At 43.7% G+C, this 933,990-nt stretch overlaps 7 protein-coding genes and 2 long non-coding RNA genes across 40 annotated transcripts; 6 read left to right on the plus strand and 3 right to left on the minus strand.

Moving 5' to 3' along the window:
* The first annotated feature begins 21,860 nt into the window (after positions 1–21,860).
* On the plus strand, positions 21,861–33,835 carry LOC309647859 (phospholipid-transporting ATPase IB-like). Of its 6 annotated transcripts, none has more exons than XR_014256328.1 (6): positions 21,861–22,350; positions 27,618–27,745; positions 28,776–28,853; positions 29,661–29,808; positions 31,449–31,537; positions 31,814–31,831. XR_014256328.1 is itself a non-coding variant. In XM_082435764.1 (6 exons), exons 1-6 carry the CDS (start codon positions 22,110–22,112, stop codon positions 33,746–33,748), a joined length of 597 nt encoding a protein of 198 aa, XP_082291890.1. In that variant the 5' UTR covers positions 21,861–22,109; the 3' UTR covers positions 33,749–33,835. The 6 variants fall into 6 exon arrangements, 4 of the variants coding, with proteins under 4 accessions (XP_082291890.1, XP_082291888.1, XP_082291891.1 ...); XM_082435764.1 differs by lacking the exon at positions 29,661–29,808 and adding an exon at positions 33,730–33,835 and having other exon boundaries at positions 31,814–31,855; XM_082435762.1 differs by lacking the exon at positions 29,661–29,808 and adding an exon at positions 32,647–33,722 and having other exon boundaries at positions 31,814–31,855.
* A 5,146-nt stretch (positions 33,836–38,981) lies between these two features.
* LOC309647867 (phospholipid-transporting ATPase IB-like) lies at positions 38,982–114,907 on the plus strand. Of its 4 annotated transcripts, XM_082435774.1 has the most exons (15): positions 38,982–41,819; positions 45,179–45,317; positions 50,306–50,596; positions 51,371–51,436; positions 57,501–57,674; positions 59,222–59,416; positions 63,258–63,418; positions 71,764–71,838; positions 79,171–79,293; positions 80,487–80,565; positions 93,528–97,204; positions 98,212–98,334; positions 106,047–109,817; positions 110,255–110,514; positions 110,812–114,907. In XM_082435774.1, exons 7-11 carry the CDS (start codon positions 63,380–63,382, stop codon positions 93,656–93,658), a joined length of 447 nt encoding a protein of 148 aa, XP_082291900.1. In that variant the 5' UTR covers positions 38,982–41,819; positions 45,179–45,317; positions 50,306–50,596; positions 51,371–51,436; positions 57,501–57,674; positions 59,222–59,416; positions 63,258–63,379; the 3' UTR covers positions 93,659–97,204; positions 98,212–98,334; positions 106,047–109,817; positions 110,255–110,514; positions 110,812–114,907. The 4 variants fall into 4 exon arrangements, 1 of the variants encoding a protein (XP_082291900.1); XR_014256330.1 differs by lacking the exons at positions 38,982–41,819; positions 93,528–97,204; positions 98,212–98,334; ... (1 more) ...; positions 110,255–110,514; positions 110,812–114,907 and adding exons at positions 66,343–66,495; positions 67,250–67,338; positions 67,692–67,797 and having other exon boundaries at positions 43,236–45,317; positions 80,487–90,870; XR_014256331.1 differs by lacking the exons at positions 38,982–41,819; positions 93,528–97,204; positions 98,212–98,334; ... (1 more) ...; positions 110,255–110,514; positions 110,812–114,907 and adding exons at positions 66,343–66,495; positions 67,250–67,338 and having other exon boundaries at positions 43,236–45,317; positions 80,487–90,870.
* A 43-nt stretch (positions 114,908–114,950) lies between these two features.
* LOC309647914 lies at positions 114,951–121,927 on the minus strand. Its single transcript, XR_014256393.1, has 2 exons — positions 119,501–121,927; positions 114,951–117,207 (listed from the first exon to the last, which is right to left on the minus strand). It is a non-coding gene; the product is annotated as an uncharacterized lncRNA (long non-coding RNA).
* Positions 116,412–124,140, plus strand: SHISA2 (shisa family member 2). Of its 2 annotated transcripts, XM_082435740.1 has the most exons (3): positions 116,412–116,468; positions 117,222–117,352; positions 121,934–124,140. In XM_082435740.1, the coding sequence occupies exons 1-3, from the start codon at positions 116,443–116,445 to the stop codon at positions 122,485–122,487; spliced, it is 711 nt and encodes a 236-aa protein (XP_082291866.1). In that variant the 5' UTR covers positions 116,412–116,442; the 3' UTR covers positions 122,488–124,140. The 2 variants fall into 2 exon arrangements, with proteins under 2 accessions (XP_082291866.1, XP_082291865.1); XM_082435739.1 differs by lacking the exons at positions 116,412–116,468; positions 117,222–117,352 and adding an exon at positions 117,667–118,970.
* Positions 124,141–147,703: 23,563 nt separating this feature from the next.
* LOC309647806 (phospholipid-transporting ATPase IB) lies at positions 147,704–694,056 on the minus strand. 3 transcript variants are annotated; one of them, XM_082435527.1, is made up of 37 exons: positions 693,154–694,056; positions 598,236–598,380; positions 566,992–567,091; positions 566,425–566,523; positions 565,461–565,506; positions 564,380–564,420; positions 559,880–559,953; positions 557,929–557,998; positions 557,174–557,301; positions 555,885–555,996; positions 549,787–549,952; positions 548,682–548,809; positions 547,777–547,854; positions 544,955–545,043; positions 539,906–539,950; positions 537,372–537,447; positions 534,823–534,928; positions 534,387–534,469; positions 531,995–532,044; positions 530,945–531,014; positions 529,250–529,334; positions 528,050–528,189; positions 526,709–526,847; positions 516,256–516,320; positions 432,673–432,845; positions 355,857–356,040; positions 351,349–351,459; positions 300,254–300,328; positions 293,216–293,338; positions 291,217–291,295; positions 275,891–275,952; positions 275,173–275,229; positions 273,493–273,600; positions 199,909–199,997; positions 193,390–193,494; positions 158,608–158,699; positions 147,704–147,898 (listed from the first exon to the last, which is right to left on the minus strand). In XM_082435527.1, the coding sequence occupies exons 2-37, from the start codon at positions 598,334–598,336 to the stop codon at positions 147,801–147,803; spliced, it is 3,447 nt and encodes a 1,148-aa protein (XP_082291653.1). In that variant the 5' UTR covers positions 598,337–598,380; positions 693,154–694,056; the 3' UTR covers positions 147,704–147,800. The 3 variants fall into 3 exon arrangements, with proteins under 3 accessions (XP_082291653.1, XP_082291651.1, XP_082291652.1); XM_082435525.1 differs by lacking the exon at positions 693,154–694,056 and adding an exon at positions 679,822–679,904; XM_082435526.1 differs by lacking the exons at positions 193,390–193,494; positions 693,154–694,056 and adding an exon at positions 679,822–679,904.
* LOC309647915 lies at positions 295,110–552,017 on the plus strand. Its single transcript, XR_014256394.1, has 2 exons — positions 295,110–296,571; positions 551,045–552,017. It is a non-coding gene; the product is annotated as an uncharacterized lncRNA (long non-coding RNA).
* Positions 694,057–704,616: 10,560 nt separating the features above from the next.
* Positions 704,617–748,849, minus strand: NUP58 (nucleoporin 58). Of its 16 annotated transcripts, none has more exons than XM_082435335.1 (16): positions 748,514–748,849; positions 744,241–744,383; positions 743,139–743,174; positions 740,272–740,421; positions 739,512–739,649; positions 737,719–737,829; positions 735,990–736,014; positions 734,679–734,744; positions 734,186–734,360; positions 730,749–730,828; positions 728,634–728,752; positions 728,121–728,203; positions 724,637–724,838; positions 719,121–719,219; positions 717,429–717,524; positions 704,617–705,015 (listed from the first exon to the last, which is right to left on the minus strand). In XM_082435335.1, the coding sequence occupies exons 1-16, from the start codon at positions 748,618–748,620 to the stop codon at positions 704,933–704,935; spliced, it is 1,713 nt and encodes a 570-aa protein (XP_082291461.1). In that variant the 5' UTR covers positions 748,621–748,849; the 3' UTR covers positions 704,617–704,932. The 16 variants fall into 16 exon arrangements, with proteins under 16 accessions (XP_082291461.1, XP_082291460.1, XP_082291467.1 ...); XM_082435332.1 differs by lacking the exon at positions 704,617–705,015 and adding an exon at positions 714,024–716,169 and having other exon boundaries at positions 744,241–744,380; XM_082435331.1 differs by lacking the exon at positions 704,617–705,015 and adding an exon at positions 714,024–716,169.
* Positions 748,850–764,484: 15,635 nt separating this feature from the next.
* MTMR6 (myotubularin related protein 6) lies at positions 764,485–792,367 on the plus strand. 5 transcript variants are annotated; one of them, XM_082435668.1, is made up of 15 exons: positions 764,486–764,646; positions 775,640–775,756; positions 777,507–777,669; positions 778,928–779,085; positions 779,269–779,397; positions 780,666–780,800; positions 781,459–781,572; positions 782,953–783,085; positions 783,846–783,955; positions 784,366–784,491; positions 786,839–786,888; positions 787,331–787,531; positions 787,908–788,039; positions 788,127–788,253; positions 790,113–792,367. In XM_082435668.1, the coding sequence occupies exons 1-15, from the start codon at positions 764,623–764,625 to the stop codon at positions 790,371–790,373; spliced, it is 1,980 nt and encodes a 659-aa protein (XP_082291794.1). In that variant the 5' UTR covers positions 764,486–764,622; the 3' UTR covers positions 790,374–792,367. The 5 variants fall into 5 exon arrangements, with proteins under 5 accessions (XP_082291797.1, XP_082291794.1, XP_082291795.1 ...); XM_082435669.1 differs by having other exon boundaries at positions 764,487–764,646; positions 781,459–781,509; XM_082435671.1 differs by lacking the exon at positions 784,366–784,491 and having other exon boundaries at positions 764,485–764,646.
* A 53,050-nt stretch (positions 792,368–845,417) lies between these two features.
* AMER2 (APC membrane recruitment protein 2) lies at positions 845,418–863,599 on the plus strand. Of its 2 annotated transcripts, XM_082435049.1 has the most exons (3): positions 845,418–846,721; positions 847,357–854,883; positions 855,202–863,599. In XM_082435049.1, exons 2-3 carry the CDS (start codon positions 854,163–854,165, stop codon positions 856,074–856,076), a joined length of 1,596 nt encoding a protein of 531 aa, XP_082291175.1. In that variant the 5' UTR covers positions 845,418–846,721; positions 847,357–854,162; the 3' UTR covers positions 856,077–863,599. The 2 variants fall into 2 exon arrangements, with proteins under 2 accessions (XP_082291175.1, XP_082291174.1); XM_082435048.1 differs by having other exon boundaries at positions 847,357–863,599.
* Positions 863,600–933,990: the final 70,391 nt, after the last annotated feature.

A 933,990-nucleotide genomic window follows, 5' to 3' on the forward strand; every position in this document is an offset into this window, starting at 1 on the left:
GTCGGGGCTAAGGACAGAGACATCCCGGCAGGCCCGGGCGAAGCTGTGGATGGAGGACCGGCTGAGCAGCTGTGTCTGATAGTGAGTTTCAAGTTGTTCCCCTCTCTGCTCTAATTTCCCTTTGTGAGTCCTAAGCCCTCTGCAAAGCCTATACTACAAGATATCAGCTGTATTTTGTGGAGTGGAGGGAGGTGCCTATCCCACTTTGGGAGGTGGTGAGCACTGCCCAGCATGGTGGAGAAGGCTAGACAGCCCCTCGGCGCTTGGGCGCCCACAAAGCTCAGAGGCCTTGATAGCACTCAGGACACTCAGCACTTAGGATTTGCTTATTCTCTTTCTTTAGTCATTTCAGTCATATAATCTTTTAAGCATCAAAAAACCTCAGTGTGATTACTTCCACATAATCACTGATTCTGACTATTTCTAGTAGTCACTTATTTGCATCAACTCCCATATAGGTAAAATGTGAAGGTGTCGGGGTTTTTTTTGCACTTCAGAAAATATGTTATTATCTGAACAGCTTGATGAGTATGCCTATGAATTTTTACTACATATTTCCTTAGTGAAATGTAGGGTGGTTGCTTTTTGATGTATTTATTTCAAGATTTTGGGTCGTTTTATGGGCAGCGCTCTAGAACAATGGTGGCTTGGGGGACCATAGCGCTCAGGACCTACGCTTTCACGTCCCTTGTTACCTGTGCTCAGAGGCACCATTTAGCCATGTGACTGGCATTGGGAGCCAGCATGGAAAAGAACGAAAGGCTGGCAGAGCCCAGACCCCAGACCATCTGCTGGTCAGTCACATGGGGCTGCTCAACTAAGAGGCTCCTGGAAGCGGCCTGTGAAGCTTTCCTTCCGCCTCAGACGGGAAGCTCCACTGAAGCTGTCATGTTTACCCCTCTGTGATAGAGTCTAAGACAGCGGCTCGCAGGTTACAGGTGCTCCAGAAATATGCGTTGATTGAATGCGAACTTACAGGTACCCTTGTGATCTGCTCTGGTTTCTCCCTCTCCAGGCCTTCCTTAGGAAATAGGGTAATTAAACAGAGCAGAGGACGTTACCTAATATATAATATAAAGATATATAAAATGTCGTATCTATAATATAAAGAAGAATCAAAACTAAGATGATATGGCAGTTATATGTTTCGTAAATTTTTCCATGTGTTCTTAAGCTTGTTACGTCCTGAAAAAATTTCAGATTCACATATACTTAATTAAAAATGAAAATTCGTTTACTTGTACTTCTAACTTTGCCCAAAATGTAAATTAAAATTATTTTGCTGAATACAAGCTAACTTAGAAAAACACAGTGAGACATTAGTCCAACACAAGAAATTTTGTTTTTTCAGCATTGCCTTGAAGTGTCCTTTCATATTATACAGTTTTTTAAAATCTTATCTTATTTGGGAGAATGAACTGGTCAGCATACGCATGAATCCTGTGGGACACTTAGTATATTATGTCCCATGAATAGTTTTCACATTTAAAGAAATGTTTAAGTAATCTCAGCAAGTCTTAACAGTTTTTCTGCTCATGTGAAATGAGTGTTCTGTTTTTTAAGGATCTCAGGTGCTGAGAATTGAGTTAGTCATTGATCAGACTCTTTATTAATGACACAACATCATTGGTCCAGAAGGGCTGCACCTAAGTTCTCTTTCATTTTCCCTTAATCCTTTTTCATCTCCTGCTTGCAGTTCCATGCTTCTCATTCCCTAGTGTATTTAAGGTTTGTCCTCCAAGCCGTCTTCTATATTTTGAATATATTTCCTTGAAAAACTACGTAATAATATTTATACTGTGTAAGTTTTAAAATTTTATATAAATGATATTGTGGTATAAATCTCATTCCGCTTCTAACTTTCATAAAATATTGGTTTTTTTCAAGACCTATCCATGTTACTTTGTATAATATGCTTCTGACTGGTACGTATGATTCTATCGCATTCACATGCCATAGCTTATGTCTTCCTCTCCTCCTGGATACTTGGGTTGTTCCCAGCTGCTAGCACTTCTACAAAAGCATGTCTTCTTGTGAACCTACCCTGTGCTTTCTTTGGGTTTTTTGAGTTTGAAGAGTTCCTGAGATCCTACAGTTTGAGAACCAATGACTTAGGCTGCACCAGTACTGGCAAAAATCATCAATTATCAAATTTACTTTAAGTTCATGTTAAGTGAAGTATTGTCTTATCCTGATGTGTTCACTCATTAGTAAGGTACATCATGTACTTTTTTTTCACCACTAAGAGAAAGGTGAATTAGCTTCTAAGTGTAGAAGGTCTCTTTCTTCCTCCTAGGGGAGTTGAAAGGATGGAGGCATTTCAGGGGGCGAGGAAAGCACAGTCTGTGAGTGTGTAAGGACGGGAAGCTTGGCAGCCCCGTGTGGAGGGGAGGTGCTGAGCCCCCAACCGTCAGAACTCTCAGAGGCCAGCTGGGAAGTTTTCATCTCATTCCAGGCGAAGGCCAGGGGCCGCACTCTGGGATTAGAGCTGTTTGTGCTGACCGACGACATTCAGGATCCTACCCTAAAGACCGATTTCTGGTCATAAGTGGTCTTCCCAGCCTGAGACTGGTGAATAACGCTGAAGCCCTTTCCTTCAGCTTGACGTCCCTTTTTTTTTTTTTTAACATCTTTATTGGAGTGTAACTGCTTTACAACGATGTGTTAGTTTCTGCTTTATAACAAAGTGAATCAGCTATAAATATACATATATCCCCATATCTCCTCCCTCTTGCGTCTCCCTCCCACCCTTCCTATCCCACCCCTCTAGGTGGACACAAAGCACCAAGCTGATCTCTCTGTGCTATGCGGCTGCTTCCCACTAGCTATCTATTTTACATTTGGTAGTGTATATATGTCCATGCCACTCTCTCACTTCGTCCCGGCTTACCCTTCCCCCTAAGCCTGGCAGCTGCCCTACAACAGTTACAGTAACTGAACTCGGTACCCTACTGCTCGGGCAGTCTGCCCCTGCTCCTCTTTCACCCCAGGTTCTTGCCCTCCAGATATCATGGGGCAGGTGCTGAGAGGATGAAATCAGGGTCCTGGATCCTCAACGGCCAGAGAAATAATAAATCGAGATGAGAGATTCAAATGTAATTTACCTATTGCTTAAAAATATTCTAGTACTTTGGCCTGTCATTGTTAGGTGGCTGCCAGCACTATGTGATGTGTGGCAGTGTGTGTACAAAATTCAACAAACCCTCTTATTTTCACCATATAGAATAAACAACCTTTGTCATTTTGTCACATTCGCTTCCAGGATTTTCTCTTTACATTTTTTTAAAAAAGAAATCATTAGGATAAAGCAAAGCGAAAATCACCTTCAACCATTACCTCTAGGCCCATTCCTTCTGTTCCCCTCCCTCACCTCCCACCCAAGGCAGTTACGACCACGAGTGTGTTATGTATGATTTCAGTCCTTTTTTAATGTCTAAAACTACATTTGTAACTATAGATCCATAAGCAAGATTTAATATTGTAGTTACTTTTTTAAAATTTACATAGATGATTTAATAGAGTACATATATCATTTTCACATCACTCAGGTTTTTGAGATTATCTGTATCTATCATCTATTTATTGATAGAGTCACTCTTTTCAGTATCTCTACAATATTTCATCATATGATTAAGATAGGTTTTGTTTAACTGTTCCTCTATTGATAAGCATTTGGGTTTTTCTATTTTTTCACTGTTAGAAACAGTGTGGAAATACCCATCATTCTTCATTTATGTCTCCTTGCATACACATGTGTTTTTTAAGCTACAATTAAAAGTGGAAGTACTGAATTGTAGGGCATGTGCAACCTGAACTTGCTAAAAAATGCTTGTATCCATTTATACTCCTGCCTGTACTACTATGTCAGTTTCTAATTCCCCATATATTGGCCAACGCTTGGCATTGTCATGCCTTTTATTTATTTTTTAAGATTGTTTTTTTGATGTGGACCATTTTTAGAGTCTTTATTGAATTTGTTACAATATAGCTTCTGTTTTATGTTTTTGGTTTTTTTGGCCACGAGGCATGTGGGATCCTAGCTCCCCAACCAGGGATCAAACCCACTCCCCCTGCATTGGAAGGCGAAGTCAACCACTGGACCGCCAGGGAAGTCCCTATCATGCCTTTTAGTTTTTAGCTTGAGCCTGATTAAATTTGAGCATATTTTCATATAATTATGGACCATTGGCTTTTTTGTTCTCTAAATTAATGGCCTGTTCATATCTTTTGCTCATGTTTCTATTTTTTAAAATTCATTTGTAGGAATTCTTTAAATCATCTTGGTAGAAAACCTTTGTCGGTTATATACATTAAAAAATATTCTAGAGCTATGTGGTTTCTTTTTAATTTTATTTTACTGTCTCAATAAACAAAAGTGTCTTTGTTTTAATGAAGTCAGATTAATTAATATTTTCCTTTATGGTTTGTGTTTTTGGAAAGTTTTTGAAGTCTTTTCCATGCCCTGATAACATAAAGATTTCACTAGTACTTTATTTTAAATAAAGTTTTGTTTTTCATTTGTAGACTTTTAGCCAATCTGGAATATATTTTTGTGAGTAGTGTAAGATAGAGATACAATATTTTTTCCTTGTCACCAACCAGTTATTCCAGCAAAATTTGCAGAATGGCTCATTTTTCTCCTAAAGACTTGTAATACCACTCACCAGGCCTATATATGTATGTATGCTCACTTTTCCTTCATTTATTTTGTTCCTAGTCATTGTTACACATTGTAATATTTTTATAATATCTATTGTATATATTTTTTATTGTGGTAAAAGATACATAACATAAAATCCACCATCTTAACCATTTTAAAGTATACAATTCAATGGCATTGTGTTCACAAAGTTGTGCAACTTCTACCACTATCTATTTCAAGAACTTTTTTGTCATCACAAACAGAAACTCTTTACCTATTAAACAATAACTTTCTTTTCCCACCTCCCCCTATTCCCTGGTTACTTCTATCCTGTTTTTTCTGTCTCAATGGATTTGAGGTATCACATGTAAGTGGAATCATACAATATTTGTCCTTTTGTGTCTGGCTTATTTCACGTAGCATAAATGTTTTTAAGTTTCATCCATGTAGCATGTATCAGAATTTCCTTTCCTTTTTAAAGCTCAGTAATATCCCGTTGTATATATATACCATATTTTGTTTATTTATTCATCTGTTGATGGACATTTGGGTTTTATTCCCCTTTGGTTATTGTGGTTAATGCTGCTATGAACATTGGTGTGCAAGTATCTGTTTGAGTCCGTGCTTTTAATTCTTTTGGGTATATATCTGGAAGTGGAATTGCTGGATCACATGTTAATTCTATGTTTAACTTTTGGAGGAACTGCCATATTGTTTCACACAGAGGCTGTACCGTTTTTCATTCCCACCAACAGTACACAAAGTTTCCAATTTCTCCATATTCTTACCAACACTTGTTATTTTTTTTCTTAAAAAAATATAATAGTCACCCTAATGAGTGTAAAGTGTTATTTCATTGTGGTTTTACTTTGCACTTCTCTAATGACTAATGATGTTGAAGATCTTTTCATGTGCTTGTTGGCCATTTGTATATATTCTTCGGAGAAATGTCTATTCAAGTCCTTTCCCCATCTTAGAATTGGGCTGTTTTTGTTGTTGTTGTTGAGTTTTAGGAATTATTTATATATTCTTGAAATTCATCTTTTACCAGATGTATGATGTGCAAATATTTTCTCCCATTCTGCGAGTTGTCTTTTCATTCTCTTGATGGTGAGCTTGACATACAAAATTTTAAAATTTTGATGAAGTCCGCTTTATTTTCTCCTTTGTTTCCTGTACTTTTGGTGTCATATCCAAGAAATCATCACCAAATCCAATCTCATGAAGATTTTCCTCCATATTTCCTTTTAGGACTTTCATAGTTTCAGATCTTACAGTTAGGTCTTTTGTTTTAGTTCTTTTTTTTTAATTGTATAAGATAAGGGTCCAACATCACTCTTTTGTTTTGTTTGTGGATATCCAGTTTTCCCAACACCATTTGTTGAAGAGGCTATCCTTTCCCCACTGAATGGTCTTGACACTCTTGTTGAAAATTATTTGACCATATAGGTGAGGGTTTATTTCTGGGATCTCTATTTTATTCCATTTGCTCTATATGTTTATCATTATGCAACGATCACACTGTTTTGATTACAAGAGCTTTGTAGTAAGTTTTGAGATCAGGAAGTATGAGACCTCCAGCTTTGTTCTTCATTTTTTTTTTCTTTTATAAATTTATTTATTTATTTTTGGCAGCATTGGGTCTTTGTTGCTGTGTGTGGGCTTTCTCTAGTTGCAGCAAGCAGGAGCTACTCTTTGTTGCAGTGCATGGGCTTCTCATTGCGGTGACTTCTCTTGTTGAGGAGTGCGGGCTTCAGTAGTTGTGGCACGCGGGCTCAGTAATTGTGGCTTGTGGGCTCTAGAGTGCAGGCTCAGTAGTTGCGGCACACTGGCTTAGTTGCTCCACGGCATGTGGGATCTTCCCGGACCAGGGCTCGAAACTGTGTCCCCTGCATTGGCAGGCAGATTCTTAACCACTGCACCACCAGGGAAGAACTGTTCTTCATTTTTAAGATTGTTTTGGCTAATTGGGGTCCCTTGAGAATTCATATGAATTTTGGGGTGAATTTCCCTATTTCTGCAAAAAACATCATTGGGATTTTGATAGGGATTGCACTGAATCTGTAGATTGTTTTGGGTAGTATTGACATCCTAACAGTATTAAGTCTTCCAATCCATGAACATGGGATGTCTTTCCATTTATTGGTATCATCTGTAATTTTTCAGCAACATTTTGTAGTTTTCAGTGTGCAAATCCTTGGGTAAATTAATTCCTAAGTCTTTTATTCTTTTTTGGTGCTATTGTGAATGACATTATTTTCTTAATTTTTTTTCAGATGTTCATTGTAAGTGTATAGAAACACAGATAATTTTTGTGTGTTGATTTTATATCCTGCCACTTTGATGAATTAGTTTATTCGTTCTAACAGGTTTTTGTGTGTGTGTGTCTGCATGGAATATTTAGGATTTTCTACATATATGTCCACTTCATCATGAACAGAGATACTTTTATTTCTTCCTTTCCAATTTGGATGCTTTTTATTTATTTTTCTTGACTAATTGCTCTCGCTAGGACTTCCAGTACTATATAAAATAGAAGTGGTGAAAGTAGACATCTTTGTCTTGATCTTAGAGGAAAACTTTCAGTCATTCACCATTGAGTATGGTGTTAGCTATGGGCTTTTCATATATGGCTTTTATTATGTTGAGGTAGCTTCTCCTATTCCTAGTTTGTTGAGCATTTTATGATGAAATGTTGAGCATTTTAGAATTTTGTCATTTTTTATCCATCACCTGAGGTGATTGTGTGATTTTTGTGCTTCATTCTGTTAATATGGTATGTTACATATATTGATTTTTGTATGTTGAACCATCCCTGCACCCAGGGATAAATTCCACTTGGTCATGGGATATAATCCTTTTATTTTGCTGTTGAATTCTGTTTGCTAATATTTTGTTGAGGATTTTGGCATCAATGTTCATAAAGGGTATTGGTCTGTAATTTTTTTTTCTTGTAGTGTCTTTGTCTCGCTTTGGTATCAGGGTAATGCTGGCCTCATACAATGAGTTTGGAAGCGTTCCATCCTCTTTTGGAAGAGTTTGAGAAAATTGTTCTAATTCTTTCTTTTATATTTTTAAAGGTGTGTTTTATGGCCCAGAATGTTTTCTATCTTGGTGAGTGTTCCATGGGACCTTGAGGTGATGTGTATTCTGTTGTTGTTGGATGCAGTATTCTGAAAGTGTCAATTAGATTCAGTTGATTGATGGTGCTGTTCAGTTCTACTATATCCTTACTGATTTTCTGCCTGTTGGAACTTGCAATTACTAGTAGAAGGGTGCTGAAGTTTCCAACTATAATGGTAGATTTGTCTATTTCTCCTTGCAGTTTTCTCAGTTTTTGTCTCATGTATTTTGATGGTCTGCTGTCAGGAACACACACATTAAGGATTGTTATGTTGTCCTAGAGATTGACATCTTTATCATTATATAATGCCCCTCTTTATCTCTGAAAATTTTCCATGCTCTGAAGCCTGCTTGGTCTGAAATTAATGTAACTATTCAAGTTTTCTTTTGATTAGTGTTAGCGTGGAATGTCTTTTTCTATCCTGTTAATCTGTATCTTTACAGTTAAAGTGTGTTTCTTATAGACAACACATATTTTGATCTTGTTTTTATTTTAATAATTCTCATAGCCTTTGGCTTTTAATGGGTATATTTAGATCATTTATATTTAAAGTGATTATTGATAGGTGGATTAATATCTATGATATTTATTGAAAGTCAGGTATGATATGTCTGGTAAAATGAAATAGCCCTTTAATGTGAGGTTTTATGTTTATCTGCCTAGTAGTTATGCTGTGCTTATTGTTTGCTGTAACTGTAGGTGTCAGAGGCTAAAATTTTCCCCAGTGTCCTTATTTTATCTCCTCTGGTTTCTCTAGAGACCCCTTCTTAAATAGGGCCTTAGCCTTGCAATTCTTTCAGTTGTAATTCCTGTTATTACGTAGGAACCCTGTTGATATAGTGGTAAGGTGTGGGGAAGGGGTGTGATCTATAATCCTATGATTAGGTTTCAGTCTGTTATATGCCTGTGTCCCTGGTCTTGCCTTTCACTAGTGCTTTTCTATTTTGTTTTTTTTTTTGTTTCCCCTCCCTTTAAGTAAGAAAAGAAGGCTAGAATGGGCTGCAGTTAGGTATTTTCCTTCTTCCAGGTTGGTTTGGCCCTGACAAAGTACTTTTCCTTGATTGCAGGCCTTTGTTAAGAAGAACAAAATGCAGCTGGGCATATTTCATAATGATCCTGTTCCCCTTCCCTTGCTGGAAACGGGAGGGGCCTTTTTCTCTGATCTTCACCCTGAGAACCTGGTGGTGCTACATAAAGAAAACTCACAGACGTGTGGGTCTCCCTCTAAGACTATGTCCCCAAGAGATTTTATCTCCCGAGGTAATCCATGGCTCAGACTCTGGCAAGTCGAATTATTCAGTTACCATTTTAGTGCTTCTACCAGTTGCTGGCTCCAGAGATAAATTGTGATTCTTTGAATTTGTAATAGGGAAGAACCTTCTGTATTGTATTACAAGTTAATCACTGAAGGGATGTTGCCTATAAGCTTAAATTATACATAATGGTCCATTTCTCAGAACCCTGCTTCCCAGGTAATGAGCATTAAGCTAAAATACCTTTGTTTGGCTCACAAACATCCTGACCAGGCTCACCTGTGAATGACTGCAGAGAGGAAGAAATTAACACGTCCCCTCCAGAGGCTGATGGGAACCAGGAAGTGTTTGGCTTTACTCCCTCCCCTTTTAGTAGAAAAGGAGCCTGAATTCTAAGTCAGGCAAGATGCTTCTCTAGGAGCAGGCAAGGGTCTGCCATCTTCTCTGTCTGCTGGCTTTCTGAATAAAGTCGTTATTCCTCACCCCAACTCCTCTCTCGATTATTGGCCTGTCGTACGGCAAGCAGTACGAGCTAGGACTTGCTAAGGAATTTTGGCGAGCCTGTGCCCCTGCTCTGTGCCCCTTGGGGCTCGTGGCCAGCCGGCCCCAGTTGGGGAATTTTCAGGTAAGGCCCTAGCAGCTGCCAGGACCCCTTGTCCTGAGGATCTGCCCTACAGATTCCCTGAAGCAGCATCGGCTGCCCCAGCGCTTGGCAGTTGGGGCAAAAGAATCGACCTTTGGGAGACGGGCTCGGTGCAGCAGGGTAAGTCGCTCTGGTGTGTGTGTACAGCCGGGAGCTTCACTTCCTCTCCATTTGGGGCTTCTCTTCCGGAATAAGCCAATTTGTTTTGTATTGGGCTGGGGTACCCTGTTAGAGGAAAGAGTTGTTGGATATGTACCTGATTTTTTAACTGGTTCGTTGGTTTCTTTGGATGCTAGCACTTGTTTGTGTTTTGTTTGTCTTGAAAAAGGGGGAATGTTTCAGCTATCCCTAAAGAAAGTCCTCTGAGGCGCATTTTGGGTAAGGGGTCTGATTACAGCTATGAACCCATGGGTGAGAGGAAGATGATATCTTATTTTAACAGTGTGTGGCCACAGTACCTGTTAGGATCTCTACAGGGGGTTTAGAAAGGGTTATCTTGGGACCTTGTGCACTGGACCACCAGGCAGCTCCCTGCTACACCTTTTGAAATTGCCAGTTGTTGAATATTCTGTTCTATTAAAATTCCCTTTTCTCTTTGCTTTTTAGTTTGTGAAGTTCCTTTTGATATATCTTCAAGCTAACTGATTCTTTCCTTGGCTATGTTCAGTCTACTGATGGGCCACTGAGAAGCATTATTCACTTGTATTAATGTGTTTTTCATTTATACCATTTCCTTTGGGTTCTTTCTTAGAGTGTACACGTCTCTGCTTACATCACCCGTATGTCCCTGCATAGTGTCCACTTTTTCCATTAGAGCCCTTAGCATATAATCATAGCTATTTAAAGTTCCTAGTCTGATAATTTCAAAAATCTCTTCCATAGCTGAGTCTGGTTCTGTTGCTTGCTTTGTCTCCGTCTCAGAGGGAAGAATATTAAACGAATGGGGCTTTCTGGTGTATTGAATTGCATGGGAGGCATTGTCAAATGAGTGATAAAACTTATTAAATTGTATCACATGGGTAAACATTAATATACATATTCTAGAAACTATATGGAACTCTTAACATTCTGGTATATCCTGGTAAATGATATCAGTCATAATTTCAGTAAGTATCTTAAATTGTTTGTCACAGAAGTAATCAAGTTTTTCTTCAATTGCATTGTAATCCCAGTTGGTTGATGCCAAAGCAAAAAGGCATCCTTTTAATGGTTAGATGATCAACTGCTATCTATGGTTTTACAGTGGCTTTTGAATGACTCTACAGCTATTTTGTGAAAAAGCAGGGAAGAATTATGAAATCCTTCACGTGTAAGCATTTGTACTACAGTAAGTCTCCTATATACAAACGAGTTCCGTTCTGAGAGCGTGTTCCTAAATCCAATTTGTTTGTAAGTCCAAAGTTAGCCTCGGTACCCAACTAACACAATTGGCTATATATAGTACTGTACTGTAATAGGCTTATAATACTTTTTACACAAATACTGCATAAAAAACAAACACAAAAGTAAAACATTTTTAATATTACAGTACAGTACCTTGAAAAGTACAGTAGTACAGTACAACAGCTGGCATACAGGGGCTGGTATCGAGTGAACAGGCAAGAAGAGTTACTGACTGGAGGAGGCAGAGGAGGTGGGAGATGGTAGAGCTGCAGGATCGTCAGCAATAGGAGATGGAGGGCAAGCTGTGATTTCACTCACTCACATCCCAGGCTTGAAATAAAGATACTGTACTACTGTACTCTATACAGTACTGTACAGTAAAGTACACAAAAGCACAACCACTTGGAAAGGATGCACGCACCTGACAATGTACGCCAGACACGTGAACCAAGTTACGTGATTGGACTTGTGAACGCACGTTTGCATCTTTGAAAGCTGGCAACTTGAAGGCTTGTACGTAGGGGACTAACTGTATTATCAGGGAAAATAAGAAAAGGAAGGGCGTGAGAGTGAGGATGTGCTGCTTCAAACCTTAACTTCTCTGGCTGAGTTGGCTGTCCCAGCTGCTCCGGCGATTATGCCAATAATTGCCACCACTTTCCGTTCCTATCCAGCCCCTATTCCTGACACTGGGGCTTAGAACTTCCCCTCCTTATAGGAGTCAATTAGAATATCCTGTTTTAGTTTCTGGGGCACACGGACTTGGTCTGGTATCGCCATCTAAGACCCGACAGGGCACCCAGTTTGGGCCAGGAGCCACTTCCGGGAAGGGGCCATTTCCCTTATGCCAGTATCTCGTAGGGGGCCTAAATGCAAATGAACAGCCGGCTGGGTTTCTCAGACTCGTTCAGTTGGAAAGATGGCAACCCTCCTTACAGGGCGCATCCCCTACCCCTGAAGCCCACCTGGCAGCGCCCACAGCTGAACCCAGTGGGGACCCCAGTGAGGGAAGAAGGCCCTTATGAGAGCACTACTCATTAGTGTGTCTTGGCGGGGCTTTGAAAAGGGAAACCAAAGCAAAAGAGTTTGAACAATATTCAAGAGATACAGCAAAACAAATGAAGACCTCTCTTAATTTTTGGAAAGGATTTATCAGACCTACAGACGTCATACTAATGCAGATCCCGAGGCCCCTGAAGATATTAGAATGGTAAATCTGACCTTTTGGGGCAAAGCGCCTCAGATATCAGGAGAAAGTTGCAAAAATTAGATGGTGCATTTGGAACGAATCCTTCCCAGTTGGTAGATGTTGCTTTTAAAGTATTCAACAGGGAACAACAACAGAAGAAAGAAGATGCAAAAGGCGAGTAACTTGAAGAGAGATGAGCCCGCATTGGGGAGGGAACAATGTGCTTACTGTGAGGACGAGAGACACTGGAAAACAGATTGGCCTCGGCTAGAACAGAAGAAGAACAACGAAAGACAAGGGCCTCTCGTATGGTACAGAGGAATATTGAAGAGGCTCGGGGGCTCCTTGGACTTGAGGCACCTCATTCCCCACAGGAACCTTGGGTAAAACTGACCGTGGGGAATGAGCTGAGTAACTTTCTGGTAGACCTCACCCTGATGTTTTTCACCAGAATAGCTTGACGTGAGAGTCCCGCCAGAACGCTTTAAGCCTACAGATGGAGCTCATGAAAATCCAACAAACGGAGACAGAGCTCTTTCCCCCAGGGTCCTAAAAATAACCCAAAGACTGCTGTCAGACCTCCCCAGATGGGGACTCAACACAGGAAACTGCCCCACCCAGGACTGAAAAATAGACTTTCCTCAAATTCCTTGAACTGCAAGAAATGTCAGATAACCTGCTAGTGTTTGTGTGGAGACTTTTTCAGGATGCGTGGAAGCATATCCCACGGACGGAAAATCTCTGAAGTGGTTAAAGCCCTTCTTAGGGAAATTATCCCCTGATTTGGATGAAGGCATTAAAGCTACATTCATCCTGGAGACCACGATCAACAGGAAAAAACAAGAAAATGAATCATACATTAAAAAGGAATGTCACTAAAACATATCAAGAGACATTTAACTTGGGATAAGGCCTTGCCAGTTGCGCTGCTACGGATCAGTGGCTCCCAGAAGCAGGCTTAAATTAAGCCCCTTTAGAATACTGCATGGCAGGCCATTGCAGGTGTGTGCCCAGGCAGGAGAATCTATAAATGCTAAAGACCTAGTGGTGGCCAATCACATTAAAACTTCGGGTGCTATTTATTCCTGAGTTTACCTTCAACAGGTGTGTGCATCCAACCAAAGTAGACAGGAATTCCATGTCCATTGACCATTGGGGAAGGGGCAACCAATTTGTTTGTCTCCAAACAAATAGCACAGGGATTTAGTATATGTATTGGGAACCAAAACCCCAAGTTCAATTATGAATCAGACAACAAAGTGCGCTAAGAGGTTTCATCGGGTTCAAATAGTTGTGGATAAAAAGGAATGATTAAAGATTCTAAGGAATATTCCTCACCTCTGTTCAGCAGAATGGTCTTCATTCCTTTTCCAAGACGACTGTGGAATGGACATTGACAGCGGGGGATGGTAACAGGGAAGAACTTTTTGTATTCTATTACAAGTTAATCACGAAAGGGATGTTGCTTATAAGCTTAAATTATACATAATGGTCTGTTTCTGGGAACCCTGCTTCCCAGGTAATGAGCATTAAGCTAAAATACCTTTGGCTCACAGGGAACATCCTGAGCTGGCCCACCTGTGAATGACTGCAGGGAGGAAGAAATTAACACATCCCCTCCAGAGGCTGATGGGAACGAGGAAGTGTTTGACTTTATTCCCTCCCCTTTTAGTCTAAGAGGAGCCTGAATTCTAACGCAGGCTAGATGGTTCTCTGGGGCATGAGCCCGCCATCTTCTCGGTCTGCTGGCTTTTTGAATAAAGTCACTGTTCCTTGTCCCAACAACTTGTCTTTGGATTATTGGCCTGTCGTGTGGAGAGCAGTATGAACTTATAGACTCTGTAACAAGTTCACACATCTCTCCAGTTTTCAGGGTGGCAATTTGCCCATTGACTTCAGTTCTCTGATGGATCTAAGAAGAGTTGTTGATTTTTCAATTTGTTCCGCTTTCTTTTCTTTGTAAGGATAAAAGTCTTGACTGCCAAATTCTTTACATGTTACACCAGAACAACTGGTAAAATAGATTCTTTGAGGATATCTTCTGTAGACTACCATATTGTTTTTGAATACAGTTCTATTTTTATCCTTTCTCTTTGCTTTGTTTCTTTTTCTTGCCTTATTGCACTGATTTAAAATCTCCAGTACAATGTTGTATAGATGTTGTGAGAAAGGACAGCCTTGAATTGTTGCCAGTCTTACAGAGAAAGCATTCAGTCTCAAGTAAGTATGATATTTGATGCAGGTTTTTCATAGATATCCTCTGTCACGTTGAAGAAGTTCCCTTCTTTTCTTGGTTTGCTGAGAGTTTTTATCAATTGATGTTAAACTTTTGTCAAATGCTTCTTCTGTATCTATTGACATTATCACAGGGCTTTTCTTCTTTAGTCTTTGATATGATAAGTTATGTTATTTTACTTTCAAATGATTCAACCTTGCTTTCTAACCCTAACCCCACATGGTCATTATTAGTTTCCTAGGACTGCCATAGGGAAGTACCACAAAATGGGTGACTTAGAACAACAGAAATTTATTGTCTCACATTTCTTGAGGATAGAAGTCTGAAATCAAGGTGTCAGAAGGCCATGCTCCATGTGAAACCTGTAGGGGAGGATCATTCTTTCCTCTTCCAGCTTCTCGTAGCTCCACACATTCCTTGGCCTGTGCCAGCAAAATTCCATTCTCTACCTCCATCTTCACATGACATTCTCCCTGTCTCTTCCCATTATCTTCCCTCTATTTGTGCGTCTGTCTCTGAGTCCAAATTTCCCCCTTTTATAAGGACACTAGTCATATTGGATAAGGGTTCATCCTAATGACATCATCTTAATTTGGTTAAATCTGCAAAGAACTTATGCTATGATCTTAAATGTTTGTGTCCCCCCCTTCATATGTTGAAATCCAAACCCCCAAAGGTGATGGTATTAGTAGGTGGGCCTTTGGAAGGTACTTCAGCATGAAGGTGGAGCCCTCATCGATGGGATTATTGCCTCATAAGACGGTCCAGAGAGATCTACAGCCCCTCTTCCAGGTGAGGACACAGAAGGCTCCAGTAATGAACCAGGTGGATGGTCCTCACCAAAACATGACCATGCTGGTGCCTTGACCTTGAACTTCTCAGCTTCCAAAACTGTGAGAAACAGATTTCTGTTGTTTATAAGCTACCCCGTCTATGGTATTTTGTTATAGCAGCCCAAACAGAATAAGACAACTTATTTCCAAATACAGTCAGTCACATTGAGGTACTGGGAGTTAGGATATCAATATATTTTATTTGGTGGGGAAACACAATTCAACCTATAAAAGTCATGATGTACAATCATTTCATATATTGGTAGATTTAAAATATTTTGCTAAAGATTTTTGTATCCATATTTATAAAATATTTTGTACCGTTTTTGTCTTGTAATGACTTTGTCTGCTTTTGGTATCACTATAATGTGGCTTCATATAATATTTTGGGAAATGTTCCTGCTTCCCCTCTTTATTCTCTTTGGCTGATTTTAAGATTTTCTCTTTGACTTTGGTTCTCTGTATTTACTACACATCTAAGTGTAATTTTGTTTTTATGTATCTTACTAAGATTTACTGGTTTTCTTGCCTTTGTGGAAGAGTCATAGCCATTGATTCTTCACGTGTTGCCTCTGGTCCATTTTTTTCCCCTCTGCCTCTGGGACTCCAATTAAAGTTATGTTAGATCCTTTCACTTTACTTACTTGATCTTCTAAGTTCTTTTATGTATATTCCATTTTTTTTCTTCCACATGCTGTATTTTGGGTGATTTCTCTGATCTATATTTCATTTTATTTTCATTTTCAGCAGCATCCTATCTTTTTCCAAATTTGTCTTAATTTTTAAGTTTGACCATGACTTCCCCTATCTCTAGATATTTTATTTGATTCTTTTTCATACTTGCTGGGTTATTTTTCATAGTTTCTCTTCATATAGGTAGGTTAAAGCTTGTGGGTTTTTTTGTACATAGTTAAGTATGGTTATTTTCTTTCTAAAGAAATCTGTATCTTCTAATTCAAGCATCTATATCTTCTAATTCAAGCATTGGAAATCTTCAGTGGGTAGTTTCCACTGTCTTTGTAATGTTTCTTACTTATGATGCTTTGCTTCTTCTTCTGGTGGTATATTACTTCTTTCCCTAGATAAATTCATGGGGATTCTTTGAGGCCTTGGATGAAGGTGCTTTTCTTCTGAGTGGTTTCCTATTTGCTTCTATATGTCACTTATAGCACTACCAATTCTGAAATTTTTTTTCATTATCCCACCTCTGCCATGTTTTGTTTTTTTGTATTAAAAACAATGAATTGTAGTTGATAATGTTTTAGGTGTACAGCAAAGTGACTCATATATATTCTTCTTCAGATTCTTGAATATAGTTGCCTATGCTTTACAGTAGGTCTGAACCATTTTAAACTGACAAAGTTTGAGTTTTCTTGGACAACTCTGGTGATGCCAGTTTAGGTTATTCTGCTATAGAGCCAAGCCATCAGAGATCATAGCCTTCCAGGATGGGTTCTTTCTCATGGCCTTCCAGGATGGGTTCTTTCTCTATCTCTCTCTTCCTCTCTTTCCTTCCCTCCCTCTCTCCCTTCTTCTCTTTTTCTTTCCCTCTTTCCTCCTTCTCTCTCCTTCCTCAGGAGAATGCCAGGGCACCTTTTCCTGAAGCCCTAGGGGAGGGGTGAGTGGAGAATGGAGGAGGTTTCTTTCTAGCTCACCCTGACCCCAAGAGGAATCTGTGTGACCATGGGGTTCTATCAGATTCCCCACCTTGGGCAGGACCTGAGCCTTGACATATATACCCCCTGTTTCTCTGTATTTAACTTTAGTAGGAATTGGCAAATTTCATCAGAGGGAAAGTGCTTTTTGAATTTTTAACCTATTTTTCTTAATTTTTTTTTTTGCCTTGATTGAATTTTTGCCTGATCATAGCTCTTATCTTGACTATTCAATGCATTTAAATAGCTTTTTTAAATTTTATTTATTTATTTATGGCTGTGTTGGGTCTTCGTTTCTGTGCAAGGGCTTTCTCCAGTTGCGGCAAGCGGGGGCCACTCTTCATCGCGGTGCGCGGGCCTCTCACTATCGCGGCCTCTCTTGTTGTGGAGCACAGGCTCCAGATGCGCAGGCTCAGCAATTGTGGCTCACGGGCCCAGTTGCCCCGCGGCATGTGGGATCTTCCCGGACCAGGGCTCGAACCCGTGTCCCCTGCATTGGCAGGCAGATTCCCAACCACTGCGCCACCAGGGAAGCCCGAAAAGGGGGTATAAGTGAACTCTGAGTGATCTTATATACTGTTGCTTTTAGAACTACCATTTGAACTTCAGAATAACTTGTGATTGTGAGTGGGAGGAAACAGTTTTTCAATTAACTTTTTATTAATGGAAAAAAGACATTGATTTTTATTCTGTTAGTTTGCTTAAGGAAGCCCTTGATCTTACACTTGACTATTTGCATGTCTGTTGCTATCTTCTTTGCAAACTTGAAAATGGAAAACAGGTTTAGAATTTGTTAAATATATCATCTTTGTAAAAATAATACAGAAAATTAATTTATTTTACCTTCCTCACTTTCCAAATACCACCTTTATCCTCACTGCTAATCATAGTAATAGTTTGGTACCTACCAGATTTTTAAAAATTCAATTATAGACTTCTGATTCTGGGAAGATGGAGTAGACATTCTTTTACCTCTTTTTCCTGCTAAGTACAAGTAAAGACTTTGGGCATTATATAGAAAACAAACATAAGAAGACTTTGAAAGACGGAGAGAAGAAGGCAGATGGCAGGACCTTGGAACCCAGGGAACAGTGTGGTGGTGAGTTCCCTGGGTTTTTCTTTCGCCTCGTTTATCTCAGGCTTGGAACTGAAGAAACTGGAAATGCAGAAAGACCAATGGACACAGACAGAAGAAATGCCCCGCAGAGCCTTTTTCTCTAGTCAGAGGACCGGAAAGTGGGCAGCCTAATAAGACAGAAAACTTTCAGACAGCGGCCACTCTACTCCAGCCAGACAGCGTAGCCGAGGTGTGGCCCCACGCACACCCACACCAGCAAAGGTAACCTGCACAGCCTAGACTTGCACCTTTACCAGGCTGTGATGAGGCCTCCTGCCCCCCCGCAAAGGTGGTGTCAGAGAAGGCCGAGGAGGGAGCCAGGGCCTTCATTCAGTAGTAAGGGCGGTAACGAGGCCCTCCCCTCTTTCACAGTGTCCGTGGAGACTGTGTGGACAGCAGTAACCGAAGCATTTCAACCCCTTCAAGCCCGGGAGGTGTTTCTGGAGGCTTCCAAAACAGGGCAGCCGGAACTCTCAGCCTTGCCCAGCTATTAGAGAACCCTCACCCCTTGGCCCTCCACAGAGGCCAAGTTTGCAACTTGTACACTTATCCCCCATCACGCAGTAACAAGACAGCAACCTTGTCCCCTGTCAGAGAGGTGCCAGAGGAAGCCATCTAAGGTTTAAATGATATCCAGCGTCTCATAATACCCAAGCTGTCCGGATCTCAGTCAAAAGTTATTCACCATACCCCAAACCAGGAGGATCTCAAACTCAATGAAAAAAGACAACCACTGATGCCAACACCAAAATAAGAGAAATATAAGCGTTATCTGACAGAGACGCTAAAGGATGCTTTAGAAAAAAGCTTCCATGAGCAATCAGAAACATGCCTGAAACAAAACTGTCGGCAAAGAAACAGAAGATATAAAGATCCAAATGGAGACTTTAGAACTTAAAAATATAATAACTAAAAAACCCCCCAAAACCAGCGAACCAAATGAAAAAAGCTCAAGGGATGGGCTCAACAGCAGAATAGAAGGGCCAGAAGAAAGAATCCATGAATTGAAAGATACACAATAGGAACTACCCAATTTAAACAACAAAGTAGACTGGAAAAAAAAAAAAATTAACAGAGCCTCAGGGGCCTGTGGGAATATAACCAAAGAGCTGACACTCATGTCATCAGAGAGGAGTCAAAACTGTACAGAAAAAAACCCAAACCAACAATCCAATTAGAAAATGGGCAAAAGAGACCTTTCACAGAGGAGGATATAAAAATGGCAAATGAGTACATGAAAACATTTTCTACATAATTAGCTATTAGGGAAATGTAAATTAAAATCACAGGGAGGTATCACTACACATCTATCAGAATGGCCAGAATTAAAAATACTTACAACATCAAATGCTGGTGAGGATGTGTGGAGACTGAATCACTCATACACTGTGGGTGGGAATATAAAATTGTACAGCCACCTGGAAAACATTTGGGCATTTTGGTATAACTATTATGCAACTATCATATGACCTAGCAATTATACTCCTGGGCATTTATCCCAGAGAAATGAAAACATATATTCACACAAAAACATTTATACAAGTGTTTATAGCAGTTTTATTAACAATAGCCAGATCTAGCAGTACATCATTAGTACTTATTTTTGTTTGTTGATCTTATATCCAGCCACCTTATTAAACTCTTACACATTTTTATGATTTTTAAGTCAAGTGTATAGGATTTGGGAGGCAGTAGATCCTTTCTTTAAAAGTTGGGTGGTTTTTGGTCTTTCCTTCCCAATAGTAGTAATATCTCATTTCTTTTTTTCCCCCATCTCGTCTCTGGAAACTCCAGAGCAATTGAAAATAAATTTGGTGATAGAACCTAATCTCATCTTTTTCCTGACTAACTAACATGGAAGTACTTCTAATATTTCAAAGTTAAGTATGATAGTTGTTCTTGATTTTCATAGATACCTTTTGCCAGATTTGGAATGTTTTCTTATATGTGAAGCTTACTAAGAATTTTTTTTTCCTGGAATGCATGTTAAATCTTTTACTAATTTTTTTCAGCATCTATTGATGTGGTAAATGCTTTTTCTTCTTTAATTCATTAATGTATCACTCTTGAGCATCTATTTTTGAGTTTGCTGGTAATACATATTTTCCTCTTCTGGGAAATATGTGTTCATGCTGGTTGTTCATTTTTCTACTGGGATATTTCTATTTTCTTACTGATTTACAGGATTTCTTCATGCACTTTTAATACCTATTCTTCTGTCAGTTGTATGTGTTGCAAATGTCTTCTTCCAGTTGGTAACTTGCTTTCAGACTTTAAGGTATCTTTTGATGAACAGAAGTTCATCCCAAGCTGTTTCAATGTAGATCTCTTGAGTGTCAGAACTTTTAAGACCTTGTATTCATGCCTGAGAATATTTGTACTAAACTTTCACATTTATTTGGTATTTGGAAAGATGTAGCATTCTAGAGTTAAAGATCTTTTAATTAAATACTTACAAAATACACAAAGAGGATTTTATTTTTATTGTTAGACTGATGACAATTGGATTCCTAATTCTCTTGAAGATCTGCCTTTTCTCTCTGCAAGGTTGAGATTATTTTATTGGAATGAAGCATTTTCTCGATGAGTGATTCTCAAAGTGTGATCCCTGGGCCAGCAGCATCTCCATCCTCTTGGAGTTGTTAGAAATGCACACTGTGGTGCCCTACCACAGACCCACTGAGTAAAACAACTTAGGGGGGTGCAGCCCTGCAATCTGTGTTTTAACAAGACCTCCAGGTGAATCTGATGCACACAAGTTTGGAATCATTATTCTAGATCCTTGCTACTCAAAGTGTGATCCCCTGTTCAGTATCATCAGCTACAGGCTCAAATATATCAAATATTAGATGGTGTTTGATTATGGTGATTATCATTTCACAAACGGTATTTCACATAAAGGTGATGAAAACTTAACTTTCGTACCTCTTTTGTCCTTACTGAAATTATTTGCAAAATACTGGTATGGCAAAACCTTCTAGCAAAGTTTATGTTAATGTACATAATGTACATTGTTTAATGTACATTATTTATTATCTGGTAAGTACAGTACATTTTCAGACACTGACTTTCATAATGTTCTTTTATTAACTATTAGAGACATTGAACTTTGCCATGAAAATCCTGTTGTCATTTTTCCTTTGATTTTATTTTGTAGGCTTTGTTAGAAACAGCTAAAATGCAAACAGAAAAGCAATTGTCAAGCCTATCTGGAAAAATAGAATGTGACCTAATGACCTAATTGTCATTTCAGTAGCTTTACTGGAACCTTGTACCTAAATGGTAAAAGGTATCATATTTTCCTTCTCAAACATTTTTTTGTCCACTTAATTTTCCCTGACAATAACTTTTATAGTCACCCTAGGTATAAGAGATGTTTTACTCTCTAAAATTTTTGATCCATATATCTTGGGAATGGTGAGAAATGGATGACAAAGCAATTTTTTTCTATGCTCTTTTAGAAATAGATACTTTCTTTGAAGACACATTTGTTTTTATTGCTATTTGTCCAAATAGTTGAACTTGACAAAGGAAATACATATATATGTATATATATACAAATATATGTACATATGTATGTGTGGTGAAAGCCTAGGTTCGTTTTACATTGTGAAAAGAAGAACTTCTTTGGTAGTTTATAAATACTCTTTTATTTTTAGCCCTGTTCTAGTTGGGCCTGACCAGGTCTTGCTAAGAGGTACACAGCTTAAAAATACGGAGTGGATCCTTGGCATAGTTGTTTACACTGGATTTGAAACCAAATTCATGCAGGTAAATAATCTATGATGACAAATAGTATTGCCAAAAATGACAACAGTTTTTTTTTTTTTTTTTTTAGGAACCCTAGGATTTTGAGGTAATGGATCTGCTGTGTGAATATGTTTTCTATGAACTAGAGAATGAGGCTCTAGGAACCGAGGTGGAAAAACCACGCTCATGTAACCATGGTCACACTTTCAGTCCGTTAGTGATTTGGCCAAAGACATACCCTATTTTTTAACTGTTGTAATTTTTGACCTCCTCTCACCGTCAGAATGCTTTCCACTATAATCCACTGGTTTTGTTTGTTGGCCTTTTTGGTGTGTGGTCGCACGCTATTGCGCAGAACGCAGTCGAGTCACCCCCTCAGGAGATCCAAAGTTGAGAACGTGACCAATGTGCAGATCCTCGTGGTGTCCCTGCTGCTCTTGGTCATGTCCTTGGTGAGCTGTGTGGGAGCCATATTCTGGAATGACGGATACGGCAGAGCAGACATCTGGTACATCGGGAAGAAGGGTAAGTGCCAGAGCATGGCAGGAAGCCGCCATTTTGGGAAATTGTGCTGCTTTTATTTTAAAATTTTTGTTTATTTTTTGGTTGCATTGGATCTTCATTGTTGCATGTGGGTTTTCTCTAGTTGCGGTGAGGGGGGGCTACTCTTTGTTGCAGTGCGTGGGCTTCTCATTGCAGTGGCTTCTCTTGTTGGGGAGCATGGGCTCCGGTAGTTGTGGCACGCAGGCTCAGTAGTTGTGGCTCGCAGGCTCTAGAGCGCAAGCTCAGTAGTTGTGGTGCATGGGCTTAGTTGCTCCACGGCATGTGGGATCTTCCCGGACCAGGGCTCGAACCCCTGTCCCCTGCATTGGCAGGCGGATTCTTAACCACTGCGCCACCAGGGAAGTCTGTGTGCTGCTTTTAAAAGTGACTTTAAAGACTTACCATGTTTAGATTTAAAAGGGGAGGCTCTTGTTCTAACTGGTGTGTGGTGGTTTTGCTTTGTTTATTTTCAGAAACTGAGGGTTAGTGAGTTTTAGAAATAGAACATTCCCAAAAAATCTTAAGAAGGTAAAGATTGTCCTGCCAGTTTCATGTAATCCTGGCATTCTGGAATAAAGCAGAGGAGAAGTCAGGGCAGAGGCATGAGACTGAGTCAGGTGGACGAGGGCCACGCCTCTGCATCTGGCACTCAGTCACCAGAAGAGCTTGGGCGAGGTTTTCACTTCTCTGAGCTTTGCTTTCCTCACTCAGAAGAGGGGATGATAGCTGCCTCCTTGAGTGAGTGCGATGAGTGGTGCCAGGGAAATGAGGACAAGGATCACTGAGGGCATCCAGCGGCCAAAGTGTCCTTCTGTCAGTAAGAGGCTTAAAGGTGAACTGGGATTGGGCATTCGAAGTTCAGCATTTTTGTTTGTCTTCCCGTATTTTCAGAGTAAACCGTCGTACATCTTTCTGCCTTTTCTAATCTATCACCTGAGGATTCTCTATTGCTCTAACTTCCCTTAAGAGGATCTGTTTGAGAGCATTTTAGGAATAAAAGGAAGGTATAGACTTTGTAAATGTTTGGATCACACACCAAGGATTCATTCTTATGCAGTCCGAGTTTCTAGATGTTACTTGTCCAGTTTTGATTTTAGGCTTCTAGATTTTAGATGAGTTTTAAAAAATAATCTCAATTTAAATTTGCTTGTTTAATTTTCTCTAGCCCAAGAGTGTGTATATTATCCTATTTTGAAACAGACATAAAAACTTACAAAAGTCACTGATATTTTGATCTCTATAAAATGCATCAAGTTCTGCATGTCATACAAATGACCTTTTCTTCCCTTCTTGATGAGACTTCTTGAAAGAAGAGACAGCCCACAGTGTTTCCATTCTCTCACCTCCTGGTCATTCTTTTTGATGTTGTTATCTCTCTTATTTTTTTTTGATTTGAATTTTATTTTATTTTTTTTATACAGAAAGTTCTTATTTGTTATCTATTTTATACATATTAGTGTATACATGTCAATCTCAGTCTCCCAAGTCATCCCCCTCTTCCCCCCCTTGGTGTCCATACGTTTATTCTCTACATCTGTGTCCCTATTTCTGCCTTGCAAACTGGTTCATCTATACCATTTTTCTAGATTCCACATATATGCGTTAATATACGATACTTGTTTTTCTCTTTCTGACTTACTTCACTCTGTATGACAATCTGTAGGTCCATCCACGTCTCTACAAATGACCCAATTTTGTTCCTTCTTATGGCTGAGTAATATTCCATTGTATATATGTACCACATCTTCTTTATCCATTCGTCTGTCGATGGACGTTTAGGTTGCTTCCATGACCTGGCTATTGTAAATAATGCTGCAGTGAACATTGGGGTGCATGTGTCTTTTTGAATTATGGTTTTCTCTGGGTATATGCCCAGTAGTGGGGTTGCTGGGCCATATGGTAACTCCTGGTCATTCTTGAGCCCATTTCAGTCTGCTGTCTACTTCAACCACTCTACTGAAATTATTGCTCAAGATTAGGAATAAATTCCTGATTACCAAACCCAGTGGTCATTTTTTTTTTTTTTTGAAATAAAGACTGTTTTTATTCCACAAATGCATTTTGTTTCTCAGTTGCTGAAATGAGTTATCCATAAGACCTCTGCAGCCAGATTCCTGGGAGATTTTTGAAAGGAACATAGGCTCAGCTTTCAATTACCCATGTTCCCCACCCCCACCCCCAGTGGTCATTTTTAAAGTCACTATCCAACTGGATTTCTGCTGCTCACTTCTGATTTTTTTAAAAAACCATCTTTTCCCTATTTGATTCATAGAAACCTTGATCTACCTTTTAAATGCTGGTGTTTTCCAGGATCCTGGGGTCACCAGGAATTCTTCAACTTGGGTCCATAAATCCTTGAAATTTCGTGAAAAATTTTATTCCTCTATGTGTGTGTTTTTTTTCTTTTTTTCTGAAGGAGAGTCTTCATCAGCTTCTTAGGGGGATTTTCTTTTCCAAGATCACCCCTTTAAGAGAGCTCGCCTCTTCTAGTAATTTCAACTCTCGTCCACCTGTTGATGTCTTCTTGTTTGACTCCAGATCAGCTTTCTCTATGAATTATTAACTCATTATTGCCCAGACATTGCTCTCCAGATGTCACGTAGGCTTCTTACCTCAGTGTGTACAAAGCAAAATTCATCTTTTCCCCCAAACCAGGCTCTCTTTTCAATATTCTCCATGTAAGTGTGGTACCAGCATCTGACAATCATCCAAGCTGGAAACATAAAGGTCACACTTATCTCCTTCTCAGTTTGCTCCTCTCTTCCCCACTTCCACCCCCATGGCTTTCATCATCCAATTAGTCCCAAGGTCTTGCTGAGTCTACCTTTCCAATCTTTTCTCTGTAGGCTCTCTCCTCTTCATCCCTGGACTACCACCAACGTTTCCTAACTGATTGCTCAGCCCTCAGTCAAGTTCTTCTCAGATTCATTCTTCACATAGTTTCCAGAAGGATGCATATAAAAAGTAGTAATGAGTAAGTGTGGTGGATTCAGTGATGTCTTAGTGCCTGCACTGAGTTGGTAAACTACCATCCAACGGCCCACTGCTTGTTTTTGTAAATAAAGTTTTATTGGAACACAGCCACACTGTGTTTTTGGTTTTTTTTAAAATTATTTTATTTTTTTGATGTTAAAATTTCATGGTTTTTTTTAACATCTTTATTGGAGTATAATTGCTTTACAATGGTGTGTTAGTTCATACTGTGTTTATTCATCTGTGTATTATTTATTGCTTTTTCATGATACAACAGCAGAGTTGAGTAGTTTCAACAAGACTGTATGGTCCACAAAGCCTAAAATATTTACCATCTGGCTGTTAGAAAAAGTGTCTTCCTGACCCCTGGCCTACAGGGTCCAGATAAATCTCCTGTCACGTGGCATGTCATGACTTTTATAAGCTGACCTTATGTCCATCACTTGATACCTCACCACTTCTTCCTTAGCACTTAGTCTCTGTTCACAGAGGACCGCTTTTGTCTTTTTCACCATGCTTCCATCCGTCAGCCTGTTGATCGTCTCCAGGCCTCTAGGCCAGTGCTCTTTCTGCTTGACATGTGTGTCTGGACACCTTTCAGACCAAGATGAAGCATTGCCTTCTCTGGTAGCGTTTCCTGTGACTTACCTGCCCCACCCCTCCTTTCTTCAGTTAGGAGCCCTCTTTGGCTTCTATAATGATATTCTTAATTCCATTTCCATGTTTTGTAATTATTGTCCCCGCACCCTCCAACTAGGTTGTGAATTTTTGAGGGCAAGAATCATTATATCTTTAACTCCAAGAGCAGTGCCTTTTCATAATAGGAACTAAGTAATTAATTTATTGGCTAAAATAAAAAATTTTAGAGCTAAACAGAATTTTATAGTTTTCTAGTCCAACCTCTTGTTTTACAAAAGTGAAACAGATTCTCTACATTTACTGAAAAGCACAGAGGAAGTTAGTGGCTTATTTGGAATAAGAACCTGTAATTGAGTCCAACTACATTTCCCTGCCCGGGCTATTCTAATCCAAGAGAAGAAAAAGATATTGAGTAGTTAAAGTTATAACTGTGTTTTTAGTAATTATCAAATTTAGCAAAGCACTAAACATTTTATCTCTGTTTCTCTGTCCATAAAGTGGTCATAGTAATATCTGCCTCTAATTTTCTTAAAAGAATGATTTATGACCATAAAGTAATAGAGTAACTATAAAAGTATAATCGTGGCAAATAAAGGAAAATGAGTGAACTCCAGGTGATAAGAGTTTGAATATATGTGATGGATGGTGAATGGAATCTGCTTTTTAGGTTGATGGCATTTAGAAATCTAGATTTTGCTTGTATCGTTCTAAATTACAAATATGCTCCTGTTTAGAAAAATGAATATAAAATTTTAACTTAAAATTATTTTATTTTGTCTATATTTATACAGATTTGTGTTTAAACTAATCTTCTTTACAACTTACTTTGTGTTTAGCTCTTTTCAGTTATTACCCCTCCTCCCATAATTCAACCATATAAATTTAATGTGTAAGACTGAGACGCAAGTTTTCAGAAAGACACATGTAAGGCAGTGTGTATATCCTCTGAACACTTTCTAGATATTTTTTTAGTAAATTTCCTTGAAATTAGGTTGAATTCTTACTGGAAAATTATTCTCTCAAACATACTACCTCTTTGAAAATGAGTATGTCACTAACATCGTATTACAAAGCATCATATTCATTTTTTTTGAGGGGAGCTTCCCTTTCCTTCTTTCCCTGAGTTTTAAAAATCATTATAATATCTCTTTGACTTCAGAACTACTGTTACTTCTAGCTAAAAAGTCCTCCTCATTTCCCTCCTCCTCGTTTCCTGCATTTAACAAGTTCCCTTCTTCAATGCTTTGCTCACCAGCTTCTCCAAGACCCCTTTCTGCGCCCCCAACTTTGTGTTGTTGCTGCTACCCTCCATGTTCAGCACTTCATGGAACTCATCCTGCTGTAGTTCCTGACTTGTCCTACTTTTTCAAGCTGCCTCCAAAGTTCCCTGAGGGCAGGATCTGTGTCTTACTAGAGCTTGTATCTCCATGCTTCCCATATACCCTATGATTGATACCTGGTTGGTTGGTGCTTAACTAATATTTTAAAAACCATTTTATAACTGTGTCCACTTAATTATACTTTTAAAAATTTTCATGGAGAAAAATTCCACAATTTAAAAATGTCATAATGAAAACAAAGGTGGATAAGGGTATTACCTGAAGCTGCAATGTGGTCCCTCTCATTTTCTTCCACAGATTACGACTGCCACAGCTTTGGGTTTGACATTTTGGCGTTCGTCATTCTGTACCATAACTTCATCCCCATAATTCTGCTGGCCACTCTGGAAATTGCGAAATACATTCAGGCCCTGTTTATAAACTGGGTGAGTATTAAAATCAGGAAGTTAAGAAAATTCTCTCTTGAGCTATGGCTTTGGTTTCAAGAATCAGTGTAACTGAGTTTTTGTGACGGGGCCAGTGCAGCTGCTGGGCCAGCTGTGTCTTGGACAGGAGAGCCAAGCACGGGTGTCACATTGACTCAGCAGTGCCTGGGTGCCTCTGCATCACTCTTGAGGACACCTTTTTTTTTTTCCCCATATATTTTTTCTAGCCGATAAGGAATATTTAAGAGATAGCGGCTTAGTAGCAAGTGTAGAGAAATAGTCAACCATTGAAACTTAAGATACTCACAGAGGAGGAGAGTCCAGTAGACTTACAATAGATTTACAGAGCTTGGCAAGAATGACAGGAACAAAGCCGTTCCAGAGTTCCTTCAAATTAAGAAAAAGATTTCTTAGGTGACAACCATGTGTTGACTGAAGTTAATGCTTCGTAAGTTGTGACTGAACAAATTTTCCAATTTGAATGTGGGGTTGTAACTTTTAGTTGTTTTTAAAAATACTTTTCTTTGAAATAAAATTCTTGCTGGATGTCACCTGAACATGATTCTCCCAATAGGTCGATGAACTACCATCATTTGGAAGGGAATATTATTTTAGCAACCACAAAATTAGACAAAGTCCTTTCAAATATTTGTCTCCTCATTTGATTTTTGCAGTAGCTGTATGAGTAGTGCTGCGAGGTCCCTGTTACTGCTCCCATTTGATAGATGTAGTAACTGAGACACACTCAAGGCCACACAGCGTGTCTGAGGCAGAGCCAGGATTTGAAAGCCACGTCTTCCGAATCACCTCGATGTTTGTTTCCACGTGGCTTTGCTTCTCCTGAATCGACTGCCAACCTATGTGAGGAACTAGCACATACGGGTCCAAAACCAAGTATTCTAGACTCTCCACTGTGAATTTTTTCTAAATGTCAAGCACATTGGAAGATCAGTGGCAGTACAGATTTCCTGAAAAAATTTTGAGCCTAGTTCTGATTGTGTGGCTTGGCTATTTTGTTTGTTTCCTGCAGGATGAAGATATGCATTTTAAGGGCAATAATGTCTACGCCACGGCCAGAACATCCAATCTCAATGAAGAGCTCGGGCAGGTGAGGGCCTCTCCAGGGCTGAGAAGTACGATGGGAGCTTCACAGAAGGTGGATTCAGGGAGAGCACGTGCAGAGTTCAAGTGCCAAATTTAGCCACAGGCTATAGAGACTATGACACCCACGTGGAGCTTCAGAAGTACAGTTTGTTCAAATATTAATAATATTGCACCCTGGGTTGCAAGTAGAACAGACCAAATACAGGTTATTATGCGCTTATGAAAGAGTGGAAGAGCTGGAGGGACAGGCAGGAAAAACTGCTGGGAGCTCCCAGGGTTTCAGTTAGCTTTGAGGGAGCCACAGGGACCCTGGAGCCTGGGGGGTGGCCGTGATTATGCTTCCCTAAGGCAGGTGACCCACAGGGAAGCATCCAGAAAGTGCTGCAAAATTTCATACCTGCCACACCCATGCATCTACCCACAGCTGCCAGAAGGGAAGTAGTAGAACTTCTAGTTCTTTACTGAAAATTCCTCTCAATGGTAGAATCTAACCTGCTGACAAGAGATTGGGAGAAACATAGCCTCGGGCCTCTGGACCCTGCCATTCAATAGAAAGAGGCAGGAATGATGCCAGGTTACCAACAGACAGATGTTGGTTACCTTTTAAATGACACTGGCATCTTTACAAGTTAAAATTCACTTTTAAAAATTGCCACGATTATTTGTCAATTATACTACAGGAAAGCTGAAAAAAAAAAAAAACAAGGTACAACAACTCTCACAGTTGTATAGTACCTAAAAGGAGAAAGACTTGTAATTGTTACTTTTTTTTCTACCTACTTTTTGTTCTCAATATATTTTTTTTTACTAGATTATGATTTTCCATCTTTCAATTAATTGGAGGCCACATATAAATTATGGTGAAAGGCAGAATTTTGGAGTTAAACTTCCTGAGTGTGAATCCTGGTTTCACCATTTACCAGCAGAGACAAGGACACCACAAGAAAAGAAAATTACAGGCCAGTATCCCTGATAACCTTGGATGCAAAAATCCTCAACAAAATATTGGCAAATCAAATTCAACAATACATTGAAAGGATCATACATCATGATTTATTCTAGGAGTGCAAGGCTGGTTCAACATCCACAAATTGACCAGTGTGATACACCACATTAACAAAATGAGGGAGGGCTTCCCTGGTGGTGCAGTGGTTAAGAATCCTCCTGCCAATGCAGGGAACATGGATTTGATCCCTGGTCCAGGGAGATACCACATGCCGTGGAGCAACTAAGCCCATGTGCCACAACTACTGAGCCCGTGCTCTAGAGCCCGCATGCCACAACTACTGAGCCCACATGCCACAACTACTGAAGCCCACGTGCCTAGAGCCCATGCTCTGCAACTAGAGAAGCCACCACGATGAGAAGCCCATGCACCACAATGAAGAGTAGCCCCCACTTGCTGCAACTAGAGAAAACCCTGCATGCAGCAACAAAGACCTATTGCAGGCAAAAATAAATAAATAAATTTTAAAAAATGATAAGAATCATGTAATCATCTCAATAGATGCAGAAAAAGCATTTGACAAAATTCAACATCCATGTATGATAAAAATGTCAACAAAGTGACTATAGAGGGAACATATTTCAACATAATAAAGGGTGTATATGACAAGCTCACAGTTGAAATTATACTCAATGAAAAATTGAAAGTTATTCCTCTAAAATCAGAAATAAAACAAGGATGCCTACTCGCACTACTTTTGTTCAGCTTAGTATTGGAAGTCCTAGCCACAGTAATTAGGCAAGAAAAATAAATATAAGGCATCCAAATCAGAAAGGAAGAATTAAAGCTGTCTTTTTTGGTAGATGACATGAAATGTACAGAAAACCCTAAAGACTCCACCAAAAACCTGTAAGCAATAATAAATCCAGCAAAGTTGCATGATACAAAATCAGTATACAAAAATCAGTTGTTTCTTAAAAATAAAAACAAATAAATGTTTTTGAAAGCTTATGTGAAAGCTTCTGCCGTTTATTATCATTTCTGGTGACTTTATTTAACAAATAGTGAGTTGGTATCCATCTATTCTTTCTGAATAATACAAAGATCTTAAAGCTGTTTAACTCCACATTGCTTTGCAGTATTTGTTGGACAGAAATGATCACCTACAGAATTTCCATTTGTCTTTAAAAGGAGTATTATACTTGTGATCATGATTAAAATGGCTTTGGGTTTGGTTTTCTTTTTCATCTGAGATATACATATATATATATATATATACATATATATATATCAGTATACCAGTGTCTATCTACTTAGTGTTTCCTAGGTACTTTTAATGAGATTTCTTGTGGCAGGAAAATGAACTTGGACTTCTGAATTTCTTAGGTTTGATGACTTGGAGTTTACTTTGTGTGTCACCATAGAATTTCACCTCCAGTGTACAACAAAGAAGAGTATGGCTTCTGAAAGAAATAAATATTACATATAGAATTCTTATAGACTGAACTTCTTGTTTTCTAAAAATTCACGTAATTTGAGGATTTAAAGAGAAAGAACACCATCTTTGCTCTCTAAATACATTTTAAATTTATATTTATCGTGTTAATTTTTCTTTGTTTAGTTAAATTTAAAATGTATTTCTTCTTTGCATAGGTGAAATACTTATTCTCTGATAAAACAGGGACCCTCACGTGCAATATTATGACATTTAAGAAGTGTACCATTGCTGGTATAATTTATGGGTAAGTGTTTTTATTGCCATACTCTATTGGAAGTTCTCATTTTTTTTCTTAACAAAATTAAGTAGCCTTTATTTACTCCAAAACCTATCTGAACCTATAATACTATAGCTATATCTGAATGAGATAATGAGATTGCAACTTAATGTATTTTATATGAAAACTTGCAGTTTTTAAAAAAATATGGTTTATGTCTGCTTTTATACATGATTAGAATTCCTAAAGAGTTTTATATTTATAGCATGTAACCATCGTATTTCCTCTCTCATTTTCCCTTAGAAATCAGTCAGACAGAAGTGCTGCTGGTGAAGAAAACTTAAGGTAACTAGATACGGTCTTTTCTCCTTTGCCCCTATTCCTTTCCCTTGTGGTGGACTTTTTATCAGTGCCAGCGCACTGGCGTGTAATAACACAGCCCCCTTGTCCACACCCCCAGTGGCAGTTCCCAGGAAGCTCCCCTAGATCTTTCCCATGGGATATTCAAAGAACCCAGAATCTAGTCTTCAATTTACTGCTTTCGTGGCAATTTACTCTGCTTCAAACTCTGTATAACTGTACAGTTTTCAACACAAGTTTAAGCATTTTCTAATGCCATTTTGCAGCTCAAGACCTGGGAGGTTGTATAATTTTTTTTTTTTATTAAAGTATATCTCTCTTTTTTTTTTTAATTTTATCTATTTATTTATTTTTGGCTGTGTTGGGTCTTCGTTTCTGTGCGAGGGCTTTCTCCAGTTGCGGCAAGCGGGGGCCACTCTTCATTGCGGTGCGCGGGCCTCTCACTATCGTGGCCTCTCTTGTTGCGGAGCACAGGCTCCAGACGCGCAGGCTCAGTAATTGTGGCTCACGGGCCCAGTTGTTCCGCGGCACGTGGGATCTTCCCAGACCAGGGCTCGAACCTGTGTCCCCTGGATTGGCAGGCAGATTCTCAACCACTGCGCCACCGGGGAAGCCCAAGGATGTATAATTTGACAGAACCCTAAATATTTAACTAGCTGGAAGTGTGACTTAGTGAAAACAGAAGATGGGACTGTGTTTGATTTAGATCTGCTTGATTATTGACTGGTACCACCAGGAACTTTTAGTTAAAACGAATCTTATCTATCCTTCCTCAGTCAGTCACCCTGTCCCGTCCCAGAGTTCTATGAATTCAGTGACCCAACATTATTGCAGAACTTTGAGAATGACCATTAAGTCTGCTATTTTCCCTCTAAGTCAACAGGGTAATGCTATATAACTTTAAAACATGCATATGGTTTTCTAAAAGGAAGAGAAAGTCTTGAAAAGTTTTGGTGTTAATATAATAAGCAAGGGATTTTACACCAAAATTATGAACTGAGGCCTGAACTTGAGTGTAAGTGAATTCAGACATTATACAAGAATTTTCTACTGTGTAGCAATCTATGAAATCCTGTCTCTATCTGCTTTTAAACTCTTTGGTTCTATTGTATGCTACCAATATCTGCACTTATCTATTTTAAGATGTTGATCTACCTGATTTGAAATCTTGATCTTCTTAAAAATAAAAGTGATCTTTCAAAATGCAAACCTGTACATGTTCTTCCTTTGCTTAAGACCCTCCCAAGGACTGGACCACACTTAAGATAAAATCCAAACTCACTACTGTGGTCCTCTCTCTCTCCTACCTCCTTCTGTATCATTGAGCCCGAGGCTCAAGATGCTGGGGTCACGCTTGTCTTGAAGCTCCACTAACAATGAATCTTTATCCTGACTTTGGGGCCTGGGAAGGTGCTACAACCTTTGTCTGGTGTGTGCCACCACACAGGTACACTAACACCCACAACTAACCTTTCTATTTAGGACTTAATTTAAACATTTAAATATTTTTTTTTTCCTGATCACCTACCTAAAATAGGCCCCTGTCTTCTCTATCACATCCCTTACTTGTTTCCTCCAGCTTTGAGAGAGCCTGTCTCCCCAAGGAGAACATTAGCTCCCAAAGCGCAGGTTCCCCGTTTTCTCTGCGGTCTCCCAGCCCCCTGCACTGTCCCTGACTCAGCACCCTCTCCACTCCATTTTGAATGCACGGTATGGTTTTTAGCTGGTGCCTGACAGTATGGACCTGAAGTGAAACCTCAGTTGGTACTAATTGCAGATTGCATGCGACTCTCGCGTGATGCGGGGTGGAGGGGCGTTTGCGTTGGAAGACGCTCACTAGCTCTGTCCCTTTCTTACAGCCCACGAAAGACTATATAGAGGAATTTCTTACCCTGTGGTGCGCGTGCCACACTGCGGTTCCAGAGAGAGACGGAAATGATATAAGCTACCAGGCCTCCTCCCCAGGTATGTGCTGTGTGCACGTAGAGACCTGGCAGGTGATGGGCCCACAGAAGAGCTGATGCCATTGCTGGCCCCCTGATCACACCTGCCTTTCTCCTTGCCTGAAACTCTCACCGGTTAGGGGCGATCATGTACAGCGCAGCTCTGAGCCGCTCTGGGGCTCCCACTCTCCACACACCCCGAAAATGCCTCAGAAGGCTGGCAGGGGATGGCTCTTGGAGCAGGGCTCAGTGGCAGGTTATAATCAGTAACACGGCAGGGGTCAGGTTAAGGCCCTGCAGCGGCTGATGGAGGTGCTCCTAATGGCATGGAGAACAAACAAGGCCACAGTGAGCGGGGAGAACGTATTTTCCTTCCAGGCTGGCGAGTGAGTCCCACTGACAGAGGCCCTGTTTAACCACATCTCCTCTTCCGTGAGCACTCTGCCACCTAGAAGCACAGATAAGTGCATTTGGGTAAAAAACCCAAGTGTAAGAGAATGTCATGATAGTTTAGTGCCGGAGGAATCTGTATTGAATTAAATTCAGCGTTAGTACATTTGCTCGATCTCCATTAATACAGACCTTTTACTGACAGATGAAGCAGCTTTAGTGAAAGGAGCAAGTAAACATGGCTTTGTTTGCACTACAAGAACGCCGTACTCTGTCACCGTAGAAGCTGTGAGTAGTACTTGATACATTGTACTTTCTAGCAGTTACACGCACCTGCTCGCCCAGAGAGACACGTGTGTACAGCGGTGTGGAGTAGGAGCTCGGAATCTAGTGCCCAGGATTCCCACCTGGCTTCACCCTCCGCAGCCTTTATTCTGGGGCGTGCTCCTTAACTTCTCTGGGTTTGCCCCAGTTTTCTCATCACGTATGCAGTAGGGTCCTTGCGAACATTAAATGAGTTAGTATGTGTAAAGTAATTGACATTAATGCTTGGTGCAGAGCAGGTGCTCAGTAAAATTGAGCTATTCCCAACCTAAGTGTCCATCGACAGACGAATGGATAAGGAAGATGTGGCACATATATACAATGCAATATTACTCAGCCATAAAAAGGAACGAAATTGAGTCATTTGTAGTGAGGTGGATGGACCTGGAGTCTGTCATACGGAGTGAAGTAAGTCAGAAAGAGAAAAACAAATAGCATGTGCTAACACATATATATGGAATCTAAAAAAATAAAAAAAGGTTCTGAAGAACCTAGAGGCAGGACAGGAATAAAGACGCAGACGTAGAGAATGGACTTGAGGACATGGGGAGGGGGAAGGGTAAGCTGGGACAAAGTGAGAGAGTGGCATGGACATATATACACTACCAAACGTAAAATAGATAGCTAGTGGGAAGCAGCCACATAGCACAGGGAGATCAGCTTGGTGCTTTGTGTTCACCTAGAGGGGTGGGATAGGGAGGAGTGGGAGGGAGACGCAAGAGGGAGGAGATATGGGGATATATGTATATGTATAGCTGATTCACTTTGTTATAAAGCAGAAACTAACACACCATTGTAAAGCAATTATACTCCAATAAAGATGTTAAAAAAGAAAAAAAAATTGCTAACATAAAAAAAAAATTGAGCTATTCCAAAGAGTTAGAATTGTCAGACATTTAAGAAGTAAACTAATTTTTTTCCTATGAAGAATCAAAATATTTCTATTTTTTGGTGTTTCTGTTTTTATCAATATGTTGATTTATTCATTTTGTTACATATACCCTTGTTCTATCTTGATGACCACTTACCACAGGCCTTTGATATTATGGGGAAAAAATTGAAGCAATGTAAGCATTGTGGCCAATGCACTGTTTTTTCCTAGTAATAATGCAGTGGTTAGAGATGCTTACTAGACGTTTAGCCCTTGCTAGAATGGACTGATTAATTCATCTTTATGTCACATAGATATATATATAAATATCATACATCACATTTGAACTTCTGCAGTGGTGAAGCTGAGAGCTGGTAGATGCAGAGATAAATTGATCATGGTTACAGGAATTCAAGAGGCTGTAACTGGAAAAATTTAGAAGAGAATGCATGTTTCATTGATATATTTTTTTAGCATGCCACCTCTCTTCATGTTTACCTCTTCAAATTATCTAAGCATTAAGGATTTCATTTGATCCGTGCAATTTTATTAAAAGATTTATTTGTTCTCATTTCTCTCTGCTGATTTTCTCCCTTACTCCATGTAACCTTACAACATGAGAGTGTTTATACAATTTTTCTAATCGTGCGGATTTTAGGCGGAAGAGAGAGGTGTTTCAGTCTTAAATTGTCACTATCAGAAGCACTTTTGCCAATATTGCCCAGGTTGCAAACAATATTCTTACCAGAGGAGGGCACCATTATCTCATCAGACTTGCAGGAAGATTTATATTTTGAAAAAGAGACGTATTTGGAGGGTAAAACTTTTTTGTGATTGGGAGAGTGAGTTATTTTGTGAGATGAATACTTTTATCCTCAGGTAAGAATATGTTGTCTTATCTTCCTGTAGATGGGAGAAGAATTCACATTTGAAATTCTTAATGTCCTGGAATTTTCTAGGTAAGCTGCCTTTTCATTCTATTTGTGTATTTCCCAGGGCTCTTTCTGTGGCTATTCAACTGAGATTTGGCAATGTAAATCAAAACCTTAATACAGAATCCTGAAATTCTAGTTAGCTAGATGGGCAGATGGGGTGGGACAAAGAGGCTACTAGCAAAAAGTAGATTGTTTGGGACAAGGTCATCTTCCTTTGGGGGACCCCTGGAGTCTGTCACTCAGGTTACCTCACTAGGGCTGACCAGGTGATTCCACACTGACTGGTTAAGATTAGATTCCTGGGAGAGTCTGAAATTGCAGTTAGGTCAGGTATTGAGTCTCGGTTTGGGGATGTGGGCTGAGCACACATGACTCCATTTTGGGCCTATTGTCTCTTTTTTAACAAATGGATATTGAACATTATTTTCACAAATAAACCAAAAACTGTTTCTTTAAAAATAGTGAATTAATTAATTTTTTCCCAAACAATGTGCATTCTTCTTTCCTCTTACACCCCAGCATCTGTGGCCTGATTCCCCAAAGCATGTGGTCAGGATACTGGTGATGATTTTATTTCCATTGGATTTTCCTCCAGACTCATGAAGTCATATCTCTTGGACCATTTCACTATTTCTAATGTGAAATTTGAAAAATTAGAGAAGTAAATTAATAAGTAAATCATTCGTTCTTCTTAAAGCCAGATGATTTTTTAAAATTGTATTTTTAAAACCTTGTTTCCCAATGACATTAAAAAAAAAAAAGAAGCTTTAAACCTCAGAAAAGTTGTTGTTAGCCCCTCTCTAGGAGAGATTTTTTTTTTTTTTGTCCATGCCAGGTGGCATGAGGGATCTTAGTTCCCCAACCAGGGGTTGAACCCGTGCGCACTGCAGTGGAAGCGTGGAGTCCTAACCACTGGGCAGCCAAGGAAGTCCTAGGAAAGATTTTTCTAAGAACATCGTTGCAAGAAAATACATCTCAGTATTCATTCTAGCTTTCTCCTTTCTTAATATTTGACTACTGCTACCACTAGAGCAGTCATTTCCTGTCATTAACACGTGCTCGCCTAATTAGGTACCACTTAAATGATTCATTTGCTTTGAGTAGTGTTCTAACAGCTTTCTAAGTATTTAAAACAATTGCTAATCCTTTATCCCTGTTGGAAAGTCCCTTCTAGCTGAAGCGTTCCACTGTGAGATTGGTCACCAGGACCATCCTTGGAGGGTGGGAGCTCTGGCTTAGACTGTTGGCAGTGAGGTGGGGACAGATGAAAGCTGTGTTTTCCATAGGCATGGCCATGGGGCTCCCTGGGGGGTGGGAAACATCTTTTCTTGCTGGCACTCTCTGCTTGGTGACCTGGCAGAGTTGCCATCTCAGTGGCTCATTTTGCTCCTTGGTGGCTATATTGACAGGGGCCAGTGGACCAGAGAAGGAAGAAGGGGAGAAGGGAGATGACAAGCATGGGTGCATGTGGAGAGGAGGCTGAGAGGGTGAAAAAAGCTTGGGGGACAGAGGAGGGAAAAGGATCACTTGTGGTCGTAGTTGTGGTTCTGTTACTTACTAGCTCATGACCTTCCTGGTCACCTAACCTCTCTGTGCCACAGTTTCTTGATCTGTAAAATGGGGCTAGCAGTGGTGTCCACCTCACAGGATTGTTGTGAAGATTAAATCACAATGCCTGGCACATAGTAAAAACTGATAGAGCACTTGGTATGAGTGTTTATTATTACTATTATTTTAATTGGAGCACTCTTCTCTGAGGCTTGTTTGGATCTCACTAGGGTTTTCTTCTCCCTGAAGGAGATCTTCCTTCTCTCCTTCAGCAGTCATTTCTATGAACCTCTTACTTTTCCTCCAAGCTTGAACATCCTTTTCTTGATCAATCTTATTCCCGAAGAAAAATAAAATTCTTTTTGTTGGAAGAGCTTGAAAACGTGGAAGAACTAATGACTGAAAGCCCAGCTGGTCTGCTGGACACACACAGAGCGGTCCTCTGAGGCCAATGGTGGTCACTGCACTTGAAAGACCGGCAGCTGGGGCTCCATTTAAATGACCTTCCCAACGTCGCTAAGCAAATAAGTGGCAGAATCAGGGTTCAAATCCAGGTCTATCTGGTTCCAAAGTCCTTGGTATTGTCAACCAATCTGTGCCTCCAGAGGTGAAAGAAAAGTTAAAGAATGTAAAAAAAGCAAACAAAATGTATTTTCATCTTCATGGGGAGAACTGCAGTCTATGCAGCTACAAATATTTTTTAGAATACTGTTCTAGGACTAGGGTGGACCACCTGTTTGTGGGGTCCCCTGCTTTAGTAAACAGACAAGGTAATTCCCAGTCGTTATGAGGGCGATAAAGAATATTGAAGAGTATGATCTGACGGAGACAGCGGTGCCGCTGGTGGTGGAGGTTTATCTCTGAGGGGCCTGGGAGCCTTTGTGGGGAGGTGGGACTTGGGCTGATAATTGAAAGATGACAGGAGAGTTAAGCGTGGGCGAATGAGATGGTGAGGAGGAATTTAGCATCTCTGTGCAGCAAAATGGGGGCAGGAAGGTCTAGTTGATAAAGATGGTGTGAGGACTGAATAATACACAGACCCAGGGCTGCTTTCCCCTTTCCTCATCAAATTTTAATGATTATATTATATATATAAAATAAATGGTTCCCCAAACAAACCCTGTCAAGGCATTACTATTATTTTCCCTTCCTCCCACTTCCAACGGTATTTTGTGCTTACACACAAACAGTAAAATGTATGTTTTTACTATGTGGCTCTTCCTTTATTCCTAAGGCAGTGTCTTCAGTCTATTATCTGTTTCTATTTGCTAAGCGTTACCTTTTATCAAGCTGTAGTAGGAACTACGCCTATAGTCGGAGAAAAAGGGAGGTTTTTCCGGTTTGTGTTGTGTATTTTGAAGTTAATTATTTTCTGCATATAACTCAGAATGCGGACATAGCTGATATTTTCCTGCCATTCTCTTATCCTTCTGATTTTGACTTATCGTCCATCTCTTAAGGAAATAAAATTCCTTGAGTGAGTTTTGAATAAGAACAACATCTACTGAAAGGTTTATAGAAGCTTTGCAAAGCAAGGTGTAATATCAAATAAGGGTAAAGCTAATAATACCTTGAAAGCTGTAGCCCACTTTCTCCTTTTAGTTTATAAGCTACTGCTTCCTACAGACACGTGTGTCTTGTCTGAAAGTATGGATATTTTGCAAGTTTGCATTTTGGGCCTTTGACTGCTATCTGAAAAATATACCTGTGCTGTAAGCAGGTGACAGTAGGTAGAAGCGTATGGGAACTATATTGCAATTGAGCTCAAAACAGAATAACGACTTCTGTAGCTCTTCTGCAGAGAATTAGTTTCTAGGGAATCCTTAAGTATTTGAATGTTTTACAGGAGTTAGCCTAAAATACTAAACAGTCTGGTTTAAGGAAAAATTTTTTTTCAAACAAGTCCTTGCAAAATGGGATTTAAATTCATTTTCTGTTATTTTGGTGATTTTCTGGCTTACTGAATTGGAAACTGAAGCCTCATTTGTTCTTTCCCTCATTCAACAAATAGTGATTGAGCATCTATTCAGTGCCATGCACTGTTCTCAGCTTCCAGGACAGAAGTGAATTTCAGCTGAGGCTTCAGGGATTTAATGGGTCCTGGGCCAACTTTTGTTTCTTGGCTTGATTTCTCTCGCCATTTGGTCCCATGAACTCTGTATTTCATTTCGTCAGGAGCTTGGCCAGAACAGATTTAGGCTGAGGGGTTTTCTTAACATCACTGGGTCCATCTTTTTTTCAAAGTCGAATATTGGAAGATTAGGAACCTAACCCAGCTTCATACCCAGTGCATGAACATGCTGCAGTAGCCCTCATGGGCGATTACTCAGCGTCTGTTGACAAAGCACAGGAAAGGGGCTGATTGTGTAACCTGCCTGTTCCTTATGGGATACGGGTGGGTCTGTTACACCCACACACTGAGAAGACATCTGGGCAATAGAAAATCGGCCTCTTGAAGGACTGTACACGTATTAGTGTGGCAATTCTGTTTTCAGTCAAACTGTTCTCATTTATATTTTAGTTTTCAGTTTTAATCTGGAAGTCGTATGTGGGGAAAGAGGAAGTCATAGGATGAAGAAAAGAGTAAGTTTGCTTTTCCCAGGGAATGTGAGGTGGGCAGCAAGGTCAGGGAGTGCAGTGGCCTTAAACTGACCAACTCCTTCATCAGCTGAATGCTCGTCTCCAGCAGGTACACAGTGCCTGGCATGCAGTGGGTGCTTAGGAAATATTAACTGTTCTCAGTTAATACTGGGGGTTGAAGATTTCAAGCTTGTCTGCTGTCCAAGGAAAGCAGGTGACCTTGTATAACTGGCAGGGCTCTTTATTCTCTTCCTTAAACTTCAGAGGCAGAAATAACAGGCAGAAGAACTATCCCAGGCTGGCTTTTCCTGTCTGGTCTTGGAGGTTGTCTGGCCTGAGTGAGTGCCACCCTGTATTCTAAAGGTTACCTGAGTACCCAGAGCCGCTAATGAGCAGCAATGCAGTGCTTGGAAGGTCTGAGTGGAAATCTTATCATTCTTAGATACTTTAACAGAGCAGAATCATGTTATTTAACAAAACACTGATTTTTTTTTTTTCTCTCAATGGCTATAAGCTTTAAAAGTTCAGGAGTCAAAAATACTCAATATCCCTGTTTAGTGTGGATGAGAGGAGATTTAGCCCAAGTCATGTATGCAAACGATCAGACTCTGTGATACTAAAATCACGTTGATAATTGTCAGACGTGTTCATTTGTGTCTTACCACCGTCCCTTCTCTTTCCCCCACTGGATGTTTTCCAGTTCATCCAGGAGTGATGAGCTCCTGGGGGCTGAGTCAGGCAGGGCAAACTTCTGGGGGGCTGGAGACTAGACCTCCCTATTCATTGCAACTCCACTGGGGAGACTTGTCCTGGGAACTAGATACCCTGTTGAAGGGGGTACCTCCTAAAACAGGACACACTGGGGGCAAGTGGTAGATGACAGGGTCAAGTGTTCATAGGTTTTGATCAGAAGGAACTGGGTTTTTTAGAGATATATCTTTCAAGCTATAAGAGCCAAACAATTATGATTCTTAACTTAAATTTTGCATTTAAAAAATCTATATCATCAACTCTAGTTTTCTAGGCTTGGAACACCCATATGCCATCTAAAAAAGCTAACAGTCTTGTCCTTCAGTTGCCATTTTTCTAATTTTGTATTAACCATTCGAGGATCTGTCTAACCATCTGCTTCATGACTTGTGTTAATTTCCACAATTCTAGGTGATGTTATGTAAGTTATAGTTATATGGCTGCTTTCTGCAGACTTATAGATAAACGTTGGAGTCTGACACCAAAGAGTGTAGGATTGACTGGCTCTGTGAAATTGGCTCTTATCAGTTCCATGCACACCATTATGGTCCTACTTGTTTTCTTCAGTAGGAGGGAGGTGTTTTCTGACCCTCCTCTTAGCTCTTCAGGTCAGTAGCACTTCTTTGCTTTTGAACATTTTTCCTTTTGGGGTTAATAAGATTTTAAATGTCTTTCTCGATGAGCAAGGGCGAGAAAGATGCCGTCTGCATTTGTATCAGTAGTCAAGTACAGCATAACTTAGAGTGTAATTGCTAAAGTAATTAAGTACCATGTTACCAGGATTGCTGTATTGGTAAAATATGAATTGACAGATTGACTGATTGAATTAGACTTGTTTCTGAGGCTCTCTGGCTTCATAGTTGCTTTGAAGCATTCCTTTCTTTAAAAAAGTGTGATATCTTTATTGAGATATAATTCACATACCATAGAGTTCACTCATTTGAAGTGTACAGTTGTATAGTTAGTATACTCAGAGCTTTACAGCCATCACCATGATGAACACAGAATATTTTCGAAATCCCCCCGAAAACCCATATCCGTTAGTCTTCACTCTCTGCCATCCTCCCACCCCCACCCCATTCTTTAACCCCAGCCCATGCAACCACTAATTTACTTTCGCGCTCTCTGTACTTTCTTTTCTGGATATTCCATGTAAATGGAATCATATAATATGTGGTCTTTAGTGACATGCTTCTTTGATTTAGTTTACTGCTTTCAGGCTTCATCCATGTTGTTGTAGCATGCATACGTAGTTCACTCCTTTTCAATGCCAGATAATACTCCATTGTGCGGATATACAATTTGTTTGTTCATTCCTCTGTTGATGGTCATTTAGGTTGTTCCACTGGCTGTTATGAACAATGCTGTGATAAGCGTTCATGTGCAAGCTTTCACTTGGACACATTCTTTCATTTTTGGGGAGTATATATCTATGAGTAGAATTTCTGGGTCACATGGTAACTCTGTTTTTAAGCTATTGAGACAATAGTTATATTTTCCAAAGTAGCTGCACCATTCTACATCTCCACAGCCGGTGTACGAGGGTTCCAATTTCTCCACCTCCTCACCAGTGCTTGTTACCATCTGTAATTGATTATAGCCATCCTAGTGGGTATGAAGTGGATCTCATTGTGATTTTAATGTGCATTTCTTTAATGATTAATGATGTTGAACATCTTGTCATGTGTTTTTTGGTTATTTGTATATCTTCTTTGGAGAAATGTCTATTCAAATCCTTTGGCCATTCAAAAAATTAATACCTTTTTTTAACAATATTTTATTTATTTTATTTTTTAACCATTAAAAAATTGAAGTGCAGTTAATTTACAATGTTGTGTTAGTTTCAGGTGTACAGCAAAGTGATTCAGCTATATATATATATATGTATGTGTGTGTGTTTATATATATATATATATATATATATATACACTTTTTTGATTGTTTTCCATTATAGGTTATTACAAGATATTGAATATAGTTCCCTCTGTCCCTCTGCTATACAGTAGGTCCCTGTTGTTTATCTATTTTGTTATTATAATGTATGTAAGTTAATCCCAAACTCCTCTAAAAAATACATTTATTTTTTTAGAATAGTTTTAGGTTTACAGAAAAAATGAGCAGAAAGTACAGATAATTCACATATAACCTTCCTCTCCCCCTTACACAGTTTCCCTTATTATAAACATTTTGTATTTGTGGTACATTTGTTACAATTGATGAAGCAATACTGATATGTTGTTATTAACTAATCTCCATAGTTTATATTAGGGTTTGATCTTACTGTACAGTTCTGTGGGTTTTGACAAATACATGTGACTATCCACTATTGCAGTATCATATAGAGTAGTTCCACTGCCCTAAAATCTCCTATGCTTCACCTACTCTGCTGTTGTTGGATGAGTATTCTTTAAAAGTCAATTAGATGCAGTGGATTGATGGTTCTATTCTGTTCAACTATATCTTTACTTATTTTCTATCTGCTGGATCTGTCAATTATTGATAAGGAGGTGTTGGAGTCTCCAACTATAATAGTATATTCATCCATTTCTCCTTGCAGTTCTATGAGTTTTTGCCTCATATATTTTGATGCTCTGTTGTTAGGTGCATACACATTAAATATTGTTATGTTTTCCTAGATAATGGACTCTTTATCATTATGTAACGCCCCTCTCTATCACTGATAATTTCCTTGCTCTGAAGTCTGCTCTGAAATTAATATAGCTACTGCAGCTTTCTTTTATTAGCATTAGCATGGTATATCTTTCTCCATTCCCTTTATTTTAATCTATCTGTGTCTTCATATTCAATGTGAGTTTCTTACGGGCAACGTAAAGTTAAGTCTGTGTCATTTTTTGTTCTATCAGACAGCCTCTTTTAATTGGTGTATTTAGATCATACATGTTTATCATGATTATTAGTTTAATATCTGCTGTATTTGTAACTATTTTTTATTTGTTCCCCTTTTTTTTCTTTTTCTTTCTTTCCTTTCCACTTTTTTCTGCCTTTGGTTCTAATTGAGCATTTTGTATGATCTGCTTTCTCTCTCTCTCTTCTTTTTTTTTTTTTTTTTTTTTAGCATATCAATCATACTTCTTTTAAAAACGTTTTTAGTCCACTTTCAAATAACTCTACACCACTTCTCTCTAGAGGTAGGGAGATACTTCACAATAAGAACAAAAACTGTAAACCATCTGGTGATGAGACATTTATGGAGAAAATTATGAAATTTTTCTTAATGACAAGTAAGGACCTATATACATGGAAGGGTGTATACAATATGTGGAAAAACCAGGGTAATTAACATGGCAGTTCTCCTCAGTGTAATCTATGAACTCAGTGCACTGCAGGAATGCATAAAAGTACCAACAGAATTTTCACAGAACTTGACAAGTTTGTTCTAAAATGCATTCAGAAGTAGGAGGAGGAGGCTAAGAATTATTGTGATATTTTTTGAATGAGAATAATAAAGGAGGCTTACCTCTCTAGACATCAAGATTTACCTTAAGCTTATAATAATTAAAATAATATATATTTGTTGACCATTTATAATCTGCTAGATATTATTCTAATCACTTTCCAAATATTAACTCTCACAATAATTCTATCAGTAATCTTATTTTCCCCACTTCTCCAGTAATAGATGAGAAAACTGAGCAACAGAAATTTAAGTAGTTTGCTTATGATCACACATCTAGTAACTTGTAGAGTTAGGGAATGAATTCAAAAGCCTAGCTCTTAACCATCATGCTACACTGCCTCATGTTGTAGTGAAATAGGGACAAACAAATAGACGAGTGGAAGAGACTAGAAAAAAAGTGTGTGTGTGTGTGTGTGTACATATATGGGACTTCACGTAATAAATTGTTAGACTGTATATCTTTTGTCAGAATTTGCTCTATTTATTCCATTTAAAAATATTTTTATCTTTAATTAGTAAAAACAAATACCTCTTTCACAAAACGTCTAGAGGTTCCTGCTACTTGGAGCCACAGCCATTGAAGATCGCCTTCAAACATGTGTTCCAGAAACGATAACAAATGTACTGAAAGCAAACATAAGAATATGGGTCTTGACAGGAGATAAACAAGAAACTGCAATTAACATAGGTAATAGACACAAAGAATGTTTTTTTAAAAAATCTGGTTGTACATGTATCTTAAATATGCCCTAGAATTAAGAATGTATGGTTGAGTTTCCTTCAAGTAGTTGCTTTATATGTCTTCAGGAAAATGTAGTGCAATGAAATCTTGCCATTATATGGCAGAGAATTTGAACAAACTAAGCAAAGCAAACTCTTATCTTTCCTTCACATTCTTGAAACATGGAATGCAGAATGCCCACGTGAGTAATATGTAATTTCTTGTTCTTTTCCTTTGATGCTTGAAGTTATCTTATGGCATTTCCCCCCCATGATGTATATACCTATGCTTGAATTATATATGTCTGTTCATAAACATTTTGATCATTAGTGAGAATATTCAGTTAGTGTTTTTTTTTCCAGGCTCTGATGTCACTTCCTTGCCTTTATAGTTGTTGTTGTTTTTTTTTTTTATTTCACTGTTTGATTGTACGTTAGGATTGAGGTGTGCAGAAAAGGAGTTGAAAAATCAACTTTTAGCTGTGAATGTGTAAATTTTGGTAAGAAGGAATTGACATTACTATTTTTTCCATGATCATCATGGTAGCCAGCTCTGGGTAGATTAACACATATTATAAAATCACTCTGTATTCATCAGACACCCTATAAATGATATCTCCACTAATTTGTCTATTCTACATTCATTCACTTAATAAATATTGAATACTTGCTACATGCCAGGAAATTCTAGGATCTGGGAATGAAATATTGAGTAATAAAGTCTCTGTCCTCATGCAACTTACATCCAAGTAGACAAGACAAAATTAACAAGCAAATCACTGTCTGTTGTAATATTATTGCAGCAAGTGCTAAGACTAAAAACAGCAGGGCATAGCCATGGGTAGAGGGGTAATTAGACAGAAAACGTGTTAAGGAGGTGACATTTGAGGCAGAGACCCAGATGGAAAGAAGGAGCTAGCATTGGGAAGGTTCCAGGCAAAAGTATGGTGAACACAATGGCCCCGGTGTCCTATTTGAGGAACAATAGCAAGGCCAGCGTGAGTGGAACACGGGGAGCAAAGCAGGGAAAGAGGAGATGAGAGCTTGTCAGACCACAGTAAGAAATGTGTAGAGTTGTGAGCAGGGGAGTGATATGATCTAATTTGTGTTTTAAAAATACCTGCTGGCTGTTGTGTGGAAACTAGACTAAATGGAAACCAGGAAATTACTTAGGAAGCGTTTGTAGGATTCTAGACAAAAGATGACAGTGACTTGTACTAGGATGTGATGGGGAATGTGGGGGAGGGACTCCAACTGACCCTTGAATGTCATGACTTGAACTGCATGGGTCCACTTGTACTTGGATTTTCTTCAGTAGTACATACTGCAGTTCTGCAGGTTGCAGAACCACAGATACGGAGGGCCAACTGTAAAGTTATACGTGGATTTTTGACTGTGTGAGGGTTAGTGCCCTTATCCCAGCGTTTTTCAAAGGCCAACTGTAAATTTGGGATACATTTGGTGGGTTGATCTGTCAGCCCTCATTGATGTGGGTGCAGTGGGTACAGATGACTCTTTCAAAGAGTTTTGCCGTGAAGGGAGCTGAGATCTAGGGTGGTAGCAGAAGAGAACATATAGTTGATGAAGGGTTGGTTATTTCTGAAGGAGCTACTTTACCTCTCTGAACATCAGTTATCTTGTCTGTAAAATGGGATGATAATAGTTTTTACTTCATAGGGTTCTTGTGAGGATGCCTTGAGGTAACCCCCGTGAGGAGCTTAGCTTGGTGCAAAGCACTTAGCAAGTCCTGCAGGAATGTTAGATGTTAACGTGATTAATAAAGACTCGCAAAAGGGGTCCAACCACGATGCTGCCACTCATTTATCCATCTGACAAACATTTGGAAACATACCATGCGTATGCTCTCCTTTTTCCAGCTCTTCCACATTTCTGCTTTAATGTGACTTGCTATGTTTCTTGAGAACCACGAACTCAATGACCACAGTAACTTAGTGCTTGTCTTGTGAAGAGGCTCAGCTGACCCAGCACCATAAAAAAGGACAGTTGCTTTCTCTCCACCTTTCTAAATTACACCTTTGTCAGGCCCACTCCCGGACACTGTTAGTTTTACCTGAGCCTTCACCTGTCTCTTCAGCTTAGTACTGAAACACAATCTAGATGAGACCCAGCAGTTATTGTTAAGAGCAGAATTTTTGTCCCTATCGAATGAGACTTACTTCTGTTACCAGAAGTCTACAATTCACTTGAAGCACCCTTTGCTCAGAATAAATGGATTGGGTTAGCTAATTGCTGCATTGAATTGCACCCATTTCAAACAAGTGTTTAGTAACTGTGGTGGATTTGAAAAAAGAAAGGAAACAAGCTCTCGATTTCTCAGAGTAGGGCTTGAAAACACTGGGAAGAACGGGCAGGGCTAGAATGAAGGGCAGTACACACACGTAGTGGAAATAGGGCAATGCATACACCTGTAGGGGAAAGGGCAAAACACACACATGGTGGGCATAGGGCAATCATACGTGTGTAGGGGAAAGGGCAACACACGCGTGTCGTAGGGGGGAGTCCACAAGGGGGCGCTGGCCCGCGGGAGGGACAGCCGGTGCGTCCGTGCCTTTTGCAAATGAGTATCCACCGTAAAAACCTGGCACAGGTTTTTAGTTTTTAAAAGATAATTGTGTTGTGATATAAAATATCCTGATTTATGACTGTTGCTTAATGTATAAAATGTTGTAAGGGCAAAGCAAGACATGTCTGACGGCTTAGTGCAGCTTGCCATCCCCCGACCCTTTCTGAGTTCTGGGTCCTAGCTTGGACTTCACTGTCTTCCCTTAGAGGCTGCTCAGGAAGAGGAGACCAGCTGAAAGACAGAGTCAGTGAACTTTGCCTGGTATAAACTGAAGACTGTGCTGACATATTTGTTTTCTTAGAGGCTTTCTGAGCTCTTGCTTTTTTCCCCAGAAAAGCAATAGCCTTTGGTTAGAGAGCTTTCATGTTACTTTCATGGGTTTCAATGGCTGAGGAATGATTCAAAGAGGAAAAAGATTGAGAGCTGGTTCTGTGACCTGATATCTTTGAAGAGAAATGCATAGCAGAGTGGTTGAAAAGACAGGCTTCAGAGTTATAAAGACCAGGGTTTGAACCTGAATCTTCTGCCTCTACATTTATCAGTCGGAGCCTTTTCTAACCCCCAGTTTTCTCATTAATAAAATGGAGATAGTCATGATACCTCTGGTTGTTGTGATGATTACGTGAGATGGTGTCTGTGAAGTTCTTTCTAAGATGGTGTATTGGGCAGAGTGAGGGCTTTGTAGATGTTAGCTGCTGCCTTTATGAATATTGTGACAGTTTAGATTACCACCATCTCTCAAGGAGGTAAAGTTGGCTAACATCATGCAGTTAAAAGACTACGCATAGTCTTGACACAGGTTCCAAACAAAATTTGGCTAAGGATTTGGCAGGAGGTTTACTTACAGGAATCAGTATGTCAGGATTGTTTTTTGTCAACAGCAACAAGTGAAAATAAGGACTACTGTCACACGTTTCTAAGACCAGTTTCTAATTCTGCTACCTTCTGAGAGTTTTCTGAGAACATGATTTGACATGGATCTGCTGCCTCTTGACCTCAGTAGGACATGTATTATTACATTTGGTTTACCAATGAATTTGTATGTGGTTTGTTCTCTTTTGTGTTAGCTTTGCTTCCTTAGGTTTTAAGAGGCTTATCACACATCTGTTGTAAATCTTCCTTTGCACCCAGTATAAGGCTGGGTACGAGTAGAAGCACTCAGACCTTGCAAGCTGATTTGATTTGCATTCTCGTCGTAATGCATGGAGACTCTTTAGCCTTTGCTTAGAATCAGCCAGGGGAGTCAGCAGTAGCTTCTGGAAAGAGGAAGGCTCCTCACGGGGGCAGCACCAGGACCCTTGATGGGAGGCTGGCTTGCCCTCTGTGTCCGGTTTCTGCCCCTGAGCAGCTGCACAGATACTAACTTTCCAACCTGAGCACTGGGTCAGGAGCTGCCAGCGCTCAGGCAGTTAACTTCGCCAGTAACCTATTACAAAATATAAGTGGACACGTGGACATTACAATAAAACATGTCAGGAAGTCATGAGAATTCTTTGAAAAGTTTAGAATCTCTGGTTTTGAAAAAGCATTGCAACAATGCAAAGCAAATATCCACATGCTCCAAACAGAACTTTAATTTAAAGATCATCATATTTTATGGAATAGAACACTGTTTACCTAGGAAGCATCAGATAAACCAATAATTAATGAAGAAGACCATTTAAAAATGATTCTCTCCTTGTAATTGAACAGACTACATAAAGAGGCATTTTGAATCACATACATGTGAAGCTACTTTTGTTATTTTGTACTACATCTACAAGTTTCAGGAAATTTCAAAGGAAACATTAAAATGATATTGTATAAATTTACATTTAAATTCCAACTTACATGAAATTGATTTGTATGAAATCATTTTAGAAAATTTGTTCCATAGGAATCATCAGTTACAGATGTACAAAAATTTAATTTTCAAAATTATTTATCAGAAATTTATCACAGAGTTCTTACAGCCTATAAAACTCTCTTAATAGTTCTAGCAATAGTTATATTAGCAGAAAGATCCTGCTCAAAATTAAAAATGATCAAAAATTACAATCTTTCATTTGTCAAGAGTAACATTGCTTTTAATTATATTGCTTGAAAATAAAGTTGTTAAAAGTAAATTTTGATGATCTAATAAATGAATCTGCAGAAAATTAAGGCAGAAGAATCTTATGATCAATCAAGATTTCACATTAATAAAGTATTTCTTGCATTATATAAAATTATGGCACCAAAATATAACTTTTTGCAGTTTGTAAGTTTATGTTGTTATTCACCATTACACCTGTTATGTTTTGTAAGTATAAAATATTTTTAAAGAAAACCTTTATATTTTAGTATCTGTGATGGCACTTCCCCCTTCCTTTTTTTTTTTTTTTGTGAACAAGGGGCCCACATTTTCATTTTGCTGAGAAGGAAGCTGGAGAGGATATATTGAAGATTTGTGGGGAGAGGAAAGAGTATGAGATGGCTGTCTGGAGAGTGGGAGGGTGCGTGGACCAGTGGGCAGCTGCTGAATTATATGCACACACACCATCTCCTAAGGACAACCATTAATTCTCAGAGAGGAAAACTGAACCTGTGAGATGGAGGAGAAATACTGTCCTAACTTGCTCAACCTGTGAAGAGCTCGCCTCTTAACAACTGAATCACTACTTCCCATTATTTTCCACAGCTGGGTTAGTTCCTTTCATTTATCCAAGAGCTTTCACATCATGCCCCTTTAACCCTTTGGGAGGAAAAGAAAGTGACCTATCATTGAACTGTCTGTTTGTTAGTGGATGTCTCCTCAGCTTCACACAGCTTAAAATGACTGCTTTTATAAAGACTCAACCTTTCTGGTAAGGGTTCATCTATCTCAGAGACGGTTTCATTCTTCTAGATACAGATTGTATTTGGGCCCCCTTAGGCTAATTCTGTATATATTTTTATTTCTCAGTCTAATTTTAAAAGTGAGAATGACTTAAAATTTTCAATTTGGAAAATGCTTCCTGAGATGTACAAGAAATGTACACATTTATTTCTTTTGGTCATACCTTGGATGATATTAATAGGATACTAGGTATCATACCGTTGATATAGCAATTTGACAGAGCAGAGCTTGGCTTTCTCAAAAACTTGGAATTATTATAAAGCATAAACTGAAGCTCATGTCATAAAAAGATAATAAAAATAAAAATCCATAGACATCGAAAGTACAGATTTAGCCATTAGTTATATGCACCTTCCCAATCTTTTCTGTTTAAGTTGCCTTTTAAGATTTAAATGAACCAATTTTTTGATTCCTTTTCCTTCTACAACCCCTCGCTCAGTTTTTGTGATGAGCTACTGGGTTTGAAATAGTCATGAGGCAGAAAGTATGATAAAGGAAGAATATAAATAGATTTTAAAAATGAGCTCATGCAAGGCATTGAGCCTTCAAATATGTGACATCTTTATTTCTCTCTTTGTAGCATATTCCTGTAAACTGTTATCAGGTCAAATGCCTCGTATTCAAATTGAATGCAAATTCATTAGAGGTAAGTGATTTTTTAAACTGTATTTAATATGAATGTAACCAACTTGTTACTTGAGGGTTACCCAGCTCCTTTAAAATCTACATAAGATTGCCTTCAACTCCCACTCAAGTCCATTGGAAAGTCTAGATTTGCCCCAAGATACTTTCCCAAGACTCTGAAAATTCTACTGGTTTTCTGTTCTGTGTCAACCCTGGTTCCCACTTATTCCTCCCTCTGTCTGAGGCTAGTCCTTTATCACCCCCCTGGTGTCATACCAAATCCAGGATTCAGATCCTTCATTTTTAAAATGGAAAGAGGAGAAAAAAAGAATCTGTCTATATAGCAGTCGTTATGAAAAGTTTGAAAAGACAGATGGCATTTACCTTGCAAGAATGAAAGAACTTTGGAATTCAGTATTGAACATCCTTGCCCTTAAAAGTTAAATGGCTAGTTCTGTTAAATATTTTTTACTGTATCATTTTCTTAGACTCATTTTTAAAGACTTTTAAATAGATTTCATTTATTCCTTTTCTGACACTCTTCCTTTTAAAAAATGTAGGTCTGAGTTTCTGACATGATCATTCTTCTCTATGAAAAACTTTAAAAAGTATTTCTTACAAGGCAGATCTGCTGGCGATGAATTTCCTCAGTTTTTGTTTGTCTGAGAAAGTTTTTATTTCTCTTTCGGTTTGAAGGTTAATTTCACTGGATACAGAATTCGATGTTGGGGTTTCTTGTTCTTTCAATACTTTAAATATTTTACTTTCTTCTTGACTGCAAGGTTTGTGATGAGAATTCTATCATTTCTTATCTTTATTCCTCTACAGGTAAGGTGGATTTTTTTCCCCACTCTGGACTCTTGCAAGATTTCCTCTTTGTTTTTGGTTTTATGCAGTCTGAATATGATATGCCTAGGTGTAGATTTCTGGCATTTATCCTGCTTGGTATTTTCTGAACTTTCTGGGTCTATGCTCTTGTGTCTGCAATTAATTTTGGAAGATTCTCAGTCATTAGTACTCAAACTTTTCCTTCTGTTCTCTATTTCTTCTCCTTCTAGTATTCCAATTGCTTATATGTTAGACCTTTTAAATTGTCCCACAGTTCTTGAATATTCTGTTGTGGTTTTTTTTTTTTTTTTTTTCCTCTCTGAATTTCACTGTGGGAAGTTTCTGCTGTCATATCTTTAAGCTTGTTAATTCTTTCCTCAGCTGTGTCCAGTCTACTGTTGAGCCCATAAAAGACATTCTTCCTTTCTGTTAGTGTTTTCACAGTGTTTTTACAGCCCTGTGGGTGTGGTGTTAATGTATGTGGGAGGGGAAGTCTTCTGTAATCTTACGATTAAATCTCAGTCTTTAACTGAAACTGTGCCCCTTGTGTCTTCATAAGTGTTTCTTAGTGCTTTCTTTCTCCCCTTAGGTGAGACAGGGAGGCCCGAGGGGGCTGGAGTTGGGTAAATGCCTTTCCCTCCAGGTGGGATAAGGCTCTGGTAAAGTCCTTAACCTCGGAGACTAGGCTTTTGCTGTGGAGAATGCTCTGGGCATATTTCACAATGGTTACTTTTCCCCTCCTCCTGCTGAGCCATGAGGGGAATTTGTTTAGCTTTTCACCATGAGAACCTCACCGTGAGGTTCTTAGAGGTAAATGCACAGAAGTGTGAGGGCCGCCCGCTAAGGTTGCAGCCCAGGGAGTTTCTCACCTTCGTGCTACTCCACACTCAGCCTCTACCAATTCCTCAAAATTACCATTGAAGTGTTCCTACTCGCTTCTGGCTCCAGCTTCTTCTCCAGATAAACAGATTTCAGCTGTAATTCTCTGTGTTCACATGTCTCTCCAGATTTTGGGGCGGCGGTTAGTCCTGTAACCTCAGTTCTCTGACGGATGCAAGCGGAGTTGATGTTCAGTATGTTCAGCTTTTTTTCTGTAAGAATGGCAGTGACATTCTTGCAGAAACCTAGAATCATATAGGTTTATTTCTTACCCTCTACTGAACTTTTATAGTTTTCCTATACACTCATTTAAATGTATTTCTCTTAATACGTTAAATCCTCATAAGCCAATGGTATAATTTTTGCTTTAAACAGTTCAGTGTGTTTGAAAGAAATTAAGATAAAAATAGTCTTTTATACTTTACTCATAGATTTACATAACTTTAGATTTTCATGGGTTTTTTTCTGCTTTTTATGTTATATTCTATTTCACTAAGTGTATATTTTTAATCTAAACCATTTTTCCCCAGCTTCTTGATTTTTATGTATCAAATAATCACTTTTTATTAGAACTTTAAGTTTTCTTCTGAGTAAACATTTTTATTACATGTATAGCAGTCATGGTTCTTAACTGGAAGCAAGCGTGTGTGTGTGTATAAAGATTCATTGAGCTGTATGTTTAAGATTTCTGCATTTTACTGTCTGCCTATTATACCTCAATAAAGTATTCAACATTAATATAAGAAAAGAAGTCTCATCATGTTTAAGGAGTAGTTAATTCATGTCTTACCTCTTCATAGCATATAATAGTGATGGTATATTTTCTATCATTTTTCTTTATTTCTCAATTTAGTTTGCATGTGTCTGGGGTTGTATATAGCTTTTGTACTATTAATAAGGCCTTTTAAAAAAATTGATTAATTCATTTTTGGCTCCGCTGGGTCTTCATTGTTGCACGCCGGCTTTCTCTAGTTGCAGCGAGCGGGGGCTACTCTTCGTTGCAGTGTGTGGGCTTCTCATTGCGGTGGCTTCTCTTACTGCAGAGCATGGGCTCTAGGCGTATGGGCTTCAGTAGTTGTGGTGTGTGGACTTACTAGTTGTGGTGCGTGGGCTCAGTAGTTGTGGCTCGCGGGCTCTAGAGCACAGGCTCAGTAGTTGTGGCACATGGGCTTAGTTGCTCTGCGGTATGTGGGATCTTCCCGGACCAGGGCTCGAACCCGTGTGCCCTGCATTGGCAGGCGGATTCTTAACCACTGCGCCACCAGGGGAATCCCATTAATAAGGGTTTTAAAAGTATAACATAGAGCAGCATCTTCTTATGTTTTATAAGGCCCCTCCATTGTTAAATATTAGATGAAAGCTGAATTATACTTTTTATTTCTCCAAATTATATACACCAAAGGAAACTGAGACATATGTTCGAATTTGTGTTTACAAAATTTGTGAACATTTTGGTCTCGATTACATAGATAATTAGAATTATCCAGAAGCTAGTCTTAGTGTAGCCTACTTTGGAAGGCTTTATTTCACTTAAATATTGTGGTTTAAATAGTGATCCTGGTACTTTGTCTCTCTAAGCTTTTCTCATGTTTTAAGTTCCTGTAAACTTTAAAGTTATATCATTTTCAAAGCTCGTTATCCCTAAATAATCATTATGAAATTATTGATGTACTTGTTTTACATAATTGAAGCGTATAATGCAATTTTCCCGTATAATGTACTGCCGGTTACCAAACTGTATTTTACGTAATTAATTTCAGAAAGTCAGTCACAGAGTCACATTCTAGAATGAACTATGTCAGAATTGGCTTAACTCCTGTTGGTACTGGCAGCAGAAGCAGTGGAAAAGAGAAACAGATAAATAAATTAGGGACGAGAAAAAAAAATTAAACATTAAAACTGACAGTTTTAGCTTCAAGCATTTAGTGTTCCTAAGCAATTGTAAAATTGAAAACAATATGGTAATTAGAAAAGCACCAAGTTTTGGGTTCAGTAATCAATGAAACGTGGGAAAAGTTATTAAAGTAGAGGTAGCCTTCAATTTTGTCAGATTCCATTTGGGGGAAAGAACCATTGCAGTCACTTGAGACCATTCATGGAACATTCAGTCAACTGTGTGGAAAGAGTGGAGGTGGAAATGTTTAATATGATGTATACGTTATAGTACACTTAATAGTTCCTACACAGTGTGAAATCCAATTTCACGCTTTTGAATTCCATCTGTTATTAGACCTTCAAATTTATATAAAGGCCTCAGTAATTCAAGGATTATTAAATTACCTTTTAATTCAGGAAACACACACAGTTATTGCATTTGAGTAATAAGCAATGAAGGCCTTTTGAGAAAAAGAGGGTTGAGGATTATTTTGTTAAATCTTTTGGTGCTTGATACCTGTTGTGCTTTTAAAAATTTTTCCCCAAGTGGCACATTTTGTTAAAATTTCATTTATTAATATGTTAAGGAAAGTAGAGATCTTAAATCTCCTCTATCAATCATTGAATATAAGTGAAAATTATAGTTCAGAAAAATAATTAAATAATAAACCCTTAAATATGATTTACTACTTTATGGCATTCATTTTAGTGAGTCACAGAAATAAAGCAGATACCTCAAAAAATATTTGGTACACTGATCAGGTCCACCAGTCTTTCAATAAATGGTGATAACTGATATTTTTCAGTTTTTTGTTTTTTATTCTACTTGCATTTGATGAAGGAATTTTCTTTACTGTTAATCTATATCACTTAAAATTTTATTACATGTTTTGGTTGAAATACTCCACTACTTGAATTTTTGACTCTGTCACTGGCGTGGGAGTCATTTCTGTAAAATTTTGAGCTTTCAACAGTTTATGTGAATTTTGAAGGAAAGAAAGGATGGGGTAAAAAAAAATAAGGTACAGGAGGTGACTCCTGCATCTTAAATCGAGTCTCTACAACAATCCTTCTCTCTAAAACAGTCCTTCTCTTTTAGACACCTGATACCCAGTTTTACAGAGGTCGACCCCATTATTCTGTTCCCATCTTTTAAAGTTTTTCCAAAATTTCCCCAAACTTCCTTGTCTGCTATTAGCACCCTTCCGTTTTTTCCAACTAAGAATTCACTCCTACTTACATACCTTTTCAAAAGCAGCTTTATTGAGATATAATTCACATGGCATAAAATTAATCTGTTTAAGATAATTCAATGGATTTAAATGCATTTACGGATATACGCAACCATCCGCAGAATCAATTTTAGAAACTTTTCATCATCTCTAAAACAAACTGCGTACCCTTTAGCTGTCATCGCCTTGACCCTCCTTCCCCCCACCCCTAAACAACACTCCCCTACTTTCTGTTTCTATGGATTTGCCTCTTGTGGACTTTTATATTAATCAAGTCATATAACAGGCAGTCTTTTGTGACTGGCTTCTTTAACTTACCATAATGTTTTCTAGGTTCGTCCATGTTGTACCATGCATTAGTACTTCATCCCTTTTCTTATAGCTAAAGAATACTTCATTGTATGCATATACTGTATTTTGTTTATCCATTCATCAGCTTGTTTCCACTTCTAGGTTAATTATGAATAATGCTGCTTGTACATTAATATACAAATTTTTGTGCAGACATATGTTTTCATTTCTCTTGAGTGTATATACACTAATGAGTGGAATTGCTGGGTCATTCAGTAATTCTACGTTTAATTGTTTGAGGAACTGCTGGACTATTTTCCAAAGTTGCTGCACCATTTTACGTTCTGACCAGCAGTGTATGAGAGTTCTGATTTCTGTACATCCTCACCAACACTTGTTATTATCTGACTTTTTATATATATATATATATATTTTTTTTAATTATTTATTTATTTATTTATTTATGGCTGTGTTGGGTCTTCGTTTCTGTGCGAGGCCTTCCTCTAGTTGCGGCAAGCAGGGGCCACTCTTCATCGCAGTGCGCGGGCCTCTCACTATCATGGCCTCTCTTGTTGTGGAGCACAGGCTCCAGACAAGCAGGCTCAGTAGTTGTGGCTCACGGGCCTAGTTGCTCTGCGGCATGTGGGATCTTCCCAGACCACGGCTCGAACCTGTGTCCCCTGCATTGGCAGGCAGATTCTCAACCACTGCGCCACCAGGGAAGCCCCTATCTGACTTTTTAACTTTTGTCATGCTAGTGGGTATGAAGTGGTATCTCATTGTGGTTTTGATTGGCATTTACCTGATGACTAATGATCTCAAGCATCTTTTCATGTTATTTATTTACTTTTAAATTTCAATTCTGTGAGATTTTCACAGGGAAGAAGGAGGTAAACATACGCCTTAATCTACCATCTAGACTCAAAAGGTCTTTTCATTTATATTTAAAATGATGAAGTAATTTTCCCCTCTTTGTTTTAGGCAACACAACAAGTGATTAATCAGAACTGCCAAGATCTTGGAGCCTTGTTAGGTAGACAAAATGACCTGGCCCTAATCATTTGATGGTAAAACATTGAAGTATGCCCTCCACTTTGAAGTTAAGAAGAGCTTCCTTAATTTGGCCCTCTCATGCAGAGCAGTATTATGTTGTAGGTAAGAATATATTCACTGTTTTTTCCTGCTATATTTAATATTGTTTATGTGAAGAAAATATAGACATGGAAATATAAGTTTTTGTAGAGACAAAGTTCCTTCCTGGGAAAATATTTGCTCAATCTGAAATGAAAAGTCTGGATTTAATTCATATTGTCAGGTTTAAGATTTATTCAAAAGCAGTTTATAATTTTTCAATGGTACACTGTTCATCGATGTAATGGCCAAATGAAAGAAGTCTTTCAGGTAGAACAAAGGCCCTCAGTTTATTTACAGTAAGGAGCAAATTTAAAAACAATTCCCTGTCACCTAGAGGAAAATGAAGTTACGAGTAGGAGTGCAAGCAAAAACATTGTTTTTTTAAAAAAGCAAATCATCTACAACCAAGATGCCTGGAACTGAGAAAATCATGAAACTATGTACAGAATAGTTGTTCCTTGCTCCTCAGTAAAAATAGTAAATGGACCAATCATTAGAGCGTATTAGTGCATTGGACTTGTAAATATTATTACAGGCGTGCCCCTCAATCAGTGCGGTCCACTCTACGCTTCACACACCTCCCTTAAATGTCCTTCTGTGTTCACTGTCATTCAGCATCTACTAAAAATATTCAGCAACTTCTGTTCTTCACTCTGCTTTCCCCTGAGGTGTCTGTAGTTTATTTAGCCTTCAGGATTCTTTGTGACCTAGTCTTCTATCAGTTAGAGCTGACAGACATGATGGAAAGCTGAATTCAAATCCAGCTTAGGCGAAAAGGGAACTTATTAGCTCACATAGCTGAAAACTCTGCAGGTAGAACTGACCTCAAGAGAAGCAAGCAAACTCATCAATAATCAGTTCACCAAAATGGTTTCTTTTAACCGTTCAGATTTGATAAACCGGTTTTCATTTTGCATCATAACAGTATTTTAAGGAATTCTCACCTTTTCTCTGCTCTCACTCCCTACCCATGCTGGTGGAAACTGGAGGGGACAATGAAAGGATGTACCAGAGAGGCAGAGAGGGGAAACACAGAGGCTGATTTTGCCACTAAGGATGGATATTCCAGCAGTTGGCTTGTGTGGACTGTTGGTGGTTTGTCCTAAATCTGGCTTCACTTATGGTTTGATGTGGGCTCAAACAGTGTCTCCTGTGTGATTCATCTGGTGCAGGCTTTATCCCCAGGCTGGTTCCCATTTGACAGTGGCAGACCCGAGCCTCACATCCTCACAGGTTTGTGTCCAGAGGAAGATTTGCATACGCTCTCTCCCAGAAATGGGGCATCATCTCTCATTGGCTCTGAAAGTAAATACTTGCTGTCAGGAGCCTAAAATGAGAAGCAAAACAGAGGGATTATTTACATGCTGGTAACAGGGAAAGTGCTGCTGTACCCCTAGGTCTAAAGGGATCAGAGGTCGTGGTCCCTGGGACCTGGAAGGAGAGGGTCCTGCAGAGTGGGCTGCCCTGAGAGGAGCAGTGAGCTGTGGCGGACAGACAACCAGCTGGGGAGGACATTGCAGGGAGGAGCAGGGAATGACCAACCTGACCTCACTCTCTTCCCCTTCCAGCTTCTGCAGGGGTCACTCACCAGCCGGCACAACTATGACTCCAGCTCTCAATTATCCAGGCTTAGGTGATCCGGTGCCTTGGTTTCTCCATGTCCTCACGCTTAAGTGTCCCCATCAGGTGAACAGTAAACAGAAATGCACGTAAAAGTGAAGTCTGCTGACTGAGCTGTGTGCTGAACTGGTGGAAACAACTGGGTATGGAATTGGCTGAAACTGTTACTTACAAGAGGAGTGGAGGGCGGTAAAAAAGAAGAGCAAGCTGCGTCTCCAGCATCCTTCATGGCTTTAAAATTTTATGGTTTAATTGTATTTTTCTACACATTCTGCTAAAATTCCATTAAGAATTTTTAGTCTGTGCTCCTGAAGGATACTTCTTTGTGGTTTTATTTCCTTTAATGTCTTTGAGTAGCATTGGTATCCGGACAATTCCAGCCTGATGAAATGAGTTGGGAAGTGTTCCTCTGTCCTCTGTTTTCTAAAACACTTTCTGTAGTATCAGTATTATTTCTTCCTAAGATGTCTGATACATTTCACTGTTGACACAATCTGGACCTAGACTTTCCTTTTGACAGATTTTGATGAATAATTCAATTTCTTCCACAGATATTTAGATATTTTCTACTTCTTCTTTGGTTAGTTTTGGCAGTTTGTGTCTTTCAAGGAATTTGTCTGTTTATCTAGTTGTCAAATTTGTTGGCATAAAGTTCTTCACAGGGTTCATTTATTTTTTACTTTTGTGTGATTTGTGTTAATATTCCTTCTTTCCTTCCTCATGTGGATAATTTGTGTTTACTCTCTTTTTTTTTCCTTGATTAGTCTAGCTTGGGCTTCACCCATTTTGCTGATCTTTTCAAAGGGCCAACTCTGTGGTTTGTCCAGTTTCTATTTGCATTCTGGTATATATAGCATATATAATGTGTATATATATATATTATATATATAACATATTAATATATATAATATAGTCATACAATGTATAATCATAATATATAATAATATATATAATAATATAATATTCCAATATATATAACATATTAATATATATAATATAGTCATACAATGTATAATCATAATATATAATAATATATTATATTATTATATATTATATATATATTATATATAATAATATATATAATAATATAATATTCCAATATATAATAAAACATAATACAACATATTCATATCTGTATTATTTTCTACTTTCACCTTATTTTAGATTTCATTTATTGTTCTTTTTCTAGTTCTTTAAGGTAGAGGCTTTTATAGTTGATTTTAAGCTTTTCTACTGTAAAGCATTTCAAGATATTAATATTTCTTTAAGCAATGATTTAACCACAGCTGACACATTTTGATATGTTGTCATTTAGTTCAAGGTACAGTATTTTCTCATTTTCCTTGCGATTTCCTTTTTGACTCGTGGGCTGTTTAAATGTGTGTTGTTTAATTCCCACACATTTAGGTGTTTCCTGTCTTCCTTCCGTTACTGATTTCTAACTTACATCTGTCGTCGGGGTAAATACCTTACTCGGTTGTGTTTTTCTCTCCGCACTTTGCATCTGTTGTCCTGCTGTCTTCCAGCCCCCTTGTCCCTGACGGGCAGGTCATCTCATCGTTGTCGCCCTGTGTGTGACGTGTCATCTTCCTCCTGCTGCGTTCCACATTCTCTCCTGGCCACTGGGTCCCTGCAGTACGCCTGTGTTGCCACTAAGTGTAGCTCTCACTGTGTTTATTCCACTTTGGATGCATTGTATCCCTAAATTAATGTGTCTTAACCAAATTGCAAAGTTTTTCAACCGTTATTTCTGCAAGTATTTTTCTGCTGCTTTTGTTTTCCTTTACCTTTACTCCAATTACATATATGATTGAATGCTCGATGTTGACGAGAGAGCTGTGGCACTGTGCATTTTTCTTCAGTTTTCCTCCCTTTCTTCTTTGGAATAGATTTTTTTTTTTTTTTTTACTGGTCTAACTTCAGATTAGTTGATTCTTTCTTTTCCCATCTCAGATCTGAAGTTCGTATAGTATATTATTTCATCCCTAGAGTTTCTATTATTTAGTAGTTTACATTCTTCTTTTGGGATATCCTGTTTGTTGTTGATTTATAGTTGTCAGAAGTTTCTTTGATTTTTTTGGGAAGTAATAATGTCTATTCAGTTGAAAAGGGTAGGAATTAGCTGTTTAGTGTCTATTTTGAATTCCTACTGTGTTTTAGGATTATGTTTTCTTATTGCATTATATAGCATATTGACTTTTTTTTTTTCTATCCCTAGTAGATTTCTCCCCCTTACTTCAGATATTGTGAAATAGACCACTTTGGAACTTCTGTGCTGTTTCAGCCAATAGAATGACAAGATGAACTTTTCCAGACATGACTGTAAAGACTATCAATTGGGTATAATCAATTCCAGGATTAGGGAGATTTGGCTTAATGCCCACATATGGAAACATGACTTAAAATATTTTATTGATTGAAACTCAACTAACAGATAGTTGTTAAAAGACTAATATTATTTTAGGCTGTATTTTCATACATGGGTGGGGAGCTCCAGAATCAGAATAGTAATAGGCCAATTCTCTTCTTAACTGGTCAGAGCTGACTTGGAGCTTTGGTAAAGGGTGCAGAACTGCACGAAGAAGTGCTTGAGGGACTTGAGGGTGTGTGGCAGGGGGCAGAGAAGGCTTATTGGGTTGGTCCCTGATATTGGGAGAACTTGGTTGTCAAGAGGATGGAATTAAGATTGAATGAAGACATGAAGAGTCAGACTTGAGATTAATCAAACTGAGTTAGTTTTTTTCCCCTCCACAAATATCACAGTCTAAATATGAAAGTGATCATCAGTCTAAATGGTGAAGTTATTATCATTGCAAGTATTTCAGTAAAAGAACCAGTATCTCTTGATGGGAACTAGGCTTACAAATGGTTTCTAACATCCTCTACTTCAGAAACTTTTCATATTATACCTACAATGTAGTGATGGTAATGCATTATATTCTCTTCATTATGAAGCAAAAGTTTTTACCAGCAGTGCTTCTACCTTAAAATTTGGAGTGTGTTCTAATCAGGGAACCCTTCTCTCTCCTCAGTTTTTAATAATCTCACCTGAAGTTTGAAAAGGTTAAATTTAAATTAGTTTTTAGGAGCTGTTCTGTGGGAAGAGAATGATAACTGAGGTCATTTGCTTACTAGAATATAAAACCCTTGTGTGCCCTTATCATTTTTGATGAAGTACGTGTCTAGCTTCCTGAGTGAATGAATAAATGAGTGATGAATAAGAGGTAAAGTTTTGCCCTCCTTCCTTGGCATATTTGTAAATATTTTATGGGTAGATAAGGTCTGCTATTCTGAAATTTTTTAGGAATATAAAATTTGCTTCTTTAGCTTGTCTCCGAAAAAAAAGTATCAGTGACGTACCCTAATCAGCATCGGACACATCACATGAGAAAGAAACAAACTTTTGTTAAGTCACTTAGCTTTTGTTTGTTGCTGTTGTTCCCACAGCATGACCTTGACTCTCTCGACTGATAACCTTCTCGTTTTTATGTCTCCTTGTATTTTTCAAGTAGTTTGATTTTCAGAGGCTACTCTGTGTTCCAGTCTTTGGGTACATGCCTTCTTACAGTTTCAGAAATAGTAGCCCTCCACTTCTTCCTCTCACGTATGTAGATAATGTAAATTAATATAGCAGGCCAGCGTCAGACAACAGGTAGTGGTGGGGAAAATGGCAAACTCCATGTAAACTGGGCAACTAATATTGTGTATTTCTTTGGGGATGTTAAAGCAGTGACTCTGTGTTTTTTTGGTTTTATTTTTTTACTTTGCTTTTTGTTTTTGGTGGGGGTAGGTAGGAACTTTCTTATATCTGTAAAAAGCTTACTTAATGAATTGGGAAATTTACCAGTAACTGCCATTTGAATGTGGCTGTATGTAGATTATTGCTGACTCCTTTGTAAAGCCTTTTAGAACAGGATGAAGTAAAATGAACCAAAACAAACTCTAAAACATGGTCGTTTGTCTTTTTTTTTTTTTTTTTTTCAGGTTATCTCCCCTCCAGAAGGCTGAGATAGTGGATATGGTTAAGGAACATGTAAAGGCCATCACCCTGGCCATCAGGGATCCAGACAGCCCACGTGGGTGTGGGAATCAGTGGGAACGAGGGCATGCAGGCCACCAACAACTCGGATTATTCCATCGCACAGGTCAGCGGCGTGGGTGGTCAGGTGGGCATGGAGAGTGTTGAAGACCTCGGATCCACCCCCCGAGGTTTACCCCACTCTCTAAGCTCCTTTCTGTAAGAAACTACCAGCACTTGGTTACCAAGGCCAGGCTCGTGCTGTTCGCCACATACAGGCCAATAAATGGAGAGACAAGGTATTGGGACAAGGAATTGCAACTTTATTTGAAAAGCCAGCAGACCAAGAAGATGCTGGACTTGTGTCCCAAAGAACCACCTTGCCTGGGTTAGAATTCAGGCTTCTTTTATGCTGAAAGGGGATGGAGTGAAGTCAAACACTTCCTGGTTCCCATCAGCCTCTGGAGGGGATGTGTTAATTTCTTCGTCCCTGCAGTCATTCACAGGTGAGCGTGGTCAGGATGTTTCCTGTGAGCCAAACAAAGGTATTTTAGCTTAATGCTCATTACCTGGGAAGCAGGGTTCCGAGAAATGGGCCATCATGTATAATTTAAGCTTCAAGGCGACATCCCTCTAATGCTGAGCTTGCAATAGAATACAAAGATTCTTTCCTATTACAACATTTGGGGTTCTCTTTAGTTTTGTCCTTATGCACTTGGCATAAATAAAGTCTTCCCATTACCAGCTCTGGAGTTGGCAAAACTGCTGCCACTGAGACTCTGTAGCTCTACTAATATAACCTCCAAGTCCCCAGTCTCTCCAGTCTGTACTGTGTGCTTTGCTTCGTGGTGTCTCTTGGTAAAGACTTAAAATATCCCTATTTCCTTTTTTTTTTAAAGGAGACACTGCCTCTTGGCAGGCATTTTTAAAAATTGTGTTTTTAGAGGAGTTTTAGCTTCACAGCAAAATGGAGCAGAAAATACAGATATTTCCCATATATCCCCATGCCCCCTACACAAAGCCTTCCCTATTATCAGATCCTCCACCAGAGCAGTACATGTATTATAACCGATGAACCTACACTGACAGGTCATTATCACCCAAGGTCCATAGTTTACATTAGGATTTACTCTTGGTGGTGTACAGTCTGTGGGTCTGGACGAATGTACAGTGACACGTATCCACCATTACAGTGTCATAGAGTAGTTTCACTGCCCTCAAAATCCTCTGCACTTCACACGTTCATGCCTCCCTCTGCCCTAAACCTTGGAAACCACTGCTCTTTTTACTGTTTCCATAGTTTTGCCTTTTCCATAATGTCATATAGTTGGAATCACACAGAACGTAACCTTTTCAAATGGGCTCCTTTCACTTAGTTATATGCATTTAAAGTTCCTTCAAATCTTTTAAGCCTTGATAGCTCATTTCTTTTCAGTGCTGAATAATATTCCATTGCCTGGATGTTTCACAGTTTATCCATTCACCTGCTGAAGGACATCTTGGTTATTTACAAGTTTTGTCAGTTATGAATTAAGCTGCCATAAACCTCAGTGTGCAGGTTTCTTTTTATTTGGCTGCATTGAGTCTCCGTTGCTACGCACAGGCTTTCTCTAGTTGCAACAAGCGGGGACTGCTCTTCGTTGCGGTGCGTGGGCTTCTCATTGCAGTGGCTTCTCTTGTTGCGGAGCACGGGCTTTAGGCACGCGGGCTTCAGTAGTTGTGGCACATGGGCTCAGTTGCTCCACGGCACTTGGGATCTTCCCGGACCAGGGATCAAACCTGTGTCCCCTGCATTGGCAGGTGGATCCTTAACCACTGTGCCACCAGGGAAGTCCCAGTGTGTAGGTTTTTGTGTGGACAGAAGTTTTCAGTTCCTTTGGGTAAACATCAAGCAGTGCAATTGCTGGGTTGTATGGTATGTATAAAAGTATGTTTAGTTTTGTAAGAAACTGCCAAACTGTCCTCCACAGTGGCTGTCGCATTTTTTGGAAGGTGTTTAAGAAGAGTGCATGGTCCTATGATTTAAACCTCCTGCATGTTTATGCGCCATCCTTTGCTGTTAACGAGAACACCTCCTGTTTCTACATTTTAATATTTTTACTTTTGAAGAATATTTTAATGAACAATTAAGATATTTTGGAACAATGTCTTAAAATTTTAATATTGGCTTTGAATAGATGTAATTTTTTTATCACATTTGAGCAATGAACAATAACACTGTCATTCTTGCTGGACTCAGGAGCCACGTGTAATTCTTGAGCAGCTCCCTAGGAATAACCCTGGGCCTCCAGGTAGGCCACCCCTGCGGGGCTGTTCTTATGGTGGCTCTCCCTGAGAGGCTAGCTGACTTAGTAGTCTGTCCAAAGGTAAGTGGATGCCTAAAACTAGAGTGGTAACAGCATAGATTGTTAGGGCTCTGCCACATAGATGGAAAGCATACAGTCTCAGTATCTGAATCAGGTCAGTTCTAGAATCTTCTCCTTACTCATGGATTAAGTGTCCTGGTTTTATAGACGGAAAAACTGGGGCTCCTATGTACGAGGGGTCTGAGTTAAGGAAAGTGTCAGTGGATGACCATCAAAGCACCTGTCTGTAAACACAGAAGTGTTCACACCACACTCACCTGTTTCCTTCACTGCTCAATGCCATTGGGATGCATGCTTCCTGTGGGCTCAGCAATTACATGTGCCGTAAACACTGACCTAGTAAACACTCCAGCTGCACACAGCTGGCCGGAATCAGGTGTCCTGGGCCCCCGGGGAATATCTGTTCACCATTTTCTCTAGGGAAGGTAATTCCAGTGTTCTCTTTTTATACCAAATATTAAAAGGGTTTAGAATTGCAGCCGCAGCTGTGATCAGGCAGATGGTATAGGATTCCAGGCTTTCTTTTCTTCCTTCCACCCACCCTAAGTCGCCTCACCAAGCCAGTCACTGATGCGGGAGACTGATCTGATTCATGCTTTGGCCCCTTTTTATTAAAATGCTATTTCAGGTTAATGAAAGCACTTTGAGCTCCATCCGTTTTTCTTTCTGTTTGTTTGTTTTTCAGTCTCGATTTTACCTGAGAGCAGCTCTTTGACCGGAGCTGGGCAGAAGGGTGTCCTCTGCGGTGTTGGCTGTTTCAGACTCCCCCAGAATGAGTCTTGTCCCCAGGGCCGTGGTGGCCATTCTCCCATTTCCGCCCCATCTGCCCTGCCTTCAGGTGGGCTGGAGCCGAGGGTGCCGCCGTCTTTGCTTTGCTGCCTCTTGCAATGCACGACTCTCCCTTCCTCAGAGAGGATCGTGTAACATTCTGGTCACAACCTAGATCTTTTTCTTTGCAGAAAAGAGTAGAGTATTTGTTTCTTCCTCCCTAAACTTCTTAATATTTTAAAACCATCCCAGGAAATACAACTTTGACTTCGAATGTCTTTTTTCCCCCTGCAAATAAATCAGTGCAAAGCTAAAAATTGGGGCAATAGGAGTGTTGTCTGTAATGACTGGTTTAATAGCAAACTCTAGGTAAAAACAAAAGCTGGCCGCCTTCTTGAATTCACTTATTTCAGCGTAGCTGTGCATTTCACGACTCAGCATCTCCCTCCTCATCCTGACACTCATGTTCCAAACTCTCAAGCAGTCCTTTTTGAAAGGCTATCTTTTCCCATATGTACCGCCTTCTGCCACTTTGAGGTCAGTATTTAATTTTCTTGGTCACAATTACTGAATTGTCTCGTTTTGCGGAATAATTCTCCCGAATATTCATCCCCCAAAATGTTCATTGAGCGCTTCCCACATCTTAGGCATGAATCCTGGGTATAAGCAGTGGGTGAGCAGTGAGCCCTGCTCACTTCGTTTGAAGGTGCAAAGTGCTGTGGCAAAGGAACACATAGATGAGGTAAGGCAGCTGAGGCGTGCTGCAGAGATCACATGTTACCTCCTTTTTAATTTTACTTTTTCTCTTTATATATTTATCACAGGAAATGGGGGAAGTGATTCCGATAAGTCTTATGATTCCCATAAGACTTGATCAGACAGAAAAATCCGTGACTGAGGTTCTTGTTTCCAGGTTCTTACTTCATTAAATAATTCTGACCCCCTTCTCACGATTAAGGTCCTAGATGTGGATCAGATTAAATTCAAAGCCTTGTAGGTGACAAGTGAAAATCCAAGCAGAATTTGCTGGGCAAAAAAGTGATGTTTATTCATTTATTTTAATGATGAAAGTTAATTTTATAAAGCTTTAAAAAAATTCCTTTATAGTGAACAGTCATGTCAGGTTGTCTGGGAATAGGTTTCATTCTGCTTCTGTCCTCCAGAGTAGGAACTGCTGAGGTGGGAAAACAACATTTTGTGGAGTTTGTCAGTAAGTGATAGGTTCCTTTGAACTCCATTGACCATTATTTCTGTCTTTTAATTTAGCTACTTAGAGAAGCTTCTGTTGGTTCATGGAACTTGGAATTAGTTTCGAGTGACCAAATGCATATTGTATCATTTGTACAAGAATGTTCTGTTATACATCACTCAGGTAAGAAAGGAGATAACGCTTTCTTTACTTGAGGAGTTAGATCTTGTCTTTGACATAGAGCTTGATAGTTTAGTTTTTTTCGTATTTATCTCACTTAAAATACTGTCACATGATCCTGCTTTAAGCTTTTGCTCACATAAAATCGACTTAACATATTTTGCTTAACATTTTTTGTTATGATATCATGATAACTTGTTGACATAATCTGTGGTTAAAAAAAAATATCCTGTTTGGAACCCAAGTGCATCTCTGCCGGCTCCAGATCCTCCTGGTGATTCAAGGCACCAGAAATCTCTGGGCTTCTGAGCTGTCTTCCTCCTGACACGGGAAATCTTGTCCCAAGCCTATTGCTGCCTTCCTGACGTCCCACTAAGGGACGCGAAGGGCCTTGTCCTCGCAGACGCCCACTCTTTCCTTTTGTGTCTCGGCTGCACTTAGCACTGGAGGTTGAAGCAAGTGGAAAGAGAAAACTTTTCACCAGCATCGTCTCCACGTGAACAAAATAACATGAAAGAAACCCGTCCCCGCCCTCCTCCCCATGTTGGGGGCAGCGGGGCTGTGGCTTCCACACTGCAGCCAGCCCTGCCACCCCCAGCGGGCTGCCGTCCTCACGGCCACACTGGCACAGCGCCCGGCAGCAGGGCCTCTGTTTTCCTGAAAATGGACCCAGGAGGAGATCCATAACTGCATTTTTCATGGGCTCTGAAAGTTTGCCATGCCTTTATTGCTTCTGAAAAAGCATGTTTGCTCTAGTGTGTAGTGTATAAGGGTTATGGGATATGGGAAGTGAGTCTTCCTTTTTTTATTGAAGTATTGTTGATTTGCAATATTATATTAGTTTCAGGTGTATGACATAGTGATTCAGTAGTTTTACAGATTATACTTCATTTAAAGTTATTCCAAAATAACTGCTGTATTCCCCTGTGCTGTATAATATATCCTTGCTACTTGTTTATTTTAAAAATTATTATTTATGTATTGTTTTTTAATTGAAGTATCGTTGATTTACAATACTATATTATTTTCATGTGTGCATGCTTAATTTTTTTTATACATGGTAGTTTGTGTCTCTTAATCCCACACCCCTATCTTGCCCCTCCCTCACTTCCCTCTCCTCATTGGTAACCACTAGTTTGTCCTCTCTGTCTGTGCGTCTATTTCTGTTTTGTTTTATACATTCATTTGCTTTATTTTTTAGATTCCCCATATAAGTGTTAATGTAGAGTATTTGTCTTTCTCTTGTCTGGCTTATTTCACTTAGCATAATACTTTCTAGGTCCATACATGTCGTCTCAAATGGCATCATTTCATTCTTTGTTATGGCTGAGTAATATTCCATTGTATGTATGTACCACATCTTTATTCTTTTGTAGATGGGCACATTATTTACAATAGCCAAGATATGGGAGTGAATCTTCTAACTACCGTTCTGACTTAAAAAATACCTGTGTAAGCTTTAAATTTGGTTGTGGAAATACGTTTTGAAACATTTTATTCTGAAGTAATTATAGATTCACAGGAAGTTACAGAAAATATTTACAGGAGATCTTGTGAACCCTTCACCCAGTTTCCCCCAAAGATAACACTGTGTATAATACAGGTGTTAATATGAAAACCAGGACATTGATACTGGTACGACTTACAGAGCTTATTCAGATTTCATCAGCTTCACATGCACGTATGTGTATGTGTGCATGTGTGTCTCTCTATGCACTTTTATCCCTGTGTAGACTCACATAACCACCAGAGTAATCAAGATACAGACCTGTTCCAATAAAAGGTAGAAACCTGCCCCATCACCACAGGATCTACCTCGTGCTACTCCTTTATATCCACACCCACCCCTAACCCCTGGCAGTGGCTAATCTGTTCTCTTTTCCTACAACTGGGTGCTTGCAAGAATGCTATAAAAGTGCAATCATGGAGTACGTAACTTTTTGAGACTGGATTTTTTTCACTCAGTATAATTCCCTTCAGATCCATCCAAGTTGTCGCACGAACAGTCATTTTTCCTTTTTATTGCTGTGTGGTCCTCCACCTGTTGAAGGACATGTAGGTTGGTTCCAGTTTGGAGCCATCATGAATAAAGTCCTGTTAACATGTGTATAGGCTTATGTGTAAACACGAGTTTTCACTTATTCAGGGTAAGTGTCCAAGAGTACATTTGCTGAGTCACATGGTAAGTGTATGGTTAGTCTTAAAAGAGACTGCCAAACTGTTTTCCAGAGTGACTTTACCATTTTAAATTCTCACTGGCAAAGTATCTGTTATCCTTTTTTTCTAGATCTTTGCCAGCATTTGGTGTTACTGCTATTTGTTTTTTTAGCCATTCTGATAGATGTGTAGTAAGATCTCACTGCAGTTTTAAATTACATTTTGCTAGCGGCTAATGATGTTGAACATCTTTTCATGTACTTATTTGCTCTTTGCATATCTTCTTCAGTGAAATGTCTCTTCATATCTTTTGTCATTTCTAACTGGATTGTTAGTTTTTTTCACTGTTAACTTTTTAGAGTTCTCCACATATTCTAGATATTAGTCCTGTGTCAGAAGTTTGCAAATATTTTCTCCCAGCCTGTATCTTGTCATGTTGTGTTTTCATGGTATAATTTTAGCTGTAGGATTTTTGTAGATGCCCTTCATCAAGGTGAGGAAGTTCCCCGCTTTTCCTAGAATGCTGAGAGTTTTTTTGTTTTGTTTTGTTTTTTTAACCTCTTTATTAGAGTATAATTGCTTTACAATGGTGTGTTAGTTTCTGCTTTATAACAAAGTGAATCAGTTATACATATGTCCCCATATCTCTTCCCTCTTGCATCTCCCTCCCTCCCACCCTACCTATCCCACCCCTCAACGTGGTCACAAGCACCGAGCTGATCTCCCTGTGCTATGCGGCTGCTTCCCACTAGCTATCTATTTTACGTTTGGTAGTGTATATATGTCCATGCCACTCTCTCACTTTGTCCCAGCTTACCCTTCCCCCTCCCCATATCCTCAAGTCGATTCTCTAGTAGGCCTGCATCTTTATTCCCATCTTGCCCCTAGGTTCTTCTGACCTTTTTTTTTTTTTTTAAGATTCCATATATATGTGTTAGCAATACGGTATTTGTTTTTCTCTTTCTGACTTCACTCTGTATGACAGTCTCTAGGTCCATCCACCTCACTACAAATAACTCAGTTTCATTCCTTTTTATGGCTGAGTAATATTCCATTGTATATATGTGCCACATCTTCTTTACCCATTCATCTGTCGATGGACATTCAGGTTGCTTCCATGTCCTGGCTATTGTAAATAAAGCTGCAATGAATATTTTGGTACATGACTCTTATACTCTTATGTATACTCTTATGAGTACATGCTGAGAGTCATATGGATCTGGGCTCAAATCCCATCTCTGCCACTTACTAGTTGTGTGATTTGAGTGAATAATTTAACCTCTCTGAGCCTTAGTTTCCACAATTTTTAAATCTAGATAACAATTCTTAAATCTAGATAAAAGTAGTAATAATACCTATTTTATCATATTGCCATGAGGATTAAATATGATAACACATTTAAAGTAACAGCACAGTGCCGTGTATATGGTAAGTGCCCAGTATATGCTTGCTATTAAATTGAAACACTGTGATAGGGAAAGGATATTTGTGGTAACTGTGCCCATAGAAGACATACAATAAACCCTTATTACTTGATTTGAGATTAGTTGCAAGTGTCCTTTTGCAAGAAATTCATATTTTGGAATAAATAGGTATGCCAGTAATAAACAAAGTATATCAATATTTTAAATGTCAGTAATATGTGATATCTGAAACTCATAATTTATGAAAGAATAATTGTATGGGCCTCCTCAGTAGTTACTTCCTCACAGTTCTGCCAGCTGAGGTGTACCTCCTCTTGCCACTATTTAAAATATACGGGTATCTTTAGGTCAACCCTGACCCGGTTCACATGGCTTCCTTCTCTTTCAGCTTTGGTTCGCCTTTGTTAATGGATTTTCTGGGCAGATTTTATTTGAACGTTGGTGCATCGGCTTGTACAACGTGGTAAGCATTCTCCATTTCTCTCTGATGGCATGCAGAGCTGCACTGTTTGTGTCTGGGAAGTGTATCTAAGTCCCTCATCTGCATCCATGGCAGGCAGCACAAATACATATTTAGGGCCTTGTTGCTGCAACACATCCTGCAGAAGCCTAAACTCTTCACATGTGTTTTCAATCATAGCAGATCATTCTAGAGTATACATGACATTTGTACCCAATGTACATTGATAATATAATCAAAATCTCTTTAAATCTGCCTGTACAATGTTTTCATATTTTTTAAATTAATTAATTTATTTATTTATTTATGGCTGCGTTGGGTCTTCGTTGCTGCATGCAGGCTTCTCATTGCAGTGGCTTCTCTTGTTGCAGAGCGCGGGTTCTAGGCACACAGGCTCAGTAGTTGTGGCTCGCGGGCTCTAGAGCGCAGGCTCAGTAGTTGTGGTGCACGGGCTTAGTTGCTCCACGGCATGTGGGATCTTCCCAGACCAGGGCTCGAACCCGTGTCCCCTGCATTGGCAGGCAGATTCTTAACGACTGCGCCGCCAGGGAAGTCCCTGTTTTCATATTTTTAAGCCAAGTAAAAACTGCGGAACTCTACCTAAACCCATTCCATTTAATACACATAATTTAGAGTTATCTATCTTTGTGTCTGTGTGTACGTGTGTATGTTTATAGTGTAATTCCATGTCCTTTTAAACCTCTTGGTAGAAAATTTGTACTTGTGGAGTATCACACTGTGTTTGTACTAAATGATGAATTTTTATATCAAGCCTATCATAAATACTATTTTCCATTTTAATGGAATTTTCTAACAGTAAATAATCCCATACCATTACTTGAGTTATTCTGAATTCAAAAACTAGATGGAGGGACTTTCCTGGTAGCACAGTGGTTAAGAATCTGCCTGCCAATACAGGGGACACGGGTTCGAGCCCTGGTCTGGGAGGATCCCACATGCTGTGGGACAGCTAAGCCCATGCGCTACAACTACTGAGCCTGCGCTCTAGAGCCTGCGAGTCACAACTACTGAGCCCGTGTGCCACAACTACTGAAGCCTGTGCGCCTAGATCCTGTGCTCCACAACAAGAGAAGCCACCACAATGAGAAGCCCGCGCACCACACTGAAGAGTAGCCCCTGCTCGCCGCAACTAGACAAAAGCCTGCATGCAGCATTGAAGACCCAACGCAGCCAAAAATAAATAAAACTTAAAAAAAAAAACAACAACTAGATGGAAATTAAATAGTAAGGCTAACTGGCTTATTACCCACATCACCTTTTCATTTTTGTTTTGTTTTACTTTTTTTGTATTATTATTCCACCTAAGGATTAGAAGTTAGGAAACCTGGCATAAAAATTAGGTTCCCAGCAAGCATATCATGACCCCTCTCCTGCAATGCATTATCACAATCACATTATACTCTGCATGCTCTGTGCCCTAACTCCTAAAAGTCTGTCTTCTAGGAGCGTAAATTCCAAAACAGACAGAAGTCACTGAATAGAAGTCATTGGGTGCCCAATAGTACAAAAATGTCTAGGGCTGTGAATATTTACAGTCGTGTGTGTGCCAGTGCCGGGGTGTATTTGGCTAGAGCACTGTACCAGGGAAGCTGAGGTCCTAGGTAAAGTTGTCTCTGCCAGGCTCTTGGTCGCAGAGGACAATACTCATAAACTTTCTTTGAAGTTTCATTAGAGACAGGAGTAGGGAGTGGCAGTGTCTCTCTTCTGGGTTAGAAAAGTCACTATGAAGGTATTAGCCACAGCTATTGATCAGTGGAATCTTATTTTTTTTAATAAAGGAAAACATAGATGCTGGCATTTTTATAAGCAGCAAATGGGACTACAGTGGGAAACATAATTATGGACAATTGAGGATAAAATACAATGATATGCTTATTAAATATATATTGACATACTAAATCTCATCCCATTACAAGTATATTTTACAGACGAAAAAGAAAATGAGGACCAGGACATTTCAAATAGTTACTGGCAATGCCAGAGATAGACTCTGTCTACTTATCTGATAACTAAATTTGAATGAGTTGTCACACTACTTCTAGAGGTTATACATTATTTCTGCTACACTGCTCATGCATGACTAACTGCTATCAGAATTACCCTCCTACCAGAAAAAAACTAGAATACCAGAAAAATACCAGTTTTCAGGCATTAGACACCAGGCTGCTCATTGCTGTGATCTCTGAGAGCAGGCCTATTTTTAGGCCACAGTGAAGAAAGATGGGCCCAAAAGAAAGCCCACCTGTCTTACTGAATTGAAGATACAGACGTTGGAATTCAGTGGGCCAAGAGGGCTAGAATTTGCCAGATGGAGTATCAGAGACAGACAAATTGTACTGAGAGATGGAGAGAGAGAAAAAGAGGTGCAGACACAGAGAAATATAGAGACAGAGTGTTTCTGGAAATCTGTGGAGAGCCCCCTTGAGCCTTTGGCTGATGATTTATCTGTATGTGCATGAGGAAAGTCTGCCCAAAGCTAAGGAAAAAACCACCAGAAAGCAGTAAGCTAGACTCCTGGAGCTCATTCAGGGCTGGGAACAGTTTGTATTCCTATCAGCCAGTTTGGGAAGACTTACTACACAGGATATTGGGGAAATTCCTTAAATTAGTCACACTTTTAAAAATAAGGATGAATTAATCCCATGATAAACACTATTCTGGACCCATCATAACGAGACTTAAAAGCACGCCTCAAAAGTATTAAACTGATTTGCAAGTCACTTACCTGCCTGTTAGAACACAGGCAAACAATTCTTTTTTAATTTTTAATTTTAACAAATTGAATAAAGATTCTTTAAATTCTATAGTGCTTTACAATTTTCAAGTTTCACATACATGATTTCACATAATCCAATAATAACCCCTTTTTTCCCTACTCCCGTATTGCCCCTACCCACTTCCCTCTCCCCACTGGTAAATACTAGTTTGTTCTCTATATCTGTGAGTCTGCTTCTTTTTTGTTCTATTCACTAGTTTGTTGTATTTTTCGGATTTCACATATAAGTGATATCATACAGTATCTGTCTTTTTCTGTCTGACTTATTTCACTTAAGATGATGCCCTCCAAGTCCATCCATGTTGCTGCAAATGGCAAAATTTCATTATTTTTTATGGCTGAGTAGTATTCCATTGTGTGTGTGTGTGTGTATGTGTGTGTATATTCAAATATATATGTATACATATATTGGGTTGGCCAAAAAGTTCATTCGGTTTTAAGTAAAAAGATACATTTTTCATTTTCACCAAGAACCTTATTGAATAACATATTCGTTAACCAAATGAACTTTTTGGCCAACCCAATATATATATATATATATACCACATCTTCTTTATTCATTCATCTGTTGATGGACACTTAGGTTGCTTCCATGCTTTGGCAATTGTTAATAATGCTGCTATGAACATTGGGGTGCATGTATTTTTTCAAATTACTGTTTTTGGTTTTTTTCAGATATATACCCAGGTGTGGAATTGCTGGGTCATATGGTAGTTCTATTTTTAGTTTTTTGAGAAACCTCCATACTGTTTTCCACAGTGGCTGCACCAGTTTACATTCCCACCAACACTGTACGAACGTTCCCTTTTCTCTGCATCCTTGCCAACGTTTGTTATTTGTGTTCTTTTTAATGACAGCCATTCTGACAGGTGTGAGGTGATATCTTTTTTTTTTATCATCATCCAGAGATAACCTCTTTTTAAAATTTATTTATTTTATTTTGTTTTTTTTTGGCTGCGTTGGGTCTTCGTTGCAGCGCGCAGGCTTCTTATTGCGGTGGCTTCTCTTGTTGTGGGGCACGGGCTCTAGGCACATGGGCTTCAGTAGTTGTAGCATGCGGACTTGGTAGTTGTGGCACACGGGCTTAGTTGCTCCATGGCATGTGGGATCCTCCCAGACCAGGGATCAAACCCGTGTCCCCTGAATTGGCAGGCAGATTCTTAACCACTGCGCCACCAGGGAAGTCCCGTGAGATGATATCTTATTGTGGTTTTGATTTGCATTTCCCTGATGATTAGTGATGTTGAGTATCTTTTCATGTGCCTATTGGCCATCTGCATTTCATCTTTGGAAAAATGTCTGTTTGGTTCTTCTGCCCATTTTAAAATCAGGTTGTTTGTTTTTTTGATGCTGAGCCATATGAGCTGTTTATATATGTTGGATATTAACCCCTTATCAGTCTTATCATTTGCAAATATCTTCTCCCATTTGGTAGGTTGTCTTTTCATTTTGTTGATGGTTTCTTTTGTTGCCCAAAGCATTTAAGTTTGATTAGGTCTCATTTGTTTGTTTTTGCTTTTGTTTCCTTTGCCTTAGGAGACAGACCCAAAAAAATATTGCTGCAATTTATGTCACAGTGTGTTCCGCCTGTGTTTTCTGCTAGGAGTTTAATATCAATAGTATCCCATTTTATATTTAGGTCTTTAATCCATTTTGAGTTTAGTTTTGTTTATGGTGTTAGAGAATGTTCTAATCTCATTGTTTTACATGTAGCTGTCCAGTTTTCCCAGCATCACTTACTGAAGAGACTGTCTTTTCTCCACTGTATATTCTTGCCTTCTTTGTCATAGATTGACCATAAGTGTATGGGTTTATTTCTGGGCTCTCTATTCTGTTCCATTGATCTATGTTTCTGTTTTTGTGCCAGTACCATACTGTTTTGATCACTGTAACTTTGTAGTATAGTCTGAAGCCAGAGAGCGTGATTCCTCCAGCTCTGATCTTTCTCAAGACTGTTTTGGCAATTCGGGGTCTTTTGTGTTTCCATACACCTCTTAAAATTATTTGTTCTAGTTCTGTGAAAAATACCATTGGTATTTTGACAGAGATTGCATTGAATCTGTAGATAGGCAAACAGTTTTTAAAGAACAAAATTAAGCATTCAGTAACACAAAATTCACCATGTTTCTGCATCCACTAAACGATATCAGGCATATGAAGAAATAGGTAAATAAGATCCATAAAAGGTCAAAAATAAATCAGTAAGAGCAGGTCCAGAAATTATAAGATGATGGAATTAGTAGATAAGGACCTTATGAGCATGTTCAAGGATATAAAGGAAAACATGAATATAATGAGGAGAAAAATGGAGATATAGAAAAGAAACAAATAGAACTTTATGCTTAAAAATTCAGTATCTGAAATGAACATTTTTCTGGATGGGATTAAGAGTAGATTAGAAAGTTCAGGGAAAAATTTACTAAATATGAAGACACAGCAATAGAGAAGCCCAGAGAAAAAAATCAGAAAAAGTTAACAGAGCCTCACTTTCCTCTGGTACAATATTAAGCATTCTAATTTTCATAAACTTGGAGTTTCAAAAGAAAGAAGGTAAAGGAATAATATTTGAAGAAATAATGGTTGAAAGTGTCAAATTTGATGAAAACTGTAAACTCACAGATCTAAGAATCTCAACAATCTCTTCTCAAGAAGAATAAACCTAAAGAAAGACACAGAAATCTTCTTCATAACCAAATTGCTGAACATCAGTGATCAAGAGAATAATCTTTAAATCAGCCAGATAAAAAACAAGCATTACATACAGAAGATAAATCTAAGAATAAAAGCAGATTTCTCATTGGAAACCATTTAGCATAGAGGACAATGGAATATCTTTAAAGATCTGAAAGAAAAGAAATCCATTAACCCAAAATTCTATACCCAGCAAAAATGTCTTTTGAAAATTAAGGTGAAATAAAAACTAATTCAAACCAAGAAAACAGAAAATTCATCACCAGAAGACCTGTAATACTTGTAATGTTAGAGGAAGCTCTTCAGGCAAAAGAAGAAGTATACCAGAAAGAGATCTGGGTCTGTCCAAAGCAATGTAAAGCAACAGAAGTGTTAATTATGTGGGCATTCATAAGAGACCCTCCCACCCCGTTTTCAATCATGTTAACAGACATTTGGCTATTTAAAGCAAAATGTATTATAGGGCTTATAACTACAGCACAATATAGATTGATAACTCTAGGTATCTATCTATAGTTACAGGTAGGTATCTATAGCACAATGAATGGGAGGGAGGAACTGGAGTATATTATTATTTGAATTTTATGATACATTGCATATGTTTACAGAAAATTTTTAAAGAACAACTTAAAAAAAAAACAAGAAAACAAGAAAGGTATAACTAGTAAGCCAATAGTGGAGATAAAAGAAAATCTTAAAAATATTCAGTTAATCCAAAAGAAGTCAAGAAATGAGGTAAAGAGGAAGAATAAATGCAACAAATAGAAAAAAATAGGAAGATGGTAGATTTAAATCCAGCCATATTTACAATTACATTGACTACAGGTGTTCTAAATACTCCAGTTAAAAGGCAGAGACTGTCAGATTAAAAAATCAAGACACAACTATATGACTTCCACAAAAAAACCTACTTTAAATATAAAGACACCAATAGGTCAAAAGGAAAAAGATGAAAAGGGTTTACCATGTAGATTCTAATCAAAAGAAAGCTGGAGTGGCTATATTAATTACACAAATAACAGCCTTTAGAAAAAGAAATATGGCTAATAATGAAGATGGACATTTCTTAATTTTAAAGGGGTTAATTTATCAATAACACATTAGATTCCTAAATATGTAAAGTGTCTAATAACATAGCTTATTAGAACTTATTAGAAATGAAGCAGAATTTGATACAATTAAATGACAAATTAAGTAAATTGACAATGACAGTCAAAGTTTTAAATACTCCTTTCTGTAGTTGATAGAAACTATAGATGAAAATTCAGAAAGGGTATAGAAGGTTTGAACACTTTTATAACAAACTGGCCCTAACTGACATTTATAGAAAACTACCCAACAACAGCAGAATACACCTTCTTCTCAAATGAATATGGGACATTCACCAAAATAGACCACATACTGGGCAATAAAACAAGTCTTAATAAATTCAGAAGGATGAAAATCATATAGAATATGTTCTCTGATCCCAGGAATTTAAACTAGAAACCAATAACAGCAATAGATTAGGGAAAACCTCACATATTTTAAAATTAAAGAACATGCTTCTAAATACACTGTTGAATCAAAGGATTGGATCAATTAGAAAAATTAAGTCATGATTTGGTAGATCTGTTCCAATCTATGCGTCTCAATAATGACTTCTTTGTAAGTAACTTTTGTTTTTAAATAGTTTATGACTTACCAGAAGTTTGCAAAATTAGTTTTGTGTACCCTTCACCCAGCTTCCCCCACAGTGGTACTTTAATAATTGCAGTACGTTATCAAAGCCAGGAAAATGACATTGCACGATACTAACTCAGATACAGACTGAAAGCTCTTTTTAATAGAGTCTGTTTCCTATGTAGATTTTCACGTCACTGCCACCTATTACTCTGGGAATCTTTGAACAGTGTTGCAGTCAGGAGAGCCTGCTTAGGTATCCACAACTCTACACAATTTCTCAGACAGGTGATATTTTCAATATAAAGGTAAGCAGAAAATTATTGCTGGTCTTTCATCTCAACTTCCCTCCAAAATGTACTTTTGTCTCTTCCCTTTCTGCTGCTTTAGGAAAAATAATAAAAAAACACAAGGAATGCAGCCCTATGCCATGTTTTTATGTACTCTACCCAACATTCCATGAATCCTGAGGTTTTCCAATTTGGTAGTAGCTTTGTTTTTGAACCAGTTTCTTACATTCTTTCCTAAAATCTGCTTTACTCCAGGAAATTTGAGTCACAGGCCAAATATGTTTTTTCCACATTCTCTTCTTCTCTAGTCCTTTATCTTGTTAGTCTTCCTGGCAAGCATGAAAAAAAAAAAAAAGCTGGTATATTTAGAATTGAATGAACAAAGACTTGTTTTTGTTATTGTTCTATCATTTCCCAACCAATGTGTACCCGTGTTTGATTGATCCCATAGATTTTATATTGAGATTTCCTTTAAGAAAATTGTGCAGGCATACCTTGTTTTATTGCACTTTGTAGATACTGTGTTTCTTACAAATTGAAGGTTTGTGGCAACCCTGCATTGTCAGATGATGGTTAGCATTTTAATTAATGTGTGTACATTGTTTTTTTTAGACATAATGCTATTGTACACTTAATAGACTAAGTATAGTGTAAACATAACTTTTATATGTACTGGGAAACTAAAAAGTTCATGTGACTCACTTTATTGCAATATTTGCTTTATTGTGGTGGTCTGGAACCAAACCTGCAGTATCTCTGAGGCGTGCCTGTATATGGGGTATTAAAAATTATTTCAACCAGAGTCAGGGCGTAGATGTAAAGGTACAGAGTGTATCATGTAAAATCTGGTATTAAATTATATTTAAAGTACTATAATTTAAAGATTGAAAGTATTTTTATTATTTCTTTAAAAAATTCCTTCTGGCTCTCTTTTGCTGGATAATTTAAATCTTTATATGTTTTTATAATAAATATACTATCTGAGTTCTACACATTTATATTTAATAAATTTGTTTTTCAAATAATATCATACTGTAATTTCACAGTCATTTCTTTTAAGAGGAGAATAAAGAAACAGAAATTTTCAGTCTCCAGGAAGACATTTTAGCTTTGTAACTGTGTTTCACCCAGCAAATATACTTTATAATGTCACATATTTTTAGATTTAGACCAGGGTACTATCTTGACTTTCTTGCTTTGTTTTCTTTTAGGTGCTTTGGATTCAATGTATAAATGCTTGGGTCCATTCCTTCATTCTCTTCTGGTTGCCCACAAAAATGCTGGAACATGGTAATAGCTTCATTGTTTCAAATATTCAGCAAAGAACATGTTATTCTCAACGTGTGGGGTGTGTGTGTCAGTGTTTGTGTGTGTGTGTGTGTGTGTGTCTCTACAGAAAGAAATGAAGAATGAAAATAGGATTAAAAATATATTTAGATATGTATTCACCTAAATCTAATAGTATAATCTAAATAACAGAGTGTAGTTTGAACATTTAACAGATGGCCTTTAGAGACCATTCTCTTTGCCTCTGACATGTATAAATTGTGAATTAGTGCTTTTATTATTAATTTTTAATAAATATTTGAGATACTATGTGCTTTGTGATAGAAAGCACAACAGTTCTAATGGGTCATAGATTCCCTCTGTTAGTTTGAAATTTATGTCTACTTTATGTATTGTTTTCATTTCTCAAACTGTATGCTTCAATTTAAACTGTAACACAAGTCCAACAAGATTATATAGAAATTTAACCTTCTATTTCATTACTGGACTAAGTCTCCTTTTCCTGACCTACAGTTTTCAAAATAACATTATGTGTGAAGTTTTTTGCCAAACTAGTTTGTGTATAGTCCATCCAGAAGTAGGAGATATATTTATCAAGTATGTTACTGGTGTGTAATGTGCTCATAGCCACAAATTAAGGTGTGAAATATAATTATTTTCCTTTAACCAGCTTTAATTTTTATTGGATATTATTAGCAACATGTCCTAATCTTGGACATCTTTTTTTAGTTGAGTTTTGGTTGTGTGTGTTTATGTTCATTTGTATTTAAAGGAGTAAATCTGCCATTATATTGCAAAAGGCTTTCCTTTTAAAACAAATGGGCAGGGCTTCCCTGGTGGCGCAGTGGTTGAGAATCCGCCTGCCAATGCAGGGGACACGGGTTCCAGCCCTGGTCCAGGAAGATCCCACATGCCGCGGAGCAACTAAGCCCGTGAGCCACAACTACTGAGCCTGTGCGCTACAGCCTGTGAGCCACAACTACTGAAGCCTGCGTGCCACAACTACTGAAGCCCAAGCACCTAGAGCCTGTGCTCCTCAACAAGAGAAGCCACAGCAATGAGAAGCCTGTGCAGCGCAACGAAGAGTAACCCCTGCTTACCGCAACTAGAGAAAGCCTGCACACAGCAACGAAGACCCAATGCAACTAAAAATAAATAAATTAATTAACTAATTAAAAATAAAACAACAAATAGGCAAATTTTCAAATGATAACAACTAATATAGCAAAGTCACACATTTACAAAGAGTCAGTTCCACTTCCAGAATGGCAGTGTCAGGAGCTCCTTGGATGTGCTCCTCACCCCCCAAAAAACAAAGCTGCAAAACTATAAGAACACAACTCTGTAAATTCTCTGAAAATTATCCAGAAGACAAGGAAGAAACATTTATTCATCAATCTACTAAAACTCAGTAAGAACATCAAGAATCTGTGGCATTTGAGCCATGACCCACTCCTTCCCTGCCCCATCATAGCCTGGCTGGATGGAAGCTCCACTTCAGGCAGGGGTGGGCAGGAATATGGTACTACTGCCGCCCTCGGTTGTCAATCAAGGGTTACCATCTCACAGGAAGGGCAGGCCACTAACATTTCTCATCCCTTCCAACTCTGGATTGAAGAGGCCAGATTTCTGAAGGGTGTGGCCAGGAAGCTAGAGCTCCATTTTTCCAGCCAACTTATATTCATAGGACAGAGTTTCAACCCTATGCATGACAGGCCAAGAGAAATGGGGCCCTGGTCACTCTCACCACAACTCACTTGTAGGGCAGAGAATCTCCAAGAGATTTCTTGGGAGAATCAAGCCAAGAAGACTAGTGGCCTTGTGCTAGACCACTAGCACAACAGCACTGGGTCTGGGACTTCCCTGGTGGTGCAGTGGTTAAGAATCTGCCTGCCATTTCAGGGGACACAGGTTCAATCCCTGGTCCGGGAGGATCCCACATGCCACGGAGAAACTAAGCCCCTGCACTACAACTACTGAGCCTGAGCTCTAGAGCCCGCGAGCCACAACTACTGAGCCCACGTGCCACAGCTACTGAAGCCCATGTGCCTAGAGCCCATGCTCCGCAAGAGAAGCCACCACAATGAGAAGCGCACACACTGCAATGAAGAGTGGCCCCCGCTTGCCACAACTAGAGAAAGCCCACATGAAGCAACGAAGACCCAGTGCAGCCAAAAATAAATTAAAAAAAAAAAAAAGAGTACTGGGTCTAAGGTTTTGCCTATTATGAGAGGAAAAAGAGCTCCAAAGCTCTTCTCCAAAGAAAATGACATTATTAGAAACAGTGGGGGGAAGTTCAAATCTAAGAATACTCTCAAAAACAATAACCCTTCTTCATTAAGAGCAACAAGTTAAGCATAGGCCAACTAATTTACCAGAGAGAACCAGGGAAAGAGACAGACAAAAAGAGCCCTCCTGAGATGAGAACAAACCTCAAAGACTGGTCTCAAAACTATCTCTGCCTGAATTTAACTGGATCAGACTGATGTGCAATTTATGCCCCAGGGTATCATTAAAAGCAATAGAGCAATCTGCCAATAATTATTGGAGCCTAACACCTGGTGTAATGTCAAGAGTCAGATAGCTTAACAGAGAAATCAGGGGGAAAGACAGTCAAGAAAGTCCTGCTGTGGACTTCCCTGGTGGTCCAGTGGTTAAGAGTCTGCCTGCCAATTCAGGGGACACGGGTTCCATCCCTGGTCCGGGAAGATCCCACATGCTGCGGAGCAGCTAAGCCCGTTTACCACAACTACTGAGCCCGCATGCTCTAGAGCCCTCATGCTGCAACTACTGAAGCCTGTGCACCCTAGAGCCCCTGCTCCGCAACAAGAGAAGCCACCGCAATGAGAAGCCCGCACACTGCAATGAAGAGTAGCCCCTGCTTGCCACAACTAGAGAAAGCCTGCATGCAGCTATGAAGACCCAGCACAACCAAAAATAAATAAATAATAATAATTTTTAAAAAAGAGAGTCCCACTAAAATCAAGGCAACTGTGTGCTTGCTCAAGGCTGCACTTTCCAAGGAGAAACACTGAGGTTTCACACTATGGGGGAAATAGATTTCACTAAAAAAGCCTAGCCAAATCATGGAACAAATAAACATGCTTCAACAATAAGTACAAGCCTTAAAGGAGGAGGAGAGGAAACAGTATTCAGAGCAGCTATAATATATTATGTAAAATGTCTAGTTTTTAACTACAGAAAAAAAAGAAAAATGAAACATGCAAAGAAACAGAACTGTGTGACCCTTACACAGGAGAAAAAAGCAGGCAACAGAAACTGCCTGTGAGAGGGCCCAGATGTCAGATTTCACAAAAGAGTTTGAAGTAGCTGTTATAGATATGTCCAAAGAACTAAAAGAAACCATGCTTGAAGGTATGAAGGCAGTGGCACATCAAATAGAGATTATCAATAAAGAGATAGGAATTATAATAAAGAACCAAATGAAAATCCTGGAGTTAAAAAGTACCAAAGTGAAAAATGTGTTAAAGAGGCTCAACAGTAGATTTGAACTGGAAGAAAAAAGGGTGGCAAACTTGAAGTTAGATCAATAGAGAATACGTAATTTGAAGACCAGAGAAAAAAATAGAGTGAAGAAAATTTAACAGAGCCTCAGAGAATGTGAGAATCCTTTAAACACACCAACATAAGCACAATGGGGGTACCAGAGCTAGAGGAGAAAAACAGTGAAGCAGAAAAAAATTCAAGGAAATAATAGCTGAAAAGTGTCAAATTAGCTGAAAAACATTAAGCCACACATCCAAGAAACCCAATTAACTCCAAGTGAGATAAATACTAAGAGATTCACACCCAGACACACTGAAGCAAAAATGTTGAAAGCCAAAAACGATGGAAAAATATTGAAAGCAGCAAAAGAAAAATGACTCATCCATACAAAGGAACTCCAATGAGAATAACAGATGATTTCTTTTTGGAAAAGATGGAGGCCAGAATATAGTGGGATGACACAAATGCCGAAAGAAAAAAAAAGAAAACACCTGTCAGCCAAGAATCTTAGCTCAGTAAAATAATCTTTCAAAAATGAAGGCAAAATAAAGATATTACCAGATAAACAGAAAAATGAGAGAATTTGATGCTAGAATACACACCTTTATAAGAGATACTAAAGGAAGTTCTTCAGGTTAAAAGCAAGTAAACCCAGACAAAAATTTGAGTCCATCAAAACCACAAAGAGCACTGGTAGAGGAAATGATGTATTTATACATGACAGTGTAAATGCATACTTTGTCTTCTGTCTTTTCATACCTGATTTTAAAAGCAATTTAATAAAACAATATAGATGCAAAATCTTCAACAAAATATCAACATGCCAAATTTAGCAATACATAAAAGGATTATAAACAATAACCAAGTGGGATTTATCCCAAGAATGCAAGGTTGGCTTACCATCCTAAAATAAACTGATGTAATACGTCATAGCAATAGAGTAAAGGACAGAAATGACATGATCATCTCAGTAGATTCAGAAAAAGAATTTGACAAAAGCCAATACTCCTTCGTGATGAAAACTCTCAACAAACTAGGAATAAAATGGAGCTTCCTCAACCTGATCAAGGACATCTACAAAAAACCCATAGTTAACATTATGCTTAGTGGTGAAAGACTGAATGCTCTCCCCCTAAAATCAAGAACAAGACAAAGATATTATTTCTAACATTTCTATGCATCACTGTGCTGGAAATTCTAGCTAGTACAACTGGGCAAGAAAATACAGTAATTGTCATACAGGTTAGGAAGGAAGAAGTAAAATGATCTCTCTTTGCATATGACATTTTATAAATATATATATACTAGAGAGTCTACTAAAAAACCATTAGAACTAATTAATTAAGTAAAGTGTCAGGATACAAGATCAGTATACACAAAAATCTATTTTATTTCTATAAAATAAAAATAAGAAAACTGAAGGTGAGATTAAGAAAACAACTCTACTTACAGTTGCATCAAAATGAATAAAATACGTATGAATAAATTTAACAAAAGAAGTGTAAAATTCATACTTTGAAAATTACAATACATTGTTGAAAGAAATTAAAGAAGGCTTAAGTGAATGTAAAGACATCCCATGTTTATGAATTAGAAGACAATATTGTTAAACTGGCAATACTCCTCAAATCAGTTGAAAGGTCCAATGCAATTCTTCTCTAAGTCCCAGCTGACTTCTTTGCAGAGATGTACAAGCTGATTCTAAAATTGATATGGAAATGCAAGGGACCCAGAATAGCCAAAACCTTGTCAAAGAAGAACAAGTTGGAAGACTCACACTTCTTGATTTCAAAACTTACTGCATAGCTACAGTAAGACAGTGGTACTGGCATAAAGATAGAAATACATAGCTAAATGAATAAAATTGAGAAAAAAGCCTTCAAATTTATGATTAATTGATATTTACAAGGGTGCCAATGACATTAACTGGGAGGCAGGGAAGAACAGTCTTTTCAACAAATGCTTCTGAGACAACTGGATATCCATGTGCAAAAGAGTGAATTTGGGCTCCTACCTCACATCAAACTCACAGATGAAGTCAAAATGGATCATAGAACTAAATGTAAGAGCAAATAAACCTCTTAGAAGAAAGTATTGCATTAAATTTTTCTGACCTGGGTTAGGCAAAGACTTCTTGGATACGACACCAAAAATAGAAGCAACACAAGAATAAATAACTAAATCTTACTTCATCAAAATAAAAAACTTTTGTGCATCAAAAGATACCATCAAGAAAATGAAAATATTGAATACAAACCACAGAATGGAGCAAAGCATTTGCAAGTTATGAATAACAAAGGATTTGTATCCAGAGTATGTAGAGAACATTTACAACTCAACAAAAAAAGACTATGACCCAATTTTTTAAAATGTGCAAAGGATTTTAATAGACATTTCTCCAAAAAGATATACAAATAACTAATAAACATATGCTCAACATCGTTAATATTTAAACAAAAGCAAATTAAAACGACGAGATACTACTTCACACCCATTAAGATGGCTCAAATCAAAATGACAGATATCAACAAGCATTGACAAGGAAGTGGGGAAATTGGAACCCTCGTGCACTGCTGACTGGAATGTAACATGGTGTAGCTGCTTTGGGAAACAGTCTGGCATTTCCTTTAATGGTTAAGTATAGAGTTACCATATGATCCAGGAATCCCACTCCTAGGTATATGTCCAAGGGAAATGAAAATCTATGTCCACACAAAAACTTATAAACCAGTGTTCATAGCAGCATTATTCATAGTAGCCCAAGTGCTCATTATCAATGAATGGGTAAATAAAATGTGCTATATCCATATAATGGAATAGTGTTTGTTAATAGAAAGAAATAAAGTACTGATTGTGCTACAACAGTGACACATCTTGAAAACATTATACTAAGTAAGAGAATCCAGTCACAAGGAGCATATATTGTGTGAGTCCATTTATATGAAATGTCCAGAACAGACAAATATATAGGAATAGAAAGTAGATTAGTGGTTGCCTAGGGCTGGGAGAATGAAGGGACTGGGAGGGGACACCTAAGGGGTCCAGGGTTTCTTTTTGAGGGTAATGAAAGTGTTCTAAAATTGATTATGGTGATAGTTAACACAACTCTGTCAAAATACTAAAAGCCATTGAATTGTACATTTTAAATGTGTGGATTGTATGATATGTAAATTATATCTCAATAAAGCTGTTTTTAAAAGTTAATGAAATATAAATGGCAAAAAATATAAGAAAGATACACAACATCTCAGTACTCAGGCAATGAGAAGACATCTAATGCCACCATACTGGCAAAGTTCATATACCTGATAATATCTGTGGAGTGACCAGGTGTCCCATCCACTGCATACAGTTTTATGTCAGTTTTGTAGAAGTTATAATAAGCATATATATTGTTTTGGGATACATACCTATTTGCTAAAATTATAAAATAAAGCATGAGAATGATTAACACACACATTTTTAAAAAAAGGTAATGAAGACAACTTTGTAATATACCAAGTAGTACAGAGAAAAGAAGGCTCAACATACAATAAGTAGAATATATTTGGGAATCATAGATTATCTTCAAAATATATAAAGGAATATAAACGGTTGTGGTGAGAATGGGTCCAAATCCAGAACCAGAAATACCACGATTTTATTGAATTTTATTATTTTGCAGAAGTTATCGTTAAATGACAAGCGTTCAGTCAGCTAATTCTTTATAAAAATGTTCATTTTTTATTCTTTTTTCCTTAAGATTCAAAAATCTTAGTCTTCTTTTAAAAATATTCATTTTTTTTCCTTAAGATTAAAAAATTTCTTTAAAAAATATTTAAAATATTTCAGTCTTCCCTCAACACACCACACACACAGAAAACACCCTCAGATTCTCTATAAGGAATAAACAATTACTGATTATTTGTGCTTCCTGGGTGGGAAGGAGGACTAATGGATAAAATGCTCTTTGCAAATTTCCTTAAAAGTTTATGGGACTGAATTCTTTATCCACATCACCTGGTGTGTTGTTTTGGCACTAATAATACATGTTTAAATTTAATTTAAAGATGCTTTGTACATAATAGGCAAGCAAACAACTTAAACACAAAATATCATTCATCACCATGAAGTTATATGACATGAGGACCTGGGTTTCCAGGCTCCTACTTGTAAATCCAGCCTGAATGCCAACCCTAACTGACCAGGTGTACATAATCTACATGGTGGTCTTTCCTATGTTTCAACTTGCATCACATGAAACCTATTACTGTTAAGACCCTGAAAATAAGAGTTACATAGGATCATCATCTCCATATCATTTTCTACTAGTGTTTCCAAACTTGTCTGTACTCTAGAATCACCAAGAGATTTTTTAAATTCCAAAGCCTGGGCCACACCCCAAACCAACTGAACCACAATCACTGTGGTTAAGCTACAGGCATCAGTAAGTAGTTTATGAAGTTCTTCTGAAGATTCCAGTGGGCAGACAAGTTTGGGAATTGGCTCTAGTACAAGTGCTAAAGAAAAGGAGAAACAGGCAAAGAATGATGATTGTCAGTATTTAAAAAATATGCATTTAAAAAAAGATTTTAACATGCCTTATATTCTATAGTATTAATTATGTTTCTGGTGATTGACAGCTAGTGAAAATATTATATTCTAAAAGGCCATTTAAAAATTATTTGGAATTTGGGATGCCTTTCTCCCTCTTAATTATAACTGTGTCACTGACCCACTCAGAGACCATTGCTTTTTAGCCTCTTCAGGCTCTCAGAGAATGAGGTGGTCAGGTGCAAGCTGCAGCTGAGTATCTCCAGTAGCTGTGCTAGTAAAGGCTCTCAGGGCAGGAAGGTAGGAAGGCAGGATGGGGGATGGGGCATAGGGGAGAGTCAAGATCTGGGCATGAGATTCCTCACAGAAAGGTCTTGGAAAGATTTTGGTGCCAAAGAAGCCAAATCATGGGGAGGCGATTTACAATTTGGATATATATAAATCAGGGACTGTAATTTTAAATGTATAATATAATTAACTGTTTCGTATCAAATAATCTTAAATTAAAAGTTTAATATGGATAAGTTCAGCCCAAAAGTTTTATGGTATATCACTTATCGTTTATGACCTCACTAAAATATTATATACTATCTCTTTGAGTTTATTTTGCATTTTTCTGATGACTAATGACACAGAGTCTCTCTTTGTGTGGTTGTTTGCCATATGTATACCTTCTTTGAGGAAGTTTATTTTCAAACACTTGGTATTTTTTAATTGAATTGTTCTTATGGAATTGCAAGAGTTCTTTCTGGATAAAAGTCCTTTGTCATGTATGAATTGTAATTTTTTCCCCCTAATCTGTAGCTTCACTATAACTTTCTTAATATTATTTAAATTGGAAGTTTTAAATTTTAAGTCCAACTCACCAAAAATTTTTATGATCTTTGGGGACTTCCCTGGCAGTCCAGTGGTTAAGACTCTGTGCTTGCCCTGCAGGGGCACGGGTTCAACCCCTGGTCAGGGAACTAAGATCCCTCATGCCACACATTGCAGCCAACAAAAAAAATTTTTTTTATGATCTGTACTTTTCTTATTCTCCTAAGAAATCTTTGCTTATCCAAGGTTACAAAGACTTAATGCTATTTTCTTTTAAAAGTTCTCTTTTTAAGTTTTTTATTTTTTACAAATTATTTGTACTTTTTTTTTTTTAATTTATTATTTATTATTTATTTTTGGCTGTGTTGGGTCTTCGTTTCTGTGCAAGGGCTTTCTCCAGTTGCGGCAAGCGGGGGCCACTCTTCATCACGATGCGCGGGCCTCTCACTATCGTGGCCTCTCTTGTTGCGGAGCACAGGCTCCAGACGCGCAGGCTCAGTAGTTGTGGCTCACGGGCCTAGTTGCTCCGCGGCATATGGGATCTTCCCAGACCAGGGCTCAAACCCGCGTCCCCTGCATTAGCAGGCAGACTCCCAACCACTGCGCCACCAGGGAAGCCCTCTTTTTATGTTTAGTTTTCTGATCTACTTTGAGTTAATTTTTGTTTATGGTGCGTTGTACAGGTTGGCATTCATTTTTTGCGTATGGATGTCCAGTTGTTCCAATATCTTTTGTTGAAAAGATTATGCTTTTCCCATAGAATTACCTTGGCAACTTTGTAAAAAACAACAAAAAAAAATCCATTGAAGTTATATGTATGGGTTTATATCTGAAATCTCTATTCTGTCTCATTGATCTATACATCTATAGCCCATATTGTTTTTATTACTGTACTTCATTTTTAAATCTTTCACCATGTAGTATATCCTCTCTGAAAAAGTTTTGGCTATTCTAGGTCCTTTGAATTTTAATATAAAATTTTAAATCAGCTGTTCAAATTCTAATAAAAATGCTGGGATTTGGGCTGGGGTTGTATTTGTAGATTAATTTGAAGAGAATTGGAGAATTGACATTTTAGCATTATCGAGTCTTCCAGCCCATGAATATAATATATTTCTCTAATTATTTGGGTTTCCTTAATTCCTCTCAAGAATGTTTTGTAGTTTCTGATATACGGTCTTTTTACATCTCTTGCCAAATTTATCCCTCAATATTCAAGTTTTGAATGGTATTTTAAAATTCAGTAATGGCATTTCTTTAAACATTTTTTAAATTTATTTTTTGGCTACGCCGTGTGGCACGTGGGACCTTAGTTCCCCGACCAGGGATCGAACGCACACTCCCTGCAGTGTAGGCACTCAGTCTTAACCCCTGGACTGCCAGGGAAGTCCCAATAATGGTATTTTAAATGTTCCTTTTCCAATTTTTCATCATTACCATTTAAAAAATTTTTTAATTATTTGGCCTTGCCACATGCATGCCTGCTCTTAAATCGAATCTACGCACACTGCAGTGGAAGCAGGGAGTCTTAACCACTGGACCGCCAGGGAAGTTACTGTTACTGTTTTGAAGTACAATTTTTATAATTACCTTATAGCTTGTGACTTGCTAAATTCACTAATCATTCTCGTAGCTATTTTTTTCTTTATTAGGATTTTCTCTATATACAACCATTGTTGTCTGTGAATAGAGAGGTCTGCTTCTTTCTCATTTATTTTTATTGCATTAATGCACAGGCTGGGCCATCCAGTACAGTTTTATTTATTTATTATTATTATTTATTTTATTTATTTTTTGGCTGTGTTGGGTCTTGGTTGCTGTGCGCGGGCTTTCTCTAGTTGCGGCGAGCGGGGACTACTCTTCATTGCAGTGCGTGGGCTTCTCATTGCGGTGGCCTCTCTTGTTGCGGAGCACAGGCTCTAGGCGCACGGGCTTCAGTAGTTGTGGTACGCGGGCTCAGTAGTCGTGGCTCGCGGGCTCTAGAGCGCAGGCTCAGTAGTTGTGGCACATGGGCTTAGTTGCCCCGCGGCATGTGGGATCTTCCCGGACCAGGGCTCGAACCCGTGTCCCCTGCATTGGCAGGCGGATTCTTAATCACTGCGCCACCAGGGAAGCCCCAGTTTTATTTATTTTTATTTTTATTTTTTAAATTATTTTTGGCTGCGTTGGGTCTTCGTTGCTGCGTGCGGGCTTTCTCATTGCAGCAAGTGGGGGCTACTCTTCGTTGCGGTGCACAGGCTTCTCATTGCGGTGGCTTCTCTTGTTGCGGAGCATGGGCTCTAGGTGCACAGGCTTCAGTAGTTGTGGCACATGGGCTCAGTAGTTGTGGCATGTGGGCTCAGTAGCTGTGGCTCATGGGCTCTAGAGCGCAGGCTCAGTAGTCGTGGCACACAGGCTTAGATGCTCTACAGCATGTGGGATCTTCCCAGACCAGAGCTTGAACCCATGTACCCTGCATTGGCAGGCAGATTCTTAACCACTGCGCCACCAGAGAAGTCCCTACAGTTTTATTTTATTATTTATTTAAAAAAAATTTTTTATTTATTTATTTTTGGCTGCATTGGGTCTTCGTTGCTGCACAGGCTTTCTCTAGTTGCAGCGAGCGGGGGCTACTCTTTGTTGCAGTGCGCAGGGTTCTCATTGCTGTGGCTTCACGGAGCACAGGCTCTAGGCATGCGGGCTTCAGTAGTTGGGGCTCGTGGGCTCTAGAGTGCAGGCTCAAAGTTGTGGCACACAGGCTTACTTGCTCTGCGGCATGTGGGATCTTCCCGGACCAGGGCTTGGAGTCATTCTTAATTCCTCCTTTCCATTGCATTGGCTCTGCCATCTCATTATGTTCAGTCTGGTCACTTCCCACTCACCCACGCCACTGTTGGCACACGGTCTGAACCACTGTCGTATGTCTACACTGCTTCAAAAACCTCTTAAGGAGTTTCCTGCTTCTACCCTTGCCCCTCAGACAGCAACCAAAGTGATGCATTAAAATTATGTCAGCACAAGCACATCAATTTTCTGCCCCAAACCCTGCAATGGCCATCCATCACATTCAACATAAAAGCCTGCCAGTGGCCCAGAAGATGGACTTGATCTGGATGCTGTACTTTCCTGGTGTCATCTCCTACTCTTCTCCCTCCTCCCTCATCTCACTCCAGCCTTTGTGCTCTCCTCACACTGTACCAGGAGTACTCTTGCCCCAGGGCCTTTGCACTGGCTGGCAGCTCTGCCTAGAAAGCGAATCCCTCATACATCTGTGGGGCCCCCACCTTCACTTCCTTCAAGCCTTTGCCCAAATGTCACCTTCTCAATGAAGCCTACCCTGACCGCTCTCTTGCTACACAACCCTCACCCCTGATTCCAGTTTACTTTTTTATTTGTTCATAGCTCACTCTTGGGTGCTATATGATTAACTTTTTATTGCATTCTTATTTATTATCTGTCTTCATTGCCAGACTGTAAGCTCCATGAGAACAGGATTTTTTTTGTTTCACTGATTCATTCCAAGAATGCTAAATCTAAAAACAGGAATATTTCCAGCATTATGGATTCTCTACCAAGTTTAATATTAATATTGTCTGTTGTCCCCCAACATGTTTTCAGCTTCATAAACTACCTTTCTGGGTTCTAGTTGTAAGTTTCAGTTTCAAGACTCAGACCTTTCTAGGGCCTCTCCTCTTGAATGGTGGTGGGAAAATGAAACGAGGGACCCTGGGCCACTGTTTCAGCTGCTCAGACAAGCCCCATATAAACAGGCAGGAGCCACCCAGCCCCTCAGCCAGGCTGCATCCTCCAGGACATGTTTCTCATGTAGGGCCTGGCACCGTATCAGAATCCCTGGGAGGACTTCAAAAACACACACCAATCTCCAGCCACCCACAAATCAATTGTGGCCCCAGAAAGAAGGATGTAGAAAAGGCTTAAGTGGTTCTAATGCAGCCAGGTTTGCAAATTGCTCCATCAACAAGCCCTCTCCAGACTACCTGCCTCGGTCACTGGCCTGGCTGACGTGGCCAGTGTATCCCAGTCCGGTGGGAGTTTTGATTTCTGTCACCAGAATGTTCACTTGTATGTATTAGTCCTCTAACAGAGCCCCCTGTGCTTTGCTCTTTTAGGTGGGTACGCATTTTCTCAAGTAGAACACGCTGTGATTTCTCAGGAAGAACTAGTCCGTTCTTATGACACCACCAAAAGCAAACCCCAGAGGACTTTTACTTCTGCCTTTTCCAAGTCCATCACTGAGTAAGATGTGGGTCCCTGTGTCCCGCACTTTCCTGTCCTTCCCTGAGATGGCTACATCGAGCCAATACTCCTCAACACCCCTTCCTGTGACTGGCCAGTTTGTTATTCATGGGTCGATTGGGTCATGATTCTTGGATGTAAATAATGGAGGAAACCTATTGGCTTTTTCTTAATTTATCTTCAATGTTTTACCTAATTTATTTGTTTTTCTGTGGCTGTGAGATGATTTATCAGTTCAGTCTAAAGTATAAAATTAAAAGCATTATGTTTTACCAAAATTTAAACTTTGGTACAAGTTGTTTTGGGGAGAAAAGGTAAAGGATGTTATGTTGCATAATAAGCTTGTCTTGCTTAATTGGAAAGGGGTCAGACAGAAACTATCTTTTGAAAACTGACAAATTAAGGGTACAAGGCACCATATGAAACATTTTTCTAAGTAGAATGTCCTGTCCTGTCATGTTTGAGTTATATTTGATGTGTATGGAATGTGCACTGTAGTCTTGATTTCAGTGAACTCACATAATGAGTGTAGCATAGACTAATCTTGGGCCTCAAAATCAGGTGTGCAAGAATTACCGTATCATTAATCTCCCTCTGATTCCCCCCTACATTAGGGCCAGTAGAAAATTCAACCCCAATCACTTTTGTGGCTCTGCCTTAGGTGTGTACAAACTTCCCAGGGTTTCAGACACTGCAAAGCACTGGCACCTCCATCCTTCTGTCATCTGCCCACACAGGTCACCAGTAAGACACACAGTTTCTTTTGGCCACTTGATGAGGGTTCTGTGCCAGGGATGGGGCACTGGAACCTTCGGGGAGGTCGAGCTGCCCACGCCTGTGGTCTAACATTCCTGTCCTAGAGAACATCGTCTCCCCAGTGCACTTTGAGGGAACAAAGAGATGTCTTTCAAATCCCTCCTCTACTCCAGGGTAGAGCCCCCTTTCTCAAATCCTATTCTACTTAGTGAGTTTTTAAAGGTCAAGCCCAAGAATTCTTGTAAACTACCTCTGTTTTCTGTGCTGCCAAGTGACCCTTCTGAGCAAATGAACTAAAAAGCCTGATATCTGTTTGAATGGAAATAAGGCAACAAGGAAACACTGGGAGAAAAAGCCCAGTAAACATCTCAAAAAAGTTATCCACAAATAGATAAACAAAATGTGGTATAGCCATACAGTGGAATGTTATTCAGCCGCAGTAAGAATGAAATACACACAACGTGGATGAACCTGAAAAACATTATGCTAAGTAAAAAAAAGCCAGTCATAAGGGGCCACATACAACATGATTCCATTCACAGGAAATTTATAAGCAAATCTATAGATGTAAAGTAGATTAGTGGTTGCCTAGGGCTGGGGGCGTGGGGTTGAATGGTATGTGGGGTGATTGCTAATGAGCACAGTACTTCTCTTGAGGATGATGAAAATGTTCTTCCTTTGGACAGTGGTGGTAGTTGCACAATTCTGTAATATTCTAAAAAGTATTGAATTATGCACTTAAGCGTGGATTTTATGGTATATGAATTATATCTCAATAAAGCTGTTAAGTTTTTAAATCACCTATTTAAAAAGTAATAAATAAATTCAGAAATTGTGAAGCTACAACGTCCGTATAAAAATCAATTGCATTTTTATATGTTACCAACAAACAACTGGAAAATGAAATTTCTTTTAAGATAACATTTATAATAGCATCAGAAGACAGGAAATAAGTATAGGTCTAAAAAACATATATGTGCAAGATCTATATACTAAAACTACAAAACACTGATGGAAAAAAACTAGGCAGACTTAATAAATGAAGAGATATACTATGTTTTTGGATCAGAAAGCTCATAATTGTTAAGATATCAGTTCTCCCCAAACTGATCAACAGGGTCAACAAAGTCATAATAAAATCATAAATAAAAATACTATTTACAGTAGGGATTTACATTTAGGAATAAATTTAACCAAATGATACTGAACACCGTAAAACATTGCTGGGAGAAATGAGAGATGATCTAAATAAATGGAGAGATAGGGACAAACACATCCTATAGATGAGTAAGTGGAAAGAGTCCAGTCCTTGGTGGAAACACATCAGCTGTGGTCAGACTACCATAAGCCACTAATTTGAGAGGAGCCGGGCCTGGAGGCAAAGCCAGCCCTCAGAGGCTGGTGGATAAAGAGATGGAAAAAACCTGGGTCCTTTCAGTGATCTAGTTGAGCAGGTGCCAGGGGATGGGGGTGGGAGGGTGGAAGGCGATTGAGTTAGTATGAAGGAACGGTGAATCAATAGGGTGTCCTCGCGGACACGTGGGTTACATGCGTGACTTTCAGGAATGCCAGACTCGTTCTATGATTCATCAACGCTTTTGTGTGTTTGCAGTAAATATTTGTTACGCAGATAGTGCATACTGCACATTTCGCGAGGGCTAACAGCAGGAAACAAGAAAAACAAGCTGCCTGACATGCAGGTTACAATCTGGTTAGGGAAAAATTATTACATACATACTTTACTTTGACAGAGTCTTGCCTAGTCCCTGAAAAATATCCTTTCCCCAGCCAGTAACGCTCACTGAGGAAAAGATTTCCTGACCAAAAACTAACCCAACTATGGACTATCCTACGTAAATTATCTGGGGAAATTTCTTCTTCCAAAGCTCCCCGTTGAAGCCTTACTTCTGCTCAGGAAGCCTATTTTGGAGGCTTCCTCATGGAAACGAACTTATTGAAGACCTGCGTGCAGTCTGTTGCCAGCCTGTGTTTCCCAAGGCTGCTTGCTCAGATTTCCTGTCCGTTGTCGCTGTTTGGTTGGTTTCTCGAGACCTAGGGCACTAGGTGGAACGCGTGGTCTGTCCACTTCCTGTCAATACAGGCCAGCCACAGGCCGCCTCTGGGCGCTTGGTCCACTGCGGATCCCCAACCTAGTAGAACGAAATGCAACATTCACCAGGAAATGAATGATCTCACGCCAACTACAAGATCAGGTCTTCCCTGAATTCGAGTTTTTAGCCCCTCAAGTTGGCATTTTTGTCCAGTTATCTTAAAGTTTTTACATTTATGAACCGTGCCCAGAGATGAGCCACATTCCATACTTTGAAAACTAAAACAGAAATTGATTAAGACACCCTTGGACAAGTCACCTCTCAAGAATCTTGTTTCTGCAGAACAAGGAGGCCGTCCCTTGGAGTCCCTGGGAGCTTTAACATCTGGGAGTCCTCCTTTCCGTGCAGGGGGCTGGGGGACCTGGAGAGACCCAGGACGCTCCGGAAATCCAGGCCCAACCGGGCGCGGGGCGGGGCCGAGCGAAGAGGAGGGGCGCGGCCCGGGGGAGGGTGGTCGTCCGCGCCGGTGCAGGCCCGGCGGTGACGCCGTGCTGGCGCGTCCTCCCCGCTCGCCCGGTAGCAGGGCACCCGGAGGGCAGGAAGCGGGCCTCCCAAAGCGCCCCCAAGGCTCACGGCAGGTGGCGCCCCCGCCAGCCACCCCGCCCCAGCTCTCGCTAAGCCGCCCAAGTTCGCGGCACCCTCTTCTCGTTTTACCAACCCGTGGCCTCCTCCCGCCCCGCCAGGTGCGTGGGGTCGCGCTGGGCCGGCGGGGAGGGGCGGGGCCGGACTCGGTGGGGCGGGGCTCGAGCTGACTGGGGGCGGGGCGGGGCGAGCAGCCCCGCTGCCCGCGGCGGGGGAGGTGGGCGCCGGTGTGTGCACAGGTGTGTGCGCCGCCTGCACGTGCACGTGAGTCCGCTAGAGGGGAAAAGCGCCCCGACACCGCGCCGGGCGCAGTTTGTCCCCCGACCCCGGGGGTAGGTCAGCCGGGGCAGGCGTTGGTCGCCGAGCTCGGAGGCGAGGAAGCGGCGCCGGGCACGTTCACCAGCCACCCACCCGGAGTCGGCCTCCCCCTCCTCCGAGACCCACGCCCGCGGCGGTTCTGCGCGGGGGCGGACAGAGCGGCGTCCCTGGGTACTCGTTGGAGACGCGGGTTCGCTGCCCATCCCCGGGCCGCGGAGTCGGGAACTCGGCGCTTCCCGCACGCGTCCGTGTTCGCGGACCAGCTCCGCGGGGGCTCCCACGCGCACGGGCGCCCCGCCCTCGGAGAGACTCAGCCCGGGCGGGTTTGCACCGTCCACGCGGGGAGGGCGCGGGGCTTCGGACACACCCGCAAGCCGGTCGTTAGTTTACTGGCTCCTTAGGCGCCCGGGTCTGGCTGAGCTGCGTGAGAACAGCCACGTCCGACACGTGGTTGATGCCCACCTCGGAAAGAGCAGTTTTACGTGCTTAGGGTTTCCCTGTCCGGGGCGGCCCTGCAGTCTGGCCGGGGCTCAGCCCCTGCTGTTGGAAGCCGCTGGGTGGCGTTCACAGCGAGGAACCCTGAACCCCTGGGCTTCACTGGGCGCGGAGTAAGGCTTCAGGGAAACAAGCTTTTGGGTTTAGCCGCTGGGGAGCACGCTGCCCTCCGCTGACGATACACCTGAAATTGTCCCCGGTTCCTAAGTGAGTGTGATCCTCGGTTCATTTAGTGCGCACAGCTGAAGGTTCTTCTACTGGGCATCGTTCACGTTCTTTGCATTCTTGGAAAAAGGAAGGCGTGGCTGCGGTTTTCACCTGCCCCCTGTCAAGCGGGCAGAAGCTTTGGTGTTGTGAAAGTGTTCTCCCTGGACCCGGAAAACATCAAAGTTGTGGACTTAAAGCTTCTCGCTTCAATGTAAGCAAATCCTCCTGATTCTTTGGGTTCACTTAAGTCAACCGGAGGGGGGCGGATTATTCAGTAAAGGAACACTATTAGTTTTTTCTTTTTTTTCTTTTTGGACACTGTTAGTTTTCTTCTGCCTTTCAGTAGGTTCTCTTTGAAAACAGTTGAGTTATCTCATCGTTTTGTTAGCTGTTAAGCCTTAGGAAGGTTTTGAGCAGACACACAAATTGTCCTCTGAAAAGCAGTGCCTTGTGACCTTATCTGGGCGTAGGGAAGCTGGAAAGGTGGAGTAGTAGGCGGAGACTGACAGGCACTCTGGTAGGAATATGCTAGAGGGCTGGGTAGGTAAATCCCAGCAAAATCTACGCCAGCGTAGGAAGAGTCAGCTGCTCAAAATGGTCCAGACTGCCGCAGATGGCGTTATTTCGTGCTGTAGCGGAGTGATCACTATTTGTATGTGTGGGACCTCTTTAATGCCGCGTCATTTGCCTCGGTCAGTCCAAATTGTGCAAAAACGAACCTTTCCCGGGATCTCGTGTGCATCTGGTGTGGTGCTGGGGGGCTCAGGCCTCAGGCTTGAGAAGATGGAGATTTGGCTTTGGACGCGGCAAGTAGGGAAATCGATTGTTTGAGCCCTGTGTTCTGTTTCCTCCTCCCACCAAAAATCACATGCACGAAAAATACTTTACCAAAGTCTGCTGTCTGGCCTGTAATTTTGTTCATCTTCTGTGGATATTTAAACTTTTTAAACATCAAATTTCTGAAGCCTCTAGTACAAGTAGTAACAGCAAATATATATAAACCATTCTCTTCACTCGTCTGATCAGATTATTTTGATTATTTCTCTGAAATGGGATTTCTTTCCTTAATGGCCTCTTTCTGTTGCTTTGTTTTGAGAGCTGCTTATTTGACTGTCTGTCTTAGATCTCTACTAGGTTAGAGCAACATTCAAAATTACCAATTCTACACAGCCATCAGCAAACACCAGACCTCCTGTCGTACTTAGATACTTGAATTATTATAATAATTAAAAAACTATCTCATAAGTAAGGATGGGGAATTAAAATTCATTTGCTGTTCTAGGAATTGTTCTGAATTAGGGAAAAAGCCACAGGAATCTTTTCCCCTGAAATAATGATTCGGAAATTTTAGAATACTGCAAGGCAGACCTAAAGACACCAGGGGGCAGGAGAGACTTTTTTCCTTTGGTCAGCTCTTGCCCTAATTTATGAAGAAAGAACACACCTCCAGTGTTACAGCTGTAGCTTTTACACCTATGAGATCTGCATTTGTTTTCTTCACAGTTTACGTATTTTCCTATTATGAACTGGCTTTTTCCCCTGCACTCGGTAAAAATCTAATTGGCTACGTATTAACTGCAAATCAAACATCTGGGCCAACAGATGAATATTTGTTTCACATAATTAGCTCCCAAAGCAGCAGCTGAGGCCTGGAAATGCGTTCTCTTCTGGTCAGGCAGCATCCTTCTTCAGAATGTTAGGATGTGTCCAAAGGGGGCTTTAGGAAAAAAAATATGCATAGAGTAGGAAGTATTTCCTAGAAAATACGAACTGGGGAAAAAAAAACCCCACCAGTAGCCAAAACAAAATGTAAATAAATGGTAGGCATTATATTGTGTTCAATAAACCTTACCTGGATGAATTTATAAAACGTGCTTTGGGAACAGTACTGTTCAACATTTTTAACCCCCTATACCCAACGATTAAAAGTAATTTTCCTGTCCCTTCTTGAATGATATTGGGAAATTTCAAAAGAAGTGGTTTGTTTCATCTTCCAAGTAGGCAGTGGTCTTAAAACAGTGAATTTTATGCCTGCCCCTTTCAGAGATTCTGAAGTGTCTGCCTGCTTTGGTTGGGGAAATAATCATCTTCATGGTGGGAGCAACTAGGATGTATCCTGTAACTAATGGGAGACAAATGTTAGTTTGCTTCTCTTGTCGTCCCTGATCAAGCGCCCTGCCCTCTTTAGCTCCCCTGTCCAGGCCATCTTCAGACTCCCGGTAGAGTCATCATCCGATGACATAACCTTGGCACCTCTGCTAGAGATGGTTGAACACCCCACCACCACCTGCCTGCCCGACCTCTCCTCCCTGCCCTGGGCTCTAGCACCTCTGCACGTGCTCCTCCGGTCAAGACTCCCCACCGCCCGTTTTCAGACCCATGTGTCTTTGCAGGGGCTCCCCTCCTGCCTGAGATGCCCTGTTCCTCTCCTTCACCCAGCTTAGAGGTCTTCCTGCAGTCTCCTCTGAGCTCTGCTTCGACCAGCTGTGTTTAACATCACACAGTCTTGTCTCCATCCTGTAGACTAAGTGTCTTTTTACTTACATTCCCAACGCCTCACACATGTCTTCCCTATAGTAGATGCTCAGTAAATGCTTGCTGGGTAAGTAGAGTTCTGGCAAGGTCCACAGCTGAACTTTTCTGCAGGTTTAGTTGACGTTCTCTGGCAATGAATGATCCACAGGTTTTAACTGGACCTTTAAAACTCATGGAAAGCAGAGGCAAAAAAAATCCAGATCTGAGTAATCACTTGAAGCCATCACGTTTATTGTATCAGGCACTTTTGATTGCCGTCCCATATTTCGGGCAGAGTTCCTGAATGCAAGTAGACAGCTGGCCCTGGCCGAGCATTCAGCAAGGAGCCCACCCTTGCTCGAATCTGTACCAGCTGCTTCTCATCTCCTAATTCCACAATCTCTTAAATCCCCACCAGTTGAATTTCTTGATACTGATTTCGGAAGTAGGTTTATAACAATTAACTAAAAGTTAGGCTATTCCAACAAAAAACTCTAACGTAGGAAATAAAATTATGTCATGTTTCTTCTACTGGTGTGCCATTCCTTAACTTGGAGGGAAAAAAGGGTTTGTTGTTTTTTGTTTTCTGTTTTTAACCTTTTCCTGTACATAATATACAATCCCCTCCCCCTCTCACATACTCTTCTGCGGTTTTAAAATAGCAACTACAGCTGCCAGTAGAGACTCTTCCGGGATTTTAAGGCCACTAATCAATTTCACAGCTGGAGGCAAAGCACTTCGCTGGGGAATAGTTTTCCCATGACACACCAGGTGCTTTGCCCTTGTCAGGGCAGCCAGAGGGTTAAGCTTAAGGAGAAGGGGGTGCTGGGGCCAAGTGATGAGGCCACCAGCGGCCCAACTCCTTCCCCCGCTTCCCTGCACTGTGCAGAAACCGAGCCAGGGGCCAGGGGGACCCCAGCTCCTCCAGGAGCAGAGAGCTGAGACCAGGGGGACCCCAACTCCTCCAGAAGCCTCCGGGAGCAGAGAGCTGGGCCCAGGGGGACCCCAACTCCACCAGAAGCCTCCAGGAGCAGAGAGCTGGGCCCAGGGGGACCCCAACTCCCCCAGAAGCCTCCAGGAGCAGAGAGCTGGGCCCAGGGGGACCCCAACTCCCCCAGAAGCCTCCGGGAGCAGAGAGCTGGGGAGGTCAGAGCTGCCGGTTTCCTCTCTTACTGAGCACAAGCCGTAGACAAAGTGTATGAAGAAGCGAAGTCCTCCTTGAAGGACATCTCCTACCCGCTGTCCCTCACCCTCCACAGGCATCGGAGCTGCAGACGGGTGCCCTGGAACACGGATTGCTGGGCCTCACTCCAGAGTGCTGACTCCGTTGGTCTGGCGTCGGGCCCGAGAATCTGCATTTCTAACCCATTCCCAGGCGACACCAGTGGCTCTTCTGGTCCTGAAACAAACCATCGTTAGAACTTCTTCTCTAGCCAATCAGTTTGCTTTCTTTCACTCAGATATTTACTCACAAGAGTTTGTCTCCCCCCAAAAAACACATAGATACAGAGAACAGAGTGGTGGTTTTACCAGAGGTGGGTTGACGGGAGGGTGACATCGGTAAAGGGGGTCAACTGTATGGTGACCGACGGGAACTAAATTTTTGGTGGTGAGCATATTGTAGGGTAGACAGAAGTGGAAATAAAATGTACACCTGAAACATATAGTATAAATCAATGTCATTTCAATAATGTAACAGAGTTTGTTTCCTTGTGTCCCTTACAAACACTCTGCTTCACTCATCAGCACTTCCCTCCAAACGAGAGTTTAGTCTCTTTGAAGGACTGTGTTAGACTAAGATCCATATGGTCAGATAATTGCTCTTGCCTAATTTTAGACTAAGTGTGTCCGGAGAATAACAGAAGGACTGCCTTAGAAAATCATCATTGTGACAGATTTCCTTTCTTTAAACATGTTTTTAAGGGTATCTTTGGTATGTAAGCTTCATGAACTCAAGGCACTTTAATTGTGTGTCTGAGCCAGTGTGTGGTGGGATAGAACACTTTCTTCTACCCAGACTCCCTTTTCCCAGAAGCTCAAGTTAGTTTTAATAGCAAATGGAGGGCGTCTCTTAATTTCCTATGGGGAATAAACTGTCCGTCAGGCCATAGGGTGACTTACTGTGAAGTGAACTTCTCCATCCTCACTGAGCTCATGCCAGAGGCTGTGAGAGAGAGAATGTAGCTCAGTCTTCAGAACTTAAGTTCTGGAGTCAGATTGACCTGACTTGGACCTGAGAAAGCTTCCAAACCCTCGTGGACCTCAGGGGTGTGTGTGTGTGTGTGTGCGCGAGTAATTCTAAATTGGAGACATTAATTCTTACCCTATAGAGATGCATCACACACGTGCTTGGGCTGACTCCTAAATGGTCACGTGGCAAAGTTACTGAGGCCAAAGCCAAATACCACCATCACAAAATGGATTTCTGGGATAAAAGAATAACCCTGATATTACTATTAGAAAGTAATCATTAATTGTATCAGGTGTCTGTTGCCACGATAATGCTCTGTAACCAGTAACTACAAAACTTGGGCGGCATACGATAATTAGCATTTGTGGTTCACTGTTCTCTTGGTCCTCTGGGCAGTGGTGCTGATCTGGGCCGGCCCCGGGGCATCTCAGCTGGGCTCATGTCTGCTCTCTCACAGGGCTTCTGTGACCTGGGGGCTGGCGGTCCAGGATGGTGTCAGCTCCAGCATCACGACTCTGCTCTGTGTGGTCCCTCGTCCTCCAGCAGACAGTTGAGCTTGTTCTCAGGGTGAGGCGGGGTTAAAGAGTGAGAACTGAAGCATGGCAGCCAGCAAGACCTCTAGAGATTAGGCTCAGGACTGGCACATCGGTCACTTCTGCTGCATTCTGTTGGCTAATGTAAATCACAGAGCTGTCCGGGGTTCAGCGTGCCAGGAAAATAGACTCCACCTCTCGAAGGGAAGGGCCTCAAAGTTGCATCACAAAGGCTACGAACATATGGAGGAGTAGAGAATTAGAGTTGTTTTTTCAGTCAACCTACTACATTAACATGCTTCTGTTATTAAAGTTTTATAGTCAAATGTTATAAATTTGACATTATGGGGAAGAAACAATAATTTCTCCACCGTCAGCTGCTAGATTTCTCCTCTGGTAGCTACCTACCTATTTCCAACACTAGATAGAACCCACTTTCACCTGTGATTGGTAGAGAAGCAAGGTATTTAACTCATTTTAAAATAAATATTCTACTTTACTCTTCGTTATATCTGGATCAGAGATAATTTATCACATGGGCATTGTCCTAGAATAATTTGGGAGTTTTTCCTTGTGAAATTTTAAGTGGCAGTGTTAACATGCTGATTTTAAAGCACCCATACAAAATTGAAAGAATTTCCAAATAGTACTTTTTCTTAAAAGGATTATGACTTACATAGAATTTTAAAAAAAACAATAAATACAGTTCTTTTTTTTTGGCTGCGTTGGGTCTTCGTAGCTGCACGTGGGCTTTCTGTAGTTGCGGCGAGCGGGAGCGGCTCTTTGTTGCGGTGCACGGGCTTATTGCGGTGACTTCTCTTGTTGCGGAGCATGGGCTCTAGAGTGCGGGCTTCAGTAGTTGCAGCATGCGGGCTCAGTAGTTGTGGCTCACAGGCTCAGTGGTTTTGGCTCGCGGGCTCTAGAGCGCAGGCTCAGTAGTTGCGGCACACGGGCTTAGTTGCTCCGCAGCATGTGGGATCTTCCTGGACCAGGGCTCAAACCCGTGTCCCCTGCATTGGCAGGCAGATTCTTAACCACTGTGCCACCAGGGAAGCCCAATAAATACATTCTTAAATACCACTTTATTTAATGTTAAGAATGCTAGTTTACCAAAACACTTGTACAAGGTCTAGAATTATGATACAATCTATTAATCTTTATTATTCTGCTGCATATTATCATTTAAATTTGCATTTCGTTTGCTGACTCAAAAAAGGATATGTGTCCTGAAGCCAACATGCTTTCTTTTACATAATCTTCACAATTTTCACATTCATTGTAGTCTTGCAATAACAAATATAGATTTATAATTCAACTGACTGGTAGAATTCCAACCTCTAAACACACAAAAGAGGCTTTCACCCCAAGTTTCATTGTAGAATGCTTATCTATATTTGAAAGTAAATACTGTCTTTCAATCTTAACAACAAATCTAAATATCACACCTTGTTTGTATTTCTGATGTCATTAACATGATTAGATATGGTGGTAACCTATGGAAGCAGATGACTGTGGATCATACACAAGTTCAGGGAAATACAGTTGAAACAGCTTCTAATATTTTCAGTAGAGTCCAGCTGAACAGCAAAGCTGAAGCTGAGCTCCGGGTGTGAGTTTACTGCCGAATGGGGTTTAGAAGATTAAGTGAGGCAATGTGTGTAGACAAGGTATGACACACAGTAGGTGTTCAGTTGATGCCAGGTACTATTTCCCACTATTTTAGCCTTTGGTCAGGATTAGTCATATTATGGCATTGTATTTCGACCCCTAGTGAAACTTAATCACCAAAGCTTCTGGAGTCAAAGCAGACACGAAGTTAAGATGGGGAATGTCTGTGCAAAAAAAGATCCCTTCCCTTGGAGTTTTAAATTTAATATTGTGTAGAAGGCTGTCTCCAAGCCTTGTTGCCTCTGTGAACCCAAATCTCCGTGTTTCACTCTGCTGTGACTATCACAGCATCATGACAGTTATTTCACCTCTTTTAAGGGTATGCTGCAAATAAGATTAAACCCAGAACAGGCTCCCGACACGTATGGAATCTATAGATGGAATCTGTATAATTGTTTATGATGATGTTTCAAAACCAAATGGATAACTATTGGTTTTGGCTGTAAAGTACATACTTATTATAGCCCATTCCAAGTCTACACTAGTAGGATTCTAAGTGGATCATGTGTTTCTGCAAATAGGTTGGATTTTAGGAGCAAATTTAAAATGTGACTAAATAATCTATTGATATATGATTTTGGCTACTGAAAAGCTATTAGTGGGACTTCCTGGTGGCGCAGTGGTTAAGAATCCGCTTGCCAATGCAGGGGACACAGGTTTGAGCCCTGGTCTGGGAAGATCCCACATGCTGCAGAGCAACTAAGCCCGTGCGCCACGACTACTGAGCCTGCGCTCTAGAGCCCGCGAGCCACAACTACTGAGCCCACATGCCACAACTACTGAAGCCCGCATGTCTAGAGCCCATGCTCCGCAACAAGAGAAGCCACCGCAATGAGAAGCCCATGCACTGCAACGAAGAGTAGCCCCCGCTCGCCGCAACTAGAGAAAGCCCGCGTGCAGCAACGAAGACCCAACACACCCAAAAAATAAATAAATTTTTAAAAAAGCTATTAGTTACTAGATGTCTAGCTATTGTGTACTGTAATGATGTATTACTTTAATATTTGTGTATTTCAGGTTCAAACTTTAGCAGCATGCCTGCACACGTTAACCAAGGACAAATAAACTTATTTCTCATTCTTCACTCGTTCAACAAGAAACTGTACAGTCTATGGATGATACAAAGGTAAATTGGACTGGGGTCTTGCCTTCAAGTAGCCTAGATCTAGGAGTTGTGACTTGGAGGAGGGTTGCCTAAGATTTAAATTAAAATCACGGTGGGCAGCTGATCGCTCCCCATCACTGGTCCCCAATGTTTATCCCCACCTCATCTTCCCCTTCGCCAACACCAGATTGACATTCCAGGTAAGCAGAGGGGTCATTTCAGCCCCCTAGTCGTCTTCTTTCTGATCTTTCTTTTTTCCTGTGGATTTAGTCCATTTTCACTGGTACAATGTCAAAGCCTCTTTTCTGTTTAAATCTAGTCCCCAGGATGCTCTATGTTACTTAATTGATTGTAACAATTGGTTACAATTTAACCGTCTCACAGCCAACTTTTAGCCAGAAGGTGGTGCTCAAGAGCCAAAGACAGGAAATCTTGGAAAGTTTATGGCTTTCATATCTTTTTCTGTTTCTAAAGGTCTGGAATTACACTCTTCAATTTAGCACTTAGAGCCCAAAGTTCAGCAGCAAAATATGTGTGAAGTTAGCCAAGCTGTTAGGAATGGGTCCTCAAATAAGGTGTTTTAACAAGCATAAGATTTAGATTTAATAATTTGTTGACAAGAGGGAAAAAGCATAAATCAGTCACCAGCATGAGAGAATGGGATTTGGTTCTGTCCTAACAAGCAATGTACAGTTAGTAATGTTGGCGCTTTGGTGTACACGTCCGTATGGCAGAGCATCCCAAATCGGAAGGAGCAGGGTTAATCCAGTTTTGTGAGTCACTGGCCATAAAACAGATTGCCCAAATGTTAACAATCGTGGACCACGGTAAAGGGGTATAGCGCAGTGCTTTATGCTGTTCTCGTTCCTGCAGCTCTTTCTCCAAGTTTGAAATTATTTGCGAGTAAAAAGTAAAAGCAAACAAAAAACCAAGTTTCCTAGTTTACAGAGTCAATCAGACATGGCATGATTTTATCCTTTGGTTAAAAGCAGCACTTACACTGCCCTTAGCTTACTTCGTAGGGAGAGACACTCAAATACTGGAGTTGGCTGAAATCTACAGGTAATTGTGAAATGATACATCATGAGCATGAATTAGGGGAGTGTGAAGATTTGATATGTGTCAGTGATCTGAATCCCAAGTGTTCATGATGCAAGGAATCTCGGCGTCTCCAGTGAGCTGGAGACGTGGCAAAGAGCGTCAGAATTCCTCCGCAGAGGCATGGGGAAAGGTGAGGCACTGGTTCCTGGCTTTCTCTGTTTGTCTTTTTAAAGTCTTCGAGCTTAGTGAGCTCACTGCTCACCCGTGACTCAGCCACTAAAATTCCAGCCTGTGTCAGAGCATCTGCTCCACACGCCAGAGCCCACAGGTGGTTGTGCCTCCAGATTTGGAGATCTAGTCCAACACTCGGACTTTAAAGTGAACCAACCCTGATCTTTAGCTTCACCTCCAAGACGACCAAAGCAGGACCCACCATAATGAAGAAAACAGCAGCTGAGGGCTGTGCTTGGAGCCGGTTACCCATTTTTTTTTTTATTACTTGGAGTCTCTTAGTCTTTCTCTTCCTATCAAGCAACATATGGGTTATATTTTCTCAAAAATCAGGCTGAGTTTGGCTGCCCCGTACAGATTCTGGAAACGTATTGATGAGTTCAGGAGGAAGCGGGGGTTTTTTTGCTTGTTCGTTTGCTTGTGTTTTGTTTGTTTGTTTTGTTTCTGAGCACTTGGTATTCGTTCTCTACCAGGAGGATATCGGATATGCAAGTGCATCTGCAGTAGTACTGTAGATGTTGGAAGTTCAATTTCAACAGTGGAGTTTGCCCCTCCTATGGTTTTAGCACTCAGTGTCAGGACCGCTGTGTTCAGTCCAGTTGGCACGATTTCTTCATGTGGAGTGAGAGATACGGGTTTTACTGCACTCTATAAATATGACCATTTATTGGCCCCAACATATTTATGTTCCCCTTCATTCAGTGCTCACTTAAACTGTCCAATTTGCTTGACCTGGTCTATAAATGTAAATTGCCTACATCTGAAACTCACTCTGCTTGCCTTCCGAATGTGCAGGAGTTGGATTCTCATTACCTCTGCAGACAGAGAGCAGGTCTCAAGGTAGCCCTTGAGCAGGGGGTCACCTTCTCACTCTCTCTCCCCCCCCCACCCTCAAAAGTGCTAAAAATGCATAATATTCCCAAACTTTAATGAAAATAATACAGGGATGGGATACCAGATACCTCTCTATAGAGGCAGCCATCTCATCTGGTTTTTAAAATGTTTTCTTTGCTGAAGGATGTCAGGAAGTTTGATTGACGTCAGAAGAACAAAGATGAACCGCGTTTGCTGTTTTCTTTATTTATAAGCCTAACACTTTGACATTGCGTAGTAAGATTCAAGGAATACTAGTAGGAATCTCAAGAATTTAACTAGTCCTGGCCCTGTCCATGGCACGGCTATCCTAAGACACCCCTCGTCTTTCCGAGGCTGGAGTTTATTGAATAAGCTCTTAAGGAACTTAGGGGCTGGGGAATTTCATCCCCTCTTTTCATTCTCTGTGTTACTGCTTCTGCATCTACACTGGTTAGAGAGTGTGCTTTAAATATCACTTTCTGTGACCCGACTCCACTTCCTCTGGTCTGCCTTCTCTGTGCTGGAGACTAAGGGCCCCCCTAAAATAATCCTTTGCATGGTTAAAGGGAGTTTTGAAGCAAACTCCATCACCTTTTTTTTTTCCTCATCACCTGAAGCCTTTCTATACTTTTCTGCTTTCTGTTTTTCTAATATTTTCTTCCGGACCTCGTATCTCTAAAGCCAATCAAGCTACTTCCAGAAATAAAAGAACTAAAAATATGTATACCTTACAAAATCAAACTGCTGTGCACCAAAAAGGAAATTCGTAATAGAAATTAAGAATGCCAGCGATTGGTGTCTTTCTGCTAAGACATCTTATTTGTGTAACATTAGAAACCAGTTCATTGACAATAAAGGCTGGGAAAGGAATCCTAATGTTACTTGTGTTAAGATTAATTGGATGACATTCTCCATAGGCTGGAAACTCCTTTTTAACTTCTTAGGAAATTTTAGAGGAGTAGATGAACTTAAACCTTTTTTTAAGCTTACTTAATAACAAACTTATTAGGAGAGACACTGTAATGATAATCAAAGAAGTTAGCACAATGCCTGGCACATACCAGATGTTCAGTAGTCAAGGGTCCTTATTAGCTGACTGAGCTTCAGTCTTAGAGCTATTCAAGCATATTTTCTAACATAAAGACATTTAAAAAAAACCCAAAAAACCCTTTCTTCTAATTAGGTAATGAAGGCTAGCAAGTTGGAGACTATCCAGAGAACAGTTACATTATACGAGAACTTACAATATCAAGCAAGAAGTGTCCTCAGTGCTGTAAAGCTGCAAAGTGGTCTGAAATACTTAACAAGTCTTAAGGTATAATTGGGATGCTAACATTTGTAGGACATGGAACTCATCAAACCCTTTTCTGCTCATTTGAATACTTGCACAATGCAGGGCGCTCTCCCTTTATTCTTTCAACGGAGACATTTTTGAGGAAACGCAGATGTGAGGTGCTATCCAAGGACTTTTAAACAAATATGAAGTTTAATTCAGTTGTTTCGTGAGACGTTGACTTCTTGCAAAAGCCAAAGAAAGTCTCTTACTAATCCAAAAGGTACCCCCCCAAAAAGGTTGATGCCATAAAGTGGGGGAGGGCTCGGTTTCAGAAAGTTCAAGTATTTGGACAGGGATAATTACGAGGGCTGCGAGGCAGCGCTGTGAATCCCATCATTCTGTTTCTGCCTAATAAGCAGCACAGTGGTCCTTTTATCTTTTTATGTTTTTACCAGGAGACTGGTGGGGCAGCTTTGATGAAGGAAATTCCTATTTACGCCAAATCTGAACACCCAGGATGAATGGGATTTTTTTTTTACTATGACCCAGGCATACAAAAACAATGATCTGAAGAGTCAGAAATCCCAAGGAACCTGTGACCCCAAAGTGCCTTTTGAATTACTTCAGTTAAAAATATGCAATTCCAGGTCTATGTAAAACAGCATCATTTCATGGGACGCAATACTAGACATTACTCCACCTTGTCTTGCTTTGCAGGGACCAGCCCTGCTGCACCCGGAAATTCTTTGGTGTGGGAGTCCCCGCAGAGTGACCCTGTGCTTCTCAGACTCACCTTTGTGGTACCCACGGAGGCTGGCAGCATCGTGGGCCAGCCCTGGCTCTCAGTGCTAACCAGAGCCTCGGTGACCTGGCTCGTGCCTGTGGAAGGCCTGGTGATGCCCACCGCCACCAACACCGCAAAGGAGGCAAGCTGCTGGCACCGATTCTGTGGACGGCAAACTTTTCCACGTCACCAGGTGACACCCAGGAAACAGCTTGTTCCTTTCCTCATCTCCCTTCATTGCAAACCACTCTCACCTTAAGCCTCAAAAGTATTCTGTGGGCGGGGCCCTGGGAGGCTCCGACTAGAAATTCCCTCCCTCTGAACCCACTGTCCAAGGATTTCATCCCCAGCGCCAGGTTTGGGACCCTAGTCTTACCAGATATTTTATCTCCAAATTGCTACACTCAGAATGGCTTTCGTATTTAGGTGCATTTTATTGAATTCAATTCCTTGAAAGTAACACTTCAGTATTTCTGTGCCTGGCATATAGCACGAGCTTCATAAACCGAGCCTGCTCCAAGTCTACACTGTGGGACCCAAAGATGAGCAGGATTTGGTTTGTGCCTTCAAGGAGTTGTTGTCTAGACAGAAAGACAAAAGGAATCATAATCCCAGTTATATCAATAGAGACATGAATACAACGTTCCGGGGGAAATTGAACCTGGATCTGGGGTATCCAACCCCATTCTCCAGCCTATTTTTTTTATAGACGTATAGTTGATTTACAGTGTTGTGTAATTTCTGCTGTATGGCAAAGTGATTCAGTTATATATATATATATATATATATACACACATTCTTTTTTTCATATTCTTTTCCATTATGGTTTATCATAGGATATTAAATATAGCTCCCTGTGCTATACAGGAGGACCTTGTTGTTTATCCATTCTATAGGTAATAGTTTGCATCTGCTAATCCCAAACTCCCAATCCATCCCTCTCCCACCCCCTACCCCCTTGGCAGCCACAAGTCCGTTCTCTATGTCTGTGAGTCTGTTTCTCTTTCATAGATAGGTTCATTTGTGTCGTATTTTAGATTCCATATATAAGTGATATCTTAATGATATTTGTCTTTCTCTGTCTGATTTACTTCACTTAGTATGAGAATCTCCAGGTCCATCCATGTTGCTGCAAATGGCATTATTTCATTCTTTTTTATGGCTGAGTACTATTCCATTGTATATATTGATATATACCACATCTTCTTTATCCATTCATTTGTTGATGGACATTAGGTTGTTTACGGTTGTTGGCTATTGTGAATAGCGCTGCAGTGAGCATTGGGGTACGTGTATCTTTTTGAATTACAGTTTTGTCTGGATATATGCTCAGGAGTAGAATTGTCCAACCATTTTGAATCAGCATACATTTACTTTAAGTACCGTATTCTAAATGAGTATCTAGTTTCCTCAAGCTGTTTCTAGCACATACTCCAGTCACTGCAGCTCCTCCCTCTGTGGTCCACAGGTATAGGGCTGTGACCCAAGCTGCCTCACATTTTAGGAAGACCTCAGTTGTCTTATGCATTCCTGTCATCAGTGGGTTAGAGGGAGCAGGGAAGGAAGGATGTATTGGTCAGCTCAGGCTGCCATAACAAAGTACCACAGACTAGGGGGCTTAGACAATGGAAATTTATGTCCCACAGTTCTGGAGGCTGGAAGTTTGAGATCAAGGTGCTGGCAGGTTTGGTCTCTCCTGCAGCCTCACGGCCTTGGCTTATAGACGGCCGTCTTCTCATTGTGTCCTTACTGCTCTTTCTTCTGTGCGTGCCCACCCCTGGCATCCCTTCCTCTTCTTGGAAGGACAGCAGTCCTGTTGGCTTAGGGCCTTATGGCCCCATTTAGCCTTGATTATCTCCCTAGCACCTCCTGTATCTGTCTCTCCGCATACAGTCACATCGGGGGTTAGGGCTTCAACCTATGAATTTGGGGGGGAGGGAACATAATTTAAGTCCATAACGGAGGTTTTGCAACATTCATCTTAGAGGCTTGGAATTACATTCAGAAGTATCTGACTGTGATGCAGAACTTTTTAGCTGATCATCTTCCAGTGTCATTCATCATTAGGAGAATAGAGTTTTGAGACTGGATTAGTGAACCTGCTTCAGGACCTTCATGTGACATCACAGGTAGATGCCCAGTTTCACAGCTGCAATCTTTTTTTTTTTTTTTTCCTAGATTCTTCTTTATTGTGGTAAAATACACATAAGATAAATTTTGCCATTAATATGGTTTAGTAGATTCACAAGGTTGTGCGACTGTCACCATTTCTAGTTGCAGAACATTTTCAACCCAAAAGGAAAGCCTATACCCATTAAGCCGTCACTTCCCCTTCTGCCCTCCCTCCCCAGCCCCAGGCAACCACTGACCTTCTTTCTGTTGCTATGGATTTGCCTATTTAGGACATTTCATATAAATGGAATCATACATTATATGCCTTTTTGTGTTTGGCTCTTTGGTTTACCATAGTGTTTTCAAGGTTCATTCGTGTTGTAGCAGGTGTCAGTATTTCAGTCTTTTTTATGGCCAAATAATATTCCAGTTGTATGGATAGACCACATTTTGTTTATCTGTTCATTGGTAGATGGACATTGAGTTGTTTCTACTTTTTGGCAATTATAAATAGTGATGCTGTGTGTAGTTTTTAAAATATTGTCCAATTATCTTTTATTTTATTAAAGTATATATATATATTTATTTATTTTTATTTGGCTGCGCCAGGCTGGACATATGTTTTCAATTCTTTTGGATATGTATACCTAGGAGTGCAATTGCAGAGTCATATGGTAGCTCTGTGTCCAACTTTTGAGGAACCGTCAAGCTGTTATGCACAGTGGCTTTATATTCCCAACTAGCAAAGTGTGGGTTCCAATTTCTCAACATGCTCTCCAACTCTTGTTATTTTCTGTTTATTATTATTACCATTGCCATCTTAGTAGGTATGAAGTGTTATTGTGATTTTGACTTGCGTTTCCCTAATGACTAGTGATGTTGAATATCTTTTCATATGCTTGCTGTGTATCTTCTTTGGAGAAATGTCTATTCAAGTCCTTTGCCTGTTTTTTGATTGGGTTTGTCTTTTTGTTGTTGAGTTGTATATATACTCTGGATGCTAGACTCTTCTCAGATATATGATTTGCAAAAACTTGCTGCAGGCTTTTTGACATTATGTTGATTTTGTTTACGCCACCCTTTTAGACACTCTGGCATTACTGGAAGAAGTCCTGGGTGGTTTTTAACTCCGTATCTTCAAAAAGAAAATATACCAATAGTAAACATCAAAATCAACATAAAAATGTTTCACTAAAACTCTGGGGTTAGGGGTGAGGATGGGGCAGGGAGAGCAGTACGTCAAATGTTTAAAGTTAATAGTAGATGAGAAGAAAAAGAATTTTAAGTATGGAAATTACTTTTCTGAAAGTCAGTATATTAATTACAAAGAAAAAACAGGAGGATGAAAGATGAAAACTTTTAAAGCAACAAGGAAGATTTTTTTTTTCAAAATTTTATGACCGTTTTTATTTTCAGATGAGGTTAAGTAAACCACAAGACAAAATTAAAAGAAATGTAAATTAACATATTTGTTTGGGTTTGCGGTCTCATTTGTTAACACAAACACTTTAACTTAAAAGAACTTCTGGTAAACCAAATGTGAGTTTTCAGTACTACTCCTATTTATAAAAGAGGAGGGAAAGAAGGGAATGAACCCAGGGAAAGCCATTCTTCCTAAACAGACTGCTGACTGGTGTGCAGATGGTAGGAACCTCTGTTCTTCCTGAAATATACAGAAAATCACTGTAGATCTTGCAGCTTTTAGAACTTCCAGCCAAAGGAAATATGATTACCTCCATATGATTTGCATCAACTCCAGTTAGCCGAGTTATAAGTAATCATTTCTTTAGTTCTATGACTTTGTACTTGTACTCTTAAAGATATGACAGAAGTTTGTTTTTAAATCAATTGTATTTTTTTTTTCCTAGCGGTAAAATATAACATTCTGTTAGGTGTTACAATTAAAGTTAACAATGCACTAATATTGAGCAACTGATTTTCTGTGTTTTAGAAGGATAAGTGTTTTACTTAGCTCCTCTGGCTGCTCTGTTTGATCAAGAAAGTATGTCATTTGCACATTCGAATTACGTAAATTCAACTACTGTGTAGGAGCTTGGTGGAAAAAGAATAATGAGAGGGAGAGAAATAACGATGTAAACAGTGTGTGTGATTTTGCCCTCATTCTACTCAAAAGACACACATATCACAGTGATTGTGCATCAAGCAGCCTGAAGTGGTGGTTTCCTCCCCCTCGTGCCTCTCGCAATCACGAGCCTCTTGCCGCACTGAGCCTGATTCAAGGATAAAGCTGACTACGTCGTTCTTTTCACCATATATGCTGATGCTACACATGAGTGCTTTAAAATGGGGTTGATTGCAGCCCGTGTCACAGCTAGGAATCCTATGTGAACAAGCAGAGTGACAGGTACTAAGAAACATCATAACAAATTGAAGAGGAAGACGTCCAAAGGCAAAACAGAGGTACCAAATAAGAATCAAGTTCAGTTTGAGCAATCAAAAACACAAAGGTCAAAGTCGGTAGATGGTGATAAAATGCATTTTATTCACACACACACACACACACACACACACACACACACACACACACATATACATACATATATATATAGAGAGAGAGGCACAGACTGAAAAGCAAAATAAACTGAAAATATACTTTTGCAGTTAGTGTCTACAGAATTCAACTTTTTAAGAGGGAGGAGGGCACTCCTTCATAGGTGTTTAAATCTACTTTGGCAGACTGCCTGACATTTAGTTTTGACTATAATAAATTATTACTACTACCTATGTGTTTTGATAACTAGTTACAGTTGCTCGGAAAAGACTAGTAAAATAGTTTAAGACTGTCTGTCAAGGATGGTGAGGGAATTCCTTATGGAAGGAACATTGCCACCTTAATATGACCCAGTGGCACCTCCCACAGAGATGCTCAGTGAGTACTTGACAACTTATTTTATAAAAAATTTCAATACAACATACTAGATACACAAAGAAAAAGTAAAATCAAGTCAGAGGCAGGAACAGAGTGGTATAAAGTCTCTATGAGCATTGATAACAGCCAACCACCACATCGAGTAACCACGAAACAGGCCTCTCCTTCACTTTTAGGGAATCAAGCAACACAGCAGTCAGAAAAAGAGGATGAATTTGCTCAAAGCTCTGCACTTCCAAGTCTGCTGGTTGTGGACTAACCATTCTAATGGTTCTGAACCATTTGGGAAAAACTTCTTGTGTTTAAGCTCTGGCATTACCAGGTCATAAATCAGTTTCAGTATGAATATGGCCAACAGTGCTTTCTTCTTTAATAAACTGACAAATCATGGGTGTTTTGGAGAAGAGGATAAATGGATAGTGGAAGGAGGATGTGGCATAAGTACTGTCTGAAGAAATGGACAATTCCCTTGCATTCATTTTTTTCCCCAAAGGCAAAAAAAAAAAAAAAAAAGTAAAGTATTAACCCTCTGAACCCCACCCCAGTCATTTTATGGTGCCATAGGAAAATAATGATGCCTAGCCATGTGGTGATTAGTGTAGAGTCAGCAGTTAATTCCGGGCTTTCTGTAGTGGAGACTGGTGACCAGCAGCGTAGTGGGCAGGATTTGGAGTCCAGGCAAACCGTGACTTTCTGTCGGGAAGGACTGGGCAAGTCATCCTCACCAGCAAAGTGAGGCGAGTAATTCCGTCTTCTTTGTAGGGTTGCTGTGAGGATTAAATGTGCACATAAAACGCAGCACAGTGCCTGGCACGGAGTAAGCCTTCAATACACGTTAGCTCACAGTATCAATGTTTTCTAAGAAAAAGACTGAATCTGAAAAACGAGTCTTCCCTCGGCTGCTTCTGGTCTAAGAGCTGTTGCTCTGATGATTTTTCTGATACCCCTCCCCTCCCGACCCCCAGGTTATGTGCTTAAATTGACCCTGTACATCACCGATCATAGCTTTATAACACTTGTACTATCTTTGCTTATTCAGTTCTTTGTCTCTCCGTCCCATTTCCAGAGACTTTCATCTCTGTCTGAAGGAAATGGCCGTGACGTCTGGCTTCTTGGAGAATGCCCAGGACCCAACACAGAACACGGTATACTGTAACCGCTTAGCTTGTAGTTGTGGAACGAATAATTCGATATTAAAACCTCGTTCATTTACTAGGTTTAGAAAAGTTCGTGGCCGGTGCATTTAAAATACATAATTTTATGAAGCTAAAAATACCCCCCCCCCCCCCCCCGCCGCAAAGTCCAATGAAATCAAGTGCAGTGCTTGGAGAGAGGTTTACTGAAAAGAGTAAGGTGTTTGCTTCCAGGGCGTAGGGTAGGTTTTTTCCTTTTGATTCCGTGGGGCGAGTGGCAGGGAGGCCACCCTGCCCGAGTCCGCGCGGTGACCCGGCCCGCCCAAGTGCCCGACGGTGTCTGAACAGCGGCGTCTTTGCTGTGAATAAAATTGCTTTGTGTTCCATAGACACGGACTTCGGGGGGAACCTCAGTGGTCAGCACCTGTTATGCTCCACTTTAAAGATGAAGAAACTGAGGCCAGCAAAATGCAGGATTCTTTTTCTGGTCGGGCTGGGCCTAGATGTCAGGTCGCTGACTTTCAGACCGTGTCGGAAGGGTCACCAGATCCTTTAAAAATAATCACGGCGGCTTTAATAGCATCAGCACCTGTTGTTTCAGCTTCCGCAAGACAGGAGCTATTAATCTCTCCTCCTCAAAGCCGCGGTGCTGGTCCGTCAGAGCCTTGTTTGCTTCCTCACGCAGCTGTCTACACCATCGGGGCCAAATGTGGAGCCGAGGCACCTTTCTGCCTGAATCCAATAAATCGCTCTGCCCAAATTTAGAAAGAAAAGCGACACAGATCATCCGGACAGCGGCCAAATCTGGCAAGTCTCCACCCCACCTAGCAGAAGCCCGAGCCCACCACGCAGCCCCAGGCCAGTGACCGGCCGCGGCCTGGACATCGGAGGGACAAGTGAGTCTAAGTGGCAACTTCAGCGTCTGTAAAATGGAGCGCAATTAACACCCTTCTTTGGGAAGTTGTGAGAATCCGAACTGTGAATGCCGCCTACGACCTGCAATAAGCAAGTTGAGTTTGCCCTTATTGCCGTTACTGCTGTTACTATGTTAGCTCGAGCGCCGTTGTCTGCCGCGCCCGTTCTACCCGGCAGCCCACGGCCCGCGGCCGCTCAAGCCAGAAAGTGAAGGGCTCGCGGCCCCGGGGGTGGCGGGGGCGGGGCGGCCCCAGCGCGCATGCGCGCCCGCGGCGCCAGCTCCTCTTAAGAGCGCAGCGCAGCGGCGCGGCGGGCGAGTCGGGGCTGGGCGCGCGGGTGGGCGGGCGGCCGCTGCGCTCGGCTTGTTCCGCAGCCCCGGGGACCGAAACTTCCGTGGGAGGCGCCCAGCGGTGCGCACCTACCCAGGGCGCAGCGGCGTGGGGGAGGGGGAGCCAGACGGAGCGCGCCGAGGCCGGAGAGCAGAGAAGGGGAGCAGGGCGAGCCGCTCGCCTGGACCCGCGCCCAGCAGCAGCCGCGGCTGGCTCCCGGGACCCCGGCGGGGCGCGTCGGTTCTCGTCCGCGTCCCGGACGCCCGCGTGCGCCGGGAGGATCGACCGTCCGGCCCGCGGAGCGGAACGTGGTGGCTGCACCCGGGGGGCGGCCCGGGCAGTGCGGCCGGAGCCATGCGGACCGAGTTCGGAGCGCAGGAGGCTGAGCCCGGCCGGCCGCTGCACTTGCTGCCCGGAGCCCTGTGCCTGCTGCCCGCCGCCTTGGCCTCTTCTCGTCGCCCGAGGGGGGAATAAAGGCCAGGAGACGCGCCACGACTAGCGCGCAGGATCCCGAGGCTTAAACTGTGCGGCAGCGCCCTGGCTCCGGGTCCGCAGCGGCGCGCCCAGCGGTCCTCCGGCTCGAGCGAGCGTCCCCTCGGGGATGCACGGGGAGGGTACCGTCGCTGGTGAAGCCGCCGGGGGCTGCGGAACGGCAGCCCCGGGGGCCCTCTGATTCGCACCCGGAGAGCTCCATCGGCGAGTGCCCACGAGTTCCAGGCAGCCTCTGCTGGGGCCGGGCCGCCGGCCGAGGGAGGGCATGGCTTAGCTCCCGGACGTCGCGGCGGGGGGGCGGGGGCCCGCGCGGAAGGCGCCGCGGAAGGGACACTCAGCGGAGAGGCCCCGGCCTCAGCACCGCCGGGACCGGGGCGCCGGGCCGCCACCTCCCGGAGTCGGCCCTGCGCCCTCTGGAGACGCGCCGCCCGCGCCCAGGGTGGTGCCATGTGGGGCGGACGCCGCCCGGCCGCCTCCTCTCGGGACGCCGCTTCGCTCCTGCGGCTGCTGCTGGCCGCGCTGCTGGCGGCGGGGGCGCGGGCCAGCGGCGAGTACTGCCACGGCTGGCTGGACGCGCAGGGCGTCTGGCGCATCGGCTTCCAGTGCCCCGAGCGCTTCGACGGCGGCGACGCCACCATCTGCTGCGGCAGCTGCGCGCTGCGCTACTGCTGCTCCAGCGCCGAGGCGCGCCTGGACCAGGGCGGCTGCGACAACGACCGCCAGCAGGGCGCCGGCGAGCCCGGCCGCGCGGACAAAGACGGCCCCGACGGTTCGGCAGGTAGGCGGGCCGGGCGAGCGGAGAGGGGAGGAAGGGGCTCTGCCTTGCAGGCGGGACCCGGCAGCCTGGAGAGGGGAAGGGAATTCGGAGCCTGCGACTTCAGGAAAGGGGCTTGGACCGGGAGGCGGTGCCTGCGTCCTGGCGCAGCCTTTACTTTGTGTGGAACGGAACACCGGTTCAGCGCCCTGGGCCTCAGTTTCCCCATCTGTCAGCTAAAAAGCGGCTTGGCTTGGATTTTCCGGAAAAAACCCTAACATCCAAGGCATGGCGGGCCGCAGCCAGCCTCACGTGCCTCCTGCCCAGGGGTCTCCGTGCCCCCTCCCGGGTCTCCTGTCTCCATGGGTCTAAGTTTGAGGACGGGGTCATGTTTTGGCGGCGCCCCCTAGCGAGAGGGCTGGCCGGGGCACCTGAGGGCTCCTCGGAGGGAAGGCCGCACCTTGGGGCTTCCCGAGGGTGATGGGCTCTACCAGACCCCGGGGGAAGAGTCTACCCCTCCCTAAGATGCAGCTCCCCCGCCCCGGCCTCCTTACCACGTCGGACTTGGTAGGTGTGACATCAGAGCGGTGCCAGCTCTGCTCTTTGTGGCCTTGATTCCTTAACTGTATTTTTTCAGATTGCCCAAGTTAGAGTTGGAGAAACAAATGCGTGAAAGCATTTGATAGGTTTCACTGCCTCTGCTTGTCACCAGTCTCCCAGACCCCTCCCTCGAGGGCCTATCCCAGAATGTGTTTTGGAGGGAGGATGTGGTCCTGGTGGAGGTGGAAGGGCACACATGGCCCGGAGGGGCGTCTCCGTCCGTTTTGAGAAGGAGAGGACTGTTTATATTAATACTACCCCCCGAGCCCAGGGTTCCAGCCGCCTGAGCCGGGGCCCCGCTGGTCCCTGTTCACAGAGCTGGCTGGGGCTGCTGAGAGGCAGCTCGTTTCCGTCCTTCCCTTTGCAGTCACGCATTTTATTAGCTACTCCTACTGGTCGGCTGCTGCCTTGACTCTGAAGAGGAGAAGGGAGGGTAATTCCAGAAGAGGTGCTGTCTTAGAAGGCAAGCGCAGCATAGCGGGGTGTGTGGCCTCCCGAATAAACCTGGGGGGATAAGCCATGGGCACACCGCTTGACTGCTTTCTCTGTGTGTGCCAAGTTGGGCTTTTGCTGGCCTCCTAGAAGTTGGGCTGACTGTGGACAAATCAGTAGGCAGCCGACTTCTCAAGACGCCGTGGTATGTGGGGATGCTTTCTAAATTCCACTTTTGAATCTTTTCTCCTAAAAATTCTGTACTTCTGCACTCAAGAAGGACAGCGCATGTCTAATTAAGCAGAGCCGAGGGCTTCCAGGAACACTGCCTTCTCTGCCCTGAGTTATTTACTCTTCCAATTAAAATCCTGGAAAGAGAACAGTGATTTCTCCCCAAAACTCATCATGTGGACTGAGACTGCTTTGGGGGTGTTGTTTTGTTTTGTTTTTTTAAACTGTTACTTGTTTACTTGATAACATATAGGGCTGGTATCTTTAATTTAGAAAATTAAGTCTTCAATCGTCAGCCTTTGGTTGCATACTTGATAAAGTATGTTTTACTTACACAAGGCATCATTTCTCCATGGCTCCGTGTGGTACTATGCTCTAGAAACACTGACTGCAGGAATGTCAGTTCTGTCCAAGGAGCGTGATTAGAACGGCTGCTGCCCTAGCGGGCAGAGGGCGTTTCGCGTCTGTGACTTCAGGCGACGGAGAGCTGAGCGTCTCCCTGGACCACGCGCTGGCGCTGCCCTTTGCCGAGACCAGCGGGACCAGTCCCCGTCCTCGTGTGGCGTCTAATCGAATAGTCAAGGAGATGGGCAGGAACGCGTCAGAAGACATGGGTTCTTGGTCACATAGGGTGGGATTCCACAGACCCCTCCCTCCTGATTCCCGGCCCCCATCAGCCAGTGCGTCCAGCTTCTGAAACCCGGTAGTGCTAGGCCCACAGCACCCCGAAGATCTTTTTAAGTAAAATAATTGAAAACTGGAGCTCGCTACTGACTTTAGTATAAAGTGTTTATTTTTATCTTGACAGTTTTATTTGCTGGAATAAACCTCCCTTGTTAAGTAGGATGCCCATTGCTTTTTGCTCTGCGGGCTTTCCCTGTGGTTCTTCACACGGAATCCAGTGTCCTAACTCCGGACCTGACAGCTCCGCCTCAGCCACGTGGTCCTGCCTGGGGCCTCGGCTCACTGCGGGCTCTTCCTTCTGGAACAGATGTCAAGCCTGTCCTCCTCGGTACCTTGTTTCATGCTGACCTGCTGCCTGGACGGCCTCCCCCCACTGCCAGCCCCACGTCCCAGGGACCAGCCTTCAGCTTGTCAAGTGTGTGTGGAGGGCTTTTTTTTTTTTTTTTTTTTTTTTAAATCCCTTCTTTGATCTCTGTACCTTACAGACTCTTTTTGGAAATGGTTGTGACTAGGGTCTGCCCTAAATTTTTGATTTATTTGCCTATGAAACAAGAGCCTGCGAAAAAATGGTCAAAGAGGTTTACGAGGAATGTAAATAATTTTCTGGGGGGAGAAAAGACTTTGAAATAATTTCAACTCATTTCTGTGCAGACCCTACAAACTGTCTGTTAGGGTAGACTGAAATGTGGGCAGTTCCGTTACTCTAGGGATTTTAGAACAGTCTTAAACCGTTAAACTCATATTTCTGCTAAACTGGGTCTTTGCCTCCGTGAGTCTAGCTGTCAGTGTTAACAGCTTTGCCTTGGGGGCTGATCCCCAGTGCCCGTAGGCAGGCCCTACTGCGCCCCCCGCCATCCCTAAGCACTTGATAAAGGACGGTGCTTCCTGTGTGCGGCCGATAAGCGCACACACCAGCCCGGCCCAGGTTCCCGGCTTCTGGGTACCGCCGTTGTTCATTTATCCATCTCCTCTGCCCATCCCCGATTTTTCCTGCATCCTTACAGGAAGTCATCACAGTATGTCTCTCTCCTTTTCTTCAGTCCCCATCTATGTGCCCTTCCTCATCGTCGGGTCGGTGTTTGTCGCCTTCATCATCTTGGGGTCCCTGGTGGCCGCCTGCTGCTGCAGATGCCTGCGGCCCAAGCAGGAGCCCCAGCAGAGCCGGGCCCCGGGGGGGCCCCGCATGGTGGAGACCATCCCCATGATCCCCAGCGCCAGCACCTCCCGAAGCTCCTCTTCCCGCCAGTCCAGCACGGCCGCCAGCTCCAGCTCCAGCGCCAACTCGGGGGCCCGGGGGCCCCCGACCAGGTCACAGACCAACTGTTGTTTGCCCGAGGGCACCATGAACAATGTGTACGTCAACATGCCCACAAACTTCTCCGTGCTCAACTGTCAGCAGGCCACCCAGATTGTGCCCCACCAGGGGCAGTACCTGCATCCCCCCTTCGTGGGGTACACGGTGCAGCACGACTCGGTGCCTATGACCCCGGTGCCTCCGTTCCTGGACGGGCTGCAGACGGGCTACAGGCAGATCCAGGCCCCCTTCCCTCACACTAACAGCGAACAGAAGATGTACCCAGCCGTGACTGTGTAACGCAAGGTGAGGCCGGGGTCCTGTACCAGGCAGAGGAAGGCAGAAGCTGTGGGCTTGGGAAGGATTCTCAACGTGGAAGTCCCAGCGTATCGCTGGTGTTTGTGGCACGATTCTGTTGGATGGCTTGCTTTGCCCCCAAACTGTATGAAAACATGTTTCTCCAAATTAGCGTTTCTGGACATGTTTCATCCCAGTGCATGATGGATTTATGATGGAGAAGAGCATCCCCTGGAGATGCCTGTGTCGTCGCCAATGGTTGTGTGACACGTGTGAGCCCTTAAGTGCCCTTGAGGTGTGGCTGTCAAAAGAATTTTGTAAACTGATGAAGTGTTTTTATTATTTCGTTACTGTTACTTCTTTTTTATTTTTTATTGTATTGGTACAAGATCAGAATAGTTGTTCCCTCCCTTTTACCTGGGCCAGCTTCTAATAAGCATCCAAGGTTTTAGGGGGGATGTAAAGAGTACAATTCTTATAAAAGGAAACCAATTTGGACTCTGAGGTTAGTCCTTGATCCCAGCATTTTCCAGGCACATCTTAATTCATTGTAAAAAGATATATATATATTGTCTATTTTTGTGCTTTTTTTGGGTCTATTTTGTGCTTTTTTACCTTGTGTAGAGATCTTATTACAAAGTGATTTCCTACATTAAAAAGAGGCTGAAAGAAATTGTATAGTTACTTAACTGATGACATTTCAGAACTCTGGGATTATTTTAATCTTGAAGTAGTGATGGTGTAGTAATAAAACCATTCAGCCCCTTCTCGATTGTATCTTTTAAATTTCTGACTTTACATTGACATCTGAGAAGAGTAATAAAGTGTTTTCATATTGAAATCATAAACTCTATCACCTGCTTCTTCTCCAAATGACTCTTAATTTTGCTGTGTGGTATGGCTTGGCATTTCACTCTGTTTGGCGTTCAGACCTCCGTGTTCATATAGTACTGAGTGCAGGTAATTACTGTTGTTATAAATGAACGTCAGCCTTTCTGCCTAGATCTGATAAAACATTTTCTTGTCCTCCCTAGAAAAGCTCAAAGAAACGCTTGCAGAGAGAGATACTTAGTATCGCTCCTCAGCCAAAATCTGAGACTTGGGATGAAATTTAAACCACAGATTCGATTTACTTCGCAAATCGTAGGCTTTTTATACTGTCGTTATCAAAATGTCTTGTTTTTCAGGCAAGAGAGACTATCAAGTTGAGAAGAGCTTTTCAAAGAGATATTGCCTTTCTTCTCCACAAAGTTAGTTCTTGTTTTCCTCTCTCTTTTAGTCCTCAGCAAGCACTGTATTCATTACCAGTGTTCTGAATTATGAAATTCAAGTGAATTTATTTGTGTATTGTTCCCTTACAAGAAATAAGTTGAAGTGTGTGCCAGTAAATTTCCAACTGCTAGCAAAACCAAGATTTGTAATTAAATGGTTGTAAGGTATGGTCTTTTACACATATTTATATCTGTATCTATGGTCATCTGTCTATGATCTGTCTACCTTTTCTAACACCTGTCTGTATCTCTGTCTATCTCATGACTGAAAAATGTAAAACCATTGTTGGCAATTGGTGTCAACAAAGATACCCCATCAAATCTTTTAATAGCCAAAGGCAGGGGAAAATCATTTTACTTATTAATAAATATTTTATGGCATGAATTCCTAGGGGAGTTGGGTTTTTTCATTTTCATTCTACTTGGTAATTTTTCAGATGGTCTATTAAACCTGTTAATAGGGGAAAATTGCTAAAAATCATAAACATTGCCTTCTAGAACAAAGAGCCTACCTTTAAAAGAGATTGATATCTCTGAAGTCGATAGTATGTTCTGAGTCAGTGGGTATTTTACGTGCTCCATGGGAAACGTTGACAGCACAAAACAAACAGTCCTTTTGGGGTCATTATATTAGCAGGCTAATGTGTGTTCTGTATGTTATCTTTGATGGAGGATTCCAGCTTATCTAAGGAAGTAAAGTTCTTAGGAATTTGGAGGTGAAAAGGGCCTTAGAGATCACGCAGCCTGGGACTGGCAAACTTTTTTTTTTCAGTGAAGAGTCAGAGAGTAAGTATTTTAGGCTTTGCACGTTGTCTCTAAAACTATTCAGCTCTGCCGCTACAGCACAAAAGCAGCCACAGAAGGTACATAAATGAGCATGGCTGCGTTCCAATAAAACTTGATTGATGGACACTGAAATTTGAATTTCATATAATTTTCACATGTCACAAAATATTCTACTTTTGATTTTTTTTTTCCCAGCTATTTCGAAATGTAAAAGCCATTCTAAGCTCTAGGGCTGTACAAACCCAGTGTGCCAGATTTGGCCATCAGGCCATGGTTCACCAGTCCCCAGTGTAGGCCACCCTTACCTGGTGCCAGAGTCCCCCTGCGACGTTCTCAGCAGCCTTTTCTGAACACAGGGATGGAGAGTGCTTGCTTCTCCATACAGGATTGTCTGAGTGTAAATTCTTTTCAATATCATGATTCAAGCACAAGTGCACTTTAATAAATGAAATGAGTTTTTCACTTAGTGAATGCTACTTGGTCTTTCCAAAAAATGTAACATCCCTAGAGGCAACCTCAGATCTCTTCAATTTTCATCAAAACTGGAGAAGTTTTAGTTGACGAAGTAAGAATGTTCAAATACCTGGTTTCGGTATACCTTCGTTACTGTCAGGAAATCAGAACCTCTAAGGTGTAATGTGCACCCCGTAGAAATATTGTAAACTGTTGGAAAAACAAAAGGAGCACGTACAGCTAGAAAATAGTTCGCTGTTGCACGTCTTCTGTATGGACGCCTTCAGTGTCGGTTGGTTCATGGTGGTTCGGGGGGGGGCATTCTGTATCCCGTGTGTAGGAAAGTCAGACCCTTTGACTGCGAGGAAGAATGAACCAGTTCTTTGTGTCCACCTAAGAGCCCGGAAACTCGGCATCTCCTATCACTTCTGCTGCCGCTGGGCAAGTTAAAATTTAACAAGAATATCAACATCCGAAGTGGCGAGAAGACCATTACGACAAATAAATGCATTTTCCTGGCGTGTTTACTCTGCGATGCTCAGCTTCAAGCCAGCCTTCCGCTTGATTAGCCTCCTGGAGGAGAGACTAAGGACATATTCCATCTATTAAATTTACCTTGAGCTCGTTTTCTTTCAAGGTTGCACCGTTTTATTCCGTGAATTCTGTGACTTGGATTTTCTCCGTGTTTTGTTACAAGTTAGGATGTAAGTTTCCTCCAGAAGCATTTCCTGAGGAACCCACGAAGGTGAGAACGGGGTTGGCGAGGCAGATCGGGGCAGATGTTCACGAAGGGACTGGACACGGGGAGAAAAGTTGAAATGGTGCTACAATTGGGGGTCAGAAGGTTTGAATACCGCGCTCTCTCCTTGGGTGGCCCCTACCTAGTAACAGCGATCACACTTCGTCCCTTTTTCTCTCCGAGGCTTTTTCTGTGTTTCCTGCAGATTCGCAGCAGTCTTTTGCTTACATAACAACTTCCCAGCCCACACGCCCTCAGCTGTTCATTAACGTGCTTTAAACTAATGCACAGCTGCTTGCTTTTAGTTGCTTAAGCTTCCTAAGTGCCTAAAAGGAATACGTTTGGTTCTTTTTAATGGACTTTAACATTGTGACTTCCCAGGGACTTAGCCTGGCCCTCCTCTAGCCTGTCAGAACTGCAGCACTAACATGAGCGCTGGGTGTTTGATCCCACTGGCCATCTACTCCCAGCCGGTGCCTGGGGTCGGCGGGGGCAGACCTGGGAAAAGGGGTTTTGCAGGCCCAGAAACCAGACCGACCCTGTCAGTCATCAGGACGGAAAGCAAGCATCCCAGGCACCTGCCCACCCTGCTGGACTTGCTGAGTTGCTGCCCGGTGAACCAGGTGTTTCCTGCAGATGCACAGCAGTCTTTTGCTTACATAACATCTTTTATTTTTAACTTTTTATTTTATATTGGAGTGTAGTTGATTAACAATGTTGTGATACTTTCAGGTGTATAGCAAAGTGATTCAGTTATACGTATACATGTATCTATTCTTTTTCAAATTCCTTTCCCATTTAGGTTGTTACATAATATTGAGCAGAGTTCCCTGTGCTCTACAGTAGGTCCTGGTAGAACCATCTCCACTTTAAATGTAGCAGCGTGTACTTGTCAATCCCAAACTCCCTAACTGTCCTTGCCTCTGCCACCAACACCCGTAACCTTAAGTTCCTTCTCTAAGTCTGGGAGTCTGTATACCACTCTGAACGCGCCTGATCTCATCTGATCTCGGGAGCTAAGCAAGTTTGGGCCTGCTTAGTGCTTGGATGGGAGTTTTTAAAATGTGATCACTTCCCTATTTTGCTTATGTCCTCTGCCTCTTGAACAGGAGCAAAATCACAGTGCCCGAGGAAGCTGCATCATCTCGAGTGGAGGGATCTCCAGACCCAGAGTGGGTGGCAGCAGGAGCTTTAACGACCCAGGGAAGGGTGCGGACGCCCTGGGACCTGCCTGCCCAGAGAAGGGCCTGGGAGCCCGGAAGTGGGTCAGAACCTGGCCGCTGGGGAGGGCACGCCCTTCGGGCTCAACTTTCAGAGCCCGTGCGTTTTTAGAGGAGCAGCCTGAGTATTGCAAGGAGGGGTGGGTCACGCATGCGAAGGAGAACCCCACTTCTCACCATCAACCTTAATCCTCCTTTTCTTCCCCTGCGTAGACGGCAGAGCCCAGAGGACAGCGCCATCCTTCTGCCCTCTCTCTCTCTTTTTTCTGGGGTTTTTTCTTGTTCCTTCATCTGGTACATAGCCCTCTGCCTTTTCATCTTCTCTATCTTTCTGTAACTGTGGTTTTTGGTCCACAGGCTGCAGCACTGTAGTTTTTCTTGCTTCTGCTGTCTGCCCTCTGGTGGTTGAGGCTATCTAAGAGGCTTGATGGGAGGCTCTGGTGGTGGGTAGAGCTGACTGTTGCTGTGGCGGTCAGAGCTCAGTAAAACCTTAATCCACTTGACTGTTGATGGGTGGGGCTGGGTTCCCTCCCTGTTGCTGTGGCGGTCAGAGCTCAGTAAAACCTTAATCCACTTGACTGTTGATGGGTGGGGCTGGGTTCCCTCCCTGTTGGTTGTTTTGCCTGAGGCAACCCAACACTGGAGCCTACCCGTGCTCTTTGGTGGGGTTATTGGCAGACTCTGGGAGGGCTCACGCCAAGGAGAACTTCCCAGAACCTCTGCTGCCAGTGTCCTTATCCCCACGGTGAAACAGAGCCACCACTCGCCACTGCAGGAGACCCCCCAACACCAGCAGGTAGGTCTGGTTCAGTCTCCCCCAGGGTCACTGCTCCTTACCCTGGGTCCCGATGCACACACTACTTTGTGTGTGCCCTCCAAGAGTGGGGTCTCTGTTTCCCCCAGTCCTGTTGAAGTCCTGCAATCAATTCCCACTAGGCTTCAAAGTCTGATTCTCTAGGAATTCCTCCTCCCGTAGCCGGACCCCCAGGTTGGGAAGCCTGACGTGGGGCTCAGAACCTTCACTCCAGTGGGTGGACTTCTGTGGTATAAGTGTTCGCCAGTCTGTGAGCCACCCACCCAGCAGTTATGGGATTTGATTTTACTCTGATTGCGCCCCTCCTACCGTCTCACTGTGGCTTCTCCTCTGTCCTTGGACGTGGGGTATCCTCCTTGGTGAAGTCCAGGGTCTTCCTGTCAATGATTGTCCAGCAGCCAGTTGTGATTCTGGTGTTCTTGCAAGAGGGAGTGAGAGCACGTCCTTCTACTCCGCCATCTTGGTTAATCCCCCTCTCTCTCTTTTTTAAGAGCCAGAGAGGAGCTGTTTTCATCAACCCATTCATTCCAAAATACTTATATAGAAAATGTCTTTGACTTCTGAAATTTTTTTCTTAATTGAAAACACGGATGTTACTGTGCTTCAAGTGCCTTGAAAGGGGGTAAGTGAAAGACCACAGAGTTAACCCCCTTTCCTGCAAATCATGGCAATACACTAGGCAAGTATGTGTCCTGCAGTGGTTTGCATTTGCTTCCCTTTATCCTCTGTTCCTCTGGATAGAATCATTTATCAGTGAAAAACGGAAAAATAAAACCCTAGGAAAACAGTCCCTGCTGTCTAAAATGTTAGGTATTTTTGAATCTTAACTATAACCCACAGCACCACGACAGAATCACTTTCAGATAAAATTCCAAAGTTTTATGTAAGGCGTTGGCTGTGATGGTCGTTTTACTTTTCACAGTTGAATGTTCAGAATGTCTTCAGCACTTATACCCCAAAATTGAAGGACATAGATTCAAATCAAGAACAAGAAATGTAGAATTAGTGTTTTAAAAAAAACACTTTTAAACGAGAGAGGATAAAAAGGGGTAAAAATTTTATGATGGCAGCCTTCATATCGATTTTAAGCTTAAAACCGGCATCTTAATTTCAACCATCTTGAAGTGCAGGTCTTTCCATTTAGAAAAATCATGGGTTACACAAGACATTATTTACTCAGTGGACATAACAGCTGTAGAAGACTGATTGCCATCTGTAACATGTATATAAGACTGCCACATGTGTGTACACATATGTGTCCAGAAGGCGCCCAGGGAAATTTGAAACAGGAATGATTATTACATGAGGCTATCTCATCCATGACTCCGCTCTCGGCACCTGACTGGTATTTTGAAACCGGAGTTTGTTTGCAGTGCTCAGCTTTCCCTGTCGCAGATGTAATTGGTTCTGTCTAAACCCCCTGGAGATGGATGGGCCCAAGTTCGAACCCATTGCTACCACCGGTGGTGTGGCCTTGGAGGAGGGCTCTCCAGGCTCTGAACCTCGGTGTGAATTCTGTAAAAGGGGATTAACACCCACCTCGTAGGGTTCGTGTGTGGACATAGGACATAGCATCGCACAGAGCTGGTGGCATCCAATAGGTTTTTATGATACACATATAATGTCAGATATTTTTAACCTGGCTCAACATAGAGAAATATGTAATTTATATTGACAAAATATGTCAAATATATATGTGCATATATACATAGCTCCTTATAAGAGAACTAACTTAGGAGAGTTCCCTTATTTTTTATTTTTTTATTATTAGCACATTTATTTATTTATTTATTTGGCTGTGTTGGGTCTTCGTTTCTGTGCGAGGGCTTTCTCTAGTTGCGGCAAGTGGGGGCCACTCTTCATCACGGCGCGCGGGCCTCTCACTATCGTGGCCTCTCTTGTTGCAGAGCACAGGCTCCAGACGCGCAGGCTCAGTAGTTGTGGCTCACGGACCTAGTTGCTCCACGGCATGTGGGATCTTCCCAGACCAGGGCTCGAACCCATGTCCCCTGCATTAGCAGGCAGATTCTCAACCACTGCGCCACCAGGGAAGCCCAGTTCCCTTATTTTTGTTTCAACAACTAATGAATTTTACCTAGGTTAGTCTACATTTCTTGTGTCTTGGGCTTGCCCAGCAGACTTATACGGAACTGGCTTTCTCTGACCCTGGAGACGGTCCCGCTCTTTGTCCCCTGAGCGCCTGCCTTATTTCTGTGCCACTGTCACTTTGTGAAATCCCAGGCTCTCTCTCCTCCTGTGTCTCTTCTAGGCTTGGTGGTTCCTACCAGGCCTTCCTACTCTGCCACTTGCTATCGCTCTGAAGCAGTCAGGCTTCAGTCCGGAAGCTGGACTGAAACATTTTATTTTAATTTTTTACTGAATTATAACCTCCACACTACAGAGCGCATGCATCTTAAATGTACATCACAGTGAACCAGCCCCCAGATCAAGAGATAGAAAAAATCCACTTGATAGCGCCCTTGGAAGAAAAGTGCTCCGTCACCATAGATTAGCTTTGCCTCGTATTGAACTTCGTTTGAATGGAATCACAGAGTATGTACTCTTTTGTGTCTCAATGTTATGACCAGTGTTGAATGGGGCTGTTTTTTCTTTTTCACTGATGTGTAGTACTCAACCCTAGGAATATTTTATCGACTCTACTATTGATGGACACTTGGGTTATTTTCAGTTTGCGGCTGTTAGAAATATGCAGTTAGGAACATTTTTAAACATGCCTTTTGGGGAACATAAGCACTCAGTTCCCTTGGGTGGGATTCCAGGAGAAGAATTGCTATGTCATAAGGTACATATGTACATTTGCCTTAGTAGATATGGCCATTGTCACACCAGTTATTTTTAACAGAGAGAATTTGTGTAAATATTGGTTAAACAGGTGCGAGAGGCCTGGAACCGCAAAAGGGGACGCTGAGGTGACACAGAGAGAGAGAGAGTCATTACCTGCCTGAAGCAGTTACTACCCCAGGGCCAAAACGAAGGGAAGAAGTTGGGGTGTTGGAATCTAGAAGCTTGAAGACCTGTCACGCTCAGAGAGGGGGCACCTGTGGACTGGTGCCTGGGGGGACACAAGGAGGCTGATTCTAGGAATGCCCCCCAAACCCCCAAACCCTGGAGCTGGGTGCCAGCTGCTGCCAGGTGACGGCCGGGACGGTGGGCACGGACCGCAGCAGCCAGCCAGGCCTCGCCCTCTGCTCCCGGCCTTTCGGGGTCCCTCCAGGGCCCCCTATTGGCAGAGCCCAGTCTCGGCCCGAAGGCCCAGGGGAGGGGCTGTGCAGGCCCCCAGGCTCACGTGGCTGAGTTGGGAGGGAGGGGCCAGGGGTCAGGAACTGGCATCTCTGGAGCGGAGCCTCTGCTTTGCGGCTCCAACGGCGCCTGAGATCTTCCTCACCTTTCTGACATGTGTGCTGCAAACGTGTCAGTCTGCTTGCTATGGTTGTGTCTGTCGCCGGTGATGGAACTTAAAGCAGCATGTCCGTCCCATCCTCATGCGGAAATGAGACTGAAGGCTCCGCCGGAGGCGAGTTCGGGGGCCTCCCCTGGCCGGGGTCGGGTGGTCTTCGCAGGCATCCCTTTCGGAGCGGCTCTAGCACACTCCTTGGAAGGAAGAGCTGACTTTGGAGGCGGTGACAGTTGCATTCAGAGCCCCCTCCCGTCCCGGACCGGTGCGTGACGACTCCGGGGGCCCCTCTGAGCTCCAGCTGCTTAACGTGGGACTCAGGTCACCTCTCCCCACGGGGCAGCCGTGCCCGCACCCAGCTTCCTAACGCGAGTGGCTCCGGGGGCTGCTTCACAGGGACTCTGATGGATGTAAGTGGCGGGGATTCGGCTTACGTTTGAAACCGTCTTCAAAACCGCACCTGGCCGCGTTCTGCTGGGTTCCTCTGGCTCCTCTGTTTTCGTCTTTTCCAATATTCCTTAGACATCGGGCTGCGGGGCCGGAAGGAGTGGAGGGCGGGGCGGGGACAGGGCTGTCCTGTGCTCCTCTTTCCCACGCTCGGTGTGAATCTCCTCTTTGTGCCCCGTCCCCATAGCGCTGGCTTGTACCCTCGTGTCATGCTGCCTGGGACTACATTTAGTTGTGGACGTGTCCCCTGGGGCGGTGAGTTCCTTGAGGAGAGAAACCAAGACCTCTTCATCTCTGAATGACTCCTTAGCACCTAGTACAGGGCCCGCATACAGTACACACACCGTTATTAATTGCAGAGGTAGAAAGAAATAATTGGACATAAAGATTTCACGTACTTCAAAAGGAATTTAATAGGAGGTATCCTTAGGCCAAGGCAATACCATTTATAAACTTGTGTATACACACATATATATTTACAGACACTTATGTATATACGTTGTCTGATATGAGGCATTACGTGGACTTGCACACAGATTTTTCTTTGATTACAAAAATGTTCAAATAGCTGCTCAGTTAACAATGCCTGAGATAGAAAAGGAACTTTCGTCCTATCTGCTTTATTCTTGGACCCTTCTTATGGGGACCTTTGCGAGAAGGATATCTCTTGCTCTGTCTAGATTTTAGTCACGGGTTGACTCCAAGTATTTGGTCTAACACAACCAAGTGAGGCTGGCTAAAGTTTGCAATTGCCAGAGCCATCTTAAAACAGTTTCTCCTAATTATAAATTGGAAGGCTAAGAGTGATCTGGAATGGAATTTTCCTAGCTTTTATTATTAGTGAGAGTTTCATTTTCTTCTTTTTTTTAACCAGTACAGTATTTCTCTATTAGTTTTAGTGTTAAGAAGTTTTATATCTAATGAAAGGTGTATTGGAACGAAAAGACTCCTCGTTGAGTGTCTGAGGATCAATATTCACTCAGCAGTCATTCACTGAGAAGTACCAAAACCTCATTTGACTCGGCACCTTGTCTTTTTCACAATGTGGTTATAAGAAAAAACTGTGCTTGACAAATGGTATGTGAACCCACATACATTCTCTACTATACCCGGAAGTGGGGTCGGGCCGCTCACCGCTCAAAAGCCAATAAAGAGGCCAGGCTGGTGGAAAGGCAAGTTTGCTTTGTTTCAGATGCTGGCAACCAGAGCGGGGAGGGCGGACTCCTGTCCAAAGGCCGACTCCCCCCCACTGACAATCAGTGGACAAGAGCTTTTATAGACAGAGGGAGGGGGCTACCTGCAGAAAACAGCACAGTCGGCTCTGACAGTCATCTTGAAATTGGTCTCTGGTGGTCTGATGAGCGTCATCTTGATTGTTTTAAGCACAGTTAGTCTGCAGTTCCAGGGTCGGTTTGTTCCCATTTCCTTGAGGCCAGTTCTCGGAATTGTGGCAGCTTCTGTCAGGGCTACCGTCTGGTCTTCATATAGTTAACTTCTTCCACCTGGTGAGGGTTTCAGTATCTATAAGACAGCTCACAGGATATGGCTCAGAATACTATCTGTAGCCCTTAAGGAGGAACTAAAGGTCCCTTGACTTTGCTTACTGCCTAAACAATTATTATTTGGTCCTATTTGACTACTTTCCTTTGTTTCTGCACTTTCTCACTTCTCTGATTAAACTTATTCTTTGGCTAAAGTTTTTCCACAGACAAAAGGCAGGCTGAGGACATGGGGGGGGGCATAGATCGTAGGGTCCTGTCCCGTTTCACTACGATTAGCAGAAAATGAATTGGCCGTGATGGAAGCTCTTGACTCCGACTCCCCTTGGAGTGCACTGCACATGGCGGCGGCGTACAGTGCCGCGTTGGTGGCCTTGTGTGGAAGACAGAGCACTTGGTTCCTGAAGGGCACGCACATCTCTTCACGTGCGGGCTACACGTGTTCCTGGGTTAGCCGCCCACAGTCTCGTAATGACTTCAGTAGGGTGAGAGGTCTCTGATTGCATCCTATCAACTGGGAAGCAGCTGCAAAGCCTTAGTCTTAATGCAGCATTTACTGTCATTGATCAGGCATTGGTGGAACAATTCATGGTTTGTAAGATGTTTTCACATCCATTAGGAGATCATCTCCTTTCCCTGGAAAAGTCTCCTGAATCCCCAGAGAGGTATCTTGTGTCCACAGTACTTCAGTACGTTGTACACACTTCACTTCCACCTTGTGCTGGAGTAAAGATGGCCACAAATTCTCCAAAACGCCTTCTTCCATGGAGCAGTGGGGGGTGTCAGTACCCTCCCCTGGTATCTGGGTGGGCTTTGTGGCTTCTGCATCGACAGCATTTTGGGAAGTGATGCCGTGCCCGTCTCCAGGCCCGGGCCTTAGCGCATCTTCTACTTCTTGTCTCTTGGACGCCTGAGCTGCCGCAGATGACCTTTGGCTGCGATGAAGGGGAAACCGCGGGTAACCGTAAGTTAAACCCATTTCACCTGTAACCTGCCTTCACCAATCAAGGTCGTTTGAATTGTTACAAAGGACCGGCGTGTCCTCCAGGCGGCACGGAGCCTAACCAAGATGTTTTCCAGGATCTTGGAGTCAGCTGTGTCTAATTCACGCGGAGCCTGTTAAGACTGGATAGGACCACCGACCCTCCAAGGGGGCGTGCGTGAGGGTTACAGGCTCCGAGGCTTTGGAAGTGAGAGGTCCCAAAGCCCCGCCCCGAGCTCGTGCCCCGGGCCTCCGGCTTGGAGCGCCGAGGCCTGCCGTCTAGTTACGCCTGCGCAGAAGCGCGACGACGCACCTTCTCCCAATCCCCTTTCCCCGCCCCCCACGCCGCGCGCGCCCGGGGCGCCTGCGTCTTCGTCCCTCATCCCTTAAGTACCCCCGCCCCTCGCCTTCCCGCCAGTGCGTCTGCGGCTTGTGCTGCAGCTTCTGTGCTTGGCTGGCTGGCGAGTAAGCCCTCCTTTTGCTGCAGACGTTGGCGTCCCCCGTGTTGGGGCTCCTGACGCGGCGGGCAAATGGTTCGGTGACAAGGTGAGACCACGCGGAGAAGCCACCAGGGAAGCCCAGAGACAGGGTGAAGAGATGGAGACGCCGGCCGCCCCGCCAGTGAAGTCGTCCCAGGTGTGAGGGCCCAGCGTCACGGAGCAGAGGTGGGTCATTCCTGCTGGGCTTTGCCCAAATGACAGATTTAAGCGCAAAAGAAATGATTGTTCTTTTTCTTCTTCTTTTTTCTAAAATTGTGGTAAAATATACATACAGTTTGCCATTCTAACTCATTTTAAGTGCACAGTTTGGTGGCGTTAAGTACATTCACATTGTTTTAAACCTTCACCACCATCTATCTCTAGAAGTTTTTCATCTGCCCAAACTCACACTCTGTACCCTAAATACTCACTCCCTGTACACCTTTCACCCCGACCCTGACGACCACCATTCTACGTTTTTTGGGGAAGATTTTATTTCATTATTTTTTATCAAAGAATAGTTGATTGACTAATATTGATTACAATATTAGTTTCTGGTGACTCAGTATTTTTAGATTGTATTTCATTAAAAGTTATTACAAGATAATGGTTATAATTCCCTGTGCTATACGGTATATCCTTGTTGCTTATCTAGCTTATACATAGTAGTCTGTAAATATCTCTTACTCCCCTCCCCCTGTCGTGCCCCTCCCCCCCCTTCCCTCTCCCCACTGGGAACCACTGGTTCTCTCTGTGAGTCTGTTTCTGTTTTGCATATACATTCATTTGTATTATTTTGCAGATTCCACATATGACTGATATCATACAGTATTTGTGTTTCTCTGACTTGTTTCACTAAGCATAATGTTCTCTAGGTACGTCTACATTGCTGCAAATGGCAATATTTCATTCTTTTTTATGGCTGAGTAATATTCCATTGTGTGTGTGTGTGTGTGTGTGTGTGTGTGTGTGTGTGTGTGTGTGGGTGGGTGGGTGCGTGCCACACCTTCTTAATCCAGTCGTCTGTTGATGGGCACTTGGGTTGTTTTCATGGCTTGGCCATTGTAAATAGTGCTGCCATGAACACTGAGGTGCATGTATCTTTTCAAATTAGTGTTTTCATTTTTTTCCCAAATATATACCCAGGAGTGGAATTGCTGGATCACATGGTAACTCTGTTTTTAGTTTTTCAAGGAATCTCCATACTGTTTGCCACAGTGGCTAGGCCAATTTACATCTCCACCAACAGTGTAGGAGGGTTCCCTTTTTTCATATCCTCTGCAGCGTTTGTTATTTGTAGACTTTTTGATGATGGCCATTCTGACTGATGTGAGGTGATATCTCGTTGTTGTTTTGATTTGCATTTCTCTAATAATTAGCGATGTTGAGCATCTTTTCATGTGTCTGTGGGTCATCTGTATGTCTTCTTTGGGAAAATGTCTATTTAGGTCTTCCACCCAATTTTTTTTATCAGTTTTTTTTTTTTTGATATTGAGTTGTATGAGCTGTTTGTGTATTTTGAATATTAACCCCTTATCAGTCGTATTATTTACAATATTTTCTCCCATTCTGTAGATTGTCTTTTCATTTTGTGCCTGGTTTCCTTTACTGTGCAAAATCTTATAAGTTTAATTAGGTTCTATTTGTTTATTTTTGCTTTTGTTTCCTTTGCCTTAGGATCCAAAGAATATTGCTATAATTTATGTCAAAGAGTGTTCTGCCTATGTTCTTTACTAGGAGTTTTATGGTTTCAGGTCTTAAATTTGGATATTTAGTCCATTTTGAGTCTACTTTTGTATATGGTGTGAGGAAATGTTCTAATCTCATTGTTTTACATGTAGCTGTCTGGTTTTCCCAGCACCGTTTATTGAAGAGACTGTCTTTTCTCCACTGTACATTCTTGCCTGCTTTGCCATAGATTAATTGACCATAGGTGTGTGGGTTTATTTCTGGGCTCTTTGTACTGTTGCACTGATCTTTGTGTCTGATTTTGTGCCAGTACCATACTGTTTTGATTACTGTAGCTTTGTCCTATAGTGTAAAGTCTGAGAGAGTGATACCGCCAGCTTTGTTCTTTTTTTTTTCTCAAGATTGCATTGGCAATTTGTGGTCTTTTGTGATTCCATGTGAATTTTAGGATTATTTGTTCTAGTTTTGTGGGAAAATATCATAGGTATTTTGATACACCCTTCTACTTTCTGTCTCTGTGAATTTGCCTATTCTGTGTACATCATATAAAGTCATACAATATTTGTTCTTTTGTGTCTAGCTTATTTTCTTTAGTGTAATGTCTTTGAGGCTCATCCATGTTGTAGCATGTGTCAAAATTTCCTCTCCTTTTAAGGATAACTAATATTCCATTGTATGGGTAGATGATTTTGTTTATCCATTAATCCCTTGCTGGACATTTGTGTTGTTTCCACCTTTTGGCTATTGTGAATAATGTTGCTGTGAACCTGGGTGTGTAAATATCGGCTTGAGTCCCAGCTTTCAGTGCTTTTGGATATATTCCCAGAAGTGAAATTCCTGGGTCGTACTGTAAGTCTGTTTAAATTTTGAGGAAACTGTTGTTATTTTGAACCACCGAGTTCTGAGGTGGTTTGTTCCCTAACAGATAACCAAAACGCTCATCGACTGCATTCTGTTTATTGACATGTCTGTCCCCTCCACTGGGCTGAGCTTTTTGGATGCTTTATCTGTCCGCATCATTAGCTCATAGCAGCGGGTGTGGAACATGGTTCTGGACTGAGTCAGTGGAGAGTCTCACAAGCAGATGTGATTTTAAGAATATTTATCAGTCTGATGGGCAGTTGGTATGGACTTGTCATAAAGGACAAGTGCCTTGTAGGGTCAGGAACGCCCCACCCCCAGCAGGTATTACCTCTTAGTTGCGGGATGGTGGAAAGGTCCAGAGGTGGTGATGGTGTGGTACCCACCACGCTTTACCAACAGGGGACGTGGCTAGTTATCAGCTGGTGTGGAAGTGTCTCGGCATCTCCACGGGCAGTCGAGCCGGTGCAGCCCGCAGCGCTGTTCACTGTTGCCGGTGGGTCAGCAGGGAATGTGGTCCCCATCCTGCTGGCAAGGAGCTTGCGGTGCAGGGGGGTTAAGCGACTTGCGTGAGGTCACAGAGGCGGTAACTGGCCAGGCTTCTGAAGCCCAGGGCTTTTGAGTTCTAGTCCGGTTTATTGCACGACACTAGTGGCACCGCGCGCGCGCGCGTGTAGCACAGGCTTCTGGGCTCGGGGGAAGTTCACGGTAGTCTTGGAGGGATGGGGCTCGGGCCTGTAATTCATCTCAGTGCAGGGCGTGCGGGCCTGGGGGCCCGGGGCTGTGGGTACGGGCTGCGAGCACTGCTGTCTGGGACGTGCCCCAGGGGAGGCTACGGGAACCAGCCCCTGAGGACGGGGAGGGTCGTAGGCCTGGGGGTCGGGGGGGAGGGGAAGGGCGCACAGAGAACCTGGCTGGGCCTCGGGCCTGGGCGGCCAGAGGTCTGGGTGAGGTGGCGATTCTCTGGCGAACGGAGGGACGGCCATCGGGTGGGGAAGGGACACTCTTGTCCCCTCTCTGGTCACTTGTTTGTACGGCCGATGGGGACGTCCAGTTACAGAAGGTTTCAGAGGTTGCTTGACCAGAGGAGGACAGTGGCATTGGCTGAGCGAGACTAAACCATCTGCGGGGCGGCGGGACCTGGCCCCGGGGTGGTCGGCCACCCTCGGCTGGGACTGAGCGCCGCGTTCCCCGCGGGATGTGTTTGGAGGTGGGCCGCGGGAGGTGATGGGGTCCAGAAGCCCTCGCGGCGGCGTTAGACTTTTTATCGAAGGGACCCGAGAGCTCCCCAGACCCCGGTGCCCCGGAGGTCGCTGCGACCTGACCAGACCCTCACCTGCATCTCAGCCAGCACAGCGTGGGAAAGGAAATGGGGTTGTTACGAGCCCGCGGAGCTGGGTGGTCTTGTCGGGGCAGCGTCCGTGCCGCGGGCCGAGGTGTCGGGTTCTACGTCCCTCGCCCCGTGTCTGTCACTCCCCCGGAACATGAGCTCCGAGAGGCGGGGACCTGGTCTGGGTCACCAGCTCCTCTCCGGGGTCGGGAAGACGGCTCCTGTTCCCAGGAGCAGTGAGGCAGGGTGCGTGACGGCCCCGCAGGCCGAAGCCCCTGGACGGCCGGGCGCGAGGTCATTAGCGGGCCTTGCTTCCCACGTGGACGGCGGGGCCCCGGCTCTCCCTCTCTGCCGCCGGCCGGGGCCGCTCCTGGGCGCCGGGGCCTCCGCTGCCTCCTCCGAGAGGCCCCGGCTTCTCAATCGGCTGTCTGGGGCAGCTGGGACCGACAGGGCCCGGAGCCATGTCCCCTAAGCACGCAGTTGCCAGAAGCGGGGCTCCCGCGTCTCCTGAAGCGAGCAGTGGGGTCAGCCCTCGCGTGCCTTCGTGGCGCTGTTGGAGCTGCTTTGCCACATTCTCAAGATTAAGAGGTTTTGTTCTTTTGTGTCCGTGGATGGCTGTGTCACCTTCATTCCCTCCCTCAGAACCAGGCTGTGTGCGTGCTGTGTCCCCGCGATTCCAGAAGCGTCCAGTGCGTCTGCCCCGGGGCCCCCTCACACGCGGGGAGGTAGTGGTGATGTGCCCCCAGCTCCCGGGGCTGCAGCGAGCCCACCGGGGCTAGTCACCACATACATTGGAAAGCGGGATTCCAATAAAACGTTTTCCAGCTAAAGTATTAAATAAATTTGCTTGTGGAGGTGTTTTCTTTTACTGATGCACGAGGGTCTCCCACCCCCCGCCCCCATCCAGTTTTAAATGTAATATTGAAACAAATTCAAGGGCTTTTCCTGCAGCCGCCTTTGCAAGTCATTTGCTTGCAGTGGCTTCTCTTAGGAACACTGGGAAGGGAAAAAAGTGACTTTGTTTGCAGCTGAAGGGCTGGTCAGTTTCGGCTCATACCAGCCATTCGTACCCTCCGTTCAGGGCCATTTGGGAAGCAGCGGGACAGTCACCTGTCCCCTGGCCGTGGGCAAGGTGTCAGTTCAGCAGAACGGCTTTATATTAAATGAAATGTAATATACACACAATTGTTTTGCTGGAAGAAAATCAGGAGGAGCTTCTCAGCAATTAAGAGTATTCAATCAGGAGGAGCTTCTCAGCAATTAAGAGTATTTCAAATCAAAACACATGTTCTTTAAGGGGGAGAGTACAGGTAGCATTAAACTTCGTAAACAACTCTTAACAGCAATTCTGTAGAAACTGGGACAGACCTGGGACAGACCAGTTCAGGGCTCCGGCCAAGGCTGTGGCTCTCAGGGCAGCCCTGCACCCTTTCTCTCAGCACCCGTCACTCTGCAGTCTGAGGTCAAGGACCGTTCACTGCAAAGAGAGACAGGCGGCTGAAGGCGGTGCTCTGAGGCCAACCCTCAGGAATTTTAAGTCATTCTATTTATGTGTGTGGCCTACCTTAAATAAGCGAAAGCTTAGTGTTTAGGAGCTGGACTGTGTATTTGGTGCGTCTGGCTTTGGTAGGTGGAGGGGTTTTCTTCTCTCCTCCTCTGGGAAAAGATAAAATCCCAGACCTCCACCTATATAGTCCCAGGCACATCAACTGCTTGGCTTTTCAACAATTGCTGCAAAATTCCCTTGAAAGATCCCTACGTGGAAAAGAATGTAGGCGGAAGATCCTAGAGGCTGGAGCAGGCTCCTGCCACGTGCCGTGCTCCTCTGACCACACTTCAGTCCCTCGAGTTATGTATATCGTGCATAAACATTTAGAAAATACACAGCAGAATCTGAATGATTTTCCAAAGTACCCTGAGTCTCTTTCGGAGAGAGAACTGTCCTAGAGAACGTTGCCTTAGGCAGAAACGTAGGTTCTGCACACTGTCTTCAGCTGCCGTTGGCCTCAGTGGTTCAAGTTCATGCTGGAGAGCACAGTGGCAAAGGCAGCTTTCGTAGACACGACCGAGAGATGGCAAAGGTTGGAATTTAACACTTCGCTGTTGATTGTATTAAATCGTTTTGTTTTGTGTGGTGAAAAAAAGGCGCGGGTTGCTGGGGGCGCAGGCCTATGTAGAGCAGAGGAAAAGCTGCAGAATTCTGCCTGGAAGTGCGGCTGGCCTCCTGTCCCTGATGTGCCTGGAGATGTGGCCACCAAGGTGGTGACCGCTGCCCAAGTTCAGTTCCAATGGGACAAGGCCTGTTTGGGAGGATTTGATACCGGTCAGGGTTCCTGGCCTTCCCCAGTCGATAGAAATTGGTCAGAGGCCAGACAAGAAATTCAGGCAGGGCTTTACAGGTCCCTTGCTGCAGCCGCGGGGGAGAGAGAATAAGCAACAGGTGCCCTTGCTCACTCCCCGAGGGAGGGGCGAACTTGTTCCTTATATGGAGAGAAGGTAGGGGTGTGTCCAGGGGTCGGGCTGGAGGCGTGGCTTAGGTGGTCTGCCCGCCCCTTTGGTGTTGAGTGCAGGGGGCACGTGCAGTACCCTGCTTTTGCTCTCGGCTTTTCAGAATTGGCAGTTGGGTTTTTTGGTCTTTTTGTATTTTATTGTCCATAATTTGCCCTGACTGTGCGTGTGTGCAGTTATTTTTAGTCCCTCAGAGTTTCTTTGTATTTTCTTGCTGGAGGAGAGGTGTGTCAAGGTGCCAGCCCTGCCGCCCTGCCTCTGCCCGGCTCCCAGCCTGTCTCAGAACCATTCTGCTGAGGGAAGTTGTAAAAAATTTGAAGTGGGCAATTAAGAGGTTTTTTTGGGTTCCGGACTAAAGCCTCTGCAGGGAGCTGTCTCCAGGCTCTCTTTCCTTCCTGTCCCCCACCCCGGGGAAGCGCAGAGCTGCCCGAAGCCAGGGCCTGAGGCCGGTTTCCAGTGAGGACACCCCCTTCTCTACGCTTCCGAGGCCAACTTCTGGGCCCTCAGCTCCCCCTGACCCCGGGCTCCCCAGGTTCCATGTGGCCTCCGCTGTGTGAACTGCGCATCCCAGGGAGCCCCAAGGCCGTGGACTCTTGCCCAAATGCGACGTGCTGTGCCTCCAGGGAACCCAAGAGGTCTCTTCACACTCTTTTGAAATAATGTCGGGGAGGAAAACTTCCTTCTGCCCTCTCAGGTCTGCGGCTGGTCTCAGAGATTCCCTGACATCAGACATAAACAGGAGAAAAGCATACACCTTTACTTAATATTCTTAGATGTACGTGAGAGTCTGCAGAAGGAAAATGAAGACCCCAAAAGCCGTTAGACCCAGTAGCTTATCTACCTTTTTACACAAAGAGAGACTGTGGGATGTGACCCAGGGGGCTTGGGCTAAGTGGCAGCAAACTGGGGGGCAGTGGCAGGGAAACTCGTGGAAGATCAGGGTTATTGCAGAAGGTGGTCTGTCTGGGCCCGCGCCTGTCTCTGGTGCTGAGAACGCCCTTCTCTTCCTGGTGCAGGGAGGGCCCCTTTCTCACGGGGATGCTAGGACCTGTTTTTAGGTGGAAAGGGGAGGGCAGAGCTGCTTCTCAGGTGCTTTCAGCTCAAAATCATCATTATGCCAAAGCGGCCTGTCTTGGGGTGGCATGTCCTGACCCCCTTCGATGACAGTGTCGGGACTTCACGCTGGCCAACAGAATCTGAACTTCCCACATCTCAGTTTGCAGGGAAACGGGGATGAACCAAAGGGAATAAAGTAACTGCGGGAGAAGTCCTTCTGTGCACAGTTCTTCCCTTTGCCTGATCCATCCGACTCAGAGTGGCCCTCGGGTGCCCTTCTCATAAAGGGGGCCTGGCCTCAGAGCAGCGGAGCTCCTGTTTATCTGCCATTCAGATCCCCCTGCACTCCTGCCATGAACAGCATTTCCAGGCTGTCAGCTTGGCGGGCAGAGCATGTATATATGCAGGTACCCACCAAAAGTACCTGCTGACAAAGCCTCTGTGTAATAGTCTGGAGTCCCTATGGCAGTAACTGCTTATTAGTGGGAAAGAAATTCACAAATAAAGCACGGTCCGATCATTTACTTTAACAAAAGATTTATTTGAAACAGGTTTGTGCAGACATACACCAGTCAACGGACTGATTAAAGCCACGAATCACTACATTTTCCAAACCCCCTAAAAACACCAGGAAAATGCCCTTCATCTGCATTCACTCCAGGAGGGAACCCAGCTCCACTGTTCTGTGCTGCTGTAATTTAGCAACCAGAGGACGTTAATAGGATGTGAACATGGTAACACTTCTAGAGGGAGGGAACAGAACCCCCAGACTCCAGAAAAAAGCTCCCCCCGCCACCGCCCGCTCTGCTGGGAGCCAATTAAACGTGCCTCCACTGCCCCCTTCCCTCTGCATAGCCAGATTAAAACCTCCCTGGCGCAAACGGTATTTCAGCGATGCGAGCACAGATGTGACAGCAGACAGGAGAGCACGTGGCTTTGCCCGCATGAGGAAGACACCACAAGGATGGCACGCGCAGACAGCAGCCCAGGAAGAATGCATCGCCCCCTGAGGCTGCAGGCCCTGGGGGGAGGCTGGGGGGGCAGTGGCCCAGCAGGCCTCCCAGTTCAGCGACGCGGGAGAGGGAGGGTGGAGCGAGAGCGTCAGGACTTGGATTGAGTTTATTAATGAAAAACCGAAAAAGTGTTCCGTGGTGCAGGGATCTCGTTGGAAGGAGGGAAACTCTGTATGACAGGGCAGATTCTTCCTTCTCAATTCTGTACCTGGTGTTTACTGAGCTACCTGCAGCTGCACGCCCAGCTGTCTTTAGGAATACGACCGACTCCAGTCCCCTCGGAAGTGGGTTCACATCCTGATCTTCAGGCGTCCCTCCTCCTTCTGGCCCTTTCTCAACACTGTCGAGCTGGCCTGTGAAAGGCTCTCGATAAGCTCTCTTGACCCCTGGGTTTCCTGGGCAGGGTTATTTGGATAGCGCCATTCCTTCAACTTTCTTCTTCCTCTTGCTGTTGTAAATCAAAGCCACCTGACACTTTGTTCCCGACTTTTAAAACGAACAGGTCTCCTTTCCGTAGCCAGGTCGGGAGAAATGCCGTTGGGCTAATCTTGGGAGCTTGTTTTTCTTGGTCTGATGCCTGGGTGTAGATATCTCTAAGGCAACTAGGGCAAGAGATTGTCACTTGAAAATGAGCCAGCCTGGGTGTAAGAAGAATGGCTCTCTTGTCTCCCCTGGGTCAGGGGAGCAGAGGTGCTCTGCAGGGTGACAGCTGTGGGTTATGCTTGGTGTGGGGAAACGGGGGAGCTTGCCCCTCTTCTTCAGTCCCACTGGTTTCTTAGCTCTGGCCCCTGAGAGCTCTGTGGGCTCAGAGACCTTTCTTCCCGCTGAGAGGATTTCCCTTCACCCCTCACTCAGACCCAACAAACCAAGAGTGCTTTAAACAGTCCAAGTTGGAAGTCTGGTATTAAAATGGAGTTCTTGTAAAAGAGAATGGAAGTGGGTGGTGGACAGTTGGGAATGCTGGAAAAAAAACTCAACAAAGAGTCCAACACATCAAGTCGAGTATCCCAGGTCTGTTCCTTTTGGGAAGAACACTTATTAATACGTCATTACACAGAAACTTGGGTCCTGACCTCTGAGACCCACTGGAAAATCTTCTACCTGTTCTCCTAGCTCTTCAAGATGGAAAGATGGCAAGTGTGAGGTGAAATAATCTCCCCCAAGGCTGACAGAGACCAAGAACTGCCTTGAGCCAGTGAAGAACCAGCCTCAAAGTCAACTGCTGTATTGCTTCCTTTTTTTTTTTCTTTTTTTGGAGGGGGTGCTTTATTTTCACTATCTCCATCACTATTATACTTTCTAATTTAAGCATATGCATGAAGAAAGTATTTAATGAATACCATGGGGGATGCCATCCTTTAACTTGACCTGATAACTCATTTCTTTGCCATATTATTATTTCAGGCTCTGCTTAACCACAGTTTTTTTTCCCTGTTCAAGATTTTTATTTTATGGATCCCCGGAGATAAAGGCTACATTTCAAATGCTGAGCCTAAATCACTCCTTGAATTACTTTGGGGCAATGACCCTGGGCAGTAATTCAAACCCTGGCTGAACTGTGTGTAGTTCTTTCACATGTTCAAAACCAAGGACTACCTTATCCTACAGCAGAGTTTTGCAAACATTCTGTTCAACCTGTGGTCTAAGGCATAAATCTCCAGGAGCAGGAATATGATAGAATATTCTCTTCCTTATGGTTCAAAAAGATAAAGGGTCATTGTTTTAACAGTGAGATTATAGACTAGAGCTTTCTTTAAGAAAAAAAAAAATCCAACCGTAGTCTGTGATATATGTTCATATGCATTTTCAGATATTAGTTACGTACACTTACTTTTTCATTATTCACTGTTTCTTGACAAGTGATTACAGATTCTCACTGCCAGCTCCCTACAGCAAGACCTAAAGCCTTGTCAGGGAAAAGAAAAGGCCAGCAGAGCTCTCAGCCGTGATCTGCTAAAGCCCAGGCTCGCGTGTTAGGGTATCACTCCAAATGTTAAAGAAATGGCATCTCCTTTCTCCAAAGCACAGGTTTTGTGTGTGGGTTGGGAGACGGGAGAATGTAAAACTGGTCAAGAAGCCTGGAATATTCTGCATAGAGACAGGCTAGACCACTGGCCCTGAGTGGAATCTGCCACTTCAGCCCAATCCAGAGTCTGGCCCCGCGGTGCCGACCTGCCAGCCTGTGTGTCATTTTCTGTGTTGCAGAGTGACAAGTTCCAGGTGGCATCTCCACTGAGCTGACAGTGTGCAGCTTAAGTCTGGCCCACCCTACTCCCCGGGGGAGCGCTTGTGTGTGACACTCTGACCTCAGTTTAAAGATAGGACAAATGACACAACCCCCGAGTCGGCCCGGCTGAACATGATACATCACACGTAGTGACAGCTGCTCCTCCTAGAAACCCAATTTAGTCATTTGGCTACAAGGTAGCTTAATCACAGGAGAGAATAAATAGAAAGGCATCCTTCTAATGCTTTCTTCTGTGTGCATATTTCATGACTGCAAAGACTGTTTAGTCTACTTCTCAAGGGAACTGGAAAATAGCCGTAAAAAACTCAGAAAAATCTGAACTGTATTTTAATGTAAAAAATGAAAACCAAAAAGCCCCAGCTAAGTGCACACTGTAATTCACAAATCTGATTTGGAAGGCTTTAAGTTCAAGAACGAGCCAAGTGTTCGACAGAGAATTGAGTCTGAATTCCCTTTTCCAACTAGGCTTAGTTCCCAAATGAAACTAAATCGTCAGGATGCCTAACAGGACTCAGTGAGAACGTTCGTTTCTCCTCTGTACTCAGGACTTCATCCTCTGCGTGTGCAGGGAAGGCGTCCGCCTTGCTTTGCCGTGTTAATTACAGGCACATATTCTGTTGTGGTTCCTGCACGACGGGCCTTCAGCCGCTCATCTTGCTGGGCGCTCTAGTGTTTAAAAGGTCTTCGACCTTGGGGAGGAAGGAGCGGCGCCTGGATCCCCCTCTAGGCCCCCGCCACCTCACGAGCGGGGGATTCGTTTTTGTGGTCCACGCAAGTCATGCTCTAAATTACCTCCGTGCCCAGTGAGATGTGAGTGCTCCGAAATGGTGGGGAGGAAGCAAAATGCCCTGTTGTTTTACCTCCTAATTTAGCTCAGCCCTCCCCAGAGGGACCGTGCCGTTTTAAGCAGCAGCAGCAGCAGCTGCCCAGAAGTATTGATGTTAAGCCAGATCCAAAAATCCGGTTCAGCCGCCAAAGCTGCGAGCAGAGGACGTGCCTCCAGACTGGGCGTTGATGAAGGGCTCCAGGTGCCGCTTTCCCGCCCCCAAGGCATCCGCGTTCGGTCCACGTTCAGAACGTGGGACTCCGTGGTTCAAAGTCAGGGACTCGGCACTCCCCTTCCTCGTCTGAGATTCAGGGCCCCTCACGTGCAGAGAGCTGCCTGCGTCTAGCCCTGGCTGGATAAGGAAGGAAAACCTGTCAATGTAAGGAAGGCCGTTTCCTTGAAACGTTTGGACTTCTGTTCACTGAAAACCACGCGTCCGTGGACACCTGAGGCTGATCATGACAACTGTCTGGGCTTCAGCGCTTGATTTCAGAAATTTCTACTGGGATTTGCAGGAAAAGTGTCTCCGTGCCCTTGCTTCCCTCCAACGGTCGTCTTCCTCAGCAGCCTCGGGGGCCCTCCCTCTCCCCACTGGGTTACTCATCGGCTCCGATTGTGGAGCGACAGGTGTACTCCTTCGCTGGGGAGATGTGCTATGAATTCACTCAAAAGGCAAAATGTGCTCTGAGCGCCCAAGAGAACAAGCGTGGGTTCTAATTTAAGCAGGTGCCCAGGTCCAGGGGTCTGGAGGCCGGGAAATGAGTTTTGAGAGCCTGTCCACGGCGGGCAGGGCCCCAGCGGCTCCACCATTGCCCTGACCTGCAGGCTCCCCTGTCGTCAGAAAGAGGCAGATAGAACAGACACTTAGAATCTACGTGAATCGCTAGGTTTCTCTAGTTATGGAGGAAGGGGTTTCTCGCATCCATATCTGAATCTGGGGAGAAGCAGGGAGGGCGGGGGTCTGGGCGGGTGCCCGCTGCCGCCGCGCACCAAGTGTGGGAAGAGCCATGCAGCAGGTCTGAGCGCGGGGCGCCCGGGCAGCAAGGGTGCAGGGACCAGGGGGACCCCGACGGGCCCGCCCTGCTGGGAATGTGACTGAGGTTCCAATAGTCGTTCTCAGGTGTACCACCCTGATACCTATGTTTGTGATTTCACTGCAATCAGGACGTTTATGCCAACTTCATACAAACACAGGGGGGAATCAAAGCAAGCTGGCAGCTTGCCTCCAGTGAGGTTTACACGCTGACCGCGGACCGAATCTGTGGGTTGACAACACAGGAAGTCGGCGTGCCCGCTGCAGCCCCACCAGGTGGGTTTCTCATGCACCATGAAACCCACTCTGTCTTCTCCCAGAACCGCCGGGACTGATGTTGAAATACTGGTGGAACATAATGTTTTTAATTTCACACCTCACAGGGCACAGTTGAATGCTTTGGAACAGCGTAAACAAAAGTCAGGCCAAGCACTGCGGATGGACGAGTGGGAAGGGGGAAAGTGGCTTCCCCTGTGGCCCGTGTCCAGGTTTGCGAGGGCATCGAGAACTAACAAACGGGTGGGCTAAGGCCACGGGATGTGTTTCCGGTGTTTTGGCCACTGACACCCGTCTCTTCTGACAAACACGTGTTAACACTGGGTGCAGCAAACGCATCTCTTTCTGAGGCTCCATCGGGAGACCACGTCTTACTTCTTCCTGGATTTCTGTTTGGTGGTGTCGTAGGCGCGAACTATTTCTTCCTGAGTCACGGCTCCGTGCTCCTCTTGCGAGAAGGCGTATCCATCTGGAAGAGGAGCACAGAGGGCCTGGGTAAGAGGAGGGACTAGGAGAAGCTGCTTCTGGGGGGGGCTGCCGCCGGGCTTCTACACACTGGCCTCCGTAGCCTTGGATGGGGGTCCAGAGGCCTGTGACCCCCTTGAAGGGGCTGGTGGCCATGAGTGGGCAGAGGCCGAGTGGTTCTGTGCTGGTGGGACGGGCAGGGCTCAGAGGGGTGGCCTCCCATTTCTGCCTGTGCAGCATAATCAGTGGGTCACTGGTCCATGGCTGCACTTTCCCACCACCAGTCAAGGGGAAAGGCAAAGTCATTCTGCGCCGGAAATGTCCCAATCCGCCCGAAGCTGCAGGCCAGTCGGTAATTTATGAAGCTGTAAACATGCCAGGTAAATAGGCACATGCTAACAGCAAAGGCTGGCAAAGTGCACAGTGCTGGGAGCTTGCCTCACTGAAATCGCATGGATTTGGACCAGTAATACATTACAGCATGTTTACTTTTGGGTAAAGAAAGAAAAAGATCACTAGATAAAGTCAAGAGGAATTTAATGATTGGCCCAGTGGCTACAGAAAGACTGCTTTTTACAGTCAGTTCCAATAATGATGCCGGTAACAATAGCAGACAGTTATCGAATGCTCCGTGTCTCAGGCACTGTTATATGTACTATGCACACATAGCTCAGTTCTTCCTCCCGACAGCCCTATGAGATGGGTGAGAGTTCTTTCCATGTCACAGGTGGGGAAACTGAGGCACAAGGTGATGTCATGACTTGCCCAAGGGCCGGTGCTCTCCTGCAGCTCCGTCCTGAGGTTCTGAGACGGGGTTAGCATTCACAGCCCAAGGCAGGGCTGTCCCTCCTAACTGGCCCTTCCCACAGGAGGGACATTTGCAGGACTCCCTCTCTGTTGACCGACCCTTCTGGGTCAGGGGTACGGAAACGTCCCGCAGCTGGATTAGACCTTCTGAGCAAAAGACATCACAGGCAACAGCCTGCCTCTTGTCTGTGCATATTTATGACTGTTACTGGAGCTGTTAGTTCGTCATAGCCTTTAAAGGAGAAGAAATCAGAAATTTTGCCCATGTATCGTCCTGGATTCTTTTTTTTTTTTTAATTTTATTGATATATTGGAGTATAGCTGATTAACAATGTTGTGTTAATTTCAGGTGTACAGCAAAGTGATACAGTTATACATGTACCTATTCTTTTTCAAATTCTTTTCCCATTTAGGTTATTACAGAGTATTGAGCAGAGTTCCCTGTGCTATGTCCTTGTTGGTTATCTGATTTAAATAGAGCAGTGTGTACATGTCAGTCCCTAACTCATCATCTATCCCTACATCCCCTCACCCCCAGTTCCATAAGTTCACTCTCTAAGTCTGTAAGTCTGTTTCTGTTTTGTAAGTAAGGTCATTTGTACCATTTTTTTAGATCCTGCATATAAGTGATATCATGTGATGTTTGTCTTTGGTTGACTTACTTCACTTAGTATGATAATCTCCAGGTCCATCCATGTTGCTGCAAATGGCATTATTTCATTCTTTTTAATGGCCTTGTAATATTCCATTGTCTATATGTACCACATCTTCTTTATCCGTTCATCTGTCAATGGACATTTAGGTTGCTTCCATGACCTGGCTATTGTAAACATTGCTGCAATGAACATTGGGGTGCATGTATCCTTTCGAACCATGTTTTTCTCCAGATATTATGCCCAGGAGTGGGATTGCTGGATCATAGGGTAGCTCTGTTTTTAGCTTCTTAAGGAACCTCCACACTGTTCTCTGTAGTGGCTGCACCAACTTACATTCCCACCGACAGTGTACGAGGGTTCCCTTTTCTCCGTACCCTCTCCAGTATTTCTCGTTTGCAGACTTTTTTGATGATGGCCATTCTGACTGGTGTGAGGTGATATCTCATTGTAGTTTTGATTTGCATTTCTCTAATTAACGACGTTGAGCATTTTCTCATGTGCCTCTTGGCCATGTGTATGTCTTCTTTCAAGAAATGCCTATTTAGGTCTTCTACCTATTTTCTGATTGGGTTGTTTTGTTTTTTTGATATTGAGCCATATGAGATGTTTATAAATTTTGGATATTAACCCCTTGTCGGTTGCATCATTTGCAAGTATTTTCTCCCATTCTGATGGCTGTCTTTTCTTTTGTTTGCGGTTTCCTTTGCTGTCAAAAGCTTTTGAGTTTAATTAGGTCCCATTGGTTTATTTTCGTTTTTATTTCCATTACTCTAGGAAATGTATCAAAAAAGATACTGATGCAATTTATATCAAAGAGTGTTCTGCCTGTGTTTTCCTCTAAGAATTTTATGGTATCTGGTCTTACATTTAGGTCTTTAATCCATTTTGAGTTTATTTTTGTGTATGGTGTTAAAAAATGTTCTAATTTTTTTTTTTGTATGTAGCTGTCCAGTTTTCCCAGTACCATTTATTGAAGAGACTGTCTTTTCTATTGTGTAGTCTTGCCTCCTTTGTCATAGATTAATTGACCGTAGGTGTGTGGGTTTATTTCTGGGCTTTCTATCCTGTTCCATTGATCTATATTTCTATTTCTGTACTAGTACCACAGTTTTGATGATTGTAGCTTTGTAGTATAGTCTGAAGTCAGGGAGCCTGATCTCTCCAGCTCTGTTTTTCTTTCTCAAGATTGCTTCGGCTATTCGGGGTCTTTTGTGTCTCCATACAAATTTTAAGATTTTTTTTGTTCTAGGTCTGTGCAAAATGCCACTGGTAATTTGATAGAGGTTGCACTGAATCTGTAGATTGCCTTGGGCAGTATAGTCGTTTTGACAATATTGATTCTCCCAATCCAAGAATATGGTATATCTTTCCATCTGTTTGTGTCATCTTTGATTTCTTTCTTCTTACAGTTTTTGGAGTACAGGTCTTTTGCCTCCTTAGGTAGGTTTATTTGTAGGCATTTTATTCTTTTTGATGTGATGGTAAATGGGATTGTTTCTTTAATTTCTCTTGCAACTTTACCAAATTCATTGATGAACTCTAGTAATTTTCTGGTTGCATCTTTAGGATTTTCTATATGCATTGGGTTTGCCAAAAAATTCGTTTGGGTCTTTCCATAGGATGTTATGAAAACACCCGAACGAAGTTTTTGGCCAACCCAATGGTATCATGTCATCTGCAAACAGTGACAGTTTTACTTCTTTTCCAATTTGGATTACCTTTATTTCCTTTTCTTCTCTGATTGCCATGGCTAGGACTTCCAAAACTATGTTGAATAAAAGCAGTGAGACTGGACATCCATGTCTTGTTCCTGATCTTAGAGGAAATGCTTTCAGCTTTTCATCATTGAGTATGATGTTAGCTGTAGGGCTGTCATATATGGCCTTTATTATGCTGAGGTAGGTTCCCTCTTTGCCCACTTTCTGGAGAGTTTTTATCATAAATGGGTGCTGAATTTTGTCAAAAGATTTTTCTGCATCTATTGAGATGATCACATGGTTTTTATTCTTCAGTTTATTGATGTGATGTATCACACTGATTGATTGGTGGGTAATGAAAAATCCTTGCATCCCTGGGATAAATCCCACTTGATCATGGTGTATGATCCTTTTAATGCATTGTTGGATTTGGATTGCTAGTAGTTTGTTGAGGATTTTTGTGTCTATGTTCATCAGTGATATTGGCCTGTAATTTTCTTGTTTTGTGGTATCTTTGTCAGGGTTTTGGTATCAGGATGATGGTGGCCTCATAGAATGAGTTTGGGAGTTTTCATTCCTCTGCAATTTTTTGGAATAGTTTCAGAAGGCTAGGTATTGACTCTTCTCTAAATGTTTGATAGGATTCACCTGTGAAGCCACTTGGTCCTCAACTTTTGTTTGTTGGGAGTTTTTTTTAATCACAGTTTCAATTTCAGTACTTGTGATTGGTCTGTTCATATTTTCTATTTCTTCCTGGTTCAGTCTCGGGAGACTGTACCTTTCTAAGAATTTGCCCATTTCTTCCAGGTTGTCCATTTTATTGGCATACAGTTGCTTGTAGTAGTCTCATGATCCTTTGTATTTCTGTGGTGTCTGTTGTAACTTCTCCTTTTTCATTTCTGATTTTATTGATTTGAGCCCTCTCCCTCTTCTTCTTGATGGGTCTAAAGGTTTATCAATTTTATCTTTTCAAAGAACCAGCTTTTAGTTTCATTGATCTTTTCTATTGTTTTCTTTGTCTCCATTTCATTTATTTCTGTTCTGATCTTTATAATTTTTTTCCTTCTGCTAACTTTGGGTTTTGTTTGTTCTTTCTCTAGTTGCTTTAGGTATAAGGTTAGGTTGTTTATTTGAGATTTTTCTTGTTTCCTGAGGTAAGATTGTAATTGCAATAAACTTCCCACTTAGGACTGCTTTTGCCATCTCCCATAGGTTTTGGATCATTGTGCTTTCATTTTCATTTGTCTCGAGGTATTTTTTGATTTCCTCTTTTGTTTCTTCAGTGATCCATTGGTTGTTCAGTAGTATATTATTTAGCCTCCACGTGTTTGTGTTTTTCATAGTTTTTTTCCTTGTAGTTTATTTCTAATCTCATAGTGGTGTGGTCGGAAAAGATGCTTGATACGATTTCAATTTTCTTAAATTTACCGAGGCTTGCTTTGTGGCCCAGCATGTGATCAGTCCTGGAGAATGTTCCATGTGCACTTGAGAATAATGTGTATTCTGCTGCTTTTGGATGGAATGCTCTATAAATATCAATTAAGTCCATTTGGTCTAATGTGTCATTTAAGGCCTGTGTTTCCTTTTTGACTTTCTGTCTGATCTGTTCATTGATGAACGTGGTGTGCTAAAGTCCCCCACTATTATTGTGTTACTGTTGATTTCTCTTTCTATGGCAGTTAGTATTTGCCTTATGTTGAGGCGCCCCTATGTTGGGTGCATATATATTTACAATTGTTATATCTTCTTCTTGGATCGATCCTTTGATCATTATGTAGTGTCCTTCTTTGTCTCTTGTAACAGTCTTTATTTTAAAGTCTATTTTGTCTGATATGAGTATTGCTATTCCAGCTTTCTTTTGATTTCCATTTGCATGGAACGTCTTTTTCCATCCCCTTGCTTTCAGTCTGTATGTGTCCCTAGATGTGAAGTGGGCTTCCTGTATACAGCGTATGTATGGGTCTTGTTTTTGTATCCATTCACCCAGCCTTTGTCTTTTGGTTGGAGCATTTAATCCATTTACCTTTAAGGTAATTATTGATATGTAAGTTCTTACTGCCATTTTGTTAATTGTTTTGGATTTATTTTTGTAGGTCTTTTTTCTTCCCTTCCTCTTTTGTTCTCTTATCTTGTGATTTGATGACTAACTTTAGTGTTGTGTTTGGATTCCTTTTCCTTTTTTGTGTGTGTATGTATTGTAGGTTTTTGGTTTGCAGTTACCATGAGGTTTTGATATAGCAGTCTGTATATAAACAAGATTGTTTTAAATTGCTGGTCTTTTAATTTCAAACGCATTTCCAATATCCTGCATTTGTGCTCCACTCTTCTCATGATTGCTGGTTTTGATATCATATTTGTGTGCAATTTCTTACCTCTACTGTATGTTTGCCTTTACTCGTGAGCTGTTCTGTTCATAATTTTCATGTTTTCTAGTTGTGGCCTTTCCTTTACTGCCTAGAGAAGTTCCTTTAGCATTTGTTGCAAAGCTGGCCTGGTGGTGCTGCATTCTCTTAGCTTTTGCTTGTCTGTAAAGCTTTTGATTTTTCTATCAAATCTGAATGAGAGCCTTGCTGGGTAGAGTATTTTTAGTTTAGTTTCTTGCCTTTCATCACTTTAAATATATCATGCCACTCCCTTCCGGCCTGCAGAGTTTCTGTTGAGAAATCAGCTTATAACTTTAGGGGAGAGTTCCCTTGTACATTACTTGTTGGTTTTGTCTTGCCGCTTTTTTTTCTTTGTCTATGGTTTTTGTCAGTTTGTGTCTTGGCATGTTACTCCTTGGGTTTATTGTCCCTAGGACTCTCTGTGCTTCCTGGACTTGGGTGACTGTTTCCTTTCCCATGTTAGGGAAGTTTTCAGCTATTAGCTCTTCAAATACTTTCTCAGGTTCAGAACTTTCACTCCTGTGGGAGAACTTGTGGTATAATTATTTTCCAGTTTGTGGGCTGCCTACCCGGTGGGTATGGTATTTGATTTTATCATGATTTCTCCCCTCCTACTGTCTTGTTGTGGCGGCTTCTTTGCTTTTGGATGTAGGGTGTCTTTTCTGGTAGGTTCCAGCGTTTTTTTGTTGATGTTGTTCAGCAGTTAGTTGTGATTTTGATGTTTCTCTAATAAGAGGTGAGCTCATGTTCTTCTACTCTGCCATCTTGTGACCCTTCATCCTGGATTCTTACTTTACTCAGACATTTGGCTTAAAAAGGAAAGTTTCTGGACTATAGAGACATACAATAGCAATGTATAAAAGAGTCCTCGTGGGGATGGAGGAGAGGAAGTGACTTCCTGCTCTGATCACACTGTAACCCGAGTCTCCATCCCCCCCAGGGCTGGCTGGCCAGCTCTTCCCGAGAGCATGCCTTTCAGCCTGAGAGGACCCCGGGGCTCAGGAGGGCCACCCTGCGAGGCAGGAGGTGTGGGCTGGGCTGCAGAGGGGGCCTGGGAGCCGCTGAGGACACGGCTGGGCAGCAGGGAGCGGGTGGGAGTGAACGCAGAGCGAGAACAGAGGTGCCCCCATGGGACGTCGGTCGAGCTGCTCACCTGCATTTCTAACAAGACCAAACCCACAACCCAAAGGCCCCACCCCGGGACAGCAGCCCGAGCGCAGCGTGAGCCCCTCCAGCCGGCGCGGGCAGGCGGCTCATCCTGCCCTGGGTGGCCCCTGGCGCTCCTGGGCTTCCTCACGGCCCACTGCTTCCTACAGGGAGGCTGTGCTGGGTCTCCCAGCCTCGGGGGCTGCCTGGGGTCTGAAGAGGAAACGCCTCCTCTCGCCTATGAGCTGTGGGTCGGAGGTGATGGATGAGGAAACCTCCTGAAACCCATGTGGCTGCGGGCACTGCAGCCCTGCTGTCCAGGCCCCAGTGTGCTCTTTGTGCTGTGTCTTGGCTGCCGCGATGTACCAGACCAGCTGCCTCTCCCTGGGCCATTTCAGAGCAAATCGAGCGAATAGAACCATCTCCTCCAGCAGTAAGGCTGGGCTCGGACAGCACCCACCTTCCCGTCTCCTGCAGGGGATGTTTCTAGGCATGTCGGTTGTTTCCTGAGCTGGCCCCAGAGCTGTGCTCGGATCCCCCGTGCTGCTGGGTGGTGGGCCTGCCACCCAGGGGGACGCTTCCCTGCGGAAGGGGCCCTGAACCCGAGAGATGGGGACACCGTGTAGCTGCTCTTCCCTCCCCAGGGAGGTAGGTGACCGCGGGGCTGTCTGTCCCAAGCTGGCCATCCCCCTGCCCTGCTTTCACGGTGGAGCCGAGCCCAGGGCCGAGGCACTGGTGAGAAGCGCTCGTTCCAATCCTCGCTTGGCTGTGACTTGGCCACAGAACCGGGGCCCTTTAAGCTCTCCGTCTTCTTGGTTTACTTTTCTGTAAAATGAATGGGCTGGACTGGGCCAGGCCCAGGCCCTCCCAGCTCCTATCCACCACATGGGCGCCAGCATGGTTCCTTGGCTGGTGACGCCCAGGCCACAGAGCCCTCTCCTGTGGTCGGGGCTAATTCTACACTTGGCGCCCGGAGAGGAGGCCTCTATTCCAGGCCAGGGACGAAGGAGCCTGTCTTGACAGCCCAAACAGAGCAATTGCTACCTGCTTTTTAATGTGTTTTTTCTGGGGGGGGGGGTGCAGGGGAAGGAATGAAGGGGACTTGCTGAGACGTAAACATGAACATTGTTTGGGACTGTCCTTTTGGGAAAAGCATCTGGAATTGTCTACCCCTGTTCAGGTGGAAGGGGCAACCGCCCTGTCTTTATTTATTTGTTGTTTTCTACTCAGATCCGCCTGTACCTGCGGGACGCCAGCTGCAGTGCTCTCCGCAGCTCCTGTTTGTCTCATGGGCACAAGGGCCGTCCAGTGGGATAACTCAGCCCCTCTGGGGTAGGAGGGGTTTCTAGGCAACTGTCATAAGGGACAGCAGAGGGAAGCTTCTGGTTCGATAGCAAATCTCTTCTCCCAGGGTCAGCAGAGTGCCCAGAGGTCACTACCGGAGGGCTTCTCCACCAGGTCCCCTGGCTGCATCCACCATCATGTTTCCAAAATGGGCACCAGGACGTTCTTAGTCTCTACTGAGCTTACGTGGACCTTGAGTTCAAGAAAGGAGAGTGGCCTGATAGGGTGGTCCTGGGAGCACGGGCGTCTCTGTGATTCAGATAAATATTTTCCTCTTAGAAACGAAGCTTGGTAGGGGTTAGAGCAGGACGACAGGGCCCGTAATCACCCAGCCAGCCTCCGCCTGCCCAGCCTGACAAAGACACACCATCCGTTCACTAGCTCCTGCCTGATGGACGTTTAACTGCCATTATTTGCATCCACACTCAGAGGGAGCCCCTGGCTCTTAGCATTTCCCACAGTCATTCATCTTCAGGAAGTCCTGACAGCCAGGAAGGAATGATGGGGGCCTGGAGAAAGCACTCAATGGACCAGACCTTCCTAAATGCTCGGCCACGGCCAGGATCTGGGGATAGGATTCGGGTAGGTGGAAGGGCAGGTGCATTTCTTATTTGTTTTGTCTTCCTCTGGTAGAACATTTGGTGAAGTCCATAAAATCAGGTCATTTTTTTCCCCATTATTTTGGAATAAAACTTACTTCCCTGAAGTAGCATTGTTTTGAATCTGAGCTCTCATAACATCTTAATGAAAGTAGCTATTTCCTGTCTGGAAAAAGACTCCTACTAGCAATGGAAATTGGGAACACCGTGTGGATGGTAAGGAAATTAGACCGTGTAGGAAACAATGAGCTCAGTTGCTAATACTGTGTGCGGGTGGTCCATCAGAACAAGGGCCCCAAGACTAGGGCTTTTCCTTCCGGTTTCCTGGGAAGACTGAGGCCAGAGACACGCAGAGGCCAGGAGCCCCTCCCAGTGCTTGATGGCCTTCTCTGGTGGTCTGTGACTGAAACACCCTGGTATCCATTAGGGTCCTACTCCTAGTTGCTGAGTGTCTTTAAAATGTGTGATTTTAGCAGCTTGCCGATTTTTTGTATTTGTTCATCAGAATTTTGTTTTGGTCCTTCAAAATACTGAGTTCATAAAACGTTTTATAGTAGTTTTAAGACCCTTTATGGCACTCCCACAAAAGCTCTCGCGCCGTCTTCGCTCTCAGTGTCTATTCTTTCTCTGGTCGGATGCTGCACGGCACGAGCCCTGCGTTTAGGGAACCAGCACTCATGTTCTCTGTGCCCATCACCGTGAAGCCTCACAGGCTGTGTAAGATGTATATTGATTCTATTTTTCTCCTCAGAGGAGAAAACAGACGTTTAGAGAAATATAAGTAAGTGGCCTAAAGTTATTCAATTAGTGGCAGAAAAGACAAGTAATACCTAACATTTGGACTCCATGCTGTCAGGCTCTGTTTCAGGCACTTTATGTGTACAGTCTCAGTGAATCCTCCCAATAACCCCAGGGAGGTTCTCACGTCATCTGTTCTACAGGTGTAGGAACAGAGGGGTTAACTTACCTAAGGTCACAAAGCGGCAGAGCTGGGACAGGACCGCAGGCAGCCCGGCTCTGAAGTGGAGCCCCGGACCTCGTGGCTGGGACCCCGCCACCCAGCCTCCTCTGGACTCAACCTCTCTCGAGGGTCAGAGGCCGTGGCTGGGGTCCAGGACCTGGGCTCTGCGGGGCCGCTTACTGCGCCGACCTGAGGCTCGGCCAGGTGTCTTGGGGCAGAGAAGCCTCAGAGAATGCAGGGCATGTGGGCCCTGCAGGGAGCTGCTGCAGCCCCTTCTCCCACGGGGATGTCCAGGCGGGGGTGGTCACTGACGGCCATGACGTCCCACCTGTTCCTTTCCTTCCCTCTGTTGAGAAAGTCTGCAAAGATCTGTTCACGGTGCGGGGACGGAGCTCAGCTGAGCTGGGCAGAGATCGTCCAGTACCTGTCCTAAGGATGCAGTGATGCTTCACTTTCTACCCCTTTTTCCTTCTCAACTCAGGAGAGAAAGGAGAGCAGAAGTGGGGTGTCAGTTGAAGGAGATGGGAGTGCAGGCAGGGACGAGGCAGGATTCAGAGGCAGGAGCCGGGGCCTCAGCTGGGGAAGGGAGGCCGCCCACGCAGGGGCCCCTGCACTCGGCTGCAACACCCTCGCCTGCCTGGCAGCCCAGGGGCTGGATTGCAGGTGAGCCCATCCCCTCCCTGAGCTCCATCTGGTGTGCCCCCCCCCCCCACCGCTCCTCTGGCCTCTTGACGCATCCCCACAGACCCCGCTTGGCAGAAACCGGGCCTGGCCTCCAGCTGCAGGGGCGGTGCGGGGCACAGCCTTCCTGGGAAGACCACAGAGACTTTTCCCCGGTGATTGCCATTGTTGTGATTAATATGCCAGTAGTGTAGGGCTACTGTGGGGGGAACCATATAAAAGTAGCATCACTTCAATCTTAGAATCTGATGGGGAGGCTGCCACAGGAGCTGAACCACATCAGATCTGAAGTTTACGGGTCACGTCATTCAGACATTTGATTGGATCCCGGGGAATCGCCTACCCTCCGGCTGCACCTGCCTGGGGCCAGATACACCATTTCACTTCCGCGTGTAGAGCCTGGCAGTGGTCCGCGCCACGTGCCGGCGGGCTACTCACGTGGCACTGACTGCTGGAGGGAACCGCCCCGGAAGTGGGTGGGCGGCGTCTTCCTGCCCAGCCTCTTGAGCAGCCGGTCTCGCTCGTTGGTCCTGGGGGCACATCACACACGGTCAGTCTCCGGCCACGCGGACACCTCTCGAAGGTGCTCAGAGGAAGAATGGCCTCAGGTCGTAAGGCGAAACAGACCGGGAAAAGGCTGCCCCACGTCAAGGAGAACGTCCCGTTCCGCCAGCTGCCCCTCTGTTTGCAGCAGATGCTGCCTGGACGCCGCGAGAGCGGCTCCCTCCTCTGAAAACCACGCTGCGCGCAGCCCGTCCCTACACGACCCTCAGCGCCCCGCCTGCCTCCTGACGGAAGGGGACCAGGGCCCCTGCCTCCCGGGCAAGGAGTGAGCTGTTGCTCCGGTGACGGAAAGCTTCCCTTCCACCTGCCCCCCAGGCCTGGAGCCTCGCCTGGGTGCCCCAGGACCCGGCCGGAGACAGCTTCCTTCGGCAGAACCTGATGCTTATTTTGAACCACAATGAAAACCAAGGTGAGTTTTCTTTGAAAACACAAGGATTAGGCGTTCTTCCTGCCTGTCCTGAAACGATCCCTCCTCCAAGGCTGCCGCTGCTCTGGGGCAATACGGAGATTCTCCCTAGAGGACAGCTGGGCTTTACTACCAACCAAAGGTAGGGAGTTGGGAAATGCTCGAAAATGGCCCCAATTTCCTGCTGCCAGGGTGTCACCGGGCTTGCCCCCAGCAGACTGCAGTGTACAGCGTTGGCCGGCACCCTCTGTAACGGCTGAACTGTACCCCTCCAGGATTTCAGGATGGGGCTGGATTACGAGATGGGGCCTTTAAAGATCTGATAAAGTTCACATGAGGTCATTGGGGTGGCCCTAATCCAATCTAACTGGGGTCCTTATGAGGAGAGGAGATGAAGACACACACACACTGAGGGACGACCATGTGAGAACACAGGGAGAAGACGGCCTTCACCTGCAAGCAGAGGAGGGAGGCCTCGGAAGGAACCAGCCCTGTAACACCTTTGCCCCGGGACTTCTGACCTCCAGAACCATGAGAAAATACACCTCTGTTGTTTAAACCACCTGATGTGCAGCACTTTGCCATGGCAACGCGTACGTCCCCAGCCTGCTGTCTGTGGGAACTTGAGGGCGCAGAAGTTGGAAGAGCTGCAGTGGCTTGTGGTCCAGAGCCCCTCCCCCCAGCCCGTCCAGGCCTGAGCCCAGGGTCCACTTCACGCTCCCCCAGGGCCTTTGCGGGGGGAGCAGGGCCCGGCTACTCTCCACAGTCCTGTGAGCTGAAGCTCACTGTGCTCTTGGGTTTCTGCAAGAGAGCAGTTTCTGATCATCTTGGCTGAAAGAACAAGGTTGAATTCATCACCAGCTCAGGGCAAGCCCCAGCCTACCTGCCTTGGGAAGGTGTCTGATGGCTGTTGAGGACACACACTTTTTCTGTCCCCTCACGCCGCCTCTCCCCTTCCCTCTCATCTTTCCTTGCAGGGGCCACATTAAGCGCCCTGGGCCTTCTGAGCCACAGGGATGAGCAGATGCGCTGTTCTCATGTGGCCGCCTGACGTCCACGGCTCCCTAGCTGGCTGCTCTCAGCCGCCCTCCCTGTGTGACCCGCACTGCCAGGCGGCTCCGAGCCTGGGGGAGAGGGGCCGCCTGAGGCCCTCCCTGCTGGGACCTTGGTGAGATGAAGGCATATCGCCCCAGGAACTGAGGGGACAGACTGGGCGCTCCCCCCCCACCCCGCCTCTCCTGGACCCTCCGACGTTTCAGGTCCAGAAGGTCCTCCTAGCGATGGGGCTCGTGAGAACCTCACAGAGCCACAGAAGGGAAGGGCTCTCTGAAACCACACATCCTGGTCTCTTTTTTATAATGAAATATCAAACACACAGAAACAAGCACAGTGAACGTCCACCAACCTGCTCAGCTTTAGCCAACGACAGCACCACCCTTTGACCCTGCTGTGTCCTGCAGCCCTTCCTCCCACGTGGGAAGGGGGACATGGGGCCAAGGAGACATGTCCACCAAGAGCCCACACCTGCCCCCAGCCCAAGTACGCGAGACCTTAGAAGTTCCTGCCCAGTGATGCCCAAGCTGGCATCCAAGGCCAACCTGACCCCCTCGCTAGCTCCGTCTCCCAAGAAGTAGACCACACAGCTGGGGTCCACACTCCGAGGCCTGTGGGGGGGCCAGAGGGTGGTTGTAGCACGGGACGTGTGGACTGGGACGTCCACACGCAAGTGCAGGTCCCCTCCCAGCGCAGGACAGAGCTGGGGTCGCGGGGGGTGGGGTACACAGGGCAGCTACCTCTTCCCTGTGTTACCACCGTCTCCAGAGAATCTGGGCATCACGAGGCATTGTGGTCTTCACCCAGGTGCGTTAATCAAGGTACATGGCTATTCCAACTTCCACACACTCAGACATAGCCTCCACTTGTACTCTTGCGCACCATGTCCTGTGAGTGTTGGAAAAGCTGAAGCTAGAAAGGGGTATAAGAATAACATGTACCATTTATAGCATTCTATTATCTGTAGATGGTTTGAAAGCCATCTACTCACAAAGACATAGGAAAAAGTGAAGAAACACAATATTTACTTTGGTTAATTCTGGTTAATGAGAAGAAAAGAAAAAAAAGAACAAATTAGCACAGGGAAATGAGATTTGGGTTTTAAAAAAGAACTCTTGACAAAATACTACAAACTGAATTCAGCAGTATAATGAAAGGATTACACCTTACCAAATGGGATTTATCCCAGTAATGCAAGGGTGATTCAGCATACAAAAAGCAATTAATATAATACACCACATGAACAGAATGAAAGAAGAATATCAATGATCATCTAAATTAACACAGAAAAATCATTTGACAAAATCCAACACCCTTTCATAATAAAAATACTCAGCAAACTAAGACGGGAAGGGAAGTTCCTCCACATAACAGAGCATTTATGAAAAACCCACAACTGACATACTCAATGGTGACAGACTGAAAGCTCTCTCTCTCTGACTGTCTCTGTGATCAGGAACAAGACAAGGATGCCTGCTTTTACCACTTCTACTCAACGAATTTACTAGAAGTGCTAACCAAAGCAATTAGGCAAGATTCCAACAGTCTTTTTTTTTTTGCAGAAACAAATATTTATCCTATGATTCATAGGGAATTACAAGGGACCCCAGATAGCCACAACAATCCTGGAAAAAGAACAACACAATTATAGGACTTATACTTCCTGATTTCAAGATTTAATATAAAACTACAGTAATAAAAATAGTGTGGTGCTGGCATCAGGATACACATAAATCACTGTAATGTAGTTAAGAGTCTAACAATAAACCCATATGTCTATGGTCAGCTGACTTTTGGCTAAGGTACCCAGACCATTCATGAGGAGAGAAAAGTCTGTTCAGCATATGGGTCTGGAGTAACTGGATTTCCACACTCAAAAGAATGAGGTTGACCCCTTACCTGCAATCACATACAAAAAGTAGCTCAAAATGGATCAAAGACCCAAAATATAAGAGCTAAAACCACGTAAATGTTTACGACGTTGAATTTGGCAATGTTTCTTAAGTATGACACTCAAAGCATAGGCAACAAAAGGAAAAAATGAACAACCTTCGTGAATCAAGACATTATCAAGAAAGTGAACAAACAACCTAATCAAAAAATGGGCAGTAAAGCAATTATACTCCAATAAAGATGTTAAAAGAAAAATGGGCAGAACACCTAAACAGACATTTCTCCAAAGAAGACAGACAGATGTCCAAAATGCACATGAAAAGATGCTCAACATCGCTAATTATTAGGGAAATACAAATCAAAACCACAATGAGATTTCACCTCACACTGGTCAGAATGGCCCTCATCAAAAAATCTACAAGCAATAAATGCTGGAGAGGGTGTGGAGAAAAGGGAACCCTCTTGCACTGTTGGTGGGAATGTAAATTTGTATAACCATTATGGAGGGCAGTATGGAGGTTCCTTAAAAAACTAAGTATAGAAGTACCACTTGATCCAGCAATCCCACTCCTGGGCATATATCTGAAGAAAACCATAATTCGAAAAGATGCATACACCCCAATGTTCATTGCAGCAATGTTTACAGTGGCCAAGACATGGAAGCAACCTAAATGTCCATCGACAGAGGAAGGGATAAAGATTGGTACATATACACAGTGGAATATACTCAGCCATAAAAAGAACGAAATAATGCCATTTGCAGCAACATGGATGGACCTGGAGATTACCATGCTAAGTGAAGTAAGTCAGAGAAAGACAAATATCATATGCTATCACTTATATATGGAATCTAATAAAAATGATACAAATGAACTTATTTACAAAACAGAAACAGACTCACAGATCTCGAAATCAAACTTACGGTTACCAAAGGGGAAACATGGGGGGAGGTGATAAATTAGGAGTTTAGGATTGACATATACACACTACTATATATAAAACAGGTAACTAACAAGGACTTACTGGTATGACACAGGGAACTCTACTCAATATTCTGTAATAACCTATATGGGAAAAGAATCTGAAAAGGAATGGATATGTATATATGTACAACTGATTCACTTTGCTGTACACCTGTAACTAACACAACATTGTAAATCAACTACACTCCAATAAAAATTTTTTAAAAAGGGAAAAGATAACCATAAAATGAAAGTATTTACAAATCATATAGCTGGTAAGGGTCTAGAATTCAGAATATATCAATAATCCCAACAACTCAACAGCAAAAAGACAGACAAACCAAATCAAAAACAGGCAAAGGATTTGGATACATTATCCGAAGAAGAAACACAATGGCCAACAAGCACATGAAAAGATACTCAACATCATTAGTCATTAGGGAAATGCAGGTCAAAACCACACCACAAAGAAATAGCACTTAACATCTACTAGGATGGCTGTAAGTGAAACAACAACAGATAATAACAGGTATTGGAGAGGATGTGGAGAAACTGGAACCCTAGCACGTTACTGGTGGGTCTGTAAAATGGTGCAGCCACTGTTCTTATAACTTCAACATGGAATTACTGTCTCACCTAGCAATTCCACCCCTAGGTCACATTAGCCAAAAGAACTGAAAGTGGACTCACACACTTGTACACCAATATCTAGAGCAGCATTATTCACAAGAGCCAAAAGACGAAAACGATCCAGACATCACCTGCTGAATGGATAAACAAAGTGTGGTCTGTCCATACGATGGAAAATTATTCAGCCACAGAAAGGAACAAAGTACTGACACGTGCACAACACGGGAAAATCTTCAGAACCTTACGGTGAGTGAAAGAAGCCAACGCCGTAGGCTGCGTCTTGCACGGTTCCATTCATATGAAATGTCTGGAACAGGCAAATACACAGAGAACGAGCATTGGTTCCCGGGGAGTGCAGGGCCTGCTCGCAGCATCCGAGGTTTCCTTTCGGGGAGACGAAAACGTTCTGGAACTAGACAGGGGTGACGATTGCACAACATCATGAAGGTACTAAACGCCACTGAACTGTACTCTTTAAAACGGTAAATCTTATACATAGGATGGATAAACAACAAGGTCCTACTGTAGAGCACAGGGAACTACATTCAGTATCCTGTGATAAACCATGATGGAAGAGACTATGAAAAAGAATGTATATATATGTGTAACTGAATCATTTTGCTGTTCAGCGGAATTTAACACAACATTGTCAATCAGCTATACTTCAATAAAATTTTAAAAAATAAAAATTAAAAAGGAGAAGGAATCGGTCCTGAATTGGAGGTAAATTCCCTCCCGTCACCTGAATGGTTGGTAACGATGTCATCTTCATGGTTTATTTCTCCGATGGTGGGGATGGAGTTCAGTGCTTGCTTTGACCTTTTTCCATCCCAGCTTAGGCATGGATGCTGCCTGAGATCTGTCCCCCCATGTGGAAGGTGCAGGTAAACACCAGTGGTAGTGGTGAAAGCCCATCTCACGCAGCCCCTTAAGGCAGGCTCTGCTGAGAAGCCAGCGCCTCTCCAGGGAGGTGGTTTGGTGCGCTCCTGTCTCAAAGAACGAGCAGCGTCGGGAAGGAGCGGAGAGCTGGCAAGCGTCATTGGCGAGAATAATAAACTTTTACGTCCCCATTTCTGTCAGGAGGCTGTTCCTGCTAAAATCACACACGCGTAACGGGCACAGAGCAGAACATGGAGAATAGAGCAAATAATTACAAATCTGTTTTTTGGTCTTGTCAGTAGTTACAGCTGGTAGGAATCACAGATGACACCACAAAGCAGCCAAAAACAAATAGGTATTTTTAGAAACTTATTGTTAAATGACTGCTGGATGGTCTTCAAAACATAAATCTGACAGGTTCCTCAAGATAAAAGCTAATCAAAGTCCCCATTCCTTCAGGTAGGGCCAGACACCTACCAGGCTATCAGACTGCTGAAATTCTAACCCACTTTTTTTTTTTAAATAAATTTATTTATTTTATTTTTGGCTGCGTTGGGTCTTCGTTGCTGCGTGCGGGCTTTCTCTAGTTGCAGCGAGCGGGGGCTACTCTTCGTTGCGGTGCGCGGGCTTCTCATTGCAGTGGCTTCTCTTGTTGCAGAGCACGGGCTCTAGGTGCGTGGGCTTCAATAGTTGTGGCACGTGGGCTCAGTAGTTGTGGCTCGCGGGCTCTAGAGCACAGGCTCAGTAGTTGTGGCGCACGGGCTTAGTTGCTCCATGGTATGGGGGATCTTCCCGGACCAGGGCTCGAACCCGTGTCCCCTGCGTTGGCAGGCGGATTCTCAACCACTGCGCCACCAGGGAAGACCCTCTAACCCACTTTTAAAGATCCCTAGGGGGCTTCCCTGGTGGTGTAGTGGTTGAGAATCTGCCTGCCAATGCAGGGGACACGGGTTCGAGCCCTGGTCCGGGAAGATCCCCCATACCACGGAGCAACTGGGCCCGTGAGCCACAATTACTGAGCCTGCGCGTCTGGAGCCTGTGCTCCGCAACAAGAAAGGCCGCTATAGTGAGAGGCCCGCGCACCGCGATGAAGAGTGGCCCCCGCTTGCCGCAACTAGAGAAAGCCCTCACACAGAAACGAAGACCCAACACAGCCAAAAATAAATAAATAAATAAATAACAAAAATAAAGGAAGTCCTTTAAAAAAAAGAAAAAGATCCCTAGGGAATGAGACTTCATAGCCTCAGTTGGTAACTTACGTTACTCATTATAATCTGAACATTAGGAAATGAGAAACTTTGGGCTCAATCATATTCCAGACCTGCCTTTGTAGGATGAGAAAAAAAAAAAACCCTCGCCTTAGTTATGTAATGAGGGAAAATAGCAAGAATAAAACAAATCAGAATAGGTTTCCCAGCCTAAGATTCCAATAAGATAGGTGTTCTACCCTGGAGGTAGGAGCCCTTCATATTAGATGGTAGTAAATTATTCTCCCACTGAGTTGCCTCTGAGGTATTGATGGGGGGGGCCCATACCGGAGATGCCACCCTGGGCCCCTGAACCTTCAGGAACCGCGGAGAGCAGGCGGGGAGGAGTCCCTGTGAGCGGAGATTCCCAGAAACACCAACACAGCTCTGCGTGTCCCTCTGGAGGACTCGTCCTCAGACAGGGACCAGGTCTTATGCCTTCTCTGCGTTTTCACAGTGTCCGCCCTGGCTGAGAACAGGGCACGTGGTTACACACATGAAACCGCACTTGTGCTCTGCACTGCTGCTTTGGACCGTGACTCACTGTCTTATCCCTGTGTGTCTCCATCAGTGGATCCTGCCCCGTGTGTCTGTGTCTGTCCACACTGCCCCAGCACTGAGCTCAGGACAGCAGTCTCCCAACAGTAGCTGAGAAAATTCCTCTTTACCGGAGAAATCCTTCTTTAAAAATGACAGAATAGGGACATCATCCTAATTCTCTTCGAGAGGAGGGAAGCCCCCTCCAAATTCTGGACAACGCTGTGAGCAAGAATTAAAACAGCTCCGTGGCCTTTACAGAGACAGGACGTTGTATTTAGTTAAGAAAAGAATTCAGATTGCGTGGAACAGTTGGAGGACAGTCCGGCTGAGGACAGGATAGCGTTCAAGGTTAACGAATTTAATACAAATTCCATTCCCAAAATAAAAAGGTAGATTCCTGTAGTCCTCCCTGGCCTCAAGTCTCCTCTATCAAAACTGGGAACTGGAGGGATGAAAGCCCTGTCTTAGCACAGTGATTTTCTTCTCTTCTAGACAAGGCTTTGGAAAGTGGGGTAAGGGGACCATTCTGGGTGTTGGAAGAAATCTCATTCTCGTACAGTGTGGACTGGGTGATTTCCTGCCAAAAAAGAAGACCAAGGAGTGGTAGCACCAGACTAGGCAGTGACTCTGACAGGGGAAGCAGCAGATCTGCAGCCTCAAAAATAGGTGGGATCTGTCTGTTGACAACCATCCCTGGCTCAGAACACAGGTGGTGTGTATGAGGTAACTGCGCTGATTGATAGGACTGCCCAGGAAGACTTTAACAAAAAGAGAGGCAGGGGACACTGAAAAGATCCAAAAGCAAAGACAGATACACGTAATCCTTTTCCACTGTGCCTGCTAGTGATGTGGTAATGTAAGTAAACCAGTGAGCAGTGAGGTTAGGAGGAAAGTCCAAAAAAAAAAAAAGAAGAGAAGCTAGCAGCCAGCAACTACACTGTCCTTTCACCTGAAGCAGCAACTTAGGTAAAACTGGCAAAATGGCTTCTCCTGAAAATTAGAACTGCATTACTATAATCTATATACTTGTAAAAGGTTAAAAAAAAAAAACTTAAAAAAAAATTCCTGTCCGGAGAGATTTCTGCTTCCAAGATGGAGATGTATTTTCTCTCTTCCTCCTGTTAAGTACAACTGACAACCCTGGACTCTACATGTAAAACAAATATAAAGGTGAAGATGGAGAACTGGAAAGGCGGAGATAGGAAGGAAGACCAGCTATGAACCTTGGAGCATGAGAAACGCGAGTTTTCTTCTGGCTCGTAGATTCCAGACTTGGAGCGGAAGAGCCTGGCAACCCAGAAATGCCCAGGGGCACAGCCAAAAAAGCCCAGGAAGAAAGCCCTCTTCTCTTCAGCCAAAGGAGCAGGAAAGCGGCAGCCTCGTAAGACAAAAAACTTTCAGACCATAATCACTCTACTCCAGCCCAACACCCCAGGAAAAACTGTAGCTCCACTCCCATCCATGCCAGCAAAGACCAAGTGGGGAGCCTAGATGTTCACCCTCACAAGGCTGCTACATGGTGCCCCAGAGCCCCTACTGGGGTGGTGACAGAGGAGGCCAAACAGGAACCTGGGACTTTCATCCCTGCCAGCTGATAATGAGGTCTCTGGTACCCTGTGGTGTCAGCAGAGATGTCAGGAGATGGAAGGGGAGAATGGACTTCTGTCCTTCCTCTCCTCACTGGGGTGGTATCAGAAGAGGCCTAATGGAGAATCAGGACTTTCAGCCTTACTCAGTAGTGACAAGGCCACACCCATACCTCTGACCCCTCCCCACCCCCTGCAGTGTCAGTGGAGACCACGTGAAGAGCAGGAATTCTCACCCCCACTCTGCAGGCATCAACACAGACCAAGTAGGGGATCTGGATTACCTCTACCTAGCAGGAAAGAGCCTGCCATAAAATCCAGAGTCACATAATATAATACCCAAATGTCCAGGTTTTATTTGAAAGCTGTTATACCAAGAAGACTTAAAACTGAATGTAAAGAAAAATCAATAGACGCCAACATCAAGATAACAGATTTGGTGGAATAATCTGGCCAAGACTTTAAAAACAGCCACGATAAAACTGCTTCAGTGAGCAATTATGAACATGCTAAAAGCAAATGGAAAAAAAAGAAAGGCTCAGCAAAGAAACAGAAGGTATAAGAAGAACCAGTTGTAAATTTTGGAACTCTAAAATACAATAACTGAAATTAAAAGCTTAGTGGATGGGCTATCTTGATGGCAGGGTAGAGGGGACAAAGGAAATAATCAGTAAACTGGAAGACAGAACAGTAGCAATGATCCAATCTGAGTAACAGAAGCAAAATAGCCTGAAGGAAAAATTAGCTGAGTCTCAGGGACCTGTGGGAATATAACAGGCAATATAATATTCATGTCTTCAGAGTCCCAGAAGGAGAGGAGAGAGGATGGGGCTGAAAAAGCACTCCAAGTACTAAAGGGTGAAAACTTCCCAAATTTGTTGAGAGAGCTAATCCTACAGATTCAAGAAGCCACATGAATCCTAACCAGGATAAATCCAGGCCAAGACAGATTGTAATTAAACTTCCGAAAACTAAAGACAAAGAAAAGATCTTAAAAGCAGCCAAAGAGAAATGACAATTTACCTATAGTGGAAAACCAATTTGAACGACAATGGATTTCTCATCAGAAATTACTGAGGCCAGAAGTGGCATAATATTTTTCAAGTGCTGAAAGAAAACTGTCAACTCAGTGAAAAATATCTCTCAGGAATGAAGAAGACATCAAGACATTCTCAGATGGAAAGAAAACTAAGAGAGTCTGTCACCATCAAAACCACCCTAAAAGAATTTCTAAAGGAAGTTCTAAAAACAAAAAGGGAAGAATAAAAGGAGTTTTTGGAACATCAGGAAAGAAGAAAGAACATGGTAAGTGAAACTATGGGTAAATACAATGGGCTTTCCCTTTCCTCTTGAATTCTCCAAATTAAGTCTGACTAGTTAAAGCAAAAATTACATACTGTCTGATGTGGGTCTAAATATGTGTAGAGAAAATATTTAAGAAAATTATAAATGTGGGTGGGTTAAGAGCTATAACAGGAGGTAAGGTTTCTGTATTTCACTCAAATTGGTAATATGACAGCACCAGTACACTGGGATTAGTTATGTATATATAATATAATGCCTAGAACAACCAGTAAAAAAGCTATGCTGTAAGACACACTAAAAAACACAACAGATAAGTAAAAACGGAATCCTAAAAAATGTGCACATAACACATGAAAAGGAAGAAAAAAGAAAACAGAGAAATGAAAAACAGAACAAACAGAAAGCAAAAGATAAAATGGTAAACTAAGTCCCAACATATTAATAATACATTAAATATAAATGCTTTAAATATACCAATTAAAAGACACAGCCTGGCAGAGTGGATCACGAAACATGACCCAGCGATATGATATGCTGTCTACAAGAAACTCACTTCAAATATATTGCTATAGGAAGGCAGAAAATAAAAGGATGAGAAAAGATACATCACATGAACATTAAGCAAAGGAAAGCGGGAGTAACTATATTAACATCAGATAAAGTAGACTTCAGAGCAAAGAAAAATTACCAGACAGTGAAAGACATTATGTAATGACAAAAAGGTCAGTCTACCCAGAACACACAGCAATCCTAAATGTCTATGCACCAAGCAACAGAGCTGCAAAATGTGTGAAGCCAAAACTGATACAACTGAAAGAAATAAATTCACAATTATAAGTGAATCAGTCAATATTCCTCTCAACAGTTGATAGTACAGATAAAATAAGCAAGGAAAAAAAATCACATGATCATATCAGTTGATACAAATTAAAACCACAGCGAGGGGCTTCCCTGGTGGCGCAGTGGTTGAGAGTCTGCCTGCCAATGCAGGGGACACGGGTTCGAGCCCTGGTCTGGGAAGATCCCACATGCCGCGGAACAACTGGGCCCGTGAGCCACAATTAGTGAGCCTGCGCGTCTGGAGCCTGTGCTCCACAGCAAGAGAGGCCGCGATAGTGAGAGGCCCGTGCACCGCGATGAAGAGTGGCCCTCGCACAGAAACGAAGACCCAACACAGCCCAAAATAAATAAATAAATTAATTAATTAAAATCCAAAAAAAACCCCACAGTGAGCTATTATTACACAACTATCACAATGGTTAACATTAAAAAAAAAATAGTGACAATACCAGATGCCTGCAAGGATCTGGAAAACTGGATCACTCAGACATTACTGGTGGGGATGTAAAGTGGTCTGACCACTAGTTCCTTAAAAACACCAAACATACCACATCCTTCGGAATATACTAAAACCACTGAATTTACACTTTAAGAGGTGAAGTTTATGTATTTGAATTGTATCTCCAAAAAATAAAAGATCAGATAAGCCTGGGCTAACATGCAGCCCAAGTTGCCAATCCACAGAATTGTGACCTAAATAAATGATGTTATTTTTTTTAAAGGAAAAAAAAAAAAAACCCTAAATATGCAACTACCATAAACCCAGCAATTGCACTCCTGAACATTTATCCCAGAGAAAAGACTTAGTGTTCATGCAAAAACCTGTACACACATGCCTATAAGAGCTTTATTCATAATAGCCCCAAACTGGAAACCCAGATATCCTTCAACAGGTGAATGGTTTAACAAAGCTTGGTACATGACATACTACTTGGCAACTAAGAGGAAGAAAGTACTGATACACGTAACAAGGCGAATCAATCTCCAGAGAACTATGCTGTGTGAACAAAGGTCACTACCAGAAGGTTGCATACTGTATGATTCATTTACATGACATTCTTGAAACGACAAAATTATAGAAATAGAGAACAGATTAACGACAAAATTATAGACATAGAGAACAGACTAACGGTTACCCAGAGCTAAGCAGAGGATAGACAGTAGATGCCGCTATAAAAAGACGACATGAGAAACCTTGTGGCGACGGATATGTTCTGTACCCTGACTGCATCCATGTCAATTTCCTGCTTGTGAAACCGTTCTCCAGTTTTGCAAGATGTTACTATTGGGGGAAACTAAAGAGTACATGGGATTTCTCTGTATTTCTTATAACTGCATATGAAGCTGCAATTCTCTCCAAATAAAAAGTTTAAATGAAAAAAAAAATCCTTCTCAGTTTTATGCATTCACTCCTGTTTCGTGTTTGTCTGCAGTTATCCTTTCTAAGCAGTTGGGAGAAGGGTACATCTCGGAGCTGTGTTAGAGGGGTGGGAGGCCCTCCTCCAGCTCCTGCCGGCACTGCCCCAGAGAGAGGCCGGCCACCTCCGCAGAGCCGTCTGACCTCATTAGCGAGCAAGCAAAGTCGAGTTTGAATGACAGCCCCAGCACATATGGAAACCATTCCCGCATCCCAGGACTTGCAGTGAGGTAGGAGGCGCCTCTCGAACGGAGCTGAGCTCCGTGGCCCAGTCGGAGAGCCCATGGAGAGGTCAGGTCAGAGTCATGGGGCTGTTAGGAACAGATAAATTAGCAGGGGCACCTGGCTGACCCAGAGAGGCCTCGGGGATCGGCCGCGCGGGTGGGTTGAAAAGCCCCAGGTGTAATGGAACGAGTCAGGAATGGTCCAGGCTCAGCGCGTTTCCTGATGGGCCATCTGGGGAAAGGACAAGCCCAAACGGGACCACAGCGGTGAAGCACCACGCTAATCAGGAAGATGCAGCTTTACGAGCAGAAAGTTCTGTTAAAGTTCTGTTTCCACCCATTGGACTGGCCTCTTAACCTAATCAAAATCATACGCTAAAGGACCCAGGCTTCCTCTCAAACCCAGCTTCCCACCAGCCTGCCCCTCCCTCACTCTGCTCCAGCCGCATGGCCTTCTGGCCATTCCTGGAACACACTGGATAGCTTCCCACCCCAGGGTCTTTGCGCTGCTTTCTCTCTGCCTCCCAGGCGGCTCCCTCCCCCAGTTCACTCAGAGCAGCCCCTGTACCAGTCACAGGAGAATCCTCTCCTCTCTCTACACCGTCCCCTGCTTTATCTTCATCCCACTTTTCCCTAAGTTTAGGAATTGAAATCTCAGGACATGTGATCACGAACAGCCGACTGGGCTTGAAGCGACGGCCAGTCAGCAATCTCCTTGCTTTGCTTCCCCTCCTCCGGGTACAAGTCTCTCCCCAGCTCCACTTCTGGTTCGCTGCTGCCCGACTCGAATTGCTTTTTGCTCAAATAAACTCTTAAATTTTTAAAATATGCTTCAGTTTTCCCTTTTTGTAGGACAGTATGCGAATGTGATGAAGGAGGGAAGGCAAAAGAGCTCGGGAGGGTGGAAAGAATGTTTATAAAAAGGCAGCAGTGATTCCTGAGGCGTTTGATGGTTACAGGTAACAACTGGAGGATGGACTGATGTAGCGCAGGGTGTGGGAGAGAAGCCCCGGGAAACTGAAGCCACATAGCAAGGGTGGGTTTTGAACAGTGAAGCCTGTTGGGCTGGAGTCTTAATTTCCCGAGGGAATAGCTGGCAGCTGTGTCATGTAAAATACCGAAAATTAAACGTGCCAAAATTAAACGTGACAAAGTAGCCAATGTATGAAGGTCAAGACGTGGGGATAAGGACTTAACAGTATTTTTTAAATCAATTAAATTCCTTGAATGTGAACTTGCCCTTAAATGAAAAATAAAATTTGCCTATTAAAGCTTAAGAAGATTTGAAGCACGTTTGAAACCACTGGTATCTCTCATGACAGTTATTTTGTTTGAAAGTAGCAAACTTTCTAGTAGGCCCATGAAGCTGCAAATTAATGACAATAGAATAACTTTCCCCTACCATTGCCCCTCTTTTCCTAGCATCCTCTCCAGTACGCACAAGCTCTGGGTCTGGGCAATAAACACCTGACTTCACCAATTTCAAATCGGCATCCAAACAAACAATAATTCAGAACTGGCCAAGAGGTCCCCCGATTCAGTTCTTGAAAGACGAGCTTCTCTACCGATTAACCTCCTAAACGCTAATTAAAGACAATAAGGGTTGAGGTGCGGCCTGCCCTCTGTTCTCGGGCATCGCAGGCAGGTGCACCGGGGAGGGAGGGCTCCCGGGAGGGCGAGGGTGCAGTGGACCCAGGGCCACGGCCGCTGCCTCCCTGCTGATCCGTGGGAAGGACAGTAAACTCTCCCGATACGAATGACCGAGGACGCCCTGCAGTCTAAACCTCAGGTGTGTGTTTACAGGACTTCAGGCCACGGGCGAGTCACTCCTTGTTCAGCCCAGCCCGTGGAGACAGCTGGAGGACTTTGAGAAATCGGTTTTTAAATAACAACACTTGATTCATGGTCTTGAGGTGCCTAAAGCCCGTTCTGGAACCAGGTAGGGCATGTAAAGAGACGTCACGAAGGGGGATGAGCTCGTGGTCCTGAGTCCCCTGGACTCCAGCTGGGCCACCGCCAGCACGCGGGAGAATCTCCTCGAGTCCTCCTTCACTGTACCCCCGCGGAGGAGGGGACAGTGGCAACAAGTCCTGGGGAGACTCAGGAAAAGCCACCAGCTGCGCCCCCTTTCGGTTGACTGTGTTCCACGTGGGATGCAGTGCGGGGCTGCAGCGACTGGGGACGGAGGAGAGCGGGGTGAGCACGGGCTGAGCCCTGGTCTGTCCCCAGCCCTGCGCAGGTGCTGGAGCCCAGCATCTCCACGCTCGGGGCACAGGTGGCGTCCGAGCTGTGCGACCCTGCGGGGACAGGCCTGCCTGCAGGCTGAGGCCGCCGGCCCCGCTCCGGGTCTCGGCTGGGCCCCCCTCACTCACTACCGGGGGACAGGTCTCCACTACCTGGCGGAGCTGCTTTGGAGTTGGAGCTGACACTGCATTTTCCAGAATCCCCTCTGGGTACTTGCAACTTTGTTTCCCGTGGCCAAGCAGCTGGGCTAAATACCTAAAACCTCTCTCGAAAAACGTGTGCATCATCCAGAAAGCACTGAACCCCTCGTCCTCCGCAGAAGGTCGCTGTAAACAGTGGGCTCAACTCGGCCGCGAGAAGACGGCACGTGTGCGGTCGTGCTCATTGAGGCCACGCCTGCAGGGACGTTCCACGTGGCCCAGGCAGGAGCTATTAGGAGGCACAGCGGCTTCCTATTTTGGGGTTGACTGTTGAGCGTTAAGGTAAACGGAAAGGGGAGCTTCACCTGAAGCTCTCTTGTGCCATTTGAAGGCTGTCCAGATGGGGGCCCAGGCGACAGGAGGCGTGACTCCACCTCCACCTGGCGGGCGGCCCAGGTGCGACCAGGCAAAGCCTCAAGGCCACTCTGGGCCTCATCTTTAAAGAAGTGTCTTCACAGTGCAGACGGGGTCGAGGCAGCTCCAACACAGATGTTGCCAGGCCTTCATTCACTACTTTTAAAGCAGGGTTTTCTGGAAACCAATAAGCGCTCGGATAGATGGCACCAAAGGGCACCCCCTGTGAGGCCCTGTCTTCTTCCAGGTAGGAGAGGCGCTAAGCCTAGCCGGGATTTTTGGCAAACCATCGCTTTCGAAATGTCAAAATAAGATGATTGTCTACATCATTGCTGACTCACGCTTTCCAGTTTGAAGAAGAGCCCTCACTGAAAAGATTCCCCTGGGTCTCACAAGGTGAGGCTGTCCTGACAGGTCCGGCTGGATTACCTTAGTCTTGGTACCCAGCAGTCTGTGGAAGGATTCATGGCAACTGATGTTGGGATAGCATGTGAAAGCTGTGGTGAAAAAGAAAAGTATACGGGGTGTGGGAGAGGGAAACATGTTTCCCTTTTCTTTCCCAACGGGAAGAAAACCCCTTTGGATTATGAATTTTTTAAAGAATGCATTGAAAGCTTGAAATTAATTCTTCATATATTATTACCTGGACTCTCTTTGGGTCATCCATGAAGATTATGAAATAGCAACTAAAGACCAAGATCAATCTCCAGGGTTTGATCCCTGGACTTCCTGAGTGAATAAACCATACAGGAGAATGCTGAAATCTCAGGGTATGTGCATCTCGGCCTCTGGGAAGCGATGCTATTTTTCTAAGATAAAGAATAACATCCATCGACAGATGAATGGATAAAGAAGATGTGGTTCGTATATATACAATGGAATATTACTCAGCCATAAAAAATGAAATAACGCTATTTGCAGCAACATGGATGGACCTAGAGATGATCATCCTCAGTGAAATAAGTCAGAAAGAGAAAGACAAATACGATATATATCACATCACTTATATGTGGAATCTAAAAAACGGACACAAATGAACTTATTTACAAAACGGAAATAGATCCACAGACACAGAAAACAAACTTACGGTTACCAAAGGGGAAAGGTTGGGGGGAGGGATAAATTAGGAGTTTGGGATTAACAAATACACACTACTATATATAAAATAGATAACCAACAAGGACCTACTGTAGAGCACAGGGAGCTTTACTCAATACTCTGTAATAACCTAAATGGGAAAAGAATCTGAAAAAGAATACATACATGTACATGTATAACTGGATCACTTCGTTGTACACCTGAAACACAACATTGTAAATCAACTGTATTCCAGTATAAAATAAAAATTAAAAAAAAAGAATAACAGCCCTCAGGGGGTTGTTGAATCCCCTAAAAATCTAATGCAGAACTGACAGGCAGGGAGACGGGGCGTGGCTTCCATCAGATTATCAGAGGCCTGAAGGAGACGTGCCATTGTTAGCCCGACACCCATTTCTTCCCTCCCCTACTGAGCGACACCCCAGCTTCCCACACGGATGGATCCTGTTGATCCAAGACTAAACCCATCCACCACGGCATTTTCCTGACTGTAGGACTCGCTCAGGATGGTCCCATCAAGGAAAAGAGGCGCTTGTTAACTGGTTATCTGGAAAAAACTCTCCGTTTCCCATTGGTTGAGAACGAAGTTGCACATGGGGTGACCTCCCTGTGATCACGACAGGGTTTGGGGCAGAGTGAGTATAAAGCGTTGGTGCAAAGGGAAAGTGAGACAGGCTGGGACCTGGGACCCTTGGCTGCAGTGCTTGCACCTGGACACACCTCTCTGAGCAACAAAATACAAAGAAACCATATGGAACTAAAAATAACTGCACGCACGTGCAGTCGGGGCAAATTTCAGACAACAAAATACAAAAAGACCAAAAAACCCAACTGCCAATTCTGAAAAGCCGAGAGCAAAAGCAGGGTCCTGCGCGTGCCCCCTGCACTCAACACCATCAAAGGGGCGGGCAGACCACCTAAGCCACGCCTCCAGCCCGACCCCTGGACACACCCCTACCTTCTCTCCATATAAGGAACCAGGTCACGGATCCAGCAAGCAAGGAAACCTGTTGTTTGTTCTCACTCCCCACCCCGGCTGCAGCAGGGGCCCCAATAAAGCCTTGCCTGAATTTCTTGTCTGGCCTCTGACCAATTTCTATTGATCAAGGAAGGCCAAGAACCCTGGTCGGTAACAAAAGGATGGAAAGAAACCGGGTCCTTGATGACATTCCTGGCTAGGGATCTGCCACCCAGGGCTGCCCTGCAGCAGGACGGCATGTGAGGCGAGCCAGGGACTTTGCCCATCCTGACGGGGCCTGTGTTGTCTGCAAGTGAAGCAGCTCTACTGACATGAAGAGCTCTTGTTCCAAAATAGCTAAGAACCACTGGCCCAAGGACAGATTCAAGGAACCAAGAGTGTCTGCTCAGGAGAGAGCAGGGAGAGTGAACTGAAGGGACAGGGGTGACAGAGGGATGGAACTTGGCCTTTCATTCTTGACCTTGTGACCTTGAGGTACACCTAGTGGTTATTTTTTAAAGCACACTTTCGGATGTAATCTGTAATAGTAATCTGGGTTTTATCACCCTCTCCATTCCTGTAGGCAGCATATATTATCTCTACTCGCTGAATAGACCCATTAGGTCTTGCCTGAGGGGACCACATTCCCCACAGGAGCGTGCCATGAGCCCCCCAGGGCTGGAGGGCAGCTCACCGTCAGCCCAGCGTTCTGAGCCTGCACGTGTGGCTGCTCAGTGCTACTTTGCAAGGCAGTTACTAACCTACGATTTTCTTTTCTCCTCAAAAATGGTGTGAGGCCACTATAAGAAAACCTTCGTGTATTGGAAGTTGTTCTAGGGTGGGGTTGAGGGGTGACCTTCAAACACTCTGGGATGAAATATGCATGTCCCAGGACAGCCCTGCTTAGGGGAGGAATCCTGGGGACATATAAACTTTGTGTCTGCATGAACACACTGCACAGACCTGGATGAAGAAAGGTCAATAGTCTCTCGACTCATAGGATCTCAGTCTATAGCTGTTTCTGGTAAGTGAGGCCTTCAATGGCTCCCTGTGGCCGCATCACAAGTCATACGATTTGGCCCTTACCTACTGATCCAACCTAACTTCTCAGCACCGTGCTGGGCTCTCAGCCCTTCATACTGAACTTTTCACTGTGCCCGGAGAACGCATTACATCTACTGAGTCATTCCCTGCAGCCAGAATCCCCTTGCCCCGCTTCACCCCCTGGTAACAAATTTTAGTTTGCACTGCATTCTCCTGGCAACCTCTCCATCACTCTGTTAAAACACTTTTCCTCTGTATTCCCATCTCTAGCTACTCATCTGCCATCATTCCATTACTCTTTTTCTACTTTTTAACTGCCCAGGATGATCTCTGGCAAGATGCAAGGACTCAGTATATGCTCTTGCCTGGATTAGCATCACCACGAAGGCATCTCTGGGTGAGCAAACACATATGAGCAACCCTGTGGGGAAAACTCTCAGAAGCTCTGCTTTTATCCAAGCTGACCCCTGGAGATTAGGAGGCAATCGCACCAAGGTTCCATCAGAGAAACCCCTTTTTACAATGTGATCTTCAACAACAGGATATGCCCACTCACAGGCATTTAAAAAATATCAGGATACTACTTGCTCAGCAGATGTTTTGTGCAAAACGTTTGTAAGAGTTTGCACATAAATGGTAATGGTTTATAGAAGAAAAAAAATTACGGGAGTATTACATCCTGCACTGCTCACAGATGGTTGTTGACCAAAACTTTTAAGAGAACAAATTATAAACGTCACTGTAAACTCTAGGGTTGGTTTTTTTGTTGTTACTTCATTTTCTTTTGTTGTTCCTATAAATGGTAGAAAATAGATGTTCTTTTGCACAGCAAAGGAAGCCATCGACAAAATGAAAAGACAACCTACTGAGTGGGAGAAAATATTTGCAAATGATATGAATGATAAGGGGTGAATATCCAAAATATATAAACAGCACATACAACTCAATATCAAAAAACAAAGAACCCAATTAAAAAATAGGCAGAAGACCGGAACAGACATTTTTCCAGAGAAGGTATGCAGATGGCCAACAGACACAGGAAAAAATGCTCAACACTGTAATCACCAGGGAAGTGCAAATCAAAACCACAATGAGCTATCACCTCACCCCTGTTAGGATGACAGTCATCAAAAGGACAATAAATAACAAGTGTTGGTGAGGAGGTGGAGCAAATGGAATACTTGTGTACTGTTGGTGGGAATGTAAATTGGTGCAGCCACTATGGATAACAGTACGGAGGTTCCTGAAAAAATTAAAAATAGAACTACCACATGACCCAGCAATCCCACTACTGGGTATATATCCAAAGGAAATGAAAAGACTAATTAGAAAAGATGAATGCACCCCAATGTTCACAGAAGCATTATTTACAATAGCTAAGATATGGAAGCAACCTAAGTACCCACCAACAGATGACTGGATTAAGAAGATGTGATGTACGTACACACACACACACACACACACACACACACAATGAAATATTACTGAGCCATAAAAAGAATGAAATTCTGTCATTTGAAGCAACCATGCATGGACCTAGAGAATATTATGCTTAGTGAAATGAGTCAGACAGAGAAAGACAAATACTGTATGATATCACTTATATGTGGAATCTACAAAATAATACAAATGAATGTATACAGCAAAATAGAAACAGACTCATAGATACAGAAAACAATCTAGTGGCTCCCGGTGGGGAGAGGGGAGGTGGGAGGGGCAAGATAGGGGTATGGGGATTAAGAGACACAAACTACTATGTATAAAATAAATAGGGCTTCCCTGGTGGCGCAGTGGTCGAGAGTCTGCCTGCCAATGCAGGGGACACGGGTTTGAGCCCTGGTCTGGGAAGATCCCACATGCCGCGGAGCAACTGGGCCCGTGAGCCACAATTACTGAGCCTGCGCGTCTGGAGCCTGTGCTCCGCAACAAGAGAGGCCGCGACAGTGAGAGGCCCGCGCACCGCGATGAAGAGTGGCCCCCGCTCACCGCAACTAGAGAAAGCCCTCGCACAGAAACGAAGACCCAACACAGCCAAAAATAAATAAATAAATAAATAAATTTAAAAAGTTTTTTTAAATAAAAATAAAATGAATAAGCAACAAGGATATACTGTACAGCACAGGGAATTATAGCCATTGTCTTGTAATAACTTTAAATGGAGTATAATCTATAAAAATATTGAATCACTCTGTTGTACACCTGAAACTAATATTATAAACCAACCACTTCAATAAAAAATAGAAATAGATGATCTATTGTTGTTCTTGTAAATGGTAGAGGTAGATGAGAAATGCTGGTTGAGTATACGTGTGTGTGTATGTGCACCTAATGTGCATATCAGTCAGTTGTTAGGTATGTGAAAATATCTGCTGCTGACGTGAACACGAAAGCAGCACAGAAAATCCAAATGGATGAACAGCAGGTGCATCTCCAAGCCTACCTGCTGTGTCTACTGATGTCATAGGCTGGGCACGCTCCAGCAGGGCTATAAAAGAACAAGACTCAGAAACCATGAAACCGCTGCAGAGCAGAAGCTGCTGCGTTCAAGAAAGAAACGAAGGCAGGGAACACAGCAGTGACACAGCTATGAGGTAAACCTGATGGAATGATGTGGTTTTGTCCTTTGAGAATATTACACAAAAAGGAAGAAGTAGAAAAAGTCGCCTGTAAGGATCAAAGAAGAAAGGAGGAAAGGAGGGCGTCTGCTGGGCTGAGCAGGCGGATTTCCTCAAGATGCTCAAGACAGTTCCTCATCTGGAATCAGATGGCGCACTTTGCCCGTAGACAGTCTTTACAAAACAGCATAGGTACAAATCAGTTGCTTCTGAGGACGAAAGGGTGTTTTCATTGCCCAACGCTGAAGAAGCTCAAGCAAAAAACCTTGAAGGACGGCAGAAACGTGGTCCTCAGCCATCGGACGGCACGATTTACAGATGCAAGAAGCAGAGGCCAGAATGGAGTGAAAATGTAGCTGCAGCGTTTCCCTGGGTTATCAAATAAGAAGCTCACTTGGATTTTACTTTGGAAAGTCGCTGGGTCTCAAAAGCTCCAGGACAAAGAATATCTGTGATGTTGGTCAAAGAATGCAGCATGGTGGCCACCGGACCTGCACACAGCCCAGCCAGACATCTCTGCTATCGAGTGCTTTAGCATCTTTCATCTGCTGCAAGAAAGACTGAAAGATGCTGCCTGGATGGGACAGGCAGAGGGCTTGGTCTCCTGTTTTCTACATGTTTGCGATGGCGAAAAATGCACCGGAGCCCAGAGTTCCACGTGACAAAAGTGCTTCCAGCAAGTTCCTGTCCTGTGTGCTTTTTAAAAAAGCAAATGCTTTCTGTATAGGTAACACAGAGCCAGGAAGACAAAAGGTCTGGGTGATATATCAATGCCTTAATGAACAAAACAACTATCATTCGAGAAATACCTTGAATACCTAAAATTCATGACTACTTCTGATGAATGGGCAAAAAGAAATATATGGTAGAATTTAAATTTTTAAAATTTCATTAATAATGAAAAGTTGTATTTATCAGTAAATTAAATGAGTGCATCTAAAACTCTTGCCTAAATTTTACTTTTTAATTTAAATACCAAAACTTCAAGTTATTCATTTTATATTACTAAATTAGATTTATAAGTAATATTGAAGTAATTGTGTTTTACTCTCTCTAAAGCATATAGTCTTATAAACACTTTAAGTTTTTTGCAGAATATATGCATCTGGATTTGGTGATTGAATTGAAATACAAGGATAATATATGCTTTTAAGGTTACTGTTTACTAGTTTTTCAAACCATAGTCTAAATCACAGTCTCTATACCTTAAATATTTTAAAAATATTTAACTAAAATAAGCACATATAAATATTTCCTATAATTCATATTAAATCATTTTTATTTATTTATTATTTTATTTATTTATTTTTGGCTGCACTGTGTCTTCCTTGCTGCATGCGGGCTTTCTCTAGTTGCGGTGAGCGGGGGCTACTCTTTGTTGCAGTGCACAGGCTTCTCACTGCGGTGGCTTCTCTTGTTGCAGAGCATGGGCTCTAGGCACTCAGGCTTCAGTAGTTGTGGCACATAGGCTCAGTAGTTGTGGCACATGGGCTCTAGAGCGCAGGCTCAGTAGTTGTGGTGCATGGGCTTAGTTGCTCCATGGCATGTGGGATCTTCCCAAACCAGGGCTCGAACCCGTGTCCCCTGCATTGGCAGGCGGATTCTCAACCACTGTGCCACCAGGCAAGCCCCATATTAAATCTTAATATATCAGAAACCACAAATGTTTCAAGTTAACTTGCTTCCCGAAAGTTCTCACATTAAAGGTTCTTTTTTAAAATTTATTTATTTATATTTCTTTATTTTTGGCTGCGTTGGGTCTTCGTTGCTGCGTGCGGGCTTTCTCTAGTTGCGGCGAGTGGGGGCTACTCTTCATTGCAGTGTGCGGGCTTCTCATTGCAGTGGCTTCTTTTGTTGCGGAGCATGGGCTCTAGGTGCGTGGGCTTCAGTAGTTGTGGCACGCGGGCTGAGTAGCTGTGGCTCACGGGCTCTAGAGCGCAGGCTCAGTAGTTGTGGTGCACGGGCTTAGTTGCTCCATGGCATGTGGGATCTTCCCGGACCAGGACTAGAACCCGTGCCCCCTGCATTGGCAGGTGGATTCTTTTTTTTTTTTTTTTTTTTTAGTTTTATTTATGTATTTATTTATGGCTGTGTTGGGTCTTCGTTTCTGCGTGAGGGCTTTCTCCAGTTGCGGCAAGCGGGGGCCACTCTTCATCGCGGTGCACGGGCCTCTCACTATTGCGGCCTCTCCCGTTGCGGAGCACAGGCTCCAGATGCGCAGGCTCAGTAGTTGTGGCTCACGGGCCCAGTTGCTCCGCGGCATGTGGGATCCTCCCAGACCAGGGCTCGAACCCGTGTCCCCTGCATTGGCAGGCAGATTCTCAACCACTGTGCCACCAGGGAAATCCTAAAGGTTCTTATAGTTGATCTTACGTATCAGTCACTTATTAGAAAGGTTGTAACTATATATCGCTATTTTTAAAAAAGCATTCTTATGTGTCCATTCATGTAACATAATAGTGACAATGAGCCTATTCGGCTCTGAGTGCTTTGCTTGACCCCTGTTCCTGTCTGCAGTCAATTCTGCAACGAGAGCAATCAATTTATCACGATGCTATTTTAGAGAGTTTAGTGCTTACAGAAGCTGTTGGTTGCTTCTTTATATGACTTGTACATTTTTGATAAGAAATATAAGCAAATTTATATTATTTATATGTTATGTGTTCTTTATATTTATATATTATTTAATAATTATAAAATCATTATGTAATTGTTTAATATTATATATTAATATTATTTTATATATTAATTTAAGCAAATGAATCATTATATTAAATATAATAAAGAAAAAAAGAAAAACTGTCTGAGGTTACCAGGTGAACTGTGAAACCCTTAAATTTGGCAACTAAGTTTTGTACATCGAGGCTTTTCTAGGTACAACCCAAAAGAAAGTAGAGACAAACTGGATATAGAGATAAGACATCTGTCCTCCCTAAGATACTAATTTCAGATTTTTGTCATTTTGAAAATCATCTCAGTGTCACCACTGATTGACTTTAAAACAAATACATGTGTTAATTTGAATTTTTATAATAAATTCATACTAATAAATACCTTCCATTTTATATTTTGGTATTTTACTTAACTTTTTAATTTAGGTATGGTATTCCATGGCTTTAAAACATCACGGTAATCACGTGTTCAAGAAAACCGGGTCCTGCATTCCCCTTGCTTACACCCTTCCCGTGGCTCTGGTGGCTGAAACCCTGGTCCCCTGGGCTGGCTCACAAAACCCCAAGGGACCGAGTGGCGTGGGCCCCGCCGCCGCCTAGAAGACTCTGCCCGCACCTCGGAGGCACTGGCCAGACCAGGCGGGCCCCCTTGGCCTTCCCACCAGCCCTCTCTGCAGCCAGCAGGGCTCCTTCCCCAGATCTCCGTCTGGGTGGCCGCGTGTACTGTTTTTATTTGGGTCTCGGTAAGTGCCATCCTGGGAGGCCTTCCTGCCCACTCCAGCCCGGCCAGTCATGCCCCAGGACAGAGCTCTGCCTCACTTTCCTCATTTTCTCCTGTTCATTCACGTGTTCCGTCTGTTACCTTCACGGGACCACGTGAGCCCCAGCACAGCGGGGACCTGTCTCTCTCGTTCCGAGCTACGCCCTGGCCTGGCCCGCCCTCGCTTACGATTCGGCCCCGATTAAGACATCACTGGTTCTATTCGCTATGCAGCCAACGTGGTGACTCATTAGCAAGTGTGAACTCCCAGTTACCGCCGCTGACCACGCCCTGAACCGATCCTAATTACTAGAGAGAGAATAAACACTGAAGATCCCTTTTTCCACTGCCTTGTTAGGAAGACTTCGCTGGGCTCCCTGAGTGGCTGAAAACCGAGGCGCCATGGTTAGCAGTCGTTCCTGTGTCCTGTGTCCTGTGTCCTGGCCCAGGGAAGGATTTACTATCATGAGACACAAATAAATCTATCGCTAAATGCAGTGATGCCCGCTACGGTGACCATCTCCTAGCTGGAACTTTTACATGTTCTCCACGTTCTTCTCAACCACAAGGCCAATGATGTCATATTCACCTGAGACCACATGGGCCTAGACTGGCCTTCCAAGTGCCAGCCAGCTACAGAGATGGGGGCCACCTCACCTGACACCACCGACCACACCTGGGACCCGGGCGATGTGTTCAGAGTAGTGTTGGGGCAGAAGCAGACATCGGCCATGAATGCAAAACGTCCAGCAGCACGCCTCAACTTCTCCTTCCCTCCGACAGTCCAGTACGACCAGGGGATTCAGTAATCGTCGTGCACGCACTACAAAAACCACTCTGTACCCGTACTTTCAGGGTGTCAGAAAGTCTACACTTCTTTCCTCGGCCTCCCCAAGAACTGACGAATGAAACAGGCTAGAGACTCTGGTTCGTCCTGGAAATTATCTCATTGTGACTCAGTTTCAAAGCGGGTGTTCCTGGTCACCCATTTTCGGCCAGCTGGGATGTTTTGCTCCCCTCCCAGCTGTAGGCAGCGAAGACAGGGGAGACAAACAACTCACCGATAATGAAAGAAAAGCAATTAGCCAAGATCTTCTAAGAATTTCCCAAAGAACTAATCCCTGCTTGCAATGTAAAACATCACTATTCAAATTATATGACCTATACAACAAAAACAAAAATTTCAAGTCGACTTTTGATTGTTTCTATTGTTGCACAAATAGCTTAAATAAAATCAACTTTCAAAAAAAAAAGGATTAAAATATTTCATGTTAGTTTAAAAGGGACGCAGTGAGCCATCAGCACTAGTTACTTACTGACATTAACTTCACGAGTAAAAATGACTTTATCTGCCAACTTTTGGCAGGTGAAGTTGACATTGAGCTAACTTAAGTCATAATCCAAAAAATAAATGTATTCAAGTCATCTGAGAAATAGGATGAGGACTGTTGCCAGCAAACCACTGACCAACACCGAATCTGTCACCCCTGTCACCTCCCTACATTGCAAGGAAACAGAGTTCCTTCCCGGCCCTCTCCAGGCGTCCTGTAAAAAGGCTGTCATCGTTCATCAAGCCGTGGGCAGTGGCCGGGATCTGGGCAGCTTCTAGAGCAGCTAACACACCACTCAAAGGTGGAGGAGAAATCCTTTTCTTGTTTCGAAACAAATGACAAATGGTATTCAGAAAAGTTGTTTCAATTATTAAACACCAGGCCATAACAACCACAAAAAGGCCCTCAGGATGGAACATACGTAAGATAACAGAGCCAATTATTTTTCGTTGACACGGCAGCTTAGGTGTTCATTAATCAAATGCTAATTAGGCCTCTCGCCTCCTTAAGAGTTTATTCCCTCATCCTTTCCTTCCTGTGCCCAGGATGCAAACAGTCCCCAGAAATCCTCACCTGGGTAATCCCATCAGCGCTCCTGTCATTTCACTCTCTCTGTCCCACGAATGCATTTCCTCACCTGTTCTGAGGTTTCCCTGGTCTCGCCTGGGAGTGTTGCTGACTCCCCAGTTGGTGGTTTTCCTGAGAAAGCTCCTCGGTCTCTAAACTAAAATATCTGCCGGACTTAGGCCTTGCCCAAGGTTCTTCCCCACGCGGGATTAAACACACTCAGGTTCTTTTATAGACACGCTGGTCCCCAGTAGGTGATGTTGGCTGGAAGTCACTTTCTCAACAAGTCTGTTCCATGTTCTCTCTACATGTGGGGCCCTAAAGCCACCAGCACCACGACTCTGGCTCCTGCAGAGTTCTGCTCACGACCCCATCAGGCTGGCCGACGGCAGGCCCTGGTCTGCAGCCTCTGATGGGGCTCCCGCCCCCCGGGCAGGTACCCCTCCTGGCCTCCGCTGCTTTCCGGGGACTCTAATGAAGGTCAAATCGGAAATGGAAACACTTGGGTGATTGGCAGTATCTTGGCTTCTTGGAAAGAGGCCTGGACTTAGGAGATGGGGTGCAGCCCCTGTTTAGTTGGGCCACCTGGGCAGGTGAGTCTACCTCCCAAAGGCCAAGCTCCCCCCTCTGCACAGGAGGAAACTGTCATGCGCTGCCCATGGTGATGATCATGACGAGAAAAATCTAATTCTGTTAAGCCCATGGCATTAAAAACAAGGAAGGGGGCACTTCTTGAGATTAAAAGAGACTTAGAAACACAGCCAAAAACATTACGTGTGGACCTCGCCTAGATCCTAAAACAAATCTAATAAAACCCTAAAAAGACAGGGCTGAGACGATCCAGAAGATCTCTTTATGGACTGAGTATCAGCCGATACAGAGGAATGATGGTTAATTATTAGATGTGATAACAGGCACTGGAGTTATAGTGTTTCTATGTCACAACACAAGCAAGGGTAAGATGTATTAGTCATAGACACGTTATAATGTAAGATATTTAGAGCTACATGTTGAAGTATGTAAGGGTGAAATGCTGTCACGCCTGGGATTTGCAAAGAAAAAATAGGGGTGGGGAATTCCCTAGTGGTCCAGTGGCTAATTAGGGCTCTGAGCTGCCATGGCAGGGGGCCCGGGTTCAATCGCTGGTCGGGGAGCTAAGGTCATCCTGCAAGCTACGCAGCATGGCCCACCCCACCCCCCAAAAAATAGGGGCAAAAAGGGGCTAGATGAAGCAGCTGTGGCAAAATCTTGGTAAGTGTTGAATCCGGGCAATGAGTACACAGCAATTCGTTGTCTTCATCTCTCTACTCTCATGTATGTTGAATATCTGAATAATTTAGAAAACTTGATAAATGAATGTACTAAGGGAAGCCCAGGCAGATGTTAGGATAGTGGGAGAAGTCAGACACGAGGGAGCAATGTCAGTGTGTCTGGAGAGGAAGCATTTGTCCTCAGGCCCGGGTCCCTCCAGGACAGGGATCTGACTCCTTTGTCTGTCCACGTCCTCTGGGAAAACCATGTGTGTTCAAAGGGCCAGCGAAACTGAATTGTGATTCTGCTTCTAAGTTAGAGACATAGGGGTGTTAACGCTTTCTGAAAGTCTACATATGCTATAGATTTAACCTGTATTATTTCATTTAAACCTCAAACCAAATTGATGATAAGAAAACTAAAGTTCAGAGACGTTAGTAACTCAGCCAAGGTCACACAGCTCAGTGAGTGGCAGGGCTTGGAGCTCAATTCAGGTCTGTCTCTACAGTCTCTGCTCTTTCCTCAGTTTCATGACACATTGATGGAAAAAATGCAGCTGGAAGTAAAATAAATCTTAACCAGATGTTGGAGGCAGACATTTGCCACCTGGTCTGGAGAGGTTCGCTAAACTGATGCCATAGTTTCCTAACCTTTTAGCTAATAAAATGACTAATAGGTATTTTAGAGGAAAAAAGTGGGAGAAGGGGTGGGAGGGAAACAAAAGGAAGACAGAGCTCACACCCTATACTTTGAGAAAAAAAGTATTTTTCCTGAAATGACATAAGGCTTATATTGGAGAAATAATACACAGTAAAGTTGGTGCATCTCCTGTTTTGGGCCTTGTTTATACTCATCTTCGACTCAGCAGTTGTACCAATTTTGACTTGGAGATATGACGATACCAACACTATTTTAAACATCAAAGGATTTCTGTTTAAAGACCAAAGCATAATGGATATTTTTTAGTTGAGTACACACTCAAAATGTATTGGGAAGTTTTTGTGTTTTCTTTTTTTTTTAATTTATTTTTAATTATTTATTTTTGGCTGTGTTGGGTCTTCGTTGCTGCGTGCAGGCTTTTCTCTAGTTGCAGCAAGCGGGGGCTACTCTTTGTTGCGGTGTGCGGGCTTCTCATTGCGATGGCTTCTCTTGTTGCAGAGCACGGGCTCTAGGCACGTGGGCTCCAGTGATTGTGGCACGCAGGCTCAGTAGTTGTGGCTCGCGGGCTCTAGAGCGCAGGCTCAGTAGTTGTGGCTCGCGGGCTCAGTAGTTGTGGTGCACGGGCTCAGTAGTTGTGCCTCGCGGGCTCTAGAGAGCAGGCTCAGTAGTTGTGGCGCATGGGCTTAGTTGCTCTGCGGCATGTGGCATCTTCCCGGACCAGGGCTCGAACCCGTGTCCCCTGCATTGGCAGGCGGATTCTTAACCACTGCGCCACCAGGGAAGCCCTGTGTTTTCTTTTTAATGTAATTGGTTTCAAAAGAGCCTGGGAGAGTACGGCCTGGTCGGGGGGAGCGGACAAGCTTTCCTTTGTCTGAAAATCTTGCTGATGTGTTTCAGGCTCTGACTCTGGCTGTTGGCAGATAACACTCCGTGAGGAGGCCCAGATCATCAGTGAGGACAGCACCCTGGCCGTGTGGAGTAGCCTTGATGGAATGGAAGCTGGGTGGACACAGGCTGTGGCCCAGACGGAGGAGCAGATCAGATTCCTCTGGAATTCCCGAGAGGTGGGCGGCCGTCTAGATTTCCCCGTGAGCGCTGGCTCAGGAGGGGGAGGGCGGGGGGGTGGGCAGGGAGCCTGTGCATCAATGTTCACAAAGGATAGAAAACCACACGGGGGATGCAGTGATGGCTCATGGCCCGGGGAGGACCAGCCGCATGGCTTCCTTTACCCAGGGCTCAGCATAAGCTGTACTCAGGGAAAGCACTAAAGCGAAAGAGAATCCCACTGCCTTGCTGGCCCAAGGCAGGGGCAGCAACCAGAACTCTTGACCTTGAAACTGGAGAAAATCAGCACAGGGCCCACCCCATTCCCCTCCCACCAACTATGATGAACAGAAAGAAGGTCTGGAACAAGACAAGGGTCTCCTTGTTGTTTATCCAGACTAAGCATAACTGGGAAACTAGGTGTTTTCATCTAATACATTCAACCTTTTTTCTCGCTTTGATGAAACACCTAAAAGACCAGGACACCCCCCTACCACACACCAAGGAAGAAAAAAAGTTTAAGGGGAAAAACTTAGTTTGTTATCTTACGTGACATTTTAGGCGTTTGTTTGAATTATATCTGTAAAGTAAGTGAGCATTGGTAGATTTTCTTCCAGCAGAAAAAAAAAAAATGAGTTACACGTTGGGAATAAAGAGGGATGGATGAACAACAAGGTCCTACTGTATAGCACAGGGAACTATATTCAATATCCTGAGATAGACCATAATGGAAAATATAAAAAAGAATGGATGTATATGTATAACTGAGTCACTTTGCTATACAGCAGAAATTAACACGACATTGTAAATCAACTGTGCTTCAATTATATTAAAAAAAAGGAATAAAGAGAGAAAAAATATTACCAAATATTGAAACAAGGAATTCTTCCGCTTAGCTCATTTTTCAGATGGTACAAAGTAATGGTGTGCATGACAGACTCTGCTCCACAGACAGAACAGTAGGGCTGTCTCCTGGGAAAGATCACGGGGAAGATGGTTTGGGGAAAGGTATTCTGAACAATCTAAATACCACTAAGTGTCCAGCATCTCTAAGCTACACAAACTACACAGCGAGAAAAGTGCTCCACCCAGAAAAAAACAAACTAAAAATCAAGAAAACCCATTTTTGTTCATTCCCTTGGTATTTCTTACTTCATGATATTTTCTAGATACCTAATTCCCCTTCTCATTATCAGCTTGTTTTCTCTAAGTCATGAGAACGGGCTGATTTATGCCCAAAGGACACAGGTTAATTTTGGAAGCCGATTTACTCATGAGAAAGGGCAGAAGCCGGTTCATGAAATTTTAAGGTTTATCAAAATCGTGAAAAAGTTTGGGGGCTTAATAAGATCAATAAAATGTTCAAGTATTTTACCGAATGAATTAAGGGCACATAGGGACACTTAAGCATCTCCAGCTACCATTTTAAAATGGTCATTTGGCACAAAAGGGGTTTTAGGATTCATGCATAAAGATTTTGGTTCTATTTCTTGTGAGTACATTCCTGAGAAAAACGGCTAGACTATTTGCCAGCTACTTGGATCGGGGTTTTCAGACTTGGCAGGCTGTCCTCGAGGGGCCCTCGGGAAGGGTGTCAGAGCTGAGCCGAGGAACGGCGATGGGCAGGGAGGCAGGATGCCTGGGCACTGGGGCAGTGGGAGGTGGGGAGGAACGGCGATGGGCAGGGAGGCAGGATGCCTGGGCACTGGGGCAGTGGGAGGTGGGGAGGAACGGCGATGGGCAGGGAGGCAGGATGCCTGGGCACTGGGGCAGTGGGAGGTGGGGAGGACCGGCTCCAGGCCGGTTCGTCTCTGCACAGATAGGACCACCTCCCCATCTGCGCTTCCACGTGAGCTCTACTCTCAAGCCACGAGATGAAGGGCCCTGTCACTAGAGGCCAAGCGATGGCCTGTATCCCTCTGTGGCCACTTGCAACAGGAGCAAATGCCCCGGAGCACCAGGTGCACGGAAGCTGCAGGCTCACCTTCCTCTCTTCACCGGACTTTCGTGTTTCCGCTCAGTCAACAAATGTTTACAGAGCTGCCCCTACGTGCCAGACTGACAGCGGGAGAGAGATGCACGGGTGAACCCAGACATCCGACGGGGTGGGGAGTCGGGCACGGGGAGCTGAGAGAAGAGACAGGACACTCAGGGTCTCTCAGAGAGGGAGTCGGTCCCTGACTCTTCGGAAGGCAGGACAGCGCTGCAGAAATCTCTGCCCGCACTCCTGCCCTGGCCACCCCTCCCCCAGCCACCCCTCCCCCAGCCCGCAACAGCTCCGGAATCCAAGCAGGTGATGAAGGAACAATTGTGAGGGCAGAGGCTTCTCCGAAAGAGAGCAGCTGTCTATCCAGGCTGCACATGGACCACCCAGGAGATCTGGGGGCCATTAGGAGGGAGAAGTCAGATGTGCGGGGAGGTGGCACCGAGGACGGTGGGAGGCCTGGGGCCCCTGAACTGGCTTCCTAGGAGCACAGAAGTGAGGCCAGATCCTGGGACAGAGAGAAAGGAGGCCGTGACCCCTCGAGGACCTCCTGCACCCAGCCGTTCACAGACACTCCCATCAACTACCACCGTCGCAAGCGTACAGAGCGCCCACCGAAGAGATCCCAGAACGCAGAAGGCAGGAGACCACGTTTAAACTCTAGCTGTCTTCTGATCCAGCTGAACATGTAAAAGTGAATTTTGAACGGGATAAGTGCATTTAGAAATTACATTCTTTTTGAATCTGCAAAAGCACGTGTGTGTATATACATATACATATGTAGGTGTATAACTGAATCCCTCTGCTGTGCACCTGAAACTAACACACATTGGAAAGCAACGACACCTCAATAAAAAAATAAATAGTTTTTAAAAATTACATTTTTTTAATCAACCACAAGCTCTCTCAAGGCTGACAGCCCACGACACCCTTCAACATCACGACCCTTCTGCCAGACTGAAGCCCAGCCCCCGACGTTCAGCTGGTCTCCACGGGTCAATGTGCTGTCCCACGTCTTGTTCCATAAAACCCTAACACAACACGCCCCCCCACCAGCCGGCCACTCGCCTTCTTCTAGGACAGATGAGGACAGCCTCGTTATAGGCAATCTGTCACCCAAGGCCGCATGGCCCATCAGGGCCAGAATTCAAACGCGGGCTCTGAGCTCTGTGGGCGCACGCGGTCCTCCCCTGCACACGTCCGACTCAAGCCTTTGCCCAGGCGTCTGCCGCAGACATGCCCTCATCCTTCCTGTCCATTACCATCTCCCCGTCCTCAAAGCCCATCCTGTCACCGAGAAAGGCTTCCCGATGTCTAATGGGGAGAAGAGCCCTGCTCACCCTTAGCCTGTGTGGCCTGTGTAACAGTTACACACAGACCACCTTAAAGCCCGGCCCCGCCCGCCCCAGTCCTGACTTGAAGCTTCTTCGGGCAGTGACTCTTTGTCCCGTTGATAGATAACTGCTTACAACAACTAGCACAGCTGCCATACAGTGAATGCTAATGGACTCAACACAGTTAAGTCATAAACACACACAGAAACCACAACTTCTACTCCATACTCGTCAACCCTATACTCTTCAACCCCTTTCCTAAAATATCTAGTCGTTTGAGATAATATTCCGAATACTTCTCAAAATGTTTGGATTGTCTTTCCTAAAAGCAAAATAAAACAAACAAAATGCTTTGTTTTCACTGCTTTGAAAGATGGTACAACAGAATAGAAACAAGACAGAATATAAATATAATAGAAGTATTCAACCTCCAGATTTTTGTTTCTTCAGCAGTTGGCTACAGGGTTCCTTCTAAGCACTGAGAGGAGTCATGCTCATAATTTCCCAGACATTCATGTCCCTAAGGCAGCAAAAGTCTCCTTACTACCCTGCAAATTCTCCTTGGGCCCAGGTCAATTTCCTTTGGTAAATTTTAACCAAATGCAATCTGATAACATTTTAACATAAGCGATTAAACAAAACCTACTCACATGCCCAGCAGTTAGGTGCGGGGGTGCGGGGGTGGGGGGGGGTGGGGGTGGTAGGCTGAGGCTGTATGAGAAAGAAGGGGGGTCAGGAGCCCTTGCATCCCTGGACCAGCCAGTAGGTCACGTGATGCTTTCCCAACACCAGCAGCAAAAAAATAATTCATTAAAAACAAAACAGGGCTTCCCTGGTGGCGCAGTGGTTAGGAATCCGCCTGCCAATGCAGGGGACACGGGTTCGAGCCCTGGTCTGGGAAGATCCCACATGCCGCGGAGCAACTGGGCCCGTGAGCCACAATTGCTGAGCCTGTGCGTCTGGAGCCTGTGCTCCGCAACAAGAGAGGCCGCGATAGTGAGAGGCCCGCGCACCGCGATGAAGAGTGGCCCCCGCTTGCCGCAACTAGAGAAAGCCCTCACACAGAAACGAAGACCCAACACAGCCAAAAATAAATAAAAAAAACAAACAAAAAAAAAAACAAAAAAAACCCCCCGTGTATACCTGAAAAGAACTGTAGCCAAATCTACACAAATAACACGCGTTCTTCAGCCAGCAAACCTTCAGGGCAGATACACTTCAGTGTCATAATTGGGCCTGGTATCAAAAGGCCTGGTTTTTAAACACTCTACTAACACTGCCAACACAGAACTTCCCCTGAAGGTCACAATGCTACTATTTCTATCTTCCGCGCGTGGGCTGTTTTCCCATGTCCAGACCCCACATAAACCCCCATCTCACCCCGGGGGGCAGACCCAGGGACCCAAAAGTCAGATTTCACGTTGCCCCTGGGAGGGCGAGATTTACACCTCACGCAACCCATCTCACACTGCACACCGAGAAGCGGGAAGGAAACCCGGGAACGAAAGGCGGGAGAAAGGAGAGGGGATCCTCGGCACATCGGCCCGGGGCTGCCCACCTCTTTCCGTTACTGTCCCGGAGCATTGCTCTTCCCATCACCCTGGACTTCCTCTCCAGCTCCTGCACCTCCTCCAGCAGTGTTTTTTTGCAGGTGTGCTTGGCCCTGTGTCACAAGGAAGAGACAAGAAGGACATGACACGTGAACTTTTTACACAGCCTTGAAAATGAGCTGCCCCCTTCGTGGGCCACACCTGATGCCCTCTGAGCCGGGCCCAGGCTTGGGGACACCATGGAACATTCACCATCCCCGTGCATGGCAAGGGCTCCACTTCCGCAACCTGGGAAGCACCCCAAGTCCTGCAGAACAGACTCGGGCCATGAGGGTCAGAAGCTGCCCCCCTAAAGAGCACCGCCTGTCACTGCAGAGCTGGCTGAGGCCCCCTGCGTCCAGACAGAAGCCCAGGGTACCTGGAGAGTTGTGGGTCAACCTCTAAAGCTTTTCACTGCAGGACCAAAAACCCCAGAAGATGCTTTAATCCTCACCCTAGTGGATGAATGTGGGTCCCTCGGGCTGCGCCCTGACGGTGAGATCAGGAGCCCGGGGGGGTGGGTGGAGAGCAGTCTTCTCTCTCCTTTTAGGGTGAAAAGAGCCACTGTCGCAGCAGGACTGGGAATTATGATGCCAGAGTTCACAGTCATCGTGCCAAACCCTTGACCAGAAATTTGGGTCAACACAAATACCTGGACACAGATTTCCTTTCTTCTCTTGCAGAGACTTGCCATCAGGGCCCATGTCTGCAGGCCTCGGCGGCGTGAAGCAAGGGATGGGGTAACAAAACGGTCTGGCCTTTCCAGCCGTGTAAACTGCAGATGGGCCCCTCTTCCTGACCTGCAGGAAGAGTTACCTGCACCCTTTCCTGATTAAACTAAGAAATACCTTACAATGTTCCAATAAGTGTCTGATGGCAAAGGTCTTCCTAAAATTGAGATTAAACAGAGAGCAGCTGGTTGGAAACTATACAGGGGAAGAAAGGGCATTTAAGGAGACACAGGTTAGAAAGGGGAAAAGAAAAACTGTAAAAAGCAAGAGGGCCCTAACGGAGCAGCCCAGGGCAGCGTTCCTTCTTCTGAAAAGCTTGTTAGTTTCCATACAAATGCATGTGGGGAGCCCACCAAGTTAGCCGGACTCAGAGACAGAATCATAACAAAACTGAGCGCATCTTCAAGGACGCAGGACAGTGAGATGGAACATTCTGGAGACGTGAGCTGCTCCACGGAAACATGTACTCCCGTCTGCCCCCCACCTTCAAGGGAAGGAAGTCCGTGAAGACAGCGCCCCGTCATCTGCTGACACTCCAAGTTCATCTCCGAGGGAGAATCAGGGCTGAGACTCTGTATATGGGTCAGTCATTAATTTCCCCGGAGGAAACAAGAGAAATGAACCACACAGGTTTTCACACATAATTCCTTAACCACACCAAGCAATGTCCTGAGACTCAGGGGTGTAAAATACTGCAGTTCAAAGCGGAGGTGGCGGAATTTTCATTTAAACAAGAAACGAGAAAACGTTTTAACTTTTTGCTGGAAAGGAGACAGTCAAAAAGAATGTGACAATTGATACTGTTCAATATGAATGAATACGCTGGGCCCAAACTTTACCTTTGAACTCACGGGTTTCTGGGGCTGTATGGATAGAAGCCAGCTGGGTAAACAGCCAGCCCCACTCCACGGGTTCACGCCAGATACATGGGTCCCGTGGAGCGTGTCTGGTTCGTCCTAGAGGATGAGCTTTCTCGCTTCCTGTTTCAGCACTGTCCTCCCTCCCTCGTCCTCCCTTCCTCTGCAGCCTCCTGCCCACAGAGCAAGCAGGGTTCATTAACCCCTAGACCAGCCCCCAACGTTATCCTCTGGGCCGGGGGCTAGGGGGAAGTGTGACACAGAGAAGCAGGCTTGGAACAGGAAGACTGGACCACAGGGCGCAAAGCACTGGACATCTACAGCTTGGGCCAAGAGAAGAGAGAATCTGACCCACTGTGCTGGAGCTGCCGGTTTTCACTCATTCACAAAATTGCCTGAGAGGGAAATAATTTCAGTATCTTGATGCTCCTGGGCGTTGTTCATGTTCCCAGTGGATGAAAATGCATCCATATCCAAGATGGATACCATCCAATTATATAGCATTAATATTTCCAGTAGGCTAGTTCCCGTGAGCCAGCCTGGGAACTTAACCAGTATGAGAACACGGTTAGTCCTTCCGCATGAAGCACTGCAGTACATACAGGGGATTCTAGCAATTTAAAACCATTTTCTCGGGCTTCCCTGGTGGCGCAGTGGTTAAGAATCCACCTGCCAATGCAGGGGACGCGGGTTTGATCTCTGGTCCGGGAAGATCCCACATGCCGTGGAGCAACCAAGCCCGTGAGCCACAATTACTGAGCCTGTGCTCTAGAGCCCGTGCGCCACAACTACTGAGCCCACGAGCCACAACTACTGAAGCCCGTGCGCCTAGAGCCCGTGCTCCGCAACGAGAAGCCACCGCAATGAGAAGCCCGCGCACCGCAACGAAGAGTAGCCCCCCGCTCGCCGCAACTAAAGAAAGCCCGCGCGCTGCAACGAAGCCCCAACGCAGCCAAAAATAAATAATAAATTAATCAATTTTAAAAAATAAAATGGAATAAAATCATTTTCTCAAGAACCTTTACCCAATAAGGCCTTACTTAAAGAAATGATTCTAAGACCTCCCCTGTCAAAGTCTGCATATGAATGGACTAAAGCCTAATACTTATAGGTTTCAAAAGCCAGGCTCTAAGCATTAGCCACTGGCATGGAAATTGGATCTCTCCCATTGCCTGTGGACAGCTGGTTCCCAGGGGTCCAGGACTGCTCACCCAACCCCACGTCAAGAGGCCAGGTGATCACAAAAGGCTCAGGTAGGGGCACTTAGCCCCTGCAAGGGAGTGTGGTAACCCACAGTGAGCCTTCAGATAGAACAGGAGTATCTCCAGGTTATTAGGGATTTTTGAAATAAATAAGTCAGCTTAGAATCTTGAACTTTTCATCTTCTTGTTTCTGAAACTTTTTTCCTGAACTCTTTCTTTCTTTTCTTACGGAAGGAGAGCAAGTCAGAAGGAAATGTTAAATTCTAAATGGGGATGAAAATATAAATACAATGTGCTTCAAAGAAATTAGTCTAGTTAGAAAGTATAAAAAAAAAAAAATCAAGGCCCCGTTGTACACAGGAATTTCTTATTACCTTTTATTTCCATTGAACTGCCTATCTGGGATTATAAAAAGGAAATGAAGTCATTCTGGACTTGCTGAATGCATCGTGTGCTGACTGGTAAGGTACAAGAGATACAGCTAGACAAAAGGAGATGGGTTCCTAAGTTCCGTGGCCTTGAGCTTTATATTATTTTTATAGAGCAACATAAATGAATTTCTCCTCGATGAGCGTTAAGTACATGGCAGCTTACCTAAAAATGCTGTCATAGGTAAACATTTTGGAAGCACGTAAGCTAAAGGATATTAAAATAGTTCTGGGCAATTTAAACTTCATGCATATAATAAAAATATTCATTAGCCAGGTATCACATATAATCAATCAGTTATTTTAATAAAAGATGTGTTAGTTTGGTCCCTCATGAAAATTCTGGTTAACAGGATAACAGAGGAGGTATTACACGGTGTCCAAATCTGACTTAAGATAGTCTAATAATGGCTCTTCACTGGGAAATTTGAGAGACTAAATGGAAAAAATGACCGAGTTACCTCATGCTGTTTTGTTTCCTTACTGTTAACAATGCAGGTCCTGAAATGGGAGAGAGACTGGGCAAGGAAAGAGGGAAAATGCAGGAAGACAGAGCAAACCAGAGCGTACAGAAATGTATGTGAAAAGGCAGGCCTGCCTTTTAAAAGGAATTTAAAAGCTCTTTCAAAATAGAGTTAGCCACCAAAATTCAAAACCAAACCAAAAAGCCTTAAGATTGGTTCAAGGCGGGACTTCCCTGGCGGTCCAGCGGTTAAGACTCCGCGCTCCCAAAGCAGGGGACCCGGGATCTGATCCCTGGTCGGGGAACTAGACCCCGCATGCTGCAACTAAAGATCCTGCACGTGGCAATGAAGATCCCGCGTGCCGCATCTAAGACCCGGCGCAACCGAATAAATAAATATTTAAAAAAAAAAAAAAAAGATTGGTCCAAGGCAAGATGGAAGAACCATCGCAAATCTACAGAAGGTTCCGGATGCTGCCTCCAGCTGACTCACCACAGCCAAACTGTCCAGCTACTCCCCGACTCCCCATCATGTAACGCAAACTCTTTTCTCAAGTCCAAGGTGCAGCCTAGCACATCGCGTGTCAAGAAACATTCCACGATTTGAACCAAATAATGGGCTGTTTTCTGGAAAATCAGGATGAATATTTTCGTTCAGTGTGCCAGAAGGAAAAACAGGACACATTTTATAAAGCTGAAGCAGGAGAAATGACAGTTGAGTATCGTGGTCTCATCAGAGGTAAGCAACTCATAGCATGCTTTCCCTTCTTGGGAGAAGCCTCTGAATTTCCTTGACTCAACAAGAAATATTTCAGGCTGGGAGTATAATAGGAAGTAAAACATGGGCCCGGTGATCAGAGGGAACATGTCCAAAGAAAGGTGCCCAATTCTTGTTTTTGAGGAGAGGGATAAGTATAGTGTAGACATTAACTGTATATTATAAATTGGGCATATACTTTGGGCAAACACTGCAGGTGACAGGCAATATAACCTGCTCCTACCTGGCTGGCAAGCTCCTTGGAAAGGAAATGACTTTTACTCTTTCCATATGGTGGAGCTGGAAGCAGTGTCATTTGATGTATCCTTGTTAAAATGTAAAAAGCACTAATTTTACAGTGCCAGGAAAAACCAAAAACAAATCCTGTTGGAGGGAATAGATAATTTGCTTCATGGTGACTGGGAACTTCTACTTGGAATGTATTGGAAAAGATCCAGAAAGCAGATGAGGAGGCAGAGACACGCTCTCTGAAATGGTAGAAAGATACTTCTGCCAGCATCTCACTTGGCAAGTATCTCGATCTCAACAAAAAATTTTTTTCATGACATTAATTTAACAGTTGAATTAAAATAGGCTGAGACTGATTTCTAATCAAATCACTGTTCTCAACCCCTGTACACTGAAAAGTGATCTGATGTAACCAACACCACGTTCTATTTACCTAAAACTAACTTGACGATCTTGCAAAATTGAAGAAATTTGGCAAGGTACTATATTGTGCCACAACTGGGCTATGTTACGAGAGCAAATCGTAGAACTAACATTTTCTTCCAGTTCATTTATTAGATTAAGAAACCATCTTTCCTGGGCATTATAATTTCATTTCCAAGGATTCTGATCCTGCTATCTAAAGAACAGTTTTAGCAGATAAAATGGAAGCAGTGGTAAATCAAGGCATTTAAGAAATTAGAGTTATTTAATGTTCACTAACAGTTGTCACACTTAGTGAAGAGAAGAAAAGAAAAAAACACCTAAAATATGTGCTATAAAATTCTCTCTCTCCCCTTCCCTCTCCGCATTAGGTATCATCGGTTGTCAAGATAATGCCAAGATGAAGATTTTTTTTCAAAAACATCCTTAACTGTCAGGCAAGAACAATTCTCACTGAGTATCGGAGGAAGGGAGAGAGAGAAATGAAATCTGATGTCTTTTCCTGGAAGGTTTGGAATAAAGTCTCAATTCTCTACCTCAGGGGCCCCAAATAATTATGCTTTGCCCAAAGTAAAGCCAATCCAGGAGTTGCAATTTTTCAGGGAAGTTGGCAACTGTAGGAGGTATCATCAGGCCTACCCCAAATAAAAATCAATATGACCTCATTTGGAATAAAATTTCTATTGTCTTGGAACTCAGTAGCTTTTTTTTTTTTTTAAATTGTACATAAGATACTTAGGAAATAATATATTTTGAAACATATAAACAAAAATCGAGCATGAATTATTTTCTATCGAACCTATGTTATAATCTCATCCTTGTGATTAATCTTCTCATAGACTTGTAAATTGACACTTCAGAAGAATTATATTTGAAGGATTCCTACTGGGAATTATTTGGAGAAATGAAGAATACTTGATTCCAAGTATTTGGTGATTTGAAATGACTTACATAAACATACAGTTTCCCTTTAAGCATGGGGTTTAAAGCCAGGTTATATCTGTGATCACGTAGCATTGATTTTTTAGATAGAAGGAGAAATGAATTTTGAGTTATGCTCCTTAAACCTGATGGAATGGATCTGTACTTAGAAATTCTCCCCTATAATCGTGTACAAGCAACATCTCTCTTGACCTTCACACAGCCTGACTCCTTTTTGACTATATTCTCATATTAAGGTGAAGCACAGGTTAAAAGAAAAAAGAAAAAAAAAAAAAGAAGACACAACCGCAAATCCTTTATATCCGTTTCTGGCAGGTGGCAGGAGACCTGTTTCTTCAGAAGTCCCACAGCATCTAATACCCTACGGTGGGGCTAACTGAAGACTAACTGGAGGGCATCGGACAAGCCCTGGGGTACCACGTCATCTTTCACTTACGCTCTCCACACCACATCTTCCATCAGACACGCGGTAGGAACCAGAAATAATCCCAGCCAGAAGTGTGCAGAGCTCAGGACCATGGTTGCCTGCAAGAAACAGAAGTGACATGTGCATTAATGCTCTTTCAAAAAAAAAAAAAAGAGAGAGAGACATAATTTAATCAGTGTAACACGCCCCATCACACAAAAGCAACAGAACGTATTAAACTAGTGAAAGTTGAAATATACACCCAGGAAGAACGTGAAGGGGACCAGCGGGGTGAGCTCCTTGCCGTGATCTTCTCAGCTCTTGTCTCCATCCTGATATTTTGACGAGTGTTGTCCCCTTTTCTAAAGTGCTCCAAGCCCCCACTCTGGTCAGAATGCTGTCCTAAATCCCTCTTCTGGAGAAATGTTGGAGCCACCAGACTCCACAGAAATAAAGTTCACTCCATAGGCGCCTTGCATCCACCCCCGTAGCCATCAGTTCCTGGTCCTTCACTGCTCCTTCACTGATGTAACCAGCACCCGGGTGCAGGGCAGAGCGGTTCTCAGCACCCAGAGGAGGAAGGTGAACGGGTTACGGTGCTTGTCTTCAAGGAACTTAAAATGGGGTGGTGTCTCCTACATCACACACGGAATGGATGTGTCACGATTATATGCTCTGGGGGTGACAGGAAGGCCAGGAGGCTGGGAAGACTTCTTAGCGACAGAGTGTGGGATGTGATGGGAAGAGAAGCAGGGTTTCAACAGCTACAGGGACAGAGGGAAGGCGACGACAGGGAGACACAGGCTCCGACGATGAGACTCCCAGTTCCCGGGATGCAGGGTCACAGAGCATTTGGGAGGAAGCGGGAGGGGGTCTTAAGGAAGAGTTACAGGGGCAGATGTCAGTTAGGTGAGGAGCTGAAAAGAGGGCTCAGGGCCAAGGCAGGGGGAGGGGAGGAGGCAAGGGGGGGAGGAGGCAAGGGGGGAGGGGAGGAAGGGGGGAGGGGAGGAAGGGGGAAGGGGGGAGGGGAGGGGGAGGGGGAGAGTTAGTTTGCTCTGAACAGAATCGGGGCTGGGAAGGCAGAGTCCTTAAACTTTGTTTTGAGTGAGCGAGGCCAGAGCTGGAGCTGGTAGCAATGGCCAACTACTCGGACAGGGACCGAAGTTAAGTGTGACGGAAGCCTTCACATTCACTGGTTTCTCTTTTCTAAGCTCTCACCACTGGATTCTACTGCAATCGATGTGTTCTGCTCCGGCCCACACCTAACCACGTCAGTCTTGCCACTGAACCCCAGCGTGTAGCCCTGTTTGTGGTGTCAGAACTTTATGACAACAAAACTGAGAAGCAATGAGATCTGGGGTAAAGTTGAACACCAACCCTGGCACTAGAGCACTTGCTTTCTCCTTTTCTAAAAACAAGAGTGCCAGCTTTCTGGAAGAGCAATTTAAAACCTTAAAAATATGTGAGTACATTTTGCCCCATCAATTACCCATCTCAGAATGCATCCTAGGGACACAAGTAAGAACTTGGGTAAAGAAGCAAGTACAAGAGTATTCACATAGTGCTGTACCGTCAAAGGAAGTAAGAAATAAGTGTCCCAGAAGAGGGCTTACTAACTATACTGTGGTTCCTACACCCAATAGACTTCTGTGTAGCAATTAAAGGGATGCAGAATTACAATGTTGACATAGAGAGGTGTGATGTGACATTGCTAATAAAACGGATGGGTTCTGAGCATCTGAAGGGGACCTCCCCCGGCAACAAGGGTAGGGGTGGGAAAGGAAGCAGGATTGGCCCAAGTCTCAGAATTAAACCTGAGATGTGATCTCCCGATGCCGCCCACCCAAAAGTTACACTGCATCTTTAAGTGTTAAGCGCTGTATATATGTCAGTATACATCAATACATACGACAGTTTTTGTAAGTTCTGTTTGGGAATTTCCTCACCTTAAAAAAACAAACACACACACATTCCAGGGCCTCAAATGCAGTTCAGTGGTCCAGGCCTTGATCCACTGAGACTATGCAGACCACCATCCCCTGTACCCCCCGCGTGCTTGCATGTCAGGAAAAAGGCACGAAATGGTCTATCAGAGGGAGTGCCTTGCAGTTTTCTTTTCATCTCTCTTCGGCTAGCTCTAGTTCCCATTTCTCATACAGAAAACGTATTACTTACACATACTAAAAATTTACCTCGTCCCCCTCCCCGCCCCACGCCAGTGGCCCAAGCGAACCACAGGAAGGAGTTAGATTATCCAGGTCCTTTCTTTCTGCAAGTCCCACCTTCCCCCTCGAATCCCTCCTTGGCTGACCCAGCGACAGAAGGCGGCCTTGTTTAAGCTATACTTGTGGGACTACACCCTAGATCATTGGCTGGTGTATTTAGCAAAGAATACAGTCATTTAAGAGTAAGATTTTATAAAAATGATAGTTAATGTGATGGGATGGAGGTGTTAGCTAATGCTATGATGGTAATCATTTTCCAAGATATAAGTGGATCAAATCAATATGTTGTACACCTTAAACATACAATATTATATGTCAATTCTATCTCAATAAAGCTGGAAAAATATTTTTTCGAGAAAAAAATAAAAATAACATTTTCCAACAATCGTGTACTATTTAAAATAGATTATGAAACTCAGTAAGAATTCTCATTGCTGACGGAAATAAGGAAAATGACCTTTGAACTGCCCTGCTCAAAATAGGGAGCCCTCTCCCCAGTTGACAAAGGTTACATGGAGATTTGGAAGTACTGTTGTTTTGTCACTGGTTTTTAAAAACTTGGAGCTGTTTTAAAACACATAATGGACATAACTAATTTTAAAGGTGTGTCTCCAGAAAGGTTTCTACTATCCCGATTTTCACAGATTGACTGAGGTTTGGGGTACTGAAATCTTTGCTAAGGCCACAGCTTCTGGTATTGAAATTTACTCAGATTGCTCTTGTTCTCTCAGAATAATTAAAAAAAAATGTTTACCGAGCTGGGCTAGGTGACAAACAGCACTTAATTACTCCCCCCTCCCCTCTCACCTGTACTACTGAGTGAGGTTTTAAAAGTACCCTTTTGATGTGCTAACGGCCCCACTGGGAAGAAGGGCATCCTCAGTTAACACACCTTTAGCTAGCAATGACTGTTAACCACTTAGGTGCCAAATGCATAGGAACCCCCGGCTTGGGGGTAAAGTTACTTGATTCTGAGGCCATAGCTGGGGAAAGCCCAGGGAGGGCAGTGCTGGTCTGGGTGTAACGCTGCACAGCACCACGTCCTGTTAGACCAGGAATATCGACCGGGGACACCGTGAAACACGTGACCAGGGATTAGAGCACTCAGCAGCTTCTGCAGGCTCCACATCACACACGGTCATGGTGACATGAGAGAAGGTTCTAGAAAGGAGGCTGGAGGAGCCTGAGCTGGGCAAGGTCAGTTTGTGTTCCCTGGTGCGGGGCAGATTCGAGACACCATGATAGAGATGGAGGAGGACACCAAGATTTCTTGGTGCGTCACCATGTACCAGGACTTCCCATAAAGCGTTCCATGTAACCCTTCCTGGTCCCCTTTCTACAGAAGGAAATCAAGTCCGCGACTTCCCCCAGGGACCTGGGGCAGGAAAGCAGGGCCATCAACATTCAAACTGAGGCGGGTGGACCCCAAACCCTACTCCCTCCCTGTGTGTGAGGAGTGAGGGGCTTCCTTCTCCCCCCCTCCCCCCCGCCGAGCCCCCAAGCAGAGGAGAACAGCTCTGAGTTTAGAGATAGCACAGGACTCAAGGCACAAGGTACGCTTGGACTGAACACCAGAAACACCAGACCCCAAAGCAAAAGTAAATAAAAGAAAATCTGGAGGACGTGCAGTTACCAAAACAAAGAACACAGAAGCCTGCCCAGCTCCAAGCCCAGCGCTGCCACACACTCTTACTGACCCTGTGCCTCAGCTGCTTCCTCTGTAGAGTGGGGAAAATGTAATGCTTACCTCATAGGGTTACCATGAGGCTTAAATGAATGATTAATGCAAAGCACTATAAAAAGTGCCTGGCACATGGTAAGTGCCATACACATTACCTATAACTAACTGGATTTTTTTCTTTTTACACTACTGACATAACCACACATCTTATGGAGACATCCTAGAAGTGGCGAATGAACAGTGGTGCAGAGTGACTACTTGAGGGGGAGGTGGGTCCAGAAGATCACGTTCTGCTCCAACTGTCGGGAGGTTTACCCAGCGCTGTTCTCAGACGGATGGGAGGGCTGAGTTGCACGCTGCAGAATTCCCAAACTACAGTGCAAACAAGCTGCTTATTGGTGACAGGCAGCAGGTGTCAACTGTGATGCAGGCAGAAGCTAAACTCTGTTCTTCACGCTCAGGTATGAGTACCGCTCACCTGTGTGGATGCCGCGACACTGATCCAGGTGAACCTCCGACTGCCACGCCAGGCCACGCCAGGCCACGCCAGGCCACGCACCACCTCTGATCTCTACAGAGCGTCACGCAGAGCACGGGCTCAGCGGTCGCTCTGCAAGGATGGAGAATGCTTGCCAGGAGCTTTTGTGCCCGAGGAGAAAAGAGAGTACGTGCTAAATGCTCATGAAAAACGTTCGCCATGTAGCTGCGTGTCACCAGTATGGTGACTCTGAGTCGCGGCCCAGGAAGAAGGGGGAGTTCTCAGCCCAAACTGTGTTCCAGAGCCCTTGCTGCTTCCACAGGGCTGAGGGGTGATGAAGTCTCCAGTCACACAGAACTGACGGCCGGAGGAGAACTGGCCCCAGGCCATTTGCTTCTCTTTAGCACAGAGTGAAGAGGAATTCAGAACCAGAAGATCCTGGAGGTCATTCTGGCCTTCGGGGCTCCCCTTAGACCCCTAGGTGGCAGGGACCACAAACTGAAGATGCAAAATCACTGTTTCTGAGGACGAAAAAGACATCCCCTCCCCAGGAGCTGGCACTCCAGGTACAGAAGGCAAGCAGCCCTCATGGGACCTGACAGGAGGGACCCCAGGAAGGGCCACCTCCCCAGCTTTCCTATGTGACATGAATGGAGAGGCATACAGTGGAAATCAGGTAATTAATAGAACGTGTGAAGTCACACACCTATCCTAAATGGGACATCCCTTATCTCACCGAAAAGTCCTCATCAATTACTCCTTCGGGCATTTGGAATATTTTAAAAAGTGCTAATATGACCTGGAAGATGTGTATATTCTAAGTTAGAATAAAAAACCACCTGATAAACAGGCCACGTTTTCCTGGGTCTTCAGTCTCACCCAAAGATCTGAAAAACAGATCACTTCATATTCAAACCAAGAACATTTTCCCAATAAATCCGAATGATTTCTTTTTTTCATAAAACCAAGTAGATATTATTTTGGAGACGCAATGAATGCTACAGGATATCTCCCCAGGGCTCCTGGGGTACGTGTGCGTCTCTCTCTCCTCCACTGTCAGGGGTGTTTTCACGGAAAAAGAAATGAATTAAGGAGAGTGGACTTAAACGTCCGGGATACATATCTGGGTTTGAAAATAATTTGTGCATTAGATGGCCAATCGCAGGTACAGGATGTGCACAGGAGCTGAGGCGGGCACTTAGTGGGGTACCAGCAGGCGTCGGGGAGGTCACGGAGGGGTCGTGAGTCACCAGGCTTCAACTACAGCACAGTTTCGCTGATTCAGGCTGCATGTGGTTCCTACCGCTGCTCTGGATCAAGTTTTTATTGCTTCCCACCCACTGGATCTCTTGGGGGTGCTTCTCAATCTACTTCCAGAACGGATGCAGAACGGACAAGAAGAATTCTCCCTGGGGACGGGGCCGCTGTGCGTCTTCTCCCCCTGAGTCGCAGTGAGCACGTGCCGGGGCAGCAGACGTCTTGCCCCCAGGCAGCGGCCTCGGGCTACTAACTCTTGCTGCTCTGGGGGATTTCTCAGCAGCTGAGCAGGTAGAGAAGAGCAAGGACCTTGGGTTCAGACGGACCTGGGACGGAACTGCGCCTCTCAGCTTTAGACTGTGACACTCGCACGGGTCCACCGCCCTCTGCGTTCCTCAGTCTCCCCCCCCGCCCCACCGCCGTAAGATCAGGACAGCAGAAGCACCTCCCTCGCGGGGCTGTGGTACCCAGCACCCTGTGAGCTGTGCTCACAGACAATCTATCTCCCCAAACCCCCAGGAGCCCTGGACAAAACCTTCAAAAATAAACACACGCTTCTTCCTTCCTTGAAGTCTACCTGGCTCCCCCAACCCCCAAACATCTGTACAGGGCCTTGTGATGCTCTGCAAACAGCTCTGCCTGTAAAATGACTCAGAAGCCGTGAATGAGCTCAGGGGCTGGCGCATGGCACCCGGCATCTGAGCCCCAGCCAAGCTGGCTGCGCTCCATCCCTCGGCTGCCTTTCCGGAGCAGAACGGTCCGGGGACCCCTCGATGAGACATTTTCTCCACTGTTTTCTTTAACTCTGACAACTGCAAATGAAATTGAGCAGCAGCCCGCAGCCCCCCACGGATTCCTTCTGCATTTCTCTCTCTCTCTCACTCTTGCTGTTACTTTTTAAGGCTCCTCTAACCAAAGTTCAGATTGCATTTTTTTTTTTTTTAAACAGAAAAAAAAAAATGTTCTTGGGGAGAAAAGACTTGACTTCATAAAGAGTTTGTGATAACCAAATGAGGATTGCCAACGATACATCCCAAGGACCAAACTGAGCAATTAAAGTGTATGTATGCTTTCTACTTTTAAAATGGATTGATTCCTTCACGAAACTAGAAACTTCACAGCAACAATCCGTCTGCATTCCCTCCTCCAGTGGTTTGGAGCACTCGTTACGTGCCAGCCTCATGGTCCCTTGGAGAGACATAGAGATGGAGGACACACAGCCTTTCAAGGCTTCATCTCCACCCACTCACAGAACGTAGGGCGTGTTGTTAAGGTACCTTTTCTTCGTCTCCATGGATACGTTGCTGGATGCACATAAGGACCCACGAGCATACCCTGCAACAGCTCCAAATTCCCCACGAGCGTTTCCCAAGTAAAAGACACGTGTATTAGTAGCCGAAAACCAACCCTCCCCTCTTCCAGCCCCTCCCCTAGCATTTCCTACTTTAATTAAGTGACACCACTGGCCTCAGGCACAAGTAAGAGGTGGGTCTTGGTTTCTGCTTCTCCTCTCTTCTATTAAACCTCTCTTCCCATGTACATTATTTCTAAGCCCCACAAAAACCCCTGCAAGAGAGACACTAACTGTTCCCATTTTACAGATGAGGCAATTAAGGCTCAGGGGTTAAGTGGCCAATTCAAGGTCACCAGGTAAGGGGCTGAGTCAGGATGTGAACCCAGGTCTCTCTGAGTCTAGAGCCAGGGCCTGTCCTGTGGTCTGAGATCCATGTTCTTAACAGACAGTGGCTTTAATGTCTACTCATAGTTCACTAGTTTTTTTTGTTTTTTTTTTTTACTATATTTGCCAGTGTTTCAATAACTCTTATTTTAATAAATTGCAAGCCTTCAGATGTATATAATCCAGCTTCCATTTCTGGCCCAGAAGTCCTACTCTGACTTTTCCGAACAGAAATTAACTCTGCTGCAACATTTCTGACCCTTGTCTTCTTCTATTCTGCTTAAAATGTAACATTTTTAAATGATGAATTTAAAAACTGGGCTATTTCATGGTAATGTCCTTGTTCCAGAGCACGATGCCATGTGCTGACTCAGCGAGCAGGCGTGCATCTACTCAGTGAAGCACAGGCTGCCACGTCTTGGGGCCCAGTGAACAGACAACACAGCACATGTCCGTCAACCGACGGCTCAGAATCGGGACAGCCTGTGGGTCTGAGTGGGTCTTGAGGTCCTCACTATTCCTCGGTAGGACAAGTCTTATTAAGGTTGGTACCTATGAAGCAAAACCAACATCTTAGTCTCCAAAGCATCCTGGCCGGCATTGACAGGACAGGTGAAAAGCAAAACCTTAACAACCTGTAGAAAAAAAGGTGGGAGAGTATCTTTCTGACCCTGATTAGCTTTTAGAAAATTTGATACAAAACAGCAGAAACGTTGCAGGAAAAGAGAGGAGTTCGCATTAAAAGGGAAAACGTTTGCTGTAAAGGACACCGTAAACAATGTTTGAAGAAAAGCCACAGATTGAGAGATTTCCAGTGCACACTGCAATCCCGGTTACACGTGTGCTCTGGGGAAACTCATACATGCCCACAAGCAGATATGTGCTGGAATGTTCGCTGCAGCATTTTTGGTGACTGACCTCCACCAAAAGTCAAAAACTTAAATGTTTATCGATAGGAGAAGACATACATTTTGGCATATTTATATAACCAAAAACAGCATTAAAATGAGCCAGCTACACTTACATCACTCTAGATAAACTTCAAAAACCAGTTCTGAAAAAAACCAAAGCAATCCAGTGTTGAGGGGAAGGGTGTATAGGATACAACCTATATAAAGTTTCAAAACCCTGCAGAAATCAGCATTGCCTATTGTTTATATTTTCTACAGGTTTATACATACATAATACATGCACGAAAATAGTAAACATGAAAGTAATGAGAGTATTTCTAGCTCAAGGGGAATGAGGCTGGGAGGGCTACTAGCAGAACTCAATAGCAGGGCTAACATTTCTTTTTTTTTTTTCTTTTTGAAAAGATATGAAGCAAGCAGCATGTCAACATTGGACTAGGCTGGGGATATAATTCCACATCCTTTGTCTCTACGTGTGAAGTCTGCCACCATGTTGAAAAATTCCACAAAAAGGGGGGGGTCTCTAAAATAGCCAGGGGGACAAAGGTGAGCCTTGATTGGTCAGAGGGCAATGGGCAGGGGGCACAGAGCCTAATGCAGAAGCAGGAGCCAGCAAGGAAGGGGAAGGTGGAAGCACAGGTTCTGAGGCTGAATGAGGCCAACTTTCAGAAAGTTCTGGTTTTGGAGAGAGCTTGCAGCTCACAATAATGACCACCTTGTGGAGATGGATGAGCTCGGCCATGACAACAAGGAAAGAGCCACAGATACCTGTGCCTGCTGTGTGCTCAGCCCTTTTCCCCAATCAGCTGGCTCCATCCTCCCCGCAGCCCCGTGGGGTGGGTGCTATATGGTAACTCCCAGCTTGCAGATGAGGTCAGTCAGGCAAGGAAGGTCTAGGGTTTGAACCTGAAATGGGGAAGAACCTTTGTATTCTATTACAAGTTCATCGCCAAAGGGATGTCGCCTAGAAGCTTAAATTACACATAACGGCCCATCTCTGGGACCCCTGCCCCCCCCACACACACACCCCAGGGAATGAGTATTAAGCTAAACACCTTTGTTTAGCTCCCAGGAAACATCCTGACCAGGCCCACGTGCCAATGACCTCAGGAAGGAAGAAATCAACACATCCCCTCCGGAGGCCGAACCAGGACTTTACTCCCTCCCCTTTTAGTACAAAAGAAGCCCGAATTCTAACTCAGGGAAGATGGTTCTCTGGGACATGAGTCCAGCATCTTCTTAGCCTGCTGGCTTTCCGGATAAAGTCACTATTCCTTGTCCCAACACCTTGGCTCTTGATTTACTGGCCTGTGTGCGGCAAGCAGTACGAGCTTGGACTTGGTAACAAACCCAGCCGTCTGGCCCCAGGGCCCACACCTTCTCCCAAGACAGGTGCGCTAGCCCTATTTATTCGGGGCTCATTTGTACACAGTGATGGGTGAACCTGTGGAAATAAATGAGATCACAAAGAAAGGGAATACCGGGTGAGGAAAGGCTTGAGATGAGCGTCCGGGTGATTCCTATACTAGGAGGCGGGGAGAAGGAAAAGGAGCCGGGACTTGGTGAAATCTCAGGGGGAGGGAGTCCAGGATGGAGCTGTGTTCTGAAGGTGAGGAGACGTTAGGGATGACAAGGGGGAGGGTGCTGAGGACGGGCGTGCAGCCATATCATGAGGAAATGGGGGAGGGAGGAGGGCCGGATGGGGCTTGTCCAGGACCTGAGACGGCTATGGGGACGGGACAGGAGGAAGAGCCTTGAAAGGTAAGAAGTCGGGAGGGGAGGGTGGAGAGTGGTCCCGGGGAGACGGCAGAGAGGGCATGACATGGAACGTGTGGCTTTGGAAATTCAAGGGCCAGTGTTAACTCCGAGGTGCTGTGGACGGCCTTCCACGACCCCGGGACACACAAGGCCGCTTCACAATCGTTAAGGAACCATGATCCCAGCTCCTGTGGTAAACAACTGACTTGGAACCAAAGCCTCTCTCCTCCTCGCTCTTTCCTCGGGCTCCCAGGCTCCTGGGTGACTCGGGAAAGGAGCAGGAGACCCGCTGCGCATTCTGGTCGCACCTTTGTTCCTGTAATTACAACCGTAATTCAGACGAGACACACACGTGCACGCATGTTTAGGCGTGAAAGTTAACATCACAACCCGGAATATGAAATACTACCTATGTGCGACGGGGCTAATTTACATTTACTGCGGGATCCGTAACTGTGTAATTTCCTGGCTTTGGTCTGTACAGTTTTTCAGACTCAACATTTTATTAACTTCTCCTTTAAACCAGCTATCTGCCTTTGGCTAGTATTCCCCAGTGTACTCGCATGCATATTTCCAAGCTGAACATCATGTTGTAAAAGTCTGTCCATTTCCTCTCATCTCCCTCAGTCCATCTGTATTTTTTACATCGAACCTCCTGGGTCCTCACCTTTTTTTGGCTCTGTAAATTTAATTAATGTACTTTGGACTTTCTTCACCAGGTCGCTGTTGAAAATTTACATAAAACAGATCCAATTTTTTTTCATCACACTCTAATAGAAACACATCGGCTACATTTCCCTTTCCCATATATTTCAATTTCTCCTTTCGATACAGCTTTCCAAGTTTAAAAATTCTTAGATACAATGGCACGTGAATGCTTCTGACTGATTCTTCTATAGAGAGCCTACTACATTTCGGCATCGTCCCATGTTAGAACTGGGTTATCATGTAAATAACATACGATACCATTTGCTCTTCATAAAATCATCTAGATCTTCTTTTTTTTTTTTTAAGAGGTCAGCACAAAGATTTTACTTTATTTTTCAGTTATACATATATATATATTCTTTTTCATATTCTTTTCCATCATGGTTTATCACAGGATACTGAATATAGTTCCCTGGGCTATACAGTAGGACCTTGTTGTTTATCCATTCTATTATCTCATAGTTTGCATCTGCTAATCCCAAACTCCCACTCCATCCCTCCCCCACCCCCTCAGCAACCATAAGCCTGTTCTCTGTGTCTGTGAGTCTGTTTGTTTCATAGATATGTTCATTTGTGTTGTATTTTAGATTCCACATATAAGGGATATTATATGGCATTTTAGACCTTCTTTTCTTATGTCTTTGTTCCCCTCAATATTGTTGAAGGCTCTGAGGGATTTCTTTTGCTTTTTTAGAACTGTCTTCTTATATTTCTATTAATTTTGGAGGAATGAAGAGGTTTTCAGAGGAGAAACAAATACGATAATTAGCCTTCTTTCCCATTATTTCAAAAACAAAACCAATGAGGTTACTTTGAGTCGCTGTTAAAAAAAGAAATTCCTAGCTGACTGCATGAATGAAGTCTACTAATGCCTTTGAGATTTTGAATAATCCAATATTTATTTCAAGGATCCACTTTGTTTTTCCTCACAGTTTTACTTGTTTACTCACTATGGCATTTAATGCCAATGATATACAATTTTGTGTTTTCTTTATCTCTTTTTTCTTTAAAAACATTTATTAGTAAGCCATCGTCATTCCTTTGTTCTCCCTATTAACAACCTGCTTTCTCCCTAGCACAAACATTTATGTTTAGCCCCCGAAAAAGCAAAAACAAAAAATTCAAATCAACTCTAAGGCGGGAATAGCTGAATGTACACCTTTGCCTGTAATTCCTTCTGCTGAAATCCTTAACAGGCTATAAATAAGTTGGCAATGAAACCAATGGAAGAGAAAAATCTGAAAAAAACATGTTTCCTGAGTTCTGTTCCTCTTAGAATCCCTATTTAAATACTTTGCCTTATTTCTACATTTTTCTTCAATGACCCTTACTGGTTGAGATGATTCTAATCACAGCATCCCTTTCTTTGTGGCTCTTTAAATAACTTCATTTTTTAAAACCAATAACACTTATTGAAATGTACTGACCAATGCAATTGAATTGTATGAGAAAGGTCAAACTGAAGTTCATTAAACCCACGGGAGCACTTAAGGTAACCGTCTTCTGGTTAGCTTTGCACAGAGCAGCGCTAAGGGAGCGCCGAGGTTCACAGGTGGTCTACTGAGCAGACACTAAAACTGTCACCTACAGCGCTGTACGCTTCGGACCTCTAACTCATAGTGTCTTGGGAAGCGGGCTGAGGGTTTAGACAATAATAAAAATACCGCTGGTGGAGCCGCGGGACAAAGGAACTTGAGGATGGCAAGAAACGGGCAGGGAGGAACAGCTCTGTGTTATACTGGGGTAAATCAAGGCCAGCCTTAGAGGAATTTTCCCGGAAGCTGGGCGAGGGATGGACGGCCAACCTTCCAGGGCTCTGCCAACTGTTTCCCGATGACTCACATGGAATCAATCAGAGGATGCTATTCTGCCGCTTCCGTGTCACGATCCCACTAATTAATTCCCAGATTAGAGTTTACATGAACATCTGTGGGACTAGGGTTTCTTCCCGCCTCCCTTCAGCTGGACTTGAAGATGATGATTTACGATTTTTCTTTCAATGCCAAGGACACCAGGAGAACATGTGTTTGGAGTCCTGATCTGCGGGCCCACTGAGGCTCATTTCCTAGAACTTCTCACTGCAGGTTCAGCAGGGCCTGTCCACGTCCCCACAATGAATTACTTCCGCAGACACCCGGCCCACGGCCTCCCCGAATCCTCCCCTGTAATCCCCAACATCTGTTCTGCGTCCAGTGCTGACCAGCACGGGAATTGGCAAGTCCTGGCCGTCAGCGTCACACAGCTGAGCCGACAGGCTCACACGGCGTCAGCCCTGTGATTCCAGCTGAGCCCACCGGATGCGGCAAGGCTCTCGGTTAAACCATTTGCGGGCGCAGAGGAAACACCTGTTTAGAACTTGTCCAAAATAAATGCGTGGTGAGCATTTCGAGGGGTCAGGTGTACAGCAGCAGAGAAGATTACAGAGCTCGGGGTCCTTGGGTGCGTTACATACCCCAGTTCCTAGGGGTCGACGCGCACGTGTACTTTTCCGACATTGTAATTCAGGATGCTCCACCTGACGATGGTTTGGGCCTTATTCCTCTCTGGGTGACACGCAAAATTTCATGAAATCCGCAGCTTCCATCTCAACCGCATGTCCCATATTACCTGATGTTGGGCTCAAGCCTAATACCTATCCTAAAAAAGTAAAACAGAGTGTGCTGTTTTTTAACAGGATGCTTGATTTATTTGGAGACAATATGACCCAAAGTAAACACGAGTCTCTGCATCAGTGCATCACCTCTAACAGGGAAGCACAGCCCCACTTCATCCGGAAGGCGGTCCAGTTGGGGAAGGTGACCTCCCAAGCCTCCTCATCAGTGGAGACGGTGTGTTTTATTTATTTATGGTACCGTTTGCTTCCAAATGCATCCGAGGGGGAATGAGTACATATGAAAGAGAAAATAAGGCAACACAATTGAACACGAAATATCAAGAGAGACGACATGCCCTTCAGCTGGGCAGCCTGCCTAATTCCCCAAAGTTAACACGGTGAGCTGAATGCTGAAGTGACAAGCTCCTTGAGGCCACGTGCACGCACCTGTAAACTGGGGCCATCTTATCCTTGCAGGCTGCTTGTTGGGCACTGACTACCATATATAAATAGCCTAGCACAGTACCCGGCCCTGGACTTTTTAGTGCATTGCAAAAGTTGGCAAAATCTAACTGTCTACAAGGGTATCTGAGGCCATTTGTGGTTTTTCATTGAAGACCCTTCTCTTGGCCTTCCATCCCCAGCCCTGTGCACTCTGGCCACATTCAACTGTCTACATCTCTTCAAATCCTCAAGGTTCTGTTTTGTTTTTCCTTGGCCTTTGCCCATCTTGTTCTTGGCTCAGCTGACAGTGCCCGCCTCTGCCGTTGTCCTGCCTGTGAGAACTCCTCTTCCTCCTTCAAGACTCAGTTCGTGGGTTCTCCAGGCAGAATGGCACACTTCCTCCCCTGCGTCCCTCTATAATGGTAACAATGCTATTGCTGCCATTTTTCGCATGACTACTGTCTGCCAGGCGCTGTACTGGCCACTTGCCGATCCGTAAGTTAATACACACGGATGGCCCTACAATAATAGCCGTAGCCTCTATTTCACAGATGTGGAAAGTCTGGTCCAAAGAGGTCACATGATCTTCCTCTGGAGCCAGAGGTAAGAACCACATCTGATCCGGGTCCATAGACCCCCGAGTGCACCCCCCTTTCCCCCTGTGTCTCGTGATTCTGCTTTATGCTCAAGGATGCTGCTCTGTTTCCTCATCTTCTTCCTTAGACTGAAAGCCTCCTGATGGTAGAGATGTGTTCTCTACACCCCTGTGTCCTCAGCAGCTGATGTCAGAGGCGGCCACTTATTAAGAGGTTCACTGGAGACAGTGAAGGGGAACCCACTTTGACAGAGGCCAGCCACACACACTACATGTTCTACACTGCCGGCTTGGCTGGAGTATAAACATCTGGAAAGGAAGTTAAGGCCCGGCACACGAGTACCAACCACGTGCCACCTGTTCCTAAATCTTTAGCAACTGACACTAAGTATTTTCATCCAGACTCTTAAGGATTCTTCCACTGGCATCAGGCAAACCCCCCCGCTTGGGTGCCTTTCCAGCAGTTAGATCAGGTTAGTCCTTAGTCTGTGGGTCCCTGGTGAGCCAGTGACTGAGGAGTGACCCTCCCTGAGGGGCTGGCAGTGGGCTCACTCTCAGGCCGGACCACCCCAGCCCTGGGAGACACGGCTGCCGGCCTGGAGGTGCCGCCGGGACCGTGATCCTGGCACTAATTCCCCTGGAGACCCGACTCTTTGAGCGCTGTCTTCAGAGCGAGAGCCCCGTCATGTAACAACCAACTGGCCCCAGCAGCTGAACTTCTGCAGCTGCCCTTGTCACTGACGAGGCCTGCTGGGAAGGCCGGTCACGTGGACACCACTGACCTCAGCCTGCGTGTGCCCGCGCGTGGAGCCTCTCCTGCGACCTCGAGGCCCTCTTAGGTTGGGTGAGCTCAGAGCTCTGAAGCTTTGAGGGGACCCAGGTGCACAGCCCTTCCTGGGTCCACTGGCTGCAGCAATGCGGGTGTGCCTGCCTGTGTCCTGGGATGATCACGATAACCGCTGCCGCTTACTGAACACACGTCCCGAGCCAGGCATCCTGCTAAGTCCTTGGACACGAATTCCTTACTGAATTAACACAGCGAAGCCTATGATGTTGGCACAGTTTCCACTACCCCGACCGCCCTCTGGCAGGTGACACAGCAAAGCATAGAGAGATGGTGACTCGTCTGAGGTCACACAGACAAGAAGTGGTCCAGCCGGGAGACCCCGTGCTCTGAACCGTGGTCTACGGTGTCTCTCAGGCAACCCCGTGTCTTATTAAAGCAAAGGCCGTCAGGGAAAAGTAGGAAAGCAATCCAATATCATGACTGCCAAACCAGGCAGAAAAACTGGGCTGGCCCTGTCGTGTAATCCGGCATCAGCAGAAGGAAAGCTGAGTAAACAGAAGTCAGAGTAAAAGTTCATCTGAGGCTCACAATAACGCACTGGGAGTGGGGAAACCTAACCGGGAGGATGAAAAGTGAAATTTGGGGGGGGCATGAAATATGGTTCCTTTCAGCTCTAAAGCCCGTGACTGACTTCCCCAGCAGGCTTCGAGCAATCCAAACACCCAAGACAAATCCTATAAGCATACCTAATGGAATAATACAGATTCTGTTTGCTTGGGTTTTTGAAGCATCAAAACGGTTCCCTTTCTGTGCTTACTTTGGCTCCCCTGCAGTTTTAATTAAGCCTCCCAAGGCTCACAAGCATATTAAAATTAGGCAGAAAGAAAACCAACCTGTGGCCTTTGATGCCAAGGACCACTAGGTGCTGGCCTTCCAGTTTGATCTTTGCTCGGGCAGTTTCTGCAGATGCTCAGAGTCGACCTAAAGGAAGAATTTTCCATTTATTCTCCTTTGTGGGGAGGGGCCGCGATTACTCAAGTGATGAAAAAGTTTCTTTCTTGTGGGAAGCTGCGACAAAACAGGTACCCGGGAATCCCCAAGCGGGCTGGCATTCCTCCTTCGCAGCATCCCAGAAGAAGGGATGGTGACAGGTCTCCTCCCTCGTGTTGCTCTCTGAGACCCACCTTCTGCACTGCATCCGCCCACCATTGGTCCCGCTCTTTTTCTGCTGTAGGGGAGGGAGTCACATCATGCCACCGTCCATCGCTGCATCTTCATTTCGGCTCTCATCCTGTGTGGTCCAGAAATGGTGACTGGTTTCCTCTCCTGCACTATAATGTGAGATTCTGGAGGAGACTGTGTCTTGTTGGTCTCCCTTGGTAGATGCGCTGGATACACCCACCCCCCTCACCTGGTCTTTAAAGATGCTTTGCTGAAACCTTTAGGGAGTTTGGGGTTCTTTTGAGCATAAGCCACCCGTTCTCCTTGCTCAGCCCTACCATAAACCTTTCTCCGCTCCAAACTCGGATGTTTCAGTTTGTTTGGCCTCACTGTGCATCGGGCACAGGAACTTGCGTTGGGTAACGTGGGCTACTCTCTCAACAAGCCTGGGAGTGAAGAAGGGCGCAGAGTAACTTATGGGGTGGAGACTGAGGACAAGTAAGATGCTTGGGGAGCTCACATTAGCGAGAAAGCCAGTCAAGACAGACAAATTAAAAACGTACAGGAAGTCCCAGGATTAGGCATGGTTTTTATACTTGTTTTGTTTTGGGGAGAGGGAGTATCAGTTAGGTTGTGTTTGTGTGTAACTAAGAATTCAACCAACAGTGGCTCAAACAACAAACAGTGGCTGATTTTGCTTTTTCTCCCCAAATATTTCTGGAAGAAGGTATTTGCTCCTCCATGCTCTGGAGCACCCAGGCTTTCCCCGTCCTTCGGCGGCACCACCCTCATTGTTGGCTTTCATCTTTCCTCTCGCCTGTGGCCTCATGGCCCCAAGAGGGCGGCAGTAGCACTAGACACTCCATCTGCCTTCCAGGAGGAAAGCGGAGGTAGCCCACCCAGCTCCTGGAAGGCCCTGGCTCACTTCCTTAGTGCCCACTGGCTACTTGTGGCTCACAGGGCCACTTCCAGCTACCAGGGAGGGTGGTCACCCAGATACGGGTCCTCTTAGCATCCTTAGCAGGAAGTGGTGGGAACCCAAGAGGTTGTTACTGGCACTTGAGTCAGCCATGGGGATGCAGATGGTGACCTAGGGAAGAGTCTTAGCATATAGAGCAATCACACGGTTCCTGAGAAAGAAGGTGAGAACACACGACACAGAGGAGAAACACAAAACTGAAGGTGGTGACAGCTCAGTCACCACTGTGGGGCATGGGACTGTCCTCTGATAAAGCATGAGGGAGAGAGGGCGGGAGAGAAGTGGTGACCTTGGGAATGTCCCACTGGGCAACAAGGTAGAGCGTCTGCACAAGGAGTGATCCACCGGGCTTGACTGTAGCACAGGAAACCTAGGACTATGTTCTATTATTGAAATACCTCTTCTGATATCAATTTCCTTTTAACTATTTAGAATAATCATTTCATTTTTCTTAATAGGTTGGCTTTCAAATTTGTGGGAAGTTCTTGCTCTTTATTCCTTTCAATATATAAGGGATTGGTTGAGCTAATTTTGGGGTGTAAATATCAATGTAGGCTTAAAGTAAAGAAAGGAGAGAGGACTGAGAAATATTGTCAACAATTTCCATGTGAACACAGAGAAGTAAACGGAATAAATAATTCTTCTACCTTCTTCAATTACATAATCATTGAAAGGATTCTGGTATCTATTATTCCAAAGGGACTCCTTAAATACGCACGTCTGCTGACTCCTTGCCTCTTCCTTAATAAGGCCCCCTCGCCATCTACTCTGGGAAGCCCAGAAGTGTCAGGGAAGTTGTTCCTTCTGCCAAGCTGGAGCTCCTTTCCAACTTTCAGGGAGAAAAATGTGGGTTTGTAGAACTTCCCAATTGTTTTCTCTGGGGTTTGAAACCATAACATTTCCATTCAGAGGAAATAGTCTTAGGATGTTTATTTTTTCAGACTTCATGAATATTAAAAGCACTGTGATTGAAGCCAAAACATAAGAAAAATGAAGGCAGTGATACCAAATGCGGGTGTTCTGCTTTCAAAGCCGTCTTCATCCGTGTAAAATGTTTGAAGAAGAAGAAGAGAAATGGTAACAAACATAAAGCGAAATCAAATGCAGCTCTGGAGACGCGGTGACCACAGTTCTATCTGGGCTTTGGACGCAGCTGGTGGAGAGTGGCGTGGGGAAGGACGGCACTGCTCTGTGAACAGACGGACCTCAGAGAAGACGAAACAGAAAACTGAGTCTTCAGCTGAAAACTCAATGTGCCAATTCTTTTTTAAAGGTTCACACGTATTCAGCCTGGATATATCATGAACCTCTGAGGATTTACACATCTCAATGTGAAGAACTAATAACCAGTGAGTGGCTTAGATAAGACCTTATGAATACTCAGACCTTTTAAATCCTGACGTGTCAAGATGCGTTTCCCAACGTGAACCCATTTACTCCAATGAGCATCAGACTACTTCTTTTCTAGCCCTGCTGGCCCAAGAGCAGCCCCATGGGCGGAGAAACACTGACTGGCATTACGACAACAAAAGTTCAGAACGCTGACATAGACAGAGCTACCTGCCTATTTTGGGACTAAGTATGATTCAGGGCCCCCCATACGTCAAACCTGATCTATTTTTGATGAGAAAAACCAAACGCTTCTGAAATGAAGAAGCCATTAAATTTTGTCCAGTGAAAGTGATAAAATACTGAATCTTAACTTTTTCTGGTGTGCTGAGTAGCATGGGAGGGAGGTGAAAAATACCATGACAGTGGGCTTCCCGAGCACGGGGACCAGACATGTGGTGGAGGAGGGGAGCCCAGTACTGAACTAGCATTGATGCGCTCGTCTTAGAACATACTTTGAACCAGAGACACCAGGAAGGAAGGAAGGTGAAAGGATGGAGAGTGGGTAGGAGGGATAGGAAACACAAAATCAGCAGAGGAGAGGGAAGTCCAGGAGAATCTGGGAACGCACATTGCCTGCTGCCCCCGTGGTCCTCCAGGGCTTTCTGGAGTCAAGGAAAGTTACTACCAAGCCATTTTTCAGTTCATTAGTTCATTCTTCCAAACATTTCTGTTAACTAAATAAAACTATATTAGCTCTGCAGTGATTTAAAATTTAACTTTTTGTTATTTCTAATAACTGATTTCTATTTTCAAACTTTAAGCTTATTTTTTGAGACATGATCCATCAATTTATGTGTTTCTCATTTATTCATTTAGCAAAACCTCCAATGAACACCCACCACCTGCCAGACACAGTTTCACATGCTGGAGATATCGTGTGCTCAGTGGGGACACAGGTCATGCCCTCCAGAGCCTCCACTCTGTTGGAGAAGAAGGATGTTAAGTGAATGATAAGGGCCTTGAAAGTGAGAGGGTGGGCAACAGGGTGTCTGGAGTGGATGGCAGTTGAGGGAAGGAGAGGGGAAGAATCAGGAAAGACCCTCCTGAATGAGCCATTTCTCAGCAGAAACTTGAAGGAGGAGTGGGAGTTGATCAGGTAACACGGGAGGCGGGCAAAGCTCCAGAGCCTGGAGAGAGCCTGCAACATTCCAGGAACTAATATAGCAGAGCAGAGAGTGAGGGAGGGCTGGCACAGAGAGGAGTTAGATCGGGGAGGATCTTTCCATCTTGTTTAGAATCTGGACCATATCAAAACGTCAAGATGAAGCTGTGACAGACACACTCACACTGACGTTGAAGAAAGATGATTTAACCGTGGAAGATGTCCTAAAACAATTGAGGACTTTAGCCTGAAATCTTCAAAGCTAAACCTTCTTTATACTTATCAATGTACCTACAGTCACACCCACAAGAACTGCATTTTCATCTTAGACGGTAAGGCATTTCTCTTCTCGTCCAAAGCTACCTTCTCGTCCTGAACTCCTGATCCCACTTCTTCCCCTTCTGTGTGCATTTATTACCCTTGCCACTCCCTCCCCTGCCCTCTCTCCCATCTCTCTGGTCCTAGAACCTCTTCTCTCCTACTGCAATGCTGTCCTGCCCCTGAAATCCTGGGGAAACGCTCTATTTCTCTCAGGAGCTTGCTAAGGGGAGTCACTCTTATACTTAAGAAGTCCCCATAGTTTCCTGAACTCAGGAGCTTGCTGAGGGGAGTAACTATTATACTTAAGAAGTCCCCATAGTTTCCTGAACTCAGGAGCTTGCTGAGGGGAGTAACTATTATACTTAAGAAGTTCCCATAGTTTCCTGGACTCTGCCCCAAGGTTGACTGTTCTTTTGTAGTTTGAGGTAATTTGTTTCATGTATATATTTCATGCATTACATACAACATATTTACTATATGTTGTTTCCTTCTCTAAGTCTTTAAGGGCAATGGCCAAGCATTTCATCTTTATATTCTCAGCACATAGCTCAATGCCTGACAGAAAGGAGACCCACCAAATAATTTTTTTTTACCTGAATTCTGTAAAAACAGCAAACATTTTAAAGTCCTTGTGATTCCCCAAAACTACCTGAGAGAAGACGCTTCTGTGAAACTACACCATTTGCAAAAAAAAAAAAAGCACAATCCAGTCTTTTACCTGGTTAGTTCTTAATGAGAATTATATACAGTAGGAACCAAAAATATCTGAATGAAAAATCAATTTAAGATACTGTTATAGGTTGAACTGCATCCCTCTCAAATTCTCATGTTGAAGTCCTAACCCTCAGTATCTCAAAATGTGACCTCATTTGGAAATAGGGTCATCGCAGATATAATTAGTTAAGAAGAGGTCATTAAAATGGGACCTTAATCCAATATGACTGGCATCCTTAAAAAAAGGTGAAATGTGGACATAGACATGAACACAGGGAGAAAGCCATGTGAACATGAAGGCAGGAATGGAGTGATGCTTCTCCAAGCCAAGGAATGCCAGAAATCACTGGCAAACCACCAGAAGCTAGGACACAGAGGCCTGGGACAGATCCTCCCTTATAGCCTCAGAAGAAACCAACCCTGGCAACATCTTGACCTCAGACTTGCAGCCTCCGGAACTGTGAGACAATACATTTCTGTTATTTAAGGTGCCCAGTGTGTTGTACTTTCTTACAGCATCCCTAGGAAATGAACGTGGATGTTAACAGGTTGTCTTCTGTTTGTAGTTCAGTTGCTCTTGTCAAACCTTCTGTTTCTCTCCTGTGGGTCGGGGAGAGGCACAGGAGGAAACTGGGAAGGAGTAGGGCGTGTTTGATGGGATGTAAACCGTAGACATGACCAACCCATTTGACTCTTGCAAAGACACGGGAAGGTGAGTTGAAGGGCTGCTGCCTGGCTAATAGTTGTTTCTCTACCCATGCCAGCTATCTGGAAAAGAAGGACCCTCTGATAATGATACGAACTCACCAATTAAAAAGCCAGACACTGTAACTATACTATCAATTTCTGGAATGTCTTATGCAGCCAGCGAATAACTTCACAGAAAATGCTAGAATTACACAATCCTATCTAGATGATATTCTTAGAAAAGATAATGCCAGAAAGGAATTAAATGGTTCAACCCTCTGTCTACAGAAAGATGAAGACCACAGCCATCATAAAGTACTCCTTCTCTGGATGTGGGCAGCATTTTTAATACTCACAGGACCTCCAATCCCTTGTTTTGATAACGTCCAGGTACCAGGGGACTTACCATCATCCCCATTTTACAGAAGACAAATGGAGGCCAGCAGTCAAGTTATCCCCAGGCTACAATGTAAGTAGATGGTAGGCTGGAATCTGAACTTGATCACTGGAAGCAGTCCAATGATCAATTGGTCCAATTTCAGTCTCAATCATTTTTCTAAAATAAATGGTGCCTGGATGGCATCAACATTGAGAGGGTAACTTTTCTTAACTTGAGAGAAGGTAACGGTAAACAGCACAAGAAGACTTCACGCCCTGTGCATTTCATGCTTTTCAGCGCCTAGACCAGCCCTCGGCGGCGGAGGCCACGGCTTCGCCTACCGTCTGCAGTGCCCAGCAGAGTGCTGGCTGGTGGCGGGCCAACAATCGACGTTCATTGAACGTGAAATAAAAGACTTTTTAAAAAATGCTCTTTTAGGAGATTCCACGAACTGGCAAGTCTATCACTGCTGCTCTTGGCAGGGCGATGCCGGCGAACCTGGTTATAGGAAAACCTTACTGCATTGTTCGGCCAAATATGATAACCGCCGACCTTTTCTGATGTGAGGAGGGGCGCTCTTTTTTACACTGTGTTCCTCCCAAGACATGTGTTTCTAGGTCGTTCCTTGACTTTGTAAACAGGGTAGCCGAGTCTGGATCTGTTTAACCCCACCTGTTCTTTCCCCTGCACGTTGATAACACAAAGAAGAGACTCCACCTTCAGATCTGGACCAACAGAGCACAGAGTCCAAGACTGCGCCTAGAAAAGAAGGCGTTCCCTGGGTTTCTAACCGGTGAGGCTCTGGGTCCAATTATGGGACTGAGGCTACAAGGATTAGAATTAGCGCATGTCGCTGGGCTGGCAGCTGCCTGATGCCGACAGATGAGCAACAAATGTGTAGCAGACCGGTCCTCCCCCTTTGGTTTGGGAAGCGCAGGATCTCTGGACACACACAGGCGTATGCGCTGCGGCATCAGAATTCTAACGGCAGGCCAAGGAAAGAATGCCAGGCGTCACTAACCCTTCTGCTTGGTCTCTGAAGGGGTTCCAGTAATTGCTTATTCATAACCTCTGAGCACTTGGTGGCCGTCCAGGCAAGAAGCAAGCAGCTGCCTACAGGAAACCCATGGCCCTGCCCACTGACTGCAAACACATGTTCCTTTCTGTCATCTTGAGGAAGAGTTGCAATTCCATAATGGGATAGTTGTCAACTGATTTCCTTCTCTTTGTGGTTCACTGAAACTTCAGGATCTAAAGGTCTCATCATCCTGTCACCAGCCCCGATTAATACCTCAAACAATGTTACAACAATAAGACCAACCATTCTTGTAAAATCATCCTTTCATCCTAAACTGTACATTCGCATGGGGCCCCACTCAGAAGCACTCAGATATCCAAATTCTGAACGCTGGAATAAAATTCTGAATGTTTAGAATAAAAATTCTTAGCAAGCAACAGTGAGCTGACCACAGAGATTTTTTTCAAAATTGCATGTTACTGGTTAAGATGACAGACTCTTTCGTATTATTTTAGAGTTGAAGAACGCATCCATTCCGAGGTATAGTTTCACCTCCTTATGTTATAGATAAGATCCAGGCAATCGCCACGCCAGGATTTTCCTGTTTGATTCTGAAACTCTGAAACTGCAGCTAATTCTCACCCTCCAAACTTCACACAACAAGGGTGTCACTGTTTTTACATTTCAGAAGTTGAAGAAATAAACCAGAGAAGGAAAAATATTCACTACCTCAAGAAGTTATTTAACTTATTTCTGGTTTAGAAATCTAGTTCAATATACGTTTCACTTTTATACACATTTGATCAAATAAACACCAAGAACTACACTTCAAACTATAAAATATGGAACGGTGCCACAATGTCACATATCCCAACAAAGTAGCATATCTTGGCCTTTAAGCCTTTCATGCCAGCACAAGATTTACAGGTAAATTAATTAAACACAACGCACAGACATGAATTACTTTCCGTTGAGTTTTTCTAATATCTGATCATCATTTATATATTTTAAAGGGGAAAAAAGATTCAACAATATGTTCGCCTTGAAACTTGCTTACGCTAGCTTATTCTGTTGGAAGCAAAGTCTTTCAGCCTTGCTGTTGAACTCTGTTAATCTTATTCATTAGTCACGGCTCTTATTGTGTGTGTAGGAGCGGGGAAAGCAGGACAGCGCTACTTCTTGGAACACCAGCAGGAAGACAGAGTTTCTACCCTCTGAATCCTTACCACTTTTCCCCTGGCACGTAAGGAAAAGTGAAATGAGAAAATGTTGGGAACATTCGGGAAAAGGAGTCTGTGAAAGGCCAAGGATGGGCTGGGAACTTGAGATGCCGGGGTAAACTGCAGAACTGCGGGATGGGGACCCCTGCGGCCACCTTGGCCAGAAACACTGCGATTCTCCTGAGCCGGGCAGCTTGGCACGCAGGGAGACCCGGCAATGTTTCAGATGCAGAATCCCCAGGCTCAGCGACGACTAGCCTGGTGAGAGGGAGGACGGTGGCTCCTGGCCGTGTGGGCTGGTGGATGGTGAAGCCACCTTTTCTAAGACGAGGCAGAAACGCCGCCAGGTGTGGGTGTGCAGGGGAAGGTGAGGACTCTCTCCCGCCTGCTGGGCTTGGGATGCGTGTGCATCATCGGGGCTGGGAAGTCGGGAAGGCACTGGATCACTGAGCCCGGCACTTAGAGATCTAACCTTTCGGAGACTCGACTTGGACGTCGTCAGCACGTAAGCAGCAGTGGCACCCACGGGAGCAGATGAGACCAGGCAGGAAGAACAAACCAGCAGCTAAAGAAGGAACCCCGGGGAGGGAGGCTTCGCAGCGAAGCAACTGAAGAGGAAGAGGGGCCGGGATGGAGCCCGAGAAGGGCTGGCTGGAGGATGGAGAGCATCCCGGGGAAGATGGCTTTAAAGGAGCAGAGGAAGGTGTGACTTTAAACAAACCAACAAACTTCAGAGACGTCTGTAAGATGGAAAATATTCTTTGGAATTGGAATTAGGAGCTGGTCGCAGACCTGGGTGAGACTAGTTTCAAAGACATCATGGGGGCAGCTGCCCGCGCTGACAGGTAAGGGTGAACTGCAAGTAAGAAAGGGGGTTGAGGGACGTCCCTGGTGGTCCAGTGGTTAGGACTCCTCACTTCCACCGCAGGAGGCGCAGGCTTGATCCCTGGTCGGGGAACTAAGATCCCACATGCAGCGCGGTGCAGCCGGGGAAAAAAAAAAGGGGGGTTGAAAAAGTAAGGGTAAACCTTCCTTAAGAATGTCACTCTGGAGTTTCTCTGGACAGTAGCCGAGGGGGGCAGAGAACCCAGGGGCTCCCCACCCCTCCCAGTACCTCCTGCTAACTTAGAGCTCAGAGAATGAGCCCTCTCCGCTGGACCAGTCTCCTCAGCACACAAATACGTTCAATTCTTTTACATCCTAAGAACAAAACCAGAACCCAAATACGCACAGTCTCCTGCCTACAGTGTCTGAATACAGTTCATAAGGAGAGAGTACACTCAGCGAAGAATCCCCCTAACCCTAAAAAGGTGAAAAGTTGTTAACCCTGGCCCATGGCTTTAGTGTTATTTTTATAATATGTAATAGAATATGTAACATACATATACAAATTATAACAAGGATACTTCAGTATTTGAAAGAAAAATATTTTAAAAATAAAATTCAAAATACAGTAAAAAGGTTATAATCAAGGAAAAAGTCATAAAGATAACCAAATAAAGTTTTATATTTAAAAATTAATTCCTGGGGGCGTCCCTGGTGGCACAGTGGTTAAGAATCCGCCTGCCAGGACAGGAATAAAGATGCAGACGTAGAGAATGGACTTGAGGACACAGGGAGGGGGAAGGATAAGCTGGGACAAAGTGAGAGAGTGGCATGGACATATATACACTACCAAATGGAAAATAGATAGCTAGTGGGAAGCAACCGCATAGCACAGGGAGATCAGCTCGGTGCTTTGTGTCCACCTAGAGGGGTGGGATAGGGAGGGTGGGAGGGAGACGCAAGAGGGAGGAGATATAGGGATGTACGTATATGTATAGCTGATTCACTGTTATAAAGCAGAAACTAACACAACACTGTAAAGCAATTATACTCCAATAAAGATGTTTAAAAAAAAAAAAGAATCCGCCTGCCAATGCAGGGGGACACGGGTTTGAGCCCTGGTGCGGGAAGATCCCACGTGCCGCGTAGCAACTAAGCCCGTGCGCCACAACTACTGAGCCTGCGTGCCACAACTACTGAAGCCTGCACGCCTAGAGCCCGTACTCCACAAAAAGAGAAGCCACCACAGTGAGAAGCCGGCGCACAAGGAAGAGTAGCTCCCGCTCGCCACAACTAGAGAAAGTCCATGCACAGCAACAAAGACCCAACGCAGCCAAAGATAAATAAACAAATAAATTTATAAAATAATTAATTCCTGGTCAATTAAACTGTAAGTGTGAATAATAAGCACAGAGGATAGAGCATTGGAAATGGTGTGTATGAAATAAACGTTCATTGAAGGAAAACCACTGTAACTGTGGCCAAGGCTCTGAGCCCTCAAGCTATGTCTACTGTCCAACCAGCAGGAGGTCCTGGGGGCATGAAGCCAGTCACATGGGAATGACCACCCTTTACAGATATAAGTAAATGCTATTAATAGTCCCAGGAAATGGACTAGCTTGCCTCCATTTTACTAAAACGTGTGTGTATGTATGCAGATAACATTCATCAGATATTACTTTAAAAATATCTAGAAAGAGCCAGACGTCATGATGTGTGAATAGTCTCCCATCTCAGTGTACTCCTGAAGAAGTATTCACAAGCCCTTTTGTCCCCCCTTTAGCTCAAAGATCACACGTAAGGAGTCAAGGAAAAGAGTACGAGCCATTTGCCAGAACGCTGAATGCTTTAGCCAAGACCTGTTGGGTGTTTTTCCCCAGATGAACATGTGTAGTTTTTCTCTGCATCTAAGTCTTGATCTTTACTATAAGCTCACTTGAACCCTTCCAGTAAAAAGAACAATGTAAAATTTTGGAGAATATATTAAAAACATGGATGGCCTCATATCTAGAAAAATACATCATTCTTTTCAATGTGAATTTCATTTACTTTCAAGGAAGCATTTAGCTCAAGTTCAAAAAGCAAATTCATCATCTTGGTTGGCTCCATCCTCTAACTCATTAACTTGCAAGATCTCAAGCAACACAGGGGCTCACGCTGACTTTTAAGAAAACATGTATCAATAGCCCTGCCTAAGAGGAATAGTATTTGAAACCTCTTTTTCCTACTGCTTAACCTCATTCCAGTACTAAACCCGAGGTAGCAATTTGCTTTCTTTAATAATTCTTTTATGAAGAATACATGGGAAATTAATTTAAAATAATCACCGTATTAAGTATGGTAATCCCCTAACTAACATCATGGTACAGGAGGGGTCCAAAATGAAATGAAATGAAATGGCCAGGACAGGTGCGTGGAGGTGGGGACAGATGGGCATCAAGTACCAGTCGTGATACTGGAAATCACACTATCGTTGGTTTCACTGCATCCAAGTCTCCTGTGTACTGATTAATGAATTTTAGCGGGGGGCTGAAAACTTTCACAAATTAGAGCAAATCTCCCATAAAATAAGCCACTGTAATATTTACCATGTACACTTCTGCTCATTCCCTTCAGCTTGAAAATGGGCTCTTCCTTCCAGGTTTCCCTTTGGTGCCACAGGTAATGGACACCATTTTCACACCATGGAATGGTCCATACTACATTGGTCCTTTTCTTGTTATTAACCACGGAGCTGGCTCTTTCTGCAACCATGTGGTCACCACCAAACAGTAACCTTGAACATCACATGGTTGGAAGCTGACACAGTCCCATCAACACATGTAACATTTTGGCTTCCTCATTTCCTGTTACAAATTTCCCTCCCTCCTATTTTAGTAATTGATGTTCTCCCCAGGATAACCTCCTATCCATCCCTCATGCCTTTCTAGCATCTTGAAGTATTTTCTCTTTACCGGAAGGCTTTGGGAAACCTACCCTAACAGGCTGCACCACTGCCCTGTCATTTCTAAAATGCTCCTTATCTGGCAATCAGTTCAAGTCTGTTTATGTGGTTTGGCCAGGATTTCCACTTCATAAAAGATGAATTCACTGACTCTAAAAACATATGTCCCTCTACAGATAATTATCCTCTTCAAATATCCGCCTTCTCTTATTTTCTCCCTTCTTTCTTCATGGTCAACAGTCTTCTGAGGCCTCTGATACTCAAAGCATAAAAATGTATTTTCTGATATTTAAGAAATTTTAGAGTTAAATAAGGCATCTTATTCAATTGCAGTCCTGTGCTATGATACAATTAACATTTAAAAATAATGCATCCCATACAATAGAATAGTACTCAGACATTAAAAAGAATGAAATAATGCCATTTGCAGCTACGTGGATGCAACTAGAGATTATCATACGAAGCGAAGTCAGAAAGAGAAAGACAAGTACCATATGATATCACTTATATGTGGAATCTAAAATATGACACAAATGAACATATCTACAAAACAGACAGACCAAGAACAGACTTGTGGTTGCCGGGGGGGATGGGTTGGGAGTTTGGGATTAGCAGATGCAAATTATTACATATCGAATGGATAAACAAGGTCCTACTGTATAGCACAGGGAAATATATTCAATATCCTATGATAAACCATAACAGAAAACAATATGAAAAAGAATATATACGTATAACTGAGTCACTTGGCAAAAAAAAAATGCGTCCCATTATGGAGAAATTGTTTTTATACTTACTGGGGGGAATGGGGGAAGACATGCCTTTCTTTAAATATACATCAGCACAGTGAAAGCCATGTTATTTTTAAACTTCACCAAGACAGAACTTTCTAGTAAATTATTTGTCAAAATTCATTAGTGATCATTCCTGAAATTATAGTTTATATGAATTCGAATTAGCCTGGCCACCCATTGATTATATAATGGTAATGCCGTATAGTGAGTTACATGGTGTCGTGAGCTGGTCCCAACCAGTCAGACCCGGGACTGACCCCAGCTTTGTATCTGAACAGCTCTGTGAGGCCAGGCAAGTTCCTCAGTCTCTCTATTTCTCAAGTTCTCCATCAAGTGCAGACAATAAAACTGGTGCTTCAAGATCACTGTGAGGAACAGATACACTCGACATAAAACAACTGGTAGGGTATTTGGCTCGAATTAGACGCCTACTCATCTAACCTGCAGAAGCAGAGTTCAAGTTGGTTCTCTGCAGATTTAGAACGTCTTTAAATGGGGAAACAAGAAAGGAAGAGAAGGGAAGAAAAGGGAAGCAAGAAGAAGGAGGATAATATAACGTCACTATGCTCAACATGTGGGGTCATCTTTGAGGAGCTGTAACCATATCAATGTCCAAAGCAGAGGAGACCTGCTCCGGCCAGGAAGCGAGTTGGATGATGGTTCTCTTTGCTTCTCAGAGACACGGAAACTCTATCTACATGAGAGGTGCTCCCAGGGCTGGGTGCCTAGACCCTATCCTTTGGAGCTGAGTACCATCTGGTCACACGCTAAGGAGCCAGAGTGAGTGTGAGACTTAAGGACTTAGGAGTGAGAGCAAATGGACTCGAGGGAAGGACGCAGGTGCTGGAAAAGCCAGGAAACGAACCCGGGACATTGTCTAGAGGTCAGCAAGTGCTGAATACACAATATCTGAGTCCAGACCCAACACGAGCTAATAAAAGAGGTATAGAGAAAAAAGAATTAATTCAAATAATTAGGAATAAGAGGAGACAGATAGGAAAAGGCAAAGCCAATGAATTCACTAATGAGGACAAGGACACTGCAATATGCTACTCAAAGTTCAGGTTTTAAACCACCCCTGGAACTTGCCCAACAAGCGGCTCGGAATGACCCAAGTCAAATTCTAGGTCAGGTGCAGCGCCATCCGGACACCGGTCAGGACTGTCACTCGTGTCCAGGCTTCGATGTCCTCATGGAAACAAAGGGCTGGGATGTTCTCTAAAATTTCCTGCAACTTTGCTGAGCCACATGCTTCAAACAGTAGATCCTGTGGTGCATTTTTAAACATTGGAATACCGCTGATTTACAAGGTTGTGCTTGTTAGTTTCAGGTGTACAGCAAAGTGATTCGGTTGTATATACATATTTTTTTTTTCAGATTCTTTTACACTATAGGTTATTACAAGATATTAAACATAGTTCCCTGGGCTACCCAGTACGTCCTTGTCGTTGATCTATTTTATCCGTGGCCCATTTTAAGTTGAACCCCGTGTCTGACGGACCCAATCTATAGGCTGGGCAGTGGCCAGGTGACATCAGGAGGGTAAGGCTGATTCATAAGCAAGAAGGTGATCTCTGAATGCCAGGGCCATGGGCACTGCCCTGGGGATACCTTTCTTCTTTGGAATGTCTCCTCTGACGGAGCAGGACCAGTGAGGAAGGCAGGCAGCCTGGTTACACAGCTTCTGCCCCATACCTGCTGTGCCCTCCCATGATGGACCCGTTCTCTCTGGAAGGCCGGCTCTGAGTGGCCCAGGGGAGCCTGGCGGCAGCCTGGGAAGAAGCCAGTTCAAAGGCATATTTAGGATGAGTTATGTGAAAATTGCCCACAACATCATTTTTTTCTTCTTCTCTCACATTGTTAGCATTTATGAAACCCATGTCTCCATTTCCCTTCCTTTATTTCCATCTGACTCACAGTCGGTGGAAAATGTTTTCAGAACCAAACCTGGAGCTGATAAATAGCATCGGTTTAATGGTAATAAAGGAACAGAGTCGAGATGGAATGAAAGCCTGGGCTTAAGTAAATAATGACACAAAACCCTATGATTTTGTAAAGAGAAATTTCATGGAAATGTTTCATGTTTTTGTTTCAACATGATGATAAATGGAAGCAAAGCATGGGTAGAGAAAGGATCATTTTAGTCCTGGAAGGAAACTTGAGAATTCAGTTCACTAAATGTTTATTAAACCCTACTTGGGGCTAGGGGTTGTGGTTACAAAGTCAGTAAGATGAGGTCCCTGGTTTTTACAAAATTTATTTATTTATCTTATTTTTTGGTTGCATTGGGTCTTTGTTGCTGTGCACAGGGTTTCTCTAGTTGCAGTGAGCAGGGGCTACTCTTCGTTGCTGTGCGCAGGTTTCTCATTGCGGTGGCTTCTCTTGTTGAGGAGCATGGGCTGTAGGTGTGCGGGCCCAGTAGTTGTGGTGCATGGGCTCAGTAGTTGTGGCACGCGGGCTCAGTAGTTGTGGCGCGTGGGCTCAGTAGTTGTGGCACGCGGGCTCAGTAGTTGTGGCACGTGGGCTCACTGAGAGCCCACCGGAAGTGGGATCTTCCCGGACCAGGGCTCGAACCCGTGTCCCCTGCATTGGCAGGCAGATTCTTAACCCCTGCGCCACCAGGGAAGTCCTGAGGTCCTGGTTTTTCAGCAGCTCAAAACATATTAGGGAGACAGATACAGCCTCTGCCTGTGCTTGGTCTCTTTTGCTTCAAGTCCCTTCTGCATCGCCCCTGCTCTGCTGCACGGGGCTGACCCCTGATGACTGCAGGTTCTAGTAGCTCCAACTGGGTCCTGCCGAGTGGGAGGTTCTGGTAAGAGACGAGCGGGTGGGACGCAGGGAGAAGCCAGGATTTCTCCCCTCTGCCTGCAGGTCTCCAGAGTGGCTCTGTCTCCCCTGCACTCCTGCTCCTCCTGGATACACCCACCGGGATTCCTGCTGTGTGGAGTGGTCCAGCCCCTTCCCTCCTACTCTCCAGCCTGGGGTGGGGGGAGCTTTCTGTTGCGGTTCACGTCTGGCTGCCCTCTGAGCCCTTGTATTACTTGCACAACCAATTATTTGAATTAAAAAAACAAAACAAACAAACAAAAAATGCTATTTAAAATAATTAGCCTGGTTTCTGTATTCCTGGTTAGACCCTGACCAACGTACAACAAGTTAATGATGAGATAGTGGAATAGATGTTCTTCTAGCAGTTTGAACGCTTCAGAGCTATGGGTGGGCACGGAGAGAAAGGTTAATTTTGCTCAGAAGACGGGAGAAGACCCAGCCAGGTAGTAACACCCCTCATGGTGAAACCCTGACAAGTGATGAGGGTTTGGTCCTTGACAGGTGAGCCAAGTCTTAGGAGCTGAGGAAGAAGGATGGGGGGTGTTTCCCCAGGGAGACGAGCGCAACCAGGAGCTTGGAAATGAACAGCAAGTTTCCAGCAAAGGCTGTAGTGAAAGAAGATGCTGGGTAAGAAGGGGGTAGGGCTCCACTGCGGGGATCCTGAAAGCCCTTCCAAGGAGCTTGGGATTTGCTCTTTATGTCGCTGTGACCCTTCGTGCGTTTCTAAGCAGGGACAGGATTGCAATACAGAGTAAGGCACAGCGCGAAGGAGGCCATGACACGAAGACCATACAGAGTAATTGTTACAGTTGAGTGAAAGCTGACGGGGCCACCACTGTCATGGTAGCAGTTGAGACCATGGAGAAGAGTGGATTTACAGGACATATTGGTGATGGAAAGGATGGAGTTGGAAAAAGACGGATTTGTAGGCCAGGGACTAGTAGTAAGAATATAAGAAAAGTTCCACGTTCCACGTTGGAGCCCGGAGATGAACACTGAAGCTCACAGGCCCACAGGTGGTAGGCAGTGAGTTTGATTTCTGAGGACGTTGACTCCGCGGTGACCACGCAAACACAGAGGTAAAACGCGTGAGAGGGTCTTAGAGATGCGAGTCTGGTCCTCACAGAAAAGGGGAGGGGGGCTGGAGATTTATATCAGCAACGTCAGCACTTCTATTTAGTTGAAACATGGGAACTGAAGAGGTGACCAGAAGAAGAGCTACGAAACCCTCGAAGGACTGAACTCAACTCTGACAAACACGGCACTCAAAGGCCAGAACGGAACAGAAGAACCAGCAAGTGAGATGGAAAGAGATGCACAGAAGGGAATCAGGCAAGAGAAATAATTTGGGTGTCAACAGAAGAGCCCTCAGGTATTAAGAGCCATGAAGGCAGTCACTTTTTATATTTATCCACGATAACCTAAGAGAACTTAATTCTTCAAGACAACTTTCTCACCAGATCAAAAATCCTGACAAACGCAAACCGGAGCTCTGATGGAGACGTCTGAAGCTGAAAAGATTCTTGACACCAAGTTCAGGCATTAGCACCCACCCTGCAACCTAGCGTGTAAACGGTGGCTTTTCCTGGTGGGAAACAAATAGCGACCTTGAGAACAATCAATGTCTTGCTTAAATATGTTCTCCTTCACCTGATAGAAACCTGCCAGAAATAAGTAAATCCTAGTTTTAGGAAAGGAAAATAACTTCCTGACCAAAAAGATCAGAATACTACTTATGAATTTTCAGTCATGTTTCACTGACATTTTTTCTCATCTGCTGTTTTAAAAGAAGGAAATAAGCTTTCCTATTTTATTTTTCAACATTTTTGAAGCGTGATCATATTTTCCCTTAAACTCTAGTGATGAGTTGACAGTGAGGCACGCTGGGAAAGCACAGGGTTTAAGAGTCAAACAGGAGTTGGTGCAAATTTATCTCCATCACTTCCTGGCTCTGCAATTTCGGGGCGATAAGTGTAACAGATGGACTATCTGTGCTATTTACCTGGTGCCGAGTTGAATGAAATAAAAGATGAGCTCATTTCATTTATCTCTGCCATTACTTTAGGAAGTAGGCATTTTTACCCCTTTAACCCTTTCTCAAGGCAGAAACTTAAGCTCAGACATCTTAGTACCTTGCTTACGGGCATGCAGGCTGAATGTAGCTAAAGTGGGAGGGGGACCCGGCTCTGTCCCACCTCAAGGGCCACACCTTATCCAACGCACAACAGCGTTTTCGGGGCCTCACAAACACCTCCCACCCGGATTGGGCTGTTAGAACCACTAAATATAAACGCTCCACCTGAAACGTGAGCACCAAGTAGCCCCTGATCGATACTGCGATGCGGGAGGAAGGCTAGTTTGAAATACTAACCTTGATGAGAATTAGAATGTAAACTGACAAGTAGGATTTTACTAGGTAGGGCACCCCAGCCCAGCCCAGCCCAACATAGTTAATTTTTCAAAACAAATTCTCCAAGAACCTCAATACTGTACACAGTTATTTGTAAGTTATCTAACGATTTGTGATAATAAGGAATGAGGTGACACTAGGTTTGGGGGACGCATGTATGTAACCTGACATCTGAAATTAAAATGTCCCTTTTTACAAAAGGGGGAACCGAGGTGTAGGCTGGACATGAACCTTGGGTTTTCCTGCGGAGAAGCAAACGCTTTGGAGTGTCCCTACCTGTGCTGGAGCCTTTGACCCACACCCTATAACTGACCACATGGGTCCCGAACTGCCAAGCTACTAACTCTTTCCTTTATGATTCTAAGGATAAATTCTAATGGCTCTCAGCACATTTCTTCCTGGTTAAGCCCAAATGAGTCCCCCTCTCCTGGACCCCCACTGCGCTGCCTTGGTACATCACAGGACACTGGCTGAGAAAATCTCTTTTGAGTCCCTGCCAATCACCCTAGCACCCGTGACTCTGCTGAAGCCTGTGCCATTATTTATTACAGCATAAGCAAGCCCTAGCTGTTGAGGGTCAATTATACCATTGACCAGGCATTACAATAATTCCTGGTAATTAAAAGAGGTACTTATGTGAATCTGGGTGCATATTGAAAGAAACATTAGTCCTTTTGTCAACTTGGCAAGTCTATTGTTCTGAGACAGGCCCAACCAATTAACATCTTTTGCCAATCCCTGTCAGCTGGGGCTTGAAAAAAAGGAGAGAAAGGGGGTCACTCAGATGCTAATTTAGATACAATTGTGTCAGAGCTGTCTGGAGGGGGCTGGCTCTAAAGAAACCACCAGGGTTTAATGAAGCAAACAGCTTGGGTCCCAGTGACCCTGCAGGGGTAATTTTAAAAAGACCCTTCTGTATTCCTTTGCCAAATAGAACAGGGGCATCACAAGAAGACCTTCCTTAAAAGAAAAAAATTAAGAGAGGGATAATCATCTATTTAATCTGCTCATTAAACAAATCTCTCAGGCGGACTTAACACGAATTAGCACTTCTCTAAAAAGGTAAAATGTGACACACAGCAGACAGCTCAGATCATTTGAAAGGTCACAGTTCTTTGTCCTAAGCTCAATCGTTAATGTGTTAATATTCGATGATATTGAGCAAAGACCACCACCTTCATTCAACCCTGGGAGCAGAACAGTATACGTTTTCCTAACTGGATAACAAAAACACTTTCTTCAGGTCCCGACACAGATCAAAGCATAAGCTAAATATAGAAGATGGCCTTCGCTGCGTGATTTTCAAACATAGGAATTAAGAGAGAGGAGAAAAAGCCACAACCGAATCAGCTGGCTCCCAGCACTGCTTTCCACCTGACACTGCTGGGCTCACACGTGTGGTAGGAGCTTGAACAAGACTGCCCTTCTGCAGGGACCCTCAGGACCTGGGGGCCACTTGGTCTGAGCACCACAGCCTGGAAACAAGGACTCCAGTGCCTGAGGCTCCAGGGAGGTTCACGTTGACAAGATCTGGAAGGCAGACTTCCTGGAACACTGTGGAATCTGCTGTTCACCAGTGAAACATCACACTGACACCTACACCTTTCAAAGACCTCAGCCGCCTCTAAAGGGGGATAATTATGTTAGGGGAAACGCTGACCGAAGCTGCCTGCCCTGGGCAGGCAAAGGCAGCAACAATTTGCATGAGTTATTTTATGACAGGAGATCCTGGTAAGGAACACGGAACTAACAAGCTACCACCGACCGGAAGAATTCGGGAAAGGTCAAAAGGAGAGAGGAGACACCAGTCCACACGTCCTACCAACCTCTCAGAATCCTCCTCACTGGAATCCGTCTTGGCTGAGCGATGTGCACGTGCCACCAGAAAGGACCCTGAGTCAGAATGATTGGCCAGAGACAACCCGGAAACCAACCCCATCACCATAAAACCCAAGACTGCGAGCCACGTGGCAGAGCAGTTCTCCTGGATTCCCTTACCCTCCTGCTCTCTGCCTGGGCGCCCCTTACCCAACAAAGTCTCTTGCTTTGTCAGCACGTGTGTCTCCTTGGACAGTTCATTTCCGAGTGTTAGACAAGAGCCCGCTCTCGGGCCCTGGAAGGGGTCCTCCTTCCTGCAACAATTAGTCTTCTCTCCATATTTACTAATCATTTGTGGCTGCTGCGAACGGGGCAGCTATTATGTGGAGATGGCGTCTACAAGGAGGCGTGAAGACTTACACAATCCTTGAACCAGTCAACCTAGACCTTCACATAGGACGCTTATACCCGTGGAAGAATGGTTTCACGGGAAAAGAGCAAACAGGTCACTCCTGGACCACTTTTGGAAGAGATAGGAAATACTTTTTGACAAGAAATGTTAACTATCGTAAGAAAAAGAGAGTGAGTGAGGTCCATGTCAAGATAAACCAACACTCAAACAGAAACCTGCACACCCATGTCCATGGCAGCATTATTCACAATAGCCAAAAGGGGGAAATAACACAAATGTCCATCAACAGATGATGAATAAACAAAACGTGGTCTGCACTCATGGGGTTCAGGACACGCTATTCCCAAATACGGCACCTTGGCACGATGAACAGTTTAAGCTGAAGGAGTTTGAGAAAATGGCAGAAGCAGGAAGGTGTCTCTGACCTTCTCCTGCCCGGCACCCCTGAAGCGGGTTAAGGACCTTCACGTGAGAGGACCCTCCACACCCAGAGTCAAGGGCGTGGACACAGAGGGAATCCCCACAGACAGGCCTTGCTGAGCCCCCCCAGTTCACCGCCCTGAGCCCACACTCTTTGCTCAGCATGTCCTTCCACAACTTTCCACTCTTCACCAAACTCAGCATAAAAACATTCAGATTTAACCATTTCTCAGGTCTTCATTTCCTTAGGAAGGTTCCTGAGTCACATAAAACTTATATGAATAAATCTGTATGCTTTTCTCCTGCTAGTCTGTCTTCTTCAGTTTAATTTTCAGACCCAGCTAGGGACTCTAAGAGGGTCAAGGAAAACTCTTTTCCTCCTCTACGAAGCATTTAATGGAATCATGTTATTTGCCCTTAGAAAGGAATGAAATTCTGATGCGTGCTATGACAGAGATGAGCCTTGAACACGTTATGCTAAATGAAATAAGCTAGACACAAAGGACAAATATTGTATAATTCTGTTTACACGAGGTACCTAGACTAGGCAAATAGAGAAGGACAGAGAGGGGCTGGGGGTGAGGGTGAGTGAGGAGTTAATGGGTACAGATTTTCTGTTTGGGAAGATGAAAACATTCTGGAAGTGAATAGTGGGAATACTTGATGCCACTGAACTGTATACTTAAAAGTGGCTAAAATGATTAAAAATTAATATAAAACAAAATATGACACGGAGAGCGAGTCATAGCTACCTGACTTTACCAGCTACATTATTCTAGAAACTCACGTTACGAAGCTTGTGAAACTATTACCTTGGAATGATTTCATTATAGTAACATAAATGTGTACTCAGGATTTCCTTTCGTAGGAAAGTAAATAAATAATTACAAGCTAAATCAATCAACAACTCCAATGTTTATATGCAAAGCTTTCCTACTCAGCTTAAACACATCAGGTTGAAATAAAGATTTAATATATGGATATGACTGATAAATAAGAATCTTCAAAGTTCAAGGTGTATTTTACATAATCTAAAAATTTAATACCATAAGTTCAGTTTAACGTCACGTGTATTTACTTTTATTAATACTCCTTAACACTGTTTGTTCCTCTTATTTTCCAAAGAATATGTTCTACTTTATTGGCTTGTTAAATAAAAGTTAAGTATCACACGCTAAAATTATTCAAAATCATTGAGTCAACTGTCCCCACTATAAAAGGGCCATGAAACAAAAATGCTGTCCAAGTCCGTGGAGCCAGGATCATGATTGCCTGAGAGCTGCTCCTCTGAGGTCAACTGCTTCTGAGGAAAGCAGCAGTCAGTTGGTATTTGAACTGTCTTCCCTCTTTGGAACTTGTTGTCTGAACAGTCAGTCGTGTCAGCTTTGGCTCAGCCCCCCTGGAGGCCTAAACCAAGTGAAGCCTGAATTCCCCATTTAGTGCTGCGGCAGCCTGTGGGGCGTCTGGAATTTGTCGGGCGCAGTGAGCCTTACAATGGCACAGCTGCTGTGGAATGCTGTTACAAGACACCCACGGGGCCGGGGCCTCATGGACACCCTGTTTATTTGGAACAGAGAGGCCAATCACTGCTTCATTACCTTCTCACCAGACAACAAGTTGCAAGCAGGAAAGTATCCAAGAGCAGCCTAAGGACCAGTGGGGAAATCCTCAGTTCCTCCGCAGCCCTAACTGGATAAGACAATTCAATGGGTGAAACTCCATTCAGCTCCCCTGTGTCACTGCGACCACAGACCAGAGTGCTCAGAATACAGCTGCCAGGCTGTGAGCACACAGGATTGAGGACTTATAGAAACTATGCATTGTCTATATGTACCGCATCTTCTTTATCCACTCATCTGTCGATGGACACTTAGGTTGCTTCCATGTCCTGGCGATTGTAAACAGTGCTGCTATGAACATAGGGGTGCATGTATCTTTTCGAATTATGGTATATTTATACAATGGAATACTACTCAGCCATAAAAAGAATGAAATAATGCCCTTTGCAGCAACGTGGATGGACCTAAAGATTATCATACTAAGTGAAGTAAGTCAGACTGAGAAAGACAGATATCGTATGATATTTGTATGTGGAATATAAAAAAAAAATGATACAAATGAACTTATATACAAAACAGAAATAGATCCACAGACACAGAAAACAAACTCATGGTTACCAAAAGGGAAAGGCGGGGAGAGAGAAATTAGGAGTTTGAAATTAACAGATACACACTACTATATATAAAATAGAAAAACAATAAGGACCTACTTATAGCACAGGGAACTATACTTAATATTTTGTAATAACCTATAAGGGAAAAGAATCTGAAAAATAATAGATACCTATGTATGTATGTATTAACTGAATCACTTTGCTGTACACCTGAAACAACACAACATTGTAAATGAACTATACTTCAGTTAAAAAGAAAAGAAACTATCAAAACTGGTGCATGAAAGACCTTCTCTATAGATGCAGGAGCAAAGAGAGTGTATCTCAACAGGAAACCATCAGGCATGGAGGGGCCGGCTCCAATGGAGATTTCTAAGGTTTATGTCAAATCATGGTAGTTATATAAATTATTTCAATTTTGATAGTCTGGTGGGGGGGGGACACTAGACCATAGAGTTGATTTGTTATCGGAGAACCATTATCCGAAAAAAACCTATCAAGGATACAGAGATAAGTAAAGTCTTAAAATGACACAGCAATGCAATAGGACAGCTTAACTCCTGAAAAGAACCTGTACGACCCCACTTCTGTTCACAGCCAGCTCTACCATGTCACACTTTGGTCCATCACAGAACTCTGAGAAAATCTCTTTTTGCTCTGTAATCTACTGCATTTATTTAAGAATGTAGTAGGATATCTGATAGCCAAAAGCATAGGGGCCAAGCCTTGGATGGGAAATAAAGGTAGGACAAGAGAAAAAAAAAAGGGGGGGATTGGGGGTGGGAAGAGGGCATGTGGAAAGATTGTAATGGCAAAAAGGGAATAATAAAAATCTGTCAGAGGCCTGCTGATCAAGTAAGGTTTGTATTTGACTGTCTTCAGAAAATGTCATTGCTATTCTACAGTTGAAAGCAGCCTTAGAGATCTGCATGGCCCTATCATATGTATTCACGAAATGACTGCTGAATGGCTGAGTCAATAGACCCTTTTACTGTATAAATGAGTCAAGCAAGAGACATAAAGAAATCTCAGACTTCTGTCACAGAGAAACCCACCAAGGAGGCCAAGATTCCAAACAGGTGTTAGTATAAATGGTTAGCAAAACGGGGGGTTTGATTTTAATTTAGTCCCCTTTCCAAGTTATCATTTGTTGGGATGTGACGATATACCAGTTTTTCGAATGTTTTCGACCCTGTTTTAACTGCTCGACAACACGTACTGATTAAGGAGATGTGCTCCAAGCCCGGATGTGCTCACCAGGGAGAAACAGACAAACATGCAAGCCCCAGCCGGGGGCCACCATGTCACAGAAGCCAGGATCTCCTATCCAAAGGCTCTCGTTCTGTCATCTCCATAATTAAGCAGGAAAAGCAACAGAAAAGCAAAGATTTGGGTAGGATGTATTCACAAAAGGACAAGAACAGGAAGAAAGGGCAGGGTGTCTGGGTGGAGAGAAGGATGGAGAGCATTTCATACAGAAACACAGAGGAATTCACAGAAAGGCAGAGCAGAAAGGCGGGAGGGGACCCTGATGCTGGGCAGGGGGCGCCTAGGGGTGGGTGCAGTGGGACGGGCTGTGGGGAGCCTGGAACACGGGGGAGGTGAGTGCAGGGGGAATAAGGGAATCACCGCAGATTCTGGGCAGAATGACATAATGAAAACGGGCTTTCAGAAAAGTCAAGGTTGTAGCTGTGTGTGTCCCAAGAGAAGAGACTGGAGCTTCCTGCCAGGCAGGAAGCAATAAAGGACACGAAAGTTTACACTCAGGCGGGAAGAAAGTCAACAGGATGCAGGCGGATTGGCTGTGAAGGCAAATCAAGGCAGAGGACAGAGCTGATCAGAGGCTTGGGACACGAGTCGGGGGATGAACAACAAAAACAGAGAAATTAAGGGGGGGGTCTGTTTTAAAAGGGAGTGAAGAAGAGAAAAGATAAGTTTCAGACAGTCAAGTTTAAGGTAAGGGCACAGTTGGCAGGTACCGCCTGGGATGGAATCAAGAGGGAGCGGGGACCACGGGCACCTTTGGAGAGAGGCTTTCTTGAGGAGGAATCAGCAAAGAACTAAGGGGAAGTGAGCGAGACGCGGCCCGTGCTGAGCGCGGATGTGCCCACGGGCTTTCTTGTACGTTCTCATTTGTCACAGCAGCCCCGAAGGGTGAGGAGGGAAGATCATGGAAGATGCAGGATGGGGACCCAGGAGAGCGCAGCTCACAGGGGCCCGGCAGCGTCTTGCAGGGAAGCAGCCGGCAAGGGGGCTGAAGCTGGTCAGCGGGCAGAGGACGACCGGCTGGGGGACGGCGGAGTCCGGACTTTAGCTGGTGACAGTGACCTCTGCTTAAGAACTGAACAACAGAGGCTCCAGGCTCCCCAAGTAGACGGGAGTGGAGAGAAGCAAGCAGCAAAGGGGGTCAGCCAGGGTTTTGTTTTTTTTTTTTTAACCGTTCTTCTGTTTTAAATAAGAATAGAGACCAGAATATTAAAAGACATGAGGGAGACGGGGAGGGGAAGGGCGTAGGAACAGGGGTGAAAACAGAATCAAGGTCCATTACAAAGTGATAGATGGTAGGATCAGAGAACGGGAAGAAAAGTTAAATCTGGAGAGCAAGAGAAAAATCTTATCTGCTGAGAAGTGAATACACAAGAGGTGTCACTTAGAAAGTCTCCCTTAAAAATATTTTTAATGTAGAAGTACCTCCTGAGGTCATCTGCTGAAAAAGAGAACAGCAGAGCTTAAATTTAGGAAAAGGAGAAGGCAGGCAATGGACAGTAAGAGAACAGCGGGTAACCTGGGCTCTCCCTTCAGGACCAAGGGGTCAGGACTGGACACACACACACTTCTCCTTAGAGATGTGTGTGTGTGAGCGCGTATGCACGTGTATCCAACTACCAAACACTCAAGAAAACCCAATAAAGGTATCTCATATCATCAAGATAACTGTTCTTTTGGTGCACTACTTAAAGAACTGTATTTAACAATTTGCTAGATGCTGAGGATAAAGCAATGGGGGTGTTCCCATAATCTTTTAGGCATTTAGAGTCTGACGGGAAACAGTCTAACTATAATGGAATAAGATAAGGATAGGCCAGACCGTGTGCTATAAAAGGAACCAGTGATTACGGGGTTAGTTGTGGAGAAAAGAGGGCATAAGGGAAAATTACACTTAACCGATGACATCTGAATCAAAACTTGAACCTTGCAGAGAGTAGGGGAGAAAGCGCTGGGGCAGAGGCAAAGCACCTAGACAGGAAGCCACGTGACACGCCGGGAAGACACAATGTTTCTGTAGGTGGCAGGCAGGCAAGTAGCAGGACTGACTCGGGGTCCCCAGGGGTCCCATCTGCACAGGGTCTTGGCTGTCACCTTAAGGACTTTGGGCAGTGACTCCAGGGGAAAATGGGGAGCTGCTGCAGGTTTTCACCGGGGGACACCCGCGGTTTAAGATCTCTCTCTGGCAGTGATGGTTTTCCACCTGGGCTGGGCCCTGGATCACCTGGGGACCCTGTAAAAATATCAACTTCTGGTCCCCAAACCCTGAAGTTCTGATTCAGCAGGTCTGAGGTACAATCTGCACAACAGTGTTTTTTTTTTTTAAAAAATCTCCCTCGGATGATTCTCCGGCATTTGTTTTTAAATCATCTATGGAGTTCCTGTTATTTTCAGCTGAGAACTCAACAGTAAGTAAAATAGACAAAAATCGCAGCCTCACAGAGCTGATGTGGGTAGGAAAGCAAATCAAAGACAAAAGGAAGTTACACAGAATATCAGAAGGGGAGCAACAGAGGGGATGAGAATTCAGCGTGGGAGGAAGGCTGAAAAGTAAGGCCGGGGTGGTGGGGTGACGCACACGTCACTCTGGTTGTGGAGGAAGGCACGGCTGAGGATCTGAGTGATGACCTGGGGGGCGACAGCGCCAGGACAGGGACCTCTGAGCAAAGGACGACTAGTTCGGTTTACAAGCTGAGGACGGCATCTACCTCAGGCGGTTGAACGGTGAGAGCAGTGGGGCAGAGAAGGATGTGTAAGGCAGGCAGTGGCCGAGGGCGGTCACGAGTGGTCTTCTGGGCCATCGCAGGGACCAGCTGTGAGTGAGGCGGGCAGCGCTGGAGGTTTCCGGGCAGAGGAGGGACCGGAGTGGTCCAGGCTCCAAACCATCCTCTGGCCGCTGTGTTGACAACGGACTTAGAGGGACCAGGATGGAGGCAGGGGGACCAGGTGGGCGGCAGCGGGGCTGGAGAGAGCGGTGGGGCCCCGATGCGCGCTGTAGGGAGGGCTGAGATGAAGGGAAGAAGGACAGAAGAGGCAGCCAGACCCTATGAAGGTGAGGAAACCGGACAGCAAGGTCACGGTCACGCTGCCCACCTCGGGACGCGTGCGTATGGGGAGCGAGGGAGGGGAGAAGCCAGTGAAAGCAAGACAGGGTTCACAGCAGGAGAGGCCAGTGTTGTTCGCCTTGTCCCCTCACCTCTGTTGCACGCACGCGTGTGTGTCTGTGTGCGTGTGTGCAGGGGCTGTAAAGTTAGTTACTATTTTGCCACGTTGATTTTGAGAGGCCTAGAGACCAAGAGTCATTCAGGAGGAAGTGACCAGTTGAAAAAGCTGGAAATTCACTCAGTCAGCGTGGGCCTGAGGCTCAGGACGAGGGCTGGGCTGGACACGGACTTGGGGTCACGGTCTAAGAGCAGTGGGTGACGTTGCAGCTATGATGCGACCGAGCATTTCCAGTGAATGAATATAATCGACTGTTTCAAATAATCATGGTCCAAAATGTAAATACAGACACGTAGCATCTACACTCATCTTCGCCCACCAGACATGGGGATTCTATGGATAGAAGCTGGATTTCCTATTTCAAAAATGCCCATCATTTGGACAAATAACCCAATCGGCTTGTACAGAAAAATGTCCAACCTCCCCCAAGGCTCTGGGGGAGGCGGGTAAAGAGATATTTCTGAAGCTTCAATGTGTAAGTAAAAAAAAGACCAGATAGACCATTATCACATCACTCCGCAGTCAGATAATGTCTTCTGGCAGGAACTGCATTTGCCTTTTGAAAGGCCAAGATGGTGGCGGGAGAAATGGGTTCCCACAGGTCTGCTGAGGAATCTCCCTTTCCTGCTCAACCTTTTCATTGTTCTTTTTCAAACTCCATGTTTCTGTTTCATTTGTTTGCCAAGAATTTTTAATCTTGTTGTCTTTTGCTAGAAATACCAGGCTAGTTACTTAATGGATCCCAAATCTAGGTCAATATAACTAAATTATTTGGAATTATCTTTAGTCAGTCATCTTCCAATTTGGTAGATCAGCTAGTATTTTATATGCTTGCACATATGATGTTTTCATTCAAATCATCTTTATGTGTTTAAAAGCCATCCCTCTGAGTACCCGGGGATGAGCTATCCTCAGAACGAGCAATGATCATTTACAAATAATCACCACATCCTGTTTGGAGAGAGTTTCCCAGCCAACAGGCTAGAAGAGGCCTCTCTGGAGTGGAATCTAATCTGACTTTGAAATCTCAACCACCCACAGCAGTTTCTTTGTTATCAAGGGCAGTTTAAAGCATAGCTATTTACCCCTCTCAGAACCGGACTTGTGAAATGACGGTTCCTGCTTCTAAGATCTGTATATGAAAATAATGGGAAAACGAGTAATTAAAATTTTTATTTTACCCTATCTAGTTGACTTAGTTTCTTCTACAAATCATACTTTAAATTATATGTATCTAAAACAGCCATGAATTTGTATTCATGGCTATGATGAATTTTTGCATAAACATGTACATCTCCCGAGTATAGAATGTAATTCCTTTAAAGGTACACGCACGCATAGAAAACTTCTCAACTCCAAGTACTCTGTGTGAGTTTTTTTTTTCCCCCCTTGGATATGAACACAGATGCTGCTGGAGCTCCTTACTTAAGGAAAGTTCTCCAAACCCTCAGAATTCCCAAAGCCCCTTCGGCTCAGTCCATTTCTCTCTTTCCTGCTCTTCAAACGAACGCTCAGCTTCCGTCTCGCAGTGCTACTTACGAAATCCCTTGGTCCAACACTCGTATCACCCACTTCCACTACCACCCAGGCTGGCAGAAGCCTCCAGAGATGCTTCCTCCTCCTCCAGGCCTGGCACCTTCAGCAAATCTCATCAGCCTCATTTAGTCGCCACCCTAGCCGGTTTCTTTGCCATCCCCGTCTTTCTTCGCCCCCTAAGCTTCTCCTTCCTCCTTAGACCAAGGGAGAATCAGTCCCTGGGGCCCACGTCTGAGCACAGCACTAATTATACTGCTGTTTGCTTCCAGGACGGCTCACGCCTTAGATACTGTCTTAACGACTGTTCTCTCACCTAGACCCAAACTCCACGAAGATGCTCTCTGATTTTCTTGCTTCTTCCACGTAACCCCACGGAACCAACACGGCCAGAACAGAGGGGTTGATTCCCCCGCAAACCCACACCGTTCCCAGTGTTTGCCGCCTTGCTAAGCAGCACACAACATCTCCCCACTTGCTCAGACCAGCCAACACCCGGAAGGTGTCTGGGATTCTTCTCCTTCGCCAAGCCTCTAATCCAATCCCTGTGCAAGCTCCGTGTATCCTGGACACATTTCCCTCACCTCCACCCACCACTCACTCCAAGTCATCGTTGCCTAACCTGATTGGCCGAGGCTGGGGCAGCCCGGGGTGCCTCCCCGCCTCCACTCCTTCCAGGGTACCATCTCTCTCCCACACAGCGGCAGGTTCATCTTTTAAGATGTATATAACAGATCGTGTAGTATTCCTGTTGAAAACTCTTCAAAGCCTTTCCATCGCACTGAGAATAAAACTCAAGTTTCTCACTTTGTGCTCTACAAAGGCCTCCATGGTCTGGCCACTGCTCACCCCTCTGCATCCCTTTCCCACCACCGTCCTCTGCATGCACTCCAGCCCCACCGACCACTGCTCTGACTAGGAACATACCACGCCCCACACCCCTCTGCTCCCTCCTTCACCCCCCGCTTGAGCTCCCTGGGCTTCCTCAGGCCATGGAGACCCCAGCCAAGGTGGGAGGCACAGTCACTTGCTGTTGTAATTCTCTGCACAGTAACGATAACAATAGTTTCTCCTGCTCATATACCCATTCATGTGTGGCTGCCTGACGTCACTAGGAGAGACGCTCCAGGAGAAAAGCGGCCCCGCCCTTCAACCTGGCTGAATCCCAGGTCCTAGGACAGAACCTACATGGTACAGGACATCGTACAGTACATCGGATAGTACATCATAGCCATGGATTAACTTGTACTGAATGGACTACATACAGAGTTTTTGACATAAAAGACTCCCAAACTATTTCAGATAGGCTGACACGGTAAAGTGAGAAAAATCCTATAATAAGTGCCATTTACCAAGTAACTATCACAGGAGTTTCCCAACACCTTTGTGTGTTTTCTCACAAAACCCTTAAGAAATTGGATCCTAAATGCTCCATCTGCCAGACATGCTTGAGAGGGTAACCAGGCCGTGGCATGTCACACGGCAAGGGGCAGAGACGGCTGATGCTGGGCAATCCCAGGGTGTCCTGGGCCTTCTGGGGTGTCCAGGCTCTGTGAGCTCCAGCAATCACACCGGAACCAGGGAGAGCCTGCATCCACGCCTGTCAGAAACAACCCTACCCAGACCTACACTAAGACATTATGTGCTGGAAGTGTCCAATATGTTTGATGGGAACAGTCCAAAACCCGGCCTGTCTGATACTAACCACCACGTAACACATTGTGCTGGCGTGAAAGGCTTTCAGACTTGGGTAGTGTTCGAAGCATATTTTCAATCAGGAGTCGTTTAATGACCCAGTCCTCCTTCGCATGCAAAAACCCACCAAGCACACAAAACAACACCTCTGTGCTTCACACAGAGACAGCCTAGCCTGGGACCCCATACAAGCCACCTGTGCTCGTGACGAGGCCACTGCAGAGGAGGGGAGGGGACGCAGGAGAAGCTTCCGGCCATAAAGGGGAGATAGTCCTGCACTCTGTGTGCACAGACCTTCCCCGAGCATCTCAGTAACACAGGTGGAAGGAACAAGGAAAGTCACTAAGGGGAGTGAAAAGAAAGTTTCCATGGCTTTTCACTTACTTTCCACAGGCATCAGGAAACTTCCTCTCCTCGAGCCCAAATAAATCTCTTCTAACCAAAGAGATGCCACACCACGTCCAGATAGCCCCGACACGGTAAGCACCCAAACTGACATGACCTCCTAACAAAAATGAGAAGACATTCAAGGTCACACATGCCCATTTTCTAAAAGGACACGAAGCCTCAAAATCAAGCAAACGATAAAAAAAAAAAACACCAGTCCAATCAATCTGTTAAGATATGTTACTTTGGGATTTCTTCTGAATGTGTCAGACAAAAGAATACCATTGTTGGTCTTTCTGTTATTTGTCCTTTTCCCAGCATGGGACACTTTGGTCCTTCCTGGAGAAATGCTCAGACACCTGAGTGCGGAGGCAGAGACGGCAGTATCCCTCCAGAGTTAGTCCCCTGATGTCGAGAGATTTTTTTTTTTAATTGATTTTATTGGAGTATAGTTGATTTACAATGTTGTGTTAGTTTCAGGTGTACAGCAAAGTGATTCACTTATACACATATATATAGATAGATAGATTCACTCTTTTTCATATTCTTTCCTGTGATGGTTTATCACAGGATATTGAATATATTTCCCTGTGCTGTACAGTAGGACCTTGTTGTTTATCCATGATAGACAGATTTTTTTAATTCATAGGGATGAAGGTGGGTGGTGGCAGGATCAAATGGGTCAGATCTAAGAAGCAACCCAATTTCTATTCCATTCTGGATTCTGTAGGCTTTTTAACATGATCACTTTTGAGTGGCATAACTTTTCCCTAAAGAAACATCAAGTACACATTCAAGAAAACCCATGGTTTTCTTCAGTGAGAGCCAAGTACAGTGTCTATTAAAACACATTTTTCATTAGACAAAAGTAAATCTCAAAGACAAGGGAGTTTGCTTGACTCAGGAAGAGAAGCACGATGCTGGTCTCAGACGTGAGGCCCCCCCCTCCCCCTCCCCTCCCCTCCCCTCCCCGCCCCGCCTGTGGCCACTGCACACCCTCAGCCGTGAGGTCTGCTGAGCCGTCAGAATGCGTTCTACGTTATAACTTGGCAAACATGACTTAACCTGAGAGAAATGCTTTAAAACAAATTTTCATTACATCTGCCACGTCCTTTTTAAGCAATACCTTCTGTTTCCACAGACCTTAAACACAGCTTTGTTTTTAAAAGCTAAATTTCATAGGTCTTTCTTCAGCTCTATGGGAGATTCACTTCTGGCCATAAAAGGCTCCCCGCTAGGAAAAAAAAGGTTCCCAAATGTTTTAGCATTTCTGCACCACGGACTTAAGTTCAAAATCAGTCAGTCCCACAAGAATCAAGGAAAAAGAACATTCTGCAAGGTGTCAGCTTGATCCCCAAAGAGGCACTTCTACAGGAATTCTGATAGGTGGGATCCTTAGGTAAAAAGGTACCAATGGTGAGCGTGGCATCAGGACAGAAGTGTAACTAGGTATCAGGGAAAGGAAACATCCTTCTTTATCTTCCAACACGGCATTATTCGGGGAAATACTTCATTAGAATAAGATCGTTAAATTGAACATAGAAGTTAAAAACCTTCTACCAATGTGGGCATGTTTTTCATCCATCTAATATTTATTATGTACCAGGTATTCTGTTAGGTATTGAAAGAGATACAAAAGATGAAAAAGACCTGTTTCCATTTTCAAAGTAAATCCAGCTGTAGGCAACTATCATGTGTTGGCTGAAAGACATATAGTTGGGAGCTGTTATTGAAGCCTTTGGTATATATACTGTAACCTAAGAGAAACTAATAATAAAATAAAATGAGAAGAGAATCCTTCAGACCAATTATACTTAAGGGATGTTCCTTAAGGGGGTAGGAAATAGTGGTAAAGAAACAGTTAAGAGAAATAGGCGAGAATTACGTTTCAGAAGCAAAAGACAGAATTTCTAGAAGCCTCAGGGTCAAGTCCTGCCAGGAGATCAACTACCATGAAGGTGAAGAAGAGGTTACTGCGTCAGGGAGGGAGAGGGCGGAAACGGTATTGATAATATCCAACAGGAAAAGAGCTAAGGTTTGCATAAAAAACCCAAACTGAGCCTAAAATAATAGTCCTTCCTAAAGACCACTTTCTTCATCTGCCACGGAGCCTCAAGCAAGTGTGAACAGAGCTGTGATCAGACCACATCTCAGAAACTTTCTGAAGAGAAATGAATCCATGTCTTCAAGAGTCCTCCAGCCAAGAAACAGAGAGAGGAAAAGGTGATTTCAACAAAACTTATTCATACAAGGCTCTGCCCCGGGCAATTTCAACTTCCTGAAACCTTTTATTGAAACCTTTTATTATCTTTAAAAATCATTTCAATGATATATTTGACAAATGAGAAAGCAAATTTAATAGCAATAAAGAGACACAGGTCTCTGTCGGAAATGGGAAAGAAGATTAGAACAGCAACAACAAAAAGACAGTAAAACAAATTATGGTCTGAAATGGTCTTCGAGTAACACTTAATTATTCCTTTGCAGAAAGAAGTCCCCCTTATGCGACAGAGCTTAAACAGCTTGCTTCCTGGCACAGCCCTTGATCGGTCATAGAGGGAAAAAAATGCCATTTTAAGGTGAAAAAGAGAAAGGGAAGCTTCAGAAATAGTATTTTTCCATAAACTTAACATATGGGAAAAATTGATCTATTCCAATAAACCTTCCATCTCTGAGAACGGCCCCCCGAACCCACACAGGCTGACACCATCAGCTGGTTCAACGACGCGGCTCCTGCCCTTGTGTTGCCTGCATCTACTCAGCACGTCGACCCTCTAGAGTGGCTGCTTCACATGGCCTCTGTATTTGGTTGCTTTCCTTTTGTTTTTTAGCTTTTTCTGCACTCCCTCTTTAGGAAAAAAAAGGAAGAAATTCTCCTTATCGTCCAGTTTCAGAAAATTGACACAAAGTATTTTAAAGTTCTTTAAGGAAGTAAACTGTAGTGCTACTAAACTCTCAGTGGGGGTATTGTTCTCAAATTTCAGATAAGGGATCTCACGGCGGTAAAAAGCCATTTCATTTATTTTATTTATTTTTTTATTGAAGTATAGTTGATTTACAATGTTATGTTAGTTTCAGGTATACAGCGAAGTGATTCAGTTATACATACATACTTTTTTTCCAGATTCTTTTCCCCTATAGGTTATTACAAAATACTGAGTACAGTGCCCTGTGCTACACAGTAGGTCCTTCTTGGTTATCTATTTTATATATAGTAGTGTGTATATGTTGATCCTAAACTCCTAATTTATCCCTCCTACACTGTTGGTGGGAATGTAGATTGGTGCAGCCACTATGGAGAACAGTATGGAGGTTCCTTAAAAAACTAAAAGTAGAGCTACCCTATGACCCAGCAATCCCACTCCTGGGCATATACCTGGAGAAAACTCTAATTCAAAAAGAAACATGCACCCCAATGTTCATAGCACTATTTACAACATCCAAGACATGGAAGCAACCTAAGTGTCCACTGACAGATGAATGGATAAAGAAGATGTGGCACATATATACAGTGGAATATTACTCAGCCATAAAAAAGAATGAAATAATGCCATTTGCAGCAACATGGATGGACCTAGAGATTATCCAACTAAGTGAAGTAAGCCAAAGACAACTATCTTATGATATCGCTTATATGTGGAATCTAAAAAAAAAAATGATACAAATGAACTTATACACAAAACAGAAATAGACCCACAGACATAGAAAACAAACTTACGGTTACCAAAGGGGAAAGGGGAGGGGGCAGCAGATCTAAACAGACATTTCTACAAAGAAGACATACAGATGGCCAAAAGGCACATGAAAAGACGCTCAACATAGCCATTTCATTTTTATAAAGAGAAAAGAGGACTGAATTATTCAACCCACCCTTCTAGAGCCATCACTGTAACGAGCTAACTTGTGCTACCTTTGGTGAGCAGACCGCCGTTTAACGCGCCTTGTAAATGTCGTGTTCCCTGGGGGCTGTTCTCTTCTTGTCTCTCTGCCCACTCATGATGGGCAATGCAACCCCCTCCCATGACCATCACTCACATGGTGGTAATTTCCAAGCCAGCGTACTGAAAGGAATGTTTAAGGTTATTCACTGCAGAAGCAGCAACAGAAGCATTTATTCAAAAGCATTCTACTGAGATCAAAAAACATATTGATATGTTTATCATTAAAAGAAAAACCAAGCCATAAAACCAACCTGGGACCCTCAAAAGACAACCCAAAGCTTAATAGGAAGAGTAATTAGAAGGTACATACCCCGCAGGTTCCCGCCTCTGGTGCTAAAGGAAATACCTATTGTACTTAGATCTGCAGCCTCCTCTCTCCTCCTCTCGTCTGAATTTATTATTAATGCAAGTTGGATTGAGGAAAGAACTTTTTCCTTATGCTCTCATGTCATATTTTTAAATGTAAACTTTTGATCAAAGTAAAATATGTACACGACAAAGTGCACAGATGACACGTGTACATCGCAAATGAGTTTTCATTTTTGCAAAATGAATTCTGTGGACACAGCACTCAGATGAAAACCCCCAGAAACTCAGCAGAAAACTCCTCATGCCTCTCCCATTTCTCACTCCCCCTCCACCCAGGCATAACCCCCTGCCCTGACCTCTAACACCATAAATCAGTCTGGCAAGTTTTTGAACTTTCTACGAATGTAATCACACAGCATGGATGTTTAGAGAGACCACTTGGACGTTATGGAGAGTCAACTGGTCCACGGAGAAGTGTTCTGTCTGCTTGTTGACCGGGTGTTGTTCATGGCCTAAACGGATGCCCCTCTCTTTGCAAATTCTGTAATGAATAACCAGCAATGGCGCGTCCGTAAAGCCTAGGGAACGCTAATAAGCACCTGGCGGGTGGAAGCCTCATCATGCTTTCTCCATAATCTTCCACTTTCATGGCAGTAAATCTCTGACGGTCCTTCTGGAGAAACCCCTGAGTCTCAGAACGTTTTTCCTACACGCCGCTCAGCAGCCATCAGATGGTACAGAGACGCTCTGGGCTGCTGCTTGGCCTGGATCTCTCACACGGCCTGGGAGGCGCTCTGCCCATCAGGCCAAGCCCTCGGGGCCTCCCCTCTCCCGCCGTCGGCACCCAGCGCACGTGGAGCGTGTAAGGCCACGCGTGGCGCCAACTGCACATCACACCCTAGTCTGGATTTAGTGACTTGTTTACAAAAGGCAGGCTGTGCTTGCAGATGTGACCAAAAATAGGGAGGCCAAAGGGCGGGCAACATCCGACAGACCCTGTATGGAAAGCAGGGGCACAGAATGCCCTTCCGTTAAAAAAAAAACAAACAAAGCACATGCATCAAATCCAGCAAGAGCCCAAAGCCACCGCGTCTGCTTTGAGGGTCTTCCAGAACAAGAGCTAACTGAGATTTATGACCTCATCCCAGCAGCAGTTTAATCCACCATCATCATTGACGTTCCAACTTCTTTGGGGCGTGGGACAGGGGTCCTATTAGGTAATGTGGAAAACTTAACATTGTTGATTAATACAGGTATATAAACACACAACCTAATCTAAGAGACGATATTCCATTACTTGTCAGTTTCAGAACTAGCTACTGGAATATTCTTAGTGCAAACACTTCCTTCAGATCAAATGCAACTTTAAAACAATGGAGTATCCGTAGAGATCCAGTAACGTGCTGCTCTGGGAGAGTGGTTTTTTTTTTTTTTTAATTTATTTATTATTTATTTTTGGCTGTGTTGGGTCTTCGTTTCTGTGCGAGGGCTTTCTCTAATTGCGGCGAGCGGGGGCCACTCTTCATCGCGATGTGCGTGCCTCTCACCATTGCGGCCTCTCCCGTTGCGGAGCACAGGCTCCAGACGCGCAGGCTCAGTAGTTGTGGCTCACGGGCCCAGTTGCTCCGCGGCATGTGGGATCTTCCCAGACCAGGGCTCGAACCCATGTCCCCTGCATTGGCAGGCAGATTCTCAACCACTGTGCCACCAGGGAAGCCCTTTTTTTTCTTTTTTAAATTTAATGTAATTAAAAAAATTTTATTGAAGGTATAGTTGATTTACAATGTTGTGTTAATTCGGAGATCGCTCTCTTAATTCAGACTTTCCCACGTCCTCTTTGGTAGGGTTTTATTCACTTTCTCTCTGGAATTTTGAACCTTCAATTCCCTTTGCTTTTCTTGAAAAAAAATCCCTTCCTTCAACAGGAATCCTGGTTATTACAAGTGAATACTGGATTACTCCGGGCAAGAGAGAATTGCGTGAGTCTAGGTAAATAAACACACCATCAAGGAGTAGAACATGGAAACAATCCCTGTGGCTGGGTGAAAGGCCAATTTTAAAAGAGGAAAAATGCCTCAACTCTGTAAATACCCTGATCAAATTCCCCTCCTATCAGGTTGACTTTCTTAATTCTAGGGGAAACAAGACTATAGAATTAATAAGAAGAAACCAGCATAGTCAGAATCAGGGGGCAGTAAGACTTCTCTGGGTTAGGATTGGTCTACTTAGGCCCTTGGTGACTCTCAGACCAGCCGCCTCTATTCTGTCCATGAGCTGGAAAGGCACAGCGACATCCCTGGGGACGATGACCAGACCTGACCATCAGCCTTGACATTCCCCTCCTTAAGGAACAGGCCTCTCCCGGGTGGAGGGATGCAAGGTGAGAGGGACAGGGTTGGGGAAACGCTACCATGTCCACTCTGAGAATCTTCCAGAACGAGAGCTAATTGAGATTTATGACCTCATCCCAGCAACAGAGGCAAAAAGGAGGAAGAGAAAAGAGGCAAAAGAAGGAAGGAGGCTGAGCCTCGGGCTGGAGAGAGGAAGGGCGTCCCGGGCAGAGCTCGGCCGCACGTTCTGCCACAAAGGCCGCGGCCCAGGAAGGCCAGGCCCCTCCCGTCCCTGTGCAGCGGGCTCGTGGCCCCTGCGGGACACACAGTCAGCAGGGAGGCAACGTGGAGGGAAGAGGAGGGCCCCAGATCCGGGAGGACTCAAGGGAGGTCAGCAGGTGACAGCAGCCGTGGCCGCAGGGAAGCACAATTCTGTCCCCGAGGCTCTGACTCAGCCCGTTCGTCTCGCACGTCTGACTTTTCAGAGCGAGCAGGACCTTCTCAGGCCACACTGAGAAGCAAGGACGAGGAAGGGAAAGTAGCCAACACCCGCAGACAGGGGGCTCGTCACGGACCCAGCTCGGCCCATCAGGGCACAGAATCCCCGTGTCCCAGAGGAAGCAAGCCTGGAGCTCAGGCCAAAGCCAATGGTCTTCCTCCCTCCTGAGGGCAGAAGCAGGGGACTGTACTGGCCACAAGTCAACCAGTCCCTGGATGTAGGGGAGGAGGCGACGAGTGACAGAGAACCAAACCCTGAAATAATTTCCTTCCCGACACTGTGCACCCGCCATCCTAACCCCTGAGGACGGACATGCATGTGCTGTGATGGGGATGGGAGGTGAGACCCCTCCCCTTCAACCTGCCCTGCTCTGCGGGAGCCACCGGGCACGACCCCCCCGGAGACGGTGGTCCCAGGAGGCAGAGCAGGCACCACTGCCCTTCGGCTAACCAAGCGCCCACCAGCCACGATGCTGTGGGAGGTAAAAGAGACTGAGCGTGGGCCTGATGGATGAGCCTGAAGAACTGATCTCCCACCTTCCTGGCCCCCTGGAAACCCCTTTCCCCTGGAAGGAAAGGCCGTGTGTGCAAAAGGGATAAAATAACTAGAAGCGAAGGCTCCTTGGTCCACTGGAGACAAGGGACTCGTGGGTCACTTTGAGCTGGGAAACAGATGTCTCTTCAGAACACACAACATTCAACGAGGTCCTACACGTGACAGCACGAGAACCACCTTGTACTGGGTTGGCCAAAAGTTCGTTCAGGTTTTCCCGTAGATGGTGATGTTACGGAAGAACTCAAACGAACTTTTTGGCCAACCCAGCAACATGCAGGCAAGCGTATTGCCCACCGTGGCACTCGGGGTTTAACAAACAGGACCCGGCGATGATTGCTCGGCCCCCAAAACGGTTCATGAACATCAAGTGCCAGAAACCAACCCTGTAAGCATTTTATAGGTTTATGGTACCAAGGAGGCTCTTACCCTACCGAACTCAATTTTCCCCTTCCTGTTTCTCAGGGACTCAGCTTTGTAAGGTAAGAGGTGCTGTGAACAGGTTATTTATTTGGACACGCCGGCAGGCTGTGTGGGACAGGCCACTGTCCTACTCATCTGAACCCCTGGAAATCCAATCTGTACTGATTTAAAAGAAGAGGAGGGGGCAGTCCAGGGAGTTTCATCTTTTCAAATCATTAAGATGTGATCTCTGCCGGCAAAGCCTCTCCAGTTCCACTTGGTTTGGCACTTAACGCTGCATCGAGAGCCTCCCCCCCACGAGAAGGATAAGCCCATCTTCTCCGTCATTACCTCACGGTTGCAGGACCGTCGGACCGATCCCCAGTCAGGTTTTTGCGGCTCTGGCCCCTGCATTCCTGCCTGAGCCCTGCAGGAAGCGGAGCCTCTGCAGCTGCCCGCGTTTATTTACTCACATTCCTGCCTCAAATTGAATTAATGAGCATAATTTAACTCAGCCAACGTCCTTCCCGCCCTCCTTCCTCTCTGCCCCACACGTTCCCAGGAGATCTCACTGGGCTGTACTCTGGCGGCCGGGACCCTAACTGAGGGCTTCTTTCCCTTTTATGTCCCATGAACTCCAAGGCTCTGGTTAAAATGCAGATTCTAGGCCAGTAGTTCCTGGCTGCGGCCTGAGAGTCTGCATTTCTAACAAGACCGCTCTCCCTCCCGTGATGCTCAGGCTGCCGGCTGGGGGCTGCAGGGGTTACTGAAAAACTCACCTGTGCTGCATATAATACGAGATGTCCTCAGTGAGTCACCGAAGGCAAATGGGACCCTGTGATCCTTCTAACAAATCCGATGTAACGTAAGGTTTCTCAGAAGCATGTCCACAGGGGATCTGTTTCCCTCCTCTACCTTCTCCGTGTGTGCATAAATAACACAGAATAAGTCCTATTAAACCGCAAGGCGTATTAACCCCTAAACACAGCCATATGCCAATTCCAAAGCGCAGGAGTTAAAGAAGCTGGAGTAGTAATGCTGGGACCCTTAACTTTTACACAAAAAGCAAAAGGAACCCCGCATAAGAAACTTCAGCGTGGATGTGGTTAGATGCAGGAGGTCTGTTTATTGCACTGGGCAGACCTAGGAGGAATTTCCTGCATGCCATGTCACAGTCAGAGGGCAAGGAACTTTCTCTGAAGTCTGCAATGAAACCAGCAGATCTCCTGTGTATTCACACACTGTCTACCTTTGCTCATTACCCCTGGCAAAAATCCTTCCAAATTCTACCAAGTGTGGCAAAGGATTAAAACAGGGAGCGGGGAGAAAAACATTCCCCCTAAGACAAAAGAAAGTAAATTAATATATTTGAAAACCACTGTCAACGTGTTGGATTTTGTTCTTCCTGGATACAAATACATTTAATACCTCCAGCAATAAATATCGTTAACCTTGGACCCAAAACTGTTTGCCCAGATCCACACGAACTCGGTATTTGGCTGCTTCGATAGAGAAAGGCTTTCAAGTCGAATTTTGCACAGAAAAGTAGAGTTGGGGAATTTTTTTTTTTGGAGGAAAGATTGAATTTATCATGAAACATATTTCATCGAGAAACTGGTAAAATGAACCACCTTTTTACCCAAACCACAAAGACTGCAAATTCCTTTGCTGGAAAAGTTGGCTGCTCTGTTGAAAAGATTAACTTATCCTGAATAGCTTCTGGGGGGCATGCATGGGTAGATGAGATTGCATTTTCCATTTAGGGGCACAGAACTTGTAATGATACTTAGTAACTCTTGGGAGAGAAAAATGGTGAAGATTCTTCTGGAAAATTTATATGAATTGATCTAAAGGTATTCTAGAAAGATCCTCACAATGCCTAAATTCTGCTGCAAAGCCAAAATTCATCTCAAACCTTTCATTCCCACTTAAGGTCTCACTGAAAGGATTAAGAATAGGGGAGCAACTTCCCTTGGTTTTAGTAACTGAGTTGCTCAAGTTGAAACCACTACAGTGTTTTAATTAATATGATGGAATAATGTTAATCGTATGTTTTCCCTTCTCTTTTTTTTTTTGTTGCTCCTGACTTGACAGTATCCTGAAAAAACAGGGAGATTACACTTTTTAATATGGTGGAACGTTTAGCTACTTCACACGGAGCAAGTTTGCCAAGAGGCAACCCTCTACAGATTAGCTGCTGGCTTTCTTTGAAGCAGAAGGAAAAGGAAATTTGTTCTTTGAATTGCTATGGACACTGACAAGTTACAGATAATTATATGTCTATACGTCGTTAATTTCTGATTTTACGATTATGTCCTTCTTGGGTCCTTAATGAGCAAGGCTACTTCCCAAGCCATGTCTGAGGGACCAAGGGGCTTACAGAATGGCTTCAGAATTCATGGTGACAGAGATTTTGGTAGGAGACACCCTGGCAAAACTGTGATCTATAAACTAAAATATAAACTTAAGCCACCACAGCAGTGTACAAAAGTTCAGTAAAGGCACTTGCTCTAAGAATCGTGAGAGGAGACATCCCACAGAAACTACCGCTGACTGGGACCCAGAGTCAGACGGAAGAACACGGGGCGACCATGACAGGACCTCAAAGGGAAAATCAAGAACTGGCCTGAAAGAAGGCAAGATGTATATAAAACTAATGAATATAAACAACTTTCTGTGAAACGAAGTAAAATGACAGAGAATTCACAAACATGCAGCTTCAAACACATCACTTTATTAGGTGTTCACTCTTTATAGTTTTGAGTTTTGGAAGCGCAGGGGATAAAGAGGGGGCCTCTGGGCTTCCCTGGTGGCGCAGTGGTTGAGAATCTGCCTGCTAATGCAGGGGACACGGGTTCGAGCCCTGGTCTGGGAAGATCCCACATGCCACGGAGCAGCTGGGCCCGTGAGCCACAACTACTGAGCATGCGCGTCTGGAGCCTGTGCCCCGCAATGGGAGGGGCCGCGATGGTGAAGGACCCGCGCACCGCGATGAAGAGCGGTCCCCGCACCGCGATGAAGAGTGGCCCCCGCTTGCCGCAACTGGAGAAAGCCCTCGCACGAACCGAAGACCCAACACAGCCAAAATAAATAAATAAATAAATAAATAAATAAATAAAAAATTAAAAAAAAAAAAAAAAAAAAAAAAAAAGAGGGGGCCTCTGTGCACCACCTGCCCCCAAACTGCAACTTTCTAAAATGACAACTCCCAATCTTGGTAGTTATATAAATGATATTGAGGAATAAAGGACTAATTACTTTTCTTTAAAAAAAAAAAAAAAAAAAAAGTTTTTAGGAGAGAAAGTGGCCTGAAATGGCATCTAGTAGATGGCAACCCATCACTAAGACCTACTCGCCAGAAGAAGGTTTTAAAAGGCTTGAATAGAATTCTCGTTCATGCCTTGTAAGAGAATACTACCTTCATTAAATTATTCCACTAAAACTGAACCATTGTAAAAATAAAGGATCAGTTTTTCTTTTAACAAAATGAACAAATCGTCAAGTAGACAGCTTTGTTAATTATCTAAAGTTGCTTCTTGATTTTACATTTCCGGTTCAAAACAAACTATTCTGGCATAATAAGCTATTTTCCCAAATCATGATCATCTCAGATTGTTAAAATCTCATTTAGAATCAATAAGTTTATATATGACAGAAAACTATTATAATGTTCTAATGCAATATTTAATTATTTTTGAACGGGGGAAGGAGGATTCTTTTTTTCTTTATAGCCTAGACAAGGCCTACTTTTTAATTCATTTAAAACGATTCAGTCATCAGAAAGTTAACAAAAAATAAAACTCCTATGCTATTTCCTTTTGTTTCTAAGAATTAATTTTCCCACATTGATCATAAGAAGGTAAAAGTCTGACTTATTATGTTACAGGACCTTTATTTATGGTCAACCTCATTCTTTCTTGATGCCATGTCTCGGAAAATTTCTCAACAACCCTGTAATTTCCTTCAGTGAAAATTTAAAACCCTCTCCTTCCAGTTTCATTGCCCCACCTGGCCTTCTCCATCACACTAAGACTTTTCATGTCCTTCCTGTATCAATCACTTTTCCCTCCATCCTTCTCTTTTTCCCACCTCTGCTTCTTCTGGTTTTACTGGACATAGAATCACTTTACTTACTGGTTTTCTTGCCTTTATTGAAGATGCTGTATTGGGGACAAATTTCAAATCTTAAACTTTTTCTTTTCTTGTAATATCACTTTACTTGACACTAAAATTCTACGTCCCAACGAGGCTCTTGGTGTCAGATCCACTCCTGCTTTAAGCCACAAGCCTGGACTGCTTCCCCATCTAATTGAGTAAGGCACAAACCCCCAGAGAAGGTCTGTTTCTTCCATGAAATCGTCTCAGATTTATCACAGGCCAGCTGCTAACGAAACTTTACCTAAGCTTGACATTTTCTTGACCAAAACCGCCTCTCCAACTATGTGCTTGTACTTATTACTCCAAAAATACCAACCCCTTCAACATAATAATGAAAATGCTGTCCAATGATGTATTGGTCCAGGGAACTTACGTTTCTGCTAAAACTATCTGTGATCCACTAACTTCATCAGTTTTAGCTCCCTTAATAAAACTGTTGGAAAATGATTAGCTTAGTACTTCCTTAAACTAGGTACTCAAAAATCCATCTCGATTTCATATTTGTCTTTTCTATAATATCACTTCCAAAACAATCATTTCCATTAAGTAATTAAACCTTATTATTAACCCTTTACAAATACCAACATCAACAGACAGTATACCACATATACCACCCATGCAGCTAAAACAGTTCAACTAGAATTTTAACTGGAAATGTTCTTAAATATTTTTTAACTGAAAATCATTCTTCGGGTGGGAAAAACGCATGGTTCGTGCTACTGGTGTTTTGAGCACAGTTCAGAAAATGCTAAATTCATGAATTAATCAATCACTTCCGTGCGCACATCCTGTGCTAGGCTATTCCCAAATGTTTGAATATTTGGCATCTGCTTTTGTTAACAATTCAGCAAACAGATATTAAGCACCTGTTACACAAAGCCAGATCCATTCTCCAATTCTACAGGAGAGGTGTTTAATTTTACTTTATTAATTCATTCATTTAAATATTTACTGAGTGCCAGAAAAGAGGAGGGGCAGGTACCGAGGATACACTGAAGAGCATTTGCTTTCCTCATAAACTTACTATTTAGAGGAAGAAACTGACATTAGTTATGAGATCACATAAATATAAATTTTTGACAACTGTGATAAAAACACAGAACATAAATTTACCATCTTAACCATTTAAGTTCAGTGTAAGCTATCTTTACATTGCTGTGCAACAGACCTCTAAAATGTGTTCATCTTGCAAAACTGAAACTCTGTATCCATTAAACACGAGCCCCTCATTTCCCCTCCCCCCAGCCCCTGACGACCACCATTCTATTTTCTGTTTCTGTGATTTTGATGACTCTCGGTACCATATAGGGGAAACCATATGGCATTTGTCTTTTTGTGACTGGCTTATCTCACTGAGCATAATGTCCTCAAGATTCATCCATACTGTAGCATGTGACAAGATTTCTTTCTTTTTAGAGCCTGCATAACACTCCATTGCATGTATGGATCACATTTTGTTTAGCTGATCATCTGTCAACAGGCAATTTGTTGTTTCTACCTCTTGGCTATTGTGAATCATGAAGCTATGAACAAAGGTGTACAAATATCTCTTTGAGATCCTGCTTTCAATTCTTTTGGGAATAAGAAGTGGAACTGCTCCATCATATGGTATTTCTGTGTTTAATTTTTTGAGGAACCTCCACACTGTTTTCTGCAGTGTCCGCACCATTTTACATGCCCACCAACCGTGCACAAGGATTCCATTTTTCCACATTTTTGCCAACACTTGCTATTTTTTGAGTATTTTTTTTTTAATAGTGGCCATCCTAATATGTGTAAGGTATTATTCTCATACACAAATTTTTAATTGTGGTAAATGCAAGGGAGGAGAGGTAAACTGTGTTAAAAGAACACGTACTGGGAGGGTCTCACCTTGTCAGGGACACAAGGAAAGGTACCTGCAGGAAGTAATGACTCACCTGAGGTCTGGAAACCTAGGCGAGCCCTAGCTACGTAGAAGGCGGAGACCAGGGCATGCAGGAAGTGAGTGGAGCAGGTGCAAACGCACTGTGGGAGCCCAAGCAAGGCCTGCCCGGAAGTGAGGGAAGGCCAGTGCAGGTGGGGCAGGAACAGGCTCAGGGCTGCACAGGGCTAGGGGCTTGGCAAATGGCCTGGACCTTTACCCTGAGGGCAATGAGAAGCCAGGGGAACAACTCCATCAGACTTATGTTTTGAAAGACTACTTTGGCTGCAGTAGAACAATGGGTCCAGACAGACTGCATGGTAAGAAACTAGTCACGAGGCTACTGCAATAGTCCAGGCAAGAAATGCCATAGCACCAAACTAAGTGGCCAGGACCAGAACTGGATGGAAGGAGACACAGGTAAGAGAATGATAGGGCGTGGGCTCAGCATAATGATGGGGGAAGGGGCCTGAAACTCCAGAAAGAGAAAAAGGATGAAGGGTTCGCACAATTTTAGGAATTAAGAATCCTACTTAGAAATTGCCACTTGTTGAACAAATTAACTACCTGTTCAACAAAGATCTAGTTTATTTTTGGTGGCACATGTTACAACTGCTCAGCTGGTTGCAGCAGGTCAGAAAAGAAACCAAAGGCCCACGTCCTGACCTCTTCCCCCCACATTCAGGAGGATGTGGTCGGGGAATTAGCCAATACTTTGGAAAAACTACCTGAAGTCAGACCCACGCTTTGTAAATCTTAGTTTATAAACTCTGCTTAAAGCAATTAATAAGCAGAGATGAACAGCTCAGTGGTGCCCAGATTTTATTCTTTAGGGAAAGCCTTGTGTAAGAGCCAAGAGCCTTTTCATTGTAGGTGACAGAAATCAAAGTCAGGCACTCACACCCTGGTGCAGGGGAAGGTCCTGAAGGCCAGGCTTCTCCCAAGCCCCAATCTTATCTGAGCCTGGGTTTCCCACCTCTTAATCGTGCCTGCACTAAATTTAGCTTTGGAGAGTGAATCTGCTGATTAAGAGCTGGTGTGTCCAATACATTAGCCACTGTCCAGATGTGGACATTGAGCACCTGAAATTGATTAGGTCTGCCTTGGGATGTGCTGCAAATCCAATATACACACTGGATTGCAAAGATATAGTGCAACGATGTAAATTATCTCAGTAATTTCTTTTAATGTTGATTATATGTTGAAGTGATACTATTTTGGAAATGTTGGGCTAACTATATTAATAAAACTAACTTAACCTGGTTCATTTTCCTTTTTTTTAATGCGGCCACTAGAAAATTCAAAATTATAATGCGTCTCCCATTATATGTCTACTGCACGGTGCTGCTCCGGACCACGTGACTCTGAGCCATGTTGAATTGTTGGCTGCAGAGAGAAAGAGGCCCCTCTTAGAAAAACTTCTATTTCCTTCCATCTCTGTTTTGAACAATCAGTTCTACCCAAGCATGTCTTCTTTTTACTGGGGGGGGGGTGGGGGCCGGCAGGGGAGGGGCATAGGGAGGCCACAAAAGTAGGTAAAGCCCCTTGGTAGCCTGACTTTCCGACTTGGAAGATGCACAGTAGGAAAAGCTCACCAGCTGCTTTTCTGCAACATAACCAATTTTCCAGAAAGGATAGGAGAGCTCTCACTACCTTAACTTGACCCAGCTGATTTTAACTTTTGTATGTGTAACTTAATGATTTCTTCATTCATTAGGACTCTTTTCAGAAGTAAGAGAAATCCAACTTGAACTGTCTTCTGCAAAAAAGGGAGTATACTGATTTAGTGTATCTGAAAGTTCAGAGACAGCTCCAGCTTCAGGCAGAGCTGGATCCAGGCGCATACTCAACGCCATCATCTCTCAGTTCAGCTTTCCTCTGTGCTCGATTCATCCCCAGCCAGGCACTCTCTTGGTGGTGGCCCCTTGCAGCTCCAGGCTGATGACATCCCTGATATATAACAAACCCAGTGGCAAGAGAGCTTTCCCCTTCCCCTATTAGTTTCTATAAAAAATCCTTGAATTATCTCTGAGTGGCCTTGGTGGGTCATCATGCTGTTCCTGAATCAATCGCCATGGTCCATGAGATGAAGCTGGTAGTTGACTAGTCCTGGGTGTCCGGTCCAGACCCAGAGGTAGAGCAGAGGTAGAACCAGCACTGTTTGAATGCGTGTTCTGAAAAAGGGGACGGGACTGGGGGGCTGTGACCAGAAAAGGGGGAATTGGATTTAGGGCAGGTGATAGACAAGGAGATACCGCTGCACCCATGTTGCTGCTGCTGGGCTGAGTGGGTGGGGTTGCCCTCACAGCACCCTGGGAAGGACCTGCGCACCTAAATATGCCCTTCTTTCTGTTTCTATCCTTTATTAAAACCGGGGAACCCTCCTACACTGTTGGTGGAAATGTAAATTGGTGCAGCCACTATGGAAAACAGTATGGAGGTTCCTTAAGAAACAAAAATAGAGCTACTGCAATCCCACTCCTAGGCATATATCCAGAGAAAGCCATGATTTGTAAAAATACATGCACCCCATGTTCATAGCAGCACTATTCACAATAGCCAGGACATGGAAGCAACCTAAATGTCCACTGACAGATGAATGGATAAAGAAGATGTGGTACATGTATACAATGGAATACTACTCAGCCATAAAAAAGAACAAAACAATGCCATTTGCAGCAACATGGATGGACCTAGAGATTATTATACTAAGTGAAGTAAGTCAGACAGAGAAAGACAAATATCATATGATATCGCTTATATGTGGAATCTAAAAAAGGATACAAATGAACTTATTTATGAAACAGAAATAGATTCACAGACATAGAAAACAAACTTATGGTTACCAAAGGGGGGTAGAGATAAATTAGGAAAAATAAATAAATAAAATGTATATTAGATTTTAAAAAAAAGAACAAGGTTGGAGACAAAGGAGAACGGGGTGCCGGATTAAGGATGGACCTGCATTTCTATCAAGTAAGACTGTGAAATCAATGGCCATCTCCTTATAAGAGACGCCTTGTCCTGCACTAATGATTTGTGTTTACTTTTGTGTACATCTAAAATCTTCCATAATAAAAAGTCTTAAAAATTAAAAAAAAAAATAGGTTGCAATAATTAAAAAAATCTGTGCATGAATTCCCTGGTGGTCCAGTGGTTAAGACTTGGCACGTTCACTGCTATGGGCCCAGGGTTCGATCCCTGGTCGGGGAACTAAGATCCTGCAAGCCTCATGGCGTGGCCAAAAAAATAAACAACACAAAACAAACTTGTGAATGAAAGTGCACTATAGTTGCAGACACAGGTAACCTAGATTTCTCTTTTCCTGCCTTTAGCCAAAGCAATGCCAAACACTTATGACAGCTGCTTAATACCATTTCCTCACTGAACATTTGATATCTTGCAGTGCCAAAGGCAATGACAATACCTGAAGCTCTCACTTCCTTTAAGTCCTTTAAGCACTTTGGTGCTCTGGATGCTGTCGACAAGAGCTTTGCGTCCTCATTTACACGAAATAGGGAAACCTGGGCACACGCTTCATAGCGTGCTGTGATTCTATTTTCTCCCTTCTTAGTCTAACCTACCCTGTTATCATTTCCTGCACGAATCCTTTATCCAGTGGCCTTTATCAGGCACCTCTCCATCTCTTAAATAGAACAAACCTAAAGAACACGGATGTTCTTGGCGGAGGGTGAGGTGGGGAGAACTACAGCTCTGGTCACCAGACGAGGCATCTCCCTCCGCAGATGTCTGAGAAGTAAATCCCTGCAGAGAACCTCAACCCCAGGCCCCCCATGCACATTTCCACATGTTTGGAGAAAGGAAAAGTTCAAAACCACATCAAACATACTCTGCGACCACGGCGTATAAATGTTCCAAACAAACAAAATCAGCGTGTAACGTGTACTTCAATTTGCTGACAGATATTTAAAAAATTAACATCAGAATGAATGGCAAACACCAACACCACCACGAGACCTTTAACCCCAGAGAAAAATAACTCACAATCAAAGCCGTCTTGGCCTCAAATTAGCACACAGCATCCTTGAAACAGAGGCCAAAATAAAACAAACCGCCGAAATGGAGAGAACGGTGCAGAGGGGAGGAGGCAGAGCTAAGAAAATGAGGGCTTTCCGTAAAGCACTTAAAAAAAGTAACTACGCTAACACATATATATGGAATCAAAAAAAAAAAAAAAATGGTCATGAAGAACCTAGGGGTAAGATGGGAATAAAGACACAGACCTACTAGAGAATGGACTTGAGGATATGGGGAGGGGGAAGGGTAAGCTGTGACAAAGTGAGAGAGTGTCATGGACATATATACACTACCAAACGTAAAATAGATAGCTAGTGGGAAGCAGCTGCATAGCACAGGGAGATCAGCTCGGTGCTTTGTGACCACCTAGAGGGGTGGGATAGGGAGGGTGGGAGGGAGATGCAAGAGGGAGGAGATATGGGAACATATGTATATGTATAGCTGATTCACTTTGTTATACAGCAGAAACTAACACACCATTGTAAAGCAATTATACTCCGATAAAGATGTTAAAAAAAAAAAAAAAGTAACTCTACATTTATATTTGAAAAATTCTATTACACTACAGGGCAAGTCACTTCAGATACAATTTAATAAAAGCAAAATTTTAAGAAGGAGTGACTGACATCCATTTGACCCCTGGTTTGCACCAACCATCACCCTAGGTGCTTGCCATCATGACAAGGTGAGCGGGTTCGTACCCTGAGGTCTAGGGGACGTGGGAAGTCCCAGCTACTCCTCTCCCCAGCCTGGCCAAGGTACTGGTTCTTTCTTTCTAAGCCCTCGTTTGCTCATACGGTTGTAGAGTCGATTGTCAGATGAGCTAATGCTTAACTCATTATATACTTAATTTCACAGGCAGAACATACGTATATGAACATATATTTTGTCTGGGACATAGTACTTTCTCAATAGACATCACCTATTATTACTTACATGCCTTATTTTCATTCATGTCCTTATTAACGCCAAAGATAGATATTATCTACTACTTATACCTGACGAAACTAAGGTTCAGAAATAGCACACTTATGGCTATTATGAACAACAGACTTAACTTGATAAATTTCTTAGGCACTAGGTTAATCTAGTTCAAATCCCACTTTCACCGTTAGGATTTGCAGTGAATAGGAAAGAAGTTTGACTCGGGTCACATTCACCCAGATTTGGTTGATCCTGCGGACGGACCTTCAGGAAGCAACCAGGAACCAGTGAGTGCCGGTCCCATCCTTGCCTGTAGGAAGAATCTGGAATCACTCTGAGGGGCAAACGGATTTCATAGAACACACTTTCTTCCTTGTTTGGTAATCAGGAAAAGAAAAACAGAAACAGCTTGGCATGACATGTAGTGACTACAAAAGCCATTTTCTGATGGAACTCTTGTCAGATGCCTGAATTTTCTGATTTTCAGAGCCCAAATATTTATAGGCCTACATTTATCGTGAGAACTGCACTAGATAGCCCTGATCATATGAACGTTTCTGATTTTTCTTTTCATTATCAGTGAAGAACTTTTTGTTGTAGCTTAAATTTTTCTTCTAGGGATTAGTGTGGGGAGGCTTCAAGGGGGCAAACGCATATGAATGCAGCGACCCTGGATGTGGGTGACAAGAGGTACAGACACGTAGAAACCAGAAGTCCCTACCTTCTTAATTTTGTTCATATCGCTATTTTTTCAGATACTAATGTCATCCAGAAACACAGCATGTTCCTTCTTGTAAGTCAGTCTTATTATCACACACAAGGCACAAGTTGAAAACCAAAATGCAAACTGGAGTTCAACCAGTAATCTGGCCAAGATCTGCACACAAGAAAGTTAGTTATTTCAAACCAAGAGGCAAGTCTCCAGTGGTAGGACTTCCTACCTTACCAGGCTGACCACTTCTCACCCTAGCCGGGCCACACGCTCCTGAAATACGTTCTTTGAGGAAAATAGGACCAACTCTATCCAATATTGCTGTATTAAAGATAATTCCAATGAATTTACGATATTCACATTAGGTGTTACTGGGATGTTATCATCTAAAACACTCATAATTGCAACACTCAAGTAATTTGTTACCAAATCCTTAAATAAATCTACAAGTACCTAACTTTGAGTATAATATAACATGCGATATTAAAGCCTTAAGCCTGTTTTTAAAAAATCACCTATTTCCTTGGTTGCCCTTATACTTGTGAACATAAGAGAAACATCCCAACATCCACAGGAAGCTGGAGAGTGTTTCCTGACACCTGCTTCTCACTGAGGCTGGGCAGCCCTGGCAGGATGCCCCTGGGAGCGCCCTCTCGGGGGGTAGCCTTCGAGGCCGGCGGCATCTGCTATCTGGACAACTGTGTAAGAGACTTTCCCTGTTTTTGGTGTTTCTATTAGTTCTTTCACAGCAGCAGTCAGATTCTGGAGCTAGCGTCCCTCCTTGTGGTGAACAACCCCAGGCAACTTTACCAGCTGCGCATGAGAAGTCACGTCTCTGATGGGTTTCTTTCAGGAGCGAACACGCTTCTTTGCCAGAAACCCCCAGCGAATGTTTCCTCGCATCTCCTTCAGGGTTTTGAACCACCCATAACAGCATGGGGTTGGGATCAAGCTCCCTGCTCCACTTAGGGGTGGAAAGGGCTCCCTGAGCAGTTGGGCGCTTGCACAAGAGCTGGAATGAGATACAAACTGGGCCCCTCACCAAAGGGGGAAGCAGGATGGGTGCTGGGGACAAATGACCATGTCCCACGCCACGAAAGTTAACCTGAGGACAGGTCCTCTCCTGGCCCTCCGGCTGGCCTCTGGCCAACACAGATGTTCTGGAATGTTCTGGAATGTTCCGAGCAGAGATGGCCCTTACCCCTGCTTCTCGGCTTACTTCCTAGAGCACATGCAACCTGGAAACAAAAACGCTCTTTTTATATTTATATGGAAAATACCCAGGCCTGAGATCTTGCTCAGCTGCAAAGTGCAGGAGAAAGCCAGCACGTAGGGAAGATGAGTAATTAATCTCTTTGATCCAAGGACGGCACCGTGACAACCAGCCCTCCTCCTGCTCACTTTTAGTCCATTGGGATTTGCACTGTGTATACAAAGTGTGTATATAAAACTCAAAAGTAAACTCAGTCCTGGATTTAGGATTTAAAAAAAAAAAAAAAAAAAAGGCTGTCCTATGCCAGAAGCTGGCTGGAGACTGGCACTGCAGACAGAGTTAGCAGTCTGTAGGCTTGGAAGTGAAAGTTTTCCCCCTCTTTTACTAGCCATGAAAAGAACTTTAAAGGAAAAGCATCGGAGTTGGTGAGGAGTATTTTTCCATGGCGAACGATGTAATGTCCTTGGGTATAATCCTCTATTTAGAAAGCCGGGGCCTTACAGCTGACACCACACCACCTGCCGGCCCTCAGAGACCCACTGCTCAGAGAAACAGGGCCCTGGTGGACATTTAAAGATGCTGTCTTCTCCTGGAACCCCCAGCACTGGCTTGAACATTGTCATGGGGTCATATTTTAGGTGTTGTGAGCAGGGGTTCTCTAACTTTAAATGGAAGAATAGACTGGAGATTTATCAAAATTCAGAGGCTGGGGCTCCAGGTGCAGGGATAGAGTGTGTGTGTGTGTGTGTGTGTGTGTGTGTGTGTGTGTGTGTGTGTGTGTGTGTGTGTGTGTGTGTGTGTGTGTGTGTGTGTGTGTGTGTGTGTGTGTGTGTGTGTGTGTGTGTGTGTGTGTGTGTGTGTGTGTGTGTGTGTGTGTGTGTGTGTGTGTGTGTTTTTCAAGTACATATTTTTTTTTGGTGGGGAAGGAGGTTGTCATTTTAACAAGCAGCCCAGATGATTCAGAAGTAGGTGGTCAGTGGACCCTACTAAGAAACTTCACATCAAGAACCTATAAAATGTTAAAAATAAAACAAACAACAACAACAAAACAAAATCAAAGAGAAAAAAAAAAGAACCTATAAAATGTTGAAATTCTTTAGCCAAAAGAAATGGGAGTTTAAGTCACAATATTCCTATTCATAAAGGCTCAAGAAAATAATTTATCACTGCAAGATAAAGAAGAACAGGCACGTCTAACTATTCCCACAGGTACTCCTATTATCTCTCCACCATAGTCCTCTGAGGTAATTAGGGCGGGTAATAGTATTCTGACTTTCCTGATAAGGAAATTAAAGCAGGTTAAGTGATTACCACAGGCTCCAAAGCTCGTTGGGGCAAGTCTCTTGACTTTTAAACAAAGGTCAAATAAGAGGCACACCCTCAGAGACCCCCAGAGTAGTAAGCCTTGAGAAATACATGAAGAAAATAAAAGCCCATTTCCTGATCCAGTTGTAGATCAAGTTTTCCTCATCTCTCTAATTCGAAACCCTACTTCAGCAGGCAACTCTGTGCTAAAGAACATTGATAATTTTCCACCTACAGGCCTTGGCTATGGGGACCCATCATGGAGAAGCTCACATAACCCATGGTTATGATACTGGCAGAAAGGAAAACACACGGTCCCGTATGGAAAAACCTCATCACATATTTTTCCCCAGCTGAGGGCTGTGGCATCACGCAGGACAGACACAACCAGAGTTTCTAAGTTTCTAATTCACTTTAGGTGAATTCACTGTGGGCCTAGGAAAATGGAAAATCAGGGTGCCCCCCCACCTTAAGATCCCACAAATGCTGACTATTCTCAGCAGAGGAAGGATACAGAGGACTCTTTTTTAAATTTTTTTAATTAATTAATTAATTTATTTGTCTTTATTTTTGGCTGTGTTGGGTCTTCGTTGCTGCCCGCGGGCTTCTCATTGCGGTGGCTTCTCTTGTTGTGGAGCACGGGCTCTAGAGCGCAGGCTCAGTAGTTGTGGCTCGCGGGATCTAGAGCGCAGGCTCAGTAGTTGTGGTGCACGTGCTCAGTTCCTCCGCGGCATGTGGGATCTTCCCGGAGCAGGGCTCGAACCCGTGTCCCCTGCATTGGCAGGTGGATTCTTAACCACTGCGCCACCAGGGAAGTCCCAGAGGACTCCTTTGATTCGAGAAATTTCCACTGGGACTTCCTGACTCACTGGTTGGCTTTCATGGACCACATTGTGAGGTGCTTCAGGGAAGATAAAGATGATTTGATGGTGGAAAATCCACCCCATACTACAGCCCTCCCTCCCTTTGCACTCAGGGCAAAACCTGCCTTGTTCCTCATGAGAAAAACTCCACATATCGTGGCCAAGACAAAGAAATAGTTAATCGAATTGGTTTAGGAAACCCCGGCAGAAACGATTTATCTTTTCAACAGTTTAGGATGCTATGAACAGACAGAACATTTTGTGTGAGGTCTATCTCCGGCTCCTAAGTGAGAAATGCCGTTTGCCACCAGACACTAGTTTAATTCTACAGCTCAAAAGAACCATGTTCCTTTGCCAAAACCCTACTGCTTCATGAACGACAAGGAAATGGTTTATAAAAATCACTAGAAACATTCTTATAATAATAACAACACTAACTTTTAAAAAGCAGTCTTTTCCCAGAATACCATCACTCCTGAGCATTCACCAACCGTCTTCGTCAGCTTGGGCTGCTGAAACAAAATACCACAAAGTGGGTGCCTTATCAACAGCGGAAATTTATTTCTCCCAGTTTTGGAGGCTGGATGTCTGAGATCAGGGTGTCAGCCTGCCTGGGTTCTGGTGAAGACCCTCTTCTGGGTTGCAGACGTGTAACTTCTTGCATCTTTTTTTTTTTTTTTTTTCCTGCTGTTTCTGTCAAGCATTTTTTAAAAATTGAAGCATAGCTGAATTACAATATTGTGTTAGTTTCAGGTATACAGCAAAGTGATTCAGTTACATGTAGGCACATGTACATATATTTTCAGATTCTTGTATCTTCACACTGCAGAGAACGAGTGAACTGGCTTTCGGGCCTCTTCTCATCAGATCACTAATCCCTCCCAAAGGCCCTGCCTCCATGCTGGAGGCTGAGGTCAGGGGTTCAACATGAAGTTGAGGGGACCACGAGCATTCAGTCCACAGCACCAGCCTAGAACGAAAGGGATGTACATGGCTCGGCCATATTTTCAGCTTCCCCCAAAGGAGCTGCCTCCTGTCACTGACGGCCCCTCCTTCTTTATGACAGTACATCAACCCCTCTGGAGACAGCAGAAAGCCTGTCTGAGACTTCAGGCTCGTTTAGCCACTCTCCACCCAAGTGATTCTTCATTGAGTGTTAAAAAAAAAATAAAAAATTTAAAAAATACTTCTCTACCACTTTTCAGAGAATGATGGCGGCAGACACCAGGTGAAGGAGCATTAAAGTTGGCCTTGACATTGTTTTCTGACACCCTGTCTCCACTAAGAGCTCCATCCTGGAGCAAGACGAGAGAAAAGAAAGAGCTCTTTCAACACAGACAGCAGATTACCCACCCAGCAGCCCCGGGATGTGAAAACCGCAGTAATATCTCCTTCCATGTCTAATGCAAACCTCAGTCTCAGCCAGAGATGGCTGATTTCAAAACAACATCATTTGCCTCACGGAAACAGACCAACCAACCAAAACGTTGAAACGACGTGGTTTATGTTAAAAAAAAAATTTTTATACCCAAGTGAAATGTGATTTAATATTGCAATTTCTTTGCTTTTGGATGGTAGGAATAGCTCTTTCGATTTTTTCGGGAAGTCTCCAACTATGGAAATTTCACCATTATGCTGAGACTTCGAACCACACGGGCACGCAACCCGGACACTGAAAACGCGGCGTGTCAGTGACCACGTGGTAAATGGTCCCTCCACACTTCAAAAGTCAACCTCCTGATGGGCTGGTGACCATCTTAATGTCTGAACTGGAGTCCCTGGTGCCGGCGTACGCACAGGGGTCACTAGAGCATCCCTCCGTGGAGGGCACTGGGAGGGGCTGTCAAAGGAGTGGGCTTCGTCGCCAGTCACCTGTCAGCTGACTCCATCCTATCAGCTGTCACTCTTCTCTAATTTCGGAAACTGTCCACAGCAGTTGGTGCCTTTCATTGTCCTGCACCACAAAATCCCCCAAATGAAATATTCATCGGGCCACACCCATCCTTAACCAAAAGGAAAGACCCTGAAGCAGATATTCTAGGCACCAAACCTTACCAAGTGATCATGATTGTGGATACTTTTCTTGCTTTAAAACAGAACTGATTTAAGCGAACAAAAGTATCTTTGCTGGGAAATGCTTGTTTCGCTACAAAACCATCTTCTTGATTCATTCGATGTTCTGTAATTTCCTCTATCGCTTGTATTCGGAAAGGAACTGAGAAGTGTGTTATGTGTTTGCCCTCATGCCTCATGCCTCAGAGAAGGCAACGACGCATTCGGGGACACACAAGCCACCCCCGTGGGACACATCTGTCTGCTCAGCTCCCACACTGGGGTACATCAGTGGATTCACCAAGTAAAAAAGGCAAGCAGCCCACCCAGTATGACCTCACACGGAACAGCTGCTGGGCATGTATCTAGACTTGGGAAGGCCCGGAGTTTGGGCTCATTTCTGCAGAGTAAGTGAGGCAAAGATAGTGGCCTGATGTGCCATGCATAGGCCTGCCCCTAAAATACGTAGTCCTGGGGCAGAAGCAGCAGAAGCCCCCAACCCACAGTCCTTCTCTCCCCACGCTTGGTTCTGACTCACGGTACAAGCGTCCTCATGCAGACGTGGGTGGGTGTCCCAGAGCAAACCTCCAGTGGACCCAGGACACATCACCCCCCTACAAAGAGCTGTCCTTGGGCCCAAGGGTGCGCTCCGGGCCTGGATCCGGGGAGAGAAGCGGGCAGGCCTGGCGAGTAGGCTTCTGGCCATCTGGAAGACTCAGGGTGCTGGGAACCCAGGGAACAGACTAGAGTCGGGATGCCGCCTTGCGCCACGACCGCTTGCCCTGTGAAGAGGGACACGCCTAGCCAGGGACCGCCAGCGCGGAGGCCTCCAAAGGAGTTCAGATGTGAAGAAAGAAGAAAATGCAATGTCTTCATAAACGTTCTGTGTCCCTTACTACCAATCCCATATTCTTTCGTAAACCCTGAAAAATCTCCCTGTAAAACAAAATTTACAGCTTCATTTGTAAACGGAGGGCATTTGGAACCCAGGGCTTTCAAGGTCCTCTTCAGACCCGATCCTGTGGGATCCTAAGACCCAGGGTGTCAGTGCTGATGGCTCCAGCTCAAACACTGGACAAAGATAATATAAAAGACGAAAAAGATAAAATCTAAAGGATTTTAGATTTTAGCGTAATGGTCTTCAATCTCAGCCTCTCCAGTTAAGAGATGAACAATGAGATATTCTGCTTAATTAATGATCTGGTTAATAGAGTGGTTAGATCTATCTTTCACAGGTGACTGATTATCAACTAATCAAAGTATAATAATATCCAACATCGAAACTACAATCAGTATAATCATGGGGTTATGAATGACTCAAAACATCTCCCGTTTTCCAAGTCCGTGAACGGTACACATGAGACCTGTAATTAACATGCAATTCATTAAGGAAATGTGGACACACTGGGTAGGTCAGAGGATTTAAGTCGACGGTTTATGTAACAGTTAAAATTTCCAATGCTATTTCTGTGGCCTGGACAACCTCTTCCAGGGGCTTTGATTTGGTTTGTTTCCCACCTGATACATTTTGACGGAAGCAGGCGACACCAGCTCGTCCTGAGACACGGAAAGCCTGCCCACAGTTAATAGCACTGACCTGTCCTTTCATGTCTGGAGCGATGGGAATGGTGGGCCAGATGGTTGAGTAGATGCCAAAAAACACCAGCCAGATGAGCATGCTTCCCCAGACGGCCAGGTGACTGAACTACAGGAGAAAAGAGACACTCAGGCAGGGTTCTCTGCCGACCCAGTAGCCACTTGACCACCACCCGCTGCAGGAGCCCTGGGTCCACGCCACCTTTCTTTATGGAAAGATTTCTACTAGACACCGGTTGAGAGTTTAAGTAACTAGTGGTCCCAAACTATCCTGAAGAGGAAAGTGCTTTTTCCACCACAGCTGACCGCCCTGTAGACCCATCCTACAGTGTCACCAGGCCCCTCTCTGTCCCTCGCCAGTGTTCGCTCCACTTTGGAGCGGAATAAATAAAGTATCATTGCTCTAGTAAGAGGGCGTGGGACAGACAGAACGAACAAGATGGGTTTATTTATCATTTTGAGACTTTGTTCATTTTCCAAAGAACTTTCAAAAAATTTGGAATGGATATATCCCTTAATGACAACACTTTGAGCATCTACTGAGTTGCGAATTTCTCTCCTCTGTCCTCTTGCTAGGATGAGCCTTGACTTCTTTTCAGCCATACTCCATGATCTAATCCATCATGAGCCTCTGTCGGCTTTTTAAAAAATCTGACCACTGCTCGCCGCCTCCTCACGGCCCAGGCTAAGCCACTACCCCCTCTCACCTGGATTCATTGCCTCTGTCTCTCAACGAATTCTCTGCTTCCACATTCACCTCCCACCCCGCCCCCAATTAATGAGCACAGAATTAGAAGCCTATTTAAACAGCAGAGATGAATGTGAAACATTGGCCATAATCCTCAAAAGTTGGAAATGTCCAAAACTGGGGACTGATTCCATAAGGGATGGCATATTGATAAAACTCAATACTCTTTAATCATGAACTATGACCTTGTAGAAGTACATATATATATATATATATTTTTTAAAAATTTATTTATTTTTGGCTGCGTTGGGTCTTTGTTCCTGCATGCGGGCTTTCTCTAGTTATGGCGAGCAGGGGCTACTCTTCGTTGTGGTGCGGTGGCTTCTCTTGTTGTGGAGCACAAGCTCTAGGCGTGTGGGCTTCAGTAGTTATGGGGCACGGGCTCAGCAGTTGTGGTGCATGGGCTTAGCTGCTCCGCGGCATGGGGGATCCTCCCGGACCAGGGATCAAACCTGTGTTCCCTGCATTGGCAGGCGGATTCTTAACCACTGAGCCAAAAGGGAAGCCCAGACTCTGTGTTTTGTAATACGTTGTCTTATTAAAAATATACACAGAGAACAAAGTCTGGAAGGTTATACAGGAAATATTAACAGTAACTATCTCTTGGTGGTAAAATTATGGAAATTAAAAATTCCTCTTTCTGTCCTTCTGTATTTTCTTTGTGTGTGATTTTTTTTTTAATACAACGCACATATACATTGGAAATGAGCTAACTGTTAACAGCTTAGAACTGTATTAAGTGCTCAGCAAACGAATCATCAGGGAACTCTGGATGGCAAATGTGCCCTGATAAAGATCAAACCACAATTTTTACATGCAAAGTTTAAAATAAGACAGCTAGATATTGTTTACTGTTTTCCTGGGGCTTAAAAAGATACTATACCATAAAAAATATCTGTAGTGGATAGAGAAATAATTCTAGAGAAAACTTACTTTTGTCCAAGCTGTAGTCTCCAAACCGGCTTTCAGGCAAACAGTAACAACAACATACTGTGAAAGAAAGAGGAATTTGGGAAATGCGTTATCCTCACTCATTTTCACTTCCCAGAAGAAATCCCAAATCCTCCCCAGAGGCAGTTCCTCTGTGGCGGCTGGACTTTGAAAGTGCCATCTTGGTAGCTAATTCTCTGGGGGTCACTTTTAGGAAAATTACAGGCAGGTTCTTATAAGAAAAGCCCTCATTTTAGTGACTGTCTTCTCACGAGTAATAGTTACTTTGCCCTTTTCTTAGCTTGGAAGATTTGGGAGAAATCACCTTCCACTGGTGTTGGGTTTTTTTCTTCCCCCGCCCCCAAGTACATGTGAAATGGTCATCTGAAGAATGGGGAAATCTGCTGATCACCTGTCCAGAAATCTTAACTCTGCATAATCTTCACTCAAATACGAGGTAAGCATCTCACAACCACTCTGAGCTCTAAGTGTTGCCAAATCTTGGCTCCCTATCCACCGATGGCGAATAGAAATACAGAGACAGAGTTTGGAGGAAATAGAAAAGAGTAGCTTTATTCCTTTTGCCAGGCAAGATAAGGAATCTATAATATATAGTTTAAAGATGTGAAATAAGTCATAATGACAAAGGCTTTATATAAAGGGAGAGGTAAAAGCCACACATGTACCATCTAAGAAAGATTCAATAAACAGGTAAACTTACCGTATAAACGATATTTCCAACAAATAAATAGTCTGTGGCATGACCATTGGCCAACACAGTATCTGAAAAACAAAGAGGTTACAATTACCCTCCAGAGCAGAGCACTGCAATCTATTTTATTCAGAATGTAAAAACAGAACTTTAGAGACATTTATCAAAATGTAAGGGAATTTCGAAAATTGCATTGTCTGTGATTCTAATGCCTCCTTTTTCTAACTCTGCATTTTTTCACCTTATATTTTTGCCAAATGAAGCAAACAAACAAAATCAGGTTTCCTACAAACCAAACAACCAAACACGTGATCTGTGTGGAAATTTACATTTTCATACAGATTCAAATCTCCCTTTTGTCGGTTAGAAAAAGGAATAGTATAAAAACATATTAATTTATCTTTGTGGGTGTCAGTATTAGACCTTTCCCATGTGTTCATTTACTATTCGTCTTTAATTTTTGCTAAATTGGAATTATAGGCCAACAGCAGAAGATAACTACATGATACAAAATGAGTTCATGATTACTGAACTCAGAGAATTTAAAAGAATATTCACTACTTGTGTTCTCTGTCAACTTCTACGTGAACTTCTGGAGTCTACAAATGGGTGAATGCAAACGACCCAATGAGAGATGCCTAGACAATACAACTAGGATTCTGAAGCTTTAATTTTATAGCTTTCCAATTTTTTCTTCGTAAGGATGACTATTACAATGTACATAACAATCACTAAGGCAGGACTCTAAGAGAATTGTCTAGTTCAGGTCAGCTAGCCTGCTGTGAAAAGTCTGGTTTTTACCCTGAGGGGTCAAAGCCTGTTTTCAGATCAGAAATAGTTTCTCTGGGTGACACTGCCAATCCCCTTTTATTCTCTTTTATACTCATCTGTGGCCTACAGGCCAAGGGTATAGGGATTTTTCTGTTCAAATTTCCAACCCAGTAGCTGTTGTACACACATATTTGGGCTCACCAATTTACCCAACTGTTTGTTGAAGAATCTGATTCTTATTAAAGAATCAAGATCCTTTTAGTTTTCACAAACACCATAAGGATCAAGTACCATCACAGGGAAAATCTGGTAATTGTGGGACCCTGGATCCAGCCACAGGGCATGCCCTTTCTCCTAATTCTAGATAAGTAAATTTGTGGATAAGGACAGATGAACCCACAAAGTGACATCACTGGCTGCGTTAGGTACTGGCCTAAACTCAGGGATTGCTCCTGGGGACTGTGAGAGTTATCCTAGGGTGGCCACTGACTTAAAAAGGATTAATCTCAAAGCCTAGGGGAGACACGGTGAAGGGAGGATCAAAACTCAGGCAGGACTTCATTAAAAAGGAAGGAAGGAAAACAATGATCAGAAAAGTAAAGAAGAGGTAGCTACGTTAAGCTCAAGAAGGCCACAAGTTGATGTATTAGCAAATAGCTATTCAAAACTGTAAGGGTTCGCATTTTAGTAACTGGCCCTAAGATTGTTTTAATAATAAAGACGACACTTTTAAAGAAAAGCCTCAATAAAGAAACACTTGAGATCAGACAGGAGGCCATTGCTTTGATTCTAACAGAGATGATAGTTGTGAAAGGGGTAACATTAGTCTTTTATTTACAGGACAAATATTTATTTAAAGCCTACTTTAAAGCAGGAAGTGGGGAGACAAGATCCCTGTCTTCGTGGAGCTCCCAGTACAGTGAGGGAGACAAGACAAAAACACACCAACAAATAGATACACAATACAATGTCAGGTGTAGTAAATGCCACGAAGACGTAGAAGGTAAGGAATAGAGAGGGACGGGGCTGCTATTTTAGACAGGGAGTCCCGGAAAAATCTGTTTGAAGAGGTAACATCTGAGCAGATCGGAATAGTTGAAGGGAGTGAGTTAAATGAACATCTGGGCTAGAGCGTTCCAGGCAGAGGACTGGCCAACAGTCTGAATACAGACAGCAATGTTGAGCTCAAAGACCATCACAAAGGCCAGTCTGGCTGCAGACTCTGGGGAGAGCGCCCAGACAGTAAGAAGGGGCCAATTAACGTAGGTCATGGTGAGGAGCTTGAATTTCTCTGTTAACTATGACAGGAAACCAGAGAGTAAAATGGTATGAGTTATGTTCTTAAGGGAATAGTCCAGCTTTTATGGGAGAACAGATCCTGGACGACCAAGAACAGAATAATAACAGATGCAATTCCAGTTTGGAAACGATTGTAGCAATCCATCCAGGGGGATGATATTGGTGGCATGCAGAGTTGGGTCCAATATGGTAGCCTCAAGCTGCTGTTTATATTTAAAGTAATTAAAATACAATAAAAAATTCAGTTCTGGCTAGGGGTTGGGGAGGAGGGGGAGAATGAGGCATTACTGCAGCAAGTGTACAGCGTTTCGATTTAGGGTGATGAAAAGATTTTGGAATAGATTATTGGTGATGGCTGCAAACATTCTGAATGTAATGCCTCTGAACTGTATACATAAAATGGACCACAGTACTAAAACCGAAAAACTCTTAGGATAAAACATAGGATTAAATCATGGCCTTAGATTTGGCAATGGTTTCTTAGCTTTGACACCAAAAGCACAGTGACAAAAGAAACAAGTAGATCAATTAGACTTCATCAAAATTAGAAACTTTTGTGCTTCAAAGGACACCATCCTGAAAGTGAAAAGACAAACCTCCGGAATGGAGAAAATATTTGCAAATATTTATCTGATCAGGAACCTGTATCCAGAATACAAAAACAACTCTTACAGCTCAACGGTAAAAAGACAACACAATTTAAAAGTGGGAAAAGGCTCTGCACAGAACTTTTTCCAAAGAAGAGGTACCGATGTCCAAGTACACGAAGGGATGCTCAACGTCATTAGACACCAAGGAAATTCAAACCCAAAAACCACGAGATATCATTTCACACCCACCGGGGTGGCTATGATAAAAAAGATAGAACTGCTGCTGAGCAACTAAGCCCGTGCGCCACAACTACTGAGCCTACGCTCCAGAGCCCGTGAGCCACAACTACTGAGCCTTCGAGCAGTTCATTTTAGCTCAGGATGGATTTCCTAACCTCAGTCTCATACTATGTGTTCATGAATGAAGAAAAGACCCTTTAATTGTGAAAGGCAGTGATCTGAGGGCCCTGAAGTTCTACCTACATGAAGCCCTGACAGAGTCTAGAGAAAACTCTGGTCAGATGGAAGAGTTAGAAGGGCTAGGAGACTAAGTTGAAAACCAAGGTTTACAATTATGGCTCGACAACTTGTGAATTTCCTTTTGACAGTAATATTTCAAACGCTGGTTGATTCATGTACTAAAAGAAATTAAACATACAAAGCATTTGTCTAAATATGGAGGGCTTAGAATGTGTTTCATATTTTAAGGATATACAAATAATGAACAAAAAACTGTTAGACATTGTTAACTCTACATTGAAAATAGATAACATATGTTACTAAGTATAAGACAGGCTCTGTTCTAAGCACTTTACCTATGTGAGTATACTTACTAATATATGTGATGCTAATATAAGACTATTAGTATTACTAGTATGCAACACTAATATATGTAATACTTCTTTAATGCTCTAACAATGCTATGAAATGGTATTATGACCTGCATATTTCAGATGAGGCAACTGGGGCAGCAAAGAGAAGCTAAATGACATGCAAGGTCACACGCTTAGTGAGAAACTGTAAGCTTTGTAATACAAGATTGTTTTCATTAACTGAGTTAGAAAAATGGACCCCAAAGAATAAAAGAAGACAACTTCAAGGGGAAAAATAATTAGACTGAGAAGAACTCTTTTGAAATGCCAACACCTAACAGGGGAGGAACTTTCTAGCAGAGAAATAGGTGGAAAGAAAATGAGATTCACACGGCAGAGATTCTGTACCACCCAGGGCACAAGAGCGGGAAGCAGCAGTAGCCCCTTGAGATCTGGCCTTTTATTCTGAGTTGGGGTGGGCATTTCATTAGTCCGGAGCTGCTCAACCTCAGCACTGCTGACATTTTTCTAGGTAATTCTTAGCTGGGGGGCTGGGGGGCGGCGCCGTCCTGTGATTACAGGGTGTCTGGCAGCACCCCTGGCCTCTCCCCACTAGATGCCAGTTGTGACAACCAAAAACGCCTCCAGACAATGCCAGTGTCTCCTGGGGGAAAAATTCCCCAGATTGAGAATCACAGCATTAGAGGAAAGAAAACAGGGGAGCTGGAATAAGTAGAGAGAAGACACCCCAAAGTAAGAGTGGTTAATGAGGGGCTTCCCTGGTGGCGCAGTGGTTAAGAATCCGCCTGCCGATGCAGGGGACACGGGTTCGAGCCCTGGTCCGGGAAGAGCCCACATGCCACGGAGCAACAAAGCCCGTGCGCCACAACTACTGAGCCTGCGCTCTAGAGCTCGCGAGCCACAGCTACTGAGCCCGTGTCCCACAACTACTGAAGCCCGTGCACCTAGAGCCGGTGCTCCACAACAAGAGAAGCCACCGCAATGAGAAGCCCGCACACTGCAATGAAGAGTAGCCCCCACTTGCCACAACTAGAGAAAGTCCGCACGCAGCAACGAGGACCCTATGCAGCCAAAAATAAAATAAATAAGTGAATAAATTTATTAAAAAAAAAAAAGAGCGACTAATTAAGGGTACCCCCTCCTCTGTGGTCAGGCCGAGGAGGAGAGTGTGGTGGGACCTCTCAATTCACACCATCAGCAGAGAAACAGGGTGAGACCTTGGTACAAAGGGACGCAACTGCCATCACTTGATGGCCTTTAAAGTGGGCAAACTCTGTGATTACCTCTGGGACTGAGAGCTCACTGGTGAAGAGAACATCTCCGTGGAGACACTTAAGACCACAGACCACCATGCTGGCAATTTGGCATGAACAGAAGGAACAGATAGTCAAACCCAGGGACATCTTCCAACCGCAGCTTCTAGAATTTTATAATGCATTAATTTCTACCTTGCCATGACAGTAAAATGCTACTGGCATTAAATAATATGTTTGCACTTGAACTAGTCTGAATGCACTTCAGATAACTTTTAGTGAAGCAGGATAACCCTACTATTTCAGCTCATCATTTTGGAAGGATAACTCAATACTGCATTTTAGTTTTCTGCTTAGGAAAGAGCATCTCCTATCCCAATCGAAACTAATACCACCTGGGGATAATTTATTCCCCAGTTAAGAAACTCCCAAACTAACTTGAGATTCTGGGACATGTCAAGAGCCTCGGAAAAGATAGCATCCACTAAACAAGTCACAAGTCATTGCTTTGCCCACCCTGTTGGGGAAATTCCCACGGAATACAGTATTCTCTTAAAGGTTATATTTCAACTGTTTTAGAGGCAAATACCTGTGGGCATCATTCCTTGTTAAAACTTGCCAATAACATCGTCCTGAAGAAAAGATCCAAAGTCCTGAACAATCATTGGCGGATGAACGCATTAATAAGATACAGCTTGCTGATAATTCAAGGCTGGAAAAGCCCGTTTGGACTGTCCAGTTTATTCCTGAAGCATGTTGCTGACAAATTACTTCTTCCCACTTTGTTTAATCTCAACAGTACTGTTATGATTCCACCACTCCACTCAGGAAAACAACTTTCCTGTGGTTTAGCTGTTTTCATTTTAGTTGGATATTTAAAATCTCAAGTGATTTTTTTTTTTTTTGATAGGAGAAAAAGAACCCCCAAGCCAAGATGAGTAATTGGGTCCCCGAGCCAGCCTTCAGGACAATATTTATCCACCATCTATGTAAACGATAAGAAGAAGATTAGTGCAGACAAAGCAGCATGGGGTGGTACAGAGGGATGTTTGGGAGGAAGGGGGCAGAGAGAGGGGAAAGGACAGTTCAGGCACAAAAGGACTCAGCCCGCCTAGAGGCGTGGAGGTGAACTCCTGCCCTGCTGGAGTAGAACCTTGAGATGCACGGGGCGGGGCGGGGTGTGGGATAGGAGTACTACAGGGGCCAGAATTGTGAGGTCAGCAGGGACCAGACCATACCAGGTTCTAAAAAGGTCCCTGTAAAAGAGATCCACCAAACATACAGGCGGAGAGAGGTGATCTCACCAGACCTTTGTTAACCGGCAGGACACTGAGCATTTCCCAACAGAAACCTAGTGTTCGCTCACGAAGGCTCAGCAGAGCTAGGGCAGAGGGAAGGAGGGTCAGGCTGCCTGTTGCGTCAGCACCGCCGGCATTTCACGGAACGGTGTGAGATCAGCCAGCCCTGTGCAGGCTGAGGTTGAGATCCACCCAGATGAGAGCTGAAACGTTGCTGGACCAAAAGTCCAGGGAAGGAGCTCCACAGAGTAAAGAACCTGAAAGAGCGAGAAAGTTTCCCAGCTGCTTTGTCGGATAAAGCACTGAGTCACATTTAGAATGACCAGCTGTGGCCACATGTGGTGTAAAACCTAATATAATGATGGTGCCGCCAAAAACATCGAAAGTATTATTACAAAATACCAGAGCTAGAAGCCGCATCCTGAGAGCCAGTCATTCTCTTAGAAGCCGATACAATGCCTTGGCTTCAGGACCCTCAGACCCAAAGCAGCCACTAAGCCTGTTTGTCCAGACTTACATTATTTGCAAAATCTGGTTGGATCCAGGGACTGACATGATGTAGGATTAGCCAAATGAGGTTTAGGAACGCACACACTAAAACAGACTGTTGTGAACAATGGGGACGAACCCACATGGACCCTCGCATGAGTAATGATGACCCCAAATGCTGCATGCAAAAAGCTCTCTGAAAATATCTGTGGGAAAACCCACAGTTTGTAACAAAAGTATGTCTCGTTTTCTAAACAGAATGATAAAGGAACTTACCTCAGATGCTTCCAGAGGGCTAGGTTGATGACATCTTATAAGGATGCCATTTCAATTAAATGCTCATTAAACACATTACATCATGGCCCAGCTAAACCACAAAAATGTATTCAGAAAGGGCTCAGACAAAATGCAAAATCTGAAGACTAAGTTAGACCATAGTGCTGTGCAGCCAGAGAAGACAGGGTTTAATAATCAGGAAAACAGATGGGGTGGACGTATGTGTGTGTTTTTAGTGCAGTAAGAATCCGTGGAGCACCTGGATTCCAAATCACAGGTAGGGCTTCCCTGGTGGCGCAGTGGTTAAGAATCCGCCTGCCAATGCAGGGGACACAGGTTCGAGCCCTGGTCCGGGAAGATCCCACATGCCACGGAGCAACGAAGCCCGTGCGCCACAACTACTGAGCCCACGTGCCACAACTACTGAAGCCCGTGCGCCTAGAGCCCGTGCTCCGCAACAAGAGAAGACACCGCATGAGAAGCCCGCGCACCGCAACGAAGAGTAGCCCCCGCTCGCCGCAACCAGAGGAAAGCCCACGTGTAGCAACAAAGACCCAACACAGCCAAAAATTAAAAAAAAAAAAAAAAAAAACTTTATTAAAAAAAAAAATCACAGGTATCTCACTCACATAGGACTCCATCGGGAGAATTAGGGGAGGTGGCACCATTCCCTCCACATCAGGACACCTGCCAAGAATCCTGGTCGCAGAGCAGATGCCAAGTTCCTCCTGTTTTCCTTCTCCCACCCTTTTGCTTCTAGAACCTTCAGCAGCACTAGTTCAGAGCAGGCCTGATTCCAGAATATTAATCAGGCTCTCCATTCCCCCGTCTCACCCTTGGGGCCTCTTAAGACTCCGGAGGTTCAGAGGAGGTATGATGCCAGCCAGCTACTATTAGATGAATATTAAGAGTGAAAATGTCTTCCAAGTTTCAAATAGCTAATTTACAAATAAGCTTAGAACTCATCTTGCTCAAATGTCTGTACTGTCTGTACTACAACTGAAACAATTCTTTCTGCTTCCAACACTATGTATTCACAAAGAGAAAATTTATTTTTTCCTTTCTTGGTAAAGAGTGGTATAAACTATTGGAAAGAGTTTCTAAAAGGTAGAGTTTATACAAGTGTTAGTGATTATAATTACATTCATAACCAGCACTGGGTTAAGTTCCTGGTTATATAAGCCTTTTGCTGGATTTTCTCCTCCCTCCTGACATTTCTGCTGGATAAAGTTAAGGATGTGAAACTCAGATTTCAATCTCTTTTTTCACTCTTGTTTACTAAAAATAGATTTTGAAAAGGAAGTAAAAATGATGATGGAAAGTAAACTCGATTGCCTGCCAATGTCAAACAGCCACCTCGTAGGCACAGGCTCTTTTCTTATTCCCGGGAGCGTAGTCTAATGACATTCCGCGGCCCTTCGTACCTACGTGGGGCCCCGTGACTAGTTCTTGCCAATCAGACATGAGCAGAAGTGATGGACCGCTTCCTCCCGGAGAAGGTTAAGAGCAAGCAGTCCTTCTGTTCTCTCCCATCCCCACGTGAAAGCTGAGGGTGAACTCGGGGGCCCTGCACAGACGGAGCGCCACTATACTGAGAATAACTAGGGCTTGTTTTAATCGGGTGTTGAAAGACACACAGACATGGACGTGATGATCGTGAAGGAAGGAGTTTACACTCACGGATCCCTAGAAACAGGGCGCACGGGGCGTCAGGCAGGGCCATGGGAAAGCACCAGGGTCAGTCAGGAGGCAGGAGGGGAGAGCATGGCCCAGAGCCTCTAGTGGGGTTTTCACGGGACAAAATGGACAGAGCAGGGTAGGTACACTGTTTAAGCTCAGGACTGGAGAGTGTGAGTAATTTCCACAGTCTCTGGGTTTTAGGTCGATCCCTAGTTATGGGGTACCTGGCCCGGGGGTGACTTAGGGCAGGGGATACTGGCCTGGCATGAGAGAGTGAGGTACAGAGATGGCTGGGGGTGTGGGAGCCAGAATGGTTGGCCGTGAAGCAAAGGCATGCTTGTGGGGCAGTTGTTTGCTCTCCCTAGGAATTAGCCAACCCTGGGAACACAGTCTCTCCAGGATCACGGGCCCAAATATCAGGGCATCACAAATGCAGAAAATATAGTCAATACACCCATGTACAATGCACTTCTCTGTTTGATCGTTACACGAGGCAGAAATAAGCCTTTATTGGACTAAGGCCCTGATATTTGGGGGCTGTTTGTTGTAGCAGCTATGCCCACCTTAACACACCTCGATTCAACTTCCCGAGAAAAGCTATATGGGTGAAATCTGGGAACTCTGGCTCACGCTTCTTACAACATTACATCAAACCCAACTGTTTAAAATATATGTAGCCCAGAGTTTATTAAGAGAGACACTGAAACGTAAGAAACATTTAAGTGCATGAAAGCAACGGCCCTTCTGCCCCGTTCTGTGTTTCCAAACAACAGTCCTGTAGGCACATGAGGCGGACTTTACGTTACGAGTTCACTGTGTTTAACCAGAACAGAAGAAAACGTTTTGAATTTGGAAACTTGGTTTTGAATGTACTACAGTCACGGGGTTAGCAACTAGTGATTTAGATTTATACGCTAGCTATAGTTTCATCTGTATAAATCCAAGAAGCTTCCAGAGTGTTCTGTCTTTCTCGTTTTTAGTGAGCAAGTTCCATTCACTTCATTTATATGCTTCAGGATTTTGTGACTGTTCATACTACCCTGTCCTCTCAGTGGGTTTCCCAGATGGCAGAGGCCACATGGAGTTACTACTCCCCTTTTCTGTCCCATTTAGCATTGAATGTTCTTCTCTGGATCTTTTTCATTTATCTTAGATCTTAAAATGGGTACACAGTATGGTCAGTGACTTTGCAATGGGAAGAAAATGTCGGCTATTGTTTCCCGTACCTTACTTTAAAATGCTTTAAAATATAGTATTTTACGGGTAAGCTTTGTGACAGAACAGCAAATTCTCCTGACAGGTTGAGGACACAGTACAATTCTCCTGACAGGTTGAGGCAGACTAGGGAAGCACTCATTAATGCAATATCGGACCCTTCCAATTCTACCTCCTAAGCAGCCCTCTAATCCATCCTCTTCTCCGACACGGTCACGACACAAGACCACACAACAGCCAACCAGCCGAATGCCAACAATCATCCCGGCCGGTGTGGTCACATTAAAATTCATCAGATACATGGTTCTCCGCTTATAACCCATCGATGGCTCCCAGTAAACTCATACTACAAAAGGCTCACTTGTCCCAACAGGCTGGAAATGGTCCGATTCCTTGGTCTCCATCCTTTATTGTCCCAAGGCAGTCAGTCTCACAGCCCTGCTCCCCAATCCTCCACCCATAGGTGTCTTCTTTGAGTAGGAGTCACACCCTCTCACCCCATGCTACTTCCCATAACCTGAAACCCCTCCCTCCCTACTCTTTCCCTAGCTTGTTCCTGCTCAGCCTTCAACTATGCTGTCACATCCTCTGGGGGGCAATCCTTAAAGCTGGAACCAGGTTAGTGGTCCTTGGTATGCACTCCATTTGACCTTGACTGTCCGCTCGCTACACTTTTTGTTCAGTCCTGCCTTGTCCAGTGTAAGCTCCACGAGGGCAGGGACCTTGCCTGTTATGTGCACTACCATCTACCAATACTGACCTGCACAGAGGACACACTCACTTATCTTTTTTTTTTTTCAATGAATGAGTAATTGATTTTAAGAAGTTGCAATCTCAGAGAACAATGGCAGTCATGCCCCAACTTAGCTTAACATGAAACTGACATGATATAAAATAACCAAGTTTACAGTAATAGGTATAGGTCATAAATAATTCAAGCTTAAATGACCCAATAATGGCACAGGCAGAGAGAAGTACCCCTACACCTCATTTTATACATGTGCACTATTATTTCAGTTTATAAAACATGCCTCGTCTTACAGTAGTACATTTACTGAAAAGTATAAAATAGCCTTCTCCAAGAATGTTCAGAGACCCTGTTGCTTAATTAGTGCCAATAATTATCCACATGGTATTTCAAAGTATCCACATGGTACTTCTTCTTCTAGAAAGAGGAGGGAATGGTTTCCAGAGTGTAGAGTGTGAGGAATCTAGAACAATTTTTTTTCGGCAATTTTTCTCTGCTGGTAAGTATATTCCCATCACCTCCCTCTTCAATTCCATCAAGAAAAATCTGAAAAGTTCCTTTTTTTAAATCAAAACGGATTTTACGGCCTTTTGCCAATAACCACATTCCACTTTAAGGAGGGTTGCTCAAATATGCAGACTGGATACACCAATGGAAAGCCCGAGTGTGGCCTGACACCAAGGTCTTGATGAATTTTGGTTCCTGCAAAGGTGATGTCTCTGGTTTTAACCTAAAATCAAGTTTCAGATCAAAGGGTGGGAGGCTAGAGGCCAGCTGTGGCCGTGAGCGTAAGGTTGTGATGGTTGGAAGAAATCTGATTTACGGAATTGCTGGAGTGGAAAAATGTATTTTGAAACTTGAAATGAATCATCACCAACTCCATCAGCCAAGGACTGCTTTGAAAATTCTATCCAAAACCACGCAAAAATAAGCAAAGCAAAATTCTTGGAAGCTTCCTAAGGAATGAACAACAGGCTCACACCTTCTTAGAAATGTTTCTTCCCAACAATGATGCTGGGAAGTGACCAGCACTGCATGTACCTAAGCCTGTCTCCATGGAGACCGGAGAGAATTTCCTGGTAAAATCCACCATCTCCGCGACACAGTCCACAGAGCATGAAACAATGGAACAAAGCTGCTCTGTAGACCTCAGCCCCTGGTCGAGCAAAGCCCCCCCAGGGCTCTGAGTGTGGCACGTGTCTGACGGAAAATTTCCAGCAGGACTTGGGGCTGGAGGTGGGGGGGGCCCGAAGGCACTGTTCTGTGAGATCAGGGTCCCCATACTCTGAAAGTGCCCCAGTTTGTCTCAAACTGGTGTCACATTTCTACACTTCTTTGGGAGCAGGGTGAATGCATCCTTCTAAGGGGCGATTCAAAGTGTAACAGGAGCGCATTTATATTTAGGACAATCAGCACATAAGTAATCGAATCAGCTGCCATATCTCGGCTCTTCTCAAACTTCCAAGCTTTCTTGATTTTCACCTCTGACTTCCTTCTCCCCGCCCCCGAAAAAACAAACACACAAAACCCATGCTCTTGCCAGACGTTATGTATTTCTCTACACGGCTGTCTTATCTTCCTCAGAGGCAAGTCCCATGGTGTAACTCTCCTACCTTAAACCCTTCAGTAAAAAAAGTCCCCATCTGGGTTTTGGTGATCTGACCGTCACCTAACACCCACAATGCTACAGCTCTCTCGACTAGGGATGCTGGAAATGTGTGCAGACGTGTTTTGATTCACAGTTGCACAAGGATAGGGAAAAGGGTGACGGTGGGCGGGTTCACTGTCTAGGGCCAGGGATGCTCAGTGTCCGGAAACGCTCACCAGAGGCCGAACAAGGTCCCGAGCCCTGCCCTCCGACCCCCACCCCACTGGGAGCCACTGCCCACGGGCTCTCCCAGCTCCCGGCCAGGAATGCTGTTCCTCCCCGCCTTTACCCATACCTCCCGGCCCTACTGGATCACCCCCTATTCATCTTTTAAGAACTTAAGTATCGCTTCCTTGGAGAAGATGCTTCCTTGACCCGCTAGACTAGGCTGTATCCCGGTATTACAAGCTCCCCCTGCAGCCTGTAGGACGCAGCACACTGGCCATTAAACAATTATGTGTGCCATTCCTGATGGTCAGCTCTGACCTTATGGAAGCCCCCAGAGAGCTAGACATGCTCTTATGTCCACCTCTTATGTCCACGGCGCCTGGCACATCATAGGTCTGCAGTAACTTTGCTGAATAAGTTCTTCTCTAAACATGTTCCCTCCTCTCTAAACACGTTCCCGGTCCCTGGGTCTGACCCTCCTTAAGCTCCCCTGGGTCAGCCGGAAACCCAACTAGGATTCTTGCCACCAGTTTGCCTTCTACCATTCACCTTAACGAGATACGATGGATTCATTTCCCCGAAATTGCTCTGATCACAATACTTGCCTTGATCTAAATTCTACTGACTGTTCACTGCCTCCAAAGCAAGTCCCGATTTCTTAACATCGCATTCAAAGCCCTCTGCAATCCAGGTTTCACCTGCCTTCTCCAACTTTTCCCTGCCTTCCACCCTGTAAGGGATGACCTTCTCAAGCTCTCCACATCTGTCTTGAATCGCTCCCCTTCGTTTCGCTCTTCCCTCCAACCCTCCACATCTCCCTTTGCCTGGACTTTCAGGCTAAGGCTACACATCATCTCCTCGAATGAGCCCTGAATCATCCCAAATGAAAGGCATCTCTCTCTCAGCCCTCTACAATCCGAGAGCACTTTACCTGTATTCTACTTGAGAATGATTTTCTGCCTTGCGAGAGAACTACCCACTTCCCTTACCAGACTACAAACTCCTTGAAGGTGAGACCCGCATTGATTCATTTACCCACCACCTTTAGAATCTACCACAGTGTCTCAGACATAAGGATCACATGAATGAATAGCGCTAAGGAACAATAATCATTTTGCTGTATATTAATAGTGAGAATTTAGAAATTGATCCTAAAATATTCATTCCGTTTGTTAGAGGACATCAACTAGTGACCAAGAACACCAACTGGCCTCCTGTTGTTCTTTGCCAGATACGCTTAATGTTTGCTATTTATTTCACCTTCAACAGTTTCACTCAAAAGGTTACTGTTTACAACACAACCAAAAGAAAACCTCTATGCTGAAGGCATATGATGAAATAATGATTCTGACAATGACGGTGATAATGATTTTAAAGATGGAAAAAAAAATCATCCTTTTGGTTGCTTGGCAAATTGCTAATCCGAGGGAAGCAGGTAAGGGTGATAGAAACCAACTTGAAATTCATCTGGTGATATCTCTTAGGTAAATTAGTGACTGTTGGGATTCTATCCCCTTTTAAACACAGACCACATTAGGAGAATGAATGGATTTACATGATGGAATCTGGGTAAACAATAATGATCCCAACATAAACTACAAACCACAATCTCAAAGCACATAATCATGACTCAGGATCAGAAAACCATCGTCTTTGCTGAAAACGGGCCACGCTAGCTCCTTCTGAAGCAGGCGAGGAAATGACCATCTTGCAAAACTTCTGTGAGTCCAAAGGCAAGCACTGTATATTTAGGGACAAAGTCAATGCCGAGATAAGAGGGTGAGGGGCCTGTCTCTTCCTAAGGACGAAAGGCTGGGCTCCGGGATGAGAGAACACCTGCCAAACCTCTTCTTGTGCTCACGAGAGACACACAAGACACACTACCTCCCCTCCCCAGCCCAGCCTGATACAATGACGGCTGCTTTATCACCAAACTGTCAGAGCTTCTAAAACAAACCACAGTCAACACTCTTATATTTGTAAGCCCTTACTCACAAAACCATTTCAAAAGAAATTAAATCCACTGTTAGTAAAGATGAATCGCAGGAAAGCTTTATCGTTCAAAGAGAATGATTCCACTAGAATGCCCCTTTGGGGGTGGGGCTGGAAGCAGAAAATTGTATTTTCTGAGTTAGAGACTTAGAGAGCCTTGAAGGAACAGGGCATCTGATGAAACCGAGAGAAAAGGTCAGAGAGTGTAACACACTCGTTGTGCGTGCATTTGCTCTGTCAATATTTGACAGGTTAAAGCACATCAGTGAGGATGAATTATGTCCATCTGAAGCACAAAAAAACACTGACAGAAACAAAGCAGCCTGGAAACTTTATATTTGTTGGTTCTCTGTACAATAAAAGGCCTTCTCTAGTCAACATTTGGAGTAATTTTCCCCAGGGGTATTATTATGATTTGAGAGGGGTAAAAGAGTAGCATTCTTGTAATACGTTTTCACTTTTTGAGACTAAAAGGTATGTCTCCTTAAGAGGTCACACTTTGGATGTATTAAGAAGTATGAACGAATACACCCTCCTTCAGCTTAGGGAAGACGGAAACCAACAGGGAGAAGCAGTCCTCCAGCAAGCTTTAAACGCTGGCGTGAAAAGTGTACGTCCAGGAAAGGAGACTTTCAGAAAACTGGGCATAAAATAAAACTCTCACGAGATTTGAGTTATTTGGCATAGAGGTATGTCAGGCTTGGAAAACGAAAGCCCAAGCAATTAACAGAAAATTTCAAACTCGTGGACAAGAGGCATCGATGTTTCATTATAGGACAGTGCTTTTCTTCAAGATCCTTGACTCAAATGGTTATTAAAAATAAAGTTTAGAATTCCTAGTATTTAAACTCTCCAGGCAACTGGAAAGAAAATGGGTTCTCAGAGCCAGAACGGGTGAAACCTACAAGCTATTAAGCCGAGACTAGTTCTCATTAGATGTTTCGTATGTTTTTCTTTTGAAATTTGTTCCTGTGATCTCTGGGTCTGCAGAACTGGGGGAAAAAATTGTGAGCAACTGGTACTGAGGGGCTGCAAAGCTACCTGCTGAGAGTTGGATCTCGAAGCCATTACCTACCGTGCTCCAGCGCTTTCATGGGAAACCAGAAGAGGATGAGGGAGTGGACCAAGGCGTTGATGCAGTGACCCCAGAAAACCTAAGGGAAAACAAACCAAGGGAGTCAGGAGCTGCCCACCCTCTTGACCCCTGTGTAGCTCAACAAGCCCCTCATTGTCAGGGATGCTGGTTGCGATGCCCAGCTCCGGAAAGCGAAAAAACCCCCCAATTTCCTCACTTTTACATACAAATGACTGGGTTATCTCCAGATAATATTACTCTAGTACAAAGACCTAGAGAGATATTCACATATAAACAGGACAATATACAATCTACCCACATCCAAAAAATAAATGATGCTCCATTTCCTTTAGAACGGAAAGAAAGACTGCATTTTATAGTCATCCAGAGAAAGGGTATTGGGTCAAACTGTTAATGAAGAGACTGAAGCCATACTTTTGAAAGCATGAAGAACATTTACAATGTAAATTCCTACACAGCATGCTCAATCTTTTGTTTTACCCCTTAAAATCCCTCCCATTCAATTTTTCAGTTTTTGGGATTTAGATGAATATCATTCACATTAAAAAATTCTCTTTAACACCTGAGAGGTCAAACAAAAGAACATGAAGTTTAGTTTCTTCTAACTTATAGTTTCATAAATGCATTTCAATCATCTTTTTAACTCTGAGATGACAGAATTACTAAAGCCAGATTGAATTTATTTAACAATCTAGAAATTGTTCTGGGAATTGTCATATATATATAGTTGGATCTTAAGTAGTGACGGGACAACAGAAAATAATGAGAAATTATGAGACAGTGGGATTTTCCTATTTTAAATGTTCATTTTTCCCCTATCTTCTCCCTGCCCTCTGTATGCCCCCGTGCTCGGCTACCTTTCCAACGGGTCCTCTCCCTACCTCCCTCCTTACATGGCCTTTGAATTCAAACTCTGTAAAACACCGATGTACGGAAACAATGCAGAATAAACAGGCCATATTTCCCATCGACAGAGCCACGGTGAACAAGGACCGATACAATTAGTCAGCCCCGTCTCCTTGCGCATGGAACACACTAGAACCAGCAGTGTCCCCTTGTGTGTTTTCCAGATGTGGACATGCCTGTTACACTTTCCCAAACAGGAGGCAGCCCTGAAGGAAGACAAGCGCGACACCTGGCTCAAAACCAAGGCTTCAGAGATTGCTCTCTACCGAGGACTCCCGTGGCACCCTCCCTAAAGCCTAGGCTGGTGTCCACGCAGGCTAAACACACACACAACCGGCACATGGTGTCTTAAATGAGCTGGGCATCGAGCCTCTGTTCCAGCCTCCGAATCCCCCCCTGCACAAACACCGGAGACGGAAACACGGCGATGCAGGCATGTGGGCATCTTTGCCTCCCAACCCAGCCGGGTACCTACTTCCCCTTCCGGCGGGGGGCCCTCACCTCTGCCCTTCTAGCCGTGGCTGGCGGGTCAGTGACACACCAGACCCCTTAGCCGCTCCTGATCGCGGGACCCCTGTAACACCTAAGCCAGGCTCATCTCAGGACTGCCTACTCCTTGTCTGTCTAGATGTTTTCTCTTTCCTGATCCTCCAGACTGAAAATAATACCCACGCCTGACTCGATTCCTGTGTTCACCTCTGGCCAATTTTCCTCACTGGCTAAAGGGACATTTTCCTGTCCCTGAGAACCAGGCACTGATGGAGGGAGGGCCGTGCCAGGCTACAGGGCTCTATGGGGTGGGGGACGATTGGATCCCACAGGTCCCGGGGTGTGCGGGCCACTGGCCACATGGTCATGGGGGGCCCACGTAGGGAAGAAGAAGGCGTCGCTGAACAGGAAGGGATGGACGCTTCCTTCCCGATCTGGCAGCTTGAATTCACCGGGCTTGCGATACCGGGAGAGACCCGGGGCCTCACCTCCCTTCGAACGCCCCCTCTGAGCAGGTCCCAGCGCTGAGGGACAGGACGCAGCGCCCGTGCCTTCCGAGGGGCCCTGTGCGTGCGTGGCTCACCTTGGTGTTGAAGCCCTCGGCGTTCTGGGTGATCCTGTAGAGTTGCGGGAACCTCAGCATGCTCTCCTGGCTACATGACCTCTCGAAGATGCCCAGAGTGAAGGGGGGCAGCGCCGTGAAAATCTGCGTAGACAACAATGAGCCATCATCAGAGGCCCTTCCGCTCACGCGGTTCCGGTGGTTCAGGTCTACGCGATGATGACTTAACTCTCGGTCGAGTCCCAACCGGAGGTTCAATGATTCACGACTCCCCGGACACCCTCCCAACAAACAAGCGAAAGACCAGTTTAAACTGTTGCCTAATCAGCGTTAAAATGAATAGACTGAACGCTAAGAACAACATCCTAAATATCTGATTAGCCAAGAAGTCTTGTTCCAGTAACAACTGCCCTCCTTTGTAGACGAGCTGTGACTTAGAATCCTACCATGGTGAGCTCTGTGCGGTGTGGCAGTGTTTTCCCGTGAGTGCTGAGGCCCCATTTGCTACTTTCCATCCTGATCTTACACTCGCATTTCAGGGAGCGCTATGTACTTCACCCACTTATTCACTCGATGGACTTTTAAGGGGACTGCATGACGGGCCGGGTACGGTGATAATCCCCAGGGAAAGAGAGATTTAGAAACAGGAGGAGGAAGAAGGCAAGGAAGCAGGTCCCCGACTGCTAGGAACTCCGTCTGCTGCAGAGCTGGGGACGGGGCAGCTGGCAACAGGTGCAGAAGAAACATATAAAACAGAGCCCTCTGCAAAATCACTCCTGGGGGAGAGGAGACGGGGGATCGAGGAAGGATGCTTGGGCTAAAGAGCTTTTGCCCTGTAAGGTACTGGACCTGCAGGATTTGGCAGGATGGTAAGGGGTGTGGGTGGGAGGGAAGCAGAGGGAAGCATCCCCATGAAAGGGACACCCGTCACAAAGCTTTTTTTTTTTTTAACATCTTCATTGGAGTGTAATTGCTTTACAGTGGTGTGTTAGTTTCTGCTGTATAACAAAGTGAATCAGCTATACATATACATATGTTCCCATATCCCTTCCCTCTTGCATCTCCCTCCCTCCCACCCTCACAAAGCTTTGAGGCACAAACACGGATAGCACGCTTGTGGGGAAGCTCTAGGACGTTCAGGATGGCGGTTGGCTAGGGACACGGTACAAGACAAGGCTGGGATGGAGACAGAATGACCTCCCAGGATGACGAGCTCTTGGGCAGAGGGTGCTTCCTTTTTTTTTTTTTTAATGAATTTATTTACTTATTTATTTATTTTTGGCTGCATTGGGTCTTCGTTGCTGTGTGCGGGCTTTCTCTAGTTGTGACGAGAGGGGGCTACTCTTCATTGAGGTGTGTGGGCTTCTCATTGCAGTGGCTTCACTTGTTGCAGAGCACGGGCTCTAGGCATGCGGGCTTCAGTAGTTGCAGCACATGGGCTCAGTAGTTGTGGCACGTGGGCTCAGTAGTTGTGCTGCACGGGCTTCGTTGCTCCACGGCATGTGGGATCTTCCCGGACCAGGGCTCAAACCTGTGTCCCCTGCATTGGCAGGCGGATTCTTAACCACTGCGCCACCAGGGAAGTCCCTTGGAGGGTGCTTCCTAAGACTGTTACCTTTACCTGTCCTCTATAGCGTGTGACATAGCTGAAGAAGAGGGTTGGAACAAGCGTGTCATCCAGCCCAGGCGGTGCGGCAGACCCGAGGACCACCTTCTCCTTGGGTGTGTGCACGGGTCGCTCTCTACTCTGCATCAGCATCAAGCAAGTCTGTACCCACAAGCCCAGCAAGCTCTCAGGGCCGTGGGAACTGGATGTGTGTCTCTACGAGAGTTCTGATTGCACACCAGTTCCCAGGAGCCTGAACATCCGGCCAGAGGAGTCAGCCTTTTCCAAGTCTGTTGGGATAAAACAAGTAGAGCTGCGGTGGGGTGAGGCCCATAAAACTCACCAGCAGCTCCATCTTCACCCGGGAGCGGAGATGAAAACAGCCCTGGGATGTCAATGTTCTACAGATTTCAGGGAGAAAAAGATCCAGAGTGGTGGCATTCACATCTCACAATAACAAACGCTAGAGGAAAGCACCCCACAAACATCTCAAAAGCTCTGCATACTCAGTATATAAACTTGCCCTCACTGTTTAGTTAAAGAAGCTATCTGCATACTGTTTACACAGCCAGCTTTATTTTTTCTTTTCCTTTTTTCACTGGACTTCCTCCTTCCACCCACTTCAAATCCTCTCCCCCATCACACCCCCAGTCTAACAACCTACCAGATTTCTCACCCAGCTTGTAGCATACCCCTTCCCCCTCTACACACACACTGCTCGGGATCATTATTTGTTTTACAGAAACAAAACATCAAACACATTTTCTTCATCTTATTTTTCTCATTAAACAATACACCATGGGAAGTCCGCAAGTACCCTGGGTTTGACCCCGAAGCAGCCTTTTTCATGCTCACATAATATTTCATAGTATGGATGGATCATAGTTTTTCAACCATCACCTATGAACAGGCATTCATGTTATTTCTAGTTCTTCGTTGCCACAAACATCATGTAATAAACACCTAGATCGTATTGTAACATCTATCCTTTATCTTTTATTTCTATGCGAAAGATTCCCAAAAGTAGGCTGTAAGGGTAAAAAAAAATACATGTATTTTAAACTTTAGAGGATGCTGCTTGGCTGCTTTCAGAAAAGGTTCCCATTGTTTATCTCTCCCTTCAGAAAGGACAACAATCTTCTCCCTGCTTCCCTATCAGCAATGCTTGTTATATTCTATTTAATACTCTCCAGCTTGAAAAATTAAAGATGTTGACTCTTACTTTTAAAACATGTACATTTCCCTGGACCACCAACTTTAGTGCTAAGTTCCCTGACTTATTTGTCCAGTTCTCTGTATCACATTGATGTGGTTATGGCAGCTTTATAGTATAGTCAGATGTTCAGATAAGTCTACCTTTCTGATTGGTCTTTTTTGAACATGCTTTGCATATTTTTTCTTAGATGCCTGTTAATTCCATTCATACCTTAATATCATTTTATGCAATTCCCTTCTCCCCCCACCCCCCAAACAATCATCCATTGGGATTCTATATGGAATCACATAAATTTATATACTAATTTTGGAAGGGTTGATACTTAAGTTTTTTATGATACTAAGTCTTCCCATACAAGGAAATAGTATGACTTTCCATTTGGTTAAATCTTGTTGCATATACTTAGGTAAGATTTTGGGTGGTTTTCATGTAGGTACTATAAAAATTATTCCTATGCAATGTATAATTCTAATTGCTATTTTGAAAGGAATTATTATTCTCCTTGCATTTCTAAGTACTCATTGTTAGAATTAAAAAGAAAAAAAAAAAAAGCTAGTGATTTCCAGGACAGAAAAAAACTATGGGTTTTTATATATTTATTATGAATCTGGCCACCTTATCAAATTTTCTTATAATTCTAGTATTTCTTTACTGGTATGTTTTGGGTTTTTTAGATGTACAGTCATATATGAACATATTTAACATGGCCATTTTTGGTGCACATATTTGTATAAGCACAGAAATATTTTACTTTTTCCTAGTATTTGTAATAGTTATTTAATTTTCTTGGCAGTTGCTGAAAATTCCAAAACAATGCTGAATTATATAGTGATGGCAGGAATCCCTGACTAATTTCTTATATAAAATGAAATCATTTTAGAATTTTACCATTTATGGCAATATGCTACTGGGTTTTTTTAATAAATAGTCTGCATTATAGTTAATTGACTTATTTCTTTCCTATATTATTTAGAGTCCTTATTTTGGAACTGGCAGCTGAACTGACTCAAAGACTTTTGCACCATCTACTGATGGGATCACATTTTTCTCCTTTTTTTGGCTGATACAGTGATACTTAGAAACATTTAAAAATTTTGAGCCTCCTATATTCCTGAAATAAATCCTTCTTTGTCAAATATTTTATTCTTTTGATACATTGTTGAACTCTCTTTGCTGATACCTTATATACAATTTTTATATTTATGTTTATAAGTAAGGCTGGCTCCGTTTTCTTCAAATTCTGCTGGCTTGATAAAATTAAGGAGGATATATTTTCTGAAACAGCGTTAAAAAGAGTTATCTCTTCACTAAAAAATAGATAAAATGTAGCTGAAATCCATTTGATCATGGTAGCTTTTGTTACTGGTAGCCTCTGTAGTCTCATTCTACTCATAACCTAAAATGATGTAGAAATTTGACTATGGATATAATGAGCATCTAATAGGATGGCACTGATTCATGACCTTGGGAGATGGAGGAGTTTCAATGCTATGTAATCTGCTCTGAGAATTAGACTGAGAAATGATGACTTTCTACTTTAGCTGGCTTGGGGAATCAAACATGAAGCGTTAAGTACCGAAAAGGAAAAAAGCAATACTGCTTGAAGAAAACGGCAAGGGATATAACTGATTCACTTTGTTATAAAGCAGAAACTCACACACCATTGTAAAGCAATTATACTCTAATAAAGATGTTAAAAAAAAAAAAAAAGAAAAGAAAATGGCAAGGGAGACTCCAGCCCAGAAGAGGGGTCAGTAGCAACGTCTCAGATGTCACAAACTGCCTCTTGCACTGGGTCTCTGTGGAGTGACCTGGAGTGGAAGCAAATGCTAAATAGAAGAGTAATCACAAAATTGGAATATGGGGTAGTACGGATTATATAGTAGTATTGTATCCATGTTAAATTTTATGATTTTGATCATTATACTGTGGTCATGTAAGAGAATGGTCCAGCTATGCACTAAAGGATGAACAGTAGGGGCATGATGTCTTAACTGACTCCCAACTGGCTCAGAAATATACGTGTTGGAGTGTATGTGCACGCAAGCCTACGTACGCACATGTGTGCGTGTCTTGAGAGAGACGCAAATGGTAGGCAAAAGGCCAATAATTGATGAGTCTGGGTATACCGTTGTTTGTACTCTTTTTTGCAACTCTTCTCTAAGTTTCTATTTATTTCAAACAAAAGTTACCAAGACAATTGCTATGGGGGCAGACTTCCAAGTCCTCAAAAGCTTTGGCCCTTCCACTGACTGTGGAGGCCAATGACCCTCTGACCCCACTGGATTTGACTGTCCCAACTCTGCCACCACTCCCTGGTGACCGTCTCCCACACTGGTACCGTGCCCCCGTGGTCACAGAGCCATTTCACCTGGGAATTCACTTCTCTGCTGCGATATTCTCTCTCATCTGGAGGACACAAAGGGTATAAAACATATGCCCAACCCTAGGGATCAGAGGTCATCGTGGGTCTTAAACTTTAATGTGGGTAACCACTGCTAGAAAGTTTTATTTAAATTTTTGTTTTGCTTCTCAGTACCTCTGAGAAACTCTTTGTTAAGTCAGGATGGTGCTCGGGAATCTGCACCTTCAAAGAAATCCTGGTGCTTCTCCTGCAAGTGGTCTGGGGACCATAGTTTGACCAACATCATCCCACAGCCTATCGGCATCTGATGTGTAATAGCCACTCAATGTGAGTTTGTCGGATGAATCTGAACTGCCCAAGACTGCAGAGTGCTAAGGAAAGAACCTAGCACTCCTGCCTGAGCATGAAAAGGGGCCTAAAATCCATTCACTGTGTAACCAGTGACATGTATTTCGGTCCTTAGCGCTAAACATAGCCTCCTAGGTCTCAGCCTTCTAATTACAAGTACGTACGTGGGCCTGGGTTGGCCTTTTCCAACACTAAATCACTATGGAGGAGTCAGTATGTTTCCCCCTAAGCGGTCACATAATTTTAACCTACTCAAAACACTTTTAAGTCCTGCAAAGTTAACCATCTGTCCAAGGGGAGGCCCTGGAGCCCCTTTCCATGTGGTAGGGGGTCAGAGTAGCTTTTCAAGCATAGGTGATAAACGGCCATCAATTCAGCCCTGCTCTCATCACCTGTCAGTTTTGTCTTTGGGGGCATAATTACTAGCAACAAATGTACTAGTGTACTTTGTAGTGAGTAACACAGTTACCATCTTATGAATGCTGTCTAAACCCGAGATCTGAACTTGGTTCGGCAGCATCTTAGTCTACACGTGACCCTCTTAACCTGTCGAGCTATACAGGGCTGAAGCAACGTGTTGTATGCAGCATTTTATACATAACACCTAGCAGAGCAGCTACTAAAAAAGGGTGTGTCGGGGGCGGAGTCTGAGTAGATGGACGATTTGAATATCCAGCCACGAATGTATATACAAATTGTAAATATTTATAGCACCACGATTTATTTTATTGTATGTCTGGTAACTTCCATCTATGCCTACCTATGATGGCTGCTTCAGAGTATAAACTCCCCCAGGGCAGAGAATGTCAGAGTTAGGGTCCAAAACAGTGGTGAAAGTGCAACTCAAGAAATGTGGCATACTCGGATCTCTACAGCACCAAGCTACACCCCTTGCCAGTAAAACAAAAGACTAAGTAGCTACATAGTCATTTTAGTCTATAGTTTATATTTATTTCTAGCTTTTGAATTCATTACAGTCAAGTAATGAAAACAGAACTCTAAAATCACGGAAAATACCAAATAAGCTGATTACCATTCGCCATGGGAGCTGGAAGTCAGAATTCATTATTTTAGCACTAACTGTGGGAGAAAACATTCTTCCACAAGGACAGATACGCTTTTAAGAAGGACAAAAAGGTCACCAGGTTACATACTGTATATTCGCATATGTTTACGAATTCAGAAATAAAATTATGGAGTGGAATGAGTTTAGACGTAGTTCAGAAATTTTTTTCTTGAGCGAAAAACATGGAAATGTTGCCCAGGCATTTAGTCAGGAGGTAACAAGGGTCTATTTTCAAGATATATGGGTTAATAATGTCATGGGGTTATTCAAGAATGATCTGCTATGATTGAAACCATGTGTGGAGAGCTTGGGCTTCTGCAGGATGTGTGGCAGCAACAAAGGCCCTAAAGATGTATTTGTGCTGCCTGCCATGGATGCAGATGAGGGACTTAGATACACTTCCCAGACACAAACAGTGCAGTTCTGCATGCCATCAGAGAGAAATGGAGAAGGCTTACCACGTTGTACAAGCCGATGCACCAACGTTCAAATAAAATCTGCCCAGAAAATCCATTAACAAAGGCGAACCAAAGCTGAAAGAGAAAAAAGTTCATGAAGTTTTATATCAATATTGACCTAAATGTTTCCATTCACTGAAGGAGTAGTGGGGAATGTGGACCACCAGCTGGACACAGCTGCCGAGAGATAAAGAGCCAGAGGACCGCAGCCGTTGCTCTTTCATAAAACACAGATTCCCAATATCACAAATACCAATATTTTAAGGAAAATTTACACTTAAGGCGTACATCGATTTTAAGAGGTAGCATGTACATATTTACAGAAAAGCAATTTATGTTTAATTTACATCTAATATGTTTTGTGTCAACACTTTCTCAATACTGGAAGGGTCTCAACTTCATGTTCTTTTTCCTATAAAGTTGACTCGATAAATATGATTTATCTTTGTAGGACTTTCAAATAGATAAAAATAAATAAAAAAACACAGAAACTCCTCTGTTGGTCATGTGTGTTCTTAGCTCATAGAATACTGACGCTCCTTGATCAAATGTCCACCACCTCAGCAAAGGGCAACACACAATAATAGGAAAGAAACATGCTCAAATCATCTTTTGGAGTAACATGGGATGTATAAATAAATTAAGTACAGATTATATCTTCAAGTAGACCATAATTCTGATTAGGCAAGACTGACATAAAAACAAGTACAGAGCAAAGTGCCAGGGACATGAACGACAAAAAAAAAAATTATTGGGACTTCCCTGGTTGTGTAGTGGTTAAGAATCTGCTGCCAATGCAGGGGACACGGGTTCGAGCCCTGGTCCGGGAAGATCCCACATGCCGTAGAGCAACTAAGCCCGTGTGCCACAACTACCGAGCCCGTGTGCCACAGCTACTGAAGCCCGCGCGCCTAGAGCCCGTGCTCCGCAACAAGAGAAGCCAACGCAATGAGAAGCCCACGCACCACAACTAGAGAAAGCCCGCGTGCAGCAACGAAGTCCCAACACAGCCAAAAATAAATAAATAAAATAAATACATTTATAAAAGAAGAAAGAAAAAAAAATGATCTTAGAGAAGGAACCGTTACCAGGTATAATTAGGAGACGATATGGAGGTGGTGAGAGTGAAGCAGAAGATGGGCGAGCCATAAGGAGGCTGGATGGAAACCTGATGTAGAATAAAGCAAATACAGAAATACGGGATACAAAACGCCGCTGTTTAAAATTCAGCTGAATTTATGTCACACAGCAGGATCCCGGTGATGTGGGGTAGACTTTAATGTACCCCATGCTAATCACAGAATCCACCTTAGTGGTGTAATATCATGACAGACTGAATCCATTACTACAGTGGAAGGACTCTGGCAACACAGAACAGCCACCCCATAATAATCTGGGTTGAGATCAACTCTGCTACTGACATTTTACTAAGTCAGATTTTTCTAAGTCAGTTTCTTGACTCCCTCAGACTAAGTTTCCTGAGCCAGGGATTGTTCCCAAATTTGCACAACTGTACCCAGTAGGGTGCTTGGTACAAACAGGGACTCACTCACCATGTCCCAGTGGGATCGAACGAAATACCTCAATTCAACTGCCAGATAGAGTTTTCTTAGCACAGCTTTCATCATCTCATTCCCTCATTCAGAGGACTACCAGGGATCCCTCCGAAATCTAAGATAAGCTTGCTGACCTTCAAAAACCCTTCCTCACTCCTATTTACTCTTCATTTCAACTACCTCCCCAGAGGTCCCCATGAGGCCTGGCTATTCTCAGTGAAGAAATATTGGTGGAGACCTAAGAATCAGAAGTTTGTGCTCTGCTCTGCACTCAGAATACTGTTACCACACCTATCCAAATATTAGCCATCCCTAAAACAACAATTTTATTTGCACGGCCTCCCTATCACATGAGGTCTCGGCAATCAGTACTCCAACCAAACTTTTAGTGCAATGAGTGGGGCAGATCCACACCTGATTCAAGCGTATTTATAAAGTGCTTCAAGGGTCTTAACCTAATTTTCCCAAGATTGTGTTATACTTTTCTCTTCTCCTATTCAAACAATAGAGAGAACGTTGATAAATATCTAGTGAACACAGCTATTTTATTGCTTAATTCAGTTAATGCAGTGCCTTTTGCTGAAGGTACAGTAGTACTATTTTTACTGTCCTCCCCTCCCTAATACCAGTAGAAAGCAGCAAAACAATTGAAAATAGAAAAGTTATTGTCAATGAAATTATGAGATAGCCTTAATTAAAACTACAAATGACACAGAATAGAAGCTGATAAATATGATGACGTAGGATCAAATCAAGGGAGAATGTCAATAGCAGACGAAACCTTCAGAGTGAAAAGGTTTCCAACAAAGAGGTGGAACAACCCAAGAAAGAGCTGAATCAGCTCTTATTTAGAGGGTGAGATAGGCATGAGTCATGGCTGAGGTCCCTGGTCCAATTCAACACAGCAGGCAAACTGCAGTTCAAGAGCAATGTGCACACAAATGCCTTTTCCCCCCAGAAGTGACTGAGGAGAATGGCAGGGCACGGGAAGGAGCAAAGAGCAATCAACTCAGCAGATACCAATCGAGGTAAAGTGAAAAGAAATAAATGCAAATTCACCTAACAGAAAACCTGTGATGCACAGAAATTCCCTGTGAGGCATAGAGGCCTCCGACTCACCTGAGGAGAAGAAATGGTGGCGAGGGAGGTGGTCATTACTACAAAGTGACAGGTGACCAGTGCGGAAGAGACAGACACTGATGAGAAAGTGTTCTGAAAAGACTGTGAAGCCCCCTCCCCCAGACATCATCAAAAAATAACAAAGAAAAAACTTAAACAAAAGAATATGACATATAAATAAATGATAATAATATGAAACAATCTCCACAGAAAGAACCAGGTCAAAGCACAGAAAAATATTTTGAATGCTCCTGACAAGGCGCAAAGAGCTAAAGAATATGTGGCCTTTCATTGAAACAAGAGCTAAAATAAGATGTGTAAGATATCAAAGAAGGAGACAAATAAGGAAAGGTCGATATGACAGATAAAGGCCATGGAAATAAAACTCAGAATGGACACTGCTGAAACCAGTCAGGTTAGAGTAGGGCAGGCTCGAGAAAACTGAGCAATGGACAAAAGTTAACATTGAATTTAAGAGAAACTGACTGCCTTCCAAAGATGACAACAACAACAAAAACCCCAAAAGGTGTACCTTAAAAAAAACAAAGGAGAGGGCTTCCCTGGTGGCACAGTGGTTAGGAGTCCCCCTGCCAATGCAGGGGACACAGGTTCAAGCCCTGGTCCGGGAGGACCCCACATGCCACAGAGCAGCTAAGCCCGTGCGCCACAACTACTGAGCCTGCGCTCTAGAGCCCATGAGCCACAACTACTGAGCCCGCACACCTACAGACCGTGCTCTGCAACGGGAGAGGCCACCATGGTGAGAGGCCCCCGCTCACTGCAACGCCCACACGCAGCAGCGAAGACCCAACGCAACCAAAAATAAATAAATAAAATAAATTTATTTTTAAAAAGGTATATAAAAAAAAGAATAGAAACAAATGTTCAAAGATATAATAGAAGAAAAATTCCTGAAATATTCTAAAACCTTAATCAGCCAATAAATAGAGAAGACACCTTTTGTCCCCAGGAAACAAAACAACGGCCACACAAAGATCAACAGCCACGCAAACCCTGATATATGAATTAATGAGTTTAAAAATTTTATAGGATCAGTTCTTTAATATATTCAGGCAGAAAAAGCAATTAGCCTACAAGGTGAAAAGTCAAGTTGGCTTTGTGTTTCTCAGGCACAGTGGACAACGCCAGAAGTCAGCAGTGAATGTTCACAAGTCCTTAGTGAAATAAAGCATGACGAGAATTTCAGCAAAAGGTAGAAACCAAAGAAATATCAAGAGCTGAAAACATAACATAAAACATGATGACAAAAGTAATACCAAATATGTCTGTTATATTAATAATACATTTAAAAATGCTGAATGGATAAAAATATAAACCCCCAAATATATGCTAAGTACAAGAGAAATGTGAAAAAGAAACACTATTCAAATAAGATTGAATTCATGACCCTAACTTACAAAGCCCTACAGTGGACAAGGCCCTCGCCTGCCATTCTGAGGTCACTGCCTTTCCTCATGGAGCTGCAATGGCCCTCCACTGGTTCCCTGCAAGCACCAAGTATGGATCCAGCTTCATTATTTTGTACCCAAATATGAGGCAATTATGTCAACAGCATTCGGTTAATAAACCACCTTTATCTCAACTCTGTTGAAATGCCCTTTAACATATAATAAATTACCATTCTATATAGGAAAAGTTACACCTGTATAGTATTGTGGTCTCACTCCATATACTCAAACTAATCACACATGGCTTGAACACTTAACCATAAAAAAACAACTCAAAGCATTAGGAGAAAACAGGAAAAAAAAGTTATTTTTTGTATGTGAAACTGACTCTCTGTATGACAAGCTCAGAAATCAAACAAAAAGATGAATAAATTTGAAACAATTCATTTCTATAGCAAAAAATATTAATAAAGTTGAAAGAAGATGAATAAACAGTACATATATATTTGTAACATCTGTGAAGATCTAATTTCCTTACTATATAAAGAGTTCCTACAAATGAGAAAGAAAATGCCCAACAAGCTGTTAGGAAAACAGGCAAAGAATATACAGGCAGTGTTATCACAAGACACAAAACCACTTATAAATGTAGGAAATCTCACTTTTTATGAAACATACACACAAAGGGATATCATTTTTTACCCAACAAATGGGCAAAGATTTAAAAGCTTGATGACCTGAGAAAATAGCTACCCTTATACCCAGATGGTAATATAGCATTGTCCACAAATATGTTTAATATATTTTTCCTTTGACCCAGCAATTCCACTTTTAGGAACATACTCTGTATCTTATAGCTATAATCACACAGTATTCAACATAAAAATACAAGCATGTTACCATGGCATTATTTGGAAGGATAAGAAATTAGAACCTGCACGTATATTGGTAGCTAGTTAAATGGAAATAATTCATCCATAGCAATGAAATACTATGCAGCCATTAAAAAGAGCAATATAGGTCTGTGAGCGTGGTAATTACAAAACTCTCACTGATATATTATTACATGAAAAATATCAAGGTGTATGTTGAGTGGTCATGATTATGCAGAGCAGGTGTATACACTCTCATATGCATGGCGACGTTCTGGAAGACCCAAAAGAAACTGTTCATGTCCATCATCTTGAGGTAGCAGAAGTGTTCTCTAGGTGGTAGTATGGAGACTCACTCATACCTCTCGTACTATTTTGAACTTTTTAAACACGTTCATGTTTTATTTAGATAACTGTTTCGAGCAGTTATTCTCAACTAGGGTTGATTTTGCCTTTGAGACACTTGACAATGTCTGGAAACTGTTCTGAGGGTGCTGTTGGCATCCAGAGGGTAGAGGCCAAAGATTCTGCTAAATATCCTACAATGCCCGGGAGAGTTCCCTACAGCAAAGAATTATTTGGTCCAAGATGTCAAGAGTGTCACTATTGAGAAACCCTGGATGAAAGAAATAGGTTCATTAGGTCAACCTGATAAAACTTCGAAATAATGCTGTAACCTGTTTGTCATAAGCAAAATAACGCCATGGGACAGACTGCAGGAAGCCATGATTAAATCTGTGTGTAGCCGGTGAGGATTCAGAAACGTTCGCTTCTTTTTGAGTAACTACTCTCTAGCTTGACGCCTCATACACAGAACCACAGGCCTTACTCTTTAGAGGCCATGGTAGCAATGCATGTGAATGCAGAACTTGACAAAATTAGATCCCTAAACCAGAAACATATCTTGATAAATTATTAAGGAGAAATCACTTTAAAGACTGAGAGTGAATTTCATATAACTATGACATTCTAGTTGTTGAAAATACACAGTAAGGGGAAAAGATCCTAAGAAGTCAAGCTTCTCTTTCTCAGCATTAACCTTTGCTCTGAGCAATCCTAACCATGTCACAATTTTCAATCTTTACTTCAGATTAACATCCTTGATTAGTTGAATGTTGAGATATTTCCTCTAAGTAGCCAGTGTTCTGATTCTGTCCAAGTTGGCACTGGCTGGGCCACGTGTTCAAAGATTTTTGATATGTTTGTCCTAATTTTTATCAGTTACAGGTGCCGTAGCTTTTTGAAAAGTATAAAGCAGCTCATTTTCAACATTTCCAATTCAATTTCAATCTTCATTCAAATAATCCATCATTAGATGATCAGACCTGTTTATTTCATTGGAAAGATTTATTTGGGAGAGAAAAAATTAAAACCTAAATAAACAAAACAAACACAATTCATCTCCTAATTTCAAAATCCATGAGCTGGTTTTCTCTTGCACTGTAAACACTCAAACTTGATTTTATTTTGGCAAGATTTCCCTAGGTGAAATGGAAAAAGTAGGAGAACACACTGTATTTTAAAATATTTATGTAAACGTACTGAGTTTTTACTTTATTTATTCACAGGACAGGTACACGATGGCTCCCTGACACACTATAAAATCAGACTTTCACACTGGTTAGTCATATACAAATGTTGATTCATCTACAAAAAAGAAAGCACTGCGCCATTTGTAAACATCAATGTCATTTTTGGAGGACCACGGTTTCAAGCTGCACGCCCAAGCACACAGCCCGCAATACAGACAGACTGCCCGCCCCCTCTGCTGTGCAGTTACTTGGACCACGGCTTGTACAGCCACTAAATCTTACGCTTCTGGATTAAGGGGGCAAAGATTCCTCTGCTTTCACTCTGTTAACTAGGAATGCTATTAAATGGATACAGTCAAAGCAGAGAGCCAGGTTCTGCCTGGACGGCCTCAGACTTTTGAGCTGGGAGGAAGGCTGGCCAGTAGTGATGGTTTGCCAAGCTCCTGGGGTTTCTCCTGCTCAAATGTAGCGCTGTTATGAGCGAACTGACCCAAACTTATTAAATGGTTTTTCCTTCTTGGAAAAAGATCCTTCTTTGCTTTAACTGCTGCTCCACTGCCAAAAATGCAGTAACCGTCCTGGCTAATTGCACAGACTCCTGTCTACGGGTCCCAGCCGCCACTGTACCACCTTGGCAGCTGGACCTGCCGCTGCTCAGATTCTCAGCTCCCAGCCACATACTTGGATGATTGCTTCATCCGGGAATGGGGGGAACTGTTCCTCAATTTACTCCGCTCTTCCAAGACCCACGGTAGAGGACTGAAGTGGAAAAGTACCCTACAGAGAGTAATTAAATAAATTAGCCATACGGTTTCTCACTGAAGTGGCAGCAACATCATGATCTACTGATATGCAGTCAGGTCTGAGCTGATTAAAGATATCTGTTTAAAAGTCAAAGGGCTATAATCTTTTTGGAATTCGATCTGGCAGTATGCATTAGGATAAAAAAGAAGCATACACTTCATCTACAAACTCTATTTTTAGAAGTTCATTTCTCATAAATAAAAGGCACCTGTATATAAAAACATATCTTGTTTTGCAGTACTGTTAACAGGGGGAAACAAAACAAAACAAAAAGCATAGGGGAAAATCCCTTAAAGTTCTTTATTAGGGGATAAATGCAGCAATCCTGCCTTTTAAAATGTAAAATCTATACGTATGTAAATGAAGGAATGTATGCCAAAGAAACAGTATGAGACTGACAAAAGAAAAGGCAAAATGAATAGGTAAGTCATTAGGCAGGTAGACAGGAAATTAAGGGAAAAAAAATCAGGGATGCTATTATAGGGTAAGGATTATCAGAAATACAAAAATAATAACAGCACAAAAATAACAGTAGTAGCAAGATACCCTAGGAACTTCCCCTCCAGTATCTTTTGCCCAATAAATACGGGATTGAGTGGCCAGAGTTAAATGAAGACTATGGTAATAAACAGGCTGGGCTTCGTCTCTGAAATCTTTGGAGAGTTTTTCTTTACAGGTCAGTCCTGGACAGGCCCAATGCTAGCAGCAGACACCACATACTTACAAAACTTCTGGGGATTTTTTCAAGGCAAACCAACACAAGAAAGAAAGTTACAGAGTAATGCATATAGAATCCATTTCTTGTAAAACCACAACAAAAAATGCCACATGTTTACGTATTTTTTATGAATGCAAAGAAAAGCATGGAAGCTATTGACTACTAGTGCAGAAATAAAGGCAGCTGAGAGGAAGTTACTTTTCCTTTATACACTGCTACCATACAACAAATAAGCACTCCTTTCAAGAATTATGTAGAGGAGAAGCCCTTGTTACTCTGTCACTCCACCGTGTTCATTTCTCTCCGGCACTTTCTGTTGCCTTGTTACCTGTCTACCCCACCCTCTGTGAGATGCATGCAGCCAGAGATTATATCAATTCCATTCACTGAATTGCTACGTGATCAGGGCAGCTTCCTTAATCCCCCCCCCCCTCAAGCTTCATGTTTAAAAACTTTTTATTTTATACTGGAGTATAGCTGATTTACAATGTTGTGTTAGTTTCAGGTATACAACAAAGTGATTCAGTTATACATATATGTGTATCTATTCTTTCTTAGATATTTTTCCCATATAGGTTATTACACAATATTGAGTAGAGTTCCCTGGGCTATAGAATAGGTCCTTGCTGATTATCTATTTTATATAGAGTACTGTTAATCCCAAACTCCTAATTTATTCCTCCCCACACCTTTCCCAAACTTCATTTTTAATGAACGAATGGAAAGAAAACCACACACTACAGAACCGTCATTTTTAGTTTTGATAATGATGATAAAAGCTAATGTGTATTTAATGCCTACTCTGCACAGAACCTTCGAGCAGAACCTTCTAAATGGAGTACAGTATCTCATTTAAAGCTCCTAGCAATCCTAACAAATAAGCATGGTCTGCATTTCACAAATGAGGAAATCAGGGCACAGAGACAATTAAAGATATTGTAGCTGCTACCAAATAGGTGTTTGATAGACTGTTATAGTTAGTAACAGTAGACCCTGCATAATGAATCAGTGACTTTAAAAAAAATAAAACATCGAAGTTAAGGCGATTCAGAATCAAATCAATATTTAAGGTAACTAACCATGCTGTTGACAGTTTAAGATTGTGACAGGAACAAAATACTTCACAACTATAAGCACGTCAGCAGTTCAAAAAAGCTTATGAACAAAATGATTCAGTCTTAAGCCTCTAATGCCATGCAAGGAAGTTAAGGCTCCTTTTCAGATTAAGATATAAACTCCTTTGAAAAACACACCACATAACAAAATGCAATCACTCTGGTTTTAAAAACATTTCCCTGCAGTATTTTAAGCTGAAATCACACGGTTCTTCGCTAATATGGTTGAAATTGACCCAGCAGACAAAAGTAAGCCTCTCACCTTTCATTATCCAGAGTTTTTGAATAAAAAAACACAAATTAATACTAACATGACCATCTAAGTTATGTTTAAAGGGATTAGAATGTCAAAAGTATAAAAGAGAAATTATCACATGCAAATAAATATAGCATATGATGTGCACGTAGAAATTTTCTTGCTTCAGTTTAAACATTTTCTTTTCCATTAAAATCCCAAACGATGTAAGACGTTGAATCTTACAGCTCAAAAGTCCCACAAGTTAGGAACGGGAAATCTGGTAAACACTTTCAATGTTTCCTTAATTTTTCAGGGCTACCAAATGACATGCTCATCCTATGGACCATCAGGTAAATACAGAATCGTGTTTCCTTCCCATAAAAGATCGTAATACCGACCAGATGGAGTACGCACAATTAAATCGATTTTTAATAAGGAATTCTTAGCACAATAGAATGTAATTGCTCCAAATTGTGTCAAGGACTACTTACATTTTTTAATAGTTCAAGGCTCAGACTCTCAGCCCAAATCCCGTGCTCCAGTGTTAGAGGAGACCAAATCGCCCTGGAGGCTAGTAATGAAATAATGAAGCTTTTCATCTGGGATCACTGGTTAGGATCTGTTCTCATCCATTAATGACACAGTTGTTTCCAACCTCCTGGTGTTGGAACAGTGGCGGGGGTTTATTACAGAAGGGGTAGCAGAAATATGTATAAGATCATTCCGTTTATGGATAGGACCTATGGCGAGTATCTGAGAACATGTGTTTTATAACCAAGAAAGGAATGCTCTTAACATATGGATGGTAAGATTTAATGCCTGGCTCCAAAGACCAGGGATGTAAGAAGGCAAGAGACTTTTGATACTGTCTCTCCATCCCCATCAGCCACTTGATGCCTGCAACCTGGGCGAGGTGTGACATTTCTTTTCCTTATTTACTTGTTCTGGAAAGTGGGGGGAGAGGTCTGTCTACTCTCTCAGAGAAGGATTCAAAAAATCATATGTATTTTTAAAAGTTCAGTTATCGAACTGTTTGCTAAGACCCTGATTCAAATTATGCTCTGTCCTACGTGCAGCAGTCACAAAGGTGAAGCAGACACCGTCCTTGCCCTTAAAGACCTCACTCTGGTTGAGGACAAATTTGGGATGAATCAGAAGTATGGGAAAGTTCTTTGGGAAATGGGTTCTGTCTATAGGACTCACCACAGCTTTCCCAAAGGTGGTAGGTACTTGCTGGGTCTGGAAGTGTCAGATTCCAGCATCAGCTCATGGGGGCAGAGGAATATTAAAGGCAGAGGAAAGACTTGTATGTAATCATAGCAGATGTGAATTTCCAGGTGGCCAGAACAAGGAAAATGAAGTGAGAGGAGAGGGCTGGCTTCAGACTCTGAAGGACACTGGACAGCTGTTCTTCAAGGCTGCGAACAGCACTGCACACATTGCCCTAGAGAAATTTGAAAACTGTGTATCTACAAATCTGAAAAAACTCGCTCAGTATAGATTTATTTATTTTATTGTGGTAAAATATACATAACATTTACCATTTGAACCATTTTTAAGTGTACAGTTCAGTGGCATTAAGTACACTGACACTTGTAAAATCATCGCTACCGTCCATCTCCAGAACTTTTTCATCGCTCCAAACTGAAACGGTTCCCAGAACCAGCAACTGCCTGTTTCCTCCTCCCATTAGCCTCTGGTAACCACTGTTCTGCTTTCTGTCTCTCTGAATTTAACTATTCCAGTTACTTCATATGAATGGAATCATGCAATATTTGTCCTTTTGTGTCTGCCTTAGCCCTCTTAGCATAATGTTTTCAAGGTTTATCCATGTGGTAGCAATTAGCAGAATTTCAGTCCTTTTGAGGACTGAATAGTATTTCATTGTATGCATAGACCACATTTTGCTTATCTATTCAATCGCTGATGGACACTTGGGTTGCTTCCACCTTCTGGATACTGTGAATAATCTTCCTGTGAACACTGATGTTCAAGTAACTGTTCAAGTCCTTGCTTTTGATCCTTTCAGGCATATATCCAGCAGTGGAATTGCTAGATTATACAGTAATGCCATGTGTTCAACTTTTTAAGGAATTTCCATACTGTCTTCCATAGTGGCTGCACCATTTTACTTTCTCACTAGCAAGGCACAAAGGTTCTAATTTCTCTATCTTCTCACCAACACTTGTTATTTTCTGTGTTTTTTTAAAAAAATAGTAGCCATCTTAATGACTGTGAATTGGTATTTCACTGTGGTTTTGGTTTGCATTTCCCTAAGGGTTAGTAACGACCACAACCAGAGGTGAAGCTTGGAGGTGAGAGGGTAGAAGACGAGTTTGTTTTGGGGGCGTGTTAAATGTGCAGTACCTGTGGGCTCTCCAGGGAGAAATTCACAGTGCAAGGCTGACGCTCAGGGGACAATCTATACAAGGAAAATGTTTGTAATATTAGTAAATAGATAGTAATCACATCAACGGGAGAAGAAGTCATCCAGTGAGGGACACTGTGTCAGGAAGAAAGAGGAAATCCATGGACGGGCCTCTGGGTGACAGCAGCATTTACAGATCAAGGGCCAAAGACAGAAGCAAAGCAAAGGCACTGTGCATTACATTTTATAAATGGTACTTAAAGTTTATAGCTCATTTATTTTAACCCTAAGTAAATATTTATTCACAGGCCAGGCACTTCTGGAAGTCTACTCAGAGGCTTTCACTTATACATGACTGGCCAGAACAAGGCACAAAACCTGGTCCAGAACCATCGCTCTGGGGGTTGTGGCAGGGAGCTATGGGGAAAAAGGTTACAGATGAGATCAAGTTAGTCCAACAACCCTGCCTGTACAATCATAGCAAACACCACATGAGACAGAAGCTGAAATCATGCCACACTTTGTAAAAGCACTTGCCTACCCTGCCCTTTGTCCCAGCTGTGATGTTCAAAGTTCCTCACTATCAGTTTGAGGCCCTAACAAGTGGCAGCTTCCTCAAATGCCCCAAATTGAGAGCTGCTTCAGTAGGTTTAATCTCAGGATCTCTGAATGAATTAGAACGGGAAATATCATCAGAAGCATAACCTCTCTCAGTCAGCACCACACATCTGCCCCAGGCCTTACAAAGTTGTCAGTATAGCGAGGAGTGACCCTGGTGAATGAGACTTACAGCTTCACATGCAAAACCTTCTTGAACACTTTTTCCTTTATCTTCCCCCTTTTCTCAGCTTTTATTTTCAGAAGGAATATTTCCTCAATAAATTCAAAGCAGTCAAACTACTCTGATGGCGTTTTATTGCCTTTTGTTTAATTATGGCATTATTAACATTTAAAACATAATTTAAAATAATTTTGAGGCATTGATATAGCAACTTGCCTAGTTTAAGTGTATGTATTTATGATTTCAGAATAACAGTTTAACAACCAGCAGAAATATTTTTCAGTCTTGCTAAAAGGCCTAGAACATTAATGTAGACAGAGTATCAGCAAGTGCTGAAGGCACTAATTACAGCCTGGTATGTATTTTACGGGGAGTTAAATTCTCAAAATAGCCTTTCTTGCTACAGATGCTTGTCAATCTTAGACTTCCACTAAATAAGCTAATATACAATTTAACTTGAATCTTATATATAACACAGTTAATTATTAACATCTGGGAAAAACTCAAGAATTCATTCCAGAGAAAGCCCTCTTGATTGCTATCCAAGGATGTATGCACATACATAGTAATAATGATGCATTCTTTATACTTGCACAATAGAAAACCCTTTTTCACAATAGGATATGAAGGAACAGGCATAGTGCTTGTCATTATCTAGATTTGCTAAGAAGTTTGTTCTCAGTTATTCTCATAACTTTTTTTGGAAATTCTTTCAGGAGAGGAGAATAAATGTGATAAACAATGGAAAATGCTGTCACTGCAAGGCCAAATTACGAGCGTACATTAATTTTATGATCATCTGAAATGTATTAATTTATTCAGTGTTTCAATGTTTACAGTATTTGATGAACGTTACAATATGTAAATAAGAAATAAAAGAGCTAATCAAAGAAAGTCTAAAACCACATATTGGAGCTTCTACAAAGAACTTTCAAAAAACAGAAAAAAATAAACTAGACAAAATAGAGATAAATACAGGAACAAAAGAAAACTTCAAATAAATTTTATTTCACATCCTCAAAGAGATATGAGAAGATATTACATCTATAAACTAAGATCGGAATGTTACTCTAAAAGTAGGGGGAGAAAGAAAGAAAGCACTTGCAAATTAAAAAGAAATTAAAACATTAATATTTTAAAAAAACCTCAATAATGGGGCTAGCAGATAAGACAAGGAATCTCTAAAAGAGCAAAGAATAAGACAGAGTAATATTAAAGAAAATATAAGCAGCTTGGGAGATAAATCCAGAAGGTTCAATATATGACTAAGCTATAGAAAGACAAAATGCAGAAAATGGAGGATGATATTAGAAAAAATATATATATATAGGAAAATTTCCCAGATTAAAGAAAACCAGTCTCTAGGTTGAAAAGGCACATAAAAGGAAAGACGATCCCTCCCGTTCCCCACGTTTTGCAAATTTCAGAACATAAAACGTACAGAGAAGACAGAAAAATATTCTGGAGTCTAAATACAAAGGATTGGGAATCAGAATTGCATTGAGTTTCTCTCCAGCCAACCAGAAGAAAGTTAAAAAACACATAGAATTCTGAGAGGAAAAGAATTTCAGCCTAGGATTTTATATCCAGCCAATCTACCAACCAAACACAATCACAGAATAAAGATATTTCTGGTTATCCAATGTCTCAGAAATACACGACCCATGTTACACTTCTTAAGAATCTACTGATATTTGTGCATCAGGAACACGAGTGAAGAAGGCAAGAATAAAGATGGCAAGGGGTCCAGGAAACAAATTTCAGTAGCAGAAGGAAGGTCCTGAGAGCAAGAGATCTGGATGGAGCCTGGAGGACAGGGCTTCAGAGGGGAGAGGAAGGTGGGCAGGAGATGCAAGGAAACACGTGATAGGATGGAGTACCTGGAGAGTATTCTGCAGAGTATTAAAAGTATGTAGAATTCAGTGAGGGCAAGAGACAAAAAGAACGGTGTTTAGAAACTACAGGCAAAACTGCAACCTAAGCAAGAAAGGAAAAATAATCCTAACATACTTCTTGGCTCTAGAGCAATCATTATTTACATCACTTTAAAGCGGTTAACATGGATCCGTGCATTAATAAAATGATAGATGTAACTACCCTGGGAGGAGGGGAGGTATGGCAGGGCTGGACGGGAGGGAATTCCTCACCTACCGAAACAGGAGGTCAAAGGTAAGGTGTGAAATAGACAAGCCAACACAGCACAAGCATGTCCACTGGAGATAGAAAGATAATTTCCAGGAGAAACATCCGAAAGGGCTTTTCTTTTGGCATTATGATCAGAGGAGAAATAAAAGCAGGGGTAAGGATTATCATTTTTAATGGAATGTAAATATATACAAACTCCCAATGTATACATGTATATAAATACACACACACACACATATCCTATGCCTCCTGGTACTATGACTTTTAAGTTTTAAGTAAACTACATGTTTTATTTTGATTAGAAAATGTAGTATAATTGACTGTATTTCCCAGAAACATTATTTCCCAAATTATTGACTACCTGATGTTGGTTTTATTTCTGTATTGACATTTGGATTATATTTTTCTACTGCCAAGGTTATACCACTGATGTTGCTGTGTATTTCATTGCCAAGTGCCTTCCACACACTAATTATCTACTTAAAATCATGTTATTACATCGCACTCAGCATAGCTTATATAATTAAGAGGGAAAAAACCAGGAAAACAGCTGCCTCTTAATTAAGACGAGAGGGTCTTTCAATACAGTTATGGGTATTGTTTTCTCTTAGGTGAGGCAAAAGGCAAACATTTTGTATAACTATTAAGTTCATCCCTTAAGATCCTTAACTCTAACCAGACTTATAGGGCAAACTGAAAAAGAGAAGGATGAAATAAAATGTAACGATGGTGATAATTCTATTCTTTAATATTTCCAAGAAATCGGAAAAGATCATCGAAGATTTGAGGGTATAAACTAATACACCATAATCGCGTCAATAACTGTTAAGAAATTCAAGGGGCCAACCCAGGAAACTAGCGACCTGCTGCAGTTCCGCAACTGAAGGTTCCATCCGGCTTCTCCTGCTCTCTCTCACTCTCCCTGCAGCCCGTCTCTTTCTTGATACCTGAGTTCTCTCACTGAGCCATCTGTGTCCCTGTATTTGAGTTTTCTGGATATTTATTTAGTATCACAGCAAAGTCACATATTACTGCTGCTGGAAAACAGATCAATGAACCACAGATGTCAGCATTTTAAACTGGAAAGGAATGTTTACTAGAGATAGAGTGAAAAAAAAAAAAAAAAGACAGATGTGTTCTCTGGCCTCAAGGAGTTTTTTAGGCTGGGGTAGGACAACTACAGGCTGGACAATTAATTTTGTCACCATGAATGTGACAAATGCTATTAAGGACAGTCAAGGTTGCCAGGGACCCAAAACAAGGATTCCACTTCAGCGGTGGCATGAGAGACGGGTGGTAGCTCCTACGAGGATGGACCGGCAGGGTCAGGGCTCTCATTCGCTCTGTAATTTCTGACTTGCGATCCAAAGAAACAGAATCTTGTATCAGTTCATCAGCACTGAGATCGGCAGCACGGCTAAATTCAGAAACAACACAAAAGCCTCATTCAGACAAACTGCTTTTCCCAGAAGTCAGTACTGAACGAAGGTCACAGACCAACAGAGTTGAAGGAAAGCTGCTATGACAATGAATTTTGGGGGTTCAAAGGAAAAACAAAACCGAACAGAACTGAAACAACTTTACTGCCTTCGAATGGTGGAGGCTAAGTGGGCTCCCCAGGAAGCAGGCGGTGTAGACGGTCCGCTCCGTGGCAATACATTAATTACGGCTCTACACAGAGACTCATTCTTGCACTCTCCGGGAGTTTGACGTTTGGCTATAACTCACTACTTACTGTTTGATCATGTGCTGGACACGTATTTATGGCGCTCCAACCATGTACTGGGCTCTCCTCCAGGTGCCGGAGATTTAGGGGAAGAGAAAGATCCTTATCTCCAAGGCGATTATGGACCAGTGGGAGACACAGGAAATAGGGAGGTAAACATACAAATCAGAGCATCAGGGCTGTGAAGAAAATAAACAGGGTGTTCTGAGCTGGAGGTGAGAACCATCAGCCTTTCAAAGGGAGATGGATCAACCCAGTTAAGGAGGAAGGGGAGTTTAGTCTGTTCATATAACAGAACAGAGGGCAATTCCACTGGAGCTTAATAAGTAATTGGGGGGACTTCCCTGGTGGTGCAGTGGTTAAGAATCCGCCTGCCAGTGCAGGGGACACGGGTTCGAGCCCTGGTCCGGGAAGATCCCACATGCCGCGGAGCAACGAAGCCCATGCGCCACAATTACTGAGCCTGCGCTCTAGAGCCCGCGAGCCACAACTATTGAAGCCCACGTGCCTAGAGCCTGTGCTCCACAACAAGAGAAGCCACCACAATGAGAAACCCATGCACCGCAACGAAGAGTAGCCCCCGCTCACCACAACTAGAGAAACGCCCACGTGCAGCAATGAAGACCCAACGCAGCCAAAATTAATTTAAAAATTAAAAATAAGTAATTAGGAGAGTGGTGTTAACAGGCTGAGGGATTGACAAGGGTGGACCACAAGGGGAGGAGGGAGAGGGAGGGGGAGAGGGAGGGGGAGGGGGAGAGGGAGGGGGAGGGGGAGAGGGTGGGGAGGGGGAGGGGAAGTTTTGGTTGTTTTGTTTTGTTTATTTTTGGCTGCGTTGGGTCTTTGTTGTTGCGCGCGGGCTTTCTCTGGTTGCGGCGAGCGGGGGCTACTCTTTGTTGCGGTGCACGGGGTTCTCATTGCAGTGGCTTCTCTTGTTGCAGAGCACGGGCTCTAGGCGTGTGGGCTTCAGTAGTTGTGGCATGTGGGCTCAGTAGTTGTGGCTCGTGGGCTCTCTAGAGCACAGGCTCAGTAGTTGTGGCACATGGGCTTAGTTGCTCTGTGGCATGTGGGATCTTCCCGGACCAGGGCTCGAACCCGTGTCCCCTGCATTGGCAGGCAGATTCTTAACCACTGCACCACCAGGGAAGCCCTGAGTTTTTTTAAAAACAACTTTTTTTTTTTTGATGTGGACCATTTTTTACAGTCTTTACTGAATTTGTTACAATATTTCTTGTGTTTTATGTTTTGGTTTTTCAGCCACGAGGCACATGGTATCCTAGCTCCCCGACCAGGGATCAAACCTGCACCCCCTACATTGGAAGGCAAAATTTTTAACCACTGGACCGCCAGGGAAGTCCCAAGAGTGGGTTTTGAGAAGAAAGAATCAACACCTCTCTTGGACAGATTAAGTTTGAGAGGACAAAAGAATGCAGGTTTTAATTTGAAATAGCAGTCTTAACCTGTCTAATCATTTTAAGCTAGTATTTCATATACAAGCCAAGTCACTGGCAAAAATGGATCATTTAAATTATGGCATGTGAATGTTCACTGGAACAATAAATTTTAAAATATTACATGTGTTTTTCACGTTTAGCTCTTAAGGAGGACACAATCCTTCCTCCAGAGATGTGAATTTCTTAGATCTCTTTCAACTTTTTGAAAAGCTCTCAGCTCTCTGAAAATACGGATTCCCAGTTTGGTCCTCAAGAGATCTCTTTGTTTGTAAGGTCACAGAGGTACCTAAAAGTTAAATCATGTGTAGTAAAGTATACGTATCTGAAGGATTTTTTAAAAAAAATTTCAAGCATAAATATGCTTTAAGTATGTATTTTAGGTATAAAAAAATCTTTGGGGGCCAAGAAACCAGTTTGAACTTAGGTTCAAAAAAAGGTTTATATGTTGTTCAGAATGCTCTTATTTCTTGCCCTAAAATTAACGGAACTTGTGATTCAAAGCTCTCATGAAAATATTTCTAAAAGTGTCTTAAGAAACAGACTTAAGTGCACAGCTGGTGCAGGGCCCCTATACTGCACTCAGTGAATCAGGGAACAACAAAGTACAGAATATTAAAAGGAAATTTAACAACCCTTTTCCCCTTCCTCTGTGTGTGTGTGTATAAAGTGATCCTAGGGGTCCTGCTGATTTGTGCGTTCCGTCTTCTGCAGTGTGCAGGAAAACAAATGAGCAATGCAAACAGAGTGAGTTTTTTTAAAAAAAGAAAAAACAGGTAAGAATAACAACCGTAAAGGAATTAAATGGTCCAAGTCTCACCAAGGGAAATATGGCAAAACATTCACAGTGACAGGATTACAGATATTTTTCCATCCTCTCTTTCCCACACGGAATAAGTAATGTGACTAAGTTAATTGTCTCACTATTGGTTTTTATTTAAAGAATTTTGAGGTTAGACATACAGATCAATAAAATAGAATTGAGAATTCAGAAATTGACCCCCTCTCATTTGTGGTCAACTGATTTTCAACAAGGGTCCCAAGACAATTCAATGAGGGAAAGAATAGTCTTTTCAATAAACAGTGCTGGGACCAGTAGATATTCACATGCAAAAGAATGAAATTGGATACCTACCTTACACTATATACAAAAATTAACTCAAAGTGTACAATTATCTAAGAGCTAAACCTATAGAACATCTAGAAGAAAACATAGGAGTACATTTTTGTGACCTTGGATTAGGCAATGGTTTATTACATATGACACTAAAAGCAATGGACAAAAAAGAAAAAGATAAATTGGACTTCGTGAAAATTAGAAACTTTTATGCTTCAAAGGATACCATCAAGAAGGTGAAAAGACAACTCACAGAATGGGAGGAAATATTTACAAATCATACGCCTGATAAGGGAATTGTATTCAGAATATATAAAGAACCCTTACAGCTCAGTAATAAAAAGACAACCCGATTGGCAGAGAAAAAATGGGCAAAGGATCTGAATAGACATTGCTCCATAGAAGATATACAAATGACCAATAAGCACATAAAAAGGTGCTTGACATCATCAGGGAAACGTAAATCAAAACCACAATGATATACTTCACACCCACTAGGATGGCCATAACCAAAAAGGAGGATAGTAACAAGTGTTGGTGAGGGTATGGAGACACTGGAACCCTTGGACATTGTTGGTGGGAATGTAAACTGGCGCACCTAATTTGGAAAACAATTTGGCAGTTCCTCAAAAAGTTAAACGTAGAGTTACTATCTCTCTCTCTCTCAATATATACACAATTCAACAATTCCATTCCTAGTACACACCAAGAGAATTGAAAACATCTGTCTATATAAAAACTTGTATATGAATGTTCATAGCAGTATTATTCATAACAGACAAAAGGTGAAAACATTTCAAATATCTATCAACTGTCAGATGGATAAACAAAATGTGGTCTTATCCATACAATGGAGTATTATTTTGCCATAGAAAGAAATGAAGTACTGACACATGCTACAACATGGATGAACCCTTGAAAGCCTCATGCTAAGTGAAAGAAGCCAGACACAAAACATCACATACTAAATTATTCCAGATATATAAAATGTCCCGAACAGGCAAATCCATAGAGACAGAAAGGAGATTAGAGGTCACCAGAGGTTTTGGTGGTGGGGCAGTGGGTGTGATGTGGAGTGACTGGTAATGGGCGTGGGGTTTCTTTTTGGAGTGATAGAGGTGTTCTGCAATTACAAAGTGGTGATAGCTGCACAAGTAAATATACTAAACCCCTTCAACTGTATACTGTAAAGGGCATATTTTATGGTATGTAAATTAAACTTCAATAAAAAAAAAAAAAAACAACTCTGCTTTTAGCTCTCACCTCTCATTCCAATATCAGCTATCTATCTACAGCCGCCTACCAGGCATCTCATTGGATCAGCTCAAATGCTCCATACCTGCAGTGATGTCACAGAAGAAATACAGAAGGTTGCCTGAGAGACGAATTCCATTCTAGTCCTGATTCTGCCCCAAACAGCCATGTGACTTCAGGCAATCTACCTAAGCCTTCTTTATGCCTTTCTCGTTCTTTGAAGGAAGAACGGATTGGGCATAATTTCTAAGGGATCTTTCGAATTAAAAATGATGTCTGTCTATATGCAATATATTCGGAGCACTTCACCATGGGGGGACTTCAAACGAAAATGCCTCAGAACTTCACTCACAGCCATACTGCAGCTGGACCAACATCTCAAACACCAAATAATTACCAGACAGGTTAAACTCTTACTGCATTAAAGATATAGAGAGGATATAACTTTAATCTTCCTATCAATTTCTTTGCAATTCCCAATCTCTGATGACAGGCACACTAAACCACCTTATATATTTTCCTGTTCCTCCATTTTGCAATTCCTTCCGCTTTCAGGGTTACTTTTCGTTCAGAACATTTTCTCCATTTCCATCTTTTTCTACCATTTCTCCCAAATGTCAAGCCTCTACCAGAATTTCAGCTCCTTTGCCTCTTCCTGTAAACAGACTGTCTTCCACAGTTAAAAAAAAAAAAAAGAAATAAAAACCATTCCTCAACTCCCTGCAAGGAAAGCTTTTAGAATCACTACAGATTCTTAAAAGAAATCTGTACTTCTAGCTTCCATATCCAGATCAACTGAGGCTTAACCTCTACAGCCCAACTCCAACTAGGATGATACCGAAACCACTCTGAGATTTCTCCCCACCTAATCATCAGATTTAATGGCCATTTAAATCCCCTATTCTCTTCGGAGCACCAGTACAGACCCTGCCAACTCATCTCCTCTTTGGCTGCTGTGATGTGATGTGACACTGATACTCCTCCAATTTTTAGTGTCATTCCCCTCTGGTCCTCGCCTTTTCCTTGTCATGACCCAGACCCCTCTGTGGGAAGATGGCGGGGGGGGTGGCCCATGCTGGGCCCTCATGTCATCCTTTCATCACTCCCCGCTTGAAGCTCATCTACTCCCGAAGCCCCAAAAGCCTCTTTACATAAGAGGACTTTCACACTGTGTCTCTAACACTGACCCTTCACCAGCCACCAGCTACACTCTGCAATTGAAAAGAATAATTAATAGCATTTATAGAGAAGTTTTAGGCTTACAGAACAAGTGAGCAGAAAGGACAAAATTCTCACACAACCGGCACAAACCCCAACAGTTGTCCCTCCTACTAACATCTTGTATCAGTGCGGATACAATTGAAGAGCTAATACTGATACGTTTTTATTAGCTAAGTACACAGTTTACACTAGGGTACCCCCTTTTACTCCACAGTTCTATGGGTTTTGACAAATGCAAGATGTCATGTATCCATCATGCCGGTATTAGCCAGAATACTTTCACTGCCCTAAAAATCCCCTGCGGGCCACCTACTCATCCCTTCCCAATTCCCAACCCATCACTGCAATTTTAACACCTCTAAAATCAGCTTGTCACTTTTTAGCCAACCTGATTTCTCTCTGTCTGTCCCCAGGTGAAGGCTTAAGATCTGGAGCTCAAGATTTCTTTCCTCCTTCTCTCTTACTCCGTCTTCATTCATGCTCCGTGCAGGGTCTTTGGTTTCCCCTCCCTTCCCTTTTCTCTGATGATCTGTTCTACTGTAAATTATGAGATTCAGTTCAAGCAGGGAACTTGCCCTGCGTGTTTGTAGAGCGAGTTATCTCCAGGGTCTGAAATAGACTCAGTCTTCAAACAAATGAGTGACGGCCTCCCACGGAATCCCCAGAGCTTGATGGTGATCTGCCCTCCAAAGTAGCAAATGCCATATTAGAGGAAGTGCAGATTGGCACTGTTTTTGAGGTTAAAGTATTTGCAATTTTTTTCACTTTCTCGTAAGTATTGAGACATACCTGCAGTGAATTAAACAGCCCCCCCAAATAATAAAGCTAGCTATATTAGCAATCATTTAGCATCTATGGATGTCTTCAGATCATTGTAAGCACTTAACGTTGTAATAGCTGTAGGCTTCAGCAAGACAGTAACTTAAATATTTCCACATTTTCAAAATTAGACGCCACATGCCATTTTGTAAGCACAATTCGTATTTAATTTCTGAAATGCCAGCACGGTTTTCAGTGTGGAATACGGGTAGAAACTCTACCTATATGCACAGCTTTAGATCCCAAGCCTGTGGAAATTTAAAAAGCAAATTTTGCTTTTGAGTAAATTATACATATTACAGAGTTTTATGATCAAATCCAAGATATATCACCTCCCTACTCTTAAATAAGGGTAAGTAAGAAAAAGTAAGCAAACTCTAAGTATTTATCTCTAAAGCAAAGTCAGAATTTGCAGGATATGAGAATTCAAACGAGGAAAGATATTTTAACAAAATCCTTAGCCAAGCACCTAAAACACGCGCTGAAAAGTAACAATCCAGAAAACAGAAGCTGGCAACTGAACGTTTAATGACAGTGAGTTGGAAAGGTTTACATTCTGGACCCAAGACCTGAATGATTCAGAACTATTAATCGACGCTAAGAATTTGGTGGCTGTGTCTGTCTAACACCTCATTTTTCTCCTAAACAAGCTTCTTAAACCTCAGCTAGCCTCTGCCTTTTCTTTACCCTAGAAGTCTCCCTGGGCTGTGATTTTAAGTTCACAGAATTCATTTTTCTACACACTAAGTAAAGAAGGGCCACCAAATCTAGACTGTGACAGCTGGGCATTCAGGCCACGCCAGGTTCAGACTCTCTCTCCCTAAGCAGCCCCTTTATAGCAAAAGGCCAGCGCAACTGAAACCCTGTCTTAAAAGAAAAAGGGAAAAAGTTCACTTTTATAGATATTTTTAGATTTAGAATGTGCTCACAGAAAGCTTTTGACAGTCTTGGGGTCGCAATAATAATAATAGAGAAACTAGCCCCATCTACTAGCCCTATAAATGCGGACACGACCATTTTCTCTACTGAATTGTTAGATCAATACAATTACAAAGCTACAAAGCTCATTATATGAAATTGCCTAATATCATAGAAAATTAAACTCCAAAACACACGGAGATGATATTTCAGAGTTAAAATTAGCTTCCTCATCCCTTGTAGGTTCTAAATTTTATAGCTTTTCAAGTAGGCACCACTTATTTCTATCTTCGCACTTTTAATAAAAATTTTAATATTTACTAACACTGCTTCCCAACCCAGAATCCTCTCTATGTTAATATCATCAAAATGACCCTTCTTCACAGCCCCCTGCCCCCAAGAAAATGATGATAAATTAATACAAACATTTAAAAATATCCTGGCGAAAACTAAAAAGCTCTCGAAATTTAAGCAAAACATTTTGTCAAAGTACATAGTGCACTATACACGCAGGGCATCACTTCAACAGCATGTTATTATTATTATTATTATTTTAATTAATTAATTAATTAATTTATTTATGGCTGTGTTGGGTCTTCGTTTCTGTGCAAGGGCTTTCTCTAGTTGCGGCAAGCGGGGGCCACTCTTCACCGCGGTGCGCGGGCCTCTCATTATCGCGGCCTCTCTTGTTGCGGAGCACACGCTCCAGACGCGCAGGCTCAGTAGTTGTGGCTCACGGGCCCAGTTGCTCCGCGGCATGTGGGATCTTCCCAGACCAGGGCTCGAACCCGTGTCCCCTGCATTGGCAGGCACATTCTCAACCACTGCGCCACCAGGGAAGCCCAACAGCATGTTATTATTAATGTGCCTTTTTCTCAGAAGGTGGATCTGTCCGTGCTTGCTCTGGACGATCATTTGCTGTCTCTTCCAACACCTAACTTCTTGTTGCTCTTTGCAGTATTTCTGTGCAAGCTCTCTTAAATGCAGGGTAAGTAAAAGTGCTAAAGACAGTGTTTCAGAAAAACTGCAGATTTGGTGCTGCCCGCAGACAAACATACATCCAAGTGCAAGTACGTTCTCAGATGCACTGTCTGTAATATAGCCCCCAAATCTCAGTACTGGGATCAACTCTAACCAAGGCAAATAGTAGGTAAGAATCCAATGTGCTAGCAACAAACAAGTTTCATGAGTTCACTGTAGTTTCACATGGAGAACCTAGGAAAACCTTCCAGTAAAGGTAATATGGGAGCTGGTTTTCAAAGGATGTGTAGAATTTCAATACTAAAATATGGGGAACAGGCAAGTGACATTTGGGTTCGGATGCTCATTTAGACAAAAGCACGAGAGCAAGGCAGCATATATAATCTGCGTGGTATTTATTAAATGACTGTAGCTAAATAAAATTTATACCTGGGCCAAATTTTTATAAATATACTATTTAAGAATATACATATATATTTATATATTATGGGATATCCCTTAAATTGACATCTAGAACCTCTACTTTTTTTTAATTAGTTAATTAATTTATTTTTGGCTGCGTTGGGTCTTCGTTGCTGCGCGCGGGCTTTCTCTAGTTGTGGCGAGCGGGAGCTACTCTTCATTGTGCTGCGCGGGCTTCTCATTGCGGTGGCTTCTCTTGCTGCGGAGCACGGGCTCCACGTGCATAGGCTTCAGTAGTTGTGGCTCGCGGGCTCCAGCAGTTGTCGCAAGAGTTTAATTGCTCCGCGGCATGTGGGATCTTCCGGGACCAGGGCTCGACCCTGTGTCCCCTGCACTGGCAGGCGGATTCTTAACCACTGCGCCACCAGGGAAGCCCCAGGAACCTCTATTAAATTACCCTGCTATAGATTTAACTGTTCTCCAAATACTGAATTATAATTTTGATAATCAGTTTCGATTATATTACGAAACTCATTTTAGCAATCTGTTACAGTCCTGTCATCTGATTTTGTTGAGATCTGCAGTAAGTCAGTTAATCGAAAAATGAATCAAATCTGATACATAAATAATGTATTTAACTTGGAATACACAAATGTAAATTTGTTCACCAAAACGTGATTCTACAGTCAGGAACTGCTCTCCTGGTTGAAGCTCCCTTTTCTCTATCACACATAGATACCACAACGCGTCAATACTAGTAAGTTACAAATTGCTCAGTTTCACTTTTTTTTTTTAAGGTAAAGAGAAAATGTGCAAGGCAATCTGAGTGTAAATCCTTCATGATTTTTTTTTAATCCACCAGTTTTCCGTTGTTTTACTCCTATCTAATTAGCTTTTAAAGGAAATCTCACCTTTGAGTCCTTCCAAAGCATACAAATTAGTTCTCATTAGAACAACACGACTCCCTTTTCTGCACGTATATTTCATCACTTCACGTTAAGTTTATACTATATGGTTAGGACAACTTGCACTCCTAGCAAGGCGGTAACCACTGAAAGGGATGCGTGGAATGAAAGGGAAACAGAACTTCATTTTTCTTCCTCTCAGCTAGAGGAGACAAAGTTTCCATGTGGAAGGCTGGAGGTTTACTTTTATGATGAAACAAAAAATAAGGTGATTTTCAGATTTCTCTCCTGCCAAGTTAATATCTCGCGTCTAAGCCTTCTACTTTACAAATAAAATCAGAACTGGAGTGCACAATGATAACAGAACCCCAGTGGTTACGTTTTCTGTTGCTTCTCAATCTGCCATTTTCAACTCAACTTGAGAAAAGGACAATGAAAATTTACCACCTCCCTATATTTTGTGTAGGAAATGAAGGTTACTTGGGGTTATTGGGGGTTTTTTTTCAATTAAAACATACAATTCATATCTCCTAATTCTAAAATTAATTTGTCAATTAATTTTTTACTTATTTTTAAAATTGAAGTATAGTGAAACTAACAGTACTGTGTTAGTTTCAGGTGTATAGCGAAGCGATTCAGATATACATATATATTTTTTCTCTTTTTCAGATTCTTTTCCATTATTGCTTATTACAAGATATTGAATATAGTTCCTTGTGCTATAAGTAGGGCCTTGTTTGTTATCTATTTTATGTATAGTAATTTGTATCTGCTGATCCCAAACTCCTAATTTATCCCTCTCTCACCCCTTTCCTCTTTGGTAATCAGAAGTTCGTTTTCTATGTCTGTGAGTCTGTTTCTGTTTTGTAATATAAGTTCATTTGTGTCATATTTTTTAGAGTCCATACATAAGTGATGTCATATGGTATCTGTCCTTCTCTGTCTGACTTACTTCACTTAGTATGATAATCTCTAGGTCCACCCCTGTTGCTGCACGTGGCATTATTTCATTCAATTTGTTTATTTTTCACAAGTTGGCAAGCATTGACGGGGCATTCATCATCCCATCTCTCACCGCTCTTGCCTGCTCCCAGGGGATTGGGAAAGGGAACAGAGCTGCTGGCCTTCAAGGTCTCCGTGAAGCTGTCCTACAGAAACTGAGCCTCCCTGACTGTATCCTGATGACTTGTTTCACTGCAGTTATTCATTGTGTGTATTTGTAAAGACAAGTTCCAAAAGGATATACGCCTATTTTTAACAATCATGGGAGGCGTCTCTTAACGCAAGATAAAATTTTTCTAAGTTCTATTATCCAGGTGACGAATCTCTCATTAATGGAGGTTACCACACAGATCACATTTTTAACATTTAAACAGTCAAGTAACATCCGTTCACCTCCAATCACTTAATGATCTTCAAGTTTCAAAGCGTATTTAAAAATCACCCAATAGCAAGTCCAAGTCCTCTGGGAAGAGGGAGGAAGAAGGTTCAGAAGGAATTCCTCCCCTGATCATCCTGAAACTACTGGCCGTCTTTCTGAGAGTACCACCCACAGAGACAGGGACACGGTAGGCAGATTTTTAACAGCAGCACTGGGTAAAGTTTACCCACGTGAGCTTCCAAAAGAGGGCTGCGCTTGGCCGCTGGTTGGAGGGATGTAGCAATCCCGAAGGCTTAGAGGATGTGGCTTGAAGCTGAGAGACAAGGGGAGTTTTATTCGGGTCAGAATGCTAAACCACTCCAGGTGAGCGTGTCTGGACAGGCTACCAGGCATGGAAAACGCCTTAAGGAGAGAGATGTCCTGGGCTCCACAGCCCATCCCAGGAGAGGGAGCGCAGATCCCACGGGAGCCCGAAGAGGAGGAAGGCACGAAAGTGGAGTGCCCACCCAGCACAGTTTAATCTTCTTTCACAGGCAGACTCTTTCCTGGTTGTAACTGGATGTATCTTATTCCGACAACTGTCCGATGTGTTCCTCCGGACAGACCTCAGAAAAACAAGCAAGGTTAGGGCTCAGAGCTCAGGTTCTGTGGCTGAATGGAAGCGGACTTTTGCTGAGGGTCAAGATCTCAGTAATTCTCGACCCGGAAAGATGCATTCTGCTGCTTCTGCCCGGGCTCAGTACAGAGTTGGCAACTGACAGCTTTTAGTAAGGGAGATCTTAGAATCTCGAGCCCCTTTTGGCTGCTGAAACCGCATCCTAACAACACGCCGCGGTTCTTTTCACTGTTGTTTACTGAGAATCACGTAGGTTAAGTTTTCCAAGTGTGGACGGAGAGGAGGAGGCAGGCTGAAGCAGGACTGGAGATGGAAAAGCTCAGTGCAACTCTAATGGCTCGAGTCCTACTTCCCAGCCCTGAGACACACACGTCCTTTGTGAGAGCTCATTTCTCAGCTCAGCCATTTCCTCCCTAGGGACAGTTTTTTAGAAAAAAAAATCGATATAGTGCCTTCAGGTGTTCGGGAGCTGCCATACAACTCCTTCAATGTCAAAATGAGTAGCTGCTCCTGAAATCATATGCAAGATTTCTGAAAATCACTGGGAAAACGGTTCTATCAGACATCTGGACCGGATTCAAGCTGTTGCAACATAATTTCTGGTGTATCTTTTTCTTGACTTCTTAGGACTGACCTGTCATCCAATTTGAGATTTTATAATCATGTTCCAGTGTTCATTGATCGCGTTTATTATCCTCTGCCCAGATTAGTGCAGATGCCTGGTCCTCATCTTCACTGTTCTCAGAGATGATTGGTACAGATGCTATATGTGCATTAATTCTCTACAACCAGTATGTCTGGTTTACAGTGTTGGCTCGGCCACAATTTGCCTGTGAACAAGTTACTTATAACCTGCGTGCGTCTTGGTTTCCTCACGTAAAATGGGGATCGTGGTAGGGAACATCTAATAGGGGGTGGAGGGTATTAAATAAGTGAATATGTGTGAAGCACTGAAAACAGTGGATGGCGCCCAAAGAAGCCCAGCAGATATTCGCTGCTCTTGTGACTGTAGCTATCGTAGAATATATTGAGTCACTGGAAAATATTTCACCTTTTTTTTTTTACTTCCTTCAGAAAATGTGTTACATTTTCCTGAAGATCTGAATGCTCTATTGGGAAGGTCTGAATTTTCTTTTCATGAACAAGGGGGACTGTTCTGCTCTCCGAGGAGCAGAGTGGTCCTTCGTTATGAACGCTGCTGCTGTGCCCTAAAATGGCTTCACCTGCCATCGGTAAGGGCGGCTGAAATCCTTGACTATGAGAGCTGCTTAGGGAGGAGTCCTTAAAAATACAGAGAAAAAGCTCCTTGTTCATGTGAACACAGCTGCGGTTAGGTGCAAGTCTCACCTGGACTCCTGTCTCCAGGCTCCTGTTCAGCCCCCATCTGCCCTCCAGGGAGGCAGCCCTGTTTAAAACGATTTTCAAGTGATGAACTTGTGTCATGCCCCATCTAACCATCTGCCAGAATGATTCTGTATTTTGGATGGGAGTGCACTTAGTAGTTTAGACTGCAGCAGGTGCCCATATGTCAATACCATTTAACTGCGGCAACTGCCAAATAGGGCACTGAAGTCCTGTTTTATAATTAGGACACCGAAATGCAGAAAGATTACCCAACAGGAGCTCGAGTCCAAAACCAGCCTCCAGTCTCTTTCTTCTGATCAGCCTCTGATACCCCTTCCCTTCAAGTACTGCTCTAATGCACAGCAGTTGATAACATTTTCTTACTAAGCATTTAAAATTGCTTGAAATAGTCTTTCTCCATTGAGGAGTGGACAATTATTATTATTTTTTAATTCATCTATAAAAGCCGAAACATTTAGCTTCAATAGACCAGGTGGACAAAGAGTTACATCAAAGTACACAACTGCTTGACGGTCACATGCACTAAGTCACCAGGGCGGATACCTCCCCCTGTGTCCCCGTGCTTCACCCCCAAACGCATATTTGAGGACATTTCCGCAAATAACAGATGCTTTCCTGAGGGAGCTTCAGAGATATATGAATCACCCATCGTTTTATGATCAGTGTCTTCCCAGTAGAATAACTACTATTTCTTGCAGTACAAATGAAACAAACATAGTTTGATATTAACCTGGAGGCTTATTATACAACACGTTGTGGCCATTTGTAATGTACATCAATCGGAGATTCTCAAGAAAGAACCTTGAGCTGAGGGCATCGCAGCCTCAGCAAAACACAACAGGGAAAATAACATGTGGTAAAGAATTTTTGAAATAAAATTAACTGTGGAACGCAAAAAGGGATTTGTTTTTATTGGATAGAGACCTGATCTGCGTAAATTATGTAAGCATCTAGGACTCATGTTATCTCTAACTAGGTCGGATTCACCAAGACTCCCTTCCCACGGACGACCATTCACGCTTTAACAGAATCAATCTGTGAACGCTACACAGCTTCTCTCTTTTGATTATAATTAAATATCAAGACCATTACTTTTTTTTTTTTTATGAATTCAGCATGGGATGTTAAACAAACCTTAGCACTTCAAAAATGTGCTATTATGAGTGGCACTGAAACAGCTAATACGTCCTTTGATATTCTACTCTCAAACACTCAAGCCATCAAATAACACTAGTTTGGGCCCTCCAACACTTAAAGACATAGTAGAAAATAGATCTTGAATAAAAGCTATAGTAAGACGACCTACACATCAAATTTCCCCGTCAAATATGCATATGTGCTTGATTAATAGTCTATATAGTTGAAGATGAAATAGTTTCCCTCAATTTATTTGGATTAAAGCTCACCACTGATTATTATAACCAATTACCACTAAGTATCAATATAAACTTTTAAATACACAAGCACATTTTAAAACCAAAAAGGAGCAAATTAACAGAGAAGAACTCAACAGAAGGCAACACAGCTGACTGAAATGGGAACGAAACAGTCCTTGGGTACAATGTCCACATTTGATGAGCGCTGTACCTGACACTCAAAAAGCGAGATAAAATTAATGATTGAGGGGCTTCCCTGGTGGCGCAGTGGTTGAGAATCCGCCTGCCAATGCAGGGGACACGGGTTCGAGCCCTGGTCTGCGAAGATCCCACATGCCACGGAGCAACTAGGCCTGTGAGCCACAACTACTGAGCCTGCGCGTCTGGAGCCTGTGCTCCGCAACAAGAGAGGCCGCGACAGTGAGAGGCCCGCGCACTGCGATGAAGAGTGGCCCCTGCTCGCCACAACTAGAGAAAGCCCTCGCACAGAAACGAAGACCCAACACAGCCAAAGATAAATAAATAAATAATTTTTTTAAAAAATTAATGATTGAAATAGGTTTTACAACACAGCTGTTTTGTTTACCCCTCACCATGGCAAGTTTTTATTATTATATTTGGGTGCATTTAGAACTCAACTCATGCAGAGGCATAAATTACCTAATGTCCACTGGAGACCCTTGAAGAGAGCTCATGAAACCCAGCCAAGGCAAGGGCCATTTTGAAAAACTACTTCATAGCATTTATCTTTTGGTGAAAACTGTTAGTAAATAAATATGTATTACTGACAGCAAAAGGTACTGTAACAATATAAGATGCCCTAAGTGATACTTTCCCTGTAACAGCCTAATTTTTGCCGCCATGGCCTACTTTAGTTTCTATGGATTTTGGGGGTGATTTTGTTTTTAATATGCATGTCAGCTATAACTTCTGGTTGTCTTTCTCCTAACCCTCTTCATTAGAGCATCTATTCACACATGTACACATTAAAATGACATTTTTCTGCATATAAAACCAACATACTATTTTAGAACATTTAAAAATGTCTGTAAAACCCATAGAAAAATCATCCATACATTTACTCAAATATGAGTATGAGAATATATTAACACTTACCCTTCTAGTCTTTTTTATATGCACATATATTTGCATAGCTGAGTTTATATGGTATAAAAAATTGCCATTATTTATCAACAAAGCTTTCTCGTGGTCATTACAAATGCTCAGTCATCATATTTTTAAATACAGGTTTATAGTGGGGCAGTAACTGCAAATAAAGTGCCAAAAGGTTTCCCACCCACATTACCCTAAAAAGAAGAATTTGACACAGGCAGGCTAAGACCGAGGGCACAACTCAGCCAAGGGGTACAGTTTTGGGGTCAGAAGCAAAGCTGTGAATGGCACCTGTATCTGCAAGTATGTTTTAGTAGTTTTGTTTTCATATTCTTCTTCGATTTATTATCATTGTTATTTTAAATTACCACTCCAGGCCTCTCTCATTCCTGCAACCAATGAGGTAATAGGGCCCCGGGGCCTCTCTTTCCATTAAGGGGTAGGACAAAGTCTCCTGCTCAGACAGCCAGGACAGGGTCAGGATGGTACAGGGCAGGTGACGGAGACCTGAGATCTCACGGGTGCAGATCAGGCATCCGGAGCTGGAGTTCTATGGGGCAAGATCCGCATTCCCACAGGACGTTCCTGGATTCACCTGAAAAAGCTCCACTAATGATACCACCAAGGAACCTACACATCTGGTGGGTAGCTGTTGAAGGACTCCTGGTGCCTAGCAGCTGTTAATTATTTTCCAGAGAAAAATTAAAACTGCTTTCTCCTCTACACAAAATTTACCTTCTTCATCCATTTTATGGTGTTTTCACCTCCCTGGGCCGTGTCCTCAAAGAGCTCTCCCGTAAAATCTTACCAGTTTAAAAGGAATCAAGGCAGGGGACGTTTTTGTGCAGTACAAAACAACGAGATGGTCCCAAACATTCAGAGGCAGAAAACAACACAACCTGCTTCCTGAACAACTTCCAGAACCTCCAGGTAGTAACTGGGTCATACATAACCACACAATTTAGCCCCTCATCCTAGTAAACTACACAGGATCTCACGAAGTGATCACAATTCTTAAAACAGAAACATTAGGGAAATACTGTCCCACCAACTCCAGATTTTAGTTCAATTTCACAAATAAATGTAAAGAAGTGCCCTCTCTATCTACCAAGTTTTGATCAGTTCCTTTCCCCACACATTATCCAAGTAATAAGATACAATAAAGGACCAGAAACAATTCTAAAGTGTTAAAAAATTTTTTCTCTGTCTTGAGCCAATAAGATTGAGATGACTTCTTTACTATTTATCCACAGGTCTATTTTTGTAGATGTGAGAATGTCTTTCAGCAAACTCCATATTTCCTTTTTCTTTCCTAAAATACTTGTTAATAATTACCAGTTGGATTGACCATAACCCCAAAAAAGGAAAAAAAATTCTGTAAGTTTGACACATGGAATAACAATCCTTCTCCCTATTATTATATTTCTGAGAAAAGCTCACTGAAATATCATTCAGTCTCCCTAAAAATATACATCTAAAACAATCTATGTCAATGTGCTGACAATCTGTCATCCTAAAGAAATTCCTTCAGCTGTCATTGAGTGGGGACAGAAAAGAAATTGACTAAATATGCTAAATGTGGGCACAGAAGGTGTTTGCATGTTTGAGTTGTGGTTTATGATTTACTATAATATTCATATTTGAAGGCTAAGGAAATGTACAGAAATATGAGCATTTTAACTATTTTCTTACAACTCAAAAATAATGAGGAATACGAAGCTCTGACAGCCCAATGGTACATAAGCAAACTGCGGCCCCAACACCTTTGAATCATGTAACCTCGCAGGGATGAGACAACAGAACAGGAGAAAATGCCCTGGTACTCTTCACATATGCACATATGAAGGGCGTGCATTACTTCCCCAGGATTCGGCTGTCGTGAAGGAGACCAAGTTTAGTTTGGTCAAATGTTCCCCAGGTTTATAAGGTATAGAACCAATATTCTGATGCCAGCTCTATCTGTTGCATTAAAACGCAGGCAAGGATGCATGGTTCAGCCTTAGCAGGCCTACCCATCAAAAATGATTATAAGAAAGTGTGTGGGATTATGAGAGAGAGAAAATGTGTGTGTGTGTGTGTGTGTGTGTGTGTGTGTGTGTGTGTGTGTGTGTAGAGAGGGGAGGGGAGAAGTTCAATATAAATGAAAGACCTTTCTGATAAACATGGCACTTGGCCTGATTCAAATATCAAGAAGCAATTAGTAGAATCTTTCTCCCTTATTTTTATTTATTTTTAGATATAATTTACATACAGTAAAATTGGTCCTTTCCCATGTACGGTCCTATGAGTTTTGACAACTGCATAGACTTGTGTGGCAAGAGGAAAACCTGGTACTTTTCTGTCATCCGGGCACTGATGGTTTTAATGTCACGGCAGGTCCAGTTGAAAAGGACACCAGGGTAGCCAGGGCACTGGGCAGCTTGCCTGGTGCCTGATAATTACAACCTCATGGTGACAAGATCCTTGTAACTAGGCTTCTTTTCAATGAACTGATCATTTGTATATAACACAGGGTTCCTCAAAGTGACTGGCTCAAAGGAACATGAACCAAGAGATAAAGAAACTTGTTGGACTGATGGGACATTAATTAAAATCAAAATCAGCACAGCTATTTTGTTCCAGTGATTGCGGTAAGTAAACAAGTTACTCCCAAAACTTAGTGGCTCAAAACAAGACTGATGTGACTGCCACTCGCAGATCTGCACCTGGTCGGGTAGGGCAGGGGGCACGTCTCTGCTGCCCTGGCATCGGCGGGGGGCTGGAGTCCTCTGAAGTTCACTCACTGGTGTGCGGCTGGCAGCCGAGGCCTCAGGGAACTGTTGACCAGAAAGCTCTGTGTTTCTTCTCCGTGTGCCCTGGTCTTCCTACAACAGGACAGCTGGGTTCCAAGGATGGTGTCCCTTTTATGCCCTACCCTTGGAAGTCACCTAGTGCCCATGTAATAGGGAAGAACAAGTCTGACTCCATATTGGATCTGTTTCTTTTACTTTAACCTTTGTATTCTATTGCTTTGGCTACAAGTTAAGAATGTTGCCTGTAGCCTGAAATATAAAGGATAGTCCATTCTCAAGGCTCTGACCTTTGAAGGGTATCATACTTTCCCATTCATATAGAGATAAAAAGTTGCAGAACAGAGAATAACTTTTGTCTTGTGGGAGGTTTACAGGAACATCGTGACCTGACCTATACGGACAGCTGCAAGAACAAAGGATTCCGCCGCCAAGAAGTTGGCAACAACTGACCACACCCCTCCCCTTTTAGTGTAAAAGCAGCCCGAGTTCCAACTCAAGTAAGATGGTTCTTTGGGACACCAGGCCACCAAATTCTCAGCCTGCTGGCTTTGGGAATAAAGTCCCTATTCCTTGCCCCAGCGACTCATCTCTCGATTGATTAGCGTGTCGCGCAGCAAGCAGTACGAGCGTGGACTCAGAAACATCTATTGCTTCAGGGTGTTACAAGGGTCTGCCCCGAATCAGGGGAAGGAAACACAGCCGCCACCGCTCAGTACCGAAGTGACAGAAGATCTTTGTATGAAGATCACGGGACGTCAGACACGTTGGTGGAGCCCTCGTTGGAGAATACAATCTGTTGCTCTGTTATGAGCCACCAAGATGAAGAGCTACCACAACAGTCTTTCAGAAGTGCAGATCTCATCCCATCACCGCTACCGTGTTTAAAATACCCTGAACCACATGCATCCAAGGCTTACCTGACATCACCCCAGTTTTCTCCCCCACTGCCTTTTAGGACGTTTCTTTCATTCCCGACTTTCAACCATTCAGAGCTACTTGCAATTTTCCAGACTCACTTGCACACCCTCTTCCTAGAGAAGCCATCCTTCTTTGTTTTACTGGGCTTACTCCCAACTCATTTCTTTAGGAATGACTTCTCCTGGGCCGTGGTCTCCTCTAAGATGCCGTCCTTGGAAGAAGCAGCCTGAACAGCTGTGGCTCTACCAAGAGCAGGGGTCCGTGGTCTCCTCCCGGCTTTGCCCCGGCCAGTCGTCTGACCTAGGGTTTCACGCGTTTACCTGAGTCAGTTTCCTCGTGCTTCCATCCCTCCCATCAATAGACGTTGAACTCAACGAACACCCCTCAAGCTAACTCCATTTCAGAGTCTCCTTCCCAGGGATCCCTACCTGCAGTGAACGGTTTAAGATGATTCCAGTCTTTTACGACAATGAAAAATAAAATGATCGCAACTCATGCCACTGACAACGGGGTAATCTCCCCAGAATATAAAGAACTGCTAGAAATTTTTTTAAAAAGGGAAAATGCCAGTATTTATCAAAATTATTAATGCATCTACCCTTTGACATGGAAGTCCCACTTCTGGGAAGTTATCCAGCACTGCAGCATAATTTGTTGAAGCAAAATGTTGAAGTTGGAAAAAACCCAAGTGTCCATCAATAGGGGACTGGTTAAGTAAACTACTTACCTAACTGAACACTCTGCTTTTTTTTTTTTTTTTAAACCTAACTGAACACTCTGCTATTGAAAAAGACTGAGGAGGCCCTCTAGCATTATGTGGGGGAGTTTCTTGGGATATACTGTTATGTCACAAAAGTGGGTGCAGAAGAGGTCTGACACTTTGTGATATACATAGATATATGTGTATGCATATGTATGTGTGTGATATGTACGTATGTACATATGCGTATGTCTCAGTGTGTGTGTGTACATATTTCTTCCTATCCAAGAGTGGGGAACATCTTCCTTTTTATTCACACTGACTTTATAGCTTTAGTACATTTCAGTTCATTTAAAATATTATATCTTTTTTATTAATGTTTAAGAAACATATTTTCGTAACATTGTAGACAGAAAAACTTGATTTTCAATATCATTTTAATTTTATTCTTTAGAATTCCTTCTACCAACTTAATCGGCAACAACAAAGACTTAGCTGTTTTAAACAGAATTTAGGGTTCTTTTTTTCCATTTGTGTTCATTGTGTAGAAACCACTGATAAGCATTTTTTTGATATGGGCAGATATCCCTTGTGGGGTTATACATTGTAACAGATGCTATAGAAACAGGAAAAAAAAGGAGAAGCAGCAGAATCTCCTATCTATGTAGACTAGGGCTAGAGGCAGGGTAACCATGGCACTGGCTATGGTTACAGGAAGTAGCCGACAAGGAAGAGAGATGCAGGAAGAGGCATCTCATGAGGGTTCCTGGGGGAGGAATCCCAGGGCATTTCCATCACAGACAGATTTCTATCAGACCACACAAACAGAAAAAGGAAGGAAAAACAACCCCCCAAGGGCATGTGTAGGTACGCGGCTCTTGTGAGTCTATGGCAGTGCTTATCCCAGGAGGAACTGCTAGAAAGACGGGCCCAGGAGACCTGTGTTAAAACAAGGGCTTGGTGTGATTCCGGTGGGAAGAAAAACCCAAAGCTGCTGTATAACTTCCCTATGGTAAGTCTTCCATCAGTCTTTGCAGATACACTCGGGGATAAAGTAACAAGATCCTGCAAATACTCAACATGAGCTTTTAACATTTCCAGAAACAATTACTAAGTCAAATGCACGTTTTACGTCAGCTAATGATACTATGAACGGACCCCAGTGGCCTTTACCATGACCTATCAAATAGCACAGGAATGTTTTACAGCACTGCCTTTTAGGTTAAATTTCTCTGGCAAGTCTCCTCCCCCACCAAAAAAGTCAGGATATACAAAACACACCCAAGTTTTATAGTTTTAAAGTATGTTCAGCATCAAGAACAGCAGTAAGAACCCAGGAAAACTTATTTTCCATTTTCATACCAACACATACTGGTGGCCAGGTTCTATCTCGTTGTGGCTTGCTCTCATGAGGGAGTGTCCCAAAGCAGGTGAATTTCAAAGCGCCCTGAAGGCAGGTGTAACTGACAGAACTCCTGGATACTTCAAGGTGATAGCTGGAAACCACCCAAGATCAAGGCAGCACTTTACCCACCTGAAAGCACTGACATGATCTCTGTTAACATCACAGCTCCCGCCCGGTTCATACACCAGGAGAAAGGAAGGTGTGCTTTCAGGCAATCAGTAAGCACTTAGAGGCAGTGCTAGTTTGGCCTCTAAAGCAGGCAGGCGGACAGGCATCTGGACCCATTAGAGCCTGGAGAGCAGGCTTCAGTCACCACGAGAGGGCCTGGATTTGAAAGAAACTGGCAAATCTCCACTCTCCAGTGGATTCCTTCCAGCAAATTCCAGCAGAGTGGACTGCTGAGAGGCTGAAGTTTTAAGGGACGAGTCTTAATGTTTCATTTAAACGCTCCTGATGTAACTCGAGCAGAGCGTGTGAGCACCAAGGGGTCCAGGCTACTTAATGAAATCTGAAAATGCTGCTCTAGGTCAGGGGAGAAGATAAGATCACAGATGATGTTAGAAGAATTATTTCTCAGTTATGGACAAGGGCCCACATTACTGGAAAACAGTTCATTTGTTAGCACATCATTTATAAGCAATGCACAGACAGGAAGCAGGCAAACTTCCAGTTAACCTGACAGATTTAACCGTGGTTGTTCTGCTCTACAGTGATCATACACAGTTGCAGAGTTGACGATTACATAAGAAGAGCTACGTTCAGGGCCGAGCGCCTGAAGATGCAGTGAGGGAAGATTCACCTCCTCCCGGGAAGGCTTCCGGCAGAGGGGGGAACTAGAAAACTAGATTCCTGTTCAGGGAGGGAGCAGGGACGAGAAGAGCCTCACGCCCATAACCCCAGCAGAGCTGTAAGGTTGTCAAACATGAAATACCTTAAAAGGATGCTAAAGGCTGATGTGAGAGCTTGCTGCATCGTTGACACCACGCTAAAGGCTTTCCAATGTGATTCCACTTCATCCTCACCAACTTCTGGATGTGTGTACCTTCTTATTGTCATTTTACAGAGAGGGACACGGAGGCTGTGAGTGGCCCGGAGGCTTGCCCGAATCTGCATGGCCTGAGCTGGAGGCAAAGCCCGCAGGGGGAGCCCCCAGCCGCGGCCGTGACGCTGCTGCCCTCGGCTGATGGACACCAGCCAGACAGCGGATGGAAGCGCAGCTCCAGGAAGACAGGTCTGTGGGCTCCTGGCCTTCCTCTGCCCCAGGAGGGGTTAAGCAGAAGGCAATCGCCAGGCTGAAGCACCTGTCCGCTACCGCCATCTTGCTTTATTATGGCCAGCGTCATCCTAGTCAAACTTTACTCCAGCCCTGCCTTAAGCTATGATATTACCTGGAGTTCACTGACCTCCTGGTCCCTGGTTCTCAACCCACTGGGATTGGATTTCCAGAACTCCCCAACCATGGGAAACCCTATTCGTATAAAGGAATACTACTCGGCAATAAAGAATCAACTACTGATACTCTCAGCAACTCTCAAATGCATTATGCTGAGAGGAGAAGCCAGCATAAGAAGACCACACACCGTCCAGTTCCATGCCTACGACATTCTAAGAAAGGCAAAACTATAGCATCGGAAGCCAGAACGGTCATGTCTAGGGACTGAGTGTGAGGGTAGCGGCCGATACAAAGGGAGCTGGGGGAGGTATGGGGAGTGATGGCGTTGCTCTGCATCTGAGTGCGGTGATGCATTTGTTAGGACTCACAGAGCTGTACACTAAAAAGCATTAATTCTGTGCACGTGCATTATACCTTGTAAAACAGGACAGCGGCATACCTTACTAATAAATACCTTCAAAGGAATAAGGGAAACCAATTAGCTGAGGCTAATGAGGAGGTAAAGCTTCCCGTTAATAGCTAGTGTTATGAAAAAGCAATTTTCAAATTGACAAGTGACCCACAAAAGATTATCAAAACAACGTGCAGGGACTTCCCTGGTGGCGCAGTGGTTAAGAATCCGCCTGCCAATGTAGGGGACACGGGTTCGAGCCCTGGTCTGGGAGGATCCCACATGCCGCGGAGCAACTAAGCCCGTGCGCCACAACTACTGAGCCTGCGCTCTAGAGCCCGCGAGCCACAACTACTGAGCCCGCGAGCCACAACTACTGAGCCCACGAGCCACAACTACTGAAGCCCGCACGCCTAGAGCCCGTGCTCCGCGACGAGAAGCCACCGCAATGAGAAGCCCGCGCACCGCAACGAAGACCCAACACAGCCAAAAAATAAATAAATTAAAAACCCCATGAACCCCAAAAGCCCAATAGATTCCTAGAGGCTGGCCTCTACTGAAGACCTGCTCAACTGATTACCTGTTTATTGAGCGCTGTGTCATTAGTCCTGCCTGGGCCACTGAGTTGGTGAATAGACAAGCACCCGGTACTACCCTGTGCAGTGCCAGCTCTGAAAGCAGGAGGGCCTTTAGCCAGGGGAGCAAGCTGGAATCTGTGAGCTTTAGCGCAGATGTGATGAGCTGGACCCCTTGCTGGGTTTGAGTCGTTTATTTCTGCCACAGCACCAGGTGGAGGGGAAGAGCGGGCGCCTGCAACAATGAACCCAGCAGAGCTCTCAAAGTTCGCGCGGGCCCCATGAGTCCTTTGCATCAATTTTGTTTCTGGACTTGCACTTCTTTTTTTTTGAATTCCAGGGAGGCTTAAACAGTTTATGGAGTTAGAGACTCAATTTTTAAAACATCCATGCATAAATACTTTTTTTCAGAATACTGGATCTCTATAACAATCCTCTTAGGTAAAGCAGCTGCAAAAACATCATTAAAAAAGCATATATTGTCACCTGTGCAAAGCAGTAAGAGTCTATTTTTATAAAGTTCAAAGTGCTCGGGTATCTGGTAGGGGAATCCCTCCAGACCGCTAAGCCTTCTCCGGCTTTGTGACCGCTGCTCCCCGTCACCCCTCCCCCTCGCCTTTTGCATAAAACCTCCCAGCTCTAAGGACCAGCAGCGACCAGCTAGGCTTTGAGAGCCGGGTCCTAAGCCCCCGTCTAACTAGTTCTGCAGCCGCTTTCCCGCTGAAACGTAAAACCCCAGCAAAGTGCACGTTTTCCCTGTTGTTTACCCTGCCCACGACTCCTGACACCCCTCACAGAGCTGGAATAAACAGAGCGGGTGGGATGGTAAAGGCAGGTGTGGGCTCTCCTTGGTACACAGGCCTAACCCTCCCTTCTAGCCCCTCCTCATCTTTCAGGTCTTAACTCATTTCATCCTGGAAACCCGAGGCCCCTACCCTCCCCGGCTGTGAGGGAGGATCTACCCCTTCTGATCGATCTCACCTCAAGCATCTTCCTGGAAGCCAGCGCCCAGCATGGTATTGAGTGGGGGGAGTTCTCACCTGTGTCCCCTCCAAGAGCCAGAGCTCCGTCTTGTTCATCTGGATCCCACGACCCCAAATTGTGATGGTTTAAATCTCTATTTCAGGGATAATATTTCCAGACCTCTAGGCTAATATGCATCCCATCTCCTGGTCTGTATCCCATACCAGTTTAACGACCCCAGGAAAACATTAAAATTTCTTATATATGTTGCCAAAAATAAGTAGACACTCTAAATGGTATAAAATTCCCATTTTTCTTTTCACATCGATATCTATGTGTCATGGTTATTCTCTGTATTAGGAACCACCCACTTCTCACCATCATAATGGCCATAATTTATGCCCCAGGTTAAAACTACAAAATTACATTAAAGGTCTCTGCTTACCATGTGCCCGACGTATTGAAAGACACATTTTCTGAAATCGCTTTTACTATGGAACTTGCCTATTCCAGAATGAAAAAGGGATCCCAGTCTCCAAAAGCAACAAAGCTCCTGTCTGGTTTTCAGGCCCCTCCTCTGGCCACGCCGGTACCCCTACCTCCTTGCCTTTGCTAATTTCATTCCTTTTCCTGGCCTGAACGCAGACACACAAGGAGTCCCACCCGCCTGGCCAGCCTCTTAGTCCAGCCTCACAACAAGGTTTCACCTTCTGAGAAATACGGTCCATCTGGTCACAGCCACTAAACTTAGCATTTAATTGGTTTTAATACAAAGCAAAACTACATGCAAAGTTTGTCTTTCAAGCCTTCAATGAGCTGATGTGCATTTTTTGTTTCCCTCAAGGTGACCAAAACAGCCAAGTGCTTGTGACATTCTTTTTTTTAACGTTTTAGCATTTTTAAAAAACGGTGGCGAAATACACATAGAGTTTACCATCTTAACCATTTCTAAGTGTGGAATTCAGTGGCATTAAGTACATTCACACTGTTGTGCAACCATCACCACCGTCCATCCACAGAACTCTCTGTGACATTCTTGTTTGTCATCGTCTGCGGGAAGGCAGACAGAAAATTGCCAGTTAGTTTCTAGTGATAAAAACCCAGTTTTAATTCATGGAACTGTACACCTAAAAATGGCGTATCTTACTGTATATTCATTATACTTCAATAACACTGATTAAAAACAAAATAGGAGAGATGTAGTGTGGACTATCAGGGTCTAGACCACCAGGGGCTCGAGGGAGAGATGGGATTTTATCAAAAGACACAGGAACCCTTGAGGAGTTTGAAGAGAGTAGTGGAATTCATTCGCTCACTCACTGCCCACATTTTGGGGCACCCATGCTCCAGACACTGTGCCAGGCACTGGAGCTGGTCAGATGTATGTTTCAGAAAGCTCATCCTGGCTTCATTATAGATGTTTCAATGGGCAAAGCTAGTGGTCTCTGCTATCATCCAGGTTAGAAGTACTAAATTAAGGTAGCAGCAGAGAGGATGGAAAACAAAGATGGAATATATTTTTAGTTTTACCATTAATAGGGCCACTATGAAATCACTGATTCTATCATTTTGCTCCTATTTTTTAATCACTCGAACCAATGGTTACTTTGGCCTGAATAAATTTTATATGGCACACCACACAAGCACTAAGTAAGAGCTGTCAGCAACAAAGAACGTGTGGTACAGATAATAATACATGAATTGAGCATGTATTATGTTCAAGGCACTGCAGTGAAAATGGTCTAATTAGATCAACTTCATCTTGGTGGAGTATTTATGGCCTGGTTAGAGGGAAAGCTGTAATTCCACAAGGCTTTTTGTGTGTGAAGCTGGAGATGACTTGAATGTTTATCAACACAGGAAGGGCTGAACAGGTCGTAGGACACCACGGTGTGAAACACCAGGCGACGGATCTCTATGTAGTGATGGGAAATGATCCCAAAATACACTGTAAATAGAACAGGAACTACAGGACGTATTACAAAACAGGATGACATGTGTGTAAAACACTGATTTGTCTGTATATGTAAACATCTCTATAAACACAGAGAGAAAAGTCAGAAAAGAACACACATAAGGGAGTTGGGGGTGGAAGGACTTTCAGACTGAGACTTGTATTGCAGTGAGAGTATCACCATGCATTCCCTCTCTAGAGAAATCCGGTTCTATAGGTTAGTACACCAAGTGCGTGGACAGTATTACATCATAGGCTCTAGTTTCTCCGTACCATCTTTACTGCTAATTCAAATCATATACTGAGCCTCATGATAATGGCTAAGACTATATACACGTATGTATGCACACGTGATACCTTTTTCAGCTGGCATATTATTTTAAGTTTGTATTCTTAAATGACTGCTAGTTAAGAATATCAGAGGGCGTCTGAGATGAGAACGTCCTGGCTATCACAAAGGGTTTCTCCTTGAGTTATAAGAAAACCAGTTTAGAAAAACACATAATGTAGTTAATTTATTCTCACATAAGTAATTAACTACTAGATAACCCTTAGAACGTAACACTATTCACTGCAAATGAGCAAATCAAATTACAACAATCTTTGATCTTTCAGCTCAAAACACACTAAAAGAGCATACAAGTAGTACTTTCCCTTGTTGGAATTCTACTTGAAGTGCACACGCTGATGCCACAGAGGTTATTCGGCAACGGCAGAGGCTGTCTGAGAGAATGCTCGAACTGTCTGCACTCAGCCAAGGATTCTGTTTCTTGGTTTTAAAATTAAGATCAGGAAGCCTCTACCAAAGAGAGAAGGGAAGAAGCCTGGAGGTAATGGTTGTTGTAAAAAGCTAGTTATTTTCGGAGATTTCTGGAGACTTGGCAGTAAAGCTTAGGTTAATATCAGAGATGTACATGACCTGGGGAATCTGCACGTGATACCAGCTGAGCCTCAGAAAGGCAGCACGACCACAAAAGTGCCAAGCAGGGAGAAGGCTCTGCTGGATAAGCAGCTGGAGTGAGAATATAAACAACTGGATCACAGGGCCAGACCCTCCACAATCCACATGACATTGGCCGTGTGGCTGACAGGGTCTTGGTGCTCCGGCTGGGTGTCAGGCCTGAGCCTCTGAGGTGGGAGAGCGGAGTTCAGGATATTGGTCCACCAGAGACCGCCCAGCTCCATGCAATATCAAATGGTGAAAGCTCTGCCAGAGATCTCCATCTCAACACTAAGACCCAAATCCACTCAACGACCAGCAAGCCACAGTGCTGAACACCTTATGCCAAACAACTAGCAAGACAGGAACACAACACCGTCCATTAGCAGAGAGGCTGCCTAAAATCATACTAAGTTCACAGACACCTCAAAACACACCACCAGACGCAGTCCTGCCCACCAGAAATACAAGATTCAGCCTCATACACCAGAACACAGGCACCAGTCCCCTCCACCAGGAAGCCTACACGACGCACTGAACCAACCTTACCCACTGGGGGCAGACACCAAAAACAACAGGAACTACGAACCTGCTGCCTGCGAAAAGGAGACCACAAACACAGTAAGTTAAGCAAAATGAGAAGACAGAGAAACACAGAGCAGATGAAGGAGCAAGGTAAAAACCCAGCAGACCAAACAAATGAAGAGGAAATACGCAGTCTACCTGAAAAAGAATTCAGAGTAATGATAGTAAAGATGATCCAAAATCTTGGAAATTGAATGGAGAAAATACAAGAAACATTTAACAAGAACCTAGAAGAACTAAAGAGCAAACAAACTATGATGAACAACAGAACAAATGAAATTAAAAATTCTCTAGAAAGAATCAATAGGAGAATAACTGAGACAGAAGAACAGATAAGTGACCTGGAAGATAAAATAGTGGAAATAACTAAGCAGAACAGAGTAAAGAAAAAAGAAGGAAAAGAATTGAGGACAGTCTCAGAGACCTCTGGGACAACATTAAACGCACCAACATTCGAATTATAGGGGTCCCAGAAGAAGAAGAGAAAAAGAAAGGGACTGTGAAAATATTTGAAGAGATTATAGTTGAAAAATTCCCTAATATGGGAAAGGAAATAGTTAATCAAGTTCAGGAAGCACAGAGAGTCCCATACAGGATAAGGAGAAACATGCCAAGACACATTAATCAAACTATAAAAATTAAATACAAAGAAAAAATATTAAAAGCAGCAAGGGAAAAACAACAAATAACATACAAGGGAATCCCCATAAGGTTAACAGCTGATCTTTCAGAAGAAACTCTGCAAGCCAGAAGGGAGTGGCAGGACATATTTAAAAGTGTTGAAAGGGAAAAACCTACCACCAAGATTACTCTACCTGGCAAGGATCTCATTCAGATTCGAAGGAGAAATTAAAACCTTTACAGACAAGAAAAGGTAACAGAATTCAGCACCACCAAACCAGCTTTACAACAAATGCTAAAGGAACTTTTCTAGGCAGGAAACACAAGAGAAGGAAAAGACCTACAATAACAAACTTCAAACAATTAAGAAAATGGTAATAGGAACATACATATCGATAACTACCTTAAATGTAAATGGATTAAATGCTCCAACGAAAAGACACAGACTGGCTGAATGGATACAAAAACAAGACCGGTATATATGCTATGTACAAGAGACCCACTTCAGACCTAGGGACACATACAAACTGAAAGTGAGGGGATGGAAAAAGATATTCCATGCAAATGGAAATCAAAAGAAAGCTAGAGTAGCAACTCTCATATCAGACAAAATAGACTATAAAACAAAGAATATTACAAGAGACAAAGATGGACACTACATAATGATCAAGGGATCAATCCAAGAAGAAGATATAACAATTGTAAATATTTATGCACCCAACATAGGAGCACCTCAATACAGAAGGAAAATGCTAACAGCCATAAAAGGGGAGATCGACAGTAACACGATCATAGTAGGGGACTTTAACACCCCACTTTCACCAATGGACAGATCATCCAAAATGAAAATAAATAAGGAAACACAAGCTTTAAATGATACATTAAACAGGATGGACTTAATTGATATTTATAAGACATTCCATCCAAAAACAACAGAATACACCTTCTTCTCAAGTGCTCCTGGAACATTCTCCAGGATAGATCACATCTTGGGTCACAAATCAAGCCTTGGTAAATCTAAGAAAATTGAAATCGTATCAAGTATCTTTTCCAACCACAACGCTATGAGACTAGATATCAATTACAGGAAAATATCTGTAAAAAACACAAACACATTAAGGCTAAACAATACACTACTTAATAACCAAGAGATCACTGAAGAATCAAAGAGGAAATCAAAAAATACCTAGAAACAAATGACAATGAAAACACAATGACCCAAAACCTATGGGATGCAGCAAAAGCAGTTCTAAGAGGGAAGTTTATAGCAATACAATCCTCCCTCAAGAAACAAGAAACATCTCAAATAAACAACCTAAACGTACACCTAAAGCAATTAGAGAAAGAAGAACAAAAAACCCCCCAAAGTTAGCATAAGGAAAGAAATCATAAAGATCAGATCAGAAATCAATGAAAAAGAAATGAAGGAAACAATAGCAAAGATCAATAAAACTAAAAGCTGGTTCTTTGAGAAGATAAACAAAATTGATAAACCATTAGCCAGACTCATCAAGAAAAAAGGCAGAAGACTCAAATCAATAGACTTAGAAATGAAAAAGGAGAAGTAACAACTGACACTGCAGAAATACAAAGGATCATGAGAGATTACTACAAGCAACTATATGGCAATAAAATGGACAACCTGGAAGAAATGGACAAATTCTTAGAAAAGCACAACTTTCCGAGACTGAACCAGGAGAAACAGAAAATATAAGCAGACCAATCACAAGCACTGAAATTGAAACTGTGATTAAAAATCGTCCAGCAAACAAATGCCCAGGACCAGATGGCTTCACAGGCAAATTGTATCAAACATTTAGAGAAGAGCTAACACCTATCCTTCTCAAACTCTTCCAAAATATAGCAGAGGGAGGAACACTCCCAAACTCATTCTACAAGGCCACCATCACCCTGATACCAAAACCAGACAAAGATGTCACAAAGAAAGAAAACTACAGGCCAATATCACTGATGAACATAGATGTAAAATTCCTCAAACAAATCCTAGCAAACAGAATCCAACAGCACATTAAAAGGATCATACACCATGATTAAGTGGGGTTTATCCCAGGAATGCAAGGATTCTTCAATATATGCAAATCAATCAATGTGATAAACCATATTAACAAATTGAAGGATTAAAAACCATATGATCATATCAATAGATGCAGAAAAAGCTTTCAACAAAATTCAACACCATTTATGATAAAAACCCTCCAGAAAGTAGGCATAGAGGGAACTTACCTCTACATAATAAAGGCGACATATGACAAACCCACAGCCAACATCATTCTCAATGTTGAAAAACTTAAACCATGTCCACTAAGATCAGGAACAAGACAAGGTTGCCCACTCTCACCACTATTTTCAACATAGTTTTGGAAGTTTTAGCCACAGCAATCAGAGAAGAAAAAGAAGTAAAAGGAATCCAAATTGGAAAAGAAGAAGTAAAGCTGTCACTGTTTGCAGAGGACATGATACTATACATAGAGAATCCTAAAGATGCCACCAGAAAACTACTAGAGCTAATCAATGAATTTGGTGAAGTAGTAGGATACAGAATTAATGCACAGAAATCTCTTGCATTCCTATACACTAATGATGAAAAATCTGAAAGAGAAATTAAGGAAACACTCCCATTTACCACTGCAACAAAAAGAATAAAATACCTAGGAACAAACCTACCTAAGGAGACAAAAGACCTGTATGCAGAAAACTATAAGACTCTGATGAAAGAAATTAAAGATGATACAAACAGATGGCGAGATATACCATGTTTTCGGATTGGAAGAATCAACATGGTGAAAATGACTATACTACCCAAAGCAATCTACAGATTCAATGCAATCCCTATCAAACTACCAATGGCATTTTTCAAAGAACTACAACAAAAAATTTCACAATTTGTATGGAAACACAAAAGACCCCGAATAGCCAAAGCAATCTGGAGAAAGAAAAACGGAGCTGAAGGAATCAGGTTCCCTGACTTCAGACTATACTACAAAAGCTACAGTAATCAAGACAGTATGGTACTGGCACAGAAACAGAAATACAGATCAATGGAACAGGATAGAAAGCCCAGAGATAAACCCATGCACATATGGTCACCTTATTTTTGACAAAGGAGGCAAGAATATACAATGGAGAAAAGACAGCCTCTTCAATAAGTGGTGCTGGGAAAACTGGACAGCTACATGTAAAAGAATGAAATCAGAACACTCCCTAACCATACACCAAAAAAACCTCAAAATGGATTAAAGACCTAAATGTAAGGCCAGACACTATAAAACTATTAGAGGAAAACATAGGCAGAACACTCTATGACATAAATCACAGCAAGATCCTTTTTGACCCACCTCCTAGAGAAATGGAAATAAGAACAAAAATAAACAAATGGGATCTAATGAAACTTAAAAGCTTTTGCACAGCAAAGGAAACCATAAACAAGATGAAAAGACAACCCTCAGAATGGGAGAAAATATTTGCAAATGAAGCAACTGACAAAGGATTAATCTCCAAAATTTACAAGCAGCTCATGCAGCTCAATATCAAAAAAAACAAACAACCCAATCCAAAATTGGGCAGAAGACCTAAATAGACATTTCTCCAAAGAAGGTATACAGATTGCCAGCAAACATATGAAAGGATGCTCAACATCATTAATCATTAGAGAAATGCAAATCAAAACTACAATGAGATATCATGTCACACCCGTCAGAATGGCCATCATCAAAAAATCCACAAACAATAAATGCTGGAGAGGGTGTGGAGAAAAGGGAACCCTCTTGCACTGTTGGTGGGAATGTAAATTGAGACAGCCACTATGGAGAACAGTATGGAGGTTCCTTAAAAAACTAAAAATAGAACTACCATACGACCCATCAATCCCACTACTGGGCATATACCCTGAGAAAACCATAATTCAAAAAGAGTCATGTACCAAAATGTTCATTGCAGCTCTATTTACAATAGCCAGGACATGGAAGCAACCTAAGTGTCCATCGACACATGAATGGATAGAGAAGATGTGGCACATATATACAATGGAATATTACTCAGCCATAAAAAGAAACGAAATTGAGTTATTTGTAGTTATAAATTTGAATATTACTTGAATACTATTTGAATATTTGAAATTTGAATATAAATTTGAATATTACTCAGCTATAAAAAGAAACGAAGTTGAGTTATTTGTAGAGAATGGACTTGAGGATGGGGGAGGGGGAAGGGTAAGCTGTGAGAAAGTGAGAGACTGGCACGGACATATATACACTACCAAACGTAAAATAGATAGCTAGTGGGAAGCAGCCGCACAGCACAGGGAGATCAGCTCGGTGCTTTGTGACCACCTAGAGGGGTGGGATAGGGAGGGTGGGAGGGAGACGCAAGAGGGAGGAGATATGGAGATATATGTATAGCTGATTCACTTTGTTATAAAGCAGAAACTAACACACCATTGTAAAGCAATTATACTCCAATAAAGATGTTAAAGATAAAACAAAATTGAAACACCCCCCAAAAAATATAAACAAACAAACAAATAAATAATAAATAAAATTAAGATCGCCCAGAAATACTAAGGAGAAAATTGGGCATGAATCAGTGGAGACATTTTATTTATTCATTCATTCATTCATTCATTCATTTTTCATCTTGTAAAGAATGTTTAAAAGGCTGTTTAGAAAAGACCATTTAATCCCTGTTGCTTGGCCACAACTGAAATATTAATGTAAGGAACTCGCCCAGCACTTTCAGAATTGAAAACGTTCCAAACAGCATTTTTCAGACAGACTGAAACTGTACTCGTCGCAGCCTCAGCCCACTTGAGGTTTTTTTTTTAAAAAAAGGAAAAAGGCAAGATAGTAGGTGTAAATGACTAAGAAGGGCCCCCAAGGAAGCTCTGGAAAGCTCAAGGGTTGGGGCTTCATGGAGAATGTCTTGATAAGAAGTCTAGACTATCTGTAATGTGCTGATTGTGAGGAGAACCAGATTATTGAGAAATCTTCTGAAGCCAGCACCTCCAGGAGATGAAAAAGCCCGTGAAAGTTGGGCTGCCATGTGGGACAGGGACTCCAATGCTCGTCACTTCAGTCCACAGCACTAATTATCTACGACCCCAAGTGACATTCAGGAGTGACTCCTATCACAGACGCAAAAAATGCCCCGGGGTGGGAGGCAAACATCTTTAAGCGGCTAAAGGGAATTGTAAAAATGTGGACAGAAAGAAGACAGAAACCACAAAGTCCATTACGTGTAACATCACAAAGTTCTTACTCGGAGTGGGTTGAGATGAACACGGCAGCACAAGACGAGCAGACAAGGCAAGCGGGCTGCCCTTTGTGCAGATTAGAAAAATGCATCTCTTTTTCTAGGTGTTCCTATGTTTCATTCAGCCCTACTGACCGCTTTGGCTGGGCAGCCTTGTGCAGTGCACAACCTGCACAACTTGGGAAAATTACTTGGTAGGAGTTTAGTTAGAGAGCGAGTGATGTGAACCTCTATGTCTGACCTGCATATTCAACTGGAAGGAATAGACAATTTGGTAAAGAAATGGTTGATCACAGTTCCATGAGCAAACCACTTGTTCAATGATCTGAGTTGACGATTTTAAGGGACCACATCAGAAAAAGTGGATATATGCCTCGGTTATTATTTCTGCCAAGAGTTGAGAAATCAGACACAAAATAACCCACAATAGAAGGAGATATTAGCACCACACACAATGACCATTGCTTTTCTGTTTTCCCATAGAGTGACTGCCTGCTTCCTCTTTCGGAAACACGTCTGGAAATCTCTTAGTCATGATGGCCACGCCTTTATAGCAAAGCTATTCTTCAAAAGGAGGAACAAGGTGGCTGGTGGTTCCCCCGGGACCAAACATGAAGCGCCTTTTCCACTTGTCCCTCGGCCCGCCCCATCCGTCCTGCTAGTTCCTCCAGACAGCACATTTATTTCACTTACAACTGCATCAGCATCTTGAAAAACAGGCTGACAACTCAATGAGTTCATTGAGAGATTTTTAATTACATTCCTGGCTTCCTCCCACTCAATCCCACATCCTCCCTGCTGAAGTGGCAGCATCCAAATATCCCAGAAGCAATAAATGAAAGCTCAGGAAACCGGCAGATTCCATGAGACATCCAGCCAGAAACCCTTTCATTCGAGTAAAGATAAAAACAGATGCGTTGCCTAGGAATGTCTCCGTGCCCACCAAGAAAGAGGCCACCGTCTGCTGCCCAAGCTCTGGCCACCTGGAGGAGGAGGGTATGAGTGACAGCAGGAGGGACACGCAGAGGAGGGCCTTCCCCTGTCCGTCTTTCCGTTGGGGAGAGGGAGGAGGGCGTGCAGTGTGGAGAAGGCATCCCAGGACTCCTGGCTTTTGATCCCGAGAACCTGGACCTGGAAGGTGTCCCTGGTTTCAAAGAGGCTGTGTGTGTCACAGGTCTCGATACATCAGAGGAGTATCTTTGTACTTTTCCCTGAACAAAATCCTTCCTTGAAATGACCTAATTACCTAAAGGCTGTCCTCTTCAAGGAAGAAGCAGCCCTTGCTCACCTCGATGATGTAGAGGACCACGTTCTTGTAGAAACAGTACAGGATACACTTGGTCACCCGGTTGTAACTCCAGGCGCCGTGAACCAGCAGGAGCTTCTCCAAGTAGGAAAACTGAAAAAGGAAAGAAAAAGGGTCCAGGAGAGCCCATCACTTGGGAAGGAGAATCACAGAATGTCCTCTGGAGGAGAAGACCGGTAGGGAGTGGGGCTCAGATTCTGCAGGTAACCCAGGAACATCATTCCCTCTAAAGGCAGAGCTTTCAGGCCAGGTGAGAATGACTAAAGTCTCCTCTTTTTTTTTTTTTAGGAATTTCTTACTTACTTACTTACTTACTTACTTACTTACTTACTTACTTACTTACTTACTTACTTACTTACTTACTTACTCACTCACTCACTCACTCACTCACTCACTCACTCACTCACTCACTCACTCACTCACTCACTCACTCACTTATTTATTTATTTATTTATTTATTTATTTATGGCTGTGTTGGGTCTTCGTTTCTGTGCAAGGGCTTTCTCTAGTTGCGGCAAGTGGGCGCCACTCTTCATCGCAGTGTGCGGACCTCTCATTATCACGGCCTCTCTTGTTGCGGAGCACAGGCTCCAGACGCGCAGGCTCAGTAGTTGTGGCTCACGGGCCCAGTTACTCTGCGGCATGTGGGATCTTCCCAGACCAGGGCTCGAACCCGTGTCCCCTGCATTGGCAGGCAGATTCTCAACCACTGCGCCACCAGGGAAGCCCCTAAAGTCTCCTCTTAAATCTACAGAACTTTTATTTTCCCCGAACACACAGCTGGACTTCGAATGGCTATTCTTGTGAATAATCTATTTATGCAACTTCTTTTTTAGGATCTTAATTATTAAAAGAAGGTGACCAATCAGAACTGGAAGAAAAGAGCAGTGGGAATCAGATGCTTCTATTGAATCACAGGTTTTATGATGACAACAGGAACAAGGGACAGGGACACTCGTGCACCAGTACCCTTGTAAAAAGAAGGGATGCACATATATGCGCGACCTGTTTCCGCTGCCAGCCTGCAGGTTAAAGACAGTGAGACTCACAGACGCAGACACACACTCTGCCCTCCACTTCTGTACCCATGTCCTTCCCCTTTTTGTGGCCTCCGACAAGTACACAGCCCCTCTCGCTGGAGTGCGATGCAGTCATCCATCCAAACAAACACCAACAGGCAGCTGCTCCTAAGTTGAGAGTGACGTAACAGCTTAGCTCTCACAGTCTGAAATATTCAGCAATATTCCAATAAAATACTTCAATCCTCCTTGTGACAGGGGGTCACCACTCCAATCATATCTCCTCAGCCTCCCCTCCCCTTAGCCTGGCTTTGCTCTTTGTGTCCTCTTTCACAAAGGTCCCCAAAAAGTGTGAACAAGGAGCCGGAGGGAGGGAAATGGGTTGTTTTTCGGGGTTGTAGCCTGGGCGTGCTCTGGCGTGTATGCACCGTCTGTGGGTGCAGCCCTGCTTAAATTCACAGTATATTCAATTGGCCTCGCCTGGTGCTGAATCCCTCCTTGGCTGCCTTGAACTAAAACCTTAACTCCTGTTCTGAGTCGTAGGGCAGTCCACAAACTCAAACTCTGTTTACTTTCCCAGGAGAGATAACCAGGTCAGAGCGAGAACATCCACAGATACTAGAAATCCTGTTGCTATTGTAAACTTCGTATTCGTTCCAGATGACTTTTGAGATTATACTGAACTATCTGTAGAAAAGAAAGGCTGCCTGAAAATACAGTATCTTTTTAAAAATACTTTTTCAAGAGGAAGGCATGCAATAGTTTGCATTAGCACTAAGAACAGGGGCTCAATCCCACGTGAATCGCATCTCGGCGAGTTCCTGCAGATCGGGGAAGGCAGATGTCTCATCTACGTGCTGCTCGAAAAGCTGAATGAGACCCCAAAATGGGAGGAGTAGGTACATATGGAAAAATAAAACTCTCCATAAAGGCTCATCAAGGATTCCAGAGGGGAACGGGGAATCATAAAATAACTAGCGAAACAAATAAAAAGGAAGTTTGCATTTGACCTGGACCCCCTGGTGTTCAGCCTTCAATGGGGACAGAGAACATCTGCTGGAATCATCCAGAAGGCGCTGGCTTGGCGCTACAGTGATTTCTTTTCAGAAAAAAAAAAAAAAATAGATCCTAAATCGAAATGCTGTTTTCATGAGGTCTCTCAAAAAACATTAAGAAGGCAGGGGGCACAAATGACTCTCTCCCGAGGAGAGCAGGCAGCCGAGGGCTGGAGACTCGACACTACACGGGCAGCCCACGCACAGCAAAGCAGCAAGACAGGGGCCGGCCATCAGTCCCAGGGCCGCTCCTGCGGACAGAAGCACGGGCCAGTGGGGAAGAAATAGAACCAGAGCTTTGCCGACTTCATCATTTTCCCAAGGACAAGCCTTTGAGCTAACTTCTTCCCTTCCGGAACGACTCTCCAGGGCACGTTCTCGAAAACCCAATCAAAAATGTATTCGTCCACGTGAAAATAAACAGATCAAGGGCAAGGCGTTAACTTCAACCAAAGACATTGATTATTTTATTAACTTCAGCTAAAGGAATTCAGCAAATTGTGGCATTTCCTACCTAGTAATTAAGGCAGAGGAAGCATACTGTCGGGTGGAGAGGGTGTAGGGCAAGGAGAACGCAGCCCCAGAATAATGGGATCTCTGCCTAAGAGTGAACAGGACGGCGGGCAGGAGGGATGGCAGCCCTATGGGGCCACCCGTCAGCTCCTCTGGCAGAGATGACTTATGCTGGACGGGCAAGAAAACCCCTAACTAGAGTTACAAAGTCCTGCTCCTCTCTCGGCCCTTCCTTGATTTTGATTTGCTTTTAATTTTGATTGGCCTTTAATAATCTGAAGAGACCAATTGCTCCAGATCCCACATCCTATTAGTACAGTTTCAATAAAGCACGTCATGGAATCTCCCTTCCCTAGACATTTGAAAGAAAAAGACAGACAAATATTTGCCTGGAGCTCCTAGGAAATCTCTAAAGATCCCTGCCAGCCAGATGATGCTATAACTCAAGTATTTAATAATGCTGGGGTGTATAACATCTACAGTTGCTGACAGACTGCAGGAAGCGTGAGTCCCACAGGCCTTGGAGTAGTTGACTCGGGGAAGTAACTGGGCAGGTGTGCGGGGCTGGTCCCCCAAGGTCACGTGCAGGCCCGCTGTTCTCTGACCCTGGGGGCTGAGACCCATGGCAGGTCACCTATTGTGAAGGAGCCCTAGTTTCCCCACCTGTAAAATCGGAATTCATTCTTCCTACCGACTTCAGCGATCATCTTGAGGATTTACTTGAAAGCAACAAAGGAACAAGGCTGATTTCATGCCCTTTTCGGAGCCATGAGGATCCTGCAGTTCTTCCCTGTGTTTGTACAACCACCAGCTGGGAGGGAATTGGAGATGGGATCTAAGGCACGGCCCCCCTCCGGGAGGTGGAGCTCCCAAAGCCGCAGAGGACCAGCTTGCAGCAAGCTCCTCCACGTTTCAGATGCAGCCCCATATTTCAGCTTGAAGGAGGAAACAACCATTCTTACTGTGTTCGCATGATTAGGTTAACACATTCTTCAAAAGACTGAACAGTGGAGGGATACGAGGGAACTCTAGCCAACGAGCAGGCATTGAATCCCAGCACACTGTGACCCAGAGACAGGAGGAAACAGTCTGTGCTCTCCGCGATGTCTAGATTTTCCTGACGGTCGAGCAGCATCAACGGTCTAGATATGCACCCCAGGGATCAGGAGGTCGGCTATTTTCCTTCACTTCTGGGCTGTCACTGTGGAGTGGACATTTCTTTCAGCCTCAGGCTGCCAGGACAGGAAGTACTAAGGATGTCAGGAGCCTCTGCTGAAACGTACGGTCCAGAGAGGAACGGGCTGGATGTGGCCGAACTGCCAGAGGCTTTGTGCTGCTGACCGCAGGGCAACTGCCGCCCAAACCCAGAGCTCATGCTCCGGGCACTTCGCCTGACAGCAGTGGTCCTGGACAGCCCTGGACACAGCCCCGGAGGGCGGCGGCTGTGAATCCCTGACTCCCCCTGACCTTAAACAGCTGATGAGAGAGGGTTCCAGCACCTTCTGGAAGAGGGGAGATCAGGATAGGAATTGCAGAGAACGGATGCTATGAGCACAGCCATCCTTGGGCACGGGACATGCAGGAGATGCAGAGTTGAGGGAAAGAGATTATTATTATAAAATCACTGAGACCCATCTATCAGGAATGACATCTCACCTGGACAACAGAAAGCCCAGCCTGCCCCACAGCTGGAAAGGAAACCCAAACCGCAGGACAGGGCCTCGTAACTGCACAAGATCGAGGCAACAGAGAAACCCAAATACACTGGTGGTTTCTCCTCCACGCGGCTTCCAAAGGGGTGGCAGAGGTCTAGGGCTGGACTGAAGGTCAAGCGCCAGCCAGGCCTTCATGCCCAGCGGACCCTGTCGACAAGACGGGACGGCGGGTCGACCGCACCACTGACCTGTGCGATGGCGTAATCCGAGTTGTTGGTGGCCTGCATGCCCTCGTTGCCACTGATGCCCACACCCACGTGGGCCGTCTGGATCATCCCGACGTCGTTGGCACCGTCCCCGATGGCCAGGGTGATGGCCTTCACCCGCTTCTTCACCACCTCCACTATCTCCGACTTCTGCAGAGGCGACACTCTGGAGGAGAAGAGAGAGGAGTTATGACTCCATGCATCTTTCCAGAGGAAACAGCTGTAATCTACATTTCGCTGCATTAAAAGGGCAGTTATTGGACAATTTCCAAATTCAATACAGACGTTTTAGGCTCATGTGCAAAGAAGCTTTCAGAAAACAGTAGCTTGTGGCTTTCAAGTATTTGCCAACTTCACAGATGAAATACACAACTCAAACTAACTTAAAGCACGGCCCGTTGGTAATCACGCCGCTCAGCGGGAGCCGTACATGCAAACTCCTCCTGGGCACGTGTGCCCTCCCGAATGAGCAAGGCAGCTAAGCTGGTTACAGAGGTCTTAGGATATGTCTTCCCGATAAATCAGAAAACTAGCACAGACCCCAGTTTGGCTTTGCCGTCCACCATACATAACCCAGGGCTGGCAAGGGAATTTTCTATAAAACCTGCTTTCAGAGAAGGGAACGAAAATTGGCAGGGCTTGAGAAGTGCAGAAAGAGGACTACTGTGTGAGAGGAAAGAAGAAAGACTCCTCCATCCCTACCCCAGAGATAGAGGCAGCGTTTGAAGGGCAGTCAAGGCAGAGGGTCAAAGAAGAGGAGCCCCAGGGCAGCAGGTCTATAAAAACTGAACTGCGCACAAGCACGGCCCCAAAGGAGAAGGTAAGGTAGCCAGTACCTAAGAGGGGTTGTTTCCACAGAGAATCAACGAAGCTGGGCTATTTTCCATAAGCCCCCCTGGGAAGAAGAGTCAGTGTAAATCTACGGCGTCCAAAGCACAGCAACGTTAATTATGAGGAAGTGTTTGTTCAGAGTATAAGACCAGATGATAAAACAACATGATAAAACCACTAGTACATCAGGACTGACCTATTCTACATTTTAAATTGGTAAGCTGATATTTGATCTGTGAAATTTACAGGTAAATCCCTAAATCACTCAAACACACACACACACACACACACACACACACACACACACACACACACACACACACACACACACACACACACACACACAGCAAAAGACCATTCTGAGCTTCCCGGAGAGAGACCTCCGCACCTATGTGTGGACTGCACTTACAAGTTAGAAGGGACCCCCAAAGACTCTCTCAGTAGCATTTTCATATGGCCTCCAACCCACAGAAATACCTGTTTCCAACAGAAAACTTCAATTTTACCAACCCTGGAAGGAAATGCGTTTGGTGAGACAGCAAGCTGAACTCGCAGACAGGTATTCTGGAAGCCTTTGCTCAGTTACAAAGAAATGAGGACGAGCAAGTTGGAAAAACAGAATCTAAGTGTCAAAAGGGCTGTAGGAACCATGTCGTGTGACCTACTCTCTCTTGCATCATTTCCACAGGTATTTTCAGTGATGGGTTGGAATTTACTGCCTCCTTGGGGAAGTTGCAAACACTGAAAATTATTACTGCTTTTTTGTTGTTGATAAGCATAGTTAAAAGTCCTAATCGTGTCCTTCGGGTTAGAGCAGAACAAACGTAACTCCTCTTCCAGATACTAACAAGGCTGAAGTATGACGACACCGATCACCTCTTTCCTCCTAAAGCCCGGTTTCTGTTGGCTCCGTCGGGTCCTCCATCCGTCATTTAACAGGCAAGCTGCAGAACTTAAAAAGAGCTTCCAAGGAGGGTCTTCTAGACAGCTGAGAGCAGAACAGAACAGACCACCATCCCCCTGGTAGCAGATGACAGACCTACTTTAATGTAGCCTGAAAGGAAATTACTGGAAGCTTTCACTGTTTATCCCTGAGCTTCTAGTCCACTACGTGAAAGCAATTAAACAATTTTAACATACAGGGGTGTAAGCTCTGTCTGTCCCCTCCAAGTGCATGCGACTGCTACCTGGATCCAAGGGCTCATCTCTACATCTCTCTTTCTCATTAAATTTCTAATTGGCAGACGCAGCCAGTAATTCTCATTTGCTACACAAATGTGATTTATTGTCCCATCGTTGAACTCGATAGAAGCAGAGATCAAACGTGGTACAGAGAAAACAGCGGAGGATTCAAATTTAAATGGCTGGGCATGACCTTTTCCTGGGCCCCCTACTAATGATTTAAACAGGGAAATCATTCTACGAGCCCTTGTCTTGCATCAATGAAATGGGGAAAAATGATAACCACCCGCGCCTCATGGTTGTGATGTATTTATGTGAAGCCATATGTTAACTAGCAGGTGTGAAACAAATGTTGTCTCCTACCTCACCCAAAAATCTCAGTTATTGGAAAAAATAAACGGACACACCTGAGAAGTGCACGCCATCTGACCCATGATTCCCAGACCGTGTGTGTGCGCCCTGGGGTACCGAAGGGGTAATTACCAGTGTCCAAGGGAAGCACAGCATCTGTCAGGCGGTACAAAACACCAGCTGGAAAGAGCTCACAGTTTCAGCACTAGCTCACACTACATCCCTCTTTACGATCTATCTTTGCGAAGCTGAGTGTTCATGGCTGCCGGGATACAAAGCAAATGCCCCAGGAAAGGTCACTGTGGAACAGGAAGTGAGGGGGGCAGCATCCACTCTCAGGTCAAGGTTTGAGAAGCTGAACAGTGCCCTACAGGTGCCCCCCCCCCCTTTCCATCGGAAATGGTTACGGTCGCTTAAGGATGAAAGAAATTAAGTATGATCTCTCTGCATTTCTGTGCATTCTTGTTTCAAACGTCTGCTCAGTGGTTAGGACAGAATCCTTCTTCAACTGTTTGGCTTTACCTACCCAATAGTTAGAAACTGTTCCGTTTTCTTCTGGCCTAGGGGCTTTACAAAGCAACGAGGAAGACACCAGGGTACAGTGAACGCAGGGACTCCGGGGATCTCTGCGTTCATCATGTCTCTCCGTGATGACATCAGTCACTCTTCAAGGACAACTATCCGCTCCTTGAAGTACTGGGTTGGCCAAAAAGTTCATTCAGTTTTAAGTAAAAATAGAAGACATTTTTCACTTTCACCAACTTTACTGAACAACGGATTCCTTAACCGAACGAACTTTTTGGCCAACCCAACAGAACTTCCCCTACCAGTGCCATCATTCCATCTTGATCTCTTCTTCTGCTTCCACGAAGACGTCACAAGGGAGCGTGAACAGACCTTTCAACAGCACTGGACGGGGCTGAGGCTGCAGCTCCTTGAGATCCTATGTGCCACCCAGGCGACCAAGCAAGGTGACCAGGTGTGGTCTGGAGAGAAGGGAGCCCAGGGGCAGACGCCCAGCCATGTGAATATGGTGTTTTGGGAGGTTGAAGGGCCGAGGTGGTGGACCAGGGAAGGTGCTGAGAAAATCCGAGGTTGCAGCTGTCGCTTTTCTTTTTGAGGTGTTAGCAGTAAGCCAACCAACGTGAGACAGTAGCAAGTCCAACACGCTCACTGCGCTTGCCTCTCTGAGATCCGTATCTCAGGTAGGTCCAGTGAAGTTCTAATTCTGATGGCTTAAAGTAAAATCAATGCAAATCCAAAAGCTGCCTTTTCCCAAAAAGCAAAGAGTAAAGAGAAACCCTGACTGGGGTATATAAACCAAGTCATATCCCAGCGTTTTGGAAGCATGAAGTTCTCATCCACGATTTATTACGCCCTCAGCTGTAATGCCTTGAGAAAACATAATTCTAACACACACGAGGGGTTCAAAACAGATGTCAAACAGCTAATTTTTACAGAACTGAATAGGCTTCACTACGTTGAAGCCATACGTAGTATTTTAGTAGACCAAGTTACCAGGAAGCACTAAGAGCTCTCTTTAAATCTTCATTTGTGACCTGGAATCACAAGCCACACTGAAGTAAGTAGTCCCAGCATATAATACATTCAACCCATATAATAAGAATTCCAGACCATATCTGAGCAAGCTAGGTGCTGGGTCACTTGTATAACCTATTTTGGTGCATTATGAATAAAAGTATCAACTCAAAGATCTTCAATCGGGCTTCCCTGGTGGCGCAGTGGTTGAGAATCTGCCTGCCAATGCAGGGGACACGGGTTCGAGCCCTGGTCTGCGAAGATCCCACATGCCGCGGAGCAACTAGGCCCGTGAGCCACAACTACTGAGCCTGCACGTCCGGAGCCTGTGCTCCGCAACAAGAGAGGCCACGATAGTGAGAGGCCCGCGCACCGCGATGAAGAGTGGCCCCCGCTTGCCGCAACTAGAGAAAGCCCTTGCACAGAAACGAAGACCCAACACAGCCAAAAATAAATAAATAAATTAATTAATTAATTATTTTAAAAAAAGATCTTCATCAACTGGAGAGGTATTCTACCCACTTTTTTTGGCGAACACAACGGATTTTAAAATACAAAACAAATTTTCCTTTTGATTTAAAAATATTCAGTATCCTGGAGTCCTTCATTTTATGAGACACATATTCCTGAAATTTTAAAACTCACTTTTAAAAGTTATTTCAAATATAACCGTTAAGTAAAACCTTTGGTAACTTTTATAAGATTAGTATCCATGCACTAATTTATTTGATCTACAAAAGCCCTGGTCTCAGAGTGAGTTTTTAAACTTCGGATTTGCAATATCACCAGAGTTTCTACATTTTGATATTTGCAAAATCAAGCTTAACCAAATCCCTTCCCTTCTCAGAGCTCAGCTGCCCCATTTGTCAAAAAGGGGCTAGATCTCCATGACTGATTTGTAAACGGAGCTCCGATGAACCAGGGGTGTTATAAGGCTCTCCACCCAGGGGCACCCAAGAGAACTTCGACCAGGGCCGCAGCACTTACCAATCAACCAGACGCACTACACACGTCCACTAAGTCGACTTCCAAACCTCTTTATTCCATGTGGACAGTACTCATGACTGAAATGGACGTCTGAAGACCACTGCCTGAGATCGCTGAGTCTCAATATTTAAGTGACCATCAGAACCACCTAGAAAGCTTGTAAAAGTACAGATTCTGATTCGGGAAGTCTGGGGTGGGACCCAGGAATGCGCATTTTGACAAGTTCCTGGTGACCCGGATGCTGCTGTCCGCAGACCACACTGAAGCAGCCAGCGCCGTTCTGGACAGGATAACAAGTTCTCTCTTGCTCAGCATTTTAGTTAGCTAAGTTTATATTTCCATAGCACAAGAGTCATGTAACATTTTCATAGAATAACAAAATTAATTAGCAGAAACAGTGAATTTCATCCTCTTTTCTTTCAAGCTTGACATATGTAGGTGGTTCTTTGCTTTTAAACCCAAACGAGTAAGTACAGATTTGGGTTGGAATTTCCTTTAAAATAGCTTCCTGTCCGAGTGCCTCACATATGCGGGTGAGATGGAAAAATACTAACCAAAATAAGGTATACAAGACTTCCTGGGTTTTTTTTTTTTAATGATGCAGAAACCAACATATATGATTTCATTTGTGAAAGTTTCTATTTTTCCATTAACTTAAAGATACTATCCCATGAAAGAGATTTTCTTTGATTAAAAAACCACTGAAAAAAGCATTACACCTCATTTCTTATAAGCAGTCAGTTATCCTGAATGTTTTAAGAATTGTAGCACCTTAAAAATTTCATATAGTTTAAAAAAATTTAATATCATATAGAGTTTGTAATATACAAACACCTAACATAGGAGTCTAAAATCTAAAAATAACTGAACGATCATACACCTGCTTAATAAATGTTTCCATGGCTGCCTTACTAACATCCCTCTGACCCTTGTGTTCTGTCTCTAGATATATTTGGTGCACTTACGTAGGGCCAGTGGTCCAGGCTTCTTGGACAGTTACCCTCTTCTCGAATGTCCTACATCTGTGCTCTGACCCAAGATGTGTAAGGCTGTCACACTTAACCACGTGTCCCAGTTTGCAGTGCATTTCACCATAGCCTGAAGCTCCAAAAGGCAGCTTGGGATGGGCCCCGGAGCCCAGCAGCAAAGGTGGGACTCAGGGGAGACGGGTAGCAGGAGGATGGGGGCGTGTCTAGTGGAACCCAACTGGAGCCTGTGGGCTGGCTTTTTTGTGGGTACAAAGAAGTGAAATTTAAACTCAATCACTCAACAGTTCTAGAGGAGACTGAAGTGCTCCCTCATCATAAAAACTTACAAGTAAAGAATACAGTGCCTGACCAAGAGGCAGCCTCACAAATGGGGGCTAGTGCAGAACATACTCTAAAACGCAGCATGAAAACTTGCAGAGAAAAATGCCATCCACGAGGTGAAGGCTTTGAGAAAGTGGCAGCCCACCCGAGGGTTCTTTCAGGGATGAGGGTTTCTAGCCGCGGCGGCTTCAGCAGTGAAGGGTTCTGTCCTACCCCAGCATTTCCTCTGAAGACTAAGTGCTATGGAGACCCTCCAATCCTTTGGGGTTTCTCTCGATCCTTAAAAATTTCAAGACCACATCTGAAATCGAGTGAAATAATGACATTTTCAGCAACTTGGATATACCTAGAGATGATCATATTAGGTGAAAGAAATCAGACAAAGAAAGACAAATGTCATATGACATCACGTATATGTGGAATCTTAAAAAAATGATACGTATGAACTTATGTGCAAAACAGAAACAGACTCACAGACTTAGAGAACAAACTTATGGTTACCAAAGGGGGAAGGTAGGGGGGAGGGATAAATCAGGAGTTTGGTATTAACATATACACACTAATATAATCAACAAGGACATACTGTATAGTACAGGGAACTCTGCTCAGTACTCTGTAATAACCTAAATGGGAAAAGAATCCGAAAAAGAATAGATGTATGTATGTGAATCACTTTGCTGTACACCTGAAACTAACACAACATTGTAAATCAACTATACTCCAATATAAAAGTTAAAAAAAAATTTCAAAACCACATCTGATTGGTAATATAAAAGGTGGGGTTTCCTACAAAATGCCATAGGACTAAAGTTACTATTCCTTCTCTAACCTCATTGTCTGCCTCATAAAAGAGCAGAAAGGATGACAGACCACATGGGGGGGGCACCAATGTTTTAAGGACTGATCCCCAAATTTTCTAACAGGTGTATTTATTTCTATAAACCCTATATTTTCAGTATAATTGGCCACATCCATTCTGTGGGGTGTGTTTGTTCATCTCTTAGATTTACCTTTCCTTCCTTCACATCCTGCCCGCCCCTCACCCCAACCTCACTGCTAATCCATGATTCATACAGTGGACTTTCAATCAATGGGAACTAACTACCACAATCATGATTCTAAGACTAATTACATCTCTAACCGTTAACTATGAACAAGAGGAAAAAAATATAGTTCTACTCACACAAAAATATGTTAACTTCCATGTTAAGTAACAGACTTAGAAACATGGTGAATGGAAAGCATTCCAAAAATGACCAGATGCCTCTATAAGATCTAAACTTACCACCCTCGGAAGCAGATAAAAACATCCCACTTTTCCCGTGGTCTAGGAACGGACACTGTGTGCAAACTTCCTGACCAAACAAGCAAATGGTCTTGATTCTGTTTTCTACTAATATTCTTGGAAACATTATAAGCTTATTACAGGCTTTTTGCGACAGCTCTTAATGACATATGGCTGGCAACGCTCTCTGGCATTGGGCTCTCCTGGGAAAGGCCAGCACGTAAGCCTGCTCTCTTTCCCCGGCCTCTCTCAATCATGATGCTTTGACTATTATAAGCCAACAGTGAGTCCCCGAGTATCATCTTGCATAAGCACTTTGAAGGCGTAGCAGACACCGGCTTACCCAGTCTTTACAGATGGTCTTGGGGATGCCGGGTGGCACAAATCCTCCAAAGTCTTTCTATTTAAGCACCTCACCGTGTATTTGCTCTTTGCACAAGGATTTAAGTCTGAAATCACACTATCGCAATCTCGAATACCTCAGTACCTTTGCCCTGTTAGTAACTATTCAACTCAGTGGTTAGTAGAGTAAGCACTGAACTTGCTGATTGAATAAAATGATGGCCTGTATCTCATTATTGGTGATAAATATCTGCATGAAATAACGATGAACCCTGATGTGATTCAGCCAACCCTACTGAAATACAGGCCAACATGCCACTGGATTTGCTGAGAAACGAATCTAAGGGCCCAGATATACCAATGGCATTACTTATTTTGGTATGGCTGAAATGTACAAGTTCTGATAACATTTCCAGTATTTTGCCAGTTTCAGCCATAGGGCGGCCTCCCTTTGATCACACTGAAGGTTGAGTGCATACTACGGGCGCCATATGACGATTCTGACTGCGCCGGGTGGGGCAGGACGCAGGCAGATGCCCTGTCATCTTGCTTTATATCCTGGTGGAGCAATTCTGTGGTCATTTTAGGAACTTAATACATATATGTGGGCATATATTAAATTCAAACTGCAGAAAGCTTAAAATTTCCATGGCATCCTATAAGTGCAAAGATGATTTTCAACATGGTCTAACTATTCATTTTTCAAAAATATTAAGGGTAAATGATTCCACACTCCAGAAAAGACTCTTTAGGTACAACTCAACTTTCAAAAGCAGAAGTTGAGTTCATCTTCAAGCTCTATCAAAAAGGGGGAGGAGAAGAAGGAGGAAGGGGGAGGGAGGGGGAGAAAGGGGAAGGGGAAGAAAGGGGGAGGGGGAGAAGGGGAACAAGAAGGGAGGGGGAAGAAGGGTGGAAGCAAAAGAGACCTTGAGAGGCTTTTAAAAAATACCATTTATATAAATTTGCCACTATAACAATATATTAACCTTTACTACTAATAATATCCCTGTTGTTTAAAAGGTTCATTTACCTCATTCAATGTTTAATATTTAAGAATCACATAAAGTTTGAAGGGGTCCCTGATATCTCAGGGCTGTACACACACATGCACTGCACAAAATACAGTCCTGATTCTCCTACGTTTGGACCTTGAAAAACAAACTCGCTCGTGCACTTTCACAGGGATGAATCACCTGGCGTTTAAGGATGAAAAATTTTAAGACCAGATCTTCTGGTCATCTGAAGTCATCCTAATACAGCCTCTACATCTTGATTCCAAACTCTAAAAATTTCCTCAACAAACAGGAATTTCAAAGGGAACGATGGTACCAACTGAGATGAAGCAATCTATTTATCACTGACCTCAACGACTACCTGCCTGGTGACGGCGCCCCCCCCCCCTCCCCCGTCCTCCCCAGCCTCAGGGGTGCAGACCAACCATCTAACGCTGCGAGTCGAGAGGGAACTTGATCCTCCTTATTAAGTGAACAAAAACCCTTATAACCTGATCCTGCGCCACGGCCGTAAATGCTGCCGGGGCAGCTCAGGCTTTCAGAGGGCTCTCGGTAAAGGGAGGACACACCCCGTCTGCTGAAGATCAGCTTACTCTGCAATTGAGAAAGGGCCCCCTTTGAAATCAGGATACCCTGCTTGGGGGTTCAGAATTTATCATCCGTACTTGCGTCCGTGACAATTTTATCATGTGTCCGGGAAACAGAGCAATTCAAGGGGCGCTCAGACAGGAGGCTGGCTTCTGAAAACCTAACATCTCCATTAAATGGTGTCGAATCCATTAAGATCTGGGCAACCGCATTTTATAAAAACTTTACTAGGTTGTATGTTGTGAATTACACACAGTTTTATATTCACCGACGTCGACCGGTTATAGACTCTGTTTCTTCCTGTACTAGGCTCAAAAGAACGGCGCGGTCGAGGAAGGCTGGGATTTCAATAAAAGATATTGGATCTTCCTGTTCCCAGGAGGCAACAGGGATCAGAAAAACACATTTAAATACCTTAATGTTTTTAGCACAAAAAGCATGAATTCGATACTCCGCTTCCTTGAAATGCTTTATTAAGGCCCCCAAGACCCTCTCAGGAGTGTCTGCCTTCCTTGAAGTTAACATACATTTACTGTTCCCCAGTGTAAATTTCACTACTGTTTCAAAACAGCATGCCTGGCCTCTGCTGTGGGGCAGGTGGGTACCGGAAACAGAGCCCAGAGGAAAGCCGAGAAGCGCTTGAGCTCTGATGTTCTGGAGCAAGCTTGCGGCTCCATCAGGACCAGGCATCACGAGCTGATGCAACGCTGAAAATGAATGACGAGCAAGGTGCTTAAGAGAATGATCTTAATTACACCTGCCCTTCACCAGTCACCGGTGCCTGGCACAAAGGCCACCTGGTTACCAATCCAACAAGCAGGCCAAGCTGTAACTACCTGCACTCTGAAAAAGGGGTCAGCCTGCCCACTGCCGACCTTCACCCCAGTCCTAATCCAAACAGCCAGGAGCCCTGAGAGCCCCGGGGATGGCGGTAGCCAGTCTACGCTCTGACATCCAGGGACTTAGTGCACAGATTAGTGCCTCTCTCTTTTCCATTCCTTTACTTTTTTATTTCGAAGTGGGATTTGTTGGGTGGGAATGGAGGTAAATTAAACAAAGCTCTTTCTACCAAATAGCATAGACCCTTCTCAAAGCTAAAGCCTATACTACATAAAAGCCACTAATTCTTGGTGTCAATAACAGGAAAGGATAATGCTTTTCTTCTTCATTACCACCCATGTAAGACTGTTAAAATCAAGAGGTACATTTGTCCCAACCCATAGAACATACAACACCAAGAGTGCACCCTACCGTCAACGATGGGTTCTGAGTGGTTATGACGTGTCCGTGTAGAGTCATTGGTTGTGACAAAGGTACCGCGCTGGCGGGGGATGGATGTTGATAGTGGGGGAAGCCATGCATGTGAGGGGCAGGGGCATAGGGGAATCTCTGTCCCTTTCCTTCAGTTTTGCTTTGAACTTGAAACTGTTCTAAAGCATAAAGGGACTGGAGGAATAAAAGAAAGAAACAGCAGCATTCTACCACTCTCCAGGCAGAGCACGAAAATGACTGATGGTTCTGGACATCTGCTAAAGTCCTGGACAGTGGCAGAGAGAGATGGCCAGCCATCAAGAACCCGGGGCAGCAGGTCCTGGGCTGGTGGGCACACCGGCATAGTGACCACCCACATGCGGGTCTGTGTAAAGAGAGGACACGAACCCCAATACACTGTGCACCCCCAGAAGAAATGAACTATAACAGCCAATTATAACAGCAGCTCGCTGAGTCTACCACAGGCTTAATCTGTAACTTGGTCTTCTAACTGATCAAGGCCATTGTAATAGTGCTTCTTTGGATAAAGTCTGGTCTGAAACGCAGTCAGCTGTGTCCTTCTGTCTCCATGACTGGGCCCTGAGCTACCCGGTGTTAGGGACTTGCTTTACTCAACGTCAAATCCCGTTGCACCGAACACAACAGGTAACAAACAAATGTTTGTTGAATTACCCATTTCTTAAATGATTTTTTTGGGACTTCAAACATAGGTCCCAGGACTTCCCTGGCGGCGCAGTGGTTAAGAATCCACCTGCCAATGCAGGGGACACAAGTTCAATCCCTGGTCCGGGAAGATCCCACATGCCACAGAGCAAATAAGCCCATGCACCACAACTACTGAGCCCGCGTGCCACAACTACTGAAGCCCGCGCGCTGAGAGCCCGTGCTCCGCAACAAGAGAAGCCACCACAGTGAGAAGCCCGCGCACCGCAACAAAGACCCAACACAGCCAAAAATAAATGAATAAATGAATAAATAAACACATAAATAAATAATTTTTAAACAAACACAGGTCTCTTTCTCCTCCTTCTTAATTATAATGAACAGTTTTCATTTCATGTTCAAGGACACACTTATCATACTAAGTGAATAATGATCATCTTGCAGTTTGGTTAAAGAAAGTGCAAGATTAAGAGTATTCATTTGCCTGTTCAGAGAAGCCCAAATCACAACCTTTGATTCCACCTGGTACGTTTCAGAGGAAATGAATTCAGGAACAGCCACGTGTATGGGGTTACCACATTTTGTAACCTCTTGTACCACTGCCTAAATAGCAAGGCTGCTGCTTACAGGCTGGTAAGCGGGGTCGATGCCACCAGCACCTGCTACATCCACCTCGTCGGGTGGGACCACACCACCTTCAGGGCAGAACGCCTGATGCTGAGCTTGGAAAGGGGACCAAGGCAGAGCTCACCAGATACCTGACCAAGGGGTTAGGGCTGGTACCAGATGCAGGGGGGAGGTTAGAGTGAAGAAAGTTCCAGATGAGAAACCTGAGATGTAGAGGGGGTTGCTCCTAGACAGGGGCTCCCAGCTCTACGCAGATGGCTCTAAGTCCTCGGCCCACAACAGGGAAGGAACCTTATGATTCCACCCAACTCACAGCCCAAAATGGGACTCATCAACCAAACTGGGCCCCCAATCAAGGGAATGTGACAGAGGGGGCGGCTAGAGCAGTGTCACAGTGACCAAAGTCACAGCAAACACCTGCTCTCTCCCCTTCATTTTCACACACACACACACACACACACACACACACACACACACACACACAGTGTCTCATTAAACTGAACTGGTATATACTACAGGTAGACTCTAAAGCAGCGATACCTTCGGTGTCGTAATTTTTTTTTTCAAGCAATGTAACAAAAACCCAACAATGTTACTTTGTCCTCTGGTTCTCAGTTTCCTGCTTGTACTTTGGTGGGTTAGTGGGGCGACAGATAAAGGGTATGGGGCTTCTTTTTTTTTTTTTTAATTTTATTTATTTATTTATTTATTTTTGGCTGTGTTGGGTCTTCGTTTCTGTGCGAGGGCTTTCTCTAGTTGCGGCAAGTGGGGACCACTCTTCATCGCGGTGCGCGGGCCTCTCACTATCGTGGCCTCTCTTGTTGTGGAGCACAGGCTCCAGACGCGCAGGCTCAGCAATTGTGGCTCACGGGCTTAGTCGCTCCGTGGCATGTGGGATCTTCCCAGACCAGGGCTCGAACCCGTGTCCCCTGCATTGGCAGGCAGATTCTCAACCACTGCGCCACCAGGGAAGCCAAGGGCTTCTTTTTGAGGTGATGAAAATGTTCTAAAATTGACTGTGGTGATGGTTGCGTATCTGTGAATATACTAAAAGCCATTAATTGTACACTTTAAAGAGGTGAACTGTACGGTATATGAAATTATATCTTGTATAAAGCTGTTTCTTTAAAATAAAAAAAAAAGAAATTCTCACATATTGAGGTCTGGGGAAGTCATTCTGGCTTACATGAGTTAACCTGAATTTGATGCGAACTAGAACAGCCTTTGGGGCCTATCAAACATACACTGTACGTCTGCTTTCATAATTAAAGAGAAGCACACATTGACCAAAAGTAAAGAATGTCCATGTTCTAAATAAAGATTAAATGCCCATCCTCCTGGGATGCCAGCGCTGGTCCTCCTTTGATGATAAGCCTCCCTTCCCTGGTGCCAAGGCCACGTTGACTCGCTGTGTATGTGCTGGTCTGTTTTTTGAAACCTTGAAGAAATGTCTCCCTGACTTGTTGAACGTTCTTTGTTCTGACAAGACGTAAAACTGTGCTGAAAACGCTGTTTCTCCAGAGAAGTTTCTCAGAGAAATCTGGGAAGCTGGCTTCTGGGCTATAGTCCTCGGTTTGGATCAACAACAACTCTTTTCTATTCTTATTATTGATTGTTCATTGATTATTTTCGTCAACGGAAGCCTCTGTGGTCCTGTGGTTGCTAAGAAAATTCCACCCTTCCTTGGACAGGCACCCCCCCCAACCCCTGGACTCTGTGTTCTCTTCCCTATAAGTTTCCAGGGTTCCCATGATTAAAGCCGCGGGGAAGGGAGCTCCAGAGGCGACCACGTGTGAATGAATGAATGAACAAGCTGCATTCCGTGGGGAACACGTCACGTGACAGGAATCAAACGACAGGGCCAAAATGGGGTCCTGGCCTCTGTTCATCTAGATGGACAAGCTCCCTGGTTCTGTTTCTCTTCCTCTGTGGGAAACAGTGAAGATTTCTAACGCACCTTACGCTCTAAAATCCATACTTTTAAGTTGGAAGCAAAAATATGAGACTCCAATAACAATAAAAAGAATAACAACAGTATAGGAGCAGCAAGTGCTGATTTAGGAGGTACGATTTACTCATCAGTAACCTTCCCTACACTGACGATTCATGTCACCCTCACCGCAACGCTGAGAAACCGGCACCAGTATCCTAACCACCTCAGGGGTGACGAGGCCAGGCTCAGGAAGATCAACATGTGTGCAGGGTCACAAAGCTAACGAGTGGCTGAGACAGGACCAGACACAGCTGTCTACCTCCAGGGCCTGCCCACTCACCACCCTGCCCCGCTCTTGGCTACTTGGACACACACGGCTGGAATTGTCACTTCGTTCTGCTGAGCCATCAGGCCGGGCCAGGATCTCCACTTCCAACCCTGAGGACCCAACAGTGTTACTCTGTTCCCTGGTTCTCAGTGTCCTGCCTGTAATTTGGGGGTGTCACCACTGCCATCGGCCTCACAAGACAGCCATGAAGACTGAATAAATGCTAATGGTGGACAAGCATTCTGAAAGGTAGGAGAAAAAGCCCGTATCTTAGTGTCTACCTGACTCTTGGACTCACCGCCAAGCACCAGGAACGCCCCTCTCCACTGCGGATGCCCCCACAAGCTCTGCGCCAGTCCTGGCTGGGAACATCCTCTGTGAGCTCCTGGCTTCAGTGCCTCTCATGGTCTTCAGGATGGAGATGGGATGAGAGTCAGAAGAAAATTTTGGCTGATGTGTCCTTGTTTGAATTTATCAGCCCTTCGCTTAAAGTCCTGTGTTGGATTGTTTCCGTGTATAATTTAGTAGAGGGTTTCTTTCTGTACCAACCCATTAAATGGTATAATAATTTACGCTAATTTTCATACCTACTGAATACGAATGTAAGTGAACACCAACAAGATTTCCAGTTCTTGGACTTCCCTGGTGGTGTGGTAGCTAAGAATCCGCCTGCCAACACAGGGGACGCGGGTTCGAGCCATGGTCCAGGAAGATCCCACATGCCGCGGAGCAACTAATAAGCCCGTGCACCACAACTACTGAGCCTGCGCTCTAGAGCCCATGAGCCACAACTACTGAGCCCACGTGCCACAACTACTGAGCCTGCACGCCACAACTACTGTAGCCCGCACCTAGAGCCCGTGCTCCGCAACAAGAGAAGCCACTGCAATGAGAAGCCCGCACACCACAACGAAGAGTAGCCCCTGCTCACCACAACTAGAGAAAGCCCGCACACAGCAACAAAGACCCAATGCAGCCATAAATTAATTAATTAATTAATTAAATTTTATTTATTTATTTATTTAGTTAGTTATTTTTAAAAAAAAAGATTTCCAGTTCTTGCAGGGTGAAGACTAGGCCTTCCCTTTTTAAATTGTCCACACATCCAACAAAGTGTTCAGCCGACAAGGGCTGCAGCTCATTTACCCACGTGACTCAGGCAGCAGAAGCAACGGAAGCAGCTCCGGTGTGTGTTGGGGGGGGAGGGTAGGCACGCGGCAGAGGGCAAGTGAGGAGTGAACCACCTTGTCACTGCCAGCACCCCTCGCTCAGTAGCTCTGTCCCTGGGGACGTGGGGAGCTAAGCGGCAGAGGCCTGAGTCTGAAGATGGAGCTATAATAACATCAGCGTTTCTTGAATGATTAGAACTGGGCAGTTAGCCCACTCCGTCCTCACGCCCTAAAACAATGCCAACTGTTTGCCAGAGTAAGTTACAAACACGACAACGTGCCGACACCACAAGCACCACCTCCTCCTCAAGCGACGTCTCACACAGAAGTGTGATTCTCTTCACACACACCCCGACCCCAAAGCGTTCTTCCTCTCGCTCTCAGCTCGGCAGCAGGACAGAGTAGCAAACCATGACCCCGCTGGGATGCAAGGAATGCAAATGGAAGTCTACGCTTTCTAAAGAAAATGGATAGAAACTGATAGAAGAAAAACGTCAGACACGCCCAACTATGTAAAACACCACCAATGAACAAGTCAAAAAGAGAACTACCCCCTCCCGCAGATGACCGGTCTCAGTTAACCTACAAACCTAATAAAATGTGCAATTATTCTCTTATATCAGAGAGCATCTGCGATTAGAGTAAAAAATAATAGAATCTAAAAAGCACTTCATCTCTGAGATGATTAAAATTACAGAAAGAAATTAAATTAAAATTTGAATTTGTTCTTTATATTTGATCCCAACAATTTTAAGAGCTAAGGCCTCTTTCCTCTGTCACATCAGACAATTCTCCAGGGTGAGCTTTTACTCATTTGGGGCTTGTTTGAGCTACAAACCTCTACGTAGAGTTCTTTTAAAATTGAAGGCATTAATTTTCAGTCAAAGGAAAAGATTTTTCAGCCTTACTAAAAAGATGGTTTGGTTTCCAAGAAGCTAGCTGCAGCCTATTAAGTTGTATTAGCAAAAGCAACACCCCCCCCCAAAAAAAAAATCACATTTCTCCGTTTGAAATGTTTAAAAGTTGGAGTTTTCCTAAGAAGCAAACAGAGACCACTGCTTCCTGGAAAGATGATGGTCTGATGGGTCTGGGCCATCAGCACGGGGATAAGTCTGCTCTGTCTGACTTGCTCACGGATGTCCTGAGCAGAGGCCTGGGCCAGTTAGTTTCATGAGAGACATACACGCTTTGTTGGTTTTCTTTCTACATTTTGGAACTTTTTAATCAGCATGTTACAAAGTTCAGGTCATTAGTAGAACAAAGAAAAATACATGCAACAATCCAGCCAACTGGTCAACCAATATAAATGCATCGGGCAATCAAGTTGGACGTGTAGAGATAGCTGCCCCGCTGCCTAGGTCCTGCAGGGGTAAGGCGGGGCCGTCAATCCCCACTGAGTCAAATGTATCTGCAGGGCACCCAATGGCTCTTGGAAGAAGTCACACAGACACGGTGTTAATGCAAGGGGAGCGATTTCCTTCCAAGTCCTTGAGTGAATGAAGGAGAGAAAAATATACACGAATGTTGGCTTAATACACCTTAATGATAATTGGGAAATAGTCATTTTCTATTTCTTCCAGATGCACGTTACCCAAAGAAATAGACTCTTCCTGAATTCTGGGGGGTACATTTTGATGCAGGTGTGGTACCTCTTTTTCGTGCACACCTGCTCACCAAGCTCAGGGGAAAAGGAGACCCTTCACAGACAGGAAGACCTTTCACTTCAGAACATCACCCCGGGCCCCTGATGGGGCTGCGAGTTCTCAGACATCACGTCCCTAAGAGACAAACTGGGAAACGGCATCACAGACTTGGGGAGGCCGACTCTCACTCTGCAGTCCCCCCCCTCGAAGGCAGCACCAGGGTCGCTGTTTCCCAACATAACGCCATTGTTCACCACACTACCTGGCACGTGGTCCACACTCAAGATATTTGTGGACGGATGTACATCGCTCTGGTCTGCGAGAAAGGCAGAGTATTGTGTTCATTAAGGGAAGGGGACACGACAAACCACACACACACACACACACACACACACACACACACACACACACACACCCACACCCAGAGTGTCTGGCCAGCATTCACGTGATTCAGCTCTGAGCTGGTGCTGAAGGACCTGGAGATGGTTTCACACGTGTGTGGGGGTCAGGTGTGGGTGGGGCAGCTATAGGACCACACCTGGGAGAGTCAACCGGCTCATGGGCTCCCATGAGCATCCCCCGGGCTGTCTGTAACGTCACCTCCCAGCCTCGCCTGCGTGTTTTGCTCACACAGCGTTCTGACACGTGCTGTGACCTGTCCTGCCAGCATGTCTGCTCAGTGGTGCCCAGCGCACTACTGCACAAACCTGGTCTGTCCCTGCTCTTGGCAAATGAGCTTCAGGCCCAGCTTGGCGAAGAGTTCCATGGGAGGGTCCAAAGACCCCACGGTGAGCCAGACCCCATCCCTGTCCCCCAGACGCTACACTCCAGTACGAGAGATAAAAGCTGTCTATATGTCACCCCAGCCGGGGGGACAGTGAAGACGGCCAGGACATCACAGCTCAGGCAAGGACCCAGCAGAGGGTGGCGAGCGGAGAGCAGGAGGACGGTTAGGAACCAATCACAGCAGCTCTTCTCCGAGCTCGTCCTGAAGGGATGCGCGGAGACAGCGGCCAAACCGCCAAGAAGTCTTCAGGTGGAGGGAGCATTTTGAACAGAATTTGGCAAAAACTAAGCAGACTAAAAGCACATAATGACGGTGTGTGGGCCCACGAGCAGCACCCTAATATACTACCAACGAGGCTGATGTAACCGGATAGAACTTCTGAACAAAACAGGCAACTCAACTCCAGGAACTTTTGCTAAGAAAGCAAACGGATAGCAGGCAGGTCACAGTGTCAGCACAGCCCCGAGAGCACTGTTCGCAAGTACGGCGCCCGTGTTTTTCTTAAAAACAAAAGCTGATTAACAATCTTTTCAGGTCTCACTTAATTCCACACTCCCTTAATGACCACCTCTGGCTCAGATCATGGCCATCTGAGTTATATTACACTACAGGATATTTATCAGAGATGCATCCGAACCTTCCAAATACAAAGCACAGGATCAAGAGAACAACATGCGGACGTTTCTTTGCACTGTACCTCCATCCCTTTCGTGATGGGCACGATTTCTTACCCATAGTCTCAGTCTCGCTAAACATCTGTGGATGAGACTGACTTCAAGATAAACCACGGGTGTAGGAGGGTTGACTTAGTTACCTTCAAATAACCACAGAGAAGGTTGCAGGAGAATCAGGAACCCCACCAAAGAAATCAGATTCACGCCGAGAGCTCAACTTCACCAGGAAGATGTGCATCTGTCCCCTGCAGACAGCGGTGCTGGCCGAGCTCACGGGCACCGTTTTGTCAGTGCCCCAGAGCCTCCGTCGGTTTTCTAATCCGCTGGGATGCAGTCAGAAAACTCACTTCACTTTTAGACTCTGGACCAACAGAACGACACATTCTCAGGCTTGAAAAATGGGTATGTTGTTACTATATCGCTTTCCTGAACTATCAACACAATTCCCCAAGGGATTTCTATTTTTTTTTCCCCAAGGAACTCTTTCAAAATAGAAATTTTATAGACATGAGTAGGAGCTCTTTACATGCAACTAATTATTTTTTAAAGTAAACTTGGATATAAATGATCAGAAACTAAGGAGACACTATTACAGTTATCTGAAGTAATTCATTCTTCTCAAAAATGACCAGAACTTCTTGCTTTAATGTCCTTTCCATTTTTAAAGAAAATCTGAACAAACACAATGGGTTTTGTCTACCCTGCAGCCTTGCTCTGCACATCAGGCCAGTCTGCCCAGTGCATCTTTTCTTAAACCCCACACCTCTCCCCCCTCCAGGAACAAGCCCCAGCTCAGCAGCTCACCATTCAAGAGGCTTCCTGATCAGCTTCAGAGGTGATGTGTGTGTCTGGTACCCTGACAGCGATGATGGTTTCATGGGTGTTTGCATGTGTTCGAGCTCATCAAATCGTATACATTACATACGCGCAGCTTTTGTCTATCAATTATACCTCAACAAAAGTTAAAAATATGCAATAGTCATGGATTCTGCAGAGAGCATCATGTTTCATACCTCTAATTGTGTTTTCCTGTGTATACCTCGTTTCATTTTCTCTTTTGTTTGACTCTCTTCTGCATTTGGGCTGCAAATTAATATTTCGAACACAGAATCTTCCCTGCCTTTCTCTGAACTCGGACCACTGTATTAAATTACAGTAAATCCCTTTTCTAAAACAAACAAACAAAAAAAACGAGGTTTCCTGACCATCCCCTGCATAAGGTTGTTTCCTCCAGACACTGCCTCTTTCTCTGAGAACATCAGCATCCAGAACTACACGCTGTCCACACCCCCTACCCACCCGCCCACCCACATTCCTGTGCCCGCTTCTTCTCCCGACAAAATCTCCTCCCCCAATTCCCCAGTTTCCTGTTTCCCCTCAGCTAACTTCTATCCATTGGGAAGACCAGATGCAAGGTCATCTCCTCCTTGGGAGAGGTCTGCCCCAATGCTTCTCCATCTCCGGTCTACCCACCAGCCTAGCCCAGCCGCCCTCTGCTACCCTCCTGCTGTCTGTCCCCTGGTAAATAGGCTCAATCAGAATCCTCACCCCATCACCCTGAAGTGACCATTTATGTGTCTGTCGTCTAGTTCTTACATGCAAAGATGATTTTCTTTTGTATCCTCAGCGCCTAGTACAACGCTTGGCACAAAATGTGCCAATGATAATAAAAGTGTCAACTTTTATCCACTGGAAGGATAAAAACCCCTCAGGACCCAGAATTTGATGTTAATAAAAACGAACCCTATAAATTCTCTCTCAAACGGTGTTATAACTTCACCATCTTTTAAGGACAAACATTGATTACTCTACCTATGTGAGCTTTCAAACCTCCTAAAAACCTCGGCATAGAACCCAACCGGGTTCCTGTATTTTGACCTCCATGTCTTATGTTTCAATTGCGGTATGGTGTACAATGTTGTGTTAGTTTCAAGTATACAGCAAAGTGATTCAGTTATACATATATATACATGTTCTTTTTCAGATTCTTTTCCATTACAGGTTATTACAAGATACTGAATATAGGCTCCCTGTGTTCTACAGTAGGTCTAAGGAAATGCCCATGGTATGTACATTCGGGAATGATGATGGGGCTGGCTCTTCACAAATACTGAAAACGTTAAAAGAGAAAGAGGAGAAGAGACATTCTGAAAATGCTATAACCCAAACCAGAAATAACCGCTAATACAAACAGGCTCCTTCCCAAATATAAGCGGGTCACAAGTCATGGGTCACCTCAAAGCCGCAGCAGTCATACTGTTTACTCTCCTTTGGGGGCTTAAAAGCATCTTAGTTGATGAAGAGGCTCTGAAGCAGAAACATCGAAACCCACGCTAATGCCCAGCACAGCAGTAACTTCTTTTGATTAATTTACCAGGACTGAAAGCACAAGAAGATCAAACCACGCTCTTCACTAAACAATTAAACAAGCAGCCACTGCCTCTAGCTTGGTGTATGTCAGGATGAAAGCGGGATGGGGTCGCATGACAAAGCAACAGATAGCTTACACTGATTCATGCTTATAGGACTCTTTCCCCCTTAAATGTCATAACAGTTCACTCAAGGGTCCAACCAAAGAGTTTATATAACATTTAAAACAGAGGAAAAAGTTCCAAAAGCTTAAGAAAATTCAGATGTGTAGTACGGAGAAAAGTCAGGTCAGTTTCAAAGATCCTTCGAAACGGGTTGGCAGGAGGCTGGCCAGTTTGTTGAAAACTCTTCAACATGAAACAGCATGGGGGGAAATCTCATTGTCTCCTTTCCTCAAAAAGTAACCGTACTACTATGAGTGAAAGTTTCTCAAACCATTTAGCCCATTTACAATACTAGCTACATGTCCTGCTTTGAAAACATAGAGCTATGACAAATAGAGTACACGTGGATCTCCACCTGATGTTTTCTTCTTTGAACCAACAAACTGGAATTTAAACCAACCTGACTCCCAAATCACGATGAACTACAAATATGTTAGTAATGAACCCTCGGATTTTCTCAATGATCAGCTGAATCAAATTTTTAAAAAACCCAACGAACCTTTTGTAATGAAACAAAAGTCATTTATATACTTGTGGGAAAATATCTGGATAAAGCCAGCTAAAAATGTCAGCTTACCGGAAAGTCAAAATTGGCTAACTTTATATCCCTGGGGAACATGTCTTAGGTAATTCAATATTATTTTTAAATTTATTGCTGTGTCTTTGGGGCTACTCACTGCTACTCCTTCCTAACCCGTAAAATGAAGATGATGAGGCACGCCTCGTAGGATTTTAAGATGAACTGCAACAGCGTACACGGAGCATGTATCTTTAAACTCTACCACAGAACACGCCTCACTGCACGCTCTGCACTGGTCCCACCAGATCATCCGCAGAGCGGTCCCTCTACCTGGGATGCATCCCACATGGTCAACTCCCCTCCTTGCTGGAGCCTCACCACCCACCCCCGCCCCGTTTCACACTGATCCCATGTATCCTAAGGGCTCCTTCCCAAGCAGCCTTAAGGGCAGCGTTTCTTCTGCAGAGGTTCCCTGGTGTGTGAAAGACATCACGATGCCCTTCACTACTTCTGCCAAAAACTTAAAATCGAATCCCTTAAACCCTTATGTGGAAAGACCACAAAAACTGGGGAATGCAGAAAACTGACTGTTCTACTGACCTGCCCACAATCCTGTCCCTCTTATGAAGATATATGAGCCCAAAGAGTATGGACGCATAAGCATGTTTTCCTGCTTAAGCTGGTTCTAGCAGGCTCAAATCCTTTATTACTACTAATGGAGAAAAGAAATGGGTTATAGATGAGACGGACGTGGGTTTCTATTGACTCCTATTTCTGATTTCGCCCATGTATACAGAAAACCAAAAATTGCTCTTCCAAAGCTTTTCATCCTCCTTTGTTAAAAAAAAAAATATTGAAAAACTCTTGGGTGAGATCAGGAAACACAAGGAAGAAGGGTCTCATTTTACAGAGGAAGTGGAGAAATGTGAAGGAATGTGAACATGATCCCCAACAGACCCTGGGATTCCCCCAAAATGAACTAAACACCTCCGATCTAAGACGCTCCGGTCGCAGGCATATTTTGAAAGCCCAGACGGAAGAGCTAGAGGTGACACCACCATGTTTAAAACAGAAAATTAAGAAATACCTACAAATTATTCCACAGTGATTTGTGCTCTGGTTGTAAAAATCGGCTTTCACTCTGACCTGTTTATACAGTTCAGACTTAAATGCAATTCTCTCTAAACATTCTGAGCTGGGACTGTCAGGTTTTAGTTACTGAGGAAATGCTCTGCTGTTTATTGTTATTGCTGTTGAGGCATAAAGAGTGTCCGTCTAGGGCAGAGAATGTTCTGGTCAAGCTTCCTTTCTGTACTTTATCCTCAGATCTCCAACGAATGAGCAGGGAACATAGTAGACTCAACCTGGGTTCATTTCTTTCTAACTCTAACGTAATTTCACAAACATCTGAGCACCTATGATATACGAAGTCATCTTAAGTATTTTCCTAAAAAAAGAAGCCATTATGTGTACAAAAAGGACTGTGTTGAAGTCCTTCCAAGTTCAAGTTCAAATTCAAATTCTTGTGACAGCTTTACTTTAAGGAACTTAACCTGCCTGTGTGCAAGCATCACTCTTCTCGTTGCCCAAGTTCAGTAACCAGGGAGATGCCCACGCCGTGTCACCTACCCTGCCTGAAGTCCGTGTCCGCTGCGGAGCGCACTGACAGCCAGAGAGCTCTGAATCAGTCTTCCCTGTTACCCCTGGAGTTTTGTTTCTTTTTAGGTTTTTGGACTTGAACTGGATTTATCATTAGTTCATTAAGAACGTCAGTGAGCACACCAATTTCAGCTGGAAACATGATGAATATGAATGACATTATCTGGATTTTAAAGTCTTTCCTGAAAAGCATTATTTCAACGGCAGCAGTCTCTTGGGTACGGAATGACATTGTTACAATGTCACCACAGAAGAATGAGAACTCAGCCCCAAAAGGTACCCAGAGTGCGGTGAAAACATCAGAGGGCAAAGACGTGGGCAGGGGGAACACGGTTCTCATTCTCACCCCATGCTCAGCAATTCTGTCCAATCCAGGGAGACCTATCCCTACAATACTATTTCTCTCCGGCTACAATACCATTTTAGGCACCAAAAAAAATATTGCATTCCTAGGAAACTGAACTAGAGGATGAAACTCAGGTGTTTTTTGTTTGCTTAAGAACAATTTTATTTTTGAAAAGAATAAGCCATAAAAGCTCTCCTAGCATTAGAAATGGATACTGGCACTTATTTCATTCATGCAATATTCATTTCATTCTTTAAATATTACCCTATTACCCCATCCAAGTATCAACTCTATCCTGCCTGAATTCATATTCTTCTACGTGTAAACTCTCCAGCACACCCCAGTCACCAGGAAAACACCACACTCAGTCACAGGTGGATACAGTCCAGAGCATCAATGGACTTAAACCAAGCAAATCAAACAGTCTAAGTCCTCATGAGATAGTCCTGAAAATGATACCAAATCAAATGCAAGCACCTCATATAGGTTACTGGGAACAAGACAGACTTTTACAGTCTGTCTATACCTTTCTATAGAAAGGTGAGTTAATAGTATAATTGACTTGACTTTAAATTCTAGGCTGGCTCCCCTGTCACTGGCACACGACTCCTGTTGACATCAATCGGCTTGCAGCATGACGCACAGGGCTTGTCATTAGCCTCAGGAAAACAAGGAGCAAGGTGAATTACACACCATCCACACTCCCATCTCATCTTGAAAATTCCAAAGCCAAATCAGAACAGGTGGTCCCTGACCTAACGCCCTCCTCCTTTCTCCTCCCGACCACTGAACACAACCATAAAGTCACTACGGTTTTCTCAAAAAGGTGTTAATTTCCCTCTTCCCCCCCCCCAGCTTTATTGAGATATAATTGATATATAACATTAAGGCATATAAACATGCTGATTTGGTACACTGATATATTGTAAAATGATTCACTTAGCTCACACCTGCATCACATCACATACTTACCATTTCTTTTTTGTGGAGAGAACGTTTAAGATCTACTCTCAGCAACCTTCAAGTGTATAAACAGCAGTATTAGCTATAATCACTATGCTGTGCATTAGGTCCCCAGAACTTATTCATCTTACAAATGCAAGTCTGTATTCTCTGACCGACATCTCCCCTTGCCCCTGCTCCCCAGCCCCGACAACTACCCTTCTCAACTCCATTTCTATGAGTTCAGCTTCTTCAGACTCCATATATAAGTGATATCATACAGTATTTGTCTTTCTCTGACTTACAATTTCCCTTTTCTTATCTGCAGGACATGGGGCCGTATGCTCAGAAAATATATCTAAGATCCTTTCCTCCGAAATGCAACCTGTGTCTAATTAGCAAAGATTAAGAAAACTCCAGTATTTCTCTCCAGCCAGATGCACGTTAATTTCACAGCAGGCCTTGTAATGAGCTTATTGTTACATTATTGAGGCAGGTCACTCTCACCACAGTGGCTTTGAGATTTCTAACCAAGGTCGCATGATAAGGACACAGCTGAGCTAGGATCCACAGTGCCATCTCGATTCTCAATCTAATTAACAGCCTGCAATTACTTCCTAATTATTACTACCACAGATGTAACTGAAATGATCCCATCATCTCAAAATATGGAACCACATGTATACAAATTAAGTTCTCCCCTTCGCCCATCTTAGTCCTTTTGAAAGGGCCAAGGAAAGTGCATTCTAAATGAAATGTGCGAAACCACATAGAGTGTTCATTTCCCAGTAGTGTCTCTGACCCCATACCCTTGCATATTTGGGTAGAATGAACCTCACAGAGAGTCTCACACACACACACACACACACACACACACACACACACACACACACACACACACACACACACACACACGAGGAAGGAAAGAGCAAGAAGGGTGGGGGAAGGCGGAAGCAAGTGAAGGAGAACAAAGAAAAATATTCTACCTAAAGTTTCAGGGTTAAATAAAATCTACTGCAGTCACATTGGTTTACACGCTGAGAAGCTAGAAAGATTGGACAACAGTCTAAGAAAACTCATACTTAGGGTCAAGGGATTTCAGTCTCTTCCCCGTTACAAGATCAAGGCACTTATTGGAATATGTTAGTCTGTAAAACTTACTAAACCAGATCCACAATAGAAGGTAATGAATGGCTTTAAACGTTGCTGCTGTGCTAAAAGACAGTATATACTTTTTCTTTCCTAAGTAATAGATGTAGTCACAGGGATTAACTTACAGCCTACAGCATTTCAAAATACCTTCCTTCTAACCCAAAATGCTTTTTCCAAGGACATTCCATCAATGAATAAATCAACTGTTAAATGATAGTAAGCATGTTCCTCAAGGGCCTTCACCTCATTCATCAATATAGGTTTTCACAACCAATTAGCATTCTTGCTAAGGTTAAGAAAAACTCAGCAACAGGTGAAGTGGGTGAAACTGATCAACTTGTTGAAAGCTTTAGAACAAATCAGGGCAGAACTCTTTCAGTGTGCTGCTTGACACCCCGACAGACACACTGGTCTAATGTTTCTTTTCCAAGCCAGCATATGCCAGAAGCTGATGCAACATCTCCCATTACAGATGAAAAATGTGACTGGTAAATGCCCATGTGAAAGTGAAGCTGTGTTCCCAGATTCTGTGACCACCCACGCTGGGCGCATCTCCTCCACCTCCTCAAGCTGATTCTTTGTGCTTCCTTCTCGTGAGGGGACCATCCGCCCCTCTGCAAGAATCCTGCAAGAACTTCTCCCTCGTGATACCATCTCCCCTTGTGTTAGTTTGCTGGGGCTGCCATAACAAGGGACCACAAACTGGGCGGCTTAAACCACAGAAGTGTATTGTCTCAGAGTGCAAGGGGGTGAAAGGCTAGAGGGAGGGGTTGGCAGGTTCCTTCTGAGGCTGTGAGGGAGGCCATCCCAGGCCTCTCTCCTTGCTTCTGGTGGTTTGCTGGTGATCTTCGGCCTTCCTTGGCTTGCAGAAGCATTGCTCCAATGTCTGCGTTCGTCATCACATGCTATTCTCCCCGTGTGCCTATCTGTGTCCAAATTACCCCTTTATAGAAAGTCATCCTGGATCAGGGCGCATCCTAATGACCTCACCTTAATTTAACTAATTACATCAGAATGACCCTATTTCCAATTAAGGTCACATTCTGAGGAACTGGGCGGGTTCGGGCTTCAACATAAGAATTTTGTGAGATGATTCAACACTTAACACCCCTGAATCTTCGCCTCTTCCAAAATCCTCCACCTCCCCAATCGGAACCTGGGTCCCCCTGGAAGGCCTGTGCTACGAGGGTGCCCCCCATCTGGGCGCTCCCCACCACCCTGCCTCACATTCCACACCCTTCAGACTGAAAAGGCAGCAGCCGTCTTCTCCTAAACCTCCCAAGGCCATTTCCAAACCTCTGCTTCCTCTACCTACTGTAAAATCCCTGGTTATGACTTCCCTTCCCGAGGCACATTCCTCAGAGTACATGATCGAAAAGATTCACTGCCAATAAAAAAGGGGGAGAGTCAAGTAAGTCAAATATGTGTGGGAATCACCGCCGACTTCAGATCCCCCTTCTGAAAATTTAAAATAAACGATGCCAATAAGAACCTGCTGTACAGCACAGGGAAATCTACTCAATACTCTACAATGGCCCATGTGGGAAGAGAATCTAAAAAGAATGGATATATGTATATGTAGAGCTGATTCACTTTGCTGTACACCTGAAACGAACACAACATTGTAAATCAACTACACTCCAATAAAAATTTTAAAAAATAGTAACAATAAAATAAAATAAACGATGCCAACAGGGAGACACTAATGGTGGTGAGAAGAGGCAGGAAATGCTCTGCAAAGTACAGAGCTTCAGCGACTCCTCAGCCCCTGACTTGTCCTAATTCTTTCTTAGGAGGAACCCCACGTGTCCCTGCATGCTGTCTGCTTTAGTCCCGTGGTCGCTGCTGATACGATACAACGCACTTCACACAGGCACTTCATCTCGTGTACCTCATACGCACCCTTAGGAATCTGACTCTTAGAAAGACCTGGAAGGAAGGCTGCTGAGATCTCCATCGATGAGCCTCCATACCGCAAAGTCTACAAGGAAGGAAGAGAGAAGGGCAGGCACCTGCCCTCAGGTAACCGGCTCAGATGTGAGCAAAGCAGCCAGAGCCTTCTCAGAGCTCACACATCTGAAGGGCAGATCCAACCCCAGAAAACAATTCTCCCGATTTTCGGGGTCCAGCGCTCTCCCCACAAATACCATGACAATGAGCCCTCATTTTGTAAAGGCTGCATTTTAGTTGAAGGTCAGTAATTCAACTTCCCTAAGGGTTTAAACTTAAGAGCTAAAATTTTGCTTGCATGTGTATTTCAGCTATTTGTGGGGGGGCAGTTCTATTCTGGGTACTCTGCTCATTAACTGCTAATTACCATGGGGGAGAAAGTTCCAATACATAAGAAACAAAGCAACAATCAGATTTCAACCTCGCACATCCTCAGTATCCTGAGAATGTTAGACTTAATCCAGTACTCATCAAAATTTCTATCACGTGCTAGAATTAGTTGATTTTTGAACTAATTTTTTTCAGGCAAAGGTCTTTCCTATAAAACTAAAATATGAGAACTTATGTGTTCTTAAAAAGTTATTTTCTTATATAATTTGTAGCAGCTACACGTTTTTAAATCTCTGATGATTAAAATAGCTTTATTTGCCATACCTATAGTTTAGAAAGGGGAAGAAGCACAGTCTCGTGAAAAGAAAAAAGATGCTTAAATAATTGGCTTCCATTGCTTTGCCCAAGGTGTCTGAGATTCTCACATTTTTCACCCTTTTAGGATGAAATGCTAAAGGTCTCTACAACATAATAACTGATGTTTCATATCAATCACTAACACATCATTCTTTACAGACTAACCCAGCTGGACCTAGACATCTATTTGGATACTAGAAACCCCTACAGCTGAATGTACCTTTTAGCCTCTGCAACTCAACAAATACGGACTTCGTATCTTTCCTGCCAAGTCTGACTTGCCTCCTAAGATCCCTCGTGTGGGTGTTCATGGTGACCCCCTGCTGCCGTAATGGTGGCGCCATCTTCAACTTCTCCTTCCTCCTTCTTGGATCTTCTCCTGTTGACTTTGCCTCCTGAATTTCACTGAGGTCCATCTATTCCAACATACCCTGCTGTCATGGTCTCAGTTCAGTCCTCATCTCCATTCCCGTCCTCCCTAGCGGTATCCTCCCAATGACCGCCTTTCCAATCTCCTTAACTCTTAAAACAGTGAAATGATGGAAACTGAAATCAGCACTGCTGGTCATCTTTCTGCAAACTAAATCAGCTCTTTATTGAGGAGGAACAACATAGGTGGCCCCTAACGGTCAATCCATTGTAGTGTATTGCACAGCCCAATGGATACTTCCAAATACTGCTATTCTTTGGCAATTTAGCACACATTTCTTCTGTTCTTCATTTGGATCCTGCATTTTATGTTATTTTTCCCCAGTTGTATTAGTGTGCGTTTTGCAAGCTGTATCTCCTTTTGCTATTTCCTGCCTATATTTTTAATCCTTAAGGTATAATTATAATCTGTTCTTCCAGATTTTTGGAATCTCTGGATTCAGAACCATCTGCCAACCTCATTAACACAAAGTTTATGCCTCCTCAAATAAAATGGGATAGATCCTACAAATCCCCGTAACATCGAGCCGCAGTGGTAACCCTGCCATTTATGGTACATTTATTTACTGTCTTCCCACTATTTTCCATCTGTGTGGCTCTTCTCCAAGCCAAGTTGAACTTACTTGGCAATGGAACAGGGTCAAAAGTACTTAAAAAAAAAAGAATAATAATTCGAAGAAAAAGAAAGCCTCCTTCTATTCTGTGTCATGACTGCTTGCACTTCTCGGTTTACCTAGTTATAGAGGAAGAAGTTAACGTCCACTGGTTTCACTCTTTAAATCTTTCTGCTCCTGTTTCTCTCTGTTTCAATACGGTTTGACTGAGGGAGAAAAGAATTTCTCCTGCAAACAAGAGCAACAGATCAACAAGCTCCATTGAGGATAATGAAGGGGTTGAGAGGGAACCCCCCACCAGTGCCGCTGATGCCTTGGGACCTGTGTTGGCAAGTGATGTGAGGACTGGCACGCCAGCATTCATCCTGTGACCAGGAGGCGCTCACTCAGGCATCAGAGAGAAACCCCAGTCTATTCCTTCCCCTCCTCAAATGCAGGATGTGACTCTCCTGCCCCAAAAGCTCAAGAAAAAAGGCAGAACTTTTACTCACCAGTTTCACATGCCAGTCTACCCTTTCATGCCTCATATCTCCCTTCCACATTCGCCAACTTGGTAAGAGAAGTTTACTCATGATGAGACCAATTATCAGCTCAATAGTCTACACGATTTTCAGAGCTGAAAAGTTTTATGTTTTCAGGTTTCATGTTTCTTTTTAAAATGGAAACCAATACTCAGATATCCTGTGCTGAACAGCTATAACAGATGCAGCCTTATCTCGCCACCTCATTAGAAGAAACAAACAACTATAAATCTTGTATTACATCCAAAAAATTGTCAGCCCCAAATAAAAGCTGGCAAGGATCCAAATGGCATGTGCCTTGATTCCAGCCATGTTTGCCTGTAGTTCTTACATATGTAAATTGAGAAACTGTTAGCAGAAGCAAGCCAGCTGAAAACAGATGTGTTTAGAGTACGCAGACACATTTGAGGGGCCCTCCAGGCTCAGCCCCCATCCCACCCTTCACTGAGAATCCCTTTCTACTTCCTACCCTGGGTGCCCCCTGCCCACGTCCGTCCCATCACAACCCATTTCCATCATTTCTGTTGGCTAAGTACACCAGCCCAGCCGTGGCGGTAGACCTCAGAATGAGAACACAGGATATGAAAAATTCCACAGCCCTGCAACTTTCTTAAAGATGAAACCAGAGCAACTGTCAGAAAAGGAGGTGGGGGGCAGGGGGAAGAGGCAGAAACAAGAGAAACAAATAAGGCAAGAGAAACATCACATCTGTGTTTCCGAATCTGCAGTCCACGCTGCCTGCTTGTCAGAAGTCTCTGGCACGTGGGGGTTTAAATCCCAGCCCACCGCTTACTCTGGGGGCATCCTGGAGTCTACGAGGCTTTTCTCGTGGGTAAAATGGAAATAACACTTCTGAAATCAGAGGGCTGATATAAAGATTAAGCAAGCTGGCATGCTTCACGCTCTGGGCCCAGGGTAGGACCTGGTCTTAGGACTCAGCCAGTGGTATCCTAGGTACAAAAAGGGCCGTCTGGTCTCTGGACGTGAAAGTGATAGTTTACAGAAATCGGAATGGAGCCTGTTGTGGATTACTGGGTCGGCCAAAAAGTCTGTTCAGGTTTTTCTGTAACGTGTTATGGAAAACACGAATGAACTTTTTGGCCAATCCAATACTTGTAGGCGAGAGGCTTTTACCTGCATACAGTAGACCAACAGGTAACTAATCCTTCTTGGTCACGCCAGAAAGGATTCTCTTAACTTGGGACTTAACAAAATAACCAAAAGAATTCGCCAGGGCCCGGGTGGGTATAGTAAAACAAACAAAAACTTGAGTTTGTCTCAGGCTTGAGTAATTTTATTTTGGACCCTTTGCGAGGGTCCACTTCCTTGTATTTAAACTTGGGGTAAAGACCCCCGTGCTCACTTGCCCACCTTCTATTCACTCTTCCTTCAAGCTACCTGTGACCCTCCTTCCTGGCTTACGACTCCCCTACACGTCCCTCCTGCCCGACGGGCATCACAAGGTCGTTATCTCAGCACTCAGATTGTCATTGTGACAGCTGGCTTCGACACCCACCCCCCCAAATACTGAAAGCCTCTCCGCACATTTTTATTTGCAGGTTAGTGTTCCCCAGGGCTCTGCGTCAGACAGCCACACAGCATAAGGTCTCATCCACTGCCATGTTCAACGGCAATCTCGACGTGGATGATCTCCTAGACCAGGGATCAAAAAACTGCAGCCCGTGGTCAAAGCCAGCCCACTGCCCATCCTCGAAGTACAGCTGCCCTGGAACACAGCTCCCTTCGTTTGTTACGGACTGTCCACAGCTGCACGAAGCCTAGGATTCTTATTATCTGACCCTTTACTGAAAAGGTCTGCCAACCCTCGCTGCACACTGTGTCCCGGGAGACACGTGGGTGTTTCCCAGGCCACTCTCCAAACGTCTACAAGTGACCACTCCCCTATCATCAATCACCCTCACGTCGCACTTGGAATCAATGGAAGTGTGGTCCATCCACGCCCAGGAATCCACCTGTGACAGTGAGGTCGACCTTACCTCTGCTCTCTAAGCCCCTCCCCCGGCTCCACCGCCGCCAGCCCTCCATCCACTCTCCCCTGGAACGCTGCGAAAGCCTCCGGGTTTCCTCCCCTCCCCCACACCTCGCCTTCCCCTCATTCACCCTTCCGCCACTGTCAAGGCATTTTTCTGGCATAAGAATCTCCAACTCTTATTTCTTACCCGGCGTCCCCTAAGATATGGTCCCCAACACTTCATGAACATCTAAACTCGCTCTGCCTTCACATCCACAGATCCAACAACCTGCGCTAGGATTTCCAAGACGGAAGATACAATACCCACCTTCTACGAGGGGGATGGAACCACAGAACTAAATAAATGAAACTGGATTTTAGGTGTTGGGCTAGGACCCAAGTCAACCACTTTTTCCGGAGTCTCCCTTGACCGGCAGATGAAACTGATCATGTGTCCCTTTCTGCCACGATCGTGCCTTGATCTTACCGCTATTAGAAAGCTGATCACAACGGGTCATGACTATTCGTTGCATTCTGTCCCCTCCGCTGGGCTGTGAACTCAGGGTAAGAGCTGTTTTGAGCAACCCCGAAGTTCCACTGTAGTACGTAATAGGTGCTCAATAAACACCTGCTAAGACACGAAATGCTTTGTGAACTGCAAAGTACTACACAAGTTGAAAACAGAGAAACCTATGCTTCCCACTGTTTTATGCTCAGTTTACTACCCACTTCATACCCTACAGACACAAACTGGAGATGGAAAGGCCATTTGTGAGGGCTTGATCAAATTCTGAGCCAAGTGCTTTCCCAAGTGTTATCTTAGCAATGGGCCTACTTCCCATTCCCAACTGGACACAGGGGCCTTTCCAAGTAGTATGAACCAGGAAGACAGAAATGGGGATGAGGATGGGGAGAAGGTAATTCAGAAGGAAGGTGATGTTTTATCTACACAGCAATTCACAGCCAATACTGAAGTTTATCTAATCAAACGTATTTATGGAATGCGTATCACACGGCGGGCACGATATTCGAGGTATCCATAGCCAGTCTGTCATGGTAAAAGAGGACAAAAGAAGAAATATAACATGAAGAGAAAGTTACAGGGAACTTGATCTTGTTTGTACGCTGGGAAAAGGTAATGTTACAAAAGAGCTGACCAGCTGTTCTCCATCTCCAATGAAGAAAAATCTAAAGCAAATGGGGTAAGCTGTGCCATAAGGTATTGAAATTAGGTAGAAGGAATAATTTGCCAACATCAAAGGGTGCTAAACACTATTTGTGGTTTACAATTTTACTTTCAGGAGGTCCTTACACAGTTTGAGAGAATCTGGGCGGTTCTATTTGAAGAAAGGAAAGGGAACTGATAAATTCTCAAGCTACCCCGTTGGATCATGACGGACTGACTTTTGTTTAAAGTGGGCTCATGCGTAAAACAGACTAAGTGATTCCATACTTGCAACCACTGGACAGCACACCCTCTGGAAACACTGCTATAATCCAGCAAGTACGAGAGTTGACCAAGTACAAAGAACAGAATAAATAACTACTAGATCAGCATGAATGAAAAGGGAAAGGTTCCCTAGTGGGAAGAGTATAACTTTTGAGTCCTGCTGGCCTAGGCTTGCAACCTTCTCCCACCACTGATGACCGATTTGACCTTGTGGAAAACGCATGATAGACACAGCGTACACCAAGAGAAATGAGACCCACGTGTGCACACACATATAAGCACACGCAGACAAAGAGTGTTATAAGGAAATAACAGTAAATGTCTGCAAATGGTGGCACCATTAGTGATTTCTAGTTCCTGCACTTTTTTCAAATTCTATAGCAAATATCTATTACTTTTACAGTTGGGGGAGGGAGAAATTGCTGCCCCCTCCCCCCAAAAATCTGTCTTGTTTTTTTGCGGCAATATAATCCTTCATGCCATTCTTTATTATGCTATAAACTAACTTCTCTGTTAATCAAAACACCTGCTGTTAGTCAGCTTCTTTCCTTATTTGGCTTGAAGACTTCACGATGCACATATCCCACTGTCTGCATTGCATCCTAAAGACGTGTAAAACTGTTGTTTAACAGCCTATTATTCTCAGATCCTCCCCGTTCAATCTTCTCACATGTGGGAAATGACACCACTGAGATACAAGAAAAACCCCAGCCAACTATAATAATTCTAGATTTTGGATGGGAACAAAGAAAGGGTGGGAGTTTTGTACTACGTTTCCAATAAATTTTCAATAACTTCCAAATGTTCATGCTTTCCGGGCTTATTCACACCTGTGGGACAAATCAGCAATAATACCGAGTATAAGATATTCTTTTCAGCCATAAGTTAGTTCTTTTACTGGGACAAATTATGTATTTTCTCCGTAATTTTTAATCCCTCTGAGACCTCACTGACGGATTCATAAAAGGCAGCATCCATTCTGTTCTTGCTGTTTGTTAGACCGACTCAGCCCGCAGACAGGCTGAGATCTTGACAAGTCAGGACGCCATGAAAATAAAACATTTCAAGTCAAATATAATCCCACAGAAAATTTAAAAAGCACTTCCTTAATGATTCATTGACATTCGTGAATATTCTTGGCTACGAACTACATACACAAGATAAATTCAGGAGACATTTCATTTATTTATCTTAGGTATTGAAATGTAAATATCTAGAATCTCTGATCAACAAACAATACCTTGGAGATCCTGGAGACTATTTTTACTTCACACCCAGGAACGGGGTTGGGGGGGGGCCTGAAGTGTGAACAGTTTGTTCAAGGGACCGATGGTGAGTGACAATGTCCACAAGTGTGGCCACAACCCACATCTTCTGAGCCCCGGTTCAGATGCTCTCCCATCATGCAGTGCTTCTCATCCCTGCAAACCGCCCGCAGAGGCCCATCTGCACGTCCAATGTCCCGACACTGTTCTGGGGGGAAAAGAGCCTCCTTTCTCCAAACGCAATGACTGCAGTAGGGGGTTCTTTCCTCCTGGAAAAGCCCAGCTCTCTGGGCTGGGGAGAAAGAAACTTGGTTTTACCCCGACGTGAGGGAGATTGAGCAGCATGTCCGAGGTACAGAAGCACAGGAGGAACGGTGAAGAGGGAGGGCAAACCAGCAGGGGGTGACACTGGGGACCCCGTAAGGACACTGGAGCTCGGAGAGAGAAGACACTGCTCACCTGTGGAAGATGTCTGGTTTGCCGGTGTTGATGGTTTCACCTTTGGATCAACCACGTGCATTTTCAGAGCCTAAGCTTTTCACAACCATCAGTGTTAGTGAAATCCAGTCCCACATGTGGACGCTCACTGTCCCTGGAGTGAGGACACCACGTAGGTACCCGTGCAGGTGACCACAGACTCTCCCAGTTCTCAGCGACACCTTTGCTTTAGTCAACTAATGCACCCCATTCTCTCTCTCTCTCTGTGTGTGTGTGTGTGTGTGTGTGTGTGTGTGAGACTCTGCCATACATCCCTCCACTTTTTTAACTGAAGAAAGAATTATATTCTACTTCCTGTGGATTTCGTTACACCAATAGGCATATTCCACTAACCACCTGGTGACCCTAAATGTTTTACATTTAGGACTCAGCACTTTTACCAAGAAAAATGGAAGTACAAGACTGGACAGGGTTCCTCCAAATAAAAAGCTTTCTGTGGCCAAAAAAGTTTGGGAACACAATGGGAGAAACAACCAGTACAAGAATTCAACTGGTCAATATTTTAATTATAATGGCTTTCCAGCAATCCCACTCCTGGGCATATATCCAGAAAAGACGAAAACTCTAATTTGAAAAGATACATGTGCCCCAATGTTTATAGGAGCACTATTTACAATAGCCAAGCAACCTAAGTGTCCATCGACAGATGAATAGATGAAGAAGATGGACTATATATATATACAATGGAATATTACTCAGCCATAAAAAGGAATGAAATAATGCCATTGCAGCAACATGGATGGACCTAGAGATTACTGTACTAAGTAAAATAAGGCAAAGAAAGACAAATATCATATGATATCACTTATATGTGGAATCTAAAAAAATGATACCAATGAACTTATTTACAAAACAGAAATAGACTGACAGACATAGAAAACAAATTTATGATTACCAAAAGGGAAAGGGGGGAGGAGAGATAAATTGGGAATTGGGGATTAACAGATACACACGACTATATATAAAATAGATAATCCACAAGGTCTTACTGGATAGCGCAGGGGACTATATTCAGTATCTTGTAATCACCTATAATGGAAAAGAATCTGAAAAAGAATATATATGTCTGTGTGTGTGTGTGTGTGTGTGTATGTGTATCACTTGCTGCACACCTGAAACACTGTAAATGAATTATGCTTCAATTAAAAAAAAAAACGCATCCTTATTCCTTCCTTTAAACAATTAATCAATAAAAATCCAAGAACTCCTCAAATCCCACTTTCCATAGTAAGCTTTTCCAGAATAAGTAAATTGGGCAGAGATTCTACACTTGGCCATTTTCATGGCAATTCATGTCAGGTCTATTAAACACGAAAAACTATAAAGTAAGAATATAGAAGAAAATAAGGAAGTCCAACCCATAAGGAGAAATCAGCCCTGCAGACTACTCGTAAGCGTGAGGGCAAGGACGCCAAGTGAGGCCATGAACTCTCCCGGCAGAGGCCGCCCGATGGGCCCTTTCCCACGAGCGGTACACCGTGGACACCGGTGAGATCCCAGGCAGTCCTGACACACAGCTGCAGCCTCTAAACCTCTCTTCCTCTCTGCTCTTCAAACTAAAATCAACTGGATGGAGTTGAAGACAAATCTGTCTTAATCTGCTTTTTGCTTTCTACTGAATTAAGTTAGATGTGAACAGACCAACATTCGTCTGGGAGGTGCTATGTACTCCAGGCCCAGTGAGCAGAGGCAAGAGTCAGGGGGAAACACTACCAAATGCAGAAACTGTACGCATTTACTTGTACAGGGAAACACTTCCCTTCCCATTGCCGTCAGCATCCTGAACAATTCTGTCCTCAGTGAAGTCTGTGAAGTGCCAAAGGGGAGGAGCCACCTATGTCCCTCGTTAATATCACATCTCATCGCCGTTGCATGCTTTTGCAGTTTTAACAGAGTCGCCTAATAGAAAAAGGGGACAAGAAATCAAACAGGACAGGCCAAACAAGTGTAGGACAGGACAACTTCCTCCAAGCCTTGCTAGGGGAATAATAATAATAATAATACCATCAAACTAAGAAAAAGACCTAAGAGTCACAAGTCACAACAGACTCCAAATAAACGAAACAGTAGTTGGACTCAGTCCCAAATTCTCATCGTAAGCTAGCTACGTGCGACACACTGTACAGCGTACTTGACCCCCAGTGACACGGGAGGGAATGTCCAGGTGTGCCCTGAGGGTTCAATGACTCAACACAAGGAGGTGGCCACCACGTGCCTGGTCTGACCACATGATTCGTTACCTCCTACCCTCCCTGGTTCTCAGGAGGATGGAGGGGCTAAGAGAGAGAGTGGAACAGAAATCAGGGCAAGGTCATCCTGATTCTGCATTTCAAGGTCAGAAGGAAATATTCTGAGTTTATGGTCCCAAAACAGAAGGAATGAGGGAGAGCACAGGGGGAAACAAACAGAAGCAATGCAAGGACGCAGTCACATAAGGGTGACCCAATAAACCAATGAAATCGTGTGCAAGAGAGAGAACAAAGCAAGGTGAGCCCTGAGGGTATATGAGTGCAACAGGAAGAGACCCATCGATAGGGGCTGAGAGGAAATTATACCTGCACTTTGACAAACAAGTTTCAGAGTCAGCTTTCCCAGCAGTCACTGTGCAAGGAGAACGCAATGGGAACCTCGCACACACCTCCACACCCACACGTACGTGCTAATTCCAGACCTCCCCACACTCACCGAAGTGGATGCAGTGAGGACCTCAACCCGAAAACCCGCAGCCACGCAAATAGCACGAGACAGGAGGTAAGATCTCGGCGGTTCTGTTCTCAGTGCAGCCATGCCCGGGGACACAGCAGCGCCCTTTTCAGAGGCTCAGATGCTTCAGCACTCGGATTTCAGATGCTCAACTCAAATGTCTGCTGGCCATAGTGTGATGCAATCCCAACCACTTAAAAAGCCCATTTTCTCTCTAAGGCAAAGACCTTTTATCTGTCCATTTCAGGGCTCAAATATCCTAAGTTGTCCTGAAAAGCAAGGTGACCTTTAAGTACAGACCTTCCTGAACTTACGGTGGGGTTATGGTCTGATAAGCCCATCACCAAGTTGAAAATACAGTAAGCTGAAAATGCATTTAACACCCTACAGAACATCACAGCTTAGTACCAGCTGCCTTCAATGCTCAGAACACTGACATTAGCCTACAGTTGGGCCAGCTCCTCTAACACAAAGCCTATTTCATATGAAAATGTTGAGCACCTCGTGTCATTTATCAAATACTGTACTGAAAGTGAAAAACAGAATGGCTGTCTGCAGCCAGCATGGTCGTCGGTGTATCGCGTGCTTCCCCTCCTGATGGCGGGGGAATTTTGCTCACCGACACTGCCCAGCATCACGAGAGAGATTCAGACCCCAGAGTGCCAGCCTGCGAAAGCATCCAAGCCCGAGATTCGAAGTACGGTTTCTACTGAACACATATCACTTTCCCACCATCGTAAAGTCAAGAAATTGTTAGTCGAACCATCATAGACTGGGGACCATCTGTCCTGGTGGCTTCAACTCAAAAGGAGCAGCTCAGTATAGATGAAACAGTGGGCAAGACCTCGCTGCAAGCAGAAACTAACACACCATTGTAAATCAATTCTACTCCAACACAGATGTTAAGAAAAAAAAAAAAAAGACCTCGCTGCTGCTTCTACCACCATTATTAAACAGGTAATAACCATCAGCCAGGTAGGGTGCTGGGCACCTCACATTTGCACGGATGTGTCTCGGAGATAGATGTCCCCATGTCGCACAGGAGAAAACCCACAATTCCGGTCCATTCTTTGATGAGGCCCCAGAGCTGGGAAGCAGAGCAGGCACGGTTCAGAACCCGCGCCCTCCTCACTTCTAAGTGTCTTCACACAAGGTATTTAGATATTGTTAAATCCTAACGATAATAAATTATTAATAGTGATGACTTAAAATAAATTAACAAACAATAAATATTGTTCCAAATTTTGATGATTGGGAACGATGACGAAAACGGGTTTTGGTTTAACTCATCTGACACAGTACGCGGTTGTTTGACAGACTACGTGCGGATTGAGAGCAGGAGATGCCCCGCGGATGCCCACGCCCCGGCCACGCCCACCCACGCCACGCCCACTGTGCCCCGGCTACGCCACGCCACGCCCACTGCGAGGGTGGGGGCCACACCTGGGAAACGTGCCGGGGACCACAGGTGGGCTGTGACATCGGGACCTCAGAACACAAGCCTCAAGGCCAGACTGAGGGTCTGACCAATTTAAGGTTTCCGTCTGGGCCCTTCCCCATCTGCAGCCTTTGCAGAGTTAACGTTCTGCCCGTAACTAAGGCAAACTGGTAGGAAATTACAAAGGGGGCATATTCCCAGCGCTGTGTCATACCTGAGGAAATGAAAGGATTTAAGCATAGCTGGCTTGAATAAATGTTTTCTCTATAAAAGTTACATTTAGTGTGAAATATTATATAGGACAACATCCCACGTGTTTTTGTTGCTGGAGGACTCTTTATAGTTTGTGTTTTACTACTGGTCCCCTGTGTAAATCTGGAAAATTCCCTCTGGGGAAGTTTATTCCAGGTGAGGGCTGACTTTACCCATGAGCATTTCCAATCCTCTAGGACGCAGGTCCTCAAGTTCTCCAAATGCCCGCCATATCTGCTTTTCACTACTGCAAACACATCCCTACCTCGTGGTGGTTGCTTTGCCCTTGACAAGTGAGAACAAAAGTAACACCATGGACAAAATCACTCCCCTGGGTCCACAGCACCTTGTGGAAACTGATGTCTTCCTGAAACCAGACAGAACCCCAAAAGCTCTAAACTTTTTCCTGTAATATTCCAGTGCAGTAAACAATATTTCTCAGAGGACCAAAGTTTGTCACATGAGGGTTAAGCTTGAATAGGTTTCAGGTTTCATGGTTTATCTTGAAAATTCAGGTGACCTTTACAGTCTCCATCATACCACAGTTCGGTTAATTTATACATAAAGGCTTTCCTCTGAGAGCTGAGAAAACAATGTACCTGAGATGGGCCAGGTTTTCTGTGTGGCTCTGCTTACCCCAGTCCTACACGACAAATATACACACACCATACCACACCGCACCCCAGCTGGAGGAGGATGGGGGTGCAGTATTGAAGGTACCAGGGATTACACTGCACATCAAGACAAAGGAAATGGGGGCTGAAATGTACACACACGTGTCCACCCAACCCCCTCCCGCCTCCTCCGGCCGATTTTTTTAATATAAATTTATTTATGTATTTATGGCTTTTTTGGGTCTTCGTTGGGATGCACGGGATTCTCATTGTGGTGGCTTCTCTTGTTGCAGAGCACGGGCTCTAGGCGTGCGGGCTTCAGTAGTTGTGGCACATGGGCTCAGTAGTTGTGGCTCGTGGGCTCCAGAGCACAGGTTCAGCAGTTGTGGCGCATGGGCTTAGTTGCTCCACGGCATGTAGGATCTTCCCGGACCAGGGCTCGAACCCGTGTCCCCTGAACTGGCAGGTGGATTCTTAACCACTGCGCCACCAGGGAAGCCCCACTCTGGCCAATTCTTAACTGTTCTTCCCTATGGAGTCTCCTAGCATTCCTGCCTTGTTGCTGGATACTTCCTCCAGACCCTGGAAATTCCGACTTCTCATGAAAAGGACTCCTTCATCAAGCCAACCATTCTAGGCTGAATAACAGTTTACGTCCACATCCTAATCCCTGCAACCTGTCAGTGTTACCTTACATGGCAAAGAGGACCTGTGCAGAGATCATTAAGTTAAGGACCTGGAGATGGAGAGATTATCTGAGATGATCTGGGTGTGTGGGCTCTGAATGTGGTCACTGATGTCCACTGAGGATTTCACTGCAGAAGAAGAGAAGGCGATGTGATGACGGGAGCAGACTGCAGTGGTGCACTGTGAAGACGGAAGAAGGGGCCACAAGCCAGGGAGTTTACTGTTTAAAGAGACTCTTTAGAAGTCAGCATCCGCCAGAAGGTGGAAAAAGCAAGAAAATAGCATCTCCCCCTGGAGCCCCCAGAACTGGAAGCGAATAAATTAGCACTGTTTTCAGCTACTGAATTTGTGGCAACTTGTTACAGCAGCAACAGGAAACTACCATCCAGCTTCCAGGTCGCGCCCTGCCCTTCCCGCACCCATCCCTGCCACGATCCCCACACCCACTGAGGCGCCCCCAGCCCTGTCTGTCTTCCAAACACAGTGTGCCTCAGCTTGTGGACAACAGAACATGACGACCTATCTCACCCAAACTGGAAACCTTTTCTCTTTGGAAGAGAATTCCCATTAAAGGATTCTTTAACTAATAAGCACCACTGATGCCTTTGAAATAAACAGGTCCAAAATATTTTGCCTTCATTTCCTATTCAATGTGTTTGTCTCTATACACCGTGGGTAAACATAAGCTCGGAAACAGTAAGCGCTTGTCAAGTCACTTATCCCTTCTGAGCTTCAGTTTTCTTTCTAGAAAAATAGTGTAGCCATGGAAATGAAATAAGCAGCACATAAAATTTCTTGCATGACACCCGGTACATGAAGAGTGTTCAGCGCGTGCTGTATGTCTTCACCCCAGCATGCGACACTCAGCCACAGGTGTCACCAGACTGATCCCGGGGGGTCCTGATGGAGACAGGACTTAAGAAGCACAAGAACTGCCTACGAGCCAGAAAACCAATCCTTATGGTTTCTTCCCAGTCTCACCACCTGTGGACTCAAGGATGTAGAGGAAGTCTGCTGGTGAGCATGGAAAATGGTGTGACCGCTGGGGAAGACAGCCTGCAGCTCCTCAAGAAGTTAAGCATACAGTCACCATCGACTCGGCAATTCCACTCCTCGGTACCCACCCAGCAGAGACGAAAACGCGTCCACACACAGAGTTGTCCGTGAATGTGCAGCAGGATTGTTCGTCAGAGCCAGAGGGTGGAACACAGCCCAAGTGTCCATCAACCGATCAAAACAAAACAGGGTAAATCCACACGAGGAGGTATTATTCCGCCACGCAAAGGAAATTCTGATCCGTGACGTCACACGGGCAAACCGTGAAAACACAATACTAAGTGAGAGGGGCCAATCACAAAAGGCCACGTGCTCTGAGTCTTATTTACATGAAATAACTAGCAGAGGCCAGTCTACAGAGACAGAGGTAGATGAGTGGCCGCTAAGGGCTGGGGGCTGCTCTCGCGCACAGGGTTTCTGCTTAAGGGGATGAACTCCCAGGGGACTGGGAGTTTGGGGTTAGCAGATGCAAACTATTATATACAGGATGGATAGACAACAAGGTCCTACTGTAGAGCACAGGGAACTACATCCAATATCCTGTGATAAACCATAACGGAAAAGAATATATATATGAATAACTGAGTCACTTTGTTGGACAGCAGAAATTAACACAACATTATAACATTGTAAATCGGCTATACTTCAGTACAATGTTCAAAAAAAGAGAGAAGGTGCAACAAGTTGTCAGCAGACGCCACAGCACCGTTTGCTCAGAGATGAATGAACGGAAAAGAAGTTAGACTTAAAGACATAACCAACGAGAACCAAGAACGGCTGATGGGGAATGGTGAAGGGGGAGAAGAAGCAGGAGAAAGGCAGAGGGCTCTGAGGATTCTCCTGGAGCGGGCTCACAGGGTAGCTGGGAACATGAGACTGTCGCCAGCAACACCTATAAAATTACACCTGAAATGCAGGAAGTAGCCAATGTCCTTGAAGTCCCCCCCCCCCAGGGAATCATTTATCTGTCCGGCCCTCTGCCTACCCACCGATTGGTTTTTTCCAAGCTAAGAGCCAACCTTCAACCCGAAAGCAACTGTCCACACAGATCCAGGCAGGCTGCAGCCCTGCAAAAAAACCCATTTCCTTGGTCTGGGAAAGGCAACCATGCCAAAGCGACAGTGCATCTGATTTTCCCTCTCCTTGGTGCATAAGCTAATTAAAATGTGTTTGGTCATCCCTGAAGGAGAACGGGAAGCTGCTGAACGAGCACAGGGCAGTGATGTTGTGGAACTGTTTCATTTTGGAAGAAATTAAATTAGGGACACATTCCGAATGGAAGCCTGGAGACCAATGATGAAGTCTTTCTCTGGCACTGAGTTGGAGTCACAGGATGGCAGGGCTCAGCGGAGGAAAGCTGGGGTGACAGCGCCCACGGAAACCGATGGACAAGCATTTCACACACGTTCTAACTCAAGAGGCAGAACAAGGCACAGTCTCTGAAACCCTCAACTACACAGAAAAACGCCACCGGGTGTCCACGTGTGCGTTTTTACACATGAACAGGGGCCCGGTTACTTTCACTCCCTCTGCCATTTTGCACCAACTTTGTCCATTCATTCAGTTTGTTCTAACTGAAGCCAAAAGCCAGTTACAACAGAACAAACATTCCCACACTTTACCATCACTAAATAAAACAGTCCGTGTTCGTACATTTTTACGTCTAACCAAGTTTTTAAAAAAATCAATGTAAAACAATTTACTGGTGTTTTAATCTCACATTGTTATTCTTGGCTAAAACACCTGTTTTCTTTTCCCTGATTCACATTCTGTCTCAGGACGCTGGGCATCTGTATTGGTCTTCTTGGAGGATGTTTCCTAGATTATTACTGGTTCTCTAGCATTTTTTTTTTTAGTATATATTGATTTTTGTAGCTCACTGAGCAAAAAATCCATATTCCTCCAGATTTAGCACATTGGTCAGCCAAACAGCAAACAGGCTCTCAGCTTTGTGTACCAGCTACCATCCGTAACCTCAAGACTGATAAACACCTAAGAAAGAACCAAGAGATTCAGAATAACAGGACAATAAAAAGGAAACAAAGCTCAAAAGTGAAGGGTAAACGAAAAACTCTACTTATTTATATCTAGTCAGTTAACTTTTTTCTGACCCTGAGTCTCTGAGATATTAAAATGCTCCTTAATAAATTTTATAACTCAACATTTGCTCCAACTCAAGGAATTACAAAAATGCTCGGTTTTGAAATAGTTGTAGTATTTCATCATTACGACAAAGAAGTGATCTCAATCCAACTTTCCTGATGTCACTATCCTGCCCTAAAAAAAAAAAATAGCGCAACACCACACAAATTAAAATCCCACCTATCCACTTCCAACATCAAGGAAATAAGGTATTGGGATACATGTGACATAACTTAGGAACAGGCCCCATATGCCAGGGCCCAGGCCCTCCTGCCATCTAATCCCCAAGCCCTTACACACAACATCGTTTCCTTTTCCTTGTTAGCCTGCACATTTAAGCACTATTGTTAAAATATACATCATGTAGTAAAAGGAAGGAAATTAAAATGCCAAAAGATAAGCAAGCTTGATCTCAATTCTTCAATCCAACTTGTGTGCATTAGGCCCTTGCCACACCATAAGGGACTTCACTGGAGCACATGCTCTAACGACTAGGGTTAATTATACAAAGAGTAGTGTTCAGATTAGGGTTTATCTCCCCCAAAGAGAGCAAATCCACCAGAAGACAGTCATACATGATACAGAGTCAGTGAGATTATGGGAAATTTATTGTTTTTGGTCAGCTTTCCCTCGGAATTTTCTTTATTAAAGATTTACTTACAGCTATTATATAGTCTTTCATTCCATCTTCGGCTACGTTTAGAAAAGAAGAGCTCAACAAAGTAAAAGGAAGTTCATCAAAGTAGTGAAAGGCGCCATTATTTATTAAGGTTCATAGTTTTGAGATCTAGGGCAAGTGACTTCATCTCCCTAAGCCATGGTTTTTCTCTGGTGGTGGTGGGTAGTGGTGGTACCCACCTTGGAAGGATTCTTTTGGACATCACGTGAAATGATGCCTGAAGAGTGCTCAGTAGAGAGGCTCATTCTCAGCATTAAATAGCTCTTATTACCCTCAAAATACTGCATCCCTGACCCCATTCTTGACAATCTGCTCCTTTCACTCTTACTTTTCATACGTGATTACAGAGTACTCTCCATTTTCCGTCCTGACCTCCCTCAAATCTGTTCATTTCTCTTCACCTCCTTAATCCAAGCTACCCAGATCTGATTTACTATGGATGAATGAATGAATGAGGTGAATAAACGAAAGAATGGTCATTCTTTCAGTCTGCCCATCTCTGGTAATGTTGCCAGCAGTTGGAAACACACATTAAATGAAAACTCACAGATGTAAATAGCACATACGGGGCAATGACAACTAAAGACATCTTTCTTTCCATACGACTATTTCTATGTGACTCCGTTCTACCCAACTTGTGTGTGACTTGGTGTGTTCAACCCAAGTGTGGAAACACATTTGAAATTAAAGGGAAACAAATAAACAAGCAATTCACGTTTTATGTATTCAATACCCACATCATTTATAATTTGCAACATCACTCTGTTTCTTCTTCCACGATTCGTAATCATCTCATTTGCTTTTTTCCTTTTTCATGTTAGATTTGCATCTTTGTCCTCTGTACCTGCACGAGGCCAGGGTAATGTCTGACCATATTGTTTATTACCATAGTTCTAGTGCCTAGGATAATGTTTAACCCATGACAAGAGCTAAATAAGTATTTGTCAAATTGATCTCCTCACCTCTCCTCACCTCTACTCTCACCCCTCCTTTAGACCATTCTCCACACCACCAGTTAGAGTGATCTTTTTAAAAATATCAATCTGGCCAAGACCATTCAATGAGGACAGAATAGTCTCTTCAACATGTGGTACTGGGACAGCTGGACAGCCACATGCAGAAGAATGAAATGGGACCCTCACCTCACACCATAGACAAAATTAACTCAAAATGGATCAAAGACTTAAATGTAAGAGCCAAACTATAAAACTCTTAGAAGACAACACAAGAATAATTCTTCATGACCTCAGATCAGGCAATGGCTTCTTAGACATGACACCAAAAGCACAGGCAACAAAAGATTAAGTGGACAGATTGGACTTCATCAAATTTAGCAACTTTGTGCTGCAAACAACGCCATCAAGAAAGTGAAAAAACCTATAGAATGGGATAGGATACTTGCAAATAATATATCTGATAAGATACATGTACCCAGACTATATAATGTTATAACTCAATAATAAAAAGACAACCCAATTTAAAAATGGGCAAAGGATTTGAATAGATATTCCTCAACAAAGGTATACAAACGGTCAGTAAGCACATGAAAGTATGTTCAACATCATTAGTCATCAGGGAAATGCAAATCAAAACCACAATGAGATACCACTTCATACTCACTAAGATGGCTATAATGAAAAAAAGACAGTTAACAATTTTTGGCAAATATGTGGTGAAATTGGAGACCTCATACATTGCTGTGGGAATGTAAAATGGTGCAGTCACTTTAGAAAACAGTCTAGCAGACCCTCAAAAAGTTAAACATAGAATTACTGTTTGACCCAGCTATCCACTCTTAGATATACACTCAAGGCTACTGAAAACATACATTGATACGAAAACTTGGACTTGAATGTTCATAGAAGCATTACTCATACAGTCAGAAAGTAGAAACAGCCCAAATGTCCACCAACTAATGGTATATCCATACAATGGAATATTATTTGGCAATAAAAAGACGTGAAATGCCACAACACGGATGGCCCTTCAAAATATCATGTTAACTGAAAGAAGCCAGCCATAAAAGACCACATATCATATAATTCCATTTATACAGAATGTCCACAATAGGCAAATCTATAGAGACAGAAAGTAGATCAATGGTTGCCTAGGGCTGTCGAGTAGTAAATTGGGAGTGACTAACAGGTGATGAAAGTTTTGGGGGTGACACAGATGTTCTAAAATGGACTGTGGTGATAGTTGTACAACTCTGTGAAGATACTAAAGACCATTAAATTATACACTTCAAATGTGTACACCGTATGGTATGTGAATTAAGTCTCTATAAAGCTGTTGTGCACACTGTATGGTATGTGAATTAAGTCTCTATAAAGCTGTTGTGCACACTGTATGGTATGTGAATTAAGTCTCTATAAAGCTGTTATTACAGAATACATATCTGATTACATCATTCCTTGGTTAAAATATTTCAAACGTTTCACCTTGTGCTGAGGATTAAGTCCAAATTCCAACAAGATTTGGAAGGGGCCCCAACTTGCTTCCCCAGCCTCACCTTACATCACTCTCCTCAGTGCAACGCATATACGTAGTAGTTGCTCAATAAACGTGAGCCTAGTGAACTGATTTTACCATAGTTTTCAGTGGTATTAGCTATAAATGAAGCCAAGTTCAGCCTTAAGAAGGGACAGGAGAAGGAGAAAGGAAAAAATAAGGTAGGTGACTTTCAAAGGAAGCATTTATTCAAATTTCCAGTCAATGCTTTTTTTTTTTTTCCTATTTCTAGCGCCCAAGGAAAGATTCTATTAGGACCCTGCACTCAGAATCAAATGCCAATTCAGATACAAAAGCTCTTTGTTTCCCCCTTGGGCTTTTTGTATTCTTACTAGGTGTCAATTTTCCACAGGAAGGTAGCCCAGAACCTGGACATAAAAGCAGCTAAGGAGGTGTCCCTGAATTGGAAAGATAATGCAAGGAGAAAAAGCTCAACTCTGAGAGCATAAACATTTTCTTTCCCAGTGTTACATCATGAATGTTCTCAGCATAACTTCAGCAACTGTCCTGAGAAGGGTGTCCACTGCCTCCAAGAAAATAAAGGTTTAGCGAGGGTATCACAACACTCATTATTTGCAGATATTTACTGAGCACTCACTTTGTGCTGGACATCAGGTAGGCACAGAGGACAAAGACAAAATCCCTGCTTTAATGCAGCTTACATTCTGTTGGGTGGAGACAGACTACCAATCACTAAACAAAACTACAGCATGTCAGGGAGTGACAAGTGCTTTCAAGCAAAATAAAGCTAAGGAAAGAGGAAGGGGTGCTAATTTAGCCAGGCGTTTAAGGACGGCCTCACTCAGAATGCAATATCAGAGCAGAGACCTGCATCATGTGAACATGTTGCTTTGTAGGGTAAGGGCTTCACAGGCAAAGGGAACAGACCCTTCAATGTTCCTGAGCTGGCAACCTGCTCGGAAAGCCCCAGGAACAAAAAGGAGGCCAAAGAGGCCAGGGCTTGGTAGGCAAGGGGGAAGCCGTATCCACAGAGGTCTTTTCATGTTATTCTCAGAGAGATGAGAAGCCACTAGAAGGCTTCTTAGCTGGGCATATGGCTTCTCTTTTAACCAAACTCTGGGCTAATCAAAGCAGATCATTAAGGGTAACCAGAGAAATCTGCATCAGCTACAGCAGGAGAGAAGCTAAGACCAAAGGTATCTATATACCGAAATACAAGAGACCGAATAGTAAATTCACAATTGTTCAAGCTGCATGGTTTTTACTGTCCAGCTCTTCCTCCAGACCACGGGCCCCATGGACACGGGGACTGTGCTGATCTTGTTTCCTCCCCGCCAACAGCCCCATACAGCTGAGTCCCCAGAACACACAGGGAGCCCCAGGGAGATGTTGGGCAGGAAACATTTTTGCGGCACATACCTTTAACTCATTCAACACATATGCAGATTTCACATTGGTTTTCAACTCAAGACACACAATGTGACCTACATTTGAAATACTCTTTAGGAGACTTTAAAATCTGCTGGAATAGTCACAGGAAAGACACTAAGGTATCAACAGGAAAAACTTATCAATCACTAGCAGCTACTAGATTCAAATTGGGCTTTTCTAGAACCTTGACTGAGAATCTTAGTTCAGGGCAATGAGATATTTATTTTTCCGTAAAATATCTACATGAAAGCTGTAGCACTCAAAATCACACTAACTTCAGGATTTTAAAAGTGGGCTAATATAAATTTGTTCTGAATCAGTACCTTTTCATACATAAAGATATGCTTGAATAGTATAATACATATAAAACTGGTGAAAATTTCTAAGCCAATGAAAATCACCCCTTAGTCCTATCAGAGACCACAGACTAGGTGAGAATGCCGAAATTTGTCACATGGAATTGTAAACGTGCCTTTCAAGTTGGAAACAGAAGAGGCAATTTCTGCTTCTCAAAGCTTACATCAAAACTGAAAAATGGAATGAACTGACAAAGCTGGGAATTTAGTAAAAGAGAAACAGACAGCTCTTTGGGAAAGGAGGGAATTCTGTACAGTGATCGCCACCTCTATTTTTAAGGATTAAGTTGTTAAACTTACCTTAAGACAAGATAAATCAAGTTAATCTTAGGATAGTTTTAAGCGAAGATTGGTATAGTAAACTAAATACAGTATTAAAGTTTCAGTTCCATGAAGATATTCCTTACTTTGGCTTCTATCAGCTGAAGTAACTTATCCTTTGTTGGAATGGCATCATTTTCGATTCAAAGCAGTCTCTGGTTTATTTCGCAAGGAAATATTTTTAAGGCTATCATCTCCTACTCATGCAGTTCTCCCCACCCACCATTCACAGCTCCCCCCAATCCTTTTACATACACAAACTCAGAATTGATTAAGGGAACTCCAGCTGAGGATGTTATTAATTAGCTTGGGCAGTATGGAAACCTAAGCTTACTATATCAGTTGGCTCAGGCTGGCATAAAAAAAGTAGCACAGACTGGGTGGCTTAAACAACAGAAATTTATTTTTTCTGCAGTTCTGGAGCTGGAAGTCCAAGATCAAGGGGCTGGCCAGCTGGGTTTCTGGTGAGAGCTGCTTCCTGGCTTGAAGAAGGTGCTTTCTCGCTGTGTGCATACATGGCAGAGAGCTCTCTCGTGCCTATTACAAGGACACTAATCTTATTGGATCAGGGTCCCACCTCTATGACTTCATTTTACCTTAATTACCTCCTAAAGGCTCTCTTTCTGAATACCGTCATATTAGGGGCTAGGGCTTCAACATATGAATTTCAGGAGGACATAATTAATGCCCACAGTACTTATATTTTCTTTCACTATGTCTTTGTGGTCTTGGGCAAAGCATGAGGGGAGCCACTTAGATCCCTATCATCTCATCCCCTTGAGTCCGTAAGTGTTTCAGCAAACCCACGGGACTGGCCTTGCTACAGGTAGCTTGTGCATCCTACCCTGAAGAGGCTTACGATTCAGCAAGCACGTCTGACCTCACCCAAAGCCCTGCCTCTCGGTCACCTTGACAGAGGGACTGAGTTATGGGGGACCCTTCACCTTCCTCGACTTTTCCTCCTGTTCCAAGCCTGCAGCTAGAAATAGGGACTTCCTACAAGGCTCGTCCTCCTGGTTCTGGAATCCCAGAGGCAGCAGCAGTGACCAGTGAAGATCTCCATGCCTTGAAGGTGAAGATCCCCATGGTTCTGTGCAAACCCAGAGGAGCTCAAGGACGCTTTTCTCATGGGGAACTGGTCCAGCAGCCTGGCTCACAAACACAAAGCCAAACAGCAGCCTGGTAACTACACCTGATGGAAGCAAAACAAGTCAGTACAAGAGGGCACATACAAGAGGGCTTATAGGTGCTACTTCACACATCAAGAGACTTAATACAGAAAAGCAAGGGCCCCTCAAAATCAACTACAAAACATTTGAACTTCCTCCCGCAGTCAAAAAGGGTGCCAAACTTGTTCTATGAATGACGAGGACAATGTCACCTAGTGTCCTGGAAGACCGATGTCACCTAATATGATGCACGTTCCTCCTGAAGTCTTGTCCTCTCAAACCCAGCCTGGTCCGTCTAGAAGGACAGCCTCTCCCCATGTTAAAAATTTCTAACACCTTCTGCAAGCTGCACAGGGAATTTACCTTCTCCAGAAAACTTCCCTCGATTAGACAAACTCCAATAATAAATACTGGAACTTGCAGCTTTATGGTATTTAATTTGCGATCAATTCTCATCATCTACATGAGTCGTTTTATGTATTTTCTAAAGGCGTATTACGTTTATTCATATTATTGTTTTCCACTAGATTGTCTGTAAGCTAAGGGTGACTGTGTGTAACCCTGAGTCGTTCTCATTTTCACCCTGCAGCTGCACAACCTATTGTGACTGGTCAAAAACAGGCATTTGGCACATGCTAGCTACAAGGTAATGGAACAGGGGGGCATTCTCTCTAGCTTCTGACAGATCGACAGGCTGTCTCTGGGGGACTCTGGGCTCAGACACCCACCTGCACACACCCAAATGCACGGCAGCTGCTGGAGAGTTCACAGCACCCTGAAATGCTGGAAATTAATTTCCCTCCAGCGTCCCCTCTGACGTGGCCTGTCCTACAGTGAGTCTTAACTTACCCCTCACCCACCAACCCCACTACACTCCATCCGTCACTAGGAGTTTCTGATTCTAACTCCTTAATGACCATGACTCTGGATCCCAGTTCCTTGCAGAAAATCGAGAAACTACATCTAACAGTTTTTTGCATCCCTACTCTGTGTCAGAGGCTCAGGCTACCGCTACCCTAGTTCAATATCACTAAGTTAAAGTATCGCAAGGGCCTCAGACCTCGCATAGTCTCTTTTGACCTTCGCATTGTTGCCTTCCCCCAAACACACGCAAGCTCTGTGAAACTGCTCAGAACCCCTCACCTCCCCACCATTATCCTTAAAGCCTTTCAGCGTGGCCTCTGGAGGTGGACCCGCGGGGTTCCGACCTTGGATCTGCTCGCTGGAGCTACAGGGCACCTGGGGGCAATGCCTTCAGTTCTCTGAGGCTCAGGTCTCTAAACTGTACAATCAGGATGGCAAGCTTCCTCTCCGTGGCACTGTTTCAGGGGCTCTCAGGAGTGGTAGACAGTGGTTGTCTACAGAGGGTCGGGCCATAGTGCTAACAAGTGTTAGTGTCAATATCATTAGTATGCCCACCAACACCCTCCCCTTGGAACCAACAAGGCCACTTAGCTCCCGAGATTTGACTTTCACGGCACCTCGCATCGTACACTGTGTTCCTATTTGTCATATCTGGGCTGGCCCTCCCGGCACACTTCCTCCTCCTGGCAGGCAGAGATGGTACCATTTGTGTTTATTCATCAACTGTAATTCATAGACACTTGCTCAGCTGGGTCACAGCGAAGAGCCTGGGCAGCCCTGTGATGTGGGGCAATGTGGTTACCTGTGCAATCCCACTAAAACCAGTTTATTCCAAAAAAAAACCAAAAAGGTGTTTAAAAGCCCTCTTAAAGCAGAAACTAACACACCATTGTAAAGCAATTATACTCCAATAAAGATGTTAAACAAAAAAAAAAAGCCCTCTTTTTCTCCTCAACCTTATCTAAATACACATGACACTGAATCCAAAGAAATCTTTAGCTTGAGACAGTCTCAGGTAGATAAGCAGAATTGCAAGGCCCCCAAGGATGGAATCACGCTAAAGATTCGGCGGCAGTTTTTAAATACAGGAAACACAAATAGGACCACAGCAAACCCCTGCCTTCTTTCTTTAACTTCTCTGATTATAAATACTTTAAAACTTCATGAAATGTTGGTACCAGTCCCAATGCATTTGTTATTTATTATTCTTAAGTAGCTGTGTTTACACTTACATCGGTTAATGTACAATTACAGCTATACAGGAATAGAAACGCATATCCCAAGTGTCATGAAAGTAAATGAACATCATTAACATTTTTCTTCCATTTTTCAAACAGGTTTCACTGTCTTTTATATTAATCTTTTATTTGTTCCCAGATTTGATCATTCAAAATTCCTGTTTTCACGTGAAGCATTAGGGTTTGAAAAAACACTGAACATATACCTATACGTTCACTTGTTCAGCGATGTACAAATAAGCATCTATTCCCTTACTCTTGTTATCTGCTGTCTCAGGAAAAATAATATATGTTCATCATGATTTTATAAAGACAAAATAAGGACTTAAGGCTCAATTATCTGTACATTGGCAAAATACTGTGATAACATAGGACTCCTAATTTCTCAGGCCCTGGTATTTTCAAACAACACCTATTCATTGAAACAAATAAAAGGAAAAATGCACCAACGATTGACAGATGGTTTTAACTTGGCGCTTGTATATTTGTGAAAGGATTATCTTCAAGCTGGTGTATTTACTTGGGTCTTTAATGACTGGTGCACCCAACTGAAAGGACGCCCCTAGGAGTATTTGCTTAGCAGGAGAAAAAGGCTGTCTCTGGTCTTCTCAGATGACCCAGATGTCAAGATTTTGATGGGATGGTGGGGGGGAGAGTGGCTGTCTGTCTGTCTGTCTGTCTGTCTGCCTGTCTCCCATTTGCGGAGCTATCAGGACTCAGCCACTGGAGACTGTTGAGCCCGGGAACGCTGACAAATCTCAGTTACCTGATTAACAAGAAACAACAGGAACCAGACCTTTCAGCAGAAGCTCTTAGCCTCTGCTAACCCAGCAAAGCTGTGCAGAGGACCATAGTAAGCTCAGAAATCACCAGTCAGAAAGCTCAAGCCAAGCCCAGGGATTCCAAAGTTTGGCAACTTTGCTTCAACAATCTGGCTTATCTCCTGTTGACAATTTACTTGTGACCCTAAGTGGGCCTAAACAGAAATAAAATATCAAGAACTCTGAGAAACAAAAGACGAAAACGTTCTTCTCTTGTCCTGCATCCTCTCTCAAGTTCAACAAGTAAGAAATGGAATCACAGGGGCTCAAAGCAGAGAAGCCGTCCTACCCTTGTGATGGGTGGGTGGACCCAGAAGACATCTGGCTGGCGAAACAAGTCAGTCTCAGAAGGGCAAACACTGCACAATTCCTCTCACATGAGGCGTCTGAAATAGTCAAAGGTATAGAAATAGACAACAGAACAGTGGTGACCAGGGGAGGGGTGTGGGGGGCAGGGGAGCTCTGTCCAATGGGTGCAAATTTACATTTATACACACGGATTAAGTTCCAGAGACAGTGCCTGCAGATCACGATGAGGTCCTGTGCATCTGACAATTTGTCAACAGAGTCCATCTCACGCTAAGCAGTCTTACTACACCAAACAAAACAAAACAAACAAAAAAATACCAGTGGGACACAAGGAAACTCTGGGAGGTGGTGGATACGTTAATCACCTAGATTATGGTGATGGTAAAAAGAGTGGAGATATGCATCTTGACTCACCAAACTGTATATGTTAGTTATGTGCTCTTTTTGGTATACCAATTATACCTCAATAAAGCTGGAAAAAACAACCAGACACAGACAAGCCTGCAATCCGTGGGTAGTTGCAACTGCAATGCTGACCCTTCCTATTCAAACTGGAGGACAGTAAAGCTTCAGGGTGGAGTAGTCCTTACGATTTTCAAAGTCATAGGAGGAATCCTGGCTGTCAAATCAGGAAAGGGAAGGCATCGATAATTCAGGAGGTGATAAATGAGGGAAAGTGTCAGATGTATAGACAGGGAAAGGGAAAATATAATTTTCTTTGGGACCAATTAAGGTAAGAGCTGCTTTGCATATTCTCAAGCAGAAAGATGTCGATGCTTCAGAAGTGGAATTTTTTTCCAAATGAAAGTTAACATGACACTTTCTTGCATTAATGAAACTCATTCGGAACGACTTCACGGGAAAAAGAAAAAAAGCACTTTAAGTACAAACCCTACCACAGGGAGAAACCAGGAGACAAACATTCAGGACATGTTGCACATGTTTAATTGAGCTCTGTTCTTGACTTTTCCTCCCCTGGTTTGTTCTTCTAGTAGGTAAGATGCCAAATATCACGAGCTTCTCTTTCAGAATCCTGGACCACAGTTTGACCTAACAACATCTTGTTTCGTTTGGCAAGCAGTATTGTCAAAAATAACAGGCACCGGGATTAACCAAGATGGCGGAGTAGAAGGACATGCTCTCACTCCCTCTTGCGAGAGCACCAGAATCACAACTGGCTGCTGGACAATCACTGACAGGATGATCCTGGAATTCACCAAGGAGGATACCCCACGTCCAAGGACAGAGGAGAAGCCACAGTGAGACGGTAGGAGGGGCGCAATCAGAGTAAAATCAAATCCCATAACTGCTGGGTGGGTGACTCACAGACTGGCGAACACTTATACCACCGAAGTCCACCCACTGGAGTGAAGGTTCTGAGCCCCACGTCAGGCTTCCCAACCTGGGGGTCCGGCAACGGGAGGAGGAATTCCTAGAGAATCAGACTTTGAAGCCTAGTGGGAATTGATTGCAGGACTTTGACAGGACTGGGGGAAACAGAGACCCCACTCTTTGAGGACACACACAAAGTAATGTGTGCATCGGGACCCAGGGGAAGGAGCAGTGACCCTGGGGGAGACTGAACCAGACCTACCTGCTGGTGTTGGGGGGTCTCCTGCAGAGACGGGTGGTGGCTCTGTTTCACCGTGGGGATAAGGACACTGGCAGCAGAGGTTCTGGGACGTTCTCCTTGGCGTGAGCCCTCCCAGAGTCTGCCATTAACCCCACCAAAGAGCACGGGTAGGCTCCAGTGTTGGGTTGCCTCAGGCAAAACAACCAACAGGGAGGGAACCCAGCCCCACCCATCAACAGTCAAGTGGATTAAGGTTTTACTGAGCTCTGACCGCCACAGCAACAGGGAGGGAACCCAGCCCCACCCATCAACAGTCAAGTGGATTAAGGTTTTACTGAGCTCTGACCGCCACAGCAACAGTCAGCTCTACCCACCACCAGAGCCTCCCATCGAGCCTCTTAGATAGCCTCAACCACCAGAGGGCAGACAGCAGAAGCAAGAAAAACTACAATCCTGCAGCCTGTGGACCAAAAACCACAGTTACAGAAAGATAGAGAAGATGAAAAGACAGAGGGCTATGTACCAGATGAAGGAACAAGAAAAAACCCCAGAAAAACAACTAAATGAAGTGGAGATAGGCAACCTTCCAGAAAAAGAATTCAGAATAATGATAGTGAAGATGATCCAGGACCTCGGAAAAAGAATGGAGGCAAAGATCGAGAAGATGCAAGAAATGTTTAACAAAGACCTAGAAGAATTAAAGAACAAACAAACAGAGACGAACAATACAATAACTGAAATGAAAACTACACTAGAAGGAATCAATAGCAGAATAACTGAGGCAGAAGAACGGATAAGTGACCTGGAAGACAGAATGGTGGAATTCACTGCTGCGGAACAGACTAAAGAAAAAAGAATGAAAAGAAATGAAGACAGCCTAAGAGACCTCTGGGACAACATTAAACACAACAACATTCGCATTATAGGGGTCCCAGAAGGAGAAAAGAGAGAAAAAGGACCAGAGAAAATATTTGAAGAGATTATAGTCGAAAACTTCCCTAACATGGGAAAGGAGATAGCCACCCAAGTCCAGGAAGCGCAGAGAGTCCCATACAGAATAAACCCAAGGAGAAACACGCCGAGACGCATAGTAATCAAAGTGGCAAAAATTAAAGACAAAGAAAAATTATTGAAAGCAGCAAGGGAAAAACAACAAATAACATACAAGGGAACTCCCATAAGGTTAACAGCTGATTTCTCAGCAGAAACTCTGCAAGCCAGAAGGGAGTGGCATGATATACTTAAAGGGATGAAAGGGAAGAACCTACAACCAAGATTACTCTACCCAGCAAGGATCTCATTTAGATTTGATGGAGAAATCAAAAGCTTTACAGACAAGCAAAAGCTAAGAGAATTCAGCACCACCAAACCAGCTCTACAACAAATGCTAAAGGAACTTCTCTAAGTGGGAAACACAAGAGAAGAAAAGGACCTACAAAAACAAACCCAAAACAATTAAGAAAATGGTCATAGGAACATACATATCGATAATTACCTTAAACGTGAATGGATTAAATGCCCCAACCAAAAGACATAGACTAGCTGAATGGATACAAAAACAAGACCCATATATATGCTGTCTACAAGAGACCCACTTTAGACCTAGGGACACGTACAGACTGAAAGTGAGGGGATGGAAAAAGATATTCCATGCAAATGGAAATCAAAAGAAAGCTGGAGTAGCTATACTCATAACAGATAAAATGACTTTAAAATAAAGAATCCTAAGAGACTACTACAAGAGACAAGGAAGGACACTACATAATGATCCAGGGATCAATCCAAGAAGAAGATATAACAATTATAAATATATATGCACCCAACATAGGAGCACCTCAATACATAAGGCAACTGCTAACAGCTATAAAAGAGGAAATCGACAGTAACACAATAATAGTGGGGGACTTTAACACCTCACTTACACCAATGGACAGATCATCCAAAATGAAAATAAATAAGGAAACAGAAGCTTTAAATGACACAATAGACCAGATAGATTTAATTGATATATATAGGACATTCCATCCAAAAACAGCAGATTACACGTTCTTCTCAAGTGCGCACAGAACATTCTCCAGGATAGATCACATCTTGGGTCACAAATCAAGCCTCAGTAAATTTAAGAAAATTGAAATCATATCAAGCATCTTTTCTGACCACAACGCTATGATATTAGAAATGAATTACAGGGAAAAAAACGTAAAAAGACAAACACATGGAGGCTAAACAATACGTTACTAAATAACCAAGAGATCACTGAAGAAATCAAAGAGGAAATAAAAAAATACCTAGAGACAAATGACAATGAAAACACGACGACCCAAAACCTATGGGATGCAGCAAAAGCAGTTCTAAGAGGGAAGTTTATAGCTATACAAGCCTACCTAAAGAAACAAGAAAAATCTCAAGTAAACAATCTAACCTTACACCTAAAGAAACTAGAGAAAGAAGAACAAACAAAACCCAAAGTTAGCAGAAGGAAAGAAATCATAAAGATCAGAGCAGAAATAAATGAAATAGAAACAAAGAAAACAATAGCAAAGATCAATAAAACTAAAAGTTGGTTCGTTGAGAAGATAAACAAAATTGATAAGCCATTAGCCAGACTCATCAAGAAAAAGAGGGAGAGGACTCAAATCAATAAAATCAGAAATGAAAAAGGAGAAGTTACAACAGACACCGCAGAAATACAAGGCATCCTAAGAGACTACTACAAGCAACTTTATGCCAATAAAATGGACAACCTGGAAGAAATGGACAAATTCTTAGAAAGGTATAACCTTCCAAGACTGAACCAGGAAGAAACAGAAAATATGAACAGACCAATCACAAGTAATGAAATTGAAACTGTGATTAAAAATCTTCCAACAAACAAAAGTCCAGGACCAGATGGCTTCACAGGTGAATTCTATCAAACATTTAGAGAAGAGCTAACACCCATCCTTCTCAAACTCTTCCAAAAGATTGCAGAGGAAGGAACACTCCCAAACTCATTCTATGAGGCCACCATCACCCTGATACCAAAACCAGACAAAGACACTACAAAAAAAGAAAATTACAGACCAATATCACTGATGAATATAGATGCAAAAATCCTCAACAAAATACTAGCAAACAGAATCCAACAACACATTAAAAGGATCATACACCACGATCAAGTGGGATTTATCCCAGGGATGCAAGGATTCTTCAATATACGCAAATCAATTAATGTGATACACCATATTAACAAACTGAAGAATAAAAACCATATGATCCTCTCAATAGATGCAGAAAAAGCTTTTGACAAAATTCAACACCCATTTATGATAAAAACTCTCCAGAAAGTGGGCATAGAGGGAACCTACCTCAACATAATAAAGGCCATATATGACAAACCCACAGCAAACATCATTCTCAATGGTGAAAAACTGAAAGCATTTCCTCTAAGATCAGGAACGAGACAAGGATGTCCACTCTCACCACTATTATTCAACGTAGTTCTGGAAGTCCTAGCCACGGCAATCAGAGAAGAAAAAGAAATAAAAGGAATACAAATTGGAAAAGAAGAAGTAAAACTGTCACTGTTTGCAGATGACATGATACTATACATAGAGAATCCTAAAATTGCCACCAGAAAACTGCTAGAGCTAATTAATGAATATGGTAAAGTTGCAGGATACAAAATTAATGCCCAGAAATCTCTTTCATTCCTATACACTAATGATGAAAAATCTGAAAGAGAAATTATGGAAACACTCCCATTTACCATTGCAACAAAAAGAATAAAATACCTAGGAATAAACCTACCTAGGGAGACAAAAGACCTGTATGCAGAAAACTATAAGACACTGATGAAAGAAATTAAAGATGATATCAACAGATGGAGAGATATACCATGTTCTTGGATTGGAAGAATCAACATTGTGAAAATGAGTATACTACCCAAAGCAATCTACAGATTCAATGCAATCCCTATCAAATTACCAATGGCATTTTTTACGGAGCTAGAACAAATCATCTTAAAATTTGTATGGAGACACAAAAGACCCCGAATAGCAAAAGCAGTCTTGACGCAAAAAAATGGAGCTGGAGGAATCAGACTCCCTGACTTCAGACTATACTACAAAGCTACAGTAATCATGACAATATGGTACTGGCACAAAAACAGAAACATAGATCAATGGAACAAGATAGAAAGCCCAGAGATTAACCCACGCACCTATGGTCAACTAATCTATGACAAAGGAGGCAAAGATATACAATGGAGAAAAGACAGTCTCTTCAATAAGTGGTGCTGGGAAAACTGGACAGCTACATGTAAAAGAATGAAATTAGAATACTCCCTAACACCATACACAAAAATAAACTCAAAATGGATTAGAGACCTAAATATAAGACTGGACACTATAAAACTCTTAGAGGAAAACATAGGAAGAACACTCTTTGACATAAATCACAGCAAGATCTTTTTTGATCCACCTCCTAGAGTAATGGAAATAAAAACAAAAATAAACAAGTGGGACCTAATGAAACTTCAAAGCTTTTGCACAGCAAAGGAAACCATAAACAAGACGAAAAGACAACCCTCAGAATGGGAGAAAATATTTGCAAACGAATCAACGGACAAAGGATTAATCTCCAAAATATATAAACAGCTCATTCAGCTCAATATTAAAGAAACAAACACCCCAATCCAAAAATGGGCAGAAGACCTAAGTAGACATTTCTCCGAAGAAGACATACAGACGGCCACGAAGCACATGAAAAGATGCTCAACATCACTAATTATTAGAGAAATGCAAATCAAAACTACAATGAGGTATCACCTCACTCCTGTTAGAATGGGCATCATCAGAAAATCTACAAACAACAAATGCTGGAGAGGGTGTGGAGAAAAGGGAACCCTCTTGCACTGTTGGTGGGAATGTAAATGGATACAGCCACTATGGAGAACAATATGGAGGTTCCTTAAAAAACTAAAAATAGAATTACCATATGACCCAGCAATCCCACTACTGGGCATATACCCAGAGAAAACCGTAATTCAAAAAGACACATGCACCCGAATGTTCATTGCGGCACTATTTACAATAGCCAGGTCATGGAAGCAACCTAAATGCCCATCAACAGACGAATGGATAAAGAAGTTGTGGTATATATATATACAATGGAATATTACTCAGGCATAAAAAGGAACGAAATTGAGTCATTTGTTGAGACGTGGATGGATCTAGAGACTGTCATACAGAGTGAAGTAAGTCAGAAAGAGAAAAACAAATATCGTATATTAATGCATGTATGTGGAACCTAGAAAAATGGTACAGATGAGCCAGTTTGCAGGGCAGAAGTTGAGACACAGATGTAGAGAATGGACATATGGACACCAAGGGGGGAAAACTGCGGTGAGGTGGGGATGGTGGTGTGCTGAATTGGGCGATTGGGATTGACATGTATACACTGATGTGTATAAAATTGATGCCTAATAAGAACCTGCAGTATAAAAAAACACATAAAACAACTAATACTAAACTTTCATTGGGTTATTTGCATGGAAATATGTTAATATAAATGTTTCAGACATTACATGAAATTTCTAAAAATCTTATATTTGTATTTGTATGGAAATATGTATGGAAATATGTTAATATAAATGTTTCAGACATTACATGAAATTTCTAAAAATCTTATATGTTCTGGTATAATGTTATAAGTAATAATCCTAGTTATTACTTTAAAATGTATATCTCAGAAATAACTAATTTTCTTGTCAACTGCATTATTATGAACTTTCATCAAATCTTTTACTGTGGTCATTTTTAAGTCTTTTGTCATTTACAGACAGTTCTGGGTGTACTCTGATGATTTTGCAAATATGTTCCTATAAAAGGGTTTCATCTTCAAGAAATTCATGGAAAAGACTCTGACAAGTACAGGTTTCTGGTAACTGACTGTACTGCTGAACTGAATGAATAAGCATTTTCAGAACTCTAATGAAAAACTGATGAACTCATAAAAGTGCTAACAAAAGATCAAGATGAAAAAAAAAATTAATTACATGGGACTGAGTGAACTGATGAGGATGAGTATAATTTTTGTGACTTTCTGTCTGAATTAAAAAAAAAAAAATCCCACAAGGACTCAGAGGCAGAGAATATACAAATCAATTTTCACTGCAAAGTAAAGGAGCTGTTGCAGTGGAGGATTACTGGACTGAATGTCAATATTATGACATAGTATGAGTGTGTTTCATGTTTGGTAATTGCAATCATTGTTGCTTTTGTTGTGGTCATCCATGTACAATGCTTGGTGTCAGTCTATTTATCTCTTGTAAAAATAAAAAAAAAATAACTTCAACATTAAGGAAAAAAAAATAATAATAACAGGCACCAACAAACTAACCATTCATGAAAAGGCGGGGGAGGAAGAAACACGGGAAAAAACGTGACACGTTACGTGTCTCTGAGCTCCTCTGGCATCTCCTGTGGGTCCCAGTGTTGGAAACAGCAGAGCAAAGGGATGGAGATCAAGGGATTCTATCACCATAATTCTTAGACTACGACCGAAAGAGAAAAGGGCCTCATTCCTTTCGCTGCCCATTTTCTACCTGAGCTTCTGTGTAGACACACTAGTGTGAAGGGCACCAACCAAAGGGAATCCCCACCATGTAAACCACTTTTCAGAACTGTTCACACGGATAGTTCTATTATAGAAGAAAAGTGATGTGATCACACCAATTTCATAACCAATAAAATTTTTTTCTAGGAGACATGTTTCTAATTTCACAGCATATTGTTATAGTTCAAACCCTATTATTAAATGCCCCTCAATAGATATTTCTGTCATGTTATCATACTGTAAGTACTACCTTTTAATGTGGGTTATTAAAGAGGATTTTCCTGCATTCTCAACCTATACTAAAATATTTTCCCACATTCTATCACATGTACTATATATATCTCCCTACCGAATCATCTTGCTACCTCACGACACAAGCAACCAAGTGGACGGGTTTATTTATTTTTCTATTTCTCAGCCGAAGGAGTTATATATAAATAGTGATGAGGGTGGAGTCAAGATGGTGGTGTGGGAAGACACCAAGTTAGTGTCTCCCCACAACTAGGGCACCTGCCAGCCACTGGTGGTGGACCCTGACACCCAAGGAGACGGGAGGAACCCCCAAGTGAAACGCCGGGGGTCAGGCCAAAGCTCCTTCGGTGGGAGCTCCGAGTCTGAAACACTGGACTGATAGAGAACCTCAGACCCCAGGGAATATTCATCAGAGTGAGGTCTCACGGAATTCCTCATATGAGCACCAAGACCCAGCTCTACCCAATAGCCTAAAAACTCCAGTGTTGGAAGCCTCAGGCCAAACAACCAGTAAGACAGGAACACAATCCCACTCAAACAGAAAAGAAATTTTAAAATGAGACAGCAAAAAAATATGTCACAGATGAATGATCAAGGTAAAAACCTACAAGACCAAATAAATGAAGAGGAAATAGGCAATCTACCTGAAAAAGAATTCAGAGTAATGATAGTAAAGATGATCCAGAATCTTGGAAACAGAATGGAGGCACAGATTGAGAAAACACAAGAAATGTTTAACAAAGCTCTCGAAGAACTAAAGAACAAACAAACAGAGATGAACAACACAATAACTGAAATGAAAAATACATTAGAAGGAATCAATAACAGAATAACTAAAGAAGAAGAACTAATAAGTGAGCTGGAAGACAAAATGGTGGAAATAACTGCCAAGGAGCAGAATAAAGAAAAAGGAATGAAAAGAATTGAAGACAATCTCAGAGAGAGACCCTTGGGACAATACTAAACACACCAACATTCGAATTATAGGGGTCCCAGAAGAAGAGGAGAAAAAGAAAGGATCTGAGAAAATATTTGAAGAGATTATAGTCCAAAACTTCCCTAACATGGGAAAGGAAATAGTCACCCAAGTCCAGGAAGCACAGAGAGTTCCATAAAGGATTAACCCTAGGAAAAACACACCAAGACACATATTAATCAAACTAACAAAAATTAAATAAAAAGAAAAAATATTAAAAGCAGCAAAGGAAAAACAAAATATAACATGTAAAGGAATCCACATTAAGATTATCAGCTGATTTTTCAGCAGAAGCTCTGCAGGCCAGAAGGGAGTGGCATGATATACTTAAAGTGATGAAAGAGAAAAACCTACAACCAAGATTACTCTACCCAGCAAGGATCTCATTCAGATTCAACAGAGAAATCAAAAGCTTTTCAGACAAGCAAAAGCTAAGAGAATTCAGCACCACCAAACCAGCTTTACAACAAATGCTAAAGAAACTTCTCTAGGAAGGAAACACAAGAGAAGAAAAAGACCCACAAAAACAAACCCAAAGCAATTAAGAAAATGGTAATAGGAACATACATATCCATAATAACCTTGAATGTAAATGGATTAAATGCCCCAACCAAAAGACATAGACTGCCTGAATGGATACAAAAACAAGACCCATATATATGCTGTCTACAAGACACCCACTTCAGACCTAGGGACACATACAGACTGAAAGTGAAGGGATGGAAAACAATATTCCATGCACATGGAAATCAAAAGACAGCTGGAGTAACAATACTCGTATCAGATAAAACAGATTTTAAAGTAAAGACTGTTACAAGAGATAAGGAGGGCCACTACATAATGATCAAAGGATCAATCCAAGAAGAAGATATAACAATTATAAATGTTTATGCACCCAACACAGGAGCACCTCAATACATAAGGCAAATGCTAACAACCATAAAAGGAAAAATCAACAATAACACAATAATAGTAGGGGACTTTAACACCCCACTTACACCAATGGACAGATAATCCAAAGAGAAAATAAATAAGGAAATACAAGCTTTAAATGACACAATAGACCAGATAGATTTAATTGATATTTATAGAACATTCCACCCAAAAGTGGCAGAACACACTTTCTTCTCAAGTGTACATGGAACATTCTCCAGGACAGATCACACCTTGGGTCACAAATCAAGTTTCGGAAAATTTAAGAAAATTGCAATCATATCAAGCATCTTTTCTGACCACAATGCTACGAGATTGGAAATCAATTACAGGAAAAAAACTGTAAAAAACCACAAATACATGGAGGCTAAACAGTATGCCACTAAATAACCAAGAGATCACTGAAGAAATCAAAGAAGAAATAAGAAAATACATAGAAACAAATGACAACAAAAACATGATGACCCAAAACCTGTGGGACGCAGCAAAAGCAGTTCTAAGAGGGAAGTTCAGAGCAATTCAATCTCAACTCAAGAAACAAGAAAATCTCAAATAAACAATCTAACCCTACAGACTTAAAACAACTAGAGAAAGAAGAACAAAGAAAACCCAAAGTGAGTAGAAGAAAAGAAATCATGAAGATCAGAGCAGAAATAAATGAAATAGAAATGAAGAAAACAAAAGCAAAGTTCAATAAAACTAAAAGCTGGTTCTTTGAGAAGATAAACAAAATCGATAAACCCTTAGCCAGACTCATCAAGAAAAAAAGGGAGAGGATGCAAATCAATAAAATTAGAAATGAAAAAGGAGAAATCACAACTGACACTGCAGAAATACAAAGGATTATAAGAGACTACTACAAACAACTGTATGCCAATAAAATGGACAACCATGAAGAAATGGACAAAATCTTGGAAAGGTACAATTTTCCAAGACTGAACTAGGAAGAATTAGAAAATACAAACAGACCTATCACAAGTAATGAAATTGAAACCATAATTAAAAACCTTGCAACAAACAAAAGTCCAGGACCAGAAGGCTTTACAGGCGAATTCTATCAAACATTTAGAGAAGAGCTAACACCAATCTTTCTTCTCAAACTCTTCCAAAAAATTGCAGAGGGAGAAACACTCCCAAATTCATTCTATGAAACCACCATCACCCTGATACCAAAACCAAAAAAAGGTATCACAAAAAAAGAAAATTACAGACCAGTATCACTGATGAACATAGATGTAAAAATCCTGAACAAAATACTAGCAAACAGAATCCAACAACACATTAAAAGGATCATATACCACAATCAAGTGGGATTTATCCCAGGGATGCAAGGGTTCTTCAATATACGCAAATCAATCAATGTGATACACCACATTAACAAATTAAGGAATAAACACCATATGATCATCTCAATAGATGCAGAGAAAGTTTTCGACAAAATTCAACAGCAATTTATGATAAAAACTCTCCAGAAAATGGGAACAGAGGGAACCTACCTCAACATAATAAAGGCCACATATGACAAACCCACAGCAAGCATCATACTCAATGGTGAAAAACTGAAAGCATTTCCACTAAGATCAGGAACAAGACAAGGATGTCCACTCTCACCACTCTTATTCAACATAGTTTTGAAAGTCCTAGCCACAGCAATCAGAGAAGGAAAAGAAATAAAAGGAATACCAATTGGAAAAGAAGAAGTAAAACTGTCACTGTTTGCAGATGACAAGATAATATACATAGAAAATCCTAAAGATGACACCAGAAAACTGCTAGAACTAATCAATGAATCTGGTAAGGTTGCAGGATACAAAATTAATGCACAGAAATCTCTGGCATTCCTATACACCAACAACGAAAAATCAGAAAAATAAATTAAGGAAACAATCCCATTTACCATCGCAACAAAAAGCATAAAATACCTAGGAATAAACTTGCCTAAGGAGGTGAAAGACTTGTACTCAGAAAATTGTAAAACACTGATGCAAGAAATCAAAGATGACATAAACCAATGGAGAAATATACCATGTTCTTGGATTGGAAGAATCAATATTGTGACAATGACTATACTACCCAAAGCAATCTATAGATTCAATGCAATCCCTATCAAACTACCAGTGGCATTCTTCACAGAATTAGAACAAAAAATTTTACAATTCGTATGGAAACACAAAAGACCCCAAATAGCCAAAGCAACCTTGAGAAAGAAAAACGGAGTTGGAGGAATCAGGCTCCCCTACTTCAAACTATACCACAAAGCTACAGTAATCAAGACAGTATGGTACTGGCACAAAAACAGAAATATAGATCAATGGTACAGGATAGAAAGCCCAGAGATAAACCCACGCACATATGGGCACCTAATTTACGACAGAGGAGGCAAGAACATACAATGGAGAAAAGACAGCCTCTTCAATAAGTGGTGCTGGGAAAACTGGACAGCTACATGTAAAAGAATGAAATTAGAGCACTCCCTAACACTATACACAAAAATAAACTCCAAATGGATTAAAGACCCAAATATAAGGCCAGACACTATAAAACTCTTAGAGGAAAACATAGGAAAAACGTCTTTGACATAAACCACAGCAAGATCTTTTTTGACCCACCTCCTAGAGTAACGGAAATAAAAACAAAATTAAACTAATGAGACTTAATTAAACTTCAAAGCTTTTGCACAGCAAGGAAATCATATAAAAGACAAAAAGACAACCCTCAGAATGGGAGAAAATATTTGCAAATGAAACAACAGACAAAGGATTAATCTCCAAAATATACATAAACAGCTCATGGAGCTCAATATCAAAAAAACAAACAATCCAGTTAAAAAATTGGCAGAAGACCTAAATAGACATTTCACCAAGGAAGACATACAATGGCCAAGAGGCACATGAAAAGATGCTCACCACCTCTAATTATTAGAGAAATGCAAATCAAAACTACAATGAGGTATCACCTCATACCGGTCAGAATAGCCATTATCAAAAAATCTAGAAACAATAAATGCTGGAAAGGGTGTGGTGAAAAGGGAACCTACTGCAATGTTGGTGGCAATGTAGATTGATACAACCACTATGGAGAACAGTATGGAGGTTCCTTAAAAAAACTAAAAATAGAACTACCATATGACCCAGCAATCCCACTACTGGGCATATACCCTGAGAAAACCATAATTCAAAAAGAGACAGATACCACAGTGTTCATTGCAGCACTATTTACAATAGCCAGGACATGAAAGCAACCTAAGTGTCCATTGACAGATGAATGGATAAAGAAGATGTGGCACATATATACAATGGAATATTACTCAGCCATAAAAAGAAACGAAATTGAGTTATTTGTAGTGAGGTGGATGGCCCTAGAGTCTGTCATACAGAGTGAAGTAAGTCAGAAAGAGAAACACAAATACTGTATGCTAACGCATATATATGGAATCTTAAAAAAAAAAAAAAAGGTATTGACGAACCTAGTGGCAGGGCAGGAATAAAGATGTAGACATAGAGAATGGACTTGAGGACACGGGGAGGGGGAAGGGTAAGCTGGGACGAAGTGAGAGAGTGGCATGGACATATATACACTACGGAATGTAAAATAGTCAGCTAGTGGGAAGCAGCCGCATAGCACAGGGAGATCAGCTCGGTGCTTTGAGATGACCTAGAGGCGTGGGATAGGGAGGACGGGAGGGAGGCTCAAGAGGGAGGGGATATGGGGACATATGCATGCATATGGCTGATTCACTTTGTTATAAAGCAGAAGCTAACACAGTATTGTGAAGCAATTATCCTCCAATAAAGATCTATTTAAAAAATTAAATAAATAGTGATAACATGGAACTTTTAGCTGGAGGAGAGAATCAAACATAGTAGAAATCCCTAAAAGTCAAAAGTTGATCTCGCAGAACGATTAGCCTAAATTATTTCCTGAAATAGTTATTTAAGATGAAAACAGTGCTTCACTTCTAAACATGAGTCATCACCAAAATTATCTTTGGTTTACAAAAGTTTAATAAGAATTTTTTTCTACGCTAGAAATGTTTAGAAAGGGATTCCTTTTTCTACTCTGGATTAATACTCCGAAATCTCGAAATATGCCAGTCTCTACAATGGTTAACGCAAGCAATTTTTTCAACACTACAAAATCTTCAACCGTCTGATTTTCATTCCAGAGGAATACTAGTAAAACCTGTGGGTGGAAAAACATTTCTTAAACATTGGGCTTCTGGAAATTGTTTTCATTCAACATGCTGCCCAAGACCTGTTACATCTGAGCACTCATTTTTGCAGACTAACAATAAGGCCAGTTAGGACCACATAAATTGCTGCAATCATTCAAATAATAGCATTCATTTTAGAGCTAACCCCCAAAAACCTGTCTAAAAATGAATTCTCCCTTAATTGCATTTAATCAACAAATGGGCAAACATACGCTAAGCCATAATACAAACAACCCAAGGATAGGCTTACAACCTCGACAAGTTAATAATGCTCTCTGGAATAAAAGATCCAAGGAGGAAACTGACTTTTAACTAAACATGTAGGATGCTGAGAAATCACATCATGAAAGAAACCAAAGAAAAGTTTTAATTTTACAACCGTATGACTGGATCCCCACCAACATAGAGGCCAATCAAAACATGATCGGTGGTACAGTTTTAATTAGTGTATCTGAACTCTGTTTTGATATGATTCTCGGGGATAGTTCACAGGCTGAAAGATACCACACAACAAATGCATAGCATCCTGAGATGCCTTAGCGTCCATCACACGTCCAGCTGGAGTGGAGACCAAGTGGGAAGAGGCAATTCCTTTCCACAGGAGCAGTCCCCAGGCAGGACAGATGCACAGGGTTTGGATAAGTGCATCAGGGGCTTCAGAGAGTCCACAAAATGGGTGTAAGACCGAGCCAGTCGTGGGAACGACAGACTGTCAGCGTGTAAAAATGCAGTGTCAGTTTCTTTCTAGAGTCTGCTCATATGTGTCCTGCCACAAAATAATCTCTCAACTGCTCCCTTTTCCAAGTGAGACTAACAAAGCCCAGCTCTGCTGAGTAAACAGAGGACAGCACGTGTCTCCCAACCAGGCAGGGAGTGAGCTACTGACTGTACCTAAGTCACATCCCTTCGCTTTCCTAGGGAACGGGCACAGATACTTTTGCAAATTTCTGTGCTGCTTACTTTTTTAAAAAAATTTATTTATTTTATTTATTTATTTTTGGCTGCATTGGGTCTTCGCTGCTGCGTGCGGTCTTTCTCTAGTTGCAGAGAGCAGGGGCTACTCTTCGTTGCGGTGCGCAGGCTTCTCATTGCGGTGGCTTCTCTTGTTGCGGAGCACGGGCTCTAGGCGTGCGGGCTTCAGTAGTTGTGGCACGCGGGCTCAGTAGTTGTGGTGCACGGGTTTAGTTGCTCCACGGCATATGAGATCTTCTCGGACCAGGGATCGAATCCGTGTCCCCTGCATTGGCAGGCGGATTCTTAACCACTGCGACACCGGGGAAGTCCCTGTGTTGCTTACTCTTGAATGCATTATTACTGTACAGAAATCATCCAGCGTCCTTGCAAAGACTGAGCTACAAAAATCTTATTCATAGTGATACTTAAAACAGTGAAAAAAACCCCTCTTAACCTGAATATTCAACAACTAGGAATAAATTAAACCAACCATTGTGTTTTCATAACAGAACACTATAAAGCTGTTTTAAAACACATTTTATGTTACTATTTGCCATAGAAACTGTTCAGCATCTTTTCACTTTACATATTGTGAACTGGCTAACGCCCTTTCAAGAAAAAGCATTTTAACTGAAAAAGATCTACATTTAAATACCAATTGCTAACAGTAATGATCTGTAGTCTGTGGGACTTGTGAATGCTGTGTTCTTTCTTCTTGCTTATCTGCACTTTCTAACTTTTCTCTACAAGAAATATAAATCACTCTAGAGTTAGCAAAATCAGCCCCGAAAGTTTCTGGAAACATTGGTCGTACCCCCTCAGCCCTCTCCTCTGGAGTGTCTTTACTCCTAATGGTATCAGAGTAAGTACATACATGTTTATCTTCAAATCGATCCTGAAAGACAGAAGTCTAAACACACTGGAGAAAATAAACGATGTCTTCTGAGGTCCCTAATTTGCACAACCAGGGGGAAATCTCTGCTGTGATGTTTCCCTTCCACTCCATCTCCTGCCCAGAGACTCAAAGCCATAAATCACGTCTGCCCGGGGGGCGGCACTGGGGCCCTGAGCATCCCGTGTGTTTGCAGGGGGCTGCAATGAGGCCATCTATCAGCTCCCTCCCAAGGGGAACGCTGATGACTCTTTCATGACTCTTTTCCTGACAATACAAACCTTTTAAACTTCTCAATGTTCTCAAGAGGTCGAAGTGTCCCCCCAGCTCCCATCTGTGCCTACGACATTGATCTCCATTTTGACAGAAATAAAGAGCTTCATAGAAAAAAGGAAAAATGAGAAAACAAGAAAGACGGCCGTTTTAAGTAAAGGAAACAAGGAAGAGAGAACAGAGAATTCCTTCTTCAACACACTGAAAACGGTTTACCCGTTTTCTACATGACTGTTATCCCCCTGGAGAATGATAAATCCCACAAGACTTTATGCTAAATCGGTGTAAACAAATTCTACTTTTTGAAAAATGTGTTAAAAGCCAAACCTTTCATCTGAAACTGAGTCTTGACAGTAATAAACATGGGACCATGGCTTTGCTGGCAGAGACAATTACATGACTCAAAAGCAGAAGCCCTGATCTCATTCAGATCCAGGAAACACTGCTCACGCCTCTATCACTTGCTAAACCCATGGGCAAGATGATGTAATTTGTCTGAGGCTTTTATTTCCTCATTTATAAAAACCAAGACAATACTTATCAAGGATCAACAAATTGCGAGACTGCAATTTCAGACCTCGACATCGTAATTTGTTTATACGGTTTAGTCTCTGTAAAAGTCCCTTGGATATAACGTCCTGCTTGTTCTGCTATGAGAAGGCCCTGGCAACGGAGAGGAGAGGGGTACCACTGTAGTGTATCGCTGAGACAGTAAACTGGGAAGACCAGTGGGGAGACCAGCAGGGATAAGGCAGTGCAGGGACCAGAGAGGATGGTGACCAGCTCAGTCACATTCCAACTCAAGGTGCCCAAGAACGTCAGTGTGAAAAATCCCAGGTGTAGATGGATCTACAGATCTGGAGCTCAAGGAAGAGGTCACGCTGGACACGCAGACTGGGAAGGTCATCTATTCTCAACCCTGACTACTCATTAGAACCACCTGGAAGTTCGTAAAATTCCTAGACTTCTGCTTTAATTGTTCTGGGGTACAATCTGGGGATCAGGACCTTCTTTGTTTGTTGTCTCTCAACAAAAATTTTGTTCAAATCAATAAAACTTCCATCCAACATTTCATTTTTTTCATTCAACAAACATTTCAATTCAATGGATGAGTTCTTTTGTTCATTTGCCTATATTTTTAAGGTAACGTTAACATACAATTAACCACTTAAAGTGTAACACTTCAGTGGCATTGAGTACATTCACAATGCTGTGCCACCATCACCCCTATCGAGTTCCAGAACATTACCATCCCCAAAAGGAGACCTTGTACCCACTAAAAAGTCACTCCCAATTCCTCCTCCCCCAGCCCCTGAAAACCACTCATCCGCTTTCCCTCTGGATGGATGTGCTTATTCTGAATATGCCATATGAATGGAATCCTATAATATGTGGTCTTTTGTGACTGGCTTCCTTCCCTAGCTATGCTTTCGAGGTTTATCCATGCTGTAGCACATATCAGTGTTGCGTTCCTTCTTGTGGCTGAAAAAGAGTCCACTGTATGGAGAGACCACATTTTGCTTGTCCGTTCATCCATCGACTGACACTTGGGTTGTGTCCACCTTTTGGCCATTATGACTAGTGCTGCTACGAACACGCACATACAAGTATTTGCTCGATTTCCTGTTGTAATTCTTTTGCGTATTTATCCAGCAGGGGAATGGCTGGGCCATATGGTAATTCTAGGTTTAACTTTTTGAGGAGAAAATGTCTTAAGTTCTCCAGATGATTCAGTGGGAAGCTAGTGCTGAGGATCACTAATGGAGAAGACGGATGAGTAGAGGGAACGCACCAGAGAAAGACGTGGGGTGGGAATACAACAGGGCCAAGGGCAAAACCTGGAAATACAGCATTTCAAAGCTGCTGTGAAAGAGCCCATGGGGGGGACACATAACTAGGGAGAAGAGGGGGGCGTCACGGAAACAGAATCCAAGGGGAGCCCTGGATACCAGATGCTGAGGACGAATCCAGAAAGGTTTTGAGAGGTTGTGCATATGGCAAGATGGAGGTCTTCCTGGAGGAGGTCTGATTTCAAGGAGGAGGCGCGTGCAAGAGAGGCAAGGGCTACAGACACACATTCATCATTCGCACTTAAGGCAAAGACCAGTCTTGTCTCTGTTCTCCTACGATGCCCAGGAATGGCAAATATCAAGCCTAAAATAAAGACCTTACTGGACTAATGAGTTTATACCTCAACAAATAACACCCCTGCCAGACACAACAGTAAACTGCCATCCACATTGACTGGTAACTGTTCCGCTGACCAGATGATGACTTTTTGAGGATTTTAACCACATGCAAAATACTCGGGAATAGCAATGTGTAATTAGCAAAATAGTGTGATTCCAATCTCAGCAAAATCTTTAACAAATTCTTACATTTTCCCTATTTCTGCTGCCTGAAGTATTGTTTTAGTTTGAAAGTATTTATCCATTTTCACACAACCTTTGCCAGTCTCTGAATCAATATGGCTGGGAGACAGTGCCTCACGATTTCACTGAAAAATTATTTTCTGAAAAAAAAAGTACTTTGTTATTAGAGAAAAGGGTAACTTTTATAACTACTGCATTTTAAAGATGAAAAGTGTGAAAAGGTGAACCTTATATTTGAAGTCACATATTAAATTTAACTTAAGTTTAAATTCTCAGTGAATAGAAAGCATATCTGAAAGGTGTAAGTGCTTTTTTAAAAAAAAAAAAAAAGTCTGTGGGTTTTTTTTCTTTTCCTTAATCTTAAGTATGAGACCAGCCAAGAAACGTCTCCTGAAGGTAAAATAGTGCACTATCCTAGATTCCTTTTTTCAATTAGTGCTTCTATTTTGTAGACAGTAACCGTATTTAATTTGAAATTTCCTCTTTCAGTGCCAATTCCAGTTTGAACGCCTTCCTGTGGAGCCGTTAGGGGTACAGCGTGAGGTGACACACAAAGCCCTCTGAGCTCCGTCACAGTCAGAAGGGGAAAAAGATGTTTTTCTTTGGTATCAAGCACCTGGCAAACAGAGCACGTACTCCCATAGAGCCTGGAAGGCATTCCTGGCTCTCCCCCGAGAATCCAAACGGACTCGTGCTGATTTCCCTCTGAAAAACCATGAAGTTAGAGCACGTGTGCAATGACTTACAGTTTAGCAGATTTTCCGCGTCTCTTGTTGTTTCTGGTGTGGTGTGTCTCTGCTCACCACCACAGCGCGGTGATGGTTCCCTAATGTGGCAACTGCTGGGGACCGTGACTTTCTCACCGTGACCTCAGGCTCTATGTGAGAGTGACCACCTCGGGTGGTGACACTTCGTAGACATCAGGTGCCCACTTACCCAGCCACTTAACAATGTAGACACAAAGGGGGAAGCTGTGACAAAGTCCTTCTCCATCATTCTTTCTGGCCTTTTTGCCCTGTGCATGTCCCTCATCTAAACCTCCCCTGTGCAATCCAGGGAAGAAAGCGCAGTGCCAACCGCTCAGAAAAGTGGGCTTGTTAGGTACGACACCGAAACACAAGGGACAGAAGGAAAAACGTTTCATGAAAATTAACATCTTTTGTGCTACAAACAGTACCATTGAGAAAATGAAAAGACAGCCTACAGAAGGAGAAAAAATATTTGTAAATCATGTATCTGATAAATACTCTATCCAGAGTACATAAAGAACTCTTACAATTCAATAATAAAAAAGACAAATAATCCCATTAAAAAAATGTGCAAAGGACTTGAATAGACATTTCTCCAAACAAGATATATAAATGTCCAATAAGCATATGAAAAGATGCTCAACATCATTAACCGTCAGGGAAGTGCCTATCAAAACCACAACGAGGAATCGCCTCACACCTACTAGGATACCCAATCAAAAGATGGATAATATCAAGCGTTAGCCTGGATGTGGAGAAACTGGAACCTTCACACATTGCTAGTGAGAATATAAAACGGTGCAGTCACTTTGGAAGCCCGTCTGACGGTTCCTCCAAAGGTTAAATATACAGTTACTTCCTGACCCAGCACTTTCCCTCCTGGGTATGTACCCCGGAGAAATAAACACATAAATCCATACAAAACCTTGTACATGAATCTTCATAGCAGCATTACTCATAATAGTCAAAAAGTATCAACAATCCAAATGTTTATCAAAATGAATAAGACAACACAGGGTCTATCCCTACAATGGAATATTATTCAGCTATGAAAAGGAATGAAGCACAGACACAGGCTACAACAGGGATGAATCTGGAAAACATCATGCTCAGTGAAAGAAGCCAGTCAGAAAAAAGACCACATTCTATAGGATTGCATTCCTATAAAATGTCCCAAATAGGCAAATCTATAGAGACAAGAGAGCAGATTCATGGTCGTTTAGTAATGAGGGGGGTTGAAAGGGTGAAGGAGGTGGGGACTGCCTGATATTGGATAAAAGAGTTTCTTTTGGGGGGAGGATCAAAATATTCTCAAACTGGTTGTAGTAATGGTTACAAAACTCTGAACATATGAAAAGCCACTGAACTATTATATATTTTAAATGGGAGAACTGTGTGATATTGGACTTCTCAATAAAGATGGTTTTTTAAAAAAGGGAGGGGACCATCATAAAACCAGGAAGCGCGGTCTTTCATTTCCAGATGCTCTGATCATCCCTCCCTGTCTCAGGTCCCTCAGAGCTGTACTGAGCTTCCTGACTTCCAGGCAAAATGGGCTCCTCATCCATTGCTTCAAGCACATTTGAACCTGTTCCTCGCCCCCATGGTCCTCAGATGTCCTACAGCCACGCGCACAAAAGCAACATTGCCCTCCAGCACGGAGGCTCCAGCAGCCTCCAGCTCTCCCTGGCCTTCGGTGGCAGGTTCCGAATTAACAAAAGCGATCAGGACAGCAAAAAAAAAAAAAAAAAGACAGGGAATATCATTATGTGAAGACAGGCGGTCAGGGTTCTGGGGCGAGGTGTACTCGTGGGGACAATGAGAACAGATTCTTTGGTCTCGTACAGAAACCAGTAGGGGGAGGGGGCAAGGCTAGGGAGACGTGGGAGAGAAGACCTTCCTGATGGCAGGGCAGGGGGGGCTTGCCCTCAGACTGGCTGGGCATCCCCAACGGGCAGGGTCCTGTGGTCTGGGCAGAGAGGCGTGGCATCACCAGGGCCTTCGGGTAAGGCAGAAATGGCAAGGCCACTTGTCAATGTGACAATGGTTATTCTAACTGGACCAGCCTCAAACCCACAGGTGGCGTTCCTCAGAGACTAAAACAGCAAGGAAGTTCAAAGCATCCCGATAACAGGCTTCTGAGAAAGTATCAAAGGAAACAATGTATGAACAGTGTATAACCGTAAAATCTAAGACCAGGCACCAGTGAAATGATTAACCCAGCAATATGCATTCAGCATTTAACAACCGCATACCAGGTGCTGCCTGAACACAGTGCTTTCAGAAACGGGAAGCTCCCCTCTCACCTTCCAAGTTGTTTACTGCAAAACTGGGGTGGTGCCACTCATCTTTATTTAGTTTATTCTCTTTATACAAGCAGACCTCATTTTATCCTGCTTTGCTTTATTGCACTTCACCAGATACTGTGTTTTTTACAAGTTGAAAGCTTGTGGCAACCCTGAGCTGAGCAAGTCTACTGGTGCTCTTTTTTCCAATAGCATTTGTTCACTTTGTATCTCTGTGACTCTGTGTCACATTTTGGTAATTCTTAAAATATTTCAAACCCTGGACAGCAAAAATGATCACCACTCCCTAAAGGCTCAGATGATGGTGAGCATATTTTTAGCAATAAAATATTTCTGATTTGTTTGTACATTTTTTTAGACACAATGTTACGGCACACTTAATCGACTACAGTATAGTGTAAAAATAACTTATACACACACTGAGAAACCAAAAAATTCACCTGACTTGTGTTATTGCAATATTCACTTTATTGTAGTGGTCTGGAAACAAACCTATAGTATCTCCCAGGTCTGCCTATAATTCGCCTGACTTTCAAATCTCTATCAAAACTGGACCTTGTATAGCCAGTAGTCAATGGGTTGTAACCATCCCACCCTAAAAACCCTTCCCAGATTTCAAGAAAAGCCAGCAGAGGCATCTGGTTAGATCTTAAAACAAAAATTGTCACAGCACGGTCCCCAGCCAAAGCTCCTTGTGGACTGAAAAGAAACACCAACTGTCCATCAGGAAAGAGGCATCCAAATCCCACAAGACTTGGAAGTTGAGCACATCCATCCGGAACCAAGGAACCAAGTCCTTGGGACCCTTCTAACATTCCACGAGCTTGAGGCCAAGTGTTTCAGTTTATCCTATGTGAATATGACCAGAGACCCTGGCTTTGATCACTTTGATCTGCTCAGAAGTCAATAAACAAAACAAAAATGCAAAAACCACTAACCGCCTTGCGCGCAATCTGTGAGTGGACAGTTGAATGTGTATTATTGTTTTGCTTTTTTTTTTCCCCAAAGCTTATTCCCACGCACGGTTCTTTCACGTAAACCCAGGACTCAGACAAGTCCGAGTATGAGTCTCGGGCAGCCTCCGTGGGCCTACCTGCAGCATATGACCGCTTTGCACGAGAGGGCCAAGTCCAGGAAGCTTCTCCTGACCTCGAAGGACAGCGCGTACTTCAGGGTGTGCCCGTCGATGATGAGGGCCGCGTCGTTCTCCTTGCCCAGAAGACTCCCAAGGTCAGCGCAGTGCTGAGTAATGGCTGCCCGCGTGGCCTAAAACAAGGGTAGGGGGGTGGGCGGACGTGTCACATTTTAATAAATCAAAAACAGAAGCTTTTAAAAAGCAGAAAGAAAAGCCCAGAAATCTAAAGTAAGTTCCTTAAAATGAAAACATGCCCGTTTTAATGTAAAACATACAGAGTTCAACTTGGCATATTTATACATTAAAATTACACTGGACTGCCCTCTAGGTCTGTGTTATAGGTGAAAACATCTCCATGGTGATTTTTTTTTTTTTAAGATTTTTTTTGATGTGGACAATTTTTAAAGTCTTTATTGAATTTGTTACCATATTGCTTCTGTTTTATGTTTTGGTTTTTTGGCCCCAAGGCATGCGGGACTTTAGCTCCCCAACCAGGGTAGAACCTGCACCCCCTGCATTGGAAGGCCAAGTCTTAACCACTGGACCTCTAGGGAAGTCCCCCCATAGTGATATTTACATTTGATATTTACAACAACCTACTCTGGTTGCCCTCTATGGCTGACCTAGAGCATCCAAATTCTTCTCCACTGGAACTTTAATTGCTTAGGTTCTGATGACTATCTTTCTCTCCCCTCCTTTATACTACATACATATTATTCTTGGTGTCCCTGGAACAGGAAACTCCATAAAAACAAATACGTTTTTTGGGAAAAGGTAACGTTGCTAGAGCTTAAATGCCAAGCATCTCTCAGTTCACACAAGGTCACCTTTAAAGCATCCAAAAGATATTAGAGGATATAAAAATAACACAAAAGATGAATTTCCATTCTCTGCTGACATCTGCAGATTAAACAATTTCTCTCCATATATCATCAGAGTAAGAAACGAACTGATAATTTTTTCATGTTACAAAAAATATCCAATAAATTAAACTTCCAATACCTTTAAAACATTGCTACCAACCTAAATAAGTGCTTTGGTGTGATGTCTACTATCAGATGGAATTAAAGCATAGAACCACTTTTAAGATTTAAACACAAGGATGTTCTGATCTTCCAATGGAATTTGTGATTACGAATAGGATATCCAGTTCAAATATAATATATAAGAAGACAATTTTTGGCTCATGATAAAAAGTCTGCTTAAGTTAATCAGGGAAGCACACAAGTCAGCTGAAATTATTCTGTCTGGGCAACTGTCCTTCGGCTAATAAGTTACATTTACATCTATCATCCGGTAACATAAATTACAATTAAGAAATATGTGGAATGAACAGGGATTCTTCCAGCCCTCGTTAATCTGAGGATCAGCTACCATCACAAAGTGAGAAGCAGAATATACTGTCTTACTGCTCAGTTACCCTTTAAACAAGAGACTTTGACAATATCAAAAAGACGCATCTAAGGCACAATTGTGGTGCTATGGTTAGGTGGCCTGGGGTCTGGTCCCAACTCTCCACTTATTACCTCTGTGACCTGGGGCAAGATACAAAACCTCTTTAAACAGCAGTTTTCTCGAGTGTAAAACAGAGCTAAGAATACTCACTCCATAGCACTTTTCTTATGAAAAGTGAGCTACTCAGAGTAACCTACTGGCACATAATAAGCATCCAGTAAAACCCATTCCTCTTCCTGTCACTATTTATTCATGAAGAACTTCCTACACCAAGGAAAACACACATCTCTGCCACTTCAGACAGTGAATAAATGCCAGAGGTGACAACGCCTGCTTTGTCAATGCAATAATAGAGGAATCGATAAAATAATGCTCTAAGAAAAAAAGTTAAATTGACTTTTACTAAAAATAAAGGACACTTTATACTTCTTACTCTTGGTTAGTTGCATAATCCTGAATCTCAAACAAAACATCTATGTTTACTTTATCTGTGCAAACAGTCTGCCCTTTAGAGTTTGGGTAGAGAAGAAAATTCCACCCACTTTGGGAAACCCCAGCTTGGCAGCCTGGGGGTGTCACCGGGGGAATCAGACAGGTCCGGGCAACTCTGGAGGGTGTGCCTGCCGGGGTCCAACAACAGTGGACAGAAAACCCTCCTGGGAAACGTCTCTCCAAAGCAATTAGGCCGGGTGTGCAGATTTGGTCCATGGACAGCAAGCCGGCACCGTGGCAGAGGCTCAGACCAGCCCAGGGTCCTTCGAGGAAGAGGCTGAGGAGACAAATCCCTGAGATGTGCAGACCCTGCCTACGGCTTTTCTTCATGGGTACACATCACCAGTGGAGCTACGCAGAGACAGTGATATTCCGAAGGGTACTTTCTCTACTTGGGGTTATTTCTGGAGTGTGCATGAGGACAGACCGGACACTGATGGCTCTTCTCCCTGGGGGCGGTCCAAGTGTTGGGGGTTGACCACCGATCACTGTGGGAGGCTCGGGCATGATGCGGAGGGGTGCCACCAGAAGAAGCCTGAGCCAAGGGAATATGATGGCAGAAACGTGCTGAGAAAACTATGTTCCTGATGTTACCAAGGCTCTTGCCCCAGAATCATACCCCTGCCCTTCCCGGGAATGGAAACCAATGGCTCTTATCTAAGTTTCAGGAGGAAGCTGCATAGAAAAAAACAAGAACTGGTTAGAAACATCTAGGCCCAAGATGGCGGAAGACTTGACTTCCAGCGGACTTTGAGCCTCACTGTACACTCATTAGCTGCTAAATGACACACCCACCAGTGCCAGGACAGTTGCCAGTTGCCATGACAACCACCAGAAAAACCCAAACAACGACTGAAAAGGAGTATTGCATCAGTTCCGGGTCCAAACACATGCCTAGTCTCGGATAACTCCTGAATGTTCCTGCTACTCTTTCCAAATCCCTCCCTTTCACTCTGACCCTCCTATATATTTGGTATATATATCAGCTTCTCAACCCAGTTGGGTTGAGAAGCTGATTTGTGAACTAAGTGGCCGCTTCTCCATTCTTTGGCCATTCGGTAAAGCTTGCGCTGTTCCAGCGTCGGTATCAGTCTTGTTACTGGCTGTGCGATCCCTTTTCCTCCCTCCTCCCCTCAACCCTAGTCTCCCCCTCCGGCCACATGAAGACAAACCAGGAGGAGAACCTTCCTCAGGCCCTGGATCTGCCGGCACCTTGATCCTGGGCTTCTAGCCTTCACAACCATGAGGAGTGAATTCCTGGTGTTTATTAAGCCACCCAGACCATGGTACTTTTGTTACAGCAGCCCGAGCTGACTAAGACGAAAGGTCACTGGCGATGCAGCTCTTCTTGGCAGAGCGGATACAGAGATGAAAGGACCATGAGGGCACAGTCAGTGCACAGGCAACAAGCTGTCACGTTTACTGCCTGGAGTAAGGTTTCTACTTTAACGTAGTAACTGCAGGGACACCATACACAACACGGGAGACAAGGCTGAGAATGCATGGCGGGGTGGGGGGGTGGCAGGTGGTCAGGGCAAGGCCACTAGGAGCAGGCGATGCCCGTGGGAGTAATGACCCCTTGGCTGTGCTGAACTGCACCCTGTAGAAACATGGCGGCCAAGCTGTCCGCTTGCAGTGAGAACACCAAACATTCCTAAATCATGCAACACCGATAAAAGAGATTTCACGTTTATATTCCACTGACCGGGCATTTTCTCACACACTGGTAAAGAGTACAGTACATTAACAAATGGGTTCAACTAAACAATTACATGAGCCAAACCTGTGACCGTCAACCAACCAAGATGTAGTTACTGGAGTTCCTACCATGCTCTATGGTATCTACCCCCATAAGTCCTACAATACAATCAGGGCGGCAAATACACACACAAAAGAATGAACTAATCAAAACCTAATATTCTCCTGATGGGCAGATTGTAGATCTCACCAGGATCATACCCTCGCCTGGTGTGGCTCATTTTTGTGTTTAGCTGGAATTATACTAAATTTTAAATTCGATGAAGGCAGAAGCTCCTCTTGCCAATCTCTGATCACGTGAGAGCAGAACAGGTGCTCCATAAATGTGCTGACTTCCTAAGTTAATTGATGTGTCCAAGCTAACCCTTCACTGTTAATCTTTAAGAGATTATTTACTGGTCTTGGAGGCAGCTGTTTGTCTGACCTTCTTGTGGGCTATTCAGCCTTCCTGGTACATTTTTAAATTACATCTTCCTTAAAAATGATTGGTCCTTGATTCTTCTTATTCCATGCATCCTGGACTCTTTGCCGTCAATGTCCTCGAGGCCTAACCTTCCCCCTTACTTGAACCATTCTGTTCTCCCTGCACTTCACCTGCTCAGAATCACACCCGTGCCTTTGAAATTGAAAACCTTTCCTACCACTGAACTCCCTCCAGATTCATCCTTCCAACTCCACCCTTGACTTGTCTCCAGCCTCTACTTTGGTCTTTAATTCCTACACTTTCAATGCCCACTCAGCAATAATCTTTGATCAAACCCAGACTAGCTCCGCTCACCACACATGTGTGGCAGAATATAGGTCCCTTCTGTGCAATTCTGGAGCAAGCCAATCGGAGGTGTTAATATCACAAACAGTTCCTTATTCTCAAATGCACTATGATTCAAAAGTCTATTTGTAAGTTAGTTATTGGGCACTTAGAATCTATTTTCCCAAAGGAACGATGTTACAAACTGTGGTTGGATCCCAGGGCCTGTTAACGCCTATTTAGCCTAGTTGTTAAAATTTATACTGCAGTCTCTGATTTTAATAAAAAACCGACTACAGAAAGTTACAATGGACTTGGCTGTTAGGGGGGCATAGGGAGCTGGGGCTGGGGCTTCATTCCCTGAAAGTTACGAAACATCCCGAAATTCTTCATTAGAATTTGCCTTTTAGGCATTATTATGAAAAAATATATTTCCAGCTTTGCACACATGTTCTTCCATTTTGTTTTCCTTCACAATTGAAAACACACACGACTTAAAGCCAAAAGTGGGCAACTCTGAGTAAAGGCTGATCCCTGAGCCACGCCAGACACTTTTCCCCAGACGTGCTGCACGATGAACCCTGCGCTTCTTATCAGTAAGGTCAGCACTTGCCTCTGCCTTTCCGGGTTTTTAAATAAGATTCTATAAACACCATAGACAGTGCTACCCTGTGATCTCGGGAAATGGTTGTCTCTCTGCTGATTCACAGATCAGAGGTTCATCTCATGGCCCCTGAGCGCAGCTGAAGTGCACCCCACTCAGCCTACAGGCAGATGGGACCTGGAAGGCGGTTCTACTGTTAATCACTTTAGATTCAGTAAACAAACCAGGAGAGACGACCATTTCTAGAACCCGGATGCATTTTTACCAATTTGCAGATAGCGGGACTCGCTCCTCAAAATTAAACAGCGCCGGCAGCAGTGAACTCTGTCGAGGCAGGTCATCCTCTCCTTCCCCGAGCTCGGCCGTGTCCTGAGCAATTTCTGAGATGCCCTGGTAGCAGCAGCTGCCTCAGCCCTCACTTTGATGTTCTGCAAATTCCAACGGGCTCAGAGCTGACGATGCTGAAAAGCCAGGATGGCTCGAGTTTCAGGAGCAGCAACTCAACCAAATCACACTCAGCCTTAAAGTTCAGGAGCAAAGTACCTTCTCCTGAATGAACCTTGGGCCTGTGAGCCTCTAACGGTCAAGCTCATCCTCTAGACCACAGGTTCAAGAGAAGAGGAATCTGCAGATAAGAGGAATCTATTAAATGTGTCATGTTTCAAGGACTTCCTATAATACAAATAATTTCAAGGAAGGTGAGATTATACTTCACAGGCGTGAAGCAAACATCCTAAAGAGATAATGTGAAGTCTTGCTACAGGTACCCAGGTGCCTGCCTGGTACCCTCAGATCACCTTTTATCACCACCCCCATCAGGCTTTTCTCTACACTGGCCGTCTCTACCTCCCATACAATGTTTCCATTTCTGATTAAAAAAAAAAAAAAATTATCTTCTCAGTGTAAACCTACTCAATTTACTGAATTCACACTAGCATATAATCTCTACAGAAGTCTTTTTGCTTTTGTTTTGTTTTTGTTAATCAGCTTCTTTGAACCTCTTCTACAGTTAAAATACAGAAGACTTCCACCATCCAAATGTCCCCTTGAGCCATTTTACAAGCACTCCCCTCCCCTCCCCCACCGCCAGCACCCAGCCATCATTGATCCACTTCTGTTACTATAGTTTTGCCTCTTCTAGAATGCCATACAAACAGAATCACAGTTGCTGGTCTTTTCTGTTTGGCCTATTCACTTAGCCTAATCCTTTGAGATCTGTCCAAAGTTTTTGCACTTATCGATAACTTATTCCTTTTTGTTTCCAAGTAGTATTCCAATGTATGACTACACCACAATTGTCCACTCACCTGTTATTACACATTGGGGTTGTTTCCAGCTTTAGGATATTCCAAATAATTTTACTATAAATATTTGTATACTAGGCTTTGTGTGAACACATGTTTTTATTTTTCTTGGGTAGATACCTAAATTGAAATTACTCCCTCATACCGTCTATACAGATACACGCAGAGCACACACACGTTTAACTTTATGGAAACCATGAGACTGTTTTCCAAAGTGGCTGCATCATTTTGCCTTCTCAACGGTCCCGTCTGAGCATTCTAGCTATGCCTCATCCTTGTCAACACGGACACCAGCAGTCTTTTTAACTTCAGCCTTAGATTCTAATGGCTACGTAGTGTTAGACTTAGTAGTTTTAATGTGCATTTCCCAAATGACTAACGGTGTCAAATCTCTTTTAATGCTTAATGAATTAAGTGGATTTCTATTTGCTGGGATCGCAGGGCACACAACTAAGCGCAGTGGAATAATTCACGTAACACACGGGGAATATTTTTTACGTAGGGTAGTAACAACCATGTACGGAGGCTAGCGCCAAGAATCTCTCTTTAGGGCTGGAGACCCTAATTTTTCAGTTTCTTCTTTTCTTTTTACATCTTCCATCTCTAAAAGATCCACATTTTCCTGGAAAGGCATCCCCGGCAAGATTAGAAAAGAGATTCAGCAAGTGGGGCACGTGAAAGAAACTGGGCAGCAGCTGCTCACCAGCAAGTATCATTTTTAAGAAAGAGACCATTTATTCACTTAGGCTTCAGAGCCTAGACAGTTTGAAAACTATCAATCACCACTATTTATTGAAAGAAAATTTGACTAACAGTTGTGACAGAGCTCAAATCACCGAGGTTAAAAACCTCCCTGAAAATATGTACTTTCTTTCGCTTCTCAAAGGATATTAAATAGCACACCTAATATGCTTAATTTATTTTCTTCCACAAAACGAGATTTTGATTTTAGCGCCAGGAATCCTTTTACATACTAAACAAATGTGTTCTTGCATAGCTGTGTATAAGATCTCAAAAATAATGTAGATGCGTGAAAAAGCATTTGCTATTTGAACCTCTACTATAGATCCTTTTTGCTGTTTTTGAGAAAGGAGATAACCCTTTTTAAGAAATGATTTCAAAGTGTGACCCTCCCGCAGGAAGAATGTGACATCCGCATTTGTGAGGGATCACTCAGCTGCGTATAAAATGACCCTCTATAATTCCACGGAACAGTTGCTTCTCACACATCTGCCCAGACTGGATCTCAGGAAGTCACTGTCTATTTTGGGGACACAATGAATCACATTTAAAATCATCACACTAGATAAACAACAAGGTCCTTCTGTAGAGCACAGGGAACTACATTCAATACCCTGTGATAAGCCCTAGTGGAAAATAATATGAAAGAGCATATGTATGTATAACTGAGTCACTGTGCTGTACAGCAGAAATTAACACAATGTTGTAAATCAACTAGACTTCAATAAAATTAAAAATAAAAAAATAAAGAACTCATACAAAATACAACAGACAAAAAAAAAAGTACTGTCAGTGATTCTGAAAGAGTCACAAATAACACATTAATCTCTAAAGTACCTGATGCACTCCAAGCTTCTTGGGCACCCCCCTCCCAAAAAGAATCATCACACTCACCAGGAATAATTTTACTGTCAACACAACCACCTCAGCTTAACTACTTAATTTCCTAACCTTTGGAGATTTACATTTTTAACTTTTAACATATGTATGTTACATTATATATCTATAATATAGTCATTGGTTTAACTATTTCTAAAGTCGCCTTGATTCTTGGATGAATTATAAAGTGCCCAAAGCAAACACAATGGTGACTGAGTTTAGAAATTTTAAAACAAAGTACTGCAGAAAAAGTTGCTAGAGTATTTTTAACGAACTGTGTGATTAAGTATGTCAGCTAAACTTTGGCAGAGGAAGACAGAGTGCTATTAGTCTCACACAAAAAGATAAAATACCCCAACAAGGACCCACTGTATAACACAGGGAACTATACTGAATATTTTTTAATACTGAGTACAATACTCAATAATAATAAGGGAAAACAATTCGAAAAAGAATACATATGTATATATACACATACATACATACACATGTATACATATACATATATATGTATGTATAACTGACTCACTTCGCTGTACAGCTGAAACTAACACAACATGGTAAATCAACTATACTTCAATTAAAGAAAAGATAAAATACCAATTGCAAACTAAAGATCTACATTTGCTCTACAGTGACAAATGCTAACATCTGTTACGTCCTCATAGGGAGCACATCGTAGGTACCACAAAATCATCTCAATTCTTGAACTACCTATTTGCTGTATGATAAGACCAATTTCTTAATAAACATATGCTAACTTTTAAAATAAACCTTATGGATGCCATGTAAGAAAATGAACATCATAATATTAATTTCCCAACGTTGGGGATTTAAGCTTTTAACGTTACTATTTCGATAATACAGCCTTTGCAATTCCTACTTCTAAAGGCTTCTGGACTCTTAGAGGAATTATAATGTGTCCAGACTGTGTTTAGACCGGTGTGAACAACAAAAACAGTAAAAAAAAAACAAAAAACCAAAACATTTCTGAAAGAGAAATAGTGAAGGCAGATCATGAAAGATCCCCAAACGCACGTGTGGCAGCAGCAGGCTGTGCTGACAGGCAGTGAAGGCTGTAGCCACGCGAGAAAATGGGCCCTTGGGCTCCCATCCCGGGTCCACGGAGGCGAAAGCACGGGACACGAAGGGCGGGGCCTGGCTGCCACCCACATGCTCCCCAGTCACAGCTGACCCACCCTGACCCAGTTCTGGAAGGAGCCTGCCCGCGGGTCCTCTTCAGTTTTCCTGGAATCGCTGTCGTTGGGGAGAATAGGCTGTTATGTGAGAGGAGAGATCAGCTGCCTAACCCACCTCTGCTCTGCTAGGGAAACATCTCACGTCAGCGTGGGACACGGTCACACACTTACACACTTCCTAAACGATCGTCTCCAGTCGGAAAAGTCGGGGGCATGTTCCATGACACACACATCTTCAAAATAAATAAATAAAACCACATGAATCAGTAGAAGTGTAGGAAAGGTCTCGTTTCCACGGGAGACCTCCACCCTGATGACGGAGCGGGGAGGAAGCCTCGTCGCGTTTCATCTGGGCACCTGGCCGAGAGGCAGACCCCACGACCAGCCAGGGCGGGCGAGGGCGGGCAGCCTGGGACACTCCTCACCTTGCTCTCCGCAGACTGGCAAGGACTCAGGGTTATGGAGATAAAGTTGACACTGAAATACAGAGCAAGGACAAAAAGCCTTCATGTCCCCTTTACCCGTTGAGGGTCTATTATGTGCATACGCTTCTAGGGGCAGAGAGGCCCAGAGACAAAGAAAGAGCCATGGAGACAACACACAAGAGCCAAAACTCGCCGCGTGCGCACATCCAGGCCGCAGGACCGAAGGCCCGTGAGGCGCGGGGACCCCAGGCGTGCGTTAGGATGCGCCGGGGGACACGCCGTGGGCTGCGGTAGCGGGAAGCACGAGGACGCCTTCCCAGGGCCTGCGGGGAGCTGGCGCGGGCTTCTACGTATAAAATGCCCACCAGGTGGCACGCCTGCAAGACGGAAGGAGGACACAGGGCAGCTAAGGGGCCTTCACGTGATGAGGGTCCCGCCTTCTTCGGGATGATGGAGACAAAACCAAGAGACGCGCTGAACAAAGAGCGCGCGGTGCTCGGTGAACAGTCGGAGGCCGAGAGGCAAGACTGGGCTGAGTGTAAGCCTCTCGGCAGGCGGATAAACCGGGCATCACCGGGAAAGGCCCGGGAGGATGCGTGAGGGCGGGTAGCCCGGGACCGGGGGTCAGAGCAGAGCGGATGTGACTTTGTGCGGAGAGAGTAGGGTCTCTGGGTTAAGAGGAAACCCCTGTTCCCTGCGAGACCGCGGTGGGCAGGCCGGCTGGATGACGGGCGGCACCTGGCCTTGCTCTGGGGGGCCCTGCTTCTCGGAAGCCACGCCGGCCGCTGCGCCCGCAAAGCTCCCACGGAACATCCGCAGCTTGTTCTGTGTGGATCGCATGACCTCTCCATCCACCTGCCCCGAGGACGGAAAGGAAACCATGTGGGCAGTCTCCCTACTCCTCCTCGGCGAGCAAAGCCAACAAAGCGCGTCGCTCAGCAGGTGCTGAGCGATGGCCGCCGCTCCCTGGACACCGACCCCGGCAGAGCCATCGCTCACTGTCGGCGGCGAACCATCCCCGCTCTGCTCGTGCTGGTCCCCTCCGCGCATCAGCATGTGCCCGGGGTCACGGGCTTTCCGCTGAAGCTCTGAGAGTCCTGGAGGCGCCAGCTTCGTGGACCATTCACACCTTCAGTAAGTAGGCGGGGATGTGACTGAGACACGGCCGTGCCCCCAGAGCCAATCTCCCTGGGGGCACGTATGGGGCACATGCACGGGGACACATGCCAGGGGGGAAGGTCAAGCAGGGCCAGGAAGCAGGAGTCCATCGGAAACTGGACACGAGTGGCCTCAGTCAAGCAGACAGCGACTTACAGGCCAGAGCACAACAGTCTAGGCTTAACTGGACAAAAGGTCCCGACAGTCCATTTGAGGCCAGAAATACAATCCATAGGTTGATTTTAGGTTAGTTATTCATCCCACCTTAAAACAAAAACAAAAAACACAAAAAAAGCCTACTTCACCCAAAATTTTAAAAACAAAAACAAAAACAGGCACTTTCACATGAAAGCTCTGATACCAGTTTCTCTTGCAAACTACAGTATCGGGGACCCCTGGGCCCGTGTCCTGCATGGCCGCTGGGCCTGAGATACAGGAAGGACCTCTCCTGGCTACGACGCCTCCCCTCCCCACTGACTGCCCCTCGGTACTGGGCACCGGGCATCACTGGCTCCTGGGAACGTGCCGCTCTGTTTCTCTGCCCACCTGCCACTAAAAGTGGGAAGAACCGTGAGGAGGGCGGCCACAGCCCCTTGGTTCAGGGATGCTGATCGACCTCAAACATTCCCTGCACATTGCTGGCCCTGCAGGACTGTGCTGGACCCGCTCACCTAGGTGAGCACCATCTTCTTTGATCTTTAACGGGACACGACTGGCGCTTCTCTCAGGGCTTTCCGGGCTGTTTCTAATACGGGTGCAGGGTTCTATGTTCCACCCAGCTGACAAAGGATCAGCCTCTACAACTAAACTAGTAATTTTGAGAGAACATACAAATTCCCAGATGTAAAACCCAAAAGGGATCCAGAGGAATGAAGATTTCCTGAAGCTTCTTCAATGGCTTTCTGCAGAGATTTCACCTCTAACACACACATACACACACACACACACACAGATACAGAGCCTTCCAGATGGCTAGCATTTCTATAGGGAAAGATAAAGCGTCCACTTTACTATTTAAAAACTTTGAATAAGATGGCATACTCGATGTAGTAGTTAGGAACTTCTAAAGTGCCTATGAGAGTTTCCTTCTTTATATATATATTTTGGGGGTCCCAAGTCTTAGTACTAAAAGCTAGAGAGAAGAGATGAAAAGCTATTCTGAGAAAAATATATACATACATCCTATATATTATATATATGGCATATATGATATATAAAATACTTACATACTATATACACTATAATATACCATACCAAATAGTTTTATATATATATATATCACAAACCATTTTTGTAAACCTTACTAAACTCTATTCAACAAATACTATGCTGTTACATATAGGTGATATTCAAAGTATTGGGGATATAAAGATATAATAGATTTCCCCCTGCCCACCAGTCTTTAAGAAGCATGCTTTCTACCAGGGACACAAGGATGGAAATGCTTGATTTGGTCAGAAGAGTAGCACAGGTCTACTAGACTGAGCGTGTACTTCTGTGTAAATGTTGGTAGGCGGGACAGGCACTTTGCAATTATCCGCAGACCCCACCACTCCTTAATGTGGAAAAAAAAGAGAGCTGTGGAAAAAAAAAGAATAATAACATAAATGAAAGAGAAATAGATTCTAACAGGGGAGAAACAAGGAGCAAGAGAAAACTACTAAAAAGAAAAAAACAAAGCCCAGAGATTAGTTTATAATTGTCAACCTTTAAAGAGAACTAAAGAGGAAAATTTAATACTGGAAAATTTAGCAGAGATTCACGATGGACAAAAGGGTACCCCAGCAAAGAATCAACTCTGCAAGGGAACTGCAGCCTGACACCTGTTCTCACCCATCAGCATCCGTGGAGGAACACCTAGATATCCCCTGGGAAGCTAGGCTTGGGGCGAGGGGGAAAGACCCTGGGTTAAGAAAGGTGAATTTCTTTTTTTAAATTTTTTAAATTTTTAATTTAAGTATAGTTGATTTAGAATATTGTGTTAGTTTCTGCTGTACAGTACAGCAAAGTGATCCAGTTATACATATATATTCTTTTTCATATTCTTTTCCATTATGGTTTATCCCAGGATATTGAATATAGTTCCCTGTGCTCTACAGTAGGACCTTGTTGTTTATCCATTCTATATTTAATAGTTTGCATCTGTTAATCCCAAACTCCTAATTTATCCCTCCAGAAAGCTGAGTTTCTGAATCCTATAAGGAAAATGATTCAGGGCTCAGCCCAAGGACCTGTGTTACCCTCAGGGCACTCAGCAAGCCCACCTTCTCCACATTTACTGCTGGACCCTCTCACCATCTGCCCTCCTGGGGAGGAGGGATCTCTCGGCCGATGCTTTCACTGCTACCTCTCGAGGCTCAGGAGGAGGTTGACCCGAAGATATGCTCCAATCTTTCCCGAGGGAAAGGATGGCTTAGGGGAGGGAGCCGTGCGTGGGGAGTGGAGTCTGGTCCAGGGGCTGGGTCAAGAGCCACACACGGTGAGGCCGGGCTGAGGAAGAGTCGATATGAAGACTTCAGGAGCAGAAATACCGGGGTGGGGGGTGGGTAACAAACCCAGGCCGTGGGCGGGGCCATCACCTTCAACAACAGCTGGACGACCTTGGTGGAGACGGAGAGAGGGCGGAGACCAGAGGGATGAGGGGAGGGGAGGGCGGGTGGACACACGGTTCAACTTTGGAGCCTGTTAATTACATGAGGTGCATTGATCCATCCTTCTCAAATGTAGTTCAAAGCCTAACAAACTCCTCCAAGACAAGTTTTAAAAGTTTAAGTTATTCCCAAATTGAACAAGCCCGAAGACACACGAGGGCTCAAATTCACTATGTATCTGTGCTACAGATTACCCCCCATCCTCCAGAATAAAAGAAAAATTACCAACACCAGAAATATGTGGGAAATGATGATTTGCAAGAGACCAGAGTGTCCCTAGTGCTTGAAACTATGTAGAGAATAAAAAAAGAGAAGCGGCTCTGTTCTCCAGACTTACATTTACTAGGTTCTAAATCCAGCCCAGATTTGACCTTTGCTTTAAATAGATTTTCTTGGAGAGAAGGGAAGAAAACATTGATTCATCCGAGACTTCTGAACGACCTACTGTTCACATTACTTGAAATAATGTCTGCTTTAAATCAGAATTCTTGAGACACAGAAATAAATATACCAAGAGGTTTCTAATTCTGTGCTTTCACCAACGGATTATTTTCATTCACAACAGTGGACGAACTTGATACGGCCTTTCCAGAAGAAGGCCTGCGACCACAGAGCATAAGGCAGGGAGGAATCAATCAGATCACTGCCATCCAGGCTCAGGCTTCAGCCTGTCTCGAGATCAACACTTTCAAAAGAACAAATAAGAGAAGTATGTCAAACGGAGAGGACTTTTCAGGGGTTTCCAAGGCCTGTGTTAATTTAGCAACACTTGGGGAATGAGGGAAACCTAGCAGCAAAAATGTTTCCAGGAAGATCGAAAAAGGTGAAACCAGAATCATTCAATACCAGGACTGTTCCCTCAGTAAATGTGAAACATACAAGCTTCCCACCCTGCTAAACACAGTCATTCAGATCAATGTCACCCATGGAAGGGCTAATTAGGCGGTTAATCTATAATCCTGGCCCTAAACCTTCTTAGTCTATCCTTTACCAGTTTTATTTCCTCTCACGAGTTTTGAGCATTTCACTGTTCATTTTACACCACTGTCAGAAGACAGCTGGAGAGAGAAATACAAATACAATTGACCCTTGAACAACACGGGTTTTGAACTGTGTGGGTCCACTTATATGGAGATTTTTTTTCCAATAAATAGAGCACCTGTATTTTCATTTTACAGATCTTTCAATTAACTGCGGGGAAAAGTTTTTGTTCGATTAGAGATCACAATATGTGAAATCAAAAGAACGAGGGTTTGAGTCCTAATTCTACCCCAAATGTTTCAGCTTTCTGCCCTTGGGCAGAGTTATCAATTGGATAACTCAATTGGATTGAGTTATCAATTCCTTTGTTTTTGAGGCAGAGATAGTAATACATAGATTTTCGACTACATGGGGGTCGGCGCCCCTAACCCCTGCGTTGTTCAAAGGTCAACTAAATAAATCAAATAGAATTTATCTCAGACGTAGTTCAAAGCCTAATAAACTCCTCCAAGACAACTTTTAGAGGTTTAAGTTATTCCCAAATTGAATAAGCCCAAAGACTCACAAGGGCTCAAATTCACTATGTAGCTGTGCTAGATTACACCCTGTCCTCCAGAATAAAAGAAAAATTACCAACACCAGAAATAGGTGGGAAATGATGATTTGCAGGAGACCACTATCTATTTGCTTCTGGTTGGGAAAGAATTTGAAAACGTACTTCTGGTACCAATGTAGATAAATGACATCAGGGTACCAGGCAGGTAATAAAAGTACGGTTGACATTAAGGAGTGGTGGGGTCTGTGGCCAACTGCAAAGTGCCTGTGTCACTCACCAATACTCACCCAGAAATACACACTCAGTCCAGGAGACCTATATGACTCTTCTTCCAAATCAAGCATTTTGAGAATCTCATGTGTCTAGAAGACTTACAACCCAAAGGACCAACTACAGTCCATAGAGACAGGGCTAATGCAGAGAAGAAGCAGAAATCGCTCATCCACACGCCCCGGCAGAAGCTCCCCTTGGATGTGGCAGCTGCTGCAGCTTCAGACCCAAGGGCGATGTGTTCACCGGGCCTCCCTCTTCACTGGTCTCCTCGGCCGTCTCACCCTATGCACCATTACTAAAATAGCCTCACATGGTAATATTGGCAAGTCATCTTTCTGTTTATGGTCTTTTGTTATTTCTGTCCTATCCAAGTCAGTATTTAGAGATCACTTGAATGTTTAGTATTTGTTTATTTTATGGCTTCTGTTATTAGAGCTTTCAACCTTTTATGGCAAATGACCACAGAGTCTCTCTCTAGTTGCAGTAAGAATGTCTTCTTTAAAACTCAAGGCAAGGGACTGCCCTGGCGGTCCAGTGGTAAAGACTCCACCTTACAATGCAGGGGACACGGGTGCGATCTTGGTCAGGGAACTAAGATCCCACGCGCCGCGGGGCAAATAAGCCCGCGTGCCGCAAACTACAGAGCCCACGTGCCACAACTAGAGAGAAACCCGAGCAGACTGCGCACCGTATGGAAAAGATCCCACGTACCGCCACTAAGACCCGACGCAGCCAAAAATAAAGAAAATAAATAAATATTTTTTAAAAAAATTAAAATTCAAGGCAAGACTGTTAGGTATTTTTTAAAAAGTCATTAATATGTGTGAAACCAAGCAGAAGGAAGCGGCCTGGACAAGTCAGCCTGTGCTCCGGGCCCTGTGAGAATACCACCCTTAAGTAACTTACCCATCCACTGCAGGGGGAGGGGGGAGCTTTTTTTTTTTTAATTTAATTTAATTTATTTTATTTTTGGCTGCTTGAGTCTTCGTTGCTGTGCGCGGGCTTTTCTCTAGTTGCGGCGAGCGGGGGCTACTCTTCGTTGCGGTTTGTGGGCTTCTCATTGCAGTGGCTTCTCTTGTTGGGGAGCACGGGCTCTAGGCACGTAGGCTTCATTAGTTGTGGCTCGTGGGCTCTAGAGTGCAGGCTCAGTAGTTACGGCGCACGGGCTTCGTTGCTCCGCGGCATGTGGGATCTTCCCGGACAAGGGATCGAAGGGTGTCCCCTGCATTGGCATGTGGATTCTTAACCACTGCGCCACCAGGGAAGTCCAGGGGAAAAACCTTTAATGCTGCTGTCAACCAATCCACACACGTGAATCCTCAGAGCAGGCCTTGCAGCCCAAGAACTTTGGGGAAAGACATCCTGCAGCTGAGAACCAATCGGGTTCAACGGTCCTCAGGATGTAACATTATCCGTCGCCCTGCAGAAACCCACCAGGTGACAGCTTCGCCAACAAAGTAAGCAGAGGGCACAGATCACCTCGCCAGCCGTGGGCCCCGTGCAGGGAAAATAACCCCAATACAGAAGGTGGGGGAAATGACTCCCGTTTGAGTTTTAAGAGCTTTCATCACAGACGAAGAGAACTGTGGCCAATTAAAGCAGCAACACAACTAAGGAAAACAGCGGCCGGGGAGCAGGCCAGGCTCCCCCAGCCACTCCATCCAAGGGCGCATGGGGTCCCAGGGCCAGACTGCGGGGAAGGGCTTTACTCCATCCTGGTCACCATCTCTCCAACCTGCGAGGTGTTTGGAGAGGAGGGTGGAGGGAGGGTCCAGTTAACCACAGACCCACGAGGAAGAGGGGAAGCCTAGGAAGGCCGACTTTGGAAACGCACTGTGGCTGCCTGAGACCAACGCTTCCCCAAATCTTCCCACATTTTCATTAAAACTGCAGTGACGCTTCTTACTGTAATAGAGTCTGAATTACAAAGAACAGCAATCCTAAGTTTTTTCCCCAAAAACATTAGCTTTCCTGAAGCTACAGTTACGCACATGTAGTCACGCGCAGAGAATGACATGTGGTCGTTTTGCTTCTGTTTGACATGTTTTTCTTCGACGTTCCAGCCAAGGACCCGAGTGTTCTTTTTGGCCTCGATTACAGTCAAACACAGCCACTCGGGGAGACGCTTACCCTTTATCAGTGAGAGGGCGACCCAGACCCCATCCCCGGCCATCAGCCCAAAGCTTTCCCCTCAGCCCCTCTGTTCTGAAAAGTACACGGAATGGAACAGACCGCTGAGGGTCTCCTTTCTCCTTGCCATCTTAGATCACTGTTCTCACACATTTTCAGCAAGTAAATCATTTTGAGGTATTCTCAAGGAGCCGCCTGCTTTGTTTTGGTAAGAGGCAGGAGGGAGGTAAAAAGAGAAGGAATGAAATGGCTGGATCTATGGAGGGGAAGCAGGCCCGTCCACAGTTCCTACTGGACCACGTCCCTCTTGCCACCGGGAGAAACCGCTGCTCCTGGAGCTGCCCTGGAAACTGCGAGAAGGGCTCCCCGCTGGCTTCCTTCCCCGACTGGACTCAACAGAGGGGCCACTGCCCAGAGGCCACGGCGGCCAGGACGGCAGGAATGCACACAGGCCGCGCTGCTACCCCAAATCACACACCTGTCCGTGGCTGGAAGAAACACAAGCATGGAAACTTAAAGGAAACACTAAGGGAGGGAAGCACAAACATTTCATTCTGCACCCAATACAGGACGAATCTTCTAAAGCATCAGCACTGAGGCCAAGCTCACCTTCAAAACCAGCTGTTTCCCTCTCTTCAGAGGAAACATCCCAAGGCTGTCTGACCACATTCTCTGCAATGACAATTACCAGGGGGTGGTTGGCACACTGAACCCAGTCAACCTGAAGACCTCAGGCCCACTTAGATGCACGGAGCCCCTTTTATAAAACCTGCAAAGAAACCCCACGTGCCAGGAACCCAAAGGCCTTGCCAGCTGAGATGAGTAAAACCATGAATGGAGAAGGCACCTTCGTGATGGTGACGTGAGCCCCTCACTTTACTTTCAGAGAAATGGGTACAGAGCTCGTAACGGCAGGACCCGTGGAGGCTGCAGACCACGCCCCTCATCTAGAGCTTTCCACGCTTGGCACTTTTCTTCCCTCCATCTCTGCACACTGTCCTCTGAACCTGGAGCATGGCCTCCAGGACCTTCATGCCCACGTCCCTTTAGCCATATCACTTCCCAGGCTGCCGTAGCTAACCCTGAACAGGTGGCTTAAACAACAGAAAATCATTCTCTGGCTGGCAGTCTGAATTCAAGGTGTCAGCAGGGCCAGGATCCTCTGACGCCTGAAGCGGGGGGTACTTCCGGCCACTTCCTACCTTCTGGCGGGTTGCTGACTGCGGCCTCTGCCCCCGCGCTCTCCCTGTGCACACGCATCTCTCCGCAAGAGGACAGGGCCCACCTCCCCAGCAAGACCTCATCCTGACTGATCACATCTGCAGTGACCCTGCTTACAAATGCCCTAATCCCCTTGACCTTCTGGGTTTCATTTTTCCTAATCCACCATCAACAGTCTGTGTTCTCATCTACAGAGCTTCAGAGGAGAAAGACACTACCAAGACCAAGTGGTCTCAGTGAATGTCACTCAACCTGGAAGGGGCCCAGGATGGTGACCTTGGCCCCGCCCTCTCCCGATCGTCCCTCACCATCCCCACCTTAGTTTCAGAGCAGTCATTCATTCGTTCAGAAGATTTGCAAATACTTACTGTGTGCTACTAGGCAGTTAACTTATGTTCAAGATTTGATGGTACCCAAGATGAATAGAATCCCCTGCTCCCAGATTAAGAGTGTGTCAGGAATATGCACAAGTGAACACACAGTGCTAAGTGCGACAAGGGCCAGGATTCAGGCAGCAAAGGAAGCTACCAATGCATCCAGGAAGCCCTAACCCCAAAGGATGTCACATCCCATCATCTCCCCCCGGAGTCTGTCCCCGGCCTTCTGATGCTGCACCTCTACCCCGGCGACAGCAGTCGATTCCACGGCTTCTGCTGGTTGGCTCCCAACCACAGCCTCAACGTCCCTCTGTGTTACAGCTGGGTATCCTCTTGCCGTTGTCTGGCAGGAGGTCCCAGTAGCACCTGGAACTCATTAAGCCCACAGCAAAGGTCCTTGCCAGATTTCCAGTCTGTCCCTGCACAGCTATTACTTTCTAGTTAATTTCACCCCCAGACTCTCAGTCATTCAAACTGGAATCCTGTTATCTTTCCTAACCCTTCCTTCTCTTTCACCCCCCCCACCCCCCGTTTCCAAGCATAATTTTTAAATTCTTCCTAGAAAACTTTCCATTATTGTCTACTTTTTTTCCATTACCATACCCTAGATTCATGTTCTCATTAATTCATTGTGAATCTTGTAAAGACATCTGCACCTGGTTACCTCTTCTCAAATCTCTACCAACTGCAACCCAACTTACAGATAGATAACTTGCATTTTCGTCACATGTTACAGCTTATAAAATGCTTCCAAACAGAAACAGACTCACAGACACAGAGAACAGACTTGTGGTTGCCCAGGGGGAGGGGAATGGGGAGGGATGGAGTAGGAGTTTGAGATTAGCAGATGCAAACTATTATACAAAGAATGGATAAACAACAAGGTCCTACTGTAGAGCACAGGGAACTACATTCAATATCCTGTAATAAACCATAGTGGAAAAGAACACAAAGAAAGAATGTACATATACGTATAACTGAATCACTTTGCCCCAAAGCAGAAATTAACACAACACTGTAAATCAACTAGACTTCAACAAAATAAATGCTTCCACACCAACCGCCTTTCACCCCCATGTCAGCCTGCAGTGGTTGGGAGAGGGAGAATTATTCTCCTTGTCTTGGGAAGAGGAACCGGCCTGAGAGGTTAGGCGACCTGCCCAAGGTCACAGAGCAGAGGCAGAGCAAGCTCTCAACCCCAGGTTGGACTTCAGGTCCTGACCCCACTGACACAGCTGCACAGTCATCGTTCGACGGACACCGACTCCAGCTCCAGCTCGCTGCACAGAACACGTGCCCGGCGGCCAGCCACAACCTGGGAGGCGTCTCCCGGATGCGGCTCTAGCGGCTTCACCCCTGCTGGCTTCCCCCAGCCCTGCCCTCCCGCTGCAAAGAGCCCATCCCCACCCCCAGGCGCTGCTCGCGGGGGAGGGGGCAGAGCCGGCACCTGGAGGGAGGCGTGAGGCTGAACCAGCAGTGATCGCTCGGCACCTTGGGTCTAGGTAACCCAGTGAGCTCCGCAGCTCCCCAGTGGGGCTTTTAACTCCATCAACTCAGCAAGGCTCCTGGCCACGACCTCCAGCTGCTGCCAGCCCCATCACGGGGTACCTGTCCCTTTCTCCCCAGCCTCTTCCATGATTGCAAGATGACCACCCTAGGCTTGGAAATCTATTCAGCACCAGAGGCCATGACTACTCAGTGGGGTGAAGCTCAACCTCCCACACAGGCAATAAATGCTGGCTGGCAATTCATTAGTCATCAGGTGCTGGCAGGCACGAGGGACGCAGAGCTGAAGGCCAAGTTCTGGCCACCATGAACGACCTGTGCCTCCATGACCCCCCACCCGCCACCTCCCTCAGCCCGGGGAGCATGAGCTGTCAGGAGCCATCTTCCACTGACCTTAAACTTCTTACATTCCTGCATCATGGCCACCATGAAAACCTGACTTTCTCACAAGACATCCCTTGCCTCATAACCCCCTGTGGTATTTTCTGTGTCCCCCCCGCCTTGCTCCCCTTCCCTCCTCTATTGTGTGCCTCCCATCATCACGGGGCTCCTTCCAGCACCTCTGGACCTCCCTCATCACCACCTCTCCTCCCTCTGAAGCATCACCCAAAAACATCCTTGCTCCCATCCTGTTCGCAGTTATTGGATAAACTCTTTCAAGTTCTCTTTTTGAGGACAGAGGAGATTAAAGATGGTTGAATTCAAACATGAACTGAAGACCATGACAAGACACTTTCCCATAAAAACCCTGACAGAGAACCCAGGCCCTCTGTTTTTCCTGCTGCCTGTTACTCCCCTTAGACTTTACCAAGACCAAGATCTTCTACACTTGCTAAATTAATCTCCCCATTCACACTTTCCCCCAGAACCACTTTCTACCACCTCCTGCCTGTTGGAGCACCATTCATTCTTTTTTTTTTTTTTTTTAAACTTTGGGTTTATTTATTTATTTATTTATGGCTGTATTGGGTCTTCGTTTCTGTGCGAGGGCTTTCTCTAGTTGCGGCAAGCGGGGACCACTCTTCATCGCGGTGCGCGGGCCTCTCACTATCGCGGCCTCTCCTGTTGCGGAGCACAGGCTCCAGATGCGCAGGCTCAGTAGTTGTGGCTCACGGGCCTAGTTGCTCCGTGGCATGTGGGATCTTCCCAGACCAGGGCTCAAACCCGTGTCCCCTGCATTGGCAGGCAGACTCTCAACCACTGCGCCACCAGGGAAGCCCCATTCATTCTTGAAAAAGGAATGCGATGCTTCTCCCGTTCGCAGTCTCCTGGGAGCTCCAGCCCGTGGATTTTCCTGACCACCTTCTAACAAGTCACACAGAAACCAGGCTAAGGTACTTACATGTAAAGTCTTAAAAAAACAGGAAACTGTTACGGGTGTTAGACCAGCATCATCGACAGAACTTTCTGTGATGATGCAAATGTTCTTCTGTTCTGTCCACGTGTGGCCAGTGAGCGCCTGAAATGTGGCTGCCGCAACTAAGGAACTAACATTTCCATTCTGTTTCACTAATTGAAATAGCCGTATGTGGCTGGTGGCAACCGGAGCGGGCAGCAGATTTCTAGACTAAGTTGATGCCAGGATAGAAGTTTTTAAAAAGATGAGTCTGATCCAGCAGGCAGGCAGACAGTGTGCTGGGGGCCCAGCGAGAGAAACTAGCCAGGAGGCCCTGGAGGTGATGTGGACAGATTTCTCCTTCTCTAGAAAGGAGAGGAAAGAAAGCACTCTGCCCTATCACCAAGGCACTAGGAGAAGAAAAATCAAGGGGAAAAAAAAAAGAGTAAGGAGTTTCCTAAATCCCTTCAAAAAAAAAGACTATAGAAGATAAGACACTTTTCTGTTTGGGAGTCTTAACTTGTCAAATTGAATTTCCTATTGAGTAACTCTACCAGTAAGAGATTTTGATTCCCTACTAATAAGTTCATCGTTCTGTCAAGTCAAATACGAAATAATTATTTTCTAGGAAGAATATATAAATCGTAAAATAATCACGTAATAGGCTATCCAGGTTTTTCCTTTCCACTTTGGCAAAATTCAACCTTCTTACTTTGGCACACATAAAACAATCGATTTGTTTCTGATGAAGCGTGGTGAGGCTGGGTACAGGTAGTGGGGTGTTATGATATGCTCACGTCTCAACAGAATCAACTGTTGCCAGGGAAATGGTTAGGATGTCCTGAGGGAGAGCTCACAAGTGGTCCCTGAACCAGATTAGATCTCACCCCCCTGAAATGACTTATTTCTTTACCACCCTCTCCTCACACAGAGGTCTGGACTTTCCCAGTATAAGTCAACTTTGGGGAAGACCTACTGAGTATAGCAAATTCGGAAATATCTAAGCCAGGCAGGGGAAAAAACAATCTAGCTCACCTCCCCCGCCCCCGACACCTGTGGACATTAAGGACATCTGAACATCTCTATGCTTGAGTTCTCAATTTAGAAACATAGTCCTTGGGGCTCCCCTGGTGGCGCAGTGGTTGAGTATCTGCCTGCCAATGCAGGGGACACGGGTTCGAGCCCCGGTCTGGGAAGATCCCACATGCCGCGGAGCAACTAGGCCCGTGAGCCACAACTACTGAACCTGCGCGTCTGGAGCCTGTGCTCCGCAACGAGAGGCCGTGACAGTGAGAGGCCCGCGCATCGCGATGAAGAGTGGCCCCCGCTTGCCGCAACTGGAGAAAGCCCTCGCACAGAAACGAAGACCCAACACAGCCATAAATAAATAAATAAATAAACCCAAAGTTAAAAAAAGAAACATAGTCCTTAATTTGAAATTTCAATCCTCTGATTTGTACCACCAATCAGACCATGAGCTGACAACCAGTATCTTCTAACCTGTCAGAAGACTTACCCTCCAAGTCACTCTAAGTTTTCAAGTAAGTAAACAACCAAGTAAATAAGTAATATAATTATAGTAATCGGATTTATGTAACCTAAATCAAAGGGAGAAAGCACCAACTGGGGGATTTCCATTTAAAATGTCCTTTTTTCATAGAAAACAAACTTAGGGTTACCGAAGGGGAAAGGTCGGGGGGAGGGATAAATTAGGAGCTTGGGATTATTAACATACACACACCACTATATATAAAATAGATAATCAACAAGGACCTACTGTATAGCACAGGGAACTCTACTCAATATTCTGGGAAAAGAATCTGAAAAAGAGTGTATATATGTGTATATATATATAACTGAATCACTTTGCTGTACACTTGAAACTAACACACTGTAAATCAACTATACTCCAATACAAAATAAAAACATAAACTAAAATACAATGTTCTTTTTGGAGCCTCTCCATCACTCACTGGGAGAACTCAGGCGTGCTAATTGAAGGTAAGCTTATTCAACCCACGAACTCCAGCAGAGCCCAGGAGAATATTTTCAACACTCTTCCAAACACCTTCACTCTCTGAAGTATACTCATCAGAACAAAAATTAATGCCCAGATCTTCTAAAATGTGTGCATACGATATCCTTCTTTCATAATTCTGTCCTACTTCTGGTGGAATGACTTCACGTTCTACCAAAAGCACAAGAGATATTAGTGCGCAAAGGTTGTGTCGTCACATTTCCCAAAATATTCAAGTGCGAAACTACTTGATAAAATGCCTAACTTCCACATAGTCATCGGCATCTGAAAACAAAACTGGAGGCATTTCCCAAGGTGCCACCGTGCACCTGGCCTGCCGTGATTCCGTCTGTCCTGTTCTACAACTCTTATATCCACTAGGCTTGATTTCAACAGCAACAATGTGTACACACAGCACGCCTTCTGGGAAGGAAGAATGTCAGACATTTTTAAGCATTTCAAGATTGACAGCTGCAGGGCGGTGGCCCCGGAGACAGTCACCTTGGCTCCTGCTCAGACACCAGGTATTCCAGGTCACGTGACCCAAATCCTCAGGACACCACAGACACGTAAGGTACATTGCTGCCATTCCCCGAATGCCATCGCGCCAGGCCTCCCCCTCCACCTCACGGGGACCGTGTCTGTTTCATCACCTTCTTTGTAAAGCCTGATACTAACAAGCAGGGAGATACATTCAGGGAGCAATCAGAATCAGGGACAAAGGGAGTGAGAAAAAGCAGGTTCACCCCCATTTGGTTCCAGAATGCTCCCATGAAAACAGAGACGGAAAAGGGCAAAGAATAAAAGGGTCCTTCCATTGCTCCTTGCATTCATTTGGTGACTGCAGTTTGCTTTCAAACCACTCGAAAACACGACCAGTGAATCTGATACGTTCAAAAGCCCACCAGTGAAATGATATTCCGGAGGCAAGTGGGAAATGATTCAGATGCGGTTTCGGCCTTCAAGCCATGGCTCACTTCAGCACTACTCCCAATTCCGTGCCATTTAAAACTACAGTCACATTGTAATTTTGAAAATTGATTCAAGTTTCCCTCTTGATCGCCAAGCAATGGGAAGAAATGTACTGCTGAGGATTTCAGGGTGCGGAGAATGTGCCAGAGAACACTCTTTCTTTCGAAGTTTCAATCTCATTTTGCTCTCCAAGTCAGACAGGAATTTTATACTTTTTAGAGGAAAAAGGAGTAAGAAACTTAAGTCTGTTTCAGGGATTGTAAAGGGACAAATACACCACCTACTAGGAGAGAAAGAAACAAGAGGGCAGCCCTGGCAGGGAACCCATTCTAACCTCCTCATGCTGAAATACAGGGGCCAACAGGCATCAGAGACATTTAAAAGCCAATTTGTTTCAACCAATTCAGGACCTAATGAACTTGACTGGGGGCCTAAAACTGACTGGAATGGAAAAAACCATTATGTGAGGAGGCATAATTTATAAAATACTTAATTTGCATGCTTCACCCCAAACACGGCTGAAAACAAACAAAACAAGCAGCTTAGGGCCTGCCCTTGGTCCCTGTAGAACAGATACAGTTTCTTGGGGGCACACATCTGGACCCTCAATAGGACCCCTGGAAAGGCACCTCGACCACGATGAATGTGCTCACATCACAGAGATCTGGTGGCTTCTCTAAGCGCAGAAATATTACTTTGGGCAGAAGATGGAGATCCTTGGATGGATAGCTTTTAACCTAAGACATCATTCTTCAGGCAGGGTATAGCCATGATGGAATCGAAACCAAACGGATTCCATAATTGCAATCAAGCTCCTGGGTGTCTTCTGCTGAACCACAAAAAAATAGTTTAAAACACAGGCTTCAGGACGACAAAGCAGCAAATGGACTATAGAGTTTCCACCCAATGTTCTGTACCATCTCTCACTTTTTTCCCCTAAAATCACTTTTTATTTTTCTCCCATGCCCCTGTGGAACCAAGTGTAACTAGGACTACATAAGAAAATAAATACATCTTCTGAAGTATGGGGTTCCTTTTCTGTCAGTTCAGTAGTCATTTTCCTTTCTTTCTTTTTTTAAACTCCAGAGTTGTGAATCATTCTTTGTAAGCCTAAACCGTTTTCCCCACCTACCAAGAGCTTTTCTGGTAGGGTAGATGGAAGACCACAATTCCATTTGTGTTTGAGGTAAGAAAGCGAGCTTACTAGAGGAACAAAGCAGGGTAAACAGGGAGCGATAAATGCCAATTTGTAAATGTCATGAAATTACAGTAAATTAGTCGGTAAGGCTGTAATGACTCTCAGTATCACATTGGTTATTTTTTTACTTCCATTCCTATAATTACATCCGTATTATACACGACAGGATTAGAGTAATGAGACTCAATTTCCTGTGTGGTGTACAGACATCAGAATCATTGCTTTCCAGTTATAGCAATTGGTCTCATCATGGGTCACCTTGTAACCGATCCAGAATCTCTGAAGTTAAACAAGAATTATCAAGTAGAATTCCTTATAAATGTATAGAAGGCCATCAGCATCCACCGGTAAGAATCGCAACAGAAAGGTACAGACAGTGTGATCTCAAAGCCACGTGAGGAGCTACAGGTCAGGAAGAATGCCTGTCTCCCCTCTGGTCCTCCTCTCCTGATAGGACAGGGGCTAAGTGGAAAGATGGTGCTAATGTGGGAATTCTGTGATTTTTCAATCTAAAACACCGCACATATTTTCCTTCTGAAGACAGAAGCTGGAGAGATTATTTTCAGGGCATACTGACCATGAAAAACTACCACGTGAACACAATTTTTGTCTTTGTCCTGCGCCCTCGTCTCTCCCACATTGTCTTGGATTATTCACGTCCCCAAAGTCTCCCAAACCACCCGAGCCTGCCCTGTCCCACTGTGGCTCCCACTGTCTGTAATCGCCTCCTTGCTCTGTGACCCGGGCTCTTCCGGTCTTAAATAAGCACGTTCGCAGTCTTGAAATGTTTTAATAGCTATCATACGCAAGGGAAATTAGACTGACTATATTAGCTCAAAAAGGCAGAACCGGGACCCGCTGGTACAGATTTTGACCCCGTCCTAGGGTCAAATCCATGCACACTCAGAAGAGTAAATTAGCCAGTGCCTGGCAACCAGAAGAGGCAGCTCCAGAAGGGCTGCTGACAAATGCATTTAGAGAATGAAGAAAAGAAATGGGAGCCAGGGGCTTCTCTGGTGGCAAAGTGGTTAAGAATCTGCCTGCCAATGCAAGGGACACGGGTTCAAGCCCTGGTCCAGGAAGATCCCACATGCTGCAGAGCAACTAAGCCCGTGCGCCACAACTACTGAGCCTGTGCTCTAGAGCCCGCGAGCCACAACTACTGAGCCCACGTGCCACAACTACTGAAGCCTGAGCACCTAGAGCCTGTGCTCCACAACAAGGGAAGCCACCGCAACGAGAAGCCCGCGCACCGCAACGAAGAGTAGCCCCCACTTACTGCAACTAGAGAAAGCCCGTGTGCAGCAGTGAAGACCCAACACAGCCAAACACAAATAAATAAATAAATTTACTAAAAAAAAAAGAAAACATGAGACAGGCAGAAACACTGGACATGGAGGGAAGGATGAAGAGGCAAGAGGCAGGAAGCCACCATGACAACACAGGTGCGAGGCCGAGGGTCGGTCAGCTAAGAAACCAGCAGAGAAAGTAAGGGGAAGAGAACACCTCAGCCCAGACTCCATCCACACAGCTGGGGCCTTGACCCCGGGGCAGGAGGCTGCTGGGCAGAACAGCCAATTCAGTCACCCCCAGGCAGGGAGACATCCCCAGGCTCTGAAAGGCTGCTTGAACAACAGCATGTTTACGTAAAATATTACTACTCAGGTCTCAAAGTGGAAATGCCTTCAAAAAGTAATTACCCCAAAAATAAAAAAAAATTAAAAAAATAGAAGTAATTACCCACACCCGTTAGAATGGCCAAGATCCAGAACACTGACAGCAGCAAATGTTGGTGCGGATGTGGAGCAACAGGAACTCTCCCTCACTGCTGGTGGGAACGCAAATGGTGCAGCCACGTTGGAAGACAGTGTGGAAGTTTCTTACACAACTAAACACACTCTTACACATGATCTAGCAATCTCACCCCTTGGCATTTACCCAGAGGAGTTGAAAACTTACGTCCACGTAAAAACCTGCATGTGGATGTTTATAGCAGCTTCATTCACAATTACCAAAAAACTTGGAGCAACCAAGGTGTCCTTCAGTAGGTGGATGAATAAACTGGTCCATCCAGACAATGGAATATCATTCAGCACTAAGAAATGAGCTATCAGCCATGAAACCACACAGAGGAAACTTAAATGCATATTGCTAAGTGAAAGGAGCTTATCTGAAAAGGTTACATGCTGTATGATGCCAACTCGATGACATCTGGAAAAGGAAAAACAATGGAGACAGTAAAAAAAAAAAAAAAAAAAAATCAGTGTTACCCTGAGGTAAACCATGGACTTTGGGTGATAATAATGTGTCAGTGTAGGTTCATCAGTCATAACTCCGGTGGGGGATGTTGATGGTGAGAGAGGTTATACATGTCAATCTTAAAAGTCCTCATCACAGAAAAAAATTTTTTCTGTAACTATGTATGTATGGGGATGGATGTTAATGAGACTTACTGTGGTGACCATTTTGCAATGTATACAAATGTCACATCATTATATTGCACACTTGATAGTATAATGATATATGTCAATTATATCTCAAGTTAAAAAATAGATAAATTAGAAAAAAAATCAAACACAAAAGAAGGCAGCATGGGATGCTAAGTAAAAGAAGTCAGACATCAAAGGTCACTTAGTATATGGTTCAGTTTATAGGAAATAACCAGAAGGAGTAAATCCATAGACAGAAAGCCGATTGGTGTTCGCCAGGGTTTGTGGGGAGAAAGGGATGGGGAGTAACTGCTTAATGGGCACAGAGTTTTATTTTGGGATAATGGAAATGTTTTGGGACTAGACAGAAGTGGCAGTTGTACAACATTCTGAATGTGCTAAATACCACTGAATTGTCCACTTTAAAATGGTTAATTTTATGTTATGTGAATTTTACTTCAATGGAAAAGTAAGCTGGCAAAAAAAGTAATTAGCTCTAATTTTGTTTTCCTTCTGCTAGTCATATAAAGAAAATAACCAATGCTTATCCCTTGTAAGAACAGATGGAACAAAATCATTCCTCTACAGAGATCCCAGAAGTCCCAGAATCATCTCAACCTTGCCCCTACCCAGATAACCTAGTTGCAAATCCATCTCAAAGTTTTACTCCTTTGCCCTAATCTTCCTGAAAGCAAAGTTAAAATGCATGTTCATTTGTCATACTGCAGCTTGGTGCCAAAATCTCAGAGCTTAACATATGTAACAATGAAAAGAGGGAAAATATCAAAAATACCCACTTTTAAGCCAAAAAATTCAAATAATTATGATAATAAACCCCAATATTTCAGATAGAGAAATTTAACCTGAAATCATTAATTTTAAAACTACTGTTTTTAAGATTTGACAATTTAAATGTTCCAAAGAATCTCTTCCCATGAAGTTTAAGGCCTATGTCATACCATGTCAATTTTTGAAAACAGGAAGGCAAACCCGCCTTGGCCTGGGTAAACATTTTATGTTTACGATCCCGTGATGTCCTTCCCACCAGCCAATAAAAGGCAAAGGAAAGAAACACCATTCTTAATCTTAAAATTTCTACCACATTTTATGAATATACAAGGCTTAATAATCCAGCTCTGGATTTCAAAACCTAGCCAACATGGTTACCATGTGCAACTTTAAAATCCAAGTTTCTGGAATTCAAGGTTGGATGAAGCCCTTACCTGACACAAGCACAACTGTGCAAACACTTTTGAGTATTCTTCCCCATGAGACCCATAACCGTGACCATATTTCACATGTGCAGCTAAAGCCAGATGAAAGCCATGTTCCAGGGAATGAAAGTTTACACATAGCATCTTGCACTTGATAAAAAAAAATAAATCATCCCAATTCTGACCTGCATATTCTGAAATATTCAAAAAAGCTGAACGATCTGTCATGACTTCTGGGTCCACTGACATTACCCTGAAAAGCTAGACGTTAACTTGAACAATAGTTATCAGGAAATAGTTACCCTGCACCTCACAGTGCGTGGAAACGTCCACCTCCAGGACTCTGCCAACCATGGCCTCTTGTTCCTGCCCTGGACCTGTGCACTCTGGAAGAAGCCATGCCCATGTTGCTCCCAGTCTCAAAGGCTTTGTTTACCTCTGATGCTACAGGAAATGATTTTCATGATTCTACAACATTCCAGACCAAAGGGTGGATCTTCCTGAGTACATGCAACAGATGTCTTTGAAGTGTCATTTTCCTTGCAGTTAGGATAACATCCAAGGAAGTTAGTTATGTCACGTGTTCCCTCAAGGAAAAAGGTATACAGTCACTAGATATGCAGGAGAAAAGGAAAGCCAAGCCTGGGGAAGCCAGAACCTGGTGGGCTATGGGAATATGGAAAAAACCTTTCACGTGTCTTCTTCCATGGTGCCTCTGGTTCTCTCTGGAGGGCGGTTTATATCTTCTTTACCAACTGGTTCCCTCTCCCTACCCAGTTTTGGCTTCACGGGACCCATCCTCGCCAAACAGACCTGAACTTCATTTGACTTTCCAGCTCCAGCAACCACTGACCCCTGGCAACTGCTCTGTCTTGAACAGTGTCTCATGGCATTCTTTCTTCCCCAACTTTATTCAGGAATGACTGACAAATACAGTTATACATACTTAAAGTGTACACCATGATGATGTGACATACACGTACACTGTGGAATGACTGCCAAGATCAAGACAGTTAACATCCATCTCTTCACATAGTTGACTCTTTGTGTGTGTGTGTGTGTGTGTGTGTGTGTGTGTGTGTATCATAAGAATGATTAAGATCTACTCTCAGAGACTCTCAAGTATAAGATACCATATTATTAACCACAGTCACCATACTGTACACTAGATCCTCAGAACTACTATGTCTTATAACTGAATATTTGTGCCCTGGGGCACTCTTGTTGGCATAGTTCGTCTTTTGAGTCCATCTGCATCCGTGCCTCTGTTGGCAACTTATAGACACACTTCCTGAGAGTGACATGCACGGTCCAACCAGCTGAGAGGAGACAGAGGGTCATGTAACCCACCACCCACCCCGAAAGTGGTGTGGGTGGGGTGAGCAGTAATAAAATCTCAAATATCATTGCAAACAGTGACAGTTTTACTTCTTCCTTTCCAATTTGGATTCCTTTTATTTCTTTTTTTTTTTAATCTGACTGCTGTGGCTAGGACTTCTGATACTACATTGAATGAAAGTGGCAAGGCTGAGCATCCTTGTCTTGTTCTTGATCTTAGACGAAATACTTTCATCTTTCTACCATTGAGTATGATGTCAGCTGTACGTTTGTCATATATGGCCTTTATTACGTTGAGGTATGTTCCCTCTATGCCCACTTTCTGGAGAGTTTTCTTTTCTGCATCTATTGAGATGATCCTATGGTTTTTATTCTTCAATTTGTATTGGCATTTTTCACAGAACCAAAACAAATAATTTAAAAATTTGTATGAAAACACAAAAGACCCTGAAGAGCCAAAACAATCTTGACAAAGAGGAACAGAGCTGGAGGAATCATGCTTCCTGACTTCAGACTATACTACAAAGCTACAGTAATCAAAACAGTATGGTTCTGGCACAAAAACAGACACATAGCTCAATGGAACAGAACAGAGAGCAAAGAAATAAACCCACACACCTATGGTCAATTAATCTATGACAAAGGAGGCAAGAATATACAATGGAGTAAAGACAGTCTCTTCAATAAGTGGTGCTGGGAAAACTGGACAGCTACATGTAAAAGAATGAAATTGAAACATTCTTTTACATCATATACAAAACTCAAATGGATTAAAGACCTAAATGTAAGACCAGAAACCATAAAACTCCTAGATGAAAACATAGAACAATTTTTGACACAAATTGTAGCAATATTTTTTTGGATCCACCTCCTAAAGCAAGAGAAACAAAAGCAAAATTAAACAAATGGAACCTAATTAAACTTAAACTTTCCTTTGCACAGCAAAGGAAACCATCAACAAAAAAAAGACAACCTACTGAATAGGAGAAAAGATTTGCAAATGATATGACCGATAAGAGGTTAATATCCAAAATATTTAAACAGCTCATACAACTCAACAACAAAAAACCAAACAACCCAATGAAAAAATGGGCAGAAGACCTAAATAGACAAAGAGGATTTTGATGTTAAGACCTGAATTTTCCAAAGAGGACATATGGATGGCCAATGAGCACCATGAAAAGGGGTTTAACATTGCTAATCATCAGGGAAACGCAAGTCAAAACCACAATGAGATATCACTTTACATCTGTCAGAATGGCCATCATCAAAAAGAACACAAACAAATGCTGCTGAGAATGTGGAGAAAAGGAAACCCTCATACACCCTGATGGGAGAGTAAATTGGTGCAGCTACTGTGGAAAACAGTATGGAGGTTTCTAAGAAAAACTAAAACTAGAATTACCATATGACCCAGCAATTCCACTACTGAATATATATCCAGAAAAAACAAAAACACTAATGCAAAATGATACATGCACCCCAAAGTTCACAGAGGCAACCTAAGCGTCCATCAACTATAGATGAATGGATAAAGAAGATGTGGTATACATACACAATGGAATACCACTCAGCCATTTAAAAAAAGGAAATTCTGCCATTTTCAACAACATGGATGGACTTGGAGGACATTATGCTCAGTGAAATAACTTAGAGAAAGGTAAATACTGTATGATCTCACATGTGGAATCTAAAAAATACAATGAACTAGTGAATATAACAAAAAAAAAGACTCACAGAGAAAGAGAACAAACTAGTGGCTACCAGTGGGGAGGGGGAAGGGGCAATATAGGGACAGGGCAGTAAGAGGTACAAACTATTCTGTATAAAATTAGCTACAAGGATATATTGTACAACATGGGTTATATAGCCAATATTTTATAATAACTATAAATGGAGTATAACATTTTAAAATTGTGAATTACTATATTATACATCTGTAAATTATATAATATTGTACAGCAACTATACTTCAATTAAAAATATTGATGCAAAAGTCACAGTTGCACTGAATTAACGTGCAGACGCATTCGTTGAGTTTTATTAAACCTGCCCATTCAGGAGCTTCAGCAGGTTTGGAGTTACTCCAAACTGAATGATGTGAGCCCTGGCTCTGCCCTCCTCTGTGTGACCCTGGCTGAGATACTCAACTTCTCTGAGCCTCACTTTCCTCCAAAGGCCTGATGGAGCCTCCACGTGCTATTCTGGACGCCAGAGCACGTTCACTGGGATGACGGCTGAGGATGCCCAGCGCAAACCGCAGGCAGTGTGGGTGGTCAAATGCCCACCTCCTCACCCTCTACCTGCTCTGTAAGTTCTAGGTGATCCCGTTCCTTTGTATTCAGGCTGTTGCCCTCTGTTCACTGACAGAGTACTTGGAAATGAGCCCATATCTGCATATGAGGGTTTTCTTCTTCATTATAACAGGATGCTGCAGGCAGATATTCCCGGTTCCCCAAAGAACCTTCAGCACATACCCAGGTTTCTTTAAGCTTTTCAAGGGCACCTTCTTAGATCCCTCAGCTAACACTTTTAAGGGACATTTGCAGCCTAAAGACAACTGCACATAGGTACCTTGATGTGTAAGGTTTGTTGTCAAGGGATCTTTTTTTCCCCCAGGTTAATCACTAATTCACTTTTAGAACAGTGATTGTGAACTCATGCTTCCCAGAATAATCGTTTCAGTTTGCAGTGACTTGCTGTTGATTTCCAGTCAGTTTTCTGTCAGTTTCACAGACCATTTCAAGAACATTCTTATATTTATACCAAAGAATCTAAAAATCAGTAAGACCGTTCTCCTGTTCAATACAATTAAGAAAAAAGCATTCAATAGGCAAAGCTAGAGAGCAACGAAGTTAATCGGGGAACCAGAATCCCACACAGAGGCAGGCAGTCAGCATTTAGGCTCAAATCAGTCACATGTTAGGCCTACAGATTCTTTCTTTCTAAAAACCAGGGAACCATTCTGGGGCACCCCTACCAAACTTGTTTTCTTATTGAAGTAAAGTTGATTTACAATGCTGTGTTAATTTCTGCTGTACAGCAAAGTGATTCAGTTTTACATACACACACACACACACGCACATACACATTCTTCTTTATATTCTTTTCCATTATGGCTTATCACAGGCACCTACTAAACTTTATCAAGGATGCAGCCCATAAATAACTTCATCTCTGATGCTGTGAGCTTCCTTTGTGTCCTAGTAAATCTTTGCCCATTAATCACAGCAAGTCATGGTAGCCAGCACATACGGTGCTGACAATATGGTATCATTCTTTTAAAAAATGTGCCTATTTTAACTCACTTTAATCCTCACGATAATCCTATGAGGTTGGTATTATTATTACCACCATTTTACAACAGGGAAAGTCTAGGCACAGATAGTTTAAGAAACATGGTCTAGGTCACAGAGCCAGGAAGAAGAAGAGCCAGATTCAAATTCAGACAGGCTGACCTCGGGATTCTTCAGCTAATCGCTACCCTATGGTGCTTCAAGTATCTTGGAAACAAAGATGCTCAAACTACATAATCCTCACTGTTTCTACCGGTTCTTGCTTCAAATCAATGATTGCACGCGTGTCAATCACAGCCTCACACCATCACTTCAACTAGCATCTAATCCTTCCTTTTTACTTTAAAATGTGATGCCTTATTTTTTTAAAATCTTTATACAAACAACAAATTTCCTCCTCACTCCCAAACAATGTGCTTAATTGAATGTCAATGCCCACCGGGATGTTAGAAACAGATGCCATAGGTAGGGCCCAGGGTTCATGATTCAGATATTACATTCTCATAGCTTCTAAATTCTGCTTTACACAAATGATATAAAGAAAAACAGCTTCTCCAGAGCTATGCAAATTGATTTAATCCTGCTCAAGTTCCTACGCATTTCCCTGCTTTTTTCTTCAAGCAATTTTCACTTGATTTAGTATATAATTGAAATATCAAGAGCTAATGAACAAGAAAAAGGTAACTCTTAGGCTCCACTCAATGATCTACATAATAATTGTGGTCAAAAACAAAAACTGTTTATCCTAACCAGGACCAAAAGACCCATCAATATGCCAACAACAAAAAAAATGAATGAACAAATATCATCTGAATCAAGAAAAGTAGAAAAATAATTCTGATCTTTAATACCATTCATTTTTTTCAGCTTATAGATTCATCTAAATTAGGTGGGGGGGGGGGTAGCCCTAGGCAGCAGCAGGTTTTGGGGAAACGGAAGAGTAGAACAGATGGTCTTATCAACAGTATCTGATAGGTGGGCCAGGTATGTTCCTGTGTCAGAGAACCCGTGTATCATAATACTCTTGAACTTCAAGGAACTCACAATCCAGCAGAGGAATCTAAATCCTCCACGAACATATCAAGTTAACTCTCTCTCTCTCTCAGACCCATGTGTATGCACACACACCAATCAGCTCTCATTACAGATTTATTGTTAACATGAACTCAGAAACGCGAGACATTTCATACAGTTGCTGTGAGCAAAGATATTTATTTTAAAAGCATCCAGCATGTGGTAAGAACTCAACAAATGCTGTCACTATCATCCACCTGAGAAACAGATAACAAGGTAAACACCTATTGCTGGGCCAAAGACTTTCTATAAGCTAAAAGGCATATATAATCATACTGTTAAGTTTACTGTTTGTCCCAATTTTCTGAAAATATGCTAAAGGGGTTTTTATTAAAAAACTATCCACAATGTCATCACCCTAGCATATTTAAAATATTTTGTGTGTATTTTCTAACACATCCACACAGACTAGTTCAGACAGTGGCCCCTCATTTATAGCATTCATTTATAGCTAGGGTAGGTTACTACCCCAGCAAATGTGTGGGCTTTTACTAAGGAGGTGTGTTAGGTGCCAGAAACCAAAAGACTACCTGACAGGCCCTGCTATCAAGGAGGTCTTGTTATAAGGGAATATTTCTAGATTTGTGACTTGATTTATTGCTTCATTCCTGAGCATAGTTCATTTTCTATGATGTTTTCTGCAGTTTGACCATTTGTCATTATTAGATAACCCAGGGCAGCCTTTGTTTGTTTTAGGTTTATAGTATGGGATCTAAATTTTTTGCTCCAAACTGCCATTTTTCTACACCCACATCATTCATGACAAGTTTTAATGTCTTACTTGGGAGTAATTATTTGATATTAAAATAGACTCAACTTGCTAGCTGGCGATTTCTCACCTGCCCTCTGGGTTTCTGCTATTTTATGTGTCCCCAGTACCACATCGCCTTAAGGATCAGTGTGTTAACTTGGGCTTTAGTATTTGATGGGTTAAGCCCTCTCCCCAGATCTGTTGTTTCAGAATATACTGTTGGCCTTTCTGGCCCATTTATTTTCCAGATGAATTTTAGAATCACAGCAAGATTTCAATGAAGATGTGTTTTACTTTAGGGAACAAAGCTTAAGGGTGAGGAGGGAAGGGCATTGAAACATAGAAATGGATAAAGTAACAAAATGGGTTCTCCCATCCCAATTTAATTAAGAAAGAAAGAAATGGATACTGTGTAGAAGACTTTTAATAGTCTAACATTTAGAAGAGTTCAAATTGTCTGAAATAAAGGTCCTGGTAGTAAAAGACTGAGTTCCTTTCTGACTGCATCCTGCTTGCAACAACTGGCTTCGACTGGGTCTAGTTCATTAAAAATAAAAGGGGAAAAATGGCTAATAGCAAATTCAAGAGGGTATCTTGGCTCTCAGTAATTTAATTCTAAATGTGAATAACATGCTTATTAAGAATGGAAGGTCACTCTCCCAAAAATTTCCCCAAAGGCACAACTGCCAAATTGACTTCTGATGCCGTCTTTACAACATTATTAATTCACTGACATAATAAAGCTGGTGAGGGAAAGCTTCGCGTTTGCCTCACAAAGGGAGCTGCCAGCGCCTAAGAGAGGACCTTGCATGTTTCCTAGAAAAGTGACCTGAAAAAATAAAAGTCAGCTTACATTAGGAAAAAAAAAAAAAAAACCTGTCTTGATAAAGGACTAAAAATGCTTTTCTCTGGCTTTTGGGAAAAGCCTACCAAACTGCTTCCCTAATTCTACCACCTCACAGATTCTGCTTTGTCTTCATGCATCAGCAACAAAGCGTCCTACGTTCAGCAGTGCAGAGAGGGCTGGTCCAGGGTAAACCCCCCGGCATTGGGTCTACCAGCAAGCTGGTCTGGAGAAAAGGCAGCACCTCCTCGGAGGTTCTCCATGGCAACCGCTGAAAGGCACCTGGCATGGAAGTTGGCCTCCAAAGCATGACCTGGCAGCAAACTCTAATTAAATGAAACGTGACCACTAAATGCTTGTGGATCTTAACTTGTCTCAAGTTCCAGACTTGGACAGCAGGTTGAAACCTGCTATGATCGTAAACCGCACAATCGATAGCTTTTAGAAAGAACTTTTTCTACCTAGGTTGCCAAGGGTCATCTGCTCCTCCTGTCTGAGAATCACCACGTCTTGCAGATCTGCCCCCGGAGACTCACGGGCTTTCCCAGATCCTGAAGGGGCCACCCCCCAGGTCCCACAACCTGGACAGGGAAACCGTTTGTGAAACAGCTTTTAATGAAATGGATCACTCACTCATTCAGTTTTTTACCATTCATCTTCCTTTATAAACTTTCCTCCTATAATATATCCTTCTGCCTTTAATTTTTTACAAGTACCAAAAGTAAGTAACGAAGTAATAATATCATCAACTCTTCCACAGGTATAAATGCCCTTCATCCACAGGGCACCAGGACAGACTGTAGTAGCTCATGGGAATCAGGGGACCAGCAGGCTAAGGGAACTTGGCGACGGGGGAGCTCCGAAAGAGATGTATAGGAGGGGCTTATTACAGATTTGGGTTCTGTTAGGTGATTTGGGGAAAGGTTCATGGAAGCGTGAGTTTGCTCTGGATTGAGAGCTGTCAGAAAGCAGAGGCAAATCTGTGACTGGGGGTCTTGGTAATTTTATCGACAAGATGGAAAGACCAAAGTAAGGGACAATCTTCAACAATAAAGCAGAGCAGTCACCTGTATCAGCCAGGGGAGGAGAGCACGTGCTCACATCTGTGGCTTGGACATCGGTAATTCCTCATGTGTTATCTGCCTATATGGTCAACTTGCAAATTCGCATACATTTTTCAAATAATACAACTTAGGGAATCGTTAACGAAAGCCAAGTAACTGTCTGCTGAAGTGGCCAATCAGTCGTTCAACCAGCTGTGATGCACTAAGACGATGGTCTGCACAGCCATGCCCGTGGCGGGAGGTCAGGGGGTCCCGCACATTCAGGTGCCTCTGTCGGTGCCCAAGCCTCCCCTGAATTCAGGACTCCAAGCCATAAAACCGAAATCTTCTAGAAGATGACAGGATCAGTTGAACATGAAAGAACAGGAGAACCAAACCTTGAACCCTGACAAGGGAAACATCACTAAAAGGCAAAAGACATGCATCCCAAGCATATTACAGAATGGCATCTGCTACCTCTGGGTCATGTCTGACTTGTAGCAACTGCTCTGCAGAGAAACTCTGAACGAGGCTACATATTAACTCACACAGCAGGTGTGTCCCAAATAACCAAGACCAGGCATCCCACAATAACCTTAACTAGCCCACCCAGGTCATTTTACTCACAGATTCTAGTAACATCACGTGTTATCTTCAGTATTTGTGTGCTACACGCATCATCAATGTTTTCTTCCCATTTCAGAGACTGCCAGCTGAGGGCTTTAAGCCTGGATCTAATCTACAGACCTGACTTATTTCGGCCATGCAGTACTCCTGAAACATCATTTCCAACATGTCAAAATCAAGAGATTTTATGTAAAAATCTAGGTTTCTGCCTTCTTTTGAAAAATCAGATTCTGGAACAGTGGCCCTGAATTCCCACATGAAACAAATGGTTGGCACCGGTTAGTGGCTGCTCCCTTAGAAGGAGAAGGTTCTGCCTTGGTGACAGTCCCCACCTGGCCACCACATTCACGTGTGTCACCATCCCACCCTATAGGCATCTGAGCTTATGAAACAGAGCAGGACCCTACGGGGCCTTCCCAGGACAGCCCACACCCACGCTCATATGCACACCCACGCCCACACCCACACCCACGCCCACACCCACGCCCACATCCACACCCCAGCAAGTCCTCCACATGTTTCTTGTCTGTAGACAAATTTCAGTCAGAGAATAAATTTAATCGGAGAAATGAAGAAATACAGAAACAAAGGAAGAATACTCAGGACAAAAAAATAATAATAATAGTTTAGTCATTAAACAAATGACCTTGACCTTCAGTTCCTCCTCAAGGGCTACAGATAATACTCTGAGCCATATCCTGTGAGCTGTCTTGTAGATACAGAAACCCTCACCAGGTGGAAGAAGTTAACTCCATGATGACCAGACTGTGGCCATGACAGAAGCTGCCACAATTCCGAGAATTAGCCTCAAGGAAATGGGAACAAACCGACCCTGGAACTGCAGACTAACTGCACTTAAAACAATCAAGATGACGCTCATCAGACCACCAGTGACCAATTTCAAGATGACTGTCAGAGCCGACTGTGCTGTTTTCTGCAGGTAGCCCCCTCCCTCCACCTATACACCCCTGAAACTCCCCTTTAAAAGCTCTCAACCCCTGATTGGCAGAGGGGGGGAGTTGGCCTTTAGACACGAGTCTGCCCTCTTCCCAGGTTGCCAGCCTCCTGAATAAAGAAACCTTTCCTTTCTACCAACATTTGCCTCTCGATATTGGCTTTCGAGTGGGGAACAGCCGGATGGACCTGAGTTCAGTTAACACTTGCTACTCCCGCTTTACAGAAAGAGACACAAAGTCGGTTTCTAGGATGGTGGGGGGGCGGGAAGTGTGCACATCAAACTGTACTGCTTCTAGGACTTTGCCATTCTCAACACCCCACACGTCTCCAGACGAGGCATCTGGAAGAGACAAACATTTCCTGCTCTGTGTTCACACTTTGGTTTCCTGACCGGAACCCCACAGATTGATCCTCAATTCATTTCATGTGGTTTTCTGGGGTTAAAAAACAAGTGTAGCTTCTACACTGGCTTTTTCCCAACCTCCTTAGATACTTTAAATTCTGAATTAATGAATAAAAAATACTTTAATGCAGGTTATGAATTTCAGTAAGCAGAATCCATTGGGACTTTTAATGAAAGAAAAACCAAAATAATAGCACAATTCACTAAGAATCAATTAAGTTGGCATTCTGGTTATAAGTGAAAGCTACATTTTAGGAACTACTTCACAGTAATGTAGGCTAACATCTGAGTGCTTATGCTTTATCAGATACAATCCATACCTTTACATGCATGGGCCTATTAGTCCTCATAGCTTTCTTGGGGTACTGTGTTATCCCCATTTTACAGATAAAGAAACTGAGGCACAGCACGTTTAAGTAACGGGCCCCAGGTTACACAGGACGGAGTCAGGATTTCAACCCAGGCACTGACTCTGCCTGTGATTTCCTGCTTTCGATTTCCTGTTCCATTTACTGAAAGACTCTTGGAATTAACAAGCGCTGTTGCACTTGGAAACAAGAGACTGTTCATCAACAGATGTTGAGATCACGTGACCTAAACCTTGAGGTCCTACTGGCTGGTAAAATGGCTGGCACTCCCAATTCTTTCAGCCTGTAGGTACACAAATATTTCTAAAACAAAATATAAATTACACGGGGTACCCGCCACATTCACTGCAATCAAGTTGAGCAAAGATTCATTTAAACTACAGGAAGTGGACAGTCAACTAATTATGTTGCAAGATCTGAGCATAGAGTGTTTCCTCCAGCGATCTGTTTGGGGCTGTGAACTTGGGGAACACCACGTGGACGCTACGGATCTGAGGGATCTGCGCCCAATTAGTGATGTCAGACAGCTGCTGTCCCCCACCCCCAGGTGTGTCTCACTCCCCACCGTGAGGGGTCAGCACACTGGGGAGTATTTCATGTCACAAGTGCACAATGTCACTCTCTCCTGGCATCCCCAGTGCACCCCCGATGGTGTTTGACGGCAACAATACTAATCCTCTGAATGAGGTCGGGACATCCACTGAGGAAGCAAGGATACGAGCCCACTGTCACGGTGACAGACTGTCTCGTCACCATGTAACATAAGACACTCCGATTCTTCCACCCCCAGATACCACTTGTAAAACACTCAGGTTTCACTGAGAGGTTAATACCTTCCACCCATTGGCATCCCCCCGACCCCCTGCTCTGTAAACCAGGCAATTGACATAACCCGGGACTGGGGCCAATTTTGGAGGCTTCTCTTGAGCACAGTGGGGTGCCAAAAGGTACCCCCATAGAGCACGTATCTGCTGAAAACATCTCAAGTTCACGGCATCATCAAAACACATGCCAGTGACAAGTATGTCAATGAATGAACTACCCACATGGCGTCACCTGCAAAGAGCCTTAAAAGGGGGCCCCAGGGACAAAGGCAAGACACAGGGATTCGACCGTCTACAGCTACAACCCCGGGACAGAGACTAAGGGCAGAACCGAGCTCTCCTAGTAGAAGGTCTGCCACCCTAGCAAACCACACAGAGGGTGGGATCCCCACATTCTCAATCTTGCACAAGTGATTCAGTACAGTGGCTTCACATGATGACGACTGTTTTCAAAACTCTGCCACAGTCTTTAGAAGCAATTCACTAGAAAGTGCAAGTAAGCAAAACAGGCTGCTTTCTAGTCACCCCTGAAAACAGTTTTGTTGGATTTGAGGCCAAGAACAATTCCTAAAGTACACGCCATCCTGCCTCATCCTCAGGGTACAGAGGCGGGAAAGCAAATGCCGCCACCTTCCCCCTAACTTTCCTTTTCAAGGCCAGCTCCTCGGGATGGGAAGAAGCCCTCACGGTCGGTGCTGAGTTCATGGCTGCTGATGCCTCACAGTTTGTCATGGCTATTTCGTGACTCTTGATACTATATATTTTTACAGAAAAACAGTAAGAAGATGGTATCTTCTGGAGAACTATGAACATGTGGGTCAACTCCAGATAGGAAATACCTAGAAGAAAGAATTTACAAATTTGGTGGTTGGTGGCATCATGGGGTCTGCACACCCACATCGAAACGCTGTGACATCATTCATGTGAACTGAGTCTTGTCATCGATAATATTCTGTAGAAGGACTTTGCACATTACAAAATTTAATCAGTCCATTCATATGATTTGACCTCTACCCTGTAACAGGCAGGAGTCTAGCTGGAGACACAGCAGGGAGTTTAAAAAAAAAAAAAAAAGCCCTGCCTCTGGCCAGGGAGAATATTTAATATTAATTTGCTCAAGATAGAGGCTTTCAGAATTCCAAGATATTCCTTTCCCATCCCCCAAGTCCACTCCCCTCAATCCCATCAGTTTCACCTTCTGCATCTTTCCTGCCAATCCCCAAGGTCTCAGCCCTGCACCTCCACCATTCCACGACCCTGGCGCCACTGTGTCCCCTCCATCCACCCTCCAGGCGTGCAAATCTGGACAGAAGGCGTCACTGGCAAACATCCTCCCTGCTTAGAGCCTTCTGCAAAAGCTCTATTTAAAACGATTATCTGCGTATCAAGATAGCGTGCATTTCTGCCTTCCCCCTAAGCCATGAGTCCCCTGAGAATAAGAGGCTGGCCACTTCTTTTTATCCTTCTCCAAGGCAGAGAGCCTCTGGTAATAATGGCAACTGTTTCCAATAGGGCAGGGGTCTTGGTCCACGGCCTGTTAGGAACTGGGCCGCACAGCAGGAGGTGAGCGGGGGTCGGGGCGGGGGGGCGAGCAAGCGAAGCTTCATCTGCCTCTCCCCATCGCTCGCATCACCACCTGAACCATCCCCAGAACCCCTTCCCAGTCTGTGGAAAAACTGTCTTCCACGAAACCGGTCCCTGGTGCCAAAAAGGTTGGGGATGGCTGCAATAGGGGTTGTGAAGACACTACAATTTCTACACAAAGGAAAAATGCAAAATTGGAGCGAGCATGGCTGATCAAGGCTTCCTCCAGCCCGGCTCAGCCCAGCTTTGCAGGCCCTCTCACGCCCCAGCAGATAGCGTTCCCCAAACCGCAGAACACAAGCTACTCTACGGAGTATTACAAGGATTCCATGCTCAGCTAAGTTTGCAAAACCCTGGATGAAACCAATTGCAGCAGGTTTCTTGGCAGGAGGACATCTCAGAGACCTCAGCACAGTCGTGTGATTAGAGAATCTCCAACAGGAGAATTGGGACATGGCACCCACAAATCCCCCCAGCCACAATCACTGTTTCTCAAGGCACACCTGCTCACAGCCTGCAGCACAAATACCTAGCAGGACACTCCCCACATGACGGCAATTTCCTTTAAGGAAGAGTTTCTCCCGCCTCATTTTTCCCCCTGTGCTTTCTCTCCAATTCATTTTCTCAGGCTTAACCCTCCCCAATTTTAGCCCACTTCTGTCCCGCATCCCCCCTTATTTCCACAGCCCTCTGTATGTCTTGCTTATGAGTCTGCACTTTTAAAATGTTACGTGGGTCCCCCTCCCTTGAACTGAACTTGGTGAGCATGGTGATGTGGGCTTGTCTCCCCAGCACAGAGCAAAGCCCCCTACCACGTAGTAAAGTTGAGTAAAAGTTGACAAACACTAGTCAGATAGAAACAGCACACACACAGCAACGCAAATTCACTTTCTTCCTAGTTTTGTAAGCAATGCAAATTCACTTTCTTCCTAGTTTTGCTCCTGGTACTTTTTAAAAATTATCAATAGAAGGAACATTCCTCAGAGAAACTTCAGGGCATACTTTGCTGCTTCTTTTAAAAAAAAAAGTGCTCGCCAATGATTGGGTAATTGGATTTTTTGTGATTACAGCTTCCAAACCAATGGCTAACCATGATGGTAAGTGTCAATGAGGTGAGTCTTCATAGTTCTAACTTCCCAGGAGACCTATGCCGGTCAGAGACCAACGAGTTAAAATTGTAATTCTATGTCAACTTGAATAGGTGCAGAGGAGGCAAGTGGAAGAAGGGCATGGCACAGGTCTTCTTTCCAATGTTTTCCACTGAAAAAAAAACGCAAAAAGCACTACCACAGGACGCAGCAGCAAAAGCAAACCAAACATAGACTTATTTTCAATATGCCACTATTTGGTACAGGAGAATTTGAAAGAAAACATCAGTTCCAACTTCCTACGAGAGTCTTAAGAGATCGTTGTAGTCATAATTGAAAAGCCTTAAGAAAAACTACTTCATTAAAATTTCAATTTTTGTTATAGTTCAGATGTAGCTTGAGTTTATGACGTGTTAGAATTTTATTTCTGAACGACCACTCTATAGGGCAAACAAACTGAACACACAATTCCTAACAGCACTTACTGTCGTCGAAGCAGAATGTCGCCATTTTAAAGGGCTAGAGACTTCGTATTTACTTTTTAGAAATGATGAATATTCATGAGTCCAAATGATTTGATGCCTATTGCATCAGGAGCACAGTTCCCAACCGTAGCGACGGTCCCCAGAGAAAACCTGATGGCTTTTCTGACAGCTCATTTGGAGACACCGTCTCCTGAAACATCTGGAGCTAAAAGTAGAGAGCGCAGGTCCGTGTCGAGCTTGACTGAGTTAATCCTTTCAGCTCTTACATTTTCTGGTGAAGTTTTGTAGATTTTGAGAGACAGCATTCAAGTTCGTTTTTTCTTGACCGCTTTTAATATTCAAGTGTTTTTTCCATCAACAAAAGGTACTTGCAAGGTACTCTTCACTATGAACTTGATTTAGCTGATGCTACATTACAACCAATTTACCCCACACCTCAATTCCTGGGATGCAGAACTTTCCCAAAGACAAACTGACATCAAGAGGCTATTACATCATCACCATCACCATCACTGTCATCTTACTGCTGTCACTGAAAGGGCAAAGTAAGAAATTAATTTTGATGCCCACATCTAAGATCTGTAAAAAGACAAAGAGGTGATCTCGCTCACGCGCTCTGATGCGTTTCATATTCTCGTTCTCTCTCTCCCTCTCCCTCCCACCCCGTTCTCTGGGGGAAAAAAAAAAAAGTCAAGGCTGTAACTCAAACCACTGAGTCTGGTGATAGATTTTATCCACGCTTCATTTTTAGAAATCACACTATCGGATGAATTCCCTTAGAAGCAATGAACGTGGAATATACAATGAACGCTCCAGGAAGCAATGAACTTCTCTGCATGCCACGCTGAAGGAGAGGGCATTACTTACCGGGCGTGAACATTCGAACCTCAGTCTTGACTCTATTTGTAAAAAAGAGCACAGCCGGCCAGATCGACTTCGATCTCTGAAGGGTATGATAACGGATGTCACCAAGCTCAAGAGGAATCTAACTTCACCTTTCTTTGCTAATGGGAATAAGCAGAGCCTTGAGCAAACCAATCTGCAGGATCCCCCTTCTTCATTCAATACTTTGGAAATCAGTCAAACATTCTTAGACACTAAATATACCCCCATGACTCAGCGTTTTCACTTAAAAGGTTGAATTACAAACAATTGATCACCTAAGCATAAAAGCATCACCACCGTCAGCAGTAGATAAACCATGCGACTCTGAGAGTGTCTTCCAGACCTCCTCCCTGGGGAGTGACGACAACCTGGAGGGTAAGCAGAGGACCCCACTTCCCCCGAGAAAAGCAGCTTCCCACTTGAGCTGGAGACTCAAGAAGGCCCCTTGGGACTTCCCTGGTGGCACAGTGGTGGTTAAGAATCCACCTGCCAATGCAGGGGACACGGGTTCGAGCCCTGGTCTGGGAAGATCCCACATGCCGCAGAGCAACTAAGCCTGTGCACCACAACTACTGAGCCTGTGCTCTAGAGCCCACGAGCCACAACTACTGAGCCCACATGCCACAACTACTGAGCCCACGTGCCTAGAGCCTATGCTCCGCAACAAGGGAAGCCGCTACAATGAGAAGCCCGCGCACCGCAACGAAGAGTAGCCCCTGCTCGCCGCAACTAGAGAAAAGTCCGCGCGCAGCAATGACGACCCAACGCAGCCAAAACTAATAAAAAAAAAATCTGAAAAAAAAAAAAAGAAGGCCCCTCATCACGGAAGACATAGACGCCCACTCTTCCTCCGAATCTCTGCTAAATGAAAGCTGCTCTCCACAGGGCTGCCCCCATACAGCCCAGGATTCCACCATCCATCTACCCCCTGTTCCTCCCCTCGCCCCCCAGTGAGTCACTCCCGTGCTGTGACCTCATCCACAGCCTGCAGAAGCCAACCAGGTACAAGGCAGCGAGAGGTGAAGGACAGGAGCTTTAGGGCAAAAACCAGGTGAGCTGTGAACAATGCACAAAGCTGGAAGAAGTGGAGAGACGATACCTATATGTTGACGGTAGCAGCATTTTCTAAAAGCCCTTTAAAAACACTGTAATAATGTTCCACAGCCACTATAAGGTAAATCGGCCTCAGCTGAGAAAGCATCATGCACAGGACAGCTACAGCCTTGGTCCTCTCCAGCTTGTGAATGAAGCAGGACCCACCAGGTTACTCTTTTCCCATACAAGCAGCAAGCTTTTTCTTTGAGAGTCGATATCATCATCAACCAGCGCTGGACAAAATGGCGTTGCATAAACAGAAAGTTTAGATGACATCAAATACAGAAGCCTCTTCCTCACATCAACTTAGGACCAAAAGTATAAACGTATCATGGAGTGGACCTAAGCACGTTACAGTTACCAGTGGGTAGAACTGTCTCAGGTCTTTAAAAAATATTCTAAATCTACACTGTCCTATATGGTAGCTACCAGCCACACATGGTTAGTTATACGTAACTTCAATAAAATAGAAAGTTCAGGTCCTCAGGCGCACTGGCCACAAGTGACTAGAGGTTGCCATGGTAGTGGACAACTCGAGTGAACGTCTCCATCCCTGCAGAAGGGGACACTGCCACTGTAAGTCCTGAAGACTAGTTTCTCCCCATGGAAAAATCACATATATAGTATTCTCTTATTAAACAGTTACTTGGGAAAAGTATTTCGCTTGCTGGGTCAGAAATCGAAAAGGAAATAGCACTAAGCTCTCTCGGTCTCTGAAAACCCACTGTCAACAACTCAAGATGAGTTTGTTTTTTGCAGAAATAGAGACATAGATGTAGAGAATAACCTTACGGATACCAAGGGGGGAAGGAGGGGTGGGATGAACTGGGAGATTGGGATTGACATATATACACTACTATGTATAAAACATAACTAATGAGAACCTACTGTATAGCACAGGGAACTCTACTCAGTGCTCTGCGGTGACCTAAATGGGAAGGAAATCCAAAAAAGAGGGGATATATGTATACATGTAACTGGTTCACTTTGCTGTACAGCAGAAACTAACAGCATTGTAATGCAACTATACTCCAATAAAAGTGAATTTTAAAAAAAGAATAAAGCAGTAGAAACAGAACTTATACAGACATGTTACCTAAATCGAGACAAGCAAAGGAATATATAAGCCTAACAGAAAAAAGAAAAAACGGAAGATGCAAATGCTGTAAGTAAGTTACAACAACAGAGGCCCCTCACGATGAAGGCTGTGGCCTCCAGCACAGCCAAAGGCCCCTGAACAAGACTTAAGCCCCAGAAAATTCTCCAAGTCAGTCCCCGGAGCAGTCACTGCTCTTGTAAATTAAAATGAAGGATGAGAAGTAGAAATCTAAGGACGTCTCAATAAATGATGCAGTGGCCTTTGGTATGTCTAGCGTATTCATAAACATCCTGCTTGTCAGCTAATCAGATTGCCCAAGCTCTCAGTCATCACTACATTTGTCTGATTATCACCAACGTCTATTACTAAAAAGCATATTTTACACGTGTCAACATAAGGGCTGCCTGCAGATTTCCTGCAGAGCCATTCCCTCCAGGAAATATCTGGAGGAGTTTTCTATCCCCTGGAGGACATAAACGCAGCTAGCTGCATGGGCAAAGCACAGCTCCATCACTTCAAATTGTTAGCCTGCAGCCAAGCTCATCCATGCGGGATGAACACGGGTGCGTGTAAAATGAGGATTAGGGCTGCGGCATATCGGCCAGGAAACTGGCACTGGGAAGTCAGGGTCACACCAAATAAACGTTGTCAGATCAAGAGGGAAAGGGCTTAGTGTCCTGTGATTGGCCATCTCTACGGAGACCTGCCACTTCTCTTGGACACATGACCATAACTGGGGACTGGGCTTTTTCGCCAGTGGGTCTGTGTGAGTTATAAGTTGTTCTGTGAACACGTGATTTCCCACTAATTGTGAGCAAAACTAGAAACGTTTCAAGGCCACAAAATTAAACCTCTGAACCACCTAGCTTTGGCTTTATGTGACCATATGGTCTCAATTCACTTAGAAATAAAACATTAGAAGGCAGGCACCAAAAAAATCCTAGGCATGGTTTTCCCTCCCAGTTCCTTGTTCAGGGAAGGGAAAAAAAAAAAGTTGTCTTTAACAGCATGAGGGTGGTGTGCAGGTCTATGATAGAATAATAAGAATGGCTTTCTTTGAAAGGAATTGCCAACACAAAGCTTTCAGTACTATAAATACATCACCCTTTCTAAGGTCGTTGATTTTGCCATAAAATTAAACTCTGGCTGCCACATGAACTGCAATATTACATTACCCCTTTTTCCCCACATCTTAAATTCTCTCTCAAATATCAAAATAATAAAAATATTAGTATAGAAGTTGTCATAGAAAGAAGACCAATTTACATTGTATGTTAAGCCAGCATTTCTTCCTTTGAGGTCAGGGGTTTTATACTGGAAAATAGAAGCCACAGTGGCCTAAACAGAGAGATGAACCAGAGGGAAAGCCTGTGGGTGGGAAGGAGGTGGGTGGCCATCCAGGGAAAAGAGATTCGAACACAAGAGGACACTCTGATAGGCCCTGCCGTCTAGCTTATACCACCTCCTTCACACCAGAAGGTAGTCTCGCCAAAAGCTATAGTGAATTTCAGCATATTAAACGTATCATACAGCCTAATGCAAAACAGTTGGCAGCTCTTCAAATATCAAATGAAACAGAGTAAAGATGTTTATGTTTTGAGCTGTTACTTCAAAGTGAAAGAATATTCCCAAAGAAGATTAGAAGAAAGTAATTTATGAAGACTACTACAAGACTGAATGACTGATTAAGGAAAATAATTTAGCATGAAAAAAAAATAAAAGGCATCCAAATCAGAAAGGAAGGAGTAAAACTGCCACTATTTGCAGATGACGTGATATTATATATAGAAAAACCTAAAGACTCCACCAAAAAACTGCTAGAACTAATAAACTAATTCAGTAAAATTGAAGGATACAAATCAATACACAAAAATCTGTTGCATTTTTATACATTAATAAAGAACTATCAAAAACATAAATTCAGAAAACAATCCCATTTACATCTGCATCAAAAAGAATAAGATATCTAGCAATGAATTTAACCAGAGGTGAAATACCTGTACACTGAAAACTGTAAGACATAATGAAAGAAATTGAAGAAGACACAAATAAATGGTAAGATATTCCATGCTCATGGATTTGAAGGATTTATATTGTCAAAATGTCCATACTACTGAAAGTGATCTATAGAGTCAATGCAATCTCTATCAAAATTCCAATGGTATGTTTCACAGAAGTATGGAAAAAAATACGTTAAATTTGTATGGAGCCACAAAAGACGCTGAATAGCCAAAGCAATCTTATGAAGAACAAAACTAGAAAACAAAGCTCTCTGATTTCAAACTTCATTACAAAGCTATAGTAATCAAAACAATGTAGTGTTGACATAAAAATAGACTCATAGATTAATGAACAGAATAGAGTCCAGAAATAAGACCATGCATACATGGTCAATTAATTTATGACAAAAGATCCAAGAATATACAATGGGGAAATGACAGTCTCTCCAATAAATGGTGTTGGGAAAACTGGACAGCCACAAGCAAAAGAATGAAACTGGACCACTATCATACCATATACAAAAACTAATTAAAAACGGGTCAAAGATTTGCATGTAAGACCTGAAACCATAAAACTCCTAGAAGAAAACAGGCGGTAAGCTCCTTGACATCAGTCTTGGTGACGATTTTTTGGATTTGACACCAAAAGTAAAGGCAACAAAAGCAAAAAGAAGTGGGACTACATCAAACTAAAATACTTCTGCACAGCAAAGGAAACCATCAACAAAATGAAAAGGTAATACACCAACTGAGAGAAAATATTTGCACATCATATCTGATAAGGGGTTAATATCCAAAATATATAACGAACTCATATGACTCAACGGCAAAAAAACCGATCCAATTAAAAAAATGGTAGATGACCTAAATAGACATTTTTCCAAAGAAGACATACAGATGGCCATCAGGTACATGAAAAGATGCTCAACATCACTAATCATCAGGGAAATGCAAATCAAAACTACAATGAGATATCATCTCACACCTGTTAGAATGGGCATCATCAAAAGAACAACAAAAAACAAGTGCTGGTGAGGATGGGGAGAAAAGGGAACCTTCAAGCACCGTTGGTGGGAATGTAAATTGATGCAGCCACTACTTAAGACAAGATGGAGGTTCCTCAAAAAATTAAATAAACTTGAACTACCATATGATCCAACAATTCCACGCTGGGTACCTATCTGAAGAAAACAAAAACACGATCTCAAAACGATATGTGCACTCCCATGTTCACTGCAGTGTTATTTACAATAGCCAAGATATGCAAGCAACCTAAATGTCCACTGACGGATAAATGAATAAAGGAAATGTGATATATACATATGTATATATATGAATATTATACATCCATAAAAAAGGAAATCTTGCCATTTGCAACCACATGGAATCTTAAACAAAAAGACCTCATAGATGCAGAGAACAAATTGCTAGCGGCCAGAGGTGGGGAGGGGAGTGAGGTGTGGGCAAAATAGGTAAAGGGGGGTCTAAAGGTACAAACTTTAGTTACAAAATACGTAAGTCCTGGGGATGGAATGTACAGCGCACTGACTATAGTTAATAATACTGTATGTATATTTGAAAGTTGCTAGAAGAGTAGATCTTAAAAGTTCTCATCACAAAGAAAAAACATTGTGACTATGTCAGGTGATGGATGTTGACTGGACTTATCATGGTGACCATTTCCCAAGGAAAAAAAGTGTCTCTCTACCCCCAGCCACCACTACCAGGCTCTATCTCTGTAGTCCAGCTGGCAAATACACTGCACTGTTTTCACTTCTCCCTGCCTTTGTTCACCCTGACTCCTATTGTCTGAATACCCTTTCTTCCCTTCCTAATTCCAGTTGGGCAACACCACCTGTATCAGTCTGCTCCAGCTGCTGTAACAAAGTGCCACACATTGGGCAGCTTACACAACTCAAATTATCGTCTCACATGTCTGGAGGCTAGAAGTCCAAGGTCAAGGTGTCGGCAGGGTTGGTTCCTCCAGCGGCTGTGAAGGAGGGTCTGTTCTAAGCCCTCCTCACGCTTCGGCTGGCCTCAGGGCTCCCCGGCTTACACATGCCCATCTTCCCACTGTGTCTTCACACTGCTTTCTCTCTCTGGGGTGTCCGGGTCCAAATTTCCCATTTTCATGAGGACACAGTCATACCGGATTAGGGCCCTTCTGATTACTGCTGCCAAGGCCCCATGTCCAAATAAGGTCACACTCTGAGGGACCGGGAGTTAGGGCTTTTATTGGGAGACATGATTCAACCCTCAACACTACCTCTTCTCCCACATCTTAGTGTAAATATTACATCAGAAACACCCTGATCCCTCATTTGATCTTGGGTATGATACTCTCTCCTGCAGGTCATCTTGCTGGGGCTTGTGACTCACCATCCTGTACCTCTTCTGTCATATTTATCCTGACTGGTCTGTCGCTCTCACTAGCCCATGGTCGTCTTGAGGACAAGGTTGACCTGGCCAGCTGCAGAGACTGTCCCTGGGCCCCAAGAAAGTCCTCACGGCAGGAACACACGGCTACACACTGTGGTGGCCTTCAAGTCCAGACATCATTTGACTCAAACTTATTTTTTAGAATAGCTAATTACATAATCAAAAAGAACAGAGGTTAAATTTTTTTCAATTAAGACTAGTAAAAATGCTATCACGAAGGCATAGGTTACATCAAGTGTCTTTTCTTGGTACAAAAATTGAAAAAAAAAAATTTTTTTTCCCTAGATGCAATGTGACCCAATTGACTGGGATGGAGATGGCAGGGGGAAATGCGTCCTCTCCTCTGGCCAGGCCACTCTAGCCTTCAGCGCACTGACGCACACTCCGTCCTGTTGGATTCAGACGTGACCACGGCTGGTGATGCCATCAAAGCTCACGAAGTTCTAGGAATCAAGGTGCAAGTGTATTACCTGACAATAAAGTTCTACCTGTCAAATGAGCCGAGCATACGGCCTGGGCTGACCAAATTATCCAAGGCTGTCTATTAGAAGACTGCTTGGTGAACTTGGATTCAGGATACAAGGGAACTCCCTCCTATAATTTAAACATTTAACGGCATCAGACGGTGTGGCTAGGTCTGTGAAGGACCTCCACAAAGCATGGCTGGACCCTCCTGGGCACCTCCCTTTGCTTGATTCAAACACCCATGCTATCGGCCTCTAAGGACCCTTATCGTCCTTCCTTTTATACCAACTTTTTTCTCTTTGCTTTTTTCTTTTTTCCTTAATGTTAATTCCTTCAGTCACATTACAGTAAAGGCCCACTAGCCCAGGAGCCATTCATTCTCGTTAAGAGAATGTCACACAACTTTGCTTTGATCCTTTATGTTAATCACACCGTATTTTCTAGAATTCAAGTTCTAGAATGTCTAGGATACTCCTGCCTCCTTCTGTGTCCTACAAGGGCCCCACGTGACCTGCTTCTGGTGCCTTAAGGCACCTTCTATGTCCTTTATAACCTCTTATTTCCTGTTGCCTAAAATTGCACCCAGCACCTAGTAGGTACTCAATAAATTTATTCAACCAAAGAATTCAACCTCTTTGAATGAGCATCCAATCTTCATCCCTTGAGCTTGGATTGGAAAATCAAAACCACCGTAGATTCGATTTTGACTATAAGACATCTGAAACCTCAGAATAGCTAAGATACAGTTGTTTAAAAAAAAAAACAAACTGGAACCAGGAGAGCCAGTGTCAGCAATTCTACTTAGTTGTGTGACCGTCGATAAGTCACTTCTGAGCCTGATACATCCATGTGTGAGATGGAGACAGAGCTGCTGGGAGAGTTAAATAAAAAGCACTGAGTTATGTATCAATGCATGCTCTTTGGTTCATAAGTCATTTAATTTCCACTTTCTTGGAGATCAACCCAAAATTCAAAGTAAGAGTCCAGTGATTAAAGAGACCTCGGCTTTTCCAAACATGCGATGGAATGAAGGCTCAAATCTCCCTTCTTGGGAAGGAGCACCAACCCACACAAGCTCCGGGGCAGCAAAGCTGTAATGAGACACCCACCAGCCAGCTTCCCCAAGACCCGCCTCCCCACTGCTCAAACCCATGGATGGTGGTTCCCACAAGAAGGTGTAATTTAAGCATCTCTGAATTGCTGAGGTCTGTGTATTTTAAAACCTGATGGCTCAATTAGCAGCTAGAGTTCAATCACTACAGCAGCACGTGTAATTTCAGACAATTACTTCACACCATGCAGGAAACTTCAGGTGTAAAGAGCCACGTTATTTTAAGTCACATTTGCCCTACTGAATTTCTATACCCTTTTTATTAAACAATGTTTTCAGGGACTGCATTTGAGGGATCTGATAAAAAGTTTCTCTCAAAGAGAACTCTCCTATGCAGTCGGTGGGAATGTAAATTAGTGCAGCCACTATGGAAAACAGTATGGAGGTTCCTTAAAAAACTAAAAATAGAGTCACCATATGATACAGCAATCCCACTCCTGGGCATATATCCAGACAAAACTATAATTCAAAAAGATACATGCACCCGTATGTTCACAGCAGCACTATTTACAATAGCCAAGACACGGAAACAACCTAAATGTCCATCAACAGATGAATGGAATATTACTCAGCCATAAAAAAGAATGACATAATGCCCTCTGCAGCAACATGGATGGACCCAGAGCTTATCATACTAAGTGAAGTAAGTCAGACAGAGAAAGACAAATACCATATGATATCACTTATATGTTGAATCGAAAATATGACACTGGGCTTCCCTGGTGGCACAATGGTTAAGAATCTGCCTGCCAATACAGGGGACACGGGTTCGAGCCCTGGCCCGGGAAGATCCCACATGCCGCGGAGCAACTAAACCCATGCGCCACGACTACTGAGCCTGCGCTCTAGAGCCCGCAAGCCGCAAGTACTGAGCCCATGTGCCACAACTACTGAAGCCCGCGTGCCTAGAGCCCATGCTCTGCAACAAGAGAAGCCACGACAATGAGAAGTCCACACACTGCAACGAAGAGTAGCCCCCGCTCGCCGCAACTAGAGAAAGCCTGCGCGCAGCAATGAAGACCCAACACAGCCAAAAATAAAAACAATAAATAAATTTTTAAAAATAATAAAATAAAATATAATACAAATGAACTTACCTATGAAACAGAAACAGGCTCACAGACACAGAGAACAGACTTCTTGTTGCCAAGGGGGAGGCGGGTAGGGGAGGGATGGAGTGGGAGTTTGGGATTAGCAGATGCAAACTATTGTATACAGGATGGATAAACAACAAGGTCCTCCTGCATAGCACAGGGAACTATATTCAATATCCTGTGATAAACCATAATGGAAAAGAATATGAAAAAGAATATATATGTTTAATTGAATCACTTTGCTATACAGCAAAAATTAACACAACCTTGTAAATCAACTATACTTCAATAAAGTCATTTTTTTTTTAATGGGAAAAAAAAAAAAAAGAAAAAGTTTCTCTCTTCTTAACGAACACTTTGTCTCTTGATGACTGGACCCCGGCTCGGGTGTCCCCCTAAGGAACAGCGTCTGATTCTCTGCAGCTGAAGCAAGTGCGTGTCTGAATCCACACCAATCTCTTTTCTTTCCGTCACTAAATGTCTATCTTCTCATCGCCCGCCCTTCCTACTAAAAGTTCTTTCTACCCCAAATGTGACTACATATAACTGATCATGCACAATCCGCTGTTGCTGGGAAGTTTTCTTTATACCATTAAAGTAAAACATAACCTTTTTGAGCATTTAGAGACAGTTCAAATGCAAAAACCTTCTAGATCTTGGCCAATTCAAGTATGCCTGCCACAAGCAGCACACTAGTGCACATGGAAGGGTCCTCTTTTAAAATCAGACAGCTGTTAAACTTACAGGAGCTGAAAGAGAAGTGAAAACTTAAGAGGGGCGGTCACCAGGAAAATTGTACTAATCACTTTATTTGGGTAAATTGACTATTTTTCTGAAAAGCAGCTCACGTAGACAGGACCACCCCTGGGCAAGTGTAATTCATACAACTTGTACTGACCCAACTCATAGCAAATCATCAACGTGATCAACACATAATTGCATACATAACTCAAGTGCCCTTCGTACTTATAATTTGGGGAAATACTGTAATTTGTGCTTGGGAAGTGCATTGTTCAACCTTCAGGCAATACTTTCCAATACAGGTGCCATTAAAAGTATACAGAAAGACTAACATCAAGTATTTGTCAAAGTTCACTGGGTCTCCTAACAACTTAGCAAAATGTAAATTAAACTGAGATGACATTTTTAAAGGTAAAGGACTTGTCTACAGTTACAAAAAATTAGAGTGTTAAGGTTATAACTCAATCAACCCGAGGCAGTTTCTATAATTTAATTTCCTCCAAATTCCTCTCCATTTTCACTTCCGTACTCATAAACCACAGGTATAAATAGGTGATAATAGGAACTCTGGCCCCTTGACTTAACTTACAGTCTCTTCCCAAGCTGTAAAAGGCATATATCAGGGGCTTGTACAGACCAGCAAAGGCAAGAAAACTGAGGGATATGCCAACTAGTCAAGTGGAAAAGAAACAGAGAAAAGAAAAAGCAAGACAGTTTCCCATCAGAAAATATGCTTCTTAGGGATTCCGATTCAGTAAGCGTCTTAAGCACCAGCTACATGCAAAATATTTTAAAGATCTCTAACATTAAGAAATAATGTCTTAACATACAAGCTTATAGCCCTAAGAGGAATAAGGCTAGCCTTCCACTGAATCATCAATATAGGGCAGAATAAACTCCCTAAAATGAGACATGGAAATCCAAATCTAGTTTGAGAGACTCGAGGATGAGGAATCAAGGTAAGTCAGGAAGAAATTTTGATTCACGTGAGCAGGATTAGGGCGAGTGTTTTAGGAGCGAAAATCAGGAACAAAGTGAGAAGTTCATTCTTTCAGTATACTGAGTATCCATCATAACATAAGGCAGCATGCTGGATACTAAGAATATAATGGGGAGGGTTTGTTCAGTAAGCCAACTCAGAATTGTAGGGAATAAGCAAGGCAAGATGGATTTGGACCATCTTTTGGGAAGCTTTCTACAACATGTGAGAAGTTAGAGCAGTTTTGTTTCCACCAAGGAAAAAGCCTCCAGTGTCCCAAGTCCATGAAGGTGATAAATTCAAAGCAAAGAAAGAGAAATTGATCATAATGACACAATCAGAAAATGAAACTAATTAGAGAAACAACTGTTTATACAGCAAAAAAATATATTTAGCGAATTTATAGGATTTTTCCATTGACCTCTTCAAATCTTTCCTTGAAAAAAAAAATTAAGGAAAAAAAAAAACCCTTTCATCACTTCTGAGTTGATACTGAAAAAAACGGTTAAAAAAAAGCTTTTTTTTTTTATTCAAGTTTAATTTGGGGGGGGGTGGGTAGGGGGTGCATCTTAGAATATATTCTTTGAAATTCAGTTGCTCATAATTTATAAGAAAATATTAAAGATATTTGATTGAGAATATTTCTAACAGACTTAACACACTCATTTTTAAATGAGAAAATCTTTGCGAATCCATTTTTCTCTTACATGATGACTTAGGTCTGTAATGACCCTACAGTAAGTCCTATAAACATTTGTTTCAGATTATATCGCTCTTTCCCAAAGTACGGGAGCGGGGAGAAGTGGGGCAGGACAAGATTCATTGCTTTTCTAGGTTTCAAATGTAATAATTTTACACCTCAACATTGCCACTCTTTTGAAAAATTTTATTGAAGTATAGTTGATTTACAGTGTTGTGTTAATTTCTGCTATATGGCAAAGTGATTCAGTTATACATATATACATTCTTTTTCATGTTATTTTCCATTATGGTTTATCACAGGATATTGAATATAGTTCTCTGTGCTATGCAGGAGGACCTTGTTGTTTATCTATTCTATGTATAATAGTTTGCATCTGCTGACCCCAGACTTCGAGTCCATTCCTCCCCCACCCTTCTCCGCCTTGGCAACCACAAGTCTGTTCTCTGTGTCTGTGAGTCTGTTTCTGCTTCGTAGATAAGTTCACTTGTGTTGAATCTTAGATTCCACATATAAGAGGTATCATACAGTATTTGTCTTTCTCTTGCATCAACATCCCCACTCTTTTGTGATACCCTTTCTTCTCCTGGCTTCTACTCACCGTCACCCCTCACAAGGCTGCTTAGGTCATTCTGAACATTCCCATTTCTTTTTCTCTCTCCATAAGAAACTAAACTTGCCAGCTGCCAAAAGTCTGCTTAGCTCCACTCACACATCTCCCACTTGGCATATAAATTCCCTGGACGTCTTAATTTATAAAAATAACACAGGGTCAAGGTGTGATTGGGTCATGTCCACAGGTCAAAATTCAAGGCCCGCTGTGGATTTTAAAGACATCAAACTTTGGGGTAAATTTGCTCTAGATTCACTGCAAACTTGTTCTCTACAAATTCCAATTTTGACACCAACCTTTCCACACTTCAAAAGAAACAGATCTTCAGGTTCCTCGAGGGGAATCCATTGTCATATATGCACTCCCACCTCACCTCCCGCCCCAATTTCCTACTTCTCTATCAAGACTGGATTTGGTAAATATCAACATTAGCTGGAATGAAAAAACAATGGCCTCACTCTAAAAAGGTAGAATGATTTTGGGTGTGACCAAAAGAAAACTATGAAAATCTGTCAATAACACCTCTGATTGGGAAGAACATAGATTACAAAGGTTTTTTTTCTTTATTTTTTCCTCTACAATTCAGTCTTTTATTTGAGTAACTATTTTCAATCATTGACTCGTTGCCATTATATAGACTTTGACACAAACTCAGAATCAGAAATGGCCAACCGGAGTCCCTAGAGAAAGGGCATACAGAATATATATTTTGCCCATTGAACTGAATTTATAATTAATGCGTATTTGCCGCATGATTACAATTTAAAACAAAATGTACAAGCTTACTTAGAGGAAGAAGGGTTCCTCTTTTACTGTCTCAAACTTTTAAACATAAAAACTCCATGTGCACATATGTCTTACAATACAGGAATAAGAAGGCATTACGTGAATTTACTATATGTGAATTACATTTTGGTAAAAAATTAAAATGCATGAAATAAAGCCCAAGAAAATTATACTTAAGAGAAAGGAACTGATCTCTTAGCTCTGCAAAGTCCCTCAAGAATTTCCAAGATCGACATTTACAAGCATTATCTGCCTGAGATAATACTTTAGGGAGTTAAACATACTTATTCTAAAAACCCAAGATAATGGCAAGTAAGCACCAAGTAGCAGAAAAGGTTGCAGAAAATAAAAATAGAAACATGAATAGATGCAATCAAAACTAGGCCAAATCTAATGGTTCATTTGTCATCCAATGTTTCCACCAACACTCAGCCCAGGGAATGAGAAATCTGACATCTGACACACATAAGGAGATTTTATACTTACTAACGCACAAGTTATATTAAGAGCATCTTTCCTGATTTTTAAGTAAATGTTTCTTGACACATCTCAAGGTACCTTCCTTGTGTGCTGGAGAAGGGGGCAGACTCAAGGATAATGGGGATAAGATGGTTTCCCTGGGGATGCTGAGGCTAGTGGGAAGATGCTTGGACCGGTCCCTCTAACACAGCAATGGAAGCAACAGAACACAGGCTAGAGAGCAACACCACTCATCCTTCTGCGGGGACACTGTTCAAGCCTCACCTTACCTCCCTCAAAAGAACTTCCCATCATAAAGATCATACATTTCTTGAGGCTTCTTTTATTTGTTTCATACATTTCTTGAGGCTTCTTTTATTTGTTTAAGTCTCTTTTCCCTCTATAGTTTCACACAATTCTACTGAAAAAAAATTAAAATGTCACCAATGGAGCCAAGACATGGAAGCAACCTAAATGTCCATCGACAGAGGAATGGATAGAGAAGATGTGGGATATACAACATACAAAGGAATATTACTCGGCCATAAAAAAAGGTGCCATTTGTAGCAACATGGATGGTCCTAGAGATTATCATATTGATACTAAGTAAGGAAGAGAAAGACAAATACCATATGCTATCGCTTATATGTGGAATCTAAACAAAAAATGATACAAACGAACTTATTTACAAAACAGAAACAGACTCACAGACATAGAAAGCTTATGGCTAACAAAGGGGATAGCATGGGGATGAGGGGAGATAAATTAGGAGGTTGGGATTAACATATATATATACTACTATATATAAAATAAGTAAACAACAAGGACCTACTAGATAGCACAGGGAACTATATTCAATATCTTGTAATAAACTGTAATGAAAAAGAATACGAAGAAATATATATGTATAACTGATCACCTTGCTGTACAGCAGAAACACACAACTTTGCAAATGAACTATACTTCAATAAAAATGAATGTCACCACTGGTTCACTGATTTCCAGTTTTCCCCTCTGATGACAGATATCAAGCAATAGGATTCACTGTGCCTACTTTGAACATTTTGTTCCGTTACTCTGTTACAAAGGGAGTAAAAAGGTCTTAGTCATAAGATTTCTGTCAACTGTAAAGCTACTTCTGCTTGAAAACTATTTCCAAATAGGAGGATTTTCAACACTTAACATCTATTTCCCACCCTTTGCAATGTGTAGGCTATTGTCATATTATATTTGAAATCCACATTTTATCCCCCAGGTATTACTGAATACATTCAATATTAATCTAGGTCTTACCACATATTTAACGTTTTCTTTGCTTTTTAGTCTGTTGTGCAACTCAGGCCTTCTGCCCAAGATCATTTTCGCTCTGTATAAAACTCAACCTTCAACTTCTCAGCCCTTGTTCTGTGAGTGCTTTGCAAGTGACAGGTGAGAAGAACCCAGGTTTCAAGCCCACAGGAAGCCAGCTTCACCCCAGCTCACTCTGGCCCCGAGGCTGTCAGGACAAGTGCCCCCTCACCTCTCCTGGGTTCACTCTCTCCCTCCAGTTTTACCTGAGAATCCCTGACCTGTCTTCTCTTCAATGCTTTAAAAGAATATATTTAAAAAAATATTTTAATTCAAAAGTCTTACTTATTTTTCAGCAGGAGGGCTGGTTAGGGTACCCTTACCTACCACTACTGGAAAACAGAAACTCAAGGTTTTAATTACATTATTGCCATTTAGAGAATTGGGAATTCTATTTCAGGTCTAAGCACCTGATAAAGCAAGATCCTTCCCATCATCCAAGAACCTAATAAAAACAGATGTGGGATGTAGTCCAGGAGCATTTTGTTCCATAAAAAGCCTCACGGTATCTACTAGCTACCACTGGGCATCACCTTTCCACCAGCAGCATGAAATCCCCTGTCCCACAGAGAGGTTCTGCTGAGAAAGGAAATTTCAACTGCCAAGAGAACCTTAAGTCCTATAATTTCTAAAAAGAGACATGGTCTTTTTAAATCAATTTTTACTCCCATTAAGGTAATTCTTTACTGCTCTAGAGCTTCCAACAAACAAATTTCCTAATAAATGGTTTTCAAGTACTCACCAAGGTGACAACAGAAGGCGAAGCCAGCATTCTGTGCACGTGGGGGCCAATGGACGCCACCTCCCGTCCCGACGCCCAGCCTGGCACACTCTCTCCTGCAGGTGACAGAGCTTTCCTGATGGCACCGAGCAGTCTTGGAGCAGATCCACCACCGGGCACAAGAACCACCTATACCAGTATCTTTTCCACATCCTCCCCTCCCATGCTGCCCTACTGCAGTCCCCAGCTGCTCACTCCTCAGAGGTCTGTGCACAAAGTTATCCCACACACGTGCAACATACGCTGCTAACCAATGCTGGGCCGGGTACCATGGTACGTCACTTTCAACCTGCCTGTTCTACTTGAACATTAAAAAATTACTGAAGTCCTAGAAGTGGTAGAGCAAGGCCAGTTATACCCACGTATGGAGAGACAGTAAAATCTGAAACCTAAGTGAAATTAAACATAGGGACTTCTGCCATCAACAGCTTCGATTCTTAAGTACATTAAGGAATCGCCTTTCAAAGTACACCTAAATATTCACCCAAGCTCACATCGCCTTTCAGCTCCTACACCCTGAATTCTAAGGCTGAATTCTAGCCCTGAATTCTAACACTGCTTTCATGAATATGGCATGTTTACATGCTGGGAATTTGCACGTAATTTACAGACCAATAATCAGTTTCTGCATTGTTTAAATTCATAATATAAAACACAGGAACCCACAGATTAGCTAATATAAACAACGTGTCATGAGGCAGAGGGGTTGGTAGATCAAATGGGTAGAAAGGGTTTAGCGTATCAAATCCTAAACACACATAGGAATCACACCACCAATTGCTATCTTGCCAAACAGTAAGAAGTCCTCTCCTTTCTTTCCCTGTATCTATTAGTTCTTACCCATTGCGCATATTTTAAGTCTAGATAGTAAGATTGATGAGGGGAACCTCATGGGAGGGAAGAGTGAAGGAGCAAGGGTGTTTCTTAAAATATTCTCACCCGACCACTCTGATTTTTCCAAATCTGCAGTAATGAAGAAAAACCATGGGGAAATATAAAGAGAAGTAATTCAGTAAACTGCATGATGGAATTCTAACAAAAATTAGAAATTCATAAAGAAAACCATAATGAACAACAAAGTCGAGGTAACACCAAGTAAGAATCAGGTCAGCACCTAACTTAAGAGTTTTTGTCAGATAAACCAGTTTTTAGTTTTATTCTACCAAACTCTTCCAATCATTTCCTACTGTCAATTCTCAATGGAAAGAACTGAAATATAGAAAAGTGGTTATAACTCAGATTCAATGGAACAGAAAATCCCAAAATTTAAATAAATTAAAATACAAAGGGAATTCCCTGGTGGTCCAGTGCTTAGGACTCGGTGCTGTCACTGCCGTGGCCCAGGTTCCATCCCCGGTCGGGGAATGAAGATTCTATAAGTCACACGGCACAGCCAGAAAAAAAAAAAAGATACAAAAATAATCAACCTCTAAATCTAAAACCTAATATCTAAACACTGCAAATGCCATATAAACAACAAGGAAAAGACCTTCAAATTAATCTGTTAGACAATGATAAAGAAACTGTATGGTCATGAAATAATAACTCTCCATATAATTACAGTCAAAAAAAATTAACTTCAAGGAAACGAAACTGTTTTTACACTCCATTTGGCATTATAGCTTTTGTTATTTCTGTACAAATGCAGGATTTTCAGTCCTATGTGAATCTCCTTGTGGAGATGTATCAGTTGAGCCTTGTCTCCTACTAACACTATAATTAAACTGTACAGTAAGCTATTTATATGTCTGCAATAATTTCCTTCTCAAGATACAGCAGACTTCAGCTTTATTCTTACAAAATCATTGCCAATGACATATTTAATCTCGAGGTTACTGCTTAAATTACCCGTGCACCACCGTCTAAGCCCAGATCCTGGCTGGAGACTCTGGCAGCAGCTGCCACACGTGTCAAAGGGTTACTATTATTACCTCTTCAATAGGAGCCATGTGTGCCAGTCGGCCACGACAATTTGTCCCCTATGACCTAATTCAACCTATCAGATTTTGCTAATTTTATTTTTTCAAAGGAACAAAGGGTGATTCCTAAAACTCATGATTCAGAAACAGAAAATAAATGTTCCAGAAGTGGGTGCTTCCTAGCAGTATCACTTTCTCTCTAGATCCCCCAATAGGTAACTATTTAGAGACTTGGAGAATTTGACAAGATAAGCTGTACATCAAATACTGCTCTTAAAACTTAGATTTCATTAAGTGGTCACTGAAGAATGGAAACAAGGAAAGGATTCATACTCAGGCATCGGGGAAAAAAAGGGTTGCTGCAGAAACCATTTAACCACAAAGAAAAAAAAAAAAGACCACCAAAAAGGTACGGAGGGCATATTGAGCCCACCATCCTTAAAAAGAGAATAATGTTTCACATACTGATAATACAGTTTGTCACACAGGTCCCAGAAGAACTTGTGATAAATCAGGTCAGAGGAACACGCTGCAAACTCTTCCCGACAGCCAGGAAGCAGTATCAGTAAGTCCCATTAAGAGGTGACCGCCATCCTTCAGCAAAGATAGCAGAGGAAACTGACATCCTTTTCTGCCCGTTGTATTACGGATGGAACATCCGAAGCCATGGAAACATGTACGCACTCCTGGAGAAAGTGAGATTGGTGGAACCACTCGAGAGAGAAATGAGGCATTACCTGGCAGTACTGAAGGTGTGCACACTGGGCAGCTGGATTTCTGTTTCTAGGCTCAGGGAACACGCACATACAACGTCCTCCGCAGCACTTGTCACAGTACAAAAGTGGAAAACAATCTGAAATGTCTACCACCAAGTTTTAAATGCCGTACAGCAAAGAGCTAGAATTAGATTGATCATCATGAATAAATGTCAAAAACATGGGGGAAGACAGCAAACTGCACAAAGATACATAAAATATGATCTCATTTACATAAAAAATAAAAGATCCAAAACCAGTTTCTACATAGCTTACGGATACACACACATGGATGGCAAAGGTACCCAAACATTCCAAACACTGGATAAAGGAGAAGTAATGAAGCTTCAATGGTAACGTTTTGTTTCTTTTAAAAAAGCATCTTGCAACCCAGGACATATAGCAAAAACAGGACATCTAGGAATAACAGGGACATCTAGCAATAAAAGAAACTACTGGTGGTAAGGTGCCCATCTCTCTACAAGCAATGAGTCTATCACTTGACCATGAATGATGTTTGACACAGAATTTAGGTAGAATCACCTTATCAGGTTAAGAAACTCTATGCCTACTCCAGGATTTAAAGTTTGTTGCTACTGTTGGTTAAAGATAAATGATTACTAAATTTTTTCTGCATTCAATTAGATGGTTGTATTTTTTCTTTTATTTGTTAATGAGGTAAAGTATATTAATAACACATTTTTCTAAAGAAAACACATGCTTACATTCCTGGAATTAAATGCAACTACATCATATGTCTGATTTTATATATATATATATATTATTGGATTTGGTTTGCCAGTCTTTTATCAAAGAATGTTACCTCTCACTTCACAGCTGAAATTGACCAGCAACTTTTATCATTCTGCCCCTATTGCTTTTGATTGGAAGGTTACTTTAAACATCAAACTACACTGAAAAGGACTGACTGTTTTTTATACTTTATGGAAGACTTTGTATAAAATTGGAACTATCTTCTCTTTTAATTCTTGACAAAATTAGAGTATGAACATCGCAAGGGCATCTAGTGTTCTCTTTGGAGGAAAAATCAGAAGTAGTGATACTATTTCTTTAACGAATGTAAGGTTATTCAGATTTCCTACTTCCTCAAGTCTAAAGTTTTATATATTTCGTAGGTAATTACCCATTTCATCTAAGCCTCAAATTTATTTACATAGAGCTCTTCATATTATTCTAATCACCGCTCTCTCTATCTGCAGTTATTTCTCTTTTCTCACTCTTAACGATTTTTTTCTTGACCAGCTTTGCGTGTGTTAATCTCGTTTGTCTTCTTGAAGAATCTGCTTTCAGTTTTGTTGATCTTATCTTTGCTCTTTTGCTAACACCTTCAACTGGATGAACAGCTTTTACTAATTTTAAGCATTTCCTCTTTTATAGGCTAAGCAGTGATGCTCCGAAGTTCCCTCTCCAGGAAATTTAAATCTAATGAGTTTGGATGCAAAGTATTTTTCAATCATTCAGTTCTAAGTATTTTCTAATTTCCAGTGTGATTTCCTCTTTCAGTCCTGAATTATAAGTGTAGTTTTAAAAATTTCCAAGAGTACAAATTTTTATAATGACCGTTTTTAATCACTGATTTGTTGGTTTGGGGTCTTGGATTCACAGGACATGAGGTGAATGGTACCCAATTCTCTAAAATGTCACTGAGACTTCCTGTATGACTTGTACAGTCATTTTTGGAAAATATTTAAGAATGTGAGCACAGAGAGATCGTCAAGATGGTGTAAGAGTAAGACGTGGAAATCATCTTCCTCCCCACAAATACATCAGAAACACAACTACATGTGGAACAACCCCTACAGAACACCTACTGAACGCTGGCAGAAGACCTCAGACCTCCCAAAAGGCAAGAAACTCCCCACGTACCTGGGTAGAGCAAAAGAAAAAAGAGACAAAAGAATAGGGACGGGACCTGCACCAGTGGGAGGGAGCCGTGAAGGAGGAAAGGTGTCCACACACTAGGAGCCCCTTCGCGGGCGGAGACTGCGGGTGGCGGAGGGGGGAGCTTCGGAGCCGCGGAGGAGAGCGCAGCCACAGCGGTGCGGAGGGCAAAGCGGAGAGATTCCCGCACAGAGACTCGGCACCGACCAGCACTCACCAGCCTGAGAGGCTTGTCTGCTCCCCCGCCGGGGCGGGCGGGGTCTGGGAGCTGAGGCTCGGGCTGCGGTCGGATCGCAGGGAGAGGACTGGGGGTTGGCGGCGTGAACACAGCCTGATGGGGTTAGCGCGCCACAGCTAGCCGGGAGGGAGTCCGGGAAAAAGTCTGCAGCTGCCGAAGAGGCAAGAGGCTTTTTCATGCCTCTTTGTTTCCTGGTGCGCGAGGCGAGGGGATTAATAGCACCGCTTAAAGGAGCTCCAGAGACGGCTCGAGGTGCGCCTACCAGCGCGGACCCCAGAGACGGGCAGGAGACGCTAAGGCTGCTGCTGCCGCCACCAAGAAGCCCGTGTGCGAGCCCAGGTCACTATCCACACCGCCCCTCCTGGGAGCCTGTGCAGCCCGCCACTGCCAGGCTCCCGTGATCCAGGGACAACTTCCCCGGGAGAACGCACGGCACGTCTCAGGCTGCTGCAACGTCACGACGCCTCTGACGCCGCAGGCTCGCCCCGCCTCCTCCGTACCGCTCCCTCCCCCCGGCCTGAGTGAGCCAGAGCCCCCGAAGCAGCTGCTCCTTTAACCCCGTCCTGTCTGGGCGAAGAACAGACGCCCTCAGGCGACCTACACGCAGAGGCGGGTCCAAATCCAAAACTGAACCCAGGGAGCTGTGCGAAAAAGAAGAGAAAGGGAAATCTCTCCCAGCAGCCTCAGAAGCAGCGGATTAAAGCTCCACAAACAACTTGATGTACCTGCATCTGTGGAATACCTGAATAGACAACAAATCATCCCAAATTGAGGCGGGGGACTTTGGGAGCAAAGATATATATATTTTTTCCCTTTTTCTCTTTTTGTGAGTGTGTATGTGTATGCTTCTGTGCGAGATTTTGTCTGTATAGCTTTGCTTTTACCATTTGTCCTAGGGTTCTGTCTGTCCGTTTTTTGGGGGTTTTTTTAGTATAGTTTTTAGCGCTTCTTATCATTGGTGGATTTGTTTTCTGCTTTGGTTGCTCTCTTCCTTCCTTTTTTAAATTACTTAAAAATTTTTTTTATTCTAATAATTTTTAAAATTTTTTATTTGAATAACTATTTTATTTTTTAAATAACTTTATTTTATTTTTCTCTTTCTTTCTTCCTTTTTTTCTCCCTTTTTTTCTGACCCATGTGGCTGACTGGGTCTTGCTCCTCCAGCCGGCTGTGAGGCCTGTGCCTCTGACGTGGGAGCACCAAGTTCAGCACATTGGTCCACCACAGACCTCCCAGCTCCATGCAATATCAAATGGCGAAAGCTCTCCCAGAGATCTCCATCTCAACACTAAGACCCAGATCCACTCAACGACCAGCAAGCCACAGTGCTGGACACCCTATGCCAAACCACTAGCACGACAGAAACACAACCCCACCCATTAGCAGAGAGGCTGCCTAAAATCATAACAAGTTCACAGACACCCCAAAACACACCACCGGATGCGGTCCTGCCCACCAGAAAGACAAGATCCACCCTCATCCACCAGAACACAGACACCAGGCCCCTCCACCAGGAAGCCTACACAACTCACTGAAACAACCTTAGCCACTGGGGGCAGACACCAAAAACAATGGGAACTATGAACCTGCAGCCTGTGAAAAGGAGACCCCAAACACAGTAAGTTAAGCAAAATGGGACGACAGAGAAACACACAGCAGAAGAAGGAGCAAGGTAAAAACCCACCAGACCAAACAAATGAAGAGGAAACAGGCAGTCTACTTGAAAAAGAATTCAGAATAATGATAGTAAAGATGATCGAAAATCTTGGAAATAGAATGGAGAAAATACAAGAAATGTTTAACAAGGACCTAGAAGAACTAAACAGCAAACAAACAGTGATGAACAACACAATAAACGAAATTAAAAATTCTCTAGAAAGAATCAGTAGCAGAATAACTGAGGCAGAAGAACAGATAAGTGACCTGCAAGATAAAATAGTGGAAATAACTACCGCAGAGCAGAATAAAGAAAAAAGAATAAAAAGAATCGAGGACAGTATCAGAGACCTCTGGGACAACATTAAACATACCAACATTCGAATTATAGAGGTCCCAGAAGAAGAAGAGAAAAAGAAAGGGACTGAGAAAATATTTGAAGAGATTATAGTTGAAAACTTCCCTAATATGGGAAAGGAAATAGTCAATCAAGTCCACGAAGCACAGAGTCCCATACAGGATAAATCCAAGGAGAAACAAGCCAAGACACATATTAATCAAACTATCAAAAATTAAATACAAAGAAAAAATATTAAAAGAAACAAGGGAAAAACAACAAATAACATACAAGGGAATCCCCATAAGGTTAACAGCTGACCTTTCAGCAGAAACTCTGCAAGCCAGAAGGGAGTGGCAGGACATATTTAACGTGATGACAGGGAAAAACCTACAATCAAGATTACTCTACCCAGCAAGGATCTCATTCAGATTCGACAGAGAAATTAAAACCTTCACAGACAAGCAAAAGCTAAGAGAGTTCAGCACCACCAAAACCAGCTTTACAACAAATGCCAAAGGAACTTCTCTAGGCAGGAAACTCAAGAGAAGGAAAAGACCTACAATAACAAACCCAAAACAATTATGAAAATGGAAATAGGAACATACATATCGATAACTACCTTAAATGTAAATGGATTAAATGCTCCAACCAAAAGACATAGACTGGCTGAATGGATACAAAAACAAGACCCATATATATGCTGTGTACGAGTGACCCACTTCAGACCTACGGACACATATAGACTGAAAGTGAGGGGTTGGAAAAAGATATTCCATGTAAATGGAAATCAAAAGAAAGCCGGAGTAGCAATTCTCATATCAGACAAAATAGACTTTAAAATAAAGACTATTACAAGAGACAAAGAAGGACACTACATAATGATCAAGGGATCAATCCAAGAAGAAGATAGAACAATTGTAAATATTTATGCACCCAACATAGGAGCACCTCAATACATAAGGCAAATGCTAACAGCCATAAAAGGGGAAATCGACAGTAACAAAATCATAGTAGGGGACTTTAACACCGCAATTTCACCAATGGACAGATGATCAAAAATGAAAATAAATAAGGCAACACAAGCTTTAAATGACACAACAGACCAGAGAGACTTAATTGATATTTATAGAACATTCCATCCAAAAACAACAGAATACACTTTCTTCTCAAGTGCTCATGGAACATTCTCCAGGATAGATCATATCTTAGGTCACAAATCAAGCCTTTGTAAATTTAAGAAAATTCAAATTGTACCAAGTATCTTTTCCAACCACAACGCTATGAGACTAGATATCAATTACAGGATAATACCTGTAAAAAATACAAACACATGCAGGCTAAACAATACACTACTAAATAACCAAGAGATCGCTGAACAAATCAAAGAGGAAATCAAAAAATACCTAGAAACAAATAACAATGAAAACACGACGACCCAAAACCTATGGGATGCAGCAAAAGCAGTTCTAAGAGGGAAGTTTATAGCAATACAATCCTACCTCAAGAAACAAGAAACATCTCAAATAAACAACCTAACCTTACACCTAAAGCAATTAGAGAAAGAAGAACAAAAAAAACCCCAAAGTTAGCAGAAGGAAAGAAATCATGAAGATCAGATCAGAAACAAATGAAAAAGAAATGAAGGAAAACAGTAGCAAAGTTCAATAAATATAAAAGCTGGTTCTTTGAGAAGCAAAACTGATAAACCTTCACCAGACTCATCAAGAAAAAAAGGGAGAAGACTGAAATCAATAGAATTAGAAATGAAAAAGGAGAAGTAACAACTGACACTGCAGAAATACAAGGAATCATGAGAGATTACCACAAGCAACTATATGCCAATAAAATGGACAACCTGGAAGAAATGGACAAATTCTTAGAAAAGCACAATCTTCCGAGACTGAACCAGGGAGAAATAGAACATATAAACAGACCAATCACAAGCACTGAAATTGAAACTGTGATTAAAAATCGTCCAGCATACAAAAGCCCAGGACCAGATGGCTTCACAGGCAAATTCTATCAAACATTTAGAGAAGAACTAACACCTATCCTTCTCAAACTCTTCTAAAATATAGCAGAGGGAGGGACACTCCCAAACTCATTCTATGAGGCCACCATCACCCTGATACCAAAACCAGACAAAGATGTCACAATGAAAGAAAACTACAGGCCAATATCACTGATGAACATAGATGCAAAAATTCTCAACAAAATACTAGCCAAGAGAATCCAACAGCACATTAAAAGGATCATACACCATGATCAAGTGGGGTTTACCCCAGGAATGCAAGGATTCTTCAATATACGCAAATCAATGTGATAAACCATATTAACAAACTGAAGGAGAAAAATCATATGATCATCTCAATGTATGCAGAAAATGCTTTCGACAAAATTCAACGTCTACTTATGATAAAAACGCTCCAGAAAGTAGGCATAGAGGGAACTTACCCCAACATAATAAAAGCCATATATGACAAAGCCACAGCCAACATCGTTCTCAATGGTGAAAAACTGAAACCATTTCCTCTAAGATCAGGAACAACATCCACTCTCACCACTATTATTCAACATAGTTTTGGAAGTTTTAGCCACAGCAATCAGAGAAGAAAAAGAAATAAAAGGAATCCAAATCGGAAAAGAAGAAGTAAAACTGTCACTGTTTGCAGAGGACATGATACTATACATAGAGAATCCTAAAGACTCTACCAGAAGACTACTAGAGCTAATCAGTGAATTTGGTAAAGTAGCAGGATACAAAATTAAGGCACAGAAATCTCTTGCACTCCTATACACTAACAATGAAAAATCTGAAGGAGAAATTAAGGAAACACTCCCATTTACCACTGCAACAAAAAGAATAAAATGCCTAGGAATAAACCTACCTAAGGAAGTAAAAGACCTGTATGCAGAAAACTATAAGACAGTGATGAAAGAAATTAAAGATGATACAAACAGATGGAGAGATATACCATGTTCTTGGATTGGAAGAATCAACATTCTGAAAATGAATATACTACCCAAAGCAATCTACAGATTCAATGCAATACCTATCAAACTACCAATGGCATTTTTTACAGAACTACAACAAAAAATTTCACAATTTGTATGGAAACACAAAAGACCCCAAATAGCCAAAGCAATCTGGAGAAATAAAAATGGAGCTGGAGGAATCAGGCTCCCAGACTTCAGACTATACTACAAAGCTACAGTAGTCAAGACAGTATGGTACTGGCACAAAAACAGAAATATAGATCAGTGGAACAGGATGGAAAGCCCAGAGATAAACCCATGCACATATGGTCACCTTATTTTTGATAAAGGAGGCAAGAATATACAATGGAGAAAAGACAGCCTCTTCAATAAATGATGCTGGGAAAACTGGACAGCTACATGTAAAAGAATGAAATCAGAACACTCCCTAACCATACACAAAAATAAACTCAAAACAGATTAAAGACCTAAATGTAAGGCCAGACACTGTAAAATTCTTAGGAAAACATAGGCAGAACAGGCTATGACATAAATCACAGCAAGATCCTTTTTGACCCACTTCCTAGAGAAATGGAAATAAACACAAAAATAAACAAATGGGATCTAATGAAACTTAAAAGCTTTTGCACAGCAAAGGAAACCATAAAGAAGACGAAAAGACAACCCTCAGAATGGGACAAAGTATTTGCAAATGAAGGAACTGACACAGGATTAATCTCCAAAATTTACAAGCAGCTCATGCAGCTCAATATCAAAAAAACAAACAACCCAAACCAAAAATGGGCAGAAGACCTAAACAGACATTTCTCCAAAGAAGATATACAGATTGCCAACAAACACATGAAAGGAAACTTAAGGGCTATTTTCTCAGCTAAAATAGAAACTAGAGAGTAGAGAATACGCTGTCATTTATTGCTGTGTCTACAATTCTAGCGATCTGCCTGGCCTATTAAAAGCACTCCAATATCTGTTGATTGAATATAAACTCTGAAGTTAAACATGTGTTTTTCTGTTTTCTCACACTCAGCATTCTTTTTCATGTGCTTTATACTTTATCATCATCTGTGAAGAGGAAAACTCTCTATTTCTAAAAGCAGCATTTCTAAATCTGTGTTGCTTATCACAAGAGTTACTCATCAAAAAAGAAATTCAGTGGTTAAATAAGTTCGATTAGCAAAATATTCTGTAACATCCTCTGCCCGATTCTTCATGCAATAAATGTATTAAAGATTGCGCAAAACTTGTTGTGGGGAAGCATACTTAATTTTTTATAACTCTGTATCTCCCCCCCAAATTAGCCAAAGATCCCATTTCTCTCATAATGCTTGTTAACATTTCAAAAAACATTGTTTTAGAAGATGCAGCAATAGCAGACAATGGAACTCGAATGGGGTCAGTTTCTATCTGATCAGGGAGGGCAGGAGTCAAAAAGTGCTCGGCAAAGGACCAGACAGTAAATAGTTGAGGATTTGTGGGCCATTTGTTCTGTGTTGCAATGACTCATCTTTGCCATCGTAGCACTAAAGCAGCCACTGACAATACATAAATGGCTGTATTCCAATAAAACTTTATTTACAAAAACAGGTGGTCAAATCCCTGTGTTGTTTAACAGGAACTAACAGCGCTATAGGTCAATTATACTTCAAAAACAAACTCATAGAAAAAGAGATCAGATTTGTTGGCACCAGAGGTGGGATTGGGAGAAGGGCAAATTGGATGAAGGTGGTCAAAAGCTACAAACTTCCAGTTGTAAAATAAGTAAGTACTAGGGATGTAACGTACAACACGATAAGTATCATTAACGCTGCAGTACGTTATATATAAAACTTGTTCAGAGAGTAAATCCTGAGAGTTCTCCTCACAAGAAAAATATTTTTGCTATTTAATTTTGTATCTATGAGATGATGTTCATTAAACGTATTGTGGTAATCATTTCACAATGTACGTAAGTCATTATGCTACACACCTTAAATGTATTCAGTGCTGTATGTCAATTACATCTCAAAACTAGGAGGAAAAAAATAAACAAGTGGTGAGCTAGATTTGGCCCAATGGCGAGTTTGCTGACCCCTGCACAAAGGGACTGAAAATGACCTACATTGTGTGGTCCAGTATGGCAGCCACTAGCCACATATGGCCGTTTAAATTACTTAAAATTGATAGTTCCTTAACCAAGCTAGTTATGTTTCCAGTAATTAACCACCACTTATGGCAAGTGACTATGGCAATGGACAGCAGAGAAAAACATTTTCACTTCTCACTAACTCGTTACAGAAAATGTTTTCTTTTTTTTTTCTTTTTAAATATAATGATCATTTTATTTTACACTGTTTGAAAATTTAAGTGATGGGTAATAAAGGGAGAAGAGTATCTGAATGAAATAATGTGATGGCCAAAGGAATAAGCCCAGATGGACTAAAACATTTTCCAGTAGGTTTATAATTTGAATTTAGGAGTAGATGGGAGAGTATTTGAATTTTGTGATAGTGACTTTCCCTATCCGTGAATATGACATACACTTCCATTATCTGAATATTCTTTAATGTCTTTTAATAGAGTTTGAGACATTTCCACTAGAGATCTTGCACATCGTTTGTTAGACTGATTAATCAAATTTTTATTGGAATAAAACCTCTTTGCAACAGAAAAAAAAAAGACTAGATGGTTACACTGGGTGAAGGAGACACAGTGGTACATTAATATATCAAGAATTTCCCCACTGAAGGGGCTTCTCTGGTGGCGCGGTGGTTAGGAATCTGCCTGCCAATGCAGGGGAAATGGGTTTGAGCCCTGGTCCAGGAAGATCCCATGTGCCATGGAGCAACTAAGCCCATGCGCCACAACTACTGAGCCTGCGCTCTGGAGCCTGCAAGCCACAACTACTGAGCCCGCGTGCCACAACTAATGAAGCCCACGTGCCTAGAGCCCGTGCTCTACAATAAGAGAAGCCATGACAATGAGAAGCCTGCGCACCTCAACGAAGAGTAGCCCCCGCTCACCACAACTAGAGAAAGCCCGCAGGCAGCAACAAAGACCCAATACAGCCAAAAATAAAAAACAAATAAATAAATAAATTTATTTTAAAAAAAAAGAATTTCCCCACTGAAAGCAGGGCAGAGAGCTCATCTCTAAGAGATAATACTCCTGTTCCTATTTATATAGTAAGCTTTGGTTTTTATGTGCCAAGGAATTCTTTTTCTTCAACATGTTCTTAAATCACGCATTTTAAACTGTTCTCATGTTGAAAGATTTAAAAGAAAATGCTCATCCAAACAAAAGCAAAATCAGTGACACCTAGCATGGCACCCCAGATAGGAAAAGCAGAAACAATTAGCACAAATTGAAAACTCATCAGCATTTCAATTTAAAAGCTGTGCAACCATCTATTAAGAATTTTTTTTTTTTTTTTAGTTTATTTCTTTTATTTATTTATTTTTGGCTGCATTGGGTCTTTGTTGTTGCATCGGGCTTTCTCTAGTTGCGGCGAGCGGGGGCTCCTCTTTGTTGCAGTGCGCGGGCTTCTCATTGCAGTGGCTTCTCTTGTTGCGGAGCACGGGCTCTAGGTGTGCGGGCTTCAGTAGCTGTGGCTCACGTGCTCTACAGCACAGGCTCAGTAGTTGTGGCACACGGGCTTAGTTGCTCCGTGGCATGTGGGATCTTCCCGGACCAGGGCTCAAACCCATGTCCCCTGCGTTGGTAGGCAGATTCTTAACCACTGCGCCACAAGGGAAGCCCTAAGAATTCATTCTGATATAACAGCTTCAAATTTAGAACACGTTAAATATAATCTCAACTCAAGAGGATTTCAATTCCACAAACAATACCGAGAAAACATCCAAATTTCCAACATTTATATTACTTGTACACAAGTGTGGTAAGCTTTTTTAACTTGCAAACAAATTACACATAAGTTATCAGAACTTATCTGGAGGACAAGGAGAGGTATGTGAATATATGTACTTGTGTGTGTGTCCCCATGTGCATAAATAATTTCCATCCAAAGGGTGTATCTCTCTTGACCTAGGATCCTTACTCCTAGGAATTTATTTTAAGAAAATAAACAGCATGAAACAAAATAAGATAGGTCCCCAAACATGATAGGTCCGTCCCTCAATGTCCAATAAATAGAGTTAAATAAAACAGGGAAATATATACCATGGAATCTATGTCATTCTCTTAAAAGGGTTGTAGCTAAGTATTTATTGTTCTAGAGATATAATTCCAGTTAAGAGAGAAGAAACAGGCTAACAAGAGTATCTGTTGTATATAATTCCATTTTTAAATGGCTACATATATACACACACACATATGTGTGTGTGTATATATATATATATATAGTTGTATTGTTAGTGAATGAAGAACCAAAACATAAATATTATATAAAATATTTTATATAATAAAAATACTTTATTATATAAAATATAATATTTTATATATATTTAATGTTTTATATAATAAAACATAACATAAATATAAATTGTATATATTGATACATAAATATATATTATATATATTTAGGTAGATATAGACATCTATATTTTAATATATATATATATCTCTCTCTCTCTAAGGTAGATTTAGATATAAAATATATGTCTCTGTTTGTCCCAGGAAAAGGTTCTTAGACTATTACCCAAATTTCTAATTGCAATTCTTTGGGTAGTAGAGTTCTAAGTGGTTTTATTTTTCTTTTCTCTCATTTATATCAATTCTTTCTGCTTTAAATAGATTGAGTAATTTTTTTAAGGGAGTAAATGAGGTTTAAAACTATAGATTGTCAAAAAATCTAAATTACCCTCAGAACAAAGCTGGACGTCTATGTTCCCATTAGTCACATGAACAACATCCAAAGTTCTGTCCTAGATACATCTTGGACGTCATACGAAACAAAACACACCCAGGTGGACACAAGTTACCTTTTACAGGGACAACAGTGTTTAGAAACCTGACCACAGAATAAACTTCACTGACGAAGGAATCCGACAGACTTAACCCTCCCATGGAGTCATTTTTCTCTGACAACACCCTGGCCGATTGTCACAGCAAAACAGGTGGTTATCTCAGCGTAAGAACCGCCATCACTGTTGACATGACACATTTTTCATGATACACCGTCATGCTACACTACGCAATTACGGATGCCTGCTGTCTCTCGAAGCCTTGGATGCTTTCAAGGATACTGTCAGCACTAGGGGCAAACAAAGCCTGAGGTTCCATGGGCGTGGATCATCTATTACAAATAAACCCACTGGACGGGATTCATTTTTTAAGTAGCTACCATTTTATGTTTTGTGAAAAACAAAAACAAAAAAACCCCTAGGAGTATCAGATTATAATGAGTTTAGTACACGGCAGTTCTGATTGACTCATTATTTCAAGACCATCAGTGACAAATATCCATCACTTTCACTGACACAGAGAAAATATTAAGAATACTTTTTATTGGTAGAATTTATTTTAAAAATCATGGTTTATGATGCATTAATAGAAGAAGAGAGTTACTCATTCATGTGCTCCTCAGAATAAGGAAGGATTAACTCACTAACCAGAGGTCTGTCAAAAACTTCAGCAAAACTCACAGAAATCTCTACACCTTTTTTCTCTCCACCCAATCCTTTGAGTCTACTCTGATCTGGCATTCATCTCCACATTGTCCCCCGAACAGCTCTTGAAAGGTCCCAACGACCTCCTCATCGCTAAGACCAGTAACAGATTCTCAGAACTCATCTCACTGGACCTGTAAAGCATCATGTAGTCCAGCTGTTCCAACCCTCCTCCTTGAAAGACTTCCTTCCATTTAGTTTCCAGGAGACCAACCTCTCCCCTTTCTCTACCTACCTCAATGGCCACATCTTCTTGTCTCCTTTGCTGGCTCTCTTCTCCCAAACTTTTAAACACTGAAGTACACCCAGAGCTTAATTCTTAACCACTTCACTCTCTCTGATCAATCCTGGGGGGCGGGTTATCAAGTCTCAAAGCTTTAAAAATGGTACACTGACTACTCCCAAGAATCTCTCCATCCCAGACCTCTACCTTAAACTCCCAGATTTATCTATTCAACTGCCTGGGGATGTGTAACTACCATCTCAACCCTAAAACGTCCAAAAAGAGCCCTGATTCCCCCAACACGTGATCCTCCTACCGTCTTCCTCATCTCAGAAATGGCAACTCTATCTTGCCCGTTGCTCAGATCCTAACCCTTGGAGTCTTATCCTTCTTATAGCCGCATTCACTGTCTTAGCAAATCCCATCCGCTCTACAGAGAAAACACTATCCATCCAGAATCTCACCACCTCCCACCAGCGATCCTGCCAACACTCTGATCCAACCTTCCCCATCACCTGCTACCTGGATTCCTGCCACGGCTGGCTACCGGGGTCTCGGCTCCTGCCTCATATCCCTTTAATCCACACCTATCCCAACAGCGAGATACCCTTTTAAAAGGTCAATGAGATCATGTCTCTCTTCACTCAGACTCCACCAATGACCACGCATCTCACTCAGCACAAAAGCCAAGTCTTAACGATGAGGTACAAAGCTATGGGGTGAAGTCCCTGACGTTTCTCTGACGCCCTGACCCACCATACATGATGCTCAAATACAGCATCAGCCTTGGCGCCCCTGCTGAACCGTCATCCTGGGACACTGTTCCCCTGTAGGCTGATGGTATTATTTCCCATCCAAACCAGGTTACTTTGGGGAGTCAGAAGAGGCATTCTTAAAATTATGCCAAGACAACAGGTGTAAACTGAAACCATCCCAGGTGAAGTGGGGTATGCACTCCTATCCAGGTAACCCCACAGTACGCTCCCTTCCTCCAAGTCTGCTCACATGCCGTCTTATTAGGGAGAATTCCCCCAACCATCAAACATAAAACAGGGTAACCTCTGCCCTCCTTGCTTTTCATGTCTCCCCATCCTGTTTTATATTCCTCAACAGCACTTACTACTAACACATAACCAAAAGAATTTTTTTTAATAGTCTCTCTGCCCTTTAAATATAAGTACTTTCAACTACTTACAATAGCCAAGACATGGAAGCAACCCAAATGTCCGTCGACAGATGAATGGATAAAGAAGATGTGGTACATATATACAGTGGAATATTACTCAGCCATAAAAAAAGAATGAAATAATGCCATTTGCAGCAACATGGACGGACCTAGAGATTATCATATTAAGTGAAGTAAGTCAGACAGAGAAAGACAAGCATCATATGACATCACTTATATGTGAAATCTAAAATACGACACAAAGGAACTTATCTACAAAACAGAAGCAGACTCACAGACATAGAGAACAGACTTATGGTTGCCAACGGGGTGGGTCGGGAGGGATGGATTGGAATTTTGGGATTAGCAGATGCAAACTATTATATAGAGAATGGATCAACAACAAGGTCCTACTGTAGAGCGTGGGGAACTCTATTTAACGTCCTGTGATAAACCATAATGGAAAAGAATATGAAAAAGAATGTATATGTAGGGACTTCCCTGGTGGTGCAGTGGTTAAGAATCTGACTGCCAATGCAGGGGACACGGGTTCAAGCCCTGGTCCAGGAAGATCTCACGTGCTGTGGAGCAACTAAGCCCGTGCGCCACAGCTACTGAGCCTGCGCTCTAGAGCCCACACACCACAACTACTGAGCCCGCATGCCACAACTACTGAAGCCCGCGTGCCTAGAGCCCATGCTCCACAACAAGAGAAGCCACTGCAATCAGAAGCCCACACACAGCAATGAAGACCCAATGCAGCCATAAATAAATAAATAAATAAATAAATTTATTTTAAAAAGAATTTAAAAGAATATATATGTTAACTAAATCACTTTGCTGTACAGCAGAAATTAACAACATTGTAAATCAACTATACTTCAATAAAATAAAATTTTTTTAATATAAATAAATAAATAAATGTAAGTACTTTCCAGGGATTAAAGGAATTATTAATTGAACATGCCTAAAATTATCAGGAAAAAATTGCTCAAGGGACATTTCTAGTATACCACAATGTTACTACCTTCACAAAAAGATGTTGAAGAACAAATATAGTTATAAGGTGATCTTACCAAGTAGGTAAATATTCTCAGGAATTTATTATCAAGCTGCTTGGAAAAATAGAGAGAAACTTTCAATCAAATATTTTAGTACGAGACTTAAAGGCAGTGAAATTTTCTTTTTTCAAGAGTTACTAGGAGGATGAAGAGAGCTAATTCCCAGAAAGGGCCTGGCACTCATGAATAAGCACACTCAACAGATGTGAGCATTTGTTACTGGAGAGGCAGTTTAGTTCACTGCCTAAGATATGGGACCCACATGTGCTGCAATCAAAGTCACCTAACACAAGCATTTCTAAACGTACCTTTCCAAAGTGTTCTCGCCACACCAAAAAAGACCTCAGCACAGCGCACTTTAAACATCACCTCTTGTAGCAACAAATGATGGCACTGTGCCTGTGGGTATGAATATGTGCCTGTATTTAGGTATTTTAAACATATTTTAAGTAACTGAACATGGAGCTGCCTGTCAGAGAAAAGATCAAATTAGGAAACTGGACTTTTAGGATTTACAGGGATAGCACAGGGAACTATATTCAATGTCTTGTTATAACCCATAATGGAAAGTAATCTGAAAAACATAGATAAAGTGATTCAGATATATATATATATGTATATCTATCTATATCTATCTATCTCTATATATCCCTCTATATTTCTCTCTATATCTATATAGAGACTCACAGACATAAAAAACATAGAAGAGAAATAGTGACTGTGACTTAAGAATTTATTGTGGGTCAAAGACTTTTCCACGTACAGAAAGTGGGATGTGAGCCCAGCCGGGCAACCCAGAGCGGGCTCCCTTAACCATTATGCAATCCTGCATCACTTTAAAGCCTGATGACTGTCAGGTTCTTTGTCATGAGGACAACAACAATGGAAATAAAACTGTAAACTTCTGAGGTCCACAAGATGTCCACGGTCACCCTGCATGTCATTACAAAGTACCGTAAAGAACCTAGCGCACGTTAAAGGTCTAACTTGTAAAACATCAACCGTATCCATGAGATCCTATAGCATTCTGTGTCCTCCTGATGCCCACTTCTTGCTTATAAATGAGTCAGTGCTAGATACTGTTTACTGATTGACTCTCAGCATCTATTTTCATCCTCTTCTTCTTCTTCTTCTTTTTTTTTAATATATCACAGGGACTGAAAAGCTAAAAACCACATTTCCCAGACTCTCTTATCAGCAGGATTCTGGATGAATTCCAGCTACAAGATACACTTGCTTAAGATTGCAAAGACAGAGGAATTCCTTTTCATACAGGGGAAGTTTTCCACATTCTCTCACCCAGTCCCAGGTTCACAGGTGCAAGGCAGCTGGACCATCAGCTGTGATTTCCTCAAGTCCCCTGGGGAAGCAGAACAGAGTCCTGACCTTGGGAACAGAGCCACAGACGTATGAACTTGAAGCCTACCTTGCTGACTTCTACTCCTTCAGGATTATCCAATAACTTTGCAAGCACCTAATTTCCTGTTTTAACTTCCTCTATACTTAAAATTAGTTTCTGTACCAGTTACTGAATTAACATCTCTCACCTCAAACCTACCCTTCCATACTCAGCTTGTGATACAGGAGTGGGAATTCTACAAACCTCATTCCTGATTTGCCAGTGGGCTCCCTGCAAGGCTCTGCCTTCTGGTCACATTTCCACCAGTGAGAATTAAATCTCACGGCCGCACCCAGACCCAGGGATGCTGGGAAGTGTAGTCTCTGCCATACAAGCCATTAATGAATTTTACATGATTACATTTTCATTCCATCACTGATTACATGTACTTATTTCATAAAACTTTGGGTTAAAGAATGACTATTCTGCTCAAATATATCCTTACCAATTCATCTTTCTTTTAATGGCTCATCAGAACTAGTTTTTTTGTGTATTCTATAGGTTAACATGTTAAAAACAACTGCACTTTCCGCCAAATAAATTTCATAGTTAGTTCAATCATTTGTTTCTTAGAAAATGCTGGCAAAATTTTCTATATGTCTCCATCCATATTCATTTTAATTACTGCAGCACAAAAAACAAATGGTCCCCAAATGGCTTGGCCCTTTTTGTCTTTTACTAACAAATATCAAAAGATGTCTAGCATTCAGTAGCCAGCAGTGGGACTTCCCTGGTGGCACAGTGGTTAAGAACCCACCTGCCAATGTAGGGGACACGGGTTCGATCCCTGGTCCGGGAAGATCCCACGTGCCACGGAGCAACTAAGCCCGTGTGCCACAACTACTGAGCCTGCGCACTAGAGCCCGCGAGCCACAACTACTGAGCCTGTGTGCCACAACTCCTGAAGCCTGCGAACCTTAGCCCACGCACTGCAACTACTGATGCCCGCACACCTAGAGCCCGTGCACCTAGAGCCCGTGCTCCGCAACAAGAGAAGCCACCGCAATAAGAAGCCCGTGCACTGCAATGAAGAGTAGCCCCCGCTCGCCACAACTAGAGAAAGCCCGCGTGCAGCAACGAAGACCCAATGCAGCCAAAAAAAAAAAATAGCCAGCAGTAGGTGCTGTGAAATTTGAGGGGGTAACTGATTTGAATATCACATGTTTTTTATAAACTGCTGATAAAATTGTAGATTTTTATTCTCATACTCGGTATTCTTAGTTTTTAAAGTCTCACTAATTCATAGCTTCATTTTGCGACAGCTAATGTTTCAAGATACCATTATACATTTAGGGCAAGAATCATGATTAATGATAGTAGCCTTGGGGATAATACTGAAATTTGTTTAGCTTGCCAGATCTGATCACTGTTTTAATTCATCAAGCAGCCGAAGAAAACTTGAACTAGCAGCGCGCGTGTCCAGCAAGGCCACGCCGTTGCAGCTTCTGCTTACACTACTGTAACCTCAATACCTTTTTTTTTTAAAAAACAGAAATCTTTTCAAGCCAGCACCTTGTAAGAGTCAGTTTAACCAAAACTAAATATAGTCCATAAACCCATTTAACCAGTAACACAAATGGCAAGATTTCACAATGAGTTTCAAGCAAATAGAAGAGTGAGGGTCCCAGCGTCACCCCTTCTTATTTGTGGGACCCCACGTCTCCCTCCTCCTCCCCTTCCTCCCAGACCCATCCCTGGTTAGCACACCAGAAACAGGATTGGGTGTGCCAGAGCCAATCCATGTGCTATCAGCAATACTGTGATTTCACAGTACTTTTTTTAACCCAAAAAAAAAAAAAAAAAAAACCAGGAGGAAAAAAGAAAATGACATTTTCTTCTGGTATCTTAACATATCATCCAGTGCCCCCCTGGTGTGCACTTCCTCACCCGCCTTGTTTCCAAGACCACTGATCTTTGTATTACAGAGCTTAGATGTTATTTTGGTCACAGTTGAAACACTCAAAACAAGGATAAATCCTGAGCATTTACAAGCATTTGGGGTCCTAGCCTGGACATACGTACAGGTCAACTGAAAGGGGTGGATGCCAGGTAATGGATGGTCTTTGAGGTGACCCCCTTAATTCCCTCAGACTTACACAGGAGATGAGGTAAGGAAGCCAGGCCCAGCGCTTCTGATTCGTGGTTCACTTCCTTGGTCCCTGTCCTGTTCGCTTCATCATCAGAGCCTCCCTTTACAAGGGTAACTAACCCTGTCATCTGCTCTGAGTGCTGGCACTTAAATATAAAGGCACTGACTGCAGGTGTGGCCATGGGCGCCTGCCAGGAACAAGCTCTTGTTAAATGACCTACAGGTGGAATCTCACTGTTGCGCTCCTATCTTCATGTCAAGCCACCAAGCAGGTCACTGGTGACTCTCAAATCAGCTCCCAACCAGGGTCTCAGCAGCAGCTTTAGGCCATGACGGGTGGGTACGTATCTGTACCATCCTCCGCGAGCTGGTGGCACTAGGATGTAGGGGAACTAAGCGCCTGTGTATCCTATTAACCACGTAAACGTCATCCACTCCTGACACTTGAATATCATCTTTAGTGTCTGTACTACAAAGAAACTCCTACAAGTCTCCTTAGCAACCAACATGAGTTGAACATCACCCCTGAATGGAAATCCCAACAGGAAGTCAAACCAGATTAAAACTACCCCATTTTAAATGCACCATTCTAGGTGAATAAAATAATGTGTTATCACAAAGCAATTTTCTGGGCTTACTATTTTTTATATCAATTTGGAATATTTATTGTACTTCTTAATGCATTTCTTAACATCCATGGTACCCCTTAATCAAGAATATAAAGTCATCTACTTAGGATTCTTAGGATTTGCCAAAGTGAGGAACATTCTTAGAATCACAGAATGATAAGCAAATGAAGTTTACAAATATTGCAACCATCAATATCATACGTTTTCCAAACCATAACTCTAACACGGAGGTATATTATTCTCCAGACCTTGCAAATTCTTAATGTCCATTTTATCAGTACTGGGAGAGTACGCTTTCAACCATGCAGCTAGCCAGAAAGATTCTTTTATATATGTGTACTTCTCACAAAAAGCTTCTCTCCTTCCTCTAATATGACAGAAACTGTAGCTGTATCTGAAGAGAAAGTGAATTTCAATGATGACCATCACCTAAAAACATACATAAATTCCTATATCTGGTACCAGAGGTAGAGTTTACCATTTTGATGTTTAAAGAAATGACTTTATGACATCCGTTCATAAGTAAAAACAGAAAACACACTGAGTAGTTTTATAATTGTTTTTTTAGGAAAAAAAAATAAACATTAAATCCTGATTATTAGTCATAGCAGAAACAAAGGGTTTAACACAGTTATATCAAATACAACTTTTTAAAAGCTACTTACGTCCAAAGAATCCTCCTTCAGTAGGATAAGGGCCATGTTCTGTGACACCAACCTGCAGGAATAGCCTAGAATAAAAGAAGGAGCAACATACGTGAATTTACCATCCCTGCCAGGAACTCACCACGTTCAAGGTCACCTGAATTCAGCCTCCCTTCCGGTCCCTTCCTTATCACCACGTTTAGCCTATGGGCTCACACAGAGGAATTGAGCAAGAGTGTGGAGAGGAGAAGTTCACACGGATTCTGACTTTTGCAGACAGCTCTGGTAGCACTGCTCGGGAGGGTCTTTGTAACTAATGGCTGAAATAAATACTCATCAATTTTCTGTGGATTTTCCTTATCCTTGTTATCCTTGTATTAGGATGAGCTTTGGGTTCTCTAAAATAACAGCAAACGCTTTGGGAAGACAAATGGAATCAACGGAGCTCCTCAACCAGCATAAACGTGCCTACTGTGATATCAAGGTCCCTCACGTGCTTTTTAAAAAGGCAGGTAATTCTCACAGCAGGCTTCTAAGGAAGCCTATGATACACAGAGAGTCACTCTTCCTGCGAAAGCTCAAAGCAACCCCCATTTCAAGAATTAAACCTGAGTCAAGAGTAACCCAATGCTAATTCTTAACAATTCCCATTACATTTTTAGACAATGGTATCTCTGTAGGTTAATTTAAGCAAGATACTCTTTTCCACTTTTCCTCCCGGAAGGTAAATGTATTTTCTATGAAGCTCTTTCCTACTCAGACTTTGCAGTACACGCGTGACAGCTGGAGATGCTTGGTGACACAACGACCAAGGTAAGAGCCTCTCCGGACTCTTCGCCTTCTCCCCACACTCTGGGGAGAAGGAGGAGGCGGCCCCAGCCAACCCCAAGTCCAGGGCTGTCTGTCGGGGCCCTGGGCTCTCTCTTTCAAATCACCCTCCACCATCTTGGTGCCCCTCAAGAGAGCTGCCATCAACATGTGCTTTTCACCAACCTCCATCTTAATTTATCTCATTGAGAAAAGTCAAGAAAACAGTCCTTCCACCTAGAGAAGTGGTCCTTACAAGGATCATGGACCAATGATCACAGAAACAGGGAACAAGTCATCAGCATAAAGAACGTCAACCTTCAGAACAAGGACGCGGGTGACCATCTCAAGGAAGGGCCTTAACCAATGCTTAGGCAACAGGAGTCTGGGTTCTCCTCCGCAGAAGAGCCAAAATACCCCTTCCCACAGATGCTATATTTAACTAGAAAAGGAGATAAGCATTTAACTAGTGGACAAGTCACAGAACTTCTGTGTTTATGTGCTCAATTCTGCCCAGAAGGCCCTCTTTTCATCCTCAAGAAACCCTACTAACAGGCACAAAACAGAACTCAAGACAGACAACTATTAAGATGAGAAAAACCCTGGGGTATTTTTGGGGGGTAGAAAATAAATATTTTTGTTTATTTTGGAATGTATGAAGTATATCCTTCACTAACGAGTGTCATTTGAGAGGACTACTTTATAAACCACCTCAGAACACAAATTTTAAAGCACAAAATTATGACTTTGCATCTAACTGTCATTTTCTTAAAGCAATACCTTGAAGATCTATTCCAGGCAGTTAACGACAGTTATCTGAAGGGAATGAGATAATTTTGCTGGTTAAAACCTCACGTATCATTGGAAAAGCGAAAACAACTGAATAGTTTAAAATCACAGGACCACATGGGCAAATACCTGTTCAACCTCTAAGAGGAAAAATAAAGGGAGGAAACACAGCACAATTTTCCACACATTTTCAAACTTGTTCAAGTCTGTATTTTAACAATAGTGATGAGTAGAAATGAGAGTTTCCCAGAATGCCACTGAAAATTCTGCACAGCAGGATGGAAATAACTGAACTTTGTTTCCCACTAAAATCTTACAAATATATTCTTCCTTTCTATAAATTCTCAGATTAAGTGCAGAAGGGAGGTCAATATTTTATTTTCATTTGCAAACAGGGATATTGGAACTTTAATCATTTTTCTTCCCTTGCCCCAGAAACTTCCAGCAACTTCACGCAATAGAGACTGTAACAAATTTAGTATAACTCACACAAAAGGATTTGCTGGTAGTTTTTGATATCAACAACGATTGCAGAAGCAAGCTGAAACGTTTAAGCCATCGCTTCCCACTTGATTTTATATTTTGCAATTTAAGTAAAATGCCACTTGACAACTGAAGCTGCGTAAAGATATTATGGAAAAACTCAAAGTATTTTTCTAGCCGTTGCAAGGGAGAGGGTAACAAATAAAACCACTGACACTTTCATGAATTTAAATACACAAAACTCAAGGTTTCTGAGAAGAAACAGGTTCTTTTTTTTTTTAGTTTGGAAAACGAAGCAAGATTTTGCTTAATTATCACACAGAACACTTGCTCTAGACAGACCACAGAAGTTTAACGCAGTTAAATGTGACTTAGCTAACATGGTAAATTAAATTATGTCAATCCAAGTTTGGTGTGCTTGATTTCTAATGTTTTTGGATAAAATGAGATCAGCTCTTGGAGAACAGCCAGCTATGAAATGTCAATCCACACTTGTAAATTGAGGTCTATTTCTTTAATCTCACAATCTAACAAGACAACCATAAAATGACTGAGAAGGGAACCTCTGGGATTTCACGTGTTACTACAGCTGAAGTTAACAGCACACCACAAAAAGTGTTTAGTCTTTCTACTACCTGAGTATAATCAACACGCAAAGAAATTAAAATATTACAGCGTCTATGGTACTTAGAGCAGGACTTGATTTTAAGAAAATAAAATCATCATTCACACTAGAAAATAGGACCAAACCAAACCTCTCTTGGAACTCGCAATCGGCGTCTTTTTTCTGAGGTGAGCATATATTGTCGAAGATATCCCAACCTAGATTTCTTCGGAGACACTTTTGGAAGGGTTAGCAACAACTGATTCCTACTAACCATATACCTAGGATCCATCAAATTACCCCTCAGTGGGATTCAACTTGGTTCCAAACCCTCAACAAGTGTGTTGTTGGTTATAGATAATTTCAGGGAGAATCTGGTCACTCAATATTTGAGAGTGAGTGTATGAAACACACTGCCAGACGTCAGGAATGGAACTCTTCATCTGCTCCAGACTCAATCAAGGATGCTCAGAGAAGAATCCCTCCCCATCTGAGAACCAGGACATCAAGGACTCATCCACAGAACCACACCTGGGCACCCTTCCCTCCAGACCCTCAGATGCTTCTCAGAAAGGCTCCATCACAAGTAGGAACATGCTGCCTCAGCCTTACCTCGTGACCTTCCCCCAAACCAGGCCATCCTGACTCATGCTATTCTCATTCTTTATGTATTTGTCTTAAACAAATTCTTGAGGTTCAAGATTTAAACCTATCTCATCTACAAAGCCTTCCCTGATCTTTTTGACGCCTATCTTTCCTTCTGATAACTGAATTATCACGTGTCATGGTCACATGCTCAGATTCTCAGCACTCACACCTGTGTGGCCCAGGCTAAGTTACTTGGTATCTCTGTGGCTCAGTTCTATCTTTAAAAGGGGATAATGCCTATCTCAAAGGGAACAGTAAACTTACCTAAAGGACTTAGCAGTAATATGGCAAATGCTGTGCTAACATTTAATGAGTAACTATTACTAACGCCAGCCATGCTCAGCATGTACACTGCACAACTGGTATTTTCTCATCTATTTTATTCCTGAGTTTGTCTCATAATTAACTCAGGCCCCAATAAGGGAACATAAGTGCCCCAAGCCTATAGGGGAGCATCTGGCAACAACAGAGCTGCAGGCAATCAAGAAATCACACACCTGACTTTTCTGTGAACATTACTGGGGCTGTGGCTGTGTTCCCCCAGCCCCACCTGAGAACCGGACTTGTCTCCCTGTCAATGGGCAAGAATAGGGCGGGCAAGTCCACATTTACTCACTGTCAGAAATTAAACTTCTAAGACTATAGAAGTGATTTAAAGGTATCAAATAATGGGTAACAAAACATGGGGGAGGGGCGGCCAAATTCCAACTCAGATGGTTCACAGTGAAAGCGATTCCCAATGCGATGACTTTAAAATGGAACACGCACTAGGATTTTGTTCTCACTCATCCTATCTCTGTTAGAAAAAAACTTATAGACTCTGAAAACTTCACATCTATTTTTAACTATGTAATAGATGCTTTATCCAGTCATAGTAAGGAAGTGACGACTACATGATTCACAAAGGCTATACAGCTGAAATTTCACTTTAGACTAGCTGATGCCAAATTTTTAAGCTAAAAAAGAAAACTTCCAACTCCTGGAAACACAGCTAGTTAGCATAAATCCAAGCGCGGCGCAGCAGGGTCCTGGCATCGTGTCAGTTCCAAAGGACCTCAAAGCCACACGCAGGATGACTGCATCTACCTAACACTCATAGGCCCATAACAGACACAAATATCCTGGAACCTAATTTGACTAAGTATTTATTTTCAAGGTATGAACTAAAAGTTACACTTTAAATTCTCAAACTGTGATAGATGATGGATGGATGGATAGATGGATAGATGCATGGATGGGTGGATAGATGGATGGATGGGAGGACAGATGCATGGATGGGTGGATAGATGGATGGATGCATGGATGGGTGGATAGATGGATGGATGGGAGGACAGATGGATGGATGGGAGGACGGATGGATGGATGGATGGATGGATGGATGGATGGATGGATGGATGGATGGATGGATGGATGGATGGATGGATGGATGGGAGGATAGATGGATGGATGGGAGGATAGATGGATGGATGGGAGGATAGATGGATGGATGGAAGGGAGGATAGATGGATGGATGGGAGGTTAGGTGATAGATGGATGGGAGGATAAGTGATGGATGGAGGGAGGATAGGTGATGGATGGATGGAGAATAGATGGATGGGAGGATAGATGGATGGATGGACAGATGGATGGAAGGATAGATGGATGGATGGAAGGATAGATGGATGGATGGGAGGTGAGGTGATTGATGGATGGAGGGAGGATAAGTGATGGATGGAGGGAGAATAGATGGATGGGAGGATAGACGGATGGACAGATGATAGATAAATGAGAGAGCGAGCGAATACTAAAGACAGCCAACAGCACCAAACACCTCTAAAGGGAAATGTTGCCAGTTTAAACTGTAAGAGTCAACAATCATAGACATCCCAACTCTGGAGGTGGTGAAATATGAAAACAACGTGTCTTAGAATGGATGAAATTTAGTACCCTTCCCCAGGGTTTTCTAACTCAAATTTCAGATAGGGTTTTCGTGAAAGCTTCATGAATCTGTTTAAAAGGAGCCCTGCACCAGGAGCGATTGGCCCTGAGACCCAGCATGAACTAGCTTGGTCAATAAGTGCAGCATGACCTTGTAAACTCTGAATGTCCCCCGGCGCTCTAAGACCGTTGACACGTGAAGACCAAAGACAGCGTAGGGAAAGCACTCCCAGCACAGTGCCCGGGTTTCAGCACTCTTCTCCTTATTTCATGGAGAAGTAGAACTACTAGACACTTGATCTGCTTCCCAAATACCTTCTGGGTACCCTAATGTGCACACAGAATGCACTAAAATGTACAGAATATCCAATCCATATTGTGGGAGACAGACCAATAATGGTTCATATCACAGAAGGTATGAGGAATATGGGACTAGAACACAGGCTTACAATCCTCCTGGATCTGGAGCATGACCTTGGGCTGCTCACAGCCGTCACCAGTGGTCTGACGTGGACAAGTCTAACACCATGTCTAGACATCTACGCTGCATCCTCAACAGACGCCCTAACTCAGTAGTGCATATACACAATGGAATATTACTCAGCCATAAAAAAGAATGAAATAATGCCATCTGCAGCAACATGGATGGACCTAGAGATTATCATACTAAGTGAAGTAAGTCAGACAGAGAAAACAAAGACCAAATGATATCGCTTATACGTGGAATCTAAAATATGACACAAATGAACTTACTTACAAAACAGAAACAGACTCACAGACATAGAAAACAAACTTATGGTCACCAAAGGGGAAAGGGAGGAGGGATAAATTAGGAATTTGGGATTAGCAGATACACACTATATATATAGTGCTATGTATAAAATAAACAACAAGGTCCTACTGTATAGAACAGAGAACTATAGTCAAAATCTTATAATAAACCATAATGGAAAAGAACATGAAAAAAATATGTACATATAACTGAATCACTTTGCTGTACACCTGACACTAACACAATATTGTAAAATTAACAATACTTCAATTAAAAAATAAGATAAAATAAAGAATAGAATTTTTTTAACATCTTTATTAGAGTATAATTGTTTTACAATGGTGTGTTAGTTTCTGCAGTATAAGAAAGTGTGTCAGCTATACGGATACATATATCCCCATATCCCCTCCCTCTTGTGCCTCCCTCCCACTTTCCCTATTCCACCGCTCTATGTGGACACACAGCATCGAGCTGATCTCCCTGTGCTATGCGGCTGCTTCCCACTAGCTATCTACTTTACATTTGGTAGTGTATATATGTCAATGTTACTCTCTCACTTCGTCCCAGCTTACCCTTCCCCCTCCCCGTGTCCTCAAGTCCATTCTCTACATCTGGGTCTTTATTCCTGTCCTGCCCCTAGGTTCTTCAGAACCATTTTTTTTAAATTCCATATATATGTGTTAGCATATGGTATTTGTTTTTCTCTTTCTGACTTACTTCACCCTGTATGACAGACTCTAGGTCCATCCACCTCACTACAAATAACTCAATTTTGTTTCTTTCAATGGCTGAGTAATATTCCATTGTATATATGTGCCACATCTTCTTTATCCATTCATCTGTTGATGGACACTTAGGTTGCTTCCATGTTCTGGCTATTGTAAATAGAGCTGCAATGAACATTGTGGTACATGACTCTTTTTGAATTATGGTTTTCTCAGGGTATATACCCAGTAGTAGGATTACTGGGTCATATGGTAGTTCTATTTTTAGTTTTTTAAGGAACCTCCATAGTGGCTCTATCGATTTACATTCCCACCAGCAGTGCAAGAGGGTTCCCTTTTCTCCACACCCTCTCCAGCATTTATTGCTTGTAGATTTTTTGGTGATGGCCATTCTGACTGGTGTGAGGTGATACCTCATTGTGGTTTTGATTTGCATTTCTCTAATGATTAGTGATGTTGAGCAACTTTTCATGTGTTTGTTGGCAATCTATATATCTTCTTTGGAGAAATGCCTATTAAGGTCTTCTGCCCATTTTTGGATTGGGTTGTTTTTTTGATATTGAGCTGCATGAGCTACTTGTATATTTTGGAGATTAATCCTATGTCAGTTGCTTTGTTTGCAAATATTTTCTCCCATTCTGAGGGTTATCTTTTTGTCTTTTGTATGGTTTCCTTTGCTGTGCAAAAGCTTTTAAGTTTCATTAGGTCCCATTTGTTTATTTTTGTTTTTATTTCTGTTGCTCTAGGAGGTGGGTCAAAAAGGATCTTGCTGTGATTTATGTCAGAGTGTTCTGCCTATGTTTTCCTCTAAGAGTTTTATAGTGTCTGGCCTTACGTTTAGGTCTTTAATCCATTTTAAGTTTATTTTTGTGTATGGTTTTAGGGAGTGTTCTAATTTCATTCTTGTACGTGTAAGCTGTCCAGTTTTCCCAGCACCACATATTGAAGAGGCTGTCTTTTCTCCACTGTATACTCTTGCCTCCTTTATCAAAGATAAGGTGCCCATAAGTGTGTGGGTTTATCTCCGGGTTTTCTATCCTGTTCCATGGATCTATATTTCTGTCTTTGTGCCCATACCATACTGTCTTGATTACTGTAGCTTTGCAGTATAATCTGGAGTGAGGGAGCCTGATTCCTCCAGCTCCGTTTTTCTTTCTCCAGATTGCTTTGGCTATTCGGGGTCTTTTGTGTTTCCATACAAATTGTGAAATTTTTTGTTCTAGTTCTGTGAAAAATGCCATTGGTAGTTTGATAGGGATTGCACTGAATCTCTAGATTGCTTTGGGTAGTATATTCATTTTCAGAATGTTGATTCTTCCAATCCAAGAACATGGTATATCTCTCCATCTGTTTGTATCGTCTTTAATTTCTTTCATCAGTGTCTTATAGTTTTCTGCATACAGGTCTTTTACCTCCTTAGGTAGGTTTATTCCTAGGTATTTTATTCTTTTTTTTGCAGTGGTAAATGGGAGTGTTTCCTTAATTTCTCCTTCAGATTTTTCATTGTTAGTGTATAGGAATGCAAGAGATTTCTGTGCTTTAATTTTGTATCCTGCTACTTTACCAAATTCACTGATTAGCTCTAGTAGTCTTCTGGTAGAATCTTTAGGATTTTCTGTGTATAATAATATCATGTCATCTGCAAACAGTGACAGTTTTACTTCTTCTTTTCCGATTTGGATTAGAATGTTTTTTAAAAGGTCAATTTAAAAATATCTAATGGATATTAGTGCTTCTGAAACCAAAACTACAAACACTGCTACACCTTCTTTGAAAAAAGCACAAAATAATATAGCTGTTAATGGAAAAAGCTGGACAGGTATCAATCACCTTGTGAGGTTCAGACAAGCCTCACTCCAGCAACAACTAACACCTTCCTTCGGGAATAAGAAGCCATTTGTGTTTTCTGGGTTGATTTTGGGAACTCTGCTTTCACTTGTGTTTACCTAAACTTGGCTAGACCCTGACAGATGCAGGCGTGACACAAGGACAGGAGGACAGGGGCGGGGCAGGTGCAGCATCTCTGCTCTCATGCTTTCTGTGCCCTCTGTGAACAGGAGCCGTGGATCAATAGCAGGTGTTTTAGACCAAATTTACATGGGAAATACCTGAAGGGCTGATGTATATACATAGAAAGAGACATTCCACCAAAAGCAAACGTATTATCCTTCATCTATAAAAATGTTGCTGACATCACCAAAGGGCTGTAAGCAATGGGTTTTTATTATCTAGTAGTAGTGACGGGTCTACACAGAAACATCACCACATTTTTCTCCAAAAATATGTGTTTAGGAAACAACAAGTACAACATCTACATCTAATCCTTCAGAGACTGTTTGTGAATCACGTGTCAGTCTCTGGAGACTTTAATCTCACTTGTGTGGGAGTCCAAAAGGACTACAGCCTTGATAAGAAATGATTAAGTGGCTTTTTTGTCTAATAAAAAAAAAAAAAAAGAGGAAATCCACCCCAGACAGTAGGCATTGTCTATAACTGAGGTTCTCTGAGTCGGGGCTGATACAAAAGAGAAGATTGAAGGAAAGGGGCTCCATTGGAACCAGTTGATCGCATTCCAAGGAGACTCCTCTGAATAGGACACCAGTCACTCAACTTCAGATGTTCTTTCTGTATGTTTCTTCCTGCAGTGAGCTGTGACATGGACTCTATTCACATCAACGCATGAGAAGTCATGTAGCCCTTATTCATTTTATCACCTATGCACCAGAGCTTGTGACACAAGGGTGACAGAAGTCCTAGATAATTTTAAAGCAATTCAAACAATCAAAATTAGATTTTTTGGGACTTCCCTGGTGGTGCAGTGGTTAAGAATCCGCCTGCCAATGCAGGAGACACGGGTTCGAGTCCTGGTCCGGGAAGATCCCACACACCGCAGAGCAACTAAGCCCGTGAGCCACAGCTACTGAGCCTGTGGCTCTGGAGCCCACAAGCCACAATTACTGAGCCTGTGTGTTGCCACTACTGAAGCCCGCGTGCCTGGAGCCCATGCTCCGCAACAAGAGAAGCCACCGCAATGAGAAGCCCATGCAGCGCAATGAGGAGTAGCCCCCACTCACCGCAACTAGAGAAAGCCCGCGCGCAGCAACGAAGACCCAACGCAACCAAAAATAAATATAAAATAATAAATAAATTTTTTTAAAAAAAATTAGATTTTTTTTTTTAATTAGTAGTTTCACAAGTCCTTTCCAAACTAAAAACGTGCTGCTTTAACACTCATGAAGTAATCTGGGCTTGAATTCCCTTTTTTCAATTTTCATTTCTGCGATGCTTAGCAGGCAGAGGTTGCCAACCCAGATGGGGAAGGGAAAGGTTCAAGCCTGTTAGAAAAACCTATGAATTGGTAAAAATCATTATAATGGCTATAACTATATAAAATAATAATGCACATTTAAACTTAGTGAAAACATGCTTAGTCTCAGACTAAATTTTTGTGAAGAAAGCAATAAGAAAATCAAACTCTCATCAACTCTTGAATTCTCTGGCCTCTGTAAGTATGTTTAATACTTTTCAGGAAGGTGGCATAGTTCTACTGTTTATAACGGGCAGATAATGCTCATAAGAGCATCTTAAACTTTCCTCGGTCTTGTGAATGAAGAATTCTATAAAGCACTTCTGTCGACGCATCTGAGAAGCCCTTAGGCACCTCTATAAGACGGTTCAAAAACGTAATACAAAAATCAGCACTGGGAAATTATTCCTTAAATGAATTACCTATGTTAATTGCAGTTTCTTGTTTGTCGCCTGTCAACACCCATATTTTAATTTCTGCCTTCAACAGAGTTGCTATGGTTTCTGGCACGCCTGCCTGAAGACGATCTTCTATGGCTGTGGCGCCAAGCAGCAGCAGATTCTAAATTAAAAAACAGCTTCCATTAAAGATGGGGACACACGTAAGAGCAGCATGAATGACGAAACTCTTGACAAAAGAAAGGCAGTCAAAGTGTTCTGAGACAATTACCTTATTTCCTCCCCATTAAACCTTTGTCTGCAGATAATTAATGACAGTCACATGTGTGGCATCTCAAAACCATCCACAGGGCTAGAACCCCACCACGCACATGGGCCAGCACATGCCATCTACTTCTGGGTACAAGGGCACCTTGGGATAGAAACCACCTGGCAGCAGAGCACATGGGCGAGTTATCCTAATACTAACAGGACTGAGGTTTCTCTCTCACTCCACTCATGAGTCAAGGGCTGTGGTACAGTTAACACGTGAGAAAAAAATCATTCTGTGACCAAAAAGGCCAACTACCTCCCGAGTGCCCACCTCTGGCCTGGGGACGCACAGACATCGCACCTATTTAATTGCTTTATGATTCTCAAAGTAATTTTGGAATTTCCAGGGAAGCAGGGTAAATGAACATTTGATTTCACTTCCATCCATACCCAAATTCCATTAAAATGACAAACAAGGGGAAAAAAGCAAAGGGGAATTTTAAAAAAATAAATTAAGGAATGAGAAAAGCAAGCAGGCAATGACTTCAAAGCTACTGAAACTGGAAGATGGATGGACCAGTGGTTGCTGACATGAAACGGAAAAAGCTGAAATCCAGCTCCCAGATTCGAGGGACGCAATCTGTGGGAAGCTACCTCATGTCTTGGGAGAAACTGAAATAACAACAAAATCACGTAGGCAGCATGGAGCGGCAATGGCAAAGCTCAAACAGTATTAGGACAGGAAGTGTGAAAACATTTAGTAGGTACGATGTCCAGCCAGCCTAGGCACTCTGACTGCTCAGGAAACTCAACAGGACCAGCTAAGGTCGTTAAACCTCATCTTAGGCAAACCCAGAAAGTCGCCAGTGCTGTTTCTGACCTGATACTTCTTAAGACATGAATGCTTAGCAGAGGGTGGCTAGACCTTTCTGAGAGCTCATAAAAGCTGAGTGTTTCTTAAAGCAAAGAAACGATTAAAAGCTAATGGTGAGTTAAGATGCTTACAAGATCAGAGAACATCACTATACAGCCAAAAGATTTCTGCACCAAAACTTTTTTGCTCATTAGGTGTCACTGGGCATGTAATGTAACGCATCTACCACGTGCAATTACCTTCTCGATGATCTCGTAACACTCTTCCAGCCGCTGAGCTCTGTCCTTCAAGATGGTGCTGGCTTCTTGGTAGACTTTGAGCCACTCCGCATAATCACTCTCAGAGAGGTCGGCGTAAGCCACACAGAGGGTCCGCAAGCCTGCAAAACAGTCCCGGCGTCTCCCAGTGAGGCCCCTAGGGACGGGCAAGCAGGGTGCCTTACCCCCAGGGGACACCGCGAGTGCAGAAAATGAGAGAGACCATCCGCTTTATAGGTCACTCTAAGTCAACATGCACACACTCAAAAAGAATTGAAAAGCAACCTTATTTTAATATAAACCACCGCTTCTATAGATGTTGACAGAACAGGAGAAGCCATGAGACTGAACTCCTCACAGCAGAGAAGGACAGAAGCCGTGCTTGACCCTCAGACACATGAGCAGGGACCAGCCAGGAGGCAAGATGGGAAGTGTGTTTCAAGACAGCAATAAAGGTCCAGTGTGCTACCACGTGAAAGACACAGGCTTTCAAGCAGCCATGCTTGTGTGTGCGTGTGTGTCCCTGTGTGCGTGTGTGTTCCTATGTGTGCATATGTGTGTTCCCTGGTAGGCATGTGTGTTCTTGTGTGCATATGTGTTCCTATGTGTGCACGTGTGTTCTCTGGTGTACATGCGTGTGCCTGTGTGTGCACAGACGTGGATACATGCGGCCACAGAGGCTAAGGAAGGCAATGAGGCAGCAGCCGGCACTCAAGCTCTCACCACATCCACGTGCAGGGGAGCCTGAAGTGAGTGTTGTTTAAATCCCTTCTGAGAACCCCCTTCCTGTTCTCCATGGGTTCAGTGGATTATTCTGGCCTGAAGTCAAGGGTAAGCCAGTGTCATAAGGGAAACGAGAGAGGGCCTGGGAAATAAGGTGAGTTTTCCGAGAAAGGAGTGCAAAACTGGAGGGCGGATCTGCACAGCGTCGTGGGCTGGCCTGCCTCACCCCCGTCCCTCTGGTTAAGAGTTAGCGGATGATATTTCGGTCGGTCTCCAGCCACGACTCTCGTCACTGCCACCGGCACAGAGGGTGGGGACGAGGTTGGCACTAGAAAACGACCCGCCTTTGAAGCAAGCCAAGTGCTGCACAAAAATGACACGTGAACATGAAGGCTCACCCGAGTGCCCCCTGAAAGCACAACTCCAAGGGCAGAAATAACACTTCCAAACTCCACTCACCTTCCGTGGCAAAATACTCCAGATGGCAGAGTGTTTCCTCCATGTATTTTGAATCTTTAGAAAGCCTCTCAAAAATCACATTATCCTGTAAAATAGGGAAACGCTGTGACTGGCAAACCTTAGGTCAGCTGACGCTCTAGCACTGCAAGCCCAGCTCTGTTTTCGTGGGGTTGACCCAGCGCACACCTGGGTGGGCGAGGGGAAACACAGTTCTTGGCGGGATTCCGTCATGAGCTTTGGAAAACAAACTGGGGGTGGGTATGTGTCCACACACACACGCCGGGGAGGACCCTGGGTGTCAGGAGAATGAATAATCAGGGACACGACGGGGCCGACGTTCACCTAGGTTTGCAAAGCTCACACCAGACTTTGTTAACACCCTTTGCAGAAGTGGGAAGCGTAAAACACACACCCTAAATTGTTCAAGTGTACTCTCCCTTCCTGATGCTGCAGGAGCTCCCACCCAGGGAGGGCACGACCCACCCTGCACAGAACCGGGTTCAGCCGAGAACACGCGGTGTGGACAGTTCATCACCTGGGGACTATTTCCATGACCCACAAGCAGGGCTGGAGGACTGCAGGCTACGGACCCTGCATCGAATATGTGATAAATGGCAGTTCTAGGCCCCCCCAAATCTAAGAAATTTAGTCTGGTTTGGGGGAGGCAGGTTTGAGGAAAATTAAAACCTATAAAAAATTAAATGCACCCCTGCAGCATTTCCTGTTGACCCTGGTCTGTGGTTGCCCCCCTTCCTCTGTACCTCACACCGACCCCTTCTGGCCTTTCTGTGGTTCTCAGAACACAATGGCAAATAAACAACCAAAAAGGTAAGAAAGAGTATCGTGTGAGAACAGAACCTAACATAATTATCTAATCTTTCCCAATCTAATCCCATATAATCTGGACCTTGGTGAGTCCAGATCGGATGCCTTAGAATTCACACACATTACTCACTTTTTAAAAAGCTCTGATCACTCTCCTCAAATACTTCGTCCCACAATTGGTAAAGACGAGTAAGATTTCCAACGAATCACTGATCCTAGTGTAGCCTCGTATTTCCCGACACAGTCTCAGAAAATGAGCTTAATAAGTCTTTCCCTCAACACATAAGACCACGGTTTGACGGAATGTAGTTTTGTAGGTCAGGCTCATAAACAGTAGCACCTTTCCTTGAAGATTTAGATCCGACGACCAGGAGGCAGACAGGGCAAAAAGCCTGACGTAGGAAATGACCGGAGGGGGCAGTAATAATAGACCACAAATGGACACTACCTCAATCCCGCCACCCAGCCTCTGTAGTGAATAAAAACTAAACCACGAATACTGAGAATAGCTGCTACAGAAAAAGAAACACATCAGAGTCCTTAAAAGATCATAGGTCGATACAACTGACTCAATCTTCCAAAGTCACCACACGAGGATAGAAAACAGGAATCAGAATTCACACTAAGGATTCTGCAGGACACGGCCAGCTACTGTCTCTGAAACCAACTACCGATGAACAGTAAGCTTTCCACTGACCTCTTTGCCACGCTGGCTTGAACCCCCACCATCTTCAGGGGGCTTTTACTACTAAGTCAGCGTCGGGCTGACTGAAAGAGCCTTTCAACCCTGGGCGACCATCAAGGATGCTGAGAACAGCAGTTAGGGAAGCAGCAGGGGTCCCTGACGTGCAGACCTCAGCCAGTACTTACAGCCCCTTTACAATAGAGTCGAAGCTGTCCTGAAGGGGTTCGCACAATTACAGACATTCTTTTTCTGTCGCTGTAGGGTAAAAACAAAAAGGAAAGAAAACTGTCATTGGTCTGTTTTATAGGACCACATCCTGTGATTAAACACCAAACAACCCAAAAGGTGGTCTGGCTGGCCCCCAAACGGCCAAGCTCCGTCTTCCCTACCTTTGTCCTCAAAGTCAGACTTTAATTGTGCATCTCCTACTCTTTTGCATAAACCTATTCCTTTCCCTGCCGTGGAAACTCACTAGCACAGCTCTTGATAGAAGAAGAGACAGAAATGTAGAACTTGAGCGCTTTACTCTGTGTCTAATTTGCTCCTGACAATACTGTGTCCACGTACGTTTATTTCACAGCTCAAAGATGTTCAGTTACCTGCCCAGTAAGTAGCGAAGTGCAAGATTCAGTATAAACCCACTTCACTCAAAAGCATCTCATCGTATCTTCTTTTGACTGAAGTGGAAAGAAATGATGAATTCCGAGGACCTCCCGATTTAGCGCTGAGGTCCCTTGATGGCTCCCTCCCCAGCCGCAGCCCCAAGCACATGCACAGGCACCTCCTTCCTCATCTTTCAAAGGGACCCGCCCTCAGTCACTGACTCATTTCTCGCCCATCTATATATATACAGGCAGTCCCCCCATACGAATGAGTTCCCTTCTGAGAGAGCGCACTCCTAAGTCCGACAAAGTTAGCCTAGGTACCTGACTAACACGATCTATCTATCTAGTACCACACTGTAATAGGTTTATCATACTTTTCACGCAAGTAATACATAAAAAACAAACACAAAAAATAAAACATTTTTTATCTTACAGACACATGAACTAACTTACTGGACATGCGAATGCACGTTTGTGTCTTTGAAAGTTCGCAACTTGAAGTTTGTATGTAGGGGACTTACTGTGTGTATATGTAGATAGATAGATAGATTAGATAGATAGATAGATAGATAGATAGATAGATAGATAGATAGGGAGAGTTTATTTCAAGTGCACAAAAGAGAAACATACCTAGAAAACTCCAGGACATTAAGGATTCCAAATGTCTCCTCCTGTCCCATCTAGAGGAAGAAAAACAGGCTCTTACCTGAAGTGCAAAGTATTAAAATCTCAAAAAATCTCAAAACAACCAGCTCCCCAATCATAAACCTCTCTATACACGCCTCTCCCCAATCACTCCCCCTCCTCTCCCTCCCCTCCTGTTCCTTCCGTCTCTCCCTCTCCCTCCATCCATCCATCCATCCCCCTGCAGACCCCCTTCCACCAAGTACTGTCTTCCCCGTCAGTCTGGTGGGACCATAGCTCCCCCTTCTGGTGGAAGCGTCTCCTTTTCCTCCAGCGGGAGTGGCTGTCACAGTCGCTGATGACAGAGTAACTTCCAAGACATACAAATAAAGGACACAAGCTACACAGGTCCATCCGAAACCTGGGGCCAGTTATGCTTCCGAATCCAGAATTTTACACATCTCGCAGAAGTATGTGCACACACCATATGCCACTACCTCCCCAGGGGGCCCAGGCACTACACCCTGTGATACAACACACTGATTTTCTGCAGCAAGATGCACTGGGAAGTCACACCGTCCCCTCCACAATGCCCCGCCCCTTCGCTTCCCAAAACACAATGAATGGGCCCCTTAGCCCAGCCCCCGTCAGCCTTCACCCCCTTCTCTCTGCAACCCCCAGTCCCCTTTCCCCTCAGCCTGGCCCAGCTTTGCCAGGTCCCCGTCCAGAGAGTCACCGCTGCGACCCCCTCGGCGCCAGTGCCGTGACCACCAGGAGCCCACCGCCTCTGCACCGATGTCATATCAACACCCTCACGGCCCCCATAGACTGAATGATGATCAGTAAAGCCACTTCTTTTTTTTTTTTTTTAGAGTACGCACTTTGGCATCTGATTTTTTTTTTCTTAAGTCTTTATTGAATTTGTTACAATATTGCTTCTTTTTTTTTATGTTTTGGTTTCTTTTTTTTTTTTTTTGGCTGTGAGGCATGTGGGATCTTAGCTCCCTGACCAGGTATCGAACCTGCTCACCCTGCACTGGAGGCAAAGTCTTAACCACTGGACTGCCAGGGAAGTCCCAAGCCACTTCTTGTAAATAGCGGGTAACCACCTGGAGGACTTGTGGGTTGAGAATTCCCCAGTATTCACAGCTGAAGAGGGCTTGTAAAGTTACTGTTACTTATAAATCTTATCTAATCACATGGTCTATTTACTCCACCGCCCCTCCTGATCCCCGTGGCTGCACTGCAGAGAAATACAGCAGCACCCATACACCTGCAACCTGGCCGTGAAGGCTAAAATCTCCTCAAACTGGAGGTGAAGACGACACCACTGGTGAGAAGCTTCCGTGAAGGAAACTCTATATTGTCAGTACATTGTCCCAACGTGTAGCGATTGTACGCTTCCCTGAGCTATATTCCCTGTGTTGGCTGAAATCAAGTACAAATAAACATGCTCTGATCTCTGTACTCCATAAAAAAGAAACCGAAAATGTCAAGAAATGGGCACTCTGTACACGGTATGATATTTTTTAGGTTTTGCACGTAAGTAAAAGAAAGAACAGACTGCCGCCAGGTCAGGAACAACATCGAGTTATTACACCAGATGGAAGTGAACTTCGAATGCCTTCAAGAGATCCAGGGATTTAAGGATGCAGAACGCCAAGAGCTGTAAAAAGCCGCGAGTCCTCCCCAAACTGAGGGTGGGAACAGCACAGGGGCGAGCGGGCAGGGACTCGCCCTGAGACCCTCACCCACCCAGACAGCAGTGAGCACGGCCCCTCCAACTTCTCATCACAGAAAACGCCCATCCCACCCACCCACCCATGTCCCTGCCGCCACCCCAAGGATCCCTATTTGACCTTATTCCCGATTTAAACTTTCTCTTCTCCCTAGATTTCTCCCTCTGGCTCCTTGAGAGGGAAACTCAAAAAAATCATAAAATAAACTTCCTGATTTCAGGGGGGAAAAACCCATATTAAAAAAAAAAAAAGATCTTAAGTGCCAACTGCCAGCCCAGGAGACCAGAGCCAGCGACCGAGGGCTTCAGGGAGACAGACGCAGACCCGCCCGCGAAGACAGGAGGTTGTGGAGCTTTTCCCAACAACTACAGGACCAGGAAGCAGGCTTCCCAAGTGCTTTACTGCACGTTATTCCACATCAGTGGATGGAAGACTGCGGACAGCGCCTTTAAGAGACAAAGATGACGCAAAAGCAACACACAACACAGGCGACAGAACCCCACGACGTATCACTTCTCAACACACCTCGTTTCTCACAGAGAACAAACAAACAAAAAACTCAGCTCTCATATGCACAATAGATGTGCTATTTCTAACATACAGTCTTCCAAAAAGCGGGTGACCGAGAGCCTCCGGCGGTGCCCTGGGGTGTCACTTACGGCCTCTATGATGACAGAGTAGGGCGTTCTGGCTGTGAAGACGAAGCCCAGCTTCCGAGCCCCTTTCACCAAAGCAGCTTCATCTGTCAATAAAGAATTGATAAGGCGTTGACTAGTCTCCGGGAATGACAGGATTCTGTTTAGCACGTTATCTTTCACATGAACAAGATCCACACCAGCGACAGAGGCCTGGCCTTTCGTGCAGTAAAGACCAAGGATCGAGAAGGCGCTCACTTACTCTCCCCCCAACCAGGACCCTGAAAGGAGCGCTTCCATCAGAGGAGAAGCCACGGCCCTGGAACTAGTCCCCTGGGCACTCTGCAGCCAGCGTGAGACCAGGGGCACACAGTGGGCGCTTTGCGGGGCCGCGTCACCTCCAAACACACAGGTCCCCAGAGAAGGGGGCAGCAGGGCACACCCAGCCAAGACGCCTCACCTGGGGAGGAGGCCTGGTAGATAATGTTGTCTCTGTCCTTCTCGGGGACCACGGTGTGGCACACGGCCAGGAGGGTGAGGAACTCCTGGATGCAGGGGGCTGTGGGCTGCAAACGGGAGCCGAGGTCACCCGACTGTCGGGACACCACTGACGTAAACCAGAGTCAGGTTCAAGGCACCCTCCCGCTCAGAATCCTGGATGCCTTCCTGCTCCCGTGAGAACAGAGGTCGGGAGCCCCAGCGTGGATCCCAGGTGCCCCAGGACCCAGCACCTGCTCGCCATCTGGCCCATCTGCTGCCACTCGCCGCACCCCCCAAGCCTGAACCCTCCACCAGCCACTCTGTCTACAGCTCTTCAAACAGAGTTCGTCCTTTCCCGCTGGCCCATGGCCGTCCTCCCCCTGCTGTCGGCCAGTCCCTCTATTCGCGCGTCCTCGGGGCTTCGGTTTACCAGTTGCGTCATCGAGAAGCCCGTTAACACCCCGTCTTGGAACGCGGTCTCTTCCCCTACTACCTACTACCTGGCAAGGTGTCTGATGTAAACCGGGCCCTCAAACTGTCTGCTAAGTGAATGGGGGTCTCTTATTTGATCAGTTTGCTGTTTCACAGTCTAAATTGTTTGCTGCTGTTCCTAAGACAACACTGGGATTCCGTGGGACTAGCTCTTCTCACCTCCTCTGCTGCTTTGGCACCCAGTGATCTGTGGCAGGAAAACAAACTTCGGGAAACTAGACTCGGAGCCACCTGCCAAGCCTGTCTGTCACCCTGCACTTTCTCCTTGCCCCTCCACCATCGCAGCGCACACACACCATTTCAGTCACCCACCCGCATTATTACCCTCAACCTAAATACTATTTGAGGATGCTTGAGTCCTCTTGCAGAAAGCAAGTCCTCACGGGGTGCTTGTTTCTTTGACATCCTTAATGAAAACTACCCTTCTCCAGAGACGGTTCTTCTGAGATGCCTTCCTCTGCTTGCTCTACCCTAGTAGCTGTGTCTACCTCTAAGGTCAAATGCAGGAAAGGACAGTGTCAGTGTCTGTGACCGTGACACAGAGCACGGCCTTCAGCAGCATCCTCTGTGAGGTCCGGGACCACTTTGTCAGAATCACCGGGGCCGAGGCCCTGCATCCCAGCCCGGGAGCGTGGGTGCCTTCCACACTCCCATCTCAGAACCACTGCTGGGAAAGTTTTCTAGCATCAACAAATAGGGACTAACTGAAATAGAGAAAAGGAGATTTCCTCACTGAAAGTTCAGAGAAAGTTTTAAGTATATCTATCTCTTCACAAAAGTTGGGAAAAATCAAGTTTTAATGTTGCTTGAGTTTACCTAGTTTTAAAACTAAAATGTTTTTCAGAAAAGAGTCATATTAGGTCTAATTTATACAGGTTAAACTGGTTGTGAAACGCTTTGATCATTGAATACTTTTCTAAGTCAGTGTTTTTCGGAAGAGCCTTTAGAACAAAAATGAATTCAGATGAACCGGCAATAAACCCTGGTCTGTTACAATAGTTCAGAATGTGACATCACAGTTAAGAAGTGAACAGACCAAGGTCCTGACTCTCATTTCTACATCTGTTTGCCAGGTAACTCTTGGCCAAGTCAATCTTTCTATGCAACTTCCCATCACCTCTCTGGGGTGACTCGGGTGCTAAAGGAAATATAGTTCAAATGCCTAGCACATAGTAGGATGCTGTAAATGCAACATGTTGCTATATCTTACTTTTGTTTCCTAAATTATCCTAGCCAAAGGATACTGTAATTACTTTTCAAAATACATGACCTCTTAGATTCACAACTACAAAGAACCAGTATGGCAGAAACCTTACAAAGCAAAAGAAATCTGAAATGCTAGAGAATTCTATGGTAAGACTCATCTTGATCATGATGTGCTACTTTATAACTTCACCACATATTTAATTTGGCTTTAAATTAAGTTATGCAACGTGTTCACCACAAATTGATTACATCCCTAAAGCACTAACGCTATATAAGCGAGGTCACATCTCTTCCCCAGACTCCAAAATGGTAACTTTCAAGACATTACACATATACATAAATGAAAGTGCATCACAAGTTATTTAAAGTCCTAGAAGCGTGTGTATGTTAATCCCAATCTCCTAATTTATCACTTTGCCCCGTGTTTCCTCTTTGGTAACCATAAATTTGATTTCAAGATCTGTACATCTGCTCCCGTTTTGTAGATAAGTTCATGTGTATCGTTTTTTATTAGATTCCACATATAAGTGGCACCATATGTCTTTCTTTGTCTGACTTACTTCACTTAGTATGATAATCTCTACACACTACTATATATAAAAAAGATAACTAACAAGGACCTACTGTATAGCACAGGGAACTCTACTCAGCACTCTGTAATAACCTACATGGGAAAAGAATCTGAAAAAGAGTGGATACATGTATATGTGTAACTGATACACTTTGCTGTACATCTGAAACTAACATAACATATTGTAAATCCACTATACTCCAATAAACATACAAAAAGAAAAAATAAAATAAAGTTCTAGAAGCAAACGGCAGCCTTACATGATGATCCTCAATGTTCTTCAAGAGCCTGGGGTCATCAAAGTCACACGAGTCACTAGGCGGAGGAGGTATCCGGCTGAAGAGAGAACAGAAGATACTTACTCAGCTCAAAAGTTCCTTCAAGATAACTCACACCTAGTAAGAATCTGTCTTCAGGAAGAACCACACCTAAAAAGCCTATAACTTTGTATTAAACTTTTAAAGATTTGAAATACTGGCTATGATTTCAAAACCTCAAGGCAGTAAATCTTTAACCCGACTGTAAACAAAATACAGATGGTCCCTGACTTACGATGTTTCGACTTAACAGTCTTTCAACTTTACGATGGTGCAAAACTGATATGCATTCAGTAGAAACCGTACTTCAGACTTCGAATTCTCATCTTCCCCCAGGCTGGTAACACGTGGGACAACCCTCTCTCGTGATGCCGGGCGACACGCGCGGCCCCAGTCAGCCCCACCATCACGAGAGAGAACAAGCCATACACGTACAACCAGGCTGGACCCAGACAGCCACTCCGCTTTCCACTCTCAGTACAGTATTCCATAAATTACATAAGCTATTCAACGCTTTACCATGAAACGGGCTGACACTGCCCCACGGTGGGCTGACGTTAAGTGTTCTGAGCACGCTGTACGTAGGCTGGCCTAAGCTGTGGTGTTTGGTAGGTTTGGGGTATTAAATGCACTTTTGAATTCTGATCTTTTCAACTTACGATGGGCTCGTCAGGACATAACTCCACTGTAAGCGGAGGAGGATCTGTTGTTACAAGGAGAAGAAAGAGATGCAAGGATGAACACCATGACTTTATTATTTCTGTTGGTCTCTGCATCTACCAGGGAGAAATCCCCAGAGTGCCCGCTCCAAGCACGTAAAATAAGAGGAATTGTGGCAATGTATCTGTGCAGCCATTCATGGCCAGAGCTTGTATGTGAAAGAGAAAAAGGGGGCAAATAATTACAAAAAAGGAAACGTGACATGATGGCTCTGCGCCGTCACACTGAAGAGACGCGAAGGGCCGAGTACACTCCCTTCTTCGCCCCTTCCTGAAACGCTGTCTTCAGGACAAAGACAAGGGAAGACAAGATGACAGCAGAGCTGATGTCAATCTGAACGCTGAGTAGATATCAGAGTTTAGTGCAGCAGAGAAAACAGAAACCAACAGCTTGCAAGGGGAAGCACCTAAAATGCAAGCTGCTGCCCCCAGCAGAAGCCTGGTGAAAGCTGAGGACGAGGCAGCACGAGGTACCTGTGAGATAAAGGGAAGGTGGAAAACAGGACAGGCTCCAAATCCACCTGAGCAAGACTCAGTCTGCGAGAAACCTCCCTCATCCCAGGCAGCCAGGCACCTGAACGTCTGCACACAGAACGAAATGAAGGTCTATCCTCCAGAGAGCCTAAACCAGAGTAGCCCTGGACCCAGAAACACTGAGCACACAGGTGGGTAGGATAAAGCATCCTCCCTAAACCGGAGTTTTAAGTGAAACACTGTATACATCGAAAGGTATGATCAACAACCCTCTGCCTCCACTCAGCTCCCATAACAGTTTCAGCCAGATTTACAGCCCTTGGCAGGAAACTGGAGGTCTTCCTGCGAGAAGATGACTGATCGGCTCAAAAGAAAGACACACAGATGCTGACGTCAGAGATCCTCTAATAAAACAGTCCTGGCTGCTCATTCCACAGGGAAGACAGACAATCATCAACCACACTGTCCCCCCTACATACGTGGCCCCAGCAATCAGCTTTCTTAGTGTAAAAATCTTAAAACGTTAGCAGACAACACCACTAGTCTTAAAGGAAATGCAAATCAAAACCACAATTCACAGCCACTGGGATGGCTATTATATACATAAAAAAGACAAATGAGATACCACTTCACAGCCATTGGGATGGCTACTATATATATAAAAGACAAACAGAAATTAACAAGTGTTATTAGCACGTGGGGAAATTGTGCATTACCAGCGGGAATGTAAAATGGTAGAACTGCTATGAAAAATAGTTTGGTGGTTCCTCAAAAAGTTAAACATGGAATTACCACATGACCCAGCAATTCCACTTTCAGGTATAATCCCAAAATATATAAGAGCAGAAACTCAGATACCTGTACATCAATGTTCATAGAAGCATTATTCACAAGAGCCAAAAGATGGAAATAACCCAAATGCCCATCAACAGATGAATTAATAAACAAAATGTGGTATATACATATATGGAATATTACTCAGCCTTTAAAAGAAATGAAATTCTGATACATGCTACAACAGGTATGGTACAACCTTGAAGATATTATTCTAAGAAGTGGAAAGTGAGTGGATATATCAGACCGATAGCTGGATATTTTTGTTAAAGTCTTGTAGTACCACTGGGCTTTTAAAACCATATTCATGTTTCAATTTTATTCTGGTTCTCTCTTGAAATAACATATATGCAACTTTTATTTTCAAAATATTCAAGTGAGAAGTGCCAATATAAAATTGTTCCAAAGCCTTTCCCACTAAAGTGTCAAGAACTGTTAAAATCTACTTACCAGAAATCATCTGATGATGGCTCCCTTGTCAATTCTGGAAAATGACTGACAGAGAGAGAGAAACAGAATGGTTACAAAACTGTGATCAAAAACACAGGTATTCACACAAAGAACAAACTCCAGCATAGATCATACGTTAGGCCCCAAAAAAGTCTTAGTAAGTTCAAGAAGACTGAAATACCAAGCATCTTTTCCTACCACAAGGGTATGAAACTGGAACTCAATTACCAAAAAATGGAAGACTCACAAATATGTGTGGATTAGACAACATGTGACTGAGCAACCAATGGATCAGATCAATGAAGAAATCAAACATGTAATCAAAAAATACCTAGACACAAATGAAAATGGAAATACAACATACCAAAACTTACAGGATGCAGCAAAAGCAGTTCTGAGAAGTCCATAGCAATAAATGCTTACCTCAAGAAACAAAAAAAAACTCAAATAAACAACCTAACATTATATCTAAAAGAACTAGAAAAGAACAAATGAAACTCAAAGTTAGAAGGAAGGAAATAAAGATTAAAGCAGAAATAAATTAAAGAGACTCAAAAGTCAATAGAAAAAAAAAAAACTATGAAACTAAAAGCTGGTTCTTCAAAAGATAAAGTTAAGAGCACTTGGGACTTCCCTAGTGGCTCAGTGGATAAGAATCCACCTGCCAATGCAGGGGACACAGGTTCGAGCCCTGGTCCAGGAAGATCCCACATGCCACAGAGCAACTAAGCCTGTGCGCCACAACTGCTGAGCCTGCACTCCAGAGCCCGCAAGGCCTACAGTCCGAGCTCCACAACGGGAGAAGCCACAGCAATGAGAAGCCCGCGCACTGCAACGAAGAGTAGCCCCCGCTTACCACAACTAGAGAAAGCCTGCGCGCAGCAACAAAGACCCAATGCAGCCAAAAATAAATAAATAAATTTATATATAAAAAAGAAAAAGTTAAGAAACCTTTAGCTAGACTCACCAAGAAAAAAGAGAGGACTCAATCAGAAATGAAAGAGAAGACATTACAACTGACACCACAGAAATAGAAGGATCGTAAGAGACTATGAACAATTATACGCCAACAAGTTTGACAGCCTAGAAGAAACAGATAAATTCCTAGTAACATACAACCTACCAAGACTGAATCATGAAGAAACAGAAAATCTGAACATACTGATTACTAGTAAAGAGATTGAATCAGTAATCAAAAACCTCCCAACAAAAGTCTGGGACCAGAAGCCTTCACTAGCAAATTCTACCAAACATTCAAAGAAGAATTAATACCAATCATTTTCAACCTCTTCCAAAACACAGAAGAGGGGGGAACACTTCCAACTCATTTTCCAAGGCCAGCATTGCCCCGATACCAGAACCAGAAAGAACACCACAAGAAAAGAAAACTACAGGTCAATATATCTGAAGAACATAGATACAAAAATCCTCAGCAAGATATTAGCAAACCAAATTCAACAATACACTGAAAGGATCATACACAATGATCAAGTGGGATTTATTCCAGGGATGCAAGATTGATTTAATATCTGCAAATCAATATGACAATACCACATTAACTAAATGAAGGATAAAATCATATAATCACCTCAACAGATGCAGAAAAATCATGATAAAATTCAACATTCATATATGATAAAAAAAAAATACTCTCAGCAAAATGGGTATAGAGGAAATGTACCCCAATACAATAAAGACCATATATGACAAGCCCACAGTTAACATTATACTCAACAGTGAAAAACTGAAAGATTTTCCTCTAAGACCAGGAACAAGACAAAGATGCCCACTCTTGTTACATTTTTTTTCAACATAGTATTAGAAGTCCTAGACAGAGCAATTAGGAAAGAAAAAGAAGTAAAAGGCATCTAAATAGGAAAGGAAGAAGTAAAACTGTCACTATTTGCAGATGACATGATATTATATATAGAAAATCCTAAAAGATTCCACCAACAATCTGTTAGAACTAAACAAATTCAGTAAAGTTGCAGGATATAAAATCAATATACAAAAATCTGTTGCATTTCTATATATTAGTAAAGAATTAACAGAGAGAAAATTTTTTTTAAAAAATCCCATTTATGGGGCTTCCCTGGTGGTGCACTGGTTAAGAATCCGCTTGCCAATGCAAGGGACACAGGTTTGAACCCTGGTCCAGGAAGATCGCACATGCCGCAGAACAACTAAGCCCGTGTGCCACAACTACTGAGCCTGCGCTCTAGAGCCTGTGAGCCACAACTACTGAAACCTGTGAGCCTAGAGCCTGTGCTCCACAACAAGAGAAGCCACCACAATGAGAAGCTCACGCACTGCAACTGAGAGTAGCCACCTCTCTCTGCAAGTAGAGAAAGCCTGCGTGTAGCAACGAAGACCCAACACAGCCAAAAATATAAATAAATAAATAAATAAATAATTTTTTAAAATCCCATTTACAACTGCATCAAAAAGAATAAAATACCTAGGAATAAATTCAACCAAGGAGATTAAAGACCTATACACTGAAAACTGTAATACGTTAAGAAGTTTTAAAAGACACAAGTAAATGGAAAGATATTCCATGCTCATGGATTGGAAGAATTAATAATGCTATAACGTCCATACTACCCAAAGCAATCTACAGACTCAATGCAATCCGTATCAAAATTCCAATGGCACTTTTCACAGAAATAGAATAAACAATCCTAAAATGTATACAGACCCACAAAAGAGGCCGATTTGCCAAAACAATCTTGAGAAATAAGAACATAGCTGGATGCATCATGTGCCCTAATTTAAAACTATATTACAGAGCTATAGTAGTCCAAACAGTATGGTACTGGAATAACAACAGTTACATAGCTCTATGGAACAGAACAACGAGCCCAGAAACAAACCCATGCATATATGATCAATTAATTTATGACAAAGGAGCCAAGAATATACAATGGGAAAGGACAGTCTCTTCAATAAATGGTGTTGGGAAAACTGGACAACCACATGCAAAAGAATGAAACTGTACTATTATCTTACACCATACACAAAAACTAACTCAAAATGGATTAAAGACTTGAATGTAAGAGCTGAAACCGTCAAACTCCTAGAAGAACACATAGGTGATAAGCTCCTTGATATTGGTCTTGGTGATGACTTTTTGGATCTGACACCAAAAGCAAAGTAAAAATAAATAAGTGGGACCACATCAAACTAAAAAGCTTCTGCACAGCACAGGAAACCATCAACAAAATGAAAAGGCAACTCACCAAATGGGAGAAAATATTTGCTCCCATTATAAATTAGAAATTATAAAGCTGATAAGGGGTTAATATCTAAAATACATAAAGAACTCATACAACTCAATAGCAAAAAAAATCCAATTTAAAAATGGGCAGAGGTTCTGAATAGACATTTTTCCAAAAAACATATAGAGCAGGCCAACAGGTACATGAAAAGGTGCTCAACATCACTGATCATCAGGGAAATTCAAATCAAAACCTCACACCTGTTAGAATGGCTATTACCAAAAAAAAAAAAAACAAGAAATAAATGTTGACAAGGATGTGGAGAAAAGAGAACCCTTGTGCACTGTTGGTGGGAATGTAAATTGGTACAGCCACTATGGAAAACAGTATGGCGCTTCCTCAAAAATTAAAAATAGAACTATCATATGACCCACCAGTTCTACTTCTGGGTATATAACTGAAGAAAACAAAAACAGTATCTCTAAAAGATATATATGCACCCCCATGTCCATTGCAGCATTATTTACAACAGCCAAGACATGGAAACAACCTGAGTGTCCATCGATGAGTGAATGAATGAAGAAAACGGCATATATGCAATGGAATACTATTCAGCCATAAAAAAAGAATGAAACCTTGCCATTTTCAACAACATGGATGGACCTTGAGGGCATTATGCTAAGGAAATAAGTCAGACAGAGAAAGACAAATACTGTATGATTTCACTTATATGTAGAATCTAAAAAAAAAAAAAAAAAAAAAAAAACAAGCTCAAAGATTAAAGAAAACAGATTGGTAATTGCCAGATGCAGGGATGGGGGGGGTGGGTGAAATGGGCAAAGGGGGTCAAAAGGTACAAACTTCCAGGTATAAAATAAATAAGGCACGGAGATGTAACATACAGCATGGTGACTATAGTTAATAATGGTCTATTACAGGGACTTCCCTGGTGGCACAGTGGTTAAGGATCCACCTGCCAACGCAGGGGACACGGGTTCGAGCCCTGGTCCGAGAAGATCCCACATGCTGTAGAGTAACTAAGCCCATGCCCCACAACTATTGAGCCTGTGCTCTAGAGCCCACAAGCTACAACTACTGAGCCCGCGTGCCACCACTATTGAAGCCCATTGCCTACAGCCTGTGCTCTGCAACAAGAGACGCCACCGCAATGAGAAGCCCGTGCACTGCAACGAAGAGTTGCCCCCACTCGCCGCAACTAGAGAAAGCCCGCGCACAGCAACAAAGACCCAACACAGCCAAAAATAAATAAATAAATACATTTATAATTTTTTAAAAACCTGTTAAAATTTTTTTTAAAAATGCTCTATTGCAAACTTGAAAATTGCCAGGAGGGTAAATCTTAAAAATTCCATCACAAGAAAAAAAGAATTTCTAATTATGTATGCTGACAAGTTAACCAGATTTACTGTGGTGATTGTTTTGCAATATATACAAATATCAAATCATTATGTTGTACACCTAAAACTAATATAACTTTACATGTCTATTATACCTCAATTTTAAAAAAAAGGCATTCAGATCAAAACATGAGTAAGAAATGTATAATTATTAGATTAGAAATATAAATTTATAGATTCCTTGAGATTTCTCACTAGGTTAGTATTTGCAGAAATAAACCATGTTTTAACTGGTCTAAATTGGGACCCATTCAGTTTTAAACACCGTCAGCAGTAATTACACATCTAAATCCCTTATAAATGTCCTTTCAAAAGTATCAGAAAGTCAAGGTATTTGACTAAGCAGCTAAAAATAAACTTATTTTGTTGGAAGAACACAAATAAAATTTTCAGAAAGTGATCAAGACACTCACCCATAGGTTACCCCAGCAATGCTACACTTCTTGAAGTTCATGATATTGCATGTAAGAGTTCCAGTTTTGTCAGAAAACAGGTATTTTACCTAAATCAGAGAAAAGGAAAAAACATACAGCAAGAATGTAAGAGACCAACAAATGAAGTCTTTTCTTCTGTGTTTTTCAAAATCTGTATTAGTTTTCAAAGGTAAATTCCCTATGTATTATTATAAAATTAATATATTTTAATGCTTAGGCCACTTAAAAAGCATTTCAATAACCAATTCTAGAGTCCACTTGTGTGGAAATGTACAAAGGAGGCTTCAGTAACAGCTCTGGATCCATTTCAGATCTGTAAGCACCAAGTCCCGTCACTAGGCATCTCAATGACACTTATACAGAATTCGTTCTTGTGTCCAAAGTGTCAAGACAACAAGCTCAGACTTTGGCAACCACAATATATTTCTTTCTCAGACTCCATCCCCTAGTTGGACTAAGAAGGCATATCCTGAAACAGCACGGAACAAACACAAAGCCTCTCCATCATGATCACAGTGAGGTTACATGAAGGCAGCTTGGAACTGCTGCAGATTATTTAACTTTCCAAGGCACGAAGTTTTACACATTTAACACACTAAGCTCTCAATATACAAAGGTGAAAAGAGAAATTCCTGTGGAGGTTAATAAGCAAACCATTTTGACATGATTAACTGACTGCAAAAGAGATGAACCCAAATGCACGTGTGCCGTGTGAGTTCTGTCCTCCCGGGTGGATGCTGTGAAGGGGAGGGGGAGAAGGGACTCAGGACCACAAAGGAAGAGAGTCCAGGTCAGGCTCTGGATACTAACCAGCCATGTGGGCTCAGGAAAAGTCACCTCACCTTACTTGGACTCAATTTCCATGTCTATGAAATAAAAGGTTTGGCCAGAAGATAAGTAACATCATTCTATGTGTAACTTTCTGGGAAATTACACCATGGATTGGTGAGAGGGAGTAATCAACAGAATTGTCTCCAGGAAAGATTCCAGTTTCCCAGGGATTTTCTAAAGAGGGGTCATGATCGCGGCAGGATGTGAGATAGACTCCAGTGACCCCCAAGAACTGTTCTAGGGAAGCCACATTGCACTGTTTTGTAGAAGAGGGATTAATAACATGAATTGTGTACTGTACTTTTTCTTACTGATACAATATAAGCAAATATACTGAGAATTATTTTTAAAGCAATTCAAGGCCCTTTAAGTAAAGAAAGATTATTAATGATCCTAAAGAAGTCAAATCGTACCTAGAAATATGAAATCAGTATGCTATGGGTAATGAACGCTTTAACTATAAATAATAAGTTTTTATATAAGTTTTATATGCAGTAAGTCTAGGGGTACAAAAAGTTCAGTAGGATCAGCCTTTCAATAAGCAGTATTTCTTTCTGCCTCTTTCTTAAAAAATTTAAAGATTATATCAAAATATTTTAAAATGACAATTTTATAATAAGGAATTATTAGCATTTTTTATCCTTGTGTCTATTGAACATTAAGTTAGCCTTTAAGTTGCAACTCAAAACTAACTCTCCCATGCAAACTTTCCCTATTCCCAATTAGGATGAACTATTTCATCCGTGCTTGAGTACGTTGAATCCTTCAATCATCCAGGTCCAGTTCAACAGCATCTGAGAACACAGTTATACTAAGCATTGTGCTAAAATGACAGAGGCGACCAAAGACTGTGTCTCAGGCACATCCACACCCTCGAATGGGCTCAAAAGTCCCAGGATGGGGACTTCCCTGGTGGCGCAGCGGTTAAGAATCCGCCTGCCAATGCAGGGGACACGGGTTCGAGCCCTGGTCTGGGAAGATCCCACATGCCGCGGAGCGACTAAGCCCGTGAGCCGCAACTACAGAGCCTGCGCGTCTGGAGTCTGTGCTCCTCAACGGGAGAGGCCCGCGCACCGCGATGAAAAGTAGCCCCCGCTCGCTGCAACTGGAGAAAGCCCTCGCACAGAAACGAGGACCGAACATAGCCAAAAATAAAAAATATAAATAAATAAATAAATTTAAAAAAAAAAAAAAAAAAAAAAAAAGTCCCAGGATGGAAATGGACATGTATTACTACCACACCTCTTACTTTACTGTATTTATGTTTGGAAAAATTGTTATGGAAACACTGAAGAGAGAGAAGTTAACTTTCCTGGAAGTCTGGAGAAGGCTTCAAATAGGAGGTAAATTTCATCTGATACATAACCTCACTCACCTCATGGGGTTGTTGGGAGGTGCCTATAAGATTTATAAGGTGAAATTATAATCTGTAATTGCAATGCATTCAAAAGAGGTATTCCTTGCAGTGATTTCAACAGAAGATGAAGACATAATGCATCAGTAAAGGCAGTAGGGGTTTAAGGGTGATGGTGGGAAAGAAACCGGTTCCCTGAAATATTCCAGAGATAAAACCTGGAACACGTGAGAGACTGTATGGATTTATGCCCTTCAAATCAGCCCTCACATATTTTGTAAGGTTACCCAATATCCAAGGACCTTAACCATTATTTTCCCTTTACTTGCCCCTGATTAACAATTTTAAGATTCCAAAGTAAGGTTGTACTGTATTTTTTGCACTAAATTTGTCGCAGGTACCTTCCAGGTGATAAGATATACCCATGCCTCAAAAAGTAAGTCAAGATCAATTAACATTTGTATTTAATAATACCTCCAAGTACTACAGAGCTCTTTTAGACATCAAAACCACCTTCATGGAGAATTATTTTTGCAAAATCTCTCTATGGTTCTTCCAACATTTGTCTGCCACCGTATTCATACACGGTTCCCAAAGTCCCCAAAGAGGCGCTCACCTGCCCAAGCTCTTCATTAAGGTTTGATGTCCTGGCCATGGCAGGAGTGTCATTTCCTAGATAATACATATCTGTGTCCTGAGAGAGAGAAGGGGGGCCACTTCAGAAATTATCTACCATCGATTCCTCATTTAGATTAAGAAGAAACTAAAAACATATAACACAACATAAATGTTAATTTTTAACCTGGGGGTGAAAATACAGTGTCTATTAGTGTAGAGAAACACTGAGATACAGAGGAAAACATGGTATTTATTTATATCTAGAGGATTTGGCTTCAAGATGATCATCTCCTGACCTAGACTAACTCATACTCCTGAGTTTAGCTAATACCTCATTCACAGGATTGTTGTGAAGCTCAAATAAAAAATGCACATCAAAGTGTCTGGTCTCCAAATACTGGCTGCTGAGGTCTGGTGCTTAATGGCCACGGCAGTTCCTTGAAAATTCCACCTCGACTCTTGCAATAGAATCCAAATTTACTGTCACCATGAATTTTGACAGGTAGGGGACACTTAAGTAGACACACCTAAGAGAACGTTACTTCAGCACTAAGGAGACTTTAAAGCATGAAGGGCTGCAGCCGCTTCATCCCCCCTCACCAGAAGACAGGCACCTGCTACACATTCTGCTCCGTTTTTCCATTGATGCTCGTGAGAGCCCCTGCCCTGCCCATTTCACAGCCCGAGAAGATAAGACGTTAGGTGACTAGTCACAGATACCACTGGCTCAGGGACAGCCTTGCCCATTCTCTAGGCAGTTGAACTCCCAGACTGAATCGTAAATCAACGACGTTCTTCCTTTTCCGGGAGCTCAATTCCATCACTGAGGCTCCAAGAGGGTATTAGGAAACGGCAGCTGACACGTCCCCAGCACCTCAGCTTCCAGCCAGGTGTGATACTCACCCAGTTTATGAAGAGGGCTTGTGTGTACTTCACAACCTCGAGGGTCACCAGCAGACTGATGGGAATCAGATTGTTGTACAAGATGATGAACGTCAACAAGTTATATCCAAAATTGTCTGAGCTCGTGTCTGTGGAAGAAAACCAGAATATCTGCATAGCTGAGTCTCTGTTCAGTTTCCTTGTACTTTATGATGTTTGAATTTTTCTGAAAGATGTTCCCAAAAAAGTTTACTGGCTTAAGTATACATTTAGAGATTCAAGTTAAAATAGTCACTGAGCACCTACTCTGTGGCATGAACTGTGGATACAGAGACTGTGATGCCACAATTCCTTCCAACAGAGAGCTGGCTTCCAAGAGGAGGCTGCGGGGTAGGGGAGTGAGCAGAAACAAGCATCCCCGCAATGTGACCGTGCAGCAGGGTACACGGACTAACAAGGCCTTCACAGGGCACTGAGGAAACCAAGGCACGAGGGTTCTGATGCGGAGGCCCAGTCACTGAAGGCCACCCAGAAGAACAGAGGCGTCAGCCAAGTCCTGGAGGATAGAGAGAGGGCAGCTAACTAAAAAGGATGCAGAAAAAAGGACTGGGGACTTCCCTGGTGGCGCAGGGGTTAAGAATCCACCTGCCAATGCAGGGGACGTGGGTTCGAGCCCTGGTCTGGGAAGATCCCACATGCCGTGGAGCAACTAAGCCCGTGAGCCACAACTACTGAGCCTGCGCTCTACAGCCCGCGAGCCACAACTACTGAAGCCCGCGCACTCAGAGCCCGTGCTCCGCAACAAGAGAAGCCACCGCAACGAGAAGCCCGCGCACCGCAACGAAGAGTAGCCCCCGCTCGCCGTAACTAGAGAAAGCCCGCACTCAGCAATGAAGACCCAATGCAGCCAAAAATAAAATAAATAAAATTTTTAAAAAATCATCTGAATATAAAATGATCCCCAAATGTGTCCACCTTCACTGCATCACGTGACTCATCTTTCAGTTCTTGAAGGGCGGGCATTGTCTACAACAGCCAAAGGGCAGAGAAGGAGGGCACGGCCCGCACACGTACATCACACTTGGAAGGATGGTCAGCTTCAACAAGGAGGCCGTCCGCCACTTACCCATCTTCTTGATGTACCAGTTCTTTCCTCCTTGAGATCCATTCCAGTACAGGGCTCCCACCGAGCTCACCAAGGCCATGACCAGAAGTATGCCAAAGAGCACCAGGATCTGCACATTAGTTACTTTCTCAACATTCGACCTCTTGAGAGGTGCTTTGGTGGAATTCTGCACGAGAGCATTTAAAGCCAGTAAGCGTCACAGAACAAACTTGGGGGCAAAGAGTAGGGAGAAAAGGAGGTAAGTTAACCAAATTCAACAAATAAAAAGTAAGACTATTTTTTTGTCAAATAACCAATGAGATTTAAAAGTGTACTATGCTCCTGAATCAACAGCTAGTTTTAAATAAAGAAGAACACAGAAGACACACTCTATCATTTTAAAAGGGCACATTTCAACTCTGCATGATTCAGTCTGTACTTCTTACAATTACATGTTAGCATAAAATTAGCTACTTTCACGATCTTAGAATACAGGTTCCAAATCATTTAAGCCCAGTTTAAAAGAAATCAGGCTGCTGCTAATTCAAGAGAAACAAAGATTCTACATCACAAAAATCTACAATCTTCAAAGTAATAACGTAGCTCTATAATTAACAAAGAGCTATTTTAAGCCCAGTAGGTCAAAATTTGAGAAAAGACGTACACAAACACACACACATCAATAATGCAAAATAGAACAATAGGTGTCAAAATAAACGGATGGACAAAGAGTTCATTTGGAAAACTGTGAACAAGAAACAAGCAAGAAGAGCCGGGAAAGCTCTGGTGGCCAGTAGAAATCTGAACGGGGTCCTAAACCACAAACAGAATGTGGGCAGGAAGCTACAACAAAAGTGGAAAGACAGCCCAGCCATCTGTAAACGCTCATGGCCTGCTTTCTCACTGCCGGTGGGGAAACCAGCCCAGCTAGAGAATAAGCCAGTGTTGGGAGTGAGTCCAGAAAGATTCATTAAAACCAGATTCAAGGACCGCTGCACATCAGGTTTGGAACTACATCCCCTCAGCAGTGGAAAAGTCAATAGAACCGTTTTCCCTGGACAGTTATTCACTTGAAGTCATTTTATTAAAAAAATTTCTGAAGGCAGTGGTGGTGGGCAGAATAACTCCCCTCCTCGATGACATCTAGGTGCTAATACCTGGACCAATGAATATACGGCAAAGGGGCTTTTCTGGTGTGATTAAATTAATGTCCTTGACTTGGGGAGATTAACTTGAATTATCCAAATGGGCCCGATTTAATCACATAGGTCTTTAAAAGCAGAAAAAGAAGAGATCCTTTCCCAGTTACGGTCAGAGGGAGACATGAGTACAGACAAAGGGCCAAAGAGATCCAGCACTGAGGCACTGAAGACAGAGGAGGGGTGGTCATAAACCAAGGAACTCGGGCAGCCTCTAGAAGGCTGGAAAAGGCAAGGAATGGAGTCTCCTCTAGAACCTCCTAGAATGTTCTAAAAAGGAAGGCTGCCTGGCTGACATCATGATGTGGGTGAGACCCAGAGCAGACTTCCGACCTACAGAACTGTAACCTAAGAGCTTCGTGTTGCCTTAAGCCACTACGTTTGTGTGATTTGTTGTGGCAGCGACAGGAAACTAACACATAACACGGCAGATGGTAACAACCCCTTCCTGGAGGAGGACAGACCCTGGACTAGATCAGAAGCCAGGAGTGGACGGGGGAGATGGCGGGAGCTTCAGGCCACAGTCTCCGTCCACAAGTCACGAGCCTTGTCCCTTTACAGGCAATACTGATACGCAACATCAGGCGATCTGAATACTTGCAGGGCGCTGACTGGCCGTGAAAAATGGTGCCTTGGGCCAGACCTGAGTTAGCACTCTCCCTTACTCTTCCCAACCCATCTGGTCCCTAACAGAGCTAGGATGAAAATGTCTCTGAATATAAGGATACAAATAAAGTCACAACATGAAAACAAAATCAAGATGAAAATGAGCGTGGGGGCTTCCCTGGTGGCGCAGTGGTTGGGAGTCCGCCTGCCGGTGCAGGGGACACGGGTTCGAGCCCTGGTCTGGGAAGATCCCACATGCCGCGGAGCGACTAGGCCCGTGAGCCACAATTACTGAGCCTGCGCGTCTGGAGCCTGTGCTCCGCAACAAGAGAGGCCGTGACGGTGAGAGGCCTGCGCACCATGATGAGGAGTGGCCCCCGTTCGCCGCAGCTGGAGAAAGCCCTAGCACAGAGACGAAGACCCAACACAGCCAAAAATAAATTTAAAAATAAATTATTTAAAAAAAAAAAAAAAGAAAGAAAATGAGCGGCAATTCTTTCCTACATTCCGTCGAGAAGCTCCTACCACAAGGCGGCTGAAACTTATCTGAATTCTATCCCCAAACCCAGGATTGCTGCGACCATGACCATGGCTTTCTGCGGGGGTGGGGAGTCGGGGACTTGCAATGGGGGCGATTTTGCAGCCCTGTAAGTATCTCAACAGCACGGCAGCATTTCCTTTGCATATACTCTTTTTCCCACTTCACTTTAAGTCGCTGAATTATCTGTCCTTTAAAGACTTTTAAAAATATTCCTCTAGAATCTAAATAGAAATCCATCAGTAAAGGACAACTTATCAATCAAATATCATCTCAAGGTCGATGGGGTCGACACACATCACCTTTGGCCTCACGGCAAGAGCCAGAAGACCAGTTTCAAGACTGCCTACCCCAATCTTTTAAAAGCTAATCTTATTTTTAATAAACATTCGTTGTAGGCACAAGCAGAAAAAAATTTGCAGTGAACGTTATTTCTATGACTCCATGAGTTTATTGACTTTTGACCTTTCCCCGGGGTTGAATCCTGGCCAGTTAATAGGATTAAGAAAAGTTATGTTTCGTCCAATACAAGAGCAACCACGCAACGCTTCAGGCTTCAGCCCATGCACTTAGGAAAGCCAAGCTCTAGCTACTCACTCCCAGCCGCTGAGCATTCCACCTTGCAGTGATGAGCTTATAATGGCAAATTCCTACTAGCATTATAAGTTCTTCTCCAAAATCCTTCGAAAATACTACTTTTGAGTAATGGAGCTCGAAATAGAAATAGACCAAAATGTCAGATTTTGAAAAAGCTTAAATCTGGCCTGAATTTACACATTTGATTCCCTTCTAAGAAAGCAGTCAGCAGAGTACTAGTTAAGACAAGGACTCGGGAGCCAGACTGCCCGGATTGGAATCCCAGCTCTCTCTCTTACTGGGTATGTAACTTTGCTAACTTACTGAGAGATGCGCCTCAGTGCACTCATCTAGAAAACGAAAACAAAAATAGTATCTTCCTCATAGGGCCCTTGTGAGGAATCCACGAGTTAATACATGAGAATTTCTTGGAGCAATGCATGGGGCACTGTTTGCTGGAATTACTGTGATAATCTCTCTTTCCCATTAAATCAACCAACAGAAACATCAGACATTGAAATATTTCTGCACGTAACTACACTTGACATGAAACGAGGGAACTTTGAAGTAGAAGAGTAGAAGGCATTGAGGTGAGAGTTTAAAAAACAAAAAGGTAGAAGAACCCTAAAGCAACCGTGTTTCCTCTCTGTGGTCAAGTAGCACAAGTAGAGACAATGTATGTTATTTCACCAACAGGATGGCTTCCAGCTATGTGCGTTATATTATATTCCTTTCAAAAGCTTGTTATTGTTACTTGTTGTTTTAGCCCTAAAGGCACAGCGAGTCTAGCACGGGTGTTTCTGGGGCTTTGGATTACTCTGTACTTGAGCAGTCAACTTGTAAGAAGCCATTCAAAGAGGTTTCTCACGTGTAGGTGCAAGGAAGGCACCCAGCACACTCACGGGATGCAAACGTCACGAGGTAACTTAGTGGACACCTTGCTCACTGAAGGGAGGATGGAATTATTGTTAAGCGTCACTTCGTTATCTCTTACACCTTAGCTGTATTACCAGCGTATGATCTAGGGAAACAGCGTCGTACCCTGAAAGAAAAAAAAAACCTCCAGGGTACAAGGAATCTTGGGCAGTGGTTACATTTGTAAAAGGCACACTCTGAAAACTAGTCTTGGGGCCCTGCCCGCATCTGAGCGAGCGCCTCGGGATCTGTCACTTCGTTGTAAAAACAGAAGTGATCTGTGGCCAGCGGGGCTCCCAGTGTCAGGCGGTAGCGGCGGGCGCTGGCCCGGGGGAGTCTGAGGTCACTCGCTAGGCGGCAGGGCGCTCAGCTCTTCAGCCAGACAAAGTCTTCGCACACAGCTGCTCAGAACCAAGACACTTTGCACACCCTAATCAGCGCGCGCACGTGCACACGCACACACAGACACACACACCCCCTAATCAGCGCGCGCACGTGCACACGCACACACAGACACACACACACCCTAATCAGCACGCACACACACACACACAGACACACACACACCCCGTCCTCTGTAACCATCCCACCGCACGTGGGGCCTCGCACTCCAGGACCAGGCGTGCCCTGGGCCCTCCCCTCCTTCCTGCTCCTGCCTCACCCCCCCAGGACACCCCTCCCCCCCAGGACACCCGTCCCCTGAGGTCCCCCAGCCGGGGCTGCTCCGCGCAGACGCACGTGCTTCAGAAGACAGCACTGCTGAACGGCTGCTCGGGAGCCGGTCATACTTCCGACACTTCCCGCCTCTAACGCCGGGTTAAAAAACCCCCCTGTAACATTCCTGCCGTCTGGCTACACGACCTTCTGCCTCTTCCCTCAGCGAGTCCACCGGCTGTCCCCTCCCCCCCACTCCCTAAAGACTTGAGCCACCGATTACAGCATCCCCGGCCCGGCCGCGTCCCATCGTCATCAAATGCCGTGGTCCCTCCATCCCTCACTCCTCAACATCGCACGCCTCCGACAGCTCCGCTTCAGCTTCCTGCCGCTGGGTCTCTCCGCTCCACAAACCCTCCGCCCCAGAAGATCAAAGCCAAGCCCCCTGCACACCGAGGCCTGTCATGCAGCAACGCCAACTATCTTCTTCAACTCCAGTGAGTCTCTCAGCCCTTCTCATCCAGCCCCCCGGCCGCCCCGTCTGCACTGCGTTACCCAGCTGGTGTGGACACTGGGCTCTGTCACTCCATCGGTTCTAATCAATGGTTAACGCTCTCCTCCTACACCACTTGAGGAGTGAACCAACACAACAGCCTTCCTTCTTCAACGTGACATCTGAAATGGGCTTCTTAGTATCTGGTCAACTGACACCTCCAAACCGGGGCTGGACGACCTTCCCTGTGGACCCCCAGCGCTCGGTAATGACACGCATCACACAATCATCTCTCCACTCTGTAATCCCCACCACTCCCAAGTCTGCCTGGCTCCCAGGGGCGAGACTGTGCCGTTCACTACTGTACCCACACAGCCTGGCACAAGATATGGTGCACGGTGGCCACGAAACACTTTTAAATCAAGAAATATTGCCAAATCTGTGCTTCAGAAGTTACACCAAAGGGCAGACAAGCTGAAAAACCAATCCTCGTTAACAGCAACCATTAGCAAGATAAGATGCCGAGTGATACCGAAGAAATGTAAGAAGTGACATGTAGGGACACTGGTTTATACAGAATTTCAAAGCTGTCTGGCAAAATATGTCATAAAAGAAACGTGGGCTATGAAGTCACAGATAATAATTTTTAAAAATTAACAGGGAGAAAGAACAAAATCATTTTAGTATTTTTTTCTCTTTGGTAAATGACATGAAGAATAAACATGAATTCAAAGATAACTGATTTTCAATTGCCTAGAATTCAGTTAAAGAAGACAGTTTCCTATAAAATCTTAATTAATGGGGTGAGGAGGAGAAGTAAAGAGAGAAATAAAGAGGTTAGAACAAATCCCCCCTTGCACTGGAAGATAAAATAGGTGAGGACCGACTGTCCCATTAAATCCAGTAAACAAAGACTGTTGATATTTCAGGCAAGGGGTAACAAATACTTGATACAGTAACAGAAATTCAGGAGAAACTACCTAGGAACCAAAATAAAAGAACCTCCGTTCCAAATTTAGGTTCACAGACAAAGCTTAAGCTTCCTAAATGCAACATCTGCATTTTCTACCCGCTACTCCATAAAAAACAGAAAAAACGACTAAAATCAGCATTGTTTTTCAGCATAGAAATGTTTTACCTGCATGAGTTTGGTGTCGTGTCCAGTATAAACAACTATGCCAAAGACCCACTGAGTATTTCTAAGCTGTGTACCTCTTAATAAGATCTGGTCAGGCCCAAGGGCAACAGGGCTAAAAATAAGAAACAACATTTATATTTAATGATACTTTGAAAAAATGAGCATGAATTTTCCCCTTAAACATAAACCCACAATAAATCAAATGTTTCCTTTAGTCAAATTTGGACTATTTCACGGGGACACAGGGGCCATAAAGGTTACCCCTGGCTTAATCTACCCAAAGTTTATCTCATCCATCCATCAACACAGAAAAAGGTGTTTTTTTTTCTCCTATAAAACGTTAAAAGGAAATTGTATCTCTTATAACTCTCTTATGAAACTCAATATCCAAAAAGGAAACTAAGATAACCATAAGTTTATTCATTCGGGAAAGCCAGTTTATAGACTCTAAGAAAAAAAAAACACAAAGCTACAATATCAAATTTGTCAAAGCTAACTTAATGATTAAATAAAAGTCTGAGTGATAATTTAGAAGTTTAAAATGGAAGGCTACGAAACAGCCCTGTATGCTACATGAAACCAAGAAGGGTGCCACACTTAGACTTATCAGAGTTATCGTGGGTTGATTCCCGTGATCGGGTCCTTCCCTTTGGGTCTGTTCAAAATATAAAGGTGGGGAGCAGTGGGAAGAAGCCTGCAGATTAAAGACGAGCAGAAGAGAGAAACTGCGCCCCAGTGTAACGACAAAAAATGACTCAAATGATAAATGCCAGGAGGACAGAGACGACAGAAGAGAGACAACAGGGCAGTGAACGTTCTGAAGGAAGGGTAACTGGTCCTTTCATTCAACTTGCTAAAAACACAGACTACTTAGAAGAAAGCAAAGGGAAAAAAGATGTTTCTCTAATAACTGTCAGCTCTTATACACTTCAGACAGCTCTCTTCTGCTTTTCTGGACAATTTTACGCAGCCAAAACCAACTACTCTCCTCCCTGGCGAGTAGTACACACAGTAAGACCAGGCCAGTTCTGTGAACCTCATTTCAGACCCTCGGGATATTTTCTTGCCAAAAATCAGGTCTTTCCTTAAATTTAAGGGAAGGTTTAAATGGATTAACATGGTGTTTCAAGAAAAGCTCAGTCTCCCATATCTAAGCTAAACATGAAGAAATCTGTTTTAAAATATTATGAAACCAGAAAACAAACTGATATTTGCCAAAGCTCCTGTAATTCTTAGCCACATTAAAAATAAATTAAAATAAAATCCACTAAGACAAGAGGAAGCGATACCTTTTCCCATCCAAGTTCAAGTTTCCGGTGAAATCGTAGAGGTGGCGATTGGGCCCTTCACACTCTATGCTCCCAGACAACTTCATCAGCACCTCCCTCACCTGCATGTCAGCCGTGTGACTCACACCCTGAAACGTGCAACCCAAAGAGGAAACTGAACACAATCTTCCAGGTTTACGAATGACACTCGGCATCTCTACTGTTAATCAAAAGGAAATAATGAATCAACTAAAACGGAATAGTTGGGTGGGGTCCTCAAGCTACCAGCCCTTCAGGATGGACTTCACAGGCAGCTTCGGCCACAGCAACCTAATACAAAAGGTTTGGAAGAATTCAATATACAATAACAATTTTAAGTTTAAATTAATAACTCATTTTGACACAAATTTTCTGCTGCACCAAGTTGCATTTGATGATTCTGTCCACATGTCTTTCTTTTCTTAGGTATTTGACTTAGACATTTTTTTCTCTTTAAAGAAGAGTTACAGGGTGCTAGATATCACACTCTGTTAAAGGGGTACTTTATTCTGTGTTTATGGCCACGTTAGGGTACAGCTAATGGAATGTGCTTTCTGTAAAGGGTTTGCGTATGTTGATTACGACTTTAGCATGGACGTGTCAGCACAGTGGTAGAGTCCTGACTTCGTGCTTCATTGAATTCTTTCCTCCAGGAAAAGCACCGACTGGTACGTGAGGGAGGCACCGTTGCCATCTGGGCCCCATAACAATGCAAGTCATAAAAGGTGACTTTTTACCTGACGTATTTTAAGGTTCGTCTCCCCATCGAGATTGGCTGTTTCAACATAACACATTGCCTGAGGTTCACTAAGGAGAGAAAAAAAAAGTCTAGTAAGGTCCCCTTCCACCAATTCACAGCTCAGAAAGCCTCAACCATGGAAACTCTGCTGACCGGCCCTTCAAAGTGGTGTCATAACTGACCGCCACGGGAATAGTGACTGATGAGACAGACAGGACAGACAGACAGGTGTGTGGAGGGCACAGCGCCAAGACAAAGCTGTCTCTCCAATGATCTACCCGTACAAGCCCCACAAAACGGCCGCCCGACTCCAAGTGGACAGAAATAACAGAGGATGAATGGGAAGGGGACAGGCCTGTGATGGGAAACAAGAGGTCCCAGCTAAGACCGCCCAGTGGGCTCAGGTGACCCTGAAAGTCAGAGGCTGGCCTGCCCTTGACCAAAACAGCCGCCCAGGCCAGGCCAGGCCAGCACACACACCTTCTGAAGGAGATTACGGCCAGAGGAACTGAGAAATCAAGGCATAGGCTTGGCAGGGTTTTTCTTCCTTGCAGTTTTTACTATGTCAACAGGCAACTTTTTAATCAAAACACCTGATTTTAAGGACATAAAACTCAAAGAATAGATAGAGTATAGCATCTGCTATGCTTAAACATAAGAATGGCAGATACTATACTCCTGCTTTGGATGTTCAGGTCCAAGGAGCATAGTTAGGGTTTAACAGATTCTATGACCACCAGCCACTTACAATCTCCTGGCACTACCCTTCCTGGCCGTGTGGCCTCAACGAGTTGAACGATCTCTCTGTAGCCTTTGTTTCTTCATGTACCAAGTAAGGCTGTCAAGGGCTGTTGGGAAGATTAAATGGGGTAATGTGCTCAACGGGCCAGTTGGGACAAACACCAAGGAACCTGGAAAATGTGATGTCAGCTCAGGCAATCCTTATTCAAAAGCTGGCTTTCTGAGCGTCACACCCAAAACTCATAACCCAAACTATCTCAAGTGATCAACGTTTTACTGTTTCGGAGAGTTTCTCTGTTACTAATCAATAGGGACAAACATGAATCCTGCCCCATGTATATGGGGCCCTTCCCCCTCTGCAGGCCTGGGGTCCTTTTATTAAACCTTTTATCTCAAGCAGAAAATTTGCGCTAAGCCTTAAAATCTGACAAAATAAGTGATTCAATCCCATAAAAGAGAGTCTGTCTGCACTCAAATCAAACACATGTGGTGTGAGATCTGACGCCCAGCAGCACGTCAGCACAGGGAGGTTTAGTCTTGACATCATCTAATTTAATCTTGCGCTCAAACAGAAGTTTATTCTTATCCTGATTTTGGCTTTCCTTCTTTGATATATACTTTTACGTATCATCCAAGGAAAAGTCAAGGGCTGTGTTGTCTATCGTTTACACCACTTGGTGATGAAACCTCCGTAGCACAAAATTACCTAAAAAACATGGCAATGGTGCTTAGACAGAAAGGGGGCAAAATATGGGCCATCTACAAGTCACGTGCACACTGAGAAATGCCTGTGGGTCTCTGAACCACTATAAGGGGAGGCACTGGATTCTGCGGAGAAGGCTGCTGGCGGGACCCATCAGAGCCGCTCCTGAAGTTTCAGACACGCTGTGACCTCGATGCTACCAAACAAATCACTCCACTGCTCTGGAATGTATCCCTACAAACGAGGAATAGCCCAGAACAGCCATGAGATGAAAGTGAATCGATAAATATAAAAAGACTTCAGAAAAAAAGTACAAAGAAATGAATGGGAGAAAGAAAACTCAGGGTTAAGGCAAAAAAATGCAAAGGAGTAAAGGAAGAAAAGGCGGAGGAGAGGGTGGTGACCCAGAGGGTGCAGGGAAGGTAGCTGGAGGCTTCCGCAGGCACCAGGTAACACTCCATTGTTCTCAACACCGATTTCAAAACCATGCCACGAGCCACCTGACCTGGAGGACAGCAGGACCACATCTGCGGGAAGACACTGCCCGTTGACGACCTTCACGATGTCTCCCACGGCTACCTAGAACACAGGAACAAGGACCCAGAAACATGAGAGACAGGAAAGCGCAAGTGGTGATAAAAGTGGTTAAACATCGGGAGAAAAAAATTACTGTATAAGTGTGCCGTGAAGTTTAAGGCAGAGAAGCTCAAATTCTTTTCCTCGACAAGAATAAAAGGAACATTTCAATACAGACAAATGGTAATACTGCCTTTTTGCAATGATGTTGAACGAAGAAGAAAAAAAAGGAGCAGGAGAAAAAAGATGAGTCAAAACAACCATCAGGTTTCACTTTCTCACAGTTATTCACTGGCTTACAGACACATGCATATCTATCCCCACAGCTGTGGGCAGCAGGGTAAGCGGTTAAGTGCACAGCTCGAGAGCCTGCCTGGACGCCTGGGTCAAATCTCCCGTGGGACCCCTTCCTAGTGCACGTAAACCTTGAGCAACTCATGCAAACTCTGGTGCCTCACTTTTCCCATCTATCCAATGAGGTCATCAGCACATATTTTATGGGGTTATTGTGGGGATCAACTGAGTTAACACAAATTTCTTCTGTTTTACATCTGGGGAAACTGAGATTCAAAGTGAAATACTGGGTCATGGTCACAAAACCAGTGAGTGTTAGAACCAGGACTCAAAACCAAGCCATCGGGCTGGAAGCCCAGTGGTCTGATTAAAAGGTAATACTAAATTCATGCAGAAACAGTGCATCTCAAAGTTCCCCTGGAAATACTCCACATGAAACAGATTCGTGTGGCCTCAAGAAATTGCCAGAAAAAAATCACAGAAGACCCCAAGCCAAGGAAACAGGTGCTTATCTGCAGGACACAAGCCCACGGCCGAGGGTCCACAGGGCCTTTAAATAACCTCACAGACACACCCGGCTGGAGAGAACATGTGCTTTCAAGCCAGGCAGGCCCAGGCTCAGATCCGAACTTCACAGACACACATGAACTCACAGAGCCTGGCAGGCTCTCCACCTCCTTGAACTCCAGTGTCCTCACTTATAAAATGGGAAATGCCTCCACTGACCTTGCAGCGTTGATGCAATGAGTAAGGAGGGATATGCCAGCACCAGGCATGAAGCAGGCACAGCTAAGTGTTAGCCTTGAGTGTAACCGAATGGGCACCATGAGTGTGAGAGTGAGGATGGTGGAGTTCTCTGACAGCACAAGCAAGGCTGTTCCTGGTGCATAATTTCAAAACTCAAAGTCTAACTGAGCAGGACCCTATGGGGCCTTCCTAGGACAAACATCTCCCCCCATCCTCTGCTTTAGCTCCTGGCTGAAGTACCTGGATAACAGCATGTGATGCACACTTCCTGGGTCATTTTACAGATGTTAAAACCCCCACCAAATGGAAGAAATTAACTACTTGATGACCATGAGCACATAGCTTCCAGACCTGCTGGCGCCTAAGGACGATAATGTTAAACCTGTGACACCACCCTGTTACTACCATCAACCAATCACAGAACTGTGCACAAGCTGATCACCTACCCTGGGATGCCCCTCCCTCACCTGGCCTTTAAAGATGCTTTGCTGAAACCCTTTGGGGAGTTCGGGAGTTTTGAGCACTAGCCACCTGGACTCCTTGCTTGGCACCCGCAATAAAGACTGCACTTCCCAGCACCACTTATTGAAGAGGCTGTCTTTTCTCCATTGTATGTTCTTGCCTCCTTTGTCGTAAATAAGGTGCCGTAAATTAGATGTCATAAATATGTGTGTGGGTTTATCTCTGGGCATTCTATCCTGTACCATTGATCTATATTTCTGTTTTTGTGCCAGTACCATACTGTCTTGATTACTGTAGCTTTGTGGTGTAGTTTGAAGTTGGGGAGCCTGATTCCTCCAACTCCATTTTTCTTTCTCAAGATTGCTTTGGCTCTTCAGGGTCTTTTGTGTTTCTATACGAATTGTAAAATGTTTTGTTCTAATTCTGTGAAGAATGCCAATGGAATATTACTCAGCCATAAAAAGGAATGAAAATGAGTTATTTGTAGTGAGGTGGATGGACCTAGAGTCTGTCATACAGAGTGAAGTAAGTCAGAAAGAGAAAAACGAATACCGTATGCTTACACACATATATGGAATCTAAAAAAAAAAAAAAAGGTACTGATAAACCTCGTGGCAGGGCAGGAATAAAGATGTAGACATAGAGAATGGACTTGAGGACACGGGTTGGGAGGAGGAAGCTGGGGCGAAGTGAGAGTAGCATCGATATATATACACTACCGAATGTAAAATAGATAGCTAGTGGGAAGCAGCAGCATAGCACAGGGAGATCAGCTCGGTGCTTTGCAATGACCTAGAGGGGTGGGATAGGGAGGATGGGAGGGAGATGCAAGAGGGAGGGGATATGGGGATGTATGTATATGTATAGCTGATTCACTTTGTTATAAAGCAGAAACTAGCACACCATTGTGAAGCAATTATACTCCAATAAAGATCTATTAAAAAATAATAATAAAATAAAGCACATGTGTATACCTATTCAGAAATTTTTTTAAAAAAAGACTGCACTTCCCTTCACCACGACCCCGTGTTAGTAGATTGGCTTTACTGCAGGCGGGCGAGCAGACTTCAGTTTGGTTCAGTAACAAAAGGGCACTATGCTTGCTGTTTTCTATCCTAACCCACGTTACTCATCTCTTTGAAATCAAGAATTGTAAAAAAAAAACAAACAAACAAACAAACAAAAACAAAAAAAATCTGCATCTTACAATCCAGAAAAACGGCCTGGCAGGTGACTGTTTAATATTTTATCAGGACAAAGGAATGTTGCTAAAAGTCATCCTATCAGTGCTTTGATCTGCTTATCAAAGTGTGTGGGTAAGTCTAAGGAATCCGGCTCAACATCAGGAAGGGTGGTAAAAATTAAATTTCAGAGCCTCTGTACATTTGAAGTTCGTATCCAACTTAAAGGCAAAAGAAAGGCAGGGGCCATGCTTAATTCTTATCTGCATCCCCAACGCCTAACACTGCCTCTGGCACATACTAAGAGCTCCATTTAAATAAACAAAATCCATTTTTAATTGAAATAAAAATGCATGTGGCAAAACATAACAGGTATTTGGTCGGTGGGTTGGTTTTTTTCCTCTCCAAATGTGTGTAGGAAACAGTAATGAGCTTTAGGGATCTGAATCCATCCACTCCTAGATCCAGAATTCTGAGATCATGACTCCATTGTCTGCTGTTTCAAGTAGTGTCAACAGCTCAAATTCAAATTATTCTCCACTCCTGCCAGCATGAGTGACTTTCTGGGGAGCAGAGTGGCAACAGGAACATCAGGGAGAGAGGCCATTCCTAAGTGCCGTGGGAGTTCTCAAATTCCCATAGCACACTAAGAGCATTGCTACCCTCTGTGAAGGCAAGAATCTCCAACCACTTGACCAAGAACCACCACACTTCCCAATGAGAGTGAGGTCAATTAATATTTACAACACAGGACTTCTGGATGGCTACCCAGGTTAAGGTGTTATCACAAAACACTACACCAAGGGGCTTAATGGATCTCCTGTAACAAAGTAAAAAGAAAATGACAGCCAGAATGAAGGCTGCAGCTACCACATCACGGGCATCCTGCAGACTCCCAAGGTCACAGAGGCATTTTAAACATAGAGGCATTTTACAACATTTTATTAAATGTTTAGCAAGAGACACTATTATATGTTACTCTTCTAAAATGTAGTTTTCTTCTGAAATCATGTTAATCAGCTTTGAATCTTGGCGTCATGACAGTCACCCTCCAAAAACATCTTGTGACCATTAAGTTCCAGCCACAACAGAGACTCACTGAAAAGGCTAATTTTAGTAGCTAGAAAACACCCAGATGGCACAGGATATTTCTTCTCAATCTTCCATTTATCACTAGTAACAATCAAATCACCACGCCGTTCTCAAACCCCACCGACCCCATACTCCAGCGAGGCAAACACTCCTTGCTCTTGGTAAGCTAAAAGCAGCAATTTTCAGCCTCAGAACCCACCCAGGATGGTTCCCAGCCCCCAGGCTACCACTTCTTATATTTAGGGCTAATCACAAACCCAAACGCTTTCCACCAAAAATGTCAGAAGTGAGAATTTCAAGTTAAAAAAAAAAAAAAATCTTTAAAAGATTGCATTGAGATAAAGAGAACAACAGAAGACCAGGGGAAAATGTTTCTTTACTTGGATTCAGGAACTAGAAAATGATTTGAAATTTCAGAAATATCCATCAGGGGCAATGAATTTCCCAGCTCTGAACTGACACAGGGAACGGCTTCTAGAAGATGCAGCAACAGAGGAAACATGCACCCGTTCTAGGAAAGCCCACTGCACCACTTATATGACATGGACATGGCTTGTGTCCTAACACAAACTTTATACCAAAATCAACACTAGCAATGAATTACAGGTCTCCAAACCAGTACTTCCTGGCATATCTTTAAAATTAGTTATTACCTCTTTCCACATAATGGTATGCCACATACCATTCCTTAACACTGAAAAAGAAAAACAAAATAAGTATCGGTTAATACTGATGATAATCAACATAAAAGCAGCTTTCCAAAATCCAAAAGGCTCCTTTTAAAATTCCACTGATTAATTCCAACATACCATACCCTTAGACATAAACGTGTAACATAATCACTCCCCAAAACGGAGCCCCAACTATGTACTTATGTACCATATATAGAGGAATGCATGCACATAAATATTCATGTTTGCAAATAAGTTACATCTATTCATATTTAGCCCATATGAAGAAAATAATCACCTTGCATTTACAAGATTCACCAAAACACACACTCTCACATAAACACACCGCCCCCCACCCCTGCATTAACACAGAGCTACCGTTCTAGAAATGCAACAATAAGTAGATAGAGGTAGGGGGCAATTATAAACCAAGGCTATGAATGCTTTGACTTTTATGGACATAAAATATGTCTAGCTCCTGAAAATTAAAACCTTTTCTAAAACTCTAAAATACACAAATCCTGTTCAGATCTTCATTACCAGGACTCACCTTTTGTTGGACTTGTCATTTTGCTATTTTTAAAGTATTTTATAGATCTCCCCCAATTATTTATTTATTTATTTATTTTTGGCTGCGTTGGGTCTTCGTTGCTGCGCGCGGGCTTTCTCTAGTTGCGGCGAGCGGGGGCTCCTCTTCGTTGCGGTGCGCGGGCTTCTCATTGCAGTGGCTTCTCTTGTTGCGGAGCATGGGCTCTAGGTGCGCGGACTTCAGTAGTTGTGGCACGTGGGCTCAGTAGTTGTGGCTCGCGGGCTCTAGAGCGCAGGCTCAGTAGTTGTGGCGCATGGGCTTAGTTGCTCGCGGCATGTGGGATCTTCCCGGACCAGGGCTCAAACCTGTGTCCCCTGCATTGGCAGGCGGGTTCTTAAGCACTGCACCACCAGGAAAGTCCCAGATTTCCCTCAATTTATCTCAATACCATTAAATACTTATTTAAAATTCCTTAACTGCAAGTCTTGTTCTTAAGTTTTCTAGTGGAAAAAATGAGTCAGCCTGGGGTCTTACCTATCGTTTTCTTTTTGTTAACTGCATTGTCTGCCTTATGTCGCTTCTGTTACAGAAAGAAAAAAAGGTGTTAGTTTCAAAAGTTCCAGATGAATAACTGAAACAGCAAACAATAAGATCCAGCAAAAACAAGACAAGGAAATCAACTGGCAGCTACACTAATGTCCTAAACTTCAGTTCAATTGTCGTGATCCAGCGTCACTCGCTAAATTCAGAGACTAACACCGTAAATGTAGATGCAGTTTAAATGCTTATATTTTGGTTACAGCAAGGAAAAAACACTTTGAAGTATAAAACTTTCTACTCCTTGATTGTTTTAGATGGAACTAAAAGAATTATTCTGTAAGATAAACTAACAACAAACAACTGAACTCATTTTATTGATAAAGAACTTTGGGGGCAAAGTACCTTTGCTTTGATTTGTACTGCATTTATTCATTTACCTATTCCCAGAAAAATGTGCATGCATGTATGAAAGAGGGAGACAGACAGAAAGGAAGGGGAGAAGCAAGAGCCTGAAAAGAGGACAGAGAGAAAACAGGAAAGAGCATGAATATGGCTGTAGCCAATGAATTTGGAGATGCACTGAAGCAAGTATAAGGCGGGAGGAGATTCTTGTAAAGTAACCTCAATGCTGCTACACTGCTACACTAGACAGCAATTCAGTCCTCCATTTGCTACCCAGACTAGCACGCTCTCAAGAAGGATGTAAGGAACATCAGCAATAAAAATCAAAGCGGGTCCATAAACCTAACATCAGGAAATACAGATTGAACTACTTCCGTTTCACTGTAGAGTTCAGACACTGTGTGTACACATTCTGTCCCCAAAAATACCATCATGAAACCTGAGAGCCTAGTTAGCCTATAGACCAATTTTTCTGTCTTAAAAAATCCAAAGCAGCAAATAAGTTGTAAGTTACAGTCAATAAATGTTTTTTTTTAATCTGAAAGCAAAAACTTACAAAATCTTCTACAATCTCTTTGATGCCTGCGATTGTTAAAATAATGATCAATGGCACCAGGGTGGTATATCTTCCTGTTGGAGAAACATCTGGAATTTGCTGTAAGATAAAGAGACCAAAAGCGAGAAGTTGGCAAATTAAAACCCTCTCCAAGAAAAAGAAAATATGGCACACACCCGTCACTCCTCTGCAGTTCTGTTGCATTCATTTCTGTTACAAAGTGATTACCTTATTTTAAGAACTAGCTAAGTCTGTTACATATTTTTAAAATTCTACCCAACGTCGTTTTGTGTTTGGATCAGAAAAAAGGGTTAGAAGTAGGATCCCACAGTCTTGTTTCAGTGCCTCTTTTCGTAACTGCAATTATCCTTAAGCAAAGAAGGATACACCTAAAAAAGTCTCCCTTTATGCAAAGATCCCATTTGTTCAAGCAAACAGTAATTGGATGAAGGGGGCACACTTCATTCAAGTCTGATGACCCTTTCTCGGTTAAGTGACCTTTTAGCAAGATCTTATTTTGCATACAATTAAGGTTATGAATTTTAAGTAACTTTTAAAAAATGTCACCTGTAATAAGGCAATGAAGAGGAAGAAGGCATTGGCAGCTCTCCTGATCTGCTCGTACAAGAATCGAGGTAGAAACGTCAACACGCTGTACTTGGCCGTACTGTGAGGACAAAGGAAAACGCTGCTATCAGTTATGGATGTAAATTCTAAAAAACAGGAAAACAAAGTTTCCAAAATTACACATGTGATTGTAAAAACAAAATATTTCAAAACTCAGGACAAGAACATTGCTGTGCTGGCCCTCACCTACAAAGCTTCGTCTTGTAAAAAGACACCTTTCCTAAGAAAATCTTCGAATGTGACCTTTGTTTTCAAACTTTGATACATACGTGTTCATTTAGTGTCACACGGTGTAACCAGGGAAATGTACCCACCTTCTAGGAGCCTTGTGCTATGAACACACTAAGCATATAAACGATGTTTGTAAAGATAAAGATACGTATCAAAGATCACAAAACAGAAAGAGGCACATGTTCCCAAAGCAGTAATATATGAACACAGAGAGAGGTGAAGCATCTACCTAGTAACTCACACAAATCAAGGTAGAATTGTTACCCCAGGATTGGTGATGCACTACAATTCTTATCACAAAGCCGCTGATTCAACGTAGAACGTCAACTCTATCAAGCGTGCCCTGGTAACGGGCGTGTGATTGACAGTTCCATGTGTCCCTCTGGATACGCAACACAGACATTTTATGCTCAACCACACCTGAATGAACCCCCCTTCCACACATCCTTCATTCAGCCACCTTCACTCACACTCCACTTCCACGTGAGACATCCTCTCCTCCCACACCGCGTCTCCAGGGCTAAACGCTCCTTCCCATCTTGCCCTCCCATGAAGTTTGGTCCAATTCGCAAAGGCTCTTCTTCCTCCAAGTCACAGGGTGGTGTTTACACCTCCATAATATAGTCTCTGCTTTGCTCTGTATTATATTTATGTACCCCCAGAATAGATTCTGGGAACAGAACGAATGTTTACTTTGTTAAAAAAAGAAATAAAAGACCCAAAATGGAGTCACTTGTGCTCAGCCCACATCATCAAACCGAGACTCAATGCCTGACCTAACTGCAGCTTCAGCCTGTTCCAGGAATCTAATCTTAACCAGTCAGTCTGGAATCACCCGGTCAGCACTAGGGAGGTTATCGGCCTGATACACCCCAAAGGAATGTGACTTTGCCCCAAACAATTGACTCTTTGCTAGTAACTTCCTTGTCCCACTGCTTTTTGCCTGTCAAAGTCTTCCACTTTGTACAACTCCTCAGAGCTACTTTATCTGCTCGATGGGATGCTGCCCGACTCATGAATCACTGAGTAAAGCCAATAAGATCTCTAAACTTTACTCAGCTGAATTTTTTTTAATTTATTTATTTTTATTTATTTATTTATTTATTTATTTTTTATGGCTGTGTTGGGTCTTCGTTTCTGTGCGAGGGCTTTCTCTAGTTGCGGCAAGCGGGGGCCACTCTTAATCGCGGTGCGCGGGCCTCTCACTATCGCGGCCTCTCTTGTTGCGGAGCACAGGCTCCAGACGTGCAGGCTCAGTAGTTGTGACACACGGGCTCAGCTGCTCCACGGCATGTGGGATCTTCCCAGACCAGGGCTCGAACCCGTGTCCCCTGCATTGGCAGGCGGATTCTCAACCACTGCGCCGCCAGGGAAGCCCTGAATTTTTTTTTTTTTTTAAACAACTTCAACTTCGTATGTTCCTAGCACATAGCAGATAATCAACGAACAGTGAAATAATGGAAAGGCATAAACTGGGGACCTGAGGGATAAAACGAACCACACCTCCTTTAGCTGCTCAAAGGCTCATCCATAAAGGTACCTGCCAAGTCTTAGCTCACCTGCTGAAGCCACCTCTTACCTGAAGTACAGTCTTGAGAGATTTTCTGGGTTTAAGATACACATTAATTAGAAGCACCAAATAGAAGAGCCAAGAGCTCAGAAGACAGAGCCCCTGAGGCACATGTACTTCTATAAGGCCTGACGGTGACCAAACCTGGAATGACAGAATGAAATGCCAAAACTGACAACTCGGGCCTCCCTGGCGGCGCAGTGGTTAAGAATCCGCCTGCCAGTGCAGGGGACACGGGTTCGAGCCCTGGCCCAGGAAGATCCCACATGCCGCGGAGCAACTAAGCCCGTGCGCCATAACTACTGAGCCTGCGTGCCACAACTACTGAAGCCCACGTGCCTAGAGCCCGTGCTCCGCAACAATAGAAGCCACAGCAACGCGCCCCCCGCTTGCCGCAACTAGAGAAAACCCGCGCACAGCAACGAAGAACCAAAGCAGCCAAAAATAAATAAATAAAATAAATAAATTTATTTTAAAAAAACCTGACAACTCAAAACACACAGCAGCCTGAGGCCATATGATGGGGGAGTGGGGAAGGAATGGGATGGGATGGGATAGCTTCATGTACCATTTGTGGCCACTGCTGCAGGGAAGATCTGGTATCACAGCCTGGCGTTTTGCAATACACAATGATTAAGAGTCATCCTTAAGACAGAATTATTTCTAGCCGTCTTCTGAAGGCGCTGTGATACTGTGATTTATCACAAGAAACATATATTTGGTGTTCTATTTGGTTACTGGCACAGAGCTCCTAAAACCCTTCGGATCTCTGTTGTGTTGAGAGCAATAAAGGTATCTTTTGTTATGTCAATGAGGTGACTCACGGAAAGCCCCTAGGTAACCTAAGGATGGGGGCTGGATGCCAGGGGAACCAACCACATGATTGGAGGGTTGAAACTTTCAGTCCCACCCCCTCCTAAGAGAAAAGGAGGGGCTGGAGATTTCAATCACCACCAGCCAATGATTCTATCAATCACGTGTTTGTAATGAAGACTCCATAAAAAACCAAAAGGACAGGTTTGGAGAACTGAAGACCCAAGGGAAGATCTGATGTTGCCATTTAAGTCTATAGACCATCTGCTGGCAGAATTCCTTCTTCCTCAGGGAGGTCAGTCTTTGTTCATTAAGGCCTTCACCTGATGGATGAGGCCCACCCACATTATGGTGGGCAATGTGCTTTACTCAAAGCCCACCAATTTATTGATAAATGTTAATCTCATCCAAAAGGCACCTTAAGAGAAACACCTAGAGTAATGTTTGACCAAATATCCAGGCGCCCTGGCCCAGCCAAATTGACACATAAGATTAACCATTGCATGCATATCCCGATTCAGTGGGTCTGGAATGGGTCTGAGATTCTGCATTTGTAATGAGTTCCCAGGTGAGACCAATGCTGCTGGTCTGAGGACCACACTTTGAGTGGCAGCTACCCCTGAGGAGGTAGACGTGTTCAAGTCACCCGTTTGAGTTCAATCCAGCTGAACAGTATAAAATGTAACTGGATGGGAGGCATTTACCATCACTTCCCAGGGGAAAGAAAATTTATAGGATGAAAGGGGTGAATGAAGAGCTTCCCAGCAGAAGAGTTTGTTCACCAGCTGAATTCGCTGCCCCAGAAGATTCCCCCTCAAACTGCATGTGTCAGCCTCCTTGATGGCCTGGCCAGGCATTGGCTGAAAGCAAATCTCAGGCATTTAGTGAGTCTGCAGGGCCTGGGGCACGGGGAGAAATGACCAGGAGAAAACAGAACTGTTTCCCGTGGTTCACCCAGCTTCCCTCTAAATATCTGTTAGATCAGTGTTTCCCGAAATCGGGTGACATGAAGAATGACCAGGGGCTTGTCAAAAATCCATTCATCCATCCATCCCTCCACACGTATTTACTGAGCCGTATCTACGTACCAGGCACTGTGCCCGGAACTGCAGGGAATCAAAGGGTCACAAATGCATTATCTCAAGGGAATTACAGTCTAGAGACAAAATGACACTTTAAAACCAAATAAAATATGTGGCAGGATAGACAGTGAAGAATACCGTGGAGGAAAACAGACCAGGGATGGAGGACACAGAAGGGGACACTGGGGGGTGAGGGAGGGGCGGGAGCAGGGGAAGAAGTTATTTTCAACGGTGATCAAGGAATGTGTCACTTAGAAGGTGACCTGTGAGCAAAGGCCTAAGGGAGGTGACGAAGCAGGAAGCAGCCACGTGGATGCACAGAGAAGAGCTCTGCAGAGAGAGGGAACAGCACGCACGAAAACGCTGAGCGGGAGGGCAGCCGCCGTCCCTCCTGCTGGAGGCGCAGGGAGGGGACCGGGGGCGGAGCGATGGGGTGACTCAGGCCCTGCAGCTCATGCCCACACTGGCCTTTCTGTCTTCAGGAGACAGGAAGCCTCTGCAGGATTCCGAGGATAAGACAAGGTCTGACGACAATACCAACCTGCAAACCTCTCTCCGGGGGACCTGACCCAGCAGGGAAGGAACCTGGCTACGTGTGTGGTGGACACGTTCCTCGTGGAAACTCCTAGGATCTGGCGAGTATGGGAAACAAGCATCAGAAAATAGGGCCTGGAGACACGTGAGTCAGGGGCTCCCTGCCTGTCACAACAAAAGCTCTTCCAGGATCTGACCTCCGGAGGGCAGCCCCGAAACCAAGCCCGGGATGACGTCTGAGTGCAATTTTCCAGCTGGGAGAAAAGATCCACGTTGATGGCTGTTCCCCAAAGGCAAATCTAACAATGCAATAGCTGCTCAGAGAGTAACTTCTCTGGATCACAAGCCCCCGGAAACCCAGGAACCAAACTAGCTTAACACTCACCTTCCGGATGTGAACAGTAACCCACACTGGGGTGTTTGTTTTCCTTCTCTGGCCTCACAGGGGCAGATACATTTCTCGTACGTGCCCAAGGTAGCCTAAGCATTCAGTGTTTACTGGAAGACTGCGGGGCCCCTTTAAACCCCTTCACAGAAGCTACTCTGTGAGCTGACCAGTGGCTCCACGACCCTGTTCTGGGAACCATCCCTCTCCCAGCTCCCTGCAGGAGACCTTCCACCTTTCTGCGCTCACATGTTCACTCAGCAAGGAGTTCCGGATTATTGAAGGTAGAAAACTACGGCCTAAGACGGCCATTCGTGTCTTCATAAACAGCTGAATTCATTTATCCCTTAAGAGTACATTACACACTAACCCCTAAGAAAGACCAAGAGCCAGGAGACCAGTATATACAAAGCCCCCAGGGGACCCCCTGCCACTCCCGTTGACAACGGGCCTCACCGCACACCTGGGACTCGCCCAGGAGGACGTCCTGGTCCTCTCCCCTGCCGTGGACTCCTGATGCATCATCAGTCACCCCTCCCAAATTATCTTCTGGAAATCTTGAACGCAAAAATCCCTGCTGATCACCACGGCCTGTCCATGTCAAGATAGGACCACCTCCCTAGAAAGTTCTACTTCATTTTACTGAACTACTGAAATTTCACCAGTTACAAAGAACAGATTAATAAGCTCATTTCCAAACATGGACATGTTTATTTTCAACACTTTTCCAGTTTCTTTGTCTACAACTGGAAAAGATGTGCTAGATACTGCCTGGCCTCATAACCTGTTCCCAGAATGCAGTCACTGGACCCGGACCAGTACTGATAGTGCTGTAATTACTTGTAGCGCTTTATTATAGATCGTGCGGGCTGAAAAATCAGCCTATTCTTTGCAATACACATCCAATGAGAAAAATGGGTTGAGCCCTAATCAATCAGCTTATAAATATACCTTTGAACGTAAGTTCATAAATTAGACACCCCTATAATTCCCATTAAACAGCATGAGAGTCCTGTTCCTATCACATTTCTAATTTGGTTTTTTTACTCAATACATTATTCAGTGAATAGCTTTGGACACAAGGCAATTTATTTCACATAGAAACGTGGGCTGAAAAGAAGATAACCGAGAGAAGAAAACATTTTGAGCACGGAGCTTGCTGCCAGGCAAATCTTCCAGTGAAGAAAACTCTTAGGCAAGCAGTTCCGAAAGCCAGACATTAGATATGCCTATGGCTAACATCTTTAAACATGGCACCGTGGAAGAGTAGGTTTGATTCGTTTGCTTTATGAGAAAACTTGTGAATTTTATGCTATAAAATCAGAAGAAAAGGAGTTCTGAGACTCTGACTCAATTTTACATGGCAAATCTCAAAGGATCCCTTTCCATGAGGTTTCCCATCTTCAGTACAAAGAAACAGTAAATACCTCTTATGAAACTATCTGGCCTAAAGGCAGACAAGTACAGAAGGAGTCACACAGTTCAGGCCCAATCCCACCACTGCCACAAAAGAAAAGCACTACGGCTCAGTCTACTGAATTACAACACCCTTGGCCCTTCACTGAGAATTCAATATATTCTCTCCAAACCCAGAGAAACAAGCCCTATCAAAAGGGAAGGATTGGGGCTTCCCTGGTGGCGCAGTGGTTGAGAATCTGCCTGCCAATGCAGGGGACACGGGTTCAAGCCCTGGTCTGGGAGGATCCCACATGCCGCGGAGCAGCTGGGCCCGTGAGCCACAATTACTGAGCCTGCGCTCTAGAGCCCGTGAGCCACAACTACTGAGCCTGCGCGTCTGGAGCCTGTGCTCCGCAACAAGAGAGGCCGCGATAGTGAGAGGCCCGCGCACCACGATGAAGAGTGGCCCCCGCTTGCCGCAACTAGAGAAAGCCCTCGCACAGAAACGAAGACCCAACACAGCCAAAAATATAAATAAATAAATAATTTTTTTTTTTTATTTTAAAGGGAAGGATTAAGGCTGCCCTAGAAGTCAAAGAAGGTGTGACATGACTCTGAAAGTAAGTTATGGAAGCAGAAGCGCTCAAATCCATCCTGCAGGTCTCTGCCCTCAGTCACAGAGGCAGTGTCGCTGCTGGTCGCAAAGGGAGGTCACCGTGACCGTCCAACAGGTCACTCCCAAGCAGGCAGCGCCCAGGAGCTCCAACCATGGGTGACATCTACATGGGAGACCAGCAGAGGTGGAGTCAGGGCGCAGGGCTCACTGGTGTGGCACACACACAAACCTCACTCAGGGCTGGATGTAAAGCAAGTCTGTCTCTCCTTCATCATTTTATTCTTGCCTATTTCTCACAGGACTGCCAACCTTCATCCAAATGTTTAATTTTAATTACAAATTTCCTGTTGGGTTCTGTGCACTTTCCTGCGTGCCGGATAAGCTAAGGATGCAGCTGCAGTTCCCAGAAGTGAGTACACCCATGGAGGCGCCTGTCGCAAATTTGACACAGAGACGTGAGGGCTCTAAGTCGTTATGTATGGGATTCGACAGCAGTAAAGGCCAATCTCAAGGGCCCCTAGCTTCTGACCCCCAACTGTAAAATGGACCCACACATTTATCACTTCTGCCTACTCAGGCACCATTAAAATAGTAGAAAACAGTGTAAAAATATACTGCCACGTTTTTAAAATCTAAGAGCGGGATTATCAGCTAAGGAGTGTCTCCCACCGCCCCCCCCCCACCCAAAATAGACTCCTTTCTGCTTCTGGCAAGAAGGACGTCTCCTTGGCTCTAAGATGCCTTCTGAGAATGAGCCATAGCAAAAGAGGGGCCTGGGACCTGAGGAAGGGCCCTGGGCTGAGAGGCAGGCAGCCTGACCTACCAGAGAAGACAGGTCAGCCCATTTTCAAGAGAGTAGAGGGTCACTGCATTCGTTGGGGTTCCCCCAGAGAACCAGAACCAACAGGATATATATGTATATGTATGGGCTCACACAAGTCCCAAGATCTGCACTCAGCAAGCTGCAGACCCTGGAGGGCCGACAGTGTAGTTCTAGCTCAGAGGCAGGAAAAAGACGACGTCCCAGCACGAAGCCTGTGAGGAAGGAACAGTTCCCTCTCACTCAGCCTTTTGTTCTATTCAGGCCCTTACCTGATTGGACGAGACCCACCCACACTGGGGACGGAAATCTGCTTTACTCGGTCCATGAATCGAATGTTAACCACATTCAAAATCACCCTCACAGAAACACCAGAATAATGTTTGACCAAATATCCATCAAGTTGACACATAAATTAACCATCACAGTCACCTATTAGGCAGGACTGACCTTGGAGAGCCTCCTGGAGAGGAAGGAGGTACCTGGGGACAAGGACACTCAGAGCAGCCAGTCTGGGGGCTCATCCCACCACAAGGACACTGGGGCTGGTGAGCACTGCTGTGAAACACCTCCTCCAGCTTATTAGTGCCGGGACCCGGCCCTGCCCCACCCACCAGAGGGCCCAGGACCCAGCCCCGCCCATCAGCCGCGAGCAGCCTCCACACGGCGGGGCCTGGCAACCAACCAGAAGAGGGGCCAGCTGCGCCCACCAGCACACCTACAGTAGTCAGCACCGCCACAGCAGAAGGGCCCATGCAGCCCACATAAAGGGTACCCCTAGAGCACACAGCTCTGGTGACCAGAGGGGAGTGTGCTGCTGGCACCCACAGGACGTCTCCCACCTAAGGCCACTTCCCCAAGATCAGGAAACATAACCAACCTACCTAATACATAGGACTAAAAGCAGAGAATGAGGCAAAATGAGGTGACAGAGCAATATGTCCCCAACAAAGGAACAAGATAAAACCCCAGAACTAAGGGAAGTGGAGATAAGCAATCTCCCTGAGAAAGAGTTCAAGGTAATGACCATAAAGATGATCAAAGAACTCAGAAGAATGGATGAACAGAGTGCGAAGTTAGAAGTTTTTAACAAAGAGAAAACATAAAAAAGAACCAAACAGAGATAAAGAATACAATAACTGAAATGAAAACTACACTAGAAGGAGTCAACATATTAGATGATACAGAGGAATGGATCTGTGAACCGGAAGACAGAGCAGTGGAAAGCACTTAAGCTGAACAGAAAAAGGAGAAAAGAATTTTGTTTTTTTAATTTTGTTTTTTTAATTTTCATCTTATTGATTTATTTTTTGGCTGCATTGGGTCTTCGTTGCTGCACGTGGGCTTTCTCTAGTTGCAGTGAGCTGGGGCTACTCTTCATTGCGGTACGCAGGCTTCTCACTGTGGTGGCTTCTCTTGTTGTGGAGCACGGGGTCTAGATGCGTGGGCTCCTGTAGTTGTGGCTCGCGGGCTTCAGTAGTTGTGGCTCACGGGCTCTAGAGCGCAGGTTCAGTAGTTGTGGCGCATGCGTTTAGTTGCTCCGCAGCATGTGGGATCTTCCCGGACCAGGGCTCGAACCCATGTCCCTGCATTGGCAGGCAGATTCTTATCCACTGCGTCACCAGGAAAGCCCCAAGAAAAGAGCTTTTTAAGAAATGAGAAGAGTTTAAGAGACCTCCAGCACAACATCAAGCATAGTAACATTCTCGTTACAGGAGTCCCAGAGGAGAAGAGAGAAAGAACATATTTGAAGACATAACAGCTGAAAATTTCCCCAACCTGAGAAAAAAAACAGACATCCAAGTCCAGGAAGCAAAGAGTCCCAAACAGGATCAACCCAAAGAGGACCTCACCAAGAAACACTGTAATTAAAACGAGGCAAAAATTAAAGATAAAGAGAATATTAAAAGCAGCAAGGGAAAAGCAACAAGTTACATACAAGGGAACTCCCACAAGGCTATCAGCTGACTTTTTAAGCAGAAACCCTGCAGGCCAGAAGGGGGCGACACGACATACTTAAAGTGATGAAATGGAAAAACCTACAACCAAGACTACTCTACCCAGCAAGGCTTCATTCAGATTTGAGAGAGAAATCAGAAGTTTTACAGACAAGCAAAAGCTAAAGGAGTTCAGCATCACCAAACTAACTTTATAAGAAACGTTAAAAGGAACTTCTCTGAGTGGAAAAGGCCACAACTAGAACTTTGAAAGTTACAAAAGAAAAAATACCATTGGTAAAAGCAAATATACAGTAAAGGTAGCAAATCAACCATATATAAAGCTAGGAGGGTTAAAAACAAAAGTAGTAATATCTATATCCACAATAATTATGCACAAAAAGACGTAAAATATGACGTCAAAAACAGTACACCTTAAACAGTATTATACGTCAATTATATCTCAGTAAAGCTGCAAGGAAAAATAAATAAAAACACTTTTAAGAATAATAAAACATAACAAGAGGTTGCAAAATATAAATACAGTGTTCTCATGGAAAAAATAAGAATTGATATATAAAAAAAAAAAAGTTCCAGTAGAAAAATGAGACAGGAAAAATAAGTTATACTAGAAAGGAGACAAACATGATATACTACTTCACTAATTCATCCTGAAGTAAATAAGTTAAATCTTCACCTATAAGAGAATTCAGAGAGATCTCTTCTAAACCTAACTTAGAAATACAGTGGAAACCACCGAAAGAATTAAAAGCAGTGGTTGCCTTTGGTGGGACAGAACCAGAATGAGAGAGAGAGGGCTGGAAGCTACTGATTTTCATGATAAGCTTCCACAGTATTTGAACTTTTCACCACCCTCATGTATTATTTTAATACATATTCTAAATAAAAATTAACAGTATCAGATGTAACTGTCAAGGGGCCATCAGTTCTTGGATGTTTAGCTAATTTCAAGAATGGTTGTACATAAGGAGCTGTTTATTAGAACATGAAATTAGGCTGAAGACCTAGTTTATTCGTATACTACTTCCCACCACAAAATGAGGTAGCTACACTCATATCTGATAGTAACCCCTACAATCACCTCCTTCTGCCAGCAGCAGCTGGGCCCCGGGTCACGGATAAAAGGAAGGGGATTTTAACCTGCCCTCCATGAGTCTAACGAGAAGCAGACGTCAGCCTGGCACCCAGAGTACAAAGCGTTTACACGCTCGTTGCTTTGAGAGCAGTCTGGCTTTCAGGACGCGAGTCTTCGCCCTGTAACTCAGCCCACGGGAGAAATGAGAGTAAAGTTCCTCCCCCTTAAATGGACGTCACTTGATTCTGTAGCGTATTTAGCTCTTATCCAGTTCTCTTGCTTCCTTTTCATCCTCTGCTAAATTCCTAGAACATCTTTCTTCTTCTCATCAAACCACATCCTTCTCTTCTGAGCCAACAGCCCAAGGGGTCACCTTCTCTGCAAGCTTTTCTCTATTCACGTCTACCCAGCGCACAATCATTTCAACTGCGTGTGTGAGTGTGAGTGTGGGCGGGGGTGAGGGGTAAGGGGAAGGGAAGCAGGGAAAGCAATTCTCTCTCCTCTGACCAGTGAGCTCTAGGTTGGCCACATCAAATAAGTATTCCCTTAACCCCCTGCGCTTGCCTTGCAGGTGGAGAGCCCAGAGCACACCTCAGACCAGCAGCACAGCGCCCTCTGCTGGCCGGTCGTCACCGCAGTGTTTCTGCCAGGTAGACCTCACTGTCCCATCCAGTCTGAGCCAGACCACGGCCCTCAGTCGTTCTCCAACAGAAGCTTCAATTCACCCCATGTTCAAAGGGTTCAAATCCGGGGGGGGGCGGGGGGGGGACAAAACGCGCCAACCAGGAAGCTTGAGCTGTGAGCTCAGATCAAGGTCCGCACAACATGAAACTGTGTTAGAACGTGGCTACAGGAAGCAGGAAAGTGATGGCAAGAAATAAAAATACAGTGGGACGCACATATGGCCACCTTACCTTTGATAAAGGAGGCAAGGATATACAATGGAGAAAAGACAACCTCTTCAATAAATGGTGCTGGGAAAACTGGACAGCTACATGTAAAAGAATGAAATTAGAACACTCCCTAACACCATACACAAAAATAAACTCACAATGGATTAAAGATCTAAATGTAAGGCCAGACACTATCAAACTCTTAGAGGAAAACATAGGCAGAACACTGTGACATAAATCACAGCAAGATCCTTTCTGATCCACCTCCTAGAGAAATGGAAATAAAAACAAAAATAAACAAATGGGATCTAATGAAACTTCAAAGCTTTTGCACAGCAAAGGAAACCATAAACAAGATGAAAAGACAACTCTCAGAATGGGAGAAAATATTTGCAAATGAAGCAACTGACAAAGGATTAATCTCCAAAATATACAAGCAGCTCAGGCAGTTCAATATCAAAAAAAACAAACAACCCAATCCAAAAATGGGCAGAAGACCTAAATAGACCTTTCTCCAAAGAAGGTATATAGACTGCCAACAAACACATGAAAGGATGCTCAACATCACTAATCATTAGAGAAATGCAAATCAAAACTACAGTGAGGTATCACCTCACACGGGTCAGAATGGCCATCATCAACAAGTCTACAAACAATAAATGCCGGAGAGGGTGTGCAGAAAAGGGAAGCCTCTTGCACTGTTGGTGGGAATGTAAATTGATACAGCCACTATGGAGAACAGTGTGGAGGTTCCTTAAAAAACTAAAAATAGAACTACCATACGACCCAGCAATCCCACTACTGGGCATATACCCTGAGAAAACCATAATTCAAAAAGAGTCATGTACCACAATGTTCATTGCAGCTCTATTTACAATAGCCAGGACATGGAAGCAACCTAAGTGTCCATCAACAGATGAATGGATAAAGAAGATGTGGCACATATATACAATGGAATATTACTCAGCCATAAAAAGAAACGAAATTGAGTTATTTGTAGTTATAAATTTGAATATTACTTGAATACTATTTGAATATTTGAAATTTGAATATAAATTTGAATATTACTCAGCTATAAAAAGAAACGAAATTGAGTTATTTGTAGAGAATGGACTTGAGGATGGGGGAGGGGGAAGGGTAAGCTGTGAGAAAGAGAGTGGCATGGACATATATACACTACCAAATGTAAGATAGATAGCTAGTGGGAAGCAGCCGCATAGCACAGGGAGATCAGCTCGGTGCTTTGTGTCCACCTAGAGGGGTGGGATAGGGAGGGTGGGAGAGAGACAAAAGAGGGAGGAGATATGGGGATATATGTATATGTATAGTTGATCCACTGTGTTATAAAGCAGAAACTAACACACCATTGTAAAGCAATTATACTCCAATAAAGATGTTAAGAAAAAATAGGGTGGGAGACAAGGGACCCCAGCCTCCATCCTCGCTTCCAGGTCTCTCTCCCCCTCTCTCTCAGCCCTCCATCAACCTTTGCAAAAGCAAATCCCATCACTTCTTAAAACCAAGTCAAACCTCTTGTCAACATTTTCACCACTGGGCAATCCTGAGGTCATGAGACACTCTGGTCTTTTCTGAACTAAGAGGAGGTGGGAACCATCCTCCAGGGAGGAGGAGGAGGGTGACGACGGGACCATTCTCAGCTCCCCATTCCTGTTCCGTTTACCCAAATCCGATCCTTATAGTCCTTACGAACAACACGCCAGGACAGCCGGGCTCACAAGCTGTCGGGGAGGGAGATGCCAGCCAAGGGGAGAGCTGAGCAAACACCCAACTCGGGTCAGGAAGGGGGATCCTGCACGGATGGAGGTGACGCTGGGACAAGACGACAGTCATCTCAGGGACACCACCAAGCAAAGAGCCGCCAGGGGACATGAGGGGCGGGGGAGCTCACAAGTGAAGCCCAAGGACATCGCTGTGACAAAGGAAACCACCGGAGCATCACATTTACTCGCTGCTGGATGGATGTGGATGGAAAGCGTCCGAAAGAATAAATGGGAAAAGAGTGATGACTGTGTTTGCAAAGTTATAAAAATGTCAGAAGCTTCCATTCACTTTTTATCCTTCTGTTTTCAGTTTTTTAAACAGAGATGAAGGTCCTGTGACTATCAGAAAAGCAAAGCTCTTCTAAAAACCCACAGGTACCAGGGTCCCTGCCCCTCCAAAAGCGAAAACAAAGAAACAGAACACAGGCTGCGTCCCCTCTCTTCTCGCCTCTCGCCATACCTGCCTCCTCCCTCACCATCCCTGCCAAACCAGCCTCCATACCTTCTCTGCTGCGGCAGCGGTTGGGCTCCCAGGAAGCCTAATAAAACATTTATGCGTGTTTCAATCCTCTGCAGTGGCAGGAAGGTCAAAGCCCCCCCACCAGGCACAAAGCCCCCCTCGGAACAGCCTGCAGCACACACAGAAGTCACTGCGGCCAATCCAGGCTGATCTCTCTACTTCACTGGGGGTTTTCGTTTCCCCAAAGGTTTAAAAAACACTAACACGTGTTACTCAAGCAAAGCCCAGCGGGCCCTCCACTGCGGCGCAGTGACCCACATGTGGCTCCCTGGGTTCTCTGGGCCACAGCAGGGGTCAGCTCCCTCCCCCAACCACCAGGTCGCTGCTCCTGTCCCTCCCCCCTCCTCTAACCATCCCCCCACCAGCCTCGCTCCTTCCCTCTGAAGCTGTGCCCCTCCCCCTGCTGTGGGGAAAACAGGACTTGATTCACCTTGACCCCCAGCTCACTAGCTGCTCCTTGGGCCTCAGCCCTTCCCATCCTCTTAGGAAGGGATGGTTCTCCTGTCCACGTCCAAGTCCACGGGCTGCCCCTTAACCCCAGGCACCTCCACCAGGCTCTTGTACCATCTGACGGCCCAATATCTCAGCCTTCCCCCCGCCCCTTCACTGCTGACCCCTCAACCTTTAAACATGCTCACGACTCTTCCAGGCAAGATTTTTTTTTTAAAGGATTTTTTTTTTTTTAACTTCGGGTTTATTTATTTATTTATTTATGGCTGTGTTGGGTCTCCGTTTCTGTGTGAGGGCTTTCTCTAGTTGTGGCAAGCGGGGGCCACTCTTCATCGCGGTGCGCGGGCCTCTCACTATCGCGGCCTCTCTTGTTGCGGAGCACAGGCTCCAGACGCGCAGGCTCAGTAGTTGTGGCTCACGGGCCTAGTTGCTGCGCAGCATGTGGGATCTTCCCAGACCAGGGCTCAAATCCGTGTCCTCTGCATTGGCAGGCAGATTCTCAACCACTGCGCCACCAGGGAAGCCCAAGATCTAATTTTACATAAAATCACGCCCAAGCTTCTCCCCTTCATCAGCCTCTCTCTCTTCATCGACTTATCTCTGGGGAAGGGTCCCTACCCACCTCCCTCCTCAAAGGGTCGTCCTTGGCATCTGTACCCTCCTCCCTGGGTACCATGTCCCCTCCTTCGCTGAGGGGCCCTTAAACAGGACCCTCTTGTTCAACATCCCCAAGCGCCTTGTCCGCTCACTTCCGTATCTCAAATCGCCACCAGTGTGTGCACGGTCACCAAATCCACCTCCAGCCTTGACCTCTACCACAAGCCCTCCCTGGGCCAATATCTTAACCTCTGGATACACCTGCCTGCCCATCCCAGACTTGCAAGGTCAGTGTGGTCCAAACCGATGGCTCCGCCTCCCGTTTCCCATTTGGTTAGTGATTCTATGATGGGTGCCAGCAAACACGCCCAGGAGTCCAGAAAAAAGCAAGCAAAAATAGGAGATGAAACAAGTGACAACAGAGAGGTCAAGCGCCCCCAGTGAACAGAAGAAGGGGGTGGAATTCTGCGGGGATTCTGTTACTTAGAAAAACTAAGAACAAGTTCACGAGCAACAACACAAAAGTGAACAAAAAGAAAGCAAAGGCTGTACAATTACATCAAAATCAAGTCTACGGCCAAAACAATGAATAAGCATAAGGCCAAAATACCAATTGGAGCCATGTCACCAGCAGCATGGTAAAGTCTATGTATTAAGTGACACAGCACAAAGCATGCCAAGCAAAAATCAGGAGCGAGTTGACCCAAAAATCTGTGATAGTCTGGTAATAGCATTAGTCTCCTAACTGGATGGGTGAGAACATAGAGGAATGTAATGTAAAACTCTGGAGCCTACAGAGAATCTATTTCCTCCCAAATGCAGAGGGAGACCTGAGCAAATCTCTCACTCCTAGTCGCAAGGAACGAAGCAACAGGGAATCCATGACACATTCACAGACCACCTGCAACACCTGCCAACGGGCAAGAGAAACAGGTCCCGCTTGCCTCAGGCACTAAGGACGGCAGGCGTGGGAGCTGCAACAGGAACTGGTCAACAGGTCAACTGAACCTGTTCCCCCAAGCCAGGCCACGGGCTCAGGATACGGTCACCACAGGATTTCACAGCCAGAACAGACCTTGAAAGATCTACTTCGAGCCCCTCATTTTACACAAGAGGAAACCTACGCCCAGAAGACAGGATGCTATGGCCAAATACAGCTGCACAGGTGCAGGAGAAGATGCAGCCCACGGTCAAGGGCAGCTTGAGACCCAGGACAATGGTCGAGGGGCAGCTTGCATCCGGTGTGTCACAGACCCAGAGAAGATTGCATTTTAATAGTCCCCTCCTCTATGTGGCAAAATTACATTCAGTAACAATCAGGAAACTAAAACATATAAAATTGACCAGGAAACAGCAAACACTGCCTTTGTTGAGTTTTATCTAATCATGCCAATAAATACCAAAATTATAGTACAAGAAAAAGCACAACTATCTATTCAATCATTTTTATATTTACATAACAGCTTGAATTTTGATCCTTTGGTTATAGGCTGCTACAACATTTACGTCAATAATTGTCAAGTAACTCATAGGTGAAATTTAACAAAACCAAAACATCTGTAAAAAATATAAATTAGACAACTACTGAATCATACCACTAATGTTAGCTTTTTATTTTCTGGATTTGGTCTCCAATTGGCAAACAATGAATAATTATGAAAATGTTTCAATTTTAAAGATTTTTATTAAATCTAGTCTGTGTGCACTGGGGGCCAGAGGGTTACCTGGCACTGCTCCTAATTAATTCCCATGTCGAATATAACATGTATTTAAAAGCAATAAAAATGCACTAGTTTGAAGCATGTATGTGTATATATTTTACTGCCGACACTGCAGACCAACGCTGGTGCACAAGAACAAGGTACAGCGGACAGACTTTTAGTCGGTTTTACTGTCTGCACCTCGGGCAGATGGCTCCTTGGTCCTCCACAAACTGTGGGGTTCGGGTGAGTTACGTAGCTTTATCTTGCAGGTTTCCTCACCTGTGAATTGGGGATTCCAGCTCCACCTCGCCCACACCTCCCTTCCGGCCTCTCCTTAGGGGTGCAGGCTCAGATGTGGGAGCCTGGCCCCCTCACCTGGGTGCAGTCGGTACCGCAAGGTGAGCCTAAGAGAAAGGTGCCGTGGTAGTGAAAGTTACACACGGCACGACCCGGGAAGAACACACCAGAAGGCTGCTCTGAGTCTTCCGCTCCTGGAATACCTCTTCTGAGAGGCTGAGGGTGGGAGCCAGAAAGCAGAGGGGAACTAGCTGATCCAGGCCTGGATAACACCTGTGGCCCCTAAGTCATCCCCTGCACCCAAACCGACCCAAAAAACTAAAGCAAAATGGGAAAAGAGACAAGTCACCAATGCCTTGCTTTTCCATCATATCCCCAACGGCAGCTCAGTGACTGGTGTGTACCAGAGGCTAAAAATAAATATGTCAAATGAACACATTTTAAACTTCAGCTGATAGAAATGACTAAGGATGCCAGCTATCACATTAAATCCCAAAGGTACCTGCATTTGAGGACAGACGTCAATCTGTTAAGTCTGAAGAACTGACATTAAAAGCATTTAACTCAGCGTCCCCCTTTCAGGGGTACTTTGTATATAAAAGCAAAACATCAAAAGCACACAAAACATAAGTTTTTGAGGCTTAAGTAACTGCTTTGGGGGTTTGGTTCTGTTCTATAAGCAATTAAGTAGGAAGGGAAATCTTAGAACAACATGTGAAACCAATTCCTATTTTCTGTTCACTTCTGACCTTCACCTGTGGAAGAAAGTCATTCAGCAAAGCCTTTCTGCTTCCGACTGGCCAGGAACGGTGGTGGGTGCCGGGGAGATGGCTAGATAAAGCAGACAGACTTCACCATCAAGGATGATACAGCAGAGCTGGGGGGTCAGGCATAAAAATAGATGTGATACAACCCAACCGGCTAAGTCCCCAACAGAAATGTCAGTGCAGTGCTGCGGGGCTGGGAGTGGGCTAGACTGCCAAGGGGGTGGGAGACGTGAGACAAGAAGGGCACTCTTCTTAAGAGATGTGGGACCCTCCTGTGTAAACCATAATGGAAAAGTATATATACATGTATAACTGAGTCACTTTGCTGTACGGCAGAAATTAACACATTGTAAATCAACTATACTTCAATAATGTATTTTTAAAAAGAGAGATGTGAGACCCAAATCTTAAAAGACCGAAAGGCTTTAGCAAGGAAGGAGGAAGCACTCCAGGGAAAGCGCGTGATTAAAGGCCCAGGGAGCACCTCGCTGCAGCCAGAACACAGGATGAGAAGGAACGGGGTGATGGACCGGGAATCCAAGGGTAGAATGAGCACAGCCTTGCATACCTTACTGAAGACAAAACACAAGTAGCAATGGTCCCTGGACAAAGAATCCCAGAGCCTTCACTGTTCTAGAACAATAACCCCCTGGAAGGGAAATGGTTGAGGGGTAGGGGTCACCATAACAAGTGGAGAAAGAGAGCCTGAACCAGGGCAGGAGAAACCACCTGCTTGACAAGGCAGGTCTGCTTAAAGCCCATGCCCAATCCCTCCAAGCCTCTTCCCCAGCCTTCAACTCACCATCCTGGTCCAGGAATATCCCAACTTTCCCAGGACCATCAGGGGAAAATGGGTAAAGTCGACGGGAGAAATAGGGAAGAAAAAAAATCATTTGAGTTTCCTTTAAACTTTTATACCTATTTTGAAAAATGGTGCTTTTTTGTACCATGGTACACAGCAAGACGTAAGATCAAGCACAGAAGAATCAAAGGATGGAGACACCATAAAAACAATGACAGCTTGATAGAGTCCTGAAACTCCCTACAACGGTGGAGAATTACTATTTCAAAGGGCAGCAAGAAGATTACATGAGGCGTCTGGAGTAGACAGATTCAGAGAGACAGGAAATAGAACAGTGGGGGTCAGGGGGAGGGTGGGTGGGTAGGTTAGAGGGATAGAAAGTCTTAGTTTGGGAAGATGAAGAGTCCTGGAGAGTGTTTGCACCATGACGTGAGCGTACTTGACCCTACTGAACCGTATACTTAAAATAATGAGGATGGTAAATTTTATGTCACGTGTATTTAGCACAATTAAAAAGAAAAAAGGGAAAGAAAAAAGCGATAGGCCTACACATGACATATTATGAAGGACCGGAGAGGCAATATCCACGGTTCACCACGTTCTGGACATTTTCACATTTGGAGCCTCATTTAACATCACAAGCAACCTTCAAGGAAATGTGCTTCCCATCTGACAAATGAGGAAATGCAGCCTCAGGGAAATTACTGGCACAGGTCATTCAGCCAGAAATCAGGAGAGCCAAGACCTATAGACCAGATTTGCTTCGCCCATTTTACTTCACTTTGATTGCCTTCCCTCCTCTGGCTATTCAAAAAAAAACAGAAACAAAAAAGTTTACACTGCTAGTTTTTTCTGTTACTATTTTTCCAATAAGTACTTAGTAATTTAAAATTCTCTGTGATAACCTCAGGCAAACACTAGAATTAAATCTTAAAAATCAGGTTTAAGCAAAACGAAAATGTTTGTGTTTGTTCCTTACATCCACTCAGCCTACTCAATGTGCACATTATTTTTTAATCTCTACTAACACAACACCAAACCTGGTTTTTTTTGTTGTTGTTTTTTTAACTCAAGTGATTATATACAAAGTTTAGTGGAAAGTTATTGCCAAACATACTATCTAAAATGCAAATGACGGGAACATCAAAATTCATAAGGCACTCAGCCAGGCACTGTTTACAGTGTTTTCTGCATATTAATTCACTAATTATGCATATTAATTAATTAATCCTCACAATAATCCCGTGACATACGCACTGCAGGACGGGTGACAATAAGGACCACCTTCAACAAAATCACCACGTGCTAGTTTCCAACAGAAATCAGAGCCCCACCCCAGACCAAATAAACAGATTTTTCTTATACAATGTAAGGTTTTTTTTTAAAATGATCTACATATCCTGGTCTCCCCAACCATGCGACAGGAAATGGGGAGCACGATATGGCCTGTGGAGTGCAAGCGTGAAGTGACCATCGGCACTGAAGCTGTTTTGCAAAGATTCCACAAAAATGCACTTGATCATTTATGGGCTACATCAACCTGGCAGAAAGGTTTTAGAGACAATTCACTTTTTTTTTTTTTTTTAATTTTACTGAAGTATACTTGATTTACAATGTTAGTTTCTGCTGAACAGCAAAGTGATTCAGTTATACATATATGTTGATATATTCTTTTTCATATTCTTTTCTATTATGGTTTGTCATAGGATATTGAATACAGTTCTCTGTGCTGTACAGTAGGACCTTGTTGTTTATCCATTCTATATAGAATAGTTTGCATCTGCTAACCCCAAACTCCCAATCCATCTCTCCCCGATCCCCTGCCCCCTCACAGTCAGCAACTATCTTCAAAGTCTTACTAAGCAGAGAACACATCTCAGACGTTACAACAAAGCTCTATCACTCAACTACTGCTCTATTCATTACGTTATAAACATTATTATTCCACGGACATATGTGGACTGATTTTTAGGCCGTTCTAATTTTTTAAATACCCGATGTATTTCAAAAAGTAAACAGCATATGAGTTTCTCAAAAAGCCTAGACATTCTTACTGTATTCATATTTTCTAATTGTAGTATCTCAAAATATCAAAATTCATGAGGTCCCTTAGCCCAACAGTTCAAAAGAACATGCGATGCATAACTGATTTATCTTCAGCTGCTAGGTGAGAAAACATATTTGGCTGTGAAGAACATTAATATCTGTGATCTATTTATATAGAAAGTATTATGATTTAAAACCTAACTGAGCTAACTTTCTTATAAAGCAATCCACTATTCCTAAATCCTTAAACATCATGGGTTGGTTTCCATAAAACACTTATTTTAGTCCATAGCAAACACCAGCACTGTATTAAAAACAGCTTCTTGTCTAGGTAAGCGTATGACATGTGAAAAAAATTTTTGCAGCCCTGTATTGTGCCCATGAACCATCCAAAGGAAGTTACTATCAAATAGACCGCAAATCTCAAAATACATGGTCCTCAGAAACTGGAATTAGAAACATGAAAAAATGGTCAGTAATTGATGAACAACATGAAGCATTCTCAACATGCCCTCAGAGTTTAATATGAGCATGTAGTTTTGGAGTTTTCAGGTACAGTTTTAAGGGCAAAAATATCATAGATAACTCCTCCAACCCTCAATGGAGACAAATGTTCCTTTGTAGGCAAATGAATTGTAAGCATTAAGTGAGCGTTTCGGGCGTGCATGTGTGTGTGTGTATGTATGTATGTGTGTACGTGTGTGTGTGCACGTGTGCGCATGCATTTACACAGAATGGAGGAAGGAGATTGGTAAAGACATCAGAAGCAATCTCCCATGATGTTTTCTTTGGCCTTGGAGTTTCCCAACTTCATAATATTGACAATACTGGGCTTATAAACATGGTTGACCCATGTCAAGACCTCCATACAGAGAATAACTATATATATACATGCACACACACTCTCCTGTCCTTAAAATTATTTCTCCTGCAACATCTAAGGAAACATAGTGAACAAAACTTTACTGAAATCCTAGTGGCAGCTGGCCAGCAAAACAGTAACACTGAGAGAAGTCAATGTTTCTGTTTGCCCCTTTGCCACAGTCATTTACGAGGTAATTCAATTTATTCTGATCTATCAACCCTAGAATGATTAATGATTTGTAAAGGTAACATGAAACATTAACAGGAGGCAGTTTTAAAAGAGATGAAATACTGGGGAAGTAAGTATGACACTACTCAGCCAATAGCCTTAGTGTTTTCAAATAAAGAGCTCTATTTTTAAATTGTCAGAGCTTGGTAACACATTTCATATGCTAGACAATACTTTTGAAACCTCCACTCTTTACAGGAGCAGAAATAAAGGAGTCATTTTTTGATTGGATAATTTAAGGAATATTCCTTTATATAACTGCATCAGCCAGAAGGGTCCCGGAAACAAAGTAACGCTGTCACCTGCCCCTTTAAAAGCCTTCCTCTCTGCAGCTAACTCACCTCCAGGAGCCTGGCTTTTCTCGGCACCTCAGGCATCATCCGCATCACTTCTGGAAAGGCACACACACAGCTGGTAGACCTTCTGCCCTTCGCACGTGCCTCCCCCATGCCTGGGTGCCTCCCCCGTGCCTGGATGCCCTCCCGACGTGAGCCACTACTCACCTCCAACCCAGCTCACTGGTCACCTACCGTCAGCTTCACCCACTCTGCCGCTGGCCTGCCCTGCAGAGCCATGACCCACGCCCAGCCCCAGAGCATCACTCTTGACAGTCGGGGGCTGACGTGCTTCCCGAGCACAGACCAGCGCAGGCTTGGAAACGGTGCTCCAGCCTCCTTACTGTCATGGGTCTCAGTGCTGCTGAGGCCTAAGGTCAAGGTCAGACTGGGTCGGACCAGACAGGTTTTCTCCAAGGAAAAGAATCTAGAGCAGGTGCTTCCACCCTGGGGTGTAGGAGAAAGGTTTCAGAGCTTATATGTACATGCACCTCCAAAAAGTTAGCTTTACTGAATGCCCCAAGACCCTCTGTAACACAGCTGAAGGAGAAGCTCCCTAACAGTGGGGGTCGGGGGATGCTGTGGACTGAACTGTGTCCCCTGAAAATCCCTATGTCGAAGCCCTAACCCCACCCCCATCCCCCGTGACGGTATTGGAGACGGGGCCTTTGGGAGGTGATTAAGCTGAGATGGGGTCATGAGGGTGGGGCCCCCATGATGGCATTAGTGCCCTCACAAGAAGGGACACCACACAGCTTGGTCTCTCCCTCTCTCTCTCTCCTCACCATGCGTGAAGGTGGCAGTCTGCAAGCCAGGAAGAGGGTCCTCACCAGAACTTGACCATGCTGGCACCCTCATCTTGGACTTCCAGCCTCTAGACTGTGAGAAAATGCATCTCTGTTGTTTAAACCCCCAGTCTATGGTATTTTGTCTGGCAGCTTAAGTGACTAAGGGAGCAACAGAGGTGCCCTCCCCTGGCCATTCTCTCGGCTTATTACTGCATGTTTCAGTGTCTGCGTCCAGCTAGGTGCACTTGTCATTAACTTATCAACTAGACTAACTCTCCCAAAAAGAACAAGTGGCTTCAGAATCATGCAATGGGCTTCCCTGGTGGCACAGTGGATATGAATCCGGCTGCCAATGCAGGGGACACGAGTTCGAGCCCTGGTCCGGGAAGATCCCACATGCCGCGGAGCAACTAAGCCCGTGCGCCACAACTACTGAGCCTGTGCTCTAGAGCCCGCGTGCCACAACTACTGAGCCCATGAGCGACAACTACTGAAGCCCGCATGCCTAGAGCCCGTGCTCCGCAACAAGAGAAGCCACCGCAATGAGAAGCCCACGCACCACAACGAAGAGTAGCCCCCGCACCACAACGAAGAGTAGCCCCCGCTCACCGCAACTAGAGAAAGCCTGCTCGCAGCAAAGAAGACCTAACGCAGCAGCCAAAAAAAAAAGAAGAATCATGCAATGAAGGAAAACGCAGATTGAAAATAATAAACTAATGACAAGCAAATAAACAGTACAATTGGCACCTTTAGGAAATAAAAGCTCTTCAAAAGCATTTTTCCGGGTTAAATATTAGGATAATTTAATTAAATCTGATAAATCAGCTGAAAATATGCAGAAATCAAGAAAGTTACCAACAATGTAGACTGACATCCATAATTCTTAACTGAGAATCTTGGTAAATACGTATTGGGTCTTCAGATAATGATAGTTAAATAGATATATATTCCAGGTTCATGGTAAAAAGTTTTACTGATGGGACATGTGATCAAAAAAGTCTGGAGACCACTGATGGGGCTGTAGAGCTTATGTGACAGAGCGAGGCCCTCTCCCCAGCTGTCAGCTTGTCTCAGGCAGGTCTGAAAGCCCCAGCCAGCCAAACCTCTCCAGGAGCCTATGGAGGACAAATACTGAAGATACAGAGAATAATCCCTCTGAAGGACCAATCACAACATCCCAAACTCAACCCCAAATCCTTTCCTAAATACATCTAATTAAAAAAATAGGTAAGGGTATCTAAAAGCCTACAGTGTGAGTTGTGAAGAGCTGGCGTTCATTTAGGAGAAAAGGGCAGATCAGCATTTAGATGATCAAAGCCAACCTCATGGATTTCAGGAAATTTCTCTGTAAAACCTCCCTCCCTCCCAACAATGGTCAGACCTCCCCCTTTTGTTCTCTCTAAGCATTGTCCCTCTTGAAAGGGTTGCTGATTAGCATTTCTGAGTAAGCTTCTGCTGTCTGTTGAGTGACTCAGCCAGAAGTAGCAGAATGAACACTTAGATGCTACTTTCTAGATAACTACACAAAAGCTCACATGACTGAACTCTGATGGCAGAATTTTCTGCAGCCCACGGTTCTACTTTTTCAACTTTGACACAACTAGATCGGACGTTTGCAAACAGACCCTAGTGTTGCCAGCTAAGGGGATGCTGTCTGCCCATCTGATCGGCACCGTGGATGTGTGAAGATACTGGTCCAGGCTCCCCTGACCACCCCCCCTTCAAACACACATCTGTCCCCAGTAAGGACCCAACATTGCCCAAAGCATCCAACAGAAAGACAAGAGTTGAGCATTTAGCTCCTACTCTCCCAGATACTTCTGGTTTTTAGTGTATTTTTACTTTGAGATAAGTTGATGCTCACAGAAGAGTCGCAAACATAGTACAGAGTTGCCATAAACCTTCACCCAGGCCCCCACAAAGTCAGTATCTCCTATCACCTTAGAATCACGATCAAAGCTAATTTAATGACATTGGCACAATACTACCCCAACTACAGAGTTCAAAGTTCACCAGTGTTACATATATACAGTGGAATACTACTCAGCCGTGAAAAAGAACAAAATAATGCCATTTGCAGCAACACAGTTGCAAGGAGACACTATCATACTAAGTGAAGTCAGTCAGAAAGAGAAAGACAAATATCATATGATATCACTTATATGTGGAATCTAAAATACGACACAAACGAACTTATCTACAAAGCAGAAGCAGACTCACAGACATATAGAACAGACTTGTGGTTGCCAAGGGGGAAGGGGGTGGCGGAGGGATGGATTGGGAGTTTGGGATCAGCAGATGCAAACTATTATGTAGAGAATGGATAAACAACAAGGTCCTACTGTATGTATAGCACAGGGAATTATATTCAATAACCATCATGGAAAAGAATATGAAAAAGAACGTATATATGTGTATAACTGAATCACTTTGCTGGACAGCAGAAATTAACACAACATTGTAAATCAACTATACTTCAATTTAAAAAATAAGTTCAGTGTTTCCTCCAATGTACCTTTTCTGTTCCAAGATCTGATTTAGAACTGATACTGCGTGTAGCTGTCACATCGCCCTAGTCGTCTCCAATTCTGGTTAATTTTAACTTGTGTTTTTCACAAATCCTGATGCTTAATTCTTTTTATCAGTAAGAGTCAGAAGCGCTCAAGTTCACAGAAGACAGACAGTAAGAGTTAAACAGAATCTGGGACTAAGGGAGGGGAAAATAAGTGACTGGCTAGAACTCAAACCTAACACCTTTGCCTGTTTTTATAAATGGGAACGGCACAGACATTTCTTTAGTCAAATTCAAAATCTGCACCAGATCTACCCATACAAGGGTCAACTTGATAAAGCAATCACCCGTCCAAGTCGGTTCTCCTAGACATTTGCTGTTTCCTTAGAAACATCAAATACAAAACTGGCTCAAGGCTGACATGCTTTTGTTTCTAAAAATACTACATTTCAAGAAAGCTCAAGCGTTTCATAGCTACCTGAAATAAACAGTGCCAAAGGCCCCCGATTTGAAGGCTTTTATCTGCAGAATACCTCAAAAGGTGCCTCCAGCGGTGCAAACCTGATAAGCGTTCTAATTACAAGCATCTTCTATGGCCTTACTTGCTACTGGCATGTATAAAAGTAAGGATTCTTGATGTGCTGTGACATTCATGTTCAGAAAATATAGGATAGGAGTGCTTGGTTTGGAGATTAACCAAGTATATGCCTAGAAATTAAAAACAGCTAATGCTAACTATGTGAAGAGATTATATGTTAATTAGCTTGACTGTAGTATTTCGCTATGTGTATCAAACCATCATGTTGTATGCCTTAAGAACATACAAGTTTTATTCAAAATATAAACAGATCAATAAAAAACAGCATAAATGGAAGAAAATCTTGAGGCCGTTTTAAAGTAGGTAAATGGAATGCTTTCAACATAATCAACTATTCTTGATAAGGATTTTATATACCTTTACCTTTGCCAAACTTGACAAGGATGACCGTCTCACAGGAGATCTATAAACCTTGGTTTTTAATACAACGATGTGTACGTGAATCAAAAGGAAGTTACGATTGTTACCAGTATCTTGGTATGGTTTCTCTGTTAAACTATAAGCACCTTAAGTGTGATGACCAGATCCTACCTAAATTCTGCAGCTTTAGCCATTTAGACAGAATCGCTCATCCTCGCAGCCCCCTCCATGATCTTAGATCTGGTACCATATACAACATTTACCACCGCTATTCGGGTACAAACTGCTTTTGAAGATGATTTTGTTCTCTTCACTCCTTAAAAGAAAAATATCCTCTTAGGCATCAGGATCCCAGCCTAATATTATGAAACTGTGATGCTATTAAACATACCACTCAGTGCTCAATTCTCCTTTCTATAAAGGCAAAATTCTATTCCAAACTTATCCTGACAAAATCAGCAAAATATTCATATGAAGCAATTTTCTCTTAAGGCAAACCAACTTTAAGCAATGCAATAGCTTGACAAAGCTCGAGTTATTGCTTTAATGAAGATTTTCGCCAGCTTAAACTCCCACCTGAAATGAATGACTCATTCAAAGCTGAGTGTCTGTAAACATTCCTAACTTGCTTTGAAGGCCTCATTTCAAATACTGGAGAAAACCGTTTGACAGCCTTGAAACTCACTGTTTTAAATGGCATGCTCGACAGTCACATAAAAAGACTGCACTTGCCTGATCTTGATGACATAAATATTGCCCATTCCTTTGATCAGGAAATCATTTCAAGGTATTTTCCGGAAGAAAAATTGTATAACTTGAAACATTTTTTAAAATTTAGATACAAAATTAATTATTCGCCACCAGGTTCCACTCAGTAGAAAGCTTTCTATAAGCTTTTAATATTTAACTTAAAATGCTTAAAGGGAAATGGTATCATTCATATGAAATGTCCAGAACAGGAAAATCTACAGAGATAGAAAGTAGATTAGTGGTTGCTTCAGGCCGGGGAGGAGGGGATGGGGAGATGTCAGCTAATGGGTACAGAGTTTCTTCTGGAAGTGATAAAATGTACAACCATCACCACAACTTTAGAACAACCTTGAATATACTAAAAGCCGCTGAACTGTATCCTTTAGATGGGTGAATTACATGGTATGTGAATTATTTCTCAATAAAGCTGTTAAATTTTAAAGGAGATGTGACTGTACACTTGAGAAAAAAGGAATCTCGTCAAGTAGACATATATACAATCTTTCATGTGTAGATGTAATAATTACACTGTAAAATCTACTCATTGCTGGATGATTGAAGACAGTTACTGTCTTCACAGTTAAGGTCCTAGAAGATCAATGCCTAGGAGAAAAAGACCATGTTCTATTTCTCTATGATTATGATAATCCAAATTCATTGGCTTCCATAATGGAAAACTTCAACATACCACAGCTTCAGATCAAACGCTGGTGTTATCTGCAGTGTCAAGAACAAGGTTTAGAGAGACATCCATTGACATGGCACAAACCCTCCCAGAATTTCAAGGAATTGCTTGGAATTTGAGTCACCATGTCTGGCATTCCCCTGGGGCTGCCAAAGCCACAGTCAACCCCGGCAGTGACCTTCTCACTCCCACTCGCCTGGTGGAGCCTCCTTCTTGGATGGACACAACAGTCCAAACGTTAACCCCGGACCATCCATCGCTGCCCTGAATTGTACCATGCTGCTGGCCCTCCCCAACCTCCCCAAACACCCAGCCACCACATCCCACCTTGGCAAACTCCAATCCCTTCCGTGAAGTCAAAACACCAGTTGCCCATGAAGGCAGTCACAGAGCAACTACTACCATCATGAGGTTCCAAGCCAGAGAGGGCCTCGGGTGGGGAAGGTAAGTGCGAGAGCTCGGTTCCAGGGAGGGCCAGCCTACGGAGGTGCAGGGCGTCAGATACACCAGACACCCCCCACTCCACAGATCAGCATGAGCCCCATCTGTCCCATGTGGTCCCTTCTTTTCAAAAGCCTCAGTTTAGACGCAAGCTATCTGGGATCAACACTCCATGCCCCAGCTTCCAGGCAAAACCATTAATGTTTTCACAAGAAAAACTATATTAAGAAAAATAAATCCTTTATCAACTCCCTTTTATGAAAATATTCCTTTGAGTAGCTTTATCAACTTTCAACAAACAGTCATGACCAAGACAAAAAGCCTTATTTTTTTAAAAAGTCAATATTTTATAAAACGATTTCAGCGATATTCAAGTACTTAAACAATATTGTCCAACATTTTGTAAAATCCTTAAACTATAAGCCAAGAAGCTTTAAAATCAATTCTTTAATGAACTATGAGTCACATTACCATTAGTAATTCCTAATTAAATATACAGTGGAGGTAAAGTGAATATTGGAAGACCATTTTCTAGAACAGCAGGCACCATACTTTAATTTCTTAGAGCCTATTCAGTATATTCTGAAACCTATGCTCACAGTATAAGCCATGAACTCAGAAACTGTATGAATTGTAAGATTTAACATATTTAACTAATTCAATTATACACTCACATACAAGGCTTTAAATGGAATGGTTTGTGTCTACCTACTTTATTCCTAGCCAACCCACGGTATACTCCCACTTAGCCCTCCCCCACCCCCAAAAAAGTACAAATGAAACTGTGTAACAGGCAGCCGCTGGAAATCTCTTTGATTAATAATAAAAATCAGTTTCAAAAGTCAATGTGAGTCTTCAGACATAGAGAACAAACTTATGGTTACCAAAAGGGAGGGGTGGGGGAGGGATAAATTAGTAGTGTTTTATACACTACTATATATAAAACAGATCCAACAAGGACCTACTGTACAGCACAGGGAACTATATTCAATATCTTGTAATAACCTATAATGGAAAAGAGTCTGAAAAAGGATTTATGTATACATGTGTGTATAACTGAATCACTTTGCTGTACACCGGAAACTAACACAACATTGTACATAAACTACACTCCAATAAAAAAATAAATAAATTTAAAAAATTTTAAAGTCAATGTGAGTCTTAATTACAGAACAGGTTGTGAGGCCCCACTACCAAGGCTTTTAAAAATCTTCACCTTCCATGGGAACTAGAAAATTCAGACAAAAAACAAAGACCCCTATTTCATTCTCCCAGCTTTAAGCATGCACAAATGGATACCAAAATTAATAGGAACTAAGCAAAAATACTACTTGAAAATATCTTAAGGTCAGACATGAGAAAGTCTAAGGAAATGGAACTATAATGTCAGTGCCGGATTGCAGATGGTTTAAGTATATTTCACAGAGTTGTGTATCCATCACCCCAGTGAAACCCCGTGTACATTACAGTCATTCCTCTTTTCCCAACCTACTCCTCAGCCCTAGAATCCACCAATCTTATGTCTCCATGGATTTGCCTCTTCTGGGTATTTCATATAAATACAATCATACAGGAGGCCTATTACTGGCTTCTCCTAACATAACGTGTTCAAAGTTAATTCATGTTGTAGAATTGCATTCTTTTTTGTGGCCAAATGATATTCCACTGTATGGATGTACCACAGTTTATTTACTCATTTGTCAGTCGACAGACATTTGGACTGTTTCCACTTTTTCCTACCATCATAATACTGCTAGGGACTTTTATACCAGTTTTTGTGCGGACATACGTCTTCATTTCTCTTGGGTATATACACCTCGAATTGTTGGATCGTATGTAACTTTACATTTAACCTCTTAAGAAACTGCCAAACTGTTTTCCAAAGCAGCTACACCATTTTTCATGCCCATCAGCAATGTAGGATGGTTCCCATTTCTCCACATCCTCGCCAGCACCTGCTACTGTCTTTTTGATTAGAGTTATCCTAGTGGGTGAAGCGGGAACTCATGCTTGAGGCTCTGTATCTTAAACCAAGCCCACTCATCCTTGAATTCGGTCTCAGCTATTCTTCCAAGCTACACGCTTAAGTATTAAATAGGCCCCCAACGGTCATTCTTAAAACCCAAAATACAGCCAGGATAATGTAACACTCTTTTAATAAATGAAAGTGTCACTTCTGCATAGTATATGCACCATTATTTTATCCCAAATCCTATCAAGCTACAATAATGTCCAACAGCCAGGCCTTTCTGAATAAAGATGTCAGGCTAAGCTCAAGTGCTAAGGCTGCAGAGGAACACTTAACACATAACAAAGCTTTAGTCGGCGCTTTCACAAAGGAGCCCTGGCCTGGAACTCAGGTTTGTCAATAATCTGTACGTAACCTGACCAATCACTTACCTTCTCTACACCTGAGCATGGTGTTCTGAGCCACTCACAGAACTACATCCTCTGAAGTCACTCCCAGAGATAAAGTTGTCTAAGCCTGAAAGTTTAATGAAATTTGCGAACATGCTAACTCACATGCCTAAAAGATCTAGCTTTGCACAGCAGAAAGACTTTGGGTTTAGTAGTCAGGCAGGCTAGGTTCTATTTCCAGCTATGTCATTTAGTAGCTAAATGGCCATATTCAACATCCTTCTCTGTCAGTCCCCTTGTCTGAAGGTAAGACTGCCTTCTTCAAGAGGTTCTGAGGTTTTATAAAGCCAGTGTAGCTAAAGCATCCAAGAGAGTGGCCGGCAAAATGCAGACATTTAAATGTTAGCATCCATCCATCTTCCCGCTAACTCTGGACAAAGTTTCCCAGCAAATAAAGCCCTCTTAACAAATGTCCTGGGCATTGAGAGCTGAATGCGAGTTCTTGTGACCGGAGGGATTCCATTATAAAGCGCTTCTCCACATTACAGTCGGTAACTCGTTAAAGAGAGCTATCAATTAGCTTAAAACAGGAATGGGGAATTCTTGGAAGGGCACTCAGGGATGCAGAGACAAGAAACCTCATTTTTGCCAGGGACGGAAGCCTGAAAAGGTCCTCCGGGCTCACAGCCAGCCTGAGCACAGAACCAACGCAAAGGAGAGAAAGATACGAGCTATATTCCCATGACCCGATTGGAAACGCGGGTGTAGACTGCCAGGCTTGAGGGGGAGGGGAGGGGAGGGGGCTGGCGACAGCAGAGAGGGTTAGGGGGCTGGCCAGGTGCGTGGAAAAGCCCAGGAGAGGAAGCCGAGCCCCATCCCAGCTCTGAATTAACCGCTTCCTGCGACTCTCGGCTGCCGCTTCCTACCTGATCTGGTTGTCACGGAATTTGTTGAGATGCGGTTGGTTGAGGTAAATGGTGCGGGCTGGTGCGTCCAGCAGGTCCCCAACAGACGTGGCCCGGGACATCTCATCATCTGCCTTCTTGTAGCCCGAAGAAGAACGAACAGGTCCTGCGGAGGAGAGGCGCGGTCAGAAAGCAAGAACACAAAGAAATCACGCCCGGCACAGGCAGCAGCTCGGGCGGGCGGGCGGGCGGGGACCAGCTGGAAAGGATGCTCCGGGAGACGCGCCGCATCTGCACCTCGGCGGCCCCTGGAGACGCGCGCAGCTTGTCGGCTCCGCCCCATCCCGCCCCGCCCCGCCCCGCCCGCGTGGTCCCCAGCGCGGAGGAGCCTCTCCCGGGGGTGGGAACCTCGCCCCTCCCGCACCTCGCCCCTCCCCCTCCCCCCTCCCCCCTCCCCTGCCAGCCAGGCCTGGGCGCGGGGAGCGCAGGCCCCGCGGGGATGGCGAGGGGCGCCCCCCTGCAGGTAGGGCCACGTGGGCCGAGCGGACGCGGGGAGCAGAGGCCAGAGCTTCCCCTCCCCAGGCCGAGCTCCCCCTCCAGGCCCAGGGACTGAATTCCGGAGCTAGGCTTTCCCTGCTTCTTTGCGCTGAGGAACGGGAACGGAGAGACACAGCAAGGGGGTGTGCCCTGCATTCGGCCGCCAGAGAGGATGGTGGAAGACACCTCTGTGCCCCAGAATGAAATTCCAGACCCTCCGTGCAGAGGGCTGGTCCCCTGGTTTCTGGAACAAACCAGCAGCTTTTCTCCCCCGACGCGCCTGGCGACCTGAGAGCAGAATCCCGCCCATCCCCGCTCGCGGGCGCGACCTGCGCCTTCATCCAGGGCTTCTGTGGTTAAGACCCAAGCCAGTCTATCTCCTTAAGATGCGATTTCAGTCCTAGAGCCGAGCCTCTCATGGGCTAAAGTTCCCCATAACCTTCACTTGAGGAGGGGTCGGCAAGGACAACGATGACACACCCAATATGTCTGCCCAGGTGTGCACCCCTCCACATACACACACACACCACACCTCCAAATACAAGACAGGTCCCTCACTGGACGGGGCCACCCACCTAGCGATTTGACCTTGGGGGGGGCGGGGCCCTGACGTCAAGGCCCACAGAAAAATAAGTGCCCTACAGATGACAGTCTTCTCTGCTTTTCCTTAAATTGCATCTGCCCTAATACCTGCCGCACTTTCCACCTATAAAAGAAACAGGTGTTGCACGTAACTTCGGAAACGGGCATCTCACTTCAGTAAACAGCCACTTCATAGCTACAAAGCATGTTCAGAAACATTTTGAAAGAGACAGCTTTGGCTGTGGAAGTATGTCATCTTTTTTAAAGTGGTTAGAATCCTATTAGAATCCTCATCCTAAGAAGAGGACACCCAAATGTAAAACTGGGTATTGAGAGCTGCTGTGGTCTCAGTACAGGACCCGAGCCTCAGACCCTGCCCTCCAGCCCCCGCTCTCCGGGGTCCCTCTCCTCTGCCTCCGCTTATCCACAGGGGCAGCAGAGGGCAGCAGGTCCTCCGAGACTGGCTGGCCCGGGAGCCGCCAGAGTAGGCTGGTTTTAAAGCATTTGCTGATTTAAGGCCGACGTCCCACTTTGTCCTCCTCCACAGCCTTATCATCATTACCTGACACTATTTATTTATGGTCTGTCTTCCCAAGTCCAAGAGCAAAAGCTCCAGGGCAGCAGAGACATGTTCTGTTCAATGCAGTGACCTTAGCGCCCAGAACAGTGCCTGGTACACGGTGGACACTCATATTTGCTGGCTGAATAAGTCAGTTTTACTTTAGTCTTATAAAAGGTCGAGTTGAATCCTCCAGGCAGGGATGCAGTGATTTGCACTGAGGGCTCAGACCTGTGCCCCTACTGTGGGCAAAACGGTTCACTGCCAGGTGGTCTTTGCTCAGTGGCTCTCAACCCTGGCTGCACATCATCACCGAGAAAGCACTCAAAATTAACTAGTTCCTGGGCCCAACCTTGACCAATTCTGACTCTTTTCTTTTTAAAGCTCCTCGAGGGACACAAATGGGCAGTCATAACTGAGAATTCCTTGTAAGAGGCAGCCGAGAACACAAACAAAAAAGAGCTGGCTCCCACTCTCAAAAATGTTAACCAGTACAACCACGGTTACCAGTGCACCAGCATCTACGACCAAGTGACCAAGAGGGGGCTTGAAGGTGCGAATAGGGTCAGAGGTCAGCAGCCTCTCTGTGCCAAGGGTGGGGAGCTGGTCAGAACAGAGTGTGAGGGCAGACCTCGGAGTCTTAACGTCTGGGTCAGGTTTACAGTCAGAGAGGGGAGAACATCGTGGGGAAGGACAAGAAGAACTTAGACAAAGACCCAGTAGACAAAATGCACTGGGGACCAATTGGAAAAAACAAAAACCAGCACTGAGGATGCAAATTGGAAGACAGAAAGGAAGCTCAGAAAAAAATAGTCTGTGGCCAGACTGTGGATGATTTAAATGCTAGGGGAAGAAACTTGAACTTCATCCTGAAGGTCAGATGAACCACAGAAGGTTTCTAAGCAGGAGAGAAATGCACCTGGCAGTGACTTAACAAGCAAAAGCAGAAAAAGGGGAGAATTTGGAAGTAAGGCAGGAAATTAACTCTACACTCTAGAAGCAAGAGGATGAAAGCATGAATTAAATGGAGAATGGGAAAAAAGATGGACATGAGAAACATCTCAAAAGAAAATTCTGCACGACTTCTTTTGGATGAAATATATGGAGCAGAAAAAAGAAGCAGCATTGGATGATTGGGATTTGAAGAGGAGACTGGGGCCAAAAAAAAGCAACACTGACAGAAATAAGAATGGAAACAAGTTTGCCCAAACAAGAATTTCAATGTTGGATAATAAATATTAGGGTAAAAAAATTATTGACACAAACAATTAGTGATAACAGTACTAAGTGAAATATGCCCCAAGTACGTAGCATGCACCAGGCCAGCTCGTCTTTCTATACGACAGTAGGGCCAAATCTGGAATTTTATTTTAAGTAGAAATATAGTCTCCCTCACCCCACCCCCGAGACTCAGATAACTTTCTTCTGCCTCAGTGGCCTCATCTTGACCCAATCCTCCTTTGGAGAAAAACGTTAATATTTTCAAAATAACACAGTTTGTTGAAAATGTCTTGCCTAAGGAAAATACTGCACCATGTACAGCAAAGCACTTTATGACTAAGGTTTCAAATTCAGACTCATGAGGTGAATCCTGAGTTAACGCACTTTGAAAATACCACCGCACAAAATCAGAGTGTATGTTTACAACTCCCCCACGTACATAAGCCCGGTGTCAGCAGACAGAGACAAGTCAGGAAACACCTACTGAGAAAGAAGCCGAAGTAAAAGCAAAGAATAGACACAGATAAGCACAGTGCAACACAGACCGAAAAGCTGTCAGCCAAGACCACGCGGGCAGGGGTTTTGTCTATTTCTCGGCTCCACCCCCATCATCCCGAGTAATGCCCAGCACACAGGAGGCGGCCTGTAAGTACATGTCAACTGGATACACAAAGGGCTGACGTAGTGTGTGCCTTCTGAAGAGGCCCACCCCGCCCAGCCCGGAGCCAAGGACGGCTCCCTGGTCTGGTAACCTGACCCCTCTCCTCTCGGAGCCCAGCGGGCAGGTCTGTACCTTGCAATCCCCTTCATCCTTCCCACCAGGGATGGTTACTTGGTCCACGTTGGGCCACTAAGGGTCTGCCTTCTGGAAACTTTGACATGGGACCCGGGGAGATGATTCGTTTTTCTGTTAAGCTGTCTTATGCCAACTTGATTATTAGACCAGCTGAAGAACCTAGATGGGTAGAAGGAAAATTTTTCTGCCCTTTCACTTGCAAAGGAGTTTTACTCTCTCACAGAAGAAATTCTTGGGAAAGAAATATTCTAGTCTTCCTAAGTCAGAAACCTATTAAAGTGAGAAGCCTTTCGGCAGCACCTCTGTAACCAGCTCTGTGGAAGGAGTCAGACCTCGGACATTGTCTCAGAATAAAGAATTTGGCAGGTCTTAGTCCTGGCTTCCTGGGGGAGTAGCCTCTGGCCCCTTGGAATTTTCCAAGTAACAGGAGTGTCTGTGGGCCCTTCTGAGCAACCTGCGTTTATGCCAATGAGGTGACTCATAGTGGACCCTGGACAGTCTTAGAATGGGGGCTGACCTGCCAGAAAAATCATACGACTGCAGAGTTGGGGGTTGAGCCAGTTGACATCAGCCTGACCTCCTGACTGGGGGTGCAGGAGGGAGACACGGGGACTGGAGACCTATATACAGGAATCCCATAAAAATGTGGGACCCTAAGCGTCCACTGACAGATGAATGGATAAAGAAGATGTGGCACATATATACAATGGAATATTACTCAGCCATAAAAAGAAATGAAATTGAGTTATTTGTAGTGAGGTGGATGGACCTAGAGTCTGTCATACAGTGAAGTAAGTCAGAAAGAGAAAAACAAACACCGTATGCTAACAAACACCATATATATGGAATCTAAAAAAAAAAAATGGTTCTGAAAAACCTAGGGGCAGGACAGGAATAAAGACGCAGACGTAGAGAATGGACTTGAGGACACGGGAAGGGGAAGGGTAAGCTGGGACAAAGTGAGAGAGAGGCATGGACATATATACACTACCAAACGTAAAATAGATAGCTAGGGGGAAGCAGCCACATAGCACAGGGAGATCAGCTCGGTGCTTTGTGACCACCTAGAGGGGTGGGATAGGGAGGGTGGGAGGGAGATGCAAGAGGGCAGAGATATGGGGATAATATGTATACATATAGCTGATTCACTGTGTTATACAGCAGAAACTAACACACCATTGTAAAGCAATTCTACTCCAATAAAGATGTTAACAAAAAAAAAAAGGTGGCCAGAAAATTGCAGCTTATAACACATACTGAGCTAAAGAGAGGGGGAGGGGTCAGGACACACAGAAAGGAGGAGCTTTCATGGGAGGGTGGAGGAAACATCTGGAAAACAAAGGTCGCCCTGTTAGGCAGGAAAGTTTCTCAGGTAGAAAGTTCTCTCTGGTGAAAGTTCAACATGTAGACAAGTAATAACACCCATGTAATGAAACCCCAACAAAACTATGGACGCCAAAGCTCAGGTGACATGTCCTGAGGAAGCTTCCCACAGAGACCCTGCCAAACCTCGCTCTGTCTCTTTGGGCTGCTCCTGATTTGTACCCTTTCTGATAAAACTATAATCATAAGTTTGGCACTCTTTCCTGAGCGTTCTGAGTTATTCTAGTTATTACTGAAACTACAGGGTCAATGGGAACTCTGAATTTGTAGCCAGTTGCTAAGAAGTGCAGGTGGTCCGGGGACCCCAGACCTTGCAGCTGGGGTCTGAATGAGGACAGACTTACAAAGAATTGTGTCCTAAACCTGTGAAGTTTGACTAATTCTGGGTAGTTAGTATTAGAATCGCACTGCAGACATCACTGAATTCTAGGATGACGGAGTCAAAAGGGAAACTGTTAACAATCACAAAAGTGTATTAGGTCCGAGGAAAGCTGGGTGAGAAGCCAGATCTGCAGACACTTGAACCCGATTCTCCTTCCACTGGAACCAGCTGCCCTATGAGCTCAGGCCACCTGAGCCTTGATTTTTTTCATCCGCAAAACAAATCAATTACAGAAATCAAGGGTTGGCAAACTTTTTCTGCGAAGGGTCAGGTAGTAAATATTTTAGGCTTTGGGCCACATGTGGCCTCAGTCTCATTTTTTTTTTAAACACAAAAGTCTTAAATGTAAAACCCATTCCAGCCCCCAGGCCCACAGGCCAGATTTCACTGACCCCTCATTTAAACCAAGTTCTTTTACAGTTAAACTGACTATATCCCAACCCCCTCCTCAAAGGGAAATTAGACTAAATTTCCCCTTTATCAATAAGATAGGACATAAAATTCCTGGAAACATAGGTGTTTGGGCTTTTGCTACGTCAGTTAAAAGTTGGATAGGTAAAAAACAAGGTCGTACTCTAGAGCACAGGGAACTATATTCAATATCCTGTGATAAACCATAATGGAAAAGAATGTGAAAAAGAATATATATATACGTATAACTGAGTTACTTTGCTGTACAGCAGAAATTAACACACTATAAATCAACTATATTTCAATAAAGTATTTTTTAAAAAATTTTTTAAAGTTGGTTATGTCATCTTCCTAATTTTTTTATGTACTTGTAAATAAAGGTGGTTTTTTTTCGCCTCCAGAAAGATTACCAGGAAACTAGTGCAATCATCACAGAGCTTTGCAACAAGAGGTATGTGCATGTGCAGGGGTGCGTGCGCACGCGCAAACACACACACACACACACACACACACACACACTCCCCTTCCCAAAGAGTTTCAAGTTCAACTCTGGCCTCTACCCCATGTTTACAAAGATGTTTCTAATCCTTCAGGACACAGATACCGAGCAGTCCAGCAGCAAGGAAAGCACGTGGGCTGATTATCTCCCCTAATCAAATCAACATAATGAAAACACTGTACAAAAGCGAAACGTGACTCTTCTTGCCTTCACAGACACACTTTGGAGGCCTTTTCTAGACCCCCACTTTGCGCAAACCACATCTCCCCAGATACAGCATCGATGATCCGTCTTCACCGTCGGTGAATCCGATGGAATCATCATCCGTCGGTGAATTCAAAGGAAATACACGGATGGATCAGGAACTCTCATTACTGCAAGTACTGATGGGTTTCTCTTCTTTCAGGGAAAGAGGAGATGAGGAGGGAAATAAGAGGCTGTGCGCAGCTATGATTTAAAATGTTGTGGGGTGCTAACTCATCCAAAGTTACGGGGCACCTCCTAGACGGAAAGCATGCTGCCGGGTAGTGGGCAGGGAAAAGGCACACAGCTTAAGGCAGAAGCTTACATTTTAGCCGAGGCAACAGAAACAAGAGAGAACAAAAATCTGGGAATTCAGAGGACAAAGGTGACTGCCAGGCTCATAACAGGGCCAAACACCAGGGCAATTTCATTAAGGAAGAGTTTGGGGTTTCCCAGGTGGCGCAGTGGTTGAGAATCCACCTGCCAATGCAGGGGACACGGGTTCGAGCCCTGGTCCAGGAAGATCCCACACTCCGCGGAGCAACTAAGCCCGTGCGCCACAACTACTGAGCCTGTGCTCTAGAGCCCGTGAGCCACAACTACTGAGCCTATGTGCCACAACTACTGAGCCTGCACTCTGCAGCCCGTGAGCCACAACTACTGAGCCTGCACTCTGGAGCCCACGAGCCACAACTACTGAGCCCACGTGCCACAACTACTGAAGCCCGCACGCCTAGACCCCGTGCTCCGCAACAAGAGAAGCCACCACAATGAGAAGCCCGCGTACCGCAACGAAGAGTAGCCTAGAAGAATGGCTATGATTTGGATGTGCAGAGAAAGCCCAGAGCCTTCCAGGAATGGTACCATGGGAGCAGAGACACAGGCCAGTGCTGCTTTATTCACAACCTGGTCGGCTCCAGCTGGTGGGTGAAAGGTGAGCCCTAGTCTTCTGAAGGCTCGTTTCCAGTAAGTACAGTAATACAAACTGGGCTGTTCCTGGAAACCCATTTTATACCTTAGATATGTTGAAATCCATCATGTAAATTACGTGAAGACAAATGTGCTTTTAAGGAAATACGTTTAATAGACAAAACTAAAAACAAAGAAGAAAAGCTATGTTTCAAATATTCAATTCAGAGGATTTTTCTATATGGGCTGGATTGGCTAAGCCTTAAAATACAAGCCCAGTGAATTTTCTGGAGCAAGTCCCTCTGTTGCTGGGATGGATACTTCACAGACAGAGAAGTGAGAAAGTTTCAAATATGGAAAATCGTTAAAAAGGTACCACAATGCCAAGGAGACGCAGATGGAGGAACCTGGATCTCCGGCCCCTCCACCACTTCGGTGTCACCAGGTCAGCCGACTTTTTCAGGTCACAAGGTCATCATTATGATAAAAAGCGCCACTATCTTTTGTTGAGCCCTGTCTAAGCATTTTACCTGTATTAACCCTTAGAATCCCTGTAACAATCACTGGATAAGCATGCTCACCTGGTAGAAAAAAATGGGGCGAAGCGTAACTCAGCAGTGAGTTCAGCGTCTACAAGTTGAGTTTCTTTGCAGGTCGACACAGGCAGCTGCTAGGCCTTTCTCCACTTGGATAACCCTTCCCAATCCCTCAAACCTCCTCGGAAGCAGTGTCTTTCAGACCCACTCGCAGTGGGGAGCAAGGCACCTCCTACACACACCTGCGGCCCCTAGACCTCATCCAGGTCTCCCGTCAGCTCAGGGTCTACATATACACGCATTCTGCCCTGGTGTCAAGCAGACCCCTGATGCCAGGAAATTGGTTCCAGCCACAGACACGGGACAGCAGACAAAGAAGGGCCCAGCACACTTGCCCTGCTCTCATGCGGGTGAGTCACGCTTGTTGGCAGAGATGCAGGTTTCATTTCTATGCTTAGTGCATGCTGGCATGTTAGTTGGCCTAAGTAACTTTCAAAAGAAAGACTTTTACTTTCTGTTTTGAATTTTACCATCACCTTCTAAGAATAAATCAGTTTCGAGAAACAATGCTATTAAGCAGAAGTTTCAAAGTCAAAAGCCGATGATGTAAACAATCATGGGGACTTCTCTGGTGGCGCAGTGGTTAAGAATCTGTCTGCCAATGCAGGGGACACAGGTTTGAGCTCTGCCCGGAAGATCCCACATGCCATGGAGCAACTAAGCCTGTGCGCCACAACTACTGAGCCTGCGCTCTAAAGCCCGCGAGCCGCAACTACTGAGCCCGCGTGCCTAGAGCCCATGCTCCACAACAAGAGAAGCCACCGCAATGAGAGGCCCGCACACCACGACAAAGCGTAGCCCCCACTCGCTGCAACTAGAGAAAGCCTGTGCGCAGCAACGAAGACCCAACGCAGCCAAATTAATTAATTAAATTTTTTTAAAAAGCAGTATGTGCACTTGAAAAAATAAATTAAAAATAAACTTAGGGCTTCCCGGGTGGCGCAGTGGTTGAGAATCTGCCTGCCAATGCAGGGGACACGGGTTCGGGCCCTGGTCTGGGAGGATCCCACATGCCGCAGAGCGGCTGGGCCCGTGAGCCACAATTACTGAGCCTGCGCGTCTGGAGCCTGTGCTCCGCAACAAGAGAGGCCGCGATGGTGAGAGGCCCGCGCACCGCGATGAAGAGTGGCCCCCACTTGCCGCAACTAGAGGAAGCCCTCGCACAGAAACGAAGACCCAACACAGCCAAAAAATAAACAAATAAATAAATAATAATTTTTAAAAAAATAAATAAATAAATAAACTTAATCACGTTTCATAGGAGGATAGAAAGAAATAAAGCCAGCCCCCCGAAGAAGAATTCCTGGAGGGAAACGTAAGGTGGAACCACCTGAAAGGTACAGCTGATCATCAACAGAGCTTCACTCTAGGTCATGTGTCTCCTAATTCTGTACTCTCCCCGTCCCCGTCGCTGTGGGTGCACACAGCTGTCAAGCGGCCACTCCCTGAGGTTAGCACTTCAGCCTCACGGTGAATACAAAGCTGAACTCTGCGGCAGGCTCCCACACCTGATGCTGACACTATTAATGCAATGATCTCGTCACAGCTACTACACCAGATGTTACAGTGAACTCAAGCCTGTCTAATCCAAAGGCATAATCCTACCTCCAAACCTCAGAACCAATCTCTTAATCTTCCTGACCCCAAACACCGATATGCCCTCCTGCGAGGTATTAGACTTCACAAAGACACTCTAATGTTACAAGCACAACTTCTTTTTTTTTTAATTAACAATTCTATGAACTGATATGGTTATAACTGTCAAATGAAAAAGTTCCAACACCACAAGGAGACTTATTAAACATCTAAATATCAGCTACTATAATTCCTCAACGCATGCATAACGCTCTTTTTGTCAAGAGTCATTTCTCCCAAGAATTTCTCTGTATTTACTTACTCGATATGCCAACCAGGAATTCCTCTGCTCAGTCCACTGATAAGCACCAACTTTGAGTCTCAGATTCCAGGGGCATCCCTGTGTCCACTCTTCCTTAGAATTCTAAGTTAAGTCCCATATTTTCCTTGCACACAAAAACAACTTACTGGTATATTGTACTAACTGACCCAACGAACTCTTCTTTCCCTACAGTGGCGTCACGGTTCATGGTGAAAAATATTTACCAGGTTTTTAAGGTTGCCCCCAAATCTGTATCATGGTGAGGCATTGCATCATAAAAAACCCCTGTCAATTACCCAAAGAAGTAAAAACTTCCTGGCCAGAGTACTGGTAAGTATAGTTATGAATTGCCTGAAGCCCAAAGATTATTCCATGATAGCTCTCCCAAGTGCATTATAACGTGTAGTTGTAATAAGGAAGAACCTTTGGATACCGTTACAAGTTCATCACTAAAGGGATGTTGCCTGTAAGCTTAAATTACACATGACGGCCCATCTCTGGGACCCCTGCCCCCCAGGGAATGAGCATGAAGCTAAAACACCCTTGTTTGGCTCACAGGGAACATCCTGACCAGGCCCACCTGTGAATGATCGCAGGAGGGAGAAATTAACACATCCCCTCCGGAAGCTGATGGGAACCAGGAAATGTTCGACTTTACTCCCTCCCCTTTCAGTATCAAAAAAGACTGCTTTTTTTTTTTTTTTTTTTTTTAACATCTTTACTGGAGTATAATTGCTTTACAATGGTGTGTTAGCTTCTGCTGTATAACAAAGTGGATCAGCTATACATATACATATATCCCCATATCTCCTCCCTCTTGCATCTCCCTCCCACCCTCCCTATCCCACCCCTCTAGGTGGTCACAAAGCACCGAGCTGATCTCCCTGTGCTATGCGGTTGCTTCCCACTAGCTATCTATTTTACATTTGGTAGTGTATATATGTCCATGCCACTCTCTCACTTCGTCCCAGCTTAACCTTCCCCTCCCCGTGTCCTCAAGTCCATTCTCTACGTCTGCGTCTTTATTCCTGTCCTGCCCCTACGTTCTTCAGAACCTTTTTTTTTTTTTTAGATTCCATATATATGTGTTAGCATATGGTATTTGTTTTTCTCTTTCTGGCTTACTTCACTGACAGACTCTAGGTCCATCCACCTCACTACAAATAACTCAATTTCATTTCTTTTTATGGCGGAGTAATATTCCATTGTATATGTGTGCCACATCTTCTTTATCCATTCATCTGTTGATAGACACTTAGGTTGAAGAAGTCTGAATTCTGACTCAGGCAAGATGGTTCTCTGGGACCCAAGTCCACCATCCTCTCGGTCTGGCAGCTTTGCAAATAAAGTCACTCTTCCTTGCCCCGACACCTTGTCCCTCAATTTGTTTGCCTGTCAGGCAGTGAGCAGAGCAATAGGAGCTTGGACTTGGTAACACTGTAAACTTTCAACACTTTACTTTTACTGCAATCTGGGTGTGCACATAGAAACCTTTAATGCCTTTACTTTTACTGCAATCTGGGTGTGCACGTAGAAACCTTTAATGGAAGAACAATGCAGATCAGATAACAACCAGAGTCTAACACTGTGCTGTCCACCTTGGTAGCCACTGGCCACATGTGACTACTGGGCAATTGAAACATGGCTGGTCAGAAGAGAGATACACACAAGTGTAAAACACACACCAGATTTTAAAGACTTGGATTAAAAAAAAGAATGTAAGATGTCTCAGTTTTTATAATGATTATGTTGAGATTACATTTGGGATATACTGAGTCAAGTGAAGTATACTATTAAAGTACAAATATGCTCACATTTTATTTCTACTTGACAGTGCTGGGTTAGCAGTTATAATTGATAATTATCTTACCCTCTGTCTGCTTCTTACCTCTCAATATCTCCCACAGCCCTTCCCACCCTTCAGTTAAACCTGCAGCTTGTATCTAAAGAAGGAAAAGTAATTTCAATTCCAGCTTAAGGAAAATTTAATAGGGAAGATGATTTGTACCTAAAATCACATCCTAATGCTAAGTACTAACACTTCACCCAGCTCTAACTTAGCCCTCTGGCAAACTGCCTAACCAGCTGCAATTTGGGGATAAAAATGCCCATAGAGAAATTCAAGTTCATGGAAGAAAGATTTTCACTAAAATCCAAAGAGTTTCCTTGTAAGAGAACTTTAGTCCTGCCTTAGAAGTGAGCATATATTTGTTTATCCCTGTTTCTAATAAGACTAACTAGATACACCTCTACCTCAGATTAGAGGCAAGGGGAGGAAAAAAGATTGCCACAGTAAAGGCACACTAGTCACCGGTCAGAAGTGACAGCTCACCCCAAGGAAGGGCACAGAATCACACACACACACACACACACACGCTGACCAAGCACAGCAACCCCTGAGAACGTAAGTTAGAGGGAGTGCATTGTCCTAATGCCCAGACACAAAGACAGCCCTAAGGAAGCACAAAGTAGCCACTCATGCTCACAATTACCATTGTGTCATTAGGAAAAGTTTGAATAACACTTTCCTAGGGGCCCTGATGCTTTCTGCAAAATAGTTTTTAATTCAAAAGTTGCCTATTATGTTTTGGTAAATTAACAGTTAATGTATCAGAGCTACATTTTTAAGCAACCTTAAATTCTTAATTTAGTATCTATTGATCAAGCTAACAAAGATCTTTGCTGTTTTAAATATTTGAGATCTTTCTGAAAATATAAGATGTATAAGACAACATACAGTAGTGTATCTTAAAGACATCTGTGCCTATAAATAATGCTTTTATAGCAAGTGCATTACTTCCACACACTTAATACAAACTTAAATAGGATATCAATCTTTAATAGCGCATTTTTCAAGCATACTATATTGATATTTGATTTACACAAAACTATCATAACCAAGTGGACCTAAAAACCAGTCCTAAGTTTATAAAGAGAGAAAAAGCCCCGAAACAGAATTGAATTATTTTAGTGAAGAAAAAAAAAAAAATCAGGATGATGTTCTATGTCACCTGAAGAACGTAACATCCTCTTGCTGTACTTTTAGCCCTTGATGGTGGGAGATGCCAGCAGTCACGTACTTTTCCTCTCCCCATGTGACAGCTGTCTCTTGTGTGACTAACATTTGAGCTAGGTTGCAAACTTCCACTAAGTTCTCCAATTAAAACTCATGGACTTCCTCAAGTTCATGAAGATGTATTTGCTTACAGAAAAGGATCTCTCTTCCCCTTCTCTCCCCCTTGCAAACTCTACATTGAGATTTTGAAAACTGAACCCAGCATGACACCTGAGTTTTTGGTATGGGGTGACTTTCCACGGTTGTAATAACAACCCAAGTTAGAGGATATTTAATCAGCTGGCTCCCTCAGACCATGCCACAGCAAGCCCAGAAAGTCTAAGCTAACTAAGAAGACAAAAAAAAAAAAGCACACATCAATAACCAAGGAAATATAAAGTAAAATGAGATTATCCTATCTCACAAACTGACAGTTTAAAATACACCAGTTGAGATCTGTTTCTGACCGTGAGGTTTATAAGGAGGTCCAAATAAGTGTCCTTTCACTGTAACAATTAGAAAACTGGAATCTAGGAAACTACTTTTTTCTGATATCAAACAACAGGCAGTGCAGGAAAGTAACCTGAGAGAAGAGAAACAAACAAGGTGAGCCCAATGATCATACCTTTCTACTTGAAAACAATTTCTGGGCAGAAGTGCAATGAAGGGGGAACCCAAACAAAAGCCTGGCAGTCTCACCAAACTGAGGAGACAGAGATCTCAGGGTGATGAGGCCAAAATGCTGAGAATTTGCAGAGCAGAGAACTGAGGAGGGTGGGACTATGCAAAACAGACCCTCTAGAAATTTGCATAGGGTCACCTCGACTCTTTGGCTAAATTCCAATTTGCACATATGCATGGCAAAATTCATCAGGGGAAGAATAATGACCAAGGAACTGCCAGAGGAACGATTTCCAGAGTTCACACAAAGCCAGGAAATTGTTAGAGTTCCTATGAGCCAGAGTTGAGAGACCTTGTTGAATACATCGGGAATCATGCCTTACCTGTGGAGCTAAAATAGATCCATAAAAACTTAAAAACTAGCCTCAATAAGATCAAACTAATCTACAAGTAACTAAGTGGGAACAAAGTCCAAAACTCCTGATAGGAATTAGCAAAAACCCAGCACTCAGTTCACATGGCATTCAATCAAAATTACTAGACATGCAAATAAACAAAAAACCCATATGAAATGGATGATTCAGAAGAAAACCCAGCAACGGGAACAGACTCATAAGTGAAATATGTAGGATTACCAGCCAAAGATGTTAAAATAACTGATATAAGCAGATTCAGTATGTCCAAGAACTTAGAGGGAAAACTATAGTAAGGAAGAAATGGGAGATACACAGAAGAAACAAATGGAACTTCTAAAGATGAAAACTAGAATATCTGAAATGAAAATGATTCTAGGTGGGATTAAAAGCAGATCAGGCACCGCAAAGGAAAGGGTTCGTGAATTTGAAGACACAGCAACAGAACTATCCAGACAGAAGCAATGGGAAAATACAGAGCATCAGTGACCTGAGACCATATCAAAGTATAAATAGTTGGAGTCCCAGGGGCAAAAAGGGGTGAGGAGGGAAAGGACAGAAATATTTGAAGATACAGTGTGGAAAAGTATTTCCAGATTTGATGAAAGCTATAATCCCAAAGGTTCAGAAGCTCAATGAACACCAAGCAGAATAAACAAACAAAAACACATCAAGGCACAACATATTCAGATGACAAAACCTGGAATAAAGAAAAGTATCTGACCAGAAGCAAGAGAAGACATATTACATATTAATAAACAAAGATAAGAAATATTTCAGACTTCTCATTAGAAGCTTTGCAAATCTGAAGAAAATGGAACAACATCTTTAGAGTTTTTTCCAACTGTTAATTTAGAATTGTATACCAAGCAATAATATCTTGCAAAAATGAAGGTGAAATAAAGACTTTTTTCAGGCCAGCAAAAGCTGACAGAATTGATGTACTACCAGAAAAGTTAAAGGAAGTTTTTTAGGCTGAAGGAAAAGAATACAGATAGAAACTTAGATTACACACACACACAAAAAACAAGGGATGCCTAAAATTGGAAATATGTAGGTAAATGAGATATTTCCTTTACAAATTTTTAAAAAATTATTTAATAGATAATATAATAGTGTGTTGTGGGAATTATACTTAGAACTAAAATGGATAGTGCAAAGGATAGAATAGGAGTGAATAAAAGATATAATATTAAGGTTCTTACATTAGGATAGAAGGGGAGTGAATAAATGATACCGTATTAAGATCCTTACATTAAAATACTATATTGTTATTTGATGGTAGAAAGTGACAAAAGATGCCTACAGGAAATCCTGGAACAACCACTAAAAATATTAAACAAGGAGCTACAGTTAATAAGCCCAGAGTAGAGATAAAATACCTAAAATACACAATTAATATTTTTTTTAAAAGGCAGTAGGAAAGTAAGGAACAAAGAAGGGACTGGACAAGTAGAAAACAAATAAAGATGATCAATTTAAATCCAACCACACTGATAACTATGTTAATTATAAATAGTCCAAGTACTCTAATGCATTCAACTGTCAGACTGAATTAAAAAGCAAGCTCCAACTATAGTCAGCCTTCAAGAAATTCACCTTAAATATAGATAGGTTAAAAGGGAGAAGATGCCACGCAGAACACCAAAAGAAACCTGGAGTATAACAGCACGAGACAAAGGAGATTTCACAGCAATATTACCAGGGTTAAAAGGCATCTTTCATAATTGTAAAGGACTCAATTCACCAAGAAGACTTAATACTAAACATTTATACCTCTACTCACAGATACATGAAGGAAAACAGATCTGTACGTCGAAATAGACAAAGCCACAACTATACTTGCAGACTTCAATGCTTCTCTCTCAGTAGTTGGTACAACAAGGAGAAAGAAAAATCAACAGTGAAACAAGCAACTATATAGCAATTTGAACATCATTATAAGGCAACTTGACACAGCTGGCTCTTCGAGAACTCTCCACCCAACAAAAGAACACTCCACGCAACAAAAGAACACATGGTGGGCCATTCAACAAGATAAACCACAGTTTGTACTCTACTAGTCTCAACTCATTTAAAAGGACTGAAATTATGTAAAACGTGTTCTCTGACCACAATTGGAAATCAATAATGAAAAGCTCTTTGGAAAATTTTGAAATATTTGAAAATTAAACACACTTCTAAACTGTAGGGTAAAAGAAGAAATTAAAAGGAAAATTAGGAAGTATTTCAAACTGAATAAAGATAAAGTAACGCTCTAGTTTGGGGCAGGGGGTGGGCAAGGCAGCAGTCTGAGAAGAAGACACAAAAATAGTCAAAACAAATCCTGCCCTCATTTATGTCAGGGCTGTGTAGGTAAAACGTAAGTGAGATACACGGAAATACACTGTGTTGTGTTACAAGCGCCACAAGAGTTATGAAGAGTGCCTTCAGAAAAGGCAAAGCTTGTCCTTCTGTGAGTGGGTCATGGTCATGAGGGGAGGATGGCAGGCGGGGACACGAGCACAAGGGAGGGAAGGGACAGAGGAGGCAGTGCTGCGAGGAGAAGGGAAGGGAAACCAAGTACCAGGAATACCATCAGGACATTGGAGCACGTAGTGTGCTTTATATTCACATTCTCTTTTGTTTACAGTAATTCCAGGAGGTTGGCATTAACTTCACTCCATAGGCAGGAATCTTACAAGTTGGTTAACTTGTGCAAGTTCACGATAATTGCTGCAGTGGGCGGAAGGTCAGAATCCAAGCTCCTCGTCACCGCCAGCTCGCCCTAACCCTAAGCGAACAGTCGTCATTGGGTTCTCATCCCCAGGCTGCCCACATCCACAACCTTGTCCCATCAAGTTCACTCCATCTCCCAGTAACCCACCAGGCATCCTCATGCTTTGGCTTCAACTCTGCCCAAAAGCTTCTCCCCACACCCAGCCATTCTCTACGTGAATCTTACTCATTACATGTGACCAAGGAGTCCTCCCCTAGAACCTTTCCTGCGGCCCCTTTAGAATTTACATTCTCTCTCTTATATGGTCTCTACTGAATAAGCACAGTAAGAGTTTATACCAGTACGTGAAGATGTACATTTCAGCTAAAAATTTTTTTTTGAAAATCAATACCGAAGTCAGCATGCATCAATTCAGTCGATGAAACCAGCGCCCACTTTGTACCCAGAACGGCACTTAAGGCAGAGGTGAATGAGACAGTCCCTGCCCTTCACAGATCCGGAAAAAACACTACGTCCCTGTAAATCAACAGGGCAGTTCTCAGAGAGGGGAAAGCAAAGGCAGGAATGACACCGCAGCTCGGGGCGTGAACAGTGGGTGCGACACCATGAACTACAAGGGAAAGGAAGATGTTTGGGTGTCAGTGGTTGAAGGGGATGCAGAGGGAGGAAAGGATGGATGAGACGAGAGGGGTTTTGCTGGGTTTAAGACATTTCAAGTTTGCGGTGGCTGTGAACGCTTCAAGGGGAAACGCTCAGTATACATTTGGGCATTTGTACATAGAGGTTGAAGCCAGGTCTGGCTGGAGATTAAGGAACTATCAGCATGAAAAGGGTGGATGAGATTGTCTCAGGAGAGCATGCTCACTGAGAAAATCCAGACTGGCATCGGCTATGTGTTGCACTATGGCTTAGAGACAAAATAAGCTTTAAAAGCTGTCCTTTCAAAAGAAGACCAGTCTAAAATAAATGAGCTAAGCTTTTATCTTCAGAAACTAGAAAAAGAGCAAATTAAACACAAAGGAAAGGAGAGAAATGAAGAGGGAAGAGAGAAAAGAAACTAAAGAAATAGAAAATATACATATTACAAATCTTAGTCTCTGCTATAGTTTATCTGACAATTTGAGTACAGAATTTTTTTAAATGCCTAAAAAGAAACAAAAAAATTCTTTAAACAGGCATTTTTTTCTGAGAACTAAGTCTTTTTATATACCTGAGCATAACAAAAGTAAAATTAAAATGGCCTAGGGACTTCCCTGGTGGTCCAGTGGTTAAGGCTTCGCCTTCCAATGCAGGGGGTGCAGGTTCAATCCCTGGTCGGGGAGCTAAGATCCCACATGCCTCATGGCCAAAACACCAAAACATAAAACAGAGGCAATAGTGTAACAAATTCAGTAAAGACTTTAAAAATGGTCCACATAAAAAAAAACTGTAAAAAAAATAAAGTTTAAAAAAAAATTAAAGTGGCCTAAAAAAATAAAAGCTTCCCCTAGCCGTACCTTCAAATTTTCACTATACTAGGTAATTCGTTTGACAATAGACTAAGAGGAGAAATACAGCCTCCACAAAGGCATTGGTGCAACTGCAAGGTGGCTTCCCCGCAAGACCCCATTAAAGAAAGAACTCCACCAGTAGAGAAAGCTTGGAAACAATGTTAATAGAACATGTACAGTAACCTCAAATTTTACCAGCTAATTAAGTTGCACAATGGGGGCTACTTTCAACTATCATGATGTACTCTGACATGTAAGACCACACTGCTACTTCTTTCAGCTGTTGGGTTGTCACATTAGGAAAATGATATAATAAAAGTTTATAACATCACACCTGTCAGAATGGCTGTCACCAAAAAGACAACAGGTAACAAGTGTTAGCAAGGATGTAGAGAAAAGGGAACCCTCGTATACTGTTGATGAGAATGTGAAATGATGCAGCCACTGTGGAGAACAGTACAGACGTTCCTTAAAAAAAATTTGGAAATAGAGCTACCATATGATCTAACAATTCCACTTCTGGGTTTTTTTCTCCCCCCCACCAAAGAAAACAAAAAACACTAACTTGAAGAGATACATGCACCCCCATGTTCATTGCAGCATTATTTACAATTGCCAAGATATGGAAACAACCTAAGTGCCCACCAACAGATGAACGGATAATGATGTGGCATATATACATGATGGAACATTACTCAGCCATAAAAAAGAATGAAATCTTGCCATTTGTGCCAACAGGGATGGACCTAGAAGGTATTATGCTAAGTGAAATAAGTCAGGCAGAGAAAGACAAATATGGATGATTTCATTTATATGTGGATTCTAAAAAAGCAAATGAACAAACATGAAACAGAAACAGAGTCACAGATACAGAGAACAAACATCTGGTTGCCAGAGGGGAGCTGGGTAGAAGGAGGGAAATAGGTGAGGGAGATTAAAAGGTACAAACTTATAGTTACAAAGTAAGTGACTCACAGGGATGAAATGTACAGCATGGAGAATATAGTCAATATTATAATAACTTTGTGCAGTGACAGATGGTAACTAGATTTATCACAGTGAGCATTTTGAAATGTATACAGAAATCGACACACTATGTTGTACACCTGAAACTAACAATGTTGTAGGTCAATTATACTTCAATTTTTTAAAAAAGAGGGAAAAAAAAGCTTACAATTGAAAGCTCACAAAGGAAAGGCAAGGGGCAAACCAGAGAAGATCTGACCAACAGTATAATGAGAGACAGGACAAAGGTTCCAAGTCCAAGTCGAACATCTATCTGCTCTCAAATTATTACCCCCTTGCAGTAGCAAACAGAACATATCCTCTTTTAACATTAAGCAAAAACAAAGTTTTAAAAAAAATTCGTGAAGCATCATGGTGGTGTGAGTCGTTCCTTTTTTCTCTCCCCTTTGATTTACAACTAACCAGGCACCCATAACTGGGGGAAAAAAGCACCTCTGCACGGCAGACCAGGACATCAAGATGCACCCATCTGTGCAACTGAAAGTGGGCGGACTGCACCGCGGAGGAGACTGCAGAGCGAGGGAACTGGCCATGGGGCCAGCAGTGGCAAAGGAGACAGTGGTCCATCTGGCAGCAAACGAGCGCAACCTTTCTGGCAGAGATGTTGCAGGGTGAAGGCGGTGAGTGGGGATCTGCCAGGACCAGCTGCTCTCTCAGGAGAGACCAAGGGATCAGGGGAGGGAAAGGACAGGGAGGTGGCTGGACAAAGAAAACTGGAGGGAAGCGTCTCCTGTTCGTCCCAGGAGGCAAGAGCACCACCCCCAGACCTCTGGGATCCCCCCGCCACTCGAGGACCCCCTTACTGGGTGTGGGCACACCCAGATGCCGGGTACACACCTCACCCCACTTGGCCGCCACCCTTTGCTTTCTGTTTTTGTTTTTAACGTGCCCACTCCCAACCTTAGCGGGGAGTTAGCTCAGAGAAGAGAAACCAGAAACTTGTGCCATAACACCACCCCATGGAAAACAAAAAGACTCTTAACTAGCGACCTGCTGAACTGTTAGAACCAAAGTAAGCAAAGAATAGACTAAATAAGGAGGGTGCACATGACTTCAAATGTGTCAGCACAGGTACTTTTCATCAGACACCACGAAAAATCATGGTAATATGGTGTAACAAAAAGAAAATGACAATTTTCCAGCAACTGAACCCAAAGACATGGAATACTGCAATGTAACTGATAAAGAATTCACAATAGCTGTTATGAAGAAATCCAATGAGCTACAGAAAAACTCCGACAGGCAGTTCAATGAGCTCAAGAATAAAATTAACCAACAGAAGGAGTACTTTACCAAGGAGACTGAAATTCTAAAAAAGAACCCAAAAAAGTCTGGAGCGGAAAAACTCAATAAATGAGATGAAGAATGCATTTGAATACATTGGAAATAGAGCAGATCAGACAGAAGAGAGAGAGACTATGTGAGCTTGATGACAGAAAAACAGAAATGATTCAGGTGGAACGGGACAGAGAACTAAGATTTTTTTTTTTTTTAAGTGAAGAAACCTACAGGAGCTATCAGACTCCATTAGAAAAGCCAACGTAAGAATAATCGATATTCCAGGAGGAGCAAAGAGGGAGAAGTAGCAGAGTGTACTTAAGGAAATAATAGCTAAGAACTTCCCAAACCTAGAGAAGGTTCTGGACATGCAAGTCCACAAAGCTAACAGGACACCTTATCATCTTAATGCAAAAAAAGGTTCTCCAAAGGACATATTAAAAATGTCAAAAGTCAATGATAAAGGATTTTAAAGGCAGCCAGGGGATAAAAGGCAAGAACCTACAAATACCCCCACTACTGGGCTATTGTTTATCAGCAGATTTCTCAGCAGAACCTCTACAGGCCAGGAGAGAGTAGAATGACATATTCAAAATATTGAAAAACAAAGACTGTCAGCCAACAATACTCTGTCCTGCAAAGTTCTCCTTCAATATGAAGGAGAAATAAAGACTTTCCGAGATAAACAAAAGCTGAGGGAGTTCACCATCACTAGACCTGCCTTGCAAGAAATGCTGAATGGGGCTCTTTAAGCTGAAACAATAGGAAAGTACACAAAACTCTGATTAAGATGAAAAATAATCAGAATTAGAATACTCTAACTTTTTAGAATAGTATATTAAACTCTTAATTATAGCATAAAGAGTAAAGGAAAAGAGCATTAAAAATAACTATAGCTACTACAACTTGGTAATGAAGTCACAGCATAAAGAGATAATTTGTTTCATCAAAAATATAAAAGGGGAAGAGTAAAAGGATGGAACCTTCATAGGCAAATGAAGATTAACTGCTATCAGCAGAAAAAGGACTATTTTATCTATGAGATGTTTTATGTAAAACTCATGGCAACTACAAAGCAAAAATCTAAAGCAGAGACTTAAAACATAAAAAAGAGGAGATTGAGCAAATCACCTTGAAAAACTACCAACTTACAAAAGGTAGACAGAAACAGAAGGAAAAAAAAATGGAAAGACAAAATAACCAAAACACAAAAGATAAAATGGCAGTAAAATCCTTATATATCAATAATCATCCTAAATGTAAAGGAGGAAGGAAGGAAGGAAGGAAGGATGGAAGGAAGGAAGGAAGGAAGAAAGGCGCAGAGTGGCTGGATGGATTAAAAAAAAAAACCCAACTATATGCTGCCGACAGGAGACCCATTTCAGCTCTAAAGACACAAATAGGCTCAGAGTGAAGGGATGAAAAATTATATTACAAGCAAACAGAAACCAAAAGGAGGCAGGTGTAGCCATACTTGTATGAGATAAAATAGACTTCAAGCCAAAAAGGATAAAAGAGACAATGAAGGTCATTATGTAATGGTAAAGGGGTCAGTACATCAAGAAGATGTGACAATTTTAAATAGATATGCTCCTAACACCCAAGCACTGAAATACATTAAGCGATACAGATCTTAAGGGAGAAATAAGACACCAATACAGTGATTGTAGGGGACTTCAATACCCCACTAACAGCAATGGATAGATCATCCAGACAGAAAAACCAACAAGGAAATGTTGCGATTGAACTACACTTTAGAGCAAATGAACTTAACAGACATAGTGAACATTCCATCAAACAGCAGCAGAATGTACATTCTTCTCAAGTGCATGTGGGTCATTCTCCAGGATAGACCACAGGATGGACACAAAACAAATCTTAGCAAATTTTAAAATACTGGAATTATACCAACTATTTGATCACAATGGAATGAAACTAGAAATCAACAGGAAAAGATCTGCAAATATATGGAAACTAAACAACATACTTCAAAACAACCATCGGGTCAAAAAAGAAATCAAAAAGCAAATTAGAAATTAGCTTGAGACAAATGAAAATGAAAACACAACATATATATTGCGGGATGCAGCAAAAGCAGTTCTGAGAGTGAAGTTTAGAGAAATAAACACATATATTAAGAAATTAGAAAGATCTCAAAAAGTCTAACTTTACAGATGAAGGATTTTGAAAAAGAACAAATTAAGGTCAAAGTCTGCAGAAGAAAGGAAATAAGTACCAGAGTGAAAATAAATGAAAGAGACCATAAAAACAATGGAAAGTATCAACAAAATTAAGAGCTGTTCTTTGAAAAGAAGCAAAATTGGCAGAACTTTAGCTAAACTAAGAAGAGAGAAGATTCAAATGAAATTAGAAAGAGGAGACCTTACAACTGATACTACAGAAATATAGAATCATAAGAGACTGCTATGAACAATTATATGCCAACAAAATACATAACCTAGAAGAAACTGATACCTTTCTAGAAACACAACCTACCAACACTGAATCAGAAATAGAAAATCTGAACAGACCAATAACTAGTAAAGAAATTGAGCCAGTAATCAGAAAACTCCTAACACATAAAACCCCAGGACAGATGGCCTCACTGGAGAATCCTACCAAACATTTAAAGAATAATTAACATTAACCCTCCTCAAACTCTTCCAAAATACTGAGGAAGGGAAACACTTCCAAACTCATTCTATGAGGTCAGCATTACTTTGATACCAAAACCAGATAAGGATACCACAAGAAAAGTGAACTATAGACCAATATTCCTGATGAATATAGATGGAAAAATTCTTAACAAAATATTAGCAAACTGAATTCAAAAGCACATTAAAAGAATGATATACCATGGCCAAGCGGGACTTATCCCTGGTATGCAAGGATGGTTCAACATAAGCAAATTGATAAACGGCATACATCACATCAATAAAATGAAAGGTAAGTCACATGATCATCTCAGACGCATATAAAGCATATGACAAAACACAACATCCTTTCATGATAAAAACGCTTAAAAGACTTGGTACAGAAGGAACACACCTCAACATAATAAGGGCCACATATGACAAATCCACAGCTAACATTATACTCGATGGAGGGAAATTAAAAGCATTTCCTCTAAGATCAGGAACAAGGCAAGGATGCCCACTCTCACCACTCCTATTCAATATAATACTAGAAGCCTTAGCCAGAGCAATTAAGCAAGACAAAGAAAAAAAGGGCATCCAAATCAAAAAGAATTAAAATTGTTATTTGCTGAGGATATGGTCCTATGTATAGAAAATCCCAAAGAATCAGTCAAAAACCTGTTGGAATTAATCAATGATTTCAGTAAAGTGGCAGGATATAAAAATCGACATACAGAAATCAATTATATTCCTTTACACTAATGATGAAGCATCTGAAAAGGAAATGAATAAAACCATCCCATTCACAACAGCAAAAACAGGAAGATACTTAGTAATAAGCTTAACCAAAAAGTGGAAGATCTGTACAACAAAAACTGTAAAACCTTGCTGAAAGAAATCAAAGGCAACACAAACAAATGGAAAGACAACTCTTTATGGATCAGAAGAATTAATTTGTTAAAATGGCCATACTACCCCATAGCCATCTACAAATTCAACACAATCCCCATCAAACTACTAAAGGCATTCTTCACAGAAATAGAAGAAACAATCCTGAAATTTGTGTGGAACCACAAAAGACCCTGAATAGCCAAAGCAGTCCTAAGAAAAAAAAATCTAGGAGGTATCACACTTCTGGATTTGAAATTACACTACAAAGCCATAGTAATAAACACAGTATGGTACTGGCACAAAAAATAGACATACTTACCAATGGAACAGAATAGAGAGCCCAGAATTAAATCATGGCATATACAGCCAACTAATATTCAACAAGGGAGCCAAGAATACCCAATGGGAAAAGGATTCTCTTCAACAAATGGTGCTGGGAAAAGTAGAGTAACACGTGCAGAGCAATGAAACTGGACCCCTATCTCACACTACTCACAAAAGTTAACTCAAAATGGATTAAAGACTTAAACAGAAGACCTCATACTATAAAACTCCTAGAAGAAAACACAGGGAAGAAGCTTGACATTGGTCTTGGCAATATTTTGGAGGCAGGATTCCAATGCACAAAAGGAAAAAAAACAAATTGGACTATATCAAACTCAAAAGCTTCTGCACAGCAAGAGAAACAATAAAATGAAAACCCAACCTGCAGAATGGGAGAAAAAAATTCCAAACCACTTATCAGATAAAGGGTTAATATCAAAATATATCCAGAGAATACCATAATTCAAAAAGATACTTGCACCCTTTTGTTCACAGCAGCACTATTTACAACAGCCAGGACATGGAAGCAACCTAAATGTCCATCAACACAGGAATGGATAAAGAAGATGTGGTACATATATACAATGGAATATTACTCAGCCATAAAAAAGAATGAAGTAATGCCATTTGCAGCAACATGGATGGACCTAGAGATTATCATACTAAGTGAAGTGAGTCAGACAGAGAAAGACAAATATATGATATCACTTATATGATTATATATGATTAATCATATAACATAGATTATATGTGGAATCTAATTTTTTAAATTATATAAATGAACTTACTTGCAAAACAGAAACAGACTCACAGATTTCGAAAACAAACTTATGGTTACCAAAGAGGAAATGTGGGGGAGGAATAAGGTAGAAGCTTGGGATTAACATACACACACTATTATATATAAGATAGATAAGCAATAAGGACCTAGAGTATAGCACAGCAAACTCTATTCAATATTCCGTAATAATCTATATAGGAAAGAATCTGAAAAAGAATGAATATATGTATATATATAATCACTTTGCTGTACACCTGAAACTAATACATTGTAAATCAAACATACTCAAATAAGATTTTTAAAATAAATAAAATTATATATTTATATATATACATACATACACGTGTATATATATTTATATGTGTGTGTGTGTGTGTAAATATATATATATAAAGAACTCAGTCAACTCAATTAAAAAAACCCAAACAATCCAATTTTAAAATGGGCAGAACTAAACAGAAATTTCTCCAAAGACATCAAAACAGCTAACAGATACATGAAAAGATGCTCAATATCACATATCAGGGATTGCATATCAAAACCACAATGAGTTATCACCTCACATCTGTTAGAATGGCCATCATCAAAAAGACAAACAGTAACAAGTGCTGGCGAGGAAGTGGTAAAAAGGGAACCCTTATACGTACATTGTTGGTGAGAATGTAAACTGGGCCAACCACTACGGAGTACGGAGTTTCCTCAAAAAAATTAAAAATAGGACTACCATATGATCCAGCAATTCCACTTCTGGGTATTTATCCAAAGGAAATAAAAACAGGATTTTGATGAGATATGAGCACTCCCATGTTTATCACAGTATTATTCACAGTAGCTAAGATATGAAAACAACCCAAATGCCCATCAGTGAATGAATGGATAAAAAAGATGTGGTACCCGTACAAAAGGGAATATTATTCAGCCATAAGACGTCCTCCCATTTTCAACAACATGGATAGACCTTGAGCACAGTATGCTAAGCAAGATGTCAGAGAAAGACAAGCACTGTACGATATGTATGATATCACTTGTAAGTGGAATCTAAAAAAGCTAAACTTGTAAAAATAAATAAAATGGTGGTTAACAGAGGAAAGAGGTGGATAAGATTGATGGTGTTTAAGTGTACAAACTTGTAACTAGTAGCAAATAAGCCCTGGAGATCTAATACACAGTATAATGAATACAGACAATATTATTGTACTATACATAATGGGATAAATATCGCTACACTGGCAATCATATTACAATACATAATGTATCAAAGTCACATACTGTACACCTCAAACTTACACAATGTTACACAAATATATTCAGTTAAAAAGTGGATTAGAAATGATTTGTGTAGGTGAAAGACCACAGAAAAGAGGCCTTGTGTCTTTGCCTTATTCTTAATAATGGAAAGGTGTTTCGATTCCACGGTTGTCTAAACTTAACTCTTTTTCCCTTTCAAACGAGAATGTCTAATTCAAGCTCATTTCATTGTGCTACTTAATTATTGGCTTCAAAATCATTCCAAGATAGGCAAAGTTTTCTTAAATAAAACACAAAAAACAGGCTTTAAGGAAAGCTTGATAAATTTGACGTCGTTAATATTAATAACTTCCATTCATTGAAAGATATTGGGAAAAGAAATAGGCATGTCACAGATTGGAGAAAGATATTTGCAATACGTGTATCTGACAAAAGACTTGCATCCAAAATAAAGAATTCAGGCAAAACAATAATAAAAGGTGAAACTAACAATAATAAAAGGTGAAACTAACCTTTAATAATAAAGGTGAAACTAACATGAAATAATAAAGGTGAAACAATAATAAAAGGTGAAACTAACATGTTATAGGTCAATTATCTCAATTTTTACAAAATGAGCACAAGACTTGAACAGCATTTCACAAGAGGATACCCAACGGCCAATAAGCACATGAAAAGATGCTCAGAATCATTGCTCACTAGTAGAATGCAAATTAAAACCGCAAGAAGACACCATTAAACGCCCACACATGTGGCTTAAAAAAATGAGACACTCGTGTTCACCATAATGTGGAACAATTGCTGGTGAGAACACAAATCACATCAACCACGTTAAAAAAAACAACCACGTGGCAGTTTCTAAAAGTATACATCTAGCCCATCATTGAGTTAATTCTACGCCTACGTATTTTATCCAAGATAAAAGTTATGTCCACAAAAATATAAAGAATTTTACTCAAAATAGCAAAAAATGGAAATAACCCAATGTCCCATCATCAAGGGGTGGATAAACATATGATGATCTGTCACAGGACGGACACTCACGAGGCTGAGTCTCACAGACCCACGGCGGCTGAAAGAAGCCAGATTTTAAAAAAAAACACATCCTGTAAGATTCCATTTATATGTAGTTCAAAGGCAAATGCATCTTTAGGTATAAAAGTCAGAACAGCGACTGCATCTGGTAGGGAGCAGACTGTCTGGGAAGGGGTGAAAGGTATCTTCCTCCGGGGTGATGGAAATACTCTTATTTGGGTGTTGGCATATCGATGGACAAAAATTCATTGAGCTATGTACTCTAGATTTGAATGCTTTCTATGTTAAATCTCAAAAATAAAAGATTTTAAAAAATAAGATATCCCAAATGCGTCTGTCATTCAAGTGACTTTATTTTACTTACAACATTCTATCACTCAACAGATCCTGGCTGATCACCTATTATGTGCCAGGAACCCTTCTAGGCACGAGAGCTACAGCAATGAACAAAACAGGCAGAAGTGCCTGCCCTTACATTCTGGGGGTCGCGGGGAAGAGACAATAAAGAAAATAAGTTACAGTATTTTATAAGGAGAAATGTAAAATAGCAAAAAGAAATTTTTAATGAGTGAGGATGGGGAATGGGATGGGAAGGGAGGCTGGATTTCAGTTTTGGCATTGACCCCATAAACTACTATTTAAATTGAATCATGATGGATATGCACACACAATTCCATGTATGGTTTTTAATTGTGGTAAAATTGGTTAGGATAAGTATGTGTTTGAAGCGTACGGAAGTGTTAAGTACATTCACAGCGTTCTGCAGCCAACCTCCAGAACTCTTTTTCTTGCAAAACTGAAACTCTGCCCCATTTAAACACTAACTCCCTATTCCCCTCTCCCCCCAGCTCCTGGCAACCACCACTGTACTCTGTGTCTATGAGAGCTGTAGGTTTCATTTGTTGCACACAGTAAGACAACAAGAAAAAAATTTCTAGCTATGTGTGACGGATGTTAACAAGACTCATTGTGGTGATCATTTTGCTACATACAAATATCAAATCATTATGCTGTACACCTGAAACTAACATGCTACAGGTCAATTATCTCAATTCTTACAAAACCTAGTCTAACTGTTGAAAAAGTATATATGCAAAGCAAGACATTTTAGCGTTGGGTGTTTACAATAGCAATTTTCTTGGTCGGCCACTAATACTTATATAAAGTATATCTGAAAGAATCACAATTTGTATCAGGTTACAAAAATCTGAGTTCCAAGTTATAGTTAGGATGGAGAAAAAATGAATGAGTAGATAGGCCAGGAGACCAGACAGGATAAGGAGAGCTCCTGGAATACTTCATGGTACCCAAGGTATCAGCATCCTAATCACACAGATTTGGTATAAATCACTATCAATTCTGTACAAGTTCCTGACACTGTTGTTCTAATTGTACGGTAGGCACCAAAACATTCAATTGCCAAAAGCACTGTATCTTGACAAATAGAGCTTAGAGTCTACTCAGCTATAGTTTAACAGTTGTAATTTTTACCAATTAAAAGTTGCCCAGAAATTCAGAATTCAACTCATGTTCTTTGGATCTTTATACTTTAGCAGCTGCTACATCACTGTTGCAAAAACAAATTAAATACCTAACAATAATTCACCATGATATTTAAACTAAAAGAAAGAGTTAAAAAAAAAAAAAAAGAGGGGATTGTGATAGTCAACATTATTTTTAAATTACTTCTTCTCTCGCCAAGCAGGAGCTTAAAGTTTTGAGCTTATAATATTCCTGTCGCCCACTGAGGGGAAAAAAAACCTATTCCAAGACAACAGATTATTATTAGCTCATTTTCACATGTAACTTCTGTTCTAAATACCATCTAATTCATTTTAAGGTTTCGTCTAAATATTTTGATTACAAAAAGCTATTTCAAGGCTCTCAACATACATTTTAAAAATATCTGGCTAACATTTGCAAAAAGAAAAAGAATTCCCTAAATCTTCATCTAGGCTGTTTTGGCTTTGTTTTAAGCTATAGGACCCACAGTCAGTATCTAGAAGGTGTAGGAATGAAGAATTGCTAGCTACAGACTAATCTGCTCAGAAACTTGCTGCTCTTCTCAGGGTCCCCCATGACCCATGCCTTGTGTGGGCTACATCTATATTCAACAGCTGTGCAGATGTGTCCGTTACCTATAGAACAGCACCTTCTCCAGCTGTGGGTCCGAGGCATGGCACTCCGTCCTCTACACAGACGTGTAAAGACAGAGGCAGTAGCCGTTCATGGGTGTCTGAGTATTAGCAGCGCTCAAGGTTGATCTGCACGATAATCTGAGAGAATCGTACTACGCCCTGAAACTGTCCTGCTCTAATTCACCTGGCAGGAAACACAGCCCTTGAGTATGAGAAACTCACAGTGGATAGTAGAGGATCACATGGAATTGGGGGGAGGGTGCAATTTTTAATGAAAAATCAAACAACAACAAAAAACCCTTTTACCTACTAAATTAGGGAAGGGAAAAAAAGGGAGAGAGGAATAATACTCAATGGTATTTCCTGCTATGTTACAGTAAACTCTCTAAATCAGTAGAAGTCTTCTTGGCTTGCTGTATTTCCCAGTCACATCTGAGGATTCATCGTAGAGCCTGTGATCAAATCACAGGGAGAGCCACATCGAGACCCAGGCTGCCCTGGCCACACTGGAGCTCCTTCCCACTAACCGGATCTCCTTGCAGAATCCAGTTATACCCAGGCAGCACCACCGTCATGTCATTTACAAAGAAGGTGCAAACAGGTGACACGTGCACCCCACGGAGATTCTCCCTGGATAACCACCTCTCATAACAGCGTGCAAAGGGTCCGTCCTACGCTGCTGGGGGGAACGTAGATTGGTGCAGCCACTGTGGAGAACAGTATGGAGGTTCCTCAGAAAACTAAAAATAGAGCTACTGTATGATCCAGCAATCCCACTCCTGGGCATATACACAGACAAACCTATAATTCAAAAAGATACATGGGCCCCAGTGTTCATAACACTATTCACAGTAGCCAAGACATGGAAACAACCTAAATGTCCATCAGATGAATGGATAAAGATGTAGTACATGTATACAATGGAATACTACTCAGCCATAAAGAAGAATGAAATAATGCCATTTGCAGCAACATGGATGGACTTAGAGATTATAAGTGAAGTAAAGATAAATATCATATGATATCCTTTATATATGGAATCTAAAATATGACACAAATTAACATATCTACGAAACAGAAACTGACTCAGAGACATAGAGAACAGACTTGTGGTTGCCAAGGGGGTGGGGGAGGGATGCATTGGGAGTTTGGGGTTAGCAGATGCAAACTAACATGGATAAACAACAAGTTCCTACTGTATAGCACAGGGAACTATATTCAATATCCTGTAATAAACCTTAATGGAAAATACTTTTAAAAAAAGAATGTATATATGTATAACTGAAACACTTTGCTGTACAGCAGAAGTTAACACAACACTGTAAATCAACTATACTTCAATTAAAAATAAATAAAATGGCTCTTGGATTTTAATCCTCCAACTCCATAGACACCAAAGATCTCTCAGCATGATAGCTTTTGGTTTTGACATTCATCTAGAAAATATACAGAAGTCCCCAAATTCAATATATTTAACGAAACCATATGTGGGATATGTCCTAGTTAAAACCCAAGAACAGTGGAGGGAAAGAGTTAGAATCATGTGACATTTTTAAAGCCTGCCATGCCTCAAGGGATGTGCAGAGGCAATGGCAAACGTTATCCTTGAATTCGACGGCAAAAATCAGAGACTCTTTCTTATACCAAATGGCCCGATCGATTCTGTGGCTCCCCACAAAGACATCCAGGACGTCAGAGTCGGCAAAGTTGCCTTCTGTAACTTCTTCTGTCCTGAAGCATCTCCCACCTCCAGGGAAGACTGAACACCACCTCCCTGGTAGGGAGAGCCTGCAGCAGCTCCAGGCCCGTCTAATGGGGACCATTCGCAGGAACGGCCCCGGAATTGTGCCCGCCTGGCCGTGGCACACAGCGGGCACCGGGAGAGCTGCTGGCAGGTACATCCCAGGCAACACATGATTCTGTTTTCTTCAGGGATGGTGTGAAAGTTGTGGTCCCGAATCACAGCACCTGTTTGGATTCCCACGGGAGAAATTCCATCCTAGGCTCAGTATCAGAAACAGCTCAGTGTCCCCAGGGCAGAATTCTTCTCCTGTAACAGACACTAATTCTTGTGACACATCACGTTTCCTTTTCGCTTTGGCTGATGAAAGCCTGAGCCAAGGGCATTTGCTCTGCCCTCTGACTTTCTCTTACTTCTTACTCCTATTTTCTCTTACCCCCTATTTTCTTGCTTGTTTTCAATTGTGACATACCATGCCATATTGATAGGTGGGGTAAATTATTCTTCCACAAAAGGACTATAGTGACATAAAAAATAATTTGTCACATAGAAACAGAACCTCAGCATAAACAAGGCTGAATTTGCTAACAAACGTGGTTCAAAGCTGGGAGAGACTGTATTTTCTAATTCATCTTTTTTTTTTTTTTGTAGAAAGTGAAAATCTTTCTGAAGAAATCATCCCCAAAAGTTGGTAACACAATTAAAAGCTCTTACTGAAAACAGGAGAACGTTTTTAGAGGTGGGCTTCTTCCTTAAGTATTTACTAGACTTTTCTAGGTTACAAATCTCCTGCCCAGAATTCCCTCATATCTCATCTGCCTTCAAGGTTTAATTATCTCTCACTTAAAAATCCACTAAGGATCACAGGATGCCTTAGAGACATTCACAGATTTAAGATTTTAAGACAAAATTGTGACTCTGAAAAATAACAAATATAGCAAAACCAGTGAAAGCAAAGAATTAAAACTCATTATTTCTTGTTAAGAGGATAGACACCAAGATGTTAGTAGTAGTTAACTTCTTTGGGCTTTAAGAATATAGATGAGGGACTCCCCTGGCCGTCCAGCGGTTGGGACTTCGCCTTCCAATGCTGAGGCAGTGCCGGGGGAGCGGGTTCGATCTCTGGTCAGGGAGCTGGGGTCCCACATGCCTCGCGGCCGAAAGACCAAGACGTGGAACGGGGGCGATGTTGTAACAAATTCAATAAAGACTTTAAAAATGGTCCACATCAAAAAATCATCATCATCATCTTTAAAAAAAAGAGTATAGATGACTTTTCTTCTTCATTCCTCTTTCTGTTCTCATTTTCTAAAATGAGAACATTTTATGATTAGAAAAATAAGAAGGGTTGTTTTCTATATATTATTTTTTAATGCCTTATTAACATTGGATTAATAAATTACTGCTGTCTGTAGAAAGAAATACTGTATGATATCACTTATATGTGGATTCTAAAAAAATCCAACAAACTAGTGGCTATAATAACAAAGAAAGAGAACAAACTAGTGGTTACCAGTGGGGGGAGGGAAGGAGGAGGGGCAATACAGGGGAAGGAAATTAAGAGGTACAAACTTATGTATAAAATAAGCTACAAAGATATATTGTACATCACAGGGAATATAGCCAATATTTTATAATATCTATAGAGTATAGCCTTTAAAGATTGTGAATCACTATATTGTACACCTGTAACTTACAATATTATACAACTATACTTCAATTAAAAAAAAAAACACATTGAGGTATCACCTCACACTTGTCAGAATGGCTATTAGCGAAAAGACTAGAAATAAGTGCTGGTGAGGGTGTGGAGAAAAGGGAACTCTTCTGCGCACCATTGGTGGGAACGTAAATTGATGCAGCCACTATGGAAACAGCATGGAGGTTCCTCAAAAAATTAAAAATAGAGCTACCATACAATCCGACAAAGAATATTACTGCTGTCTTATCCACATATGATATTCTATATCTAAACTGGAGACTGTTCAATGTCCTTTGGGGAATTATGAAGATTTCAGAGTGTCAACTTCTTTAAAATTTGTCTTCCTTTCTCCGTAAAGCAAAGTTCACACTCCCCCACCCTCTGTCCCTACCTATTCTTTAGACTTCAGATAAAGCAGGAGCTTCACTTAATGTATGTTCTTTAAAATCCATTTTTAATTTGACTTTAAAAGATACACGACTCCCTAGTCCTGTTTAATGGTGAAGTTTCTACCATCAAGCATCATTCAGGGACTTCCCTGGTGGTCCAGTGGTTAAGACTCTGCGCTCCCAACACAGGGGGCCTGGATTCGATCTCTGGTCAAGGAACTAGACCCCACGTGCTGCAACTAAAGACCCCGCGTGCCGCAGCAAAGACCCCGCGTGCCGCAGCAAAGACCCAGGTAGCTAGCTAAATAAATAAATAAATAATTTGGGACTTCCCTGGTGGCGCAGTGGTTAAGAATCCACCTGCCAATGCAGGGGACACAGGCTCAAGCCCTGGTCCAGGAAGATCCCACGTGCCGCAGAGCAACTAAGCCCATGCACCACAACTACTGAGCCTGTGATCTAGAGCCCGTGAGCCACAACTACTGAGCCCATGAGCCACAACTACTGAAGCCCACGCGCCTAGAGCCGGTGCTCCGCAACAAGAGAAACCACCGCAATGAGAAGCCCGCGCACCGCAATGAGAAGCCCGCGCACCGCAATGAGAAGCCCGCGCACCGCAATGAGAAGCCCGCGCACCGCAATGAGAAGCCCGCGCACCGCAATGAAGACCCAGTGCAGCCAAAAATAGATAAATAAATAAATAAACTAAACTTTCCTGGTTCTCTCTCCCAGCAGACATATCCTGCATGGCTTAATTGACTGTATAAGGATTTCCCATAGCCAGAAACTCCTGCGGATCAGACCCCTTCTGAAGCTGTCACTCTCTGGTCATAACACATTCCTACCAGGCTCTGTCAGGTAAGCACACAGCCCTCCAAGGTGTCCCAGCATGCAACAGGTGAACACATCCGATGGAGGGTATTTAGGATCCAAAAAGGGTCCTGTGGCTATTTCCCCCAAACTCCCCCCATCAACCAGGGTTGAGACAAGATGAGAAGTAAAATGCCACACAAGCCACACCTGGATCAACAAGGCAGGGACGTGTCGGCACCAGGAGACCACCTCCGTGTTGGGAAAAAAAAACCCCGTGTGTGAGGGCAGTGAGCCCATTTGTACTCAGACCTTCTACAGAAGAGCATTTTGACGCAGGAGTAAAAAGTCAGAGAGAGACAGCCTTCAACAAGACAAATGGGCTGGGGGTTGGGCAGAGCTGGAGGGAATAAAGGGTGGTTCAGTGACTCTGGCGGGGCAGCTGATGTGGATGAGGCGGCAGGTAGGAAAAGAGCCCACGGTCCTCCTCACCGAGCGGTGGCGAGCCCCGGCCTGGGCCCTAAAGGACAGACACGTGGGCAAGTGTCCTGAATGCAACTTCGGGTGCCGGGCTCCAGTCATAACCATCTTTGACGCAGTGCTCCCTCCACCCGACGTAAGGAAGGCTGCAGGAAGCAGGGGTCCAAGCACGCTTCCCTTACACGACTGCCAGATGCACGGTTCTAACGCACCACGGTTCTGTGTGGGACTAAGCCTTTCAGCCCAAACCCAAGAACCAGGATGTGCATTTACTTTCATATACGCGTGGGACGCTTTAAAGACAGACCAGAAACAATACGAACTGCAGGATGCACCTGAGATTCAGAGAAAATCCACACCACCCCCTCCTCCTCCCCCTCCCCCCACACACCCAAGTCAGAGAATAAACATGTATTCCATCCCCATGCAATCCAAGCAGGACATGGGGCCAAAGCTTAGGACCTCAGGACAGACCTTCCAACAACTCGACTCTCACAGATAAAATCAAAAGGAAAAGAGAATTAGAAGTCATTCTCCAGACTGATTTAGATTTCTCCAAAACTGTGATAAAAATACACAAGTGAGACAGGCTGGGACCTGGAACCTTTGCTGCAGTGCTTGCACCTGGACAAAGGTCTCCTTGAGCAACAAAATACAAAGAAGCTATAAGGGACTAAAAATAAACACAGGCATGCCCAGTTGGGGCAAATCATGGACAAGACAGAAAAAGAGCAAAAACACCCCAGCTGCCACTGCTGAAGAGCCGGGAGCAAAAGCAAGGTGCCGCGCACGCCCGCTGCACACGGCACCCCCGAGGGGGGTGGGAAGACCGCCTAAGCCGTCCCTGTGGCCCAACCCTGGGACACACCCCTACCCTCACCCCAGACAAGGAACCACCGCGCCCCACCTCTGGGAGCGAGCAAGGGAACCTGCTGTTTGTTCTTGCTCCCCCTGCCCCCAGCTGCAGCAGGGGCCCCAATAAAGCCCTGCCTGAATTTCTTGTCTGGCCTCTGACCAATTTCTATTGATCGAGGAGGTCCAGAACCCTGGTCGGTAACACAGGGACACCCCAAGGGGCCCAGGAGCCCAGCTCACAGTGGGAGCTCCTGCCCAGGACGCTCCTTCAGGCCTCTGCTCATCAACATGGGGCCAGATGCAGCCCTAGGATTTTGCCAGAAATCATCAAAGCCCCTGAACTCAAGTGTCATGTTCACACTAGGAGAAAAAATTCACTGTGTTCACACAAATCTAAAGATCCCCCAGGAAAGAAAGGCAATGGATGTACTTTGTGTGGGCTTTCTGCTCCATCCCAGGGTCCCCAGAAAACACCCTATCCTGGGTGCACTGCAGATAAGACCTAAAACCGTGCCCTGGCCGTGAGCATCCCAGCGTGCGGACACGCCAGGGCCCCAGAGGTCGATGGGCGAATGAACCCCAAGTACAAAGAGATGTGGGCTGAGCAGAGGGCGAGCCTGAGTGCGGGCTCCTGCGGGGCTCCCCCTGCACGAGCCTAGCCCAACGCTTCAAAATGAAAACATCACAGAGCCATCGCGGGCGTGGACGAACAATGCACGTGGGACAAGCCTGCAGTGGGGTGTTATTCACTAGTAAGTAAAGGCATCACGTTCTAATTCGAGCTACAACGTGAATGAACCTTGGAAACATTATGCTACTTCAAAGCAGCCAGACTCGAAAGGCCACGTATCCTAGGACTTCCAAGAAATGTCCCAAATAGGCAAATCTGTAGAGACAAAGCAGGTTAGTGATTGCTGGGGGCTCGGGGGAGGGCGGAAATGGGGAGGGCCTGCTAAGGGTAAGCAGGCTTACCTTGGAGGTGATGGAAATGTTCTGAAATTAAAGAGTGGTGATGGTTGCAGGACTCTAAATATAGTAAAACCCACTGAACTGTACACTTCAAAAGGGTACATTTAATGTATGCGATTAAAATCATCAAAAATAAAAATGATGCACTTTTCCATAAGTAGGTTACAGTACAATAACAAGTTAAACTTTAAAAAATGCTATAAGCATTTTTCTAAGGAGCACCTCCTATTAAATTAGAAGCAATCAAGCTAGAGCTAAACTGAATCTCAGATAACCTCGGATTGTCTTCTAGAGCTCGGAGGAAAAAAACAAAAATCAATTCCCATTTTGTTGTTACTGCATGGGGTTTCTTCCCAAAGTAAAGGTCAACCATTAGAACTCGTCGATTTAAAACTGTTTAGAGAAAGCATACAAAATGAACAGTGTTGAGGTCTTCTGGCCCATTCAAAGGCTTTATTATCAAAATAGGAGATTATATCTATAAATACAGACATTTATATAACTAACAGGATCAACGTTATGTATCGTGTATTAGATGTAACGTAACAGGGAAGAGCCAATCCTGACTCCGTGTTGGATCTGTTTCTTTCCTTTAACGGCTGCTTCCTGCTGCTTTTGTTCACTAAAAGGATACTGTATACACATAAGGGCCTGCCCCGGGGAGCCCTGCCCCTCTGCCTGAAGGTTAAACCAAAGTGCCTTTGTTCAGGGGCACATCCGGACCCTGTCAGCCTGGGGATGGCTGCAGGAAAGAAGAAATTAACACATCCCCTCCCTGAGGCTGGCCATTCCAGGGGATATTTGCAAATTTTATGGCCTTTTGACTCTACTTCCTCATCTCCTCCCCTTCTCTGTGATATACAAGGAACTGGCATCCAAACCCCGATAGGATGGTTATTTGGAGACTTCAGTCTGCCTTGTCCTGGGTCTGCTGGCTTCCCGAATAAAGTCGTATGTATTCCTTGCCTCAAAGCTGCGTCTCCGATTCACTGGCCTGGGCGAGCAGAGCGAGCTCGGACTCGGTGACAGGAATACATGTACATGTGTATCTGCCCACACACACTGAATGTCTACTTTGTAAAACACATCTCAGGAGGGAAGACACACTGAAGCGAGGAGCTCACCAGCTCCCCGGTCGTCCCTCGAGCCACCTCCCTGTCTCCAGGGATCCTGTGTAACGACCACTCAATTCCTCACCCCCCGCAGGGGCGTCCTGCTAATAAACCCTCGGAAACTGCTCCCCAAGATGAGCTCACGCTCCTGCAGAACCCCCGCAGCTCCCGGCCTCCAGGGCATCCCGCACTTCCTGCAAGGACCCCAGGGGGCTCCCAGGAACCCCTGTGCCCGGTTACCCCCACAGCGGATGTTTCCTTCCTTTCTCTCCGCCCGAGCGCCCCCAACATTCCCCACACGTGAGCCGCCCCGCCCTGCTCTGCTGGCCTCGCTCCAACACCCATCCTCTCCCAAGCTCGTCTCGGTCCCAGATCTCTGTCCTGGACGCGAGCCCACACTGCTAGCTGGTCACGTGACGTCTCCACCTGGCGGTCCCACGTCCTTCTCCAACCAGCTCCAAACTGAATGATCTTGCCTCGTTAAATCTCCCCTCTAACTAAGCTCTCAAACCACGGGCATCACAGACATCAGATTTTCTGCCTCTGAGGCGACTTACTGGTCTCATCTCTAAAAGGCTGGCCCTGTCCTCCAGGGTCTGCTGACCCCCCCACCCCCGTCAGGACCACCGCACACCTGCTGACTCCCATCCAGGCTGTCCCCTGTCGCCGACACCAGACCCACACCCCCGGGCCATGACAATGCCACCCTGCGAGTCCCTTACGGCTCCTCCACAGCGACACAGCTGGGCGAGTGACACCAGGCATCGTGGCCTCCCCGCCTCAGCCGTGGCCTCACCCAAGCACACGGGCAGAACATGCATCCCTAAGTGGGCGGGTGCCCGCAGGACCACGGGGTCTCTCATGTTACTCAGCCATCTATCATGGTTATGGATTTCCTGAATAATTAGTACACTAGAAGGGTTTGAAACGCTTGAGGGGCACCAATGGGCGTAGCATGAAGAATGGTCGTAGCATGAAGAATGGTCCAGCGTTCAGCTGCTCTGTCCCTCCTTGGAGGCAACTACCATCACCAGATTTGGGGGAATCCAAATCCCGGAGAGACTGGGACCCAGGGGACTGTTCAGATCTTTAAAGACCGCACCACAGGGTTTTAAGTGCCAGTCGCCTGTTTATGGCTCTTTCCCACAGCAGACCAAGATCTCAGGAGGGAGAAGATGTCGCTCATCCCTGAATCCGACACACCTGGCCCGCAGCTGCTGCGCAGTCCTCTTTCACCCAAAGAACAAATCAACACCAAGAAGCAGCAGTCGGTGTCATGACCGTGGCAACAAGTGGAGAGAACTCTGCAAAAGGAAGAGCTCAGTGACTAAGGGGTGCTTCAGGACTTTCCCCACACAGGGCCAGCTCGGTTTGCCAGCTTTTTTTTTTTTTTTTTTTTACTTTTCATTGTGTTAATACTTTTTTTTTAAGAGCAGTTTTAGGTTTACAGGAAAATGAGCAGAAAGTACAGAGAGTTCCCATTTACGTGCTCACATTCTGTTTCTCTTAACATCCTGAATGGCTGAGGTATAGTCGCTATAGTTGATGAACAAGTAATGATACATTAACTAGAGTCCACCATTTACAGTAGGGTGCACACTTTGCGTTGTACATTCGATGTGTTTAGACGAATGTGTACGAGGTGTATCCACCATTACAGTATCATACAGAATAGTTTCACTGCCCTAAAAATCCTGTACTCCATCTATTCGTCTCTCCCCCTCACCTCCAACTCCTAAGATCCACTCATCCTTTTACTGTCGCTATAGTTTTGCCTTATCCAGGATGGCGTATAGTTGGAGTCATACGGTATGTAGCCTTTTCAGATTGCCTTCTTTCACTTAGCCATACGCATTTAAGGTTCCTTCCTCCCTGTCTTTAGGTGGCTTGATAGCTCTTTGTTTTATATATATATATAGCTGAATAAAATTCCACTGTCTGGATGGACCACCGTTTGTTTATCCATCACCTACTGAAGGGCATCCGGATTGCTTCCAGGTTTTGATGACTATTAGAAAACTGCTATAAACATTCACGTACAGGTTTTTGTGTGGACATACGTTTAACTCATTTGGGTTAATACCAAAGAGTGGGATGGCTGGATCATACGGTAACAGTATGTTTATTTTGTAAGGAACTACCATACTCTAGTACGACAAAGTGGCTGTACCGTTTTGCATTCCCACCAGCAGTGAATGAGAGGTCCTGTCTCCACATCCTCGTCAGCATTTGGTGCTGTCGGTGTCTCGTATTTTAGCCATTCTAACAGATGTGTGGTGGTATCTCATTTTAACTGGCACTTCCCTAACAACGTGTGGATCATTCCATGTGCTTATTTGCCGTCTGTTTATCTTCACTGAGGTATCTGTTCAGATCTTTTGCCCGGTTTTTAATCAGACTGTCTTCTTACCATTAAATGTTAACGATTCATTGTATATTTTGCATACCTGTCCTTTACTGGATACGTGTTTTGCAAGTGTTCTCCATCTGTGGTTTGTCTTTTCATTCTCTTAACAGTCATTTACAGATGTTTTTAATATTAAGAAAGTCCAACTTTTTTTCCCCATGGATGTTTTTTTGGCCACTGCCAGACCATCACCACCTTTCTCCTATGTTATCTTCTAGGAATTTTATAGTTTTATGTTTTATATTTATTTTTGATTAAGCTCCATTTTGATTTAATTTTTATATAAGATGTGTCCAGATTTTTTTTGCATGTGATGCCCCAGTTGTTCCAGCACCATTTGTTGAAAAGACTATCCTTTCCCCCACTGAATTGCCTTTGCTCCTTTGTCAAAGATCAGTTGACTATATTTGTGCGGGTCTATTTCTGGGCTCTCTATTCTGTTCCACTGATCGATTTGTCTGTTCTTTTGCCCATACCACACTGTCTTGCTGACTGTAGTTTTGTAATAAGCCTTGAAGTCAGGCAGTGCCAATCCCCCAACTTTGTTCTTCTCCTTCAATATTGTGATGGTTTTTCCAGGTCTTTGGCCTCCTCCACAGAAACTTCAGAATCAGTCTGTGGATATCCACAAAGCACATCACTGCGATTCTGACGGAGACTGTGTTGAATCTATAAAGCAGTGAGGAAGGCCAGCTCCTTTACACGAAGTACTGTACTTTGCACGTCTCATCCTTCCTGCGTGCTGCCTTCAGTGGTTAGCCCGTACACCCTTCCCCACACTTGTCTCCTGCTCCTCTGGGTCCTGAGAAAGGAGACCCTCAAGCCCCGGTGTCCCAGCAAGCACCAGAACCTCCACCAGTGATGCCGAGGGAGATTCAGGACAGCAAGGCCCAGACAAGGCATCCCTGACTCACCAGTACCAGCTCAAACGTCCCACTTTATCAAAGACTTGCCTTCCAAGAAAATCTGAAGAGTAAAATTTTCACTAACATGTCAAAGAAGAGTGACCCTGGGAGGTAGAGCATCACAGCAGAAAGGAGTTACACTCACACGCCTAATGCTTTAGGGAGTCACATTTTATCTCCCACACCCCTTCCCCCAAATTTAAAACATCGAAAGATTTAATAGAAAAAGCCAAGATTAAAGAGATCTATTTTGATTCAGGTCCAATAATGAAGCTCTGTGGGGTGGGGGAGGTGGGGGACGACACCATCAACCCTGACCTTGACCTCAGGGCAGCTTCTCACCCTCCTTTAAACCACATCTCGACTGACCGCAACAAGAAAGCTCTCCTGCTGTGTCCTCCACAGATGGTTCCTAGTTGCGATTTTTGGAAGCTTCTAGCTTTAAAAACAGATTGATCTTGGGCAATAGCTGGAGGAAATACAAATAGGTAAAATGTATGCTCAAAACCCAGCGGGAACAGAATGCATCGACAAGTCATCTGATAGTGTAAGACGCCCATTCGCTAAGATTTTCACACTGAGTACGTATTTCAGGGTTTGTACCTCAGTCAGTTCCTTAATTTTTTGAGATGTGCTGTGTCTGCAAGTATCAAAAACCACTAAGAGCTAGAAAAAAAAGATGAATCCCAATTATCCGTGAAAGGCACACGATCTATCATGAAAATATTCAGGAAGTGTCGTAATTACATAAACGAAGTCATTTTATTGAATGGCTTAAGTGAGCTTGTTTCCAAACAAAAGAACTTCAGCTGAGTATTTTATCACTAAGTTTCAAAGAAATCGTGAATGCTTTCATCTGGTTTGCAATACACTTGACACTAAGTATCACAGCATTAAAGCCTGCCTGTGAGGGGGGGACACCTGCTCAGAAGTCCCTGAAGAGAAGGCGCCACACGTGGAGAACAGAAGAAAGTAAGCACCGATTTACTCTCCCAAATCAGAAGGTGTCTGAAATTCAAAACAACCTTGCTGGAGGATGCGATTAGAGAGGCCACGAGGCTCAGACAAAACTGCTGTCCTGTCCGAATGATCAGCTACAGAGCAAGAGACGCCAGGAGAAGAAGAGTGAGAAATCAGCAAGGTGAGCGACTGAGGACACGGCATCCATCACACGTTCAGTCGACGCACACTTGTACCGAGTACCAGGTAAGCAGCACTTGTAGCAGAGGAAATCAGGGGCTCCTCCGCCAGGCCCCACGGAGGAGGCCTCCCTCCCGAGCCGGGCACAGCTGGTCCCACCTCCCAGCTCCACTGCCCTCCACACGCAGGAGCCTCTCCCAAGGCCCCCAGCACAACTCACCTCTCTACGGCGCCACGTGCTAACAGTTTCGCGCTGTTACTGGGCCCCGCCCCCTGGCCTCACCATTTTCCCCCTGGAGAAACCTTCCAAGCCGGCCGGAACCTTACCCTTGCAGCGCCTCCTCCTACATGCCCTCCTCTGATTGCTGCCCACACTCCGCACGGAGCACGGCACCTACTTTATGATGACGTGTGCACATCTTGCTGCTGCCCCTGGCTTGGGTCGTCCTTAGGAGGACACTTCACCTTCTTAACCCCCGAAATCCCACCCCCTCCGAGTCCGGGATACGCAGCAGAGACCTTAAATCACCTTGTTGAAAGATCTACGCCAAACAACTCACGGAGCTCGGGCGCCCTCCAACCTCACCTGCGCCCTCAGGTGAGGCATGAAAAACAAGTCGGGGCTCGCAAACAAGCATCCCTTCGTCTGTTGAGCAAATGCTTGCGCCAGAACGCATGACGGAGCTGCATACTACAGGCTTTCAAAGAACCTCCGGAGGTGTCTTAAGTCCTTAAGGAATTCTTTCCATCACAATGGGTTCAGAAGAGTTTTGTCTAAGTCATACTACAATTGAGGAATCAGCCAGAAAAGGACAATTATGTCTTTGCTGAAACCAGAAGTCAACGTTTACGCCCTACACCTGTTTTTATCCCTTTCCAATAATTGCTCAGTGTCACCATTATATAACTGATGGGGCAGGACTAAGGAGCATGTAACAAGAGGATCCGTTCTAGATACCACGTGATATGGAAAAACGGTGATGCATTTACCAAGAGCAAAAAGAGAGATTCAAGTACCCGCAGAAGGACTTCAGTTGCCTCTGTCAGCCCTGCCAGGCCCCAGAGTTCAGCAGTAAACATACACACAATCTTCATCTCAGATTTCCACGGCACCGAATAGAGCCGGCACAAGGTGACCTACTTCTGTTTTCTTTGCCCTGCTGTATCCTTCCAGTTCTGTGCAGGTAAAAAGTGATCATTACTTGGGTAATTTTCAGGTGGCCATACAGTTTACTCTTCTTTTAGAGGGACAAGAGAGACCGTAAGTTACGGAGAAACATGTTAACAAATGTAAGAACAGTCGCTATGCCTCACACACAGTGGGGAACAGGGCCCCGGAGGGACCCCGAAAACAAAAGGTACTGCCCAGCAAGCATCTGGGCACCACTACAACGCCAGCCCATTAAGGGAATGTTCCACGTGAAATTAAATTTCACCTGTGCGTTCTACACCAAGGTGATGTCAATGAAAATGATCAGTAAACAATCAGTAATAAGAACAGAAAAGGGTTTTATTCCAACCAGCTGAGGACTAGCCCGGACGCCCTCTTCCCAGAAACTGCTCCGGAGAAGCAGCTTTTCAGCACAGCTTTATATCTTGTCAGAACAAAGAACATTAAAACAAGTCAGGGAGACATTTTTTCAAGGTTTCAAAATAACAGACCAGAACGTACACAGCGAGTCAACGTGGCCTTGGCACCTGGAAAGGGAGGCTTATCATCAAAGGAGTAACCAACACTGGCATCCCGGGAAGAGGGGCATTTAATTTTTATCTTTAACACAGACATTCTTTACTTCTGGTCAATGTGCCCTTTTCTTTAATAATTACAGCAGATGTACAATATATGTCTGACAGACCACAAACAGGCTGTTTCACTTAGCATCAAATTCAAGTTAACTCATGTGTAAGCCAGAATGACTTCCCCAGACCTCGATATGTGAAAGTTTCTTTTATCAGTGATCATTTCTTAAAGAATGTGAGGTCTGTCCCTCTAGAATTGTCTTATACTTTACACAATAGAAAAAGTCTGAGATATTTCACATTCGGTCCTGGAACTTGAAGCAAAGTTTTGGAAATAAAGGGAAGGCACAGCTTAAATAAATTAACCCCAGGGAGACATTCCATGGACGTAACTTAAAGATAAAAGGTATTAGTACAGACCTGTTTACAGCTATCCCAGCTAAATCTTAAAACTGAAATTCATCATTTAAACTTTGAGCTCTCCTAAGACAAGGTCAACATTCCCATGACCGTGATATTAAAGCATATAACTTTACAGATTCAATGTTAAGCCCATTTCAGCTATCGCCTCAAGTTTCATTTTGTACTCACAACACTGCACCTAAAGCGTGGCTAGTATTCAACGCAATAATCTTTGGTACATCACATTTCTGTGAAAACAAGTTTTAAGATGCTAACAAAAGAGACCTACCTTCCAGCCTGCTCTCTGCTCCGGCCAAAGCCACGGCCACGCCCTTGCCCCACCCCATTTTATCCTGGTCTCTGATTGCCACTCGCCCCAGCTGGGGTCCTGCCTGAACCAACCCTCTTCCAGCCAATTCATTCTAAAGCGGTTCTTTTCAAATGGCCCCCAAGATGAATCCCCTCTGGCCTCTCCCCACCCTCAAAATAAGTCAAGTTTGGAGATGCTCCCCAGATGCCATTTGAAGGCTGTTTCTAAGATGGTTTTTCCATAGAAACCCTTCAATAGAAAAACCCAGAACCCTGGGAAGACTGTTTACTCTCCAGGCCAATGCATTCACACACACATGCCGCGAGTTACCTCTGATAATCCTTTCTAGAACTATTCACACACCTGCCTCAGTTCTTTGCTCCCGGCAATTGCCAGCAGAATCCTAGCCAAGATAGCCCTTTATTGGGATTGTTAAGCTGTGTAAGTAGAGAACCAGGGCCCTTTCCTGACCACCTATACAGCTTTTATCATTTATTTACATTACTTCTCTTCACAGCTCTTGACTACATTTTACTCTGGTAGAATTTCCTCCCTGTTAAGCTTGTATTTCCAATTAAATATAAGATCCCTAAAGTAAGTGATTATGGCTTACAGTTCTCTAGAGGCCAGCACAGGATCAGTGCTTATACTACATACATTGTGGTTGATGGAAGAAAACAAACTTACTGATGGTTCCCACCGACTATTGCCGATTTGAATCATAGCCAATGCTCCATTACTGGAAACTCAGTCTAGCGAGAGGTGCCTTGGGTGTTAGTTAAACTTCATGGAAGTTTTGTGATTTGGCCCCTGTAGGGCTCCGTGTTCCTCCCTCAGCCCCAGCCCATGATGGATGAAGATAAGGCCAGCAGAGCCGGGGTGGCAGGCGGCGGAAGGGAAGCAAACCCGCCTTTGGAGAAGGCCTGCTGCGTGCCAGGCAATTTGCATGGCCTTTGATTTCAACTTTACAAGATCCCAGGAGGTGAATAATGTTATCTCGGTTTGAAAGATGATGAAACCACGGCGGAGTCAGAGAAGTTCGGTGATCTGTTCAGTTCACGCAGCACGAAGAAAGAGCTAGGGCTTCCCTGGTGGCGCAGTGGTTGAGAATCTGCCTGCCAATGCAGGGGACACGGGTTCGAGCCCTGGTCTGGGAAGATCCCACATGCCGCGGAGCAACTAGGCCCGTGAGCCACAACTGCTGAGCCTGCGCGTCTGGAGCCTGTGCTCCGCAACAAGAGAGGCCGTGATAGTGAGAGGCCCGCGCACTGCGATGAAGAGTGGCCCCCGCTTGCCACAACTAGAGAAAGCCCTCGCACAGAAACGAAGACCCAACGCAGCCAAAAATAAATAAATTAAAATAAATAAATTTAAAAAAAAAGAAAGAAAGAGCTAGAAGAAGGATCTGACACCGGATCCTTGCCCCCTCCACTCTCATACAGGGAAGGACCAAAATCGACGGCGAGGACGGAGGTACTCACCCACGTGACAGCGCAGACAGGACCACACAACACGCGGGCTGCACAGGATCTCGTATAAAGTGCTTCGACAGGCATATCTGAGCTGATCCTCACACAAACCTCAGCGACAGGCACCGCGGTGTTTCTGCGTGCTCAGATGAAGGAACTACAGCTCCGTGGCTGGACCACGGCCCCGAGGGCTGCCAGCCGTGCAGCAGGATGTGTGCACGTCCCTAAGGTCAGGGCGCTGGTGTCTCTGCCTTGACTGGTAACAGCGGGAACCCAGAGCTTTAGAGCAGTGCTGTGTCTCAACCAGGCCTGGGAGCTTTTCCACCACACACGTGCACATACATACACACAAGTGGCCATACACAGGGCTGTGTTACAGCCTTCCTCCCCCTCCCCCATCCACTACCTTCAGGGCCCTTCCCTCCTCAGAGGACGTGCTCCTGCCTTAACACAAGGGCCCAGCTGACACATCTCAGAGCCGCCAGCTCAGGATCAGTTCCCTTCTGCAGACAGACAGTGAACACTAACACCTAAAGCCAACGTCAGGAAAATGGTGCTTCAGCAGAAAACTCTGAACTGTTGAGCCCACACCCTCCCAGGGGATCTGACTCTCGCCTCTCATGGCCTTTGAGCTCTGTGAACCGCAGGTAACGGAAAGCAACGCACAACAGCTCTCTCGCAGACAGGGAGATGCTGGCAGGGGATGGCGCAGTTGACTTCCCGTGCCCCCATCGAGGAGCGTGCCAGCTTTGCCTCGGTGCATTTCAACATTCTTGACTCTAAATACGTCAGTCCTTTGGATTATGCTTTGAACTGATTATAACGTGTTACCGGGTCCCCCTCCTCTGTAAGAGAGTCAGGATTTAGCTTTTTGTTTTTTCAAGTCATCCTTTAACGCAGTGTAGTAACAGGTCAAGAGGCAGACAGCACAGCCCTGTCCCCGAGGAGACCAGAGTCCCTCAGGGGAGGTGGGACAGCTGCCAGGCTAAGACCCTGTGCGTCAACTTCTGCAGCCCTGCCCGTCACGCAGAGACTTTCAAAGTCTGCAGGAAACCTCAGCGGACCCTCCTCAATACAGAGCCTCCCTGGTCCTGCGCACGCGTCAGATGTGTTATTCCAGAGGGCGAGGGGTCTTTTTCTTCAGGTCCCCTTTCCTCCACGTTGGTGGGTTTGTGGTCATTGAGGCATTCGTTCCGGGCAGAGAGATCTTGGTGGGAGAATTCATGGGTTTCCTGCACCAGGCCACCCCAGGAAAGAGACGGGCAGACAGGCTGTGAACAGGGGGCGGGGGATAATGGCTAATTAGCAGCGTGGGTGTCTGCGGTCTAGGAGGTCAGGAGGGAGCCAGGGAGTAGAGCCACAGAGTTAACTGTACCTCCGGACACTTGGGGGCCGTAACAAAGGTGGGTTTCCCATTCTGTCCGCCGAGTGGACTTTCAGCTGTTTATCTCCACCTAGAAGTTTTAATTCTGTTTCTGTGGTTAACACTGACTTGAGACTGGCTGTCCAAGGATTAAGTCAACAAGCACTGGAAAAGCATCCACGCTGTGTCTGGTGCCGTCAGCACAGAGGCTGTGTTCCTCAAAGTACAGCCAACGGCCCCCTGATCAGAATGGCTACGATTCCTTGTTAGGGTGGAGATTCTTGGGCTCCACCCCGAACAGTCAGTGGGAAATCTCCACGCTAAACAAACGCCTTATTTATACCCAGTGAAGTCTGAGAATTACTGAAAGGGAATCATTATACTAACTAGGCGAAGTGGAACACCTGGACTACAGAATCATCAAATCTGGGTTGTTGGAAGGGGCTTCTATCCCATCGGTACCATGGAGCTCATCATATCTATATGACCTGCCTCACAGAAATGGTATGACAACCAAGTGGGATCATATACGCGAAAGTGCTTTATATGCTGTGAGAGCAAATACTATCACCCAGCTGCCTTAAATTCTTCCCGAAACAAACTTGAGTTGATGAATAAGTGACTCAATCAATGACGAGTTCTCCAGTGCCTGAGAAGGCCACAGCCCATAAATATCTGTGGATGAATGAATTCTCTGACAGATGGTGCAATACAACCATCTCATCTTACAGGTGAACAATGGAGTGGGACAAAATGTCAACGTAACTTGGCCAAGATCACGGAGCTAGACTGTGACAAAATCTTGCCCAAACCAAGAAGGCAGGACACAGGGCCAGGCGTCTTTTGGGGGGTGGGGGGCGGGGGGCGGGAGCCGGGGGGAGAAACCTGCCATGTGGTCAGGACACATCGTCGCAGAAGGCGGAGACCCCGTTATACCATCAGGCCGAGGATGGAAGGAAATGCCGGGTTCAGCCTGAACAGGGGAAAACTGAATCACACCTGCCTCCAGAAATGGCCATGAATTCTGTACAACTGAGGACAGAAGGCCCCAGGGGACAAAGACAGGGTCTTCAGTCAAGTGGAAAGAAACAAAGAGCTGATAAATGACATCGCTTCATCTGGAACCCAGTTTCCGAAACGGCCCCCCTGAGGTGGCCCAAGTTTTAAGCCTGGTGACAATCCCGAGCAGGACTGGCCCCAGACCTCCCATCATGACGAGAAACACAGGCCACAGGTACCAAATAGGGCCCTGGATGCTGCTTCTCTCAAGGTCTTTAACACGTGCACGTCTCAATATTTTCAACCCAAATAGAGGAGGGGCTGCTGTTAGCATCTCGCATGAATAAAAGAAAGTAGTAAAGCGACAAGAAACCACTCAGAGATTAATCATAAGGAGTACTGAAGTTAGTCACTCTGCAAGAATTACGGACAATTCAAGCTTCTCCTGGGCAACGTATGTCTTGTGATGCGACACAAAGGATGACAGTAATGGACCACGAGGCGGTTAGAATCTGCTCATTTTGAGAGGACTGGGGAGAGGAAGACAGATCCTCACTTTCTGTTTTTAAAAATAAATTTATTTATTTTTGGCTGCGTTGGGTCTTCATTGCTGCGCACGGGCTTTCTCTAGTTGCGGTGAGTGGGGGCTACTCTTCGTGGCGGTGCACGGGCTTCTCATTGCGGTGGCTTCTCTTGTGGTGGAGCACGGGCTCTAGGTGCACGGGCCTCAGTAGTTGTGGCACGCGGGCTGTAGAGCGCAGGTTCAGTAGTTGTGGCTCACCGGCTTAGTTGCTCCACGGCATGTGGGATCTTCCCAGACCAGGGCTCGAACCCGTGTCCCCTGCATTGGCAGGCGGATTCTTAACCACTGAGCCACCAGGGAAGTCCCAGATCCTCAGCTTTCTGTCAAGGTGACAAGCACTTGGACCACAGGGCTGCCCCGAATCTGCACACACTGTCTCGGCTTGCTGTCGCCAGATGCCAGGTCACGAGAAAAACACAGAGGGCTCTCACCTTCCAACTCTGGCACCAGGACCTGCCCTGGAGTCTTCCAGAGATATGAAATCTATAGATAAACTTGTATAAGTGGGGCTCGGGCTGGGGGGTGTGGGGCGGAGGGAACACAAACTAATCCAGTGAGGACAATGAGGGCAAACCCTCGTATTTTACTGTCTGCATGTTGCCGACACCCTTTCAGCCCTAACGTGCAGCAAAGCTCTCGGCATTAATAGGAATTTTAATCATCGCAATACAGTCTCAGATGATCCCAGTTATTCACTTAACAAATGCTGGGGGTTCTATAGCAGAAACAGTGATCAAAACCCAATGCCTGTCTCGTGGAGCCTGCTATCTAGTCGAGGGGCAGATAACACACAGATGCATTTATCATATATTCAGCAAAAGAAAAATAAAGGCTAAGGACATAGAGGGTGAGCCCAGAGTTCAATTTCAGATGCAGAAAGCAGGAGCCAGCCCCGTGAGGGCAGAGCATCCCGACAGAGGCCAGAGCAAGCGCAAAGGTGCGTCTGAAAATCGGTAGGGAAGCCATGTGCCAGACGTGCAGGCCAAGAGCAGCAGGGTGGCGGGACAGTCGGTGAGGTCCCCGGGGCCCAACCACGGAGGACCTGCACCCGCGATGAGCTTTAGACTGAATTCTAAGTGGGACTGAAAAGACACATTAGTACTGGAGCAGGAATTCAGAGCATCTGTTCCCCAGAAACCATCCATCTTTATCATCTCCTTGATCTGCAAAAGTACTATGCTCATTTGCTTCTTCCCTGAAAATTTCAAATATGTATGCTCTCCTGGTTAATTATTTACAGAGTACCTGCTTGACGTGCCCTGGGCCACCAGGAACTGATAAAAGAACAAATGAAGAGACAAAATAACAGCTGGGTGGTGGTGAGGGCACACAAGGAGGGAATAAATTAAAAGCAACCAAGGGCAATGCTCCGAGAACAAAATGTACATTAGGTAATAAACCGCAGATCCGGCGATGAAATTCAGCATCATTTGCGGTTCTGAGACTTTGCAGCATGGAATTAATATACGATGAAGGTCATTAACATATAGGAAGCCTCAATTAGCTACATGGAAGCACTCAATTTATGGAAAAGTGACATATGTAAGATGATCCCAGGGACTGATTAATACAGACACTTCTGATTCTGTCCTGGGGTAAAGAGTAGCCAGCTGCATCTCCTAAAATGTATTACATTTACTTCTATAGTCTAATTGCAACTGATACTTCTGTTTAGAAATACAGTCCTTCAAGAAGACAGTCACAGCGTCAAGATCTCAAGTCCCAGTCAGAGCCCTGGTCCTTGACAAGCCATTTGGTGTCCATGGGTCTCAGGGTCAGAGTTTGAAAGTCAAAGTCAGGTCAGTGACCACCCAGCGTCCTCCTCTCCAACAGGTCTGCTCTCTGGTCACAGTCATCCCACACGGCAAACGCTGACCAATGCCCCGCTCTCATCACTGAAGTCACTAAGGCAAGAAGAGGGCCAGCCGCTTTTAAAGATTTTTCAGCCCATCTGTGGGAAAATGATGAACCTCGTTAGTAAACAAAGAAATACAAATGAAAGCAGAGGGTTACTGAGGGATAGCAATGGCAAGGCCTTCGAGAAATTGAAGAGCCTTATTCTGAAAGCACGGCCAGGCCTTGGGTCAGCGATGGAGGAGAGGGTCCCCCAGGTGGAAAGCCCTCTCCCGAGGTCCCCGCCAGCCTCACAATCACTGGTCAAGGAACATTTCTGGCCTCCATTTTTTTGTTTAAAAAAAAAAGTGGGTTAAAAAAAAAAAAAAAAAAGTGGGTTGGACTTCCCTGGAGGTCCAGTGGTTAAGACTCCATGCTTCCACCGCAAGGGGCGCAGGTTTGATCCCTGGTCGGGGAACTAAGATCCCACATGCCATGCGGTGCAGCCACAAAAAAAAAGTAGGTTTAACTCCACACTATATTTTAGCTTAAATAAGAATCAAAATAGTAACCAGACTCGGTTGTTAACTTAGATGATCAAATCAGGTTGTAAATCTTTTGAAAAGTAAGTCTGACGGCAAAGTATAAAAGATATTCCCACCAAACTACTTGATTTATTTATTACAGTACTTCACATAAAAGCAAGCACAGGGGGCTTCCCTGGTGGTGCAGTGGTTGAGAATCTGCCTGCCAATGCAGGGGACATGGGTTTGAGCCCTGGTCTGGGAAGATCCCACATGCCGCGGAGCAACTAAGCCCGTGAGCCACAAGTACTGAGCCTGTGCTCTAGAGCCTGCGAGCCACAACTACTGAGCCCACGTGCCACAACTACTGAAGCCCGTGCGCCTAGAGCCTGTGCTCCGCAACAAGAGAAGCCACTGCAATGAGAAGCCCGCGCACCGCAACGAAGAGTAGCCCCCGCTCGCCGCAACTACAGAAAGCCTGCGCGCAGCAATGAAGACTCAACGTGGCCAAAAATAAATAAAAATAAAGTAAATTTATTTTTTAAAAAAAGCTAGCACAGGGTTCAGTTTTTGTTTGGGTTTACTGAACTAACAAATGGATTCATCTGGCCTCATGGGGGCACACCCACGCGTGTCCTGCCCAGATGCTGTGGGCCCAACACAGCCCAGGCTGGGGGGCCAGCCGGCTTTGCTGCTTCCCTGGGAGTTCACGTGTGCCCATTCCCTATGCCTCTGCCGCCTCTGGCCACCACGACCAGATGCACTGCATCCCCAGGTGATCACGTCTGCCTTTTGCTGGGGTCTGAAGGCCCCTCTCCTGAGCCCTCAGCAGACACCCGGCCAGCAGCTTGGTGGACGGTAAGAAGTTCTAACTAAGCTCTGCCTTCCTTAAGTGGGTCACTTTGGCACCTAATACACCGAGCCCAGCCTGTGGAGGGCAAGTGATCTCTGCACAGTCAAATCATGTTTCCATAGGAAACAAAGTCATGATTAAAAGATAAAATCCCTTTCACCACTCCCGGTCCCTGAACACTGTGGCTTAAGCTAGTTTTTTACAGTAAACAATTTCCTACTTTGGGTTACTGCTTTATGCGTACTGACTGGCCTGCAGGAGCGGTCAGGTAAACTCTGCCCATCATTAACTAAATCCCCGGCACGACCGCCCTGAAGGACCCCTGCACGGACTCGGCCATTTGCACCGTTCCACGCAGCTCCACGACCCGACCTGTACCTGCCCTGGGGTGGCCGTCTGTCTGTCCGTGCAGTGCCCCCGGCCGCACCCCAAGCCCACTCAAGCGAATCTTCAGTTTACAAAGTGGCCCGTATTTTAAGTCAGACCATTCCCAACACGCCCTGCCAATTTCGCTAAAGAGAAATCCACACGGTCGTTTGGGTCTCAGGCAAGACGAAACAGAACTACAGGCAGACAGAAACTGCGTTTTATTTATACAGCACAGGAGGAGAAGAGTTTTGTCAGGAAATTTTATAGTTCTTTGTACTAATTTGTTTTAAATGCTGAGAAAGAGAAGGTAAAGGTCACCCAGAATCCCACCATCTACAGGAGGGAAGTGACACCAACTCCCCGTCCACACTGCACTTCCTCCCGGGATCTGCCCTCTTTCTCCTACATGTGTACACAGACACACACACCCCCTTTTCTTACATAAAATAGAATCACGTGGTAACTTTTTGACAGCACCTCCTAAGCATCTTCTCAGAGTCATGACTACAAAGCTACGACTCGGCACCGCTAGATGATGCACCGAATTTGGCATACCTGTGCCCAGTCTCCTAACGATGGTGGAAACATTTTTTTTTAATTTATTTTTGGCTACGTTGGGTCTCTGTTGCTGCGCACGGACTTTCTCTAGTTGCAGCGAGCGGGGGCTACTCTTCCTTGCGGTGCGCGGGCTTCTCGTTGTGGTGGCTTGTCTTGTTGTGGAGCACGGGCTCTAGAGTGAGTGGGCTTCAGTAGTTGTGGCACTCGGGCTCAGTAGTTGTGGCTCGTGGGCTCTAGAGCGCAGGCTCAGTAGTTGTGGCACATGGGCTTAGTTGCTCTGTGGCATGTGGGATCTTCCCGGACCAGGGCTCGAACCCGTGTCCCCTGCATTGGCAGGCGGATTCCTAACCACTGCACCACCAGGGAAGTCCTGATGGTGGAAACATTTTTGCTGTCATGACAGATGACGACTTTCCAAGGTAGACAGGGACTATTAAGCCTGCTTTATGTGTAAGAAAATAAAGGATGAGAAGGTTAAGTGCCTTATGGAAAGTCACAAGGCTGGTAAGTGGGGAAGCAGGACACAGATGTCAGACTCCAGGCGCCCTCCTGGTCCCAGCTGCCTCTTGTTAGCCACTAACCAGGTGCAAACACCCTTGGACATCCTCTCTGTGGCTGACGAGGACACGGCGTGAGCAGGGAGAAAACCTTCGTCTTCGTCTCAGCAAAAGAAATCTTCCTCCTTGAAATGGATGGATGGTGTGAAGCTGATAAGAGGGTTTTTAAAAAATGTTTGACAACATTATAAATAAGCCATTGTCTTTGGCCAGTACTGACCGATGGGCAGCTTTCTAGAGAAGGGATAAGGGAAGTATCTAATGGGGGGGGGGGGGTGGATAGGAGCCCAGCGCTCCTGGAAGACAGAGTCGCTAGGAAGCAGGGATGCAGGCAACAGCTGGATGGACCTCGCAGGACCCCACACGGGAAGATGAGAACAGCAAGAAAGAGGATGGTGGAGGGAGTAGTCAGGGAAACGTGGCCGCAAGTGGTGGGCCCAGGAGGAGGGTAAAGCCGGTTCCTGGGATTCCCCAAAGTGCAATTCCTGGGAAGACGTTGGCTCAGCCTGTTGCCAAGGGGTAAGGCCACAGCAGGGCTGGTCAGTGGCAGAGAATGTCCCTCCAGTCCGGACGGCAGGCTTAGCAGAACACACGCCCGCCCTGCTCACTGGAGGAGGTGAAAACCGTGGGCTGATTTAACACAGTCTGCTTTACGAGGGTACCAATCCTTCCGGTTTACTTCGAACTAACTTAGTCCTCCAGCAACTATCTCCTGAGAGCCTACAGTGTGCCGTGCACTGCGCAGGACACTGAGAACAGAAGGGAGGAGAAGATACAGCATCCAATGGGAGAGACTGGAGTGTAAATAAATACAGGACAGTGAACGAACGTCTCCCTAGAAACAGACAACGGTGCACTGGGGCTTTGGGGAAAAGTTAAATCCACGCTGATGGGAAGAGAGAGGAAACGCTTCCCAGAGGAAAGAGCCTTTGACCAGGTCTTGAAGACAAAGTCAATTCAATACTCAGAAACTGGAAGGAACATGCTCTCGAAGGGGGAGAAGGCCCGAGAAGCACCATCTGCACAAACTCATTTGCACGTGTAAGTGCCACAGCCCCGTGTGTGCTGGGAACCAAGGCCCTGCGGAGGGGCCGCACAGAAGCCCCACTGCACGAAGTTTCGCATTTATTTTGGAAAAGCACTGCCCTGGGGGCGGCTTCTCTGGCCCCTGCTACTCGCTGTAAAACGATTAGGTGTCGGTGCAACAGAAAAATTTTTCTACCCCTGTTGGCAAACTTAAAGGCCCATAGTCCTTCCTGGAGATAAGGCAGTACATCCTATTTCCTTGATGAATGTTAATTTTTAAAAATATTTTCCATGTTTTTCCCCACTTACCCTCTGATTCAGAGGCAGTAACCACATTAGACGCAAGTTTCGATGTCCCTGGTATAGACCTTTGTCTCTTTCTGAAGGTCATGATTTATCCTTCTAAGAACCTGAAATAAAACATTATCATCGGGGCTTCCCTGGTGGCGCAGTGGTTAAGAATCCGCCTGCCAGTGCAGGGGACACGAGTTTGATGCCTGGTCCGGGAAGATCCCGCATGTCATGAAGCAACTAAGCCCGTGTGCCACATCTACTGAGCCTGCGCTCTAGAGCCCACGAGCCACAACTACTGAAGCCCATGTGCCACAACTACTGAAGCCCACGCGCCTAGAGCCCGTGCTCCGCAACAAGAGAAGCCACCGCAATGAGAAACCCGCACACCGCAACGAAGAGTAGCCCCCGCTCGCCGCAACTAGAGAAAAGCCCGCGTGCAGCAACGAAGACCCAAAGCAGCCAAAGATAAAAAAGAAAAAATAAGTAAATTTATTTAAAAAAATAAAAACAAAATTATCATCCTCTTGAATCACTTTCACTTTCTCCATTTATGCTTGCAGGTTATCTATTTTACCATCTCTGTCTTACTTCCACCTAGCTACTTGCTATGCTATTTGGAATTTTTCATCTTAGATCTTGAGTCCTGGATATCAGAGGTCTCGTCTTTTCGTTCTGTATTTTTCACACTCCGTAATGATCACGCTCAGACTGAGAAACAAACGTCTGTAACCGTCTCCTTCCTCCCCAAAAAGAAATGAAGCCCAGGCAAATCCTTTTTCTGTAAATAGACACAATCGACATTAGTACTGAGCCTGCAGACTGAGTCAATATTTCAGTAGACAGAGCGTATCACGGCAGAGACAGGATGAAAGCCAGCCTGCAGGTCTAGCCTGCTGGTGTTACTTCCAGAAATTGTTGTTTGCAGAACAAGTGAGCTTTACAGGAATATCAAAATAAGAAAGAGCATACGCCAGTACAGTCAGAGAACAGAAAAAATTTTTAAAAACAGATTTTCAAATAACAATTCCATAAGATGAGATACAAATCTGCAAACTATAATTGAAGGTACTAAAATCAAGCATCAAAACAGTGCTTTATTAAAGTGTTATAATTCTTTTCATGTCTTCAGAAAGCCCACTATTTCTATATTTGAGCTGTTCCTTGTGCAACACTCCAAGAGGACCACAGTGTTGTTCTGCATCTATAATCAGAAATTAAAATTATTAGACAGAAAATCAGTTTCCTAAAACTATTAGACAGAAAATCAGTTTCCAGGAACCATGAGAGCTGTTCCAAAGCATAAGAGCTATGAGGATTCCCTAAATTAAACTGTCTTTTAAAATAAGGCCAAGAGGGCTTCCTTGGTGGCGCAGTGATTGGGAATCTGCCTGCCAATGCAGGGGACACAGGTTCGAGCCCTGGTCCGGGAAGATCCCACATGCCGCGGAGCAGCTAAGCCCATGCACCACAACTACTGAGCCTGCACTCTAGAGCCCGCGAGCTACAACTACTGAAGCCCGCGCACCTAGATCCCGTGCTCCGCAACAAGAGAAATCCCTGCAATGAGAAGCCCGCGCACCGCCATGAAGAGTAGCCCCCCGCTCATCACAACTAGAGAAAGCAACAAAGACCCAACGCAGCCAAAAATAAATAAATAAAATAAATAAATTTTTTTAAAAATTATTTTAAAAATAAAATCAGGTCAAGAGTATTTGCGGGGAGAGAAGAGTTTAAGGTAATGGCTTAGTATAGAAAACCCATAAATAGAACTCATTAATGAGACGCGAATACAATACTTGGAGAGTTTTTGCTTTGCTATACTACAAACCTGGCGACCAAGTAATTATCCACTGACGGAAGACTGGGAAAAATGTCTCTCAGCAAGATGAACACGTCACCGCGCGTGATCCCGCCCCGGAAACAGGGCCTTCCCCGCAGCGTCTTCAGTGCTCTCCATCTTGTTTCAACGGGACCCGAGGGGCAGGGCTGACTTGCCAGGGACCCTGACCACACTTGTTAATGTCAGGGGAGAGAGCGCTCCTCTGGCGTCAGTGGGAACGTTATCTCTGGTCACAAGAGACACCAGCTCCGCATTAATAAAATTAGAGCGATGACACCAACTCTGTCTGCAGCAGCTCCCACCACCGGTGCAAATGCACATCTCCTGGGACAGAAGCCACAAATACCCTCTTCAATTTAACCGCTTCCTTCCAGGCCTTTCGATCACGTCCCCACTGTGAAATGTCTTAACAGCTGCTGTCGTCTTCCCCATGAGACCCTGGCACAAGCCTCCTCTAGATGAAATAATCCCTACTTCCCAATCCCATACATTCCCCAAGACCTCAAGAGAAAGGGAGATTCTATAGACGTCATTGAGAATTTGGGACACAAGTGTCTAATTCAGACTCTGTTTCAGTATTACCACAGCTGATTCAGATTGCACTTTCCAAGACACAGAAAGCTGGAAGTTTGACTTTTTAAGTCGCCTTTCCTTGCTTGGTGGATTTTAACTCTTGGTCATGAGTAAGGGGAGCATAAAACCCAGCTGCCTCCCCCTCCCTCAGGAGTCTGGGCCCAGGGCAGGGAAAAATGCCAAGTGTTGAGGCTGAAGGGCCATCCTTCCCGGCTCCCTGCAGACCTGCACCATCAGCATCTCATCCCCACTCAACTGATCTCTGGCCTGATCCTTTCAGAAGTGTTTGCATTTCCCCAGGGGACCTTGGACCTAGAACATGATGGGATGGCCCGAGCCTCTGCTGTCACCACACTACTGCCCGCCCCTGACATGGGCCTGGTCTGGACATCGGGGCCCCCAAAGCCTCTCGGAAAGGAGGACACTGCTTCTTCACAGAGGGACCAATTCCTGAACCATCAGGGTGCAACAAGGCACATTAAGGCCAGCAAGAAAGAGCCAGGATTGCACCTATAAACGGACAGAAAAAGCTCATGGATTTCTCACTGTACGCAGTCCTTGAGGATGTATGACTTCCAGAGAGTTCTGGGTAGTGAAAACAATCCAGGTTGCCCACAAAGACAGATGTCACCGAGTCCTCGGGTGAGGAGTTGACAGCGGAGAAGAGAGGAACTCAGACACAGCTGCTCCGGTCACTTACTGCTCTGGAGGGACCAATGGGAGAGGGCGGCCCACTTGGATTCAAGAGAAGGAAACTTCAACTGTTGCAGAAACCTTAAACTTTCACAGTAGTTTGACCATGGCAAGCTGAGGAAACTGCTGTTCCTTCCGTCTCTCCTTTATTTATAAATGTTCATTGTGAGCCTGCTGTGCCCCGGAACCCGGGGAGGCAGGGGTAACACCGTGACTTACGAATCAGCCTTTACCAACATCGGTTTCCCATCTAACACCGCGCTCCTCACCCACCCAGGTGCCCGACCAGGCATCTGCACGGCTGGCTGGCCTCCTCTCTCCCCCGCATCCCCACACCTCATCAAGTCTCTCCCGTGAGCATCCAGCCCTCCGCCCTCACTGCCACGCCCGGATGTGCCCCCCACGCGTTCCTCTCCCGTTAACCCTTTCCTGGACATCATCCCTCTCCTCTCCAAGCCTTTCCCCAGAGTGGAACCAGAGTCAAAACTCTCTAGAGCAAATCCCATCGTGGGACCTTAAAATCCTTCAAAGGATCCTCCACCACCCTGCAGGTGAAGTTCAAGTTGTTTAAGGGGGCTGGGCTTTCCCGCTCCCCAGACTGGACACGCCCAGCACCCCCATCCCGCAGGCTCTGCTTCCAGGGCTCTGCTCAGGCTGCTTCCTGTGCCCTGAACCCTCGGGTCACCCACACCCTCCTCCACACGACTCAGTCTCACGTGGAGCCTCCTCTGGCCGCCACGTCTGGGTGCCCCCTCCTGGGCTCCCCTCCTCCCCCCGCCGCGGCACCTACGCATCACTCTGAGCAAGGCTGTCGGCTCGTCCCGATCCTCCCAGCCCCCCGGCACATCATCAGGGCCTGCACACAGCAAGTAATCAACGAGCGTCCCAATGGATGGATGAGAACACAGATGAGTGGCCCCTCCCTCCCTTGTGCTTCTAGATTTATCATCTGTGATAAATAAAGTGAACTGATAACTTTCATGCAGGTCATAGAATCATAGATGTGGGATTTTCTTGGATACTCCCAACTTCAAGGTCTCTACTCCTCTAAGCCCCTAACCTTCAAAGTGTCATGGCTCCAACTAGCTACGAAATGCCTCAAATCAGTGGGCGACAGTCCCTTAAAAAATAAGTATATGTTAGAAAAATGTATTTCAAGACCATGTGTTCCCATTGGGTTCTGGGAAAATATGGTGGCCACACATACAGAGGGAAGTCCCCGCCTCGCTCTAGAGAAAGCTGGCCCGGAAAGAAACATCTGGATGCAGAGGAGTTGCAAACTGATTCAAGGTCGCCCGGGGAGCTCCTGGCAAAGGTGGAGGTAGACTCTATAACCCACACAGCTCAACCTGAATTCTGCTAAGCGATGTTTCTTCCATGTTCTCTCGGGCACCAGTCTCCTCCAGCTCAGTACTACTAACCAAGATGGACTGTTTCATAGAACAAGAACCATTCCACCAAGGAAGCCCCTCTAGGTGGGTATGGGGAACTTAAAATTCAGAGGACCCTACTTCCGCTAGAGTCTTGAATTGGCACCGGCCAGACTCAGCCACCCTCTACTGAAAGGCAGAGAAAGCATGAGACACGCGGAGACAAGTCCTCCGCTTGTTTTGATGCAGACCCAGGAGCCGGCAGCAGCCCGGCAAACCAACAGGGAAGACAGGCTGTTCGTAAAGGGCACTTTCAATCAATCCTGCCCTTTCACCCACTCAGAAAGACACATCCCCCAACACACAGAGCCTGCTCACCGCTCATTACCTGGCTCTCACACACGTCCGCTGCCTTCACCCCCGGAACCAAAAAGCACTTGTCTTTGTCACTCACAATCTGGCCTAAAGTGTATTCACTGCTAAGAAGAAGAACAGCTTGAAGCAGAAGAAGAGGGACGAAAAATGGTTATTTTGGGAGCAAAAAGCTTTTGGCTGCCTCTTAAGGGAAACAAAAGCGTCCTATTACAGCCTGAGCAAGTGTTTATTAATAATACTGCTGCCAGCCCTTTTTCCAGATTCGATGCATAACCCGAGAGACACGAGCACCTGCGCCGGTGAGGCAAAGCCTGGGAGGAAACGCCGCTTCCATGACGGCATCATGCCAGCTATCTGCAGATCCCAGTTTTAACACTTTCAGTAAAAAGAACAACGATCCCTTTCGTTTGTATAACACTGAACCGTTTGAAAGGGCTTCTGCATGCTTTTCATTTCATCCTCATGACTCTGCTAATACTGGAAGGGCAAGAACATATTCAAATTGTACGGAAAGAATAGGCGTCTCAGAGCAGGTAGGGACCCCGTCTCATTTCCCAGCTGGGCGGCACTACGTGCCTAATCGATTCATCTTTGTATAAACCCAGTGTGGCAGCTGTTCAGTGAATTGATTAAAAGTCAACAATTAATGACAGCTGACGACGTGATAATAAGAAAGAGACACTGGGTTTCCCTGGTGGCGCAGTGGCTGAGAATCTGCCTGCCAATGCAGGGGACACGGGTTCGAGCCCTGGTCTGGGAAGATCCCACATGCCGCGGAGCAACTAGGCCCGTGAGCCACAACTACTGAGCCTGCGCGTCTGGAGCCTGTGCTCCGCAACAAGAGAGGCCGCGACAGTGAGAGGCCCGCGCACCGCAATGAAGAGTGTCCCCCGCTTGCCGCAATTGGAGAAAGCCCTCGCACAGAAACGAAGCCCCAACACAGCCAAAAATAAATTAAAAAAAAAAAAAAAAAAAAAAGAGACACTAAATAATAAAAGACCCATCGTGGAGCCGGGCAGTAACAGAACCCACGTGCACTTAGACTGTCACCTCTTAACCTTCCCCATGCTTTCAATAAAACGTATCACATTGTATGGGACCTAAACCTACACAGATCTCCCTCCTCTCCTCACTCTACCCGGCGGCGGCCACTGTCCAGCCCCCAGCACCACACCCCAGACGCCACGGTGAATCGAGGGCGCCAGCCGGCCAGGGTTTCTGTTCCCCAGACGGGGGCCTGAGCCTGACTCCACCTCACGCTGTGTGGGCTCAGCACTACAAAAGTGGAACCGCGGACGTGCTGGCTACTTCTCCGCGCAACGGAACTTGATAGCTTTATTTTTCAACCCGTGTACTTATATATTGTACGTTATGATGGACGGTTGCTTGTTGGCGTTTTCCAAACCACATTCTCAACCACGAACAGGTATTGAGGAAAAGGTCTCTGCTGCCCACTGTGATCTTCCCTGCGCTCTGCACCCCCCAACACAGGCTGCTCCAGCGTGCCCACCACGGCCAAGACACCTTCTCCACAGAATCCTGCAAGGGCAAGAACGTAAACATCTATACAAGTAGGTTTCTTTTCTTTCCCAAAGAGCAAAACTAACCCAAAGGGCTTCACCTTAAATTATCTTTCACACTTGTTTAATGCCTAAGATATTCAACGCACTGAAAGAGAGGTAAGGTGAGCTTCCTGCCTTCAAGGCCCCACAAGGAGAGTTAAGTAATTTAAATCCTTTTAGGATAGTGTTTTGTTAACTGACTTTCCTGCTATGTCCTTCACTAGACTAAGAACTTCTAGGGGTCAGGGATTATGATTTTTAGTTTCTTTAACCCGATCATAGCTCAGCGCCTGGCACTTTGGAGGCCTCCAACAAATGTTGCTGAATGATGAATAAACAGAATAACTAAATAGTTTTTTTAATTGAAGTATAGTTGATTTACAATGTTGTGTTAATTTCTGCTGTACAGAAAAGTGATTCAGTTACACATATATATACATTCTTTTTTATATATATGTTCTTTTCGTTTTTGGTTTATCGTAGGATATTGAATGTAGTTCTCTGTGCTCTACAATAGGACCTTGTTGTTTATCCATCCTGTATATAAAAGTTTACATCTGCTCACCCCAACCTCCCACTCCATCCCTCTCCCAAATCCCTCCCCCTTGGCAACCACCAGTCTGTTTTCTATGTCCATGATTCTGTTTCTGTTTCATAGGTAGGTTCTTTTGTGTCATATTTTAGATTCCACATATAAGTGATATCATATGATATTTGTCTTTCTCTTTCTGACTTACTTCACTTAGGATGATAATCTCTAGGTCCATCCATGTTGCTACAAATGGCATGGTTTCATTCTTTTTTATGGCTGAGTAGTATTCCATTGTATATATGTACCACATCTTTATCCATTCTTCTGTCGATGGACATTTAGGTTGTTCCCACGTCTTGCCTATTGTAAACAGCACTGCTGTGAACATAGGGGTGCATGTGTCTTTTTCAATTATAGTTTTGTCTGGATTTATATCCAGGAGTGGGATTGCTGGATCATATGGTAATTCTATTTTTAGTTTTCTGAGGAACCTCCATAGTGTTTTCCACAGTGGCTGCACCAGTTTACGTTCCCACCAACAGTGAGGAGGGTTCCCTTTTCTCCACACCCTCTCCAGCATTTGTTATTTGTAGACTTTTAAATGATGGCCATTCTGACTGATGTGAGGTGATACCTCATTGTGGTTTTGATTGCACTTCTCTGATAATTAGCGATGGTGAATATCTTTTCATGTACTTTAGAATACGTAAGTAATTGATGGAAGAATGGATGGATGGACAAATGGATGGATGGGCAAAGAATAGACAGAATAATAGGAGTTCAGGGTACAGGACAATTACTGCTGGTTGGAGTACAAGAGGGAGAAAGTGCCCGAGCTGGATTTATCAATAATAAAAATGCAGACTAGTCCTCACATTCAAGAGTCTTCCTCTCTGTTACTGGTTCTGCCCAGAGGCAGGATGTACCTCAGAAACTCATTGTATTCTATCTCATGCCGCTTTACCTCTAAATTGCCCTGTCCCCTCCCACCACCACCTCCATCTAGATCTATCCAGCCTTTGAGACACAACTGAGGATAACCAGATAAACGGATAAACAGACTGTGGTACATCCATGCAAGAAAACACTTGTCGGTGATACACAGGGATGAAACCACAGACAGGAGTGAACGACAAGGGCAGTACGTGAAGGAAGCCAGACACAAAAGGCTGCCCACAGGCTTCCCTGGTGGCACAGTGGTTAAGAATCCGCTTGCCAATGCAGGGGACACGGGTTCGATCCCTGGTCCGGGAAGATGCCACATGCCGCGGAGCAACTAAGCCCGTGCGCCACAGCTACTGAGCCTGCGCTCTAGAGCCCATGAGCCACAACTACTGAGCCCACGTGCCACAACTACCGAAGCCCGCGCACCTAGAGCCCGTGCTCCACAACAAGAGAAGCCACCGCAATGAGAAGCCAGAGCACCACAATGAAGAGTAGCCCCCACTCGCAGCAACTAGAGAAAGCCCGCGCACAGCAACAAAGACGCAGTGCAGCCAAAAATAAATAAATAAATTAAAAAAAAAAAAAAGAGACACTAAATAATACAAGACCCATCGTGGAGCCGGGCAGTAACAGAACCCAAGTGCACTTAGACTGTCACCTCTTAACCTTGCCCACGCTTTCAATAAAACGTATCACATTGTATGGGACCTAAACCTACACAGATCTCCCTCCTCTCCTCACTCTACCCAGCGGCGGCCACTGTCCAGCCCCCAGCACCACACCCCAGACGCCACGGCGAATCCAGGGCGCCAGCCGGCCAGGGTTTCTGTTCCCCAGATGGGGGCCTGAGCCTGACTCCACCTCACGTTGTGTGGGCTCAGCACTACAAAAGTGGAACCGGGGACGTGCTGGCTACTTCTCCACGCAACGGAACTTGATAGCTTTATTTTTTAACCCGTGTACTTATATATTGTACATTATGATGGATGGGTTCCTTGTTGGCGTTTTTCAAACCACATTCTCAACCACGAGCAGGTATTGAGGAAAAGGTCTCTGCTGCCCACTGTGATCTGCCCTGAGCTCTGCAACCCCCAACACAGGCTGCTCCAGCGTGCCCACCACGGCCAAGACACCTTCTCCACAGAATCCTGCAAGGGCAAGAACATAAACATCTATACAAGTAGGTTTCTTTTCTTTCCCAAAGAGCAAAACTAACCCAAAGGGCTTCACCTTAAATTATCTTTCACACTTGTTTAATGCCTAAGATATTCAACGCACTGAAAGAGAGGTAAGGTGAGCTTCCTGCCTTCAAGGCCCCACAAGGAGAGTTAAGTAATTTAAATCCTTCTAGGATAGCTTTTTGTTAACTGACTTTCCTGCTATGTCCTTCACTAGACTAAGAACTTCTAGGGTCAGGGATTATGATTTTTAGTTTCTTTAACCCGATCATAGCTCAGCGCCTGGCACTTTGGAGGCCTCCAACAAATGTTGCTGAATGATGAATAAACAGAATAACTAAATAGGTTTTTTAATTGAAGTATAGTTGATTTACAAGGTTGTGTTAATTTCTGCTGTACAGAAGAGTGATTCAGTTACACATATATATACGTTCTTTTTTATATATATGTTCTTTTCGTTTTTGGTTTATCGTAGGATATTGAATGTAGTTCTCTGTGCTCTACAGTAGGACCTTGTTGTTTATCCATCCTGTATATAAAAGTTTACATCTGCTCACCCCAACCTCCCACTCCATCCCTCCCCCAACCCCCTCCCCCTTGGCAACCACCAATCTGTTCTCTATGTCCATGATTCTGTTTCTGTTTCATAGGTAGGTTCATTTGTGTCATATTTTAGATTCCACATATAAGTGATATCATATGATATTTGTCTTTCTCTTTCTGACTTACTTCACTTAGGATGATAATCTCTAGGTCCATCCATGTTGCTACAAATGGCATGGTTTCATTCTTTTTTATGGCTGAGTAGTATTCCATTGTATACATGTACCACATCTTTATCCATTCATCTGTTGATGGACATTTAGGTTGTTCCCACGTCTTGCCTATTGTAAACAGTGCTGCTATGAACATAGGGGTGCATGTGTCTTTTTGAATTATAGTTTTGTCTGGATTTATATCCAGGAGTGGGATTGCTGGATCATATGGTAGTTCTATTTTTAGTTTTCTGAGGAACCTCCATAGTGTTTTCCACAGTGGCTGCACCAATTTACATTCCCACCAACAGTGAGGAGCGTTCCCTTTTCTCCACACCCTCTCCAGCATTTGTTATTTGTAGACTTTTAAATGATAGCCATTCTGACTGGTGTGAGGTGATACCTCATTGTGGTTTTGATTGCATTTCTCTGATAATTAGCGATGGTGGATATCTTTTCATGTGCTTTAGAATACATAAGTAATTGATGGAAGAATGGATGGATGGACAAATGGATGGATGGGCAAAGAATAGACAGAATAATAGGAGTTCAGGGTACAGGACAATTACTGCTGGTTGGAGTACAAGAGGGAGAAAGTGCCCGAGCTGGATTTATCAATAATAAAAATGCAGACTAGTCCTCACATTCAAGAGTCTTCCTCTCTGTTACTGGTTCTGCCCAGAGGCAGGATGTACCTCAGAAACTCATTCTATTCTATCTCATGCCGCTTTACCTCCAAATTGCCCTGTCCCCTCCCACCACCACCTCCACCTAGATCTATACAGCCTTTGAGATGTAACTGAGGATAACCAGGTAAACGGATAAACAGACTGTGGTACATCCATGCAAGAAAACACTTGTCGGTGATACACAGGGATGAAACCACAGACAGGAGTGAACCACAAGGGCAGTACGTGAAGGAAGCCAGACACAAAAGGCTGCCCACAGGCTTCCCTGGTGGCACAGTGGTTAAGAATCCGCCTGCCAATGCAGGGGACACAGGTTCGATCCCTGGTCCGGGAAGATGCCACATGCCGTGGAGCAACTAAGCCCGTGCGCCACAGCTACTAAGCCCGCGCTCTAGAGCCCATGAGTCACAACTACTGAGCCCACGAGCCACAACAACTGAAGCTTGTGTGCCTAGAGCCCGTGCTCCACAAGAGAAGCCACTGCCATGAGAAGCCCGCGCACCGCAACGAAGAGTAGCCCCCGATCACCGCTACTAGAGAAAGCCCACACACAGCAACGAAGACCCAGCGCAGCCAAAAATAAATAAATAACATAAATAAATTTATTTAAAGAAAAGGCTGCCCACATAGGATTCTGTTTGTCCAATATTCTGGAAGAGGCAAAAACCACAGGGACAGAAGTCTGATCTGTGGCTGTCAGGGTAGGAGAGGGGAGGGATTGGCTATGATGGGACGTGGGAGAACTTCCGGGTGAGGACAACGTTCTAGGTCAGGATTGTACACGACTCAATACATCTGTCAAAATCATCGAGTCATGCTACACACCTAAAAAGGGAGAATTTCACTGCATGTAAATTCTCCCTAATAACCCTGACGTTTTAAGAAGCCAAAAAAAAAAAAAAAGACCTAACTCAAATACTCCTCTTAAAAGCTACCCATGACCCTTCTTGCCTCTAGTGTTCCTCTATCATCCATGTAACTCGTTCAGCAATGAATTATGCCTTGTGGGCATCTCTTCTACGATTGTCATGGGTATTCTTTATTTTTTATTATTTCCTCTTTACATACCCAGCTCTTACCTCCCCACCCAGATGGTCAATTCCTTGGAAACGGATTGTGTAGTACTGTGCATCCTTTATCCACAACTAAGTAGCCAGGTCACTGCTTCACACATTATAGATGAGACATGTCCAATAAACACTTGGTGATTTGAGTTAAAAAACAGCTAAGTGAAGATATCTGGGGTGCTTCTTCAACCCAAGGTTGAGTATGATAAAGAGGCATGAAAATGCCTTTTTCCATTAGACCCACCCCTTCCTGCAGCCTTGTATCACGGATTCTCCTAAATTTACCAAAGTACCATCATCACATAGGAAACCAGTGTTGTTTCACAGGAAGAGAGAAATTCTCCCATGCATTTGCTGATGTGAGCAGAATTCTGTAATGCTCTTTAAAAATTAAGCCCACTACATGTACATCAATAGAAAAATGGATAAAGAAGATGCAGAGTATATACACAATAGAAAATTACTCAGCCATTAAAAAGAATGAAATAATGCTCAGCCATTAAAAAGAATGAAATAATGCCATTATTCTTTGCAACTAAAGATTACTAAGAAAAAAAAAAGATTACTAAGATACTAAGTGAAGTAAGTCAGACAAAGAAAGACAAGTATCATGTGATATCACTTATATGTGGAATCTAGAAAAATGACACAAATGAAATTATTTACAAAACAGAAATAGACCCACAGACATAGAAAACAAACTTATGGTTTGTTTATGGTTATCAAAGGGGAAAGGTGGGGAGGAGGGATAAATTAGGTGTTTGGGATTAACAGATACACACTACTATATATAAAATAGATAACCAACAAGGACCGACTATATAGCACAGGGATCTATACTCAAAATCTTGTAATAACCTATCATGGAAACACTCTAAAAAAGAATATACACACACACACACATACATAGAAAAGAATAATTATATATATATATATATATAACTGAATCATTTTACTGTACCCCTGAAACTAACACAATGTTGTATTTCAATAAACTAACACAACTCTATTTCAATAAAAATTTTAAAAAAAATTAAGACCACTAAGACTGTCATTTGACTTTCCAAAGACATTTGTATTCACACAGACAGAGTTTGTATTATATGAAGAGAAGTTAACAATCTAGCTAGGGACAAAATAAAATGTTGGCGGGTCAGGGCCCTATAGTCCTAGTATATTGTTCTTGAAATAATTACACTATCGTATTCATGTCATTGTTTTAATTATTAATTTGATAATAATTCATAAGTAGCCCTAAGTTTCAGGCAGTGTGACGTGCTCTCAGGAGTCAGTGAGGTAGGGAGGCTTATCACTACGTTTTACAGGTGAGGAAAGTGGCACTGAAGAGTAGGTCACTTCCCCAAGGACACCCAGCTAGGACGCATCAGGGTCAAACCTAAAAGCAGGTCTGACGGGAGTCATCTGGCTACACCCCACCTAAAGACAGGGCTGTGCCTGGCCCAAACCACAGCTCCAATCAAATGAGAACAGAGTGTCTGGTTGGCTTCCCTCCTCAACCAGCACACACGCACTGAAGCTAAGAAGGGAAAGAGCAGGATAGACAACTCACGGGGGCATGTGGTCCCTGATACCTGGTAGGGTTAACCCACTGAAACACTGGCCCTCTGGAAACTGAAAGACCAACACTTTTCCTTTGGAGGGGGCCTGGTTCATGGGGCACATGGATGGAATGAGAAGGACAGGGCTCAGCAGACCAGCCACAAGGCAGCCTTGGCGGCTCAGTCCCTGTCCTGCACTCACTGAAGACCGTGTGGACGGTCCCTGCAGCCTGCTGCGTCCCCTCCAGCGACTCTCAACTTCCAAAAAAAAAAAAAAAAAGAGTTCTGGAATCACTGAGCCCTAAAGATGCATGAACACCATGAAAAGGAGAAAGCAAGCAGAACTCACACTCGGTACAAAGTGACCAGAAGAGACTGGAAGCAACTGTAATTCGTGTCCTGCAGGAAGCGAGTATTCAATCCATGAAGCAATACTAGAGTGTTACAAAAAAAGAATCAGTTACAGACTTTGGAAATAAAATATCGAATTGTTGAAATAAAAAGTCGATAGATACTAAAAACTGAAGGGTAAAGAAAAGCTGAAGAGAGAATTACTGAACTGGAAGGCAACTCCGAGCAATTCTCCCCAAATGGGTCATAAAGAGATGGAGGAGAAAAGGAGAGTTAAGAAATCTGGGGGAGGGACCAACAGCAAACTAATTGGGGTTCCAGGGAGGAGGGGGAGCAGAGGGGAGGCGATTCTTGACAAGGGAGGTGAGACATGAGAATTTCCGCCCAAAGAAAGACACAATTCTCAGATGGAAAGGGCTTTCCAGCACTGAGCATTTTACTAAGGGGAAAAAAAAAGTACTTTGGCCGTCATATTGAAATTTGAGCACATCGAGGACAAAAATATTAAAAACTAATCAAAAAGAAAAATAGCTTAGCTGCAAAGCAACGAGAATCAGATTGTCATAGATTCTTATCAGCAAATCTGGGTAGAGGAAGATAAGGAAGCAGTACCTTTCAAGTGCTGAAGGAAAAGCATTTTCAATCTAGAATTCTGTATTCAGCAAAACTATGCCTTAATTGCAAGGATGACACAGAAGCATTTTCAGGGACAAAAGAATCGATTTACCACTCACAGATGGTCACTGGGAGACCCTAGGGGATCTCTTCCAACAACAGGAATGAAACACAAGGAAGATCTGTGAGCCAAGAAATTAGTAGGTACCTGTTCCCTGCTGTCTGGAACCAAGGCAGGGAGAGTCAGCAAGGGGCAGTGGGGGAGGGGAGGCACCGTCCACGGCTGGGGGGCTCAGTATGGAGAGGAAAAGCATCTATAAACGGATTAATTCTAGCCACTGTTAAGGGAAAAAATAAGAAAATGTGTGTATTCATAATTTAAAAGCACCCTCTAGAAGAATAAATTTACATGTGTAAGTTTCCAAAAGCTAAGGAAAAACATTACCAAAGAAAACTGGAAACAAAAGCATCACCCATGAAAGAAAATATTGATAAGTTGGATTCTTTTTTAATTAAAAACTTGTGCTCTGCAAAAGACACTGGTAGAGAATGAGAAAACAAGCCACAGACTGGGAAACAATATTTGCAAAACACAAATCTGATAGAGGACTTGTAGCTAAAGTAGACAAAGAACTCTTCAAACTCAAGGATAAGAAAAGAAACAGTGTGATGTACAAATGGGCAAAACATATGAATAGATGCTTCACCAAAGAAGATACATAAATGGCAACTAAGCATATGAAAAGATGCTCCACATCATCTGTCTTCGGTAATTGCAAATTAAAACAACAATGAGATACCACTATACGCCTATTAGATTGGCTAGAAACCAGAACACTGAAAACACCAAGTGCTGAGAAGGATGTGGAGCAACAGGAACTCTCATTCACTGCTGGTGGGAACACAAACTGGTACAGTTTGGCAGTTTCTTACAAAATTAAATAGACCCTTCCCATATGCTCCAGCAATCATGCTCCTTAGTGTATACCCGAAGTAGCTGAAAAACTCATGTCTCCACAATAACCTGCACACAGATGTTTAGAGCAGCTTTATTCACAATTGCTGAAACTTGGAATCAACCTTTGGTAGGTGAATGGATAAATAAACTGTGGGACATCTAGACAATAGAACATTGTTCAGGGATTTTTAAAGAAAGAAGGAGGGGGCTTCCCTGGTGGCGCAGTGGTTAAGAATTGCCTGCCAACGCAGGAGACACAGGTTCAAACCCTGGTCCAGGAAGATCCCACATGCCGCGGAGCAACTAAGCCTGTGCACCACAACTACTGAGCCTGCGCTCTAGAGCCCGCGAGCCACAACTACTGAGCCTGCGCTCTAGAGCCCGCAAGCCACAACTACTGAGCCTGCACTCTAGAGCCCGCGAGCCACAACTACTGAGCCCGCGCTCTAGAGCCTGTGCAGAACCACAACTACTGAGCCTGTGCTCTAGAGCCTGCGAGCCACAACTACTGAGCCCGCAAGCCACAACTACTGAGCCTGTGCTCTAGAGCCTGTGCTCCACAACAAGAGAAGCCACCGCAATGAGAAGCCTGCGCTCCGCAATGAAGAGTAGCCCCCGCTCGCCGCAACCAGAGAAAGCCCACGTGCAGCAACAAAGACCCAGTGCAGCCAAAAATAAATAAATTTATTGAAAACAAAAAAGAAAGAAAGAAGGAGGGACTTCCCAGGCAGTCGAGTGGTTAAGACTCTGCGCTTCCACTGTACGGGGCATGGGTTTGATCCCTGGTGGGGGAACTAAGATCCTGCAAGTCACGCTGTGCGGCGGGGTGGGGGAAGGGGGGGGAGGAAGGAAGGAAAGAAGGAAGGAAGTGAGCTGTAAGCCATGAAAAGAACCTTAAATGCACATCACTAAGCAAAAGAAGCCAATCTGAAAAGGCTACATTCTGTATTATTCCAACAAAAGAATAGTCTGGAAAAGGCAAAACTATGGAGACAGTAAAGAAGATCAGTGGTTGTCAGGGGCTGGGGGTGGCGGAGGGGAATGAGTTAGCGGACCACAGCGGGCAGTGATGCATGTCACTACACATTTGTCACCATGTGACACTAGAGCACTAACTTCAGAGTTAACAACACGTCATCACATCCCAGATGCCACCTCCCTGGCCTCAGTATAATACTGCTGGCATTATCCTGGTGTGTCCTGTCAACACACCATCCTGCAGAGAAGAGCCTGGATGAGGGACTTAGAGCCACAGAATACCACTCCCACCCGGAGCATCTTGCCATACTCCACAGACACGCCCATAAAGCCCAGATCTCTACTGAAATCACAGCCTGCAGACCACACAGCTCTTCATTATACAGACTTACCGACTAAGAGTCAAATCATATCCCTAAAGCAAAATATCCACACACCACTGATGCAATTTATCAGACCACCAATAACAACACAAGAATCATCCTGGTTACCAGCACTGTACATATGATCACAGCCCAAAGTTTCATCAGTGTAGTTTAGAAGAAATCCCTAAAAACTCAAAGTCATGAACAACCTAAAAAGTCTCACTTCATCCCCCAGTAATAATACTTAACCTTGTTTTCTCAACAAGACTCAGTACCACTAACAGCCTGATGGTGTTTGAACATTACCTACGTGGATTTTTTTTCTTTCGTATCTACTTCTTCCATTTCTCTGGGACACTCATTGAAGAAAGTAATACATTACGGAGAAAATAGACACTAAGAGGGAAACATTTTAAAAATGTGTTGCTTAAAAAAAAAAACCCAACTCAACGCCAATTAATGACTGGCCTCTGGGAAGACGATGCCACTGGCTGTGAAGGAGGTTGATGTGCCGGCGGCTCTCCCCGGACAGAGCAGCACGTGGTCAGAAGTTCATTCAACCATAAATCGCAAGTCTACAATGTCTGAAGATCCTCCCTGCAAAGATCAACGGATAATATCTGACAACGAAGACTCTCAAGCAACTAGGTTTTATGAGACATTAGGTTCAAAGAAATACAGTAGGACTTTGCAGTATTATGACCCAGTTCGTTTTCCAAATTAATTCTAGGTGGATCTTAGATTGTGCCCAGGGGAGATTTTCACTCAGTGTAAGAGGAAGACAAAACAACCCTGGCAAGAACACAGCCAGAGCCTGAAGACATGGGCCGTGGTCTCCATCAGCATCCCTGGAGCCCCGGCGGGTCCTGACTTCACCCCTCCCAGCCTTGCTTCCCTCACCTGGAAACGCGGGTGGGTGCTGGACTGCTGGATGATTTTATTCCTGAAAGTCTGTAATTCCATGGACAGTCGATCAAAACTGTTTGGACAAGATGATCTGTCATCGTGTTGTCCAACAGAAATAGAATGCGACATTTAAACATACGCAACCTGAAATTTTCCGGTAGCCACACTAAAAAAAGAAACACGGAAAATCATTTTAATGATATATTTTTTATTAAACCTGACATAGCCGAAATATTATTTCAATATATAACATGCATAAAATATTATTAATGAATGTTTTACATTCCGTTTTCGTAATAAGTCTTCAAGATCCAGCGTGTACTTTCTGCTTATAAGAAGCTTGCTTCTGGGGCTTCTCTGGTGGCGCAGTGGTTGAGAATCTGCCTGCCAATGCAGGGGACACGGGTTCGAGCCCTGGTCTGGGAAGATCCCACATGTCGCGGAGCAACTAGGCCCGTGAGCCACAACTACTGAGCCTGCGCGCCTGGAGCCTGTGCTCCGCAACAAGAGAGGCCGCGATAGTGAGAGGCCTGCGCACCGCGATGAAGAGTGGCCCCCGCTTGCCGCAACTAGAGAAAGCCCTCGCACAGAAACGAAGACCCAACACAGCCAAAAATAAATAAATAAATAAATAAATTTAAAAAAAAAAAAAGAGAAAGAAGATTGCTTCTGACTCACGTTCATTGTGCCCAGCAGCCCTGTGCGCCTGGCAGCTCCACACTGGATGGCCCAGACCTAGAGGGACGCCTTCAGCTTTGATAACGTCTGACTCTGTGCAGATATCCTGAGCCCCCTGAAGGACAAATATCGGACCAGCAAGATGGAAACACAACTTTTCTACGCGCCCGCTATCGGAAAGCCCCTCCCTCGCCCCTCACCTGCCCGGCCTCCGGCTCTCCAGCGCATGTTTCCATAGTCACCCTCCCTTTTCATCTCTGATGTTGCCCTGGTTCAGGCCATCATTATTTCCCACCTGGGATATTGCAGCGGCCCCTAACTGTGCGCTTTGTTCACAATCTTCACTTATCCCCTGTGTTTCCATCCTGCCCGATTCATTCTCACGGGAGGCCCCTTCTCAGTCACCTGCCCACGCTGGTGTTTCCCCTCCCGAAAAAAGTGCCTGAACCCTAACTCAGAAGCAGAGCCGAGTAACGCATTTCCAAGCATCAGGAAGGGTCCACATGAACACGAGCGCAGAATGGACCCAGAGCATCTATTTGTTGTTTGCACCAGTAAAAATGAACAGTTCAGGTGCTTTGGGGAAGGGACAGGTAAGGCAGGGGACACAACAGAAACCGCATGATCGTACGCTCTTAGCCATTTGGTCAGGCTACACTCCACTGCTGAGTGAGTCCCCTGAGATTCCAGAGGACAGAAGATCATGCAGCTTGTTTGCTAGATATATAGTAACTACATCTTTGGGGGTTTAAAGATGCACAACCTAAATGTCCATCAACAGATGAGTGGATAAAGAAGATGTGGTATATATATATACATATATACTCAGCCATAATAAAGAATGAAATAATGCCATTTGCAGCAACATGGATAGACCTAGAGATTATCATACTAAGTAAGTCAGAAAGAGAAAGATAAATACCATATGCTATCACTTATATGTGGAATCTAAAATATGACACAAATGAACTTATCTATGAAACAGAAACAGACTCACGGACATAAGGAACAGACTTGTGGTTGCCAAGGGGGACAGGGGTGGGGGAGGGAAGGACTGGGAGTTTGGGATTAGCAGATGCAAACTAGTATATACAGAGAGTAATTAAACAACAAGGTCCTACTGTAGAGCACGGGGAACTATATTCAATATCTTGTGATAAACCATAATGGAAAAGAATGTGAAAAAGAATATATGTGTGTATAACTGAATCACTTTGCTGTACAGCAAACTTAACACAACATTGTAAATCAACTATACTTCAATAAAAAAATTTTTTTTAATTCTGTAGCTTTAAAACCAAAGTTATGTTTCCTCAGTGCATTAGAATACAGAAAATAAAAAGAAAATGGAGAAGAGTCTTAAACAAGGATAATCATGATGAGGCTAAAAATAGTTGATAAGAGGCCTGATCCTGCAGCGCCGTGACCTGAATAAATCACCCAGCAGTGAGCTGCTTTTCCCTTTGAATATGAATGAACATCTCCCTGGTATGAAGGTGTCATCTAAACTGGGGAAAAAGCAAGCGTCTTTGCACTTAGGGTCTGGAATGAGATTTCAAATGTCAGAACAGAGAAGTGCTGCCTCCACGTGTTGTTTGCTCACCCTTGTTCCCCATATGATCAGTCTCAGTGACGTGCTTAAAATATTGCAGTAATCCTGGGATCCTCAGTGCCACTGACAGCTAACGCAGAGACAGAAAAGGGAAAAGGGGCTCCCAATGGCTCCATCAAAATGTGGGAAATGTGCCATTTGCTTATTATTTGGCATGAGATTACAAGAGACTGGAAAACGTCCTTGCAAATGTAAAACCTCTAGATCAAAGTTAATCAGGACTAGATTGCTTTTTAGGGTAAATTTGATGATACATCAGATTTCGATTCTTACAGAGAGGCAGTGAGCAAGGTAAGAGATGCGCTGTCAGAGCAAGAGACCTGCACACAAAAACAACACACACACACACACACACACGCACACTTCTGACGCAGTGAGCCCTCCACGACCACTGCTGATGAATGAACAGCACACGCACTCTGGGACACACAGCTAGCGGGCAGACCCATGCGGCTGTGCCCGTGGGACTGTGTCCCTCTGTGCTGTCAGGGTATCTGCAGGTGCAACCAACCATCCTCACTTCCAGGCGAGGGCTCTCTCCAAGGTCCTGCTTCTGCATTTGCCCTTGATGATGGGGAGAAACTCCCAGGGCATGGATATGAGATCACTTTTATTTTTAGCCTTTCTTAATGGTTCCTAACATTTGCTCTAAGCATTTTTACCACCTAAATGGATGTAAATAATACCTTGTATGCAGTGTGGTGTTGACCAGAGGTTATATTTAGTCAATGTCAAGATTCAGGGAGGAAAGGAACAGAGCCATCTTTAAAGGTGCTCTGTACAAATCCTCCCATAAATGTTTGAAAACTTTTTAGAGAATAATTCTAACTTAACTTTAACTTTATTTTTAACTTAATCTTAATTATTTAGAGAATAATTTTAATTTGTCTAGCTGGCACCTCGGTCAGATGAGGGTTTAAGATAAAACATTCACTGCAAAAGTAAAAGCAATGAATGATGAAATAACGGAAGCCATCAACTGAGGTGCTTATCGACCCCGGCAGGATAAAAAATAGCCTTGGAGGCAGGACTGCTTCTAACACAAGGTGACAACCTTCAGAGACATCAGAGGATGGAAACTCTATCCATAATAAGAGCGCTAGCTGCGTAATCACATACACCCGATAATGACACAACAAGAACACAAATTCTCCAGTAATGACTATGCAGTCATCTCCTAGTTAGGCCTCCATCATACGATGGAGACGGGAAAACAGTGACAACTGAAGTTTTTGCCAATTCTGCTGTTTGCAGGGTAAGTATCTAGGTGGTGGAGTTGACCTTAGCTGATGATGGGCAGCATGAGAAAGATCAGACATGTTGTCGATACGAGCTCGACCGTATCATAAAGCCCCCTTAATGGGTCGAGTAATTAATGCGTGCACGTTTATGCACATTACTCACTAATCACAACCACCCCGTGAACGACAAAATTTATTTTCATCCTCATCAGTAACAGAAGTAGAGGAAGCTTTTTAATGTCGTACAGGTAGCAAATGACGGTGTCAAAATTTAAGTCCACTTCTAACCTGAGAGCCTGATGTTTTAAACCCCTATACACGAGCTCTAACAATCTTCCAAACGTATAGACCCTTAGATCAAGTCCAAAAATAAGCCATGACAAAGCTCGGTCAAATCTTTATTTATTGAGTATCCACAGGATAGATAGTACAGAAAATGGAAGAAATTAGACCCAGTTCTTTATTTCCACTTGAGGAACAGAAAAGAATATAGAATGAATGAATTTGTTCTGTGAATGCAGGTCTGATATTGAACTAGGCAGGTTGGAAATAGCGGAAAGCACCCTGGATTTGGGAATTAACTGGACCTGCCAGAAGTTGACCAGCAAACAAGACACGACTGGATTATTTTTCTCTTCTGTGAAATGAGGGGATAAACTCTGAGATCCCTTCCAGCCCTTACATTTGAGCTCTTCGCCCTTTCAGCTGCCCCAATTCTCCTCATTCTTCCCTTGAAACTTGGGTCAGATTGTTAGGGGAAAACTAGGTCCATGTAGGAATGCTTTTTAAAACAAAACAAAATTAAAACTTAAAACCACCTTTGAAGACCAGTAGGAACGCTCGTTAGGGGAAAACTAGGTCCATGTCGGAACGCTTTTTAAAACAAAACAAAATTAAAATTAAAAATTAAAACCACCTTTGAAGACCAGGAGAGGGCAGAAGAGATGGACGGGCAGAGTGACATCCATCCAACAGAGGCTCAGCGGTGTTCTAGAATAGGTGGTCTACAACTTAATGGCCCTGAGGGAACATCCTATCAATGGAATTACAATGATGTAACTCCTATGTCTTCAATCCGAGTATACTACAAGACCTGAAACATAACAGTTCACTAGTTTATTTGATGAAAAATGACTGTGCTTTACTCTTGTATGTTAAACTTTCTATTTTGAGATCATTTCAGGTGCCCATGCAGTTGTAAGAAGTGACACTGAGCTTTCTGTGTACCCTTTACCCAGTTCCCCACAACAGCACCGTCTTGCAAAACTACAGGACAACATCACACGCAGGATCCTGATACGGAGGAAGTGAAGGCACAGGCCGGCTCCATCAGCACCAGGATCCTCATGTTGCGCTCGCATCCGTCCCAGCCCTGCAGCCTCCTTCACCCCTGGCAACCACTAACCTGCTCTCCATTTCTACACTGTTGTCATTTCACGAATGTTATATACATGCGATCAGACAGTATATAACCTTTTGTGGTTGGACTTTTTTTCTCTCAGCACAATTCTCTGGAGCTCCACCCAAGTTGCTGTAGTGGGTTCCTGTTTATTGCCGAGCAGTGTTCCGTGCTGTGGATGCACCGGTTTTTGTTCAACCATCCAGCCGCTGAAGGACATCTAGTTTCTTGTTACTAGGAGTAGAGCTGCTGTGAACGTTGATGTACAAGTTTTCGTGTGAAGATAAGTTTCTGTTTCCCTGGAATAAATGCCCAAGAGTACAGCTGCTGTGTCAAATGGTCACTGCAGGTTCAGCTTTGTAAGAAACTGCCAACCTTTTTTCCTGAGTGGCTGGACCATTTTACCTGCCCAGCAATAATGTATGAGGGATCCAGTTTCTCTGCACCCTGGCCAGGATTTGGTGATGTCACCATTTTTCGTTACAGCCATTCTGACAGGTGTGCCATGATTCACTTTTCATGAACACAAAGATCCAGAGACAAAAGGAAGACACCCTCCACAGCCACCAGGAATCTTTAGTATCTTCCTGGTCCCTTATGATTATCTTCAAGGTACACAATAAATCAGCCTCTGCCCTTAATGAACTGAGTAATGGGTAGGAATACAAGAGTACCTCCCTAGTGTAATGCAACTACCAACTTCTCAGAGCAAATATCATACTCTAGAAGCATGAAATTCTGGAAGCATTCCCTTTAACGTTCTAAGAGCAAAGCAAAAATGGCACTTCTGATAAACTTTTATTGGCAGTACTAGCAAATATAATCAGATAAGAAAAATAAGGGTTATAACAATTATAAAGGAAGAAATGAAATTATTATTTGCAGATAATGAGAATGTCTACACTTGAAAAATTTAGAGAATCCATAACTATCAAAATTCATAAGACTATTCACTAGGTTGTTGGGTATACAATGAATATAAAACCCCAAAAGCTTTGCTAGGCACCAGCAACACCAATTAAAAAGGTAATTTTGGAGACTTCCCTGGTGGCGTAGTGGTTAAGAATCTGCCTGCCAATGCAGGGGACATGGGTTCGAGCCCTGGTCCGGGAAGATCCCACATGCCGCGGAGCAACTAAGCCCGTGCGCCACAACTACTGAGCCTGCGCTCTAGAGCCCGCGAGCCACAACCACTGAAGCCCGCGTGCCCAGAGCCCATGCTCTGCAACAAGAGAAGCCACCGCAGTGAGAAGCCTGCGCACAGAGACGAAGAGTAGCCCCCTCTCGCCGCAACTAGAGAAAGCCCGCGCGCAGCAACAAAGACCCAACGCAGCCAAAAATAAATACTTTTTTTTTAAATGTAATTTTTGAATAATCCCATTCATTTTAGTAATAGAAGTATCTTGGAGTAAGACTTTTAAAATGCATAGAAACCTCATGGAGGTTTCACAACCTCACAACACTTTAACAAAAGACATAAAAGGAGACCTACAGAAGTGGTGAGAGATACCACATTCATGGTTAAGAAGGCTCAACATTTTTAAAACGTCTCTTCTCTCCAGATTAATCTACAAATTGAATGCAAATTTAACCAAAATCCTAGCAGGATGTTTCTGTGTTGTTTGCAGAAAAGGCTCTTTTAAAAATACCCGTGGAGGAGTACAGGGCTGAAAAGAGCCAAGACATCTTTGCAGGCTGGGGGACCAGCTCCGAGGGCTGGCCCTGCTGATGGCACTGTCCGGGCTTTCCCACTCAGTCGAGTGGAAAGAAGAGGCCTCAGAGCTCAGGACCCTCCCTCGCAGCCCTGACAGTCTCCTCTCCAACTTCCATCCGCCGTCCTTGTCGTCCAAACTGCTCCCAGCAGGCCCTTCACCCAAGTTCAAATGCCTGCCCCCCGGGAGCCCACGCTGTCCAGGTCGCCCGCTTCCTCACACAACGTGTAAACACCCCAAATAGACCCCCGTCTCTTAAACCCTTCCTCCCTGCCTTCCGGAACTCACAGCCTATCCGCCAGCGAGGCCCCTCGCCCTCCCCTCCCCCTCCCCCTCCGGACTTGCCGCACTGCTCCCCACCGTGGATCTCAGATCCCTGCCCTTCCTTCTCCCTGTAATGCCCTGCCTTTGACGTTCATGCCAGCAGCTGTACAACAGTAGCATTAGCCTTAAAACAGCCTTCTAGAACTCATACCCTCCTTCAGTGACCCTTCACTGTGCTCCCCGCCGCGCGCCCCCAGTTACAAAATTCACCCAAAAGAGTTTTCCGGTCATGCTGTTTCCAATACCTGCCCTCTTAGTCTCTCTTGAAGCTGCTCTTACAGATATTCTTCCCTGTGATTACACAAAATCAGCTCCCTTCAAGGTCACCGATGTCCTCCCCTCCCCGCTGCTGAAGAAACGGGTGGTTCTCAAGCCTCACCTGTCCTGAGAGCTCGGTAATGCTGGGCCCAGCTGGACACCCTGGCTTCCTGGACACCGCCTCTCGGGTTCCCTCCGAGCTCGCTGGCCATCCTCACAGCCCCCCTGCTGTTGCCCTCATCTCCCTGACCTTGAAATGCTGGAGTGCCCAGGGCTCTGCACAAGGACCCCTCTCTTTCTGGCCACGTGGATACACATCACGTAATCGGCAGGGCCCAGTGGCAAATGAAAACGCAGGCTCCCTGTTCAAAAATCAGTAAGACCCCCAACACAGCAAGAGCAGAGCATGAAGACAAACTCGGGACTCTTCCAAGACTGGGGCCCGTGTGAGCCGTGGTTACACACCCGTCCTGAGAGCCCGTCCTGCTGGGCCCGTGGGCAATCGTGAACGTCCTTCTCTGGTCTGGACACCGGCCTGACGCCACCCTCGGGTAGGCACTTCACACGTTCAAAACCAAATTCCTGACCACCACCCCCGCCAAGAAGAGAACGCTTCTCTTCCTGCAGCTCTCTCCATCTCAGTAAGGGGTACACCCTTCCAGTTTCTCTGACCAAAACCCCCCGAGCCATCTTTGCGTCTCCGCTCTCACTGAGACCCCACAGCCCGAGCATGAGCAAATGCTGCGGGCTGTACCTCCTAACACAGGGCAGCTGTGCCCTCACGTGCATCTTGGCACCGACGCGGGGACCATCTGGCACCTGGACGGCGCCCGCCCCCCAACCGGGCTCCCCGCAGCAGGTCTAGCCTGAGCGCGTCAGCCCTGGGAGCCTCTGACACTGGGATTCTCCGCAAATGTCTCTGAAGGCGCCCTTACATTACTCAGGTTTACAAAACACTGGTCTAAACTGTCTGATAAGTTGTTTTCCTCTCACATTATTCAACTACAGGAATAGGAAAGTCACTTATTTTTATAGACCTATTTTCTCCAAGCGAGCAAACAAAACCCACGATTCCAAGCGACCCCAGCTCCAAACCGCAAACTCTGTACCTTCCTCGTATCAGAGACGGACCTACAAACTTGCCAAGAGTCCTGAAACGGCATGAAATCTAATCATTTTGAAGCTCCCTTTCCATCTCTCATTCCCTAAGCGTGTCGACAGCCCATCACGTATCACAATCACGTGACATGCAGCTCAACAAGGCTGGGGTCCCTAAACATGCTACATAACGAACGCAACACGGCGCCTAAGGATGCGAGCGGACGGGATGCCGCCCTGGGGGCACCGGGCGTGTGGCTCGAAAGGACCGGCCTCCGAGGCCCAGCCCGGGCGTCCCCAGGGAGGGGGGAGGGTCACCGGCTGGAGCGCCACTGCGCGCGGCCCCGGGGCCCCAAGGAGTCACAAAGCCGGGGTGCCCCGCCGCCCCACCCCCCAGCTCTGCAGCAAAACGCACGGCGAGGCGGCAGGGGCGAGAGGCTGGTGCGCAAACCGCCCCGAATCCACCGCGGTGGGGACGGGCACCGGCGGCCGGGGAACGATGGCGGGCGGGGCGGGGAGGGGGGCGGCGGCCGCCCTCACGCGCACCTGCCCGGCGCCCGGGCTCTGACCGTGTCCCCACCCCCGACCCAGGCCTCCCTGGTGTCTCGGCGCCCAGCCCCCGGCGAGGGCTGGGCGGGGGCGCGTGGGGAGGGCGGGGGGCGGGGCGCTGGGTCCAGACCGCGGCCCCGCCCTCTCCCCCCGCCCCGCCCCGCCCCGCCCGGACCGTCCCCCTCCCCGCGCCCCCGCCCTCTCCCCCCACCCCACGCCCGGACCGTCCCCTCCCCGCGCCCCCGCCCTCTCCCCCTCGCCCCGCCCGGACCGTCCCCTCCCCGCGCCCCCGCCCTCTCCCCCTCGCCCCGCCCCCTCCCCTCCCCCCGCCCGGACCGTCCCAGTCCCCGCGCCCCCGCTCTCACCTACGGACGCGCGGGTCCGCGACCTCAGGGACAGCGACATCCTAAGAGTCTGGCCGCGGCCGGGGCCGTTGGGCATCGTGCCCCCCGCGGGCGCTGCGCGGGGCTGGGCGCGGGGCCGGGCGCGGGGCCGGCGGCCCGAGGGCCATGGGGGGGCGCGCCGGGCCGGGAGCGGGCGGCCTCCTGCGTGGGGCTGCGTCGTCCGCGCCGCTGCAGCGCCCAGTGCGGCGGCGCCGGGGCTGCGGGCTCCGGGCGCGGGCGGGCGGAGGGGGGGCCCGGCCTCCGGGGAAGCCTCTGGAACGTCGCGCAGGCCGAGGCGCCTTCAGGTGCGGAGAAGGCACGCGGGAGGCGGGATCGGTGTTTTAGGGGCTCGCCTAGGAGCCGGGCGCCCCTCAGGGACCGTTTCTCTCTGTGCCCATCTGCTACCTGGTTGCCCCGCCTGCCACTTGTCAGGGGGCGCAGGTGGGAGTCGTTCGGGACTCCTACTTTCCTTTTTATCCCGCCGCAGTTTGTCCTTCCATGTCCAGTACGGTGGGACCTCTGCGAACAGGTATTTGTAAGGTGCCTGACATGTAGCCTGGAACTCAGGAAAGTCCTGGGTCTCTGGACTCCTCACCCACAGCCCTGCAGCCTCCCTACACCTCTAGCTAGTGGCGTGTTGAAGCTGTAAAAAATTCTGGCCATCACTTAGCGCGCGCACACACACACACACACACACACACACCTTCTTCCATAGAAACAGAATCGTTGAGAGGTGAGGTGACTGGTCCAAGGTCACTTGATCTACTTTTGCTTGTTTTTACTTTAATGTTAATTTTGAAACTGTGCTTGGTCCTGCTGGGCACCGTTCCATAAAGAAAAGAAAAGAAAAAAAAGCTGCATCTTTTTAATATCTGATAAAATTCTGACCTCAGAGTGAACACACACAAAAAAACAATTTAAGTAAGAGCCTGCCCTTGCATTTACCGATGTGATCGTGAAGCTTCACCGAACACAAGTTAAACATCAGGGGCTGACAAGGGAAGTAGGGTTCATCAGAGAGGACCCTTGCCCCCGAAGGCAGAGCCATGAGGCCCCAAGCTCCCCTTCCGCTGGCCTCTGCCTGGCATCTTCTTAGAAAAAATGCAGAAAGGATGGACAACTTGCTTTGAAAACTGTAGGCTGACAATTTTCAGCTTCAAGTAGGATTCCTGCCTGACTATCTTGGGCCTAAAACAAAACAAAATGGGTTCCTGGTAAGAAATGAGTCTTTAGCAGGAAGTTGAGGAAGAAGAAATGTTCTAAATTGTTGAGCTGAGTTTCAGGGCGGGAGAAGGTGCTTCCTCAGTGGGTCGTCGCAGATGCTGAGGGCGATCCTAAGAGTTCCTAGCAATGAGTTTCTCTTTATAAATTTATACGTACGACTTTAAGCCATTTCTTAAGCCCTTCTTTACCGTAAACTAAAACCCCATTTCCTTTTTAAAATGTTCGTACATGTATACATCTGTATGTCTACCTTTTATATGTCTATATATATGTCTGCCATGTCTATAGACATTTTTTTAAATAAATTTATTTATTTTATTTATTTATTTTTGGCTGCGTTGGGTCTTCGTTGCTGCGCACGGGCTTTCCTCTAGTTGCCGCGAGCGGGGGCTACTCTTTGTTGCGGTGCACGGGCTTCTCATTGCGGTGGCTTCTCTTGTTGCGGAGCACGGGCTCTAGGCACGCAGGCTTCAGTAGCTGCGGCACGAGGGCTCAGTAGTTGTGGCGCACGGGCTTAGTTGCTCCACAGCATGTGGGATCTTCCCAGACCAGGGCTCGGACCCATGTCCCCTGCATTGGCAGGCGGATACTTTAACACTGTGCCACCCAGGAAGTCCCCCTATAGACATTTTTAAAGGAATGGCATGTAAAAAGGTATAGATAAGCATATAGCTATCACGCATGTCCCTACTCTCCAGTTTAGGGAACAAAACAATATAGACACAGTGGAAGCCAACAGTCCCTAATCCCTTTCCTTTCCCTCTGTCCCCAGACCAATTTCCTTTCAGGCCTTCTTCATAAGGCCTCTTTCCTGTCCATATTTACAAACTAACACGCTAAAGAGCAACTCTGACAGGATTGGGCAAAGGGTCCGGGAAGGAAGACCATTTAGTGGAAATCTTTATTCTCCTTAGGTGGTCTCCTCAAGCACTCTGCAAATGCATTCTGATAACTCTTCTCCAGATTCTTCTCATTTTTACACGCTGTTTTTAGAGAGAGAGTGGACCAAACTGGACATAGAACTATCAATATCTATTGATATCTATCAGTAGAACTATCAATATCTGTTTTCCAATGACAAAGGGGGCAGTTGTCAGAGACCTTGTCCCCCTCAATCATTCATTCACTCATTCACATTCACACCCAGCGTGTGATGCTGGCTGCAGCTGGGACCCCTACACATGGCCTCTTCGGGTAGCCTAGGCTTCCTCACACCATGGTGGCTGGATCCAGGGGTGCCAGGAAAGAGGAGGCGGGTGGAAGCTATGTCAGCCCTTCTAACCTGGCCTTGGAAATCATGCAGCATCTCTTCCACCACATCCTGTTTGTTAAGGCAGCCACAAAGGCTGGATCAGTCCAAGGGGACAGGAAAGGGACCCCATTTATTGATGGAAAAGCGGCAAGATTCTGGAAAAGCGTGAGGATTGGAAACACTGTGGCAGCCATTTGGGGAAGTACAATCTACCAGAACTAGCAAGAAGCAATTTTCATTTTAATAAAGTATTATTTATAATGGCACCAAAATCATAAAATACTTATGGAAAAATTAATGAAAGATGTGCAAGACCTCCACACTGAAAACAAGGCATTTGGGCTCCCAAAGGACAAAACGGAAGGACTTACACTGCCTGATTTCAGCTCTTAGTCTAATGCTGACACTAATCAAGACACTGTGATGTGGACATGTGAGTAGACAGAGCACCAAACAGCACAGAGCCCAGAAAGAGACGCCTGCACATAGAGGGAAATGATTTTGACAGGCACTAAAGCAATTCAATAGGGAAAAAGTAGTCTGCAATAAATGCTGCTGTGACAACTTGATGTCCATAGGGAAAAAGAAGCCTTGACCCCTGAACCATACACAGCAATTAACTCAACCTGGATCACAGATTTCAATGTAAAAAACTAAGCACATAGAGCTTCCAGAAGAAAATGGAGGAGAAAATACTTCTTATGCAGGACCATAAAAAGCCTGAGCATAAAAGGAAAAATTAATAAATTGAACACCATCAAAAATAAACCTTCTGGGGTTCCCTGGTGGTGCAGTGGTTGAGAATCTGCCTGCCAATGCAGGGAACACGGGTTCGAGCCCTGGTCTGGGAAGATCCCACATGCCGCGGAGCAACTAGGCCCGTGAGCCACAACTGCTGAGCCTGCGCGTCTGGAGCCTGTGCTCCGCAACAAGAGAGGCCACGATAGTGAGAGGCCCACGCACCGCGATGAAGAGTGGCCCCCGCTTGCCACAACTAGAGAAAGCCCTCGCACAGAAACGAAGACCCAACACAGCCAAAAATAAATAAATAAATAAATAAAATTTTAAAATAAAAAATAAAATAAACCTTCTGCTCATCAAGACGCCACCAAGAAAACGAACAGGCCATCCACTGGCCGGGAAAAGACATTCACGATGCATCCATCTGACAAGGACTTGTATCTAGAAGGTCTAAATAATTCCCACGGCGCAACACTAAAAGAACAACTTGTTCATCATCAGGAAAATACACATCACAACGGACATCGTGTGATGTTGCTTATGTGTGGAATCTAAGACAATGGTACAAATGAACTTATTTACAAAACAGAAATCGAGTCACAGATGTAGAAAACAACCCTATGGTTGCCGGGGGCGGGGGGAAGGGGGAGGGATGAATTGGGAGATTGGGATTGACATATACACACTACTGTATAGGTAACTAATAAGGACCTGCTGTAGAGCACAGGGAACTCTACTCGATACTCTGTATTGACCTGTATGGGAGTAGAATCTCAAAAAAAAGTGGATCTATGTATATGTATAACTGATTCACTTTGCTGTACACCTGAAAGTAACACAACATTTAACTCAACTATACTCCAATTAAAAAAAAAACAAACCAACAACAATATTCCACCACACACCCACCAGGATGTTGAAATAAAGATAAATGACTCCAACTACTGTGAAGAATGATGAACAACCAGAACTCAGACACTGCTGGTGAGAGTGTGAACTGCTGTAACCACCCTGGGAAACTTGCAGTTCCTGTAGAAGTTAAATGCCCACCTTCCGTAAACCCAGAAATTCCACTTCTAGGTATTTACCCCCAAGAAATGAACACTTATTTACAGAAAAGACTTGTAAGAGAATATGAATAGTAGTTTTATTCATAATAACCTCACACTGGAAACCACCCAACAGGTAAATGGATAAAGAAATTGCAGTATATTCATAGGCTATGACTCAGCAGTAAAAAGGAATAAATTTACAATTACCAATGTGTACAACAGCATAGATGGATCTCAAAAGGCTGACGCTGGAGGAAAGCAAGACACAAAAAAGTAGATACAGGATGGTTATGTTAAAGTAACCAGATTAGCCCCAAGGTAAGTCGCTCATGCTAAGCCCCACATCAGCAAACCAAAACTTAACTAAAATGCTATGCTCTATGCTTGGCTGTCCCAGAAAAGGAAAGCCTAGTCTACCCATCAGGGCTTGTCTGCTCAGCACAAGTTTCCTGACCCCTCCAAGACTTCCCTTTGCTCCTTATAGGTAAGTAACCCTGCTTTAACCAATCAGCAAATGCCCAGTATAACTTCCTTGTACCTGCTCACTCTGGTCTATAAACACCTCTTGCAAGGTGTTCAACATCACCGATCATCAGAGAAATGCAAATCAAAACCACAACGAGATCACCTCACACACGTAAGAATGGCTGTCATCAAAAAGACAAGAAATAACAAGTGCTGACGACGATATGGAGAAAAGGGAGCCCTTGTGCACCGTTGCCGGGGGTATAAATTGGGGCCACCACAATGGAAACGGTATGAACGTTCCTCAAAAAATTAAAAATAGAGCTACCATACGATCCAGCAACTCCACTTCTGGGTGTTTATCGGAAGAAAACAAAACCACTAAATTGAAAAGATATATGCAACCTTGTGTTCGCTGCAGCATTGTTTATAGCAGCCAAGATATGGAAGCAACCTAGGTGCCTATCCATAAATGAATGGATAAAGAAGATGTGGTATGTGTATATAAATATATAAATATATATAGAGAGAGACAGAGAGAAAGATAATATATATATGAAGTGAAATATTACTCAGCCATGAAAAAGAAGGAAATCTTGCTGGTTGTGACAATATGGATGGACCTTGAAGGCATTATGCTAAGTGAAATAAGTCAGAGAAAGACTGTATGATATCTCTGTATGATATCTCACTTATATGTAAAATCTAAAACAACAACAACAACAAACACAAGCTCATAGATACAGAGAACAGATTGGTGGTGGCCAGAGACGGGGGGAGGATACGGAAAAAATGAGTGAAGGAGATCCAGGTACAAACTTCCAGTTGTAAAATAAGTGTCCTGGGAATGGAATGTACAGCACGGAGACTACAGTCAATATTACTGTATGTATATTTGAAAGTTGCTAAAAGAGTGGATCTTAAAAGTTCTCATCACAAGAAAACAAAGCTTGTAACTTTGTGTGATGACAGATGTTAACTAGACTTATTGTGGTGATCATTTTGCAACATATACAAATATTGAATCATTATATTGTACACCTGAAAGTAATATAATATGTAATTATATCTCAAATTTTTAAAAATCTCTCGCCTTGTACAGCTCTTTGGGACTCCTTTCCATCTGCTAGATTGGATGCTGCTAGATTCATGAATTGTTGAATAAAAGCCTACTTGATCTAGTAAACTGATCTATAAAATGTCTGTGAAAAATTTTAACAATTCCATTTAAATGAAGTTTGAGAAAAGACAAAAATATATCTCAGGGCCAGAGTGTAGAAATTTACTGGGAACGGTTAACTTCAAGGGAGCTTCCTGGGATGATAGAAAAGTTCTTTTTTTCTATAAAGGAGTAGATATTGGGTGTATGCGTTTTTCAAAACTCAACAAACTGTACAGGTAAGATGTACATGTTTCACTGTAAACTATACCTCAACTTTTAAAATACTAATAAAGGGACTTCCCTGCTGGTCCAGTGGTTAAGACTCCACGCTTCCACCGCAGGGGGCACGGGTTCGATCCCTGCTCGGGTAACTAAGATCCCGCAAGCCTTAAGGCGCGGCCAAAAAAATAAATAAAATAAAATAAAATACTGATACAGGGGAGTTCCCTGGTAGCCTAGTGGTTAGGAATCCAGGCTTTCACTGCCATGGCCTGAGTTCAATTCCTGGTTGGGGAACTGAGATCCCGCAAGCTGCGTGACACGGCCAAAAAAAAAAAAAAAATTTAAAATACTAATAAAGGAAGTGAAAATTTTAAATGCTTGTACTGGGATACTCATAATAATGTTACTTATAATAGCAAAAACCTGGAAAGCAAGCCCAATGGCAAAAGAATGAGCATTTAAATAATTTAAAATTCTATTTTAGAAAATGACTCTCTTTAAAAGCAAAATTTTTGAAGACTATTTAATGGCTTGAGAAACCATAATATGTTAAATGAATGTCAGATGTTAAATGAACAAAGGGAAAATGCAACTGTATATGTTGTGATCTATTTTTAAATACACATATATATTATATATGTATGTGTGTATATATATATATATATATATACACACACACACATATCCATATCTAAAAGGAGAGGTATTAAAACGTTAGCTGTTATTACCCCTGGGTGGTGCTGACTTAAAAAAATACACAACGTGAAAGTTGCGACCTAAGTTTTATTTGGGGCAAAATGAGGACTGCAGCCCGGGAGACAGCTTTCAGATAACTCTGAGAAACCACTCCAAGGAGGCGAGGGGGGAGCCAGGTTATATAGAAGTTCTGGAACAAAAGGGCAGGTAGTCGGGAACATCAAAAGATTATTGTTAAAGAAAACCAGATATCTCAAGTTAAGGAATTTAGTGCTTTTCTATTTACAGGAAGATGCACGAGTCTGGGCTCACTGACATCATTCCGTTGATGTGCACCTCAGCTCTCTGGGGCCAGTATCCTGTGTTTTCACATCCTGAGTTTCCTCAGGGCTCACCTAGGGAGTGGCTGCAGTCTGATGGCGGCTGGATGGCAGGTATTCTTTCCAGCCCTGAGTTTCCTCAGGGCTCACCGGCTCACGCTGGAGGGCTGCAATCGTTGATGACTGTGACATCCTTTGTTTACTGATATGGCAGGGAATATTCCATTTATAAATATTCCATTTATCAGAGGCGTACTGGCAAACCAGAGTAAGTCTCCCTGGAAACTGGGCTTTACCTCCAGGGGAAAGGGTGATCCCAGCAGGGAAGCCAGAGGGCTTTACAGAGACACTTGAGGACAGAGGGGCTGTAGGAAGTTATAAGGAAGACATGAGTTGGGGGTTTCCAGCAGCCATCTTGGCACCATTGGGAGAGACCCTGTCTAGCTAGCATTTCTAAGATGCATTTCTGATAACATTGGGTTTTTTTTTGGGGGGGGTGCGCCATGCAGCCTACAGGATCTTAGTTCCCCAACCAGGGATCAAAGCCGGGCCCCCTGCATTGGGAGCACAGAGTCTTAACTACTGGACTGCCAGGGAAGTCCCTCTGATAATATTGTTTGACCTGATTGGTTCAGCTTTTTCTGAAGCCCAGGCTACTCACTGGACTTTATGTGATTGAATAAATTCCTTTTTTATGCACTTCAGGTAATTGTGCAAAAGTTCTACATAGGAAGGATTTAGGGAGGAAAGGGTTAGGGAACATAGCTTGAACTGTGCCAAAGGCTGCATTACTCACAGTGTAGATTTTGGGGGGATCATGGAGATTAATGGGGGCGGGGAACTAAACTTCCCCCCAAGCCACTCCTGAAACCAGCTACGTTTGTATCACTTGCAACCAAAATATTACTGATTAATACAAATCCCTGCACCATTTCTGCATCTCTTCTGCTCTTGTCATCAAATTTGCTTGGAACATGCTGTGTGTAGATGAATGAGTGTCAGCTTAAAACAGCAAAGCTTCTCGAAGTGTCTCAATACCTTTTTTTAAAAAAATTATTTATTTGGCTGCGTTGGGTCTTCGTTGCTGCGTGCGGGCTTTCTCTAGTTGCAGCGAGCGGGGGCTACTCTTCGTTGTGGTGCGAGGGCTTCTCATTGCGGTGGCTTCTCCTGTTGTGGAGCACAGGCTCTAGGCGCGCAGGCTTCAGTACTTGTGGCACGTGGGCTCAGTAGTTGTGGCTCGTGGGCTGTAGAGCACAGGCTCAGTAGTTGTGGCTCACGGGCTTAGTTGCTCCGCGGCATGTGGGATCTTCCCAGAGCAGGGCTCGAACCCGTGTCCCCTGCATTGGTAGGTGGATTTTCCTTAGCCACTGCACCACCAGGGAAGTCCTTAGACAAAGAATACTTTTTTACTTCAAAAATAAAATGTGTTTGTGAGCATCAGCTGGTATATTGGCCATGGTGTTCCCATCACAAAAACCAAAAATCCCTAAACTTGTATCCTATGTGTATTTGGACCTTCTTAGGTCCATTGTGTGATGCTTTACTGGGAAGTAATTAAGACCATGGACATAGAGAATGCCTATGTACTAAAAACTCCCCATCAGTGTCTCACTGTCACTTACAAAATTCTCCATAAATCAGGGAACTACTTCCTAACTTCAAGGATGATACAGCTCCTCAAATACTTTCTCAAGTATTTCCTTTCCTTAGAGAAAGTTTAGGGCTCAGAGTCTAAGTAGCCAAGCAGTAGCCTTCTACCTAAGATAAATTTCAAATATCAAGAGGAAATTTCAGAGACTTATAAAAAGCTTTTAAATATGTGATTTCTATTAAGATCTGATTTCACAATTTAAACTCAGTTACAAGGCCAAGTAAAACAAGTTTTACAGACTCGCTTTTGTGTCAGTCAGCATTTTTAATTGACCTCAGAATATTCTCTATCACCAGAGGAAGTTGACCTTTCATGTTTAGATGAATGTGAAAGATAACTAATATGTAATTCTTTTTTCCCTGTTTTCCTTCCACAATTCTTTCTCTGAGTTGCATTCTACCTTTGGGTGAAAGGCTTGCTGTCCCATTTGGGCAGCTTGAACGGATGTGCCATTAAGGAGACACAGTGGAATAAAGAAAACTGGGTTTCTCAGCCAAGGCACTACGTATCCATTGGCCTCGTTTAGATGAGTAGTAAGTCTCTTTAAACTCTGAAATTCAATGATTACAAAAATAATAAAGTCCACTTGGTTTAAAGGGTCTAGAGCCACACTTGTACTCACAACAGCAGTCAACTGTGTACAGCTCTCCGTGTCCTTCTGTGTACCGTGGACCAGTGGACGTAAAGCTTCTGCACAGAAAAGCACCTCTTACTAAACCCAGGAACTTATGAACTGCAGATCCTCACCCGCCCCTGATTCAGTAAGTCGTGGGTGCTAGTCCCAAGGGTATCTGCCTTTTTGCAAGCATTCTGGGTGGTTCTGATATGCATGGTCTCTGCCCCATTCTGAGAAAACTGCCTTAGATTCAATCCAACTGTCTGTGTTTTGCATAAACAGAGAGCACGGCAGCCCTTCATTTGGTTGGCCTGTCAGGATGGGACCCGTGTGCTTGGGTTGCCGCCTATGGTCACAGCCCTGTCCCCTAGTGACCTGAGAGTCAAATTGCTCCATTTGGGCTCAGACGGAAAGAACCCCAGAGAGTACCAGAGGGGGTGTATGGAGGCCCAGAGAAAGGCAGGCACCCAGGTGGGGGCGTGAGCGCGTGTGGTTGTGACGTAACCTGCATATACACGTGTGCACAAGGATGGGAAGCGTCTTGAAGCTGGCTCCGCTTCAGGCGTGGTGTTTGTTCCTCTAGTGATGGGGGGCCTGGAGCCCAGAGACAACCTCTCATCCAGGACGTCAAAGCCCAGGGACCAACTGAGGAGAAGCGGCCTGGACCCCTCTGTCAGCCATACTTTAAGGAAGGCAGGTCACTGGAAGGCAGGTCACTGGGAAACAAACAGTCTTGGAACAGGAGCTGCCATCCCCCCTCTCACCAGCAGTCACAGGCTGAAAGGCAGTCTTGACCCTCCCCGGCTGCTTCTCAGGAAGAGTTAGGAGTCTCCTCTCCTCTCTGCCTCCAAGAAAGACGAGACACAAAGGAAAGCATGAGCGTCCAGTGAAAAAGAGAGAGTGCAAGGGTAGAGCATGGTGTGAACTGGGCCGTGAAGGCAGAGCTTATAGAAACAATGGCAGTTTGCTTCCAATTTGCAATTAACAGGTGACTGCTGTGATTCTCGACGCTCACACAGGTTTTTAAGCAACTGTTAACTTCATGAGTGTTATTTTAGTTAAAAGTAGACACGGTCAGTACAGCCACATAACCAGGTATGAATGCGACTACAGGACATGCCAACTGATTTACAAACTCAGCAAGGACACTATAATAAATCTACATAGTACCTAGGAATAAGGTAAATGTCTTTTCAACTCATACATTTTAAAAGAATACTTTTCAACAAAGGATGCTGGAACAAATTGGATATCCACATACACCAAGGTGAATTTAGACCCTTACATCTCACCTTGTAAAAAAATTAACTCATAATAGATCACAGAGCTGAATATAAAAACTAAAACCATAATACTTCTATAAGAAAACAAAGAGGGCTTCCCTGGTGGCGCAGTGGTTGAGAATCCGCCTGCCAATGCAGGGGACACGGGTTCGAGCCCTGGTCCCGGAAGATCCCACATGCCGCGGAGCAACTGGGCCCGTGAGCCACAATTACTGAGCCTGCGCGTCTGGAGCCTGTGCTCCACAACAAGAGAGGCTGCGACAGTGAGAGGCCCGCGCACTGCGATGAAGAGTGGCCCCCACTTGCCACAACTGGAGAAAGCCCTCGCACAGAAACGAAGACCCAACACAGCCATAAATAAATAAATAAAATTTAGAAAAAAAGAAAACAAACAAAATCTTTGTGACTTTGGATTAGGTAAAGAATTCTTAGATAGGATACCAAAAACACAGTCCATAAAAAGGAAATAGTGAACTTGACTTCCTCAAGATAAAAAATGTTTGCACTTCAAAAAGCGCCATTATGAAAAGATTTGCAAATCATATATCTGGCAACAGACTGTACAGAACAGTTCAACAAGACAAACAACCCAAGTTAAAAACAGGCAACAAGGGACTTCCCTGGTGGTGCAGTGGTTAAGAATCCGCCTGCCAATGCAGGGGTACACGGGTTCGAGCCCTGGTCCGGGAAGATCCCACATGCCGCAGAGCAACTAAGCCCGTGCGTCACAACTACTGAGCCTGCGCTCTGGAGCCCGCGAGACACAACGACTGAGCCCTCGTGCCACAACTACTGAAGCACACACCTAGAGCCCATGTTCCGCAACAAGAGAAGGCACCGCAAAAAGAGAAGGCACCGCAATGAGAAGCCCACACACCGCAACGAAGAGTAGCCCCCGCTCGCCACAACTAATGAAAGGCCACACGCAGCAGTGAAGACCCAACGCAAAAATAAGTAAAATAAATAAATTTTTAAAAAACCCTTATAAAAAAGAAAAGGGCACAGAAATATAATGTGCTTTGCTTCCCTGAGAGTAAATGGAGTAGCAAGACCCGCTCACTCTTTACGGCTAATTGCATTATGATAGTAAACGACTATACACGCCGTGATTGTCATCTTAGCCACATGGAGAAGCTCTTGCAGCGCAGACTCAGGAGCCAGGGACACAAAAACAAGAAAGAGGGGAGGGTGGGGTGCGGGTCCCGCCCTGGGTGAAGGGGAGGTCTGGCTAGTTTATGTTCTTGAATTTGTCCATCATCTTTTCAGTTGTCGTATTTATAATGGATGAGGGACCTTATGCCTTACCATTGATAGATGATCTCTTTTCTCAAATCATAGGAACCCCTTTCTTTAAGGGATTAAGCCCAGGGCTTATTTCTGCTGCGTCAGCGCTACAGGTGTGGCCAATTCTGTAATTCGTGTTGCTGAGACACGGGAACAGCGGCTGCTTGAAATTACGGGATTCAAAAGACACAATTTTACATGGGGGAAAAAAAGCTAACATCCTTCCCTAATGGAGCAACCTTCATGAAAACAATACATATGTTATGAAAATATAGAAACATTAAAATAAAGCTCGTTAACTTTTGAGAAGTTAACGTTTAATATTTGGTTTGCTATCTGCTTCATCACCTCTAAAAATATTTTACAAACATTCATGCTCATATAACGTTCATTTTAAACATTTTTTTTTTCTCACTATTTTCTACTTTTTTTTGCTCGGAGTTTTAAAAGGAGCGGCCACGACAGATGAATGTTTGGACCGAGGCTCTTCCTGAATTGTTTAACCACCAAGTGCTCTGGGCTGCATTTTGGCGGAGTGACCCGGGCACTCGGGCCACCGCGCGCCCCGAGGGTCAGGAAGGAGGAGCCGGCCCCGCCCAGGCTGCTCCGGGTGGGCGCGGGTGGGGACGCGGAGGGACAGGGGACCCAGGTGGCGCAAGGTCAGGCTGTAGGGCGGAAGTCTCAGGGGCGCGCAGCCCTGCCGGTGAGCTATCGGTTGACGTAGATCCATTTACGTCCTCCCGAAGAAGCGGCAAGATGCACCACTTGTGCCCGAACTTCGGAAAACAAGCCCATCCAATGCGCCCTCAGATGATGGAGAACGGGGTGCACATTTATGGATACAACAGAGCACCCGGCCGCTAAGCGCAGGTACCCGGGTGCGCAGAGCCGCCCACGCTGGGGCACCTCCCAACAGGTGGTCCCGCGCCCCGGGAGAGCCCCGGACACACGGTCACCCCGCTCCCTCCGCCGCTGATCTGACTGCCGGAGCCTGGAGAGGCAGGAGAGACAGACCGGGTAAAGGGACGAGAGAAGAACAGGCGAGGGAGGGAGGGCAGAGCGAGGGCACAGGGCGTAGGCCCTTCCGCGGCCTCGCCCCCGCCCGGCCTCCCCCGTCCGCCCCCCTCACTCTCTGGATGCCCGCGCCCTCCCTCGCCCTCCTCCTGGCGCCTCTCCACACGCGCGTGGCCGCGCGCACCCCTCACCTGCGCAGGTAAGCTTCTCCCCACCCCACCCCACCCCCCAATGGCGGGCTGCCCTAGGCGCTGTCTCCCCTCCCTGTCCCGTGCCCCCTCCTTCCCTCCTGTCCTCCCCTCCCCTCCGGCCCACGCCGCGCCCCCTCTTACCCAGGGCATCCCCCGCAGCGCCCTCAATTGTTTCAGGGACCCGCGGCAAAGCTCCCCAAAGAGAACCGCCCAGGTGCGCGCGGCGGCAGGCGGAGGCCGAGCGGAGCGCCCGGGGCAGACACGCGCCTACCCGCGTTAACCCGGCTGCACGCGTCCTGACGCAGGCCCGGCCCTCGGGAGGTGTGTCCGCTGCGGTGCGCACGCCTTAGAGAAAGCGGAGAGCGCCGCGCGGGCCAGGGGTACCCGACGAACAGGGAGCGGGGAGACAGAACCTCACAGCCAGCCAAGTTAAGGGAAGAGGGATGTTCACCGAAAAGATTTCCCTGAGAGGGACAACGACACCGTGGAAACGCAGCCTGTGACTGACTTTGCCATTGCGCAGATCTAAGAGGTGCTAAATGCGCGATTGTTTAGAGTTTGCATAGCTTTGGTTATTAGAAAGATTAAACATCCTTTCCTATGTTTATTGGTATTTTCCTCCTGTGAATTGGCCATTAACGTTCTGCGTCTATTTTTCTCTGGTTGATCGTTTATCCTTACTGTAAATATTTTTCCAGTTTGGTATTTTTCTTTCAACTGCTTTAGAATGTTTTCTGGGGTGAGAGGGAGAAGGGGGGCACGGGATTCCCCTCTCCACCCCGCCAACCAGGTCCCTAATTCACGAGAGCCCTCGGAGTGCAAGCAGTAAACACTGACCCTGGCTAACTTCAGCAGAAAGAGAATTCGGCCTCGATGACCAAAGGTAGAAGGAGGAGGTGGAGAGCCTCAGGCAGGACAAGCCCCTGCGCTCCGAGGTCCAGGCACAGGACAGTCTCCTTAGGGAACCGTCCCCTTTCAGTCCCCGTGTCCACAACTCCACATTCACACCTGGGGGCGGAGTCTGAGTGGCCCAGGGTCGCTCAGCAGCCCAGCCTCGGTGGACAGGCAGTAGGGGGAGGGGAGAGGGGGGAGGGGGGGCCCGCCCCCGCCCCCGCCCACCCAGGCCGCGGAAGCAGCCAGCCCCACGGGTTCAGATGGTCAAATTGTTTCTAATCTTGGCCCTTAGCTTTCCGGATTTCATGACATTTCAAGAAAGCATTCTTTATCTCAAGCTTCTACTTTTTTTTTTTTTAACGACCCATTTATTTTAGTAGTTTTGTGTTTGCCTCTTTCACATTTGAATCTTCATCCCATCTGGAATTTCTTTTGCTTTTTCTAAGAGGCGGGGGGTCCAGTTTTATTGTTTTCTGAAAGGCAAGCAGGGTTGTCCACACCATTTATTGGTCTAGCCATTTCTTCCTCGTGGGCGACACCACCTGTAATGTGGATCTTTACTCCGTACGATTCCCACAGAGACCTACGGCGATTCCTGAACGCCATCCTTTACTCCAGGGACCAGGCTCTGAGGGCTGGAAGATCCCACGGCCTCTGGGTGGGCTTGGAGGGGGACAGGGTCGAGGACAGAGCCTGTCTGCCTAGCAGAACCCGGGAAAGGTTCAGCGCTCAGAAACACGGGCTCAAGGGACAGCGGATGAAAGAACTGCCAGCAGGGGAGTTAGTGAACCCTGAGGAGTCCACACCAGCGTGTGCACACACAGACTGTGCACACACACTCCCGTATGCGGGCACACGTGCGGATGCACACGTTTGCACACCTGTACACACATGCACAAGCACAGACACAAACCCAGACGCAGACCCCAACACACATATGACACATCTGCCTACTCAACGCACAGAACTTCCAGCAACCAGACATTTAGAGAAATAAAACAGGATAAAAAAATTAGGACATCAATCTGATTGTTAATAGGGGTTCCAGGAAGAGAAAACTGAAAAAATTAATAGGTGAAAATACTTTTTATAAAAATTTAAAGAGATATTTCTGGAGTTGTGTTCAAGGGTTTTCTCATTAAAAGGACCAGTCAGGTGCCTAACACAGGGAATTAAAAAAGACGAAAACTAAAACTAAAACTCTACGTCTATACAAAATATTGTGAAATTTTAGAATATCAAGAAAGAAAGGGAAGAAGCAACAGGCTCACAGAAAGGAATAAGCAAATTACTCAAAGAAATGAGACTCAAACAGGCAGAGATAACGTTCCTCTTCATTAACTTGATGCTAGAAAACAAAGGAATGAGGCCTTCAAATTTCTGAGGCAAACAATTTTTAACCTTAAATTTATACCAACCAAGCCTTTACATAAGATGAATGAAGGTAAGATAATGCTATTTTCAGACTTGCAATGACTCATAAAGTTTACCTCTTATACATCCTTCATCAGGAAGTGACCAGAGTTTTTTAGGATGTGTTCCAGAAAAACAAGGGACTAAATTTAAAAAAAAAAAAAAAAGGAAGACAGGATTTAGGAAATCATAGATTCTACCCAGGAGATTAAGGGGGAAAATCCCAAGATGACAGTTGTGTGTGGAAATGGAAATTGATCTAAATTGGTGCAACATGTGGATGCTTCAGTAAGCAGGTATGCAGGGAAAGGGGGATAGGAGAGCTTTGACTCTATTTTTGAGAACTGGAAAAATATAAGGAAGCAATAATAACAAAGAGTTTAAAAGAAAATAAGGCAATTAGGATGTAAGAACTAGTCAACATAGCACTTATAGAGCTTTCTGGAAAAAAAAATGCTAGAGATGAAATCCAGGCAAGCAACAGAGGAATCAAAATGGAGTGCAAACCAACAAAGACTGGTGAAGTCCAAATGATTATATAATTACAACTAAATAACTGGAAGTATTGTTCTGGAAAGGTAAGTGATGTAAACCGTATCAACAAAAAATAGCAATATGACTCTTGTGATATAAAAATTGGGTATAGAAAGATGGGAAGTGAGAGGAATGAGATGGGGTTACTGGCTTTCTTTCACCCTTCACAATAGGAAGCTAATAACACTGTTTAAAATTAACGCATGCTGCAAAAAATATATATAGTATAAAGACTGTAGCCTCTCATTATTTTTTCATGGTCTTACCTTCATACCAAAGAAATTGTTCGGAAACTAATGGTTCCTGCAGTCAAGAAATATATGCCTCTTGGGACTTCCCTGGCAGTCCGGTGGTTAAGACTTCGCCTTCCAATGCAGAGGGTGCAGGTTCGATCCCTGGTCAGAGAGCTAAGATCCCACATGCCTTGTGGCCAAAAAAACAAAAAACATAAAACAGAAGCAATTTGTAACAAATTCAACAAAGACTTTTAAAAAAATGGTCCACATCAAAAAAATCTTTTAAAAAATTGAAGAGAAATATTTATCTCAATTTCAGTATTTCTGTCCGTTTCAGTTTGGTTATTTTTTTTCATATTGGGAAATTTGATGAAACTTCACCAAACGTAGCACACCCAGTAGATTGAAGTCAGAGAGTGGGCCTGAGTGTATGTCTCTGTGCTTCTTTCCCTTTAAAGAGTCCCAGCAAAACAAACATTTTTAAAAAGTCCTTCCACTGGAAATGTAAAACCTTGCCTTTAACAAACTCTTAGGTGAAAGGGGAAAATTTTTTTTAACTACAAAATTTCTAAACAATCAAGATATTGAAAAGCACTAAGTATCAGAATCTATGACGTACTGTTAAACATAATGATAAAATGTGTAGTCTTAAACACGTATACCAAGAAAAATAAAAAATGAAATAAACTAATTATCCAGCTAAATGCTGTTTATAAGAGACATGCCAAAAATATAAGCACACAGAAAGGTTGAAAGCAAAAGCAACATTTTGCAGATATTAACAAAAAGGAAGCAGGAGTGATTATGTTAGTAAGAGACAAAGTAGATAATAGTAATATTACTAGAGGTAAAAAGGGTTCTGCCTAACGAGAAAAGATTCAATTTACCTACCACAATAGCCTTAGTACATATAATGAAAACCTGATAGAACTTTAGTGTAAAATACATACGCCAATATTGTGGGAGCTCAGAGCATGCCCTCTGTAGCCAGAAGGCCACGTGTGATTCCTCACCCTGGTCCTTACTAGCTGTGTGATCTTGGACATGTTTACTCAATTAATTTCAGTTTCCTCGTCTGCAAAATGAGGATAATAATAGTACTCACCTCACAGGACAGTTAAGATAACTACCTAGTAACTAATACAGAGTTTGGAACATTGCCTGGTACATAGCAAATGCTCTATGACTGCCATTTCATCATTGATAGGTCAAGTGGACCAAAAGCAAACAAAAGAGGTGGAGGATTTAAATAACACAGTTAAAAGTTTAATTTTTAATAGGCATTGAAACCTCACACTCAACAGTCAAGAGAATAAATGTTCTTTTCAAGTACACATTGTAAAAATGGAACAAGTGCTATATCAAAAATTTCAAAAAACGTAATATTCAGATGACCACAATCCAACTAAGTTAGAAATTAATGATTAATGACAACAATAAATATACGTATTTTAAGGAATACGGTTGAAAATGTAGATTCCTTTCTAGATGACTCACGAATCAAAGAACTCGTGCTGAAAATTAATACTTAGAACTGAACATTAATGAAAATAAAGTATTATCAAAACTTGTGGGATAATGCTACACTGACAGAGCTAAGTTAGAGGCCTCATGTTTATGTTAGAAAAAAAAAAAAGAATGAAAAATAACCCAAAAATTAATCAGCTAAATGTCCATTTTTAGAAAATAGGAAAAAGAGCAACAGAGTAAACCCAAAGAAGATAGAAGATACTAAAAATGAGAACAGAAATTAATGAGATAGGAAAGAACCATACAAATCAGAGGATCACAAAGTCAAAAGATTAGTCCTTCAAAAGACTAATAAAATAGATAAACTGCATGGGATGGGGGAATGTGGGCGTGGAAAGAGAGAGAGAGGATGAGAGGGTAGTTTGTAAAAAAGGTAATACATCAAGACCAAGTTTGGCTTATCCTAGGAATGCAAGAGTAGTTTAACAGAAAATAAGTTAATACAATTTAGCACATTAACAGATTAAAGGAGAAAACCATATTATCATTTCAATGGATGCAGAAAAAGCAAGAAATTCAATACCTACTCATGATTTTTTAAAACTGTCTACAAGGGAACTTCTTTACCTAGATAAAGAGAATCCAAACAAAACAAAACAAAACAAAAACCCCTTAATGGTGACATACTGGCAGCATTTCCTTTAGGATCAGGAAAAAGACATGGATGTGACTTTTTTTTTGGCTCCGTTGGGTCTTTGTTGCAGTGTGCAGGCTTCTCATTGCGGTGGCTTCTCTTGTTGCAGAGCATGGGCTCTAGGTGCACGGGCTTCAGTAGTTGTGGCACGTGGGCTCAGTAGTTGTGGCACACGGGCTTAGTTGCTCCGTGGTATGTGGGATTTTCCCGGACCAGGGCTCGAACCCGTGTCCCCTGCACTGGCAGGCAGATTCTGAACCACTGCACCACCAGGGAAGTCCGATGCTGACTATTATTTCCACTTCATTCAACATTGTACCAGCACACCCAGCCAGGAGAGTAAGAGAATAAAATCAAGTATAAGAACAAAGGATTGGAAAGGAAGAAACAAAACTGATTATTTGCAGACGATACGATTGTCAAAGTAGAAATTTCTAAAACATATACAGATAAATTGTTAGAATTAATAAGGATTTAGCAAGATCGCTGAATACAAATTCATTACATGAAATTCAATTGCATTGCTATACAATAAGAAATGCTAATTGTTTTCTTTAAAAACTCAATACCACTTACAATAGCAATAAGGGCTTGTGAATAAATCTAATGAATAGTGTGCACTTACTATTATGGAAAAAAGTTCTAAAACTTTATTAAAAGATATTAAAAAGACCTCCCCAAAATAGACCCCTATACAGTGCTCATTGGAAGGAAAACTCAGTGTCATATGATGTCATTATCCATAAATTAATCCACAGATTTGATCAAATTTAAAATAAGTTTCCAATAGGAATTTTCATGACACTTGAAAGGTAGATTTTCAACTTTATAAGAGCCAAGAATAAGCAAGATACCCCCAAAAGAACAAAGTAGGAGAATTTAACCTACTAGACTTATTATGAAGTTATAGAAATTAGGTTCATAATTTAGTCTCTATAACAGTTAAGTCAGTGTGGAATTGATGCTGGGAGAGAAAAACCAACAGAGCAGAATAGTGAGCCAGAGATGTACACACACAGGAAACTTGACCTATGACACAGGCTGCACTCCAGGCAGTGGGGAAATAATAGATTATTAAATAAACAGTGTTGAGTTTCCATGTGAAAAAAATGAGATTGTGTTTCTCACACCGTATACAAGTCAATTCCAGTTGGAGTGACCTTTATGACTTCTAAGTAAGGAAAGACTTTTAAAATAAACAACAACAAAAATCCATGAGTCATAAAGGAAAAAGATGAATGATTTCGTCTACTTTAAAACTAAGAACTTCTCATCCAAAGACATTATCAGACAAGCCACAAACTGTGGTTAAATATTTTTAACACATATAACCTACAAAGGATGAACAGCTAGAATTTATGGATTAATAAGAAAAAAAAACACAATAGAAAAAATGGGCAAAATATATCACAGGTATTTAACTGAAAAGAAAGCACGAATGGCCCATAGACATGAAAATATTTCCAACCTTATTAGTCATTTAGTAACTAAAAATTAAAACCACCAGGAGGTACCACTGAATACCAATTAGATTGGCAAAAATTAAGGAATCTCTGTTTCCTAATGCTAGTGAGGATGTGGAAGAACAGGGGCTCACAAACACGGCTGCTGGGGATGGAAATCTGCACAAGTCCTGTGACAACACTGACTGTCTACACACTCAAATACTCCACAGAGGGGCCACCTCACACCTTTGGACTCTCAGCACAAAATAGTACATTTCACACCCCCATCCAGTATACCCACATGCTTACAAAAACAGTGCTGGCTCTTTCTGTGTGTGATACAGTCTGATGGGCTCTGTTTTTTCATACAGAAGTCTTCCCTTCTTTTATACCAACCCTGCACTGAATCTAACCCAGCAGCTTAGACTTCTTACTGAGGGCCTCCCGTAAGGGACTTGTTTTGGGCATAGCGGCCTGGTGCTCCCCTGAACCCAGGTGTCTCTGTCTCTCCACTTCCATTTGTGTCTGGTCATTTTTCTTCACATTCCTGGAAGCTCCCTCTGTTCGAGTGCTTAATAATTAGGCACAAATCACACATTCATTCTCTTGCTAAATATCTTCTTTGACCCAAAAGTTTCAGAAACCTGGTGTTTGATGTTCTGGATTCTTCCCGGCTTTGCCATGGTAATGTTTGTGAGGCCTTCCTGTTAGAACGGGCTACATTTCCTGGTCCAGAGTATGGCCTTCCTGTGGATTCCCATGTGTTTAACCAGGCCCCCTCCCTCTGTTCCTCTTCTGTTCTCCTTTCGGGAGATTACTAAAAGACGTCAGATCTGGTTGAAATCTACAGATGCTGGTTGCATTCTGCTAAATTTGTTTTCATGACTTACTCATGTATCGTGCCCACAGTTTGAAAAACACCACCCTGGAGACCCTCTTACATGGTGTGTCAGGGAACACACGTGGCAATGTTCATGGGTTTGTCATAGAAAACAGTGTAGGAATGCTAAAGTGCCCACCCTAAGGAGACGTGACAGTTACTTTCACACAATGAACGTTATGTCTTAGTGAAAATTCATGAACCTAGATATGCCTAGATATGGCATGGGTAAACCTTGGAAATATAATGTTGAGTGAAAATAAGCAATTTGCAGACTACATACAAGATGGCATTTTTATAACACTCAAAACAAGCAAAGGACTTCCCTGGTGGCGCAGTGGTTAAGAATCCGCCTGCCAATGCAGGGGACACGGGTTTGATCCCTGGCCCGGGAAGATCCCACATGCTGCAGAGCAGCTAAGCCCGTGTGCCACAACTACTGAAGCCCACGTGCCTAGAGCCCATGCTCCGCAACAAGAGAAGCCACTGCTCGCCGCAAATAGAGAAAGCCCACAAGCAGCAATGAAGACCCAACGCAGCCAAAAAATAAAAATAAATCAAAAAAAAAAAAAAAAGGAAAAGGAAATGTTTAGGGAAATATGCATATGGGATTTTAAAATTACATTTAAAACATCAAAGGAAAAGGGGAGAATACAACTTAGAACAGTGGTTACTTCTGCGGGGAGCCAGGGAGATGGGGTCAGGTTAAGAATACACAGGTAGCTTCAGAAACATTGACCATGTTCTGGTTTCCAAATTAGATTGTGATTTCATGAGTGTTTATCATTATTACTCATAACTTATACTTTTATTATTTTTATATTTATATGTATTTATATGTATATTTATAATAATAAGCATATGATATATAATAATAACCATCCTAGGTGGTTATTATTATATATCATATGCTTATTATTATAGACTTCTTAACAGGATACCTGCATTTATTTTGTTATTATCTCACGTAAACTGCTCTTCCTTTTTTTGTATGTATCAAAGATTATATAACACATTTTTTAAGTGAAGAAAACTGTAGATTTGGTCCAGGTTCCCGTGTATGAGAGTCCTGAGGGAGCCCCAAGTGCTCAAAGTAAGAACAGCTTTGCCCCAGGCCGCAGACCTCCCCTGGCAGGTCCTGAGGGGCTCACTGGGATTCTGCAAGGTCCAGGCTGGATTCCCATTCCCACCACCCAACCCTGCAGCCCTGACACCAGCAGCACGAAGCCCGAGATGCCCTTTACCCTCCTGCCAGACCCGCACTACCCCAGGGCCCCCACTTACCCCTCAACTCCCACATTCAAACACATTACGCCTTGCACGTTGACCCCTAGTCTCCTCACTCGCCCTCCCCCAGTTCTTGAATTCAGTATCCTCGGCAATGGAGGTCAGTCATCAGCAAGTCCCTTAGAGCCTCAGCTCTGAAGACCCCTCGCCTTCTGGCGGTGATGGAAACCCACCTCTCCCCCAGGGCACTGCATCTCTTCCTCATCCCCTGCACCTGGCCAGGAGACAGTTGACCTGTCCTTCTCCCCCTCATGGCTGCTTCCGGGCCAGTCTCTCTCCTCTTCCAAAGAACCCCTGAGCTCCAGAGTTCAGGCCATCGGGCTGTACCTCTGGCTGCCCTGGGTCATCCCTCCTCTCTCATTCCCCAAAGACTCAGCTCCTGATTGACTCCCACTCTTTCCAACACTTACTCCTGCTGTGATTCTGGATGACTCCATATCCCTGCACGTGATCCATGTGGCGCCCGGCCTCAGGGTTCCTCAACTTCCCTTTCTCCACCCATTCTGTCAGCATCCACTCCCACGGGCACACGGCCGGCACTGTCCAGTAGGGAGGGCTGCGACGATGATGGAAATGCCCTATATCTGTGCAGTGCAATATGGTGGTCATCTGTCACATGCGGCTTTCAAAGGTGGCTAGTGCGACTGAAGAACTGAATTTTCCCTTTTAGTGACTTTTAATTAATTTACGTAACCACTAGCCGAGGCTAGTGACTATCATGTTGGCAAGCGCAGCTCTAAACTTGGTCATCACGAGTAACTGGAAAACCTCCCCAATCTCAACCTCAGTCATCACATCCTCCTCCATCATCTATTTTTCCAGCACATTCTCTTGAATAGCAAATAATCCCTCCATTGCCATAGGACCTAAAACCTGCTGATTCTAATTTCATTGAGTTCAACTCTTCATTTCCCTCCTTATCCAGTCTCAATTCTACAATCCCAAACCCCTTGTCCTTCTCTACCTTTATTGTACCTGCCTGGCTAACCTAAAACCCGATTTCGTGCAAGTCTCTACCTTCTATACACTAAAATCTGAACATCTGAACATGGAGAAGAGAAATGCCCACTGTGCTTACTGGGCTTGTTGACTTCATGACCGCCAACCTTAAAGGGTACTCAGTACTGCCTGGGCATCTGATCTCTTCACTCTCTCACTATCATGAGGTGATTATTTCATAACTTTCTCTCAACCCTCCACACCTCCACCCGCATCACCACTCAGCTTTCACAAGTGCTCACCTGGTCTTCCCACCTTCCTCACGGTTGCCCGTAAACCCCGCTCCCCTTGAGTGACTGTGATCTGCTGTCTCTGATCTTAAGACAGACCCCCCTCTCCCCTCATTTATCCAAGGACATCTAACAATTCTCTCCTCTCTCTTGCATACCAATTTTTCTTTCTCATTGGGTCTTTTCAGTCAACATACAAAGAGACCGTTATTTCTAGCATCTGAAAAAAAAATTCTTGATTCTAATTTTCCCTCCAATTCTTACCCTACTTTTCAAGAATCTCCTCAAAAGGGTTGCCTTTTCTTGCTGCCCTAATTTCTTCCCATTCTCTCTCTTTTACTTTTCTGAGGTAAAACTGGTAGACCACATACATGTGTTCAGTGTGATACGGTCTGGTAAACACCTTTATCTGTGCATGACCACAGTCAAGATAACAAACATTTCCTTCACCCCAGAAGTTTCATCTGTTCCCTTCACTGCCTTCTCTTCAATATTTGAGCTTACTTAGCATTCCATCTCCATTTTAATTCATCTTTTGGCATTTTGGCTGTATCTTGTATTTTTGCATTTGGTAGTGGTGATTGCTCTAGGGATTATAATATACATCCTTAAACTTTCGAATCTATTTAATGAACTGTAGAAACCTTGCAACCACAGAGGTCAGATTCCTCCTCCCCAAAGGCCCTTGGCCTCAGAGTCATTGTAAGCATTACGTCCATACACATTTTCCTTCAGCGCTTTAAAGATGTGGTTCTATTGGCACTCATGGTTTCTCAGGAGAAATCCATCATTATTCAAATTGTCATTTTCCTCTAGTAACTTTAAATATTATTTTCTTTATCTTTGGTCTTAAGTAGTTTGACTATATCTAGCAGACTGTCTTTGAATCTGTTCTGCTCAAAGTTTGGTGAGCCTTTTGAATCTGTAAAGGTATGTGTTTCATCAAATTTATAATGTTTCTGGCTATTATTTCTTTCAATGTTGTCTCTGCTCCAACATTTATCTCCTCCTCTTCTGGGACTCTTTTCACACAAATGTTAGATTTATAAATATTATACCACAGGTTCCTAAAACTCTATTCATATTTTTTCAGTCTTTCTTCTGTTCTTCAGATTTGATTATTTTTATTGATTATAGACTACATCCACCCAATGGAATATTATTCAGCAACAAAAAGGAATAAAGTACTGATATATCCTACAACATGGATGACCCTAGGGAACATTATGCTAAGTGAAAGAAGCTGGTCACATTTATATGAATAGAATAGGCAAATATGTGGAAACACAAAGTAGATGAATGGTTCCCTAGGGCTTGGGGTGGTGGTGATGGGGAATGGGGAGTGACTGCTAATGTGTATGGGGTTTCTTTTGGGGGTGGCAAAAATGTTCTAGTATTAGATTGTGATATTGCACAACTTTGTGAATACACTAAAAAACCACTGAAATGCACCCTTCATTCAACGTATGGTATGTGAATTATATCTCAGTGAAGTTCATTTTTTAAAAAAGAATGAGTTGCATAAAGTTACAAACATTTAATTCACTCTACTTGGCCAGTTGTCTCTTGTATCAACTTTGCCTGTTCCATCTATGAATTTTCCACTACTCCTTCCATACACTGGATTAGTGGGCCGCTTGCAATTGCTTTAAACATTCCCAGGATCTTGTATATATTCCATTACATTGTCCTTAAACAACAGGGGCAAGTTTTCTTTCCTGAATTCTAAAAATCTTGACCAAACACTCTACGACATGTAGTTCTGTTCTTAAATGAGATTCCCAAAATGATAATCAGAAGTTCCTTGCAAAGTAGATATTTGCTGATTCAATGCCTGCTCAGAACTGGATTTTTCTTCCTAGTTCATTGGTTTCTGTAACACTGGGTTTTCGAAATCCAGTTAAAACCCGTGATTTGTTGCCTGAGAGAAAAAGAAAAATAGTTTAGACTGTATCAGGAGAAATGTAGTTAATATTTACTACATGCTTAGCTTACACCTTACATAAGTTAACTCATTTCAATTTGCACAATCAACCTGGAACACAGGTATCGGTCACTCTATTTTACTAAAGAGGCACAAAGATTTAAACTTGGCCAAGGTCATACACCTACTAAGTGGTGGAGGAGAGATTCTACTCCAGCATTATGGTTCCAACATCTAGACAGAGATAGGTCGGCAATGGGTCACTGAGTTAACTAACCTTTTCCCACTGCACTGCACTAATCACTTAATTCAGAGGTATTTATGGAGTCCAATTAGATGATAAGTATTGAGGATACAAAACCAAACCAAAGCAAACACAAGACAGGGCTCCTCTTCTGGGATTACTCAATCTAACATGGGCGACAAATAGACCATCAAGTAACAAAACTATGACGTGGGAAGCCTGCCCTCTGAGGCCCAAAGTCTAAGCAGAGTGCAAAGCTGTGTATTCACTTTGCAGGAGGAGCTGGGAAGGATGAGGCAGGATGGCACTGAAAGGTCAGCATTTACTCCAAAGAAACGGCTCACGCACAAGCACAGGGGTGGAAGGGATGTGCAGTTCTAGGGGGGCCTTGGTGTGACGGTGTCCCAAGGGGCGGGTGAAAGTAAGGACCAGGCTGTGAGGGGCTTGCATTTTATGCTAGAGAGTTTGGAACAAAGAGTGCCAGAGAGCCTGGCTTTCCTTAATCCTATTTGCATTTTGAGAAGGTAACTAGGAATTCTGCTGGTGGACGAGGGCAGAGACAATGAAAGCAGGGATACCAGGCAGGAGGCTGTTACAACGATTGGCCTTGAGATTTTTTTAAAAAGAAGCAAATTAAAAATCTGCAATTTATTTCTCTTTTTGGTGTATAATAAGCCATATATGGTCCCAGGACCATGGTTAGTATCATCTAAACCAGCACTGTCCAAAAAATATAAAGTCACATACGTAATTTTAAATTTTCTACTAGCCACATTAAAACAAGTAAAAGACATACATGAAATTAACTTTAATCATGTTTTATTTAACTCAATATATTATCTTTTCGACATGAAATCAATATACAAATATTAATGGAATATTTTACATTTTTTTCACACTAAGTCTTTGAAATCCAGTGTGAATTTTATATGCAAATGCTTCTCAATCTGGATGCTAAATGTACCCTAGAACTACTTGGTTTGCATTTAGGTTTTGTAAAATTTACAATTGAAAAAGTAGACTCATGTACCCAAGTTGTTCCAGACACACTGAAATGTTGCCCAGTATTTGAACTGAACATCAGTTTTAAAATTTTAAATGGATTCAAATGGATTTTAAAATTCAGGTCTCCAGTCCCACTGGCCCTACTTCATGTGCTCAGTGGCCACATAGGGCTACTGGCCACCACTTCGGACAGCACAGATTAAAGCCTGCTTGGCTTATAATAGGTGTTCAAAAATATGTTATTATCTGCAAACATGGGATTTAAAAAGTGAAGAATCGCTCATTCTAAACCAACTGTAAATAAAACATAGTATTTTGGAACAGAAGGAATTCTTTTTGAGACCAGGAGGAATAAATACTCAGCACGTGACTGTGTGGGGCTAAATTATTTAAAAGAACCTTGCTCTTTAGACCAATCTTCTGTGCAGCTAATACAGAAGATGTAAACAATGACTGGAAAGAATCATTCCTTGTTATTAACTTACTTACACAAGAGTAAAACACAAAAAACGTCTCATTACAGAAGGCTGTCATGACGTAACAGGTTAGGAAACATACACTGTGCGCTAAGTGCCTGTGCAGCATTTATAACTTGCCCTGGGATAGGAAGGAAACCACCCCTCCTGCCCCTGCTGCCAGCTGCCCTGCTCTGCAGAGCTCCAGTTTCAGATTCACCGCATTCAGAGTGAGTGACATCAAATGCTTTCCCAGCACTGAGGAATTTACTACACGTGAGTACATTTTCCTTCCTAAGGCTTATTTGTGAACAGACTGACCATCGGAACTTTAAGGCCTGTGCGTGACACCTGCCCTGTGCGAGTTGGTTTTCCCTATTGTGAAATGGAGAAAATACCTCCCCCACCCTCCTACACAAGTCATGGCACCAGCGGGGGGAGTGTGTGGAGAGGACTCCCATGGTAATGAAAGCAGGAGGAAGGGGTGGACAAAGCCAGTGGGAAACAGATGATTCAGTAAGTAGAGTGATGTGAGTGCAGGAGGCGATAGAGAGGGGTGGGGAGTGGGGCTAACTGGAGGGTGAGTGACAGCTGAAGGGGCAGCTCCCTCAGCAGGAAGGCTGAGGCCCTGCTGCCAGATCCTTCCACTGAGTTCTCAGAAGTACGAGATTTGGAATTGTATGTAAAATCTGATTTTTAAAAATCAGCAACCATTCTGTGGACTAGAAGGATCAAGACCTCTAGCTTGTAACCTCTGAACGTAAAGTTACAGAAGCCAAAACTAAAGAGCAACCCCAGAAACAGAGTGAAAAAGTCAGAGCCAAGATGGGAAGCTACTCTGAAGAGAGGATAACACGCACTAGATCGTGGACAAAGGAGCCTAGAATCACCGCTGAGCTCAGATGCAGTCTAGGTCCGCTGACACCCAATCAGGAATAAGAGAGATTCAACAGAAGGCAGGCCTATAAAAATTAAGTCAAGGCCCTCTACTTAAAACTCTATTTGGATTAGATCTCCAAAAATACAAAACAGCTACAAAACAGCTGAAAGTGATGGATATAATTTTTAAACATGCCTTTTAAACTCATAGCTGAGTTAGCACGAAAGTAAGGTAAATTCTTAGAAGCCAGAAATGAAGTCAAAGCTTGAGGAAGGGGGGCCCTGAGACTGGTAGTGGCCCCTGATCCCAAGTCTTAGCAGCTGTTCAAGAGTCAAGCCGAGGCCCAGGAACCCTTCTTCCCTCTTCTCTACCAACAGGAGTCTTAGGGGAGTGTGAGACCACCCACCAAAAGACATGCCCAGCCTCACCTGCAGCTCTGCGAGGAGGCTCTGGCCAGTTGACACGCGCAGAAGTAACATATGCAACTGCTGGATGACACTCTGCAGAGGAAAAGGGTCCCTCTCCTCTCCACCCTTTCCTTCCTCCAGGAGCTTGAGTGCAAATCCATCCCACCACGCAGACGGGGCAGAACCACACTGTCGGGAGGCTGGACCCCCGAGCAGCCAGGTCACCCCCAGACAGCTCCCTGCACCACCGCGTGAAAGAGAAAGAAACCATCTTCTTTAAGCCACTGTACCCTGAGTCCTCTAATAAAGCAGCTTGACCACACCCTAAGTGATGTAAGCCACGTGAGGCAAGGAGATCAAAGAACCCCTACAGAACAGGGCTGTCAAGGGTCTACACTAGGAGTCCGCAGACATTCTCTCCAGCGGGCCAGAGACAGTGATGATCTCAGGCTTCACGGGCCGTGCGGTCGTTGTCCCAACTACTTACCTCTGCTGTGGATGAGCAGAAGCGGTCACAGATGGTCAGTAAACAAGTGGGCACGGCTGTGCCCTAGTAAAGCCTTCTTTATAAAAACAGGAATGGCCTGGTTTTCACCCACAGGCTATAGTCTGCCAACCCCTTTCTTAGCACTACCATAGATAGATAGATAGGGAGATAGATAGATAGATAGACAGACAGATGATAGATAGATAGAAATGATAGGCAGATAGATATGTAGATAAAGTATCTGACAAAGAAAACTTGCCTCTTGTAGCCTTGGGTCTCTGACGTGAAAGAAAATTCTGCTCTGAGAATTCGCTACTTAGAGCTGACTCTCAGCAGGGACTATGGTTTCAAGTCACACTTCATACATGGTCCAAAAAATCCTCAGAGTGGGATGTTACATTAAAGTGGACCCGGGCTGGCCATGCCCTCAGGGGCCTGACAGAAGTTCCTGTCTGGAGGAGCACATCTTGGGCCTCAAAGAATTGATAAATTCCTATCAAAGACGAGCTCACAAATAAAAATTACGAAACACAAGGAGAAAGACAAGTCACATGGAACAAAAGACAGCAGAGAAAAACAAATAACAAAATCAGACCCTATTGACTTTAGGTACTGCACTTATCAATGACAAATATAAAATAAGTATGTTGAATAATACGTAAAGAAAAGAAAGTATAAATAAGGAATAAGAGATTACCAAAAAGTGACCCAGGCATACTTTTTAAAGGACCAACTTCCAGAAAAGAAAACTGAAATTTTAAACTAAATGAATTTCCAATAAAACTACCACCATAAAAAGATTAAAGTTTTAAAAGTGGCCTAAAACCACAGAGACAATGAAAATAGGAAAAGAGGCAATGACATTTTAGAAACTGGAATGGGAATAACTGACTCAGCAAAATCAAGAAAGCTAAATGTGAAGCTTGCAGTGGGGAAGCCTCTGTATTTCTGCAAATAGCAGTGGAGGTGGGACTGGAAAGAGTTGACTGAAAGCTTAACAAGGTCAAAACAGCCCCTTCAAAACGGAGAGGAAGGGAAGAGTGCTGCTTCTGTAATGAACTTGAGAGGGACATCTGACTCTTTAAACTTTGTTATGTGATTCTGATAAAAAATAAGAATTAAAAAATGAAGACAAATCCTGCTATTTTCAAGGCTAATAAATTCCCTGGACTAATGATACAAAGTCAAATAGAGGGGCAAAATATTGATACACAAAAATATACAAAATATATCTTCAAATATTTACATATCATCAAAAATAGGGATGACTGTCAATGACATTTTATTTTACTCATATGTGAGTGATTTTAATTACATCCGACACTGGGCGGAAAGTGCTCCCCGTATGATCACCTGTTGCAAGAGGATTTCACTAGAATGACACCTATGATATTGGGGTTTGAGTCTTGGCAACATCACTTCGTACCTGCATAACTTCGGGCAAATTACTTAGCTTCTTCCCTCATCTGTAAAAGAGAAATTACCGTACCATCATTAAGGTTAACATTATTAACCTTAATGTCACTGCAGGGCTCAAAAACTCCCTCGCGGTGTGAAGCCTCCTTTCGGTCCAGACACGCCCATTACAATCTGACCCCAGCCACCCAGCTGAATCTTGTAAAGGCATCTTCATACAGTTATGATGTGTCAATGAAATATTAATATGACCTTATAAACTGTATAACTTAACATGTCTTATTCTCTTTTTTCCTCCCGAGTTTTCACTCATTCCCAGAAGTCATTTCAAAAAGACTAATAAATGTTGGCAACATAAGAAAATTAAAATTTCTACACAACAAAAACAAGTAACCATAAACAGACGTGAAAAGATTAACTGTGAAACATTTACCATACATAAGACAAGTAATTTAAATATTAAGAATGTTTAAAAACAACATGAAATGGGGTGATGTAATTTTTTAAAAAACAGTCACATGGATCCAAGACTCAAGATTTAAAATTGTTAATTTTTCCAAACATTTCTACAGAAAGTGATTGCATCCAAAGAGCTCTTACAAATAATTAAGATGGCCAATATTCACATGAAAATGTTCAAACTCACATAAAGAAATGTCAATAAAATTGGATACTCTTTTCACCTATCCTAGTAGAATCATTTCTAATAGCCAAAAAAAATAGAAACCATCTAAGTGTTCACCAAAGGAACTAGTTAAACAAGATATAGACATATGCTATGCAGCTGTTAACAAGAATGAAGAAAAACAAGAATCAGGATGAAAAGAAACTTAGGAACTTCCTCTGGAGAGTGGGGTATTGGTTACTTTTAATTTTATCCCTTTATGCTGTTCACACTTATGATTACTTTTAATTAAATGTTTAATTTCAAATTATAAATACTTTATAAAAATAAATCATATTCATACTCATCGCTCAAAGCCACTTTCTAGTACAATAAATTTCTGACTCCCCCAAGCCTGAAAAATGTCTATTCCGTGCTCTCAGGAATTTTCTTTGTATCTTTATCCCATAACTTAATAAGAGAGCCCACCCTACATTATACTTATTTGCATAAAAGTCTAGACTCTGAGAAAACTGCCTGGGTTTGAACTCTGGCCCATCCACTTACTAGTTGAGTGCCCATTAAGTTACTTAACTTCTGTGCCTGTTTTCTCATTTGTAAAAAAGGAATAATAGTATCCACCTCACAGGACTGAGGGAAACAAGTTATATCTGTACCCTCTAAGCTCCCATCAGCGACTCACACACGGCAAATCTAAGTATTTACTGAAGTAAACTGACCTGCCACCAGGGGACTCAGAGGGGTGAGGATGACAAAACCAAGTTCTCTGCAACTGAAATCTACAGCCTGCCCTCAGCACTGCAACCTTTGTGACCTGGTAGGTTGTTTGTTTGAATTGACAGATTAAGAAGAAGAGAAAAATGGGCACTGAATGAAGGAGTGAGAAGGGCAAACACATTCTGGGCCAAGACCAGTCTTTCTGGTGATCCCTACCCTTTCCTCCATCTGCAGCTGTCTCTCAGCCCCTGCAGCTTCTGGCCCGTTTCCATGGTTTTCTTGGGCCACTGAGGTGCATCTCCGCATGGCAGGAAAAGGATGCAGCCGCACTCGGTCTGAGTTCGTGGTGCTTGTTTCAGTTACAGGCGTCAGGCGAGCCTCCCTGGAAAGGCTTTCTTGTTAAACTTCTTACAAGATTCAAACAGCCAAAACCGTCCCCTTATGCTGTCCGAGGTGGACAGACCACCCTGCATGCCAGGAGCTGGGAAGTCTTCCTAACACTCCTTACACCCTAGAAGGTGACTATTCTCCCTCAGGCCCCAAGGCCCTTGGTACTTCCCTTACCTGCAGGGATCCAGTCTATTGCATGTGTGCAATTTCCCCATATAGATCCTGTAAGCACATTACCTTCAGTGCCTTTTAGAGGATGGGCATGAAGGTCAGCCTGCTATTCCTGTTTCACAGAAAATCCCCAGCTCCAGGACTTAACAGCTGTGTGACCTCGGGGCAACTGCTTACCCTAAACCTCAGTTCCTTCATCTAGACACGGGAGATTTCTGCTTTCTAGGATAATACTGAGACTGGACAAGGTCAAGTATATAGAGTTCTGAGTGTGCTGCGTGGAAAAGACTACACGCAACAAATGAGACACGACCGTGAGTTGAGATTCAGATGAGACCCCCGGGCCCACGTTAGCGAGCCCCAGGGTCGTGCCCCCTGAGCGACGCCGTGTGGCGTGCTCCCGAAGGCACAGTGCAGCCAGACTTACCCACAGAGAGAGGCGGGGGCAAGGCACAGAGGAAGGGGGTGCTGCCTATCTCGCGATAGACCGTTCCAACCCAAATATGTCGCACACGGAAGTGTCCCACTGCAAAACTTCTAAAGGCACTATTCAGCTTCCCTCGTTGTGAAAAACAACAGTCTCTATTTGAGATTAGTAGGACATTAATTTGGGCTTACTATGCTATCACAAAAGAACAGCTAATCTGCATTTGTACTAACTGCAGGATAAAAATCCTCACTGAGGAATAAAATTAAGATGCTGATAGGGAAAACCGCCAGGGATCTAACAAGCACTGTAAAACCTTGCTGAAATAAAAGGCCTAATAAATGCATATACCATGCTGTACATATGAAGATGTGAAATTCTCCCCAGATACATATTTTATTTGTATAAACCTCATCAAAAATCCCAATAGGATTTTTCCTAAGAAAAATCGAACTTGACAAAATAGGTACATCCTAAAGAGTATAAGGGTCGTAGAATAGCCACCCAACACAAAAGCAGAACAAAAAACAGAAAAAGAAGATAGGGCAGCTTTCCCGTCAGGAACCGAAATAAAGCAACCAGCTAGAGTGAGCAGCTGGGGAACCGGAGCAGGAACGGTAAACGCCTCTGCAGCGTCAGAGGTCCTGCACCCAAGTGCCTCACGTAGACTTCACCTTCACACAACCACCCGCCTTTACTGTCCTCACTTGGCAGGTGCTGAAGCCAGGGTGTAGAAAAGAAACTTGCCCAAGACCACACAGGTTCGAGGCAGGGGTCTGGGACCAGCTGACTCCAGAAGTCCAACCTGCCTCATAAGAAAAATACTAGCACACATTGTCTACAGAGATCATAAGGAGAAACTCCTAAATGATCTGGTGTAAAAACGGACACAGGACATCACCATGCAACTACGTTAATATGTAAATGGCTAACATTCATGCTAAAAAGTTCAACCTCACATGTACTTGTTTTAAGGACTGATACTATCTAGGGCTGCAGACAGGAAGTGGGTACTCACACATACCACAGGAGTGTGTGTTTATATAGCATTTTTGGAAGGCAGTCTGACATTAAAACATACAGTTTGTATGCCTCTTCAGCAATTCCTCTTCTAGAATCGATCCCAGAGAAACATTAAACGTAAGCACCAAGAGTCATGTTCAAGGATATTCACTGCAGCTCTTTCTGTGAAAGCGAAATACTGGAAAGAAAAGGGAACATTTGGAACAAATCACCGGGCGTCCATGCCACAGGACAGTAAGCAAAAAGTCAATCTCCACAGACTGACACGCAGAGACGTCCATGATACGCCACTGAAGGGGAAAAAAAGCAAGTCACAGAACACACAGACTGTTAGCCCATTTGTTTAAAAAAAAAGAAAAAGAATCTAAGAGACAATAAATGTGAGAAAATGAGAGAGAGAAAAAGAATGAACATTTGTACACATGCTGAAAAGGCATTTTTTAAAAAGGATCTGAAAGGATACACACCAAACCACGAAGAGCGGACACTGGGGAAGAAAGTGGGATTGGGGCCCAGGAGCTGAAGGCAACTTTCACTTTTTACTCAATATTTTTGTGTATAATTTAAAACGTTTTTGTAATTTTGAGAAGACAAAAGCAAGTGACAAAGAACTTGCTGTCTTGTGTTCAGCCTTTTGTTTTTTTCAAAAAAGCAAGATGCATAAACCAGTGAAAACGAAACACTAAAAACCAACCAGAGAATAGAAGAGAATAATAAGAAAATTACATATGAATAACAACTACTGACACCTATAAAGATTCAAAGCAACTGACACAGTAAATTTTATTGTTTACATAATGACAGGCTCTGGACAAAGTGGAGACAATGGACACAGTGACGACACATTTAAACTCCTGTCACAAATTGATCTGTTACAAATTCCCAATGGTCAACATATTAAAATGTAAAATATATAAAGAAAAAAACACAAGAAATGTAAATATCCAGATTTTTGCAGCACAATGCAATGTCCTTTTAAAAAAAAGTTTGTTGTAATTGTGTATTTAATTCTGACAGTAATTCAAAACACAAAACCACATGTTTTCCTACCCTTCCCCAAAACCTGGATCTGGGGACCGCAGTATTAGGGAAGTATGCAAAAATAAAAACAACTTTCATGCTCAGAAACAAAGCATTTTCCTTATTTTAATGCATCAAGGCGCAAAAATTTCAATTCCAAAAGCCAATCATCGCTATATGCAGATAAATAAAACAGATTTGACAACACTTTTATAATCAAACCCAACTAACGTTATACTAAAATATATGTGTGTGTGTGTGTGTGTGTGTGTGTGTGTGTGTGTATATATATGTAATACCTATTTTAGAAAAAAAGGTGCCTTGGTGAAAATGATTCTGAAAATATTCACTTGATGCACATTATGTACAAAACCTTCTATATAAAAAAATTAAACTATTTTCAATGAAATTCCACGTTCACATCCCATCTGAAAACTGCACTTGAAAGATAAAATAGGTCTACCTAACGGTTTCTGTCTGAAATCATGGCTAAGGCAGTTCTCTTTCCAAGGGCTCTCTTTTTCACCCACTCTCTGTCACTAATACTAATACAAATGACACACAGATGCAACCTGACATGTCTATATATCTTATTACCTGGAGCTCTCTGTTCACTGTTAAAACGGGGGATAGTTTACTGTTGCTACAAAGAATACTTTTTTTCTTAAAATATACTGTTTCTTTATTCCAAATTAAGCACTTACTTAAGACATAGAAGAGGCTGATAAGCGACTCCATTTGGTGTCAACATCAATAGCCCTGTAAGAAAGAACTCTCTATTGGAACAGCGAGAAAAGTTTCCACTGAAATAATAGTCATCCTTCACCTGCATAGAATCAATTTGGCTTAATAGCTCTTTGCCCCCAGAACACCAGTCTGGAGTTCAAATATGCTCTTGAAGGTTCATCTCAGATATGAGGATACATAGGATAATAAAGTTGTTGAAATCGGTTTGATGAGTCTCAGCAGCCCTCATCTGGAGTAGCTGCTAAGATTAACATGGAAACAAAAACGGGCAAGACGGGGGGCAATGAAGTTGAGTTGGTCAATATTTACACCAGTAACCATTTCACTAAGTCTTTAAGCAAATACCTACAATGACTTGGTACCTTTAGCTCCTTGTTCTACAAGCACTGAGGATTTGAAGCATAAAAGGTGAAAAATGGAATACCCTTAGAAAAGGGGAACAGTCTGAGGCAAAAGTTGTAGGTCTGTAAATATATATTCTATATGCACACACAGTTGTGTGTATTATCCTGTATATATTTTACATACATATTCACAAGATGCCCTGCAGTGTAGTTCAAAAGGCCTTTTATCAAGGAACAAAGTGATTCTGGTACAGGCCCTAGAGTTCATACCACCTATATAAGAAACAAATGTGCATGTATTCACGTAATGTAAACCTTATCAACAAAAACATTGCTAAAACACTAGGTTAAATAGTAGTAGGATTTACCAATCAGCGATGTAATATTTCTTACACTGAGAATCAAAATAATGAAAAATACACAACTAGGTTTCAAATACACAAGAGAAAAGTTGTTTAGCATGGCAAACAAGAACAGAGTTCAAATTTCAGAAGTAAGGAAAAACTATCAAAACTTCGTAAATCTCCTGGGATGCAATTTAGTTACTGCATCAACTTTAGAAAAATAGACTCAGAGAATGAACGATGCTGCTACGGACTCTCTCAACACATCAACCCATATGTTTATCTTTTTCCTCTTTTGTTTCCAGCTGGAGGTTTCTTCAACTGAAGGAGTTGTCCTCCTGTTCCAAAACCTGCAGAGGCAGGATTGGACACCCCAAATGTCAAACCAGCTGATGCCGTGATGCCAGGGTTGCTGAAGTTAAACCCAGATGTACTTGAGCTGCCAAAGCCTTATGTTTAGGGAAGAAAATATTCATATCAGAAGTTAAATCACAAAAACAAACATAAAAAATGGGGATGAGAGGTAAGCGTCTAGCTGAAAGAATATATAACCTATACAAATAGCAAATATCTTAGGGCCCTGAATTTCTAACATGGAATTTTTCAGGAAAATAATTTAGCTGACAACTAAGTGGCACCATTACGGACAGAAGTTTAGTGATCCAGACCAAGAGAGAAACCTTACACAAGTAACTGAAATCGACAGAAAACTTCCAAGTTGGCAGCCACTTTCGTGTTAATTAAATATGCCAAGGTACCCTCCTCCTCAGCCCTCCGGAAACATTTTATCAAAATGTAAAGAAGAGACTTTCACAGCCTTTGGACCCACCCTTGCAATTCTAAGTCCTCCAAGAAAGCCTTAACCCACAATTTTCAGGACAATGAATACACAGAAGAGTAGTACCAATTGTTTTGATTTTATAAGAGCCCTCAAATAATTAAGATCAAATACTATTACTGCCTAGCTAACTAATGTTAATATATGCATATTATAATCCTGATACCACTGAATTCTATTATCTTACTCCCTAGGAACTACTGATTTTAAACACCACTTAATTTTAAATGGAATTTCCTTCAAATTCCCACAATTAAAAACTTTAATCGGTATTACTATTTTAGGCATGCTATTTATCCCTAAGAATTGCACATTAAAACAAGTCATTATTTACAAATATAGAAACAAATGCAAAAGTAGATGGAATTTGGAAGTTTCTACTAGAAGCGTCAAGAGACTATACCCTATGTCAAAAATGAACAAAGAATCCAGTTAATCATCATTTGTAAGACTGGTATTCTTAAAATCAGGGGGGCTTATAACTAAAGAACACCTCTTTAGAAGAGAAACTATTCTCCTGAATGAATAATGATAAAACTTTCGCAATGGGTTCATTTTTGTAATAATGAAGAAAACTGTTTAAACATAAAACTAGCCTTTGGGTTCAAAATAATCTCTACTTAGTTAAAAAGAGGATGTAATTATTTATTATATCAAACTTAAGTTGCTAGAAACGTTCTACAAACCTGACCTTCAGCATATGAGAGAGAGAAAGCTATATATGATTAGTAGGCTTGCAGGCTTCATCCAGTGGGTAGAAACGGAATCAGGGATCTTTTTTGGATACCGCAAATAACAACACTTATACTTTTAAAATTAAATAATGTGCACCTTTGAATCTGCCTGAAGTTCAGGCCAAAACACACAAACCTGCACTAAGACTTCCTGAGGGTTTATTTGTTGTTCCAAATCCAAATGTGGAGGCCCCTGTGGTGCTGCATCCAAAACCAGAGCTAGCTCCAAAGCCTAGTGGGGGTGATAGAGAGACACACACGGCAGGTAAAAACACAGGTGAAAGGATACTGACAAGTTAACACCCAAATTATCAGTGGTCTAATAAACAGTGTTGAGAACCACGGCCTTACTAAGGAGATCTGCTTTACTCCTTTGCATAAGACTTTTGGAAGAACCAGATCAATTCTGAAATAAAACATTTAGATCTACTTAGACTAAGCTTATGACCCATCCGTAATTTTTAAAGAACAAAGCCATAAAAAACAAGATCATATTAGTACTTTCTCTCCCAAATGGACTAGAAATTTCAGTGACCGTTCAAGTATGATTTTAGTCAAAAAGATAGACACATACCTACTTAAGGATATTGCATTTCGGGGAAAAAAAAAAAAAAAAGACTAAATTCATAAATAAGCAAGGCACGCACAACAGTTTAAATGCAAAGTACCGCACAGTAATTTTACTCTGCTTTCTGCGAAGACACTCCCACTTACGAAGTTTACCACTGGAACCCTGCGTGACTACACAGGGGTCGGTCACTCTACAGCTACTCAGGAAAAGCAGGCTCGTGCCACAGGACCAGCAACGCAATGCTGAGGACGCGGGAGGGGGAGCATCGAGGCTTCTCTCCTAACAACACTACAGTCACAATTTAAACGAAGCACGTGTCTTCATCATACAGACTGCAAGAGGGGATTTTGCCAAGTGCTGGAAGGTTGGTTTCAAGTGCTCAGAAAATGAAATCCGATTCATCCTCGGCTACTCTGCAACAGCTTATCTAAAATACTGAGCCTGACGGTATTACTGCCCGTAACTCTATGAAATATGGCGACAAACTGGAATATAGATCATAGGAATTACGCTGTCTGCCATAATCCTAATAATTCCTATTAGAGTGTAATATATTACATAACCATAACAGCTTATAGGCTTTCCCTCTTATAAGGATATATTTTAATGGAAATAAGGGAATCTTATTCGTTACATGACAATGCACCTGTCAAAATACAATCAACCTTCAATTATCCGCACCAGAGAATTGGGAATGCATTTGTATTTAGCATGTTTTTGCAGAAGACTTACCTTACTAGTTAGAGTTAACTTATGAATCTACTGAGATAAACTTAATTGCCTATGTATACAAATATGCATAAAGGCAAATATGCCAAAAGTGCTTAGGAATGGACAGAAGTCAAGTTGTTCGATTTATAATACAATTATTTCCCCATTTAAAGTGTTCATTTGCAGAAAGAGAAGATGCTTAGGAGAATGTATGTCCAGAAGTAGTTTGGACTCCAACTAATTTTTTTTAAGTTAATTTAATAAAACTAAGTAATTTTCAAGTTCATATTTCAGCATATTCCTTTGAAAAGACGAACATCCCTACCACTTGATTTTTACTACGTTTTTATATTGACTATTCACAGACATGAAATGATTTTTTAAGTTCTAAGTCTAATACTAGAAAGCACTGATTATGTCTGGAGAATCCTTTTTTTGCCAGATAGAACCTTAACTTCCCAAAGAGCAGATCCTCAAGGGTTTACAGGCCGGTAGCAATTCAAGTGTATCACAGTCCAATGCAATACGAGAAAAGTGAAAGTGTACCTCCAAGGTTTGAAGAACCTAGGCCACTTGACTGCAAGCCAGTGCCAATACCTGAGCCGAATGGCGCTCCAAAACTAACTCCCAGAGATGGCTGTGGCCCTGGTATAAAAAAAAAAAAAAAAAAAAAAATGGGGGGGGGGAAAAAAAACAAATTTGCCTTACTCTTTCAAGATTAAAGTTACTTTATGAAATTATTTTTAAAATGAACAGTGATTACTTTTAACAAATTCTATTTGCTAAAACTTAGTTTTCAGGATGTCTCCCCAGCCTAATTTATCTGTCCCAGCTGATTTACCTATCCAAAAAATAAATTTAAAAAAAATTAACTTGTTCACACTAGACAATTAAAAGAGGCTTACCACATGGAAAGATGAGTGTTAGTTTAACCTACCAAATAATTTGAAATCTTTAATGTATTGTAAATTATAGTTCTTTTAGTTTTACTTCTAGAATGGTTTTAGATCTCTCCGCTTGTTTTCTGATAAAACTAGTTGCTGTATTCAGTAAACGTTTTTACTTTTTTTCGTTTTAAAATAAGCTCCTTAACTGTTAGAGTCAAGTCTCAATTGATCAAAAGAGACTGACACTAACATGCAAAACCATCATGTTACTTCATAAGAGTAAGTACCAAAAACTAGGCATGATTTCTTATAGGAAATATAAATGATATATAAATAAATAGATAAAAAACAAGACAATGTTTTATTTTATTAAATTTATTGTTCATCTTAAAGCAAATCAATTACACAGTAACATGACAATTCCAACTTGTTCACAAAGAGTGGTAACTGAGTTCTACTGTTAAGCTCTGCTACATTACACCACTTATCACCTGATTAAATAAGATAGAGAATGAACATTTACAAAGGCACCGCTGTGTACCTTGACAGATTCAATACATTCAAGATTTCAATTCAGAAGTTTCTTTCCAACATTTTGGAAAATGTACTCAGATGCAGAACGATTAGTGATCCTTTTCCCATTTGTTACTTTAAAGATTTTGGCTGAGTTTGTTTGGCAAGAATAGCATCAAACTTACTAGCCTCTCTTTTTTAACTACTTTTTTTTTTTTAACTAAGCAGAATACAAAAATCTATAAATCTCTCATATTTAATAATTTATGAAAATTATTTGATAAATTTCATAGTCCAATCTTCAGCCTTGTCTTTCTCAAGCGCAGTGATCAGCGCATCTCAAAGCTGAGGGAACTGCCAAAGTGATACGCAGACTGATACTCAGGCTTCTTAAAGAAATCAAAGCCTTCAAGCTGTTCGATGAAGAATGAGGTTCGTATATTCAAAAAGGTAGTGTAAAATTATAAAACATTAAATAAAAAAGAAAGAGAAGAAAAAAGAAACTAAGGAACTACGTTTTGCTACACTGGGACAGAAACTGGACTTTCCAGACAGCTTCTACCCAGAAAATAAAGAATACGGACTGACAGCAGCCAGAGTTCTTACACCACTATTAAAAAATAAATTAAAAAAAGATTTAAATTTTTACATCCAGTTTGAGATCAATTTGAGAATAAAATACCTGCCTAGCAGCTCTTTTGTAAAATGTTACTACAGGAAAAAGAAACTAAGCATATTACCCTCTTATTTCTAATGAGAGTAATATGTAGGAAACACACGTCCAGTTTCTTTAACATTGAGAGACTTAAGTGTCACATGTTCACAGGAGGCACTGCTGGTGGAAGACCCTAGAGCATAATGCACACCACAGCCCTCAGCCCTACAAGTCCTAAGAGTTACTCAAGTAACATGCTTCGTGTTGTGTGCGGGTCTGCTTTTAAGAGCAACTCTAGTCATTAATATTCAGGATCCAGGTAATCAAGAACTCTAACGATGACAAGACTTTCCATTGCACAACAGGTACATGATATTTTGAGTTTTGTACCTTCACACAAATTCTGAAGGCAACATCATTTATAAAACTAGTAGGCAAATGTATAACATTTTTAATAGTAAAAACTCATGATAAATATCTCCCATGCCAAAGTATCAGCATATATTACACTCTGGCCACCATATAAATTAGTTTCACTATTAGAAAGCAGAATCTACATCCTTCAGGCAAATGTTACGTAAACAGTTCAAGAAATCTGTTTTAAAATCTGAATAGTCATTAGTCATTCAATGAGAGGCTCTTAGTTCCATAAATAAAACCAAGTTAGTAGTAACATATCCCAATGATTGCCCAAAGTGAAATCTTCATGTAGAGTAACATTTTACAAAAGTTACTGAATAATATATTCACACACAACAAAATCAAGTTTAGCACTGTAATTCATATTTTCCAGAATAAATTCTACTTTCTTAAAAGTAAAACTGCATTCACAGGAAAAGGACTAAAGTGCTAAAATTTTTTATAATTTTCAATGATCACTCAAAATACCTAATGTCACTAGCATGGTTATTCCTAACTCATATTTTTTAAAATAATAATTTTTCTTAAAAAACAAAAAATGTCTTCCCCAATTTCAAAAATTTTACTGATTTAATGGGGAATGTCCTTTGGTTATTAAATATAACAAAATCATAAAACCACAAGAAACTAAAATGAAGAAGTTTCCTATTTAACACTACACCTTAAACGTCCAAACCTACACTAAAAGCTAGAAAGTAGGAATTCCTAACAAAATGTCTCAGCTCTTCTTAAAAACAGCAGCTAAGTCACATGAGAAAAGTCTTTTTATGTAAACATCAAGAACTTTTAAAAGTGTCAAAACACAACAGCAAAACTTAATCCCAGTACATTAGCTTAAAACAATCTATCCTAAGTTAAAATTATACCGAAAAGCTTAAAGTAAATGTCTTAAGCTTTTTAAGAGGCTTCGGAAGCACTGGTGGACAAGTGTACTCCAGATCTGCCATCACGTAATCCATGTATGATGCTTATTTCATACAAAATAGCCTGCAGAGTTTTTCATCAGTTCTCTTCAGCCTTCAGAAGCAATAACCATAAATCACACAGGCCTAAGTTCTATCATATATATATTTTTTTCATTAAAAGGCATTGAAGAAGGATCAAGAAGTCACTTATGTCCATACTTCCACCTCCAAGAAAGACTACACAGAAAGCACCTTCAGAAGGTATCAGCCTAAGAAGCTGTCTGCATTTTTACATTAAAAAGTCAAGAATCCATATGCAAACAGAAGCAAAACCCCCCTGACAACTCAAACCTTGCACACACCAACAGGGCTGTATAAAAACAGCACACAAGCCTCACTCAGCTTCATCTAGATGGTCTTTAAAATTTGTTACTGGCACTTAAAAAGATTTCATCCGTCACAGGACAGAAGAATAAGTCACTGGGTACAGAGCACAATGCAATGAAGAGGGGCATTTCTAAATGGGCTGCATGCATCTAACAGAGCTGCTGCGTCTCACTCTAGTGGTGACAGGACTAAAATAGCTAATCCTGACGGGGAGAGACATAAAGGGATGGGCTGTGGAGCGTGCGAGACCCTTAGAGAAACAAGTGGGAAACAAGAAGACAATACGAAATGATCGCTCTTGTTTAGCTTCTCAGTTCCAAAAATCCGTACAACTCAAAATGAAAACACTGTAAGACTGTTTAAGTTAATAAATTACAATTCCTGCCACCTGATTAGAAAGCCCTTATGTGGGCTTCACAAGTGCAGGGAGTGTACAAGGCGGTCAGTTTCCCCAAAGCCTGGTGAAAGTCCACAAAAAATTAAAGCACGTGAGCAAAAGGCTCTTCAAGATGATGACTCTGAGTTCAGCTCATACCCTCCACCACCACAGAGAGCAGAGACCGCATCTCTACTGTTTACCTTTACGTCCCTGGAGCCTAGCACACAGGAGGCGCTCATACAGGATGAACATACTTCTTCAGGTGCCCATGAGCCCAAAACGTAAGAGTGAAAACCTACAAACCTCTCAAAGCGGCCTACGTAAGAAAGTTTATAAAACAAAAATCCGACAGGTGGTTCTGCCTCAATTTTAGCTGTACACCAAAGAACATAATTAAATTCCCTTACAGCATAACAGTTTAGTTAACTGACTTTTCTCAAGTTTTATTGATTAGAATAGAAATCCCTTATGTTTAAAGAACACTTAACCAAATCCCGCTTCTCTGATCTATTTTAGGATTAATATTAACTCTAAAAAGTAAACTGGTACTACAGTTAGTTTGATTAGCTGGGTAAATAATCATGAGAACTGATGATCGTCATTATGGGGTTGATTTGATATCTATCCATCCCATAATGACCTGATAGGAACCAATTCCATAGTGACTTCTTTTCCCTCTGCAACTGGAGAACGCAACCCTATACTCCAGCCAGCTAGAGAACTACTACACAGTCCTTATGTCAGCCACTATTCACATGGGTCCAGCCATGGAGCGCGGAGGGCTTGGCATAAATCTATCATCAACCATTTACTGATGGTAAGTCAATTCTGTCATCCCCAAATGTGAGGAACAATTTTTTAAACTGCCAAATAGTGAAACACAGAGAACGCTTCCCTAGTAGAGGCAGCCTGAACGCAATCTAGAGATGTACGTTTTTTACTTTTTTGTACTATAATTTACTACTGGACTATAAGGAACTCTCAGAAACACACATGCTACAGAATAACTAATAAGCACTACACAAAAATTTATGAACAAGTAAAAAAAAAAATCAGTATCCATTAAGACTATATTTTTCTATGTCACACTTCAAGCCTGACAAAATAGGGACTGCAGGAGTAAAAAGATAAGTAATCATCTCTGAAAGACACAAGACCAAACTAAACACTGCAGAACTAGACCACAAAAATGTTTCCCTCATAAGAAGTGAAATTAAACCAAGGACTAAAATTATCTGCTTTCCAGTATCTCACCAGTTGTTTTCATCTGCTCAACCTCCCAGCTCATACTTCTTCATGTATAATCCAAAGCATCGCATAACATTCTTTCCTGCTCTTGCCACTGGTCTGTTCATTTTGAAAAGGTACAAACAATTCTAGCATGTACCTTCTTCCAAATGTGGTTACGAAGGCCTGTTCTCTGACCAAACAAACCTACTGATCTTCAACACACCTTCAGTCGATAAAGACACACTTCATCCTGGGTGCGGGCATTCTGCAGCCACTGCACGTGAGGGCAAACCACCCGTCAGCATCAGGTACGAAAAGTGCAACCTAGGGCTGGTTTACCTCTGACTTTACAACAATACACAATACAGTCACAATTTTAGAATCTGTTGCTCTTAAATGTGATTCAGTAGTGAAACACCATGTTCTAAAGGGCATTTATAGCAATACAGCAAGTAACATTAATTCACAATATTCAGTATCTAATTGATGTATAATTATTGCTAAGACTACCCTGCATTTTTATCAGGTATATGTTTATAATTGTGTCCATCACAATTTTTAGACTGTATGGGAACAGCTACTCATAGAAATTTCTTCAGTGCTAACACAAAAGGAAGACTCATAAAAATGCACATAAATGCTCTGCATTTTAACAGTAAGAAGCTATAACTTGAATGCATTCAGACCTGTAGCAGGCTGTTGCTGCTGTGTAAGTGTTGCAGCCATGGCAACGGCTGCTGCGTTTGGCATGTTGCTGAAAGGGGTGGGTCCAGTAGTGACTCTGGGCGCATTCTGCCACTTCTTGGCTTCTGCTCGCCTGGCTTCAAACACATCCACAGCGTCTCCCAAGAACATTTTCCTGTAGCCAAGGTACTGTTCTTTGAGCACCTACAGGAATGAAAAAAAGAAAAGGTTAATCAAGTTTTGTGCGACTTGGATAATATAAGGATGAATATAACCATGAAATAAGTTAGCAAAGACAGACCAAAAACACTGCCAACATTACACACTTAATCTAACCCTCAAATCAGAAGGATTTGAGCGATGGATCGGAGAGTTCTATCACACCTTTGTATACTGTCTTCCCTATTTTAGTCATATGTCTTTACGATCAACTGCCTAACATATTCTGGCTTCAGGAGGCCCCCTTTAAAATAAGTCAGCTAAGCTTTTAGACAAGCAAAGTAATATCTAAAATCCCATTTTAAATGTTAAATATTTCAGTTTCTCATGAAAATTTCCCCTCCAAAGGCCAAACTTTGGATAACTTTTAGATTCAAAGAGCTTTAAAAAAAAAAAAAGCCCACTAAATATATATTTGTTAAATACCTTTTTTATCAGTATATATAAATAAATAATAAAAGGCATGGGTGACACATACTAAAATAAGACATCACCTAAGCAGAGAGAGTTTGGAGGGTATAAAGAGGGCTCTTACTTGATCAACATTGTTTATTTTACAATGAGAATAACTCATGTTGAGCTTATGTAACCAAACTGGGGGGAAAAGAAGAGAGAGAGTTTATAATTTCAGAGTAAGAAAGAAAAATCACCAAGTTCATAAAGTGGGCTCGATTACCCAATACAACATTTGCCTTAATTAAGGCCATTAATAGGAAGGATTCTGTTTCACCTTAGAATTATTAAATACTTTAAGGCTTTAGCTTAGTTTAGATCAGGTTTATACTACTTTTGAAGAGACGTTAAGATTTTCATATTTCCAACCTGTTCTTAGCGGAAATTAGTAAATATGAGGCTTTGGGTTGTGACAGGTATTTCCAGCATTTGAAAGCTATCGCCTCCTTCCGTGTGGACGTCAGCATATCATGCTCCAGTTCCAAGCTTTCCCACCTCTGCAACGTGTGCAAGTGGGCCTGCCGAGAGCTGGAAACTGGGGAAATACACTCAGAAGTGGGTCTGCGACATCAGAAACCACAGCTTACGAGAACGGATCTCCCCCAAACGCATTCTCCCTTTTTCTGTGCGATTACAAGCACATACCATGCAGCGTGTGACATCAATAGCCCATAAATTTTAGTTCTACTTCAGATAATGGGAAATAATGACCTACTTTAGAAACTTAAAAAAGACATTTAGTTTTTAAAAAAAAAAAACAAAAAACTGACACCAGCCATGATCTACAGAATTAATAAAATTTACGCCTAATTTTGTCAATGTTGTGGAGGCCTGGCTGATCAGGTGGCTCGAGCCTGTTTCAACAGGTTCTCTGTGTTGTGAATAACACCACAAAAGGAACAAAAAAAAACCTCTTATAAGAGGTGAACAAGTCTAGAAATTACAGTTTACTAAACGCAGCTGAAAATATATGTCAAATCTGATCATGGAACATCCTTTGGGTTCTTGGGATGTGTATTAAAAAAAGGAGTAGGTCAAAATTTCAGGTAAAGTTTATCCAACATGAACTGGAGTTTTTTGTGCCAATCTCTGTCTCATTGTTATTATGGCCCTGTTACCGAAAAACGTAGTTTTCAAACCAGAGAGAAGAAACTGCCATTGAAAAAACATGTATATTTACAAATGATGTGTCTCAGATCTCCTTTAAAATACTCCAGGGAAATCAACTGTACTTCAATAAAAAAAATTTTTTAATAAAATAAAAATGTATTAATTAAAAAAAAATACTCCAGGGGAAAAAAGCATGTGTGGAGAACTGATAAAACAAGGTCAGCAGGATCTTGATAATGGCCCAAGTTGGGTGGTGGGTACCTGAGCATTCATTGTAATAGTGCTCTACTTTTGTGTATATTTGAAAACTTTCATAATAAAACTTAATGGGAAAAAACATCTGCAGAACACAGACTTCAAAGTGCCAACAGAGAATCACCTTTAGCACTCTAAAAAACTAAACACTTATTATAGACAAAGTTTCAAGAGAATTTAATAAAAATTCCTCCTTTAAAACTAAATTATTTTAAAGATTTGGTTTAAAATTTTAAATCTATTAAAGCAAAAGGTTTGAAGTGTGCTATCACTTCAAAAATGGTATGATTTAAGAGGTTAACTTAAAAAAAATTCTATTACCATGCATCAAATTAAAATAAAAATAAAAATGAAAATATTGGTAATCTCCATGAAATTCTATTACAGTTAAGAATTTATTTAGACTCAGGTTTGGATGCTTTGAATTTTTTTTTTTAATTATTTTATTTTATTTTATTATTTTATGGCTGTGTTGGGTCTTGGTTTCTGTGCGAGGGCTTTCTCTAGTTGTGGCAAGCGGGGGCCACTCCTCATCGCCGGGCACGGGCCTCTCACTGTCGTGGCCTCTCTTGTTGCGGAGCACAGGCTCCAGACGCGCAGGCTCAGTAATTGTGGCTCACGGGCCCAGTTGCTCCACGGCATGTGGGATCTTCCCAGACCAGGGCTCGAACCCGTGTCCCCTGCATTGGCAGGCAGACTCTCAACCACTGCGCCACCAGGGAAGTCCCTGGATGCTTTGAATTTTAAAGGTTTTCTCTGACTATACATAATTCCAAGAAAGACTTTAATTATATTTGCTTGATTGGAAAAAGTGTATGTATATTAACATTTCACCCAAATAATTTCTAAAAATGAACATATTACACAAGGTTCAAAATATTCAGTGACAAATTATTTTATTTTTATTATTTTAATAAATACCTGTGTTTCCTGTGTTTAGAAGGGACAAATGTTGTTAGGAAGTTTTTTTATGCAGGGATCAATAAACATTTAAAACACACATAAAATTAAAGCAGTGAGACATGATTTTGCTACTAAGACTGTTTACTTTCTACAGAAATAAACTAAAAGAGATGGAAACAACCCAATGTCCAACAGAAGACGACGGGTTACACAAACTACGTACACACATGCAGTGAAATCCTGCCTGACTACTAAAGACGACGGTGAAGAAGTGTGTGTATGAACATGGAATGTGGTTCACAATGATGAAAAAAGTTAAAATAACAGAGTGCATAGGACACTTGGATTTTTTTTTTTTTTTTAAAGATCTTATCCATGGTTGTGTCTGGGCATGATTTGGATTATTTTAGTTTTAGTCTTTTTCACTTACATATAACTTTAGCTATTTCTGTAATAAGCATGGATACTTTTGTCCTGTGAATGAACAAATAAATACTTCACTTGGGTGTAGATGTCCAGATAGATGAACAGGCAATGAGAACTCACCTTCACATTTTCATGAATAGACTGAAGTTGTGCAGCTAAAGCTACAAATGTTTGATAAATTTTCTGCATAGCCATTGACAAATCTATAAAAGAAAAACATATTATCACACAAATATGTATACGACACAATCGATATTATTTTTCTATTACTTGAGTCCAATTTTTGGTACAGTTAATGTATAGGATGAATAAACTACACCAATACTTCCATGGATGAGAGAAGACAGCAAAACAGACTGAGAGAAGGATTCCTCCATCAGTAATCTGGGGGGCGGGGGGGTGGGTGCGGTGCCCTAGGACATCTGCCCATTACATCATAACAATTCATAACAAAGCATTTTATATTTATAGGAAATAAAGATCTAATCGAGGACTTTTAAGGAAATTGTCTTATAGCAGTTTAAGACAACTACTAGTAATAATCTAGAATATCGACTATATAACAACAACTTAAGCTCTCTAACTGAAAAAACGGTGCTATTAAAAAAAAAATTACCACGGAAAGCATGTTACCTTGAGGGGTGATATGTGAATTGTTCGCTTGGGTGGCAAGATGGTTTTCCAGTTCTTCAATCTGTTGTCTGTACTGCTGGAGCTGCACCTCAAACTGCTGAACCAGGATTCTGAAGTAGCTACACAATAACATTTACCAAGTCAGATCACAGTTTTAAAACACTGTTTCCTTTATATTCAAAATTCCAACAAAAATATGCCCCTGTTTAAGTAGGGCCTTTGAATTAGTCTGATGACATAATGTATCTTTAAGTGACACAGATATTACTGAAACAAAAACCCAAACTTGTAAGTTATCAAGGTATCAAAAATAGATGCACAGCCTTACTCCAATCATGAAAAAATACCAATTAAGGGATAATCTACAAAATAACTTAATACTCTTCAAAAATGTCAAGGTCATCAAAGAAAAGGAAAGACTGAATAAATGTTACGGATTGGAAGTGACTAAGGAGAAACAACAACTAAATCCAGTGTGAAAAGAATCATAGAACAGAAAAAGTACATTAGTGGAAAAGACAGTAAAATTCAAATAAGTTCTGTATTTTGGTTAATACAGTACCAGTGTTAATCCTGTTCTTGATAATTATACTATGATTATGTAATATGTTAACAGTAAGGGAAGCAGGTAAGGGATATAAAAAAATTCTTTGTACTACCATTTTTCCAACTTTTCTATAAGTCTAAAATTCAAAAGAAAAAGTTAAAAAAAAACGTGCAATTGTCAACTAGATTTTACAGCCGAATACTTACAGTTCTTACGTTTATAATCTGAAATACTATTGATATTTATAATCTGAAAACACTACAGTGTACTACAGAAAGAGTATGTAATTATAATCACTATTCTGATAAATTTAACGAGAGAATGCTAGAAAGATAAAAAGGGACCTTGAATAGCACAAAACGCAGTCTGAACACGACTCCACAAGAAATGGGGAACTGTGAAAGCTTTTCACAGTGGAAAATCACACAATTCAACCCATCTCAAAATTATCTCTGATGGCAGCATGAAGAACAGGACAGCAGAATAAAATACTGCGGAAGTCCAGCAAAGGAGCTCATCCCACGCTAATCTGAGTAAGGCAGGAGTGTCACTGCCATTGTCCAGTCCTGATTCGGATCACTGTACTGTGGTTATGTAAGAGAGTATCCTTATGTTTAAGAAACACACTCTAAAGTACTCAAGCATTAATGGGTATCATGTCTGCAAGCAACTCTAACTGTCCAGGGGGAAAATGTATTTACACATATGGAGAGCAAGGAACAAAACTACAGTAGAAATGTTAACATGCAGGGAATCTGGATGGAAGATACATGAGAATTCTTTGTTTCATTCTTGAAACTTTTTCGTAAATCTGAAACTATAATAAAAAGTTAAAAAAAAAAAAAAGGGTGAGGGGCCAGGAGTCAAACAGACCCCTACCACTCAGAAGCTCAGGATTCTCCTCTTCATGCCTCAGGCTCCTCATCTCTAAGACTGGAATGTGACAGCTGTGGAGGGTTTGTGGGAAAGCAGATACAGCAGGTGAAGTGCCAAGAGCGCTGCGTGGCATATGGCAAGCATTTGAGAATATTAGCTATTATTCTCTTGCACAACACAGACAAGACATATACCACATGCATGGAAACCACATGAATACACAAGCTGGGTACAGGCGGGTTTTTCAGGTTCACTTATCTACACTTTGTAATTTTTCTTCCTGAAGATTTATTATGTATGCAAATAAAAGTTTTGGAAATAAGTGAAAGAGTTAAACTATACTTAGTATGCCCTGTTTAAGGAAGGGACTATCATAAAGTATTTTTTAATTGAAAGTCCTTATGGGTATAAATGTAAGTTTCTACTATCTGCACAATGTAATCAAGTAGAATAGACCCTGTAAGTAATATGAAGTGCAACTGCATAATAGTGGGTAAAAGCTCAGACCTTAGCCTTCACTTACCTTTCAATAAAATGGGGACAATATACCCTCTCAGAGTTATTATGAGAGTTAAATTTAAAAATCCACATAAAGTGCCCAGACTTGCTACAAAGTAAACTAAAAATCCCTACCCTGTATACTGTTTTTACTGTTCTGCTTTTTTAAAGAGAGAAACATTTGTTTAACTTACTCAGCAGGAGCTGTATTTTCATGTTGGAGTCCAGGTGGTGTTTTCTGGGTTCTTAAAGCTATTTCAGCATTTTTTAACTCCTGATATAATAGAGGTTAAAAAAAAGAAAAAGCCAATTAAAAGTTAGGCTAAAAATACTAACTACCTCTGGACTGAAACTTCAACAATGCCATTCCCGGAGCTTCATATGCTGTGAGAACTTATTATGGATGAAGCCGCTGTACAAGGTGCTAAAACCTCCTTCCAGGCAAGACAAACTACACTTTTAACAAACTTTATAATAAATTTATGGTCTATTTTAAGAAACCATGGATTCCTGTAGGATTTGTGAAGTGAATTCATCCACAGTTAAAGATAGTGTTACTATTTTAAAATCTGTAATAATACAACTATAGAAAACACTATTTATAAAAAGCAAGGTAGTAGTAATAAAATAACCCTGAGGTTGATGACAGCAGCAGTTAACATTCTGGGTACTTACTTACTGTGTACCAAGCCCTGTGCTACAGGCTCTCCTTCTACTATCATGGTCACTCCTCAGTAACAACTCTATAAAGTGGGTGACGAAGTTACAGAGACATTAAGTAATTTGCCCAAGGCCACGCAGCTGGAAGACCTGAGACCTGAGTCTAGGGGCCCAATTTTTTATACCTCACACACTTAACCTCCCTTCCACTCCTCTTCAGTGCCACTCTTATCTTCCAGCCAATGGTTTTTCAAGACTCATAATGTGTCTAACCCACTTACACTCCACATTCCTATCATTTCATTGCTTCCGCAACCTCTATTTCAACGTCTATTTAAGTTTCCCTTATTTAAAAAGAAGTCTCTTATCCTAACTTTATGTCCCCTGCAGCAACTTCCTGCCCTCATTTTACTGCCCACCTGTGAAGTCTCTAACAGTCTCTAACTGTCCCTTCCACCTCCGTGTTACTCTCCACCGCAGGCTTCCGTCCTATGACCCCGGACACGGGCCCAGAGCCTGGACTGCCCAGCGCTGAGCCGCGCCTGGGTCTCACTGGCAGGGCTCCCGTAACGCTTAAGGGCCTGCAGGTCCTCCAACAGGCCCTCTTCCTGCCTCCTCGCCTTCCGCTGTCACCCTGCCCCTTCCTCGCAGCCTGGGAACCACCCCCACAGCTCTCAAGGCTCAACTCTTGATGTGCCACTACCGCTGCATCCTGCTCCGGAGGGAGGCTGGACGCCCACTGAGCCCGCTGCACTCCGTCACACCTTGTCCCTGGAACACTGGCGTGACTGCTTTAGCTCACTCTCCCTAGGATACCCTAAGTGTTTTGATCCCAAATGCCAGAGGAAGTGCTCTGCACATAACAGATGCTCAAAAAGGTTCTCTGAATTTGTGGATTCAGCAATATAACTTCAGCGAACCATGTGGCACCTGCCCTGCCCACAGAAAACATTAACCACACGACTTATCTGGACTCTTAAGTGATGTCCCCCAGACAGGGCATGTGAAAGACTTTACTTCCATAAGGTTCTGGTCTTCACAATCTCAACGCTGCTCCTTACCTCAGAATTGCTTTTATTTCCCAGAAAGGCTTTCTTTGAACAAAAGGTTTTGGATTTAATAAGATGGATAACTCCTTCACTAAGGGAGTCGATATTTCTGTTTTCAATTGGCAATTCACGAGACTGTGGGTAGAGCACTAATTCCTGTGTATTTGAAATAAGAGAAACCACAGAGCAAACTCCTTTGAGATCTCCTATAAACTTTCCTCAACTCAACTCAGAAGCCATTTTCCCTTAAGGGAACTCTCGACTCCTACCCTCTTCTTTCTCAGTCTTTGGGCATTTCACTTACCCCACGAGACTTCAGTACTTTGGAGTTCTCCTTTTGTCTCTGAAAGACAAGTCTGGTTATGTGACAAGTGTCTCACAAGTGTTTGTGGATGGAATCACCCAGTGTGAGAGTTACAATGGTTCCCATTCTTGTGTTCATTTTTTTCCCTTGAGTTTGCCTCCTCTATTACTTTGATAATGACCTTGTGCATATAATTTCATAAAAATTTCACACATGAAATTTAGAATTTCCTATAATATTTAATCAGAGTCAAAACACTCTCCACAGTCTAAAGGCTTAAGTAACATTCTGTTCCTCCTAGGAAATACATATCTGATGATAAGGGAAGAACAAGTGGGAAGGAAACATGGGGGAATACTTTATTCATATTTAACCAAAGAATTTGTAAGTGACCAGGAAACCTGAAAGCAGACAATAAAGCCTTTGAATCCTCTTTAAGTATCATAGTTTAGATTAGCTATTTTGGTAACACATTTATTAAAAATGTCACAAAGTATTCTCCAATAGTTGACTTAAAGACACATAAGCAGGTAAAAACTTCCAGTTACAAAATAAGTCTTGGGGATATAACCTACAGCATGGTGACAACAGGTAACAATACTACACTGTATATCTGAAAGTTGCTAAGACAGTAGATCTTAAAAGTTCTCATCTGAAGAGGAACAAAAAATTGTTAACTATTTGTGCTGATGGGTATTAATTAGACTTCTTGTGGTCATCGTTTCACAATATACACAAACATTGAATCATTATGTTGTACACCTAAAACTAATAACGTTATATGTCAATTACATTTCAATAAAAAAAGACACAAAGCACTTCACAAATTTTTACTTAAAATATTATCACTTAATTTATGAAGAGCACAGCACCCTGATAAACCCATTAAAAAGGCGCATATCACGTAAAGTTCATTAACAGATCAGGGAAAACTTCAGGGAAAGATTTCTAGATTGCCATGATCAGATCAAGTATACTGTACAACTGTGAAATATAAAACAAGTAAATCATCTATCATCATTCTTCCCCACTGATGTGAAGAAGATATTTTACGCCATGTATTATACCACCAGGACAAGAAGCAAGTAGACATTAGTGACAGAAGGTATCAGCCTCATTACCATTTTTATTAACCGAGACCTAACAAAACTAGCAAGTCACTGGAACTTAATATCTATAAAGCATGATATAATTTATATTTAACCACTGACAGATTAAAAAAATGTGTTTTTCCCTCTTGTATAATAATTTAGGCAGTAGGCACACTTATGAAACAAAGCAGTCAGGAGCATAAGCTCTAGAGTTGGATTACCAGGGTCTGAATCTATGCTCTTAGAAACAAAGCTCTCTGTTTTCTTGTTTGAGGTAATAACAGTACCTACCTCAGAGGGCTGTTGTGAAAAATCACTAGGTTAATATATCTAAATTGCTTAGAATACTGCCTCATACATAGTAAGCACTCAATAAAACCCAGTAACTGTTAGTATAGTAATTTAAAAGTATATGCGCTATATGGTTTTCTCATAGCATGTCTGTATGAAACTTCATAATTTTAAAAAGACCTATTTCTACTTGAAAAAAAAATTAACGAAACTCCTACAATAAAATGACAGTTTACCTGAGCAGTTTCTATTTTCAGTTTGTCAATACTGAGAGTGTTCCTCTGCAGCCCACTGGCAGCCAGCGACAGAAGCTGCTTCAGAGCTTTAATATCTTCCTGCACTTTAAGCATCGCTTTTGAAGACATTCTACTAATTTCTTCTTGGACTTGTTTTTGTTCCTTCACAAATTTCCTAAAAAAATAAATAAAACTGAGTTTAAAAAAAAATACACCTTTGGTTTTATACAGAAAAAAAAGTAGGCTGGTCAGAGTTTTACGTCCAAGTGTGTTAAGAAGCAACTATTAAAAATTCACCTACAGTTCACAGAATGGCAGTTACAGAATTTTAATTCCTTTATTTCTTTAACTCCATTGTTCTGCTTTCTCCCTCATTTCTAAAAGCACCACCGTGCTCCCCACGTTAGAACGCTCAGGAGGGGGAGAGGGTCCCCCGAAACACCTCCCGGCACTCCAGTCTGATTCGTCTGCTGACAACACCTCGCACACTTACTGCAGGCTGTCCACGTCCTGGCAGATGACGGCAGGCAGAGTCTCGTCCTTCAGTGCTTTACTATCCCTAAGAAAGATGCCACAGGCGCGTTAACATCAGAGAGCATAAAAAGCTGACGGCTCTGTATATCTTCTTTGGAGAAATGTCTCTTCAGGTCTTCCATACCTGGAGGTGATTCGCTGTGTTGTACAGCAGAAACTAACACAACATTGTAAAGCAATTATACTCTAATAAAGATGTTAAAAAAAAAAAAAGCTGACAGCTGAGTTCTACAACAGTATGTGTTAAGATACAAGAAAACAGAGCAAATATTCCCCATTTACAGTCTTCTTGGATGATTTTGAAGTTCTTTATAAAGAACAATAAACTTCGTGATCTACAAAATAACTAACAATTCATCTGACATGGAGGTTTCTTTTCTAAGGAGACTGGCATCTATTATAAGTACATGTAGATACATTTGACTAAATGTTTAAGAACAAAATAAATACAACAAAATAAATAAATTAAATAAAAAAATAATAAAACTTCTCACAATGAGTTGCTCACAATATTTTACAACTTCAATTTGTTCTTCAACAAAATAAGACCTAGGAGGAGCTTAAAAGAATGATGACTATTTAAGGAAGACAGGAATAAATGAAACTGGGCTGTAATGGTGGGAGCCGCAGATCTGTACAACTTCGGGGACATAACCCTGGGCAAACGGCAGGCTCTCGCCTCTTCTCCCTTTACGTAACAAGGCTAAAATACACACAAGATGTTTGGGAGGCTGGAGCTTCGTCATTTACTTACAAATGCTTTATTTAATGTAATAGAAATTATGTGAGAATACAATTGGCAAGAAAATAATGATCTTCAAATGTATATATGACGTACATGGAGGTTATTCTCCCTCTTCAACATCAGTGAATGGTGCTGGGACAGTAATTTATATATAAAATAAATGGTATATATACATTTTTAATTTGTATATATAAATAAAAAGTGCTCCGAGAGTAAAGTTCCATGAGTTGTTCAACATTTACTAAGTTAAAAAGACACATACATATATTTGTGTTTATCCATATTATTTGGGGAAAAGCCAACTATTTCCTGGGAAGAATTGGTTGTAAATTTTCTTAAAGATCTGACCTTCCATAATCTCTCCAGAGCCTATGCTTATTATTTTATTTTTGACAAAAACTTTAAAAGATTTTTTCTTCTAAATACCTATAAGGTTCCATTTATTTCCAACCATACCATTGGCCTATAGTTTAATACGTAAAACTCTTTCATTAAAATATTTTAAAAGTCAAATTGTAGACTTACTCTGGTCTTGTTCCTGTTTTATCACCTAGAAAATTCAAGAAGCTTCGTGTAAAAATAGGTTATTTATCAATGTATTCCAAATACAAATTTTAAGTTAACACAAACTAAGGTATAAATAAAAATTGTTAAGGATTTCTTAGAATGCCTCTTAATAAACAGCATATGATGTCACGACTTGTCACAAACTCTAAACACAGCATGTTACAGACATGTTTATGTACACATAAACACAGTTAGGTAGCTGATTTGCATCTATTTCTTTCAAGGGCAAGAATCTTCCTTTTTCAACTATCTTCCCTGAGAACTCTCCCTGCCGAGGAGTCTAAGTCCCGAGAGCTTCAGCTGACACTTTTTAAGGCCCCCTGAACAGGCTGCTCCACCTGAGTAAAAAAAAAATAAGCTGCTAAAACATCTAAGGCTATTTTTTGAATTATGGAGTTACTACAAAGAAAATTAAGTAAAAACAAGAGACAGGACCTTATGTTTAAAATTTTTCATTCAAAGAGAAATAAATCCAAATTTTCTAAGATCAAAAGGATTTTACCAACTTTTAGGATAGTAATTCACTCTTTAAAACAAGTATCTCCTACAATAAAACCCATGTCCAAGTTTTAAAATCCCTATACAGATATAGGACACTGAATATTTTACAACGTCATGCATTATGCCATTCTAAGCTCTTCCAAGCGGTTCAGTGCAGTGTGTATGCACGTGCTCCAGCTGAATATGCTTTCATCAGAAACAGAATAGGTGTTGTGAAACAAAAAACAAGCAGATCACACACACAGAACCAACAACCACAAGAAAACTGCAAAATGAATTTGGGTTGGAAAAAAATTTTTAAAGGATATTAGGCATGCCAAGAGCACAGCAAGAAGGGCATATTCACACTGGTTGGTGAGTAAATAAATTGGTAAAACCTTTCTGGAAAGCAATTTCACAATATATGCCAAGAGACTCCAAAATGTCCCTCCCTATAAGCCAATGATTCAATTTCTAGGTATTTGCCCTAAGGAAATAACCAAAATATGAACAAAATTTATAATAAAAGTATACAGCATCTTCTGTGTGCCTGGCTCTCCCAAGGTTTTACCAGCAGCAATCCTCGAACCAACCCCATGAAGCAGGGACTGTTATTTCCCCTACTTTACAAAGCACCGAGATAGCCTGAATAAGGTCACAGAGCCTGTGAACAGCTAAGCCAGGATCTGCAGCCAGCAAACCAGCTCCAGAGCCGACTCTTAACTACCATACTATGTTGCCTCTCTCTACAAGGATACCCAATACAGTGATGCTTCCCAGAGCGAAGATCTGGAAACAAACACTAACCGCAGGATGATGGCTGACTGCATGATGACATATCCATTCATAAAACTGACATTAAGCAGCATTAAAATATTTGTAAAGAATTACGGACACTGACTAAAACTTGTGATATATTACACGAGAAGGAATAGGTTACAAAACATGTACCATGGTCTCGATTTTTAAAATGCATATTAAAACACGCATTAAGATAGTTACCTAAAACATATGCACATACAAATCTGAGTTGTCTACAAAAATAAAATCTTAAATGCACAACACACACAAAATTTGTGAAATATAATGCAAACTTAAAAATAATACCTTTACTATTGAATATTTAACTAACAATCTTCCAGACATAGGAATTTAAGTTCCCTCAACAGGACTGTTAGAACGTGAAATTAAGAGTAACATTACTTACTCTTTTTATCCGAAGAGCTGCTAAAATCTAACCCTCCAAGGCCTTCGTTGCCTGCAGATGAAGTAGCTGCTGCAGTTCCCAGAGACAGACCTAAAGCATTCTGTCCAAGTCCTACAAACAAGCCAGATGCCACTTATGAAGTTCCTCAGTCTTTATAATGATTTCTCCACTGATCAAAGCATTCAAATACATTTAAGTTGGATCCCAGATTATTTTCATTCTTGATTTAGACAAATAGTAAGATACAAGTCTAGAGCATGCTCTGGACAAAGACTGATAATCTTGCTTGGATTCAATGGTATATGTAGTTTGAATAATGTGATTTTATTTATTAAAACTGCCAGAATATATCTGTTCATGGATATTTGTGGATACTCGATTTTACTTTTTTTTAAACCCTCTCTATCAAAGCAGTTTTAGTTTGCATATTTTCAGGTGAATACATCTTGTCTTCCAATCATGCTTTGGAATTCTATACTTTTAAAATAATCTAGTACTGGATGTGTTAATTAACTTGATGGGGGGGGAAACAATGTATACAGTCAAATCTTCATGTTGTACACTTTAAATATCGCACAATTTTATTTGTCAATTATACCTCAACAAAGCTGGGGGAAAATAAATAAAATAATCTAGCATGAATTCATAAGATTTTAGTATAATATAAAGCAAACAGTTCTACTACTAATGAAATTTAAAGAACTGATAATTAAAGACTTGAAGTTCAAACATCAAGATTTCACATTCTCAAGTTTTTTTCCATTAAACTTAAAAAAAAAAAAAAAAGTAAACTTCACTTATTTAAATCCTACTTCACAGACAAAAGGAACTGGAGCTAAACTCTAGTAATCTTAAGTCATCAGTGTGTACCTGTGACTCAAGTAGCAAAATTTCAAAGATCCTGCACTGGTAAATCATATAAGTCCATGCATTCTCAAGCTGACACAATTGTGTTCTTTTTAGACAAGATGCTATTTACCTTAAAAACAGGAAACTGCAGGATATACTGGATAAGAGCATGGGATAAATGAAAACTGGATTTAAATCCTGACAACGTGTGAAAAAACACAGCTGAATAAATGTTATGAATTTTTTAAAAATCAGTGGCACCTTTAGGTTAACATAACCATAAAGTAAGCATTGAATACTGTGTCAAAGAGCCTAAGAAAAATCAGAACAGACCTAAAAACTCAATAACAAGACACAAAAACTACCCTCTAACTCGTTTCTATTATTTTCGTGTTTTGCTCCCATGGGAATCTTTGGGAAAGATGTTTAAATATTTATCCTGCAAAGAAATGTACGTTATAGTCATCTAATGATTTGGTTATTAGAAGACACCTACAAAATTTGACTATAATAAAATCATTTAATACTTGTTTTTAATGTCCTGACTTCAAAGCACTCTAACACCCTTTCCTAAGATCTATAACAGAAAGCCATTCCCAGAACCAGGCTTATGAGGTCAAGTTGTGTCACAGTGAATTTAGAGGCTAAACGATTCAAGACTAACCAACTGCCGTTTATTAAAAAGACAAACTTCTCTAGAATAGTTTACTGGCTCCGGAAACAGGCTCTTTCTTGCCTCCTTACCTAGTCAGTCAATGTTGAGAAAATGCATTTCTAAAATATGGCAATCATGTATGAACAACTTTATTTTATAATTCAGTTTTTACACTAAAAGGAAAACATAACGGTTCAAGAGACCACGTGATCTGCTCCAAAGACCAAAACAAAGACAGTAAATTTAAACACGAATATTTACTCTTCCGGAGAGTAAATATCACAGTTACCTGATGTTGCCGTGCTCGCGCTTTGGAAAAGCGGCCCTCCCAAACCCGTCAAGGCTCCCCCTAAAGAGAGGCCTGCGGGTGCGGTGGTGGCTGCAGCTGCCGTCCCACTCAGGCTGCTCAGAGTGAATCCTGTGGACGCTATAAGAAGTGAGCCCGTAAGCCCCCACAGAGCGTGAGCACCACAGCAAACACAAGACACTTCCTTAAAAACTGACGTCACGATAAACTTGGCTCTTGAGAAAAAACACTCACTAAATCTAACATTATATATACTTGAGAACAGAAAGAAATAGTACCTTTAAAGTAAAAACCAGTGGCAGGAATAAGGGGTTTGGTTAATACCAGCATGGTATCAGCTAAGTGACTCCAGGCAGTAATAGAGTTTTCAACCCAGGCTACCAACTCCACACTCAAAACCGGATGAATCCTAAGCCAAGCAAGGTTTATGCAAACTCTTTATCCTTCCCTGTCACCAAAGTGCGCCTTGAAAACAAAGTAGACATCAACAGTTTCACATGGGCCCTCTCACCCGCTCCCCTGCTTTGCTCTGTAAAGAGACCAACTTCCAAGAGGGCCTCTGCTGCTTTAATGCTCAAGGCTGATCGTCACAAACCAGTAATTCAGTAGGTCAACACTGCTGAATGACTGAAATAAAAATTCTCCCAAACTGAAGTTATCTTTACCAAAGGTGGATACCTACATTCACTGACCGAAATTAGAACTCAACCAGAAAATGCCACCCTCCCCCGACACGCCTCACCTGCAGGAGTCGATGTCAGAGCAGACGAGAGCGTGAGACCGCCAGCCGAGGCAGACGTGATGGGCAGCGCAAACGGTGTGGCGGACGCCGCGGGTTTGCTGAAGCCTAAGCTGAAGCCTGCCGTGGACGCAGACGTGGTGGCCGGCGGGCCTGTAAAAAAACATCCCAGCTTACCGTAGCTGCATGTGCATTATACAGGTATCAATCAGGAGCCTGGAAGTCTACTTCTCGTAGATGGAACAAAGGTATATGTACTTATACACTTATAAGAGAGAAAAATCATTCACCAAATCAGGGTGCATACTGAAGATGAAAATCCAATCTATGTGGTAATACTGAAATTCAATTTCAGCCCTACCTCTAGATATACCTAACACGGCGCTTCCCCCCTCCTTTCCTTTATACTCAGCAGCAAACAGTCCTTCTTCTCCAGGACTATTTAAAACATCTTCTCTGCTGCCTGAAGCCCTCCTGCTCTGCTTCTGCGTCTGTCACTGCCCTCCAGTCCCCTCTGTCCGTCTCCCTCCTCGGTTCACCTCTTTTTATTTTTTTAATTTATTTACTTATTTTTGGCTGCATTGGGTCTTCGTTGCTGCGTGCAGGCTTTCTCTAGTTGCAGCAAGCGGGGGCTACTCTTTGTTGTGGTGCGCGGTCTTCTCATTGCGGTGGCTTCTCTTGTTGTGGAGCACGGGCTCTAGGTGCACGGGCTTCAGTAGTTGTGGCACGTGGGCTCAGTAGTTGTGGCACATGGGCTTAGTTGCTCCGCGGCATGTGGGATCTTCCTGGACCAGGGCTCAAACCCGTGTCCCCTGCATTGGCAGGTGGATTCTTAACCACTGCGCCACCAGAGAAGTCCTCGCCTCTTTTTATAAATTGAAGTATAGCTGATTTACAGTGATTCAGGTGTACAGCAAAGTGATTCAGTTTTATATATGTACACACACACACACACACACACACATATATATTCTTCTTCAGGTTCTTTTCCATTATAGGTTACTACAAGACGTTGAATCTAGTTCCCTGTGCTATACAGTAGGTCCTCGCTGTCTATCTGCTTTACACATACTACTTGTGTATCTCTGTTCACTTCTTAAATGATACTCCCTAAGGCTCCATTCTTGCTCCCTCACTTCCTGAAACATCTCACCCACTTTCAGAATCTCAACTAGGTTCATGGGTCTAAATCTACATCTACCTGAGTCTCCAAAGACTAGCTCTACCTGGATGTCCCTCTGGACCCCTACACATCTCCCTATAAAAAAATTTCCTAACTCCCCCACGGTCAATTTGGTTGCTCAAGCCAGAAACCATAATCATCCTTGACGTCTCCTCGCTGCCCTGTCTTCTATCAGTACAAGTCCTGTCATTTCCACTTCAGAGATATCCCTGGATTACACACATCCTCAAAAACCTTAGTTGAGGCCATCTCTCTCTCAAGAACTATTATAATAACCTCCACGATCAGTCTCCTCTAATCTACTCTTGGAATTATCTCAGTTACTTTAAAAAAGAACAAAATAATATGCTGCTGATTCCCCCGACTTAAGGTTCCCACTAAGTCTATACATTAGTCTTCAGAATAGATTCTAAAGGCTTGGTACCCAAAAACCTTTCCTATGTGGTCCTAACCTGCTCCGCCAATCTCCTCTTCCTACCATGCCTACCCTCAGAATCCTAAACTCCAAGAGCAAAGCACCTTTGCTATTTCCCTGGATCCTTTAATGACTGGGCCTCTGCACTCTCCACTCCTGCCTGAACAGTGCTTCCTGCCCCGCCCATCAACAACTCCCGTTCTCCTCCTCCTCGGCCTTCCTAGTGCCTTTCATGCGCCTCTCAGCGCGCGTATCAGGTGACACCAGAACCCATCGCTCGGCACCCAGCGGCCCCTGACCTCATCAGGGTCTTCCACCACATTCCGCTGATATTCAACGATCAAGGCATTGTGTAGACTCACGGCCACAGCCAGGAAGGAGGAGTTACGCAAAGTCACTAAACAGAGAAGTTATGAATGACCTGCACTTTGGCTTCTCCTGAAGGCACTGAGAGAAAAGAAGTCAGAAACCATGCTTCTGGATCGTCCTTGCCACAAGTGGAGGTCCCTGCAGAGTAACAGGCTTTGAAAACACGCATCGGCTCTGAAATCTCAGGAGAGGACCCAACTGCTTGCCCTCGTAACCAGTCCTGTACGAAACTTTGGTGGTAGACAGACGTGCTTTCTGTTGATAACAGGTAAGCAGCATCTAAGTGAAGAAAGTTCACCAATCTTCAATTTACTTCCATTTTAAGTTTACCTTTAATTAAATTAAGTAATTTTAATTGAGGTTCCTCACTGTCCTCTCATCCTTTCACATTATTCCCTGGCATCCAGGTCAAGGCGCTGTCACCCTGGTTACCCACATTCCCTGCAGCATATCACGATAGAGAACCACGATATTTTTGAGCTGGAAGGGAATTCAGAAACTTTTTATTCCAATACCCTCATTTGAAAGATAACTAAAAGCTGCCAGATATGACCAGCTAAGGCCTCACAATTATTTAGAGGTACAGCCAGCGCTTAATTCCAAGACTTCTGGCCTAAAGTTTGGTTCTTTTTTCACTAAAAGGGCTTAAATGACTGAAAAATATAAATGTGAAATAAATTTTGACAGAAAAAGACAATTCTGTATTAAAATTTTTTTCTGAACTAAAAAAGGATTACATAATCATCGATTTTTTTAAAATAGTAAAATACTGAAAGGTTCTTTGAAAAGTATCTATGATCTATATTCAGTTCCTTATATGTTTCTTCTATAGCCCAGTTCTGTGAGAGATTAGGAAAGAGTAGAAAAACCACAGATCTGGGCTCTTCCCTCAAAAATTCTTACTCGGAGTTAATCCTGTAGTTACAGCTGTTGCTATTCCTGGGGACAAAAAGAGAAATAAACTTTAACCATCAGTGGCAGATGGCATTCTTTTGGCCTGTCACAGGGCAAGACTTGGAATCACCCTCAGGGAGTGATAACACTGCTGGTGAGACTAACGGGTACCACAGTATCTTCCACCACAACCACTGCCTAATACAGCGTTCCTTCTATAGCACTGGTTCTCGTATCACAGGCTGTGTATAATTTGATTAATTAGGGATTAAGAGTTGTAAAATGCAAACAACTATTGCCTATAACAAAATCCGGCAAGAAGGAAAAAAAGCTAGTCCAAACAAAACACCGGCACTGTCTCAAGAGGCACACTGGCTGGTCTCACGTTTACGCCTGCAGTTCTTCCACGGTCTCTGTGTAGCTGTGCAAAGGGCTGCAGTCGAGGCTGGCAGCTCAATGCAAAAGGTGGTAACACAGACCAAGAGACTCTGAGGGCAGAGAATAAAGGTAAACGAGGAAGTAAACTTTTAAAATGGTGGCTCCAGTGAAACATGTGTTTTGCTTATAATAGCAAAATATCTGTATTTTTTTAAAAAACTTTTTATTATTGAAACGTCCACCAGAAACCTTTACCTCCTGCCCTTTTCCCAGTGCAACAATTGTTTTAATAATAAAAAAATCTGAAACATCTCTTAGGAATGTAAATTATAATGTTATAGCAAAATAGGAAGCTGACTGTCCCATATATGCTAAATTAATTAATGTCCAAACTGTAAACTTGACTCAATCTTCACCAAGATAAAACACTGCATTATATAATCTAACATAAACTTGAATTACTTTAATTCACTATTTTTGAATAGATTTATTTCCTTTAATTCTTAAATATATGTGTGTGTTGTCCTTCCTTACACTGAAGTAAGTCACAGCTAATGGCTGGCCCTATCTCTGACCCTTGATCCCACATCCGTCTGCCTTTTCATCTCAGTATTTACCATTTTTTAGGTCTACCACCAGTGACGATCCTTGTAAAGGGAGGAGACACAGGACAGAACCTGCAGAGAATGAATACCCCACACCCACTCCCTGAGACTCTGACAACCCTCCTTACCTGTGTTCGTTCCTCCTAGAGTGAACCCAGTGGCAGGTTTAGATCCAAAGAGCCCGGTTCCAAAACCACCAGAAGGAGCAGATGTTGTCACTGGAGTCGCCGTGCTCCCCAGAGTCCCAAAGCTGAGCCCCACAGAAGGGCTGCTTGTTCATAGAAAACACAAAATAAAGTCTACTAGAGCCAATACTTATTTACGGGAAACGCAAGTTAGCTCTTCGAGGTTAATTATTTCTCCATTTAAGCATCTCACACATCTCCACAGGATACAAAAGTAATCACAACTCACCTTCCACCAACCACGTTCAAATATTTTTCTGTTCTCTATAAAAATAAATCCACATACAAAATTATTCTTAAAAAGTGCAACACCAGTCTTCAAGAAAAGCAGAATCTACAGCAATTAGGATTTCAGACGCCAAGGAATCATAAACAAGATCACATATATTCTGCTTTCACCGGTTTTTGTCTGAAAGCTAGCGTATTTTAAAACAGCCACAGGAAACCCTACAAATGTGGATCATTTTCCTTCGGAACTATGCACGTACAGTTCACACTGCTAAGCTCATTCGTTCTTCCCCGACTGCTAACATAAAGACGTGCCCAGAAATAGGAGAGTCACTCGAAGCTGTCCCCGCCACCTCTCTGTTGCTGTATCGCCACCCCTGGGGGTGGGGATGAGGGACAAGAACAGACATACCCTGGCACGAGGAAGCTGCAAAGCAAAGCTACCCTCTGCAAAGACTGTGTAAGATCAGCAGAAACCCTCCTCAGAGGTTCTGAAAGCTTAAAAAAGAGCAGCTGATAATAACAAGTGATGCGAACAAAGTTTACAGCTTTTCAACTGTTCTTAGCAAGCTGCAGAGGCTCAAATTTGCTATCTATAAATGGTAGAACAAATTATGAAAACAAGCCAAAAAATCTTGACAATTTGACACTTCAAAAATTATGTAGGAGAGTTAAGAGAGATTACAACATGTATAACATAATGGGAAATCCCGTTCATGCTATACATGTATCTTTATTACTTCTCTCCCGGGCCTTCCACATAGACATAAACACCATGGCGGAACCCCATGCCAGTTTTAAAAAAAAGCTTCACAGCCTGCGGCATTTCAATGGAAGGGGCAGGCAGTAGTGCTCTGGCCAGGCTCCGGTACCAGCTCTCCAACGTGCTGGTACTTGTGTGACATAACGTTTCTGGGCCTCTATTTCCTCATCAGCAAAATGGGAATAACAGTACCCACTTAAGATTTTTTGTAAAGATTTAGAGATTATGAAGGGCAAATTAACTTCACTCAATAAATGCTGTTGCTACTGCTATCATAAGGAGCACTTATAAATTCAACTAAACATATTATGTACAAGGTTCTATGCCTGTTAATCACTGTGAGGGGAACGGAGAGGGAGGAGCTTTTTAAGGAAGGAGAACTTGAAATCAGTCACCAACACTGCGCAGGAAAAAGGAGAGGGTGCACCCTAATTGTGTCTTTTCCTATTAGCACGTGTGCACGTGCCCCTCTGCGTATAAGCACAGGGGGCTGGCAGAGCAGGGCTGCAAGGTCTCACCCAGAATTAAAGCACAGATCTTTAAACAATCAACTGAACCAAAACGTATTTTTAAGAAACATTTTGTTGGCAAATTATGAAGAATCAAATTAAGGAAATGTTTATTATGCTTCCCTTCCTCCCAAACAAGTCAGCAATCCCATGTTTTTACTGCTATTCCATAAATACACAAAAGCTACAAAGTGAAAGTATGTGTTTTTAAGACAATTAAAGTATTTAAAATTTCTTGACAATTTAAGTAAAGATACAATGAAGTGTTTCACAACTTCATAAAGTTGAAAACATTACCAAAGAAAATATATCAAAGTAAAATCTTACTTTCCCAGAGAAGCAAAGGAGAAATTTCTGTGGTAGAAATATTCACTTAAAGAAAAACAAAAAGCTACCTCAGACCTAACCAATTATTGCCTCAACCAATATTATCTGCCAATTCCTCAACAAGGACATGATGTAGAGAAGCCAGCAGACCCTGCCAGATGAGGAATGGAATCCTGCCTTACCGTGGACTTGGGAGCTAACCTAACCTAGGTGCATTTACCGAAAGAATGTTAGGTCTCCAAACCAGTAGCCCAATGGGCAGGTGTTAGACCGTCTCTCCTTTTATTAATTTCCCAAGCCTCTCTACAGCATGTATACATTTTTCTAGTTTATTGCTAATACTTCATTTACTCAATCATTCAACAAGTATTTATAAAAGCCCTGCCAGGCACTGTCACAGGGACTCAGAGTGGTAGATGAGACTCAGGCCCTGCCCTCAGGAAGTCTCCAACCAGAGAAAGAGATTTATCAATCATTCATGCATTCAACAAATACGTATTGAGCTCCACCGTGGCTCCTGGAAAACCAGCATGAAAAGATCTCCACCATCATGGAGCGCAAACAAGTCAACAAAAAATGTAACGAACTGACCCAACTGTGCTAAGTGCTATGGTCCAGGGTAAGGGGTGGAAACCTCTCTACAATGACAGGTCAGAAAAGGCTTCCCTCCGACGTAAGCACCTGAGCCCCACAAGCAGGCATCGGCTCAGCACAAGAGGTCGAAGGGCAATTCCAGGCAGAGGGAACTGCCCTAAAGTGGGAAGGGGTTTGGCCTTCACCTGAGAAACTGAGAAAAAGCCTAAGTCGTGTTCTTCAAACTAAGATCAGGACCCATGAGATGAGCAAAAAATCAATTTAGTAGCTCACAACCATCATTTGTAAAAAAGGAAACGGAACAGAATAGAAAATATCAGGCCAAAAAAAAAAAAGGAAATATCAAAGTGCACAGAAAATATCAAAGAGTAAGGGTAGTATCTTTCGCTGAAATTGTTTCAGTGACTTATCTGTATGCCTGTAGATGTTATTATTACTTTTTTTACAGTTGGGTCTGGATCATTGAATTGGAGCAAACAGAAATGAGAAGATGGGCTCAGGATGTCTGAAGAGGTTCCAGCCTGGGCCTTGCAGACCATGGTAAGGTTTATTTTTACTTCATTCCGAGGATAGTGGAAAATCATTGAAGGGAGGCAATGGGAATTTTTTTTTTTTTTTTAAATCTGGCTACAACGTTGTTAAAAAAAAAAAAAAAAAAGCTGATGTAAAAGCAGTTGAGACAGCAACTGGGATTCCAGAGAACTAATCAAAGTAGGAGGTGATGGGAGCAGTTTTCATCTAACAGGAGAAGGTTACTGGTTGAGAAGCTGGCGGGAATCATTAAGTATTACGATCTTTCATGTAAGCTTCAGGAGAGCAGGACTTATTTATCTTACCACCTAAAGGGGGGCCTACTACTTAGGAATGCGTTCAACAAACATTTGTTCCACGAATGACAAGAGCCTGGAAGTGAAGCAAACGGCAAGTAAAGCATTAAAATGATCAGGCCTTACTGATCAAGTGCACAGAGTGACAGCATAGGAGCTATTAAGGAAAACTCCAGATTTCTGACTTCACTGTGTAGTCTTTGCCCACCCTACCCCCTCCCATACAGGCAAAACTGGAGGGTTTTTTGCCTTGTTGATCTACCAGCTTCGGGAGCTATCTTGTAACTCATTCTAGGCACATTATTTGATTTAATGATCTCCATTTTTATCTTCAAAAGTTTGAGCTCCAAAGAGCAAACCTCACATCATTAAAATGATCTTTACTTTAATTGCCTCTTTCTGGATGTCTGCTGGCCAAATTGCTATCACTTGAAGAGGTGGGGTGGCAGGCTGCACAAAGACGATGACTATGGCGTCTACATTTCACAATTTAAGTAAAAGACAATGAGAGTCAGCACAATGTCCTCACTTGTGATATACTAATTTGCACATACTGTTCAAAACTACCACCAAAAAGTGCTGTAACAAGTATTTGAAACAAAAAAAACAAGAGGACAGATAGGGCCCCATAAGGCACAAACGGTTTGAAAGCGCGTTTAAAATAACCACGAATTCATTAATGTCCCAAAACGTATATCCTGCAATGGCGTCTCAATTAGCGGGGAGAAACTTGTCATTGTTCCCCTTACAATTTCCTATTAAGTCTCTTTTTCTAAAAAGAGCTTAGATCCGACAACCTTAGCTCCATTCATCCCTCCGACATTCACCGGGCGGCGGGATGGGCCCAGAGAAGCGGCGAAACCGCGGCCGGGCCTCCGCGTGGAAGCCGGCGCCCCCCGCCCCGGCCTCCCGCGACCCCCAGGCCGCCCGCCCACAGCCCCGCCGGGAAGGAGGCCGCTCGCGGTTACCTAGACGCCGCGGTCCCGAAGGAGAAACCGCCGCCCGTGCCGCTCCCGCTGGCGGCCACGGTGGAGGAGCCCAGCGTGCTGCTCCCGAAGGAGAACCCCCCGGACATGGCTGCGGGCTCGGCGCGGTCGGCAAGCTAATGGGTCGGTTCGCCGCTCCCGCCTCAAGGCCCAAGCGGGCCGGGCAGCATCGCTCCCGCCCAGCCGCGACCTTGCGCGAACGCGGAGCCCAGCGGCCGCGAAGACCAGCCCGAGGATGTGGAGATGGCGCAACGCAGGTAACCAGCGGCCGCCCGCACGCACCTCCGGGAGCGCGCCCGCCACGCAAGGGCCGCTGGGAGTGGGCGGGGCCGGCGGCCACGCAGGGGCCGCTGGGAGGGGGAGGGGGAGGGGAGGGGAAGGGAGGGGGAGGGGAGGGGAGGGGAAGGGAGGGGGAGGGGAGGGGAGGGGAAGGGAGGGGGAGGGGAGGGGGGAGGGGAGGGGAGGGGAGGGGAGGGGAGGGGAGGGGGCGGCGCCTGGAGGTCCTGATGGGATCGTGTCTGTCTCGGTTCTTCCTGTTTCGGCATCTGTGCTGACGTAACCTTTGCATTATGGCTGTTTAATCTCAGTTATTGCTTATATCCTTGCTTCCTGCAAGGGAGGATGCACAGAGTAGACGGGATAAGAAAAGTACAGAAGCAAGAACGATGTAAGAGTTCCGTGAGCAACCCTTAAACATAAGGAAAATGGGGCTTTAAAGAGGAGATTCCCTCTGACGGGAGGATGAGGAAAGGCTTGCGGGCGGTGGTGAGTTCGAGATTCTGCCTTCATAATGCGGATCCTTATTTTCCCATCAGGGGTTGTTACATTACTCTCGCAGAGGGTTTTCCTACCTGCGATTTCTTCCAGTAAAGTACGTCTTATATGCAACCACCGTATTTGCTTTTCTAAAACAATTCCCACCAGGACACTGCCTTGATCAGAAACCGTGGGACTTCCCGTGTGGCGCTCCGAGTCTTACACATCACGGATCTTTCTAACCTGACGTCTCACAGCTCCCCTTAATGCAGCACTTTCTCCTGCATTGAGCTTGGGCATTGCCACCTGCTATGGACTGAACCGAGTCCCTCCAAAATCCACATGTTGAAACCCTAACCCCGCAATGCGATGGTATTTGGAGATGGAGCCTTTGGGAGGTAGTAAGGTTTAGATGAGGTCATGAGGGTGGGACCCTCATGATAGGATTAGTTCCCTAACAGTAAGAGACACCGGAGAACTCACTTTCTCTGCCTCTGAAGACACATCCAAAAGGCAGCCTTCTGTAAGCCAGGAAGAGAGCCCATGAATACCTTGATCTTGAACTTAGCTTCCTGAACTGTGAGAAATGAATTTCTGTTGTTTAAGCACCCAGTCTGTGGTATTTTATTATTGCAGCTTGAGCAGACTAATACACCATCTCTGTGTATAATTTAAAAATTAAATGCATTTCAAATATTATGGCAGTCACTGTGGGAATGATAAAAAAGAAAAGGGACATATTTGAACTATAGTATAAAGAAAAAGTTCATAGTGATTAAGCAGGAAGAGAAAAAATATTGTGGGTTTTTTGAGCTTCAGTGGTCTAGAGAATGCTATTATCAGTGATGAGTATAGGATGGTCATTAAGAGAACTGGGGATATAAAATCAAAGGGTACTTTTGACTTGGAAACAAAAAAATATAGATCCAGATGATTTTTGTGAAAAGGTAAAAAGTGGCAACCTGTGTGTTAATTCCATTGCATATTCTTTCCAAAACTTTTGAAGAATACCAACATAAAATTAGTAAGAGCAAAATTCCTGGCACTTAAATGCATATATGTTAATTACCAACACATGTAAGATTAGCTGGATGGAAAGAGCATGTAAATATGTAGCAGGGATTAATATAAGACGTTCATAATAGGGGAAACTGGGTGTGGGGTATACAGGAACTCTCTTTGTAATAACTCTGTAAATCTAAAACAGTTCTAAAAATAAGTTTATAAAAGAAAATAGTAAGAAGATCACTCAGAGAGGAGAATTTGGAGGGGAACCACTCAAATTGACAAACTATTTTTTTTTTTTTTTTTTTTTTTTTAGTATACACAGAATAACTCTTGATTTATTTAATCTTTGGTTTCTTTTATCAGCATTTTATAGTTTTGCACATATAGTTCCTATACATATTTTGTTAGATTTATATTTAAGTACTTCATTTTTATGGTACAATATACATGGTATGTTTTTTTTTTGTTTTTAATATTAACTAGAAATTTATTTATTTTTGGCTGTGGTGGGTTTTTGTTTCTGTGCGAGGGCTTTCTCTAGTTGCGGCAAGCGGGGGCCACTCTTCATCGCGGTGCGCGGGCCTCTCACTGTCGCGGCCTCTCTTGTTGCGGAGCACAGGCTCCAGACGCGCAGGCTCAGTAGTTGTGGCTCACGGGCCCAGTTGCTCCGCGGCACGTGGGATCTTCCCAGACCAGGGCTCGAACCCGTGTCCCCTGCATTGGCAGGCAGACTCTCAACCACTGCACCACCAGGGAAGCCCGACAAACTATTTTTTAAACTTTATTTTAAAAAAATTTTAGTACAGCATTTCTGTCTTGTATCTGTCAGAGTAGTTTAAGTTATTGCTGCAGAAACCCCAAAATCCCACACAAAGGCGCACTGCAGAAATGGAAACTGGAATATTTGATAAGCAGTATTACAATCTACCACATGCCTCTAGAGGCACCAAATGTAAGACTGGACCTCAAAGAGGCTTTGTGATCTTATATGCCTTCTTCTGTTTGTCCTATTAGCAAAAAGAAAAGAAATTATTACCCGTATGCGCTACAGAAATAAAATTCCAAAGAAAGCAGTTTCTGTAAACCCAATTGTTTGTTTATTTAACTGAAAACTTCACAGTAAGGTGGCAATAACATAAGCTTCATGCCTGTGTAAGATAAAACCCCTTCCAGCCAGGCAAAACCATGGAGCCCTGGAATTTGCCTTTACCTTTCTTTCCTGACAAGAGTAACATCCTACTCCAAAGCATGTTTCCAAATACTCTTATTGGACATTATGGGACCTGAACCCATGTATCAGTTTTATGTGAACTGCTTCTTTCAGAGGATGAAGCAAGTGATTTGAATTCTAACTTCGATAGCAAGCCATTTTGCTTCCCCTTATTTTTTATATTGTGAACATTCTGTTAAGAAACCCCATCTTTTGCTGATTTACTGGCTGTATGATGACATTGTTAATGTTATAATCAAGCTGAATTATCTGAAAGGCAATAGTACTGTAAAAAATTCTAATTTGGATTTGCATTAAAGTATCTAAATAGGCTTGCTCTAGTGGTGTGTTGAGATCAGAATAACCCTTTGAGAAGTTAAGAGGGTCTAACACAGAGAGGAAGTGAAATCCTCAAGCCTATTTAAAGGGATCTGTAATAAGTATGGTCTGATCCTCTGAAATATCCAAGTTAGAAGTTATCTTTTAGAGACTATCTATAACCAGTGTCCCTCTACCTTGAATTTCTTAGAAGGGCTGTATTGACTTTAAAGATTTAGATAGTGTTTTTCCTCTAAAAATCCTACTAAATTTTCAAAAGATCCAACAACAACAAAATTTATAGAGAGATAGATCCATAATGAAACTGTGACTAAATATTAACAATCAGTGACTCTAAGGTGGGGTATATGGGTGTTCCTGTACTATTCTTTCTACTTTTCTTTAGGCTTGAAGTTTTTCAAAATGTAAAGTTGGGGAGGAAAGACTAAAGCTAAAACAAAAGTTCCCAACAACAGATCAAAACAGTGATGATCTGATAAAGTTTTCACCTGTCATCCCCCAAATGAGAAAAGTGAAAGAACTATAGGGAGTTTTCCATGAAGCTAAATGTATTTAATTCAAAGTGTGGTCATTTACTTTGAAATTATGTTCTTCCTATGTGTGAGTGTGGGGCATGGGGCGTGAAAAAGTCGCCTTCATGACCTGACGATCATAGTGGATAAGCTAAGATCAGGAGAAGAAGCTTGGCGATGTCAGCATAAAATAAACGAGGGAAGCTGTCTTGTCGCCACCAATTTTTATTCTTCCCCTTTTCCTTAAAAATAATCCCAGGGGGCTTCCCTGGTGGCGCAGTGGTTGAGAATCTGCCTGCCGATGCAGGGGACGCGGGTTCGAGCCCTGGTCTGGGAGGATCCCACGTGCCGCGTAGCAACTGGGCCCGTGAGCCACAATTGCTGAGCCTGCGCGTCTGGAGCCTGTGCTCCGCAATGGGAGAGGCCGCGGGGGTGAGAGGCCCGCGCACCGCGATGAAGAGTGGCCCCCGCTTGCCGCAACTAGAGAAAGCCCTCGCACAGAAACGAAGACCCAACACAGTCATAAATAAAATAAATAAATAAAATTTAAAAAGGAAAAAAAATATATATATATATTAAAAAAATAATAATCCCAGGACTTCCCTGGTGACACAGTGGTTAAGAATCCGCCTGCTAGTGCAGGGGACGTGGGTTCGAGCCCTGGTCCAGGAAGATCCCACATGCCACGGAGCAACTAGGCCCATGCACTACAACTACTGAGCCCGCGTGCTGCAACTACGTAAGCCTGCGCTCCACAACAAGAGAAGCCACCGCAATGAGAAGCCCGCACACCTCAATGAAGAGTAGGCCCCGCTCGCGCAACTAGAGAAAGCCCGCACGCAGCAACAAAGACCCAACGCAGCCAAAAAATAAATAAATAATTTTTAAAAAAATCCCAACTTCCCTGGTGGCGCAGTGGTTAAGAATCCGCCTGCCAATGCAGGGGACACGGGTTTGAGCCCTGGTCCGGGAAGATCCCACATGCCGCAGAGCCACTAAGCCCGTGAGCCACAACTACTGAGCCCGCACACCACAACTACTGAGCCCACACGGCTAGAGCCTGTGCTCCACAACAAGAGAAGCCACCGCAATGAAGAGTATCCCTCGCTTGCCGTAACTAGAGAAAGCCTGAGCGCAGCAACGAAGACCCAACACAGCCAAAAGTAAATAAATAAATAAATTTATTTAAAAAATAATAATAATCCCAATTTTATTCAAGGTGGCACACTAACCAGAATCCCAGCTTCCTTTACAGGTAAATGTGGTTGATTAGATGTAAGTGACATGAGATGAGCGTTGGCTCATTTAGAGGAGGAGAGAGCTGGCATACATCCCTTTTGCCTTTCTCCTCTTTCTTTCTTCCTGCTGCCTGGAACTCAAGACACATGGCTGGCTCTCCAACAGCCATCTTGGGCCGTGAGGAACTTAAGAATGGAAGTCATATGCTAAGGAGGATGTAGCAGAAAAACAGTAAGAACACTGGTCGTCGATGATATTATAGAACCACTGAAACGACCCTGGTCTGCCTACCATCCGATTTCTTTTCAGAGAAAAATCAACTTCTGTGTTAAGCCATTATAGTTGAGTCCCATTATTCTAAATTTAGGATACCATCTTTAGTAGGAATCCACACTAAAAGATGAATTTTACACGTGTTACTGGAGAAACATAGGAAATATCCAACATGAACCAAGGTCTAGAACATCTATAGGACTGGAATATAACAATAAATGCTGTTTAATATTGATAATATTAATTGATATTAATGATATTAATTTAATATTCTGGCACATATTCATAGACCAATATCCACTTCTGTGAAGCAGGAATGCATTCTTAAGACTTTCCCATAGCATGGATAAAATTTCCCCCAAGCCTGTCCAATTCCCTTTGATCCATTTTCCTATACCTTAATTAGGCCTCTTTTGGTTGCAAGCAATAGAAATCCTCTCAACAGAGTTCAAGCACAAGTGTATGTACGTGTGGGGGAGACATAAGAAGACAGATATATTGTACAGATACTGAGAAGTTTCAAGTGAATCTAGAAGAAGAATAGCCAGCCCTTGAGTATATCGGAAACCAAGAGCTAGCTCGTTAAGAAACGAACTGGAGAGGGTGGTACCTCCTTCAGGGAATGAGGCTGTCTGGAGGTCCCAGAGGATGGGCGAAGGGTTAACTGATTGACTGAGTGCCTGAGGGAGAAAGAGGGGGCCTTCATACATCAGTGATGCCAGATAATAATGGGGCTAGCCAAGTAAGACCTGATTCCCAGGGAGCAGAGGCAGCAGCTAGCAAGCAAATGGGGGGAAAGTGGGATAAGCCTATAACTCCTAAACATCAGATTGTTCTAAAACCCAAGAGTGACCGGTCCTTCTCTACGAGCTCAAGCTCCTACTGAGGAGAGGGTAAAGGATAGCTGACAAAGCAGGCTTGGAGGGCAGCCGTGGAGAAAAAGAAAGCTGCCGCCTGCTTCACCCCTGAAGAGCCCAGTGTTCAATAAAGTGGTTACACAGAGTAGGGCACGACTGGCCACTGTATAGACCAAAATTGAGAGCGGGTACAAATGGACAGAAAGTGCAGACACATATGCCCCTGGGGTAAATCACCAAGATTCACTTATCTAAAGGATTCAGAGAGAAGGTCACACAGTTAGGAAAAGCAGAAAAATTTCAAATAACTTTGAAGACAGAATAAGGGGCAAGCTTCCAAACCCTCATATCCTGAGAGAGTGAGGTGCACATTGACCTGGAAACATTACACGAGGTCTCAACTTCAGCATGAGACTGAAGCAGCCCTGTACGTGGCCTAACCTGGAGGTGTGCACTTGGCTGGACCTCCTCAATCACAGGTTATAGAATCCCAGATATGATCACTGGAATACAGCATGCAGTGCACTCAGATAAGAACAAATATTTCATCCTTCACTCAGTCTCCCCAGATGAACACAGCCTGATCCAAATAAATTTCTGAACTCAGAATTAACTTGAGGCTCAGGAGGTATACAGATACCTATGGGGATTCCAAGATGCCCTCTGCTTGATACACATGTACACACAACTGTTATTTATAGAATTTATTAAGGCCAGCTGCTATGCTTAACGGATTTTGGTTCATTATTTCACTTAACCAAAACAAATAACTCCATGGAGGAGATAAAGGTAAGTATTGCTATTTACAGAAAAGGAAACCAGGAGTTGGAGAAGTTAAATAATTTTACTAAATTCACAGTTATTAAGGGGCAGATATGAGATCTGAATTCAAACAGCTTTGATTCCAGAAAGAATTCTGAGCCTAGGCTTCAGCTTCTGCAGTAATCCACCTACAAATAAAAGCTGAGAAATGCAGCCAAGTGAAATATTCTTGCTCTTTTAATGACTTATTTCTATTTAAGAAACACCCAGATTAGGAAGTGTGATTGCTTTCATAATATCCCATTAGACGGTAAGCAGTAAATATAATTATAAAAGCATTAACATTTAATTTTAAAATATGAAATGTTTTCTCATATGACAATCATAGCATCAGACATCTCTTGTGTATTTTATAGGGGAACTAAGTGGGTTTTTTAAAAAAAAAAAAAAGTGTAAAAATAAACACTAAGCATTAGGGAGAAATGAATGTGGAAGACTGATTCCTGATTATTTCAAACCATCATGATTGTTTACTTACTGCTTTTTGTGTATTTGTTAATTTTTGATGCAAAAAACCCTCCAGTTTTAAATGCAAGGTCAACTAAGAAAATTATATTTTATTAAAGTCATCAATAACTAGTATGTTATTTTAAGTAGTCTTTGTAGGCACATATAAGGCAAAATCTAGGTGTCTCCTAGAAGTTGTATAATAAAGGAAATTATAAATATACACATCCAGACAAAATTAAGCAAAGCACAGATATTTTAAGACTCCCTCCAAAAGACAGCATGGCTTCCAGGCTACATCTTGATAGGAACTTAGCAGACCAAGTGGCATTTCTAAAGAAATGGGGTCTCAGCATGGAGATGTTTAGAAACTAGACTGGGGATATGTAATATATCCCTATGATACTGAGCCGTCAGGGCTGCCCCCAGAGGCTTTCCTGGCCCAGAAACACTGCTCTCTTGTCTTGTAGTTGGTACATCACAACTACAGATGGGTTTACAGCTGCATCAGGATCTTGGCTGAATGACAACAGCCTGTCATATCATTTAGGTCATTTCCCTTGCCCGAATTCATGCTAACTAAGCAAGCTTCTCAATGCAAAGTGTCCACTTAGCTTTATAGGAAGAGAATATGCTGACCCTCACCGCTGTCTGCTTTAACGTGTGTTTCTCATGGTCAATGATCAAGCTGGTATTTTGATATTCACCAGTCTGACTAACCCTAAGAGACAGAACTCTTCTTGGCTGGCTGGCCTTCCCTCGGGTTAGCTTATAAGTCTCAGGGACTCCTCCCTTGGTGCTGTAACTGTATTAAGTGATCTGTTTGCGTAAGTAATGTGATTACGACAGCAGGAAATCTGGTAATTTTTATTGATCCAACTTTTTTAGGGAAGGTTAGAATTTAGGGACACTGGTGCACATAGAGGTCCTCTTAAATTGGACCCTATGCTTTATGAACATTAGTAAGAATAAAAATGAGTCTCAGTGAACAAAACTCTTCTCCTTTATAGTGTCTATTCATTTCCCTTGAGTGAACCCACCCCTTTGTCGTGACAGAGGAACTGGGGCTCTTTGTTATCTTGTAGTTCTCACCGGGGCAGAGCTAGCGACAGGGAAGCAGATGGTCTGGATCATTTGCATCCTGTGTGTGGTGTCCAACTGGGGCTTCTACTCAGGCTCTGCTACTGCTGCTAACAGGACATCTGTTCCCAGGGCTCCTTGTGTCCATTCCCATGCACAAGACCTTCAAGTTGTGATGTGCGAGATCCCCAATAAAAGTGCCACATCGCCACCCCATCATTCTGTAGCAATCTTGGCCAATTATCAAGCTCTCCGACAAAGATTGTTCTCAATTAACATTTTACTACTTGAAAGGATGGTCAAAGATGATCAGATATTAGAGGAGCGTTCTGACATGAAAGTCAGAAGCCAAAACAACAAACCTAGAAAGAAACCTTGAGGGAATGGAGATAATTTGGGAAGCAAAAACAAACAGTCAAACAAACAAATACCTTATATACCTAGAGAGATGAGATCCACAAAATCAGAACAAGGTGATAGGAAAAGAAAACAAACAGAAAATGTATATAAACAAAAAGAACTCTTGGGGCTTCCCTGGTGGCGCAGTGGTTAAGAATCCGCCTGCCAATGTAGGGGACACGGGTTTGAGCCCTGGTCCAGGAAGATCCCACATGCCGCGAAGCAGCTAAGCCCGTGTGTCACAGCTACTGAGCCCGCGAGCCACAACTACTGAAGTCTGTGCGCCTAGAGCCCGTGCTCCGCAACAAGAGAAGCCACCGCAATGAGAAGCCCATGCACCGCAACGAAGAGTAGCCCCCGCTTGCCGCAACTAGAGAAAGCCCTTGTGCAGCAATGAAGACCCAACGCAGCCAAAACTAAACAAATTAAAAAAAAAAAAAAAGAACTCTTGCTAACATTCCAGTAGGAAAAGGCATACCTAGGGCCCAGATCTTGGATTCTAATATCATTCTTCAATAAAAGAACCAGAGCTCTTTGGAGAAATAGTTAATTCTAAGGGCTGGGGTGGGAAAGATGCAAAATGAGGTGCGAGCTTCTTGTAGTGCCAGAAAGTAAGGAAGTGCTAAAAACAAACAAACAAAACCCCCAGTATTGATGGGGGTATGTCAAAGGGATAGAGGAGCCAAGTGAAAGAGCTGCTAATGGCCAAAACCAGAACAATTTGAGCAAGAAAATAAATGAAGAACTATCAGAATATAGCCTGAAGTATAAAATAAATATTCATGAGCCCATACTGATATAAACAAATGATGGAGTAAATAAGTAAATGGGAGAGAACAGAAAATTTTCTTGTGCAGAAGAATTTCAAACAACTTATTTAGAAACTCAGCCCTCAAAGATGGGGTGTATAACTCCTTCCTCCTTAAGTATGAACTTTGAATAGTGAGCTCCTTTGAGAGAGGAGAGGATAGAAATGGGGGAAAATAGTAACTTTACAGTGGAGAAACTTGACAAACACTACCTCAGCCAGGCGATCAAGGTGTACAACAACAATGATAAATCATATTGACAATATGACTTGATATTGATATGATGTGATAAGAATGGCATTTTATCTGTCTGGGCTTCTCCCCCAAAGCCCTTAACCCTGGTCTAACTATGAGAAAAACTTTAGACAAATTCCAGTAGAGGGGCATTCAACAAAATACCTGACCAGTATTCCAAAAAACTGTCAAAATTGAGTTTTCTATTCTGTAAACACAGTACATCTCTCCATTTATTTAGGTCTTCTGTGTGTGTGTGTGTGTAATATCTATCTACCTATCTATGTTTCTATCTCTTTAACTCTCTATCTCTCCATCCATCCTTCCATCCATCCATCCATCCATCCATCCATCCATGTAGTTTTATAACATGCCCTATAGAGATCATATACACATTTTGCTAAATTTATTTTTTGATATTCTTTTTAAGCTGTGGCAAATACATCTTTTTAAAATTCCATTTTCTCCTTATACTAACTTAGAACTTATGTGCTGTTTCTATATTTTATCAGTTACCCTAGAAATTAAAACATATGTAAATATAACTTTTTAAGGCTAAAATTAACCAACACTCCTACCGTCTTCTAAGAGAATACAAGTATTTTAGAGTATTTTATCTCATGCCTAAATCATATATTTGAATTCTTTTCTTTTTAAACTTCTTAAAACTTTATTAAAATTTCGTGCCATCAATATTTGTTTACATTTACAAATTTCTTTACATTAAAAAAACTTCATTTCTTTTTTATCTTAGATCTTCCATCTGTGATCATTTTCCTTATCCTTAAGTATACTTTTGAATAATTTGCTTTAATATGGGTCATGGCAAATTCTCTCAGTCTGTATTTTTTGTTTGAAAATGTCTGGGTTTTTTTTTTTCCATTTTCATTTTTTGAAAGATATTTTGGGAAGAGAATTCTAGATTGTCATTGTTTTCCTTCTGCATATTGAAGATACTATTCCAGTGTTATATGGCTTCCTCAGTTGCTGAGACGTCAGCTGTCAGTTTAATTGTTGATCAACTGGAGGTAATTTGTTCCTCTTCTAGTCTGGATGATTTTAAGCTCTCCAGTTTTGTCTTTGGTGTTGCCATAGTGAATTCACCATAGTGATTCTAGTTCACTTCGGTGTGTCTAGATATGGATTTCTTTTTATTTATTCCTCTTGGAATTCATTGAGCTTCCATATTCTGTGGATTGGTGTCTTCCATGCATTCTGAAAAATGTCAGGTATTATATTATCTTTGCCCCAGTCTCTCTACCCCCCTTCTCTTCTTGTGAAACTGTGGCAAGACTTATGTTAGACCTTTTCATGCTATCCTCCATTTCTCTTAACTTCTGTTTCATATTTACAATCTTTTTGTCTCTCTGTATTCCTTTCTGGGTAATTTTCAAAAGTAACTTCCAGTTTTCTAATTCTTTCTTCTACTGTGTCTAATCTGTTAAACCCATTCAGTGGGTTTTCCATTTCAAATTTTGTATTTCATTTATAAAAGTTCTATTTGTTTCTTCTTCATGTCTGCTCATTAAGACACTGCTTTTCCCATACACTGCATATATTTTCATCATGTCTCATTTCTTTAAACATAATGAGCATTGAGCATAATTGTTTTATAAACTAAGCCTGATAGTTATAAAAGCTCTTATTGCCACTCATGCTGTTCTTGCAAATTATCTCTTGAGAATTGCTTCCTTGTGTGCTAGTTATCTTTTATTGTGACTAACAATTTTCCTTGGAAAGTTAATTGTAAGAATTATTTAAAACCTATTGTAGAGTGGCATTCCACCCAAAATGGATTTGAGTTTGCTTTAATAACATTCCTAGGCACTACTAATCCCAAACTTTTAAAACTATATTCACAACTTGAAGTTTTTCTGAAAGTTTTTTAGGTGGTATGAATCTAGGTTGTAAATTCATCTAATAACATTTTTGTGGTTATAATATTTGCAAGACAGGAGATTGTTGCCCCCTCCTGTTTCTTAATGTCAAGGTGAATTTCCCACAGTATTCTGGGCATTGGATTGGTTGAGTTTCCTTCTGGCCCAGGCTTTATGTAGGGAGAGTCCCCCATTGTACTTCCTCCCTGGGGTGGGCTCTAGACTTTGACTTCTGGACTTTACGTCCTGTGAGAGCATCAAAACAGGTACTAAATTCACCTGGTTTGGAAATGGCCCTCTTGCAGGAATTTCCGTATCCTGCTTACCTTTCTGGGTATACACTTTCCCTTATATTTTGCACTTGTAAGTCCTCACTCTCTTCTCAGTTACTTTATAGGTGTTTTATAGGATTTGATTTTCTATTTTATTTTAATATATTTTATTTATTTATTTATGGCCGTGTTGGGTCTTCGTTGTTGCACGCAGGTTTTCTCTAGTTGTGGCGAGCGGGGGCTGCTCTTCATTGTGGTACTCGGGCTTCTCATTGCAGTGGCTTCTCTCATTGTGGAGCACGGGCTCTAGGTGCATGGGCTTCAGTAGTTGTGGCACACGGGCTCAGTACTTGTGGCTCATGGGCTCTAGAGCGCAGGCTCAGCAGTTGTGGCTCACGGGCATAGTTGCTCCGTGGCATGTGGGATCTTCCTGGACCAGGGCTCGAATCTGTGTCCCCTGCATTGGCAGGCGGATTCTTAACCACTGCGCCACTAGGGAAACCTTGATTTTCTATTTTAGATACTATTTTACTTTTTAAAAAAAGCAGAGTCATTTCCTAGCCTATCATATTACCATAACTGAAACTTTTATATGGATTTTGAAAAACAAATCAATATAGAATAGTATTAAGAATACAGAATCTAGAGTCAGACTGTATGGTTTTATCTCATGAATCTAGGCTTTTTCTGCTGTGTGATATTGGACAAGTTACTTAACTTCATTGTGTTTCACTTTCCTCATCTTTAAAATGAGGAAGGTAATAGTATTTTCCCCATAGTACAGGTAAAGCACTTAGTACTCTTTCTGCCACCTTGTAATCATTTAAGCATTAGTTATGATTATTATTACCCTTCTATGAGAATTGGTAAAAGAGACAAAGTGAGAAATGATAAGGGAAGAGGGAGATAGGGTTGTGAGGAGAACATGTTTGGGGATGTGGAATGGAGAAAATGACAAAAATCTGCGGGAAAATAATACAAAAAGAGGTTTTATCAAGGAAGTCTTGATGTATGTTATGCTATATAATTCACCCTTTTCTGCTTTTTCAGAAGATCTTCTGGAAAAAACCTGCTTTAGTTTTCAATTTTTTTTTAGCCGGATTTGTGTCTTTTGGATGTGATACTGTACCGAGGCTGGTTTCTAGGTCGCGAATCTTATCCTCATTATGTAATCCCCGTGAGTATCTCCATTGCTTTGAAAATCTGTCTGAAACATAGCCTGCACTCAAAACAAAGCAACACCAAGACGACTTGAATGAAATAAATGAATGAAACACTGGCAAAATAAAACGTAATTTTTAATTAGAAAAGAAAATCTAGAGGGTAGAGAGGCCTTTGTAGCACCAAACAGAGTAAGAAAGATGATGTAAAAATGGTGATGATGTTTTAAAAATAGCATTTTCTAGTTACAAAAGACTGAAGCTGCTTAGGACAGAGCACTTGGAGAACATAGAGCAGGGCTCCTCCGCCTCGGCACTACTGAGATCTTGGGCTGGATAATTCTTTGGTGGGTGGTTGTGTGCGGGGTGTGTCTGGTGTATTTTAAGGTGCTCAGCAGCAGACCCAGCCTCTACCCACTGGATGCCAGTAGCACCCCCCGACACACACTCCTAGTTGTGACAACCAAAAATGTCTCTAGATGTCCCAAATGTCCCCTGGGGGCAAAATCACTCCAGGCTGAAATCACTTCAGCATGGCTGAAACAGAGGAATTACAAAAGTCACCTGTTATCCTAACCATCTAGAAATGTAAGTATTTCGTTTTAAATAAATAAAAATGACCCAACACACTCACATTGAACCTACCATTCTATAGCCGGTTTATTTTTCACTCAGTAATTCAGCATCAACACTTTTGTTATGTAATGTTCCTCTACAGCATAACTTGTTTTTGTAGTGTGAGTACTTTCTAATAAAATAAACTTAACTTCTCCCTCCTGCCCCTTGTTTCATTGTTGTCATTAATTTCACTTATATGTAAGCATTTCACAGGGTACAGAATTCTAGGTTGGTGGACTTCTCTGTTAACACTTTATTTCATTCCCCTCTCTTCTTGCTTGCACGCTTTCTGAAGAGAAGTCAGATCTGATTCTTTTCCTTGCTCCTCTATAGATAAGGGTTTCTCCCACCCCTGCCTTCTTCAGGATTTCTGTTTTTAATCTTTGATTTTCCATGGTTCGAGAATGATTGTAGTTTTTCTGGCATTTATCCTGCTTGGTGTTCTCTGAGGGTTTGGTGTATGACATTAATTTGGGGGAAATTTCCAGTCATTATTGTTTCAAATATTTGTTTCTGTTCCTTTCCCTCTTTCCTCCCCTTTAGATATTCCCATTACATGTATGTTACACCTTTTGTAGTTGTCCCACAGTCCTTGGGCATTCTGTTCTGTTTCTGTCAGTCTTTGTTCTTTCTCTTTTTCAGTTTTGGAGGCTTCTATAGAGGTATCCTCAAGCTCAGAGATTCTTTCCTGCATCACATGTGTTCTACTCATAAGCCTATTGAAGGCATTCTTCATTTCTGTTGTAGTGCTTTTTACCTGTAGCATTTCTTCTTGGTTCTTTCTTAGAATCTCCATCTCTCTGCTCACATTGCCTGTGTGTTCTTGCATTCTGTCTACTTTACCCATCAGAGCCCTTAGCCTATTCATCCTAATTGTTTTAAATTCCCTGTCTGATAATTTTAACATCTGTGCCGTAGCTGAGTCTGGTTTTGAGGCTTGCTCTTTCTCTTCAAACTGTGTTTTTGCCTTCTAGTATGTCTTGTCTCCTGGATAGTCAGACACGATGTACTGGGTGAAACGACCTGCCCGGCACTGGGTCCCAGGGAGGTTGCTGCTGGTGGGTTTCCGCTCCCATAAGTTGTTGTTCTCTGTACTTGCCTGTCTCTCTCTCTCTCTCTCTCTCTCTCTCTCTCTCTCTCTAATTTGGGGGTCAGTGGTTTGCCCTGTGACCTCAGTTCTCTCATAGATCTAAATAAAGTTGCTGATTTTTCAGTTTGTTCAGCTTTTACTTTTAGTCACATAATTTTTTTTAAATTAATTAATTAATTTATTTATTTTTGGCTGTGTTGGGTCTTTGCTGCTGTGCACGGGCTTTCTCTAGTTGCCGCGAGCAGGAGCTGCTCTTCGTTGCGGTGCACGGGCTTCTCACTGTGGTGGCTTCTCTTGTTGCGGAGCACAGGCTCTAGGCACGTGGCTGCAGTAGTTGTGGCACACAGGCTCAGTAGTTGTGGCTTGCGGGCTCAGTAGTTGTGGTGCACGGGCTTAGTTGCTCCGTGGCATGTAGGATCTTCCCGGACCAGTGTTCGAACCCTGTCCCCTGCATTGGCAGGCGGATTCTTAACCAGTGCGCCACGAGGGAAGTCCCTACTCACATAATTTTTAAGGTATGCTGATATCAACAGTGTATGGACATACCACACTTTACATAACAATCCCATAATATTGGAGATTGTGATGGATTCAAATAAGGCTAAAATAAATACATCTGATTATTTCCTTAGAGTAGATTCTTGTGAGAAGAACTGCAGCTCAGACAAAAGACGAAGTACTGAAATTTGGTGTCACCCTGTCTCGCCCTCACCCACCGAATTCTCTTCGCACAGCACGTCCACACGACCCTGTCCACCGGGGAGAATTGTTGGCTAGTTTCGCAGGAGAGGCCCGCGCTCTCCCGGGGGTTGGAAGGCCTCCACCGACAGGAGGCGCTGTGGTCCTCACGGCGGCCCCAAGCGATACCGTAGCCGCTCTCTCAGCGGCGCAGCCGCTCTGCCCACCGCGCCGGGACCTCTCGGCGGCCCCGGTTTGCGGAAGTGTTTCCAGGAGACGGCGAGCGAGCTGCGCGTGCGCGGTGGGCGCGGCCGGCTGGAGGTGGTGCCTGCCGGGTCAGGGGCGGCGCGGCCCGGGTCAACCGCTCTATGGTGCGCAGGTGCTGCGGCTGCCTGCTGACCGTTCCTCGGGATGGAGCACATCCGTACGACCAAGGTGGGCGCGCGGAGGGCTGCTCGCCGCGGGGCGGTTTAACTGGCGGGGGCGGCGGGGCGCGGCTGGCCGGCGGATGGGCCGGGGACGCGGGGCGGCCTGGGCGGGCGTGAGGCGGGGTTCTCGTTCGGCGTTGGGTGCGGAGGGTCTGGGGTCCGTTCCGTGGGGCCGGCGGCCGACCCCCAGCGCTGCGGCTTCCCGGGCGGAGTCGGGGCTGCTGCGGCCTGGTAGCCCGGAACACACCTGGGCGCCGGTGCACCTCCCCTGCTCGGGTCCTGCGGTCCCGGGTCACGGATGCTCGGTGCAGGCGTCGGGGGAGCTGGGACCGGCGCTCGGCTCCACCTCACTTCCATCGGGATTTGGGGTTTCCGGCTCCGCTTCACACTTGGGTGTCTTTAGTGGCAAGTCAACTGGGCAGACGAGTTACGGAGGACGACTGATGGAAATGCTCTCCAGCTGAGCTGATTAAACCCTGTGCTTCAGTTTTGTGTGTGAAAGGCATTTACTTTGAGAATAAACACATATTCTTATGATTCTGGTACAATTGTGAACACGGAAGGAAGTGACCTCAAAATATTGCCAAGTTACCCTACCGACGACATTGAAGTTCAGCTTCCACTTTGGGAGGGCAGGAAACAAGTCGAGATCAGAAGAACTGAATAGCATGCTTTTAAGCTCCGCGCGGAGCCTAACAGAATCGGGACGAGGACCCACTGTGAACCTTGACTCTCCGGGTTTTGCCGAAACCATCGGTCAGTTGCTGCCCATCCTCAAGTTATAGCTCATTTAGGGAAAGAGCAGACATCCGTCTTCTTCATTTGTTCCAGGGAGGACGTGAGATCTATGTCATTCAGATGTTTCACAAACTTTTTTAAGGTGGACATGGATTTATATAAAAACTTTTTTTTTTAACATGGCACGTACTATATCTAATAAAATTAAAGATGCTAAAAAGTAACCCCATTTAAAAAGTGTCTCTTTGTGTCTTTAAGAGAAGAAAGGTAAAGTAACTCTAGAATTCAAGTTGCTGCCGCTTAAAGTTTGAAGATAGAAGGGTGATTAAGTAAATAACCAAACTAGTAGAAGGTGCAGACGACTAGCGTAGGCATCAGATCAGGGTCTGGTCCTGGTTCCCAGGTTCCAGATGTCTTTGTACTATCTGTGCACACAGATAGGAGCTGTGTGCACGTGACTTCCTTCTGTGCCAAATTAAACCTCATCTTTGCACCTTTCATCATGCTTGCTACAGTGCAGAGCATGTAATAGGAAAACAGTAAAAGTGAACTGAGTTTAATCAGTTAGAACAAACCCCATTCCTCGGGATTGGTAAGAGTGAACAGAATGTTCGAAAATCTTTAGGCACCCTTGGCTTATTTTAAGTCTTTCCACCTGAAATTTATGATGAGTATATATCTTTGTTTTTATTTCTATAGTCATAGCAGCCCTCCCTTATTCCCTTACGATTCTTTCTGGTGACTTTCATTTGGCCTGATGTTCCTCTGTAGCTACCAGTTGATGGACTTTTCTTTAGTTTTCTGATTTAGTCTTACCTTTTCACAGTGGGCCCATGCTGGTGGTTTAGTAAGGTCTTTTTATGATGTTTTTTTAAGGGCTAAAAGATTTCTGACTTATTTCGTATTAAGATTAATTTTCTACTGTGCTCCTTTATTACTCTGGGTTATTTTTCTGGCATTAGACCACTCCTGCTCTCTTAAGTGGCTGTATGTAGACTGCAATTAAACAAATATTTACTAGGTACCTGTTATGTGTCAGGCCCTTTACAGACATTGTACAGGCACACAGCAGTGAGCAGGACAGGCATGGCCCTCACTGCATTCTGGGAATTGTTGTGTAGACTATAATATTTTCCTAAATTATAGCTTATTCTTAAAAGATTGATTTGAACATAGCCAACTTTTTTGTTTCTATTATGCATAGCCTTCACCTGGACAGTTAATTTGTTGCAAAAGTAATTGTATTTGAAAACGAAAAACGAATTTCTTTCAGTTTATTTAGCTGTTTTGAACTCTGTGCAGTTTAGTCACGATCAAGAATTGACTGTAAGTAGTGCTGTGTAACTAGTGACTTGTTCTGTGTTGTTCAGACCACTGTATTTGAAAAGTAATAATTGCCATTTATTGAGCAACTGTATGTCAGTATAGCCAACTCTACAGTACAATTTCACAGTATTTACAGTTCACAAATATGTTAATTTATACAGAATTATCACTAATTTCTTAACGCTACCAGTTGGGACATTATCTCCATTTACAGATGAGGAAATCGGCTTGAGTGCCCATTTAGCTCATGAGGGGGTAGAGCCAAGATTTAAATCAAGGTTTGTCTAACTCCATAGTCTACATAATGACTTTTCCATTATCTCTCTGCTTTCAGTCTGTTTTGTTCAAATGTATTAATATTAATTCAGAAATCTTAATAATAATTCTAAGAGCTTTTCCTTCCCCAAACCTCTTCTTGACATAAGTAAATCGTATTTATATGGTATTGTTTTCTTGTACTGTTTTTAGTCACTTTTAAAAATTATTGCATACTAACCAGAGATATATCAGATAAAGTATTTTAGTTGACTACTAATTAAATGGCTTTATAGTTCTAAAATTCAGGAACAGACGTATCATCGTGTTTTGGCCACATTTGGTTTACAACTGTACAGCGTCAATAAAGATGTCAAGTGTGAATTTGCAGTTTTGAAAGTGCGTTTCCAGGCTATATGTATGAGGAGCGTAGCTGCTGCCTCTCACTGAGCTCTAACTTTGCCATAAGGAGAGTCTTGCCAAGAAACAATGGGAGCTGGGTGTCTTCCTCCTTTCCCCGCCAGGCTCCAGTGCTTTGGCTGACATCATATGTGGGTGCTGATGGTATTGTTCTGCTGTGAATGGAACTTTACAGAATGGAATGGAAGGATGTTTTCCTCAGCTATCCGTGTATGAAAGACTGCTTCCTAGAGCTGGTTAAAGCATGGACTATCCCATGAAGATCTGACCCCACTGGGACTCAAACTGAGTTATTTCAAAAGTAATGCTCAGTTTGTTCCTGGCTTGCTCTGCCTTTTTGTCATTAGAGTGTGAGATCAGTCATACGTGTGTGTGTACAAATATATGTTATGTGTCATGAAGAGGGAGGGTGTGCAAAACTAAGAATGGATCAAGAACAAGGGGAAACCGATGATATTTTGTCTTTGAAATAAGAGCCAGCACACTTTCAGGAGCACCTGAATGCTCCCCATGCAGAGTGCGACGTTGACTGCCACTGATATTATCCCCTTGTACAGCTGGGAAGACTGACTCTTGCAGAGATCAAATGAAATAGCCTGTCCCAGCTCAATCAGCTGGCTCCACCAAGGAAGAGGTGGAGCTGGGAACTTGAATCCAGGTCTGTGCTGTTCTCTTAGCTGTCACACTCTCCTGCGTCAGGTCAGGAGATTAGAGGAGGGAGGTGGGTTGGTGTGAGCAGGCAGGGAAGGGAGGGATGGACAGGCCCTGTGTCTAGCAGGTGGCTGATCACGAGGGTCTGGAGTCAGGGAGAAGGTGTGCCCCGGAGATGTAGGCTCGGGAGTTGCGGGCATTTAGGGGATCACTGAGATTTTCCGTTGAGGGTGCGTTTATGCCGGGAGAGCGGGCAGAGACTGGAGAAGAGTGTGAGGCCGAGCCCTGGGGATACTCATAAAGGGGCCAGGGAAGGAGTGTTAGGGACAGACGGGAGAGGAGGGTCCCAGGTAGGCGGGCACAGCCCTGCCCGTTCTCATTTCCTTCTTTGCTTCCCCCTGCCCTCCTGCTCCTTCCTTTTCCCAGGGCCAGGCACTGTTCTGGGTACTGAGGAAATGGCGCTGAACCAACCGCAAAAATCCCTGCCCTTTGAAAACTCATTTTCTAGCTGGGGAAGACAAAACAATCAACAAAAGTAATGAGTCAGATATGTACTCTGGTGGACGGTGGTAAATCCTGCGGAGGGTGCCGGGCCGGGCCTGGGAGAGGACAGCTGCAAAGAGGGGTTAGGGACGCCCTTCCAGAGCTGGTGACCCCTGAGCGCAGCCCGTGCAGTGCCGCGGGAGAGCAGCGTAGGCCGCGGCTGGAAAGTGCCCCTGGGTTTCCGGTCTGTTCCGTTTGGTGATTTATGCAGCCAGACTGTCGTCGGTCCTGGGGAATACGTGGCCAAAAAAAGGTAAAAATCCTCTGCCCTTTTGATGCTTACCTTCCACTTCACAAAGGCAACGTGACGCCCTTTCTTTTTTTAAAATTTTATTATTTTCATTTATTTATTTAAATTGGAGTATGGTTGATTTACAGTGTCGTTTAGTTTCAGGTGTACAGCACAGTGATTCAGTTATACGTATGTGTATATAATATATATATGTATTCTTTTTCAGATCCTTTCCCCTTATAGATTATTGTAAAATATTGAGTATAGTTCCCTGTGCTGTACAGTAGGTCCTTGTCGGTTATCTATTTTATATATAGTAGTGTGTACATGTTAATCCCAAACTCCTAATTTATCCCTCCCGATGCTCTTTCTTTCTGATAGCTAATTCCTGGCACGATGTCAGTGATCTGAGTGTGGAATAATGATTCCAGGAGTCCCAGGTGGATGCCTGGCTATCAGGAGGGACCACGCGGAGCCAGAGGGGCCTTGACAGGGCGTTTCCTGCTTCACTGGCCTCGGCCTGTAGCTGTAGAGTGGGTACATACAGCTGGTGGTCACAGAACTTTGACTGAGGGAGGCCATTGGTCCCAGAGGCCCGCTTATCCCTCTTAGGGGCAGATAGGTGTCTGAATTTTCAGAATGTGATTCTGTGTATGTGTGATTCCCTGTGCTTTTCATTTCCAGCTTTGTAGTCAGCTGAAATGTGAACTTGCCGTAGAGACCGTTAGGCCACCTTTTATTGCAGGCCCAGAGTTGGCCACAGTTCCCCTAAATGGCCCATAAAGTGATGTGTTGGCATTTCCTCAGGGCTAGTGATGACAGAGAGAGGGTGGGGAGGGGAGGGGGGAGAGAGACACGTGCTGCCTAAATATCTGACTGAAAACACTTCCAGGAAAACACTGGGAAAAATCTGTAGCGACATCTGTAAAGTACTTTCAGTTCCTCGGTGAAGGGGGGAAATAAGAAGCAGCAGTTGGTGTTGAGAAACTGGCTAAGTCTGTGGTTGGAAATTTGTATGCTGATGATTTTAGCAAAGAAAAAGATCCGATTTCTGTGTTTTTAAAATTTATCTTAGGATTTTCAGCCAAGAATGGAATAATCTGTGTTTTCTCAGAACATCTTTTATATTCTCCAGAACTTTAAGTAGTAAATAAATGTTTTTGAATAATTTCAGATTTATTATCTGTCACATCCATATAGAGGTTGCCATATGGAAGGCGAAATGTAATGATTTTCTGTTATATGGCCTTGATTTGAGTATACTCCTCCATTTACTAAGGTCATGAATAATCCTCAAATTATTATAGTTGAGATGGACTCTCTTTCCCCTCACATTTGCATTTCCTTTGATCCTCTATCCTAGCGAATGGCCACCAGTGACAAGCTAACATCTTAAGAAGCCCCTGTTTCTCCTCCTTTACGTCTCACATCAGTTAGTGATTGTCCCCAGGTGGGCTTCCTCTTTATCCTCCAGGCCCGTGTCGCGTCTCTCCCAGGCGCCCCTAGGTTATTTCATCAGCCTCTCACCTGGCTGCTGCGCTAGCGGACTCTTCCCAGCGCAGCATTCTCTCCACATTGCCGTTGGAAAGATCTCCTTAAAACCCCCATCTGAGCACAGACTGCCCTGCTTACAATCCTCCACAGGTGTCCTTTTACCTGCCGCAGTTTCTCTACCTTTACAGGTGTTTCTTTTTCATCAGGTAAAATATTGTCTCCCCTTTTACATTTTTCGTCCTGTATTGAGAATTCTGTGTTTTCTCTGGATTAGTCAAGAAAATTTTGATCTTTGCTTTTGACACTTACATTAGGAAAGCATAGATTTTTCTGCCAATAGAAACATTCTATTCTAATGTAGAATAGTGTGTTTGCTTTTGAAGTCCATGTACCTCTTCCTTCGTTTCTCTGTTTGAACTTAACTGGGCAGTAGTTTAATACAGAGGACTGTCAGGGCTCGACTTAGCTTATCAGCTTACTAACAATAGTAATTTTTTAAACATCTGTTTGCTTTACTTTATTGCTTACTATCTGTCAAGCAGACTTGGGATAAAGTACCTGACATTTCTTATCCAGCCTTTCTGCAGCCCTTGAGGGTGAGATAATTGTCCTTATTCTACAGATAAAGAAAATGAGACCCAGACAGATTGACCTCCAGTTGATAGCCAGTATATTTTGGGGCGAATTAGCAAACTCTCTTTCTGTATATTTATGTGCATCTTCTTCCCAGGTTCTTCAAAGATGTGTGTGGGGTGTGTGCATGCACACGGAACGCAGTGGTGTATTTTAAACGGCCAAAGTTGTAAGAAGCTCTTTTAACATATGGGAGGATGAGGCAAGCCGGAGCCTTAAATGTTTGGGGAGAGAGTACAAGATAGAGAAGGAACAGAACCTAATGCGAGTTAAGAGCAAGAGGGATTCATTTGGAGTTAACGTTAGAAGGAATATCAGGTGCACAAGAACAATCTGGTGAGTTTCTTAAAAATACAGATTCTTGGTCTCCGTGTCCTGAGACGATTCTGTGGAGTGAGGTGGGAGGTGGGATTTGTACTTTTGTCAAGTTTCGGAGATGATTCAGATGAACAGCTAGGCTTTGAAACTTGTATGTTTAACCCAAATTAAAGCTCTAACCAAGGGAATTTCAGAAAATTTTGGATGTAGAAATTAGGAGGAATCAAGAAGTAGGCTTAAAGCATTAGGAAGAGGATTATCAACCTGAATTTCCAGTCTCGATAGACACCCAGCCAGAAAGACGCATGTAGCGTTGTACAGCCCTAGAGGAAGAAATGAGGAGTGGGGTAGAGGCCTGAGAGTCCACACTTTTATTTAAAAAAAAAGGAACTGAACTGTAAGTGTACACTCTGTTAGTCATTTGTATACTTGCTTTAGAGTTGTTCATTCCTAAGTTACTGAATGGGTGTCTACCGTTCACCTACTTTGTAGGGAAAAGGTGGCAGAGAGAAGTGAGGAACAGTATAATGTTATAAAGAACTCTATTTAATAAATGCCTTGATGACTTCAGCAAGAGAGACCACTGGTAAATTTCGGGCACCTTCTGTTTCTCCCCGTGGGGAATTTCTCTGTGGCAGTTCACCCTAGTTCAACAAACATTTCCTGTGTCCGGTGCTATGCTAGCCATTAGGTATTCAGACGCAAATAAGAGACAGTCCTTGCCCTGGGACATGTTACAGCCTTGGTGGGAGAGATGGACCCTTGCACAGATACTTTCATTATAATGTGGGAACACTTGAATAATGGTGGATGGGGCAGAATTTAAAAATATTCAGGCCATGGGACGTCCCTGGTGGTCCAGTGGTTAAGACTCCTCGCTTCCACTCGGGGCGCAGGCTCGATCCCTGGTTGGGGAACTAAGAACTAAGATTCCTCAGGCCGCACGGCGCAGCCAAAAAAAAAAAAAATGTATATGTATATTCAGACCATAAAATTGGTAGAAGTTGGTGATTCACTGAATGTTAGGGGTCAAGAAGTCATAGGATGGATCCGAGGTTTCTAGCGTGGGTGACTAGGTGAGGACGGAGTAACGTTAACTCAGATCAGAAATACAGCATTAGGAACATATTTGTGCGAGGTCAGGGAAATCCGTTTCATTCTCAGCATGCTTAACATGCCCCTTAAGATGTCCAAGTAGAGCAGAGTAGAGCGGTGGGAATCAGACCTATGCTGTAGGGTTAGGACTGGGCTGTTCCACTTACCAGCTGATGCACATTTCCCTAACCTACCTCTCAGTTTCCATGGGGATAGTAATAGTACTTACCACACGGGAGTTGTGAACATTAAAACAAGTCACGTATATTCATTTAAACACTTATTGTAGTAGTGAGCATATGATAAGACTTCAGTACTACATCAGGAATTCTTGTTGTGTATGTGTGCAGCAGACAGTGTGAACTCAGGAGAGATCAGAGCTGGACATTCGGTTTTGGGAGTCGTTAACATACAGACTACAACAATGACAGAGGTTGAGATTGCCTATAGAGAATGGAGCCCTGAAGAGAAATAGTAGCAAGTAGGGGGTGGGCAAGAGAGGGTCAAGATCCAAATGAAGAGGGTGTGATCGTTTTGCATGTAGAGAATCGTGTGTACACGGTTTTGTGCCTTGTAGAGAAATTATTATTTAAGGCTTGTGATTGGAGGACAACAAGAAATATTTATGATCTTTTTAAAATCCACAGATTTAAACCCTTCATGTGGACTTTTTTGTAAAAAACAAACTTACTGTTTATTTCAATGGTAATGAAATCAGCCCGCCACCCCCCGCCGGCCCGCCTCTGTAAACTACTTGTCAGTACACTTTTTTCTCTTCTCCGGGGGTATCTGAAGTGCTGCAGAGTGATGTTGGCACAGATTGTTTGCTTGAGTAGAGTTGATACCTTATGATAACCTTTATTTCCATATATATTCATCAGTTCTCTTTTCTCTAGAGCGGTTAACACTTTGTTTTAATTGCTGCAGGAAATAAGACAGGTGAGGTATATATTTCTGGTATCGCTGTTGGTTGGCTGGACTTTCCTTGCAACCGAACCTCATACAGTTAACGAGTCAACAGTGGTTGATCCCATTGTTTTAACAGTGTTTTAAGTTTTGATGAGAAGTATGTGGTATAATAAAGTCAGAATTTTATTTAAGGAAGAAATGGTCCTGAGCAATGAAATAGATGTTGATTTCCAGTCTTCATTCAGGTTTGTAAGAAGGACGTTTTCCTGTTGTCTTAAAGGACAGTGTGTGATGATCTGACAGTTTTTGTCTCTCAAATCAGCTATCGGACTGGAGCTAGAATACATTAAGTTAGATCATGTCTCTAAGTTTCCAGAGGAAGGTGTTAAAACTCAATTCACTGCCCTACCCATGCAGATAAAGTTTTGTATAAAAACCAAATATTTTAATTTTACATTTAAATTTTAACTTATTTGAATGGGTACTGTTATAAGTAAAAAAAAAAACTATGACATTGAATTTCTTGGAGGAGGAGCTGATTAGCCTTTTATTTATTTTTTTTAATTTCTTTTAAATTTATTTATTATTTACTTTTGGCTGCATTGGGTCTTCATTGCTGCGTGCAGGCTTTCTTTAGTTGCAGCGAGCGGGGGCTACTCTTGTTGCGGTGCGCGGGCTTCTTATTGTGGTGGCTTCTCTTGTTGTGGAGCATGGGCTCTAGGCGCGCAGGCTTCAGTAGCTGTGGCTCACGGGCTCTAGGTGTGCGGGCTCAGTAGTTGTGGTGCATGGGCTCAGTTGCTCCGCGGCATGTGGGATCTTCCCGGACCAGGGATCGAACCCGTGTCCCCTACCTTGGCAAGTGGATTCTTAACCACTGTGCCACCAGGGAAGTCCCTGATTAGCCTTTTAAGTGGTAGTTACTGATTATTTTGGAAATCATAATTTCATAATGGGGGCATTTTTTCCTTCAGTTTTAGTAAGAGAAAAGAAAATATATATGAGGTAAAAGCATAGAATTAATGAGATAATGGTTAGCTATGTGGTTTTGAAAACACACAATTTAAAGAACTGTCTACAACCTGCTGCTGTAGCTGTGGATTAATGTTTTTAAGTTGGTAATGGTTATTTTACTCCCCCCCCATGAGAATGAATAGTAATAAATACTGTCTTTTCAAAACAGTGGTCTCCTGCACATTCTTGGCCAGCTCTAACCCTGCTCTCCAGTGGCACCGGTGTGTGTGTGTGTGTGTGTGTGTGTCCGTGTGTGTCTGTGTATATGTGTGTCTGTGTGTGTCCGTGTATGTACTGTCAATAAACATGTACTGTGTACCTCACTGCCTCAGCTGTAGAGGGCGAGGGAGCAACATGCAACATAATCTATGCAAGGGAGTCCAGAGCCAGGAAGAAATACAAACCTGACATTAGTAATTAATTAATTTCCTGAGAAGCCTTCCTCTTAAGAGACAGGACATCACTGGGCCCTGAAGAATGCCTCTCACTTAGCTAAGCAGGAGAGACTTTTGGCAGGGAGAACGGGGTGAGTAAAAGCACAGAGCTGGACACAGAACAGTGTCCTGGGTGCAGAGGTGAGCAGAGTAAGTTGTAGGTTGCAACCTATTAACTGCTTGCTGATTGATTTTTTTCTGGCATTTTAGTTTCCTAACTCTAGATAATAACCTTATTTATTTCTTGACTTGCCAGCTTTAAATAAAAGGTATTGACTCTTGGATACAAAAAATGTTTTTGCTTATTTATACCATATCCTTGCTGTTCCCTTCCATATTTTTTTTAAAATAAATTCATTTACTTATTTATTTTATTTTTGGCTGCGTTGGGTCTTCGTTGCTGTGCGCAGGCTTTCTCTAGTTGAGGTGAGCAGGGGCTACTCTTTGTTGCAGTGCACGGGCTTCTCATTGCCGTGGCTTCTCTTGTTGCAGAGCACGGGCTCTAGGCGCACGGGCTCAGTCGTTGTGGCTCGCGGGCTCTAGAGCGCAGGCTCAGTAGTTGTAGCGCACGAGCTTGGTTGCTCCACGGCATGTGGGATCTTCCCGGACCAGGGCTCGAACCTGTGTCCCCTGCATTGGCAGGCGGATTCTTAACCACTGCGCCACCAGGGAAGCCCATTCCCTTCCATATTTATGTTACCTTTTTTACAGAGTTCTTCTCTACTGGTTATATTTGTTACTGTAAATATTAATAATACTTATATTGTTGGTGGTTTATATGTTCCCCAAGATATGTGCAATTTAACTTTCAATCTTAAATAAACTCATGTTTTTGAACAGAAGGAGAAAACATTTTGAAAATGTACATTTAAATGCTGGGATAACAGAAAAAGAATTTATACGACTTTTGAAATGAGAAATAACACCTTTCTCTTTTTCAGGTTGAGCAAGTGAAATTACTTGACCGATTCAGTACGAGCAACAAGTCGTTAACAGGAACACTGTATCTCACGGCCACACATCTGCTGTTTATAGACTCTCATCAGAAAGAAACCTGGGTAAGGAGGACCTCTGCTGTGCTGTTTACTGTAATTATATTATTGGACATGGTCTAGCTCATGTTTTATTTTGAATATGCACAAAAAATTGTAATCGTTGGCTATCTGTCTCAACCAAAAAATTTTCAAAGTCACATGTTCACACCTACCCTCCTGTTTTAATAAGACAATGATGTCATGTGGAGTGGCATTCTTTCTCGGTGGTGAATTTTAAGCAAAGGCCAGAAATAACACTAGAAGTTCCTGGGTGAAGAGGTAGGAGCGCTGCAGTGCTGTGTAAAGGAGGCTGGTGCATTGGAAGAGCCAAAAGAAGGCTGTTGTCACCAGAACTTAGGGCCGTGGCGAGGGACCTGAAATGAGGCTAGGGAGGTAGGAAATAACATGACTAGGTGGCTTTTTTAATTGTTTATTTATTTACTTTTATTTTTTATTTTTTTAACATCTTTATTGGAGTATAATCGCTTTACAATGGTGTGTTAGTTTCTGCTTTATAACAAAGTGAATCAGCTATACATATACATATATCCCCATATCTCCTCCCTCTTGCGTCTCCCTCCCACCCTCCCTATCCCACCCCAGGTGGCTTTTTTATAATTGCTTTTTATTTTATTTTATTTTTATAAATAAAATTTTTTAAAAAGCAATTAAAAAAGAGCCATCTAGTCACGTTATTTCCCACTTCCCTAGCCTCAAGTATAGTTGATTTACAATGTTGTATTAATTTCTGCTGTACAGCAAAGTGACTGAGTTACACACATATATATTCTTTTTCATATTCTTTTCCATTATGGTTTATCACAGGATATTGAATATAGTTCCCTGTGCTATGCAGTAGGACCTTGTTGTTTCTCTATCCTATATATACTAGTTTGCATCTACTAATCCCAAACTCCCACTCCTTCCCTCCCCCTCCCCCCTCCCCCTTGGCAACCACAGGTCTATTCTCTATGCCTGTGAATCTGTTTCTGTTTTGTAGATATGTTGATTTGTATCATATTTTAGATTCTACATATAAGTGATATATGATATATTTGTCTTTCTGTTTGTGACTTACTTTGCTTAGTATGATAATTTCTAGGTCCGTCCATGTTGCTGCAAATGACATTACTTCATTCTTTTTATGGCTGGGTAATATTCCATTGTATATATGTACCACATCTTCTTTGTCCATTCATATGTCAATGGGCATTTAGGTTGCTTCCATGACCTGGCTGTTGTAAATAGTGCTGCAGTGAACATTGGGGGGCGTGTTACCTTTTTGAATTAGAGGTTTCATCTTTTCTGGGTATATGCCTAGGAGTGGGATTGCTGGATCATATGATAACTATTTAATTGTTTTTTAACGGTCCCTCCTCTGCCTTGTAGAAAATGGCTTAGAGAGGGTCAAGAGTAGGTGTGGAGAGAGCATTCAGGAGGCTCTTTACAGTAATTCAGGTGGGAAGCAGTGGGGACATTGCAACTAGGGCCGTGACAGTGGAGATGGAGAGAAGGAGACAGGGTGCAGAGGTATTTAGGAGATGCCGTTCTCGGGGTCTGATGGTGTGTGGAACACGTGCAGCGATGGGGAAGTATCAGGGTGTGTTTCCGGCTTGAGCATTTGGTCATTTAAAAGTTTAAGTTTGAGTGTGTAGTGTATAACCTTTGAGACTTTATTTGAAGAGGGCGTTTCTAACATTTATGCACTCTGGGAAGCGAGTAGGATACTTAGTGCTTGTTTATAATGATGGTCAAACGTTTTCTCATGCCATAGATACTGCACCACCATATTGCCTTGGTGGAGAAACTAGCTCTCACGACTTCTGGGTGCCCTCTTGTGATCCAGTGCAAGAACTTCCGGATTGTGCATTTCATCGTTCCCAGAGAAAGAGACTGCCACGATATTTACAACTCTTTGCTACAGCTGTCAAAACAAGGTACTGTTCTTCAGGACCAAAGCTTACTTGCTCAAATGAGATGGATTATCTAAGATACTTTTAAAATATCTCATTATTGTTATTTTGTACTTTAAGTACTCTTAACTCAAGGTCTTGTGCACTCTGTTCCAAAAAGTTTGGCCTAGAAATAATGAGAAACTTCTGACCTGAATTGTAAGAAGAAGGGGTTATAATAAGGAAAGAAAGGATAATAAGGAAAGAGCAAAACGTTTATAGTAGTACAGACTTGAAAAACCATAGATTTATGTGGATGTCTTTAAAGTTGATAACCAGTGGCACAGCTTATTTTTTTTTTAAGTGGTATCCCACAACTGAGAGCCATGACTTGGAAATTGATTCCTGAACGAGAAGTCGAGGATGGACGGTCAGGCTCCTCCGGTAGCAGTGGGGCTAGCGCGTTTCATCTGAGGGAGTGGAGCCTGGGGGGTGCGCAGAGGGAAGAGAGGGTGAGCCCTGCTTCAGCGGAGGTGGCAGTGAGGGCGACATGGCCCTAGAGAGGGATCGCATCGCTGCTGACGCCCCTGGGATCTTACGCCCCTGCGCTGACGTGCTGGACTCCACAGTGCTCTCTGGAGGCAAAGCGCACCGGTTCCTGAATGTTCCTTTGTGTTGAACACCTGGGTCGCAGTGGTCTGGGAGCAGGTCCACGCGCACTCTGCTCTCCTAACCCTGGGAGCCTGTGCCGTTGATCCCACTGTCCCCAGGGCAGCCCTTACAGCGGGGATGGCTCTGTGACTTTGGAGCTTGGCCTTGTTCAGAAGCAGGTGGTCTCTGGAGCTCTGAGCAGCTTTGGCGATTTTGGTGCACACTGTCCTGCGTGGGTGTGTATGCAACCTCAGGTTCTGTGTGCCACCTCTAGCTTCCCATTAAGGCGGTGGGCTTCCATTTTACATCTCATTTGGGAAAAGTGGTGGGTGGGAAGTGTCTACTTGTATCTTTAAAATTTTACTTTTAAGAAAAGGAAATATTGCAGTAGAGTATTTAATGTATGAGTCTGTACTGTTTACTAGCTTTTGCTGATGGTGTAAATTGAATCTCAGATCAGTATGTGTACCTTTAGGTATAATCATCTGCATCAAAGAACTGAGAAAATATTAAGTTCAAGTATGTTCAGGTATTAGCTATCTATTTGAAGATTTTTGTAAATGGAGGGATAAAACTGAAAACTTTCTTTCATTTGTAGTGTATTAAGTCCTATAAATTGCATTTTGACATTCATGTGTTTTATATACCATAGCAAAATATGAAGATCTCTATGCATTCTCTTATAATCCCAAACAAAATGATTCAGAAAGGCTACGAGGTTGGCAACTCATTGACCTCGCTGAGGAGTATAAGAGGATGGGCTTGCCGAATTCCAACTGGCAGCTGTCCGACGCCAACCGAGACTACAAGGTAAGGGGCTCAGAAAACGTACTGGAGGGGAGGGTCAGAGACCGTCATAGCAGTGACTTGTCTATGTACTGCCAAGTACTGTTCTTGCATTTAATAAGTTTTAGAGGTTTTTAAAGGTGATTTTTAACCTCTTGGTTTTTGAACTATGAGTAGAATGGTTATATTTTATTTGATTTTTTACAGATTTGTGAAACTTATCCCAGAGAACTTTATGTTCCCCGAATAGCAAGCAAACCAATAATTGTTGGTAGTTCCAAGTTCCGGAGCAAGGGAAGGTTCCCAGTTCTTTCCTACTATCATCAAAATAAGGAGGTAGGAAGCTGTCTTTTGATTTTACAAGTGGAGTGTAACCCCTCTTCAGATTGTGTCCAAAAGAACACTCATTTTTACATTTAGAGGTCATTGTTTCAGTGTTGCCGATAGAGAAATGCTGGCTTTTCCCTTGATTACATTTTTGAAATTTTAAAACAAAATTATCTGAAACACAGAAACTTTCATACTTGTCATCTTCCTCCCCTCCCTCTCATCCTTTCCTTCCTTCCTTCTAGTAGTGACTTGAAAATAACAGGATTTGTGAACAGATAGATTCTTCTTCCTTTCCCGTGGTTCTCTTTTGATCCTGCTTGTTTTGGGGGAAACCAGATCGTTTTGAAAAGCCAACTATTGAGAAAAGGGAGAGAGCTAAGGGTGTTTCCGGCTCCCGTTTTAATAGTCAGCTCTTCAGATCAGAAGGATTTTTGCTGTACGAAGAGGTGGAGGAGTGTTCCCTGAGATGCTGTAATTGGGCTTGCCCGCCCCGGTACAGTTTACCTTTGTGGTCCCCACAGAAGGCCAGGAGGTGCTGCATATTCAATGCCTTCTACGCACGGGGTCCTCATATAACTGTAGAAGCTAGTCTCTGGGTGTTCCCCGTACCTTTCAAATGGGGGCGCTGTGGTTCAGAGAGGGCGACTCATTTTCCTGTCCTCACAGCTGGTAACTTGAGGGGTGGATGCCAGTTCTGACTCGCAGTCTTTTGTGACCTGATTTTTTTCCTTGAGAAGGTTTTAGAATTTTCTTTTCCCCCAGTGTCCTGAAATTTCACAGTGATTTCAGGCCTTGGCATGTTGTTTTAAATTCTACCTGGAAACTCAGGACTCAGTTTTGGGAAATTGCCCCTCTATTTCTTTGGTAGCTTCCTCTCTTGTGTTAATTTTCTTTGTACTTTTGTGTGTGTATGTTGACAAGTGGGCTTCCTAGCATAAACTTTCTATGCTAGGAAGTTAATACCCTCTAATTTCTCTCCTCTTTATCTCATTCTAGAAGATTCCCTCAACCTTATCTCCAATCCATCTCCCGGCTCCTTTATTTTTGCTAGAGCGTTTTTTGTTGTTTTTTGTTTTGGTTTTGGTTTCTGTTTTTGTTTAGTTTTTGCTTTTGTTTTTTGGCTGTGCTGTGAGGCATGCGGGATCTTAGTTCCCTGACTTTTAAATAGATTGCACATTTGATTTTAACTGTGGGTTTTTTTCCTTTAAGCATGTCTTTGAGGCGTGTTTTAGACATCTTTGGATAATCTGTTTCCTCTCTTTTTTTAAAATTAGGCTGCCATTTGTCGATGTAGTCAACCACTGTCAGGATTCAGTGCCCGGTGCCTGGAGGATGAACACTTGCTTCAGGCCATCAGCAAAGCCAACCCAGCCAACCGCTACATGTATGTCATGGACACCAGGCCCAGAGTATGTGTCTTAAAGTCTAGTATGGTCTGGCAGTTCACTTGTCTCTGCTAATTCAGTCAGTGGGAACTGATCACTTCGTCCATATTTAACATATCTGAATCCTAGTTGTAAATTAATCGAGGCTAATGATACTAAGGAAATCAATCTTTTAAAGGATACCAACTTAGGAGACCAATTTCCCAATAACCCAGGTGGTGATTTCTTATGTCTTCTGATATATATACAAATTTAGGAAACCTGAATTTTATATTGGGAGCTCTAGATGATATGTAAGCCTTATGTTATTGTGAAGAAATACTGAATAGTGTGTGTTGTGAAAATTAGAAATTCGTATTACATTTTTTGGTGGAATTTTTAATTGGCAAAACGCTGTTAAAATAATGGACTGTAATTTGGAATATCCAAGAAAATAAGGAAAATAGATAGTGAGCTAACTTAGGAAATATTGAACTAGGGAATTATAAATAGTGAACAGTAAACAGTTGTTCTGCTTGGTATCTATAATGTCAGGATAAATTTTTATCATTGGAACAAATGTTAGAATCCCTTTTTCTTTTTGTAAACACAGTTAAACGACCAGTTCGTGTAAGATACTGAAACTAAAGTAATTAAAATCCTCAATGGTAATAGCTAACATTACTTTTAATTTTTATTATAGCATCGCATGCAGAGCTGGTGGGCTACACAAAAGGACACTGGCAGAATTATAGTGAGAATTTCTTCAAAAATCTGGAATGATAAGAAAATAAGAGAAAGCGATGGGAAAAAGCGAGTGAGCGATGTAGAACACAATTTTAGGCAGCTTTGTTGAAAGGAATGGTAGTTGTTTTAGAAGTAATTCTCATCATTATGCAATTTCACAAAAGATAATGGAGAAAAAAGATAAGATTAATTTGCATAAATTAAGAAGTATTAAAAATTAGAAATTGATAATTTGATATTCTTTTGTTTTAAAAAAAGACTTTCTTAGAATTCAAGGGTGTTGGTGATACCTCTTGTAAGAAAAATTTTAGTTTACTTCCTTGTATAATCTGGGTGGGTTAATTGCTTAGAACTATTTTTAGGTAATACTAGATATAAAAAGATGATTGTAGTGTAAGACTTTCTGAACATGAGGTCTGAGGGTGATTTGTTTCTCAGGCCCTCATATCTCTTACTTATATAATTGGCTCCTACACAGAAAATAGATCTTTCTTTGATTGGTTCGTTTTACTAGTTAAACTTAAACTCAAGTGGTAATAATGTGGAAGCATTTAAACACCTAACTCTTGCCTTAGCCATCACAGGTGCTGAATGACCAGTGGGTCAGTAGACACAATTTAACTATACTTCTTACCAACCTGGGACCCAATCTACTGCATGAAAAGCAACTTTTTCTTCCAACTTAGGTTCTGTTTCATCCAAGTTCTTAAGACTATTTAGCAAATTATCATGACATACCATATGAAATCCTAGTCTGAAAGAATTAAACATGCCAAATCTTAACCTCTGATAGCATTTGATCTAATAACCACAGACCGTGGGCCTATAGGCAGTCTTCTCTCCCTAGAAACTGGGCTATTTTTGGCCCAATTCTTGGAGATGTATCAGGCTAGCTCATCATATGCTGTGTCGTATACGGTGTGGGCTTCCAGTAACCTTGAATATGGAGGACCTGGAACAATCTGATGCATGTTTCAGATGTGATTTTTCAGGGTCCCTGTGGCTTTCTGAATGATCAAGTGCTCCAGGCTTGTTCTGAAATGAATCTTCTAAGTTCATTCTGTAAAAACTCCCCACCTCTGCTCAACACTGAATCATATAGGGTTTGGACAGGAGACATTTCTTTCTTTTTTTAAATTTTAAAATATTACAAACATATGGAAAACTGACTAAATACATACGTGAACTGGTTTCATGAATTATATGTGGGGAACTTCTTATCTGATTCTTATATATAGCAATCATTTTGTTACTTTATAGGATCCTTCTGTACTATGAATAACATATATGACACTTTTCATTTATTAAAAAATGGTAGTATATTCAGTTTTGATGAGTTCCTTTAAACTCTGCTAGCTAAATTGTGGTTTATTTAGTGTTTTCATGATATTTTGGTAAACTAAAAGATAAAAGCAATTTGTCTCTAAATTTCTAAAATTTAAAATTTTAGCTGAATGCAATGGCCAACAGAGCAGCTGGAAAAGGTTATGAAAATGAAGACAACTATTCTAATATTAGATTTCAGTTTGTTGGAATTGAAAATATTCATGTCATGCGGTCCAGCCTTCAGAAATTATTGGAAGGTATGATTATTGCTTACCTTCTAGGCAGCTTTGTCCCATAGAAATGTAATGCTAGTCACATTATAAAATTTAAGATTATATAATTAAAAATTTTCTAGTAGTCACGTTCAGAAGAGTAAAAAACAATTGAAATTAATTTTAATAATATACTTAACCTAATATATTAAAAACATGCTAACATGTAATCAGCGTAAAAAATTAGTAATGATATATTTTGCTTCTTTTCCTTTAAGTCCTAGAAATTGGCTAGTGTGTCTCTTATACTTAGATCTTACTGTGGACTACCCACATTTCAAGTGTTTAATAGCTATATTTCAGTAGCGGCTACTATATTTATTAGACAGTATAATTCTAATGGTTTTACAAAAAATTGCTATTGTTAGATATTCTTGATTAGTCAGTACAGTGAAGATTAATTTATGACAGTGTTCCATTTAAATATTAAGCTATCTTTCCAGTCTTGGCGTGGAATTTAAAAACCTGAAATCTCAGACTATTTTTAATTACACATTTGTGTTGAAAATTTTTTTAAAAAGGATATTGGAGCAATTTTTTTTTTCTTTTTTAAGCACGAGGAATGACAGAAAAATGTACCTGAAACTCCATTATTGAGCTTTTAACAGCATGTGTTCATGTATAAAGAGTCCTGCCTGTTGATTTTGTCCTCTTCTCTTCTTCCCCACCTCGCTCCCCTAGGGGTCTCTTGAATAGAAGTGGGCACTCAGGCTCCTTTCTAACTGAAATGTCTTTCCCCTTGCAGTCAACGGTACCAAAGGGCTTTCCGTCAGTGATTTCTACTCGGGTCTGGAGAACGCGGGATGGCTGCGCCATATCAAAGCCGTTACGGACGCTGCAATCTTCTTAGCCAAAGTAACCCTTCTTCACTTGTGTTTGATCTGGGCTTTCACTGGTTGGGAAGGAATGGGTTTATTCTGTTGGGTGCTGGTATCCTTTCCTGCCAGATAACTTTTATTATGTTTTACCTCTTTAATGAGGTTCACTTTAATTTGAACTTTAAAAATATCATGTAGCACTTAATGTAGGAACTTCAAAAGAAATTCCCCGACACACTGAAACAGCATTTTTGTCTGTGCTTTTTGTTTGTTCGCTTTGTGTTTTGTCCGGTTCCTTGGAGATTATGCTGTGACAACATAATCATTGCAATCCTAGCTCTTCTTTATAATGCAATACCCGCTACTTTGGTTTTGGAGTAAGTAGCACTTACTGATTTACCTAAAATGGATTTTGCTAGAATCGAAGTGTGTGGTCTTTCTTTTCAGGCAATAATGGTTGAAAATGCGAGTGTGTTGGTACATTGCTCTGATGGCTGGGACAGGACTTCCCAGGTCTGTTCCCTGGGCTCTCTCTTATTGGATCCCTACTACAGGACAATCAGAGGATTCATGGTAAGGACTTGTTTGGCCAGACCACTGCTCTCAAATAGGAGTGATTTTGTCCCCCCGAGGAGTCATCTTGATTGTTACAACTAAAGGAAAGGGTGTACCTGGAATTCAGCTGGTGGAGGCCCAGCTGCTAATAACCTGTAATTCACAGGACGGTCCCTACAACAGAGGATTACCTGGCCCAAAATGTCAGTACTGCTGAGGTTGAGAAACTCTGAGTTAGATTAATTTCCACTTGTGCCATCTCTTTGACAAAAAGTTTTAGATTAAAAGGTTTTTTTCCCCCGAAAAATGTTGCAATAGAAATATTCAGTATTTCTCCCTCATTTTAATCTAACAAACGTAAATAATGTAGTAAGACAAGACATAGATAAGAGTACTAATAAATTATATTCTAGAGGAAACTTTCGATTTAAGACACCTTCACTTGTTAATTGTAACTACACTTTAGGGAGCATGTTTTGAATCTGAAGATGAGTTTTCGAGTTGAGCAGATTTCCTGCTTTGTGGCGCTAAAGCCCCGGCTCCTGGGTTTTGTGTGCTTTTTAATGCATGAGCATGATCAGATTAACTCCTGTTTTCACAATTTATGTTTTAACTCCGGGCAGGTAAAATAAATGAAGAGCTGGTAGGCAGTTTTTCTTAGTTGAGAATTAGGAAGCACAGTGCTGTCTTAAAGCAGGGGAAGGTTTAACACAGCCAGACCCCTTTCGGCACCATTGTTTTCGTGGAGCCAGCATGTTGCATCTGGGACAGGCCAAATGCAAGGGCTTCTAATAAAGTAAGGTTCCGCTTGCCTTGAGCGTGTGAGATAGGGGTGTTCCCTTGGCCGCGTTTGGCTTTCACCGTCTGCCGGGCGTCCAGATGAAAGCGTGCGGTGAGTGACCGGCGACCGAGTGGGAGCCTCCCAGGCTAGAGGAACGGGGAGGACTGAAGCGTGGCTCCTGCAGGTGACCGCAGCCGGCGGGGATGGGTGGGGTGCAGGCTGTGCGAGGGGTGAGGCTGGCGCAGGAGAGCGGGGTGGGCTGGGGCCCGAGGAGGAGAAGTCTGGCAGGCACCTGGACGTCCCCGTGCTGGGCGGTGAGAGCCAGCAGCAGGCTTTAAACGCGGGAGACGGGGACATGCTCAGAGCGCATCTTTTTAGAAAGATGGTGTCTGGAAGGCAGAGGGGTGGGATGGAGGCTGGGAGACCCGCGCAGAAGCCGTTAGGATGACTTAGGAGAGAAAAGAGGGCCAGAAGTAAGGCAGTGCCACGCGGATGGAGGAGTGGGTGACGGGCCCCTCCAGGGAGGGCGAGACGGCGGAGTAGGAGTTGTTCACGGACTGGGTGTGGGAGGAGGAGAAGAGGCCTCTTGTCGGAGTGCTTCCAGGCTCGGGGCTCAGTTGCTTCCAGGCTCGGGGCTCAGCCGCCAGGACGGACTGTGCTGAGAGAAGCGGCGGAGCGAGTTTAGTGAGAACGGTGTTGAGCTAAGCTTCGGACGTGGGTGTGTGGAAGGATGGCAGAGGGCCCACGGTAGAAGCCGAGGCTACAGCCCAGGCCACGTGCCCGAGGTTGCCGGGTGGGGAAGTGGGGAAGCTGGGATTTGAGCCCGTGCAGTGTGACTCCAGAATCTGCATCTTTACCCACACGTGCCACGGCCTTCCGGAGAGATTTAAGACAAAGTCAGAGGAGCTACAAGTGGCAATTTTGACATTGAAAAGAATGTACTTGGTGATTACATAATGAAATTAGAAAGTATAGTAAATACTAAGAAGATAATGTTGTTTAGATTAGACCGAAAATAATTAGAAACCTATTATTTCAGTAGCGTTGTAACCGAAAACAGAGTGCACTCAGGAGGTTGCATATCAACATTTGAATTTGAATATAAACTTTTCATTGGTTTCTTTACCATCCTTCTTTTTTAAAGTATTACAGAAGTAACGTACAAGTAAGCCAAAAGGTTTAAACATCCACCCCAGTTTGCCACCCAGTAACCACTGGTAACCTTCTGATTTGCATTTTCCTAACCTTTTTTCTGTGCATATATCATCATACATACAAAAAATGTAAATGCGATAGTGTTTTATAACATGCGCTTTTCACTTAGAATGTAATAAATGCAACTGAAGTAAATTTAAGTCACAAGACTACTGTCTTTCTTTTTATGTATCATTTTCATTCCTTGTTAAGCCGACCTCTAACCCAGGTTCTTGCTGTCTTTTGCCTGTAATTTTAAAAATTTCGTTTTGTTTGCCACCGTAAGTTAAAAGTGTAAATGCTGTCTTAAAGATAATAGGATTTAATCCATTCTAAACAAAAAAAGAATTGAAGGTGGTTACAAAATGGATTTTACTTTTTCTCATTAAGGTTTTAATAGAAAAAGATTGGATCTCCTTTGGACATAAATATTCGGATAGGTGAGTCACAGTTATACATTTAGGTACTTTGTAAAGTTAGTAGAACTAATTTAGAGTACCAGAATGTTCCTGTTCTTCATGAACTCCCATATCTGATGGGAGGTGAGAGTGGTGTTTTTTTGTATGAAGACCGATTTAATTCTTTTTCTGTCATTTTTTTCAAGTCTGATACTTTTGTTAATTTTCATAGCAGTTTATTACCTTCCTTTTTGTCTGCATTGTAGTAGTTAGAATGTAACAGACCCGTTAAAATTGTGGTTGAAAAACTGATAGGTGTAAATTGTTTCAATAAGAACATGACAGTTTTTTTTTTTTTAAATGCCAATGTAACAATGTTTTAGGATTTTTTGGGGGGGGGGATATGTATTTAAATTTAACAATACCCAAACAGTTGACCTCTTTCAGTGGCATTTTCAAAAGCTTGTACTTTCTGGGGGGTTAGGTGTGGCCATTTGGATGGTGACCCAAAGGAAGTTTCACCGGTGTTTACTCAGTTCTTGGAATGTGTGTGGCATTTGACTGAACAGTTTCCACAAGCCTTCGAATTCAATGAAGCGTTTCTTCTTCAGATCCATGAACATATTCATTCATGCCAATTTGGAAACTTTATTGGAAATTGTCAGAAGGAAAGAGAAGAACTCAAGTAAGACAGTTGATTGAAATGGGCTTTCTTCTTTCCTATTTAGCTGAGGTCTAACATAAATCATAGTTAAACTATCTTGACAGTATGATATAGAACTGAGTCTTATTGTGAAGATTTTATTGTCCTTTTTTCTGAAGCTGAGTACACTTTGAGTACCCCTCACACTCTCGGGTTAATAGTTAAAATTTGTTTTGAAGTGTAGCATACATACGGAAGAGTACGTTCAGTGTAAGTGTGAAGAGTTCAGAGGTGAGGCTACACTGTGAATAGAAGCAAAAACTAAAACTTAAATCTACGTGGGAAATGACTGCCTCCTTTATAAAAGCGAGCATTAGCATCTCTGGGAAAGATCTTCCTGTTTTTCTCATCACATTAGGTTAAAGGAGAAGACTTACTCCCTGTGGCCGTTTCTTTTGCATGACCAGAAGAAGTACTTCAATCCTCTCTACAGTTCCACATCTCAGAAATTGGCAGTTTTGGAGCCAAATACAGTATCTTTCAATTTTAAGTAAGCTGGCATTATTGAAGTATTTATACTCAGTTTTTCTCCAACACAATTTATTGAAGTATTTTTTTTTCTTTTTTTGTCATAAAGGTTTTGGAGAAACATGTACCACCAATTTGATCGAACATTGCATCCTAGGCAGTCTGTGTTCAATATAATTATGAATATGAATGAGCAAAATAAGCAGTTACAGAAAGATGTTAAAGACTTAGAATCTGTAAGTATCCAATGTAATGTATTTGGAATATTAAATTAGTTTATTTCCTTTCTTGTGCTCTCAGTGTCAATGTAGTATACATATCAATAGAAATCTTGTAAGTACTCCTGCTTGCTTCAAAATCAGGTCTCCTCTGCTTTGAATAGGTTAGTTTAAATCGCTTTCTCTGAATTTTAAAACATATTGAACTATTTGAAGTATAATATATAGAGAAATAGAGATATAATAAATATCAGGGTATTCACCACCTAGCTGTGTGAGGTTTTAACATGTATGGTATTTGATTCAGACCTTTCATGTTTCTGTTTGAAGGAAAGACACACTATCGATCTATTTGCAGACCCTGTGAGCCCTACTGAGTCTTCCCCAGCTACACTTGCTGCGCTGAACTGGTGTTAGTCATTCCTGTGCATATTTTTATACTTCCTCTATATATGTTTATATCCACAAACAATTTATAATATTGTTGCGTATGATTTGAAATATTTTTATTATCTATTGAAAAAATACAAAAGAGAGTAGTTATGTATAAGGCGTAAAGGGCAACAAACAACACGAATGACCAGGTACCCTTCACTCCGCTTAAGAAACCACGTTTTAAAACTATGCAAAGGCTGTCACACTGCCATGCTTCACTTTGCTCTACATTGTTTTGAAATTTATCCACGTTGATACACGTAGCTTTAATTCATCTGTTTTATCAGTAACTACTGTATCGTATTCTCCTGTGTGACTGTTTCACCGTCCATCGATTCAGCTATGCTGGACATTTCAGTTATTTGCAGTTTCGGATTTCCACGACGAGTGAAGTTGAATGACTTTTCATGCTTGTTGGCCACTTGGATTTTCCCTTTCTGCGAATGGCCTATTCAAGCCATTTTTCTGTTGGCGTATTTGCCTTTTTCTTACTGATTTATAAGAATTCTTTATATACCACACACTAATTCTTATTTAGTTAAATGTATCACCAATGGCTTTGTCCAGTCTTTTCTTGTCTTTTCCATCTTCTTTATGGTATGTTTCATATAGATACTGTGAATTTTAATATAGTCAAATTGATCAGTCTTTATGTTTTATGCCTTTTTGTATATCTTGTTTAAGAAATCCTTCTCCACCCTAAGATGTTTCTTTACCATTATATGTAACAAAAAGGATCAGTAAGTACATGTTTTAAAAAATCCTGGCCAACTGTTATAACTCAGTGAGACTATCCTGTCTGCCTCTCAGACAGGAGTGTTGCTGGTCACCTCTCAGATAAGGAGGTCATGACTGCCTGAGTGACCTGTAGGAGAGGCAAGCCCAAGATATAGACGGTACAAGAAGGTTGTCTGGAGATCAGTCCAAGGATCTGGAGAGGGTGGAACTCTGCCAAAGAATCCTTTTAAAATCTGTTAAAATCAAAAAAATTCTGTTGTATTCTATAGCCTGTCGTGCTCACCTACCAAACCATTGTAGGAAAACCACATAAGAAAGCTCTTCAGGCTGTCACACCTTCAACTAAATGAGTGTGTGTTTGTTACATTATATAGCTGTGATTTCAGGGTGACTGTCTCACATATATATTTCTTTCATTATCAAATGTTTACTTTTTATACTTTCTAGGAAATGTATGTGCTTTTCAAATATGAAGGCCTAGTGATCTTCTGTCAAATATGTTTTCCATCACAAAAGTTGTAAACAATTGGGATTCTCAACCATGTCTCACCTACACTAGATTTTAATTTTTTGAGATTTAATTTTGCATCATACATAAAGAGAACATTTGCAAAAGCTCGATTTTTGTCGACTTTCATCTAGCATATATTGAACATGTAGCGTGTACAGTTTGTAATTTTTTTCAAATTTGGATTTGTTTCTAGCAAATTAAGCAACATAAAAATAAGCAGACAGATGGAGTTCTCACCAAGGAATTGTTAAATTCAGTTCGTCCTGAATCACCTGCCCTCAAAACCTCCTTGTGTCTCAAGGAGCAGACTCTGCTGCCTGTGAAAGATGCTCTCCGAACTGTAGAGGGCAGCAGCCCCGCAGATAACCGCTACAGCGAGTACGCGGACGAGTTTTCCAAAGCGGAGCCTGCTGTGGTCAGCTCAGAGTATGGCGTGGCCAGAATGACGTGTTAGGCTCAGAGAGAGTGTTCTGGCTGCCTGCGGTGCGAGAAGTGGATTATTGTGAGGATGGTCTGTGTGTGTGACCCAAGGAATTTGCCTAATGATGATCTTAGAGTTTACCAGTAGGTTGATAGTTGAAGTCAGGATGCTAACTGCTTTTGTGAGAGAGGGCAGTTGAGCTGCATTTCTAGCAAGAAACGAATGACCTTCAGCTCTTTAAGAAGCAGGTGGTACTGGCCAGTTTACTCCAGATGCAGTTTGTACTGTACACTAGTGAACTGACATGTCTGTGATTTACATGTTAATTACAGCCAAACAGGAATAGCCTTCCATAAGTATAATTTGATTGCCAGAAAACAAAACTGACAAAGTGGTTCCTTACTTAATAATTGACATGGCATGTACTTTCAATTATGTAAGTATGTAACTATGAATATTTGCAAATTTTGCCTATTAGTGGTGTTTATTGTTGAAGTGCCATGAAAAATATTTCTAAGAAAGCCTTAAAATCTCAGTTTATTCATTACATTACTCTTCAGTTTTAGAGCCTAGAGCAAGATGGTTTGTTCTGTGTTTCCCTTGGTCAGTCCGGTTGCACTTGTGAGCAGCTGCTCTGGTCCCTGCAGGAGCTGCATGCTGCAGTGCCCCTGTGGAAACAAAATGGTGATCGAAGGACACTGCCAAGCTCATGTTTGGCTGGTCCCACTTCCGTGGTCAAAATTAACGAAACTGACGGTTTTGTTCTGGTTACAATTTGTTTAGTGCTACATTTGACGACTTATTATTTACAACTTACATTGTTGATTTCCTGTATATGTGTAAGCACATTTGACTGTCTTTTAGGAATGGATTACTGCATCCTGTTGATTCTTATTTTGTGGTTGGCTTTTATTCCTTTGATAACTGTGTAAGTTTACGAAGCTAAAGCTCTAAACTGTGCTTAGAAACGATGAATAGTACATATATGTATATTTTTAAACTGTTTTATCTCTCAATGAATTGTTCTTCCTAGAATAAACTTTCAATTTACCCAAGAATTTTTGGGTTAAAAAAAGGGAATACGGATAGTTTAGATTTTGCTTGGTTGCATGAATTTTTCTCTGTGAAACATTTTTTTCTTCTCTGTTAACATAGAAGAAAAAAGAGAAAAAGGAAAATTAAGGATAGCCTAATACAAAGTTAATGTTTAACAAAAAAACTTAAATGCTAGGAAGAGTTTCATTTTGCCATGTTATTGACAACTTTATTCTCTGTACTAGTACATATTATTAAAGCACCAAAAAAAAAAAAAAAAAGAAAAGAAAAGAAAGAAAATGACTTTCAGTTGACAGTATCACCCAGCTAGCTTTAAAATGGACAGTTTAACATGGGTGGCACAAGATATGATTCAAGGGTACTAGGAAATCTGCATAGGATCCCTTATGCTTCTTTTTATTACACCTACATCTGTTATATTAATTTTGAACATAAATAACTTTTTCAAATGGAAAAAAAGGCTTTATTGTATGAGCTTATCCTATTTATTTTTCCAATGCTTTTCTGTAATGCATTATGTAACAAGAAAAATACTTCTTTTTAAACAGTAACGGAAATGCACTATAAAATATAGTTTGTGACTTAGCCATATCTATTTCCATATTTAAGCACTGGGACGAGAAACTTCAGCTTTGTGACCACAGAGGGAAGCTATTGTGCCTTGTTACTTGGTTCCAGTTACTGATTGTGGTTCTAGAATCTTCCACGGCAGACTTCTTATATTCAACTCTTTGGTTTATTATCTTAATCTTCAGTTTGAGGCATATATATATGTGTGTTTATATGCTCACACATGGGCTGAGAAATCAGCTAAAATCCCAAGTGACCTACAGGGTATATGTTGGCAAAAAGTAGGTTGTGTATATGTCTTATAAGATTGCATTTGTGTTCAGTGTGTTTGGGATTGTATAGCATGTACATTATTACGTATACTGTTTAAAGGTAATTAAATGTTCATGTTTTACATTGAATTATTATTATTTTTATTTTTGAAAAAACAAATGGGATCCAGTTGTGGTGGGGTTTTTTTTCCCTCATGTAGGCAAATGGACCTGCACATGACACCAGTCATCCCAGTATAAGGTTTGAGCAGTTAATTTTTCAAAAGGGGATGTTGATAAATAATCATTGTTATATACAGAAGTAATTACCAAAATATTTAAAATAAGCATAGTGGGCTAAAAGGTTCAGCAGATATAGTTGATAATGTCACTACATTTTCTGTGTGATCCTGTCACTTCCTGCTGTCATATCAGTATTTTATTGTGTCCTTCTCAACTTGTTGATAGAAGGTGGTATCCAATGAATTTGTACATATAAGGTGCAGTGTCTCTCCAGAGGCAGACCTGGATGTGATCAGGAAGAGGAAGTTGCCTGGCAGAGAAGAGTGTGACTTTATTTGGGGGTGTTTTGAACAAGTTGGTTAGGCTAGAAGTAGCTTGGGGAATCATGGCTAAATAAAGACGGCTGGAAGACCTCTTTTTTTTTTTTTAATTTATTTGGTTGGGTAGCAGGGCAGGGGGTAGTGTCAGGTTAACATTTTTTTTTTTTTTTCTAAAGATCATTACTTTTTGGGCAGTTTTAGGTTCACAGCAAAATTGGAGGGGAGGTGCAGAGATTTCCTCATGTACCCCTGCCCCACACACGCATAGCTTCCCCCATTATTAACATCACCCACCAGATGGTACATTTGTTAAAATCGATGGACCTATACTGACACATCGTAATCACCCAAAGTCCATAGTTTACCTTAGGGTTCACTCTTGGTGTTGTACATTCTGTGGGTTTGGGCAAATGTATAAATGACCTTTATGTATCGTACAGAGTATTTTCACTGCCCTAAAAATCCTCTATGCTCCACCATCCTTCCCCTTCCCCCAACCCTTGGCAACCACCGATCTTTTTACTGTCTCCGTAGTTTTACCATTTCCAGAATGTCATACAGCAGGAATCATACAGTAAGTAACCTCTCAGATTGGTTACAGATTCTCTCACTTAGTCATATATGTTTAAGGTTCTTCCATGTTTTTTCGTGGCTTGGTAGCTCATTTCTTTTTAGCTCTGAATAATATTCCATTTTCTGGGTGGATCACAGTTTATCCATTCACCTATCGTAGGACATTTGGGTTGCTTCCAAGTTTTAGCAGTTACGAATAAAGCTGCTATAAACATCTGCGTCTGTGTTCAGATTATTGTGTGGGTAAATACCAAGGAGCATGATTGCTGGCTTGTATGGTAAGAGGGTGTTCAATTTTGTAAGAAACCGCCGATCAGTCTTCCAGAGCGGCTTTACTGTTTGCGTTCCCACCAGGAGTGAATGAGAATTCCCGCTGCTTCACATCCTTACCAGTATTTGGTGTTGTCAGTGATCCGGATTCTGGCCGTTCTTATAGATGTGTAACCAGTGTTTTTTGACCTTTTTTCCTTGTGCAGAAGGTCAGCTTCAGAATACTGGACAATTTCCAGTTGGCATTCCAAGTTGGATGAAATGCCTGCAATCACCTGCAGTACTACGCAGAGCAGTTGCAGACTGTTAATGACATCGGTCCATTTTCATTACCCAGGTTTGAGCTGTTTTGTTGGCTGCTCTGTGTAGTTGTCCAGTTGGCATTAGCATACCTCGATTAATTAAATAAAATGTAGAACCTCTTTTTAAAAATGTCACTATACCTATATGGGAAAATAATCTAAAATAGAGTGGATATATGTATATGTATAACTGATTCACTTTGCTGCACAGCAAAAGCTAACACAACCTTGTAAATCAACTATACTCCAATAAAATTTTTTTAAAAAGTCACTATAAGCTTTAGGAACCTGTACTAGAAAAAAGCCTGTAATTTAGAATGGTTGATTATCTCTAAACGAGTATACTATAGTGCTTGCCATCTTATAAAAAAAAAAAAAAATTTCTGCCATTTTTATAAGCAGTATTAATGCTACTCTAGTTATCACTGAGCAAGTAAAATATCCTTTGCACAGCAACTTTTATAAAATAGTGGAATGTGTAACCGAAAGCAACTTTCAGGAGCTATAATACTTAGTAGTAGACTCCTAAGGTCCTAGCTTTGAGTTTCTGATTCAGCAAGTGTGGGTTGGGACTCTGGGGTTAAAAAACATTTGCATAGCAATAAAGCATTTGCATTTTAAACTATCTTGGAGATTCTGATGCGAAATGGCAGGAGAATCACACTCCGAGGAGCGCTGCCTGCAACCACCTACCCTGATCAGTAAGCATCTCTCACTCTCAAAGGAAAAGCTGAATTTGTCTTGTACGAAGAGCAGTAGGTCGGGGAGCATCTTGCTTCTGAAACGGTGCTTCGCGGGTGGGAGTGAGAAATAGAGCTTTGTCCTGAGCCACTGAGAGTTTGGGCTCTTTGTTACTGTGGGTAACCTGGGCCATCCTGAATGATGAAACCACTGGCACACCTAAGAGAACAAATCTGATTTCATGTAGAGACCAGTCCCTCACTGCCCTCAGGTGGTCTGGTTACGGTTCGTTGTGTTTGGCCAGAGCTCTTTCCTCTCTTTATCTCCAACAGTCGCCTCCCCTTTGCCCCCTGGCATTGACTCCTTGAGCCAGACCAGGTGTGAAGTACCACCCCGCCCTCTGGGCTTGTCTAGCTGTTTCCTCGTGGTGTAGTTTAGCTTGTTCCTCTATCTGCTATACCTCCTGTAAAGTAGGCACGAGATGAGATTCAGATTAACATTTCAGGAAGGAGGCTGTGTACTTCACATTGAATCCCTCGGGAGGGTATCATGTCAGGCTGTTCACTTTTAGGATGCTGAATTTGGTCGCTTGGTTGATCTCACCAATATAAAGGTACATTTTTTCCCTTTGGACTTAGCAGATGCTCTGCAGGGTAATGTTTTGGCATCAAAATGAATATCCTATTCCCTGACAACCTATCCACTGATATTTGCCTGAATCAGTTATTTTCATTGGGTGTTCCAAAATTGTGATTTTTTAATTTGCTTTTTTACCCAGATAGTTCAAAATGTGTGTGTATTTGTGTGTGAATATGTGTGTGTGTGTGTGTGTGTGTGTGTGGTGGAGATATTGTAGCATTGATGGGTAAGGCATCAATTCTTTTTTTTCCCATATATTTAAGGTCATTTTTACTTTCTCTGTGTATTGCCTGTCCATGTCTTCTCATTTTTTTCCCGAACAGGTGGTGGTGGTTTTTTTCTTTATTTAAGATCTTTTTTTATATTTTAGGGAGACTAACCCTTTCTTTATGATATAATGTGCACATATATTTTATCATCAAAATTTCAATTCATTCATTTATAATCAGCATGGACTCGTGTCTGGTGTTAGCTCTGCCATATTTTACTGTCTTTATTATGAGTATATTTAGTGTAACTTTGTATAATTACTGTCTTTTTACTATGTAGTCTTATTTTAAAAATATCTTAGAACATTTCTTTTGGTAATTATAAATTTGGATTTGTGTCCCAGTAGTTGCCTTTTTACTTTTTTCTTTTTTCAAGATTGTTTTGGTTGTTCAGGATCCCTTGGAATTCCATATGAATTTTTGGATGTGCTTTTCTATTTCTGCAAAAATGCTGTGGGATTTTTGATAGGCATTGCATTGAATCAATAGATTGTTTTGGATACTGTTGACGTCTTAATATTCAGTCTTCTTGATCTGTGAACAAGGAATTTCCATTTATTTGTGTTTTTTAAAATTTCTTTCAGCAATATTTTATAGGGTTCAGAGTACACGTCTTTGCCTCCTTGGTTAAGTTTATTCCTAAGTATTTTGTTCTTTTTGATGCTATTAGAAATGGAATTATTTTCTTAATTTCCTTTTCAGATTTTTCATTTTTAGCATATAGAAACACAACGGATTTTTGTGTGTTGATTTTGTATCCTGCAACTTTTCTGAATTCATTTATTAGCTCTAACCATTTTTGTATGTGGAATCTTTAGGGTTTTATACATGTAAGATCATGTTGTCTGTGAACAGAGATAGTTTTACTTCTTCCTTTCCACTTTGGGTACCTTTTGTTTCTTTTTTCTTGCCTGATTGCTCTGGCTAGAACATCCAGTCCTATGTTGAATAGAAGTGGTGAGAACAAGCATCCTTATATTGATCTTAGGAGAAAAGATTTCAATCTTTCGGTAGGAGCTATGGGTTTTTCGTTTATGGCCTTTACCATATTAAGGAAATTTCCTTCTCTTCCTAATTGGTTGGGTATTTTTTTTATCATGAAAGGGTGTTGAGTTTTGTCAGATGATTTTTCTGCATTAATTAAGATTGACTATGTGGGTTTTTCCTTCTTTCTGTTAATGTGGTATATTACATTGATTGATTTCTGTACATTGAGCCATCTTTGCTTCCTGGGAATGAATCCCACTTGGTCGTGGTCTATGATCCTTTTAACGTGCTGTTGAACTCAGTTTGCTCGTATTTGTTGAGGATTGTTGCATCAGTGTCCATAAGGGATATTGGTCTGTAGTTTCTTTTCTTACCATGTCTTTGGCTTTGGCCCAGCTGTTGTTTATGGTTGACTTGACATGCATTGGTAAACTAGAAGAGTGACCGCCATGAAAACCTGACACTTCAGCAAGGAAGAGGACAGAAAAGCATTTCTCAGGCTCATAAACCGAGCCATCATCCTTCAGCTCATCTTAAATTTTTCTTTTGATGTGCTTACCAAAAATGTGAAGATTAAAATAAATGTGGCTAAAAGGGTCATGTAAAATATATGAGAAATTCTAGACTCATTCTAGCCATCTGAAAGCAAAGGCAGAATACTGTAAAAGACATGGAGTTGGAGACGTGTTGAATACCATGAGTGTGAAATGGGGCAAGAGGGAAGATATTATTCAGATTTCCAGATTGCCCTATGTTTCTATCAGAGGGTGTTCCTGTGGCAAGCAGTGACTGAAGACAGTGGTGAGGGGTCCAGACCAGTGCTCTTTAATAGAAGTATAGTGTGAGCCATGGATTTAGTGTTTCTAAGCAGCCACATTTTAAAAAGTAACAGACTGGTGATATATTTTATTTAACCCAATGTATCCAAAATATTATCACTTTAACAAGTGGTTGAGATAAGTCATAAATTTGACATTTAACATATTTTTTGGTACTCAGTCTTCAAAACCTGGTGTACTTTCCACTTACAGCATGTACCAACTTGGGCTTGCCGCACTGTACGTGGTCAAGAGCCACATGTGCCTACCTGTTTGGGGCAGCAGAAACCTAAGCAGTGGGGTCTCGCTTGTCCAGATCTGTTCCTCTGTTTACTTTCCCAAAGCTTCACAGATGAAGTGGATCACTTTCCTGCCCTCTGTTCTTAAATGATCCAACCGCAAGACAGTTCCTGTAGGAGGGTGTAAATCCTGAGGCCTTTAGTTTGTGTGATGACACGGTCTTTAGAAATAGCAGACTTCAGGCAGACTGTCAAGAAGCAAGCCCTTGGCAAGCGGTCTTGGCCTCTGAAGGGGAAGGAGGGCTGTGGCTGGGTCGTTCGTGGCAGATGAGGGCCGGGGGGATTTGCGGAGGGTCTTAGGCTCGTGGGAGCCGGCGGGGGCGGGGGGAGAGTTTGTGAGCAGCTGGTAGACGGGAGAGAGAACATCAGGGAGTCTGGGGACAGAAGTCAATGGGCAGAGAGGCTGGCCTTTCTTTCTCTCTTGCCCACGTGTGAGCGCGAACGAGAGGTCTGTGGGGTGGTGCATTGGGTCGCACGTCACCAGCTGCTCACACAGGCCGCGGTCTCGTTCTGTGCGACCCTCTCATCTCCCAGTCCCCGCAGAGCAGCCATTTAATGTAGCTAATGGGCCTCTCGGGATTCTCGCCCTTAAAGTGTGTGTGTGTGTGTGTTTTAAACTTACGCAAATGTACTCCGCCCACTTTCTGCCCTTCTCCCTGCCTTTTCTCACTCACGCTGTTTTCTGACTTCCTCCCCTTTGATGCATTTCCCCCCGGGTCTCGCTTGGCCCTTCTTGAGCGCCTGGTGCGTGCCAGGTAGGGCGCTGGGTGCGTCACAGGCGTTGTTCCCTCAAAGTCTCATGGTGAGCCGGCGAGCATGGTGGCGTTTTCCTCACTTTGTGCAGGAACCAACTCAGAGCCGTTGGGGAACCTGCCCGCCATGACGCAGCCAGGCGGTGTGGACTCCCACTTCCGTGTTCTGCGTCCAACATCCACACTCTTTCCGTTACTCCTGAACCCTTCTCCTGCTTTAGAAAAAAATGTACACATCCGTCTCTTAAATGAAGAAATGATGCAAATTAATTTGGCTCTCTCTTGGGACGCAGGTAGCCGAGCTATTTGCAGGTTTGGTGATGACACCGGCTAACATGCGCTCGGGGCTTATGGGAGGCAGTGGAGAGCAGTGGTTAGGATCCCAGCTCCGCCCCGAAGCCCCTCCGTGTCTGTGGACTTCGGGCAGGCTGTCAGCCCCTGCCGGGGGGAGAAGCCAGATTCTCTGTGCCGGAACGAGTGGATGGTGAGAAACAGGTTGTGTGCTTCCCACGCATTCATTCATTTGGCAGATATTCGCCGGGCCTGCTGTGGGCAGCTGGGGAGATGGGAGAGGGCAAGGCACAGGGGGTCCCCGCCCTGCCCTCAGGGAGCTTACCTTCCAGTGCAGCAAGTAAGAGGGCTGACACAACAGGAAGGACGGGGACCCCGGCTCGAGGAGGAGAGGGTCACGGTGACCGCGGCCACCCCCCCACCCCCCGCTGCCTGCCTTCTGTGTGCTCGCTTCCCACTCTGCCCCGCTCTCTAGGGCGAGATTCCGTTCTTAACAGCTTTACTGAGGCCCAATTTACCTACTCTAAAATTCACCTGTTTTAAGTCCACAAGTCAATGATGTTTAAGAGATTCACCGAGTCGTGCCACCATCCCCCCTCCCCCCCCATCCGGTTGTAGAACATTCCCGTCGCTCTGTAAAGCTCCTCCTCAGGAAGGCAAGGCATTTTGTTCTGTTGCTTAGGTTAGTGAAGGGAGGCTGTCTTGTGTGTGGAAGGGGCACTGGCCTCAGGCCAGGAGGACCAGGACCTCGTCCTGGCTCGGCCACTGAGCCCCCAGGTAAGGCCCTTCCCCGCGGAGCCTCAGTTTCCTCACCTGTGCGGGAAAGGGCCATCTTACCAAGTCCCCGACAGCTGTAAGATCTTAGGATTTTATTTAAGGAAGAGCTGAGTGCCTGTGGTAGTGAAGGCATGAGAGAAGAGATTTACAGTCTAAGAGGACAGGGGATGCGGACGAGAGAGTTATCAGAGGGCATTCACGGCGGGGTGTACTGGGCATTAGGGAGCTCATCTTCTTCTCTCACCACTTTGCCTGAGACATTAGGAGGAACCCGCCAGTGTCATTACATTCCTTAGATTTCCAAAAATATTTGAAAGTATCATGTACAGCCATTTAGCTCCTTGCTTCTTATAAGTGGTGGATTAAGCATATGCAATGCAGGTACTCCGCATATCTCTATAAACAGTTCACCCCATGGACCATCAGTGCTCTCTTTACTACTGGAAATAGACTCATTAGCATCTTTAAATCTAGTCAGAGAGAAAATTCCAGAATCCTAAGAACCAATTCAGAAAACTTATCCTTAAAATTCTGTTCCTCTAGAGTCGCTCTCGGTCCCAAACTGTGTATTGTTTCTCTGGAGAACCAGAACCGATGTGGTTCACACAGTCATGGCGGCCGACACGTCCATCCCCAAGATCTGTCATCTCTAGGCTGGAGACCCAGGGAAGCCGGTGGTGTAATTCGGTCCAAGTCTGAAGGTGTGAGAAAGGGGGAAAGGTAGGCTGAGGGTGTAAGTCCCCGTCTGAGTCCAAAGGCCCAAGCTAATGTCCAAGGGCAGGAGAGGACGGATGTCTCAGCTCAAAGAAGGAAAAAAAGTGAATTCACCCTTCCTCCACCTTTTTGTTCTATTCTGGCCTCAACGGATTGGATGGCACCCGCCCACATTGGGGAAGGTCACCTGCGTTATTCAGTCCACAGATTCAAATGCTCATCTCTTCCGGAAACACCCAGAAATAACGTTTTACCAGCTATCTGGGCATCTTTTAGCCAGTCAAGTTAACACATAAAATGAACTATCACATAGGGGCAGCCTCTTAAGGGTCTTCAAATCCAGGCCAAGGATTTGATGCAGCTGACTGTCATGGGGACACCACTGAAACTTTTGGTTATTGCTTTCATGTAGCAGTGAATGACCCAAGATGGTATCCTGGAACGAGGCCCAAGCTCGACTCCTGTCATTGCCATGCGTGAATCTGATCCAGCTAATCTCTGTAATCTTTTGTTCCTTTATGTATAGATAATACCAGCCTCACTGGGTTTAAGACAGTTGACAGGTACGTGTGAAGCACATAATCGTGTTTGGTGCCAAGTACTTGATGTTTTAAAATTATAAAAGCTATTTTATGAGTATCAATTAGGCGGCAACGTTTTGAATGAATTGCAGGGGAGCCAGTACAGTGTTTTTCAAAATATCGTTCCTGGATCAACTGTGTCAGAGCCGCTTAGAATACATTGTTAAAAAGGTAGATCCCAGTACCACACCAGATGAATCTGAACATTGGAATTTAACGTATTTCCAGGTCCTTCTTATGCACATTTAGGTCTGAGAACTGCCAGGACTGATTAGCCCTCAGTAAATGTTAGTTGTTGTTTGTTATTTTTTGCTGCAGCTGCTGCAAATTATTACCGTTACAGCATAGAGGAATCCTAACCCAGCTTGGGGAGGGGTCGTCAAAGGCTTCCTTTTGAACTGTTTGCGCACCGGAGTAGGCTTAGGGTGAACCTGTAGGTTGTGGCCAGGTCAAGAAAAGAGAAAAGTTATCCATTTAGAACAAAAGCACAGAAATACGGGAGATCATGGCTTTTGTGGGGAATTGTAAGTAGCTCAGAATGTGAGCGAAATGAAAAGCGTGACGAGAGACTGGTAAGAGCTGACGTTGAATGTTACGTTGGCGAAGATGGAAAGGCAGTTTGAAGCAAGAGTGACATGAGGTCAGATTGGCATTGTAGAAGGATTCCTCTGGACTGGAGGGGGTCAAAGGGAGGCTGCTGAGATCATGCAGGAGAGCAGTTATGAAGGCCTGAAGTAAGACTTGTATGGTGGAGAGGGTGGGGCTGAGCAGGTGAAGGGCTGGGAGAGGCAGGGCTTCCTGAGGGCCTGGGCTGTGCACAGATGTGAGTCAGCGTGACTTCCAGATTTCTCGTAGGGTCCCTGGGTTGGAGGGGACCACCACTCACCCAGGTAAGGAGGAGAAGCAGGTGTATGGGGGAAAGAAGCTCTTGATTTTAGGTCTATTACATTGGAAATGGGACATCCAAGTGGAGATATTTTATAAATATTGGGCCATGGGACTGGTATTAAGGGAAGAGACCTCAACTAGAGAGGGAAGTCTGGAAGCCACCGGTTGCTAGTGGTGGATTAAGCTAAGGCTGTGCCTACAGTTTATCGGGAGGTCTTAGAATGAGATCTGAGCAGGACACCTTGAGAAGCAGACAGAAGAACAGGAGCCCAAGGAAAAACAGCAAGGGGGAGAGAGCACGCTTTGGAAAACCAAAGAGAGACAGGCTCCAGTGAGAAGAGTTTCAGAAAGTTATTCACTATGTCAAATGCCACATAGAGGTCGTTTAATGTAAAGAGTAGAAATTCTCTGTGCCATTGTCATCTGGCAAAAGCAGTCTCAATATCAGATGGCAGAGGCAGGAATCAGATTTCAGTGGCTTTATAGTTGAAGGAGAGAGTAAGTAGAGACCAGGGATGCAGACTGCACTTATGACTAGGAAGAAAAGAAATTCTTTATCTATGTAACTTTTCCATTAAAGGAATGGAAGTATATTAAAGACCAACAATTTAAAAAACCTGAGCACACATAGCCTATGGAATGGACACAGAAGAAGAAGAACATCTCCTAGGGGACTTGGTCCTGGACTGTCAGCCTTTAAAACGATCGGGCGTCTTCCGCTTTTTATCCCCCGTTCAGGGGCACGTGGCCGGGCGCCAGGCAGCTGGGCAGGAGAGCTTTATTGATTGGATGGTGGATGGAGATACAAGCCCAGCCTTTTTAGGTTTCTTTCTTTCTTGTTTCAGATGGAGTTAAAAGGAAGGGAATTAAACAGAATCATGTTAAAATATTGATACATACCAAGAACGATACTTCTAATTTCCAAATAGCCTGTCATTTTCCCCAATTTGCTAGGATGATTCTTTTTCTCTCTTAATGTGCTTTCCCTTCCCTTCCTCATGATTCTAGCAGAGTATTTAATCTAAATATTTTAGTATCTTACAGAGCTTGGCAATGAGTTAGGATTTTAAAGTCTGAATGTTGTTACCAGATAATGAGAACATAGGATCCTAGCGGGAATGTTTCACCACAGCTCTGAGCCCTTGTGCCATTTGACAGCTTCCCCTTAGTTGAAAAACAAGACAAAACAAAACAAAAAACCCCCAAAAAACAAAAAAAAACCAGTGATGGGATGCAGGAAACAGGGGTGTTCGCTACCGCACCTCGCCCTTCCCTCCGACAGTGTGGGGAGAGAGCTGCGCCTAGGGTATTAGACACTGAGTTTGGTGTCCTCTCCTCCTTAGGCCTGGGAAGTGAGCTCTGAGGGCAGCCCCAGCAGCCGAAGCGCCGGGGCCGCGGCCTCAGAAGGCAGGCCAGGCGCTCTCAACCAAGTGGTTTCTGAAAACGGGCAACGTTAGTAAACGTTTAACGCTCCCCTTCCTCAGCAGCTGCTCAAAGCGCTGTCCTCTTTGCGAAGAGCTCGTGTTTGGTGCTGTCTTCCTTGGTTGCTGCCCTGAATGCTTTACCCTGATTTCCTGTTCTCTCTCCATTTCCCCTCCCAATTCTTTCTCCAAAGCATTTTCAAGTTCCTGGGGATTTTGAACTCATACAATTTACAGCAGTTGCTCTCCCAGGACTATATTTTAAAGGGTAAAATGTGAACAGCAAAGCGGGAAAGCTGCTGTCTGTGGTGGAGAAGACAAGCGGTAGAGGGATGGGGTCTTCAGCTGTTTGCATCTGCCTGGTCATGTACGCCTGCCCTGCCCACCTGATGGTGGCCTTCCAGGTGCAGTTTACGTGGGCAACTTTTTGATTCCCGCCTGCCCTTAAGTGACATACGCATCAAATACTTAGCAAAGTGGCTGATTCATTGTAAGTGACAAATTCATGCTGTTATTCAGCAAACATTGTGCATGACCTATGGGCCAAACCCTGTTTAAGGCACTAAAAATACAAAAATAGATAAGACACAGGAGTTCCTGCCCTCAAGGGGAGCTGGTAGGGGAGAGACGGGCATGTAATCAAGACAGTGGACGGGTGGAATTTGAGTTGTGTGCGTTATTCCTCGTAACTGCGTGTTGCAGGAACAAGGGGGGGCGGAGCCTTAGCTGATTCTCTGTGGGCCTGGCGGGGGACGTGTGTAGGGGCCAGGAAAGTTCTACAGGAGACGTGGCAGTTGGGTTGAGTTTTAGACGATGAGTGGAATCCACCAGGTGGAGGAGGAGAGGTGGACGGATGAACAAGCACGAAGGATGGGCAAGAACGATGAGTAGTGCAGGCGATGCAGGTGCTCTGACATAGAGCCGGGGTGGTGGCTCTGGGGGGAGGGGCAAGGTGGGGAGGGTAGTGGTGGCCCGACCAGGCAGGCTTTATCCTCTAGTCCGGTGGGCGTGGTGCTGTGTTGTGAGCCTCAGTGAACTGGAGGTTTTTATGGAGGGAGACTGTGTGAGCAGATTTCTATTTTAGGAAGACGTTGGGAAGGAAGGTGGATGCGATTGGGCGGGGGTCCGAAGCCCCTGGTGCCTCGCCCCACTCCCCTTCCCCGCGCCTCCGAAGTGCAGGATTTCACACCCTAGTGGTGAAGGATGGGAGCCAGTGGGTCACTGCTTCTCCTGGTCCCTCCTGGGTGGAGGACAGTCCAGAGAGGCAACCTGCACATGCCTGACGAGTGGGAGGGGCCCGGCTGCCCACCCAGGTGACCTCAGGAACTCATCCTTGTGCTGGCTTTGCTCTGCCCACCTCCCTCCAGGCTCCCGTGAGCACCTCCCAAAGCCACTTCCTACTCAACAGGTGCCAGTCAAGCCTGTATCAGGGAGAAAGTGGGGGGATACCCAGGCTGGGACAGAAGGTCCCAATGAGGAAACCCGCGCAGTAGCTCAGGTGAAGATGATAAAGGATCCGCGCAAAATGTTAACCTCCAGGCCGTCAACAGGGGAAGGAGTGGGGAAGGTTGTAGGGGGGAGAATGGAAAGGTCTCAAAGGCCCATCCAAGTGCGGTTGGGGGAGGGGGAGGGGTTCTGCTGACGGGGACGGCGGTGGTGTTATCAGTTTCAGTTGAGAAATAAAGCTGCAAGGGTGGGGTGTACAGGGGAGACCACAGGTTCTACTTTGCATGTAAGAATTTAAGACGCCACCGTGGGAAACGCAGGCAGAGATGGTCAGTGGGAAGTTGGATCCGAGAGCCTAGGGCTCAGGAAGGAGGTCTGCGCTGGGCAGTTTGTGAACAATGGGCAGTCGAGGAGGGAGGGCACCCACTTAGTGTCTAACAGCCTCAGGCGGAGCTCTCTCCCCACACTGTCGGGGGGAAGGGCGAGGTGCGGTGCAGGGTGCCCCTGTTTCCCGCATCCCACCCTTCCCATCACTGTTCCATCACCTGTTTTTTTTTTAAACTAAGAGGACATTCATTCATTAAAAGTTACATTATCATAGTCTTATTTTTTAACTTGGTCTTCCTAAAAAAAGAACTCAGGATAAAGTAAAAAACCCCTTTATCATGTGGGAGGGCAGCGCGGGGAGGAGAGGTGGGCAGGTAGGCACGGCCCCAGGTGAGGTCCTTGGATTTTCCTCCAGGTGTGCTGGAGAGTCACTGGACGTGGGCTGGGGGTTGAGGAGACCCGCCTGTGGCTGGGGGCGAGTTTGTTGGTTACTAGTGTAACCTAGTCCTTCTTTTGGGCTAACTTCTACTCATCCTTCACGCTTCGTCTCAGGCCAGTGAATCCTTGAATTCATGGTCAGCAGGAGGACTTCTCTTCACTCCCAGTCGGGGCTGAGGGGTCCTCGTGTGATCTCCCAGCAATTCAGAGAGGTCTCTGTCATCTTAAGCGTAGCACCGTGGGGTGAGATGTTTGCACACCTGCCCCCTCAAACATGTCAGCTCCTTGAGGACAAGGACTCAGGCTTATTTCACCTTTGTATTGTCAGCATCTGACATATAACAGGCGGAAAATCACTCGTTGTTGAAAAGAACTGAGGATGACACCCCAGGGAACTAGAAGGTATGGCTGGGGCAAGAGACACTTCAGGAGACTCAGAGGGGGCTGCTGGGGAGGAAGAGGCCACCAATAAACTACGACCATTGAGGACTTCGCTGGTGGCGCAGTGGTTAAGAATCCGCCTGCCAGTGCAGGGGATGTGGGTTCGAGCCCTGGTCCGGGAAGATCCCACATGCTGCGGAGCAACTAAGCCTGTGTGCCACAACTACTGAGCCCACGTGCTCTAGAGCCTGCGAGCCACAACTACTGAAGCCCGTGTGCCTCAACTACTGAAACCTGCACACCTAGAGCCCGTGCTCTGCAACAAGAGAAGCCACCGCAATGAGAAGCCCGTGCACCGCAGCGAAGAGTAGCCCCCGCTCGCTGCAACTAGAGAAAGCTCGCGTGCAGCAACGAAGACCCAACGCAGCCAAAAATAAATGAATTAATTAATTTAAAAATAAATAAATAAAACCATTGAAAGCAATGTGTATGTATGGTAGAAACTGAAGGCTGCAAAGACGAACAGGGCTCAGGAGGCGGGGAGGCTGTGGGTTGCACAGGGTGACCATGGTGGGCTTCCTGGAGGAGGTGGCATGGGAGCCAAGATCAGCAGGGGAACAGAGTTAGGCATGGGGTAGAAAGGCTCTTGGGCAGAGCTGCCTGGGAACTTCCTGGAGAAGAACGGACAGGAGCAGACTCGGGCCTGCCCTTTGGTCCACTTGCAACACAGCTCCAGAGAGATCCTTTCATTTTATTTCTTTTATTTTTATTTTTTTGGCCATGCCACGTGGCTTGCAGGATCTTAGTTCCCCAACCAGTGATTGAACCTGTGCCCCCTGCAGTGGAAGTGCAGAGTCCTAACCACTGGACTGCCAGGGAAGTCCCTGGAGAGATCCTTTTAAACCGTCAGCACCACGAACGAGGACAGGGGCGTCGTGTGTGCTGTGACTCAAGGGCCTGGTGCATGGTGGGCGGTCAGTGATGGGTCAAATGCAGGACTGATGCCGGGAGTCGGGGAAGATTTGGAAAGGAGAGAGATTACAATGCAAAAGGCAACAGAGTCACTCAAGAAAATGGGCCCCAGGGACCTTTGACTTTGGGAAGCTCTCCACAGGGACAGGTTACTACAGAGAAGAAATTCTTTGGATACAAGGTGAGTGCTCTGCATGGCTCTACAATTAATCCATGCTCATCCTCCCCCGGCCAATTTATGTGCTCATGAAAGGCCATCTCTTCTGGCTCTGCCTCTTGATTTGAGTTCAGATGGGCCCTGTTAAAATAAAAGCTATAAAGAATTTTTTTTTATTTGGATTATCTATTTTCATCATCTATTTATGGCCTCAAAGGTTGCCCTGTAAGATGTTCAGTTGTCCAGCACGATGTTTTCCTAGTGGGTTTGGGAAGAAGATGAGAATGAGCTATTTAAAGGGTTATCCTAGAGTCTGTCCAGGGCTCCGATGCAGCCAATGCAGACATCCCCACTCAATGGTGAGCTAAAGGTCCAAAATCAAATACAGTCGTTGATCCTCGGAACACAGACCCTTTGTGTCTGTTTCTTCCCAGGTAGACACCTCGTGGTTAACACAGACAGGAAAATGAATGTGGGTCAGGTAGTCAAATATTCTTTTGTAAATAGGAATAGGGTGAAAGCCCTTTAATCGAGGATTCTAGCATCTGGCATTCACTCTGTAGATTCAGTTTAAAATTAGCTGTCTGCCGTGGGGACTGAACATTGTACGTGTGAGAGGAGACTCTTACTCCTGGAAAAGGGAGGGCCAGTCACCAGAAAGCCAACGACAAGGTTACAAGTGTCGTCTGGGGCGTGCGGGCTCCAAGGGAAGGCTTTTAAGGTCTGGGATTCACTTTTGGTGATAAAGTACAGCATTTTGACAGGGAAAGCCTGCTTTTAGCCTCCTCAAATATTTTTGTTCTTGACTTCTTTCCAGCTTGCCCATAGGATGGGAGTACCTTCAAAGATAAGCATTGGTGGGACTTCCCTGGTGGCGCAGTGGTTAAGAATCCGCCTGTCAATGCAGGGGACACAGGTTCGAGCCCTGGTCCGGGAAGATCCCACATGCCGTGGAGCAACTAGGCCCGTGAGCCACAACTACTGAGCCCGTGAGCCACAACTACTGAGCCCGCGTGCTGCAACTACTGAAGCCCGTGTGCCTAGAGCCCGTGCTCCGCAACAAGAGAAGCCACCGCAATGAGAAGCCTGCGCACTGCAACAAAGAGTAGCCCCCGCTCGCCGCAACTAGAGAAAGCCCGCACGCAGCAACGAAGACCAAACGCAGCCAAAAATTAAATAAATCAATTACTTAATAAATAAATTAATTAATTTATGAAAAGATAGGCATTGGCCCACAGAGGAAAAAGGGGGTCTCGGATGGAGACAGCTAAAACATGTGCTCACCAGGAGGGAGATGTGCTGTATTCAGCAAAAGCAGAAGGGGGGCGCTTCCCTGGTGGCCCAGTGGTTGAGAATCTGCCTGCCAATGCAGGGGACACGGGTTCGAGCCCTGGTCTGGGAAGATCCCACATGCCGCGGAGCAACTAGACCCGTGAGCCACAACTACTGAGCCTGCACGTCTGGAGCCTGTGCTCCGCAACAAGAGAGGCCGCGATAGTGAGAGGCCCGCGCACCGCGATGAAGAGTGGCCCCCACTTGCCGCAACTAGAGAAAGCCCTCGCACAGAAACGAAGACCCAACACAGCCAAAAATAAATAAATAAATACTTAAAAAAAAAAAAAAAGCGGAAGGGGGTTTGTGAAACAGCCTCCACCAGCTTCTGCAGCTATAAAGCTGTATCGGAGGGAAAAAATATACTGGGCATCCACATCAGTGAAATTCAATTTCCAAACATGTGAAGTCCAATTTCCTGATGGAAGATGAGGCCGTATCTAGGGGATGTTCTGCTTTGCTCAGGACCGGAGGGATCACAGTCTTGAATTTCCCTCCGTAGACCCTGGGACCCGGGGACCTTTCTGGCAACCCACGGTTCTCTCTCCTCATACTGGCTTTAGACTAGGATGCAATTTATCTAACTTGTATTCTTGCATTCTCTGAAACAAACACACACACACACACCCCATGGAGATGGGCTGCTAAAAAATTTTCAGATGTTCAAGAAATCTCAAAAAGTTGGCAAGCACGGCAGGGGATGGTCTCTCTTTCCGGGGGGTTCTCGCAGCCGCCTTCCCGCAAACCTCCGACTTTCCGTGGTACCTCCTTCCTCCAGGTGGTGGCCGGCCTTCCCTATTCCCTGAGAAACATACGCCATCGGAAAGGGTTTCCCCTCCCGTGGCCTCCCCGTTGCCACCTCCAGTGGCCAATTCTCTTTGACCCCCTTGTCCGGTCTCCTAGGGACCTTGGACGTGTTTGGTTGTCTCTCCTTCGTGGAACTTTTCTTGCCATCGCCTCCCATCAGCTCCTTGGCCCCTGTGTGTGATGGTGGCCCACATCCCAGCAGGTGTGTGCAGCCCTGGTTCTCCCTTCCCTGGCTTCTGACTTAGAGTCTAACGCCCGTGTCCTGGCACAGGGGACTGGGAAGGCATCTGGGATTATCATTTAATGTGGGTCAGGCAGGCCGTGTTCCATAGTGTGACCCAAAGTGGGGTCGGGCCGCTCGCCGCTCAAAAGCCAATAAAGAGGCCAGGCTGGTGGAAAGGAAAGTTTGCTTTGTTTCGGATGCTGGCAGTCAGAGTGGGGAGGGCGGACTCCTGTCCAAAGGCCGACTCCCCCCAACTGACAATCAGTGGACAAGAGCTTTTATAGACGGAGGGAGGGGGCTACCTGCAGAAAACAGCACAGTCGGCTCTGACAGTCATCTTGAAATTGGTCACTGGTGGTCTGATGAGCGTCATCTTGATTGTTTTAAGTACAGTTAGTCTTCGGTTCCAGGGTCGGTTTGTTCCCATTTCCTTGAGGCCAATTCTCGGAATTGTGGCAGCTTCTGCCATGGCTACAGTCTGGTCATCATGGAGTTAATTTCTTCCACCTGGTGAGGGTTTCAGTATCTATAAGACAGCTCACAGGATATGGCTCAGAATATTATCTGTAGCCCTTAAGGAGGAACTAAAGGTCCTTGACTTTGCTTACTGCCTAAACTATTATTATTTGGTCCTATTTGACTACTTTCCTTTGTTTCTGCATTTTCTCGCTTCTCTGATTTAAACTTATTCCTTACCTGCAGTTTTTCCACAGACAAAAGGCAGGCTGAGGACATGGGGGGCGAGCACCACAGGGTCCTGCTCTGTTTCAATAGGGTGGAGAGTTACTCAAGGGGGGGAGGGTTCAGAAAGAATCACAGTTGTCCACGTTGGACCTTGATCTAGCGAAATTTGGATCCCTGATGTTAGTGCCCTAACTGGCAATGTCTGCTGAAACTAAGGTTTTGCTATCTATCAGATTTATAGGATACACTGAAGTCTGTAAATGTTTTTGTTTTTAAAGAAAGCAACACACGAATGAGCTAAGACTCAGAAAAGAGCAAAAGGAACAGAACGTCAAAAGAAAAGTAGACAGAAGGCAATCACAGAGGCTAAAACACCATTAATGAATTATTGACAACAGAACATCAGAAGAGTGAGTACATCAGGAAAGCCAAGAGCTGTTTCTTAGATGAAAGCAATCAAGCAGGCAAACTTCCAGAATATCTACTCAGGGGAGGAAAAGAACAAGCAAAATGAGAGGAGGGACATGGCCACACCCTCACCTCCTGCCCATGCAACGACTCAACCCCGAACTAGTCTCCCCCAGCCTCTCTGGTTCTCTGCCCCGACACCCCTACCACAGCCAGACTGCCCTTCTGAAAGTGTGCACAGATCCTGCCCAGCCATGCGGAAAACCCTCCAGCATCTTCCCGTTGCCCTTAGCAACCCATCCAGCCTTCCAGAGATGCCCAAGAGGGACTTCACCTGTGCCTGTCTCTTGGCCTCCTTGCTCATCACCTGCCTGCCTTTCCTTCCTGCCCTTCCTTTTTAAAAATTTTTAACTTTTAAATTTCTTTTTGGCTGCCTCGGGTCTTCGTTGTTGCACGCGGGCTTTCTCTAGTTGCAGCAAGCGGGGGCTACTCTTCGTTGCGGTGCGTGGGCTTCTCACTGCGGTGGCCTCTCCTGTTGTGGAGCTGGGGCTCCAGGTGCGCGGGTGCACAGGCTTCAGTAGTTGCAGCACGCGGGCTCAGTAGTTGTGGCTCACGGGCTCAGTAGTTGTGGCTCACGGGCCTAGTTGCTCCACGGCATGTGGGATCTTCCCGGACTAGGGCTCGAACCTGTATCCCCTGCATTGGCAGGCAGATTCCCAACCACTGTGCCACCAGGGAAGCCCTTTCCTGCCCTTCTTTTTGTCCTTTAACCTACCATGCTCGTTCTGGCTTTGGAGCCTTGGCAGTGCTGGCCCTTGGCCTTCACAGGCCTGCTTCCCACGAAACCCCAGCTCCTCTGAGCACTGGGTCCCAGGCAGCCACGTTCTCCTGTCCCAATCACGTGCCCTCGCTTTGTCATCTGCATGTCACTGTCTGCTATCAATTTGTTTATTTCGTCTATGGTTTCCCCCACTAGGATGGAAGCTCCATCAGAAAAGATCTCTGGGTATTTTCACGACTGTATCATCAGCACCTAAATCAACACCAGGCACAGTGATTTAATCCCTAAAATGTCAAGTCTCCCTGGCAAAGTCCTTATTATGAATTGAGTTTATAAAGTTAAACGCAATATTTATTGAAGGAAGGAATGAATAAGTATGGAGGAGTTTTAAAAGATTATAAAATACAATAAATGCTAATAAATAGAAAAATTTTTAACCAGACAAAATGGAAAACTTGAATAGTCCAATAATTAAAAATTAAAAAAACATTTGTTAAAGATTTATTTTCCCCAAACTTCAGAATAGAAATCTGTGGACTAACTTGACCTTTCAACATAGGTGTGAAATCCTACATACGATACTAGCAAATTAAATTTAACAGCACATTTAAAGAATCATTTATTATGATCATGTAGGATTTACCACCGGAATACAAGAATAACTACACTAATACTAATATATTCATAAATCAAATCAGTAACTTAAAAGGAAAAGTTCATTAGATGCTGAAGAGATTTGTGAAGTTCAAGGCTCTTGCCCTATTGAGATAAGAAAAAGCCTTAAAACACTAGAGATAAGAAGGTGCAAATTTGGGATAGAATATGTAGCTTTATTGAGTAACAGCTGACTTAAATGTGAAACCCTAGAAGTATTTCCATTAAAACCGGGGGTAAACCAAGGATGTCTGATATCGTTATTATTACTCACCATTTCCTGGAAGCTCTGGGCAATGCACTTAGATATCAAATGGAAATAAGATATATAATTACCTAAAAGGAGAGGAGAAAAGCACAGCCAATATTGTTGACTACTTAAGAAAACCCCAGACAATCAACTGAAGAAGCATTTCCTAATAAAGAATCAGCAAACTGGCTGGATGCAAGATAACTAATATCTAAAAATTGAGAGCTTGCTTCTACACCAGCATGCTGCATTCTTTATCTGGTCTGAACCAAACTGTTTGTCGTAATTCAGAAACGGGACCAGAACCTTCTTCATTAAGAAAATATTATAATTTCCCATCGATGTGGTTCTCCCTCTTCCTCACTGTGGGAAGTCTACCGCACAACACCTGCCCATGGGGAAGTGCGCAGGCTGAGGAAGCTGCCCTGCTTGAAACTGACCTTAAAGGTGAGAGTCACCTGGATAAAGCAGGGGTGTGTGCGGGGGGTTGAGGAGTGGGGTGACGAACACATAGCACAGTGTTCTCGTGCTGTTTAAAGGGCGGCTTGACAAGAGAATTACTCAAGGGGTCAATATCACTTGGCGCGAGTTGAATAATTTAAGACCTTTAAGCGTTTCTTTTTGGAAAAGAAATCAAGAGTTAATTGGTCTCTGGAAGTGATGGATCGCATGAGTGGAACCGGACGGGAGTAGGGGGTGCAGGTAGGTGGCAAAGGCATTGGGAGATTGTGCCTTTAACCGCCCTAACCTCTCCCAGCAGCGACATCCCAGATCAGAAGCTCAGCTTCCGTGGAAAGAGCAACACACACGCTGGGTACAAAATTCTGTCAAAGAGTTTCTGCCAGGAGGGTCACCTTCTGGCCCAGTGGCTCCAGACACCTGTGAGCCTATGACTGCTGCAGGCCTCAGGCCATGGTAACGTTTTGGCAAAATGAATGAAGGGCAGTGTAGTGTGTACATGTGTTGGGATCAGGTAGTTTACTGTCTTCTCTTGGGATGGATGATCTTTGTTTCTGAAAATCGCTACTTTTTTTGCTGTTATATTTTCTCTGTGTGTGTTTGTTGATTGCTTAATGACCTTCCTTGGAGCACTAGAATGCTACTGTTCTGTCTGCCTAACTCTGCTTCCCCTTTTGTGCTGGGATCAGGTTGGTTACCGTCTTTGGCACGGATGATTCTGAAAATCTCTACATTTTTTGCTGTTATAATATATTTTCTTTGTGTGTGTTTGTTGATTGCTTAATGACCTTCCTTGGAGCGCTAGAATGCTACTGTTCTGTCTGCCTAACTCCCCTTCCCTTTTTGGGCTTTCCAATACATCTTATTGTTTTATTTTATTTTTTGCTTGTGTGTTCATTTGTTCTGTTATTCCACATATATTAACCACCTACATGGAATTTAGGGGAACTTAGGCCAAAACCATGAAAACAACTTTGCCCCTCATTGCAGCACACTTTGAGCTTCATTAGTTCCTTAAATCTCGGTGTGGGTTAAGTTTTAGTTTCTTTTCCTGAGAGGATGGAGTGGGGAGAGAGAATGAGAGATTTTGGAATCCTCAAGAGAGTGGAAAAGACATAGAAAGATGAACCGGGGGGTTCACCAAATCAAACTGTGAGTGCCCCAACTTTCCCGGCACCTGAGTGGGTGGGTGTGGACCTTGGTTAATTCACTAGTGACAACAGAAAGAGTTGTTCTTAAATCACAGACACTTTAAAGACGCTTGAAGGAGTGTTCACCACGTAAAGAGCTGCATGATCTCAGTACCAGGGAAAATGCGGGTATCATTCTGTAGATGTTTCCACTTGGGGTGAGTTAATAAAACTTATCAAAGCCAGGTGAAATTGGAGCAAATCTTTTCCAACCAATACCTGTTACTGCCTCTCTCCAACACCAGGCTATAAGCATCTTAAGGGCAGGGGCTGAGTCTTGTTCACCATTATTCCTAGTACAATACCAAATCAATATTTATTAATTAATTAATCATGCTACATGATGGCCCAGAGTGCCAGGACCCCCTTCCCAAATTAAAACCTGATTCCATCTTACTGCGGGACCCCAGGAAAATAGCTGCTTGGTAGGGTAAACCCTTCAGGAAATCAAGACTTTGGGAAATTGTTTTCTTTTGACCCTAGTTTTCTACCACGCTATGAAAATTTATGAGGGAGAAGATAGAGCTCATAAACTTTCCCCCAGTTCCAGGCAGGCCTCTTGTGTTCCGGAGCACACACCGTCCTTGAATGGCTGCACCTCCCAATGACTGCCCAGCTCACTTGGAATAAAATTTCAGCCCCTCGCTGGGGATGTAACCTCTTCCCTGCCAAGCTCCCCAGAATGGGATGAAAGGAGCCTTTGTCTTCATCACAAATCCTTTCTTAGGAAGACAAAATCAAACACACTGTCAAAACCCTGATGCTACCACTTTTAGCGTATGAATGCTCGCTTACTGAAGGCGATGGGAAATGGAACAGCGGGACGCCTGCCGGAAAGAGGGCACTTTCACAGCACCCGTGGCCTTGCCCCTCCCCCTTCCTCGGGAGGCCTGGGAAAAGAGCTGCGTGTATTCCTGCCTCAGCCTTGAGGACCAGGGCTTTCATTGTGCTGAGCTGGGCTTCCCACTGAGCTGCCACTCAGACGCAGCAGGACTCGAAGTCGGCAACCCCGTTGCCAAGGCCGAGTGAGCATCCAAGGACCATCTCCGCGGAGAAACGGCCGTGGGAACGTGCGGCCCCTCCCAGCATCACCCACGTCATCCTCACCAGCACCTTCCGAGTTCAAGCTCCAAAACTGTAAATCCCCGTTCAGCTCCCACAACCTAGGATTCGCTGCTGCTGCTGCCGGTGGGTTAGGTCCCATCAGGGAGCCGAAAGCAAAGAGAGGAGCAGTGCGGGCTGGTCATCCCTTCCTGGAGGAGAACTTTCGGATTCAAATTCCTCGGGTGTCACTGCCAGTGCAATTCACGGTTCACAGACGGATGCAACCGGGATTCCCCAGGAGAAAAGGGAGCAAGATTTGAAACTCAAATTTTTTTTTAAACATCTTTATTGGAATATAATTGCTTCACAATGCTGTGTTAGTTTCTGCTTTATGACAAAGTGAATCAGCTATACGTATACATATATCCCCATATCCCCGCCCTCTTGCGTCTCCCTCCCACCCTCCCTATCCCACCCCTCTAGGTGGACACAAAGCACCGAGCTGATCTCCCTGTGCTATGTGGCTGCTTCCCACTAGCTATCTATTTTCCATTTGGTAGTGTATATATGTCCATGCCACTCTCTCACTTCGTCCCAGCTTACCCTTCCCCCTCCCCATATCCTCAAGTCCAACCTCTACATCTGCGTCTTTATTCCTGCCCTGCCCCTAGGTTCTTCAGAACCTTTTTTTTTTAGATTCCATATATATGTGTCAGCATACAGTATTTGTTTTTCTCTTTCTGACTTACTTCACTCTGTATGACAGTCTCTAGGTCCTTCTACCTCACTACAAATAACTCAATTTCGTTTCTTTTTATGGGTGAGTAATATTCCATTGTATATATGTGCCACATCTTCTTTATCCATTCAACTGTCGATAGACACTTAGGTTGCTTCCATGTCCTGGCTATTGTAAATAGAGCTGCAATGAACATTGTGGTACATGACTCTTTTTGAATTATGGTTTTCTCAGGGTAAATGCCCAGTAGTGGGACTGCTGGGTCGTATGGTAGTTCTATTTTTAGTTTTTGAAGGAACCTCCATACTGTTCTCCATAGTGGCTGTCTCAATTTACATTCCCACCAACAGTGCAAGAGGGTTCCCTTTTCTCCACACCCTCTCCAGCATTTATTGTTTGTAGATTTTTTTGATGATGGCCATTCTGACTGGTGTGAGGTGATACCTCATTGTAGTTTTGATTTGCATTTCTCTAATGATTAGTGATGTTGAGCATCCTTTCATGTGTTTGTTGGCAGTCTATATATCTTCTTTGGAGAAATGTCTATTTAGGTCTTCTGCCCATTTTTGGATTGGGTTGTTTGTTTTTTTGATATTGAGCTGCATGAGGTGCTTGTAAATTTTGGGGGTTAATCCTTTGTCAGTTGTGGGAACCATGCAGTCTTAGCCGGAGGTAACTCCTGGAGGAGACAGTATGTCTCTCACAAAAAGCAAAGCCCTTACCTTGGAATGCACTCTTTTTCCCAGGCCTGAGGAATGTAAAAGAGATCAGCAAAGCTATCTCAAGCCAGGAGACCTCAGGGAACTGAGAGTCCTGGTTGTTCCTTATGGCTGGGGGCTGTGTGTGAGCCTGGTTAAGGGAAGATAATGTTCAAGGATAGTTGTTGTAAACTTGTTGACATCCGTGGTAGTGACTGAACTGAGACGATAAGCAATTCCATGGGATTATTGTCTAATAATGAGTTCCTCTTCTGTCTATATAAGATTCAGTAAATTCTAAATAAAGTGCCTTGCAACCATCAGTTGTCTTGGTCCTTCTGACCCCATACTCGCGGTGCTATTCAGTCCCTTACCCCTCTCCGTTGGGACCTGGAAGACCCCCTGCGGTGGCTGGACCATCGCAGTCAGTTGCTTCATTTGCAAATATTTTCTCCCATCCTGAGGGTTGTCTTTTTGTCTTGTTTATGGTTTCCTTTGCTGTGCAAAAGCTTTTAAGTTTCATTAGGTCCCATTTGTTTATTTTTGTTTTTATTTCCATTTCTGTAGGAGATGGGTCAAAAAGGATCTTGCTGTGATTTATGTCATAGTGTTCTGCCTCTGTTCTCCTCTAAGAGTTTTATACTGTCTGGCCTTACATTTAGGGCTTTAATACATTTTGAATTTATTTTTGTGTATGGTGTTAGGGAGTGTTCTAATTTCATTCTTGTACATGTAGCTGTCCAGTTTTCCCAGCACCACTTATTGAAGAGCCTGTCTTTTCTCCATTGTATATTTTTGCCTCCTTTATCAAAATTAAGGTGACCATATGTGCGTGGGTTTATCACTGGGCCTTCTATCCTGTTCCATTGATCTATATTTCTGTTTTTGTGCCAGTGGCATACTGTCTTGATTATTGTAGCTTTATAGTATAGTCTGTAGTCTGGGAGCCTGATTCCTCCAGCTCCGTTTTTCTTTCTCCAGATTGCTTTGGCTATTCGGGGTCTTTTGTGTTTCCATACACATTGTGAAATTTGTTGTTTTAGTTCTGTGAAAAATGCCATTGGTAGTTTTATAGGGATTGCATTGAATCTGTAGATTGCTTTGGGTAGTATAGTCATTTTCACAATGTTGATTCTTCCAATCCAAGAACATGGTATATCTCTCCATCTGTTTGTATCATCTTTAATTTCTTTCATCAGTGTCTTATAGTTTTCTGCATACAGGTCTTTTGTCTCCTTAGGCAGGTTTATTCCTAGGTATTTTATTCTTTTTGTTGCAATGGTAAATGGGAGTGTTTCCTTAATTTCTCTTTCAGATTTTTCATCATTAGTGTATAGGAATGCAAGAGATTTCTGTGCATTAACTTTGTATCCTGCTACTTTACCAAATTCATTGATTAGCTCTAGTAGTTTTCTGGTAGTATCTTTAGGATTCTCTATATATAGTATCATGTCATCTGCAAGCAGTGACAGTTTTACTTCTTCTTTTCCAATTTTGATTCCTTTTATTTCTTTTCCTTCTCTGATTGCTGTGGTTAAAACTTCCAAAACTATGTTGAATAATAGTGGTGAGAGTGGACAACCTTGTCTTGTTCCTGATCTTAGAGGAAATGGTTTCAGTTTTTCACCATTGAGAATGATGTTGGCTGTGGGTTTGTTGTATATGGCCTTTATTATGTTGAGGTAATTTCCCTCTATGCCTACTTTCTGGAGGGTTTTTATCATAAATGGGTGTTGAATTTTGTCAAAAGCTTTCTCTGCATCTATTGAGATGATAATATGGTTTTTTCCCTTCAGTTTGTTAATATGGTGTATCACATTGATTGATTTGCGTATATTGAAGAATCCTTGCATTCCTGGGGTAAACCCCACTTGATCATGGTGTATGATCCTTTTAATATGCTGTTGGATTCTGTTTGCTAGGATTTTGTTGAGGAATTTTGCATCTATGTTCATCAGTGATATTGGCCTGTAGTTTTCTTTCTTTGTGACATCTTTGTTTGGTTTTGGTATCAGGGTGATGGTGGCCTTGTAGAATGAGTTTGGGAGTGTTCCTCCCTTTGCTATATTTTGGAAGAGTTTGAGAAGGGTAGGTGTTAGCTCTTCTCTAAATGTTTGATAGAATTCGCCTGTGAAGCCATCTGGTCCTGGGCTTTTGTTTGTTGGAAGATTTTAAATCACAGTTTCAATTTCAGTGCTTGTGATTGGTCTGTTTATATTTTCTATTTCTTCCTGGTTCAGTCTCAGAAGGTTGTGCTTTTCTAAGAATTTGTCCATTTCTTCCAGGTTGTCCATTTTATTGGCATAGAGTTGCTTGTAGTAATCTCTCATCATCCTTTGTATTTCTTCAATGTCAGTTGTTACTTCTCCTTTTTCATTTCTAAGTCTATTGATTTGAGTCTTCTCCCTTTTTTTCTTGATGAGTCTGGCTAATGGTTTATCAATTTTGTTTATCTTCTCAAAGAACCAGCTTTAGTTTATTGATCTTTGCTATAGTTTCCTTCATTTCTTTTTCATTTATTTCTGATCTGATCTTTATGATTTCTTTCCTTCTGCTAACTTTGGGGTTTTTTTGTTCTTCTTTCTCTAATTGCTTTAGGTGTAAGGTTAGGTTGTTTATTTGAGATGTTTCTTGTTCCTTGAGGTAGGATTGTATTGCTATAAACTTCCCTCTTAGAACCACTTTTGCTGCATCCCATAGGTTTTGGGCCATTGTGTTTTCATTGTCATTTGTTTCTAGGTATTTTTTGATTTCCTCTTTGATTTCTTCAGTGATCTCTTGGTTATTTAGTAGTGTATTGTTTAGCCTGCATGTGTATTTTCTACAGGTTTTTTCCTATAATTGATATCTAATCTCATAGAGTTGTGGTTGGAAAGGATACTTGATACGATTTCAATTTTCTTAAATTTACCAAGGTTTGATTTGTGACCCAAGATATGATCTATCCTGGAGAATGTTCCATGAGCACTTGAGAAGAAAGTGAATTCTGTTGTTTTTGGATGGAATGTCCTATAAATATCAATTAATCAATTGATATTTCCATCTTGTTTAATGTATCATTTAAATGTATTTCAATCTTGTTTAATGTATCATTTAAAGCTTGTGTTTCCTTATTTATTTTCATTTTGACCTGTCCCTTGGTGAAAGTGGGGTGTTGAAGTCCCCTACTATGATTGTGTTACTGTCGATTTCCCCTTTTATGGCTGTTAGCATTTGCCTTATGTATTGAGGTGCTCCTATGTTGGGTGCATAAATATTTACAATTGTTCTATCTTCTTCTTGGATTGATCCCTTGATCATTATGTAGTGTCCTTCTTTGTCTCTTGTAATAGTCTTTATTTTAAAGTCTATTTTGTCTGATATGAGAATTGCTACTCCAGCTTTCTTTTGATTTCCATTTGCATGGAATATCTTTTTCCATCCCCTCACTTTCAGTCTGTATGTGTCCGTAGGTCTGAAGTGGGTCTCTTGTAGACAGCATATATATGGGTCTTGTTTTTGTATCCATTCAGCCAGTCTATGTCTTTTGGCTGGAACATTTAATCCATTTACATTTAAGGTAGTTATCGATATGTATGTTCCTATTACCATTTTCTGAATTGTTTTGGGTTTGTTATTGTAGGTCTTTTCCTTCTCTTGAGTTTCCTGCCTAGAGAAGTTCCTTTAGCATTTGTTGTAAAGCTGGTTTGGTGGTGCTGAATTCTCTTAGCTTTTGCTTGTCTGTAAAGGTTTTAATTTCTCCGTCAAATCTGAATGAGATCCTTGCTGGGTAGAGTAATCTTGATTGTAGGTTTTTCCCTTTCATCACTTTAAATATGTCCTGCCACTCCCTTCTGGCTTGCAGAGTTTCTGCTGAAAGATCAGCTGTTAACCTTATGGGGATTCCCTTGTATGTTATTTGTTGTTTTTCCCTTGCTGCTTTTAATATTTTTTCTTTGTATTTAATTTTTGATAGTTTGATTAATATGTGTCTTGGCTGGTTTCTCCTTGGATTTATCCTGTATGGGACTCTCTGTGCTTCCTGGACTTGACTGAGTATTTCCTTTCCCATATTAAGGAAGTTTTCAACTATAATCTCTTCAAATATTTTCTCAGCCCCTTTCTTTTTCTCTTCTTCTTCTGGGACCCCTATAATTCGAATGTTGGTGTGTTTAATGTTGTCTCAGAGGTCTCTGATACTGTCCTTGATTCTTCTCATTCTTTTTTCTTTATTCTGCTCTGCGGTAATTATTTCCACTATTTTATCTTCCAGGTCACTTATCTGTTCTTCTGCCTCAGTTATTCTGCTACTGATTCTTTCTAGAGAATTTTTAATTTCGTTTATTGTGTTGTTCATCACTGTTTGTTTGCTGTTTAGTTCTTCTAGGTCCTTGTTAAACATTTCTTGTATTTTCTCCATTCTATTTCCAAGATTTTGGATCATCTTTACTATCATTATTCTGAATTCTTTTTCAAGTAGACTGCCTATTTCCTCTTCATTTCTTTGATCTGGTGGGTTTTTGCCTTGCTCCTTCATCTGCTGTGTTTTTCTCTGTTTTCTCATTTTGCTTAACTGTGTTTGGGGTCTCCTTTTCGCAGGCTGCAGGTTCATAGTTCCCACTGTTTTTGGTGTCTGCCCCCAGTGGCTAAGGTTGGTTCAGTGAGTTGTGTAGGCTTCCTGGTGGAGGGGACTGGTGCCTATGTTCTGGTGGATGAGGCTGGATCTTGTCTTTCTGGTAGGCAGGACTGCATCCGGTGGTGTGTTTTGTGGTGTCTGTGACCTTATTATGATTTTAGGCAGCCTCTCTGCTAATGGGTGGGGTTGTGTTTCTGTGTTGCTAGGTGTTTGGCATAGGGTGTCCAGCACTGTGGCTTGCTGGTCGTTGAGTGGATCTGGGTCTTAGCGTTGAGATGGAGATCTCTGAGAGAGCTTTTGCCATTTGATATTGCGTGGAGCCGGGAGGTCTATGGTGGACCAGTGTCCTGAACTCGGCTCTCCCACCTCAGAGGCACAGGCCTCACACCTGGCCGGAGCACCAAGACCCAGTCAGTCACATGGGTCAGAAGAAAAGGGAGAAAAAAGGAAGAAAGAAAGAAAAATAAAGTAAAATATAGTTATTTAAAAAATAGAATAGTTATTCAAATAAAAAATTTAAAAAATTATTAGAATAAAAAAATTTTTTAAGTAATTAAAAAAAACAAGAGGGCAACCAAAGCAGAAAACAAATCCACCAATGATAACAAGTGCTAAAAACTATACTAAAAAAAACCCAAAAATGGACAGACAGAACCCTAGGACAAATGGTGAAAGCAAAGCTATACAGACGAAATCACACAAAGAAGCATACATATACACAGGCAGAAAAAGAGAAAAAGGAAAAAAGTGTATATATCTACATATATCTATAAAAAAAGGAAGAGAGCAACCAAATCAATAAACAAATCTAGCAGTGATAATAAACTCTAAATACTAAACTAAGGTAAACATAAAACCAGAAACAAATTAGATGCAGAAAACAAACCCCAAGTCTACAGTTGCTCCCAAAGTCCACCTCCTCAATTTGGGATGATTCGTTGTCTATTCAGGTATTGCACAGATGCAGGTACATCAAGTTGACTGTGGAGATTTAATCCGCTGCTCCTGAGGCTGCTGGGAGAGATTTCCCTTTCTCTTCTTTGTTCGCACAGCTCCCGGGTTCAGCTTTGGATTTGGACCCGCCTCTGCGTGTAGGTCGCCTGAGGGCGTCTGTTCCCCGCCCAGACAGGACGGGGTTAAAGGAGCAGCTGCTTCGGGGGCTCTGGCTCACTGAGGCCGCGGGGAGGGAGCGGTACGGAGGAGGCGGGGCGAGCCTGCGGCATCAGAGGCGTCATGACGTTGCAGCAGCCCGAGGCGCGCCGTGCGTTCTCCCGGGTAAGTTGTCCCCGGATCAGGGGAGCCTGGCAGTGGCGAGCTGCACCGGCTCCCGGGAGGGGCGGTGTGGAGAGTGACCTGTGCTCGCACACAGGCTTCTTGGTGGCGGCAGCAGCAGCCTTAGCGTCTCCTGCCCGTCTCTGGGGTCCGCGCTGATAACCACGGCTCGCGCCCGTCTCTGGAGCTCGTTTGGGCGGCGCTCTGAATGCCCTCTCCTCGCGCACCAGGAAACAAAGAGGGAAGAAAAAGTCTCTTGCCTCTTCGGCAGCTGCAGACTTTTTCCCGGACTCCCTCCCGGGTAGCTGTGGCGCACTAACCCCTTCAGGCTGTGTTCACGCCGCCAACCCCAGTCCTCTCCCTGCGATCCGACCGAAGCCCGAAGCCCGAGCCTCAGCTCCCAGCCCCGCCCGCCCCGGCGGGGGAGCAGACAAGCCTCTCGGGCTGGTGAGTGCCGGTCGGCACCGATCCTCTGTGCGGGAATCTCTCCGCTTTGCCCTCCGCACCGCTGTGGCTGCGCTCTCCTCCGTGGCTCCGAAGCTTCCCCTCTGCTACCCGCAGTCTCCGCCCGCGAAGGGGCTTCCTAGTGTGTGGACACCTTTCCTCCTTCACAGCTCCCTCCCACTGGTGCAGGTCCCGTCCCTATTCTTTTGTCACTGTTTTTTCTTTTTTCTTTTGCCCTACCCAGCTACGTGGGGGGTCTCTTGACTTCTGGGAGGTCTGAGGTCTTCTGCCAGCGTTCAGTAGGTGTTCTGTAGGAGCAGTTCCACATGTAGATGTGTTTCTGATGTATTTGTGGGAAGGAAGGTGATCTCCACGTCTTACTCTTCCGCCATCTTGAAGCATACCTCGAAACTCAAATTTTAAATTGAATCATAGTCTAGTTAATCTTTTATAATTAATTACTCCATGTACAGCCACTGATCATTTCAGCATCCTAAGTCCCAAATCTGAGGTAACTGACGTTTGGCGAAGTCGTTATCTGCTTTTGATTCCATCTGTGCTGTCTTAACTGCTCTTTGAAATTACAGGGTCCAGGTGTTGTGCAGCTTAGACTTTTTTTTTCGTCTATTCGTTAGTCTTATTTATATAAATGGGTTAATACTGTTTTAGTTGTGACTCATCTGATTTTTTAGAAAACATCTAATATTTGGATAGCCTTAGGTTTAGGTCAGAGTTTGCAGAGATGCAGAGAGTTCCAGACACACCGTTCCTGTTTCCCCCGTTGCCGACATCTTACTACAGCAGGGTCTGCCCCAGGAACCAACACTGGTATGTTACCACTAACCTGCATTCTGTCCTCAAATTTCATCAGTTTCCCCCAATGCTCTTCTCTGTTCCAGGATCCTGTCTAGGTTCCTAGATTACATTTAGGTGTCATGTCTCTGTAACCTCCTCTGGTCTGTGACAGTTTGTCAGGCGTCCCTCCCTTCGTGCTGCCCGCTGACCAGGAACCCTGGAGGGCTTCACGGAAGAGGTCACATCCAGGATCTTGGCTTTACAGCATCCTTTTGATGGCAAACTGATCACTCACCTCTCTGAGAGTGAAAGGGACCCCAACCCTTTGCTTGTCCCCGTCAGCACCACCACCTGTGATAAAGGGAGATGTCACCAGTGTTGATGTCAATCTTCTCTCTTCTGCTGCTGAGAAACAGATGCCTTTTCTGTGAAGCCTGGTCCCCAGTGCGGTTTGTAACTGTCGATGGTCCCCCGTGTGGCCCCTTCCACTATGGCGTGAGGCTGGGACCCGGCCATGCCCTCATACCCCTGGTAGGGCTCACCGATGGGTGGAAGCCTGTGGGGTATGAGGGATCAGAGCAAAGGCCCTGTAGAGGCACAATGCCCCCACTCCGGGCAGGCCCTGTAAGTCCTCAGCTGCTCTGGGGTTGGCCCCATCAGCTGCTCTGAGGTCAGGACCAGAGGGTCTCTGGAGGCCCCCAGGGGAGACGAGGTTGTCCAGCACCACGTGCTGTCAGTAGCCAGCCCACCCTCTCAGTCACCATCTGGGAGGAGAGCGGGAAGAGGGGATAATATCTGAGGACTGAGCCTTTTGCCAAAGAGAATGAGCAGATCCCTGAGGGTAATGCTTCAATGATCCCATCAGACTGGATTGACTGAATCCTGGGAAATTCCGTCCCCGCCGCCTCACTGCAGTGCCCGGGGCTCCTGGGGACAAGAGCTCAGGGATGGAAAGAGGCAGAGGAAGGGGTGTGTGGGGGGCCCCTGCACGGGCCGTACATGCCCCGGTCAGGTTCATCGCGGGCTGCAGCTGCCGGGGCAGAACCCCAGAGCATCCTCTGTTTCATGTCCCGAGCACTTCTGTAAGTATCGGAGGATAGATGGGCTTCTGCGTTTCCTAGTTATAAATTTCATCTTTAGTCATCACTCCTGCAAAAGGGACTTACTACGGGTTTCCAGATAATCACAGAATAGTGTGACAGATGGAGCTGCAGACCTACTTTATGGGACACGAGGACGCTTTGCCTAATGAGGGAGATGAAACATTTATGACCCTCATGTTTCACTTCCAACCCAAAGCCTAGGATATTTCATAAATATTATTTTATATCAAAGCTTGCAGAATCACTATCCCAGGAGCATTTGATCAGTCAGATATTTCCTCTCTGGAAAGGCTCTTGTGAGATCAGAGCCATGTGTGTAGCTACACAGGACACACACGTGCAGTGGGGAAGCCGAGTCCCAGCCTGGGCCGTTCAGCTGAGAGCCGCCCCGGGAAGGAAACACCAGGCTCTGCTCTGTTTCATCAGCACCAGTGCTGCGTGGAAGGGATGAAGTCTGCAATGGAATTTAAACAGCTATGCGAGCTTTGGAGAGGTCCAATCCTCCCTGCGCTCTGGGGCACACAGAGATGCAATTTTCAGCACCTCGAAAGGGAGAAAAATGGGGGATCATGGCATAGAATGTAAGCGCTGGGGTTTGCCGGGAGGGGGTGTGCTCACGCCAATGTCACCAATGAGGAAGCAGAGTCAGGGAGGTGCCAGGGATTTGGGCCGAGGTCCCAGGGCTGCTTTGTGGGAACCAGGGCTCAGAACAACCTCTGGGCAAAACCAAAACAAACCCCCCAGACTTCATCTGTGTAACTTTACCAGGAACTGTACTGCTTAGCATCTCCTTCAGTCTTCACTACAACCCTAGAGATGATGTATAGCAAGAAGTCTTGTTCTCATCTGATGTAAGGATCGGAAGCTCAGAGGGGCCAGTTTCCCAGCTTAGAGCTGGGCTAAGCCTCCTCCTGGCCTCACTGTATGGTGCCCATTCCCCAAGAGTGGGTGGAGCTGGCCGAGGGCAGCTGCTTCTGACGTTTCCCACCGGCTCCCTAAAGGGGGCTGTTCTCTCCTCCTTCAGATCATGGCAGTGCCGGGGACAGGCCTGGTGGACAGTCAGGCCGAGAGCATCCCAACCACGCTCGGACAACCTGACACCGCCAAGCCGACTTCCTGGACATTGTTTGTTACCCTCACCCGCCAAGCCCCAGTTTCCTCCTTTGCCCAACGAGGGTGCATGTAAATCAATAAACGCACACGCGGGCCCACAGGCACACCCACCCTGTTTGCTAGTGAACAATAATGACACTTAACTTGCAAGACTTTTCTCAGGTTGAACACGCAACAAGCCTCAGTCACCGCATCCTTGCAGGGGCCCTGAAGTAGGGTGACTGTGATCCCCAGTTTGTGAAGGAGGAGGCTGGGGCATGGGGTCCCCACCTGGGGTCAGCAGAGCTTTTGTCCCCCAGTCCTGCCTCAGGGTGCCCGGCAGGTGGGGACTGCGCAGGGATGGTGGGACCCACTGTGTCCATAGCCCTGACCATCTACGTGGAACCAGGAGATTTTTTTTTTTTCTTCACATTTTATTTTTTTAACATCTTTATTGGAGTATAATTGCTTTACAGTTGTGTGTTACTTTCTGCTGTATAACAAAGTGAATCAGCTATACATATACATATATCCCCATATCTCTTCCCTCTTGCATCTCCCTCCCACCCTCCCTATCCCCACCCCTCTAGGTGGACACAAAGCACCGAGCTGATCTCCCTGTGCTATGCGGCTGCTTCCCACGAGCTATCTATTTTACATTTGGTAGTGTATACATGTCCATGCCACTCTCTCACTTCGTCCCAGCTTACCCTTCCCCCTCCCCGTGTCCTCAAGTCCATTCTCTACGTCTGCGTCTTTATTCCAGTCCTGCCCCTAGGTTCTTCAGAACCATTTTTTTGTTTTAGATTCCAGGAGATTCTTTGAGTGTAACGTCCAACTGTTGCAAAAAGTAAGAAATATCATTCCAATCGTTCTTGTCTCCGTTTTGAAAGTGTGCTTAGAGCCCGTTTCTCATGTCCCGGTCAGAAGGATTCTGAGCCGGCACGTGAATGAGTGGAATCCTGAGTGATGCCGCGTCCTCAAAGGATCCCGTCAGTGAAGCAGCCGAGCCCGGCGTTCAGGCTTTGATCTTGGCCTCGAATCAGGCAGCCAGTTAGCCGCAGCAGATCCTTCTTAATTATCCCAGCTGTAACTGGGAAGCCTTGGCCAACCACTCGGTATAGGAACACCCGGCATCTGACACCAAAGTCACGCGTCCTTCCCTTGGAACACATCTGGAACCCCGGTACACACACCCTCACTCCTCCAGAAAGTTGACACGCCACTCACAACACTTCGCTATTATAAAATACCTCTATCATTTTTCAGGTTTAAAAGCCAAACACACAGCCACCGCTGTCCAGAGCGCAGGCCTTGTTCTAGCCACCTGGTCCTCGGACGCCCCATCCCCGAGGGCACGCAGAGCTGGCTGCTGGGCTGGCCTCCGCCGGAAGCCCCAGGGTCCGAGGGGCCTTTCTGCTGGGTGTGCTGGCGGGATCAGTTCCAGGTTGTCCCCAGGACGGGCTGCCAGTCTGGAGAGGACCGTCTACCTGGGGCCTGAGGTGCACGCCTGGCTGACCCCACGTCCCTCCCCCCCGCCCCCCACCGTGACACGGATGCCTCACGGCCCTTTCTCCTCTCTTCTTCCCAGGAGCCAGTGAGCAACTTTTGTCATCTTTCTTCCTCCGTAGCTCACTTGCTTTTGGTTTCAGTCTTTCCATGCTCTTCTCTAAAGCGTCAAATATTCCGGATGGACCTGTGGCATTTTGATGCCACTTTGCTCACCCTGGACATCCCCTAATGTGACACCCAGGGCAGATTAAATACATGCTGAACAAACGAATGAACTGTGGCAGGAAGGGGGGACCCCTTCCAGGGCCCGAGGGCGGGCTCTTGTCTAACACTCGGAAATGAACTGTCCGAGGAGACACACGTGCTGACAAAACAAAAGGCTTTACTGGGAAGGGGCGCCCGGGCAGAGAGCAGGAGGGTAAAAGAACCCAGGAGAACTGCTCTCTGCGGGACTCGCAGTCTTCGGGTTTACGGTGATGGGGGTTTCCGGGTTGTCTCTGGCCAATCATCGTCCTCGGCCCATATTTGGTCTGGCTCGGGTCCTTCCTGGTGGCGCGCGCATCTCTCGGCCAAGATGGAGTCCGGCGCGAGGGTTTCTGGGAGGCTGGCCGGACCAATCGTCTCTTCCCTCCTCCTTTCGGCCCCGCCCGGATTCTCCCGGTTAGTTCTCAGCGGCGGCGCGGCGTTCTTTTGGGGACGTTCTGTGGTGAGACAGCTCACGCAGGTGGTTAGCGTCCTGTGGCCAAGGCAGGCCGTTTCGGTCAGCGGTTCCCCAACAGGACGAAGGAATGAATTTCATTTTTGGCCACACAAGCCACACCAGCCAGGCCAAATCCCAGGCGACAGTGTCGTTCACGAAAGGAGAACTGGGACATATTTCACGTACTGATTTGGGATCGAAATTGAGAAGCAAGACATCGAAGAAGGTTAAAAAACCGTAAGTACCGATTAAGATCTTAACGAGCTTTTTAGTGCTAAAAAAGGCCCTCACTTGGTTCCCGTGTGTAAGGAGGGCTCATAAACGGATGTGTGAGGAGATGAAGACGTGAGGCTGGGTCCTGTGGCCTCAGGAGGACAGAGCAGAAGCCTGTCTCTCTCAGTCTGAATGGACCTCAGCTTTCAGGGCAGGGCTGCCCAACGCCTTCTGTCTTTCACTTTGCTTCCACTATTTTCTGCTAACTCTGTCTCTGTATTTCACATTCAAACTCCCCAAGAGGAGAATCCGATTAGTCTGTTCCAGTGGTGAAAATTAAATTAACCCCCAATCCAGAGCAGGGATATTCAAACTAATTTAAGCCACGTTCTGGGCTTCCCTGGCGGCGCAGTGGTTAAGAATCCACCTGCCAATGCAGGGGACACGGGTTCGAGCCCTGGTCCAGGAAGATCCCACATGCCGCGGAGCAACGAAGCCCGTGTGCCACAACTACTGAGCCTGTGCTCTAGAGCCCGTGAGCCACAGCTACTGAGCCCGCGTGCCACAACTACTGAAGCCTGCACGCCTAGAGCCCGTGCTCTGCAACAAGAGAAGCCACCACAGTGAGAAGCCCGCGCACCGCAGTGAAGAGTAGCCCCCGCTCGCCGCAACTAGAGAAAGCCCTCGCGCAGCAACAAAGACCCAACGCAGCCAAACATAAAAATAAATTAATTAATTAAAAAAAATAATAAAGTAAAATAAGCCACGCTCTAACCTGCTTAAGTGTTCATCAGAAACCAGCAGAAAACAGAAGTAGAAGTAAAATCTGTAAACGTGACCCTATGAATCCAGAGGGAACGGCCCTTTCTCTTTCCTCCCCTGTCCTTCCACCCCCCCGTCCACCTCCCTCTCTCTCCTGTACATACCCCGAACCACACTTGCTGGCTGTGTCAGTCCTTAGCGTGACCCCCTCCCTGGCTGAGCAAACCCAGGCTCCCAGCCGGGGAGGTGGGAGGGGAGAGGAAGCCGGGCTGGCAGTGTTGCCCAGAGGAGGGGCCGGGGTGGCCAGTCCCCAGGTGAGACAGAGGACCCTGCAGCCGGGGCCCGTGTCCCGGTGTGGTGCCCTGACATGGGGCCCGCTCTGTGACCGCCTGTTCAGAGGATGTACAATGCAGAAACAAGCCTCTTTAGGCTAGAGGATTCAGCTCCGGTCCCATCACCCAAACCACGCTTGAGTGTGACTGTTTCGTTTCGAGGAGGAAGGCCTGACGTTGCTATGATTGGCCCTGGGCGAAGGGTGGCATTTGTCTCTGGTGCCCGTGGTACACCGATAGCCAGCCCCTCTTTTTCCCTGGGTAATGAAGTCTCATTTCCATTCTGGGACTGGCTGACTGAGGGGAGATGGAACCAGCTCCACAGGATGAATCGTGATGAGTCTAAGGCAATCCTGAGAATCCTGTTCCCCTTTGTTAGTGATTGAGTTTGGGCAGCAGTGGAGTGAGGGCGTGCAACCCTGTTCTGGCCAGTGAGATGTAAAGGGAAGTCTCGTGGAGAATTTTGGGAAATATTTTCCTTTTTGATGAGAACAGATGTACATGAAGTGAATTTACCCTTTTTTTCCAGCCTTTGTATATTATTGTGGATGATGGGATGTTTGGAACTGTGGCAGCCATCTTGGGACCAAGAGGAGAAAAAAAAATAGCCAAACAAAACAAGACAATGCAGAGAGGCTGACCTAGAACCCTGATATCATCAAACCACTGGATCAATGTGGAATTTTCTACCTCTACACTTATTATATATAATAATAGGTCACTATTGCTTATGTGCTGTTAGTCAGGTGTCCTGTTACTTGCTATCAAGAGCTGGTTGACTGATATATCAGGCACCAACATGCCTTGGGACTTTCTTGGAGAGGCCCACAGTGGTGATGTAGTCTGGTGAAGCTTGTTGCATACATGGCAGAGAGCAAGGATGACAGGAGAAGACGGAACAGGTTCTTTTATTTAAAAAAAATTTTTTATTGAAGTACAGTTGATGTACAATGTTCTGTTAGTTTATGCTGTACAGCAAAGTGATTCAGTTGTATGTATATATGCATTCTTTTTTAAAATATTCTTTTCCCATATGGTTTATCATAGGATATTGAATATAGTTCCCCGTGTTATACAGTAGGACCTTGTTGTTTATCCATCCTATGTATAATAGTTTACATTTGCTAATCCCAAACTCCCAATTCTTCCCTTCCCGAAACCCCTCCCCCTTGGCAACCACAAGTCTGTTCTCTATGTCCATAAGTTGAACAGGTTCTTTTTTTTGATAACCCCTAGCTGAGAAACAGCACTAGCTCCCAGAAAATGTCAGGATCCTCTGTTGTCCCCACCCCTTCCCAGATGGTATCTCAGTCAAGGGGACCTGTTTGTCTCTCTTGGGAGAATTTGGAAAGGAAACGAATGAAGAGACCCCAAAGTCAAGGAATACCCTGTATCTTGCTTCTGGGGCACTGGGCTAGGGTGAGCTGTGTCTGCATGGAAGAGAACCAGCCTGGAGCCATCTTAAAAGGGCCTTCATCCGAGGAGGTCCCAGGCAGGAGCATTGGGGCAGTGACACGGGGGCTGTGTGTGTGCGCGGGGGGTGCACTGCTGGAAACCTGGACCCTGTGGGGCTCGGGCTGCGGTGGGGAAGATGTGCGCCAGCCTGGGGTTATTGCCCACGTTAAGGGGCCAGTGGGTGAAAGGACTCAACAAAGGAGAGTCTCTGAACAATAATTACGTAAAATCCACCCCTACCTGGAAGGAGAGTGAGCTTCGTACGCCTGCCAGGTTCAGAAGACAGCAGCATTAGATGCAAGTGCGCCTGTCAGGTGCGACGCTTCCTGCCCTTGTTTCCCCTCTGGGCCTCCTCCCAGCCAGACGTCAGGCATGGGCGGAAGGAGGGGAGAAGAGCCCTTTCCCTCCGGGCCTCAGGCTAGAATAGAACTGGGCTAGAGAGAAGCATTGGCTTGTTAATAAAAAATTCTTTTAACTATTATGGAAATGGGTCTCACATATACACAAAGGTAGAAAGAATAGAGTAATAAACCCCCATTTACTCATCCCCTAATTTCAACAGTTATCAATATTCTGCCTTTTATGTTTTACCTCTTCTTCCCCAATGTGGTTTCTCCTGGAGGATTTTAAAGCAAATCCCAGACACGGCATCACAATACTGATAAGCACTTCAGTATGTGTCTCTAATACATAAGGACATTAAAAAAAAAATCACCGCAATGTTATTATCACACCCAACCACACGTAGCAGTATTCCCATAATAGCTAATATTTGAGAGGCAGCACATGTTAGATTTTCCCCTTGACTCAAAAATGAATGCTTTGGTTCATTTATTCAAATCAGGAACCAAACGGGACTCCCCATTGCCTCGCATTCATGGGATAGGTCTCTTAGGTCTTCACGTCCCTCCTGATGGTTTTTAACAGCCACTGATGATCGTTCCCAAGCTCCACCGTTTCTTTGCAAGATTGTGATTTTCTAAGAATATAATTACTTGCATATTAATTAGCTGGGTTCCTCTATTAAGAATTTTCCCCATCAACTGCTGGGTTTCTCTGAAGTACAGTCTGTATAGGAAAGGAGTCTTCTTTACATTCCGTCTTCAGAATAACATGTAGGTGTCCTAGCCGCCTCCAAAGATAACCAATAGGTTTGGGATTTCTGTTCTTTGTATGTTTAATTTTGTTTGTTTTCATATTATTATGAACCCATGAGTTGGTATATATTTGGTTGTCATCATCCTTCGTTTTGGTGCTCAAATTATCCAATTTTTGGTGAACTGATGAGCCTTCAGATTGGGTCTTGTGTCGTTTTAAAAATACTCTGGGCTCTTAGACGGTTTTCTGTTTTCAGGCTCAAGATGTCAGGTTCATCTTGTACATTTCCTGCCCCAAATCTGACCAAAGTAATTTCTTCAAGGAGCCCTGGTTCCTTTCAGTGGAAAGTGATACTTAGAAACCAAATCTAGATGGAGAAGCATTTCACTTTAAATGAATTTGGAGCCTCAGACAGCACACGGAACTGGTCATTTTTAATTACAGAGAAGTAAGACCGTGCTAAAATTGATGGGAAGACTTCTATTTTCCGAGGCTGATGAGAGTCGCAGGAACTGCTCTAACTCATGCCAAGCTCTGCACAATTGAATGAACATTTCTAGCCTCAGGTTTTCTCATTTGTAAAATGGGAATAGCCAGTGTCTACCAGTGGGCTCTGATGAGGATGAAGTAAGAGTCCGCGTATCATTCTTATTCTAATGAATGCTCCCCAGATGGTGGACATCGTGATAATTATTGTTGTCTCTGAAACACAGAGGAGGGACTCGCCCTTCTTGGAGACAGGAAGGTCACCCAGAGGGTGGAGGGTTCAGCTGGGCAGGCAGGAGCCGTCTCACGGTTGACCAGAGGCTGACTGTGTACCCTGTGGATGCACAGACACCAGCTCTGCAGCAGGATGGAAGGTCCCCATGAGACAGCACGTCGGGCATTCTGATCTACGGGCTGTTACTAATAGGAGCTGCACTAATCACACACAAACCCAGCATCTGAGATGCAACAGTTGCCCTGAGAATTGCAATAATGGACATACAACTACATGGAGCAGTGGACAGAAAGGAAGAAACCCCACATCCGGCTGTTTAGAGAGCTGCTTGACTTCACCCACTGCTTCATGTCGAGCTGCTTGCCGAGCATGTGGCTCAGATGCCCCGCAGCCCTGCTGGGACACAGGGCTTCAGGCAGCAGATGAGCCCCGGTCCCCACCTTTACTGAGCAGGCCCACCAGGTATGCTGTGGAGTTACGGTGCAGGGGAGACAGCATCAAAAGAGCAAGGCCGCGAGGAAGGGCATTTGGCCATGAGAAACAGATGTTTTTGGTTGCTGTCTCCTGAGATTTGGGCTCATTTGTTACTCAGCACTGTGGCAGCAAAAGCTCACTCATGTGTGGCATTGTTGCAGAAAGGTGCCTGCAACTTAGTGGTGAAGAAACAAACGTTTATGTGCCAACTCCACGGGCCTAAGGGATGCCCAGAGAGCCAGTAAAAGAGGAGTTCTGAGTGTGTCTGTAGGGTGTTTCCAGAAGAGATTAGCATTTGAATTGGTGGAGTCAAGAAGACCAGCCTCACCAATGTGGCGGGCGACATCCAACCCATGGGAAGCCTGAACAGAACAGCAGCGGAAAGGAGGGGGAGTCTGCCCTCGCTGCTTGAGCTGGTCCTGCCCTCGGACATGCGTGCTCCTGGTTCTCAGACTGGCACTCACACCATCGGCCTCCGCCTCCCCTTCCTGGGCCTTTGACTCAGACTAAACTACATCACCTGCTTTCCTGGGCCTCCAGCTTGGAGATGGCAGATGCTGAGACTTCTCAGCCCCCATAACCGTGGGAGCCAGTTCCTGTAATAAATCTCCTCTTATCTATGTCTAGTTCTATATCTGCATCTGTTGACATATCATTGATCTCTCAGTTGTGTTTCTCTAATGCATTATTTTGGAAACAAAAAAAGAGCACGGATGCCAAAGAAGCTATGCTTTCTCTACTCACATAAATTTTTTTTCTGCGGCATGTGGGCTTCTCTCTAGTTGTGGCGCCCGGGCTCCAGGGAGCACGAGCTCAGTAGTTGTGGCGCGCAGGCTTAGTTGCCCAACCAGGGATCGTACCCGCGTCCCCTGCAATGGAAGGCGGATTCTTTACCACTGGACCACCAGGGAAGTCCCTACTCACATAATTTTTATCCTTTGACATTCATGTCAGAAATCATTTCTCTTTAAAAAAAAAAAAAAATGCGTAAAATGGTATAGATGATCTTATTTGCAAAGCAGAAACAGAGACACCCCAGCACAGACCCTCCCCCTCTCGCCCCAGGCAGGCAGGGCGTCGGCTGTTTCTCCACATCTGAGGCTGTTTCTCGCTAGACAGAAGCTTCCTAACGCCACAGCCAAGGGAAGTACTTTGTAAAAGGCCTTCCAGGGAGGAAGGGAAAGCCGGCAGGCACTCTGGCTCTGGGAGTGGAGGGGTGTCCTTCCTTCAGGATGGAGAGCACGACATAGATGGGGTCTGCGTCCTCCTGATTCTCCTCAGCTGCCCTCTCCATGGAGACACGGGGACCAGCTGATGGTGGTGGCTGGGGGAAAGGTGGTTTGTGTCCCAGCTGATGTGGGAGTGGAAGCAGGTCAGCTGGGGGACATTACACTTGGAAGCCTGAGCATAAGTGTTACAATGTTACAATGTTATGTTTTCCAGTGACTTAATGTTTAGGATGTTATCATTTTATTTTGAAAGGTTATAATTTTCATTTCATATTATTAACTTTTATATAGTCAAATCTTTTAATCATTTCCTTTCCTCACTATATATATATTTTTAAAAGACTGTGTTTTTATGAGCAGTTTTAGGTTGACAGCAGAATTGAGTGGAAAGTACAGAGATTTCCCGTATACTTCCTGCCCCAACATATGCACAGCCTCCCCAGTATCAAAACCCTGCACCAGAGTGGTATATTTCTTACAGTCGATGAACCTGCACTGACCCCGTGTCATCCAAAGCCCAGAGTTTACACTAGGATTCACTCCTGGCATTGTAAATTCTACGGATTTGGACAAATGCGTAATGTGTAATGACATATATCCACCATTATAGTGCCATACAGAGTAGTTTCACTGCTTTAAAAAATCCTTCCTTCCCATTCACCCCCTGGCAACCACTGATCTGTTTATGGTCTCCATGGTTTTGCCTTTTCCAGAATGTCATAGAGTTGGAACCATACAGTAGGTAGGCTTTTCACATTGGCTCCTTTTACTTAGTCATATTCATTTAAGGTTCCTCCCTGTCTTTTCATGGGTGACAGCTCATTTCTTGTTATTGCTGAATAATATTCCACCGTCTGGATGGACCAGAATTTATTTATCCATTCACCTGTTGAAGGACATCTCGGTTGCTTCCAGGTTTTGGCAATTATGAATAAAGCTGTTATAAACATATGTGGGTAGGTTTTTGTGTGGTTATAAATTTTCAGTTCATTTGGGTCAATATCAAGGAGCGTGATTGCTGGATTGCATGGTAAGAACGTGTTCAGTTTTGTGGGAAACTTCCGAACCGTCTTCCAAAGTGGCTGTACCATTGTGCCTTCCCACCAGCAGTGAATGAGAGTTCCTGTTGCTCCACACCCTCACCAGCACTTGGCATCGTCTCTGTTGGGTTATGGCCATTCTAAAGGTATGTAATTCCCTCATGACACAACGTGGAACATCTTTTCCTATGCTTATTTGCCATCAGTACATCATTTTTGGTGAGGTATCTTTTCGGATCTTTTGCCCATTTATGAATCCAGTTGTTCATTTCCTTGTTGTCGAGTTTAAAGAGTTCTTTGTACATCTTGTATAGCGGTTCTTAATCAGATGTCTTTTGCAAATACTTTTTTCTCAGTCTGTGCCTTGTCTTCTCATTCTCTTGACATCTTTTGCAGAGTACAAGTTTTTAATTTCAGTAAAGTCCAGATTATTAATAATTTATTTCATGGATTGCTACTTTGGTGTTGGCTTTAAAAAGTCATTGCCATACCCAGGGTCACCTAAACGGTCTCCTATGTTGTCTTCTATGAGTTTTATAGCTTCACATTTTACATTTAGGTCTACAGTCCAGTTTGAGTTATTTTGTGGAAAGGGTGTAAGGTATGCGTCTAGATTCATTGTTTTTGGTTGTTCTGGCATCGTTTGTTGAAAAATGATCTTTGCTTCATTGTATTGCTCTTGTGCCTTTGTTAAAGATCAGTTGACTATATTCATGTGGTTATATTTCTAGATTCTGTATTCTCTTCTATTGATCTGTTTGTCTTTTTTCCCCTCAAATACCATATTGTCTTGATTACTGTAGCTTTATAGTAAGTCTCAAATTCGGGGAGTGTCAGTCCTCTGACTTCATTCTTGTCCTTTAATATTGTGTTGGCTGTTCTGGGTCTTTTAATTCTATAAACATTAGAATTAGTTTGTTAATATCCACAAAATGAATTGCTAGGATCTTGATTCAGATTGCACTGAATCTACAGATGAAGTTGGGAAGAACTGGCCTGATGACAATATTGTATCTTCCTGTCAATGAACATATCATAGATGTTTCCAGGAAAGTCACCCTTCTGCAGGACTAATGTGCCCGACATTCGATTTTTATTGAGTCAGAGAGCCCTCCAGTGCAAGCAATAGTACTGATGTCACATTCCTCCTAAAAGATGACAGGAAATTAATTCCATGCTTGTTTTCACAGCGGTTCCCATTTTAACCTCAAAATAAAAATAGAAGTAAAAGATGTTAGTCTAGTGACATGGTTAAACCGAGCTACTATAAATCTTTAATCAGCTTAAGTATTAATATGATTTGGGCATCTGTTACCTCCCAGAGGACCCTGTTAGGTGTCCACTGCCCAACAGTAAGAACTAGTTCTTGGCTCAGCAAATGCCTTGACCTCAGGGAAGTACCCTATCTCTCTCTGAAATCAGACCCAGTTCATCACCCAAATTCAGCTGCATTCTCTTCTTCACTCCCTAGAATCTCCTCTATTGAGGGTTTTCCAGCCTTGTGTGAAACGCCCGCATCTGGACTATTGTGGCTACCGGGGTCCACAGCACAGAATGTACCACTGTTTCGTGCTCAGCTGACGCCGGTCCCTCCTTTTTGCAGCCCCGCCCAGACCCTGCTGCACATCTGTGGTTGACAATGAGTCTGATTTCACATTTTGGCTCTGCCGTGGCATTGTCATGGGAACTGAGCACATGCCCAAAGGTTGTAAACAAGGGGCTCTTCAGCAACAAATATTAAAATGAAAAGAAAAGAAAAGCTATTTGTCTTTCCCTGTTATTTTTGGTTCCCCAGGATTCCTTCTCAAAGCTTCATGAAAACGCTCTGGCTCTGTCCACCACACTGTTTTCCACCTAAATGGAAGCTCAAAGGCTTCTCTGGAGACAGATGGCAGGGCGGCATCTGTCCTGGGGCCAGTGTGCCCCTCCAGGACGTCTGCCCTCGTGAACTTTGTCCAAATGCCCGCCAGGGACAGCAGAGCACAGGAGGTAGTCCAGGACCGTTGGAACAATCCTGCTGGGGTCACCAGCAGGAGAAGAGGGGGTGTCCTGGAGCGGTCAACCAGAGCAGTGGTCCCCGCTGCCTGCTGTTGAAAGAGTCCAGTGTCGTTGGGGAGTCATGGGATGGTGGGGGGAGTGAGGGAGAGGGGTACCGGTCCCTCCCAGGGCGCTCCCACCTGCAGGCAGCCCCGCCCTCACTCCCATCTCCTCTCTCCATCCTCGGGGCTTTGGAAGGTCCTCCTCTGGGCCTGTCTTCCCCCGAGTTGGCCCCTATTCACCTTGGGTCCTTAGGGCCTTACAGTACTAAGATGTGAGTCTTGAGCACACTGCTTACCTAGGGGACCCCTCGGCCTCTGTGGGCGTGGGGCATACACAGGAGGCTGCGCGGGAGCTGGTGTTTGTTCAGAGCGTCCACACACAGGGGTGCATGTATTTTCTTTTCGACATACACAGTGATGCTGCTTGCTTTTCTACCCATGGAATGACCAGCTTACCCTGGTCTGGCAGGGATTTTTATTTTTTTGGCTGTGTTCGGTCTTCATTGCTGCGCTCGGGCTTTCCCTAGTTGCGGCGACCGGGGGCTACTCTTCGTTGCGATGCGTGGGCTTCTTATTGCGGTGGCTTCTCTTGTTGCGGAGCATGGGCTCTGGGCGCGCAGGCTTCAGTGGTTGTGGCATGTGGACTCAGTGTTTGTGGCTCACGGGCTCTAGAGCGCAGCCTCAGTAGTTGTGGTGCACGGGCTTAGTTGCTCTGCGGCATGTGGGATCTTCCCGGACCAGCGATCGAACCTGTGTCCCCTGCATTGGCAGGCGGATTCTTAACCACTGCGCCACCAGGGAAGCCCTGGAAGGGGTTTTAAAATTAAAAGACACATCTCAGGAAACCCCTCAGTCCCAGGCAAACCAGGATGGTTGGGCTCTATCTCTCTAAAGGAAATCTGGAAGATTTGCATATGATTTCTGAAGGTAGGGTCTGTGTTTTTCTGATCTTTGTGTCCCTGAGTGGACTGCCAGCCTCACACGCAGCAAAGAGTGCTCAACCATGATGTGAGAGCTTTTTCTTCCTGGTGGTGTGGACCAAGGGCGCTGAGCGCTCACACTGTCTCAGCCATTGCTCTGCATGTGGAGTACTCACAGGTAGCACTTGGCTGTTCTGGAGCTAAGTCGGGAGACAGAGATCCTCCTACAGAAAAGAACCCAAGTGATGCCCAGAGCCCTGGGACTGCCTGGGCCAGATCCTCCCTCCGCTTGCCAGCTGGGCACTGGCTAAGGGCAGAGCTGGTCTGGCCCCAATTCCCTCATTTCCAACAGTGGGAGTCCCTGCCTCTTGTGATCGGGAGAATTAAGTAATAATATATACAAAGCCCTCTGCCTAGTGCCTGACACATACGGTAGGCACTCGGCCAACATTACCTCTTACTGTTGTTGGCATTATTATTATTATTGTTAACCAACTGGGCTCTTTGTAAATGGTTCCTGTATTTTCTAATAATGTTTAGGAATTAAATTACATGGGTGGAAAACAGAGCCCTCTAAAGAGGGAAACAGATGATGCCTGGAACTAGCCTACTGTTTGGATTCATATTTACAAGATACAGAAAATGAATCGATCAACTCCAAAGGGGAGAGAATGACTTCACCTCAGTTATTTGAAGAGAAGGTGGAAATATCTCATAAAGGACGATCATGATTGGCAGGAAGATGGATGGATGAAACCGAGGATCTCTGGATTTCATAGGCTTTCCCAACGTTATGAAGATGTGTGTGTCTCAGGGAAATAATTTGGTATAGTTTAAAGGTTAATGAGTGAATTTTCCTCATTTATAGAATTGTGAGGCCAAAGGACAAAAAGGGCTTGGTCTCTCTTCCACTAACCTCAGCCCGTTTCAGGAGACATCTGTGTATAGTGACATTTATGGTTCATAAATGTTCCTTAAACAAGAAAACCCTGAGGATCACAAGGGTCTTTCAGGACTAAGGGACTATATCAGCACAAGTGGTTTGCAGTTGTCAGTAAATGTAAAATGAGAACATGATTGACTTATTTTAAAGGCACTACGGTTTCACCTCATCTCAAACATTCAAGGCTAAGGAAAATCAGTTCCTTTCATAAAGCTTTAAAAAAAATCATACAAACATGTTGCCTGGCTCATATATCAAAAAAAAAAAAAAAAGGACACATATGCCACAAAGTCACAATCATCTATTTACTCTGGGACTAGACACAGGACTGGACCAAGAACAGATTAAAATGGCTTGACTTCATTAGCTTAATTAGGGAGTTCCAAATTAGATTTTTGCAGCTAAATTTTTCAGCCGGGCAGGGTGAGCAGCTGTTGCCAGGCGCCGCCTCAAAGGGAGAGCTCGCCTGGCCGTCTGGCCAGCCCCTGGCCCTCCCCAGGCTCATCTCAGAGGACCACTGTGTGGGCAGCCCAGGGCGCCACACCCCATGGTCCTGGCTCACTTTGACCCAAAGAGCCACTGCCAACACTGTTTGCAGGAGAGACCCTGATGACCTTTTCTGTTATTCCTGGTACCTTGAGCTCTGCAGCAGGGGCTGGCTCCAGAATCTGCAGGGCTCAGCGCAAAATACAAATGCAGGGCTCCCTGTTCAAAATATATTAGAATTTCAAGATGTGACAGTGGGCCATTAGCCCAGCGGGGGCCCTGTGACACTGGCCGTGCCACGAAGCCGGCCCTGCTTTGCGGTCTGAACCAGGCACATACTTAACCATCTGAGCTGTGGTTGCTTCTCTCTCTCTCCTCCCAGGTCCTACCTCACCCTTCTACTCAGGAAGGATGCTGAGGTCTATAGTAAGTGTGTTTTGTACATAATGCATGCATGATTGGATTATCTACTGGGTGAGCACCTTTATTTTGATCTTGATAACACATAACACAGCAAGATTTTGGGGAGGGATAAACTAGGAGTTTGGGATTAATATGTACACACTATCCTATATAAAATAGATAACCAACAAGGACCTACTCTATAGCACAGGGAACTCTACTCAGTATCCTGTAATAACCTATATGGGAAAAGAATCTCAAAAAGAAGAGATATATGTATATGTATAACTGAATCACTTTGCTATACACCTGAAACAAACACAACGCTGTAAATCAAATCCAATATAAACTTTTTTTAAAAAGCAAGATATCATCCCTAGAAGTAGTATTCATGAACGGCAATGCACTATCACCAACCAAAAAATACCAACAGATACACTAGCCTAGGGTTTGAGTAGCACTGAATGACTTTGAGATAGCCAGGAAGACATAAATATATAGAATTCTGGAGGCCTAAAAATGCAGAACTATTGTATGATTTGAAAAATGAAGATCAGCAAGGTCATGGAACCAAATTCCGTGACGGAAATTTTGTCAAAGATCTTTCTCAGCAACAGTACATTCTATTATTTGGGAATCATAGTGTCCAACGAAGTAGAGACAGAAAACCCAGCCAAGCAAACCAGAAGGAACACTGTAAGCCAGCTGTGTGGCAGGGCGACATCAAGTTAAAGGTCCACAGAGCAAAGATATCAACCCAACTCTCTGGATAGCTTCTATGCTGACCCTCTCTCCTTCCAGCTCCTTAGCTGTGGGTTTCCTCCGTCTCTCCTCTCTGACGAAAGAAAGCACCCAGGACCCAGAACACTGCCTTTTCATGACGAAAGAAAGGACCCAGGGCCCGGAACAGTGCGTTTTCATCAGAGTCGAGGTTGCTTCGGGATGGCTGATGGAGAAGGCCGAGGTATTCCCCGAACCACACGGGCTGCTGGTACCCGATTCACACGGGCTGCTGGTACCCGATTCACACTTGGAGTGTGTTTAAGTGGGAAGAACCGGAAAGGAGGCGGAGACCCCTGCCCGTCGGGGTCCTGCCCTGGTCCGCAATCTACCAGAGGGTCCTCTCTCCAACCCCCTCCCTCTTCCTCTTTTGTATTCCTTCCGCCCTGACTCTCAGATCTTCCTGCCCCTGGGCTGCCTCCGTTTCCGCCGGCGGGTGGGGGGGGGGGGGCGGGGAGGCGGGAGAGCCGCATGTCTAAGTGGGGCCCCTTTCTTTCGGAGTATTTCCCTGGGTCTCCGCAAGGACAGGGGATTCTTGCCTGGCTTCCTTGGGCCTTGGTCCTGTCTGCGGGCGAGCGGCGTTGGCAGGAGACATGGCGGGAGTTCTGGTGTGGAGCGGGGGCCCTGGAGGATGCGCACAGGTGAACGGGCAGTGCCATTCACCCCGAGTGACAGAACAGCATCACTTTCCCAGGTGCAGGAAGAATCGCTTCTGGGCTGCCCAGAGAACCAGCCTCTCGTAATGATTTAAAGAAATAAAGAGCGCACACCACCTACGAGAAATGTGCACATTCTGAACGAGGAAAAGCATTTTCTTTCCCCTCGTGCTTCCTGTCGGAGGTCGGAAGGGAGGAGAGAAGCTTACTCAGGAATCACCACCTACGAGCCGTGTCTGGCCTCAGACGAGCTGTGAACAGCTGCCTCCGAGACGTCCAGGACAGTAAGATGTATGTGTGCTTCCACGGTATGCCCTGCGAAAATTCAGGGAAACCGCTTCGGACTGAGATCGTAGCGGTCCTTCCGTATCCTCGTGGATGCTTGCGTCTCCTCTGGAAACACTCCTGCTAGCTGCGCAAGGCTGTGTCTGCATCCCGGCCTTGGCTGTCGATTAATCGGAAGCTACACGTTTGGCAGAGGTAATAAGCCCAGAGCCGCCCTGGTGAATGCCCTGGCTTTGCTGCTCGGAGGAAAGAAGGGAACGCGTGGGCGTGAGAACCTCACTGGGCGGCTCCAGCGCGTAGGGAGAAAGGATGCTCTGTGCGCCTGCGAAGCAGCAGGTGCGCCTTCGGGGCTGCAGGGACTCGGGGCCACCAGCTCGGCAGGAGCCACGTCCTCGAGGCATCAGGTGGCCCGGAGGCAGTCTGGCAACAGGATGAGGAGGAGTCATATAAATAGATCTGCCTTTAAAAACACCGGGACCGTCAAGCTTTCATGTCAGGTCGGTGGTTATCAGCAAGCGGGGCCGGAGCATCAGCCTGTCTGAGCCCTGGGTGGGAAGGAACCGCATTTTCCTGCCCCACACTGGCTTTTCCTGACTTTTTGACTTTTTAATTTTTCCAAATGGTAATACCATTCTCTCAGGTACTTCCAAATATTTTCATTACCTCTGAAAACTTGGAAAATAAAGCCATGGACATACAGGAGAATAAAAATCACCCAGAGTCCAGTGACCAGAGATGGCCACCGCTACTGTCTGATTAAAGTCCCTCCTGGATGCACGTCGTCTTGCATAGTTGAGACTACTCTGGGCATGATGTTAGGATGGTATCTTGCTTTTTTCCTGCTTAGCTCATGTTATCATAAGCATTTTCCCATGTCACGAGAAATTCCTCATACAATAATGTAAGGGGGGAAATGTATATTATTAGCAACTGATACAAGAATTCCTTTTAGGGAAAAGTTTGCCCCCTTTTTTGAGGAAAAAGCTCTGGAGAAGCGTGGAGACTGATTTGTCCATTTCTCCAGGGAATTGAGAGTGGGCTGGCACCCAGCGGCCTCATCTAAGGCCCTCTGCACATCCCCATAATGACACTAAAGTCACCCAAACCATGAAATGCTTGGGGGCTGTGGAAGCTGAGTTTGGGCAGCCCTGGACAGGGGGCTTAGACAGAAAAAATGCATTTGGGAGGAGGGAAGTCCTTGGTCATCCACACAATGAGCGGGAAAGCATTGCATTTTCATAACGTGTGGAAAGGAGAATCAGGGCACGTTAATCCCTGATTATCTGAGACAGCAGGGGACACCCTCTTAGGTCCCTAAGCTGAGATCAGGTTTGCATCCACCATAGTCTTTTGCTGGTTGCCTAGTATTCCATTCAACGGTGGTATCATTTAAATAGCACTTTGAACAACTTTGTGTTTGGATGATTTCCTCGGACTTTGAAAGCACTAGGTCAAATGGTACAAGCGTTTTAAAGAAATCTGTTACATTGTTGCTTGGCTGTTCTCAAGAATGTCCGTGAATGTATAGGCCTGCAGGCAGCGGTGCAAGAGCCATCTCTCTGCATCCTCGCCAGCACTTACCTGCTACTTAGGATTTATTCCATATGCCTCCAAGAAGCTTTTTCTCTGCCCAAGGAGAAGTAATTTGTCTTATAAACCCTGTAATGGCTCACTTCCAGCCTCGTAAAGATGGCAGTTATATTCTTTTTTATCTTATTGTTATTAGCATGCACCCTTGAACTAGACTATAAGCAGCTTGAAGGGAGCATCTGCGCCTTTCTCATGCTTGCCGTGCAATAAACGTTGAGGGGAGCAGAGACCCACATTTCTTGGAAAGAGTTGGCAGCACTTGCTGCTCTAACTTTACGTCTGCTGACCCAGATTCATAAGAGGATCAGACTGTAAGCGGTGTTGTGATTAATTCCATGAGCGCATCCCTGAGGTTCTCTCTGGGGGCTCTGGAGCCCAGGAGGAGTTCTGGAAGGCTGCAGATGGGTGGACGGTGTGGTGGTGTCCAGACAGGGCAGCAGGTGGACGAGATGGGGGCAGGAGTCCACCGTCGGATGCTAAAGGGACGACTGGGGCAGGGGGGGAGTTTGCCATCACTGGGAGTCAACAGGGGCTCCATGAGAAAGTCAAACTGACTGAATTCCTCGTTCTGCCAGGATCACAGTTGCGGCACACCTGGGGAAGGCACACAGCAGGAAGTTTCTGGAACTTGAGCAAAGTGCCAGCAGTGGTTCTTATGCAAAAATGGAAAGAGGTGGGTTGGATGCAAGGACAAGTTAGTGAAGCCAAAGCTGCCTAGCAACCGCCCCATCATTTGCAAAGCTGCCGATCCATGTCTAGACTGTAATGTGGAAACAGGCTTTAGTGGTGGTTTTCAGAGCTTTGTTCTTGTCTCCAAACAGGGCAATAGTTTTATTGGTCACGTGGCAGAAGATGTAGAAGGAGGAGGTAAGTCGTGAGTCACATGTAGGTTTGACTGAAAGCTGGGCAGGGCGTGAATACAATGGCAGACAAGATCAGGATCCAGAAAGGCCCAGTGGATCAGAGAGCCAGGCTGCATTTCAGAAGATGGAATTTAACGTGGGTCCCTGGAAACAACGGCACAAGTACAGTGTGGGGCACAGGGGATTTCAGGTGACAGAATTGCCACGTGAGGCTGTGTGGCAGTCAGCAGTTCCCATCTGATCCAGTATCCACAGCTACAAGACAGGAGATGATGGTCCTTCTGCCCTGCACCCGCCTAGGTGCAGCCTGGACCGTGACACTCAGTTCTGAGCGCATCAGAGGAGAAGGACAGCGTGGGTCCCTATCTCATAAAGAACACTTGAGGGAACAGGAAGGCTGACTTCACAAACAGGAGACTCGGAGAGACATGGGAGGTAGAGCTTTGACTATCTGGAGAGGTGTCATTTGGAAGGTGCATGGACTTCTCTTCTGGAGAGGTGGTGTGGTGGTGTGGTTTTGGTAGATGGCGTTTCCCCAGGTGGCCAAGACAGTGTCTCTCATCTCACATGTTCTTTTGTGTTATGATCTTGCCACTCTTTGATAAATCAGTGGAGTTTGGTCATCCTCCGCTTGAGGCTGGGCCACCCTGAGACTTGTTTTGACCAATAGAATTTGGTGGATGTGTCAGGTAACTTCTGGGTCTTGGCAGGTATGCAGCTTTCGCCTTTGCAGACTGAAACGCTTGCTTTTGGGGTCCAGTTGTCATGAAAAGAAGCACACACTGGTCATTTGGCAAGAGCCATGTGGAACGTCAGCTGTCCTTGTCACGTGCCAGATGTGTGAAGCCACCTGCACATCCCAGTTCTAGCTGCCATCACACCTCGGTCCTTGAGGGACCTCAGCTGGTGCCAATGGGACAGAAGATCCGCCCAGCTGAGCCCTGCCAAAATATCTGACCCACAGGATTCCGAGCAAATCAAATGGTTCTTGTTTTAAGCCACTAACATTTTGGAGAGGAATGTTATTCAGCAGTAAATATACCAGACAGTGATTGGGAACGTAGGCTTGGAGCCAGCTGCGTGGCCACTTACTGGCTATTTGATCTGGAGCAAATCACTTAATTTCTTTGTCCCAGTTTCTTCTGTAAAACAGGGAGGGCCCACCTCATGGGATGACTGTGGGGATTAAATAATTTAATGAATGAGAATCACTTGGAACAATCACTGTTCCATAAAACCTGGGGTAGAACGAGGAGAAAGGGATGGAAGCTGTGAAGGTACAAAATAATCCAACTCTATTAAAAACGCCTCTAATGGAATCATCCAGATGCAGAGTGAGCTGCCTCAGGAGGTGGTGAGACGCGTCCCCGGGAGCCTCCAGTCACGCGCAGGCAGCTGCCCGTCGGGTGCTGAGGCGGAGGCCCCCTGTCCCGCCGTGCCGGGGCCGCGTCCTGGCGGAGGAGCTGCTCAGCGTGCTCCAGGCGCTGCTCTCGAGTCGACAGACAGAAGAAGGAAGCCCTCGTCCCGCTGAACCATTACAATGTCGAGATCACCCAACACACTTGATCTACCGTAATGGCTTCCCATCAGCCGTGAGTGTTCCTGGACCGGTCCTCGTGAGGCCAGCATCACCTCTTCTGCAAGATCAAGGCCTTGGAGAGCCACATGGCCTATTCATTATTGAAGGGGCTGCTTGCAGCCCCTTCCTGCCTGTGAAGTCACAGCTGGACCACGAGGCCCTCACCTCTGGGTTTCCTTGCCCAGACCTTGTCCAGACCGTCCCGACCTCCCCAAATGCGGGGCCGAAAAGGCACAAAGACACGGAACATACCTCTCTTCACTTCTCTCCAACTTCTGAGACAAAGAAATAGCCCAGGTAGCCCCTGAATCACAGAGGCCAAGAAAGGAGCTGCCCACACAGAAGTTCACAAAGAAAGGGAGGCCTGGGCGAGCTGGGGCCAGTGTGATGGGAAAAGGCAGAGTAAACTTCCTGTCCGTTCCGATCTGATAAAGTGTCCCAGCCCTGGTCCCAAGGGCCCCGAGAGATAACAACCCCAAAGTCCCTTGCAATTCAGCTGAACACTTCTTACCAGGTCATTCTAGGGCAGGGCACAAGATAGGGAGAGAGAAGCAGGGGGGCAGGGGCCCTGGGCGAGCCTGGGGCGGTTCACTCTCTCCACACATGGGCCTCAAGGGCAGCAGTCCTGGCGCCCTAAACGAGGACAGGCTGACCCAGGAGACAGGGACAGGTGATCACTTTGCCACTCAGTCTGAAGGCCCCCACGGGGTACTTTGAGAGCGCTCCCCATCTGTGCCACCGTGGGGCTTAATCCCTGCCTCGTCTGAGCTGTAATCATTGGCTAATCAGACAAGGCACTCCAAGAAGCCCGGGCCACGGTTTTTGCTTGCTGTAATGACTTTTCTTTCATTAGAGCAGAGAGTAGGTGACCTAGAAATCTCCTGTGTGAGCTTCTGTCTTCCGCTAAACAAAAGCAGACACTCCGAAGAAGCAGGCGTGTTTAGAATGCACAGCCCTCCCTCCCCGAGGGTGATTTTAGTCCCCGCTCCCTGAGCAGACGGGAATGAGAGCCGCGAGGAGGAGATCACATGATCCTGCACTTTGCTGCAAACTGAAAAAAAAAAAAAGAAAAAAGAAAAAAGGGAGGGAAAAGCCTCCTGGTATTAGCTTGGGCTAATGAGCTCACTGGTGTGTGTCTGGGAAACATCCCAGAATGAATTCATCCGCTGAGATGTCTGTCTTTTGAAAAAGAAGTACCCTTGTGGTGGTGGATGGCAGAGGAAACACAAATGGGAGCTGCGTGAAGCCGGATCAGGGGCTGAGCCCAAAGCAGGGAAGCCCAGGAGGTGGTCAGCATCTGCGCACAAGTTAAGCCTGCCGTTTGGGGATTAACCCATCGTGGAGGTAAACATAGGGTTTGGTTTTTTTTTCCAAAGGAGAAAAATCTAACATGTAAGCTGCCATGTCCCCATCATACCGGCCCAGCACCTGGGATGGAACAAGGTCCTGTCAGTCTGACCAGGTGGTAGCGTTTCACATTGAACTAAGTGTCACAGTGACGCGTCTTCTGGTCGGCATCCAGGGCTGGCATCGTGCTTGCTTCATGCCAGCCCCCAGCACACGGTAGACGCTCCGTTAAATGCAAATGGACGCAGCTAAGGCGACCTGGAGGCCCTTCCTAAGATACTGGAGGTGGCAGTAACCGTGGTCAGGTGGTTAATTCCGTCTCTTTCAAACATTTACTAGATGTAATTGCCTTAAACAAAAAATATTCTCTTTGAAGGAGAAAGCTGCAGGGTATGAGAGAGCTGGACGTGGGTGATGGAGTTGGGGACCCAGAGGTCTTGGGATCTAAGACGCCGGCTTTTGCAAGAGGAGGTGGGAAGGAAGGTGAACCCCGGGGGGGAACTCCCTTCCCCGCGTGGCTGCAGGGTGGGTGGATCTGTGGCAGCTGTCTGCTCGAACCTCTTCTCTCCTTCCCCAGTCGTAGGAATGCGGCCAGGCACGGATCCGATGGAATTTCCCACTCTCTCTGTCGCTAGATGCGGCCATATGACTAGTTGTCACCAACAGAACGTGAAAGGAAGTGAAATGCACCACATCTGAGCCAAAGCTTCTTCCAGGGTTTCTTCTCCCTTCCATCAGCTGGATGCAGATGGCAACAGGACCCCCGGGGAGACACGGGGGCGTGACGCCTGGGACCCTGCGTGGTTGATCACGTGGAGGAGACCCACTCCACTGATCTGAACACTCGCCGCGGACTGGGGGGTGAGCAAGAAACAGTCCTCCGTTGGGTTGAGTCATTATATTGGGGGATCTATTTGCTTTAGAAGCCAGCACAATTCCAAGTAACACCTTAGAACAACTGAGGGAAGTAACCCAGCAGCCCACGAGACTCAGAAGGGGGAGATGGCGGCCCCAGAAAGTGAGGCATCAGCCTCTGATTGAGATGATGGAGCTACTCACCTGCAGGGGAAGAACCACACTCTTCACTCTCATCACCACCTTCGTTTCCCAAAAGTCAGGGTCCACTTCTGGGAGGTGGGCCCTCAGGCGCCACAAGGACTGACAGACACTACGTAGAAAATTGCCTGGCCATTTGTGACGCACCACGGGAATTTGCTGCAGCTCAGAGAGACACAGAGGAGCTGGGGTCCCAGCCATCACATGGGGGTGCATACGATTCGTTAGCTGTACGGGGGGCCGAGGGGAGGACAGTACTGTTCCAGATGGTTAGTATCCTGGCTCCAGTGGTTCAAAGCAGGACAATACGTATTCAGGGATTGTGTTCAGACTTGTTGGAACACAGACTATGAGAGGGAGTGTGTTGTGTGTTGTGTGTAGGGGGTTAGGGATGGGACAGGGCCAGGAAATTAGACTAGAGTAGGGAGGCAGAGAGGCAGGAAAAGAGAGAAGACTCACCTATTGAAGTCCAAAATAAACTTCGTAGCCCATGGCTAACACTGCCTCCAGGTCAGCCCCGAAGGAGTGGGGCTGGGACACCCCACGGGCTTAGGAAGCTGAGCGCCCTTGGGTGTGTCCCTGTGCCATTGCAGCAGCCAGGGGGAGGTGCTATGACGTGGGGCGGGGCAGGGAAGCAGGGCAACTTTCTCGAATTTCTGAGTCTGAAGGGAAGAAGCTGAGAAAGGCAACCAGCAGCCCCTCGGGCATCTGCGTGGTCGTGATGAGGAGGTGCCCGGGCAGAGCACCTACCTGAGCCATGCAGGTGGTTCGTGCACACTGTCCGCTGAGAGGGCTGGACCAACCCTGTGTGTGGTGCTGCTTCCTGTGGAGAAGCTGATGCAGAGTGGCGCTCCTGTGAGAGGACAAAGGCACGCCGAGCGGCCGGGTGCTCGGGCTTTTGTGCTTGTTTGCAGCCTCTCCGGCTCACCCGGTGAATTCCTGGGCCTGGCCTCCTTGTTAATAACGCCTGTGGGCCCACGTTGTGGGCTCTGGTTCCGGTGAACATCCCTGCTAGGAGGAGACGATTCCCGCGGCTGAGTCTGGCCTTCCTGAACGTGCGTCACCCGCGACCGAGGCCTGGTGTCCGTCTACACGTCCTCTGCTACCTGACCTCATTCTGCCTGTTTTTGGCTTCCCTGCAGCCACCTTGGTGCCGACAGCTTGGAGAGACCCCACCCTACTCTGCAATCTGGGATGGGATATTTTTTTCTTTTTTTTTTTTTAACATTTTATTTTATATTGGAGTATAGTTGATTAACAATGTTGTGTTAGTTTGGGGATGGAATATTTTCTGAGTAGCTCCACCCAGGTAGCAGACCAGGAGAAAAGGGAACCGTTGAGTTACGTTCCCTCTGGATAATCCCGAGAGACCCCAGGATCTCACAGATGGATGTTAGGACCTAGTCCTCGTGGCCACCCCCATTTTCTTACTTACTTACTTACTTATTTATTTATTTATTTATTTATTGTCTGCATTGGGTCTTCGTTGCTGCACACGGGCTTTCTCTAGTTGCGGCGAGCGGGGGCTACTCTTGTTGCGGTGCACGGGCTTCTCATTGCGGTGGCTTCTCTTGTTGCGGAGCACGGGCTCTAGGCGCATGGGCTTCAGTAGTTGTGGCTCGTAGGCTCAGTAGTTGTGGCTCGTGGGCTCAGTAGTTGTGGCGCATGGGCTTCGTTGCTCCGCGGCATGTGGGATCTTCCCGGACCAGGGCTCGAACCCGTGTCCCCTGCATTGGCAGGCGGATTCTTAACCACTGCGCCACCAGGGAAGCCCCCATTTTCTTTCTTGTTCACTCTGGCTGGCAGTGGTTCTGTCCCCTCATTGCTGGCAACTCCAGAAGTGCCTCCCATGACCTTGAAATCCGCCAAGGGCCCCCACTTGCTGGAGCACCCATGCCCAGTTTGAGCCCACCAACGTGGATGTCTGTGTCAAGGGCACTGGTGACTGCGCTGAAGAATGGAGGGGAGGGGTGCCATCACCATGCTGACAAGATGCTTGTTGCGGGTAGAATCGTGTCCCCACAAAGATCTGTTGAAGTCCTAACCCCTGGTACCTGTGGATGCGACCTTATTTGGAAGCAGGGTCTTTGTAGGCGTGACTAAGGTGTAAGTTCAACATTGCGTGGAGGTGAGGCAGAGTTTAGGATGACGTTTCTAGAAGCCGAGGGACACCAGGATTGCAGCCATCACCAGAAGCCACCTGAGAGGCATGGCCTCTGCCCAAATGCAGCGCTGCCAGCTGCTGCATGGCCCCTGCGCCTGGATCCCCAGCATTGCAGAGAAGCATTCATTTTGCTCTTATTTGGTCTCCTGTTGCACACCCCCGTGCCCCAGAATCCAGGTACAAACCCACGGGGCCCAGGCCGAGTGACATCTTCTGAGTGATGACCTGCTGAGCCCAGACCACCTCACGCACTGAGCTTCCCAGTCATTCCAGAGCCCACGTGGGTTCTTGCTCCTCATGCGGTGAGCTCTCTCTCCTCAGCAGCCCCAGTTGTGCACTGGGTTAATGTGGGGAATTACGAGTCGTGCTGGGCTTTTTACACCTGCATGTGACTCGTTAGAAATGAGTTCCTCCTCTGAATACACATATACCCGGAACAGCTCTTAACCCACAGTGAAAGCTGATGTTCGGGAAAGTCAGGAATCAAAATATGAAAAAGGAAACATAAGCCCTTCAATCTAGCTTGGGGCCTGCTGTGCTGAGACCCCTCTAGTCCTCATCCTGCCGGGCCTGGTCCACAGCACCCCTTCCCCAGGAAGGAGGGCACGGTAACCCCTGGCCAGGCTCCCTGCAGGAGGCACGCACTCAGGTCTCTCCTGGCAACTGTGCACTTCATCTTGTGGTCTCAGCTTGTTCGAGGCCCACAGCATCCCTCAGAGGGCAGGGCCAGGCCTGGGATTTGTGGACAGAGTAGACGCTGCGTGAGGGTCAAGGCTCGCGAAGCTGGGGCTGTTCCTAGCAGTCCCCAGAACAAGGACTTTGGTTTGGAGCACAGTTGAGGTCTTCACTTACATCACAGGGCTTCTGACGCTTGCCCTGGAGAATAATCGTGGGGGCGGGAGTGCAGAGGGACAGGAGTGGGGAGCTGGCATTTCCAGTGGGGCTGGGCTCCAGAGCAGCTAAGTGGCCTGAGAATGGGAGGTGTTGCTCCCGAGTCAAGCATCATTTTCAGACTTCATTGATTAAACATTATCCCTTTAAAGACCCAAAGCAAATTTAAAGTAGAGCCCGTGGTCTCCTTAATGGGGATGCTGTTGCAGGGGCAGCTCCTCTGGCAGCCACACCGTGGCTTGGAGGGCAGCTTGGAGCCCAGCTTTCTCCACGTTATGTTCTGGGTGGTTCCCTTGAGATGGAAAATTCCCCTCAGGAATCTTAGGACAAAGGCAGGGGCCAGGCTGGTTGGAAGACACCTGAGAAAGCAATTGATGGTGATGATGGTGATGATCATGATGATGACGATGATGGTGGTGGTGGTGGTGGTGGTGGTGATGGTGGGCTCGCAAGTGATTCCTCATGCATTTCTCCAGTTTTCTTGTTTTGATTATCCTCCTCCAATGACAAGTACTCCCTTGTGCAGAAAAGACAAGCGTGCACACATCTCCAGCAGAAGGCATGTGCTGTGTACATTTGTGATGCATGCTGCCATTTTGGAAGAGCTTTACCCTGAAGCCCCAGAGACGCTTCCTCTATTCCCTTCTCCTCTAATTTTCTGTTCACTCTCTAATTTTGGGTGGGACGGGGCAGTGGCAAGCTGGAGGAGAAAGAATGAAAGAAGAAAGCATAACCCTAAACAGAGGTGCTTCTGGTAAAATGATCTTCACGGTCACGATCTGTCTTTCGGAGAAAAAGTCACCATTCTGTGCAATCTTGGCGTCCCCACGCTTGACCGTGAAGAGCAATGTAAGGTGTGAGGAGCCTTTGCAGGGATTCATGACGGTGGCCTTGACGTCAGTCTGCCACCCAACAGCATGGTTGGACCCTAACCATCACCCTCCCGAGTGGCCAGAGGGTCTCCCCATCTGTCTGGTCCTTTTGGTGAAGTCCTTGTAAGCTGGCCTCCCTCTGTTCTCTGTTGGTCCCCGTAACCAGGCCCTTGGGCTGGAGGACATCTGCGGGTCCCCACTCACACCACAGCTTTTAAAGCTCGCCTTCCCCGGGGCCCTCGGATGGTTCCTGCATGAGGGCTCCCTTCCACCTCAGGACTACCGGGGCACCTGCCCTAGGCTGAAGACTGCTTTGTCCCTTTCTCTTTGCGTTAGGTTTATGTCCCAAAGGAATGATATCCATCCCAAAGTCCTGGCCAGACTTCTTCCTGGGGTCCCAAGGATTCTCACGTAAATGAGACTCATTCAGTCCGTCCTGTGAGATCAGAGTTCTCCAGTAGATAAGCAGGTCCACCTCCCAAATCTCAGGCTCAAGGATGGGGAAGGGAAGAGTTTTTATAGACCACTTCATTTCCTCCTGATCCCAGTCAGAAACTCTTTCAGACCCTGAAAGAGTTTATTTAACCTTCCACCCCAGGGTTACTACAGTTCTGTAGTAACCCACGTAGCTAAGCAACTGCATGGTTTGTGTAAAAGAATTGAGAGGTTTTCAACTGTCCCCCAAGAGGTTGTGAAGAAATAACAATTGGGTTTCTCTTTATGGTTCTTCATACCTGTTTTCTCCCTATGGCAATGAGGACTCTGACTCATCAGGGCCAGTGGTCAGTTAGAATTGGGAAAAGTCTGTCTGGTCTCAGCTTTGCAGCCTGTCCTGGCAGAGATGCATGCAAATAGTGGGAGAGAGCTGGGAAGAAAACTCTTTCCTGAATCCAAACTCTGATTTCTCAATTTTAAAAGAGTGTCTTTGATCGAAATCAAAGCAGGGCAACTACTACAAAGAGGGCAACTATACAACTAATAACCCCAAGGCCTAAATTCATACCGTGTTCCATGCTACAGAAGCTGCAATGGTTGATATGTTATTAGTAACACTCCAAGTTCAGTCCATGGGGATTGGGGTTTCTGAGGCTTCTGAGTAGTGCACAACAAAACAAAGCTCAAGATGATTAGGGGAAAGATTGATATTTGTAGATATGTAAATATCACATGTTATTAAGTAATATTTAATGAATAACAAATACTGTATAATAACTACTATTCTTACATATTTATTACATAATATTATTAAATAATATGAAACATAGATTATATGTAGGCACGTGCTTCTTCAAATTTCTTCTTATTTTGCTAATAAGCCCTCAGCCAGGATCATGAAATCCGTTGCCAAGTTTACCATATTAGCAGCCACTTTCTAAGTCAAAACAGAGCAAAGATCCCCACATTGGGCTGTTCCCTGGGACAAGATTTCCTTTTTCCCAGACCAAGCAGCCAGACCAAGTGGCACTCAGGGACACTGCCAGGCTTTTCCTTGCCCCATAGGGGAGAACACTGCAGGACAGTCCTGGGAGGTGGTCAGCGGGGGTTGCAGGAGCAGGAGTAACGCATGTGTCCCGCCGGATGGAAAAGGAGAGGGTAGACCCTGGACTCCAAGGACGACCTGTGGAGTGGACCTCAAACCGGGTCCTCCTTCCTCAGCTCGGCCAGACTGGGTGGTGTCTTCTGTGACCTCAGCCCCAGTAGCTGGAGTCTGGGATAAAAGCCAAGGTTGTCCTAAAGGACCAGTCAGCTTCCACCCCAGGGAACTTGCACTTTCATTACAGAGAGTCGCCGATTGGTATCTGACTAATGGCCGATGCTTTTGTAGCAAGAATCTGAACCTCAGTGATCGGGGTTCCCCATCGACCCGGGGGCTGTGCTCAGTCCTGGACAAGACAGATGTAAACAGACATCCTCCGTGCCCGCCGGGCTTGGTACCCAAATGATAAAAACGGACATGCAGGGCGTGGGAAAGGCATGAAGAGTCATGAAGTCCGGGTCGGGGGGTTAGAGAAATCAGTGTTTTGTGTTGGGTTGGATTTCTTTGTCCAATCGGGGGCATTTTGCGATCCACGATTGGGCTTCTGAAAAGAGCGATCAGGAGGAGGAATCTGAAGGTGGGTGAGACTGGATGGAATTTGCATTGCAAGATTACGGCTCTAATTTCTGCAATCAGCTCGAGGAGGCTCTGCTACCCGCTCTCGCCGCAGAAGAGCTGCAGCACAAAGCCGAGCCGGACGCGAAGTGGGTTAGGGCGTTATATAAGCCCCGGCGGGAGGGGAGATGGTCTTTTCTGCGCGCTCCTCCCGCGGCGGCGGCGGCGGCGGCGCGGCTCCGGTTGATTTAGAGCGCGGCTGACAGCGGGCTGGCGCGGCCGCGCTGACGCCAGGCTGCTGCGTCGCCATGGAGACGGGCGGGCGCGGCGCGGCTGTCAGCGGCGGGCGCGCGGCCGCGGGGGGCCGCCGGAGGAAGGCGCGGGCCGCGGCCGGGACCCTCGCGGCAGACATGGACTTGCATTGTGATCGCGCCGCCGAGCCACCGGCCGCCGAGCCGCCGTCGGGCAAGATTAACAGAGCCGCCTTCAAACTGTTCAAGAAGAGGAAGCCGGGCGGCGCGATGCCCAGCATCTTCGGGGTCAAAAACAAAGGGGACGGGAAGGGCGCGGGGCCCGCGGGGCTGGTGCGCAGCCGGACGCACGACGGGCTGGCCGAGGCGCTGGCGGTGGAGGGCGGCCGCCGCGAGGAACCGCGCGCGGGCGGCGGGGACGGGGCGCGGCCGGGCCCCGCGGCCCCCCGGGCGGCCCCGGGCGGCGCGGGCCCGGCGGCTGGCGGCTCGGTGGCCAAGTCGCACAGCTTCTTCTCGCTCCTGCGGAAGAACGGGCGGCCCGAGAGCGGCGGGGCGGAGCAGGCCGACGCGGGCAAGGCCGGCGGCAGACAAAAGCGGGGGCTGCGGGGGCTCCTGGGCGGCGTGCGCTGGCGCAGGAAGGACCGGCGGCCCAAGGACGCGGCGCCGGCCGGGGGCGCGGGGGCCCCGGGCAGCCTGGCGCGGCCGGGCTCGCTCACCGCCAGCCTGGAGTGCGTCAAGGAGGAGGCGCCCGCGGCCGCGCGCGAGCCGGAGCCAGCAGGTGAGCCCGCGGCGGGGGAGCCGGAGCCGGCCTGCGCCCCGGGAGAGGGCGCCGCGGGACCCGGGCGCGCCGAGCGGCCCCGCGCGCCCCCTGAGCCCGAGCCCGAGCCGCGCGCCGGGGAGGGCCGGCCGGCCGAGGACGCCGCGGGGCCCGGGGCCGCGCCGGCCGAGACTGCGCCCCGGCCCGACTCCGAAGGCGGCCGCGCGCCCGCCGCCCCCGACCCTTCTTCGGTCGATCCGCCCTCCGACCCATCGGCCGATCGTATTTGTCTGATGTTCTCTGACGTGACTTCACTGAAAAGCTTTGACTCTCTTACAGGCTGCGGAGATATTATCGCAGACCCCGAGGACGAGGCAGGGCCCAGCTGTGCCAGGCATGCCCCCGCGCCGGGCCAGCCGGGCCCCGCCCAAAAGCCCCCCGGCGTGGTGGCCTACCAGGGAGGCGGGGAGGAGATGGCGAGCCCGGCCGAGGCGGACGACTCGTACCTGCAGGAGTTCTGGGACATGCTCTCCCAGACCGAGGACCAGGGCCCCGGGCCCCAGCAGGGGGCGGCCCCGGCGGCGGCGGCGCCCGAAGCGCAGGTGGCCTCTGAGACCCCCAAGGACGACAGGCGGGCCGAGGGGGCCAAGGACGCGTCCTCGGTCAAGCGCCGGAGGCTGCACCGGCTCCCCACGGAGCTCCAGCCGAAGGAGGAGCCCAAGCACCCGGACGAGGAGCCGCAGGAAGGCGTCCCCAACAGCGACGAGGGCTACTGGGACTCCCCCACCCCCGGGCCGCGGGAGGACGGCTCGGGCGGCGGCGTGAGGAAGGCGGGCGTCCCCCGGGACAGCGACAGCGGTGACGCGCTCTACGACCTCTACGCCGAGCCCGATGGAAGCCCCGCGGCCCTGCCCGCCGCCGCCGAGGACACGTCCTGCTCGTCCCGGTTAAAGCCCGTGTCTCCGGTCACCGTCACCTGTGCCCTGCGAACGCCGGGGAGCTTGCCGAAGGACTCCAAGATCCCCATCAGCATCAAGCACCTCGCGAACCTTCCACCCAGCCACCCGGTGGTGCACCAGCAACCAGCTAGGAGCGAGCTGCCCAGAACCAAAATCCCCGTGTCCAAGGTGCTGGTCCGCCGGGTCAGCAGCCGGGGCTTGGCCGGGACCACCCTCCGGGCCGCGGCGTGCCACGACAGTGCCAAAAAGTTGTGAGGTCTCCGAGGCCGAGGTGGAGGGGCCGCTTGTCGAGGAACACAACTTTCCCCGGAAACCACTGCGGCAAGTTTTGCACCCCTCAAAGAAAGGCCTTTCGGACCGTCCCTGCTCCGAGCCTGGACCAAGGAGGTCTTTGTGTCGCCAGCAGGGGCAGGATACACCAGGCAGGGGATGCCACACGCGGGATTTCCCCTCCAGATAAGTCCCTGAGAATTATTTTCAAGCACTTTTTTTTTTCTTTTTTACCTTTTTAAAAATCTTTTTTTTCTTTCTTTTTTCTTTAATGCACTGAACGCTAGGAAGTCACCTTTACTTGCCTTTGCAGAAGACAGAACTTAATCCAATCTAAGGAAGCGTCACGCCATGATATTTGGCTGTGCCGTGTCCAGCGGGCCTGCAGGAACCATCGGGAGAATCAGAGGAGCCCTCCTCTTCCTGACACTTTCCTTCCTTCTTTTCCTTTTCCTTTCCAGGAAAAAAAAACAAAAACAAGGACCCTTTGCTGTATCACTGTGTGGAAAACACCTACAAAGCTGAGTCAGGTAATTTACCTGATGAGCGGAAGCATCACTGATTGGCAGAAACCCCGGTACTTTCAGTTGCTAGGTGTGCAAATAGGTATTTATCTACCACTCGGACGATCAAGGAGAGTTTGGGTTTGGTGGGTTTATTTCGATCATTTGTTTGGAGAGAAAAAAAAAGCTCAGCAGAGCAGGTTTCCCTCCCTTTTTTTTTTCCACCCAGTGCAGAGATCAAGATCAGGGAAAGATTGCACTAAATGCCAACAGACACAGTGTTTTAGCATTTATAAACTGTAACCTTTTCATGTGTAGATGATGCATATTTTACAGATTATCCAGCTGTCAACCTTTTATAATCTGTCCGTAACCTCGAGTTTAAAATCTGGTTTTATAGCTAGACACGATAACCGTTCCCAAACCATTGATGGTCTTTTATGTACTCTAAGCGGAAGCAATTCTGTTTTTGTTTTATGTGGGTTCTCTGGCTTTCAGTGCAGGAAAAATAATCTATTGTGTTGATGTCCCAAAGGAATGGTTCTGCCTTGTCTTGGGTTAAGAGTCTGTTTGTTTTTCACCCCAGACCCTGGTTTTCAGAGATTTTACCTTGGTTATAAAAATTTTGGATTCAACCGTTTCTCAGTATGGGGAGTCCAAAACGAGGAACACATAAAGAAAAACAATAGAAAATGTAGTTTTTCCTGTCATTTGACTTCTGCTTTATAGACTTAGGACTGAGCCACGTATGTTCAGAATATGACACTGGGAAGCTTATGTATCATAAACATTGTGTGCCAAGATTATTTTTGAAAAGTGGTTGACTTATATGTGTGTTTTCTATTATTTTAGATGAAATATTTATTTCAGAAAGCATTACCATATGCCTCGATAGTTTGAATGATAAACTGAAGCCGTTCCTAGAATGCTGTTAGGGTCTAATGATTATAGAATATCCTCTTTGAAATGTATTTCAGTGTATTTAATCAAAAGACCAGAGCTTCGACTAGGAGATGATTCACAGTATCGGGAAGGTTACACATATTCAAGTGAAACTACACACACGTAAAAGACATGCACACTTCTCTCTAACTCTCATTTTCCAGAGAGATTCCCTGAGTAATGAACTGGTAGTACCCGTTTTTTAAATTAGTTTTCTGTTTTATAAAGGAAAGAAAAAGGCAAGTTAAGTATATGAAAACTTATTTTAATAATATGAAAGGAGTAACGAAATAAACAGATATCAGAGGAATACAAATCCGCGCCAGTAGCACAAAGCAGGTTGTTCCCCATTTTAAATCTGCGGTGATTCAATTAGAAGCGGTGGTAGAGATTGGCTAAATTTCTTTATTATTCAGATTACTGGCTTTTATTGTGTCATGTCAGATCCTTAATGTGATTTTAAAGTAGTGTTTTAATATTTAATTTCCTTATGTCTGTAGATGAGGTCTTGTAGGCAGACATAGCCTTAAGCACTCTGAATACACCACCAGGAATTCATAAAGCGGCTCACATTCACACGTGCTCACGCACTCAGCTGTGTACAACTAGCAGACAAAGGCGTTCACCGTACACTTGGAGATGTTTTAGAAATTAGTTCTGTCTTGAGAAAGGGATTTGAATATGATTCAATGCTGATAGTATTACTTAGACTCCAGATACATTCATGTTCCCCCAGTGAATGGGAAGAACATACATTTTATTCCTAGCTGTAAAACAAAGGATCTTTCTTTTCTTCCCGTGCATCTTCTTGCAGGGGTTAGAGTCTCCCCTGCATGAATCCATGACAGAGTTATATCTGTTCACTTGTTCAATTGCACAGTGAAGGTAGGAGGCCCTGAAGGACTCATGAGGACATTGTAATAGTAAAGGCAACCTATTTATCTATTTTGTAAGCACTGGAACAAAGTATTTTTGCTTTCACAGTTTTGGGACTTGTTTCCGCATTTACACCACTGTGCTGTGTCTTGTTTTTATAAGTAAAGGAAAATGTCAGCAACGTTTGCCTTATTTTCCCCCTGCCTGTCAGTGAACCACTTATGCAAGATTTAAACTATTTTCTTTTTTGTTCTTTTTTCCATATATTTTCCATGTTTTTTTGTTTTTGTTTTTGTTTTTGTTTTTGTTTTTGTTTTGACTCTATCTTTAAGAATTCCACCCACACCAGTCAAATGAAGGATTCAGGCAATGAATTAAATGGCCTCAATCACCTGATGGCAAATCAAGACCAGTACAGGGAGGTGTGTCTTAACCTTTTCCAACTACAGACAAGGGATGGTAGTTGCCTTTTTGTACCAAGGGCTACTTTCTCTCATTCATGTTCATGGGGATTGTTTCCTAGGATTTTAATGGATTTACATTCCAGTTGTTATGGGTTGGCCAAAAAGTTTGTTCAGGTTTTTCCGTAAGATGTTACTTTTTGGCCAACCCAATATTAATGCATTGTCTAATTTGGTCATATTTGCTGATTTTTTAAGGAAAGGATTGGATGTGGGCTGCTGACACCTTTCCTGTGTATCTGTGTTTCTGAGATGCTCGGTTGATTAAGTCCCTTTAGTCAGAGTTGGCCAAATTCTATAGGAAAAAGTCATGTTGATTGTTGGCCCTGAATTTGTCAGTCAGTTCAATAGCTCTGCACAAAGACAGCCTGACTTCAGTGTCTGCATTACCTGGGCAGTGTTACTTGGGCCACTGTGCTTCGGTACTAATGCTTTCATGCTTCCGTTAGCCCTATAGCATTTTGAGTAATCGCAAGAGGAAATAGATTTGTGTCATTTCACCTAATAACAACAATGGAATGAAGACTGTTAAGGACTTCCTTTAGCTCCATTTCCCACAGATTATCTGCCTATTTAAATACAAAGTGTGTGAGATCTATGAAACTGATGACTTAGGAGTTTAAGGGTATCTGCCTATTTAAATACAAAGTGTGTGAGATCTATGAAAGTGATGACTTAGGAGTTTAAGGGTATCTGCCTGTTTTAATACAAAGTGTGTGAGATCTATGAAAGTGATGACTTAGGAGTTTAAGGGTTTATTCATTAATCTCAGAAGTAGTGTTCAGGTATTGGCACTCCCATGAATATTCATATAACCCTTTGCCTACACAGTTGTCAAAGTAAAAAGATGGTATTAGGGACCGAGACGTCTTTGGCTGAACTTTCCAAGTTTTCATTATTTACGTCTTTGTCAGATTAATTTTCAGCAACCTTTTACCGTTAACTGTGTATGAAGAGATTGGTTAGTGAGCGTGCCGCCCTCTCCCTCGGTCTCCATCATGTTTGCTTGGTGCCCTCAGGTAGCAGTGCTGGGACGCTGCTCAGGATGTTCGCCTGTTCTGACATTCGTACAGTGGAACTCAGTCCCCGTTTGTAGTCGTTCCTGATTTCTCTCCTGAATTAGGACTGTCTGGACGTGGCCCCCTGTGCTTGGCTTCTACATTCACAGGCACTTAGCTCCCTCTATCACTGTTAAGAAATTAATCCAAGAATTTTATGCCCTTAAACATATGGAAAAAGAATCACACTTGCCTCTTATTTCCCACCACTGAGGACGGCCCATTAGAAGTACCTGAATGAAATAAGAGGAGAAACCCAAATACCCCGGCCCAATCCCATTTCCCTCCCCCTAGCCAGGCAGACCGAGGGATGAACAACACAGTTCTTATTTAGGAATTTTCAATTCTCCACGCACGAACATTTATAAAGCAGTTTAGGAGCCAAAGGCTAGCATGGCAGCCTGGTCTCTCGGGTGGGAAAGCCAGAGGCCAGCATTTACTTGGTGAAGAGAGGAGGCTGTAAGTGTCAGGTGACGTGGCCACGTGGTCCCTCCTCTGGGCAGGCACCCATCCTGCGACCCCATGCTGCTCTGAAGGTTCTCCAGTGGCCGTGCCGGATGGCTTCTTACAGCGTTTTCACTGTGATGACGGCTGAGATGAGGCAGTTTGTTGTAACACTAGCCACTCACAAGGAAAGTTGTTGTCTCCCTGCAGAAAATGTTTCTAAGGACTCATTCAGAGTGGTCGTTTCATGATTATGGAAAGCAGCTCCTTCTCAAGCTGCAAAACAAAAGGTTAAAATAGCCTTTAAGCCTCCAGAACTGAAACCGGGCACATTTTATGACTGATATTTACTTTAATTCAGTGTAGCACATATTCACGGGGCATATACTGGATCTCATGCGTAATAAAAACCCATTCAGTTTGGAGCTCACAAGTAGCTGTACTATAATCAGACATTCTTAATATTCATTAAAAACACCTTTATTTTATTTTACCTACTTTTATTTTGTATTTTTTGCTGATAGTCTGTGGGGTGGAGCAGGGTGGGGTGAGATTGAATGAGGGGGGTATGGATTAAGTCACACAGATTCCTCTAAAAGTAAGGATAGTAACTACAACAAGGATTAACGTGTGTTGAGTACTTACTACGTGTCAGCCCCTTCCAGGAGCTTTACAAATATTTACCTAGCCCTCTCACAGCCATGTGGGTTAGGTAATACTATCTCCCTCACAGAGCATATTTAATTCATCCTTTTGGTTTGTTTCTACCCCGTTCGTTCCATCCATGCATCCATCCATCTCTTTCTCTCTCTTCACCTAGGACAGGGATAGACACTCTTCAGTGACTTACAGTAAGACAAGAGCTAAGAGCTGCTAGATCGCATCACCAGCTCACTTTCAATAGAAAAAGAGCCAACCCATGTCACGCAGCTGAGAACTGGTTTTGTGTCCGAGATGTTGGTACTCACGTCATTCCGGGGGGGCTGCTGCTGGGTTCCAGAGGCAAACCGTCTGCCTTGCTTTGGAGGGATCCTTGCCTTTTGGGGATTAACTTCAAAAGTGTAGAAGGACGTCTCTTCTGTTGTCATGATGATACCTGTGCCCTGATGGGATTTCAGTCATGTCGAGCACGTTTCACTTGTTTTTCTACCAGAAGCCCAGTCCAAGCTGGTTCTGGGTGTCCTGGGTTGTTTGCTGAGATAGTAGCTGGCTCCGTGACGCCTCGCCTTGACGCGGTTCTGAACTGCAGAGGCACGCTCCTGGCTCTTTAGAAAGTAGCGCGTCCCACGTTCTGCCTCCGACCGTTGAATCCTGGCCTTGATTTTCTGATTCATTCATTCATTCAACTCATATTTCTTGCACACCTATAAGTCAGTCACTGTGAATTTGAGTATTTTATATTTAATTAAACTAGCCTAACCTATGCTGTGTGTTTACCGCAAGCTGAGATGATGCTGTGTTTTCTTTGACATTCTGTCCACGAGAACCAGGCAAGGCGGGGCTTGGCTTTGTCCTACAGAGGAAGAAAATGACGAAAAGGTGGAATACCTTGTCCGAAGCCACCCATTTAGCAAGCAGTGGACGGAATATGAACCAGAAGTCTAACTCTACTGCTTGTGCTTTAATTATAAACCTTTTTTCTTTAGCCATATGATTCAATTCTTGTATGATTTAGTAAGAAACTGATCAACGTTCTGAACAGCAAGAGCCAAACCAGATTTTTATGATGGTGGATACCATTAAAATGACGACTATTTCATTTAAAAGTGAACTTGGTTTTTTAAAAAAATTATTTGATGCCTTTTGTACATGCAAGCCTGAAAGGTAGATCTCAGAGCTAGCAGGGTTTTTTGTTTTTTTTTTTTTCACACCTGACCAGTCAAAAATTTGGGCCATAGTCACCCATTATTACATGCTAGCAGGCCTGCATACAGATTTTATAATCTGATGACTGCTTTGTCAATAATAAAAACCTACAAAAGCATTTTATTCATATACGGGCTGCCCACGCTTGATGAAATGCTTTTTTAGTGAGAAGCAGTGAAAGAATTCAGTCACAGGTGATCATTGTGTTGAACTGTACACTGGGGTTATTTTTGGAAATTATTCAGTAATTGGGTAGAGTAACTTTCTGCTCTATGTGAGAAGATAGATTTTTAATAAAATACAGCCTAGGTCATTGGTTATTAGAGGCATAATAAACTTTCTCAGATCCCTATCTGGATGATTAATACACTAAAAAAGAAAATACTAAAAATATCTGGTCATATTACACAAGGGTCTTGAAGTGACACACAGGAAATACTTGTTATCATGTCATAAGATGAAATGGACCAAGGGAGCCTGGAGGAATTCATAAACCTTCTCAAATAACTACCTTACAAACCACGAATCCCCCACCACACAGTTATTTCTAAATAAAGGAGGAGCAACTCTAACAAAATAATATCTAGCATGTTTACTGCTTCCAGGATACATTTAACTGAACATGGAGGATCCGATGGTGGTCGTTTTACCAAGAATATCGGGGAAAATGGTTTAGATGTTATAGACAAAGTAAATTCCTGTCATTTTTTAATGGACTCCAGCTACGTACCAGGCTCATTGCTAACTTCAGGTTTTGCCCAAGTTATTTATAGGAAATATCTCAGTGTAATAGAGGGAATTGCAGGTTATTTGAAAATAAAGACAAAGAGAACCCAAATGAGAAACTCCATTTCTAGAATTAGTTTTCCTGAAAGTCAGGCATGTCTCTGAGGACAAGCTTTTGGCTGTATTATTTTTGTGCACAGGAGGAAAGTTGTTAGTAGGTTTATAGATATTATTTTTATAATAGAATGTTAAAGTCCCCCCAAACATCAAAAATTGTCTCCTAAAATTACTCTACGTTTTTAAGACTTGTTCTAAAAAAGGGTTCTAAATAGCAATAGGGTCTTTTCTCTTTTCTCCTCTCCAGTGGTTTAATGGGATAGATGAACCAATGTTTATATTTTTAAACCTGTAAATATTTTATTTTGGGTATTTTGTATATTTGTTGATATAATTCCATTTCGTGCATATGTATCACCGTGCATGTTGCTGGTTTTGATAGTCACTCTCTTAATGAATGTAAGAAGCTTGGACTAATAGCACTTCTCTTCATTCAAACATCGTAAAATGAAAATACAGCACTGCCATTTGAAATGTTGTGTTTAATTCAGTCAATAAATTTTGTTGGTCCTTTACATTGACTGTGAAGTCTGTTGGTGGTTATTTTTCCGGGATAAATTTTATTTCCAGCCGCTTCAATTTTTAGAATTTATACTAATGATGATAATGACGGTGTGTGTGTGGTGTGTGTGTGTGTGTCTGTGTGTGTGTGTGTGTTTGACCAACAGGAGGCCCGTATTTCTTTCCACACTTTGTGAACAGGTGAAAAGTTACTGTTTGCTTTGAGCAGGTGCCTTTGGACAAGCTCGTTCGGTGTTCTGACTCTGATCTGATTTCTGAGCCTTTTACTCGGAGAATCTCTGTTCCTTGTAACCCTCCAAGAATAATGAGATTGCACCATGTTGTTTGAAAAATAAGAATCGGAGTCTGCCTAGATTGTTTGGAAGTCTACTTCCCTTAGAATGGGCTTGTCCACGCTGCGCTTACTTACATTTCTCTTTTTATTTATTTATTTATTTATTTATTTATTTATTTATTTATTTATTTATTTATTTATGGCTGCGTTGGGTCTTCGCTGCTGCGCACAGGCTTTCTCTAGTTGCAGCGAGCGGGGGCTACTCTTCATTGCGGTGCGCGGGCTTCTCATTGCGGTGGCTTCTTGTTGCGGAGCGTGGGCTCTAGACACGTGGGCTTCAGTAGCTGTGGCTCACGTGCTCAGTAGCTGTGGCACGTGGGCTCAGTAGTTGTGGCGCACGGGCTCTAGAGCGCAGGCTCAGTAGTTGTGGCGCACGGGCCCAGTTGCTCCGCGGCATGTGGGATCTTCCCAGACCAGGGATCGAACCCGTGTCCCCTGCATTGGCAGGCGGATTCTTAACCACTGCGCCACCGGGGAAGCCCACATTTCTCTTAAATAACAAGAAAAAACTCATATTTATCTTTAGGACCTGATTAGCATAAACTTCCAAAGGGAGATCTGATTTGTACAGAGAAGAGTCAGAGTAAATGGACATAGAACCACAAATAGACAAGAGATTCACAAAACCTGGACACCTTTGCTGGCTCCCCCTTTTCCCAGCTCACATCGTCCCTCCTCTTCCCACTTTTCCTAGAATTCACACAGAAGGCACCTAACAATAACACACTCAATCTCCCTTTCATGAGGCCATGAGGAAACTAAAGCCCAGGGGTGCCATGACTTTCCTGATGCCTCTGAGGTGGTGAAGTTGGTAAAAAGAGACCGAGTTTGGGAACCAAACAGAATCGGGGTTTGAATTCTGGTTTGGACACTTACCAGCTCTGTGAATCCAGGCAGTTTCCTGAACTTCTCTGAGCCACAGTTTCCCACTCTATACAAGGATAAGGAGATTTAATTTACAGGGTAGTTGTACCATGATTAACTTTCAGAAAGATAGGTGTTGAAGACATAGTATATTTTTTGTATATGTTAGTTGAGCTCCTTTTGCTTTTTAAAAAGGGGGCATTTATAAATATTAAAACTTCATGGGTTAGAGTTGAAATACTCTTGAACAGAAAATTTGCTTTGATGTAGGTAGAGGTAAATCAAACTTCTCGGATTGGTGAAGAGAGAGAAGTGTGCTGAGGAGTAGAGGGCTTTGAAGTGTGTTACTCTGAGACTCATTACTCTGAAATGAAAAGCCTTCATGTGCTTAGGGGAGACTAGGCGACGACGTCACGGATACTAGCTGAGTATGTTGAGTATGTGGGGTCTTGGCAGCGTCAAGAGCAATGACCAGACACCATGGTAGTCAAGTCAGAAGGCAGCTTCCTCTCCTAGACTCCAAACGATGGGCTGTAAGACTCGGTGCACCCAGAACCTCAGGCGGAGAGCCGGGTGGCTTAGTACAGTGGAGAGAAATCAGTGGTGCATTCAACCTGAAAAAAAAAAGTAACTATGGGCTTGAGAGATAGGAAATAATTTAAGCTCGAGAGCAATTTCTTCTGCCATTTCAAGCAACGGATGGGCAAGGCCTATGCTCTGAATTGGCCTCAGTTCCTGAATGCCTCCCACAGAGCGAACATCGCCCTGCCCTGGGATGTGGGATTCTGGGGCTTAAGGATAACACCGTTTTCATACAACCTGGCTGTCAAACTCAGAGCATCTCGTCTCTCGCCTGGCCAGAGACACACCATCTATTCCTACGCCAAGGGGGTTGGTGGCCACTCTGGGTGGGTGTCGGCCTCCAGTGTGGGCTTCTCAGCGGATTTTCGGGGTGTCCACAATCCTTACCTTTTATGCTGTTTTCACCGTAGGGAGAACTTTAGGCTGCAAGTTCAGAGTCCCGTGGAAGCAACTGTGTCAGGAATCTAACCCAAGAGAACAGAGCAGTGGAAAAGTGTCCTGGAACCTTTCCCTCCACCTAGGCCCTGCACTTGCAGAGGGCACGTTGGTGCTTATGACCAGCAGGGGTGTTGGGTGACACGTGGTGGCGTGGGGAGAGGGGTGTCCCCAAGAAAGAAGGGGCACCTGGGCGAAGACCAGGGCTCAGGGCTGCCGACAGAGCGCGTTGTCCTTGTTAATCCGGGGAGAAGCCCCAAAGAGTGTTTGGGCTCCATCAGAGATGGGTCCCCATTTCAGATCAGCCTTTCTATGTTTTTCTGGCTTCTAGTCCTAGGATTTGAGAGGTTAGTTTCCGTCTCAGCGCCTGAGGTCTTTCTAGCCCTGGCACCCTGGGTGAAGGTGGCCTTTAGAAGTTAATTCAGAGTCCTTGGTGGTTATTCTCATGCCAGAAGCCACCTCTGTTTTGGCTTAGTTGTTTGGTGGAGCGAGGCACTTCTTAGAGGACCCTGGTCCTCGTGGGCAGCTCAGGGACGACCCTTGCAGGTGCTCACGTGGTCCCAGGCCCGAGGTCACATGCTTGTTAGGGTTTTGTCCATCTGACAAGACGTCATATCCGTCATACGTGGCAGTAAATGGATTCACAACTTGGGTTCAGCTCAACGAATATCTAGAATTTAATGTGTTGGGTTGTGTGTTAGGCGTGGTGGTTGCAGGTGAGACATAACACTGGCCCCTCTGCTAAGGTTGCTGTAACTTCCCAGTAAACTGCCTGTGCAAATCTGCGTCTCAGTGTCATTTCCCAGGCAACTCCAACCTATTCTGATTTCCGTTTTCTGGTGAAAAAGTGAAGCTTAGAGATCTTAAGTGTTTCTGGCAACAGAAGGTTGGATAGAGTTAAATTTTTTTCTTGTACAGAATACTTACCAGTGCCTGACAAAATTAATTTTTATTTCTTTAAATGCACAGTTGAGCTCTCCAGGAAGGGAGGCCAGTAATCCCCAGCTGTAACTACTGATGCCTGGAGGCCTAGAACACGGAAGAATGAGCTGGGGCCATATGGGAGACATTAAATCCACAGTCAAAGCAGAAGGACTATTTTGTAGACCTTTTTTTGGTAATTGAAAGATCGAGCAGGCACAAAATCTTTAAAGATAAAGATTTGAGCAACACATTTGCACACATATATAACCTGGACCAAACAGTTAGAGAATCCACACTCTTTTCAAGTACAAACAAAACACGAAAACTGACCACATCCTAAGCCACGAACTAAGTCTTAACACGTTTCAAAAAAATCAGTTCCATACAGAACATCTTCTCTGACTACAATACAACTATGCTAGAAATTATCAGTAAAAAGATAACTAAAACCACTCCATACATTTGCAAATTTTTTAAAAATACACCTTTTAACAACTTATGGATCAAAGAAATGAGTATAAATATTAGAAAACAATTAGGAGTAATCATTATGAAAACATTGTATGTTAAAACCTGAAATGTAGCTAAAGGTTACTTAGAAGGAATTTTATAGCCTAAAATGCTTAGATTAGGAAAAAGTAAGCTGGGGATTAATGAGTTAAGAATCCATTTTAATCAACTGTAAGAAAAATTAGAAAAAGAATAAACCCATAGAAAGTATAAGTAAGAAGTAATATAGACAACAACAGAAAGTAGTGAGACAGAAAACAAAAATACTCTAAAGTGGGTCAACAAAGACAAACATTGATTTTTTGGGAAAAAATATCTAATAATATTTATTAAGAAAGAAATAGAGAAGATACAAGAAAGGTATGAGAAGGAATGAGAAGATGGGCGTAACTATAGCTACAGCAGAGATAAAAAGATAAAGAATGCTATAGAAGTCATGCCAATGGGTTTTAAAATTTAGACAAAATATACAAATTCCCAAAAAAAAAAAAAATTGCCAAAAGTGACTTGAGAAGAAATAACCTAAGGAGTCCTAAAACTGTGAGAGGCATTGAATTGGCAGGTAAACCTCTTCCTGCCTTTCCAAACAAAGCAACACCATAAAACCAGATGGCAGAATGGATGCTCCGCCAAACTTCTAGTCATCAGGTAACTTGAGTCCAACCCAACCTCTCTCCTAGAAGGAGGGAAACCCTCCTCAGTGCGTTGTCTGCCATCAGCAAGAGAGGAAAACTACAGATATCTCTCTATCATGGAATTCAGCATTTCTGTATAAGCTGTTGGAAAACCGAAATCTAGTCGTCTGTAACACCGATCCTCATTCCAGGAATGCAAATATGGTTCACCTTAAAAAAAAGTCTATTAGAATAATTCACCACATTAAGAGATTAAGGAGAAGCATATGACATCTCAAAGCTGTGGATTCACATGCCTAAGGCAGTTTTTAAGGTTCCTTAACAAATCCAGAATGCGAACACTAAATCCTGTCATGTTCTTGAAACATTCAAGCTCTTAGGACAATGAATTTCTTTATTTTTTTAATTTTATTGAAGTATAGTTGATTTACGATGTTGTGGACACTGGGTTTCTTTAAACGTTTTGTCTCGTAACATTCTTTTAAGCAGTTGCCCATATTTCATCCAGTCTAAGATGCTATAGGTACACCATTCTCTTCTATGTCGTGAAGGAAGAAAAAAATGCTGGCAGTTATCATTGTAAGACACCAGTGATTGAGAGAAGCACCCAATTTTAGAGATGTAAGTTGTTAAAATGCACGTCTTAGAATGGGTGAAATATTGATGTGTTTGTTACGAGTTTTAATAATCATATTCTTCCTCTTCACTTAGGGAAATAAAGATTTACATGAAAAAAAGACAGTTATCTAAATGTTGGGTCTACAGCTACCAAATGTCCAGACGTTTGGAAGCAATTAATACTTAGTGAAGAAGATACCAAACAGACACAATCAAGGTCTCAAACTTTAGGGAAATGGTCTATTCCTTTTTGTGCAGAATTATACGCTGAAAAAAATTCACACATATGTAAGGTTATTTCTCAAGCTTCTCACTTTGAAGAAAACGAAGGCCTGCACATTTGACATCTTTGCTTCTTGTCTTCCTCTGTCTACCAGGCCCTCCAAGTTGGCAGGCAAGAACAGAATGATGATCTAAAAAGATCTTTGTCGGCGGCTAGCACCTCAGTGTTTCCCAGAAGACACCAGTTTCTCATAGGTGTATGTCTCATACTTATTTCCAGATGATAATGTGTTTCTTAACAAGTGTCTAAATCTTTCTTCGGCCCACGGGACCGCGTTTCAGAAGCCTCCTGTCACATCTTGTTTTCTCACTCTTGGCCTGATGCGTGACCACACTCACCGGGACGTGCCTGGTCAGTGGGTGTCAGGGAATTTCTTCCGCGTGGGGAGCCCGTCCACTGGTTGCTCCAAGCCCAGCGTTTTGCTGCAGAGAGTGCTGGTCTCCCCACAGTGATAACCCTCCACCTGTAGGTCTTTAAACAGCAGTAAGAGGTGAAAGCCTAGTTGGCTCCACCCTTTTCCCATGGTCTAAGTGCTCCCATTCTGAGGACTTGCGTCTTTTACTTGATCACTTCTTCTCAGACTATGTATTGTGGTCGAAATCTTTCTTTCTTCTTACCATCTTTGTTCTTTGCTCTCTTTTTTTAAAAAATTTATTTATTTATTTATTTATTTTTGGCTGTGTTGGGTCTTCGTTTCTGTGCGAGGGCTTTCTCTAGTTGCGGCAAGCGGGGGCCACTCTTCATCGCCGTGCGCGGGCCTCTCACTATTGCGGCCTCTCTTGTTGCGGGGCACAGGCTCCAGACGCGCAGGCTCAGTAGTTGTGGCACGTGGGCTCAGTAGTTGTGGCTCGCGGGCTCTAGAGCGCAGGCTCAGTAGTTGTGGCGCACGGGCTTAGTTGCTCCACGGCATGTGGGATCTTCCCAGACCAGGGCCCAAACCCGTGTCCCCTGCATTGGCAGGCGGATTCTCAACCACTGCGCCACCAGGGAAGCCCTCTTTGTTCTCTTAACAACCTTCTTTCCTACTGACCTTTAGCCCAGAATTATCTTCCCAGCAATTCATTTGTTCTCCTTTAGGGGAAAATCCATATAATATCTGCTTTTTCTGGGAGGCTTGTCCTGAGAGTTTTGTACTGATAAACTAGTGTAGTCAGGGATTGTTGTATAATAAAGAATTTGCTTGGTCTTTGTTCCTGCTTCCTGGGAGATAACCTCGAAATCCTTGGAATTTCCTGAGTTATAGGAGTGTCTTTGTTGTTCATGGGGGGTCTCTCAGCCACACCCGAGTTTATGCTAGTGAGGTGACTCAGGATGGGGACTGGCCACCCAGAAAGACTGGCTGTGGGATTGGAGGGTTGCGGCTCTGAGCCATGTGGTATCAGCTGACCTCCTGACTTCCTGGGAGGGGAAGGGGCTGGACATTGAGTTCAACCACATGGCCAATGACTGAATCACTTACACCTATGAAATGAAACCCCAGTCAAATCCCTGGACACTGCGGCTTCTCAGGGTCGCCTCCTGGTGGGTGAGCAGAGAGAGGGCACGAAACTATGCTCATTTTGCGTGGCTAGCATCAGAAGCGGATTGCAGTATTGCAGCGACACGGTGAAAAGGAAGGCTTGATTCCAACAGGCCCAAATAAAACCTTTTAAAAAATTATTTTTATTATATTATCTATAATGAAAGAAATAAAAATTGATACTCCATTCTCATAGCTTATATATCTAACTGATGGACCAGCTACGCTTGAATCTGAGTTATTTTAGGAGGCTGTTTCCCTGAGCCTTTAAAGACTTACTTTTCCACTCACTGCTTATGGCTTTAACTGGATATTCCTCAGAGGTCTACTGGGAGGCCCTGATCTCCTCAGCCCTTTGGGCAGCCTGGCAGGGCCTGGAGTGGCTCGCCAGCACCCTGGTTTGGGGGTCCTTGGAGTATGGCTGGGGCAGAGGATGGGGGTCCTGACATCATCCCATGGTACCCACAGGCCTGAGCACATGGTACCCACAAACCTGGGACCCCCTGCAGTGCTAGAAAGGGCAGGCAAGGTGACCCAGCATCTGCTGCCCATTTGATGGGCGAAGGGTAGGGCTGTGAGTGGAGTTTGGGCTGGACAGGGCAGGGAGCAGGGCTCCACAGCCCAGGGTGCAGCCAGGCTTGGGGTCAGGAGGCCAGGCCGCCATCGGCCCACCCACCTCGCGTGCTTCTTGTCTGTTTCTGGCTGAGGAGACTTTCTGCAGAGTGACTGCCCCCAGCGTGACTGTTCTCACACTCACGAGACAAGCAAAGGAGAGCTTCCACGCTGCGGAGTCGCTGGTGTCAAAAAGTCCCACTGGGTTCAAAATCCGCTCGCTCTTCTTCCAAGAACTTCCATCACGAAAGAAAAGGCAGAGCTCCTAGACTGTTGAAAGCTAATCTCAACTGTTATAAATGTTTGAGAGGTTTGCAAAGTGGTTTTCAATTTTTTATCACCTATCTATGTGAACACGTTTTTTCCTACATGGTGACTGTCACGAGCTGGAAAAGAAACATAGAGCCAGGTAAGGCTGAAACCCCAAGAGACACGAGCTACGTCCAGGAGAGCAAGCTGGAATTTCTCAGGCCAGTTCTCGAAGAGATTTTATTGAAAAGTTTTATAGAGAGTCAGTGTTACGTATTTCCCCTGATACGTCCTATCTTATTTTTCTTGACATAATTATATAATATGAAGAAGATGTAATGTTTTTACCCGGTCCCATGTGGTTGTTCCCAGGCCCCCTCTGCCTTGCCCCCCAGTGCTGTGTTCTGATTGTCATTCTCTACCGGCCGGTTGTAACGGGAAAAGCTTGGGGCCCGGCTCTCCTCGGTCAGGAGGTGCCCAGGCTCAGGTGAGACTCACTCGCATTTTAGGGACACTCAGGATGTGGTCTGCAGTTACCCTCCCTGGTTCACATCAGAAAAACCCATTTATATTGTTCCACCCCCCCCTTCCCCCCCTCCCCCGACAGCTGTTACATAATAACAGTACCAACACCATAAATCTCAATGGATTCTCGTGTGACGTGTAATAGCGAACACGGGCAAATACACAGGTTTAATACTTTTTTTTATTCGTTTATTTATTTTTGGCTGCGTTGGGTCTTCATTGCTGTGCCCAGGCTTTCTCTAGTTGCGGCGAGCGGGGGCTACTCTTTGTTGCGGTGCGTGGGCTTCTCATTGCGGTGGCTTATCTTGTTGCAGAGCATTGGCTCTACGCGCGCGGGCTTCAGTAGTTGTGGCTCGTGGGCTCAGTAGTTGTGGCACGCAGGCTCTAGAGCGCAGGCTCAGTAGTTGTGGGCACAGCCTTAGTTGCTCCACGGCATGTGGGATCTTCCCGGACCAGGGATCGAACCCGTGTCCCCTGCATCGGCAGGTGGATTCTTAACCACTGTGCCACCAGGGACGTCCCTTAATACATTTTTAATTAAAGGAAATCAGAGAGCAATGCCACTGTGTTATGTTACTAACATAAGTGACAGCTGGAGTGGCCTGGGCCTCTGCGTTTAAATGCCATCCTTCAAATGGTGGGAAACCCAATTAAGCCAGAATGTGGTTTCAGGGGAAGCCCCCTCCACGTGACCCTTGCGGGCTCTGGAGTGTGTAATTCACCAGAAAGTAACACCACCTGGAGCCCAGGAGCAGGGCTTTGCATCCTCCCCACCATCAGCGGTCAGTGTGAGGCCAGCATCTCTGTCTAGGTTTCTTGGCCACGTGGGTTTCTTTCTCTTTCCGCCCCTGCCCAGGCTTCCCCCTGGGTTTCCCTGACTCCCGAGGGACCATGCTTTCACCCAGCCCCAGACAGGCCAAGTCAGGGCCTCTCATACACAGGTGTTTCCTGAGTAGAAATCGGTGCAGCAGGGACCCCACCCTTGCCATCTAGGTCGTTAAGTAAGAGAGAACAGGGGGAGGAGAGGAGGCGTCGCAGGTGCGCTGAGCCCTGCCGGGCCCAGGGGTGTTCACAGACAGCTCCCTGCTGCTGCCCAGGAAGCCTCCGAGTGTGCTTGGCTGGAGCTGCGTCCCGGGCCTGCCTGCCGTGACTCGGAAGGGGGACAAAGCCCTGTCCCCAGGCCGAAGTCAGGACAGACCGCGCGCGGTGAAGCATGTGCCCTGGGCCCCCGTGGGGTCAGGCAGGGGGGAGACCTCCCGGAAGCATATCCAGGCTTGGTCTCCTCTTCCTTACAGGATGCTCCTGGGGCCACCTGCCCGGGGTCCCTGATCCCAGGGGGCCCAGCCTGAGGCCGAGGGGGGAGATAGACTTCATCTGAGGCCAAGATTACCTGCACCAGGTTCAGGGGAGGAGGAGGAGGAGGGTCATGAGGATAGGTGGGTACACGGCAGCAGCAGAGACCGTCTGATTTGAAAGTAACAGCTGTGAGGGGAGAAAGGCGAGCAAAAGAGAAAAGAGGGCCACGTCCTGCCTTTCGGGGGCTCGCTGCGCTGGGGTTCGTGGTCCCCGCCCGTGGAGGCCGTAGGAAAGGTCTCGAAGGCACCTGGGAGGTTTGCAGTGCGTGTCCTTGGCCGTAGCAGGCGGGGCTGCAATTTTGCCTCCTGAGGACGCGGTTACAGAAAGCTGCGCCCCAGCAGGGCCCATGGGCCTCGTTTGTCCGCAGTCCTGCTGCGCCGGAACGCTCCCAGGCAGCTTTTGCTTCATCTGCTCTGTCTTCCTGCCTCTGCTCACCTCCGGGCAGCAAAAGCGGAGCCTCTGACAGCAGGCAGAGCGCCTTCTGAGGACTGGTGAGCGACAGGAGACTTTCCCTTTTATATTAGCTCACAAAAGTGCTAACGAATGTAGGCAGCTGAGCAAACGTCTGGTACACAGTAAGTGCTCGGTAAATATTAGCGGTTATCTGTCGTGCCTTCTGTACCAGTTGGAGGTGACGCGATGAATTAATAGTAATTAACCACCTGCCTGGAGATCTGGAAACTAATAAGGCAGGGGGTTCAAGGACATTCTCATATTTTCACAACAACCCTGTGAGCTAAATGGGGCAGGATGGTTGGAACCAGAATCCCAGAACTATTGAGCTGAGGGGGCCTTGGAGATGATGAACTCCAGCCCCCTCGCTTACAAATGAGGAAACTGAGGTCCAAGGAGGGGAAACGATCTCCTCGGGATCCCACAGTGAGTGAGGGGACAGGTCCACAGACAGAGCTGAAGGCAGAGCTTTGTCTGGGTCTTTTCCAGAGATGGATGGGATGGAGAAGGGCAAGGCTGGCGATGTGAAACCCGTTTTCAGGCTTTTGCTATAAATTCAAGTGAGATGTCGGCAATTCCTGAAAAGGGCCTTATTAATGAAGGCAAGTGCAGAGGAGGAGGGAGAGACCCAGAAATGAGAGGGATTGAGGAGATAGTAACACTACTTGATGACCAACCCTCCTGGTGCCCAGGCCCATGGCCATGGTGTGACCAAGCTCGCTCTGTGACTGAGCTGATCAGTCCCCTCTTGTAGTCAAGGTGATTTCAATAGCGATCTGACACCTGTGACCAAAAAAAGGATCCTGACTAGGGCACTAGGAAACATTAACATTTAAAATGTGGTTCTCAAACTTGTCTTTGGACGTCGCGTGTACGTGCACGGGGGCTCCGGGGGCTTGGAGGTAACACTCCCTTCCTACAGTGCAGAGCTGGGAAGATGGAAAAGACATTTCCCGTTCCCCATCGAAGCTCGGCTTCTGGATGGGATTCAGATCCTGACAGTAAGATGAGCTGTAACAGACCCTGATGAGAAACTGAGTTGCCTCCTGCGACTCCGTGAGCCTCATGCGAGATTGATCTGGGACAGACTGACACGAGAGCAGAGCCGGGTGCCGGCACCCCCTGCCCGCGCCGTTCCTGCCGGAGCTGGTAGAGATTTTGTGCCAGCAACCCAGTGGTGGCTTTTTGTTTGGAAGCCTTCTCCCCAGGCAGAGGCAGAGCAGTTCCAGTGCGTGGGTAAGGGTTCCTGAAGTTTTACCCTCCCAACCCTCATGGGAACTCTATCCTCTTAGGAAAGTCCTTTCTGATTAAAGTAGCTGGAGTAGAGTCTGCAGTGTGTCGCTAACAACCTTGACCAATACTGTGCAAAGCACATGTTTCTAGGGAAACAAACCACAGGCTTTGTCAAATTTTCAATAGGCTTGTAATCCCCCAAAGGCTATGCCCTGTTGGCTTGCGGGATGCAGGGTGTAGGAAGGAGCCCTGGGAAGGAGCAGTGAGATCTCTGGGGGCAGGGTGCTGGAGGCGCCATTCTGAGGAGGATAAATCAGCAGAATCGACTGTTCTAGAGGAGAGAGATGTCGGAATTAGGTCACTGCACTTGGCCGTTTCAGGAAAGTGGAAGCAGAATCCTAATTGCAGCATTCTGAGGAGTGAATGAGGATGAGAAAGTGCAGGGGGGGTATAGAATGTTTTCGAAGCAAACACGCGAAGTAAAGAAAAGAAAAAGGATGATAGATTGATTTTCAGAACGAAAGGAAGTTGTTTTCCTTTCTTTCCTTCACCCTCCCTCCCTCCTTCCCCCCCTCCTTCCCCCGCCCCTTCCTCCCCTCCTCGTGCCTGATGGCTTCTCTTCTCTGTGGTGAACAGGAGGGCGACGGAGGTGGTGGGGGGTGTAGCCTGGCAAGGAACGGCGGGGGCTGCCTTGGGGGGGTGGAGAGGATTCGGGATCAGTCAGGCTTGTCCAACAACAGTGACAGAAAACCCTGCTCAGCCTGACCTGAACAGAAAGGAAAGCTACTGGTCATGTCATGGAAGGTCCAGGGCAGGGCTGCACCCAGGAGTTCAGACAAGGCCATCAGAACTGGCTTCTTTCCCTCCCTCCTTTATGTTGGCTCTAGTTCTCAGTGCCACTGACCCGTCCCTGGCAACTTGATCCTTTTCTTGGGATCAAGTACAGTGAAAAAGGAGAGGTTTCCTCCTGGAGATCCTGCCTCAGTCCTGCATTGGCCTGGACTAGACCACTTTGGATCTTAAGCTCATCCTTGAGCCCATCACCGTGGCCAGGGATTTGAATGGCTCTGATTGGCTGGCCCCCCAGAACATGTGACTGCCTCTGATCCAATCACATCGCTGGGAGATTTCAGAGGGAGGAAAAGCCAGATCTGGGTCGCACGTTCTAGCCCTAAAGACTGCTGGGACCCATGGTCAAACCAAATCCCCAAAGAGGGAGGAAGATGAGGAGGTTGATGGACGGGAGGGAGACAATCGATGTGAACTACAGGCGTTGCTTTAGTACAAACAGGGCTCATATGTTCTTAGTAAAGGGAACGGGAAGCCTTCTGCTGCCGGGACCAGAGTGTGGGAGGAGCTTCAGATGACCTACAGTCAGAAACAGCCCATGGGGACCCAGCAGAAGAGACTGAAATATGAATTAAAGGATCGTGCACCTGGCCCTGAGGTTAGAGAGCACAAATACACAGTTGAGTCCATCGGCACAGTTATGAGACTTTTTTTAGCAGCACTTGGAGTTTGAGGGGAGAAAGCCAAAATGTTGGGAGAAATAGACACACTGCAGACACTTCTAGCCAGGATGTAAAGTGTTCTGTATCATCGACAGTGCACTGACTCATGGGAAATTCCCAACCTGCCCTTGGAGGCCTTCGTTTGGGGTACACACAGACCAAAGACAAGACCGGATGTGGCCCGTGGCTTCCTCATTTACACTTGGGAAAAGTGTAACAACATGCTTTGGAATGGTCCCCAAACAAGGAGGAACAAGGAATGATGAGATGTGTCCTTCTTAGATTTGATGTGCTCGTGTTAATCACATGTAACTAAGCCGGTACTTAAAATAGCTGGGCCACCAGTGAATTGGTATGTAATTCACACAAACTCTGCTTTCAGTTTTAATTTTACGTTGCTCCCCTTAGGGTATTTTTAATAGCAGCAATAATGTTTCTGGATTCCTCCCTACCCTCAGTCTAAATTTTTCTCATTCATTCTCTACAATAACTAAGTCTTCTCTCTCAAAGATCTACAGCTGAGTCAAGAAACATTGACCCTGGTGGTGAAATGGGGCAGTGAGGGTTCCAATAATCCCCGTGGAATAACTTTGAGACTATGATGTCAGAGTATAGGGATGGAATTAAGTATGTGTCAGAGGAAGAGCGAGAGAATGTTTTATCTATTGATACTTTAAGCAAATATGTGTATGTTTCCGAACTAATATGGTAGGCTGCACCCTATCTCTTATAATGGGCATTTTGCAGCAACTTCCAAGCAAATCTCTTTGCCTCCTTTTGCGACCTTTTCCTTCGTATCAACTCTGTGGCTGGTAGAATAATCTTTCTAGAGCACAGCTCTGCCAAGGCTGCCCTCTGCTCAGATACTTTTAATGCCTAGAGGATAAAGTTCAGAATCCTGGGCATGATAGTCTGGATCCTTCAAACTCTGTCCTCAAACTTCTCTTTCATTGTTTTAATTTTTTATGTTTAAATATTAAAGATTTCAATACACAGAAAAGTTCAGAGAAGCATATAACAGACATCCAAGTGCTCACAACCAAGATTAGACTCTTAATTAGTTTGCCTTGTTGATTTCATATCTTTGTTTAAAGAGAGCCTTACAGGTCCAGCGGAAGTTCCCTGCTGCCCTGCATGCCCAGGTGGCGTTCAGTGTCACTGCCACAGCGTCCCTCTCTGCTCCCTTGAGGGAATCACTATCCTGAAGTTGTTCTGTATCCTTCCCACCCAAGTTCATGTGTTTCTGTTAATTATATGTGTCTATAGACACTATCTAGTATTATTCAAGGAGACAAATTTTTAGATCAATTAAATCATACTATATCATATTCCAACTTGCTTTTTAAGAGTCAATATTTTTGAGATTTATCCATGTTAATAATGCAGATCTAATTCATTTATTTCAACTGCTGTATTATATTCCCATGTATGGATATATCAAAATTTATTTATGCCTTCCTCTAATGATGAACATTTATTTTGTTTCTATGCAGCAACGCTCTCATGCATATATGTGGGTTTCTCTAGGGCAGTGGTTTTTCAAAATTGTGTTCTATTAACCTATTTTGAAAACAATACAGATAAGTGCAGAAAGTAATGAAACAGAAAACACAAATGTTAATATTATTTACCAAATCCCTCAAGAAATTGCCATCACGAGGCACAACAGAGAATGTTCTTTCAGTTTTCACAATCAAGAAACACTCTACTTCTGAACAACTTTTTTTTTCTGTGACCCTTATAGTAATTGGAGCGTGCTTTTTGCTTTGGCTGCTAAGAAGCTTGGCACCAAATTTGCAGCCCACACTGGGAACTCCATAGCACTGCATGGCATGGATTCTGTGTTCTAATCTCTCCCTGGTCTTTTTCCTCAACTTTATCACCTCAAGTACTGTGTGTGTATTGTATGTGTGTGTGCTTCCCAGAAGCATTTGTGGAGTGCAGCATAAATGAATCAGTGAATAAATAAACAGATTATTTCAGCAAGACTGCAAGACTAGACAGGGTAGAATGAGCAGATCACATTAACTGTACCCATTACAGAATACTGCCTAAAAGCTTATTTTTGTCAAGACTAAATTCCTCTTTCAAAATTAATATAGTTTTTAATTTCTTAACTTTGGTGTTTTCTACTGGGGAACAAAGCTCAACCCCATCCTCTATAACCGTCTCAAAGATTAAAAGTTGGATGTCATGTTTCCTTGCTTTATCAATGTTAGTAAATAAATCAAAAGGACAATTCATGAGCTTGCTAATATCCAGAGGTTAGAGGCAGGAACGACAAAAGCTGTTATAACTAACCCACACCAGTAGTCAATGGATCCTTCCCTTTGAAAAAAAAGAATAATAAAAAGTTCAGGCTTGTGAATAACATAATCTGCCTGCAGAAGAGTATATGTAAATCATATGCAAATTAACACACTTTGCTGAAAGCAGTTATCATGTCTCACACATTCAGCTAACAAGAAACGTGGGGTGTAACTAGTTCTTTAATAGTATTTGGGGATCTAGGCCATTCTTTGGCCTCAAATGAATAGGACTTTTCAATGTCTTGCCCTGATTAAACTTTTGTGTTTTACGTTGGAATCTTTTTCCACCTCAATTTAATAACATCTTCTGATGTTCAGCCAGCTTCATTTCATTATCAAGGTCCTATTTTTTCCTTTTCTGATTATGGAAGCTGTCTGTCCATAATGTGGAAGGGATTTTAAGTGCTTACTTTTCCCCCTCTGAGCTACTGTTCTGCTTCGGTTCTGTTTTACACACAGATTAGTTTGGCAGTTTTGAATGACTTGGCAGGGCAAAGCAGTTTCTGGGGAAAAAAAAAAATTGTTTTAAAGGAAAAACCAGTCAAACCAGAAATTTTTTCCCCAACGGACCTAACTGGTCATGGCAGCCACTGTCATTTTCTGGTTTAATGAACAATAAAGTAAAAATGAAATGCATATAAAAACCCTACTTAAATTATTTTCATGTGGATGGACTTTCTCACCCCTCCCCCGATGGTGGTGTCTCTTAGCGGGCAGGGGATGCGGACAAATTGACCCATCGGGTGAATGGGGAGAGTTGAAAGGTCATTGAATCGCCGAGTCTGGTTATCTTGTTTAAATTACCAGCTGAATCTTGTGCCACACTCTAGAATAATTCATTTCTTCTTCTTTATCTGTTGCCCAAACAACCCAACAGGAAGATTTAAAATGCAAGAAAAATCAACTGAGATCTTATTCTCCCGATAACAATTCTCGGTTTTCTTTTCAGAGACTTTGTCCACAAGTGCACTTTGTACATAGTTGTCTCCAACAGTCTTCCCATCCCCCCTGAATAAGAAATGCCATTTGATCTGAGAGCACATACCTTCTGGATATGAGGTCTGCTTCAGAGCCTTTGACCTCAGCTCACGAGCATTGGGGGCTGGATGGTTCTTTGTGGCAGGGCCTGTCCTGTCTGTTGTCTGATGTTCAGCAGCACCTCTGCTCTCACCCACCAGGTGCCGGTAGCACCCCAGGCCCCCCGGTTGTGACAGCCCCAAATGTCTCCAGACATGGCCCAATGTCCCCTGGAGGTGGGGGACTTGGCAAAATTATACGAGGGAAAGCAAGGGTGATGAGAGTGAAATCCTGCTGTCCGGGGCCGTGGTGGCAGCCCCTGAGGACGGCACGCAGGCCTGCGTGGCTGGTCCTCATGGGAAAGCCCACCAGGTGGGTATGGGAACCCCAAACCCAGCTCTGCCCAAATCAGGAACAAACAGTCACTCTGTTGGAAATGTGCGTTGTACCAGGTGCTGGATCTTAACCATAGTTCTCTGAGAGGTAATAACATCCATGGTTTACAGATGGGGAAACTGAGGCTCGGAGAGGTTAAGGAACCCGCCCACTAGTAAGCGGGAGACCCAAGATTCAGACGCCGAGCAGGAGGACGTCAAGCGCGTGGTCCACTTCCCACCACTGGACAGATCCAGGCCTGCAGGCGGGAGCAGGTGCAGCGGGAGGTAAGCTGCACCCACCGGAGGGAAGGAGGGAGGCCGGGGGATGGGGGTGGGGGCGGGCACCTCGTGTGCTGCCAGGAAACCACGCCTGTGGCTGGATTACTCAGAGGCGCTCCTGGCCTCTTGCTCTGGTTCGCTTTGTGTCGTGGCTGACGGGAGTTGATCTGGGCGTCTCCAGCGTTCTCATTAAACTGCACGTGCCCGGGGCAGGGCGGCACAGAACGGCAGTTGTCCCCTTAGAGCCCAGGGGCGCACGGGAGGAGGGCAGGACAGGTAGGGCCTCGCAGTCGCGGGCCTGGATGGGCAGCCCTGAGCCCACCTTGCTGTGCGGACTCGAGCAGCCCCAGAGAAGCTGTCAGAGAAGCTGGTCGCTTCTCACGTCGGGGTTGCCTGTGTCTTTCTTGCCTGAGAGCCGGAGAGCCCCAGAGAGAGGTCTGGGCCAAAGCCGTGGGGTTTCAGGCCCACACCAGCTGCCAGCCAGGCGGGGAGCTGCTGAGCGCGGCCCCGTGTCTTGCCGGGCGGGGCTGGAGGGCTCAGGGCGTCACCGAGCTCTTTCGACTCTGCCTTGTGGGAGAGCAGCAGGAGGTCTGAGGCTGATTCCAGTCGAGGGAAACATCTGAGGTGTTAAACGGGTGTGCGCTGGGTGCTGAGTCCTCTTTGCCGAATCCTCATAAAGTCTTGAGTAAAGTCCACGTCTCTCGTGATTGCCCCATGCAGTGGGGTCAGCGATGGGAGGTGGGTCTGATGCTGCACGGGGCATGCGCAGAGGCGGCCAGGCGGGGCTGGTCCATCCGGGTGTTACGATGGCCGTGGGGGAGCAGTCGGGACAGAGCCCCCAGGGTCTCTGTGCCCTCCGCGCTCTACGCTCCCTGGCACCACCTTGCCACAGCCTTGTGTGGTTGGTGATAAGTTTTGCCGTTTTACAGTGACAGGACCCGAAGGCTGGGGAACTTATGCAACTTTCCTAAAACGATGCAGGTCGTAAGTAGCAGGGATTGGAATCCGCCTGTGACGGGCTGCCAGCCAGGCTCTCACCTGCTCCGTGGTGCTGTCCACTGAGAAGGAAGACAGGACCGAGGAGCTTGTCAGTTCTCAGGTGTCTTCGTGGGCAGAGGTGTGCTGATGTTCCTTTGAGGCAGAGAAATGAGGGCCCTTACAGGGGGTGTGCACCAGCCAAGCCCTGTCAGCCCAACTTCACGGGAGGCAGGGCAGGCCCCCTGGAGGGACGGACACCCGCATCATCCTGTTCTGTATCGCTCCCCCGCCTCTCCGCCCCAGAGGCCAGACAAACACATGATCGTACTCAGGCCTGGTTAATCTCAGAATGTACGTAACTCCTTACAAGAGAACAAAGCAGAGTTTAATGATTGCTGTATCGGCCCCTTCAGGTGAAGTCTGTTTGGAAGTTATCATGTTAGCAAGCCCAGCAGTTTAGCCAGTCTGCAGCATTTTGGCCAGTCTTGTTCTGGTTGACCATGTGATGGTGTGCAAAGGGCATTACCCAGCAGCTGGCTTTGTTCCCTGAGAGCTCTTAGTTGCATATCATCAAATACCAACCATTAGCACCAAGGAAAAGGATGCTGTAATGCTTGAAGAGACCAGAAGTCAGACATGTCATGTTTAGTTACTGTTTGGAGCTTCAAAGAAGTACATCAAAGTGAAGCAAAGAAGAAGCAAGGGCCCTTTGCAAGCTGGGTTTGGGGACCCGAGTGCGGAGGTGAAGCAGAAGTAACCCACAGGGCCAAGCCAGCACCCAGTGGACCAGAATCAAATCCGAGACACCAACAGCAAGAATCAGGTGAGCCCTCGCTGGGCTCTGGGGAGGCTAGGGATGCCCAGGACTGAAGCTCCATTACAGCCTTGAGGAGAGAGACCTCCGGTCCTCCCCACAAGAAAACACGAAGAAGACCCATCAACAACATTGAATTCGGGGGTGGAAGGAGGGAACCTTCACATTCATTTGTGTGTGTGTGTGCGTGTGTGTGTGTGTGTAGATATTAGGAAACTATATGTGGTTATACCTTCGATGTGCTGGCACTTTTCTAGGTGCTTGGGATAAACGGACAACATAAACAAAAAACCCTTGCTCACATGGAGATCACATTGAAACCGCACACCTCAGATTGGGACTTGAACCCACGGTCTTTTAATTGAGATCACACATCTGGTCTCAAGACTTAATGAAGCTCAGGTTCTTGATGTCTCATTGCAGAGAGAATTCAGTGAGAGACAAAGTGATAGGTAAGAAGTGGATTTGTTTAGAGAGATACACTCTCCACAGACAGAGCATGGGCCATCTCAGAAGGTGAGAGGCCCTGAAATATGGCATGGTTAGGTTTTATGGTCTGGGTAATTTCATAGGCTAATGAGGGGGAGGATTATTCCAGCTATTTTGGGGAAGGGGCGGAGATTGCCAAGAATTGGGCCACCACCCACTTTTTGGTCTTTGATGGTCAGCCTTGGAACTGTCATGGCACCTATGGGTGTGTCATTTAGCTGATATATTACAATGAGTGTATGATGAGGCTCAAGGTCCACTGGAAGTCAGATCTTCCACCATCTTGGACCTAGTTGGTTCAAACCAGTTTTTGTCATATCCTATGGCTATGTCATTCTTTTAAAGGTTGTGCCCTGCCCCTTTCTCTCCTGTTTCAACATTATATGTATATCTATCTACTTTTCTATTTATATATGTGCAGAATGTATCTGTGTCTGTGTTTATCAAATCACATCCACTTGAGACCATCCTAGCAGCTAATAAAGTATTGAAAAACTGCTATTCTTTCTTTAAAGAATAGATGATAAACATGAAATAAAGCACATATTCACTGACTTTGCAGATTGTATTGCAAAATGCAAAAGCACTTTGTTCCTATAGTTAGATTATTATCTTATTGATACTACAAATTGATTTAACAACCTTTTAGTGAAGAAATGATACTGTAGGAAGTAAACTTCTGTCTATTGAACGCTTGAGCGATTGTGACAGGAATTAGAGTTTTGCGCGATCCAGGTTCTACCGCAGGCATTTCAGCACAACAGGGTAGGGCTTTGGGATGTACTGGGTTTGGACTAGAGTTTATGAAAGCCTGGGTTGCCTCAAGGTGCTGACGTTCTTTAGACAGAATAAAATATGTACAGTAAATGACTCATCCACTCCGTCAAAGCTTTCTTGTGGGAGTTCATCTGACTTCCTATTTCAAGACTTGGAAGATAATCCACTGCAGTTGCAAACGCAACCGTTGTCATTTAACAACCACACTTCCTTTCCTTGAAGTTCTTTATCCTTATTTTGTTACTAAGACGTAACAGCATTTGACTGTAATAATATATGGCTGCAGTACACTGCGTTTTCCAAAGCCCTTTGCAAAAACTGTGGGGAACTCTTATTCATGCTAGTGGGCAGGCACGATGGAGCAGCCACTTTGGGACACAGCTGGCAGTTTCTTACAGAACTAAGAATCCTCTTTTGCCATATGATCCAGCAATCGTGCTCCTTGGTATTTACCCGAAGGAGTTAAAAACGTCTGTCCACACAAAAAATTGTATGCAGATTTTTTTTTCATTCTTTTTTAAATTTTTAAGTTTTTTTGAGGTATAGTTAATTTACAATGTTGTGTTAGTTTCAAGTGTACAGCAAAGTGATTCAGTTATACATATATATGTATATATAAATTCTTATGTATATATATTCTTTTTCAGATTCTTTCCCATTATAGATTATTACAAGATATTGAGTATAGTTCCCTGTGCTATACAGTAGGTCCTTGTTGTTTACCTATTTTATATATAGTAGTATGTCTCTGCTAATCCCAAACTCCTAATTTATATCTCCCCCGCCTTCCCCCTGTGCCCTTTGGTAACCATAAGTTTGTTTTCTATGTCTGTGAGTCTATTTCTGTTTTGTAAATAAGTTCATTTGCATCATTTTTTTAGATTCCACGAATAAGTGATATCATATGATATTTGTCTTTCTCTGACTTACTTCACTTAATATGATAATCTCTACATCCATCCATGTGGATGTTTTTAGCAGCTTTGTTCACAACTGCCAAAACTTGGAAGCCACCTAGATGTCCTTCAGTAGGTGAATGGATAAATTAAACGGTGGTCCATCCAGACAATGGAATATTATTCAGCACTAAAAAAAAAAAAAGAGCTATCAGGCCATGAAAAGACACGGAGGAAGCTTAAGTGCATATTGCTAAGTGACAGAAGCCAATGTGAAAAAGCTATCTACTGTGTGATTGCAATGCTATGGCATTCTGGAAAAGGCTATGGAGACAGTATGAAGGCGAGCGGCTGGCAGGACTCAGTGGGGAGGGAGGGATGAATTGGAGGAGCACAGAGATCTTAGGGCATTGGAAGTACTCTGTAGGATACTGTCATGGCGGATGCATGTCATTATGCATTTGCCCAGAGCCATAGAATGTACGACACCGAGAGTGAACCGTGTGGTAAACTATGGACTCTGGGTGATGAAGATGCGTCCATGCAGGGTCACCAGTTGTTATCAGTGCATCATCTGCTGGGAGATGCTGATGCCGGGGGAGTTCACTGCAGGGGGCACAGGGGCTGTATTAGAACTCTCTGTACTTTTGCTCAATTTTTCTGTGACCTTAAAACTGGTCTAAAAAATAAAGTTTATTCGTTTAAAAATAGTTTATTTGTTTATAAAGTTTATTCGTTTAAAAAAAGAACTTAAAAACTGACTGTGGGTTTAATGAAGTTGAGCATTCAAAGATGACCAATCAGACAGGCGTTTTTCTCGCTTTGCCCCTGTGACTGATAACAAATTTGTACAGAGATGTTTGTGGGTAGGGCCTTCTACCCCACAGAGATGTTTGTGGGTTCAGCCCCCCGAACACGAGCGTCTTCTCTGCTTCCTGCAAGATTGGCTGGTGCAGCCATGGTGCATCCCCCCCACCCCTTTTGATGCCCTGAAAGCAGCATTGTGTAAGTGCAGCCTCCGTGCCCGTTGGCAATGTTCACTAATTGTTGACGGCGCTCTAATTTTTACGCTCTCTTTAAAGGATCTTTGTGTGTGCTGATTGCAGAAGTAACATTTCGGGTATCAGTAACCATGGGAATGAATCATCTGTCAGGACGGGTGCCAGCTGCGCCAGTGTCTGGATCGCAGCATCTCCTGCGTCCGCTAACGAGCCACTTCTCATTTGCTGGAGGGAGGACATTCCCACTTTTTCACATGTTTGCTTGGGTTTGGTTAAGGGCTCTTCCTTGAGAACAACATTAGATAAAATAAATCCCATTTGCTAAAACCCGGATCTTAAGAGGAAAACATCCCTAGTTTCAGAAAGTAGAGCGAGCCTTCTGTAGAACGAAAAGCCCCTGAAGGCTGCGTGGGGAGGCCGACCCGCCCGCACTCCCCGGGCCTTGTCTCCAGCCCCCAACATCGCATGGAGCCTGTCCCAGGCGTGCAGAGAGCTTTCCATCAGCATTCTCCTCTGGCCACCGGAGAAAGGAGTGTAAATATTTCAAAGATTGCTGTTATGAATAATTGAAGAGAAATACAGAAAAAAGCTCCTAAACTCTCTTTGAAGTATGTAATGAGAGCTTTGAAATATGGTAGCATTTTGCCTTATCAGATTGAACTCTTTTCTGTGGGAAGATTGAAGTGGAAATGTAAGCCATTGTTTTCCTCGATGCCACTGACTAATGAAGGGACCAGGAGAGACGGAGAGCTTCCTGACCTTGGCAGAGATCAGAGCCTGCCGGAACGGATGCCCTTTGCATCCATGAACAGACAGGAGACCCTTCCCAGCTTTTTCAACACCTGAATCCCTAACCACGGCTGCTTCAGCCCAGTGGCTTTTTTGCACAGAACTAAGGAAAACTGATATCCAGAATACCCTCTGAGTATCCTTTTTTCCTAGTCATTTAGACACGGACACTGGGTCATATGGTCCTGGTCTGGACCCTGATTTTTATGCCGAGCGCTCACCAGCAGAACAGCGTGTGAGACGCAGCACGTGTGTATATAAGGCTAACCTGTGGCGCTTTCCATGCCATTCTGTGTGCTTTACACATGTCCACTTGTTTTCTCCTTCTGATTGCTCTTTGATGGGGACATCATTATTTCCATTTTACAGATGAGAAGGCAGGTACGCAGGTTAAGTAACGCGGCCAAGGTCCCCTGGCTGGTAAATGGCAGCACCAGGGTTCACATCCAGGAAGTCTGAGAGCAGAGCTCTTGATATTATCTATCTCTCTGTCTCTCTGTCTCTCTCTGTCTCAACACTACTGTGTAAGGAGGCACCCAGGCAGGCTCGACTTCAAACCTCAGCGCTGCCACTTGCCGTTTGTCCCGTATAAATTCCTTTATCTTACTGCATCTAGGCTCCCTTCCCCATGAAATGGAAATCCTAGGCCCGGCTTCACAGGGTCCTTGGGAGCATCAGATGAGATTAGACAGGGTCTTCCCTGGTGGTCCAGTGGTTAAGACTCCACGCTCCCAATTCAGGGAGCCAGGGTTCAATCCCTGGTCGGGGAAGTAGATCGCTCATGCATGCTGCAACTAAGAAGCCCACATGCTGCAACTAAATATCCCACATGCTGCAGCTAAGACCCAGCGCAGCCAAAATAAATAATAAATAAATAAATAGTTTTTAAAAAAGAGATGAGATTAGGCACATAAAGCCTTTTAGAAAATCTAACGTGCTGTGCAGGTGGGTGATGTACAGGTGAAGACGATGACTGTAATGATGATTGCTGGAAAGGAGAATCATAAAAAGTACATTCCTAAAGGATATTAAAGTAAGTGATAAGGATTCAAGTTTCTCAGAATTGGGTGATTAAGAACTCACTTATTTCAAAACATTGTTCCTATTGAATTAGTTCGTAGGTTCAAAATGCATCGTTCCAGGACAAGTCTGAGTCGGACACATGAAAAGTAGGGTCTTGGGACTTCCCGGGAGGTCCAGTGGTTAGTCTTCTGCACTTCCACTGCTGGGGGCGCGGGTTCGATCCCAGGTCGGGGAACTGAGATCCCGTGCGGCTCGGCCAAAAAAAAAAAAAAGAAAGTAGGGTCTTGCCCTGTCAGGGTTATTGTTGGAAAACGTCCATCCTTTTCAGAGGGATTAACATAATACGTCACTTAAGAAAACAAGCCATAGGTCCTTTTCTATATGCTTTGAGGCAACTTAGTGTAGGAACGAGAAACAACTGGCCAGCAAAGTGAGGCCCTTGATGGGAGCTGGTGGAACCAGAACAGTGCGACTCAGTGGTTAGCGCTTTGGCTGAGGCAGGGAGGGGTTACAGCTCGGCTGCAGCTCGGGGACTTGGGAAAGGACAGCACGAAGTGGCATAAATGGGACCGAGTACAAGGTTTAAGGCTTAGTTAGCAGGATGTGTTTGGGAGGGGAGGGAGGAGTTAAGAGGGGGTGAGGGAAGGGCAAAGAGAGACAGAAGTGGGAGAATTTCGGGTTTCAGGCTCAGTAAAGATCTCATGTTCCACAGCAGGGGGCTCATTTTTCTTCCTTCCAGAAATGGTAACCCGACTCTGATTTTCCCTTTGGATGTATTCCCAGTAGAAGAAAGAGCTGCAAGAATATTTAATATCCTTACACATTTCTCTTAAGTGAACTAAAATCACCACTTGCTTTATTATTTTTTTATTTTATTATTTTATTGAAGTATAGTGGATGTACAATATTATATGTTACAGGTGTACAATATAGTGATTCACAATTTTTAAAAGTTATATTCCTTTTATAGTTATTATAAAATCTTGGCTATATTCCCCGTGTTGTACAATATATCCTTGTAGCTTATTTATTTTATACCTAATAGTTTTTACCTCTTAACCCTCTACCCCTATATTGCCCTTCCTTTCCCTCTCCCCACTGGTAACCACTAGTTTTTTCTCCATGTGTGTGAGTCCGCTTATTTTTTGTTATATTTACTAGTCTGTTGTATTTTTTAGATTCCACATATAAGTGATATCATACAATATATGTCTTTCTCTGTCTGACTTATTTCACTTAGTCCATCCATGTTGCTGCATATGGCCATATATATACACACACACATACACACAGACCACATCTTTATCCTTTCATCTATTTATGGGCACTTCGGTTGCTTCCATATCTTGGGAATCGTAAATAATGCTGCTGTGAACAGTGGGGTGCATCTATCTTTTTGAATTAGCATTTTCATTTTTTCCAGATATATACCCAGGAGTGGTATTGCCGGATCATATGGTAGTTCTATTTTTAGTTTTTCGAGGAACCTCCATACTGTTCTCCACAGTGGCTGCACTAATTTGCATTGCCACCAACAGTGTATGAGGGTTCCCTTTTCTAAAAATCACTTACTTAAATGGAGATTTGTTTTTTGAACTTAGCTACTAGTGGCCAATTGTATTAAATCTTTTATCATCATAGCTGTATTCCAGAATCCAATTGACAGGTGGAAAATGCGGAGGCTTTGGTCTTTCTAGCAGTGACTCACAGTGGAACCAGCTTTACTGGTGTTATCCTTTCAGAGATCACGACTCTCTTCCCTTGAAAAGTCAATTTTAGCATTGAGTGCGTGAGTCATAAGTGCTCACAATTTGGAAAAGCAGAGAACAGGTAATAAGGTCTCTTCTGGCACTGGTGAGGGTGGGGAACAGAACAGCCCTCCTGACGGTGGAGCGTTTTTGAGCACATTCATCCCACTTCAAAACCTGTGCATGTCTTAGAAGGGATCCATTGGTACAGACGCAAAAGGACAGATGGTGCGTGAAGGAGAGAGACCGATACCGTAGAACATGAATTTGCTTATTAAGAAATCAGCTGCTTGAGATGCCATGGCAAGGTTCCAGGGAAGATGCATGGGGTGTGATTCAAAGAGGAGAGGGATTTCCCAGCTGCTTGCTCTGAAGTCAGGATTTGTCTTTGGATCACCATAATTTACAGTCATTTTCTGAAAGCCTCCTCTGTGAGTCTGGGATTCTCGCGTTGATTCCTCTGCCCTCACTTCCAGACCACTCCTCCGGGGCCCTGCTCCTCCCACAGATGCCCAGAGCGGGAAGCACTGATCTGGCTGTTCCTCTGCTCTGGGCCCCGCGCTGGGCTTGGAGGGGGACACGGGTGACAAGGAGACACGGCTCTTGTGAGCTTGTAGGTCAGAGGAGACTATGGGGTGGGGGAGATGCCCTGTCGAGGTGCAGACAGCAGATGTGAGCACACGAAGAGGCCTCCCAGGCGTAGGACGTCAGGGAGCGGGGGGGACTGTGGAGGGCTGAGGCAGCAGATGTGAGCAGGGAGATTTTTGTGTGCAAACGTCTGGCTTTTAAAACACCTCTGGTGAAGCAAAACACACCAGGGGCTGAATCGACCCCCTGGCCGGCCAGCTCTCACATCACCATGAGACGTGGGAGGGCGAGAGGCTGGAGGAAGAACCGGTCCAGGACACACCTGTCCTGTCCCCTTCCTCCTCGGAGCAGTAGACAGACTTAGGATGTTAATATTAACAAACAAACAAAACACTCCAAGGAGAACAAAAAGCAAATATGAACAGCTTAAGCTCCTACGCAGCCTCAGAGCACGGTGGTGAAGCCTACAGCATCCGGATGTCAGCCCCCGGGTTTGAATCCTGGTCTGGGGCTGGCTGGCTGTGTGCACATGGGGAGTCACGTCACCTCAGCATCTTGGCTTTCTCATCTGCGAGATGGAGATAATAGTAATCACCACCTTACAGCTGTCGCGAGGATCAAATGAGTTGATACACGTGAAGGTCCTGGCAGTGTGTCTGGCACCATAGAAGTGTTAGCTGTTGTCAGAGTTATGGAGACAGATGGTTTCAGACCGGGAGGATCCCAGAAAAAGCATGAAGAGGAGACTCAGCTCAAGATGCCCTCAGTCCCCAGCCATCCTCTCCGTCAGCATCTCCTCGACTCGCTTGCGTGGTCCCTCCCCTCCAATCCTTGTCTCCATCCTTGGCTGTGCCTTCTTCCCGGATTTGAACCAGCACCACTGGAGCTGTTATGTGCATATGAGCCACCTGGAGATCTTGCTGAAACGCATATTCGAGTTTTATGGATGTGGGTGGGACCTGGGATTCCGCACTTGTGACAAGCACCCAGGTTTTGCCGACTTTGAGAAGCTAGGAACTGAAGGACACGCCCCCTCCACATCCTCTTCCCAACAAAATTTTGTGTCTGCTCTTGCCTTTTAGTTTCAAGTCTCCTTCAGCCCCCGAGGTGCAGCCCTTGTGCAGCGTCCGTCCCCTCCCTTTGCACAGCTGTCCTACGCGGCAGCCGGGAAGGTGGACCCTGCACCCACAGAGCATTCAGGCTCGGGTCATCGCTCCGTCCGCCTCCCCGGCTCCCCGTGACTCAGGCCACACCTCCTGCCGTGGGAGCGCCTCGTGCGAATAGAGTTTCAGAGCCATCCTCCGATCTCAAGACACTGTGAGGAGAGTCATTCTTTCCCAGAATAGACACAACACAACGGAGCCTTATGCTGTAGGCTTGCTCCCCCGGGGCTCCCACCTTCCTGGCTCTGTTACACCCGCCGTGTGCAGTCTGTCCTCAGCAAATGTGTGAGGAGGGTGTGAAAACATCTCCACCCCACGTGAGCGATTTGGACACAAGCCATACCTCATTTTTGCCCCAAGATGCCCAAGCCTCAGATATCGCATGAATTTATGAGAATGTCACAATTCTCTAGGCTAAAACTCCCCCCCAAATCCAGGAATATGGGACCATAAGGCCTCTCTGTGTGTTGGTACTAACTAACCAGCATCCCAGCCACAAAGTAGCAGGAAAGAGTGTTATTAACAGAAAGAAGACTCTGTGAATGTGTTTTGTTAATGGGAAAATGGGCAGTTACTCAAAGCACAATAACGTGACATCGTCCTCCAAAGTTCCGGTGTAGGTAGCCCCAGTGCCACTGATACTTTGTCAGGGTCAGGGTCTCTTAGGGGAGTTTTACGGTTGGTCTCCGTCCCCACCCTGACCCCATACAGCTTCGGGAATTAGCTATCACATCAGTGACCCTCCCGATCAGTATCTTGTTTAATCATGGACCTGTCCATTCTGCAAACATTTATTTCAGCCTGTTCACTGGCTGACATGTGGGAGTGTAGACAAGAGAGTAGATTCGGGTTGGAACAAGAGGAAAGGAAAACACAGATGACGTGGGTATCGTGTGTTGGGAAGTTTGGGAAGAGCAGAAATGAGGTCTGGTATGGACCCTGCCCCCCAGCCAGCCCCTTGGGAAGCGTGCTCTACACACCCAGGGAAGAACCTAGACCGTTCTGGTGGAGGATACAAAAGGTTTCGTGGCGAGAAATGGAGTTTTAATTACAGAACGATCCTGCAAGTGCAGGAGCACGAATGTCCCATGTGACGTTACAGAGACTGGCTCCTTCATCCCCATCGAGGCCCCAGGAGAGACACAGGGAAGGTCTGATTCTAAGTTAACCCATGAGAAACCAATCGCAGTTTTCCTCAAATTATGGCCCAGAGACCATCCGCCTTGGAATCACATGGGAGCATTTGTTTAAAAATCGGGTTCCTGATCTCAGTCAGAAGCTCTGGGGTGGGGCTCTGGAATTTGCATTTTTAATAAACTCTCCAGGTGATTTGTCAGCACATTCAAGTTTGAGAACCACTGGCTCCAGAGGTGGAGGAACTTGTCCACCACACACACACACACACACACACACACACACACACACACACACACAGCCAAGACCAGGACTCAGCCGTTCTGGTCTGGCAGGCTTCCCACTAAACCCCCCCATCACTCACTAAACCCAGGTGCCCAGTGCCATCCATTGACACTGGTGTTTCTAAGATGCTTGTCAAAATTCAAGTTCTCTGTTTTTCTTTAGGGAGCAGGGTTCAGATGATGTCTTGCAGGGCATATGAGTAAAAGAAAAGTGTCTCCAAAGAGAAACCCAAAGGGAACCCTCCTACACTGTTGGTGGGAAAGTAAATGGGTGCAGCCACTATGGGGAACAGTATGAATGTTCCTCAGAAAACTAAAAGTAGAACTACCAGATGATCCAGCAATCCCATTCCTGGGCGTATATCTGGACAAAACTCTAATTCGAAAAGATACAAGCACCCCAATGTTCACAGCAGCACAATTCACAGTAGTCAAGACATGGAACTAACCTAAATGTCCATAGATGGAGGAACAGATAAAGAAGATGTGGTACATATACACAATGGGATATTACTCAACCATAAAAAAAGTATGAAATGATGCCATTTGCAGCAACGTGGATGGACCTAGAGATTATCATACTAAGTGAAGTAAGTCAGAGAGAAAAAGACAAATACCGTATGATATCACTTATATGTGGAATGTAAAATACAACACAAATGAACATACCTATGAAACAAAACAGACTCACAGACCCAGAGAACAAACCCGTGGTTGCCAAGGCGGGGAATGGAGCAGGGATGGATTGGGAGTTTGGGATTAGCAGATGCAAACTGGTATATATGGAATGGATAAACAAGGTCCTACTGTATAGCACAGGGAACTATATTCAATATCCTGGAATGAACCATAATGGAACAGAATACGAAAAAGGATGTGTTTATATATGCGTATAACTGAGTCACTTTGCCGTACAGTAGAAATTAACCCAACATTGTAAATCAACTATGCTCCAATAAAATGAAAAAATAAAGAGAAACTCGTTTGTTCAGAGTGGCCCCTGCCGTCTTGGTCAGTTGACGTCTTAGAACCTGCCCCTCCGTCCTTCTTTACCACCAAGGGAAAGAGGTTGGTCGGACCTAGAAGTTAAGTTCTACGTTTCATGGTGAAACTCTTGCTTTACTTGTGAAGCCTGCATGCTACGTGTTGGGATGAAGGTTTTCCTCACGTGGGATGTCTTGTTCTTGGTGAAGGAAGCGCCTTAGTTTGAGCCTCAGCACCCACTCTGGTCCTGATGGTGACGTGGGTGACGCAGCTCCACCCCCTCTCCTCTCAGGGCTGGCTCCCAGGTGGGACGTGTCCTGCAGGGCCCCTGCGGGCTGCAGGTTTCCTGGATGGCCCTATCTGGACACGGTGGGCACAGCGCCCTCATTCCGGGGTCTGACACGAGGATACCCACTCTTCCACGGCCATAAGCCCCATCCTCCAGTAATGGCCTTGTCCGTGATAAACGTGACATTTTGGTGTCCCGTCAGCCTTACTCTCTCTGTTTGAACTGAATTACCTGCATTTGATTGAGTTTGTTTCTTTCTGGAGCTAAGATGAGACAGAAGCTTGCCACCATGAGTTGTGTGAAAGGACCCCAGGTGTTTTGATGGACAGGGAAACACGGATTTGTTTAGTGGGCAAGGCTGTTCTCCCATGTGGCCTGCTGTTACTGAAGCCACAGAACCATGGCAGCCCCGAGCCCGTGGCAAACATTCCCCAACAGCCCTTGCAAAAAACAAGTCCCAGAGTTCAGGCCATGAAGACAAGCATGGCGATGTTCCTAAGAGGGGCTGTGAGTCCCTGGTCTGGGAATGGTCTCCCTCAGAGCCTCCACTCTTTGCCTTTTTTCACGTGGTCTCACCTTAAAAGTGATGTCATCTCCCGCTCTCGCTAACACATCAGGACTTCTGAGCACCGACTAGACTGTTACAGATGCAGGGTGAGTCAAGCATGGCCCCGTAAGCACCATATTCTAATGTCCGGAGCACAGGACGCCTATGACCTGCTTTCCTGGCCTGGGGTTTGTCACTTCCGGCCCGAGACTCCACTGGGAGGTCAGGGACTCTAGGCTGTGTTGTCTAAGCTTCATGAATATGCTGGATGTGTTGTCTGACTCTGAAGGCGGCCCCTCTTCCAGAGGAAAACTCCTAGAGGCTCCCGGCTGTGCAAACGTGCGGGGAAATCATTCCTTCAGACACACATCAGAGTTGACACGTGTGCACATCTGGATGCTGGGTGGACAGGCCTGTGTCCCAGCTGGAGAGCTGGAGCTGTGCCGTGGTGATAGCAACAGGGGAGCAGAGGGTGCCCGGCCAGCAGCGAGAGGCAGGAGACAATTACGGCCGTGAACACTGCAGGTGTGGGAGAGGGGATCCTGTAGACTGGAGTTCTCAGAGGGAGGGTCTAGGGGCCGCGGCCCTGCAGAGGGGATGAACCGCGGCCTGGCGTGAGGAGGGGATGCCAGGCACGTCGCCGGCCCCGCTGGTCTTGCTTCCCCTTCCTTTTTCCCTGCCGGCTCCCGCCCGACCATCCCTTCACCTTTTCAGCTCAGGGGACGGGCAGAGGTGACCCAGCCCCCAGGCAGCACACGGCCCATGCCCTCTCCCGCTCACCCTGATGTCCCCTGGGACGCCGTCTGCCACGTGATGCTCCTGGTTTGCACTGGGGGAGGTGATAACAGCGGGACGGCCGGTGCCTCCAGAGGCCTCCCTCCTTCCTGCCCTGTCCCCTAAGTGCCACCTCAGATTGGAGGTGCCGCTGTTGAGTTCTAGGGGCTGTTTCCTTTATCTGCCAGGAATGCTGGGGCCAGGGCCTGGAGAGCCAGGGGTGGGGGGGATGAGGGATTGTCGTCAGAGGGCTGGGGTCCTAGCCAGAGCCCTGGGACCACCTGAAGGCTGGGGCACGGGTCGGGGTGGTGGTGGACCAGGCCCCGCCTTTAGGTGCAGAACGATGCCTGTGGACAAGCCAGGCTGCCATGTCCTCACAGGTGATCTGCGTCATCTTCTGCGTGACGGTGGCCACATTTTATTAATCCCTCTTTTCCCAACACCAGGGCTCAATAAATGACTGTCCCTGGAATGAACGAATGGGTCATTTACTGCAAGAACTTTGGGGGTTTTCTTTGTTTCCTTTGCTTTTTGAATAATCTAAGAGCTGGGCAGAGTTTCTAAGGAACTCGTTGCCTAAGTGGTATTTCTTAGTGCAGGAGCCACGGGCCCCTGAGTTCCAGCCCAGATACACTGGGTTCCTCTCCTTTCTCTGCTTTGATTCCTGGGCAGGTGGAGGGGGTCCAGCTGCCTTGTGGTCCTCAGCAGCCTGCCTGGAGAGCGTCCAGAGACAGTGTCAGATGTGGTCCAAAGGGCAAACCCGACTTTACCCATTTCTACCTTGAGGATGTGTGCTGAGTGGATGAACCTCTTTGGGCCTCAGTTTTGTCCTCTGTAAAATGGAATAGTAATCTCTCCAGAATTGCAGTGCGGGAGCCGGGCACCCAAAGGCAGGCAGTCCCTGGCACCATTCTGCCCAGTGGTGCCAGGGACACAGCCAGACCTTCGTGGTGTCATTCATTTGCACACCTGTCTCTCCCACATAAATAACTCTGTCTTTGAAACCTCAGTGTCTGACACAAAGGAAGGGCTCAGTGAATGTTTGTTGAGTGAATAAATGATCTTAAGAAGAGTGAGAGAAAGGAATAGATGAAGTACAGCAGGACCTTCAACAGGACCTGTGATGTATTTTGTTGCGCTTTGTCAATGAGCTTTTCAAATCTTATTCAGATGTCGAATCACTGGGACCAAAATTCTGAGTATGTAGGTCACTTTTAGAAAAGTGGAACTTAGCCCTGTGGGGTTTATTTCTCACCTAGAGAAAGGTGTGCCTCCTGCAGGCCCTGAGGGAGAGAGCCTCTAGGGGGTGGGTGGTGTCCCCAGAGAAGTGGGTGGGGATGAGTCAGTCTGAGGGAGTCTTGGTGTCAGAGTTCGGCCCCGGAGCTGGCCCTGCGTGGGAACCGGGTGGGCCGCGTGGAGGGGAAGCAAGTGGCCGTGCCCTCGGCTGTACTTGGACTCAAGGTCGTTGCCCATCGCTGCCTGAGGCACCCGCCCCGTGGTTCTGGGGACTGGACCCTGTGTGAGCTACAGCAGACGCCCTCACCTGGGCCTGGGACTCATTGCAGGGCTGCTCTTCCTCTCAACGTCTCCTTTCAAAATCTGCATGGAGAGTTTGCTGGGGAAAGAGGCCTGGGTGGAAAAATGCTTCCTCCGAAGTGAGGGCGTGCCACTGCGGAATCTCCATCACCTCTGGCTAATCAACAAAAGTACAGCTCTGACCGTGTGAAGTCAGGGGCCACACGGGCACCTAGAACGTTGTGACCTGGCACAAAGGGAAGACGCATCTGCCACAGTTCCAGCAGGGCTCTTGCTGCTTTGACAGCTGCATAAAATACAGGGTTATCTGCAAAGACGGTCAGAGGGGAGAGTCAGTGTTTCCACTGCTAACATCTCAAATACCGATGGCACACAGGAACTTGGGGGTTCTGAACTGCTTAATCACTTCACAGCAGAAGGTAGTGATTTTTTAAAAATCCCAGCGTGGCAGAACCTAAAGGAACCTGAGGGAAACATCTGGTCCAACGCCTTACTTTTGGCTGAAGGTGCAGAGGCATGGGAAGGCCCTCGGCAGGTGCAGAGCCCCCTAATTGCAGAATTGGGATTCGAATCCCTAATTTGGGGCTCTGTCTGCTCTGCTGTTGCTTCCCCTGACTAAGATGGGGAGCAAACTGTCTACTTTGTGATTTCTAAACATGCATCTAGACATGCCCAAACCGTCTGGTCAATATTGCAGAGAATGGAGTGTCCAGATGATGGCAGCAGTGAGACACTCTCAGCCCATAGTCTTGGAACCTGCATTACTACTCACCGCCAATGAAAACAATCACTAGATATAGAATAATAATAACAGATAAGTCTTTCACTCAATATTACTGAATCACAAAATGTGAGAAATAGGGAAAAACACATTTCCTGTGATTTCTGATCGAAGTGCCGTGTGTTTCTATCCCAATTTCCAGAAAGTAAATATTGCATATGCTGTCAAAATTCATTGCTTCAACAGTGAATGAGGTCTACTGCTTAGAAATCTGCTTTTGCTACAGCAGCTGGAAAACTGGAATTTTGGAAATATCCTATCAAATGTAAACTTTTGGGGAGAGGGGTTTTCTGTATTTTGGGGTGTCTCAGAAAGGACACCAGTCTTTTTCTTAGACAAGGAAACACTGAACTTAGTTGTTTTATTGCCAGCATAAGAGTTAATTTTATTCCCAGAAAGACATCATTATGTGGGATTGTATATGCTCTTCCTGTTAATGTAAATAGGCTGAAGTATAAACTAATTATTATTCAAAAAGAAATGCAAGATGTCTTCAAGAAATTTGCCTATATAAGCATGTATATATGTAAATACATATATTTATAGTTTAACATACTTTTCTACTTTAAGAATATTTAAGAGATATATATCCACCATTAATATCTGGTATACAGATATAGATCGTAATTCACCTAACAGGAAAGTTCTTTTAAGCCCAGTTTCATTTTATATTAAGATTGCAGGGGCTTCCCTGGTGGCGCAGTGGTTTAAGAATCCACCTGCCAATGCAGGGGACACGGGTTCGAGCCCTGGTCCGAGAAGATCCCACATGCCATGGAGCAACTAAGCCCGTGCGCCACAACTACTGAGCCTGCGCTCTAGAGCCCATGAGCCACAACTACTGAGCCCGTGTGCCACAACTACTGAAACCCGCGCGCCTAGAGGCCATGCTTCGCAACAAGAGAAGCCACTGCAATGAGAAGCCCGCGCACCGCAACGAAGAGTAGTCCCCTGTTGCCGCAACTAGAGAAAGCCTGCGCGCAGCAACAAAGACCCAACACGGCCTAAATAAATAAATAAATAAATAAATAAAATTAAAAAAAGAAAAGATTGCAGATGGCTGCTGCCTTGGAGGTCTGTATCTTAGCTCAGTGGTATTTTTTAAAGCAGCTGGTCTCCATCTAGCTGTTTGTAGCTGGCAAATCCTGAAACTCATTGTGAAGCAGAGGGCACCTTACCTTAGTAGATGGTCCTGAGTGATGGAAATTGCATTAGGGACAATGCCCATTAGTCTGGATGTACCTGAAACTCCTTAGAGGGCCACAGGGGGGAGGATCAGTTGTTCTCTGGAACGGACTCCGCCGACTCTTACTGTCAGCGACCCTCTGTTGTTCCGTGCTATTTGGTTATCTTTCGTATACATAGGAACATATGCACACACAAAAACATACACATACAACCAAGAACATACACACACATGAGAAAACCATCTCTGCATTTGTTTCGTCTCAACTGCAAAGGACCCAAGTTCCAGTCCCACCAGCAAAACTTCCGGGCATCGTTTCTAAATGACAGACAGAAAAGCAGGGATGACAAAGGATCCAGAAGCTTCAACCAAAGTCCCCTGCAACCTTTGCCTCCATTTCCTTGTCTGTAAAAATAAGGGCTGTGGATGACATGACTTCTGAGGGCTCTTTCAGGTTTAACATTTCAATATTTCTTTTTTTGGAGGCGTTGTAAGAGGATTAAGGATTTACTTCCTCCCCTGACTTCTGCCCAGCTCTACCAGCCTAAAGAGAGCGCACTCTCTCTGCTTCAGCGCGTCCAGACAAGCCAGCTGAAGAGACACCACACCAAGGAAATATAGGACTTCCACCGACTTCCCAAACCTAAGTTCTCATTTGGAACATACAGCTTTTACTTTTAGATTCATAAGTCTCAGATCCCTACAAAGGTGAATGTTGTATTTTCCGTAACTACATTCAGAAAAGCAATTCTTCCTATCAGTGCATATTACCACTGGCAGGAAGCCAGTGTCAGCTCACTCCTGTGTAATTGATCTGTGGCATCTTAGTTTCAAGGCTTAGCCAAAGTAGTTACTAATAGATTTTAGATGACAGATACGGCATTTTCTTCTCTCGTCCTTCAGTGGGAGAATAAGAAGGATGAACTGCAATTAGGTTTTGATGTCTTTATGGTAATTTTTGGAAAGCGTAAAATAATATTAAGAAAAAATATTGGAATAGGTATATATGAACAGTCTTTTAGTAGTCTGTTTAATGAACACAAATTTATTGAATTGATTTGGCAGGTAAAGTGAATATATTCTTTCATTATTACCGAATTTCACTAAGCTGAGCATTATGTATAAAAGCACCAGAACAATGCATGGAACGCAGTCACTCAACAAATGTTAATGCCATTTTTTGTAGAATGTACTTGAAGGGTGATTATTTGGAATCATCTGAGGAATACCCAGATTATTTATGTGATAGCAGCTCACATTAGGAGACTAAAGATCAACAGATTGTCTTCAATAAATGCTGGCTAGTTTCGCACAGGATTTTCTTAGACTAAGGTCTTCTGAGGCCTAAGAACTTTGAAGATGAATCATCCTGGCAGTGAGAAAGTGTTCATGGTCCGTGGAGCCCATTTTATCCCATCTGGTCTGCTTTCCTTTAACTTCGGCTACAAAAGCTCAAAGACCAACGTCTCCAGGAGGTTCTGTTCTTGAAGCTTTCCTTGTAAACTCTGGAAGGCACAGGAAGCATCACATAGGTACTAAGGGTTCATCAGATTTTCTAGTGTCACGAGATCTCTAGAAGAAATAGAATGTATATTTTACTACAGTAAGAAACGGACCTGCCTATCTCAGTAGTTAGGAAAACTTGTGAGTAGCTGTTATATTTCCACAAGATCTGTCCCAAAAGAGCCCTCTTTCTTTCTTTTTTAAAAAAATTTATTGATGTATAGTTGATCTACAATGTTGTGTTAAAAAGAGCCTTATTCTTGATGGCCAGCTGAAACTTCTCTCAGTAAGTACCAGACGGCAGAGTCTCAGCATTTGTGACATGGGTGGAGGGACAGCAGGTTCTCTACTCATCCCCAAGGTGCCTCGAGATGTGAGCAGTAGAGAGAGGAGTACTGAACACAAAGATGCTGGGACTTGGGTGCTTACTGATTATGACAGAGGCAAATTCAATAAACATTTGACAGAGAGACAGTATGTATTTTTCTAAAGGGAAACAAATGCCTTTTTGATTGTGAGATTGCTCTGACAAAGTAAATGTCAGGGTAATGCAAGTAATAGCCTATGCTATCTTCTATCACCATGGTTACTGATGTAGTGAGTCGTCTTAACTCTGGAGAATCAGTATTGAACGGCTTGATTTTTCCATTAACAGCCCTTAACTGTGCTCTGTTGAACATCACCCCTCCTTTCTCTCTGTGAGGAGCCAGTCTGATTACATAAAACTTTAGTATTTCCAGTTATTAAAACAATCTCATTCTAAAAATAACCAGTCCTGTTTATTTGCTTTAAAACCATATGTTAATTTTTTTTCACTGAGGTAAACTTTATGAAGTGAAATGCATGTATCTTATATGCAAGATTCAATTACTTTCAACACATGTATATACCTATGTAGGATACAAGATGAATATGCAAAAATAAATTGTATTTCTGTGTATGAGCTCTTAAAAATCTGCAAGTGAAATTAAGAAAACAATTTCACTACAGTTGCATAAAAAGAATAAAATATTTAAGAGTAAATTTACAAAATAGTGTAAGATTTGTACACTGAAATATACAGTACATGGTTGAAAGAATTTAAAGAAGACCTAAATAAAAGAGAAGACATCCCATGTTAATGGATGGGGTGACTTAATACTGTCAACATGGCAATATTCCACGAATTGATCTACAGATTAAACATGACTCGTGTAAAAATCCCAGCTACCTTTTTTGGGGGGCAGACATCGACAAGATGATTCTAAAATGGAAATGCAAGGGACCCAGAATAACCAAAATAATCTTGAAAAAGAAGAACAAAGTTGGAGAACTCACACTTCCCAATTTCAAAACTTACTTTAAAGACCCAGTAATCAAGACAGTATAAAACTGGCATAGGATAGACATATAGATCAATGAAACTGAATCCAGAGACCAGACATAAACCTTTACATTTATTGTCAAACAATTTTTTAAATAGATCTTTATTGGAGTATAAGTGCTTCACAATACTGTTAGTTTCTGTTGTACACCAAAGCAAATCAGCCATGTGCATACATATGTCCCCATAACCCCTCCCTCTTGCGTCTCCCTCCCACCCTCCCTATCCCACCCCTCTAGGTCATCGCAAAGCGCCGAGCTGATCTCCCTGTGCTATGCTGCTGCTTCCCACCAGCCAACTGTTTTACATTTGGTAGTGCATATATGTCAATGCTACTCTCACTTCGCCCCAGCTTCCTCCTCCCACCCCGTGTCCTCAAGTCCGTTCTCTATGTCTGCGTCTTTATTCCTGCCCTGCCACTAGGTTCATCAGTACCATTTTTTTTTTTTTTTAGATTCCATATATATGCATTAGCATACGGTATTTATTTTTCTCTTTCTGACTTACTTCACTCTGTATGACAGACTCTAGGTCCATCCACCTCACTACAAATAACTCAATTTCGTTTCTTTTTATGGCGGAGTAATATTCCATTGTATATATGCCCCACATCTTCTTTATCCATTCATCTGTCGATGGACATTTAGGTTGGTTCCATGTCCTGGCTATCGTAAATAGTGTTGCAGTGAACACTGTGGTACATGTCTCTTTTTGAACTATGGTTTTCTCAGGGTATATGCCCAGTAGTGGGATTGCTGGGTCATATGGTAGATCTATTTTTAGTTTTCTAAGGAAACTCTGTACTGTTTTCCATAGTGGTTGTATCAATTTACATTCCCACCAACAGTGTAGTTGGGTTCCCTTTTCACCACACCCTTTCCAGCATTTATTGTTTCTAGATTTTTTGATGATGGCCATTCTGACTGGCATGAGGTGATACCTCACTGTAGTTTTGATTTGCATTTTTCTAATAGTGATGTTGAGCATCTTTTCATGTGCCTCTTGGCCATCTGTATGTCTTCCTTGGTGAAATATCTATTTAGGTCTTCCGGCCATTTTTTAAATTGGATTGCTTGTTTTATTGATATTGAGCTCCATGAGCTGTTTGTATATTTTGGAGATTAATCCTTTGTCTGTTGTTTCATTTGCAAATATTTTCTCCCATTCTGAGGGTTGTCTTTTTATCTTGTTTATGGTTTCCTTTGCTGTGCAAAAGCTTTTAAGTTTAAGTCCCATTTGTTTATTTTTATTTTTATTTCTGTTACTCTAGGAGGTGGGTCTAAAAAGATCTTGCTGTGCTTTATGTCAAAGAGTGTTTTTCCTATGTTTGCCTCTAAGAGTTTTATAGTGTCTGGTCTTACATTTAGGTCTTTAATCCATTTGGAGTTTATTTTTTGTGTATTTTTGTGTATGGTGTTAGGGAGTGCTCTAATTTCATTCTTTTACATGTAGCTATCCAGTTTTCCCAGCACCACTTATTGAAGAGGCTGTCTTTTCTCCATTATATGTTCTTGCCTCCTTTGTCGTAAATTAGGTGCCCATATGTGCGTGTGTGTATCTCTGGGCATTCTATCCTGTACCATTGATCTATATTTCTGTTTTTGTGCCAGTACCATACTGTCTTGATTACTGTAGCTTTAGTGGTACAGTTTGAAGTCAGGGAGCCTGATTCCGCCAACTCCATTTTTCTTTCTCAAGATTGCTTTGGCTATTTGGGGTCTTTTGTGTTTCCATACGAATTGTAAAATATTTTGTTCTAATTCTGTGAAGAATGCCATTGGTAGTTTGATGGGGATTGCATTGAATCTGTAGATTGCTTTGGTAGTATAGCCATTTTCACAATATTGATTCTTCCAATCCAAGAACATGGTCTATTTCTCCATCTGTTTATGTCATCTTTGATTTCTTCCATCATTGTTTTATAGTTTTCTTTACAAGTCTTTTGCCTCCTTAGGCAGGTTTATTCCTAGGTATTTTATTCTTTTTGTTGCAATGGTAAATGGGAGTGTTTCCTTAATTTCTCTTTCAGATTTTTCATCATTAGTGTATAGGAATGCAAGAGATTTCTGTGCATTAACTTTGTATCCTGCAACCTTACCAAATTCATTGATTAGTTCTAGTAGTTTTCAGGTGGCATCTTTAGGATTTTCTACGTATAGTATCATGTCATCCTCAAAGAGTGACAGTTTTACTTCTTCTTTTCCAATCTGTACTCCTTTAATTTCTTTTTCTTCTCTGATTGCCATGGCTAGGACTTCCAAAACTATGTTGAATAAGAGTGGCGAGAGTGGACATCCTTGTCTTGTTCCTGATCATAGTGGAAATGCTTTCAGTGTTTCACCATTGAGTGTGATGCTTGCTGTGGGTTTGTCATATATGGCCTTTATTATGTTGAGGTAGGTTCCTCTATGCCCATTTTCTGGAGAGTTTTTATCATAAATGGGTGTTGAATTTTGTCAAAAGCTTTTTCTGCATCTATTGAGATGATCATATTGTTTTTATTCCTTAATTTGTTAATGTGGTGTATCACATTGATTGATTTGCATATACTGAAGAATCCTTGCATCCCTGGGATAAATCCCACTTGATCTTGATCATGGTATATGGTCCTTTTAATGTGTTGTTGGATTCTGTTTGCTAGTATTTTGTTCAGGATTTTTGCATCTATGTTCATCAGTGATATAGGTCTATAATTTTCTTTTTTTGTGATATCTTTTCCTGGTTTTGGTATCAGGGTGATGGTGGTTTTGTAGAATGAATTTGGGAGTATTTCTCCCTCTGCAATGTTTTGGAAGAGTTTGAGAAGGATCGGTGTTAGCTCTTCTCTAAATGTTTGATAGAATTCGCCTGTGAAGCCATCTGGTCCTGGACTTTTGTTTGTTGCAAGATTTTTAATTACGGTTTCAATTTCATTACTTGTGATAGGTCTGTTTATATTTTCTAATTCTTCCTGGTTCAGTCTTGGAAAATTGTACCTTTCCAAGAATTTGTCCATTTCTTCATGGTTGTCCATTTTATTGGCATATAGTTGTTTGTAGTAGTCTCTTATAATCCTTTGTATTTCTTCAGTGTCAGTTGTGATTTCTCCTTTTTCATTTCTAATTTTATTGATTTGCGTCCTCTCCCTTTTTTTCTTGATGAGTCTGGCTACGGGTTTATCAATTTTGTTTATCTTCTCAAAGAACCAGGTTTTAGTTTTATTGATCTTTGCTATTGTTTTCTTTGTTTCTATTTCATTTATTTCTGCTCTGCTCTTTATGATTTCTTTCCTTCTACTGACTTTGGGTTTTCTTTGTTCTTCTTTCTCTAGTTGTTTTAAGTGTAGGATTAGATTGTTTATTTGAGATGTTTCTTGTTTCTTGAGGTGAGATTGAATTGCTATAAACTTCCCTCTTAGAACTGCTTTTGCTGCATCCCATAGGTTTTGGGTCGTTGTGTTTTTGTTGTCGTTTGTTTCTATGTATTTTTTTATTTCTTCTTTGATTTTTTCAGTGCTCTCTTGGTTATTTAGTAGCGCACTGTTTAGCCTCCATGTATTTGCTTTTTTTACAGTTTTTTTCCTGTAATTGATTTCCAATCTCATAGCGTTGTGGTAAGTAAAGATGCTTGATGCGATTTCAATTTTCTTAAATTTTCTGAGGCCTGATTTGTGACTCAAGATGTGATCTTTCCTCGAGTATGTTCCGTGTGCACTTGAGAAGAAAGTGTATTCTGCCACTTTTGGGTGGAACGTTCTATAAATATCAATTAAATCTATCTGGTCTATTGTGTCATTTAAAGCTTGTGTTTCCTTATTTATTTTCTGTTTGGATGATCTGTTCATTGGTGTAAGTGGTGTGTGAAAGTCCCCTATAATTATTGTGTTACTGTTGATTTCTCCTTTCATGATTGTTAGCATTTGCCTTATATATTGAGGTGCTCCCATTTTGGGTGCATAAACACTTATAATTGTTATATCTTCTTGGATTGATCCTTTGATCATTATATAGTGTCCCTCCTTATCTCTTGTAACAGTCTTTATTTTAAAGTCTATTTTATCGGATATGAGTATTGCTACTCCAGCTTTCTTTTGATTTCCATTTGCATGGAATACCTTTTTCCATCCGTTCACCTTCAGTCTGTATGTGTCCCTAGGTCTGAAATGGGTCTCTTGTAGATGGCGTATATATGGGTCTTGTTTGTGTATCCATTCAGCCAGTCTGTGTCTTTTAGTTGGGACATTTAATCCATTTACATTCAAGGTTATTATAGATATGTATGTTCCTATTACCATTTTCTTAATTGTTTTGGGTTTGTTTTTGTGGGTCTTTTTCTTCTCTTGTGTTTCCTGCCTAGAGAAGTTTCTTTAGCATTTGTTGTAAAGCTAGTTTGGTAGTGCTGAATTCTCTTAGCTTTTGCTTGTCTGAAAAGCTTTTGATTTCTCTGTTGAATCTGAATGAGATCCTTGCTGGGTAGAGTAATCTTGGTTGTAGGGTTTTCTCTTTCATCACTTTAAGTATATCCTGCCACTCCCTTCTGGCCTGCAGAGTTTCTGCTGAAAAATCAGCTGATAACCTTATGGGGATTCCTTTGTATATTATTTTTTGTTTTTCCCTTGGTTCTTTTAATATTTTTTATTTGAATTTAATTTTTGTTAGTTTGATTAATATGTGTCTTGGTGTTTTTATCCTAGGGTTTATCCTGTATGGGACTCTCTGTGCTTCCTGGACTTGGGTGACTATTTCCTTTCTCATGTTAGGGAAGTTTTTGACTGTAATCTCTTCAAATATTTTCTCAGACCCTTTCTTTTTCTCTTCTTCCTCTGGGACCCCTATAATTCAAATGTTGGTGCGTTTAGTGTTGTCCCAGAGGTCTCTGAGATTGTCTTCAATTCTTTTCATTCTTTTTTCTTTATTCTGTTCCTTGGCAGTTACTTCCACCATTTTGTCTTCCAGCTCACTTATTCATTCTTCTGCCTCTCTTATTCTGTTATTGATTCCTTCTAGTGTATTTTTCATTTCAGTTATTGTGTTGTTCATCTCTGTTTGTTTGTTCTTTAGTTCTTCTAGATCTTTGTTAAACATTTCTTGTGTTTTCTCAATCTGTGCCTCCATTCTGTTTCCAAGATTCTGGATCATCTTTACTATCATTACTCTGAATTCTTTTTCAGGTAGATTGCCTATTTCCTCTTCATTTATTTGGTCTTTTAGGTTTTTACCTTGCTCCTTCATCTGTGACATTTTTTTTTGCTGTCTCATTTTTTTTTTTTTTATGAGTAGGATGGTGTTCCTGTCTTACTGGTTGTTTGCCCTGAGGCTTCCAACACTGGAGTTTGTAGGCTGTTGGGTAGAGCTGGGTCTTGGTGCTGAGATGAGGACCTCCTGAAGACCTCACTCTGATGAATATTCCCTGGGGTCTGAGGTTCTCTGTTAGTCCAGTGATTCTGACATGGAACCCCCACTGCAGGAGCTTTGGCCCAACCCCCGGCTCATGAACCAAGATCCTGCAAGCCATGTGGGGTGGCAAAAAAAAAAAAAAAAAAAAGAGAGAGAGAACAATAACAAGGTAAAAAATAAAATTAGACTAGGAAACTAACAGATATCTTAGAAAGAATATAAAAATAAAAATACACACGAATCAACAACTGGAAGGTACAACACTACCACAATAGTATAAAAGGGGAGGAGGAAAAAGAGAAAAAAAAGAAGGGGGAAAAGCCCTTGGCTGTGGAGGGCAGGGCCTAAGCACGGGCGAGGTTTGGGCAGTGGGCAGGGCCAATGCTCAGGACCCACAGGGCTGGAAAAGGCCCTGGGGACCGTGGGGGTTGGGGCTTAGGCTCAAGGAACAGAAGGGGCCCAGGCGTGCCCCCCACCCCTGGTCTCAGAGGGCAGGGGACCTTACCTGGGAGCCCAGCAGGCTTCCTGGGCTCGAGTGGGAGGGGCAAATGCCCTCCTCTCCTCTCCTACTCCTCCAGTCCTGGAGGGCCCCTTCCACCTGCCTCTCCTGTTCTCCCCTAGGCCTCCCTTCTATGCCCCCAGGACCAATGTGGCGGGGGGGCCTTGGAGGGCAGGGGACCACGCTGGGAACTCAGCAGGCTCCTGCAACCCAAGTGGGCGGGGCAAACGCCCTCCTCTCCTCTCCTGCTCCTCCGTCCGGTAGGGCCCCTCCCTCCTGCCTCTCCTGATCTCCCTGGCCTCCCTCCTATGCCCCCAAGGACCCACGCGGCCTGGAGGGGGCTTTGCAGGGGGCGTACTGGTCTGGGAGCTCAGCAGGCTCCCCGGCCCAAGTGGACCAGGCAATCGCCCTCCGTTCCTCTCTCGCTCCTCCTGGAGGGCCCCTCCCGCCTGCCTGTCCTGACCTCCCCGGCCTCAGGGGCGCCGATCCTGTCTGGCCTCTATTTCTTCTCCCCCCTCAGTTCCCCCAGTCCTACCGGTTCACTTGGGGTTCCTCCCGTCTCCTTGGGCGTCAGGGTCCCCCACCAGCAGCCGTCAGGCACCCTAGTTGTGGGGAGACGCTAACTCCCTGTCTTCCCACACTGCCATCTTTGGCAATCGATTTATTACAAGGGTGCCAAGACCATTTAATGAGAAAAGAATACTTTTTCCAACAAATGGTGTTGGGACAATTGGATATCCACATTAAAATAAAGTTTGACTTTTACCTTATACAATATACAAAAGTTAACTCAAACCATATCATAGACTTACATGTAAGAACTAAAACAACCAGAAGCAAACTCAGGAGTAAATATTCATTACCTTGAATTAGGCATTGATTGCTTAGATATGACACCAAAAACACAAGCAACAAAAGAAAAAAAACAGATAAATTGAACTTCATCAAAATCAAAAACTTTTGTATTTTCAAAGCACACCATCAAAAGAATAAAAAGAAAACCCATAGAATGGGAGGGAATATTTGCAAATCATATCTGACAAGGGGCTTGTATCCAGAATATATAAAGAACTCTTACAACTCAACAATAAAAAGACAACCTGATTAAAATATGTTATAAAAAATGTATACACCTATGTAATGACTGACTTGTTCATTTTTAAGCTTCAAGCTCATGTTCAATTCATATCCCTACTCCAACTCCAAGCTAGACTTTTGTTCTCTCCTTCTACCCCATTCCAGATCCCTTACTGGGAGGGCAGGGAGAAGGGAGAGAAAAAGATGGTGTCTTCTTACTTGACTGTCTGTTGCAGGTTACAAGGTCCTCCTTGATTGGCTGTGACTTCTTTTCTAGCTCATTGTCTACAGGCTTGATATGGACAAGGCTCTGTCCAGTAGGAGCTGTTGTCTTCCAAACTCTTCTAAACTTTGGGGCACTCTTGGGAACCTTAGCCACATCTCTGGACTATTAGCCAGCTAATGGCATCAGCTGCTATTCCTCTGACGTGTGAAACTCTGAGGTCCTACACACCCCTGTCTCATCTATCTTTCATGGTCCCCAGACAGTACAATATTGTGGGGATAAACACATTCCCTGATACCTAGGTACTTAAAATCTTGTTGAGGGAACGGTACTGAATATCACTGGTGGTCAACCCAACATCCCTTTTCTAGGCCCCCTTTCTCTTTCTAAGCAGCACCCTGATTTTTTTCCCCACTATCCAGCTCCTCATCAGTCCTAGGGTTGGCACTCCTTAGACCAAACCCATCTTTGCAATCTCACTCATCCTCCCCTCCTCCAGCCAGCACTTGGTTTAGATGGAACTAGGACAAAACTTGGGCCAAGGAGACACAAGAAGTGATTTGCTGGAGGTTCTGGGGAAATTCTTCCTTAATATTCTGGGAGATCTTCCAGTAGCAATTCTTCCCACAAGGATGAGGAAGAAAGTAGCCTCCCCTGCAACTGTCTCACCCCCATGCATCCCTCTGGTAGTACAGAGGTGAGATGGAATGGTGGGATTCCTCGGTGCAACTGGTCAAACAACCAAGAAGACCTTAGGGCTTTCCTTTAGGGAGGCCATATATTTCTTGGCTATTTAACCCAGTTGGAGTTGGATTTTCTGATTTTTTCAATCAAAAGCAAACTAACTGAGTCAGAAGCAAAACAGATATGTAGGGCAAAACCATCACTTACAGGATGGGGAGAATCAAAACTCAAACCTGTTCTTTCTTCCATCTCACACTCTGAACCTAACTAGCAGTGTATTCTCACACTTGCAGGCAATTAATTAGGAATGCTTGCTACTGAGTGTGATGTTCCCCTTACTAAGAAGGTTTCTTGGTTTTAGATTAATACCACTCTGTCACTAGGGCAGGAGCTTGGTTTCGCAATTCTGAGGGGAATGTGTTGCTCTCACTTCTCCTCCTCCTCCTTTAATTTTTAAAAGTCGATGCATAACTTACAAACAATATGGTGCACACATCCTAAGTGTACATCTTGGTGAATTTTTATTTTTATTGTATTTAAAAAAAATTTTAATTGGAGTATAGTTGATTTACAATGTTGTGTTACTTTCAGGTGTAATTTTTAAACATGTATATACTCATTCATTGACGAACCAGATGAAGATATAGAAAGTTATCAGCGTTCCGGAAAGTTCTCTCTTGTCTCTGTTAGTCAGTGCTCCCACCCCTGCAAAGTTTAGCTGCTATTCCTTTTCTTTCACCATAGATGACTGTGGCCTGTCCTTGACCTTCATAGAAATGGATCACAGAGCACAGACCTTTTCAGTTATGATTTCTTCGGTTTAACACAATATCTGCGGACGTCATCCATGTGGATGCGTTCATCATAGTTTGTCTTTTCGCCTCACTGCTGTGTGCTGCTCCATTCTTTAATATCCTTTTAATTAATTTATTTATTTTTTAATTTATCCGTTCTTCTTCTGATAGGCATTTGGATTTTCCCGTTCCAGGGTGTTATGAGTAAAGCTGCTACGAACATTCTTGCCCGTGTCTTTTGGATCTAGGAACTCACTTATGTTGGGTAGACGCATACAGATGGAGATGCTGGATCGTGGTACGTACATCTGTTTTTGTAGAACGTCAAGCAGCTCTCCAAAGTGGTTGCCTCCATTAATACTCCACTAGCAATATAACCACATTTTATTTGCTTCACACCCTCTCACTTGGTTCTGTCAGTCGTTTTAATTTTAGCCATTCAGGTAGGGACGTAGTGATCTCACTGTGGCTTTAATTTGTGCTGTAGTGATGATTATACATGATGTTCAACATCTTTTTAGTACTTTCTGTCTATTTGGATATTTGTTAACTGCCTGTTTGAGTCTTTTCCTCATTTGATTAAAAAAAGGTAAAAATGAAATAAAATTGGATTGAGTTTTACTATTATTTTGTAGTTCTTTGAAGAGTCTGAAATGAGTACTTCATCAGACATATGGACTGCAAATATCTCCTCCCCATCTGTGACTTGCCTTTTTGCTTTCAATGTTGTCTTTTTTGAACAGAAGTTCTTAATTTTTTTTTTTTTTTTTTTGCTGCACTGTGCAGCTTGTGGGATCTTACTTCCCTGACCAGGGGTTGAACCCAAGCCACAGCTGTGAGAGTGCCGAGTCCTAACCACTGGACCACCAGGGAACTCCCAGAAGTTCTTAATTTTAATGAAGATCAACTTATTAATCTTTTCTATCATGACTACTTCTTTTTGTGCCCTGTTTAAGGAATTTTTTCCCACTGACAGTCCTAAAATTTGTATGAACCACAAAAGACCCCAAATAGCCAAAGCAATCTTGAGAAAAAGAACAAAGCTGGAGGCATGTCTTCCTGATTTCCAACTATATTATAAAGCTGTAAGAATTAAATGCATTCTTTTTTTAAAAAATTTTATTTATTTATTTATTTATTTATTTATGGCTGTGTTGGGTCTTAGTTCCTGTGAGAAGGCTTTCTCCAGTTGCGGCAAGCGGGGGCCACTCTTCATCGCGGTGTGCGGGCCTCTCACTATCGCGGCCTCTCTTGTTGCGGAGCACAGGCTCCAGACGCGCAGGCTCAGTAGTTGTGGCTCACGGGCCTAGTTGCTCCGTGGCATGTGGGATCTTCCCAGATCAGGGCTCAAACCCGTGTCCCCTGCATTGGCAGGCAGACTCTAGACCACTGCGCCACCAGGGAAGCCCCTAAATGCATTCTTTACATGAAAAAAATCCTGACTCTACAGGGTTTTTGTTCAGTGTTATTAACAGATACCTAGCCCACCTCACTTCCCAATATCTTTTAGTCTTGAGGGGAGCAGGAGAGTTGAAATCCTTCTCCTTTGTGAACCTTGCTGATTTGCACGACCTATCCCGAGGACTCCGCGCTGACGGATGCTACCTGGGCAGTGGTCTAACCTGAAAAGTTTGCCCAGTTTTTTAACATTGGCATGATACCCAGACCTGACGAGAATTCTGCTGCACATCCAAAATGTCTGATTAAAACAAGATTAACAACCAGCTCTGTCCTTATGCCAAGTTCATTATTCCTGCATCCAAACAGGAGGTAATTTCTCAACCTGCTTGGCTGTCTTCCCTAGGAACAAGTGAGCCCTCACGTGGAATTTCTCTTGGCCCCTGCACCGGAGGCGAGCGGTGGCATTTGTATTTGGTGGGCGAAGCCCAAGAGGGAAAATCCAAAATGGAGCTCATGAAAATGAGTCAGTACTGGGCAAAGACATTGAAATGAACTTCTTGCCTCCTGATTCCCTTTCTGTGGAGTGCGTCTGGGGAATCTGGGTGCAGCAGAGAGCTCTGGGGCTGTCCTATCCTGGTGGCGTCCATGGCTCTGGAGCGAGGACTCTTGGACTTGAGATCTTCTTCCTTGATTAAGGAACCAGTACTCTCTTGTCTGTTTCCTGATCTTTAAAATATGCAAAGAAATAGTATCTGGGGGCGAACTAGATGAGAGAATTAGTATAACATGCTTATTATGGTATCTGGTAAAGTAAATGCTTAATGAATGATAGCCGTCATTATCTGCTCAAAGATTTTTGTGCTCCTTTGTTCTAGTAAAATGGGTGTGGGAAGTAGGTGCCTCAGCCGCGCTGTCCACTATGTGACACTAGCCACGTGTGACTACCGGGTTTTTGAGATATGGACCTCTGAATCGAGATGTACTGTCAGTGTAAAATTACTGCCGGATTTTGAAGTCTTAGTTTGATTTTTAAAAAAAGAACGTAAAACATCTCATGAATAATTTTTATATTGAGCACACGTTAAAACAATATCTTGGATGTATTGGCTTAAAGAAAACAAGCTATTGAAATTAATTTTACCTCTTTCTTTTTATTTTTTAATGCAGCTACTAGAAAATTCAAAATGAAACACGGGGCTGCTTTACAGTTCGGGCCCCAGAGCTGGCTTAGGCGCTGTCCACGCAGACCTGGGCAGTGGAGGTCACGCGTCCCGCCTGCGCACCAGTGAACACGTGAAAGGTCACGCCGCACTGCTGAATCGGACCTGTGCTCAGCTCTGGCGTAAGTATGACGTGTTCTTGCACCGACATGGTTCAAGCCCCAGGGAATCCACTTTTTACGTCCTAATGCATGCATGTTGGGGGCACTGCCGCTGACTTTGGAGATGGACCTTGCTCCAGATTAACAGGAGGGATCGAGGGCCAGGGTTGGGGGTGGATGAAGTATTTTGATAAGACACCTAACTTAACAAAGGCGTCCTCTCAGCACGCGTGCGACGGGTTTTGTGTAACAGAGCATCACTTGCCAGGGGTGCGCACGTCCTTCGTTCCCCGCCGCGGTCCTGAAGCATCACGAATGCACAGGTGCATGCTGGGCGGAGGAACCCAGTGGACATGCGGGGCCCCAGATCCTCTTCCCAGCCGCACACCCTTTCCCTCCCCGGGGGCTCTGACAAGTGCTCACACCTGTGACCATCCCAGACACCTGTCCTCGGGATCCTGGGAGGTTCCGGAGCCCCCATAGATGTGGCCAAGGCTAGACTTGCCCTCCCTAACGCAGGAATATTCTGCAATATTAACATGTATGTGTATATATGTGTTTTGGTGTATACATAACGTGTGAGTATTTATCAACTCTTTACATTAGCAACTAGATGGGAATGATCGCGGCCTCTCTTGTTGCGGAGCACAGGCTCCAGATGCGCAGGCTCAGTAGCTGTGGCTCACGGGCCCAGTTGCTCCACGGCATGTGGGATCTTCCCAGACCAGGGCTCGAACCCGTGTCCCCTGCATTGGCAGGCAGACTCTCAACCACTGCGCCACCAGGGAAGCCCTACGGATTCTATTTTTAATAAATTCCATTGGAAGCTGCTTCACGGTCTCTCCTGCTTACTGACTTCCTGCCCCTTGAAAGCACATCTGTGTCCACTTTTCAAATACTGTGAATACTGAATGAGGTAGAAAGCCCATGATACCTGTATTGATGCTGTAAAAGTACCTCCATCTTTCTTTGGTCTAAATGCACTAATCTAGGCACACTCTGTCTATTTAGGCAGGCGTATTCTGGGGAGTCATGGCTGGACCTTCTGAATCGCCCTTGGTCGAAGCCCCAGATTTCTAGTTCCTTTGGCCAAGAGAGCTCATCACCCAACAGATACAATCCCTTTCTGATATATACAGTTTCTTGCCTTTTGCAGGAGAATGCTTGTCTCAAAAGCTGTGTAGCCTTCTCCTGAAAGTGATACCCATCGTATTTATATATACATACATTTAAAAGGCTAAGCAATAATTCTTGAAAATATTGTGTCTCATGGCACATCCTGGTGAAGCAGAAGCACTGACAGGGCCTTAGCAAAGTGTGTCCTGAGCCTTCTTCCCAGGGCCTGTCTCCTTTAGGTTGACTGCTGGGTGGTATTTGGTCACCATTTTCCTTTGATTGGAAATAAAGGCCAAGGGACAGGACAGGTAGCTCATCACTTTTTTATCCAAGGTGCTTAACCACGTGACTCCTTCCAAATTATTTACAATAAAAATGATATATTATTATAATGGCCATTAGCCCAGGTGGTAGATCCCAAATGTGTCTGGACTTTCATCTATCCCTGGGTGTTTTGTGTCAACATACGTATGTGTATGGGCCCGAGAAGTGTGGCTCATTATAGAGGTTTGTGTGCAGTTCTGTGTATGTCTTAATGGGCGTGTGATTTCGGAAAGGAGTCCCTGTTTATTTAGAAGCTTCTTCTTTTTTAATGTCTTAGACTTGACGTATTCTAAAGGCTAATGTTCAATGTTAACTGGCTAGTGTCAACTTAAGTCTAATGATAAAATCAGACTTGACAGTAATTTTCTGATCGAATTGCAGGCCTATCTTTCCCAAGGCAGACCTGTCCCCTCCGTGGACTTTGGTCTCCTTGGAGCAGCCTAATTACTTCCCATCTCCCATCAATTGCATTGCCCAGAAAGCCCTGGTAGCTTTGCCTTTTGCCATTAGGTGTGATGCCCCGGGCAGGGATTCCCCAGCGAGCTCTTGGAAAAGAGGACAGTTTTGCTTACCATTCAGTGACCCAGTTTTCCCAGCGGTAGTAGCAGCCATGGACAGCCCAAGGGAAACTAAAAACTAAAACTGAGGTTTGTCAGCTGCAGCCTCCGGCCGTGTGGGGAGAAACGAAATTATCCTTTCGGGGGTGCCTTTTCTTCCCTTGCCCTCAACTTTCAGGCCATGCCATTTCCAAACACCTCCCACATCCCAAAGGACATATTTTATGGGAAGATTGTAGTGAAGAAGATGAGTATTTTTTCTTTCAACATTTTAACAGATTAGAAGCTTGTTGGTTTAAGGGTCTCTTGATGTCTCTTCCCCTTTGAGTGATAAATGTAGTGTGCTGTGATGACGTGACCACAGCCCATATCGCTCACTTTGTGCTTTCTCTTCTCTCCAGTTCAAGGAACGTGTTCCTAGTTGCTGAGCAGCTTTGTTCTTGGAGTGACTCTGGGGCCAAAGATTCTGTCTCTGGCTCCTCTTTCTCTTAAGGGATTGGAATGCTCCAGGAGATGGGGGGAGAGAGAATGGAAATACACCTGTTTCCTAGCTGCCCATCACTCCCTGGGCGAGAACTAATGACATGGCCATTTCTAGATGTAACAAGGAGCTGGGAAGGATAGCCTTGGGAAGGGCAGCTACTTTCCAGAGACAACTCTACTCCATGGAAGGGAGAGGATGGTGAGGTTTGGCAAATAGCCATCTGCCTTTGGACAAACTCCCTCAGCCTGTAACATCTAGTCTCCTCTTTAGCATCTAGCAAAATTCTGCTCATCTTTAAAGGCTCGGCTTCAGTGCCATCTCATTCACCAGGTCCTCCAAAGCTCTCACTGTTGGAATTAATTGTCCTTCTCCTGTATACTTGGCTCGTGCCCCGTTATGGTCCAGGAAGCTACTTGTTTCCCTGTCTGCCTCCCCAGCTGTAGAGGGTGGGTCCTTAAGACCAAGGACCAGAAGCTATTTCTTCCTGTGCCCCCCATGTCACCTAAAATTGCACTGCACGCTCAAATCAACGTTTCCTTAGTTATCCTGAGAAATATTGTTAGAACTGAGGCACTTGAGCATTAAGTATATAACCTTCCTCAGGAAGTATGATACCAGCCAGTCGATAGGCACTTGTTAACTACTGGCTACGCCAAACCCAGTTTCTGTATTTAGGATGCTTATAACCTAAAAGAGATATAAACTATAAGCCCATTTTACAAAAAAAGAAGAAAGTATTTAAACTCTTGAGGTACTGCTTTCAAAACCATCAGCAGACTGGTATTTAACAACCTGGAAACTGGGGAGGTCTCAGGGTTGAAGCACTGCTGTGTACACGGTGTGTACATCAAACAGTATCTGTCAGTGAATAAATAACACAACCCAAATCCTTTTTTATGTTTTTTCCAACATAAATGTTCTGATTTCATGAGTTTTAAAAATCCTTTAAGTATAACTGCACCATATATAAAGTATATATAACCATAATGAAGTTCTCTATAACTTACCTATAGATTGAATCCAAAAGTTGAAATCTATAAACAGCATTTATATCATTATGATATATATATATATATACTCTATATGTACATGTTTGTGTACATATGCACACATTGTATTTACATGGTGACTCTCTATATATAGCTTATTGCAAAGTAATATATGATTATATATATAATCAATATATCAATATAATATAATCAATAATATATATAATGCAACATTATAACCTCTGTTCATCTCAAAGGAAAATGCTCATATGGGCTGTGCTTTTATACATTTCACCATTAGTGATGGAACATTAGTTAATATTAAGTAAATGTCTCCGTTAATTAATATAACCAGTAAAGTAACTAGAGATGTGATAACTTATACTGGGAGAAGGAGGAGGAATGGTAGGAAGTGGTAAATAATACATTCTCATCTCTCGAAGCAGGAAATCCGTAGTTCAGTTGTAAGGCTGACAAAACAATAAATAACCGTGTATAATTATTATTAGAGAAAACCAACTGCTAGAAACACTAAAATCAAAAGGTTAAATAGTTGATAAGAAGTCAATATCCAAAATGTATGAGCAGCTCCTACAAATCAGTGCAAACAACAAATAAGATGATTAAAAAGTGGGCAAAGGACCTGAATAGACATTTCACCAAAGAAGATGTACAAATGGCTGACATGTATATGAAAAGATGCTCCACATCACTAATCACAGGGAAATGTAAATCAAAACCACAGTGAAATATCACCTGTCAGAATAGCTATCATCAAAAAGACGAGAACGAACAAGTGTTGGTGAGGACGTGGAGAAAAGGGAACCCTCGTGCACTATTGGTGGGAATAAGAAGTGGTGCAAGCACTATGGAAACAGTATAGATGATCCTCAAAAAATTAAAAATAGAATTACCATATGAGGGCTTCCCTGGTGGCACAGTGGTTAAGAATCCGCCTGCCAATGCAGGGGACACGGGTTCGAGCCCTGGTCCGGGAAGATCCCACATGCCGCGGAGCAGCTAAGCCCGTGTGCCACAACTACTGAGCCTGCACTCTAGAGCCTGCGAGCCACAACTACTGAGCCCGTGCGCCACAACTACTGAAGCCCGTGCACCTAGAGCCCGTGCTCAGCAACAAGAGAAGCCACCGCAATGAGAAGCCCACTCACCACAATGAAGAGTAGCCCGCGCTCGCCGCAACTAGAGAAAGCCTGTGCAGCAACGGAGACCCAACGCAGCCATAAATAAATAAATAAATAATAAATAAATAAATTAAAAAAAAAAAAGGATTACCACTAGACCCAGCAACTCCACTGCAGGGTATTTATCCAAAGGAATTGAAGTCAGGATCTCAAAGAGATACCACATTCCTGTGTTCACTGCAGCAATATTCACAGTAGCCAAGAGGTAGAAGCAAACTAAATGTCCATCATTGGATGAATGGATAAAGAAAATGTGGTATACACATACACGGAATATTATTCAACCTTAAAAAAGAAGGAAATGCTGCCATCTGAGACAATGTGGATGGACCCAGAGGGCATCATGCTAAGTGAAATAAGCCAGACAGGGAAGGACAAATACTGCGTGATCCCACTTTTATGAGGAATCTGTAATAGTCAAACTCATGGAAACAGAGAGTAGAATCGTTGGCACCAGCGGCGGGGGCGGGGAACATGTCCGTGACAGGTTACAAAGTTTCAGTTGTGCAAGAGGGGTAACTTGGAGATCGCTGTACAACTAGAGCCCCTGGTTACAACACTCATTGTGCACTTAATTTGGTAAGAGGCAGACCTTATGTTAAGTGCTCTTACTGCAAAAGGAAAAAAAAAACTTTTAATGAAAGTAAATTAATAAAGGAGGCAGGAGGAAACTTTAGGAAGTGATGGATAAGTCATGGCCTTGGTTGTGATAGTTTCAGGGATGTAATACTTATCCCCCAACTCATCAAGTTGCATACATTGAATGTGTACAGCTTTTTGTGTGTCCATCACACCTCAGTAAAGTGGTCTTGAAAAAAAGTAGTTTAACGTGATTACCTTGGGACTTCCCTGGCGGTCCAGTGGTTAAGACTTCACCTTCCAGTGCAGTGCGGGTTCGATCCCTGTTTGGGGAGCTAAGATCCCACAAGCCTCGTGGCCAAAACACCAAAACATAAAACAGAAGCAATATTGTAACAAATTCAGTAAAGACTTTAAAAATGGTCCACACCAAAAAAAATCTTTAAAAAAATAAAATAAAGGGGCTTCCCTGGTGGCGCAGTGGTTGAGAGTCTGCCTGCCAATGCAGGGGACATGGGTTCAAGCCCTGGTCTGGGAAGATCCCACATGCCGCGGAGCAACTGGGCCCGTGAGCCACAACTACTGAGCCTGTGCATCTGGAGCCTGTGCTCCGCAACAAGAGAGGCCGCGATAGTGAGAGGCCCGCGCACCGCGATGAAGAGTGGCCCCCGCTTGCCGCAACTAGAGAAAGCCCTCGCACAGAAACGAAGACCCAACACAGCCAAAAATAAAATAAATAAATAAATAAAATAAAATTTAAAAAAATAAAATAAAGTGATTACCTTTGTGATCAGGACAAGGCATGCCCCCTATTCAACTAGACTTTAAAAATTACATGTGTATTTATCTTTGATTAGTGATCTTTAAAAAAACATAAAATTTAAAATTAATTCTTATGACTTTTAAAAATGTTCCTGAATTTATAATAGCTATTTTTCATTATGTAGTTATGTATTCTCTTCATTTATGAATATTAAAAATAAATGCTATCATGTAAAGATCTGAAAGTTTGGATGAAAAAAGGGATTTTCATTTTGGAAATATATTGAGGGATACAAAAATCATAGTTCAGAAAAAGTAGAGAAAGGCCAGTAAAATTAATAATTTTCTGAGGATAGCTTTCAGACCCCAAATTTAATATATCTAGGAAAAAATAGATCAAATGAAAAATTTTCTGTTTCCGTCCTACTTTATTAATATATACATTATGTGGGTTTTTAAATATTATGTTTTAATTTGTATATATATAATGCATTCTGCTTTATATATAATATAAATGTATAACTATATAGTAAATATATGACAAATATGTAATGTTAATAATATAATATATATGTGTTCTCTTGGAGTCAGACTGGGAATTCATATGTTAAGTATGAGTTTTATACTCAAAAATACACAACCTTGATCTTGGGACTTAATGTTGCTAGGTATCTAAGTAACTGACAATCTGAAATAATTCTGTTAAGAAAATCCTTTTAAAAAGGTCCAGTCCTGCAAAGAGAATCAATTAGGATCTGTTCTTGTTACAAAGAATCCATTACAGAGCTTCTTTAAATAATGGTCTTCACGAATATAAAATTCAATTAAAGTTTTAAAAATTAGATTTATACACAGCTTTTTAGGAACACATCATTTGAAGAATGTAGTCTTGGAAAAAGCAAGTGCTAAGCAGGGTGTGATTAAGATGTGTGATGAATTTTCTGCCTCATTAACAAATGCAAAATGCTCTTTTCTTTCAAAGGCAGCATAGTAAAGCCATTTCAATGTGTAAATGGATAGGAAAGCAGATTCACAAAGATGTGAATACAGACCAGCATTTATTCCCTAGAGATGCTGTTCACGGACTGTTCACGTGAATGGAGACCTATGATTCGATCTGTAACTTCATTTTCAGATTTTCCAGAAGTTTGGAGGATTGTAATCCCATGCCCAGGGACACTAAGGCATTTGAAACAAGGCTAGACTAGGCATCAGAAGGTCATTTCTGCTGGGCAACTAGTCAGTCCATTGTATTTTGGTTTATAGAAAACCTTGACAGTGGTTGGCAAATGTTGATTTCTGAGGAAAATTTTTGTCTGGTAGGAAAAGGAACTGAACATATCAAAGGGATATATTCCTTCCAAGACGCTCCTGAGTCGATGCTGGTGTATTGTATGGCTTCATCAGAGCTCTCAGTCACCATGGTTTCCAAAATAAAAGGAAAAATAGATTCGCACGTCTGATTCCTACGCTTTCCCTCTCCCTTTTGTGGAGGTTTCTGTTCATTTCATGATTTTCACCAGTGACAGGTTTGAATGATCATCTGCTGGAGAGCCCACGATCTGTAGAAAGCATCTCCTCCTAGATGTTTTTATAGATAAAACTTACGGTAGTCTTATGCACAAATAAGGCAGAATGAAGTAGGTTCTTATGCAAAAAAAGAAAAAAAAAGGAAAAAAGGAGAAGTATCACTCATGGGCTGTCAGGCTAAACTAAAGACCTATCATTTTTGGCAATGGTGTTGAATTGTATGGTGGGGTTGAAACTATAGCAGCTGCGTATATTAAGTTGTTCAAAGAGAGAAGTACAACAGTGCTATGAAAATCAGTGCACGTGGGGACTCCATGACAAGAATGGAGAGGGGATCATACCTAGGGCGGTTCTCCTGCCTCTGAGTCCTGAGTCTGGGTCAGAGCTGAGGAATAAACGTCCTAATCTCATCTCATTAGCCAAACTGGAAACAAAGGCTACAGACCTGCTCTTGTTCGTTCTCTCTGGATGAGGACAGAAAATGTTCACGGTACAACATGGGCCCCAGAGGGTGTGAAGAACCCATTCTAAGTTAAGGAGTAATTCTTAGGTAACATACTAACCTCCATCATTCTGGGGTTCTGCTTTTAAGATTAATATGTCTTTATATTTTGAAAATTTTGCATAGAGGATATAGTTACAGGGTTCAACCTCTCTAAATATAAAAAGGCGAATGATGCAAGCCACCCTACCATCTCTGTTCCTTATCTACCCAGCCATCACCAGGCCTTACCTTTGTCCCTCAGGTAACCACTGTGACTAGTTTCTTGCCTGTCCTTTCAGAGTATTCTTTTTTTTAAAATTTAGTTTATTGAAGTATAGTTGATTTACAATGTTGTGTTAGTTTCAGGTATACAGCAAAGTGATTCATATATATATATATATATGTATATATTCTTTTTCATATTCTTTTCCATTATGATTTATTACAGGATATTGAATATAGTTCCCTATTCTATTCAGTAGGACCTGTCATTCAGAGTATTCTTGTTTACGTACAAGCAAATCTATATATTCTTACTTTCCTCGCCTTTTTTTGTTCATACAAATAGTAATGCACTACGCGCCTTCCTCAGAACCTTGCTTTTTTCAGTTAACATTTCCAATGAACATTCTGCCATATCAGTACACAGAGGGCATTCTCCGTGTTTGTTCAGGCTGCAAAGTATTGCATTCTATAGATACGTGTTAATTTATTCCATCATTTCTTCATTGTTAGATATTTGGATTGTTTTGGGGTTTTGTTTTTTGTTTTTTGCTATTAACAACATGCTGAGATGGAATGTTTATATAGACATAATTTTGCACTTGTGCAAATATGTCTGCAGAATAAATACCCAGGGATTGCATAGCTGGATCAGAGAGTAAATGCATTTGGAATTCTAATAGACGTTGTCGTCAACAGTCCTCTGTAGAGCTGGCACCAATTTACTCCTAAGAGCCTTGTATAGAGGAACCTGTTCGTTCACAGGCTCACGAGGAAGCCTTTATCATATTTGTAAGTTTTCCTTCCTGATAAGTGGACAGTAATTTCTCAGCGTTGTTTTAATTTGCCTTTCTTTTATTATGAGAAAAGTTGAGCATTTTCTCATGTGTAAAACTCTTTTGTTTTTCTTTTCCTATTAACTGTTTTTCTGGTCATTTTTCTACTGGGTTTTTGGTCTTTTACTTATGGATCTCTGGGAACATGTTATTTTATTCCCACTTCCTCTTTAGACATTACTTCTAGTTTAAAAAAATTTTTTTTGTAATATAGTATGAAACAATTTTTGTCATGACTTCTGGATTTTAAATTACAATTAGAAAGACTTTTACCACTCCACAATTATAGCAAATTCTCTCACATTTATTTCTAATACTTTTATGACTCCATTTTTACATTTAAATCTGTGATTCATTTGGATTTTTTTCCTGATATATGTTAAAATGTTCAGCTGCATTTGTTTTCCAGAATGCTGCCTGTTGTCCCAAAACCATTTATTAAATAGTTCTTTTCCCCACTGATTTGAGATGCAATGTTTATTGTAATTTTTCGTAAGTATTTGTGTATATTTCTGGGCTTTTGTTTAATTGCATAGGTCTGTCTTTCTATTCATGTGTCAGTACGACAGGTTTTAAAATTTAATTAATTAATTAATTAATTTATTTATTTATGGCTGTGTTGGGTCTTCGTTGCTCCATGCGGGCTTTCTCTAGTTGCAGCGAGTGTGAGCTACTTTTCGTTGCGATGCGCGGGCTTCTCATTGCGATGGCTTCTCTTGTTGCGGAGCACGGGCTCTAGGCATGCGGGCTTCAGTAGTTGTGGCACACGGGCTCAGTAGTTGTGGCTCATGGGCTCTAGAGCGCAGGCTCAGTAGTTGTGGTGCACGGGCTTAGTTGCTCCGCGGCATGTGGGATCTTCCCGGACCAGGACTCGAACCCGTGTTCCCTGCATTGGCAGGTGGATTCTCAACCACTGCACCACCAGGGAAGCCTGGTACCATAGGTTTTTAAAAAAAAATTAGTGATAACGATTTTTTTTTTAAATTTATTTATTTATTTATGGCTGTGTTGGGTCTTCGTTTCTGTGCAAGGGCCTTCTCTAGTTGTGGCGAGCGGGGGCCACTCTTCATCGCGGTGCGCGCGGGCCTCTCACTATCGCGGCCTCTGTTGTTGCGGAGCACAGGCTCCAGACGCGCGGGCTCAGTAATTGTGGCTCACGGGCCCAGTTGCTCCGCGGCATGTGGGATCTTCCCAGACCAGGGCTCGAACCCGTGTCCCCTGCATTGACAGGCAGATTCTCAACCACTGCGCCACCAGGGAAGCCCAGTGATAACGATTTTATGTTTTAATATTTACCCTTCTTTTTCAGAGTTTTCCCTAGCGATTCTTGTTTGTTTTCCAACATGAGTGGTAAAACTGGTTTAATTAAAAAATGAAACAACAACAATAATAGCAACACAACAATAAAAGTACCTGTTGGCATTCAACTTAGAAATTAACCAAGGAAGAACTGACGTCTTTATGGTGTTGAGGCTTCCCGTTCAAGTACACGGATGTCTTTCCATTTAAGTCTTCTTCTGTAGATTTTGAAATGTTCTTTACATAATTCCTGCAATTTCTGGTTTGTTAATTTTGATGTATTTTTCCTTTTTTGTCGCTGTTACAATTGGGCTCTGTATCAGTAAGGCTCTGAGAAGTAAAGAAACGACATCATTTAAGTTGGACAACTTGGGGCGATAAAGAAGAGAAAGGTGGTATTTACAAAAATGTGAACAAGATACAGAGAAGCAAGAGGGCAGAAGAGTTAGTATGTTTGGGCTGGGAGCTGCAGACCTCGGGGCCTCCATTCACACACCAGGTGTGAATGGATAAGGGCAAGGAAGGGTTGGTGAATCCCTCACACAGAGGTCCTCTTAGAGATAGGAACCACGACCTTGGTCCAAGGACACCACCAGCCTGCTGTGATCCCACCAGAGAGAATAGGAAATTCTCTCTGGAGGAAATAAATATGCCACCTCCCTTTCCTTCCCCCCTCCCCTTAGATCTCTTGCTAGGGTTTTCCATTGGCCAAACCCAAGCAGAGGCAGGAGGTCAGGAGAGCCGACTGGTATAGTTGGTACAGAGCCTTCCTGGGTGGAGTCAGATGCTTCTACTGAATCTTCTACTGACTGTTATTTTCACACTTGAAAGATACTGATTTTTAGATATGGATTTTTTCATCTTTAGGGTAAATTTGCATTCAATAACATTCACAGATTTCTATGATTTTGGCTAATGAATGCAAATATGCAAGGCCCACCAAAATCAAAATAGTACTATATAGTCATTTAATTATTGATAGGACTTATGTTGTCTGCCATTTTTCTATTTGTCACATCTCTTTTTTTTTTTAAATTTTATTAATTAATTAACTTATTTTGGGCTATGTTGGGTCTTCGTTTCTGTGCGAGGACTTTCTCTAGTTGCGGCGAGCAGGGGCCACTCTTCATCGCGGTGCGCGGGCCTCTCACTATCGCGGCCTCTCTTGTTGCGGAGCACACGCTCCAGACGCGCAGGCTCAGTAGTTGTGGCGCATGGGCTTAGTTGCTCCGCGGCATGTGGGATCTTCCCAGACCAGGGCTCGAACCCGTGTCCCCTGCATTAGCAGGCAGATTCTCAACCTCTGTGCCACCAGGGAAGCCCTGTCACATCTCTTTTTAAGAAAATCTCTCTAGGGAATTCCTTGGTGGTCCAGTGGTTAGGATTCAGCACTTTCACTGCCATGGACCTGGGTTCAATCCCTGGTTGGGGAATGAAGATCCTGCAAGCCGCATGGCACAGCCAAAAAATAAAAAAATAATAATGAAAAATAGAATAAAAAATCACTCTAGTCCTTTTCTCCTGCCTTTTATGTATTAAACAAAAACTTTTTTAGTAAACTGTTTAATTAATCTATTGGCTTTTTAACTAATTTCATTGGTTTTAGTGGTTGCTCTAGGATTGCTATATTTGTTTCTTAAATGTCGTTTTCCGTTGTCTGGTGTTAATGTATAGAAATAAGAAAACTAGTATGGATTGGTCTTTTATCCCTGATGGTATCTGGGGCTTTGTGCCCTCTTCCTGACCAGACAATCTTCTTAGATCTTCCCTCTATTTGGCACTTGTGCGACAGTCAGGGTTTGTGTGGCATGGGGTCACTTTCAGGGGTCACAGTGCCCTCTTAAATAGCTATATTTATATTTCTTTCCAGAAAACACATGTTTGTCTTTTTCTTTTTGGGGCAGAATGTTCCTCATTGTGTCACTGTCTTCATCTGCAATCCTTACACAAAAGCACTCCCCCATTTCCACAATCTGTCAGCATCCACTCAGCTTATGGAAGCTTTACCTTGTAATTGAGATTTAGTGTCTCTCTGAGGTAACAATCCAAAGCAGATGGCCTTAATTATCAACACTGGGGAGCTGAACCCATCCATCAGTGCCCACAGTTCTGCCCTAGGATGTTGTCAGTGTATCAGTGAGTGACTCGGGGAAAGAAGGTATCCTATACCTGAATTCAATGGCCTGTGTTGTATAGAAGGAACAAGACCGCAGCAAACACATGAGACATTTAAAATATGAAATTCTTTCCATTGAGGAGATATTTATAATGATATGGAAAACCTGCTAATACACATTAATCATCCATTTCAAGACGATTCCGACACAGCAATAACATGGAGCAAACTCCTAGTACACAACATGGGTGAATCTCAAAAACATTGCACTCGGCGAATGAAGCCAGGCACAAGGGAGTACATATGGTAGGATTCTGTTTTGATAAAGCCCAACAGTAGTCCACACTAATCTGTGGGGATAGAAACCAGAATAGTGGCTGCTTCTGGGTGGGGAGGAGGAGACACTGGAAATGGGCAGGAGGGGCTTTCTGTTCTGTATCTTTATTAAGATGGTAATTACATGGGTGTGTACATTTATCAAAGCTTATCAAACTGTACATTTAAGATCTGGTTGTGTTACTGTATGTGATTACACTTTAATTTTTAAAAAAGAGGAACTGCTTTAATTCAGTTTCCTTAAGGCCAGTGTAGATTCCTCGAGTCAGGACTGCATAACTAAAGCAGTTGCAGTTTTATTTATTTTTTTTACAGCTTTTTTCCCCAAAATGATTTGTAGTTGTGTGTGCAGCACTTTGCCCTGATATGTGTGCTCTACAATAAAAACCAAATCTAATATATTCTGAAACAAAAAAAAATGGGGGAATTTTCAGTTTACTAGAAAGTGCTTTTGTAAAAGCAAACTTTTCTTCTGAGAGAAATGTTTCCTTAATGTATCTTCTCATTACCAACAAATGGAGAGGCCATGAAAAATGTGTAAGTTTAGAGGTAAACCAGTTTCAACCACCTCTGTGAATTTGGCCGATTTAATTTAACCCCCAGAGCTGTGGTTTTCTTATGTGTAAACCTGGGATGCAAAGCGAGACCTTGCTGGGTTGCTGTGCAGATTGAGCTGTTATACATCCTAAGGGCCCCACAGTACACAGTTGGTGACCAATTATTGGTGGCTAGTCCCAGGTACAGCAAGGGAGCACATACGTTGCATTTTTCTTAACCTTACAAGGGCAGAGTCTTGACTGAAAAGAATTCTGTTTTGCGTCTGGAACGAGCTCACAGAGATACTGATGTTCGGTCCACTCCTGCAAGCTGTCTCCTTAGAATGTGGCGGCCCATCTCTTGGCAAAAGGTGGAAATGGATCTTCCTTTCTCCTGGCCTATTTCAGAGCCTCCTTGGTGGTCTTCTCACAGCTCCCTGACCGCTCTCCACGCTGCTGCCGGACTGTTCCTTTCAGAAAGCACAGGTGCTGGGCTGCCCCCGCCTGACCCCATCCTCTAGAAGATTCCCACAGCCTGGAGGCTTATGCTGTACCGTGGTCTCAGCGCTCTGAGCCGGCCCACCTCTCCTGGGTCACCTGGCCCTCAACGGTGAAACCATACTTTTCATTTCTGTAAACTGACGCTCTATCATCTACAAAATGACACCAGCGGTGCCCAAGGAAGGCTGGGCCCACCGACACCATCTGGAGAGTTTCGATGGCCCCAAACCGTGTGTTCTAACAGTCACGGTGACCAAGGATTTCACGACGCAGCTGCCAATCCTCAGCCCGCTGTCTTTCAAAATAGTTATAATTTTAAATTAAATCTACGTTCACTGCTCACAGTATCCTGCTTGTGCAACTATTATTCACAGTTGAATATTTAGTGCACTGTGAACATTCTTTCTGTTTTCTTGAAGTCAGTAATTCCCTGGCGTATCAGTCAATTACTAATTTCCCTCACATCCTCCAAAAACTTTTCCCGAGGCCCAGAAGTTCCAGTGTTTGTTGCCCGCGTGCCGCCTCGGGGGTCTCACCGCCTCCTGTTGGGGTGGCCACTGTCTGGGCTCGTGTAGCTGTCACCCTGTGTGTCCTGCCCTCTCCAGCTGTCACCCTGTGTGTCCTGCCCTCTCCTAAATGCATCCGCTTTTGCCTGGATCTCAGGCCTTCCTCTGTCTCGCGTTAGTGCCTGCTTTGCATGAGCGTAGCCCCCGTGGTGCACTCGTTAGAAGCTGGCACAGGGGCAGCACAGTACCAGTGCCCGAGCTCCAGGATCTCTGCTCCAGGCCGCGTTGACTGTCCTCCAGGCCTGCCCCCCTGCAGCCCTCCCTGGAGAGTCCCTTTGCTGCTCTCCTCCCGTCCTCTGTATCTCACTTTTATCTCGTTTCCAGGTTCCTTCTTTTAGTGGAAGACACCCTTAAGTTAGTTACTTTCTGCATCTATTTTAGAAAAAGAGAAACTGGTGCTCAAAAGCCAAAGGAATGCCCCCAAGTCTCAAGCTGGTACGTGCTGGGCTGGACCTCAGACCAGACCCTTTTGCTGACCTAAGTGCTTCCCTCTCTGCAGCATCACAGGGAGTGGGCGAGGGGAGAGGTGGCAGCGTCTTGGGTCTGCAGCAGGGGCCCAGGCGGCCTGGTGGAGTGGGGACAGCTGGGCCGGGTCCTGGATCTGCTCTGTGGGTTCCAGGAAGTCGCAGGTGACTTGGAAAAGAGGATTATAGTAGAACCATGTTTCAGTTCTCAGATTTGGATATGGTCAGGTCCAAAGGTGAGCTTTCTTAAGCTTCCTCCTTGGCTCAGACCGCGGCACCGACGTCCCCTCATTTTGCTCCCTCCTGTTCACTGCTGTCACCCGTCTCTGGAGTGAAGCAAAAGGGGGTCTAGAAGGAACCGCTAAACCAGCACAGGCGAGTTACAATAGCAGCATCACTGCCATGCAGCTTTCTTTGATTTTTTAAAGGGAAAAAAAACCTGCAGAAAGGGATAAGACATCGACATATGAGTGACTGAAAAACGAGGCAGCTGGACTAACAGGGGTTTAACTGAAGGCATTAAGGGAAATGTAGACGTCTCTTCTGTCTTTTTATTTTTTTTAAATATATATATATATATATTTTTTAAATTTATTTGTTTTATTTATTTATTTTTGGCTGCATTGGATCTTTGTTTCAGTACACGGGCTTCTCATTGCAGTGGCTTCTCTTGTTGCAGAGCACGGGCTGTAGGCACACGGGCTTCAGTAGTTGTGGCTTGCGGGCTCTAGAGCATAGGCTCAGTAGTTGTGGCGCACAGGCTTAGCTGCTCCGTGGCATGTGGGATCTTCCCGGACCAGGGCTCGAACCCGTGTCCCCTGCATTGGCAGGCGGATTCTTAACTGCTGCGCCACCAGGGAAGCCCTCTTCTGTCTTGTGATCTTGTATTTTCACGTCTTTCATGTTAGCATATTTTTCATCCTGCGATTTTTATGGCCATGTAAGTGCAAATTGGGCTTATCTAAGTGGAATTTTACAGAAAAAAAATGACAGACAAGTGGTATTTTTAAAAATTCAATTAGTTTGTTCATCCCGTGTACGAATTTGTTCTTCAAAGAAATACGATTTGGCTTCCCTATTGCCCGTGTGTGTGTGTGTGTGTGTGTGTGTGTGTGTGTGTGTGTGTGTGTATGTTGTTAGTTTATACCGGCTAATCAGAGGTTCCTTCCTGAAAGGGTGACAGTGGCCAGGAGACGTGAAGGGAGTGAGATGAGCCGGGCTGCTCTGTGGGGAGAGGTCCAGAAGGAGGGCCAGCAAGTGCGTGAGGCCGGAGATGCACAGTGTAATGGACTAAAAGCATCGACGTTGCTGGTTAAATGGCATAAATCCATGTATTCAACTTTGTATTTTCATTGCTTTGTCTTTATTCAGGCCATAAACACTTCTTAACTCAACATGCCTCCTTCTGTGCTCGTGAAATAGAAAGATGTGACAGCAGACTTCTAACATGTGATTTGTCAGTTTCCAAAAGGAAGCTGGTGATGTGTCCACGGGCCCAGCAGGAAAAGCCTCTTCAGCAATCGCGCCTGCTGAGCAAGGGTCTCAAGGTAACTGTAGAAGCATGTGGGGAAAGCCTTCCAGAGCCTTCTCCTGTCAGGACACCCCAGGAGCCTTCAGCGTCTGTGAGCTGAAATCACAAACTTCAGAGCAGTTATTCGTTTTTCAAATGTGAAGTCAGTCGATGTCAAGTCGGCTGGAGATGACCCTGGGGTTTTCCTCTCTGGCCTGTCACTGATATGTTTTATCTCCACTCAAATCTCTTAAAAGAAAATACCTGTGTCCTTTTAGGATCACTTAGCTGCCAAGGATGACATCCTTGCCTTATAGGTTCTGGGTGAGGGGTTTAGTATTTATGAAAGAATCTAAGTGACTTCAGCTTCAGCAAACCAAAAAGACAGATGGACGGACAGACATACACACACACACAGACGATCAGATCACGACAGCAGACCTAGAGTGCTGGGTTCTCAACATTTACAATTTAAGTGGATTTCAAAAGAAAATAAGATCAGTTCCGCAGTGCATGCCACTAAACCGTTTATTAGGTTGACATCGAAGAGTGAAATAGCCTGAGGGCATAATCTGAACTTTTTTGTCGTGTGTCCACAATTGAAAGATTCTTCCATTTCAGGTCCAATGCCAAGAAAGAAATAATAAACTTTGAGTTTAAAAAGTCAAGCGTCTAAAGAGACTTACATAAAGGAGCCGGATAAAAAGATAAAGGTTATTTACGTGGAAAAGGGGAAGACCGAAAAGACAGACTATCAAAACCAAAAACCTGGGGTGCAGGGACAGGCGAGTTCCTGCAGTGGCTCGTGTTTGATTAGGGAGGCATTTCTCCTTGCTGCGCCCATGGCACCGGCTCCGATGTTCACACCTGCCTTCCAGCTGTAGGGTCGGTTTCCCAGTCTCTCTGTGAATTCCTGGAGAGTGGGAGCGCATTGCTTTGCTTCCCCTGTGCCGGGCCCAGAGTCTAGCACAGGGTTTGTGCTGAATCAGTGCGTATTGAGCAAATGAATGAAGGCTGGATGGGGAGCCAACAGCGCTGACTGAGGGTGTGCTCTGGTGCAAGCTAACATCCTATCAAGGTCAGCCAAAAAAAGTGCCCGTGTAGACGATGATTGTCAAGTAGATGTAACTCGTTCTTCCCAAGAACATGCGCAGGCTAAAATTGGAGACCGTTCAGAAAGGATTTAAATAAGCTAATGGATGATGGATTATTTGAAGGAAGCTAGGAAGAGAAAAGACAATACATGTCACTCAGATATGTGTATCCAGGGAGGTGAACAAAGGTGATGGTGCCAGGTATGCTGAAGGTGCTCAATAAGAGCCTTTCCACCTTCCTTTGTGGCTGAGGGCAAATAGCCTGCGTCAATTGGAGGCCGTTCCCAGCCATCTCCTCTGACTTACTGTCTCCCCACGTTCCTTGAACCTGCCTGACCCTCCCTTGCCGGGGCTGAGCCCTGTGACATCAATTCCTGTGCGACCAACAGCAGTGCTTGTTTTGCTGCCAAGATGGGAGTTCTGACCTAAGACCACCGACCACACCACCAGCCCCTCTCGGGGGACGCTGGTCACTGAATCGTATTAACCAGAACCTCTCTGCCTTGATTAGAGGCCCCTTCGAATCTGGTGCCTTCACCTCTTCTCACTCTTGGGGGTCCCCATTCCCACCCTGGCCATCTCCCCATCTCCCTTGGCCGTGCTCTTGTCCAGTCCCTCGCTGTCTTCAGTGCCTTCCCACCCTTGGGTCATCCAGGAGATCTTTCAGGAAGAAATCTATTCCTCAGCCTCCCCTCAAACTTACAAATGCATTTTATTCCCAAATTCCAACTTACAAATCAAGTAAAAGCCGTTATTCATATTACAATTGGATTCTTGGCTTTATAAAACCGTGTTTTACAGAATTCTTCAAATTGTGTCTTCTTTTGATCAGAAATTGCCCTTTATTTTTTTTAATTGAGATACAATTGACATGTAACATTATATTAGTTTCAGGTGTACAACATAATGATTTGATATAGGTATATATTGCAAAATAATTACAAGTCTAGTTAACATTCATCACCACACATAGTTACAATTTTTTGTAATGCAAAGTGTGTCTTTTAAAGCCGCACTGAAACAATTTAATTTACAGGAATTAGATTTACACATATATGTTATCTCCTCACTATATTTTTATGTACTTATGGACAACTGCTTTTTTGAAAAAACTCCCCAGGTGCCTGGCATCTTCCTCAAACATAGTTACTGGATAAACAGTTGCTGAATGAACCAGTGAACAAAAGTCAAAGTGGAGAGTAACGATTTGTTATTGTGTCTTCAATAGCAACAGAGCCATGTGCACAATTAATGCGTTGGGGGAAATCTGACTAACAATTCTTAAGGGCTTACTCTGGGGCGAATTTACTAAGAAACCTCAATTGCAATCTCACTTCTCCCCCCTTCATGTCTACCTGGTACACTGAGGGCAGCAGGTGCTTGCACGGAGCCGCATAACCACAAGGGGATTCTTGCTACAATGATCAAATTTGGCGTTGGTGGTTAATAACACTGTCAGAGCTTGTCGGTTTTGTTTATGTGCCTATTTCTCTGGGGTATGCAATGAAAATGATAAAAAGTGACTTTAGGATCCCAAGGTGACATGATTGTTTGATGCTGAGAATAATTTAGGGCAGTCGACATGAGTCTTTCTTACCCACTTTTGATTTCCTCTCATTTAGTTCAAGTCCCAATAATGCACTAGAGCAATTCATGGGCATAATATTACATCTGGAAATTTGGAGAGATTCTAGCTTGTGTATTTCTGTCTGCATGTGGCTTAGATAAGGATCTTCCCACATAATTAGCCTAACATTACTTGTGGATTAATTTGGGAGTCCAGGGAGGGGACACAATGCATTTCTGTGTATTTCAAGTGCAGAAGAGATGTTTATCCAAATTAGTTAACCATAGATGATCACAGAAGCTGAGAAAAGAATTAACACGAGTGGTAATTGAGCCGAATCTCATAGATGACAGTATCCTGCAAAGTATTGCGTCCATGACAAGATTCAGGATCTCCAGACAAGTGGATGAACATTTCACTGTGTTAGCACATGCTAGTGAGAGGCCTCGTTGGTGTTCGTCTACTTCCTTGAGGTCTAGTTGGCATCTCCGGTTGTGACACTGACTTCTGTCTTTCCCGGGTCCCAGTGCTCGTGATTCATGGAACTGTGTTTCAGGGCGGCCAACTCCTCACAACTGGGCCTCCCCACCCTCTCTCTGTTGCCTCTTCAGTCTCTTCCTCATCCTTTGTGGGAAGGGCGATCTGAAATCCAGAAGCACTGTCTATATGCTTTAACAGACAAATTGACGGCCAGTGGCAGAAATGTTTCTCACCGGACGCTCTCAAAGTGGGCCCTGAGAAAAGATGGGGAAACATGTTTCAAAGTCGTTTACGGGAATCCACATTAGGAGAAAGGCTGGTCGACAGGACAGTTAACAAGTGCCTACTGCACACACAGAGTGAAGAGCATCAGATTAGACTAGAACAGGGGTGCTTGTTTGTCCCTAGGTCTCACAGTGATTTTATTAAGTCTTCAGAAGTGACTAGAGCACTAAGGAAAACCGTGTTGTGTGTTGTCGGTGAGGAAATCGACCTCTCGGATCCTCTTTTGAATCTGTACAATGGTTAGTGGTGGCTGCGGCCAAGACATAATGCACGCAGAGGGCCAGCGGGGGCCTCTGTTGGCGTTAGCCTGTCCCCTCCCATCCTATTTCCCTTTGCAGGGAGAGAACTAGAGATAAGGGTCAAAGTTAGAAAGCGAGGTTAGTTCTCACAATCAGGCAGCCGCCACTTTCCAAGGATGTGCCATTGGGCCACCCTCCAGAAGGTGAGACATTATTACAATAGCTAGCCCTATTATTTTTGTACCCCTCATTTATTATTCTCAGCAACCTCTGAGGTGGGTATTATTACCCATGTTTACAATGGGGGCAACCTGACTCGGAGGTGAAGGGTCTTGCCCAGCAGTCTGACCGCAGCGTCCATGCAATGACCATCCGGCCACACGGACAAACCCTCTGCCCCTCCGTGTGCATGCCATCAGCACGGCAACCTTCCCTGCCCACTAAAAACTACTGAAAACATAGCCTAGCCTTTTGTTTGTTTGCTTGAAGAGGAAACAAACTCAGAAGGGTACCTGTATACCTAAGGTCACACAGCTGGTGACCACAGAATTGACCTGAAACCCTGACAGAATGCCTGGACTTAGTCTCAGTTGGTTCCATCCAGGAAGTCACGGCACCTCTATACCCTCTGGGCTTCCAGCACCTGCCTTTCTATATGGCTTTATTTTACTTTATAGCGATGATAACTCTGTGATTTTTTGTTTGCTTGAATTCTGTCTGGCACTAGAAGGTTGGCCCCCAGGACAGTGCCCTGGGCTGTTTCATTATCATTTATCTCCCCAGAACCCACCATCCACTAGTAGATGGGCACCAGTGAGAACCTGCAGGATAAGAGGATTTCTAACGCCCGAGAGTCTAAGCACCTGTAAATAGTGAGGGGTAAGGAGCATGGGTCACCTTTTTGGGTTAACAAATTTACATCTTAACAGGGATTTTTCCATAGGACTTTAACACAGGAGTAGATTCTATGGTGAAAGCATCATGGCAGGTCGTTTGGGGGTCGAGTGTTAAGCAGAAGAATTTTGCATCTCTTTAAGTCACCTCCTCAGGGAACAACCTGTACCGTGAGGGGCAGCTGGATCTGAAGTCCATGATGTGATTTAGTGATGATTCCTATGGTGGACATTTCAGGAAGGAAAGAGAAGCCATTCTGGAGGACCACTTGTCATGTCTGGGGGAAACAGCTCCCCACCAATGGCTTTTAGCGCTTCTCAATCGGACTGTCGCTGTCCTCATGTGAAGTTTCTTAAGCCTGTCCTTTTCCTTGTGCTAGTTTTATTTTCTGAAAATGGGTTCCCATTAGCAACTTAATTGTTTATAAATCAGAAAATGTTTTTTTTTTTTGAGCATGGTGGAGGGCTGCACCACATTAAAAGCAGACAATTATGATGAAATTCAACACAATCATTGTAATTAGTAAGGTCTGCATATATAATTTTTAACTGCCATGAGGAGCACATAGGTCAAATCATCTGTTAAAAATCCTTGCCTCCCCCCAAATTCCCCAATTAGTCTACTGCTATAATTAGGACCAAGGGGTTTAGTGAGGTCCTCCTTGAAGTTTCCTTTGCTCACTTCAGGAATGGAGGAAGGTCGTGTGCGTGTGTGTGTGTGTGTGCGCCCTCGAAGCCTGAAGGTGGGGAAAGAAGCTGTGAAA

Source organism: Balaenoptera physalus (genome assembly GCF_965194825.1).
Source record: "Balaenoptera physalus genome assembly, chromosome: 18".
Classification (NCBI taxonomy): Eukaryota; Metazoa; Chordata; class Mammalia; order Artiodactyla; family Balaenopteridae; genus Balaenoptera; species Balaenoptera physalus.

Coding starts and splice junctions, on each gene's coding strand:
- SHISA2 (XM_082435739.1), top strand. CDS start 118,640: ATGTGGGGCGGACGCCGCCCGGCCGCCTCCTCTCGGGACGCCGCTTCG. Junction 118,971..121,933: donor CGGCCCCGACGGTTCGGCAG/GTAGGCGGGCCG, acceptor CCTTTTCTTCAG/TCCCCATCTATGTGCCCTTC.
- AMER2 (XM_082435048.1), top strand. CDS start 854,163: ATGGAGACGGGCGGGCGCGGCGCGGCTGTCAGCGGCGGGCGCGCGGCC.
- MTMR6 (XM_082435668.1), top strand. CDS start 764,623: ATGGAGCACATCCGTACGACCAAG. Junction 780,801..781,458: donor TCATGGACACCAGGCCCAGA/GTATGTGTCTTA, acceptor TTTTTATTATAG/CATCGCATGCAGAGCTGGTG. Junction 787,532..787,907: donor AAGGAAAGAGAAGAACTCAA/GTAAGACAGTTG, acceptor TCATCACATTAG/GTTAAAGGAGAAGACTTACT.
- LOC309647806 (XM_082435525.1), bottom strand. CDS start 679,897: ATGCCCAACGGCCCCGGCCGCGGCCAGACTCTTAGGATGTCGCTGTCC. Junction 300,329..351,348: donor TGGTCCTCTACATCATCGAG/GTGAGCAAGGGC, acceptor TTTCTCTTTCAG/CTTTGGTTCGCCTTTGTTAA. Junction 293,339..300,253: donor GCATCGGCTTGTACAACGTG/GTAAGCCTTCTC, acceptor TTGTCTACGCAG/ATTTTCACGGCGCTGCCCCC.
- NUP58 (XM_082435331.1), bottom strand. CDS start 748,620: ATGTCCGGGGGGTTCTCCTTCGGGAGCAGCACGCTGGGCTCCTCCACC. Junction 743,175..744,240: donor TCTAGGAGGAACGAACACAG/GTAAGGAGGGTT, acceptor TTTTGTCCCCAG/GAATAGCAACAGCTGTAACT. Junction 728,204..728,633: donor TTCACATATCACCCCTCAAG/GTAACATGCTTT, acceptor TTTCTTTTATAG/ATTTGTCAATGGCTATGCAG.
- LOC309647867 (XM_082435774.1), top strand. CDS start 63,380: ATGCAGGCCACCAACAACTCGGATTATTCCATCGCACAG. Junction 63,419..71,763: donor CGGATTATTCCATCGCACAG/GTCAGCGGCGTG, acceptor CTTCTCTTTCAG/CTTTGGTTCGCCTTTGTTAA. Junction 79,294..80,486: donor GTGATATTTTCAATATAAAG/GTAAGCAGAAAA, acceptor GTTTTCTTTTAG/GTGCTTTGGATTCAATGTAT.
- LOC309647859 (XM_082435762.1), top strand. CDS start 22,110: ATGCTTTCCACTATAATCCACTGGTTTTGTTTGTTGGCCTTTTTGGTG. Junction 22,351..27,617: donor CTGGTACATCGGGAAGAAGG/GTAAGTGCCAGA, acceptor TTTCTTCCACAG/ATTACGACTGCCACAGCTTT. Junction 27,746..28,775: donor AGGCCCTGTTTATAAACTGG/GTGAGTATTAAA, acceptor TGTTTCCTGCAG/GATGAAGATATGCATTTTAA.